This window comes from Balaenoptera physalus (genome assembly GCF_965194825.1).
Source record: "Balaenoptera physalus genome assembly, chromosome: 11".
In the NCBI taxonomy this organism is placed as follows: Eukaryota; Metazoa; Chordata; class Mammalia; order Artiodactyla; family Balaenopteridae; genus Balaenoptera; species Balaenoptera physalus.
The window spans coordinates 82,551,776-83,662,622 of NC_138896.1; the positions used below are offsets into that span (position 1 = coordinate 82,551,776).

The window sequence follows — 1,110,847 nt, forward strand, 5'->3', positions numbered from 1 at the left end:
GATGCTCCTGGTCTAGTGGAGGATGAGAAGCAAACATAATTTTGCAAAAAATGCAACTGAAAATTATAGAACAGCTAAATAATTTCACAAAGGCATACAGCTCATAAACAGGGACTAGAATCCTGGCCTTCAGACTCTTGTTACTACACCATGCTGCTTCTTATAGCTACCTCTCTTCTTCAAGATTGCCTCCTTCCCTTTTCGTTCCTCCCAATCCTGGTGCCAAGGAAAAAGAGACATTTGCCAGTCATCTTTTACATTTAAAAGAGAGAAACAAAGAGCAATTACACTTGGACAAACACTTAGATATGTCCCTACTTTCCCTGACACCATTTCCTTGTGTTTCCTTTTTTTTTCTCTCACTTTTTTCTTTGGCCTGCTTCATTACATGCAGGCGATTACACCAAGTCTTAGATCTCACATCCTTTCTGATGTTTGAACCCCACAGATAGTAGCGAGGTGTCCTACAAAATGTCCTGGTGTGAAATACTGATGTCTTAGGAAGCTTGACTCAGAGAATGTCACAGTGGATTATGGTCAGTTTCCAGATCATCACACAGACACTGTGGCCACATAAAATAATAGAGAATTGTGAATAACTAGGTGAAATTGAAAACAATTGCAGTTAAAACAGCAGAAATGTGATCAATATGTGTACAGACTAATTTCATGCACAGGGATTAAAACCCCTGTCCAGGCTTCCTACCCTAATCTTCCGTTAATTTGGGGTTGTTTCCTATAATACAGCAGTTCTTTCTAGCTTTTATGAGAAAAAAGCAGTCCCAGCTTTTCTCAGGCTGATTAGCATGAGAGATTTCAACACAAATGTCAGTAGCCAGACTAAATGTGGAAGAAATTACTGAACCATATGAAACTGGAAAGCTCAACAACTAGACTCTTCTCCTGAGAAAGTATCAGCCTATAATCATTACATCTCCTACTTAGCAATCAAAAGGTAAATATCATTAACATACTTAGGATCTAAACAGTGGTATCTAATGATTATTAAACCATTGTCTGGCAACCTACTATGAACATATGCATATTCAGCTGTGAATGACGCTGTCTGATTGGCATGACCTTCAGCAATATATACTTTCACAGAGAGCTTTAAGATATGGCACTTGAACCGGTTTGCAGGGTAGAAATTGAGACACAGATGTAGAGAACAAACGTATGGACACCAAGGGGGGAAAGCGGTGGCGGGTGGTGGTGGTGGTGTGATGAATTGGGAGATTGGGATTGACATGTATACACTGATGTGTATAAAATGGATGACTAATAAGAACCTGCTGTGTAAAAAAAAATTCAAAAATTAAAAAAAAAAAAAGATATGGCACTTGCCTTGGACCCAGGACATCCAAGTGCCAAGATAATCAGTGGGGAGATAACTGTCTGATCTGCAGCTTCATTAGTAATCACCTGGAGATGACATCTTAGTTTGTGTTCTCCCACAAATATATCCTGAGACAAGTATTCAAGTGCAAGTAGTTTATTTAGGAGGTAATTGCAGGAAACTGCAGTGGGAGAATAGGAAAGTGAAATGGGGAAGGGAAGACAGACAAAGAAGGTGCGCTATCAAGCATGTTACTGCTCGGGGTGATCAGAGCTTAATCTTCCTGGGGAGCTCTAGGAAACAATGTGGAACCCATGCCTTAGATTGAGCTATCCCACCAAAGGGACAAAAAAACCCTATTGTTTAAACACCATCTCCCATCAGTCAATGATTGGGGGCTGTTTTCAGGGGCTGTTAAGTCCCTGGCTCTTCATCATACTGTATGAAAGGCAGAGTTGCTCAGTGGCCTGAGGAAGCCAGAGATACAGGTGCTGCCATGTACTGGTGGGGCACCAGTACTATCTGCTACAGGTGGCTTTGGTTCACCACAAGCTTTTATCACTGAGACTAGCAGAATAAGAATAATTCAAAATTAAATAAATACATACAAAAAGAACCAACCAAATGAACAAAAAAACCAAGCAGCCTACCACCTTGTATACCTCATCACGTGAACAGTTAAAATAGACAGCACTTTCTAAATCCTCACTAAAACAAACAAACTGAACAAAAACAGCAACAACAAAAACCTCTTTTACACTGGGAACTCTTTGGGGACTTAAGGAGAAGCTTCAGACGAACTGGGGTTTAGTAGAGAGGGGAGGAATGAGATCAAGAAAAGGGGAAAAGGGAAATTAAAGAAATATTGCTGGAGACAATGTGTTGTTCATTTCATGATATTGAAGAAACATAAGTAAAGATTTTTGAGAAATTAGCATTAAATGCATAAACTGTGTCTTTAGACCTAAAAGACAGTTTTTTCCCCAGTTTTATTGAGATACAATTAACGTACATCATTGTATAAATTTAAGGTTTACAGCATAATGGTTTGACTTACATATATTGTGAAATGATTACCACAATACATTCAGCTAACATTCATCTTCTCATATAGATAAAATAAAAAGAAAAGAAAGAAAAAATTGGAAAAAAATTATCCTTGTGATGAGAACTCTTTAAGATGTACTGTCTTAACTTTGCTATGTATCGTACAGCAGTGTTAGTACAGCAGCTGTAGTCATGTTCTACATTACACATCTAGTACTAATTTATCTTGTAACTGGAAGTTTGTACCTTTTGACCACCTTCCTCAGTTCCCTCTCCCCCAAGCCCCTGTCTCTGGTAACCACAAATCTGATCTTTTTCTATGAATTTGGTGTGGGTTTTTTTGTTTTTTGTTCTTTGTTTTAGATTCCACATATAAGTGAGATCATACAGTTTGTCTTTCTCTCCCTGACTTATTTTACTTAGCCTACTGCCCTCAAGGTCCATCCATGTTGTCACAAGCAGCAGGATTTCCTTGTTTTTTATGACTGCATAATATTCCATTATTATGACATTCCATATAATATTGCATATATTTGGCAACTTCTTTATCCATTCCTCCGTTGATGGACGCTTAGGTTGTTTCCATGTCTTGCCTATTGTAAATAATGCTCCTATGAACATGGGAGTGCATATATCTTTTTGAGTTAGTGTTTTCATTTCCTTTGGATATATTCCCAGAAGTGAAATCGCTGGATCATCTGGTAAGTTCAGTTTTTAATTTTTTGAGGATCCTCCTTACTGTTTTCCATATGGCTGTACCAGTTTACAGTCCCACCAACAGTGCACAGGGTTCTCTCATCACATCCTTGCCAGCATTTTTTATCTCTTGTCTTTTTGTTGATGGTCATTCTAACAGGTGTGAGGTGATACCTCATTGTGGTTGTGATTTCCATTTCCCTAATGACTAATGATGTTGAGCATCTATTCATGTACCTGTTGGCCTTTCATATATCTCCTTTGGAGAAATGTAGAAGTCAGTTTTGTGAAAGACTTCTGTGGGTTGTGCCATAATAGCACTTCTTCATAGCAAGTAGCTTTACTTGAAATTATAGTCCCTATTTATGTCTTTCTGTTTATCATCTTTCACCTCCAAATAGAATGTAAGCCTCTGAAGGCAAGAAGTTTGTTTTTGTCTTATTCAATAGTAAGTACTCAATAAATATGTGGTAAAAGAATGACTATGTTATGGCCACAAAAGCAAACAGGGTAGGTACTACAAGGGCCTGATATTTGTACCACTCACTGCATTCAGCTAAGCCATAAAGTAAAGAGACAAAAGTAACCCCACAATAACCTCTCATTATCACAAAGCTTAGGACCACCCTGATGTGTAAAAACCTGGTCGTCACATACTCTTCTGCTTTAGTCGAACACTCCCAACAGCTCACAGGACCTACAAAGAAATCTTTACCATGGAAACAGAATTTCAAAACTGGAAAGGCCTAGAGGTCAACGAGTTGAACCCTCTACATAATTCATCTCAGCCATATATTACAGGTTATAATCCAGACTTTTGGACAAGAGTCTTGGCGGTATTTATTTAATTGGAAAAAATCATATCCAATATAAAAATACTGTACAAGAATAAAGAAAAAATGATGCGTCGTAATACAAAGTATAAAAAGGTTGGGAAACTCAGCTGTACCCAAATGTTCCCACCTCCTTCACAATTTCTCACCCCGTAATCACTCAGCTTTTTGGCTGCTATTGGAGAATTCTGATTGTTAGTAAGAGCTACCTCATGATACGCTGAAAATTCTCTAAATTTTTCCCCTATCTTTTAAAAAATTCTCTCATCTTATTTATCCTTTTGTTGTTCTGTGTTAAATATATTCCTTGGGTGGATTTGTTCATCAGATATTTAGAGACCAGTCTATTCCCTATAGTTAGTGAACATATGCATGCTGTCTCCTTTTAACTATGCCTCATAAATAATCACACTTAATCTTTCTTACTGCCATCTTTTGCAATCATCTTCCAGTTACCTAGAACATAAGGTACATAAAACTAAGCTCAGTGTCCAAGCTGTGATCTCACTAGGGTGGCTCAGAGTTAAGCTATGATTTTTTATCACTCTCCTTCAAGAAATTATGCCTCTAAACACATTGCCCTGGTTTCACTGCAGCTTTAAAGGCATTTCTTCATTCTAGAGGATAAAACCGACTAAAAGCATTTCCTAAAAATTAAAAAGTATATTTCCTTAGTAGAGTATTTACTTCGGAATGGGGTGCAACTTCAATTCAACTTAGTTTTTCATGGATTGAGGGTTACTCTGGGCCAGTCACTGTGCTAGGGGACAGGAATCACCAATGAATCAGACACAGTCCCTGGTATTGTACTGTAATGGAGGCCATAAACACGTAAACAGGTGAGCAAATCAACGTAATGCATAGAAATCAATACCAGAATGAGTCAATTTTTCTACCTACAGTTGAGGAGAAAGGGGGTTCTAGGCAGAGGCAGAGGAAGCACATGGCAAGTGCCAGAGCTCAGGCAGAGTAGATTCACCAGTCCCTGACCTAGAGTGGAGGTAGGGCAGTGGTGAAAGACGCTGGAAGTGTCCCAAGGGTCAGCCCATGAGAGTTTGGTAGACATCCTTCTTAATTTTCCATAAGAGCAACCGAGAGCCTTATTAACTATCGAATGAATTGCTTAACTTGAAGGCAAAAGAAAAAATGCATTCCACAAATACTTATTGAGCACCCACTAAATGTCAGGCATTGTTCAAGGTGCTAGGGGTACAACTGTAAATAAGTCAAAAAAATTCCTACCCTTGTGGAACTTATAGTAGAAAAAATAGACCACTAATACACAAATTCATGATATATCACAGGTATTGATTTTTTAAAATGCTATGAAAATAAGCAGAGTGAGGGACTAAAAAAGTGATGGATGGTCTTCTCTTGGATAGGGTGGTCAGGAAGGCCTCTCGGAAGAGGAGTCACTTGAACAAAGATCTCAATGAAGTGAGGAGGCCAACCGTGAGGAAATCTACAGAAGAATATTTCAGACAGGCAAAAGTAAGTGCAAAGGCCTTAAATAAGAATAAGCTTGGCATGGTGGAAGAAGAACAGGGAGGCCCATTTGGCTGGAGAAAAATGAATGAGAGGAAAAGTCATGAGAGATGAGGTTAAAGGTCACAAGAAACCAGACCATGTAGGCCATGGTAAGGTCTTAAGGGAAAATGTTAAACTATTCCATAAAAGTATTTGCCAGACAGTATATATGGTATGATCTATTTGTGTAAATGAAAGGATTGTGTGTTACACACATAATTATCAAGGTCTGTAATCACTCATACAGAATTTTGGGGACAGGTCAGTTTTGGAAATTAACAATTTTTTGGTTTTTAGAAAGGTAATATGTGCTTATACCATTTAGTGTCTAACATTCCTGGAACAGTCTTGGGATAGCACCCTGTCATCAAACGTTAATATTTCTGCAACGAAACACATACTGGCTAAACAAACTATAAATACCCTCATATCAGGTCAGCCTTTTGGTTTTCAGACCGTTTTGGATTTCAAAATTGCAGATAAGAGATTGTGGATTTGTACTTGCACTTGTGTAGAAAACTTCTGGGAGCATCCCAAATGATTGTGAACAATGAGATTGTTGGAGCAATGAGATGGGATTGGTGGCATAAGTATCTTCTATTCTAAATACTTTATACTGTTCTTGACTTCTGAACTTTTTTTTTTTACCGTATATTATGTCATTGAAGTAACACTAATTTAAATTAAAAAATAAAATGTGGATGCTAATGTTTTTATTCATGTAGTCTTTGGGTAGTCAACAATATGGATGACATTAAGGGAAAATATTTTAAACACAAATGTAATAGAAAAGATTTTGAATATGCATTACAAAATTGCTTCTAAATTTGAGTGTTTTAGTCATGACATTCGACTTTTACTGTGTCCGCTGTGTGCTTTTCAGATTTTCACCTTTTTAATATATTTGTGGACTTGAGAGAGCCATAGTATCAAGATGATTTTGTAAGGAGTAGGAAAATTCTAAAATTCAGTATTAAATGTATTTTTTAAATGTATGGTAAATCGTATTTCCTCATGTTTCAAGAAGTTTCTTCTGTTTTCATACAGAACATGGTCCATTCTCAGGACTTGTGGTTGTTTCTGTTTTGTTTTTAAAGCAAATCTGCGGGGGTTTTGTCTGTTTTGATAACAGGATGTCATGCTTGTGATAAATACTTGCCTGAAAGAGATTTATAATATACAAGCCCCTAAAATATTTAGACATTTTTAAATTGCAGTTTGCAACCTCCCTATTTCCTAGCACTCTCCCCCAACAAAAATTCAGAGAGATGTATTTAACAGACGCCGTGTTTCATGGTGAATGTTATTGGCTGTGTGGCTGAAAACTGTAATTAGCCATGCCTCACTGATTCATACATGAATCGTTTTGCGATTTATTATTCCACTGGAATGTTAATGAACATGAATACAAAATACTTTGAGAGATTTTCTTTTTATCTTTGCAAAGTACATATGGTAAGGGGAAAAAATCATTTAAAATAATTAATGAAAAAATACTTGGTGTATATAACTAGATCCTTGATTTTTTTGAATAGTAAATAAGACTGTATAATTTATTGGAGCCTCTTCTTTATGAAGCACACAGTGACTTTGCATACACTAATTAATAAAGCTTCAGGACCCCTACCATGTAAATGTCAATAAAACCCAGGAGTCCTAACTTTTCTGACCTTTGCTCTAGTTTCCAGATGAGACACTAGCTGACTAAAATGCTTCTACATCTTTGAAAACAGAATGTCCATGAAACCGACATTCAGAGTTCAGGTGTCATTTATGAGTAGCATTCTCTTATGAACCTAGTTGAAAATAAAAGTAATTTAGAAAAAATGATATTTCAGCACTGCCTTAATCTAGGAGGGATTTTCTTCTTGAGAAAATTAAACCAAACACAAACTGGAAGTATGACTTAACTGGGCCTGCTTCTGCATTTAGGGTCACCAAAGCACACTGTAAATGGAAATCAGATTGCTTTAGAATCCAAGAACAAACTCTACTTTTGACCTTTAGAAAAAGCTCATGATGTATATGCCCACAAAATAAACAAAATAATTTCAAAGCAAATTCGTTGAGTGCACCTGACCTTTGAAACAGAGCAGATGATGTTAATCAGATTTGTACAACTTTAATCTAGCTCAGGCTCCATCTCTCCATGTAGTTTTTAAATATCATAAAGAAGAGTCTCACAAAAGGGAATCTTTCGAATCAGAATAGATTTAGAAATGGAACAGGATGTATGACCTTACTTCAAACAATGAAGTATAACTCAGACATATAAGCAAGTGAGCACTATGACCATAAACCAATATACTGTGCTCTTGAGGAAAAATGACTTTTTAAAAATATTAACCTAAGCACATTGTAGGCAGCTTCTCAATATTACAATAAAATATGGTTTGAGTCCTGATAATGTATGAAGTACCTTTGGGAAACTTTGAGTAGAAAATGGCTTGCATATTATAAAAAGGTGTTCCATCTGATCACTGCATCTGTTTTTGCCCAGCCATATCATTTCTGCATTTTGGACTTCAAATGTTTGAGCCATGGCCTTTCTAGAATAGCCTGTTAAGTAACTTGGTAGATGTATGCTTGTCTTCCCAGGATTGCCTCCTTTGGGTAACCAACCCTGACCTTGTAACAGAGTAATCTTTCTCAATTCAGGTGGCTCTGATGGGGCTAACCACATGTGTTCCTGCCCAAAGAGGCAGGTGAAGAAGGTGTTCAGAGAAAACAGGCTTGACCAAAGTACTCCAAGCTATTTGGCCACGTGATTTGTTCAGAGATGTGCTCATGGCCCAAGCTGAGCCAATTCCTTCAGACAGTTTGTCAGAGAGACCATGAAAGACAGTCCCCCTTTTTCCGTGATCACAAGCTATAATGGTAGCTGTGTGGGGCTGCTGGTTATATTGGCCACTTAGGAATTAAGTCAAACAGGGGTAAACAGAGCTTAGAGGTGAAGAGAGATGAAAAGAGCCCGGGTGGTATTGCATGCCAGATTCCAGTTTTACCTGAAGCCACCCCTTAGACTTGCCAGTTGAATGAGACTTGTCTTATTTAAGTTGGTTTGAATTAGTTTTTTGTTACTTGCAGCCAAAGGAGTCATAGCTAATTCGTAAAGTTTAGCTTATAGATAAACTCTTAAACTACCCAGAAAAGGAAAGTGAAATGAAAGAGATAATGAGGTTGCTTTAGAAGGCAAGAAATCCAAACACACCAGCCCCTGCTCTACCCGCACCAAAACTGTGCAAGAACTGGAGATGTTTAGCCTAAAAAAGAGAAGACTCAAAAATAAATAAATTAAATTTAAAATGTTTAAATAAAAAATAAATAAATAAAAATAAAGAGAACGCTCAAGATGTTCTTGCTGGGCTCAACCATGTGAAGGTCTATTTTGTGAAAAGGGAGTTGGATTCATTCTGTAGAGTTAAAACTCAGACCCACAAGTGCTTGTCACTCAGAGAAGTTTTCTATTCAACATGAGGGATAACTTTTCTAACAATGAAAGCTATCATAGCAAACATAATGTGACCATCAACCAGCAACAGCACTTCTTCTTTTGCTAAATGAGAGGTTGGACAAAGTGACATCTAAAATCCTGTCCAACTTTGTGATTCCTTGATTCAATCAAAGTTTGGTCATGATGATTATATTTGTAATTTATCATAAAACACCTCAACCTTTCAGCAAATCACAAATCAATACAAGTCAATCATATAAAAGGAGGCATAGAGGAAGGAAAGTGTCAGGCAAGATTTCCTAGAGGAGATGATACTTGCACAGTTTTAAATACAAATGGGACTTGGTTTATATCACACATACCATGTTGAAAAACTCTGATTCTTTAGGAAACTATTTGTCCCTGTAATAGTTTATTTTAAAATATGTAAACACATATATAATGACGATATATTAAAAGTACTATAAATAAATAATTTCCCATGTCTTGAGTATATTTGTAGGCATATAGCTAATAAGCATTAACACAGCAATGTATTCTAGACCCTCTCAGCCAATGAATATGAGTCCCCATTATTGCACTCTACCATTCAACTTTGAGTTGAGAGTGTTCTATAATACATATTCTTGCTTCTCTTTTTACTAGTATTTTGAGTACTGGAAATTTATTTTGTATCTTCAAAAGCATCTTTGACATGCAGTGCTTAACAATACATAACTAAGTGACAGCACCATGCTAAAATGCAAGTATTATAGAAGTTCAGGGTGCCTTCAAGAAGTGTTTGAGAAGACAGAATCAGGCAAATGGGGACTGAAAGATATCCTTTGGCAATATGAAGGGCAGTGTAAACACCACTGCAGCCAGGGAGATTCAACAAAAATGTTATGAAAGCTACTTAGAAGAAATTATTGGGAGAAAGCACATCATGATGTAAGGGGTTTTACAGAGAGCAGAAGTGTAGTTGCCATGTGAAAGGCTGGAACAGATCTCCATGGGAACAAGGATAGGAAGGTCCAGGATAGTGCTGATCACAGTAGCACTCCCATTTTCAGGAATGGAACACCCCATCCATCTCCTCCCTTCTCTCTGAAAAGGGTTTGTGAGTGCTGCAAACCAAGAGGGGAAAGGCATTCAAGACAGAGAGAATAACACGTGGAAAGGAAAAGAAATGCGAAACAGGCATTTTAGAGAACTGTAAATGGTTTAATTTTACTCAAGAGGAAGATATGGTAGAGAGGGTAAAAATGAGACTGGAAATATAAGCAAAAGTCATGTTATGAAAGGGCTGATAAAATTCCCTAGACCAAGGGCTTGACCTGCTAAGGAATGGGGAACCAATGTTTGGCTTTAGTATGCAAGTGGTATGATCAAGTTTGAATTTTAGAGAAAAATCTTTCTAGCAGCACTGTGGAGGCTTATCTGGAATGGGATATGGCTCCAGGAAGATCAGTGAGGAGGTCACTGTTAACAATTAGACAATTTTTTTGACCTGTCAAATTACTAAATAATAATGATAAAAATTGATAATAATACTCACCCCAGTAGCATAATAAGTGGGTAAATTTCCCAAAAGCTATGCAAATCAAGTAAGAACTTTTTTTTTTTTGGATTAACAAAAAGGTCATACCCTCTGACCCAATCATGCTATTTCTAGGAATCAACAGTAACAGAATAGAGGTGCAGACAAAAGTATATGATCAGTGATATTTCTTCCCACAGCCTTATTTCTGAAAAATTAGAAATTATTTTAATGTTCAACAAAAAAGTAATGGTTAAATAAATGAAATATGTCACTGTCATTTAAAATGTTTCTAAAAATGTTGAATGATACGGATAATTGCCCAAGAAATAATATTAAATGAAAGTTCAGAGAACAGAATTAAATATATGGTATAAGTTCACTCTTCAGAAAATTATATACATTTAAAAACTGGGAAACACATAAAAATGTAATTGTACTTATCCCCAGGTGGTGGAATTATTGATGATTTTTATATTCATCTTTCTGTCGTTTTGTATCTTTGATTTACTGTCATGAACATGTATTACTCTTGCAAACAAGTGTTAGGTTGAATCATTTGAAATTGCCTTCTCTGGACTGAATTGTGCCACAGCCCCATTCATATGTTGAGGTCCTAATCCCCAATGTGATGATATTGGAAATCAGGTCTTTGAGAGAATATTAGGTTTAGGTGAGCTCATGAAGGTGGGGCCCACATGATGGGATTGGTGCCCTTATAAGAAGAGGAAGAGACACCACAATACTATCTCGCTCCTTTTATCTCTCTCTCTCTGTGTGCACCCAAAGAAGAGTCATGTGAGCACAGTGAGATTGTGGCCATCTACAAGCCAAGGAGAGATCCTTGCCAGAACCCAACCATTCTAGCACCTTAATCATGGACTTCTAGCCTTCAGAACTGTGAGAAAATGAATTGCTGTTGTTTAAGCCACTTAGTCTATGGTATTTTCGTTATGGCAGCTCAAGTTGACAAATACACTGCTGAAACTGACTCCAAAAAAATGGCAATTCCATATGACTCAACCTATTTAAAAGAGAAATCAAGCAAGAGATAGTCATTGGAAATGCCCTCGAAATGGATGCTAAGGGTCAGAACTAAAGCAATAATAGTAAGGATGAAAGATGAAAAGGATATTAAGATAGTAGAATCTGTAACTTGGTGATTGATAGGATTGATAGAGTGAATAAGAGAGAACATCTAGAAAATGAATCTAAATCTTTTACACTAAGAAACTGGGTGATGACAATGGTATTATTCAAGATAAGGAATATTCAGAAAAACCTGTTTGGGAGCTAGCCTCTAAAATGGCCCCCAATAATCCCTACCTGCTGGTATTCACAGCTGTGAATACTTCCCTTCCTCATGTACAGATTGGTCATTATTCTACCTCATGTATAATACTGCAGAAATGAGCACACCACTTCAGAGATGAGCACTGACTCCCAGAGAAGCCAACTGCCATGTTGTGAAGGCACTAAAACAGCCTATGCAGAGGTCCACATGTTGAAGAACTGAGGCATTCAGCCAACAGCCAACAAGGAACCGAGGTCTGGCAGTGACAACAGGAGAGAGATTGGAAGCAGATCCTCTAGCCCCAGTCAAGCCATCAGTTGCCTGCAGCCCTAGCTGACAACTTGACCGTGACCTCATGGGAAACTCTGAGCCAAACCACCGCACTAAGCTCTGCCTAGATTCCTGACCCACAAAAACAGTGAGATAATAAATGTTTGTTGTTTTAAGCTGCTAAGTTTTGAGGTAACTTGTAACGTAGCAACAGATAACTAATATGACGGGGTTTGATTAATTTGCTGATCTAAAGAGCTGAATATTCCTTGAGGGCAGGAGTCATGTCTTAATATTTAAGGCCTCTTGTTGCATGCAGCACATGGTCTGTGTTCAACAAATATGTTGCAACCTGAAAAGGTAGAAAGAAAACTGGAGAAGCTGGCAAAGTAGTCTGGACACATCCTGGTAGGGACCCAATAAAGGGTCATGAGATATAACCATTCAGGATAAAGATTTGTTTGAAACAAAATGTGGTAATGACTTTATTTCTTGATACTGCTTTAAGGACTTGTATTGCTTGTAAGTATATGTACTTTAATAATCTTACGTGCTTCAGAAGTCCATAAATCCAAAATGACTCCAAATTGTAGAGCTCTAAACGTGTAACAACTGATTGATCCCATTAATGCTTGGACACTTGTCAGAAACAAGGAGAAATAGAATGCAATGGACTGAACAGTTGTGCTCCTCCAAAATTCATATATTGAAATCCTAGCTCTCAATGTGATGTTATCAGGAAGTGGGGCCTTTGGGAGGTAATTAGGACATGATGGTAGAACTGTCATGAATGGGATTAGTGCCCTTATAAAGGGACTCCAGAGACCTCTCTAGCCCTCTCTTTCCATCATGTGAGGATACAAGGAGAAGTTGGTAGTCTGCAACCTGCAAAAAATCCTTACAGAACCCGATCATACTGCCACCCTGATCTCGGACTTATAGCCTCCAGCATCGTGTGAAATAAATTTCTGTTATTTATAAACCACCCAGTTTATGATAGTTTGTTACAGCAGCCTGAACTAAGACACAGAAGATGTAATAAAGAGAATCAGTCCATTAAAACGGGGTATACAGACCATGATGTCTGGTCTCTAGTTTGATACTAAAATAATCCCATAATAATGCCACAAACAGCCCCCCCCACCAGATTTTACAAAACCAACTCATATTCTTTTCATCCCAAAGCTCAGTGAAAAATAGAAGGAATTTGTGAATTTCTGGCATACACCGTATGCCTGATGAGAAGGGAATCAGCAAAGTCTGGGGTGCTCTTCAGAGATCACTTTATTAAAAATTAAAAAATGAAAATCTCGCATCCTAGCCAAAACTACACAAAAGGTTCACAAGAAACATTTCTATCTCTGGATAAAACCGCAAAAGCTGAGAAAGAAGAGGCAGGAAGGCCAATGAGTTAATCCACTGCCCATATGAGGAGGGTTTGGATCTTGCAACTCCGTCATTTACTAGAGTCTAGTTCCATTTGACATCTCCTCAACGACCCAACTCTCATAGCTCTTGCTTCAAAGACTACCTAATTAGGTACAGCAAATAAGAATTTCCCTTCCAGAGCATGACTGGTTTTTCTTTATTTTATATCATTTCATAATTCACTTTGATAGTCCTTGTACTACTTCCATATAATTTGCAGCTTTCAAACATTGGAAGATAGCATTACCATGTACATTTCATTTAACTAAATTGTAGTCTGGCAGCTTTTACCTCTTTTAAAAAGAAATAGCAAGAATATCTTTGACCTTATATCTTAACTGTAATTAAGATATCATCTCCAGTGTTTTCCTCTAGTAAATCAATAAGTAAAATATGAATTGATACAACAAATTCATTCATACTGAAAAGCAAATAACGGACTATTTTTCATGCTTCTCTTGCAGTCAAACAGAAGGACTCCTGGCTGTGTGACCTTTAGAAAAACATTTAACCTTTCTATGCTTTTGCTTCCTAATCTGTAATAGGATAATGGTTCCTATCCTTAGGATTGTTGTGAGGATTAATTGAGATTATGTAACTCTCTCCCTACAACACAGGTAGTATTATTTGTAATATCTCTCAAGTATGAATAGAATTATTTGGACTTCCTTTTTCAAAAGGAGTTCATATTATTTCATTAGTGCCTCATAACCTAAAATAAGCATTATAAAAGCGTTTCATCTGTTAAATTCTTTTTAGATTTTGAGTTATTAGCAGCTGCTGAGTTGCAGCATCCCAAGATGCAGTGGGCAACACCATGATAGGAGGCATGCAGGAATATACATGTATGCACACGTGCGTGACTATGTACATGTGTATATATATACACATACACATTTGCATATATGCAAAACACCAACAACGGAATATGGTAAAGACAGAGATATTTATATTGAGGTAGATTATTTGTATATTTATATATTTTGTTGTTCTGGTTTGAAGAAGACATGGTTATTCCTGTATACAGTCATAGCTGAGAAAAAAAATGGTTCATCTTAGCACCTATGAGCTGCCTTTCTGCTGCCAAAGCAGCTATTGCAGACAGTTTATTCTTTTGCCTCTTCTCTTTACAGGCTTATTTCCCACTTCCCTGAAAGAAAGCTTGAGCTAAACTCATGTGAGGCAGAAGAGTGAACTAAAACAGCTCAGGCTCTAAAGCCCCTTTGATTTGCCTTCAAATCCAAACCCTGCTACTTCCAACTATGAAACTGGCTAAGTTACTTAATCTGAGCTCAGTTTACCCTTTCACAAAATGGGAATAAAGAGACAACCCACCTCATACAGTTGTATTGAGGATTAAATGAAACAACATATGTACAGCACAGTGCCGAGCACACAGTAAGCCCTTAACAAAATGGTGGTGGCGGTGGTTATTGCATGAGACAGGATATAGGCTCCAGCTGTTGCAATGAATAACAAAGACCCAAATATAATAAAGGCTTAAATAAACAAGGCAGAATTATATTTCTTGTCACTCAGCACTGATACAGAAACTCTGTGGCACGGGAGACCCAGGCTCGTTTTATCTTGTCGTTTTGCGTAATGAAGTGGTAGCTTCCATCTCTGAGTCCAAGACGGCTGCTCCAGCTTCTGCCATCCTACCCACACCTCACAAAGGGAAGGTGAAAAGAGGTTGGGTAGTTATTTGTTCATTTATTTTTCTAGCTATATATATATTTTTTTAATAAAATTATTTTATTTTATTTATTTATTTTTGGCTGCGTTGGGTCTTCGTTGCTGCATGCGGGCTTTCTCTAGTTGCGGCGAGCGGGGGCTACTCTTCATTGTGGTGCGCATGATTCTTATTGTGGTGGCTTCTCTTGTTGTGGAGCACAGGCTCTAGGTGCACGGGTTTCAATTTTTGTGGCATGTGGGCTCAGTAGTTGTGGCTCGTGGGCTCTAGAGCACAGGCTTAGTTGCTCCGCGGCATGTGGGATCTTCCCGGACCAGCGATCGAAACCGTGTCCCCTGCATTGGCAGGCGGATTCTTAACCACTGCGCCACCAGGGAAGTCCCTGTAGCTATATATTTTTGTGTAATAAACCAAAACAAAAAGTGACATAGAACAGCAATCATCTCTCATGGTTTCTGTGTCACAAGAATTCATGAAGGGCACAGCCAGGATGGCTTGTCTCTGTTCCACAATGTCAGGAGCCTCCTCTGGGGAGAATCAAATGTTGGGGGTGACTCAGTGGCTGAGGGCTACAGCCATCTCTAGGGCTTCCTTACTCACATGTCTGACAGTTGATGCTGGCTACCAGCTAGGACCTCAGCTGAGTTTATTAGCCAGAATACTTCCATGTGGCTTCTCCATGTGTCTGATTGGGCTTCCTAACTGTATCGTGGCTGGGTTCCAAGAGAGACCGATTCAAAGAGAACCAGCTGGAAGCTTCACCTTTTTATGACCTAGTCTCAGATGTCAAATAGCATCACTTCCACCACAGTCACAAACCTGCCCAAATTCAAGAGGGGGAACATAAACCCCACCTCTCAAAGGGAGGAGTGTCAAAGTCACAGTGCAAAAAGGATCATATGGGATGGAAGAATGTAGTGGTCATTTTTAGAAAATGCAATCTGAGACAATCAGCCTGTGAATGACTTAGCAACTTTATGGTAGCTATTATTTGTTCATTCATACTTTCAACTGATATTTTTTAGTGCCTCCAATATGTGAGGCACTGTTCTAGGTTCTAGGGATATGGTGGTGGACAAAACCAAGTCCCTGCCCTCATGGTAATTATATTCTAGTGGGAGAGACAGATAATAAACAAATATACAATACACCATTGGGTAGTGATGAGTGCTATGAAGAAATTAAAACAGAGTAAAGGTATAGAAAACGACAGCAGGTAAATGTTATGTAGATAGTATGGTAAAAAAAGGACTTTCTGAGGAGGTGACATGGGAACAGAGACCTGAGTGGTCAGATGGACCAGCCAAGCAGGAGCTAGGAAAAGAGCATTCTAGGCAGAGGGAACTGCCCAAGTAAAGATGTGAGGTGGAATACACTTGGCTCTTCCCAGTATAGCAGTAAACACATGTGACTAGAGTATAAAGATTCTGTAGATGGGAGTCAGAGCCTACCAACAAGAGCTTTTTTTTTTTAAAGCTCATTCTGGCCACTATGTGAGAGAGTAAGAGTGAAAGTAGAGGTTATTCTAGTAGTCCAAGCAAAAGGTGGGAGAGTAACCCTGGAGATGAGAAGAAGTAGCAGATTTGGAATCTATGAAAGGTAGGGGCAATAGGACTCAATGATGGACTGGATGTGGGGTGTGAAAGAGAGACACAGAGGATGACTATTAGGTTTGAGGCTCTGGTTTGCAATGGAAGTCTCCCCAGCATATCAGAGCTAGAGGCAGTATCATACAGTGGTTCATATGCCTTGATAGAGGCTCAAGGTCAAAGCATAAAGACTGAGACGCCCCAGCAGTGACCTTGAGTTCCTCCCATTCCCACCAACCAAGGTCAGGACCAGCCCCACACACTGAAGTTTAGCTAGCAGGGAGGGAATTAAGCCTCTCAGATGAGGAGAGAAGGAAGCAGAGGGGTGGGCCAGGAGTGTAGAAGACTATTTTTGCAGTAACAATGGCACAAAAGAATCAGGCACCCCCAGAGCAAAGCACAGTGGAGCCCCACGGAAATCAGGCCTGGTAATTCCCTCAGAATCATGGCCTTTGCTTCCTTTATGCCAGACACCCAGTGGGTGCTCCGTAAACACCATTGACCACAAAAATGATGTTGTTGACTGGGCAGCACTGCCACTCATTTGACCAGTTATTTATGATCGTTCAGCTGATTTCCCACTCTGGTAATCGTCTTCAATTTTACTGCAAACACAATTAGGGCATGCCAACACAAGTGCTTTACCACCACAAAAATAGATCTTACCTCCTACTGGATGCCTTTATGCACTAAATTTGTGGCTAACAGACCCACTATCAAAGTCCCGGGCAGTGTTCTCCTGCCTGCAGATGAAGACAGTTGTAGGAAAAGTCAATAGACTGAGGTTAGCCCTACCAGTGTAGGATGGAGTCAACATTTTTTTCTTAACAGTCTTAGTCCACCTACTTCTTTCCCACCATTTTATTATAACCTCCATATATATATATATATATATATATATATATATATATATATATATATATGTTTTCTTTTTCATTTCAAATACCAAATCTCAGTTGATCTAGATTGGCAGTCTTCTTACTATTTTTGTGCTCTCTCTCTCTCTTTCTTCTTCTCTTATGTTTCACACTCAAGTCAAACTGAGAAAAAAGGTTTGAAATTACATCCTTCTTCAATGTCATACAATTAAACCTTTTTTTCTTCAGAATATCTATTTTTCCCTTTCCAGATTTCCCCCTAGTGTTTATTTCTTCAGTATACTTATGGAATATTGTTTCTTGATGTCAAAAAATTATGCAACTTAGGTCCTACACATATCACTACCTTTCTCTACCAATTGTAACTGATGGAAAACAGAATAAGACAAGTGCAAATCCAAAAGGCTGGCTTCCCTTTGTGCTACAGTGCACCCACCCATCTCCACTCCAGCCCCCTTAATTCACATAACCAGGGAAAGCAATCTCCTAATAATAATTCCAGAACACATTTCAAACAAGAAAAGAATTGTGAATTCTCTAAATCATAATATCTAGGGCCAAATGGAAAAAAATTGGGGATAGTCCAAATACTCTCAATTAGCACAGCTAATCAATATTTGATTTATATTTCTTTGAGACATTTAAACTATAGATTTCCTTCCCTGCTTAAGAGATCTCTCAACATAACTTTGCAAAACTACCCTACGTGTGACTGATAATCTCAAGTATTTCTCCTGGATGGATGGTCTAAGTCTTTTTTTCCTAGGGCTTCACTAGTCCTCCTTTAACTGTTTTTGGTTTTATTTTTAGGTCGATAATGAAGGAATACCTGTCTCATCAAAATTGATTTATTAAATATTTGTGAGTGAATAAATAACTTACTGATTCTCTAATCTTAGAGACTGAAGGCTTAGTGGTTTTAACAAATTGAGATTCTAATCCTTACCCTCTTCTTACTTTCCTGCTACCTAAGGAGTAACTCTTATCAGCTCTACTAAACTCTCATTGCCATTTAACCCTGAGTTTCAATTTACGTATTAGTCGCATGTCAAAATAACAGCAAACTAAGAAAGAAAACACAGAATCAAAGTACACTTTCCACAGACTGTTGTAGTTTTTAAACATGTCCATGATGTTTAGATGCACTGGCCTTGTGACTCACTTCCAACGAAGAAAATATGCAGAAGTGTCTGTGTGTGACTTTCAAGATCAGGTCATAAAAGTCATTGCAGCTTCCACATTGCTCTCTCTTGGATTACTTCCTTGGGAAGAACCCAGCTGCCACGTCATAATGACACTCAAGCAGCCCTTAAGGGAATTCCAAATGACAAGGAACTGAGGCTTCTTGCCAACAACCATGTAAATGAACCATCTTGGAAGTGCATCTTCGAGCCCCAGGCAAGCTTTCGAAAAGCTGCGGCCCTGGCCAATGTCTTCATTGCACCATCATGAGAGACCATGAGCCAGAGCCACCCAGTAAAGCTGCTCCCTAATCTCTAACCCACAGAAACTGCAAGGTGATAAATATTTATTGTATTAAGCTGATAAGCTTTTGGATAATTTGTTTTGCAGCAATAGATAACTAATATACTGATTATTTCACTGATGCATTACCCTCTTCCCCATTTTATCTTACATTGGTAACTGTTATCTTACACGTACATTTCTGTGAGCCCCTCTCGTCATGACAGATGATTATGGCACAGAATATCAGTGCAACATTTAACTGACTCAAAAATATATGCAAATCTGTGTATTTTTAAAATTAGAAAATATTTTTTAAGTGTTGTCTCTCTGATAGAAAATACTTATAATAATAGTAACTATCATTTATTGGCTATGAATATGTGTGAGGCAATTATATTCATATATAATATATAATTATACATTATAAACTAAATTATATTTTTATGTTATATATTATATTTATTATATTATAAAATTATTTCATTTCGCACTTTTCACAGCCTTTGCAACTGACATCTTCATCCCCATTTTATAGAGGAGAAAATTAAGACTCAGAGAAGTTGAGTAACTCATTAATAAATGGCAAAGTTGGAACTCAAAGCCATATCTTGGAACACTAAATTTTATGCTCTTTTTGTATGACCACAAAAGATTCATATTTTAAAATTTTCAAATGATGGAAGAATAACCCAATACGTATATGTGGACTTTGAATTTAAACATGTACCTTATCAGACAAGGTAACTCACAGTCTTCCGATAACACAGTAATCAAGAGCCTAAATTATTATATTATCGTCTTCATCCAGTTAGATTATTTTTGCATCCTTGTTAATGCGTTAGAACATATCAAATGGATGTGGAGACTGTTCCTCTTAGCTGCCCCCCGAATTTTCCTCTTGCAGGAGGGAAAATTCTTTTACATTTTAATGAGCTTACTGATACCATTGTTTATCAATTTCATTCTCTATTACTCTCACGTAGGCTATAAAAATCTTAGCAAGTTGTTGGGAAAAATTAATTCAAACATCTATATCACTGAAGATAAAATAATGTTTCTTTAGAAATCTATCTCAATTTCTGAAAGAAGCTGTGTGGAAATACACTCAATCTTAGCCTCAATAGATGGTTTTTTCACCATCAAAATGATCCTTCAGTTAATTTAGGTCGAAATAACAATAAAAGTTGAGATGATTGCTAGAATTTTTTTTTTCTCAAACTGCTGTATTTCTTTTCATATCAAGACTGACAATTAGCAATGGTTTCCTACATTCACAGGTGAATGATTTTCTATAATTTCTAAAAGAAGTGACCCAAAATGAATTATTTCTAGAGAGCTATATTACTCTGTTTCTCTAACTTCACATTTTCTTAATTCAGTCAAAGACTAAAGGGATTTTTAAATTTCTCAGTAATGGATCTCATTGTCTTACATTTATATTGATATGATTCTTCATAGTAGCAGATTTTTTTCCTTTCATATTTTCAATTTGACATTCCAGACTGTTCAATTTGTTGAAGGACAGAATGCTTAAGAAACACATTGATCTGTTTTTCTAAAACTGTGGAGCTCCTATAGTCTCCTTCTAAAACATGCATAATAAAAAGTACATCAGTATTTCTGGGAAATAAAAAATTTTCCCAATTTAGCTATTAGGCAATTTCTTCTACATTTTTCAGTACAAAAAAAACTTAACTGGAAGATCAAACCAGGAAAACCCAAATATTGCTTTGTAAATCCCTCTACCATTTTACTTGCAACAGGTCTTTGAAGGACCCTTACCATCTTACATCTTGCTATGGAATTATTTATATAAACACCTGTTTTCTTCCCCAGTACCTTATAATCAGTATATAGGCAGGGCTGTTCTTTCAGAAGTTTGGACCTTCTTTAGCTCCTAACTGGTATTATCTATCAAATTTAAAAAATCTTTTGTGAGACTTTTACCCCTGTAGGATTTCAGACACAGTGTTAACAAAAAAAAGCAATGGAATTGGTCTCTATGTGAAACTTTTGAAATTTATCACTTACTCATCCATTCTTCAAAAGTCTCTATGGTAGATTAAATTGTTGGTTCCAATTCTTCACTCTTCTCTGATAGAATTAACCACATAATTGTAGATTTCTCTTTTGTACATTTCTCTTCCATTATGAGTGAAGCATACTTCTCTGCCTTGCTGCTATCACATTTGGGTCATTAGCATACTTGCTTTGGCCAGTGAAATATTAATGGGGACCATAAATGTGCTTACACAGGTTGGCTTACCTCTTATATTCTTGTTATCCATCATGAGAAGAACATTCTACAGGTAGCTTCTGTTTCAAATGAGGATGAGAGAAATGTAGAATAAATCTGGACCCAATATGGGGATTGGAACCAAGGTCAGCTAATGCTGACCAAGCACAGTAGAACCTTAGCCAAATGTCAATCCCTGAGCAAAACAAAATTAAATGCTTGCTATTGTGAGGCACTGAGATTTGGGATAGTTTGTTACACAGTGTTATTGCAGCAGTAATTACTATCTATTACTATCTCCTCCCATTAGTTCTCATGTCTTTGTTGAAAAGATTAATGAGTTAATACATTTCAAGCCCTCAGTAAGTACTGTTTGCTGTCATTCTGTCTAGCTCTACATATGAATGTAAGCTATAAATTGAGAGATACCAGACCCCAAATGTGCAGAGGTGTGTTGTCTGCTGCTCTGCCCAAGTAGTACCATCCACTCATACTCGTAATATGGTATAGTACATGGCACAGTTGATTTCAGAGACAAATGAATTTTATTACAGGAAAATTGAGATGTAGTACAGGAGAAAAAATCTAAGTCCAACCTCAACTACTGAGAAGTAACTTTCTTAAAATCACAGGCAAACACATTTTGTAAGGGAAATAGGAGAGTTAAAAGATGGGCATTGATATGACTCCATCTAATTATTAATTCAGCTTCAATAATCTATCTACAAAAAAAGAAAGGGTTCATTTCTATCCCAGCTGTGCCCAAAGATTTATCTCTATAGTTATCTCCACATTATTTTAGAAGCAAAAATGTTGGAAACAACATAAATGTACAACAATAGGGAATTAATTAAATTTTGATACAGATGTATAATGGGATAGTATAAAGCCTGTTGTAGAAAAATGTTGCATAATATGTAAGTATACCCATTATATATTGCTTAAATGGAAAAAAAAAGAGCTATAAAATGTTATTTGCAGTTTGATTCCATATTTTTTTAAAAACATACATTTAAAATGTGAAAAAATACTCAAGTTCATGCATTTATGAGAAATGTAAATTAAAACTACATCAAGAACAATTTTCATTTATTAGATTTCCAAAGACCCAGAGTTCAATAACACATCATTTAAGAGGTTAAGGGAGAAGATATACTCATCCATTGCTCATGAGGGCTATAAATTGCTGCAATTTTTATAGAGGATAACTTGGCAATATCTACAAAAATTACAAATGTATATAACCTTTGATTCAGCTATCCAAATTCTAGAAATTTGTCCCAAGATACACTTTATTATTTTATTATGTGCAAAAATAAACACATTTTATTATGTGCAAAGTGACATATACAACAGGTATTATGGGTTGAATTGTGTCCCCCTCAAAATTCATATATTAAAGTCCTAAACCCCAGGTATCTCAGAACGTGACCTTATTTGGAGATAGGGTCCTTACAAGGTAATCAAGTCAAAATGAGATCATTAAGGTGGGTCCTAATCCATTATGACTGGTGTGAAAAGGGGAAATTTGAACACAGAGGCACACATAGAAGGAAGATTATGTGCAGAGACATAGGGAAAGATGGTCATCTACAAGCCAAGGAGAGAGGCCTGGAACTAGATCCTTCCCTACCAGCCCTCAGAAGGAACAAATGCTGCTAGCACTTCAATTTTAGATTTCTAGCCTCAGAACTGTGAAACGATAAATTTCGATCATTTAACCCACCCAGTCTGTGGTGCTTTGGCCCAGCAGCCTTGGTAAACTAATACACAAGATTACTCATTGTAGAATTACAAAATCAGAAGATTGGAAACAACCTAAATAACCATTAATTGGGAACTGATTAAATAAATTATTTATATATTTATATATCTGTATTATATTTATATATACTTATATATTGAATGCTATACATCATTTTTAACAGAGGATATTTTGTACTAATATGGAAATATCTCTAAGATAGATTGTAAAATGAAAAAACAAGTCACAGGACAATTTGAATGTTAAGCTACTATTTGGCTCAGGGGGAAAAAGGAAAAAATATACGTAAAGTTATTTAAATCTACTTAAAATATCTCTGCAAGAAGAGAGAACAGAGAACATTGGGGGACTCCATGGAAAGGAACTAGACAACTGAGGTTCTGAAGGGGGAAGATTTTTAATTTTCTAACGTTTTTATCTTTTGAATTTTGAACCATGAAACTGATTCAAATACAGTCCACATGTATGTGTACATGTATATACATATATTTCTAATATATTACATATATTAGAAATTAATTGAAAAATATAAGCCTGTAATCTTAAGGCAGGGAGATAGGAAGGTTTTTTAAATTCTTGTCTTTTTTTTACTTAAAGTATTACCCTTGCAATTAGAAAAATCACTACATTTAAAAAATATTATGTCATTTTAAAATAGGAACCTACAGACAATAAGAAGAGGACTGTTTTGTTTTGCTTTGCTTTTTAATCAGAATGGTAGCAGGAAGTACATTAAAAGAAGTACTTTAGGAAAAACCTGCCAGCCATATTTTGTCCTGAGAAACAGAAAACAAAAGCAATATTTAATAATTTTCATGGTTATCTTGAATTCCACTTGTACTCAGTCAGGGAGAATCATTTTCTTTCAACAGATAAAAATGCAACAACATAGCTTAATTCATTTGCTCAAAATATATAAACCATCATTCAGTAGGATGCCATTAAAATAAAGCCTACATGTGCCTACTCTGAAATTTAGTCTACTTAGAGCTAATAATAGTCCACTACTATAATTAAGAAGAAAGAGATGCCTTACCGTCGTATGTAAAATGGCATAAACAAACTGTATCATATCTGAAAGATTGTCTCTCAGAGGAGAGAAATAAAACTGAGGGCAGGTAGTTGAGCCCTTATCAATTCATTAATGAACTAGCGAACTCTTCTGTATAACAGATAGCACCACAGGGCCAACCGAGCTAAAGCCAGCAGTGATACTATTGTACATGAAGCAAAACAGCTCCCACAGGCATACTCTAAGATAAACCGTGAAAAAGAAAGCTCTGAATTATGTGAATTTTAATGTTGACTTTGAAAAGATTTCATTTTTCTATAGGATTATCTAGGTCAGCAATAGACCTTTACAGGTTTGCTAGTATTAAAGGTCTATAGAAGGAAATTGCTTATTAAAAAAAGAAGAGAGAGAGAGAGAGAGAAGCCTGTGCAATTTGTATTCTCTTGATTTTACAAAGCAGACAACATATCATTCATGGCCTCATATTTATCTTTAATATGCAGCTATTCAAGAACGAGGTAGTCCAAATGGGTTTTTCATTTGCTGGGTTAAAAAAAAAAATCTTGTCAAACTCAGTAGAGAATTTACAGACCACGAGGTAAGATTGGTTTTACGTTACAGGTAGATTTAACATCCCAATTTCTTGAGTCAGATCCAAATGCTTCTCAGCTCTTCTTCTTTTCCCCCTACATCAATTGGGATAAAATTCTTGGCTCTGCTTCAAAAGAGAAATAATACATTGGTATTTGATGATGGGCCTCCTTGAGGAAAACAGAGCCAAAAATCATGTTTCCATAACTCCTAGTATTATAAAGAATGTTGAAGTATCTGGACAGTGGATACTCCCAGAAATCACCTTGGGCAACAAGATGTTTCCAAGTGCCCACCAAAGACCCTTTGTCATGGTTTTAAAACATGTGTACAACTTTTTAGACACTCTTCCCTTAAGGGATGAGGGTCTATGTCCCCTCCCTGTGAATCTGCACTGTTCTTAGTGATATTGTACCCACAAGAATGCTGTGGAAGTGATGCTGCATAATTCTGGGGCTAGGTCAGAAAAGACCAGGCAGCTTCTTCTTTGTTCTCTTAGGATGCTCACTCTGGGGAAAGCCAAGTGCCATGTAAGAAATCTGACTACTTCTGAAACCACCAGGCAGATGCCATGTGTACGCAGTCAGGTAGACAGCCTTACTGAGCTCCTAGGCAATAGTCAACATCAACTGCAGCTGGGTGAGTGAGCCATCTTGGATGTCCTGCCCAGATATCTTTGTCCCAGCTAACACCTGACTGTAAGACCCCACATGAGAGACCCCAAATAATAGCTGCCCAACTAAGCCCTTCCCTATTTCCTGACCCACTCAGTAATGAGCAAAATAAAATGATTATTTTAAGCTACTCACTTTGGGGAAAATTTATTATAAAGCAATAATAATCAGAGCACTACTTTACACGAACTACAACATAATAGATAGATAATGGTTCAGCCGTTTAATGTCTATAAAATCTAGGATCAGCAATCAACCTTCATTCTCTAAAAAGCACTTGTATCTTTCCAACCTGCTCTGATACTCCTGAGTTCTCAATATTCCATTGGTACTCAAATCTAGAGTTTAGACTGGGCTAGAAAAGATTGGGCTGAGATGCCAATAACTTCAAGATCAATTGTTGGTCTCATTTACCAGCCAATAAAATTGATTATTCATGAAAGCTGAACGAATGCTACTTTAGCGAGAAATCAGCACAGAGGAAGCCATCATTCAGGATATGCTCAAGGGTCTGAGAATACTGACTAGCTAGAAATACCTCACTTGAGCACAGACATTATTCTCACGTCTTTTCTTATCCCTAAACATTTTCCATTCTCTATCTATATTATTCAAGGTCAGAATGAAGTTTGGGGATTTTTTTTTTATTGGCCCCAAAGCACAACCATTTCTAAGACTAATAACACAGGGCACATATAGAAATGGCAGAGTTTATGATAAAACTTAGGTAATGGTCCATGGTTCATCCATATAACTGATTGTTGCAGGACATTTAAAGCCTCAAACCTAAACTTATCCTGCATAAAAGTGGGATGGTTAGATAGATTCAGTGAGCTTCACTTCTCACTTGATTTGCCAGTGAAGCTAAGAACTTCCAGAGATGAGTGAGCATTTTTAAATGATAAATGACAAAGCACCTTGACCGCATCCATTTAGATAACCTCCACATGGCGTTAGTATGAACTCAGGAAAAACAGACTGACTGAATTTCACAGTTCTGGGTCCAGTTCACTCATGACACTTGTCTCATCATCATGATACATTTTCAAGCAGATAAGCAGAGGAGCCATATCTGTGTCTTGGCTACAGAGTGATTTTAAGAATCTTCCCTGAGTTGTAATATTCTATATGAATAAAATGCACTGCTTCAACGATGTTCTGTTGCAAAGAAAATTCAAATTTCTTCCTTCCAGACATTTTAATGATTTCCAGTCATCTAACCGCTTCTTAGATCACTTTCTCTATAATGTGAAATTCAAGTTACTGGTTAAAGAGATAATTCAAAATTATTCAAAAGAAGAGGTTAATCGAAATTATAAATCAGTTTTGGTAGTCGGAAACTTTCAAATAAAGAGCCCTATATGATATCTATTACATGCTCATTACCCTTAATAAAATAAGTCATTTATTGGGTGCCTATTGTATGCCCTTGATAGTTGATGAAAGGTGGACGTGTACTGTGTTTTCCTGACCCGTGTTCACTTCCCCTTGTTCTGGCAACAGAACCCTTATTTTCACTGGGGAAAATTACCCTTTCTTCATTCATAGGCCATGCATTTTGCATGAGGTAGACCCCACCCCACCCCTACCATCTCCAAGTGTAGACATATGTATGATCCGGGTCTTGCCAATCAGAATACTGGAAGGGAGTAAGGGTATCACAAGTGGTGACTGATAAATAAACAGTTCCTTCAAAGGGCTAGACACAGGTGAGCACAGGATGAATTCCATGGAGTGTGGAATTCAGGGGAAGATGTGGGGAAAGGTGAGGCATAGCGGCCTTGGATGCCTGCTGAGGAGTTTGGATTGTTTTCTGGGAGCCATCTGAGGGCTTTAGACAGGGAAGATAGGAGATCATGTTTGTGTTTTTATAAAGTAACTCAGTCTGCCTTATGGAGAATGAGTTGTAGGGGCCCAAGATAGAATAAAGGAGACAGGTGGGGAGATGGCTGTAGAAATCTCAGCATGTGATCATTATGTACTGAACGAAGGTTGCAATAATGGGGAAGGAAAGAAAAACTGTTAAGGAGGTAAGAGCTGGTTGCTGATTGACTGAGGAGAGGAATGAGGGAAGGAAGAAGGAGACACAGGCTGCTTATTTGCAAACCCTGAATTATGTTGTCAACATCTTGGGGTAGGACCCACGTGGGGTTCTTTTCAGTATCTCTCACTTAACGAGGCCTTTTTTGAATCCAATATAATGGGTTGATTAAGAGCCCAGATTCCAAAGCCAAACAGCCTGTGTTTGAGTCCCAGCTCTGCAAATTACTAGCTGTGTGACTTACGTACTTTACAAGGCCTGCAGTGCCTCGATTTCCTCATCTGCAAAATGGAGGAGATACCTGTACCCACCTCATAGAGTTGTTGTGGGTATTGAATGAGATATTCCATGTATAATACTTAGGATAGTTCTGGAACACAGCAAGCACTATACAAGTGTTAGCTACTATTATAAATATAGTATACTTTCAATAAATATTATAATAATCCCAAACACATATATTCCAGGGGAAAATAAAAAGATGTCTTTTGACATAATATTTATCTTGGTTATCTGCTCCTTGGTGCTGAAATTAAGAAAAATTACAAGCTACTTTCTGCATATATATATATACATATATATATATGTATATATATGCATATATATATATATGTATTATATATATATATAATATTTTAACAAGAAAAAAATGACAGAATGAAAAAATAACTGCTAACAGGCCAGAGTCAGACTGGGAAAAGCAGGAAACCAGAAGGCAAAAGTTGAAGCACGTGCTCTTTAATACCTTGATTAGTGGTCTGAAGCACAAAGTAAATTGTACATTATTCTTATTTGCAGAAAATCATAAACAGTGAAAAATAGATCAACAGTACAGAATAATCCAGAGACCCTGGAGAGGCACACAAGTTTAAGTGTGATGAGTTCAATTTACAAGAACATAAAACAACACACTTTGGGGAAAATACTATGAAGCACAGACATAAACTGAGAATTCTTCTAAAGAGCAAAAAGGCTTAAGAGGATTTGGGGGTGATAGTTTATAACAAATACACAGGAGCTTACAATGTGCTGCTAGTAGCAAGAAAAAAAGGCAGGGGAAGTAAATGTTCTAGAAGAGTAGCAATATGAAATTACTGGAACTGAGAGAACAGAATAATACCATGCAGTAATCTAAGTTATCCCAAGTCATCCCATGATTTTCCAATTTCTGGTTTAGAAAAGTACCTACCTATAGATGAACCAGTTTGCAAGGCAGAAATAGAGACACAGTGTAGAGAACAAATGTATGGACACCAAGGGGGCAAAGCTGGCGGGTGGGGGGGGGTGAATTGGGAGATTGGGATTGACATATATACACTACTATGTATAAAATAGATAACTAGTAAGAACCTGCTGTATAAAAAAAAAAAGAAAATTAAAAAAAAAAAAGTACCTAGCAATATATCCCTCACTATGAAAATGTATATCTTCATCTCTATATCCCTGAAATAGCAAGGAAACTTAAAAAAATAAGCCTGAGCAAATGGAAATAAACAGGACTCTTTTCATAGTGGAAATAGGGCTCCCAAAAAAAACTGTCCTTTAGTTTAAGGAATTTGGGTGAACAATAATACAGCACTATTAAAAGCTAGTTAGCATCTACAAAGATGATAGTTACTTCAGACATCAGGTTTGCCATCATTATCTGTAAGGGAAAAATACATTGCATTCATTCATTTATGTGGTCAGCAAAACTTACTGAGAAATAATATAATAATAATGAAGGCAGGTGTTGTGCAATGCCTAGAGATCAAAAATGAATGAGATATAAATCTGCAAGAAACAGACCCTTAAGCTGCTCATTGTAATGCCATGTGGTAAACCCACTGATGGACATACAGACAGGAATAGAGCTTAAAGTCCTCATGGTAGGAAAACAGCAGCACAAAGCTAAGGTAAGAGATGCTCTAAGCAGTTTGTGAGGCTGGAGCAGCAGGTCTAGGCTGAGAGATGTGAAAAGTGACACTGAAAAATCACCAGGTCCTTAAGGAGTCACTGAAGGACCTAGAGACTGTCATACAGAGTGAAGTAAGTCAAAAAAAGAAAAACAAATATCGTATATTAATGCATATATGTGGAATCTAGAAAAATGGTACAGATGAACCTGTTTACAAGGCAGAAATAGAGACACAGACATAGAGAACAAACATATGGACACAAAGGGGGGAAGGCGGAGGGGTGGAATGAATTGGGAGAGTGGGAATGACATATTACAGTAATATGTATAAAATAGATAACTAATAAGAACCTGATGTATAGCACAGGGAACTCTACTTAATGCTCTGTGGTGAGCTAAATGGGAAGGAAATCCAAAAAAGATGGGATATATGTATACGTACAGCTAATTCACTTCACTGTACAGCAGAAACTAACACAACATTGTAAAACAACTATACCCCAATAAAATTAATTAATTAATTTAAAAAAAAAAGAAGTCACTGAAGAGTGTTAAGCCAGGAAGGATAAGAGTCAGTTTGGGGGGCCTTCCCTGGTGGTGCAGTGGTTAAGAATCCATCTGCCAATTCAGGGGACGCGGGTTCGAGCCCTGGTCCGGGACGATCCCACATGCTGCGGAGCAACTAAGCCCATGCACCACAACTACTGAGCCTGTGCTCTAGAGCCTGCAAGTCAGAACTATGGAGCCTGAGTGCCACAACTACTGAAGTCCGCACACCTAGAGCCCGTGCCCCGCAAGAAAGAGAAGCCAACGCAAAGAGAAGCTCGTGCACCGCAACAAAGAGTAGCCCTCACTCGCCACAACTAGAGAAAGCCCGTGCACAGCAGCAAAGACCCAACACAGCCAAAACTAATTTTTTTAAAAAAAGAGTCAGTTTGGGGTTTTATGGGGATCACTCTGCAGCCAGTATGGAGGCTGAATTTGAGAAACAAATTTGGAGATAAGTGACATCTAAGAGCCCAGGTATCAGGTGCTACAAATAACATCTGGTGTTTTTACCTGGGCTTTGTCCATGAGTGGACACCTTCCTTTGGCAAGAGCAGCTGAATTTTTCTTGGGGAAGACCCTTCCCCACTGACTTCAGGCTTGGTCAGAAGATGTGAGTAGAAGACTCAAGCTAGGCTAATCATACTCATCCTTTCTTTCTCCCTGGAATTTGAATCATGAGCCGAAGGACAAATGAACTGAAAACAAATAGAGCCTCTTTACCCCTTACAGCGATGTCCTCACGGAACTGTTTTCTGCCCCCTACTTCCCCTGCACTCCCTTATTGCCCTTCTATACCCTTGCTGGCCCCTCCTTAGGCCTCAGCTTTTCCCCTGGATTCTGAGACGCCCTTCTTTCATTTTTTGGTTTCATTTAGCCAAATTCCCATTCTGTTACTTGCAACTAAAAGAGTCAAACTAAAAAAGGTCTGAGAAATAGTTAAAATAATCAGGGCAGAGTTTCTATGTTTCAAACTATTTTTTATTAAGAAGTATGGCTACAAATATAATTATATACACACACACATATATAGTGTTTCTAAAAGAGTATCACCATATTGCAAATATTAAAAAGTCCTAAAACTGGCAAAAAATAGCAGGCATTTATAACTATTTCAAACACATCATTCCAAAAAAAATTATTTGTGAAATTCCTGTTTTTAAGGCACAAGGTAATTTAACTTTCAAAGATATGGGTTTTCCCAACTAGCATTCGAAGATGTTTAAAGCTCTACTCCAAATCCCTTAAAAACATACTGAAGAGACATATAAAATCAAGTCATGACATTAGGAGAACTGTTGAACAGTGGGCTCCCTGAGCATTTTCCCTTAGGGAAAATAGGTAGAGTACTTAAAATGATTTTTTTCATTAGGTATAGCAATGAATCAATTTGAAATTATTGAGTACCCAACATTGTGGCACGGAGAAATAATGTTCTGGAAGTCTTACTTAAATTACTGACATCAGATATTTGAAAATGAATGACTATGAAATCTGCCTACAGGTAAGACACCATGTATGCAATTATTCTTTCAATTTCAACTTGAGAGACATGCTTTTAAAAGCTTAAAATGAAAGGTTTTTAAAATTACATTACCCATTGTATGTATAATTGTACAATCATGGACACAGGGCCCTTCTCTTCCTCTAATAATTAGATATTGTGAAGTGAGGGTCACCCCCACCCAGGAGTTAAGTACCAGCAAGATACATAACACCCGGATACACTCCTGTTCAAAAATCTCTAAGGATTCTCCCTTTCTCTAAGAACTAGTCCATACTTTTTATATGTAATAGCTTTCAGGGATGTCTGTCAATTCACAAGGTCTTTCAAATTGTGAGCTGAGGCATTAACCAATATGTTCTCAATCCTACTCTGCTCTATTGCCCCTGGATCCCTTTCTTGTGTACTTTTCCCCCACTGCCACTATCTCCATCTATCTGTCTGTACAAAGCCAGCCAGTGCTTAAAGATAACCTCAGGGAATATCTCCCCTACAAAGATCATTGCAACCATCCAAACAACCCTGATTTATTTCTCTTTCAAGCTCCTCCTCCCAGTCACTGGCATTGATCAAACATCATTTTGTGTCACTACTTTTCTTGTTATATGTTCACCTGTCATTTCCATGGCTAGGGCATTTATTCATTCAGTAAATATTGCCTGAATTCCCACTATGTGCAGATGTGGTCCTTCATACAGAGAATCCAACAGTGAGCAAATCAGGTATAGATACATATAGTCTAGTTGGGGAGGAGGGGTGGGAACTTTTTTTTTTTATTCATCAAATAAACAGTTGAGAAATTATTGGGTCCTTTAAGATAGCTCCAGCTTCAAGTAACAAAATCTTCACCTGAAATTGGCAAAAACAGTATGGACATTTGCCACCTCTCATAGGTGACTCCACTTGCTTGCAGGGGTCCCAGTGCTGCCCACCTCTTTCTGTGGTCTCCATCCCTAAGCTGGCAGCAGGATGACGGAAGCTGTTGGAGGCAGCTCATTCTGGTCAGCAGAGGCAGAAAACGGACTGTTTGCTTCTGAGTCCTCTTCTTAACAGCAAGAAACGCTATCCCCACAGCCACCTGGTACACATACCTTTCTGTTTCATTGTCCAAAACTTGGTCATGCACCCATCTCTTAGCCAATCATTGGCAAGGAGATTTACTGTGAGATGGAAATAAGGTCATCCTCCCCTGAGTCACATAGGGAAGGGCAGATACAAAAACTAGAACAAAATTCAGGTTTTGTTACTAAGGAAAAATGTGGAAATGAATGATGATTAGGCAACTAGATGTGCCTGATGCAACTATCTACTAACTATGACTAGGTGTCATGACGGGAGAAAACGTGATGTCATGAGAGTAGCAAAGGAACAGAACATAGACTGCAGAATGGTGGAGTGAATTGGTCGGATTCGCAAGATATACGGAGGTAAAATTGACAGGCCTTGATGAATCGGACAGTATAGTAAGAAGGATAGCAGCTTCAGCGATGACCTCCAGTTTTCTGGCTTGCATCTGCCTTGGGTAAGTCGGATAGATGTTGGGATCATTTCCCAAACTAGAAAACACTGGAAGGAGACTAAGTTTGGAAAATAATTAAATTATAATCATATGCTTTTTAATCCTTTGAGACATCCAAGAAACATCGTCTATGAAGCAGTTGGGTGTATGGGTTTGGAGTTAGGGGAGTGATCTGGGCTGAAAATGTAAAATTGTGAAACATCTGTTTATTAGAGGTCGTTGAAGCCATGGGCATGAATAAGATTTTCCAGACAGAGAAAGTAAAGAGAGAAAAGGAGATGACTCAGGACTGAGTCTTGAGGACTTTCACCATTTAATGGCCAGAAATAAAAAGAGCGGAAAGGGGGATAGAGAAAGAACTGCCAGAAGGTAATAGCACATCCCCTACACATTGCAAGCATATCATATCATACTTCATATTTCTTGATTAACTACAGTTACTCTTTCCATTTAAACTCAATTAATGATTATCACAATTAGCACCTTTAAAAAATAGTTATTCTCAAATTATTTCCAGTATACAATTTAGCACTTCATTTTACCCATATATATTGCAGCTATATAGAATTGCACATCTACTACATGCTTCTGTTTGTTTCCCTAGCCAGACAGTAAACTCTCCATTGGCATAGACCAGCTCTTATATTTTATTTCCTTTGTTCTCAAAATCATAGCACAATATTCTTCCCACAGAAGTCATTTAGCAGATAATTAAATTAATTCTGACACCTCCCATACATTTATAATGTCCTTAATTCTAAGCTATGGAAAAGGCTTACTGTTCTTACTTTGAGTTTAGTGCCAGGCCTACCTGATGGTACAGTGTAAAGAACTAAGATGAGGAACCAACCAGTCTATTTCTAATCCATACCCATCACATTCCCAAGGTCAAAATTATCAAAAGGCATTTTTTACTAACTATGCCTTTGCCATTTAATCTGCAGCTTCTCATTATTTTTCTAATAGAATGGTTAATAATTTACAAAGTACAAAAATGAAGATTGTGACTTCGAAGAAACATGACCCCTCCCTTTTTTAACTAGATAAGAATTGCTAATAACATTAGACTGCTGTCAATCAAACTACACCATTCTAATTTTATGCTCTTAAAATGCATTAGAACTCATTTCTTCTCTGTCCCTTTATGGCCAACGTTTCAAATTAACTTTAGAAACTCCATGTATAATTACCGTAGGCCATCCCACGTCTAAGAAGCTGGGTCTTAAATACAACCTCTGGTCATTCAGTGGACATTTGTCCACTTTGGCATCTCCGGTAGAAACATAACAAAAGCAGCTATCTCAGGAACCTTAGAATCATTTTAAGCAAAGGAGCAGATAAATGCCTATTCAAATGGGCAACATAAAAATATCACTGTCTGAATATTAAGAGGGAAATGTTTTCACACCAATCATCAGGAAAACAAAGACATGGTAAGGTCAGCAATGAAAAAGAGACTTGGTGACCACCACTAGTTAAGTCTTGCCGTGAAAATAGCCAAACCAGAAACTCCAGAAGAGTTCTTGTCAAGTCTGTTGGAATTTCATAACAACATATCTGACAGTTTTCAGTAGGAAAAAAACCTGCCCCACACTTTTATCATTTGTAAGGACCCAAACACAAAAGAGCTGGGTGTGTTATAGGTGCTTTGTACCAACCTGTACTGTTTACCTGCTTTGTATCCTAAAGCTCTGTGCCCAACAGGCCATCAGTCTGTCAATCAATCCATAAACCCATATTGAGAGCCTCTGCAAGTCCGTGTGAAGAGGAGGCAAGGCTGCTCAAGCAAGCTTTCCAATCTGGTGCCTTTCATTAAATTCCAAAGTCACTTGTCTTTGTCTCTGTATTAAAAGAAATGATTTCATGTCCAGTCCCTCCTTGAAAAAGTGACAGAACTCAACCATGCAATATTCATTAGCTCTTTTTGGCAAGCCCATTTAGCTAATGGAAAATCAGGTGCATTTATGTGCAATTATTAGATATTGAAAAATTAGAAAATGTCCAACTTTTCTTTTTGTAGCACACACATATTCCCAGGTTTTACTCTATGGTTCTGAAATAAACACATGCAGGTGAGACGGGTCAATAAACCTTTGTAGAACTGGCAGGTTTTCAGTTTGCTTCATCTATGTGTCGTGTGACAAGCAGTCAGCTAGAACTGCTTTGTCAGTTTAACTCTGCTGTACTTTTTCCAGCAAAGCTATGCACCTACTAACCTCAAATTTACCCAAAGTAGGAGAAAGTTTAGGGGGGTGGCCTGAAGTGGGGAGAGGTCTGCATTGCTGGTTGATAGTGCTCACCCTGGAGTCACCTGGGGTCACCCAAGTGACTTAGAGCAATCTGCTTCATGTGTCTGAGCCTCAGCCTCTTCATCTGTAAAACGGAAATAATGTTAGTGCCAAAGCCAGGAGTACCAGCCTCAGGAGCAAAAGTTAAGAGGGCATCAAAAACTCAGTGGTCAAGATAAATCACATTTTAATGCAGTATTTTAAGAAATCAAATTGGAAATCTATAGCCACCTCTTTTTGTAAATAAAATTTTATTGGAACTAGGGCCAGCATTAGGGTGAAGCAAGAGAGTCAGGGTCAAGTCCAGGGTCAGTTCTGTCTTTATTTAAAATGTTTATATTTTGTTTAGCATGATTTTCAGACCTTAATTTTGAGTTTTTAAAGTGCTGCCTTAAAATACAATTTATCTGTTACTGAGTTTTTCGGCACTCATTCACCTGACCCTACACCCAGCTGTCACAAATACCCACCTCATGGTGTTATTGGGAAGATTAAATGAGATAATGCCTCTAGAGAGTGGCCACGGCTGCTCTGTGACACCTCACTCTATCCCCCCTCATTCCCGATCCTCTTGGTCCACCCCAACTACAGTGCACAGGGTCCACACATGCTGACCACTTCCCACCTCAGAGGCCCAGCCTCTCTCCTTCTCTGCCTGGGACTTTTCTCCCACACCAGGGGAGCTTATGTAGCCCTTGAGTAAGGCATTCAGAAATGCCAGGAGTCCATTCTCTACATCTGCATCTTTATTGGGGAGGGGGAAGGGTAAGCTGGGACGAAGGGAGAGAGTGGCATGGACATATATACACTACCAAATGTAAAATAGATAGCTAGTGGGAAGCAGCTGCACAGCACAGGGAGAACAGCTCAGTGCTTTGTGTCCACCTAGAGGGGTGGGATAGGGAGGGTGGGAGGGAGACACAAGAGGGAGGAGATATGGGGATATATGTATATGTATAGCTGATTCACTTTGTTATACAGCAGAAATTAACACAACATTGTAAAGCAATTATACTCCAATAAAGATGTTAAAAAAATGCTTTTTAAAACCAATTCACACATTTTCTAATAAGAATACTTATGTAATCAGGAACAGGGCAAATATTTCTAAGAATTTTTAAATCTTTAAAGTGCATGGATCACAGTTCTTATTAAAATCATTATATACACGATGTGGTAGGCATATTTAGCAATTTAACATATGTTGTATCAATTAAACCTTGTAATAAAATACTTTGTAATTACTATTATCCCCATTTTACTGAGAAAGATACTGAGATTTGGAGAGATGATACATTTTGCCTGAATCATGGAGAAAATTATTATATAGAATAGTATTGGGTTTACTTTGCAAATAAAATAATTTTGAAATGAAAAAAAAAAAGAAACGCCAGGAATTTAATGCCTTCAAGGGGAACCCTCAACCAATGAGGACAGTTAGTTGGTGAATAAATAGGCCATTCACTATATGGAGCTTTCTTCCCAAAGGCTGTTGACAAGCAGAGACACAGCAGGACTTGCGTGAGGCAAGTGAGGCACTGTCTCAGGAACAAAATTTAAGGGGGTGCCAAAAAACTCAGTGTCAAGATAGAGTTTTTCTTTGTTTTTTTATTGAGGTATAATTGACATATATTCGTTTCAGATGTACAACATAATGATTCAATATTTGTATACATCATAAAATGATCAGCACTATAAGTCTAGTTAATATCCCTCACCATACATAGTTATAAAATTTTTTTTCTTGTGATGAGAACTTTTAAGACCTACTCTCCTAACAACTTTCAAATACGCAATATAGTATTTTTAGCTATAGTCACCATGCAGTACATTACGTCCCATGTCTTATTTATTTTATAACTGGAAATTTGTACCTTTTGACCCACCTTCACTCATTTCTCCCACCCATCACTGCCTGCCTCTGGCAACCAACAATCTGTTCTCTGTGTCTATGAGCTTGATTTTTTGTTTGTTTGTTTTGTTGTTGTTGTTTAGATTCTACATAAAAGTGAGATCATATGGTATTTGTCTTTCTCTGTCTGACTTATTTCATTTAGCATAATACCTTTCAGGTTCATTCATTGACGCAAATGGCAAGATTTCATCTTTTAATGGCTGAATAATATTCCATTGTGTGTATATACCACAATTTCTTTATCCATTCACCCACTGATGGACACTTAGGTTGTTTCCATGTCTTTGGTATTTGCAAATAATGCTGCAATGAACATGGAGGTGTATATATCTTTACAAGTCAGTGTTTTTGCTTTCTTTGGACCAACACCCAGAAGTGGAATTGCTGTATCATATGGTAGTTCTATTTTTAATTTTTTGAGGAACCTCCATATTGTTTTCCATAGTGGCTATGCCAATTTACAATCCTACCAATAGTACACAAGGGTTTTCCCTCTTCTCCACATCCTTGCCAACAGTTGTTATTTCTTTTCTTTTTGAGAATAGCCATTCTAACAGGTGTGAAGTGATATCTCATTGTGGTTTTGATTTGCATTTCCCTGATGGTTAGTAATGTTGAGCATCTTTTCAAATACTTGTTTGTCATCTGTATGTCTTCTTTGAATAGAGTTTTAATGCAATATTTTAAAAAATAATGAACAATAATTTTTAAGGACAGAAACTAAAATTGATTTGAGGAAAGTGCAAGTCTTACACTCCACATCCTGTCATCTCAATCCTGAAAGTAGAGCTAGAAACTTAGTTTCAGAATTAACAGAAGAAAGCAGTGAGGAGAAATAAGGAGGAAAAAACTCCTGTCTAATATGATATGAACACTAAGTTCCAGCTTGCCAAGGATTTTCTTAATTTTCCATTCCCAATGTTGTAACACGTTTCCCTAACAACAGACTACTCATTACATAAGAAAATTATGACTGCAGTGTTTTTGCAAAGTAGACAATGAGGTATAACCAAACACATTTAGCCCCCAAAGCATTTTTTTCCTTTAGCCAAAAATCATTTTTTATTTCCTTGACAAGATAGGAAAACAAATTCAAATATGTGAAGCAAAGTAAAAGGTCTCCCTGTGTGTTTTAATTAATTAGTTTCTCCAGCTCAACCTAGTTTTTAAAGAGAAGGCATGTAGAGTCTGTCAAGAGCACGTATCGTATGCCTAGTTCAGTGTATGTTGGAAGAGCTAACTCTTTTCTTGTTTATACTTGATGCCTTACGACTTAGAAAACCTGAACATAAGCTTTTTCTCTCCATAACCCTTCACAGCGGCACAGGATTTTAGTATCTCTCTTGTCCTCGCCAGTTTTACCTCCCTCTGACATGGAGCCAGGTGCTTGGGAAAATCAGTGCTTTTGCCGCCAAGGGGGACTGGAGGGGCTGTCCGGAACAGAGAGGCATGGGAAATGTAGTTTGTTTTATATTTAGCTCTAAGGCTTCCATAAAAAGCATGTTATCTTAAAATAAGTAATCCTAGAGGGCTCAGAATGTAAAACATGTATCTTCGCTCTGTCAGAAGTGCAGCCTCTTCGGTTGCTTCTTGATCTTAGTGCAGTTTCCTAGGAGAAGCTATATTCGTTTGAGGAGCACCTCACTGAGCTCTTTCTAGTCAACCTGGGACATAATCTTCCTCGCTCCTCCACTTGCTTTTCACCACTGCTGCCTCCGTGATTATAACACACACCTGCCAGCGTTTCTCTCAACTCTACACACAGCCACCAGTCAAGCAGATATTAGCGTCATCCTATTTGCATCTAAAATCTGAAGACACATTCCCGGGAGAACCCATGCAGAAAATACTGATGTAAGTCAATAATAAGTAAGGGTAGTTGCGATGGCCCACTAAATTCAACAATATTCTGGTAACCTTCCTGAAAATAAATGCAGGCTGTAAGGGAGTGTTTTTTTTTTTCTCCAAGTAAATTTCAAAGTATTTTATTCAAACGCCATGCACAGCTCAACAAGATATTAAAAGATGAGCAAGATTTGGTTTTTTTTCTTCAGCAAATATCATATCCTATTAAGCTACATTAACAGTGTAAAATGAATCCTATTTTGATATGTTAGACATCAAAAATACATACTTTTTTAAAGAAACTAGGAAATATGTTAGCCATAGTGCTAACCACACTGTGTGAAACTCAAGTAAGTGGGTGTAGGATTGTTAAAATGCATAAAAGTTCAACACGCTTACCTAAGCACAAATGTTGCCTCTGAAGAAAATATTAAACAATTACACACCTTGAAATGCAAGCCATTCCAGTGTAGTTTGAGTCACTTGTGGAGAAAACCAGTTGGAAAATTAGTCTTAAAAGCAAGTGATAAATTAGTGCTATTAGAGTAAAATCTGAAATGGAAGAAATAGGCCAGATTTTTTGGAAGATTAAATAAACACGGTCATATTGGAAAAACCTGTGTTTGTTGCTTAGCTTTTGTGCTTTCAAAATTAGAATTTCCTTTAAACATTCTCAAAGTCTCTTGTGAATATTTTTCAAAATATGTTAACGGTGGATTAATCAGATTGCTTCAGGAATGCCATATTCTGGTTAACTTAATTAACCAGAAAATCTTTCTACTCCAACCCTTATTGTTGAAATTCCTACTAAAATGCCTTTTTAAGGAAAGCATACTAAGCTTCATCTTCCCTTGAGAATCTGTCATCTTGGATGACTGAGCATCACACACAGCTCTGAAAGTGAAGCAAAGATTCAGTTGCATGGGTGCAGCTATCAGGCCCTATTTGAGGGGGTGGTGATGCAAACCAAACTTGTGCCCCATCTTCTCCCTAGCCTTATTGAGATATAAAAAGTCTGCCTGACCTGTCTGCAATCAGATTTTCTAAAGATGGGGGTGGACATGATAATGTATTAGTCAGGGTTCTCTAGAGGAAAAGAACCAATAGACCAACAGATTTATTCTAAGAAATTGGCTCCCATAATTTTGGAGGCTAGCAAGTCCAAAATCTACAAGGTAGGCTGGAGACGCAGGGAAGAGATGTTGTTGCAGCTTTTCTTTTCTTTTCTTTTCTTTTTTAAAGAGTTGTTTTTTGTTTTTTTTTTGTTTTTTTTGGCCATGCCACACAGCTTGTGGGATCTTAGTTTCCCAGCCAGGGATTGAACCCAGGCCCTTGGCAGTGAGAGCGAGTCCTAACCACTGGAGTGCCAGGGAATTCCCTAGATGTTGCAGCTTGAGCCTGAAGGCAGTCTGGAGGCAGAATTCCCTCAGGGGGAGTCAGTCTTTTTTCTCTTAAGACCTTCAACTGACTGGGTAAGGCCCTCCCACATTACAGAGGGTAATCTTCTTTGCTCAACGTCTACTGATTTAAATGTTAATCTCATCTAAAAATACCTCCACAGTAACGTCTAGATTAGGGTTTGACCAAATACAGTTGATCCGTGAACAACACAGGTTTGGACTGCATGGGTCCACTTTTATGCAGAATTTTTTCATTAAATATGCACAGTACTACACAATCCAAGATTGGCTGAATCTGTGAATGTGGGACCACAGATACCGAGGACCAACTATGGGACTTGAGCATCCATAGATTTTGGCATATGCAGGGGTTCCTGGAACCAATCCCCCAAGAACACTGAGGGACAATTGTGTCTGGGTACTGTGGCCTAGCCAAGTTGACACATAAAGTTAATCATCACAGGTGAATTGAATCGTTCTTGAAGAAGTCACGAAATATTCAACATAATAATGAAAAATACGTGGAAGAGAGCTAGAGGGCAAGCTCATCTACTTTACGTTAATATGTCAAGGCAAGAGAAAGGAGGGGCAGAAAGGTTGATGTTATGCATATTAGCCAAGGGTTTTTGTTTTTGTTTTTGTTTTTTTCTTTTAATCAGCTGGTTTCATAATTATCTCCTTACAAGCCCCAAAGCATCAGGTCCATGGTGAGTGTTGTGATGTTCCATAGCTTTGCTCTGGGAACTTTGTGAACTGTCTGGGAGGTGGTAGAAAGATATCCTAACGGATAATAATAACTAGACACTTTCTGTGCATTACCTTTCCCCATCTTCCTAACAACCCTCTGAAGTAGATAGTAATATGTTGTCATTTCACAGATGAGGAAATTAAGAACCAGAGAGGTAAAGTGACCAGCCTATGCTCACTCATCAAGGAAGGGGCAGAATAGTGACACATAGGTCCATAGAATTCCAAAGCCCACGTTCTTATACACTGTATTAAACTGCATCTCTATTTTCCTTTATTAATTCTCAAGTAGGTATCAGTTGTGCACTACAAATAGACTCTGTGCTATTTGGGCTACAAATAAATAGGAAATGACAAGCTGAAGATTGTTGCTGGTCGATTCACTACCTCTCTCTCTTCTACTTTCCCACTTAAGAAACCCAGCCAAGCCATCTACTGCATGCCGATTGTGTTGTCACTTCCTCATATATTTACTTGAACGGTTGCTGAAAAGTAAAATGAAATCATCATTCAGGCACAGAAAGGCAATTTAGGTATAAACAGCCCAAAAGGGCAATATTGATCAAGGGAGCTAAATGTAATGTGTATAACATGGAATACTGCACATGGGAGGGTAAAAAAAAGGCAATCACCCAAAGTCTAACTTGCACACAAATGCAAATCATTCTACTCCTTAAGTATTCATGGAAGAGTAAATCAAGGAAATAATGCATTTATGCTCTCAAGAAGCTCAGACTCTTGAAGAAACAAAACTCTCCCGGATGAAACAGTAAGGGCAAAAAAAAAAAAAAAAAATCATTCAAACATAGTTGAGTATCAGTAATAAGTGTTCAGGGGCCTCTGGGTGAGAAAGAAAATGTTGGCTAATAATTGGCCTCAGTCTTCTAGTTTCTCCAAGAAAACTCCAAGTAAAGCTGGACTCCTGCAAAGAGGTGATGAAAATCAGTCAGTGCCACCTTTCAAAAGTAGCATACCTCAGCCAGAACCTTCAGCTCAAAAAGCCCTGGGAACAACCTGTTGTGACTTTCCAAATTATCTTCACAAGCTTTGCCTTCACAAGTGGCACCCAAGGAAATAAAAGCAACCATGACTGTCATCAACGTTAAATAATAATATGGCCAAGTTGGCAGTGGCAGTTGGCTCTGGTCTCCAGTACCTGTGGGATTTGGATACAGACCAGGGTATCCTGCCACTGTGCTTCTAGATGGTCCATGAAGGCAGGATCTGTCTGGCTCACTCCTGTGCCCCAGTGCCCGATGCATTGCCTGGCATACAGTGGGCTCTCAATAAATCAAGCAAATGAATGAAGCTACCCAATCCAATGAAAAATTGCAGGATAATTTTGGGATGGTATTCATTTCTGCAGGTTCTTCCTATATTTTTATGATTCTCTTTTCAAACAGAGAGCCAGAGTTTGGGCTTCCTTATCTCAGGGGAGGTCTGAAGGCAGCAGCAATTCCTGTCTTGTGTGGAAACCCAAAGTCACTGAAATGATTATTATGGGTTTTCTGGAGCTGGTGGAGGAGTACCTTTAAAGGTCATAAGAGGCAAGAGGGAAGCATTTCTCAGAGAAGATGGGGAAGAGGACAAATGTTGGGGAAACTTTGATTAGCTGGGACATAAAGCCCAACCATGGCAGCACTCTGGGGGCATCAAAATCTCAGAGAGTACTACTCTGGGGTGCTTAAGCAGGCTGGAAGCCAGGCACCCAGGCTCCACCTCTGCCCTGACTCCAGTGCCCAAGCCCAAGAAGGTCCTGCAGCATGATAGAATGGTACCCCATGCTTTCTTTGGGATCATGTGAGACCTTTGCACAGCATCCTTGGTAGAGGGTAGGAGGGAACACGGGGAAGAAAAGTGTTCCAGTAATGACCGAGGTTGAAATTGGACACACCCTGGCAAGATGAGAAAACTTAAGCAGAGATTTAAGAAAATAATGAAATGCAATCATTCTTCCACTTGTGGGATTGTAGGTGGCCAGTCATGCCTACTATAGCAACTTGGTTTACAAATTTCAAACAAGTGTAAAGTCCTCAACTGGTGATGCATTTATCATTCAGTGAAGCCAGGCGGGTTGGTAAATATCACTTAGCAGGAAATGCACCCATGCAAAGTTGTGCTAGGGCATGGGGAAGCCAACATCAACCCTGCTGTGGAACAGGACTGACAGAGGGTCCTGACTTCAGTCACACAGGGTTCCAGTTTGACGCCTCAGGGCAGGATACTCCACAAGGGGCCACATCCAGCAATTTCTTCAGCCCCTTCTTGCCTGACTACTCAAATTATACATCAGCTCCCCAGGATTTAGACATTCATTTCGGTGCTGGGATTTATGGTTCAGTATTACAGCCATCCCACTGCCTAATGATTGGCACCTAACTAGTGCTAATAATAGCAACACAACCAGCAATAACAATGATGAAAATAACAAAAACAATAATAGTGATAACATTGCTGAGTTCTTACTCTCTTGCAGGGAATGTACTCACCTCTTTACATGGATCAGTCAGGTGAAAAACGAAAAACAAAAAATCTCTTATTTTACCATTTTACTGATGAGAGGATTAGTTTTATCTCACTTTAAAGATAAGGAAATGGTGACTTAGAATGGCTCAGAATGGCTTTAAACTCACCCAAGGTCCCAAACAAGATGGTAAAGGCAGGATTGTGATCCAGATATCTGACTCCAGAGCTCCTGGTTTTAGCTATCACAGAAGATTGTCTTAATATGCAATTATTAACAAATAAATAAATTCTAAGTGTTCAGAGATGATCCCAGGTTCAGTGTAACATACTTTGCAAACCACAAAGATCCAGACAGGCCAAGCTTTGCCATGTCCCCTGATGCCCCAGGTTCCCATGAAATGCTGGAGAGAAGGCAACCACTACCCACCTTATCTCCCTGCCTCCAGGTAAATGCCCTTTGAGCTAAAGGAACTAAACACTATTCCCTATCCAGGCACACACCACAGCAACCAAGGGGGCACTCTTCCTCCTATGACCCAGGACACTCTGCTTTAGGGATTCCCAAGAGGGGTTGGGCTCTGGGTATGGGTCAGCTCCCCTGGGAAGAGACATCACATCTGCAGGAAAGAGGTAGTTTGAAGTACAAAATATAATATTTTATATTAAAATATAAAAATTGTAATATGTATTTATAAAAATATAATTTTTTTGGAAAAGTGTAAATTACATATTGTTTTATAATATACCCTATGTGGAAGATCATGAAATCATCTTGGGTGGTGGGAAGGTATGCAAGATGAGTGATTTTCAAAGATGAGGAGACTAAGCTTTGATAACAAGAACTAAAACCTCTGTGAGGGGAGTCCTTATCTTAGTATGGGTTGTGGAAGTGTTAAAAAGTGTTCTATGACTAGTAGGCATGGCGAGAGAAATGAGAAAATGGAGTAGGGAAGGGAAGGGAAGGGAAAGGAAGGAGAGGGACTCAGGGGAACTCTGGAGATCTGGTAGGTCAGTGATTCTCAAAGTGTTGTCCCCAGACCAGCAGCATCAGCATCGCCTGGGAATTTGTTAGAAGTGCAAATTCTCAGGTCCCCACCCCAGACCTGCTGAGTGAGAAACTCTGGAGTGGGCCCAGCGTGTTGGATTTTAACAAGCCCTCCTGGGATTATGATACACACTAAAGTGTAGGTGTAGGACATTCAGAGTTATCCTGATCAGGCAAGGGAGCCAAGAGTGTTTACACCCCACAGCTGTCAATCATTGGTTCTGGGCTGAGTGGTTGGGGTGGAGGGAATGTGCGGTGGGAGAGAAAACCCACCGGCAGCTCGTGTTTATGACGATGGCAAGAGATCCAAGGGGACTTGGGGGAGGGGGGGGTCCCTTCTTTTCCAGAGGTCAGTGAGGCCAGTGTGACTTGCTCAAAGCCACACAGCTGATCAGTGCCAGAGCCAAGATTCAAATTGAGTACCATCTGAATCAGTCTTTTAACCAAAATGCCACACTACTTTGAGGGGGCATGAATAAAAAGATTGATGTGCACACACTGCTACACCAGCTCAGGGGCCCCTTCCCTTTTCTCCCCTGCCCCTCCCCGCCCCAGCTCTTTCCCTCAAGTAAACATTCTCTCCGAATGAACCAGTCACTTAGGTTAAAATATCAATGAAGTAAGTTAGTGTACCAACCTGCTTATCAATGATAAAGCTACATCCCTCATTTAGAGCAACAGTCCCCAGCCTTTTAGGCACCAGGGACCAGTTTCGTGGAAGACAATTTTTCCAAGGACGATGGGAGGGATGGTTCAGGCGGTAACGCACGTGGTGGGGAGCCGCAGATGAAGCTTCGCTCGCTCGCCCGCCCGCCGCTCACCTCCTGCTGTGCGGCCCGGTTCCTAACAGGCTGCAGACCGGTACCGGTGCACGTCCAGGGGGTTGGGGACCCCTGATTTAGAGCATGCCATGGTCTCTAACCTAACAAATCAGTGAAGGCATAAGAACTTTTCTCTTAGAATTTTCCGTGAATAACACATTCTAAATAGAATATCAAATATGGAAAGGCTTGCCTTCTAGTTCTGTCTATAGTGTTACCTATTTATATACTGATGAAAGGAAGCATGTAAAATGAAGATTATACAAATTTGTTTTGCAAATAATCCAATATAACTGCTTGGAAAGGATCATGATCTATGGAAGGTTTTCTAAATAATAGCCTTTCTCTTACTAATGTAGCAGCAACCGGGAGAAACTGGGAGAATAGTTACTTCATAAATGTGGATTATTCAATGCAACTGATTGACAAACTGCCATGTAACATGTAGTGTGCCATTTTTCAATTTGGGTTTCATAGATAACCCAAGAGTTCATAGATTTTATATTGCAGTTAATGTGTTGCGCAAGTATTTCATATTTTCACCTAAATTATAATCTAAATTGCTGTGATGTATCCTAGTTTAAAGACAGTTTAATAGAATTAGACTCTAGTTTATCAATTGGTGTTTCTGTAGTTAGGATCCCTAGATGTACTGCGCATGGTCCACCACTATTTCCTGAACGGAATCTATACAATACTAAAGCATGACAGCCACTGTGTAGTGGCTTAGACAATTTCTACTCAAAGTGTCGTCCCTAGATCATCAGCATCGGCATCTCTAGGGGGATGATTAGATATGTAGAACTCAGGCTCCATCCCACAGCTACTGAATCAGAATCTGCCCTGGATTCCAACACAGACAGTGCAGGGATTGGATCCCAACTCCAACACTTAGCAAATGTGCTATTTAACCTTTTTCAGCCTCAGATTCCCCATCTGTGAATGAAGATAATAATATAAAATCCTACTTCAGAGGTTTGCTGTGAGATTAAATGAAAGAATGCACAGAAAAGGTGTCACTCATACAGTGTAACCCAATGCTCTCAATAAATGTTAGCTATTATATTTTCCTCAAAACAATAAGAATAGAAAAATCTTGTTGCAAAGGTGATTTTCTATTTTAGCCAATGAAATGATGCATCTTCAAAAATGCTCATGGCTGACATTGCCCTCAATGTTCGGAGAAGACACACTCAGATTTCCTACTAATTTGTTAATGGATGATAGACCCAATATTGATTTGCTTAATGGCAATGTGCAACCTAATAGTTTATCAAATTCTTTTTGTAGTGAAAGTAGATTTCCAGAAACAGCATTTAAGCTCTGCTTCATAGAAAAATGCTTTTGTTTGATGCAGAAATGAGGAGAATAAATTGGAAACTCTCCTATTGGCAGACTTGCATTCAGAATAAAACTCAGTCCAACAATTCATAATTACATCTTTTCTTCAAAACCCCTTAAATATTGACTCATGTTTTAAAACATGACGTCAAGCCCAATTCAATGTGACTGAAATTAAGCCACACAGACAGCCTCATCACGTTGTTATGGCAACCTCTCACACAACTGTCCTTGTAGTTGTTGAACAATTGCTAATTTCCTTGCTTTGCAAGGAAGCCTGAGTTGCTTTCCCAGAAGGCTCATCCTGGTAACCAAGAAAACTGTGTATGATAGTAATAGAAATGGTCACAACAGTAACTTTTGGAAGAATAATTTTTCATTATTAGTCACACTTTGCATTTCAATTTGTTTTCTTCTTCATCATGCCACTTGTGGTGGCCTTGGCTTACAACAGCTCAGCTGCCTTCAGCAATAAAGGGTCTGGTTGGAATTTTACTTCCTTTTCTAAAACCCAGGCTGGTACAAAACACCAAAATTGTCTGCAACCGGAAAAGGATTTTAGGCCCATCTGTGATTAGAAACTGAGCATCTCGAAGGCTGAGATGGTAGCTCTCTCTTCTCTGTGTCCCTCAGTCTAGCCACCATGTTTACTGGATGAACGACAGAGAATCAATGAAATTCTAAGGTGTACTTTAACATTATTTCCATCTTTTCCAGAGTACATAAGAATTATTTTAATATTTTACTTTTGCAGGGTTCCAGGAGAATAATTCATGAAACAAATCAGGAATGCTGAAGGTAAGATGTTTAAAATGGAAGACCTTTATTCATCAAACAGTAAAGCCTAAGGATTTGTTCTAGATTAAAGGAAACCAAAGAGACATGATAACTAAATACAATGTGGAATCCTCAGTTAAAACCTGGATTGGAAAAAAAAAAAGGTGCTGGTGGGGGTAAGTTATAAAGGACATGATTGGGACAACTGGAGAAATCTGAATATGTGCAGAATATTAGATGATCTTAAATTAAGGTTAAATGCCCCAAATATATAGTCATGGCATATTGTTGGTTGTGTAGGAGAATTTCCTTGTTCTCAGGAGATGACTGTTGAAGGATCTGTTACAATGTCTGCAACCAATTCTCAAATGGTTCAGAAAAATTATGTATATATACATATATACATTACACGCACATATGCACACACATTTACATAAAGATATAGGGAGAGAAAAATAAAGAAAGCAAATGTGGCAAAGTGTTAACAACGGATGAATCTAGGTGAAGAGTAGAAAGTTGATTGTTGTACTACTCTTGCGAATTTTCTCTTAGAAACAAAAAGTGAGGGTGGGGAGTCCTTTACGGTGAAAAGCTTCGAATCTGTAGGGAGAGAAATGGCAAAAAATAAAGATGTGATAACTGGGTAACAGGAGAATATGATCATCTGATAGTGTATGAAATCATACAAAAAATTTGGGGAGACCGAAAGCATCCACATAAGATGAGTCTCCACAGAGACTATATTTGACCCAAAATATATAAATAAATTTTATTACGCACAAGAAAATACCTTTAAAATAAGAGGACTAAAGTGAAATAATCCAAGACATTTACGGAAGTGCCAGAAATAGTCATTAAAGCAAGTCAAGAGAGAGGAATAGATATCTTGGACCTGTCTCCTTAGATGATGAGTCCGTAGACAGAGGACTGGCAGAGCTGGGAACCTCGGCTTTCAACCACTCGTGTGAGCACTGACATCAATTGCATAATCTCTTGCAAAAATGCCTGCTCCCATGCAATCACTGAACTCATGAGCTCATAAGCTTTCTGAACAGCAGAAAAAATCCAATAAACCAATATTGTTTCTCAAATTCATCTTAATAATGGATGTAAATCTGACAGATGCTCCTTTTACTCATGTCTGTTCTTGTAAATTGTTTTTGGATTTAAAAAAATTGATCAGTCTATTTCTTCTTTCAGTTACATTCTTCAAAAATCATTAATAGGCAGTATAATAGACTGGTAAAGGGTGCGAGCTCTGAAGAGTCAGACTACCAGAGGTTGAAATTTACGAGCGATCAGATCTTTTAACCTGAATCTTCTCGTCCTCATCTGTAAAATGGGAAAAAGAAATATTTGGAATCTCGCAGACTTCCTGTGCTAATTTAAAGTGATGCTTTGGGACAAAGTCAGGCATGTTCTAGCCACCAATGAACATCAGCTAAGATCTTTTATAACTCATTTCAATATATCTACATTCACTTATTTTCTAAAACAACAAGCTGCACAGAGCAGAATTCCTTGCCTATAGTAAAAAAAGCTAATAAGAATACTAACTCATAATCATCTACCTGGATGCCATATAGAGTGGGAGGAACTAAATAGGCTTTGGAGTTTTAGAAACCTGAGTTTAAATCTCTGATTTCTTCTCTTTAGCTATGTGCTCTTTGGCAACTACTGAAGATCTTTCTGGTTCCATATCCTCATCTGGAAAATGGGATAATATCACCTTCCCTATATTGAGATGACAAATTGTAGGTACAATGTCTGTCACACTGCAGGCACTCAGGCAATAGTAGCTAGGATCATTCTCATTCTACCAGCCAACTGAGCAGAAAAGTTTGTCCAATAACAAATATACCAAATTTTAACAATAATAATATTTCAGGTAGCTTCAGATATAGTCCATAGCAACTGCAAGTATTTATTACAGCTTTTAGTAACTGGCTTTGTAAACACATTAATTGCTTTGCTTTCCTTGTACCAGTTTTTTAAGTGCACTATTCACAAAGATACAGCTTGATCAACTTTTACACAGTACATACATACACATCCATGTACCCAAACCCAGATCAAGATATAGAACATTTCCAGGATCTTCAGGACCTTTCCAATCATTACTCATCCGCAGGGGTAACCACTACTCTGACTTCTATCTCCACAATTCAGTTTTCCTATTCTTGAAACACATAAATGTAATGGTACAGTGTGTATACTTTTTTGTTTTTTTGTGGTAAACAATATGTACTCTTTTGAAAACACATTAAAATTTCCAGTGTGTTTTTGATGAGGTATATTCCTGGGCTCTTCCCCTTTGTGTTATTATTTTTTACTTGTAATTGGAAACCCCTTGTCTTGGTTTCATATTCACTTGCTGTTGGTTTCAGAACAATTTTCTGGACATGCTATGAAATTAATGGACTGCATCCAACCATCTTTAAGGAACTAAATGATTACTACTTGTGTTGTTGTATTGAAAGGAAAAACATGGGTATGGGCATTCAAGTACCTCCTCTAGAAAAAGAACACACAAGTGGCTGCTGGGTGCTATTATATAACCAGCAAGCATATTCTGATATACAAGGTTTAAAGGATAAATATTTCCTTTTGGGGGGAAAAAAAGCAAAAATCCAGTTGTGTAGAGTTTGGGGAAAAGAATACACAGATTGAAGAAAATATAACTCCAGGAGATGGCTGAAAGGACAGAATTAAAGAAGCAAAAGAAGCAAGAAATTATGGCAAAGCCTTCTAAAACTACAATAGGATGTTATGCCCAAGGAAAAAAGGCCACTTTTGCTAAACCAGGGTTGAGAACATGTTATGAAAGATGCAAAGAACAGTGAATAAGGAACTACTATTTTGTCTCTGCCTTTAACAGAAAGAATGAAGGAAGTAGGAGCTCAGTAAGACAAATATTAATGAGTCTCTGGGAATATCAAGAAACAGAATTAATAATAGGCAGGTAAAAGAATACTTATACTATTTAAATATTTATAAATCAGCAGAGCTGGTTTGGATTCATTTGAACATATTCAACAAACCGGGTAAGGCAGGACGTACCTCCATTACTAGTGTTTGTCGTGGAGACTTATGTACCAGGGGAATTTAAGCAGGCTGATTTACTGTTGGAGATAAAGCAGCCAAAAGCAGATCCGGGAAAAGGTGGGCTAGTTAGCGTATCCAAACTACCACTCAAAAACCTTAAATGAAATCATAAATCAGCTGTGAGCACCTTGAGGAAAATAACAGAGTAAGTAATAGCCAAAGAGGTTCATAAAAAATAGAGCCTGTCAAAGCAACTTAATCCATTTTTGGATATGCTAAGAAATTTGGGGAAGGTAATGGATGTTACAGACATCATTTAGGGAGGCCCTTCAGTTACCACCAGACGATTCATTTTGGACCTATCTTGTTGATGCAGTGGCTGTTGTTCTCACATTTTCCAGCAGTGGAAGGCAATTTTACTTGCACACTTAATATGTGGGGATAGGACTGTCTATTTATTCCCCATGACATCCCAGCATGGAATTTAGTTATCGGGTAAATGCAGTCTGCACCCAGAAATACAAAGTAAATATTACCTAAATGAGAATGAGACGTACAGATAATACTGGAACAAACTGGACTGACATCTTTTAGAAGAAAAGTGTGTGTGTGTGTGTGTGTGTGTGTGTGTCTGCAATTATCAGCATAACTCAGGCAAAACCAAATGTTTTTGTTTGAATTCTCATATAATTATGAAAAATATAAAAGGATGTGGAAAAAAGGCCCTGTTAAAAATGTGCAGATCTGATCATGTCAGCAGGTCCTGCTGAAACCAAACAATGACTTCCCATTGCTCTTAGACCAGAATGCTTAACCTGCCTAGCAGGCCTGCCTAGTATGGCCTGTGCTTACCTCTCAGTCTCACTCACACCCCACTCCTCCTCCTCTGAGTAAGCCAGTTCCCCTGGCCTTCTTTCAGTTCTTTCAAGGCATCCTGTTATTCTTGACACTGGGCCTTTGCACATGCTGTCCTCCCTTTCACTTACTTATTCATTCTTCAGCTTTCTATTCAAATCCCACTTTGTGGAGGGGAAACCTTTTTAACCTCTCAGGCCATATGATTCCCAGTGTATTTTGCACTAATAAAATTGTGCCCTTCCCAGAAGTGTTTATTTTGGAATGTTAATTTAATACTCGTTTTAAATAATTAATATAGTTCTTCCCTACTAGACTGTAAGCCCCACAAGAGGAGGGACTGAGTAGGAGTTTTTTCAAGATTGTATCCCCAAGACCTAGCACAGTATTGAGCACAATGTTTGTGATCTGATAAAAAATAATTAGGAATATATACACAGATGAGTTCCCGTCATAAAGCATTAACTGGAAAGAACATCTCTCCATCTTGAATATTATAATATTCTCCAGCCTTCTTTTCAAGTAGAATAATGGGAAAAAGTCTTTAATGAGGGTCTTGTTGACAGAGGTGTAAAAACACAAGGCAGCTAAAACTCGAATTGTTGAATTCTACATTTGCACATTATATTTACCTCTGATGTGTTCCAAAATTTCATTTCATGGTGATAATGAATCTGTGGGAAATTAGCACTCTATCGCTCTTCACATAAGAGTGTTAGTGAAGGTTTTCCAAGCTTCAGGCAGGAAACGAATATTTTTCGGGTAACGAACTTTGTAACGTACCCTTACTTCTTCAGCAGTGTTCATCTTTACACCTTGGAGGGATGGAAACCTAGAATTAGAGAGAGCCATCAAGTTGGAGACAATATTTTATTCTAAGATCAGTCACGGATGGGAAATTTTCTCCTTTTAAAATAACATTTTGATGTTGAGATTTTTTTAAAATATGAATTTGTAAGTTCATAGGTAACCAAACTGCTGTATGTGAGGTTTTGATATAGTCAAGGTCACACAGAAATTAGTGACCCAGCGGGGACTAGAATTCAGGTTTCTGGTTTCAGTCTATTGTTCTTTCACTAGTTCCTTCCTTCATTCAACAAATGAAGCCTGAAGGGCTCCTGTGAGTCTGGCACTGTGCTAGGCACTGTGGAAACAAAGATGAAGGAACTGTCCTTGTCCTTGTGGAATTCATTACTCCATGGGAGAAACCAGGCAAGAAGGAATGATTACAGTACAGCTGTGATGCATGCTGTTTGTAGCAGCCGTGGTTGGTGCCCCAGGCTGAATGCTGTCAGCCCTCCTCTGACTTCAGCCGCAGCTGTGGTGGACAGCTCCATGCCTGCTGATGGCTTCCTGTGCAGGAGCTCGCTTAGAAGAGAGAGCTGTGACCGCCCTGAAGATCAACCCTCAACCAGAGGGGGATGCAAGTTTGTGGATAAATGTCCCATCCTCCCATCCTTCAGAAGGACAATTCTGAGGTGTGTTCTACGCAGTGCCTCAGAGAGTCCCCTGGAGATTGAGCCTCAGGTGTCCACAGCAATACTCAACTCAATAATGTACCTTTACTGGCTTTTTCTCCTTCCCAGGCTCACTTTCCCCACTCCCTCACTTCTGCTTCCTAAGATCATCTCCCAAATAAACTCCCTGCACCCAAGCTTTTGTTTCAGGCTCTGCTTTTAGGGGAGCTGATACAACCACAGTAACAGTGAATGAACAGATGAATGAGTTAGTGAATGCAGAGGAGACACTAGGGCCAAGGTTGCAAACTGGAGCATCTTTTGTTGCCTATCCCCAAGGTCACTGTCTATAGTGCAGTGGTTTGTGTGTGTGTGTGTGTGTGTGTGTGTGTGTTTAAACCTACTTGAAGATCATGTGGTTAAGTGTTGGGCGTGGGAATGCAAGACGGGAGCATCCAGGTCAGAGCTGAATTGCTTTCCTAAAGAAATAGATACGTATGTGTGGGAGGAAGGGAAAGATCCAGGAGCAGAGAAGGCTGGGCTGGCACACGTATGGCCTAGATAGAAGAATGGAAAGGGGGAAACAGTGAGCAGAGGAGAGGGTGGAAAAGATCTGGGTATTGAGGATTGCTTTTGATAGAAGGAGTGTTGTGGTGTGATATAAAATCCCCTGAGTTTTTCCCAGGCATGGTCTGGGCCCTGTGTGCCTCCCAAGCTGCTGGGACCATGCACACAGGACCATCGTTTCAGAGTCACTTCTGTGACTCCAGTCTGAGCCTGTGGGAACTGCTGTTGCTCACAACGATCCCTACCAAACAAAGGACATTGAATGAGAAATCAAACAACAAAGGTGAAATAAAATGTCTGGCTAGGGCTAGCATTTCTTAGGCTTTTCTATGAAAACTAGTGCTTATTTACAAGTCATGGCTTACAGGGCTGGAATAAAGATTTAGCATGAGGGAAATATTCCCAATCAACATAAATTGGATCCAGTCACTCCCCTATGATGCTTACCATCGTATTGAGATGATGTCTGCATTGGCATGCCAACATCCAGCATAGTTCCTAGCACACAGTGGTACTCAATATACGTTTATGAAAGACAGTTGGGAACAAAAGGAGGAAGGGAGAGAATTAGTAGTTAGAGAAACAATCAATGCATCATCAATCAAAAGATTTTAACAATGGTGTAAACTCAATGCACAGAACCCAGGAAATTAAATCTTTATGAGGATGAAGACAATAGCATAATTCAGGATCTCCTTGGATCCTTTGGTTGGAGATGGATAGGGAGACTGAGGAGTAGGTGGCAGAAACTCTGTGTTCCCATGCAGAAAGCAGAAAAAGTTATTTTTTTCCTTCAGAAAACATCAGTGGGTAAGAGGATGCTCTCTTATTGGTAACGAGATTTGGGCTTCTTTCCAGAGAGTGACAGAGATCCTTCCAGCAAATCTTGTGGTCTTTGATGTGAGCACTGCCCAGAAAATACCTTCCACTGAGCAAGTATGGGAGAGAAACTTGAAGAAGGTATTTCATGTTCTCCTTTGTTGCGTCTTTGATGTACACAAAGGATTTAATCCTGGAAGATGAAGACTTTATCCATTTTCTTCTTCCTGAGGAGAGCTTTGTTCTGTGTTTCCCTCTTGGGCATGATCCTTGTGAGTAGGTGACAGATAATTATAGGGTTTTCTCATTATCCAAGTAACCATTACCCAAGTCTCCATAGGCAACAGGTTGCATAGAAAAGTAAAAGTCATTATAACACAAAAATATTGACTAAGAAACTTACCATTTATGATAATACCCCTGACTAAAATATGCCCTGCCAATTACAAATACCCATGTTATGCTTTAAATTCAAAGCAAATCAACTGTGAAGACAAACTCAAAATCTTTTAAAGCATACAGTTTCATAAAGTCAATCAAAGTGATCTGGGAGAAGTGCTCCCAAGTACTGGCATAGCCTTTGGCAAATGACAAACTGGCCTAGTTAAACTGGTGACCAGCTAGGGTGGGGGATAGGGGACCATAAGGGGGATGACATAATAGCACTTCAAAAAGAAAATAATCTGAACAGCAAAAGGAGATACCCTTGGGGAAATTGACAAGCCCAAATATCTCCCCCAAATGATCTCTATTATGAACTTATTGCAACACCTAAACATGATGTGAAAGATGTCATTATCATACTGTGATAAAATTTGTGTTGAAAATTATGCCTTCCAAATTTCTGATTCATTCTTCACCATAAACATTAGTTCATAATTGTGATTATAAACTTTAAAATTATTTATAATATTAAAATAGGGATTTAAAAATGAATTTTAGTTTAATTTTTCAAGTTAGAATTTCAATCAAGTCTTTTGCCCTCGCTATTTACTTGAAAAATTGGTCCCTGTATTAACTCGCTTTACTTTTTGTGGCCTTTTCCAGGTATCAGTTATCCTTGCAGAAAGAAGACATCCTCTACTCTTGAATTTCTCTCCTTCTTCCTCCTCCACTGTCACTTCCTTAATCGAGTCCAACACTGTTTCTCACTTGGATTATTACAACCACCTCCTATCACTCCTGCCTCCTGGCTTGCCCTTCTCTAGTTCTTTCTCTCAGTTGCAGCCAGATGGAGGTTTCTAAAATACAAACATGGTGATGTCACTCCCCTACTTGCAGTCCTTTTAGGGGGCCCATCTACCTACTGTGTGCACATGTCTTAGTGTATCTTGCAAAGCCTTCAACCATCTCTCTCCAGCATCCTCAGCCCTCCCTCCTGTACTGCTGTGCTCTTCATTCCAGCTTCTCATCATCCCTAATGCACTATCGTCCCGCAGATCTGGCCATTGCACAGGCCTAATGCCTATTCAGCTTTCAGTTCTCAACTTAGAGATCTCTTTCTCCAGGAAGCCTTCCCAGATCACCTGGGTTTGATGTCCCTCCCTTATGGTCGGTCCCACAGCATCCTGCACTAACTGACTGTAATGAAGCTCTTATGAAACAATATTATTATCTGTTAGGGACGAGGGCACTACCACTGACACTTCAAGAATCTCTAGCACTTTGCTTGGCACCTGGCCCAGAGCAGGTACCTTAGTATATGCTTAATTAAAGGAATGAATGAATGATTAAGTGTAGCACCAACCAAACCAAAACAAAATTAATACTGTCATGAAAGGGAGTAAAGCCTTGCAGTTAAATTGAGAGATTTCCAAGTCTGGTAGGTAAAGAACATGAAAGTTAAGACATCAAAACTCTTCCAGAGGTTATTTCTGGGGAGTGTGATTGGGGGAGTGTAAAAAGGGAATTTCATTTTTTACTTTATATACCTAACAATTGTTTGATATTGCTATAAGAATGCATTACCGTTATAACAAAAATTTTTAAAAATAATAAATGCCCATAACCAAATGTTTACTGTTAGTTTTTAAATAACCTCTAACCCTCTTCTTAATTTTTTTTTTAATTTTAATTTTATTGGAGTATAGTTGACTTACAATGTTGTGTTAGTTTCAGGTGTACGGCAAAGTGAATCAGTTATACATATACATATATCCACTCTTTTTTAGTTTCTTTTCCCATATAGGTCATTACAGAGTATTGAGTAGAGTTCCCTGTGCTGTACAGTAGGTCCTTGTTGGTTCTCTATGGTATATATAGCAGTGTGTGATGTTCATCCGAGCTCCTGATTTATCCCTCACCCCCCACCCCCTGCCACGTTTCCCCTTTGGTTACCATGAGTTTGTTTTTGATATCTGTAAGTCTGTTTCTGTTTTGTAAATAAGTTCACTTGTATCATTTTTTTAAATTAGATTCCACATATGAGTGATATCGTGTGAGATCTGTCTTTCTCTGTCTGACTTACTACACTTAGTATAATAATTTCTTGGTCCATCCATGTTGCTGCAAATGGCATTATTTCATTCTTTTGTATGGCTGTGTAATATTCCACTGTATATATGTACCACATCTTCTTTATCCATTCCTCTGTCAATGGACATTTACGTTGCTTCCATGTCTTGGCTATTGTAAATAGCGCTGCAGCAAACACTGGGGTGCATGTATCTTTTTGGATTATGGTTTTCTCCAGATATATGCCCGGAATGGGATTGCTGGATCATATGGTAGTTCTATTTTTAGTTTTTTAAGGGACTTCCATAATGTTCTCCATAGTGGTTGTACCAATTTTTTTTTTTTTTTTTGGCTGCGTTGGATCTTTGTTGCTGTGCACAGGCTTTTCTCTAGTTGCGGCGAGGAGGGCTACTCTTCATTGTGGTGCAGGGGCTTCTCATTGCGGTGGCTTCTGTTGTTGCAGAGCACAGGCTCTAGGCGCGTGGGCTTCAGTAGTTGCAGCACGCAGGCTCAATAGTTGTGGCGTGACGGCCCTAGAGTGCGCAGGCTTCGGTAGTTGTGGTGTGCGGACTCAGCAGTTGTGGCTCACAGGCTCTAGAGCACAGGCTCAGTAGTTGTGGCACACAGGCTTAGTTGCTCCGCGGCATGTGGGATCCTCCTGGACCAGGGATCAAACCTCTGTCTCCTGCATTGGCAGGCGGACTCTCAACCACTGCACCACCAGGGAAGTCCTGGTTGTACCAATTTACATTCCCACCAACAGTGTAGGAGGGTTCCCATTTCTCCATACCCTCTCCAGCATTTGTTTGTAGACTTTTTGAAGATGGCCTCCTCTTCTTAATTTGAATATTTCCATTTGTTAATTTTTTTTCTAAAAAAATAGAAAAACTGTAAAATGAAAGCTATCTTAAAGAAATGAAATATTCTGGACATTTTTAGCTTACCTGTTATGTGATGTTTATAAAAGATTTCCAGGATTTTTGCTGGTCATGGAATGTTCTTAGAATGTTCTTAATAATTGTGTGTCATGAGAATTTATTGTTGCTTCTTCAGGAGAGTGCAATTGATTTAGAGGGAAGAACATACACTTGGAGGGAAGAAACTTTTAGTTTTCACTGTATTCTGTACTATTATTCATTATTATTATTATTCTCTACTATTCAAAAACTTTACAAGAAGCTCCTATTACCTTTATAATAAAATAAAAACTAATTAAAAATTTAAAAGTGAATATTGGCAAGCATTTTATGAGGCTTTTAAAAAATACATTAATACTCCCGGCAACTCTGCAAGGTAGATATCATCATCATTTTAAAGATGAAGAAACTGAGACTACAAGAAGTTCTGTGACTTGTTCAGGATCAAAGTGTAATAAGGGGCAGACTGAGGACTCAAACCCAAATCTAATTTTAAAGTCAAGGTATAATTCTTTAAAAATGTAACACATCGTGTTTTTTGTTTTATTAAACAAGTAAATAGTAGTTTGCTTGGAGGATAAGTGTGTTACTTTAGGGATGGAGAGAGATTTATTTTCTTAGTTTAGGGCAGTAGCAAAGCTTAGGGATTCAAAATAAATGCTTTCTTGGACTAAGGTACCCAAAGAGGAATCATATTAGCCGCCAAATTGAAAACAAATTTCCTTCTAACATCGTTATTAGCATCTTAAACATTATCATATTTCCTAAATAGTCTTTCTCAGCTTTAGCAACAATAAAGCTTTAGACATATAAGCCTTGAATATAGGAAGCAATCGACATTGATTTTAAATTTGTTAAAGTATAAATGTGTGTGTATTTATATACATGTATGTGTGCATGTTTTCATATGAGTATGTATTTGTATAGTGTAGAAAACTATATACCAGATGTTAACTGTTGTTGTACCTGACTGATGAAATTATAAATAAGTTTTAATTTCTCTGGAATTTCCTATACTTGTTCAGTTGTCTAAAATGGGTATTTATTAATTTTGAAATAAGAAGACAAAGCGTGGGAATTGTTCCACAAGATAATGAGATTTATTATAAAGTCATAGTAACCATGTGTACTGGCTCAGGAATAGACAAATTGACCAATGAAACAGAATACAAAGTGTAGAAATACATATAGAAATTTGATATATGAGAGGTAATATGGCAGCAGGGTGGGATGGGGGTAGGAGGGGAGTTAATTCAATAAATTGAGCTGCAAAAAAAGTTACCCATAATAGAAAAATATGATTTTGGATCCCTAACTCAAATCATACTCAAAAGTCAATTACAGATAGAGTACGGACTTAAGTGCCAGAAGGAGACAGAAAAGATTGAGAAATATTCTTAAACAAGATACAAAGAATGCTAAGCATTAAAGAAAAGACTGATAAGCCCAACTCCATTAAAACTAAGAACTTATGCTAAGAATACCCTAAAGAAAGTGAAAAGGCGAGTCATAAGCAGGGAGAAAATATCTGCAAGGATACAAACACTGTATTAGAGTTCTCCAATAGAAAGGAAATGTGTATATATATGAGTTTTATTATAGGAATTGGCTCACACAATTATGGCAGCTCAGACGTCCCACAATCTGCCCTCTGCAAGCAGGAGACTTAGGAAAGCTGGTGATGTAATTCAGTCTATTCCTGAAGACCTGAGTACCAGGAACCTAAATGTCTGAGAGCAGGAAATGATGGATGTCCCAACTCAAACAGAGAGCAAATTTGCCCTTCCTTTACCTTTTGTTCTATTTAGTCCCTCAAAGGACTATGTGATGTCCACCCACCCAATGAGGGTGATCTTCTTTACTCAGTCTATAAATTCAAATGCTAATCTCTTCCAAAAACACCGTCACAGACACACCCAGAAATATTTTGTCAGCTATCTGTGAATCCTTTGGCCCGATCAAGTTGACACATAAAATTAACTATCATAACCACCAACAGATTAGAATAAAAGAAATATCAATTGCTTGAAAGCAAACAACTCAATAGAAAAACAAGCAAAAGACACGAACAGACATTTCACAGAAAAGGAGACATTTATGGCCAATTAATACAAAAAGAGGCTATCAACCTTATTAGTAATCAGAAAATACAGATCAAGGTCAAAATACCATTTTATACCTAATAGCTTAAGAAAAATAAGAATACCAAGTGGAGGGAGGATGTGGCTCAATAGGAAAGCTTACACATTCTGGTGGGAGTATAAATTATTACAGTCACTTTGGAAAATAATTTCATAGTGTTTGGCAAAGCTGAACATTCATATACCTCCAACCCAGCAGTTCTACTCCTGGGTGTGTACTCCTAAGAGAAAATCCTGTTCATGTGCCCATGAAGACGTGTTGAAGAAGGTCCACGGGAGAACTCTTCATAACAACAAAAAAATGGAAATGACTGAATTGCCCACTGAGAAGAGAACGTATAAAAGTAAGTATCTAACATAGTGTCTGGCACATAGTAAATACTCAATAAATGATAGCCATTATCATTAGCCCTGGGTATCAGTTTCATCATGCAAAATAGAGCGATAATAATACCTATTTTACAGTAATGTGTAAAGAATTAAATGAGAAACAGATGTAGGCCCTTGGCACACAGATAGCATTTGACAAATGTTACTGCCTCCTTATGGATGTGAGTGAAGTCTGGGGGGGAGCAATCAGGTTGGTAATGAAAGGGTGTGTATATGCGATGCTGCCAGCCAAGGCCTACCCTTAGCAGGCTTCTAAGGCTGGCTGTTTTTGTTCTGAATCAACCTTTTTATGCCAACTCTATGCCAGGAAAGCACCTTCTGAGGTGGCACTACCCTTGTCCCCATTTTACACATTTGGAAACTGAGCCTTGAGAGCTGAGATGACTTGCCCCAGGTCACCGAGCTCAGAGGAGTAGATCTGGATTTGAACTCAAGACTATCTGATCCTTAAAACCAGCACCCTCTACTGCTTTCCAAATGCTACCAGAGCTCAACATCACCTCTAACAGAAAGTCAAAAAATCTCAACTGGCGGGGATTCGAGGCCATCCTTCCAGTCCCTATCCCCACCTGAGTGTGTGTGTGTGTGTGTGTGTGTGTGTGTGTGTGTGTGTGTGTTGGGGAAGGGAGGAGACCCAGTCCTGACAACCAATGGGAGACCTTGGGGCAAATGTCAGCTTGGAAGAGCAAAGGCCACAAGTGGTTAACGGCATTATTCCCCGAAGGGCACCAGAAAGTCAAGTGAGCCATTCTTGACCTTTCAGAAGCTATTATGAGGAAAACATAAAGAAACAATTCTGCGGGCTTAATGAAGGAACGCTGTGAAAAGTGTAATGGGCTATTTGTGCACATCTCAAAAGCATCATATAATTTGCCACAATTGGCAGTCTATTCTCCAGCAAGGCCAGGCAGGGTGTTGCTACTTAGGCCCAAAGTGCCTTGGCAAAGCCAGGACCCCACCTCCGTCCCTTCTCTAAAACCCAGGGTGTCTATGATTTAATTTCCAAGGCTTAAACAGCAGCTGCTGAAATGAAATGTGGCACAGGCTCATTCATTTTCCCTGAGTGCTAAAATATGTTTTATGCTTCAAAATATGAGCCCTGTTTTGGTTTTGGTTTTTTCCCACTACACATACAGAGTTCTTTTTTTTAGAGTTCTTTTTTTAAAAATTACATTTCCAGGCAATTAGTTCATTACATTGACTCAGCTCTTCATGACTTTGGTGGGGGCTGGTGGAAGAGTGAGGTGGCAGAGTACTTCATTATTTTTAAAAATGGTTATTGGCCATGTTCGGGTCCCACAATTCATTCCCAATTTCATAAGGGCATTTACTATGCAGAGTCTCTGCATAAAATCATCAGCTGCTACATTAGCACAATGGCTCTTTGGAGTCCTAACAGTCTACCACAGAAATGATCCGTGGATTATATAAGTTTATAAGGTCCAATACACTTACAAACAAAGATTTTTTTTTTTTTACCCTTTTCCATTATTTATTCCTCATTAGGCTTCCCCCTCCCTTTTTTCTGCTCTTTAATACAAATGCAAAAATATCACCCAAAGCCAGGAAGAAATAAGCCCAAGTAAGTTTAACTAAAGCTAAGAGAGGGCTGAGGAAATGATTTTATAAAAGCAATGATTTTCAGTTAACCCTGACCATCAGCCTACATTGCGTTCCTACAGAGTTTCTGTTCTCTGTTCACATTGTCTGCCAAATAGAGGTAAAGTGACTTTGGGGGCCAAGGTTTCTAGCTTTTTGTAGTCTGTGTCACAGTCTGGGGAACTGTTGTGTGACTTCCATATAGTGTTCCTATGTTGGCTATTAATGATTTGACTCTATTTCAGGTTCTCAACTGTTCTAAAACTGAGTGGTAAAAGTAGGAAGCAAAACTGGTAACTGTGTATTCAGATAATGTGGGCATTTTTAATCAACTTACTTGAAAGATAGAAAAATTGGTCTTAAGCTGGCAGAGATCAGTAGGCAGAGAGCAAACTGAAATATCTTCAGTGGCCCGGGCTAGGCCAGGATTAGAGCCCAGGTTTGCTGAAGCTATAAACAAAGGCGGCAGCAAAGTGAATTTAATGATAACAGAAACATGCCCTGGACAACTGTCACTGCTCGTATGTGATGTAGATAATTCTTTACCAGCAGTACAGCCTTGCCCTTCACTTCTGACACCAGAGAATAGATTGTTTTCTTAGAAATGGAATATTCAAGTGAAAGGTATTTTTAGACATCTCTAGAAATGCATCCACTAGGAACAAAGGGTTGACCATAGTGTTTATCATCTCTCCCTGCCAAGACCCAATAAATGATAATAAAAGAATGAACCCACAACTAAGACAAGCACAGAGAGGCCATCAATGAATAAGGCACCTCGACAAATTTCTGATGGATGGGTAGAGGGTAGGAGGCTATTGGTGGATGAAGGAGAGGGAGTAAGGAAGTTGCTGCAGAGTATGTAGGAGGAGACTCCATAGGAGAAAGGAGACAAATGACTTAGGGGAGCCCTAAAGAAACTATAGTCAAGATGGGCAGCGTCAGCAGAGGCTGGGAATGAGAAAGAGCTTAACTGACATATTTTTGGAAGGACTATTTCTATCAGCTCCCTCTCTCACCTTCCCCTTCCCAGTCCTGCTGCAAACAGAGCAGCACTTGGTTGATGGGGCAACTGTGGCTCCCACACATCCCTGCGAGTCCTCCCAACCCCAAGCAAGTAACGCTAGGCCTTGCCCTCCTGCCACCACCTTCCAACTCCAGTATTTCACCTCCAGGCTGAAAAACCAGAGAATCTTATCTAAAGAAGCTGAGTAACTACCTGGAGAGGAAGGAATGCTAGGGTAGATGCAGGCTCTCCCACAATACAAAAGTACCTTTTGGCATTTGGGAACCTTGCTTAGAATCCACTTCTAATGAATGCTGAATTCATTCCCTCCCTGAAGTGAAATCAGCTAGGCCGTAATCCTTGCCCTCATCCTCAGAGCTCCCAGGCAGCCTGCCCATTTGAAGGCTAACAGTACAGAGACCTACCCAGGCCACAGTCAGTAGTCATTGTTGAGGTCGTCACCAATGTTGTTGCCTTCATCAGTATCATCACCATCATCAAACATTTATTGAGCGCTGACATGACTTCTCAGATCTGTCAAAGGCATCTCAAACTCTTGCTCCAAACTGGACTGATCTTATTCTTCCCCAACTTCCACCTAAAACTCCTCCTCCTCCAATATTTCCTCTCTTGGAGAATGGACCTACCAACCATTGTAATTAACATTTATAGAGCACTTACTCTGTGCCAGGCACTGTTCTAAGCACATGACATATAACAACACATTTTAAACCTTACAACAACCCTAGGTGGGAGGGGGAGCCAGGCTTAAATCAGCAAGGACCCCTTGTAAGTATTTCAGATCAACTGGCTAAAGAAGTCTCTGAAGAAAGACTTGAATCTCTTAGACTCCGGTTATTAGTCGTGATATTTTTCTCTGATTCTAAATAAATTTCATACCAAATTTTGCATGAGTTTGTGTGTGTGTGTCTAGTTTTATCTTTTTATTATTTTAGGCCTCCAAATCTTGGGTTCTCATGGGTAACACTGATACAGGACAAGTGTTAATAGAGCCAACACTTACAGACTCTACTTACAATGGGCAAACACTGCCTACAGTGCTTTGTGTATACTAGCTCATTTAACCTATCTCCCCCATCTTACAGATGAGGAAATGGAGGCACAGGATATTTCAGTGACATGCCCAAGGTCCCAGGTAGCCAGGCTTGGTGGCTCAGCTGTTAGCCATTCCAGTATGGTCTCTTCGGTAGTTGTAAAGCCTATGCCATTAAGGAAATATTGTTAAAGTTTTAGGTGTGAAATAGAACTGTGGTAGTGTTTTTTAAAATGTGTGCTCCCCTAAATAAATTAAACATAGAATTATCATATGATCTAGCAATTCCACTTCTGGGTATATACCCAAAAGAATTGAAAGCAGGGGCTCGAACAGATACTGGCACACCCATGTTCATAGCAGCATTATTCACAATGGCTAAAGGGTGGAAACAATCCAAGTATTCATTGTTGGATGAAGGAAAAATAAAATGTGGTATATACACACAGTGGAATATCATTCAGCCTTAAAAAGGAAGGAAATTCTGACATACGCTACAACCAGGATGAACCTTGAAAACATTACACTAATAAGAAAGTCATGAAAGGACAAATATTATATGATTCCACTTACATGAGGCACTAGAATAGTCAAATCCATATAAACAAAAACTAGAATGGTGTTTGCAGGGGCTGAGGGGTTGGAGGGGTAGGGAGTCACTGTTTAACGGGTACAGAGTTTGATTTTGGGAAGATGAAGTTCTGAAGATGGATGGTGGTAATGGTTGCACAACACTGTGAATGTGCTTAATGCTACTGAATCATATACTTAAGTATGGTAAAAATGGTAAATTTTATGTTACATGTATTTTACCAATAAAAATGCTAATAAACAGCAAACCGACAAACCCACCAAAAATAAACATAATAATTTTGAAATGTGTGCTCATCTGTTAAAAATAAGACGATGCATTAATAGATGAAATAATATATATTGCTTTAGGATAATGTGGTGAGGGGAGGGATTGAGAAATGTAAGGGAAATATGGGGTGGGGGGATGGGGAGCTGAAATAAGATTGTCCAAATACGGATCGCTGTTAATGCTAGGTGATGGTATACATGGATATGTGTATTCTACTTTGTGTATGCTTGAAGTGTCCCATGAAAGAAAAGAAGTTTATTTTATTTTATTCTGTTCTATTCTATTTTGCCCCACCTTGCAGCTTGTGGGATCTTAGTTTCCCGACCAGGGATTGAACCCGTGCCCTTGGCAGTGAAAGCATGGAGTCCTAACCACTAAACCGTCAGGGAATTCCCTTGAAAAAGAAGTTTTAAAAATCTCATCCCAGTAGATAATGGGACAGTAGCTGCCATTGTATTTATTAACCCTTCAAATAGAGACAGGGCCATGGAGCCCCTTTCAGCCCATTCCATGATGCTCCTGAGAACATACGCAACTGCCTACCAATAAGGATTTCACCCTCAGTGTCCCGTAGAGAACTCTCAGGGCATTTACTGTCAGCAGCTGCCCACCCTGGTTGATCTCAAGGGTTGGGAGAAATAAAAAGTAGCTCTTTCTGGTGGACTACCATCTACAGAAAACTGTGCTTCATCTTGTAATACAAAAAAAAAGAAAATGGCAGAGAAGGTCCACATCAAGAATCTTACCTATAAGGTACATCTGCTTCATGTCATGGGACTTATCAACTCCTCAACAAAAGAAACATATTTTAAATTATAAAATTAAGGAATCTAGGTCATTGTGAATATATTTTTTCTGAGCTTTCACACACACACACACACACACACACACACACACAGACACACACACACACAAACACCCCTACCTACCTTGGTCAAGCAACCACATGAGTTGGAACTGGTCACCATAAGCAAATAGTGAGCAGTCTACTCACTGCTTCATTTATTCATGTTTTAACAAGTATTTACTGAGTACCTACTGTAATTAAGTCATAGTACGATGTGCTAGGTGATGTGCGGACCAACTCAGACCCTCAGAGTTGATATGAAGATTATTTTGAACTAAAAACATTTGAAATTCAATAGATCCAGAAAGAAGCCTTTTTGGAGCTTACCTTATCTGATTAAAGGCAGAAACTCCGGGAAATGCCCCTCTTTGAGGCAGCTTCACTCTGAGGAAGGAAACTGAGAGTAAAATTGCCACAAATCTTCTCTTGGGGCAGTTTTTACTAACTAGAAAGAAGTGGGTGGTGAGTACTTGCACCTGCAGAAACAAATATTATCACAAATTCTCTGTCTCCCATTTTGTTTTCCTAAAAGCCCATTTGTCTTTCCTAAAGAAACTCATTTGTTCTTTCCATAAAAGCCTTTTGTCTCCCCTCCCTTTCCCATTATTAAGTGGATATATAAGCCCCTATCTTTGGCTCTTTGTTGAGTCACATTTTTTCTGTTATTTCCCACATCTATAAGTGAATAAAAATCTATCTTTTCTAATGCTAATCTTTGTCAGTTTAATTCACAGGTCCTCAACCACTGAATTTAAGAGGGTAGAGGGAAAGTTTTTCCTCCGTGACAGTGACTAAGACAGAAAAATTCTTGCTCTCATGGAAACTGCATTCTACCAAGTAATATACACAGAAGGAGCAAATGCACAAATAATTATTTACAGCTTGTCATTACTGCTTAATCAAATAATGGGTCAGCGAGAGTTGGTATTGGATAGCCTCAGTACGAGGATACGATTTGTTAATACTGGAGTCTGTTCTGATTAGTTGGTACCTGTACCTAAGGATGGTTAAAATATGTAGAACATAACACTAGGTTGTCTAGAAAAGGCTCTCCAAGGAGATGACACTTAGGCTGAGTCCAAAAGCATGAAGAAAAACCAGCATTAGGATAAGAGGGGAAGAACATTCTGGGCAGAGGGAGGAGCACACACAAACGGCCCCTAAGAGCTTAAAATACTCCAGTGTGAGTAGAGCAGATGGAGGAAGGGTGGAAGGGCCACATCACACAAGACATGGCAGTGCTTCTGTTTGTACAGGAATTCAGAATTTGTGAGGGCTACCACTGGAATCGTCATTCTCCACGATGGGGATTGGGAGGAAAAACTAGTGCTTACAGACAAGTAAAGAGAGATTTCAAGTTAAACTGAGAGTTAAATTGACAGGGGACATCCAAAATCAGGAGATCAAATTAAGCATTAAACAGTCAATTCAACAGCAAAGACCTGACGGCAGCTACAGACAGCAATTAGAAAGTATAAGCAATCTGACCCTACAGAAACTAGGGAGGGTTGGGGCGTTGGAAGGTAGAAAAGAGTCCTAATAATTTTTTGGCCACTTCATCCCAGGGCCTTACAATTTCATCCTATAGTGGGCTTGAATCCTGAGGAAGGGCCAGGTAAAGTTGAATCCAGAGGCAGGAATACAAAGATCGAGTGCATTTCTCAAGCCATGTAATATGGTTCACAGACATCTCACCCACCATTGTATTTTGGTTTTCTTTTATAGGAAGAATATACAAAGGCAGATTCACACATTAATTTCTGGATTCAAGAGAAACAACATTTAAACAGTCTTTTTAGTAAGTAAAGTTTCATCAAGTAAATGATGTTCTTATTTCCCCTGGAGACAGGCCCTAGAACCCAGGGCCTCCTAGAAGGTAGGCAGGGCTGCTTTATGTCATTTATATGCAGCATCGGAGAAAATAGCATCCAAAATAACACAACTCCGCTGTTCCTAGAATTCTGTTTGTAGTCATTCAAAATAAGACTTGGGCTTATTTTTTCTAAAGGAGAGTGAATTTTATGTCAACCTTGAGGAAATGCAGTATTTAAAGTTAACCTTATTACAGGAGGAATTCCTGGAAAGATATAATAAAATCCAACAGTTGGTAGATTCAAGCTGGAGGTCACTCTAATTAAGAAAGTAAAGAGTAAATGGAATGCAAACAATCCTATTTCACACTAAACAATTCAACTGGGGAATCATTTTAACACAGTGACTCAAGGGTGGATTACATTCTCCCATGCACAGGCACAGCCCCCATTGACTATCAGTAGAGACACTGATGCATATCTAGAAACAGTTTGGGGCCTAGAGGCTGGTGAAATAAATTGTGTGAATCAATTTAAAAGGCAGCCAGATGTTTTTTACTCCAAAAATGAAAGGACATGGAATGGGGGGCGGGGGGGGGGAGCGGGGGAGAATCCACAGATGGCCCACATGGCAGAAGACTGAGGCACAGGCAGTTTTAAACTCAGCCATAAACTGGCTAACTTGACCTCTTTTCCTATCTTGCTATCTTTTTATTCCGTTAAAGGAACAATGCATACCAATAAATTATTTCATTTTATAAGCATTTTGGAAGGCCTCCTCATTTTAAAGCACTCTGAGGAAAACAGAGATGGATTGACCTGAATGCTGATCTCAAGAAGTTCAAGACTTGGCTAATAGGAGAAATGACTTGTGTGTGTACAAGATTAAACAAGGGAGACATTCAGAAAATAATCACCGATGTGTGAAGAAAGTTGCCTACAAGGATTTCATGGCAGCATTACTGTAGTGAAAAACTGTATTCAGTAGGGAGTAGTTAAGAATGATACTTTTTCAAAAGTACCTAGTAATAATGATGGAATAGTTTGCAACCATTAAAAATGATGCTGGAAGAAATATTTAAGGACTTGTAAAACTGTTGATGAAATATTGTTTAAAAAAAAAAGCTAACCAAATACTATGTACACTGTACTCCATTTTTGAAAGAAGAAAAGAAAAAATATTTTTACATTGGTTTCTTTGTACAAGGGAGAAACAAGTATTTAGCAAAATATTAACAATGTTTATCTTCTGGTGGTAGCATTAGGAGTGGCTGCTTACTTTCTTTTTACTTTTTAAAAAATCACCTATATTTTCCACAATAAACATACATTTTTGATAACTAGCAAAAGAAAAAACTTAAAATGAGAATTTAGCAAAATATTAACAATGTTTATCTTCTAGTGGTATCATTAGGAGTGGTTGTTTACTTTCTTTTTACTTGTTTTTAATCATCTATATTTTCCACAATAAATATACATTATTTTTGATAACTAAAAAAGAAAAAAAAATTCAAATGAGAGTTTAAAAGGAGGACAGAAATACAACACAGAGAAATTTACAAGAGGGAGAAAACGCCAGTTTGTTCCAGTCCCAACAAGGGTCCTCCCAGAGGGTGTCACTTGAGCCGATAGAATGAGACCCAAGTCCAGTTCAGAAGCAAAGGGAAGTTTTATTCTTTGATCAAAGAATGAAGAGGTGCGACCTCGGGCTCCAGAGCACACGCCCTGCTCTTCGGAAGGCCTTCGGTAGGTCTGCTTTACAGCGTTCTTGTTCGCAGGGAGGGAGCTCACTTCTCGCGGGGGCGGGGCGCAGACACGGGCACAGACGCAGGCGCAGCTGTGCTGCTCGGGGCCCCAGATCACAGTGCGGAGCGCAGCACCGCTGCGCATGATCTGCTGCCGCCATCTTGAATTGAGTGTCCTGCGCGGCTTCTGCGCACGGCCCTCAGCTGAGGTGTCAGCGCCGCCGTTCTGCACCAGGAGCTCTGGTCTGAAGTGCTGGGTGCGAGGCCTCTGCATGCGGCCCCCTATGAGGAAGTGAAACTAGACAAAGCACAATGGAAAAGGGAGAGAGAAAAAGGTCAGATTTTATTTTATTACCCAGATTCTAATTTTATTCTCCGGGTATTGTTAATGGGCTTCGCCGGTGACAAATCCCTCCTGTGTCTTTTGTCCTGCTCCTCATTCTTGAAGGGCTCTGAGGGGCGACGGTCCATCTTCTGTAACTGTTTCGTGCTGATCTGGGGCGTCGTCATGACCCTGGGTAGAAGAGCGGAACTTCTCCCAGCCGCCTTTAGATGTGTTTGAGGGTCACCAGGTCTCGGCCCTGACTGTTCGTGTCCCTGAGTGACCACCATTTGTGTACCATTTTGGAGACAAGGACACCAGACGATTTCAGATACATGGCCCAGATATTAGCAAGAGAATAATGGTCATATGTCAAATTTTTCCTAAACATGCAGGTATCTAGGTCTTTAGCCTATAGGCAGAGTGCCCTGACGATATGTTCACTGCCAGGGCCTCAGTCTCCCTGGTCACATTTTGGTTGCTTTACGGAAGAGAAGCTTCAGATGAGAAAGAGGTTCGCAGGAGCAGTTAGTCAAGGGGGTCCATTGCCCCAGGTTGTCTCTCTGGAGTTTGGGGCTCGGGGGCCCCTTCACTCAAGTTCGACGTCCCACGGAGTGATCCCCTGCGGCTTCAGGGCAGAATGGGTAGTGAGATCACCAGGTGGGGCCCATTCCATCCAGGAGTGCGGTGGTCCTGCGGGCTGCTGGTGTGCCAGGTTTTTAGGTTCACCCTGTGTCCCGGCCGGAAGGGGTGCAGGGCCAGATCGGTGGGTGTGGGGAGCACCTGTTACCATATCCCGTGAGAGCTTTCATGGTTTCTCCTACCCGAAGAGCACACGAGTTGTTCCATTTCAAGGGGGTTGTTCCTTCTCCTGGGCTTGGGGAATGGGCCTACCTTATATGAGTTTAGAATGTCATCCACATACTGATCTTTTAGGTCTTTTGTTAAAGTTTCCCCAAAGATGATGGGGGGATTTTTGAACCTTTGAGACAGGACTGTCCAGCAGTATTGTTGTTTTGTGTGTTTGGGTCCTGCCACTCAAAAGCAAAAATTTCTTGTCACTCTGGGGCTAATGGAATACAGAAGGAGGCGTCTTTTAAATCTAACATGGAATACCAGGTCCTTGTGGACAGCAGAGTGCCCAGCAGGGTGTAGGGATTAGGGACTATTGGATGTATATCCTGGGTGACTTCACTGACTGCCCCAAGGTCCTGCACCATCCAGTATTCCCCATTGGGTTTATTTACAGGAAGAATGGGGGTATTACAGGCTGATTGGCAGGGTCTAATAAGGCCCTAGTCAATTAGGCCCTAACAGGGGCAGTGCCCAACGAAGTCTCCCGACGGAGAGGATACTGTTTTCTATTGGGCCATGTATATACTTTTCCAGTTATATAGAAGTGGTAAATGTATACCTGGATGAGCCCTCCTTCTCCACTGGGGACCTGCCTCAAAAGGAGTACTTCATACTTTTCCTGGCAGGTTGTTGGACCCTGGCTGGTAACTAGTCCCACTTTGTGTAGTTGCTGAACTGGGTTATAGGGGAGGGAGCTTGTATGGAGGGAGTCTCTGGGGCTTGGGGTCCAAGTTGGGACCTAAGAAAGAAGGGGGTAGGGAGGCAGCAGTAGGAGGAGGATTAGGGACGAGATCAAGAAGGTCTTCAGGAGGAGGGTCAAGCTGGTATTACCCCAGTGGAGGAGATCCCACATCCCTTTTGAAGGCCTTTGTTCTGATATAAGGCCATAAAAAAATGGACATAGGGAATTTCATCCCATTTCTTTTGTCTTTGGCATTGCAGGTCCAATTGAAAAACAGTGTTATAATTTAGAGAACCACTGATGAGCGAGCTTTCCCCGTCTCCCAGCCGATATTGGGGTCAGGCTGTAATACACAGGAAGATAAAACGTTGTAGGGTCAGGGTAATACCTGAAAAACTCGAGTTCTGCAGGATACACCCCAAGGGGCTATCCTTTGGTACTGTAGACATTTGGCTCCCCATACCTCAGATGTTCTATTGTGGATGTTTGCAACCACTGGTGGTGGTGGGGAGGGTGTGTGGAGTGATCTGCTGGCAGGCAAATGCCACAAGATTTGACCCAAAAAAGATTTCTGGTTCAGGAAATTTGAAACCAGCACCAAACTGTTAATGGAGGCGTCCAGCTGGTGTGAACTCTGATGTAACTGGGGGTGTCCCTTGAATTATAACAGCCTGTGCTTGAGATAGTTAGTCCCTCCCCAGTCACAGTGTCCCACAGGAGGTGAGACAGGACTGCCTCTGGGCCCGAGCAGCTTAGCCATGTTAGTTCCTGACCACGCTGGTCCGTTAGCGGGTGGCACAGGTGTCAGAGGTGGGGGTCTTCTCTTTCCTCCTTTCTGCCGAAAAGGAGGAGTTCCTGGACTTCCCTCTGGTGAGAGCTAAAAGCACGAGGAACTCCCACGCGGTACTCACCAGATCACTGGGGCAGCTGGTATTCTGTGCTGATACCGGGAGGAGAGCCTGTGGAACCTCAGTCGATAAAGAATCACCCAGTGTTGGCCTTACGACCCGGAGCGGGAGGAGAGGTCAGGCAGTGGGTGTTTCCTGTTCTTGCCATCTGCTCACAGTGCTTCCTGATAATGGGGTTCCTGGTCCTGCAAGCAGGTTGCAGGGCTCCCCAGCTACTTCAGAGAAACTAGCCTGATCGGAAGAGGTCAAGTTATGGGTCACGGACCTACCTTGGGAACCTTTCGCATTCAGGCGTCCTCGGTGCCTTTTCTTGAACTCAAAGCCAGCGTCCTTCTTCTGTTTTGTCAGGTGGTCCTTATTACCTGGGATTTTCCAAGTCTTGTCTCCGGGCTCACAGGTCTGGCTGCTTTCCTTTACCAAACCAAAAGTGGCTATGGAGGATGCTACTGTTGACCCCTGGAGGTCTGCGAGGAGGGCAAAAGCCCTGTCGTGGCCGCTAGTGCCTTGTACAGGGGTCAGGAGGAGAGCACTACTGGCAAGACAGGGGCAAGACTGCCATGGCTCCCTCACGTCCACAGGTCCCCAAAGTCCCCAGGCATCTGGGAAGGCCAGCCAGAGGCAGCGGGGAGACATGCATGAGTTTCAGTCTCTGATCCCCCACGATGCCACAGTATGATCCTCTCAAGGGGGTGCAGTCAGATGACTCTGAGGACTATGCTGTGTGAGCACCACACCCGGATATCGGGTTGCCGGGCAGAGTTGTTCTGAATTCGGCCAAAGGCTGCCGCCGTTCTACTCTGTCAGAGTGTGTACTCAGAGACCAGAGGCAGTCATTCCCAGGTGAACCTCCCAAAGCCTCCACCGTTCTCCCGCTGGAGCCAGGGTGAACCCCGAGCTTAGTGGACAGGTGCAGGTGAAAAAGCCATCTGGGTTGCCAACATGTGTTGCTGATCCTTTCGAGTCACGTCCCAACAAGGGTCCTCCTGTCTGGTGTCATTCCAGCCAATAGAATGAGTCCGAGTTCAGTTCAGAAGCAAAGTAAAGTTTTATTCTTTGATCAAAGAATGGAGAAGTGCAAGCTTGAGCCCTAGAGTACATGCTTTTCCTAAAAGGCCATTGGCGGGGCTGCTTTATAGGGTTCTTGTCAGTGGGGAGAGGGGGTGGAGTTCTTGCGGGTCGGGCACAGCTATGCTGCTGCTCGGGGCTCCAGATCCAAGTGCCAGGTGCGGCATCTCTGCACGTGGTCTGCCATCGCCATCTTGAATTGCAGTGTTGTGTTGTGACACACAGCACACCAAGTTGAAGTGTCGGGCACAGCCTTTCACTCTAGGAGCTCTGGCCTGAAGTGCTGGGTACAAGGCCTCTGCACTTGACACCCTATGAACAAGTAAAACAACTAAGCACAAAGGAAAAGAAAGAAAAAAGGTTAGACTTTATTTTATTACCCAGATTCTATTTTTATTTCCTGGGAATTGTTAAGGGGCTTTGCCAGTGACAAGTTGAGAAGGTATTAGGAATCAGGGGTGGAAGTGAAGGACATGGCGTTAGAGTTAGTCAATGGAGGAGAAAGAGAACTGAAGGTAAAATATCCAATGCTGATTTCTCTCACCAAATTTCCAACCATTCCCTCTTTGTGGCCTTACTATAGCAGTAAGTATGCAGGGCCACTGTGCTGCACAACTTTTAGGGGGCACCATCTATGCTGCAGTCCATGTAAATACCCCTGGAGTTGTACAACCTATAGCCCTGTGGACAAATAAGTTCATTTTAGAACTTATGGTCCTTGCTCTTACAAACAAACAAACGAAAAGCAAAAGAAAGCCAGCCAGCCAGCCAGCCAGGGAAATTCCAATCACTTTATTGGTCTAGATCAGTAGAGGCTAGGATTACACCAAGATGCCTCATGGGCATCTGATAGAGATAGGCTTACTAGGTAGGATTCTGCACCAGCCTCCTCCAGCCCTACTTCCATGACCAGCTACATAGTTTGCAGGGTTCAGTGCAAAATGAAACGTGAGACTCCCACCCTTGTCCAAAAAGCAGGGGGGAAGTGCAAGTTATTTGAAGAGACCCAGAATATACCACTGTAGCATAAATATAATTTTGAGCTGAAGACATTTGAGAATCAACAGATTCAGGAAGAGGTTCTGTTTCTGCTCCCCTTTTCTGCCAAAAACAGAGGCTTGCAAAAGAACTCAGCTGCCATAAATCCCCCTCCAAGAGAGGCTTTCTGTACCAGGGGCAAAGAGTGACTCCTGTCGACTTAAAGAAAAATGCACAATATAAGAGTTGTGAGTTTAAGTTTTATTTAGGGGCCTTACTGACAACTATCACCTGGGAAACAGCCTCCCAGCAGCTCTGAGGGGACTGCTTCAAAGAGGCAGGGGAGAAACTAGCTTACATATGATTCTTGGCTAGTGAAAACATGCAGTCAAGCATACATCTCCGTAAAAGATTACTGCTAGTCACAGTGAACAGACATCTCAAGTTAATAATTTTAGTGCTTTTCTGTGTATGGGAAGATGCACTAATGTGAGCTCGTTAAAATTCTTCCTGAGATATACATCTAACTATCTAAGGGGCCGGTTTTCCAAAGCACAGAGTGCCTCATCCTATTCTTCATCCTAAATTCCTCTCAGGGTATACTGTTGGTTAGGGACAGCACTACCTGATGACTTAATCCTTGTAGAACTGGGTGGTGAGCAATGCTCTTTGTTCTTCTTTGTTTACAGTCCTGCCACCAGCTGGGAGAAGCTGGCATAGGGGTAAGAAACTGCATAGACAGGCTTTACGAAAACAACCTTACCTTAGTTTCCCCCCATATATTTCTCTGTCTTTGCCTACCGTTTACTGTCCCTTGAAATCCTAACCCCTTTCCCTTGTAAAGATGGTATATACACCCCAAATTCTAGCCATTTCCTTGTCACAGTTTTCTGTGCACTCTTGCATATGTATGTGAATAAAATCTGTCTTTTCTTTTGCTAGGTTAACCTGTCTTTTATCAGTTTAATTTGCAGGCCTCCAAGTACTGAAGCTAATAGGGTAGAGGAAAAGTTTTACTCCCAACAGTATTAAAATATAAAACTCTTTCCTTTCTTCTTTGGTTTCTCTTTTGATTTGTCATAGTGTTTTTTGCTTTTTAGTGTTACTTTATGTAAAGAAAAATATACAATTTAAATTGTTAGCATGAATTGTACCATTTACCTTTATATTGTACAATGTAGTTTTAAGTGCAAATATAAGAACATTTGTGCAAAAATCACTGAAATTATACAATTTATATTTTGTAGTTCATCCATGCATACGTATTTTCTTATAAGAACAATGGAATAGCTGCACAAAACGAACTCAAATGTTTTATGTTTTACTTCTTGATGTGCACATATTCTACCAATACTCTCTACCATGACTTACAGATGACTAAGGAAGGACTGCTAAGAAAAGCAATTATGCACTGCTTCATCTTTCCCTTTCTTTTTTTTCTATCATTTTCAGTGTAAGTGCTTGGCTGATGCAGGGAAGTAACAAGAGTAAGAAAGGATATGTTAGGGTTCCTTGGTCAGCTGGGCCACTGCCTTCTTTCTGTGTCAGAAGCAAGTTCTAGTTTGAATGAAAAATGTGGCCTCAGCCTCTACTTAGTCATCTATGTAAATCTGTTTACCTTGTAATGGCTTTGAGTCTCACTGAACTGCCACACATCCTGGGTCCATCAGAATTCTGTGTTCATGGGGCATCATCTGACACTATATGCAAATGAATGGAAAGAAACTGAGGACTGTATATTCTACCTATCTCCTCTGCTCATGCATGCACTCCAGTGTCCCAGAGACTTCACTTACAAAATATAAGTTCAAAGGTAAAATTATTAAGAATTTCAGGATGATGACACCAGACACTTAAACCATGGGGCCCTTTTGAACATGGCACCCTGTACAATTGCACAAGTACATGTGGCTAGTAGTTACCATGTTGGATAGTACAGGTCTAAAATACACAAGGAATTCCTTCAACTCAATAATAGTAACCCCTAATGTCAATCCCCATTGGTAAATGGGTAAAGGATATGAATAGGCAATTTACAGTAGAGGAAATACTACTAAGATACAAAAAGATGCTCAAAATTATTACTAAATTCAAAAAATCAAATTATATCTATAAGCCCAGAAAAATCACAAAGTTGGATAGTGCTAAGGGTTGGTGGGGATACAGGTATAAGTTGTCTTCATTTGCTGGGGGTGGGGGAGGGTAGACAGGTGCATATATTATGAAGAGTGATTTAGTCAAGTTAAATAGATGACAGCAATTAATTCTGCTCCTAGCCATTTATCCTAAAGAAATACTTACACAGCATAGACATTTATTTTTGTGTTGATTGTCTTCCCCACTGGACTATAAGCTTCACTGAGAGCAGGGACTTTATTTTGGTCATCTCTGTAAGTCCAATGTTGGGATCAGGGCTGGCACATAGTAGATGCTAATAAATACTTGTAAAATGAATGAATGAATGCTCTAGTCATTACAGAAACCCAATGAAGCTTGTGTTTTACAGATGAAGAAAATAAAACTCAGAGTGGCCATCATCCCTCCAACATCATATTGATATGTCCAGTTGGAGGCAGAGATGGCATTAGCACAAAGTCCAACAGCCCAGGCTGATACCCAGGCTGACTCCCAGGCATCATCCATTCATTATTTCAACATTTCTTATTGAGTATTTCATAGGGAAAGTCAGCCTACAAGTAAGTGGAAAGAGCAACTGCACAACCACATTTTCAGGGTTTAAATTAGAGCCTGTCTCAGTACAGAAAGAGTCTACTAGGTAAGGCTTCCCTCTATTGCCTTCCTGGGTTCTTGGGTCGTGCCTTTTCCAAGAGGTGCTACTTTTTAAAAAAGAAGAAAAAGGGAAAAAGGGAAAGGGAAGGAAAGGAGGCTATCTAACAGACTTAAGGTTTTTGTTTTATTGCATACATTTAGCCATTCAGGAAAAAAAAGAGGCAGTCTCAGAGAGAACCAATTCACAGCTTTATTTTACAGCTTTAATGTTAAAAAGGGTTAACATTTACCTGCCAGCTTGCTTACTTTTTGGTTTTTGCCTTTCCTTTCTCTCTGTACCTTTGATGCGTTATCTCATGAAAATAATTTGAGTACTTGCTTCAGTTTTCTCAGTTCTTTCTGGCCATTCATCCCTTGGCAGGTCTCACCTTATTTGGGTCTAAGTACTCACTCTACACCTCCTCTCCGCCCCCCCCCCCCCCCCCGCTATTTCATGAATCAAGTGTTAACTAACTTTATAGCAAAACAAAGCCATCTGGAAATTGGCATTTCTACGATGTGTTCCTAAAACTGCTGTTCATCATTCCTGGTGTGTGCGCATGTGTAAAAAAACCCGGCATACATTTAAAGCAGGAAGCACTGGAAAGGCTGTGTGTACTTTTAGAAACCAGAATGCATGCCATAAGGGGAGGGCATACTCTGAGAGCTCTAAAGGTTGAATGACTATTGGTATCAGGTATGCTAAATATTTGACCATTTTGACTAAATGCTATTATTCTGAACATGTTCTACCTTCTGTATTTGCCAAAAGAGTATTTTCCAATTGCAAAAAGGATTACAGTTATACTTGGTCAAAACACATAGCCTTTTTTCTTCATTAGTTAATTTATTTATATCCAGCCCTGCTTATAGCAAGAGGATGTGAGGTAGCTCAAACACAGTTTGATGGACTGGATTATCTGGGGAAGCATTCCTTTCCTATGCTGATTCCTACTTTCAAATGGATAACAGTAGTAAAATTAATAACAAAGTAATGATTCAGAATCACTAATATCCTTTGAGTGACTACCATGTGCCAGACTCTTTGCCAAGTACTTTGCATATATTTTCTCATTTAATCCTCACAACAAACCAAGAATAGATACTACTTTTGACCCCATTTCATTGACAAGTAAAATGAGGTTTAGAGAAATGGAGTGCACAACAGCATTTAATTAACAAGAGGTGAAGATGGGATGAATGTAAGCCTGTTCCAGAAGCTTCCTCCCTACCAGCCCTATTCACATTTCTGGTGGAAGATGTCCTGGCTGGAAGAAAAGTTCCTAATCATTTACTTGAGTCCAAGAGACACCTAATGACAGGTTGGAAGAGATGGACGACTAAGGCTGGAGGTACAGAGACAAAATGTGTGATTATCTCAAGTTGCTCATATCCAGTGGGGGAATATAATGAGTTCCCATATACTGCTGTGCCCAAGGCATCTCCCTGGGCTTTAGGGTAGTGATCACATCTATTATACTGACCAGTCTATCCCCAGTCCCTAGAACATTAGTGTTTGATGAGTGCTTGTTGAATGAATATAACATTGGGTTCACTAACTCAGAAAAGAAACCTTCTTAGGAGGTGAGAGTGTCTAGAGACACTACCTTCAGGAATTAAAGAATGGAGCAGGAAGACGAGTGAATTTCCCTGCAGTAGGCAACCTCTAAGAATAAGTGTTTATTATTTCACAGTTTCTGTGGGTCAGAAGGATCCAGCTAATGCCTGTATTCCTGACCCACAGAAACTGTGAAATAATAAACATTTATTGTTTTAAGCTGATAGGTTTTAGGGTAATTTGTTATGCAGCAATAAATAACTAATACATTTCCTTATAAATTCCAATGAAACAAGGACTCTAAAGAGGAGTTGCAGCTATGAAAATGGATAGGACCACCTACAACTGCCCTGTTTGTTACTTCCTGGCTAATTTCCCCATAGTAATTATCTGTAAACATCCTTACAATAGAAAGGGACAATGTGCTTATTTTCAGGGGCAACAAAAGGGTGAGGAGGCCTGAGGATGGTTGGTTCCATTCCACAGCCAGTCCTAGGAAGAAAGGACCCTCAAGAAGATGAACATGTCATCATAGCTTTGAAAAGGAAAGACAGCAAGGCATGGGGAGTGTGTCTAGGAATAACAATTAACTCTATGGAAAATTCATCCTGGTTTCCCAATACTCTTTAACACTGAAGTTGGGTGATGTATCGAGTAGGATTAGGTTCAGCTATGTAAAACAGGAACCTCTTAAGTAACACTTAAAGGAAAACGAGTTTGCTTCTCTGTTACGTAGGAGAATTCTCACGTAGGAGGAGGTCATTTGAAGACTGGTCTAGCAGCTCAGTGATGCCATGCAGGTCCAGTCTCCTCCCATTCATCTTCGAGGACATGCCTAGAGGGCAGCCCCACCCTCCCAGTCCAACATGGCTATTTGATTTCTGCGTGTATATCATCATTCCAGCAACAGGAGGGAGGAAAGGGGAAGGAAGAGTACACTCATCCTTTCAAACAGACCTCCTAGAATCCCAGATGAGTCTCCTCTTTATTTCTTAGTGACCAGAACTAATTCATGTGGGCATGCCTATCTGCAGAGGTGGTAGTGAAATGTGCCCAGCTAAACAAAAATGTTCTGTTAGTAAAAGGAAGGGGAGGCAGGCAGTAACCTTTGCTACAGGTAACCAGCAAGCACCAGATGTTTTGTTATTCTAAGATTTCCAGGATCTGACTCATCTCGCATTTTCAGTTTTATCTCCTTCCTTTAATTCCATCGAACAGGAATAGACACCACTCTTTTTGCCTTTCCATCTTCATACCTTTGCCTCTGCTGGTACTACTGCTAGAGTCCCAGCCCCCACCATTCATATTCATCCAGCTCCAAAACCACTTCTGTGATTCTTTTTTTTTTTTTTTCATGTCATTCTTTAAAAATAATTGAAAATTTACAGAACATTGCAAAAATAAAAATAATACAACAACACACGTATATCTCCTGTGATTCTTTTCTCAATACTCTCCTTCCTCTGAAAACTCAGCACTGATTTGTACCTTTACCCACTTAACTAGAGGAAATAATATTACCATTATTTTTCAACTACCAGACATTGCGTTAGGAATGCAAATATGAATTAGAAAAGGACCCAGCCATTGAAAACTGTATAATGGTCAATTGATAAATGTTAAATAATGAATGACTAATCTGCTTTGAAGCCTCATATTAAGCTTTGATTACATAAGGTCTTCATAATCATACACATTACAAAGGATGTACACAGGCCACAACAGGATTTCTTTACTACCTCCTATGTGTTTGGTACTGTGTTTCACACATGAGCCTTCCATCCGACACTCACACGTTTATTTAATATCTATGTGCCTAACATTGTGCAAGGCACTGGGCATTAAAAAAAAAAAAAAAAAAAAAAGAGCCTGATCCCCTTCCTTAGAGACAAATAAACAGATTATTACAACATGGTACAGTAAAGAACTAGGTTGGAGACACCTACAGAGTGATAACAAAGCCTAGCCTAAAAGGGTTAGAAATCTCCCACGAGAAAGTGACACTTAAATCTGAAAGATAAGCAGAAGTTGGCCAAACCCAGAAGAAAAGGGGTAGCATTGCAGGGTTGAGGGAACATCATCTACAGAGGCCCAGTGGTGAATGACAGAACACAGTGCATTTTATGGTACAGGAGCATGGCCCGAACTTAGGATTCGAAGTTGGGAACAGTAGGAGATGGTGTTGCAGGTGTATTAGGTAGACAGCTGTATCAAAATCAGTAAGGAACTGTATCTGACTGTGAATAACATCTGCCCAAACAGTGTCTTAAACAAATAAAAGATTCTATTTTTCTATTTATTTAATTTTTCATTTTTTCTAGTTTTATTGAGATATAATTGACAAATAGAAATAATTTATATTTAAGGTGTACCAATGTGATGTTTTGATATACATATATATTGTAAAATGTTCACTACAATCAAGCTAAATAACATATTCATCACCTCACACAGTCACCTTGGTTTTTGAAATTATTGAAAGCAGCAAGGGAAAAACGACAGATAACACACAAGGGAACTCCCATAAGGTTAACAGCTGATTTCTCAGCAGAAACTCTACAAGCCAGAAGGGAGTGGCATGATATACTTAAAGTGATGAAAGGGAAGAACCTACAACCAACATTACTCTACCCGGCAAGGATCTCATTCAGATTCGATGGAGAAATCAAAAGCTTTACAGACAAGCAAAAGCTAAGAGAATTCAGCACCACCAAACCAGCTCTACAACAAATGCTAAAGGAACTTCTCTACGTGGGAAACACAAAAGAAGAAGAGGACCTACAAAAACAAACCCAAAACAATTAAGAAAATGGTCATAGGAACATACATATCGATAATTACCTTAAACGTGAATGGATTAAATGCTCCAACCAAGAGACACAGCCTTGCTGAATGGATACAAAAACAAGACCCATATATATGCTGTCTACAAGAGCCCCACTTCAGACTAGGGACACATACAGACTGAAAGTGAGGGGATGGAAAAAGATATGCCATGCAAATGGAAATCAAAAGAAAGCTGGAGTAGCAATACTCATATCAGATAAAATAGACTTTAAAATAAAGAATGTTACAAGAGACAAGGAAAGACACTACATAATGATCAAGGGATCAATCCAAGAAGAAGATATAACAATTATAAATATATATGCACCCAACATAGGAGCACCTCAATACCTAAGGCAACTGCTAACAGCTATAAAACAGGAAATCAACAGTAACACAATAATAGTGGGGGACTTTAACACCTCACTTACATCAATGGACAGATCATCCAAACAGAAAATTAATAAGGAAACACAAGCTTTAAATGACACAATAGACCAGATAGATTTAATTGATATTTATAGGACATTCCATCCAAAAACAGCTTTCTTCTCAAGTGCACACGGAACATTCTTCAGGATAGATCACATCTTGGGTCACAAATCAAGCCTCAGTAAATTTAAGAAAATTGAAATCATATCAAGCATCTTTTCTGACCACAACGCTATGAGATTAGAAATCAATTACAGGGGGAAAAAATGTAAAAAACACAAACACGTGGAGGCTAAACAATACGTTACTAAATAACCAAGAAATCACTGAAGAAATCAAAGAGGAAATCAAAAAATACCTAGAGAAAAATGACAATGAAAACACGATGATCCAAAACCTATGGGATGCAGCAAAAGCAGTTCTAAGAGGGAAGTTTATAGCTATACAAGCCTACCTCAAGAAACAAGAAAAATCTCAAATAAACAATCTAACCTTACACCTAAAGGAACTAGAGAAAGAAGAACAAACAAAACCCAAAGTTAGCAGAAGGAAAGAAATCATAAAGACCAGAGCAGAAATAAATGAAATAGAAACAGAGAAAACAGTAACAAAGATCAATAAAACTAAAAGCTGGTTCTATGAGAAGATAAACAAAATTGATAAACCTTTAGCCAGACTGATCAAGAAAAAAGAAGGAGAGGACTCAAATCAATAAAATTAGAAATGAAAAAGGAGATGTTACAACAGACACCGCAGAAATACAAAGCATCCTAAGAGACTACTACAAGCAACTCTATGCCAATAAAATGGACAACCTGGAAGAAATGGACAATTTCTTAGAAAGGTATAACCTTCCAAGACTGAACCAGGAAGAAATAGAAAATATGAACAGACCAATCACAAGTAATGAAATTGAAACTGTGATTAAAAATCTTCCAACAAACAAAAGTCCAGGACCAGTTGGCTTCACAGGTGAATTCTATCAAACATATAGAGAAGAGCTAACACCCATCCTTCTCAAACTCTTCCAAAAAATTGCAGAGGAAGGAACACTCCCACACTCCTTCTATGAGGCCACCATCACCCTGATACCAAAACCAGACAAAGATACAAAAAGATACAAAAAGAAAATTACAGACCAATATCACTAATGAATATAGATGCAAAAATCCTCAACAAAATACTAGCAAACAGAATCCAACAACACATTAAAAGGATCATACACCATGATCAAGTGGGATTTATCCCAGGGATGCAAGGATTCTTCAGTATATGCAAATCAGTCAATGTGATACACCATATTAACAAATTGAAGAAGAAAAACCATATGATCATCTCAGTAGATACAGAAAAAGCTTTTGACAAAATTCAACACCCATTTATGATAAAAACGCTCCAAAAAGTGGGCATAGAGGAAACCTACCTCAACATAATAAAGGCCATATATGACAAACCCCCAGCCAACATCATTCTCAATGGTGAAAAACTGAAAGCATTTCCTCTAAGATCAGGAACAAGACAAGGATGTCCACTCTCACCACTATTACTCAGCATAGTTTTGGAAGTCTTAGCCACGGCAATCAGAGAAGAAGAAGAAATAAAAGGAATACAAATTGGAAAAGAAGAAGTAAAACTGTCACTGTTTGCCGATGACATGATACTATACATAGAGAATCCTAAAGATGCCACCAGAAAACTTACTAGAGCTAATCAATGAATTGGGTTAAGTTTCAGGATACAAAATTAATGCACAGAAATCTCTTCCATTCCTATATACTAATGATGAAAAATCTGAAAGAGAAATTAAGGAAACACTCCCATTTACCACTGCAACAAGAAGAATAAAATACCTAGGAATAAACCTGCCTAGGGAGACAAAAGACCTGTATGCAGAAAACTATAAGACAGTGATGAAAGAAATTAAAGATGATACCAACAGATGGAGAGATATACCATGTTCTTGGACTGGAAGAATCAACATTGTGAAAATGACTATACTACCCAAAGCAATCTACAGATTCAATGCAATCCCTATCAAATTACCAATGGCATTCTTTACAGAACTAGAACAAAAAATCTTAAAATTTGTATGGAGACACAGAAGACCCTGAATAGCCAAAGCAGTATTGAGGGAAAAAAGCAGAGCTGGAGGAATCAGACTCCCTGACTTCAGACTATACTACAAAGCTACAGTAATCAAGACAATATGGTACTGGCACAAAAACAGAAATATAGATCAGTGGAACAAGATAGAAAGCCCAGAGATAAACCCATGCACCTATGGTCAACTAATCTATGACAAAGGATGCAAAGATATACAATGGAGAAAAGACAGTCTCTTCAATAAGTGGTGCTGGGAAAACTGGACAGCTACATGGAAAAGAATAAAATTAGAACACTCCCTAACACCATACACAAAAATAAACTCAAAATGGATTAGAGGCCTAAATGTAAGACTGGACACTATAAAACTCTTAGAGGAAAACATAGGAAGAGCACTCGTTGACATAAATCACAGCAAGATCTTTTTTGATCTACCTCCTAGAGTAATGGAAATAAAAACAAAAATAAGTGGGACCTAATGAAACTTAAAAGCTTTTGCACAGCAAAGGAAACCATAAACAAGACAAAAAGACACTCCTCAGAATGGGAGAAAATATTTGCAAACGAATCAACAGACTAAGGACTAGTCTCCAAAATATATAAACAGCTCATGCAGCTCAATATGAAAAAAACAAACAACCCAATCCAAAAGTGGGCAGAAGACCTAAATAGACATTTCTCCAAAGAAGACATACAGATGGCCAAGAAGCACATGAAAAGCTGCTCAACATCACTAATTATTAGAGAAATGCAAATCAAAACTACAATGAGGTATCACCTCACACCAGTTAGAATGGGCATCATCAGAAAATCTACAAAGAACAAATGCTGGAGAGGGTGTGGAGAAAAGGGAACCCTCTTGCACTGTTGGTGGGAATGTAAATTGATACCGCCACTGTGGAGAACAGTATAGAGGTTCCTTAGAAAACTAAAAATAGAATTACCATATGACCCAGCAATCCCACTACTGGGCATATACCCAGAGAAAACCATAATTCAAAAAGACACATGCACCCCAATGTTCATTGCAGCACTATTTACAATAGCCAGGTCATGGAAGCAACCTAAATGCCCATCGACAGACGAATGGATAAAGAAGAGGTGGTACATATATACAATGGAATATTACTCAGCCATAAAAAGGAACGAAATTGGGTCATTTGTAGAGACATGGATGGATCTAGAGACTGTCATAGAGAGTGAAGTAAGTCAGAAAGAGAAAAACAAATATCGTATATTAACGCATGTATGTGGAACCTAGAAAAATGGTACAGGTGAACCAGTTTGCAGGGCAGAAATAGAGACACAGATGTGGAAAACAAACGTATGGACACCAAGGGGGGAAAGCGGCGGGGTGTGGGGTGCTGGGAAAGAAAAAAGAATATTATTGGTTAACACAATTGAAAAAGTCCAGTGGCAAGGAAGACTTTTTGAGTGTGGTTTCAGCAGGGCTCCAATTTTGTTTCTGCTGCTTTCTAGTTTCTCATCTGCTCTTTGTAGCTTCACTCTTAGACTAGTTTCCCACAGCAGCCTTACGTGAGTGCATATCACCACCCAGAGCACACAGCATCTGTACAGTGGTGCACAAAGGGCAGAGAGTGGGGCAGGGGTCCACCAGGTGCAGACATTAGGAGACACATTAGCAGTAGACAATTTAAAAACAGCAGTAAAACCAACAAAAGTGGATCTATTATTATCATTACAGTATAGTGGCGTTTTGAAACAAGGTCAGTGATGAAATGTTCCTCCCACCTAGGCCAACTGCAACCACACCCAATGCTTGACACCCCAGTGCGTCTGTGCTCCAGAATTTCCAACAAAAGTCAAGAGAGCCACACTCACTGGACTAGATTAAGTCACCTACCTACACCTACCCCAGTTGTGGCCAGTGAAAGTATGATATGTGCTGACTGGCTTAGCTTAAGTTATAGGCTGATTGCAGAGATGGAATCAGCTTTCTCAGACTCCTAAAAGTTCCCAATTGAAACCTGGAATGGGTGAGATGGGGAAAGGTGAACAGATGCTGGTGAAGCAACCACCAGATGTTCACCACACCTTGAGACATTAGGTCACAAGTCTCAGATATGTGCTAGATACTATCTTAGGAGCTCCACATATATGTAAATTCCAACCACGGGAGGTAGCTATTCTGATTATTCCCATGTATCAATCAGAATCCTAACAGAAAGCAAATAGCACACTCAAGTTAAAGCACTTTGAGGAGGGCTTATTTGCACAGAGACTATTTACAAAGGTGTAGATAAGGTGTAAGAAACTACGAGGGAGCGTGCAGGGACCTAAGACTAGGAGCAGCAGAGCTGCCACCACCCCTAGGCCTCCAGGGACAAGGGAAGGGAAGAGTTACCGGAAGCTGAAAAAGAGTGAGTTGTAAAGAGATGGTCTCAGAAACTTGATAGAAGCCTTGGCATTTGGCTAAGAACACAGTTAACCCAGGGCAACTTCACAGCAAGAGAACCTAGGAAATAAATACCCTACCCTCATTCTTCTTCCTCCCAGCTATGGCAGGGGCTCCGTGTCGGCCAACATGAACAGAAAGCATAGGGTGCCACAGCCTGCTGATGACATCCTTACAGATAGTCTCTTGGAGCAGAAATCAGGGTAGAAAGGGTGGAGGGTAGATTTGGAGGGACAGAGAGAAAACATCTAACCCATTCCATTTTACAGATGAGGAAACTGAGACCGGAAAGGTTAAGTTACTTGTCTGGTCCAGAGCGTATATTCTTTTTTTTCTTTTTTCTTTTTTCTTTTTTCTAGCTTTACTGAGGTATACCTGCCAAAGCAGAGCATATACTTTTAATCAGTATACCATGTAATCTCTCAGAGTAAGTGAAAATCCAGGCAGAGTGCTGTATACATAATACATGCTTCACATATGTTATTTTTCCACTTCATTTTAGCCTCCACTGGCAAAGAGAAACCACTGATAAAATCAGAGTGTCCAGATCTTCCCCACGCAGGGTGCCTCCCCCAGCAAATGAACTAAGGCTCCCTCCCAGGGAGTCAGCCTGCATCTCACATTCCACACAGTTCCAAAGCACCAGAGAGACCACAATATAAATGTAAAAGACATGCTGCTTTTCTTCTCTGCATTTCTAAACTAACTTGAATCGCTGGCTGTACCACAAAAATAAATCAAAATGTGAGAGTCTGTGAACAGTTCCCATTCAAGGTGCAATTGATTTGTGACACAATGCACATGGTAACCAGAGGCACACAGACTAAGTAAACAGAGTGTCTGACAATATGCACAGACTCCAGCAAGCAGTGCCTGCACATCCCCTCTCTAAGAAAATCAAAGCGTTTGACTGGTTTCTCCTTAATCCAATTCATGCTCTCGCCTCACTCTTGTCAGAAAGGTGGGTGGCAGATATTATTTATCATTCCGGTGTCACTTGTGGGCTCAGAGAGTGACATGATTTACCTGTTGTCAAACGAGTTTTCAAAACAGCCTAACTCCGTTTGACACATTCTTTTCAGCAAGCCAAATATGCTGTCGGTCCATACCTTGAATGTGTCAAAATAATTTGCAAGCGACACCCACATCCCCATCCCATTTGATAGACCTGGGTTAGTCACTTGGAAGAGTTGCTAGGGAGGTTATTCAGAAAGGAGGAATGCCAGAAAATTAGAACTTCAGGGGCTGTGCATCACATGTACGAGGCTGATAATTATAATACTGATGCGTACAGGAGATGACTGTGGGCAGGGCATCTCGGCTAAGCGCGCATGTGATCTCAACTTAATGCTCACAAGCACCCTAAGAAGGGGTACTACTGGGACTTCCCTGGTGGTGCAGTGGTTAAGAATCCACCTGCCAATGCAGGGGACACGGGTTTGAGCCCTGGTCCGGGAAGATCCCACATGCCGTGGAGCAACTAAGCCCGTGTGCCACAACTACTGAGCCTGCACTCTAGAGCCCATAAGCCACAACTACTGAGCCCGTGCACCACAACTACTGAAGCCTGCACACCACGACTACTGAAGCCCGTGCACCTAGAGCCCGTGCTCTGCAACAAGAGAAGCCACTGTAAAGAGAAGCCCGTGCACTGCAAAGAAGAGTAGACCCCGCTCACCACAACTAGAGAAAGCCTGCACGCAGCAACGAAGACCCAATGCAGCCAAAAATAAGTAAAATTTTAAAATAAAATTACATTAAAAAAAGAATAAGAAGGGGGCCCTACTGTCTCTACCATTTACATAAGAGGAACTTGAGTCCAGAGAGATTAAGTAACTTGCCTGGAGGCAGGGTCAGCATCTTGGACGTGCAGCTTTAGAAGGGACCAGCACTTGGTTCAAGGCTCTGCTGTCGCCATCTTGAAATTCCTAATAACCTCTGAACGAGGAGACCTGCATTTTTATTTTGCACCAGGCCCTGCAAATAGTGTAGCAGGCTCTGCCTGGAGGCATCTATCCTACAAATACCTACATAGTATGTCCCAGGCACTGTATTAGGCAGAGGGGGTGACGATGTTCAAGTCCTTGCTCTCATGCAACTGCCATTCCACAGAGGGAGAAAGATGACAATTAAGGCAACAGCAAGATAACTACAGATGATGATGACTGCTATGAAGAAAGTAGATAGGGTGGTGAGATAAAGTAAATGTGGATGGGCAGGGCGCTACTTTATATAGGGTGGCCACCTCTGAACAGGTTACACTTAATGAGACCTGAGGCTGAGGAGGAGGCCGACTGGCAGGACCCAGAGAGAGGATCAGGCCAAGGGAGTGCAAACAAGGGCAAAGGGTCAAAGGAGACAGGAGTGGGACATGAGAAGGTCCAGGAAGAGCCCTCAGGTACTTCACCTGTGTGCTGGGAGCTGAAGCACAGACAGTGAGAGGAGAGGTGCAAGGTGAAGTTAAGGATAAGGCAGAAACCAGATCACATTGGGGCCTTTTAGGACAAGGTTAGGAGCTTGGATTTGATGCTCCTGCACTGAGAGGCCAAGGAAGCATATTAATCGAGGGCATGAGAGGAGCTCATGCATATTTTAAGATCACTCAGGCTATTGTGTAGAGAACAGATTAGAGGAGGGCAAGAAACACAGGAGTAAATCACAACTATAACCCACCACCACACATCACTGCTTCCAATAGAACCAGTTAGATAGAATGGGAGGATTTCATGAAGGGCTCCAGAGAATCTACACATAACTGATTCACATGTGCATGCATGTGTGTGAGTACACACGTGTACACTAATGAGGCATCTGGAGAATCCACGTATAACTGATTCACATTTCATAAGTGAGTACAAATGTAAATTTTTAAATAAAATGTAAAAAAAACCAATGTGCACACACAAATATATTCCAAATTTATACCCAAATTATTAATTTGTGAAGCTGGATTAATTAATGTTTGTATATAAACCTGAGATTTAAAATTCCTTTGCCATCTCTGCTTATTTGAAGAGTCTCCTAAGATTACATGATGAGATGATTAACAACACCATTACTGTTTAACACATTATTAGGTGCTTCCTAATACTGTGCAACTAGAACAAAATAAATAGGATGCTGGGGCCAATAGAAAACTGTAGCTATTATCCAAAGTCCACAATTTCACATTTGGTGATCCCCAGCTTGTCACTGACTACTTTTAAAGAAAGTAAAATGCTATATATTTAAAGGCATACTTGTGTTTTGTACTCTTAAAGAGTGATTTATCTATTTAATATTGATTCAGCAAACAATACCAACACACAAGGCAGGTTCTTGTCCTAAAGCTGCACACATATTCACTCATATAACCTGAAAACAGCAGAAAGATTCTATTATTACACTCCTTTTCACAGGTGAAGAAACAACTACAGAGAACTTAACTCCTCATGTTAATAACTGAATAACAAGGTTACACAGCTTATAAGTGGTAGTTTCAGGATAAACACCCAAGTAGTCCAGCTGTAGAGTCCATGCCCTAAACTAGAGGTTGGAAGATAACGGTTGGTAAACTACAGCCCATGGGCCAAATCTGGTCCTTTACCTGTTTTTTGTAAATAAAGTTTTATTGGAACAGCCATGCTCATTGGTTTACATGTTGTCCAAGCCTGCTTTTGCTACAAGAGCAGAGTTGGGTAGTCAAGGCAGAGATCATATGACCCAAAAACCCTAAAATATTTACTACCTGGTCCTTTATAGGAAAAGTTTGCTGAACCCTGCTTTAAACTATACTGCACCTACTACTTGCCAGCCACTATTCCAGGTACTAGGGATGGAGTGCAAATGAAACTAACGATACCCCTGCTCTCATGGTGCTTATAATTATATAATGGATTTTGCAAGATTTTGTGTGTGTGTGCAGGCACGCACAAACAGGGGAGCAATGTTCTGCTGCTAAAAATTTTGACTATCCAAATACAGATGATCCCTTATATCTTATTCCTTTGTTTAAAAAAAAAAATCTACTAGTAGCAGAGCCTTGGGTGTCTTAAAATTGTTTTGGAAGGGAAAACAATTGATATAATTCTAGGGCCCTCTGTCATAGGCAAGTTACAAAGAGTATGGCTCTGACCCAGCAGGGTAATTCTCATGTATAAAATACACCTGCCTATTAGAATTGCACAGCTGCCTTGTTCTTGACAAGTATGCCAATAAAAGGATAATTAATAGAAACAAAGATTGCTAAAATTGATAAATGTTTATAATAACCAAACCTGAGCTTGCAACTGAAAAGGAAACCTGGGTAGTACTGCAGGAATTAAAATATTTCTGCAATCAAAACTCTACCTGCAATATTTATTTTTTCCTCACACCCTTAGTAGTCTCTATTAAGAATTTGTGACTGTCAACATTACCATGGCAACCTGTTTGAGAGGGGATGCAAAAAGATGCACCTCAGGCTTCTATACAGCTGATACTCACCAATAGTGCTCATCTTTGACTAAATGGGTGAACTACAGACTCAATGTAACTAGCATCCTATGCCAAAGGACTTGCTTTTTTGGGGGAAGATTATCAGATAATTAAGAAATTCATTGAATTCCTAATATGAGCTGAATCCTGGTAAGATTTCACATTTGTAATCAAAATGTGGTGAAAATCCATCAATAGAGAACAGTTTGCTGATCATATTATCATAATTGTTGATTGACTGATAGATGACATTAACAGTCTAAACACAGATTTTCTTCTCTTTTTAAAAATTCCTTCTTAATTCTAACATGTGGCCTTACCTCATGAATTTTGAAGCCACTAATTTAGAATTTTTGATTCAAATTCAATCAGAATATATTGAGTTCCTACCAGGTGCCTTCACATGCATCTTTCATTTAATTCTCTCAGCTATACAACCATTCTCGAAGTAGACATTATCACACCTATTTTGTAGATGAGTAAACAGAACCTCAGAAAGGTTAAGTAACTTGCCCAAGGTCACCCAGCGAGAAAAGGGCAGAGCCAAGAGTCTAACACTAGTCTGCTTATGATGTTTCCAGGTCCAAGCTAACGTCTACCATTCCTTAGCAATATTTTCTTCATAAACTGTTGATTATATATAGGATGGGGAAAAGGGCAGTATTAAAATAAGTAAGACAATTATTTTCAAGTATCTCAAGCTCTTTAAAACCTAACACCTCTATTCAAATCCCTACATGTTTGATGATTACAAATAGCTCTCTTACTTACTAAAGCAGTCTACAAATTTTTTTAGAAAATACTTGGCTTATAGTTGAAGTTACTGGATAATCTTGAAAGAAACTGTGCTGAATATTCTCCACTCATCCCTACAGACACACCTTCCATCATTTTCCACCCTATTCTGTGCTATGGGAGGCCTTTCTTCCCCTCTGGCTTCCTTTTGGGTTCAGTCGATGGGCAGCACCATAGGAGATCAGAGGACAGAAAGAGAAGTCAGGGTATTTATTCCCACAAGTTGGCAGTAGCTGTGTTTCTCTAATAGATGCCAAGCACCTTCCAGGCCACTTTATCCTAGAGCTGCAGTTCTCACCAGATTTCAGCAAAAACTTTCTCTTCTTGTGCCTTCAGGCCTAAAGGGTAGTAGTACTTTCTACCACTGCTAAACCTGGGGTGCTTTACCATCCCTTGTTAGTTTCCTTTAACCCAGCCCTGAGCTTTAACAACAGTCCCTTCATTGAGTGCTTTTCAACCTAGGCTCTTTTTTTTTTTTAATATATATTTTTAAATTTTTAATTTATTTTTTATTTTTGGCTGCATTGGGTCTTCGTTGCTGTGCACAGGCTTTCTCTAGTTGCAGTGAGCAGGGGCTGCTCTTCGTTGCAGTGCGCAGGCTTCTCATTGCAGTGACTTCTCTTGTTGCGGAGCACGGGCTCTAGGTGCGCGGGCTTCAGTAGTTGTGGCACGTGGGCTCAGTAGTTGTGACTCGCGGGCTCTAGAGCCCAGGCTCAGTAGTTGTGGCACACGGGCTTAGTTGCTCCACAGCATGTGGGATCTTCCCAGACCACGGTTCGAACCCGTCCCCTGAACCAGCAGGCGGATTCTTAACCACTGCACCACCAGAGCAGCCCTTCAACCTAGGCTCTTGAAGTGAGAGCTTAGATGACTGATTTGAGACCTTTCCTCTTTTCTAATATAAGCATTAATGCTATAAATTTTCCTCTCAGCACTGTTTTGCTGTGTCCCATAAATTTGATATGAAATATTTTATTCACTTCAATGTTTAGTTTTGTTTTATTTCCCTTGAGACATCTTTTTTGAACCACGGATTATTTAAAAGTGTGCAGTTTAAAATTGTTGGGAGATTTTTCTGTTATCTTTCTGATACTGGTTTTCTATTCCATGTGTGGTCAAACACATTCTATATGGTTTCAGTTCTTCTGAATTTGTTAAAGTTCGTTTTATGGCCCAATACATAGGTACACTGGTATATGTACCGTGCACTCAAAAGAATGTGTATTCTGGTCTTGTTGGGGGGGAGTGTTCTACAAATGTCAGTTACATTATTGGTCTATGGCATTGATGAGTTCTTCTGAATCCCTGCTGATTTTCTGTTAGTTGCTCTATCAATTTTCAATTATAATCATAGATTTGTGCATTTCATGTTTTAGCTCTATCATCTTTGTTTCACATATTTTGCAGCTCTGTTGTTTTGGCACCTTAGTTATCACTTGGTGAGGCTGGGGCTCAGCCCCCAAGTCCATTTTTGCAGGTGGGAGTAAGGGTGAGGCAATAATTTTTTTCTGTACAGCAGTTGTTTTCTAAAAGTTTTCTTTTTTAAAACATCTTTATTGGAGTATAATTGCTTTATATTGTTGTGTTAATTGCTGCTGTGTAACAAAGTGAATCAGCTACACGTATACGTATATCCCAATATTCCCTCCCTCTTGCGTCTTCCTCCCACCCTCCCTATCCCACCGCTCTAGGTGGTCACAAAAGCTCCAAGCTGATCTCCCTGTGCTATGCAGCTGCTTCCCACTAGCTATCTGTTTTACATTTGGTAGTGTATATATGTCAATGCCACTCTCTCACTTCGTCTCAGCTTATCCTTCCCCCTCTCCATATCCTCAAGTCCATTCTCTACGTCTGCATCTTTATTCCTGTCATGCCCCTAGATTCTTCAGAACCATTTTTTTTAAGATTCCATATACATGTGTTAGCATACAGTGTTTGTTTTTCTCTTTCTGACTTACTTCACTCTGTATGACAGACTCTAGGTCCATCCACCTCACTACAAATAACTCAGTTTCGTTTCTTTTCATGGCTGAGTAATATTCCATTGTATATATGTGCCACATCTTCTTTATCCATTCATCTGTCGATGGACATGTAGGTTGCTTCCATGTCCTGGCTATTGTAAATAGGGCTGCAATGAACATTGTGGTACATGACTCTTTCTGAATTATGGTTTTCTCAGGGTATATACCCAGTGGTGGGATTGCTGGGTCATATGGTAGTTCTATTTTTAGTTTCTTTTTTTTTTTAAAAGGAATTCCTTTATTTATTTATTTTTATTTATTTATTTACTTATTTATTTTTGGCTGTGTTGGGTCTTCGTTTCTGTGCAAGGGCTTTCTCTAGTTGCGGCAAGTGGGGGCCACTCTTCATCGTGGTGCGTGGGCCTCTCACTATCGCGGCCTCTCTTGTTGCGGAGCACAAGCTCCAGACGCGCAGGCTCAGTAGTTGTGGCTCACGGGCCTAGTTGCTCCGCGGCATGTGGGATCTTCCCAGACCAGGGCTCGAACCCGTGTCCCCTGCATTGGTAGGCAGATTCTCAACCACTGTGCCATGAGGGAAGCCCTATTTTTAGTTTTTAAAGGAACCTTCATACTGTTCTCCATAGTGGCTGTATCAATTTACATTCCCACCAACAGTGCAAGAGGGTTCCCTTTTGTCCACACCCTTTTCTCCAGCATTTATTTTTTGCAGATATTTTGATGATGGCCATTCTGACTGGTGTGAGGTGATTCCTCATTATAGTTTTGATTTGCATTCCTCTAATGATTAGTGATGTTGAGCATCCTTTCATGCGTTTGTTGGCAATCTGTATATCTTCTTTGGAGAAATGTCTATTTAGGTCTTCTACCCATTTTTGGATTGGGTTGTTTGTCTTTTTAATATTGAGCTGCATGAGCTACTTGTATATTTTGGAGATGAATCCTTTTTCCGTTGCTTCATTTGCAAATATTTTCTCCCATTCTGAGGGTTGTCTTTTCATCTTGTTTATGGTTTCCTTTGCTGTACAAAGGCTTTTAAGTTTCATTAGGTCCCATTTGTTTATTTTTGGTTTTATTTCCATTTCTATAGGAGGTGGGTCAAAAAGGATCTTGCTGTGATTTATGTCATAGAGTGCTCTGCCTATGTTTTCCTCTAAGAGTTTTATAGTGTCTGGCCTTACATTTAGGTCTTTAACCCATTTTGAGTTTATTTTTGTGGATGGTGTTAGGGAGTTTTCTAATTTCATTCTTTTACATGTAGCTGTCCAGTTCTCCCAGCACCACTTATTGACGAGGCTGTCTTTTCTCCATTCTATATTCTTGCCTCCTTTATCAAAGATAAGGTGACCATATGTGTGTGGGTTTATCTCTGGGCTTTCTATTCTGTTCCATTGACCTATATTTCTGTTTTTGTGCCAGTACCATACTGTCTTCATTACTGTAGCTTTGTAGTATAGTCTAAAGTCAGGGCGCCTGATTTCTCCAGCTCTGTTTTTCTTTCTCAAGATGGCTTAGGCTATTCGGGGGTTTTTGTGTTTCCATACAACTTGTGAAATTTTTTGTTCTAGTTCTGTGAAAAATGCCATTGGTAGTTTGATAGGGATTGCATTGAATCTGTAGATTGCTTTGCGTAGTATAGTCATTTTCACAATGTTGATTCTTCCAATACGATAACATGGTATATCTCTCCATCTGTTGGTATCATCTTTTATTTCTTTCATCAGGGTCTTATAGTTTTCTGCATAGAGGTCTTTTGTCTCCTTAGGTAGGTTTATTCCTAGGTATTTTATTCTTTTTGTTGCAGTGGTAAATGGGAGTGTTTCCTTAATTTCTCTTTCAGATTTTTCATCATTAGTGTATAGGAATGCAAGAGATTTCTGTGCATTAATTTTGTATCCTGCTACTTTACCAAATTCATTGATTAGCTCTAGCAGTTTCCTAGTACCATCTTTAGGATTCTCTATGTATAGTGTCATGTCGTCTGCAAACAGTGACAGCTTTACTTCTTCTTCTCTGATTTGGATTCCTTTTATTTCTTTTTCTTCTCTGATTGCTGTGGCTAAAACTTCCAAAACTGTGTTGAATAATAGTAGGGAGAGTGGGCAACCTTCTCTTGTTCCTGATCTTAGAGGAAACGGTTTCAGTTTTTCTCCATTGAGAACGATGTTGGCTGTGGGTTTGTCATATATGGCCTTTATTATGTTGAGGTAAGTTCCCTCTATGCCTACTTTCTGGAGAGTTTTTATCATAAATGGGTGTTGAATTTTGTCGAAAGCTTTTACTGCATCTATTGAGATTACCATATGGTTTTTATCCGTCAATTTGTTAATATGGTGTATCACATTGATTGATATGCATATTTTGAAGAATCCTTGCATTCCTGGGATAAACCCCACTTGATCATGGTGTATGATCCTTTTAATGTGCTTCTGGATTCTGTTTGTTACTATTTAGTTGAGGATTTTTGCACCTATGTTCATCAGTGTTATTGGACTGTAGTTTTCTTTTTTTGTAACATCTTTGTCTGGTTTTGGCATCAGGGTGATGGTGGCTTCGTAGAATGAGTGTGGGAGTGTTTCTCCCTCTGCTATATTTTGGAAGAGTTTGAGAAGGATAGGTGTTAGCTCTTCTCTAAATGTTTGATAGAATTCGCCTGTGAAGCCATCTGGTCCTGGGCTTTCGTTTGTTGGAAGATTTTTAATCACAGTCTCAATTTCAGTGCTTGTGATTGGTCTATTTATATTTTCTATTTCTTCCTGGTTCAGTCTCAGGAGGTTGTGCTTTTCTAAGAATTTGTCCATTTCTTCCAGGTTGTCCATTTTATTGGCACATAGCTGCTTGTAGTAATCTCTCACGATCCTTTGTATTTCTGCAGTGTCAGTTGTTACTTCTCCTTTTTCATTTCTAATTCTGTTGATTTGAATTTTCTCCCTTTTTTTCTTGATGAGTCTAACTAATGTTTTATCAATTTTGTTTACCTTCTCGAAGAACCAGCTTTTAGCTTCATTGATCTTTGCTATCATTTCCTTCATTTCTTTTTCATTTTTTTCTGATCTGATCTTTATGATTTCTTTCCTGCTGCTAACTTTAGGTTTTTCTGTTCTTCTTTCTCTAATTGCTTTAGTGTAAGGTTACGTTGTTTATTTGAGATTTTTCTTGTTTCTTGAGGTAGGATTGTATTGCTATAAACTTCCTGCTTAGAACTGCTTTTGCTGCATCCCATAGATTTTGGGTCGTCGTGTTTTCATTGTCATTTGCTTCTAGGTATTTTTTGATTTCCTCTTTGATTTCTTCAGTGATCTCTTGGTTATTTAGTAGCGTATTATTTAGCCTCCATGTGTTTGTATTTTTTGTGTGTGTGTGTGTGTTTGTATTTTTTACAGTTTTCTTCCTGTAATTGAAATCTAGTCGCATAGCGTTGTGGTCGGAAAAGATACTTGATACGATTTCAATTTTCATAAATTGATTTGTGACCCAAGATATGATGTATCCTGGAGAATTTTCCATGAGCACTTGAGAAGAAACTGTATTCTGTTGTTTTTGGATGGAATGTCCTATAAATATCAGTTAAGTCCATATTGTTTAATGTACCATTTAAAGCTTGTGTTTCCTCATTTATTTTCATTTTGGATGATCTGTCCACTGGTGAAAGTGTGGTGTTAAAGTCCCTTACTATTATTGTGTTACTGTCGATTTCCCCTTTTATGGCTGTTAGCCTTTGCCTTATGTATTGAGGTGCTCCTATGTTCGGTGCATAAATATTTACCACTGTTATATCTTCTTCTTGGATTGATCCCTTGATGATTATGTAGTGTCCTTCTTTGTCTCTTGTAATGGTCTTTATTTTAAAGTCTATTTTGTCTGATATGAGAATTGCTACTCCAGCTTTCTTTTGATTTCCATTTGCGTGGAATATCTTTTTCCATCCCGTCACTTTCAGTCTGTATGTGTCCCTAGGTCTGCAGTGGGTCTCTTGTAGACAGCATATATACGGGTCTTGTTTTTGTATCCATTCAGCCAGTCTATGTCTTTTGGTTGGAGCATTTAATCCATTTACATTTAAGGTAATTATCGATATGCATGTTCCTATTACCATTTTCTTAATTGTTTTGGGTTTGTTATTGTAGGTCTTTTCTTCTCTTGTGTTTCTTGCCTGGAGAAGTTCCTTTAGCATTTGTTGTAAAGCTGGTTTGGTGGTGCTAAATTCTCTTAGCTTTTGCTTGTCTGTAAAGGTTTTAATTTCTCCGTAGAATCTGAATGAGATCCTTGCTGGGTAGAGTAATCTTGGTTGTAGGTTTTTCCCTTTCATCACTTTAAATATGGCCTGCCACTCCCTTCTGGCTTGCTGAGTTTCTGCTGAAAGACCAGCTGGTAACCTTATGGGGATTCCCTTGTTGCTTTTCCCTTGCTGCTTTTAATATTTTTTCTTTGTATTTAATTTTTGATAGTTTGATTAACATGTGTCTTGGAATGTTTCTCCTTCGATTTATCCTGTATGGGACTCTCTGCGCTTCCTGGACTTGACTGACTATTTCCTTTCCCGTATTAGGGAAGTTTTCAACTATAATCTCTTCAAATATTTTCTCAGTTCCTTTCTTTTTCTCTTCTTCTTCTGGGACCCCTATAATTTGAATGTTGGTGCGTTTAATGTTGTCCCAGAGGTCTCTGAGACTGTCCTCAATTCTTTTCATTTTTTCTTTTTTCTCCTCTGAGGTAGTTACTTCCATTATTTTATCTTCCAGGTCACTTACCCGTTCTTCTGCCTCAGTTATTCTGCTACTGATTCCTTCTAGAGAATTCTTAATTTCATTTATTGTGTTGTTCATCATTGTTTGTTTGCTCTTTAGTTCTTCTAGGTCCTTGTTAAATGTTTCTTGTATTTTCTCCATTCTATTTCCAAGATTTTGGATCATCTTTCCTATCATTACTCTGAATTCTTTTTCAGGTAGACTGCCTATTTCCTCTTCATTTGTTTCATCTGGTGGGTTTTTACTTTGCTCCTTCATCTGCTGCGTATTTCTCTGTCTTCTCATTTTGCTTAACTTACTGTGTTTGGGGTCCCCTTTACACAGGCTGCAGGTTCGTAGTTCCTGTTGTTTTTGGTTTCTGCCCCCAGTGGGTAAGGTTGGTTTAGTGGATTGTGTAGGCTTCCTGGTGGAGGAGACTGGTGCCTGTGTTCTGGTGGATGAGGCTGGATCTTGTCTTTCTGGTGGGCAGGACCACGTCCAGTGGTGTGTTTTGGGGTGTCTGTGAACTTAGTATGATTTTTAGGCAGCCTCTCTGCTAATGGGTGGGGTTGTGTTCCTATCTTGCTAGTTTTTTGGCATGGGGTGTCCAGCATTGGAGCTTGCTGGTCGTTGAGTGGAGCTGGGTCTTAGCGTTAAGGCGGAGATCTCTGGTAGAGCTCTCACGGACTGATATTACGTGGGGCTGGGAGGCCTCTGGTGGTCCAATGTCCTGACCTTGGCTCTCCCACCTCAGAGTCTCAGGCCTGATACCCAGTCGGAGAACCAAGAGCCTGTCAACCACATGGCTTTTGGGAAGTCTGAGGTCTTCTGCCAGTGTTCAGTCGGTGTTCTATAGGAGTTGTTCCACATGTAGATGTATTTTTGATGTATTTGTGGGGAGGTAGGGGATCTGCACATCTTACTCTTCCGCTCTCTTGAAGGTCCTCCCTCTAAAAGGTTTTTGTCTTGCTAGGCTGCCCTTTTCCAGACGTTTGGTTAAAGAAAGCAGGGTTTTGTTGGGGCTCATTTTACCTACACCCATTGGTCATTTCGGGTTGCCAGTTTCTTCAGTAGCCAGTCTGGGATGTAGGAGACAAAGCAGAAAACAAACAAACAAAACCCAGGGGACTCACTGCCATGTTATTATTTGGGTCCAGAATTCTCTAGCCAGTCTGCCTTCTCTCCACCTTTCACAGTCTTCTTATATGTGGTTTATATGTGTAATATAATATACTATAATAATAATTATATAAATATATGGAATTTATATTTATAATATATGTAATTTGTATTTATATAAATGTTATATTACTTCTAGGGTTTTTAGTTATACTTAGCAGAAGGAATAGGACAAAGTATGTCTATTCCATCTTCACTGAAGCAGAAGTCTTCAGGTCAGGTAGTTTGAAAAAGAAAATTTAATACAGGGCACTAGTTTCAAAAGGTTGGATGAACTGAAAAGCTAAACAGGGAGCAGTGAGACCACCCGAAGATTTGCAATAGCAGAAAGTGGCTTCTCCCCTAGAACTGTTGGTACACAGAGAGTAGGTTGTGTTACCAGAGCCTAAAAGCTGGAGCTGCCCAATGGGAGACTGGACCAAAGAGGGAGGGGCTACCCCACAAACAGCCTGAACCAGGAAGGAGCTGAAGCCAATGATGGACTCCCATGCCCCAGCACAAGTAGAGAGAGGGGGGAAAAAATACATTGGCTTCTCCCCTCATTTCTTCCTCAGTCCCCTTCTAGTGCCTCCCAGTAGCCAAAATAGCTGCAAGCCACAGGTCAAGGGAAATGTCATGTATGGGGGTCAGCAATCTGGACACCGAGTAGAAAAGGGAGAGGCAGGGAGCAGGTATGAAGGAAAATAGATGACTGGCACACAGATGAATAGTTATTTTAGAGCTGCCTTGGATTTGGAGTCAAGAATCCTTAAGAGAAGTATGGGATAACGGCAAGAACATAATAAATATGTCAGAAGCCACATTAAAGTATCATTATTGGGTGGCCCAGTGTGTGCCTGGAATAGGAGGAAGACGGGCCTAACATACCCTAAAACATCCAGGTAATTTCCTTAAAATCCATCCACTTTCCTCTGGCTATAACCTCCTAGCTTGAAAGATAATAACCCCAAATATTTATTCTTGTGACTGTGCTATCTTTAGACTCTGGTGTTCTGATAATTGGGGAAAAATAATCCCGAAGGTATTGGTGTACCCAACTCAGTAATTCTTCTTTACTGGGCTAGATTTCTTGTTATTGTGTTTTCTTTTCATTCATTAGTAAAAGTAACTGCCTGCATGGTAGATAGTTTCCATGCACCTAGGTGATCTGAGTAGAAGTTGGCTATGTTCCACTTTCAGATGGATACATGAACTTAAAAAGAGTATTAGAAAATGATCTGTTTGAACAGGGAAAAGTCAACAAATAGATGTTCCATGCCTAGAAGTCCTATGAGTAGATCAAAACACAGAGAAGACCAACAGACTGACCAACAGACTGACAACTACCACTGCATCAATGGGGTTAATCTGGTGGCAATCCACGTGAAATGTCTTGGAAAGGGTCTGGAAGAAAGTTTAATTCGGCAGAATCTGTGAAGTTAGCAATGAAGAATGATGAATGACAGAACTTAAGCGAAATATTTTAAAGAATGCTTTCAAAGAACTCATTTTAATGAACAACTACTGTATTCAACTAAATTCTTATCCTTTTACTATATTTTAGAAATATATTTGTAAACCTGGGAGACTAAATCAACATATGTATAAAAATATTTTATAACTCAGGTTTGTTATTATAGTTCTGTCAACGGTGTGTGGGGAGGGAGGGGTTAGTTCTATACTATACAAAGGAATTTATGTACAGGACAAATAAGCTATGTCTGTTCTCACAAATGAGCAACTGCCTTGACTGACTGTTTTTTCCTAATTAGAATAGCAAACTGTAGCTGACTATACTAGTGTTAGAAGCCCAGTACAATAAATTATCCTTCAACTGTCATTCAAAACAAAGTTCAAGAAAGAACTAAATATCAGGTGGGGGTGGGGGGAAGCACAGTACGCATGGTTTAATAATAATGTACAAGGAGAGCCAGCACAGGACTTGAATGAAATGGGGGTGACAAAAGTCAATTAAAATCTTGGTACAGTTTTTGAGATTTGGAATATTAATTAGCAAAAACAACAGAATACTGGCATAACCAGGCACACATTTGAAATCTTGTTTGTGGTTCAAGAAGCCATGTTTTAAAGAGCACTTGAGAGACTGAAAAGATGCATCTAGAAAAGAAAGCAATTAAAATAATTCAGAACTGGAAGATGTTAGGTCAGCTTGGCACGTGTAATACAAAAGGATATGGTGGTCAGCAGGGCATGCCAGGAAAACTACTAGGACAGCTACTTCTGTGGGACTCTGTAGTGTTTTTATTTTTTTCTGGCAAAGGCCACTTTAGAAACACAAATGTGAGAAAGTCCGTTACAAGTGTGTAGTGTTGCAAACCATTATGAATTGCCTCTTTCAAGCATAAGTGAAAGAAAGGCCATTTCTGCTCTGGTTAAGCAAATCATATTTGTCTACAATAGGATTAGAGATGCCACAGGCTGAGTAGCTTGGCTCTATTTCTGTGACAGGATGTCTACCCTGCAAAAATAAAAATAACTAACATCTTTCAAGAGCCTTCTTGTGTACCAAGCACTGCAGTAAGCTTCTCAATGCTTTAGTCCTTCCAGAATGTAAGCTATAGGAAGGCAGGGAAACTTGCTTGTTTTGAACATTATTGCATCTCTTAGTCCTAGCACATAGTAGGAACTCAATATATATTTTATCAATGAATGGCGTTTTTCAGTACTTGAATTATTATGTGTATCACTTCTGTAATCAGAAAAAATTAAATTGTGGTTTACTACCTCTTGGTAGTCATGGGCTTGTGTAAGTCCCTCTCCTTGAGGGTGGGCTGGATCTACTGGCTCACTTCTAATAAATAAGAATACAATGAAAGTAATGGAATGTCACTTCTGAGATTAGGTTACAAAATGACGCTGATTTGTGTATTGCCCTCTACTGCTCTTTGGCTTGCTTGCTCTGATGGAAGCCAGCCACCATGTTGTGAGCCACCCTACGAAAGGGTCCATCTGACAAGGAACTGAGGAGGCCCCTGGCCAACAGCCAGTGAGGAAGTGAGGCCATCAGTCTAATGGCCCATGGGGAAGTGGATCCTGCCACCAACTACATAAGTGAGCTTGGAAGTAGACCCTCCAGGCTCAGTTGAGTCTAGAGACGACTGCAGCTCTGGTCATGTAATCTTGGGAGACCCTGAGCCAGACTTACCCGCCTAATCCATGCCTGGATTCCTGACACACAGAAACTATGAGATAAAAAAGCATTTGTTGTTTTGAGCTGATAAGATTGCATAATTTATTATATAGCCATAGATAGCTAATACATAAATCAACAGAAAAGTGGCTTTTTTAAGTTGTCACGTTTTTGGTTGTTATTTTATTTTCCTGAGGCATTGTCATTTTCTACTTAATGCTCTTCATGGACTGTACTCCTGTCTCTCAAAAATTGACCCTGCTTTGGCAATGTGGTAACAGCTGCTTCTTCCATGACCGAAAGATGGGGGTAGTATTACAACTAAACATCTATTTTCCCATTTTAATATGGTACCCTAGCATATTTACAAAGGGAGCTTTAAACAGTTCCTGGAAAATTATAATTAAATCAAAGTTTAAAATCTACTTTAAAATCCATTAAGTTTATTCATTAAAACATTTTACATATCACAATAATACTGTGTTAAAATTGATCTTCAGCCTCCTTCCTATTGAAGTTAAAATGGGTTCTCTCTATCTGATTCCATCTATGGTATAATGACATCCGTCTGTCTTCTTTATCATAGCCAGACAACAGCTGTACACATAAGCCCTAAGGATTCACACCAATTCACCATTCCATTCTAAATATAGTTAACACCCTGTTGTTTGGCCCCCAAATTCCGATGATACCTAGACATTACAGCTTACTTTTGCATTACCAATGTATAAACCCTTAAATTCTGTAAGATACATCTAACACTACAATGAAACCAAAATAATTTAATCTTTAAAACTGGAAGGGTGGGGACTTCCCTGGTGGTGCAGTGGTTAAGAATCCGCCTGCCAATGCAAGGGACACGGGTTCAATCCCTGGTCCAGGAAGATCCCACATGTCATGGAGCAACTAAGCCCGTGTGCCACAACTACTGAGCCTGTGCTCTAGAGCCCGCAAGCCACAACTACTGAGCCCACATGCCACAACTACTGAAGCCCGCGCGCCTAGAGCCCATGCTCCACAACAAGAGAAGCCACTGCAATGATAAGCCCACGCACCACAACGAAGAGTAAAGTCCGCGCACCACAACGAAGAGTAGACCCCACTCACTGCAACTAGAAAAAGCCTGCGCGCGGCAACAGAGACCCAATGTAGCCAAAAATAAATAAATAAAGTAAATAAATTAATTTTTTTAAAAAATTAAGAAAAAAACCTGGAAGGGTCTTATGAGTTATCATTATGAATAGCAGGTATTATTCTCTTTCATTAATGTGGGCCTCTTATAATGTAGCTTTATCACAGGCCTTTTACTTATCTCCTCAGACTGTAGGCATTCTGTTTTATCCCTGAGGAGTACCTGACACATAGTAGAAACTCAAAAATATACACCTAATGATTTAATACATGAACTCCACACTCATTTGTTCATTCAAAGATACTTCAGCATGGTCCCAGCCCTCAATAATTGATGGGAAAGGGGAGGAAATACACAAATAATAATGATGTAAAACAGTAATAAGAATTGCTTTAAGAAGTATTCAAAATGATATTGAGGATTTATTAAAAATCCCTGGGCCACAGCCTCCAGGTGAATTTTTAAGTTCGTATGTGAGGGGTGTTGCAAACAAACTTTTTCTATAGAAAGCCAGATATAAGTGTTTGGGGCTTTGCCAGCCATATATCTGTGTTACAGCTACTCAACTCTGCTACTCTAGTGTGAAAGTAGCCATAGACAACAGATAAATGAACGGACATGGCCATATTCCAATAAAACATTATATGTGGACACTGAAATTTGAATTTCAGAAAATATTCACATATTTTCTGTCAGTGTCATGAAACACTGTTCTTTAAAAAATTTTTTCAGTCATTAAAAAATATAACCATTCTTTGCCCTTGGACTGTACAAAAACAGACAGTTGGCCGTATTTGGCCTGCAGGCCATAGTGGCCAACCCTTGGCATACATGAAAGAGCACAGACTCTGGAATCTTTGTGACCTAGGTTAGTATTCCAGCTCTGCTCCTTAATAGCAGGTGACTCAGGCAAGCTACTTCCCCATGTGAACCTGTCTCTTCACCTGAGAGATGAGGGACTTCAGTAACATCTACTTCATCTGTAGGGTGGCAAAAAACTTGAAGACCAAAAAAAAAAAAAGAGGTTAAAAGGCCTGTCTGCTAAAACAACAACTGTGCTACTTGAACTATCATAGTAAACATGTTTTCTTTTAACATGCCAATCAGAGAACTAATTTGGACATGGGATTTAATTAAATGCAGTTGGCTGCATCACTAATATACTCCTCTGTCTTCATCATATTCTATTACACAGTAGTCACTTCTTTTTGGCATTTGTTATCATAATGTGATGAGACCTCACCATAGTGTGTCACAGAGTGCACCAGGCAGCATCTTTTATTTTTATATGACTAGGTTTTAATGGGATTTTACAATTTAGCTCTAGGATGTCTAGCTTGCCAAATCATTCAGCAAATGCTAAGGAAATTGTCTTAACTAGCATACTGCAAGTAAATGGTTCAATTTAATACATCATAAAAATAATAAAAAGAGGAAAATAAAATGGGTAGGAAAAAAATCATTTTGGAGGAAAGCCTAGTTTCCTCCTAAATTAAGATGTTAAGAAACAAAGTTTATCTTTTATTTCTTCCATTTAAAGAGGGAGAGGCGTTATAGCTACTGTGATCATGATCCCCTGCAAACCACCCCCCACCCCCTGCAAAAGACACATTCTTAGTTTAATCACATTTACTTTACACCATGCCTGACAAGTGGTCAGTCATCCAGCCTCATTTCAACAATTTTTCTCTGATAAAGAGGAGTCTTACAGGAATGCTTTAACTCAAGAAAATGGATATCTAAATAATAGAATATTATGCATTGAACTAGAGGCAAGTGTGTAGTGGTGAGAGTGGTGAGGCAGTAGAGTTATAGATAGAAAATAAGCCCACCTCTGTTATTTGTGGGACCCAGGGAAATGGAGACCACAAAGCATGTTGAAATATTTAGAAGTTATAAATCAACCAGCATCTCACCCAAAGCCCTGCAGCCCAATATTTAGGACTAGCCCTCCAGCCTGGATGTTAAAAGCCTGCTGGATTGTGTGATAGCACAGATATGCTGGGCAGGACAGTATGGAAGCTAGACCTCGGCTCCCACTCAGGACTTCTGGGTGGTAACTGGACTAAAAAAAACATTAGAACTCATGAAAAAGTTCAGCAAGGTTGCAGCATACAAGATCAATATATAAAAATCAATGGTATATCTAGACACTAGCAATGAATAATCCAAAGTTAAAATTAAGAAAACAATTCCATTCACAGTGGCATCAAAAAGAATAAAATACTTAGGCATAAACTTAACAAAATAAGTGTAAAGTGTATACTCTGAAAACTAGAAAACATTTTTGAAACAAATTAAGACCTAAATAAATGGAAAGACATTCCATATTCAAGTATTAGAAGACTAAATATTGTTAAGATAGCAATATTTTCTAAATTGATCAACAGATTCAATACAATGCATATCAAAATCTCAGCTGGGATTTTTTGCAGAAATTGACAAGCTGATCCTACAATTCACATGGAAATGCAAGAGACCCAGAATAGCCAAAACAACTTTGAAAAAAGGAGAGCAAACTTGGAAGACTCATAGTTCTCAATTTCAAAACTAACTACACAGCTACAGTAATCAAGACAGTGGTAGATGGACAGATATGCAAATCAATGAAATAGACTTAAAAATCCAGAAATATAACCTCAGTTGATTTGTGGTCAGTTGATTTTCCACAAGAGTGCCAAGACAATTCAATGGGGGAAATACTGGTCTTCTCAACAAATGGTTTTGGGATATTCACAAACAAAATTATGAGGTTTAATCCCTACCATATAGAAAATTTGGCTCACAATGGATCATAGAACTAAATTTAAGAGGTATACTATAAAACTTTCAGAAGAAAATATAGAAGTAAATCCTTATGACCATGTTAGGAAGCACAAACAACAAAAGAAAAAAAATAAATTAGACTTCATCAAAAATTAAGACCATTTGTGCTTCAAAGGACACCATCAAGAAAATGAAAACCCACAGAATGGGAAAAAATACTTGCAACTCATATATCTGATAAGGGACTTGTATCAAGAATATACAAAGAACACTTACAACTCAATAATAAAAAAGACAAATAACCCAATTTAGAAATGGGCAAAGGTTTGAAGAGACATTTCTCCCAAGAAGGTATGCAAATGGTCAATAAGCACTTGAAAAAATGCCCGGTATCCTTACTCACTACACATTAGGGAAATATAAATCAAAGCCACAATGAGATACCACTTCATACCCACTAGAATGGATATAACCAAAACAACAGAAAATAGTAAGTGTTGGTAAAAATGTGCAGAAATTGAAACCCTCATACATTTCTGGTGTGATTATAAAATAGTGTTTTCCACTTTGGAAAACATTTTGGGACTTTCTCAAAAAGTTAAACATGCATTTAACATGTGACACAGCAATTCTACTCCAAGGTAGCCAAGAGAAGTAAAAATACATGTGCACACAAAAACTTGTACATGAATGTTCATAGCAACATTATTCTTAATAGCCAAAAGGTGGAAACAACCCAAATGTCCATCAACTGATGAACAGACAGTGGAATATGTGACAGTAAAAAAGAGTGAAATACTAATACATGCTGTGACACAGATGAGCCTTGAAAACATTATGTTAAGTGGAAGCAGTCACAAAATACCATATATTGTATGATTCCATTTAAATGAAATGCCTAAAATAAGCAAAGCTCTAGGGACAGATATTAGATTAGAGACTCTCTCTGGCTGAGGTGGTTGGGAGGAAATGGGGCGTGACTGCTAATGGATACAGGTTTCATTTTGGTGTGATGAAAATGTTTTGAAATTGATTGTGGGAGCTTCCCTGGGGGCGCAGTGGTTAAGAATCCGCCTGCCAATGCAGGAGACACGGTTCGAGCCCTGGTCCGGGAAGATTCCCACAAGCCGCGGAGCAACTAAGCCTGCGAGCCACAACTACTGAGCCCGCTTGCCACAACTACTGAAGCCCATGCACTTAGAGCCCATGCTCCGCAGCAAGAGAAGCCACTGCAATGAGAAGCCCGTGCACCGCAATGAAGAGCAGCCCCCGCTCGCCGCAACTAAAGAAAGCCCACGCACGGCAATGAAGACCCAACACAGCCAAAAGTAAATAAATAAATAAATTTATAAAAAAAAAAACGTAGGCCTTGTACTAAAAAAAAAAAAAAAAATTTACTGGTTACAGTAACACAGTGGCTATCAGGCCATTTCCCCAACTTTTGTATACACCAGGAGAGCTGGCATTCCTCTTTCGGAATTTAGCCCTGAAAACATAATACTGAGCTAACAAAGAAACATTACAAGTTATGTCCGTCCCCATTTCACAAACATAAAAGTCACAGCATGACAGGCATGTTTTACAGGCACAGAGATGAGGCCGAGAAAATAAAAAAAAAATAATACCCTTCATCTGCTGCTGTAGGACTTCCTAGGTATTATGTCTTATGAATTGAGCTAAACAAGTTTGGGACTGGGTCCCCCTTTTCTTGCCTGCTCCCAACAAGAAAATATCACAAAGGAAAAAGTCATTTTTCTTGTAGAACAGACCTTTTTCCTGAGCCCCAATTATTTTTTAATCTTAAACCTTAGAGAGGAAATTACCTTTTTAGATTGGAAACTGCAGTTTCTGCCTAGCTCCTGCTTGAGTTCACATATGAAGAACATACTCTGCTACGAGACGGTAGTGGGAAGCCTGATGGAAGCACTTAGAGGGGGGTTATGGAAGTCATTTAAGGGGCTTTCAGCACACCAAATGCAAATACACTGCAGTTCAAAGAATAAATATATATGTGTAAAACTTCTTTGAAAGTACATTTCTAAATACACACACACACACACACACACACACACACACACACACACAAATTTCATGGGCAAAGAGCCGCTTTCCATAGTCAAAGACCATGAAACAAGTTGAATCTGGATCTCAGGATGTCCTCTTCCCCAGACCTTGGAACATAAAGGAGCTATCCACCGAGTCAAACCGCCACACATCAGAATCCAATCCCAGAATGGCTAAGAGACACACTCGGGGCGATGATGCGGCTTATTTTTTTTTAAACTTCAACCCCTGGTTGGGGGGGCGGCTAGCAGAAATACCAATAATCATTCATTCAGCAATATCTACCAAACATCTCCACATGCCAGGCACAATTCTAGGCACTAAGGATGGGGGTGAGCAATACCAAAGTCCCTGCTACAATAAGTCCCAATCTAGTACTTCACACATAGTGGGCACATAAATATTTGATTATTACATGAATCAATAAATAAGTTTTAAAAAATAAGTCAAAAGATAATAAAATCACACTTAAGCATTAGACTTTTCTAATTCTTTTAAAATTTCTTTTAAAAGCTGGGAAAATATTCATTGATGGGAAGTATCTATAATATTACCTTAGGGAGAAAAGATAATACAAACTACATATACAGTTTAATTATATATGTATGTGTGTGTGTGTGTATATATATATATACATATAGATATGTGTATATATATACATATATATGTGTGTGTGTGTACATATATATATATATATATGTATATATATATATCACTCTATAGGAAGGAAAAATCTCTAATGCAACAATCCAAAATGTTAACTGTAATTTCCTTTAGGATTACACAGTATTTGTTTTTATATTTTTATTTTTCCATCTTTCAATTTTCTATACTAAACATACATTCTTTGTATGAGAAGGGAAAGCTATTTTAAAAAAAGAAAAATACTTCTATGGTAATTCTTCACTTAGCAATGGAACTAAGACCTTCAGGAAACATACTGGATTGGCAACTTTGTCTGACTATCAACTTTGTCCTCAACACCACGAGACAACTTTATTTTTTTTCCTCAAATTTTATCTCTTTGTGGTGAGGAAGTTCCTAATTCACAGAAAAGGAACCAGCAACTCTGCCTCCAAGAAGAAACCAGAGAAGAAAGCTCCACAGCACAGAATCCAGGAAACAATGAGGAACTTGTTTAAGGCAGCATACACCTGGCACAGGGGAGTTCTTACAATAACACAGGGCTGGAAACGTTGTCAAATGATCTCTTGTTATTTTTATTTCATCAGTTCCCTAACTCATGAAACTCGTAATAGAATTATTTCATATTCAGTTGCTATAGAAAGAAACTTTCTTTAAAACATAAATGGTAGGTATCATGGAATAAATAGACACTAACAATTACAAGAACAGCTAATGTTTCTGCATGCTTGCTATGTTCCAGGCAACGTGCCATTTATTGTACACATTGTGCATGCATTATTTCATTTAATCCTCAGTCCCATGAAATAGGTACCATTATCTATCACACCTGGAGATAAGTAAACAGACAATAAGGAACTCACCCCAGATCACAATGCTGCATGGAAGAGGAGCCTTCAAACCCAGGTCTGACTGCATCTCATACTCCTAATGATTAACAGTCTTAGTTATTTACCATTATTTTTCTTTTCTGGTACCACCAAAAAATTTTCAGAACATGGTATTAGATATTTCTTTCCAAAACCTGAGGGGAAAAAATACGAGGTTTAAGAATTTAGCAACCTCTATTTATCCTTTTACCATCTTTTCTTCATTTTTTTAAGAAAGCGAGGCTTTGAGGAAGGAAGCATGCTAAAATAATTTCTTTAAGTCTGAAAGCGTTAGCTGTTACATGATATGTGATCATTTCCACATCACTTTTTGTCTTGTATTTTATACTGAAAAAAATACATGCCATACCACCGTTTAGTATTTCCATCAGTCTCAAGGCATCCAATATAGAAAACTGTGTAGGCAGAATAATATTCCTTCTGATGAATTTACTGCTTCAACTTAATGTTGAGAATGTAGTGGAAAGAATCAATAGGCATATACTCTTCTTGGGAGTCATAAACATTCATTTAAACAAACTCAATGTTCCTTTTGTGTATATTCAATACATAAACAGCTTGAAATTGGCTAGAAAAGAAACTATACCCTTAAAAATCTCAGATGAAATAGTTGTGAATGGAAGAGGGATTGTATGATAACAACAGCATGTATACACTCCGGGAGCATTATTCTCTTCTATTATTTGATACTCGTACAAATGTGGTAGGTTGGGTTTGGATAAAATGTTAGAGCAAAGTGCAGTGGTTCTCAACCTCAGTGCCCTAAAGAAAAATTGAGACTCACTACCTCCCATTTCAGAGAATCTGCCTGCTCTAGGCATCTGGGAATCTATACTTGACAAGTGTCCCCTGGGATGGGGATGCAGGTGACACATGACTCATACTTCCAGAAATACTGCTATGAATAACAGTGAATAAGCACATGGGCTCAAGAGGTGACCATACCAGTTTGAATCATGGCCTTCCACTGAGGCACAGGGTGTCCTTAGTCAAGCAGCTTAATCTCTCTAAACCTCAGTTTCTTCATCTGTGAAATGCGAGGACAGCAAGAGTATCTTTCACAGTTGTTGTGAGAATTTTTTTAAAAGATTATATAATATCTATCTATATATCTATCTAGAGACAGATACATATATGGAGAGAGAGAGAGAGAAAGAAACTTCCCATACTGCCCAACACAAAATAAATGCTCAAGAACTGTAGCTTGCTGATATTAAATTATTGTATTAAAAGAGGAAGCCCCAAAGCTCTAAACCCTCCTATTGTTACGTTCCCTTTATTTCTCAATCTCCTCTCAGGAATACTGACTCACCTTCACAATTTCTCTTAGTTAAATCTTCCATGAGTATTAATCTTAACTTGCTTTGATCGTGAGGGGCCCAAATTTTGTAAAAGCATTATTAGGCATTCAAACAGTTCTTTCCACATTTCAAAATATTAGAACATCAGGACAGTCTATCACCCATTTTGGCCTTAGTTGGTACAATAATTGTAACTGGTCTCTGTGGAACCGATCATGCAGTGAATAAAATAAATCCCAAAGCACAGAAGACCGATTAACTAGTTATCAAAGTATTGTGCAGATGTTTTCTACTAACAGCATTCTATATATTGTTTGATTTGTAAAGGATACACACATGCACACAAGAACTGACACTCAACTGTTTCTTTCCATTATCTTTGAATAATACAATAGCTGCATTTTCCATTTCTAAATCTTATAGAATTTTTGCCTAAAACATTATGTTATAGTTTGTATTATAAAGCAGGGTGAAAACATGTCTTAATATTGAAATTCAGGTTTCCAGGGGAATTTGTGATTTTGACCTTTTTATTGATCTATAATATTCATGTAGTTAAATGCACAAATCTTAAGGGCACTGCTCAATGGACTCTGACAAAGTTAACACATTCTTGTAACAACCAGTGAGACAGATTTAGAAAATCACCAGCACCTCAGAAGGCTCCCTCTTAGTTCTCTCAGTCACTGCCTCCCCCACGGGTAACCACTATTCTGACCTCCATCACCAGTGATCAATTTCATCTGCTTTTGAACTTCAAATAAATGGAACCAGGAAGTGTGGATTTCCTCTACAACATTAAGTCTGTGAAATTCATCCATATTTTTGTTTGTAACAGTAGTTCATATTTTTATCATCAATATATAGTGTTCCCTTGTATGGCTGTGTCACAAATTATCTATGGACATTTTGTTTGGGGCTACTATGAATAAAGTGACTCTGAACATTCCTGTCCATGTTTTTTGGCACACGTGTGTACTTAGAGCAGAACTGCTGGGTGGTAGAGGTTGGCATATGTTCAGTTTTAGTTAACACTGCCCAAAAAAGTTTAAAATGATGATCTTACCAATTTATACTCCCACTGACAGGGTATAAGAGTTCCATTGACTCAGCATCCTCACCAGTTTTGGTATTGTCTGTCCTTTCCGTTTTAGTCATGTTGGAAGATGTGTAGTGGTAATGCACTGAGGTTTTAATTTGCATTTTTCTCATGACTGATTAAATTGATCATCTTTTCTTGTCTGTATTGGACATTTCGATATCCATTTCGATTTTTTTAAGTTCAAGTTTTTGCTCATGTTTATACTGTGTTGTCTACCTCTTTTCTTTTTATTTTTAATAAATTTGGGGGTAGGAAGGATAGTTTCAGATTTACAGAAAAGTTGAAATGAGAAAGATGGAAAGTAATGTGGTATGCAAACACTAAAAGAAAGGTGTTATCTATACCAGTGGTAGACAAAATGAAGTTTCATCCAAGAACGATTACTAGACATAAAAAGGATCATTTCATAATGATTAAGGGACAGTTCAACAGGAGGACATAACAATGTTAAATCTGTGTGCACCTAATGTCATAGACTCAAATACATAAAAATGAAAACAGATATAAATAAAAAGAGAAATAGACAAATCCATGATCATCATAGAGATTTTAACACATTTTTCTCAAAGAATTTAGTAGAGATATAAAATATTTGAGCAACACAATTAACAAACTTGCCTGTGTGCATGTGTGTGCGTTATACACCACTGCACCAAACAAGTGCAAAATATACACATTCTTTCTCAGGTGTACATGGACTGTTTATTAAAATAAAACATCCTCTGAGTCATAAAGCAAGTGTTGACAAATGTCAGATTACTCCTTCCAAAACCCATAATCTCTATCCAGTCATCAGGAAACCATCAGACAAATTGAAATTCATGGATATTCTACAAAATACCTGATGGATACTTCTCAAAACTGTCAAGGTTATAAAAAACAAACAAACAAAAGACTGAGAAATTCATATGGACCAGAGGAGACTAATGACACATAATGACTAAATGCAGTGTGTTAGCCTGGTTTGGATTATGGAAGAGAAAAAGGACAGTATAGTCCTTATGCTTAAGACATGTCTCTTGTAAGCAGTATATAGTTGGGTTATTTTTTAAATCTAGGCTGACAATCTTTGCTTTTAATTGAAATGTTTCACTCATTTACAGTTAATATAATTACTAATACATTTGAGTTTAAATCTACCACCTTACTATTTGTTTTCCACTTCTCCCATCTCTTTTGTGTTCCTTTTTTCTGCTTTCTTGCATACTTTCTGATTTCTCAAGTAATTTTTATCATTTCATTTTCTTTTTTTAATTAGATTGTTAGTTATACATTCTTTTTTGTTTATTTAGTATTTACCCTAGATACTGCAACATACATCCAGGACTTACTAATCTACCTTAAATTAGTAATTATACCACATCCCAGATAATGCAAGAATCTTACAACACTTCAATGATAATTACTCCTCTCCTGCCTTTTGTGCTGTTGTTGTCATGCATTTTAATTCTGCACATAGTTTAAACCCACTAGACCTTATTATTATTGTTTTACACAGTCAACATTTATTCAGACTTTTAAAGATTTATTTACTTAGATATATTTATTTAGATGGATTTATCTTTTCTGTTGCTCTTCATTCCTTCCTGCATTTCCATCTAAGATCTTTTAACTTTCTGCTGAAAAACACCTTGTAGTGATTATTTTATTGTGGGTTTTCTAGTAACAATTTCTCTCCATTTCTATTTGAATGAAAACGTCTTTATTTTACCTTCATATTTGAAGGATATTTTCACTGGGCTAGAATTCTTTGGTGGTTATCTTCTTTCAATTGTGTATATATACATCATTCATTACCTACTAGCTTTCATCGCTTCTTTTGAAAGGTCAACTGTCAGTTGATGGTTGCTCTTTTAAAGGGAATTTGTCTTAGATTTTCTCTTTATAGGTGTCATCACTACTTTGCTTCTATAATTTGTGTTTATTTTATTTGGGGTTTATAGGGCTTCATGAATCTGCAGTTTGTTATCTTTCTGTAGTTTTGGAAGTTTTTGGCCAGTTTATGTTCAAATATTTCTTCTGCTCCATTTCCCCTCTCTTTTATTTTCCATTTATTTTTATTCTCTGCACTTCGAACTTAGTATTTTCTACTTATTTATTTTCAACTCTCTAATTCTCTATTCTGCTGTGTCTAATCTGCAGTTAAACTCATCTTTTGACTTCTTAATTACTGATATTTCTGCTCTAGAACTTCCATTTGGTTATATTTCTACAGATGCTCATTTTATGGTGACAGTCTCTATTCTTTATCTACTTTCTTTAACATATTAATCATATTTATTTCAAAATTATATTTTTATTAACCCCAATATCTGTATTACATGTAAGCCTATTTCTTTTTTTGTTTCTTTGTTTGTTTTCGTTTTTTTGGTTTTTTTGGCCACGCAGTGCAGCTTGCAGGATCTTAGTTCCCTGACCAGGGGTGGAACCTGTCCCGTCGGCAGTGAAAGCACAGAATCCTAACCACTGGACCACCAGGGAATTCCCTATAACCCTATTTCTATTGTCAATTTTTTTCCCTTAGCTTTCGTCATTTGGTCTTGTTTTCTGGAATAGCTGGTAATTTTGGACTGAAGGCTGATATTAAGCATGAATGATTGTAGGGACTGTGGATGATGTTATATTTCTCCAGAGAATATTTTATTTACTTCTTCCTGACAGGCAGGAAACCTTAATCCAATTGGAGGCCAGTGTTTAAGGCTTTGTGAGAGCTTATCTATTACTAATTTATCCCTATCATCAGCTGTAGTACGTCAGAGGTCTATTTTAAAAGCCTAAATAAAAAAAAATTAAAAAACAAAACAAAAAAACTCCAATAAAGATGTTAAAAAAAAAAAGCCTGAAGAATTTACTGGGATCTCTTCTCCTTGGCAGGTTCTAAATTTAATTTTTGTCTCTCCTTAGAACTGTGAGATGGCCAAAAGTTCTGATTAGCTTTTTAGCCCCTTAGCAACTACTTTTTTTAGGGTTTCTTAGCCTCTCATTCCTCTCATGCCCAGCTTAGGAATTAGCTAATGACTTGAAGGTAAATTGTATAGAGAATTCTGGATCACTTCTCTGAAGTTCTCATTTCTTTAGATATTGGCTCCTTAAGTCTTGGCAACTTAAATAGGCCTGAAGTTAAATTTTGGGTTCCCCATCCTGGTAATACTGCTGCAAGCTCCAAGTCTCTGCTTTCCCTTCAGTCTCTATGCATTGCAAGGCAAATAAGCAAAAGTTCTAAAGACAAAAACATCAGTAAATGTAGGACTCACTTTATGCTTTTCCCTTCTCTTTGAGATGCTGGCCCTTCAAGTTTTGGGCACCCTGGTTATTGTCTGATGACTTCAAACAGCTGTTATTTTGAATTTTACTGAGATTTTGTAATTGTTCTCAGTGGGAAGGTTAGTCTAATGCTAGAGAATTTGGTTTTAATTTACCTTAGTATTTGCTCAACCACTAACAAAGCTGAAATCAGCCTTTGAGTAGGGTGATACCATATCCCAGTTTGCCTGGGATGGTTCTGATTTATGGCTTTTATTCTGGAACAATGATTACTAGTGCCCCCTTTTACTTTCAAAAGTGTCCAGTATGTGCAATAAATTATATGATTACTCTACCTCTAAGGGTGATTTTTATCCTTCCTCCTGCCTCCATTAAAAAACTATTAATTACTTATAGTAATTAAGAATGCCACATGACTAAACAATTAAAAAGAACAGAGATTTCATATCTCTTGTTTTTGCACATCTTAGAATTTGTATTTCTTCTGTTTACTTGCAGATCTGACACGTCATTCTGAGAAAAAAAAAAAAAAAGGATTTTTTATTTTTAAAGATCAAGGAGATTTCCGCAGATTGGATAATCAATTTCAATGTCTAAAACCTCATAACATCATGCATGTAAACATAAATATACATATAAATACAATGTGCTCATATGCAAAAGTCAACTGTTTTTCTGTACGTATAATTTTCATAGTCTCTTAAGACTAGAAGAAACCTTAAGATGACTGAACTCAGCCATATATTCCTTTTATGGAAAAAGACATTAAGGTCCCAAAAGTTAGTTTAGGATGACCTAAATGATTTATCCAACACCACAGGTAGATCCTGAACTCTCCTGGCTCCTAGCCCAATACAGTTCTCTCTATATATACTACCTAACCCAGTGTTTTTGTATTAGCAGAATCTTCCTGCTCCTATAACAACAAATACCTCCTGTTCCTATATCCTAGTATACAAGGATAAAAGGATTTGGGAATCCTTCCATATTGGGATACAAAGGGCAAGATTTGTACCTTTCCTAGTAGGATACAAAGAGCAAAAGCTCTTCTTGTGAATGTCATAAAGTTACCATTTACTTTTTATTCACTAAGCGCTTCCCAGAATACCTATTTGGTAGTCCCCAACGATTTGGAGTTGCAGATGGTTCCTTAAGATTCTTTGTTTATTTGAAACAGAAGAATTTACAGAGTACATGATTTATTAGGTAGCTGGAGCAGACACATCTGGTGCCCTGAGTCACATCTACTTAGACTTATGTCTGACTTTAGCCAGGTTGGAATAGATAATTCAATGCAAGCTTAGAGTTGCTTCACCTGATAGCATGTCACCCATAGCTAGCTCATACAGTATCTTTACTTTCTGCCCCATGGCTGCCTTGGATGCTAGCAGGAGTTTTCATATATGCATGGAAAGAGCAGGGGCAATCTTGACCAATGAAGAGGAGATAATAAAGAGTTAGTAAATAAACAGTCCTGCCTGCAAACCATTGTGTAGACAATTCTGAGAAGCATTCTTCTTAGGATGCTTAGGTGCTTCTTGGGGTGTTTCAGTACAATTAAGCCCTGCTGCCCAACCATCATCCTTATGTTTCTCCTTTTTCTCCTTTCCTATCTCATTCTTCCTGCTCCCTCATTCCTGCCCACCAAGATCATCTCTCAAATAAACACACACACAAATCTTTGTGTCAGGGAGTGCTTTTGGAGGGACCCAAACCACATAATGCTCAAACTCTAAATTCTTCCACTTATAAAACGTCCCTATTTCAAAGCCCTCTCAACTTCAGTTTCACATTTAGAGACTACTCCTTAGCTCCTATGTCTATGGCATGTCTTCCTAGACAGTAAAGGATAACTATAATGAATGTGTTCTATTATAGTGCCATCTAGTGGCAAGGATGAATCAAAGCTCATGGCATCTAAGTGACCATGTTAAATATTAAACACTGGTAACTTCACATTACACAAGAAAGATAGATGTATTCAAGAGCAGTCAGTCTTACCACAATTCTATTGAAGATCAAAAAGATAAATGTTTGTGACAGGATATTAAAAGGTTGGGATAATTTTATGATAGGAAGGTAACACAAGCTAAGACAATGATAAAGATAACCAAATCTCATGCATGAAAAGGCAAAAGCTAATCACCAACAAGGTCGGTAGAGCTTTACCTCTGTGTTTTGATTTAGATGAGCATAAAGCCATATTAAACATACAAAGTTGGTTCACACAGTATAGAAATCTGCCCCAACAGCCAGTGCTTAAGAGATCTCAGGATAGAAATGAGCAGTAACACAAAATAATAATTATAATAATAACAATATCAACAGCAGCTACCATTTAAGGAGTACTTGCTATGTTCCAGGCCCTATGCTAAACATTTTATCCATGTGGGCTCATTTAATTTTTACAACAGCCCTATAAGGTAGGTACTACTGATATACTTATTTTTTAGATAAAGAAAAGTAGGCTCAGCAAAATTGGTGAAGTTCTCAAGGTTACACACTCAATAAAGAGCAGAAGGAGGTTCAAACCCAGGTCTGCCTGGCTACAAAATCTGTTCTCTTACCCCGTTCACATTTCGTGCTTCATCAGAAATCATGACTAATTTTATGCCAAGTACGTTGTTAGTGATCATTATCAATAACAACCCCCATTTCACAGACAGAGTGCTGAAACAATCATGGTTAAATATCTTGCCGTAGGTCACCTAGAAATCAGTGGCTTGCCTGAATTAAGATTCTTTGGTCAGTGGACTCTAGTTAAAACATATATTCTTTCTCGTGACTGACTCCTTCCAGCAATTAATTTATATTCCTAAGCAAAAGATCTGTTTGCCTTATCTTAGACTGTGTAACTGAAAATGTTATTATTAGATAAGATAGTCTACAGAACTATGAAAAGAATCTATCCTAGAGAATTTAACTCTGTGTCATCTTCTGACAGTGAGTTTCATAGTTCAACCAAGTTTTGGATAAATCAGAACTCAATGGTCAGCATTTATGGTCCTAGTCATTCATCCTAACACAAGAAACACAGATGAGATGGATTTACCATCAAAGGGCATATGGAGCTTGATCATGATAAAAAATAGAATCTCCTTAGTTACAGGTAGGTCCCTCTTAAGAAAGAAAAAAAACGCTTTTGGATTCTGTTGAACAATCAGTAGTACAGGGACTTCCCTGGTGGCGCAGTGGTTGGCAATCCACCTGTCAATGCAGGGGACACGGGTTTGATCCCTGCTGCAGGAGGATCCCACATGCCGCGGAGCAGCTGGGCCCGTGTGCCATGACTACTGAGCCTGCGCTTTGGAGCCCACGAGCCACAACTACTGAGCCCGCATGCCACAACTACTGAAGCCCGCACACTTAGAGCCCATACTCCGCAACGGGAGAGGCCACCACAGTGAGAGGCCTGCGCACCACAATGAGGAGTGGCCCCTGCTCACTGCAACTAGAGAAAGCCCGCGTGCAGCAACGAAGACCCAACAAAGCAAAAATAAATAAATAAATAAATAAATAAATAAATAAAATGGTTAACTTTAAAAAAGAAAAAATGGAATAAATTTTTTTAAAAAAATCATTAGTACAGCCTTGGGTAGTATATTTAACCTTTCAGGGCCTTAGTTTTTCATCTTTGAATAAGAAAAATGAAACTAATTTCACAGAGTGGTGGTGAGTATTCATCTACTTAAATAACCAAGAATAACACATGATACATAGTAGAACCTTAAATGATTTTTCTTTTTTTTTTAAATATCCTTACTTTATTTCATAAAGATTTTAAGTTGTTTATGAAAATAGTCTCAAAAAATGTTATCTCTCTTCTTCCTTTCTCTGGTCCAAAGAAGAAAAGTTCTTGCAGCAATCTGAATACTATAAGGACTTAAGAAATGAATACTTTTGAAACACCTGGGCTTGCCAGTGGAGGACAAGTTCGAAAATTCTAACAACTTACAAATGCAAATACTGTTTGATCTATCAATTCTACCCGTGGGACTCTATGCTACAGATAAATGATTTATGTACAAGGCTATTCACCGCAGCATTAATTTTAACAGCAAAATATTTTTAAAAATCTAAATGTCCATCAATGGAAGACTGCTTACATAAATTATGGTACATGGTACATCAATACAAGGATACAATATGCAACTGGAAAAAAATTACAGAATATATTTTTAAGTGAGAAAGCAAGGTATACAACATTATGCATAATATACTACTATTGTATAAAAAGAGAGAAATATATATTAATATTTGCTTGTATGTGTACAAAGAAATTCTAAAAAGACACCCTGAAAATTGTGGTTTCTAGTAAGCAGGGTGGGAGAAAACTGGATCCATGTGTGGAAAGAAGGTTTTCACTGTATTTCACCATTTTTAACCAGTGGCAAAAATTTAATAAATTAATTGAATTTTAAAAATATTTTATTTGGGCTTATACCCACTTCCAAAAGCTAATAAGATCTTAAAGTTTGCCTTTTCTTATCTCATACAGCTTATAATAGACAAATGGGTAAACTGAGCCATAAACTACCAGATTTTTCCACAGTTTTTCTAAACAGTGAATTTAGCAAGATTATAGAATATAAGGTCAATATACAAAAATTAATTGTATTTCTCTATATTAGTGACAATCAGAAAATTAAAATCTAAAATACCATTTGTAATAGCATAACAAACAAACAAACAACATAACATTGCTGAGATAAAGAAGATTATCTCTTTAAAGAAAATAAAGATAAAGAAGATTATCTCTTTAAAGATTAAAGAAGGCATAAATAAATGAAGAGGCATACCCTCTTCGTGGATTAGAAGATTCAATATTACTAAAATGTCAGTTCTCTTTAAATGGATCTAGATTCAACAATCCTGATCAAAATCTCATCAGGATTTTTCTTGGAAAAATTGACAAAGTAATTCTAACGTTATTTGGAATTTCAAAGGGTTTTGAATACATCTTTAAAAAATATCTTTAAAAAAACTAAATTGAAAGACTCATCTGATTTCAAGACTTACTATAAACCTATAGTAATCAAGACAAAAATAGCAAGATAATTCAATGGGGAAAAAAGAGTTGTTTCAACCAATTGTGCTGGATCAAATGTATACTGTATGGGAAAAAAACGAAACAACATCTACCTCACACTATATACAAAAATTTACTTGAATTTACTTGAAATGAAATATAGACCTAAACATAAAACTAAATTATGATACTTCTAGAGAAAAATGTAGAATACCTTCACAAATACCTCACCTTCTGAGGTAGGCAAAGATTTCTTAGATAAGACAACAGAAAAGCATTAATCATAAGGAAAAAATTAGTCAACTAGGCTACAACAAAATTTAAAACACAGCTCTTCAAAAGATCCTGAAGAGAAACTGAAAAGGCAAACCTCAGATTGGGTGAAAATATCCGATAAAGATCTTGAATCAAGAATAAAGTATCGGGCTTCCCTGGTGGTGCAGTGGTTGAGAATCTGCCTGCTAATGCAGGGGACATGGGTTTGAGCCCTGGTCTGGGAAGATCCCACATGCGGAGCAACTAGGCCCGTGAGCCACAACTACTGAGCCTGCGCGTCTGGAGCCTGTGCTCCGCAGCAAGAGAGGCCACGATAGTGAGAGGCCCGCGCACCGCGATGAAGAGTGGCCCCCGCTTGCCGCAACTAGAGAAAGCCCTCACAGAAATGAAGACCCAACACAGCCAAAAATAAATAAATAAATAAAAATTTTAAAAAAGAATAAAGTATCACTGAACTGTAATAAAATGATTAAAATAGTAAATTTTATATTATGTGTATTTTATTATTTTTTAAATTTTATTATTTATTTATTTAGCTGCACCTGGTCTTTGTTGTGGTACACAGGATCTTCGTTGCCACGTGTAGGACCTTTGTTGTGGCATGAGGGATCTTTTTAGTTGTGGCATGTAGGATCTTCAGTTGCGGCATGCAGACTATTACTTGCTGCGTGCGTGTGGGATTCTAGTTCCCTGACCAGGGATCGAACCCGGGCCCCCTGCATTGGGAGCGCGGAGTCTTAGCCACTGGACCACCAGGGAAGTCCTTATTATGTATATTTTAACACAATAAAAGAGGCAAAAAAAAGAGAATAGATAAAGAACTCTTAAATCTCAATAATAAAAAGGTAAACAAAATGGGCAAAAGATTTGAACAGACATTTCACAATAGAAGATATACCAATGGGCAATAAGTACATTAAAAGATGCTCCATTTTATTAGTAAATAAGGAAATGTACATTAAAATCACAAAAGATACCACTGTACTCCTCATAGAACGGCTAAAATTAAAAAGACTGACAATACCAAGAGTTGGCAAGGATGTGGAGCAACTGGTACTTTCATACCTTGTTGCTGGGAATGCAAAATTGTACAGTTCCATTAGAAAAGAGTTTAGACGTTTCATTAAAATTTAAACATATATCTAACCCAAGTTTTCTCAGCCTCAACACTATTGAGATTTTTGGGTCAGATGGTTCTTTGCTGTGGGGCCTGTCCTGTGAGCTGCAGAATGTTTAGCAGTATTCCTGGTCTCTACTCACCTGGTGCTAGTAGCACCTCCCCAGACATGACAAAAATGTCCCCAAACACTGCCAAATGTCCTCTAAGAGTGCAAAATTGTCCCCAGTTGAGAACCACTTATCTATGCTATGGCCCAGCCATTGAACAACTAGTGATTTACTGTAAAGAAATGAAAACATATGTCCAAAAAGAGACCTGTGCACAGAAGTTCATGTTTTTTCTTAACAGCTAAAAAAAAAAAGAAACAACCAAATTGTCCCTTAACAGGTAAATGGATAAGCAAATTGTAATACATTCATTCATACAATGGACTAATTCATGAATAATGTTGCTATGAACCTTGGTGTACAGGTAGTTGTTTGAGACTGTACTCTTAATGATTTGGGGTATATACCTGGAAGTGGAATTGCTGGATTATACAGTAATTCTTTGTTTAACTTTTTGAGAAATCCTCAATAACTTTCAAGAGTATAAAGGGAGCTGAGATTTTTTAAAAGTTGAGAATGGCTGTCCTAGAACATTCCAGCTTTGCCTGCATAACTTTTGCTTGTTATTCAAGATAAAGGCAGGCTTCATCTATTAAGAAAAATGTGGAGTCCAACCCCAGGTTGTGTTATGAGGCCCTCCTGTGTGTAACTTATGTGTACCTCCATCTTGGCTCTTAGAACACAGTATTTTAATCACCTGTTAGCCTCACTTTCTCCTCTCTAGACTATATACTCTTTAAGGCTGAGATTCAGGTCTTTTCTCTTTGTGTGTACACCCAATGTCTGGAACATAACAGTGCACAAGAAATATCTGTGACATATTTTTGAAGGAAATTAAAGATGATTATTTGAAATGCTCTATAGGAGGATTGATGAAGATTTCACTCATATGTCACCTCTAATTGCCTAGTAATGGCTGCCTGGAGGTCTGTGTTGAAAAGGATCCTGGGGTCATCTACAGGCTTAGCAGGAAGGAACGCAGAGACTAATTAGCAATGTCAGTGAGATGTGGAAAGATTCATACCTACACTAGATGCTAAGTCCCCTTTCAGTTCTAACATTCCATGCAGGAAATGCAATTGTTTTTGCCTTCAGATCTCATCCTTATTAATTTAGTCTAAATACTTGTTACCTCTTTTATTAGTAAATTAAATGTGACCATGTTGCAAAATCCACTGGATAAAAAACACAAATATTCTCTCTTCAATCTGCATCCCTACCCCTAGATCCTGCCAAGATCAAAAGTTCCTTATAGAATTCTTCATGGATTTTTACAAATACATCAACACAGTTTTATGATAATATGTGGTTGTTAGATTTGAAATGACTCACACTGCTTTCATCTGGGGACTCATTCCTTACCCAAGTAGCATTCAGAGAAAAATATATACAGCCTACATTTTCATTTTATTTCTAGTTTCATATCTTTGCTTTTATTTATAAAAAGCTACACGTTGTTAGAAAATAAAAACCATTCCAATATATTACATTATTTCTCCAATCTCTCTTTTTACAAATGGACAGCTGTTGGAGTTAAAGAAATTATTGGCTAAGCTAAAAAAAATTAATTATGCCTTAGAAGAAATTCTAAGAAGATACATTTGAATGGGGAGTCTGAAATCATTATGGCCTCCATTTCAGGAAAAAAAAAGCAGGGGGGATACATCTATAAATTAAGCGTGGGTATGTTATTATACATGTAGGTGACACAATATGTTGATATATCACAGTATTAATTTAACAGCATTCATCTGAAGATGTTACTCCCACAGAGATCCTTTCATTTGTGCTGTTTAGATTTGTTCCAAGATTACTAGGCCTCAGAGAATGAGCTATGTACTTATCTTAAACTCACCCTGGATGGTGTAGAAACACTAAATGAGGAATTGAGAATTTCATGAAAATCTAAGTGATGCTACCTTCATAAAAGAACAGAAAATTTTTTTCTAATTTCTTGAGGATAGAGAAAGAGGAGCAGGAATGCTTTTTCCATATGCATATGTGTGGAGAAGAGCTAATAAACAACGAATGTGATAGAAAACAATTTTGCAGCCAAGGCACAAAAAAATACTACCTTGAATTTTACAGCACTTTTTGCTTTTTAAAAACACACTCACATCCATTATTTCATTTTATCCTCCCAAGAAACCTGTGAGGTAGGTAAGTCAGGTTTCATTATCTCCAAGATTTATCTAACACTCTTGCCACTACTATTTTATGATAGGGTTCATGGATCCAGAGAGAAGTATTCCTTGCATTATGGCCATATCGAGTGACTCACAAGAATTGGAGAAATGAATTAACAAGTATGCGTTACGAGGGACAGGGACGCTCTTTCTTAACTTGGGAGTTCGCTTTCCCTTATAAATATTCTACCAGCAAAATCTGCAATAAACACATTTATTCTGCTGTATTGCAGTGGGGCTTTCCAGACAAACCACTTTTGACCTGCCAGCACAGCACGGGGGGATAACTACAAAAGGTGGCCCCCATGACGACGTGCAACAAAAGCACGGGCTCATCATTTCGTATCCCCTTTCTCTCTTTCTTATTTAACCCTCTTTCTAGCCTTTAAAAGATCAAAAATTAAGAGGAGAGGATAGGAACATTTTAGGTAAGACAAGGCAGTGAATAAAAATTGCCCCTGTGTGGACAGAGCCCATGTTTCTATTTAATTTAAAACTAATGTATGTATTATTTATTCCATGCCTTATTAGGAATATAAATGAATAGCACTTATTGAATACTGTTAATATACCAGGCAGAGTAAAGAAATTTGCTTATAAAAACACTACCTCAGTCTCAAAGTGTGCTCTTCAATTACAGTGAAGAGAAGCATTTCTTTGGGGTGGAAAGAGGTTTTGGTCAGCTGTGTTTATCAGTACAGCCTGTTCACTTGTTTACGGCTAACATTCTTCCAACTGTCTGATGACAGGTGCCTGTTAAGCATTTCACACACCATCCCTGACGTCAATGTTTACTAGTCTATTCTCTTTAGTTTTGTGTGCTTGAAATTACACACGCACACACAAATATGTGTGTGTGTGTATATATGTATCTGCATATATGTATGTTATATATGTGTGTACGGACATGTATAGCATGTGCATTATACATATTTTAAAAAGAAAAACAGGTATCTCTTAAGCATTTCACCTCTGCCTAAAGGGAGGGGATCGCTGCATCCACAGGTACCTGCTCCAGGCCCACTAGGTTCTGACCCCCACTCCCTCTCACCAAGTTGGTATCTTAGACTAACACGGCTGAGGCTGTCTGCTATACTGCGTCTCGGAACCAATCTCAGTTCTTCCACTGACAGCTTATATTTTTTGGAGGCAATGAGAATGTTACGCAGTAGCATTATATAGTAAGCCACAAATTTAAATTTGGCAATATTCCAGGAAGACTTTACCGACTGTTGTTTTACCTGCAGTTGAAAAAACCTGGCCAAAAGGTTTTCTTGCTCCTCCATATCCCCATCAGTTCAGTCTGGCTGGACAATGCTGCATGAACACAGTGCAGCTAGAACTTTGTTCTTGTTAGCAACAATTCGCTTTTGAACAATGAGAGGGGAATGCTATCTTCTCTCGCTTCCTCACCCCTGCTATGCTTTAGAACCTAGTGATTAGAGCCTGGGTTCTGAAGTCACACAATCCTGGGATTTGTGTTCCAGCACCTCTCCTTTCTAACTGACTTTAGAAAATAATTTACGTGGGCCTTAGTTTCCTGATTTGTAAAATGAGGATACTGAAAGGTCCTGCCTCATAGGGGGTTGTGAGAATAAAATGAGGTGATGCTTAGGACACAGTGCCCGGATGTAATAAGTGCTCAGTGTGAGGAGGGTACATTTATATAGTTAAAAACATGGTTCCTGATCCTAACAGCAAGCAACCTTATGAGAGGTGAAATATGCTAGTCTAGAAGTCTTATTTTCTGACACCTTTCTGGACAGAGCCCAAGATGGGTGCATATCTATAGTGTTGACTTCTGAAGCCATGATAAAATACAACACTGCCTTTTTATACCTTTTATAATCAATTCTTTCCTATCTCAGTTCTACCATTGTACCTCACATTCACCTATGTACCATTCTACACAAATGTCCCGTTCATTATTTTGTCCTGTCTCAGAGAATGAGCACCTGAAGGATGGGGATCTTTTACTTAATATTAATTTCTGCTACTCTAGCTCCACAGAAGTGTTTTTACACTGATTGCCTAAGACTTCCATGGGGCCCGTAACCAAAATTTTTTTCAGTCCTGATTTTCCTGGATCTATTTCTCCATTGTACCCAACTAACTACTTAGGGTTTCTTGAAACCTTCAAGAAGCTACTTTTGGCTATTCTCCTCCTACCTACCTCCCTATTTTTCTTCTCTTTCTCCTTCTCTGCCCAACCACCAAATATTAGTATTCCCACTGGGCAGCAGCTTAAAAGAAAGAGACAGTTCTGTATGTGCTGATGTAGATAAGTTTCTAAAATATCTAATGAAATGAAAAAAAAAACACAAAAAAACAAGGTGTTTTCACTTATCATTCACTTTCTATTTTTCTTTATTTTTACATAATCCAACCATGGATATGTGTATTAGTTTCCAAGGGCTGTTATAACAAAGAACCACAAACTGGGTGGCTTAGCACTACAGAAATTTACTTTCTCATAGCTCCGGAGGCTGGAAGTCTGAGATCAAGGTGTCAGCAGGGTTGGTTCCTTTTTGGAGGCTCTAAGGGAGAATCTCTTCCTTGCCCTCTTCCTAGCTTCCAGCCCTTGCTGGCAATCCTTGGCATTCTTTGGCTTGTAGACTCATCACCCCAATCTCTGCTTCTGTTGTCACATGGCGGTCTCCCTGTGCGTCTCTGTCTTCACATGGCATTCCCCTCTGTGTGTGTCTGTGTCCAAATTTTTCTTATCTTACAAAGATACCTGTCATTGGATTAGGACCTGCCCTCCCTGATCCAGTATGACTTCATCTTAACTTGATTACACCTGCAAAGAACCTATTTCCAGTTGAGGTCACATTCACAGGTCCTGGCGGTTAGGATTTCAACATATCTTTCTGAAGGACACAATTCAACCCATAACAATATGCTTTACTTTTAACTGTTTTAAAGTGTTACCAAAGGTAATCCGAGCAGTGAGCTTCTATGACCCATTTTCTTTTCTTCTCTGTCTTGTGTATTTTTCTTAATCTAACAAATACTACATATATACACACAAATATAGATATAGAGATCCACATATGCACACACATATATATTGACATGTTATATAATAATTAGTACTGTGTAACTTTCTATCCTTGGGTCACCTGGGTCTCCATCCTTGGGTCAACTGTTCCTTTCTTTCTACTCACTCTGCAGTTTCATCCATTCTCATGAATTTAGTTCCTGCCTGTATGCTAAAGACTCCCAAATCAATGTCTCTAGCCCTCACCTTTTAAGGGCTTCACTTATGTATCATTTAATGTGTCCACAACAAAATTATCACTGGCTTTTCCCTTCCTGTCCTCGTCCCGCACAAACCAGACACCAGTGAGTCCTCCCAGAGGGCTCCTCTCTCAGCCCTCACATCCAATCAAGCACCACCCTGCTGATTCTGTCTACTGATATCTCTCAAGCCAAGTGCTCCTCTCCATCCTACTGCCATTGCTTAAGTCCACGCACTCATTATCTCTTACCTGAACCTTTGCAATAGCTTACTGATTGGTTCCGCTGCATCCAATCTTAAGCCCTTAAATCCACTACTTGCAGGGTAGGTAGAGTTAGTTATAAAAGATGCAAATTAGACTCTACTGCTTTGCTGCTTAAAACCTGTGTCCTCTGGTCCCTCATTCTGTACTCAGTACTCTCCATCACTGCCCTGCCTATCCCTTCAGCCTTGTCTCTTGCCTCTCCTTGCTTTCAGCGCTCACTACTAACATCAGATGGCTTGCTGATCCTGCTTCACACTTCTCATCCTCTGCTGTGCTAGTCCCTGTGCCAAGAATGTCCTTTCTTCCTCTTCAGGATGCATTCCAGGTGTATCACGTCTTCTGTGAAGCCTCTCTGAATCCCAGGTGAGGGCAAGTGTTCTTAGTATGTATGACCAGAGCACCCTGTGACATTGCTCTTTTAATCTTGCCCATATGTATTAAATACCAAATTCTGTGTCTGTCTCTCTGACTGTAAGCGGAACGGTGAATGCCAAGTATTTTAACCATGTATCTATTGTGCCAAGCCCAGTGCCTGGAATGAAGGAGGTGCTAAAGAAATGCTGGTCGAGTGAACAAAGGAAGGCATTTTATACCATTTGAGAATTTCCACAAACTGTTAATTAACAAAGGAATAAATTACCACTTAGTTTTATGTTAATAACATCTCAAAACACATATTTTATATAGAACAGGGTACATTTGGGCCGAATAATTCTTTGTTGTAGGAACTTTCCTGAGCATTAATAGGATGTTTAGCAGAATCACTGGCCTCTACACACTGGACACCTGTAGCTCCCCAATTCCTAGTTGTGACAACCAAAAAAGGGTCTCAAAACATTGCCAATATCCCCTGGTAGGGAAAGAGGGACAAAATAACCCCCAGCTAAGAGGAACTGGTATGGATTGATATTCAATAGAGATCTTAAATTTTTTAACACCTGTGAAGGCAGGATTTCCCATAACATTTCATTTGCTCCCTAGGGATATCAATTATTCTTTGTAGGAGGAAATCTGCCATAGTCTATCATATGTTTTAAAAGGCATTTAAATCAACTGTATGTAAAACTTTTAAGAATTTTTCTAATATAATTACCTTGTAAAAAAGATGAGACCATGTCATTTATTGTTCTATAAAAATGTAGGGTTGTTTTTTAAAAAATATATATATGTGCTAGTTCTCATTTGGAAAGTTAAGAGGTCTATAATTTAATATAAAAGATGCTCTTCTCTGGCTGTGAGAGAAGGAAGGAGGGAGAAGGGGTAGAAGGGAGACGAAGAGGGAGAGGGAGAGGATTGTTTTCATCCAAAATTCAGGGGGCTTTTTATGTTAACTCCCCATTTCCTTTGCTCTCTGCATGATTCTAACCCACTATTATTGACCAGTGTGGTCAACATTAAACAAAGAACAGTGAACTCTATTACACAGCCTAGTCAGACAAAGGTCAATCCAATATTCTGGCTGACAGAGTTTCCAATATTCATAGTATTCTACTATTCTTAAACACGCTGAACATGAAAACTATACTAAAATATTTTAGAAATTACTTGAGGCAAGGGGAGCACCTCCTATGGGCCAGGAACTATAGATTTTTTTTTTTTTTAATGCACCACGCAGATATGATCTCTATTCTCTGAAAGTTTATGGTCTAGTAGGTAGATATAGAAGTTAATGAAACAGTCACACTGATAGGGAAATAATTAGAAATTGAATAAATGCTATGAAGGAAAATAATTGAGGAACGTGATCTGAACTTGAGGAAATGACACGAGTTAAGATCTGAAGAAGGAATCTAAGGAATTAACTAAAAGAGACAGAAGACGAGCAGCTGCAAGTGGAGGGGACGGCATGAGCAGATGCCCTTGGCTGCAGGGAGCATGTCAGAACTCAATGAAGAGAGGAGCCTGATGGAGCTGGGGAGCTAGGCCGGGGCAGCCAGGGAGGGCCTACTGGGCCATGTTGAGGGCAGATAGATAGAAAGGCCATCAACTGATGTAGGTGTAACAAATCATTCTGGCTGTGGTGTGGAGAATGTATTGGTAAAGCAGGACAGAGAAGATGCTTGGAGACTAGCACTAGCATCTTATCAAATCAAGATCATCACTATTTCTTGAAAGCTCAGGCAAAAGGTTTCCAGTTCTACAGCATGGATGAGCCTTGAAAACATGATGCTAAGTGAAAGAAGCCAGTCACAAAAGGCCGCATATTGTATGACTCCTTCTGTATGAAATGTCCAGAATAAGCAAATCCATAGAGACAGAAAGTAGATCAGTGGTTGTCAGGGGCTGGAGTGAGAAGGGACTAGGGGTGAATGCTAGTGGGTACCAAGTTTCTTTATGGGGAGATAAAAAATGTTTTAGAATTAGATAGTAATAATGATTGTACAACTTTGCTAATATACTGAAAACCAATGAATTGAACACTTCATAAGGGTGAATTTTATGGCATGTGAATTATATCTCAATAAAGCTGTTACCAAAAATAAAAGCCCCTCTTATTATGTCATGGGAGAAAACAAGTTCTAAATCTCTAAGCAAAAACAAGGTAAAGAGCTGACTTTTAAAATTCTTAATTTTAGTCATGTTCTTTAAAATGTTCCTTGCATTCTAAAATTCAGTTAGCTGAAATTTAAGAATTATATTGAAATAGAGGCATTTAAACAAAACAAGAACAGCTGATCAGTGATTTAGAGAGAGCCCCATAATTCCCAAATCATAGTTTTTGTTAGAAAAAAAAAAGATTCTAAAAGCACCAGCCACTGGGAATTAGACCAATTGGAATTTTAATATTCTGTGAATTCAGTCAAATAGTGGATTTTAACTTTCAGCACGATTTTCATTTTCTACCCAGACAGCCACTTAGCAGATATGTGATATCAATCCTGATTTCCAACCTCACCTTTCTATATGAATTTAATGGGGGAAGTGTGCAAGAATGTGTTTTAAAACAAAAATCTCAACTATCCTATTATTACATTTACAGCTGATTACCATGTGAATTGCTTTTATGCTATGCTAGAATATCACTAACACTGTTCTTTCAAGGAGTACAATATAAAGTACAGGATATGTGGAACAGCCTCTAACAATGATGACACCGGCTAATACTTAGTTTTAAATTCAGATTTACATTAAAATTATTATCTAGAAAAAAGTAACTAACATGTGGGGTCATTTTCTCCATCAGGACTCTTTTTGGTATAAGTGAAAATCCAACTCAAAACAACACAAGTGAAAATACAATATACTGACTTTCTTAATTGCAAAGTTCAGTGGTGATGCTACCATCAGGCACAGCTGGATTCAGGGCTCTCAGGCTGGTTTTCTGACAGATCGGTTTCATTTTCAGACACAAGGTTGTCCCTCCTGATGGCAAGGTGGGAGCAGCAGCTCCTAGTGTCTCTCTCCCGCATTCTTAGCAAAAGACTCACTGTAGCTGCCTGGTTCTAACTGCACCATGTGCTCAGTCTTGGACCAACCACCAGGGCCCGCAGGATGGAGCATGTTGACTGGCTCAGGGCTGGGTCACACACTCACCCTTGCAGGACAGAATCCCACTCCAACCATACAGGCTGATAGTAGGGGAAGAATGAATCCCTAAAAAAAGCCAGTATTGCTGCTAGAAAAAAAGACAGTGGAGGCTGGAAGGGAAAATAACAAACGTCCCCTGAAGTTTCCAGTTAAAAGATGGGCCAAGAGATCGGGCAGTGGGGAGGCAAACTGACGAGTTGGGAAGTACGGTGGGCCCTTCTGAGGATATCTTCCCACTGGATTACCCTTCTCTGAGAATTTCTCCATTTGCCTCATGGGTTGAGCCAGATTCCTTCCACCTGCCCCTCTGGAGCCACTCTGCACCCTTCAAACCCTGCTTTCTATCCCAGAAGCCTGAAGTGAATGGACAAGAGTAATCATTCCTGGACCCTCTCTCGGACTTTTGGCTGGAGTTGGTGAGTGGGGAACACCCACAGGAGATCTAAGGGAACAAGGAAGGGGTCCTTTCAGTCTAGTTATATCCCTCAACCAACCATCATAGCCCCCTTTTTACCCCAGCTTTATGGAGATATAATTGAAATGTGACACTGCGTAAGTTTAAGATGGACAACATGATTTGACACGCACATCTATATTTCAAAATAATTACCACAATAACGTTAACATATCCTTCACCTCACATAATTACCTTTGTTGTTTTGGTACTGGTAATGAGACCATTTAAGATCTACTTTCAAGTATACCAATATGGTATTGTTAATCACTGCCACCATGCTATACATTTGATCCCCTTTTATGATTGCCCTCTGTACTCAAACTCTTCTTCCTAGCTCTAGTAACCATTTCCCAGCTTGTCCTTTTAGGCCTAGACATGGTCAGGACTCCTGGAGTACTACATTATTCTTTCTGGGTTTTCCTAAAGGCTGCCCATAGCTTTGAAAATTGTCCCATAATTGAACCCTCTTTGAATTATCACATTTGAGTGCACCATCTGTTTCCTGCTGGGACCCTGACAGATACGTAATAAACATGGCAGCCATATTCTTTAATGCATGACCTCATTTTATGTATTATTCTGAATCCTCACATTTGTTCAGTGAAATAGGTATTCTTAACCCTATTTGATATAAGAGGGAATGGAGGATTAAGTAACTTGACCAAGATCCCACAGCTAGTAAGGGACCTGGCAGACACTGGTCAAATTTCTCATTCTGTATGTCCAAGATACATCATCTCTGGCCTGGACCCTGACTTCCACTCTTGCCTTCTTATAGTCTTTCTCCACAGAGCAGCCAAACACCAACTGTTTTATAGATCTGCCAAGGTTGTTATGAGGAGTCAATGAAATAACAAGCAATAACACTTAGTAAAGTGCCTTACAGATTTAACACAGTAGCTCACTGAATATATATATATATATATATATATATATATATATATATATATATATATATATATATATATATATATATATGGCTCACTCATATATATATGAAAGAAAGAGAGGTGGGGGGAGAGAGAGATCCTCTGGTCGCTTTCAGAATTAGATTCCTTGAAGATGGAGGATCTTGAGGACACTTTGGAGGAATTGAATCTAGGGATCCAATCCCTCTGGACTCAGCTCACCCATCATCTTCTCTTGGAAGACTTTCTGATACCCCAGGATGGGTGAAGTTCCCACTCTGTGCTCCAATAGTATTTATCCTACCACAGCACTTATCCCATGTTGTGTAATTATTATTTGCTTTCTTTTATCCCACATTCTACTCCATTATAATTGTCCATCCGTTTCTCTGTCTCTTTCTGGAACATAAATTTCTAGAAGACAAGAGTCATATCTATTATTTCTGTATCACTGGTGTCTGACACACACCTTTAGATAGGTGCTAAATAGGTATCTATTAAATAAGTGACAATATAGTTCTGAACAAAACCCATGCCGAGAGTTCCCTCAGATGGGCTCTCAGGGACATTATTGAAGGGATTCCCTCAAGAGGAAGAAGACAACTGTGACTGCTGAGATGACAGCCAAACTCTAACATTCCGTGATTCTGGATAATAGAGCTCCACAGACTACAGGAAATGCGTTTCTTTCAAGGGGTATCAGTTAATAATTTTAAAACCACCTCATGTCATTTCTACTAACATTGATCAAATAACAAAAGACACTGTAAATAATAAGACCCAGGTTTTTCACTGTTGGAGAAAAGACTATAGTGGAAAAACTGACAGGATTTAAATAAGGTCTTTAATGTAGTTTAATAGTATCATACCAGTGTTAATTTCCTGGTCCTGATCATTGCATTATGGTTATATAAGATATTAACATTAGGAGAAGCTGCATGAGGGATAATGAAACTTTTGTACTATTCATAAAACTTTTCTATAAGTCTAAAATAAGTTCAAAATGCGACTGTCTTATGGTACATTCTTTTAAAGCCATACTCTTAGAATCTAACATAGGTGATAAAATTTCACCAAGAAGTACACGGGGGTATAACACATTAATAGCTTGCTGTGTTACTCAGAGTGACAGAATCTTACAGTTTAGAAGTAATCTTGGCAGTCCCAGTCCGTCGTTCTACTCTTGAGGGAATCCCCTTAGTATTGTCCCCAACTGCCTAAAGCCTTTGCTGAGACGTCTCCAGGGACAGCAGTGTACCTCTGTCCTAAAAATGAATTGCTGGAAGAAAAGCTTGAATTGTTAGAAATGTCTTCCTCCTTCTACCCACCAAGCTGAAATTAGCCTCTTGTTGATTCTCTGGACCCCACATGGTGACCCTTCAGATACCTGAAGGGAGTCAGCATCTTCCCACCTGTGGTTTTTCTTCTTCAAGCAAAACACCCTCAATCCCTTTCCAGATGACATAATGATGTTTTAATAGGGGGCGCTGATGCTTTGATGCAGCCATTTCTAAACTTTTTTGTCAGCCACAGAACCCCTCATCAAAGAAATTCTCATGTAGAAGTCAGTATGTAAAATAGATAAAAGTAAAACTCTTTTGCTGCAAGTGGTGGGTGAGGAGACCAAGGACTATCTGATCCCCCTCGCCCCTTCCCTTCCCTGGTGGTCCTTGAAGCACAACCTTGGAATCTTCAAAACTTCCAGAATATGTAACAAACTCTTCCTTAAACCAAAAGTATGAAAGGACATGGGAACCTCAGATCCCAAGGCAGGTTTGTGGGGGGAGACATTTTGAGTATGTGCCTTCTACTGTCCCCAGTTATACCACGTGGACAATCCCTGACTTAGACATCTGTTGGGCTACAGGTGGTAATGATCATGACAACAAGAACTAAGAACTAAACCAACTTATTCAAGGTCCACAGAAGTGTTAGAACTGGATTTTAAACCCAGATCTGTCTGACTCTGAACTATGCCCTTAACCACTGTACTTTCCTGCCTCTCTGGAACAGAAATCTAAAAGGATTATGGGACTCCAGCCCTCTCATCTGGCATCCTCACCTGTACACTACTCGCTTTACAACCTGGAAAGCATCTTGGAGTGGATTCACTAGGAAATCCATTGTAAACAGTCTACCTCTGACATCAAGCCTCTACAATATAACCCATGTCCCTTCCTTCATATATACCTAAGTCCTCGTTTAAACAGCATCACCTGGGAATCTGAGATCCTAAGGAGTAAGCATTCTTAGAATGGTAGGTCCATACATAAGGAAGGGTCATCTACAGACACTCTTAGGCTAATGCCCAGCAGAGAAGTTGTTTGCAAGGACCCCGAGCACCACTTGTGGTTCTGACCTATGGCTGTTTTATGCTTTCATGCAGGACAGATGGCTGGTGAGCCTCAGTCAGTGGTCTCTCCTCCCCAGATGAGGGCTTGGATGGTGTTCATTTGTTGTAAATGCCTGTCTGGCACATGTCACCCTGTGTGCTTCCTTTTGGTGGAAACCCTCTACCCCCACACTTCAATATCTGGGGTTTGAGTTGGCAGACCTCACTTCCCCAGCTCCACCCCAGGGCAGACACCCGGCTAAGCCTGGATAACTAGCATACTCCCAGGTCCATGTGATTCGAGCTAGACCCGTAAGACTCAATATCAAGACATTTGTTGGAACCATTGGAGAAGACATGTCTCTTTTGCTTAGGGCTTCTGAGTTAAGAAGTTGTAAATCTAGCAGCCATCTTGTTACCAAGAGACAACCAGCTGGATGTTGAAGCCAAGGAGAAGAAAGGAGAGTCAAGAGGGGAAAAGAAACAGATTCCAGAAATCTTCACTTCAGACACTGCATCCAGCTGTGCCTAGGAATGGACTCATTATACTTATGTGAACTAATAAATTCCCTTTGTAGTATAAAGCCATTCAAGTTGGAAGTATGGCCTTTGAATTCTCTATAAGCCTCTCCTGCTTGTCCTTTATAAAATTGTAACCTTCACCATACCCTGGCACTCCCCAAGCCCCTTCCCTCACTTATCTTTTTTCCTAAGCACTTATCTAACATACTATATGCTTTACTTATTTGCCTCATTTATTTTGTCTCCCCAACTAAACTCCATAAAGGCAGAGCTTTGGCCTGTTTGTTCACAGATGTACCTTGAATGGAATGACTCCAGAACATAGTAGGTGCTCAATAAATATTTGTGGAATGAGTGAATGAGAGAACGTGCAACTCAAATAGTTCTAAACGGTTTTTATGGAAATGCTCTTTAGAAAGGGTCTTGCTAGACAGAGTGAGGATGGAAGCTTTCCCTGTGACCTAACATGAGGCATTTCTCTCCCAATTTCAAATATCTATTCAATAAACATGTATTGAGCACCTACCTATGGTGATCACTGTGTTAAACACAAAGATAAATAAAAATACAGTCCCCACCCTCCAGGAGCTTTCAGTCTGGTGCTATTGTCTTATATGATAGCAAGTAAACATGAGGGGGAGAAGCGCCAGCTTTCAAGCATGAACATCCATCCAGAGGAAGCCGGGGTGCTCACTTCTCGCTTCCAATTTCCCTCTCTCTCTCTCCCCCACCCCCAACCCTTCTCCCTCTCTCTCCATGTTTATAGATTGGTCTCCAAACTCTCAGCGAAGAGCCACAAACATCCCAGTCTGCAAACTGCTAGGCAAGCTAGAAAGGCAAAGATACAGCTTAACTAAGGAGACAGGAGGAGAAATAAAACCTAAACTGAGAAAATAAAAAACCCAATTCAATAAAAACGAAACTCGAGTTTATGTGGCAGTGGCAAAGCTGACAACGCCTGGCATGCACTCCCTTTAGGTTGGAGGGAAGTTATTTCTACTAATTTGAGAAGACTGTAGGGATACATACAGCAGTGAGGGAGACAGGATTCTCAGCAAGAACAGTAGATCTGACTGTCGGTCCTCATGGTGACTGAACTTGGCTCCTTCGGGATCTAAGACAGCTTAGCCATCTGGTTATCTTGTGGTCTCCTCAGTGTCCTCTAAAGGTCTGCTGTTGGCATGACTCAGCCAAACTCAGTCTCTGGTTCTCTTGGTTTGCTTGCTCTCTCTCCCCCCCTCCCTGCCTCCCCTTTTCTTTCCTTCCTTTCTTCCCTTCTTCCTCCTACCCTCCTTCCTCCCTCCCACTACTCTCCTTTCCTCTTTCTTCTTTCCTTTCTCCCTTCTTTCCTTCCTCCTTTCCTCCTTCCTCCCACCCTCTCTCCTTTTCTTCCTTCCTTCCTTTTGAGTTATAATTGACATATTTAAAATTCAGTTTGGTAAGTTTCAACATATATATACACCTGTGAATTTATCACCATAGTTAAAAGAGTGAACATATCTGTCACCCCCCAAATTTCCTAAACCTCTTCTTAATCCTCTTTGCCTCTCCCCACTTCCTCTCCCCATCCGAAGGCAATTGCTGACATGCTGTCACTATAGTTTAGGTTATAGTTTCTAGAGTTTTTTATAAAAGGAATCATGAAGTATGTACTCATTTGTCTGGTTTCTTTTACTCAGCATACTTATTTTGAGATTCATCCATGACATCGTGTGTATCAGTATTTCATTCCTTTTTCCCTGTGGCCTAACAGTATTCCACTACAGAGATATACCACAGTTTGTTTATCCATTTACCTGCTGATGGCTATTTGGATTGTTTTCAGTTTTTGACTATTATGAATAAAGCGTCTATGAATATTTGTGTACAATCTCTGTATAGACGTATGTTTTCATTGTGACTGAGTAAATAACCTGGGAGGGGAACAGCTGGGTCTCATAGGAAGTGCATATTTAAAATTTTAAGAAACTGCCGAACTGTTTTCCAAAGTGGCTGTACCATTTTACATTCCCACCAGCAGTGTATGGGAGCTCCAGTTGTCCCACTCCCACACCAACACTTGGCATGTCAATCTTTTTAACTTTAGCCATTCTAATCAGTGTGATGCTATTTACTTGTGGTTTTAATTTGCATTCCCTAGTGAAAAATAATGTTGAGTATCTTTTCACGTGCTTATTTGCCATCTGTACATCTTCTCTGGTGAAGTAACTGTTCAATTCTTTTGCCCACTTTTTTATTAGGTTGTTTGTTTTTCTTACTGTGCTTTGAGAATTCTTTATGTATTCTGGATACAAATTCTTTCCCATGTATTTGATTTGTAAATATTCTCTCCTACTCTATGGTTTACTTTCTCATTCTTTTAACTGTGTTTTTAAAATAGGAGAAAATGTTAATTTTGATGAAGTCCAATTTATTTTTTTTATTAATTTTATTATGGTTCGTGCTTTTGATATTAAATCTAAAACATACACCTAACTCAAAGTCACAAGGATTTCCTCCTGTTTTCTCATAGAAGTTTTATAGTTTTTGGTTTTACATTTAGGTCTATGGATCATTTTAAGTCAATTTTTGTATATAGCATGAGGTATGGATTGAGGTTTATTTTGTTGCATATGGGTATACAATTGTTCCAGAACAATTTGTTGGAAAAACTATACTTTATCCATTGAACTGCCATTTGAAGGGCCTTTGTCAAAAAGTCTATTGATTAGATATGTTTGGGTCAACTTCTAGACTCTGTACTGTTATAGCTTTACAGTAAATCTTAAAATCAGGTAACATTAGTTGTCCAATTCTATTTTTTTCAAAGTTGGTTGTTTTTTTTTTGCTCTTCAAAGTCTGTCGGTATATATGTCCATGCCACTCTCTCACTTTGTCACAGCTTACCCTTCCAAACGTAAAATAGATAGCTAGTGGGAAGCAGCCGCATAGCACAGGGAGATCAGCTCGGTGGTTTGTGACCACCTAGAGGGGTGGGATAGGGAGGGTGGGAGGGAGGGAGATGCAAGAGGGAAGAGATATGCGAACATATGTATATGTATAACTGATTCACTTTGTCATAAAGCGGAAACTAACACACCATTGTAAAGCAATTATACTCCAATAAAGATGTTAAAAAAAAAATGTCTGGTGGAATTTCAAATGGGATTACATAGACTCTATAGTGTAATTTGGGGAGAATCAGCCCTTTAATAATGAGTCTTTCAATCCATGGAATGGATTATCTCTCCACTTTTTATATCATCTTTAGTTTCTCTCAGCAGTGTTTCATAGTTTTCAGTCTACCGGTCTGGATCATCCTTGGTCAAATTTACCCCTTAAGTATTTCATTTTTCTGATGCTGTTGTAAACAGCATTGTTTTTGTAATTTTAATTTCCAGTTGTTTGTTGCTACTGGAGTTTCTTTTTGTTTCATTTGTTTCATTTCTATTTAGAGCAGGTCTTATAAAGCCAAGTCATTTCTTAAGGCACTGGCCTGAGTTGTTGTCTTAGGTGTGGAATGAGCCCAGTCTAATCAGCTGTAGCTAAGAGTGCAGAGTCATATGGTACAGATCAGCTACAGATCCTTGCCCATCTCAGGGATTAGCCTAGGGTCACTGACCCTCAGCAGGGTTGGCCCTTGATGAACCCATTCTATATACTGTGTGAAATTATCACAAACAAATTGGTAAAATGATAACTAAACGGTAATTCTGTGCTTTTAAATTTTGCACAGGAAACTTCTATGGCTGTGGGGGAGGGCCAGCAAAAAAAGAATCTTGCACGAGAAGTCAAGGATGTATTTCTACTGGCATCTCTAAATACAACCATATGGTCCTAGAGTCCAGAGTGTTACAAATTCCACCTACTACCGGAAGATCTAAAATCCTAGGAGACCATATGTCTAATGATGTATCCCAGCCCTTTAATTTACACGTTTGTCTGTCATAAACTCTGCTTTAACTGGTCTGCTAAGCACAGAAGGCAGCACAGTCCAAGGGATGCTCAGGGTAAATAGCAGGTACCTCTGGTGAACTCCTATCATTGAGAGGACTTAGAATTTTGTGACTAAACCACTGCCCACCAAAAAAGGACATCTGGAACCCAAAGCAATTTTAAAGAAAGGCATTTTTAAGCCCAGTTTTCTCAGTGAATTGTTTTTCAGCACAACTCCTTAAGCCTTGGTTTGGTTTTTTAAATTCTCATTCATTCATTCATTTTTTCATTCCCTGTAAAACTACTGTGGGTCTCAATGCTAGGGTGGTGGTAGGTGTGGGAGGTAACACCAAGATTCATCATACAGGATTCCTACTCATAGGCTGGGGAAGCACACACACCAACACAATACGAATAAAGACATAAAGTGGAATATTTGGCACTGTGATTTGTAAAATATAAGGCACTATTCCAATGCCTGTTATTTTATAGCTCAGAAGAGGAGACAGCACTATAGAGAGCTGAGGAAGGCCTCATAGAGGATGCAGGGGGATGTGATCTGGTTTTACAGAGGCAGAGGCATTCCTTCACTAGGTGAGAGCACATGGAAGGAGTCTCTGTTTTGCCTACCCATTTCTCCAAAGAGTTTAGTGTATTATGTTGGAGGGACACTGGAGAAGAAGATGTGGTAGAGGGATGTGATCAATCACATTTTCCAAAGATGGCCACACCCCTCATCAAGAGATGGAATCTAATTCCCTCCTCTTGCATGTGAGCTGGCTTTTGTGACTGTTTCAACCAATAGCAAATGGCAGAGATAACACTACTTGGAAGAGTTAATATAAAATTTCATTTCTGCCCTTTTCACGAGAACACTCCTGCTAGAGCCCTGAGCTACCACGTGAGCACTCTCATTGTCCTGAGGGTGCCATGTTGTGAGGAGGCCCAGTCTACCTGATCCAGAGACTGCATAGAGAAGCCCTGAGACTACATGAAGAGAGAGAAATGTCTGGTTGGCCTCCAGCTGCTCCAATTCCAGCCACCTCTGACTGCAACTGCATGAGACACTCTAAGCCATAATTGCCCAGCTGGGCCCTTCTCAAATTACTGACTCAGAGAAACCATGACAAATAAAGAAATAGCTATCGTTGTTTTAAGTCACTAAGGTGCAGGGTGATTGGTTACACACAGTAATAGATAACCGGAACAAGGAGATAAGAAGTGACTTGGCTGTTTTCTTTTTTCTCCTTTCAAGTCAGATTTGGGTTTGGTGGAACCAGCCAGACAGGGCTGACTGGGGCTTGGAGATGAGTCTGATTCCACAGTGCAAAACAGGTAGTCAGAATAAACCCAAGAGTAGGAGTAGAATCTGGATACTCAGTCAAGGAGATGGTAGAGGAACAGGCCCTACAAAGCCTGGGGGGACAAGACAGAACCACTGTTGAGGCAGGGTTGCTAAACTGAGAACCACAGCATGGACTCACACACAGGAAGCAAAGGCAGAGAATTCACTACTCAAACCCATGACAAGATTACATGAAAATAATAAGTGAAGCTTGAAGAAGTGTGACTTGACACTGAGTTGTGAAGCTTTGGTGATAGTGTTTCTCCCAACTAGGGATATAGAATGATCTCAGAGCCTGGAGTGAGACGGGACCTGTGATCCCACCTGTGTGGATTAGATGGAGACAGATCAGGGGTGGGCTGCCACTCAGGTTATTTTGTTCCCAGCCAGTCCTGATTAACTGCCTATCCCACTCCACCTACCCTTCAGCAAAAGGAAAAAAAAAAAAAAAGGCCAGTAAATAAGTCTACAAAGAAAAAGAAAGTCATACGAGAAAGGGCAAGAGATTATGGATGGTATTCTGGAATAGTATGCATCCACCAAAAAATCAAATTAGGTACCTGTCTTAATCTGGTAACATCCATCAAAACATGCCTGAAAACATTTTTTAAAAGACAAAACAGCAAGCAAACACATAAGTAACTGAAGAATGATCAATTTGACCCAATGTTTACAATAGCTACATCCACACCTAAAAGGGGAACATCCAGCAATCTAATTGTCCAACAGATTAACTAAATTGCAGAATACTATGGAGCCTGGTTTTTCTGTTTTTGTTTTGTTTTGTTTGTTTTTTAAGATTTTTTTGATGTGGACCATTTTAAAGTCTTTACTGAATTTGTTACAATATTGCTTCTGTTTTATGTTTTGATTTTTTGGCAGCAAGGCATGTGGGATCTTAGCTCCCCATCCACAGATCGAACCCTCACCCCCTGCATTGGAAGGCAAAGTCTCAACCACTAGACCGCCAGGTGAGTCCCCTTGGAGGCTGTTTTTTTTAATTATGTTATATAACATGAAAAAAGTATTACCAAGATATTGTTTAGTTTTAAAAATTTCCTTAATGGCACATTCTGGGCCTCTGTTCCTCTAAACATGCTTGTAACAATTCCTTACACCAGCAGGCCATCAAGAAATGTTGTTTTACTAAATGAATTCTGTAGTTAATTTTCAGTGAGGACCTACTATGTGCCAGGCATGGCTTTTATGTTCCTTCCACATGTAAATTTCTTTCACCTCCACATAATCCTAGGAGGTAGATACTATTACCATCCTGTTTTGAATGGGTGAAAACAGGGGCAGAGGGTTAAGAAATTTGCCCAGTAAGTGGTAGCACTGGGGCAGGTAGGGACAGACAGTCTGGGTCCACGACACAGTATTGTCTTTTGAGCTAGACCACTCCTAAAACAAGTGATCCAGAAAAAATACCAAAAAACTAAAATTTAGTTTTGTCCTTACCAAGACTTTACTCCCAAATCATCAAGAAAAAATAACATTTATTAGGTCTCATGATTATTGATAACAAATCTTTCAGAACTAAGGGCAGAGCGAATGGTAGCAAAGATTCCAGAATTAACAAGGAGAAGGGGGAGGGATCCTAGTATATTCATTATTTACATTTTTTCATTTTTTTCACTGGCCAGGGGAAATAGAGAAAGCAGAAGCGGGGGGGCGGGGGGGGGGCGGGGAAAGAAAGCAAGATTGTTATTAGGTAATTTGGAATCATTACACAGGAAAGAAAGATATCAGTAAAAATATTTTAAGTGCATTATCCTGGAGTCTTCTACTTCCAGATCCATTTTATCTCCCTACTTATCTGTATGCATTTGTTTCAGCACCGATTACACAGGCATGGTTTGTCATAAATTAATTTAGGTCTGTTCAGGAAATTTAAAAAATCTTACCACCAAGAATTAAGACGAAATAAGAATAGAGAAATAGCTGATCACCCCCTCCTCAAGAGACTGTCTCATGCTGTTTCTCAGTTGTTTCTAGCCTCAGGTTAAGACCCCCGACTCAGAAACAGGATTAGTGCTACATGCACATTTGCCACTTGAAATGGGTATGGTGCCAGCAAGTGATTATTTACCTCCCACACCTCCCCATTTCTCTGTCAGCCTTGGGAATTCATACTGATTTGAAGGGTGGGTGGTGGAAGAGTGGGAGGTGTTAACCAAAATTCCCCCTCCCTCAACTTCTGCATCACACTTGTACATATAGTATGACACCCTGCCGCTCTCCACACCGTCCAAGGGAGAGCATATGGAGCCTCGCGATGTGTTTTAATTCATTTCTCCCTTCATTCTCACACTCGGAAGGAAACAGGTAAGGTTAGATAAAATTGCTACTTAATAGGGGGTTACTGAGTGTGTAATTACTCCCAGAAGTTTTAGAGTGATAGTCCGCTGGTAGGAGCCAACCTTGCTATAAAGATTCTCGCTAAACTGCCCAAAGACTGCGGTTCCATTCATTTGTGTTTATTTGAGTAACCCACCAAAGATTAAGGAGCGTCTTTTACAAAAAGCCTTTTTTCCTCCCACCTCATTTCAAACAGGTCAGAAAATTCAGAAGTTCAAGGTTTCAGTCCTTGAGTTGCGAGTGAACAGGTTCTAAAACTAGTGCTGGAGTGACTTCAGAACCTTCTTTCCAGCAGCACAATTTACTCTCAAGTAGATGTGATCTTTGACAGAGTTGTAGGCAGAATCACGGCACTGTATAATTTTTTCAGAGCTTAAGCGATCTTAAGGATCATGATTGCGTTCACGTGCCCTATTTCACAAAGTAGGTCAGCCAGCTGGGAGTGGAAGTTAGTTGTGCTGAGTGCTAACTTACTGCCCTTCCCATTTTCTCCCAGGACAGAGGCATGGCAGAACCGGAACAATGTCGTGGTGGCCCAAGGGATGGGCACAGTCTCACTGGGCAGGTAGGACTCTGCTTAAGTTGACACAGTTCTCACTTGGTATTAGCGTTTCTCTTGATGAAAACTGCCAATTTTCCATCGTCTCAGAATTGGTATTAGCCCCACCCCCACCCTCCCACACACACATACGTTGTAGCTTTCAAGGCTTTCCTTCAAGGCTCTGTCCTGAGGCTGCCAGGCGGGGACTGTCCAGGCCTCCCCATTTTCCCATGGATGCTCTTGGAGGTGGTGGATGGCTGCCCTAGAATCCCTGAGCGTTGTTTCCCTCTCTGACGTGGTTAAATTACTGAACCCACTTAACGGTACCCACCGCAGGAGCGCCGCCTAGAAAGTGGGTGCGCTCAGACTTCCGCTCATGGGACTTTTAACTTCCTCCGGAGACAACGCAGCCAATTACGTCACGTTTACCTGCTTTCCCAGCGCTATTTCCAAAGTGCTTTGGTCAGGAGTGCAAAAAAAGCAAGGAGGCCTCTTGGTGTGCCTGCATCTCTAGATTGGGGAGTCCATGAGAAGTCTCAGCTTTTGTGGACTCTCCAGTCAATTTCTGGGGAGTCAGACAGGATTAGGGGCTAGGACCCCAGACCCCTCATCTTTCCAATCGCTCTAAAATCTTGCAGGGGCTTTTTTTTTTTTTTTTTTTTTCCACTTTTGGGGTTTTGTTCTCCATGGCCACCATTCTGGGGAGTTTATTACCTTCACTTAAGCTCTTACGTTTGTTCCATTGCTGTAGATGAATTACTTTTACTTGTTTTTACTATAATTTATTCCTCAGGTATTGGGGACGGGATTGGTTGTGAGTCAGCTTTCAAGCAGCCACCTTCATTGTGGCACCATTCACAAGGGAAATAACATGTCGCTGATAAGGCACAATAATACCATCCCCTTTCTTCTGTCCGTTTTTGTGAACTATCCGAATACATTTTTAATCCTTCTGTGTTACTCAGTGTTACTGGAAGCTACCACCCCTGGGAAAGCTCACCAGGGGCAGGGTCCTGTTCACTTCATCTTTCTAGTGCCATGGACAGTGTCTGGAATAGGTAGGTAGTCAACAGCTGTTTGTAAAATGAGTAGTAGTGAACTATTCGGAGGATATGAATAATTATTTTTTAATCATTACAAAGTGAACTATGAAATTTGAGAGGAGGGAGAGGAGGAGGTGGTCTAGTGATTTGGTTACACATTTCACTGTTTACATTTACTAATATGTATAATTAAACACTGTGTGTCCATAGAAAGAAAAAAGTGATAAATCGTGGTCAGTTGGAAAGCACTGATTATAAGCACCGAAGAGTGAGGTGCTCACAGAGTGATCGTGAGTTAGCGTTATAGCTGTTCCCCTCAAAGCTCTTCTGAGTATAAGCAGCAGAAACCTACTCAAAGTAGCTCAAGTGAAAATGGGAGGTGGAGGTTCATTGTAATGCTACAGCAATCTCACAGAATCCAAGAAGAGGAAACAAAGTTTACTTGAACTGTATGCAGATCAGAACATGGAGAGCAGAACAACCAAGATTTCTCTACAGGGCTTTTCTCATTTCTGTATCTCAGAGTCAGCTCTTTCCCTTTCCTCTCGCTTGGCCTCCTCTGCCTAGTCATCTAAGGCACAGTCCAGCAGCAGTATCCTCAGACTCCAGATGATTTGCCTACTGTAGTGCCCATCTTCTATGACAACTTCTCTGAGAGGGTATCTGAGCAGCCCAAATCATCTGACTTTTAGTGATGCCTTAGAAGTCATAGATAGGTGGCCAGCCAATGGAGTGGCCACCTTTGGTTCAGATGTTCATCTCTAGTCCAACCTGCAGTGGCTGAGGGCAAAGGAGGGGAATATATTACCTAGAAAGCTTTACAAGTAGATCAGACAATGAAACATACCTAGTAGTTTTGTACTTCTAGAAGTCTATGAATTCCTCAGTTTTAGACGTGTTGTTTTATTCTTTTTGTACACTTGGCTGGTACATAGTAAATCTTCAGCAATTATCTGATGGATGATTGAATGATGTATGGATTAGACTGAATGCCTATTCAACTCTATGAGATACCATGTCACACACAAGAATATCTATAATCAAAGAGACACACAATAACAAGGGTTGACAAGGATGTCGACAAACTGGAACCCTCACACATTGCTGGTGAGAAGATAAAATGATGCAGCCTCTATGGAAAACAGTTTAGAACTTTCTTAAAATATTAAATATAATTTACCATATGACACAGCATAGTCATTCCTAGGTATCTAACCAAGAGAATTGAAATCATATGTCCACATAATGGCTTGCACACAAATGTTCATAATAGCCAAGAAGTGGAAACAACCAGGGAGTGGATAAACAAAACGTGGCATATTCATACAATGGAGTACTATAAAATGAACTACATATTGTTAAATGTTACAATGTGGGTGAACGCAAAAAATATTATGCTGAGTAAAAAAAGCCAAATACAGAAAACCACATATTGTATGAGTCTATTTATGTGAAGTGTTCAGAAAAGGCAAATCTGTAGAAACAAAGTAGATTAATGGTTGCCTGAAGGTGGGGATGGAAACAAGGAGTGACTGCAAATGGGAATTTCTTTGGAGAGTGAAAAAAATACTCAAAAATTAGATTGTTGTTATCACACAACTGTAAATTTGCTAAAAATCATTGAATCATACACTTAAAATCAGTGAATATTATGGTTTGTAGATTATACCTCAATAAAGCTTTTTTTTTTTTTTTTTTTAATCTGTGAGACAAAAAATGGCCATATAGGTTCTCTTACAGAACCAAAGCCCTTTGGCTGATCCTTAATATTATTTTTCTCCGTTTTCTGAACGGACTTGCACCCAATCCACTGTTGGTTTCATGTCCTCCTTACAATATAGCTTGTGCAGAAACAATCCTAGCGGAATCAGAGTGGACAAACCATTCATTTGGGGCTATAAAGCGTACCGGAATTGTGTTGCGATAACATCACCAGCTAAAGCTAAGATGGTAGCTTCTTCTGTGGTAACTTGACTGTGGTAGCTGCTTCTTCGTCTTCATGGCCCAGATGACCAGTAAAACCATTCCCTGTAATATAGACAATTTACTCATCTGGGGAGGTATTATACACACACTGTTATTATATGGGCCATTTTCTTGCTGCAGAAAATAGAACCAGCTGGTCATTTCAAGTATCCATAGAAACTATAATGTAATTGCCCAATACAGAATGCCACATCACTGTATGGAGAATGTCTGTTACATTCTTCACCAATATATATTGTGATGTTTCTATAATCTCTTTAACATAAGTAATCTTTCCACATAGAAGGGGTTAAGGCTGGAGATGACATAAAGATATAGGAATAGTCAAAATATTTCTCAGCCATCAGTATCCTCCTCTGTCCTGAGTGGTAAAGGGAGGATGATGTTGAGTAAATAATGATTTTAAAAATAATAATATCATAGCTAGATATTTTATAGATACTTTTATAATTCAATTTTTAAATTACTCTTATACATTCAATTGACCACGACTTTAACCTTGCCATTCACACGGTGCTTGAATACATGATTTGAAAGTAAGGAATCACTCAACTGGTCTACCCCTTCTACCCTTTACCAAAGGGACTTGTGCTCTAAAAAACATCTTTTTAAGTTTTTGCCCAATTTCATGGATGAACCATAAATTATGCCAGGTATGATTTAAAGAAAATTGACTTTTTTTCTGGTGGGGGGGACATGCCATGCAGCTTGTGGAATCTTAGTTCCCTGACCAGGGATTGAACCTGGACCACGGCAGTGAAAGCACCAAGTCCTAACCACTGAACCACCAGAGAATTCCCTAAAACTGACTTTTTTGAAAAAATACACTGTGAATTCCCTAAACAAGGCGATTCGTTGGTTTAAAACAAATTTAATGCATATATAAGTATGCATTGAATATGTATGTAAATGTTTGCATGTTCTTTACACAACTGCTCCAGATGGTATGATATGGGTACCTCTAAGATTTTTTTCTCTGATGATCACATTGAGCCAGTAAATGTTTGATTAATCCCTGTGTTGAACCCTTAGCCCCATAAAGGGCAGTCACAGATAGAAAGGATAGTGATGGAAACTGCTAGTTAAGGAGATTTTTTTAAAATTTTTAAAATATTTATTTATTTATTTGGTTGCACCAGGTCTTAGTTGCAGCAGGCAGGCTCCTTAGTTATGGGTCGCCAGCTCCTTAGTTGCAGCATGCATGTGGGATCTAGTTCCCTGACCATGGATCGAACCCAGGCCCCCTGCATTGGGAGCTCGGAGTCTTATCCACTGTGACACCAGGGAAGTCCCTAAGGAGATTTTTTTTAAAGCATTAGAGCAGTGCCTTGAGTCAAGTAGAACAGAAAAGAATTAGCACCAAAAGAGAGTGAAAATCCAAAAGTACTGGTCTTAATCTCTAGAAATGCACAGAAAAAAAAAAATCCAAAAACAACAGTAAAGAATAAACAAGAGTTAAGGATTCTTAAATGCAAAGACAAATATAAAATGTGTCCTAATTAACCAGAGCACCTTGTAGATATTGAGTAGAACTTAGGAAAATAATGAACTTGTGTGTCGTAAATCAAGCAGAACGTATTCCTTAGGCGTGATGGATGGAAAACAAGGGATTGAAATTATTAAAAGTTCATTGCAAAAACGAAAGGATTTCGATGGTAAACTGATTATACTTCCTGTTTATCATATGATCTTAAATGAAATAGATCTCGAAACACGTTTTTCAAAAGCTAAGATACTGATCTTCCTGCATTAATAGAAAATAAAAAAAGAAAAAATATCAATCAGGCCAAAAACATTATAAGACTCTATGTCTTAGGGACATAATGGGATTAGAAATAAGTCTGAAATTGAGGTGTCTGTCTTTAAGGGTTTATATGCAAGGTATTTATCTTTATCTTGGTGTATTTAAAAGATACAAGAGTTTAAAATGGAAGAGTTGGAAATAAGGAAAACTGAAACAGCTTTTAAATAGTATGGGAATGGAGGAATAAGTATTCAAGAGTGTGTATACTGTAAAATGGCACTAATTTGGATTAATGAGTATAAGCCTGGTCTAAATTAGTAAAGTATTAACAGGAAAATACTTGAAAAGAAAATAGATGTTCTTTTTCTAGTGCATGCCCTTGAAATGAAAAAATGACTAACAGAGTACTGAGCCTGATGTTAGGGCTAATTTAATTGGTAAATGAGACTTGTTCGTAAATGTGCGTTAATTGCTTCTTTTCACCTGTGTTAATCAACAGGTATTTACTGAGCTCCTTACTCCATGCCCACAAAATGCCAGGCAGGACACCAATGGCACACAAGAGGACTTAATAAATCTGGCTTTCTTAGGGGTCAATTAATTTACTGAGCAGCCCACCCAATTAGAGGGTCAAATATTTATAAAATGGTCACAGACCCTCCAGTATTATAAAAGAAGATATTTCATAAACAGTCATAATCTTGGGCATTTGTTGATGGCCTGTACTGTCATTCAGTGGTGCTTTCAGGACCTGTCAAGGAGCAAATATTTTCAGTCACTCCCGTTGTCTTCTTCAACTGCTGTTGTGTGCCTTTAGGAACAACCCTGCTCCCTTCTAATTTACTGCTTATCCTCTCCATTGTAATGGAAAACTGCATAGTTTCCCATTTTATTTTCGTTTTAATCATTTTCATTACTTTAATCAAATCATGACTTTATTATTTCATTTTAATTTATTTTTATTTTCATCATTTTCAAAGTAATAACTATAATAATAACAACAGACATTCCTATATGCCAGCCTCTGTGTTAACCTGCTCTGGTGGACATCTGACTTTTGTCTACTGGCATCCATTTCCTTTTCTTTGGAAAATAGCATCTAGATTTCACTTTGCTTATGGTCCATTTGATTTAGGTGAGTGGACTTGTGATACAGGTTGGACTTCTCAAAATATTCCATCTCCCTGATTATGGTTATTGGTCAGGGATGAGCCAGATTGATGCAAGAAAACTGGTACCTGTTTTGATGGAAATTTTGGGAGGGAGATGGTCTCTTTCTCCTATGATGACTAGCTATAAAGATAATAATGAAAACTTGGAGAGGTCTCTTGAAAATGAAGCCAACACAGAAGAAAGCAAAAGGTAGATATGGAAAAAGAGGCTGAATCCTGACAACCTTAAGTCCCTTGGATTCAGCTATACCTGAAATCCACTCCTAGAGTTTTCAGTTATATGAGCCATTATAACCTCTTTTGTGCTTATGACATTTTGGGTTCTGTTTCTGACCCTTGCAACTAGAAATATCTGCTTAATAGACATTCTCTATTTCATTTTCTCTCTCATTGTCAGGGGAAGATATTGTAATTCTCTACATTTTAGGTATCAGAAATCTGAGGATCACAGAGATTAAGAACTTTGCCCAGTGACCCAGCCATTAAGTGATAGAGTCAGTACTCAAATCCATGTCCACCTAACAGCAGTGTCCGTGCTCTTAACCCCTGCAGTCATCTGCCTTCATGCTTCATTTCTCTGTCTCTTCAGCATTTAACACAGGTTCTGACACATGCTCAGTGGTTCGTCAATGTTTTTGAACTAGTTGGCACTAGAGGAGAGAGGAACAGGCTCTCCTGACTAATGGACAAAGGCATATAATAAAATAGCATGGAAGTAGATAAACTGGAGAGTGGGAGATTTAAAGGGGTGGGGGAGTAATAAGACAAATTTCACTAGAGCAAAGGGTTTTGGAGAATTTCTGGAAACTGGCCCAGTTAAATCCTTAAAAAAAAAGTTGCTTCTCAAAAGTGGGTTAAACATTTACCCAACCTATCTTACTTATTTGATTCATTTACTTTATAACCCCATATTTCATAGATAGTACAAAGGTAAACTTCAGAATGGTTAAATTTGCCCAAATTCCTAACAAGTAAAGGCAAATCAACATATTCTTCTCCATATTTAAGACAAGCTTTTTCCACTTTGTTACTATATCATGATACAGCTTTTTTTTTTTAAAACTCACACTAGTTAATGATCCCGAAAGGACCTACTTTTTGCTCATGTTCCAAGGGCTGTGATGCTTATCTGAGGACAGGTCTCTCACAGAGTTGAAAGGGAGCTCTGCCCTCAGATATGCTCTGTGGAATTGTGTAGCAAGATAAGAAACAACTTCTTAAATGGACATGTAGACACGTCTGTCCTAATTAAATGATGCCCCATGTAGTCTCTGGCTTAATCATACCACAAAGTGCACCCCAAATATCAGTTGCCCCAACATATGTACAGACATATGAGGACCAGCACCGCAGTGCGAGGGAAAACATGCAGTATGAAAATGGCTGCTAAATTATATCCATGTCGTGGATCTCTGCCAAGGATGGCTGACAAGCCTCACCTGTCTGGTTCACTCATCCTTTGCAGATCTGAGTCCATTAGGCAGATGATGGGGGAGTGAGGCTAAAGCAAACTGAAGATATTAAGGCTCCATACGTCCATAAAAATGGATGGTTGCACAGAGATTCCATCCCAAGTGATAGCCTGGAAGGCAAAGAACTCATTGAGAAACTCCATAAATTGTCCTTATTATTTAGCATATGTAAAATATGTGAAATCCTACCAGTACTTTCAACTCCCTGAACACTTGCTGTAGTCCAAGCACTTTGCTAAGCATCCTGCATTCCTTATTGCATCCTCATAACCACCCATGGGGTTGTTGTTGCTGTTCTTATGTGGATTCCAGAGCTAGGGAGGGTGAGGCTCAGTGAACCTGCCCAAGGTCACACAATTCATAAGTGATGAGGCTGGGGTTCAATTTTATGGCTGGCTGGCTGTCTCTGGAATGAGGATACTTACCCACCATATTATACAGCCCCTGTGAGAGATTACACAGAACATTAAAGATGTCCTCTGGAATGCAATTTGTTCAATTGCATTCCTTTTAATTTTTTTATTGTGGTAAAATATACATAACACAAAATTTACCATTATTACCATCTTTAAGTGTACAGTTCAGTGGCATTAAGCACATTCACATTGTTGTGCAACCATCACTACTGTCCATCTCCAGAACTTTTTCATCCTCCCGAACTGAAGCTCAGTACCCATTTAGGAATAACTCCTCACTCCTCCTCCCTCTAGGTCCTGATATCCACAATTATATTTTATGTCTCTATGAATTTGATTATCCTTTGTACCTCATACACGGAAACATCCAATATTTGTCCTTTTGTGTCTGGCGTATTTATTTAACATAATGTCTTCAAGGTTCATTCATTTTGTAGCACGTATCAGAATTTCATTCCTTTTACGGAATGAAATTCCTTTCATTCCTTTTAAGGCTGAATAATATTTGATTGTATGTATATATTAATACTGCCTTTTCGGGTTTTTTTTGTTTTTTTAAAATTAATTTATTTATTTATTTATTTATTTTTGGCTGCGTTGGGTCTTCGTTGCTGTGCGCAGGCTTTCTCTAGTTGCAGCGAGCGGGGGCTACTCTTTCATTGTGGTGCTCAGGCTTCTCATGCGGTGGCTTCTCTTGTTGTGGAGCATGGGCTCTAGGCGCACAGGCTTCAGTAGTTGTGGCACGGGAGCTCAGTAGTTGGCTCACGGGCTCTAGAGCGCAGGCTCAGTAGTTGTGGCGCACGGGCTTAGTTGCTCTGCAGCATGTGGGATCTTCCTGGACTGGGGCTCAAACCCACGTCCCCTGCATTGGCAAGCGGATTCTTAACCACTACGCCATCAGGGAAGCCCCTGCCTTTTGTTTATTCATCCGTCAATGGACATTTAGGTTGTTTCTACCTTTTGGCTATTTTGAATAATGCAGCTATAAACATCCGTGTGCAAATATTTGTCTGAATCCCTGCTTTCAATTCTTTTGGTTATATACACAAAAGTTAAATTGCTGGATCATATGGTAATTCTATGTTTAATTTTTTGAGGAACCACCATAATGTTTGCTTCCAATTTCTCCACATCCTCATCAACACTTGTTATTTTCTGTTTGTTTGGGTTTTTTTTTTTTTTTGGTTGTTTTCTTTTTTTCTTTTTTTTTAGATAATAAGCATCCTAATGAGTGTGAACTGGTATTTCATTGTGGTTTTGACTTGCATTTCCCTAATGGTTAGTGATGTTGCACACCTTTTCATGTGCTAATTCACCATCTATATATCTTCTTTGGAGAAATGTCTATTCAAGTCTTTTGTCCATTTTTGAATTGGGTTGTTTGTTTTGTTCTTGTTGTTATTGAGTTATAGGAGTTCTTTATATGTTCTGGATATTAATCTTTTATCAAATATATAATTTGTAAATATTTTCTCCCATTCTGTGATGTCGACAAAAATTCAATTAACAATCAAGTTAAGAAGAAAAACAGAGAATGTTATTCAAGCCAAACTGATGATTATAACCCAGGAGACAGACTTCCATAAGCTCTGAGAACTGTTCCACTGGTCAGGAGTTAGAGATGCAGTTTTATCCATTTTTGAGACAAAGATACATGTATTATACTGACAGGTAAACATTATACATAAAGTTCATTAGAGCTCTTTTTGTCAGGTGTGCACGTACAGAGTGAGCCTTTAGGTCAATGTGACCCTCTGTACAGGATGAGAGAGAAATATTAATCTTAAAAATTACAATGCTGGCTTCAGAAGAAAGAGACTATTAGTCTCAAAGTCTGATTATATCCTCTTGCCTTGAGGAGGTCTGGTTAATATATAATGCAGATGCACATTGCACACTGGGAAAGAAAGGCCCATCACAAATGGGGGCATATTATATGTGTTTCCATTCTGACTTAGTTTGACTGTACTGCCATAGAGAAAGTTATGATTTTTCCCCATCAGTAGGTTGCCTTTTACTCTGTTGATGGTGTCTTTTGATGAACAAAGCTTTTTAAACTCAATTACATTTTAATGAAAAGATGTTTATCACCTGGATATACAGCATTGTGGTCAGGAAGAGGCTAAGATGGGTGACAGAGATCCTCTGCATCAGAGAGTGAAGCACATGAGGCAAGATAATAATTAAAGCCACGTGGAGACATAAAAATTAAGTGCTGGGGGCAAAGGATGGAGGAAGTAATGGCTCATATCAACAATAGGGACCTGGAATGCCTTCTCAAGTGGGAACTATTGCTCAAGAAGTAAGGCTGGAGAAGGTAGAGACTCTTGATGCCACCTGTCTACTCTAAGGAGGAAGAAGAGAACCCAGACAGGGAGATGGAGAAAGAGAAGTTATAGGGAGATTCTGTTGATTGCTGTAAGATATCGACATGTACAGTGGGCAAAAAGTCTTGACTTAGTGTCAAAAGAGCAGCATTCAAGTCCTAGCTCTGCCAGATATCAAAGATCTGGAACAAAGTCACTTAACATTTCTGAATGTTGGTCTCATCTCTAAAGTTGGGACAATAGGACCTGTCCTTTCTATATTCATGTTTGCTGTAAGGATCAGATGAGACGATGTAGTTGTCATCAACTGCAATGCACTGTCCTTATAGAATTATGGAAGCCAAGAAAAGAGACATCAAGCTGGCGGGTATGCTCAGCTATTTAAAATTTGGCACAGTATATAAGAACTTCAGACAGAGATGTGGCAATCTCGAGGTCCTTGATGTCCAAGCAAGCCTTTTTAGTGGCAGGAGAGGAATGGAGGCCAAATTGCCATTGGTTGAAGAGTAAGTAGGAAAGGAAGAAGTCAAGTCTGAAAAAATGGAGCATGCTTTCAAGTTATTTGGCAGTGGTAATTTGAAATGGAAAGAAGGTCATGGGAAAATTGTATGGTTCTAATGAGGACGACAAAATTATTGTATCCACTCTGCACCACTGCCACAGAAGTGCATGATCATAAGACATTGGACTGGCTGGCTAATCAGAATCACCCAGGAACTTCCCTGGTGGTCCAGTGATTCGGACTCCGTGCTTTGACTGCCAAGGGTACGGGTTCAATCCCTGGTCTGGGAACTAAGATCCCATGTAATGCACGGTGCCGCAAAAAAAAAAAAAAAACAAAACAGCCCAGCCATTTATCCATAGTAGTTGACCCAGGTTAAGTATATAAGCCAAATTCAGTCAGACAGGATTATATTTTCAGGTATTGGAAGACAGAAGAGGCAATCTTTCCTCTAAGGTAACCAAATTGGAGGGATAAGCCTGGAGTTCTCCCTGTTGATCTCACTCCCCATCCCACCTCCACTCACCTGGTCGTGTGGAGGAAGTCCATCAATATTGGCAAAGGATAAGATCAACAACAAAAGAGGAACAGAGCCATGGAAGACAAAAACACACACAGCCTTCTGTTTCTAGAACATGAATCATCAAACTAACATCTGAAAGTCAAATCCAGCCCTCCACCTGTTTTTGTATGGCCTGTATGGTTTTTACATTTTTATATGGTTGTGGAAAAATCAAGGGAAGAATATTTCATGACACATGAAAATTATATGAAACTCATATAGAGTCTCCATAAATAAAGTTTTATTGGGAAACAGCCACACTCACTCATTTACATCTTGTCTGTGGCTTCTTTCATGCTTCAAGAGCACAGCTGAGTGGTTGTGACCAAGACCATCACACACGCAAAGCAGAAAATATTTACTCTCTGGCTATTTACAGGAAAAGTGCACTGATTCCTGCTCTAGAGTAAGGCCAGGTCCAGCCCTCGACTGTTATTTGAGCCCCCCGAATTTAAGCTAATGGGAGTTAGATCTCTATCACTTACAACAAAGTGTTTCTCAAAAAATATCCTCTTGATTTTAAAGATGAGAAACATGAAGGTGAGAGGGACTAAGTGACTGACTTGGTCATATAGTTGGTGACAGAATTGAACCTGTATCCTCTCAGCCCACTGCTATATAGGCTGGCTGCATGGGTGTACAACATGCATAGTTGCCCGGGGCCCTCCCTTTCCTCACTTAGACAGCTCTGCACTTGGATTAATGTTCTTTTATCATAATCTTGAGGTTCTTAATACATTTCAAATGAGGAGTCCTGCATTTCATTTTGTACTGGGCCCCACAGATCATGTCATGATGCCACCCACCCAACCTTCCCAGCCCTACAAACCTTACTGTTTTCTAATCCCATTTTATGTCCACATTAAAATTTTCAGTCATCTGCGCACATTAATATTTGAGAAAGTGATAGTGTAACAGCCTCCATGTTTTAATTCTGACATAATTTATATATAGTTGAAAACACACATTTTCCTACCTTTATAACAAAATTACATTTCTCCAGGGTTCAAGTAAAATAGCTATACTTTTATTTTTCATGTGATTTAATCATTCTCATCACTGTCACTGCTTTGTATTTATTTTTATATTTCACTTGTACTATGGGAGTGGTATGGCCCAAGGAATGGATTCAGCAATTCTGCAAGTTCATAAATTATAAACAGGATTTCAAAAATGGTGCCTGGGGCTTCCCTGGTGGCGCAGTGGTTGAGAATCTGCCTGCTAATGCAGGGGACATGAGTTCGAGCCCTGGTCTGGGAAGATCCCACATGCCACGGAGCAACTAGGCCCGTGAGCCACAACTACTGAGCCTGCGCATCTGGAGCCTGTGCTCCGCAACAAGAGAGGCCGTGATAGTGAGAGGCCCGCACACCGCGATGAAGAGCGGCCCCCGCTTGCCGCAACTAGAGAAAGCCCTCGCACAGAAACGAAGACCCAGCACAGCCAAAAATAATAAAATAAATAAATTAGAAAAAAAAATGGTGCCTGTTATTGAAGCATCTGCCTGTGATGATAATTAAAAGGAAAACATTTATAAAGTGCTTAGATATTTCCTAGCAGAGCAATGTATGCATCAAAAACTTTATAGCACAGGGCAAACCTCAAGGTTTGACTAGTTGCCTAGTCAAACCTAAATCTGTCCAAAACAATTGGGCCCACAAAAAAAAAAAAAAAATGATCCTAAGAAATGCAAGAGAAAAAGTTAAATTACAAGGTACAATACTGTTCTCCATTTTTTCGACCATTAACCTATTCAGGCTATGTGGGGTTTTTATGTTTCTCTCTCTCTCTCTCTCTTCTTTGTTTCTTTTTGTGTCGTCGTGTTTTCATTGTCATTTGTTTCTAGGTATTTTTTGATTTCCTCTTTGATTTCTTCAGTGATCTCTTAGTTATTTAGTAGTGTATTGTTTAGCCTCCATTTGTTTGTATTTTTTACAGATTTTTTTCCTGTAATTGATATCCAGTCTCATAGTCTTGTTATCAGAAAAGATACTTGATACGATTTCAATTTTCTTAAATTTACCAAGGCTTGATTTGTGACCCAAGATATGATCTGTCCTAGAAAATGTTCCATGAGCACTTGAGAAGAAAGTGTATTCTGTTGTTTTTGGATGGAATGTCTTATAAATATCAATTAAGTCCATCTTGTTTAATGTGTCATTTAAAGCTCGTGTTTCCTTATTTATTTTCATTTTGGATGATCTGTCCATTGGTGAAAGTGGGGTGTTAAAGTCCCCTACTATGATTGTGTTACTGTCGATTTCCCCTTTTATGGCTGTTAGCATTTGCCTTCTGTATTGAGGTGCTCCTATGTTCGGTGCGTAAATATTTACCACTGTTATATCTTCTTGGATTGATCCCTTGATCATTATATAGTGTCCTTCTTTGTCTCTTGTAATAGTCTTTATTTTAAAATCTATTTTGTCTGATATGAGAATTGCTATTCCAGCTTTCTTTTGATTTCCATTTGCATGGAATATCTTTTTCCATCCCGCCACTTTCAGTCTGTATGTGTCCCTAGGTCTGAAGTGGGTCTCTTGTAGACAGCATATATACGGGTCTTGTTTTTGTATCCATTCAGCCAGTCTATGTCTTTTGGTTGGAGCATTTAATCCATTTACATTTAAGGGAATTATCGATATATATGTTCCTATTGCCATTTTCTTAATTGTTTTGAGTTTGTTATTGTAGGTCTTTTCCTTCTCTTTGGTTTCCTGCCTAGAGAAGTTCCTTTAGCATTTGTTGTAAAGCTGGTTTGGTGGTCCTGAATTCTCTTAACTTTTACTTGTCTGTAAAGGTTTTAATTTCTCCGTCGAATCTGAATGAGATCCTTGCTGGGTAGAGTAATCTTGGTTGTAGGTTTTTCCCTTTCATCACTTAAATATGTCCTGCCACTCCCTTCTGGCCTGCAGAGTTTCTGCTGAAAGATCAGCTGTTAACCGTATGGGGATTCCCTTGTATGTTATTTGTTGTTTTTCCCTTGCTGCTTTCAATAGTTTTTTCTTTGTATTTAATTTTTGATAGTTTGATTAATAGTGTCTTGGCATGTTTCTCCTTGGATTTATCCTGTATGGGACTCTCTGAGCTTCCTGGACTTGATTGACTATTTCCTCTCCCATATTAGGGAAGTTTTCATCTATAATCTCTTCAAATATTTTCTCAGTCCCTTTCTTTTTCTCATCTTCTTCTGGGACCCCTATAATTCGGATGTTGGTGTGTTTAATGTTTTCCCAGAGATCTCTGAGACTGTCCTCAATTCTTTTCATTCTTTTTTCCTTATTCTGTTCTACAGTAGTTATTTCCACTATTTTATCTTCCAGGTCACTTATCCATTCTTCTGCCTCAGTTATTCTGCTATTGATTCCTTCTAGAGAATTTTTCATTTCATTTATTGTGTTGTTCATCATTGTTTGCTCTTTAGTTCTTCTAGGTCCTTGTTAAATGTTTCTTGTATTTTCTCCATTCTATTTCCAAGATTTTGGATCATCTTTACTATCACTACTCTGAATTCTTTTTCAGGTAGACTGCCTATTTCCTCTCCATTTGTTTGGTCTGGTGGGTTTTTACCTTGCTCCTTCATCTGCTGTGTGTTTCTCTGTCTTCTCATTTTGCTTAACTTACTGTGTTTAGGGCCTCCTTTTCTCAGGCTGCAGGTTCATAGTTCCCATTGTTTTTGGTGTCTGCTCCCAGTGGCTAAGGTTGGTTCAGTGGGTTGTGCAGGCTTCCTGGTGGAGGGGACTGGTGCCTGTGTTCTGGTGGATGAGGCTGGATCTTGTCTTTCTGGTGGGCAGGACTGCATACAGTGGTGTGTTTGGGGGTGTCTGTGAACTTAGTATGATTTTTAGGCAGCCTCTCTGCTAATGGGTGGGGTGGTGTTCCTGTCTCGCTAGTTGGTTGGCATAGGGTGTCCAGCACTGGAGCTTGCTGGTCGTTGAGTGGAGCTGGGTCTTAGCATTGTGATGGAGATCTCTGGGAGAGCTTTTGCCATTTCATATTACGTGGAGCCAGGAGGTCTCTGTTGGACCAATGTCCTGAACTCGGCTCTCCCACCTCAGAGGCACAGGCCCGACACACAGCCAGAGCATCAAGACCCTGTCAGCCACACGGTGTATAACACACAGAACTTGACTCAACATGCTGTAAATACCAGAAAAGAATATATAAGGCTGGTACGAATCTGGAGAAAGCAGCACCCTCAACAGCTGGTTTCCCACCCATTGTTTTACTACCCAAAATAGACATGGCTAACATTAATTTTTGTCATTGCTAATGTTTAGAATATGTCTTTTCTAATCAACTTTCTATGTACACATAAAACTGTAGAAAATGAAATCTCACTGTATACACTGTTAGGAATTTGCTTGTGAGCATTTCCCCATGTCTTCATTATTCTTTTTCAATGCCATTTTAATAAGTACATTGTATATCATTGTGATGGTTAATTTTATGTGTCAGCTTGTCTGGGCTAAGGGGATGCCCGGAGAGCTGGCAAAACATTATTTCTGGGTCTGTATGTGAGAGTGCTTCTGAAAGAGATTAACATTTGAATCAACAGACTGAGTAAAGAAGATCTGGGCTCACCATTGTGGGCAGGCACCATGCGATATGTTGAGGGCCCTAATATTAGAACAAAAAGGTGGAGGAAGGGCAATTTCTCTCTCTCTCTCTTCTTAAGCTGAGTCATCCATCTTCTCCTGCCCTCAGACATCAGAGTTCCTGGATCTAGTGCCTTTGGCCTTGGATTGGGAGTTACACCATCAGCTCCCCTGGTTCTCAGAGTTTCTGCTTCAGACTGAATTATACTACCAGCTTTCCTGATTATGCAGCTTGAGATAACATATCATGGGACTTCTCAGCCTCCATAATCTTGTGAGCCAAATCTGATAATAAACTTCCTCTTATATATCTATATATACACTCTCAGTTCTGTTTCTTTGGAGAATCCTGCCTAATTCAATCACTTATTTAACAAATTCCATATTGTTGGACATTTGGGTTGTTTCCAGTTTTCAGCCATTCGAAACAGTACTGCAATGAACATTTATAGCTGTATCGATAACTACATCTGTGTTTCTTCTTTTCATTTCATACTAAAGGCTAAAAGAAACGATCCTTAATCTCTGTAATCAAACAACTTTTATTTCTGTAACACGATTGACAAGGGAGCTTGGATGGAAGTGTATATATAATATTAAACAGTTGCATAACACAGTGCCTACATATATAGTATTTGCTCAACAAATGATGGCTATTAAGAGCTCCAAGAAAGCATAACCTTCCTGACATCAAATTCAAAGGGCAGTTTTCCTTAGCTGCCATATAAACTTTGACATAGCATTTTTATTTTTTTTTTATTTTTTTAATTTTTATTTATTTATTTATTTATTTTTAAAGATTTATTTATTGATTGATTGCTATGTTGGGTCTTCGTTTCTGTGCTAGGGCTTTCTCTAGTTGTGGCAAGCGGGGGCCACTCTTCATCGCGGTGCACGGGCCTCTCACTATCGCGGCCTCTCTTGTTGCGGAGCACAGGCTCCAGATGCGCAGGCTCAGTAGTTGTGGCTCACGGGCCCAGTTGCTCCGCGGCATGTGGGATCCTCCCAGACCAGGGCTTGAACCCGCGTCCCCTGCATTAGCAGGTAGGCTCTCAACCACTGCGCCACCAGGGAAGCCCGACATAGCCTTTTTAAAACGATTTAAATGTTTGTGTTATACCAGTCCTCAGAAAATGGGTTCCGTTAATTCAGTATTTATATGAAGAAAAAGATTTCCTTTTGTCCCATCTATATTTCAGGGTCCCCCTCTTCCTAATATTTCAGGATTAGATGAATCTATTTTTAACTCAAAGTACACATAAAACTTACAAACTTATAGGAGCATATTGTATGCAAAACAGAGTTCACTATTTTTTTTTTAATAGATTGTGATACTTTTAGAAAGTATTGCAATCACATCAATAGAAATTAATAAATGAGACTGAGGATTTTCACTTTTTATATTAAATATTTCTAAAATATTTTATTATAACTGACAATTTTAATTTTTAATTGGATTAAATACTACTAGTAAGTGGGCAAAATTTCTTCCATACTTGGTTCAGTATCCTACAAGGGACTTGTGTCTTTTAGACTTTCAAGTAACCAAGTTTTCAACATGGCAAATCCTCATTTAGATGTCAGCAGAGAATTTCTATACATCGCAGGTTTTTGATGAGTGTCTAAAATAATCATCACGTTAGGCCCATTAAGGATTAGTTTGCTAAGGATTACAGTTTAGTGCTCAGCTTAGGGCCTGGTATATAGGTAACGATTAAAATTTTATTAATAAATAAATGAATGAGTCAATGTCACCAGGTATTGCCTTTGACCATAGCAAAATTATGGTCAAAATTAACATCCAGAAAAACTTTCATTCCTTCTCTTTATTTGTAATCACCATTGATTCATAACTTCTCTTGGTTCCCTCATCTGTAAAATGGGAATAACAATAGTGCTTTGTAGAATTGTTGTGAGGATTCAGTAATGCAGGCATGTAAAGCACCTTGCCTCAAGCTTGGTATTTAATAAGCCCTCAACAAATATAAGCTGTACTATGTTAACAGCAGCACTATCATCACCATCATCATCATTATCATTCTGGAATGCAAATGCAATCTATCCTGCTCTGTTTTTAAACAGGCATGAGCCTTATTTTCTCTTTGAGAAGAAGGTTATTCTACTATAGTGGAGTTTCCAATACCTTCCCCACCTCAGGGTATGATGTGGAAGAGAGTCAGAATGTGAGAGTTGGAGGAGAAAGGGAGCCCATTAACTTGGGAAAAGCAACAACTTCCAGAAACCTTGGTCTAGTGTATGAGGAAAAAGGACTTAGTAATTATATCTGTTATGAAACTTTGTGTTTTATAAAGCTACAGGCTAGAAGTGTACAATAAAACAATTCTGAAATATCAAAAGACCACTTTGGGTGGCCTGCCAATGGATTATAGACATGACTTTTATATCGAGAGGGACTATCTGGCATTGAATCAGGGGAATTATATGGTTTGAGCAGCAGGATATCAGTAGCTAGTTTGGGCTTAAATTAAAAAAAAATCAAAAGTGGCAAATCAGTGTAGCAGAACCTAAGAGATTTGTTATGTACAGTGTAAAGGAAGAGAGAGTTCTATAAACATTCCAACTCTGGAAGAAAATGCTGGAGATTTTTCATTAAACCATTTCTTTTAGCACACTGAAACTTTTCAAGGACTTAATTGATTTTTAGGGAGACATTTAACATTACAATCTGTAGGGGAATGTTCCTCAAGTTAATTTAAGGGCAAATTTGTCATAAAAGCTCATTTTTCTAATTGTTGAGGAGAGAGTAAAAAGGATTGCAGGTTGGAGAGAGACATGGCAGATCTCAGGGAAAAAAAATCTCTCCAATTTCCTAACACAAAAGGAGAAAGGAAGTGCAGAATTGTCCTTTATTGAAAACCACACTTGCAAAAGTTAATGAGAGCATGGCATTGCTATGTCTTTGAACCACTGATGGTTGATAAGCAGCTAGTCATAAATGTTACCAGTTCAAGATGGAAACAAAAGCATGCACAAGTTTTAGCCCGTAATTGGGCTGCTTCCAGAACTCGGAAGCTTGCTGCTCCCTCTCCTCAAGGCAGACTACTGATCCGCGTGCCATTCAAGTTCTAAATTCATATTTGCAGCAACCGAGGATTTCTCATCCACTAGAATGCAACATATACCAAATGTACAGGGTGGCAAAATGGAGTTATGTCTTGGGGTGCTTAGGAGCCAAGTGTTCTGTTAAGGCAGGTAAATTGTGAAATAGAAGAGGTTATCAGTACTAAAACTGGACACAAACAATCCATCATTTCTCCCTGGAAATTTTCAAAATGATTTTGGCCATGAGTTACTCCATTCTAACAAAGAGGAGACTTCTGGGCATTGTAAATGATGTTGCTATACCTGCAGAAAGCCATCTTCAAGAAAGATTTTTATAGTATTAACACATTTGAAATGTTTATGATTGGAGTCTGGTTCACCTAGGGGGTTAAAAATAGAAGGCTTTTTACATTATATCTACAATGTCCTACAACCAAACCTGTTTGACTGGAGATCTGTCCATTGGCTTCCTGGTCTTTCTAGAAAGAATGTCTGAATGACTCCTTGATTGCAGCTAATTATCTCAGCTTCAGCCAGTATATACATACATATATATGTGTGTGTGTGTGTCATATATATATATATATATATATAAATACACACATATATATATGTATACATATATATATACACATTTCCAGCCCGGACTCTTCTATCAGTGTTGGGGAAAATAAGAATTCTCTTTCTAAACTTTGACTAATCTTGCTGTTACCAACCTTACCTCCTTGGATCAATCCTCCACAGTGCCATCAGAGATACCTTCCTAAAACATAAATCTGATATTGTCAGGACTCTGTCTTAAAAGTCTTTAGTGGCAAACCACTTTCCTACTGGATTAAGTCCAAAATCCTTATTATAACTGTTTAGAAGACCTATATGCTGGGCACTTTGTAAACATGTCATTTAATAGCATAACAATTACAATATTTTATAAATTATTAAACAAAGATTTTTAAAATTTCTCTTAAATGATGTGCCCTGTGGCTTTTCATCTATTGAGTAAAATGGCTTCAGTTTTTCATGAATAAAGCAGATACATAGTAGAGCAGTGGTTTTCAACCAGGAATAATTTGTCCCCAGAGGACATGTGGTAATGTTCAAGATATTTTTGATTGTCACAACTGGGAAGAGATGACTGGTACCTAGTGAGTGGAGACCAGGGATGCTGCTCGACTCGCTACAATGCAGAGGACAGCCTCCCACAGCAAAGAACTGCCCAGTTCAAAATGCAAATAGTGCCGAGGTTGAGAAACCCTGTATCAAAACAATAAAATATATTGCTCAGCTATGACCATAAAATTTGGGTTTGGAGTCTCATGCTACAAGAGTGGACCTCAGAGGCTGATGGGTGGGTCCCTCTGGGAATTTTCCTTTGCTTCATGCAGGGTTACAATGAACACTAAGGAAGGAATTGGGACCATATTGCACCAATATATATGGCACAGCTGGTGGGCCAGAATCTCCAAGTCAGTCAGTCAGTCAGGAAAAGAGGTCAGAGGAGTTAGAAAACAATTGGAATGGCAAAGGAGCACCTCACATGCGGTAGACCTCTCACTCAGCACAGGTAGTAGCATTCATTGCTATAGGTTCTTACGAAGAACTTGAGGGACCCAAGAAGCTGTCCCTCTGAGAGCCTACAGTGACAAATGCTGCTCTAGCTAAAGGTCTGTTTCTACCTTCTTTGCCATTTAAGATTCTTACATCCTCCAACTTCATCTGTTGGTGTGTCCATTAATCATCATCTCTTTAGGACATGACGCACTGGTGAAACAATGGCTTTGGAAGCTAGATTGAGTTGAGAAAGAAAAAGCAATTCTAAAATCTCCTTTTAGCATATCAAAAGTAAAGCTTTCAGATCTGAATGTACATTTTCACCACAAGCCAGAGGAACTTGGATATCACGATATGACATAAGGAAATTTCCCAGCTGCCCAGACAAACAGTGAGGGTATTTTCATAGTAAGGGAATCTGGGAGTAACGTGGTGAAAGTGGAAAGGAGGCCAGTGGTTAGGCACAAGGGTAACTTCCCTTCGGGGTCAAGAGCTTGGATGGAGTGTGAAAGGCAGTAAAAATGCCAGAGAGCATTGTGCACGAGCTGAAAGTTTCAGGGATTTGGGACCTACTTCCCTCTTGTCATTCTGGAAGGAGATCATTTTCAGTGTTCTTCTGACAAATGTGCAATGGAGGAGGAAAAGGGAGCATGGCAAGTTTTTGGCAGATCTGGCATGGGAGGAATCCAGATGTTTCCACAGGTACCTGGTAAGGAATAGGAAAAGATAACTATTCAAGGTTGAGAGTCAGCAGTTCAATGAGAGTTGACTTTATAGAAGAGGCTAGGAGTGGAGAACAAGAGCTTGGACTCAGATGCGGGATGTAGCTGAGATTCAGGGGATCTGCAGCAAGAAGGCCTACATCAGCATGGGAAGGGAGGAAAACACACCAAAGAAAAATAACCAAGAAAATAAGACCAAAGTTTTACCATCTCTCAACTTCAATGACAATTACCAAGTGGGACCAAGGATATCTTCACGAACCCAACAAAGTCCTGGAAGGACCAGCCTTGTGGATTTGCAATCCAGGAGCCAGTCCGTGACAATACATGTAATACGTATACACAGGCACCAGCTTAGGAAGAAGAGGAAGAAAGGCAACCCTCTGAGAGAACCAGAAATGAAGATCTATCCAAATGTCTAAGCAAGGCTAAGGGAATGGGCACTCAAGAATTTTAGATAAGTTATGGGAAATAAAGAAGATTTGTTTTGGCACATCTAAATCATAGTAGTTAATATGTTGATACTCATTTCAGTAAGAAACTCCAACTTACAGGGTATAATTATGAGGAAACTGAAGCACAGAAAATAACCTAACTTGCCCAAGTTCACAGAAACAGTATGTGAAGGAGCTCTGGCTCCAAAGCCCAGGATCTTTCCACTGTGCCTCCCATTATTATGGCATTTCAGCAGACTCTTGGCAGTCTGGCCTCATTTATGACTACAATCTTCATATTCCCTTTGTTTCAGTCACAGGATTATTTCCCAAACATGCCATGCATTTTCCTCCTTCATGCTTTTGAACAAATTTTCCCTGCTGTTTCATTGTACTTCCAAGACACCCTTTTTACTTCCCCCAGTTGACTTTTTCTTCCACCCAGCTTGACACCTTTTGAGTAGTCTTGAACCCTCTTTGTTGGTAGCAAAAGGTGGGAAGTATTGAGAAACAAACTGGCAAAACTTTATTACCCAAGCCAATTCCCAGAGAGACTGCTCTCTCACCCAGTTCGGTTTCCTCTGGGCAGAGGCTGCCATGCCAGCAGACAAGACAGTGTGGGTTTACCACCACTTACTTGATTTTCACGAGCTACTACCATATCGGCAGAGTCACACCAGATCTGCAATACCTGGTAAGTTCTCAAGCTCAAAGGCGTGGATCAACCATCCTTTTTAAAGCCCCACGTTCCCTTGACATTTCATCCTTCTTCCTCTGGAGCACACGCCTCCCCAGTTTCTCCCCAGCTTTCCTCCACAATGAAACTAGCCAGCCCACCCTCAGTTCCTGTTTATCTATTTGCACATGGCTTTCCTCCTTATAGTGTCATTTATAGGAGAGGAAAACCCCTCCAGCCAGGACAATCAGGAGTATCTCAGTCAAATCCTCTGCTTCACTTGGTTTATCTCCAGCTGGCTCATCTCACTCTCGTGGTCACAAGAATCTAAACACCCTGCAACCTCTTCTCTTACTGACCTTCACTGAGGTCTTCTTACAACTACTCTGATCAATTCATGTTCTCCTAAAGCCAGTTAGGTTAGTACAACACTTTCCAATAGAACTTGCTGTGGTGGTGGACAATTTTGTATCTGCGCTGTCCAGCATGGTACCCGCTAGCCACATGTGGCCATTGAACCTTTGAAATATGGCTACTGTTACCAATAAACTGATTTTTTTACATTTTAATTAAATGTAAATGTAAATAGCCATCTGGGGCTGGTGACTACCAGACTGGACAAACACAGGATTGGAACATTCTATTTTGACCAACGTAACATAAAAAAAATCTCCCAGTATATATTCAAAGCATTCATGATATATTTATATACCCACTAACCAAATATATCTTACATACTTTGCACTTAACCTAAATTATTTTCATTCCTCCAATACAGCAGATTTTCCTTTTCTTCAATAATAGCTATCAGCTATTATAACCAAACCAAAAATTACCCCCTCAGCAAGGCTTCCCTGTCACCTCTGTGGAAGCAGTCACCACTCCTTTTCCAAGACTCACACATCATTCTATACATATACCTATCACAGAACCCATCACAGTGTATTAGTTCATCTTTTACATTTTCATCCCCATCGCTCCTGTTAGAATGTGTTCTCTCTGAAAGAGGGAAGAGACTCTTTTATTCCTCTTGGATTCACTAATACCTAAACAAGAGTGGACATAGTAAACATAAAACTGTCGGACAAGTAAACGAATGAAAAATAACTAAAGGAAAGATTGGTAGAAAGGTTACAACAATTTTTTTTTAATGAACATGGGAAGAATAAAATCTAGCTGGGGCAGAGATAATTAAAGTATCATCTGTTTTATGTCTTTTTTCTTCCACATTTCTTTTTTATGGGAGTCACTGTGATCTATTTGAGAGATAATGTAGAATTGTAATTGCTAATGAGGGCTCTGTAGAGACCAGCATTAAGCAGTATTTGAGTTGTCAGTTAGCAAATGTTGGTAATAGATGGGAGACAACATGCCTGGTGGAACAGTTCTCACCACAGTTGTCATCTGCTATGCATACCAACCCAAGACATTTCTCTGCAGACTTTTGAGTCACAATTAATATACTGCAGTGTTGCCATCACTCCAGCCCCCTCCAATCCCTCTTCCAATACCACTTCAGTAGTCTTAAATGCAGGTGCTTTGGGGTCGTGTCCATGATTAAAATCCATTGCTGACCAAACTCCTTAACATGACTTGAAAGACCCTGTGTGATCTGACACCCAACCCAGCTCTGCAGCCACACTAGCCTTTCCTCAGCCTGTCTTCACCAAGTCCTTTCTGGCCTCAGAGCATGTGCACTTTCAGTTCATGCTCCTGGAACTCTCTTCACTCTCTTTTTTGCCTAGTTAATGCCAGCTCATCCATTAGCTGTCGGCTCAGATATCACATTTCCTGATGTCTGGACAAGGCCTTTTATAAATAACATTTACCTCTCCATAATAACAACACTCATAACTGATGGTTTTACATATATTTGTGGGTATTTGATACAAGTCAGTCTCCACCCCCAAATGCTTAGTTCCATGGAGACCTGAGTGTGTTTACTTTTGTTGACCATGTGACTCTCTGGCTCCTACCACTGTCCCCAGCACAAAATGGACACTCAATAAATGTCTGTTTGATCAATGAATGAATGATTGGTACAAAAAAATCTCCCTTAAGAGCATAAGCCCAACAATAGATATTATTAAAGATCACAATTCAAGTACCTAAAGATCACAAAGGTTAGGTCCCTGTTAAAGAATAAACATTTCAACCATTGCCTAACTTCCTTATAGTAAAAACAGTAATGACTCTCAAACAAAGGATAAGGTGCCAAGGGGCTTCGCTGGTGGTCCAGTGGTAAAGAATCCACCTTCCAATGCAGGGGAGGTGGGTTCGATCCCTGGTTGGGGAGCTAAGATCCCACATGCCATGGGGCAACTAAGTTCACGTGCCTCAACTAGAGAGCCCTCGTGCTGCAAACTACAGAGCCCACGCACTCTGGAGCCCATGCGCCACAACTAGAGAGAGAAAACGCGCATGCCACAACTAGAGAGAGAGAAGCCCGTGCGCTGCACGAAAGATTGCACATGCTGCAATGAAGATCCCACGTGCCGCAACTAAGACCTGATGGAGCCAAAAATAAATACAATACAATACAATACAATAAAGGATAAGGTGCCAAGATCACTTAACAGATTCTCTTAGTGGAGAAAGTGACTCATCTAGAGGTCACTAAATCAGCACAGCACAGCACCATCTGCAGTGACCAGCCAGATGTTTCCAGGGATAATTAGAAGCATTGATGTTAAAATATCCAGAAATTATTGTGGAATTTACTTCACGAGTCAAGGATATGGACCTTTTAGCTTAAACGTTTCCTGATCATTAAAACAAAACAAGTGAAATGGCAAATCCCACTTTTCACATTTTGCTTCTGGTTTTGGATATACTATGTACTTTACAAAAATATAATAAAACACATTGATTGGACTTCCCTGGTGGCGCAGTGGTTAAGAATCCACCTGCCGGTGCAGGGGACACGGATTCGAGCCCTGGTCCAGGAAGATCCCACATGCCGCAGAGCAACTAAGCCCGTGCGCCACAAGTACTGAGCCTGCACCCTAGAACCTGCGAGCCACAACTACTGAAGCCTGTGCACCTAGAGCCCGTGCTCCACAGCAAGAGAAGCCACCGCAATGAGAAGCCCACGCACCGCAACAAAGAGTAGCCCCTGCTCACCGCAACTGGAGAAAGCCCGTGCGCAGCAACGAAGACCCAACGCAGCCAAAAATAAAATAAATTAAATAAATAAATTTAAAATCTTTGAGCCAGAAGCTACTTTCTCTGAGTATTAAAGTGTTTGTTGCAGCTTCCAAAGTGAGTGATTCAAGTCTGTGGGAAGAAAAAGGCCCTTGGAGAACAAGAAGGCACAGGGAGAGGAACACCACCAAGTTGGGGTTATAATTCTGCCCCATGACCTTGCCCGCAAAGAGCACAGTGATAAAGGATCTTTTAAACTCACGAGAGGATGAAATGGGTATAAATACATTGTCAGAGTCCAGTGAAGAGTCCAAGAGCATTTCTTTGGCTGTGTTGGTTTGGATTTCTCACACATACAATAACAAGTTTCTGGCTTCCCTGGCACATATGCTTGTGCAATGTGTTGCTGTGTCTCTGACAGTTGGTGACATTTCCTTTGCAGTCAGTCAGCAAGATTCGTACAGAGGCTGTGTGTCCAATGAAGAAATCAACATCCTGAGTCCCCATATTTGCTATTAGTCATCATTTGTGCCTTCATCCAAAAAACATTCGTTGAACACCTACTGTGTGCTCAGCCTAAGGGACACAAAGATGAGTCTGAAGCAGTTCCTGCTCCCTCAAGGAGATGACACATATACTTAAATAACTATATTACGCAGCGCTATTGTTAATTAGAAAAATTGCTGTTAACATTTATTTGGGGAATTAATTGTACCAAGAACTATTCTAAAATATTTTGCATGCAATATTTCCTTTAACCCTCACAGTAGCCTTGTTATTATTATACCATTTTATAGATGAGAAGCATGGAGAAGTTGTATAATTTCCCCAAGATTACACTAGAACAATAAGAATGGGCGCAAAGTACTTCTGGATTCCAGGGGAGAGATGTTAGTCGCACAAAAGAGTACCAGGAAGATTTTGTAGTGGAAACAGTGTGTGAGCTGGTCCCAAAACTCTATAATCTATTAAGCTGGTGTTAAGGAAATCTGATCATATTTCTACTGTGATTCTCACCCTCACGCATCATTGTTAACCTACATTCTTCATCTGAGAATTTCTTTTAAATCTGCAGGTACTGATAACAGACTTAACATGAAGACTTTAGGCTTATATCGATCTCTTTTCAAAGCTTGAAAAAGTTCATTCTATTGGTCTGCTGTGTTTGAAACCTGAGAATTCAGTAAATCGATTAAAAAATTAACACAGAGTTAGAAGATCAATTGAAGAAACTGATACCTTGATGGATTAATCTATTGGCCAAAAGACCATTCAACAATGAGAATTCTTCCACTGGGTGAGACCCTAGACATAAACCGATCTATCACTTTCAATTTAGAAATGAAAGAATGAAGACACATAGAAGTAAAAAAGACTGTCCAAGGGCACACACAGACTTTGTATAAGAGCCAGGGCTGGCACCCTTGCCTTCTGATTTCTAATCCAATGTTCTTTTTTATTAAAAACAACGTTATTGAGGTATAATTGAAATACACTAAATCATACATTTTAAACTGTACAATTTCATCCATTTTGACACGTGTATTCACCTCTGAAACCAACACCACAACAAAGATAAGTATTTTCATTGCCCTCAAAATTTTCCTTATGCCTCTGTATACTTCCTAATACCTCCATTCCTGGGCAAGCACTGATCTGCTCTCTATCACTACAAGTTTGCATTTTTGACAATTTTATATAAATGGAATCATACGTACTCTTTTTGACTGGCTTCTCTTACTCACATAGTTACTTTGAAATCCATCCACATTGTGTATGTCCATAGTTCACTCCTTTTCATTGCTGAATATTATTGCATTATATAAATATAACACAATTGTTTAGCCATTCATCTGTTAATGGACATTTGGATTGTTTCCAGTTTTGAGCTATTATAAATAAATCCATGGTACTACCTAGGAGTATACTGGCTAAATCATATGGTAGTTGTACGTTTACCTTTTTAAGAAACTGCCAAACTGCTCTCCAAAGTTGTACCATTTTACGTCCCCACCAACACTGTATGTGAGTTCTAGTTGCTCCACGTCCTCTCCAACATGTAGTACCAATTTTCTCTTCAGTATTATATTTATTAGCTAGTAACAATTCCCATCACAACTGACTAGTAAATTCTTTAATGCTACACAGGTAGAGGAAAGCTTTCAAGTGAGTGAGTTCTGACATAATTTTCTCACCCCCTCATCCTTTTCTTTTCTCCCCTAGTCAGTTTTGGTGGGATATATTCTTTGCTCAAATTGAGTAAAAAGAGTAGATTTTTTAGAGGAGACGTCAGTGTGGAAACCAGAAAGCTCTGGCTTTCTTAAAGGTGCTCTGCTTTGGTGAATAGGAAGAGACACAAAGCTCCCTCTCTCAGCACACAGGAAGAGCATGCCATTATCACCAGACTGGAGCTGGGAGAAGCTCACGGACCTGATGCCAGGACCCTGAAGGGTCCAATGAAGGGAAAGAAGAAGCAGGGAGACCAATAAGAAGGCTCTCTATCTCCCATTCTGGTGGGATCTTTACAGACCACAAGATGACCTTCCCTTTTCTTCACTAAACTCTTTGAGAGTGGATATCTTTTCTTGGTCATCCCTGTAGGAAATCCATAAACACCTGGTATTAGTTATTGACTCATAACAGCTACTATTAAATTAGCAGAGCTCTCATGTCAGGAGCTGTGCTAAGAATTTCACATTCATTATCTCATTTTCATTCTCAGAACAACCATGTGAGGTTGGTATTCCAAGTCTCATTTAACACATGAAGAAAGTGAAACAGAGATGTTAAGTAACTTGTCCATGATCACCAAACTAGTAACTGAATAGAATTTGAATCCAGTTCTGACTGATTTCAGAACCCAAGCTCCTAAGCACTCAACCACCTTTTCAATGACCAAATATGGATGTTGTGAATATAAGTGAATAGTAAATGAGTATGACCTCCCCTTCCAAGCCTAACCCTCAGTGAGTCTATTCTGTAATGTCATGGATTGATTGCAGGCATCGCATGCCAAATATTTAAGGAATTTCTGCAATCCTTAAATGTTTGCCAAGAATAGGTCCTTCATGCTCTCTAACAAATTCTGGAGGGAAGGGGAAATCCATATTTAGAACTTTGGTTACTAACTGTATCAGTCTTTTCTTTTCTGCCTACTCATTTAAGCTCATGTTTCAGAAATTGCTACAGTTTTTTCAGATGTGTGTACCCCACCCCACAATGTTCAGTGGTTCTCCATTTTTGATGTACATAAGTCTCACCTGGGGAGCTTATTAAAAACAAAAATGCCAGGGCTTCACATTCTGAGATTCTCATTCAATAAGGTGGGTTTTGAACCCAGCATGGGTATTTTCAACAAGCATCCTAGTAGGGAGGCAATTGTTACTTTGTAGCTGCCCACTATCCATTTCCTGACCTAAAATCAGCCCAGTTTTGTTCCAGAGAATTGCTTCTCCTCTGCTGGGCTTGGTCCTGGTAGGAGGGCAAATCCAGACACTCATTTCCATAGAACCAAACCCCTTTTCCCATCAGTTGGTTTTGCCAAGGAATTTTCAGGTAAACTAAGCTTAGCCAATCATGTGGCTTCTCCCAAGACTTTGAATTTTGAGTGAAGAATAAAATGGAAATTATGCAGCTCCACGGTTATGTCCTATTCCATTCATAAGGCAATTGTGTGCTTGTTGCTTCTTGGCCCAAGAGTTTCCTTGGTACCTATTTTGTCCCCCATCCTACTTACCCAAATATCTTTTCAACAAATACCTTTCTGCTCAAGTTAGCTGGTCATTTTCTGATGCTTGCAACCAAAGCGACATTCCATGATAACTCCGGCAAGAGATCCAAAGGCCAGCCATTGAGAAACACGGCCCTCAATTTTCAATACTTCCCTACTTGGCCATTTTGGGAAAGGACATGTTACCAGTAATAGCTATCTCTAGCCATCATTCCCACATGAGTAAACGTGTCACATCTTTTCAAAAATGAAAGGAGACCCAGTGTTCACAATATTTTAATCTTTTCCTTTTGTAGCCTCTGTATAGCATCTTCTCTGTGCCCCCCGGCCACTATTAAGTAAGAGCTCCAAAATGCTGTTGTTAGGCTGGCAAACTCACAGTTACTCTCACTCGCTTTTCTCTGTGTGTGCACCTCAGGAGCCTCTATTATCCTAAAAGTAGAGGAACAGTTGTTAGAATCAAGTGGATGTCTGACAAGCCACTAATTAGCTGCCTGGTAGTGTGTTGATGTAGGCCATGACCTCAAGGAACTGATTGCAATGTGAAGATCCATAGGAAAGCATGGAAAACCAAAAGAGTAACATTATTAGCAACTCCTGATGAAATGATGACATTCCAATGATAACAATAGATGCTAATTGTTCCCTCAAAGGAAGTTCCTATAGTAATAACCACTTGGTCACAGATTTCTGGCTAAAGAGTTAGTCGTTGCAGAACAAATTGTAGCAGAAAAGAAAAAGGACCATGACCCTTTTTTCCCAACTAAGGCAATCTTATGTACTTTGGTGTTAGGTACCGTTGTTAACAAACTAGTTCTGGATGCTGCAGTTATCTTAATCTTCAGAAGAATGAACTTCTGGTGGGTTGTGGTCCTCTGAGGTTTTTGACTGGCCAACATCATTATTATTCCCCTTCTGTGAGGATGACATCCCACTATGCCTCTGGGAGACCTCCATTTCCCCATCATAGTCTGTGTATGTTCAGTGAGGGTAACGCCACCTCCTTAGTTCCAGGGATGGGAACAGAACCTAGACCTGGCTAGTCAGGGCATTCAATCTCCCTGGCCAGAGAGATGGATACAAGATAGACAATATGGCACGAGCCAGACCAACGACCTTCAGACCTAGGCTTCTGCTAGAACCACTGGGAAGATGGCGCTTTCAGCTGAGTTTGTTAACCTAGTTAGATCCAGGTCATTTTTGCCACCATTAAGGGACAGCCAATTTCAGAATCATATAAACTTGGAGGAAAGCAGAGCCAGGAAACTGAGGAAGACAGATTCCTGATATCAGTGTGCGAACCATTGAATCCAGCTATGACTGAGGTAGCACTATCCACTGAGCTTTTCGATTACACCGGCCACTGAAGTCCTTTTTGGTTTTCCTTAAGCGATTTTTGAATTGGATTTTGTCACTTGCAACCACAAAAACCTTGAGTAATACACATGGGAAGCAATAGATTGAGCCCCATAAAGATTATTTGATGAAGTTGTTTATCTATCCATCTTGAACTTTCTGAACTACTCTTTCTAGTCTAGGAGGAAAAATGATACAGGCATAAGGGAAGGACAGGAAGCTCTTATTATTGAATCCTCCTGCTACAAACACTTTCCCACACATTTCCTAAGCTATGTGGCAAATATCCTTGCCTTCCTTCTGCACAATGTTTTCAATTTCAGAACATATGCTGAAACATTCCAAATGAACTTGACTTCTGCTGTTTCTCTCTCTTCAGGAAAGCATTTCATTTTGTGTGAACGACTGGCCTCTCCATCACCTGATGCCTTTCTTCCAGTTGTGATTTCTTTAAGAAGCAAGAACGCCTTCCTACGAGGCCAAAGTCATTAGCCCCAGCATGGTCATCCAATACTTTAGGCAAGTTCTCCATCAGAATGAATCACAGAGAGAAGACTCAAAGGAGACAGGTCAGGGTCACCTCCTCAAACTCATCCCAATATGCACACTCTTCTTAATGCATTCACACCCCAGTGAGGGACACGAGTTCATTGATATTTAATGGCCTTTCTGATGTGATCAGGTGAACTAGTGAGTACCCCCACATGCCCCACTAGTGTGAAGTTAGGAAGTCAATTTGCAGCTTATCACCATCCTTGACTCCTCACAAGTAATTTATTGCCAGACCCTGTGATCTCTGTCCTCAGGAAGCTTTAAAGTAAAGCTCAGAATGCTTAAAAGAAAACACAGGGGTTTGCCATACCCCTAGACCATAGTTTGGTTAGCCCAAAGATCCTCTGCTTTAGATACATAACAAAAATCAAATCTAAAACCTTACAGAGAATGACTACAGAAAAAGGAAAAGATTGAGGAAGTGTGAAAGAAAAAATAGTAAAATCTAGCAAAAACTGGACTGTGAATTCAAAGAAAAAGACAAATTGGAAATCGTGCTGGAGTCTCTTGCTTAGGAAGCTAGACGTAAAGTAGAAAATAGCCATGAATCAGAGCTCACAAATTGAAAAGTATTGCTTTTATTTCTTTTACAAAAAGAATGCTGTTTCATTGTAGAACTGGAAATTCCCTATAATCGCACTGCCCAAAGACAGACACAATTAAAAGTTTAGTATGTTTCTTTTATAACCAGACATACACACTGGTTTAGAAAGTTGGGATTATGTTAGTATTATTTATTACAACCTGTTTGTTTAAACATAATATTTTATGATCATTATTCCACAGCATTAAAAATTCCAAACACAATTTTTTAAATTTATTTTTTCAGTTAATTATTCAACATTTCAGATATTTGAAGAGGCATAAGGAATAATAGCATGAATACCCTATACCTACCACCCAGGTTAAGAAAGTAATCATCATAAACACAGCTGAAGCTTTCTATGTATACCCCTAGAGTAACATTCCTATCTTCTCTCCACTTGCCCATTAAGCATGCTTTTTTTCTGGCTGCATAATGTTCCCTCATAAAAATGTATCATAATCTATACATAATCAATGTATCATAATTAACCAATTCTTTATTTTTAGTTATTTAGACTGTGGCTGTTTTTCATGATGATACATAATACTGTAATGAACATCATTATATATACATTTTTTACATCCATATCTGTGATTACTTCCTTAAGACAAATTCCTAGAAGTAAACTTGCTTTTGCCCAATGGTAAGAACATTTTGCTCCATACTGTTACCATCCAAAAAAGGTCGAACCAAGTACACCCCATCTCACCCCAGCATTGTATGAAAGAGCTTAAAAAATAGCTGCACAAATAGCTACACATTGAGGAAGTATCATAAGGTCTGTTTCTAGACCATCTTTTTAACTAGCCTACAGAGTGTCTGTTTCTGAGCACAAGTTCTATGCTGGGCACTGGGGATTCAGAAACCAGTAAAGCCCTATCCGTCTAGCAGAGAACGGCTCTGGAATGGGAGGCAGAAGATGTGGGTGCTGGAGAGACAGCGTAGCAAAGTGGTTAGAACACTGCTTTGGGAGCCAGACTTCCCCCTTGGGCAAGTTATTTAACTTCTCTGTGCCTCAGTTTACTTCTCTATGAAATAGGGATAATCAACCTTGCCCAGCATAACCCATAAATCTAAGTCTAAAAAGACTTGATGCACAGTACCACTCAGTTGGAATGCAGTTTTACTAACTCACCTACTGGCACAGCATCTTAGGAAAAAGTAAGGGACTGAAAGGGAGGGCAGAGTAGCAAGTCAGAAAATAGAAATAAGAAGGGAAGATGGGCAGGGAGGAGAGCAACAAGGTTTGTGCTCATGGCACAAAAATGCAATTACTCTCCTAAGTAAGAGGGCCCAGGAAGTGCCCCAGGCCAGTTCTCCTGGGTCCCTGCCTGTGTGTCACCCCCAAAACAGATTAACTAAATGCTTCATGACTGTGATACACTCTGCCTGCCTGAGGCTACCTCTGAGCCGTGCGGAGGCAGGTTACTACAAGGGTCTCGGCTCCTGTGCAGAGGGATGTGTATTCTGTTGCCAAGAAGAAAGGAAAATGTGCTCTCTCATTGCACGTCCAATATAATCTCGGCGTATTTATGTACCCCACATACCGTCATGTAGAAAAAAAGCATGCTACAGACAATATGCTGCATGTGATTCCATTTATATACATATAAAACTATAATTCATTCATTCATACAGTAATTCATTAAAAAGTCTTTACTGAGGGCTTACTATGTGCCAGGCCCTGTGCTACCTGCAGGGGGATGTAATGAGAATATGGTCACTGTCGTAGGGGAGTTTCCATTCCAGTGACAGAAACTGACATCAATCTTATATACTTGCATACTGCTTGATTTTTTTTGCTTTTGGAATATAAATGATCTGCAACAGCCATTAAGACAGAGACAGAAACAAATGAAAACACAAAACAAAGCAAATAAAAAATAAACCACGTCAAAGAATGCTGAGAAAAAAATCCACCATAGAAAGGAAAGCACAGACACTTTAGGAAGGACAGGGGATTAAACAGCAGTCCCCAACCTTTTTGGCACTGGGACTGGTTTCCTGGAAGACAATTTTTCCACGGAGGGGGCGGCAGGGGATGGTTCAGGTGGTAAGTTGAGCAATGCGGAGCGACGGGGAGCGGCAGATGAAGCTTCACTGGCTCGCTCTCCCACCACTCACCTCCTGCTATGCCGCCCCGTTCCTAACAGGCCGCAGACCGGTACCGGTCCATGGCCTGGGGGTTGGGGACCCCTGGATTAAAATGAATCTGCTGTTTTTAAGAATCTTATTTAGTGATCTATTCTAGGACAGGAGTCAGTAAACTTTTTTTGTAAAGGGCTTGATAGTAAATATTTTAAGCTTTTCAGGCTGCACGGTCCCTGCCGAAACTACTGTACTTGACTCTGCCATGGTCAAGCAATCAGCAACAATACATTGATGAATCAACATGGCTGTGTTCCAAAAAAACTTTATTTACGAACACAGTAATTTTAATTTCATATGATTTTCATGTGTGGTGAGATATTTTTCTTCTTTGAATTTTTTAACCATTTAAAACTATAAAAATCGTTCTTAATTCATGAGGCAGATTTGGTCCATGGGCCATAGATTGTCAACCGCTGATTTAAACAGCTACGTAATAGTCCATTCCATGGGTACTCCAAAATACTTTGAACAGATCCCCAACTGTTAACATTTAGATAATTTCCAGTTTTTCCCTATTATACACAGGGCTGTGACGAACATCCTTATACGTGCACCTTTTGCATCCTTGAGTGTGTAAATAACTACCTTCTGTCTCTGAATCCATGCCTGTGTCCCCGGCAGGAGCCCATTTGAAAAAATTATATGGGAGAGGTTCTTGAGATGGTCCTGCTGAGCTCCAAATGCAAAGGATCATAATGGCTCTTTTATTCACTAACCTAATAATTCCATTTTTAAAGGGCTGTCAAATTGCCCAACATGAGTTGTTTCCTATGAACCCTGCTGCTTGTTTTCAGCAATCCATCGTCCTCAGTGTTTGCAGAATTGTCAAGATGGCCTTCACAGGTCCCTCCAGGAGGCTGTCAGAAACTCAACGTCCATTTGCCAGGCCATCCTGCTTTGCTGAGAGACCCCTACTCCCAGCATCTTTCACCAGGCTCCTCACCCTTTCTTTGTGTTAAACATTCAGTCAGTTTGATCTAAGATTTCCTTCCCACTTGCACTGTAACTCAAATACTTGGATGGGTGTTTGGTGCATTTGTAGATTTTTTTTCCCCAAGGATCCTCAACTTCTATTTATATAAACACAGCTACCTCCATCCTGTCTACACAATTTTCTATTTTTTCCCTTTGTTTGCATCACTTCATGTTTTTTTCAAAAAGGTATATTTTAAAATTATTTTTGCAAAAGGAATACCAGCCTGTTGTAAGAAAAACAAATGCAAGCTCATTAAACTTTATAAAATAGACTGTAAAATTCTTCCCTTCTCCATCCCACAAGTAACCCCCAACCCCAGAGACAACCATTATTCTAAGACAGACTGGGGCTCTAGCTGCAGAACTGCTTATCTTTGTGAACTTAGACAAGTCACTTAATTTCTCTGAGCCTTAGGGTCTTCATCTGTAAACGGGAGTGATAATTCCTATTACCACAGATGTGAATCATGCTTATGAAGCACTTAACACATAGTACAGTGCCTGACCATAGTAAATGCTCGAGAAACAATAGCTATGTTAGTATTATTATTAGTAACAGCCTTACATTATCATTCCTCTGCAAATGTATTCATAATTTTTTAACATAATATCTAATTTTTGATGTAAATGGTATCATTCTATGTGTATAAGCTTTAAAAAAATTTGGTCACTTCATTTATCTGAGACATCTATCTTAATCTTTTTAATAACATTATAGAATACCAGTGCATTGATATTCTATTACTTAATCATTCCCCTACTGATGTCTACTTAGGCTTTCAAATGAGGTTTTTGATGCTGGAAGGAACATCCTTGAACACACAGGTTTGGGTTTTTATGGGAGTGTTTTCTTAGGGTGGAGTCTCAAAAATGGAATTGTTGTGTCCATTTTTAATTTTAATAGTTATGACCCAAGGCAGTCATCTGTTCAGCTCCCAGAATATTTCCAGCTTTCTGCCTTCCAAGGCTTCATGGGGCTGTCCCTCCTGGTCCCTTAGTTAGTAGAAAGGCTATGTGACTTGATCAGTAAGCTGTGAGTACAAGGGACATATGTCATCACCATTTTATTGCCAGTTTGAAGCCTTGCAGAGCCTCCTTTAAATTCTGCCACAGTGACCAGCAGTATTCCAGATAGTGGCTGCTCCACCAGCTTGAGTCCTGTAGTGAGGACAATGTGGGACAGAGCCTCAGCTGACTCGCCGTGAGCACACAGAATGAGTGAGAAGTAAACATTTGTTGTTTTAAGCCGCCATCATTTGGACTGTTGGTTACTGTGGCATAATCTGATTGATACACTTCCAAATTTCTCTCTGAAAAAGTTTTTTTTACCAATTTACACTCCTAAGAAAACCAGTGAAAAAGCCTCATTACTATACACCTTTTGCAATTTTTCTTTTTTTTTGTTTCTAGGGAAGTTTTTATTTTGAACTCATTTTAGATTTACAGAAAGATTGCAAAGATAATACCGAGAGTGTTCATTGGCACCTCACCTATTTTCCTCTGATGTTAACATCTTACCATGACACAGTCGTCAGAAGTAAGAAACCAACATCGGTACCTTACTCTTAATGAAGCCCGAGACTTCATTTGAATTTCACCAGTTTTTCCAGTAATACCCTCTTTCTGTTCCAGAATCCAGTCGAAGATATAACATTGCATTGCGTTATCATGTCTCTTCAGTATCCTCTGGTCTGAGACGGTTTCTCAGTCTTGTGTTTTGTTTTGTTTTGTTTTGTTTTTTGACCTTGACAGTCATGAGGAATACTGGTCAGGCATTTTGCAGAATGTTCCTCGATTTGGGTCACACCATTTCTACCAGCTGTGTGACAATGGATACATGACTCACACGTTCTAGAATTCTCTTAGCTTGCTGAGAGTATTGAATGAGATGAGGCCTGGAAAGCCCCCACTCAGGGCCAGTGTGCTCAGCCATCACAACCGTTATTTTTTTTTTTAATTTTTTTTTTGAAATTTATTTATATTTATTTTTGGCTGTGTTGGGTCTTCGTTTCTGTGCGAGGGCTTTCTCTAGTTGCAGCAAGCGGGCGCCACTCTTCATCGCAGTGCATGGGCCTCTCACTGTCGCGGCCTCTCTTGTTGCGGAGCACAAGCTCCAGACGCGCAGGCTCAGCAGTTGTGGCTCATGGGCCTAGTTGCTCCGCGGCATGTGGGATCTTCCCAGACCAGGGCTCGAACCCGTGTCCCCTGCATTGGCAGGCAGATTCTCAACCGCTGCACCACCAGGGAAGCCCACAACCGTTATTTATGGGACTGATCTTAACGCTCTTGTGAGTGAAGGTGCTGAGGAGTAATTCTGCATGGTAAAGTCTAGGGCATCAGGTTGCCTTGCTCTAGAATCACAGAATCCCAGAACTAGAAGGACTAGTAGGATCGTGTGGTCTGACCTGCCATTGCAGCTTGAATGCCTGTCACAGGGCAGATCGCTCTGGCGATGAGGCGTGCACTTATTTATAAGGCACCCATCCCATCCTCGAGCCGCCGGGACTGGTCTTCTTTCTGTATCCCACTTCCAGTCCGTTACAAGGCTTACAGGAACCCTAGTCCACTCACTCTCTTACTCTACAGAGTGACTACTTCATTCCTTCCCTTTCTGCAAAACTCTAACACAGCCTCCTGCCAACACGCTCTCAGTGGAGGCCCTTGCTTTTTTTTGTTTGTTTGTTTTTCACACACACACACTGTATTTTATTTTTACAAGAGATAAATAGACTGACACCAAGCATTGTAAATGGATGACCACAACAAAAGCAACAATGATTGCAATTACCAAACATGAAACACTCATACTGTGTCATAATATTGACATTCAGTCCAGTAATCCTCCACTGTAACAGCTCCTTTACTTTGCAGTGAAAATTGATTTGTATATTCTTTGCCTCTGAGTCCTTGTGGGATTTTTTTTTTTTAATTCAAACAGAAAGTCACAAAAATTATACTCATCCTCATCAGTTCACTCAGTCCCATGTAATTAATTTTTTTTTCATCTTGTTCTTTTGTTAGCACTTTTATAAGTTCATCAGTTTTTCATTAGACTTCTGAAAATGCTTATTCATTCAGTTCAGCAGTACAGTCAGTTACCAGAAACCTGTACTTGTCAGAGTCTTTTCCATGAATTTCTTGAAGATGAAAGCCTTTTATAGGAACATATTTGCAAAAGCATCAGAGTACACCCAGAACTGTCTGTAAATGACAAAAGACTTAAAAATGACCACGGTTAAAGATTTGATGAAAGTTCATTATAATGCAATTGACAAGGAAATTTAGTTATTTCTGAGATATACATTTTAAAGAAATAACTAGAATTATGACTTATAACATTATACCAGAACATGTAAGATTTTTAGAAATTTCATGTAATGTCTGAAACATTTATATTAACATATTTCCATACAAATAACCCAATGAAAGTTTAGTATTGGTTGTTTTGTTTTTTGTTTGTTTATACTGCAGGTTCTTATTAGTCATCAATTTTATACACATCAGTGTATACATGTCAATCCCAATCGCCCAATTCAGCCCACCACCATCCCCACCCCACCGCAGTTTTCCCCCCTTGGTGTCCATATGTCTGTTCTCTACATCTGTGTCTCAACTTCTGCCCTGCAAACCGGCTCATCTGTACCATTTTTCTAGGTTCCACATACATGCGTTAATATACGATATTTGTTTTTCTCTTTCTGACTTACTTCATTCTGTATGACAGTCTCTAGATCCATCCACGTCTCAACAAATGACTCAATTTCGTTCCTTTTTATGGCTGAGTAATATTCCATTGTATATATGTACCACCTCTTCTTTATCCATTCATCTGTCGATGGGCATTTAGGTTGCTTCCATGACTTGGCTATTGTAAATAGTGCTGCAATGAACATTGGGGTGCATGTGTCTTTTTGAATTATGGTTTTCTCTGGGTATATGCCCAGTAGTGGGATTGCTGGATCATATGGTAAATCTATTTTTAGTTTTTTAAGGAACCTCCATACTGTTCTCCATAGTGGCTGTATCAATTTACATTCCCACCAACAGTGCAAGAGGGTTCTCTTTTCTCCACACCCTCTCCAGCATTTGTTGTTTGTAGATTTTCTGATGATGCCCATTCTAACTGGTGTGAGGTGATACCTCATTGTAGTTTTGATTTACATTTCTCTAATAATTAGTGATGTTGAGCATCTTTTCATGTGCTTCTTGGCCATCTGTATGTCTTCTTTGGAGAAATGTCTATTTAGGTCTTCTGCCCATTTTTGGATTGGGTTGTTTGTTTTTTTCATATTGAGCTGAATGAGCTGTTTATATATTTTGGAGATTAATCCTTTGTCCATTGATTCGTTTGCAAATATTTTCTCCCATTCTGAGGGTTGTCTTTTCGTCTTGTTTATGGTTTCCTTTGCTGTGCAAAAGCTTTCAAGTTTCATTAGGTCCCATTTGTTTATTTTTGTTTTTATTTCCATTACTCTAGGGGTGGATCAAAAAAGATCTTCCTGTGATTTGTGTCAAAGAGTGTTCTTCCTATGTTTTCCTCTAAGAGTTTTATAGTGCCCGGTCTTACATTTAGGTCTCGAATCCATTTTGAGTTTATTTTTGTGTATGGTGTTAGGGAGTGTTCTAATTTCATTCTTTTACATGTAGCTGTCCAGTTTTCCCAGCACCACTTATTGAAGAGACTGTCTTTTCTCCATTGTATATCTTTGCCTCCTTTGTCATAGACGAGTTGACCATAGGTGCGTGGGTTTATCTCTGGGCTTTCTATCTTGTTCCATTGATCTATGTTTCTGTTTTTGTGCCAGTACCATATTGTCTTGATTACTGTAGCTTTGTAGTATAGTCTGAAGTCAGGGAGTCTGATTTCTCCAGCTCCGTTTTTTTCCCTCAAGACTGCTTTGGCTATTCAGGGTCTTTTGTGTCTCCATACAAATTTTAAGATGATTTGTTCTAGTTCCATAAAAAATGCCATTGGTAATTTGATAAGGATTGCATTGAATCTGTAGATTGCTTTGCGTAGTATAGTCATTTTCACAATATTGATTCTTCCAATCCAAGAACATGGTATTTCTCTCCATCTGTTGGTATCATCTTTAATTTCTTTCATCAGTGTCTTATAGTTTTCTGCATACAGGTCTTTTGTCTCCCTCGGTAGGTTTATTCCTAGGTATTTTATTCTTTTTGTGGCAATGGTAAATGGGAATGTTTCCATAATTTCTCTTTCAGATTTTTCATCATTAGTGTATAGGAATGCAAGAGATTTCTGTGCATTAATTTTGTATCCTGCAACTTTACCAAATTCATTGATTAGCTCTAGTAGTTTTCTGGTGGCATTTTTAGGATTCTCTATGTATAGTATCATGTCATCCGCAAACAGTGACAGTTTTACTTCTTCTTTTCCAATTTGTATTCCTTTTATTTCTTTTTCTTCTCTGATTGCCATGGCTAGGACTTCCAAAACTACGTTGAATAATAGTGGTGAGAGTGGACACCCTTGTCTCGTTCCTGATCTTAGAGGAAATGCTTTCAGTTTTTCACCATTGAGAATGATGTTTGCTGTGGGTTTGTCATATATGGTCTTTATTATGTTGAGGTAGGTTCCCTCTATGCCCACTTTCTGGAGAGTTTTTATCATAAATGGGTGTTGAATTTTGTCAAAAGCTTTTTCTGCATCTATTGAGATGATCATATGGTTTTTATTCTTCAGTTTGTTAATATGGTGTATCACATTGATTGATTTGCGTATATTGAAGAATCCTTGCATCCCTGGGATAAATCCCACTTGATCATGGTGTATGATCCTTTTAATGTGTTGTTGGATTCTGTTTGCTAGTATTTTGTTGAGGATTTTTGCATCTATGTTCATCAGTGATATTGGTCTATAGTTTTCTTTTTTTGTAGTATCTTTGTCTGGTTTTGGTATCAGGGTGATGGTGGCCTCATAGAATGAGTTTGGGAGTGTTCCTTCCTCTGCAATTTTTTGGAAGAGTTTGAGAAGGATGGGTGTTAGCTATTCTCTAAATGTTTGATAGAATTCACCTGTGAAGCCATCTGGTCCTGGGCTTTTGTTTGTTGGAAGACTTTTAATCACAGTTTCAATATCATTACTTGTGATTGGTCTGTTCATATTTTCTGTTTCTTCCTGGTTCAGTCTTGGAAGGTTATACCTTTCTAAGAAATTGTCCATTTCTTCCAGGTTGTCCATTTTATTGGCATAGAGTTGCTTGTAGTAGTCTCTTAGGATGCTTTGTATTTCTGCGGTGTCTGTTGTAACTTCTCCTTTTTCATTTCTAATTTTATTGATTTGAGTCCTCTCCCTCTTTTTCTTGATGAGTCTGGCCAATGGTTTATCAACTTTGTTTATCTTCTTAAAGAACCAGCTTTTAGTTTTATTGATGTTTGCTATTGTTTTCTTTGTTTCTATTTCATTTATTTCCGCTCTAATCTTTATGATTTCTTTCCTTCTGCTAACTTTGGGTTTTGTTTGTTCTTCTTTCTCTAGTTCCTTTAGGTGTAAGGTTAGCTTGTTTACTTGAGATTTTTCTTGTTTCTTTAGGTAGGCTTGTATAGCTATAAACTTCCCTCTTAGAACTGCTTTTGCTGCATCCCATAGGTTTTGGATCATCGTGTTTTCATTGTCATTTGTCTCTAGGTATTTTTTGATTTCCTCTTTGATTTCTTAAGTGATCTCTTGGTTATTTAGTAACGTATTGTTTAGCCTCCATGTGTTTGTGTTTTTTTACGTTTTTTTCCCTGTAATTCATTTGTAATCTCATAACGTTGTGGTCAGAAAAGTTGCTTGATATGATTTCAGTTTTCTTAAATTTACTGAGGCTTGATTTGTGGCCCAAGATGTGATCTATCCTGGAGAATGTTCTGTGCGCACTTGAGAAGAAAGTGTAATCTGCTGTTTTTGGATGGAATGTCCTATGAATATCAATTAAATCTATCTGGTCTATTGTGTCATTTAAAGCTTCTGTTTCCTTATTTATTTTCATTTTGGATGATCTGTCCATTGGTGTAAATGAGGTGTTAAAGTCCCCCACTATTACTGTTACTGTCGATTTCCTCTTTTATAGCTGTTAGCAGTTGCCTTAGGTATTGAGGTGCTGCTATGTTGGGTGCATATATATTTATAATTGTTATATCTTCTTGGATTGATCCCTTGATCATTATGTAGTGTCCTTCCTTGTCTCTTGTAACATTCTTTATTTTAAAGTCTATTTTATCTGATATGAGTATAGCTACTCCAGCTTTCTTTTGATTCCCATTTGCATGGAATATCTTTTTCCATCCCCTCACTTTCAGTCTGTATGTGTCCCTAGGTCTGAAGTGGGTCTCTTGTAGACAGCATATATATGGGTCTTGTTTTTGTATCCATTCAGCAAACCTGTGTCTTTTGGTTGGAGCATTTAATCCATTCACGTTTAAGGTAATTATCGATATGTATGTTCCTATGACCATTTTCTTAATTGTTTTGGGTTTGTTTTTGTAGGTCCTTTTCTTCTCTTGTGTTTCCCACTTAGAGAAGTTCCTTTAGCATTTGTTGTAGAGCTGGTTTGGTGCTGCTGAATTCTCTTAGCTTTTGCTTGTCTGTAAAGCTTTTGATTTCTCCATCAAATCTGAATGAGATCCTTGCCAGGTAGAGTAATCTTGGTTGTAGCTTCTTCCCTTTCATCACTTTAAGTATATCATGCCACTCCCTTCTGGCTTGTAGAGTTTCTGCTGAGAAATCAGCTGTTAACCTTATGGGAGTTCCCTTGTATGTTATTTGTCGTTTTTCCCTTGCTGCTTTCAATAATTTTTATTTGTCTTTAATTTTTACCAATTTGATTACTATGTGTCTCGGCGTGTTTCTCCTTGGGTTTATCCTGTATGGGACTCGCTGCGCTTCCTGGACTTGGGTGGCTATTTCCTTTCCCATGTTAGGGAAGTTTTCGACTATAATCTCTTCAAATATTTTCTCTGGTCCTTTCTCTCTCTCTTCTCCTTCTGGGACCCCTATAATGTGCATGTTGTTGCGTTTAATGTTGTCCCAGAGTTCTCTTAGGCTGTCTTCATTTCTTTTCATTGTTTTTTCTTTAGTCTGTTCCGCAGCAGTGAATTCCCCCATTCTGTCTTCCAGGTTACTTATCTGTTCTTCTGCCTCAGTTATTCTTCTATTGATTCCTTCTAGTGTCGTTTTCATTTCAGTTATTGTATTGTTCATCTCTGTTTGTTTGTTCTTTAATTCTTCTAGGTCTTTGTTAAACATTTCTTGCATCTTCTCGATCTTTGCCTCCATTCTTATTCCGAGGTCCTGGATCATCTTCACTATCATTATTCTGAATTCTTTTTCTGGAAGGTTGCCTATCTCCACTTCATTTAGTTGTTTTTCTGGGATTTTATCTTGTTCCTTCGTCTGGTATATAGCCTTCTGCCTTTTCATCTTGTCTGTCTTTCTGTGAATGTGGTTTTTGGTCCACAGGCTGCAGGATTATAGTTTTTCTTGCTTCTGCTGTCTGCCCTCTGGTGGTTGAGGCAATCTAAGAGGCTTGATGGGAGGCTTTGGTGGTGGGTAGAGCTGACTGTTGCTGTGGTGGTCAGAGCTCCGTAAAACTTTAATCCACTTGACTGTTGATGGGTGGGGCTGGGTTCCCTCCCTGTTGGTTGTTTTGCCTGAGGCAACCCAACACTGGAGCCTACCTGGGCTCTTTGGTGGGGCTAATGACAGACTCTGGGAGGGCTCACGCCAAGGAGTACTTCCCAGAACTTCTGCTGCCAGTGTCCTTGTCCCCACGGTGACACAGAGCCACCCCCCGCCTCTGCAGGAGACCTTCCAACAGTAGCAGGTAGGTCTGGTTCAGTCTCCCCCAGGGTCACTGCTCCTTCCCCTGGGTACTGATGCGTACACTATTTTGTGTGTGCCCTCCAAGAGTGGGGTCTCTGTTTTCCCCAGTCCTGTTGAAGTCCTACAGTCAATTCCCACTAGGCTTCAAAGTCTGATTCTGTATGAATTCCTCCTCCCGTTGCCGGACCCCCAGGTTGGGAAGCCTGACGTGGGGCTCCGAACCTTCACTCCAGTGGGTGGACTTCTGTGGTATAAGTGTTCGCCATTCTGTGAGTCACCCACCCAGCAGTTATGGGATTTGATTTTACTCTGATTGTGCCCCTCCTACCGTCTCATTGTGGCTTCTCCTTTGTCTTTGGATGTGGGGTATCTTTTTTGGTGAGTTCCAGTGTCTTCTTCTTGATGATTGTCCAGCAGCTAGTTGTGATTCTGGTGTTCTCGCAAGAGAGAGTGAGAGCATGTCCTTCTACTCCGCCATCTTGTTTCCTCTCTGAGGCCTTTGCTTTTTATTGCACTGGTTTCAGGACTTAATGAAGCTCAGGTTCTTGATGTCTCATTGCAGAAAGAATTCAGTGAGAGACAAAGTGATAGGTAAGAAGTGGATTTATTTAGAAACACACTCCACAGACAGAGTGTGGGCCATCTCAGAGGGTGAGAAAGGCCTGCAATTTTTCTTAATTTTACCAATTTCTCCTTTTGATTAGTCTTATTAGAGATGAACAGAAAAAGGGGGTATAATGCCTCAGCCACTTATCAATGCCTCATTAATTTCACCCCCTCCTTATTTATTAGCAAATCCCATTTTTTCAAAAGTACCCCCCATGCTAATATGCAACTAAAAGTCCTTCTCATGATCTTTAATTGCCTTTTCCCCCCATATCACCTAATTTCCTTTTTGTCGGCCTCATCTTATGTTCACTGGCCTTAACAAGTGCATATCCCATCCATGTTTCTCCCCACCATCTGATTTTCACAAGAGATTTTCCCCCCCATAGAGAAATGAGCGGTCACTCTATTTTATATGTGACTGTCTTGAATGGTCCTTTTGAAAAAAATCACATTAACAACTCCATATCTCATACCTTTATATTTCACAAGGGAGAACAAATGTCGGTATGTATCCAAACCCTAGCCACTCTTTAAGAACCAGCTCAAATGCCACCTACTTCATTAAGCCACTCCTCAGTCATCCTCAGCTCAAGGCAAGGAGTCCCTCCTCTAAAAACCCATGATTTTTCTGTATCTTTTTCACAACACTTACTTTGTTGAATTGCAAGCAGAGGGGTCTGCTTTGTAAACTGCCCCTTGCTGTGTCCCTTTTGCGGCACACCATTCATTTATATGCAACATATTTTTCTATCACTGCATTACAAAGTTGTATAATTGGGTAGCCACTCTCACTGGGAGAGAGGGAAGGCATGTGATCAGCACACAATGGCTGAGAGTGAGCCTCAGCTCTCCAAATTTGTCAGAGAGACTTTACCCCATATGTCTCTTTCCATCCCCCATCTCACTACAAGCTTTGGAAGATTTCTAACACACAACTCTAAAATTGGGGGTAAAAAGCAGTAGATGCTTTATTCCTTCTTTATTTTCTTTAAGAAGGATATAAAGGAAACAAGACCTTCTCTTGGCCCTTCACTAAACTGCTCCTTCTCACCCCATCTGCATCTCACCTCCCCAGTACAGATGTGGAGTTGATGCAGATGTAGAGGTGAAAGAGGTGGCTCTGGACAATCCTTACTCCCCTCCCTCCTCCTCCCCCTCATCACTCCTCTCACTAAAGGGTACACTCTTTGTGGCCATGGTATTTTGTGCAACATCTCACTATATCCCTACAATTCCTCCACCAAGCCAAAAGCCAAGATTTTAAGGTACAAATGATTGCACATGGCCTTTTATTACTCCTTCAGTATTTACATAATGCCTTTTAAGTGTTTTTAAAATGTGTTTTAGGTCAGTGATAATGGATAAAAAGCCTTGAGTGGTAAGGTTCTGAGCATGTATCTAGAGTTTTTACAATCATTCTTATGGAAATAATTTCCCATTATAAGTCTTTGCACTGTAAGTTGCATTTTTCCTGAGATATAGCCTTGACATGTGTTACAGACTCCCTGTGTTCTCAGGCAAGTCTTCTCTCCTGATTAGAGCACAACAGGGGCAGGATCTACACCTCTTTCTAGTTTTGTTTGTCCAGCTTCTAGTTCAGTGCAGTGGAACACAATAGGCCTTCAATATGGATTTCTTGAGTAGGTGGATGGGTACTTTGATGATCACAAGCAGTTGGGGGCTATTTGCACTTAGTATGACTGTGATTCTGGCTGCATATAGACTTACATTTGTTCTGAAATCATTTTAACAGTTCAACATGTTTAACTGTATCCTCCGTGCACACAGGAGTTTAGAAGTGTGGTTTATTTTATTTTTCGTCAGTACTAATTCTACATTTTTACAGAAGGATGGTAGGCATTGTGCCAACCCTACATTATTTTTGCATAAAATTAAGTCAGTAGTTGCTTTTTTAAAAAAAACTCCAAATTGTGAGGAGAACTGGTAGCTAAGCAATTTTATAACTAGAGGAAACCTTGGAGATCTTATTTATAATACCGGTTTAGGGACTTCCCTGGTGGCACAGTGGTTAAGAGTCTGCCTGCCAATGCAGGGGACGTGGGTTCGATCCCTGGTCCGGGAAGAACCCACATGCCATGGAGCAACTAATCCCGTGCACCACAACTACTGAGCCTGCGCTCTAGAGCCTGCGAGCCACAACTACTGAGCCCGCATGACACAACTACTGAAGCCTGCGCACCTAGAGCCCATGCTCCACAACAAGAGAAGCCACTGCCATGAGAAGCCCGCACACCACAATGAAGAGTAGCCCCTGCTCGCCGCAACTAGAGAAAGCCCACGTGCAGCAACAAAGAACCAACGCAGCCAAAAATTAATTAATTAATTTTTTAAAGTAATAATAATACTGGTTTACATCTATTGTATACTAACTCTGTAGAAGGCTTTGTGCTAAGTACCTTACAAGCATGGTCCCATTTAATCCTTCTTCTTTTTCTCTCGGACTCCAAAACAGCACGGTTACTGATACTATCCTTTTTGAAAATGTTCATCATAAAATTTTTTGCATTAATTTCGATTTTTTAAATACTTTAAAAATATTTATTTATTTATTTGGCTGCGTCAGGTCTTTGTTGCAGCACACGGGATCTTTGTTGCGGCATGTGGAGTCTTTAGTCGTGGCATGCGGGCTCTTAGTTGCAGCATGCGGGATCTAGTTCCCCGACCAGGGGTTGAACCCAGACCCCCTGCATTGGGAGCTCGGAGTCTTAACCGCTGGACCATCAGGGAAGTCTGTGATTTTTAAAGTATGGTATTAAAATATTGTTTATCTTGATGCTGAGTTTTTGGCATCCCCTTACATTTTGCACCCTACTCCTGGCACCAGCCTTGGAAGCTGAGGACTATTATTTCTCCCTTTAGAGATGAGGACACTAGTAGTCAGAGTAGTTGCACTTGCCCAAGGCTTACAGGTGCCAGTAATGGTGGAACCAAGATTAGAATCCAGATGACCTGACATATCAGCACTCAGCTTAGCCACATAATTTCACAGATGGGGAAACTGAGAAGCAGAGGGGCATGGTGATGCTTAGAGTCACTCAACAGCTCTGCTGTAGAACCAAACTAGAGCCCAGAATGCCTCACCTGTCACTAAAACATAGCATCATGAGCCATTCATCGCAGATGCATCGTCCTTATTCTCTAGGCTGCACCAGGCTGCAGAATTCATTCTCTCAATAACTATTTACTAAGCACCTCCTAGTCGCTGCACACTATGTACATGGTATAATGATGGCTGAATTCCTTGGCAAAGAAGCTAGGAAAAGGAAGTCTTAGAAGGCATTCACTCACTCCTTCACTCTACTAGGCTCTGGGATACACAGCGGAGTAAGATTCCAAGAGGTGCACTGACAAAGGACACAGATATGCAACTAAAAATTTGGCATAAAGTATGATAAGCTCAACCATGAAAGGATTCAAAAGTTACAGAGCCCCTCTTCCAGAATCTGAATGCTGAATAGCTTTAGTTTTGTAAGCACCTTCAGAATTTAAAACACTGTGCTACATTTACAGAGCCTTTGCCGAGTATCTGTGTCCTGATTATTTTTCATGCTGGTCATGACCTGAAGGAAATTTATTAGCACGTATACTGTATGTCAGGTGTTTTTGACTTGATCATGATCAGCTCTGAGGTGCAACTTTGTCTCACATACTGTACATACCTGTGCCTCCCCTGGGGAGGGCCGCAGTCTGTAATCATGCTGTTCAACTGTTGTGCACAAGTTCTCTTGTTCAAATAAAATTTATTACTAAGATATAAAAAAAAAAACACTGTGGTATAGGCTGGCATAAGAAGATTCAGAGAAATATAAAGTAAGCTTCCTGCCTTTGAGGAATTTATAGTTGACTTGAAGAAAAAGATTATATGCACACAACATGTCCTATGTGTACCTGACCTCTAATTAGGTAGTTGACACTTTTAGGGATTCTCATAGCTTACAGAACTTCCCTGTCAGGCAGTCACTCATTCTTTCCTTCATTCATTAAGAATGTATTGTGTGGGACTCCCCTGGTGGTCCAGTGGTAAAGAATCCACCTTCCAATGCAGGGGACGCGGGTTAAATCCCTGGTAGGGGAAATAAGATCCCACATGCTGCGGGGCAACTAAGCCTGGGCGCCACAACTACTGAGCCCACGCGCCCTGGATCCCGCGCCACAATTAGAGAGAGAAAAACCCACACACCACAACTAGAGAGAAGCCCACGCGCCCCAATGAAAGATCCCGCATGCCGCAACTAAGACCCGACGCAGCCAAATAAATAAATAAATATTCTTTTAAATATTAAAAAAAAAAAAGTATTGTGTACCTACATGTGCCAGGCATTTTAGTAAGTGCTGGGGATGCAACCATGCATAAAATGGGCCAGGCCTCTGCTCTCAAGAAGCTTTATAAACAAAGAAACTAATTTTGTATAACAATGAATATCTAAAACAAGACGAAGAGACAGCGTGGTCACGGAAGTCTTCTCCAAGGCACTGACGATTGAGTTGAGACCCAAATAAAGACCCATCAAGTGATGATGTGGAGCAAGAGCAGAGGAAGCAGCAGATGCAAAGACTCTAAGTAAGAATGACCATAGCTGCGCTGCTAAGAGCAAGCTCAGAGAGGATGGCTGAAGATAAAGTCAATTAGAGAAATGCAATCAAAACCACAGTGAGGTTTCACCTCACCCCGGCCAGAATGGCCATCATGAAAAAATCTACAAACAATAAGTGCTGGAGAGGGTGTGGAGAAAAAGGAACCTCCGGCACTGTTGCTGGGAATGTAAATTGATACAGCCACTCTGGAGAACAGTATGGAGGTTCCTAAAAAAAATAAAAATAGAACTTTACCATACGACCCAGCAATCCCACTACTGGGCATACACCCTGAGAAAACCATAATTCAAAAACATACATGTACCCCAATGTTCATTGCAGCACTGTTTACAATAGCCAGGACATGGAAACAACCTAAATGTCCATAAACAGATGAATGGATAAAGAAGATGTGGTACATAAATACAGTGGAATATAAGCCATAAAAAGGAATGAAATTGAGTCATTTGTAGTGATGTAAGTCTAGAGTCTGTCATACAGAGTGAAGTAAGTCTGAAAGAGAAAAACAAATACTGTATATTAACGCATATATATGGAATCTAGAAAAATGATACTGATGAACCTAGTGACAGGGCAGGAATAGAGACGCAGACATAGAGAACGAACTTGTGGACATGGTGGGGGAAAGGGGAGGTTGGGACGAATTGACAGAGTAGCACTGACATATATACACTACCATGTGTTAAACAGATAGCTAGTGGCAACCTGCTGTATAGCACAGGGAGATCAGCTTGGTGCTTTGTGATGACCTAGAGGGGTGGGATAGGGAGGGAGGGAGGGAGGCTCAAGAGGGAGGGTATATATGTATACATATGCTGATTCACGTTGTTGTACAGCAGAAACTAACACAACATTGTAAAGCAATTATAATCCAATAAAGATGGGAAAAAAAAAAAAAGATACACAAGGACCAGACCACATGATGCCTCATAGGCCACTGTAAGGAGTTAAGATTTTAATCAGATTCATCCACCTTATAACTATTTAACATCTGCCCTCCAAACCAAAAACTGAGATCCATGAGGACAGGGCTTCATTCCTTTTGTTCTCCATGGCATTGTCAACACCCAGAATCACAAATGGTGTAGAACTGGTGCTCAATGCTTATTTTTGGAATGATGAAGAATAAGCAGAAATAAGTCATTTAGGATTTGTGTCATTCTGGTCAGAATTTTGGACACATATTCCCCCTTTTAAAAGTTTCTTTTGACTTATTTATTTTTAGCATTTTTTCTTCCCCTCAAGCGCCAACTTTAATCATCCATCTGTGTCTCCAGGAGCAAAAATGATACAGGATAGATGGTGGTAGGGGAAGAGGTCTCACTGAAAAGTTTTAGCCTTAGAATTTGACTTAAGTAAGACGATGTATGGTCTGCTCCAATATGAGGTTTTAAGAATCTAGTAAATATTCAGTCCTTGAGTTGATATAATCTAGTGTAATAAAGCCCCAGTTCCGGGGAGTCAGGCAGATCTAGATACATATCCTCACTCCACCACTTGGACATGTACTTAACCCCCCTGAGCCCCAAGTTCTTCACCTGAAAAATGAGAAGATGAACAGTATCCAGCTTACAGAGCTGTTATGCTGATTAAATCCAATAATGTATGCCATGGTAAACATGCAGATGGGCCACCCAGAGCTCTCTTGAAGGAAGAAGTTACTGTAGAGCTGCTGAGAGCACAGGTAGCAGATGCTCCAGCTGTCAGTTCTCTCTGAGTTGGCCTCAGCTGTAGAGAGCCCCTCACTCAAGGTCATGTCTTTTCTGGGCCAGCCTATACCTTGTGACGGAGTAAGGCATAGGTATAAAGGCTGGGCTATTTGAGCCTAATGCAGGGCACCATGATGGCCAGTACTCATCTCAGAATTCCCCACCATGTTGGCTGAAAACTGCGGAGGAATCTTCTTCCTCTGCCCAGTCCTGCTTCCTCCTTCTTCCTTTCACAGTGTTGATCCCTAATAAACATCTTGCACCCAAAACTCCATCTTAGCATCTGCTTCTGGAGAACCCAAGTGATGACATATGCCAAGTGCTTGGCCCATTTTCTAGCACATGGATCATAAACATTCAAAAACATTATTATTATTATTATTATCCCTAATGAACTCAAGAGTAAAACTGCTTGCTTGTTCTCAATATGATCTCCTACAATAGTACTGAGATTAAAATTTTTCAGTGATGTTGCCAGGGCTTTTGAACCTAATTCATTCTCACACTCTCTCTTGCTCTGTCTCTCTCTCTCTCTCTTTCTCATAGTGCATATGGATTCATTTAGTTATTCTAAACCATGACTGAATACTGTGGGCCACACTCTGAGCTAAATGCCAGGAATGAGAATAATACAACCAGCCTTACAAAGCATTTTAATTGGCCTCAACTAGACACAAAGGTGAGTGTGGGACTTACTGCGATCTTGTAAATGTATGGCTGTTTATCCCTAAAACAGGGACCCCAGTGAGGAATGGGAAGGAGGAAGTGCAGGGGCTCCACAGAATGTGGTAATAGTAAATTATTCTACCTCTGTTGGCACAAAGAGAAAAGTTTTAGTCAGCCAAGATAGGTGCATCTTTTACTATTTCCCTTGGTTTTCTCTCAAGTTTATGCATAGGAGAAGCACATAATTCTCCAAGCAGATGGAAATTCTGGTTCCAACTATGGCCAAAACTGATGAAGAGTAACATGGAAATAGTCAAGAATATACAAACACAGTGGGAAGAAAGAAACACTTCAAAGGCAACCAATTATTTCATTCAGTCATTTCCTAACCATGCTGGATACAAAAAGCTATGATGCTGGGTGTAAGAGATACAGAAATAAGTAAGGCAGCTCCTAGCCTAAAGAAACTCAAGGCCCGTGAGTAGAGACTAAGATCTATACAGACCACCTCTATAGAGGAGTGGAGTATTTCTATGGGTGTTTGTATAAGAGCATCACATATGCATGAATATAAGGTAAGTTTTTATTTTCTCATTTATCCACCAGAAGAAAGATATTTGCCATGTATTTGAGTCCTTACAAAGTCTCTCATTATAGGACATGCGCTCAAATATTTTAATTTGAAAAACAAATTATTGAACTAGAACCAACTTCAACAATGCTGGTTTGGGATGATTATGGAGGTCACCTGATACAGTTTTTAAAAATAAATAAGAAGAGAAATTTAAGACAGATTTAGAAAGGATTCCTAAATGTATAACCTCACAAATTCAAGAGTTATATTATTTATAAACAAGTCTCTGAGAGGCCGTTTTAGAAAGCAATTCAGGACTTTAATTTCAGCAAGGTATACACTAGATAAATGACACTGCTGAATGAAACAAGTAAAAACTGGATTAAAAATATTAAAACATCTGTTTAAGTGCTTTGCTGGGCTGGAATGGAAAGACAGATTCTCCAGAGGCCAAGAACAGAAAATCGGGGTTCCTGGGAGACGTTCTTCTGGGACTAGAGACCTTGAATTTTGGCACTGATGGCAGCTCAGAGTGAGTTCCTGAGGGGGTGGGGCTGGCGGTGCAGAGGGGTACTAATTCAGTGTTCCTGCATAAAGCAGAGACCCAAACAGGCTGCACCTTCCGTGCAAGGAGCAAGGAGAAATAAACCTTGTGTACTGAAAGGAACCGGAAGAAAACAGCTCTGGGTGAACAGGGAAAAAGCTCCCCTGAGAATCTGTAACTACAAGCCAGCCTTCACCTGGGTTTGCAGTCTGAATTCTACCTGTGTGATCTAACAACACTTCCAGAATAAAATTTAATATAAAGTAGGACAGGGTAATTTAAAAGCTGTATCTTTTCATCCATAGAACTACAATAATGTTTTTAAAACATTCATTTTTTTATTACACAGGTACACTTAACTATCATATTTTTAAAAAACAGAAAATACAAAAAAGAAAAAACATGAACAATTTTCAGCAAAATCTATGCATTCATCTAAATGAATAAGAAATCACAGAGAGTTTTAAGGATAGCAGCCAAAGATAGCTATGGCAGCAAAACGTTTAAAAGTAGCTTAACATAAAAAATGACTTGTTTTAACTGTTTCCTTAATTCTCTCTTTTACTTTTTTTTTTGTCCTTTCATGTGAGAAAAATGAGATAAAGTTTTGGGGATATTTTGGAGCAAAGTGATACGATACTTCTTGTTAATTTGCTAAATCAATGAGAGTCAATAGTTTTCTTTAATTATATCAATATTCAGGCTCACCAGGAATAATAATAGACTTCTCTGGACACTGTGGGACTTAGTCAAGCATTTAACACTGGGACGATATCAAAAGCCTTTACATGAGAAATGGGGAAGAAGAAAAGAAGTTAGGCCCCTGTAAGTATTCAGGTCACCAGGGAAAATTAGTATAAAGGGAATAATTACCTTGACTATCAATGTTTTCCTCTGATAATCAACCACACTCTTTCAGACGTTCAAATTTGCTTTATTTATTCAAAGGGAACCAGTGAAGGCCATAAAGCACATCATTTAAATAGTCAGGCTCCAAATTTCATCCAAATGGATTTTTTGCCTCTGTTACATGATTTGCCCACACTCCAGCATTCCCTTTTACAGACATTCTTTTTTTTTTTTTTTTAACATCTTTATTGGAGTATAATTGCTTTACAATGGTGTGTTAGTTTCTGCTTTAAGACATTCTTAATATATATAATTTCAAGTAATTCAGGCATCACCATAAATTTATCTGTTGATGGATAATGATATAAAGCTAATGTTCACCAATGCCTAAATAATTAGTAGCTCTATACTGGGAACAGGGCTTGGTAGTCAGGATGGAACTATTTTAAATCCCAAATCAAGATGTCTCAGCATGATTCCCTTCAAACTATGAAAATAGGTCTGCATAGTATTTCATTAAACATAAAGACACTCCTTTAATGAATTAAGACTAATCTAGGGGCTTCCCTGGCAGTCCAGTGGTTATGACTCAGCACTTCCACTGCAGGGGGTACAGATCAGGCAACTAAGATCCCACATGCCACGCAGCCAAAAAAAATAGACTAATCTAATCTTTCTGATGGATGTCTTCAATAAAAAAAAGCTAGAGCCCACACTCTTAATTTAGTTCTAAGGCAGTCTAAAACAGGTTGGTGGATGACTATTCTCTAACTAAAGCCAGACATTTAGCCACACTCATCAAAGCTGGCAAAAAGATATACTGCATTGCAATCTGGGGAAGAACATAAAATGAGTGTGCCTTGAAATAAAAAGAGGCATTTTGGAGAGAATATTTGTTGGTTGCCTCCTCCATATACCTTCTAGCCTCCCCCGCCTTTTTTTTTTTTTCTTTTTCACTATGTTGGTGCCCCTCCAATGTCTGCTGATTCTTTTTTTTTTTTTTTAAACATCTTTATTGGAGTATAATTGCTTCACAATGTTGTGGTAGTTTCTGCTGTATAACAAAGTGAATCAGCTATACATATACATATATCCCCATATCCCCTCCCTCTTGCGTCTCCCTCCCACCCTCCCTATCCCACCCCTCTAGGTGGTCACAAAGCACCGAGCTGATCTCCCTGTGCCATGAAGCTGCTTCCCACTAGCTATCTATTTTACAGTTGGTAGTGTACATATGTCCATGCCACTCTCTCACTTTGTCCCAGCTTACCCTTCCCCCTCCCTGTGTCCTCAAGTCCATTCTCTACATCTGCATCATTATTCCTGTCCTGCCCCTAGGTTCTTCATAACCATTTTTTTTTTCTTTTTTAGATTCCATATATATGGGTTAGCAAACGGTATTTGTTTTTCTCTTTCTGTCTTACTTCACTCTGTATGACAGACTCTAGGTCCATCCACCTCACTACAAATAACTCAGTTTCATTTCTTTTTATGGCTGAGTAATATTCCATTGTATATAGATGCCACATCTTCTTTATCCATTCATCTGTCGATGGACACTTAAGTTGCTTCCATGTCCTGGCTATTGTAAATAGTGCTGCATTGAACATTGTGGTACATGACTGTTTTTGAATTATGGTTTTCTCAGGGTGTATGTGCAGTAGTGGGACTGCTGTGTCATATGGTAGTTCTATTTTTAGTTTTAGCCTTCCCCCTTTTTAATAAGATCTCAAACTTCTCAGTCATGAGGTTTGGCTGGAATTGAATTCTCCCAGGAATCTAAGGACAGGCCCTGACTGGCTTATGCCAACCAGTGTGTCCCTCTCCCAGCCAGAGTGAATGGCTTTTTGGAGGAATTCTGAGAAAGAAGTGTCCTCTCTTTTCTGTGGAAGCTACCAGAGAATTCTTTCTCTTCTCTGCTAAAACAGAAAAGCGTGGCCCCTATTCCTGTTGCCAGTCTTTTGTGGACATAAAATGCGCCAATCTTTAAATGAAACTGAAGATGGGAAAGACGGTATGGAGGAACAAAAAGAAACTAGGCCCCTAGTGATATAATTGAGCTACTAGATCAATCTATACCTGAAGTCTGCACCTCCACTGAACTTTTCAGTTAAGTAAGCTAATAAATTCCCTTTATTGTTTAACCTAATCCAAGTTGGAGTTTCTGTTATTTGCAACCAAATAATCACAAGTAACAGATGCTTGCAACCTAGTTAATTGTTGATGGAGGCTGAAACCAGATTAGAAGACAGGCATCATTAAAAAAACCACAGATTTGAATAAAATTATCCAGATTCACAGCTTAGACAGTGTAGGGCATTTTACTTGGCAAGCAAATGTAGCCTGGTTTTTAGTACAGTTGACTCCATTACAATGAAAAGATTTTAACACTAGCATGTAGAAAAGTCTGTTATTGCTGATAGAGTGTCAGCTTTTGTTAAAACATTTCAGTTCACTGTGAAAAAAGAGCTGAAGCTAATACCTCAGTCCATCCCTATGCATGGGCTGTGAAGAAAAAAAAAAGAAGTGTATAATTTCCTCCATCATCTCCATGGCAATTTGCAGTCTCCTTCATGAAATGTTTAATCCAAGAACACTATTTTGTTTTGTTTTGTTTTGTTTTGTTTTGTTTTTAAGAAGAAAGATAAGAATTCACAGAGATACTCTTTGAACAACCAAGATAAAACAAAGACTGTTTTTTTGTCTGCTTCATTTTTCCCTTTTCCTATTGAACACCACCAAAAAGTAGCACATTTAAAGGTTTCTTTGATATATTGTATACCAGTTTGTCTGGCCAGTGTCCACCACCTGACCCATCTCTTCTATCCACATGGTTACAACACTGGGTTCCTGGCAGCCATGATTAGCCCTGCCCACTGGATTCAGTTCATTAGACCAGGAATGGATGCCTATTCCAAAAAGTCACGTGCTCTTCTCTAGAAATTTGGCTTTGGAACTAAGAGAATGTCAGGTTAATTTGTTCCCTGTGACTAGACCAGGAACATATAAAGTCAGTAGGATTGAGTGGTCATTCTTAACCATATGGTCTGGAAAGTTAAGAAATCAAGTCTGCAGTGATGTATTATAAGAAGAAGAATTAAAAGAAATAACGGTTGCTGAGTGCTTAGTAAGTAACAGAACTGTGATAAGTCCTTTATGTGCATCACTGCTTAATGCTAAGAACCACCTTTGAGGAAGCTACTATTATTATGCCCATTTACAGATGAACACACTGAGTTGTTAAGTAAATTGTTCAAGATCAGAGGGCTTGTGTCAGAACAAAGATTCAAACTCAATCTGTCTTCAGAGCATTTGCTCTAAACCACCAAGTCCTGTCTCTCGTGCCACTTTGTGCCTAAGTTTCAGATGCGTCTCTCTCTTTGAATCCTATAAAAATCATTCAGTATTTCTCTCATAAACTTTCCCATTTTCCTTAGTTTAACTTGGTTTCTGTTTCATGCAACCAAAAATATCTGAAGGAGCAAATCAACGACAATCAGGCATCAAACATTTAGAGTTCCCAAGAACTCAATAAACAGTGAGTAAACAGATAAATGAACAAATTAAAGTCTTATTACCACAGACCCCCCCCCCCCTGCAGTGAGCTACTGGGCATCGTAATTCATAACAACTTCAGACTCTGATCCTCTGAGCAATGCCTCTTATTTGTGCCCTGTACACAGCAGATGCTGCATCCCTGCGCATTTTGGTAGTAAGTGGATAATTTCCTGGAAATGAATCAAGTTCTTCATGTTCTTAAGAGGTAGCACAGACAATACCCTCCTCTGCAGTCTTGGCTGGATTCAGCTTTTGAAGGACAGATGCAGGACTCAGTCAGTAGTTAGAATCCAGGTGGAAAATGCAGTTAGGTTAAATTTGTGAAAAATAAAACCATATTACTTACAGCAAGATTAACTCAAGGCTGAGAATTGAGCTTTGGAGTCAAGCAAACCTGATTCTGAACTCCCGCCATCTCCACCCCTAGCAGCTTTGAGACATTAGACAACTTTCCTAATGTTTCTCTAAGTTTTATGAATTTTTAAAATATTACTTTGGGAATTTAAAAAGTACCCCCAAAAAAGAACAAAGAAAGAAATAACAGTGAACCGTACTTACCCCAGAATTAATTGCCATTACATCTTGGCTTATTTGCCTCTGTTTTCCATGTTTGCTTGTTAGGCTAGTTGGTTGATTTAAGAAAAATCACACAATGATGTTCATAAAAGTGATATGTGTTCTATATAAAGAATCCAAACAATGCAGAAAAATAAGAGGCAAGTTTATTTTAATCACATCACATTTCACCATGCAGAAATTACTATTATTTACATCAGGTGAACATTATTATGGAAATTTTTCTATGTATGTACAGAGAGAAGGTTGGCTATATAGATAAATAGTTTGGGAGATAAATTAGATAATGGGTAGAAATACTTTACTAAAGTCAGATACTTTCAATGGCTTTTAAATAAAATATTAAGTTTAATTTTATTTGACTTTAATAGGAAGAATAAACTAAACGGACATTAGAGGCATTATTCCTATAACTTTTTAAATTAATTAATTAATTAATTAATTAATTAATTTTTGGCTGTGTTGGGTCTTCGTTTCTGTGCGAGGGCTTTCTCTAGCTGCGGTGAGCGGGGGCCACTCTTCATCGCGGTGCGCGGGCCTCTTACTGTCGCGGCCTCTCTTGCTGTGGAGCACAGGCTCCAGACGCGCAGACTCAGTAGTTGTGGCTCACGGGTCTAGTCACTCCGCGGCATGTGGGACCCTCCCAGACCAGGGCTCGAACACCGTGTCCCCTGCATTGGCAGGCAGATTCTCAACCACTGCACCACCAGGGAAGCCCCCTATAACTTTTAACTTCGGATTTTCTTAGCTTAGGAGCCCCAAATTCCAGCTGATGCTTATACAAATATCTCCACAATCCCTCACACTTCTTTTTTTTTTTTTTTTTTTATTTATTTATTTATTTATTTATTTATTTATTTTTGGCTGCGTTGGGTCTTCGTTGCTGCGCGCGGGCTTTCTCTAGTTGCGGCGAGCGGGGGCTACTCTTCGTTGTGGTGCGCGGGCTTCTCATTGCATACACTCCCTCACATTTATGTGTCCTAAATTTCAGAAGAAAGAAGACCTTCAGATTGTCCCTTTTTTTTATTTTAATTGTGGCAAAATATACGTACCATTAAACTCACCATTTTAACCATTTTAAAGTGTACAATTAAGTGGCATTTAATACTGAATTTCACAATGTTGTACAACCACCACCTCTATCTAGTTACAAAATATTTTGATCACCTCAAGAAATATCCTACAACCATTAAGCATCCGCTCTCCCACACTCCTCCAGGAGGAGGGATAGATTTTTCCTAAAAAGTCTCCTCAAAATAGTCATGGACACAGGAAAGTACAGAAGGCCCGTTTTACAATCTTACTGGTTAATAGGTAATAATTCAATCTGACAAATATTAGCTCTTATTTACTAAGTGGTCATTGTGAGCCAGGCACTGACTCTGCATTTCACATGGCTCTCCCTGAATCCTCTCCACAACCCTATGATTCAACAGGCACTATTATCATCACTTTCAGGTGAGAAAACTGAGGCTCAGGATGGGCCTGCAGCTTCTCAACAAGTGGCGGAGGTAGCATTTAAATACATCATGAGTCTGACTGCCAAGTCCACGCTCTTAACTCGTACACTATCCTCTCCCTCCAGCCCATGGCTGAACTTCCAAGTTCAAGGCAAGTTTTGAAGCCTATGATTATTCACTTCATCAAGCACAACAGAAAAGTGAGTTAAGGAGAAGAGGCCTCGGAGAAACTAGTTTGAGTATATTGACAAGGAAGAAGTGAAATGAAATCACAGTAACACTAATATACCCAACCCATGAGCTTTACCAGAAGTTAGGCGGTGCAGGTCAAATTGCATTATCTCCAAATATATAACAAATGACATAACAGCTTTTGGTATCATCTCTCACCAACATATTTCAACATTAATGAAACCTGATGTGACTGTGCGGTCTTTTAATTATTTAAGCAACATTCATGGACCACTACTCTGTGTCAGGCACTGTGCTGGGCAGGTGATACTTTTGAATCTGTTGAAAGAGGATTTATCCCACCTACTTAACTATTAGACATGCTGTATGTTTCAGGAAGACCATTGAATGTGCTGTAGCCACAACTTTCTTCTTTTTGACGGGCCTAGTAATTAGATACTAGGAATGAAATTAAAGAGGAACTTGAGTTTGTATTTAAAACTCTTTATCAGTATCTCCATCAATATTATTATAATTTGATTAATCCTTATCCCTTTTCTAATGTGAAAATTAAATGTCAGCTAAGCGTAAGAATTTCATATTAAAAAAAATCAAGTCAAGATGGAACAATTCAAGCACGTTGTCAGAAAGAGACCATACATACTGCGAGGTCTTATACCCTTGCTGGGGAAGGCAGAATAATGGCCCCAAAGATGCCCACATCCCAGTCTCTGGAACCTGTAAACATGCTCTTTTACATGGCAGAAGGGACTTTGCAGATGTGATTAAGTATCTTGAAATGGAGAGTCCTGGATTATTCAGGTGGGTTCACAAAGTAATCAGAAGTGTCCTTATTAAGAAGGAGGCAGGCAGGTCAAAGAGAAAAGTACATATGATGAAAGAAAAAGAGGTTGAAGTGATGCAGGGTCATGAGTCAAGAATGCACACAGCCTCTAGAAGCTGGAAAAGGCAAGGAAATGGATTCTCCCTTAGAGTCTCCAGAAGGGATGCAGCCTTGTCAACGCCTTGATTTTAGCCCACTGAGACTGATTGTGGATCTCCAGAACTGTAAGATAATGTTTGTATTGTTTTAAGCCACTAAATTTGTAGTTATTTGTTATAGCAACAATAAGAAACTTGCAGACATACCTTTCTGAATCATATGATGGTTAGATGTTAAATTACCTCTGAATGTAAGCTATGACATCATTTAAAAAGAGGAAAAAAAGGTGTTTTTTCATACTAGTCTTTCTAAAATCTTGAGAAAATGAAACATGGTCCTCTCTGTAAAGACAAGGGGAAGAGGAAGGCAGAATGGTACAAGGTGAAATCTTACCTTTCAGAGAGATTAGGGCATCATCTATAAAAATGGGGATAGGGTGAATTTAAAAGACTGTTATGAGTGTAAACCATATAAAATCTACATGAACACCTACCATGTGGTCCAGTTTCAACACAGAATCATATTCAAAGAAACAACAACCATATAAAAATCACAATTCAGAGCAACTCAAATCCTGATCCAAACTTTCAAGAAAATTATAAAGGGGAAAATTCACTCTTAATAAATAACTTCTCAAAAAATCCTTTGGGGGATTCTCTCATCCTCAGTCTGTAGTAGTGACTCAAAAAATTCTCCTTTTTCTCTTTCTACCCCCCAAAATTGTCCTCAACGCCCACTCCACCACCTCTCTAGTCTAGCTCCTTTCTCACCTCCAAGTCTCAACCCTTAAACACGTATATCTGTGATTCCCAAGTGGGGGCCAGGGATGCTGCTAAACATCCTACAGTGCAAAGGTCAGCCTCCAAAACAAAGAACTATTTGGCACGAAATATCAATGTGCCAAGGATGTAGATGAGTCTCTCCATCTCTTGATTTTCTTTTCATTTGGGAACACCTGGATCCTGCACTACAAAGGTAGCTCCTCAACCAATGCAGCAGCCTTCCTCTTTAGAAATGGGGGAGGAGAACACCCGCAATCTCTTATAATTCAATATATTTTCTTTTATCCCTGTCCCGTAAGAATGACTGCAATAACATATATAAAATTCCCAGCATGGTTGCTCAAACCATGGATGCTAACGGGTGCTCAAAAAATACTGGTTCCCAACCCTTTTTCCAGAAGGGAATGAAGAATCCAATTTATTCTTAATATGGTGTCCCCAAGATAACAGCATCTCCCTACTGTGCCCTCCTACCCAAAAGCCACCTCAAATTTTTGAATATTTGAATTATAGAAACTGTTCATCTGCTAAAAGGGAGTAATACATTCCCCAGGAGAACTACATTTTAGAAATAAGAACATCAGAAAAACAGCAGAGAAGAGGATTATTGAAATTCAGTGTTCGACTGCTGAATACTGAGGCTTCAATTAATATGTTTGAATATTTAAAATAAAAAAAAATTTTATCAAGTCACATTCAAAACGCATAAGAAGGGAAATGACTTCTACCTGTTTTCAAAAATATCTAATTTTTATTGTGATGACCATGAAGCTCTTTGCACTTTTCTGAATATATAGAATTTCAGTTTCTCTGTATGGTATGTAATATATACATATCATAAACTTTACCATTTTAACCATTTTTCAGTGTGCAGTTCAGTGGCATTAAGTACAGTCACATCATTGTGTAACAATCACCATCATCTATCCCCAGAACTTTTTTCATCTTGGAAAACTGAAACTCTGTACCTATTAAACAATGAATCCCCATTTCTCCTCCCCCAGCCCCTGACAACCACCATCCCATTTTCTGTTTCCTTGAATTTGATTACTTTAGGTACCTCCTATAAATTGAATCATACAGTATTTGTCCTTTTATGACTGGTTTAATTTCACTTAACGTCCTCAAGGTTCATCTATGTTGTAGCATGTGACAGGATTTCCTTCCTTTTTCAGACTGAATAATATTCTATTGTATGTATATACTACATTTTATTTATCCATTCATTCATCAGTGGGCACTTGGGTTGCTTCCACTTTTTGGCTATCGTGAATAATACTGCTAGGAACATTGGTATAGCATTTATGTTTTTTAAACGCTCAAGTCATGGTGATTGTGTTTATATTTGTACATGTTTAACATGAAATTCAAGTTTTACTTTTACTGGCCTGTCAAATAGTGCAACAAGTTAAGCTTTCTTAAACAACAACAACAAAAGATGACATCATTACAGTAAAGTCAAGAATATGCGTATGGTATCTTAAGGGTTAAAAGCATGGTGCTTTTTAGTCAGTCTGGCCACATGCAACTCTGGGTGAGTAACTTCATCTTCCAATAATAGTTTTTATTCTTTATTGAGTAGTTACTAAACAGCAGATATTAAGGTAGGCACTTTACATGTATTAACTCTTGAATGATCGTAACAATGCTGTGAGAGATACACCATTATTATCCCCATTGTACTTATATTAGCAGTTGAGATCATGTGCTGGAGCCACACTGCCTAGGCCAAATCTTGGCTCCTCTACCTACCAGCTATGAAACTCTGGTCAAGTTAATTAACTGTGCACTAATTTCCTCAAATGTAAGATAGAAATGATATTATCTACTTTAGAATGCTGTTATAAGGATTGAGATGATGTATGTGAACTCTTTTCTCAGGATCTTGCATGTGGTTAGTACTCAGTGAATATGACATGTTAATATTTGCATCTAATTTTCACTTAGTACAATCCAAATACATTTCTTCCCCATCCTTAGTGGTCATAGCTGAAGAGTGAGTACAGTATTTGCAACCTAATGCTAATGTTAGATTAAGCCAAACATAATTAAGAATGTTGTGATTCTCAAGGTTGATATTTGTATCAAGCACCAATCTTCAAAGCTGTATCAACTCCATTTTTTGGAAAGCCCTTTACCTTTGGGTCTAGCCTAACAGGACCCCACTTACATCAAAGCAGGATCATGCCCTAATTCCCTCAACCTGATTCAACAGAAAGGAAATGTATGACTAGTATATGTGTGCAAGGTAAAACCTTTTCATATGGATTGGATTCTGCTTAGTTAGTAAGCTATTCTTTGAAAAAGAATTTCTACTCCCTCCAATAAGAAATCCCTAGGTGGCCTCTGTACAAAGGTGACTCTTGGTCAAGCATATCAATTGCTTCCTATCTCTCCACCATCATGAATGAAAGAGCTGGCATATTGAGGTTTTGCTGACCAGAAGAGCGTGCACAAAACCCATGAAAGATGAATTTGACAACCTCTGACTTCCTGATTTCTAGGCCTTTGCATGTGCCACTTCATCTACCAGGCATACCCTTCCTTCCCCATGGAACTTTTTTTTTTTGGCTGTGTTGGGTCTTCGTTGCTGCGCGCAGGCTTTCTCTAGTTGAGGCAAGCAGGTGCTACTCTTCGTTGTGGTGCGCGGGCTTCTCATTGCTATGGCTTCTCTTGTTGCAGAGCACTGGCTCTAGGCACGCAGGCTTCAGTAGTTGCAGCACGCGGGCCCCAGAGTGTGCGGGCTTTTGTAGTTGCGGCACGTGGGCTCAGTAGTCGTGGCGTGTGAGCTCTAGGGTGCACGGGCTTCAGTAGTTGTGGCGCACGGTCTTAGTTGCTCTGTGGCATGTGGGATCTTCCCGGACCAGGGATCAAACCCATGTCCCCTGCATTAGCAGGCGGATTCTTAACCACTGGGCCACCAGGGAAGTCCCCCTGTGGAACTATTATCCATCAAGACCCAGTTCAAATACCACGTTTCTCCATGAAACCTTCTAAAGTCTAGCAGTTTGTAAGGTTCTTTCCTTATTCAGCTCCAATAGCATAATTCATGCATCTCTATTGATATTTATCATATACTTCCTTGCTTGATTTGCATATGTATGTCTAGGAACCTTGCCTTTTTCATCTCTGGAATCCTCACAGTGCTTAACTTGGCATGTTACAGATACTCAACAAACATTGACTGGTTGTATACTCTCCATAGACTATCTGCAGGTAGGTGCTACCTGTGAAACTGAATCTGATAATTTCATGCATTTGCCTCATTTGTGTCCCCCACAATCGCCCTCAGAGTACAGTGTTGGATTGATTTGTCTGAACAGATTATTTGTTTTGCATTACTTTCACAATGTTTAAATCTTCTTGGTCAGAAAATGTGAGAATGAGAAACCCAGAAAATCAGATAGGAGCATCTTTGTTTATTATAGATGGAAAAATCTTCTCATACTTGATTTGGTGCTGTTCTTAATGACCTAATGGATGGAAAAACAGGCATTGACTGGATGACTTCAATAGTATACTGTGAAGTTTCCTGAAGATAAACAATCGAAAAACAGATGATTTCAAAAGTCATTATGAATAATCTCCATGGACACTGAATTGGACAAAATCTCATTGCAAATAAACAACTTTGGGTAGGAAGACTGGTTGGAAGTACTCAAACATGGACCAGTACCAATTTGCCTCTTCTGTGAAGAGAAAGTGGATGGCCTTTTGGATTTATCAAAGCTATTTATAAAAGTCCACAGGTCTGTGGCTTAAGAATAAAGTATTAGAGAATCGGCAAGATATAAAATCCACTGGCTGATGTTGCCCAGAACTAAGGAGCTCACCTTAAGTGTTGAAAGGAGTCCCTCTATTTTACCTTGAAGAACTGAGTGATACATAGTGTTAAAGGAAGAGAAGTCACATGCAATCAAAGATCGAAATCATCAGATTCAATATAAACAAAGATGTCAATTGGCAAGCAATATTTGTCATGAATAATTAAATCTAGAATTGGCTGGAGCTAGACTCCAAGTAATTCCTTGATGTAAAACCAAACTCACTGAATAACCTCCAGGGAACTTCCCCATGTGTTAAATGGAAACCAGAGTCCCAGGATTCTGGACCTAGCTCTTGGAAAGAAAAAAAGCTGGCTACATTTCTGATGTTATCACCAGAGAGTCCTGCCCACATGCTCAGTGGTTTCGATGCCCAGTATTACTTTTTTTCTCACGTTAAAATCATGTAAGTATGAAATGATCATTATATTTTAACCAGCTCAGCATATTTTATTAAAAACATTTGTACTTGTGTTAAGACGAGAGCTGATTAGGACAGAGATGATTAAGACATGGTTCCTGTCCTCAAGGAGCACACATTTATATTAACAATAATTACAGTAAAATGTGATGAACACGATAATAGAAATAGCATAGAAGATCTCTTATCCAGTGAAGAGTGAGACCTCCAACCTTGTTCTTTTTTATTTCTTTGGCAGTTCTAGGTCAGTTGCATCTACATGTAATTGTAAAAACTGTTTTGTCAATTTCTATTAAAAAGATGACAAATTTAGAATGGGAGCGTGTTGAATTTATAGATCGACTTGGTGTGAATTGACATCTTAACAATATTTAATGTTACAACCCATGAACATGGTATATATATATCCATTTATTTGGGTCATCTCTAAAATATCAGCAATATTTTCATTGTAAATGTCTTGGAGAGCATTAGCAGACTTTTAAGAATTTCGTGTTTGGGGGCACTACTATACATGGAATTTAAACTTTATTTTTATTTGTGAGTAGCATATAAATGCATTTCATGTATATTATAAATATATTTTATATGTTATAAATATAAATTATGTTTATCTCCTGTAGTTTGCTGATATGGTAGATTATATTGGTTGATTTTCAAATGTTGAAACAGCCTTTCAAACCTGGAATAAATCCACTAGTAATTGTGTGTGAATTTTTTATACATTATTGGATTTGGTTTGTTAATATTTTGTTAAGGATTTTTACATCCAGGTTCATAAAAGATATTGGTTTGGAGTTTTCTTTTTTTGTACTATCTTTATCTGATTTTGGTATCAGAGTAATATTGGCCGCATAAAATGAGTTGAGAAGTGTTTCCTCTTCTATTTTCTGGTATAAAATTAGGATGAATTCTTCTTCAAAGGTTACATAGAATTCACCAGTGAAACCATCTGGGACTGAAGATTTCTTTTTCAGGAGCTTTTAAATTTTGAACTCAATTTCTTTAATATTTATAGGGCTATTCAGATTGTCTGTTCTATGTTGGTTGAGTTTTGGTAGTTTGTGGTTTTTGAGGAATTTGTCTATTTCTTCTAAGTTGTTGAATTATGAGGATAAATTTGTTCATACTAACCTCTTATTATCTTTTCAATGGCTGCAGATCTGTAGTGATATCCTCTTTTTCATTCCTGAAATCAGGGATTTCTTTCTTATATGTTATTATTTTTGTCAGTCTTATCAAAGGTTTATCCATTTTATTGATTTTTTAAACATCTTTATTGGAATATAATTGCTTTACAATAGTGTGTTAGTTTCTGCTTTATAACAAAGTGAATCAGCTATACATATACATATATCCCCATATCTCCTCCTATTGATTTTTAAAAGAATCAGCTTTTTCTTTTTTCATTGATTTTTCTTTATTGTTTTTCTATTTTCAATTTCATTGGTCTCTGCTTCTTTCTTGGTTATTTCCTTCCGCTTGCTTTGAATTTTATTCTCTTTTTAAATTGCTTGAAGTAAGACTATAGTTTATTGATTTTCAACATTTTCTCATTTCAAATTTAAGCATTAGTGCTATAAATTTTCCTCTTAGCACTGCTTTAGTTGCATTCCATGAATTTTGTTCTGTTGCTTTCATTTTCATTGTGTTCAAGGTTTTTTTTTCTTTTGAGACTTCCTTTTTGAGTTATGATTATTTAGAAGTGTGTTGTTCAATTTTCACATGTTTGGAGATTTTCCTATTGTCTTTCTGTTATTGATTTTTGTTTGATCCAAATATGTTGAGAGAAAACACTCTGTATAATTTCAATTCTTTTAAATTTGTTGAGGTTTGTTTTAAGGCCCAGGATATGGTCTTAGTGAATGTTCCATGAACTCTTCTGCTGTTTTGGGGTGAAGTGTTCTATGTACGTCAATAAGATCCTGTTGGTTGATTGTGTTGCTGAAATAGAATGTGTTGCACCTGCTGAGAGGGGATAAAATCATGAATTTGTCTATTTCTCCTTTCACCTCTATCAATTTTTATTCCATTTATTTTGAGGCTTGTTTGGTGCATACACATTTAGGATCATTATGTCTTCCTGGCAGATTCATTCTGTTACTTCCATGTAATGTCCCTCTCTGTAGTAATTTTTTTCTAATAACTACCTTTTCAGATATTAATAGAAATACTCCCACTCTTATTGATTGTTTGGATGGTAAAACTTCCTCCATCCTTTTACTTTTAGCCTACCTATGTCATTGATTTGAAGTAATTTTTTTATAGTTGGGTCATGATTTCTTATACACGCTATCAATCTATCTTTTTATTGGTGTATTAAGACCATTTACATTTAAGATAATTGTTATGTTATCACATAAATCTGCACTTTTAATTTGTTTTCTATTTATTTCCTGTACATCTCATTTTTTTTCTTGTTTTGATTTCCTGTGCATTACGTGAAGAATTTTTAGGATTCTATCCTCATTTATTTATAGTGTATCTGAATTCATAATTTGTATAGTTTTCATAATGGTTACTCTGGGTATTTTAATATACTTGTGTGATTTATATACCGGTATCAACATTTGGCCTCTTTGAGTGTAGAAATCTCAGTTCCATTTAGATCCCTCTACTTTCCCCACTTTTGAATATTATTGCTTTGGATATTAAATGGTGTTAGAATTTTTGTTTTAATTATCAAATGGTATTTATTAAATTCATCAGGAAAAGGATAGTCTATCATATTTATCCATATCTCTGTTTTGTCCATTCTTCCATCTTCCTCCCTGATACTCCAAGATCCCTTCTTTTATAATTTCCTTGTTATTGGAAGAAATTCCTTTAGCCAATCTTTAAGGACAGATATGCAAGTCACAAATTTTTTTAGTTTTCCTTTGTCAAAGAATATTTTAAATTCCCTTTTATTTATGAACAACAGCTTCACCAGATCTAGAATTCATGATTGACAGTTGTTTTCTTTCAGCACCTCAGAAATAATGTGATCCTTCCTTCTGGTCTCCATGGTTTCAGATGAGAAATCTACTGTCATTTGAATTGGTGTTCCCCTGTACAGAAGGCATTGTTTCTCTCTGGGTACTTTCAAGATTCTTTTCTGTATCTTTAGTTTGCAAGGTCTAACTATATGTCGTGGCATAGATTTCTTTGGGTTTATTATATTCAGCATTTGCTCAGCTTCTTGCATCTGTAGGTTTGTGTCTTTTACCAAATTTGGGAAGTTTTTCAAGCATTACCTTTGCGAATACTCTTTCAGCCCCCAATTCCCTTTCTCCTCTCCTTCTGGGACTCTGATTATACAAATGCTGGATCTTTCATTATTTCCTACAGATCCCTGAAGTGATTTTTATTTATGTTGTTCTATTTTCTCTCTGTTGTTCAGATTGATTGAATTCTATTGTTCTGTCCTCAAGTTCACTGATTCTATTTTCTCTCATCTCCATTCTACTATTGAGCACATCCAGCAAGTTTTAAAATTTTCTGTTATTGTATTTTTCAGTTCTGTGATTTCCATTTTTTTATATATATAATTTCTAGTTCTTTATTGAGATTTTCCATGTTTTTCATTTTCATTCATTTCAAGAGAATTTGTAATTGATTGTCAAAACCTTTTTTTGTTATGATGGATGCTTTAAAACCTGACTTATCTCAGTGTTGGTGTCAGTTGATTGACATTTCTCATTCAAATTGATGTTCTTTGTTCTCTGTATTTTAGATAACTTTTCATTTGTATTCTGTACATTTTGCCTATTTTATTAGGAGACTATGGGCTCTGTGAAAATCTTTTATTTTAGCAGTCAGTCACCTTGTTTAGGTTTCGCATGTGGGTCTTGACTTACTTTGTGGGATGTGGTTTCAATGACGGCTTAATTTTCAGAGACTTTGTAATGTTATTTTGGTCCACTTGGTTTATCTGGTACCTCTGGTGCAATCTGAGGGGGCAGAAGAGATTTCCCCTGGCCAGGCCACCAGATGTCTCTTGGTGAGGGAGGGATGTGGTAGAATCTCCCTGCTGGTGGCCCCCAGCCTCCTTGTTGTCTTTGGGTGAAGGAGGAGAGTTTGAGCCACTGAGAAAAAGAATCTTCCTGACCCAGGCAGCCTGATGTTACTGAGGCTCTCCAGCAAGCCTCCACCTATCTGCCTTAGTTTCTCTTGGCAGAAATGGACAGTCTCAGGCCTGGCAAGGTAAAAAAGACCTCATTTGAGTTTTGAATGTTAAGTTAATCTTGCATTCCTGGAATGAGCCCTACTTGGTCATGTTTTCTGATCCTTTTTATATTGTTGCATTCAATTTGCTAATTTTTTGCTCAGAATTTTTGCATCAATGCTCCTGAGGGATGTTGATCTGTAACTTTTTTTTTGTAATGTCTTTCTCAGGTCTGGGTATTAAAGTATGCTGGCCTCATAAAATGAGTGAGGAAGTATTCTCTCCTCTCTTTTCTGATAGCGATGATGTAATGGTGGTTTTATATCTTCCTTGAGTGTTTGATACCATTGAACGGTGGAACCACCTGGGCTTTAGAAGGTGTTTTATTTTGGGGAATATCTTTGATAAAGTATTTAATTTCTCTAAGAGATGTAGGACTATTGAGATTTTCTGTTTCACCTTATATCAGTTTAGGTAAATTGTATTTTTCAAGAAATTTGTCGGTTTCATCTAGCTTGTTGAATTTGTTGGCATAAAGTTGTTTATAATATTATATTATCCTTTTAATGCCCATAGGATCTGTAAGAAAAAGACCTATTTAATTCCTGATGTTGGTGATTTGTGTTTTGTTTTTCCCTTGATGGTTCTAGCTAGGGGGTCGTCAATTTTGTTGATCATTTCAAAGAATCAACTTCTTGATTCATTAATTCTCCTTATTCTTTTTCTGTTTTTATTGATCTGCTCTTATCTTTATTATTTTTTCCTTCTTCTTGTAAATATATAACCTTTGGTCACTGATATAAGCATTTAAAGCTTTATCTTTTCTTCTAAGTGCTGTTTTGGCTTCATCCTACAAATACCTGTTGTATGTTCTTTACCATATAGTTTAAAATATTTTCTGATTTCCTCTGTTATTTCTTCGACTCATGAATTATTTAGAAGTATGTTGTTTAATTTCTGAATAATCAAGATTTTCCTAGATACTGTATTGTATTAATTTTTAATTTAATTCCTCCACAGTCAGAAAACATACTTTGTATGATTTAATTTCCTATAAATTTATTGAGGTGTTTTATGACCTAGCTTATGGTCTATTTTTAAGAATATATTGTGAGACCTTGAAAAGAATGTGCATTCTGCAGTTCCTGGTATAATATCCTATAAATACTAATCAAATCAAGGTGGTTGTTAGTGTTGTTCAAATATTCCACGTCTTTACTAATTATTTTGGTCTAGTTTTTCTTTCAGTTCTTGTGATGGAGTATTAAAATTTAGAACTATAATTGTGGAATTGTCTTTCTCCCTTTAATTCTGTCCATTTTCCCTCATGTATTCTGAAACTTAGCAGTAAGAAACAGCAGGATGTAGTCAGGAAACTTACATTCAAAGTTGGGTAAGGCTGGGCATGGAGTAATGTTGGAGCTATTAATTTTCATCTTTATTAAATAATGATTGCATAGGTAGCAATAACAACATTATCATGCAGTTCCCAGCTCAGGCTGTAAGACTTTATTACAATAAAAATAGTGTTATCAGGAGAATCTGCAGGCAGTTCCAGAACCAAATAATATTAGATGGAGTTTAAATGAGATTCTTTATAGAAAATTATCTTAAAATGTATAAACACAAGTAGGAGTGATCATAATCATCATCATTATAAAATCATAGAGTCCTCTTCTATCCAATTCCATGCTAAAAAAAAGTTGTGTTCTATCAACACTTTAGTATTCTTAATGTTTAATAGAGCCATTTTTAAAACTCTTTAAAGAGTCATTACAGTGTTAATCAAGGGGAGCTCTTTTCTCTGAAAAATAGGGGGAGTGGGAGATAAAAATATCTTGAAAATTGCAAAAGGTACATGATATGGAATATAATATCATGATAATAAATTTATACATAAGCATATGGAAAGTTGAGTAGGATATATTGTTAAATGAAAAAAATTTGTAGAACAATACGTAGTGTGGTTTTTAAAAAGTGCACAAGTCTGTAGATGCATATGTATATTTGTATAGGCCTAGATCAAGAATTAAATTATTAACTGTGGGCAACTCTGTGGAGGGCTATTTCAGGATAAGGAACTGGCTTGGAGGCAGGGGATGGGAATGAAAGAGGGGCACTTTTTCTTTTAACTTTCTGTAGTTTTATATTATTTGTATTCTCTCTTACAACCAACATGCATTGTTAAACAATATATTTTTTTAAGTTTGAGCAAATGATAGTTGATCAAAAAAGTGGAAAATATGCAAAAATAAGTTAAATTTTCTAATACTGGGACAGAACAGAACCTTGAATAAAGACGAAGAGGAATTCCTCGGTGAATTTACCTCTAAATTGCAAGGCTAGATAAGATTACTGGAATTTTTTTTTCATAAATGCATGAAAATAATCTGCCCTGAGATTAATGATACTTATACATTGTAACCTGTTTTTTTAATTGTATTTTTAATCAAACTTAAAAAAAGTAAGCAAATACAAAGCTACCTCCTGAGCGTTGCAGCACAATAGCAGCCTTCTGTGCTGTCCTTTATTAGATTAATTAAATTCAACTGGCTCTTAGGGGATCACATATTCTACAGAACCCTAAAGGCAAAAGACACATAGGGCTCCCTAGTTATAGCCACATTGAATCAGGACTTAGTTGGATGGGGTGGGCAGTGAGAGACACAGGATTTGCTTGCAGACTATAGCATCTTTAAGCAAATTCATTTTGTCCCAACAAGATATGCCAGCCTGCTCGAGCATGGTCATTTATAATGTAAAGCGATCATATAACAAAAAGTGCAATTACCACTGTGTCAAAAAGCAGACACTTTTTGTTGCCAACCTAACAGCCATTTTCCAGCCCTTCTTTCTTGCCTTCCTCATGTTCCAAAGGAAGCTGAAAATCCAGATACTTAATTTCTGAGCCCCCTTGAAGTTAAGGTATGGCTATGTGACTCAGGCCTGTCCAGTAGGACTGGAAGGGGATATTTTCTGGGATAAAGAGAGAAATGAATGAAAGAGATCTTTCTCATTCCCTTCCTGCTTTTGGACATTGTTGCTTTTTGCTACTGCATGAGCCTTGTTATGCCTTTGAAGGAACACATGTCGCTGATATACTGGGGATGGCAGAGCGGAAAGATGGAAGGAATCTGGGCCCATCAGTCAGCTGAGAACCCCACCTTGAAATCACCTACTTCTGTGCTTCTACATTGCTTTGGGACATAGAGTGGACTGTGGTCAGATCAGGCGTTGAGCAGAAATTGTGGGCAAAGAGGAGGGGTCAGGTGTTATCCACATCTTTGACACAGTTTAGAAAATGGCCACATTGTTGCAGCAGAGGTATTAGGTATGTGAACAGGGAAAGCTTGTGAGTTACCCACTGTAGTCTAGGAAGGTACTTGAGACATGGCAGCTGGAAATGACAAATGAAATCCCCACTGGGAGACCTGCTGCCCATCCCCAAGACAGAGCCGCATTTATAAGTGGGAATTGTATCTGCCGGGCCAAACAGCAGTGAGATAAAACCTGGTTGTTTAAAGCAGATGCCAGATCCAGCCAATCTACCTCCTATGCAAGTCACTTTTTGTGCAGAATTTCTCACTGTTGGCTTCAAGACCACACATCCTTCATGGTTTCACCAAGAGCCCTTCTTCAGAGACTTCTTCCTCTATAGTCCTGAAGACTTCTGTACCTCACTGTTACTCCAGCTGAGGGCTCTAACTCCTGGGCAATAATAATAATATAATAATGAAATAGCTAACGTTTATGGAGCACTCATTCCATGCCAGGTGATATTTTAAGTGCTTTAATGTACTAGCTCACAATAATTCGATAAGGAGGATACTGTACGTGTGAGGAAACAAAGGTGCTGCGTAACTTGCCCAGCTCATATCTAGTAGGTAGCAGAGCTGAGCTACAATCCCTGGCAGTTTGGCTCCAACGCCTGTATGTCCAACCCCTACACAAAACCGCATCTTAGAAATAAGCCTCCTTCAGAGTCTAAGGAAGAGGCGGAAAAGAGGAATTAATCTGAAGAACAGATGTGTAGAAGTGACAGTGTAGGAAGACAGAGAGGCTCCAAGTGTAACAAGTAACACTGGAAAAAATGACTAACAATGTGAGAGACTTTCCCTGTACCACCAAATCATTCCAAGTCCAATCCCCCATATTTCCATTTTTTTCTGCAAAAGCAGAGAAGGCACCACTGCAGTCAAAATATCTCTAGCTTGCCAAGGTTACCAATCTCTTCTCCCACAGCTCCTACTTTTACTCTATCCATTCCTTCATTACTCTTTGTTTAATAATGTATTTACCATCTGATAGACTTCAGCTGTAGGTTGCAGTTTTACTTACTGTTTTGGAGACAATGGACTGTGTTACACTTTTGGTGGCATATGACAAGGACTCACTTTCAGTTTTCTTAAACACAAAGGAACCATAGCAGTGGGAAGATATACAAGAAAAATATCCCTTTTTCCTAGTGTTCATCTCACCTAAGGGCACTCACAGACAACATAAAACTAGTCTCCAAACAATACCTCTCTCCAGTGACACCCACTCATAGCCACTTTTCCCAGTGAGAATCCTGAAGCACCAAGGAGACTAGATAAGAAGTGGTTTCACTAGAACTTCCCTTAAGACAGTGATTCTCAACCCTGAGTACGGCTAGGATCACCAGGGGAGCTTAAAAAAACAAACAAACAGTGCCCATGCCATGCTCCAGATCAACTACATCAGAATCTCTGGAGGAGGGACCAAATAAACAGAGTCCAGAGATAGATAAGGATGGAACTGAACGGAAAGTCCAAAAATAAACCTATACATCTATAGTCAATTGATTTTTGACAAAGGTGCCAAGACCATTCAATGAAGAAAGAAGAGTCTCTTCAAAAATTGGTCTGGTACAACCGATTATCCACATGCAAAAGAATTAAGTTGGACCCTTAACTCATACCATATACAAAAATGAACTCAAAATGGATCAAAGACCTAAAGAGCTAAAACTATAAAACCTAGAAGAAAACATAGGAGTAAATCTTCATGACTTTGGATTTGATAGTGGTTTCTTAGTTATGACACCAAAAGCACAAGCAACAGAAATAACCAAAAATAAATAAATTGGACTTCATCAAGAGAGTGAGAAGACAACCCACAAAATGGGAGAAAATATTTGCAGGTCATATATGTTATAGGGGTTTATTTAATATCCAGAATATATAAAGAATACCTACAAACTCAACAACAAAAAGACGAACAACCCAATTTAAAAATGGGCAAAGGACTTAAACAGACGTCTCCAAAGAAGACATACAAATGGCCAACAGGCACATAAAAAGATGCTCAATGTCATGAGTCATTAGGGAAATGCAAATTAAAACCACAATGAGATCCCAGCCACTAGGTTGGCCACAACCCCTAGAAAAGCAAAATAAGTGTTGACAGGAATATGGACAAATTGGAACACCTGTATGTTGCCACTGGATATGTAAAATGGTGTAGCCCCTATGGAAACCAGTTTAGTGCTGCCTCAAAAACTTAAAAATAAAATTGCTATATGGTCCAGCATTTCCAGTCCTAGGTACATAACCAAAGGAATTAAAAACAGGTATTCAAACAAACACTTACATGAGAATGATCACAGTATCACTGTTCACAATAGCCAAAAGGTGGAAACAACCCACAGGTCCATCAACAGAGGAATGGATAAACAAAATGTGAGCTATCCATATAGTGGAATATTATGTGGCCATAAAAAGGAAAGAAGTACTGATACATGCTACAACATGGATGAATCTTGGGACTTCCCTGGTGGTCCAGTGGCTAAGACTCTGAGCTCCCAATGCAGGGGGCCCAGGTTCGATCCCTGGTCAGGGAACTAGATACCGCATGCCACAACTAAGAAGAGCCCGTGTGCCTCAACGAAGACCCGGCACAGCCAAAAATAAATAGATAATTTTTTTTTTTTAAATGGATGAATCTCAAAAACATACTAAATGAACGGAGCCAGACACAAAAGGCAACATACTGTGTGATTCCATTTACATGAAACATCCAGAGTAAGCAACTTCATAGAGACAGAGAGCAGATCAGTGGTTGACAGGAGCTGGGAATATGGTGGAATGGGGATTAACTGTTTAATGGGTACAGAGTTTCCTTTTGGGGTGATGGAAATGTCTTAGAACTAGATAGAGGTGATGGTTGCACAACATTCTGAATGTACTAAATATGACTGAATTGCACACTTTAAAATAGTTAATGGTTAATTTTATGTTGTGTGAATTTTACCTCTTTTTTTTTTTTTTTTGAAGACTTGGTTAATGTCCAACAAGATCATAAATTGTACCCTTTATGGTCTTCTGTTCTACCAGATAAAATTTAATTTCATCTAGCTAAACCCTATCAGACAAAAAATCTACAAAATCTCTGCCTCCTATGAGTTATGAAATGTCCTTGACAATGTAAAGTCAATCTAACACTGCACTAAAGAACATCCAGCAATATCTCTCCTATTTCTAAATTTTAGATATTTTTTTCTGACCTCATATAGAGTCCAGACTTTACCCTTACTGAGAGTTACTTTCACCTTTTGAGAGGGCTGCCATTTTTTTTCAGTCAGCTGGCCTCATTCAGGACTATTTCAGAAAAAAATGTCAGAATGGTATATTTTCTTTTTGGGCCTAAAGTTAAAAATAAGATTTACTTTGCATGCACCATTAAAGGTAATAAATCTCCCAACTTCAGTTAAGAACATAACAGCATCAAATGTCATAGAAATTCTTTCTTTATGCCACTTATTTCATTATGAAATTTAAAGCAGAAGTTAAAGTTTTTTTAGAAGTGTCATAGAGTTGATGAACAATGCTTCTGGAAAGATGATAAAAGCTATAAAACAGGGCTAGTAATCAGTTGCCATGCACCAGTACTCAGTGTGGGGTTTTACATCAAGCATCCCTTCTCTTTGGGCCAGTGTCCATTCTAATTGATCAGGCATCCCCAGTCTCAGCACTGAAAGTCCAACATCCTGGAAACCCTTTTAGTTCTGGGGAAACTGGGACAGCTGTCACCCTAATGAACCCTTTCAGCAAAACCCAACATTATTAATCTAAAAGCAACTCAAGTCCACATTTTGTAAACAACTGACCCTCTTCAGGTTTGTAATACACCCTGGAGATTTTTTTTTAATACTCAAAACATATTTAAGATTAGAATGGAAATTACATGAGTATCATGTCAGGGAAGCCTGGTAGCAGAAAGACTAATTTGCATTGGCATTTATAATGGAGAGAATTTACATATTACTTGTGAAATTAAAAATAAAGATGTTTTTAAGAGACAGATTTGGAAATATGCCTAAAAGTTGTTAATCTGAGAAGACCGTAGAATAGAATTTCTTCTGTGAGATTTGTTATTGTTTTTAAATTTGAATTGATTGATTGGAATAGGTATAAATTTACATAGTACAAAAGTTCAAAGGGGGCTTACCTGGTGGCGCAGTGGTTGAGAATCCGCCTGCCAATGCAGGGGACCCCGGTTCGAGCCCTGGTCCGGGAAGATCCCACATGCCGTGGAGCAGCTAAGCCTGCGTGCCACAACTACTGAGCCTGTGCTCTAGAGCCCACGAGCCACAACTACTGAAGCCCACACGCCTAGAGCCCGTGCTCCGCAGCAAGAGAAGCCACCACAATGAGAAGCCCATGCACCGCAGTGAAGAGTAGCCCCGGCTCGCTGCAACTAGAGAAAGCTCGAGCGCAGCAACGAAGACCCAACGCAGCCAAAAATAAATTAATTAATTAAATAAATTAAAAAAAAAAAAAAAAGATGAGATCAGAATGGTGCAGAGATACTGAGTTTGGAGTTGAAGGATAGGAGTTAGCCAAGCCAAAAAAAAGGCAAGGAAGAGCAAAGGAACAGCACAGGTGAAGGCGCAGAGTATGGAGTAACTTGGAGCATTCAGGAAACGGCAAGCAGTTCAGGTCAGAGCCAAGGGCACAAAAGCAGTGGGGGCAGTGAGAGATTAATCTGGAGAGGCAGGCAAAGCCAGCACAATTTTTTCGGTATGAAAGCATAATTTTTGTTTTAAATGAATACGAGCCAAAGAAAAGCAGATTAAGTCTCCAGGGGGGTGAAGGTGAGGGGAACAATCAAAGGTCTTGATAGGCAGTTCTCCAAGCCCAGTTTGAACCAAACTCTGGATGATATTTTAGATAGTTTGGAGGGGAAAAGATATCTACATTCAAGACCAAACAGTTTCTTCCAAGACTGATGTCCACCTCTGTCAAGTGAACCACAAGTGAAGCTTTGGCAAAGGTACACATTAGAGGAAATTAGTTCAGCAAGGGCCGCTACTTCCGCGCAGACTGCCTTGACAAACTCTGTGTGTCTTTAGAGTGTTGGAAAGTGTGCTTTAAACAGCTCTCATCAGCCCTGCCTCCTCCAGTCTTGGCTCAACAGATGCCATAACCGTGATCTTTTAGAAGACATTCTCTGTGGCTGAGACTCCCTATTGGAGAAGCTTAGGGAGCACTGTCCTCACTTTCGCATTCCCTCTGTGTGTCAATTGACTTCTGGCAACTGTAAACCTGTTCCCAGTTACTGAGCCAATAAATAGGGACTCCCATTCTAGAGAGAATGACTTGCACCATTGCATAGTAATTTCTAAGAAAAAAGAAAGAGTTGCCACAATGCAACACGGGAGTTCCTTAACCTAGCTCTGGAGAATTAAAAAAAAAGAAGAAAGAAAAAGAAAAAAAGATTCAAGGCACCAACCTTGACTTATCGGGTCAGAATGGAGGATAAGAAATAAAAGAGTCTATCTTTTTAAAAGAGCGCCCCAGGGGTTACAGTGATCAATCAGATTTGGGAGCCTCCATCTGCTAATCCAAAATGGGACAGTCCTCAAACACTCTTTTGTAATCACAGACTCATTCCAAATGAGCCTGATTGCACTGAGGGTGTTGAAAGGTTTCTAACCACTTAGGTTGGGAGACTCTAACTTCTTGGCAATTTGTTAGTCTCCACAGCAGAGGAAATGGCCGGTGGAGAAGAAAGTCCTTGTAGAAACCCACTGGTTATTTAACTGTATTGGTGTACCTTAATACAGCAGATGTGCTCCAGAAAAAAGTGAATAAATCAAATTTTTATAAATGGAATTTTTTTTCAAGTGTACTAGGAGATGTAAAAATTTAAAGGGATCTTGTGGGGCATTTTTCAGATCAGTATTTTATTTTAAATGTAATACATGCTCATGGTTTTTTTAAAAAAATCCACTCAGAGCAGAGAGGAAAATAATATAAAAAGTAAAATCACTCCTTTCCCTTCCTACTTCTCCCAAATAATCAATATTAACCCTTTCTTCTTTCCCAGCCACTTTTGCTATGTATTTCAGTATGATTTTATAAAATGTTTGCCTCTTTTTTTTTCACTTATCAATACATAACAGACTCCACTTCATGTTAGGACATAGAGAGGCCCCTCATTCTTGTAACTGCCGAACGGATGTACCATATATCTACGATCTACATAATTACTGCTTTACTTATGGAAATTTAGGTGATTCTCTCTCTCTCTCTCTCTCTCTCTCTCATACACACACATGCACACACACACACACACACACACAGACCAATGCTCCAATAAATATCTTTGCCCATATATGCAAGTATATCTCTAGCAATTTCCAAGTGAAATTGCTGGGTGAAAGAGCATGTCCATTTTACATTTGGTAAATGTTCTCAAAATGTATTCCCCAAAACAATACACCCACTTCCACTGCAATGTATGGGTCCCTACACTCCCAATTCCTCACATCCTCTCCATATTATCAAACTGCTTCATCTAGGTCAATTTCATTGGTGAAAAAATAGTATCTCCTTCTTACTTTAACCAGTATTTATTTTATTATAAGGGAGGCTGAGTATATCTTCCTGCTTTTACTGACTACTTAGATTTTTTTCCCCAGTCTATTGAGGATTCTTTTGCAAAGCAGGCATTCATTTTTCAAAGTGATCCTTCAGTTGCCATGATTTATCCCTTTCTAAGTTTCGGTCATCACAAATCAGCCTGAACAAGTCATTTCCAAGGGATAACCGCACACAAAATAAGGTCACCCTCATTTTGAAAAAGCCATTATTTGATCCTGCTCACATCCCATTTCTTTGCTTTGCTGCCAAGAGGTTGGTTCTTGCTTCCTTTCCATCAGTACCTTCCTCAGTCCCCAAGGTCTGGCGTCTGTCCCCACCACTCTAATGAACATGCTTTCTGGAAGGTCACCGAGAGCCTCCTTATTGCTAAAGCCACAAGCTCTGCTCTGTCATCATTCTCCTCCCTTTGTAGGGGCACGTAGGGGCTCCTCTGCTGCTTAACCTCTCCAGGCCTCAAATTCCTCAGGTGATACTAATAATAATACCCTTTCTGTCTTGGGTTTGTTGGGAGTTTTAAATGAAAACATATGAATGTGCTTTGTAAACTATAAAATACTACATAAATACAAATTATTATTATTATTGTTTGCCTGGGCCCCTGAAGTCCCCTGCACGGGCTTAAAGCTTAAGCTTCATTCTTATCGATATACTGAGGCACTGACTCCCTTAGATCCCTCTCTCTCTCTTTCTCTCCCTGTGAGAAATTAACTTTTATTAAGCACCTACTGTGTGCCAGGCAGCGTGCAGGGTGCTGGGGAAACAGCACTAACCACTTTTGGGAAACCTTCATTAAGTGTTGACAGGGTGCCAGTACAGTGCTTAGAAGCCCATAGGGATAGCAATGCTTAACACTTTTATTAATTCTCAGAGTCAAGTATTATTTTTACCTCTGTTTGACAGATAGGAATCTGAGACCCAGAGAGGTTAAGTAATTTACCTGAAGCTACACAGCTAGTAAGTAGGGAAGTGAGGATTTGGACACAAATCTCTATGGCTGTACCATATAACGCTCATTACCCTGCATCCTGTCTTATATGGCTATTGGGTGGACTTCAGGACCAAGAATGTCAGCATGGTTAACTCTGGGAAAAGCAGATTTCAGACAGAACTGGCAGAGCTGGTGTACAGGCCTGGGGTGGGGTGGGAGAGGCACTTTGATGTTCCAGGTGAGCATAACAGCGGCACTGCATGATGATCAGCTTGGGCCACAGCCAACTACCTATTTCCTTCTCTGCCACAGGAGGTCCATAACAACTCTGTCTCATTCACTCATGTATTGGCCTCTCGCTGGAGGGAACAAGGGATCAGATGTCACGCTACAGTCCTGAGTCCCAAGAAAGACTTTTGAATCAGGTGACTGCAGGGAGAGAGATCAGTCTGCTTTCTTGGAAGAGAAACTTAAGCACTCTGGTGTGTGGATAGTATTCTCTTGAAGCAGGCACTCAGAATTAGGGACTCTGGGTCATTTTGCAGACTTATCCGATAGGTCAAAGGGAGACAAAACTCACTGGCCAGCTATCATTCCAAAAAAATGAAAAAATTGCCTACACATTGCTCTGTGGTTCTATCAGAGGATACACAGGTCCTGTGGTACACTTAGCCGAGTGCTATTATGACAGTGATGGCCGCTGCCATTTCTCACCCAACCTAAAGCAGCATGAATTGTAGAACATGTCACTTTTTAATGTGCCACCAAGAAAAAGCAATACTACTTAAATTGTGGTGTTCCACCCATTGTAAGACACAGCCACATTCCTGAAAACATTAAAAATGTGAAAAACGATGTGTATCTAAGAATGGATAAAATTGGTACTAGTAAGAACAGCTAAAATGTTAGTGTTTTCCACTGGCTGGGCAGTCTTCCAGGTGCTTTGCCTACGTTATTGAATCTTCAGAAGCTTGTGAGGGAGGCCCTCCGCTCCCTCTTTCACAGCTGAGGACGCCCTGTGAGGCTTGGAAACACCCACCTCACACACACAAGATCACAAAAGTGCCTCTGGAACCCAGGTCTGTCCACACCCAAGCGCTCTTTCTGTCACCACCCTCTGTCAGTTTGGAAAAGGTCAGCATGTCCTTTGCAATGCCCCGCAGGCAACGTGGAGTCTCTGAGACCAAGTTGGAGAATGAGTGGCGGTGGGAACAGTGCCCAGAGCTGCCACCTGCCAAATGAGGCAGACAACATGTGTGGCTCCCTGAATAGTTTCACCAAGGTCACCTAACATGGAAGAACAAGGGAAAAGTTCAAAACAAGTTCTGGAATGTAGTTTATACTAACAGACCATTATTAATCTCAAACAGTGAGCTGACATAGTGAGGTTGACAGCCAGCACAGTGGGTGGAAGGGGCTCAGCCCATCCTAACTTCATTTAATGTAGCTAAATTCTGGAAGGCTAACAGCGTCCATGGACGAGGCCGGCTAGCCAGATCGGAAGCAAAAGGAAGCACGCTCCTTTGGAACATAGTCTCTGAGAAACCGCAAATGAATGCTCAACGAACGCTTGCTATAACCGTATTTGCTTCTATTCTTAAAGGCCTACTCTTAGCTCAACCTCTTTACACCCTTGCACGGAGACACCTCATCCTCATTGTTACAGCTGAGGAAATGGACAAGAAGGAGGTCATCCAAGTAGGCGTCACAGGGAAATAAAATTCAGCCCCCTAGCTACCCAATCCCGTTCAAGCCGGTTTGTCTCGGGAGAACAAAACAGCTGGATATTTTTACAAGGGAAATCAGTTCTGTGATTAATAAGGGACAGCAATGCTCTCTGGCGACACCCCCAACAGACCTATTCTTAGGGATCCCCTGGGGAATCTCATTTAAATTTCTGGTGCCAGCACCCTCTCATGCGTACTAAATCAAATTATCTAAGAATAGATCTAAATTTTGTATTTTTTTTAAAAAGTGCCCTAGGTGATTCTTCTGAGCTGAGTAGTTCGGAAAACCTCGCCCTGAGGGCAGTTCTTGTTTCAGTGGTTGGAGAACCATCGGAGTAGGGGTTACCTGGGGTGGGCAGATTGCTGGAATGCATATTAGTCCTTGAGACAAATGGAAAATGGAAACGTTGTTGGTTCTTAACTGTTATTTTCTCTTAAAAAAAAAAAAGTCTTCCAGCCAATCGCCTGCACATGGGTGAGGATGAGTTGTACCCTTAGTGGTACAGCATAAGAAGGAAATTCAAGACTGCGGGTCAGGGACTGTTTTACGGGCTATTGTTAATCTTCATGAAAGCGTAGTTGGTATGTTCCCATTTTACAAATGAGAATTCCAAAGCCCAGATAGGTTAGTAACTTGGTGGAGAGTCAAGTATGAATGAGGCAAATGGGAGCTGAAGAGACAAGAAGGAGTCTAAGCTTGAAACTGTCACTTAAGTAAATCCAGTTTCTATTTGGAAACCTTATCTCAGGCCTTTTAAAAATCACTGGGCTTTGAGTTAAGAGGAGTAAACCCTGCTCTAAAGGAAATTAGCTTCCAACTTTTTCTGCCATTTTAACTCAATTGAAAAAAGTTATCAAAGCCCAAATATAACCAAATATTCTAAATATTCTACAAGTGTCCCCTGATGAGTTTTTTTTTAATTGGCCCACTGTCTTATCATCCTTATTAATAAGGATGGAGAAGATACTCATTGCACTTAAGCTATACCTATTCCTGGTTCCAATTGCAAACTTACAAGAAAGGACATTAACTTCTACACAAATCCAAGCAAGACTACTCCGTCCTTCTGAGCGTTGTTAAAATAATTTCTTAGTTCTGTTGATCAAAATTTAGTGTGCAAAAGAACCCTTCTACAGCTTGTTTAAGATGCACATTCCTGGACCCCTGCCCCTGAGATTTTAATTCAATAGGTTAGGTCTCAGGTGAGGCTCAGAAATGTAGTAATAAACTGCCCAGTTGAATCTCATAATGGGGACCCATTTATTAGTTCTGTGTTAGTAAAACTTCTTGTAACCGCTTTCCACTCTTAACTGCTCTCTTTCTCTCCAAGGAAGCCTGTTTTTATATTCGATTCATAACTGTCAGAGGTGGCTGAAAGAGCTCCGACTTTCAAGAAAAACAGGTAAATTACCAGCAGAGTGATTTATGAAGTGAAATAACTCCCTCATTTAGGCAAATCGGCTCCCCCTTGTGGAATGTATTCTATGGCAGGTTCAGGCTTCATAAAGGAACCACAGGTCCTGGTGCTGAGCTGATCCACACAACTCAACCAAGAATATTCTTATGGTTGTTGGAGCTGGAATTCTGGGAAAGCCTTTTGGTTTCCGGTGTCCTACTTCACAAGATTTCTTGCATCTGATCTGATGCTTGGAGTTCCTGTTTCACCAATGGCATGAATAGAAATTAATTGAATTAGCCAGTCTGCAATTTTCATTTGCACAAACCCACTTAGAATTTAATTCTGCAATGTCTGCTTTCCTCAGAACCCTCTCTTTTTAGAGGTAAAATCCCTAGGTAAACAAACCACCAACAAACAGGTTTTTCCCTTGGCTATTTCCAAAGATAGATAAGCTAAATGAATTTTGTGTAATAGGTTCCATCATCATTTCTAAAACCAGTATTTTTTTTTCAAAATCTCTTAATTCTATGATAATCTCTTGTAATGTGTGTTTGCTGTATTATTTAAGATTATTATTCTGTGATGGAAAGTAAGAGAAACAAATAGGGAGAAGAGATAAAACTAAACATAGAAGCAAATAGCTTATGAGCTACATTAGACATAGATAAACGAAGTGGAGGAATACACATGCTTATCATAGACAGGAAGGGAGGGAGAAACGAGAGGCACCAAATATTCCTGCTATACACATTAAGGACAAGATTTTTTAAAGGGGTGTCGTGTAGGAAATTACATTGATGCAATTGCCTCTAGGTACATGAATCATGCAACATTCAACCTGTGAGGTCTTAATTTGGCTCCTATTAATGACACTCATCCTGGTTCCAGGGTTTCCGCCCAAGAGTAGCTGCTCATCTGACTTTCTGGCAAAGTACAGACGTTGATCAGGGGTAATTGCAGGCATCTCAGATAGAGCAAGTTTGTGCCTCGTCCCCAGTACCTTTCATTTTGGGGTATTTTGCTCAAACCTCACTTCTGGTCCTCATAAACACGCCATTGTCAGGAAGACTGATGTGGCAGAGACAGAGTGAGAAGGAGAGCGAGATTAAGAGAGAAAGAACAGGCAAACATCCCCAGAATTCAGATCGCGTGAGCCTTTCACCTCATGGGTACCCTATATTAAGTATGTTAATCTATCCCATCTTGTCCCCCTTGCTTTGCAATGTGTTTTAAATTGCTTCAGTAAGCCACATAATTTGAACATCTTACTTGGTATACGAGCCTTTCAGTTAAGTAACCTCTGGGTTAACTTGCCTGGCAGTTTATTTGGAGGCTATCATTGCATCCAGGTAATTTCCCACAAACATCTCTTATTTTTACATTGTCTATAACTTGTTGCTAAATATGTCAGTAGAGACATTAAGAGACATAAAGATATACGCGTTATCTATGTGCACCACCCAAGGTGTGGGAATTAACATTCAAAGTGCCCTAATCAAGAATCCACACTCAGTCGGCATGTGGAGGATCTTAATCAGGAATCAACACACCAGAAAAGTCCCTTCACCCAGAGCTTCAAATATCTCTAGGTGAATCCATACCAGAAGTTTTATTAATTAGCATAAGAGATGTTAAAAGTAAGTTTTCATGTGTGAAATGATGAGAAGTTGGCAGGAAATTTTGTACAGGCACTTCATTCTGGCGTGGATGAGGTATAATTATCTGGTGATCCCAGAAGCCTACCACCCTCTGAGTGACACCTGAAGTTTATAACTCAGTTCAGTTCTGTGTCACCCGGACTGACTTACTGGAGGATTCTTTCATCAGATTCAACTAGAAGTTTAGTAGATCCTGCCGTTGCAACATGGTCACATTTATCGTGGAATAAACCTTTCATGTGAAATGCTACCAGTGGTCCTAAAATGACAGAGAACAGGGACTTTACTGAGTTCACAAGACTGGATGTGTGATTGTTTTGTGTCTGCTTGTCTGCATGGCAGAATTAGATCTGAGGTTTGCCATTGTTTTCTTGTTCAGTCATATTGTCAGGAAAAAGAACTAGAGCCCTCACCTACCCTAATTATTGGAGGTTATCAGTATCCATTAAAAAGAACACACGAATTGTGAACAACCAAATTGATGTATGGACTTCCCTGGTGGTCCAGTGGTTAAGACTCCACATTCCCACTGCAGGGGGCATGGGTTCCATCCCTGGTCAGGGAACTAAGGTCCCGCATGCCATGAGGTGTGCACAAAAAAAAAAATTGACTTAGGTTAATCTGAGGCATGTATTAGTTATCTAGTGCTGTGTAACAAATTATCCCAAAACTTAGTGGCTTAAGAAAATAAGCGTTCATTAGCTTCCAGTTTCCATGGGTCAGGAATTCAGGAGTGGTTTAGCTAAGTGGTCCTGGCTCAGGGTCTCTTATGAGGTTGTTGTCAAGTTGTCAAGAACTGCAGTCACCTGAAGGCTTGGCTGAGTCTGGCGGGCCCACTTTCAAGGTGGTTCACCCACATGCCTGGCAGGATGGTGCTAGCTGGTGACAGGAAGCCTCTCTCCATAGGAGTCCTTGAGTGTCCTCAGGTTACTGAGGATGACTCTCCCAGAGTGAGTGATCCAAAAGACAGCAAGGTGAAAGTGACAATATCCTTTACGATACAGACTCTGGAATCACACATGCTGTCACTGCCACATTTTATTCATTAGAAGTGAGTGATTAAGTCTGTCCCACACTCAAGGGGAGGGGATTAGTCTCCACCTTTTATAGGGAGAAGTGCCAAATAAATTGTAGACATATTTTAAAACCTCCACAAAGCACTTACTTGATCTTCATCTTTGCAAGTCTAATGGTGTTTGTTCTATCCTCTTCATGTTCTTACAATAAATATTTATCAAGAACTTACTGTGTGCCAGGTTTTGCTATGGATATTAGGAATTCATCTCTGAACAAAGCAGATGAGGTGGTGGGTGGAGCAGGAGGGAGGAGACGCAAGTTCAACTGAAGGGAGGTGCCAGGTGTGAGAATAGTAGGGATGGGTGAAATGGAAAGTACTTAACTTGTCAGCAGAAGGCATTCTCTACCAAATCGTGTGGGGGAAAAAGGGCTCAGTATATCCAAATCTTCTGATTTTTCAAGAGAAAGAGAAAAATATGGACATGTGTGTGAAATTTCCAGAATTTTAATGTTAGTATAGTTCAAATGTTAACAAAACACTGTGAGGCAAAAAAAGTCAATGGGCCTAATTCAACCAAAGTTTGCCATTATACAATGCCTAAACTTTTACTAGAAAACAAAACCCTGATGATTTCAGGATGGCATGAGCAAAAGTAAGGACATGATAAGCAAGGTCTAAATGATAAACACTTTAGCTAAGGGCTGAAAGATGAGACCTTCAAATATAAATCTCAAATAGACAAAAGTATTCACAGAAAGCTCTGTGAATGTGTTACTGACGAGCTTACATACTAATAGATACGTATATTTTTAAATGATGTTAGTAACTTTTTTAAGGCTTACCACAAAAATCTCTGAGAAATAGAGCAGAAAAAAATGGTATCATGGAGGAAATTGAAATTTTCTGCATTTAAATAACATGAATTTACAATCAAGTAAGCAATATTCTGGATAAATTTTTGCCCTTTCTTCTTACTGAAAATAAAGCAATTATGGTATTTTTTTTAAAAATAGATGGAAATAGGGACTTCCCTGGTGGTCCAGTAGTTAAGTCTCTGTGCTTCCAATGCAGGGGGCACAGGTTTGATCTCTGGTTGGGGAACAAAGATCCCACGTGCCACACAGCGCGGCCAAAAAACAAACAAACAAACGAAAAAAACACACAAAAATACACCATATGTACATCAGCTAGAGGCAAGGACCATATCATATATTTCTCTGGTTCTAGCCCTGTGCATAATATGTAGTATGTTTCAATGAATAATGGATGAATAATTGAAAACCATCCTTTAAAAAAACAGATGGAAATAGATAAAGATATAGAGATATAGATATGCCCTAAACCCGGATTGTTGCTTTTGGTGATTTAAAAATGAGAGCTATTGGGAATTCCCTGGTGGTCCAGTGGTTAGGACTTGGCACTTTCTCGGCTGGGGCCTGGGTTCAATCCCTAAGATCCTGCAAGCCGCACAGTGCGGCCAAAAAAATAAAAATAAATAAAAATAAGAGCTATTAATACTCTTAGATGATCAATGTCCTTGTCATTCATTTCATCCCCAAATTATTTATTCTGTTCTAAGATGCAGTTTACAATTAAGAAATAGAAATAATGATGTAGCATGTCTTGATTTAACAATGTGAACTTTGAAGTCAGTAAGATTTAATCTACCAGGCTTTCAAATTTATATAAGAAATCATTATGACTGACACTCTGTAAATGAAGCAGAGTGGGTGTGGATATTTGGTTTAAGAAGGTGAATGACTTCTGCAGATATAATCACAGGGTTAATATCAGGAGGGTATTGGTTAGAATTTGAGTTTTTAGCTTCAGATTCTTGGTTCAAATTTTAGCCTTTGACTTTAGGCAGGTTGTTACATCTCTCTAAGGTTTTTATTTTTTAATTTGTAAAATGGAGATAATAAAATACACAACTCAGTGCATTGGAGAGATAATAAGGTCAGACAAGTAAAGTCCTGTGCATACTATCAGTGCTCAAGAAATGTCAGCTATGGCTATCACTGGGCCGCCTACTGTCCATATGGCTGCCTCCTGGGAAGGACATAAACCTGCCTTGTATAGATCTTCCTGACCCTCAAAATCCACAGGGTTTCTTGTAGGCCTCAATTTGGGCCAACAGCTGCTTTCTTCAAAGGTAGTTTAACATCACCAGATGGGTATTTGTTAAGTCCCTGAAAAACTGCCTTAATGGTCTTTGTAGAGACCTGTACAGAGTTCAAATCCTGGAATTCTGTCTGTGACCTCCTCTCTCAGAAAGGGTAAATCACTTAAACTCTCAGCTTGTTTGCCTGGAGAAAAGAAGAAAAAGTCACTTTCCCAACTGTGATATTAATTAGTAGAAGTAAAGTGTTTTGGCAATGCAGAATATGGTTAATTTTTAAAGGGTAAAACATAAATGTTAAGTGCAATGGAATTTTATCATACCGTGGAGGGAATGTAACTGTTTCAACACATTTTTTTTGCAGGAAAACATAGATGGCGGTGATATTGCTTCACTTTCAGAGGTCTGGGTTCATTTTGAGCAGAGCTGAGAAGAGCCTTGGAAGATGAGGCAAGTTTTTAAAAATTGGAGGGAAAAAATAAAGCACTAGGAATTTTATACGACTGCTTTCTCCATGAGATCCCTTTAGTAAAAGTGAATTCGTTTCCAGTTTCCAAAGATTCCCAGTACTGAATATCTCTAGCTTTTAATATGGGCATAATAGCACTCAGATTTCCTCTTTGTCACAAAGAGGCTCTTTGTTGAGTATTAAATTGCTCATTTCACTCGTGGAAGTGAGGGTCCCTGAGTCACCAAGTTAATATAATGGATTTTACGAGCTGGTTTAGATCAGTGAGGTGTTCTAGTATAACGACTTGCTTAAAGAACTATTTAGCTTTTCAAAATGGAGGTATTATCCATTTGACCAATAAAGTGCACATAGAAATCCCGAATGAGGGAATCATTGTCATGGCCCATGTAAAATTAGTGTTGCTTATGAGCAAGAAAACTGGTCTATTTTTATTTTTTAAGCGTGCTGATTTTTATTTATTTATTATTCCAGGCTTTAAAAATCCCCTATGGAATAAAAGAGCAATATTGTCCCCATTGACTAGAGGAAATCGGGGCAGTTGGGCTCGGTAACTTTTCGTGAGTTTGTGATAGAATCTAATGAAAGAGCCCAAATTAGAATCGCTAAGTTCCTGCAGACTCTCCATTTGCGCCACTGAACCCCCCACCACTCCAGGCAAAAGCACTTCACTTTACTGTCTCCTGTTTGGTCTTGGAGGAGTTCTGCCCCTTCCTATTCTTTTTTCTTTTGTCTGACCTTTCAAAGACAGGAACATTTATCAAAATCCTCTCTCCAAATGATCTGGCTGGCACTAGCCACCTTCAGATTTACTGTAAAGAACAGACTGGTAACACCCCAGCATTTAGTGAACTTGTTTGAGAAGGACAGTGTGCCTCCAAAAAGGGGCTGACCATGATGAAAAGACCTGGGGAATGGGTCCTATGAGACAAGAATGGAATTAGCTGAGAAAAGGAAAACAAAATCTAAAGGAGGCCTGGAAGAGGAAGTATTAAGGAGAAAGAAAAATAGTAACTGGTGTTCTCTAGTGATTGAGAACAGAGCTAGAAATCAAAGACTTAAATTGCAGACAAGAGGTTAAAAGAGTAGGAAATTTCCTGTTTCCTGGCTCTGCAAAGAAAGGTGGATAACTTGATGATGATGATGCCTAAGTACTTTGAGAATTTGAATGCACTGCTTCCTGGGGCAGAGGGATGGACTAAATGAGTCTGTTGGGTTTCGCTAAGCCACAGGGTTTCAGACAGTACAAAAAGTTACAGGATGAAAGTCTGAGAGGCAGGCAGAGACACAAAGATCTTGGCCAAATGCAGAGTCTGATTCAGAACCCCTGAATGGGGCTCAAGCCTACATGTCTAACAAGCTTTGAGAGGACACTGCTGCTGCTGGTCAGTGGACCACATTTTGATTAGCAAAGCTGCAGAGCTACACTGTTAAATGGAAATATAATGTGAACCACATATTGTATTCTAGTAGCCATCTTACAAAAATAAAACAGAAATTAATTTTAATAGATTTTATTTAACCTAATTTATCTAAAATATTATACTTTACCAAGTAATCAATATAAAATTATTGATGAGATATTTTATTTTTGTCCTGTACTAAGTCTTTGAAATCTGATGTATATTTTACACTGACAGAACATCTCAATTTGGACCAGCCAAATGTGGCTGGTGGTTTCTGTTTTGGGCAGTGCAGGTCTAACCAACCCCAGCAAAATCTTAGCCGCCAGTCCAGGGAATTCCCTGGCAGTCCAGTGGTTAGGACTCCGTGCTTTCACTGCCAAGGGCCCAGGTTCGATCCCTGGTTGGGGAACTAAGATCCCGCAAGCCTTGCAGTCAAAAAAACCCCCCAAAAACAAAAAAAACCCCAACACATAGCCAGTCCAAAAGCTGAGAAAAACATGCTTTCAGTACTGGAACCTACTTAAGTAGGAAACAAGAATTCCCAGGGGCTTAATGAATTCCCTGCTATGGAGAAGTCCTCAAAATATAATTATTCAACAGGATCTCCTGAGGATAGGGTTAAAATGCAGATTCCTCGGCTTCACCCCCAAATATTTTTTAAAAACCTTTTTATTATAAAAAATATGTGAACATCTGTACCCTGAAATAGAGAAAGTAGATTATCAGATGTCTTCTGCCTTTTTAATGCCATTGAGGTGTTTGTTAGAGAAACTGGGTTGTCACTCCTCCTCAACTTGGCTGGTTGCTTCCCCATGGTGTTATTTCACTTGTTCTTCTATTTCCCATATTTCCTGCAAACTGGCTTTTATTGTTGAAGAACTGATGAGTTGCAGGTCTCAGAGATTCTAATCGGGGCAGAGGTTCTCAACCCTGGCTCCACATGGGAAACACCTCGGAGCTTTAAAAATTTCAGATGCCAGGGTCCCTCCACTAGAGCTTCTGATTTAATTGGTATGGCGTATGGTCTGCACATCAGGATTTTTAATAGCTTCTAGCTGGTTCTGGTAGAGCAAGGGTAGAGAACCACTAGATGACACTAAGTGGTTTGAAAAAAGGCAAGGGTTCCGTAAAGGTCTGAAAACAGACCTTCTCCACCTCCTTATCATTCTGCCCTAAACAGCCTTGCAAAGTTAGCGTCAGAGACTATGTGATGCTAAGAACTAGAGTCACCTGGGGAGCAGAAAATACTACCAATGTCCAGACTCCAACCCCAGAGAATCCGATATAATTGTTCTAGAGTGGGCTCTGGTATCTCTGGTTTTAAAGTATCCCCTGCTTTAATAGTGATTTACTGTAAAGCAAGGATTTAATTGAAATATCTCCCAGGATTTAATGGTGATTCCAATATACAGCAAGGATTGAGATCTGAGACAGTGCTCCAGTTTTAATGAGCATATCAATCATCTGAGGATTGTGTAAAAATACAGATTCTAATTTTGCAAGTCTGGATGGATGCCCAGGTTCTTCACTCCTATTGACCCCCCAGGTCACGTTGATGCTTCTGGGATCAGTTTGAGTAATAAGTGTGTAGATGGAAAATGTGTACTATGGAGCCAGAAAGAACTGGCTTTGAACTCCACTTTTGCAACTTACTAGCTGGTGTGACTTTCAGTGAGTCACTTCACCTCTCTGAGCCTTTTTCCTTATCTACGAAATAGAGATGATGATACCTACCTTTACACATCCCATGCCAGGTGTTCAGGAAACGGGACCCTGTTACTGGCTAATGCCAGTAGCACAGGAACCTAGTTGGACATTGAGTCTTTTTCCAAGCTCTTTTCCCATTGATGCTAGATCATTTCTGGGGAAGTTTGTTTTGTCTTTCAGTCAATCCCTTGTTTAAAAAAGAAAGATCGGGGCATTTAAATAAGTATTCTGAGGCCAGCATCCGTAGTTCTCTGCTTGGTGCCAGACTTTCTGCTTGGCAACGTGGAATTTCAAGTTATCAATGACCTGTCTCTTCACTCCTAGTCCTCATTACCTCTGATGGGTTTCCCTCCCACTCTGCTTTCCCCAGCACTCTGGATTAATTGTCTTTATGTCGTTGTAAATCACAGCCAGCACCACGTGTTTCTGTGACTATGTTGAAATAAAACCCCTCTTTTCTCATCATCTGCCTGGCTTGCCCCACGTCTGAATCTCAGAGGTTCTTCATGCCCTGACTTTCAGGGCTCAGAGCACACGCCAGAAGGAATGCATCTACCCTGAGCTTGAGAGAGAAACTCTCCTGTTAACATCGCTTATGAACTACAAGTTCAGATCCTCTATTTTTAGCCATATGGAATGATTTGGAAGTCTATAAATCACATGACTGTGGAAACTAAACTAAAACCACCTCTTTTTTGCATCTACAAAAAAGCTTGTATTTATTCTGTTTTCCAAAGTTGACAGACAAAAACAAAATGTTTGCTGTGGCTTTCTGACTTTAGAAATGTGCCTTCCAGGTGCTTTCAGCATTGTTCTCTGAGTGTTAACAGTTCACAGTGGAAACTGATTTAACACCATTAATAGTTTTCCAGTTCAACAGCCCTCTCCTGTCTGAATGACTTTTAATATCTGTCTGTTTCTTTCCATGTGTCCCCCATTCAGGCACCTGACTTCCTCTCAATTTCAAGTTCCTATTATGTCTTTTGAGGGATCAGATAAATTAAAAGACTATTTTTTGTTTTCCAGTAGAGATGTCCTTATGCTAAGTAAAGTGAAAATGCATTTTCTATCCAAATTAGGGGGGAGAAAAGATACTCTCAGTATTTTCAAAGCCAACTATTTATTCACTGATTCAGTAAGCAATTATTGGGTGTTTCCTGTGTTAAGAACGTCATGCTGAGTGCTGGGGAGGGTGCCTACAGAGATGAAAATAATGCAGATATAAAGTCCCTGTCCTGAAGGACCTGAAAATCTAGAAAGGAAGAGAAATCTACATATATGAGCACCTATAATATGAGCACAAAGTGAAAGATGTTTCTCAAAGCCTTCCCAGTTCCTCTGAGATTTTTCTTGTACATGCTGTTTTCAATGCAAATATTAACCGTTGTGTTATTTTTTGTTTTGTTTTGTTTGTTTGAAGAGAACCCTCCAACACTGTTGGTGGGAATGTAAGTTGGTGCAGCCACTGTGGAAAACAGTATGGAGGTTCCTCAGAAAACTAAAAATAGAACTACCATATGATCCAGCAATCCCACTCCTGGGCATATACCCGGACAAAACTATAATTCACAAAGATACATGCACCCCTATGTTCATAGCAGCACTACTCACAATACCCAAGATATGGAAACAACCTAAATGTCCATCGACAGATGAATGGTTAAGCGTTGTTATAAGTACTTGCCTACCCTACGTCTCCTTGGGAGGGCTGTAAGGACTCTGAGGTCACACATCTTATCTCACTACCTCTCTGATCTAAGCAGATTCTAAGGTGCTGGATGAATGAATGAGAGGGAGAGGGAGGAAGAGAGAGCTAACATGGCCGCGAGTGGACCTTAAGGGTAAGAAGTCGTGCCTGTGCTCCAGACATTCAGAGCTTCCCTGAAGAGGAAGGTGACATTTAAGTTAGGTCTTCAAACATGGGAAGAATAAGATTGGCTAAAAATGAGGCAGAATGATATGATACGAGGAGAGGAATGCAGCCAGGAAGGGCAGGGCCCATCTGAGGAATAATTCCTATGTTTGCTTCTCTTATTAAGCCCAAGATAGAGACACTGAGAAATGTTAAGAGGGGGAATTAAGAAGTAGAGACCCTCGGTAGTGGAAATGCCAAAGACTGAGCCGGTAAAATGCCTGGTGGCCATCACTCTTTCATTCATTAACCCAACATAATTAATTGTATGGATTGAGCCCTAATTATATGCATGTTGTAGTCCATCTTCTGGGGGCCCACTGGTGATTGATTGAGATACGTGACTTTCCTGTCTGCATAGGACTCATACTCCAGTGGCGTAAATACACCAACGAAACCATACACATACATCACGCGCTAACTTACTGTGAAAGGGATAGTGTGCAGTGATAGAAAGTGACCAGTTGGACAGTGTGGTCAGGGAGTGATACTTTACAACGATTAACCTGGACCCCACAGCTGTTAGAAATTACGATTTTAGGTGGATAAAGTATTTCATTTAATAACTTCAAAATAAACAAGGCATTGTTTTTGGTTGCTTTTCCCAGCCCTCTGCTATTCCAATAACAGAGCAAAAAATGATTTCACTACAATTTTCTTCTGAGAGCTTGAAGAAAAAATGTCCAAACAATTGGCCCCTTCATTCTGTGGATCAACAAAATTCCTGTAGTGAAGAGGGAACCAGAAAATGGAATCTTGTTTAATCTTGTTTAATCCAATTCTCCAGTCTTCTGTCATATATCTTTATGGCTCTTTTGCCCACCCAAATTGCAAATGTGGGAAGAAAGACACCTTCATCACTGAGAACTCAGACATGATGGATGATGTAATGATTGATTTGCCGTTGTTGGAAAACTTAGCTGTACATGTTAGAACCTTGGTGGAGAGAAGCAAGATTAAACGGGAATGTGGCTATTAATGTGGTCCAGAGAAACATGAAATAATGTGCCTTTAGAGGCTTTTGATGTATACACAAATGTATAGTTTTATAAACATACTCATAAATGCTTAGTCATCAGTCATTCTATCACTCACACATGCTACTAATACTATTGAGCACCTACTAAGTTGAAAAAAAATGTGTATGGTGTTGGAAGCTAAAAAGAAAAATAAGACAGAGTCCTTGATTTCAAAGAATGTATGGCTTATGGGTAAGGTATGACTTAGACAGCAGAGTATAATATAATCCAGAATTAAAGAAATGCCAGGTGGAAGACAGAGACGTTTACAGTTTCTGCCTGTCTAGCATATATTCCCTTTATTCTAGTGATAGCAACTTGATTTTTCTTCAGGGAACAACATCCTCCACGTCCTCCGTCCGTGTGGATTGGATCAGTTTGGCTCTCACTTACCCTCATGCCCCTAGCAGTGGGCACACGACCCAGGCCCAGCCAATCAGCATATTCCATTCCTCTGGCCAAAGGGTGGCATGGTCCACAACTCCAGGAAGACACTGGACTCAGCTTGGTCCAATGATAGTCACTCCCATCAAAGGGAAGGCCAAGCTTAGAATAAATCCAGCCTAGAATAAAAGAGACAGAAGGTGGAGAGAAGTTAACTCTTTCTGACATTGTTTAAGGCCTTGGATTCAGTCATTCCCGAAGTCAGTATTCCCTGAACCACTAAAGTCCCATTTTGAAAAATTGTTTTTTTAATTTACATACAGTAAAATTGACTTAATTTTTGATGCATAGTTCTATGAGTTTTAACACAGGCATATATTCATGTAAATACCATCACAATTAGGATACAAACAATTTCATCACTCCAAAAAACTACCTCCCTCATGCTGCCCCTTTAAGGGGAAACCCTCTCTATACCCCTCACCCCTGGCAACTACTGATTTGTTCTCTACTCTTATAGTCTTAATCATTACAGAATGTTACATAACCATACAAATGCAACTTTATGAGACTGGTTTCTTACATTCAGGGTAATGCTTTTAAAATTCATCCAAGCTGTAGTGTGTATTAATCGTTCATACCATTAGGGCTTCCCTGGTGGCGCAGTGGTTAAGAATCTGCCTGCCCAGGCAGGGGACATGGGTTCGAGCCCTGGTCCAGGAAGATCCCACGTGCTGCGGAGCAACTAAGCCCGCGTGCCACAACTACTGAAGGCTGCGTGCCACAACTACTGAAGCCCGCTCACCTAGAGCCCATGCTCTGCAACAAGCGAAGCCACCGCAATGAGAAGCCCGCGCACCACAACGAAGAGTAGCCCCTGCTCACCTCAACTAGAGAAAGCCCGCACGCAGCAATGAAGACCCAACGCAGCCAAAAATAAATTAATTAAATAAATTTTTTAAAAAAACCTTAAGAACGTCATAAGCTTTAAAAGAAAAAAAATAGTTCATACCTTTATATTGCTGAGTAGTATTCCATTTTTTATATATACCATAATTTGTTTATCCATTCTCCCATTGAAGGGCATTTGCGTTGTTCCCAGTTTTCAATTAAGAATACAGCTGCTACAAACATTATATATAGACTCTTGTGCAAACGTGTTTCATTTCACTTGGGTAAATACCTAGTGGAATTGCTAGGTTATATGGTAAGTATATGTTCAACTTTATAATGTTTTCCAAAGTAGATGTACCATTTTATATCCCAACCAGCAATGAAGGAGAGTTTCTTATGCCATGCATCCTACCCAGCACTTGGTATTATCAGTCTTTTTTTTAAAATTAATTTTTATTGGAGTACAGTTGCTTTACAACGTGTTAGCTTCTACTGCACAGCAAAATGAATCACCCATACATATACATATATCCCCTCCCTTTTGGATTTCCCTTCCATTTAGGACGCCACAGTGCATTAAGTAGAGTTCCCTGTGCTATGCAGTATGTTCCCCTCAGTTGTCTATTTTATACATAGCATATGTATCAATCCCAATCTCCCCATTCCTCCCACCCCACCCCGTTCCCCCTTGGTATCCATGCATTTCTTCTCTACGTTATGTCTGTGTCTCTATTTCTGCTTTGCAGATAAGGTCATCTATACCATTTTCCTAGAGTCCACCTATGTGCGTTAATATACGATATTTGTTTTTCTCTTTCTGACTTACTTCACTCTGTATGACACTCTCTAGGTCCATCCACGTCTCTACAAATGACCCAATTTTGAGCTCTGGAGGCTAGGAGTCCAAAATCAAAGTGTCAGCACGGCCATGCTCCCTCTGAAACATGGGGGGGAAATCTTCCTTACCTCTTCCTAGTTTCTGGTGTTTGCCATCAGTCGTTGGTGTTCCTTGGCTTGTAGATGCAGCGTTCCAGTCACATGCATCTTCTTCCTGTGTGTTTGCACATCGTTTTCTCTCTGTGCTTATCGGTATCTGTGTCCAATTTCCCCTTTTTGTAAGGATACCAATCATATTGGATTGGGCCCCACCCTAATGACCTCATTGTTACTTGATTACCTCTGTAAAGATCCAATTTCCAAATAAGTTCACATTCTGAGGTACAAAAGGTTAGGAGTTCAATATATTTTCTTTGGGGGACGCAATTCAACCCATGCCAGCACCATTTAGATTAACAGTAGATGAAGTAGATTGTTTGCAAAGGCCATAGTTCATGCCTCTGTGCAATGCAATTTTACTGTTCTTCCCCTCAAGGACTAGGGGCTATTTCCACCTTCCCCTACCTCCGGGCTTTTAGACTTGCTTTGACCAATAAAATGCAGTGGAAGTGATGTTATGCCACTGCTAAGTCTACATCTCAAGATGCCTTGTAGCTTCCACTCTCTGTCCTACTGGCCTGAGACATCTTTGTGAATAAGTCTGAGAGAGGCTACTGGAGATGTCATTGGCTGGGGGGCTGCAGACAACAGCCAGCACCAATTGTCAGGCATGTGACTGAGGCCATCTTGCACCGTGCAGACCCAGTTGAGCCTCTGGAAGCTGGTGCCGTAGCTGCATGTGTGACCTCAGACAAAACTAGCAGAACTGCCTAGCTGAGCTCAGCCCAAATTGCTGGCCTACAGAATCAAGAACAAACAGAATGATGGTTGTTTCAAGTGACTAAGTTTTGGAGTGATTTTTTTCCACAAGATAGAAATGATTGCTGCTGTAGACCGGGTGTCAGAAGCTTGAGTCTTCTGTTGTTTACTATCTCAATCACCTCAGCTAAATCACTTAATTCTAAGAGCTCCTGCTTCTTTCTTTGTAAAAATGTAAAATGTGGATATTGCACTTATCTTTTGCCATAAGTTCCAGGTTTCAAGTTTTTAGTTCCAATTTAATAAAAACCCAACTCAAAGAGGTAAAAAGAATAAAAGGGATTTATCAGCATAAGTAACTGAAAAGTCCAGGGTCTGGTCTGGCTTCATGTAAGACTTAATCCAAGGATACAAGTGATGATATCAGAGGTTTGTTGGCCCCTACCACCCCCCTTTGCTTTTCTCTGTGTGTCCACTTCACCCCAAGCAGGCTCTTCTCAAGTCGGGACCTCCTTGCTTCTCAAGGCTGAAGTCTATCCAGTGCGGCAAAGCCAGGAGGAAGTTTAACTTTCATTGGAGCAGGCGGAAACATGTGGCCATCTCTAAGTCAATCAGGCCAGGGGGTTGAGATGGTCCAAACAGTCAGGCTGGGACAGGTGAGGTGAGCCAGTGAGGTGGAGAGGCAGAGGGTCGTGATGGAGGAAGACAGGGTTAGGCTTCCCAAGACCATCTGGGGAGGTTAGCACAAAGGAAACTGGAATGCATTTACTAGAAGAAAAGAAATGGAAGCTGAGCAGGTAGAAAATAATGGATGTTCACTCCTTATTGCTTAAGCTTGTTGAGAAAATAACAGTAATAGTTTATGTTTATCAAATGCTTATTAGGCAACTGGCACTGCTCTAAGTACTTTACTCTTTTTAACTCCTTCTAATCTTCTCAATTTAAGAGTAGGTATTCCCTCTTTACACATGAGGAAACTGAGGCACTCAAGTGATGAAAAGTTAAGTGGTTAAGTTGCCCAAAGTCAAGCAGATATAAGTATCAGAACCCAAATAGAATGGTTTGGGAGCTATTGCTTTTAACCACCAGTCAATACTCAAAATAGATCACCAGCACTATGGTAGGCAGAATTCTAAGATGATCCCCAAGATTCCTACCCCTGGTATATAATCCCCTCTTCTGAGAGTGGGTGAGACCCGTGAATGTAATAGGATAGTCACTCCTTAATTAGGTTACATCATATGGCAAAAATGATGGTATTGTCATTCCCAAGACTCCTTCATAGCCAACTGGAGGGAGATTCTCCTGTTGGTAAAGAGGTAAGCTGTTATTTTGTGAGGGGCCCACCTGGCCGGGACCTGAAGGTGGCCTCTAGCTGAGACTTACTTCTAGCCAACAGCCAGCAAGAAAATAGGGACCTCCAGCCTACAACTACAAAGAACTAAATTCTTAAAAAACAAAACAAAACAAAAAAACTGAATTCTGTCAACAATCTGAATGAGTTTTGAAGAGGACCCTGAGCTCCAGATGAGAACCCCTGGCCAACATCTTGGTTTCAGCCTAGGGAGACCTGGAGCAGAGGACCCAGTTATGCTATGCCCCAACTTCTGACCTACGGAGCAGTGAGATAATAAACATGTATTGTATTGTTTTAAGACCCTAAGTTTGGGGATAATTTATTACCCAAACCAGCACCTTCTCTTTGCGGCCTTCTTATTTTCCCGTGGGGTTCTCCACACCTTTTGTGGCACTCATACGACCCTTCACACCAACTGTCCTGGAGTGGTCACTGTATCGTGCAGCTCCCACATCACCTGGGGAGTTGTAATCAGCAGGTGAGAGCATTGTCAGGTCCACTCCCTGTCATTTTGTGCCACTGACACTTGATAGAGTGTCTGGTGTGTATGAGCTATTCTGTAATTGGTTGTAGAATGAATGAAAAGCCATCCCGTGTTGTATGCCTATAACATTCTACTTTATTATGGGAACTGATGGGGCCTGGGTTGTCGGAGGGTGCTTTCAAGAGCAGTTCCTGGTATACTTCAGCCTAGGGCCCCAGGATAGTCACCAGCCCAGACCTAATTTAATGTTAATTTTTAATGTGGGGCCTCCTATATTATGAGGGTAGTGATAATTCTCTCTCCAAACCCATTTGAGGTCTCTCCATCCCACATTTTAGTGTCTTCTCAAACCATCATTTCTTTGCCGTTTCACATCTGTGGAGGGAGACAGACCTGAGAATCTCAGCTCTGCTACTCACTAGCTAGGGATCCATTATTTCACTCCTCTGAGTATGTTTCCTTGTCTATAAATGGGCAAAATAATTCTTACTGCTGGCAGAACTGTTGTAAGGATTCTGAGAGTGTATCCTGTACTTTGGAAGGTAAGCTCCATACAGGTCACAGGCCTGCCCTTTTTGTTCATGGCTGTGTTCCCAGTTGCCCCCTCCCTCCCTCAATAAGTGCTCAATAAATTTATGGAATGAACAGCTTAGATAAAGAATTTAGCACAATACCTGGTAGGTAGTAAGCATCCCACAAATGGCAGTTTTTATTACGTTATTTTGCAAAGGAGGAAACTCACCTGGGGATGTCTGTCCAGGTGTTCTGTCCTGATTCAAATTCCACAGATTTCCCCATTTTATCACGCAATTTTTAATGAGGTAATCATACACGCAGGGGTCATAAGAACCTCTCTCAAAGCTCCCACTGACCAATGGACAGCCCTTAAATACAACACTCCCAAGAAAACTGACCCTCTCCCAGCATTTATGGGGGAGTCAGGATTCCAACAAAACCAGGAAGGACCAAATTCCAAAGCAAATAAACTCGACTCATTCCCCACCCTGGGGGAGGGTGTTCACCCCCGTTTTGCTAAAGATAGAGCGCCGGTCCTCCCGGGGAACTTCCTGGCTTTTATTAGTTCGTAATCCCAAATGTTAACTTTTCAAAGATTTTTCTTTTTTAAGTGTGGGTGTGAAAGTGTTTCCCTAATCACATCTTGCGGGAGGATCTGGAACATCTGTACATTATTTGAAAACCTAGCATCCGGTTCGGATGTTTGGGTGGGTGGGAGAACCTGCGTGGTGGGATGAAACAGCAGGGGCACGTTAAAAACAAGTCAAGATGGCTTTTAAACAGAGGCAGAAAAATTAGGCAAAAATTACAAATGGCTAATCACCTTGGCTCAATTACACGTTTAATCAATAGCCCTCATCCCCCACTTTTAGCACCGGCGTAAGGGGGAAAAATAGGGCGCTTAGAAGTCTAAGCGATAAAGATCTTTCTCATCAAGAGCCAAGGGACAAAACTCATTACAGATAAGCCCAGTCTTCCATTTCCCCCGGACGCCTCTCCACGATTGCTAAAGTGGTTGCCGCTCCCCGGGGTAGCTGCCAGGAAATCGGTCCTGCCCCGCGGCGCAGCTTTCACCCAGCCAGGGGTTAGAGGCGCACTTCCTGCACCCTCCCCACCAGCAGGCTGTGGTGCGGGAACCTTCCCTCCTCCCGTGGAGCGGCGAGTTGGGAAAACTCCGCCACTGATCCACCGTGGCGCGGGGAAAGGGTGTGTGGGACTCGAAAGGGCTGGTTTTTGCAAGCCTAGGATCGATATTTCTCCCCTCCCCCACCTCTCCCTGGCTGGGAACAAGACCAAAGGAAGCCCAAAAAGAAAAAAAAAAAGAAAGAAAGAAATTAAACCCCAACGCGGAGCCCGAGTGCGAAGGCCGCTTGGCTTTGTTTCCAGGCAGGGGCATTCGCCGGGATGGGGGCGCGAGCAGGGAGTGAGCACGGGGCGGGCAGGGCGCGCCCCACCGCGGTGCTGCCAGGGCGAAGAAACCCAACATGAAACCTCCTCGCCCTGTAAAGGCAGCAGGCCGCCCCCTCCTCTCCTCAAACCGGAGCCAGGGCCCCCCAAGTCTCGGATACGCGAGCAACGCAGACAGGGGCGGGGGAAACCTCGCCAAGCCCGCTCGCAGCGCGGCGTCTTTAAGAACTCGCAGGACTGGAATCTGGCAGAGACTCGCCGGTCCCGAAGGCAGTCGCTCTCCTCCCTCTCTCCGAGACCCGTCCGGAGCGACCCCCAGCCCCGAAACTGCCCCAGACGACTCTGCAGCACCCGGGGCTGCGGGCGGGGAGAACCGGGTTATGGGACGCCCGCGAGGTGGGAGCCGAGTGCGGCTGCTTTAAGAGCGCGGGGCGCGCGCGCCCGCCCGCCGCCGGCAGCCCGGCTGCGCGCCCTGGGTCGCGCGCCGCCGCCACCGCCGCCGCGCGCCCCTTGCTCGCTCGCTCGCCGGCTTTAAAGTCTCTGCCAGGATCCATGCTCACATGTTACTTCCTGTATGGAGGCATGGCTAGTTTCCAGCCCCGCGCTCCCCGATCCTCCCCAGCTCGCGCCAGAGCCACAACTTTCAGGAGCATGGACTGAAGGCGCCCTCGCCCCAGCGCCCCTCTGAGATCCTTTGTGTTTCCCTCGGTTTCCTCTGGCTGTTTCTATTTTGGGGGGCTCTTCGCTCCCCCCGCCTTTACCCTCCCCTTCCCTGCTCGCAAACATGCCTTCTTCCTTCCCCGGGCCCTGGAAGGAGCTGCCTGCCTGAAGCCCGGAGACGCAGCGCCGCGCTCAGCCCCGCCGCCGCCCGCCGGCTCTCGGGCTGCTCTGCCGACTCAAGTTGGGGATCCTCGGCTGCTCGCCGCCGCCGCCGCCGCCTGCGGTCCTTGCCTACCCCGGGCCCCAGGCATCACCGCCGCCCGCCGACTCCTCGCCCTGCCCGCTCGGCTCGCTCCTTTTTGAACGGAAAGCAGCCCTTCTCCGCCGAGGATCGTCCCCAGCGTGGCTCCGCGTTCTCGGTCACTTTTTGAGATTTTCCGGGGGGCGCTCGGCGGCTTTTTTCTCGGCTCGGCTTTCCAGGGGGACTCGGTCCGCCGAGCGCGGGGGCCCAGTAGAGCGGACTAGCAGGGGAAGAGCCCGGGCTTAGCGGAGGCTTACACCGAGGCAAGAACTTATTCAACAAGTTTACCCCCCCTGCTTTTTTCTTTTCGATGTGCGTTTTTGGACATGCGGAGGTTACTGGAACCGTGTTGGTGGATTTTGTTCCTGAAAATCACCAGTTCCGTGCTCCATTATGTCGTGTGCTTCCCCGGTGAGTGCCGGCCGCCGAGGGGACGCGGCCCTGGCCAGCGCGCGCGGGGGATGCGGAGTTGCCGCCGGGGCATGGAGCTCGGGTGCCCGTCGCGGGGACCCCGGAGAGGGTGGAGGGGGGCCGACGCCCGCGGAGGAGAGAGGGAGCCGCTCCGCTGGGTCTGGCGGCGTAATTAGGGAGGCTGGTGGTTGGGCAGGGTGGAAGCAGGGGCTGGCCGGGGAGGGGGACAGGGGCCGCAGGAGTCTGTCTCTCGCTCGGGTTTAGGGGGCCTGGGGGAGTCGGAGTCAGGAGAAAAGAAGACTCGTTCTGTTGACCCGCCGCTGTTCGGGAGAACTAGCGCTCTGGGGCTGTTGGGGAGATTGGGGCCATGGGGAGTATGTCTCTGTGGGTTTGGGGGGCCCAGGGTGCGTCTGTCGCTCAGGCGAGGATTGAAGGGGTTCAGAAGGGGGGGGGCTTGATTTGCTGCTCCCCGACTCTTTGGAGAGGCTAGTGTTCGGGGACTGGAAGCTGGAGGCTGGCCGTGGCGGACTGGGGATGTTGGGAGCAGGGTGCATTCTGGTCTCGGGGGTCAGGGACGACCGTGGCTCGAAGCTGGGGCACGGGCTGAGCTTCGGTGCCGGCGCGATGGAGCCTTCCTGGGCGCGGGGGCCTGGGCGCGGTGGGAGGGCAGGGAGCAGGCGGTTTAGGGAAATTCGTGGCTCCCCCAGCCCGGGCCCGTGGCCCTTTTATCCCCCAACTCTGCTTGGCTGGGCTGCTCGGATCGGGGCGCGGGGTGGGGGGCGGGTCGGCGGCTGGGTTGCTGTTCGTGCCGGGGCAGATTTTTTTCTGTCTCGCGCCCTGCCTACCTTCATCTTTACCCTTTTGCAGGCTGTTCGCCGCTGGCAGACCCAGACCCGCTCCTTTCTGGTCGGGTTAAGACAGGAACAGTATTGGCCATTGATGAAGATAATAAATCACCGCACGTAGCGGTGTGCGGCTCGGCGACCCTCCACTTCCAGCCCTCCACCGGTCGACCCCCCCTTCCTCTTTCCACTAGGGGAGGGCAGAAGCCAGCCAGCTGTCTCCCTCTTTCTTCTTGTAGCCTCCCCTTTCCCCCCAGGCTGCAGCCCCGAGCTCCCTTCGGTCTGTCCGGCCCCCTCCCCCAGGTGGAGGCCTCGTCCTGTGCTCTAGTCGGGGAAGGGGTGGGAAGAAGGGAGCGATTCGTTTTTCATTCTTTGCTCTCCTAAGGACAGGGAACACCCCCCCCCCCTCCGTTTTTCTGCCTTCTCATCCACCAGCTCCTGGATATTCGGAGGAGGGTGCGATCCAGAAAAAAAGGAACCTGCCCCCCGATGTTTCTGCTCCCCCTTGTCATAGCCGCCTGTCCCCGGGTGGCCCGAGCGCACGGTTTTGGTGCACCGGGTCCCCCAGCTCCGTCGTGCGCCCTGGAGGAGGTCACGGGCGCTCTTGCTGCCCTCGGGGACTGGCAGCGAGTTTCCCCTTTGCAGGCATGGGGGTGGCCTCGAGGGGCAGAGAGGCAAAGCACTGTCTTTTCTTCGGGCACCTCGCATTTCCTTTTGCGCATTCTCCTGTCCCTGGAACCGCACGGAACTTCGGCCACAGCCCAGAACCCCAGCTCGGATGCCGAGCGAGGACGTGCGTTCACACTCACCCGAGGCCTGGGGTTTGCTCACCAGGGTCCTGCCTCCACTGGGACCTAGGGGCGGTGTGGACATTTACCCTTAAACATCTCCCTTGCTTCCCCAGTGCTCAGTGTTTGTGTTAATCATTGCTCCTCCTAGACTTTTTTCTTTGTCGTGGACTTGCCGGCTGAGTGGGCTCAGGTGCACGCACACTGAGGTTGAGCTTCGTAAGGGTCACGTTTTAATGGGGTGAGTGGGAGGCAGCAGGGGAGCAGCCTTGTGAAATACGAGGAATTTCTAATTCCACTTATGGCCTTCTCCTTACACTCGGGTGTGCAGTCAGTGGGCCAAGCCGCGATTTCTTTTTCCTGATGTCTGAGGAAGCCTTGAAATCCAAAATGGGACCACCAGTGATGCCGCCTGCGTCGGGCTGGGACAGTTTTCGTCTTCCACATTTTCTATGCGTGCTCACGCTACGAGGTAAATAGCCCATTCCGTGGTTCGGGAGCCGAAGGGTGTCGGAAAGGGAAGGGGCAGTAGTGCGAGGCGCGGGTAAGGAGGGTTGTGGTTTGGGAAAGTGCGCCCGGAGAGGGTGCAGCAGCAGCCTTTGCAACCAAAGTTAAAATGTCAAGAGCCGGAGACGCCTGCTTTCCATTTTCCGAAACTGCCGCGACACTGCTGGACCTCAGGGGGCGCCCCCGAGCCACTCGTCAGGCTCCCGCCACCTCCACCCGCCTAGGTGCCGTGGGGCCGCGGTGGGATGAGGCTGGGGCTGGAGGCTGGGCCGCTGCAGATGCGCCTGGGAGCGGAGAGGCGGCCTCAGCTCCGCCCTGGTGCTCCTGGGCGGCTCTCAACCGCTGGGGACCCGAGTTCGCTTTGGGACGCCCCTTCTTGGCAGCCCTGACCTGGGAAGGCTTTATCTGGTTGACACGAGGGACAAAGATGCTTCTGGTGTTGGATTAGGGTCCTCCTTGTGACATCTTCACCAAAATCCCTTGTTGGTTATTTTGTTTGTTTCCTCTCAGAATCGTGCTAACTTTTCTGATACATTTGTTCTCAGCTCCTGTGAAAGATACAGGGTAACTTTAATTTGGAAGGGTTTTGCAAACATTGCCCTGGCCTGAGTCTTTCCCCAGAGGATGGGAAACAGTGGCTTTTAGTCTCTCAACAACAGTATGGCAGGTGTGGGACCCGTGTCGCCATTAATGTTTAAACGGATGTTTCCATTTCCAGAGCACAAGTGTTATCAACATGATGTAGTGCATAGGACGTTGTTTTCTGACATCTAAAAAAAATATTATGGAAAAATTTATGAAAATGGAAAAATATAATGGGCCCCTGTGAACCCCCTACTCAGCTGTAACAGTTACAACTCAATTTTCCCTCTTCCATTGCCCACCCCATCCTCCCCAACACCTCATTATTTTAAAGCAAATCTTACACACAGTTCATTTAAGCATTGGGTGTATATATTTCTAATCATTGAGAATTTAAGTGCCTCCAACAGCAAATAAATTATGTTATTTGGAAGGGTTAACATTTTGTGCATTTTACATTCTTAAGCTATTCAGCAGAAACTTAATTTTTTTTTTTTATTTGACTTCTCTTTCTGCCCTCAGAGCTGAAACCCTTCTCTTTGATTCTGATATGTTTTGTACAGTAATGACATTACATCTAGGAGGCTGATGTTGGTAACATTTCAGATGGGTAAGCTCTGCTGTGTACCTTGGATGTGTCAGAATCGGAGGATCTATGATTGATGTCCTGCGAATCTCCCTCTGAGCTGTCTCTTGGTGTATTTGCATGTACATGCTTTAGTCCTGATGGACATCCTTTATGGCCTTATTAGAAAAACGCAGAAGTAACATATTTGTAAGTCAGCAATCTTACTCTTCAGGGATGGGGTGAGAAACCACGCCCCCCCAGCCCCTTCCCCAAAGTGTCTTATTTGAAAATGGAGGATTTTTGTCCAGTCTTGAAACTTGGTCCCTCTAATGCAGTCATGGAATAAAATTTTCGATGTTTCCTTCTAAACAGTGTTCATATTACAGAGTTGATGAAGAATATTAGTACAAATAGGCATGACAGGACCTTTTGGAAGTAGGGAAGTTGCTGTTGCCACAGGCAGAATGGTTATTGGAAAGGTTGGCTGAAATGAGAAAAAGAACTAACCAGTTGTGAAGCTCTGGGCATCTCCCCTTAATTATGGACCCGTTTTCACAGAATAAAAGATAACATTGTTTAAATGAGGCAGTATGGGGAATGCTGATGATTTAACATAGCAAAATAAAACAAAAACCCTTTCTGATTCATCTTTCTATTCTGAAAAACTCCCAAGTTAATGTAGTATAATCAGTTACATATCACTGCACTAATTGAAATGAACTTTCTTGCCTTTTATGAAAGAGCATTTAAAATGCCCCAGAACAATTATTATTAGGGATCCCCTCCTACTTCCTTACCCCTCCCTCATTTTCCTGGAAACTTCTTGACCAAAAGGACAGTCTGGACACATTAGCCATACCTAGGTGAGGAAAGCAATTAAGTGTTGCTAGTGCTTCGTTGCTTTACCTCTTTCCTTTTATGGTGAAAGGTGTTTTTTTTTTTTTTTTTTTCTTTTAAATCTGAATATACCTTCAGCATTCTACTCAAAGCATGCAGGACAATGCAATGTCATTCCTAAGCAGCATAAAGTTGTAATACGGGTGTGCATTCTGAGTTTCAAGAATGAAAAAAAGTCGTGATTAACACTTTAATTCTAGGGCATATCTTTCATGTAGTCACATTTCATAAATCAGACGTTATGGGAGAAATTCAAAGCATCTGAAGTTATCTCAAAAGTGCTTGACCCCCCCCAGTAAGCTCTTGGTGGGCTTTGGTTATAGGTTGACCATTATCAGGTGAGGGGTGGTAATGAGCGAAGCTGCGTTTTTGGCTGGCTGTGTAAAGAATAAAAGGTCTGTGTATCTAACAATATAAAGGAAGCCAAGGAGATGTGCCCTGCCTCCACTTTTAGTTCTCCGTCTGAGCTTGATCTGGGCAAAGCTGGTAGCTACTGAGGGACGGGCTCAGGAAAGTGAGAATGTTCTTCTGAGAATAGCCTGCCCCCAACAGGCGGTGAGAGCTGCTTGTGGAATTCCATGGGCCGTTGCTGAATTTGAACCAGAATGAGGTTGTCTTGGTACACATTAGGCCCTCAGTAAGTATTCCCAAATGATTAAACGATCCCATACCTTTGTTTGCCTGTCTGAGAAATGGAAGTGACCATCTTGCTTGTAAAAGACCCAATTCCAGAACTGTGGCAGTGTTCTGTGCACTCAGAAGAGCAAATGCACATCTGTAAAAAAAGTTCTCTGTTACTGACTTTGCTTTGACTTTTTATTTGTTTACATGGAGTTCTAACCAAAAAAATCACTCCAAAAATGATGCATGTTTTTAAATACCGTTTACCTCTCCTTGCTTTTTTCGTACAATTCCTTTTTGTCTCAGATTTTCAAGACAAAGGAATTGTTAATGTCTCTTAAAAAAAAAAGTTTGGAAGTAATGTAGGTGAATTTCATTTTCAGAAAAGCCTGTGATGATTGAAATATGTAACTGATAAGTTTGTGGTTTTTTCCTATTATGAGAAGCACTATGAGGTTTATCAGTGATGGCTGTGCAAGATCGCTTGAGGTAGCTAGAGGGCTTCATGAGCAGTTGTCTCCTTCTATAGGGACACCTATAATTGGAGGGGCCATTCCATCTGGTATGACTCGTAGCAAAATGTTTGGTGTTTTGACAGAAAAAATATATGACCTTTGTGAATTGGTTTGCCAGGCCTATGCAGTCTCAAAATTTTTATGACTACAGCACTTGATATGATTATTTTTTAAAAAAAACATTGTAAAAAGTGCTCTTAGGGCTGGGTGGGGGAATGCCAGTCAGCTAACCAGGTTCCAGATGTGCCCGGTTTCTCTTTTCGGAGCCCCCTTAACTGAATTGGGTGGTGTTCCTGCTGCTCTTGGGGTGGAGGGTGGGAGGCAACTTCCACACTGAAGGAGGATCACTGTACTGTTTTATCTGCATATGAAAAGGAGAAATCTTTTAGGAGCCTAGAACTTGTTAATACTTTTTATTTCCTTTCTGAACCAGGTAGCTATGGAAAGTTGTTTAAAATATATCAGAATATCATCTCGAGCCAATCGGCCTCTGCCATTACTAGCTGTGCTGCTTTAGACAAGTTACTTAACTTCTCTGTGCTTCACTTTTTTGCCCTCTCTTTCTCTGCAAATTGTCATAGTGATAGGACCCTGACTCCTAAGGTCTTCGTGAGGCTTGAATAAGAATGCATGCTAAAGGACTTAGCACAGTGCATGGTAAATAGTAAGTGCTCAATAAATTAACCATTTTTTTGTGTGTGTGTGTTAGAGAGATTTGGGTAGGAATATAGAGAAAGAAGAAAATTGAACTGAAAAAGACAATTATATGTAAAAACAAAAACATTTTCAAAAAATTTATATAAACGTGCATGATGATTTTTGTGCCTGGATTTGTTCTTGAGGGCGAGGGAGGCTGGCATGAGAGCATCCCATGTATAATTAGTAAAATGGTTACATTTTGAGGTTTAAAGAAATGAGAAAGCCTCCGTGAAGTCTGAGATAACCTCCTTGCTCACATCGCAAAGGAGGTCTCCTCTTTCCCTGCGTAAAAGGTGAAAAATGTTTTCTGCAGGCTTAAAATGTACCATGCAAGATCCCTGTGTGGTGTTATCCTCTGTAGAAAGAGTTGCTTGGTCCTGCACCCTGGAATGCCCATCCCCCTTGTAAGGCCTGCTGTGCTGTGTGGTAACCAAGGAGGAATGGGTCTACCTTTGACTGTCATTTCTGGGTTTTAATTGTGTGCCACTAATGGGAAACAAACAGTAGTCTTTGGGTGTTGCTTCTATTTTGTACTTGTGTGACACTTGAACACACGTGTATGCCCTTGTCTCCATATCTTCATGGATTCAGACCTGCAGAGTATACAAGAGAGAACCACACACTGTGCGTGCAAAGCTCCTGCCCTCTAATCAGTTTTTTTGCAAACAGAAATCAGCATGATGGTTTTCTGACCAAACAACAAAATGATTTTAAACTACTCGACTTAGCTATTTTGGGGCTGTAGCAAAGTGACACAGTTGGCTGCCGAAATCTAGCAACTAAAAAAGAAGCAATGAAAGCATAGTTCATGGAATATGTAACACTTCCATGTAAGAAAATAGGACAACTGCTCTTATTTTTGGGTCTGTGATACTATTTTCTTAACAAGGAGAGGGAAGCAGGTTGTCAATTGATACTGCAGTGGGTATACTTCTGAGGAATTCATACGAGTTATTAGATGAATCCAAGAGGCGTTTGAATTCTGACACCATTGCAGCCACATGAATTCCACAGTGCACTTAAATCAGATAAACTCATCAATTTGGAATAATTTGGGTAGGAGACACAGCCATTAGCCATTTACCAAACATAAAAGCATAGTCCAGATTAGTGAGGAAATGTCATCGACTTTTCAAGAGTCAAGTTAGTCACGAATCATCAGTAGGATTCATTTACAAAGCGATGGTTATTTATAAAAAATGAGTTCTGTTCGTTTTTTAAAATATATCATTTTTCCTGAAGTGTTTCAGTTCAGTGAGTGTGGAGGTTAAGAGCCGTAGTCTTGGCCTTGGCTATGTCACTGGGTAGCTGGCATTTCACTATGTCACTGGGCAAATTCCTCAACATCCTGTGGAAGTGGGGTTGGGTGGTAGTGGGGGTCTGGGAGACCTCAGAGGTCCAGGTTGAAATTCTTGATCTGTTGTAGCAGTGTTATGTTGAGCAAATGGGCCTCATTTTTTGAATCTCTAAAATGGGAACAATGGTTATAAGAGCCCATACTCACCAAGCACTTGCCATGATCTAGCCGCTGTGTCTGAGCTTCTTATATGCTTTTAATCCTCTCTGGAAGAAACCGTGAGTATCCTTACTTTAGGATGAGGAAACTAAACCCAAAAGGAGGTTGTCACTTGTTCAAGGTCACCTTTGTTGGGGGGGTAGGTAAAATATGTCTCTCTAGTTGTCTCTCAGAATTATTTTGAGTCAGGGACTTCCTTGGTGGTGCAGTGGTTAAGAATCTGCCTGCCAGTGCAGGGGACACAGGTTCGATCCCCGGTCTGGGAAGATCCCACATTCCGAGGAGCAACTAAACCCGTGAGCCACAGCTACTTAGCCTGTGCTCTAGAGCCCGTGAGCCACAACTACTGAGCCCGCGTGCCTAGAGCCCGTGTTCTGCAACAAGAGAAGCCACCGCAATGAGAAGCCCGCGCACCGCAACAAAGAGTAGTCCCCGCTCGCCGGGAAAGCCCGTGTGAAGCAAGGAAGACCCAAAGCAGACAAAGATAAATAAATAAATAAATGGGGGAAAAAAAAAAAAGAATTATTTCGAGTCAGAATGGTTGCTGTTCATTTGGAAGATGTTTTTCCTAATTGCACAGGAAGGCCGGTTAAAAGACAGACCCAGCCGTTTGTATTTGACACTACTATTCCCATATAAGCAAGTACCATAAACACTGGGTGAAATAAAGGTGTTTTCCTGTATTTGCTACAATTAAATAAGGAAGTAAGGCAATTACTATAGCATTTTATTTGGTTACATTGAAGAGATGACCTTTCTGCAAATTACTTTAGCTTCTGAATAAGCTGATAATAACTGTGAATAGAGTGAGTTTGCTGTTGGTGAGTTTTTCTGAATCCTCTTCAAAAAGATCTAAATTCATTTAGTTTATAATTTGAGAACTTTCGTCTGGGGCGTTGAATATGGTTATGTTATAATAATGGGTTATTATTGTCATCCCATGTATCATTTGAGTGTGGCCTGCAGGCTCTGAATTATGACTTCAGGAAAATGTCTAAGGGAGTTGTGCTTGGCACGAGATGGTTTGGGTTCTGGATTTTTTCTCTGGAGTTTAGAACTAGCCATGGAAGCCCACCAAGCCAGCTGTGGGATCTGGGCAAGACCCTCAGTTTCTTTGGGGTTGTTTTCCTCACCCTTAACTAAATGGCTTCTAAAATTCTTCCGGAATTTTTAGGGATTGTTGATTACACACTGGGTGGTTTGGGAGGTTGTGGCCTTTCTGCAATACACAACTCAGATTCCCAGCCCATATTGTAATGTGATTTGTGAGGGGTCCTTCCGGTTAGCTTTACTCTGAGAGTTTGCTTTTTAAGGCGTTAAGAACCCTTTGATTATTTTGCAAACCCTGCTGCACAATATCCCGGGCGAGTTAACAAACAAGGTAGTGAGTGGATCTTGGTTAATGAAATGCCTGTAAGCTATTTTTTTTTTTTTAAACAGGAAACCTGATTTCTCCTGGAGTCCAGGTTAAAAAAAAAGGAAAAAAGGAAGTTTGCTCATGCCAATGAAGTTATGCCTGGATTTTAAAACTATTGAATGTGATTTAGGATTGGGATGGTGGTGGCAGGATTCTTTATCTAAAAAGAAATCCCCAAGGTAGTTCCTGAGCTTACTCTGGAAGGAATGGAGAAAGGACAGTCATTCGGGTTATTTGGAGCTCTGCAGGGGACCTCTGGCCAGCAGGTGCTCTGTTTGGCCATATTGTGTTGAAAAAAAGTTGAATTAAAAAACGGGGCATTTCTCATTCATGTCATCAAGTGTATCCTGAATGCCTGCAGCGTGCCAGGCACTGGGGAGACAGTGGTGACCAAAACGGATGGAGACTCCTGCCCTCATGGGGGCTTCTCATAAACGTCTGCGCAACTCCTGGAAAATTAGAAGGTATAGCAACGTAGGGCATGTGTCTTGCTGGGTGACAGCAGTAAGCTGGAATTAAATAGTGGCTGCCCCTTGAGCTGGGGCCCTCACCTGGCCCGCAGTGGTTATTTACAATTCTCAGCTGATCTCTGGAGGTGTTTGCCACCTGCATAGGTGATTTCTAGATTTCTACCCGAGGGACACTTTTTTTTTCTCTTTTTCTTTTTTTGCTGTTGTTTGTTTGGGGTTTTGATTGCCTGGATTGCTTGTGTGTGTATGTGTATGTGTGCGCATGCGCTAGCACAACCACGTGCATCATTGGCTGATGAAGTGGCGCCCTTCCTATGGGTCTGAAGTTCACCTCTCCTGGCTGTGTTGTTTTTTTGGCTCTGCACATAGCCTGCTGCTTGGATACTTCATAATAATGTGGCAGGTTTACTGCTGATCTAAATTGCTGTTGGCTTGTTCAATTTTAAAAAGTTTCTCATTTAAGAACTAGTGCCCTTGGTCACTTTCTTGTTACCAAACTCCCCAAGAAGGGCATGATATGGGGGGTAAGAGAGGGAAGGCCAGTGACCAATACAGTAGAATCTAGTAAATTAATATTGGAGATGTCACCTTAGTGGGTCCCTTGCCAAAGAGCTTAATTTTTTCATATAATCTCCCTGGTCTAATAATTTTTTGCATGTGACACATGTATGGATTTTTAATCTGTGTTGGAAATATCACGTATCTTAATTCATCCAACAACAACATAGGAAAACCTGAACTTTGGATGGAGTAGTGTGTCCAGCTTTTGGTATGGGCATTTGGAAGATTTGAGGAGGTTAATTTCTTCACCCTAATTCCAGCACATGTTCTTTAAGTAGTCATTATAATATATGGTACATCTGTGTGAATTGTTCGTGTATGACTCAGAGCCTAATTAGGCTCTATGCCCTTTGAGGGCAAGACCTCAGTCCTTCCACCTGCTCAATCCTCAGTATCTAGGTGTTGGTAGTCATTTTTGAGCACTGAGAGAATGAGCAGCTAATGCTCTCTAGAACACTTACAGGACATTTTACAAGACAGTAATAATATCATTGTATGTGTTTTCCAGAAATGTCACATTGCATCCTCTTAAGAGACATGATATCCAAGGTCAACATCTTTCTTAAGAGAACTTAGAGTTTATATATATTGTCATGGTGTTTGAAGTCCATCTTTAAAAACGGAGAAGCTAAATTTGTACTTCCTATTACTGGTCACCAGGGTATCTATTGCTGAAAATGATATATTCTAATTAGGGGTCAGATGTCTCATGGGGCAGCAGGGTTAGGTTTTGATGGTCACAAACCTTTTTTTTTTTTTCTCTCTTGTGGAATAATTTAGGCTGAATTCTGTGAATCTGGTGTTCATTTGCATCAGAAATGACCTTGGCTGTAGGGTCGATGCAGGAGAAGTAGGCGGTCTCATTTCTGCTTTGGTTGTCCTGGTGACGGTGACAGTGACACAAGGTAGGTAGAGGGCAGCAGAACTTGCTTGAGCTGACTGTAGAGCGTGAAGATGAATGTTGATCTGTTGCCTGGTAATGGCTTTGGGCAGGTTGGTCTAGGAGAAGGGCTTGCCTGAACTGACCATTTGGGCTTGCTTGACAGGTATCAGTTGACCATGTTGTCTAATGCCCTTGGTTAAACAGGTGTTAGCTGTGCATCATGTCAGTCCAAATGTGCTTAGGCATAAGTTAAGTTTCCCAGCACACATCGCTACTCGGTGCCTGCCCTCTTTTATTCGTCTCCCAGACAGTTGTTTTCTCTTCCAAAACTAGTCATTTTCTCTGCTTACGTGTGTGCAGAGGCCACGTGTGGAGGGTGCGGAAAATCACTTGACAGTTTTAGGCATCAGCCCCTCATTTTCTCAATTGGTCAATTTGCGCAGAAACTGCTGAAATTATTTTATGTGATAGAGGGTGGGTGACTCTGGCATTAGAGTTCTTTCTGGACCTTTTTAGGATGTGCTTTTTAAAAGAAAAACGTCTCAGTTACTGCAGTGTATTAACTGATGTGAGGGACCTGCTGGTTCCTGAGGTTTGTGCCTTCACTCGAGATGCTGAGTGGAGGGAAAATTGATTTCTGGAGAAGCTGGGGGAACCGTAAGCACTCTGACCAGATAAACAAAGCAGTCTGTGGAAATAACTCTCAGATGCCTAGGGACCTTTAACAGGGTTTTGAGGAAATGAGACTTAAGATGGGTGGATTCAGATGAAAGAGGCCAGTGGCAAATGCATGTTTTTGGAATTGCACAGATCTGTCAGTCAAGTTAACTGGCTGAAGTTAGTGAATCTGAGCTTTGTCCTGTACTAACTTGGGTCTGTACCTACTTGATTGTTTTTCTCATCTGTAGAATGGGAGTTTCAATATCCCAGAGTCCTTGCGAACACGAAATGAGATCCTGTGCGCAAAGCACCAGGAAAGCATTAGGCGCATAGGACGGTATCAGTGGTACCTGTTTTTAATAGCTGTTGCTTAAGATTTATGAAAGAAGTGCTTGCATAACTATGCCCTCAGTTAACACCATGCAACCCTAAGAAAAGGTGGGAGGGCTGGAACTTGGGGAGAGCAGAGATCCCGCAGTTAATGAAGTAGTGGGATCAGAATTTGAATTTGGCTTTTTAGATGATATTATGTTCCTTCTCTGCTGGCAGAGTAGGTGGTGGATGAATTAAGGCACACGTGACCACTCAGGAACATTGTCTATTGACGGAGATGTATTAAAAGGTCTATTAGGTTTTAATTTGCCCTAAATACCCCCTGCTTGAAGGATCAGGCTTAGGTTACCCTTGGTATTCTCATTACTGAAATTATCTGTGTGGGTAAGATGTACATGCCTTGCTGTATCTCTCTGTTAATGTGTGACCCTTCGCGTGCTCTGCGTGCATGCAGATAGAAACATTCAGTGACAGTCTGTAGCACGTGTGTTTGTATTCTTCTTGCCCCTGTGTTTTTTTGCAGTTTTTCTACACAAGGATTGCAAATTGACATGTGAGGCCCTTCATCTTTACCCATAGCCATGGCAGACATTGCTAATTGATCACAGAACTCTTTCCTGCTAAGGCCTGCCGGAACTGGGGGTTAGAATCCTTTGTAAGAGTTGGCCTGGGAGAGGACTTTTGTGCCATCCCTGTGCTATACTGAGACATGTTAGTCAACCTGTGAAAATAGCATTTAGAGAGGCATATCCAAGGGGCTTTTATATCCTTGCAAATAGGTTTGCTGCTATACAGGCAATTTTTAAGCCATACAGCTATTTTGAAATTGACCTGAAACAGCAGGTATCAATAGCAAGTACCTGTGCAAAGGCTTCCTGATCCATGAAATTGATTTGGGCTCATACTTGACTCACATTCATTTATTCAGGGGGAAAAAAGTCCAGTCTCTTGATGGTGGTTACATCATATTCTAATGGGTAAGCTTTACTAATGGAGGTTTAGGGATCTAAAATTAGTTGCTTATTTTTTCATTTCTTCAAAGCCCAGAGGTTCTGCATCAGATGATGGCTCTTTTAGGGCTGTTTATATTCCAAAGTGACACCTTTTTGAATTCTTAGCTGTTTAAGTAAGTGTTACATATGGGCTTGGTAACAACAGTTTTCAAAACTGTGACTGACTAAATGGGCCCTTTCCCCCTGTTGTTTATACCTGGTAAAGTACCTTGTGTTTACTCTGAATACATTCGTTGTTATTACCTTTAGGGTAGCTTGTTTCTCAAAATTTGAGTTGTCCTCTGATCAGTATTATGTTTGATAAGGAAATTGGAGAGCAGGGATAAAAGGCAAAAGGAATTCTATCGTGAAGCTGACATCAGATAAATTTGTGGTGTTGGTAATATACCAAGTACTTGGATGGCATCAAGTGAGCCCATATTTGTTTCCTGGGTGTGGATTTTCCCCCTAAAGGTCCCTTCTAATGTTGAGCCTTAGCTAATTTACTGTGAAATATCTGTAGAGCTGCGCTGTCCAGTATGGGAGCCCCCAGCCACATGTGGCCATTGAGCACTTGGCATGTGACTTGTCCAAATTGAGATGTGTTTTAAGTGTAAAATATACACTGGATTTCCAAGACATATGGAAGAAGTATGTAAAATATCTCATTAAAATTTTACATTGTCTATTGAAATGATAATGTTTTAGATATATAGAGTTAAGTGGACTATATTAAGAGTAATATCACCTGTTTCTTTTTACTGTTTCATGTGACTGTCATAAAATTTAAAATTATATATGTGGCTCCCATTCGTGGCTTGCACTGTATTTTTATCGGATAGCGCCGGTTTAGGGCGCTCCTTCAGACCTTACCTGACCTTTCACAAGAACATTTCATAACTGCAGTCCCCTGTGTGACAGCGATCACATTTTCCATCCCTGCCCCTTGAAAACACAGGACCAGGAGAGACCCTTGTCATTGATGGAGAGAGTTGCCTTCTGGGAGGCACTGGCACTAGGAAGCACTGGAGTCTGGGTGATATCAGGATAGAGGGCTGTGGCTTTGTTTGCCCATCTGTGAAATGGGGTAATAGTCCCTGCTCCACGAATTTGTTGAAGGAGTAAATGAGGTAAGTCATGGAAGGCATTTGGCACAGGCCTGGCAAATAGGAAGCACTTGAGAATAATAGCCGTCATTGTTTTAGCTCCTGAGTGGACATTTAACAGAGCTCCTGGCTTCCATTTCTCCCCATTCTGGTTCCCGTTGGTGATGCCTTGTGGGACATGTGGAGGGTTGCAGACAGGCCTGCATGCTTTTAAGACACCAGCCTCTGCTGCCTAGGAAATCCAGGACTGCGTAGAATACCTTGAGCATTCTGATTGCACTCTTGCTCAGCAATTCGAAAAGCAGAGGGGACCTTAGAGATCTTCGGAGATTGCCAGTGGCCTGCAGAAGTTCCCTGACAAGAGTGCTAATGGGTCGTAGCGCCCATGCCCTCCTGCCAGGTGGAAGAGGCCATAGAATCTTTCCTCACACAGTCTCCCAGGCCCGTGTATTTACTCTCCTGGGTATTTGGTTTTATTGCGGCCCAAGTTCCTGTTTCTGGCCGATCTCATACCAGATCCAAGCACTGAACTCTGGGTTATTACCAGGAAGTTGTCCAAGCTTTGCCACAGCTGTGGATTTGTTGAGATGGGTCGGGGGGTTGTCTCTGTGTTAGTATAGTAGAGACACATCCAAAACATCTCTAGAGGATGTTTGATTCCTTCCTACAACAGAATGTTAAAATGAAAGGCTCTTCCAAGTAGAGTAGATATTCTGTACTTGCCAACCTGCTGCTGAATTTGGACGTGGAAAATAGGGAGAATGTGAGAGACATAACACACTCCTATCAGGAAGCTCAGGTCCGCCTACAAGGGTTTCTAGCCAGGGTCCTGTGTATCAGTGCACATCTGCAGGCCAAGAACTTGGGCGAGGGTGGCCGCTGCTGGGGAGGGAAGAAGCGAGTTGGCTGGGAAAATCCATCCCTGTTTAATTGTTCTTCAGGTTCTGGATGGGGCTGCTTCCTTCCCAGGGAACAATTGGCAGGGTGGACACATACCCTTTGTTTGGTGCAGCCGATAAGAATCTGGGTTTCAGTTTTAAGTTCTTTTATGAGGGATAAACACTCTTCAAGTGAGGGTGTTGAAGGAGTGTCAGTGGGTCCTCAGGCCCCGCCCTGAGCCTGCCTTGGAAACCCAGGGGAGGGGTGATGAGAGCAGCTGTGTGTGACCACGTGGGAAGGGGAAGAAAAGGAGCTCCCTGAGGACTTTCTCATTCTCTTTGGCAGAGCCAGATTTCAGAGTGACTCTTAAAGGAAAATGGTCCTCCAGACCTTTCTGTCCACACAGAGTTTTAGTATTTCTCTTGAGTTACCAAGGCAAATCCCTTTTTAGGGGCGGTGTGATCGCCTGTGTCTGCTGCTACTGACAGCTGCCCCCCTCCCTGTCCTTTCATGAGGTCTGGGAATTTTATTCCTTGGTAGTGTTTCCTGCTTCAAGCCCTGATTTCTACGATGAACACCTCTGTGCCCAGCCAGTCTTGCAGGGAAGAGGGAAGGTGTCTGGAAATTCTGCTGTTACTCCTTCTGCAGGTGTGTCGCACTGTGGCGTGGCCATTGATTGAGCACCTACTATGAGCGTGATGGGCCTCTTGCTAGGCGCTGGACACACCTTATCTGAAATTCATCCTTGTGCTTCCCTGGTGAGCACATGGAAGTTTTGCTTAATTAAGAAACTTACCCAGCATCAGATACTTTTGAAAGTGGTGGACCCAGGCTTCTGACTCCAAAGCCATCCATCTTTTTCCTAACAACATGGTACTTCTATTCATACATAGATGAATGTGCCGGCTTGGCACATCTTGTGAATTGCACTTACTGGACTGAACTCTGGGTACTTTTAAGACTGATAGCCGGGTTCTGAAAAGGGGAAAGGCCAGGTGATTGAAGATTGAAGGCCAAGTTGGACAGATGTCTAAATTCTTTCATACTTGGCCACTGTACGGGATCAAGGCTTTGTATGTATTCTGACATAGGTTGATGAAATGCTAGAGTGCATTTTAAACTCTAAATGATATGTGTGTTAACAGAAGTAAGGGAAAAGAAGTCTTACTGGGTAAGTGTATTTTCTTCCTGTGGCCAAGAATAAAGTAAAGGGACCTAAAGATTATTTTCTTTTGGCTACAGAAACCTTTCGGGAGCTCTTGGTAAGTTACCTTGGGTAACAGGATATAATTATACCTTTCGTCTGCAGAGGGCATGTTTGCAAGGTAGTGTGTGATTTGTACTGGTTTCTGGAGGTTTCCAAGAAGTTACAGAGAAGTAATGTCTTTGATGGAGGGAAAATATTTGTGCGTCCTTCATTGCTGTCTTAGCCCCGGAGCCGGGCAAACTCACGTTCTCGCACTCTGATTTCTCCAAGGCTTCAGGCTTGGTCTGCTCACGTGTTTTTGTCCATGATATTTTGGGCACTGTCTATAGCCAAGGAAGCCATCATGTAGTCGGGGATGAATTCTTAACTTTTCCTTCTTGGTGGTGGGTACACTGGAAGGCCGAATCGGTGGGCACTGTGAATAATGAACTCGCCTCACTGAGTTCTCTGCCAGTTCTGTCCTAAAGGAGCTGTTATAAATCTGGAGTCATCAGTTCCCGAGAGAAAGTTGCCAAGGTTTGTTTTCCTTCTTTCTTTCTTGCCACACCTGTTAATTAGTTCCAGACACTAGCTAATCAGACGGCAAGCATGAAAGCTCAGGGGTGAGAAGGAAGGTCAAACCAGCTTTGTCTCCACACAACCAAAGCCCTTGTTTTAATAGAAAGCGTTTGCAGCGTCCTTTTTCCTCTGCTCCCTGACGCTGTGTTTGAGTCATTTCTGAGTGCAAGCTGCACACAGCTGTGGGGCTTTTTGTCGGCTGTGATGTGAGACTTGTGCTTGGCAGTTCGGGAGCATGTGGCCACAAGAATGTGAGAGAGCAGTGAAGAATGCAAAGAGTAAACGAGAGCACCCAGAATTGCTTCTTTATTTTGGTCGTTGCTATATCCTTATCTTTTTGACCGGGAATGCTGAATATATAATATATTCATGTATATTACAGTATGTCAATGATAAAAATTACAAGGGTAGCAATAGGATTGGGCAAAGTGGTAAGTTTTTTTAATGCATTATTTCTCATCACCCTGGAATGACTCTGAGATAGATACTCCTTCTCTAGTGGGGCAGAGAGACAGTAAGAGATGGAACTGTTTGGCCAAGACAGCGAACACAGCTAGGAAGTAGCCTAATTTGAACCCAAGGAGCCTTTGCTTATGTTTGACAAGAATGGGATCAGTGTTGAATTTAACCATGTCTTGGGTGAAACCATTGACTTCTGGACTTTACTTTTCCAGTCCATAGATACAGAAATGAAGGCCTGAGCTGTCCAGTGGGATGTTATGTTTTTTTTTAAACTTCAAAAGGTATCCTCTTGCATGTTATTGCAAGGCACATAATGGGTTCAAGTCAAATATTAGTGGAAACTTTACATGTATAGCACTTTGCTTGGTGTTATGCAGGTTCTAAAAATGTGTGCAAATTGGGGAAATAAAATGAAGGCCCCCAAAACCATATAATAAAATGCTGAAATAGTGATTCAGTCCCTTAGTGTTCAGGAGCAATAGAGTAATGAGAAAGATACCTTTCTGGGAGTAGGTGTCCTATAAACCTTTGAAAGCCTGGCTCATGTCTTATACGTGCCCAGGGAACTCGTGAGCAGAGGCAGTAGTGAGCCAGTGAAGGTGGTTCACCAGTGGGCAAAGTCATGCAGTTCTGGGGCTTGGACCCATGTCCGCCTTGTATCTTAGCTGCTTCCTTATGGCATAAAGCCATTAGTGACTGTCAGCTTACAGGTGGACACAGCTGAGATTTGAGAGGCTCCCCGTGTTGGATACATTGGCCCTTGAATGCCAGGCAGAGGCATTTGGGCTTGATTTTGTTGTCTGGAGACCATAAAATAGCACAGGGAAAGGCTGAATGACTTTCTCATGGTGGTCTTGTATACTGAGCCTGTAGCGTTCTCTTGGTTTGTCATGGACTAGCTTTGTGTCTTTTCCTCATCTGTGAGATGGAATAACGATTGCTATCTCATAGAGTTGATGTAAAAATTAAATGAGGATATAATTAAGGCTCTGGTCCCTAGCAAGCACATGGCTGTTGCTATTATTATTCTGCTCTTGTTTTTGCCTGCCCAGCATCTCTTTACCATTTTTTTTTTTTTACTACTCTTTGGGTATTGGTCCCTCCTCCATGGTCTTGCCGGGACCTTATGCTAATCAACAGGCTCTGTCTACCCCTATTTGAGGTCCAAAACCCAGGCTGGGCCAGTCGTACCTTCTCTCCCTGGAATTGGAGGCTTGAGGAAAGTGACATGAAGATATCTCTCTCAGTTCCTGCTGCCTGAATCCCCCGAGCTGCTCTGATCTTTCCCTTTCAGAAGCTGGATTCTTTGGTGATTGATTGGATTCTTTGAGATGTCCAGGATCCTTTCAATACATTCTTTTTCTGCTTATGTTAACCAAGGGTTGATATGGGTCATTTTCAATCAAAGGGCACCAGCATTAGCTGGAAGTACATCAAAGGGAAGGTAACTAGGTGTATCGAGAAGGACAGGGACCGTCTCCCCTGCCTGCCAAAAATAGTCCTTTCATAATGGTTTCATTCCTCCGTTTGGGTTTTCGAGTTCATTCATTTTGAGCTTTTTATCTCCAGGAATTCAAGGACTTTTATTTTGGTGCTAAGGACAGCCTCTCTTAAGGAGACATGCTGATAACACTTGGCCTTAACTGCTTCTCTTGATTTTATTTGTAAATGAGACTCCTAAGGATCTTTAAGGAAACGAGTAAAAGTTAATTGAACAACATTTAGAGCTGGAATTTAAAAAAATAATAAAAAGAATCCATAATGGTAAGAGGCCCTGGAGGATGAGATGAATGCAAAATGGTGCATCTGGGTGTCTATTTTGCCTGCACCTAATCCTGCCTATCACGTTTTAACTACAGCTGAGACCGGAGGTCAGCCGAGTATCTGATGGCCTCCAGAGTTTGTCTCTTTTATCATATCTTGTCCCCACTCACAGTTTCCTTTGCTGGCATTATTGAACAGCAAGTGTTCCAACCTAAATTAAAATCAATAAGAAGCAATTTCATTTGTTTTTAACTACGGAGACAAGCGCTTCCAGCAGAGTACTGTACTTCCAAGTAAAGTTCAGTTTTTTGCTTTGGTTTTTTTTCCCCTCTTTCTGGCTGGAGCCCAAAATGCATTAATTTTTCAGTGTAGGACTTTGCTGGTGTTGCCCTGGTTTGATTTAAGGACTTGTTACCATCATCATCTCTTTAAAACTGGGATTGCTGGTGTCTGAATTACTTCTGTGTTTTATAGAGTCTTGGCAATCAAAGCGCGGTAGGGTTTGTCCAGCTATAGCGTGGGAGCTTGTTAGACATGCAAGACCTCAGCCCCGCCCGAGACTAATGGAACCAGAATTTGCCTTTCAACAAGACCTTCAGGTGATTTGGAGCACCTTGGAGTTTGAAGACTGCTCTCTGTTTGAATGAGAATGTTATTTTAATCTCCTTGTTTTTCATAATTTTAAAAAAGTGAAATGTAATAAATGTTCATTGTGGAAAATAGGGGAATTCAGAAAGGTACATAGAGGAAAAATAAAATCATCTGTAATCTCAACACTCATTTATTTACCATGTTGGCCTACAGCCTTTTGGTGGGTTGTTGGAACATTAAAATATATATTAAAATCATTTTGTGAAAGATATTGAAACATCTTTTATTCGGCATAAAGCTTAATTCTTAGGAGATGAAAGATGAAGATCAAAGTTCTCCTTTGGTCAAGGACAGGAGATTCTTGGAGAAAGAAACCTTCTCCCAAACCTGTATCATTTGTTAGGGACCTACTATGTGCCAGGTGTACTGTGACCTGCCTGTGGGACCCTTATGTTGGTAATCACAGAATAAGATGAAAATTAAGACACTGACTGGGCTTTTGAATCCTAATATGCATTTTTCTGGACAGTTGAGACAAAGGAAATTATTAATAAGGCTTGCTCTTTGCTTAATTTTCCTTCTTTTTATTTTTTGCCCTTTGCTGGTATGGATTTTGAATTAATTGCTACTTTAATTGCTTTCATTAGGTGATAGATTCCTCTGATTGAGCAGACCTTTCCATCCGAAAATATCTAGGATTTGAAACTTACTGTCAGGAAGAACAACTTCTCCAGCCGGGAGGTGGGGGGAAGGTGGTTGTCTTGGCAGGGAGCTTGCTAATTACACTGCCAGTCGTAGTATCTATTTATGATGGAGACACTGGGGACCCAATTAGCAGGTCATTTTCATATGAGGGTTTTGGAATTGGACTCTGCTGTGTGAAGATGGTATGGCAACCAGCGAGCACCTTCTCAAGTGCAGGGGAATTGGGGATGGTTTTAGATCGCGTCACCTGGGATTGCCCCAGTTCCTTCTGCTCCTTTGAACCAGCAGTTTCTAAAGTTGTCTTGTCTGCAGGGCCGACAGTACTAGAAAGTTGCTACTCTTGAGAGAGGCTGGCTTCCCGGGAAGGAACTGGCCATGTGATGAGGCCAGGAGGGTCGTGAGAATCAGCAGACTGGAATTACAGGGAGGGGACAGGCAGAGGGACAATCCTTTTGGTCTGGGTTTCCCATTTGTCTCTGGAGGGGGGGAAGGAGGAGTCTCCCTTCCCTGGAAGGAATCTACTTGGATTCTTTCACTAGTGTTGTTATGGAAATGGCACGACATCAGGAGACAGACTGGGTGACCTTTTTCTCTCCTTGTTTATTCCTTATCATTTGTGGTGCCAGGTATCCCCCAGGTAGGTCTGCCTGCTTCCACTCCTCTGCCCACAGGAGGGATGTAGAGGGAATGTGATTGATCTGGTGGGTGCCCAGGGCAGAGAGGTTGCCTGTGACGGCATCACTGTTAGGGCTTGAGGGTATTTTAACTTCTTTAGTCCTATGGTGACATGAAACACCATCTTGATTTTAGCTTATTTACAGTATTAATGGCAAACGTCACCTTCCATTATTTTGTAAAATAGAAACGACAAAAAGCAAATATGCATGCTATCTATATAAGGTCTTTCAGTGGAGAACTTGTTGGAATCATTTATTCTTGGGCCTTAGATTTTTAAATTTTGAAATGATTTCAGATTTCCTGAGATGTTGCAAAAATAGTACAAGGAATTTCTGTATCCCCCTGTGCCCACATTACCCAAGTATTAAGTTTACCACGTTTACTTTCTCTTTCTCTCTTCTCTCTGTCTCTCTCCTCTCTGTCAGACACACACACACACATTATTTTCTTCTGGACAGTTTGAGAGGAAGTTGCAGCCATGTTGCTCTTCACCCTTAAATACCTCAAGGTGTATTTCCTCAAAACAAGGACATCGTCTTATAAAAGCATAATACAATCATCCATAGCAGAAAAGTAATGTACAGTTCTATTATCTAATCTATAGACCTTACGCAAATTTAGTCAATTAGCCCACCTACTAATGTCCTTTACGGGAAAACAAAAATTTTAAGTTTTTAAAAACTTTTAACTTTTCCTGGTCTAGGATCCAAATACACGATCACACATTACATGGGGTTGTCCTACCTCTGTAGTCTTAAATTTGGGCCTTTCTTTGTCTTTCGTGAGCTTGTCCTTTGAAGAGTACAGGCCACTTATTTTGTAAAATCTCTCTCATGTTAGATTTGTGTGATGTTTTCTCAGAATTGGATTCAGTTACCATTTGTTCTTTATCGCAGTTGCATGTCCTATTTCTTTATTTTTAAAAAAAATTAATTTATTTATTCTTGGCTACCTTGGGTCTTCGTTGCTGTGCACGGGCTTTCTCTAGTTGCGGTGAGCGGGGACTACTCTTCGTTGCAGTGAGTGGGCTTCTCATTGTGGTGGCTTGTCTTTGTTGCAGAGCAGGGGCTCTAGGCACGCGGGCTTCAGTAGTTATGGCACGCGGGCCCAGCAGTTGTGGCTTGCGGGCTCTAGAGCGCAGGCTCAGTAGTTGTGGCGCACGGGCTTAGTTGCTCCGCGGCATGTGGGATCTTCCCGGACCAGGGCTCGAACCCGTGTCCCCTGCATTGGCAGGCGGATTCTTAACCATTGCACAACCAGGGAAGCACCTGAATGTCCTATTTCTGAGAAGGATCATGTAGAACTTGCCTCAGCTCTCCCTCTACCCCAACTTTATGCTTCAGCTCTTTTTGATCTGATACTCTTATTGGGAGGAGAAAGTTTTGATCATATACCCCTAATATACATATTTCTCTAAATTATAGGTTATATAAGTCAGCTTGGGCTGCTTTAACAAAATATCACAGATTGTGTGGCTTAAACAATAGAAATTTCTTACAGTTCTGGAGGCTGGGAAGTCCCAGAGCAAGGTGCCGGCCAGTTTGGTTCCTTATGAGGCCCTTCTTCCTGGGTGACAGATGGCTGTCTTCTTGCTGTGTCCTCACATGGCAGAGAGAGAGAGAGAGAGAGAGAGAGAGGGCACTCTTCTTATAAGGGCACTAATCCCGTCATGGCGCTCCACCTTCATGACCTAATTACCTACCAAAGGCCCCACTTCAGAATACCATCAACTGGGGGTTAGGCCTTCAACATATGAATTTTGGGGGAACAGAATTCACTCTATAGCATAGATGTACTGTGCTGATGTTATGTACCTCATAAAACATTACCCAAATACAAGTTAAGAAGGATAAATGAATGTTTTTGTACATATTTGTATGTAATTATACAGACATATAGATGTAAGTTTATATATGTGTATAATTTATATACACACATATTTATATACGTATATTTATTCATGTATGTATATACACACACATACGTACATGCATGTACATGTTATACATGTATATGAATGCGTAGGTGTTCTGTTGTTCTCCTTCAAGTAGCCCAGCGCTGGAGGCTCCTGCAACAGCCAGCAGTTATAGCTCTACAGGGAGGAAAAACTTGTTACATGATAGGTTGGGATTTCTTGGTCTCTCTAGTTTATAGGATTTCCCCTAACACAGGGGTCAGCAAACTGTAGCCTGGGCCCAAATCTGACCTGCCGATTGTTTTTGCACAGCCAGTGTGCTAAGAATGTTGTTTTACATTTTTGAACTGTTGAAAAGATTAAAAACATAATAATTTGAGACAGGTGAAAATACATCATTCACATTGAAGGTCAGTAAATCAAGTTTTATTGGAGCACAGCCACTCCCATGTGCTTACAAGCAGGAGAGTACTGTCTGAGCTGCAGGCTTAAACTATTTAATATATATAATATATCAACTCTATGGCCCATTACAGAAAAAGTTTGCCAACTCCTCCTCTAACACCATGTTATTAATGAAACTACCACTTGCTGAACGATGTGTTCCAGGTCGTGAACTTAGAGCTATGCAGGTATTAATTTAATCCTCACCACAACTCCATGAGGGAGGGGTCTCCTAAGATATCTCCTTCCAGGATATTGTCTCCATCCGAAAATGAGGAACTTGGAGCTTCACAGGGAGCAAAATTTGCTCCAGTGACATAGCTGGTAAGTGAAGGGGCTAGGCTTTAAAAGCAGCTGTTTTGCACCTTGGCTCTTGGTGGTTCAGGGTTATTCTGGCCTTGGAGAATTTAGGCGATTGCTGGGGTGAGTTGGGGGTGGGTGCAGGTAGCCCAGGCCACCAAACTGGACTGTGCGGTCGGTATAGCCTTGCTCATTGCTGTGTCTTTGGCATGCTGGGCACCGGGGAGCTGCTTAGTAAAGTGTTGAAGGATGGATGAATGGATAGAGAGATGATGCCCAAACCCAGCCTGGAAAACGGAAGTGGAATACGGGGGTGTGGTCAGGGTCAGTCGTTAGATTAGATTTGCCAAGAAAAGCTACTTCAAGGTGGGCTAGAGCGAGAGTCCCACAGCCTTGACATCTGAGGCAGGAAGTTGATGAGGTAGGAGTGAGAGATGAGGCTGGAAGCGCTCAGTGTGTCACACCTAGGGTTTCTCGGATATTCTGGTGAGTGGTGACCGAGGACTACACAGTCCTTTGGTAATGCCTGGGTCTGTCTCGTCTCTGTCCCAAGGACAGGTGCCTTCTCAGGACGCTATCATCCTCTGTTTCTGATAGAAATGATGGGCCAGGAGCAAGGAACACCTACTGTTCCGGTAGGCACCCCTGGCCTTTATTTTTTTCTTTAATTAAAAAAAATTGCATATAATATATGAATATGTTCTTTCTTAGAACATTTCAGCTAAGGCTTAAATCTGTTGACTTCTCATCCTACCTCCCCAGAGTGTGAAGCTATTTTAGTAGGTTTACATATACTTATACAAATACATAGATTAGTTTTACAGAAGTAATTTACAGAAGTAATTTATTCATTCTGCTGCTTTTTGGGGGGAGGTTCAACAATGGTTTTTAAAAAGTATTTTATTGTTGATACCTAATAATGCATTTAACGCAGTCCTTTTAGGGACTTCCCTGGTGGTCCAGTGGTTAAGGCTCCGTGCTCCCAATGCAGGGGGCTGCGGTTCAATCCCTGGTCGGGGAACTAGATCCCACATGCCACAACTAAAGATCCTGCATGCTGCAACGAAGATCCCACACGCAGCAATGAAGATCCTGCGTGCCGCAACTAAGACCAGGCACAGCCAAGTAAATAAAAAAAGAAAAAACCCACAGTCCTTTTAGTTGCAGTATACTATTCCGTTGTTAAGAACAGGCTGTGGGGAGCTTCTCTGGTGGTCCAGTGGCTAAGACTCCGTGCTCCCAATGCAAGCGGCCCAGGTTTGATCCCTGGTCAGGGAACTAGATCCCACGTGCCACAACTAAGAGCCCACATGCTGCAGCTAAAGATCCCACATGCCACAACTGACGATCCTGCACGTGGCAACGAAGATCCCCCGTGCTGCAACTAAGTCCCGGCACAGCCAAACAAACAAATATATATATATATATTTAAGAAAGAAAAACAAAGAATAGGCTGTGGAGGTAATGAGCTATTTTCCTGCTGGTGGTCACTAAGGTCACTTGACAGAGAACAGTCTTTATACATACCTCTTTGTGCTCGTTTGCCAGTATTGGTTTAGGGCCGATACAGAGAATTGGAACTGCTGGGTCATAGGTTAATAGAAATGGGGGTCTTGGCTAGTCCATCCCTCCCTCTGGTCCTGGACAGACGAGGGTGTGATTCTGCTTCCCGCAGCTGGTCTGCTTAGCCTTGCTTCTTGTGCATATTGTTTCCTTTTCTTTCTTTTTGGAAGTTGAGAGGGCAAGAGGATAAGCTTACTGTGGTATTTGCAGGTCAAGTGTACAAGAATCCAGGGATGTCCCACATACTGTGTCACTGCCCCCTTGATGAATTTTCTTCCCTCGGTTTGTTGTGGAGTGACAGAGATGTGTCGGATTCGCCCGGGCATCCTTGCCTTAATGCTAACCTGTCTTAGCAGGAGGGGCCAGTGGCATCCACCTCCACGTGAGTGATGTGCAAACTAGTTGAATAGGCAGTAGGAAGAGGGGGGAGGGCAATGAGGGTGTAGAGGGACTAGAAAGAACCTAAGCTAAGTTAGTCAGCCTGCTCTGAACCTGAGTTTCCATGAGGATCCTTGGGAATCATTCCTCAAAGGTGAGAATCCAGAAGATAATGGATGTGAAGGGCCACCCACACTGCCTGACACTTACTAAGTGCTAATTGTTAATTCTCTGCTCTGTCCCACTTGCTGAGCTTGGTGCTGAGATTAGAAAGGGTAACTAGGACATGTTCTCATGTTCAGAGCACTCAGGGCCTGGAAACTGACATGTAACTAAGTGAGCATACACAACATGTTGGATGAGTCTAAAGGAGACAGAGAAACCTCTTGGAGTTGCTTCTGTAAGAGGCACTGGAGGAAAAAAAAAAAAAACATGCTTGAATTGTCCCTTTCTCTGGAGCTTAAACTGTGCCAGAGCAAGTGGATACTGCAGCGTACCAGGTTTGTTTTTATATAAAGTTTATACCTAGCCAAAATGATTTTAAAGTATTTTCTTAGTAATAATTGTAAGAAATACTCATCTTTGGAGAAAGGGGCTGGATCTGCCCATCTTGTGAACTTGATACTCACAGTGTTGTTGAAAATCCCCTTCTCTTTGTCAAGACACCCCAATAGAGCTGGGGGGGAAAAAGGAAAAAAAAACCACCCTCTTACCTCCCTGAAGTCTGATTGGTTCTCTGCAGTCCCACAATGGATGCTGAGCAGGCAAAACCAACCCAGGGTAGTTATTCTAGGCTATTCCGTATCTTACTAGTCAAAGTGTCAACCTCTGATCAGCAGCATCTGCATCACCTGGGAACCTGTTAGAAATGCAGAATCTTAGAGTCTCAGCCTCCACTCCAGATCTGTACTTAGCAAGACTCCCCAAGCGATTCCTATGCACATGGAAATTTTTGAGAAGTCAGGGCCACCTGGCCCCCATCTGTACACCCCCTCTCTGCAACATTTCCCCACAAACACCACAGGTACCTCTGACACCCATCAGGACAGACACCTTTGGAACCCTAAAGCAGTGTATGTCAGGAAAGGCCCCACTGAAGTGAATTGCTTTTAGGGAGCTCTCTACTTTCCTTCAGCCCAGGAATCAGCATTTCCTTTGTCAACTAGGTAAAAATAATTAGATTCCAAAAAAAGGAAAAAAGGTGGTCCAAATTTTCCTCACTGTGAAAAGAGCTGTAGTGACATAGGTAGGAATTACTGCTTCAGACTTAAAGTCTACTCCTTAAAAGCAAGCTGTGTATATATACAGTTCTCCTTTTCTTAGCCAAACAAAATGAAATGGGTTTTGAAAATTGGGGATAGATGAATGAGGTCTTTGTAATAATCACTTGCATTTACTCTTCAGTTCTTGTTCTTGCTCTCTTCATTTCTTTGCAGATGGAAGCATTTTTAATGAGGAGAGGAATTGGAAAAGTGGGTCAGGGAAACCAAAACACAGAAAAATTCTGCTGAGCTCGGTAGCTGTTCTCAGTTCTTTTTTGTTTTTTAATTTTTTAAAAAATTTATTTATTTTATTTAATTATTTTTGGCTGCATTGGGTCTTCGTTGCTGTGCACGGGCTTTCTCTAGTTGCGGCGAGTGGGGGCTACTCTTCGTTGCAGTGCGCGGGCTTCTCGTTGCCGTGGCTTCTCTTGTTGCCGAGCACGGGCTCTAGGTGAGTGGGCTTCAGTAGTTGTAGCACGTGGGCTCAGTAGTTGTGGCTCACGGGCTCTTGAGCGCAGGCTCAGTAGGTGTGGCGCATGGGCTTAGTTGCTACACGACATGTGGGATCTTCCTGGACCAGGGTTTGAACCCGTGTCGCCTGCATTGGCAGGCGGATTCTTAACCACTGCGCCACCAGGGAAGTCCCTGTTCTCAGTTCTTTAAAGTGCTTGAAAACTATTTTGTTGCTACTAAATCTAATTAATAGCTACCTGGTACTCATCAAGACCTCATTTCTTTCAACCTTGAAGGCAATTGGAAAGATACACAGATCTCTGTATTATCACAGCAAACGAATTCTCTTTTTTCCTTAATCACTTAGAGCTTTATCAGCAATGTCGGCAGCAGATGGACAGCTGAGTTTAAAAAAATAGAATGCATCTCAGGGTGTTCACTGTGGCATGTAATAAGTGTGCATTGATTGATAGAATTACTTTTTAAAAAATACAGTTTTGAAACCAGAGTCTAAACTGTGTACCAGGAAAGCCTGGTTCTTGATTGAGTCTCCAGCCTGTTCCTGAATATTTGGATGGAATCAACAAGTCTTTGGAAGCCTGTTCCCTGCCCAGCACCAACTAATCAGAATGCTGTGGACCAAAATGGATTTAAACACAAAGAGAGGGTGAAAATGCTCATCTGGGAGGAGGGGAGCACCAGGGGATTACTGTGCAGAGCCCTGCATCTCCGCCGGTGCAGGGTGCAGCTGTGGGTGGTTAGTGACAAAGGCATTCTTCCATTCTGAGCAGACCAAGTATGAATCGACTTGGTGGCTGATGTGCTGACAGGCTCAAGTAAAGTAGCTCAGGCCTTAATTGTAGCGATCAGATATCGGGAGTCCAGGCAGAAGAGAGGCAGTGATTGCACACGCTGCTTATTCCGAGGGCCAGAGCTGCTTCCGAGGGCTGCCTGAGCACCCCCTCTTCACACACCCTCTCCCTCATCCAAGTCAATTATTTCTGTTGAAGCACACCCAGGACTGGATGATGTTTTGTGTTTGTCAGGTAGAGCATTACTCAGTTTGGCAAATATTTATTAAGTGTCTACTTTGTGCCAAGTCCTTGGTGCAGCAGTTTAAGCCTCAGATCCGCGGTTTGGTGGGTCGTGAGAGTGCAGCCAACATCCATCAGCGCTTTGCATGTCTGTAAATTATACTATGGTAATAACCTGGCAGCCCTGCTTTCAAGCCCGACTCTTATCAATAAAGCATGACAGAGAAATCTGCACAGTGTGTTTGGGGAAATAGCTTACAGGAAGAAACACGATGTTACAACCAAATTGGCCTGATCGAAGCATAGCTAAGGTCTGACGTGGACAGGGAATTGTTACAATTAATACTTTTCTTTTTGTTTTTTAAACCATTTTTAATCTGTTGTGGGAAAATGAAGGAGTTTTTCGTAATCTGGGTGAAAAGTGAGAAAGCCTGTCTGTTTACAGATGTTTGTCATTTAGTCCAAACACACAGATGATAGTCTGCGTTTTTTGGTTTTCACCCGGACACGCTCCTTGTGCCTGTATACAGAGCACAGTGATAATCTCCCACCTCTCTGGACAGAACTAAGCAAGACGTGGGGTGTTTGCTTTGTAGCCTGAATGTAGAAGTTTTGCCATCTGTGTTTGTGGATGCAACGATTGTTTCCACCACAGGAGGACGGTGGGATCAGCACAGTCATTCACATTTTAAGAATTTTATTCACTGTATCTTTCGCAGATGGGGAGAACGGTCTGATTATATACTGTTATATAGTGTTACCGCTCAAAGAAATTAACTGAATAAAACGATGGAAAGTCCAGCCTGTCTTTTCTTCCAGCTGGGGACGTGCCCTCAAAGTTTGGGTGTTCTCCAAGCAGTGTCAACAATGTTGCGGATACAGGAAAGGGACTTGGCGCCAGAACCTGGGTAAAGGGGTATTTCTTATGGCTATTTGAGGGAAGGTGTAAAAGAGAATTTCACTTATAACTTGGTAGTTTGGCCCTAGGCCTTGATGCTTCTACTAAGTGAAATAATATATTCATAAGCTAGTAAGCAGAGTACCATTTATATACACAAAGCGGCTGTCTAGCTCTAGGTAGAACTGTATCTAAGATTTCCATACAGGATGGGATTTGGGTTTTAGTGTTTCGTTTTGTTTTTTAAAATATTTATTTATTTATTTGGCTGAGCTGGGTCTTAGTTGCGGCACTCTGGATCTTTGTTGCTTTGTGCGGGATCTTTTTTTTTTTTTTTTTTAAGTTGCGGCGTGCAGGATCTAGTTCCCTGAGCAGGGATGGAACCCAGGCCCCCTGCATTGGGAGCACGGAGTCTTAACCACTGGACCGTCAGGGAAGTCCCTGGGTTTTAGTCTTTATTAGTTTTATAGGTTTGGGTAGCTGGTTTATATAATGGGTAAGAAGTCTAGATTATGTTCACATCAAGGTAAAAGATTAGAAAATTTATTTAGTACCATTGTGTTCTTTAGCAAAACTTGAAAATTAAAAATATTTTTGAAAAGGAAAGCTTTTCTTTTTTTCTTTTAATTTAATTTATACACCTTCAAGGCAAAACCTATTTAGGCATGTGGACAAGTGGTTTTGAAAACAAGTTTGAACACTCTCAATCTGACTTTGGTTTCAGCAGGTGTGGAAAATGTATGCTTTTAGGAATAGTTTTCAGTAACATTGGCCAAAAAATATCTCAAGGCAGAAAGTCTTCAAAAATTGCTTGGTTTGAAATGCTTAGGTTAAGGCCAATATGCATCTGTGGTCCCCTCCTCATTCTTGAACCCCCCTAAAATTAGTCTCAACTTCGTTTTCTCTCTGTATGTGAAGACACTGGATATCCACATTTAGCTTAAAAATAAGTGGAATCTTAATGTTCACAATATTTAATAAGTGTGAAACAATATACACATTCATTTCTACAAGTAACAGGATTATTTTTGAAAGAAAAAAAAACCACCACCAAAACAAAAGACCGAATTTCACCAGTCGTTTTCAAACTTTTTTTTAAAGCACAGAATCCTTTCTTCGAATCTCATTTTTCTTGTTGAAGCATGGAATGTGAAACATATAGAATGCCTTATTTATTTGACAAATGATTAAGGGGGCTGCTCATGAGACCTTTGCCATCTTAGCCTTTGCAACAGGTATTTGCGTTTGATGTAGGCCAGCCCTTCTCTCCTTCCTGATGAGGATACTGAGGTCTGGGGGGTTCCTAGACTCATTCAAGGCCACAGTGAGAGGGACTTTCCTGGTGGTGCAGTAGTTAAGAATCCGCCTGCCAATGCAGGGGACATGGGTTTGAGCCCTGGGCCGGGAAGATCCCACATGCCGCGGAGCAACTAAGCCTGTGCGCCACAACTACTGAGCCTGCGCTCTACAGCCTGTGAGCCACAACTACTGAGCCTGAGTGCCACAACTACTGAAGCCCGAGTGCTTAGAGCCTGTGCTCCACAACAAGAGAAGCCACTGTAATGAGAAGCCCACGCACTGTAACGAAGAGTAGCCCCTGCTCACTGCAACTAGAGAAAGCCCGCACACAGCAACAAAGACCCAGTGCAGCCAAAATTAATTAATTTAAAAAAAGCTTTTGGAACCATTATCTTGGAGTATCAAACAAAACAAAACATTATTCTAGCATGAAAAATCCACTTAAAGGGCACAGTCGTTGCCACAATTTGTTTTTCTTTACCAACTAAGATAGGGCTCTGGAACCAAGCGGCATTGGCCATGGAAAGGACCACTGGCACGCAAAAGAATAGAAATTTGCACATACTTGTTTTGAAACTCAGCTACCTCTGTTCAGGTTTGACTGGTCTCAGTGGTAACGAGCTTAAAATGAAATAATGCCTTTTTGTCAACACCATCTTGATTCTTCTTGTATGGACTGCTTGAGCCAATGTAACACATAATGTAGAGCAAAACAAGGAATCGATAAAGCCATTAAGCTGCTGGCTGTCTGGCCAGGAATGTTGATGAATGGGTTCGCATTTCCCCTTGGGTGTTTTTATTCACCACGGGAAGAAAAGGAGTGGGCCGACAAAGTAGAGAAATTGAGAAGAAAGGCTTTTCTTGCTTGAGTGAGGCAGTGCAGCTCGCATCTCTGTCTTGTTCCCTTGGAGACTCCTTTTCTTATCTGTGAACCACGACATGGAGTTGGTCATTGTGTGCTGCCCCCTTCCTGTCTCTTACTTTAAGGTTTATTAGTGGATGATAGAGTGGAGATATATCAGACATACTCAACTCATGAATGAGTTAAATTTTTAACTCCACTTATAGTCATGAGACCAGTGCCCAAAAGCTTGGGTGCAATGGCCTGTCGTGGGACCGCAGGAGAAAATGTGAACTTGGTTGTTGTGTTAGTTTGCTAGGGCTGCAGTAACAGGGTACCACAGTGTGGGTGCCTTAAATAAATAGAAATGTATTGTCTCATAGGCTAGAAATCCAAGACCAAAGTGTGCACGGGATTGGTTCCTTCTGAAGGCTATGAGGAGAATCTGTTCCCTGGTGGTTTGCTGCCAATCTTTGGCGTTTCTTAGCTTGTAGAAACATCACCTTGATCTCTGCCTTCATGGTGAGAAGAAGTTCACTTGGCGTTCTCCCTGTGTGCCCATTTCCCCTTTTGATAAGGACACTAGTTGTATTGGATTAGGGTCCACCCTAATGACTTCATCTTTAATTACTTTTGTGATGACCCTATTTCTAACTGAGGTCACATTCTGAGGTACTGGGGGTTTGGTACCGGGGTTGGGATGTATGAATTTGCGGAACACAGTTCAACTCATAACAGATGGATAAGATGGCTGGTTTTGTGTCTCTAAAATCTCAAGTTAGAGTGGTTTCGATCAAGCAACCTACAGCTTCAAAATGAGTAAGCATATACTGTGTTTTACAGGGTTTTTTTAGGTGCTTTCACATATCCTGTGTTCCTTACCATAGCAGACAAATGTATTCGTGTTTATGAAGCTTGTAGAGACTATAATGGAATAGAAGAGAGTAAACCCTGTAGACGAGCAGGAACACTTTAGAATCTTCTACTCATCTTCTGTTTTCTTTTGGGTATCGAAAAGCATTACAATTCTAATCTGTAGTCGTCTGCATGAAGACTTTGATTTACTTTAATCATGCTCATTGGGGGACAGATGTTGGCATTACACAATATATGTACTATATCATAACATAAAAGATGCACTGTAGTTTTTGGGTGATTCAAAGGATTTGTCAAGGGTAATTCTGAATCTTGCTAAAACCTTATACACTGACTTTTGAACGTAACCTCACTACCGCAGCTGGTGATCTACTCTAATTAAATGAAAGTTTGGTTATGATGCGCTCCACCCCTGAACCCCCAACCCCCAACCACCAAAGTCTTCAAGTTGAGTATCTTCAAGTCTACCATCAGCCGTGGAACCTGTTTTGCAAATAATACCTTACTTGATGAGGACTTTTAAGATCTACTTAGCAACTTTCAAATATGCAATACAGTATTATTAACTGTAGTTACCATGTTGTACATTACATCCCCAGGACTTATTTATTTTATAACTGGAAGTTTGTACCTTTTGACCCCCCTTCACTCATTTCTCCCACCCCTCACTCATTTCTCCCACCCCTCACTGCCCACCTCTGGCAACCAACAATCTGTTCTCCATACCTGTGAGCTTGTTTTTTTGTTTTTGTTTTTTAGATCCCATAGAGAAGCATGTCAATTATACCTAACAAAAAAAAAGCATATAGAAAAAAATTAAATAAATAAAACTTCTCCCATGTGGGGGAGAAAAACCAAAACAATCGTACTTGAAATCTCAAATATATAAAATAGGTTTTAAAAAGGATCTTCTCTGGGGACTTCCCTGGCAGTCCAGTGGTTAAGACTCTGTGCTTCTTGTTGGTGGGAATGTAAATTGATACAGCCACTATGGAGAACAATATGGAGGTTCCTTAAAAAACTAAAAATAGAATTACCATATGATGCAGCAATCCCACTACTGGGCATATACCCAGAGAAAACCGTGATTCAAAAAGACACATGCACCCCAATGTTCATTGCAGCACTATTTACAATAACCAGGTCATGGAAGCAACCTAAATGCCCATCGACAGACGAATGGATAAAGAAGTTGTGGTACATATATGCAATGGAATATTACTCAGCCATAAAAAGAAACGAAATTGAGTCATTTGTTGAGACATGGATGGAACTAGAGACTGTCATACAGAGTGAAGTAAGTCAGAAAGAGAAAAACAAATATCTTATATTAATGCATGTATGTGGAACCTAGAAAAATGGTACAGATGAACCGGGTTGCAGGGCAGAAGCTGAGACACAGATGTAGAGAACAAACGTATGGACACCAAGGGGGGAAAACTGCAGTGGGGTGGGGATGGTGGTGTGCTGAATTGGGCGATTGGGATTGACATGTATACAGTGATGTGTATAAAATTGATGACTGATTAAAAAAAAAACAAAAAACAAACAAAAAAAACAACAGCAGACTTGCCTATAAAGATTATTGTATAGAATCCACTCATAGTATAAAAAAAAAAAAAAAAAAAGACTCTGCTTCCACTGCAAGGGGCACGGGTTCAATCCCTGGTCAGGGAACTAAGATTCTCCATGCCGAGCTGCGCAGCCAAAAAGAAAAGAAAAAAAGGATCTTCTCTGATCGAATCAAGGTATATAGGCTTCAGCCTCTCTCTGTACTTTCCTTAGTTGAGTTCCCTCAACCAGGACATGGTTGGAGAAAACATTGGTAAAACCATGGTATGTGAGCATGTTTGCCATGTGATGAGTTTTATCACCTAGAGGGAAATTAGAACAAATAAGGATATTATATCTTTTGGGTAATCTCAGGTTATTTGTGGGCTCACATCACTGTGCATGGTGTATTCTTTTGTTCATTTATTCAACAAAAATTGACAGCAATTTGTGTAAGATGTTGGAGATTCAAAGATCAGTGAGATATAGTCTCTTCCAGAAGAGTTTTTAGTCTCCATCCGTGCATCCACCCATCCTTCGTATTTCTTGAGTGCCTCCTATGTGCTGTGCCCATTTTAGGTATTTGAAAAAGTGGCAAAACTAACAAATAATACCTGTCTTTGTGGGGCTTGTGTGTTAGTGGGGTAAACAAGCTAACATGTTAGAAGGTGACCAGTGTCAGGAAAAAGGAAGGAAGGTTGAGGGAAATTGGGACTTGTTGGAGGTGGGGACTTGGGTTACCGCCACCTGTTTTAAATAGACCTTGTCGTAAAAAGTTGACATCTAGTATACGTGTGAAGGAGGTAAAGTTAAGCATGGCGTGTCCGGGGACAGAAGGGACGGATAGCTTACTCACCTGCGTAATCTCGCTTGGACCCCACAGTAGCCCTATAAGAGCAGGTACTGTAGTGATTCATATTAAGCTGAGGCCAAAGTTGCCCAGGCTCAAGGGCCTAGGCAACAGTGGTGGGATTCCAGCCACGGTTACGAGATGCAGCTGGCTCACTGGACACATGTCTCTCCGTGACTGTTAATGGGAACGTTCTTAGGCCTCTGTTTCAGGCCCCCCCCTCACCTTTCGCCAGGCTGTGCATGCCAGAGGGGCTGAGGTTGTATCCATCTTGCTCACTCGTCAGAGTGCCTAGCTCATAGCTGCCGCTCATTTACGTGTATTGATTAAAGAAGGATAAAATAGGCCCCCGGGCACCTTGTAATTAAGAGAGAGGTGGTGATGGATAACATAGTTCGGAGGAGAGGAAGATCAGCTTCCTCACGGTGGTGGTACCAGTCAAGCATCCAGCTTTGAGGTGGAATCCTGGAGCGCCCTGGGCTGGGGCTCCAGGGGGCTGCCTCATGGTCATGAGCTTCTAATTTTCTCTGTAGGTCACATTAAATAGTCCATTATTCATCAAGGAGAGGGGAAATTGATTTCAAATTACTCCTGTATTGGTTGATACCCAAACTGCCACGGATGCTTTATGGGATCAGGGAGAAGATAGGCCCTGGGTTTTAGCTGCACTGAAACCTGCTTAATTAACCGAACACTGTCTGTTACCATCAGACAGAAAGCGTGACCCCTCTTCTGCAGAAGGGCTTGGGTTTGAAGACCATACTTACTCCCAGGGCCAGGAGTAGTTGAGACCTGCGAGGGTAGAGGATTTATGCTTTGTGTGCTTCCCTTCTGCTCTGCACATCCTTGCCTGGGGTCTGGGGGCTGCTTGTGCAGGTTCGTGAAAACTGGTGGTTAAGTTCTCAGGAATTTTCTGAGCTGGTTGTTAAACACAATCCTATTTCTTTTTTTTTGGCCGCGCTGCTCGGCTTGCAGGCTCTTAGTTCCCTGACCAGGGATCGAACCCGTGCCACCTGCAGTGGAAGCTCGGAGTTCTAACCACTGGACCGCCAGGGAATTCCCTAAACACAGTCTTTTAAAGCACAATATTATGTAAATTTACAATTAAATTATACTTAAGAAGTAAAAAGTACCCCCCAATTCGTCACTTAGAATTATTGTAATACATTTTATTCTTGCCTATGCTCTTGAGCGTCTGTTTTATCTATAGGGTAGAAATGATGTGGGATGATGTGCATTTCCTTCCTACTTCACATTTAGTGCTGTCACTTTGGTAGGTTGAAATTAGCTGTGGTGGGAATATTTACACCATGGTCATCATCAAATACTACAAACCAACCCCCTCCCAGAGCTGGGTGGTAAACATTTACAAATACACCACTGACTGGGGCCATCTTCCTTATTAGTTTGCTAGGGCTGCCATAACAAAGTACCAGAAACTAGGTGGTTTAAAACAACAGAAATGTATTGCTTCATAGTTCTGGGGTCAAGAAGTCCAAGATCAAGGTGTCGGTTGGGTTGGTTCCTTTTTGGAGGCTCTGAGCCTGTTTCTTGCTACTTCTTGGTTTCTGGTCTTTGCCACCAGTCCGTGGCATTCCTTGGCTTATAGGTGCATCATTCCAATCTCTGCCTTCATCTTCACAGGGTGTTCTCCCTGTGTCTGTGTCTTCACATGGACGTCTTCCTTCTGTGTCTCTTACCGCTTATTATAAGGACACCAATCATATTGGATTAAGGGCCCAACCTATCCCAGTATGGCCTCATTTTAACTAATTACATCTGCAATGGCTCTATGTCCAAATAAGGTCACATCTGAAGTGCTGGAAGTTAGGACTTTAACAAATCTTTTTGTGGGGACACAGTTCAATCCCCAAAGTCCTCCAATGGCCTTATATTGCCTATTGGGACACCTTGCCTTTGCCAGCTCAAATAATAAAATTAAACATAAGAGCCCATATGTATAATAATTTTAGTGGCTAACTAGGTACTAGTTTTATTTTTTCCTCACATGTGTTCTCATTTAACCTTATTAACCACCTTGTAATGTAGGTGCCATTATTCTTATTTAACAAATTTGAATTGGGGTCCGGGCAAATTGTAGTAATTGTCCTAGTTAGCATGTTAAGTATTTGAACCCAATACCACTGCCTTTTGTCCACTTACTTGTCATGAGCTTTGTTTCCCCAGAACTTCATTAGCTGTACCCAATCCACATGAAGGGTTAATTGTGGCAGAGTGGGAGAGAAGAAGAAAGCTAATTTTTATAAAACATCTTGCAGAATCAGGCACCAGTCCTGGTGTCCTCATATATGTGTTGCTTAATTTAGTCCTCTTGGCAGATTTTTGAATTGTTAGTCTGTGTAGATGAGAAAATGAAACTGTAGGGCCATAAGGTGAACTCTGTTCACCGGCCAGGATCCACAGAGCTGATAAAGGGGACAGCTGAGATAGGAGCCCAATCTCCCTGGACCAAAGACCCTTCCTGTTAGCCCTACTCTGTCCTTCAGCAAATCGCACATCTGATAAATGGGCCCATCCCATTCCTGATCTTTCTTGTTGGTTGAGGTGATAGTTGTGCATCTATTTCTTTTCCCATCCACTTAGTAAGTACTGAGAGAGCCCTGATCATGTGCCAAGGACTGTGCTGAGGGATGAGTTGTGAGTTGTAAATGGCTATTAACAGCTCACGTTTCAGAACTAGGAGGCTTTAAAGCCCTCTGCAGCCATGCTTCCTTAAAAGGTCACCAGGTCCCACCTCTGTCTCTGCCATTTTCCTAGTTAGTCCTTAGCCTGTCTGGTGCACTGTCTCCTGTTGTTGTGTAACAAATCACCACACACTCAGCGACTTAACATGTCTATTATCTCACAGTTTCCGTGGGTCATGAGTCTGGGAATTAGTTGGGTCTTCTGCTCAGGCTGAAATCAAGGAGTGGGCCAGGGCTGTGATCTCATCTGAGACTCAGGGTCCTCTTCCAAGTTCGCTGTGGTTGGCAGAATTCAGTTCTTTGTAGGACTGAGGCCTCAGCTTCTAAAGGCTGCTGCCTTTGCCTGCGTGTGACCATCTTCACAACATGGGCGTTTGCTTCTTCAAGGCCAAGAGAAGAGTAACTCTGCTGCGTCCCGTCAGCCCCACCCAGGATGGATTCCCTATTCATTAAATTAAGGTCAGCTGATTAGGGATATTAATTATATCTACAAAATCCCTTCACCTTTGCCAGTTTTAAGAAAACCATAGGTTCTGCCCCTACTCAAGGGACAGGGGGATTATACAGGATGTAACCCAAGGGGTGACAGTCATGGAGGCCCACCTGGAATTCTTCTAGCATATCTGGGATTTCCCTCAGACTGTTCCACCCCTTTGGGTTTGGATCCATGTTTTTCTCACTTATTCTCTCCCTTACCTTAGCCAGGTATGTCCACATGGTTCATGAACAATTCATGGTTTGAGTTCACCATGGTTTGAATGCATAAACTGTGGCTGGCTTTGTATGACTAGCTTCTGCTTTACCCATCCTTGGACTTAGTATAAAGCTATTTCTTCAGATTGTTTGCATAGAGTCCCAGCTCTCTGGCCTTCATCTCTGATGCCTTTGTTTTCTATTACTTAAATAGTCTTAATTTCAAAAAATTAAGGGAACACTGAATTGAAGTTTCAGTTGGAAGGGAGAGAAATCAACACAAAGTAGCTCAAGTAGATAGAACAACTTATTGGTACCATAATGCAAGGGTAGACTGGGTTCAGGCATGGCTGGATCCAGGTCCTCCACCCATGTATCAGGGCTTTCTTTTCTTTTTTAAACTACCCTTTTTTGGCAACTCTTGTGATGTTGCTAGATGGCCACCTTCAGTCCCCTAACACCTGCAGACTTTATCTACATAGCTCCATATTTCTAAAGAGAAAAAATCTTCCTGAGTCTAGACATCATGCCTTACTGTTAATTATTAAGACTTGGGTTGCATTTGGCTGGGCCAGTAACTGGACAGGCTCAGCTAATGTCCCCACCACTGTGACTGAGGTAGAAGTGAACTCCCCAACCTTAGCTTCTTGGAATGGCTTTCTCTTAGGAAAGAGGGATCTTTGCCAAGAGAAGAGAGAAGGAGCACTGAAAGGGTGAAAATAACAAACACCCGCTTCGGACCCTGGAGTGATATTGGTATTCCTCATCCCTCCTTCCTCAGTCCCATCGCTGGTAAAACAGAAGTGGTGTGGACAGCCACCTGTGAAATACAAGCTTTGAGGAAGCGGCAGTCCCTGGTAGGTTTTTATTTTAGTGTAAATCTTCCGTCTTCTTGACATGGGCCTCCTTTAAAGACTTACGAATATTGTCCTGAGAAAATGCCACATGAATTCAGAAGTCGGATCAAACTGTGTTCTTTGGGATTCATTAAATCTGAAATGCCTGGGGCCAATTCCTAGCCAGGTGCATCAAACGTTGCACCAAATCTGAGGCTGCACAGACCTGGAGCATGCTGACGCTCTCATTTTATACGATTTTTCTTTACCACAAAAGGACAGGTCTACAAACTCTTTAAACCTTACATGACTTTTTTCTGGGTGTCTGAGAATGTAGCTAGACATTTTTGAATATGAACTTCTGTCTCTTGCTTCTCCTTAGAATTAAATTGCCTGTGAATCAGCCTAGAGGTGGATGTTCTCCTTGTCGGGTTTTATCAGTTGTGCGGGCCCACTTTCTCCAGTGGTTTCTTTGGTGGCCAATACTGAGGTTGCAAAGTCAAATAAATGCCAGCTGGGCTCAGGAAGCTGAAGTAAACTAATAAGGTAGGAGAGCCACGGGGTGGCCACACTTTAGAGAACTGGACACAGTTTCTCCAGGGCCAACACCATTTGGCTGGGGCTGATTGCCGCCCTGCTGGAATTTGAGCCAGTGTTATCATTCCAGTGTTTTAAGGGTAACTAGAGGTCCTAAATTCACCTCATTACTCCCAATTTTAAATTTGGCTAATGACTTCAGTTTTTAGTACACCATGAAGGCTGAAGTAATTGTCTTTTGGCCAGGCTTGTCGTCTGGCTGGCTAATTTTGATCTCTGGTCTGCGTTTTGCCCAGGACAGAAGGCCTGTTTGACTCCTTTGCAGCATCCGTCTCTTTCTTCCTAATAGAACCTTAGTTTTATACAGGTGTCCACCCTCCTCTGTGAAGCCATGTAGCTAAACCCTAGTTCCACAGTTGGGTTTATTTGGTTTGCATCCCTTACTAGTGATTGGTTCAGGACTGGCCATGTGATCTGAGTTTGTCCAGTGGAATGGGCAGATGTACCCGCTGGGCCCTCCCATGGAAAGCTGCATCTTGCCTCGAAGCCAGGGAAGCTGTGCTCTCTACTTGCTGTGGGTGCTGTCAGCATGTGCCACGCGCAAGTGCTGCAGCTGTCCCGGGGCTGGCCTGAGGATGAAGTCACATTTCCAGGAGGCCCGGCCTGGAAAGGAAGGGAAGAAGCTGGATTCTTGTTGATATCTTTGAGCTGCTGACTCAGCCAGCCCTGAAGCCTATCCTTCCACTGGACTTTATTTTATGTGAGATAGTAAATTCAGTGTAAGTCAGCCTGAGAAGCTGACCAGGGAAAGGACCCCAGTCCATTTCTAGACCTAGCGGACTATTGGTGATGAGGGAGGCCTTCCCTGATGCTGGGCTGGGCTGCCACTGATGTAGGGTTACGTGATGGAAGGATGTCTTATGTCTTTACTCTGATCCCTTGCTATTGGCCGCTTGACTTGGTCCAGTGTTATCCAAGATAATATTCCATCCTTCTGTTGAGAAGGATAGGCTCCATGGAGAAGGGGAGCATGGTCAGTTACATCCCCCAAGGGGAACGGGGGCTCAGAGTGAGGAGTGGGGAGCATACCATGTGTTTGCCATCAATGGTTTGTGGTCACATTCAGCCTGAACATGTTATCAAGGCCTTTGGTCTCTGTAGAGTGTTAGATGGATTAATAATAACGAAACTATGACCTTTACCGTTTATGAAAATTATTCTTCAGGTTTATAAGCTTTCATTACAGAAAGAGCCTCACCCATCAAGGAAAGGCTGAGTTGTGTTTAACATAATCCAAAAAGTTTCATGCTCTTGGAAGAGTACAAAACAGAAAGGGGTCCCTACCTGACCTTTACTGTGAAGGTAAATCAGCTGGAAGCCCCTCATCAACTCTAAACAGTCCAGATGTTTCTTACTCTTTTTTCAGATAAGAAATAACATTGCATTTTTAAGAAAATGTTTTCTTATTTCTATCAGTTTATGTCGGTTATTCTTCCCAGTCTATTTCCAATTAGTTAATAATTAAAGACGGCCCTTCTACTATTAATAATACAGATAAGCCTGGTTATGCATAATGGATTTTCACATTTAAATGTTTTTATTTGACCTAGTATGGAGAGGCAGTGAGGTGTGTGTTAAAGAGTATCAACTCCCATCCGTGCAGCCTGGGTTTGAATCCCAGCTCTGCCACCTACTGGCTATGGGACCTTGGCAAATGGCTTAATTTCTTTTGCGTCAGCTTCCTGATCCCTAAAATAAAAGTAACTATAGTGCTGACCTTGTAGGGATGTGTGGATTAACAGTTTAATACATGAGTCCATTTAAAGTGCTTGTGACAGTGCCTGGGACACTGTCAGTGCTCTGTGTGCTTGGTACTAGGCATCGTCACAATAATTGTAATAAAATCTGCAAGGCTGCTGCTACTGGCTGTATCAACTGGCTTTGTTAAGAGATTTTGGAAGACTTGAATCATTTGGTACATGTAGTGTCACTGTCTCTTAGATTATGAGTGATTTATTGCTGGATATAAAAAATTGCCCTGGGAAGCAAGCATGGGGGAAGGAGTCTCCATAGGGCAAGGATGCTGGGTTGTAGCCAGCAGTCTTCATAGCAGATGGATAAAGAGATTATATAGCGTGTTTGCCTAGATGGATTTGGCTGTACTCAGGATGATAGTAAGTACAGGAGCTGATTGTTACTTAAGAGCTCAACACTAAAGCATGCAGCATTTAATAAGACAAACATTTGTCTGTTACATGGCCCTTCCTTTCAAAGGTAGATAGATCTCTCGTTTCATTCACTTAAGTGTTATTTATGCTCTTACCGTCTCATTCTTTTTCTCGGAATGGCAAAAGCAGTATGAGTTTTTGAACAGGAATTCTAGTCACCTCTGATAGTTAAAAGTATGGGGTTCAGAGCCGACAAAACCTGGGCTCCAGCTCTGAAGACACAGGTACTGCCGTGACCTTGTGAGGACAACCTCTCCTGGGCTCAATCTCCTCATCTGTAAAACGGGGACAGCCATTCCTCAGAACCTTGCTGTGCCCATCAAATGGAATCCTGTATGTAAAGAGACCAGCACAGTGCCTTCCCTGTCATTTTTTATTTTCATCTTTTTCCTGCTTTATTTCAAATCACCGTCTTGGCTACTAGGTCAGCAAACTTAAAAGCTTTTCTGGGAACTTTATGTACATTGTGCCCTTTCTGCCGAGTTTTCTGAGAAAGGAGCCTTATTTAGATGGTAAAGAACAATTTTTCTTTCGTAATTTTCTAGTGGGCCTTTAGTTTGTTTGGAGCTGTTTTCCTGAAATTTGTGGATGAATTAAGGCAGGCGTTGGCAAACATTTTCTGTCAAGAGCCAGGTAGAGATTTTTGTCTTTCTGGGCCGTATATCGCAGCTGTACCTACTCATTGCCATGTAGCTTGGAAGTAGCCAGGGGAGATATGTCGGTGATCAGGCATGGTGGTGTTCCGATGAGACTTTATTTACGGACGCTGAAATTTGAATTTCATATAGTTTTCCTATGTCACAAGATATTATTCTTCTTTTGATTTTTTTCCTAACCATTAAAAAATATAGGGCTCCCCTTGTGGCTCAGTGGTTAAGAATCCGCCTGCCAATGCAGGAGGCACAGGTTTGAGCCCTGGTCTGGGACTAAGCCCGTGCGCCACAGCTACTGAGCCTGCGCTCTAGAGCCCGTGAGCCACAACTACTGAGCCCACATGCTGCAACTACTGAAGCCGGTGTGCCTAGAGCCCGTGCTCCGCAACAAGAGAAGCCACCACAATGAGAAGCCCACGCACTGCGATGAAGAGCAGCCCCCGCTCGCTGCAACTAGAGAAAGCCTGCGTGCAGCAATGAAGACCCAACACAGCCAAAAAAAATAAATAAATGAATAAAATAAATTTATAAAATATATATATATATATATATAAACCATTCTTAGCTTGAAGACTGTACAAAAGCAGACAGTGGATCAGTGTTTTCAACCCTTGCATTAAGGTTTTGGTAAATCATATTATAATCCATGCAGTGATGAGGGCTCTAGAGCTTGTCCGGCCAGCGTCTTGGAATCAGAAGCATCTTTTAGTAATATTCATGGCAATTCCGCAGTTTGATCAGGTTAAGGCTCTCTTTTCTCCTATGGCCTTGGTCCAAAGTGAGGGGCCCCCATGCTTCTGGTTCACTGTGTACGTGGCCTATTTCCAGTTAAAAAACTTAATGCTTTGAGCCCGGGTAGCTGCTGGGCATTAATTGCCTGACTGCCTCCCTGAAAATCTGTTAACTTCTTCACTGCTTTTGAAAGGAACTTCAGCTTTATGCATTCTCCAGCCTGTTTTGCTCCTTGGGTTTTTTTTTTTTTTTTCCTCCTGTCTTCTCTGCATTAAATGTGCATTAGTGTATTCTCAGTGCAACACTTTAGCATTCTTGGAATGGGCAGAGAGCAGTTATATCCCATAATAGCAGGATAATCAATGGAAAGAGATAGATTGCCAGGTTGTAAATCATGTGAGAGAATTTGATGATATCAGCTTCGGGGGGGAATGGGATCCTATTACTTGTTCTGAATTCTCTGGTTCCTGGAATTAATTTTTTTTGTACTTGCAATCATTTGATGGAACAGCCTTTGACGTGAACGAGAGGATGACAAAGAACAGGTCAGCTGTCCTGCATGCTCCCTCCTTTCCTCACTATCCGTGCTCACCCTGGTATAATTTCAGATCTGGGATGTGAAACGCTATTTCTATAGCCATAGTCAGCACTGCAGAGTGGAATACACTTAGGCTGTCAGAGTTGAAAGAACATTTATTCCTCCATATTCAAAAGTGAAGGAAAGAACATTTATTCCTCCATATTCAAAACTGAAGAAAATCACACCCTTTAGACTAGGACACTAAAAAACCTAGCAGCATTCTAGCAAATGCAATTACCAGCAATAGAAAGCAAAGGACTTTTTTTTTTTTTCATTTTTAAGAGAAATAAACTGTGCCTTTTACTTTCTGACTTAATGCAGAGAGATGAAAATATGCTAAAGACTTTTTTTTTTTTTTTTTTTTTAAGGCATAGACCAGAGACATTTTGGAATCTTTCCATCTAGCAAATCCAGCTTCCCTCTTTAAAGCAAAGCATCAGGATTGCTTCAGTATTTAGGTATTAATATTCCCTTGTGGCTCAATCAACTCTTTGAAAATGAATTTCTCGGCACTGCTGTCACAATTAAGAAAGACACGCTGAGGTAAAAGGGAATTTGTATGTTTCTTAGATTGGAAGAATGTGTTGAGTCAAATGAACATTCTTTCAAGGTTAAATTATCTATTTAAAACGCTCCCAATTATAGTGCGAGGTACAATCTTTGATGAGATTCCGGGAGAACAGATGACAGTCGGTGGGAGAGAGATTCTCTTTGTATGGAAGAAAGCTGGACATTGTTTATTATCAGGGGAAAATGGTTACATAAATTGAACATGGTATAGTCTCAGTAAACCATGAGCAATTATTGGATCACTGAAGGCCTCATAATAGGACAGGGGTGGATTCTTTGCTGTTTGTGCTTTATTTTATTTTATTTTTTTTTTAAGAATTGTGAGATGACCATCAGCAGGAAAAGCACTAGCAGTATTCTGTGACCTTTCTGTATGCACTCTGACCCAAGGAATTTGGATGGTGTATACAGTTTTGCTTAAAAGGTGGTCTCATAACCTGGCTTTCTAGAACAATCATCCAAGTCCTACTGGCTTTACCTCAGAAATAAATCTTGACTCTCTCTGGTCAGAGCTCTCCATCTCCGATGATACTGACTTGGTCTAGGCCACCGTCCTGCCTAGGAGGCGGCCTACTAAGTAGTCACCCTGCCTCAGAAACATATTCCCATGACCAATCATAAATTCAGATTCTTACCTGTGGGCCTGCCTCCATTTCTTACATCTTCTCCTACTGTCCCCACTCATTCGCTCGCTCACTTACGCCGGTCTTCATGGCTAGGATGGTCCAACAGTTCTGGCTCCATCCCGTCTCAGCAGCCTTACAGTTAGTTGCCTGGAGTTGTTTTGATGGTGTAACAGTTGAGTATAGACCCTGGAGCCAGACTGGTGTTCAGGTCCTGGTCGTGCTACTAACTAACTTGGGTGAGTTACTGAAAACTTTCTGTGTCTCAGTTTCCTCATCTTTAAGTTGGGTGTAATAATAATTCTACTTAATAATACTTTTTTTGTTTGTTTTTAAGATTTTTGGGGTTTTTTTGGGCTGCACTGCAGCAGCATGTGGAACTTCCCCAATCAGGGATGGAACCCGTGCCCCCTGCAGTGGAAGCGTGGGGTCTTAACCAGTGGACCACCAGGGAAGTCCTCTACTTGATAATACTTAACAATTCTACATAAGGTTGTTGTGAGGAATAAATGAGTTAAAATATGGAAAGCACTTAGACCGTTGCTTTGCACTCAGTAAGATTGTATAAGAGTTAGATGATGGTATTGTTTTGTTGTACAATCAGCATCATAATTGCCATCTCTACCCCTTGGATTTTTGTGTGTTTGCTCCTTCTCTTGTATATCTCAGTGCAAATGTCCTTTCTGAGTGACCTTCCCTATTCACCTTCTGAAAGGGCTCATGCCTTCCATAGCCACGTTGTACTCTGCCCATTACAGGTTAAAAAAAAAAAATTTTTTAAACATAGAATAAAATACAACCTACAGAATGGGAGAAAATATTTGCAAATGATGAAACTGACAAGGGGTTAATTTCTAAAATGTACAAACAGCTCATACAACTCAATATGAAAAAAACAAACAACCCAATCAAAAAGTGGACAGAGCCCTAAATAGACATTCTCCAAAGAAGACATACAGATGGTCAACAGGCACATGAAAAGATGCTCAACGTTGCTAATTATTAGAGAAATGCAAATCAAAACTACAATGAGGTATCACTTCACACTGGTCAGGATGGCTATCATCAAAAAGTCTACAAATAATAAATGCTGGAGAGGGTGTAGAGAAAAGGGAACCTTCCTACACTGTTGGTGGGAATGTAAATTGGTGCAGCCACTATGGAAAACAGTGTGGGTGTTCCTTAAAAAACTAAAAGTAGAGCTACCATATGATCTACAATCCCACTCCTGGGCATATATCTGGAAAAGACAAAAACTCTAATTTGAAAAGACACACGCACCCCAGTGTTCATAGCCACACTATTTACAATGGCTAAGACACGGAAGCAACCTAAATGTCCATCAACAGATGAACAGATACAGAAGATGTGGTATATATACTGTGGAATATTACACAGCTATTAAAAAGAATGAAATAATGCCATTTGCAGCAACATGGATGGACCTGGAGAATATCATACTGAGTGAAGTCTTCACTCAGACAAAGACAAATACTGTATGATATCACTTACATGTGGAATCTAAAAAATAATACAAATGAATTTATTTACAAAACAGAAACAGACTCACAGACGTAGAAAACAAACTTAAGGTTACCAAAGGGGAAAAGGGGTAGGGAGGGATAAATTAGGAGTATGGGATTAACAGACACACACTACTGTATATAAAATAGATAAATAATAAGGATTTACTGTATGGTATTAGGAACTATATTCAATATGTTGTAATAACCTCTAGTGGAAAAAAATCTGAAAAAATGTATAACTGAATCAATTTGTTGTATATCTGAACCTAACACAATATTGTAAATCAACTATACTTCAACTTAAAAAAATGTAGAAGAAATTACAACAAATAAAAGACCACCCCTGGCCCCACAGACCAGTTTGAATTCATTGCCAACCTGGTACCCTATCATTTCTGAACACTTGTATGTATTTCTTAGAAATAAGGACATTCTCCTATAATACCACACTACATCCATTGAAACTGAGAAATTAACTTTGACACTACACTATCATTTAATCCTTAGACCCCATTCAGATTTACCCAGATTCTCCCAATTAAAAAAGGAGCCATTTGAAGTCATGTGCTAGTTGTTAGTGTACTCTGTTTCTGGAACAATTCCTCAGGCTTTCCTGGACCTTTATGACCTTGACAATTTTGAAGTTAACAGACCAATTATTTTGTAGGCTGTCCATCAATTTGGGTTTGTCTGAGGATTCTTCACAGTTAGATTTGGATTATGTATCAGGGCAGAAATATCACTGAAATGATGATGCTCTGTTCCTTTCATTGCATCTTATCAGGTGGCACATGATTTCCATGTGTCCCTTTGCTGGTGATGTTAAATTTGATCACTTGATAAAGGCAACATCTGCCAGGCTTCTCCATTGTGAAGTTACTCTTTTTCCCCTCTTGTATTTTGTGGATAGGTACTCTAAGACCATTCTCCTTAAACTTTCAAGCTGTTTATTTATTGCATCAGTTGGAACTCCCGGATTTCTATTTTACTTAATGGGTTGTAATATATTACTACCATTATTTTGATGCTCACATTCCTCCCACATTTAGGTTGTGGGAGTTCCTTCCAGCCCATTCCTGTGTCCTTTTGACATGTGTTGCTTTCGTTATTTCAGTGCTTTCTTACTTTCTGGAACAAGAAGTTCTAGGTTCATTTTGTACTTTGCTGGCCCCATCCCTGGATTTGGCCAAGGAGTTGAGGAGCCATGGAGCTCTGATTCCTTTTAGAGGAGAATGAGATCTAGAAACCAAGATCTGGGCATTAGGTGTGTTCATTGCTCCTGAGGTGTTACAGCTCCCAGACCCTTTTAGTGGACACAACTGGGGATTGTATATGTCTATGTATATACACACACACACATTTACATCTGTATTTATTTATTTATTTATTTTTAAAAAACCTTTGACTTGAGTGACTATTTATTTATTTATTTTTGGCTGCATTGGGTCTTCTTTGCTGCGTGGGCTTTCTCTAGTTGCATCCAGTGAGGGCTACTCTTTGTTGCGGTGCGCAGGCTTCTCATTGCGGTGGCTCCTCTTGTTGCGGAGCACGGGCTCTAGGCACGCGGGCTCCAGTAGTTGTGGCGCATGGGCTTAGCTGCTCCACGGCATGTGGGATCTTCCCGGACCAGGGCTCGAATCCGTGTCGCCTGCATTGGCAGGCGGATTCTTAACCACTGCGCCACCAGGGAAGTCACACATCTGTATTTATTACTGTGTTTTTATGTGTTAAAAATCAGAGTTCACTACCTCCAATTCCATTTTAACACCACCTGGCTCAATTTAGTTTTCTCCTTTCTGTATTTGTAACTCCCTTCTCTTAACAGTGAGAACCCTAGTTCCTACTGTCTTGAATACAGTTACTTATTCAATTACTTCCACCCTATGTTGGGCCACTCTTCCATATAGACACCCTCTTTAACTCTCTGAGATACCAATACTCCATGCCAAGTCCTTCTCCCCACCACCTCCCCTCCCTCCCTCCAGACCCAGAAGCCTTCTTCACCATACTTGGGCGCCACTTGTGGATAGATTTTTGCTTTTATGGAAAGAAAATGGTAGCTCTTATCTCCTGGCAGAGAGCAGGCCTATGCCAAGGTACTCAGCTTGGCAAGCTGGGGTGTGGGCTGGATTTCGCTTCTCTAGATTGACCTTTGTGCTGTACATCGAGTACCCAACTTTATGTGGCTCTTGATGACTCTACCCCTGGCTACACTGGATTGGTTGATGGTGGGCTCCTAACCTACCTTGGGGCTGAGGCACTGAGCTGTTCTTGCAGGTATGCTGCTGTGTTGAACCAAGGGGATTTGAATTTTGGAAGAAGTTGGAGGTTTGAGAAAGGATATTACTGGTAACTGACTTCCTGCCTTTGGCACTGGAAGACAAGAAAGTCTGGTTGGACAGACAAACAAGAAAGCTGATGGACAGAGAGGGCATGGAGATGGAGGACCTTTGGAGGCTTCATAGAGGAATTGAGTACCTGATCCTAGTTTGTGTCTGAGATTAGCTGCATCCCTGTCCTTGGTATTTGAGTGGCATCCCCATATTCTTACACTAAATTTACTCTTGAAGTTAAGCTCCTTCAACCTAAGCAAGTCATATGGCCAATCCCCAAGTCAAGGGACAGAGAAGTACTCTGTGGAACTGCACAGTTGACTGGCAAAGGACCTGGATACAGGGGCCAATTATCCAGTCTACAATGGAGAGGTCAAATTGTTCACTAAAGGCTAACCCGTTAATAAGTGGCATTTAATCACTCTTGTATTGCTTCTGGATAAAATAGTAAGGGGCTTGATCTGCATGTGGGTTTATCAGGGTGTGCAGGCAATTTAAAAGAGGATTCCTCTCCTTGCTTTCTCCTGCCCTCTTGTATATAGGAAGTTTACTTTCAAGAAGATAGCATTAATCAGATACAGAACTTCTTCCAAGAACCAGATGGCCTTCATTTCTTTTCTTCCTGATTAGCTATATAAAGCTAATTGTCCAACTGAGAGAGGCTTAATTTTACAGGCTTGCATGGGAGGCATGCTTATTGTTTACAGCTTTCCACCCCCCTCTTCCCTTCCTTGCCAGAGGCTCTGCTGCAGCAGGGAAATCTGAATCTAACATTTATGAATTTTGGAAGAAGTTGAATTTTTAGAAGGATTCACCACATACTGGATAGGTATGGGAGCATTTCTCTTTAATCCTGCAGGTTAAAGGTAGCCTGTGTTCTTCTGAGGTCGTCTGTTCTATGTCTTCTTTTATTTGTCTTATTTTAAGTGGTTTTGACCAACAGCAGGAGTTGGTATGGTGGTTTCCAGATAATGTCTGCATTAATGTTCTGTAGGCAGAGGGCTGATGGTGCTGGAGACTATATTAAGGAATTGTAATATAAAAATTACACTGAATTATAAACATGCAGGGGCATATTATTATAGCTAATTATTAAGCTTACCAAGAGGCCAAGTGGTTATTATTTAGCGTGGTGGGAAAACTATTTTGCATCAGTGGAAGTACTGCACTGAAATATCGTGCCTTTTAGGCAGAGTAAAGATAATAGTGTCTGGAATACAGGATCAGCCATGTGCTGTGTGAAAGATGGCAGGCTTAAAAAAACTATTGTACTTCTGGCAAATTGTCTTAACATAATCCACATACCTTTCTAATTTAAAATATGAAAGTTAAACAAAGTTTATACTGAAGTTACATCCATTAAGAAACTGGTAAAATAGTTAAGTCTCCCAAGCCTAGACTCCAGTGTTGGGTGTGTGTGTGTGTGTATGTGTGTTTGTGTGTGTCCTGCTCACATATGAATTGTGAATTCATATTGCATTCCCTTGTAAGGATGTACCATTTTTAATGAAGACTAAAACATGGTGGGGTATTCTAAATGAAGCCTGATTATAATTGCAGATGGCAGTTGAGCTTTTGGAAGCTGGTTTCTTTAACTGTTAAATAAAAATTCTCTTTTTTAGTATTGGTTTGTAGAAGTTCAGTGGTGGTTGTTTAGGGGGAAAAAAAACAACCACTTTTGCCTCTTCATTTACATTAAATTAAATCTCACAACATATCCATCTTCTGTTAAGTGGGTTTGACTCTGAAGAAATTTTTCTGAAGGCTTTCTTGACAGTCGATTAAATGAAAACTTTTGGTCCATAAAGGTGAACTTTCTGGAGGCTTTCTTTTGTTGAATATGGAAAACCTGTGACGGATATTTTCCACGTGTTCTTCTCTGGATAGTTATTGAGCCAATGCAATAATAAAGTGGCAGGGTTTTTTTTTTTTTAATATAAGGAATGCCTTTCACTATTAGTAGACTTTTAATGATCAAAATTAGTACCTTAGCCTAGCCTTCTTCTGTTTGGTAGGCAAACTTGACATTGTTCAGTGTCCCAGAAAGGTTTATGGTTGTGATAGACATTGCCTGGGTGTGCAGTGGATTTATGCTTCTTGTTCCCAGCTTATACGATCACATACATAAAATTTCTGCCTGTTGATGGGTATGTAGACCCACTAGACCAGTGGTTTGCAACCAGGGGTTCACAATTTTGCATGGCCCCTCCCAAGGGGACATTTGGCAATGCCTGGAAACACTTTCAGTTGTCAGGACCGGGAGGTGGTGCTACTTTCCTTTGGTTGGTAGAGGCCAGGGATGCTGCAAATCATCCTACAGAGCACAGACCAGCCTCCCACAGGAAAGAATTATCTGGTACAAAATGTCAATAGTGAGGCTGTTGAGAAGCCCAGCGCTAAGCAGTGGACTCACAGTATCTCCCTTTGTTTCCCACTGTCAAAATGGGCATGGATTCGCCATGGATCTGCTCCATCTTACCGTCCCATTACAGTACCAGTGGGTAGTACATTAAATTAAACACGAATTGTTAAGAAATAGTGTTTTCTCGAAGTGTTCAACAAAGAAGTCAAAGGGAGAGATGAACCAGCAATGTGTTAGGTAAGTGGTGTCTTGGACAGAGCCAGAGTTTGTAACAGGCCTTGGGGCTTTGGGGACGATGGATTGCTTTGTCCCCCCAGAAGTCTCCCTTTGTTAGAGTAGATGTCACCCTTAAATGTTAGTTCTTGTAGGTGATGGATTCATCAAAAGTTGATGATGAAAACATCTTAATAAACAATATCACACAATCATGTTTCTCCTTCACAATGAATTCTGCCTAATGAAGATTAGCTGTGTACAACCACCACTGTTTAATTTTGTTGCATTTTGTGTACACAGCTCAAAAAATTAAGAGACCAGGGAACTACTCTTGAGCAGAATATAAAAGGACTTTCTTGAATGGCGGCACTTTTGATGTGTTTTTTTTTTTCTTCCTGACATACGTGACTGGAGGAATAAGAGAGGAAGATGTCAGGGGACTTATAAGCAGCTGATAACAACAGGCTTCATTTACATTTTTGTAGCGTGTATAGCCCCCGTTCCTTCAAGCACATGTGTAGGGAATTGAAATTGCAGTTTGCCTATTGTGTGTTGGCAGTAATCTTTCCAAAAATTTTTATGTTTCAAAATCAGGCAGCCAATAGCAGTAGCCAGTGATATATGGGGCTATTGATGTGAATTGAATTTGCAGAGGGAAAATGGGATTTGGTGCAGTATGAACTTGTAATGAGGTGGCCCCAAAGATTTGTAATGGTCAGCCATGGTTTATGCCCAGAATCAGCTAGGAATCAAATACCTTTCAAAGGGAGACAAATAAAACTTGAGTTTTCTTTCTTTTTCCAGCTAATGAAGTGGTTCCAAAGTGATGTCATTTAGTTTGGCTCTTGAGGGCACTGGAAGTTAACAGATTACCCTTTTAATAAGTGTGTGGATCATTGGTCTTCACTGATCTCAGTTATTGTCTTGTAAGAAAAAAAAAATTGGACCCGTGCCCTCAATATATGTGTATTTATTTTTATCAATTATGTATATGTGTTCTTACACTAAAATATGTAAATTATAAAATGTAAAAAAATGTAAAGCATGTAAAAAATATTTATGGGTAAGAGGTTAAACTTTTCGTATCCCCAAGGAATCATCTTAGGTACCCCTGGGTGCTTGGTGCTGGAAATGACAGGCACTAGTATTGCCTTAGGTGACGTTGTTAGGTACTGGAGAAGACTGGCCTGCCTTCCCTTCCATACTGCAGGCATCTCTTTAAAATATGTGACTTAATCTTGAACGTTTACGATAATTGTGTGGTGTGAGCTGCAGATGGGATTGGATTAATACCAGACATTCGGAAGTGGTTCTCCTCCCCAGGTGTGATGTGTAGAACAGAAATGCAGTAAGTCAGCTAAAGCTGACCTCATGTTTTATCTGAATGCTGTGTCTTAGAAGTTTACTGCCTGATTTATCTGGGTAATTTTCCCCTTGCCTGCTTCCCTTCTTTCCTTTCCTTTTTTCTTTTTTTTTGGTGCCAGGGGAAACTGGGACACAGTAATTCCAAATATATTTCTTCTCTGAGGGTCAATTAGAGTTTGTAGGTTAAGAGTAGGGGGTTTGAAGTTAGAATAATTACAGTCTACGAATGACTGAATGGAAGAATTAATACATTTATCCCTTCGTCGAAACTATGCTGCTTAGGTGATTTTGGTGGGCAAGCTGGTAAATTGCTCTGATTCTCTGTTTTCTTTTCTGTGAAGTGGGGATCATTGCTAACCCCTGTAGTTTTCTGTAGAATTAAGTAGGGTGTGTATGTGAAATAGCCAGCATAGGGCATTAGGTAAATGTCCATTTAATAATGGTGTATTTATTTTCAGTAGCCCCTGTCCTTCTTGGAATTCTTTTTTTTTTTTTTAAGGTAAGAAGTGGATTTATTTAGAGAGATACACATTGCATACACAGAATGCGGTCCGTTTCAAAAGGTGAGCGTCCATGGGAGAAACACATTCCACACAGTGTGGGCCATCTCAGAAAGCGAGAGCCTTCTTGGAATTCTGAAAGTATTTCTTGAATGTCTTCACTTACTCTGGGCAACACTGACTTCCCCGACCTCAGAGCTCTTAGATACCAAAACGACTAGTGGTACAGTATTGCTGGGGACGGTTATCCCATCATTCACTTACGTGTTCTTTCCCTTTCCTTCTCCCCAGGTAAATTCAGTTTCTGGAGGGTGGAAACCAAGTCTTAACTTTCTCTTGCAGTGGGTTGCCTTTCCTTGCCTCCTTCCCTGACATCAGACTGAGTGAGTAGTCCAGGAACTAATTCTTAGTGGTCAGGTGAAAAGGCATGTGTGGAATCAGAAGAGCTACCTTTTGCTTGAATCAGAAGACTTGCTTTGGAATTAGAGAAGGTGAATGAGGTGCAGGGAGCTGGAAAGAGGATTTCAGAAAGGAGATTTTGCTAATTGTAATTAGTGCTAAACAGAAGTTGGTATACTTCTGTAGTTTTCCGTTGTCAATCACTTTGGATGATAATTTTTTTTTTTGCTATTATTTTTAAGTGACAGATTGCAGTACATGTTTCAGGACCTGCCACCCATTTTGATTTGAAAGATTATGTTGTCGGAATTTTAGACAGTGTGGGTAAAGACCTAATTTTACTAAATAACAAGGACTTATGAATCTTGTAAATTACTTTCCTCTTGCCATGGAAAGTGTTTTTCTCTGATTTATTATGCAAATTATGGTAAATCCTAGAACTGAGCAAAGTAAAACCATTTCATGTCTTTTAGAATCTGTTTTCTAGTTTTGCTCATTCTGTAACAGTCTAACCTTAATAGGCAAGAAGTATAAATTGTGTGAATTACTGAGCAAAGATAAAGGACAGTATATTTTGGTTATTTCCTGTTAGCAACCAGCCTCTTAATGAATCAGATTAAGTGCCTCAGTCACTTCCTTTTTTTACAAGTTGTCTTTAGGAAGGCACATTTGCACCCTGAGTACAATAAAAGGAAATTAGTATTTTGCTACTTTTACTAAAAGTAATAATATTCCTATTTTCCTGTCATAGAGTTTCAGGCATCACCCCCTGCAGCTGAAGAAGAGACTAATTTTCCACTGTGTCTTTTTTTTTTAATAATTTTTTTTTAATTTAATTAATTAATTTATTTATATATTTTTATTCCTGATTGTGTTGGGTCTTCGTTTCTGTGTGAGGGCTTTCTCTAGTTGCGGCAAGTGGGGGCCACTCCTCATCGTGGTGCGCGGGCCTCCCACTGCCGCGGCCTCTCTTGTTGGGGAGCACAAGCTCCAGACGCGCAGGCTCAGTAGTTGTGGCTCACGGGCCCAGTTGCTCCGCGGCATGTGGGATCCCCCCAGACCAGGGCCCGAACCCGCGTCCCCTGCACCGGCAGGCAGACCCTCAACCGCTGCGCCACCAGGGAAGCCCCTCCACTGTGTCTTAATATCGGGGAATATCACATGCCTATCAAGCTGATAAAAGAGGGTTTCCTTGATTGCTAATAATGGGATGGATTCTGAAAGCCTTAGTCAAAATTTGGCTTTGGAAGGCTACTACAGGTTTATTTTCAGGATGAAGGAAAAATGAGACAACCAACTTGGAAAGGGCAGGAACCAGGACGGGGGAGCTAACTGGCCAACAGGGTATTGGAAAGAGTTGGCCCCTCCTGTGTCTTGGTTTTAGGGATAACGCTCAGCTCAAGAACAAGATGCATTTCTGGGAGAGGTTCTGGTTGGCTTGGCAGGGTGGGACAGGATGTCTGCATGGATAATGCAGGGGAAAATTGGGGGATTATAACCTGGAGAAGTGGGGGGGAAAGGACCATGAAGTTAACTACAGCTGGAGATGTCTTTCTCTTAAGGTTATCCATTTCATGGCTTCAATCATAGAGTGGATTGCCAATTCTTGAAGCAGGAAGAGCTCCAAATCCCTCCTGGAAATGAGTGGGTGACTTGTTCAGGGGGTGCTACAGCTGTGGGTGATGCTCAGGTTATTTTTACCTTTGCATCTAGCATCAGGCTAAGAGAATTTGGTTCCCGAGTGATGTTGTCTAACATTGGGAAAGAAAATCTCATTCAGTTAGCAGAGATAAAGTATTGACAAGGCAGTGGAGTGGATGCCTATCAATACAGGCCTTCTATAATTGGAAAGGAGCAAAGAAGATGTGAAGAAAACTTCCAGTTGCTGTTTGTAGAGGCTGAGTAAAGGACTACCTGTGAAAGGCTTCACCTGTTCGAGGACTATAAATATCACTTGACTAAACAAACATCCAAGGGATTAGTAGCAGGCAGGGTATGTCTATTCCTAAATTTTACTGCTAAGCACTGAATGCAGCCTCTAGTATTTATTCAGAAAATGCCATCGTTTGGGGGCACATCAGAGGCACTGTTGGCCCGACTGCTTTCTTGGATACTCAGAGGTTCTCACTTTACCCAGAAACCCAAAAGGAGAGGCAGCTGAGCTCAGGAGCCACTCCTGGGGGACCGAACTCTCTCCAACTCTTTTTCAATTAGAACCACCTTTCATAAGGTTTTGGGTTTGCAGAGGGTGAAGTATAGCATGGTGGTTCCAAGTATGGTTTTGGGATTAAGATGAGATTTGGATGTGAATCCTGACCCTCCCACTTAATAGCTGTGAATGTGGGCAAGTTTCTAACCTCTTTGGGCCTCTGATAGATTTGCTTAATTAAGGTTCATTTCCTCCTCCTTCCTTGTAACTGGATCTTTGTATCAATATTATTGGGGATTACAAGGAACCTAACAAAACCCCTTGCTTTATTACCTTCCCATGCTAATAGGGATGGTTGATGAGTTACAAGCAGAAGTTGTTGTCTGGGGTTTCCAGGAAAGTTGTTCTGAAGGGATTCATTCAGTTGGGAAGTGTGCTCTTTTTGATATTTCATATTTTGCATTTTTGATGTGAAATACAGATGTGATAGCTTGGAGCTACAGCCGCCATTTTGAGACCATGAGGGAAAGGCCAAGGGAATTGCAGAGATGGGGGCATCTTTTACCTGCAGCTGCCTACCTCCACACTTCCTGTTATATGAGATAAATCAACCCTTATGTCTTTAAGTCTCTGTAATGGGTCTCTGATAGTAGCATCAAAATATAGTTTCTGCCTCCTACACTATTGGTGGGAAGGTAAGTTGGTGCAGCCACTATGGAAAACAGTATGGAGGTTCCTCAAGAAACTAAAAATAGAGTTGCCATATGATCCTGCAATCCCCCTCCTGGGCATGTATCTGTAGATAACCATAATTCAAAAAGATACATGCATCCCAGTGTTCATTGCAGCTCTATTTACAATAGCCAAACATGGAAACAACCTAAATGCCCATTGACAGATGAACAGATACAATGGAATACTGTTCAGCCATGAAAAATGAAATAATGCCATTTGCAGCAACATGGATGGACCTAGAGATTATCATACTAGTGAAGTAAGTCAGAAAGAGAAAGACAAATACTGTATGATATCACTTATATGTAGAATCTAAAATATGACACAAATGAACTTATCTATGAAACAGACTCACAGACATAGAGAACAGACTTGTGGTTGCCAAGGGGGAGGGGGTGTGGGAAAGGGAAGGACTGGGAGTTTGGGATTAGCAGATGCAAACAGAATTATATACAGAATGGATAAACAAAAAGGTCCTACTGTGTAGTACAGGGAACTATATTCAATATCCTGTGATAAACCATAATGGAAAAGAATATGAAAAAGAATGTATGTATGTATGTATATATATACATATATATATGTATTACTGAATCACTTTGCTGTACACTAGAAATTAACTCAACATTGTAAATCAGCTATACTTCAATCAAATAAATTTTAAAAAAAAGAACGTAGGTTCTGATATCAAACCTCATATTCCCTGTCTGCAAAATGAGGATAGTAGAATTTATGCTGTGGGGTCATTCTGAAGGTTTAAAGACAGCATGTGCAAAGTATTGATTGGCAGCTGCTACTTTTGTTTTGAAATTACACTGCTAGCATTATCACATATAACATACATATTACAGATATAGGTAAATGTATTTGAACCCTAAGATTGCTATAACAAAGTACCACAGACTGGGTGGCTCAAACAGCAGAAATTTATTGTCTCACAGTTCTGGAGGCCAGAAGTCCTACATCAAAGTGTCTGCAGGATTGGTTCCTTCTGAGGGCTGTGAGGGAAGGATCTGCTCCAGGTCTCTCTCCTTGACTCGTAGATGGTTGTCTTCTCTCTGTGTCTTCACATTGTCTTCCCTCTATGCATGTCTGTGTCCAGATATCCTCTTTTTACAAAGACACTAGTCATACTGTATTAGGGCACCCTAATGACCTCATTGTAACTTGATTACCTCTGTAAAGACACTATCTTCAAATAAGGTCACTTTCTGAGTTACTGAGGATATATCCAATATACCCTTTTTGGGGGGACACAATTCAACCCATAATGGTACATATGTAACACATTATCAGTGAAGTTTCAGTCTCTCACCCTTTTTCTGATTACAAAAACTCTTTACTAAAAAAGTCAAATATTCTTTATGAAAAATTGCCCCCCCCCAAGTGTCCTTTTTTGCAAATGACTTTTAACTTAGTTATCTAGATCTTGGAATCAGCGAGGGCTTCTGATTTCGTTGTAGTTTTAAGGCAGTGATTTGTCAGTTCTCATGGCTCTCTTGGATTCAGGTATTCTCTTGGGTAGGTTTTAAGCTCATTACTGAGAAACACAAGAGTCTACTGTGTGTTAGTCCACAGTCTTTAGAATTCTTTAGAATAAGGTATTTATGTGGCCAGTCATACATGAGGGCTGTTTGGTACTCTTGGTGAATTCATGTGACAGCGATGTCCCAGAGTGTGACCCTACTGTGTGCCCAAGTCTCGCTGCCCCAGGTTACAGCATCTATAACAATATCTCTAAACATCTCAGCCTCCAAGCTGAATTCAGTAATGGAGGACTTGTTTAAATCCTGTTCTGAGTATAAGCATTTAAAAATGCTGAAGTTTCTACCGTTGGAGAATTTCTTCAACTCTATTTAACTCTGGAAAAAAATGTTAGCCCAGTGTTCTTACAGCTGCTTTCTTTTTCTTTGCAAATATTTCAGACATTGGGACGATTACCTCTGGAGTGAGGCAGAGTACTTTATGCATTAAATAAATAACTTTCCTGTCTTGACAGGGTTTTTTTTGAAGATCACTTTTAGGTGACATTATGTGCTTGGAGGGGCTTGTCTTCAAATAAAAGGCATAATTGAAATACAGCTGAATAGGAATCAAGAGTGGGGTTCAAGTATAAGGTAAAATTGATGACATCCCTTATTGCTTTATAGATGAATTACTTTTATGGTGGCCTATTTTAGTTTAAAAACTAAAAATGCATTTTTCTACACTCTAATCGTCCGTCCTGACAGCAGCAAAAAAGAAAGGCTGTTCCCCACCCCCCACTTCCTTACCACTGGTAGTAGAAATTGCTTATTGCTTGAAAATCTATATTTGCCTGCTGGTTTGCCGTTAAAAAGGGATTCTGTAACCTGAATTCCATTTTTTATTTAACATAAAGGGTTGTATTTTCCGTATTGGCAGGTCGTGGCATGGGTAGGTGACTTGAATGCGGTCTTTTTCATTGAGTGTTACTGTTCAAAATCTATGTGTGTCAAGGAATTGGGAAGGTTTGCATCTGAGCAGGAAGAAGGTGATATTAGGGTTAGTTCTCTGCATCCACCCAGTAATTAACCTTCTCAGAGTAAGGAGCTCAGCCAAGGGAGGAAGATCACGATCCCTCTTTAACTGATGTGCTATGTCTTGCAGCCGGATGCCAATGTTCTAGCAATGTCAGGAGCAAAAGCTTTGCGGGGGTGGGGAGGAAGGCGGATTGACAAATCATTAAATTGTCATTCAGTATAATTTACATGGTCCATCTCACCACCTATGATGTATTCTTGGAAAAAAAGAATAATAAATGGAATCAGATCCAGCTTCTCCATCAGGTGCTGGGGATAGAGCATAATGTAAAAGGACACACCTGGCATGCCATTAGCAAAACCCAGAATGAGGGAAATTTTATGCTTTAAATGATCCCCTTTGTCCAACAAATATATTGAACAGTTAAAAGAGGCAGAGAAGAACCTTTGGATAAAAAGAGCTTAAAGAGACATATCAACCAAATGCAGCATATGGACTTTGGATCCTGATATGATCAAATCAGTGTTAAACTTTTTTTTTTTTTTTTTTGAGCTGGGGAAATTTGGATTAGATATTATCTGACTTATGGCATTTTTGTTACTTTTTTAGGTATAGAAAAGATAGTAGTGTTGTAATTACATTTTAAAAGAGTCCTTATATTTTAGTGATAGATACTGAATTAGATACGGGGGAAATTACGATGTCTGGAATTTGCTTCAAGTTAATCCAGTTGGAGTAGGGAGTGGGTTGGGGTAAAAAGAAGTAAGATTTTCCATATATGTTAATCGTTGAAGGCAGGAGATAGATAGGTGGGGACTCTTCTATTTTTGAATGTTTGAAATTTTCATAACAGAAAATTGAATCATATGAATGACCTACCTGTGTTCTATTCTTCATGATGGCTGCTGACTTTATAAGACCTACTTCTTTTTAAGTGTTCTTGGGATAATAAATATTTTAATATATAACCTTTTACCTCAAAGTAATCCAAACATAAATATGGTCACTAACTGTAGCAACCAAGCCTCCAAGAATTGACAGGTTTTATTTAATGACCCATTTTCCTTCATTTGAACTCAGCCCTCTGGAATAACGGGAATGTTTTATTCATCAGACTCTTTTCTTTTTATAAATTGTCGAATGCCTTGGTAGGAATTAGCAGATGTTGAATTATCAGTGGGAGGATTCTTTATTTGCTAAATGCAGTAGAAAGTCATTAAAAGAAGTTTAAAATATGAAAGAATCAAATGGGAGAACTTGGGGGGAAAAGAATAAATTTGTTCTCTTGCGTCCTGGGTTTATTAAGGTCAAATGAGGTGCGGCTTAATGTTTTGCAGCTTCATTGTAAACTGAGCCAAAAGGAAAATCTTTCTGCCCTTTGGTCCAACATTCCTGTGTGAAGAGAACACCAGCTACAATGGAATATTGCCAGGGTTTTTTTGGGGGGGGTCATACCTTAGACCGTAAGTTAAGATAGTTGAGATAAGCCAGGATTTATGTACAGTTTTATCTCTGGTCTCAGTGTTGCGCCATTACTTCCATTTTTGCAATTTTTTTCATGGTACAAGGTTTTTGTTTTGTTTTGTTTTGAGTGCCCACTGTGTAATCAGCTCTGGACTGGGCACTGAGGAACAAGACAAACCAAAGTTGTATTTTTTTTGCTCTTTTGTCTAACTTGAATATAAACTGTCTCCTGCTCCCTCTCATCTCCCCCCTTCTCACCCCCCATTCTTTTATCTTTGTTACCTTTCTCTTTTTCTGGCAACATTGCCCTATCAATTTGTAATGATGTAATCCCTAAGGTGATGGTTAGTTATTTGGATCCGGGAAAAAGCTGTGATTAAGTTGAAGCAGTTGAGAACTGGGTGAGGGTGGGGTGGAGAGCCACCATATACCTGCTCTTACCCTGTGCCAGGTACTGCCCAAAGAAATATCTCATTTGTTCCATGCCCAAATCCTGCAAGGAAAGAACCACTCCCACTCTACAAGGAAGGAGAGGAAGCTTCGGGGAGCTTGAGTGACTTGATCAGTCCTCATGGCTCCTGAGCATGTTTGTTGGTCAGTATGCCCTCGTCTGTGCAAAACTGTGCTTTAACCAACACACCGTATACGTTCTCCAGGGTGTAGGTAATGAGGGCAGTTTTTCAGTGAAACCTCAGCCATCTGTTTTCTCCATGATGTTGCTTCTTATTGATTCTGTATGGGACGTTGAGGGGCAGGGAGGAGGGTCACCTGGGAGACAGGCTTCTGTGCCTTCACTTTGGGCACCTGCATGAATTTCAAGATGGCCTAAATTAGATGTATAACTCAGATATCTTCTGGATAGAACAGGGGCACAAGAAGGACAAACAGACACTGATAGCTTTGTGACTGTGAAATGGCTTGGCTCGCTCCTTGTCTGCACTACTGTTTGTCTTAACCACAGAGTTGAAAAGGTGTCCATGATGTGTAATACAGAGAGATCTTTGTGAACACAGCTGCTTACGAGCCCTGGGCATCGGCAGGAAAGCAAAATCTTTGTCTTCTTTTTTTTAAAAATAAATTTATTTATTTATTTTGGCTGCTTTGGCTCTTCATTGCTGCGCACGGGCTTTCTCTAGTTGTGGCGAGTGGAGGCTACTCTTCATTGAGGTGCGCGGGCTTCTCATTGCGGTGGCCTCTCTTGTTGCAGAGCACAGGCTCTAGGCACGTGAGCTTCAGTAGTTGTGGCATGCGGGCTCAGTAGTTGTGGTGCACAGGCTTAGTTGCTCCGTGGCATGTGGGATCTTCCCAGACCAGGGATCGAACCTGTGTTCCCTGCATTGGCAGGCAGATCCTTAACCACTGCACCACCAGGGAAGTCCCAAGCAATATCTTTTTAAGGCTTGCAACTGGTAATAACTTTCGTGGTCTCTGGTAAGCAGGAGATAAAAAGAGTAAAGGTTTCTTGGAGACTGTTTTGAAGGCCTGGGGAGTTCATGAAGTGTAGTAAGTGGATTCCAGTTGATCTAGAGGCTCTCCAAGTTAACCGGTGTTTTGAGTGTGCCTTTCTTCAGCTTTGGGCTCCTTTTGCCTTCAAGACCTCTTTTGTCAGGCTGGTGAGGAGCTTCGTGCCAGGAATGAAGCCTGGTGTTGGAGCAGAACGTTTGAAAACAGATGGAGAACAGCAACTTCAAGTAATAGACAGTAAATCATCTAATTGGAGAAGTTACTCAGGCTGGGGTACTGTGCTCAAAGACACCAAGCATAGGCTGATGACAGAGACGGGCACTTAAGTGGTGTTTCTTGGCCACAGGGCAGTAGGAATTGTTCAGCTGGATGTGTGCTTTAAATGGGTGATGTTATTAGTAGGAAATAAAATGGTGGAGAGAGAACTGGAGGCTTGCTTCCTGGACCTTACTCTGGATCTTTTTTTTAAAAATTTATTTTTATTTATTTATTTATTTATTTTTTGGCTGCGTTGGGTCTTTGTTTCTGTGCGAGGGCTTTCTCTAGTTGCGGCAAGCAGGGGCCACTCTTCATCGCGGTGCGCGGGCCTCTCACTATTGCAGCCTCTCTTGTTGTGGAGCACAGGCTCCAGACGCACAGGCTCAGTAGTTGTGGCTCACGGGCCCAGTTGCTCCGCGGCATGTGGGATCCTCCCAGACCAGGGCTCGAACCCGTGTCCCCTGCATTGGCAGGCAGATTCTCAACCACTGCGCCACCAGGGAAGCCCTGGATCTTTTTGATGGAGTTGTTGGCTGGAGCAGATTTTGAGACGAGTATTCATTTAGGTAAAGGGGTTGCCATGCTCTTCATTCTGAAAGAGTTTACTTGAGCTAACTCACTTAATATGAATAGATTCCACTGTTCTGGCAATCTTCCTTCCTATATGAATTAAAAAGCCACAGAGAAAGTAAACGTTTAAGTTTTTTTTCAATAAAACGTTTTAGGTACTAAACTATAAAATCCCTAGTTAAGACTTTAGCAGTCTATGCTTTCCTATTAATAGTGACTTTTTTATCCAAATCAAAAATGTTTTATCCTGTCATCCACCCCCAATCAGAAAAAGAAGTTACTATCTTTTTTTGGAGAGTTCTTTGGGGGAATCTTTTTAAAGACTGGTTTGCTACCAAGCTGGGTTCTTGGCTTTCCCCAATCAGTGGAAATGGACTAGAGGCCAGACAAGAAATTCAGCCAAGGCTTTATTGGGGCACCTGCTGCAGCAGGGCGGAGCGAGAACAACAGGTTCCCCTGCTGGCTCGCTCCCTGAGGGGGGCGGAGCTTCTTCCTTACATGGGGTGAGGGTAGGGGTGTGTCCAGGGGTCGGGCGGGAGGGGTGGCTTAGGTGTTTTGCCCACCCCTTAGGTGGTGCTGTGTGCAGGGGGCATGCGCAGTACCCTGCTTTTGCTGTCGAAACCCTACTTTTGCTCCAGGCTCTTCAAAAGTGACAGTTGGGTTTTTTTGGTCTCTTTGTATCTTTTGGGCCCAGATTTGCCCCAGCTGCGTATGCACGCAGTTATTTTTAGTCCCATACAGTTTCTTTGTATTTTGTTGCTAGAGGAGAGGTGTGTCCAGGTGCAAGCCCTGCAGCACTGCAGCAAAGGGCCCCAGGCCCCAGGCTGTCTCAGGTTCAGTGGAAGAAATTTTCCAGTTCAGTTGACATTCTTTGCAGTGTGTTTGTGGTTTGGCATGGTTCAAAATATTTATCATGTCAAGTTCCTTCGACAACAAGGGTAGAAAGAAATATTAGTGTACTTTCCCCAAAGTGCTCTAGTAATTGTCAACTACTTAGAAATGTATCTTTAATGAGAGAGGAGGACATCCTGCCTTTTGTGACAACATGGATGGACCTTGAGTGCATTATGCCGAGTGAGAGAAGTCAAGCAGAAAGGCAAAGACTGTGTGATATCACTTGTATGTGGAATCTAAAAAAGCCCAAATTAAAAAAAAAAAAAAAATCTGTCTAAAGGGAGTTCCCTGGTGGTCTAGTGGTTAGGAATCGGCGCTTTCACTGCCGTGGCCCGGGTTCAGTCCTTGGTCAGGGAACTGAGATCCCGCAAGCCAAGTGGCGTGCCTGCCCCCCCCACCAAAAAAAAATCTAAGAAAGCCCAAATTCTTTATCTCAATTAGTCATCCCCATAGGCAACAGTCCTGTAGGTAACCATTATCTCCACTTACATGTAAGAAACCCAAAGCATAGAAACGAAGCAACTTGTCTGTAGACAGAAAAGTATCAATTATACCCAGGTGTTAAGAACGAAGGACACAAAAATTAACATTTGTGCCAGTTCTGACTGAAATCTTCAACCACTGTATTATCCTCCTGGGGAATATTTCTAGATATTCCCCAGTGTTTCCTTTAGACTGGATAAGGACTTAACCATGAAGTAAGTTCTGAACACCAGATCAAGGACTTTATAGAAGGTTTAAAACATCAGCCGCCGCAAAATCTTTGCCTGATTACAGTCTAGATTCAAATCTTCTGAGTCTAGTTTTCTCTATTTAGGATGCCTGTTTCACTTGTTTTTTTGGAAAATTCTTACCCTCTAAAGTTTTAATTGAAACATAGCTTCCTCTGTGGAGCCTTTTCTGATATCCTGAGATAAACAGGTTTTTCTTCCCCATATAAGACCCTTGTTTCTTACACATGGCTTCACTGAAACATGTGTTCTCATAATTATTTTCCTTAAAGTCAGTAAGTCCTATGGAGTGTGAGAGGCCATTTTTAATCTGCATAGCACAGTGGTTCTCAAACTTCAACATGAATCAGAATTATCTGGGACTCTTTCTTTTTTTTGGCCGCGCCACATGGCACGCAGGATCTTAGTTCCCCGACCAGGCATTGAACCCGTGTCCCCTGCAGTGGAATCGCAGAGTCTTAACCACTGGACCGCCAGGGAACTCCCCTATCTGGGACTCTTTAAAACTCAGACTACTGACCCTTCCCCCCAGAGATTCTGACTCTGTGGGTCTGGGGTGGGGTCCTTGAATCTACATTTCTCACAGCCCTGTTGCTGTCCCTACTGCTGGGCTGGACCGCAATTTGAGAACCGCTCGCCTATCAGCTGACACATAACGAGTGAGGTGAACACCTGACTGTAGACTGATATTTATTCCTCAGAACAAGTTGCTAATAAGTCTTCAGTATGAAAAGTGATGAACTAGTAACAGTCAGGTGTGAAACTGGTTCCCGCACAGGGAGAAGGGATTCTCAGAAGAGATGATGGACGTACACTCCGGGTTTCATCTTCCTCTCCAATCTTCCTTATTTCGAACTGAGAGTAGAAAGTGGAAAGGGAGACTCCTAACTTTGAAAGAAAAGAGAAACCTCAGATTTCTGTGTCTTCTGCTTTGTGTCTGTAGTTACTTTGATGCATTTATCAAAAGTACAAAAACTATTTCAGTTTGCATTATTTTGGTGGGATGGATGTCACGCATTAGGAATGAGACTTGGATTTTAAACATTTTATGGAACCCATTAGATTTAAAATGATTGTCTGAGTCTACGTGAAATTAAGTTAATTAATTGGTGTTCTTCAATAAAATAACTTCACATTTTGTATTATTAAAAAAATAAGTAAAAAAGCCAAACTCATAAAAAGCAGGAAAAAAATTCGGGTTACTAGGGGGATGGGAGTGGGAGATAGGACAGATATTTAAGGATACAAGCTGAAAACAAGTAATAAATAAGCCCTAGAGATCTAATGCACAGCATAGTGACTATAGACAATATTTTGTTATAATCAACAAATTTGCTAAGACACTAGAGCTTAATTATTCCAACCACTAAAGTGAAGATAATTATGTAATGTGATAGAGGTGCAAATTAGCGCTGCAATGGCAGTCATATTGCAATATATAAGTGTAACAAATTAACATGTTCTATACCTTAAATTCACACAATGTTATATATCAAATATGTATCTTTAAGATTAACTAAAATTCACATCTTGAGACTGGGTGCAGGACTATTATTGTCATTGAGGAATCAAAGCTAATGGTTATAGTTTTACTAACTTGATATTGTATAGTTATTAAAAAAAAATGCCTTTATTTTGATCCTCTCAGGTTTGTTAAGTGAGTATATTATTTTCTAAAAATTACGTTTGTTATCTACAAATACATGTTGCCAAAGTTTTTAAGCCCTTTGTTTTTGCAAACAGTTTGAATACTGTAAGAATCTTTATTCTACTCACATGTTAAGGAGATTCTTGCTCAGTAGAGAAAAGGGATATTGCAAACACACGGAAAGCTTCCCCTTGGTTTTTCAGTGATGTTGGCACTGGTGGTATAGATATGAACAAGACATGGATCCTTCTTTTAAGGAATTCATAATCTGGTGACAAAGGACAGGTAAATAATCAATTGCAATAAAATGATGTAGAGGCTCTGATTGTAGTCTAGAGTGCGGACAGTGGAAGTCAGTAATAGGGAGTTATCAATTCTGCCAAAGTGAGATTTGAGTCAACAGTCTATAAAGTATAGAAGAAGTGATAAGATACATAGAAAATGCTTATAATATTGGATAGAAAGCGGTAAGTGTTGAAAGAGGTGGACAGATAGAGTGCTTTGTGTTTCTAGAGAAAGAAATTACTTCTCTTTTAGATTAGGGAAGCCTCAGTAAGGCTGATGATAATTTTGCTGTACATTCAGCAGCAAATTTCAGTTTGCAAAGAACTTTAAAAGTACATCATCTGCTAGTTCCCCAGAAAATCTGGGAGGCAGTTGAGATATATTAGATACTGGCTTATATTAGATACTGGCAGTTGAGATATATTAGATACTGTGTGACATACTGAGGGTCACACAGCAGGTGATTACACAAACGTGTGTTTGAGTTCAGCATATCTGACCTTTTATTCCACAAAGAACCAGAGTGATCACATCATTACTTCCTTTGTTCTCTCCCCTCCTTGCCCATGGCTTCCAAGGGTAAAGGTCTTGTTCTGGATCATGGCCTGTAAGTCTCCACATGATCTGGCTCCTGTCTTCCCCCAGGACTAGCCTTGGACAAGCCCCCCTGCTTACCTTGTGTTCTGGCTGTTTCAGGAACACACCAGGCTTGTTTCCACCCCAGGATTCTTATACATGCTTTTCCAGTTGCATTGAAAGTCACCCCCAACCCGCTTCTAGATTTAGTTCATTGTTAGAATATCACCTCCTCAGGGAGGCTTCCTTGACCTCTGCATGTAAAACTCACCCCGCCTACCCATCAGCCTCCATCTCTGTTCTCTGTGTTATTTTTGTTATGGCACTTAGCACTATCAGAAGTTATAATTTTCTGTTTATCTGTTTGATGACTTGTATTCCCAACTGGAATGTGAATTTTATGAAGGGAGGGTGGCAGGGATTGTTTTGTTGTTCACTGCTGTTGCCCTAGTGCCTGGGATATAGGAAGTACTTGATTGGTATTTATTGAATGAACAAATGAGTCTTTAATTGCTTAAGGTATGATTGAGGTAGTTTTCCAAGAGCCAGAAATGAGTCTCATTGAAGTGACTTTATAATTTCCCGCTTAAAGATTGGAAATCTGGAATTTAATTGAGGGTAAGGCTGATGTGAAACACAAACTTTTAATTTCATTTTTGGATGGTTCGTTGCTAATGTATAGAAATATGATTGATTTTTGTGTATTCATCTTGTATCCTGCAACCTTGTTGATCTATTAGCTCTGATAGGTTTTTTTGTGGATTCCTTAGAATTTTCTATATGCAGATCATGACACCTGCAAATAGAGATAGTTTTACTTCTTCCTTTCAAATCTGGAAGCCTTTTGTTCCTCTTTCTTGCCTAATTGCCCTGGCTAGAACCTCCAGTGTAGAAGTGAAAAGAAGTGGCCTCCGGAATAGAAGTGGTGTGAGAGCAGACACTGTTACTTTCTTGATCTTAGTGGAAAAGCCTACAGTCTTTTGAGTATGATGTTCGCTGTAGGTTTTTCATAGATGTCCTGTATCAGGTTGGGTAAATTTCCTTTTATTCCTCTTTTGCTGAGTGTTTTTATTATGGAAGGGTGTTGGATTTTGTCCAATGATTTTTCTGCAGAAAATTAAACTTTTAGACTAGAATACTTCTTCTTTTTTAAAAAAAATTACTCTTTTTTTTTTTTAAAACCAGGCTGCCCTATTTTATTTTATTTTATTTAAAAAAATTTTTGGCCACACCGCATGTGGCATGCGGGATCTTAGTTCCCCGACCAGGGATCGAACCTGTGCCCCCTGCCGTGGAAACGCAGAGTCTTAACCACTGGACAGCCAGGGAAGTCCCAAGAATTCTTCCTTTTAAAGCACAGATTGCAAGATAAAACTTTCCTTCTTGACCCCCACTCAGCAGAGGTTTGGGTGTTTCTACCTTTCCTCCCATGAGCTCCCTAACTACCTGGAGCAGTGTTTGTCATGGGCTGAACTGTCCAGGAAGGATGCCTGTGCTTGCCCTCTGGAAACACTGCTAGTGATGGGATGTTTCCCTATATGTCTCAGAAACAAACTGCTGGAATGTGGTGCCGTATCTGTTGTGCACACGCTGCCATGTTTGTTTTCCGGGTGTGATACTGTCAAAGCACTGTTGAATGAGCGGATTCCGAGCTGTTGATATAGTTCAGACCTTGGCAGTTCTCTGATCTCCTTGAAGCTTTAGTGTTTGATTGCATTCGTTTGCCCTGCAAATAGTCAGTGGTGTAAGTGATCTCAGAGTGAGAATATATCTAAAGCCTGTATTTATAAGAGACAAGGTTCGAAGGAGAGTGGACACCTTGTAAAATACACATATGGACTTCCTGAGTGAGTAATAAAGACTTAACTTCTACTTGATGGGGCCTGTCAAACAGCCATATTACAGGCATGATTGGGTTGCGTGAGACTTCTATTCTTGATGTTAAAATAACATCCAGGAAAGTGAGTTGGTGAAAAAACAAGCTGTCAAGCATGAGAAGGAAGGAAAAAGGAGGATATCCATAAAACGGTATGGTGTTAATTTAGTAAGATCAGTAGTTTGAGGCACATTAATGTTTTTGTTGGGAGCATTCTACTGTCCGACATTATACTGTGTCTTCTCCATTGCGATATTAAAATAGCACTGATATTTCTAAGAGCTCTTGGTTGTTTATTGGAAAACAATATATATGTTGGGATCTCTGTTTAGGAGAGGGTCCTGTCCTTTTTAATCAGTGAATGCTACTGGGTGATATTTTAGTTTTAGTTAGAAGTTGTTATAATATGGTTCATGTAGTGTTACTAAAAATGTTGAGAGGCTATGGTGATGGCTCATAGGATTAAAATCCAGTGAGATGCTGTGAGAAAGCCCTCATCATTATGTTAATTCTTACCAATTAGCTTATAATGTATAGTTTATGTTATTATTATTATTGACTCCATTTTACAAAACAAAAAACTGAGACTTGGGTTGATTGTTTCCCTAAGGCCATACTGTTAAATGGTGGAGTATGGATTTGATTCCAGGCAGCTTACCTCCACATTTTGTACTCTTCTTTAAAAAATTTTTTTGAAATATAGTTGATTTACAATGTTGTGTTAGTTTCAGGTGTACAGCAAAGTGATTCAGATCTATATATATGTAATATATATATACTTTCTTTTACATTCTCTTCCATTATAGGTTATTACAAGATATTGAGTATAGTTCCCTGTGCTATACAGTAGGTCCTTGTTGGTTTTCTATTTTATATATAGTAGTGTGTGTATAAATATATTTTAAAATTTTTATTGGCGTATAGTTGATTTCCAATGTTGTGTTAGTAGTGTATATATTTTAATCCCAAACTCCTAATTTATCCCTCTCCCCACCTTTGCCCTTTGGTAACCATAAGTTTGTTTTCTATGTCTGTGATTCTATTTCTGTTTTGTAAATAAGTTCATTTGTATCATTGTTTTAGATTCCACATGTAAGTGATATCATATGATATTTGTCTTTCTCTGTCTGGCTTACTTCACTTAGTATGCTCATCTCTAGGTCCATCCATGTTGCTGCAAATGGCATTATTTTACTTTTTTTTATGGCTGAGTAATATTCCATTGTGTGTATATATATATATATATATATATATATATATATATATATAATATATATCACATCTTCTGTATCCATTCATCAATATACAAAAATGAAATTGAAATGGATTAAAGACCTAAATATAAAACTGAATACTATGAAACTCCTACATATTTTGTACATTCCTAATTCAGTGTCTAACTCTTCGATCACTTAGGTGTCATCTATGACAAAAATTAGAATTTTATATCTTAGAGATAGTTTCTTCAAGCTTGGAGCCCACGGTTGAAATAAATCCCTTTGGTTGTACTCTTGACCAAAAAGTCAGGTAGTCTCTGCTTAAATTCTTTCAGCACTGAAGAACTCAGTACTTCATGTTGGTGACCTTTTTCACTGTTGTGTAAGTTCTTTCTTATTTTGAGCCAATCTGAAGGTCAAGTTAGCTTTCCTAACAATTATAGTATATTGCTGTCTCTATTTAAATATATAGGCAACTAAATGCTCCGGACCTTTTTTTTTTTTTTTTGCTGGGGGGATGTAACAGCTCTATTGAGATGGAATTTATGTGCCATGTAATTCCCCATCTAAAGGGTTTTCTTATGTTTACAGAGTTGTGCAACCATCACTACATTCAATTTTAGAACATTTTCATCGCCCTCAAAAGAACATATACTCTTTAGCAGTCACCCCACTCCCATTTCCCCTTAACCCCTCCTAGCCCTAGGCAACTACTAATCTACTTTCTGCTTTTATAAATTTGCCTATTCTAGACATTTCCTAAAAATGAAATCATACAATATGCAGCCTTTTGTGACTGACTTTTTTCACTTAGCAGAATGCTTTTCAAGGTTCATCCATCTCGTTGTATGTATCAGAACTTCATTCCTTTTTCTGGACAAATATTAGTCTACTTATGACTGTACCACGTTATGTTTCTCCACTCATCATTTGATGGGCATTTGAGTACTTTCCACTATTCGGCTATTACGAATAATGCCTGTATTAACATTTGTTCCAAATGCTTTTTTGACTGAACGGTCTGGTCTCTTTCTGCTTCTGCACCGTATTTACTTACTGATCAATCTGAATATAATATTTTATATGGTTAAAGTCTCATATGGTTGGTTTTTAGTCTGGTTCCACCTTGCTGATTTTTTTTTTTTTTTAATAAATTTACGTATTTATTTTTGGCTGTGTTGGGTCTTTGTTGCAGCGTGCGGGCTTTCTCTAGTTGCGGCGAGTGGGGGCTACTCTTCTTTGCGGTGCATGGGCTTCTCGTTGAGGTGGCTTCTCTTGTTGCGGAGCATGGGCTCTAGGCGCGCGGGCTCAGTAGTTGTGACTTGCAGGCTCTAGAGCGCAGGCTCTGTAGCTGTGGTGCACGGGCTTAGTTGCTCCGCAGCATGTGGGATCTTCCTGGACCAGGGCTCGAACTTGTGTCCCCTGCATTGACAGGCGGATTCTTAACCACTGTGCCACCAGGGAAGTCCCGAAATTTTGGTTTTTTGATCGATTATGTGACCTGTTCATTCCAGCCTTGTATAGCGTGCCAACTGGTTAAATTTCCAGCCTCTGCCTTCATCGAAATCATAGATCAAAATACTGTTCAGTATGGGGTGGCTTCTCAGCCACATGACTTGTTACCGTGGAGCAGGGCCATCTTCTCGCAGCCACTGGTCTGTGTGCAAATAGGGAACTGACGCACTTTTATGTTAATATGAAGTATTTCAGGTTGTAAAAACATGCTTGTATTTTTGCCAGCACCAAGATGTTGTGGTATCATAGGGTTATCTATGCCAACTTGTCATATGTAGTTAGTTGTTTCATATTCCGGCTCAGATGAGAATCTGAACTCTGGCTCTCGCACCACGTGTTATCAGAATGACCTTGGACAAGTTACTGGAAGCTTAACTTGGTGAATTTTCTCATCTGGAAAGTGAGGCTAGTAGGAGCACTTCCCTTACAAGGCTACTGAATGGACCAAATGAAGGGAGCCATACCAGATGTTCATCGTGTGCAGGATGTGTCGGTAAAGGGCTGCATTTCACCAAAGAAGACGGAGACCAGAGAATTTTCTGTGATGGTCTCAGTGCCAGAGCTGGAGCTACGTAGATCAAGCAGATCCTGTTCCTTGGGAGCCTTGTTCCCTTAGGGCTTCAGTTTCTGAAGGACGAGAAGCTGTTGGTGATAGTGGGACACACACCTGCGGAACTTCTGATTTCCCAGGAGTTGCCCAGCTTCCATACAGCCCATGCCGCAGCTGTGCTGTCTGGCATTTTTGTGTGCATGTTTATCACTGTTGGCCTTGTGCCGCAAACAAGGATGTCAGTCATACCTGAAACTCTGCCGGTCACTACGTACAGAAGAGTTCTGCGCGAGAACCCAATCCAGCTTTGAGGATCTTATCTGCTTGTGATGATGATAAACCAGGATAGTCATCTTATCATACAAACTTGTGAATTATTATTTATTCAGACTGGAATAATTTTGTTAAGAGAACTATGTATGATCTCTGCATTCTAATTGGATTTCAGTTATCACTTGGAGCTGTGTCTCAGTCTTGTGGAATTTTAAGGATATAATTTAAAGAAAATAGTCCTGGCTGCCTTTTAAAAGGGAGTTTCTTGTCCTTAGATTTGTCAGACCTTCAGCCATTATTTTCAGAGTTGTGGTCCTAAATTACCATTTGCAGATACTCACACAGCCCAGTCCTTTGAGGGCTTAGGAAAACCAAAAAGCCTGAGGGAAGAGAGGCATCTTATTACTAATTCTCTTCAGATGCTGTCATGGAAATGATTCTGATTTTTTTTTTTTGTATTCAAGATTAAGGATATTTAAATTAATATTTGCATATAGTTGTTTTCTTTCTGTTCCGTTTAGCAAAATGTCAGAACGGTACATAGAGTAGTACTTCTCAAATTTACATACAGACCCCTTATCAAAGGGGGAAATAACTTGCAAGAATCCTGTGGATTTACCTAAGCCCCACAAACATAAAATACCTAAGTTTTATTGTGTGAAAGTGCCTTCTGACTGCCATTTATCAGAGTTCTTGCTTGGTTTGGTGTTCATAAATGGGAATGTTTTGTTTTTTGATTATCATAGAAATAGAAATCCTTGAACTTGTTTTGAAAGTACCCTAGTGGCCTTCTGACCCCATTTTGAGAAACCCTGCTCCAGAGAGGAGCCCGCTGGTGGGAAGTGAGGGCTCTGATTGTCTCTAGAAGGTTGCAGGATGTACATCCACGAAGCTCTGGCTCAGGCTATAAGACATGTTCTTGCCTTCTTGTGTGTAAGCTAGAGGTTTCAAGTTTACAGGTAGTTAAAAAATAATTACATGTGTATACTTGTGTGTATAATATAAATATGTATTTATCAACCTCAAATATCAGGCGATCTTATCTATAACTGACATCGACGTTTTCCTTAAATGCCTGATAATTGTGCTATACCATCCTTGCATTCTTCCCTTGCCCTTTGAGCTGCACTGTTGCTTTGTTACTTTCTAACACAGCTCTTTACCTCCTACCGGCCTGGTTCAGCTTGTGGCTCCGGGACTAATTAAGAGGGAGGAGATGGTGACTCAGCTCTGTTACTTTGTGTATTTACCTGTGAGTGAGGTAACTGTTTTAGTTTCTTAGGGCACACAGCAAAACCTCAAACTACAGAAATCTATTCTCTAGCAGTTCCGGAAATGTGAAGTCAGAAGTCAAGGTGGTGGGAAGGTCATACTCTCTCTTTGTATATATCAATTAAAAAAAAAATAGAAAAAAAAGTATCAATGTCCATTGCTGGATGCTCCCTAGAAGAATATCGCTCACTCTTGAGAGCTGCCACTTTTCCTTCCAGGGAACAAGGTGGTGTTGGCCTCCTGTTGCATCATTCTTTGTTTTTCGTTCAATAAAAACTTAGCATGTACTAGGCTCAGGGTAGGCATGTGGGGATACCCTTCAAAGCATTAGAGATGCTACGTCTGTCTTTAATTGGGTCTGCATCCCACTGGAGATGCTCCGTGTGTTGCCTCCTACCACTTGCTAGCCTTCTAGACATTTCCCTCACTCTGTCTTCCCTCTCAGAGAGTCCTGCCCACGGTCCACGATTGACAGCCTCGTTTCCCGGTTGAGTGCTTTCTGTGAACATGAAAATTCATAGCAGCCTGAAGGGAGGAAATGAAGCTGATGAGGTTGGTGGGCAAGGGACAGCCATCACTGTCTTGTGTCTCCCTAGAATGAAAGCTACCCCCTGGAGAAATCACAGTTGGACATGGGGTATATAACCTGGCCAACACTAAAATGGGCTTTCTCTCCATTGTGTGATAGATATGTGTTCGTCTTCATCATCTTTATTATTCTCTTCCTCCTACTGAACACAACTTGTTGAGCATATATGGAGGGGGTCAGACCCTGTATGTTTTGCATGTTATCATATTTGATCCTCATACAACCCCCCAAAGGGGCTACTATTATCATCCCACTTAATTGATGAGGCAGACAAGGCTCAGAGGAAAGAAGTCATGTGTTTAAAATGCCTGTGGCTAGTACATGTCCTAGTTGTCTGGTCGAGAACCTGAGTTCTACCATTAAACAGTCCTCCCCCTTTATTCACCCTGGTTTTCATGTTTTAAGGAATGAAGTTTAACACAAAAACAGGGCCTCAGTCTTTGGAGTTTCTTTCCTCTTCCTTCAGTGCTTTAAGTGGGAAGTTGTTTGCACATCAGAGTAGAGGTTGATGGTTTGCATGGTGCCCCTCACTGTTTGTGAGGGGGCTCTGAAGAAGGTAGCGTGAAGATTAGGGGAGATCAGGGGGAAGCTCTGCCAGCTTTGGCTGGAGGAGGTCCAGGCATGTTTTCTGTTATGTGAAAATAGAGGCATGTTTACAGACAAGAATCTGAAGCTTAAGTCTTTGGCCATCTCCTTGGCTATCCTGTTAACTGAAGTACCCCTGCTTCTAGGGGTACTTGGCCATCCTGTTATCTCTGAAGTACCCCTGGTTCTAGTGAAATGAATAAAATTCCTGTCTCCCTTCTTCCTTTCCCTGCCTTCTCTCCCTCCCTCAAATATACATAGAACACCTACCATAACGCATTGTCCTTGGCACTGAGATACAGCGATGAACAGAGACAGATGAAAACCCTTGCCCCTGTGAATGCTTATGTGAATGGGACAGAAGGAAAACTTCAGATCAGGAAGCCACAGCACGTGGTTATCCTGTGGATGGCAGTTACGTTGTGAGTGGTTTGTTAGCTAATACTTATGTGTTAATCTGGGGGAGAGAGATTTTGCAAATGTTTATTCCTCCTTGCTTTCTTCTATGCCACCCTTTAAAGTGGCACAGTGATTTAAAGGAAAACCACTGAGTTTGTTCTGACTCTCATTTAGGTAAATCTTTCCAATTCATTTAAGGCTTACCAGCTTTTGGGTTTTGGCTCACTACAGATGGGCTGGTGGCTCTACAGATGGGCTGGTGGCTGGTTTAAAAGATGGGCCATTAGTATTTATATAGAAACTTAATCCAGGTTGAGGAGTGTCTACATATGCCTCCTGAAACCTGACAGTGATTAAGAAAAAACCAATTTCTTTTTTAGGTTTGGGAGAGGTGGGGACCAAATCTAGAAGCGTACTCATGGGCTCTTATGATTTCAGTGCTTTTGCCTTTTAGAAAAATGAAAAGCAGGAAGTAAACCCCGCCTGCTGCGAAGATCTGAGATTTAGGGTGGATTGGTCTAATTTTGTTTTGCGTATATATTTAATGGTGCGGGTCCCTTTCCTGTACGTTTAGCTAATGAATGCCTTCTGAGGAGACCTTGTGGGCAGTAAGGAGGTCATGGCCAGTCTTCCCATCTGGAAGCCCCAGAGAGGGATCCTGAGCACTGGCTGCCGGGGCCAAGGTAGGGCTTACCTGTGGAGTTGTTTCCATGCTCCCCACTTGCCTGGACTGTTAGTTTGTAAAAATCAAAGGACCAAGGCAGACGCCCACGTGCCGGCCCTGAGTTATTAAGTCGGCTCCTCTGGCCATTTTTCACAGCCTCAGAGCTGCCCCCCAGCCGCAGAGCCTGACCCCATGCTGGGGTGTGCGCCCACCTCTGCCTCGGGCCTGCCAGCCTTCCGATTTGTAAAGCCATCGTTAAATTGAGTTCAGACTGTTGGTTCCATTTTTCTCAGGTTCAGTTTGTCACTTTTCTCTGCTCTGCTGCCCTCGCGTGAGGACCTTTCTTGGCCGGCCTCCGGGGATCTTCTGTTTGGTTCAAGATGCTTGTTTCCAGTTTGGGGCATGGCCCAGGGTCCTGTGATGGTTCTGGCAAAGCCACTGAGGTGAGGTCTGGTTGCAAGAGGTGGAACCAGCTGGGCCTGTGCGGAGAGGTGGCCTGCCATCCCTAGAACAGGTCTGCACTGTGCTGCCAGGCACCACAGAGTAAGAGGGAGGCCCGAGTCCGTGTGGATTCCACGCCGGTGCTCTAGGCTGCCCTTTGTGCTGACTGTGTAACCCAGCAAGACCCTCTGGGCTTTCCCGGGACAGACCCTTTCCCCATACCCTCTGCTTTAGCTCCTCTCTGAAGTACCTAGACAATAGTATCCGATGCACATTTCCTGAGTTGTTTTACACATGCTAAAACCCCCACCAAGTGCAAGAAATTAACTACTTGATGACCATGAGCTTGTAGCCCCCAGACCTGCTGGAGCCTAAGGATTGATAATGTTAACTCCTGTGACACCGCCCTGATACCTCACCATCAACCAGTCAGAGAACTGTGCAGCAGCTCATCACAACCCTGGGACCCTCCTCTGTCACCTTGCCTTTAAAAGTGCTTTGCTGAAACCCATCGGAGAGTTTGGGCTTTTTGAGTATTAGCTGTCCCGGACTCCTTGTATGGCACCTTACAATAAATGCTGCACTTTCTTTCACCACAACCCCGTGTCAGTAGGTTGGCTTTACTGTCTGCGGGCGAGTAGACCCAAGTTTGATTCGGTAACAAGTATCTTAAAGTCAAGTGTGTCCATCCTGACCTTTTGGGGGACACCTTGAACTCCAGATTTGACTTGACAATAATGAGGCTTTTGGTTGTAGCTTCTGGTCATTCTCTACATAGTGGAAACTTAGATGTGTAAGTTATGTATGTATTTTAAAAGTTAAGAATAGCTCTTAATACTGAGTAACCCAAGTAGTAGATGAGGGGAAGTTTTTCCTCCATGAAATAATTGTAGCTAAAAATGAAAATGAAGTGACAGAAGTAGAGGATGGCCATTTTGCAGTACACTCATGAATTGATGGATCTAGGCATGGGGCATCAACATGTAGTATCACAGAGACAACCGAATATGAGCCCTTAATGGTAGAACACGTTACCTCTTCAGAAGCAGTCCTACAATACGCTGCTCCCCGCCTTCCTGTGCTATAAATAAAAACAAAAACACCTGAATCTGTTCAAGTGTCCAAGTACCAATTTACAGGAATTACAGAGGACTGAAAAACATGGTAAACGACACCATTGGAATACAATAGGCAAATTCCAGACTGGCCAAAGATCTGGATTTTTTAAAATTTAATTTTATTTATTTATTTTTGGCTGTGTTGGGTGGGTCTTCATTGCTGTGCGCAGGCTTCTCATTGCGGTGGCTTCTCTTGTTGCATGTAGGGCGCAGGCTCAGTAGTTGTGGCTCGCAGGCTTAGTTGCTCTGCGACATGTGGGACCTTCCTGGACCAGGGCTTGAACCCGTGTCCCCTGCATTGGCAGGTGGATTCTTAACCACTGTGCCACCAGAGAAGTCCACATCTGGAGTTTTTAATGAAGAAATTGCAGGGGGAAATAGAGAGATGAAGAAGAAAACCTATAAAGATTTTAAAAGGCGTACCAATCACTCTGGATAGATCTTACTTGGATTCCACCTAATTCTAATTCAAATGAATTAACTAGTAAAAACTAGGCATTAGAAATGGGACAGTATTAGGGAACTATCTTTAAATTCTTTAGGGGTGATGATAGTTCTGGTGTGTGTTTTTTTTAAGAGCCCTATCTTTTAAATATTTTTGGAGGAAATTTTATGTCAGATTGGTTGCAAATAATATGCAGGAGGGAATGTGGGTGGGCATCGTGCAACAGGACTGGCTATAGGTTCATGAGGCTGGGCAGTGAGTATGTGGGGCTTCTATTTATCTTAGTGTTTGTTTTTGTTTGAAATTTTCCATAATTGGAAATAAAAAAGGGAGAGGGACTTCCCTGGTGGTGCAGTGGTTAAGATCTGCACCACCAGGGAAGTCCCTCTCCCTTTTTTATCTCCACCATGTGGAGATAAATGGTTCAAAAGTGCCCTCCCTTTTTTATCTCCACCATGAAAGCCATATGTGTTCATTGTAATAAATGCAGATAAAATAATCTGTCTTTGAGTTAGGTGCTTTGAATACCTTGGTTTATTTGTGTTTATATATGAGTGTCTTAGATTTTTTTTTGATGAAATGAAAATGAATACTATTGTCCTCTGTTGTAACCTGCCCTTTTCAGTGAATTGTTTATTTTCTTTATTGTCCTAGGCCATTAAATATTCTTCTAAAACCTTTAGAATTGACTGTCAAGAAATGTTTGATTTAATGCTTATATGATGATTTTATTTAACGATTTTTTATCGTTAAATAAATGGTGCTTACGATTTTTGATATTATAATGAGTGCTGTAATTAAAATCCTTCGAACTAAATCTGCACACATTTCTTTCTTGCCTTAAATAAAGTCCTTAGAAGTGCTAAGGCACTATCTATCCCCAGTGTTTTTGTTTTTTTTTTTTATCCCCAGTGTTTTTGATAGCTTTTGCTTGCATGCTTTGCATATGAAGTGTTCTTAACTTTCTTTTAGATAAATTTCTGTTTTCTTCCAGAATAGTAATAAGCTTCTTGGAGCCAGGCCCCATATTTTCAATATCCTTATATATTATAAACTTATCTAGCTGTCCACAAATATTCATACAACTACTTGTTCCCTGGATCTTCAAAAGAAACAGTATTCTTATTGGAGCCTGGCAAGGAAGGTGCCATCTCTGTTACTTATGTGTAGCATCTATAAAATAAAATTAATATTCAACATTTTCGTCCAGCTAAAAACAATGAGCCCCAGCCTAGGCTCTGACATGTGTTAATCTGAAGGTAAAATTTCCTTTGTAAGCATGGAGCACTGAAAGTGAAATTGCAAGGAGATGACTCTATAGTGATCGTGTTCTGTGCAAGTTTGGAAAAAGACTTAATACTGCCCTTGCCAGTGTTTCAGGTTGCTTTGAGTTGGATGGCTTGGGTGCAGCCAGCTGCTAGGGTTGTTTAGAGACTTCGTAGAAACATATACTTTGTGATCAGAGGGCGGGTTCTGCTCCTCCCATGTCTCTATATCCTGTTTTCTCCTTTCCTCACCCTGGCCTGGGTGTGAGCCTGGGTCATCCTTGGAAGGGTGGACGTGAAATTGGTTTGTGTTTCCAAATTCCACACGAGAGCTCGTCCGTTTCTCATCACTGCGTAAGGGAACTTGAGTAACTATAGAGTGAGAGGTTTGGTTTGGAGGTGCGGGGTGTCGGGAGGGGTGTTTTTGTGCCTGTGGATAACAGAAATATGAGTCCCATTTTAAAAATGAGAGACAGTATGATCCAGAGATGAAGGAGCCCATTTAAAGTCACAATACTGATGATGAACACAAGATTCCCACCCAGGCCTTCTGAGGAGGCAGCCCAGCCAACAGAAATGCTCAGGACTCTCCTTAGCCTTATCAACCCACTGATGTGGAGCTCTGTACACAGCCTCAGAGGAAAGTGGTCAACTCCAGCTTAGTGGATAAAAGCAAAGGCTGTCGTGTAGACAGGACTGAGTTTGAAAACTACTGTGCCACATGCAGTTTTGCGCTGTTTGGCAAATTACATGAACTCGTGCCTCGGTTGCCCCATTTGTAAAATGGTGGATAAGAATTGGGCCCACCTCACAGGGTGCTTGTGAGGAGTAAATGAAATAATAAATGAAGTACTGCATGTGCTTAAAGTGATTAGATCGGTGCCTGGCGTGTAATAATGACTTTATAAATAACAATGGTCGATGTGGTGGTTTTCTGAGAAGCATTGAAGGCATCTAATCTAGCACAGTGGCTGCAGTCAGCAAGTGCGTGTTACATGGTCAGCTTGATTGTGTATTCTAATAGTTTAGTTTAACTCTTCCAAATTAACTAGGATACCCTTTTTTGCCTGAGTTGACCATTTACACCCTGTAGAAAAGAACAAATTAGGCTCCCATCCCCCCACCCTGCCTTCGGGCTCTGTGAAATCAAATCTATTATGTATACAGCACCTACCCTAACAGAGATAATCACAATCACATGTAAATTATGCTGCATAACTACAGAGATTCAGCAGATGTGTGAATATTTAGTTATTAATAATTATGCTAATTATGTGCCCTGGGGTTCTTGGAGCTGATAAAGAGGTGTCACCTACTGTGTCAGGCCCTCTGTTCAGCTCTGGAAAATTATTTCTGGCAGATGTGCCAAAGTTACCTTTCGGAATTTAGGTTTCAGACGTAGTCTCCACAAGTCTTGGTTTTATTTTGGTGCATTGTGGAGTCTTCCTACGAAAGGGATGTGACTTCCCATGAGTAGAAATTCAACGCACCCTTTCCAAAGAGGAGGGTCGCCAATATGTGGCCATAGTTTTTCATCTCTAAGGAGAGAGAAGGACTCAGTGAACTAAGAGTCATCTCAGGGAAGAACTAAAAGCTCCTGAAGGGAATTCAACGGCAATTCTAAAGCCCAGTGGGTATCCGTATATTTGGGGAGATGACTATTTTTGAAGGGCTTTGACCTTAGATCTTGCAAGATTTTGCTTCAGCACTAAAGATATGCATCTCTTATCTGACCCTGCGCTAACTCCGCCCCATCAATGGTTCCACCTCCATGCCAGTTGGTAATAGTTTGGTTTTCGTTAACTGGAAGTAACCTTTCAGTTAGAAATCCTGGATGCTAGTCAGCGTGCTGGGAATATGATCCACGCTATCTAAGATTTTGTGGGAACCACATAAAGTGAACGGAGATGTGGATGAGATAATCGTTGAAAATACCACCCTCTTCCTTTATCTCTCTTTACTTGCAAGCTTTACATTGCTGGACCTTTCTGCCTCCTGCTTTGAACAGACAAGATACTCATTTGTGTTTAAGTCAGTCCAAGGAGAGAAGAAGGTGTTGCTTTATGGTTGACAGAACCCATTTGCTGCTAGGAAGTTGTTAGAACATTAGGGCTGCCTGGTTTGCTTTTGTCTTTTAAAATTAGCTTCATAAACGCACACAATTGAACAGGCTCCTGGGCCTTGGGTATTGCCTTTCTTCTGTACCAAACTAAGAGCAATTAAAAAAACATGGAAGCATTTCCAGACCAAGGATAAAAATATAGTATAAAAGATACAAGGAAAGGCTGAAGATGAAAGTAAACAAATAGGAGCCCAGGCTTAGCAAATATTGACAATAATTAACACCTCTTCTTGGTCAAGTTGGCAGAAACCCCAGTGTTTGGGTTGAATGCAGAAAATAACAACTACCCAGTTGGGTTGTGGTTGATGGCTTTGTCCACATTCCACATCCCCCTTCTCTGCTGTGTTTTTGGCTGCCCATTGTCTGAGACGTCTTTTTGGGTTTGGGCCTTGACCACTCTATGAGTCCTGGCAGAGTCTGTGTGATGTTCAAGTTTCCAACCTCCCTTGCAGCAAGTGTGGGACATGTGACCTGGACTCCACCAATGACATACAGCTGCCCCAGACTTTGGATCTGTTGTTAGTTTTGCAGAGAAAAAGGGGCAGAGGAAAAGCCATTTTGTCAGTGACTACAATAGTGGTGGCAGTGGAGGGACCTCATTGACTTTACTGGTCTCGTTCCTGAGCTTGGTTATTGAGGCTAGGGGTTGGCAAATTTTTTTCTGCAAAAGGCCTAATAGTAAATATTTCAGGGTCTGTGGGACATACACTCATTGTTGGAACTATTCAGTTCTGCTGTTGCACTGTGAAAGTGGCCATAGGCCGTGTGTGGATTTGGCTGTAGTTTGCCAGTCCCTAATCTGGCCTGCCCAGTGATCCTGGGAGCTGAGCTACCTAATGCTTTCCATAAATTCTTTTTCTTAGGTTGGGTAGAGTAGATTTATTTTGCTTACCTCTAGGATATGCATTTTTACTTCCAGATTCCTTAGTCCTACCTTACTGTGTGTAGGGGCTGTAAAATCCTCCCTGCTTTATACAGACACAAATAGGGGCTGTCCTATCTCCAAAGAGATAGCAGCTCTTTGAGAGTAAACTATGGCTCACTCCTGATTCTCTACAGTAGATAATTTAATTCTTAATTGAATGTATCCTCTTGCCCAAAACTCTTCTGGAGTTAAACATCCAGAAATACTTCCATTCAAAGCTCTTTTTTCCCTACAGGGGTCCTGTATACATCTTACCCAATCTCCTCCAATGGTACATTCTGTATAACCGTAGTATATCAAAACCAAGAAACTGACATTGTCACATTCACAGACTTTATTCAGATTTCACCAGTTTTACATGTTCTCAGTTGTGTCTGTGGTGTGTGTGTATGTGTAATTCTCTGCATTTTTGTCACATATGTAGATTCATGTAGCTACCACCACAATCAAGATACAAGATTGTTCCATCACCACAAAGATCCCTTGTGTTTGTAGCCACATGGAGCCCACCCCTGACCCTTGGCTATCACTAATCCATTGTCATTTCAAGCATGTTGGATGAATATAGTCATACAGCATGTCACCTTGTGGGGTTGGCTTTCTTCACTCAGCGTAATTCCCCCGACGCATCCAATTTTTGGTCCTTTTTTTTTTTTCTGAGTGGTATTCCATGGTACAGATGTAGCTCAGTTTGTTTAATCATTCATCTGTTGAAGGACATCTGGGTTTTTCCAGAATTGGGCTATTGCAACTAGAGCTGCTACGAACGTAAGTGTACAGGCTTTTGAGTGAACCTTACTTTTTGTTTCTCTGAGATAAATGCCCAAGAGTGCAAATGCTGGGTCAGGTGGTAAATGCATGTTTAGTTTTATACAAAACTGCCAAACTCTTTTCCTTGACTAAGTGCACGACAACTTGAATTGGCAGTTTTTGAACCATTCTCCCTGTCTTTCATTTTACTCCCTTTCAAACCATTATCTGAATTAATTTTCCCAAAACATGAACTGCAGTTCTCCTATGTGACAGATATTATGCTAAGCACCGTACCTATACTATCTAACTTAATCCTCATAATATCTCCCCAAAGGAGGGTCGATACCGTTATGTCTCTAGAGAGGGAAACTGAGTCAGAGTGTGTAATTCACTTGCTCAAGTTCATCCAGGTCATTAAGAGGCAGGTCCAGCACCTCACAGTCTGTCTTGGAGCCAGCACTGTTAACTGCCTCGCTGGACTGCCTTGCTAAAGCATACTGAATGTTTGATACCCTTGATGCCTTGAGATGTTCCAGACACTTTAGTGTCCAGATTCTCATCATGGTCTTTTTGGGGCCCATTACAGCCTACCTACCTACTGACACTCCCTCGCACCCATCCTGAATCCTCTGCCGCTTTGGATTTTATTTGCCCTCTTGCTTTTGACATAACTGAAGCCCAAGACATTCCAGAATTTCCGAAGTGGAGGCTTAATGTTCGACTGAACCGATCCCACTGCGTGGTCACCTGAGAAGGTTCTCACAGTGGAAGTAGTGAAGGAAACTGTTGGAGGGTGTAGTGAGCCACACGGGGTATGAAGACTTTAGGAGATTAAAATAATCCCAACACACTCACGTAGCGGTAGGTTTGTTTCTCGTGCAATCCTGTTCCGTGCCCAAGCCCTCATAACTGAATCTTAGCTAACAGTATCTAACCACTAAGGATTACCTGGCTTCCTCATTTCCTTGAATGCCTTCATGTGTTTCAGGCACAGTCCTAGGCTCCAAGGATCCAGACATAAGACACTTAGTCTGCCCCTATCAGGGTGTACACATTCACCCCAAGAAGGAGCAATGAAAACTAGACAGCAACGCAGAGTATCCAGGGAAAGAAGGAAATCCTCCCAACTTCTTTTGGGATAAGAGACATTTTCTTCTGGAATGCATATCTTGAAATACCTGAATTCCTCTGTCCTGAGAAAAAAAGCATTTCATTTTGTGCCAACAGCTAAATGCAGATTTTTTGATTGGGGTGACCCCAGGCTAATGTACCAAGGGAACGCCTGCACCTCCCCGGCCTTCTGTTGCTCAATGCACACTCCTGATACACCCATTTGGCTGCCATCTGGAATACACTGCTTCCAAAGAGAGGGGGTGGAAAAAGTTCTGTTAGGTTCTGTTACCCTGTATTGGAAGAAGAATGGCATATTGTTTGAATGTTTCTCCAGAGAATATTTTCATGTGTTCCTTGAAACTCCAAATAAGAGAGTCATGGTGGTGACGGGGGTCGAGGGGTTGGGTAGCGCATCTCCACTTTAAATGCTGATCTTTGCTGAAGCAATTATTTATTTATATGAGAAAATAAAGAGTGTGTTTTCCTTGAATTGCCTCAGCATGCCCATAAGCTAAGAAATGTGTGCAGGTTTAATATAGTATACTGATGCTAAGGACCAGTCAGACGTGAGTTTACTACCAAAGTTTAAAAACCCTAGTGGCAACTTTGGGTTCAGTCAGAATAACTTTGGGTTCAATCAGAATAACAGCTAGGCTTCGTTGTGCTAAGAGTCGCACAAGGTTCTTTGGTTGTATCTTGACTCCTCTCAGAAGTAGGTTGTCCTGTTTTATGGATGAGGAAAGTGACTTAAGGACATTTTAATTTTTTTGCTCAAGATTCTATGGCTGGTGACGGGGCTTGTAATTGGTGGAGCCCGGGTTTGGACCTTGCTTTGTTATGTCTGGAATCCTGTTATTTCAGCCAGCAGCTGATGTTCTGGCTCATCAAAAGCAGATTATAAATAAAGAACACACTTTACAAATAATAGCCAGAAAGTCCAAATAAACATGGCACTGGGTTTTACTACTAAACTTAATAAGGGCATCTCTGGTTTCTCTCGATGTCTCCTTGTTCTTAATTCTCCTCTCTTTTCTTCCCCAAAGGAAAAATAAAACCTTATAAGCACCAAGAGTTACAGTGCTGGGTGGTTTTGCTTTTCCCTGTAGAAGTGCCGTGATGCATAGTGAAAGTAAGAGGGGCAGAGCTGCATGCTGCTATTGAAGAATGATCTTTCGATGCGTCCGAGTCACAAAACCGAATCAAGGGAGCTCTAAGGGTGGAGGCTGCGTATACCATAATCCTAAAAATGTTGAATGTGCCAGTGAAGGATTATGGAATTGGCCACTGCCGCGTCCCTGGGAACATCAGCGGGAATGTGTAACACAAGATTTTTGTCGAATAAGACTCACGTTCGAAAAGCATGGTGGAGAGTTCTCAGCGCAAAACTGCTGAGAAGCGGCCAAAAAAAGAGCTCATGAATGACTGAGCCCTGGCCAGAAGGGAAATTTGGCACCTAACTTAGTAGGATGCAGTAGTTCTCCAACTGTTGGGTGCATCTGCGGTTTTCATGAGGAAGACCAAGGGACCTCGGGGTGATGGTTGTGCTAGGAAGAAGCTTCCTGTTGGAGCCCATGTGTTCCTAACCCGGTGTTCTTTTCTGTGGAATAAATGTTTCCGAGCACTAGTGCGAACATATAATCAAATTAAATAAACATCTCATCATCAAATGCACAGTCAAGTTTTATTTTAAAATTTATTAATGCGATCATTTTCAGCTGCTTTGTGTTCTTTTAACTCTTGAATTGCAAATGAGCTTCTTTGTCAGATGTGCCCCTTTGGAAGGGGCTTTCACCACTGTTTGGCTTTATGGCTTGCTTTTCTTTTTTACTTTATGTTGTAAACTAATTTTAACTAGCAATAAAAGTTTTAGGAATCCTATTTACATCTGAACAATGATTCAGCAACTTGGGCCTATATTTTTTGCTGCGGAGTTGTCTAGTAAAAAGTTTATATGATTCTGCTAACTCTAATTGTTCAAATAAATTATACATTTATCTGTGTGTCTGTTTATATTTCTTTCCTCATTGCCTATACTTTTAGAACCCTATTCATCAACCTCAATTACACAGGTGTATGTGGACAATCTCTCTCTCTTTTTTTTTTTTTAAAGGAAAAACATAATTTCTATTTGCTTCCAGATGGGTATTTTGGCTGTAAGATAAAAATCCCAAAATACTTAGCAGACCATCTGGTGCCTTTGGTAGGGTTTTGTTGATTAAGTTCTTGAGTACTGATTTCTAGTCTCATCAGAGGTAATCTTACCCTTTTGGATTTCTACTTTAAAAAAAGTTGTTTATATTTTGTCCTATTGTTAAATTTTTTTTTAGAACTTTCACAAAAAGTATTGGTGGTAGATGATACCAGTCTTATTTATGTGCTGGTGCATTTCCCAATTGACTGGTGATAGGATGTCCTGAGCAGGCCTGATGAGGCTGGAGGATTAGGCTTTGTTCACGGGACATAACTTTCTCAAGAAGATGGCGACTGGTCTGTATGGGAATTGACTTTCCCTGGATTCATTGGCATTGAGCTTGCAGCTAAGCAGTTTCCTTGCACCATCCTGTTGGAAGTTTTTGCGTGTGTATATTGTACTTAGGAGGTCACCTCTTAACGCTGTGGCTCTTGTGTATCTTGGACAGTGTTAAAAGCTTCATAAACATTACCCCCTGGAAGTCATATAAGAATTAGATAAATAGCGCTATAATCCTCATTTTGCAGATGCCAGAGAGTGTTAGCCGTTGGCAGAGCTAATCTTCAAGTCTCTTTGCGCCTGGTTCTGCAGTTCGGATTTTCTCTCCGGTGCAGCTCTGTGTTCCCTGATGGATGGGACCCTTGCTAAGCCCCCGCTCTGTGCCACGGACAGTGCTAGGATTAAGGGTCCGCAAAGGAACAAATGTTCCCCCCTCTCTGTCCTTTTGGAAGCTTGCTCTGCTGGTAACAAAGCATTTTAAGTACGGTTAATAATAATTTTTCTTCTCCTCTTACTTATATTTGGGTTCGGCCTTTGGACTCCCCAGAGTATGATTTCATCCTAATATTAATACTCTAAAGCAGCTTTCCTTAACCTCAGCACCGTTGGGGCCCAGTAATTCTGTGTTGCGGGGAGCTGCCCTGTGCCTTGTGGGTCGTTCAGCAGCATCTCCGGCCTCCACTCCTTAGATGACTCTAACACTCCCCTCCCCCCTCAGTTGGGACAACCAAAAGTATCTCCAGGCACTGCCAAATGTCCCCTGAGGACGAATTCCCTCCAGTTGAGAACCATTCTTCTAAAGTAACTGCCAGCTACTTGTCACTGGGTAAAGGGTCAGAAGCCTGTTTCGGCAGCTGCAGAATCTCTCTGTCAAAGGAGGGGAGATTTACAGCACAACCGCCGGATGTCACAGAGGTAGAAATTATGTCAACCAACAAATTTGTATTCATTGTAGAACATTTTATAAATACATGTAGGCTAGGGGAAAGGCAGTTTTTTAAAAGTCCGTATAAGCAAAAAAAGGGAAGAACATTTAAGAAATCATCTCACAATCTAGAGATAACTGTGACTTGGCATTTTTCTCCTCATCCTGCTAATGCTCTGTACATATTATGTCTAAGAAAGACATGGTATATGTACAGGGATAGAAAGGACATACTGTCCATGATGTTTTGCCATCTGTTTTTTCACTTTATGCTGTGAACACCTCCTATTTCTTTTAAGTTCCCTTCTCCAGCATGGTTCATAATGGACGGTACACCTTCTTGGCTATTTCTTGTCATTTTTAACAGCTGCAGTAGTAATCCTCATTTAACGGAACAATGTCTGTCTTTCTATTATTGGACATTTAATTTGTTTTTAGGTTTTTTTTCCTGTTCCAAATAATGCTTTGATTTATTTTCCAAGTATTTATTTATAATGTCCTAGGTACCAAGCATTCCTGTTTCAGGTACCCAGGAGAAAACAAGTGAACAAAAGCAACCCCTGCCTTCAGTGTTCTTACAGTCCAGCTAATATTTGTAGCTCAACATTGTATAGATCTTCCTTTGTTTTGTTGGAGTTCACTGTGCCCCGTGTTTTCTCCTACGCATTGTCTCGCGCTCCAACTTTCTTTGCTCTTCTGGACAACCTCTTTGCAGTGTAAGGGCTCAGCCTCTATGAAAGGGAAGCTGTAGAATCTGCTTGCCTGAGATTAGATTAGCCTTGGCTCAGACTGCTCTCGGTTTTCTAGTGATATCAGCACGAGCCAGAATCTACTGGTAACAGCATGTGAGTGCTTGGTTGACTGGGGGAACTGTCAAGGAACATGTAAGGCTAAAGAAGGAATTTAGTCTGTTACACAGAGAGTTGACTGAATGGTGTCTTTCTTGACCTGTTTTTCATGGCTGGCCTCATGGGAAGCCCAGTGCAGCACGGGAGGGGCATAAAGGGGGTATGAGAATGCATGCCTTTCCTGAGTCTTTGCTTGGGGAATTACTTAATCTCTCTGGGCCTTGGTTTACTCTTGTGCCTCTTAGAGTGGTTGCTAGAAGTGGATCAGATGTGTGAGCAGCATTTGGCATGGGGTCTGGGGAGTGGTGGTCACTCAAGAGAATGGAGGCTGCTCTTGTTTCCACCCCACCTTTAAACAGCCTTTTGCATCACTCTGTGAGTACCTGCGGTATACCTGCCGTAGGTACTTGACATGCATTCTCATAGCAGATGCTTGACATGCATTCCCATAGCAGATCGATGTAAGTGGAATTCTGTCTGTTTTTGCTTCACATATTTTGAGGCTCGGTCGTTAGTGAATTTGTAATATCTTTCTGGTATGTTGACCATTCTATTCACGTGACCCAAGGCTTGGGTGGTTTGAACTTCCAGCCTATGACAAACAAGGGTTTATCCATGCTTTCTTATCATCTTGTCAAGATGTGAGACACAAGGGACCCTGGCTGCCTAGTAATCCTGCAGGTTGGTTGAGTCTCTGAGTCCCATGCCACGTTGGTCCAGAGTTGCACATGGCATAGCACTGCCTCAAAAACAGGAGATGGCTAGTCTCTCTCTCTCCCCTATTTCTCCTTATTTCATCACATATGATCATCTTCCCAGCATTCTACCACATTTGTTAAGTTACATTTTTCACATATTTGTTGATCTGTTCATGATCTTCCTTTACCCTGTAGATGAAGGTAAGATTGACAGTATCAGCTTTCATTTATTTATTTGTTTGGCTGTGCTGGGTCTTAGTTGAAGCATGCAGGATCTAGTTCCCTGACCAGGGATGAATCCGGGCCCCCTGCATTGGCAGCGTGGAGTCTTAACTGCTGGACCACTAAGGAAGTCCCAAGATTGACAGTATCAGTTTTATTCATTCCTCTATTACACGTTCCTAGAACAGTGCCTGGCATATAGTGCTTAAAAATATGATTGAACGAATGTTATCATTGAGACGTTTCAGTCAAGAAGGAATGTCAGTTCTACTCAGTTGTTTTTCTTGAAGGTGTATTCAAGTTGATATGTGCTAATGCGTGGGTGCACAGTTGGCTGTTTCACTTTCAAAGTGAATGTCATTTATTTTGTCAGAGGGTTTCCTTCAATGTCCCTCACCTGATGCAAAAGCTGAGGTGACACAAAAGTGGCCTTAGTCCCAGGGATTAACAAATGTAGAATTGAAGGGCTTGTATAATCTCTAATTTATATGTGAATAATTAAGAGCTGTTGGTTCCACAAAATAGCAAACTAGTGAGAGTGTGTTTTAAGGAGCAAATCCTGTGGTGGATGGGTTTCCAGAGCAGAGAGGAGATACCAGTGCCAATTATTTGGTACCAATGCCAGCCATTGGTATTATGTTATTTTTATTTTTTTAAAATTTATTTATTACATTTATTTATTTTTGGCTGCGTGGGTCTTTTTTGCGGCGAGTGGGGGCTGCTCTTTGTTGCGGTGTGTGGGCCTCTCATTGCGGTGGCTTCTCTTGTTGCGGAGCACAGGCCCTAGGTACGCCGGGCTTCTGTAGTTGTGGCACGTGGGCTCAGTAGTTGTGGCTCACAGGCTCTAGAGCGCAGGCTCAGTAGTTGTGGTGCACGGGCTTAGTTGCTCCGCAGCATGTGGGATCTTCCCGGACCAGGGCTCGAACCCACGTCCCCTGCATTGGCAGGCAAATTCTTAACCACTGTGCCACCAGGGAAGCCCTGACAACGTTATTTTAAAAATTCACTTTTAAGAATTTCTTCTCCCAGTGGATTTTTGGTTCAGCCTCCTAACAGTTCATCCACCTGCTTTTGTTTGACGAATCTATTAGAATTCAGAATCTGTAAGATTTTGGAACATTAATTTTATGTTTTAGATGGGTTGGCTGGATGGTGTCCAATGTGCTTGTGTACTGAAGATATTTTCCTTAGTTTCTTGATCTTTCCTTTTTAGCCTTACAGACTTTAGTTTTTTCTCAATTTTTTGCTATTGGAAACACTTTTTATTTATTCCCCAGATATTATTTAAAATGTACTTTATGCCAGGCACCCAGGGTAGAACAATGAACCAAACAGATCCTACCCTCATGGAGCTTACATTCAGTAGTACAGGCTTGCAGCTAAATCATTGTCTATATCTTTGATTTGTTTTCATGGAATTCATTAATGCCCCCATGTCCCTTGGTTGTGCTGTCTCTCTCCCCTCCAACTTTCTTAGTTTAAAGTGAAATCAATTGATTAAAAATGAAATGAATACAGGAGACTTTCAAGCAGTTATTCACAATCGAGCATTTGGATGTTCTCTTCTAAAGACTGTGGTTCACATGGCTGCTCAGAGTGCTGTGTAGGCCTCCTTGTCCTTAAGCTGACCCATAGCAGGCATCAGTGGGGAAGATGCCTGTGCTTTGCTTTTTGGAAAGTGGGCTGCTGAGCAGCTGGGATCCACTTGGCTCGGCCTAGCTGCTGTTGGTGATGTGATATGCACTTCCACAGTGGTTGCTGTGTTCTCCTGGGCACGCACACTGGGTACCCACCCCATGGACATCTCCATGAAGATGTTTGGGAAATACAAGAACTCCAGGCCCTGGATGGGATAGAAAGAGGACCTAACTCTCAGAGGCTGTAAAAGCTGCCAGAATAGGAATCCAGCCTGGACCAAGTGCGTACCAATGCCTGTGTATTTGGGGCTGGTTTTGTTGCAGCTGGACCTTGTGAGTCCAGATGTCCCTGACAAGAAGGTGTCCTAGGGGAAGGATTAGGCAAAGTGTCAGGGACAAGTACAGAGTTGTAGGAGGCAATGTGCCATCATGATCAGGAGCTTGGACTGGCCCTACAGTCAGGTAGCTGTGGATTCAAATTCTAGTTGTGCCATTAACTACTTTATGTGACCTCGGCAATGTTGGATGACAATTTGAGCTCATGTCTCTTTCTCCGTCCCTAAATAGGGGTCTAAATGTCTAACTTAGCCACCCTGGTTTCTATTCCCCCAACCCACCACCATCAATCACATTTGTGCTTTCAAATTTTATCTATCACTTAACGCTAAGTGTTTGTTTTGTTGTTTATTTCCCCAGCTAGGATACAGATTCTTTGAGAGTCAGGGATTTGATTCATGTTTTTTTCACTGCTCTATCCCAGCACCCAGCACCTAATAGATGAATTATTTATAGAATAAAAGAATGTTTGCTAGAGGCTCGTGGTCATTATCTTGTGCTCCCTGGCCCATATTTCTTTGCTGCTTCCAAGAAAAGATCATTTTTAAGTGAGAATTCAGTCTGTGTCTGTGTTTTAGACATCATGGATTCTGCCTACCATGTCCTTGGCACTTAACTTCTGAGTCGGTTTTCAGACCAAGAATTTAACACTTGTTCCCATGGCTTGCTTTGGAGCATGTCTTTGGGAATTGTCACTGACAACCTTCTCTGCATGAGCTCTGCTGTCTTTTCTCCTGCCACTGCCCCGTTCCTTGTTCCCCTTTCTCCTAGAGTGCCCAAGGCCTGCCAGGAGCCCCCCAGGGCTCCTGCACCCTCAAAGACCTGCTGATCCCTTCTTCTAAGGGTCCCGATCTGTGACCTGATGAACATCAAAGACAGAATACTTGCGGTGTTTTTTTTTGTTTCTTTTTTGTTTTTGCTCCACAGCTGTCAGTTTGATTAGATGTTCTCAGGGCTTCATATAGGCATCGAAAATGTACGTTTTCTTTCATCAACAAAGGCTATGATTGTGTGAGTCCAAACATTGCTTCTCAGTTGAGTATTTTCTAGTTCAGTTTTCGGTAGCTCTTGACCGATTGCATTCTGCTTCATTGGAGAAGAAGGTGGTTTGGTGGTGCCGTGTACGTTTCTTAATGTGAAGAAGCCTTTGCAGATAGTTTCTCTAGGCAGTGGCATGTAGCAGGGAGGAGAGTCAGAAAATAAGGGTCTGCGTCCTGATTTTGAGTGGTCACGACCCCAAAAAAGCTCAGACAGATATACATTTAAAAAAAACTTTTAAGTGTCAAATTCCTCCTTTGTCTGAAGAGTGGATTAGATTCCATGCAGTACGGTTAGTAGATTTCATTTTGAGTGTCATTGGTGATTAACAGGTACAGACTGCTTAGAACACTGTGTTGAGAAGGACTCTGAAGTCATATCTGGACCCAGAGGCGAAGTGTCATGATTGACTTATTTTTGGTAACATTTTTACCTGAATCAAATGGTTGTAGTTTTTCATTCCTGGATGTAATGTAAAGTTTCTTTCTTTCTTTCTTTTTTTTTAAATAAATTTATTCATTTATTTGTTTTTGGCTGCGTTGGGTCTTCGTTGCTGTGCGTAGGCTTTCTCTAGTTGTGGCCAGCGGGGGCTACTCTTCGTTGCAGTGCGTGGGCTTGTCATTGCGGTGGCTTCTCTTGTTGCGGAGCACAGGCTCTAGGCATGCGGACTTCGGTAGTTGTGGCATGCGGACTCAGTAGTTGTGACTTGCAGCCTTAGTTGCTCTGCGGCATGTGGGATCTTCCTGGACCAGGGATCGAACCCGTGTTCCCTGCATTGGCAGGCAGATTCTTAACCACTGCGCCACCAGGGAAGTCCCTGTAAAGTTTCTTTTAAAAAAACAAGTTCATTTAATTGAAGGAGCTGAGTTGATTTTTGAAATGAGTAGATTGGAGTTATGAGGGGGCATGTTGATATGGCAGAAACCATGAACATGGTATGAGAGAGAATGAAGTTTGGGAAACATTAAGTAGATGAATGTTAACCTTCCTGACAGGATTGTTTCGGAGTTTTTAGGACAGATTGAAGCTTGTGATTTCTAAAGGCAGCGCAGAGGTATTACGTTGTGTTCAGTTTCTTTTTTGACCAGTGTTAGTTCTGAGCTCAAAGCCTTCCTAAGCACTCTTTAAGAGAGGCCTTACGTATAGAGTATGAACAGCAGTACAGAAGAGTGGTCAAAGCGTGGGTTCTGAAGCTGGCTTGCCTAATGTTCACGTACCTAGTGAGTGATAAAGTTATTTAACTGCCCTGAGACTCAGTTCTCTCTTCATGAATATAGAGGTAATAGGCATGCCTACCTTATGGTGTTGATGTGAGGATTACAGGGGTCAGTGCAATGGAAACCTCTAGAATCGCGTCGGGTTCAGTACAGCCCAGGAACCACATGTTGACAATAATGAGGATTATTGGACATAGGAAACTTTGAACAGCTCATTAAGCAGGTTTGAACATTTCCCGAGAGGTGGCTGGCCTTACTGATTGCTGAGACTACTCTGAAGTCTGAAGTTTTATTTATTTTTTTATTTTTCGTGAAAGTTTGCTTTTTTTTTTTTTCGTTGTTTAAGAGAGAAGTTGTTTCTGGATGGCGGAGTAGCAAATCTTGACTTTGGTGACCGTGTTACTTCTCCCCTAGTTTCTATATGCTCTTTCTTGTGCTTTTGTGTGTCTTATTTATCTGGTTGCCTGAGGCAGTTTAGAATATGTCAGCGTTTATGCAGCTGAATATTTCTTAGAATTATGGCATCTTTGATGAATAACTCTTTCTAGGCTGAGACATTTTATCATGCATATCAGAAGCACTAGAAATTAAAGAGTAAGTTTATTTCATTTTTGTTTATAAATCCTATCCCCTTTGTTTTGCAGTGGATAAAGGACTTGGTTTGCAAGTCACTTAGCTTTTGTTCTCCTTTCTGTAGAGTAAAAGGTAGATATCCATTTGTACATGGATATTAACATTCTTACATAAACAATTCAGTCTTAGACACATTAGCAATCCAGCACCTATGAGATAGTTTTGAAACGTGATTGTGGAAAAGAGAATAATGGTTTAGGAACAATGGTCTGTCAAAAAAACCAGTCTCTTACAGTTTCTTTTCAAACACCGCTAATTTAAATTTTAATAGGACTAGGCCTAATGCCTCCTCATGTATGATCTTCTTTCTTTATAATCATACACACTTTGGTGTAGCCAACTTTTAATTCGATCTGCTTAGCAGACAAACCAATAGAAACCAACTCTATTCTAGGTCTAGGCTCGTGGTTAATAGACCTGAGTTCTCTTGAAGCTCTAATTTCTTCTTCTCATCTTGGACAGGGTTATGAGGTTACAGTTATCTTAAAATATGTCCACAAATTCTTTGCTCTTCCTTTTATCAGGAGCTGAAGTTTAATTCTTGTCCCATTGAGTATGGACCGGACTTAGTGACTCAGTTCTAAAGAAAAGAATAAGGTAGAGGTGATAGTACCTTTCGAGACTAGGTCTCTGAAGAGACTTGCTCTCCTGGGTCCCTCACTCTGGGGGAAGCCACCTGCCATGTTGTGAGGTTGCTCAAACATCCCTTAGAGAGGCTGATATGGTGAAGGACTGAGGCCTGCTGAAAGCCATGTGAGTTTGGAAGTGCACCCTCCACTCCAAGTCAGATACTGACACTACAGCCCAGCTGACACCTTGACTGCAACCTCATGAGAGATCCTGAGCCAGAAGCAGCCAGCTAAACTGCTCTGGAATCCTGGACCCACAGAAACAATGAGATGGTGTTTGTTGTTAGAAGGACATAGTTATCTCATTATGTCCTGGAATAATTTGTTACACAGTAATAGATAACTATTACAAGTTAATGGTGGGGCCCGTAGATAGGAACAATCAATTATCACTGAATCCATAAGCAGATTCCTTTCCTTGGCATACTCTCTGAATGGGGACCAACAATGGTGGGGACCCTGGGAAAGGCCTTTCTAGGGCCAGAACGGGGATCATTTTGGGGTCAGGTTTGGTACTTTGCATGCACAAGGAAGATCTCTTCCAATCACAGTTTTTAAAGATCTCCCAACTGAGAGTTGATGCTGACTTGGCACATCACGGGAGGGGAGAGCAGGTGCTCTAGATGCAGAATACAGAAATTGGCTTCTGGTTTATCTCCAAGTCTCCAGTAGCTTCTGAAGTGACTCATTTATATAGTTTTCAATACCATTGGAAAGAGCAAGGATATTGGCATTTCACTCAGGCTTGGGTATGAAATCAGGCTTTGCCACTTAAAAGATTGTACGTGCCACCAAGACCAAGATGTGTCTGTGTCATTTACTTCTTTCTGAATGCCTGGTGTCTTGGAACATGGAATGGACATCATCATGTGATTTTGAGCAGATACCATAATCTGTTTGAGCCTCAATCTTCTGTTCTGTATAATGGGGATAAATAATCCCTATCTTACAAGGTTACTGTAAGGTCTGGAGATAGTATGTTTAAAGCAGGTCCTAGAATGAATGGCCAACAGGAGGTGTGCATGTATTTCTCAGAGTCAGAAATTAATTCTGGTTGTGTTGGTCTGAGAATGTGAATGTGAACTTTTGGTCATGTTGCACATTCTGCTTTGACAGAACTGGGTATTTCAGTTCCTTAAATTGTCAGTGATGAATTCAGAAAGTGAACGGTTGGATTTGGCTTCATGTCTGGATCATATTAAGTGGATTATCACTGAGTTCCCACTCTCCATGTTCCTTGTAGTCAAGCTGATGTCACACCCCCCTCTCATTTCCAAGAAGATAATGTCACAGCTCTGAGTCATAGTTATCCAGCAAGAAGCCACATTTCTGGGACTCACTTACGGGGTGGCCAGGACCAGAGCTCTCAATACTGATGGACCATCTCCTGTTCTTGTAATCTTCAGTCCAAGAGCTTGTCCAGATAATTTCTTTCTTTCACTAAGATTGTTTCCATAAAGTGACCTAGTAGAAATTTGGATATTCATTAAAGACAGTTCTACTTTTCTGCTGTAAATAATACTTATGAATGATAGGTTTGGGGGTAAAAAAGGCAGTATGGGAAGATAGTAGGAATTTTCTTTCTGAAGGGTTATATGAAGTTTAACCAATTAGACATACCCTATTTTTGTGTTAGGTTTGTTTGTTTGTTTTGGTACTTCTGGCAAATAGTTTTCTGATATTTCTTAGTGCTACTATCAGTATCACTCCTGTTTGAATGGGGACTCTCATAGGGGGATTCGTATTTAATGTCAGATTTTGTTCTGTGTTGTCCTGTATTGCTGGGCTGTGTGGTTAGGGATAAAATTGTGAGGAAAGGAAATCTTGTGTAGTAGGTAGGGGTAATCTTGATTTGCGAGCTCCTACTTTTCTACTATTTAGAACTGGAGACCTAGAAGAGGTAAGAAATGGGGATCCAAGAAATACATTGTCAGGTCTTCTGCAGTACTTGCCCGTCTGTGTGTTTTCACGATCCTTTTCCTGGAAATGTGATTTTAAATCCACTGTGGAAAGCCAGAGAAATAGGTTTGTTTTAGCCAATGGTTCTTTTCTAAAGATGTGTGTACATGTTATGCAGGCTCAGACAGTTACCTTGCACGTTTGGACTAAATTGTGACTTTAAAAGTATAGAGCAGGGGACTTCCCTGGTGGCACAGTGGTTCAGAATCCGCCTGCCAATGTAGGGGACACGGGTTCGAACCTTGGTCCGGGAGGATCCCACATGCCTCAGAGCAACTAAGCCCGTGTGCCCCAACTACTGAGCCTGTGCTCTAGAGCCCGTGAGCCATAACTACTGAACCCACGTGCCACAACTGCTGAAGCTTGCGCGCCTAGAGCCCGTGCTCCGCAACAAGAGAAGCCACAGCAACGAGAAGCCCGCGCACTGCAACGAAGATTAGCCCCCACTCGCCGCAATTAGAGAAAGCCCATGAACAGCAACGAAGACCGGATGCAGCCAAAAATAAATAAATAAATAAATAAAATAATAGAATAAAATAATATAAAAAAAAAGTATAGAGCAGGGACTTCCCTGGTGGCGCAGTGGTTAAGAATCCACCTGCCAGTGCAGGGGACACGGGTTCGATTCCTGGTCCGGGAAGATCCCACATGCCACGGAGCAACTAAGACCGTGCGCCACAACTACTGAGCTCACGAAAACTGCAACTACTGAAGCCCATGTGCCTAGAGCCTGTGCTCCGCAACAAGAGAAGCCACCGCAATGAGAAGCCCGCACACTGCAACGAAGAGTAGCCCCCACTCGCCACAACTAGAGAAAGCCCGTGCGCAGAAACGAAAACCCAACGCAGCCAAAAATAAATAAAAAATTTAAAAAAATGTATAGAGCAAAGATACTGAGTTAAAACACACAGACACTCACATAATTAAAGATTTTATTTTTCTAAAAATCAAATGTACAGGCAAAGCTCTTTTACTGGGAATTTTATATGTGAATTTGAGAAGTCGCCAAAATGACATAAAATAAGATTATATTGGAAAGGACTAGAAGTCTGTCTCTTAAAGCCTTACTTCCCCCCCCACCCCCCAAACAAAGTGGCTAATTACACTGGGAACCAGAGGCAGGTGGCTGTGTATCTTACTTGGTAAATAAAGAATGATGTTAACCTCTCCAGAATGCTGGTGGCTCTTGAGTTTGGGCACAAAATCCTATAAAGGAGAAAGAGCTGCAGAGTGTAATAAACTCCCAGGTGCTCAATAAAAGCCCTGTTCCTCTTATGCTGGATGGCCAAGATCAAGGGCACCGCTATGGAGCTGTGGAAGGCTCCTTCCTGATATGAAGGTGATGAGATTTTTCCCTTCCTGCTCTCTGTCTGAATTACTTCTGGACCCGACAGAGATGGGGACTCTCTTTGGATAGCAGCTCAGAGACTTGGGATATCTTATTTCCTTGAAGCTAAACCTACCAGTCTTCATTTGCCAAATAATTTCCACTTCTGCGAAAGGTGTGTGGTAAACCTGACAAGCTTGTATTCAGTTCTCTGCTGTTAGTTACTTTGAGTCCGTGGTGTCTGGAGCAAGCAGGCTACCCTCTCTGTGCCATCTTTCTGATGTCTGCCAGTGGACCAAAGGAATACCAGCTTTGTAGAGTAGTTATGAAGGTGAAACGAATAATAAACACATTGTACCTGGCAGGTGGTTTTACTATTACTGGTTTTCTCTAAGACTAAAGCAGGGTTTCTCAACCTTAGCACGATTGCTATTTGGGGCTGCATAATTCTTTCTACTTGTGATAGCAAAGATATTTCCAGACAAATTTGCTTCTGATCACTGATGGAAAGGTACTTCGGAAAGCCTGATGTCAGATTTTTCCCTTTGATCAAAAATGGTGTAGAACAGTACTTGGAATGAATGAGTGACTTCCATTTGCTATTACCTCCTATATTTAATAAAGAAATTTTGTAATGGTAATATGTACTCATTCATTGAATTGATGATTTAAAAGGTGATTTTAAAACTTAAGCCAAGCCATCTGGTACTTCCTCTTGCTTGCATTAAACCAGCATTAATTGCTTTGGATGGATTTTGAAAATAATAGCAGAAATGCTCTCCTGTGACCCCAAATCATAATAGAACAACTCAAATCCTAAAAGAATCACAAAAAGCTTACGAATAACTTCAAAAGTTAAATGCGTCCCCAACAAGCTAAACTTGGATTGCATAAGTTGTTTTTGATTTGACATTTTAACCTCTATAAATCTCTTTAAAATTTTGTTTCTTAGGTGTTGACATAGGGATGGAGAGAAAATTCCCAACTTATCCTAGAAAGTCTGGCATCTTCAACATAGGCATAGTAGAAATAAAAATATATGTATTTGGTACTTGTTCTGGGATAATGATATTAGTCACATTAAAAATAATGCTATAGTGAACTTTATGGTACTTAATATGTGCCAGCTACTGTTTCTGTATTAATTCACTTGCTTCTCAGAATAAACCTATGAAGTAGTTTGTGTCATGTTGGCCTCTCTCTCTGCATTTTATACACAAGGAAACCAAAGCAAAGAAAGATTAAATAACTGGCCCAGAATTACCTCACTATTAAGTGGCAGCCTGTGTCTTTAACTTCATTTATGTGGATTCTAAGACTTGATCCTCAAGACCGGGGGTTGGCAAATGACAGTCAGTGGGCAAACATCTGGCCCACTGATAATTTTTGTTAATAAGGTTTCATTGGGTCACAGCCATGCTGTTCGTTGACTTACTGTCTATGGCTGTTATCTTGCTACAGTGGCAGAGTTGAGTGGTTACGACAGAGGCCATGTGGCCGGCCAACACTATCTGGCTTCTTTACAGAAAAAGTCTGCCCACTCCTGCACAAGGTCAAGACCATTCTCATCCACAGGTGTGGTCCAGAAAGGTAGGAAAATAAAGAGAATCATAATTCCATTACCTTTCAAATAGGACTTAGCTAACTTTCATCTCATACATTGAAGGTCCAAGTTTTTGGTGTCATTCTTAGCGTTATGGTGGATGTCAGAGTGTTCATAGGATACATCTCTTCCTCAGGGTGTTCCCAGCAGCTCTTTCTGGGAGAGGGGAAAGGAATAGATAAAGTTTAAATTCATGAAAAATGGGAACGAGCTTGGCAAGACAGATAGAGAAACACTTGTCAGTGAGTGTGCAGTTAAGGCACTGCAGAAATGGAAGTAAGTGTGGACAGAATGACTCTACGAAACGGGCTTTAACTCATTGCAAAATTTGAAAATCGCCCTCTTCAAGTTTCCATTCTTTTTCCTGCTTTTCTGCAACAGCTTCAGAATAGAAACTGCCCGTTTTTTGGGTTTTTTGGTCGAAAGCAAATGGCAGCCTGTGGGGTGGATCGTTATAACACAGTGGCTCAAGGTTGGGGGAGGGGGAGACAAGAAATGAATTTCTTTTGTCAAATCAGAAAGTATGCAAATTTTACAAAAAGTATTAGAGGAAATGTGTAAAGCTTTAATTGGTTTTATGGTTTTATTGCTTTCTTTAAAAGGTTACTTTGTGAGCATTACCCTCCACTGAACATTGTAGACACTTCCTGAAGTTTAATGAGATTTTGGAGTAAAAGCACAACAAATGTGACTCTCCAATATTTTCAAGAGATGATATTATTTTGGGCTAAAAATATGTTACGGGAGGCTTCATTTACTGGGAGGATTCACTCCACCACACACACGCCTCTTTATCTGAAATTACTATGAGCTGCAGCATAAGACTTTCTGCTCACACCTAATTCACAGAATACTTATTTAGTATATATTAAATCAATGGTGGCCTAGTTTTTTAGGCTTCTTTATTATGCTGAACTTTACTTAATATAGAAATGCCTTATAATTATAATTCTGTCCCCTGGTAAAACTAACACTGTGCACTGCGTTCTTATTATTGACACCTCCTTCTAGGTCCTTGTGAGTGAAGGATACTAGCTGCTCTCCAGGATTGGTTATTTAACATTTTGATTTTTGGTTGAGAGTGGATCAATGAAAACAGATCTTGTCTATATCAAAACAGAAAGTAAGTGCAGAAGTGTTTGTTTCAGGAAGAGATTTTTCAGTGCCTCATTTCCTCTGGGGTTGATGGGATGGTTTTCGTAGTTTAGAGCATGAGATGTTATGGGTTGCTCCCTGAGACCCAGAATCGAGTCAGAAGGACCATTTCCAACTAATGTGGCGTACTCGGACGCTGGTCTCCGTACTGAGAGGCTGAAGGGAACCCTGAGCATCCTCATAGTAACGACAGCACAGTGACACCTGCCACCTGCCCATGACTGTCTGTGTCTTCAGGGGCATCCACTCCTGTCCTTCTCACCCCTCCTTACTGCCCGTCACAGCCTTACCGCCACAGATAATTACAGTTCTGTGTCTATTTCAGAAGTCTATTTAAAAGTTTACTGGGGGACCCTGGTGCCTACAGTATACTGTTGAATGACTGAGTGTTTTGCCTGTTTCTTCTCTGAATCAAGGAATTTCCTGCTTATAATCACATCACACAGGTTTATCTTAACATTCTGTAGAACACGTTACTTTTTGAGGTACGTGCCCTCCATTGCTGCAAAAATCAGTTGTACTCGAGACCGACTGGCCCAGATTGAGAAGAGATGTGGCATTATCTTGGCATCGCAGGTGACTGGTTAGCAGTGAGGAGGTGGCAGGTGGGGCTGGGAGGTCCCACGGGCCGGAAAGTGTTTTGTCTGTGAATGAGTGCAGGGATTTGGGGCTGCTCCTGCTGGGGAAGGGGCAACTTGATAGGGTGCTTAAAAGCCTCAGTCCTGGAGTCCAGCCGACCTAAATTTCTGTCCAAAACCTGGCTCGTGGCTCACTGGCTGTTTGACCTTGGAAAACTTTATTCAACCCTTTCAGCGTTCGTTTTTATTTTAGTCCCTTTGGGCTGCTGTAACAAAAATATCATAAACCTGGGGCTTCCCTGGTGGCGCAGTGGTTGAGAGTCTGCCTGCCAATGCACGGGACACGGGTTTGAGCCCTGGTCTGGGAAGATCCCACGTGCCGCAGAGCAACTAGGCCCGTGAGCCACAACTACTGAGCCTGCGTGTCTGGAGCCTGTGCTCCGCAACAAGTTAGGCCGCGATAGTGAGAGGCCGGCGCACCGCGATGAAGAGTGGCCCCCGCTTGCCACAACTAGAGAAAGCCCTCGCACAGAAACGAAGACCCAACACAGCCATAAGTAAATTAAAAATATATATATATATATCATAAACCAGGTGGCTTCTAAACAAGTTTATTTCTCACCGTTCTGGAGGCTAGGGAGTCCAAGGTCAGGGTGCCAGCAGATTTAGTGTCAGGTGAGGGCTACTTTCTGGTTCATAGATGGTGCCTTCTTGTTGTATTCTCACATGATGGGGGGGGGAGGTTGGTGAGCTGGCTCTCTGGGATCTCTTTGTTAAGGACCCCAATTTCAATCATGCGGGCTCTGCCCTCCTGACCACATTACCTCTCAATGGTGCTACCTCCTAATACCATCCCTTTGGGAGGTTAGGATTTCAACATAAGAATTTTGGGGGACACAAACGTTTAGTACATAGCAGTCTCCTTGTCTCTTTGATGGGGATAAATACTTGCCTCGTATATAGCATCTTGGGAGAATGTTATAAAACTCAACACTGGGGCTGGTATGCAGTAAATGCTCTCTAGATGTTAGCTTTTTGAAGTTGAATTTGAAGGGATTGAATTGCATTGGGATTCGTAGGTTCGTGGCTAATGTTCAGTTACTTGGGAAGCCTCACGAGGGGGTTGACTTATCCTGAAATCAGGTTCTTTTTGAAATTCTTTCAGGCCATCAGGGCGTCATCTAAGGGTGCCAGAGCATTAACTCGTTCCCAGGGGTCTCAAAATGTTATCGTGGTTTTCAGACATAACCTAAGTTATTCTTAAGAGCACCTTGCTTGGGAGAAGGGCGTTTTGTAATATTTGTTCAAATTATGTTACAGAGCATTGCGGATTTATAATCTGTGTTCAAACTGGCATTATCTGCCCTCATATTGATCAGCGTCACACCTTTTTCTTGCTTATTTCTGCTTGCCCTATGGTCAAACTCCAGAGTTAGACCTTGAGGAGACCCGCTAACTCATTAACCTCTGTGACGTGGAATAGAAACCTTCCAGAAGTGGCCTGGCTGTAGGAGACAGAATGTTTAAAATCTGTTTCAGCCCCACTGCATGTCCCTGCGTCCCAGTCAGAGGCATTAACCTTAATGCAGATTCTCGTAACATGCAAGAATTTGTGACGGTCCAGTTTGTGCTATCATTTCAAAATTACTGCTTTGTTTTTGGAGAAATACTTAAGTAGAACAGCAGAGAAGACCCCTTCCTTGACATTTTTTGTTGCCATTGTGGTTGTTGAAACCTCAGCCCTCGCCCTAACTTGGGGGAGATGTGAAGGAAAAACATTGTAAAAGGTGGAAGAATCAGGCCAGATAAGGCAGTGCTTCAGTTGACCTCAGTTCAGAACATGATGGTCTTCAGGCTGAAATGGGATCCTGGAGGGATGGATGAAAAAAAAAGTCTTAGGTGTCTTTGGGAAACCATGTTTCCCAGTGGCTTGATTGTTGTGTTTGAGGTATTAGGATTTCCCTTGACATGGGGTGAATGCTTTGCAGAGAAAACTGTTTCTTAGAGCATCTCATGGTTTGGAGTCTAAAAGTTATAAGTTGTCTCTGTATGTAAAACAAAAGTTGTCCCAGCATCTAAAGCCAGTTCTTTGTGCTTTCTCAAAGGAACTGAAATTTCTGTGGATTCATGGCTTGGTCAAGGTTCTTTCTAAAACTCTGGCTCAGGGTGTTTTGGTAAATAACCAAGAACCTGAATGGTCCCAAAGGATAAAATACCAGATTGAGACTTTACAAAGCTGAGCTCTTGTTGTGATATTTCAGCCTGCAAAGTAAGGGTAATACATGATGGATGTTACTGTAATTCAGTGTTATTCTTCAGTGCAAACCTGGCATTAGGTGTCAAAACTGAGTAGAAAATATAACCTCATGTGATAACCTTCTTAAATATGGAACTCTGAATAACACTTGATTGGACGTGAAATGTTGTCTTGAGTAGAAAGATCTGGATACTGATTCCCATCACCCCCCTCTTTCAGTGTTGGATTTTACTATTACTTTATGTAGCTAAAGCCAGAATGGAAATCCATAAATACATACTCTATTTTTTTCTTTTTTTAAAATTAATTTTTATTAGAGTATAGTTGATTTACAATGTTGTGTTAGTTTCTGCTGTACAGCAAAGTGAATCAGTTATACATATACATGAATCCACTCTTTTTTAGATTCTTTTTCCATATAGTTCATTACAGAGTATTGAGTAGAGTACCCTGTGCTATACAGTAGGTTCTTATTAGTTACCTATTTTAATTATAGTAGTGTGTATACGTCAATCCCAATCTCCCAATTTATCCCTACCCCCCTCCCCCTCGGTAATCATAAATTTGTTTTCTACATCTGTGACTCTATTTCTGTTGTGTAAATAACATACTCTATTTTTATGGGGTGGGAGTAGAAGGAGAAGATTCCTCATTCCTCCAAAAAGTTAGATTGATGTGCTGCTGATGTCTGCTTCTTTAGCAAATGTTATTGGGCACCTGTTTGTTGAATTGGTTGAAAATGAATTTAAAATAATTTTATCTTGACTTTTCCTTTTTGCAATTTTTCTGTCACCTTATGAGGTAGCTGGAGATGTCCTGGAATGTCTTTCAAACTCTGGATGGGAATGACTGTTTAGAAGTTGCCAGCTAGTGTCACTAGGTGATAATTCCTCTCTGTGTGCATGTCATGGTTATAGCCTGCTTTTTTGCCTCTAAAAGAACAATTATATTCAAGAAATTTCCTAGTGCATTTAAAAACAGCTGGGTGACAGTCATTTTAAATCCCCAAATCCAACACATTAGTTCTTTTATGCATTTAATTAAGCAGAAGTTAAAATAAATTGGAACAGAAGACATTCAGTGCTGATTGTTGAATCAACAAAGCAAGAAACAGCCTAGCATTACCCCACCACAGATGTCTGTCACTCAGCACTGTTGCCCTATAAATTTGCATCAACTCTTAACATTTTTTGAATAATGATTTCTTTTCTAGTAAAAACTGGCCCCTGATGTATAGCAAGCAAGGTTCTTTATACAAACTTTATTTCTGCATTTGCATGCCTTCGTGTGTACCTGTGTGTGTATGCATGATATTTTTTTCACTTACAATACCCTTACATTGCTGGATCCTTTTGGGGTGGGGGAGGGGAAGACTTAGCTAAAATGGTAAACTTTAGGAAGATATAGTAAATAGAAAACAAAGATTTAGCAGTCAATTTGGATTATTTTTAGTGGAAATGAATGCTGAGATTGTTTCAATTTTAGTATTAAAATATTTTTAAGGACACGATGAGTTTGAGTTTAATTTGACTTTATGAGAGTACTGTATGGTTGGTTCATTGTAGAAATAGTTGATTAAAAACACACCAGCCGGAAACTTAACTATATTCTCCTCAACCACAGCTATCGCTGTTATCATTTGGGTGTATAGACATTTTCCTAATAGGTATATACTTTCGGCTGTTTTTTGTTTTTTTAAACAGGATTATGCTTTATAGACAGTCTTATATTACTGCCCCCCCATTTAATAGAATTTCATGATTGATACGGTATCTGGTATTGGCTTCCAAATAATCAAGGGGCAACGTGAGGGTATGTCTAGTGTTTCAGCTGAAACAAGATTTAGCCTTAATTTTTGGAAAATTTTCTGCAGCTGGGTAATGGGTACATAAAGATTCATTACGCTCTTTCTTTTGCACAAATTTTGAATTTTCCTTAATAAAATAATTTATGTATGTGTGCGTGTCACTTAGTCATAAACATCTTCCCAGGTCTGCAGATTAACAGTGCTGTCATTCATTCGTAGGAACCACATGTCATGCCATTGTAGCATGGACCATAATTTGTAGCATAGTTATAATTTAACCATTACCGAATTGTTAGATCGCAATTTTTAGGGTCATTCTTGCAAATGGATGCAAACTTGTTTGGTCATTTTCTTAAGAATTTGTTTGTTAAATTTTTATTTTTTTTCATTACTCAGCGAGGAATCTTAAATTATGATAACTGTAGCGATGAGAACCAGAAACCTTTTTTTAGAAAAGTTACTAAAGTCTGTGAAATCTGTACATTCTCTGAATGCTTAGTTGTAAATCAGTTGAATCTTACAGTCTCTCTCTCTCTCACACACATACACACACATATGCACATACAGACATGCACACTTGCCCACCAAATACTTTTTTTTTTTTAATTTTTTTTTTTTAATTTTTATTTATTTATGGCTGTGTTCGGTCTTCGTTTCTGTGCGAGGGCTTTCTCCAGTTGTGGCAAGCGGGGGCCACTCTTCATCGCGGTGCGCGGGGCTCTCACTATCGCGGCCTCTCTTGTTGCGGAGCACAGGCTCCAGACGCGCAGGCTCAGTAATTGTGGCTCACGGGCCCAGTTGCTCCGCAGCATGTGGGATCTTCCCAGACCAGGGCTCGAACCTGTGTCCCCTGCATTGGCAGGCAGATTCTCAACCACTGCGCCACCAGGGAAGCCCCCACCAAATACTTTTGTTGCCAAATACTTTTGTTTTTGGTATATTTTAATGCATGATGCAGTTGTACTTGGTTCTCCTGGAGACACCTATTGGGTACACGGAGACTGGATAGTTTACGGGTGGTAGTTCATCTTTATATTGTTTATGCATCACAAGCTACTAATTCCCACTTCTCAGCCAAGGGCTATTCTAGGCCTTCCCCTGGTCAGAGGGCAGTGGAGCCAGACAGAATAGAGACCGAGTAACTGTGGGTACATGGACCAGTCATTTCTTATCTGCTTCCACAGTTAGTGATTGAGAATCCTGAGTGAGGAGTATCACGTGTTCCATAAGCCTCAAATTTAATTTGGGTAAGAAGAATATATTTTACATCACTACCTCTTCCATTAAATATGCTATTAAATATGCGATAGGTTCTGCGTTACACCTGGTACGTGCTTTGTCCAATTGAATCATCACAGCAGTCTTCAGAGGCAGTTTCTATTATTCTTCCCATTTTACAAATGAGGAAATGAAGCCTAGAGTGATAAAGAAACTTGCTTAGTGCAGGCCACACTGCTAAATATAGATTTTTGAACACCATAGTCAACCCATTTACTAGCTTGGATCAAAATCCCAGTGGATCAGTGGTGAATTTTTGGTCGATACATATTTACTTATTAATTATAATGTATGCAAAGGGAGAGCCCGAGATGTAGCCCTGGGATTAAAATCTGCCCATCGATTATTGTCTAAAAGTTTCTTATCCATGCCTCAGTTGCTAAATCTTACCAACGTTCCATTTTTAGTCCCTATTAACTTGATTTGGAATAAATCAGCTTTCTAATGTGCAGGGTCCCAGAGTGGTAGAGTGGCTTGCTTGTGTGATATATTTTTTAAGTTAGCAGTTTCTGAAAATTGGCAGCCCCCTTTGATGTGGAAGACCTAGAGCAGGCATCAGTTATAAAGAGTGCTTATGATTACTGGGCCGTGTGACGGGAGGGGAAGGGATGTGACCGGGAGAATTTTGAAAGGTAGCTTCTGTTCAGCAGTTCCTCACAAATTAAAAGTTATGAAAGCTGTTTGGGAAATTCAGTACCCAGAGGTACAGACACCTCGTTTGGAAACACAACATGCAGTGCATAGGGCCTGAGCAGAGCCTCGTGTCAAGTAGTTGGGATGCTTTATCATCATTAGACACAGTGCAGGCCAACCGGTCAGTCGGAGCCGCGGCTGGGAGGAGCTGAGTCCACTCGGGCAGCTTCCAGTTGTTGTCTGGTGAGCGTACCAAAGGCGTGGGTGCCATGCACCGCCCCCGAGCCGAAGGAACATGGATGATGCATGTGAAATGGTTGTCTTTTTGAAAGATGCTTGAAAACCAGCAGCCGGGGAAACCATTCAGAATACCTGATGGGGTAGCCTGCTGGGTTTTTAAAAATGGAGGAAGGGATAAATATTGATGTTTGATCCAGGGAAGAAATCATCAACGTGTGTTTTAAAATGTCTGCTCAGGGCTTCCCTGGTGGTGCAGTGGTTGAGAATCTGCCTGCCAGTGCAGGGGACACGGGTTCGAGCCCTGGTCTAGGAGGATCCCACATGCTGCGGAGCAAGTAGGCCCGTGCGCCACAACTACTGAGCCTGTGCGTCTGGAGCCTGTGCTCCGCAGCAAGAAAAGGCCGCGATAGTGAGAGGCCCGCGCACCGCGATGAAGAGTGGCCCCCGCTCGCCGCAACTGGAGAAAGCCCTCGCACAGAAACGAAGACCCAACACAGCCAAAAATAAATTAAAAAAAAAAAAAAAGTGCAGTGGTGCGTTTCCATTTAAAAAAAAAAAGTCTGCTCAGTGGTCTAGTCTTTACAAATAAAGTTGTCTGAGTACACAAAGTGGGAGTCAAGAACGGAGGGGTCTGGTGGGATTAGAATTGTCAAGCACAACCTGATGGGATTTCCCTGCATCCCCCTTCTTATTTTGAAAGAAGCGACATCCATCGTAGCTTTTCCCTCTGTCTTTGTGTCTTTGAGCTCTCCAGCTCCGAGCGTCATCTGACAAAAGGGCCACCTCCCTGATAAAAAGTTCATTGGCTAAGATCCCGAGGTGCATTTCCCATCCTGGCTTCCAGGTTTCTCATCTTGGCATGCCATGTTTTCAGAAAAGAATTACCTGAGCTATTTTGCAGTCCTGTTAGAACCATGTCCCATTTAGATCACTGTTAAAAATAACCCCTGGTTCTTCCACTTTCTATTGGTTGGTTGACTGAAACTTTATTTTTGTTCTTGAAAAGTAAATGCCTGTTATATCTCCTAGTATGCTCTTTGATATTGTATCCCCACCCCTGAATATTGGGATGCCTTTGAATGCCCATTCTTCATTGCAGATCTCTGTATTAGATAAAAAAATTTTTTCTTTTTCTTTTAAAATTTTCTGAAATAGTGACTTTTTTTTTGCTTAAATGAAGACAGTCATCCCTAAGTTAAGTTTAATTGACTAGGAGAAAGAGAAAATGAATATTCAGGAGGACACCAGCTGGATATGGTTGGAGAGTCTGATAGACACACCGCAAGACTGTGCCATAGTCAAATTGGACAGTTTGGAAAGCTTGCTGCCTCAAGGATGGATGTATATACAGAGTCCCAAATGGTACATTAATTGATTTTGATTACATGACTCCAAAGCTCGAGCATTTCAAACTGTTTTCAAACTAATGGCTGCCACATTTGGCAAGCAGTCCAACTGTGTGTTGAGTTCATTATAAAAAGAGATCTTGACAACTCATCTGGAGGACAGAATGCATGCTAGGTTTTTTGAGTAGTTGCTCAGTTTCAGAGGAGCCTGTATTGTTTTTCTTTAAAGGGTTCTATACATTTCACACCCTTGCCACCAGCCAGGCCAGAATGACTCTGGTTGGCACTTGAAGAACCTTAACGGTATGGCCTCAAAGTTTCCTCGTTAGATTCCAGCTAATAAATCCTCTGGCAATCAGAGGTTCACGAGGTTTAATGGAATTTGATGGAAAGTTTAGATGATCCCCGGGAGAAGTAAAATCCATGACACTTTGCCCCCTTCATCTTGTCCCACTTTTCCTCCACTGCCCCACTACTGGAACATTTTCTGTCTTAATTTCAATTGACCCCTTAAGCAATGTACTAATTAGATGTTACAATTTCCCAGTCTCTCAATCCCAAAGCAAAACTGATGAACACAGCAAACCAAAGCATTTGGGTTAGAAAAGAACAAAAGACATACCTGCTGCAGAGAGTTGAAGCTGGAGTCAACACTGGTAACCTGAGTAGGGTGACCATATGTCCCGTTAATGCCAGCTTGTCCTTGTGTAATTATTAACAGTGCTTCCCCTTCACTCTCAAAGGCATCCCATTTTATTTTATTTATTTATTTATTATGCATTTATTTATTTATTTATGGCTGCGTTGGGTCTTCGTTGCTGCGCGCGGGCTTTCTCTAGTTGCAGCGAGCGGGGCCTACTCTTCATTGTGGTGCACGGGCTTCTCATTGCGGTGGCTTCTCGTTGTGGAGCACAGGCTCAGTAGTTGTGGCACACAGGCTTAGTTGCTCCGCGGCATGTGGGATCTTCCCGGACCAGGGGTCGAACCCACGTCCCCTGCATTGGCAGTTGGATTCTTAACCACTGTGCCACCAGGGAAGTCCAGGCATCCCATTTTAGACAGCTAATTATGTGGTCATCGTAGGAAAGAGTGGCGGTGAGTGAAATAGGGTGCTGGGGATGGCAGGATGTGGTATATGGGTGGGTACTCATCTCGGGGGGTGACTGTCACTCCTATCCACCAGCAGTGCCCTGGGTGGATGTGTACCCAGTATTGCCCCAATTGAGTCTCACGGGAAGCCAGAAATCTGGATTTTAAGGCAAATGCCCTAATTTTAAAATGTTGGCAATTATTGAGTTTTTTTTTTAAAGAAATTTATTCATTTATTTATTTATTTTTGGCTGCGTTGGGTCTTTGTTGCTGTGTGCGGTCTTTCTCTCTAGTTGCGGCGAGCAGGGGCTACGCTTCATTGTGGTGCACGGGTTTCTCTTGTGGTGGCTGCTCTTGTTGCAGAGCACGGGCTCTAGGCGTCTGGGCATCATAGTTGTGGCACACGGGCTCAGTAGTTGTGGCGCACGGGCTTAGTTGCTCCCCAGCATGTGGGATCTTCCCGGACCAGGGATCGAACCCATGTCCCCTGCATTGGCAGGCAGGTTCTTAACCACTGCGCCACCTGAGAAGTCCATAGTTTTCTAATAAACTGTGAGGGCAAGCAAAATATGTGAATGACCCATTGGCTGCTTTTGAAGAAAGTCCTCCATTCTTTCCTTCAAAACACATGACACACACACAGGCAAGCGATAAAAGGGGGAAAAAAGGAGAACATGGAGATACCAGTCTCTGGGATGAGATTCATTTGTGAGCAAACTTTTTCTGTGGCTATTTCTGGTCATCAGGTTCCAGTACAGGGTGCTAGGTGGGGATGACTAGAGGTGCAAGATGCAATAGAATAATATTGGCACCTGGCTGGTGTTTGGTGTCTATAGTATAACTTGCTGCGTGATGGAAATCTGTACATGGCACATGTCAGGTGCATCATGGGACGTGTTTAAAGGGAAATAAGTGTGCAATAGAAATCATTATTTTCAAATGTGGTCATGGCTTGTAGATCATGAATTTTCATTTCTTTTTACATCTTTATTACATTTTTTAGGAGAACATAATATCCAAGCTTCCCTGGAGCCATTTCTGTCTCTGTGAAATAGGCGATTTAAGGTCCATTCCATCCTAAAAAGCTTTTAGCTTGTGAAAAGCTTCTTTTCTTGCTTTTAAAACCTTTAGTCTGTTTTAAGAATAAATGGCATTCCTGGATCTGTTAAAGAGGCAGTTAATAACGCCATAGAAACTGCCCATTGCACAACCAACCATAAAACTTGCTCCAAGGGCAGGACATGTATTGGAATATTCTGTAATGATCAAATGCTGAAACATTACAGTCAGCTGTGACCCTGCAATCTGCATTCTTAATTGCAGTCTTCATTTACAGTGGAGTATTGATCTGCTTTTAGTTGTTTGTCCTGAAGGTTGACTGGATCTCGGTAATCTATTCATGTCAGAGTGCCTGCTAGCACCAGCTTTAATTCACCTCTTTAGAGGAAGCCTTGTCATAGGGAGAGGTCTAGGTTTGTTTCACCTTGATGTATTTTCCAATAGGTGCTTCATTCTCAGGGGCTGGTTTTTCTTTCCTCTTTCATAAAATGTGGATTATAAGGACTCATGCCCCGTGGAGTTTTTTTTTTTTTTTTTAAATGCAGCTTAAATGAGCTAATTCATGTAAAATGCTTGATATGAGAACGTAGTAAGCACCAAAGAAATGGTAGCCGTTTTGATTTTTCTTACCCCAGGTTTAAATGTTTTTTAAATCTTGAGTTTGGGGTTAATAATCTTGTTGACCATTGAGGAGAGTTGAAAAAAGATGTTGGTTTCATTTTCTTGATTATTTTAAGTTGTGTTAGTAATGAAAACAAATGACATAAAAGAAATTTGTGGGATAATTCAAATTCAAATATGGGCGGTGAGTTCAATCACGGCAACGTTAAATGTCCTGAATTTGATCATTGTGATATAGTTATGTAAGAGAATGTCCTTGTTCTTAAGAAATTCACTGAAGTATTTTGGGGTTGAAGGAGTATGATGCCTGCAGCTCACTCTCAAATGGTTGAGGAAAAAAATGTGTCCATAGAGAAGAATAAAGCAGGTGCAGCCTAATGGTGACAATGATGGGTAAGAGTGAAGGATATATAGGAGTTTTTTGTATTATTCAACTTAAAATTTTTTTTGAAAAAGTAGGATGGTGAGAAAATCTATAGCTGATAAAACCACTAGTTCAGATAGTTCTCTTAGAGCCTCCCACTGAAAAGTGGATTTCTCCCAATTGGAGAGTTTTCCGTCCTACTCTCCTTTCCCACCCTCCAATTCTTCATTCCTGGGTACAGTTATTTGAAAAGCAGAACTTCTTAGCCTGGTGGTTAGTGCTCCCGCTGTTTCATTTCCAACTCCATACCATAATCCTTTGTTGCTGACATTATAATCATCATCACAAGTGGCTAATTGTGATGTCACAGGCAATTATGACTCAAATGAGGAATAAACAGCAGGGGTGGATTAATTCCTAAGCAAGGGAGACGATTCTGTTGGTGCAAATGCCCCAGGGTAATGAAATTTAAAACCAGAAAAAGGCACAAGGAAGACAAAGCTGAACATACGTGATCTATTAGCCAAATTGTCTTTAAGTGGAAAGCTTTTTGTTTCTTGTTTTTTTTCCCCTTCCCCTTCTTACTTAATTTTCCTTGTGGTGTGAATAGCTCCTCTATGGCAGATAAATGGATTTGTTTTTAGGTCTAACAAAGCTCAAGGTGTCTTGCTGCCTAATTACAGGGATGTCACACCTGGGCTGAAAAGTGAGTCATTACGGAGCCATGGAGGTGTTTTTATTTTCTGTAAAGTTGAGTTGCTCTTTGCAGTCAGCATTGCAAAAGTCAGGCTCTAAAGATCAGTGCAGTGGCTGCAGACAGCTGGGCTGGTAATTGAGAGCAGCCCCGACCTGGAAGCCCAGGCGCTTATGGCCACAGCAGAATGAAAATGGCATCCGTTGCTCAGGCGCAGGACAGTTTTCTGAATGGGTTACATGTAAATGAAGCAGTGGTAACAGCTGTTGCTATGGATTGGCCTAGAATTAGTAGTCCATTCTCCGTGGAACTGTAATTTTCAATTCCAAGTCAAGGATATATTTTTTCCCTTTTAGGAAATGTGTGGTTCCCATGCTCTTTGGTTAACCAACATCTAAATTCTCCTGCAAATGACAGTTAACAGCTCCTTTATCCCTGGGGTTGTTTGGCTGTCTCAGGAGTACTTTTGAATTTGTGGCCTTTGAAAAAACCATGGTTTCAGTAGCCAAACTAAACTGGAAATCCTTTGAATTGTTTTCCTCTTCATAGGACACAGTGTTCCCTTCTCCTGTCTGTTAGGTTCAGTTGTGCTCTTGGAGCCCTCTCTCCACTTAGGACTTAACCCTCACTTGAATTTTGGAAGCCTTCTTGAAAAACATTGGGGAAAGACTTGAGGCTCCAGTTTGGCATCAAGTGAGCAAATAAACCCACATTTTAAAAACACGATAAATTTAGTTATAAGGGAGACTTCCCATTTGAGTCTAGGCATTTAATAATAGCCTTGCTGCACAAAGTAGAAATTATGTGATTATTATCTTGGGGCTGTGATTAGAATGTGTTGTTATATTGGTGACATTTAGAAATGTGTAACTTCATCCGTGGCTTAGATGAAGCTGCTCCACGGTACCAGCAAACATGGCATAACGTGGTCTTGCGGTCTTGCGATCCACGCTGGTGTGACGTTCCCCGGAGACAGAACAGCCGTGAGAAAGCCAGGCCTCCACTTGCCACTGTTTTCTCCTGTTTTCCTGAAGTGACCAGAGATGTTTTCTTGATTTTTAAGAGTAGCTCAGACAGAAGTGTTGCCTTCTGGGTTGTGAGGTCATCCTCACCCTTCCTGTTACACACATGGGTGTGTGGTTTCGGGGCAGGGGCTGGGGCGTTGTTTTTCCTCCTGTTTCCCCGTTAGGACACTGTGGTCAGCTCTTCTCCATGACCTGTTGTCAGCATCGAAGGTCTGTGCCTGTGTGTGTTCTGCAGGAAGCGGCCGGCTGTACTTTGATGGTGAGCGTGCATTTAGTTTTTCCTTGAAGGATCTTGTTTGGAGCATTTAAGGTCCTTCAAAAATGCAGTCACTTGAGTGTGGGTTTTCTCTGAGCCAGTAGTTACCACACTCCGGTGATACTGGGAGAAACACAGGGAACACGTCCAAGTCCAGAGGGGCTCTCTCAGCATGTGACAGGAGCTCCCAGACCTGATTCTTATTGTTGGAAGTCTCACACCAAGTGCTGTGGGAACCGGGAGAGTCGTAAAAGTGGTGGCCTCTGATCCTGCGGTGTTTACAGCTTCGTGTGGGAGCCCAAACTGGACCATGTGAAATCACTTAGGATGGTTTCAAAACCAAGAGTCAACAAATGTGGATTAATATAGATTGCCTGTGAGTTTCCAGGGACTTGAGGATTTCAGCTTTATAGTTTTTTGGAGAAAGTTTCCTGTAGTAGTTGAGTTTGGGAACCAAATTTTTAAAGAACCTATAGAGGACAGTGAAGATGGCCATGATTTATGTCACCAGAGGCACCTGGGTGTGAGTCCCTTCCCTGCCATTTACTAAGCCTGGGACAAATTATTTAACCTAAGTCTAGTCTCCTGGAGATGATTTTCTCTCTCATCTCTTTCATTCTCTCTGTCTCTGTCTCCCTCTTGGTGTTCCCTCTCTCATTCTCTCTCATGAACACAAGAGTACCTACTTACCCCATAAGGTGATTTTGACGATTACATCAGACGGTGCCTGTGACGAGTTGGGCAGAGTGCCTGCACTTGTTAATTGGGAATTTGGAATTACTGGAAGCAGAATGTCTGTAAGATGGGGAAGCTGGCATGTGTGAACAGGAGTGCTGATGCAGAAGGCTTAGACTAAGACCCCTATTGTGGGGGCCCATTTCTATCTTTATTTTCCATCTTGTTTATTTCCTTCACCGCATTTTATCATCAACTGTAATAAAAATTGTGTACACGTTATCTCTCCCACCAGGGTGTGACCCATGCCTGTCTAACTGGTTGCCAGCACACCAGTGGACAGAGAGGGCATTTCCTGGCAGCCTGGCATCTGATGGTGTCAGGTCTCTTATTGCCATGATCTCTCATTTGGGCTTGGAAGGATTACTTACCTCTTGTTGGATTGTGAGTGGGAACGCAGTCATTGAGAACATTTGCTAAACATTCATGGGGGCCGTGCTTTGTGGTCGTCTCATTTAATCCTTCCTGCATTCCAGCATGGGGAAGGACCAGCTTATAGTTGTTTAGTAGAAGGATGCATGCATGCGTGTTCACTTTGTGAATGAGGAAACTGAGCTTTAGAGAACTTAGATATTCAGACTCTGCAGGGTCATTCAACTCAGGAGTGGCAGAGAGGGGACTTCAGCGCTTTCTGCCTGTGAATCCCGTGATCTTGATTGCTCTGCTACCTTGAAGCAGATGGAGTTGAGAGTTAGTGGAAGGAATGGAAGGAGGTTTTGGTCCACAGCAGCCCCCTGAACCTCTCATTGTTCTCTGTGCTTGAGTTAATAGCCTTTTCGAATTGGCCTGTTCTGTACATCAGGGGCCCCCGATCCCCGGGGCAGCCTGTTAGGAACCGGCCGCACAGCAGGAGGTGAGTGGCGGGCGAGCGAATGGAGCTTCATCTGTCGCTCCCCATCGCTCGCATCACAGCCTGAACCAGCCCTCCTCTGCCCACCCCCCACCCCACCCCACCCCACCCGCGCCCCGGGTCCATGGAAAAATTGTCTTCCAAGAAACTGGTCCCTGGTGCCGAAAAGGCTGGGGACCGCTGCTGTAAATAGTTGGTGAGGCTCTGGGGACTTGGGTAACCTTAGGTGTCACTGGCGGGGATTCGGAATTGGTACAGCTTCTATGAAAGCATTAGGCTATGTCCGTCACAATTGTACATGCACCTAACCGTTGATCCAGCAACTCTGCCCCCAGGTGCTTATCCTGCAGGTGAACTTCCACAGGTGCAAAATGACTTATGTCAGGGTTATTCTTGTAACAGTCTCTGGATTTGAAGAGGATTAGAAACAACCAGACATCCCTTTAATAGGGGCTGTTTTAATAAATTATGGTACTGCTAAATAATGGCATATGTGCAGCTGTTACAATCAGTGAAGCAACTCTATATGAACTGATACATATGTTTATCCAAATATCGATATCTATGTTTCCCTGGATATCTTGTTAATGAGGGGGAAAAAAGCAAGGTGCACAACAGTATCTAGATGAGGCTACTTTTTTCTGGGACACTAGCATCTTGGTAATAGGTGTTGCCTTAGGAGGGATCTGAAGGAGGTGAGAGAAGAAGAGGTAGTTTCCACTGTCTATTTTTGGTACCTTTGAGTTTGCCTTTAAAATATATGCATGCATTATCCATTCAGAAAATTCAATAAAGAAATCTGCCAAAACCAACTAACCCAAAATGAATTAGGTGTTGACCATTAGGACCAAGAAGAAGAGATCATACAAAGTTGACCAGTTAGATAACACCTACGTTGACATAAAAGGAAAGATCTTTTTATTTTCCTGTTGAGAGAAAAACACCAGGGAGATTTTCACCAAGTTTGGAGGAAATATTGGGAATGGTTCCACTTGAAAGTCTTTTTATCTGGCTTAATTTGCTTTGGGGGCCCTTCAGTGGCACCTCAAATTGGAATGTAGCCATTTGCAACGGTACCCACAGACCCAGGCTTGCCGTGGAGGGTGCATGGACTGTCCGCGTTAGCTCTGTTCAAGTGACAGCCAACATTTGTTCATGTAACAACGGTTAATGATTCTTGCGGGCAGGGTGTGGGTGTCTACCATCCAGATGTGTCTGTCAAGACCATGAACGGACTCTGGGGCTGGACATTAGGGGACCTGGCCTGATCTGACTAGATGTGGCTTTGGGACCCTTCTGTTTGTTTTTTTGTTTGCTTGTTTTTAATTTTTAAATTTTTTATTGAAGTATAGTTGATTTATCATGTGTTAATTACTGCTGTACAGGAAAGTGATTCAGTTATACATATATATGTATAGATATATACCCCTTTTTTAAGATTCTTTTCCATTACGATTTATCATAGGATATTGAATATAGTTCTCTGTGCTATACAGTAGGACCTTGTTGTTTATCCATTCCATACATAATAGCTTACATGTGCTAACCTCAACCTCCCACTCCATCCCTCCCCCAACCCCCTCCCCCTTGGCAACCACCAGTCTGTGGGACCCTTTTGGAAGTTACTGGTTGATGTTGCTTTTTTCTCCCAAAGTGACTGCGATGAAAAGAACATGAAATCGTTAACTTTCCTATTTATACAAAACTATGAAAAAGAATTAGAAGTTAGGAGAGCGTGAGTTATTTCTTAATTAAGACTTTATAGCTTCATTGGTCGTAGAAATCTTTTTATTAACACATTAGACAAATTCTTTAGAGGCCAATTTGCATTCACTTAGAGAAACTTTTGCGGGGGTGGTGTATACTACGCGCAGTACCTGCTCTTTTTCGGGAAATCAATTTGTTAAATAGCTCTCAAACTATGACAGCTTTATGGTAGGATTACGACTTTTTTTGTTTCCATGTCTGCTCAAGGGCTAACAGAAAAAGACAGTTTAATCACATGCCATTATGTTCATAGGGGTGTGGGAAGCTCAGATGAGCTTCCAGAAGTGGAATTGGGTACCCGGCTTTTACAAGCTGCTTCTTAGCAGAAGTCATTTAAGTACAGCTCCTTGATAATTCATGGTTTGGAGATGTGCTCACTCAGTCCTTTTCTTCCAAGGGTGTCTGACCTTCCGAGCTGTGGCTGACATCAGTTTCTCTACCTAGGATCCGTTGAGGTGGTTGTCAGGGAACGTGTGTTGCCAGGTGGGGATGTTGTTGCCAGAGAGAGTGGCCTCCCCCAGAGTACTCCATGTTTTCAGCCACGTTTATATTATTTACAGGGGATTAGGCAAAGACCAGGATTTAGACCTGTGTTGCCCTGGAAAATTGTTTTCTGACCTTGGGCCAAAAAAGGGCTGTGTCCTGACCAAGCTAGGAAGCAGGTCCCCAAGTGGCAGTCTAGACTCTGTCTCCGGGAGTTTGTCATCCCAGCTGGGGATCTTTGAGGAGTCAGAGCTAGATAAAGCATGAGCTCATCAGAGGGCCCTTTTCCTTGGCCGCTTGCATCTTTCCAGAGACTCAGAGGCCACCAGCTGTGGAAGCGGTCTTGAGCTGTGTCAGTGATTAGCTGCACCGTGGGAAGGCTCTTCGTGTTTCCCTGAGTCCTGGAGCTCTTTGGGGGATCGGAGCCGTCTAATCTGGCTCCTCACTGAGCTGGATGTGGGCAACTCTGAGTAAAAGAAAGGAGCCAATGTCTCGTCCTCCCTCTCTGGTGTTTTCCATACCAAAGGACTTAACACTTATGTTTGCAAAATTCAATTGTGAGTGCCCTTGTCAGCTGCTACTTTAAATTCTGTGTCCTTTTCCTGTTTCTGGGTCATTGCCTAGTAAATGGTAAACATTACCATGTCCTAGCTTTCTTTTTCCTAGGTTATTTTGTGTGAGGCCTGTCAATAGCAGAATCTGAGGGTGGCTTGACCTTGACTTTTGCCTGCCGAATTCGTGGACCGTCCTACCTTGCTTCTCAGTGCATCAGGGAAAATACCCTAACACCGTCCGGTGTAACCTTTCACTTTACAGAGAAGGCAAAGGTTGAGGAGGTTTGGCAATGGACCTGACATTGGTTAAGGATCCCGCGCTGGCGAATCAGACCTTCCTCAACCAAGGTGTCCTGACTCCTGTTTGAGGACTCCTTTTATCACAGAATAATCCGTCACTCTGGGTTTTATGTCCTAGGAATGAAAATTATATTTACCATTAGCCTAGGGAAAACGTTTTGCAATTCATATTTGGAGCCGCTGTAACAAAGTTAGATCCCTAATGCTAACCAGAAGTGATTTGATGATTGGAATTACCTATTTTGGGGGAGTGATTCATTTAACTGTCCTCTATCATCATCTCTAATAAAGAGTTGAAACTGTATTTATACATTCACATACGTGTGTACATACACACACACAAACACACACACACAACATACCACGATAGTTTGTTTACTGGATCTTAGAAAAACTCTAGAAGGATTTTCAACAAGACTACATGCATATTTATGATGGTCTCACTTAAAAGATAGACTCTGTGGCATATATAAAATTCACTTTGGAGGGGGCTTTGGGAAAGCACCCCAAATAAATAGGTAATCAGCCTCTTCTAGGGCATCTGAAATTGAATGAGACTCAATGAGAGGCTGGTGTGACTGCCCAGCTGGGAAGACTGGATCTGTGTGATAGGATGCTGACACTGTAGTGTCCTTGGAATTTTAGGCGCCAAAGCTGAAGCGGCAAGGGCAAATGTTAATTACAGGCATTGATTTGCATTGGATCTGCTTCTCTCTGGGGGCATTTCTGTGTGCACAGGTGAAAGGAGCATCAGAAATTCTAGTCTTTTCTGTTTATTGACGGTGAATAATTTTCTCAAGAAATAGAGGGGAATAAACTAATATGATGATCATAGTGATGACAAAATAGACGTCTGTCTCATTGTAGAGTGTGCTTATTCTGTCACTGAAATTATTTGATCAGAGAAATTAAGGATTTATCCAGCTTTTGTTTATTTTATACTGGAAGGGTTTTGGGAATCTCAGTTTGTGTCTGAAAATTCTCAGCTACTAAGTGGGGTGAGTAGAGTTAGAATTAGTGTTCCTCTCAAATGCTTTGGAATGAAAGCACATCAGTGGAAGGATGTCAGTCAGGCAAGGGGCATACCTCCTAGCAATTCCCAGTATGATTGTGATTGTTCTGCTTGCACATTTCCCCCCTTCCTCTGGGCAAAGTCCAAGCCCTCCCCTGGGTTAGGTGATGGGGGAGAACTTTGCCAGGCTTTGTTCTGGCATTAATCCCAGTCAGGCAGTGGACTTCACTCGTTGTGATAACTTCACCAGCTCTTATTGTTTGCAGCCAATGGCTTTGAATGCAAATGTGGTGGTTTGGGTGGGTGCTGTCACTTTTTGTAAGTGCAGGGGCTTCTTGGTTCTTCAAGGCCACTAGACCCAAGAAGGGAGAGAGTGTGAGATGGCAGAGACCCACAAAGGGGCAGAGTCAATTCCTTCTGAGTGTTTGTTTCAGGGTAACCCATTAACCTATTCTCTTCAGGACAAGAGGCAATTGCTTAATTGTCCTTGTGCTTGATGGGGACATGTGTTGCATACAACAGCTGTTTCAGGACCTTGTCTTCCTTGTTTTCCATCTCTTGGACACCTGAAACATGCAAAGTGGAGGAAATGTGCGAAAGAGTGGGAGGCGGGTTGAACAAATATAAACAAAACCAGGGAAAGCCTGGGACCCTAAACCACTCAGTGTAATCCTATTTGTGTTTTTTAAAGGGGTGTAAGGGCCAGCCTTTATATGTATGTGTATTTCTGTGTATGTATTTGTAATCACTTAGAAAAATGACCAAAAAAGCTGTACACCAAGCTGTGTTCTTTCAGGGTCATAGAAGAGTGTTGGGTAGAAGGGGACAAAGAGTGACCAGCATGCTTCGTTTGGACCTGTGTGTTGTCCTAATCTTGTGCAGTGAGGATATATTTATACATTAAGGACATATAAATTCTGGAAAGTATCCCAACAAGACTAATGCAGTCAGTACTTTGCCTTAGGTCATCATTTGTGTTCCCACCAAGAACAGATACAGCATCAAGTATTTCAGGGTAATTTTAATACCTTAAAGGGCAGGTGGGGCTTTCCTAAGATCTGGGAGGTATAGTGGAGTCACATTCAGGACTAATGTTTGGAACCTGACTCATAAATAATTTATTCATGGGGGACAGAAAAGGGATGTTACTTCATATACAGGTTGAGATAAATACATTATAGGTAATGGAGACTACATACAGTAAGTAGGATGAAGAATAAACATTCCGTGCTGTATTTACTTTTATTCTTCCTTTTTTGTACATTCCAGTGCTAAACTGTGAATAATATATGATAAATAACAAATTTTCTTCTAGTTACATCCAGTGTCCTCTCTTTAAGGATTCAGCTGCCCTTTGGTGTATGTGGTGCCAATTAATGGTTTGAGGAAGAGTTTTGTGCTGTACGTAAGTCACAAATAACATTTTAAAAAATTGAAAACAGAAAACTGGCCATTTATAAGACACATGGAGTTGACATTTAGGTGGTGATAAAGAGCATGCCCCATGGTTTTAGACAAATCTGGTCAGGTCTCCCTTTTACAACTTGGTAGTAATACATCCTTGTATTAAGCTTTCAGCTGGGGGTTTTCAGCTATGAAATGTGATTTAAAAAATCACTTAACTCCATGCAGTTGATGTGAGTATTAAGTGAAGTACTGTACAACAGTGCCCTAACTACAGTTTGTTTCAATGTTGTTTGATAGCTATTACCTGCTATTACTATGTATTATACTGTGGAAATGATCAGAAGTGAAAAACTCCTGGCAAAGTTGCTACTACTGTGTAAGGACATGTAAAACTTTTTAGTATGTTGTGCATTTTATTCAGTATCTTCACAGCCCTTTTATTAACAGTTGTTTTTATAGCAATAGGATGTGATGTGAGACTAAGAATTTTTATTAATTGGTTGCTATTCCTTGGAATAAAAATGAAAAAAAGATTAACAGTGAAAGAATATTAAAAATGCAATTTGCTCATTTGTTACACTAGACAATTCAGTTTTACGGAGAGGTAGGCATCATATTAATGTCCAACTATTTAGCAATATGTATAAATGATTAATATATGAGAAATTCTGAATTTAATACCTGTCCAAAACTTGTTAGAATAAATGATCTTTTTGTTTCCATTAGGTTTTGTGATGGGAAATAATATATTTTCTGTAAAGGAATATTCAAATACTCCTCTTACTTATTACCCATGAGATGTCCTTAAACTTGGCAGTGTATTCCTTTTTTGCTAATATATTCTGAACTCTTACGGTGAAATGCCCATGTAATGTGTTATAATTGAGTATACATATCTGTATTGTCTGTTAGCCAGGATCCAGTAGATTGAGCAGACATTTTCTTCCCATTAGGTGGCTGTATTTAGTGCTAATGAACACCAAAAAAAAGGTTGAGTCCTTGCCCTAGAAAGAGGTGCTAAAATAGCCCAAGAAAAGAGGCAAAGGTGTAATCTGCTACAGAACAAAGATATTAAAAGCTGTCTGTATTCGGGTTGGGGAGGGAGAGGGGGAAGACACAGTGAAATTTAAACTTTATTTGGGCTCCTATGTGGAGAGGAGGTAAGAGAGGCAAGATGTTAAAAAGTAAGTGAAGTTTGAATTGAGTAGGAAATGACCCATTTGGACTTGAAGATCAACCAGTGGCATTTCAGAGAGAGAGGGAACAGCACTGAGACAGAGGGAATAGCATGTGTTTAGGCATGTGGACATAAAAATGTCCATTATTCTTTTGGGAGTGGCTGAGAATGTAACAGAGATGAAACTGGATTATTTGGCCCAAGGCGAATTCATGAGGCCTTGGGAGTCTTAAAGGCATTAAGATTATGTAAATAGGGAGAGGCTGATAAAAGGATACAAACTTTCAGCTGTAAGATGAATAAGGTATGAGGACCTACATAAAACATGGTGACTATAGTTGGTAACACTGTATTGTATAATTGATATTTGCTGAGAGAGAAAAACTTGCATGTTCTCTCTCTCTCTCTCTGTCTCACACACATACACACACACACACACACACACACAAACAAATATGTGAGTTGATGGATGTGTTAATTAACTAGATGGGGGGAATCCTTTCACAATGCGTATGTGTATGAAATCATCATGATGGACACTTTAAATATCTTAGTTTTATATGTTGGCTGTACCTCAATCAAGCTGAAATAAAAAAATAAAAGAAGAACTGCTAGGGAAATGTAATTTTCCATGTTCCTTACTCCAGCCTTTCCTGATTTGGTAGCCTGTGTTTCTCAGTCTCTTCCTCTCTAAACTAGATATTCAAAAGGAATGAGAGAGATTTTTCTTCCTTTCTACTAAGGTTGAATCCTACCATACTGTTTAACCATATTATTATAACTTTTAATGCAGTCCAATCACATAAATATTGCTTTCAATAATTGATAACAAACATTTCTTAGAATATGTTAAAAGCTGGAGAGGACTGGGACTTCCCTGGTGGTGCAGTGGTTAAGAATCCACCTACCGATGCAGGGGACACAGGCCCCAGCCCTGGTCAGGGAAGATCCCACATGCCGCGCAGCAACTAAGCCCGTGTGCCACAACTACTGAGCCCACAGGCCTAGAGCCTGTGCTCCGCAGCAAGAGAAGCCACCACAATGAGCTCATGCTCCACAACGAAGAGTAGCCCCCGCTCGCCACAACTAGAGTAAGACTGTGCGCAGCAACAAAGACCCAACACAATCAAAAATAAAAAAAAGAAAAGAAAAGAAAAGAAAAGCTGGAGAGGACAAAAAAATGAAGCAGTAAGAAGGTAGGATATTTATCTTGAGCCAACGTCAATTCAGTGATCCATTTTACACACACACACACACTCCTACCTATATATATCTACCTGCATCTTTCTGATGACTGGTTACACTCATTCATTCCAACTCCACTTTCTCTGATTTCACTTTTTCTTATCTTTTCTGATCCAGAATTGACCAGATGGGTTAAGAAACCCTAGATATGAAAGGCACCAAGGATTTCTTTCTAATGCAGTAAATGGATCTGCATGGTTTGGTTAATAAAAAGGGCCAAAGCTCCTTAACGTGTTCTTTTTTAGTGCCTTGGTCTTTAATATTTAGGAAAAAAATTATAGCTGGTAAGGGGCAATATAGGAATACGTTTTTAAAAAGTCCCTTACATATTAAAGCTGTAGTGAGATAACATCATATATTTATATTGAGTGGCAAAGATCAACATGTTTGATAAAACATCAAATTAGTAAGGGTATGGGTTAAAAGTACAGATGACCCTTGAACAATGTGGAGGATAGGGTTACTGACCCTCACCCAGTTGAAAATCCCCATATAACTGGCCCGTGTATACCCCGTTCTCTGTATCCATGGTTCCTCATCTGTAGATTCAACCAAGTGGAGATCTTGTAGTACTGTAGTATTCACTGTTGAAAAAAATCCGCATATAGGTGGACCCATGCCGTTCACACCCATGTTTTTCAAGGGTCAGTTGTATTCTCCTATCTACCGACTACTGGCCTGTAACCATGTCAGTGGAAATAGATATTTTGTTTAGAAATCTTTGAAAGGCAATCTGTAAATTTCATAGACAGTGAAAATACACATACCTTTCAGCTCCAAGTTCCCACTTATGGGAATTTATCCGTGGAGAAACTTGCATATCTGTACCAAGGTTTGTGTTATTGATAGAAAATGCAGGAATTATTGGGATAGCATGAAACTTGAAACAACCTGAACGTACATAATTGGGATTCTTGCTTGTGACATATTTGTATAATGGTGTAATATGTGTACCATTTCGAAGAGAAGAGGTGATATGTATGTATTGATTTAGAATGATTTCTGATCTAGATATTGAGTGAAAAAAGGCCATGTGTAGGATTGGTAAGATATTCTATTTGTTTTTTTTCCCAGTGAGAGGTAGAAGAGGGAACATTCTGGTTCTCTCTGTCTCCTTCTCTCTGTCTCTTTGTCTTACACACACACATGGTCTTTGGAAGGTGTGAAAGAAATATTGAGGAGTGGGGAGGGACCCCTACTTTTCACTGTCCACTCTTTTGAACTATTTGGATTTTTGTTACAGAATACTCCAGTTTTTCACCATTTAAAAAGAAAAATTCCTGCAATTGGCATGAGGCTCCCTGATGTCTTAAAAGCATTGCACTGGGTGGACCCAGTTATATCCAAAGGCTCTGCTGCTTAATTTAGTTTCTAGGTCTCAGTTTTCTTCCTTTGATAAGGAGTTCCTCTGACTAAAGGATTTCTCTGTTCCTTTGTGATCTCTGAAATCCATTGCCTTGCGAGCCCCACGTATCCCCTGCATTTGAAGCATTAATTTCAGATTTTACAGTTTGGTTTGATTTGATTTTTTGGTCTCATTTTGTTTTTTGACTTTGGACTATTCAGGAGATTTTTAAAAGTCAGACATTTCTATTAAAGATGTCATGAATTCTACAGCCAGGATGGCTTGTTCCAGGTTGCAAAGTTCCAGGTTGCAAAGGCATACTTCAGAAAGTACTTTTCTATTTGTCTTGTTTTAATTGTATTGTTTTTACTAAGTCAACAGTAACTGTAATTAGAGTTGCTATTGATTATATGATATGCAGAGTTTATCAGTTTTGAGATTAATAAAACACTGTTATATTAAATACACACTAATTTTAAAAAATAAATTTATTTATTTATTTTATTTTTGGCTGTGTTGGGTCCTCGTTGCTGCGCGCAGGCTTTCTCTAGTTGTGGCGAGCGGGGGCTACTCTTGTTGTGGAGCATAGGCTCTAGGGCGCGTCCTCAGTAGTTGCGGCGGACGGGCTTAGTTGCTCCACAGCATGTGGGATCTTCCTGGACCAGGGCTTGAACCCGTGTCCCCTGCATTGGCAGGCGGATTCTTAACCACTGTGCCACCAGGGAAGTTCCAAATATACACTAATTTTTAATACATACATTCCTGGTTAAAAAATGGTAGAATGAGTGAATGAGTATTATTTTGGTAAAAGGGTGGGAGACAGGGATAAGGAAACGTTTTGAGAGCATTCTGTGCCCCGTCAAGTGGGGTTGAGTTGATTGGACTATAAACACATGTTCTTTAAAGTAAGACTTTGAGGATCTTTTAAGAACAAGCTTCATCACATGGTTCTACTCACGGTGTAGAACCTATAAATCCCCCCTAATGCTTCTGTGGTCATGCTAACGTATTTTTTGTTGTTGTTATTGTAAAGGGCCACAAATTGACATCTTAAGTGCATGGCCATTAAAAAAATTCTAACGACATGTTCGTTTCTTTTTTTCTTTTTCTTTTTTTATCAGTAGAAGGAAATTTTATTAACCTGGTAAGTAGTACCTACCGAAGATGTACTACCATCATCGTATTCAAGGCCAATGTTAGATCTTTTCCTCTGAGATCAGGAAGGGTAAAAGATTCCTATTATCATTACTACTGTGATCTTCTCCTCCTCCTCCTCCTCTTCCACCTAACTTTATTGAGGTGTAATCGATATACAAAAAAGCACACAGTCGTTTCTAATGTGAACCTATCCTTGGTTTGATAAGGCTTTCTTGCTGATGGGTTGTGTCATCCAAGAAACACAGAAGGCTGAAAATAAGAAAAGAGTTTTATTTGGGGTCTTAGAAATTGCAGAGACACAGATTTGGGTAAAATTGAAAGAGTGTTCTGGGGAAGAGAAAGAGTCATAAAGACTCTTGTCAAAGAGTTATAAAGGCATTGCTACAATGTTGTTAAAGTTGTCTGGCAAGAATTATGATTGACCTTGATGCAAGAAAGGAAATATTTGTCCTTAAAGGATAGGCTGTCAGGAGTTATTTTAGGGCAAGGGTCTGATAAGTAGATAGGCTGTCATGAGTTATTTTAGGGTGAGGGTCCAATAACTATCTTGAGCTTCTAGAACATTGGGCAGTTGTTTTGGGTGCCTGCATTAAGACAATAAATGGTCAAAGTAGCGTTTCCATCCAGGCTAAGGCGACCATAAATCATGCTTCCTCAGTGGCCTTCTGGTTCCATTATAGGGAACTTTCTTAGCAATACTGATTGCATTTTGATTTTCCTTTCACAGTTGCACAAAGACTCTTCCTTGTATGTGTACACTATCTAGGAAGCACGACTGGCGTCCTGTGCTCTCTTCAATGGAAAAATACCTTTTCTTGGCTTTTTGCCAGTGTAGGGCAGCGTGCAAGAAGGTTTTTATCATTTTTCCCGGAAAATGTTTTGAAAAGTTAGCATGTTTATTTTTCATGCTTCAGTTGGGTCATGGTTGATCTTGGAGGCACACCTGGTTTTGAATACTGCCTGCTCCACTGATACAGCCTTGCAATCTGAAAGTCCCTTCAACTTCGAGCTTTAAATTTTTCACCTATCCAGTGGGGATGTGACAGGGCTGCCTTCATGGAGTTACTGGGAGGATTGATTTGACGCATGTAAAGTGGTCATGACACAGTGTCCAGCCCATGAGAGGGATATGGCCAGTTAAGATTGATCAGCCACCCTCATCATCATCTTTTTCTGTAAAGGGCCAGATAGTGAACATTTTAGGCTTTATGGGCCATACTGTCTCGGTCACAACTACTCAACTCTGCCCTTGTAGCAGGAAAGCAGCCAGAGATGATACGTAAATGAATGGATGTGACGATTCCTAGTAAAATTTTATTCTTAAGAACATTTATAAAACACTTCTAAAAACAGGCTGGATTTGGCTCACATATAATATGTAAACAAACCTAGCTGTGTGCCAGTAAAACCCTACTTACAAAAACAGGCAGATGAGATTTGGCCCATGGGATGTAGTCTGCTGATGCAGTAGTAGTTCTCAAACCTTTTAAACCCTTTTCATTCTTAAAAGTTAAGGAGGACCCCTAAGAGCTTCTGTTTATGTGGGCTATATCTATTAATATTTACTGTATTAAAATTTTAAACTGAGCTATTTAAAAACTATTAAAGCATGAAAATAACACCAATAAAACCATTGCATGTTAACAGAATATTTTTATGAAAAGCAACTATTTTCCAAAGCAAGAAATGTTAGTGGGAAGGTTGACATTGCTTTACATTTTTGCAAATCTCTTTAATGTCTGGCTCAGTAGAAAACAGCTGGATTTCCATAACTGCTTTTACACTCAATCTGTTGTGATTTTCCAAGCTATGTAGTTTCTGGGAAACTCCTAGTCTGTCTCCTGAAAGTATCTTGGGGACCCCAGGGGGCCATTTTGAGACCCCTTTGTTTCTCAAAGGATACTTTGAGAATCCTTGTTCTGTTGACATCGTTAAGAGGAATTAAGTTAGGTATTACCTTATAAATGCCAGCTGATTTTACCTATTATTTCCAAGTTCCTTTGTCATCTTATCCTGAGCTAAAAGTGAAGGTTGCAGGGTTTTCCCCATATTTAGTCATGTGATAGGAGTTTATGATAGCGGGTTTGCTTTATTTTCTGAAATGATTGTCACCTTAGCTTAAATTGTCTGCCGCTGCATCAGAATAGAATTTTACTACTGTAGAGAAACAAAAGCCAGGAGATAGTCTGAATTCATTGGAGTAAAGAGAAACAAAAGAAGGGAGCTTCAGAACAAGAAAATGCCTCTGATGACAAAGAAACTTCAAAGAATGATTTGCATAAAACTGAAACACTTGCAAAGCTCCAAGTAAATAAGGTTAAATACAAAAGGACACTCAACCCTAGAATGGCTGCTTTTGAAATTACTTTTCAGGATTTTGAAGAACAAATGTTTTATACTTTAGTGTTGAGGGCTCTTGAACTCTAGGGCAAAGATACCTGGAATTCTGGATTCTTTGGGGAGGAGATTGTATCTCCATGGTGCTCTTGGAATTGATCCTTATTTAGTGAACAGGTGGCTTGGAAAACCTTGAGATTTTTCATACCTATTGTATCCTTATTCCCCTCTGCACCCCCTACCACTCAAGGATTTCCTTGTGCTGGTAACACTTGACTTTTAAACTAAGAAATAAGTTGACTCATGCATTGCTAAAACCATTCTGTGAGATCTTAATGTAATCCTGTATATGTGAGATTTTCCTTATAAAGGCAAAATGACTTTATCTAGAGTACGTTTTGTTCACGGATATCTGTGAGTAAATAGATTGGGAATAAAACTACACATAAGCTGAGAATGTTCAATGGCGAAGTTTCTTGTAGCCCTGACTAGATAGGAATGATTATTAAAGTAATTCGGCACAGGGCTAAAAGCTTGTACCTAATTGCCTTTTCTTTATATTTAGCTTAACTTTAAGGGAAATTTATAACTAAATTAGGCTCAATGAATTCCCTGGTTGCCTACTTTTATTACCCATTTTAACATATTTCTGCTTAATTTACCTCTTATAGCAGCGATACTTGGGTGAGAATAGGACTATGCATTTAGGAAATGGTGAACTCAACTGGCTTTGGAGGTTGAACTCTAGAGCTTCTCAAAACAAAAACAAAGGCAACAAAACAATCCTATGTTGTTCCAGAATGTACTTACTTTGGGTTTTCTCTTCTGAATGTGGAAGGATAAATATCCTCATTTTCTAGACACAGGTTTAGCTGTGTCACTTTTGTTCTGCGTAATCTCCCCTTCCTCATTTGTTATATCTGTGCCTTGTATTCCCCTTTGCCTCGGTGAATCTTAAATTGCACGCTTTTCTACTTCACAGGAAGTACATGTAAAACATGCTAACAACTCTGGGAGAAACTAATGCGCCTTGTATTATTAAAGCTCCAGCTGTAAGCTTTGCCTCCATCCAGGTCAAAAGACCCTGCCATGTAAGGAACCCCAGCAATTAGCAACGGAGTGAAAACAGTCTACGAGGGTAAGGCTACTGGTTTTCTGGAAACCCATGTAGTGGGAGATTTAGCTTGCTAGTCCCGCCTACCCCCGCCCCCCTCGCTTGCCCCTTGGTCTGTTTACTGCTGGCTGCATGTTTCTCCCTGTGTATTCATGGCATCCTCCGCCATCACACCATATGGGCTTTTTCCTCTGGTGATTAATCAGGCTGCCTTCTGGGCAATCTGATTCTTTGGGGACTGCGTTTCCTCGTGGCCTTGTCAGGACATGCAGGATAGCAGCGTGAGAGTTCTCTCATTTGCACCCACTGCTAACAAGGTGTCTGACAATCCTCAATAGCACCTTGGATGCGGGACAGGGGATGCAGTTGGAAGAGTACTGGTTCATTTTCAGATCTCTGGTAGGTCTGAGTTGGAGGCGGCCCAGGTCACATTTTCTTATTTATGTTGCATCTCTAGTTGCATGTAATTATCACAGTCATATTTATTCTCTTTGTGGGGTTTTTGTGAGCCAAAAGGTAGGGGTTTAAAAAAACCAAAGCCCACATTCAGTGGCTAGTTCTTACTGCTACAATGTACTAATGATGAGAAATAAGTGCAGAAACACCTTTAAGAATTGTTCTCATCATAATGATGATAGAATTGATAGCAGCCTGTGTGTTCTGAGGCATTGTGCTAAGACTTCACCTGTCCTTAGCCTGTTCACAATTTTACCACCACTTGATGAGAACAGGGGCTATTGTTACCTCCATTTTAGAGATGAGGACTTTGAGGCCCAGGGAGTTAAGTATCTCACCTTCGATATCTCAGGTAATAAGTGACAGTTAGATTTTTTTTCTTTTTACTTTTCTTTAAACAATTAAAAGTTATTTTGGTAATTGAGTTAGAACATATGTAAATTAATATGCAAGTTAATTTATGTATTAGTATGTCACATTAATATTAACCATAATTTTTACTGTTGAGTATCGTAGACAATGTTATAAATATATAACAAAATAAATATAAATACCACATATTAATTATAATATTTACTATATGTATGCACACGTTTTAAGTGTGTGGCTGGATGCATTTATATAGATGAGTTACTGTTTTCACCTGAGTGATCACCTTCCAGATAAGATACAGACCACTTGCAGCTTCCCAGACACACCAGTCATTCCTTCCTACCCCCAACCCAGTAACCACTGTTGTGATTCCACTCACCATAGATACATTTGCCTGTTCTAGAACTGCAGACAAATGGAACCACACAGTATGTCCTCTTTGGTGTTTGACTTCTTTTGCTCAGTATAATGTCTGTGAGATTCATTCATGTTGTGTGGGGTACTTTGTTCTTTAGTTGCCATTGAATATATGTATATACGACAGTTGACCTTCTTTGCTATTGCTAGACGTTTGGGTTCTTTCCACTTTTAGGCTTTTGGGAATCAACTGTAAAGAACATTCTTGTATATGCCTGTTGGTGCATATTCATAGGCAATTCCCTTGGGTTCCTACCTTAGGGAATCATAAGGTGGGTGCAGAGCTTGGATTCGAACCTTGGTCCTTTATCCTCAGTGTCTTGGCACTGTACCACTGCCCTTTGCTGCCGCCCATCGTTTAAAAACCTCCTCAGGTGATGCAGTTCTGGCTGTTTTGGTGAAAGCTCAGTGGACTGGTCCTTCGAGATGTGAGAAGACAGAAGTCTGTTTCCTCCTCTCCCCTCTACTACCCCAGTCTCACAGCACTCTGACCCCAGACCTGGGAATTTTTCCCCACCAAGCAGTTTCTCCCATTCTCTGCAGACGCTAACGGACTGTCCTACCATTTAACCCAGTCCGCCTGGAGGTAACATCAGATCACACAGGTTCAGGGCTCAGTCTCACAAGACTGGTCTCCCTCTCCCCGCCAGACACACACACACATCAGATGACAGTTGCATGGTGGGTCCCAAGGTTACCCAGAACTTCTGTTTGGCTTGGCTACAAAAGGGAGGTACCCACAACCCCTTCCTCAGGGGTTAATCATATGCTAGAATGGCTCACAGAACTTGCGGAACGAGTTTACTTACAAGATTACTGGTTTATTACAAAGGATGTATTAAAAGATATAAATGAACAGCCAGATCAACAGATACATAGGGTGAGGTCTGGAAGGGTCCCAGGCATAGGAGCTTCTGTTCCTGTGGAGCTTTGGGGCGTGTCACCCTCTTGGCACTTGGATGCATCCTGGTTCACCAACCTGAAAGCTCTCTGAATCTCCTCCTTTTGGGGTTTTATTATCGAGGCTTACTAAAAGTCACCTCATTAACATAAACTCAGGTGTGGTGGAAAAGAGCTTGTTGTGAATAACAAAAACACTCCTTTCATCTTTATAGCTTTTATCACTTAGGAAATTCCAAGGGTTTTAGAGCTTAGTGTCAGGAACTGGGACAAAGACCAAACCTCTGTTTCTTATTATAGGTCACAACATCACAGATGTTTCTTAGCAACTTGTGTTTGCCCCACTTATACACGTGCCAGACCATTAAACTGTCCATCATTTTCAGTTTGTTTTCAGACTGATGCCTTTTTGTAAAATAAATAAGGAACACTAGAGGAAGGCACCTTATCAGTATTGCTTGCTTAAGAAGTTGTGAAGCAGTTTCAGTTATAATAATGTCAGATTCCACAAGGTTGGGGTTGAGAGTAACTATGTTTAACGAGGCTGACACTTTTTTCTATTGTGACTTTATTTTATTTAATATTAAGCCTTGGCGCTAAAGGTTGAGTGATTCACATGCAGAAAGGAGAAATGGTGTTTCTTAGACATTCCGCAGACTGGGGGAGTTGACATCATTTTCCCTATGCTCCCTTTTTGCCAATTGGTCATGTGGCCTTGGGAAAGCCACTTTCTCAGACCTTAATTTGCTCCTTTCTAAAATAGGATGTGTAGGACTCTTAACCTTGCTTTGGTGTTTCTGATCCCTTTGGTAATCTGAAGGGTGACTCTCTCCTTTGAAAAACAAATACAGATTTCTGTCAAATTTCATATGCGCTTGTTCATGCATATTTGCTCAAGAATCCTTGATTACAAAGGATGTTTCCAATTCTAATATTAGAAGGAAGTTCTCCTCTCTGCATTTTGAAGGAGAAATCACTTTTTTTGCATCAGGTTTATTGTCTGGATGCCAGCATATACTATCATAACCAAAATGAAAACGATACTCTATAGTCACCCAGTAACCAAAGTTGGCTGGACGCACTGTTGGTCCTGTGTTAAGAAACGTCTTTGAGGGCTGTCACTCCGAGGCAGCCTTGTGCTGGGAGGCTGGAGAAGTGAATAAGCCAGACTCCAGCCCTGCCCTTCTAGGATTTCCACTGAGGGGACAGGACCTGACATGGTGAATGGCTGCTGGAGAGGAGAAGGAAAAATTGGTTGTCTGGGAGGCCAGGTGGTGCAATGGTGAAGAGCACAGGTTCTGGAGGTAGACACAGGTAGACCAGATTGGCCTCTTGGATCTCCACGGACCAGTTATTTAACCCTCTCTTTGCCTCAGGCTGTTCATCCTAGAAAAGAGTATAGTAACTGTACCCACCCTTGAGGATTGTTGGAACTTTAAATGAGTTGATGCCGGGGGACCCGGCCTTGGTACTGTTTGACACTTTGGAGCATATCATTGTTTTGGGCCCACTGTCCTGGGCGTTGTAGGATGCTTAGCAGCGTCCTTGGCCTCTACCCACTGGATTCCTCCACTTGTAGCAACCAGAAATGTCTCTAGGCCTTGCCAGATGTCCTTGAGCGGAGTGAGTGCCTCCCCTCCTTTGACAACCACTGGTCTTCTGTTAAATTCAGTTTTCTAAATGCTATGGAAAAACTCTTGGTGACGGTCCTTGTAAAGAAAAACTCCTTTGAATAAGCTGTAATTCCTTACCCGATGCCCTCTTGATGGAAACAAAAACAAAAAGCTAACAAAGCCCAGGTAACAAAGGTCTGTTTGTACCCTGCTTACTGAATTATTGATGCACTCTATGAGGTGGACCACATTCGTTCAGGTGGGGTTAATACCCATCTGTCTCTTGGAGAACAGTAGCTACTGCCTGGTGCCTGCCCCCGGCCACTGCGATGTGACAGTTTTTGCGACCTGCCCTGGCATCCTGCTCACAGGCTCTGCTCTTGTGGTCCTGGCTCCGAGCAGACCTCTTAAATAAGGATAAAGCCAGGCAGCTCTGCCGGGAGTGCTAACCTGTTGGGGGTGTGGGCACAGGTGCCAGGCAGTGGGTGAGCTTAGCTGACACATAGAGGAAGGACTTCGGGTGGCTGAGACACAAGCCCTGGGTATTATTTCCTTGCCTGTTAGCCCCCCACACATCCCAGAGGTATCGAAGTGTCTTGGGGCACCTGAGGCTTGGAGTTGGTGAGGATGCCTGTGATGGGCGTGAAGAACAGGTGGAAATAACACTGCAGAGAAAGCACTTGGAAACTGAGGAGTGAAATAGCAGTAGCTGATGCGTTTTGTTTGTTGGGGAAGGGAGTCAGAGGTTGGAAAGCACGTAGGTAGATTCTGATTCTTTCGTTAGTCTCCCTTTCTTTGTTCAAGGATGCTACTTGGTTTCTGCCTTTGGATTTCGTGGACCAGTTTAAGATAAAATTGGAGGGCTGATGTAAAGTAACTAGTTTTTAAGTTTGTTCATTAAGAATGTTTAAAGGAAAAAAAAAAAGTTACTATTAACTGGCACTGTTGTTGCAGAAAAGAAAAGATGTTTTGTCACCAAAGAAGTAGGAGGAACATGACCATAGAATAAAGAGGAGTTATTTATGTTGAATAAATTTAAGCTTATGGAAGGTTGCCCCAGTGGTCCTTATTTTTTCTTCTTCCACCAGGGCCAGGTAAAGATGCTATTATAGGCTGCTCCATTTCTTTTATTGCCTAGAGGAGGGACTTGACGCCATTACTGTTGAGTGACAACTGCATTAACGAACCGTGGTGTTCCTTGTTTGCCAGTCTTGGTGACAACTGGTGGTTGAGCAGAGGCTGTGTGGTGCCCCTTTTATTTGAGAACCCCTGGTCAGGGCATTCATCTCTCATTCTGCCTGCCCTCCTCTCTTTGCCCTTGTCTTTTGCCCTTTCTGGAAGTGCCTGGCAAGATTGTAGCAATACACAAGCATATCCCTGCATCCCGACATGTTGTACCTCTCCCTCTGCCTTTTGTTCCCATTGTTTGTATGTGCCCTGAGGGACAGGTATGTTGTCAAGGAGCGAGTCCCCTGGTGTCCTTTCCACCCAAGTCTGGAGAGGGATGGCTGACTGAAAATGCAGACTGTGATCCCCTCTAATGCAGACAGGATTCAATGCTTATAGCCTGTTGACATTCTGAAATGCTTTGGGCACTAAGGCTTAAGGAGAGCTTTTAGAATTGGGGGTACCTGTCATTACAAAAAAAACTGTAGTAGAAAAAACACCTGGGAGAATGCCCAGGATGCAGCTGGGAGCTATCCCATTGAATAAGTGCCCAATGTGAACTATCTCTACAATCCAAATCAAGGCCCTGACCTGTTTCTTTTACCAGTAATTGAACAATATATAGTGATACAGTATCTGTAAAGCTATCAGCAACGGAAGACCCTAATTTCTTGCTTTGGAGAATGAATGTAGAAACGACATTAACTCTATTTCTTTCTTTGATTTTTATCTTACTCTGCCAGAGTATTAAATTTTTTAATTTTTTAGTTAAAAAAGCAATCTCTGACTATATTGCAGTTTAAAAAAATCTAATAATACAGAAACACACTTGACCAACCCCTCCTAATTCTAGACCCCTCTGAAAAATACATGTGAGTTTTGTGTATACACTGTGCTTTTATATATAGAAAATACCTAATTTTCATATTACATGAATCATATGTGTATATTGCTAGACAACTTACTTTTTATTTTCCACTTACTATATCTTGCACAGGTCATTCTGTAAATAATGTCCCTATCCTTGTTAACTGCTGCATTGTATTCGACAGTATAGATATTCCATGATTTGTAGAGCACATTGCTGTTCAGAGTTATATGCTACAAATAATGCTACAGTGGAAAAATAAGACTTAGTACATGCATCTTCATGCATATGTGTATTTTTATCTATGATTAAATACACAGAAGATTAGCTGGTATTAGAGGGTATTTTTTTTTTTAACGTATATTTTGTCTCCCCCAAAATACCATGTCACTCTCTGTTACTTCCATCAGCAATGAATGAAGAGACCATCCTCCTTTCTGCATTTTCCAGCCAATTGGTGATCTAAGTCCCTTAAAAAATATTGAGTCAGTGCGATGGGGTGACTTGAATACTGTCGATCTTCTGTAGGAGTGAGGGGAGCTTTGTGCTTAAAGTCATCACTAGAGCAGTGACCCATCTCCAGGAGCGGCTTCAGAAGCCAAGGGACACTTTCACACACCAACAGGTAGACCGTTAGTTCACCAAAACCTTGGCTCTTTGGATCTTTCCTAATGAGCTGGCTCAATTAAATTGAGCAGTATGCTAAAATTTAATTCACAGCGGAAATCAGTCTGGGTTTCTTTTTTTATAAATTTACTTATTTAATTTACTTAGTTTTGGCTGCATTGGGTCCTCGTTGCTGCGCACGAGCTTTCTCTAGTTGCGGTGAGTGGCGGCTACCCTTTGTTGCGGTGCGCAGGCTTCTCATTGCAGTGGCTTCTCGTTGCGGAGCACGGGCTCTAGGCGCGCGGGCTTCAGTAGTTGTGGTGTGTGGGCTCAGTAGTTGTGGCTCATGGGTTCTAGAGCGCAGGCTCAGTAGTTGTGGCGCACGGGCTTAGTTGCTCCGCGGCATGTGGGATCTTCCCGGCCCAGGGCTCGAACCCGTGTCCCCTGCATTGGCAGGCAGACTCAACCACTGGGCCACCAGGGAATTCCTGGGTTTCATAAAGATGTTTTGGAAACATATTTTTCATGTGGCTACTTTTAAACTGCCTTTGAGGGCCTTTCCCTAAGAATAAAAATCATACTTTGTGATAATTTTAGAAAGTGTCACGAGGTCTGGCAAGTTTGTATTCCAAGTCTGTCAGAGGAAGTAAACACTAATGGTGAGACCGTAGTAAAAACAAAACAGCCAGCAGCAGCAGGTAGGTTATTTCTGCACTAAGCCAGTGGGGGGCTGGGGCTTTTTTGTGTCCATTCAGTGTTTCACTCCTTCCCACAGCCTGATGGAGTCAGAGCTATTGTGATCTCCATTTTGCAGGTGAGTCCACTGAGGTAGATGGGAAGCAGCCTGCGTGCTTGGGATAGAGCTAATAAGGGGTAAGCCAGAAAAATGCACACGATGAAAGTCTGCCTAATTCCAATCTCTTGACCAGGGATCAACAAATGTGCCCCACCACCTGCTTTTGTATAGCCCACCAACTAGGAATGGGTTTTATATTTTTAAATGGTTTCATTTTAAGGGATTAAATAAATGCCTACATAACCTTGATTTTGCCTCTTGGCCGTAGAGCCTAAGATGTTTACTCTTTAGTCCTTTACGTGAAAATTTTGCAATTTCTGCTGTGGACTATTAGTCCTTAACTCCCTAAGACTGAAAAGAAATCTCTTCCCTCAAGTGGGAAAGTTGGCTAGGCCAGTGGTTCTCAAACATTAGCTTGGGTTAGAATCACGTGGTGGGCTTGTTCCAACACAGATTGCTGGGCCTATCCCCAGGGTCTAGAGCCGGACTGGAGAAGTGGCATTTCTAACAGTTTCCCAGGGCGTCTGACTCTGCTGGTCCTGGGACCACACTAGGAGAAGCGCTGAGCGAGGGGGATGGAGTGGAATTAGGGATGTTGGCCTGGAACTGTGGGAGTGTCTCACCCCAGTTATTGGCAGTAGTACCCCTGCAAGTTTGAGCCGTAGGTTTGCAGACTGACAAAATGTGCATTTGGCTTCTTTGTTGACAAGAAATTTAAAATATGTTGGCAACAGCTGTATGAAAATGGAGATAAAACTTAAGAACTTCAGCTTTTTCATTTATTTAATCATAAATATAATTAAAGATACATTTAAACCTCTTTCTTATTTAAATGATAATAATTGGTATCAGTTATTAATAATCTACTATTTGCCAAGCTTTGTGCTAAACTCTTATAATAATCTTGTGAGGTTAGATGATAGTTTCTCCATTTTTAAAGTAACTAGGGAATTCCCTGGCGGTCCAGTAGTTAGGACTCCGTGCTTTCACTGCTGAGGGCGCAGGTTCCATCCCTGGTCAGGGAACTATGATCCCGCAAGCCGAGGGGCACGGCCAAATACAAGATGTGAGAGCTGTAAGAAGGAACTTCGTGTCACAGTCGTGTGGCAAGTGGCCCCAGATCATTTAGACTCCTGTGTATGATACTACTTCTTACCCAGCCTTCACCCTCCACTGTGGCTACCACAGGTGAATCCTGTCTGTTTCCTTCAACTTAGAAAAATGTTATTCTGGGAAAAAAATGGCCCATTAGGCAAAATGTTATTAATGTTATTATTTTCTTAGAAAAAGCTTTTACTACTAGCTTAATTGTCATAATTATTTTTAAAAATTTGAATTATGGAAACTTTTTACTTAGAGAAAATACACCATATACTCACATTTAACAGATGGTAATATTTTGTCACAGTGTGTATGGTCAGGCCACTCAAGATGGCTGTTCTCTTGCTCTGTGTCCATCCCCTGCCCGAACAGTGCCTGCTTCACCTATAGCTTAGGCACATGACTGACCTTCCTAGGTACTTGCCTGAGGCCAGCTGGTGATTGTTATTATCAAAGGGGCAGTGAGCTGCGTGCTCCTCTGCTGGTTCCCCTGGTAACTAATGAGCCCACCTGACATCAATATCAGTTCCCTTATAACTGGTAATCCTGCCTCCCTGCTCCCACCCACCAAGTGAAGACTGCCTTCATGTCCTGCCCGCGGTGCACCGCACACGGTGGGGTGTTGCTCCAGGACCTTGCTTCAGACGTGTAAGCTCCCCCGTCTATTTAACTACTGATGTCTCTCTTGCTGACTCTGGTCTCTTTCTTTGGTCTTGAAGCTGGGCAAGCACAGGCCTTGTAGGCCTGTGGGGTGCAGCCCAACACAGTTGTTTTAAGAGATTTTTTTTTAAAGGAGATAACACTAGAGAATTGCTATGTCCCTAAGCTATACTCCTTCCTTTCCTACCTAAAGTAATACGTTGTTTTGTGTATGCATACTTATATATGTAGCAAAACTACAAAAACATGCAAGGGAAGTCATACGTAGTAGCTTTTAGCACATGGCATTATACTCAGTTGTGTGTCGGTAGTTTATTGAGTAAATACTCTGTGGGAAATTTGATGAGTCATGTTTCCTCATGTTCTGGGGGTTTTGAGAGCAGTGATAACCTTGTACCAACTTCCGGAATTCCTATCTGGCACCACAAATCCCCTTTCATCATCTATTTTATTGTTTGTTTGGTTTTGATTTTATGGTGTCTCACAAATTCCTAGAATGCGTGTCTTTGGGTTTTGGATCTTTAAGTTCTTACCAGAGTTTTGACAGATCCTTTGAAGCAACAAATATTTTTAAGTCATTAAAATGACTTAAAGGGGGGGATACAGGAGAGAATGAGACAGATAAATAACCCTTTCCAGTTGAGCTTATATTCAGGTGATTACGATTCTCACCCCCCTCCTCTAATTTAGTGTAATAAGATAAAGGAGAGAATGAGACAGATAAATAACCCTTTCCAGTTGAGCTTATATTCAGGTGATTACGATTCTCACCCCCTTCCTCTAATTTAGTGTAATAAGATTTTTCTGAAAGTTAGTAATACTTGTAGTTAAATAGATTTCCAGCTTTTACACGCTGGCCTCGGCATTCAGCAGTGCTTACCATCATCTCTGTGTGTGGCAGGCAGTGTCCCAGTTTTTGGTTCGTAGAAGGTGGTCACCTTATCTATTACGTGGCAATGAGGCATCCACACGCTTATTAAATGGCTTGCAAAAGTTATGTGCCCATTTCCCTTTGTTATTAGACATTGTGCTAATTGCACAGGTGATTTAAATGTTAAAAAGGCATTAAAGCATTTGTTGTAATAATTAACAAAGGATTGTTAGGTTACAAATGAGTGATAATGCCATATTTTTTAAATACAGAGTTATATATCTGTGCAAAGTGGTATATGTTATGAAACATTAATATTCAAATGAGAGATTTGAACTGAATGATCCCTAAAAAACCTTTCTAGTAAGTTCTTTCTGGTTTTTGAACGTATGAACTCTACATCTATTAATATATTTTGTGAGACATCAACGGTGTCACACTTCTGAAAACTTCAGGGAGAGGCCACAGCCTGCCTTTTGTCATATACCAGTGTATTAAGCAAACCTCAGATAGTGGTCTAGAAATCGCTGATTTTCTTCTCTTCTTTCTCAGTAACAGAAGCTCTGTTTTTCTAAGCGAACACAAAGCTGCATGGAATAAAGACCGGCCTTCCGCCTCGGTAGTTAGGTGTGATTTAAATTTTAGTTGACTGAATGTAAGTGGAAATAGCATGTAGTCTTTAGGAAGTGCCCTTAAAGGGAGAGAGGCATGTCCTTTATCTCTTCTTCCTTCCTGTTGGGCAGAATGTAGACATGATGGCTGGATCTTGAGCAGTTACCTAAGATCTTGAGGTTGGTATTACATGTAGAAGATAGCAGAGTCACAAGATAGAAGCAGTATAGGCAACACTGTGTATATAGTTCTGCAATATTTCTTGCAGAAAGGCCTCTGGCTGAGAGGCTGATTAAGGGACTGAAATTCAATCCAAGCTCTGCTTCTCAAGGGGTGTGCTTGGAGAAAGTTTAGGCCTTTTACTTTCCACAAAAGGATCACGTGCTTACAAAGCCATGTACCTACAGGGCTGCTTTCCCCTGAAGGGGTACCTTTTCCTAATTTATTCAAAGGTGCCACATGAGCCCTCTGACTATGGAATGCCTCACCATCCCCAGACCTCCCTGAATTTCATTAATGATAGAGAAAAGTAACCCTGTATCTTGTTTTAGCCACTGTTGCTTTGGCATTTTCATTAGTGGTACCTGGGCCTAAACCAGATAAATAGATCACTGTCTTTTCCTTTGCAAGGGTTACTTTGGTTTTTTTGGTCTGTTTTGCTGGTTTGTAAACAACAGAAACCAAGTCTGGGCAACTTAAGTTGATCGAAGTGTTTTGGAGGGTTATCAGGAGCTCATGGAATAGAGGCAACTGAAGTACCAACATTGGCTGTGGGCAGGAACAAAGCAATTCTAGGAAGTTAGGGAATGAGTGCTGGAGGACAGCACACTTGGAGCTGGGAGTCTGGTCAAAGGTGCAGCTCCTGTTGCCTGGGACAATGATGTCCAGCCTTGCCTTTTCTCCTTAAGGAGCTCATTCGTGATTTAGAGGTGGCATGAGGGCAGGGTCGAGGTGTAGATCATGTGTCCTGGACCATTGCTGTTTAGCTCCTGTACTGGGTGCATCTCATCTGGGTCAACTATTTAGCTGTCTACAGTGAAGGGAACGTAATTTCCAAGAAAGAGTTGAAGCTGCTCATGGGATGGGGGATGGATGGTGAACATCAAAAAGAAACAAAAAGGAAAGAAATACAAGAAGACAATGACAACACATGATCACACTACCGTGTGTTCTCAAAAGCAATGGAGTGCATACTAATTTCCCACCAACAGTCTTCTTTTCTTTTTGGTATTGCATTTCCCACCCTCAAGAAGGGAGTGCTAATTCTGTATTTATTAGTTCACAGATCCATCAGCTGATCCTGTGTGAGTGCCTGCTGTGCACAGGGTCCTGTGCTAGATATCAGGGGGACATACTGACGTAATAGACGGAGAGGGCCCTCCCTGTGGTGACGTAGCCCTGGACTCCCTAATAGGCGTTTCTGTGTAACGGCATCCAGAATCACGTGGTCAGAGGAGAATCACACTGTTATACATAGGATGGATAGACAACAAGGTCCTACTGTATAACACAGAGAACTATATTCAGTATCCCGTGACAAACCATAATGGAAAAGAATATATATATATATATATATATACGCACACACACACACACACACAGCTGAGTTACTTTGCTGTACAGCAGAAATTAACACAACATTGTAAATCAACTCTACTTCAATCAAACTAAAAAAAAAATAAAGCAGAATCGCATGGAAGCTGAGGAAATGGCTTTGCATTCTTCTCTGCACTGCCACCTGCCACTCCCCTTCCCTTTAAAACTCTTTAGGGAACGGTTTGTTTGCCGTTTTCCCAGAATTTGGGGCTTAAGTCTCAACTCTGAGAGTCTGTTGTCGTCTTGAACCCTGCGGAGGTATGCTTCTGCCTCTGAAGTGCTATCTTGTGGTCATTTTATGGTTTTTCCTTATGAATAATTTACCTGTACGGTCCTAATATCTTTGGAAGCTAGTGAATTTGGGTGTTTATCAGGGAAACGTCTCAACCTGGAGAGAGAAATCAATTTCTTATTACAAAGCAAAGCAAAACAGATGAGATCATCTACCCTGTGGGAAAGCAGTATATTTTATAAGCATTTGGGATTATTATTAAGTCAGGAGCTCAAATTATTGTCCCGTCTTATAAGGAAATTGTATATTTATTAATGTCCTTATTCGTGTCCTCCCCATCTACTCTCCATGCAGGGTTATGACGTGTCCTATATTCACAGCATTTCAGGGCAGAAAGACCGACTTGTGCCTAAACCATTTTGTAAAAATATTTGCCTAATCTTTTTATAAAAATTCCTAGAGACATTGAGTCCATAACCTATTTTGTTGACTTATTGCTTTGTCTTAAGCTCTTCTAGCTCTTGTTGCAAAAGATGTATCGATGCCGTTGTCCAATTTTCATAAATGTTTCTTGGAATCACATGTTCTAAGAAATTTTTGTGCCTCTGAAGTTGAACAGTCCATTCTAGTTATTTTTCTGTGCCTCCTGTGCTTCATCTCTGAATGCCCAAAGGAAAGTAGAATAGTAGTAATAATAGTTATGGTTACAATTTATTAAGTGCTTCCCAAGTGCAATGCATAATTCTGGCCACAACCCAATGAGATATATTCTGTTATTCTACCAATTTTACAGATGAGGAAACTAGGGCCCAAATTCCCTGGGCTAAAGGCAGGAAGACCCAGAACTTGAGAGATCTCTGCCTCAAAACTAGTTCTATGGTAAATCAAAATCACTCCTTTGTTCCCATAAACAGTAAATTGATACCTGCTTTACTTGTGTGCTTGAAGGAGAAACAGTAGGTGTTGCCGTAAGGAATAGTTTGTGGTTTTTATAGGTGTTAGAATATATTAAGCTCGTGTTTGAACCAAACACAAGAAAAAGTAAGATTCAGAGAACCATAACAGATTTAGAAACTCCAACTTCATTCTCTTACTGTTGACGTGTTATATTCAGGGAAGAATTTGTTAGATTAATGACAATACTTATTTTATTAAAAGATTCCTTTTGTATTCTTAACTATGCTTCACTTTGGCCCTTTGTAATGGGGCGTAGAAGTGAATTGCAAAATTCCAGGCAGATTCGTACTGCATGCTGGGGAAGGCGGCGATCCACATGCCTTATCTACTTTAATGCATTTTTGGCTTTAGCGGGTTAAAACGGTGTGATGTTTTGATACTGTCCTTTAGCTTTAAAATCCCGGACTGCTTTATATTTATTTTTGAGATCGAAGTGAAAGCAGGGAAGATGGAAATTTTGCCAGTATCTCTGTTGCCTTGAAACAAATCAGGGAAATTTGGTGTGTCCTGAACAGCAGCTTGGGGACCAAATTCGTGCTTCTGTGACTTAGTAACTTTTTTTTTGACAACTATAAACCAGGCCCTTTGGAAGGCAGAGGGCACTGAAGTGGCCCAGGGACTTCCAGGACAGCTTGATGAGCTTGCCTTGGAGAGCTGGATATTACAGCAAGGTTTTGAGGACCTTTTGGCCTGGTGCTCTGGCCCCTCTCCTCCTTGTCCATTTGTAATAGAAGCATGGAATTCAATACTATTATTGACTTGGAACAGTCGTTGAATTGTGATGTGCACAGTGAATTTGAAGTTTGGGTCTTAAGTTGATAGGGAATCAATAATCAACATTGAATTCTTACCTGTTAGGGCTTTATTGGTTTTATAAATTGTCCCCAGCGATCCCTCTTGAACGGTACAGATACCAGCCATCACCTGGCTTTACTCAAAGCCCTAGAAATCCCTAAGCCTCGTTTTAGGCAAGGATTTTCTCTTCCACTCTTGTAAAAAGCTTTCACAAACAGCAAGGATTCCGTACATGAAACATTACGTTGCTTTGCCTCCTGCTGAACCATAAAATCTTACCACAGAGAGAGAAAAAGGGCAACTGAGTAAGAAACGTACACATTTTGGGAAAAGAATTTCTTTGTTAACTAGTGTTGTATATGAAGATGTAATTGAGGAAAGCCTCTTGAATTAAAAGAGTCCAGCATTCATCAAGGGGCCTTGATCTTGGAGTTGTGGGGATAACTGAGTATGGAGGCCTTTTCCTGCAAAAGCTTCTGGGGATTGGCACCCTCAGAGCTCATGCCCTTCCTCTCTGTGCTTTGTGGTTTCTGTAGGCTCTTCTCCAGCCCTCCTCCACGGTGTATCCTGAGGTCCGGGCTTTGGTGGCAGCCTTGGTAGTGGCAAAGAAAGGGAACCAGCAGGAAGTAGAATAAATCTGTGTGGTGGCCCATCTTTCCCCATTTTGATTCCTTACCCTCTTTTTCATCTTCTCATGCTGTTTTCCTCTTCATAGCAGTTACGTGTTCCTCACCTCAGATCTGAAGTTTTGTTTCTGAGTTGATTCTGTGTGTGTGAGGCTTGGGGAAAGTGGAGCTAACAGTTGAGTTTCTCTGATCCACACTTTAATGGGTCTTTATTAAATGACAGAAAAGTGTTCTGGGTCAGGAGGAGCAGCAAGTTCCTGCCTTTCTTGCTTCTGTTCTCCCTTGTATTCCTTTGAAAACTCCAAAAGGTCTGTAGTTTCCTCATTATTGTGGTGTTTCTAAACTGGGGGGGTGATTTTGCTACTCAGGCCACATTTGGCAATGTCTGGAGACATTCTGGGTTGCCACAGAGGGGCTTGTAATGGCATCTAGTGGGCAGAGGCCAGCTGTGCTGCTCAACATCCCACGGGGCACAGAACAGTCCCTGCCGAGGGGGTCAGTGGGTGGGGGAGGGAAGGAATGGGAGTTTGGGACTAGCAGAGGCAAACTATTATATACAGGATGGATAAACAACAAGGTCCTACTGTGTAGCACACGGAACTATATTCAATATCCTGTGACAAACCGTAATGGAAAAGAATATGAAGAAGAATATACATATATATATATGAAGGTGAGTCACTTTGCTGTACAGAAGAAATTAATATAATATTGTAAATCAACTATACTTCAATAACATTAAAAAATAAATAAAAAGAACAGCCCCCACTGAAGTATTATCCTGCCCCAAATGTCAAAAGTGCTGAAATCAAGAAACCCTGCTCTACTGAAACATCTCTCTGGCCACCATATGAGGCTGACTTGCCTGGCACGTGCTTCACCTGCGGATTTGTGTGTCTGAAGTGTATCAGACTGGTTTCCTACACTAGTTTATCCCTTTCCTTTTAATTTGTATTGAAAATCCGTTTCCTAGACAAGGCCAAACTAATCGCTGCCCAAAAGGATCACAAGTTCCAAATTAGTGGAATCAGAATTAGAGATCTTATTCCTTGGGAGTCATGCCAGACGTAGATGCTTCAGTAATCCACAGTGGACTTCACCAGCATTCCATGGGCTGGTGAGTAGGAGTAGGAATTTTGAAGTTATAATGGTGATATCACTTGGGTTCGTCACTTATTGTGTGCCAATCCATGGGCTGTGTTACTTTTCTGGTCTCCATTGCACGAAGCCATTTGTCATATTGGCCTCACCTTGGCTCTCACTTCCTCCGGGAAGCCTTCCTTCCTGCCGCAAGTTCAGAATCAGGTACTCCTCCCATGCAGCTACCCTTCTGGTAACATAACTCTTGACTCCTTGGATCACAGTGGCCTGTTGTTAACTTCGAGGGCCAGCCCCTCCTAGCTAGTTCACTCCTGCCAGACGCATAGTAGGGCCTCTGTAAATAGTTGTGGGATGATTGAATCGAGGAAAACTGAAAGCCGTCACTTTGCTTAGTTACGAAAAGAATTACAGTAGAAAAAAAAAAAATAGAAACTCGGAGTCAGAAAACATGTGCTTTGGTGTTGGTTCTCTGACTCTCACTTATCAAAGAAGTGGATAAATAAGTGTGTTGAATGAAATGATTCTAAACAGGGAGCCTCTGAGTTTCTCATAAGCACTCTTTTCTGTACGGTGCTGTCATGATGAAAGTTGATCTGCATTATTAAAAACAAAAGGGTCTCTGTATATCTGGAATCAGAGCAAGCAGAGTATTGTTAAAACATTAACTCAGATCTTGCCACTCCTCTGAGCCACATCCCTCTTCTTAAGCAAGAGTTCTTACCACGAGCATCAAGCACCTATGGCATCCAGTCCCGTCCCCTCTTTAACCCCCCTCTACTTCTCCACCCCTCGCTCGCTCTGCTTCAGCCACACTGGCCTCGCTCACTGACCATCACACGTCCCAGGCACCCTCCTGCCTCAGTGTTTTTTTGTTTTGTAAATTAATTAATTAATTTTATTTTGGCTGTGTTGGGTCTTTGTTGCTGCGCATGGGCTTTCTCTAGTTGTGGCGAGCGGGGGCTACTCTTCGTTGTGGTGCGTGGGCTTCTCATTGCGGTGGCTTCTCTTGTCGTGGAGCACGGGCTTTAGGTGCATGGGCTGCAGTAGTTGTGGTGCCCGGGCTTCCGCAGTTGTGGCTCACGGGCTCTAGAGCGCAGGCTCAGTAGTTGTGGCGTACAGGCTTAGTTGCTCTGCGGCATGTGGGATCTTCCCAGCCCGGGGCTTGAACCCGTGCGTGACCTCTGCATTGGCAGGCGGATTCTTAACCACTGCACCACCAAGGAAGCCCCTGCCTCAGTGTTTTGTAATTGCTTTTCCTTTTGACTGGAGTGATCTTTCCCAGAGACCTGCGTGGCTTGTTCGGGACTGCCTGTGGGTCTTTGCTCAGATGTCCCATGTTTGGAAGGCCTTCTCTGCCCACTCCCTCTCAAATTATAGCCCACTCCTGACTTGTCCTATCTCCTCTCTCTGATGTGCTTTTTTCCTCCCGAGTGTCTTTTGGCATTCTATTGATTTTATTTTAACTTATTTACTATCTCTCCTCTCTCTCTTCCATATCCAACCTCCTGAGAATGTAAGCACCATGATGGCAGAAGGATTGTTCATTTTTTTTGAATGGCAACATGCATATGGAAAAGTGTACACATCATAGCGAACAACTCCATGAATGATCGCAATCTGAACACACCCATATAACCAGCCCCCAGATCAAGAAACAACATCAGTAGCACCACAGAAGGCCCTTTCACACCTCCTTCTATTCATTTCTTTCCATTTTAAGGGCTACTACCATCCTGGATCCCTGGTAGAGACTTTTCACTGTTGTATCCACAGCACGTGATAGGCACGAAGTAAATAGTAGTAGAGTTTATTTAAACAATGCCAGGAGAGAAATCTGTACCTCTAGTGGCTAGATTTCTAAAGCTGATCTCTAATTGTAGATTAATCCCATTCATTGGAAAATACAGTTAAAGACTTTTTTTCTTTTTCCTTTTTAAAAATATTTATTTATTTATTTTTGGCTGTGTTGGGTCTTCGTTGCTGCGCGTGGGCTTTCTCTAGTTGAGGTGAGCGGGGGCTACTTATCGTTGTGGTGCACAGGCTTCTCATTGCGGTGGCTCCTCTTGTTGCGGAGCACGGGCTCTAGGCGTGCGGGTTTCAGTAGTTGTGGCACGCAGGCTCAGTAGTTGTGACGCACGGGCTTAGTTGCTCCACGGCATGTGGGATCTTCCCGGACCAGGGCTCGAACCTATATCCACTGTGTTGGTAGGCGGCTTCTTAACCACTGCACCACCAGGGAAGCCCCCGAAGACTTCTGAAGTATCCAGTTGGCAGACACAGGCTGCTATAATTTAGCCTATTAGATTTGTCACTTGTTTCTGCTGTGTTAACCTTGATTATTTAAATATTTTACCTGTGGTCTCTGTAAGTTCACTCTTCTTGCTCATAATTTTAATTTATTGTCTATTCTGTTTGCTAGGCACTTAATCAGACATCTCTCTGGTGATTGTCTTACAGGATTATCTAACTTCTTCTTGCCTTTCAACTACATTGTAAATTCAGCCAAGCATAATAAATTTTCACCAAAGTTTGCCCTCCAGTCTTGATTCTTCCCTAGCTGGAGTTACTGTACATTTCTGTTCCTGGTCACTGGCCATTATCTGGGACTCCTGGCGTGTGGGTTACTGTTCCAGTTGGATGCCTACATTAGAATTGCAACCTGAATTGTTTTAGTGCTTTAAGTAATAGAGTGTCATCAGATTTGATTGTACTGCTAACCATTTGAGATTTGATGGTGAGTTTAAGGATGCAGTGGTTTCTGAGAAGTTTGGGTTAGAGCTGCCTCCAAATGTATATACCTGTCTACAAACTCAACGATGTGCCGTTCGCTACAGAGTCACTGTGTAACTGATGAGTGAGGTTATTGGGCCTTTATCCTGGCAGATGGCAGAGAAGTGTCCAGTGTTAGTCTTACAAAGTAACATATCAGCTGACCGTGGGGCTTGACTATCCACACGATGGAATATTATGCGGTCATTAAAGATCAAAAAGAGAAGCAACATATATTAGGACCAATTTTATGTTCTCTTTTTCATTTCTAACACCATGTCATGTATATTTCCCAAAATCATGAAATGCCTGGAGGACTCGATTCTCTTAATACCTACAGAGACCACCCCCTGGTCGGGCTGCCATGTAAGCAAGACCCATGCATCACTTAACATGCTCTCAGCTGCAAGTCAGGAGAGACCCAAATCTGAGCAGTGAGAAAATAAAGAAATGTTATTGTTCATACTAGAGATCCAGAGATAGTAGGTTTCCAGGTAATCAGTGGCCAGCCAAGTTCATTGCGAATGCAGGTTGTTACCATCTTTCTTCTGTCAGCTGTGCATCAGATTTGTCCTCAGAGAGGTTCTTTTCGAGGTAGCAGAATGGAGCTCCACACGATGTGGCATCCAGACTGACAGAAATTGGTAGGCCAGTTTGGACCACGTACCTGGTGTTGTGAATTAAGTCAGCCTCCTTGAAGCTCACAGCTGAGTGGTGGAGGGGCCGGGGTGGGGTGTGGGGGGACTCAGGCAAGTCAGCGTGTGTTCTGACCTGGAGGGGGAAGCAGGCCGGGTAAGGTGGCGGGCAGGTATAGAATGAGCATCTAACATGCTTGCTGGGATTAGAATTGGGCATTGGGAGCTCTGTTTGTGCAAAAGTCTCTCCTGCTAGTTTCATATTCTAAGCAACTATGAAATATGAAAGTCAATAGCAAATTTATAGTCCTGTTTTCCCTTAACTTCATTACAACTCCAAAATGAAACTGTTAGTGTGATAGTGTGATTGGGGAATTAATAATAATGAATTTTTTAACTTTGTCTGTTTATTTTGGTTAAAATTTCAAACTTAAATAGATTGCCTTAGAAAAAAGATTTAGTATACTGCCTGGCACACAGATGCTTAATGTGTAAACTGTATAAAGGTGCCAACCCACAGGCAGTAACATTGTCTTAATTTAAATGATTTGAGGGATAGAAATGGAATTTAAAGGTTTGGGGAGAGGGTTTGGGTGGATGGGCAGATGTGGATAATTAACTTAAAAGAGTTGGTTTTGTAATCTGTCCCTGGGTTACAACTATTCAGTATTCAATCTAGGCAAAATATTTAGATCTTTGCATGTTTCCTTTTTCCTTTCTTAATGTCTCTTTTGTAGAAATTATATAATCCATCCCTTAATTGGTAAATTGTTCAAAGGCCTGGTAATGTGTGTTAATGCATTCTTATTTTATTTCCCAGTGTTTTATCAGATGATCAACAGGAAATTTAAAGTAATGGTGGCTTTTCTACATTTTTCCTATCACAGCATCATTTATTTTCATGGTCAGATTATCTAGGGGGATATATTTCCAAGAAATTGCTAAATGTCACTTGCTCTCTTTCCCCTCCCCCACCCCTTGATATTACTGTTGTAAATAGGATATGTGTGTACATTTGGGGGGAGAATAAGAAAAATGAAAACTGTCATGGTCTCATTTTCTTTTTCTTTTTTTCTTTTCCTTTTTGAAAAGACAATGCAGAAATGGGCATGATTGACCAGGGGATCAGGGATTTCTTTTTTAAAAAATTTTCATTGGAGTATAGTTGATTTACAATGTTGTGTTAGTTTCAGGTGTACAGCAAAGTGAATCAGTTATACGTATACATGTATCCACTCTTTTTTAGATTCTTTTCCCGTATAGGTCATTACAGAGTATTGTGTAGAGTTCCCTGTGCTGTACAGTAGGTCCTTATTAGTTATCTATTTTAAATACATATAGTAGTGGGTATATGTCAATCCCAGTCTTCTAAGTTACCTCCCCCCCACTTTGCCCTTGGTAACCATGAGTTTGTTTCTACATCTGTGACTCTATTTCTGTTTTGTAAATAAGTTCATTTGTACCTTTTTTTAGATTCCACATATAAGTGATATCATATGATATTTGTCTTTCTCTGTCTGACTTCACTCAGTATGACAATCTGTAGGTCCATCCCTGTTGCTGCAAATGCATTATTTTGTTCTCTTTTATGGCTGAGTCATTGTCTTTAAACATACATTTTGCCTGGTGTGATTTCTTTATTTCCATGTGGAGTTATCAAAATGGGTTGGTTAAAAAGCAAAAATTATGGCCAGTGTTAGACTATCTGTCAAAGGTGTTTACTTATTATAACTTCTAATTTTGAAAACATTGTAGATTTACAGAAGGGTGCAAAACTAGTCCAGAGAGGTTCCATGCACTCCTCACCAGGTTTCTTCCATTGGTTCAATGTTATGTAATTATAGTTACGTTACAGTATCAAAAACAGGAATCTGACATTGGCACAATGTGTGTGTATAGTTCTCTGCCATTTTAGCACATATGTAGATTGCTTTAACCACCACTGGAATAAGATATGGAATGATTCCATCACCACAAAGATTGTGTTCATTCTACCCCTTTACAGTCACACACTCCTTCTCCCCCTACCATCCCCAATCCTTGCCATCCACTAATCTGTTTTACATCTGTATAGCTTGTCATTTTGAGAATGTTATATGTATGGAATCATGCAGAATGTGACGTTTTGAAATTGGCTTTTTCCCCTCAGCGTAATGTCCCTGATCTCCATCCAAGTGGTTGTGTGCACCAGTAATTCACTCCACCTTGTTTTTGAGCAGTATTCCTTGGTGTGAATGTACCACAGTTTGTATAAACATTCACCTTTTAAAGGAGGTTTTTTGTTTTTTTTTTCTTCCTCCAATTCCTTGTTGCTTCAGGACAAAGTCAATTATTAATAGTTGTGTACAGGTGTTTGTGTGGACATTAGTTTTCACTTTTCTGGGATAAATACATAAGGAGTACAATTGCTGGGTCATATGGTAAATGTGTGTTTTTTGTTTTTTTTTTTTAAAGAAACTGCCAAACTGTTTTCCAGAATACCTGTACCACTCCATATTCCCATCCACTGTGAGTGAGAGATCCAGCTTTCCTGCATCCCCACCAGCTTTTGGAGTTGTCAGTGTTTTTCATTTTAGCTCTTCCAATTGGTGTGCAGTAATATCTCATCATGGTTGTAATTTGCAGTTCCCTTATGGCTAATGATGTTGAATATCCTTTCATGCGCTCATTTGCCATCCTCTCTGGTGAAATATCTCCTCGTGCCCCTTGCTAACTTTCTAATTGGATTGTTTTTTTTTTTACTGTTGAGTTTTGAGCATTCTCTATACGTTCCAGATAGTAGTCCACTGTTGGATATGTGGTTTGCAAATGTTTTTTCTCATCTGTAGCCTGTCCCCTCATCCTCTCAACAAGCACCTTTATAGAGCAAATGCTCTTAATATTGATGAAATTTAACTTACTCATTTCTCCTCCTCTGAATCATGCTTTTGGTGTCATATCCAGGAACTCTTCACCAAGCCCCAGTTCCAGAAGATTGTCTCTTATTCTACCCCTTAAAACGTTTTATAGTTTTATATCTAATGTTAAAATTTATGATCCATTTTGAGTTAAACCTCATATTTTATACAAATGTCAAGATGACTCTTCTTCTCCTTTCCCCCTTCCCTTCCTTCCCTTCCCCTCCCCCTTTCCACCCTCTTTCCCTCCCCCTCCCTCTCCCCCTTCCCTTTCTTCTTCTTTTGCCTATGGACGTCCAATTTCTCTAGCACTATTTTTTGAAAAGACTGTCCTTCCTACATTGAATTACTATTGCACCTTTGTCAAAAATCAATGACTGCACATCTCTCTATGGGTTTTCTTTTCTGTTCCATTGATCTAGTGTCTGTCTGCCTGCTAATACCACAGTCTTGGTTACTGTGGCTATATAACAAGTCTTAATCTTGGGAGGACTGATTCCTCACACTCTACTCCTTGCTTCTGATGATATTCTCTTTTGAAGACTTGATTCTCTGTCCCTCCTCCCCCCTTTTTGTTGTTGCCTGGATTGATCACTGTGATCATTTCAAATAACCTCAGTGTCCCTTGAGAAGTCCTTGCTTTAATGTGGCACATTTTATCCTGAGGATCACTTTCAATGGATTAGTGATGTCTGCTTACAGTCTCTTTTATTGTATTCTCTTTCTGGAATCCAATTTTGAGCCGGATAGAGAGGACAAGGCCTGGCTCAGCAGGAGAGTGCTGTGAAATGTGAGTGTTATCTGCCTTGGGTTTAGGATAAGCACATGGTAGCAACAACGCTGGGTTTGCCTTCCTGGTATCAAATAAGGCACTGTTGAATTTTAGCTGGAGAAGAGCCAGAAGTTTATGACTGTGGCTGAGGTGGGTGGTGGAGGGCAGGCCTTCCCCACACATTTAATCTAACCTCTCTAATTTAAATATTTCCAGTGAATCATCATACTCTGTGACCTTGTAACATAAATCTGAGAGGAGCTGCAGTTCTTAACTTCAGACTTCAGCCAAGTTTCATTACTGTGGCTTCTGTGTAGTGGCTTTGTCTATTGGGCGTCTGGTTATCCTGCTTTCTGCTGTTTACCATCCCTTTAAAGTGAAAGGATCTCTTGATTTATGATTTGGTAGGTTTTTTTTTTTTTTCACTGTGGATAGAGGTGTGAGTGAATTAATGGTTGAAAACCATCAGTTGTTAGAGTATATCAAGAAAAATTGGATGACTAATTTTAAGGGAATGTATTATCTAATCTCACTTGTATTAAGGATTTTATTATTGGAACTGTACTGCTATTAAATGGGAAACACCAAAATATTGCAAAACCTAATTGTAAGTAGATACTTTCTTACCTGGAACATATATGATGTCTGTAAGACAAACCATTAAAGACTAGTGTTTGAATTCTGTCTCCTTTAAATTACCTGCTTTGATGCCTAAAGTTTCAGCATTAGGGTTATTATTGCATATTTGCATGACCAGAAATCTCCTCTATTACACTGTCTGTTTTCCCTGAGTTTCTGATGTGTTAAGGTATTCCCACTTACTAAGATTGAAGTGTAGAATTTAATGTGGCATGTTCCTGATTACAGAAGTTTGGAGATGGAAGCAAGCAGAGGGATAGGCCTGGAGTCTAGCTGCCTGGGAGAGTGGTTTAAGGAATTGCAGTGTCCAGTTACAATGTTCAAAAAGTTAAAACCATGACCCTTTACTCAAACAGAATTAATACCTATCAAATTCAAATAATTAATGAGGCAAACAATAATATGGCAAAGCTGGTTGGAAGGGCATTTGGAGGCAGTGTGTAGTTTTATCTTATTGTATTTTAAAATAATTAATTAATTAATTAATTAATTAATGGGTGCGTTGGGTCTTCGTTGCTGCGCGCGGGCTTTCTCTGTTTGCGGCGAGCGGGGGCTACTCTTCGTTGTGGTGCACGGGCTTCTCACTGCGGTGGGCTTCAGTAGTTGTGGCTCACGGGTTTAGTTGCTCTGTGGCATGTGGGACCAGGGCTCGAACCCGTGTCCCCTGCATTGCCAGGTGGATTCTTAACTATTGCACCATGAGGGAAGTCCCCAGTGTGTAGTTTTGGCTAATACGGAATGTCAGAATATGGTTGCTAGGTTTGATCCAACACTGGTTAATATCCTACAGAGTTATAAAACTGTAACTACTTTTCTTTTTTGAAACTGGTTTTAAATCTACAGCTTAATCTGTAACTTCACCAAGCCTGGCCTTTTAATCATAGTGAACAGCAAGTCAAACAATGATACATTCCCCTAGGAATTAAATAATTTTGGGATGATTTTGTTAAATACAGCCCCAGTGTGACACTGAAAGGACATGCTGCATTCTCTTTACCTTATTTCCATGTTTGGGATAATTTTTTCTCATCAGCAGTTTGTGAGGCTTCATGGAGACTGACAATGCTTGAGTTTTATCTACTTTAGAGTTTTGCTTTTGGCTAGTGTGTATGGCTATTCTAGCTGTCTGCAAGTTGAAGCCCTTTACAAGCTTGCAGTTGAGCTATTTGTGATATTTTCATTGCTTTTCCTCTTCTCTGTTGACATTTGGTACTTTCAGTCTCATCCCCATCCTTACTTCTTTCTTTCACTCTCTTAGAGGGCATTTATGTCTCTCATATTGACTTAGCTTGATGGCAAAGAAGAATGAGCCATTGTAGAAGACTGAATTATAGAGTCCTGAACAATTTACTTACTGGGCTGTCCTGAGCTTGGACATGACTTTGCCATGTCCTACCTATGTGACCTTGAGCAAATCAGTTAACTTATAAAACTCTATTTTGGTCATCTAAAATGCATTGAACAGTGGTGCTTACCTTGTAGGGGTATTGTGAGGATTAAAGGATTAAATTAAAGGATTAAAATGGTGCTTAGCACATAGGAAGTTTTCAATTAAGATTATCTCTAAGAGAGCTATACACACACACACACACAAACACACACACACACACACACACACACACACACACACACACACACACACACACACACATTTGGGGGGGGCGGGTATCTTGTTATTTTACATACTAGATGTTCCCTAAAGGATTTGCAAACTCACTTGCTTAAGAGGACCAGGGAGGCACACAGTAAGTAACTGAAGGGTCTTGCAGAATTAAGCATAAGACCAGGAACAACTGGCAGCTAATACATGGCATCCCAGCTGGGGAAAGATTAGTGATTGGTGGGGATGATTGTGAAGTTTACACTAAGTAAAGATGTCCCGGAACTGTGCATCTCAAGCCAACTGTTGTCATATGGTTCAGTATGGCTTGGTATTAACATTTTTAAAGAGAAGACTAAAGCCTGGATTATCACATGTCCTTTCCCTTTTGTAAATGCTGGCAACTGATTGACATAACATGCTGTGTTATGGGCTGCATGTAGTGGGCCATCAGTTTGCCATGTTTGCTCTTGGTTGATTTAGATCAGCAGTCCCCAACTTTTTTTGGCACCAGGGACTGGTTTCGTGGAATACAGTTTTTCTACAGACCGGGAATGGGGGGGATGGTTTTGGGATGATTCAAGCCCATTACATTTATTGTGCACTTTATTTCTATTATTATTACATTGTAATATATAATGAAATGTATACAACTCACCATAATGCAGAGTCAGTGGGAGCCCTGAGCTTGTTTTCACTTGCCACTCACTGATAGGGTTTTGATATGAGTCTGCAAGCAATTGATTATGGTCTCTGTGCAGTCAAACCTCTCTGCTAACAATAATCTGTATTTGCAGCTGCTCCCCAGCGCCAGCATCACCTCCTCAGCTCCACCTCAGATCATCAGGCATTAGATTCTCATAAGGAGCGCACAACCTAGATCCCTTGCACGTGCAGTTCACAGTAGGTTTCGTGCTCCCATGAGAATCTAATGCGGCCGCTGATCCGACAGGAGGTGGAGCTCAGGCGGTAATGCGAGCAATGGGGAGTGGCTGTAAATACAGATGAAGCTTCACTCGCTTACCTGCTGCTCACCTCCTGCTGTGCGGCCCGGTTCCTAACAGGCCACGGACCAGTAGTTGTCCGTGGTCCTGGGTTTGGGGACCCCTGATTTAGATTATTCAGTGAGAAAGGTCAAGTTGTTCACAGTAGACCATATCAGAATTTAAAGTGACCACAGCAGTCAGTTACACATGAGAACAGTTGGGTTTGGGCAGAGTCACGTGGCCCATTAGTGGTGGTATTTTTAATTTTTATGTAAATGAGCTTTACTTGTACATGGTCTTCCACTTTGGGAGTTATAAGGTTTAACACAGACTCGTTTTTGAAAGAGTCTCCATGCGTTAAAAAACAACCCTATTGATTATTGGAACAGGGGAGGGAAGTATACCAAAATTTTAATGGTGATTATGGTTGTTTTTATTTTCTTGTTTATGCTTTTTGATGTATTTTCTTGTCTATTTAATGGACTCTGCTCATTAATGTACTTCGCTTAATGTGTTTCTATGAAAAATATTTATTGCTTTTATAATCAGAAAAAGCAATAAATGCTATTAAAAAAAGAATTTATCATGGAAATGCCTAGATGTGTGATAATATGATTATTGATTAGTTTCATGACCCCAAGATTGTTGCTAGCAAAGTAATGGTTCATTATTTTCATTTGCTCCAGGAAAATGATGGTGTATCTTATTGTGCTATTTAAGTATGCTTAGATATGTCTTCCTTAGGTCTGCAGTGATTTCATTGATGGAATGGGTTTCTGACTCCTGTGGGGCATTAAGTTGCTGGTCCCACTCCTGGACAGCTTGCCTGCAAGGGAGACCATCTGTTTTGGCAGAGCCAGGGGCTTGCCCTGCTGGGCTGCAGCCCACCAACTGTTGGAGCCACAGTGCCTCAGCTGCTGTGCTTTTATACTAACTCTTATTAGCCATGCAGACCTTTACGGTTCAAACCAGGCCACATCTGTTGCGAGTCCCATGACCTTCAAAACCCAGAGCGGAAAGAAATGCAGAACACACTTTTTATCTCCGGGCCTTCTGCAGACACGTCAGTTTACAGGGCTTAATTAAAAATATTTTTCTAAACTTATTTTGTAAAAGATTTTCATTTTCATTGTCCTCCTTTAGCAGTGGATTTACATTGTTGATGATTTGAGCAAATTAGTGTTGCTTAGAGTGTGGTCTGTTTATCACGTGCATCTGATCCCAGAAGGAGTTTGTTAAAAAATTTATTCTGGGGCCTCACTGTAGACCAAGACCAAGAGAATCATGATCTTAGGGGTGTATTCCTGCACCAACATTTTAAACCAGAGATTTGGACTTTTAGGACTGCGTGCCCCCAGGGACCTCCTGTTTTACCAAGAGGTAGGCATGAAGTTAGAAAGCCAACACGAAGATGAGTGGTCATGTGGGCAGCTGGGCACCCCTAGGAATGCCGAGACTTCTTAGAAAGTTTGCTTTTGGATGTAAAATTTTGGGAAAGGTCCTAAAGGCGTGTTGCCTGGAGAATGTTGATGGTCACTGCAGGAAGAGGAACTATATTTCCAGGTTGAACATAGTGATTCATTGGTTATGTTTTCCAGAAATAGTAATGTCTAAATGGAAATTGTTTTCTGTATATGCTCTATGTCTCCTCAACCGAGATCTTTCTGACAAATAGAATGGCCCAAATGCCAAACACTATGATGTTTTTCCTGTATTCTTCAGTGCCAAGTCATCAGGCCTCTGGACAGGTTCATGAGCCCTACATTTCCATAGCTAGAGCAGTGGAGGGACCAGAGGACCAGATGCCTCTATAAAAATACACCCCGCCCACCTCGCCGCCCCATTGGGCTAGCCATCTCTTGGATAGAAGAGAGAAAAAAGAAGAAATTGAGTTCCTCTAATTTGTTGGAGTGGGGTAGGTAGAGAGAAGAAAGAGGAAGGGTTTCACGAAAGTATTCTAGGTCACATTTTGCCCTTGGAGTGGGAGCATTAGTAGGAAGTAAGCAACAAGTTTCATTTTAAATGGAGATTTATTTTATTTTATCCAGTATATCCAAAATATCATTTTGACATGTAACCAAAATAAAAAATATTAATGAGATGTTTTATAATCATTTTTTCTTGCTAAGCATTTGAAATCCTTGAGTGTATTTTACTCTTATAATGCATCTGGGTTCAGGGTCACCCCACAGTTCAGGTCACAAATACCGTGACTACTGTATTTGACAGTATAGCTCGAAGGGTTTCTTCTAATCCCCAATTCTCAGTTAAAATGTGAACATATGCCTGTGTGGAACATCATTTTTCCTGTTTTAGAGAGAGTGAATTGTTTTCTCAGCAGTTAGTTGGTGTTAGTGTAATGCCTTCCTGTGTAGGCTGCAGTGTTATAATTCTCTTTGCAAACTTTTTTTTAAATTAAATTTTTAAATTAAATTTAATTTTTTTTATATACAGCAGGTTTTTATTAGTTATCTATTTTATACATATTAGTGTATATATGTCAATCCCAATCTCCCAATTCATCCCACCACCACCAAACTCTTGTAATAATTTTCAGGAATTATCACTCTTATTATAGTATTTTTAGTTGCAACTAGAGAGTTTTATAGGGGATTCTTTCAGTGTGAAATCTCTTAAAGGTCAATCGAAAATAAACTGTGTTTTTTCTGGGGCATAGGATGGGGGCATCTGAATACCTAGAGGGGTCCTTGGAACAGAATATGTAAAATGAGAGTGTCCAGGAGTGTCCTGGTTCAAACGTCACTTTGTATCAGTCCAAACATGTTCTGTGTTAATATTTATGTTTGGGTCTTTACATATTTTTTCAAAAAGAACTGAATATGCACCATCTATTTCCATGTTACAGGCCCTCAGACTTTATAGGGAAGTGTCAGTGGAGCTTCATTTTCCCTGCTCTGTCTCTTTAGAGTGTCTGGGTTTGAATTCCTTTTTCTGTCGGATACAATGTAATGTGATTTTGACAAGGTACTTAATTATTTTTTTGCCTTGGGAATTGAAAAGCTGAGAGGATTTACCCCTCAAAGTTCTGGTAAGGATTAAATGAGATCATCCAGGTGAAGAACACAGTGCCTCCCAATACATAGTAAGTGCTAAGGAAATATTAGCTATCTCAGTATCTTTATTAATTATCTTTGTTAATTTTAGAGACTTCAAGCAGTGTAGGAGAAATTTTAGGAATGATTTTTTTTCTTTGACATTGAGATAGAGGTTAAAAAAGATCCTTACTTTTCCTTATGAAACATATTAACAATCTTTTTTTTTTTTTTTTTTTGCCACAGTATCTTTAGCCCTATTTCCCATTCTGTTCACTGTTTTGTCCTGGGTTTGAGCATCTCTCTACTCTGGGTAAAATTATTTTAGTAAGAACTCTTTGGTCATAACATCTCTATTAAAGGCCCTCCTCCCCTACAGGGTGAAGGGAAAAGTCCTCAATGCATTTCACAGAGTGCTTTTTCTTTTTCTGAAACATTGGTTCCTGAGTAAAACCTGAGAGATCATGTATAATTTCTGTAGCACCTAAGATCTGCAGCCTTTTTGGTTCCATTGTGGGAAATAGCAAACAAGGTTTGCCTGAGCATGGCCTGGTACAAAAGGAAAACCTGAGGTTTCCACCAGCTTGTAATCCCACCCATTCTTCTCAGTTTTTCACTTAATACTCAGTGATTATGCAAAAGTGATATTTAAGAGCAAATGTGTTTAATAAACCTTTGTGAGCAATATTTAAAGGAGTGTTTATTTTTCAAAATTCACTCAGGATTTCTGTAATCTACAGGCCTGTAGTTTTTGGTACATGGGTTGTACCAATTTGTTTCAGAGTGTTTTATTGCATATGCTACATCTTTCTGATCAGCTGTCTAAAAATCAAAGGAACAGTTTGTTCCATTCAATTTTGCCTGATAGGGAAGGCTCCAAAGATACAAAGTTGCCTTTCGGCATCATTATATTTATTAAAAAAAATAATAAAGGAAACAGTCTTTCGATGATTCCCCCTCCTAACACCAGTTTGACTGTATTGCAGAGTCATGAAAAGATTTAAATCCACAGTTGAAAAGTCTCCTTGCAATTGATTTTATTCAGCTTCTTGTATACAAATAGATAGTGATAGGAAAAAAAGACATATTGATCTGAACTTTCAGTTTTGGACTTGAGCTTTCTAAAGTCATAAAACTGCTTTTCCATTTGACTCTTACAGTATAATTGGTCAGAGTCAGAGAAGGTTTTAGGAAAGGCACAACCAAAAAAGAAAACTGAAACAAACTGCTTATTTAGTAGCTGCCATTTGTTCATCAGAAAAAGACTTTGGGTTAAACGGTTCTTTTTCCAAAAAAAGGAAAAAGAATCTTTTTCATATAATTAGTTGAAGAAACTGCTTATAGAGCTAGTTAAAGCAGATTTAGAGATAAATGCTTTAGCCATCTTGATGTGATGTGGTGAAAATTTTTATGTGGTTAGAGTTTTTAATTAAATCATTTTATTTAAGATTGTAATAGCCCTTTTAATTTTTGTCCTTGAGACTTGTGTTGTGTTATTTCAAGTTAATAACTCCTCTCAAAGCAAAGCAGAATGTGCAATATTTCTTCTGATGATTTCTTTCTGCAACTGAGAACAAAGCAAACCTCATTCTTGCTGGAAAGGAAGCAAAACTAACACCTAATAAAAATGGAGATAACAGAAAGGAACTTGTAGCCCTAGGATATTCTGAGTAGCAACATTAAAGTGGTTGCCTGGGCAATACTACCCAGTTCCTTGGGTTCTTTTTTTCTTTTAAATTCCAGGGACAGATCTATTACATTAATTGAATTAAGCCTATGGGAGGCTTGTTTCTTAGTATTTCAGGAAGTAGAAATGGTCCTATGTACGGACTTTGAATAATGGAGAGAGAGGTATTAGTATTTTGGTAACTTATCTCCCCACCAGCCACAAAGTATACTTGTTCCTGATGTTCCTGAATACTTTTTCGTGATTATAGACAATCCTGAACAGTTGCTAAAGACAAAATCTTTGTCCTCTTGCAGAGATGAACTCGTGTAGTTTAATTTATTAATTGTCCTTTACTTGGGTTCCTTACTGTTCTATTGCTCACACCTACTAGTGGAAGAGACAGGCTTTTTTGTTGTGGTGGTGGTGCCTGGCTTTTGATTTTACTTTGGGGTAAATAAAAACGTTATTTATTCATTACATTGAAGTAAAATTGGTATATAACATTATGAGTTTCAGGTGTACAACATAATTCTATATTCGCATACACTTCAAAGTGATCCCCACCACAAGTCTAATTACCATCCATCACCATACAGTTGACCCCCCCCATCCCCTTCCCCTCTGGTAACCACCAGTTTGTTCTTTGTATCAATGATGTTTTATTTTGTTTGTTTGTTTGATACTGTTTGTTCATTTGGTTTTGCTTTTTAGATTTTTATATATGAGTGAAATCTTATGGTGTTTTTCTCTTTCCGACTTATTTCTCTTAGCATAATACCCTCAAAGTCCATCCATGTTGTTGCAAGTGGCAAGATTTTCTCCTTTTTTATGGCTATGGTCATATTCCATGGTGTATCTACGTCACATCTTCTTTATCCATTCATCTTTCAATGGACACTTAGGTTGCTTCCATACCTTGGTTATTGTAATTAATGCTGCAGTGAACATAAGGATGCATATATCCTTTCAAATTACTGTTTTCTTTTTCTTTGGATAAATACCCAGAACTGGAATAACTAGATCATATGGTAGTTCTATTTTTAATTTTTGGAGGACTCTTTATACTGCTTTCCATAGTGGCTGCAGTTTACATTTCCACTAACAGTATATGAGGATTCCCTTTTCTCCACATCCTTGCCACCACTTGTAATTTGTTGTCTTGTAGATGACAGCCATTCTGACGGGTGTGAGGTGATACGTCATTGTGGTTTTGATTTGCATTTCCCTGATAATTAGTGATGTTGAACATCTTTCATCTTTTCGTATGCATCTTGGCCATCCGTATGTCTTTTTTGGAAAAATGTCTATTCAATCCTCTGCCCATTTTTTAAATTGGGTTGTTTGTTTTGTTGCTGTTGAGTTATATGTGTTCTTTATTTATTTTGGATATTAATCCCTATTGGATATATCATTTGCAAGTATCTTCTCCCATTCAGCAGGTTTCCTCTTTGTTTCATGGATGCTTTCCCTTTGCTGTTTAGTTTGATGTAGCTGTTTAGTTTGATGTAGTCCCATTTGTTTATTTTTGCTTTTGTTTCCCTTGCCTTTGGAGTCATATCCAAAAAAACTCTCTTAAGACCAATGTCAAGGAGCTTACCGCCTACATTTTCCTGTAGGAATTTTATGGTTTCAGCTCTTATGTTCAAGTCTTTAATCCATTTTGGGTTAAGTTTTGTGTATGGTGTAAGACAGTGGTCTGGTTTATTAATTCTTTTGCATGTGGCTGTCCAGTTTTCCTAGCATCATTTTTTGAAGACACTGTTCTTTCCCCATTGTATATTCTTGGCTCTTTTGTTGTAAATTAATTGTCCATATATGTGTGGGTTTTTTTTCCTGGGCTCTGTATTCTGTTCCATTGACCTGTGTGTCTGCTTTTATGTCAATATGGGAGGTTTTTTTTTTTTTTTTTTTAGAATCAGCTGGGGAGGCAGAGAGAAGCCAGTTGGGCTTACAGCCATGCAATGTCCATGTTTAAACAATGATAAAATTGTTTTCTAAAATATATCACCCACCTAAGCTTCCTTCAGCATCCATAGCAGGGTAGTCTGTACCTCTACAAGCATCATACAGGCAGGTAATTTTTGTTCTTATAAGATATTGAGAATATAGTTATACACCATTTAGCTGTAAAAGAAAATAGTGATGATAAGTATTCTTGCCTTCTTTCTTTTACTCATCATATTTGTAAATAGTTGCTTCTAGTTTGCCTCTTATTATCTTTTTTAAAATTGACATGTATAAGCAATTAATTGCTTGATGAAACTAGTGCAAATCCTAATTCATGCAAAAAAGGGCAAAGGGAAATTGTAGAAAATAATAGGAAAATAACACTAAAAATGAGCTGAGTAGGCATTTGGTCAGGTGAATATAAATATTAGGCTGCTATTTGCTCAAAACTTTCCCTCCAGGAGCACCGGCGTCCTGCACATTTTATGAATGATTTGTCTTCACTCACCCTGGGGGCCCAGGTGAGGAGCCACTGTTTTCTGCTCTTGCCCGCCTCCCTCCAGTCCCCCTGCCACGGCAGAGGCACCTTTTCAAAGTGTACATTGGTAACAGTATTCTAAATTTAGATTCTGGTAATGGTTGCAGAACTCTGTAAATATACTAAAACCCATTACATATCAAGAGAGCTGTTTTAAAGGAAAGCACACATTAGACATACTGGTTGTCCTCTTGGAGTCCTTCACTGCCTTCTCAAGCTCATTCAGAGCTCATCCTGTAGGATGTTGCTCTTGTTCCTCTTCAACCTCCTTCTTCTCCCCCCACCAGCTCACCAAGCTTCAGCCAGGCTGGCCTCCTTATGCCACCTTCTTTCCTGCCTCAACATCCTCATACATGCTTTTCCCCTGTCTTGACCTCTCTCCTCCCATCCTGTGCATCAATGCCTTCAACTAAAATGATACCTACTTCCCTGATTAATCTCTCTACCTTCCTTCCCTATTTCTATTTTTCCTTACTGTATCATGCTTGTTTCATTTAATTTTCATATTTGTTTCACCGTGTACACAAATTATAATTTATGTATGGATTGATCGACCTGCTAGCGGAAAGAAAGCTCTGAGATGGCAGGAGTAATGTGGGGTTTGGTATGTACTGTTGAATGCCTTGGTGTACTAGTATCCTGCCTTGGAAAGACCAGGAATACTTGCCTAAATCTTACCAAATTCCCTAGAAATTTTCCTTTTGGCCAGAAGGAGTTAGGAACCACTTAAACAGATAGTCAGTGTGGAGGTAGAGTGGGAACTTTGTTGCCTAGCAGCGCACGCATAGACAGCTAGAGGCCACGGAGTGGTTGGCTGGCCAGGATTGACGTGGTGTCTTTAACGTGACCCCAGAGGTCACAGGTTCCTGGGTTAACTAGCCAGTCGGGTCTATCCACACTGTGACTGGTGTCTGGTGTCTTGAGCAAGGGGTGTCATGGTTGGAATGCCCTCTGTATGTGATCCCTAAGCCCAGAGCTTAGGGCTTGTGCCTCAGTGTGTTTTCTACCATCTACCGTGGTTGGGTACTATCTTGGTGGGTATTTTTGTCACTGTGAAGCTTGCTCTTGCCACGTTCTGGAAATGTGCATCATGGCACATTTTGCTAGGGTTTGTGGATGTGCCGTAGTTTTGAAATGGGCACCCAACAACATTTAAGTAGAGTTTTCTCTTTGCCCATTTCGTTGAATATTGTTCATTCAGTGTTTCACAGGGACTATATGTGTATGTATAACTCAGCTATATAAAAAGCCCAAGTTATAAAGTTTATTCTTTATTTCTCAGGGATAAAAATTATCAGGCATTTACAGTTATACATTTTAAACAAGAAAAAAATGAAGAAAATTTATTAATGTGTCACTTTGTTTCCCTAATTCAAGTTGTAACTTAATATTTATTTCTGCTTTAATATGAGTGACTTTCTTTTTATAGACAAATAACCAGTGTTTGTATAATTGTAGTTGGATATTCTCCACATCATGTTAGGAAAATCCCTCTACATTTTTCTGTTAGTACTGTCAGAACTAGATTTTATCTCAGACAATTGGCAATAGTGGTGGGAAGAGTGGCTTAGACAGCTTCTTCCTTTTGAAATCGTTAGGTTTTTAGTTTTTGAAGGCCCATGGAGAAACTGTTTTTCACTTGTGACGTTTATTTACTTTTGAGCAGGTGGAGAAACTGTTAACTAACAGATATTTCTATGATTCCTAAAATTCAATTTTGTGAAGAATAGTTGTAGTATAGTGTCAGCTGTACAGGCTTGAGAGGAATATCTGGTTCAAGGCTATGTGTTCTTAGGCAAGTTACATGCCTTTTACGAGTAATTGTACCTAAGCCACAAGATTATTGGAAGAAGTATATGAGCCACTATATCGATGGTACTTTTAATAATACCTTCCTCATAGGCAAAGACTGAGTTAGTAAATTACCTGTTATTGGGCCAGGCCATAGGTGGCAAACCCAAATGACCATAGGAACTAGATAAGAAAGGGACTTGACATGGGCAGGGTCATGATTCTTCTCTAAAGAGCTAGTCACTATTCACATAACATACATATTGGTGCTATTTGAGAACGAAGTTCATATTTCTCATTAGAAAATACAGATATTGGAGTTCTTTCTTGGATTTTCTCAAGTTGACAACTAATTAAACACACACGCATGCAAACACATACCGTGGGTGAAACAAGACATCTGGGTCCGTGGCTGTATTCAGCGTGGTGGCCACCAGTTGTAATGGCTAATCTGAATTTGCCCGTTCTGTTGATCATGAAGGATTCAAAGAGATGGCACAGTTGTCAAATTGGAAGTACAGATGTGTGGTAGTGGACATTGCTAAAACACCATCTATGCCTAATCCTCATGTTCGCAGGAATCTTACAGAACCAAGAAACTTGATTCTTTGAGAACCAAACAGATTAAAATGGATTGGAAGGGTCGGTTGGGTTATTTCTGTATGATGTTTGATATCAGGAGTCCAATTGTTTTTTAGGAAAGTGTCTCTGAGGAAGAGTGAACTGTGATATTTTTCAGATTTTCACCACAAATGTATAATGAGCCTCCATATAAATCATTGGTTCAAGTGTACCCTTTCTCGGACCTGTTGGGAAGCGTGTTTTTTATTTCTGAGGTTTTTAAACTATGATATAGTTGATAGCAGATGAATCGCTCTAATTTTTTGTCCCTTTTAGCCCTGTCTGATTTAAAAAAAAAAAAAAAAAGATTCTGCCTTTTGTTATCAGTGTTATTTTAGAGTAAAATAACAAATAGAAGTTCATTATTTTGCTTCTCTACCTGACTTAAGTAATTTCTACAAGCCTGTAAAAATGTGTTCTTTGTCCCCCTAGGATACTATATTGCTCTGATTCCTTTTTTCCCTTGAACTGCCTGTAAGTTTTAGTAATCTATTTTACTTAAAAAAAAAAAAAAAGTCATGGCTCTCTATTAGGTCTCTCTATCACTTTGGATGATGAAAAATACTTTTTTTGTTGTTGGAACAATGGGTACATTTGAATGTGATAAAATAGGTAATCTACTGTAATATAATCTATTGTATTTGAGCTTAGCTCAGTATCACAAACAACTAGGGGGACCATTTGTAATGCAGTAGTTACAAAGGAATGCACTTCTTGATTTACTTTTTGGGACACTCACTAAGTACATTTTACTACAATTAATTGAAATACAGGCACAAAGGAGATGAGAGGCTGATGGAATATTTAATTAACTATAATTTGATAATTTTGCCTATTGTAGTCACAAAAAAGATAAAGATTTATTCATTTTAGGCTGTTGTGTGGGATTTAATGTTCTTAAATGCTCTTTAAAATTTAGAGAAAATTATACTTGATAGAGAGATTTCACCATCCTTGAGGGATCTTTAATTTGTTTGTTGTACGAGCAGTTATAATAAATACAAACAGCCTGCTTAACTGCTTGTCTGCCATTCTGGAAATAGGCATTCTGAATTTGAAAATGTGCATGCCTGTTACTTATTTTTAGTGGGCTTATTTTTGGCAGTAACTCTGGCAGAGAACTAGGACTCTTTATATGAGAGCCATCCGTCCATCATCCTAAAGTAATTTTCATTCTGGCACTGGGGAGCCAGAATTTCTTTGTTCTAATGTTTTCAGTTTTGGATGGAAGCTGACCAGTTCTCCCAGGCTTCTGAGTCCTTTGGAATGACCTAGAATTGGACATATAGTTAAGTGGAAATACCCTCAAGTGTCACTACACTATTTTGCTTTGGGTACAAGATATGCGACTTTGTTTTAGATGGAATTTGGGGCTGTTCTCATTATAAACGGACTCTGGTTTCACCTTTACATAACTTCTGTCATATAATCACACTCCCCTATAGGAGAGCATAACATTGCTATGATCAAGTGGACACTGCTGGTTCAATATGGTAAGATGAAACAGTAATGTGGAGAACGCCGTGGGTATTTTGAAACGCTTGGTGGCCACAGTTTTCCTTTCTTTGTAGGCACCTCTGACTTCCTTTCATTTTCAGATATACAAATGCATGTGTAAATGGACCACTTTTGTCAAAAACAGTAAGACGTTAGTTGTACTCTGTAATTTCAATTTACACATTTGCAATTTTGGAAGAAAAATATTCTTTATCAATACGTAAATATGTTTATTTTTAATCTCATGTAGATTCAGTGACCCTTCTCTCTGACCATAAAACCCAAGAAAAGACATCTATGTCAAGAATGTTATTTGATGTAGTGTTTAGAGGAGCCTAGTCTCTTGGTATGAAAAATATTCAGCCTGTTAAGTTAACACAGAAGAGTTAACACAGCTTGAAACTCTTTTTCCTCCTCAAGTCAAAATTTCTGTAAAACACTGAAAGTAAGAATTATACCAAAGCCTCCTGAAGATATAGTTAAGGCAGATGGGATACACGTCTGCTTTTATATTCCCAGAATAAAAACATTTATTGTTATAAACTCTGTCCAATGGCTCTGGGAAATTAAATCATGCACATAGGAAACAGTTTTGTTGATATCTTCTGTGGTAGGTAGCTCTTAGGATATTTTTGTAGGAAAGGATTGGGCCTTTGGGTCTGGAAACGTTATTATCTTTTTCGCTTCAGGCTGGAAATGAGGTAGTCTCTGTACAAGTTCTGAGAGGTGATAGAGTTTCTGAAGACGCCCTGATGAAAAGACCTGTCACTCAGTCAGCTTTCTGCATAGGCAACCTACTTAAGATTCCTCCTGCTGAGTGAGCTGTGGGAATCATTGGCTAGTTAATGCTACTGGTTTTGAAATCTCTACTTCTGTACTGTTGACATTGAAAGACACATTTTCCTGGGTGATGGGAGTAGCTGGGTTTTCCCTTTAGAAAATCATATTATTATTATGCTATCCAGACCCTTGTAGGCTCCCCAGGTTTGATATTCCTCATGTCCAGGTTTGTTAGCCGTGTGTGTGGTTTGGTTAAACTTTCACTAGAGACAACCTCTTTGAAGAGGAGTGTATGGCAGTATATAGTTGGGCATCATTTGTCTTCTTCACTTGTTACATCACTGCAAACCCAATTCCTTGAAGCATTGTAAACCACTGAAAGCCCTCCTGAGCTTTCGGCTGTCAGCCGACTTCAGCTCCATAAACCGTAGCCGGCTTGGTGCTACAGAACTTGGGAGAATATGGAATGTATGTTTGCATAACACCAACTCCTCCCTCTTGGTAGTCACATGATAACCATAGGCAGATTTACACTTCCTGTCTGTTCTGAGGAGTGAAACTACATATTTTCATAAGCATGCACCATTTTTAATTGTGTAATTAAGCTGCTGACATAAGCAAGTAAGCAATTTGACATGAAGGTAAGGATCCGCAAAGGCATGCATTTGCATAATTTAATTTTCTGCACAGAAGATATTGAAAATCAATAGCATGATTCATAGCCTCACCATATCATTGCCATGCCGCCGTTAGGTGGCCCCTGGAGTTTAGAAGAGTTCGAAGAATATTAAAATTGATTGAATTTGGTGTGCTGAGTCTGCATCTTTACTTGGGAACCACAGATTATTTCTTTTTGCAAATCTCTGCTCCTTGCCAATGAGACATTACGTTGCTTAATATACTCCATATACAGTTTTTGACTGCTGTTCAAGTAATAATTTTTAAAAGTTGCTTTTAGGAAATACTTTGTCATATGATCAAAACACATTTGAAGAAGGGACTTGAAACTTTGTTTTCAATCATGCAGATGCCAGTAATACATGATTATGTTCTTATTTGGGGAAAAAGAAATCACACACTACTGACATAGATGGAATAAAAGGGAAAACTAAATATAGTTATCTTTAATGAATAGTTGATGTCTTAAAAAAAAAAGAGATCTGGTGCTGGCATGATGAAGTCCTTTGCTACCTGGTTCATTTCTGAGTTGATTCCTAAAGAATTGCTTATTAGATACTCAAACTAGTTCCTTCCACTTTCACGTTTTAGATGTTTGCTGTTTCTGATAGGAGAGTGGTGTTTAAAAAGCGAGACAGTAGGGGAGAAGATTGTGTTTTTGCTTATGGCTCATATAAGCACACACCAACACACACACACACACACACACACACACACACGTACTCTAGCCTCCAGCGCAAGCACCGTGAGCCTTTCTGGTGTTCATGTATTTATTCACTCACTCACTCATTACTGAATACACACCATATGCCAAGCTCCATCATGGGAGGTAGGCTGAGAGCTCCTTGTCTCAGGGAACTTAGAGCCCTTCATAGGCCATGCAGCATGCCCTTCAGATGCAGGTTTTCCTGCCCATTCTTACCTTGCTGGGCACCACCCACATTGTTCCTCAATACTCTGGGGAGTGTGATGATGACGGCCTTAACCCACCTTCCTTGGGACGGCCCTGCTCCCTCTGTCACTTCTAGTCTGTTGGTCTTTATACAGCAAAGCCACACCTCTCACATTTGGCCCAAGTGAACCCCCTTCAGACAGGCAGTTCCACTGCTCAGTGCAGATGCCCTACACCGCAGTGTGACATATGGCTGGGAAAGTATCTGTGCTTTGGGGTATGGATTCCATTACTTTGCAGTGTCAGGGGAGGACCTTCTGATGTGTCCCTCCCTTGTTTCTTGAGTTGGATATATCTTTGTAGACTTGCTTTTTCATTAATGGTTTAGTGGGTTTGGAGAGGTGACGTGTGTGGGACCCTAAAACCTATGGCCTGTATCCAGTCTGGTTAAAGACTGTTGGGATTATGGTCTACTTCTAGGTACTTGGACATTTTCACACTTACCTGATGAACCTCTGGACTCCGTAGCTTTGCATTCCCGGTAGGATGGGTAATGCAGCTGCTGGCGGGCTTTGTCCTCCTTTGCTGCACCCTAATATTCTCAAAAGTTCTGAGAAATAAAAGGCACTTCCCTTTCAGGAAAAAAAAGAAGAGGGGACTGGTGATGGAGACTGTGATTCTAGTGTGATCTTCTGTAAAGAGTATAAATGAATATCCTCATTCCTTCTTTACTTTTATACCTGGTTCATTTGTTTGTGAGCCGAATCTGGCTGGAACTCTGGTTCAGTTTAGATTTGCTTGTCTAATTGCTCAGGTCAACGCCACACTGGTGTGATTTAGGCAGCAGGCTATTCATTTCGGTGGCCAGGTCTTTACTAGAATTAAGACAGGCTTAGCCTGTCAAGTCACAGGCTGTGAGGGTAAGTTAATAGTGTCACAGATAACAGGGCCTCAGGTCTAGCTCAGCAGGGAAGTCGATGGTTCTTATCTCTGGCTGCAAAATAGAATCACCTGGAGAACATTTTAAAAAAAGGCTGATATCTTGGTCCCACCCCAGACCAGTTAAAGTGGAATCTCTGGAGGTAGGGTCCAGGGCATAGGGTTTTGTTTGTTTTGTTTTGTTTTTAAAGCAGCCAGGGTTAAGAGTCAGAGCTCTAGTTCAACAGTGGCCTTTTCTGCGTGGAAAAATTGATGATTAGGTGTTGAAGTGACTTGTTTGAAGGTCACCAAGGTCACATGAGTGTCACTGGGGGAAAAGTGAGCTTTGGTAAGTGATTGGTTCATGTAACTCTGAAGCCTTCCAGGGGGTTGGTTTCAAATTGGCTTTATCCTGAGCTTCAATTTTGTCAACAGGATTGATCCATAGATTTTGCTTTCTCTGGCTTGGTTTCATTTTAAGATTTATTATTTATTTATTTAAGTTATTTTTGGCCGTGTCAGGTCTTAGCTGCGGCACCCACGCAGGATCGTTGTTGTGGCATGCACAATCTTTCCTTGCGGCGCGTGGGCTTCTCTCTCATTGTAGCATGCGGGTTTTCTCTCTCTAGTTGAGGTGCGCGAGCTCAGTAGTTGTGACGCAAGGGCTCAGTTGCCCTGCGGCATGTGGGATCCTAGTCCCACGACCAGCGATCGAACCCGCGTCCCCTGCGTTGTAAGGCGGATTCTTTACCACTGGACCACCATGGAAGTCCTGCTTGGTTCCGTTTTTGAGCGCCTCTGCTGATCCCCTGCTTGACCCTCAACCATCCCCTTGAAGCTTCCAGCTCATGTCATAACACCTTCAGCAAGAGAGAGAAGAATCTCTCTGACTGGCCGGTGTCTCCATTCCCAAACATATGTGTCACTGGGGCTAAACACACCAGCCTCGTAAGATTGGTATAAGGACAACACCAGCTACTATGAGCAGAGCACCTTATTCAGCTCTGGGTGTGTGTGTAGGGCTTTTTAAATGCCTGATAACGTAGTGGAAATTTGTTGCCAAGTCTCTGTTTAGGTAATCATCACACCCCACTCCACCTGCTAGGTCACGAGTCATGGATTGGACAACCACGTCATGTTGCCCCCATCCCTGCCAGGTCCAAGGGTGGGCCTTGTTTGACTTAAGCCAGTGAATCACTGTAAACTGTGTCCCTGGCCCCAGGGTTATGTGTGGGAATGGGGACACGGTTTTTTTACTCATTGTTTTGATACAAGGAGGAAGGATTATTTGTGAGTGATTATTCAGAGTGAATTAGCTCTAAGAAGTATAGAAGACAGGTACATAAGATGTTTCCCACATGCATAGAAAATCAGTTGAACAATTAGGAAACTTTTTATTGGGTATGTGGTTGAGCCTCAGTTTCCTTGTCTGTAAAATGGATTTAAAAATACCAACCTCATAGGATCATTATGAAGGTAACACAAGTTACTGTGAACAGACAAGGAAGCCGACCAACTGTTTATTTAGTATGCTTTAGTGGAGGAAAAAATAGATTAGGAGACTAGGAGGTGGGAAATTTTATTATTGATCCGTAGAAGCTTAGAATGGTCAACTTCCTGAGGCTCTGAATGGCTCATCTGCAAGAGTATAGGATGAATTGGACCATATATATCTAAACCTTCATCTTACTTTAAAAATGGTTAGTAACTTAGGTTTTGACTTTGTCATTCAGGACCAAAGAGCATGCATAGATGACACCAGGTTTACTTTTAGAATGTGTGTTTGGATTTTACAAGATTCCCATTTCTCTCTAAAGGGCTCATCTCAAAAAAAAAAAAAAAAAAAAAAAGGGGGCTCATCTCTGTGGAGTAGCTTTGTTCAAGCATTGTTTCTTTTAAAGCCAGTCTTTGCAATTAACATGCAAGCATAAAGTACTTTACATGTTTCCTAATTTTTCTTCATGACCATCACATTGTCAACAAAGCTAATGCCATCATGATGAGATGATTATTATTATCACTACTCTGACTAATTTGGAATAATGTTTTGTGCTTTCTTGGTGCCATCTTAGTCTTAAACTGAATATGAATATACAGTTCCTCTAACCATTTTCCTTGCTTTTCAAAGGCACACTTGATTTTGTTTGGGTGCATTTAAATATTAACACAGACAGCTGGGATGTATTGTTTGAAGTGCAGTTCCAATTCATTTTGGATTCTGGGCACCTGTGATACTTGTCTTCTTACACATCAGTGCATTCAGGTGTGGGCTCACCACAAAAGAAATTTGCATCCATGAAGGAGCTGGGAGCGGAGGGCTTTGAACACTGTAGCAGGCAGATGGAAGCTCGCCATATTGGGGTAGCAGATTGGATTCATTCTGCGTTTTCAAAGAAATACATCATTAAGCAGTGTTTCTTTTCTGAACATTGCTGGCCTTGGAGGGTTTCAAGTTTCATATCTTCAGATATAACAGGTGACTATCTGGGGTCCAAAGTATGTGGAGGACTGGTTCACACCATGGGGTGTGTTCCAGGCCTCAGACTGTGCTGTGTTTGGATGGCAGAGGCCTGAGCTTTGTGGCAGGCATGCTTGTATTTGGTTCCTTGATCTGCTGCATACTTAGCTGTGTGACCTGGGACTGGTTACTTAGTGTCTCTGAGCTTTCATTCCTCCATCTGTAAAAGAGATGGAATGACCCCTTGCTCGATGAAGATCAAATAAGGCTAGAGGCCCTGTGCACCTAGGACATAGGCTTATGCATGTAGTTGGAACCAGAACCGCGGGTTCTAGGCCTACAGTTGTATGACCTTGGGCAAGCCTAAGTTACTCAACTATTCTAAGCTTCAGTTTGCTTATCTGAATGGACCCATTATTGAGACATTGTATCTACTGCCTGGTAGTTCCTTGCGAATTATATAAGATAATGTATGTAAAGTGTTTAGTGCATCTTGAGTTCGTGGCACAGAGAAAAGGCTCATTGTAAGCTATTATTAGTATTAATAATAATCCTGGTAATCTCTCTAGGTTCTCCTGTAGTTGTTTTTCTGTAAAATCAGGAGGTTCTGTTCAGTTACCCCCAAGGTCTGTGCTTCTAGGCGGTCACTGGGCTGTGTGTGTTTGACACCCCTCCTGTGTCCAGCGGGGTGATGATTTTGACTCACCGCGGCTCTCCTGTCTTGCAGCGTTGACGGAAGGCTACATGGGATCCCTGCACGAGAACAGACAGGGCAGCTCGGCGCAGATCCGCAGGCGCAAGGCTTCCGGCGACCCGTACTGGGCCTACTCGGGTGAGTTGACTGGTTCCCACCGCGATCATACAGGCCAGTTCACATCCCATTAAATTCATTCGAAAGCACGCTTTTAATCACTTTCACGCCTGATTTCTGTTTGTTCAAACCTTTTGTAGTTCACTAAAAGTTGAAATATTCAAGCCTGTTTTCCCTCAAGGTGATAAGTACCTTAATTTATCTCTCCCACCTGTTTTCTCAACCTGCTGTTTTCCCCTCAATTTGCATTTATTTCTGAACTTTACTTGTTAATGAGTTATTGTACCAAACTTGTAATTTTCCAAAAGACGCAGCCTTTTCTTGTCTCTTCCCAGTGGCTGTGATTTCAGAGAGCAGAAAATATAAGTCTAGTCTTCAGCTGCTAAATAGCTGCTAAATATTACAGCGTGTCACGTATCAAAATGACCTATTATGCTTTAATCTAAGAAATGCAACTTTATTTTCAAATCAAATCTTGTTAGTTGAATGTATTTCAGCCCTCTACGGTGTTTCTGTAGTTCGTTTCATTTTTTTTTTCACATTTCGCCTTTGAGCCAGTGAAGAGAGAGAGCATTGTTAAAACTATGTTGAATACTACATTGGAAATAATTTTCTTACATTTGAAGGGGCAAAAAAAAAAAAAAAAAAAAGATCTGCAAGAATATACAGGCCTTTCTGGCTTATGCTTCTAACAACTATCAAAAATAAGATAGGTGGATTGTTATTTCTAAAAGAGATTTTGGTGCACAAAAATACATGGAAAATGTAGCGTAGCTAATTAAGGAGGAATGCTTGAGGAAGACAGACCACTTTGGAAATCACTCTAGCACTGAATAATTCAAATTTTTGTATGAAAGTGCTTGGAGGCATGGAGTATTGGTCTTAATAATAAATCTGTGCATTATGCAATGTTGTTGCATACAGAACTGAAAGGTATTATTTTCATGATGATACTCTGGTTTTAAACCCTGAATTTCCACCTGCAAATCCTGTTAAATTCATGTCAGTGTAAAATTTATAGGCCTGATCTTTAATTACACCTTATCTATTGGCTTTTTGCATCCTTCTGTCTATTGATAAATCTCCTGCCCCTACAGGGAGAATAGTCTATCTGTTTTGTTTTGCAAGGAGCAGATAGTGATTCTGAAGTCTTCCATCACACCCCGTTCCTTGTGATTAGAATTATCTAATTAGAGCCTTTTTGTCACCATTTCTGATAAATGAAGGAAATTGGGAGATGAAGGCCGAAATTACATATATATAGCTTCTTGCCAAGAAACCCAAAGAAAATTTATCGTTTTGTACTCTGTGGCTCTGATATCAGTTAGGAAGAGGCATAAAGTGGCCTGCTATTTACAGTTCATCAATTTCGAATAATAATGCTGTTGGGAAATTGGAAGTTATATCCCATCAGCATCTACAATTGCAAATGGCCGTGAAGGAATGAAGGGCCTAAAAATGTTCCCATTACTTAGTTAAGAATGGACATAATTAGTGCAATCTTTGGGATGGAGCATTTGTTGATATTCTTAACTCTGGTGGACTTAATGAGTCTCCATTTTGTATTTCTGGAATGCATTGTGTCTGGATTTGGGAACTGTTTCTGTCGGTAGAACGGCTACTAGTTCATCTTCAGCGGGTTGGCATGCTCTTCTATAAAGATCCCAGTAGTAAATATCTTGGACTTTGCAGGGCATATGGTCTTTTGCAGCTACTCAAGTCTGCCTTATAGTGCAAAAGCAGCCATAGGTAGATGGACGAACTGGGTTCTGATAAAAATTGATTTATGAACAATGAAACTTGAATTTATTATAATTTTCATGTGTCAGGAAATCTTATATTTTAGACTTTTTTTTTTTCCTCAAACATTTAAAAATAGAGAAATCATTCTTACTTTTCAGGTTGTACTAAAATTGGCGGCCGGTTGGATAGGGTCCACAGGCCCTAGTTTGTCAACCTCTGTTTTAGTTGTTTTTTTTTTTTTCTGGAATCAGGATAAGACAGTCATTTGAAGAATCCCCCAGAAGGATATAGACTGGCTTGGAAGAACCAGTGGAGTAACTTGCTAGGTGTAATGGAAAAAATAAAAGTAAAAGGAGAAGAAAAGAATGAGAGAGAGAGATATCAGTTGATGGTTTATAGTCCTATACTTTAAACATCTTCCTGAAGATTCCATGGTGTCAGTGGTTATTTTCAGCAAAGTGGTGAAATATTGGTTCTCATGTCAAGAACACTTGGGATCCTTTAGAGACACTCCTTAGCATTTGGCAAATAGATAAAGAAAGGGCAGGAAGGAGTAAGAGTTGTTGCCTGTCACCTTTGGTACTTCAGACAAGGGCCTTAAAACCACAGTGTACCAGATGTTGAACTATGAGCTGCAGTTATTACCTATAGGTATAAATGTTGTTTGGAAAGTTGGACTGCCAAAAGAAAGGTCATTATTTGCAGAGGGGAATGGTTTTAGATTTAGCAGAGGTGAAGCAGGCCACTTCTGAAAGACTGGTTTAATGGTCCAGATTTTAATATCATGACTCTAATTCACAAGTTTGTCTTAGTTCCTCCTAAGATAAAGGCATTGGTGCTTTGGGGGGTATTGTGTGTGAGAGTGTGAATTTTGAAGTCACATAGACTATGGTTCAAATCTAAGGCTTATCTCTTAATATCTTTATGATGTTGGGAGGGCATTTAACTCCTTGGAGCCTCAGTCTCCCCATCTTTGAAATAGGAATAATTAATAGGACTTCCCTCATAGAGATGTTAATGGGAATGAAATGAGATGATGTGTGTGAAAAATTTAACAAATCCCTGGTATAATGTACCTAATATTACTTCTTGCTGTTTTTGGCACTATTAGTACTTTTGCTACTGTTGATATTGTTGTTACTGGAATTCTCAGTTGGGTGCTATGATTGACAGTGGGTGATCCCTAGGTAATACTTGGAGCTAACTAGCTAAATTCTATCAGCCATAATTCACAAGAATTGCCCATTTGAGATGTGGGAATGAGGGTTAAGCCAAAACTATCCTTAAGTTCAGGGCTTGGCAGACTAGAAACCAGCACCTGTTTTTGTGAGTAAAGTTTTATTGGAACACAACCACGTTTGGCACTTGTTGATGGCTACTTTCATGTTACGACTGCAGAGTTGAGTAGTGGCCGCAGAGACCTTTGACCAGGAAGCCTAGAATATTATTATCTGGCCCTTTACAGAGAAGGTTTGCAACTCCTGATCACACTGATACAGCCTGGGTTATTGAGCAGATGTTAGCCTGACTCATAAACAAAACTCTCCAGAGATTTGGAACATGTCTCTGTGTTTTCTGGCCTTGCATTTCCCTTGAGCTGAAATATCCCCAGCAAATGTTCTAGGTAGCATTCACAGTGATTCTGGTGGTCCTGCTCTCGGAAAGTACTGGAAGGGACAAAGATGAGGGAGTGATGTGCTTCAGGAGGTGGAACGGGGAGAGAGGAGTGGGTGTTGGTGGTCCAGGGGCCCCTGGGTTCTGGTGTCCTAATCATTAGGTTGCTATTGGATACAGGGTGGGTTTTGGTGAATGATGCTGGTCTGATTATTCTGGTGGCATCCCACCTGGTCACTTGAGGAGAGTTGCGTAAGTATTTGAGCTGTGGAGAACTTGTTTTACAGATATTGTCATGATAGCATTTCATTGATACTAGTGTGACTTATCCCTTTAGGACTAGCCGAGTTATTTCAGTTTCACTGCATCACCTTGGATAATGTCTACATCCTATTTATATTTGAAATGCTAAACAACTTTACTTTCATAGGCTTATCAAATGATGCCATTGTGAACACCTACAGCTTTAGGATAGAGGACTGTTTACTGAGGAGCCTGGAGACAGGTGTTTTAGTCCCATTGTGCTCGTCTGAGGATAGGTTATCTCTCTGGTTCTTACTTTTTTCTACTCTAAAAAGGAGTGCTCATAATATCTGAGTTCAACTTGAAAATATCACGCATAAGAGATATGAAGCAGAACATAAATGTAAGATTATTATTATTAACTGTTAATAATAGCAGTGTAATTTCAAGATTGCTTTATATCTTTGGGTTTATTTTCCTTATACCAAGAATAGGGAAAAGGGCGGAAAGACCTTTGATGTGTTTCATGCAGAATTACACAGAAAAAAAAATAAAAGCAATAGTTTTAAGAGTATCTCATTGGGAATATTACAACACTTTCTCTTCTGTTAGTTTTCTTGACTAAGATACAGATATTTTTTCTGTGTTACTTGAGGTGATAACAGCCCATGAATTTTGGAGTTCGCCCAGAACTTCTGTAATTATTACACAAAACGTAACACATGCTAGGTAGGTCATTGTTGCCAGAAAGGGAAATGGGAAACAAATTTGGAGCAAGTTCAAGTGGAAATTTGAGGCTTTTTTTTTTTAATAGATCCTTATTGGAGTATAATTGCTTCACAATACTGTGTCAGTTTCTGTTGTACACCAAAGTGAATCAGCCATATGCATACACGTGTCCCCATATCCCCTCCCTCTTGAGCCTCCCTCCCACCCTCCCTATCCCACCCCTCTAGGTTGTCGCAAAGCACTGAGCTGATCTCCCTGTGCTATGCTGCTGCTTCCCACTGGCTAACTGTTTTACATTCGGTAGTGTATATATGTCGATGCTACTCTCACTTCACCCCAGCTTCCCCCTCCCACCCCATGTCCTCAAGTCCATTCTCGATGTCTACATCCTGCCCTGCAACTAGGTTCATCAGTACCTTTTTTTTTTTTTTTTAGATCCTATATATGTGCGTTAGAATATGGTATTTGTTTTTCTCTTTCTGACTTACTTCACTCTGTATGACAGACTCTAGGTCCATGCACCTCACTACAAATAACTCAGTTTCGTTTCTTTTTATGGCTGAGTAATATTCCATTGTATATATGTGCCCCATCTTCTTTATCCAGTCATCTGTTGATGGACATTTAGGTTGGCTCCATGTCCTGGCTACTGTAAATAGTGCTGCAGTGAACATTGTGGTACATGTCTCTTTTTGAATTATGGTTTTCTCAGGGTATATGCCCAGTAGTGGGATTGCTGGGTCGTATGGCAGTTCTATTTTTAGTTTTTTAAGGAACCTCCATACTGTTTTCCACTGTGGTTGTATCCGTTTACATTCCCACCAGCAGTGCAAGAGGGTTCCCTTTTCACCACACCCTCTCCAGCATTTATTATTTCTAGATTTTTTGATAATAGTCATTCTGACTGGAGTGAGGTGATACCTCATTGTAGTTTTGATTTGCATTTCTCTGATAGTCAGTGATGTTGAGCATCTTTTCATGTGCCTCTTGGCCATCTGCATGTCTTTCTTGGTCTATTTAGGTCTTATGCCCATTTTTTTCATTGGATTGTTTTTTTGATATTGAGCTCCATGAGCTGTTTGTATATTTTGGAGATTAATCCTTTGTCTGTTGTTTCATTTGCAAATATTTTCTCCCATTCTTCAGGTTGTCTTTTTGTCTTGTTTATGGTTTCCTTTGCTGTGCAAAAGCTTTTAAGTCCCATTTGTTTATTTTTGTTTTTATTTACATTACTCTAGGAGGTGGGTCAAAAAAGATCTTGCTGTGGTTTATGTCAAAGTGTGTTTTTCCCATGTTTTCCTAGTCTAAGAGTTTTATAGTGTCTGGTCTTACCTTTAGGTCTTTAATCCATTTGGAGTTTATTTTTGTGCATGGTGTTAGGGAGTGTTCTAATTTCATTCTTTTACATGTAGCTGTCCAGTTTTCCCAGCACCACTTATTGAAGAGGCTCTCCTTTCTCCGCTGTACGTTCTTGCCTCCCTTGTTGTAAATTAGGTGCCCAAATGTGTTTGGGTTTATCTCTGGGCATTCTATCCTGTACCATTGATCTATATTTCTGTTTTTGTGCCAGTACCATACTGTCTTGATTACTGTAGCTTTGTAGTATAGTCTGAAGTCAGGGACCCTGATTCCTCCAGCTCCATTTTTCTTTCTCAGGATTGCTTTGGCTATTCGGGGTCTTTTGTGTTTCCATACAAATTGTAAAATTTTTTGTTCTAATTCTGTGAAGAATGCCAGTGGTAGTTTGATAGGGATTGCATTGAATCTGTAGATTGCTTTGGGTAGTATAGTCATTTTCATAATATTGATTCTTCCAATCCAAGAACATGGTATATTTCTCCATCTATTTATGTCATCTTTGATTTCTTTCATCAGTGTTTTATAGTTTTCTGAGTACAAGTCTTTTGCATCCTTAGGCAGGTTTATTCCTAGGTATTTTATTCTTTTTGTTGCGATGGTATATGGGACTGTTTCCTTAACTTCTCTTTCTGATTTTTCATTGTTGGTGTATAGGAATGCCAGAGATTTCTGTGCATTAATTTTGTATCCTGTGACCTTACCAAATTCATTGATTAGTTCTGGTGGCATCTTTAGGATTTTCTATGTATAGTATCATGTCGTCGGCAAACACTGGCAGTTTTACTTCTTCTTTTCCAATTTGTTTTCCTTTTATTTCTTTCTCTTCTATGATTGCCGTGGCTAGGACTTCCAAAGCTGTGTTGAATAAGAGTGGCAAGAGTGGACACATCCTTGTCTTGTTCCTGATCTTAGTGAAATGCTTTCAGTTTTTCACCATTGAGTATGACACTTGCTGTGGGTTTGTCATATATGGCCTTTTTGAGGCATTTTTATAAAGCTCTCTGTTTTCTCTCCTCCCCCTCAAAGACTTGGGGAAAAACAGGTGGTGGTTTCTCCTCCCACCCCTTTTTAGTTTACCCTGTTTGGTTTTCTGCACTTTTAATAATGTATATCTCATGTTTTTCTTGTGTAGACAGATGCTACACAAGGAGGGGGATATTTCTCACTGTTAGAGGACTTCAAAATTGAGACATGCCATGACCAAAATTCTTTGTATGAAGTGTCTGGTGTTGCACTGGGTCAAGCAGGATTATTCTAAGAGGCATTCCTTTTGTGGCCAGGAAATTGTGGGAGGAGATAGCCAATGTCCTTTCTAATTGTCCTGGGGTTTGATGACTTGCTCAGCTGTAAAATGGAGATAAAAGGACATACCTTGTAGGATGGCTTTGAGGATTAGCGGTAATATATGTAATCACCTGGTATGGCTCTTAATTGTATGCCACTGCACTACACTATTCACGTGAACATCTTGTATTATAACATGCATGTGTGTGTGTGTGTGTGTGTGTGTGTGTGTGTGTGTGTGTGTAATTTCCCCAGCTAAATGTAGAGTTTTTGAGGACAAAGATTATAGCTTATAATTCCTTGTTTTTCCTGCTTTGTACCAGAGTATCTCATTTTGTAGATATTTGGTGCATATTTTTTAAGTGGTTGAATAGATGGATGGATAAATGAATTCATGCCAGAGTCTGTGCTTGGGAACTCACTAAGGGGATCCTGCCATGAAATCCAGATAAATCGGTGGGTGATTTACAAAAGGTTTCACCGTTGGATCCTTTTAAGTAAGGAGCTCCCCTGGTGAACTTAAAATATAATTAAATTCCACCAAGGGGGGAGAGTGGCAGGGGTGGGGGTGATGGTGGTGGGGTGAATTGGGAGACTGGGATTGACATATATACACTAATATGTATAAAATGGATTACTAGTAAGAACCTGCTGCATAAAAAAATAAAATAAAATTCCTAAAGTAATATTTCCATGCCTATTTTTAATAATGTCTGTACAAGGTAAAGCAAAATACAGATGCCTGCCAAAGTCTGCTTTTGTCATTAGAAAAATGGAAGGCAGTATAGAACCTTAATGTTAATATTGTCATATTATTTGCCCCTCTCCTAATGCCTCCTACGAAATCTCTTAAGGGAATCATTTCCCCAGAGACATGCCCTTTGCGATAAAGACCTTCTGGTCTGATGGGACCACACTTTTGAGATTCATTCTCCTAAGTCCCAGCTCAAAGATATCTCTACCCGACCCCACTGTCTTAACTCATCAGTTTCCCCTTTATTTTTTACAATTAATTTCTATCTTCTCTTCAATTCCCTATTAATCTATTTATACTTTTTAAGTAGAAGTTATTTATTTCTTTGTTCAAGATACTTATTAATTGCTTACTGTGTGTCAGGTGTTGTGGTATAATGGGATGGGCCAGAGAAACTCCTCAGAATTGCTACGGCCAGGTACCATTAAAGATGGGCAGGTGTTTGCCGGGACATGCAATGGCCTGAAGACATTCAATGGCCTGGCCGTGACTGGGAAGCTGGAAGCAGCTCAGTAGGTCTGGAGCATGTGGTAGAGTGGAGCAAGTTAAGGGAATAATGCAGAGTATCGGAGGTGGATCAGAAAGCGTCTTAACAGAATTCTACTAGTGACTTAGAACATCTTTTTGAGGGTGACAGGGAGTCATTTAAAGATATCATGCTAGAAATGGACTAATTTGCTTTTATGTTTGAGTCACAGCACGAGTTGTAGGGATAAGGATCGGTCAGCAGGGGAAGAGGGCAGGGTGAGAAACTATGAGAAGCATTGAGGTTGTATCCTCAGGAATTTGAGAGATGAAAGAGCCCATGGGAATTCATTATCATTAGTATATGGAAGAGAAAGCAAAATGAATTATCTGGGATGATCCCCAGGATGACTGAAGATGGCATTGCATTTAATTTAAAATGAGTAAATGAGGAATGGTGGGTTGGTTATAAAGATAAAAAATTTGGACTTGAACCTATTAAGACATGGCATAGTGTTTTGCTCATATTTCTTACACCCTTTAAACTTTATGCTCCTTGAGCAGAACCTTTATCTGTAATTAATCTTTGTATCTCCCTGTTCCTACCTAAATGTTTTGGAATAGGAGGGCTTTCAAGGTAGGGAATACATTGTAGGACAAGCTGTTTCTTCCTATAGGTATTCTTTTTTCTTTTACACTTAATCTGTGATTACAAGGATAGATTGGGTGAGAAAAAACACATATGTTCACACACTAATCAGGACTTTATGTATAAAAGGGAAAAATGTGGTGCCATATGCTTAAGGTACCTCGACCATTTTTCAATGCAAAGTTTGGCTTTTTTTTGCTCCACTGTTTGAATGAAATTACTCTAGCGTCTTAGAGATGTGTTCTTTATCTTTTTCTTTTTCTTTCTTTTTTAACCTTGTTCTAATCCTTGCTACTTGAGCTCTAAAGTTTCTTAGCATCTTCTCGCTGGAGATGGTTTCACAAGTATTTGTAAAGCTAATGGACACTATTGTACATTATAAGAGGACATCAGTAAATTCTTTAGGGTCCTTGTGACCCTTGGAAAAAGCATATCAGGAAGATGAAATATTGTTCAGTGCTTGTTTGGTATCAAGTGCCATGTAACAGCGTTAACAACTTAAATTGTTGCTATGATGAGAAGCTTAAAACATGGGTAAATCGAAGGCTAAGTGTTTGGGTTTTAAATTGGCTCTGAAGATAGTGGGTTGACGGAGCCTTTTTCAAGGGCTCTTGGGCAATATCTGTGAAAATGTTAAATACTGATAGTCTTTGATCCAGCACTTCTGCTTCTAGGAATTTGTCTTTTAGAAATACTTGTACATATCCCCAGTGTGGCGTTGTGAGTGTAACAGCTAACCATCAGTAGGGACTTGGGTAATTTTAGTACACTCGTATGAAATGGTTAGTAAACATCTACCAAAATGAAATAGGTTGAGCGACAAGATATATAAAAAATAATTTGGGTAATAAGGTCCCATCAGGAAATAGAACTGAGAAGTTTGCAGACTATATGCAAAAGTTAATTGTGATTATCACTGAGAAATGAGGGACACTGCTTTTTTTTTTTTTTTAAGAAATTCACGTTCTTTTATTTATTTATTTATTTATTTATTTATTTATTTATTTATTTATGACTGTGTTGAGTCTTCGTTTCTGTGCGAGGGCTTTCTCCAGTTGTGGCAAGTGGGGACCACTCTTCATCGCGGTGCGCGGGCCTCTCACCATCGCGGCCTCTCTTGTTGCGGAGCACAGGCTCCAGACGCGCAGGCTCAGTAATTGTGGCTCACGGGCCCAGTTGCTCCGCGGCACGTGGGATCTTCCCAGACCAGGGCTCGAACCCGTGCCCCCTGCATCGGCAGGCAGACTCCCAACCACTGTGCCACCAGGGAAGCCCCGACACTGCTTTTTTAAAATTTATATTTCTATAATATTGTTAGTATCTTATAGAATTATATCTAGAATATTTTAATTTCTTATACCAGTACATTCATAATATTTCCTAAAAGAATCCTTTTATTTTATAATAGATGGCTGAATTGTATCAAATTTAGGCAGTTTTCTTTGTAACAATTACGAGGGGAGAGAAAGAAGAAGAAAAAAAAAACACTACAAGGAAAGCCAGAAGGAAAGCAAAAGGCTTTTTGTCTCTTTAATTGGCTATATCTAAATTTTTTAGGTGCAGCATTTTCACTGGCATTTCAAATTTCATAAAATGCTGATATGAATCATGCAGAAATTAATGAACTGATATTGACTCGGTTTGAAAATGAACAGCAAGATTTATTGAGCAAAGCAGTAAATATTGACCCAGACAGAGGTAAGGTCAATATTTGCTTTGATATAACATAAATCTTAATATTTAGTAATCTATAAATTTTGTGGGTTTACAGAAGGCATACAGAGAGTTATCTATAAGTATATATTTTTCATATCTGTGATGGATCAAAGTCAGACATCTTTTTTCCTGGTCATAAATTTGAAAGGATGATAGTCTCTCCTTTAAAACTAGTTTCTTTAGGGCAGGGGTGGGGTGAGTGTGGGTTAGTGGAGGGACATGATTGATTTAAATGTTCAAAGGAAAAATATACCTAGCTTTATACATGCCTAATAATTGGAGAGCAATGATTTGCAGTGTTCTCTGTGATTTACTTAAAAGCTACTCATCTTCATTTGTAACCTAACAAAATGTACTCATTTACTATACCTGATTTAGTTCATAAAACCCACTCTCTGACAATATAAAACAGAGGAACATTCTGTCATTCCCTTTGGATATTGTTAAGCTCAGTTATGTGGAATTTTTTTTGGCAAATAAAATATGATTCATATATATCATGCTGAGTAACATTTTATTGGCTTTTCCCTTTTTGTAATTATTAAGTTTAACTATACTCTTATTCCTTATGTTTTCTCTTCTCTTGGTTGGGTGAGCCTGGTAGCAATACAAAAGTAAGGGAAAACTTACTGGATTTCATTGGCTTTTGAACTTTTAGTATTGCCATTACGTGGCTGGAATAAGTGTCTAATGTGTGCTTAAAGATAGGATATTCTGTTTGTTTAAGTATAGTCAGGAACTCAGTTCACAGGATCAAGTGTAATCTTGTACCTGAGCAAAAGTCTTAAGTCATATATGGTCCTGTTATGGTCAGTCCACCATGAGTATTACTAGTCTGATAACCGTGTGAAGTGGTGATGTTGGCCCTCAGCAAAGATTTGTTAAGTGATTCTGAAATTAACCTCGCCTCCATCTCTCAGCTGGTAATTTCCCATGACCCTATTTGAGACCAATAGCGTTAAGGATAGTGTATCTTCTTGGTTGTCTTTCTAGCTATTAAAATTTAACTGTACTCTGTTTCATTTATATTAAACCCCATATTCTATCATGTAATAAAGACCTTGTTTATGTTGAAAAACAGATCAGTGGTAGGTGTATAACGTAGAACCTTGCCTTCTCAACAAATGCTTTCTGATAACTTTAGGAATCCTTGCTTTTCATTAATAGTACTACAGTGTGTAATAAATAATGTTTTCCCTGAGTGTAGTATTAAATGTGATTTTTTTCATGTGAAAAATGACTTTACTGTGGTATAAAAACTTGACTTTAGCATAATAAAGTCACTCCTTCTTGAGTTCTTTATCAAGGAGAAACTCACAATTTGGTGCTAATAGGTCTTTTAACACTTGTCTGTCACTTGCCAACATCACTTTTTAAAAGAGACGGATCTTGCCCAGAGCCTTCAGCTGGGAGAGTATTTTAGAATTTGATCCTTTGGCTTTCATTATTTCTTGGTACCCCTAATATATGACAGACCATGCTAGTTTTCTGTTTTGGTGTGTTAAGTTTCCTATTAATTACATATTTAAGATTTTTATAAAAAGTGAGTCAGTTTAAGAAAAAAATTTTAACTCAGCAATTGTACAGCTGGCATTCCAGTATGGCAAAATGAGTCTTCTTCTCTACCAGATATTACCACCATCTTGGAAGGGTTGAAAACCTCTTATATGCCATGCAATCAACCTGTATCTCTGATGTGAAAAAAATCCAGAAGGGTATAGAGTTTCTTGAATTGGCTTAAAAATTATGGAAAATATTTAGTATCCTAATTTTAAAAAGTATAGCTCATTGTATGTCCTGGTTCTGGTTACAGTCACATAGATTATTAAAAATCTTAAATACACACTGGCCCAGTCCCCCTGAATTTTCCCTTCATCGCTGCCTCAGCCACTCTTCCTGTTCTGGGACCTTTGGGATTGAACACCCATCCTCCACCATCCATTGTCAGTGTTTATTGCCCCTGATTTGTTAAATGTTTTACCCATCATCCCTGCTTATCATGATGGAGGGAATTTCAGAGAGTGAAAGGGTTGACTGTGGGGTGTTTTAAGGTGTGTATTACGCTCTGCCTCCCAGTTACTGAATTTAGTTGACCTTGAGATCTTCTCTGAGTTTGGGAAGCCACTTGATCCAAATTTCCTGTTTATGTTAATCCACATTCTCCCAGTTTGATAGCCATTGCCTGTGAGGAAAACAAGCTCCTTCTTGAAGCTGCATAAAAATTTGCTGCTCCCAAAGGTATCATTTAGTTGCTCTACCCCAATTATTGTTGGCTTCTTTCCCTCCTGGAAGCAGTTTATCTCTGTCCCACCCTTCCCTCTAGTTCCAAGGGTTAGAATAGCGTTCTTCCTTTTAGCTGGGCGTGCATGTCATTAGTACATTTGGTATCGATTGGTTGTTGAAACTTTAGCAGGAAAATGAAATATGAGCCTCTAGCAACTAGGCTGTTTGAAGAGTACCTTCAAAGATGAGAGAGAAGCCATTTGTGGTGTGTTTCTGCTTCTGGGGCTCACTGTGATAATGGGAGGTATTTTCTCCTCACTGTTGTGAAGTGCATAGTCCACAATTTCCTCTTGGGAAGTGATTTTGACACTTTTTGAATGTCCTGTGGCTTTTATATTCTTACACCACCTCCTAATGAGCTATCTTTATAACATTCTTTTTGTGTAAAGATTGCCCTTTCTCTCACCATCCACTAGGGTGTGAAAAGGAAGTTTCAACACTTATGGCCAGTTGGACCATGCACCTGCTGTACCAGCAAGAACAAGTCAAGATTAGCTTCTTTTGTCATGAGTATTCTTGGCTGGCAGTATTACCAGGATTTTTCTCCCGACTTCACACCGAGGTCACTTCCAGGGGCACGTTTGAGTATAAGGATTTGTTTTTGTATCAGTTATCATGTTTCAGCCTCTGGGAAAGACCTTCGGACTCTCCTGTCTTATAATAATAATAAGGGCAATTTATATCTTACATAGCCCTCTACAGACAGGGCACTGCCAGGTAGCATCTTTGTACTCTGCCATCTTTAAGGTATACTCTATGTTGTTTATACTTTACCGTTCTTAGCTGGTAGGCTTTGTACTTATAATCACTTTCCTCATGGCTTTAATATGACTTCAGCAGTTCCAGAGGTCAAATGCTGAGGTATAAAGTCCAGAGAAAGAAGAGAAAGTATCTTTTTCTTGTGTGTGTATTTAAGAGCAAGTAAAATGCTCCTCAAAGCACCCCGCCCTTGGTCTATCAACCCTTTTACCTCATTGGTCAGAAATGAATGTGTTCAGGCTTCATCCAATCACTGGTGAGAGAAATGGGATTAGCCTGATTGGCTCAGACCAATGAGGATGTAGGCAGAAATAGCAGGGGTCATGGCTGTTGGCTAAGTAGCCCTTAGTGCCTGCTACCCTTGTTGTCTTCTCCAGGTCTTAAAAGCTAAGCAACCTCATGGCACTTAATAAGGGAGGCAGTTACAGGAAGGACATTTCTTTACTTTTGATACGAGGTTTTGATTTCAGAAGCCTGACATGGTTGTAAATAAAATAATAAAGCTCCATGAATTTGGGGTCCTTTACAGTTTTCAGGGTTGTACTGCCCAGTTAATCCTGTCGCCACTGGTTATATGTGGCTATTTCCATTTAAAGTAATTAGAATCAAATCAAAGTCACAAGAAAGAATGATCTGGCCCCAAATGTCAATAGTGTCATTGACCCCGTGCTAGAGGCTTGCCAGAGTTCCTTGCTTTTGCGCAGTCTGTCGCCATGATGCTGTGAGAGTTCCACCTTTCTAATCAGTTAGGGATGTATTTCCTGGGCGGAGTGAGTATTCTATGGCGAGGTTGCGTCTGGCTGTGTTGTGCAGGTTGGCCAAGGTATTACACGATCAAGTGAGTAGCAAATGCTGTTCAGCCCTTTCTGGAGACTGGAGAGGAGAAATGGAAAGCTTGGCAGGTTGACCATTCCAGGAGGCTTTGCATGAAATCATAAAGGAATGCATCACAACTCAGGTCGTGGTGAAAAGCCCGCCTCTCGTGTGGTGTGAAGGCAATGAATGATCGTCAGGCTGCAGTAAAGAGGTGGTGAGATTACTCTTATTGTTTTATTTTTGAGGTCCCTGGTGACTACTCCACGTGTCAATCCTTTGATCTAAGAGGCTGTTATGAAATAATATCTGTCTTAGAAATGCGTACCATGAAGGACCCTCCAGAATAGCTGATCAAGCCCCTGCAGCACCATGAGAAAGTTTACAGTTACCCGATGTGAACCTTGACAAGTCACTTCAAAGGTGGGCAGGGCATAGCTCACTTTCTTAAGTGATCACTTTTAACAAAGGGAGTGGAAAGGAAAATAGACCTATGAATGGTGAATGACAGGTCATAATGATCCAGCTTTTTGTCAAGTGTCAGCCGCTTAATATTTGATATTAGTTATGTAAATGTTGTGAAAATGACCACAGATTCCTCCCAGAATGGATTCCTTACCTTCTGTGTGTGGCTTAAACAAAAAGTATCCTGTGGGGGAGGAGGATAAATGTGTGCACATGTATCTATACGTGTCATGGTACCCTTAACTTTCTACAGAGCAGATGGTAATTATCTACTTGCTCTGTCTCAAGCCCTCTTGTTCATGTTTAGATGTAAAGACAGATTCATGGGGTCACTGCCTCCAGGGATGTCAAAGACTCTTTTCCTCTTTCTGTTTTGAAAATGAAATCTGTTATCAGTGATAGTGTCTTAGAAGGTTGAATATACCAAGATCAAATACATTTATCCTGATACTCCTATGGTAGGTCTACTGAGAGTCTGAAAAGGTGTAAGATCATTAATATGCCAGGTTGACCCAGAAATATTTTTTCTTTAAATTGGAATGATAGCATCTTACCCAAGTATTGACATATCCATTTAAATTGTGTTCAGACTTGCGTTATTCCAGCTCTTTCCATCTCTACAATTTGGAATTCAAATCCAGATGCCTATTTATGGTGAAGGTCATGTGAGAAGCACTTTTCTCCCCAAAGAAATGTTGGAATTATCGTAGCGTGTTTTTCCTACCCTGGATTCTTTCTTACGTCCAAGACTAATTCCGAATGACTTTCTTTGTCATGACTGTTGACAGGAGACTTTGTTTTTGGAATATTCTTTTTCTTTTAAGTTTTTTCTCTTAGTCTAACATCTCTGATTGATACCATATTTTCCAGGTCTCCATCTATATATAAAAGGGGTAGATTTGGGATTTCAAATCTCTCTTATGGAAATATAGACTAAATTATAAAAAGAAAGTATGTTCCTATCACAAATGTATTATTTAACGCCATTATTATATTAAAATGTTTTCCCAGTTAAAAACGATTGTTATAAAACAGCTGTTCATTGTTAAAATGTTACTTAAAATAGGAGGGTAGCCACACTCCATTTTTTAAATAAGTATTTTTTTTGTAGTAAGAAAGGAACATCATGCTCTTTCCCTCTGTTTTCTTATGGCTTATTCAAATACATCATGATTTCACTGTAGTAAATAGTTTTTCCTAATTTCATCATGCAGACAACCCCAAAATGCATAGATTCTCAACTAAGTAGTTTGTCTAAAGGTTGCTCCAACTGAGTGCTGCCCTTGGCAGAATATGTTTCATTGGCTCTTAAGAGCATTTAAAATATTTTTTTAATAGGAATTGCTTGGCATTTAGATGTTTTAAGTGATTTTAATAAATTAGGTACAGCTGTAATATAAAAGGTAGAACATACAAACTTTCAGGGTTGAAAGACACTTCAGTGGGTTGTGGAATGCTTAAAATACAAGTTCAGATGAATATTTGCTATTTGATTTTTGGGCTCTCATTACAGAACAGAATAGATTTATGCACTGGGAAGACAAGAAATATAATAATTAGAAATATATTGATTTCAGATTTTTGTCTGTAAAATCCTGGTCATAAATACGGTTATTAGAATCCATGTTTATGGTCTTGAATTTGATTGAGAAGAGAGAGTTATTCATCAGAAAAGCCGCCAGACCCACCATTTACCGCAACGAATCATGAATTTATATCTCTGTAACTTGCAAGTGTGATGTATGTCTCTTTCTGGTAGGGACAGTTATTACAGGAATTAATTTTAGACATGGGGAGACTTTTATGGCCATTTTAACTGTTACCTAAAGATTTAAATAATTTTACTGATTTCTTGGCATTAGCCTCTGGGAGTAGAGTTTCTGTGAAGAAAAAGAGTATCATCAGTATGGAATTGTGTATCTCTGTGTTGACCTCTGAACTGAGTCTCAGAGTAAGAAGTCTTGGCAGCGGGCTAAAGTGAAGGTGGTTGTTCAGAGAGTTATCCGAGTCTGTGCCTGGAATACTAGTTCAGTAGGTGGTTAATAGGCTTTTTATGGCAGGAAGGTCCTGGGGCCAAGGAAGATTGGGAATTGCCGAGGCAAACATTACTACTGCAGGTGATTTTCCTGCAGAACTTATCAGAGCCTTTAATATTCCACTCTTAGAATGGTACACTTCACCTTTGTTGTGCACTCATACACTCCATTAGGAAGGGAGGGGAAGATAAAAGAGGCAAAGGGTCATGGGGGGGGGGTGGGGAGAGTGTGGGTAGGAGATTGGTTCTTGTGAGCTGGATCAGTGCCTGTCATTATTATCTCCTAAAAGCTTTAAGAGGACTATGCTGGTGTTCTGGATATGGTTGTAGGGAAATTTCAGTCGGAGTGATGAGTTTCACGTGACTCAGACATCTACCGTGAAGTGAAATGCAGAGATATGCTTGATTAAAAGGAAAAGCCGTGCCAATGGACATCAGAAATATTTTCCTCTTTCTTCCTTACGTCATGGCAATGAAGCATTTGTGTATGAAAGAATTCCTTGGGGAATGAAATGCCGTTTAGTTTAATGTGATGAAAATATGTATTTGAGTCACCATAAAAGAAAAGAGTTACTAGAATTGACTACATTTAAATTTAAGGGCTTGTGTTTTGTATGATACTTTCCTTAAGAGGATGATGACGTGTGGGAGTGTGGGGTGGTTTTCATACAGGTTGAATTTGGGAATAATAGAATTGTCACCAGCAAGTGGTTAGATGATAGGACCACCCCCCCACCCCAGCCCCCACCCCCCGCCAAGATTTCAGTCAAGCCAGACTTCAGGTCATTGGGCCTCAACAGTGAGGGTACCAGGAAAGATTAAGTTTGGAAATTAAGTTTTAAGAGTTAAGAGGGAAAGAAAGAACTGGGATAGGAGAGTGTGGAGAGAGAAAGAAAAATGGTGCCTTGCTGACTGTAAAGAGTAGCAGGTCCTCTAATCAGGGCAGGTGAACGTATTTCCATTCATTGCCACGTGGCCCCTGGGAGGAGGCATGGCAGAATCGCTCTTGATTGAGAATTACTGCTACAGAGCATTTAAAGCATAATAATAATAGGTCATAACAGTATAGAATACTGCGGAATTCTTAGATGGTAAAGTTGGCTATGATGTTTGATCTGATAAGCTTATTTAGGTAATTGTAAAAAGTTCCTTCTTGCAAGTGGGCGATTGTTAAGTGTTTTTTACTGCTTTTTTGTAACAATGTGGCATGGATTTTATTTTCCTTTGAGTTGTGCTATGTCAGCCCTGGGAAGCATGAATGAAGTTGGTTGTAGCTCAGATTAGAGATGAAGAACAATAGTTAGTTGCCTAATTAATGGCACATATGTTCACCCCTGATCTGTACAGTTACTGTTTAGGGATGAACGATTAGGTGTGTTTTTAGACATTGTCTACCTTTACCAGATTATAGCCATAGTGCTTCATCTCATGTTTGTTTATGTGAAGATTTAAAGATGTTGCCTGAATTAAATCAAAACAGCAGGCAAGGTCATAATGCTAATTATCTGAATATGTTAACCTGCAGCATACACGTACATATATTTTTTTCTGTCTGGTTGTGGGACTAATTCTTTGAATGATTTTCTTAATTTTGCATACATTTTTCCCCCTGCATTTAATCTTGTTCTATTCAGATCATCTCTAATTTCTGCGGAAATGGCTTCAAAAAGAATTTAAAATGAGCTGTGAATTGAGATCTTCTTTTAAAAAATGGAAATTGGGGGAGTGGAATCAAGGTGGCGTACTAGGAGGACGCAGAATTTGCGTCTCCTCACAACTAGGGCACCTATCAGGCACCAGTGAGGGACCATGGACACCTAAGGGGACGGGAGGAAACCCCAGTGACTGGGTAGGACATGGGGCGTGGGGGGAGGGAAGGGGGAGAAGTGGAGGTGGGACGGGACTGGTGCCCCTGAGGGGCGGCTGGGGGAGGGGAAGGGATCCCATGGCTGAAGGGGGAAATTGGGGAATCACTGGGAAGGCACAGGATCAAAAGAGAGTGTGGCCAGGTTTCCCCTGCCCACTTGGGCCCCCAGGAACCTGCTGAGATCCCGGGCCTGATCCTCTGCCCACTGAGGCCCCCTCCAGCTGTGCGGGTCCTGAGGGAGTGAGAGGGAGGGAAGGGAGAGCAAAAGTAAAGGCCGGACCTACGAGACCAGCACCCCTGAGGGGCGGCTGGGGGAGGGAAGGAGTTTCTACACCCAGTGGCACCCACCCACGGCGCTGGGGGAGACCCTGGGGGAGACAGTGGGGGAGGGGCACGAAGGAACGGAAAGGAACTGGGCCAGTGCTTTCCCTGTCCACTTAGGCACTGGGAAGCCTGCTGGGCTCCTGGACCTAATCCTCTGCCCTCGGAGCCTCCCTCCTGCCTCTCAGAAACCAAGCCCCGCCCCTACACCCCCACCCAGGGCCCCACCTCTACACTTGGAGACCCCCTCTGAGATCCCCTCAAATGTGCGGGGCCTAAACCCCACCCACACACCCTCCCCCAGGGCCCTACCTCCAAACTCTGGAACTCCACACTCCAGAGGCCCTCCTTTCCACGTGCTGCCTCACCCCTTCCTGGAGCAGGTCCTAAGCAGAGACCCCCCCAACCCACGCTTGAACATCGCCCCGCCCAGGCCCCGCCCACCCTAAACCCCACCCCTGCCTAAGTTCCACCCCCTGCCTAAACTCCATCCCCATAGCGAAGGCTTTTTTCTTCTTTTCTTTTTTATTTTTCCCTCCTTTAGATTGGGGTTCTGTTTTACCTTGTTGATTCCTTTATATTTTTATTTTTCCTAATCTTTTATTTTTCTAATTTTATTTTATTCTTTATACTTTCTTAGTGACCTCTCCTTTTGGCTTGTTCCCCCCCCCCCTTTTTTTTCCTTTTTCTGTCATGGTTTTATTTTACCTTATTGCAGTTGTTTCAATTATAGTTTTATTTTTCCTAATATATTTTTTACCCTTCTAATTTCATTTTGTGTTTTATTCTTGGATATTGTACTGCTTTTTTTCTTTCTTTCTTACTTTTTTTTTTTTTTTTTTTTTTTTACCATGCCATGAAACTTGTGGGATTTTGGTTCCCAGGCCGGAGGTCAGTCCTGAGCTCCTGTGGTGGGAGCTCCGAGTCCAAACCACTGGACTAATAGAGAACCTCAGACCTCAGGGAATATCAGTCGGAGTGAGGCCTCCCGGAGGTCCTCATCTCAGCAGCAAGACCCAGCTCTATCCAACTGCCTGCAAACTCCAGTGCTGGACGTCTCAGGCCAAACAACCAGTAAGACAGAAATACAGCACCAGCCATCAAAAAAAAAAAAAAAAAGAAATGGAATGACAAAAAAATTTGTTACAGATGAAGAAGCAAGGTAAAAACTTACAAGACCAAATAAATGAAGATGAAAAAGGCAACCTCCTTGAAAAAGAATTCAGAGAAGTGATAGTAAAGATGATACGAAATCTCGGAAACAGAATGGAGAAAATACGAGAAACATTTAACAAGGATCTAGAAGAACTAAAGAGCAAACAAACAGTGATGAACAACACAGTTACTGAAATTAAAAATACTCTAGAAGGAATCAATAACAGAATAACTGAAACAGAAGAATGGATAAGTGAGCTGCAAAGTAAAATGGTGGAAATAACTGCCAGGGAGCAGAATAAAGGAAAAAGAATGAAAAGAATTGAGGACAGTCTCAGAGACCTCTGGGACAACATTAAATGCACCAACATTAGAATTTCAGGGGTCCCAGAAGAGGAAGAGAAAAAGGGTCTGAGAAAATATTTGAAGAGATTATAGTCAAAAACTTCCCTAACGTGGAAAGGAAATAGTCAGGTCCAGGAAGCACAGAGAGTACCATGCAGGATAAACCCAAAGAGAAACACGCTGAGACACATATTAATCAAACTATCAAAAATTAAATACAAAGAAAAAAATATTGAAAGCAGCAAGGGAAAAGCAACAAATAACATACAAGGGAGTCCCCATAAGGTTAACAGCTGATCATTCAGCAGAAACTCTGCAAGCCAGAAGGGAGTGGCAGGACATATTTAAAGTGATGAAAGGGAAAAACCTACAACCAAGATTACTCTACCCAGCAAGGATCTCATTCAGATTAGACAAAGAAATTAAAACCTTTACAGACAAGCAAAAGCGAAGAGAATTCAGCACCACCAAACCAGCTTTACAACAAATGCTAAAGGAACTTCTCTAGACAGGAAACACGAGAGAAGGAAAAGACCTACAATAACAAACCCAAAACAATTAAGAAAATGGCAATAGGAACATACATATCGATAATTACCTTAAATGTAAATGGATTAAATGCTCCAACCAAAAGACATACACTGGCTGAATGGATACAAAAACAAGACGCGTATATATGCTGTCTACAAGAGACCCACTTCAGACCTAGGGACACATACAGACTGAAAGTGGCGGGATGGAAAAAGATATTCCATGCAAATGGAAATCAAAAGAAAGCTGGAGTAGCAGTTCTCATAACAGACAAAATAGACTTTAAAATAAAGACTGTTACAAGAGACAAAGAAGGACACTACATAATGATCAAGGGATCAATCCAAGAAGAAGATATAACAATTGTAAATATTTATGCACCGAACATAGGAGCACCTCAATACACAAGGCAAATGCTGGCAGCCATAAAAGGGGAAATCGACAGTAACACAATCATAGTAGGGGACTTTCACACCCCACTTTCACCAGTGGACAGATCAACCAAAATGAAAATAAATGAAGAAACATGAGTTTTAAATGACACATTAAACAAGATGGACTTAACTGATATTTATAGGACATTCCATCCAAAAACAACACAAAACACTTTATTCTCAAGTGCTCATGGAACATTCTCCAGGATAGACCATATCTTGGGTCACAAATCAAGCCTTGGTAAATTTAGGAAAATTGGAATTGTATCAAGTATCTTTTGTGAACACAACGCTATGAGAGTAGATATCAATTACAGGGAAAAAACTGTAAAAAATACAAACACATAGAGACTAAACAATACACTATTAAATAACCAAGAGATCACTGAAGAAATCAAAGAGGAAATAAAAAAATACCTAGAAGCAAATGACAATGAAAACACGATGACCCAAAACCTATCGGATGCAGCCAAAGCAGTTCTAAGAGGGAAGTTTATAGCAACACAATCCTACCTCAAGAAATAAGAAACATCTCAAAGAAACAAGCTAACCTTATACCTAAAGCAATTAGAGAAAGAAGAACAAAAAAACCTAACGTTAACAGAAGGAAAGAAATCATAAAGATCAGATCAGAAATAAATGAAGAAGAAATGAAGGAAACAGTAGCAAAGATCAATAAAACTAAAAGCTGGTTCTTTGATAAGATAAAAAAAATTGATAAACCGTTAGCCAGACTCATCAAGAAAAAAAGGGAGAAGACTCAAATCAACAGAATTAGAAATGAAAAAGGAGAAGTAACAACTGACACTGCAGAAATACAGAGGATCATGAGAGATTACTACAAGCAACTATATGCCAATCAAATGGACAACCTGGAAGAAATGGACAAATTCTTAGAAAAGCACAACTTTCTGAGACTGAACCAGGAAAAATAGAAAATATAAACAGTCCAATCACAAGCACTGAAATTGAGACCGTGATTAAAAATCTTCCACGGGCTTCCCTGGTGGTGCAGTGGTTGAGAGTCCGCCTGCCAATGCAGGGGACATGGGTTCAAGCCCTGGTCCGGGAAGATCCCACATGCTGCGGAGCAGCTAAGCCCGTGCGCCACAGCTACTAAGCTTGCGCTCTAGAACCCGCTTGCCACAACTACTGAGCCCGTGCGCCACAACTACTGAAGCCCGCGTGCTTGGAGCCCATGCTCCGCAACGAGAGAGGCCACCGCAATGAGAAGCCCGCACACCGCAACGAAGCCCACGCACAGCAACGAAGACCTGACACAGCCAATAAATAAATAAGTAAAATAAATTTTAAAAAAATCTTCCAACAAACAAAAGCCCAGGACCAGATGGCATCACAGGCGAATTCTATCAGACATTTAGAGAAGAGCTAACACCTATCCTTCTCAAACTTTTCCAATATATAGCAGGGGGAGGAACCCTCCCACACTCATTCTACGAAGCCACCATCACCCTGATACCAAAACCAGACAAAGATGTCACACACACAAAAAAACTACAGGCCAATATCTCTGATGAACATAGATGCAAAAATCCTCAACAAAATACTAGCAAACAGAATCCAAGAGCACATTAAAAGGATCATACAACATGATCAAGTGGGTTTATCCCAGGAATGCAAAGATTCTTCAATATACGCAAATCAGTTAATGTGATACACCATATTAACAAATTCAAGGATAAAAACTATATGATAATCTCAATAGATGCAGAAAAAGCTTTTGACAAAATTCAACACCGATTTATGATAAAAACTCCCCAGAAAGTAGACATAGAGGGAACCTACTTCAACATAATAAAGGCCATATATGACACACCCACAGCCAACATCATTCTCAATGGTGAAAAACTGAAACCATTTCCTCTAAGATCAGGAACAAGACAAAATTGCCCACTCTCCCCACTATTATTCAACATAGTTTTGGAAGTCTTAGCCACAGCAATCAGAGAAGAAAAAGAAATAAAAGGAATCCAAATTGGAAAAGAAGAAGTAAAGCTGTCACTATTTGCAGATGACATGATACTATACATAGAGAATCCTAAAGATGCTACCAGAAAACTCCTAGAGCTAATCAATGAATTTGGTAGAGTAGCAGGATACAAAATTAATGCACAGAAATCTCTTGCATTACTATACACTAATAATGAAAAATCTGAAAGAGAAATTAAGGAAACACTCCCATTTACCATTGCAACAAAAAGAATAAAATACCTAGGAATAAACCTACCTAAAGAGACAACAGACCTGTATGCAGAAAAGTATAAGACCCTGATGAAAGAAATTAAAGATGATACAAACAGATGGAGAGATATACTATGTTTTGGATTGGAAGAATCAACATTGTGAAAATGACTATACTACCCAAAACAATCTACAGATTCAATGTAATCCCTATCAAACTACCAATGGCATTTTTCACAGAACTAGAACAAAAAATTTCACAATTTGTATGGAAACACAAAAGACCCCAAATAGCCACAGCAATCTTGAGAAAGAGAAATGGAGCTGGAGGAATCCGGGTCCTGACTTCAGACTATACTACAAAGCTATAGTAATCCAGACAGTATGGCACTGGCCCAAAAACAGAAATATGGATCAATGGAACAGGATAGAAAGCTCAGAGAGAACCCACGTAAATATGGTTACATTATCTTTGATAAAGGAGGCAAGAGTATACAATGGAGAAAAGACAGCCTCTTCAATAAGTGGTGCTGGGTAAACTGGACAGCTACATGTAAAAGAATGAAATTAGAACACTCCCTAACACCATCCACAAAAATAAACTCAAAATAGATTAAAGACCTAAATGTAAGGCCAGACACTATAAAACTCTTAGAGGAAAACATAGGCAGAACACTCTATGACATAAATCACAGCAAGATCCTTTTTGACCCACCTCCAGAGAAATGGAAATAAAACCAAAAATAAACAAATGGGACCTAATGAAACTTAAAAGCTTTTGCACAGCAAAGGAAACCATAAACAAGACGAAAACACAACCCTCAGAATGGGAGAAAATATTTGCAAATGAAGCAACTGACAGAGGATTAATCTCCAAAATATACAAGCAGCTCATGCAGCTCAGTATCAAAAAAACAACCCAATCCAAAAATGGGCAGAAGACCTAAATAGACATTTCTGCAAAGAAGATATACAGATTGCCAACAAACACATGAAAGGATGCTCAACATCACTAATCATTAGAAAAATGCAAATCAAAACTACAATGAGGTATCACCTCACACAGGTCAGAATGGCCATCATCAAAAAATCTATAAACGATAAATGCTGGAGAAAAGGGTGTGGAGAAAAGGGCACCCTTTTGCACTGTTGGTGGGAATGTAAATTGGTGCAGCCACTATGGAGAACAGTATGGAGGTTCCTTAAAAACATAAAAATAGAACTAATAGAACTATCATATGACCCAATAATCCCAGTACTGCGCATATACCCTGAGGAAACCAAATTCAAAAAGAGTCATGTACCACAATGTTCGTTGCAGCACTCTTTATAATAGCCAGGGCATGGAAGCAACCTAAGTGTCCATCGACAGCTGCGTGGATAAAGAAGTTGTAGCACACATACACAATGGAATATTACTTAACCATAAAAAGAAACAAAATTGAGTTATTTGTAGTGAGGTGCATGGACCTAGAGTTTGTCATACAGAGTGAAGTAAGAAAGAGAAAAATACCATATGCTAGAACGTACATATGGATTCTAAAAAAAAAAAAAATGGTTCTGGTGAACCTAGGGGCAGGACAGGAATAAAGACACAGGCATAGAGAATGGACTTGAGGACACGGGGAGGGGGAAGGGTAAGCTGGGACGAAGTGAGAGTGGCATGGACATATATACACTATCAAATGTAAAATAGATAGCTATTGGGAAGCAGCTGCATGGCACAGGGAGATCAGCTCGGTGCTTTGTGACCACCTAGAGGGGTGGGATAACGAGGGTGAGAGGGAGACGCAAGAGTCAGGGGATATAGGGGTATACGTATGCATATAGCTGATTCACTTTGTTATACAGCAGAAACTAACACAACACTGTAAAGCAATTATACTCCAATAAAGATGTTAAAAAAAAACAACAAAAAAATCTGTTACTTTAAAAAAAGAAATTGCAGTTATTCAGGTTAGAATTTTATCTAGAATTATAGCTTAATAAATCAGTATTATTTTCAAATTCGTATTTTAATGCAATTATAAAAGTTGGGTTTTTAATTTTTGGAGCAGAAAGAAAGATGTTTAACTTTTCTTTTGCCTGCCAAGGAATCTTTTTTCCTTGGCATGGACAGCAGTGGCCTCTGTCACACCTCCTTTTACCTTCTACCCTTGGGTCCTGGGCTTTTAAATTCTGTTTGGCAGAATTTTCTCTTCTCCATTTACCTTTCCCTGGATGTAGAGGTTATCCCTCTCTCTGGCTCTTGTTTCTCTCCTGAGACAGCTGCATCTCACCATTTTCCATGGCCTGCTTTATTTCTCCTTCTACTTGTGTTTCATATTTGGGGAGGTTGATGCGAGGTGGAGGGAGTCAAGTTCGATGAAAAGAAAGTAGAGTCTTATCTCTTTTACACTGTACAATGCCTTTTTTCAAAAGCAGAACAAAGAGGAAATAAGATGCATTATGGTGAAACTTTGACACTTGACCATAATGAAGCTTTTAGTTCCCATAATGTTTAGTGGAGGCTGGAAAAGCTGCCAATTATTCTGTGTTCAGCTCAAGTTTGCTCTGGCACCTAGAGGGGAGGGAAAAACGGGTTGCAGAAACTGGAGAATTTTATCTTTTTTTTTATTAAAGCTTTCTACGTAATTTGAATGGCATATTAATTTCATATCCCAGTAGTTCTTTTGAGTTTTGTTTAAACCATACAAGCTGATTTTTACGTGTGACTTCTCTATGTATGAATGCACATTTAAAGATCGTTAAGATGCCAGGGGTTAGTACTTGAATCCTTCGGTTTCCCTCATAACTTATTTTGTTTTGCAGTTCAGTTATCATGGAGATGAGCTATAAATCTAATACCAAAAATAGTTATTGTGCCTACACAACTCATATTTGCTACCTTGCCTTAATGTGTTCTTTCCTATTCCAGTGAACCGTCTTTGCAACAATGTTAAAACGATATCATATCCCTCTTTCTCCTCTTTCTCCTTTTTTCTTTCCTGAACCACGGTAGGGTTGGGGTAGCTTGAGCAGAGAGAAAAACTGCGATAACTGTTTTAACTTTTGTTCACACAGGTACACACATACGTATGTGGTTTTCTTATTTAAACATTTGATTTTTGGTAACATCATTCTCTTAACAATGTAGAGTAGATATTTGTCCGGGTCAATACATAAAGATCCATGTTTTAAAAAATAACCTCATGTCATCGCATGGTATAGATATAGATGGACCATAAGTTATCCAAACATTTCCTTATTGATCAACATTCACATTGTATCCAGTTCTCTGACACCACCAGAGTGCTCCAGTATTCATCCTTATATACTGGTGCTTTTATTTTTGTAAAAGATTGTCAAAAATGGGGCTGCTAGATCAAGGAATATGGTGTTATTTTTTCCTGTGTCCTCTGGTACTTGGCATTTCAGATTTGATTCTTTATCACAAAGAATGAGAGAAATGAATGGAACAACTCCATAATAGAGAGACTGAAAATAAGCAAATTGATCAATGGTGCAAGAATTGCTTTTATAGGCAAACATCAGATGTTGCTTTGCAAAACACACAGGTGCTTGTCTTCACAAGTATGTGGCTTGAGGGCTGGTGTAGGGTGGAGTGTGGTAGGGGTGTTTCTGGGGGGAATTGAATCGATCGTGTAAAATCTTTGGAAGGGTTTCTGGACAAATGTAGTCAGGTGGAAACTATTCAGAACAAAAGTGACAAAGACTGTACAATAGCAATTACTTATGAATTAGAGACTTAGGAGTTGGAATCTTACCAGATATAATATTTGAGAAGTGGAAACGATCCAGTGGTTTGCTTGCTTTATTGTATATTGTTCATCGGTTTGAAACTATTTTTTGCTTGAGCTGAAGTAAAGGAGGGAGGAAGAAGAAAGATTATTACCTAGCTATTGACCAGTGATAGCAAAGTAATAAAGAACTCCAGTTTGATAGAAAGAAATGGTGGAAAGTTCCAGGGATGCTGTGGGTGTGGAAGTTTGATACATATGGCCAAAATGAGAGACGTTTGGACTGAAGGTGTTTATTGGAAAAATAATAATTTATTGAACATTACCTTTGTATGAAGGTATTTTTGGTGAATAATGTCTCTTAATTTCTCCCATCAACCCTGAGGGGAGGGTATGGTTATTATTGTGACTTGAAGGTGTGAAAATTAAGGAATACAGAGTTAAATCACTTGTCTTTTGCCCACTGCTGTATCCTAAGATCGTAGGAAAGGGCTTCACACATAGTATGTGTTTAGTGAAAATTTGGTCCATGAATTAAAAAAACTTCAAAGCTTATACCTGTCTACTTGTCCATCCATGCCAGGCTTTGAGAGTATCTAAGAGATTGCAGTCCTTCCCTAAAGTGGACCATGCAGAACACAGCAAAACATGACATCGAAGAAGAGTTTTTCCAAACTTAGTTAATTTTCCAGCGCAGAGTCTAAATGACTTTGGTGACCAAGAGGTCTCCATAGTGTGAGACATTCATACTAGTCTGGCCACTGGGAAAGTGGGTCCAGGACCAGACGGCATAGTTATCCATTTATATGCTTCAACTAATCATTTCTGCAGAGGACGGTTCGGGTGTATATACGTATCCCATTTGGAGTTTGTTCTTGACACTTGAAACTTGGCTTTTTATGTAAGTGTGAGAGTTGGTGCTGGAGCTGTTGCTGTGTAAGAGTCCTCACCAGACCACGTCTGGGGCACGCTGATTCTGGCAGCCTCAGGCTGATGCAGACCTCGAGTCTGTTCCAGTGTGTTTTCTATTTATTAGGCTGGAAGTGTCTTCACCACTCTCTTGGGAGATTTCAAAGTTAAAATCGTTGTTTTATAATCAGCATCAGCATAATCGACACAAAGAATGTTACATGGATTTGTGCAGGCAGCCAGCGGAGAGTGAGGTGTGCTTGCCTGCTCGGGTCTGCACCCCATGCCCCGTCCACAGGTGACTATTGACCAGCTTCTCAGGTTATTATGAAATCGCAGTTCTATAAAGGTTGTTAGTTAAAATGAGATTGAAACAAATACCTAAGTGACCCAGGGATTGCACTGTATCTGACCTGGTCCCCAAATGAAGAATTTATTCTTTCGTAACACCTAGTTATGAAAGGCTAACTATCCGTCTAATTCCAAGTTGGGCTCCTTTCCTGTGCCTTCTGTAGTTCTCACTTCCCAGCAGGTGCCCTCTCCCCTCACCCCCAATTAATAGTTTTGGTCAACTTGCCATTATGTGTGATGCTTTATCCCGTAAAGAAAATTCTTTCTATAGGAAAGCGTGTGGAACGACGTGGGCATGGCTGCCTCATTTCCTGAATATGGATGTATGTTTTTAAAAGTACTAAAATAGAGTTGCAAGAGAAATGTTTGGGAAATCTTCTTTTTGATAATTTAGTTGATATAAAAAGATAAGCTGAGTCTTATCAAATGCTCTACAGTCCTAAAAAAAATAGCTTCACATATAGAGTTCATTTCTGTGTAAAACAGACACTAAAGATCTTGGCTGAGAGTTGAAGGTTCTAATAGCAGTGGATTAGGTTGGTCTGGAAACTCTGCATCTCCAGATTTTTTTTCCGTGTCGTAGGGAGTGACTCTGAGGCCAAGGGATACTATGTGCTAAGGGAACGATACTGCTATCCCATCCTGAAGTGCTTTTGCCCGTTTTTTTTTTCCTTTGGATGAATGACAGTCATGAAGTTGACTTACTTCCTTAAAAGGTTAGATGATTTTTTTAACCACAAGTTCCCATTATGATTGGAATTTCAAATTTAGTTTTATTGAAAAGATTGATATGGACACAGGTGCTTTCCCTTTTGCTAAAGGGGTAGAAGTTCTAGGTATCACTTGATGATTATGGGAAGAACCAGTTTGTATCTGTTCATTATTTTCTCTTGATCAGACTTGTTCTTCAGCCTCTGAAAGCTCAGAAGCTACCATCAAGAGGGAGCCAGGAAGGTGCCTTCTGCCCTTGAGGCTTACTAAGGGTAGCGCCACCTTTTCTACACAGGAAATTCTATCCCTTTAACTGGATGCCCCAGTTTCTTGATGTTCTCTGGTTGCAATGATCTGTAGCCTTTGCCACACTCTCTCTTATACTTCATACTTCAACACCAAGAACATTTGTCATTCCTGAACAGTCTCTGATTTTCCCTGCAGCTGAATGTTAATTTACACAGATTTTGCATCTGGGATGGCTTTCTTATTGTCTCTTAAAATCCTCCCTGTCTTCAAGATGTATTTCAAAAACCACTTCTTTGCCTAAATGTCGGCAGATTTTTTATTTTGCTCCATCCTCCAATTTGAATTAATTATCGCATGCCTCTATAGCTTTCCTTATTTATTATTTTTGCACTGAACATTTCGGTAATTATTGACTGGGTGCTTTGCTTTGCATACTGGTTTGTGAAGTTATTGAGGGGCAAGCTTCAAGTTTCCTTCCTCTTTGAATCTTTGCTGGCCCTAACTTGGTACCACACGTAGAGAAGTTCCTAAATAAATATTTGAAGGACTTTATTGAATTACATGTCTCTGTGGAACACAGAAATAACATTTCTTCTAGTCAGTAAATAATAAAGTATTTACTTGGCAGCTTTATTTTGTAAAGATTCAAATCAGAGCTGTATAGCAGAGTTCTTTATGATGATGGAAATGTTCTGTTCTGTGCTAACACGGTAGCCACTAACCAAACGTGGCCATTGGGCGCTTGAAATATGGCTAGTGTAGCCGAGGAATGGAATTTTAAATTTCATTTAATATTAATTAACTTTAAATTTAAATAGCCACTCTTGGCTAGTGGCTACTGTCTTGCATTGTATAACATGTCTTGTATAACATCTTACATAAAAACCTGAATGAACTTTTTGGCCAACCCAATACAACACAGGCAGAAAATAAGTTGTTTTAATTTGGATCCTTTCCTCTTGCACTTCAGCCATCTTTATTAAGCACCTATTAGGTGATAATACTTTTTCTAGGCCCTGGAGATACCAAGAACATTTGTTAATTCTAGGACTCAGGAAGCTCTCACAGTACTGCAGAAACACTGACAAGATCCCAACACTCATTAATACAGGAGAGTAAGTGTGAAACTGTCAGGGAAGACTGAGAAATGGGGACACATAGAAGAGGATGGTATAAAGCCAAGGATCGTTTGCAGCCAGAACCATGGGACTGGGGGCAGTACTGTAGAGGTCAAGGAGGGCATTGCAGAGGAGGGTCGTTTGAGGTGAGCCTGCTTTATGACATGGCAGGAGGGTATTAGCAATCTGTTTCTAGATACTTGAAGCATGGTAGACGGTAATCTAGTGACCTGTTAACTGAATCTGAAGAAGTCTCCCATAAAAGACAGTGCTCCGGAGTCCTATTACTTCATTCATTTCTTTGACTCTAAGTCCTGACACTTAAATTTCTAGGGTTTCAGGTACCAAGTCTATTTAGCTTATACAGTTGACCCTTGGACAACTGGGTGTTTATTTGAATGTAATTTATAGTTGGTCCTCTGTATCAGTGGTTCCTTCACATGCAAAGATTCAACTAACCACACGGGACCATGTTGTTCTGTAGTATTTCCTATTAAAAAATATCTATCTATAAGTGGATCTGGAGCAGTTCAAACCCGCTGTTGTTCAATTGTAATTGAATCTTCACTGTCTAACACAATACCTGTCCTGTAGAAGCGGCACAGGAAACATTCATTCATTCATTTGTTCATTCATCTGTATGGCAAATACTTGATGGTCTGCTCCATTCCAGGTAGTGTGGCTGCACTGGAGAACGTGACCCTTTTTGGTTCCAGGTTCCATGAGACCCATCTTAGTGGGACATTTGGCAAGAAACTAGTGAATATCAGTAGATAAAACTGATCTACGCTAGCCATGAAGGAAATGAATGGGCCTGTGATAGACAGCAGCAGTTGGGATCTATTTCACGTGGACGGTTAGTGAAAATCTCCCAGTCATGTGATGCATCAGGGAGAACGAATTCCAGGCTGAAAGAGTATCAAGTCCACCAAAGACCATGTGGTTGGAGAAGGCACACGGCTTGCTCTAGCGTTTTTCGGAAGACCATGAAGCTCCGAGTAAAGTAAGAGAGATGGGAGTCCTGTGAGATGAGGCCCCAGAGGGAGAGAAGGAGGCAGGCAGGAGCCAGATTCTACAGAATCTTCTGGGATTTGTTAAAGAGAATAAAATCCTCAGGATCCTGAGGAATCATTAAAGGTGAGCAATATTTACACTTATTTCAAGAGGATACTCACACACACACATACACACGTGCTCTAAAGGACAGAAGTGTGTGGAGTCTTACTCCATCTTGGTAGTTACTGAGGATTCATGGTCATTTGTGCTGCTGTTTTGAGATACCCTCCTTTTGGCCACAGATTAACATCCATTAAGAAACTGCACAGAGTTCTGCATCCTCGTGGGAGGGCTTGAAGCTAAGCAAACTGGGGGAACATCTGATGAATCCTTGGAGAGACAAAAGTGGAGGACATAATGCTGTGCAAGCAGGTTTCGACTCCAGGTCTAATTTTAAGAGTCAGCTCCCTGCGAGAGGAAGCATTTGGCCAGAAGAGTGTGATGGCTCCTAATTGCCTTCCTAATTTCACATGCCAGTGTTGGGGGCTGAAGGCCTGGTGCTTGGCACTGTATATCACAGATGACTTGTACCTAGAGAGACGAGACTAAAATATCTTCCAGGGATGAGCCTTTTTTTTTTTTTCTTTTTTGGTAGCCCTCCTGGCAGTGGAGATGCAGACAGGAGGAGTTGACGGATGTAGGTTATATGGAGGGCCTTTGCAGGTAGGGAGACACGAGCCAGCTCAGAGAGCACCTTTCCCACCAAACCTTCTAGCTTTAGGAAGATGGATTTCTGAACTTTTCTTGTTTAAGCCCTGCTCATTATCAGTAGGATATGCCATGAAGTTGAGGTAGCATAGATGCTGTTAGTACTCTGCCCATATTTCCTTTTCTTTTTTCCAAGCACCGTTTTTTTTTCTTTCTTTCTTTTTTTGCATGCTGGCCTGCAGTCCACCTGCTGGCATCTGCAAGTCTTTGCTTGAGGGCTCTCTAGGGCCACAGGAACCTGAACGAGGCAGTCAGATAGTGCTGGGGAAATTCATGCCCCTGAGCCAGCAGCTTTCTTTCAGCCATTGATTGATTAGAGTTGAATAATACTTTCCTGTCTCTTTTCCTTCTCCTGTTGTTTCCTAGGTCACCTCCCAAATGAAGTACTAGTACTTGAATCTTGACCTCAGGATCTATTTCTGGGGAACCCCAGACTAAGACATGTTAAGAAGAGTTGAGAAAACAACTTCATGGCCACAGAGCTTCATTATCAGACAAGGAAGTCACATATGAAACGAATGTTACATTTTTCTGAGTAAAACAAGGTCAGGGTTATTATATAAAATAATAATCAAGTCATGAGAAATCTGCTTGAAATTAGTCATTTAATCAGCAGCTCTAGGTGATGACAATCAGACTTTGCTTTGTTGTTTTGCAGGAAGGACCTTTTTGTAAAATGAAGCTGGAAAATAATCAGAATATTGAGTGGGGGACAGGCAGACAGTTGAGCCGTCAGTGAAAATTTTGGGAATGCTTGATGAAGCTGTCATGAGTTTCCTGCGTGCTACTAAATCAGAGGCAAACTAGATTTCCCTCTGATTTTGGCTTCATTTGCTCTACAGATTTGTGTGTGTGTGTATGTGAGTCTTTAGTTTCCAACTTTTATTTTTTTAAGTTATTTTAAAAAAATTTTTTAAAGTTTGTTTTTTTTCACTGTGCGGCATGGGGGATCTTAGTTCCCCTACCAGGGATTGAACTCGTGCCCCCTGCAGTGGAAGCTCAGAGTCCTAACCACTGGACCACCAGGGAATTCCCAGTTTCCAGCTTTTAAAAATTGGGGATTTTAATTGAAAAGGCCGTTATTAATATCTTCCTTCAATGAAAATCACAGTGCACACATTCTAAATGGAACTGTAAAACTGAGGCATTCTGGCCACACTGAGCCCGCATTCCTGCATGACAGCGGTGCTCCCTTCTAGTCCAGCCCTGCTGCTCAGTAATTTCTTGCACTCTGCCACTTCTATTATCTGCCTGGCCTCCGGAGACGGTTGAATTTGCATCCATGATCTAAGAATTTGTTTTCAGTTCATTAACTATTTGAAAAACGTAATTCTTAAGGCACTCCTGCCAATTAGCTTTATATATGAAGATAAAAGATCTATGAAATTAAAATGTGTGTTTGTGTCCATCCTCTTTGTTTTAGAGGGTGATGTACTTGATGGTGTTGTATTATAAGTTAATGGGATTTTGTTAACAAAAACATCGATTAGCGCAGAGCTCTCCCAGAACGTGCCTCCAGGGGGAATGGGAAGGCATTTTTGTAATTATATAGCTCTTAGAGTGTCTGACTTGGGTCTCTTTAGTTATGTTAGTTAATTTCGGCTGACTCTGGAGTGTCTGCCAGAAAGTCGGGGGAACGTGTGGATATTAAAAGGATTTGGGTAGGAAAGGCTCGGTGATGACCTCTGTAGGGAGGAAGGATGCTGTCTCTGTATGTATTGGGAAATTCATCATTGATTTCCTTCTTCCATCTACATTTAAAAAGTTCATAAACCTTTAGGAGTGGAAGAGCCAGTGAAATGGAATTTGCAAAGTGGTTCCTATAAAATCGGTTTACTTGTGTGTGCACTTCAGTTAAACCATTGAAGGATGACTGGGTTTATGGGCATTTAGAGTGTTTTTTCTAGGAATAAATGCTAGGAAAAAACCCTGTAACTTCAGTTTGAGGACTGTCCTTTAAATGATTGTTGTTTCAAATCTGTTCTATTTTTTGGAGACTAATGAGTGGTGTGGAAACGATGAATTTGGGACACATGTCATCTCTTCCCATGTTCTGATCCCTTCACTGAAGAAAATTTTGTCTGTGATAACCGTAGGCTTTTTATCAGCATGATAATAACAGCATTCAGTTCTAAATATAGACAAATAGTTGATTTTTCAACTGAATCATGAGGAGTGTCAGTTACTTAAATCAACTGAATTTATTAAGTAACTAATTATTCTTCCCATTTTTCTTAATAACTGTGATTTATGATGAGCTTCTGCTCATAAGATGACCAGTGGTACCTCTGAACGGATATAATTCCAGTTGTGAGCAAAGACGCTCCATAGGTAAAAACGCTCCATAGGTAATTATTTTGTATAGGTACTCTGTAATATAGGGAAGCACCAGTTCCAATATGACTTTAAGACTTGTAAAGCAAGGAGAAAGGTACTGCATGCTTCCATCTTCCTTTGACTTTTATTTATTTATTAAAAAAAATAAGTTTATTTATTTTTTAAAAAATAAATTAATTTATTAAAAAAATAAATTAATTTATTTATTTAAAAAAGAACTATATTTATTTATTTTTGGCTGCGTTGGGTCTTTGTTGCTGCTCTAGGGCTTTCTCTAGTTGTGGCGAGCGGGGGCTACTCTTTCTTGCGGTGCGCAGGCTTCTCATTGCTGTGGCTTCTCTTGTTGTGGAGCACGGGCTCTAGGCACATGGGCTTCAGTAGTTGTGGCACGTGGGCTTAGCAGTTGTGGCTCGCGGGCTCTAGAGCGCAGGCTTGGTAGTTGTGGCGCATGGGCTCAGTTGCTCCGCAGCATGTGGGATCTTCCCAGATCAGGGCTCGAACCTGTGTCCTCTGCATTGGCAGGCGGATTCTTAAACACTGTGCCACAAGGGAAGTCCCTTTCTTTGACTTCTATTAAAACTTCTTTTAAATGAAACAAATGTACCTGTCTTATTTACCATCTCCTCAATGTCAGATGTTGTTTATTTTCTGTACTATCATAGGCTAATTTGACAAACCCGTCAGTGCTAATTCAATAATAGATGATGACAGTCCTTTATTCATCAGTTGAGTCATGTGTTAAATCAGTCAATAAATTGAGTGTGAACCATCAGCCAGGCTGGTGAACCCTGCCTTCACACTTAGGTGATACGAAAGACAGATATGAAACAGACAATTTCACCAGACATTGATTTAAAGAAGGAGTTTGGTGTGTCGTTAAACAAGAGCATTGAGTGAGCCAGAAACTGTGAAGTTTTAAGGCATAGAGAAATGGGTGGTGTTAATTGAGGCAGAGTGGTCTAGAGAGACAAGGGTCAAAGAGAATATTTAAGAGGAAGATGTAACCTAGTGACCTGGTTCATCAGAGTCTTCTTTGATAATGTGATATTTCAGCTGAAGGTTATATCCAGGATCTGCTGTTTCTTCCAAGGTAACAATTATATGAGTGTGATTGTTTATATCATTTTGTAATTCACTTTTTAAAGTGTATATATATATAGATTATCCACTTTATGCTAAGCACTGTCCTGGGTCCTAAAGCATGTAATGGGTGTTCACTGTAGTTAGGGTGGGAGAGACACAGATGACAATTTACATAATACTGACATGTGATAAGTGCAATAATATGGAAGTATACATGGGGTTTGGGACCAAGTTGTAATTTATCCTAAGATGTGGTATGGTGGATAGAGAGGTTTTTTGGGGGAGCAGGCGATTCTTGTGCTGAAGCTTAAGGAATAACTAGAGGTCACCTGGCTGAGGAAGGTTCGTTGGTATGTGTTGGAGATAGAGGATGAGATTGTTTAGGGTGGGGTAGGAGCTGGTGGCAGCATATTTGTGCAGTGGATAAAGTGTGAGCTGGCCTAGCTCATGCTGGGGAGACACAGGCAGGTCCCAAGCCCTGGAATGAATTTGAGGGCAGGTAGTGGAGATAGATGAGCTTGGATTTCGAGCCAGTGGCCTTCTTGTTGAGAGCTTGGTGCCATGTTTTGGAATTTGAAATGGAGAGCCATGAACTGGATCTGTGCAGGCGATTGACCTGAGGTGCTATCAGGATGTCCTGTTGGAAAAGTCCAGCAGGCCATTGGCTATTTGAGCCTGAGGATTGGGGTGGGATGAAGATTTGGGATTAGGTGAAATCATTGAAGGGTAATTTATAGAGCAACATTCCCTTGAGAAATCTGATTTTTAAGGGTCTTTTAAGGGAAGAGGGACCCAAAAAGGGAAGGCTAGGGATGGTGAAATGTGCACAGTGAAGTTAGAGTGTTGGGTGAGCCACAGACTGTTTGAAAAAGTTTAAGGAGGAGCCTTAAATGTTGCCACTGGAGCAGCTGACCTGAATAGCAAAGCTACATGCTGGTTGGGGTGGTGGTAGTGCTGGTGGTGTTTGATTGGTCAACAAGTAGCTATCCTTTAATTAATGGTTTTCTACATGTGTACTATAATAGGTAAATGTTTTTGATTCTGCAAAGACATTTTTAACCCAGAAGTGTGTGTGTGTGTGTGTAAAAGGTATTGTAGAGTTTATTCCTGTGAAGGGTACTGTGAATGGGGAAATTGAGGCAGACTTACAAGCTGACATCTGTGTTTTACTCTCAGCTTCTATGAGGCACAAGCTAGGTCTAAGTCAGTTGATCTTCATAGTTAATTATTTTTAAGTTTCTTGTGCATGGTACTGGGAAATTAGAAGCTTGCTAATTTTATCCAGTGATCATGATCTGTTTCTTCTGTCCGCCCCCCCCCCCTCCATTTTTACATGTAGAAGCAAATATCATTAACAACCAAAATGACCCATTCGCTCTCATTATGAGACACGGTTCTTTTCAAGAATTTAGTATGCATATCCTTGACCTTTTTTGGAATTAAAAATTATCTTGAAAATTTACTTCTTCATCTGTAATTTCTGTGGTGTGCTCAAGAACAGCTTAATAGTCTGAAAACGGATGAATTTAAAATTAGAGAGTTGAAGGTCGTAACCCAGCAGTGATAACTCAGCTGATGAAATATTCATTTCCAACTACGAAGTGGCACCGTATATCAATATGTTGTCACTGTCTGTCATTGTTACGTAGGGCGCAGGTATATTTATGCATTTATAAATAGCAGAGGGAAAAAAAGGGAGGCTAATTACATGCAGAGATGTGACGGAAATTTTCACAGCTGTGATTCGAACAGGCAACTGCAAACCATTTTTCCAAGCCACGTTTGTGAATTAAGTATAGGTTCTTCACATTAACCTCTGCTGTATTTGGTTTTCAGAATGATGTAATTAGAGGGAGGACAATTCAGGAGATATACGTGCTTTTTTAGGTCATGTCCACACCAGGGGTTTGTGTATACAAATGTAAAATGAAGTGCAGAATTTAGCACTTACCTAGGAAAATTAAACGAAAAGCCCTTTGGATTGAATAATCTAGAAAGTTGTAGAAGAGATATATATTTATATACTTAGCTTCACCAATTAGCAATGAATTTACTTTAGCAAAAATCAGTGTAATTATCCAGATAATTCAAGTTAATTAAAGTCTTTCCCCAGATCCTTAGATCTTCATTAGCTGCATATTTCTGGTAAAAGCAGATTTGGGGGTGGTAAATTAGCTTTATAATTTGTGTCAGTCTTGCTCTATTTTGTTGTAGACCTGGCTTCAATTGATGGTGCCCTCTTCAAAAACAGATGTCCTTCGGGGGGAAGATACAGTGGGAAATATAAAACCTTACCCATGAAATCAGAAGCCTGCTCACCCTCATACTGACAGATCTTAGAATACAGCATCTTTATATCTAGATACACATAGACAACAATAGAGAATTCATTAGAAATCATGTAAACAGGGCTGAACACGTATGTAGGGTTATGATAATAATATCCTAGTGACCAGCCTGTTTTACACACACACGCACACACACACACACACACACACAGACACACACACGCACACACACACACACACAGACACACACACACGTGAGCATGCAGTGGAAGCAGGCCCAGCCCCATCTCACCCCTTCTCTTACTTCGATTTCTGTCATTCCCCTGGCCTGTAAGGAACTACTCCTTCCCCCCATTCTGGCTACCCATTACCCTTTTCTTGTAGCCCCTCTCTAAACTGAAAGTGACAACCACTAATTAGATTTATAAATAAATGCCACCTTAAATGAATGTTCTATATAGGTTCCCCAAATCATATGTGCCTTTGGCCTTTTCTTCCCATTCGCTGTGGAATTTAAGAAAACATATTTTTCCCCGTTATCTGAGGGAGGTAGAGTAGGTGGTATCAGATGTTCTCGTCCTCTTGGTTGCTCAGAAATTAAAAGAGGAAGATTTGCCTCGGGCAGTTGGTACTTTATTTTAGCTTCTAGAAATTTCATTTTGTTCTTTTTCTTCTTCCTTGATTGCTCCTATCTTTTAATGTGAGGAGAGAGCACAGATTGTAGCTTGGGCTCACCTCATGACAAGGAAGGCACATGATACAACCAGACTTAGTTTTGTACAATATTTGGCTATGGGTTGACTTGATAGCTGAGCCTTATGAGGTATTTTGTTATCAGTAAGTCACTAGTAATGTCCTTTATTTTTGGAGAGCTTTAAGAAAAATTATAAAATGACTACGTTGGTTGTTACAATTGTTGTAGGAATTCAAGGGTGGTTGGAGAGTCAAGGTAGGGAAGATCTGGAAAAGTGGAAAGAAGTCCACAGCAAAGATATACCCCAAAGATACATCCGTGGGAGTGTCAGGAATAGGCAGGAGTATGATTTGGGGAGGAAAGGCCTTCTTTTACCTTTGTGGTCCTTCTATTTTTATCTTTATATGTAATGATTTTTATTTAAACATCAGGAATGTCATGTGCCTATCAAGTTTTGGAGTTAATATATTTTAAAGTAATTATTCTCTATCTGATTATGTAGATTTAGTATATGCTAAATCTGAGGAAAATTAGCATGTTGTCTCTGAAACGTCCCAGTGGGAATAGAAGCTGCACACACTGTACCTGTGCTTAAATTACAGGATGAAAAAGATGCGCTGAATTCTTTCTGAGTCACCACCATGGTCTTGCATGTCTAACTGCTGGTTTTTCTAAGCAATGTACAGTTTCAGCTTTTAACATATATCCCTAAAAGGAAAATAGTAGGTAATCTGTTGAACTTCTTCAAAAGTGCTTTGTAATATAGGCTACAGGAATCCTTAATCTTTTTCCAAGAGCTGGGAAAGATTGTTTGTGTGGAAAGAAAAAGAGTTTTTCAACCTAAGAAACACATTGCTTGTTGAGTTGAACTTTAAAACCATCCATTTCCTACCCCTTCACCTCTAATAATGTGGTTGTTAAAGACGGAATCACAGTGATGAATAATTTGTAGTGGCTTTTTGATGTTCATTTATATTTCCTCCTTTTTTAATTGAAGTATAGTTGATTTACAATATTATATTAGTTTCAGGAGTACAACATAGTGATTCAGTAGTTTTATAGATTATATTCCATTTCATATTAGCATAAAATATTGGCTATATTCCCTGTGCTGTACAATATGTCCTTGTTGCTTATTTATTTTATACATAGTAGTTTGTACCTCTTAATTCCCTACCCCTATCTTTCCCCTCCCTCCTCCTCTCTACCCCCATGGTAACCACTAGGTTGTTCTCTATTTATGTTTATATTATATTTTATATTTTTGTTTGTATTTCTTACTTATATTTCCTCTTGATGATTAAAGTTAAGGAAAATGACTTTGGAAAGAATCCAGCAACAAGAAAAACTCCCTACAAGGAATATTGAATTCATGCTGTTAACTCCCTTTTCTGCCTTTTTTCTGAGCAGACCTAAGGCAACTCTGATAGGATCATATTGTCTCAGTTTGAAAAAACTTACCTGTGTTTAGTTTCAGTGGATGGGTTCTGTCATAGGCATTTGAAACTGTGAAGATTCCGAGTGGTATCATTACTGTTTCCATTTGCAGTGATCTGTGAAGTAAAAGGTCCCTGTGAACACAAGACAGTGCAGACAGATCACTGTGATCTGCTTTGTTATACCTTTCTGGGGAGCTCATAAATGCTTGATCACTGACCCCATGGACTGCAAATGTTTCCCTTTGCCTGTTCTGGATCTTAGTGTTTATTCCTTATTAGAAGCCTTTAATTTTGGTATGATGGACACAATTACATCACAGTGGTTCCTACGGAGTTGTTAAAGCCAATTTGTTCTTAGAAACTTCTTAAAAGGCCTATTTATTGACTTGATGGGCTGTAAAGCTATTTGCATGTATGATGAGAATTACCTTTTTAGGCAAGCATTCATGCCCACGATGGTGGTACCGATACCACTCGTTACCCAGTGGAGTCCTGTTAAAGTCTTGAAATTAGGCCATTTATTCCTCAAGGACAATGTCTCCACTGTTGTACTTGTTTCTTGAAGATGGTGCCTGACGAAGGGGAGAGTACCAACATGTGAGTCTGTCTGAGAAAAATAAAGGATCTGTAGCAATAGTCACAGCATCCAAAGATAGTAGCTCCCAGTTTCAGGCACTCCTGCTGGTTCCTTCCTCTGTCCTCAGAACTGGCTTGTTGGGCATCTTCTTTCCCTGGCCCAGTTTAATAGCAGTTTATTCCCATGGTTCAGACTGTTATTTTTAGCATCAGAGTGTTCTGCATGGGGCAGTCGAGGCAGAGGTTCACATTTCATGCCTAGAACTAGATATATTCATAATCAGTATTTTTAACTGCAGAAATCAGAGTACATGGGATCAGAGGGCACTAATTGTATTGAGATAGTTGTCAAAGTATTATAATTAGTGATTCGCTAGTACATGAACATTTTTTTTTTTTTACACACTACATAATGATCTCGTAGCAGGTCTAACAACTATGGTACTATTGAAGTTGTCATGAATGTGCATGACATTTTTAGATACCTGCAGCGACTGTCATGTGAGTGAGTTCCAATGATGATAAATTCTAAAGTACTGCTAATAGGACTGTGGTTTTGCTCAGGTTCATAAATTGAAGGAAATGCTAAATGCTAAATTCAATAACCAGTGTGAGTTTGTTGAGAATAAAAATAAGTTTCTTTCTCATTTCGAGTTCTTACTACAGGTTGTTCTAGACGAAGGGTCACAAACTTTTCCTGTAAAGAGCTACATAATAAATACTTATGACTTTGTAGGGTATATAGTCCCAGATGCAGCTTCTCAACTCTGCCACGTGAAAGCAGCCACAGACAACACCTAAACCAATGATCAGGGCTGTGTACCAATAAAACTTCATTTAGATAAACAGACAGAGATCTGGACTTGCACCATGGGTCACTGTTTGCTGACTCCTTTTCTAGAGGAAATCTCTTCTTGCCAAGACTCACTCATCACCTTCAGTGACAAATGCTCACTTTGGGACTTAACTGCCCATACCGTCCTTGGTTATTGTTTGTGCAATATGCACAAACAATATGCATGCACGCGGCTTGTATGCACGCGGCTCTTTTATCTTTCATGTTTGGGTGCTGCCTCCCACCCAAACATTACTTTTGTATTAAATTCAATTTAATGGGCATATGTCTCGATCTCTGGTTTCTTACAATGCAGAAAGATGATTAAAACGTGCTCTCTGCCTTACAGAATCTCATACTAGTTGGGGAGACCAACACATAAATGGGTAACTTTAAATTAGTGTTATAATTGCTGCAATAGTTATGCATAAAATGTTACTGGGTCCATGTGGAAGACCAAAATTAATACCATATTTCTTCTTCAGGTGACTTCTCAGTGCTTTGCACTCAGTCCTTTATATAGATGAGTTTTTTCTTTTCATTATGTGATCTATCTGAAAATCACTGTCTATATCTAAGTAAACATTTTATTTGAAAAGGGCAGAGAGTTTAAAAATCCTAAGTGTTTAGATTATGGTCACGGAAGTTTAGTCACAGACAGTGATAACATATTACTTTGGACATACTTTGTTTTAAAAGAGTACGTATTTATTTTAGGCCTCTCTTTTAAATGAGGAGGGGTATATATGACACTTAAAACTGGGAACATAGTCTTCTAATCTGGGGGAGTGAATTTTGTGCAAGGAGCGCATTTCCACAGCTGGCACATGCCGCCCTGAGTGAGATCCTGTTCATCAAGTTATTCAGGACTTCACTTTGAGCAGTGCTTTCCTGTTACCATCAGGGTCACTGTGCCCACTGGGTTTTCATCTGCTGCGTTTACTCCGATGGATGGTGTCCGCTTGGGTGTGAAGAGTTTACAGGTGCACCTGAGCTCAGTAGGGTGGGCTAGTGTAATCACCTGGCGAAGTCTCTCGTGGGCAGTGGAGGATGGAGGGTGGATGCCCTCTCCCCATCTCACACCTGCGCTGCGGGAAGCCTGAGGACTGATTGTTTTTCTGTTGACTGAGAAAGTCTTTATCCACTGAGGTTTCAGGATGTACTGCTGGGTGGTGGGCTGCTAGGGTTTGTATGGTCAGGCCACTCGAGATGGCTGTTCTCTTGCTCTCTGGCCATCCCCTGCCGGACCAGTGCCTGCTTCACCTACACCCTACTCACATGACTGACCTGCCTACTTACTTGTCCCAGGCCCCAGCTGGTGAATGTTCTTATCAAAGGGGCGTGAGGGGCGTGTCCCTCTACTAGTTTCCCTGGTAACCAATGAGCCCACCTGACGTCAATTCCCCTATAACTGGCAATCTCCTCCCCGCCAGTCCTGGGAATGAAGACTGCTGCCACATCCTGCCCGCTGTCTGCCGTACATGGTTGGGTGTCGCTCCAGGACCTTGCTTCAGACTTGTAAGCTTCCCTTATCCGTTAAACCATTGATGTCTCTGTTGCTGACTCTGGGCTCGCTCTTTGGCTTTAAAGCTGGCCAAGCCCAGGGCTTGTAGGCCTGCTGGGTGCTGCCTAACAGGTTGCTGATGTCTTCCCTGCATTCTTTTTGTCCCAGGGTACATGTGAGAGCTATCTTTTGTCTTAACAGCTATCCTAAGACCCTATTTATCATGAACTTGCAGTTGAATGAAAAGTGTTTTCGTCCAGTTGTTTGGATTAAAATCAAACTTGATGGCAAAACTCAGACTAGATGCTATTTTACTGAAAACATCAATATTGAGTTTATTTCAGCTTTGAGAGTTAGAATAAGAACTGTCATGGAGGACAGAATTGCTGATGATGTGTTACTGAACTTCATGGTAAAATATGGATTAAATTCTTTTGTAAGGTTATGAATATATAATTTCCATACATGTACATGTGACAAAGTACATCTGGAGTAGAAGCTTTATAGCTACTTACTTTGCCGTTGATTTCACAGTTAGCTTCACCAAGACAACTTCTCAGCCTCTGAATCCCTTCCCTCTCTAAAATTTTTTGCCTTCTCTGATTTTTTTGGTAATTTTTTTCCTGAAATTCAGTTATTCACGTTGTGATTTAATTATTTTATCTAGGAAAGTATGTCCAAATAAGTCATTCATCTCTGCCATAAGTAGGTACAATGATTGATTTGTTAACTCTTTGTATATCAATAAGATAAAGTGCATGTAAAATTCTTGGTTGTAATTAATTATAAATCAGCACCTCTTTTTTCTTCTTACTGTGTTAAGATGAGACATGGGTCATCAGTGTAAAACAATAACAGTCCAATCAGTTGTTGCTGTGTTGCTAAATTATCCATGAAGTAGGGGAAAGAAATATGATGTGATTTGTATTATTTGATTTTACTTCTCTGCATGTATTTGTGTATAATTAATCCTGAGCTCTTAGATCTCAAGCTTTGAGGATGGCTTTGAGGAGCCAGAAAACAACTTTTTTTCAGTGGGCGGGACAAAGTCACCATTGACCTCAGATACTTAGAATGTCTTGTTTCTTAGGTTTGTAACTCAGGCTTGCTCCCACAGAGGCTGGGAAATGATTTCCCACTGTAAAGATGAGTTCCATGAGACATGTTGTTCCAACCTTTGATTCAACATCATCAAGTAACTTGAACTAAAATGATCCTGTTACATAGATAATCTGCTTGAGACAGAGATTGGGCAGGTATTTGTAACAGTTTCAGGTTCTCGAGACTGCTTTATTTATAATAAATGTATTTGTACTCCATATTCAATGATTATTCTACAAACTGCAGGTCTCTGTGCTACATTGGGACGTTGTTTAAGGCGCTCTCTTGTGTGCAGAGGTATTATTTATTCATGAATTTATTTTAATCTCATCCCACTTTTTGGATTTAGTTAATGATTTGCAGAGCTTTAAGAGAAGAAGAAGGCAGAAAAATACATATTTAATGTATCTTCATGAATAGTAAGGAGGATCATGAGTTCTAGAGGCTGAAATGCCTTGGTTATTAGAACTCATCTTTCTGCTTGGGTTGCTGTGACCTCAAGAGTACAGCGGTTTTGTGGGACCAGGGTGAGAGGATGTGTAGCCTTACACTTGGTCCAGTGTCACCAAAGAGGGCTCTGGCAGCACAAGGATGCTGAGCCCCCAACCCCTTCCTCAGCACACGAGACTTTATGGCTTTCTTCAGCCTTGAGCCTACCCTTAGTGGCCTCACGAGGGCACATGTCACGTTTCTCTCAGCTCTTGGCCCTTTCCACCAATGAATTCAGGAATTTGGGTTCAAATCTCAGGTGTGCTCTTCACTTTTTCTTTTCTTCCGTTTTCCATGGAACATTTTTCTCTCTCTTTTCTTCTCCTAGCCCACTGCTTACAATTCATTCATTAAATAGAAAATTGAAAGAGAGGCTTTGAGAGTGGCATAAGAAATATAAACTAGCGGAGGAAAGGTCTCTGAGATTGAGTGGTCGTGAGTATTGGCATCTCAAGATTTGTTTCTCTTGCTCCAGCCCATCCTTTCCCTACGTCCCCTTTTCATCCCCACTCTACACAGTTCAAGTAAGGCTGTCCGTCATAGTGATCAGAACAGACATGGCCACTTAACTAGCTCAATGGTGGTTTTAAAACTGATTGTGTGTCCCAAGCAAGACTAATGAGTGTCTTACTTTAGTTTGCTGGGTGGACCCCTAACAGAGAGTTTCTCTTCTTTTGCATGTTGTTCTTATCCAAAGGAGAGTGTGTTGCAGTTTTGGCTTTGTGAGGGCAGCTTCTTGGCCTGAAAATTAGAAAGAGAATCAGAGCCTTGATGGTACCTCTGCAGCCTCTGGAACCAGCAATACCTGAAGCCTCATGCCTTAAACTTTCCAATTATTTAAGTCAGTTAATTCCTTTTTTTCTCCTCTTTATCCCCTTAGATTTATGTCCCTTTTAATCAAAAGCTACCCAAGTATTACACTAGGGAGAGGGGCACACGAAGTCACTGATTTAAAAAAACAACAAGCAGCTACTATTCCCAGCACAGGGCCCTAACCTGCAAATTGACAGGAGTCCACGTACAGCTCTCTGGATGCTGTCTACTTGTCTTTTCTGTGACAGCCACCATTACCATCACCCCACCCTCCTTTGCCAGTTTCCTTTTAGCTGAAAAGATCAAAATTAATTCCAAGTTTGGCTAGGTTGTAAAAAAAGAAACTGTGAATCATCTGCTCTGTGTTTCTCCCTGCCATATAGAAATAAACACCTTTTTGATTATTCACTTGTAGCAAAACTGAAGTTTTTCCATGTCATGTTGAAGTTGTTTCCACCAGATATCTTGTTGTATTAAACTGATTGCCACAGAGGAGGTGACATCCCCCAAAGTGGGTAATGATGCAGTTTCTGTGTATCTGCTTAGCGCCGAAGGCTCACTTTTGTGTTCAGTTTGCTCAAGTGCCTCATGGCTCTATGAGCACAGAAGATGATTTTGGATAAATGCTTTTATTTAAATCCTATCTTTTTTTTTTTTTTTGTGGCCACACCTCGTGGCATGTGGGATCTCAGTTCCCCGACCAGGGATTGAACCCGTGCCCCTTGCAGTGGAAGCACAGAGTCTTAACCACTGGACTGCCAGGGAAATCCCTAAATCCTATTTTTTTTCCCACAACTTTTTGCTGTTTTCTATACCCACCCCCATTTTACCTTGTTTTTAAAATCAATAAAATTTATGATGATTAATTATTATGGACTTTTCTTTTTTTTAAAAGAATGTGTTAGATTTACTAATATTTTTTAAATTCTCCTTTATTTTTCTATTGCCATCTGTTCATTTAAATTTTCTCAGATTGTTTACGGTTCCAGATTTCCCTCCATACATTTTCTGGCATTAGACTTTCCTTTTCTGACACAATAGGTCAGGCTTTCAAAAATCTAGCCCCTGTGTCACTTGACTTTCTCGGTAGTCAACACACTGCCTATGCCTTCCGAAGTCTTTCCTCTCTTAGGTCTTTGAGCAGATGTTTACTGTTTAAATATTTTGTTGTTTGGGTGTAAAGAAAATTGAAATGTAAGACGTCAGTGATAGCATGCTTTGCTTATACCCGAGCAGATTGCTGCCTGCAAGTTAAATATGCAAACGTCTTTAAAACATGGAGCGTTCCCCTTATGCATTTTAACCATAATCTACAGGTTGTATACTCTGAAAAATGAGTTAAATTCATCAGGTTATCATGAAGATTTTTGTTGCACCCGGAGCATATCTAAAAACTGGTGTATTTATTCTCTGAATTGGTTTACAACAACAGGACCTTTCCTGGTGATGGACTCAGGCTTCACCTTAGGAATGGGAAAGGACTTTGGGTATGTTTTATACTCTATAATTTCTGGTTCATGTATTAGTGATGGTATTTGGTCATAATATGACTGGCTAAAATGAATGGGTAGTAAGTTATTGATGTCGTAAAATCAACTGGGAATGTGACATTGCCCTTGGTAGTAGTAATGGCTTGAGTAGTCTCAGTGACCAGCATTCATGGTATGTCTAATGCATGCCTGACACTGTGCCCAGGGTCTCATTCAGTCCTTCAACCAACTGCATGTATTGATCCTTATGATGGCCCCATTTTAGAGATGAGGGGACTGAGGCTGAAAATGGTTAACTAGCTTTCCTAGGTCATACAACTAATAAGTAGTGGAGCTGGGGTTTCAGCTTTGATGGTCTGAGTCCACTGTCCGTGAATTGCACTTCTTCGTGGTGTAGACCTTAAGAGCACAGGCTGTGAAGGTGAGGAGGACTTATAGTCCCTAAATCTTAGTGTTTTCATCTGTAGAAAGTAGATGGGAATAGTATCTACCTTCCAAGTGTTGAGAGGTTAAATGACAAAGTACAGTTGCCTGGCTGGTAAGTGCTCAGTAAATACCAACTGTTATCTTTATAATTAAGGCTATTGATTAGTGTTGTACTATAGAGCTTTATATATACTGTGCCTTCTCCTGCCCCATGATGAAGAGGCCTCTGAATAGTAAAAGTTCATTATGGCTTTGAGTGTAATCGTATCTTTGGGGTAGATAATGCATCACTACCTCTGTTGTACATGATATATTAAATAATTGAACAGCAGTAGATTTTTCCTTAACTTTATTCAGATTTCATCCTTGGCCCGTTCCCCACTAGCCAAAAGGAGGAGAAATTTGTAGCTCGGTCCCTCGAGTTGAAAGTGGGCATTAATGTTAGCAAATTCCCTTTAATAATGATCACATTAAATTTGATGACCAGAGGGGACATCCTTATAGCTTATAACTGAAAATAATGTCTCTGAGGGACAAGGGAGCGTTCCCAAATGTTACCCATTGAGCAAGATAAAAAGAGACTGGAGACCTGGGAGGCTGATGTTTGGTGTTATTAATCCGATGGTCCACACGCAGGTAGCTGGCTTTGGGTTTCCCGAACATCGGTGGTTCTTTAATCTTCGCTGACGAAATAGAAACGAAGATTGTAGAAACCTGTCCTGGAGCAAAGATTATTGATACTTTTTCCTCTTACATGACACAAAACAAAAGAGGACTGTGCTAAATAATGGCTCTGATTCTTGGGGTTATTGAAGAGGAATCATTAAATTCAGCAGCCGGGAGAGCTGATAGCTGCCCATGTAAGAGCCTGAATGGGCAGAACGTGGTTCCTTGGGGCAAATGAAGCCGTGTAGTTGCTTAGAAAGGACCAACACCTGCTGGCCTCCGGGTGAGAGTGAATGTTTGGCAGGAGTCAGAGGGGAGTGTGGAAGTGGCATCTTCATGCTTCTTGATCACGTCTGGAGACTCTTGTGTGCGTGGTTCGCCTGCTTGCTTCTTTTCATGGCTGAATTCTCTCTCTCCAGATCTCAAGGTAAATGTAGACTCTTAAGTGTAGCCCCTCCAGAGCACTCTTACCTTTGTATGTCACCTTATTTGTGTTGTTGCTATTACCTTGTTTATTGTTCTTGTCTCTCTTACTAGACACCAAGGTGAGGACTTTATTTCTCCACTGTCTACTCAGGGTCAATACAGGGCCTGCTGGCACGTACTAGGTACTCAAAACGCTTTCGAGAACGAACATCAGTGATTCGTTTACTCTGTACGTTTTTATGGGTCATTGTTTTCTTCCAGGTGAAGGGTTAGTTTTTGGACCCAACTTTATATACATGGAAGATATCAAGGTGAAGGGCTATAGGAAAAGGTAGAAAGCAAGTCCCTGTTCTGTCAGGTTATTAAAGGCCGGGGATCGTGTGCACGTTCATGTTACTCCCAGGGGCTAAGATGTCCATCGTCCACTCTGAGCCTGGTTTCCATTTTGTCCCTGAAATGCAGAGATGGTACTTACTGTGTTGCAGTCTTCCCCTGAGGACTAAATGATGTAGTGGATTTCATTGATGCTGAGTTCTTTTTTCTTCACATTGTAATATCTCTGAAATACGGATATAATTTCCATTTAGTAGTGTTTGAAAACTGTTGTCTGGGGCTTTTTTTTTTTTTTTTTAACATTTGAACATCACTGAAATTGGGTTGAGTCTACTTACAATTTAATGGTGTCTTCAACTTCATGAACTAAGATAATTATGGGAGGCATATCGGTGTTAGATCCATAAATGTCTGTTTCCTTATCTTTGTCCTCAGTAACAAAGGAGAAGAGAATGTTGGTACACATATCACTATGAGAAAGAAAGGCACCTTCCTGTGGAAGGAGAAGCATAGGCCTGGGAACTGGGAGGCTGGGTCCTTTCTGGGGTCAGCTTTAACTAGTAATCATTTCCCCTCCCTCTGCCTTCCTTTGTCAATCAAGGTTGCAGTTTTTTGGATTGGCCAAGAGGTTCCCTCTGTAGCGCCACTGATTGCCAGTGGCTCATTGGAGCTCTGTGTTCAGCGTTGTGAAGCCAAGCCCCGGGTGTCTAGGCAGATTCAGAATCATTCAGTGCTGACTGCTGTGAGCCTGATGTGGAGAAGGGCTCTTACGAGTGGCCTCTATTTCCATTTCTGGGTTCCCTAATCTTCAGCTCTAATTTTTAATGTCACAGAGGGAGAAAGAAGATGAGCGGGGGGTGGGGGAGAGGAGAAAGGAGGGAAGGAAGGAAGGTAGAAGGAAGGAAGGAGGAAGAGAAGAGAAAGAAAAAAGAAAAAAACAGGATCTATGGAATTTTCCCAGCATAAAGTAAAAGAAGTTAGGGATTTTGAGACTGTCTGCCGAATCCAAACCTACAGTAATTTGGTTGGGACATTATGGTCACACACTTTTTTTCTTCCTTCTTAAAATATTTGTCTGCATTTTAACACAGATAATCACATGAATAATTTCTTATAGGAATAAACTTTTTCCACAAAGACTCACCCTGCCCAGCATAGTACCGGGCTTCTTAAGGGTTTACTGGCTGTGATGTGGGAAAGAAATATTTGAGATGATTGTGGAAAGTAATGGACACAACTGGAAATGTAAATTCTAACTCAACATTCTAGACCCCCTTCTCTCCCATGTAAGTTCCCACCAAAATACTGTATGTGACAGTAAAGGACAACTAGTTAATTTTTTTGGTAGTTAAGAAAGGTTCATTAGGCGTTGAAAATAGTGTCAGGCATGAAATTACTTTATCAGTGTAGTGCTGGTTGAAATCATTTGCAACTTACTGCACTTCCTCTGAGGCTTGTGTACAAAACCTGGCCCAAATGGGAATAAAAAATCTTCAGTCACTTTGCGTTTTAAAAAGCCTATTCTTGAGACTTCCCTGGTGGTCCAGTGGTTAAGGCTCCATGCGCCCAGTGCAGGGGGCCCAGGTTCGAGCCCTGGTCGAGCATGCCACCCCCCAAATATATATACAGACATATATACGTGTATATATATAAAGCCTGTTTTTGACTACCCTCCTAAGACACTCAAAGTGGTGTTGTTGCTTTAAATTTTTTTAATCTTTTTAGTTTTACCTTTGTATTGGAAGGGGCCCTTAAGGAATGTTTTTTGTTTTCATTTGTAAATGTTTTCAGTTTATATTTAGCTCAAAAATAGCCAGTCTGATAACTCAAGAATGGGATCCAAGGACTTGACTAGTGAGTTAAATAACCTGCTTTTATGGATGAGCTACAACTAGAGCATAAGGTAGTCAGTGGAACAATCTGGAAGCATCATGGGCCTTCGCGTGCATGTTGACAGGGCAGCGCTGTGTAGTCAGGTCTGCCTCTGTTCCTGAGCGCAGTTCCCATCAGTGCTAGAGCTGGAAACTTGCAGGGTTTCTTGATCTTTTATACTTCCCCTCCAACTATAGGGACGTGAACATTTTTTAAATATAAACATTTTATTTTAAATAGTTTTAGGTTTATGGAAACATTGAGAAGATCTCCAGTTTTTGCTGTTATGGACCTCTTTATATTAGTTTGGTACATTTGTCATAACTAATGAGCCAGAGTTGATCCATTGTTATTAAACTGCCTGCTTACTCAGATCCTTACTTTTAACCTCATGTCCTTTCCTGCTCTAGGATCCCATCCAGGATACTGCATTACATTTAGTTGTCATGTCTCCCAAGCTTCCTCTGGGTTGTGACAGTTTCTCAGACTTTCCTTGTTTCTGATGATCTTGACAGTTTTGAGGAATACTTGTCAAGTACTTCATAGAACGTCCTTAAATTTGGGTTTGTCTGGTGTTTTTTCTCATGATTGGATTGGGGTTGCAGGTTTTTGGGTGGAAGATCACAGAAGTACCATGTTCATTACATCATATCAAGGGTACATGCTATCAACACGGTTTATGACTGTTGATGTTGATCTTGGTCACCTGGCAGTGTTCGTTAAATTTCTTCACTGTAATTTTATCCCCGCGCCCCCCCTACACACACACTATCCTCTTTGGAGGGAATCAGTCATTAAGGAGTAGGGAGTTATGCTCTATCCTCTTGAAAGCACCATCCCCCCACCCCAAACAGTAAGTGTATTGATTAATAAGGAATTAAATTCTTAATTTGAGAGGTAGAATGCTTCTTAATTTGGGAGGTGGTATCCTATCACAGTTAAGAGTGAAGATGATGAAGCCACACCAGTGGGGTGTGAAGTCTAACTCTACTCCTTCCTGGCTGTGTAATAGGGGCTCATAACGGGAATATAGTGAACATGAAATGAAATAATCTATGGTTCAGTGCTTAACCCAGGACCTAGCAAATTCTTAATATATATTGCTTAGTAAATATTGTTGTGATTATATAAACAAACTAGTTTCCACATGTGTGGTCTTAAATTGATCCGATGTGTTTTTTTCATAGAGCCGGTTTTGTACAAGGTGGTAGGGTTTACAGGTGAGTTAAGACAGGTGACAGATCCCTGCAGCCCCAATTTCAAAAATAAGAACAATCAGAAAAGAAACTATGGTTTAAAAATATCCTGAGCCGTGGTAGAGGATAGAGTTTTTATGAGAAGGGGATACGTGTAGAGACTGACGTACGTAGATTCTCAGTGATGCATCTCGGTATCCTTGCTGCTTAAGAGGTTGTGCGTTCATTCATTCATTCATTCATTCATTTTTGGCTGCATTGGGTCTTCGTTGCTGTGCGCAGGCTTTCTCTAGTTGCGGCGAGCGGGGGCTACTCTTCGTTGCAGTGTGCAGGCTTCTCATTGTGGTGGCTTCTCTTGTTGCCGAGTGTGGGCTCTAGGCGCGCAGACTTCAGTAGTTGTGGCTCGCGGGCTCAGTAGTCGTGGCTCGCGGGATCTAGAGCGCAGGCTCAGTAGTTGTGGTGCACGGGATTAGTTGCTCCACGGCATGTGGGATCGTCCCGGGCCAGGGCTCGAACCCCGTGACCCCTGCATTGGCAGGCGGATTCTTAACCACTGTGCCACCAGGGAAGCCCAGGTTGTGTGTTCTTGGTGATGTTGCCTCCGAAGTCTAAGAGTTCCCAGTGAGGATGTCCCGGCTCTTCCTCCCATCTCTCAGGATTGGTGTTTCAAGCTGAAGGAGGAACGTAAAGTTTCCCTGAGGTGATAGGAGTGGAGCGAGGACAGTGACCTGTGGTGTGGACATAACTGTGTGCAGCCCCTTTATGGAAGAAGAAAGGTCAGAAGGAAGCCGAAATGTGTTCAAAGCAATGTTTGTGATGTTCCTGGGGGGAGCCCCTACCCCAGCACTGCTGGTTTCAGCGTCCCTCTGGGAAGTGACTTCCTGGTGAGGTAAAAAGTGTGTGACCAGCTGCTCCTACAAACAGATGCATTGTCAGCTCAGGGAAGTGCCTGTGAGGTGGGAAACGGCTCCTGACTGCTTAATTTAGCTTCAAAAGCATGTGTATTTTCATGATACTCCCCAGTGGTCTGTACTTGGAGGGTACACGGATGTGTGTGAGTGTGTACACACCCATGTACCCTCCAGATAAAGACCACTGGGGAAGAGGGGGAGGAAGAAGGCGGCATTGGTTACAGGAATCACCCATGACAGGTGCAAGCAACAGAAACTCAACCCAAGTTGCTTTCAGCAGTAAAGGGAAAGAATAAACTTTGTGTTGTCCTCAGTTTTGGTTGGTTCCAGTAGCCCAAGAGTGTGGTGAGGGACGATGCTTATTTCTGTCTCTGGGCTCTGCCACCGACAGTGTCCGCATTATCCTAAAACCAGCTCCCCATCATAATGGCAGCGTTGCTGCCCACAGAAGCTGCTTATCTTAGGCTAACTGAAGTCCATCTGCAACTGGGAAAGCCGGGTGTAACCTTTAAAAATATTTTCTAAACTGTGGAAGTGATCAGTAACACGCAGAAGTAGAGAGGGTAGTGTCATAAGCCCCCGTGTACTCATTACACACCTTGGGTGGAAAAATTTTTAATCATTAGGCCATGATTTGGATGGGGAAGACCCAGACTAAATCCAGGATTGTCACCCAGAGGTGCTGAAATAGATCTTGGGAAGCTGCAGAGAGAAGCTGAAGCCCACCACAGATACCATGGACACTGAGGGAGGCCAGCCCTGTTAGATGTGTCAGGCAGGGTTAGTTTAATAGTAATACATTGTGCTACACAGGAAATGGTCCCAGCTGTTCTCTTCCTTGTTCATGTCTGCATTTTGGAGAAAGTTGACCATATTTTCATTGTAGGCCTGGCTTCCTTTATCAGTAGGATAACTGTATACATTCTGGTGGAAACCCGTTAATCCAGATTTAATTATTAATTATGCCTCCTTTCATTCTCAGAATTGATTTGGTTTGGATGATAAATTGTATGAGTTAACTAAGTTAGCCCCTGATAGAAACTCCCATTATCTGATTCCATGACTGTCTGGCTTTTTGGAGTGCCGCTTCCTAGGACACCAGTTTTACAGCAGGAGGGCTAAATGCACATGGTCATGGCATGAAGAAGGCCAATTTGGACTTCCCTGGTGGTGCAGTGTTAAGAATCCACCTGCCAGTGCAGGGGGCATGGGTTCAAGCCCTGGTCTGGGAAGATCCCACATGCCGCGGAGCAACTAATCCCGTGCGCCACAACTACTGAGCCTTCGCTCTAGAGCCCGCAAGCCACAACTACTGAAGCCCGCGTGCCACAACTACTGAAGCCCGCGTGCCTGGAGCCCATGCTCCGCAACAAGAGAAGCCACTGCAATGAGAAGCCCGCGCACCGCAACGAAGAGTAGCCCCCACTCGCCGCAACTAGAGAAAGCCCGCACGCAGCAACAAAGACCCAACACAGCCAAAAATAAATGAATAAATAAAATAAATTTAAAAAAAAAAAAAGGACAGTTAAACTTGGCAAGTGTTGGGGGGACTGGGGGACCTGGGACAGCCAGGCCCAGTCTGAAGGTATTCAAGTTCAGATTTGCCTGGGACCCATGCTGGATACAAAAACATACCTGCAGGCTAAATTCATATCATGGGCCCCTGGTGTATTCATCTTCCTCTTTATAGGGAACTGTTAATGATCTAGAAGAAGGCAGACTGGGGCTCACAGGCCAAATTCATCTGTCTGTTTTGTAAATAAAATGTTATTGGAACACAGCCGCAGCCATCTGTTTATATATTGTCCCTGCTGCTTTGGCATCATAGACAGAGACAGAGCCTAAAATATTTACAGTCAGGCCCTTCCAGAAAGTTTGCTGACTCCCGTTCTCGAAGAGTGCTGTCCATTAGAAATATCACGTGAGCCATAAATATGTGTCACATAAATGATTTAAATTTTTCTAGTGGCCACATTAGAAGAGTTAAAAAAAAAAAAAAACAGGTGAAATTAAATGTAGTAGTATATTTTATTCAACCCAGTATCTCCAAAATATTATCATTTCAACATGTAATCGATCCAGAAATTATCAGTGAGATGTTTTACCTTCTCTTTTTCCTTCTAAGTCTTGGAAATCCAGTGTGTATCATGCACTGTAATGATGTCTCACTTTGGACTAAGCCACATTTCAAACGCCTAATTGGCCACAGGTGGCTAACAGCCACCATATTGGACGATGTGGTTCTAGAAGTTATGCCCGAAGCCTTTCTCAGAGCCTGCGGCAACACACAGTACCTTTTCGACTTACGTTCATATTTTATTGCACAGCTGATGAGATTTTTTTTTCCTGAAAGGCTTTTTCTCATTGCTTCCTGAATGTTGCTTTTTTTTTTTTTAACCAAGAACACAGTGTTGGAATGTGAACATCCTGTGGTCGGCTAGGCTCTTTCACTGGGCGACATGCAGCCTAGGACTAGCTTCCTGGTGCTCGGAAATCATTTCTTCCTCAAGAAGTTTAAAAATGTCTATTTGTCCTGATCTCCTGGGTCTGTTAGAATAATCACCAAGCATTTGGGAAGTTAAAAGTAGCAACTCCAGGGTCTTTTGTACTTCCTCTAGGACATAGCTGTCAGGTATGAAAAATCTACCATGGCTGGATCCATTTGTTGTATTAATCACTACCTCTCCCTTGGAGTTGATTTATGGTTCAGTGGGAAATTCTGGAAAATGCATCGTGCAAACAAAACCACGTTCATTCATGGAGAAAGATTGGAATGCAGGTTTGAAGAAAAAGAACAGTGTCCACGGCCCCTGGGTAAAAGCGTTAGGTCACTTAACTTCCCATGAGCTTTCTGTAAGTACCTTCAACCTGCCGTCCTGTGTATTGGTCTTCTAGCATCTTACACATGAGAGAAGGGGAGTAGTGTTCATTATTCCTGGCCAACTCACTATAAAAATTATTTTTGGATGAATCCCAGGTTGCCATTGTCATTTGAGGTTTGATACATAAAGACCCACTGCCCAGACCACCTTTCTTGTTAGAAGGATGCTGACTTTATGGGGCAATCTGGGGTTAATGGTTAGAACTAAATTAAGCATCCTCTTCACTGGGCTCTGAGCTCTGTCACCTGAATAACCCAATTTCTTCGGCAAGGAGGGTAATCTCAGGTCTTAGCCAGACTTGGTTTGCTTCTGTATCTCCCAAAGGGTACTGCAACCTTCTTTATCCCAATGGTACCATGTGATAGATTGCTTTCGGCAACCTCTTCTGCCGAGGGGTTAAAATAAATCGGTCTCATCAGTGCCTTTTTGTTTAAGGGTAGTTTAAAAGTGCTGATGGTTAGCTTTACTTCCTTGTGTGCTCATTCTTTATTTTTACTGCAGGAGTTACTGACTTTTTTTTCTCTCTCTCTCAAAAAAAAAATCTTCATTGATACATCAAAAAGATGAAAAGATGTTGAAAATGTACTTGGACTTTTCTGTTTCTTTGCGGCTTCCCTCTCCCCAACTTTTAAAAATAGGTCTCCTAGCATCAGACATTTGCCAAAGCAGCAGTTTTAAAGCCTAGGGTTTCCCCCTTTCCTGGCGTATAAAGGCTACCTACCTCTCCTCCCTGCTTTGCTGACATAGGCGTTTTCCCCTTTTGGGTTTTAGTTTTATGTGAGTACATTATGAAGGGTTTGCCAGATCCTTTGGGATAAAGATAGGTGTGTTGGTGATTTTGGCACCCGGCCTCTTTGGTGATGGGGGGCACAGGCACTGGAAATCCACAGAGACTGGAGGGACCTGCAAATACTCCTCCTGAACAATGTCAGGAGTGGCCTTAGTAATTTTAAAAGGGACTATCTCTTTTGCTCTAAAGCCTTGGTTCTCAACTGGGGGCAATTTTCTTTTCAGGATGACATTTGGCAATGTCTGGAGACATTTCTGGTTCTTACAACAGGGCTGGAGCTACCAACATCTAATGGCTAGAGGCCAGGGACGCTGGGCATCCACAATATACAGAACAGCCTCCCAGAACAAAGAGGTATCTGGCTCGAATTGTTCATGGTGTTGAGGTTGAGAAGCCCTGCTATACGGGATGTTTTCTAGGATCGGGCTATGGCCTGTGTGTTTCTTTCTCCTCTGTTTTTCTTTTTCTTATAAAGTATGCCAACAAGCGAAAAGCCACCAAGTATATTCATAATAAATTGCCTCGTAAAGAAAATCCCAGGTCTACTCTTCCTGCAAAAAGGAGAGAAAAAAAAAAAAATCAAAGTGGCCCCATGGTATGAGTTAACCACTGATGATATTTTCCTCTGAGGATGGTTTTCTGGGTTAGGGTTTTCTGGGCTCTGTTAATACAGAGCCCAGAAGGTCATGAAGTCTCAGTTAAAGGGTGTCACAGATTCAGTCCCCAGATGGGCCACTCTGCTAGGAGGTATGAAGGTACAAACTGCAGTTAAACCTCATGGTGTATTTACTTTGTGTTGGGAAGAAAATAAAACAGTGCTCTTCAGTCATTCTTACCAGAGGAAAACTCATATTTTTCATTTTAATGTGTTCTTTCTTGTGAAGGGTAGGTGTTGGATAGTAAAAAGGGGGGAAATGAAGTTACAAATGTTACACTTTGCAAAGTATGACATGACCTTTTGTTTTTACCTTGTGGACTGGGTTTTCTATTAAGCTGTCGATCATATTCTCTCTCTGCCATTTCAGAAGAAAACACAGACCGTTTTGCAGATTTTGGTACATGGTGAGAAAATTTGGTGGGATGATTGCTCATGTTCTGGGATGGGCCTCTGGACCTGCTTTCTTTTGAATGGACAGGTATCAAATGTATACTAAGTATAATGTTGTGTGCCCAGGTCTCTAGTAGAGCTTGCATACCATTTTTAGCCTGAGTTCATGAGACAGGAACAACTTAAATGATACTTCGGCATTACCATTTTGGTCTTTCAGAATGGAGGGAGAGAGAGAGAAAATCCAATTATAGCAAGCACACTTGATTGAATAATCTTAGAGTGGACTTTGTGGGCAATAATGGTGTTGGCAAGAAACAAAGTTGGATTTCTAAAGTTAGTGAACGTGTCCACCTGTCAGCACAAGTGCATGTGGGCAATATCTCTCTAGAATAATTCAAAGGCTGTTTGCATTGGATGGGTTAAAGACTTTGTTACACCATCCTCCTCACCCATGTTCTAAATACATAGGCCCTCTCTGCTCTGTGACTTTTTAGATGCAATGAGTGGAAAATTGAATTAAATGATTGAGTCCCTTTGATTTCTGAGTCGTGGAAATTCTTGTGATTTTTGTGCTTCTGGATTTACAGTGCATCTTAATGAATATCATTTTTTTTCTTAAATGATCTTAAAAATATGATTGAGTAGTTAGTGGCTAGTGCTGGTTACGTTCATGGCCTAACGAAGGAAAAGGAGGTGACAAAATAGTTTCCCATAAGCCCTGGTTGAATCAGAGAGTGGTAATTATTCTTTAAATATTAAAACAGAGTTTTACCTATTAGAAGCCTCATAAAACCACCATCCACCATCTATCTGATTTTGCTGTTGATGTAATTTTAGGAAATCAAATGAACCGAGATGGAAATTAGGTTTCATCCTCGGTGGCTTGTGTACCCCTCTAAGTTCTATTAGATTTAAGAGGAGTTTTGCAGGTGGAAACACAGCAGGACCACAGCTTTTATCACTTCAGAGAGCAGGCCCTTCATAAAGAGAGACTACAAAATCATCCCTTTTATCTTGCATTTAAAAATTCTTCTTTTTCTTCCCCCACGTTATTTATCACATCCTTGGAGAGGACAATTCAAGATGTTGTATTTTGAAAAAGAAAAAGAGAAGCCATTCAAATTCCTATTAAAATGAATTGCATGAGCTGTACATCACTTTCTAATTTCTGAGACTACTTGTAAATCATACGGAGAGAGGGCATTCTACCATTGGTCAGGGGGAAAATGGGAAATTTAATAGTTTGTCAAAGATTAATAAGAAAGGATTACTTCTTGGAGAGACCGTGACTTGGTAAGCAAGTTCATTTTGAAGTTCATCAAGCTTATAAGCAGATGGAGAGTTTAATTAAAGTTACTTGTCATTACTCAAGTTTGCTTCTGCTCAGTCCCTGGGACAGAAGTATATATTATGCCAGTGACATTGTCAAAACTTAGATTTGACCTCTAGAGCTGTGCGTTTTTCTCTCTTTCTATTCTATTCTATTCTCCTCCCTTTCTATTCTTCTTTCCATCATTTAGGAGCTGGTGAATATCTCTCAATTGGGGTCAGTTCCATGTCACAGATCTTGAGCAGTATAAGTCCTAGCGGTTAACTCTATTGTATTATTTTATGTTTTAATTTATTTTTAGCTGATACTGATTCAGGTTGAAATAGTCTAAGACTGCCAGGAGATAACTAGTGTATGTGTGTGAACACACACACATACACACACACACACGTGAATACTATATTCATAACAGAACCAAATGTGTGTGTACATATATATTTATATGTATATATTTGAAGGTTATTGGGATGATATTTACTCTTTCAAACTCTGAACTTCATATTGAGACTGTCTATACGATTCTTATAAGCAAAGCCCTGTCTTTCCCTCTTGTTCCTGCAAGAGGCTCAGGGAATGACTTTCTCTGGGAGGCCGCAGTTTTGTTCTTGTGTCGAGCCAGGAGCACTTTGACATATGGTTCAACAAAGGCGCACAGGCTCAGGCATCCAGCACTTGTGGTGCTTCTGTTAACGCCTGTTTATCAGATTATTGAAATGCAAGCTGCTTTCCTCAGAATGTGCTTCCTACTCCCGGAGTTTATGTAATCCCAGGCACCGACCTCATATCCTGATACAGTCAACTCTCAACAGGCATTACCAAAACTCATAGAATGGATTCTTTAGGATCAGGGCTTTTGTGTGGATGTAACCAAATATTTAGGAGACAATAATCCCTGTCTGGAGCTTTTCTAAATTGTAGTTGCTGGAGACTAAAGCCACAAACGATGAGAGAATCCACTGATTTTTTTTTTTTTTTTACTCACAGTTATTTTTATTTTTAATTTATTCATTTTTTATTTTTGGCTGCATTGGGTCTTCCTTGCTGAGTGCGGGCTTTCTCTAGTTGCAGCGAGCAGGGGCTACTCTTCATTGTGGTGTGCGGGCTTCTCATTGTGGTGGCTTCTCTTGTTGCGGAGCACGGGCTCTAGAGCGCAGGCTCAGTAGTTGTGGCGCACGGGCTTAGTTGCTCCGCGGCATGTAGGATCTTCCCGGACCAGGGCTCAAACCCGTGTCCCCTGTGTTGGCAGGTGGATTCTTAACCACTGCGCCACCAGGGAAGCCCTGAACAGTTATTTTTACACTGGTAAGTTATAGAAGTGTTAGCAGTTGAGGTGTGGAATGGACTAGAATCTAGGGGTTCTCGAGTCTTGCAGCTTATCAGAAAACCCTGGGGACCTTTGTAAGTGGCAATCATATCCTTATTTCATAACTGTGAAATTCTATTTTTTTAAGCACCCCAGAAAATTCTTATGCAGGTGGTCCTTTGGTTTGGTTTGGGAACCCCTAAACTCAGTTATCAACCTCATCATAACCTTCACAGGCAGGAATCAATTTCTTTGAATGTAAGTCATTTAAATTCCATAATGTGATACTGGATCTTAAAGCAGATTTAATTATGTAAGACAGACCGTCTTTTTTCACGAGAGACACAGAGATTTCAAGTGAGGCCTAAAATGTTTGGAACGTACAGTACATTGGGCATAGATTCATTGGCCTAGATAATATTGAATTAAACTCCTCCCTTTCCTGCCCTCCCACACAGAAATTGGCCAGGGTACCCCAGTGAAGGTTATTCTCAAAACCAAGCCTGTTGTTCAAATCTGGCAGTGGAAAAGGCTTTTAAACTTGGGTCCGCTCCTAATGGAGCCTTCTGAGCCAAGTGCTTTAGAGTTAGATCTTTTGTATCTTAGTTAATGAAAACTGAGGTGTAATATAACATTAAAATTAAAAAAAAATATTTCTTTTGGGACCTCTTGGATTTGAATCTGTTTTTATTTTTATTCTATTAGGTGTGTGACCTTAGGCAGTATCTCAACCTTACCACACCTTATTTCCTACCCTATAAAATCAGGGTGCAATAGAATTCACAAAGGTATCACGGGAATAAATTAAAATGTGTAAAGTGTTAACTCACTGTCTTCCGCATAGGAAAGACTCAATAACTGTTGTCTCTTATTGTTATCCTGGGGAGCGGGAAAATTACCAAATGAATGAGCAGCTGATCTTACCTTAGTCAAGAGCTTGGGGCCTCAAATTTGGTGTAAGGTATAATTAAATTACCATAGTACAAGTAAGAAGGGCTGAAGGCCATAAGGGAGAAGAGAAAACTGATTGCACTTTTTATCAGAGAAGAATGCAATTGCTTATGGTTTTTGCAGCATCTTGAGAGGAAGTGACTTTCTTTTTTTAAAAAATTAATTAATTAATTTATTTATTTTTGGCTGTGTTGGGTCTTCGTTTCTGTGCGAGGGCCTTCTCTAGTTGCGGCAAGCAGGGGCCACTCTTCATCGCGGTGCGTGGGCCTCTCACTGTCGTGGCCTCTCTTGTTGTGGAACACAGGCTCCAGACGCGCAGGCTCAGTAGTTGTGGCTCACAGGCCTAGTTGCTCCGCGGCATGTGGGATCTTCCCAGACCAGGGCTCGAACCCGTGTCCCCTGCATTGGCAGGCGGATTCTCAACCACTGCACCACCAGGGAAACCCGAGGAAATGACTTTCACCTTAGTGAAGTGGCTTTTTGAGCTGAGCCCAGAGGGTGTGGCCTAAAGGAGTGAGATCATTAGAAAGACAAACTGGCAGAGGAAATGATATGGTGTATTAGTGTCTGACACACAGAAGCTACCCAGGAAACAATGGTTGAGAAGCATGGGGCTTTATGGAGAGAAACTTGCATTGAGTTCTGGTCCTCCTATGGTCTGTATAATGGGTGTGATAACACTGACCATCTAGAGTTGTATGGAGTAAGTGAATACTGTATATAACATGTTTAGCAGGCTGTTTGCTGCATTGCAACCTCTCAGTACCAGTGGTTAATCATATAATTATTCCCTATTGATATGAAGGGAAATAGGAAGACATCAGCTGGCGAGATTAATGTGCACCAGATAATGAAGGCATTTTAATACTGAGCTAAGGAGTTTAGGTTTTGTTCACTTGACAGTTGGGAACCAGAGAAGCGTTTTGATCAGGTGCACAGACGTTGATGCTCTGTCCTCTCATGATTTCACTAAAATGCCTGGGGGAATCGCAGAAAAAGAACAGTTTCTCTCCACAGCCCTCTTTCTGTCAGGGAGTCAGACCTTCTCCAGAAGCCCCATTGAATGTTTCACCTTGGGTCCCTTTGCTCGAGGTTGGCTCCCCTGCCCATCCCATAGTTGGAAAACAGGCTCCTGGAATGTGGCCAGGCAGCCAGCGATATCTGCTACTAATAGCTGATGGCATGTTGGAGCCCAAAAGTGTGTTCAGTAGGAGACACAGGAGGAAAGAAGAAAATACCAGTGATAGAAGAAAGCAAGGGGCAGAGGTTTGTGTGGAAAGCTGGTAAATTCAGTTCTAGACCCAAAGTGAATTCAAGTGAAAGTAGGATATCCAGGAAGAAGTGATGCACAGGCAGGAGAAATGTGGGATTTGAGCGCACAGCTGCAAGTATTAATCTGGGGATCATTCACTTGGAAGGTTACAAAGAAATACTAAGATTCCCAAATAAGGAGAGATTAGAGAGGGATGGACAAAAACCAAAAAATAAGCCTAAAGGAGTGATTTCTTTTTAGGGGGCCTGACACAGGCAGTGACAGTGCTAAAGGGATACTTTATTTAACATTTGTGAAAACAAAAACCCACCCCCTTCAGTATTCTTCATTAGTCCCCATCTCCTCTGAGACATCTGACCTCAGTAAAAACAGCGATGTGCTTGTTGTGCAATCCCTGATGGAAGACAAGTTCCTAGGTCTGGCTGCCCACCTCCACACTCACCTATTCTGGACAGATTTCTCCTCTCGGTACCATCTGTATAGAAGTTCATTTGTTACCCGTGTGGCCCCTTGACTGGCAAGTGATAGACCCACTTAAACTAATAAGAATGAGTCAGCATTTATTATAAGGTATTATAGGAAATTCAAGGACAAATAGGCAAATCTAGTCCCCAAGAAGGACTATAAAGAGGCAGTTGAAATTCCTTTTGTGGGCCTTTACTTTAGGGTTCTATCATCAAGGCAATACCAGAGAGAGAGAACGAGTATCTGAATGGTCACCTGCCAGCCAATGAATGGCTCTCTCCCGCGTCCCACTCACCTGCCAGCCAATGAATGGATCTCTCCTGCATCCCATTCACCTGCCAGCCAATGAATGGGTCTCTCCTGCAGCCCACGTCCTCTTAGCCTGTTTCCACCTACCTGTGGTGGGGAATGAGAGGCTGTCAGCAGGAGGGCAAGCTCAGATGAATTGGGCAGATCTCAGTATTGTGTGTGGGTAGATCTGATTGTCATGCAAACTTGTTACTCTCTCCCTGTAATTGCCCTGCAGTCTCTTGGTCGAGTGACTCTGCTGTGCCTCCAGGTAGGTGGACACTTTGCTGTCCCCTTGACTTTGAGCCGGGCTCTGTGATTCTCCATGGCCAATGGAATGTACTGGAAGCACATGGGTAGAGGGTGTCAGTGTCCTTGCGTGGTGTTGCTTGGCCTCTCTGCCCTGCCACCTGCCTTGAGTAGACCATGACCCAGGCCCCCATGTTGCTGCTGGTCCCAGAATGAGAGACGTGGGGAGCTTCCTGGCCCCGACCTGCAGCTTTACGCATCATGGTGTTCATGATGTCACCCAGTGCACCTGAACCCCAATGAGCAAGAAAGAAGCCTTACTGTTGCCATCACCACAGTTCTTTGCCTTTGTGGGGGGTCACACAATATTATTGTAGCAGAAATATGACCTCTACAACAGCCAAGTTGGCTAATATAGTATCTGTTTTTCGTCCAGAAAACTGAGGAGCCAGAGTGGTCAGCAATGTGGGAAAATGAATCCATCTCTTCTAGGGTCACATAACCCGCCCTCTGTTTGACCGAAGCTGAATTCCAGTGAGGCGCCTGATTCAATCATGCCCGTATTCAGTATTGCAAAATGATCTGCTTTTTCACAAAACACAACTTTAGCTTTCATATTCTCGTTAACAAAGGCTGTATACGTTATTAGACTTAATTTAAAGGTATAATCGGCTGTGTCAGTCAGATAAGGAAAAAATAGTACCATGGACCTTTTCCAAATTCCCCCAGGCTTAAAATATAAAAACTCCCCGGAGTGCTGACAGCACACCTTGCCTGTTATTACAGCTTGGGTTTTGTTTTGTTCCTCTGCCAGAACCAGAATATCATTAGGTTATAAATCAGATCTAACGGGTTAGATTATTGTTCATCTTGAGCTCTGCGCTTTCTGTCCATTAGTTGTGGCATAACAGAAGTAATTTAATTTATTATTAGGCCCGTCTTCAAAAGAAGCTTTTATTTCAAAATGTGCTCAAGGCCATAGTGGGGAGAATCATGAGTCTTTCCTCACTGTCTCAGGAGGTAGAATTGCTAGGATATAACAGGTTTTGAAATGCTTGTGGTTTTGCAGGGTGAAGGGATGCTTGTACCCTGATACAGCACATCCTTGCTGCAAAGAACAGGTTTCCCGGCGACTTTTTTTTGGTAGCTTTAGTTGTTTTTTTTGTGTGTGTGTGTGTGTCATAACCATGATATTAAATTTACTGTCTTTGAGGTAATTGAGCGGCAGTACTGCCATTCACTCATTCGTTCGCTTTGTCAATCCATCTGTCAGCCATTCAACAAATATTTCTTCTTCCCCTTCATTTCAGGGCAAGATCAATTTTCTTTTGATACATAATAATCTTTCATACAAGGTTGAAGATTATTCAAAATGTATATTTTACGATACAGTAAAAACTCACCAGTATAAACTCAGATTTGTTACTAGTTTTCCTAAGTTTCCATATAATGCCTCGATGAGTTGCTTTCTACAGTAGAGGTTGAGGATTGTTATAAACATATGTGTACATCTTTGCTCACTAACTTAAACTCAGATTCATCATTAAAGTTCCTAGGTTTTCAGGGAGCTCCTCAATTAGCTGCTTTCCACAGTAGAGGTTCTTAAGGGCAACAACATCACCTAAATGGCTCAGGGTCTCTAAAGGAGTTCTGTGCCCTCAGGGTTCCTCTGATAGCCACCCTCTGTAGTCCTGCCGAAGTCTGTGGAGCCTTGAGTTAAATCGGGTGATGCAGATGAAAAGTGTGAAAGTGTTTGAGGCCGTTGAAGCTGATAAAAATGCTGTGAAGAACTCTTTTGCTGGTTTGATGAATATTTAATGTGCACCTACTGGTTCAGATGCTGGATTCACTTAAATGTGCATACCTGTCTTAGGGTCTTAAATGTCCCATACCTTATGGAGATATTTAAATTTTAAGTCCTATGATCAGTGTTGTTACACTCAGTGAATAATTGTTTAGATTACCTTAAACAACTTTTCGTCCATTATTGTTTAGCAAAGACCAGGGTCTTGAGATACTAGGACAGGTTAGTGAGGTAGGACATAATAAAAACTCTAACATGAGTTATTGCATGGGGCTCAACTTAATGGCAAAGGATGGGGGCCAAGGTTTTAGAGAGAGTGAGGAATATTAGAATTAAAATCTGTGTGTGTGTTGTGTGGGTGTATGTATGTATGTACTTGTACTGATTTGGTTTCCAGCCATCATAGTTTTTTTTTTCCCTATCTATCTGTCTCTGTCTGTCTGTCTGTCTGTCTGTCTATCTATCTATCTATCTATCTATCTTATTTTTGTCTGCGTTGGGTCTTCGTTGCTGTGCGCGAGCTTTCTCCAGTTGCGGCGAGCGGGGGCTACTCTTCGTTGCAGTGCGCGGGCTTCTCATTGCGGTGGCTTCTCTTGTTGCAGAGCGAAGGTTCTAGGTGCGTGGCTTCAGTAGTTGCGGCTCGTGGGCTCTAGAGGGCAGGCTCAGTAGTTGTGGCGCACGGGCTTAGTTGCTCCATGGCACTTGGGATCTTCCCGGACCAGGGCTCGAACCCGTGTCCCCTGCATTGGCAGGCGGATTCTCAACCACTGAGCCACCAGGGAAGTCCCCAGCCATCATAGTTTTGAAGAGTTCTGGATATATTAAAATATGATAGTAGTAGTTTATTGAATTCATACTGTATTCCTGGCCCAGTGCTATACTCTTTACATGGAATACCTTGTTTAATTTACCCCAACAATCTTATGATGAAGGGGCTGTTAATATTCTCACATGATAAAAGAAGCAAAGTGTTTCTTTATGTCCCATACATTTATGTAGTGTTTTAATGTGTGCCAAGCTTTCTTCTAAGTGCCTTTCAGCTATTACATTAATCCTTACAGAAATCTTCTGAGATACTGTTTTTACAGACAAGGAAATTGAAGTGGAGAAAACTTAAGGCACCTGTCCAAAGTCACAATTAGTAAGTGGTGGAGGAGGATTTGCACTTGGGCCTTCTGGCTGTAGCCTGGGCTCCTTATCTGTGCCCATTGTTAACTAGCCCAGGTGGTGGTAGCCCTGGGATGTGCTCTTGAACCATCTTGCATAGGAGGTTGTATTCAGTAGCCATTAAATTATTCCAACTCTTGTATAAAAGAACAGATTCATGGACAGGCTTTGCTTGTTTTTAACAGAAAGCAAATCTGAAATGCTGTGGTTCAGCCTCTCTTCAGTAGCCCCATATATTTTCTACTTTTTGTTTGTTGAGCATTTAAGATTTGTTCTTAAAGTCTTCTCAGACCTTAGGGAACTGTGAGTTATATGGAAGGCTGCTTAAAATTCTATTGTTAGGGGACTTCCCTGGTGGCGCAGTGGTTAAGAATCCGCCCGCCAATGCAGGGGACGTGGGTTTGATCCCTGGTCCGGGCAGATCCCACATGCCCTGGAGTAGCTAAGCCCGTGCACCACGACTACTGAGCCTGCGCTCTAGTGCCCACGAGCCACAACTACTGAAGCCTGTGTGCTACAGCTACTGAAGCCCGCGCACCTAGAGCCTGTGCTCCGCAACAAGAGAAGCCACTGCAATGAGAAGCCCACACACTGCAACGAAGAGTAGCCCCCGCTTGCTGCAACTAGAGAAAGCCTGTGCGCAGCAACGAAGACCCAACACAGCCATAAATAAATACATACATACATACATAAATTTATTTAAAAAAATTCTGTTAAGTTCGGATTAGCTACCTAGGGTGTGTTGTCTTTATGTATAAGCAAAAGGAGAAAGATGTACATATGTAAAAACTTGTGTACCCTTATAGGGTATCTCTCTTCTTTTCTACCTCTGTGTTTTTTTCTTTCGTTCTCCCCCTGCCACCTTTTATTTATCTAGGAAGACTGGGAGGGGCTCTGGAAAATAAATTTCATTGCATGACTGCTTTGTGCCAAGTATGTTGGCAAGTGCTTTGCCTGCCAGATCTCATTACCCTAGGCAGCAACTCAATCAGGGAGCTACAATTTTCATCCCAGTTTTATAAAGATGCTGAGGCTTAGGCCAATAGTGAAGACAGGATTTAAACTCACATTTACCTAGCTCCAAATCTAGTACAATTTCTCCTCTTGCAAGGCTGCTTCAGACTCCGGTTCTGTGACCTGCCTGCTAGTTTGGTTGTTAACAGCTTCTGCTTTCTCAGATTTAGTTTTGTTTATTATTAAAAGATATCCCATTGTTTCTTTTGTACTGGATGTAATCCTCTTTCCAGTGCAGCCTGGAGCTGGATTACATTACGGTGGGGATAACCATTTCCCAGTGTCATCTCTGATTTGAGCTAATAGGAGAATACGAGCTTATATATTGTTAAGATTGTAGGGATTCAGAGGATGGAGCTTCATTGTTTTACCGAGCAAAAGTAGTTTATCCATTCTGTATTGCCAGTGCTTGTTGAGAACCATATTGCTCTGTGGCCTTGGTCATTACCAAACAAGATGAAAGATACAGTGGTTGTTATTAGGTTAAGGGAGGCCGATTCATCCATCCAACAAATATTTATAAAGCTCCTGTTACATGCTGGGCAGTGTTATAGGCGCTGCGGATACAGCCTTGAACAAAGCAGATCATGTTCTTAATTTGCCCTTGAAACAGGACTTAGAAATTCTAGAATGTACATCTAATTATTTTCATTTTTATTTAGTTGTAAGCTATTTTATTTCATAAACTCACTGGTTACTGGCCATCCTTAACCCCTGAAAATATTACTGCAAATAAAGATCTTTCAGTAGCAGGACTGATGCCTTTAGTTTGCTGGGTGTTGTTCCTTGCCTTCCGTCAAATAACTCTTTTAAGTTTGTTATGAAATCTGTTAAGATGACTTTAAGATTATCTAGTCACATTTCTGCATTTATCAGGTGAGGAAATTGAGGCCCAGGGAGGTGGAGTACAAATAGCAAGGTAACTTTACTTAATTCAGAGTAGAAATTTTGACTTGTTGGTACTTTGTGTCTTGGTATTCCTGAACAGAGTTCATAATACCAAAAAAATGTGGACTGTTAACTGTACCCCATGAAAGGTACAAGACAATTACAGCTCTACTGGTGTTTAAGGTTTGGGGGGGCAAAGTACTCCTTGGACATCTTCTCCCCAGAAAAATACCTGTGACCACATGTATTCAATTTATTCATATATTATTTGAAAATGGATTGAAGAGGGATATAGATGGCTGTTTTTGCAGCGGCTTTGGTGAGAGATGATGAAAGTTTTGTTGAGAATGATAATGGAATAAAGGGTAGTAAGCAGGTTTGAAGGCTGGTGTCTTGATGTGCTGGTTAGAACACTTGTAAATCTGTATGGAAATGCGGCTTTGGTGAGAGATGATGAAAGTTTTGTTGAGAATGATAATGGAATAAAGGGTAGTAAGCAGGTTTGAAGGCTGGTGTCTTGATGTGCTGGTTAGAACACTTGTAAATCTGTATGGAAATGCAGCTTTTGCAGGGAGATAATTTATTGATAACATTAATTTAAATTTTATGCCATGAAGCTTGTTGGTAGGTACATAAGGCTCTCATGAATTGATTCTCTTTTGTGTTTGTATGTATTTCGTGATATATTTACAAAGAGCCAACGATAATCTAAGAAAAAATTATTGCTAAATCTTTTAGATTAAATCTCTAAAATCATTTCATGAAAACAAAAAACGCTGGTGAAAAAATTTCATAGAAAACATTAGGAGGTGGGAGTCTTTTGTTTTTTTTTTAATTTTATTGAAGTATAGGTGATTTACAATGTTTTGTTAATTTCTTCTGTACAGCACAATGACTCAGTTATACATATATATGTGTATACATATTCTTTTTCATGTTTTTTCCCATTATGGTTTGTCACAGAATATTGAATATAGTTCCTGTGCTATACAGTATGATCTTGTTGTTTATCCATCCTATATATAATAGTTTGCCTCTGCTAATCCCAAACTCCCATTCCTTCCCTCCCCTACCACCCCCGCCCTTGGCAACCACAAGTCTGTTCTCTATATCTGTTAGTCTGTTTTTGTTTCGTAGATACGTTGATTTGTATGGTATTTTAGATTCCACATATAAGTGATATCATATGGTATTTGTCTTTCTCTTTCTGACTTACATCACTTAATATGATAATCTCTAAGTCCATCCATCTTGCTGCAAACAGCATTATTTCATTCTTTTTTATGGCTGAGTGATATTCCACTGTGTGTGTGTGCATATGACATCTTCTTTATCCATTCATCTGTCGATGGACATTTAGGTTGTTTCCATGTCTTGGCTATCGTAAATAGTGCTGCTGTGAACCTAGGGGTGCATGGATCTTTTTGAGTTATTGTTTTGTCTGGGTATGTGCCCAGGAGTGGGATTGCTGGATCATATGGCAACTCTGTTTTTAGTTTTTTTGAGGAACCTCCTTACTGTTTTCCATAGTGGCTGCACCAGTTCACATTCCCAGCAACAGTGTAAGAGGGTTCTCTTTTCTCCACATCCTCTCCAGCGGTTGTTATTTGTAGACTTCTTAATGATGGCCATTCTGACCAATGTGAAGTGGTCCCTCATTGTAGTTATGATTTGCATTTCTCTCAAAATTAGTGGTGTTGAGCATCTTTTCATGTGCCTCTTGGCCATCTGTATGTCTTCTTTGGAGAAATGTCTGTTTAGGTCTTCTGCCCATTTTTCGATTGGATTGTTTGTTTTTTTGTTGTTGACCTGTTTGTATATTTTGGAAATTAACCCCCGGTCGGTTGCATCGTTTGCAAATATTTTCTCCCATTCAGTAGGTTTCTTTTCACTTTGTTTATGGTTTCCTTTGCTGTGCAAGAGCTCATATGGTTAGGTCCCATTTGTTAGGAGGTGGGAGTCTTTGATTTTGGGTGGAGTTGAAATATCTTAATGTACTTATTAATAGCTATAAGAAATATTAAAAGTTTGATTGGCTTTAGAATCATTATAAATTGAGTTTGCAGTGAATTCTGGGAGGTGTCACCAGTGGTGACAGTTTTTAAATCTCAAATTTCTCCATGAAAAAAAATAGAACAGCTAGGAGAGCTAAACTACAAACCCACAAACAATGTTTGCAATAAAACTAGGATTCAAGGTATCCCCGTTAGTCTCAGAATATGTGTAGATGGGAGAAACGAATGACAGCTATAAGACCTGTGTGGAATTGGCCTTAGAGGGAAGTGAGGAGAGATCTGAACCCCCGCTCCCCCCAAATCAACTACAGATCCCAAAGGAAAGTGTGATGAGCCCATATGGGTTGTGTATTCACAGCTGAGTGGTTCTACAGGATATTTAGTTCCAGGGTGAGGGCAAGGAGACTGAGACAAGGTCTGGTAATGTCTGGGCTCTATTAATTTACAAACGAACACACTGAATGTCCCTTCCAAGGTAAGACTCAGCATCCAGGAGGAAGTGCTGGGAGTGGAACCCAGATTGAGCAAGATGGGGCAGTGAGGGTCAAGGAAAGAGAAGGTTTAGGTAAATGTGTGGGCATTGAAAAGGCAGATCTGCAACAGCAGAAGGTCACAAGTTTTTGACTCACTTCATGACAGCACATCAGGACCTTTGAACAAGAAAATCCCAACTACACCCCCTCCCCATATTTGGGAATACTTATTTTACATAAAAAATGGGCAATAGGATAATAACTCCATACAAAGTTATTTTAATTAAAAAGAAAATAAGGAACAGTACTCACAAGAGTTGAACACTATATACCTGATATTTTAAAATGGGACAAAATATTAAGAACATGATGGAGGTGTGAAAGGGCATTATATATCAGTGAAAGGGAAACTGAGAAATGAAGGTTTGAAAAGAAAGATGGCAGAATTCAGGAAACATGTACAAATAAAACAATAATTTTAGAAATTAAGAGTAAACTAGAAAAAATGCAAGAGCAGGTAAACACAATTGTTAAAAACTCTGAGAAAAGTAGAGGAGGAGGAGATGGAACATTTCAACAATCGAAGAAAAATATAGTAATGAAAAGGATTTGAGGAAAAGTTGTGTGGAAACTATATAAAGGAGAACCAAATATGTATAACAGAAGTCCTATAAGGTGAGATTAAAATTAAACAGAAAAAAAAACAGTATAAAAAGTCATAAGAGGGACTTCCTTGGTGGTGCAGTGGTTAAGAATCCACCTGCCAATGTAGGGAACATGGGTTCGAGCCCTGGTCCGGGAAGATCCCACATGCCACAGAGCAACTAAGCCCATGCGGCACAACTACTAAGCTTGCGATCTAGAGCCTGCGAGCCACAACTACTGAAGCCCGAAAAAAAAAAAAAATTAAAAAACCATAAGAAAACTTTATTGAACTAGGAGTCCTTGAATCTATATATTGGAAGGGCCACTTTGTTCCTCATAAAAATCATCTCAAATCATCACTGAGACATAGTATAGTAACATTATGGTCTTTAATGAAAGGAAAACATACCTTTGAGTATCTAGGCAAAGAGACTTCATCACTATAAGGAAGAAAATTAGATTCTCATGAGACTTTTTTTGACAGCAGTGCTTTATGCCAAATACACAATGGAGTATCATATTTAACATAATCATGGAAAGAAATGTGAGCCATGAAATTTATCACCAGCCAAACTGATCTTTAAATATAAACCAGCATACAAATTATTGTGAATGTGACAGAAATAAGGGAATATTACTCCCACGAGCTCTTCCCGAAGAGTTTGGTAAAGTATAAGCTTCAGACAACCTTAAAGCTTGAAGAAACATTGATGAAATAAGTATAGGCAGGTAACTAAATGGTTGATGAAGGATCTTTCTCTATATAGAAGCATTTCAGCTAATAAACCACGGTTTTGTCTTTGAGATCATTAGAATTATAGTTTCCAGTGGATTCAGGGAGGGTTGCGCCAGTGATGATTTACTTTTGCCATTCCGAATAAATTCTCAGATGTAGGCAGAGATCATTGAGGGCCTCCAGCATTATAAATAGGGAAACACATAAACATGATGTACTTCTTGATAGATAAATACAACACTACCAGTGGAGTAGTCTTGCCGTAAAGGTATGGAACTTTAGTCTGATCAAGCCTCTAGATCTATCTATCATTTACAGAAAATAAATAGTGGTAACATGTTAAATGACACCATGGGGATGTAATCAGCAAAATGGCAAAATCCAGACCATGGGAAACTTTACAATACAAAAGACTAAGTTTTAAAACAAAGTGGGTAAAGGAGATGAAAGGGGAACCTATAGATTAAAAGAGATTTAGGAGGGCATCAATTTATGTATGGACCTTTTTTGGATCCTGGATCAAGCCAACAAATTGTAAAATAGAAAAAAAATTGTTTTGTAATTGGGAAAATGAACATTAGAGTCTTTTGGAATTAGTCATTCATATTTTTAAGTATTTTATGATCTTTTGGTTTTTGTTACTAATAATGAAAAAGAGTAAATTAAGGAAAAAAAGGTTTGAGGGACCAATTAGAGATTATGAGATACGGAATGACTCGCTTGGGACTTTAGTAGATGTATTGGAGTAAACAGAACTGGTAGGATGTATTTAAATCAAAGGAAAACCAAACAAGTGAAAATAAAGAGATTTGTGATATGGAATTGGCTCACGTGATTATGGAGGCTAAAAAGTCCCATGAGACCCAGGAGAGCCGCTGGTATATGTTCCATCTGAGTCCAAAGGCCTCAGAAGACCAAAGTCCCAGCTCAACAGTCAGGAAAAGCTTGACTTTTTTATTCCCCTGCCTTTTTGTTCTGTCAGGCCCTCAATAGATTGGGTGATACTCACCCATGGTGGGGAGAGCTATCTGCTTTACTTAGTCTATGGATTTAAATGCTAATGTCATCTAGAAACACCCTTAAGGCCACACCCAGAAAAAATGTTTCACCAAATATCTGGGTAATCAAGTTGATGTAAAACTAACCATCACAATGGAAAGCTTTTTTTTTTTTTTCCCCTCATTCCTGTGTTCCTTTTGTCCTGTTGGCTGTAGGTGATCAAACAGTAATTCATTGGTGTTGAGTTACTGTGGTCATCAGATAGGAAAAAGCAGGTTTTGCTATTCAGTAAATTGAGATTCGTGGTCACTGGGGATAACTCAGGTAACAGCTCCATTGTTCATCTTCAGGGGTCCCTTTTTTGCACTTCCTCTGTTAGGGTAGCGGGAAATCGTATGTGAGTGAGATTTCCTAGGGTTCCTGCACCTCTTGGAGAACTTGATTACTTGTTACCTCTTACACCTTTATAAGACACTCTTTTTTTAAAATTCACTTTGGACATTTATGGGCTTATTCCTTTTTGTACACCAAGCATTTCAAATATTGCTTTCCTTAGAATTCTTTAAATTTATTTTTTATGCTTAATTTTTTATTAAAGTATAGTTGATTTACAATATTAGATTCAGATGTGTAGCATAGTGATTCAATATTTTTATAGATTATACTCCATTTAAATTTATTATGAAATATTGGCTATATTCCCTGTGTTGTACAATATATCCTTGTAGCTTATTTATTTTATATGTAATAGTTTGTATCTCTTAATCCCGTACCCTGTTTCATCCCTTCCCCCTTCCTTTCTGTTTGTTCCCTCTGTTTGTTCTCTATATCTGTGCTTTTTTGTTATATTCATTCATTTATTTTATTTTTTAGATTCCATATGTAAGTGATAACATACGATATTTGTCTTTCTGTGTATTCCTTAGACAGAGTTTTTAAATGCCATGTATTTTTACGGACTTCGTCTACATTTTATAGTATTCATCTCAGTGTAGGTTTACTGTAGCTGTTGAGAGCTGCTCCTTAGCCTTAAGAGTCTTAATTTGTTTAATAATAATAACAGTAATAACAAAATCATACTTGTTTTCATTTGTTCTCCATTAGTTGTAAATTGCATGCTCTTCTCAGGTTGACAGAAAACCTGAGCAGTTTTACTTTTTTGACATTATGTAAAACTCTGTGGTAGGTGGTATTTCTTTCATTTGGAATGCCAGAAAACTGTAGGTTAAATGATAAGTGACTTGTGATGAGCTAAAAGCTAAAGGGAGAGAGTTAGGCTGACTCAAAGGGTACTAGCAAGAGGCATAAGAAGAGGGAGGGACAGTGGGGAGTAGCGAGTTGTGAGTCACGTGAATAAGGAAGAATACATTAAGTGATGACCGTCCTAATGACCATAATGATAGCGAACACCGTCCTAGGAAGGATGCTCAGACCTGCCTTTCATGGCGCCTTTATCAGATAGCTACCATTATTTTCTCCATCTTACAGGTAAGTAAACTGAGGCACTAGGAGCTTATGTAACATGTAATGGGCAGGCTTAGCCAGTCAGGTTGGCACCATGACCCAGTAATTTAACTTCCTCTTACACGTCATAGTAATATATAGTATGTCTTATTCCTTCTTCTCCCAGGGATTAGGTACCCCAGACAGGTTAAAGCAACTTCCCTAAGCACTTATGTTTCAATCCATGGCAGAGCCAAGAAAAGCATGTCTGTTTTCAGACTGGGAAGCATTATTTCGACTTTGCTTAGCGCGTTTGTTTTTGGAATAGCTTCTCTAAGGCCACATTCTTGTCTTTTCAGTACTGTTTCATGGACTTCCTTGCCTGTTTTTTTTTTGCTGTTCATCTCTTCACTTTCCATTCACATTCCCAAGTCTGAAGTAAGTAACAGTTGGCTTTCACATGATAATTGCAAAAGATAAAAGGCAATCTGAAAATAATCTGGCCTGTTGGGAAGGTTGGCTTGACGTTTAGGAAATTACTTTCTTGTCCCTGACTTGAGACTTAACTTTTCCGTTAATGAGGAGTAACACGTTCATGTTGTCCCTGAACTTTATTTGTAATAACTCACCAATGGGAGCACTCACAGCCAGCTCTGGTACTGAGTGTTCAAAGCGACCGTCTGTAGAAAAGGAAAGAGAAAAAATGCTTTCTGTTCTCACAGGGATCCTTCCTTCCTTTGGTATTTGGAAATACCAAATAGATAAGAAAAATAAATCAGGCACTTGAAGGAAAGGAGCTATATCCTTGAGAAAGTTATATTTGCAAAAATGCTAGTAGCCTAGAGATTTTCTCTCCAATTTAATCAACGAGAAATTTTCCAATGTGAACTTGTTTTTCGTATGGCCAGTAATAGGGTATTTTTGGTGCTAAAGTAGATGGTGATGTTTGGTGCAGCAATCTTTACTCTTCCAGCCGTACGCAGGAGGAGAATTTCCTCTGTAACTGTGTCCTCAGACCTTCCCCCCAAAAAGGAGACATGGGAAAAGCGGTGTTGGTTTTAGACAGAGCCTTTACATGGCCGAGTGTGTTTCTCTTCAGGGGAAAGAGAAGACCAAGGAAGTATCTGTGGCTGTAGAGGGTTAGCGTCTCTGTGATATTCTCTGTGTTACATTTCCTAGTCAGGAGTGCTTGAGGCATTTGATTACCCCGGGTTGAATATTTTCCACCCTCCACCCCATCCCATTTTGTGCACTTTGCTCCTGAAAGCTTAGTTACGTTGGGAGATTGATGGCATTGGAGTTAATGACTAGTTGTACGAGGGTTATTAATTAATGAAATCATATTACTCAATGCAAAGGCGTAACTAGAGCTTAACGTGCTATGCATTTTTGGTGTAAGAGATATGTGCAGTTAAAATGGAGTAAATTTGGACTTAGCAAAAGTGATGGAAAACTTAAAAGGTATTGTGGTTATTTATATTATTTTTATTTTGTAGACTAGATATAAAGATACAAGACAAAATAAAACAACCCCTCCCCCCAAGAAAACCCCAAACCTGTTCATCATGAAGATAAAATTTACCTGGATTCACAATGCAAGTAGAAATAAAGTAGGACAACAGAGAAGTATCTTCAATTCTTGGATTTGTCTGTCCAGCCAATTTACTGATGATATGTATCAGTGGGTTTAAAAGATATTTTTAATTTAATTTTATGTTTTTAATTTAAGCTTTGTTGGGGTATAATTGACAAATAAAATTGTAAGATACCAAGTGTATATTGTGGTGATTTGATAGAGGTATAATATATCAGTTTCTTAATGAGTCTAAAAAATTAGTTGACACTTGTGAGATTTGGGTGAGAGGACCATGAATAGCTTTATAAACCAGACTCAAGTATTCCTGGTGAGTAATTTAAAAATATTTCTGGACTTTTTTTTGTAGAAAATACTTGTCATATTTATAAATGAACATGTTCATTCTATCTGGGAAGCCAGGCTGAATTTTCATTTGTTTGCTTCCTTGGCTGATAAGATTGTACTTCATAAGATAGTAAGCAGCTTTCACCACAAACCCCATAGAGCCTTCTACCACCAGGCTGCTCAGGTAGGAGAGTTAAGTCAAAGCAAACCAAAATTTATACTGAAGATGGCTCCCCATGCAGTAGGGGAAACCCAGCTGTAAGTTCATTCCACTGTGAGAATTTTCAGTGTCAATGAGATGCTTAAGTAAAATTGAGATTTCTCCACAGTCAGTTTTGCAGGAGATAAACTAAAACCCCTAAACTAGATGCTTCTCATGCTCATAAGCCATATAAGGTCCAACTGGTTTCTTTCAGTTTCATGACCCACTTAAGACAGAGCCCAGAACAGTGGAGGAAATGTGCTCTTGGACATTCGATTGATTTCATCAGGTATGACCCAGAGACCTGTCCTGAGAGGCAGACAGTGACAGAATGGTAAACGAATGGAGAACGTCCAGAGTAGTGATAAGGGATGGTTGTCCTTTAACCCTGGCTCCCTGTCTGCTCTGAGGATGATTTGTGAGAAGAGTCAGAACCCTGAAGATGTACCAGGAAGCTCACCACCAATGTTTGCATGGTCTGGAGAGACTCTCAGGTATTTACACGTACAAGTGTCTCAGCAGTTTTAGAAATCACCAAATAAGAGAAACCCAATGGGGTTACCGTTCTCCCAGATTTTATTTCATAGGCCACAAAGTTAAATGCTTCAAGTAGAAGGCTGGTCCTATGGAACACAGAATAAACGGGACAACTACAGAAAAATGAAAATAGGTCCTTGTGGTCATCTAAGAGATGAGTTTTCTTCTGGTCATGATCCAGAGAAATAGTAAAGACTAGAACATACAGGGAAACATGGACATTTAAATTTTCCATTTGTAATTGTTGGGTGATTTTACATTATGTATTAGAGTTACAATTTTTTCTTACTTAGGAGACAATATTGTATGGTAGCTAAATTTCACAAAATTGGAGTAACACCAAGATTTGATCTCAGTTCTTCTATTGCTAATTCTATGATCTTGTTAATAAAATGAAGAAAAAAGTTACAGTTTTGTAAGGTTCACAGAAATAATCCGGGTAAATTGCTTAGTATGCATGGCACATAGAGAGTGCTTAGAATTTCTTGGCCACCATTATCATTAACAAGTATCTGTATAGTTTTGAGAGGATAAATAGGTTTCTGAAAGTTTTTAAAAATTTTAAAAATTATTGATGAATGTAGTTTTTGGATGGCATGGCCTGGAGAACCTTCTTCATTTGTTTCTCTCCTGGAGATTCAGTTTGTATCTGCTAAAAACATTCGTCCCTTTTCTGTCAAAGGGACCCCTCTCCCCCATGGTGTGTTGCATATGGTGAACATCAATGCAAATACATTCAAATCATGGAGGCAGCAGGAGATTAACCTGCAGTGATGCTAAGTGGATCTGACATGATCATGACACGGAGGTTATTGATGATTAATGCAGGTCACTGGGGATCACCGGGAAATGCATTTGTCCTTTCACCCAACCCTCCCACCCCCGCAGAAGTTTTTGACAGTAGTCTTGGGGTCACCCAGTCTATTTTTCCACATCTTCCAGAACTTAAAAATCTGATGTCTTTACTGTTTTTCCCCTTCCCACTTTTGGTGGCTGCTAATTCATTAAAAATTTAAGAATGGCTGGATGTTTAATGTTTATGTTAGTGCCAGCCTGAAATTAAGTATGATTTTTTTTTATGGTGATAAAAATACTTCTTGTCCCCCCCCAAAAAAACAAAAACAAAAACAAAAAAAAAACCAAAAGAATAAAAAAAAATACTTCTTGTCCTATCACTTATTTATTCCACCACCCTGTATAACCTATTCTGTAAGTACCCTAGGTCTAAAGTCCGTAAGACATAATGCCTAAATATGAAATTTTCTGAAAATGGAAATTTAAAAAAATTGGTCATATGGTTGAAAAACCTAACCTGTCCTGACATTATTTGGTGACTGAAGTAGTAATTACTGTGCTTCAAGAAATATTTTTAGCTCTACACTGCTGGGCAGATGGTAGCATTACACTTCACTGCCCTCTTCTAAGGTGGGTATGGCCCTGAGACTTGGCACAGGGAACTGGAATATGGGAGGGTGTGAGTCGTGCGCTCTTAGATGGAAGGTTTAATAGTGAGTGCGTGCTTCGTTGTGTGCCCCTTTCCTGTCCTCTGCAATTGGGGAAGCGTGAAGACGGAGCCTCCCTCGGCCTCAGTACCTGAGTGAGGAAGACGTTGAGCCTGGTCTCCTAGGCGGGACACTTGCAGCAGGAGCGAGAAAACACCTTGTTTGACGTTTCTGTTTTTGAAGAACTCTTTGTTTCTGCAGCATAACCTAGTTCACCCTGAGAAATATGGGGTCAAAACCAGACTTCCAGTTTTAGTCTTTAATGTAATTTAATACACTTTGGGAGAAGAGTTTCGATTCCTGGTTCCCACTGGGATCTTTCTGTATTTTGTTCCTCCGTGGGCTCCCTCTTCTTCATCTGCCCACATCACACAGCAGGAGAGAGGGAAACGGAGAGTATCTGGGTGCCAGCCTCATGGGTCCAGGGGCAGATATCTTCTAGGTCCCATCTAACCACTGAGACTTTTTCTTATGGCTTCTTGACACCCTGGGACATTTCCTGATCTGTCCTTCAGTTCATGGAAATGTCCCTGGCTGTAGGGATAGTTTCTTGACATATATATGTGCATGTGTGTATATGTATGCATGTAGGTACATGTGTGTGTATGCATATATATATATATATATATACATTTGTATAAAAATATATTTTCATGTATGTATCTATCTAGAAGGATCTATCTTTATCTGTCTCCTTCCCAGTATTAAATTACACAATTATCAAAATGATATAAATACCAAGTAGATAAAATACAAAGATTTTTTATTCTAAAATAATAAGTCACTGGTAGTCCTGTCTTTGTAGAGCTAGTTTAGAAATCCAAGGAGATACTATCTACTTTGTAGAATTATTTCAAGAACAGAGTACATGCTGTGTTCATTATATAGTACCTTAAAAATGTCTTTATTAAGAGATAATAAGATAGTATATTATCTCATATGTACTACTTGAGGAGAGATATTTAGTCTTGCTTTATTTATTTGAAAGTATTAGGGTACTGTTCTTACCATTAAAATATATTTTTCCTTTAGTCATTTCCTTAAATCAACTCATGATCCTTGGATCAAGTCAATTATGCGTAATTGGCTTATGTTCCATGTGCAATAATTAGTTTTGTTTTGCTGTTAGTACTGAGTCATTGCTACTGTGTTTGGTGGTGAGTATGTGATTTTACTCTTCCACATGCCCTTTCTCCTCCGGTATCAAGGCACATTACATGGGTTTTATATTCCAAGCATTCCTAGGAAATAAAATAATTGTCATTCATATTTTAAAGGTTTAAAAGCCCAGGCTTTCCAAGGGGTAAGTCACTTTCCCAAATGCAGTAATCAAACCTGGGTGACACAGTAAGGAAGATATTTAATATCTGTCTATACATCTGTCCATCCTTTCCTGCTGCAACACGTGTTGTACAACCGTGAGGTACCAGGTGTAGTCGGTAGCATCTGGGAATATACAAATGAAGAAGTCGAAAGTCCTCGCTACTCTATGGGGAGAGTTCAAACTAGACTGAAACAAGGTAGACAAGGTCTGTTCTTACCTCTTTATTCGCACAGTGCCTGGCAAGTTATTCACACCAAGTAGTGAGTGAGTGAGTGAATTCGTGGACCTGTAACAGACAATTGCCACGCCCCTCCTCCCCCCAACAGGTGCTTTATCTAGCCTCTCAAGGAGCTACTGTGTGAACCCAGAGGAGGGAGTGACTGCATGCACATGGATGGGGTGGGATGTGTTGGGAAGGCTTCAGATAGGATGGTATTGGACTTGAGCCAGTGGGAATTGGCTTGGTGAAGGCTTCTGGGGGAGAGAGTGACAAGTCTTGCCTGCAGTGACAGCAGCTTGTGTGGAGGCACAGTGGCAAGGATTATGTGGAAAGAGGTGAGCTGCGGTTTTTAGTCCCCTGAGGGATCTCTTTATTTGCGCCAACGTCTTTTATATTTCTCTTTCTTTAAATGGTCATGGGTATAATATATTTAACTACGTGACTGACCCTCAACTCAGAAAAGGCCAAGGCTCAGAATGGACCATTTCTCCAGTAGTTTCAGGATTATGTTTTGTTAGTATCTGCTTGCATTGTTACAGACATACATCCTTAGCACATGGAGTGTGTGTGCGTGTGTGTATGTGTGTACACACACACGTGTGTGCATTTGATTGAGGAGGACCAGACATGGTGTGCAATATAAGGAAAGAAGATATTTGGTGTTTGTTCAGACACATGCATCCCAACAAAGGAGAAGTAAATGTCTCTGTGTTATCCCACATAAAACACGAAGCGCTAAATAATATCAAGAGAGCCTCGCTGAGCCCTCCACAAAAAGTACATTAATGTCAAGGAAGTGTTTGAGGAATTCCCAGAGATCACTGTAGTTCAATAATGACTGTTATTTATCACAAACACTCACTCTGTTTGTTCACACTGGGTAATGAATGACCTTTCTGTCTCCATGACCAGGGCCAAACGAGCCTGTGTGGCCGCTGGTGCGGGCTGGGGGCCATTCATCACGCCTCACTTAGCGAATCGCTGCCTTGAAGGACACCACCAGGGAAATACTCCTACTGCACCTCTCTTTCTCTCTCTCTCCGACCCCCCTCCCCCCAATCCCCAGTCTCTCTCATAAACACAGACTCAGATTTGACTCTAGAGTTTGAATCAAGTCACTTGACAGTGTTGTTGGGAAGAGTGTCACAAGAAATGTACATTTCCATGATGGATGACCCTTGCAGGGTTTGCCGTTCTGTTTTTTATGGCACAGCTGCCTTTAAAAATTTTTTCCATTGAAAATTTTTATCAACCTTCAAGTGAGAGGGCTGCAGTCCAGAAAAATCACTTTAGTAATTTTAATTAGCTGGTCTTGCTTGTGATGTGTATGACTGCTGGTTGTGGGTACAGCTAAGGAAGACCATTCCCTTCATTTTAGTTTGGTGATGCCATGAGGTTCGTGTAATCTCCCGATGGTGTGTATCTTTCAGAGAAGAAGACACAAACCTTTGCATGGGATGACCATAGCACTGCAGTGTGAAGACAGTGTCTTTCTTGTGCAACAGTAGTTGTCCCTAAAAGTTAGATTTACATCCAGGCCTGGTCAAATTTTTTCACTTAAAAATGTATTTAAAATCCGGCTCTAAGAAGTACTGTGATGTCATCTGGCATAACCCTGGGAACACTGCCAGTTCTGAAAACCTGTGTAGCAAATCAGAAGTGCCATATTTTTGGAAACTTCACTGTGTGAATTTTGAGACGCTAGGCTTTGGAATTATACGCTGTGAGCTGTCTTTACTCTCTCAGTGAAGGATGCTGTTGTCTTTTAGGTTGATAATGTTGAATTTAGTAGTGTGATTATATTTCAACTGTAAAACAGAAAAGAAAACATATATGTTAAACATATATGTGTGTGTGTACATTTTTTAAAAATGGAAAGCAGACATGAGAGTCTTCTCCAGTATTACTGATCCTTGACAGATTTGTTGACTCTTTGCTCTCCGTCTTTGACTACATCGTTTGAAACTGGTGTGGTTCTCCTCATCAGAAGCTAAGAGAACATCATGATTTGTGGAGCCAAAGTGAAATTTGTGCTTTGTTTTTGCTTAGTGGCTTCCTTTCTTTTTTAAGACCTAATGAGAGTACTTAAGTAAAAAAAATTCCGGTTCAGCCTTTGAAGCCTTACCTTGCTAAGTCTGGTGTTCTCAAGTTTTTGAAGCCTTTCAGGAGAGGGATGGACATTTAGCTGCAAAGTATATTTTTTTAAATGATCTGTATACTTAAAGCTGACATAACACCTTATGTGTATCTATCATTTTTATGGAGGGGTAAAATTCAGGCATAGCTCAGAATACTCCTAGCTGATGTTATAGACTTTTCCACTGAAATATATTAATAATGCGTGTAAAACATTTGTTTCACAAAGTTTATGAGAGAAGACAATACCCATTTATGGTGAAGAGAAAGAATAAACTGATTTTAAAAATCCAGCAGTTAAATGAACAATTTTAAATTATATAACTTGTATAAAATCATTGAGAGAATTTTTACCTATTATAAGCATATTACAAACAGCATGGACCTTTTGTTGCTTTTTTTTTTTTTTTTTTTTTTTTTTGTGGCCACACTGAGCAGCTTGCAGGATCTTAGTTCCCTAACTAGGGATTGAACCCAGGCCCCGAAAGTGAAAGTACCGAGTCCTAACCACTGGACTGCTAGGGAATTCCCTTTGTGTGTGTGTTGCATTTTTTATTTTCAGGTGACACCTGCTTTTTTACTCCATATCACTTCCCTTGCTTGATTCTTGACCCAGGTGAAAGTTAAGTCAGACTTAAGTGACCATTCATTCTTCTTTCGTGGGTTGCATCCATCTGTTATATTTTTACTTTGTTAATCCAATTGCTCCATTTATAAATGTTTCCCACTTGGGAATTTCAGGAATGGATGAGTTGGGATAATGCCAGGGACCACTGAAACACAGACAAAGCACTACCAAATTTGGGGTGTTTTTTTACTTCTCTCTCTTATGGGAGATGATAGTTTTGAGACGTTTTCCCCATTGAAAAAAGGAGGATAGATTTTTAATAGGAATTATTGTTTCTAACTGTGTATATATACATCTAGTTATACACATAGACACACATATACGTCTATGTGATGGATATTTATGGTGGTAAAATTTTTCTAATTGCTTAGGATGAGAAGACTAAAAAAATATTTATTGAAAGAGAAAAGAGGATAAACTCACATTTTAATTGTTTATAACTGTCCTAGGTGGAATTTTTTTTAAAAACAATGTAATATTTTAAAAGATATTTCCAGATGAAGAATTTCATTTATACATTGATTTATACATTGGTATCTTATAAAATATCCCAGAAAGAGTCAATCAAGAAATTAAATCTACCAAAATAAGTGTAATCATGTTGTTCAGCCTAACAAGAAGGAGGAGATGCTTTGCATGCACAATTCCATGCAAATGAATTCACATTTCCATCTCGCTGTAACGGGCATATTCTCTCTACAGCTGTGCTTTTAGTTTTGGTATGGTGATAGAAGCTCCACTTTGAAAAATTATTGGATTTAGAAGTAGGGTTTGGAATATTGAATTTGCTGCCTAAAATAATGCCTATCTTTTTTTTTTTTTTTTAATGCTCTTATGTGCCAGGCACTGCTGAAAACACTCTGCCTGTCCTAACTCATATAAATCTCCTGAGGCAGGTACTGTTAAATCTCCTTTTTTGGTGACAGTCTTGAGGCTTAGAGAGATTAAGCGATTGATCTTGGGTCGCACAGCTGGTAAGAGACTGGTCTGAATATGAACCCAGGCGTTCTAGGTTTGGGACTAGCACTGTGATATGCTGCCTTCAGGATATCAGACCCTTATCTCACATTATCTCACCTATTTTTCCCAGTGTTCCTATAGGTTAGGTGCTATCTTCACTTTACAGCTAAGAAAACAGACTCAGAGTAATTCCAGTGGGACTAGAGAGTTGGTACTCTTACTTTCTCTGTTTTCCTGTTTCTTTTTATAGGATGGATAGAGTAGAGTTGAACTGAGGTATAGGTGAAGTCTCCTGACTGAAAGTTTTTAAATGAATTCCACACAAGACCCTAAATATTCTATAGGGCATATACTTTAATACCCACAGTTTTTGCAGGGCAATTTGCAACTTCTATCAAAATTAGGCACGCCTACTTTTGCTATAGCACATCTACTTAAAAACTTGCAGAAGAAATCACAAGAGCTCTTACCAGCTTTTACTGGGTTAATCTAGCTTATCTCAGAAATTTAGATTTTATGCTCCGCGTAGTGTTAGTGGCTATTCTACACCTAATGCAGAGAACCTGCAAGGTTGTTCTGAATCCGTGTACCCATTCTCAGGTGTGTCCTTTATCCCCTCCCCTTCTCTTGCATTCCTATGTACCTCTTGCCTTTTAGTGCTGAAGTGTTTTCCATGCCAGCGCATCTATAAAAAGAGAGCTCTGCCTAAATGTTAGGTATTGTTATCCACAAGGGTTATGGGTTTTCTTAATTCCTCATCTTCATTACTGGTTCAGTTAGTAACTGTGCAGTAACTAAATATGATTAATGAAGTGAAGGTCAGTTTTAGAACTTCAGAAAGTAAGTAAACATTATAGATAGCTTATTCTTATATTCTTTCTTTTAGCTTATTTGTCAAAAAAGACATTTGCCTTGAAAGGAAATTATTTGTTACAGCATCTTCTTTTGACATGCTGCCTCAGGTCATTTCTTCACAAAAAAATCTCCTGCTGTTATAATTGTTGGGATGAGCTTTGATAAAAATTGGTCTTAGTATCACCTGGAATATTTTTATTGTCAGGTCTGTTCATAAAGATTTCTTTTTGGCCTTAAGATTATTGCTCTCTTAAAAATATTCTCCCTGGTAGGGGGGCAGTTTACAGTACAGAACTTTCTTTACTTTTGAGCTTAATTTATTTAGAAATGTGGTTCTGATGTGCGATGCTGAGTTTGGTTTCTCATCCTGAGGGTTTAAAAAAGTGGACATATGGGGAATCCAAGGCTCAGGACTTGGGCAGTTTTATTTCAGCCAGATTGTAATTCCAAGCCAATGAAGGCTTAATTTGTAGGCTTATTTATTCATATTTGGGGCTTTGTTTTCATATTGACATACCCTTTGCCTGTGCTTTTCATCTTTAACTCAGCTCAGTACAGAAATACAGAAGTCCAGCATCTTGAATGTCAGGTCCACTGAAAGATTCTTTGCCTTTGTGTTCAGAATTATCCTGAGAAATTTGGTAGTTTCTGGGTGCCTCTTGCATTGGGTGAGAGGCTGTCTTGCCTTTGGTGGCCATGTTACCGTGATTCCATCTCCAGGTTTTCTTGGAAGACAAGAGCTGAGATTATTGCATCAGCTTCTGGTCAGCCCTTCCTGTGTCTAACTTTCTATGGCGGGGTCAGTTTTCTTACTCAGGGAAATCGTGTCATTGCCACCATCCAAGTCCTTGAAGGTCAGGCCTTGATGGCAGCTTGATGTCTACATCAATGGTTCTCAAACTGGCTTTCCATCAGGATAACGTTGTTAAAAGTACAGATACCCAGGCCCCACGGCAAACTCTTTGGGTGTTTTCAGGCATTGTTCTTAGACCTGTGACTGGGAACCACTGGGGAGTCCTTACCTGCCCAGTCTCTTCTCTTCTTTCCAAACCCCTGTTCTTTGTCTATGACTGTTACCTTGTCTGTCTCATCCACTAGCCACTGACCTCTCCGGTCTAGGCACCCCTCACTTTCCACCTTGTTTTTGCCTGGGTAGCACACTTGGAAATAAATGGCTGAAGGGAATGCAGTTTGAGCTTGTAATATTCTGGGGTCTAGGGTTGCGATACGACGGTAGTAGACTCAATTCCAGAACAAGCCACTAGGTGTTCATCTCTCCCGCCTGCCAGCTTCATTTAAGGTTAGTGATACTAAATATAGGAGCTACTATTTACTACACTTTTATTAGTCTTCTAAGACACCTTTTTTAGTTTTCAGTTATGAGATGCTTCAACTTTGAGGAATCAACAAAAATAGGTGAGGAAACTGCAGCCAGGTGCATGAGTCTGCTTGGACTGCCGTACCCAAATACCACAGACTGGATGGCTTAAACAACATATTTTGTTTTCTCACAGTTTTGGAAGCTGGAGGTCCAAGATCAAGGGGTGGTTTCTCCTTGGCTTGCTGACTGCCATCTCGTCGCTGTGTCCTCATATGTTCTTTCCTCTATGTGTCTGCCTCTCCTTATGGGGATACCAGTCCTATTGGAGGCTCCATCCTTATGACCTCATCCTTAATTACCTCTTTAAAGCCCCTGTCTCCAAATACCATCATACTGTGGGTTAGGGCTTCAACATAATGAATTTGGAGGGGGCACAGTTCAGTCCATAACACCAGGGGAGGTTAAATGACTGGCCTGAAATTCCAGATACTGTGAATGGGAGGGAACTGGACCAAGAAGTCAGAAATCTACCAGAAATCCTTTGGTAAATGTGTCACAGTCATTGTCGTCAATTTAATAGGTGAAGAGCAGTTAATGTGTGAAAGTTGCACTGTTGGGTAGCCTGCCTTAGATCCATCGAAAAGTTGTTCTTTGTGTTAAATGATTAATTCTAGGGGTTGGATCTGACTGTAAATAAGGCCACCAAAACTACACAGGTATATATACTTTTTTTTTCTTCTGAAAGATCCCTTTTAGATTTAATTACAAAATAACATTGCCAGATTAAACCTCCCGGTAAGCTTTAGCATACCCATTGAGTTTTCTATGTTCTTGACTCAGTTTAACTGCTTCTGTAAGCCTGGCCTAAAATGAATGAATAGAGTGCCTCCAATATGGTATTCTGGCCTGCATGGTGATTAAAACCAGGCTTTTCCTTTAAAAGTCTACATAGGAGTTTATGGCTGCAAATCCCTTAAGATGATCCCTTAAGTAAGTGAGGTACTTAAATTTGCCGGTGTGGACTGAACCTTTTGAAGCAAATACCAAGTTAGAAAAACTTTTTAAAAATAGCTAAGTTTTGTTTCAGTAGGATCATAATATTTTATATCACGTGACTGGTCAAAAAAGTGAGAAATTGAGTATTCTTACCGTTCTCCCTAAGCTTTTTCTTCTTCATTTGCTTTCTCCTGCTAAAACTGTCATTTGGAATTAGTTCTTGTCTTGTGTTTCTGTAAATAAAATTGATAGCATGTTATTAGTGTCTTTGTTTCCAGAATTCCTAGAGATTGCATTTTAAAAGGAGCTATATAAAATGTAAGCTTTTCATGCTTAATGCTTAATGGGCTGGTCTTTAAAAAGTGAACAGTAGTGTGAAGTTAGCACATATTAATTAAAATGTCTGGAACACTAGTGCTTTATGAATTCAATAAGGACTGAGAGAAGTATGCAGGTTTCTGATTTATAGGTTACTACCAGAGAATTTTTAATGTTGTAAGCAAATCTAAAACCAACAAGGTCTATCTCTTGTGTAAGGATAATAAATAACTTTCATTTATGGGTTTTAAAGAGCTGAATTGTGGTACAAAACATCATTGTAAAAAGAAGTAAGGATCTTTTTGTTTCACAGGTAACTATCATTTTTATTAGTGGCAGGAAAAGCTTACTTGGTGTGTTAACTATATTAAATAGCTCGAGTCGATTACACCTGAAAAATATTTACTGTTCGATAGATGTGAATTTGGCCTCTGTAGAATGAAAGTCAGCCTGTTATTTCAGATGCACAGAAAGCAGTGGACACAGGAGAAGGTTCTGTGATATTGTTCAGTTTCTTTAAAAACATGTCCAGCTGCTCCTGGAAGCCTCAGATCAGCATGGAAGATAAATGCAAAAACAAACTCAAGTAAAACGGTAAATATTATCCAGCTGCCCGAAGAGTGGAATTTCTAGGGTGGACCAGCTTCTGGAAATTCGGCCTGAAATGTAAACTGAGCTTGACAGAGTTGGGGCTTGAACTGAAAAGATAGGAGTTTGCCTAATACAACTTTATAGAAGCAACATGACTTTTCTCATTTGGAAAAACGCTTTAAAAATATTTTTGATGACGTTTAAGGTTATAGAGGCAATGCGTGCTCAATATAGAGAAGTGGGGAGAGAAGGAAATGTAGAGAAATAAAAATACCCATGAATTATATTAAGGAAAAAGAACTGCTGTTGCCAATTTGTGGGTTTTTTTTTTTTTCAGTACCTTTCTCCCACCAGGTACTCTCTCAGCTCTTACCCTGGTATCCTTATGTTTTCTTACAAAATTACCCTCCTCACACATTTGGTTTGTTTTGTAGTCCTAATGCATCTTAGAGTGGTGTGTATTTTATGTGGTGCTATTTCTTTTTCCTCCAAAAAAAGCTGCTATTAAAATGACTGTGTATTTCAGAATTCATGGAGTCTTAGAATTTAGGGAATAGAGCACACATATATCTATGTACACGCTTACAATTTACATGCATGTATATATTTAGATGTGTGCCTGCATTTCCCCTTTGATATTGTGTATATGCATTTCCCAGTAGTATTAAGGCCTCAAGGACGCTTATAACAGCTGAGTCGTATTACTTTGTATGATTGTGCCTTAATTGATAAGATTTTGCTTTAGTCATTTAGGTTGCCTGTATAAAATGTTCGACTTTTTAAATATAATTAACTTTGTTAAGACCGGTTCTTTGTGAATTCTGTAAATATCCATGAACTGTTTTATCTGTATTCTTCCATTTACTAAATTTTTAAAGTTTAAAATGTTGAGGGTTGTAAACCCATATTATTTAAAAAGTGAATAATGTCTTACATGTTGAATTATGATTTGGGCAAATGTATCTTATTGTTTTAAGGCAACAAAAAATTAGGCTTTCATCTCTTAAACTAAGTGATTTAATAAGCTGTTAATAAGTATGTAATGAGGACGATTTGGTTTTTATTATAAATGATGTCAGAATGTGAATTGTGTAACTAGTTTTTGCTTTGGTCATGCTGATTTGAGCGTGGGATAAATATTCCTTTATTCAGTAAAGAATTATTGAGTGCCGAATGCTGGCCACTTTCCAGGTGTGAGTGAATGGGACATAGAATGTTTTCATTTTTTGGAGTTACATTGGAGGAAGGAGGGATGGTGCTGAGACAGACAATATGTAAGTAAACAAATATACAAGATATAGATAATTTCAGATAGATATTTATGTTTTTTTCATGATACCTTTTATCCATCCATCAAGTATTTTACCAAGTACAACAAATAGAAAACAATTAAAAAGCAGCAATGAATGCATTGTGACTGTTACAGAAGTTAAAACAAAAAATCTTAAAGAGGTGTTTTATGTATATTTATGATAGTCCTATTATAGTAAGGAGGGAAAAAACTTTCTATTTGGTTTTCTAAGTCAGCTGCTTGTTGAATGAACATGAGTTAAAGTGAGGACTTCCAGTGCATGCTCTGGGTGGAGAAATTAAGAGCCATTTGCTTCCTTTACAATGATTTTAGTTTTAGTTTTGTGAGGTTTCTTTCTTTTAAAAGAAAGAGAAAAAAAAAAAAATCTCTGTCCTGTAGGTATAAAGCTATTACTTGGACTAATGGGGCGGTGAACTAACCAGAGGTACAAGGTGGACTCTTTTTAAACCTTTTTTTTTTTTGATTCCTTTTGACTGTCAGGTTAAAGGAGATGTGATTACACTTAGCCCTCTTCTGCACCTTCCTCCTGCCCCCAAGAAATGTTTTCATGCTTAGGAAATGGCACCAAAAAAGAACAATTATGTGTTTCCATCCACTGGCGATTTGCTGAGTGAAATTAACTAAAAGTAAGAGACTGCTATGGAATGGAGAAGTTTCTTGGGTACAGGTAACAACATAAACAAAGGACCATAAATGGATGTGCCACATGGGGAAGGGAGCTCAGTGTGGGTGGAATGTGTCGCTTTTCTCACTGATTCAGTGTGAGGTTGACTTAAGAGCCATGATCTACTTGAAAAGCTACTCTGAGGTCCTGGAGACAGAGGAAGCCAGAGCCCAAGGGAACTTCCAGAGGCACAGTTGGGGTGAATCAAGTATTTTTTCGTGGAACCAGGGCGGGGGTGGGCGATGCCAGAGTCCCGAGGAAGGCTGGGACTAACCGTGGGAAGTGGTGGAGGAGGCACAGCCTTCTGGGATGCTCCGAGCTATCCTTACTACATGCCAAGCTGGTGGTTTAGGAGCCCGGTCTAAATGCACAGTGTCAGGGTGGACAGAGGCACGAGACAGGTGCGACTGGGAACCCACATATTGGAATTTCTTAAAATTAAAGCTAGAAATAAATGTAGATTCGAGGCAAACCCAGTGAAAATACCACCATGCCTTTTTTTTTTTAATTTATTTTTTATTTTTTAAATTAATTAATTAATTATTTTTGGCTGTGTTGTGTCTTCGTCTCTGTGCGAGGGCTTTCTCTAGTTGCGGCGAGCGGGGGCCACTCTTCATCGCGGTGCGTGGGCCTCTCACTATCGCGGCCTCTCTTGTTGCGGAGCACAGGCTCCAGACGCACAGGCTCAGCAGTTGTGGCTCATGGGCCCAGTTGCTCCGCGGCATGTGGGATCTTCCCAGACCAGGGCTCGAACCCCTGTCCCCTGCATTGGCAGGCAGATTCTCAACCACTGCGCCACCAGGGAAGCCCCCCACCATGCCTTTTTATAGAAATTGGCAGTTGACTCTAAAATTCATTGAAAATTCACAGAACCTAGAATAGCCAAAACAAATTTGAAAATGAAGAAGACTTAGAGGACTCAAACTACATGATTTCAAGACTTTCTGTAAAGGTACAGTAGTTAAAGCAATAAGGTCAACAAAAAACTTGGCTGAGAGAGTTTGTAATTGGTAAAAACTGGAAACAATTCAAATGTCCATCAACTGGTGAGTATAAACTTTGTGGTATATCCGTACAGGGAAATTCAACTCAGCAGTACAAAGGAAAGTACTACAGACACACACAACAGCATGGATGAATCTCAGAAACATTGTTGAGCGAAAGAAGCCAGACATGGAAGATGATGTACTTCGTGATTCCCCTTTTACAAAATTCTAGAGAAAATACAACTATAATGGAAATCATTTGCATAGTCTGTAGGCACCAGGGAGAAAATTGACCACACGGGGCATGAGAGAACATGTTGGGTTGTGGAAGTGTTCCGTATCTTGATTGTGGTGCTGGTTATATAGTTGCATTATTTTATTAAATAATCAAATTGTACACTTAAAATGAGTGAACTTTATTTTATGTAAATTGTACCTTAATTAAGTTGATATAAAATGAAAATGAGAGGTAGTTAGACTTGCCACTTTCCTCTTTGAATTTATGCCTGAATGGAGGGTTTGGAAAGATGTTCCTTTGAGTAGCTGTAAAATATGAATTTCCTAAACTATCCATGACATGAACATAAACTGCAATGTTACTGTACTTTGCGTGAATTTTGCAGCATTTCAGGTGCCCGGAATTCATAACTTGGGGAACCTTATTTTTTTTAAAAGAAACATTCAATTTTCAGGGGATTTTCTGCTTGAGTACCTCGGGTATCAGGTGTTAGCATCAACTAATAATGTATTTCACTTTAGCTCTGTTAGAGAAGGAGTTGAGCTACGACTTTAAAGTTGTAAAGGAAAAATCTTTTCTAGTCAATGGAATCCTGCCGATAAAATAAATATTTTTGTTTGGTAATAAAAAAGAGAAGACAGTTGCCTCAGGGGTAGATCTCATAGATTTGGCGAGGACTGAAGAATTTGGGAACTGCCAAAGTTATTAAAATATCTTACATACAAACCCAATCAGCAGTTTAGCCTCTTCACCAAAACATGTCAATTAATTTTCCCTACCGTGAGTTGTCTCAAAATACTTCCCGAAGGTAAATACTATCTTATATTCATTTATATTTCTCTCAGTTTCCATTTGTATATGGGGCTGTTTCTAGGCCCTGCATATATATTTTGTTGATCTGTTAATATAACTATTGTTTTGTCAGGACCAAATGTAGACTATATTTTTTCTTAAAATGCGAACCCTTGATACTTATTTTTCTTCTTTCAAATTCTTTCTGGTGATTTTTGTTGCAGATGAACTGTAGACTTAACTTAGCCATTTCCAAATATCGGTGGTAATGAAGGAATTGGAGTCTTTGACATATGCAGCAAAACTGGGTTTTCTTTGCAGAATGATTTTTTTAAAAATATTTATTTATTTATTTATTTGGTTGTACTGGGTCTTAGTTGCAGCAGGTGGGTTCCTTAGTTGCAGCTCACTGGCTCCTTAGTTGTGGCACGCGAACTCTTGGTTGCAGCATGCATGTGGGATTTAGTTCCCTGACTAGGGATAGAACCCGGGCCCCCTGCACTGGGAGCGTGGAGTCTTAACCACTGCGCCACCAGGGAAGTCCCTTTGCAGAATGACTGAACATGAAACTGATATAAAACAGACTTTCTTTAAAATAGGGAAGTGTTATAAATCATGCTGGAGTGACAGAGTTGTAAGAAAGGTTTCCTTAAATTTCCTTTCATTAAGTATAATTTGGATTTCCAGTTGCATTGCAAAGGCTTGGGCATATATTAATAATGCTGGTGGCTCTAACAGGATCTCAAACCTCATTCATTCCATAGAATAAAATTTGTTTTTAACTCATTCAAGTTCTGGTTGTCATTAACAGACCCAGGCTCCTCCCCTCTTGTAGCTCTGCGTCCCATCTAGCTTGGGAGCATTTTATGGGTGAGGCCTAGAAGTGGTTCACATCACATCTGCCAAATGCCGTTGACCTACGTGCTTTCTTTTGTCTCCTCCTGCGGTATAATGAGAGTGTTTGGTAAATTCACTATATTTGGGGTCAGCAGGAAGAAAAGGAAACCCGGCTTGTTGTAGCAGTGGATGTCTCTGCAGCATATAAGTCAGTGCCCTGCACACATTAAATATAAATTGGGTTGCTTTAATGACGACACTCACAATATTGCCTCTCTGGCCCTGGAATAAAAGTGACACGTACAGCGAAGGTAGATTTGGACCATCGTCCCTTGGGGACATTTCTGGTACTGACTAGTCAAGACTGAAGACTTGCGCCGAGGAATGCTGCTCACCAGGCGGGCGAGAGAATGTACAAGTGTGCTCGTGTGTTTATATGCATGTATGTATTGCAATGAATCCAGCACCTTTGACGCGTGTGGCCTTCCCTCTAGAAACAGTAAGATATTTTACTGCTGCCGAGTGATGGATGCACGTAGAATTGATGGATGTTTGGAGGGGCATGTTGCTAACCTCAACTTTTTTGGATTAAATGTGGTATAGGGTGTGACAGCATGCTCAAAGACAGGCTTATTTATCTCTTGTACTGTTCAACACTGCATTGTTTCCTGTAACATATTTATCAAATAAATTTAGAAACAGCAATCCCTTAAACAAAACTTTAGTTAAACCTTCCATTTTTGGCTCACCCGGGGGGTTCCATTCACAACTGTCATTGAATTGTATGGTGACCCAGGTTCTCTTGTTCTATGGTTCCACATTTAAAATAGGATTGTTGTGTGGTATTTTGCCTGAAGTTCTTAACTCTTAGAGCTGTTACAAAAGTCTGTATTTCATATTTGTTTTGCAACTTAATATTGGCTAAATGATGTGTTAGGTTTGCCAGTTCCAACGTAGGACATACTTCATAGAAGAATAAAAAATTGTTTGTCATTTATCAGAAGTTCAAATTTAACCGGTCCTGTGTATTTTTTTTGCTAAATCTGGCAACTCTAGTTTCTGGAACTCGTATCATCATATAACTTAAAAAGGATGTTAAATGCCTTGATAGTTTGGGAATAACTACATTAAATATTACAATACTGAAAGTGCTTAAGTCTGTATAAACTAGGGTAAGGCTATATCTGACTTGTTTCTTTGTTCCTAATTTTATTACAATGCCTATCACATAGTAGGTGCCCAGCATCCATTTCTTACATGATTGTGATTAAAGGGAAAATTCATTCATTCACTTTGTCATTCTGTTTCTTTTAGGTTGGTCACACCTTCCCCAGTAGCCTGTCTTAAGCATCTTGTGGGTGGAGGTTGTTTCATATTATTCTTTTGTTTTTTCAACGTATTAGTGATTTGAAAGGCACATTTGTAGGTAACTTGTAGGGACTCATGAATGGTTTCCAATCAAGGGTTTTTTGTGGATGCGTAGCACTGAGAGAGGCGATTATTTGGGAGAGCAGCTTGTGGTTACCATGTTGAAATTTAACAAGGAATTTTAGACTGTAGATGCGGACAAAATAACCTAACAGTGAGGACGATTAAAGTGTGAGGTGGCCTCTTGAGGCAGACTGCGGAGACCGTTGCTTTAGTCAGTCGGAGGCAAATGCCTCCACTGGGAAATTGTCTATTGATCTTATTATCTGGAGACTTGAAATAACGGTTCAATTTTCCCCTTGAAAGGCCATGATGTCATTTTTTTTGAATCGCAGGCTTCATCCTTAAAGTCTCATGGAAAAACCATTACTTGAGCTAAACCTTTCTCACCAGAAATATCTTCAAGGAACACACTTGGCGTAAGTGTGTATATTGTAGAAGGTTAGAAAAGAAAGTATTTTGGTTCTCTGTGTTAAATGGCAGGGGCTCTTTGCAAGGCAAACCCCTTTGGAAGCTATGAAAAACTGCATGTCATATAATGTAGCCTTTTCCATTATTCTTATCGGTATGTAAGCATATGTATTGGGTTGGCCAAAAAGTTCATTTGGGTTTTTCTCTAACATCTATGGAAAAACCCAAATGAATTTTGGGGACAACCCAGTATTAGTAAGTTGTATGAAATCATATGGCAGAGTGGTTCAGGGAGAGGGTTTTGGAATCCTAGCAGATGTTGGCTGGGACCAGTCATTTTCTCTGTAACCTGAAGCAAATTGCTTGACCTTTGAAAGCCTCAGTTTGCTCATCTATTAAGTAGGGATAATAATAGAAGTTAATGTCAAAATTGAAGGATGTCTGTATACAGCACTCACTTCAGTGCCTAACATCTGATAAATGCTGTAAAATTGTGAATTGCTATATTTTATTATTTATACATGTACTGTTGAAGAGATAATTATTGTCACATTGCTAAGCCCCAAAGCTATGAAAGTAAGTAATTAATCCTTAAAATAGCAATTAATAGCTGAGTGATGACTTGTCTTCCCATAAGAGGCAGCTAGGTATGTAAACATCCGTGTGACTGTTGCATGTCCCAGGGCAGTTTCAGAAGTCAAATTGTAATGGAAGCAGCTGCTGGATCAGCTCAAGGCATAGGCTTTGGAGTAAGAAAACCCCACATGCTGAGTCAAGTCCTGATTTGCAGGCTCTTTGACCTTGAACAAAGTACAAGTTCTTACCCTCTCTGAACTTAGACTTTCTCTTTCGGTCACTGGTGGTGACGGTGCTTCCCGTGCATAGAGCTTCATGCGGTGCCTGGAATACAGTAAGGTATTTATGAATGAATACAGTGAAAGAGAGAATATTTTAGGTCTCTGCTGTCCAGTACAGTAGCAGTGGCCTTTGAAATGTAAACTAATAAGAATGAAATAAAATAAAAAGTAAGATCCTCTGAAAACCATAATTCGAAAAGGCACATGCACCCCAATGTTCACTGTGGCGCTATTTACAACAGCCAAGACACAGAAGCCATCTAAATGTCCATCGACAAAGGAGTGGTAAAGAGGATGTGGTACATATATACAGTGGAATATTACTTGGCCATAAAAAAGAACGAAATAATTCCGTTTGCAGCAACATGGATGGACCTAGAGATTCTCATACTGAGTGAAATAAGTCAGAGAGAGAAGAATACCATATGATATTGCTTATATGTGGAATCTTAAAAAGGGGTACAAATGAACTTATCTACAAAACAGAAATAGAGTTACAGTTGTAGAAAACAAACTTGCGGTTACCAGGGGGTAAGCAGGGGGAAGGGATAAATTGGGGGATTGGGATTGACATATACACACCACTATATATAAAATAGATAACTAATGAGGACCTACTGTATAGCACAGGGAACTCTACTCAATACTCTGTAATGACTTATATGGGGAAAGAATCTTAAAAAAGAGTTGATATATGTTTATGTATAACTGATTCACTTTGCAGCAGAAAGTAACACAACATTGTAAATCAACTATACTCCAATAAAAGTGTAAAAAAAAAAAAGATACTCAGGCTTTTGGTTTGAATTGCATTCTCTGCTAATTTATATGTTGGGGTCCTAACCCCCAGCACCTCAGAAATAGAGTTATTTGGAAATAGAGTCATTGCAGGAATAGTTAGTTAAGAGATTATACTGGAATAGGATGAGCCCCTAATCCAGTATGACTAGCTTCCTTATAAAAAGGGGGAATTTGGTTACAGATACACACACAAGGAGAATGCCATGTGAACTGGAAGGCAGAGATCAGGGTGCTGCTTCTATAGGTCAACGAATGCCAGAGATTGCCTACAAACCACCAGAAAGAAACTAGGAGAGAGGCATGAGACAGATTCTCCTCACAGCCCTCACAAGGAATCAACCCTGTTCACACCTTGATTTTGGACCTCTAGCTTCCAGGATCATGAGACAATATAGTTTTTAAGCCACGTACTTTATGATACTTTGTTACTCAGCCCTAGCAAAGCACAAATGAATATACTCCTCTCACTAGCCATGTTTCAAAGGACTAAGTAGCCACATGTGGCTAGTGGCTACTATACTGGATGGTGAAGATACTGAGCATTGCTCTCATTACAGAAAGTTCTGCTGGATAGTACTCTTCAGGAGATTCCAGGCTGCTGATAGCTTAAGCTAAAAAAAAAACATACTAAAGGTTGAATGAGTTATATGAAGTATGTTCTTTGTCCTGAAATCCAGGGCAAAAACACATAAGTGATTTAAAAGTTAAAAAAAAAAAAAACAAAAAAAAACCCAACTCTGCTTCAAACTGTGCTGGTCAGACAGCCAAGTATTCAGGGAGACTTCCTGTTCTGGAGGAGATGGAGAAAACGGCCAAGACAGTCTTGTCTTCTGTGCAGGATGAATTTCTGATTCTGCTTCCCTGGTTAAACTCTTACATCATTACATTCTATATATAGAGCTTCCCTTTGTATCCAGCTCTGCTTTTCCCCCTTGTTTTCGTCTTCAGACTGTAGAAAAGGGTTTGCAAGACTCCTTGCGTCCCCTACCCCATGAGCTGTTAAGTAGACGGGGCAGATGAGGGTTTGCTGCTCTAGTTTTATAACTGCTTCATCATGTGGAAGGGTCCCAGAGCCCTTCCTCGTTCCCAGCCACGGCTGAAGACGTGCTGTGAAATTCTCATGAACCCTTTCCTTTGCCTGGAGAGTGGATACCTGAGAACCTGTCTGGGGCACAGGGCTGGCAGCAAAAAGCCTCCTTGGAGTAGAGGTGAAAACCTTCCTGGGGAGTCTGCCCTTCCTCCTGGAGGGGATTTGAGTTTGCTGGCAGTGGTTGTGACCTCTGATGGGGCGAAGTCGCCATCCTTTCTGCAGTCTCTGCCCTCCTTTCAAGAGGTTATACCTCGGATTCTAGGAAGGCGCTGAAGGTCGTTGGTCAAGAGAAAACAGTTTGTGTACCTGGCCTCCCAGCTCTGAAATGCCTCTGTTTGCAAACTTGGCCTTCATTGAGTCCAAATTAAAGGGAAGGTGCTGAGGACTGTTTGCATTTTTTACCTTTTCAGGTTAAGGATGTTCTTTTGAAAGTAGGGTTATACTTCAGTGTATCTTTAATGGACCTTTTATAGCGACTAATATCTTGAAAAGTTATTTTACCTTTTCTTATTAGAATTGTTATTTCAGACTACTTTTACTCATTAAGCGTTTTGTTAAGCTGAAGTCATTGCTATCATGAATATGGAACATAAAGGACTACCCTTTCCTAAATACTCAGTATACTGTTTCTTGAGTTGTTTTATACTCATTCTAGTACTCTTGTTTATGAAAAAATGTGTGTACGTATGTGTTTGTATGTGTTATATAAAACGATTATTGTGGCCTACTGTGTGCCAGGCATTCTGCTCAGCTCAAGGCATTCACTTTAATCCTTAACAATAAATCTTCTAAGGAGGCAGGTGTAATACCCATTTTGTAACAGAGATGAGGAAACTGAGGTTTAGGGAAGTCTCAGAACAGATCCACTTGGCTTCCGATCAGCCTGAGCTTATCTGATGTCACAGCACACCCCCCCTCCCAGAGAGCTTGTGAAAGAACAATTTCATTAAACGTGGTTAAAACCAAAATGATGTTTGTTCTCGCAGTCTTTGGCGTACATGGGGCCTTTTGCAGTCAGGACAAGCCCATTTCCTTTCTCAGTGGGAAACACTCCAAGTATTCCTCTTGAAACAAAACGCCAAGGATTATTTTTGCAGACTTCTGTAGAGTGGTTTTTGGACAACACCCTGGAACAGGAAACCACAGTTTCTCCTAAATTTGTACAGGATGGAAATAGATAACATTCTTTAGAAAACCACTGCCACAATTAGTCCTTTCAAATCAGCGTAATGGTGGATGGTTTGATTTACACATTTCTTACCTGAATAAAGTATTGGAACCTGCTGCATGGGAAATTCATGAATACTTTTACAGGGCTTTATTTTATAAACTGGAAATGCAGTGAAGAGATAGGGGTAGTTGAGGAAAAAGAGCACTGTATGATTTAAGCTATTTGAAAGCTTTCCCTGGAAAACGGATTTGAAATAGAACAGGATACCGTAGCATAACTGCTGAGGACGTGATTTGCTGTGACTACCTAAAGCCCAGGGACTGCTTATTGTTATTGAAGAGAATGGATGAACTTGATGGAATAGGAGACCGTGAATGTGTGAGGGAAGTTTACATAGTAAGCAAAAATGACTGTACTTAGACATTCAATTTTTTTTTGGTTAAGGTATAGTAGCCAAAACTCTTCATAAAACATATGGTGGGTATACACATGGCAGCTTCAAAAGGATTGGTGTGCTTATCTAGCTAACTCCCGTCTTTGTGCCTGGAGTAATCTTTCCATAATGGTTGAAACTCCTTTTATATTTTGGGTCTGTTTCTGCAAAGTTCCAATAGCTGAATTGACTTAAGCTGAACTGAACTTTTTCAGGCTACTGTATTTTTATGATTAATTTTTAATTATTGTAAGCAACACAGTTTACTGCTGGTAAAAAAAAAAAAAAATGGAAATGGTTTGTACAAACCACATTCCTCAATTTGTTCCCTAATCCCAGGCCCTTTTTCCCCTTCCCCTCAAAAGCTATCAGTGGTTTTGTGAATACTAGTATTTTGCTTTTAATATGTTATGTGAGTGTTTTCATATCCCTTTGGGAAATATTTAATATCCTTGTTCTTTTATTTTTAAATGTAGAAGGCATAATATGTATGATTCTGTGTATGTGTGTATCTGTGTATAAATATTATGCTTTTAAAAATTGACTTTTTGCCCTATTTGTGAATTGCATATGTTGTCCACATTAGTTCATATATATTTGCTTCATGTATTAAACTGCTCCATAGATATTTTCTTCCTGCAGCTCTGCTTCGTGGTTGTTTATTTGCTTCTCCATTACTTGATGCTTAGATTGTTTCTGTCTTATTGACATTAAGAAAGTTACTTGACTGAACATCTGTCTACCCTGCCCCCTTGTACACATGTGCTATTGTTTATGGGAGGCACATGTAAAATTTTAGTAGACACTGCAAGAACGAGAGCACCATCTTTCAGCAAATTTTCAGGACTCTTTGGCAAAGCAAAACGTGCCTTTGTATGAAACAGGATGCATTTAAAGGTAGATCTCAGTTTTGCTTCCGTGTGATGTGTCTGATAAAGGAAGCGCCCATGGGTGCCTGCTACTAGGTTTCTTGGAGCTGACAGCATCTACGAGCTCGGGGCCGTGTTAGGTGGGCTTCTTGGAATGCTAACAGCTCCTTTCCCTCTTTCTGCCTGCTCGCTGATGGCAGAGTGCCCTGGCTGGTGCATATCTGTTCTATGCTGCCACCACTGAGTCCACAAATAATATAAAATTAACTGCTGCTGTTATCGGTCATTGTTGCAAACAACAGAAGTCTACTCTGGCTAAACTTAAAGAAAGATGGACTTCGTTGCAGAAAGATAGGGGAGCTGGTGAAAATTCTGGGAAAGCTGAAAAAGCCAGCTTAAAAAGGGTAAGATTCTGGGATGAATCAGCTCCAAACTTACTTGCACTGTTTGTGTCTAAAAGTCTCTCGGTTGCATGATAGGCCTGGTGTAGGGGAAGGTGCATATCTTGCTTGAATGGTCCATCAAGAGAAGACCTAGTTGGGTAAAACAGAGTTATGCAAAAGGAAATCCAGCTGCTTTGAACAGAAGGCGGGACACGGATCCTGGTTGACCAGAAAACACAATATCTACTGCCACTGAATACATTGACAAATATATTTTATAGCTAATTTTATCAGTACCTACCATTTTCAAAATTTGGTTTTCACATCTAGTACTTGTTTACTTGCATGGTTGGGGAACTGGTTGTTCGAATTAAACATTTTCAAAGAATTAGACTAAGGTGAAGTACCTGTAAAACATTTCAATTTTTAAATGACTGAGAATTGGCGTTAAGAGGCTTGGAATTATTAGACTCATTTTGGTGGGTTTATGGTTCCTTATTTAAAATGATAGAAACAAATGTTCTGACTGGGGTTCTGGTATTGCTAGCACACTCAGTTTGTTCTTTTCTTTTGTCCTTTGATGACATAATTTTGAAAGTAAAAAATTAGAAGGTATGGTTAAGAAATAATCATTTAAAATTGGAGCCACATAATTTTCTCCTGTTTTATGATTGTGGTTATCTAGATCGGCTGACCCTCAGAAATTGCGATGTAATAAATGTTAGTGTTTCAAGCTACTAAATTTTGAGGTAATTTGTTATGCAATACTTGATAACAAATACAGTACCGATAACAATTGAGGCTATATTTTTGGTTGATGGGAACATATTTCTGATGATTTGGGGACTTGATTTTAGAGAGTTTTAACAAAACCATCTGTGTTAACAGGCTTCTTTCTAAGATGTTTAAAGACAATACTAGATATTCTTTTTCTCTCTCTCCCACCGCCGTTTTCTAAAAATAACCTTAGAAAGGAGGCATTTTACGTGTCGTTCACTGTGCTTTTCCAAGAGGTCCGACTTTCTCTTATTCTGGTCAGTTCTAAAGTTGTCATGAGGATTATGTTGACCTTTCTCGAGAGTCTGTCATGGTGGATTATCTTTCAGGCATGCTGTACAACGATTATAAGATAAGCCCAGAACCTGGGATAACAGTTTAAAAACTGAATCACACAGTGTGTATGTGTGTGTGTGTGTGTGTGTGTGTGTGTGTTTCTTAACTTGCTCTACTAGGAAGACTGTACGAGTGTCCTGTATTATATATATACACATATATATTTATATAACATTAGCAATGTGCAGGCTTATCAAGAGCTGTTCTAGTGAACAGACATTGGTAAGACATAAATAGGTCTTTTCCTGTAATATGAGCATTCCCTGTGGGCAGTACTTACCTGAGTTTTAAACGAGGTGTCAGGTCAGAGTATTACGCTTTGGAGAACCACATATACGAAGAATGTATGATGTGGGATGTGTAGAGAAGGAGAATGCTGACAGAGCAATGGAGAGGGATATGTTATATTTCTGGTTTCTAGAAAAAGCTGTAGGTATGTCTGCCTTAGGTGTATCTTACACTTTTGAATTTAAGATGCAAAATTCCATTCGTTTTCATCTTTTTTTCCCACTTTGCTGACTTAATCAAGTATTTGAATTAATTTTTCTAGTGAAGCTGGAGAGCTGCTGGTTGATTGAGGTATGGATTCTTTTTAGAGACGGCTGTGATTTAGCTTTTTCTTATTTTCATTGGAAGGAGAGCACAGTTACTGTACAGTTCTCATGTTTGATAACAAGCCTTTCCTTGCCTGTTTTGTGCCCAGACCCATGTTTAGGGCCCTAAAAAATACTGCTTAGCTCTGTGATCCTGCCTTAAGACATGAGCACCTAGGGGGTAACGGTGGTAGGATATAAAGTGTTCACCGCTGGACTCTTTTCATCGTTCATCTCTGCTCCAACCCCTTTTTCTTTCTGTAGGACTTTTTCCCCAAGTGGTTCTCTGAGAACACGGGTTTTGTGATCATCTCATTGCAGCTTACGCATTCAGTCTTTTGAAAGTAATCTCATCTATGTTTTCATAGTGTAGATGGAGATGCTCTCATATCCTTCTAAAACAACAGGATTCTTGCCCAGTCCTGGTGGTTTCCAGAGTGTATCCTAGAATTCTCTGGCTCCTTGGAGTCTTACAGAATTTTACTTTCTGTATTTTGGTTTTCTATTTAAAACTGCAAAACTCAGTTTGAAATAGCTTTAAAAAGTTCATGTTAAAGTAGACTCTGTAGTTCTGTAATGTTTTACTCAGGGATCTACAATAATATGACAGGATAGACCTTTTTAAAGTAAAGCACATACATAATTATAATAATTTCTTACTTTTATTTCTCATGTTCTTGGTTTGAATAGTGCTTCAGGCCTCACAATAGGAAGCTTGCTGAGGTTGAAAGCCTCAGGTTGTTTGAACAGTGTCTGGCAGGGAGTTCTGGAGGACATGGGGAAGAGTTTACAGGCGTTAAACCAAGGAAGCTGAGGTGGGGAGACACCTGCTGGATCTTAGGGTGTTGAGGAGCCTGGGGTTGGGTTTCCCTTGAGTTAGGGGGAATCAAATGTCTAAATATCCCTCTGGGCTCACCTCGGTTTCCACCTCTTCGTACTCCTAGAAGAGCTTTCAGAGTTCCTTTCCTTTCCTCCGGTCACTCTCTCCTTTGTTGCTTCCATATCTACTGGTGGAGGCCTTAGTGATTACAATCTCTCTATTTACATAGAACATTAAGATCACGAATTTTTAAATTGTAAAATACATATAACGTAAGATTTACCATTTTCACCACTTAAAATTGTGCAATTCAGGGGCGCTTAGTTTATTCACAGTGTGATGCAGCCAGCCCCATTACCTAGTTCCAGAACCTTTTCATCACCCCAGAGGGAAACTCCAGGCCAATTAAGCAGTCACTTTCCACTCCCTCCCCCTTTCCCCCCACCCCGGCTCCTGGCAACCTCTAATTTACTTTCCAAGACCAAAAATTGTTGATGGTATTACAAATGAGGCCCACAGTCTAACCCACAGTTTTATTTTTTTCCTTATCACTCCTGTTTTACCGCTCCAACCTCAATGCTAAACATTTTGGGATGTATCCCTCACACTTTTTTCTTATGGTTTGTACATGTACGTATTCACATATCTTTGATTCATTTCTCATTCCTTATGAATATGGGATTGTAGTATACACATTCCTCTGCAACTAGCTATTTTAAAACGTATTTTATGAATATCACTCCAGTTTGGTGCACACAGCTTTAACTTATTCACTTTGCAGCTCTGTAATATTTCGTAGTGTGGATAGTCCATAAAGTACTCCATCATGCTGCTCTTGATGGCCATTTGAAGATTCAGCAATTAATCTAGAGAAAGTCTTGTGATCAGGGCTGGGCAGATAGAACTAGCCCTTTTTGTGTATTAGGACACGGAACGTCAGAGAGAGGTGAAATCGTTTATCTTAAGTCACAGACACATGACTGCTCTACGACGTGGTTACTCAAAGTGAGGTCTTTTAAGAATCTAATTCCAGTGCATTTTCTCCACTATTGCATGCTGTTCCTTTACTTTTAAAGATAAGTGCCCTTCTTCTGTTGGCCATTTCTTTTTCTGGTCAATTCCCGTCCTACTCTCCTATTCCTGTGTGTGTCTAATCTTTGTTCTTCACTCTGTTCGCATAGCCTCAGTCATTTAGTATGCAGCAGTTCTGCAGTTGAAGTACAAATACCTCATTACTCCAGAAATGCTATATTGTAACATCTTGTTTAGAGTTAGAATTAAAAGACCCTTTAAAGATCCCTAAGGTGTGTTATATAACTGAAGGAAGTAGACCCAGAGTGGTTAAGTGACTTTCTTAAGTTCATACAGCTCGCCAGTGGTCAAGGCAAGATTTGAACCCATCCCTCCTGAAATCGTATCTCATCATGGATGCCAGGTAGACAACATCTTCCATTCCAGTTCCATGGACTGGAGCACCGCATGAGAAAGATTCTAAGACTTTGATTCATTAATGATGTCTGTCATGAATGGGAGAGGGGAGATGACCAAGTGTGGTACACGTGCCATTTACTGCCTGTGCCCCAGCACGCCACACTGACAGTGATGATTCTTGGGTATGGCCAGAGAATTATTGTACTTCAAGGGTTGCAAGAGTCAGCTTGGGGGACCAATCACAATGTCAAGTTGAGGTCTTATGCATTATATGGCTTTTGGACTAGTTGGCCAACATTTGATTTAATTTTTTTAAGTTGTTGAATTATAAGTTGCTCACGGGGGCTGTTACTGGTGTCTTTATTCTAATCTTGGGAAGAGTACTGAAGTTCCTAATATTTTATCCACTTTTAATTAACACATTGCTGTTGAATGTTGGGTTTGTGAATCCAACTTCTTTATTTTTTTCTGCAATCAAATATGGCTTTCTTTTGCCTTTGGAAGAAATGACACTGGTTTTAGTTAAATCCAGCCGTCTCAGCCTCAGCGCTATGGATATTGGGACTGGATAATTCTTCCTTGTGAGAGGGGGTATTCTGTGCACGGTAGGATGCCAAGCAACGTCCCTGGCCTCTACCCACTAGAAGCCAGTATCCCCGCACCTCAGTCTTGACGCTTGTGAATTCCTCCAGACATTGCCAGATACCTCAGTGGCAAAAATCACCCCTGTAAGATATCCACTGGGTTAAACTGATGCATGCTTTAAATTGGTTGTAATACATTTTTTAAAAGGTTATTTTCTCTGTAGCCCATTTGTATTTCAGGTGTTGGAAGTGACAGGAAAGCAAGAAGGGAAATAAACACTCATTATCTTGAAAAAGACTGTAGGATGCTTTGCTTCCTTGTAGTACTGAATAGGAAAACCTCAAGTATAGAAGCTCATTTTGTAACAATAGGTGGCACACTACTACCAAAAGCTGCTTCAGAAAGTGGATGGAGAAGATAGTTTTATGAGTAAATGTATTTCAACCCATTTTTATTAGCAATATCGCCAACTCCTTTTATCTTATTTCTTTTAAAAGGATATTCTACTTTAACAGTGCTTCTACTGTTAGAATTTTATTCTTAAAAACGAGTACAAATTTGCCACTTAGTGGAAAATAACAACCTATAATAATATAGTGTTTATAATAAAAAGACTATATCATCATGGGAATAAACCAAATTAACATTGAAATGTCAATTATTTTTTCAATGCAGTACAGAAGAAGACATTTTTTGCCTTTTCTAGGATATTAGGTGTTCCATGTGTAATTTTTGGAGCAGGTAAATGAATTTTTCCTCACTATTAGTACTTTAGTTAAGAAGCTCACTAGTATTATATGTGGCTTCTGTTGAAACGTCATCACCAGATGCCAGCTGTGGGGGGCTGAGATTGTGGCAGACCAGTGCTTCTACTGTACTCGTAAAATATCCTAAACTTCTAATTATGATGCCTTCATGTGTAATTGGATCAGACTATAAATTGAATTTTAAAGATAATAACCTTGGTGCCTATATCTTGCACGGTAGACTAGTTCATTACAAACTCCTTTTAATGAACTGTCCACTAATAAATTTAAGAATAAGGACTGTCCTTTTCTTTTCCTGTTTTGGTAAACATCACTTCCAGTGTTTTGCATATGCAGGTCGTGATGAAAAAATTAGAAGGTAAAGACAAAAAATTTCCTGAATGAGTATTGAGATTTTTATGGTTGTGCCTATATGACTTGCTTATGGGTTGGTTTTTTAAAACTTGAAGTGGAATAAAGGTAAATCTAGTGGAGATTCTCAAAAAGAGCCATAACCTTCTTTTTCAAACTAATTCTATTTAAAATACATTTTAACATTAACCGTGCGGCTTGCGGAATCTTAGTCCCCCAACCAGGGATTGAACCTGGGCCCCCAGCAGTGAAACTGCTGAGTCCTAACCACTGGACTGCCAGGGAATTCCCAACATTAATGTTTTAAAATATTTAAAGATGCTTGGATTCTTCATCCTCAGAATACTTTTGATCATTTATTACGTACCTACTATGTGCCAGGCATTAAGACCTTAGGGAGTATTTTCTCACTGTAATCCATATAATAATTTTGTAGGAGTCCCAAGGAGGATTATTAAGTAGCTCATGTTGCACTGTTAACTGAATCACAGAGCTGAGATTCAAACCAGGTCTGATTTTATTTATTTATTTTTTTAAATGATTTGTTTTTACTTTATTGACTTTTTATTTCCTTATTTCAGTTTTCTTCTGCATTTATTCAATGGTTAGTTTTCTAACTTCTTTTTTTTTTTTAAACATCTTTATTGGAGTATATTGCTTTACCAATGGTGTGTTAGTTTCTGCTTTATAACAAAGTGAATCAGCTATACCTATACATATATCCCCATATCTCCTCCCTCTTGCCTCTCCCTCCCACCCTCCCTATCCCACCCCTCTAGGTGGTCACAAAGCACCGAGCTGATCTCCCTGTGCTATGCAGCTGCTTCCCACTAGCTATCTATTTTACAACTGGCAGTGTATATATGTCCATGCCACTCTCTCACTTCGTCCCAGCTTACCCTTCCCCCTCCCCATGTCCTCAAGTCCATTCTCTACGTCTGCGTCTTTATTCCTGTCCTGCCCCTAGGTTCTTCAGAACCATATTTTTTTTTTTAGATTCCATATATATGTGTTAGTATATGGTATTTTTTTCTTTCTGACTTACTTCACTCTGTATGACAGACTCTAGGTCCATCCACCTCACTACAAATAACTCAATTTCATTTCTTTTTATGGCTGAGTAATATTCCATTGTATATATGTGCCACATCTTCTTTAGCCATTCATCTGTCGATGGACACTTAGGTTGCTTCCATGTCCTAGCTACTGTAAATAGAGCTGCATTGAACAATGTGGTACATGACTCTTTCTGAATTATGGCTTTCTCAGGGTATATGCCCAGTAGTGGGATTGCTGGGTTGTATGGTAGTTCTACTTTTAGTTTTTTAAGGAACCTCCATACTGTTCACCATAGTGGCTGTATCAATTTACATTCCCACCAACAGTGCAAGAGGATTCCCTTTTCTCCACACCCTCTCCAGCATTTATTGTTTGTAGATTTTTTGGTGATGGCCATTCTGACTGGTGTGAGGTGATACCTCATTGTAGTTTTGATTTGCATTTTTCTAATGATTAGTGATGTTGAGCATCCTTTCATGTGTTTGTTGGCAATCTGTATATCTTCTTTGGAGAAATGTCTATTTAGGTCTTCTGCCCATTTCTGGATTGGGTTGTTTGTTTTTTTGATATTGAGCTGCTTGTATATTTGGGAGATTAATCCTTTGTCAGTTGCTTTGTTTGCAAATATTTTCTCCCATTCTGAGGGTTGTCTTTTCATCTTGTTTATGTTTTCCTTTGCTGTGCAAAAGCTTTTAAGTTTCATTAGGTTCCATTTGTTTATTTTTGTTTTTATTTCCATTTCTCTAGGAGGTGGGTCAAAAAGGATCTTGCTGTGATTTATGTCATAGAGTGTTCTGCGTATGTTTTCCTCTAAGAGTTTTATAGTGTCTGGCCTTACATTTAGGTCTTTAATCCATTTTGAGTTTATTTTTGTGTATGGTGTTAGGGAGTGTTCTAATTTCATTCTTTTACATGTAGCTGTCCAGTTTTCCCAGCACCACTTATTGAAGAGACTGTCTTTTCTCCATTGTATACTCTTGTCTCCTTTATCAAAAATAAGGTGACCATATGTGCATGGGTTTATCTCTGGGCTTTCTATCCTGTTCCATTGATCTGTATTTCTGTTTTTGTGCCAGTACCATACTGTCTGGATTACTGTAACTTTGTAGTATAGTCTGAAGTCCGGGAGCCCAAACCAGGTCTGGTTTTAATTTACCCTTTATCTCAAATCATGGAATGTCACAGCAAGGAAAAATCAGAGTCAACACGAAATAAAGTCTTACTTCTTCCCATACCTCTGTCCCCCTTTTTCTCCTCCTTTTATGTATGGAAAACTTTGTTCAAGCAAAATCATATGGGAGAGCTGTATACAACTGATAAAAGGAGAACTTCTTGCTTGAGGCCGCTGGGGGAATCCATAGTTACGGCTGCTAGGAGTTTGGTTTGTCAACTACTGAACTGGTCAAGACTCTTGATATTTTTTCTTTGAAATAAGCAAGAGAATTTAAGAATGGAAAGGCTGGTGAATGACAAGTGTGTTGAATAGTTGTAAGAACTAATGACCTTAACCTAGCACCAGCTCTACTTCTCTTGTGTCCTCAGTTTTGAGCAGTAGAACACATTATTTGTTAAATCATCATTTCCTTTTAAAATTTAATAAAATCTGGAAAAACACTGAGGGATTCCAGTTTGTACATCAATCCATAAAATCATGAATGATTGCTTTGTCATGCTACTAAAGACATTGAGATACACAGGAGGAAACATTTTACATACATTTCAGAGTGAAAAGTTCTGCCTCAAGGTAGGATGTGAAATTGAAATAGTTGATATGATTGCACGACTGAGAAGGAAATCCTTCTCTTAAATTTTAGTATGTCCCCCAATCATTATATTTCATCTTGTTGACAATTGCTCTTGTTTTCCTCTGCTGTCATAGACTCTTAAATAATTCCTTCCTTGCCATTAGGGGGATAAAATGGCTTTTTCCCCTAAGGCATAGAGGTATAGCTGATTTTTTAAAATTAAAATTTTGAGGTAACTGATGCTTCACATGTAGTTGTATACTTTCCCTAGTTTCTTCCATTAGTGACATTTTGCAGAATTTAGGTATAATATCACAACCAGGACCTTGACACTCATACAATCCACCCGTCACACTCAGATTTCCAGTTTTTTGTACTTATTCGTGTGTGTGTGCACACACTTGCAAATGTGTGCACATTGACACATGGGCATATTAAGTTCTATATAATTTTTATCACCTGTGTAGGTTCATATATCCACTACCACAGTCAATAGGTCCAACCGCACACGGGTCCCCTGTGTTGCCTTTTTATACCCACACCCACCTTCCTCCTAGCCTCCAATCCCTGACCCTGGCAACCTCTAATCTATCTGCCATTTCTAAAATTGTGTCCTTTCAAATATTATATGAATGGAATCATACAGTAAGTCAACTTTTTGGATTGGCTTTTTCCACTCAGTCCAATTTTCTAGTGACTCATCCAAATCGTTGAGTATATCAATCAATAAGCGGTTTCTTTCTTTGCCAATTTAAGAAAATATGGACTGTTATTTTAAGACGGTCCTTTAGGAAGCCAGCTTTTGTTACGATCGTTTCAGTGACATAAGTTGTCAAAGGCAGGTTGTATGCTATAATTGTCGTTCTCCAGAGTGTCCACTGAGTAGCTTTTATTTCGTCCAAAAAAATTGGCACAGACATGGCTCCTCGAAGCTTTTGTCAACCTGGGGGCCCAAAAACAAAACCCTGCAAAGACATTGATTAAAGATACCAGGGTAGGAGGCAACCGTTGAGGGCGGAAGAGGGTGTCTGCCTTTGACTTTCTTGCCATAGTGCTGTTCATGGAGTCCTGTCCTTTGTCTTCAAAGCTTTGCGGAAAGGCTCTACATAAAAGATGACGCAGGGGCCACCAAAGAGGCTTGTCTTTGTTGTTGTTTAGGTGGAAAGTATTGTTTTCTGCTATTGGCAAAGTAATTTTCAGCTCTAGGTGAGCCCGGATCAGTCGCAGTAGTTTTCACAAGCCTTATAGGAAGGCGTAGGCTGGTGTTAATTAGAAATGGGAGAGGAGAACGTGTGCTGGCATATACTCAGTCAGCTTGGGGTTCCTTCTGGAGGCTGGGGCGCTCCTCGGTGGTCTTGGCTGTAGTAGGGCAGTTGGTGCATGCCGATGCCGCTGGGTTTTATTATGCTATTTCGATTTCTGCCATGCACCCTGATGGTAGGGGTGCACTGCTGGTTTAGACATGCATTATGAGTTGTGAAATTAGATTGAAAGGATTTTATAGGGGCAGAATTAAGATGGGACATAAGCAGAGGCTGAAGCGGTTCTTACACTTTGAAATTGCATCATCATGTAATAAATGTATTGAAAACTTTTTTATATTGTCACCTAGAAAAATGGTCTCCCTTGAACTTTGGCCAAGGAACCCTAGTTAATATTAGAGGGTTATTGTTAATAATGTGGGTGTTTCCCAGACTTAAAGAGTGGCAGAATACAGTTACCTTTTACGTACCTGGACTTTGTTTTCTAGGTCTGCTTGTAAAAAATCCATTGCAAGGTATTTCCCTCCTGTTTCTTAGTTTCTGTCTGCTATCAGCCCAATTAGTATTTCTGCAAAGACTTAAGGTAGCTTATTGGAAAGTTTTAAGTTCCTTCCTAATATGTGATCCTGGGTGTGACATTGAACCTCTTGGGGTCTTAATTGCCTCAATATAAAATAAAAGATTAGATTTCACTAGGTGATCCCCAAACACCCCTTCAGTTTTCACAGTGAGTAAAATCTGTGGGTATGAAGTAGAAGACCTGCTGCCTTTTTCTGAATCGAGGTTGATGAGACAGTGCGGTTGCCCGGAATTTCTCGTGGAGACCCAGGAAGTGCCCCTGATGAAAGGAGCCAGTCTCCTCGGGTTGCTGGTGCTCAGGTTCAGACACGGGGTGGGCATGTCTGATAATAAGGTGACAGTGACCTGGTGCTGTGGAATCACCTTTCTTCACCCCTCTCCTGCCTGACCTGTGCACCTGCCTTGGTGATGTCAACGAGAGCTTTTAGGTGGTGGGCATTTAGGTGTTCACTATAAACTTCTTGCAACTTTATTGTATGTTTGAACATTTTCTAAATAATATGTAGGGGAAAAGAATCTAGTGGGAATTTTATTGCTTAAACTTCAGGACCAAATCAGAGTATATTTAGTTGCAGGTCTTAATAGCATAGACTTAATTCCTAGCTGTTGTAGGCGCTTCATCAGGGCACTCCTCTGGAGTGACAGGTGTCTACAGGGCAGGAATTTGTAATCGGTGAAGGATGCCTCCACGTTCCCTTAATCTTCTCTGCCTACCTGCTGTGTAAGGCAGTCTATCCTGGCTTTCCATCATGGGGCTCTGGAGTCCCATGTTACCTTGAGCAACATGACTTTGGGTTGCACAGGGCTCTGCTCCTGCTTGCTCTTTGCAAGCCTTGGATGAGTTCTTTTGTTTTTTTTTTCCAGGTTATCATTAAATACTGAACATATCATTTAAACTGGTAAAAGAAAGGTCAGCTTTGCATGTGTAGTGAGTGTGCAATTCAACTTTTTTTCACTTTCACTAGAAGAGAGTTCAGCAGTAAGAATGTTACCTGGAATGAACCTCAGAGGTGCCTTATGTATTCAGCAGAACTCAGTCATCAGCGCCAACTCTGAACACGTTGCCCAAGGTTAGGTTCATGTTGGCTAAGGAAAATAGCAGTAGAGCCAGGTAGCTCTGGGTCCCAATCCTATATCGTACCCTCTCCTAAGTTCAGGAACTTTAGACACTTAGTTAATTCATTTAACTTCTTTGCATCCCCTGTTCTTCTCTGTTGTAAATTGGGGATAATAAAATTACTTACCTCATGAGATTTTCATGAGAACAAAGCCAAGCAATCCCTCCCTGTGCACCTGTCATTGGTAATGATCAGTGAATGTTAGGTAGGGTGGTAGAATTCTTCCCTGCCACATAATTATGACCTATTCTTTCATGTTACTCCTTTATTTGCCCAGGATTTCATTCGATAGCCCAGGAGACAGAAGTGTTCTAATATCTCACAGCACCGTAGGGACTTCGTCTTGTGATACTGGTCTCTAAAGATGTCCGTCTTTGGTAGGTCGGTCAGTGGATCGTGCACCCCAGATCCCTGATAACTGGGTGTGGAGAGTCCCAGTCTTCTAATGCTGCTTAACTGTAAGCAAAGCAGTTAAATTGAGCATCTCAGGGATTCTGGTAGACTTAAGACAAATCTCAGGGGGATTAGGAAACCAGAGTCATTTGCTTGTCACTTGATCTTTCTCTAATAAACTATCAAGTTCAGCTTTGCATGCTGAACTGAATTAGTTTCAGCTCTTAATTTTTCACCTTGCAGCTGTAATTTCCTCACTGCCATTGCCGTCTTTAAATCTGCCTCACCAGTCACCTGGAGCATTCAATAACCCAGGCGTTTTAAGGTTTTCTCTTCAACATCCGTGCTTTGGAAATTTAGAGGAAATGACAGATTCGAAATACACTCGGAAGGAGGCAGAGTGGACCACGGGATCCTCCAGCTCCTTGCAACCTGTAGTGTCTGTATCTCATTCTTCCCGGATTGTTCCCCAGTGTTCCTCTCCGTGCTATTTCAGTGGTTCTGCAGAAGGTCTCTTGTGAGATTTCCGTGTCTTGGAAGGGCTGTCCGTGTCAGCATGCCACTGTCACCCAGGCGTGTTCAGTCATTCCCTCGTCCACCCACTCTGAGACCATTGCCCTCCAGCTCTGTTCCCTCCAGAGCTGCGGGCTCAAGCATTTGGCTGTGTCTGGGTGTCCAGAGAACAGGGGTCATTTCTGCTGATCAGTGGGGGTGATGGTGCTTTTTAGTCCAGAGGTAAACTGGGGAGTTGCTTCGTGTATATGGCCAGGGTATCTCTGGGGTCAAAACCAGTGCAACTTAGAATGCTCTCATTCAGCGTCTGTTCTCAACTCTGTCGTGTCAACCACCATGACGATAGTGATAGTAACCGTAATGATAATAGCAGCTACCAATTAGCCAGCTACATGCTTCCGTCATCTCATTGTATTCCCAAAAAGTCACGGGAGGAAAGGACTATTATTTTTCCCATTTCCTAGCTGAGAAAACTGAGTGCTAGAGCTCTCAGTCCAAAGCACATGTCTAGTAAGTGGTGAAGCCAAGATTCGAACTCGGGCAGTCTCTACCCCATGCTCAGTGACTGTGCATTATTCCCCAACTGTTATTTTCGGTGGAGTAAGTGGGGCAGGGCCTCTGTCCTGATACAGATGGCCTCTTATCTGATCGTAATATAATCATCCTGTTTTGGACTAGGGCACCCCGCACGCTGACAGGGCAGGTGGCAGCAAGCTACTTCCACTCCATGAGCAGGGCAGAGCCTGTTTGCCTTCTCATTGACTGAGCTTTCCTGCTTTGCTGTGTGTGCGTCTGGTGCCACTGGGTCCAGACCTCTGAGCCGAGCCCAGTGCCCCAAGGATAAAGTGTATTTCCTCTGATGGCCCTGTAGCCGGGGCAGCCACAGAAGGCCTGGGGTGTTGTACTGGGGTCATTTTCTGTCTGCTTTATCTGTACTCTTCTAGGAAATGCTGAGATTCAGCAGTTGTTCAAGAGGCACTGACATCTGATTATCACCCTGTAGGCTCTTGCCGTGACAAGTCTGCGGAGTTAAGTCAGTGCTGGTCCAGGCCTCCTTTGCCAGTCAGAGGGGCTCTGGCTTGTGTATAGGTATAATCTTCAATCTTATATGGACCAACGTAAGGATATCATGAAGGCTCTGAGGGTACAGTTTTACAAATGAAGCAGAGAACTCCTCTGTGCCTGCTTCCACGTGTGGGTGGGTAATTCACGCAGTGCCATTCGCACTGCATCCAGGGACGGGCTGACTTTGCTGTGCCCACTCTTTAGGGACACTGCCTCCAGCTACTGTCACCGGATATCATTTTGTCATTCGACACTGCCTATTGAACCTTTGTACTTCCCTCTTCCTGCTCCTGATGCACGTGAAGATACACTCCTCATTTTGCCCCTGGTACACACACTTCTATTTGCATTTGACCATGATGACTTTCCTTAACTGTAATGTCATAGAGGAGCGGGAGGTGGTGTTGGTTGGGACCTGGAAGGCTTCTGCTTGCCCCTCTCCACACAGGTGTGGGATTGAGACTGGGGCCGAGGACCAGAAGGGAAAAGGGGGAGCACATCCCCATTTTAGAACACCTGGCTGGGATTTAGGAGAGGGAAGTGAGTATAGCTCCTGTCTGTAAAAGTTACAGTTTTACAGAGTTTTGCCCTCTTTGGAACTGGTTGCTCTTTTATCCTAGCGGAGACTTGTGTTTGTGGGAAGAGAGACCGCCGGAGTGCTGGGGCCCCGGGATCACAGCAAGACTTGACGGGAGACGCAAGGCTTGTTGGCTGGGTCGAACATCAGACTTTGAGCCAAGAGTAGTTCTTCGTCAGGTTGCCCAGGATTGGGAAGGGAGCTGTACCAGATGGCCTCCTGGCCCCAGAAGTTCCTTCTGGAGCCGATCAGGGTTTCCTGTCACTGTGATTCAGCAGCAGCAGGCATTGATGGCGCCCTGCTGGGTGCCTGGCATGGCCAAGGAGTGGCTGCTTATGGAGACGTACCAGGGGCCCCCGTTGAGCTGACTTGGTTGTCTGAAGTGAGAATGGTTAAATGGGTAATTGGTGGAAGCAGAAAGCCAAGGGAAGCAGGTCCCTGCTGGGTAGCCGGTTCGTTGGAAGGGGCTGTGCATATAATATATAGCAGGCGCCAAAGTGGGTGACCTTTCCAAACGGGAGTCTTTCTCCTTCTCTTCTTTCTCTCCTTTTTGTTTTATAATAATAATAGCTTTCACTGTTCATTGCTCTTTATGAACCGTACACTAAGCTCTTCCCATCCATTATTCATTTGATCTTTTCATGACTCCTATCTTCATGTTAAAAATAAGGAATCGTTTTGGGAAGTGACAGAAGTGGGGCCTTGGGCAGGTCTAACTCCTTAACAATCCAAGCCCTTACCCTATACCTCTTCTCCATCTCTCTGTGCAGCTCTCTCTCCCTCCCTTCCTCAGGGATTCCTTGAGCATTCATCCTGTATCAAGTTGGTGATGGAGTTCCCGAGACGAGGGACATAGCCCTTCTCTTAAGGAGCTCAAAATTGAATTGTGTAGGAAAAGTACATGCATCTGACCCTTTGAAGGTGAGGGAAAGCCCAGGACTGTGTGAGGCCCATTGGTGAGTTCCCGCCTGTGCCTGTGGCCTGGAAGTTGGTTATAAAGTTTGAGCGCAGTGGTCTTTCTTCCACTGGGAGTCTGAGCCCTTGGGGCCTTGCTGGGGTGAGCACCTTTCTCCTGGCAGCGTAGAGCATGAGTTGCTGGTGTGGTTCCCTTCTTCTGTGGCTGTCCCGTGGATGTGGTTTAACAAGTAGGATTGGCTAGGTACACCCCTACGCTTAAGGTCTTCTGTTTTACTTAAGCCTCCTCCTTCTGCCCTCCAAATTCTCCCTTTACAAAGGAGAAGAGAAGGGACATGTCTTGAGACCCGGTTTTGTGCCAGGCTCTGGACTGGCCACTTAAAATGTTAGTTACATCATCCTCATAAAAACTCTGTCTAATGGATCATGTTCTGTCTTATCCAATGGTGGAAGAGCCCCAAGATCAGAGAATGTCAGGTACCTTTATGTCACTTCTTTGCCCACAGCCCTCTTGTGCTTCCTTTCCTCTCTCAGAACTGATTCCACAATCGCTAAGTTCTAGAAGAAAGGCCTTCTGGAGCCTTGCCCCTGTCGGCCTTACTGACTTCACATTCCTCCCAGTTGGCCCCAGCACCCTGGCCTCCCGGCTGTCCTTTGATGGGCTGTGTTCTCCCACCCGGCACCTTGGATTTCAGTGCCCCCTCTTGCCTCCCTCTCCCTTACCTTGTTCCTCTCCCCCCTTCTGGGCTCTCTCCTCTTTTGGTTAAATTTTTCCCATGTGAGTTTCATTTTGATGGGCAAAGTGAACACATTTAGCATATAGAATTGCCCTGAGGCTAATTTGTAACAGAAAATTGTTTGCAAAGCGATGGATTTTTTTTGTTTGAGTTAGCACAAGTAAGGCAAACAAGTCAGGGTCAAGGTCAAATACTGTTTCTTGCAGTTTTCGAAGTTTCTAGGGCCAGGCTCTCTAGATCTCATATTATTTGGAATTCCTTTGGGCATTGGTCTTTGTACCTGAAAGAGCCTCATATTTAATTCAGCAGGCACATTTATAACAAGGTCTTATAATGATGAGACCTTGATGACTTGCTCAGAATTTTTTTTTTAGATTTTAGCAGGATTAGGAGATCTCTGGCTTTGAGGTCAGTCTCCTCTAAGAACTTTTTTGGTAAAACAAGCCTATTCTTTTCTGTGGCCTCCCTGCTTTGCATACTTTGAGGAGGATAGAATTTCACTTGCTAATCACTATGGCCTTTCCTGCCGCTGATTTTATTTTTGCTCTGATGTACCTGTTATTGGTCCGTTCACCATAGACTTGCTGTCACTTGCACCTCAAACGGTGACGCTGTCTCTGAGGGACTGAGTTCAGAGGATGCGTAGACCCAGATCTCTCTGCAAGGAGGTTTCCCACTTTTTCGAAGCATCTCCATGTATAATATTTCAGAATTCATTTTCTATTTTGACTTAGGGGTGTCCTTCTACAAATCCCTGGGCGTGGTCCTCTTTTGCGAGAAGCACAGAACAAAAAGAACATGTGGCGGTCAGCCTGTGGGCAGATCATTGTGAGAAATACAATTACATGTCTGTATTTGGGCTGAAGGACTAAAAAAATGTTGAAACCCTAAGGGAATATTTGCTTCTCATTCGGGTGACTGCACGCTTTTCAGATTCTGCCAAGAGAGTCTTTAATGTGTTTGCCTGCGAGCGACCCAAAGTTGTCTGCGGTGTGCTTGGTCCCCCTTGACTGACGCGTCCTTGGCTCGGTCGCTTCAGTGCTCCTTGTGACTGTCCTGTCCTCCCCTCCGCCTGGTGCCACTGGCACTTCCACCCACCCTCCTCGTCCTCTGTCCCTCCTACTTGTCATCACCAGGGATTGAACTTTCATCAGGCACAGGCCTTCTGCGTAAACACCTTTCTCAGTAAGTGTTGAGATGAGATAGGCTCTAGGAGGCTCTGTGCAGGGATGCATGGACCTTCCCAGGAAAGGGGCTGGATGGTAACTGATTCAGGCTTTTGTGGCCCCTGGTTTTGGTTGCAGCTGTTGAACTCTGCTGCTGTAGCACAGAAGTCGCCGTGAGATGTTATGTAAATGAATGAATGTCGCTCTGTTTCAGTAAAATTTAATTTACAAAAGCGCGGCTGGACTGTGTTTGGCTTGTGGACCATAGTTTACTTGGGGAGATGAAATCACTTATCTAAGAATGTGAAGCTAATACGCGCCAGGGCTACGATGTGAACCCCTGGTGTTCAATTTTGAAGTGTCTGTGTTGATCCTCTCTGCACTTCACGAGAGACCTATTGGACTTAACTTACTTGAGCCTTTCTCTTCTCTCCTAGGAAAATGCAGTTAATAGTTTTTTTTGTTTGTTTGTTTTTTTAGGGTTATTGTAAGAGTCAAATAACATGGGATAGGAAAGTGTTAGTTGAATAAATAATGATATTACATAGAAAAACTAAAATAGGTTTCTAATACATGGACAACTATCAAATAAAACTTTCTGCCTTTTCCTTTGACTTCTAATTATTGAAATGCTAATTAGTGGATAAATATCACTTATTTATGTTATCGAATAAAAAACACAGATGTGCCTATTTATTAGCCTTTGTATACATCAAGGAATATGTTCGTCAAAGCGATGTTTTTAACTGTTTTTACAGAGATCTTTCTAGCTTTTCAGAGTGTGTCCCTTCACTGAGCACAGACTTGTCACCCTATCCCTTATTCCAGGGAGCAGTTGATAAAGCAGTAATAATATGCCGCTTACTGGGTGCTTATGCAAATTCGTGTGGTTTCTGTTTTTATGAAAGGGTAACGTGTGTATAAAGTGAACTCACTTTCACTGTTCAGCTTAATGATGCGTGTGCTGATGTGCAAGCAACAACCACCCAGATGGATGCAGAGAATGTTCCCGACTCCTCATAAAGATTCCCTTGCAGGCTTTCCTTATCTGTAAACTCCCCTCTCCCAGAGGGAACCACCCTTCTAATTTCTGTGACCATTGATGAGTTTTGCCTGTTCTTGATCTACAAATGGAATAATACGTTATGTACTTTCTGTGCCTGGATTTTTCTCTCAGCATTTCTGTGAGATTTGTCTATGTCGTTACTTATACTTACATAGTTTGTTCTCTCTTTTTGCTGTGTCCTGTTTTGTTGCATGTTTGTGCCACAATTTACTTATCTGTGCTCCTTGCTAATGGGCATTCCTGTTTGAGCCTACAGGAAATAAATCTGCTGTGAACTTAAGTGTGTTATTTTGGTGAACATACATATTTTTTATTTCTCTTTGATATATAAATTAGTATTGTTTCTATTAGAGGAGATCAGAGTGTGTGTATTTGAGGGGTGTTTAAGAGCCATCTTGAGAGAGAGAGTTTTATTCCAGGTGTGTGCGTATTAGAAATTTCAAGATAAAAACACTTAAATATGTAATTCTGGAAGCATTTCAAGTATTTTTTTAAATCAGGAAGTAAACAATGACCATGCGTATTGTCTTAGTTAATTAAAATATAATGTTATGATTTAAAATCATCCAAGCAAGAATACATGTGAAGTACAAAATGCTCAGCATTATCATTTACATTGTTTTAGGGAAAAAGTGTATATACATGCTATTGTATAAATATCATTGTTTTCTTGCCTTTTTTGGGGAATATGTATATAAATAGTTTTAATACACAATACACTTCGCTGATGCTGAGTTTTCCATTGTAAAGTGGGAAACATGATTCTTACCTCCCAGTGTTGAGCGTCAGGTGGTTATATAAAATCTGTGACAGTGCTGTATAAACTGTAAAGTTCTTCTGAGATGTTGGTTAAAATAGAGGCAGACAACTGGGTTGAGTGAGGCTTCCTCTTGTGAAATAAATTAGGTCATTTACCAAAAGTTCACTTAATGAATACGACGAGGAAATTTTGTTTAAAAATTGCTGTTTAGAAAATCAGCGGTGGAATAGAGTTAGAGGTGATTCAAATCAGAAGTTTTAGGAAAAGCAGGGGATTTTTTTTTTTTTTTTCTTTCAGATTGTCAGTCTCTCTGTGCCTCAGTTTCCTTGTTTCTAAAACGGAGGGGCAGTAAGTAGAGTGTCTTGAAGGTCCCTTCCAGCACTCCAGTTTATTCACCCTCCCTTTTATTGTTAAAAAGCATAAAAATGCTGACTCTCCACTGGGTATTTGACTCTAGTAGAGAAAATACCATCTGTGGGCCCAGTTGGATCATGGGGTGGATCGTTTGACAGAATCTGTAGTAACTTCATGAAAAGAAGAAAGTTTGTGTTTAAAAATACTTGTTTTGTCTCTCCTGCCAGGACTGAATTGTCCTGTTCGGACCTGTTGGGTTCCAGCTTGAATACCTTAAAAGTGACAAGTTTGCACAGGGGAAAAGGAGAGAGACCTGTTTCTCTCTAGCCTTAAGTTTTAGAATTCATCTTGTGTCCTGCTAACCAGTCAATTCCGGGGAAGGAGCCAGCCGTTGGTCGTCAGGGCAGCGGGTTGTGGAAATATTTTAAACCTGAGTGTTTTTGCCTAGCATTTCAGAAGCCAAGCTCAAAGCTCTCGACAGCTGAAAATACCCCCTCTCTCTATGCAACCAACATGCAGGCAGCTGATTCTAGGATCACAGAGCTTTTCCCATATACTCCATTTACTGTTGAAACCTCAGTAAGAGAAGCACTTCTCAAAACGTCTTGCTATGGAGTGGATTGGGCCAAATAAATATATTTCCTGTGGAAATAACACACACTTGTATTAAGGACAGTCTCTGTAGTGCAGCGGGTGTTTGAAACACAGTAAGATTGTTGGTTCCGGAGTTAACAATGAATTGCTTTTGTAGAGTTTGGCCCCGCGTCTCGCTAGCTTTATGATCTTGGACAAATGACTTATTCCCTCTGAGCCCCGATTTCCCCATCTGTAAAATGGGATCACACTTAGTTCTGAGGCTGGTTTGACGATGCCGGCAGTGCTTGCTTGCCTGGCCCTTCGTAAGTGCTCACTCAGCATTCGCCATGATCATCTGTGAGGTGTATCATTATATGTATATAAAGGGTCATAATAATCTCTTCTCGGTGAGCTGGGCCAGGATGTGTGTGAGACTTCTGCGTGTCTAGGTTGTGTGTTCCCAGGAGAATCCAGAAGTCGTGGCGCAAGTGGAATACCCAGGCTGGCAAAACAACTACATTTGAAAAGAGGAAGAGCCTTTCCTTGAAATTATAGTTCTCATTTGAGATCCATCTTTAGAAAATCTGAGGAGTTGGTTTTGAATCAGACCCATCCATCACTGGAATGAGGAAGAGTTAGAAAGGGAACCAACTGAGTTCCCAGATGTGACTTTTTTTTCTTCCCATTTCAGAAGAGTCATTGGGTTGGAGCAAATGGAGTCAACCATTTGGGGAAGCTGTTCACTAAAGTTGAAGATTTCTCTGCTTCATGAGCAGACAATTCCATTTGTAGCTTAGAGAACCTCTTGATCCACGTAGCCTGGGCGACATGTGGAATGTTCATCGCGTCACAATTTGTCGTGCAGAAAACTGGCTACAACCTGAACAGCTTTCACCAGGCAGTCAGTAAATTTATGTGGCGTATTCATACCTTGGGGGACCAGGCAGCTGCTAAAATTAATAAACAAGACCCATAGATCAACGTGGCTAAACTTTTAGCTTTACCTATAACATTTCATATCTTTAATGTTAACACAGATCTAGAGCAAATATACCGAAACATTAAATCCCGTTAAGTGAATGGTGGTAGCCATATGGCCATCAGTTATATTTTTTCTGGGCATTAGAAACCTTTCTTAATTTTAGATAGCTGGTAGAAAAAAAGAAAAGTACTGTAGGGTGGGTTATGGGTTGCATTTGGCATTTATGTTTATGTTATAAAATATGATTTCCTTCAGGAAAATAAATTGGTAATGTGTGGTACAATGAAGTGTCTTGTGTGAATGTGGGTATATTTTTTTGCGAGTGGCGAGGGGAGGTAAGTAGTTTTTTCCATCCCATTTCTCTCCTTCCCAGGAAGACATTTTTACCCATTAGCTCTCTATCGTGACTAAGAATGAGTGACAGTTCCGAAGGCGGTGTAGATGAGCCGCTAAGTGATCAGGGCGCTGAGTCAGCTTTTCTGGGTTCACGCCGGTTCCCACCCCTAATGACTGCGCCATAAGAGGCAAGAACCTCAACCTTCTTCTGCCCCGTTGCCTTGCCTCTCTGTCAAACACTGTCCCGTAGAGTAGTGGGTAGTGAATGGATTTATTTCTGGTGATTCAAATCCTAGACAGTGTTTGACACAGAATAAATGTTGGCTGTTTTTATTATTACAGTTTGCTGTGGGAAAAGGCCCTCTGAAACCACTTGCAGACCCTAGCAACAGAAGCTCTGAGTCAGACTGTCCCAGCCACAGGAACGCAGAGCCCAGCGCCCTGAGCCAGTGCGCTTTCCTCCACCCTCCACTCATCTTGACAGCTCAGGCTCTCCCTGGCCAGTGTCGTAAACAAGGGCTGCCCCCGTTCTCTCTATTCCAGGCCTTGAGAGGTGGGCTTGGCCAGCAGCCTGTGCTGGATTCTATCGACCAGCTTTGGGAAGCTCACCTCCTCGAGTCTGACCAGGTTTGATGTGTTTCTCTCCAGGATTTTATCTAGCTTATGCAAATAGGTTTTCAGTGTTGCTGGTGGGTTGCATATTTAAAGGCACCAGGATAATTTCAAATTTGTAGGTGCTTCTGGGATGGGGGTACATTTGGGGTCAGGGAGGTGAATGTCTTCCTTTGCACTTAAATACCCACAACACTTTTTCCTCTTCTTCCTTCCTTCTCCTTTTACTGACACACACACACTCACTGACTTTAGATTTGTAGGACTTGTTTGGGACAGTGGTGGGTTCTCGACCAGGGGTGGTTATGTCCCCTAGGACACATTTGGCAACGTCTGAAGATAATGTTGATTGTTATGACTTGAGGCGGAGGACAGTGCTGCTGGCATCTAGTGGGTAGAGGCTAGGGATGCTGCTAAACACCCTAAAACGCCCAGGTCAACCCTTACAGCAAAGAATCTGGCCCAAATTGTCAGTCGTGCTAAGGTTGAGAAACCCTGTCCTTGGCTGATGAGAGAATTGTAGTTCCATAACTGAAGTTCCAAGGCCAAATCACATCAGTGTTGTTTCAGCATGGAATAAATCTGGCACCAAAGACTTACCCTTAGGTAGAACTGAAAGACAGAGCAGGTCAGGAGAGGTCTTAATAGGTCAACTTATTAAGTCTTGACTATCCTAGGACTTTTAACAGGTGTACCGGCTAAGTAGGAATAGAAAATTGTTGCCTTTAGAAATTCTCCTTCCTCTTTTTCCTCTTCCACATGCCCTTATCTAAAGAAGGGAGATTCAAAGTGGATAAAGATCTCACGAAATCTCTTACTCTGGCTTTTGATCCCTCTCCTCATTTTCTTCCTCTCTTTTCAGTGTGTAGAAATCATATGTCAAAGCATAGACCTGCTTAGAATATTGAGTGTTCATGGAGGCTGGAGCCATCTTTCTCTGCATCCTGTTTCAGCAACTGATGCTTGAAGAAGTTGTTCCTATTGACACCATTCAGGGAGCTATTTCAGAAGGGCCCTGGGATTGCCTGGGGATGGCGTCAGATGTACTTGAATGCCATCTGCGAGGCAAAAGGCTTTGAGAGAGAGAGGATCCTCTTTTAAAAGAATCATAATGTTCTTAATTTTAATTACACAGGCTACTTGATTAATCAGTAAACTTCCATCTTTATAAACAAGGGGAAATGGGAAGTGTTTCAAAATGGTTACCCAGTGGCTCCAAAGAGATGTTTGCTGTGTATTTATATTTTGGGACTTGGATAGCTGGCGATTCAGGCATCTATCAGATGGAGGGCTGTCTGCTTGGATATGTGCCTCAGTGACACACACACACACACATTTTATAGACTGGCTTCAAGCCTTTGCTGAGATCTTTCTATTCTTATTTTTGAAAGTGCCATCATTCCTTTCTAGCGATGAAAACTGGAGAACAAAACTTGCGGAGATAGTTGGATTTTTTTCCACTCCCACCATGTGCCTAGAATCAGGGTGAAGTATGGGCCAGTCTCCCCCTTGATAAGAACTTAACGTGAGGGACACAACTGGCAGTGGGGAAACCTTATAACTGAAATCCACTTCCTACTTTTTAAAGCCTTAATCATGATGGACTAAAAGCAGTTTCTCTCTCCGAAAAAAAAAAAGCATTACAAAAACTGCTTACAAATTTGAGCATTCAATAGCCCAATGTCAATGAAAGATTCTTCTACTATTAAAAACAGTAATTAGGAAGGACACCTCATCACTTCTGTGGTATTCTTGCCAAAAAGGCATGATCTCACTCCAATCCTGGGATGCCATCAGACACCCCAAATTGAAGGACATTCTATATTAACTGATCAGGACTCTTTTGTCAAAATCGTCAAAGACCAGGAAAGACTAAGAGGCTGTTATAGACAGGAGGAGGCTAAGGAGAAATAACTAAATGAAGTATGGGATTCTGGAACTAGGAAAGGACATTAAGGAAAATCTGGAACAATTCAAATAAGGTCTTTCAGTTCATAATTTCTCGCCAATGTTCATTTCCTGGTTTTGATAATTGGGATGTGGTTATATAAGATGATATTTGGGGAAGCTGGGTGAGGAAAATTATACTATTTTCGTAACTTTTCTGTAATTCTAAAATTTGTTCAATAGAAATTGGTTGTTTTCAAAAGCAATAATTATTATCTATAGCGAAGCAAGTTAAATGGTTTCTGTTGTTTGCTCATCCAGATAGCAATTGAAATTGCATTTCATAAAAGTATATAGTTCAACAAATGTGTTAGTTTTATGAATTACAAAACCATGAAAGTGTCAGTTCCAAATATTAAATGGCAAATTAATTTCTTTTACAGAGGGGATACATTAGTAAACATTTTGAAGTTAGTACTTGGCTTTTAAAAAAATTATTATAGGAGTAACAGGCTTACTGTCAAAAGTTAAATAATGAAAAGTAGAAACGAGTGTTCTCCTGCTTAATTCCTTTTTCCACTCCCCCTTACATTATTACTGTACCACCTTCCACTGTTGAAAGTTAGGTACAAGTTCAGGATTTTGAGTTCACAAATGTCTATATAGGTAATATGTATTAAGCAGAATGTGATCACACTGTCAAAGCCTTTCTATAGCTTGCCTTCCTCTTCCCCCACCTAAAAGTAATTCATGGCTTTCCTCAGTACCCGTATTTATACCTTGTCATTTATTTGCTATAAAATATTACATTTTTAAAATCTGTTATAAAGTGTTTACTTATTTATGGACATTTCATCTGTCTCCCACTTACATTCATAAATGTCTCCTCCTCTCTGTGTATTCCTGTTTTTTTTTAATATTAAGAAATGTAACTTTTCATTCAGGCCTATATTTTTATATCAGAAAGGAAGTATGGAGTCTTTGTTTTGTGCAATTTTTACATTCCTTTTTAATTTTTTTGTATCTGAAGCGTAACTTCCTAGACATCAAGTGTCTGGGTCCAAATATAAGAATATTTTACATTTAATCTGCAAAGAAGAAAAGTCATATTTAAATTCTGCAATTTTGGGCTTTCATTTAATTTTTAGACCAGTGTGGACCCACCAGTAGCACAGAAGCATGACTTAGTGTTTGTATACTTATTCCCTAAGTATTGACAACATCAATGTTCTGCAGCAGAGGAAAGGTATTTGAGAATGCTGGCCCGGCCCTCAGAAGTTAATTTTATGTTTTTAAACTTTGGTACAAATGCTTAGATCTCCAGTAGGGGGTTAATATGTAAACCGCAGAGAAACCTCACAGGTGCCTAATTTTGGTTGTTTTGTAGTTTATCATTAGACCAGAAGTGGAGAGGAAACAGCTGACCAAACAACTTGCAGAAATTTATCATATTTGAGTGGTTAATAAAAATACACTAAATAGAATAATGTTTAGTAGTTGTGGGTAGGCCTTGGTAGAAAAAGCATTAATTGTTTATTTGCAAGTCAGAAACATGCTCGCTGGATGCTAACATGTTTACATATGGAAATTTCTGATGCAGTGGGATGGAAACAATGAAAATAGTGGCACTAAGAAGGAGAAAACATAAAATGAATGCTAGTTGGTAAAAAAAAAAAAAAACCAAAAACCTCTTTGTATCCAAAATATTGAAACTGTGCAAGCTGTGTGTTCTGTGGATTTATTGGGTTAGCAGTGACACCTTTCAAAATTAGGAAGACCTTATTTTGAATATAGAAGGCTGGCATAATTACTGAAAGTACAGTAAATGTTCCTGTCATTCTTTGGGTTTAATCTGAACGTAATTAGCTCCTTGCACAATAGAGTATTTAATTTGAAATGCTGCCAAGGCTTATTATGTGAGAGAAAAGTACTTCCTGAGATCTCTGTTGTTAATTTGGGACTTTCTGTATGAGACAATTTTCACCAGAGTGTCAGGGTATCAGAATTGTTGCTCATATTCTGGCATTTATCACCAAAACTCACTGAAACACTTAACATTTTCAGTTTTATTGATGGAGCCTTTTATGAATATTGGGGAATTTGCGGCATCTCATGGAAAGAAGCTACTTTTGGGAGACCTGACAAGCCTGAGTGATAGATCCCTTTGCCTTGGAGAGCCTTCCTCATTCAGTGATTTTGGTAGTAAATATGAGCCAGTAGGATTTCATTCTTTTATCTGTTTTCGGTTCTCTTTAATGGTTGATTGCCGAGTCAGGCTAGGAAATATAAAATGTGAACACCAGTTTTCTTTGATTTGCATTTCTGTTTTCATTGTGACTTGGTATTTCCCTGGACTTGTAAAACACAATAGAAGTCTACAATTTTGAAGTTGGAGTGCAGGATATTTTAATATGCTTTAATGAGTTTGTAGATGTATCAAATGACATGGTTTAACCAGTAATGCCTGTTATTCTATAAGATCACTAACCTGTGTATATCAGAATTCTTCGGTCTTTTCAACTATTGCCATATAGTAATAGAAAAAAAGTCTAACCAAGGGTATAAAAAACTGCAAAGTAGCCAACATAAGTTCACCATGAATAAAGCCTGTGGAATTTACTTCATTTCCTTTTTTGATAAGAAATAAAACAAAGTTCTAAAAATTCGTTACAAAAATGATTGGGAAGTGTGAGCTCTAGGCCAATAAAACTATTTACTTTACATGGTGATCAAAGAATTTGAACGTTGATTAATAAGGCAATGAAAACCTTGAGGGACAGCTTTCTTTGTAGGGTTCTCGGCTGTTTATCTCTGTGTCCTCAGGATCAGTTCAGACTGAAATACTGGAACAATTTTAAGTCTTCTGATATGTGAACAGGGGATGTCTTTCCTTTTACTTAAGTCTTTAATTTCTTTTTATGATGTCTTTGTAGTTTTCAGTGTGCAAGTCTTATACTTCTTTTGTAAAATTTATTCCGACGAATTTTATTCTTTTTGATGTTCTTAATTTCAATTTTAGAGTGTTCATTTCTAGTGTATAGAAAACCAATGAGTTTTATATATTTATCTGGTATCCTGCAAACTTGCTGAATTCATTTATTAGCTCTAATCACTTTTTGGTGGGTTTCTTTGGAATCGTCTATATACAGGATCATATCTTCTGCAACTGGAGATAGTTTTACTTCTTTGTTTCTGATCTGGATGCCTTTTATTTCTTTTTCTTGCCTAATTGCCTTGGCTAGAACCTCCAGTACAGTGTTGAATAGCAGTGGTGAGACTGGACATCCATGTCTTCTTTAGGTATTTTAAGGTGCATTTTCTTCTTCTCGGACTGTTTATATTCTCTTATGTGATGTTTTTATAATTCTTTAAATTATAATGAAAGAAACTCAAATTAATTTACAGTTTGAGGATGTAGAAGACTGAACTGGGGGTTGTTTCCACTGCAGCACACTGCCTTTTTCTGGACTTGGCTTGTTACAGGTTCATGTGAAAAGTGACCTGGTGATGATTCTGGTGACAGTCTCTTTTCTATGCATCTTCATCGTATTATAGTGTGAAAAAGAGCTTCACACTCTCTGGCTTTATTAATAGGATGGTCACATCAGGCAAACTAATCAGGATTTAAAAATTCATTGAGGGACTCCCTGGTGGTCCAGTGGGTAAGACTCCACGCTCACAATGCAGAGGGCCCAGTTTCAATCCCTGTTTGGGGAGCTAGATCCAGCGTGCATGCTGCAACTAAGAGTTCACATACTGCAACTAAGAAGTCCACATGCTGCCACCAAAGGTCCTGCATGCCACAATGGAGATCCTGCGTGCTGCAACTAAAACCTGGTGCAGCATGCATGCATAAATAAATAAATAAATAATGCATACACACACACACACACACACGCACACACGCACACACGCACACACGCACACACGCACACACACACACATATATATATATATTAAAAAAATTCATTTAGTTACTGAATATTTACTGAGTGCTTACCAAATACCAGGCATGATAGATATTCTGGAGAAATAGCACTTCATAAGAAACTTAGAGGCTTGTTGCTAGAGTCAGACAAATTAACAAATTGATAAATACAAAATTTGTTTTATCTGTTTATCTCCTCCTCACAACCTTTTCTAGGATTCCTATTTTCAGATGCGTTCAGGAAAGGATGTATGGCATGGTGAGAAGGTCTAAAATCGTGTATTGTGAGGAAAAGCTAAAAGAATCAGGGAGTGATTGCCTGATGTTTAGACAAGAATCTTGGGATATGGGTGAAGAAAGAAGGAAGTTACATGATAGTGGTTGCAAATATTTGTCCTCTGCACACAGTAATATATTGATTAACATTCAGACTGGTGGCCAATAGGTGGAAGTTAGAGTGAGAGTGGTTTTGGTCTCTTTAAACCAGGAGATTTCCACTGGGTCAATGTCTCTTTGATTGCAACAGGTTAGATTGGATAACCACTGACCTCTTTAGACAGACCATGCTATCTTTTTTTCCCACAGTCCCCACCACTCCCTATTGTCTCTTTTTGGCCTGTCTCACTCATTTGTTACCTTCTTGGCATCCTTATCATATTGTTTTACAGGGGGAGTTTTCTAGCTATTTGAGTGGTCCATGACCAGAATAGGGAGGAAGTTAGTGGTAGTAAGGGTAATAGCTTCCTTCTTTAAAAGAAAACTCTAGTTACCATTTTTCTTGGAAATACAGAGTTGACTAGATTTATTATTTTAGGTACAGAGCACTTCACTCAAATACTTTTACACAACCCCCGCCCCACAATATACAGAAGTGAAGAGAGAATTTAAGTCCAGATCTGTATCCTCTTGGCTTTCTTTTCATTTGCTTAGATAGTTCCTGATGGGCCTCTTAAGGACCATGGACATAGCTGGAAAGTCACTGGCTCTGATAATCCTTGGAGATCTTCATTCCTCTACAGTGGTGTTTCTCACCCTCAGCACTACTGACATTTGGGGCCACATAATTCACTGATTGGGGGTGGGGGGTGTCCTCTGCATTGTAGGATGTTTAGCAGCATTGCTGGCCTCAACACACTAGATGCCAGTATTTCTTCCCTCTCTAATTCATGATAATCCAAATGTTTCCAGACATTGCAGATGTCCCCAGGTGAGGGGTGGGAGGCAATGACAGAATTGGCTCTGGTGGAGAACCATTGGGTCTACATTTGTTTAGTTACGTCTTTTCGGTCTTAAGTACACAACTGAGGATATTTACCAGTTGTTAGTGATGAAGCATCAACTTTAGGGACTGATGGGTTTGACTCCTCCATGATTTATTTGTAAAACGGATTTTAGTAATACCTTTCTCACAGGACTCATGAAAGTAAATATAGACAAAGCACATAGTGTAGAACTTAGAGACAGAGTATAAACACTAGAATAGATTATTTAGATTGTTAGTGTGTTTATTTCTGAAATTTTTTTGTGTGTAAGCGATTTCTAAACATTCTTGTAACTCCTTTGAAAGAAATGTTTATTTCAGGGTTTTAATCACCGTTCATGGTACCCACTCCTGTGAAGTATATTCTTAACAACAACCTCCTACACCCCGACCCCCAGTCACCACGCATATAACAACAGGCACATGTAACAGAACTGCTGTTTTCCCCCTTGAAGTCTCCTGCTGGGAGTAAGAGCTTTGTGGGATGGGAAATTCCACATTTGATTAACCCCCAGGTGCATGGCATGGGTACTGACAATGTCACTCCTTCTCAGTAAAGGACGTGCCAGATCTTTCATTTCCTGAGAACATAAGCTGGGAACAATTTTCCGAATGGAAAATTTGTTTGGCATTTTGAAACATAATTAAAGAGCATCTGGGTAACTCATAAGTTGTGGGTCAGTCAACTGCACGTATTGTTTCCACAGTGCTGGTGACTGGCTGGAAAGCTCTTTCCCCTGAACTTAATGGCTTGCTCAGATGGATTTGCTAGGTTTGTTAAAATTGCTTTATACCCTTTGGGAGGCCGAAATGTCCTGGAAACTGTCCTGTCCTGATATGACATACTTTGAAATTACGTTAATACACTTACTATGGAGTTACTCCTAATGGCACTAGATAGATGAGTCATGTATCTTGGAGTTACGGGTTTGACTTGCTCCCATCTTGGTGACACAATTAGTATGAAGTGTGAAGGCTTTCAAGGTGTGTGCCATTTTTCTCATCTGTATTTTTCTAGAAACGTTTGGAAGCCCCACACATTCCCATGAATGTCAGAATTCGTAACTTGGAGACTCCTGGGTCTAAATACCTTACAGCTCACACTGGTTGACATCTTCGTTTTTAGAGTGTCCCTCTCTGGATTCAGGGTGGTCTGGGCTTCCCTCTGTTGGAATCCCTGTTATAATTGCCTGTTCACTTGTTTGTCTTTCCCACTGTTGTCGGGAAGAGTGGTTTTTGTCTGTTTCTGTATCATGCCATGTCCCTAAAGAAACTAGATGCACAGGAGATGTCTGCTGACTACAGGAGTGGCCCAGTCTCCTCAGGTTCTTCCTCTAAAATCTCTTTTCAGTGCCTGGCTTCCGTTTTCCATTTCCTCTGCTGCCATCTCAGGCCTCTGCCTTTGTGGCTGGGCAGTTCCAGGAGATGCTTGATGGTCACCCTAAGGCCAGTCTTCCTCTTAGCAGACAGATCTCACTTTATAAGCTTCAGTGTTCTGAACTTCTCATGAAGGCTACTCATGTTCATAGGAGGTCACCAGCACTTGAATTCCTTGGCAGTTCATTTGGACAGGGGGTTTTGAGGCTGGACCATCAGGTTGAATCCTTCTTGAAGATTAAAAAGTGTTTTTCTTAATTACCACTGTAAAGGTAATAGAACCTTTGGGAAAAAAAGAAAAGTGATATAAAACTCATATGCTAAACTACATTTCCTGTCTTCTAAGCAAGCCACCCCTCAACTTCTCTCTGTTCTCATGAATGTATCAGACCCTTGGCCACTTGTGTACTGGCGGGGGTTCTTATATTCCATATTCTTCTTCATTTAGTAATTCAAAAGTCACCTTGTTCCAGAAAAGGAATTAAGGTGACTTATAGGGATGTGTAAGTATCAATAAAAATTCCACAGGGACAAAAACCAGTATCTTTGAGGGTTAGGATATAAGACACAGCCAGAAATGAGGTTAATATAAAAATACATGTCCCTATATACACTACCAAGTGTAAAATAGATAGCTAGTGGGAAGCAGCCACATAGCACAGGGAGGTCAGCTCGGTGCTTTGTGACCACCTAGAGGGGTGGGTTAGGGAGGGTGGGAGGGAGACGCAAGAGGGAGGAGATATAGGGACATATGTATACGTATAGCTGATTCACTTTGTTATACAGCAGAAACTAACACACCATTGTAGAGCAATTATACTCCAATAAAGATGTTAAAAAAAAAAATACATGTCCTAAAGTGTGAAATACCTGTTACAGGTTACAGGACATAGCTTGTTGTATTCTTAGTTATATTCTTACTGTCTTCACTTACAAGGTTTTGGTGATTCACATGGCAGAAGACAGTAACAACACATGACACCTTCTGGACATTTGCAGCCCCATCACTCCTCTTGCCTTCATTTAATTGTTCGGGAGTTTCAGATTTTTTTCTCCCATCTTTCCTCTTTCATCCCCTTTTTGGAACTGACCTGTATGGTTGCTAAACTGGCATATATGTTACTGCAATCAAATGCTGTAGGAGACAGAATATTGATTTAGTAATTGAGTTAGTGTCCTTCACTTGGTACAAAAAGCACATGATGTATCAGCTGCATGTAATCAGCATTAAGGTTAGGAGATGCTGGATCTACCCTCAGGCAGCCTCGAGTTGCTCCTAGGGGGCAGACTGCAAAAGGTAAGAAATGAATTCATTAACTGGTTAGCACTTGTGGTAAGTCCTTTGGAGTAAGACAGTTCTGAGACAGTTGGTCTGCCTTGAGTAGAGGTTGTAGAAAGTCTTTTCAGGATTGCATTTAAGCTGAACCATAAAAAGTGAGATGATGAGGGTTGTTTTGGCAAATGAAGCGGGGGGCGGGTGTTGTCTTTGACAGAGAGAGCAGTTTATACGAAGGCCTCTGTTGAAGCAGGCAGTAGCTTGCTAAGTTTGAAAAAGTGAAGGATGTCCATGTAATTGGAATAATAATTTAAATGTTTTTGGATTAGTTGACATTCTCTTTCAAAGCATGCACTTTTTGTGTCTGAAAGCCCTCATCTCTTTTCGATTTGAAAAAGCAGGTGTTTATACAAGGCTACATGGTGCTCCAAGGTTTCCATATGCCACTTCTGTTAAACTCTAAGGCAGCGATCTTCAAATTTGATTCTTGACAGATTTAAAATGCCCCTAGCAAAAGAAAACCCCAGAGGAAAAACATGGTTAAAGCTTGGGAAAGTGGGATGCTCAGGTTTAATCAGAAGACCTGCTCTTCTGCCCAGAGCTGCTTATAGATCTGTCCTGCATTTGTAGTCGGTAAATAATCCTGACATGTGGTGTTTGCTTTCATTGTTGGCTGGAGCAAAATGCTATTTATTTCACTCTGCCAATTCGAAAACCATGCTCTTTTATGAAAATACAAGCAGATGAGGTGTAGAGGTGGGGTTTTTGCTGTCTTTTCAACCAATTTGTAAATTTCATAGATCATATAACATGGTAAACTGCGACACTTTTGCTTAAAACCAGACACTGGGCAAAAATTTATTCAGAGTTTTGCCTGTAAATCTCCATTCTGCTGTACTGTTTCAGAAAAACACCTGTGTGGGTTTCTTTTCAATACTGTAGAATATTTGTAACATACACTAACATTTAAAGAAGCAAAAATGATTACCCATTCTCCTGCTACCAAGAGCCAGCCATAACTGGTGTGTTTTTTCCTAGTTTCTTTTTCTGTACATGCATATTCACATTAATTTATGCAGGAACTCATGCGTGTGCAGTTTTATTATCCTACTTTCTTCTTATCTTCTCACCCACCTTCCCCCAATGAGTCTCCACCAACTGAGATAACGACCAGGTGTCAGATCAAAACTATCCATTTGATCAAAAGCAGTGCTGATTGGACAGCACCGTTTGGATCTACAATCATAGAGGGGCATCTTTGTACCTTTTCCTCAAGTCCAAATCTTAGGACCCATCCATGAGGAGATGGGGCATGCAAGGTAGATCTAGACAACACTGCAGGAACATGTCACATGCCACATACCACTTAGAGAAAGAGAGAGAACTTAAAATGGACCAGCTATCCTCAAAGTTAGAGACCCTGTAAGATACCTGACTCTACTTTCTTGTCAGTATACAAGTTACATCTCCTTTCTCAGGAGAGATGTGGGTGAGGGAATTGAGATGGAGAAATTATTACTTTCCACTTACGGGGGAAGGAGTATAAAACGATTTCCTCCCATGGGCATTTGAGGATACACGTAGAAGTAATCATTTCCCGACTTCCCTGGTGGTCCAGTGGTTAAGACTCTGCGCTTCCGGTGTAGGGGGCATGGGTTCTATCCTTGGTCAGCGAAGTTCCACATGCCGTGCAGCGCGGCTAAAGAAAAAAAAAGGTAAGCATTTCCTCTTTGAATTTTCCAATTTTAATGTCATATTTAATGACTATCTAATAGTTCATTTACTTATCTGCATTTTGATATGCCTTTTTATGGTATTTTTGTTTGTTTTACTGAATATTTTGGTTTGAGATCAAAAGGAAACCATTGCAAAGATGGGTGTCCTGGAGTAAGTAGGAGAGTGTTCAAAGACATTGATATCTGATGTTGGTTCTACATCTTACCTTGTGTGCCTGCCAGAGCCCACCTGTAGATGTTTGGATCCACAGGAATCAAAGAGGGAAAGGTAGATGACTTGAATCACATAAACAGAAAGCTGATGGGTTATTTGACACAAGACATGTTGCTGGGGAAATACTTCCTGCTTGGTCATGAACCGCGACCATTTTGAGCTATATCAACTAGCCCTTCCATTTTGTTTCTTTTCAGATTTGTGTTTTATAGATGATCTTCTTCTAAATAGAAGGGTTTTATTTTCTGCTTAATTGAGTGTAAACAATTGATTACATGTTTGCTTCACAGACTCTGAGTGTTGTGGCATTTTTCTGCCGTTGGAGAATTGATCAGCAAGAGGACTGGACTTCTCTTTTTTTTAAGTGAAGTTTTGATTAGGGATGCAGTCCAACAGCGCTCAGCGTTCATGGATGATCAAGCAAACCAATGAAGCATCTTGTGTGCTCTGCTAATAAGAGGAAAAAACTCTCTCGTTCCAATATTCTGATTGTCTTCCACTTAAACATTATCTGTAAATACTATTTTCAAAGTATAAATAGCCATAGCATCTTATTTTTCGGTGCCATCATTAAATACTCATTTCAGCCTGGTAAAACAAATTCAGCCCTTTCTGAGGAAAGGAAAGGAAAGTTGAAAACAGATCTGCAGGATGAGACTCTGCTGTGATTTCTAAACCCCTGGCAGTCATTTCTTTGCTCTACCCAAGAAGTCATTAAACCAATTTTAACAAGACCTCTAGACACAGTGAAAAACACATGCTAAGAATAAAGAGTCCAGCAAAACTTGAAGGTTTTCTCACTTAGAGATTTCCCAGTGCGCTGTTTACAAATGTGTCCCCGGTTTTGAAGTGTATTCCGATTTCTTAAGGCTAGGAAAGAATAAAGACATAGACTCACCAGAAGGGACATTTACTTACCAATTAATGAAATTCTTGGGACTTTGGATGGGAACTGCTATTTAACCTTTTGTTTGGGGTGGCTTTGAGCAATAATCACATTATATGGTTGGAATACTGCTGTTTTGCAAATTCTAAGCCACGTGTTACCAAGCTTTAATTATGGACGATGGCTGTCAGTAAGTTAAAATAAGAGGGAAAAGAAAAAAAAAAAAGAGCTAACAGTTAAATCATCCATATTTATTTAGGGCAAAAAAGAGGACCTCAGAGTATCTTTGCATGTATTCTTCACTCTTAAACAAAAATTAATACACCACTTATCTAAATATTGCTGAGGTCACAGTCCTGGAAATGCAAAGATATTAAAGGAACGTTGCTCAAAATCTAATTCTTCATAGGAACAACACTGTAGATTGAATCAAAGAGTTCTGGAGAATACCAAAACGGATTAAGGTAGTATGAAATCTGGGAGATAGGTTAAAAAAATAGAAGCAAACAGTCAAAGATATAGAAGGTACTCTGGTACATGTTTTGTAACTGAGAAAAATATTCATGTCTTTCTCTACAACCTTGAGAGTTTTGGGGGTACCTTTGTATTTTTTTTTTTTATCATTTCAGACTTCAAAAAAGTTGAAAGAATAAACCATCTGTGTAATTTTGATCCTCATTTTTGCTTTGTGTGACCCTGTGTGTGTGTATTTATTTATAAAGTTTCAAACGTTGTTCCCCAGTACTTACAAATATTTTACTATCTATATCCTAGGAATAAAGATGTTTTCTTACATAACAACAGTAAATTATTTAAATCAGGAAATTCGGTGTTGGTATGATACTGTTACCTGAATCCACAGTCCATATTGAAATTGTTCTGTGTGTCCCTATTACATCCTTTATGGCCGTTTTCTCTCCAATACAGAATCACACATTGCATTTTTTTTTTTTTTTTTTTTTTGGTCATATCCTTTTAGTGTCCTTTAATCTGGAACAGATGAAGTTGACATCTTGAAGAGTATAGGCTAGTTAGTTCGCAGAATATCACTCAAATTAGATTTCCCTGATGCTTCCTTTGATTAGATTTAGGTCATGCACCTTTGGCAGGAATAATCATAGGTAATGCTCTGTTTTTCTCAGTGCATCTTATCAGGGTGTAAAGTGATACTGATTTTCAAAATTTACGATGCAATCTTGCGTCTACCAGATCTCTCAACTGTAAAGCTACTCCTTTCCTGAGTTATTTGTTGAATGATACGTTGCAGCTGTGTAAATAGTCTATTTTTCATCAAACTTTTGCCCACTAGTTTTAGCATCCATTGATAATTGCTGATATTACTATGACTGCCAGTTGGTGGTGGTTTCTGACCCCGTGATTCCTTTACATTTATTTCTCTACATCAGTCGGCATTCTACTAGAAGGAAGTACTTTCTCCTCTCCCATCCCAATTGTTTATTTATTCACTCACTGACATTTATCATTAGGACTCATGCATTCTTGCTTTATTTAGTGGGTTATAATCTTTTACTATCATTATTTTGGTGTTCAAATTGATTGTCCCAGATTTGGCTAGTGAGATCCCTTTAAGCTGATTTCTGTGTCATTTGTCCATGTCCATATTGTGTCTAACTTGATTAGGAAAGTTAAATTTTCACACAGTAGAGGAATATTTATATATTCCACAATATGAAAACCTAACCTTTATAATGTCATCCTGTTCTAACGGTATCTCTACATTGCTAGTACAAAAGGCTGTTATTATTTCTGGTTCATATGCTTGAGTCATTAGCTGGTTTAGACTTTATCATCTACTTACAGTTAATTAATATTATCTTAAACTGGAATCTTCCAGGAAGTGGATGTTTCTTAGGGGGATGGCAACATGCTCTGCCCCAGAAGTCAGTCATGCCCTGCTAAACTATTTCCATAATGAACTGCAGATGTGACTTTGTGTGTATTTCCTTCTTGTTATTTTAATATTTAGCTTATTTCCCTCGTCACTTCTGCAGCAGGCCCATATTCATAATCTAGATTTAATTAAAAGCAGAGACTTATAATACAGAGGCATACCTGCAAACAAGTAAAGAATTGATGTCTGAGAAACTGAGGATGGGGGGGATTCTCTGTGAAACACATGGCATCATTTTAGCAAGTGCGGTGCTAAGGTGCTGGCAAAGCATGAGATTTTGCACAGAACTGTTCTCATACTTTATGAAGAAAGATATTTTAAGTTTTTCCCACTTAAGCTTTTCTGCAGGGTATATGGGGACAGCTGTTGCATTTTTTTTAGTAGCAGAGCATGATTAATTTTGTTGTCTGGAGGTCAGACTTGAAACTCAATTATTATCCTTGAGGTATTTATTAGATGAAAACTAATCCATAGCTTGATATTTAAGGTTAACTGGATCGCCAAATTTAACTACAGGAATAATTTAGCAAAGGATGTAGTCATTTCTATTCTTTGGTTATCGTTGTCTCCCTTTTCTGTGAATACCTATCTTAACCTGTTGAATTAACCAAGCCCAGGATTTTTCTACACAAGGTGATGGGCGACAGAGGTGTTTGTGGGGTTTTTTGTTTTGTGTTTGTTCTTTGTTAGTTGACCTTTTCATTTTTAGGTTGTGTCAGTTTTCAAGCCCTAACTCCATAGCTCTATAGTCTTTGAGCTTAAGACATCTGGAAGCTTTAATAACAATGAAATTACAGGCATTCCTTGAAATAGCTGTGTTACTGTTTCATCCCTTTTTGTTCCAAAAGTGCAGAGGGTTGAAATCAAGTCTCCTTCACAAACGCTTGAATTTGAGAAAGGGTATTTGGTATAAAAGATTGGCTTTTTACATCTGATCCTGACTCAAGCTCTATTTCAGTCATTGAGTTTCCGACAGAAGACTTAGCTTACATCAGCGTGAGAGAAAACCAGAGTATTTTGCAAAATGTGTTTAAACTATCAGTACTTTACATCAGTGTAAAAAGATACCTCTTTGTTTTATAATTAGTCAAGTTCTTTAATAGCACTACATTGGTTATTGAAAATTCAGTATTTTTGTGGATAGGAGCTGTTGACTTAAGGTTTCTGTTTTATCTGTTTTAAAAAATGTATAAGTTAATCTCCCTGTGACTTTTCTCCATCTTCATTCCACCGTGCATTTGATCTCAGCTGGCTCAGATCTACACCCTGAGCAATCTTTTTCTTATCCTCTGAATGACAGGAGTCTACATGGGGGTTTTCTATGTGCAAACCATTTACTTTTTGTTGTATAGTAGAAAACACAGGTCTGCAGACTTAATCCTTTCAGTCTTAGCCATTTTTTGGTGAGTCAACCTGGCAATGCCCTAATGATGTTGAATAGATACATGATTTAAAGAATGAAGGTCTAGGTCAAGAAATGTTCTTATGTAGATGCTTACCTTTTGGAAAGAACATGGGGTGACTGAGAGCAGTGAAGATAACCAAAGGTTGGTTTTAAAGCAGAAAAGGCATATTCATCTAGATTCTTTTTTTTTTTTTTTTTACATCTTTATTGGAGTACAATTGCTTTAAAGTGGTGTGTTAGTTTCTGCTGTATAACAAAGTGAATCAGCTGTGTGTATACATATATCCTCATATCCCCTCCTTCTTGTGTCTCCCTCCCACCCTCCCTATCCTCATCTAGATTCTTAGGGAGATGGTTCTACCAGAGGCCAGTGGGAGTGGTAAGCCTGTGATTTATACATCAGGTACTTACTGAAACTTTTTTGACTCTAACTTATTACGCAAAAACATTCAGTTTTTCACTTTGATGAAGATTGTCGATATAAGACGTTCACCCACATAAGTGTCTATCCTTCTGGAAGCTAGCACTTTTCAAAGAACAGTTGTGTGATTTCCCTAAATTGTTAACACAAACTAATCACTCTTTTTTTTTAGTATAAATGAACTTAGTTGAGTTTTCAAATAATTTCATAGCTGGCACTATGAAAATAATAATACGCTTAGTTTTACTGAGTGCGGATAAGGTGCTAGGCACTGTGCTATTTTTAAGAAAAAAATCTTGTTTAATCTTTTCAATAGCTTTGTGAAGCGTCAGTATTGTTATCTCCATTTTACAGATGAGAAAGTAAGTCTCAGAGAGCTTAAGGAATGTTCTCCAATCCGTCCAACTAGTTAAAGTGGGAGAAATTAGATGTCCAACCCAAACTATGTGATTGTAATGCTGAGGTAGTCGGACCCCTCTCTTTGGTTACCAATGTCTACATGCATTAGTTCATGGAATAAAAAACTAGGCACACTCTGATCAGTTTTTAATAAGATGGTCTTAAAGGGTTTGGCTGTCAAGTAAACTAAGGAGAAGGTATAATACAGAATAATAATCATACTTGATGTGTTCAAGGCGTTCATCCTCAGTTTCTAAAGTAGCGAGGGAGCAGATGTTGTTGCATTTATTTTTGAAATTATTCTCCTTATTGGAGTGTAATTGCTTTACAATGGTGTGTTAGTTTCTGCTGTATAACAACGTGAATCAGCTTTATGTATACATATATCCCCATATCCCCTCCCTCTTGCGTCCCCCTCCCACCCTCCTTATCCCACCCCTCTAGGTGGACACAAAGCACCGAGCTGATCTCCCTGTGCTATGTAGCTGCTTCCCACTAGCTATCTACTTTACATTTGGTAGCGTATATATGTCAGTGCTACTGTCTCACTTTGTCCCAGCTTACCCTTCCTCCTCTCCGTGTGCTCAAGTCATTCTCTATGTCTGTATCTTTATTCCTGTCCTGGCCTTAGGTTCGTGAGAACCTTTTTTTTTTTTTTTTTAGATTGCATATATATGTGTTAGCATACAGTATTTGTATTTCTCTTTCTGACTTTCTTCACTTTGTATGACAGACTCTAGGTCCATCCACCTCACTGTAAACAACTCAATTTCATTTCTTTTTATGGCTGAGTAATATTCCATTGTATATATGTGCCACATCTTCTTTATCCATTCATCTGTCGATGGACACTTAGGTTGCTTCCATGTCCTGGCTGTTGTAAATAGAGCTGCAGTGAACATTGTGGTGCATGACTCTTTTTGAACTATGGTTTTCTCAGGGTATATGCCCAGTGGTGGTATTGCTGGGTCCTATGATAGTTCTATTTTTAGTTTTTAAAGGAACCTCCGTACTGTTTCCATAGTGGCTGTATAAATTTACATTCCCACCAACAGTGTGAGAGGGTTCCCTTTTCTCCACACCCTCTCCAGCATTTGTTGTTTGTAGATTTTCTGATGATGCCCATTCTGACTGGTGTGAGGTGATACCTCATTGTAGTTTTGATTTGCATTTCTCAAATGATTAGTGATGTTGAGCATCCTTTCATGTGTTTGTTGGCAATCTGTATATCTTCTTTGGAGAAATGTCTGTTTAGGTCTTCTGCCCATTTTTGGATTGGGTTGTTTGTTTTTTTGATATTGAGCTGCATGAGCTGCTTGTATATTTGGGAGATGAATCCTTTGTCAGTTGCTTCATTTGCAGCTATTTTCTCCCATTTTGAGGGTTGTCTTTTCCTCTTGTTTATTGTTCCCTTTGCTGTGCAAAAGCTTTTAAGTTTCATTAGGTCCCATTTGTTTATTTTTGTTTTTATTTCCATTTCTCTAGGAGGTGGGTCAAAAAGGATCTTGCTGTGATTTATGTCATAGAGTGTTCTGCCTATGTTTTCCTCTAAGAGTTTTATAGTGTCTGGCCTTACATTTAGGTCTTTAATCCATTTTGAGTTCATTTTTGTGTATGGTGTTAGGGAGTGTTCTAATTTCATTCTTTTACATGTAGCTGTCCAGTTTTCCCAGCACCACTTATTGAAGAGACTGTTTTTTCTCCATTGTATATCCTTGCCTCCTTTGTCATAGATTAGTTGACCATAGGTGTGTGGGTTTATCGCTAGGCTTTCTATCCTGTTCCATTGATCTATATTTCTGTTTTTGTGCCAGTACCATACTGTCTTGATTACTGTTGCTTTGTAGTATACTCTGAAGTCCAGGAGCCTGATTCCTCCAGCTCTATTCTTCTTTCTCAAGATTGCTTTGGCTGTTCAGGGTCTTTTGTGTTTCCATACAAATTGTGAAATTTTTTGTTCTACTTCTGTGAAAAATGCCATTGGTAGTTTGATAGGGATTGCGTTGAATCTGTAGATTGCTTTGGGTAGTATAGTCATTTTCACAGTGTTGGTTCTTCCAATCCAAGAACATGGTATATTTCTCCATTTGTTTGTATCATCTTTAATTTCTTTCATCAGCGTCTTATAGTTTTCTGCATACAGGTCTTTTGTCTCCTTAGGTAGGTTATTTTATTCTTTTTGTTGCAATGATAAATGGGAGTATTTCCTTAATTTCTCTTTCAGATATTTCGTCGTTAGTGTATAGGAATGCAAGAGGTTTCTGTGCATTAATTTTATATCCTGCTACTTTACCAAATTCATTGCTTAGCTCTAGTAGTTTTCTGGTAGCATCTTTAGGATTCTCTATGTATAGTATCATCTCATCTGCAAACCGCGACAGTTATACTTCTTTTCCGATTTGGATTCCTTTTATTTCATTTTCTCCTCTGATTGTTGTGGCTGAAACTTCCAAAATGTGTTGAATAACAGTGGGAGAGTGACAACCTTGTCTTCTTCCTGATCTTAGAGGAAATGGTTTCAGTTTTTCACCATGGAGAATGATGTCGGCTGTGGGTTTGTCATATATCGCCTTTATTATGTTGAGGTAGGTTCCCTCTATGCCTACTTTCTGGAGAGGTTTTATCATAAATGGGTGTTGAATTTTGTCGAAAGCTTTTTCTGCATCTATTGAGTTGATTATATGGTTTTTATCCTTCAATTTGTTGATACAGTGTATCGCATTGATTGATTTGCGTGTATTGAAAAATGCTTGCATCCCTGGGATAAATCCCACTTGATGATGGTGTATGATCCTTTTAATGTGCTATTGGGTTCTGTTTTCTAGTATTTAGTTGAGGATTTTTGCATCTGTGTTCATCAGTGATATACCTGTAGTTTTCTTTTTTTGTGACATCTTTGTCTGGTTTTGGTATCAGGGTAATGGTGGCCTCATAAAATGAGTTTGGGAGTGTTCCTCCCTTTGCTGTATTTTGGAAGATTTTGAGAAGGATAGGTGTTAGCTCTTCTCTAAATGTGTGATAGAATTTGCCTGTGAAGCCATCTGGTCCTGGGCTTTTGTTTGTTGGAAGATTTTTAATCACATTCTCAATTTCAGTGCGTGTGATTGGTCTGTTTATATTTTCTATTTCTTCCTGGTTCAGGCTTGGAAGGTTGTGCTTTTCTAAGAATTTGTCCATTTCTTCCAGGCTGTCCATTTTATTGGCATATAGTTGCTTGTAGTAATCTCTCATGATCCTTTGTGTTTCTGCAGTGTCAGTTGTTACTTCTCCTTTTTCATTTCTAATTCAGTTGATGGAAGTCTTCTCCCTTTTTTTCTTGATGAGTCTGGCTTATGTTTTATCAATTTTGTTTATCTTCTCAAAGAACCACCTTGTAGTTCTATTGATCTTTGCTATTGTTTCCTTCATTTCTTTTTCATTTATTACTGATCTGATCTTTATGATTTCTTTCCTTCTGCTAAATTTGGGTTTTTTGTTCTTCTTTCTCTAATTGCTTTAGGTGTAAGGTTAGGTTGTTTACTTGATATTTTTCTTATTTCTTGAGGTAAGATTGTATTGCTATAAACTTCCCTCTTAGAACTGCTTTTGCTGCATCCCATAGGTTTGGGGTCGTCATGTTTTCATCATCATTTGTTTCTAGGTATTTTTTGATTTCCTCTTTGATTTGTTCAGTGACCTCTTGGTTATTTAGTAGTGTATTGTTTAGCCTCCATGTGTCTGTATTTTTTACAGTTTTTTTCCTGTAATTGATGTCTATTCTCGTAGCGTTGTGGTTGGAAAAGGTACTTGATACGATTTCAATTTTGTTACATTTACGGAGGCTTGATTTGTGACCCAAGATATGATGTATCCTGGAGAATGTTCCATGGGCACTTGAGTAGAAAGTGTATTCTGTTCTTTTTGCATGGAATGTCCTATAAATATCAATTAAATCCATCTTGTCTAATATGTCATTTAAAGCTTGTGTTTCCTTATTTATTTTCATTTTGGATGATCTATCCATTGGTGAAAATGGGGTGTTAAAGTCCCGTACTATTATTGTGTTCCTGTCGATTTCCCCTTTTATGGCTGTTAGCATTTGCCTTCTGTATTGAGGTGCTCCTATGTTGCCGCCATAAATATTTACCATTGTAATATCTTCTTCTTGGAGTGATCCCTTGATCATTATGTAGTGTCCTTCTTTGTCTCTTGTAATAGTCTTTATTTTAAAGTCTATTTTGTCTGATATGAGAATTGCTACTCCAGCTTTCTTTTAATTCCATTTGCATGGAATATGTTTTTCCATCCCCTCACTTTCAGTCTGTATGTGTCCCTAGGTCTGAAGTGGGTCTCTTGTAGACGGCATATACATGGGTCTTGTTTTTGTATTCATTCAGACAGTCTGTGCTTTCTGGTTGGAGCATTTAATCCATTTACCTTTAAGATAATTATCGATTTGTATGTTACTATTATCATTTTCTTAATTGTTATGGGTTTGTTTTTGTAGATCTTTTCATTCCCTTGTGTTTCCTGCCTAAAGACGTTCCTTTAACATCTGTTGTAAGGCTGGTTTGGTGGTGCTGAAGTCTCTTAACTTTTGCTTGTCTGTAAAGGTTTTAATTTCTCCATCAAATCTTAATGAGAACCTTGCTGGGTAGAGTAATCTTGGTTTTAGGTTTTTCCCTTTCATCACTTTAAACATGTCCTGCCACTCCTTTCTGGCTTGCAGAGTTTCTGCTGAAAGATCAGCTGTTAACCTTATGGGGATTCCCTTGTATGTTATTTGTTGCTTTTCCCTTGCTGCTTTTAATATTTTTTCTTTGTATTTAATTTTTGATAGTTTGATTAATATGTGTCTTGGCATGTTTCTCCTTGGACTTATCCTTATGGGACTCTCTGTGCTTCATGGACTTGATTGAGTATTTCCTTTCTCATGTTAGGGAAGTTTTCAACTGCAATCTCTTCAAATATTTTCTCAGACCCTTTCTTTTTCTCTTCTTCTTCTGGGACCCCTGTTTTTCGAATGTTGTTGCCTTTAATGTTTTCCCAGAGGTCTCTGAGGCTGTCCTCAATTCTTTTCATTGTTTTTTCTTTATTTTTCTCTGCGGTAGTTATTTCCACTATTTTATCTTTTTTTATTTATTTGTATTTATTTTTGGCTGTGTTGGGTCTTTGTTTCTGTGTGAGGGCTTTCTCCAGTTGCGGCGAGCGGGGGCCACTCTTCATCGCGTTGCGCAGGCCTCTCACTATCGCGGCCTCTCCCGTTGCGGAGCACAGGCTCCAGACGCGCAGGCTCAGCCGTTGTGGCTCATGGGCTTAGTTGCTCCGCGGCATGTGGGATCCTCCTAGACCAGGGCTCGAACCTGTGTCCCCTGCATTGGCAGGCAGACTCCCAACCACTGCGCCACCAGGGAAGCCCTCCACTATTTTATCTTCCAGGTCACTTATCCGTTCTTCTGCCTCAGTTTTTCTGTTATTGATTCCTTCTGGAGAATTTTTAATTTCATTTATTGTGTTGTTCATCTTTGTTTGTTTGTTCTTTAGTTCTTCTAGGTCGTTGTTAAACGTTTCTTGTATTTTCTCCATTTTATTTCCAAGATTTTGCATCATCTTTACTATCATTACTCTGAATTCTTTTTCAGGTAGACTGCCTGTTTCCTCTTCATTTGTTTGGTCTGGTGGGTTTTTACCTTGCTCCTTCATCTGCTGCATATTTCTGTCTTCTCATTTTGTTTAAGTTACTGTGTTTGGGGTCTCCTTTTCGCATGCTGCAGGTTCATAGTTCTTGTTGTTTTTGGTGTCTGGCCTCAGTGGGTGAGGTTGGTTCAGTGGCTTGTGTAGGCTTCCTGGTGGAGGGGACTGTTGCCTGTGTTATGGTGGGTGGGGCTGGATCTTGTCTTTCTGGGGCACAGGACTGCATCCGTTGGTGTGTTTTGGGGTGTCTGTGAAGTTAGTATGATTTTAGGCAGCCTCTCTGCTAATGGGTGTTTTTGTGTTCCTGTCTTGCTAGTTGTTTGGCATGGGGCATCCAACACTGGAGCTTGCTGGCTGTTGAGTGGAGCTGGGTCTTAGCGTTGAGACAGAGATCTCTGGGAGAGCTCTCACCAGTTGATATTACGTGGGGCCGGGAGGTCTCTGGTGGTCCAATGTCCTGGGCTCGGCTCTCCCACCTTGTAGGCTCAGGTGTGACACCTGGCTGGAGCACCAAGACCCTTTCAGCCACACGGCTCAGAAGAAAAGGAAGAAAAAAAGAAAAAGAGTAACCAAAATCCACTAATAATAACAAGCACTAAAAACTAAACTAAGATAAACGTAAAAATCAGAAACAAATCAGTTGCAGTCAGCAAACCCCAAGTCTACGGTTTCTCCCAAAGTCTACCACCTCAATTTTGGGAAGTTTTGTTGTCTGTTCAAGTATTCCACAGATGCAGGGTTCATCAACTTGATTGTGGAGATTTAATCTGCTGCTCCTGAGGCTGCTGGGAGAGATTTCCCTTTCTCTTCTTTGTTCGCACAGCTCCCGGGGTTCAGCTTTGGTCTTGACCCTGCCTCTGCGTGTAGGTCACCCTCAGGCAGCTGTTCCCCGCCCAGACAGGAGGGGGTTAAAGCAGCAGCTGATTAGGTCTTTCTTGCTGTCTCAGGCCAGGGAGAGGGACGTGTATGGTCATCGTAATTGGAATGTGGGGTGAGCCTTTGGCAGCAGAAGCTGGTGTGACATTGCACCGGCCTGAGGTGTGCCGTGTGTTCTCCTGGGGAAGTCGTCCCTGGATTACGGGACCCTGGCCATGGTGGGCTGCACAGGCTCCCGGGGGTGGGGGTGTGGGTAGTGACCTGTGCTTGCACACAGGCTTCTTGGTGGCTGCAGCATTAGAGTTTTTTTTGCCTGTCTCTGGGGTCCGAGCTGATAGCTGCGGTTTGCACCCGTCTCTTGAGCTCGCTTAGGTGGTGCTCTGCCTTCTGTGGGCACATGGGGAAGGAATCCCCTCTCCTCGCACACCCTGAAACAATGGTCTCTTGCATCTTAGGCAGCTCCAGACTTTTTCCCGGACTCCCTCCTGGCTACCTGTGGCGCACTACCCCCTTCAGGCTGTGTTCACTCAGCCATTCCCAGTCCTCACCCTGGGATCTGACCTCCGAAGCCCGAGCCTCAGCTCCCAGCCCCCGCCCGCCCGTGCAGGTGAGCAGACAAGCCTCTCGGGCTGGTGAGTGCTGGTCGGCACCGATCCTTCGTGCAGGAATGTCTATGCTTTGCCCTCTGCACCCCTATTGCTGCGCTCTCCTCTGTGGCTCCGAAGCTTCCCCCTCGCCACTCCCCCATCTCCGCCAGTGAAGGGGCTTCCTAGTGTGTGGAAACTTTTCCTCCTTCACAGCTCCCTCCCAGAGGTACAGGTCCCATCCCTATTCTTTTGTCTCTGTTTTTTCTTTTTTCTTTTGCCCTACCCAGGTACCTGGGGAGTTTCTTGCCATTTGGGAAGTCTGAGGTCTTCTGCCAGCATCCAGTAGGTGTTCTGTAGGAGTTGTTCCACATGTAGATGTATTTCTGATGTATTTGTGGGGAGGATGGTGATCTCCACGTCTTACTCCTCTGCCATCTTGAAGGTCTCCCATCCTGGAGATCAGAACTTTGAAATGGATTTCACTGGGCTGAAATCAAGATGTTGGCAGGATCATGGTCGTTCTGGAGGTTCTGCTGAATCAACTAGCCCTGAAAATGGATTGCACTGGAGCATGGGGCCCATAACTGCCATCGCTGGCAGTCAGAGAGTGCGAGAGAGTGTCATTGCATTTAGGCTGTTACCTTGATGGGTGACACATCGTTATCGGCACCTGCTGATGAAGTGCAGATGAGTGCTGTTGGGGACCATGTGCCACGGGAGGAAGTCCTAACTGGAGTGCTCTGAGTGCGCAAAATTTAAGAACTTATCAAGGTTTTAGGAAGTAGCGTGTTTTGGGAAAGTGAGTGTGTCTGCAAGCTGCTGAAAGATGTTCTGGTAGACGCTTTGAAAAATCAAGATCTACAAAAGCCAAGGCTGTAAAATTCAAATTCCTTTGCTAATAAGGTTAATTATAGCACTACTAATTGAGTACCAGTGACTGTTCAACTGCCTATGTAATAACTAATTTAATCCTCATAAGAACAAGGTAGGTAGGTAGGTACTTTTGTTATCGCTTATTAACATTCTGAGTAAATAAAACCCAGAATGGTTAGATTATATCGATTGTACCTGGAAGAGGCATAATCTGGCTTCAGTGTTTGAGTTCTTAACCAAGTGTTTGAGTTCAGCTGCCTCAGTGGTTTGATGCCTCTTGCAAAGATCCACTTGAAGATTGGGTAATATTTCCTTTAACAGGAAGGGTTTCCTTCATCTAATTAGTTACCCTGGTGCATCTTGAAGTCTTTAGGTACAAACTTTTTTTTTCCTAAACCTTGAAGGAGCCGTGCCTGTGTGTGCACCGTTTTATTCTTAGTATCCAGCACAGCCAGCCCCTCAGTGGTGTGTGAGGAATATTTGTTTGCCAGACTTTGATTCCTGAGCTGAGGCATCTAGTTTGCATGGTTAGGGGCCAAAAGAGACACTTTGTTTACAGAAACAACTCTTTAGGAATATAACTGCCAAACGTTTGGTGTCAGTCTTCTGAACTGTAGCTTAGATAATAGGAAAGGTGGTTTTCTCATAACTAAGGCTATCCCTTATGTATGAGTATTCGTGCAGTGAGTTAAGTGGCTGTTAAAGATGTTTGGCGGGGTTATCCATAGAGAATGCAAATGGCACTAAGTTTACAGACTAATTAGAAATGACCAGCTCTTATTGAGTGCTAGAGGAGAGGAAACTGAGCTAAAAGAGTAACCAGATTTAACCTGAAAAAGATGGAGAATCAGAGGTGGTTGACTTCGTTGGCAGCTGAGAAGTAAAAAGATACGGGGCTGAGAAAGGGAGAGAATTCATTAATGATAATGAAACATTTATGGTTAGAATCTATGTTGGGTTCTTTGACACCCCATATCTTATTTATTTAGCTTATTTATTTATATTTTCCTAACAGCTCTCAGAAAGAAGGACAGGTATGAATCCCCCTTTACAAGTAATAACTGAGACTCACCAACTGTAATTACCTAACGTCACTCAGATCTTAAGAGGAAGAAATGGAATTTCGACTTGGGCTTTGTGCCTCTAGAGTTGATGTTTTAAAAATAATGGTGAAAAAGAACATCTTTTTTTTTGGGATGAATCAAAGGATGGAGGAGTAAGAGCTACCTTTGTCCTTGGAGGTCACCTCCACTTAGTAGCTCTAAGTTATTAAGTTTGTTCCCATATTTTTAATTTTATGTGAGTATTCCTCTCATTAAACCCAATGCAAGTATCCCTCTATGTCAAGGAGTTTAACCTGGGCACGACTGACATCTGGGCCCAATTCTGCATCCCTGGTCTCCAGGCCCCAGAGGCCAGTAGCAAAACGACCCACGCCCTGCTCCCCAGTTGTGACAACCAAAATGTCTTCAGACTGCTCTATCTGAAGAAGAGAGCAATAAATTGTAAGCAAGTAATTCATTTGAATGGGATTCTGCGACTTGGGTGTGTATAAGTCACTTGATATCTTGTTCACTGTGGTTCTTTCTGATTTAGTTGGTTGGAGCAGGAGCTGAGGAATCTGCGGAGTGAATGACATGGGTTCGTTCTTGATCCTGCTTTTAGAGGAAGTGCCTGCGAAGAGTTGACGCTCACATCCTTTCCTACAAGCCATCTCTATGTTTCCAGAGTATAGTACCTTTGTGGGTATTTAAATGCTTTTCTCTGTGTCCTTTTAATCTTCCTTAGATCTGCCGGCCTATCCTGCCTGTGATTAAGTTTACAGTTAAGCTAATGATTTGCTCCAAGTTTCCCGGCTTGTAAAATCGCATGCCATGCATATAAATGTGTAGGATTTTGACCTTATAAACTGAGTAGCAATTATTGGCATATCTTAAGACAAGAGGCGGCCACCTTTTGACTTTGAAAATATCACCAGGAGGACATTTTATTGTAGGAAGTCAAGTTTTGTGTTCCTAAATATCTGTTTATTGGGCTTCTTGATAGCAGTTTAAGGCAAAATTTATTACGAATAGGGGCTGAGACATTTGATAAAAGTGAAACTTGGCGTTTAGTGATGTGAGATGACTCACCTCCTGTTGCTGCAGATAAGCAAGAGTTGGTTCTCTGGGTGAGTTCTGCTACTATTCAGTATTCAGTATATCCTATCAAAATCTCAATAGAAAAGACATTGTATTGGAAGGTGATCCTTCACCTTAAAAGGGAGTCCTTTGCTTTTCAAAACACACTTTGGGCTTGGCTTTGATAAATTTTAAACTGATATTATTCATGTTTCTCAGTCTATATCTTTTTTAAAAATTTAAGCCTATATCTTTTTTTAATTTAAATTTTTATTGAGATTAAAGATTCACATGCAGTTGTGCATAATAATACAGAGAGATCTCTTACATACCTTGCCTGGTTCTCCCAAAGGTAACATTTTACAAAACTGATGTGTATCACAGGATATTGACATTCATACAGTCCACTGATCTTATTCACATTCTGGAAGTTAAATAATGTTTGTGTGTGTGTGTGTATTAAATTCTATACAATTTTATCAGCGGTTTAGGTTCATGTATCCACCACTGTAGTCAAGATACTGAAGACTTTCAACACCATAAAGATCTCTCATGTTTCCCTTTTATAAACCATATCTACCTCCCTCTTAGCTCCATCCCCAACTGCTGGAAACCCCTAATCTGTCCTCCATTTCTAAAACTTTTATCACTTCAAAAGCTACATAATTGGAATCATATGGTATGTAAAGGAGGCATTAGCTTTTTTCACTCAGAATAATTTGGGGGGATTTATACAAGTTGTGTGTATCAATAATTTATCTCTTTTTACTTACTACTGCATGGTATTCCCAGGTATGGGTATGTTACAGTTTAACCTTTTACCTGGTAAAGGACATCTGGGCTGATTCTAGTTTTTGACTCATAAATAAAGCTGCTGTGAACAGTCACGCACGTGTTTTTATGTGAACCTAAGTTTTCATTTCTCTGGGATAAATGTTCCAAGTGTACAGTTGCTGGGTTGTGTGGTAGTCACGTGTAGTTTCATAAGAAACTGGCAAATGGTTTTCTAGAGGGGTTGTACCATTTTACATTCTTGCAGCTTTGTATGAGTGATCCAGTTTCTCTGCATCCTTCCAAGTTTTGTATTGTCACCGTGTTTTATCTTACTCCTTGTGATAGGTGTGTAGTGATCAATGTGGTTTTAATTTGCATTTCCCTGATGGCTGATGATGTGGCTTGTCTTTTGCTGTGCTTATTTTCCATCTGGATGGCATCATCAGTGCAATATCTTTTCATGTCTTCTGCCCATTTTCTTTTCTAATTGGACTTTTTTTCTTTTTACTTAGAATTTTGAGAGTTCTTTATGTATCCTGCATACTAGTCCTTTGCTGGATTTGTGGCTTGCAAATGTTTTTCCTAGTCTGTGACTTGGCTTTTTATCCCCTTCATATGGGTTTTCATAGAGCAAAAGTGTTTAATTTTGATTAGCTCCAGTGTATCAGCTTTTCTTTTACGGATCATGCTTTTGATTTCAAGTCCAAGAACTCTTTGGTTAGACCTAGATCCCAAAGATTTTCTTGTAAGTGTTTTCTTAAAAGTTCTAGAGTTTTACATTTAGGCCCGTGATCCATTTTGAATTAATTTTTGTATAAGGTGTGGGGTTTAGGTCAATGTTCTTTTTTTTTTTTTTTTTGCTATAGATGTCTAGTTACAGCAGATGATGCATTTGTTGACAAGGCTATACTTACTTCCTTCATTAATTCTAAGTCTTCATTAAATGGAGTTGAATATATTTGTGTGGGTTTATTTCTAGGTCCTCTCTTCCGTTCCCTTGATTTATGTGTCTGTCTTTCCCCAGTACCACACAGTCTTGATTACTGTGACTATATAGTAAGTCTTAATATCAGGCAGAGTGATTCTTCCCTTTTTATTCTTCTTTGTCAAGATTGGCTTAGCTCTTCTAGGGCTTGTGCCTTTCCATATAAATTTTACAGTAAGCTTGTTTATGTCTACAAAAACTTTGCTGGGATTTTTATAGGAATTTCATAAGCACTATAGATCAGTGTGTGGAGAATTGACATTTTTACTCTGTTGTGTCATACAGTCCGTGAACACAGTGTGTCTACATTTGGTTAGGTTTGCTTTGATTTCTTCCAGTGCCTTTGGAATTTTCAGCACACAGACCCTGTGCATGTTTTGTTCAGGGTGTATCTAAGTACTTTATTTACTTTGGGGTAATTGTAAATGGTATCATGTTCATTTCTGTTCATCAGTGTTGGTATATAGAAGTGTGATGTATTTTTCTGTGCTGATTTTTTGTTCTATGACCTTGCCGAATTCATTTATCTGTTCTAGGGTGTTTTCTTTTGTAGAGTCCTTGGGCTTTTCTATGTAGACAATCATGTCATTGCAAATGGAGAGAATTTAATTTCTTCACTTTCTTTCTCTATGCCTTTCCTTCTTTTTCATGCCTTATTTTAGCAGCTAGAACTTCCAGTACTATGAAGACATCCTTGCCTTGGTCTCAATTAGGAGGAAATACATTCAGTTCTTCATCCTTAAGTATGATGTTAGCTGTACTTTATTATTTTTTGGTAGATGCACTTTATCACATTGGGATAATTCCTCTCTGTTTCTAAGTTGCTGAGAGGTTTTAGTCATAAATGTGTATTAGATTTGTCAAATGCCTTTTCTATGGCAATGGATATGATCATATGTTTTTTTTGTTTGTTTAGGTTGTTGATATGGAGGACTGCATGCCCTGCATCTTTTTTTTTTTTTTGATTCTTCAATTTCACCTTTTATGTTCATGACATTGAGTTTGGGGAAAGAAAAGAGTCCTGAAGCCTACATCTTTGTAAATGTTGCACAGAGGTGTACTTGCTTCATTTTGCCCTCACGCCTCTTCTAATTCTGTCTCCATCTTGTTCTCATTTTATCTTTGTTTCTCTTGTTATATCTCTACAAGTTACACCTCAGATAGTCCAGGCCAGAAAAGTTGGAGGAGGTACTGTTAGTTGATACATCTGAATTATCTGAGTTCATAATTAAACCTAGCCTTTCCAACTTGGCAGTGGAAATAGGTGTGACAGGTTACATTGCATTGTTTCTCCCCGACATTGACCCTCTTCACTATGTGATTTTTTTCAATGGATTCTGTTTTCTCATTGGCCCAAAAAATAAGGGGAAGAACTTTAAGTGGAAAGAAGGTCTTTTTTTTATGGTTCCCTTGCTGCTGAAGTAATTAAATACAGGGGAATGAAGACCCAAAAGAGAAATTTAAAAAACAATCACAAAGAAAAAGAGAAAATGATTGTGTTGATTCTGGGGTTAGGTTTGAATCTGGGTTCTGGGAATTAGTATTAGTGTGTCCTAGGGCAACTTGCTCAGTCTCTTAAAATTTTTAAAATCTGTGAAATGGGGACATCTCTTGTAGGGTGGATTAAATGAAATAATGCAAGTCACCTGTTCTGCCTGGTGCCTAGGAACCTTGTATGCCCTCTGTAAATGGTGGTTAGTTTTTTGGTCATGCTGTGCTTGCTGCATGTGTAACGGATGAATAACTCTGGCAGGGAGGAAGGATGAAGAGTAGAAGGTGGTTGCAAAATGAATGCTGAAATGAAATTGCTCCTATTATCAAGTCAAACGAACCTAAGGGAAATTTTTTCAGGAAAAAGGCCAAAATGCCTGAAACAGTTTGTGCTGAGAGTGAACATGGTGAACACCTATGACTTGAATGTGATTTCTAATGACTTGTTAAAAGCTGCTTTTGAAAGAGAGCTGCCAGTTTCTGCTTCGGAGAGGTCTTGGCTTGGTTATAACTATGTTGGCTGTTCTAAACTGCCTGCAAGACAGAGGAGTAAGCCTTCCGGAAGACCCACCAGTAGCAGGTCCCAAACTAAATTGCCCTGCAGACTCAGCTGGGGAATACCTGTTACATGAATAAATTTTCAGGACCTGTTTCCTGGATTCTTAAGTGAGTAGGTTTGGAGGAGGGCCCAGGAAGCTGTATATACTACTTGTGACAAAGATCCCAAGAAATTATGAAATAAAATTTAAAGGAGGAGAATGAGAACCACTGAGATGACATCATCATTTGAGGTTTAGCAGCTGTAGTAGCATTTTAAGTTTTGCTAGCAATTTTGTGTGCAACCCCAGGAAAATCACTTAACCTTTTTGTACCTTTCGTGTATGTATATATATATATGTATGTATGTATGTATGTATATATATATATATATATTTTTTTTTTATTTATTTAACGCATTTTATTTTTGGCTACGTTGGGTCTTCGCTGCTGCGCGCGGGCTTTTCTCTAGTTGCCGCGAGCAGGGGCTACTCTTCTTTAAGGTGCGCGGGCTTCTCCTTGCAGTGGCTTCTCTTGTTGCGGAGCACAGGCTCTAGGTGCACGGGCGAGTAGTTGTGGCACACGGGCTCTAGAGCGCAGGCTCAGTAGTTGTGGCTCACGGGCTTAATTGCTCCGCGGCATGTGGGATCTTCCCAGACCAGGGATCGAACCCGCGTGCCCTGCATTGGCAGGTGGATTCTTAACCACTGCACCACCAGGGAAGCCCCTTATACCTTTCTTGATTCAGCCTTTTGAAAGAGGAGGCAGAAGGGATTAAAAACTCTGACCTTCTTTACATGGTGGTTGTAAAGAATTACTTTAAAAAATGACTGGAAAGCACTTTGCAAATAGAAATTGCTTTATAAATGCCTTTTAAAAGAAATGTAATTTTCTGACACAGTTTTAAACACAAATAGTCTTGTTGAGTGCATCAGTTCAAATTACAAGTATCGAGATGGTATCACCATGGCCAGAACCCAAAGTTTGGAGACAATAAGGAAACAGCACAAGGTTATAATGTCTTTTTTTTAATCTGTGTTGTCTTTAAAAAATAATGCTGATGCTAACCTCTAAAATCCACATTTTCCCATTTGGTTTGTTTTGTATTTTTAGTTGGCTACTCCCACCAATTTGAGAATTTAATTGGAAAAATAAATGACTTCTAACATTGCTGCTGTGATGTTCATCGCCCCTCTCCCAGTCTCTCAATTAAAGCCTTGCTCCTCCTGTCACAGGCACATGTGTGGATTTGCTAGAACTCTGTAAATTGATGCACACCTGCAGTGTTGGTGGAGACGCTCTTAGTCCCATCCCCTGATGCGGTGTGTTCTCCTGTCATTCATCCATCCCGGCAGGAGAGCCTGAAACTGCTCTCCTGCAAATATGCTGCAGTGCAGTTCCCAAACCACCCTTTCTGCAGTACTAAGGCAAATGGAGGCCCATTAATGCAGAGGGACTTAAGTTACGTTTGGGATTTACAGTTTATAAACTCATGTTTCACCTCAAAATTGGTGGCAGTGTTATTGAGTTTATACCAGATGTCAGATGGGTTAGAGGGGAGTGTCTGTGGGAATTCAGAACACATTGTTTTAGGCATTTGTCTCTATATTCATGTCCTGTAGTTAAAAAAAAAACAAAAATGTAGGTGGCAGTATAGAATAATTTCTCTGGAGTTGGACTGGCCAGTCCCAAGAGACCTAACCTCACCAAGCCTCCTTTACCTCATCTTTAATCTGGGGAAGCTAACAGTAAGTATCTTGTAGAAGTGCTGTGAAGATCAATGGAAATAAGCATAGAAAATTCTTTGTTGGGGGTTTGGCACGTATTAAGTGCTCCACATAGTTGAGCAGTCTTATCTGCTGATACACGCAGTGGTGCCTTGTAGAAGTAGAAAGTAGAACAGGTGAATGAATGTGGATCTCAGAGGTTGGAGTGGTCTGCATTTAAATATTGTTAAACCCAGAAGCCAAAAAATGGATCTATATATATTGTTTACATTTTTGCAGTGTTTTCTCTTAAATGATATTTTGCTACCATGTAGGTTTTTGGTACCATGCAGTTTTTGGTACAGATGAAACCACACAGAGTGATGGTGCTGTGTGGTTTTTTAACAATTGTTTTTTATAGGACAGTGAGCATGAAGGTTGGATTGGTATGTGAAGAGCTGCCTCCATTTTTGACTTTTGTTGTGCAAAATGTTATTGGATGGCTGTCCAGTCAGTGAATGTCTCTCCTGATGGCTGATGATAGGAAAGTGTTATCAATTTCTCCTGCTGGGTGATATATGTTGAGATCAGGTACAACTGGAGATAAGATAAGAAAAACTTAGAATGTAGTGCTTGAGCTCCCTTGGGGGTTATTAATCAGAAGGTAAATCTGCATGGTAGGTGCACAATGTATATGCTCCGCAATTTCAACTGGAAATCCTTCAACCCACAGAGAAGTGGTCTCTTGTTGCACTGTCCATTGAGACTGGAATAAGTGTTAGTAGCATCCCAGAATCTTCAGTCCAGGAAGCTGAGAGCCTTTTCACACTGCCTTTGTGATAAGCCAGTTTGCCAGCAGCTCTCCCTGGGTGACCACCTGCTCCTAGGCTCTGAACCATCCTATTTTAGAGAAATTCAGGATCCACTTTGCATAGAATCCCTTTTTCCTTTATTTTTTAACATTGATATCACTGCCAGAAATTTGCATCATTCAAAGCGCAAACAGAATCTACTTAATAAAAATGACATTTAAAAATATATTACCTCATAGTTATGATTGCCTAACTTTATGCCCCCTTTTTTTTTCCATTGGAGATTTTTATCTTGTAATGAAACATGGCAATAAAGAGGAAATTGGATGAGAAGGTGCTGTATTCTCCTACCAGCTTGGTTTGGAGAGCTGAAAAGGTTAATTTTACGCTGGTTCGTTGGCTATCACCCAGTATGATTGTCCCCATCTTTTGCACTGTGGGGTGTACCACATACAGACCTGTTAGATTGCTCTTGAAGCCTGGAAAGAGCCTCCCTGTTCTGTCTCGTGGGGTGGTTGGGACTGAGAAGGATGGCATGGCTGTCAGGGTGGCCTCGGAGTGTCTTTCTGCCTGCTTGGAGGGAAGGATGGAGGTGGGAGAATATACAGAGAGCAACTTTCCGTTGTGTGATTATTAATACTGCAGAGCTGAGAAGCATCAGGCATAGGAGCATGTGCTTGGAGCCAGCACGTAGGCCCAAGGGAGCGAACTTAAATTCATGGAGCCTTAGTTTCCATCACCTGTACCTTGAGATTTACTAATACTTTTATTTCATCAAATTGATCATTAACTATACTTTTATTTCCCCATTGTTTGTAAAGCTTAACTACTCTCTTACGTACCACTAAGAAAGAAATCTCACTACTAATTTAACTCTGACATATTACTGTATGTCATATGATACCATCAATTGTAGGATCTGTCCTGATTTCAGAGAGAGAAAGATGTGAGTTGTAAAATGCGCAAGTAATCACACCATAAATTTTAAGGACCATAATAGTTAATACCTGTAACATATGAGCGGTGCGTTAACACACAGTGAGCGCTCATTAACCTTCTTGCCTTACTCCTCTCTCCCAGTGGTGTTTTCTTCCTAATCAGTTGGTAAGTCTCTTTTGAGCATATAATATGTGTCTGGCGTGTTCTTTGCATTTGGTACATGTCAGTGAACAAAGTAGACATAAATTCTGCTTCTGGTGGAGCTTGCACTCTACCCTGTGGACTTAATGAAGGGCCTACCACCTCAGTAACCAACAGGATAGGCCCTGAGCTCAGCTCTCCTTTCCCACCAGAAAGAGCTGCTTTTCTTGGCCTTGTCATTAAGATTGAATGTGTGTGTCGGTAGCGTATCAACATACAATATCTGCCAAACTCCTTATAGTCTCATTAGCTTCCAGCGTTTTCTGTATACCTTGCCATCTGGCTTATTATCAGATCCTTCAAACAAACTATGCCATGCCCCGGCTCCCTACTTTTCCCCGTGCTCTCTGTTCCCTCCATCCTGCCCTCAGCCTTGGACATGCAGCTTCCCCGGCAGTCCCAGAAGCTACCTCTCTCCTGAGGCCTTTCCTCATCCTTCCATCTGAATACAATTTATCTCCTTAGACTTTCCCCCTGTACTACTTTGCCTTTGCTTCTGCCATGATACCCTCTGTATGCAATACTGTAGCCCCATGAATATAGGCTCCTTAAGGAAGCCCAGTGAACAATAATTGCAGGCCAAAGGGACATGTTTTTATTAATGCATATCAGCAAGTCACACCGAATTACACAAATGAATATTCTCTGGTTTAAACAGATGAAGTCCAGGGTCTTCCAGTTGGGTCATATGGCAGTCCTGCACTTACTCACTTATTTTTATGTTTTATTAACAGGAATCATGTCATTAAAATCTGAAGGCTCTCCCTAACACTTGCCTTTTTATATGTATCTGTTCTATCATCTCCCATTTCTGGACTGACTTAAAATTGTCAGCCGGAAAGATGGATGTCATTCAGGTATTGGCAGCACGAGATGCTTCTGTAAATAGTCTTTTTCACATCTGGGTGTTCAGTTTCTCCTGCTGGGTCTGAGGGGATCTGATGAGCTTTGGATATTTCTTTTTCCATACCCGGGACAGATCCAGCCTGGGCTGCTCCGTGCCTCCGCTCTGGCATAACCTCATCCTCTTCTTCCTTGTCCTCAACACCCAAGTGCAGCTGTGGCGCCCTTCATCTGCCTTAGACTTGCCAGTACCCACCACTTGAAACTGGGCCCTGCTGTGATTCTAAGTCTCCATCCAGAAGGAGCTGGGTTTTTTTTTTTTTTTTTTTTTTCAGGACTCAAGAGACTGTGAAAGTCTCATGAAAAGGAAAAATTTCGTGCCAAGAGAAAGAAGTGCAAACACCCTCTGTTTTCTGCCTCTAAAGCAGGGCCCGTGGTTTCCGCCGCTGTGTTTTTCTAATGTCATTTGACTAACCATCTCCCTACAGGCCCAAGCAAATGTGGGCAGTGCTTATCCAGCCTCCCAGGATCCTTTGAGACTTACTGTGATACAGTATTTTGCTGTTTGCAGCATGGCTATAGATTGCCTCTTTTAGAGGATTTAAAACCTTCCTGTCAGATGCCCACAGGCCTCCGGCTCATATCTACCTAGTTTTTTGGTCAGTTTTCTAACTCTTACATAATCCCCAAGCATACAGCTGGGGTTTTTACTCAGAATTTAATGTAGTCTTTTTAAAAAGCCACCCCTTAGGTGGTTTACAAAGGTGTAAATCCAGTCTGTAAAAGGCAGGAAAGGCAGATACATGAGTATAGTTGGCACTTAAATATATATATTGGCATTTTACATATATATATATTTCCAGTTGACAAAAATCAACCTCGTAATTTTACACTTGGTTTTCATCCCAGGAAAGTAGATTGTTAAATATTACCAAAGTATAAAGTGATCTTTGATTTTAATCAGAAAGACTTTCTTTTTGATGCTCAAGAGCAAAGTTGTAAACGGGTGGAAAATTGTCCATTTGGTTCTTGCTGTCTGCCTCTTCCCGCACTTTGATGAAGGAAGGGCTTTTATCAGCACAAGGAAGACCTCAAAGAAGTTGCTTTTTTTTTTTAAAAAGGAAAAGGCTCCTCCCTGCTCAAAAGGTAGCTGTACTATACGTAATTGAAAATCAGATGTAATCATTGGAAGATGATTTTGGTGATCTGATTGCAATGACCCATGTAATGTATGTTACACTCATTTGTGTGTTATTCTGTGAGAGCTAAGGTGAGCACGTATACTTCAGTGGGGAAAACTGAGGTTAGAGAGGTATGGGGGCTTGCCTATGATCATATAGCCAGTACGTGGTGAACCCAGGACCCAAGATTCATTTCCGCTCCTTTAAATGGTCTTGCCATGCACTTTCCAGGAGTCACATTAGAATCTGCTATCTAAGAGCATGTCTAGTGGCTGGGTAATTATTTTAGGATCGCTTCCCCTTCCGTCTTTTGATACTGTTTATTCAGTCCTCAGGATTCTTTGTCTGCCTTCCAAACTTCATTTCCTGGATTGAACGTTCATCTTCTCAGGATGTAGGTGGTTCTTTAAATAACAGTTGCTTGCCATAGTTACTAGTTCATCCATTTCTTTGTTATACACTTAATACAAATCCCCAGGACTCAAGTGTCTTAAGTGAATCTTGGAGAATCTTCTCAGAGTTTTGGCTTATATCTGAATGAAAGATCTATTCATTCAAGAGAGGGCTTCTGAAATCAAGGTTCAGATATTTGCCCAGTTTCAGTTGGTTTTCAATCTTGCTGTTGTGGGATAAACAGAGGTACTATTAGAGAACTTTCAGGGGAGTCAATAAAAGTTAAAGGAAGAGCCAAAGGTTCTTTATTCTTTTCTGTGTCCATTTGACTTTCCAAATTGTTGTCTGGAGGAAGTGAATCATATTTCATATTTGAATACTCACTTCAAATATTCGTTGTGTTTCCAGGAAGCAGGTCCTTTGTGTTTTGGAGAAAATATGCTCTTCAGAAAGAATCATGTGAATATTAATTTTTTTCATTAATGTGTTTAACTTTAGAGAGCCATGAACATGCTTAGCTTTATTTTTTAGGTTTTCATTTAGCTTCAAAGTTGCATGTGTCATTATTAAAGTTGGAAAGGACTCTTCTTTGTCATGGAGAAAGTAAAAGTCGTAGAGAAAGTAAATCATATTTGAAGAAAACATTTTAATACCTGAGATTTTAAAATTATGGGATTGTATTCATACTGTAGACATTCAACTTATTTGAGTTAGGTTTTTAAAGCTCTTGACTACTTTTGCTTCTGGCTAAAACATTATGGAAAGTGTTCAGCTTTCTTTTTGGAAAAGAGCTCTATTTTTCTCCCTTAATAGGAAACAGAGTTAATTGATCCAGTAAGTGAAGTGATTGCACATTTGAGTTGGACAATTTAAAACACACAAAGTTTGAAATCATAAAGCATTTTCTTGAGCAGTTGTGTTTTGGGGTAGCATTTTCTGTTACAGTATGCTCCCTCCTTCCCAGTTTTCCTCTATTCTTTTTTCACATCAATGGTCTTACATAATAAATACTCATTACAGAATATGCCTGATTTGTATGGTTGCTAAGAGAAGCTTAAGTGTGACTCACAAATCAAAGACTCACTTTAAACCCAGCAATTGGAAAACCTTAATTCTAGATCTACAAGCCCTTCACTTCATCTATCTCTGTACTCATGGAAGACATCACTAATCCATCAGCAAAGCTCATATGTGCCCTCCTGATTCTTCTCTGCACACTGCCTCCATCAGTCATGCTGAGATGAAATCTGCATGTCATCTTTGAATGTATGTGTCTTTATTGAAGGTCCTTTTGTTAGGCAAAACTCTCCTGAAGGAAAGCACAGAAAAATTCTTTATTCTAGGAATTCCCGGTTTGGAAGGTTACTCCAACACCAGGTAGAACCATAAGCAAAGCGCAGATCAAAGCTCCTGTGGTTAGGATACAGATAGATTATCACTCTCCACCCAGGAAAATCCTGAGTTGCTCTGATTTTATGTGAAATCAGGCTGTCGGTGGAAGTTCGTTCTCAACCGTAGTAAAAGTTAAAGAACTTGTTTCCTTTGTAAGTTTTGAGCAGGAACAGGTTTGAATCTATATGTAAAATCAATATCCTAGAAATGGAAATCTAGTTATGAGATATATGTTGGGGGTGGGTGGGTCACTGGCTGCATTTGGCCCCGATTCTACACATAAGCTTTGGAGGGCATGGTTAGAATTGTGAGTAATTTAGGATCAACAGTTCAATCCTGTATAATTTAGTGACTCAGCACAGTAATAAACCCTGGAAACTTCTGCTTCTGTGTTCCTTCTCTGCAGGAATTAAGGGCATATAGGAAGAAAGCAAACATGAATTAATTTGATTTTATGTGCTTAAGCAGGCATAATGAGAATCTGTTGGTACGGCGGAAGTTACCACCAATCCACATAAAAATGAATAATACTGACGTTCAAAGAAAGAGCATTAATCATGTTGCTGTGATTGCAGACTTAAATCATTTCAGGGGCTCATGCTTACACACAAGGGCCTCAAGTCCCTGAATGTTGGACATTATGTGGAAGCTTATGTGGCAGAGGCGCTGAAACATTGCCCTGCTAACCCACGTGACATGTCCTGGTGTTCCTTTTCCTGACTTGCCTTTGCACTAAATAATGCCATCTTTTCTCAGAAAGTCTAAAAAGGCTTTTGTATTTTCAAAGAGTAGAAATGAAATGGGTTTTTCCACCCCTTTTGATAACCAGGTACTTTTAATAGCAAGGCTTTTCTTGGCTTCGATCCTTGGCCAATTTTGTGATAATTTTTCTGAGCATGTTGGAGCTCACATGCTCCATGAAAATTCAGAGATCAGTTTCCAAGAATTTCAGATTTCCTGTTATAAGAGGTCAAACAAATGATACAAGTTACTTAAGTGTTTCTTGGACCATAAAGGAACTGTTCTCTCGGGCTAAATGTACCCTTTCCAGCAAACTAATATGAATCTCTGTCAACTCAGGGTTTTACATTTTTAGGACTGTGCAGTTTAAATGTGAAAGGTAGTGCAGTCATTAAAAAACAGCTAGAATTGTTAAGATTTGTTAGAAGAATATAATTGCTAATATTGCTGCCATGATATTCATATATTCATATAAAATATCAAGTGATATTTTATCACGGAGACAGAATAAAGTTTGTTTCAAAATAATTTAGAAATTTAACTTTTAAAATTTGGGTATAAGATTCAGAAAGCATCATATACTTCATGGCGTGTTATCCTTGGTTTGTGAAAAGGCCCCGCATCTTTGTTTTATCTTCATTATTTTTCTCCTTCAGTCTGATTCCATTCTTTTTTCCCCAGAGATCCTCACTAGTTATGTTTGTAATTCACCTGAATGTTTTGTGTTTAGAACTCAATCTATTATAGTGCAATTTTAATCAGTACCACCTTTGAAAATTTATCTCCGTTGCTTTGTGTACGTCTTGTTTGTGCATTGCTTTTGATTGCTGTGCAGTATTCCATGCACCCATCCATCCCATTTTACTTACCCATTCCCACAGGGAAGGACACCTTGGTTGTCGATAACCTGTGTTTTCATACTCAGTGCTGCCATGAGCATCTTTATACCTGTTGCCTTATGGGTCTTCTGTATATAAAGATGTGTATGTATAGACGTATATGTATATATAAGTGGGTATGTGCATATGTTTGTGCATTTGTGTATCCATCCATCCAAAAATGAGTTTCTTGAATTTTACAAATTTGGTGAATTTGGTTATTAATGAATTTCACCAAAATCTGCTTGATCACTTGCTAGAATGACTGTATCTCCCTGTTACACTATTATCCTTTGTATATGGGATTCGATGAGTTTACCAATAATTTGCATTGCCTGATTTTCTAATCCTGGCCAACCCAATGGGTATAAAATAGTAACTCATTCTTTTAATTTTGCCTTTCTTTTGTTGCGAATGAGGTTGAGCGTCTTTTTATGTCCTTAAACGTTCGATTTCCCCCTCTTGGAAATTGCCTTTTCAAATCTATTTTCGTTTTAAAATTTGTGTTTCCCTTCCTTTTCTTGTGGTAGTTACTGTGTTTTCTTAACTATGTTGAAGAAGTGGAGCATGAAGTCATTCCTGCAGCACTTGGAGCAGACTTTGTGACTGCGAGATACACCCTGAGATTAATCCTAGCATTTCTTTTTGCCTTTAACAACCTCAAGTCTTGCTACTCCTGTGCAGCTGTTCCCCGCCTGCTTTCCCCACATAAGCTTCTGCTTCCCTGCAATGCAAACGTGAGCAAACCCTGTCAAGTCACTGCTTTGCTGAAAAGCTCCAGTGGTTCCCCTTGGCTTTTAGGAGAAAGGTCTGAATCTTTGCTGGGTCTCAGAGTCCCCCCCATGATTTAATCCTTGAGTCTGGTCATCTCCTGTGCCCTGTGTTCCAGCCACAGCAGGCTACTTCCTTATCCTTCCAGAGCCTTCTCTGGCCACATATGCTGTGCCCTCTTCTCTTATTGCCGTCCTCCTCCACCTGGATAATGTCTCCTCTCAGGTGTCTCACAGCATCTCCAGGAAAGCCCTCCCGGGTCCTCATACTAGGTTAGGTCTCTCCACGGTCCGCCACGTTAACCTCTACTTCCTTCTTTGAAGCTCTTTCTATACCTACAATATTTAATACATTTTATGCTCAAAGACCAAAGGGTGGAGGCAGGGGCATTTGGGAATTCTATGAGGTCAGCACCTGTGTCTTTGTTTCTCTCCGTTGCTTCCCAAGCATCTAGCTTAGCACCTGAGACACAGAAGCACAGTTAATCTTTGTTGATATAGGAATAAAAATGTATGCACATTAAATGCTAATTCCCTGACTTTGGCTTTGTGTCTCGTTTTCACTAACATTTGGATAGATTTATCCATTTGAACCTACTTTTGATTCTACTTTGTTACATTATGATATAAATATATTTAATTGCATTTTCCTTGTTGATCAAATAAATCTACTTAAATACATTACTCTCTGTTAACACTGTCTACACGTTTATTTTTAATAGGGTCGTGTGTGCATGATTATTAGCTTAAATATCATTATATACGGTGCTGCTGTGTCACGGTTTGTATAATTGTTCCCCTATTTTGAAGCATTAGGTTGTTTTCAATTTCATTACTTTATAATGAAATATAATATTTCTTGGTATAAATGAATTTCTTTTTTTCCCCAAGCTACTGCTTTGGAATTACTGCTTTTGAGTAGCTCTTATTAAAGGCTGCTAGATCATTAAGAAAGATTGAAGTTGGTTTCATTGCCAGGCATTGTGTACCTGTTTATCTAGAGCTCCACCAAAATTGAGTTTTATAATTTCATTGTATTTTAATAGCTCTGAAGTGTAACTCTAGCGTTGTTTCAATTTGTGTTTGTTTCTCTGCTGGTAAATCTATGCATTTTTCACCGGGATGATTTATGCCCTCTCTTTCCTTTATTTAAATTGTCAGTGTGCATCCTTTGATGTCCTCCTAACATAATCAAATCTCTTTCTGTGAGTGGCATAAGGTACAGGTAGTCAGGACCTCATCCTGATTAGTGTGTTATGGAGTATTTTTGGAAGCTCACAGGATTTACTTCTAAGAATATTCTTTGATACTCTTAGAAAATATGCAGCCATGTAGAGTCAGCTTTAGAATATGCTTCTTCTTTAAAAATAATTGCCATTTAAATGTGGTCAAGGCCCCTTAGCACTGCTAAAACCAAACCCAAACAGTAACACTTCTGTTCATTTGGATGAGACATATTCCCCTGAAAAGATAGGAATTCATATAACAGAGAGTGTGTTTTCTTGGTTCCCTTTTAAATGTAAAAGTTATTTATGGATTTGCATTCCATAGTGTCTCAGCATCATTTACAACTAGGCTTTGCTTACTGAACTCAAACTGCAAAGCTTCTCTTAAGCGTGACTCAATTACCCTTTAATGTATTAAAAAAAAAAAAAAGGCAAAGGAAAAAATCCATCGGAATTTGTCATTATGATTAATTCTTGTGCGCAGAAGACTGGCAATCTTTTCCAAAACTTTCATGGTTGTTTTTTTTTGATCTTTTGCCTTTTTGTTTGATATACTTGAATAATCTGCATAGTTTTGATATTTAATTCCCCTTATTCTTGTCAATTGGGAGATAGGTTTGGGAGGTTGGCATTTCTTTATTCTCCATGCAGTTAGGGTTTCTTCTGAAGCATTTAAATTACGCAGAGCCTAGAATTATTCCAAGAGTGGTTTGCTAAGGGTATTTTCGGTTACTGGGAGGAAACGGACTGTGTGGATTTGAAGGAAGTCATAGCTTGATGGTTAGGTTTGAGGTTATTTTTTTCACCATTTAAAAATATTTCTTTTTCTTCTAATTTCTCTTTACTGATTTTTCTCAGGCTGAAAATAACGTGGACTTGTTTACATGTGAAGGAGGGGCTGCCGTGTACAGCTGGGCAGGATGTTCACTGTGTAAGAGCCCTGGCCAAGGGCAGATAGTGGCTGCATTCCAGAGCAAGGGGCACCTTTCCCCAGCTCATACAAATATACTGTATGAAGGGCTAGCCGTCCTACGGATTGGTTTCTTTAGTAGTTGCTAAGAGTTTTCTAGGTTTTGTATTTCGATGAGGGTTTCTTTTCCTTTGTCTTTTTAAAATCTTGCTTTTGTGATCTTCAAGAAGGGATACCAGTGGTCTGGGCCTTTTTTTGTTTGTTTTTCTATTTATAGCATATTCCTCAATAAGTCAGCACCTTGGCTGGATCCCTGTCCTGTTCATTTAAGCTCAAATGAGTGTCCTCCATTATGTTACTCACCTCTGAGGGAATATACTCCCAGCTTTTAGTTCTTTCTGATGCTTCCTTGTCACCAGCGAGAATGTCTGGTTTTTCAAAGCCATGTAAACTGAGAGGCATGGTCTTAAGAGAAGAGTTCAGCTCTCAGAGATTAGTCCACATATGCTAAAGAATTTTCTTTTGTGTCTGTGCTATAACAAAACAAAAACTTCCCCCTTTCTTTTCAGCCTAAATGAGTGTATTTCACAGTGGGAGCACAAAGATTCTGGTTTATTCCCCATCGGAATAGAAACGGGGGTCATGGACCTGCCTTGCTTCTCATCTGAGGCATTTCACTTCCCATCTTCAGTGGAACAGGACTTCAGGCAGATGGCCCTCTCATTGACCTTATGATCAGAAATCAGATGAAGGTCAAGATAAAGTTTCCACCGATATCTGGCTTTTAAATTCCTTTGACCCACTTTTCCTGTGTTGGAAGGAGTTCATTTTACTTGACATACCATTTCTCTGTGATTCTGTGTTGGTGTCAGATATAACCTACAGACGTTGACGTTCTTGGAGATGAGTCTTTTACTCTAAGACCCAGTTCAAATCAGTGCCCTCGGGGATTTTAGGTTTCTGCTCCCTGCTAATTTTATAGACATGTGCTGGGGACTCTCAGCCCTGTTTGGCAGTTCCTTGCCACCTGGTTGCCATCATTGTTGAGGTCTCTTTTCACGCTGTAAGGACAGCAGTGTAGGAGGGGGGTATCTGCCCATCCCTTTGTTTTTCCTGTTCTGAGTTTAAGCATCTGAAAGTATTCTTCCTAAGTCAGAACAGTCTTTGTCTTTATGAATAAAGATGTTGTTCTGAAATGACATTAGTTTTTCCTTTTCGGAGTGAACTGTCTGTCTGGTTTTATTAGCTCAATCTTCTTCCTAGCTTATTACCAAGGAGGTAAAAGATGGAGCCTCAAGAGAAGGTGTGTTACCTCAGTATTGAAGTGAGTTACAGAAAGAACTGGAAGAATGTACATACACCTAATAAATCATTACCTCTGCTCTGAAGAGGAGGAGGGGATGGGTGGGGAAGAAGATACGGGCTTTATAAGGGATGCAGTTTTGTTTCACCAAACATGACTCTATTGACTCTTTTAAAATGCGAATCTGTTACAAAATCATGTTTATGTGGACAAAATTTAAAAACTCATTTTAAGATAAATAGCTCTACCAGTAATCCTGTATTCCCTGCCCTTCCAGCGTGTTCTGAAGCAAGGCAATTGTTCTCAACCACTTGGCCTGTTCTTTGTTTCCTGAATATTTCAGAACATCTCTCACTCGTCTCTCGTTGGCTGGAGTGTGGTGGTAGCGGGGGAGTTGAGCTGAAATCCTGATGAACGAGGAAGTATTCATGTTTCTTTACCGTTTTTAGCAAGAGACGGCTTCAACTTGCAGGAAGGCGTTGTTCTGTAAATAGAGCTACGGAATATATCTTATTTGTCATCATCTTATTATTCCTTGGCCTGTTTCTAGAGATCAGCACAATAAAGTTTGTGAATCCTTCTTTAGAAGCTATAGTTTGGGCCTTTGCTGAGTGAGGCTTTGTAGGAGCTCCCCCCTACCCACCCCCAAGAAGTTCAGGGAGTGTTTGTGTCTGGTTATGTTTCAGATAGTCTATGTATATGGAAATTAATTTTTCAACAAGGGCAGTGCATCTTAGGGGACGTTATTAGAGTTTACCAAGCATCATATATCACCTGATTTAAAGTCAAATACCTAAATCTGAATAATAGAGGAAATCCCAAATAGTGACTCTGAATTTAAGATAGCTTAGGTTGCTTTTCCAACTCCAAAGTGAACAGCACAAGTAATTGCAGGCCCTTCTTGAATGAGTGTGTCTGAGTCTGGGTGATTTAGCACATATGAGGGGAAAATCGTCAAGTAAACTATTCAACTGTTACTTCTTATGAATAGAATATATACAGAGAGCACTGTTAAGTCAGATATGAATATTATGGCACTTTAATCCCTCAGCCCAAATGGAGTCAGTTGCATTTGTCATGGAAGAAATTTTAATTTACCCTTTAGTCTGGAATCTGAAGAGACATTCTTCTCCTAAGCCATTAAAAGTTGGTTCTGTATTTGTTTTGGTTGGCATTTTTAAATTGAGTTTTTCACAGTGACCTAGACTTCCTTTTGGCTCTGTACAGAGAGCCATAGTATCTAATGAAAATATAGTTTGCTTCAGAAATAGGGCAGTGTTGAAAATTATTTTAGTAAGAAGATTCTCATAGTTATAAATTAATTTTGAAAATCCTAATTTTAATGCCAAATGGCACCCAACAGACCATCTATTTTGACCGCCCCCTCCAGTGTTTTTTTTTTTTTACAAATGAATTCTAAAGGAGAAGCCGTGATAGAACTGTGCTAAGAAAAAAATCTCCTTTTCAAATCAGGCACCTTTTTATGTGTACGATAATATGAAATAGTGATAGTTTAGGTTCCAGATGGAGTTCCGTAGATGTTGTTTAGTTATTTCTCTTTAAATCTGTTTTGGGAGAAAACTTCGAAGTATACATTATTGTTATTATACGTTTCTGTAGATTTTAATCATTTTATATTTTTAATCACTAACTTGTATTGGGCTCCATATATGTTCCAAATCCCTGTATATATTTTATTCTTCATACTGGTCCGAGGCAGTATAGGCACTGTTACCATGCCCATTCTGAAAATGAAGAAACTGAGGTATAGGAATATTAAGTAACTTGCCTTGGAATGTGGTAGATCCATTTCCATTCTAGATCTCCAGCTTTTAATCACTAATTATAAAACTCTAGCCAGTGGCTGTAACATTTAACATTTAAACATTCTGAAATTTAAAAATTTAAATCTAAAAAATTTTTAAGTTCTGAAAATGTGCAAAGAACAGAAACCGGAGTGATGGTGAAGGATGTCTGTTCCTGTGGATAATTTTTCCTTGTGTTCTGAGCCGTCTGTTCTCCTTTTAAGCCTTTGACCTGTCTTCGCCCCAGTGAGGTGTGGCGTCTGGAATGCCACGGATCAGCCGTACTGGCTGATGGCAGATGTGTTTGGGGTCAAGGTGGCAGCCTGTGCTTTCTGGGTCCCCCGCAGCTGTGGAGACAATATGATCTGTGTGGTGGAAGTCTGCCAAGTTAGATGCGCAAGTCTCCTCCTTCTCCTTCGGGAACTCACACTTTCCACAAACCTCCTGCCCTGCCGCGGCTCACATCAGTGCATTGCTATGTCAGGCTGAATAATTCGCAGCATTTAGCACTTAAATTGGCTCATTGCAGACAATCCAATTACAATAAAGTCTATTATCGTTTTGGTACCTTGGAATGAAATGGAGTGTTTAAGAGATGAACATGCCACGTTGCCTGGCAGTTGCTCCGCTCCTAATTCATCTTCTTCGTCTTGCAGTTTCTCTGCGTCTTGCTAAAGTGACGCCCTGCCTTGGCGTGAGCTATGTATGAAGTTTGGTGATGCACCTTTTTCACGCAAACTTTCTCTCGATGTGTCAGTTTCGGGAGGATCCTGAGAGCTCCACAAACACCTCTTCCAATACCGGTTATGTGCGTCTTGCTAAAAAGGGATGTTTAATTAAGGTTGCTTTTCAGATTGCAGTCAAGAACCCAAACAGGCATTGATCAAGGAGGCGGCCACAACCCTGCAACAAAGACATCAGGCAGCTTTAGCAATCAGTAAAATAGAAGCAGGAAAAATTGAAGTAGGAAACAGTTTATAGAACTCTTGTGTTTCCCCTCCTATAGCTTGGCCAGCGATGAATGAGAAGCGGGGAAGAAATGGGTAGAGGCAGCGTGGTGGAGAGATGATTCAAGAAAGATAGTTGACAAAAAGTCGTTGCGTTGAGTCGAGGAGAGAATGATGGTTTCAGGTGTGGTGGTAGTTTGTGGGCAGAAATTTTGATGTCAATAGGAAAGGGGGGTGTTCTTGGGAGCTTTAACTCAGAAAGAAATAAGCAGTTGTTCCTAAATGATGTCATAAGGACACAGATATATTTGGACTCATCAGGTTATAAATGAGAAAAAATCAATTATTGACTGGAGAGATATATATTTTTATTTATGTATTTATTTTTAATTACCCTAAGATGCATCATGGTACTCCAAAAGAACCTGGATTTGACATTCAGCTCAATCATTTTCTGGTTGTGTGACACATGAGGTAGAGGGACAGCAATTAATCTTTCCCAGATTCATCTGATAATGAGTATAATATCCCCCTGTACAAACAGTAGTGAGGATAGGGAATAGTATGTAAATGCCACCTGCCCTTAGTAAAATCCATAAGTGTTGTCTGTTTGTTTATTTCTGCTGTGAGCTCAGAAATCACATGGACAAGGAAGGTGCCTGGAATAGCTTCCTCTACCCCTTTAAGGTTTTGGAAAGGCCGTCTTTGAATTAGGCAACCATGAATGGATTGGAGGGCAGGGGTGGAAAATGCCCTGCCATCCACTGAATATGACGGTCATTTAAACCACCTCTCCTTCCTTTTTGTCTAATGTACATTTTATATCGCTGGCCAACTGATCCTCATTGATTTCTTTTACAGTGTGAGTCAAAAAGGCTACCTCATTTCCTGGGGAAAGCCTAGTTGTCTAAATATCCTTTTATCCCTCTGTAAATGCTGTTAATGGCTTCTTGAGGAGAATTCTGTGACTGTGAGAATGGGACTGGGAAATTTCTGTAGCCTGCTTCCACACTGTAATAGGTGAGTTGGTTTTTAACTTGGTCCCCAGTGGTGGAAATGCTCCCAAAAGGTCAGGGCATTGGTGCTTGTAATTCGTGTGATGCCCTGCTTTTGAAGTCAGAGACCTGAACCAGATGGGTGCTGTCCTTGGTAATTCCGGCTTTGGAGCTGCAAAGGGAGCATTTTTACAGGGAGTCTAGTTGACAGATAATCACCTCTCTTGCTTCATTCCAGTTGCTGTGTGAAGGGTTGGAGGTACAGATGTGGTTGGTCGTGTGTGGTCAGATGGGACAGTGTTGGGCCTTTCCAAAGTAAGGGATGTGACAGAAATAGCAGGACACCTAGAGAATGGTCAAATGGTTACTTTCAGTTTATGTTGCAACAAATAGAAAGCAAATAAAGAGCCAGATCATACCCAGATTTCATTTGTCAATGGACCTACTTATCTACTAATCTGCTGTCAAATTAATTAAACAAGGAGGCCATGAGACTGAGGTGACTCTAATGCCCTGGTGGCCTGTTTAACAAACCAAGATTTAAGCCTGTACATGCCTCAGGGTTACGAAATTGACACCTAACAACAACCAGTCACAAGCAGCCAGCTAGGCTTCAGGCTACAGCCGATCAATAATTTCCTTGTTTTGCTTCCACGTTTTCTCTATGAAAGTCTCCCCAGCCCCTGCCAGTGGATGTTCCTGTTTGGTGCTGCCCCATTCAAGTCGACTTTGATCAAATAAACTCTTAGAACTTTTTTGTATGCTTCAGTTTATCTTTGAAAACTCCCTACTCACCTTGTGTATTTTTGGATAAAAAGTTGTTACCCATGTTTCTCTTTACCCATCTCTGTTTAGCTGTGTCCTGAGGCTGGGGCTCGGTGTTGGCAGAGCCTGCTTTAAGAGCAGTCACTAGTAGCTGCTGTCTGTGGGTCCTCTTAGTTACCCATGAGAAGAAGGAAAAATCATCGCATGGTAGTTCTGGGATCCCACACGCCGGTTAGGAAATTCTCTGGATTCTCACCCATAACTGGAGGTGTTGGGAGTGTGAAACACAGCTCTGTCCCAGCGGTGGAGGTAGTCTCAGAAGGTGTGATGAATTCTGTTGCGGAAGAGGGAGATGTTCCTTGGGTAAGGAGAGGTGTTCGTTGATAAGGAGATAACGCATGGACTTGAACCCACACCTCAGTTCTGGAACAAACTCCTTCTCACTTGTCAGATGTGCTTTCCAGAGTATTTCCAACTCTCTGCCTCTGGGAGCCCTTGTCCAGAAATGCTCTACATCATTTGCAAGTGCCTCCCAAATGTGTGAATGCCATAGTTTGTAATGAATACATTGATGAGGTTCTGTTGAGTATTTAAATTTTTTTTTAAGATTTTATTCTTTTTAGAGGAGTTTTTAGGTTCACAGCAAAATTGAGAGGAAGGTACAGAAGTTTCCCAAATACCTCATGTCCCCACAGGTGCACAGCCTCTCCCATTGAAAACATCAGAGGGGCATTTGTCATAAATGGTGAACCTACATTGACAGCACAATCACCCAAAGTCCATAGTTTACATCACAGTTCACTTTTGGTGTTGAACATTCTATGGATTAGGACAAATTTATAGTGACATATCCACCATTATAGTGTCTTACAGAGTAGTTTCACTGCCCTAAAATCCTCTCTGCTCTGTTTCATCCCTCCCTCCCTCCTAAACCCTGGCAACCAGTGATCTTTTTACCGTCTCCATAGTTTTGCCTTTTCCAGTATGTCATATAGTTGGAATCGTACAATACGTAGCCTTTTCAGATTGGCTTCTTTCACTTAATACTAGTCCTTTAAGGTTACTCCATGTCTTTTCATGGCTTGACAGTTTATTTCTTCTTAGTGCAAAATATTATTCCATTGTTTGGATGCATTGCAGTTTAATTATACATTCACCTACTGAAGGACATCTTGGTTGCTTCCAAGTTTTGGCAATTACAAAGAAACTTGCTATAAACATCTGTGTGCAGATTTTTGTCTGGACGTGGGTTGTCAGCTCCATTGGATAAATACCAATGAGGATGATTGTTGCATCATGTCATAAGAGTATGTTTGGTTTTATAAAAAACTGCCAAACTGCTTTCCAAAGTAGCTGTACCATTTTGCAGTCCCACCAACAGTGAATGAGCGTTTCTTTTGCTCCAGATCCTTGTCAGCATTTGGTGTTATCAGTGTAGAGATTTTGACCATTTTAATGGGTGTGTTTGTTGTTTTGATTCTCCATTTCAGGATAGACATATTAAGACATTTTAAGATAGAAATAGGGAGAGGTTGGTAAAGGGGACAAATTTTCAGCTATAAGATGAATAAGGTCTGAGGATCTAATGTAAAATGTGGTGACTGTAAAGACAACACTGTAAAAAAAAAAAACTAGATGGACATTTTCACATTTTCATATTTTTGAGTGTGCATTTTTAAAACATTGGTGTGCTGTTTATTAAAGAATTGGTAATACTTAAAAAATGTTAATGACACAGATAATACAGGTGAATGTTGAATTGATGGCATCTTAGATTTGGTGAAATATGATGTTTTTCTTTGGTCTCTCCTGTCCAATTGTAAGCTCCCCGCACAAAAGCTTTCTTTCCTTTCATTGGGCATCACAGATCTTGGCCTACAGTAGACAACTTTAGCTTGCAGCAAACTGGGGGTGTGGAGTGGGGCGGCTCGTTATACTAAAATTCTTAAGGGTTGATTTCTATCCTCTCTCTTTGTTTTCTCTATTCCTCCTTTCTTCCTTCCAACCTTCCCTCCCTCCCTCCCTGGTAAAGATAAACCTTGATGAAAGTAAAATCTGATGAAAATAAAATGATAAAGGAATGAGAAGGTACACAGGTGTTATAGAGATCAGTAGAAGCAGATCTGGAAAGGAAAATGGCACATTGGCATGTAATACCTCTTGCTGAGGGATTGTAGTGGATTCTGTACTTACAGGTCAGAAAATTGGTTTCCTTCCATTAAGTCTTCATATAGAGCAATGTGCAGAGCCTGTGAATATTGAGCTTAATTAAACCATATCCAACATTTGTATGTGTCACTTGAGATTCTCCAGCCTCTGTATCTTTAAAATGATAAATGAAGCCTTCAGTGTTTTGGTTTCTTTAAAAATTTATTTATTTTTATTAATTTTTTTATGTTTGGCTGCATTGGGTCTTAGTTGCTACGCCCGGGCTTTCTCTAGTTGCGGCGAGCGGGGCTACTCTTCGTTGTGGTGCGCGGACTTCTCATGGCAGTGGCTTCTCTTGTTGCGGAGCACCGGCTCCAGGCACACGGGCTTCATAGCTGTGGCATGTGGGCTCAGTAGTTGTGGCTCGCGGGCTGTAGAGCGCAGGCTCAGTAGTTGTGGCGCACGGGCTTAGTCGCTCCACGGCATGTGGATCCTCCCAGACCAGGGCTCAAACCCGTGTCCCCTGCATTGGCAGGCGGATTCTTAACCACTGTGCCACCAGGGTAGCAGCCCCTAAAGCCTTCAGTGTTTTTAATTGTATCAAGCATGAATCTGGGCTTAGTATAAAGGAAGCTCTTTCTAAAATGTAAATTTCACTTAATTAGTTGAACTTCCACAGGGACATACTTCCAGGGGCATGTGATCTGCCACTGGGATCCTTTCCCCCAGCAACATGCTACTGCTTCTCAGCCGCAGTGACTATAATCACCTTAATGGACTTGATTCCTGGGTAGAAGTTAATTTACAAAGAATTCTTGAAAACATTCTCCTTTTGGATCACTTTCCTGCATATTTGCCTGCAAGATTGGCTCAGGCATTCAATAAACATTTCATGAGTGTCTGTGCTGAAATGCTGGGCAGACAGGCTTCCTGCCTTCAAGGAGTACATGGTCTGGAAGGGGAGAAGGAGAAGAAAGCTAGCAACAGGAGAGGGATTAGAGGCAGGGAACCAGGGGGCACTCCTGTTGTGAATGTGTGCATGAGTGAATGTGTGTGTGTGTGTGTGTGTGTGTGTGTGTGTGTGTGTGTGATTGTTGTCGGACCCAAGGGGAACCATTCTTTGGAACAGGCTTAGTAGCCTGCACTTACTGTTTCCTGTCTGGAGCATATTTGCCTCTCCACCCCCTACCCCCAGGGCATATAACTTACTGTTTCACCCAATTCTGGTCTCTGTTCAAACTTCACCTTCCCAGAGAGGCTTACCCATAAGCCCCTCTAAGACAGTACTTTGGTCATGCTCCATGCCCTTCTCCCCACTTCCTTTAATTGTCTTCAGAAAAATTACCCTACCAGCCATTATTATCATGCGCCTCTCTTACAATTTAACCCTTTCATCCCTGTTTTTCTGGTGCCTACAGCTTAGTGGGAACTGATTAAGTTGATTCAGTTAATTAATGCTGACACATCAGTTCAGCCCATTTCATAAATTTGACACTTTATGTCTCTTTCCCCCAAACATCACAAAACTAAGCTGCGTTTTGCACGTGTGTAGGTTGTGACTCTGGGCTGTGTAATGAAAAGTAAAGGCTTTACAACAGTGCTAGGAGTGGGCTTAAAGAAACATGATATTTGCTGTTGCTGTGTATTTCTTTACTTGCTGAGTGAAGTCGCCAGGTATTTCCTCAAAAGGAGAGGCCTCATATTGAAACTGTTTCTTATCCATGTTTCTTTGAGGAGGGATATTGAGGCATAGCCTGCTGTAGATTGTTAATGATCTACTATATAGTACTTGTGATAACTTTTCAGGCACAGGTATATAATATGGGGTGGGGGAGATTCGTTTTTGGTAAATCATAGAAACCAAAAGGGTTTGGTGTCAACAGTGTGTAGGGAAAGGTAGTAAAATTTTTAAAAGATAAAGGTTGGTAGGTAATGTATTTGAATGATTTTAACATGTTTGCTTTAAAAATGAATAGCAACAGTAATATCTCATTACCATCTAATAAGTATTCACCTCACAAATATATTAAGAGAAGTATTAATATTATGTCTATTTTACGGATTCAAAAGCTGAGGCCAAATAATTTATCCCAATCCCTAAGCAGGAACTCCAGCCAAGTTCCAACTCCATAGTGTATGGGCTTTTTTTTTTTTTTTTTCATCATTGTGCTATATTGTTACAAAATATAGTAGAAGGAATGTATCAACTGCTAATTTTATCAAGGAAACTATTCATCTTTGAAAATAACTAGTAAGCATCCATTTCCATCATACTATTTTGCTACAAGACAATTTTATAGTAATGTTTAGAGGTCTCTTTAAGATATCCTGTAGCATCTCTTTTACTATAGGAAGTTGGGGCTTTTATCATCCTGTGATCTTCTTTTTCCTTTTCTTCCTTTATTCAAAATTTATATTTCCTCTTGGGCTCACAAAAGGCTGCCCACTATTGTGTGTTCTATCTGCTGTGGACTCAGGTTGGCTGGAAAACAGGCTGTCCATCCCACTGTTTGCCAAGGGTCTGGAGGTCATGCAAATTCTGACCTGGACTTCCAGGCCCCAGGGTCTACTCCTTCTGGGTATGGTGAGTCCAGATTTGGAAACTCCATTCCGTCCTCCCTGTAAGCGGACTTAGAGGAAGGAAGTGGTGTTTGTGGTGTTCCTTAGAGGAAGGAAGGATGAAAAGCAGGTTATTGTTATTAATAGGAGGTTATATTAAGAACAGTCACTTTTAGCATGTTCTAAACACCTTATGTTGAAGAGCCAGAGAAAGGAACGGAAACTTGGAAACATCTTGATTAAAACATCTGAGCTTAATTACAGATTGCACCACTAATTGAGCATCTCCTATGTGCCCGGCCCTGTGTTCAGAACTGGCAGATAGTAGTAAACAAGATAGCTAAGGAGTTTACTGCCCAACAGGAGAGACAGCTATTGAAGAAGTAATCACTCACGCTGGAAGTGCTATGCAGGTGAGATGGAGGACGGAATGAAGCATATGGGGAGGTGATTTAATGATCTAGGCCAGGGCTCAGCAAAGTTCTTCTGAAAAGGGCCAGATAGTAAATATTTGAGGCTTTGAGAGCCATATGGCCACTGCTGCCAATTCTCATCTTTGTTGCTGTAGCTTAAAAGTAACCATAAACAGTAGGCAAATGGATGTGGTTCTGCTCCAGTAAAACTTTATTTGCAAAAACAGATGGCAGTCTGGATTTGGCCTGTGGCCCATAGCTTGCTGACCCCTGATCTTGGCTCTTTTGTTGCTTTCACTCTGTTGTCCTCTATGTGTGCCCTTTCACCCCCAACCTTGTCACCTTGTGGCTTCCAGATGGCCCCCTCGGCCTCCTGTAGCTCAGACTCACATAGCAGAGGCTGCAGCAGGAGCTAAGGTAGGAGGGAAAACAACTTTTTCATCACAGGAAGTCCAGCTGACTTCCCCTTACAAGTTATTGGCCCAAGTTGGACCGTGTGCCCACCTGACACCAGTGTCTAGCAGAGAGGACTCCAGTTCCCAGGGCTGGCTTGGCTCAAGCCTGACTCAGCCCTTGGGTTGATTAGATTGCTGTTCTTCGGTAAGAAGGGCGAGGGCTGCCGGCGAGGGAGCCTCCACAGCGTTTCCATAGGAACTGAGCTCCTGGCGACACACAGCTTGATCCTTGGACCAGGGGCATCACTGCGGAACCTCACACCCCATCCAGAATCAGAATAGAACCTGCTTTTAAACAAGAGTCTCAAATGATTTGCAGACACTTTCAACTTTGAGCGGTGCAGGTCTACAGGGTCAAGGAAGGGCATTCTGAGGATGGGTAAACCGAGAAAGAGTGGAAACGAGTGGTTGGTAGCCTCACCCTGGCTCCCATTTAGGCAATGTCATTACAATTCCAGCTTGTAACGTTATTTCACATTTAAAATCGTAGTACTTTTTATGGTGTTCAGTGTTTAAAGCGGACCACAATTTTTTTTTTTTTAACATCTTTATTGGAGTGTAATTGCTTCACAATGGTGTGTTAGTTTCTGCTTTATAACGAAGTGAATCAGCTGTACGTATACCTATATCCCCATAGCTCCTCCCTCTTGCGTCTCCCTCCCACCCTCCCTATCCCACCCCTCTAGGTGGTCACAAAGCACCGAGCTGGTCTCCCTGTGCTGTGCGGCTGCTTCCCACTAGCGGTCTATTTTACGTTTGGGAGTGTTTATCTGTCCTTGTAGAGTGGAGCACAGTTATTTAGAAGACCCATCTCATTCCTTTTTTCCCCAGCAAGTCCTAGCAGTGTCCATGGTGTTATGAGATCGAAAGTAAAGACAAAGCCTGAGAGAATAAAGCAAGATTTGTAAACGTTGTTTTTGCTTTTAACCCACATTATAGTGCGTATAGGTGAAATGGCGTATCTTGTTTTCATTTTAGAAATAATTCACCATCATTCGTGACGGGCCACTGCATGAGTGCATGTGACTGTCAAGTGTCTGGATTCTATTTTTGACTACAGGAAACTCCACCGTTAAGCAACCAAATTCCATTTCAGGATTCTCTTTCTATTTTTTGTTCTGTTCATTTGATCTTTTCCATCGGTAGGCACGTTCGCTTCCAAAGCATGAAGAAAAAAAATTTTTTTCCAGCTGTATTCTGCTCAAAATGCTGAGGCCTTGCCCAGGAAATAGAAGCCTGGCTAACTGGAAATACGGTTGGTCTCCTGGTACGTCTTCCGGATCCAGACAACAGGTCTCTGCCAGTTGTCATCTTTGTAGGGCTTGCCCCACATTCCGAGGCAGAACTCTCAACTGTCCCTTGGAATTTCATTAGCTGGTGTGCTTTTGTGAGCTCAGTGTGGGGAGGGGCCTCTTGAAATCTGTCCTTTTGCCAGCTGGGCAGGTCTCCCACTTGGCTGTTTTGAGAATGGTTGTATCCTGTACTGTTGAAACAGGATGAACTTGGCCACGAATGTCGGCCAGAAGCCCTCTATCCCATTTATGCGGCCGTGCTGGCTGGGTTCTGAGAAGTGCATGATTTCATTTGGGAACTCGCTATGGTTTGCTGCTAACCATCTGAGTCTGCAAAATGATGCCTTTTAAGCATGACCGGGGCAAAATAACCCTGGGGCTGTATTTGGTGTGGTTTGTCTGTTAGGTTTAAAAGCTCGCTATAGAATTTTCTTGCTTTATAAAATTGAGGCCTCCTTTAAAGTCGTGTCATTTCTGTGGTTTATAAATCGGATTATCTTCCTCTTGTAACGGCGGTAGTTTCCATTTAATAGAAACGGGAGATAAGATTCCTCCGTAAAGATTTCATAATTGTTTGATGAAGTTGGACGTTTTCCCCACTCAAAGTGAAGTACACTTGTACTCAAAAAGAGTGGGGCATTGGCGGTCAGGGCGGGCTGTCTTTAGGAAGCCATCTGTAACTTGGGTGTTTTTTCTCTGTCGGCCACCCATCTGGTTCGGAAGGAGAGTTTCCGTGCAGTTGTGGAGGGAGATAAATCAGCCAGGTGACGGATTACGGGCCATCCTTGTTCTGCTATAAGGAGTATGAGGCAAGAGATTAAGTGACGCGCAGTTCACTTGTCAGTGGAGGACAAAGCAGGGGTGCGTGGCCCTTTGGGCTCCCTCTGATTGCCCACGCCCTGCTGCTCACGTTGCCTCTGACGGCTCTCTTTCCCCCTTCTTTTGCCCTGCGAACATGCCCCAGAAACTTGGAAGTATGCTAACACAGCGTCCTGGTCTCTCCTCCTGAATAAGGCAGCCCCACCGTGAGAGCTCAGGAAACACAGAGGTGGTAATGGCATGTGTATGTTAACCACACAGGATGCGATGATTTTCCGTCCCAAGTGAATGTAGACTGAAACCCAATCACATTTTCCGAATCAAACTTGTTATTTTGCCTCCCCACCCATTTTTTTTAACCCTGACTTTTTTTTTTTTTTAATTTATTTTTGGTTGCGTTGGGTCTTCGTTGCTGCACATGGGCCTTCTCTAGTTGCGGTGAGCGGGAGCTACTCTTCGTTGCGGTGCACGGGCTTCTCATTGCGGTGGCTTCTCTTGTTGCAGAGCACGGGCTCTAGGTGCGTGGGCTTCAGTAGTTGTGGCATGCAGGCTCAGTAGTTGTGGCTCACGGGCTCTAGAGCGCAGGCTCAGTAGTTGTGGCTCACGGGCTCTAGAGCGCAGGCTCAGTAGTTGTGGCTCACGGGCTCTAGAGCACAGGCTCAGTAGTTGTGGAGCACGGGCATAGTTGCTCCACAGAATGTGGGATCTTCCTGGACCAGGGCTCGAACCCGTGTGCCCTGCATTGGCAGGCGGATTCTTAACCACTGCGCCACCAGGGAAGCCCAACCCTGACTTTCTATTGGGAAGATTAAATTCATGAATTTACGGAAAGAAAAATCATAGCAATTGTCAGACTGCGTGAGGAGGGGATTTATTTATCTTTCAGGAATGGAACCAACATTTCCTAGACCAAGTTGCTGAAGTTTATGAGCTTTTAAATAATAGGATGTTGTTTGGCAGTCTCCATAAAACGAAAGCTTTTATACCCCTGTGATAATAGGACTCTGAGAAGACTGAGACACTGGTGGTTTAATTTTTTTTTCATTTTAGTGTTTCCTTCTATTTAAAAAGTTTTAGATGTATTTTCAAAATTACAAAGATATTGGAGATAAGGAGACTGAAAAATGTCTTATCTCTTTTCAGACTTGATATGTTTTCTAAAAAGTATCAACTGTATTGTGACAGTCTTTAAATGTAATAAAATGTCATTTCACCATAAAACAGTGTGACTGGAGTAGCACAGTGTTCTCAATTAAAGGTGATTTTTGTTTCTTCCTTGCCCCACTGGGGACATTTGGCAATGGAGACTTCTGTGGTTATCAGGATAGGGAAGGAGAGATGTTGATGCTGGATCTAGAGGGCAGAGGCCAGGGATGCTGCTAAAGGTCCCACAGTGCACGGGACACGACCCCCCCACCAACACACACACACATCAGTGAGCTAATATGGCGAAAATTATCAGTAGTGCTGCTATACAGAGACCTTGGAGTGTCGTAACCAAAACCAAATGTTCTGCCTCTGAGCTTTCATTCTTTAACATGACATTTAAGGCGTTACCAAAAACATGTCCGAAATGCCATTTATCACAGGCAAAAAGCATTTTTTTTTAAAAATAACAAGTGTGAGGCTTCTGAGCCAAATTGTTTCCTAGAACTTGTTCTCTCTTTGGGAGTGAAGACTGAGGTGCTCTTTTACATCATAAATTTCTAGTTTATTTGGAAGCCTGATGTTTATGTTTTAAAAAATGACATTGCCTTACAAGATGGACTTTACAAGATTTCTTTTGCTGTATTCTCTTTTAATTCAGTGGTTTTCCAATGATCCCGTATTCAGTCCTAAGGTTTCTTTCCTAGACTGGAACTCAACATTTCATTGTAAAATGAATGGCCCCTTCTGGTTCCATGTGCTTTTCACTGTGCGCTTCCTTTGAGAAAAGCCCATTCATTGAGTCACATTGTCCTCTGGATGTGGGTTTTTCCGTGTGGATCCCTGCCCAAAAGGTGATGAATTAAATTGTTCAGCTCATTTCAGTTGTGACCTGAGATGAACAGAAATGCATTTGAAAAATGAAGCACAGGTTGTTGTTCGGGCATCACGTGAGCAACACGCTGCAGACTCAGTGCCAGCATCTTGGCTGCTCTGGACCTTAGGCTGCAGTGTCTGAGTAGAAAGAGCTGTGGGTGGGTTCTTTGCAAAGTGACATCCTTTTGACCTTGAACAGCGTTGAAGTTTTCATATGTACAATTTGAGCTTCCTGATTTTTATTTTCTTTCAGTGTGAATCATATGAAAACAGATTCATGTATACCAATTTCTACTAAGTAAAAGGCATTGAATTATCAGTAATGAAATACCAGGTTTTACTTAAATTTATTAGTAATGCCCTTTCTTGCTCTGGGTACTTAGATACTGACACATTTGATGATAGAATAACAGACAGTGTGGTGTGTTTTTTTTTTACTCCTACAAATTGCTTTTAATTCTCCATGATCGGGTTGACAATTGCCAGTGTAAGTATTGATAGAGAAAGATAAAGACAGAGCTACCTACACTGCATCTATAAATACAGCCGAGCATACAAAATGTGATGATGACAGCCATCTTGTCTGTGTCAGATGTGTGTGTGTGTTTTTTTTAGGTAGATTTGCATGTAGAAGATTTGTATTTATATAGACTAGTTTTTGTATTTTGTGTGGCTTCTAACTTTCAAGGGTGACTTTGAAAGAAATTTTGACCCGGGACACCAGAGAATTAGTTCCAGCAAATTTCATCTGTAAAAACGTTGGTGATTTTCTGAAGATCAGAGTTGTGGCTCTGTCTGTCTGTCTGTCTCTGTTTTTCTCCCTCTCCCTCTCTCTTCTCAGGAGTGTCATGAAGAGCTAACAGCCCAAGGATGATCACCTCAGTTCACGTTGGGGTGTTGGACTGGTTGTTAGAAGTTACCTCTTATTTTTGACTTGCTACTAACAACTGTTTTCCTCATCAAATGGTTAGAGACAGATTCTAAGCAGGAATGGAGGAAGAATACTGAAGGGTATTTGAAAAACAAAAGACCTCAAAACTCTGAATGGACAGTAGCCTGTGTTTTTTTTGTGTGTGTGGAGTTGTGCATCATCTCTGGGTGTTTCAAATTAAATTAATAGTTAAAAAGTAATACGGGTAATAGTGCTGTTGAACCATGGCAAAGGGGAGCTGTAAGAGAAGGCAGTGCAGTCTTCAGGCATCGCCGGGAAAAGGCCCAAGGCTTCTGGGTACCCAGTGAATCTTGCCATCTGGCTCCGGCCGGGCCCCCTGACTTGGTCTCCCGTTGCCCTGTCTCTTCTTCTTTGTGCTTCAGCTACCTTTCAACTGCTTCATGCTGCAGGCTTCTCATCTGCTCCCCATGCCTGGAAAGGCTCTGCTCCTGGCTCTTGCCATGTTGAGTTTCTTCTCACCTTCAGCATCACTCCTTAAAGCTTCCTTCCTTGTTGTAGCTGCCTCCAAGTTATCTTGCTGGCTTGTTAGTTGCTTTAGAATTATTTTTTACAGTTCTGCCTCAGGAATGTAAATTCTTTGAAGGAGAGAACTTGTCTCTACCCACCCCTCCCCCCCGTGCTCTACTCCCACCCACCCCATGGAGTGAGCACTCAGTAAATATTTGTTGGATGGATGAATATATTTTTCTCCTAAATTATTTAGATCATAATGACTTTAATATTTAAAGGAGTAGACATCCATTTCTCTGGATTCCTGCTTGACAGTATTTGATAAATAGAATATTGTTCAGCACAGACAAATTGCTGTTTCACTCCATTTTATACTGGGAGGTGATGGCATGTCCACAGTCACTAGATTTCTTCCTTGCTAAGTTCGGCCCACTGTATCCTCCATGCTACCTCCGTAGTTAAGCTCAGCTCACTAGATCTTTTGGAAAGGCTGTGTGTGTGCCTGGCCCCAACTGGGTTATTGCTCAAAGCGCTTCTTCTTACAGCTGCCTTCCCAACCACCTCTGACCAGGCTGCATCCTCGTTTCCCTTGGCCCAGGGAGTGCAGTATTTAAGTTTATGATCCACCTTGATTACATTTTTGAGGAGCGCCAAGCCAGCAATGGAGTCAATGCTGTGTCCTTTGTAGCATCTGAAAAAAAAGAATATCCCCCCCACCAGAAACCAAAACCAAAACCAATGCTGAGAGATTGTTCAAGAACGATGATCATGTTAACTCTTTTCAATGTTTAGTCCTTGTAGGTTGCTTCATGAATATCATAACCAGCTCATGGTGTTCCTGTTCTTAGCTCCAAAGGGAGACCTTTGGGCCTAATACTTTTTTAATTCTTGAATCATGGCTCTTCTATGCTGCCTTCCTTTCTTATCAGCTGGCAACATTTATTTTATCCTAAGTATGGCAATTATTCTTCATTTGTATTTTCAGTTTTTCACTTATTTTTTTGCTATTTGAAACATATTTTCTGTGAAAATTATTTCCCCTGACAAAATCTGTTTCCTTTTTTTAAATGAATAAGATCAGATTTACTTTTCAGGTCAATTAAATAGCTACTGCTAAGTGCATATAGGATGAGGTCTACAGATGTGCAACTGGCTTGCTCCTTTTTTAAGCTGATAGTTTGGTAAGGCTTTGCTGGCCTGGGAGCTGCATGTTTGGATTGGATATTGCATAAATTCTTGTTACACAGCACTGCATGGATTTATCCCAATGTGGGCATCGGTGTTGAACACAGCCGACCATAAAATTCCATTTCGTTTCTGTTGCATAAACATAGGATCACAAATAGTGTGATTATTTCTGGCAGCCTCGGGCATCTTAGCTAGGAGGAAGATATAGGAAAATTTGAATGCTTAAATGTATTATGAGCTTCCCAGCATGAGCTGACCAGGTGCCTTTGGCACTAGCCTTTAAAAGGGTCAAATATACAAACATCTACTCCCATCATTTGCTGAGTTCTGACCACGTACAAGGCACTGTTCTCATGGTTCATTTGCCTTTAGCACAGCTAATCTTCCACATTGTACTGTTAGACTCTCATTTTACAACTGAGGGAATGGCGGCACAGAGAGGTCATGAAACTTGCCACAATTGTACAGGAAGAGAAAGAGGTAGGATTTGAACCCATATTCTTTGACCCCAAAACTTAAAACAACCACTGCCACCACCACCATCGCAATTTTGGTACGTGGTCAGAAACAGTTGACTTGTCTCACCATTTCTTTGATCTTTATTGGCTTTCCCTTACAGACTTCCAGGGGTATCGTGCCATGTGCTCTTCCTTGTCTCAGTATCTCTTGAGAGGCTGACAGTCCCTCAGAGCCAGGAGGAAGGCTTATCTTGACCAAGATCAGAGCTAGAAGAACCCCCCATTTGCTGCTTTACTTTAAGCTAAAGAAGCTAACATACAGAATGGTCATGCTGACCGTCTGGAGAGGGGACTGCCAATTAGGAAACCCATGTGGCTAAGGATTTCTGGTCAGACAAGCAAAACTCTTTGAGCAGAGCCTCTGCCGCAATTCTATGATTGGGGTCTCAAAAGAAAATAAATATCTGCAGGAAGGCAGTCAGGGATGATAAACATGTCAAACAGCAGAGATATAAGATGGGGGAAATGATGGAGCCTCAGTTTACATGGTAGGGTGCATGCTCTTTTCAAGTTAGAGAAGTAACAATGACAAAATCTTTAAAACGTGCTGGCCAATCAGAATGTTGCTAAGGTCCGAGTTTGTGCTTTTTGCAGGTAGAATGTTGGCCTGTGAAGGCAGAGACCTTGTCTTTTTTTAATCTTTTTTGCTCCCAGTTAGAAATTGTACATGGTACCGTGTAGACAGTCCTTAAATACGTTGTGAATAAACTGTAAGCTTTAGTTTCCTCATCTGTAAAATGGCCATAATAATAGTTTGCAGCTCAGGATTGTAGAGGGGATAAAATGTACGAAGTACACTTTGCTTTCATTGTCTGGTGAGCATAAGTGATAACTGAAATGTTGGCTGTTAATAATAGTTTCCACTCATCGATTAATTGCTTCCTACCATATCACTCCTTGCTTTACTTGGTAGCAATAAATTTTTGGAAGAAATCATCTGAGACCATCAAGGTATGATTCACATAGACTGGGTGGTGACTGTCACCCATCTTCTGCAGCTCTTTTAGTCGCATTGTTTCTCTCCATTTCTGAGAGTGTTTTTCAGACTCTGTATCTCACCAGTAGTAATAAGATAATCTAACAGATTTCCCTCTTGTCTCCTCAATGATGCCAGTCTTTTCTTTCTTTGGCATTTATATCAAACATGTAATCAGTAGATCAGCTAGTTTGAAAATAGTCTCCACTGTAGAAAATCACCCCATTAGATATCTGTGCCATCGAGCCCAGGGAAAGCAAATTTCCTCTTTGCAAGTGAAGCACATGTGAGTCAGGCCGGGGTCCTGTCTTTCACTCCTGCACCTGTGTTTTCGTGCCTGAATATTTTATGGACTCAAAGATGCAGTTATAATTACCTCACTTGTGAGAACATTTAGCTTGTTCTACTGGGTGTTTTGAGTCTCGGTGACGGGGGAAGTGTATCCAAGTTACATATCCTAGTTAGAGAAAGAAAAAAAAAAAGGTATCAATCTTAAACACAGCTCTCATCACGTCAAGTTCTATATATGTATATGTGTGTGTGTGTGTGTGTGTACATATATATATTTATATATGAATCAGAATCACTGACATAACATATGCTGATGAATATTCTGAATGCCCCTTGAGAGGGATGCTTAAGTTGATAAGTGGATTATGTTCTTGCATTTGCTCTGAAACTTGGATTTTCTAATACTGATCTGCCATTCACAAAATCACAGTGTCGTTTGAGGCATGTGTATTTGAATTCCTGTTTATCTATTATAACAGTAGCCTTAATAACAGTGACTTAAACAATGTAGTGGATTTCATTCTCTTGGAATAGTCTACACCCAAGCAATTGAGTATTGATATGGTGAAAGTGTCAGAGACCCAGTGCTTCTATCATGTCATTCTTCCATGCACAGCATGTCTGATGATCTCAGGTCCCAGCTCCTGCCATCATATCTGTCCTCCAGCCAGCTGGAAGGTGTGTAGGGGAAAGAGAAGCTTTCCCATTCCCTTTATGAGCAAGTACCCTGAGCTGTGCATGCTGCTTTCACACTTGTCCTGTTGATCAGAATTTACTCGCATGTGCATACCTAGCTGCATGGGAAGCTGGGAAATGTAGTCATGAGCTTGGGTGGCCGTTTGCCCAGATAAAACTTAGAGGATCTGTTGCTTACTTCTTTCAATTGAGTTGACTTCGTCTGTAATCTTCTCACCATGAGGGGCCTGTTTATCCTATTGAGTGCCTTGATTGCTGGCACATCATCCGCATGTATTGCTTGAATGAATGAATAATATGGAGCCCAGAGCCCATCTCGTCTTTGGAACTTCCTGAGTGTGGAGTTCCACACAGATCTCTTCCATCTCCTTTGCATCGCTCTACTTTCTATTCCAGGGTTTTGTAGAATGACTCCATCCCCCATCCCACGTATGTGTCTTTACTTGGTTTGAAGACAACTGCCAAGTGCGGCTTGCCCACCCCGGCCCCAGGCTCAGCACCCACATTTCTTTTAACTGTTGTACATTTTCATAAACATTTCATGAGGTCCTTCCTCCATCCTTGTCTCTCACCTCCGAGCACATTCCAGTTTTGCTCATTTCTCATTTCAAAGTGTGATCTACAGAATGGAGCACAGCTTCTCAGTTTTGCAAGTAACAGATGGACAGAAAGCAGTCTGCTTCATGTGCTTTTGATGGACACCCTGTCTCCTCCAAACTCTTGACTGCTGCTTCTTTCCGTGTGGCTCAGGGTGGCAAAGATAGGCACGTGCATACATACCCGCCCACACACATGGCCCTGCCAGAAATACACGTTACATAAACTTCGTCGCATGTGGAAGGAATGAACTTTCCTGGCCCTTCTCTAGAAGCTGGAAGAAGTACCCTTTAAGCAGTGCAGAGAGTCTAGGCATAAAGAGTTGCTGGGTCGGTGGTGCATTTTGTGTCGCTCTTAGCGTAATAGCGCCAGTGTAGGGTTTTTGCTGCTAATTTCATTTCCTTTTTCCTAACCTCATTCTTAGATGCTCACACCTTTTCATTTTTTTAATGTTACAATTTCTGCATATTTGCAAGATGTCTTGGTTCTACCGAGGTGCTGTTTATATTAAGCACGTAAATCTTAAGTTTATGTTACTGTTTGTCACCCCCACCTGACCCTTGGTATGACCTGGACATTGTTCTAAGCGTTTCACTTAGAATATTTAATAACCTCCTAATGGAGAAGGTAGCATTTCCATCCTCTTCAAGAAAACCGAGGCTAAGCAAGGCAATTAACCGGCCCAGTTTTTCTTTTCAGAGATGAGATTCAGTACCTGGAGGTCTGATTCCAGACCTCATGCTTTTGAGCGATCATTAAGCTCCACTGTATTCACTTGTGGCTTTGGAGCTCCACTTTTACCCGGGCAACCCATGGCTGTCATCATAGTTGAGTGTGCATTTAATAAAAGATAAACGAAAGCCAGAAAATAGTCACAGCAACCCTCCCTCCTCCCCGACAAGCATACACGAGCACGTACACAAATGTGCCCACCAGTCAAAACAGAACTGAGCCCGATCTGCCGGAGATACAAAGGAGGACCAGACTGGAGAGCTGTGTGTTGAGAAGGCCTAATTTCCTTGGCAGCTACATTGCTCAAATCACGTCTCTTTGCTTTTCCTTAACGTGTTTTTGCGAAATAAGGGTAATCGCATTTGAGTTCTTCTAACACTGTGACGGCTCTGGGTTATCTCTCAGAGACCTAAATTCTGAATGTGGAAATTGTGTGTCATTCATAGCTGACACGTGAAGAGAGTTACCAGAAGCGATAATAGGAAGGGAATACCTTCTGTGGTTTTACTTTATAAAAAACAACTGCCAAAACAGCCCCTTAAGAAAACCATAAAGACATGGTGTATTTGGTTTAGAAGCAAAACTTGATCCTTGAGGAAGTTCAGAAAAGTGAGGTATGCTTAAGAAATTCTTCCTTGTAAGCCTCACCAGTATCTTGCAAATCAAGTGCCCAGGCAGACTGAGCCTTTGTTTTTAGAAAAAACATCCCTTAGCATGTTCTGAACTAAAATGGCAAACTTCTTCTCTAAAGACAGTGCATTGTTGCCCCCTGTCACTTAGATGAGATACAGAATCGATAGAAAGCACTCAGTATTTTAGCTGCAAATGTCTTTCCTTGAAAGATGCAAAACTTGGAGGACATCTAGTCTGTGAAAGTGACCGCATTTTTGAAAGTCAGCAAGTGGAGGGATTGAATATGGCACCAGATTTGCCTTCCCTGCCAGTTCCTCTTAAGGAAGAATTACCATGCGTTTCGCTTTGACCCTGGTCTCACCACTGTTGCAAACTGTCTTTCTGAATCCTGAGGACGCTCCTGCAAGGCTCGCTGCCTTCTCCCATCATGACATTATAAACGGCAGTCCTTGTCAACTAAACCCGGACTCCGAGCTGGACCATCCTTAGATACTGGTTATCAGATCCAGAGTCTTAGAAGCCATTTGAAATACCCTTCTGGAACTTCCCTGGTGGCGCAGTGGTTAAGAATCCTCCTGCCAACGCAGGGGACACAGGATTGAGCCCTGGTCTGGGAAGGTCCCACATGCCGCGGAGCAGTTAAGCCCGTGAGCCGCAACTACTGAGCCTGTGCTCTAGAGCCCTCGAGCCACAAGTACCGAAGCCTGCGTGCCTGGAGCCCGTGCTCCGCAACAAGAGAAGCCACTGCAATGAGAAGACCACGCACTGCAACGAAGAGTAGCCCCCGCTCGCCACAACTAGAGAAAGCCCGCATGCAGCAACGAAGACCCAACGCAGCCAAAAATAAATAAATAAATAGATAGATAATAAGTAAATATTAAAAAATGAAATACCCTTCTTTTTACTGAGGATTTAAAACTGATCATAATTCCATTATTCAAAACAAATGCTTAGAAGTGTGAACCCAACTTGCCTTTGATGAAGGCAGCTGAAAAAACATCTCTCTTTATGAGTTCTCTGTTCACTTCTTTGAAACTTGGAAACTTGGAAAAATTTTCACAGCTTCTTGCTTATTTTAGAGGCAAGAAACATGCAGTCGGAGTGATCACATTTTTAGATTTATAACAGGTGACGGCAAACGGAGAACCCTGTGTTCATCGAACTGCGGGTGCCACTTCCAAGTCCCAGCTCCGGGATATTTATTAACATCTTTTGAGTAAAGTCTTAAAATCATGTATTAAGCACAATTTTTCACCCTTTCTGATAGATTACTGGTGCTGCCAAGAAGCTTTTAGGCTGTAAATGAAAAGGAAAAGCAATCCTGCATTTGATCTTGGTTTTTTTTGTTTCTTTGTTTTCTTCTGTGAATTTTCTTAGAATAGACTTTTGCCATCAGTGCTTTTATTGGAATTTAAAACTATAATACTACCTTTTCCTTCTGTGTGGAATTAAGATTTCTCACTGTTCTAATATTACATTTGAAGTTTTCTTATCTTAGAAAAGGTTTTAAAAATATTCTTCCTTTTAATCTAAATTTCTTTTCTCTGTGGTTAGCCAAATATAAATGGCTGATTTTAATAAAGATTATATATATATATATTTTTTTCTCTTGGACATATTTTCTCTTTCTTTTATTTATTTATTTTTTTTCCTTTAACTTTTAAAATTTTCTCCAGATTTGCTTGGATAACCACATGGTCTGGGTGTATAAACTTCTTTGTATGGTCATAAACTTTGAAAATGGGTTTTAAGAAAGTATTTACAGTCTTATCCTGCAAATTAGAGACTTTCTGATCGGGAAAAGGACTTTGGGTATGCCTCATCTATTTCCCTGGAGTTTTATGTAAATTGAAATTTATTATGAATCAAGTTCTGTTTTAGGTATTCTTGAGGAATCTCTAAATGCCAGTAGAGAAGGGAAATTGATTTAGCATTCGGCACTCTGTGATGAAAATCATCGTGTTTGAAATGTGTAAGTGCTCCGCTTATATTGGTTATATTTTCCTAATAACCTTTCAGAAGTGCTGACTAATGAAAGCTGTTGCCAATTCTTCATTTAGGGTGTGGTCAGTTGAAATATTGGCTCTTGCTTTTTATTTGGTATAAAACTGAGTTTAAAATGGAAAACAATAATTTTTATTATCATTGTCTATTTTTCTAGAAGAAATGAACAGATAGATCTTCTGGAATGAGAAGAGGTGTTAGCACTGGTTAACATTTTCATCATTCAGTATCTAGGTGTTGTTGGTGTCCAGATTTTTGCTTTGGGCATGAAAAGTTTTATAAGTGGCTTTGAATTCCCACTGTGTTTCTGTGAATGGAAAGTAAATTCAGACGTCGATAATAATTACTTGAAATGGCCCGCTGAAGTTCAGTGTAAATGTGTCATTTCGATTATTCCATGTGGAAATTACTGAGACTAGTGGGAAACGAGAAGTTGGTACAGCTGCCATTCCACACTCACCATTTTGACAGTTGTTTGAATAGTGTACAGATTGGACCAAACTGGGTGTCACACCAGCAGTGTGTTTGGAGCATTTTTTGCACAAATTAAGGACACTTTTAAAAATAAAACATTGTTTTCTGGTGCAAAGCACCTTGTAGTTACTCACACTAGGAGTGTGAAGTTCGGTGGAATAAGCTGACTTCAGGTGGCTCCAAGCAGACCTCAGACAAGCTCCTTCCCTCCAATAAGTTTTAAAAGAGGATGCTTACATAGCACAATTGAGTAAATATGTGCAGAGCTCATAAAAAAGTCATAAGTAATTGAACCCAAAGAAAAAGCCAGTGCTTAATGAAATTGCAATGTGAAGATATACTGCTTAATCTATCCTTAGAGCAAAATGCCAGGCAAATACAGAGAAATTGCCTAAGACTTTATAAGATTTTTCTGAGGTGTTGGCCTTAGAAGAAGTAAGGCACCTCAATTTGGAAGAAGTAATCCATACTCTATTTCTGAAATCACGGTCTTCTAGTTTTTATTAATAATACATGAGATGGCTTGAGAGGTTTGTTTAACTCTGTTCTCCTGCTTTAAGACAAGGGTCTAAATAATACTGACTTTTATTATTTAAGAAATAATAATTGTCTATTTTGGAATGCTAAATAGCAAGCTGTAGCTTGCCGTTTCATGAAGAGGTGGAGTTTTTGTTCCATGTGCTGCCCCCTGACCATAATGCATTTGGTGGGTGTCCACCCATGCTAGATGCGGAGCTAGAACAAAGGAAAATGCCGGAGACCTTTTGAATTGAACGAAGGCAGTCTGGACTGGGTCCAAGTCTTGTCTTCATCACTAACTTGTTTTTGATGTGGTTGTGTTACTTAATTCCTCTGCACCCCCTTTAGCCTTAAAAGAACACAAGTCACTTTATAGGAACATACTGAAGAAGTAATCATTCAGGTAATAGGTTGTTATGGCACCAGTTGCAAAGGTCACACATGAATGAATGAAATTTGAGCAACGCTGGACTTCAGAACCTCTCATTATAAAACTTTGAGAATACTTTGAAAGCAGTTCTGAGATTTTTTTTCATCCTCACCAGTTGCTGGTTTCTGACCTAATTGTTTCTGTATCTGGTTTGGCATTTGCTCATATGTGTCTTGTGACTGCTTCCAGTTTTATTGTGTAGGTAGGATTATACATTTTTCTCAGGAACAGACCAGATTTTTTTCTGTGTTTTTTTTTTTTTTTTTTAAACTGAGTCCTATGGATTCAGTAGATGCTAATCGCTGTATATGGTGGTCAAACAGATGTGGTTCAGTGGAAGCATTTCTGCACTTGAGATTGGACAGATTGGCATCCTTATCCCAGCGCCAGCCGTTGGTTCTTCTTGAGCAAATTAATTGACAGCACTGTACATCCTTCATGTATCACATGGGGAAAGAAGTCCTATCTCACAAACTTGTTGAGTGGATCAAAGATGACAACCAGTTATGACTCTTGTAGGAACCATTGTCCTGTGATCCCCTAACATGCTTCATTCATATAAAAGGCTTAGCCCAGTTTCTGAAACATATGACTCTCATTATTAGGATTCTCTACAAGGGGTTTTCTCAAGGGGTCAATTGATTAGTTAAGAGGCTAGTGATTTGGGGGTGCCATAAAATATGACTTTCTGCAGAATTGACCACTTAAATTTAGCCAGTAACAACCCTCCCCCTTTTTTTGCCATTTAGAAGACTTTAAATTGTCCATCTTTGCTGTATGTGGTTTTTAGTTTGCCTCATACTCTTTTGGTTTCCGCTTTGTTTTTGTTTTTTGGCTGCGCTGCATGGCTCGCGAGATCTTAGTTCCCCAACCAGGGATTGAACCCACACCCTAGGCAGTGAAAGTGCAGAGTCCTAACCACTCGACAGCCAGGGAATTCCCTACACTTTGTTTTCAAATAAATGTTTGATGTGCTATCCAACATGTAAAAACATAGGTTTGATTTTATTTTCTGAAATAATCAGAACACTTTGCATCATGACAAAAATTACCAAGAGCCAGGTTGGTACTGTTCCCTTTACCTGGATGTGTACTCTCACTTTAGCCGTGGTCCCCACCCATCCCTGCTGCTTTCTGACTCAGAGGCCAAAAGTTAATGGCAATTTGTCCGACACATTGCTGTTGTTTTCCAAGTAGCAGAGCTAAGAAGTGAAATACCTGTTTTCTTCGTATCTCTTTTAGTCCAATTTCACCCAGTATTTCCCATGACCCTCTTTACTCCTCCTAAGTTTACTCCATGGTCACTTAGGTCATTTTGAGTTCGCAGATGTTCAGGCTCAATAAATATTTATTGTCTATTTTATGCTAAGTACAGTGCCCGGTACATTCACTTCTCATTTAATTCACCCAACCGGTCTTCAAGATAGATCATGATTATATTATTATTATTTCCGTTTTCTTAAGAGATGAAGAGATGAGGCTCAGAGAGGATTGTGAATGAGCCTCAATTTACACAGCCCTAAATCAGAAGAGTTTTGCATTACCCCCAGACCTGGGCACTCTTGGTTATTTTTTTTTAATCTCTGCTACACCACGGAAACTGTATCCCAAACCTTGAAACAAAGAAACGGTCAGTATTTATTTAAATGTTGAAAATAATCCAGAAAACATTACTTCTTCATTAAATATCTTAAAAAAAATAATAATAACCGTCCCAGGGTATGGAAAATGTGACTTTTTTGTTAAGAGTTAGAGCAAGCTTTCTTCCTAAACATAAATTATGATGGGAAGTAATGAGTGAAATCTCCTTCGAGTAGACATTTCACACTTCCAGAGTATTGTTTGCCAGTAGGAAGAAGGGCAGTCTTCATCACTGGAATGAGGAAACTGGTATACACAGATTTTTGTCATCTGGCTGAGAGCAGATCTGCTCACCAGATGCAGAATGTTGTCTTTACTTTGCAACTAGAATATTCCAGCTATGCCAGTGGATCATTTCAAAGTTCAAGTGATTTGTGTATAGGTCATTGTGTTTTCGTTTCAAGTTTTTTTTTTTTCCCCCTGATGTTAAGGCACCAGATGCAGAAAAATCCCCATGTGAAAAACAGATACCTTAGAAACAATTATTTGTAGTATGAAGAGAATTGAATTTGGGGAATGGAGTTTTGGGGGTTTTGGCCTAGTAACCATATCCTAGTTCAGGATTTGGGTATATCATTTTATTGTTCTGAGCCTGCTTTCTGAAAATGCTGATATATAAATGCTAATAAAAACATAATAGTCCATCCCTTGTAGGGTTACAAGGCAATACTGAAGAACACAGAGCAATTAATAAATTCTTTTTTTTTTTATACCAATTGTACTTGAACATTTGTTATTTTATTTTATTTTTAATTTATTTATTTATTTTTGGCTGTGTTGGGTTTTCGTTTCTGTGTTAGGGCTTTCTCTAGTTGTGGCAAGCGGGGGCCGCTCTTCATCGCGGTGCGCTGGCCTCTCACTATCGTGGCCTCTCTTTTTGCAGAGCACAGGCTCCAGACGCGCAGGCTCAGTAGTTGTGGCTCACGGGCCTAGTTGCTCCACGGCATGTGGGATCTTCCCAGACCAGGGCTCGAACCCGTGTCCCCTGCATTAGCAGGCAGATTCTCAACCACTGCGCCACCAGGGAAGCCCATAAATTCTTAATAAAAGATATTTTCATCATGTCATTGATTTGCCACCATCATCATCATGCCCTAAAATACTTCATTCTCTTGATGGGATACTTGGAAATTTTTCATACCAGTCGCTTAATGTGGGTCCTTTTAAACAAAGCATGAATGAGGAGAAGACTTATGCTCTCAGAGGATTGGGTAGCTGATGTTTAGCTCATGGGGTAGAGATTATCACCAATCCAGATGTGGAGAATAGAGAAAACCAAGAAGCAAGAGTTTTGCTGGCAGTCTCACATCTGTGGTTATCTCATTATACTTCTGTTTGTTCACATTTAATATATATTGACCAACTGCTATATGCCCGGAATACAGCAGCAAACAAAATACCATATTCCATCAGTAATAGGAGGGTTTCACCTTAGCATTACTGGCATTTCGTAGCTTCTGTCCTGTGCTTCGTAGGATATTTAACAGCATCCTTGGCCTCTACCCACTAGATGCCAGTAGTATCACCTCCCAGTTGTGACAATCAAATCTCTCCAGACATTGTCCAAATGTCCCCTGGGGAATAGAAACACCTCTGCATGACAGCTACTGAGTTTCATGGTTCACAGTTTTCATGTATTAGTGACCCCGTAATTGGGATGCATCTTTCAACTGATGACCCCCTGTGATTCGGAGTGGCAGAGGTGATTTCTCCTGGTGTGTGGGTGGAATTATATGGTACATGGACACAGTGCTTCAGCCATCATCATCTTTTCCTGTAACCCAGTTCTCAGAGCTCACAATCGCCTGGCTGCAGTGGAAGTCTGGAGACTAGATTAGGTGAATTTAAGTCCCTCTCAATTTGAAGAGCTCTCTGACTTTTTCATAGACTGACTCCCTCTTCCAGAGGGTCAGACACATGATAATCAATTGTCTGTCATTTCCAGCCCTTTAAATTCATCAGGGAATGGCTGGGATAGTTGTCAGGCTCTACGTTGCCGAAGTATCATCTTGAAAAAATTGTTTTTCAATTTATACTCTTTTCCTGTGAAATGTACTATTACCAGTGATAGATTGGATCTGGTTTAAATTTTTTTTTACTTGCATGGTCTAGCATTTACCTGTATGATTTTAGCTACTGAATGAAAGCCTTTTGGGACCCAGACAAGATGGCCAACTGGCTTCCCCCTAACCCCTTACTGAAATCCCCATGGTGTTAAAGGTATTTTGTAAAGTGCTCTCTGAGTTCTGTCCTACAGACTGAAGTGGGTCTGCTGAGAAAGAAAGATATGTATATTTTTAAGATTTTTTTTGATGTGGACCATTTTTTCAGTCTTTATTGAATTTGTTACAATATTGCTTCTGTTTTTTTTTTATGTTTTGGGTTTTTTTTGGCCCCAAGGCATGTGGGATCTTAGCTCCCCGACCTGGGATCGAACCCACACCCCCTGCATTGGAAGGCGAAGTCTTAACCACTGGACCTCCAGGGAAGTCCCAAGAAAGTAATTATATTTAAGCCACAATGTATGTCATGAAGACCTCCATAGAATGGGTGTGTTTCTCTTTCTTCTTTTCTGCACCTGGCTGTTCCATGAAACGTCCCTGCAGTGGGTAGTGAAGGGGCAGAGCTGAGTTTGTGACCATTAAACAGAGTGTCAGTACATGTTTCAAGGTGTACAGTCTTGGTGGGCAAATTGTAAACAAAGTACCAGAATCGTCCTAGTAGGAACTCTTGTGTACGTTCACAAACATCTGGTGAAACGTCTGATCCAGATGACACAGAGAGTCTTTGAAAGGAAAACTTTAAATCGAGGCACATCTGGGAGATTGTGGGAACTGACCTGAACCACAAAGGATTCATCTGAAGATTTCTCTGGGGAATTCTGACCACATGCTGTAAACATACATTTATTTTCTTTATTCAAGTAATGCTGCTAAATTAATAAAGTTGACAAGGGTTATTGTTTATGGAGCACCTAATGTATACCCAGGCACTGTCCTGAGAACTCTGAATGTAGAATTAAAACGAACAGTGCCCATGAGGATAGGCCCAGCAGTAGACATCATTGCTATTTCTTTCTCATAGGTGACGGAAATGAAACAGAAGCGTGAAGTGGCTTGCCTAAGCTCTACGCTTATTAAACATCACCATTGAAATGGTCTTTCCTCAGTCTAGCCACGTTTTTTGATTGCTTGATTGATTCATTCATTCATTATATTTTTAGTATTGTCTCTTCCCTTGTATCCAGCTATAAAGTGTTAGTTAGAATACTGGACTTGTGATTCAGTTACTGAATATTCAGACAGCACAAAATTAAAAATTCATTTTGCTGGAAGGTTTTTAAGACACAGCTGGGGGTTAGTGTTTTGTGTCTTCCTCATCCAATCCCAAAGTCAGCTCCACCCTCAGTAGCAGTAGATGAAATCACACCAGATAACAAGTTGGAAATTGTCTGTCTGTCAGAGGTACCATCAAGGCTGTGCTCTGAGAGTCACGTCACAAGTGGCAGGAGCTGAGAAACAAAATACAGTTTTTAATGAGATAAATAAAAATGTTAATTCCGGCTCTGCCTGAGAGGTTTGGAACAGGGAACAGAGGAGGATTTAACGTATGGAGCGGAGAAATATTTCATTTAGAAATGATTTCTTACAGACTTCGGTTGTAATGAAAAAGAACGAAGGGAGAGTGTCAGCCTCACAATCCCACACTTTTCTAGGGGACTGCTTTATAGGGAGTCTACTTCTACCTTCAGAAGCCTCTCTGCTGCATGGATTACTGTGTGTATTTTTATCCAGATGGGATGCTTATCTGCAGGGAAGGCAAGTGCAGGTATATTCCATTGCTGTACATTTAGCTCTGTCTTGATTTTGTAATTGAGAGGCCAGAAATACCTGTGCTCAGTAATTAGTATCGCTTACTGCATCCATGTGCTATTTTGGCACTGCTCACTTCTGTTGCAGAAATTTGAAGACATCTGTTTAGTTTCAACTCTGGAAGACCTTTTCAAGCACACTAAATATGTAGGACACGAGCTTTCTTACATTGAGTTCCTTTCCGTACCTCATCTCTTCTAGAACATTTTTTACCAAATTATTGAAAATTAGTGAAAACATTTGAACAAATTTAGACATGATATAATGAGAAATGATAGCTTCTAATAAAGGAAAGAGTGTTCTGCTAAAATCCCTTCTTGAGGGAGGTGTGCTCTGGGTAAGTCAGGAAGGGTTTCAGAGGTTTCTAGCAGAGATTTATTCCTTTGTAGAAAAGGCCCAGGTTTCTTTTAAAGATCACCAAAGCGGGCTGACAGGGATTATAGTGCTTTTATTAGCAGTGATAATTAGTCCAGCTTAATTATGTCAGCATTTGGGTTTTTGATCCCCTGCTAATTTGTAGGCCTGTAGAAGGAGATAAACTTTTACAGACTAAAGGTCAGTTCTGTAGTTGGTCTGTGTAATGAGCATCTCTTCAAAGTGTCCAGAATGATTGTTTAGAAATTCAAAACAGTTTGCAAAACTGCCTTACGGTGCCAAGTGGCCAGTTCTTGATTTGTGTGTGAGGAATTACACATAAAAAATGCGTTATACAGGGTTGGAGTAATCTTAGCAGGAGGGTTCTGACCAGTGCCTGCGCAATAGAGGATGAGAGATTGAGATAAGCGCAAAGAGGTTCTCAGTGAACGAATGTGGGTGACATTTAGGAAATTCTCAGATTGGGGGTGGCCCAGATGAAGGGGAGGAGGTACATGTATCCTTTAGGACTCGTTCAGGAGCGTGTAACAGAAGATCCAGGACAGACTGGAGTGGAGCAAAAATTGGAATGTATTGACTGAAGTAATTGAAAAGTTTGGGGCTGGTTCTGAGTCTCAGCTTGAATGGGTCTATTTGCCTCTGCCTGGGTTGACTTCCTTTCTAGGTGGGTCCTTTCCTTGTGGTGGCCCCTGGGATCCAAAGTCTTAAATCATCCTTAAGGCTTGCAGTACCAATGTATCGAGAGCTCCTTTCCCTAATGTCTCCTTCAAAGGTCTTATCCTTGGACCAGTCACTCTGTGCATCCAGAGGGATAAATGTGTCTAATTGCTAGTTTTGGATTTCTGCCTGCCTCCTGTTTCAGAGGATGTCAGGCTTTGGTTGCCTTTTTGAGAAAGACTGAGTATGGATTTGGTTTCCCCAAAAGGAAATCTCAGTGTGTCATCAGAAGGAGAGGGATTGATGCAGGCTAGGCAAGAACACCACCTGTTTTGTAGGGAACCAAGAAAGAAACTGTGGTCTGATCATTCATTCACCCATCCTTTCAACAAACAATTATTGTTCACATACTATGGCCAGGCATCATTCTAGGTGCTGGGAGTTCAGCTGCGTACAAAACTCCCCTAAATCCTTTTTTCCGTAGCGCTTATTACATTTTCATGCTGTTCTTGGAGGATTCAAGAATGGAGTACGTTCTCCGAATACGGAATGATGGTTGCTATAGATACAATAAAGGGCAGGGGGGATTGACTGGTTCTCGAGTGACGAAAATAATCAAGAAAACGGGAGATGGGGTATATTAGAGAAAAAGAAAGAAAGGGTGGAGAGACATTTGAATACTTCTTAAGGGGAGGCTGACATCAGATACCTGGAGTATTTTATAAAGCCCAGAGGGTTTTAGCATAAGTGTGTAAAGAGCCTCTGTTAATTGGGAGTGAGAGTTAATGTATTTACCTTTGAGGATGCAGTCGTGATACTGTGCTGTTTTAGATGCCTTGCCTGCCCTGGAAGAAGCACCAAGTTGATGATCTAATAGCTTGTTGCTATTGTTGTCAATGTCTATGATTATCTTTGTCACAGTGGGAATATAGCTGTCAGGGAAAGAGAAAGGCATTTCTTCTTCACTTTCAGTTACGGGGCTCAACTTGCTAATACTCCAAAGAAGACGCAAAGGTACTTCATGAAATATATAAGCAAAATCATGCCATGGGACCTTAACATGTGGTGGTTTTTAATGGGAATGCCCAAAATCTCACCAATGGCCTGATTTTTTTCCCCCTAAAGAGTCTTTGTTGGTTAGCCTCCGACCTGATGACTTAAAAAACGACAATAAAAAATGGGTGTGAATAGGGCTTTTTGTAACTGAGAAAAGAATGGGTTTTAAATGAGCAGATGGAAGAATAAAAACAATCGTTTTTCTTGTTGATGGTAACGGAATGGGCATTCTGTAGCTGTTTATTTTTCGAGGGGTACAAGTATGAAGAGTCTGATACAGGCTGATAAGGATAGTAGCATCAAAAATCAAGTCTGCGGAGGAGAATCAGGGGTGGGCATCGTTGGGGGAAAAGCCATAATTCAGGTGAGGCTTTGTGTAACATTTACCATGTGCTGCTTGCTTCCCAAGGGCCTAGTGTATCTCACCTTACCCATAGCTCACCCTGCCTGGGAACCAGTATTGTTCTAATTGTACATGTGAGGAATTTGCAACGGAGAGAGGTTACGGAGCTTAGTTTCCACAGGTGACAAATGGCAGTTCAGACAGAGAAGGTCAGGACATTTCCTCTTCCTAAGCCTTTGGTTTTTAGCCACTGCCTTGAATATCTGAAATCATCTGGTAAATTTTGCACAAGTGATCAGGTCCCTGCCTCTAGGGATTCCCTGAATGGCTTGGCATGGCCAATAAGATAAAGTCTTAAATTACTTTGCATGGGTTACAAAGTTCTTTCTGAACCTGCCCCTTTATGTAGTCCCCACCTTTGCACGAATTGTTCTGTCCTTCCTGACCTCCATTTTGCTCCCACCTTTTACCCATCTCCAAATTGCTGCCATCTTGTTTCCTGTTGTGCCCTGCAGTTTTGCTTACACCTCTCTTATGAAAATGAGGCCTCCGATTGTATTTTTCTGTGTGCTTGACTGTGGGAGCTTTGGGGAGTTCCAGTCTTGCAGAAGTTGTATCTTGTTATTTTTTTTTTCACATAGTAGGTATTCAATGAAGTGAATCCTGAAAGAAAAAATAAAAATGGTAGGTTTGAGAGGGTTAGTAATCTTTGGTATTTCTTTTCATATGGAAGCCCCAAGAAGAACTTTAGGATCAGCAGTCATGCCTTAAATGGTTTTCATTAATATTTAAAAAAAAATCATTAACTACAGGTTCTTTTCGTAGGATCGTGTTAGGAACCGATTGCATTTGCTTTCTTGCACCCCTGGTAATTGGATGAAAAAGTCTTCCTTCACCTGGGAAATCTCGAATCGTACCTGAACTGGCTGATTCAACCCTCGTAATTATTGCACCATATTTATGCTTGCCAGAAGAAATGTGAGATTGGGTATTTTTAGATCCTTAGGTTTAAATTATTAATATTAGAAGTCTAAACTGGAAAGAGAGCTCAGGTGCTACATGGCATGCAATATTCATAAACATTTTCATATTGAAAAATAGAATGTCCTGGGATAAACCATGGAGGCTTTACAGTAATTCTTTGTACTGTGGTGTGGACAAGCACTTCCGGTATAGATGAACCCAGGAGTCTCCAAGCCCTGTCATTTTCCCCTTCCAGAGCACTCTCTTTGCAGGACTTGCAGGAACTTGGAACTGGATAAAAAATCATTTTCTTAGGCAGTGCAGGAGGTTGTGGATTGTCCCAGTAATCGTTGTCAGATGTGTTAATGCACACCCATGCAGAATTTAGGAATGCGTCTGTCTTTTTCAGCTCATTCTCATCTTTTCTATTAGAAAAGATTCTTCTTTCCCCCCAATTGAACTCTTTCTCCTAGTTACTAGAATTAGAAGTGACAATCACTTCTAATCTAGTCTGTCCAGTGTCTTCTATGAGGCCTTTTCTATCACTATTTAGGAAGGGTGATGTCCTTTCTTAGTGGACCAGGGGAGCTCCTCAAGCTGAAGCTTTTTATGTTCTTGATTTCATAATAATCCTAGCTTTTCAAGATTGGCTTAGCATTCTCGTTTCTTTAACCTCTGTTGACTATATCTTTGTGCTGTTTTGGAAATAGATTCTTTCACTGAGTGTTGTAGATTTCATATCAAGGCTGCCTATTTTCTTGAGGCAACCTTTTCAGAAACACTCTTCATCTTTGTAAGGTGGTAGGAATTCTTCCCATGTTTAGATCTGGATCATTTAGCAGCAGGATGTATTCCTATCTACCCTCTTTGGTCTTCCTGAGGGCAGGGGACCTTGAATGTTCTTGTGTATCTCTCCTGTGTTTCAGTGCCTGGCTCTGAGGCCGTCTGCCGGAAGTGTTCACAGGGGACGGTGCAATGATTTCTTCTTGGCAACGGTATACTAACTACTGGTTTTTTATGCAGTGCCGAAAGCGAGTGCTCTGTTCCTGATGGAGTTGTTGATCTGTTCTGTGAAGTCCTCTTTCTTTGACTGGTATTAACAAATAGCTCAAACCCAAATCAAATGGCAGAATCAGAATCCTCCAAAGTGGAGACATGTCATGCTCAGCAGCCTTCAGAAGAATTGTAACCCCAGGACCCGAGGAAGCCACTCCTGACCTCACAGGACCACCTTGGCACTTGGCCTATCAGCCAGCAGTTTAACGTTTTTGTGCGCCATTTTGCTTTGAGCAGTGAAGGAGGGTTCTTTGCGGTTTTGTGTTCCGGGAATGACAAGCCATGATTTTAACCACATCAAGGCTCCGAAAGATAAAAGGGTCGAATCATTGTTGTTCATTAAATTCATTTAACTGTTGGAATTCCTCTAAGGATCCATCAGGAGACCCCTTCTTTTCTCACTCTGTACACTGTCTTCCCAGGCAAACTTATAATGGCTTCAGTTACCATCTATTCCAAGAGCATTCTCAAATGGATATTTCTGGCTGAGATCTCCCTTTTGATCTTAAGGCCTGTATAGCCTACTTCCTCCTTCACTTGGTGGGAAGGGGGCTTCCTCAGGGCACCTTAAAACCAAGCTCAGCATTTGCCCCTCCTTCTGCCTCTTCAGCTCCCTCCCATTTGCCTTGCAGGCCTTCCTGCCCCGATGCATGGCAGACCCAGGAGTCGGACTGCCTTAACCTCCAACCTGGGCTTGCTCTCTCCCTCCATCTACATTAACCATTAGCTAGCTTAGGTCCCTTTTATTGTACCACTGAATGTCTCTTAAATCCTTTTTTTTCCTCTGCAAACTCACTGCTGCCACTCTATAACCATCTCTTGCCTGGATGACTGTATAACTCTCCAGGTTTACTCTCTTGTGACCCCACTTTTTTGGGCACAGAAATCTGGAGCATCTTTTAAAAATGGAAATAGGCCTGAGTCGACAGCCTTTCAGTGGTTTTCTGTCGGTCTGAGGATACATTCCAGGATCCAGCAGTGGCTTTTCTTGTGATCTCGCCCTGCCTGCCTGCCTGCCTGCCTTGCCCCACATCAGGTACACAGTTTCGCCTGCGAGCCCTTCGTCTCCAGCTGAGTCTACTGGAAGATCTTTCACTCCTCCAGCCTTGCCTGCCTTACCTGCCTTGCCTCTCCACCTTCACCTGGTTAGATTCTAACTCAACATCAGGGCTCTGCTTAAGTCACTTCTCTCATTGCCTATTAGGTCAGAGCCTTGCTCATTCTCCCAACATCCTGCACCTTAGTTATTCTGCTACTGATGGTTAAGGATTGCTTGAGACGGGCAAAAATAGAAGGGAAAGAGGTACTGGCATAGGCATTCAGACAAAAGGAATGGATAGAAAAGGAACTGAGGGTAAGGCTTGTTCTTGTTGACTTTGTTCTTCGGTATTTAAAAACCTGGGCTTAATCTGAAAAGGCTACATACTCTGTGATTTCAACTGTATAGCATTCTGGAAAAGGGAAAACTATAGAAACAGTAGAAGGATAGATCAGTGGTTGCCAGGGGTTGGAGGGTGGGGAAGGGGTGAATAGGTAGAGCACAGAGGATTTTTAGGGCAGTGAAAATACTCTGTACGCTACTGTAACGATGGGTGCATGTTATTATACATTTGTCCAAACCCATAGACTGTACAGCACGAAGAGTGAACCCTCATGGAAACTATGGACTTTGGGTGATTGTGATGTGTCAGTGTAGGTTCATCAATTGTAACAAATGCACCACTCTGGTGGGGGAGGTTGATAGTGGGAGAGGCGATGCACGTGTGGGCACAGGGGATAAATGGGAAATCTCTGTACCTTCCTCTCAGTTTTGCTATGAATCTAAAACTTTGCTAAAAAAAAAAAAACCTCCAAACCCCAGGCAGTATCAGTAATATCAGTGCCTCTGTAGGAATGTGAACACCTCTGGATACCAAGCAGCACTACTAAGGGTTTACCTAAGGGCTCCCTAGAAAATTAATGTTGGATAGTGCAATGGCAATTAAGCAGTGTAATAAACTTGATTGTTATGGCTGTTCTGTGGGGAAGGGGAGAGTCTTTCTACAAGCCAGGCGCCTTCCCTGCTGCTCTTCTAATTAACATAATTTCCAGCCCTGAGGCTCACTGCTGTACTTTCTTCCCCAGTGGGGAAGGAATGTGGAGACGCACCTTATACTCATTTAACTCAGATTCACCTGCACTGAGTGAGAGTGAGGGGGAAGGAAGCAAAGACCTTCCGTGTAAAGAGCGACTGTGGTTCCACCAGCCCCTTCACTCTAAAGCACATATACTCCAGAGGAAGTGAGGCACGGATCTGCCCCTCTCTCAGATATTGCAACCTGTTCATATGGTGACTTTGCTTGTGTGATTCTGAATTTTGAAATATGTCTGTTTCCTGTGCGAGGCCAAGCTGTAAGCCAACTACTGTATTTAGTACTCCCCAGACAAAGAGTGATGGATTGGAACTCTAGAGAGAGGGCAGGCTCATTGGCCTCCCAGTTTGTCTCCCTGAAGGATTCTGGAGGGGAATTCTGATGATATTCAGCTTGCTTTCCTATTTTGTGCTTCTTCTTTAGCACCTAAGTCTCTATCCATGCCTAACTTTCTAACCCCCCACCCAACATCTGTACTGATTCATTGCTGAGGTGTGAATGTATGCGTAAATCCCTTTTAATCTCTTGTTTGCAGCTCATTTTATATAATCCATAATGATGATACTCTGGGAAACCTATCAGTGGTAAATTTGCACATGTTTATTTACAGGTGAGTATAGTGTTGATAGAGTCCGGGCAGGCAAGTGTGTTGAATCATAGGATCCCTGGCTCTAAAGACTGGGAAAAGCTATAAATACCATCTGTTCCCATCACCTGGATGGTCTGTGTAAGATAAAATGATAGATAAAAGCAGGGTTGGCTTGTAGAGCTTTTCTATTTAATGAAGTAAGCAGTAGGGACCTGCAGAGATTCATGGGGGAGACGTTTCCTACCACCCTAAAAAATGGCACAGTTTGGGCAGGCGAGAGTGGAGAGTAGAGCCCAGACTCAAGAGAGGCAACGGGGAGAATTTAAGATGAAGATTTTTCAGAGACTGACACTTGTAAGATACTTTCCTTTATCCCTTATGAAATCCAGACTACATCCATTATTCTTTCTTGAGCTAAGATATAGCAGAGGTCCACTGGAAATATTTTGTGGTGAAATTGTGGGAATTCTGCAGCATAAAGTAGAAGGATCACGGGATGTACAGGAGGGGACATCTCAGTGAGATGTGGAGTGGAGGGCTTAACAAATCAGATGGGAAAGGAGATGCTGAAGAGAAATCAACTCTGGTAGAAGGGATGCATATGTCGGAGTTGGATTGAACAACACCAGCATATCCTGGGGAAACTGCCCTAATAATGGTCTGATTGAATCAACTTTTTTTTTTTCTAAGATACATTAAATCTTTTATTTCTCCCAGGTCCAACAGTGATTTTATCATAGAAAACCATATTTCCCAAAGTGGCTAGAGATTTTAACAGGTAATTTACTCAAAAGCTATTTTCAAAGGGAATTTTTTGGAGACAAAGTCATAAATCGATTACTTGAAGTCCTCATCCATTCCTTTCTATTGGGCTGACGTGGTGACATCTGAAACAGAAATGCAAGATATTTGTTATTTTGTTCAGTTTCACCTTGGTGATGTACTCCTCAGGAATAAGTGATGAAGATTGTGCAGAATCATCTGTTAAGGTTCCCATGATCCCCTAAAATCTTTTTAAAACTCATTGTGCTGAACAATTATTTCTTTCCTTCAAATTACCTCAAGGTCATAATTCTGTGCCACGTATGTCATGAGCATGTATTATTTGCCAGACATTGTGCTGCATTAATTAAATATAGTCCTGTAGGTAAGGAATTAGGATGGTCACCTTATTTGGGGGTGGGAGTTATCAACTTATCTTCATACCTCATAGATATTTCTTCTATCCATCTTCTACTCTCTAGGCTAAATTTCCATACGGCTTCCCCCACAACTCAAATTCATCCTTATATGAAGTGATATTTTCAGAACATAAATTCTATATTTTTTTCATGGCTTAGAACTCATCAGTAACTCTTTTTACCATGCAGATGAAAGTCAAAACTCTTGATTTGCTTTCCAGGTTTGTCTTTCACTCTTTTCTTTTTTTCACCTCTTAAAACAGCCAGTTCCTAGATTTTACAGTGCCTGGCACAGTCTGTGCTCTTCCAAATCATAGAGTATTATTTCAATTTAATGGCCATACATAATGACATCTTCCAGCAATTAATCTAACATTAACCCCCATCCTAGGTCCTAGATGTAAGCTGTGGTTTAGGCTGCAAACATGATGGAAAAGAATTACTGACTGCTCTGGATCTGTGTGTGTATTTCATATCCTTGAACTTTATTTATTTATTTTTCTATTTCAGTCTTTTTCAGACCTTCATCACTGAGACCAAGTCTTTATTATTTGTTACTCAATAGGATGTTAGATGTTTGAAACTGAAAATGTTAATGACCATTTTTTATGAGAAGTAAATGTTGTATAAATTGAATTTAATGCTTTTATTGTCCCAGAGGAAGAAGAAAACCATTAGCTAATGATGATGGTAATGTTCAAATTGTTTTTAATTTTAAAATAATATTTATAACCTGCAATACTATGCTGTATCTCATTTTGGATTTAGGAAAAATTTATGGACATCTACATAAATGTGTGTGAATTAGGCACCAGGAAGAGATGGCTTAAAAGTCTAACTGTAGCTTAAATCTATTTATATGTATGTTTGGAACTTGAACAATATAGGTATCTGGCTAGAAAGGTGCCTGCTCAATTATAACTAAATGTGAGATTCCCCTACAGCTACCCATTATTAAAAATATCCTTGTCTTAAATTTCCTTTGACAGGGGAATGTGCTTGATGGTTATCATACTGTGTTACTCTGGAGAATGTTTCAGTTCCACTGAAATAATAGCATTCGCAGGCACACACATATCTGTATGTATATACAAATGTGCTTGAGAAAGTTCTTCTTTAACAACAGACGATTTTAATATTGTCTGAAGTAATATACAAATGTTTTGTTTCATGTCACTGTGGAGTGTCCCAGAAACACTCCTAAAATACGTGACACAACATAATATGTTATGCTCGTTAAAGAACAGAATTTCAATTTCAGAGACAGAGTTGCCAAGTTCATTATTTCTTTGGAAAGGAATATATACCAACCACTTAGTTTAACCTGAAAATGAAAGAGTATATGAATTTAATGAACTGTATGTATTGAAAAATGGAATTTTCTGCCTTGAAGTTATCTTGTATGTCTTTATTTCTAACAGACATGATTGCCATCCTCTGAACAGTGCTGTGAGGAATTGGTTTTAATTTTTGTTCCATTAATTATTTACATTGCTTATATCACCATGACACCAAGTCCTCATGCAAGTACACATGTACATACGGGCTCGCTGGGCACTCACACATTTGTTCTATAGGAAAGAAAGTAATAGAAGAGACAATATTTGATACTAATAATCCAGCTATATGCAAAATCAACTCAGAACCTTCTTGCTGCAACTTTTGGTTAGACTTAACATCTTTGTCCCTCAAGGTCGCTATTTGCTGAAAATATATTTAATGAGGATCTAGTAGATCGTAGTCTGGTTAATTTCGAGACATCTAAAAAGACTGATCATTTACCAGTTTCTATTCTAAAAATCAGTTCAATATTCGATTCAGTGAATGCACCAGGCACTAACTCTAGAGATTGAAAGTAGGAAATTGAAATAACCTAAGGACGATGCAGTGGGGTAAAAAGGCTTGTTATTGGTCTGTTAAAATGAAAGAATATATTAAGACTTCCATATCCATATGTTGAGATTTGTGTTTGTCAGCAGTGGAAGAGTACGAAGGCCTACCTTTATCTTCAGAGCCGTGTCAGAATGTAGTGACATTTCTGATCAGACTAGTTATGTGACACCCGGGGCGGGGGGCGTTAGTTATTGCCTATTTAGCTCTCTTCCTTTGACCTGGAATAGTACCTCAGTGCATCTCTTACTCCTTCTAAACATTCATTAATGAAATTGCTTTGTGTCATACCCATCCCTATGATTTGCTTCTTTTATTCTGTTGACTTGTTTAAGGTAAATAGGAAATTGGGTTGAAAACTTGTTAGTATTCCACATGAATATTAACTTGAAGTCTCTCTCTCGTATCACTAAATCACTACAAATAAAAACTGGTACCGTGATGCATGTTGTTTGTCTGTAAATATCACCTGAAACAGAGAGCAAATAAAGCCATGTATGTTTAACTGGGAAGAGTCGAAAATTAATGCTAAATTAAAATATTGTCACACAGATTAGTAGAGGCACTGATCACAGTCAGTCAGTCTCTGATGCCTTTCTCTTTACTGTGAACACTGAATAATGATTATTTTATGAAGGTAGTGCATTGTAAATATTTATAAACAGAAATGTAAAACAGTGAGACCACAGTGACTGTATTATTTTGAAATATTTTAAAATCCAGTTTTTATATGCTTTTTAGTAAAAATTATTCACGGTGATCAATATTTCTCTCTCACTTGCCATCTGCTCTGCTTCTTTGGCTGTGCAGTTCTAGGTGAGTGATGCACTGTGCTGTATAATGCACTCCACAAATTTATTGACTTGGATGCAGCATTTTTACAGAGAGCATGCAAACATGTAATCACTGAGTGTAAGTCTTCTGGGGTAGGTAATTGCCAATTTTTTCCCATCCCCGGGAACAGTCAGGTAATCTTTAGGCTTACCACACGATGCCCTCCTCTCTCAGTGCAGGTGGCAGTCAGTAGCTTCTCCATCAGAAGGTGGAAGAAATTCACTCTACATTTTCCTGGAGTGCGACCCGTCAAAAGAATTGCATCCTGCACGTCGCAGGCAATTTTTTTTTTTTTCCTGCTGCATCTATTTGTGAAGAGGCCCCGTTTTCATGCAATTCCATTTTAATTGATTTTCAGCAACCTGGTTTGCTCTATTGAAACACCCCCACCTGAAAGCCTCAGATGGGGTCTTTAGGCTGGAACAATGGCACTTAGGTGGTTTGGCCACCTCTTTCTTAATCTGAAAGCAGATGTCTGTAGCCAATTAATAATCTGTGACTCTTGTACTTTCCTTTCGTTATCTGGCTTAGAGGATTTGCCTTAATGAAGTTTATGTGTTTTGCTGGTTTGTGGATACACTTTGCATTCCCCCAAGCAAACCATTGTAGACTTTATTATTCCTGTTTTATTCCTGCATGCCATTGGGCTGGTTACTAACATTCAAGGAATTTTCTTGAATCTGGTAAAATAATAGCAACATGGTGATGTGGCCTGTATTTGAGGACAGATGAGGGTCAAGGGTTCTTTATGCTGCCTCTCGTATGAAGCCATCCTTGATTCTCTTAGTTTAAATTAATAACCCTCTTTTGGATGCTTCCATAGTTACGGGTTTTTCCTTTGTTGCTTTCTTTTATGAGCCTGCCCTGCATACGTTGCCTTTATGATTGTCTCTCTACTGCATGGCAGAGTCTTCAGAGACAGGAACTGACTCTTATTCATCTTTGCTTCGGTCTGCAGAACACAGAATACGTGCTTGATAATTACTTGTTAAATTGGAGGTAGTCAAATTTTCTAGACTGAATGCCCTCAGAAGCCTCATTGTACCAGTCAAGGATCATTGGGTGGCAAGAATGAAAATCCGCATCAACTTTCTTTGGGCAAAGGAGGGAATTTATTTGGAGGATGCAGGTGTGTCCCTCAGACACAAGGCAGGGAAGTAGATCCAGCCAGGACTCAGGATGGGAGAGGGACCGTTTATGGGGAAGTCCTGGGAACCCCACTCTCTGACTTTCTGTCTGTCTGTCCGTCCATCTCTTGAACTGATGGTGCTGCTGTGCCATGATTTCAGTCTCGTCGGTCTCTGTCTGTAGATGTTTTTTCCTTCCTGGACCACGAGAGCCCAGAATGATCTTGCTCTCCTTTACACTTTTAGAGAAATACACAGTTCATTCATCTCACATCTGCTTGGGCCGATCCCTACCCTGCTCCCCAACTTTCTGTGCTGCTGTTACGTTTATCTTCTGCATCGCAGCTTCTGGTCACACTCTTCCACGTGCCCAGAATACCCCTTCCTCATCTTTATTTGTCCATCGGGGCTCAGCTTAAATGTCACTTCCTCAAGAGGCCCTGTATTATGTAAAGTCCCTCCTAAGGGTTTTACTTCACATTCAGTTATTTTAGATTCTTTCTTATAAGGTGCAGTTACATATGGATGTGCTCGGTTACTTGTTGAATGCCTTTCTCCCCCGCTGGAAAGCAAGCTCTTGAAGGCTTAGGCCATCTCTGCTTTGTTCACCTTGGATCCCAGTGTTTGGCCTACAGTGGGAGCCCAGTAAATGTCGCTTTAACGTGCAGTTGTCTGGCTGTCATACATCTCCTGGAGGTATGACACAGCCTCTTCTAGAACAACTGAAACTGAACCCTGTGTTAGGCCATCCGTATCAGGGTGACAAATTCCCTGTTTGTGTAGTCGCTGCCCTGCCATGAACATCGCACTCTACAATGTGCATAATATAATCATTTAGCTTCTGGGGTGTTTTCTCTGCATCATTTGATAAAGTCATAAACTTAAGTTATGAAGTCAACTCTAGAGATGAAGTCTAAGTAAAACAGATCAATGGGATCTGTCTCAGGAACCAGAAATTTAATATATTTCGCTTGACAGCCGACTAGAGTCATTGTTTTTGCTTCCCAAATGCAGGACTAATGGTCCAGATATGACAAGGGTGGTTTTTATTTGTGCTGAGCAACGTGAGCAGTTTTGTCTCCCTTGCTTCTGGATCAGTGGATGGGATGGTTTTGGCCTGTTGCTTTCGCTAGTGAGAAATAATGGCTTTGTAGTGGGACTTGGGAGGTATCACATCCCTGTGTTCTGACTAGTGTCTCCCATACTCAGGTACCCCAGCTTCTAAACTCTTACCGTTAAGGGCAGCTAGTGGTGTGGCTTGCACACTACAGATTGCGTTCAAATCCCATCCTCTTCACTGATCAGCTTTATTATCTCGGGGAAATTATTTAATCCACTAGCCTCCATTTTTCATTTATAAGGCAGGAGTAATAATAATACTGTCTGTGCGGGGATCTAGTTGTAGATTCATTCAGATGATATGTACTGTCAACACAAAGCCGACAGTTGAGTGTTGTGTGAACTTCGGCATCACCACCACCACCATCGTCATCTTCATCTCTCTGGGAGATCCTTAAAAGGAGACACAGGTGTTACCTGGAAGGAGGCCAGGAAGTAGATAAATATTTATAAATATGAATTCATTTATTACTTACTGCTTTGAATTTAGCTTTCCTTATTGTTTCTGAATGGTATCTTTAAAGGTTGATTGTGGGGACAGCCCCGTGCGCCGTTTTCCCCCAGCAGTGGGGACCCCTTATGGCTGAGGTACACATGGACATCGTAAAATTCTAAAATTTGCTTGACTGAGCAAAGTAAAAATAAACCATTTTAATCACTTTATTACCCACATCAGATTGGGTTCTGTTTTTTCGGGGGAAATGTGGCTTAACGCTTTGTTTCATCTCCTAAATAATAACTTTTAGGCACATTGTTTCCCAAGGGTTAGACACTCTTGGTTGAAGTTTTGCTCTGCTTGATCTGCACGTTATTTTTAAAATAAACATTTAATGGGAAAGGCCAGTCCTGCTGGAAAGATATTAAGGTTTTTCTAGGTCTCCGTTTCTCAATTTCAGCAGTGGGCTGAAGCTGAGTGAAAGTTGCTCTCTTCAGATCAGTGGTTCTCAAAGTGTGGTCCCTGGTCCAGCAGCCTCAGCATCAACTGGGAACTTGTAAAAAACACGCATTTCCAGATCCCACCCCAAGGCTTCTAAATTTGAAATTCTGAGATTTTTATCAAGCTGTCTTGGTGATGCCCACGTAGCTAGAGTTTGAGAAGCGTTTTTTTGGGCAGAGCTTGTGATTTGAAATTCTCCACAGTCCCCACCCTTCCCTGTTATACACCCAGCTCCACTCCCTGCCTTAAATGATCTCTTCTGTACCTAGAGGCATTTTTAGGGACTGCTTTGGATTTTAGAGTTTGGTTGTCTGTGTGTTGATTTATGTTCTGCTTCAAACAGATCTGACACCTTAAGCTTTTAAGTCCCCTGAGCTTCTGTAAGCCTGAGTACAAAATGCGTGGTGAGAGGGATGTGTCTTTAAGCGTATGTTTAATATTGTGGAAGGTTGTTGACAGCTGTGTTGACTCTCAAGACAAGACTGGGATAATAGAGTGTCTAAAACGGGTGTATTAATTTTGTTCTTTCAGATAGAAGGGAATCAACTCTTCCCAAGTACACTAGAGAACTGGGGTTTAAATCAGGTACACCTGGGTGGGAGACCTCAGCTTTGCTCCTCAAACTGAGTGGCTTAAATGAATGTCTTTAACCTCTCTGAGCACAGCTTTCCCTCACCTGTGGAATGGGTATAATGCAACCTATCTCAAAGAGAAATGGTGAGAGTTGAGTGGTGTGCATATAGAAACCTCCTTAACTTCAAGGTTCATTTTTCATGTTCACAATCAAGCTTTTCTGAAGAACAAACACAGACTTTCTGAAGTAGGATCAACATTGGTGAACTTATTTCTTGATTAATAAATAAGCCACATATTTAATAAATCCTATATGACTCACTTTTAGTTAGTGTTTTTTGAATGCTTACTAGGTATCAGGCACTGTTCTAGAAGCTAGGATAACACAGAGAACTAACTATTCAGACAAGACCCATGGGTTTATGGTGCTCATCGTCCAACTTGGAGATGGAGGGAAGAGACAATAAATAGTATATGAATAAGTGAATGTTGTGATTTTACTTTTGTTCTCCAATAGCATTGTTTACAGTGATTTAGCAGCAGTAGCTCATGTAATGCATCCAGGAACATATAACTAGCTGGGAAACAAGCATGTGGCGTCTGTTTCAGAAGGTGTAGATCACAACAGTTAATGTGTGATCTTTTCAGGAACGTAAAACTAAGTTGATGGGACAGAGAGGACAGTTTTATTCTATCATCACTAAAGTGGTTTGGAGACTTTCCCAAAGATACTGGCAGGATGGCTTTATAACATACACTGTGGGGACTTCCTGGTGGCGCAGTGGTTAAGAATCTGCCTGCCAGTGCAGGGGACACGGGTTCTAGCCCTGTTCCGGGAAGGTCCCACATGCCGCGGAGCAACTAAGGCTGTGCGCCACAGCTACTGAGACTGCACTCTAGAGCCTGCGAGCCACACCTACTGAGCACGCCTGCCACAACTACTGAAACCCACATGCCTAGAGCCCGTGATCCGCAACAAGAGAAGCCACTGCAATGAGACGCCCGCCCACCGCAACAAAGAGTAGCCACTGCTCACCACAACGAGAGAAGGCCCGGGTGCAGCAATAAAAACCCAAAGCAGCCAAAAATAAATAAATAAATAAATTTATTTATTTATTTAAAAAAGACATACACCGTGACTTAGAGAGGATGAAATTAATCAGTGATTGGCACTGAGGTATGAAGTGGTGAATGAGGTGGGAAATATCAAGGGGAAGATCCTTTTTTGTACATTTGGAGATTTTTTTTTTTGGAATTTTTGAATTTTATTTACTTTTTTGTACAGCAGGTTCTTATTATCTATTTTATACACATTAGTGTATACATGTCAATCCCAATCTCCCAATTCATCCCACCACCCCACCCCCACCCCCCCGGCCACTTTCCCCGCTTGGTGTCCATACGTTTGTTCTCTACATCTGTGTCTCTATTTCTACCCTGCAAATCGGCTCATCTGTACCATTTTTCTAGGTTCCACATATATGCGTTAATATACGATATTTGTTTTTCTCTTTCTGACTTACTTCACTCTGTATGACAGTCTCTAGATCCATCCACGTCTCTACAAATGACCCAATTTTGTTCTTTTTTATGGCTGAGTAATATTCCATTGCATATTTGTACCACATCTTCTTTATCCATTCATCTGCCGATGGGCATTTAGGTTGCTTCCATGTCCTGGCTATTGTAAATAGTGCTGCAGTGAACACTGGGGTGCATGTGTCCTTTTGAATTATGGTTTTCTCTGGGTATATGCCCAGGAGTGGGATTGCTGGGTCATATGGTAATTCTATTTTCAGTTTTTTAAGGAACCTCCATACTGTTCTCCATAATGGCTGTATCAATTTACATTCCCTCCAACAGTACAAGAGGGTTCCCTTTTCTCCACACCCTCTCCAGCATTTGTTTTTTGTAGATTTTCTGATGATGCCCATTCTTACTGGTGTGAGGTGATACCTCACTGTGGTTTTGATTTGCATGGAATATCTTTTTCCATCCCCTCACTTTCAGTCTGTATGTGTCCCTAGGTCTGAAGTGGGTCTCTTGTAGACAGCATATATACGGGTCTTGTTTTTGTATCCATTCAGCAAGCCTGTGTCTTTTGGTTGGAGCATTTAATCCATTCATGTTTATGGTAATTATTGATAAGTATGTTCCTATTACCATTTTCTTAATTGTTATGGGTTTGTTTTTGTAGGTCCTTTTCTTCTCTTGTGTTTCCCACATAGAGAAGTTCCTTTAGCATTTGTTGTAGAGCTGGTTTGGTGGTGTTGAATTCTTTTAGCTTTTGCTTGTCTGTAAAGCTTTTGATTTGTCCGTCGAATCTGAATGAGATCCTTGCCAGGTAGAGTAGTTTTGGTTGTAGGTTCTTCCCTTTCATCACTTTAAGTATATCATGCCACTCCCTTCTGGCTTGTAGAGTTTCTGCTGAGAAATCAGCTGTTAACATTATGGGAGTTCCCTTGTATGTTATTTGTCATTTTTCCCTTGTTGCTTTGAATAATTTTTCTTTGTCTTTAATTTTTGTCAATTTGATTACTATCTGTCTCAGCTTGTTTCTCCTTGGGTTTTCCTGCCTGGGACTCTCTGTGCTTCCTGGACTTGGGTGGCTATTTCTTTTCTCATGTTAAGGAAGTTTTCGACATAATCTCTTCAAATATCTTCTCAGGTCCTTTCTCTTGCTCTTCTTCTTCTGGGACCCCTATAATGCGAATGTTGTGTTTAATGTCGTCCCAGAGGTCTCTTAGGCTGTCTTCTTTTCTTTTCATTCATTTTTCTTTATTCTGTTCCGTGGCAGTGAATTCCAGCATTCTGTCTTCCAGGTCACTTATCCGTCCTTCTGCCTCAGTTATTCTGCTATTGATTTCTTCTAGTGTATTTTTCATTTCAGTTATTGTATTGTTCATCTCTGTTTGTTTGTTCTTTACTTCTTCTAGGTGTTTGTTCTTTAATTCTTCTTGGTCTTTGTTAAACATTTCTTACATCTTCTCGATCTTTGCCTCCATTCTTTTTCTGAGGTCCTGGATCATCTTCACTGTCATTATTCTGAATTCTTTTTTCTGGAAGGTTTCCTATCTCCATTTCATTTAGTTGTTTTTCTGGTGTTTTATCTTGTTCCTTCATCTCATACAAAGTCCTCTACCTTTTCATTTTGTCTGTCTTTCTGTGAATGTGGTTTTCCTTCCACAGGCTGCAGAATTGTACTTATTCTTGCTTCTGCTGTCTGCCCTCTGGTCTGGGGAATTTCTTGAATGGTCCCACTGATAGTGTCCACTCCTGGAAAACGTCGTCACATGTATTTATTTATTGGGGGGTTATGAGTTAATGACCCACCCCCACTGCATCTGCCATAGCAAAATGTTAGTTCAAGTTCAAAACCTCATGTCCACTGTTGTTGAATTCCAAATGGCTATGCTGCCCTTCACTGCATGGGAAAGTGATATGACCTGCTCTGCGTTTCTCCAGGCACCTATAAAGCCAATGATTCTCCATTTATGTGAGTCTCCTCTTTATTGCCTCAGCCTCTTTTTTCTACTCTTTTTTGTGGTTCCTTTTTCTGTCCTTGTCATGTCACGGCTTTACACGTGTGGCTCAGCCTGAGCTTAAGACTTTGTTCTTCTGCTTTTTAGAAACCTTTTTGATGAGTTGCTGGGTACTTCCAACCCACACTACTGTCATTTGATCGCCTGTCGTTTCATTGACCTAGAATTTTAGAAGAAAATGCAGTCTAGGTTAGTGTCTCGCAGAATGATTCAGCCTTTTTTTATATATATAAAAAGAAATCCAACTCAAATGAAATAATTGTGTGGTTAGTAAATAATCTAGACTAAGCACAGTGTTAATTTAACACTTTCAGGAGGGACTGGATTCATGAGTAGAGAATGTGTGAGTTGTTTGTAAGTGGGTTCCTTCTAAATTACCTGCAGAAATAAGAGTTTTAGGTTTGCCTAGTAAATCAGTCATCTTGCTGGCATACTGTGTGTTGAGTATTGGATAATAATAATGCTCAGGGTACTAATAGCTAATACGTCATAGGTAGTATGCTCACTGTTTGCAAGGCATCATATAAGCACTTCACTTCATTATAGTGCTGTGGGTTAGGTACTCTTATCATACCCATTTTACAAACAAGAAAACTGAAGTGCCGAGAATTTAAGTCACCTGCCCGGGGTCATTGACCTACCAAGTGGCAAAGGTGAGATTTGGTGGTCTGGGTCTAGAATTCATGATCTTTATCCTTAGGCTATCCATGGGTTCTTTCTTTATTGAACTTGTCATCTAGTCGAGTCTGATCCATACAGTTTTCTTTTCCGGACTCAAAGCAAACCTTTCTTCCATAGCAAAAACCAAGTCTTTATTCCAGATCTGTCTGCATTGCCACAGGATCCAAATTAATGGAGTTCAAGGGAATGAGATTTAACCATAGGTACCATGCCACTCCACCTGACATGTGACTTGCATGTCAACAAGGTCTTCCATATTGACGGACACTTACACGTGATATTTGGTTATTGAGTTTAACTTGGGAAGCGGCTTGCATGCTCATCTACCTGCTGGTGAATTTTCCAGTGCCATGGGGTGTGTCAGAGCCAGTGGAGCATTGCAAGTTAATTACTTGTGTGCACAGCGGGCAGTGCTGAAAACAGACAGCCCCCAGTGACAGGAGGATGAGACATGACTTGAGATACCCAAGATTGGGCTGTTAATGAGTCATCTTGATGAGTAGGGAGCAGCGCATGTCAAGAAGGCCAGGTGTGGCCTTGTTCTGATGACGTGTTTAGCCTGTGAACCACACCATTGTTTTAAGTAGGTGTGCTGATGTGAGTTTGACTTCTGGTGTCACTGTTGGAGTTATATGACAGGGATTTAGTATTTATAATGCTGCATCAATTCCATATGAAAAAAATGTGTTCCGAGGACGAGAGCCACTGACTTAGTTCCTATTCATTTATTTGTTTGTTTCTCACTTTTTTAACATATATTTATTTATTTGGTTGCATGGGGTCTTAGTTGTGGCAGGCGGGCTCCTTAGTTGCACCATGTGGGCTCTTTAGTCACGGCTTGCTGGCTCCTTAGTTGCGGCATGCATGTGGAATCTAGTTCCCTGACCAGGGATCGAACCCGGGCCCCCTGCATTGGGAGCACAGAGTCCTATCCACTGTGCCACCAGGGAAGTCCTGTTTCTCACTTTTTTCACTCAAGAAAAAGTTATCGAGTGCCTGTGATGTGCCAGATACTTTCTCTATCCTCTCTGAAAATAATGGGGTGCAAAATGGAGAGGTGGCTCTAGAATTTCTATATAAGATTCAGCCACTACAGCCCAGGTGGGAGTTGATGCTAGCAGGGGTTTGTCTTGCAGCAACTATGGTATAGCAATCCCTTTGCTTTTACTTAGCTTGTATGTTTATTTAGGTGACCTTGGGGAGGTCCATGGGCAAAGGTCTGTCCTAGCTATCTGTGAGGGCTGCCATGACACTTACAGTTGGGCTGGTGGGACGTAGTTGTTACGAACAACATAGGCTTAAGTTCCTCCAAGAGAATGAATGAAACTAAGATAGGTGGTCCCAAAGGAAAGCAGCGTGGTTTTCTGCAGCTTATGCCAAAGTAAACTGACCTTGAATAGGGGGCCAGGGAAGAATTCCTTGAAGAAGTGTCCCTTCTGTTGTAATTTTCACATGTGACCCAGAGCCCAGGCCTGATCTGGGCCATGAGGACACCAGACACAGGTCTGCCACAGGTGTCCACGGCTGACCTGTATCCACATTACTGATGGGGAAATGGGGCTGTCACTGGGGAATTCTGATTTGATTTCTCACACTGTCTGTGATTTGATTTCTCACACTGAACTGTAAAGCCTTTTTAACAAACTAGGCAGAATGGAGTGTTAAAAATCTCCGTTAGAAAAATTTTATTATTATTCATTTTATCAGTAAGACCTTTAATTCTTCTCAGCTTTTTCAACTCCCTAATCTTCGCTCTGCTTGTCAGAAGTGGTAAGAAATATTAACCCACCGTAGGAATGGTCTCAAGCCTCACTTCAAATGTTAGTAATGCATCAAAACCCCAAGCTGCATTTTAGATGTCTAAATTCATTCCCTTACTGGGAAGGGAAGGTATGTAATTTAAAAGCAAAAAAGGACTAATGATATTATAATTGATAATCATGACCTTCTGATCAGAAACGAGTGGCATTCTCCCAGATTTAGTGCACATGACTGCTGCCAAACACTGATTATAAATTTCGTTAATTTAAACAAATGCTTTCCATATAGGTTAAGAGAGCCATGTTTATGTCTGACTAATGTTGTGGGAAAATATTCTTTGAAGTGGATTTCTTGGGTAAAAGTCAATGTATGTTTTGAAAGATGTTTACATAAACAAAAGGTGTGTGTTTTGCAAATACATATGTATTTGTATATATAAAAATGGCTTTTAGATTTTTCTCTAGTGAGCATGTCAAAGAAGTATTTCAAATAATAAAAATGCTATATGACTGACGTTCGATATAATATCATGATCTTCTGTTGCAAATATATATGTTAATGTATCAAGTGTGCCTTGTTAAGTTGAATTTGAATGAGGAGAAATTCTGCCACAATGACACCTTATTCCTCCATGAAATAATTGTTTCTGGCATAAAGCTAAATGGTTGATGCCATTTTGATCCTAAGCAAGTACTACATTTAGCTAATAAAATGGCCTGAACCGTTAAGTGTAAAAAAAATGTTACTTTAGCAAACATTTGTAGTTGTGGCTTTTAGGATAATCATGGTGGGTATTTAACTTCATATTTGTTTTCTTCTGCTTTCCATAATCATTTCCCTTGTTGAATGGTCTTCCCAGCTATGTTTCAGAGCTATGTTATATTCCACCAAGTGAGTACAGCCTCTCATTGTTGGGACAGCAAGTTTGTTCTTCCTTTTTGACATTAAGAATCAGAATATGAAGCCTATCTGTGTGCATAACCCTCTGCCTTTACTAAATTGGGTTTTTTTAGGTTCTTAGATTCCCACATATAGACCCACTTGGTTTAAATGTGAAAACTGTTAAAGTATTAAATACATATTGTGAGAATTCTCTCCAAAATATTTGTGCTACATTGTGGTACCTCTGGCATTGTCTGAGGGTATGTCTACCCTTATACTCTAATCAGTGGTAGTTTCTTGTGTGAGAAGATCTGTTTGATAAAGATCCTGAACATGGTAAAATCAAGGTGCTACCATTTTTGAGTTGCCTTTGGGCTGTTCATTTAAAGCCCTCTCAACGTTACTTTCCTTACCTGTTGAATGGGAGGTGAGGGAGGACCAGGTGAAGGATGATGATGTGGTGGTACTTCCTGGGATCGATGGTGCTATTTCAGGGGATTATACAAAGCAAATGTATGGTCACAAAGTTAATCCACTTTAAAGAACATTTGTAGGGTAATTAGTCTCATAACCAACCCTCTTTTAAACCCTTAAGTTCTTCTGAGACTTGGTGTCTGTTCTCCACACATTTTATTGAAAAGTAGATGTCATGTATGATTAAAACTAAGGGTACAAATACGTTATAGATTCACCAGAATTTGTACTCCCACTCCATGTGACTTAACTTCTTCGTGTGTCAGTTTCCACATCTATATAATGGGAATGTAATACTGTATTTGACACAAGACGAGATGAGGAGTAAAACGAAATATTACAGACCAGTTGCCTGGTTCAGTGAATGGTTCATTTGTGGTCGGCAGCCACATAGTATAACTAGTATGGCAGTAGTTATAGGCACAAGAATGTGTTTGCCATTAGGGCAGAGAACCTTGTCCCTCCACAGAGTTCCGTGTACCCTGGATGCAGAGCTCAGTAAAAATGAGCCCTGGAAAAAAAAAAAAAAAAAAAAAACCACCTTGAATGGATATTTGCATCAATGAATGTGTAATGGGGACAGTAAATAATTATCAATGTGTTGTGAGTGAATTAATTATTCTTCTTGGGGAATTTTAATTAAATACATGAAATAAAAAATAAAAGTTGGGCATACAGGAGTCCAGTACTGAACTGTGTGATTCAAGTTATCTTCCTCAGAAAAAGGATTGAAGAGATGGGGAAGGCTTCATTTAGAGGGGCAGGACGTGGGTAAATTGGCTAGGGGAAGGTGATCGGGGAATACAGTGAGGAGGTGAGGTGAGCCTGGGCTTTGCAAACTACAGCGTTTAGAATGATTTTTTCACGAATACACTGCAGACTCAGTGTCCTTCATTTCCTCCATCTTGCATGTGCTTTGTGGACCCTGGTGAGCACATCTGGCCATTCAGGACGAAAACGTGTGGCATCTTCTATGTGCACATGGCCAACCTGGGGAGCAAAGCACCTGGCCCAGCGTGCCTCATGGCTATGATGGGGGAGGAGAGAGAACATTTTTCTCCTTTGAAAACTGCAGTTGGGAGATGGAGCTTTCCATGTGCCTTCTCTGTTATATATGTAGGATAGATTTATTTACATGGGTGTGCAAATTAATATGAAACCAGTGAGGTTGTTTTTGAGATTATATTTCAGAGTAAGCATAGCATACTTTTGAGGCTTATCTATCTCTGGCCATAGATAGATTCCTGTCATTTCTTTTTAGCGTGGATAATTGTTCATTTGACTTTAGTTGTAAATTTCTTAAGCAAGTTAATGAAATGCTGAATTGCCACCTTTGTTTTTGAACTTTGTGAGGTATATCTCCCAGTTGCATGTGTTTAGAATGTCAATTCAAGTTAATTTGATTCAGTAGCATAGGGTATCTGGGTGACTTTGGGGGTGGTGTTGAGAAACTCTGTCTCCCATGAGGAAAAGGAAAGAATGATTTGAACTCCTTTGTAACCTCTTGACTTCTGTCTGTGTTTTAGAGTTAGGGAGAAGACCATACTTAAGGAGTTTTCCTTGTTTTAAAAACTTACCAATGAAGAAATGCAGCAAACAGAGAGGAACATCTCTGTTTAAAGAGGCCTGAAGAAAACACAGTTGTCTTATTTTCATATTTGGTGTTAATGTTTGCTACTTTTTTGAAGCTAATTTAATAGCTTCGTCTGCTTCGAATAATAAGTAATACTTGAAAAGACAGACACCCAATGTGTTTTGCTTGGAAATTTTAGTTGTTAATGTGTAACAAATTATCCATAAATAGGCAAGGGAAAAAACACCTTTGGGATTAGAAGGAGTTGCTTGACATAATTAATAAAGGTAGATTAGTAGTGGTGTCTTAATTGTGATTTTTTTTTTTAAGGTGGATGTTCAGAATTTATTCTGAGCTCTCCCTGAAAATTCTAGTATCAGAATCTGCATCTTAAAGTCATATTTAATTCTTGGCTTTGAACTTGGTAGGACCGCGACGGCAGGTTAGGAAGAAAACACTCAGTAAAGGAACTTGAGCCAAGTTAGTACAAGTATGGGCAGTTATACCTGCCACTTATGCTGAATCTCCTGAAATATTCTAAAACCCTAAGGTTAACAGTGCCATAATGATTCACTTTTTATTTATTTTCTGTCCTGTCGTTAGTTCACTAAACTGTCAAGGTGGCTTGAATATTAGTGAATGGTAGTTTCAAGGAGCCCTTGGTTTCCAAAAGTGAAGGTTGCTAATTGCAGGCTCCCAATCATAGAAGGACATAGCTGGCCATATCCAAGCAAAAGACAGTTGAGGAACCTGATCCCATCGGGACTCTATCCAGCCATTCAGTGGCGAAAATCTTTTTCCCATTTGGTAGAGGTAATGTTAGGAAATTAATGTTGGTAAATTGATTCCCTGTGTATGTTATCCATGTTTCTGGTTAAAGACCAGGATTCAAATTCTACTCATCTTATTTCCATTGATTCCAGTGTGCTGGGTACTGTGTATGAACTAAAAAAAATTTTTTTTTTGCATTTTGAGATGAAAGGAAATTGTAGATTGTTGAGTACCAGTAGTGCATGAACAAGTTACTTCACAAACCATGTATCTAGAAGTTTGACTGCATTGTATGACAAGGGAGGAGATGTAACGTAGATTTCCAGTTAAAAATTCCTCTCCAGATCATTTGATGTAATGGAAGTGGTCTGAAACTGGACTGTGGTGTTGGTTGTACAACTCTATAAATTTACTAAAAAAATCATTGAATTCTATACTTGAAATAGTTGAATGTAAGCATATCTGTTATACCTCAATAAAGTTGTTTAAAAACGCTCTCTATTTTAAACTAAGACTACGCTGTTGTTTATATTTCTTAGAATATTTACTGATCTGTGTATATATAGCAATGCACATAACGGGTGTATCCCTGTCCTTACAGGGTTCACATTTCACTGGAAACGGTGAGTAGACAAGAGACAATAAATCAAACAAAATAAGTATGTTAAAATATTGGAAGGTGAGTGCTATGGAGGAAAAAGTAAAATGAGGAAGAAAGCACATTGGGATGAAGGGCGCAATTTGAGTGGCAGAGCAGGGCATTGAAAAACTGACATGTGAGTACTGATCTCAAGGAGGTGAGGGGTTACTTGTTACCCTAGATAGGACAACAGGAAAATGCTTGACATGTTCAAGGGATAGCCAGGTGGCCCATGTGGCTTACATAGAGGGATCAATGCGTAGAGAAGTAGGATCTGTGAACAGGGAGGTAATTGGGGGCCGGGGCGGGGGGGTTGGAGCAGATGTGTTGAGCCTTGTAGACTATTTTCCCGGTCTTTGGCTTTTCCTCTGAATGTCGAAGGGTGCTGTTGAAGGGTTTTAAGCAAGTGAGTGATGTGATCTGACTTATGTTCTAATAAGATCACTGGCTGCTGTGTTGATATTAGACTGAAGGAGGGGAAGGTGGGTCAGTGAGTCAGGATAGGAGACAGGTACAGCAATCTCTAGGAGAGGTGATGACCAGAGTGGTAGCAGGTGGAAATGGGGAAGAAGTAGTCACATTCTGGATCTGTTGTGAAGGTACAGGCTAGAATTTGCTGCTGAATCTGGGGAATAAGATAAAGAAGGAATGAGATATGACACCAAGGTTTTCACCCTGAGCATTGAAGGATGCCTGTAAGATGGTACAGACCATACTGTACCAAGTTCAGGATAGAAGAAAGATCTGGAACTTCAGGTTTGTACCTGGAACATCTGAGATGGCTTCAAGACAAGGGTTTTGTGATCAGATGTCCCCAAGGTCCTGCAGCTTTTGCCTGAGCATCTCATGAGGGGTTGGAATCAATACCCCTTTCAGAACAGCAGCCTTCCAGGTTTGCAGGGAAGTGTTAGGCAGAGGTTACTGGCGATTCCTTTTTCCAACCCCAGACTCAGAAGGAGCACGCATGCCCATTGGGGTTCAGGACCTTTTGGACTAATGAGAACTTCAGGCAAGAGCAATGTGGGTATTAAGTTTTATTCACTATTGTGTTTGATAGAGTATGAAGAGCCAGTGGAGTAGTCTGTTTGCTTTCACTTGCTCTCTTGCAATTTACTTCTCTTTGGGATCTCCACCAAAGAGTAGGAACAGCCCTAGTTAGACCTATTGCAAAGCAAATACAGAATGAAATATTAAGTACGATACCTTGAGTGATGCTTCGAACCACAGTGGTTTAGAGGTTTGGTCGTGTGACCCGGTAAACATGGTTAAGAGTCTGCTGCTTAAAGAAACATCTGTCCTTTTTGAAAGTTTTTTCCCCTTATTTTTCTGATTTAGGTGTTTTTGGAGGGAGTTGGGGAGAAAATTTAATGCTAATAAATGAAAACAACCTCTTTTGCCTAGACACTTGAAAGGTCTAAATTCCCCCTAAAAGTGGTCCCACAGTTGAGTACAAAGTGGTCCCACAGTTGAGTACAAAGTGGTCCCGCAGTTGAGAATGAAAGCTGATTACAGCACGTTTCCTCCTCTTTGTCCAGCATCTTCTGAAAATGATTATTTTGTATTAAGGCTTTGTCTGCATTAGCAGTTTTATCTGCAAGGAAGGGACTTCTAGTCTGCTAATTAGAGAGCTTGTTTTTCACAACCAGGATCCTACTGTTTTGGAAATCACTAAACACTGTTTCTGGGATGTTAGCTCCTGAACTGAAAAATTCCTGGTAAATCCATCAATGTGGTGACCAGGACTTGACTTAAGCTTGCATCATTAAGGGTTGGAGTTCTAGAATCCAGAAGGAAAAACTCATGTTCTGTCTCCTGCTTCTGTCTCCTGTCACAAGCTGTGGATCCTAACTTCAGTTTCTTATTAATTCTATTTCTTATGCATCTTGCCAAATACAACTCTTTATTATATTGTCTGAAAAAATAGTTTCTCCTCCATATTTTCATTAAGCATTCCATCCGTATAGAAGTCCCCAAAGTAACTGTCAAATGGTGCTCTGTCTTCTTAATAATGTAGCTCAAATGTAGTCAGGAATATTTTTTTTTCTCATGGTATTATTTTTTTTCTCATGGTATTTTTTTCTCATGGTATTAGTGTAGTCAGGAATATTTTTTTTTCTCATGGTATTAGTGGTACTTAATCGCCTAGTTGAAGAATTATAGGCCCAACACTACACAGCCACACCTTAAGCCAAAGTTTTTTCATTTCATGAACATATTTACTGCAGTTACCTGCTCTGATGCCTTTAAAAGTGTTCTTTAAAGTGAGTTGATACTGTTTTTAATGTGAGTTCTTTAAAGTGAGTTGATAATGTTTAAAAAATCTTTTATTACCTTAAATAGGGTAGACCCTCTTTAGTATACAAAGGTGTGCGATTTTTATTTAGATATTCATGTAATTTTTCCATCAGTTTTTCCTCCATCATAATCACGCAGTGTTCACGGCATTAGTCTTCTCAAGTTCAGTAGGGTAAGTCTGGGACGTTCTGTCTTTCTGTGAATGGCTGTATTTAGACAACAGCAGTTGCTTACTCAATTCATTTTCCTATCAGCCTGCTTAGCTTTGGGCCCCACCTACAAACACATGGTTTTATTGAAAATGTTAGTACTTTGATAATAACATTCTCTTTGCTGATTATGAAGAGCCAAGGTCAAAGCTACCAGAACGCTATTCTCCCCAACCTAGGGCCTTGGTTGAGAGACTCAGTCCTTTGTGGAGCAGATTTTTGGAACTAGACACACAATCTAAGTTGAAATTGACCTCCAGATTTGGCTAACATCAGAAGTGCCCAGAAGTTTCCACCCATTCAAATATTACTATAGCAGGATATTTAAAGAGGGGACTCTGGAGCTGTCTGAGTTTGAATCCTGGCTCCACTACTTGCTTAATGGATGGATCTAAATACCAAATAAATTAACCTTTCTAGGTGTAGTATCTTCATCCATAAAATGGGGATAGTATTGTCAGGAGCAAATAAGATAATCCATGGACGTTGATCGCTTGTCAGTGGCCGGTAAATGTTAATATGTAAAGAATCCGTGTGAAGTGGAGGTTAAAAGCTGCTTACTAGGGGAGTGGTCTTGAGCAGATTACCCTCTGACCTGCCTCATAATGTATAATGAGGATAATAGGGATAATAGTGAAGTTTATTACTTACAGTTGATTTCGGAATTAGGTGAGATGATTCTTGTAAAGCACAATGTCTTTAGCAGCAGTATCAGCTCTTAGTACTGTTAGTGGCTGTTTTCATTGTTCTCAAAACAGTTTCCTTGATCCCACTTTTGAAGGTGCTGATATGGGAGCTCAGGAATATGGGTTTTATCTTTAATGAAGTTTTCTAGTCATCAAGTCCAGCACTGGTCTTTGGTCCAGCATTTAGGAACCACTGTTTCCATCATTCATGGACATCAGTGGGCTGCTACATCCTGCCACTTAAATCCTGAAATGAAAGTGTAAATGAAATCCCTGGTATTTTTCATCATGATTTTGTTTTTCACAGTGACCGCTTTCTTTGCTGTCAGTATAAATAGATCCCATCTGCAACTCTTACAATTGCATTTGTTTCTTTCCCATCAGTCATCAGTTTAGTCCCTAAAAATATAATAGTGATTCCTAAAGTTTATGAAGATGCCCATCAGACTTCTTATTTTGATCACAAATCTTGGACAGAATGAAAAACAAGAAGGCTGGCCATTTTTTCGTTTCGCTGATTTGCTCTTTTTTATGTTTCCCTTGTGTGCCCCATTTATATTATGCACCCCTTAGTTATCCCCAGTGCCTGCTCTTCCCACTGTGGGTAACAAGGGCAAGGAAATTAGAGTATGTCCTGCCCTGAAAGCACTATGTTCTGATATTCTGCAGGGAAGTTCCTTGTTGGCTCCTTTTTTAAAGCTCTGCGGTGTATCCAAAACATTGCAGGATTTTCAAGCACAACCAACACAGATATCTGGATTTCAGAGAGAAGCCTTGACAGGCCATCTCTTGATATTCTCAGAGTTAAGATGGAGAAGTGAGTATTTGTGGTAGATAGAAAAACTCTTCCCAGGGAACTCTGGATAATGTACCACTGTAATGATGGAGAGTTCTATCTTGGGCCCTGGCCTTTTGAGCATTTTTATCATCAACTTGACAAAGGAGATGGACTTATTAAAGTTGCGAATGGCATATTGCCGGGAGGCCTAGGTCTGAAATTAGATGACAAAATCAGGATCTCCCCAGCTCCTGAGAGGCAGGAATGATGGGTGAAAATTAAATAGGATGTAGTAGAGAAGCAATAGGCTGTGCAGCCAAATGGAAGAGTTGTACAGACTTTGCTTCAAATCACAGTGTCAGTGCTTGCATTCCAAGTAAGTGAGTCTCAGTTTTCCCCTTGTAATAATGGGTATATTGGTAGGTTATACGGTTTTCCTATGGGATATGACATAAAATCACAGTGAGGAACATAATGACTTCTCAGTAGTATTGGCTCTTTTTATAGTTGTCTCATTTTTAGGTTAAAATAGAATTTCTGCTTTAATGTGGATCTGACTTAACAGTCACATGAAAAAGACGGGAGGATCTGTTTTGCCTACAGAATTCCATAATGCTTTTCTTCTCAACCTTATTTTCTCTTATCACCCGCTCCCTAAGGAGCCTTTTTAGATATTTTCTCCCGATCACCGCCCAGCCCTTGAAATTTTAATATCATAGATAGACTGTCCTTTCTGATTACGTACTCTGTATATGTCTGTGCTTTAAAGATGAAAATAGTAATGTATTTTGCCCCAAAGAACAAACTTTCACCCTGCTGGGGCAGTGACCCCTGTTAGAGTGATGCCATAATGTATTAAGAACTCAGGACTTCCAGAGTCCCTCAAGAATGTTCGTAGGTCAAGCTTTCAGAGATATGTGTCCAAAATTTAAAAAACAAAATTTTGTTGTTAATTACAGAAGCACTACATGTATTCGCAAAATAGATAGCTTTCTAGATCATATTAGCATCTTTTTTTTTTCATGTTTAAGTAATTTATTTGATGTTTGCTGCTTGTGTGTTCATTTCAACCCTCCACAGGTGTTAACGTACTGGCATCTTTTGACTCCCACCCCAGAGGTAACCACCATTTACAGTTTAGCAAGCTTCTTCGTAATCTTTGTGTGTTTTTTGTAACTGGTTTTAATTTTATTTAATTTGTTTCTTTACAAGATATGACGTAATTCCGTAGTATTTGCTCTGCAGCTAGCTTTTTCCCATTGAATGCTATCAGATAGTCCTTCCTCCATTTTAAGTTTCTGTGGATCTTTTAAATTTAACTTTTAAATAGGTAATGTATAAATATAGTTCAAAGTTCAAAGGGCATAAGGGAGTAAGTAGTGAAAAGTCTCCTGTTCTTATTTCCTTTTCATTTACTAGTGTTATGCTTTCTTAAATATGCTTCCAGAAGTATTTTATGTACATACAGTAAATATATGTATGTCATCATTTATTTTCTCATTTTTGTGAACACAAATGGTAGCATATTATAATGTATGTTAGGTTTTTCACTAAAAAATATAACTTGGAAGTTTTACCATTTCAGCTTTAAGAGGTTTCTTTTTCTTTCTTTCTTTCTTTCTTTCTTTCTTTCTTTCTTTCTTTTCCCCCAAGTTCCACACTATTCCAATGCATTGATTTGTCATAGTTTAGTTAACTAGCCCTTTGGTGATGGATATTTATCTCGTTTCTAATTTTGGTTACAACTGCTGATGCCGCCATGACTAACCTTAACCTTGCGTGAATGCAAGTATATCTGTAGCGTTAATACCAGGCTCAAAGGCGTGCACATTTGTAATTTTAATATTACTACCAAATTTTCTTCCATAAAGACTGTTTCAGTTTCTCAGTAGTGTAAATGAAGGTGCTTATTTGAATACATTTTTGTTAACAGTGTATAATCAAACATCTTGGTGTTTACAAATTTTGTAGGTGAAAGAATGCATCTATATAATTTTCATTTGTGTTTCTCCTTATTAGTGTGGCACAGCAACTTTTCCTGTGTCAAGGGGCCATTTGTGTTTCATTTTCTTTTGAACTGTTGGTTTATATCTGTTGACCATTTTTATGTGGGGTTTTGGGTTTATCGATTTCTAGAATCTCTTGGTATACTAAAGAACTTTCCTTTCTGTGGTATGAATTGCAGATGTTTTTGCAGATCATTTGTCTTTTGATGTTTCTTATGGTGTGTTCTACAATCAGAAAATTCAATATTTAATGTATTTGATTTTATCAGTCTTTCTGATGTTGAGGTTTTACATGATATGAAAAAATGCTTTCCCTACTTCAGATTTCCCCACAAGTGCTTCTTACGCTTTTACTTATTTATTTTAAATATTTAAATATTGGAACTATTGGGAATATATCCGAGAGAAGGATTATCTACTTTTGAACCGTTAGATGTGGAAGTAGTTAGCAAGTCCTTACTGTTGGATATTTACATTATTGCCAGTTCTTTCATACTGTAAACAAAAGGCCAGATGGTAAATATTTTAGGTTTTTTTTTTTTTTTGGTCTCTTTTACAACTGTTTCACTCTGGAGTTACAGCACAGAAACAATCATAGGTAATACATACTTGAATGCGTGTGTCTGTGTTCCAATAAAACTTCATTTACAAAAACACGTGGTGGGCTGCGGGCGACCCACATGCTACAGTTGGCAAACTCTTGTTTTATAGCATGGGTTAGTCCCGTAGGTCTGGAATTGACTCAGTGGTCTGTCACTTACTATGCGAAGGCAAGTTTCCTAGCTTCTGAGCCTCAATTTCTTTATCTGAGAAATGGAGAAACTAGTATATACTTGACACGAGTTGTTGAAAGGATCAAAGAAGATAAAATATAAGAAGCTTTCATCACAATGCCTGGCACGTTGTTGAATATCCTTCAAATGGATGATGCCTTCCTTATTGATGTCACTTTATGGCTGTATACTATTAAATGTCACTTAGTCGTTTATCGTAGTCTGGGACTAGGGTGTCAAAAAACTCAGCAATCAAGAGGAATTATATTTTAGTGCAATATTTGTGATTGCTGGTTTCTCCTTTTGCCTCAGACTCCAGGATGACTTTGCACAGGACTGTTAACTGAATATCGTTAAAGTTTTTATATTTTGCTTATCACAGGTTTTTGTGTTTACTTTAAACCTTAAAATACTTCATTGAGATATTATTTATTTTGATGACTGAGTTTTTGGTGAGTGCCTCACCTTAATCCTAGCCCTTTTGAGCAGATATTTATTTATTGAGTACCTTCTGTGTACCGCGTGAACCAAATAGGCAAGTATCTGACGTCATGGAGTTTATTTTCTCATGGACCATCTACTAGAAGGAGAAGTGCACGAGGTCAAGGAAATAGAACATGGATGAGGGGACTTATTTAAATAGCTAGGTTAGCAGAGACTCCTCTGATTTGATGAAATGAAGGGAGTTAGTGTTCTTTTTATCACTGTCGCTTCTGCTAATTTCTCCAATTTTCTTTATAGATCCCCTTTATTGGAAGTTCTGCACGCTGTAAATTTATTGAAATAGAAAAAAGTATAAGTTAAAGCGAACTATTCACAGAATCCATCATGCTGTTTTGGCTTTACCTCATAAATGTGGCACTTTATGTCTAGACATTTCCCCAGATAGCATTTAATAGTTAATACCTTTTGGGGCATACATTCCTCCTTTTATAGTTGTCGCAGGAAGGGTGTTAATCATCCTGTCTGTACCCTCTGAAGTGCTTCCCAGTTCCACACACCCGTTCCACCCCAGGCCCCTCAGCTGTTGAGTGAGCGCCTCATAAAACGGTTTTAAATTTCTCGTTCTTTTCCTCTCAGCCCTGAGGTCAGGGGGTTGGTCTGTACCCTCTCATTCCTTGCAAACACCAAACTCCTGAATACCGTCTGGGATTTTTTTCCCTTTTTTCTACTTCTGAGTGGAATTTCTCCTGAGTTGACGCAGATTATATTCCACAACCCTTTGTGGGGCGTGGTACTGACAATAGCAGTGGTGTGAGAAAGGCCTTCTACTCAAAGACAGGAAGTCCCAGCATTGTCTGAACCAGACTGAACTAGACCCTGTCTGTTTTGTTTCCCTCCTGGAGATGCAACTCTGACCTTTGGGAATGTTGCATCGTCACCTTGGCAAGTCTTCCGTGTGTAGTAACTTGTGTTGTGGCTTTTGCTTCTGAGGCAGAAGACTTCAGTGAGAGGCCACTGTCCCCACTAAGACTTTCAGGGGTTCCTGTGTCCTGTGACCTCCGTGTTACCAAGGGTGTAAATTTACAGCCAGGGATTTCAGGGCCCGTTCCCTCTCCTCTTGTCTAAATGAGATCTTTAAACCCTTAGCCAAGTCTATCCTCTCCTCTAGGGAAAGAGGAAAGGAAGGAAGGGGACTCAGTAGATGTTATCCTTATATATTCCATCAGTATGCGTTCCTGATTTTTATCTCTGTAATTTGACATTTTCGTCTTAGTGATGCATGTAGAAAGCATTGAATGATTTAACTGTTGGTATTTTCAAACTAACATTCTGATGATCACCTATATTTTTTTGGTCACAAATAGCAGAAAGCCTACTCAAGCTGTTTTGAATACAAAGACACTTAAAATTCAGAAGTCTAGAGATAAAATTTGAATTTCAGCATTTGTTTGGTCAGGTCCTACCCCCCACCCCGGCCCCCCGCACACACCTTTTTCCTTGTCAGCTTTGCTCTCCAGCTGATTCCCTCTTGGTTCCAAGTCAGTCCTTTCCCTGCCTCTTCTTCATTCCCATTCAGGGAAGCGGGTAGTTTCTTCCTTCAGCCTCTGAACAAAAGTCTGGAGCCTGCTTTTGAATAGCATCAACCTAACCATTCCCATTGACCAGAGAAATCCCCTGTGCTCATTGGCTTAGTCCTGGATTAACACCCCTTCCTGAGTCAATCTCCTGTGAAGGAGGATGGGATTAAACAGACAGATAACGAATCAGGTGCTATTTCTGGAGCCAGGAGCAGGGTCACACCATCCAGAATTTAGGGTTCGGTTGTGGTTCCCAGAAGAAAGTATAGATAATCATGTTTATTGAGCACTGTTAGTACGTGCCAAGTGCTGGCGGATGTGCTCTGTATATAATAATTTCTTTAATCCTCACCGCATCCTTGTGGTTTCTCTCATGGATGTATCCAGTGAGGGTGAATGTTAGCTAGAATATCAACAAAATGTAACATGCCTGTTTGATTCTTCCAGGTGTTACAGGAAGTATTCTTGTAGTATTTAGAACTCTTTGGAATTTTAAAAATGATCTAATATAATCTTACAATTTGTGTGTAAGGAAATTGAATCATTATAAGACTTGACCACTGCCACATTCAGCTCCACTTTTTAGAGTTGAAACTGGAATGAAAAGAGCAAATTCGTGACATGGCCGTCGCCATGGCCCCTCTGGCACTCTTGACAGACATTGGTAATTGGTCTTGTCTTTATTCATAAGTAATCATACAATCATATGGAGCTAAAGTGTGAGTTAAAGCTTATTTGCCACCCTTGAACTAGAACTTGAGTGGCTAGTCTCCTTACCCAGTGCTCTTTCCACTATGCCATGTGACCTTTTTAGTCCCTGGATGATTGTTTATATTATTTTATGGGGACAGTCAGAATTCTGAAAGAAAAGATCTTTGTCATATGATGAGTGTTGATTGCTTGAAGACGTACTTGACTTGAAGGTTGAAGACTTCAGGTCCAGAACCAACTTACCTACAGTTTATAAACACTTGAGATGTTTGGCATTGGACGGTAAAAATTGTGACTTTTTTGTTGATTGCTCAGATGCCTTTTTAAAGCAATTTTATGTGGTATTTACAAGAAACAGAAATAAAGTTGGCCCAACTTTAAACAATATTAGTTAGGTTTTGAGTGGATAAACCATCCCAGTCATTAGTAAAAAGTTTGCATGCCTGTTTGGATGTGGGTGGATTCCGCTTGAAAGATAACAGTTTTTAATCCGAGCTGCGTGCAAACCTGCAGCGTTACAGCCGTTTTCTTGGAAAGACCTTTAGAATCTTCTCGTCTGTGAATTACATTTATGCTCATGGTGCATGCTTTTCTACTGTCATCTCACACACCCATGCAGACATCACTAGTCAGTCAATCAGTCAGTCAGTCAGTCAGTCAGTCAGTCCTTATGAGCCTCTCAGCCTGGAGGCCTGTGGCTTAGAACTCCCCGGTAACCGTGATTGGCATCTCCATTCTTTGTAATACCCTCACTTTTTAGAACAGTAAAATAGGCTTCAGAGAGACCTTCAGGATAAGGAGTAGAATCTGGGACCTGTAATGTAGAGATTCATGCTGTTCCACACTTTACTTGAAATTAATTTTAAACATCTAGTCCTAAAATAGAGGTTTGGGAAGTTAAATAACGCTTGGTCTTAAAAAACGAGTAAAGTAGTTCCCATTTCTGGGGTTACTGTCTGATATTATTTCTTGTATTGTGGTTAGATATTGATAGTTACCTTAAAACACATCATTGATGTGAAATGGAGGAATGAAGTTTTTATACCTAAAATTTAAAAACAAAAAATTTGCCGAACTATTTTATTATCTGTAAGGTAAATTTATGTTTTCTTAACTGGCTTAAAAATTTGAAAATTCCTGTTAATAACGCTAAACAAATTCATACTTATACATGAATAAAATGAAAACAGTGGAGATCAGCAATATGAGTGATTTTTAAAAAGCACTTTTTCCGTTTTTCATATATACAACAATAAACGCACAAAAGGTAACTAGCTACCAGGAGTACAAAATGCAAAAGAATTGTAAGTTAAGTTCCATAACGCTTTTTAATTAAAAAATGGAATAGTTTAAGATGTGTTTTAGATTTCGGAGAAAGAGCATTATTTATAATGTTAGGTTAAAAAATGAATACACTTATTTTTGGATTGTTGCTGTTGGTTAAAAATAGACACCAAGATGCAGGGTAATCGCGTTGGATCCAGGTAATGTTTTTAATATAAATTCCTTGAGGGAGGCATTAATAAGCATATTTGACTAGAAGCAGCACATAACATGTATATCAGTTTTGTTTTTAATTAGATTTAGACAGAATTCATTATTTTTAATGGCTTTTCATAAGTGAATAGAAACCATTATGTGGATATATTATGGTAAAATAAATTCAAGGTGTATGCTTGCTTTCTGCAAAGAACCTCTTATGTATTTAAAGAAACCATTGTTTGGAATACAAATCATAGGCATTTGAAATTCCTTGCTTTTAGACAAAAGTATGATTTATATGCTCTAAAGATAGCACTTTTTTTTTTTGGTGGCTGTGTTGGGTCTTTGTTGCTGCGCGCGGGCTTTCTCTAGTTGCGGCGAGCAGGGGCTACTCTTCGTTGTGGTGCGCGGGCTTCTCATTGCGGTGGCTTCTCTTGTTGCGGAGCACCGGCTCTAGGTGCGTGGGCTTCCGTAGTTGTGGCACGCGGACTCAGTAGTTGTGGTTTGCGGGCTCTAGAGCTCAGGCTCAGTAGTTGTGCTGCAGGGGCTTATTTGCTCCACGGCATGTGGGATCTTCCCGGGCCAGGGCTCAAACCCGTGTCCCCTGCATTGGCAGGTGGATTCTTAACCACTGCACCACCAGGGAAGCCGCCCTAAAGAGAGCACTTTTATCTCTTTTTCTCAGGTCAGGTATTAATAGTGAACTACACTGAAGTGAGATGATTTACTTAAACTATAGAAAAGTCTTGTTGCTAACCAATTATATTTGCTCATCTTAGATTTTCAAGTAATATTGCTGGAGGTGGGGGGGCGAGAGATTGAGATGTGTCTCTCAGATTTTTATTTGATTTTCCTTTGAACACAATAACTTAGTTTTGGTTCAGAATTTATGCATGGCAACCAAGTGCTTTGGGTTAAATTGGCCTTAAAGAAACACTGAACATCAAGCGGGATCTCAGACGTGGGCCCAGATTTACAGTATTTGCCATTATTTTCACGTGGGAGATTGTCTGCCTTAAACAGTCCAGTTGCAATTAATCTCCAGTTGTGTGATATATTCACCCTACTGTAGAAATATGTCTTCCTGGTGATAGTCTACTGAATTGTGGCATCTCAAAATGAGAAAAATACAGTGACTTGTTAATGGTCCACCAAGGAGGTGGAAGTGGGTTCTTTTAATGCACAAATGAGCCATAATTTAAGCTAATAATGTTGTTCCCTAACGATAATTTTTTAAGGTGAATTTCTCCAACTTTATAAGGTTGTTATGTAACCTTAAATAATGAACTATCATTCACGAGCTTGCTGTGCTTTCTTTAGGCCACCTCTCTTTTCCTTTGGCATTGCTCTGTACAGATTTCTTTCTTATCAAGAGGATATGAGAACAACCCCAGCATTATCTGTAAATCAGTGTCCATCTCCTTCGTCTGTTAGGCCATACACCTACCCTCAAGTATATAATAGTAAAGCCAGTAAAATCGGGATATTAAAATGTAACCCACTTGGGACTTCCCTGGTGGCGCAGTGGTTAAGACTCCGCGCTCCCAATGCAGGGGGCCCGGGTTCAATACCTGGTCCGGGAACTAGATCCCACATGCTGCAACTAAGACCTAGCGCAACCAAATAAATAAATAAATATTAAAAAATTATATAACCCACTTAACAAAACTTAGATTTTATTTGGCATCTGTGAGTTTCATAAATATGTCTTCCTCTTTCTTCCAACCTTTATTCAGAACCGGGATAGTACAGAACCCAGTGCATCTCTCACGGAAGCCTCCCTGACAAGGGGATATTTTACACTGAGGTCAAGGAATTCCTTGACCTTGAAATTCCTTCAGCCAGGAATTTCAGATGCATTCACTGAATGCATTAAAAAGAAAACAGTTTTCATTCTAGACTGAAAGAGAATCAGTGCTAGTTCCCTTGGTACTAATATGTTGACAGTATGTCTCCATCAAGATCTCATTCCTGGGGATTTCCCTGGTGGTCCAGTGGTTAAGAATCCGCCGTCCAATGCAGGGGACGTGGATTCGATCCCTGGTCGGGGAAATAAGATCCCACATGCCTCGGGACAACTAAGCCCGTGCGCCACAACTAATGAGCCCATGTGCCACAACGAAAGATCCTGCATGCCTCAATGAAGATACCGCGTGCAACAACTAAGACCCGATGCAGCCAAAAATGAAGAAAATAAATAAATAAATAATAAAATAAATCTTAAAAAAAAAAGATCTCATTCCTTCCAGACTCTCAACAGGTGAACGGGAAGTTACTCTTGGCAGACAGACTGCCCTGTGGTTTCTACCCCTGAGCCCCACACCTCCCTTTTCGAGAAGGTAGCCTTGCGTAGTAGGTTGCCATGTCAGAGTTACTGAGCTGGTCAAAATGGGTCCAGTTGCCAAAATGCAAGTATTCTAAGAAAGAGTTGCTAAGAGGGCACTAAAATGCACATGACTTTCTCTTCTTACTTTAGATGGATATTGTCAGACCTGAGAGAGGAAGGCTTCTTGCTGATTGTTTTCCCTCCTTCAAAACTAGGTTTCAGTTAACCACAGTGTTTTTTTAGTGTCATGTTTTTAACTTAAAGGCATTTATTCAAAGTTCTGAAAAACAAAGCTTTCAATGCTATGAGACTTGTGCAACTGGAAATGATTAATGGTATAATTCTCAGTCCTTTATAAAGTGTCTTAACACTGAAGAGATTTATACAGTGTGGAATGGCAGTGGTGCTTCAGTGTGAGAATAGGTAATCAATACCTGCAAGCTTAGAAAAAGTGTTCTATTTCCACCACTAATGACATAGAGGTTTTTGCAAGGCAAGGGTGTCTGGAGCATGAAGCTCTCCAAAGAAGAATTAATTTAAAATCTGAAGTGGAAGATCAGTTTCAATTAAAATTGCACTTGAACGTATATTGGGTAGAGGTGTGAAAGCAAGCATGTAGTCGGCTTAAATCTTCAGATTGTAGTGAATAAATGAATCTCACTGGTATGAACCCTGATTATATTTTTATAGAGGGCTAAATTATATTTCACCCATGTCTGGCAGGTTATGAGAAATAATATGAACGGCAAGTACTTATCAGAGCTTAAAGAGTATTTTTTTTTAATCAGTAGGATAACTACCAGGTGTCTATGTGTTTTTACAAATGATGGCTTGCATTCTTATTTCTTTGGAGTCATATGTGTTTGGATTGATTTTTACCATGCATTTTTTTCCATTGAGTGCAATTTTGTTGTAGTGCTGAGTTTCTGAAAGGCATTACACACACACACACACATACACACACACACACACACATTAAAACCTTAGTTTCCATAATTCAAACATACAGGCCCAATTGTAGCTAGCCAGAATTTACATTATGGTCAGCTATCAAATATGTCAACAAGCACTTTATTCCATTTTTCAGTGGATGCTTTTGGCATCTGTAAGAAAATTTAGAGCAGACAGGATAATTGGAGCCTTCTGTCCCCTTTCCCCTCCTTTTTTTCTTCAAATATATTGATGCAAGATGAAAATAAAGTTTGGCTCAAATATATGCAAATGCACACTCTGTTCCTTTATGACTCATCTCATGCAGTCTTAGGGAATTTGACCAAGAGGTGAAATGACATGAGGGAAAAGCCCTTGACAATTCCAAATTTAGTTGGAGTCCTACAGTAAAGGAAATGGCGATGTTAACTTTTGCTAGAAAGTGTTATGGCACTTATAAGTGATTTTGATAAGTGCCCAGAGGTTTTGCTAAATCTTTGCCAATCAGCGAACATGTTCTTTCTGATAGTCTCTTTTATCTTACTGCATGGGATAAGGATTAGGGAAAATGGCCCAGGCATAGAGTGAGGCTGAGCCGTTTGCCAGATAGCAAGCATATGAATCACTTTTAGGGGAGCTTCATCAGTTGCTCTTGCAGCCATGAAGTTTCCATTACTGTGACTGAAAAGATTTTCTGTTGTTGCCGCTTTTTTCATGGTACCACTGTTTATATCAGCTGTGAGCTGTGTCAGACTTAGGGGGATGGGGAAATCTGTGGCCAGGGAGTGTGTGGTGGAGGTTTGGGCACAGGTGTGGACTTAGTAGGAGGGAGACCTATGTTAAGGTGTCCTTGTGTCTTCCATCATACAGGGCTAGGTATAGAGTGAGGCAGAAAAATATGGGTTCATGGATGGGTTGGTGTCCTAAAGTCACTTTGGCCATTCATCCTCTTTTATTTGATATGTGAAGGAATTTAAAGCTAAAAAAACCTAAGAATACAAGTATATGTATATGTTTGTTTATACACACACTAAACTTTATTGATTGGGAAGCCTAAATTTTATCTTCTAAAAATTATACAGTTTACACACACTACTGTATATAAAGTAGATAATCAACAAAGACCTACTGTATAGCACAGGGAACTCTCCTCAATATTCTATAATAACCCATATGGGAAAACAATCTGAAAAAGATAGTTATATGTATATGTATAACTGAATCACCTTGCTGTACACCTGAAACTAACGCAACATGGTAAATCAACTATACTCCAATATAAAATAAAAAAATTTTTAAATTATACCGTTTAGACTTATTCTATATCTGATTCTCAAAAAAGAGGTTTATCTTAATCTTTCTAGCAAAAGATGTTTTTTCCAGCTGACTACTTCCGCTTTGTCATGTCAAGAAGGTTCAAGGTAGGGCGCAGAAAAATTTCAGAGCTTGTTATCAACTTAGTAGACATCACCCCCAGATATATAATTTCTGAATAGGGCAGAGACACAGTTGTTGCAATGTGTTTTCTCTATCTATGCCTCGTTGGTGTCCATTAGGGTTATGTGTTATAGCTACATTCTTTTCCTCTTTTTCTGTAGCATATGTTCCCCAAAAAGTCTTTATTTATATGAATGCTGATTCTAGTCTGAAGGTAACTTTATACCCCCATTTCCTATGAGAGTGAGGGATTGAGAAAGAGAAGTGAGTGCCTTAATATACATGTGTTCAAACTGGCTAAATTGAAAAATCTCACAATTAGCCATAGGAAAACCCTGCCTCATTGCCCACATTATTTGTAATGACTCTCATCCAGTGTTGTGTTACTTTTAATTTTTACTTCTTTTCCTTTTCCAGTTCAAAAATTCCTAGGAACCTAGAAGAAAGTTGTGTTTCGTGTACTGTTCACAATAGCAGAACATACTAAATTGATTAAGGTGTTTTCTTGTGAATAAATGCTCTGTTTATTTTGGGAAAATTATTTTAAAATTTTTAAAAAATGTGAACAACTCTGACGGCCCTTCTGCTCAACTCCCTTAATCTGATTATGGATAATAAAGTTAGCAAATATTTGATTACAAATCAAGAAGCAAAACTATCTTAAGTAACTTTTTTCTCAAATTTTCTTGCCCTATCAAGTAAATGGCTTGGATTGATAGTCTTCCAGTGCACTGACATCTTTAGGGTGGGGACATGTAGGAAATGTTAACCTTGGGAGATGCAGTGCTTGACTTTCGTGTGTCATACTCATTTTATCCCTGACCCTTGAACCATGAGGATTGAAGTCGTGTTTTCTTTTAACAGGTGCCTACGGTCCTGAGCACTGGGTCACGTCTAGTGTCAGCTGTGAGGGCCGTCACCAGTCGCCTATAGACATTTCAGACCAGCATGCACGTGTCGGTGAAGAGTACCAGGACCTGCAACTTGATGGCTTTGACAATGAGTCTTCCAACAAAACCTGGATGAAAAACACAGGGAAAACAGGTAGACTGTGTCTTCTTTACTTGTCTGTGGAACAATATGAAATGTTTCTGGGTCTCTGGTCTTTACCTTAACCACGAGTTGCTCCTTTAGTAGTGTATGTTGCTACAGAGAACGTATAGCTGAATGAGAGCTTTGGAATTGGCCCTTGGTTTGAGAACTGACCACTTGCTTTACTAGCTGTGTGATTTGGGACAAACTACCTAATCACTTTGTGCTTTAAAATTTTTTTTAAATATGATAGGATAAAAATTTAAAAGTATACATATAGATAACGAAATTGTATCAGTCTCATAGGGTTATAAGGATTAAATGGGTCAGTCCATGTAAAGGATACAGCATGAACTTTTAGAAATCTGTTTTACTATAGTGGCCACTAGCCATATGTGGCTATATTCAAATTTAAGTTTTAATTGATTAAAAGTAAGTAAGATTAAAATTCGCTCCCTCAGTTTTACTAGCCACGTATCATTTTGTTTTCCGCTTTCTTAGGTTGTGTGTTTGCAGGGTGTGAAAGCAGAGGAGACCCACATTGAGATCTTTGGATTTTTCTGGGGTGTGGGTGAGGGTCACCTCTATTTATTTTTCCAGCTTTATTAAGATATAATTGATGTATAACATTTTACCGTTTCATTTTATTGGTTGTTTCTTTTGTGGTGCCCAGCTTTTGAGTTTGGTGAGTCTCATCTGTTTTTACTTTTGTTGCTTGTGCTTTTGGTGTCATATCCAAATTATCATTGCCATGGCCAATGCCAAGGAGCTTTTTCCCTATGTTTTCTTCTAGGAGTTTAATAGTTTCAGGTCTTAGATTTTAAGTCTTTAATCCATTTCAAATTAATTTTTCTGAGGGATGTAAGGTAGTGGTCCAACTTCATTCTTTGAACGTGGATGTTGCATTTTTCCAACACCATTTATCGACGAGACTATCCTTTTCCCATTGAGTATTCTTGCCTCCTTTGCCAAATATTAGTTGACCGAATATGCATGGGTTTGTTTCTGGGCTCTAGATTCTATTCCACTGGTTGATGTGTTTATTTTTATGCCAGTTCCATACTGTCTTGATTACCATAGCTTTGTAGTATAATTTGAAATCAGGAAGTGTAACACTTCCAGCTCTGTTCTCCTTTCAAAGGATAGCTTTGGTTTTTCAGGGTCTTTTGTGGTTCCATAGGAATTTTAGGATGGTTTTGACTATTTCTGTGAAAAATGCCATTGGAATTTTGGTAAGGATTTCATTGAATCTATAGATCACTTTGAGTAGTATTGGTACTAGCCACATTTCAAGTGTTCAGTACCCACGTATGGCTAGTGGCTATCATATCAGGCAGCAAAGATAGAGAACATTCTATCATTATAGAAAGTTCTATTGGACAGCACTGTGCCAAATGCATAAATGAAAATAAAATCCTTATCTTCCTTGAGAATTTGCTTTGTTAATATTAGTTATTATACTGGAATACAGATGAACATCGTCTTATCCCTTTGTGTATCAGACCAGCAATTTGATCCTCCTGCTTCCTTTTACCTACCTCACCTGTCACTTGGGGTCCACAAATATGAAATACCACATTTTCAACATTGCTAGTGCAAAAGCTCCTTCCCTCTTAATCACTATTATGCAAATAGCAGTTATAGATCATTGATGGAAGTAGCAGGAATGCCTTGCTGTGCCCCACTGTTTGATCTGAAAATAAATCCCTAGGTGTTATATTACATTTGTGCCTAGTGCTACCTGGGATTCCGTTGGTGCTAAAGATATTTTTCTTATCTTATTTTTCAACTCTTATAACCCAACCCATTAAAACTAACTCTCCCTCTCTGTCCCTCTCTTTGAAATGATCCCTTTGTAGCCAAGGATGTCACTACAAACCACTGTTAGTAATCCCTTCAGGAGCCTTGGCTGCCTGAAGCCCTCATGCTGAGCTAAAATGACTTCATTATCTGTCCTTTGGTCCCATCCATGTTGTGGGTCATTGAGTTGCCTTTTTTTTTTTTTTAACCTAACTGGCTGCATATACAACTTTGGGGAACCATTTTCTTTCTCCAAACCAGCATTTGTCTGAGATTATTCATGGCCGATTGCTTTGGGTTGGCTTGATTTGTTCTTAGAATTGTTTCCCACTCACTCAGCACAGTGATTCCCAGCTTTGGGCTCTTTTTCATAATGTCGCCACAAACAGTTCTTTGGGCCTTATAGCAGCTACCTTCTCCTGTACCTTGATTCACCCATTTGAGCAGCTGCTCAGGACAGACTTGTGTACCAGTGATGTTATCTGTACACACCTTTTCACCCCCACCTCTCTACTCCCCCAGTATAGATGGTGTGCTTGTTGTTACCATTCAGAATTTCTCTACCGGTGGCCCTGCTTTATATTTCAAATGTGAGTGTCCTTTGGACACCTGTGATGGGAATATTACTCTGCAGACGATCTGAATGTGGTGGATGGAAGATTTGCCACGCTGGGGTAATCGGATCTTGCTGTCGAGTGCTACCTTGGTGCCACATTCCAGAAGCCTGCCAAAGGCAATTCGCTGGGCTCTCTGATATGGTTTTCTACTTGACTTGCAATGCTTGACAGCCTTCTGCAAAGATAACACGTTTCAGTGACAGCTTTCAACTTGGTATCTCCAGTGACACGTTTTGGATGAGTGTAGGGATCACTCAGTGCAAGTTGATTCATGACCTTGGTCTTCCAGAAGCTGATTATCAATCTCTGTCACTCTGCTGTCTTCCCAGAGTGAGCCCCAAGTTGTTGCCTGTCTATGGGTGCATGCGCCTGACTTTGGAGCACAGCCATCCAAATATGAACGCATCTGTCTCTGAAATTTCAGAAGAAGCATGGCTTTCTGAGAAGCAGAAATAAATCCTCGTGACTGCTCAAACTGTACTTATGACTACAAAATTTATGACACCATACTAGGCGGGCCAGTATCTCATAAATAATCTAACATGATTCTATAGGAGTGATTTTTAAAAAGTGCCAACCATTTGTATACAATTTTAAATGTGAACATCGAATTGTTTTTCCGTTCTCTTCAAAGAGTTTCAATTTATGTTTGTCTAGAAACTTGGGTGCGAAAACCAACCTGTGTTGTTGTTGTTTTTTTTAAATAAGCATGAACCTAGAATCTTCTTTATTCTGCAGTTCTTAAAATGCCAAGTGAGTTCGTAAATATTCCAGTATTTTAGAGAAATATGAGGATTCACTTGCTTTGTCAGTTATGCACAGATCATATAAATTGAGCTGAACACAGTATAAATGCAGGGCAGGGTGCTGTGTGTCTGAATTAAAGGTAGGAGTTCATAATATCTGCAGTGAGTAGTATTGATAGGCAACCTGGATAATATCAGTTTAAAAAAACAGGGCTTCCCTGGTGGCACAGTGGTTGAGAGTCTGCCTGCCAGTGCAGGGGACACGGGTTCGAGCCCTGGTCTGGGAAGATCCCACATGGCGCGGAGCAACTGGGCCCATGAGCCAAAACTACTGAGCCTGCGTGTCTGGAGCCTGTGCTCCGCCAACAAGAGAGGCCGTGATAGTGAGAGGCCCGCGCACCGCGATGAAGAGTGGCCCCCACTTGCCGCAACTGGAGAAAGCCCTCGCACAGAAACGAAGACCCAACACAGCCATAAATAAATAAATAATTTAAAAAACAAAAACAAAAAAACAAAAAAAACACACACACATATCATTGTACTATAGTTTTGTAAGATGTGACCATTTGGGGAAACTGGATAAAGGAGACTCGGGACCTCTGTATTATTTCTTACAACTGCATGTTGATCTACAGTTATCAGAAAGATTAAAAGTTTAATTTTAAAAAACCCCATATGTTGTGGGCCACATAGTCCGTCTTTGTTACCGTCATTCATTTCATATCTCACTTTCATACCTAGATGCCAAAAAAAGTCATTTTTATTAAATCATTAATTTTTAAGCAACACCTGTTTTTCTTCGCCAAAGTCTTTTCTTGAACCTCGTACTTCTAGAACATAAATCCAGGAAGGAATATTTATTTTTTTCTGGTAGAAATTTACAGGTCACTTATCTGTAAAATAGACTGTCATTTGGATATCAAAATATGAATTTAGAAAGTTAATATTTAAAGCGGCCTGTTACATACGGACAGTAACTTTCCCGTAAAACAGTTTTAATGTTCATATCTGTCTTAACCCCCGGAAAGAGCTATATATTTAATCTAGCATAATCAATAGAGCAACGTGTTTGTACCTAGCCCACTTCTTGAAAGTTGTCTAAAATATCTTTACGAGACAGATAGCGTCTATTTCTTCCCGAAGAGCCATGACTGTCTACTGTGCCAGTTCTCATTTGATTTCATCGAAAGTTATTTCCCCCTCTTTCATTTTTGTAGAATGAAAAGATAATGCATTCATTAAGAACATTTCAAGATAATCTTGCTGTTCCTAGCATTAGCTTCTAGCTAAATGATCAAAGTTTAAGACTTAGATGGTGCTTCTGATATATGTTAATAAGCCATGGTCTCCTATGAGTTTTAACTATTTGGAGGGTGTTTTTGTGTTTTTTCACTACTTTTTCTTTTACCCTCCCCCCCACACCAAGGACGGATAGTAAATACATTTGCCATGATGCTTGTTACTTCCATTTTCACATTTTATATTGGTTTACTATATTTTTTCTTTGCCTACATTCTTTGTTATTTGTCTACATATACCAGTGCCTGGCATAGATGGATTCAAGAAGTAGTTGGTAAATTAATAAAAGTAGATTGATGGTGGGAAAAGTCTGTGTAGGTAAGTAGGTCGGGAACCATGTCCTAATATGTTGCTCAGCCCATAAAATTCAGACAAGGATTAAGAGGCTGTTGCCTCTACTTTATTTTACCAGGTCCTTCAAACTTTTATGGTGAAGTGACACCATAAGAACCCACAGACTTAAACTAAGAAAAGAACAACCTCATTGTAGGCTGATATTAAGAGAAAAATATAATTTTAACAACCTCAGTCATTTCCACGTGCTACTTCCCTAACTGAGTACGTGACCCCAGCTCAGTACAAGAGGAGCATTTGGCCCTGCTGCTCTGCTCGCCCACAGGGCAAGGCTCCCCTGGGCCAAGCAGGTGTCTGACCGTGAAAGGCACTCTGCGTTCTGTGGGTCACTGCAGTTACAGCTCAAACTAACGGCTGCCCCCATGCTGCCCTGCAGAAGCAGTGTTCTGGTCCAGGGTTGGTGGAGAAACTGATGCAAGCCTTACTGAGAGTCAGTACCAGGCTGCCATTATGGGCTCCTTACAGAGTTTCCAGTGGTGATTTTCATGATGCTTGATTTCTCCCCAAATTCATGGACTTGCACGTTTAGCCCCCGCTCAGGAGGGCATTCCACAGTGCCAGCATGATTGTCCAAGTGTCACATGCATGAAAAAAGCCTTTAGCAATCCTGAGATTGGTAAGGAAGTTTCTAGGAATTCTGTGTGTGTGCTTGTCTTCTTATCCCTGATTGTTTGGGCTTTCTCTTCTTTCGATTTCTATTCTGCTTCTTTTCTTTCTGTTCTGTTGATGAGTATCTCTCCATGAGCTTTCAAATTTTGCAGTTTCCTTCTCTCCCACCTTTCCTCTCACATCTCCGTGAATTTCCCCACCCCTGTAAACAATGCTCTGACTCTTGCCTGTTGGTCTGTTTTCACTCCCAGCTCCTAGTTTTGGCCCCCTTCTCTCCCTTCTTCCTGTCTTCCTTAGAGATGGCCACAGATGAGAACCAGAGTTTGAAAAGTGTTTTTTCTTGCTCTATTTATGGAGTAGAGACCCTGGTGCTGATGGTGAAAACCTGAGTATGTCCTCATTTCAATAAAACCTATATTCCTGATATATTGATGGGAAGGGCTTTTGGACAAGTGAAGTACACAATGATACCCCAAGTATATGTTCTTGGGGTTTCCAGTTTTGCTTGATACCAAACCATTAAATTATTTTTATTCCATTACCCTCCCACCCCCTTGGAGTGATCTTAATGATCCTTGATAGGTGTAAATGTGGGCACTGAAGATGGACCAGCATGGGGTCCTTTTTCCTGGATCACATTTTTTTCTTTAAGCTCTGAGTTTTGTTTATGCCACTAACGAATTGGTCATTTTGCTCGCAAAGAGTCTGCCAAGGTTTCTGATTAAAAGCATAGTGTCAGCCAAATAGACAAATGTTTGGAAACATCTGGGTGTTCAGCACCATTGACACTGGACATGCCCAACCCTGACTTCATAATACCCTGCAGCCCTCTGGTTAGTTCAAGGTTGCCCAGAAAAGAAAATTTTACGTGTAATTAAAAAAAGATCTGTTCTGCTTTGGGGGGATGCTAAATGTGCTTTGGCTCTTTTTAAGTTTTTCCTATTTCAAATATCCAGATTCTTGGGTACTTTTCAGCCTGTTACTGTTCAGTCTTGCCTGAACCCTGGAATTCATGTCGGAGCTATTTCCCTTGGTCTCTCTTTGGCAAGACGCACTGCAAGCTCTGGTTCCTGTCTGCTAAGCTCCGCTTCCTTTCTCTTACCCCCATAGCCCTGGTCCCTGCGCTTGGGTGGTAGCGGCTATTTTCTGGGTAGACCGAAGCCTAATTTACCAATTACAGAATGGGCAGACCAGCGCTATGTTACATAACTAGACTCAAAACTGAATTCACAATTTTGAATCTTGAGGGCAATTTTTGAAGCATTCCTTTCTTTCTTAGGGCACAGAACCTTCTGCTAGGTTGTCATCTGTCGTATCTTATATGATTAAAGGGTCAACTAATCTGCTTTGTTCCTCTTGCTCAGTTTAGCAGTGAGTTAACCGAGACCCCGGATAATCCCATGACTTGGCATCTCTTGGTTCTCTGAGGCTGCTCCGACTCGCCTTGTCTGTCCACTGTCTCTTTGCTAGATGAATGCAGTAACCTCCTGACTTTGTTTCTTTCTTTTTTTTTAAATTAATTCATTAATTTATTTTTGGCTGCGTTGGGTCTTCATTGCTGTGTGGACTTTCTCTAGTTGTGGCGAGTGGGGGCTTCTCTTTGTTGCGGTGCACGGGCTTCACATTGTGGTGGCTTCTCTTGTTGCGGAGCACGCGCTCTAGGCACGAGGGCTCAATAGTTGTGGCTCGTGGGCTCTAGAGCACAGGCTCAGTAGTTGTGGCACACCGGCTTAGTTGCTCCACGGCATGTGGGATCTTCCCGGACCAGGGCTCCAACCTGTGTCCCCTCCACTGGCAGGCGGATTCTTAACCACTGCGCCACCAGGGAAGCCCCTGACTTTGTTTCTACCAACCAATGTTGCTTTCCTTCCAGGCCTTTTCCGTTTAGTAGCCACAGTAATCTTCTTATTTCCGTAATCTGATCATGTCTGTGCGTCTCCCCCTCTTTCTTTCTTGTTCTCTCTCAACCATATCGAGGACCTCTCACTTCTCTGCAGAACTCAGGCAGACTCCTCGCTGTCCCTGCTTCGCTGTCTGGCCTCTATGCCACACGCTGCTCTCGGGGCACCAGTCACCCTGGCTTCCTCCACACAGGGCCTTTGCATGAGCTTTTCCGCCTGCTGTGCTCCCCTCTCTTCAGCACTTTTACAACACAGCTCACCTCCCACCTCATCAGTCCTTGTTTTGAAACCTCCTTCCCTTCTCCAGTCTGGGGTTGGATGCTCACCTCTTACCACCTGTCCCACTTGCAGGGTTGCTTCTGTCATCTCTTTAGTTGCTGGGGCCTGTCTTTCCCACCAACTGTACACTCCATGAAGGCAGGAGCTAATGTCTCATTTACTTACCTTTTCTTCCCCAGTAGTTACTTGGTAAATTATTTGAAAAAATAAACGGTAGTGCCTACAGGGACGTTAGTAGAAGCCTAGAACTAGAGCCTGTGTGTCTTGTCTTCCAGACCAGAGCATTTCCCTTTTCACCAGGAGCCTGAAAGCATTACCTGATGGACACTGGAATTGTGGGTGGTCTGGAGGTCTCACCATTAACGATCCAATAATGGGAGTCTTTTCCCATCTTGTAGTGTTAAAAATTGGTTGGGAAGTGGTGGAGGTAAGACAGTAATGGGCTTATTTTCCTTCTCATCCATTTTTTTGTTTAACTTTTGGCATCTGCTGCTGTTTACTCAGATTTTAGTGTGAACATTTGCTTTAGGCCAGCATTATTTAGACACATCGAGTTTAATTTATAAACAGTGTGTGGATGTCCTGTGAAGAATGCAGTGGATGCCTGGTACTCAGTCATCCTGTCAAGCTCAGGAGGACAGTAGCTCCTTATCCATGGTGTGACTCCTACCTGCCCCCTGCCCCTGTGTAGAGCATTTTTGCATTTTGGGGGGCCCTGGACACAGGGGGAATCTGTGATAGCTGTGGATCCTCTCCCTAGGATAACTTTTATAAACAGCACTTATATAATGCCATCTATTTTTTAACCATAAGTTTCAGGTATACAGCATTATAATTTGACATCTGTATACACTACAGAGTTATCACCACCGCAAGACTGTCTACTGTCAGTCACCGTACAGTTGATCCCTTTCACCCATTTTACCAACCCCTCAAACCCCTTCCCCTCTGGTAACCACTCATCTGATCTCTGTATCTGTGAGTTTGTTTTTGTTTTACTTTGTTCATTTGTTTTGTTTTTTTAGACTCCACATACAAATGAAATCATACTTATTTGTCTTTCTCCTTCTGGCTTATTTCACTTATCCTAATACCTTCAAGGCCCATTCATGTTGTTGCAGATAGCAGGATTTCATTCTGTTTATCGCTGAGTAGTATACCATGGTGTATACATATACCACATCTTCTTTATCCATTCATCTATCTGTAAACACTTATGTGGTTTCCATATCTTGTCTATTTTAATAATGCTGCAATAAACATAGGGATGCATATATCTTTTCAAATTAGTTTTCATGTGCTTTGGGTAAATACCCAAGTGGAATAGCTGGGTGATACGGTAGTTCTAGTTTTATTTATTCTTACTGTTTTCCGTAGTGGAAAAATTCTCGCCCACAGTGTACAAGGGTTCCCTTTTTTCCACACCCTTGCCAATGCTTATAGCCATTCTGACGGGTGTGAGGTGATATCTCATTGTGGTTTTGATTTGCATTTTCCTATTAATTAGTGATGTTGAACATCTTTTCATGTGCCTGTTGGCCATCTGTATGTCTTCTTTGGAAAAATGTCTATTTAGATCGTCTGCCCAATTTTCAATAGGAATTTTTGGTTTTTTGTTGTTGTTGAGTTGTATGAATTCTTTTGTATTTTGGACATTAACCTCTTACTGGATATATGAATTGCAAATATTTTTTCCCATTCAGTAGGTTGCCTTTTTGTTAAGGCAAAAGGCCTTAAAAGGCCTTGATGGTTTCCTCTACTGTGCAGAAGCTTTTTAGTTTGATGTAGTCAGTCCCATTTGTTTATTTTTGCTTTTGTTTTTCTTGCTTTTGGAGTCATACCACAAAAGCATCAATAAGACCCATATCAAAGAGCTTACTGCCTATGTTTTCTTCTAGGAATTTTGTGGTTTCACGTCTTACATTCAAGTCTTTAATTCATTTTGAGTTAATTCTTGTGTATAATATAAGATAGTAGTCTAGTTTCATTCTTTTGCATGTGACTGTCCAGTTTTCCCAACACTATTTATTGAAAAGATTGTCCTCATTCCATTGTACGCTCTTTGCTCCTTTGTTGTAAATTAATTGTCCACATATGTGTGGGTTTATTTCTGGGCTTTTACAGTGCCATCTTCCTGCTATAATGTGGTGAATGAGTTACTGTTCTGGGCATTCTTCATGTGTCAACCCTTGTGATCTCATAACAAACTTGTGAAGTTGCTGTTGTATTATTCCAGTTTCACAGAATAGGAACTGAAGCACCCAGAAATGCAGTAACTTTCTCACAACTGATAGTGGCAGATCTAGGGCTCAAATTCCGACCCAACTGGCTCCAGAGTCCGACTTCGTTTATGTACCCATGCTCAGAATTTTACTTCCTGTATCAGGAGGATGTAGACCCCAAAGTCTGTGGGTGGCTACTGCTATGAACTTTGGATTCCAGGTTAAAAACCCTGATTTTGAAGCTCCCAGTTTCTTCCACATCCTCCACCATTCTGCTTTAATTTCATCACAATCCATATTAGCAGTTGAACAACCAGAGGGGCCTCATTCTAGACAGTCCACTCCTAGGTACCTTTCCTGCCTTCTCCTCCTGGCCCATCTTTCTCCAGTCTTTAGCTGTTGCTTGCCACCTTCCTAAATGTCACCTTATCCAGATTCACTCTTAGTGCTACTGTTTTAAAATTTAAATTAAAATGTATATATTCATTATTATCGTAGTATCGTTCACTTATTGTTTTTCTTTCAGTTGATGCACTTGATTTTAATTAAATGAATTGATTTTAAAACAAAACGTTTTATTAACACCTTAATGCAAAACCCTGTGCATTTGGCAAGGATAGACTTGTGTAAAAAATTATGTCTGTAATCTGTGAAAATAAATCAAAGGTACCAACATTATTAAGTTCTAGCTTACATATTTACTTTTCGGTAAAGCGGGAAATGAATGAGTATCATTGAGAGGTGGAGGGCATATTAACATCAAACTGGGATTTTCTTTTCACTGATGTGACTAAAAGAATAGAAATAATGGAAATCTGTTTTTTACTCAGTGTTTTAGTAGATTCAGAGCAGCCACTCAACACTTAACATCTCAAGTATTTGGGCCACACCTACCTTTGCTGTTTATCGTCCCTGCTCAAGGACACGTTTTGTTTTGTGGGAAAGACAATATTGCTTTAAAATGGAAGTCTGGGGACTTCCCTGGTGGCGCAGTGGTTAAGAATCTGCCTGCCAATGCAGGGTCCACAGGTTCGTGCCCTGGTCCGGGAAGATCCCACTTGCCTTGGAGCAACTAAGCCCGTGCACCACAACTACTAAGCCTGTGCTCTAGAGCCCAGGAGCCACAACTACTGAGCCCGCGCGCTTAGAGCCCGTGCTCCGCAACAAGAGAAGCCACCGCAATGAGAAGCCCGCGCACCGCAATGAAGAATAGCCCCCGCGTGCCGCAACTAGAGAAAGCCCGCGCACAGCAATGAAGACCCAATGCGCCAAATATAAATAAATAAATAAGTAAATTAAAAAAAATTTTTTTAATAAATAAATAAAATGGAACTCTGTCTGAAGACGGAGAGTGGCACCTGTGTGGTTACCCTTCTGTGCTGCCACATGAACTCTGACCGCGTCTCTAGAAATGATTGGTAGTTGGGCAATAACCCTCATTGACTGTGCGCTTGCGGAATTTCTGGCCCTGGGTTAAGTGCTTTCCGCGTGCGATTTCCTTCAGGCGTCACAACAGTCTCACCAGGTAGGCACTGTTATCGCCATTTGAATCATGAAGGAAACCAAGACACAGAGAAGTCAGGTAACTTGCCCAAGGTCACCCCGCTGTTAAGTGGCAGAATGAGATTCTAACCCAGGTCCGTCCATCCTGTGAGCTCATGGCCCTTCCTACATTCTGTGCTCCGCAGCGGCTACCTTTGGTACATCTTGTTGTGAAACAGAGCGGTGTTATCCGTGATCATCAGAAAAGTGTTGCATGGTGGCTGGGCAAGTTCTCTCTTTCCAGTGTTATATGTAAACAAAAATTTACGCCGCTTTCGGAAGGTGGGGGCAGTACGTGCATGTAGTGTGCTGTGTGCGCTAGTGAGAAATACTGTAAAATGAAAAATGAGATTAATGTTTCAGGTTGTACAGTTCCCTAATTATGCTTTTAATTATTCATGTAAAAGAAGTAAAATGACCCCTGACAGAGACATAAATGATTTAGGTAAAATCAAATATTTATAAGATGCTGCGGAGTCCCTGGCTGATTGTAACACGTGCGCTCTAAATTCTTTGCCTTCACCCTTTGGATGCACAATGTTATGGATAGGATCTGTAACCAGCTGAGAGTAATCAACAGTGTTAAAGACAATACTGAGCTAATTCATAGGTATTTGGACTTTGGAACATTGGTTTAACACAATAGTTTGTCTTCTAAAATATATTGTATTCTAGGGATCACCAAATGACAACCCCTCCTGCTAGTTCTTATGTTTTTTAATGGTTGGAAAAAAATCAGAAGGAGAATATTCCATGACCTGTGAAAATTATATGCGAATTTTAGTGTGGATAACTAAAGTTTTATCGGAATATAGCCTCACCCATTCATTTACATATTGTGTTTGGCTGCTTCTGGGCTACTAAGACTAAGTTAAGTGGTTACAGCAAGGGCCATAGGACCCACAAAGCCTTAAATATTTACTGTCTCACCTTTTACAGAAAAATTTTGCCAAGCCTTCTTCTAAACCATGCCTAGCACACAGTAAAGGAACATGCCGTAGCATGTTCAATCAGCATAAGAAACACTTGCTTTTATTTCATTTTAGCCTTTAATTCTCTGTCCCACTAATTGAATGTTCACTGTATATTTTTCAGAAGTAGAGAGAAAACTGCCTTTTGAATGCAGAGAAAAGGGATTATTACAAGCAAGGTTCCGTCACTGGCTTTTTTTTTTTTTTTAACATCTTTATTGGAGTATAATTTCTTTACAATGGTGTGTTAGTTTCTGCTTTATAACGAAGTGAATCAGTTATACATATATATATATATATATATATATCCCCATATCTCCTCCCTCTTGCATCTCCCTCCCTCCCACCCTCCCTACCCCACCCCTCTAGGTGGTCACAAAGCACGGAGCTGATCCCCCTGTGCTGTGCGGCTGCTTCCCACTGGCTATGCTTCCCTTTTTACAGGGAAGTGCTGAAACGAATTGCACTTGTTTTAGAAATGGGTCATTAGTCTGGTCCCTATCTTTTATGGAGACCTAATTTTCATGCAGGATTTCTCTCTAAGGCTTGAACTGGCATCTCTTTAGGAAGAGGAGACAATGAGGATATGAAAGCTTTTCCCTGCCTTAAATGAGCTTAGCTTCCGATCACAGGCCATTTAGTATGTTGGTTGGAGCGTTATGCGTATTCAGCAGCCAATAAGTGTTTGTTAAATGAATGAATGAATTCACTTTAGACAACAACAAAAGGTGGGGGGGGGGAATGTATGACATGAAATAAAATCTCTTTTTCATCCACTTGGATATTACATTCCTTTTGGAAAAATAATTTTTCTGGTAGTATAAGTCCAAGTTATTTCTTCTTGATTTCTCTTTTCCATGTTTCAAGGAAGAGAGATGTGATTTTGAAATTTAGGGTTTGAATTGATTGAGGTTTTCTATGTTAAAGACTTCTTAGGTGTTCTTCCAGATGGGCTAAGCAAAATTTTCTTATGCTTAGAATTAAAAGAAATAGTAAAGTAAATGTACTTATCTGCAGTTATTTGAGTGACTTAATGAGTAGAATTTTCACTATACTTTCCTGGACACCATTATCAAATGTGAAGACATTTCCCAATCCAAGCTGTCTTCCCACTGTTATTTCCTTTATATTGGTAGAACCTGCAAATTTTATTTCCTGACACCTTGCTTAAGTTTTCTGATCAAAGAAATGTGTCTTCTGCATCTGACTTATATATATATTTCCCATCTCATTCCAGACCTTGAATCTTGGGATAGCCCCAGGAATCAGTGTTTAAAAAAGAAAAATAATTTTGATCATCAAGCAGAATTAGGAGACCCTGCTTCAGAGCCACTTACTCCATCATTGTCTGTTTTTTTGTTTGTTTCTTTGTTTGTTTTTCCAACTGTGAAATGGATAAGAAATTCTGAGACCATTCTCTGGGAATTTTCATGAGTTAGAGTCAGCTGGCTCTTGAGAGCATTCTGCAGCTAGAATGTGCTAATTTATTCAGACTAATGTTTTTGACTTGCCTTCTAACAGGTATATGGGAAATAATTCCCATCATGTAATCATGAACTTTATTTGAAACAACAGGAGAAATCTTTCAAGTGTGGTTTTGAAACTCATTGTTGTTTCCCTTCTGCTTTACACAGTTGCCATCCTTCTGAAAGACGACTATTTTGTCAGCGGAGCTGGCCTGCCTGGCAGATTCAAAGCTGAGAAGGTGGAATTTCATTGGGGCCACAGCAATGGTTCTGCAGGCTCTGAACACAGCATCAACGGCAGGCGGTTCCCTGTGGAGGTGAGAGAAACTTGAGATGTCAGGGGCAGCTGTGCTTTGGGTCTTGACATGAAAGAGATGCTTTGTCTTTACCCCCAGTCGTCTCTGCAAATCAAACTTGTACTGTCCCTGCTTTTGTCTCTGGAAATCTTTTATATCCAGCATGGCAGCTGGATAGCCATCCTCAAGTTCCTCATCTTTGTTTAACTGGTGAAGCATGTAGAAGTCGTGGACGTGGTTTGAGTAGACTCACCCCTGGTAGATGATTTCGGACCCTTGGTCTCATTTGACGCAGCTTCTTTGCCCTGTCCTTTTCTGAAACCCTGCTTTCCAAAGTGAAATTCTGTACGAAACTCTGGCCACTTCGTTTTCACCCTTTAGAAAAGAGGAAAGGTAACTGATATGTGAAGAGGACTCAGAATCATCTCTCAGTAGGGAAGCTGCTTTAAGGTTTGTGTGCTGTCCACGCTGTTGAGAAGGAGGCTGTGGCCATTGGTCGTATGACTCGCTGTTAACTTTGCGGGATCGACATTTTACCTCCTCTGAGTCAGTTTTCTCAAAGATCCGTGAAGAACAGGTGGTGCAGTAGGTCATGTGTATCTTTTTGGCGACTGAGGGAGGGAGCATGTTTCCAAACTCCTTTTTTAATCTGTGGTGGGGACAACGCATCTGTTCCATTGCTAACCTTATTTTTATACCTTTAATCATGATCAGGATGTGAATATTCTTTCTTTGGGACAGACATATTTGTTGATTGTTTGGGTGCCCACGTGGTTAACTTTACAGGTTTGTAGAAGAACTGAGAGGGTTTGTACCCAAGCCTGTGGCTGTACTCAAACATGGAGTGACAACTCGTAGTGTTCTGTGACTTCAGTAAGTCATGACCTACTTGGGTCATCTGATGAGTACTTTCGATCCTCCTCCACAGGGAAAAATACATGTACGTACACACAGATTTGTGCATAATCTGTAGGGTTTCATCCCTCACCCTCACTCCTCAAGCCCGTTCATGGACCCTTTAGACAACCTTGAACCTTAGGTGAAAAATCCCTTTAAGAGGAGAAAGTCAATAATATTTCTTTGTTTATAGATGCTTATATTCCCATATCGATTTGTTTCTTATCCATGATTGCCTGAGAAAGCAGAGATCACCATTCTGAGAAAGCGCTGCATATTTTTTTCTTGTTGAGCTGACAAATTCACAGTATCAAGAATTCTTCCCATATTAGGATTCCTCTATCCGTGGGACTTCCTGTCCTAGTCACATTAAAGTTTCTACTTAATGGGCTCTCTTTCTCCTTTTATGTTGAATGAATCATTTCTTAGAAATCTTAGCTTGATTTGTACTTGGAAAACTTGATTCCTAGAAGCCAAGTTGATCAGATTTTTAAGTTTGGGGTTTCTCTTTTGCTCCTGCTGGCCAGTTCCCATTGGCAGTGTCGCTGAAGGGAAAATTTGTGCCTAGCTAGCTTTGCTCTAAAGCTTCTTTATCCTAGAAATGGGTTGCCATTTGTTTAGTTAATGTTGTTCCAGACAAAAGACCTGTGCTTGAAAGTTTGAAAACTTAATTTGGCAGCTGCCTTGGAAAAGAAAAACTCTGGAGGAAGGAACTGGGAACTTCTGCCTCATTCCTAATCACAGCCCCTAAAGCCTGTCTCCTCCTCCTATTTGAGTCTGGAAAAGTGAATAGACTAGATGCATATTCTTTTGAAAACTTATTACTTTAAATGCATTTTTTTTTTTTTTTTACTCAAAGAGGGCCATGAAATTCAGAAACTAATTAGAAATGGCAGCTACAATGCCCAGACTTTTTTTTTTTAACAAAGCAGTTTTTTTGAATTTATTTATTTATTTATTTATTTATTTATTTATTTATTTATTTATTTATGGCTGTGTTGGGTCTTCGTTTCTGTGCGAGGGCTTTCTCTAGTTGTGGCGAGCAGGGGCCACTCTCCATCGCGGTGCGCGGGCCTCTCACTATCGCGGCCTCTCTTGTTGCGGAGCACAGGCTCCAGACGCGCAGGCTCAGTAATTGTGGCTCAAGGGCCTAGTTGCTCCGCGGCATGTGGGATCTTCCCAGACCAGGGCTCGAACCCGTGTCCCCTGCATTAGCAGGCAGATTCTCAACCACTGCGCCACCAGGGAAGCCCCCAGACTTATTTTTGACGAAGCTATTTGAATTTATTTCTTCTAAGTCATGTCAGATGGTAAGGCTGCCTATATTAATTGGGTGCTTCTTTGAAGCCCATCTGGTTCATAGCTTGTTGTTTTTTTTCTAATGCGATAAACATGTTAAATTACTTAGTGGTTGTATTTGGAGGAACTTGAATTTCAGAGATCAAAGGTAACGGGATCAAATTTAACTTTAAAATATGCACAGAAAAGTTGCTCACTTTTGTGCAAGACATGTCTGTGATATGTTAAATTGTTTTATTTGAGTTCTGTATTAACACCAGCTCTCCCTGAGATTTTTACATTGTTTGAACATCTCAGACTTGGTTTATGTTTTTCCACATAACTACACTGCTTTTCAAGAAATTAAAATGAAAGTAAGAAAATTATAATGTATCATGTAGTAATTTATCAGCATTGGGGACATTATTTATTTTATATAGAGTCAGAGAAGAGTCATTGTGGAAGATTGGGTTGGGATTGGTAGAATACAGCATTGGTTCTCAACTAAAGACAGTATCCTCCCCCTCAGAGGACATTAGGTGTTTTCTGGGGACGTTTCTGATTGTCACTGTTGTGGGCATTGATATGCTACCAGCATCTAGTGGATAGAGGCCAGGGATGAAGCTCAACATCCCAATTCCTAGGACAGCCCCACCACAAAGAATTATCCAGCCAACATGTCACTATTGGGAGACTCTAGGGTAGAGAACGCAGTATGTTTAGTGAATCCAGCCTTCCTTTACTCATGTGGCATCATTTGAAGTAGATTTAAATAAAGAAGACTCATGGCAAAGTTGTTCCATCCTCTTGCAGCTTTTAGAGAGGAAATGTACCTTGCTTTATGGGTCAGAGCATTGCTGGTCCTGGTTCCTTTAGATTCCATTTGGGATAAAGTCACGACCTTGGGTATTTTACCAGTTTCCTCGGTGCTCCAGTGCTGCAGGTTGAATTTTAAGCATATGCCCCACAAGACTCTGGATCTGCTCCCTGAGGGTAAATTGCAACAAACCCAACTTTGTAGGTTTTGCTGCTTCCCAGGAATTCTTTGAGGTCATCTATAACAACTTTGTACACATTCAGAAATTAAACGTCTCCACACTTTCCTGGCTGAAATCCTGGACTCAGCCTTGTAGTTCCTATACTTAAAAACATCCAGTCTAATAGCAAAATAAATGTCCTTGTGAAAACGAAACAAAAGCCTTTCAATAGCAGCGTTATTTACAGCTCAGTTAAAATTAGAAAAGAAAGTTGGAATCAGATGACAAGGCTAGAAGACTAGACCCACTTTGGATTCTCAGAGGCACTCACCTCTTATTATTCAGCTTTATCTCTTGTCTAGCAGCAAATTTTTCTTGAGTGCCTTCTGTCATGTGGGTGCTGGGTTACAAAGCTGAAGAAGAAAGAGAGTCCCACCCTCAAGATATTTATACTCTAGTCATGACACAGAAGTTGACCAAAGAGCCACATAAACAGCTGTGTAATATCAGTTGTGATATAGTCTCTGAAGGAGAGGGACATTTTGTCATGAGACAGAAGGCCTTGGTGGAGACAGATATTTATTAAGAGGGAAAAGATTAATTGGAGCCTGCCCATAGAACAGGGGTGTGCAAAGGCCCTGAGACAGGTGATACTTGGTACATTTAAGGAGTAAAGAGAGATCAGTGGGGATTTTGATAGGTAGGATAATACCCCTCCCCCCAAAAATGTCCACTCACTAATTCCTGAAAATTGTGAATGTATTTATTACTTTACATGGCAAAAGGGACTTTGCAGATGTGATTAAGCATCCTTAAAGTCAAAAGGCTCAAAATATTCCTGTGATTAAAATAGTGGTCCTGTTTGAGTTCTTCTGTGGCCACTCCTCTTTGTATTATCTGTCCAACTACAGTTAACTGTGACGGCTTCTACCCTATCCTAAATATTCTCCCTACCCCACACTCATTCCCCGTTTTAAATAAGGGTTCATGTAACACTAATAGGAATTGAATCATACGGTATTTCCACTAATAACTGAAGTTGGAGGTAGTGCAAAGAGAAACCTCCAGATAAAACCCTCTGAGAGCTCCATTAAGGTAGAGGTTCATTGCATGCTTGTTGTCTGAGGTAATTAAAATCTTGTTTATTACAATAAGAGATCCAGGAGTTGTTGATTCAGACTTATTGGTGCTTTATGAGTTGAAGTCTTCAATAAGCTTAAATGATCCAAATTAATGGTGTGTGCCCTTTCCAGTGAAACTCACAGCTGGTTCATTTCAGCTCAGTTTAGAGCATCTTAGCAAGTGAGTAGAAGAAAATACATTTTTCCTAATACATACCATGCACACACTACCATATGGTACAGGTCTGCAGTCCCTTAGCTGAGACCCTTGAGGCCAGATGTTTTAGAATTCTGAATCTTTTTTAGAAAGGCATGATGGTGCATATGCCATATATATTTACAGAAGACACACAGTGGGGTCTGGGACTATACCCCTTGAATGCATTCATATTTCTGCAGCGTGCGGATGAATATTCACACTAAGTGGGAAATATCAATATTCAACATAGCTTCACATCTCTCCACATCAGATTTTACTACTGAATTAGTTTTTGCACCATAAATATCAACAATAACAGAACACCTTTGATCTTGGAGGCTTTTGAGATTTCATAGTCACTGATAAAGGATTTATGGACCTGTGTTTTAAAAACTGGGTCCGTAGTGTGGCACCGCTTCTTTATGTTCCAAAGAGCATAGGTTATTACCACCCATGACACAAGCACACTGAATTATTTGTCTCCCTGCTGGGCTGGATATGTCTGGGTACTACTCTCATCCGGCTCTCTGCTCTGTCCTGGTATTGTACAACATTCTTAGTCAAAGTTAAGGCTTGTCCAGGGGACAAGAAGTTGCTAGTGTTCGGCTGAACTTGTTCTGTGATTGGTTCCCATTGCGCATTCTGTTTGAGCCTGCAGTTGCCTTCAGTATCCACGTCTGTGGGTATGTTACCTTCACCTGCTCTGTGTTCCCGCCTGTCTGTCCAGCCCCTACCTTCCTACCTAGAGTCAGACTAATGATTTGCTTTGCATTTTGTGAACTGGATCTTGGTTCTTCCAGTGCTTCTGTCACATTCCGGTTAGATGGTTGTCTTGCACTGGACCCCTAGGTTATGTCCAGGTGACCTGCATCTGCCTTCCTTCTCCCAGGTGAGCTTATGCACTTGTGACACACGCAGAGGCCTCACCCCGTGTCACCCTCTCTCCACTCATGCAAGCATGGCAGGTACTGCGCAACTCGGATGTGGACCAATCCAGCCAGGGATCGAGCTGCCACATTGAGTCCTGGCTTCAGTGGAGTGACATTCTAGAACAGGACTAAGGGGGCTGAGTGCAGTTTGCCTGGAGCTCTTTCGTGTATCCCCGCTTTTCTGCTGGAAATAAAGGTTGCCATATGAAATGCCTTCTTGAAGATTTACTTTATGCATTGGCATACCAAAGGCTTTTAGAAGTCCTCCATTGAGGAGATCTGTTTGACTGTATTTAAATCAGTGTTTTTCCAAACTCACGTGACCAGTGTAAGTTAGCAACATCTCTCTTTTGGAAATGAGGTTCATAACTTTCTCCTTTCCTCCTTTAATCCATATTCCTTGTAAGAAATGGAGTCCTGTTCTAATAAGTGTTTTCAGAGAACACCAATCATGATTTGGATTTCCATTATTTTGAAAACTATAAAACCAAGAAGGCTTGTTCACAAAACAATTGTTTGGTGTCTCTGAACTCAATACTATCTTGCTTTGTCATTAGAGAAAACTAATTGAAGGAAGTCATTGTCATTGAAGGAAGATTGAGACATTTTCTATTAAAAATAACTTTTGCGGGCTTCCCTGGTGGCGCAGTGGGTAAGAATCCGCATGCCAATGCAGGGGACACAGGTTCAAGCCCTGGTCCGGGAAGATCCCACATGCTGCGGAGCAGCTGGGCCCGTGTGCCGCAACTACTGAACCTGTGCTCTAGAGCCCATGAGCCACAACTACTGAGCCCACGTGCCGCAACTACTGAAGCCCGTGCGCCTAGAGCCCGTGCTCCACAACAAGAGAAGCCACTGCAATGAGAAGCCTGCGCACCACAAGGAAGAGTGGCCCCCGCTCGCCACAACTAGAGAAAGCCCGCGTGCAGCAACAAAGACCCAACGCAGCCAAAAATAAAATAAAATAAATTAAAAAAAAAATAACTTTTGCAATATCACACTTTTTCTTTTGGCCTGCCTTGTACTTTATGTAAATTCCTTCAATTGTTACAGTTTCTCTGAAAAGTTGCTTTGTGCACAGAGAGTCCTAAAGCGATAGAGCTCAAGACAGGGCCTGGTTTCCTTGTCCTGCCCACGCATGGAACATAGGAAATGTTAAAGAGATTGTTACCTGGTCATCTAGTGTTGGCTATTCTGTGGTGTAGCCAACCGTGTTTTTCTCTAGAGGGTTCCATCAAATGGCAAAGGAATTGGTTGGAATTTAATTAATGACTTTATTGAAATAAAGATTCCATTTAAGAGCAGAAAGTTTCATCCTTAACTATGGAAATATTTAATTTCCATCTGGCTGATTTTTGATGTGTATGTCCTGTGTTAATTAAGAAGAACATTTGAGGAGGCCCCAGTACTTAGAGTATGCTCAGTGGAGAAGTGCATGCCTGATTGTACAAAGCCAGAGAGCGGGTTTTGTGAGGCGGAAGCAGCCTTGGTCCCTTCGTGATGTCTGACGGTCCTCATCACACACAGTCATCCTGAGAGGCGAATTTGGCTCAAGACTGTTTGATGGTGTGTCACCAACATGTGGGGTGCTGGTAACTGATTGGATCGTACTGAGAATCTCAGATGAGCAGATGACACTCTCTGAAAAGAAACTTGGTTAAATTGGAGATATTCTCAATAGAAACTTGAAGACCCCATGGGTGGGCGGGGAGGGCCTTGTATAACCAAAAAGCAGGCTTAGGGGGGCCGTGGTGGTGTTGGAGGGTGGTGCCGGTGTTACCGACTCAGGTTCTTGGACTCTTGAATGAATAGAAATTGATAAGAGGCCACGTGAGTAATTCAGGCAAGACTTTACTGGGACTCGTGCTGAGGGAGCCCAAGGAGGTCAGGCTGGTTCCTTAAATGGGGTGAGGGTGGGGGGCTGATCAGGTTGGAGGGGTGGCGTTGGTGGTCTGCCTACCCCCTCGGTGGTGCTGTCTACAGGGATCATGTGCAATACCCTGCTTTTGCTCTTGCATCTCAGAAATGGCAGTTGGTTTTTGGCCCTTTCGTATCTTATTGTTCATAATTGCCCCTACTGGGACTGCTGCATGCATGCAGTCATTTTCTAGACCCTTATCGTTTCTTTGTATTTTGTTGCTTGAGGAGGCGTTTGTCCCGGGGCAAGCACTGCAGTAAAGGGTCCCAGGTCCCAGCCTGTCTCACTGGTGGTTGTGATTGTAACATCATACTGTAGACACCATTTAATAAGCATTACCTATGTCTGGAATGTTTCAGATCTCACCCAGTTTAATTTTCTCACCAGCCTTATGAAAGAGGTGCTCTTATTATACCCATCTTACAGATGGCACAACTGAGCTTCAGGGACGCTAAGTCGCTTGGCTGAGGTTTACTATTAGTACTCCAGAATCTGGGTTCCTGTGTCTCCAAAATCTTAACTAGCATTCATTTTATTTAATAAGTTATTTCATTGTTTTTCTTGTCATCACTATAGGTTGTTTTTAGAATGACCAATGCAGTAGAAATAATTTTGTTGTAATCTTAACCACTGTTTATTGTGTAACAGGAGAGGGAAAAAAAAAAAAAATCAAAGGGCTTCAAATGTTCAAAGATGGCTGAACCAGTAGTAAAACATACAAAGAGGAGAAGTAAAGGGAACAGAAAATGCCATCAGCTCTTTGGGTAGAGATAGCTGTAGCAAATACTACACATTTTATCTGGCTTGACCACTTCAGTCTATTTTTTATCATGTCAAGAGCAACGCTGTCTGATAGGAAATAGAATATGAGCCATACATTGTAATTTAAAATTTTCGGTTAGCCACCTTACAAGAGGTAAAAAGAAAGACGTGATTTTAATAATTCATTTTGTTCCATACAATTTATATTATACAATAATAATCATTGTTACAATTTTAATCATCTGTTATTTTTACCCAAATACATTAAAATTTTCTATTTCAACGTGTAATCAAGATTAACAGTTATTACTGAGATATTTTACATTTTTTTTTTTGTACTGTCTTTGAAATCGGTGTGCATTTTACACTTAGAGCACATCCCGAGTCAGACTGGCCGCGTTTCAGAGGCTCGAGATCCACATACAGCTTGTGGCTCCTGTACCCGAAACGTGCCAGACTTAAGGGTTCCAGACCTCAATAACGAAATTTAGATAATAAACGAGCCAAAAACACTAAGAGAAATTCTCTGAGAGGAATCTTTATGCTGAATTTGTGGTAATTTTTACGCTTTTTCTCTTCCAACAGAAAAAATAGAATCAGTAGTTCACTTTTATATTGGAGTCTGACTTGGCTGTTGAAGAGCCTTCCCCTGGATGTGATACAGGTTTTCTTTTTTTCCTTTATAAGCTTTCAGGTTGTTTCCCATTATTTATTTTCACAACATGCGTTCCTGGCGCTTTGAACACTGTTCTTGTCAGAATGCATTTGCAGGCTGAGGAAGCCACATAAAGCTGGCTAGGGAGACCTTTGTGCCCTGAGGGCAGGGATGGACCTCAGGCGGCCAGATCAGATGTATTGTAAGTTCAGGTCAAGAGGATTTATGGGCATCTGGCTCAGAAACACACCCCACACCTCCACTTTTCTTTTGTCCTGTCAAAATTTGAGCAGGAAGGTTTCAAGCCATCTTAAATCTAAAGCCTTTAGGTAGGAAGTTCTCTAGTGTCAGCGTCACTCAGAAAGGACAGTTGGAAAGATTTATAAGGAATAGAAAGAAGTCAAGATTGAAAGGAAGTCTATTTCCTCTCTCTCCTTTAAATCCCCGGCGTAGAATTTCATAGTGCCGCACTTTAATGGGATGGGAATGGATTCCTAAACCTTCCGTCTCCGGATTGCATGGCCTGGCGCTCTTTGCAGCACAGGTATTGCCCTGGGTACATTTCCTGCAATATACGGCGAACAGCTGGGCAAAGTCACCAAAACCCTATTTTAGTTAAAAATATAAAATTTTATCTCTTAAATGTTTGAGGATATCTTAGAAGACAGGGCTGTAAAAAAAAAACTCAGGTTAATACATGAAAGATACTTGGATTAATAGTAAAATAACTTCTAAATCCCAGCTCTTTCTATACAGATAGAGCTTCGATTTTTGAATTTCCCTATTAAAACCTTTCCTGCCTTGGTTTATAAAAAGCTCAGTATGCAGGGAATCTTCTTAATTTATGCCTCATTGTTCACCATTCTCTGATGAAGGAAGGCTCTGAGTGAAAGAAAACCCACCCATCCCATGATCTTCTGACATTTCTCAGCCTGACTCTGCCTTTGAATTTGCCTGTCTCTATCTCTGTCTTCTTTTTTCTTTCTCTTTTTTCATCACTTTATTTATTTATATTTATTTTCTGGCAGGGTAAGTGTGGGCTGAAATATCGTAACTATACGTAGGTAGCGCCCTTAGAAAAATATGCCCTTGCTCTGTTTTCTAGATTCTTGTTAGTGGGTCTCAACGCTCTGTGTAAAAAGTGATCTGTCGTCAGATGTATTTAGGAAATGCTGCATGATATGTCTTCCTCTTATAGATTGATAATAAGCTAATACAGTAAAACTCTTGAGAAATATTCCAGTAGAGAAACCTGCATAATTTTCATTTAACTGGGAGTCTCCCAGACTCAGGTGACCGTGGAACTCTTCTTATTTGTATCTCCTATGAGACTAATGACAAAGAGAATGAATACACAGGGACATGCCGTGTCAGGTAGTTCCACAGAGAGTTCTATTCCATGTCTGGATGCTGTCTATACAAATGTTCAAATGACTTCCTTACACGCTTCCTTAGTCTCTAAATTATCGACAGTGTTCGCTTGTTCGGTTGGTGAACAGAGCCTTCTCTGCATGGGACACAAAGTGCCCTGGCCTCAAGGGACCTTTATTTCAGCAGGTGCTAGGGCCCTGAGGCAAAAGCCTGCCTCTCCTGCTTGAGCAAGCAAGGGCAGAGTGATAGGAACGAAGTCAGAGAAATAGTCAAGGTTCCGATGATATGAGGCCTGTGGACCATGGGAAGCTCTGTAGTTTTTACTCTAGGCCAGATGGGAAGCCCTTGGAACGTTCTCAGTAGAGGAACGGCACTCTCTGGCTTATATTTCAGAAGGATCCTTCTGGCTGCACTTGCATGTGGGGAACAGACGTCAGAAGATGGTTATACTATTTCAAGAGGGATGATGTTGGCATGTGCCAGAGATGGGGACAGTGGGAAGAGATTGAATTCTGGTTGTTTTGAGGGAAGAGCGTATTAATCGAGACGAAGTATGATATTGACGTTATCTTAGCAAGTTTGTATTTCTTGGTTAGGAAAGAAGATTTGAGGAGAGAAAATTGTGGATCACTGAACAGTCTGTAGTATTTTATAGCATTTCATTCAGTTCTTAAAAATTCTTTTAAATCTCTATGTCATATTCAAATTGTATGTGTGTAATAGGTATTATATACCAGTTCTGATTACATACTATATGTTATACACTAGGGAAGAATGTAGCGTAGGGAAATGATTAAACATGACAATGATAAAAACAAAGCCCATTTTGGAAGGCTTCATTTGAGTTAATAGATGTAAAGTGCTCTCAGCAGGACTGGAACATTCTAAGAGATTATTCAGTATTCCCATTATTATTATGTGTGAATCCTCTCCTTCCATGAGGCAGCAGATCCTTAATCCATCCGTTTACTTTCTTTTCCACTATTTCCACCCAGGTTTAAGCCATCACCGTCTCTGACTTTGACCAGTGTTAATAATTTCTTAACAGGTCCATCTTGCTGCTGCAACAGTCCACTCCTTATCCAGTAACCAAAGTTTTCTTGTAAACACTTGAATTGCATTACATTTTTTTCTTTAAAATCCTCCACCGGTTTCTGGTCCCATGTTGAACAAATTCCAAAATCCGACCTCGCCTTGCAAAGCCCTACTTGATCTGGCTCCTACTCCCTGACCCCCCATTTTCACTGACTGCTTCCTCAGTCCAGAATATTCTCTCCCTGATTATCCCTTCTCGCAGCTCATTTCCTCCCTGATCCTACCCATTATCAGCTGCACGCTCTCTCCCCTCCCAACTCAGCCACTTTCTTTCCTATTACCCACTTTCATTTTCTTCACAGCACCTATCACTTTTTGAAATTGCTTATTGATTGACTTGTTTATTTTTTATTTTTTATAAATTTATTTATTTTATTTATTACTTTTGGCTGTGTTGGGTCTTCGTTCCTGCATGCGGGCTTTCTCTAGTTGCGGTGAGCAGGGGGCTTCTCTTGTTGCGGAGCACGGGCTCTAGGGACGTGAGCTTCAGCAGCTGTGGCTCACGGGCTCAGTAGTTGTGGCTCGCAGGCTCTAGAGCGCAGGCTCAGTAGTTGTGGCGCACGGGCTTAGTTGCTCTGCAGCATGTGGGGTCTTCCTGGCCCAGGGCTCGAACCCCTGTCCCCTGCATTGGCAGGCAGATTCTTAACCACTGCACCACCAGGGAATCCCTGTTTACTTGTTCATTAACTCACTTCCCCTCCGCCACCCCCGTACGCTGCATGTAAGCTTCTGGAGGAGAGAGGGGTCTGTCTGTCATGTTCACTGCTGCATCTTGGCTGCTGCTGGGTACGGTCCCATAAAAGGGTGAGCAGTAATATGTATGAAGAAACCAACATCCTCATATTGAATCTTCATCTTGTCCTCTCAGTGGTTCAAAGGGTAAGGGAGTCTAATCCCCAAGAATAAAAAGTTACAATTCACTCATAAAAAGGACATTGAAAGAAGCAGATCCTCCCCTCAAACTACCTCTTGTATTAAGGATGTGAAAGACCCAGATAAATTAGTTACTCCCAAATAAACACATTCATTCTGTTGCCTCATGCTGCAAGGCTGAGGGTGAGTCGTGCAGCTCAGAAGAATGATCTTTTTAAGGTCTGTTCTTCCAGAGTGGAGCTCTTATATTAAGAATCATTACAGCTACAAGACAGATTGTTCCAATTAGTCAATGAGGTCCAGGTTTTTGAGAGCTGTTAATATGTACATGAGCAATTACTGTAGCAGAGTTAAAAGGTGTGCCTTTGGGAATTTTAGATTGAGATTATCAGTTTCATTCATGAACGAAAGCAGGCGCCCTGAGAATTAAGTGCTGCATTTCTGTGCCAGCTCATTCACTAGAGGGTTCTCCAGTGCCCAGACCCAAGGGTTATGAGGTTGCCAGGTTCCTCTCCTCTGCCCCACTCTCACCCTGTCCCAGACCAGTGCCTTCCTCTGTGTTCATTGAGACCCAGGCACTGTGATGAGCGTTTGGGAATTTCATAGTGAGTAAGATAAACAAGCCCCTTGACTTCAGGCCACCTGAGAGACTGGCAGAGAGATCTCAACTGGAATTTACATCAAAATCAAGTGGGCATTTTTAAATTTTCCAAAACCAAGTTCAAGTGATTGCCACTCATTCCTAATTAATAGTAAATGAAAAAACCCAAAACTAAACAGAAAAGCTTGATTGAATGTCTGTTTTTCTACGTTCCAATAAAATGCTGTGTATTCCTCCCGTGAACACCGTGCCTCTCCCGTGCTCAGATGCTCACATGCTCTATCTTCTTTGCAGAGTTTACTAAAATCCTGTGACATAAGCAGGCACTGGATTTGGAGTTAAAAAAAACAAGTGATTTGTAGAACCTGGGGGTGATGCCCCCCCCTCTTTCCAGTAGGCCAGTCTCTTTGAATGGTTGCACATCAGCAAGTCAATCTCAAAGGTGCCTGAAATCCTGAAGTTCCTCCATTTGGGTTAAGGTATTGCTGCCTCTTCAAATGCTAATATAAAGAAAAGAACAAAATGTGAGTTTTATGTCTTTTGGACACATTAGTAAAACTCATCAGATCCCACTCCTGTGGTAGCTAGCAAAGAGCAAGGCATCACTTGGAATAAGATGCAAAGGTGGTGGTCCAGTGGGACTCCACTTTTCCAGTGCAGGGGACACGGGTTTGATTCCTGGTCGGGGAACTAAGATCCCACATGCCACACGGCGTGGCCAAAAAAAAAAAAGAAGATACAAAGGAGGTAAACTCTGAGCGAACACAGGTGGACACCGATGGATGAGACACTTCCTGTGGGAGAAGGAAGGACTAGATATAGTGTGATTGAGGGTGTGGATTGTGGGGAGGCACCCAATCCAGTAGTAATTAGATCTGGCCATCAATGAGCTGGCCTCATCTAGATAGCAGATGATTAGAATGAACAGTGGGGTGTGGAGAGAGTGTGAGAGTGGGTCTTTATATTTGTGAAGGGAGTCTCATCGAAGAAAAAATCAACTTAGTCTTTGGGAGCCCAGAATGGAACCAGGACCAGCGGAAGCCGACTCTGCTCAAGAAACTGGTTACAGCTTGGGCACAGCACGCAGGCCAGCAGCAGATGCCATCCAGGGCCTCTTCTGCTTCACATGATTCAGGGGAGGTTTTTCAAAATCAGATTCCCTCAGTCCCTCCAGGGACCTTCTGAGTCAGGTGTCGAGAAGCAAAAGCTATTCCCCCCTAGTTTTGCCATCAAAAAACAGGGCCTGGGATAATAATGATGGTTAACTTCGTAAAAAGTACTTACTGTGTGTACTTAGAGCACTCTTCACACATTATGTCATTCAATCATCACTTATTAAAAACATCTTTCCAGGGGCTTCCCTGGTGGCACACTGGTTAAGAATCCGCCTGCCAATGCAGGGGACACGGGTTCGAGCCCTGGTCCTGGAAGATCCCACATGCCACGGAGCAACTAAGCCTATGCGCCACAACTACTGAGCCTGCGCTCTAGAGTCCACGAGCCACAACTACTGAAGGCCGCACGCCTAGAGCCCAAGCTCCGCAACAAGAGAAGCCACCGCAATGAGAAGCCCGCGCACCGCAACAAAAAGTAGCCCCCGCTCGCCGCAACTAGAGAAAGCCCGCGCGCAGCAACGAAGACCCAACGCAGCCAAAAATAAATAAATAAATAAATAAATTTATTTAAAAAAAAAATCTTTCCATAAGAAAACAGCAGTTAATAATCAGTATCTCTATTCTTCTGATGAGAAAAGTGAGGTAAGAGAGACATCCTGAGAGACATCTCAGTAGAGCCTGAAGTTGTCTTGGTAGAAATCATCTAAAAAGCCTAGTAGTCTGAGGTTAGATGCCAGTTTCTGCTGATTACAGAATGATCCCTGTTATCATTTTGATCTGTTTCCTTCCAATATTTGCCAGGGGTTGGGGGGAGTATAAGTATAGTCAGTATCAAGGTGAATACAATCATAGCCTGCTTTATCACTTCACGTATTGTGAATATTTTCCATATTTTGAAATATTTTTCACTCCTTCAAAAAATAAAATTTAATCTTCTTACTTGTCCTAGCTGCATTCTACCAGTTTTTCATAATTAATGCATTTTACTTTAAGATCCAGGAAAAAAAATTAACAGAACAATGAGCCTAATTTAATGTCATTTCTGAGACCTTTTATTTCTAAGCAGAAACAAGTACAGGCGCAACATATTGAAAGCATAAAAAATAACTTTTTCTCAATATGCAAATAGTTTTGTAGTCTTCTGATTTTCAAGGTAATATATGTTCATTATAAAGTAATTCAAAAAATATATGAGTTAAGAAGAAAGGACATGTTTTTCTTGCAAACACATAGCACTCTAGAAATGCCGGTATGCTGTGCATAGTTTTATAGGCTCATTTCCACTTGCTAGACGAGGGAGGTCTTCCATTGTCAGTAAGTAGCTGTCTGCATCATGCTATTTAAATGCTGCATAGCTCAGGTTCTGAGGAGATTACTGGGGTTCAAATCTCATCACTGCCACTTAGTAGCTATGTGAGTTTTGGGCATCCACTTAACCTACTCCTTTATCTGTAAACTGACATTTAGTACTAATATCTATCTGACAAGAGTTTTTGGAAGAATTAAAAGTATCATATTTATAAAATGCTTGGTTTAGTGTCACACAGTAGGTGATAGATAAATGTTTGCTTCTCCATGGTGTGGATGTGACACAATTTAGTTTAGCAATGCTTTGTTGATGGCCATTTTGGCTCGTTCCAGTTTTCCCTGGTATTAACATCACAGCCATGTAGAGCATAGATTTGGGATAAACTCAGGTTCTCTAGGGACCAGCCATATGACATGTACATGAAAGGAATTGTCCTAAATACTATTTGACTTGTTGACATTTGGGAATATCAACCAACGTGAGTCAGAACTGGCTTTTTCAAAACAAGCTGGAAATCTGTTAGAAAAAGCTCGAATCTGCATTTATATGGATACTACACTCCTTATGTAAAATGTACTTCACAACTTACTGGTGGGCTAGAATTGGTGATCAGTTGGGTTTCATATGCAGGATGTTTAATCTCAAAGCTCAAGTCCTTTGTGTTACAGCTCACTCTGCCTTTACTATCATGAATTAAGAATATTCAGGATGCTATAGGAAAAGTTAATTAGTTTGGTATTATATCATGTGGCTTTATATATATTTTTTGAAAATGTCTATAATAATAATAATTACTTTCCCATACCAGAATGCAATATAAGAGTTCCTAATACAGGGCTAATAAACCTCCTGAAATTGCATGTGAAATTTTGTACAGTTAGGTGTGGTTTTTTTTTTCTTTTTTAATCTACTGCTTCATTCAGACTCTAGTATTGTTTTCTGATCCTCTCTCCCCATCCCCGAAATAGTAAAGAATCAGGAGAGAAAGGAACAGATTTTTTTTCTATAGGACATTTGTCTTTTACTCTCTAATGGATAGAATATATAAAATTTACATAACATTTTATTCATAACCTCATTAATAGTCTCATGTATTTTCTAGAGTTCTGAAAACTCACAGTGAAGGCTGCTATAAGTGATTATTTTACCACCATCCAATGGGCAGGGACCATCACTGTCTCATTAATTTCTATAGCCTCAGTGCCAAGCACAGAACATTGGACATCGTAGGTGACCTATTTAAGTATTTTGTAAAATAAAAGAATGAATCCACTGCTGTTTATCTTTTAGTTTAGACATATAAGGAGTCTTCCAGCTCAGGTTCACAAGAACTAGCTCACAAAACGTCTCTTTTAGTCAAAGCTACTTCTTGGTGGTGCACCAGAGTCAGTATCGATGGGGATTTTGTTTTGACATACTGAGTGGCAGGCACGATGCTTGTCGCCTTCCATTGGCTCAGGAGAGGATGGAAAGTTCAGCAGGTCTTACCCAATCGGCTTTGTTCAATATAAGTAGATTACAGTGTGAATGATGGAGGAGAAGATGAGGACTGGCAGAGAGCTGGAATTTGAATAGGAGGTTCAATTTTTTTGACACGTCTAATGTTATTATGAATGGGGATGGAACCCTGGTTTTTGGTGATAGGTAGAAAGATTGGCTCTAGGATTGATAGAGCCTTGGGTGGATTAGTAAATCGATTTGCTAGGAACTAGAATGATACACCTTTTGGGTCTGAAATTCACCTAGCAAAAGCTTAAGATAACAAACCTAGTGGCACTAGTGTTTCAAAGGTATTTTGTACGTAAGCTATAAGTGGCTTTTCTGTAGAACTATTATTTCTACAGAAATAGAAGCTGGTATTTTCATTAGTAAAAATGGGTAATTGATTTCTTGGTGATATATTGCTTATCTGAAGTCTTTTTCTTGGCTGTTCTTTTTAAAAAAATTTGTTCTTCAACCTTCTTATTACATATTTATTAAAAAATATGACAAATAAATTCAAACAAAAACGAACTCATTACTTAGGAAGATACTTCACTAATTAATTAAATTTAACCTCCAAAGGCTGCAGTTTAATTTTACTGCTATATATGTTGTGGTTAAATTACCTGTTCTAAACAGTTTAATAAAACAGAAAAAACCAACAACAATACCTATTATCTGTTCAGTAAATTATAATTTTATGTTATATTTACATGCAACCCTGAATCAACCTGATATAAATATATATATATATATATATATATATATATTAATAAGCAGATATTGGTACCTTCATAGTCCTAATGAAAACATCAGGAAATCAGAACTTTCCTTTGGCTAAAGATGTAACTGATCAGAAATAGAGTTACGATGACATTTACCTCAACTGTCCATTAGCACTAGTAATACAAAGGTATATTTCCCCAATGTATAGCTATTTGGAAATTTCAGCCAAAGACCCCTGACTTGTCCAGTTCTTTTTACATCTTCTTGCTGGAATTTCTCCAACCATTTTTATTCTAATGTTATTAGTAAGTGGTCCATCTGGTTTGGAATATTTCTTATTGCTATGTGTTTCTCCAAGTATTATTTTTAAATATATATTACTTTTCTCTTTTCATCATCCTTATTTACTTCTATGTATAAGAAAAAAAAAAATCATTTCCAGGCTACGTTACCTAAAATAACTAAACTTTCTGAATTTTAGATGTATCCAAAAACCTGCCTTTTTTTTACTAATATGGAAACCCAGGAAGACAAATTATTTTGAGAACCCAGGGACAACTTTGGCAATGCCAAGTCTTGCATATGAAAAGGTTCAAATCCTGGTCTATGGTAAATGTCAAAGAAGGTGCTAGAATATAGTAAACCCTGAATAAATATGTTTTAAAAAATACTAACAAGATTACAAGATATTGTGCAATAATCCTTCAAGAACAGTGTTATGAACCATATTCCTAATGGGGAATACTTAAATCTTCAATGAAAAGCTTATCTGAGGACCTGTCATAATTGTCTTCACAGATATGAAGAGGTTCAAAGAAGTCTAGCTTTGATCATTATTGGAAAGACGAATGAAATAAGACTACTTACAGAGTGTGTTTTTAGTGGTACCAACTCTTTCTAGACACTCATTGTCATCCTTTTCCAAGTCCTTTTTGCCTTAATTCAGTACTTTGGTTTAACTCAACCTGGTGGTGGTAATGAATGAATTTCTTTTTCTTTCAAGTCGCTGTTACTGATCCCCATCGCTTCACTTTTCCATGATGTAATTAATTTTCGTAATAGTTATAATGAAAGTTCACTTTTTTATCTTTGTGGTATTTTTAGTACTAGGAAAAAAGTATAGAACATATACTTTTTATTGCCAGGCAACTTCCAAAAAACATTTGACTCAGTTGCTATCATTAACTGTTTTTGATTTTCCATTCCATCAAACTTACGGAAACAATACTAGAGTGTGAGTGAAGAAGCACTAGATTAAAAAAAAAAAAAAAAAGACACCTAAATGTACATTTAAGCGGAGATGGAATGGAAAGTAGACTCAAATTAGAGTTGATCTGAGTTTCATCAGCTGCGTGTGGATTTTCTAGCTTATTTACTTCTCTGTGGAATCTTTTTGACCATTTCAGAAAACCACTTGTTACCCTTTGTATCAAGTGGGTATTGAAGAAAGAAAGTGAAAAGTTTTGGATGCAAGTCTTTCTTCTCTAATGCCTAACATGTTATCTGATAGGTAAAGGTTCATCAGTTAATGAATGGATTTAAACTTGGTAGATCTGATAAATGCTTTAGACTTGAATTTATATTACTGGGTTTAGCATCATAAATAGGACTTTGTTTTGTGTCTTTTGACATGAGATTTTTCTCTTTGCCAGTATCAGATAATGGGAAGTTATTTACCATATTTTCAGTAATAATGTGTCTTTAAAAGCAGGTTGCTAGCTTTGTCATTTTGACCTGACCTTAGCAATTTCCTGCTGTTTATTAGTATGAGGGTTATATTTCTGGAGTGTGAAAGTCATGCTTGTGACCCCAGTTAGAAGGGAGACATTTATGTAATAGGCTGGCAGGTAGACCAGAAGGCTTTCATATGTGGGCAGTGAAGTCAGAGTTAAACACTGTAACAGGAAGTGGGATGAAGCACTAGAAATGATTAATATGTGGTGTTTGAGCTGTCACTACCCACCTCTGTGCTTAAGAGAAGAACTTGTAAAAAAAAAAAAAAATGTAGGTCTGAATGTGTGTGTGTGTGTGTGTATAATATAGCAACACATATCGTTGATGCAGATGTACTAATGTTACTACGGGGAACTTTGCTTTACGTTTCACTTTGGCATTTGAGAATTCAGTTTTGCAACCTCGGCAAAAGGACTGGGAAGGGCTCGGAGAATGTTTGGTGGTTGTGTTCCTCTACCTATAATTATTTTTTAGGAATTCTTGATTCAGTACAATGGAAAACCATTGTTCTATTTGTTTTCATGACTCTTTTTCCTTTATTTTAGTAACCAAATTTTCATCTGTATTTTTGAGTTGATATGACCTGGTTTTAGGACTTCAAAAGGGATCCAAGTTTTTGCTTTGACAGACATGAACTGTAACCATTCTCGAGTAAATTTTTTCTCTTTGAATTCTTTTGATTTGGCCTCAATTATTCTTTTTTTATTTTTTTTAATATTTATTTATTTATTTATTTGGTTGGACCAGGTCTTAGTTGCAGCAGGCAGGCTCCTTAGTTGTGGCTTGCCAGCTACTTAGTTGCAGCATGTGGGCTCCTTAGTTGCAGCAGCAGGGCTCGTTAGTTGTGGCATGTGAACTCTTAGTTGGGGCATGCATGTGGGATCTAGTTCCCTGACCAGAGGTCAAATCTGGGCCCCCTACATTGGGAACAAAGAGTCTTATCTGCTGTGCCACCAGGGAGGTCCCCTGGCCTCAGTTGTTCTAATGGTTTTTCCCTTGAGTATCTACCTATCCTTAAAGATCATCAAGGTTCAAAACAACTCCCTTTTGAACTAATGTGAAAAGTATAAATATTTTAGCATTAAGGCACAATAAAAACTAACTTGATTGGAAAAAAATTGTTGAATAGGCTATGTATAGACTTCAGTAATAACCTGACTAATTTTGATCAGAGTTACAAGAGAAACCCTTAAACAGTGTCTTCCTCAAGTATTGGCTTTTAGAAGGCAAAACCATTTTTATATTCTTCCTCATATCTTACTGATCTGTTTCTAATCACAAGATTTTCAAAAGGTTAATAGAAATTGCAGTGCTTTATTGTCATGATGCTTAAATGATTTCTTTTTCAATAAAGCGTATGTTATTAAAGAGAAAAATGATTTTGCAACCCATGCATTAAAATATGCAATGCCATCTATCTTAAGGCTTGGTAATCAGTGGTGTAAGTGAGGCCAGTTTATTTCTCATAGATTTACTAATGTCACTGCATAAATAGCTGTTACGGAATTGATCTCTTAGGGTGAAGCAGCTTTTATCACATACAAGAGTTTGATGATAACTGTATTAAACATTGGCCTTTGATTATTCTTAGTCTTTCCTGGATACAGAGATTTCAGAACTTCATGGTTAAAGATTGAAAATGCAAAATTTCTGACATTTAAACATTTTTTACATTAACTACTAGTCTTTGATATTACTTCCTAGACATGTCCTTTTGTTGCATGTCTCTTGACTTTTCTGTGACTGAGTAAAGTACTATGGTTACCATACCATGGCCATCTCCATTGTGTTCATCTCAGAGGCACAAATAATAGTGTGGTGAGTGAGCACATAAGATTTGAACTCAGACATGTGTGCCTGTGTTTGAATGCCAGCCCCTTCACTCCTACCTGTATGACCTGGGCAAATAACTTGACTTCTGCAAGCCTCAGTTTTCTCGTTTTAAAAATGGGTATGGGGAATTCCCTGACAGTCCAGTGGTGAGGATTCTGTGCTTCCACTGCAGGGGGCCTGGGTTCAATCCCTGGTCGGGGAACTAAGATCCCTCAAGCTGCGTGACACAGCCCAAAAAAAAAAAAAAAAAAAAAAAATAGGTATGAAAATCCTACTTAGAAGATTGTTGTACAAAACAAAACAAAACAAATATGTGTTGATGGTACTTGGCAGGGTGCCTAACATGGGGCAAATAAATGGTAACAATTATTATTATTATTACTATTATTATTATCTGCTCTTATTAGTAGTACTACTGAGTCAAAACAAGACTTATTCACAGTAATCATTTAGAATCAGCATACGTATTGTATTCTCTTGAGGAAAAGGAAAAAAATTTTAATTCTACGTTGTTTTGTTTTCCTTTTGTTGTAGTGTTTTCCCCCCAGTGGCTATTTAAAAGGGTAAATTGGAGATGACACTCATTCTGTTCACCCAAAATGGTTTCTCTACAAAAGAGTAAAAAAAACAAAAAACAAAAAATTCACCAATGAATAGGGCAGAGAAGACCTCCCTTCTGGGCAGATCTAGCTGCGAAGGACATTGTGAGGGCAAGGGCGTCTGTGTTCCGTCTACTGCCTCTCTGTCCCCAGAACAGTTCTGCCTAAACTGGCCTCCACTGTCTATACTTTATTCTGGTCATAGAAGGTGACTGGCAGCTTCACTCCTATTTGCCAGCCCCAGCATGCCTACTGCCTCCCCCGTCCCCTCTGCTGGAAAATGTTGTTTCTACCCAATGGGCTTGTGTCAGAGGAAATCAGCTCCTCAGACACCCACTCAGCAGCCAGAGTCTTCGATGTTCAGGATCCTGGCTTGAAAGCAAGTGTCTGCTGAAAAATAATCTGTCCCTTACCTGAAAAAGCCTCTATGCCATGCTAAATCTAATTTCTCCACATTTTTTTGAGTGCCGACTCCTATTTTAGGCCAAGCAGCTGACATAAATTTACCTGTAGGCTAGCTTAATCAGATTTTAACCTAGTCAGAGGGCCTAGCCAAAGAAAGAAACTTACTTCGTGAGCAGAGATTTCCAAATCTGTCAAAACACGTGCCCGAGGGCCAGTGTTTAAAACTGATTTGCTAAATGATCACTGGGGAAATGTGTGTGTGCGTCTATAGGACAAGGCCAGGGGTTAGAAGAGAGGCACATTTTTGTGTTTCAGTAAGTCGTTTTTCTTGTTATAATAAAAAATCACATCCCTTGTTGGAAATCTGGTCGGTGCCCAAATCCTCTGGGCAAGTGTTTGCAACTCATGATTATTTATTCCCCAGATCTTTTTAGATGTGCTATGTGTGAATCAGCCCAGCCTGCATTTAAGGCTTGAAAAATGTTCTTCGGGATTCCTTGGTATCAAAGCGTCCATTAATTACTGAAAGGATAAGGCAGTGGTTTACTGGAAGTCGTAATCTGCATGGCTCTTTGTTCCGAAGGGGAGAAAAGGAGTTCTCCATGGAAAGGAGAAACACTTTTAAAGATACCCTTCTAATATCCTGTTGAAAGATATGCATTTTTTTTAATTGTAAAGAATTCTTTCAAAATGATCTTTCTGTGGTGGCAACCGCATTATAGTGGAAAATATTCCTCTGTTTCTGGCAACAATACACTAATTACTACCTATACATTTTTAATAGTTTAATCTGTCGTATTCTACGAGGGAAGTGATTCTGACTCCGAACAAAACTGAAATGCATGACCAAACACAGTACGAAATATGTGGTTTCATTAAATCCTGTTGTTAATTCAGTCAGAAGAAAATTGTTTAGTTCAAACAGAGGGACAGGAGTGCCGAGGTATTAACGATTGCAATTCCAAATATGCACGTATCTTACTATTCATTGTCAAACTTTGTCACCATCATCCGGTATATTGCCTGGGAGCTTCACAAAAGGAAGACCTGTCGCAATTTGAAAGCAGCACAATGTCATAGATGGTAGTTTTGTTAGCACTCAGGGGTTGCATAGAAAAGAGACCCACTCAAGTCAGCTTAAATGTAAAAGGATAGTTTATTATAAAGACATAGGAGTGTCTTATGGAACTCAAGAGCACAGATGTGGCTAGAAGGGAGCTGGAATTTCTGTTTGTGTCTTCTTGGTTTCTTCTTTTGTATCTTCTGCTGTGAACAGGTTCTCTCAGTCAGTGTGATGCCTTCTGGTTCTTGATACTTATTGAGTTTGCGGATTATGGGTTGATACTCACCACCAGTCCTTTGGGCCTAAGGCCAAAGACCCAGGAAGGACAATGTAATTGGTTCAGTTGGGTCAGGAGGTCCATACCTGGTTCAGTTGGCTACGGCCGCGGAGGACAGAACAAATGTGGCAGACCTGGGCCTACTCTTACGATCCTCTGCATGCCTGTTTCTAGAGAAAATAGGGCTGGCAGAGTCCCTAAAATGTCCCTTTCCTCACACACTAAGAACTTATTTTCACCTCTGAAAGACTATGTGTCTCTGAGACAGCATCAAATCTCAAGAGTGGTGGTCTCGCAAGAGCTCTCTGAGTATCATCCAGACACAGTTTAGAAAGCATGACTGACCCAGGTCTGAGTTAGGGTCCATTAGGAGACACTGCTTATTACTTCCTCCTCACACATCCATCTCCCATCTTCAGAAGCTTCCAATTCACCTCCTAGAACAGAAGAGAAAGCTGTCTACTACTTAAAGATGGGCTCATTGTCAGAAGGTTCTCTGGGATGTCCTAGCTACGATTCACATTCCTAGCACGCCCTTAAAGACTGCTAAAACACTAGATATTATTTATGAATGAGTCAAAATAGCATGTCCTCTGAAGGGAAGCCTGGGTTATTTATTTATTAATTTATCCATCTCTCTTGGAAAACTTACCATCTGGATGCTGTCCACATTTTAAAAACACATAAATTAAAATCCAAGGCAAATTGACTACAGTGTGGGCGACCTTCAAACCCCCTCTTATGCCAGGCAGCCATTTCCTGTTCTGATTGCCCTGAAAGGAGGGAGGAAAAAGGGAAAAGGGATACACCCAGGTATATCTGCTCATGTTTATTTGGTGAGATCAGCTCTTCCTTCATAAGACATTGCATTTACTTTAAACTTTCTATTATAGGTGATGATAAAACATGAATTATGAATACCATGTGCTAGAGTAACATGCCTACAATAACAGTGCCTTTCCTCTTGCCTGGCCCCCTTCCCCCTGTCACAAGGCATTGTCCAATTTGATTTTCCAACCTGCATTTCTGGCTCTGGTTGAATGACATCATAAATTGCTTTTATGATTATCCTTACGTTCTGTTAAAAGGATACGTAGTCTGATGAATAAATATATTGTTTACAATTTGCTTCTATCGTTTGTGTATTCTCAGCTACTCAAGTTTTAAATTGCATGAGGCTTTTAGTGAAATCATGTGTATCCAAACACGGGTTTAACTTTTTGCAGATATGTGTTCTACGTATAGACACAGTTCTAAAATGATGGAAGAATTTCCCCTGTGTTTTTAAACTTAAGTCACTTTTTGCCTTTCTTTTATTGAAGTCCATTTTGACACATTACCTGCCAAAAAAGTTTAGTTTATTAAAAAATGTTTTTGTCGTTACTGATATTTGTGTGGTAACTTAATGTCAGTCTGTCACAATCCTCATCAATTAATTAATTGTAGAAACAGTCTAATTGAAATATTTCTTTAGGGAATTGTTAGAGGTAGGTAAGAGGACAAAATATACATAAAACTAATTAGTATTTTTGTAATAGATGGTACATTTCTTTAAATTAAAACTTTCAGCCTAGGGATTTATTGTAGAATTGTGGTTAAATGGGGATTAGTCAGCTTGAGCATGTTTCCTAATGACAGGTAAAGGGAATCAGGCTTTGACTGGAAATGCCATCATTGATCAATCAGTTGACTTTCAAGCGAGTCTTGAGGAGGCATAGGTCTTGGAGTAGTGGGGGAGTCATAAATCATAAAATCCAGCTGGGGATACAAGACACACTCATGAACAGTTAATGCATAGCAAACAGTATGGAATGAAGAATGTTGCCTTGCAGACAAATCCAAGGAGATGATGTGAGTGTCTGTAGTGGAATTAATTGTGCAAAGATCTGAACAAGATAAAAAACTGTCATTGACTTCACTGGGATGAAGGCTGATTCACCTTCATCAGGAATGGGGCAGGAATTTAGACTGACCCCCAGTGCCTTTGTGACAGTCAACAAAGGGGCATTGAGCACTGACTAGATGCCAGTCTCTGCAGGGTGAACAAGGCAGAACTAAATTGCAGTTATAGGACAACAGGTGACCTACAGGCTACACTGGAAGAAAATGAGATGAGTAATTTACCTAGCCTAGAAGCTCAGAGACTCCTTCCTGAGAGGACTTACATATTCCCTGAAACCTAAAACATGTAGAAGAGTTGATGTAGGGGAACCTGGGGAAAGGCATGTTCTAGACAAAGGGAAGAACAAGTCAAGGCCGAGAGTTTAGGGAGAGAATGGCATATTTGAGGGAAAAGTCCAGAACAGCTAGTGAGTGGACAGCGTGAAAACATGGTAAGAGAGAAGACTAGAAATGTCAACAGGGGATTTGACAGTAATGAGTTTGGATTGTATCCTAAGGGAAATGAAAATCCTTTAAAGTGCTCTGAAGAAGGAGAGTGATGTGATCAGAGTTATCTGTTAGGTAGTGATTAGGACTGTGGTGTGGACAGTGCAGTGGATTGAGGAGGCCTGCAATTCAAGGCCACCTTGGGAGGCTTGTAAGTAAAACAGGTACATGATGGTAGTTACTTATCTGGATCTGACTGGAGGCAGAGGCCTGGAAGGAAGTGGATTGATTTGAGGGATATTTGGGAAATGAGGTTGACAAGTCTTAGTGTTGGGTGTGGAGAGAAGATAGATGATGTCAAGGTTTTAGGTTTGCACAACTGGGTCCAAGGCAGTGCTCCACTGAGACAGCAAGCCCTGTGGAAGGGGCGGGAAGCATTTCGTTTTAGAGGTACAGGGTGTATCCAACTGGAGATGTCTAAGAAATCAGTGGGTTAGATGGATCTGCCACTCAGAAGAGACAAGTCAGACCTGGAAATAAAGATTTGAGAGGTGTCCGCATGCGTGCAGAAATGAATGCCTTAGTGCTGATGGGAGAGACGAAGGGGTGCTTGGGTTGAGTGGAGAACTGGTCTTCCTGAGCCGTGAGTTAACGCCAGCCTTTCGGAGACACCTAGGGGAAGAGGGGCTTGCAGAGAAGACAGAGCTAGAGATGGAATAGCTAGAGAAGTCGAAGGAAAACCTGAGCGCACACGGGGCAAGGGACATATTTGTTTTGAGAAATGCAGGAGCAGTCAGTGGTGTCAGGTGTTCCCTCAGAGTCACATGGGCGTAAGGACCACGATGGAATTCAGCTACAGGAAAGCTTACTGGTGACCTTCCTCCCCTGCCCCCCCGAGCAACCGCTTTAGATTTAATCAATATGGATTTCAATAGAAATATTCAGCACACCATTTGCTGAACCAACCTGAACACTGAATATACTGTTACAGGAAAGTCTCAAGTTCCCAGTGGCTAAACTGGCAACACCGATAGACCCTTTGTGGCCAGGAAGGAATGAAACAACTGGATTTTATTGGAGAGTGTTCCAATTTCACAGAAGTATTGAAGGAAGGAGAGAAGCAACAAATCTGATTTAGTGAAGACATTTTCCTTGACAGCCAGATTTACTCCTGGGTTATAAATTTGCCATGATCGAGACTAAAATGCAGTCAAAGTTAAATTTCACCTATATCTCATTCAATGCCTAACGTGATTTAAATGACAAGATTTCAGAAGTGACATGTAGCCTTGGATGTAAATATATTTTTTACAGCTGGAAATCTTAATTTCAGATCAGTGAAAAATCATGATGCCTCTTCACGTGTAAGAGACTTAAAGAGGGGAGCATTAGGCCGGTGCCGATGGTTTTGTGAGGCAGAACTATGAATGCTCAGGGGCATCAGATGGCAGAATTTGCACAGGCTTATCTATAAATTCGCTCCTGCAAGATAATATTGAAATGGTTGAATGACCGACCTAGTCCTAAGATAGAGCTACGATGAGTTCATCTTGTTTTAATCCCACGTTGGATGTTCAGTTTGCCCATGACATGCCGGCACAGACATCCTGTAAAAGTATTCCATGTGCATGATCCCATTCCTGCCTCCTACCCCAGCTGCATCTGGAAATACTTTTTTCTCTTGTTCTTTCCACTCCAGTTTCATTGGCCTTTTTCCTTCCAGGGGCTTTGACTCTTTCTACCTCAGGACCTTTGGACCTGCTCTCCTGGCTTGTCTTAGCTCAAAGCAGACTCCTGCCCTGGTAAAAGTCTCCATTTACCTTGTCACTTTCGGCGGAAGCCTCTTCTCTCACTTCCTTCCTGAGTTCTAAGGTCCCTGTTATTTAAGCTTATTGTCCCCTGTGCTTTTTTGAGTGAAGGCACATTAGGGAGGGAGGGAAGAAGGGAGAGAATTTGGTAACAACCACCTGACTTGTCTTGATGTTTCTTGTTAACCGACAATCCTCATAGAGAAAATGATAATACAAGTTGATGTGTATCGGGTGTTCATCGCACGCTGAGCATAGGGATTATTTTAATTCTCACAGGAACCCTGCGATGTCAGTCTTCTCTTCCTGCACGTTATATGGGGAAACTGAGGCACAAAGAGCACAAGTCTCCCAGCTTGTAAATGCACCAAGTGGTATCAATGCAGTTCAGACCCTGGTGTGGCTTCCTCTTTGAGGTCTGATGGTGGGGTTTTTTTTTTGAAAGGCAGCTGCTCTAAGCCGTGTGCTGAGTCACTTGGTAGGATGTCTTTCAAACTCCTCTCTTCTCTGGTCTTCCGAGCTTGTTACACTTACTTAGCTGTTGATGTCCGTTGAAACTCTCAACAGCCGGTGTAGCTTTTCTCTGTTGTGATGGTGACTAATCCAGTAGAGTGATTGAGAGAAAGGAATTTCAGCAGTCAGGGCCCCCTCCCCTAAAAGAAAGTTTAAAAATATCCATTTCAAGAGAAGAAAACTCTGAATGACTTAAAAATAAATAAAACCAACGCCGTGGCTTTGCTGGGTTTTCCAGATGATTGTCTGCGGTGGACTTGGCCAGTCACTGGAGGTGCCTGTGTTCGATGAATGTAATGGGAGCAATCTCACTCTATTACTTTTAAATTAACTTAGCCTGTGTGGCTGTCCTCGTCCGTGGCTCACTCTTGGGGAGCAGGACTGCTCCGTATTGATTCAGGTGATGGATGAGAATATTAAGCGTTCAGAGGCAGGACAGGAGCCCGGCATCACAGGCTCCACCTATGCAGACCCCTCTCTTCTGAGGAAGTCAGTGCCGCCGGATGGGAACTGCAGAACCCGGGGGTAAATTTAAAGTTGAAATCTGAACATCAAGGCTTTGCTTGGAGCTCGAAAATGGCACTGTTTTCAGACTCTGCATTTGGGGGCTGTTTTTTCTTCTCCAAATAAAAGTCAAAGCTAGAACAGAGTGACAGGAATTTCTGGTCATTGGGCAAGGCTGATCCTTCACAAACCCTTGCAGCACCTGGAAACAGAGACGTAGCTCCTTCAAACATAAAAAGACAATCTAAAGGGTTCAGCTTTCATGCCCAGAGAAATGGATAGAATGGGGTGGGGTGAGAAGGTGTAAAGATTCTTCCAGGACATTTCAGAGTCATTGTAACAATAATGCATTAAAGTGTCAGGAGGGCAAATGATTCATTGAATTTGCCTTCATTTTTCTCATTTATTTGCTTTTGATCCTGTCTTCACTATCCTCTATTTAAAAAAAAAAAAAAAATACAAGTTGTCCTGCTCTGCCCAGCATTCTTTCTAAAGTCTTTTATTATCGCAAAGTGACGTATGTGAAACCTTCCCACTGACATTCATAGACTTATAATCCTACTCCTTCAATTGCTTTATTAATGCCTTGGCTTTCAGCATAAAAGCCAGCACATTGAAAACCACAGAAAATTTCTGATTATGACAGTGACATTTATCATTCTCTAATGGAGAAGCTGTAGCTTCCAGGTGGAAAGTTGGTGAGTGCATCCAATGCAAAATTCCTCATCTTAAATGCAGCCCTGATTGAGAGTAGCTACTCTCTCAAACTCTGGATTATAGTTAAGCCTCACACAGTTGTAGGTGCATGTCCAGCAAACTGGTGGGAGCACTGTTAATAATTTTTAACTGTAGATTTTATGGTGAAGAATTGATGCCATGTTAATTCAGAGATGTATTTAACATATTTGAAGTGCTTTCTATATGCCAGACACCATTATATACACTTCGGATGTGTCAGTGAATAGACAGAAATTCTTGTCATCATGGAACTTACATTCTAGCAAGGGATAGGCAGACCAAAAAAACATCAATTATCATATATGAGAAGATGATAAGTACTTGGGGAAAAAGTAGAATATGTAATTCAAGACCGTTGGACCAGGGATTTGTTGGGGGTTGGAGGTTACAGCTTACGAGGCCTCATTAAGAAATTGGCATTTAAGCAAAAGCCTTGAAGGAAGTGAGTCTGATTTCCAGATGAAGTGGGGAAAAAAAAATCCGTATTGGAGAGTAATAAATCCTGGGTTATTGAAACCTAAAAATGCTTTCCCTTTTTTCTTTCTAACTTGAGTCATCTTTCTTTCTGTCCAAGCCCTGGCATTATTTGGGGACCGTCCTGCCACTCCTCACTTTAACAGGAATGAGATGAGATCAGGAGAATTCAGAATGTGACATTTGTGTGTGATATTCACAGATTGTCATGAAATCCATTCAAGAGTTAAACAAATGGGGGGGGGTTATTGGCCTCAGGCATGCTTTTGCCTCACTTTTATTGGCGTTCACTGTGATTCACTGACCTGATTCAGTTGTAATGGTTCACTTATATATGCAGCTTCTTGGGAAGGAGAAAGATAAAAATGTCCCCAGAGCAATTTTACTGAGATTTTTGTCCAAAAAGAAACAGCGTAAATAAACAGCAAGAAAAGCAGTAGCTGAGGCAGTGTGCTCGGGAACAAGCCAGAAGACAAATGTGGGGTAATTTGTACCATCCTCTGATTAAATGGCCATGAGCAAATCAGCAGAGCCTCCAGGGCCTCTCCAATCTCTCTGTTGTGGCAGTGGGATGACACACACGTGTGCACAGTTCTGCACTCAGAGAACTCAGGCTTAATTGCTACTGCTTCCCACCACCCTCGGTACCACACACATACAGTTCCCTGATGTGCACAAGCCAGTTACGGTCATTATTTAATGTTAATAATCTTTGAGTGCATTATCTAATCTCTCAATAACCTCACTAGAGGAGTGCTTTTTTTAATTCTCAGTTTACAGATGTGGAAACTGAGGTCAAGCGTGGTTAAATTAGTGATGCCTAGCACACACCGCTAGTTAAACGAATGGGGTCAGTGTGGGAACCCAGGCAGCCTAGTCCCAGAGGTCAGGCAAGAATACGTTCAGTTATATCCAGATAAATACTTTTTATTGACGTGATGCCAGATGATAGGGTTGATGGAATTGGTCTCTTGATGTTCTGCTTCCCGCTTGGTTAAGTTAACTTCTCCAGTCCTCTTCTCTTACCTTTCGTCTACCTCTCCTTGCCAATGTGCCCTCTCTATATAGATGTCCCTCTTCTTCCCCTAAAGGCTTGATGAGTTTATAGCTCTTTTTATTTACTTTTATTTTTAATTTTTATTTATTTGTTTATTTTGGCCACTCCGTGTGACTTGCAGGATCTTAGTTCCCCGACCCGGGATTGAACCCGGGCCCCCGGCAGTGAAAGCACTGAGTCCTAACCACTGGACCGCCAGGGAATTCCCGTATAGCTCTTTTGAAAGTTGGTCACTTCTGCCTGCCGTAATTTTCTCATAGTGTTTCTGAGAAGTCTTATTTCCTTTTGCTGACTATGAACGTATGTGGAGGAGGACCAGGACATGGTTTCTCTTTGTAGCCACTGGCAGTGCCTGGCAGAACTCAGTATGTATTTGTTGAATTTACCCAGATACTCATTCACAAATATTTGTTGAAGGTCTGTTATATGCTAGGTAGTGCTTCGGAGCAGGGGCTCTCAAATTCAACACAACTGACTCTGCTTTGGGGGGACTGTCCTGTGATTTGAAGGATGTTTGGTAACATCCCTGGCCTCTACTCAGTAGATACCAGTAGCACCTCTTCCAAATTTTGACAGTCAAAAGTGTCTCCCGACATTGCCAAATGTCCTCTGGGGGGTAAAATCACTCCTAGTTGAGGAACCTCTGGTCTAGATGCTCAGTTTACACAGACCTGCTCTCATATGCCAAAATTAAACTGTTCATCTCTAGTGCAACTTCTCATGCATCTGGAAGCTGTTCCAGATGGAACACTTATGGCTGAGTGCCTTAGTTAGCTTGGCTGCCATAACCAAATACCAGAGGCTGGGTGGCTTAAACAACAGAGGTTCATTTTTCACAGTTCAGGAGGTTGGGAAGTCCAAGATCAAGGTGCTGGCAAGGTAGGGTTTATTCTGAGGTCTCTTCTCTTGGTTTGTAGGCAGAAGCCCTTTCACTTTGTGCTCATATGACCTCTTCTTTATGCACTTGGGGAGAGAGAGTGCAAGCGGGCTGGTGTCATCTTACAAGGGCACTAATCTCCTTATGAGAGCCCCACCCTCATGACAGCATTTAACCCTGACTACCTCCCAAAGGCCCCATCTCCATATGCCATCATATTGGGGGTTAGGGCATCAACATATGAATCTGGGGGAGACAGACAATCCGTCCACAACACTGAGCCTTGATATGCTGGAAGGATAAAGAAAGAGCATGAAGTCAAACAAAGAGTTCACTCACGTTCCAGCCTATTTCCTGACCTGCTAAATGGGGATAAAACTATTTGCTTCATGGGTTTGTTTTGGAGATTAAATGAAACAATCTATTCTAAGATGTCTAATTTTTAACAGGAAAGAGATACTTGCTCTTCTTTTCTTTCCTAAAGTCTGACTATACACACCATAGGTGGGTGATGCAGGCCTACCTTGAAAGTCAGAAAAAAACACTAAAATAAGTTTGTAGCACTTGGTGTAGTCTTTGCAGAGCATTTTATTAAATGTATTATAATTTATGCAATGAATAATTATGCTTTATTTCTTAGTCACCATAATTGTCACACAACTGATATGGGGCAGATAGATAGAGGGAGAGGGAGAGTAGGAGTGTTTAAATGTACTACTTAAGTAAAAAAAAAATTTTTTTTAAGCTAATAAGAAACTTCTGGAAATTTTCTTACCATATCTGGTAAGAATCAGTGTTTTCATGCAATAGGAAAAAAAATCTGTTTTCCTCTAATAAAGCTGTGGAAACAAGATGAGTAATAGCAACGTGAAAGCATAGGATGTTTTCCAAATACTCTGGTGTTTGTCCCAAATTTTACTTCACTTAAGGCAAATCATGGTCTTGTATACAAATTTGAACTTCAGATCCATTTTTTGGTAGATCTGAAGAGAGTCTATGTACAGAACTGTTATTTGCCATCCTGAGGAATAAATTTCATAGATGATGGCTAAACCAATGTGGCCGTGTGTTGAATTGATTTCAGAATACATTTGGGGTGATCAGCTATATAGGGACTCCTACAGCTGTTGAGCCTTAAATGTGCTTTATAACGATTTTGGTCTGCTGCCAGCACAGCTATAAACACTTAGCTCCTTTGCTTTGTAATAGTTACAGCACTTGCCTTTTTTGCCCCAGCATTAGAGCAGTGCTAATCATTAAGTATGTTTAATAAAAAATATCTTCTCAGCCTCCAAGTGACTGTATGTGTTAAATATTTTAAAAAGTTATTCCACTCAGTGAGACACTCTTGACATTAAATAGATTTAATAAGAAATTGTTGGTTTCTGATAGTTTTCAGTGTTAAGTATTTTTTATAGGTAGTTACTTTTCCAGCTGACAACCAGCTCTAAGTCTTCAATATTTAAAAAGTTGCTTTTATAGCTGCTTGGTGCATCTGTGTATAAAACATAACGTGAGGATTGCCTCTAAATTTTGAGAGACTTCCCTTAATGAACATAAGAAGAAAGCATTTTCATTTTCTAAGCATGTCTATATTTCATACACCTAGATTGCAGATTTCACAAATTGGAGACAATTTCCCCCCAAATATTAGTTTCCATGTCTTGTCAGATGCCAGACACAGAGGCACACTTGAAGAAATGTATTTATCTAGCGTTGAGTACCTATGGGGAATGTGCTGTGGGTAATGATTAAGGCATATAATTTTGTTTCCCATGGAAGCGCTCTGAGACATCATAGATAAGTTAATCTGTCTTCACAGAGTTTATTCCAAGTTACACATGCTTCTCATTAGTAGAGATTTAAAGTGGAACGTAGGGCAGTGAAGTACAGGAATTCAGAGCTCAGTCAGTGACCTCAGGTAGAGCTGGGTCCACCGCTTGATTTCTGATTTGAGAGAGCTTCATCCCAGGCCTCTACAGTGTTCAGCTCTTAAAGCTAGGATGTGCTCTCTGCATATATAGTAGTTTTCAATAATTTTGCCAACTTTGATGGGGAGGCTGACTTAGGCTAAGCCCTGGCGTTGATATGCCACAGGAGACAGGTGTAGAGAGTAGGCATCGGTGATGACGTTGGGTAGACCGAGCTTTGAGGCCTGGCTCTGACCGCTTTGCTGAGTGAGTCTGGGTCAAAACACTTAACCCCTCAGTATGTCAGTCTCTTATTCTGTAAAATGTGGGTAGTGATATCTGATTCTTGTGGGGTTTGTGAGAATTAAATGAGCTGATGCATATTGAGGTTTTCTGTTCAGCACCCACAGTAGATTGTGTTCATTAAATATTTACTGTTTTATATTATTTTTTGTGCCATTGAATAGCAGAGTTAATTCTTTGCAGCCATGGTTCAGAGAAGGATTGACTTGCAGACTTAGAAGCCTCTTCGGATGCCAAATTTGATCAATCCAGAACACAGAACTTTGTTCCTTCCCTTATAGGACTTGAAGAACATCAGTATATTTTCCCATGTGTGAGCAGATTGGTGTCAGAAGGTTGGGATGATCCCATGCATGAATTCTAGAAAATGTACGGGAGTCTCAGCCTGAAATTAACAAAGGACTGAGGATGTCTTTGGATTTCTTCCCCTTTGTAATCAAGGAAGTTCTCCAAAATCTCTTCCTTCAGATTAAACCTATGACCCCTTACCCTGCATGCTCAGATTTCTCCCACTGTGCTTAGAATTCACCTTTTGGCCATTCTGCCCCACATCTGACAGTCTGGGATATTCTCCTGGATTAAGGTGGTGAGCTAAAGGGATCGTCTCATTTCTGCCTGCAAAATCTTCCACTAGACCTTTGTATTCAGAAGTGACAGTGGTGGCGATAGTTGTGGTGATAGTGGTGATTATGGTGATGCAGATAATGGGGATGATGCTGATGTTGGTGGAGGTGGTGGTGATGATGATGATGATGATGGTAGTGATAAGGATTATGATGATGATGATGATGATGGGGATGATGTGGTGAATATGGGGCTGATACCTCCCTTGTGTTGACAATTACTATGTGACTGGCACAGTGCTAAGTACCTGGCCTGCATTATCTCATGTAACCCTCATAGCCTCTTTTTAATTCTGTATCATCATCATCCCTCTTGAATGGACAGGATTTAGTTAACCCAGGGCTTTAACCCAGGAAGTGGGGAGCTCATGTTCGAACCCAGACCTACCTCAGCTCCTGCTTAGAGGGTCACTGAAAATCCTGGAGCTACTAGGATTAGGGGTAAGCTCAGAGATGGGCAGATTTGGCCTGGAGCTTCCCCTCCAGCTATGGAGGCGGAGATGTGAACAGTGTTTCCAGCACTAACATTGCCTCTTCTAAAGCCATGTCCAGGGACTGGGGTGGAATAAACCTGGGCTTTGAAGGTTGGATCCTAGTGACCATGTGACCTTCAGAACAAGTCCACATTGGCTCACCATCCATATTTTAAAGACCTGTTATTTCTACTATGTGTCCTAATGCTGAAACCCTTGCTCTATTTAGCCTTTCTGATCATTTGACAGTTATTCAAGGTCTTGAGCTCTCTTTCTATATAATTGATCCTCAAGCATGATGTTCCTTTGCCCAAAACTTCCTTCCTACTGCTCTCCGACCCCGCATGGCCAGTCCTTACTGTTGGCTTTTCCTCTGGGTCTCACATTACTTGCTTCCTCCTAGGAAACTTTACACCTCCAACTTCCTACCCCGGTACCTCTCTTCGGTGTTCTTCTTCTCCTTTCATAGCCACTGTCACATTTTGCTGGAAGCGCGTGTTTCCTCCTTGTCTTTCTCTGAGACCGCGAGCTTCCTGGAGATGCAAACTCTTGTGGCATCTGTCCAGCCCTGTGTGCTCAGCATTTAGCACATGCCTTGGCTTAGTCAGTATGTGCTGCCTGCTTGAATGAATTCATGTCATGTTTGCACCCATCAAAACCACATCAAGGAGCATGAGATAAGGAATTGGCATCGCGACCTTTTATCTTTTGACCTACATCTTAAAAGGGTCAAATTCTCTACTTCCGTACAAGCAATCACAGTGTAGGAAAAATACATTTCCTGTTGCAAGATACTCTTCAAGGGTGTGCTTCATTTTTGAGCAACATGTGTCAAGGAGGTTTTTAGGCTAGTTGGGGATAATAAGCTCATCAGCTTGAAATTCTCATTTCTAACAGACAGAAGGCATAAGGAAAGGCAAAACTCATTTTCCTATTCTGTTTAATTTGATCATATAAAAATTATCTCAACAAATACAAGGAAGCCCAATACGTTTTTCCATTAGGCTTCTCTATTTATTTTGTAGAATCAACTCTATAGATATACCTCCAGTGTTTTGTCATCCAAAATGCAATATTGTTTATTTTCATATCCTATTTTCTCTCCAGCAGCACACATCAAGACTTTTAAATCAACATTCAATTATCACCAAATGACTTTTCTGCCTGTTTCAGAATGATGTTTAATGTAGTGGTGTTTATTTTGTTAAAGAATTTTTATATCTGCCTTGGGATAATGCAATTAAAAATTTTCCTCTTACGCAATCACTACAGAACCCTTTGCATGAGAGAAGAGAGAAGGAAGGTGGTTTGTGTTTATTTTAAAAGGGCAGATAAGATATTGTCCTCTGTTTTAAAAAGTCTTTTTTGGCCCTCTTTAAAATTTGGCAAATCAGTGGATTATATCATGTGCTTAGGATTTAAGCCATCTTGATTTTAGGTATCGAAAAACAAGCTTTAGTCACCGCTCAGGTTTTTTTCTAAAGTTCTGTGAGTTTTATTATTGGGATCATGATAGCCTCTTGTGGGTTTCAAAAAAGTAAACGACCCAACCCTTGTCCAAGGGCCAGTATACTCTCGTTAGAAAGAAAATACATGAAAGAGAAAACAAAATTGTCGGTGAAAAGAAGTTTTGAAATCTCCGTCAGAGGTCATTAGAAAACGGGACAGCTTTTCAAAAATTGTAGTGGGACAGTGCAGATGGGTAATATGTACAAAGAACAAGAAGCAACCTGGAAGATTACAATGGAAGTTTTCCGTTTTCTTGGGTAAGGCATTTGGGGGATCATTTGCTCCCAGTAACAATGGAGCCAGCACCCTCTCCTTGGCCTTGAGCCCCTCCCATTTTCTTCACCTGTCTCTCTGGAACCTTTCTTTTTTACTGCCACATTTCAAATGGCATTTTTAGAGGCAGGATTCCCAGAATCTGATTGAATGCACATTCTTGGCTGTGCTCCTTACTAGCTGTGCAGTACTGAGCAAGCCACATAGCCTCTCTGTGCTCAGTTTCCCCATTTTTAACATTGAGTTAATAGTGATGCTTACCTCTTGAGATTGTTGTAGGATCAAATGAGCTGTCACATTTAAAGCAATTAGTTCAGCGTTGGCCACACAGTAAATACTCCTGAAATCTCAACTGTGGCTATTAATAAAAAATAAAAATAATCAATGGCATATATTATGCAGCCATATTGTCATTATTGTTAATATCTTTCTAATCTCAGGTATGTCATTGTTCAGCCCAAATGCCAGCTCTTCCATTAAGCTTTCCCTCTTCACCCATTTGAATTAATTACCCTTCTGTATTTTATTTACTTTTCCTGTATGTTTATTATAGTCCTTAATACTTAGTAGATTTTGTTATGTGTGTCCTGGAAACTTGGGACCATTTCTTACCCATCCTTTTAATCAAGCCTGACTATAGTAATTATTTTAAATTAAACAGCACTGTGGTAGAGGAAAGGATAAAAGATTGTGACCTGGATGAGTGTTTTAATTTACTTTCATTGCAAGACTAGGGAGGGGATAGTGTTGCGGGGTGAAGGCAGCTATTTCCTGAAACTTGCAAGAGTTGACCCGGATGCTGCCTTGACTCTTAGCTGTGTGTTTGGATGTTTGCTTAGATTTCAGTTGTTGCTTTTCGAATGATGCAAACTCTTCCCTAGGTCCAATTCAGGAAGAAGTTTCCCCCAGATGGAAAGCCTTGAATTATTTATGCAGCGTTTAACTCTGAGTTTACTTCCCATCGCAACCAATTAAGGCTATTTGGTTTCATTAAAAATAGCATTTTCTCATTTGGGAAAACATTTATCTGAAGGAAATTTAAATTTACGCACTTGGAAGCTCCAAAGCTGGTGTCAAGTTAGCTGTACGGCCTTTAGCCAAGAAACAGAAAAGGAAACTGACGCATTTTTCTCCTCACTGGACTGGGTTGTTTTTTTTTTTCTTTCCTTCTTTCTAATTCTTTAAAAGACTTGAATTATGTAAATCCAGCCTCATTTTGTCCAGTTTTTGGATTTAAATCTCTACAAAACAGAAAGCATATGAATGGCATGTGTAAGTAAATTACATTTGCCCTGAAAGCTGCTGTTTTCTGTACCATGTCAAGTGCTCTTAACATGAGTTATGATAGTTTAATACATGTAGAATGGTAACAGTCACTCAACACTTACCATTCTCTAGTCATTACCCTGAATAAAATGTGTCAGGTCTTGTCTCCATAGGTCATGATCTATATAACTCATAGCTCTCTGACCGCCTCCTCCCCCCAGGTCTATTGGTATTCCATTTAAAATTGTACTCGAGCTTTACCTTTTATAATGCAAACTTTGCATTAATTCATAGACACTATGTTTGAAATGAGACTGAGTTACACTTTGGATGGTCCAAGTGGGGCACAGCAATAGGGCAAAGCAATAGTGACCATTCAGCCAGGGCGTCTCCAGCACAGTGTTCCAGCTGGGCCACTAAAGTCTCAGATTCTTCATTAGGAGGCAGTCGATGCTCAAGACATGCTCTGCTCCCTTGCCTTCCGCTCTTGAAGGCAGAAGCATCTGCCTCTTTCTGTTGTCATTCAAGGCCATAACTGTCAACTCTGGGATGCTCCAGTGACCTCGCCAGGGCACCCTCTTTGCACTCTAAACCTTCTGCAGGAGGCCAGTTATTTTAGGTAAGAATGGAATTGGAGTAAGGCTTAAATTGGATGATGTTGGTGATTAATGATATCAGGCTGTCTCCCCCAGAGGATATCCTCGTGTGTGCCCATCCACTCTGCCCCCCTGTCCATGCTTTGAAGGTACAATGTAGCGATGAACCCTACAGGATTTCTTCAGTTTATCTCCCTTCCATGTGACTGTCCACCTTCCATTGACCTTTTCTTTCTTTAGGGAGAGTAACAGCAGTATAAAATGGAGGAATAACAAATATCTTCTGTGTATAGCTTTCGAGCCCATGCTAGTCCTCACTAATTTCCTAGAATCCTTTTCCCTGAGTTTGATAGGATTTCCTCATCTTTCTCAAAAATCAGAGCCAAGCAGCCACCACCAGCATTCGCATGCTAGACTAAACCCATTTGCTACCTTAATTAAGTTCAAGTCTTTCTTCCCTATTTTCAGCTTGGGGGAACTTTCTGTCTCTTACTGTTACGTGCTGATTCATTTTGAAATCAAACTTTCAGAATTCATGTATCACCTTCAATCTGAAATAGTCACATTTTCCCAAGCAAAAATCATTGTATGATTTCATTCAAAGGAAGAATATTCAAAAGACTTTTTGGGAGGATTATCCTTAAGTTTACTGGTAGATATTTGTTATTTATCTGCGTTGTTTTGACTCTTCCTTAAAGGATGTCGTATGCACTGGAAAATATGCTAATAATAACCACTAGCCTTTAGTGGTACTTGAGTGCAAGATTGTGTGCTGAGCTAATTATGAACAATTCTCACAAATGAGTGGTAAGTAGGTAATATTACCATCCCATATTATGGATGATATAAATGGGGCTTGGAGAGGGTAATTTACCCATGCATATAAGTACCAGAGCTACAAATAGAATACAGAATTAGAACCCATATCTGCTGGATTTGCAAGTTTCATTTCAAATTTAAATCACAATCTTTCTATTTAGTATATGCGGTGTGACACAACCCCATTTACTTCTCTATAATTGCCCTGTGCTGGATTTGAAAGTAGCTTCTGGAATTGCAGGGATTACTGGGATTTCTTGGTTCACAACTTCCTGTTGTTTAAATAGTAACCCTGGATGCCTTGCTCACAGTTCCAGACTTGCATGAAGTTCAAGTTTTATGTAAGACTTTTCTACCCCATTCAGTTGTCACCTTATGTAATATGCATTTCCCCCTCTCTTTAAAGCTGGTGTCAGTGCTGAGTTCCTCAGAGACAGTACATGCCTCAGGATGGTAGGACCCCTTCATCCCTGATATAAATCATTCCAACAGAGGCCTTTGAGTTCATAAGTGCAGTAAGGTTTTCTCCCTTCCTACCCTTACTGTTCCCTCTCCTGCCTTTTTAAAACAGATTTCAGGTTTAGATTTACACGAATACAAAAAAGCCAGCACGGTTGTTTAGCTCCAGTCTGCAGTTAAAACAGTGGGACACATAGCTAATTTCACTCATATTTTTTTAAATGTGCATTAGTAACCTGACACTCCATTAATTACTATAGTTCATATTGGGAAGCTAAACTAAGCCTGCTGAAAGTAAGACAATTACCTCGGCAAGCCACCTCCAAGTGTTTCATATTTAATACAGCATGTTAACATAATAATGCTGTTCCATGGAGAAAGGAGGGTGAATTATATACTGCTGATAAAAAAACCTTGCTTTAAAAAATAAATAAATTTAAAAGGAGAGAAAAGAAAGTGGAAATGAATGTTGCTTTTTCCCAGGAGGCAGGGTCTACAAAAGTCGGAAAAAACTAGTCAGGTTCGGGTGGGTTGTTGTAACCTGCTGGTTTGGCAGTTCGTAGCTTTTCTGCTACTTGCCTTTGACTCTGAGGGGGTGAGTGTTGGGGGAAGAAAACTGTCTAGAGCAGATCCTTATTTCTCCCAAGACATATCTTGTGACCTCTGCGTGTAGACAAGATAGGTAAAAAGGAAATCCTCTGTCTGCACAATGGAAAACTATAGAAGCTATTAACCACCTCGTGTAAAGTCGGGATGCAGGAAAACACTGTGATGTTATCAACAGGAAGGACAGCCTTTTATATAAACTTATGTCTTCTTACCACCTTTTTAATTTACCACCCAGCCTCTTTCGGTGCCTGGAAGTCCCTCAGACACTTCTAGACTGAAAGTGAAGAAAACTATGTATTAGCACAGCAGCCCCCAACCTTTGTGGTACCAGAGACCCGTTTCATGGAAGACAATTTTTCCATGGACTGGGGGTGGGGAGGCGGGGGGATGGTTTCGGGATGACTCAAGTGCATTACATTTATTGTGCACTTTATTTCTATTGTTATTGCATGGTAATATATAATGAAATAATTATACAACTCACCATAATGCTGACAGGAGGCGGATCTTAGGTGGTAATTTGAGCGATGGGGAGCGGCTGTAAATACAGATGAAGCTTCACTTGCTCGCCCGTCACTCACTTCCTGCTGTGCAGCCTGGTTCCTAACAGGCCACGGACTGGTACAGGTCCATGGCCCGGGGGTTGGGGACCCCTGTATTGGCAGACTGTGACTGTGTTCAGAAGATGGTTGTGGTCATTTATTCTCCATCTAGAATCATGCAAGTTACCTGCACCGCATAATTGCTGTGTCATCACATTTTTATTTGATCTGTAAAGGTGAACGTGTTCTTTTTCCCCCTCCTGCAAGGAACAAAGTCAGAGAATATGTATAATTCAAAAATTAATCCAGTGAAGGCATAGAACTTTCATTTAATTAAAGGCTCTGAGTAAAGGAAGTTTGAGATAAGCTTGAACAAGTGGCCGGCAGCCTGTTTCTCTCTCTGGCCTTTTCAAAGGGGATACAATGTATAACTGAAGATTTTGTGAACTGCATGAGGAAATGTAAAAAAGGAAAAATGACTTGGACACAAATGTAAAAAAGGAAAAATGACTTGGACACAAACTTCAAATTTGAAGTTGATAACCTTGAAACAGTGAGAAGGTGAAGATCCTAAAAAGTTTTTTTTTTTTTTTTCAAACCAGAATCTGGGAAAAGAAAAATCTCTCATTGTTCTCCTTTTGTATCCTTCAACTAATGCAGGACTCAAGCTATTTCCTGTCCATTTGAGATCCATGTAATATGAGCAGCATGTGTGCTCTTTTAAGGTTTTAACCCAGATTATGCAAGCCTCTTTTGCTTTGAAAATGAGTTTTGGTTTATAGATTTTTCCATTTCCAAATAAATTCATAGGTGTGTGTGTGTGGCCATATGGTAAACTGGGTAGAGAAGGTTTGTTCAGAAATAATTTTGAAAGTCCCAGTGTGGTAAAAATGTCTTTCTCATTTGATGTTATTTGGATGGCAGTGCAGGTATAAGGAGAGTTTACTTTGAAAGATGCTCATTGTTTCGTGTAATCAAATGCATCTTTACTTGGTAACTTTCCAAGTGATGTGTAGGATTTTCATTGTCTTGTGCCCATTAAAATCATCAGCTGGAATGGAACAGCTAGATAAGTCGCAAAAGATGCTGGGAGGGAATTTGTTTTTGAACTTGCATAGGTTTGGAATACCATAACGTGTTGGTGGGAAAGCTTCTAGGGTAGCTTACATGCAGAACATTTTGAGCTCTGCACAACTCAGCCTGCATGGTACGTTGAAGGGAATTCCAGTCAGGGAAGAAAAATATTGCCGAGCTGTAGAGGTAAATTCTGAGGAAAGCTAAAATTTGTTGGTTGAAGTAAAGTGGTGTTAAGAAGTAATTTTCATGTGGCTTTCTATAGAATTTCTCTCACGTGTTTCTCCCAAACCTTGAAAAACATCAAAAAATGGTGTTAAATTGGGGAAATATAAGAAATAATTGAATGTGTGATTAAATTGATGCCAAGAAGTTTGTTAAAGCTGCCGATGGATTGAAGAAATAAGCTTGTTGAGTGTTTTTTAGTGGACATCAATAATACCAGAAAAATGATAATAACTAAATAGGGAAATTGTCAAAAAAAAAAAAAAAAAAAAGATACCTGGAGATGATCACACTAAGTGAAGTAAGTCAGACAGAGAAAGACAAATATCATATGATATCACTTATATGTGGAATCTAAAAAGTGACACAGGGACTTCCCTGGTGGCACAGTGGTTAAGACTCCATGCTCCCAATGCAGGGGGCCCGGGTTCCATCCCTGGTCAGGGAACTAGATCCCACATGCATGCTGCAACTAAGACCCGGTACAACCAAATAAATAAATAAATAAATATTAAAAAAAGAAAAAAAGACACAAGTGAACTTATTTACAAATCAGAAATTGACTCATAGACATAGAAAGCAAACTTATGGTTACCAAAGGGGAAAGGGGAGAGGGATAAATTAGGAGTTTAGGATTGAAATATACACACTACTATATATAAAATAGAGAACCATCAAGGACCTACTGTATAGCACAGGGAACTATACTCAGTATCTTGTAATTACCTATAATGGAAAAGAATCTTAAAAAGAATATATATATAAAATATATATATAAAAAATGGAATCACTTTGCTGTACACCTGATACTAACACAACATTGTAAATCAACTATATCTCAATAAAAAATTTTTTTTAATGAAAAAAATAAAACAGCAAAACAAACAAAAAAGCATGGATTACACTGTTCACTCTTTTTATTCACAGGGCAGCTTCTAGCCACTCTGAGGCTTTGTGTATTAAAATAAATGTACATTCTCAATAGGAAAAAAAAGGTACAACAGGTAAAACACAGTAGAGACTTAGGCAGAAAATAACAGAAATACAGACAAGACAGGGGCTTGAGAGCCCAGTGGCCTTGTTTTTTACGGAAATTGAGGAACATGGCTATTAAGTGGCTTGCACCGTTATGTGAGTATTGTTTTGATTGGGAACTACAGAATCCATTCCCATCTAGCTTAAGAAAAATACGGGAATTTAGTGGCTCACACAACTGAAAAGTTTGGAGGTGCGATTGATTTACTACAGTAAAGACAAATGATCATGAAGGCTCTCCACGGCCTGGCTCCTCTTTGCAGGCAGTCTAGCTCCTTGGGGTTGCCCCCTGCAGCTCCAACTTATATCCTCCTAGGTTCACATCCAATGGAAAGTACTCTGAGTGTTTACTGGAAAATGCCCACTTAATTTTTGCTGTGTCTGAACGGCTACCAGTGTCCTGAAGGTAGCACATAGAGCTACTTAGGGCAGAACGGAGGCTCACCTCCGGGTCTCCTGACTATATCAGTCTGCCATTCTTTCCATTGGGACCACTAATCCAATCCATATTTATTGCGTGTCATCCATGAGCAAAATACAGAAAGTAACAAGAGTCTCATTATCGAATTGATTCCAGTTTGGATTGGCGAGGCATTAGGCTACTGGTGTCCAAAGTTGTCTGCCCTGGGATTTGTCTGGCACGGCTACTCTGGACCTAGTAGATCAGAATTTCTGGCATGGGAGCCCAAAAAAGTGCTATTTTTGAAATAAGCCTCCTGATGACACCGGTATGCAGCCAGTTTGGAGAACTACTATGCTAGGAAAGAGTGCTCTAAATGTGAATAAATATCTTCCTAAGAGTCATTTGTGGATTATTTCTATCATACCTGCAGACCAAATTAGAGTTTCTCAAAGTTAGGAGCACAGAGTTCCTGATTTGGAATTATCACGTTAAACTCTTCAGATTTCAAGGCCCCCTCCCCACTTTAGACCTATTGGAATTTCTGTTGCTGAGTTTAGGAATCTGTATTTTCTTTAAGCTTCCCTGAGGAATTCTGATACATGATAAAATTATTCTCCAAAATGGGTTATATAACACTGAACCATTGAGGCTGAGAAAGAGTATTTGTTAGAATGTTACTTTTGGGACTTCCCTGGTGGCCCAGTGGTTAAGAATCCGCCTGCCAATGCAGGGGACACAGGTTCAAGCCCTGGTCCGGGAAGATCCCACATGCCACAGAACAACTAAGCCCATGCACCACAACTACTGAGCCCGTGCTCTAGAGCCCACGGGCCACAACTACTGAGCCCACATTCCACAACTACTGGAGCCCATGCTCTGCAACAAGAGAAGCCACCGCAGTGAGAAGCCCGCGCACCGCAGTGAAGAGTAGCCCCCGCTCGCCGCAACTAGAGAAAGCCTGTGCGCAGCAAGGAAGACCCAATGCAGCCAAAAATAAATAAATAAATAAAATTTTAAAAAAAGAATGTTATTTTTATGTTTTGTCAATTAAAAGAAAGCTTTATTAATATTTGATATATCCATGGTAGCTGGCACCCTCACGTGGTCCATGTGCCAGGTGGTCACATGTTGTACGTGGCAGGTATCCAGTGGAAAGAACAGGAATGCCAAAATACATGAGCATTCAAGTGCTTTCAGCATATTGCAATCAGTTGCATTTTATGTATGCCTATGTAAGTGAATCTATGTGTTAATATTATGTTTGTAACTGAATCACTGCTCCCAAAATAGACAAATGGCTTAATCAGCATGCTGTCAGCCTTCCTATGGGTAAAAATTAATGAAGATCTAATCAGATCTGACATGAAAATGATAAATTATCAAGACAATTTGATAATATGCTTTTATGTCCCTTATCATTAACCATCAGCCTCACCTGAAATATATTTGGTGAAGTATTACCGGATGGTATGATTGCATAATATTTTGAAATAATGTTTGTTTCACCCTTACAGTATCTGTTTTTTAGTTCTACTTTTGTGTGTTTTAGAATGGACGTATCCTGTTTAGTACAGTAATATGAGTATATAATTTATCAGTAAACAAAAATAGTGGAAAAGCATGCACACAAAAAATTCGTACCAGTGGGCTAAGCATATGATCTAAAAAATAAGACACCACTGCTTTGTAAAAAAAAAAAAGAAAAAGAAATGGCCAGTCTTTAGAGCTCTGGCTCCCATATTATGATACATTTGGTTAGCCTTTCATTTCCTAATTGCTTGACTTTAAAAAGACAGAAAAAGAAAACATAAAACTGCCATTTAGTGTTAGATTTAAACCATAAGGAAAATACCTCATCTGTATTTACGTGTTCATAAGTTTCCTTCACTCTGTCAGATTCATTTGCATGTTGCTTTGGTGCTAGACTAGAGGGAGGTGCCCAGAGTAGCCAGATCAGCTCCCACAACACATTAATTTTTAAAGTGTTCTTTAGATCATTCTCTTAAATTCGTTTGCTTTTCCAGTTTCAGTACCATTTGACAAAAGGATGCGTTCGTTTGCGTTCTCTCTGTCTTTGAAATTTTTTTTCTAAGGTACATCAAACTCTTGACAGATATTTGAGTGTCATTTTTCTTGGTTTAATATAGGTAGTATTCATATTTATAAATGTAATTGCTCTGCAAAGGAAATCAGTAATTTGTAAGCGATTATCTGTATTTTGACCTTCAGTGCTTTGCTTTTAATATATTTGAAACTTCTCAGGCTGGTGCTTAATATTCTGAAGGCATGATTTGTTTGCTGTAAGAAAGATAAGCATGACTTCTGGTTCACACCTGTGGTGCTGGGGCTAAAAAGTATGCGGTGAGTTATATTCAGGGCCCTTCGCCGAGCCTCCAGGGAATGGTCTCCATTCTGAGATTTCTTCTCATCTAGATGTAAACTAAAATCTTGACATCCCTGATATTCTCCCTCACCCGCAGGGCTTTTAAAGGGTCGGAAGGCTCAAACTGGCTGTTAGAGAATTTGGCTTTTCAGCTTTGCCAAGACAGCTGTTCCTACAGTGTTGAATTATTAAACCTTTCTATTGGGGTATAACATACCTATAGTCAAGTTTTCACGCTGAAGTGTGCGGCACGGTGGATTTTACGTATGTGTCCACCCAGGTAACTACCGTCCAGATCAAGATATGAAATATTTCCACCACCCTTGATGTCTCCCTAGTGCTTCTTCCTGCTCAGTAACCTCGTCTTCATCCCTACATACTCCCTCTGCTGACTTTGGTCCTTGCTGTCCCCTTTTGCCTGTTCATGACCAAAGTTAATTGCTACTGATATCCAGTGCTCGCTGAGTTAGAGGAGTATTCTTGGGACACTAAAACTCTATAGCTTCTATAGCTCTGAGCCAGGGAAAAGTCCTGTCTGCCTCCAGAATCTCCTGGTAGGCTTTTGATGGTATTGAAGATGTCCATTATTAGTTACCTATTATTTTGGATTATGGTTTTATCTTCTCTCTCCAGTTGGTCTTCCGTGTACATGTCGCGTGCTCAGAGAAGCTTGTTAAGATACGTTTCTGTCCACAAACTCATTTGTAAGGATCAGTTGATCTCATCAGCTTGCTGTTTCTTGACAGTAGTGGGGACCTCCAGGGAGAGAGACGTGGGCCAGATAATTTGACGAAGAGAAAAGAACCAGGAAAGTCTGGTTCTTCGAGGAGTCTCTCGTTTCCCCTGGCTGCCTGGGAAGACTGTAAGGAGGAAGAGTCAAGGTTAACAGTGGGGGCTGAGGAGGCAGCTGCCTAACGTGCATCTCTTTGGGACATTTGAATTCTTTCCGGTTTATGAAAATGGAACCAAATTGGGAATCCCTATTATGTTTATACCTTTTTAAAAAATCACATTTCACAGTCTTAACAGAACTGCATTATTTTTTAAATTTATTAACCATGTGACAACATGTGACAGGGCATTCAAAAATGAAAAATATGTGGTTTCTCACTATACAGTGCTTACACAGGAAAGGCATGTGTGTTGCCAAATAAGTTTACAGATGACTTTTAAAGGCTGAATTACAGCCTATATTGGGAGCAGAAAGTAGTCCCTGCCTCTGGGCTCCTGTGGGGAGGCCGGCTGGTTGGTCAGGCGTCCTAGTCAGGAAATACTTCACATAGCAGGTAACACTTAATTTGAATCTTGAAAGATGGTGAGTAGGAGTTTTCCAGGTAGAATTACACCTTAAGCTTTCCTGCTTCTGGTTGTTCTGAATTGATACACTCACATCATAAATTGCTATTGTGGTTAATATTGTAATTAAGGCCCAATTATGTTTCAAGTGTTAGTGGAAAGTGGAATTGAGTCCACGCATTCACTGCATTGCAAAATTTAAAGCGGTAATTTATATAGGACTATTATTATGGTATTACACTCATTTTAAAGATGACACCGTACTTACTTTTTTACATTTTGGATTAGAATTGCAAAATGTGTTAGAAAAAAAAGGTGATGGTGCAGCAGAAGTGGAGCTACAACGGCTGCAATCACTGAGGGCAGGCGTGCTAATGCGAGAGCAGCTCCTGCTTTTTGAGCATCTAACTCGGGCTAGTCGGTCGGCTTTATCTTGTCACATGTGCTTTTCACAGCAACCTCAAGAACTAGATGCTATTATATTGAATCCCACTTAACAGATACTGAAGACTAAGACACATGCAAAGTTCCCCATATTAGTTTTCTAGGGGTGCCTTAACAAAGTATCATAAGTGGGAGAGCTTAAAACAACAGAAATTTACTGTTGCTCACTTCTGGAGGCTAATAGTTTGAGATCAGGGTGTCAGCAGTGTTGGTTCCTTTTGAGGGCTTTGAAAGAGAATCTGTTCTGTGCTTCTCTCTTAGCTGCTGGGGACTTCCTGGCAATCTGTAGCATTCCTTGACTTACAAATGCATCACCTGCTTTACCTTCACAAGGCGTTCTCTCTCCCTGTGTGTGTCTTTGTGTCCAGATTTCTCCTTTTTATAAGAACAGTCATATTGGATTAGAATCCATCCTCATGACCTCATCTTCACTTGATCATGGGCAAAGACCCTGTTTCCAAATAAGGTCACATTCACAGGTATTGTGTTTAGGACTGCAACATCTTTTTTGGGGAATACAATTCAACCCATAGCATTGCATAAGTTCACCCAGCTAGAAAGCAGTAGAAACAGGATTCCAACTCAAGTTCATGTGACTCCGTAACCCAAGTCTCTGACAGCTCTGCCATCATGCATTAGCCCCAGTGTTCGTACCCAAGTGTATTGTGCGCTTCTTAACCCAGCAGCCAGTAGACAAACATCATGATGTGGACATCTTGTCCAGACAGGATTGATCTGGGGATATGCCAAAGAGGAAATGTTAGTCCAGTCGTCATGATAATGGAAATTTTTGACCTCCACTGAGATATAAGTGATGTGCTACATTCTGTGTATGAGGAGCTTCTGAGCCATTGTCCAGTGAGTCTAAATAGAACAGGGCAACTCAACCTTAGCACTGACGTTTTGGGCTGGATATTTCTTTATCGTGTCATGTGCATTCTAGAGTGTCTACTAGCATCCTGAGCCTCTACCTACAATATGCCAGTAGCACGCACGCCACAGCGTGTCAATCAAAAATGTCTCCAGATGTTGCCAAGTGTCCCCTGGGGAGCAGTGTCACCCCTGTTTGAGAATCACTGGTTTAGAAAGGGAGGAATGGCTTTGTTGCTAAACGGTGCTGGCCTGGCACTTGCTGTGCTTTGCCTGGACTTCGTCTTTATTTGGGGTGGTTGCTGGTGGAGAATGTGAGGAAGACAAGCTATTTTTGTTGAATTTACTCAAGGCTCTGTGCTATCCATGGACATGAGAAGGAAGACGACAGATAGGATGGAGAGTTAAAGACCCAGAGCACATTAAACATGCTCTCTGAACAATGTGATTTTTTTATTTCAAGCAAGCTAGTGGTTTTGGAATAAATTTGAGATAAAAATTTATGGTCTTTCATCTGAACACAAGGGTTTATCCACATTTCCAGAAAAATGCAAATGATTCTGATGACAGACCTGAAATTAATGTTTTCACTCACTATTTTGGGAGATATTTGCAATTAAGATCAGGATTTTATTTATTTATTTTTTAATCTTTTGGCCACGCCACGCGGTGTGTGGAATCTTAGTTCCCCCACCAGGGATTGAACCCGTGCCACCTGCATTGGAAACGCAGAGTCTTAACCACTGGGCCGCCAGGGCAGTCCCAAGATCAGGGTTTTAATGGGCCTTCTATCTTAGAGAAAAGGGGTAGTAAACCCTGGTCATACCTATAGGACAGTTTGTGGGGTCTTTCTGATGATCTTTATGGTGAGAAGCCACAGTCATTCTCAGCTGTCCATGGGAGCGTTCTTAAGAAATTCTGATTTAAAGTTCACTCCATCCTTCATCCTCCAATTTTTGCCGTTTTTTTCCTGCGCAAGAAGATGGAGAAGTATCACTCTTCCTTTCAGAGAAATGCTTCTTTGTGGGTTGATTGACCAGGGGCATCCAGAGAGCTCTGTTTCCTGAGATGTGTTGGGATATCTACACCCCAGAGTGTTATCATGTCCCCACATCAGTCAGTGCATTTTCTCTCATCCCCAACCATTAACACGGTTGTGTACACTGGTAACAGTTCACAAAACTGGAAAATGAACTCAGAGCTTTGCTGCCAGGGATGCCAACTCGCAAAGATGACTGTGCCAAAGCAGTGCCCGAACAGGTTCACAGCTCCAAGAGCCATGGTGTTGACGGCCTGGAAACCCAGCAGAATGGTTTTGCAAAAGGAAATCAGTCTGCTGTGAGGTTAATGTTCCAAAAAGGTAATGCCCAAGAGCTCCAGATGAGTCTTAACGTGCTGCTTAAGACTCAGGAAATTCAGAAAGCTGTGTGTTCTGTACCAATCTGTGCTCTTAGACTGAGAACCAAAAAATGGTATTTCCATGCAGCACAAATAGACAATCATGTGGAGGAATCCATGGGTAGGAATTACTGAGCCAGCGTGTTAAAAATAAGTGAGCTGTAGGTGTTTGAAGAAATAATAAAGCCTAATACGCCAACCCTTAGACCAGGGCATGGGCTAAATTAGGATGGAATACAGTGGTCTGAATAAAAATATAATCCCTACCAGCGACCCCTTTGAAAACAGCAGTACATGTGCAGGTGTGTTTCCCCTAGCATGCAAATCCCCATGGATCCAGCCTTTCAGAAACAGGATGGAAAATTGTGTTTACCTCGCCATAGTTCTTCGGTGTCTGGTACAACTCCATTCCTGACCTCTACTTAGTAACTGTGGAAGCAAGAGTAAGTTGCCTTATAGTGAAGAGGGAGCTTGACAATGCTAAATAATGACATCTGGGTGTTCAGTTTAAATGGGTCTGTTCTTTGATTCTGAAGCCCTCCCCTCGCCTCCATTGTGTTGGTATCCGGGTAACACCTCCTATGGACTCCGCTGGTTCTTGTTCTTGGCCTGCGTTTATGGCTCTGGGGAGTTTCTGTGACAAGTAGGTGGGCAGTGGGTCTGTGCTGGGCTTCAGTACATGCCTAGGTGCTGCTGGTTAGCATGACCCTAGTAGGGAGTAGGGACCAGGGCGAATTCAGAGTGCTCACAGCATCTAGCAGATAGGACAGAGCTTGAACTGGAACCGAAGCAGTTGTTGAGACAAACCACATCCAGGTTCCCTGAAGAAAGAAAACAGAGCCCTAGTGATCAGAACCCACTCAAGTTGAGACCCCAGAGCGAGGCGCTTTGCTGCTCTGCACTGCACTATGGTGTCTGCTGGGTGTGTTCTGCCTGGTGCCCATGAGCGATCATCACACCGGAAAGAGCTGAGGGCTCCACAGTAGAACACTGCTTTGATGGGCCGAGTTGAATAATCCTCCAGTATCTGATGGGTCCCATGGGGCACATCCCCAAGCGTCTGGTCTGTTGGGGAGGAGCAAGGCTGGGTCCCTGACTGCTCACCAGCTGTTCCTGAAGCAGTTTCTAGACTTTTCTATATCTCCCTTTTCCTGTTTTTAAAATGAGGACAACGGCACCTCCCTGTTAGAGTTGTCAAGACGAAAAAAAATCCCCTAATTTTTGTAAAGCACGTAGCCCCGTGGCTATTTTATAAGTGGAGCTCACAGAAGTACGGGTGATGCTTTTGAGACTTGAAGTGTCTCCAATTCTGGTTCCTTGGGACCTCCTCCCATCCACCTCCCAGCAGTCACCTTGAAAATAGCTCAAAAGGTTGTCTCTAAAGACTCTGATACACTCCACCAAACCCCCATCACCCACAGGAGAACCAGAGAATAAGAACTCACTGATCTTACAGCTTTCAACCTTGTTAACTATGTGGACTGAGGCCTGGTACGAAAGAGAGAGGATTTGCTTTAAAGCATCATAGCACCTCTTGCTTAGAATGAGCTTAAAAGCCATCTGGTCAGGAGAATGAATCTCCGCTGTTGGACATCAGGAGGTGGTTACTGTGGTTGAGGGTATTGATCGGATGGAAGCACGTGGGGTTTCTGGGCTCCAGAAGTGTTACATGTGAGTGCTCGCTCTGAAACTTTATCAAGGTTACTTACAAGTGCGTTTATGAAGGGCACTGTTCTACATGCATGGCAACACTTCATGAACTTTGATGGCACATCTTGTCATCCGTGTACTGTTTGGTTCCTGTTTTAGTCTTTCTTTGCGGTTGCTGTCTTTTGCTTATTATTTTAAATATTTACAAAGGACGTTTTCCTCGTTAAAAAAATTTTTAAACAGTACTGAACTTATGAAGTAAAAATTGAAGCCATTGTTTCATCCCCATCCCTCCATTTTCAGTTCTCAGACCATAGTTACGTTTCTTCTAGATTGTTCCATGTGTTTTTTTCCTCCGCCCTGTTTGTGTTTCTGTATTTTTTCCTTTACTTGAACAATGAGACAGTTATGTGCATAGTGTTCCGTAACTTACCTTTTTGACTCATTGGTATATCATGGGCATCCTTGCATATCAGATATAGGATCAACATCATTCTTTTTAAAGAGCTGTATAATATTCCACAGTATGCACCCAATTTATTTAGTCATTTTCTTATTGATTGACAATGAATTTATCTATAGTATTTTGCTATTATAAATCATGCTTCTTGAGCTCCATGAATCTCGCTAGTAACATACATGACACTACTTCAATCCCAACTAAGACAGCCAATTTTAAGGTCCTTTTGATTTAAAGTACCTTCTTCATTAAGATTTTGGGCTGGAGTTTTGTGGGAAAGACTCCCCATGGTGGCTGAATCTCAGGTTTGGAGATTATAAACCAAGCTTCCTGGATAGACTTCTGGTTGTGTTCACGGTTACGTTATGTATTATAAATTCAAGGTAAGTGAAACAAGTGTTGGGACACAGTTATATGTAACGTATAGTCATGAATGGAGCCCATCAATAACATGATTATTGGCTGACACTGTCTCCTGTAGACTCTTGGCTTCTTAAAGCCATAGCTTTGATATTTTGTTGTTTTTGTCCCATCCCTTAAACTCTGTCTTTATTCCAAATTATTAACAGTTCCCTGCGGAGATGTAGCTATCAGAATCTCAAGATGTTCTCATTAATGGAGTTATTAACCCCCTTGCAAACCAGCAAGGCATTCTCTGGCTTGGATCCAAAGCCTGGAAAACATTGCCTGGCTTTCTCTTAATGTTGAGGTTACTAGTTTGACTGGTTGACTGCCGAATAGTGCTGATGGGTTTTTTGTTTTTTTTTTTTTCCTTTAAAATGCAGTACCTGATAAAATGGATGGCTAGACGAATGGATTGTTATTTGATAAAGCAAGTTTCTTAGAATATTAATGGTAGAATCTAAGTGGTGATATATAGGTGTTCACAGTAATATTCTTCAACTTTGCGCTTATGTTTAAAATTTTTTCATAAGCAAATGTTGGGAGAAAAGGAATATGGAACAGAATGGGAAATGGGAAAATCTAATCAACAGGACTCACTCGCAAGTCATACAGTCAATGAATTTAATACTACATAGCAAGTTGAAGAGAGAAATCTATTTTTTTGAAAACAATTTTCATGTACTATAATAGCTATAGTAATAATGAGGAAGAAGATGATATTAATATCTTCCCGTAGGTTTTGTGGCATTCTTGTTTTCCCTGTAGTGTTTAATCCTAACACCAGACCTGTACACTTACAGTCAGTCATCAAACCTTTTCTTAAGTCATCATCCTCCAAACTAACCTAATACCATCATCTCAGTTTTCCATGTTTGGAAACAGGGATCTAGAAATATTAAGTGATTTGCCTCCGATTTTAACACCAGACGAGGCAGAGCTTGAACTGGAACTTATATTTTCTAAACATATCTTTGCTACTCCATCGTGTGTTTGCTCTGATTATAAGATTCTGAAATCCAAAATCATACTCTGGTGAATTCATGGAAAGGAGAGTCATTCAGCCAAGAATATTTTGAACTACAGTCAAAGCAATGATGGTGGCAGAACTCTGTCCTCGTTACCACCGAGGCCTTCAACCACTTCCTAAAAGCTTCTCCCTAAATCATCGCTTCCAAGTTGTACCCAGTACATCAGCAGAGCTAGTGCTCTCCCCAGCTTTGGGCAGCCTTGTTTTGCTCCCTAATTCGAATGTTGGTGTTTTTCTGACCGAAGATATGGTCTGGGAGAATTAGTACTTTGTGTATACTAGGTGTGCACACTGTAATTTTATGGCTAGGTAGGTGGGAAACTATTAGTCTAAATAAATATACTTTTCAACAGAACAGCCGTGTTAAATGAATTGAATAGTCTGTGTAGGTCAGAAACAGTAGCTCCATCTTTTTTTTTCTTCTTCAGAGTGTTAGCAAGCTTGAATAGTCGTGTGTTTCATTGCAGGCAGAAATAAATGAAGAGTGAATCGTGTTAAAGTGAAGTCAGGAATAGAGCAGGATCATAGCCTGTGTGATACTGTGCTCTCTGTCGCTGGGGGCTGATGGATTCATTCCTTTGGAGCGCTTTGCTGATGACGCTGATTTTCTGAGTTTGGTCCCCCAAATGGATCCATTAGCTTCACCTTCTCCTTCTGCAGTCGTTGTTGGGGATTTTGATTTTGTTCTTTTATTTTTCGATTTTTCTCTTTTTTTTCCCCCTCATTTTAAGTTTCTTTCCCCCCGCCCGATGAACTATTATTTAGAGCCAGCAAGTATTTTAAACAGGTGCAATAAAACAAACCACCTTTCTTGGCTCAAAATCAATCCCCTCCCTAGAGAAAACCACTGTTGTTAGTTTATGTTATTTTCCAGATCGTCTTCTTGACTTTCCTTAGTCCTGTACATCTGTGCATATACATACACAACAAACATTTTGTTGTATGGCATTTAAAAAGTCAAATGTGTATTTATTCTGCATCTTGACTTTCTCCATTAGTAATACGTCTTCAAGAAGTTTCAGTGTTAGTGCCTACTTGTCAATTTCTTTTCTTCTCTTCCATCGGTTATCTTACCAATTCTCCTATTTATTATGCATGTGAATTTTTTCCCATGATACCAACAATATGGGGCAAATAAAGATACTTGTATATTTGTCTTTGTATTTGCAACACTTGTGGCCAAGCCTCAGTTTTCTGAATAAAGATTCTCCTTAAATTATAAAAAGGAAAATCATTAGAAAAAAATGAATAAAGATCCTCATTCTTATTGGTTATCAGGAAGATTAAAAAATGAAAACAGGAGTGTTCACCCAATGTGTGAAAAAGAAGGATCCATAAATCCAATGTTAGCAGTGGTGTGGGAAGGTAGGTTTTCTTATTATTGACTAGAATACAAAAGGTGTGTCCCCTTTTCCGGGGACAATTAGAACCACTTCTAGGGACCTGTCTTGGAGAAAGGATTTTGTGCTCATAGAGGCATGTTCACTTGTTTTTTGTTTGTTTGTTTTTTTGTACCAGTGATTCTTAACCTTTCTGGCTTGCAGAGCCCTTGACGATTTTGATGAAAGCCATAGACCACGTGACATCAGGACTGAAAATGTGTTTTGAAGTGTTATCAGCATGTGGTAATAGAGGGACCCGTAAGAGTTTATCTGATGAAAAGAGATAGACACTGTCCAGTGTGCACACGTACCACCCTTGGCAGTATTTTAGGAGATGTGCAGCCCTTCTGGAAGCCAAATCCATAGCTCCATAAATTGGTTTTCCGTCCTCTACCAGTTATCTACCCAAAGCTGTTGGCTATAAGGGAGACTTCGAAATCAGAGAGGGTTCGAATAGAGCAAGGCAATGCATTTCCTCCCGTGCGAGAAATAACTTCCTTCCATTTATTTATTCCACAGTCATTTAATGAGTGCCTGCTACGGGCTTGGTCCTGGGGCCAGTACCACCCAGTGGGAGAGGTCCCAGCACACTGGACCTAGAAGAGTCCATTGTAAGGGCACCTCCACCAGAATTAAACAGAAGACTTGAGGAGCGGAGAGCTGTTTTAAAGAACAGATGTTCTAGTTCAATTGACCAAACTAATCTAAAAGATGCCTCACTGTGGAGATTACCTTTAGAACACTAGAGGGTGCGGTTTTGATTTATAGAACTCAAGAAAGCTTTTGGGAAGCGTCCAGATTGTCTGGCATGTGTGTTCTCAGAAATGTTTTGCATAACCTGTTTCTTAGGGAGACCCTCCTGATTTAGCAACATTTAGCTGCAAGGGGCAAAATGCAGTTTTCTGGATAAAACTGCACAACTTTTCTTTGTGCACAAGCTTTCTTGCAGGTTTCTGGCTGGGAGAAAGGGAGGGATACAACCAACTCTATACCTGTGTTAATTTTATTTAGCTTGATTACAAATTCATGGCATCGTCATTTCCCCAGAACCTATTATGAGGTAGAAAATACAATATCAGAAATGAGGGAAAAACCATAATGGGAACTTTGGGTGAGTCAGTAACAAATAAACTGTATTTCAGGTTTCTTGTATTTCAAAACGGGAGACCTATTGCCGATTCCTCGTTGGTTTGGAATGATTTATAGCCTTTTATTTGTGGTTGAGTGTTGCAGTCTATGTTGTCATGGAAATTCTATTGAATTTATAGGTCCATTTATCCAAAATGATTTTCCAGACTTTATTTCATGGTGAATCATGTGGCTGTTACTCCCAAGTACAAGCGATTTCTAAAAAGCTTCACATTACAAAGAGCACAAACGCTGCGGTGGTTATTTTCGTGTTTTTGAAATACAAATGAGTTCCAGATGCACCTAGGCGGTCCCCTCCCCCTCCGCTGTGTCCAAGGTGTTAAGCATTTCAGAACCAGAAGCTTATGTACAAAACAGCTATGCAAGCAAGGAAAGGTTGTTTTAATAGAAAAGAAGGTTATTACAGTAACTGCAATAGGTGAACGAGGTCTTGAAGTTACTGGTTTACGGGTAAGGGCAAGACTCTCCAATCTTTGAGCCCCATTACAGCAGACTTGTTCCTCCTCCCTGCAAGTTCGGTTGTAGGAAAGAGAAAGGAAAACACAGAGCTTTACCACATGCATCGACTAGACATCATGTGGCAGTGGGTGTAGGCGAGGTTTCTACACCTCAGCGCTATTGACATTTCCGGCAAAATAATGAGGTGCTTTGGCGAGGAGTGTCCTATGCATTGTATGGTGTTTAGTAACCTCCCTGGCCTCTACCCACTAGATGCCAGTAGGATCTACCCCCTAGTGACACCAACCAAAAATGTCTCCAGACATTGACAAATGTCCTCTGGGGTCCAGAAATCACCCGTCTTTGAGAACCACCTCCCTGGAAGCTTTGTGCTAGGATTCTAGCAATAGCTAATAGGTAGTTCTCACTGCTAATGGGAATTCTGATCAGGATGTTGTGTGGAGAGGATTTTTAAAGTGTAGGCTGTGCAATCAAATGCCTGGGTTTGAATCCTGACTTTATTACTTCTCAGACAAGACCCAATATCTCAGCCTTAATTTCCTTTTGTATAAAATGGGGAAAATATTATAATAGTACCTACCCTCCAAATACCCCAAGGATTGAAGGAATTAAGTCACGTAAAGTATTGTAAGAATTGGATACATTAAAGCAGCCCTCCGCTGCTGCCTCTGGGCTTCGTTTTGCAGTGTCTGCCTCAAGGGGAAGGGTCGAAAGAAGCAATGCTTGGTCCGTGTAATTGTTATTTAGTCCTCGGCTGGTGTGATTCTGCACGCTCTGAGCCAGCCACGCGAACTTGCTCTGTGACACAGATAAGATCTCCCTAGCCTTATCCTCCTGCTTAGAGCAGCCTCTGTTGAACGGAATGGGTACAGAGCAGGGAAGCAACCTCAGCCGTGCTCCATTGTCATAGGAGAAGACTATATTTTGTTTATCGCAGTTTCAAAAGCACAGCTTTTTCACTCATTTTATTTCTTTGTTATCGAAATATACACAAAGAGGAAAATTCACAAGTAGTCAGCGTACAGCTGAACGAATTTTCATACACTTGGAACCAGGCCCCAGATCAAGAAAGAGCACTTTCTCGCCCCCTCCTTCCCCAAGATCCCTCTTGCAGTTACCACTCGCCAGGGGTAACCACTGTGTTGGCTTCTGAGTGCAAGAGTTTCTCCTGATTTTGTACAACATTCCAGCAGAATCACACAGTGTATCCTTTTTCTTTTTTCAAAGAAAATTTCTGGTTTATTTGTCTCAGCATGGTTGGTGAGACTCGTCCATATCATTACCTGCCATTGTAGTGCATTCTACATTGGCACGACAATTGTTATTGATTAGCATCTGGGTAGTTTCCAATTATTGGAAGGTCCATTATTGATTAGCATCTGGGTAGTTTCCAATTGGGGTTTATTGCAAACAACCCTTTCACTAACTTATTTGTGTTTTTCCCCTTTCTTTTTTTCCCCCATTAGCTAATTTTTAAAGACACGTGAAACACGTGAAACAATAGGGGGCCTATCGTAAGCCAGATGCCGTGGGAGGTGCTTTACTTGAGTTATTTTATTTAATCCTCAGTGTAGCCCAGTGACAGATTTCTGATCTTCAGTTTCCTCATGGGGCTGCTAAGACGCGGAGAGGATGACTAACTTCAACCGGCGGCTCACACAGCTATTGAATGGGAGAGCTGGAACTTACTGCCGTCCTTCCTGAGTCTGTGATGAGGGAATCTAAGCAACATGTAGCCAGATGCTGAACCCACCTCATTTATGTCCAAACTGATGCTGAACTGTAAGAAATAACTCAACAAATCATGCATAGTAAATCCCTTACTGTTGGAAGCAAGAGCCTGAGCTTTTCCCCACCAAGAGACGAGTGCAAAAGTTAAGTGTTTGACTAGTCAGATGAATCACCGAACCAGAAATTCCAAAAAGCAACTAATAAATAGACTTATAGCGGCATAAACAAGTTACACGCAGAACCTTTTAAAAGGGATCCCCAAAACACCCTGACACCTGATGGTATAGGAGTCATAGGCCTGCTGTGCAATTTGGGTTCTTTTGCTCCCAAAATTTGGATTCCTGCTGTATATAGTTGAAGATAATTCCATATTACAGAGCAAGGGAAATAATTAAGGATTAGTGCACTCTGCGATTAATGATACTGTATAAAGCAAACGTTTCAGAATGTTTATTTAAATGCTACCTTGCGTGTAAAGATGTTGAATGCCTGCTGTTCTCTGGGGCACGGTTCTTCTAAAAATATTCTTCCACTGAAGGCTGTGTGAAGCCCACACACAGGTTTCTTTGCTACACCTTGTGGCATGACTCATTGGAATTGTTGGCCGGCCCAAACAATTTATTTTCACCTTTATTTACATATCCATTCTGGTCATAAAGAAAGTAATAAAGATACATAATAATAAAAAGTGAGAGCTGTTGAATTTCTTCTTACTTTTCCCAAGCAGGTGAGTAGTGATTCGTTATTACAGTGATCCCATGAGGTCAGTATTACCTCTATGTGACAGAAGGGGACACTGAGCCTTAGAGATCTCAGGTGTCTTCTGTATACACATCAGGTCTGATGCTGTAGCCCATGTCCTTTGGTCTTCATTTAATATCACCCAGTTGTGTTGTCTGTCAAGTTCATGGATATTTTTCTGTAAGTCAGGAGAGTGTGAACTGGGTTGTAGTAGGATATAATAGAATGTAGCCCCATTCTGCAGGGGAGAGGCTTGTTAGAAAGAGATGAATGAAGAGGATAGAGCTCAGAGCTCAAAGAAACTCAAAAAGGAACAGGGTTGCAGAACCGTTTTATAATGTGATGCACAGATGCATATAAATATGTCTGGGTGTGTTTTGCTTAAAATCAGCAGTGACATTTAGGGGTGTATTAGTCAGAGCTCACCAGAGAAATAGGACCAATAGGAGTTATATACGAGGGAGAGAGACAGAGAGATAGACAAACAGAGAGGGAGATTGAGATTTTAAGGAAATGGCTGCCTCAGTTGTGGAGATGGGCAGGTATGCAATGTGCAGAGCAGGCTGGAAATTCCAGCAAGAGATGATGTTGCAGGCTTAAGTCTCAAGGCTGGAAACTCAGGCCGAATTTCTGTGTTGCAATCTGGAGACAGAATTCCTTCCTCTTAGGGCACCCTCTGGCTTTCAACTGATTGCACGTGGCCGCCACGTTATGGAGGGTAATCGGCTTTACTCAGAGTCTAGTGATTTAAATAGTAGTCATATATTTTTTAAAAAATACCTTTACAGCAACATCTGGAATAATGTTTGACCAAACAGCCGGGCACCATAGCTAGGGCCAAGTCGACACATAAAATTAACCATCACAGGGGGTAACAATATAATCATGACCCTTTAAAAAAGTAACTGGAAGTAAAGACTGTTCATTGATATAAAACAAAATACCCATATCATAGTTCTGAATTCAGAGTGTTTGTTATATAATATACATAGTGTGTATTTACCATTTTTCTCCATAATTTAAGTGAATAGATTTTCTTGTGTTGTAGTGTTAAAATTTCAGACTAGAGTTGCTTGGGTGGAAAACGGTTTGAAATTCCTTGCAGATGAAAGAGAAAGTAATATAATCTGGGTTTAGCAGACCCATACCTGGGTCCACGTAGCCACTTCATAGTGATTTGGGCTTATATTTGGGCCTTCTTGAACATTTTCTCCAGCAGTTTAAGTCCATTCATTCTCTTAGTATCCTGATCTCTCCCTGCTACGCATCTTACGTTATTTATTCTTAGAGATAGCAAGAACTTCATTATAATGATTGTGGCTTTATCATTTGACTGTCCTTGCAGCTAGCTACCCAGAGCTCCCACTCATTTTATTCATTCCAAAATATGAATTAATAGTATTTACAAGAACAGCACTGTTCAAGACAGAGCCTTTAACTAGGCAGGTAGCCTTCCTGCCCGCATCAGTCTTCCTGTCTGATGGCAATGGCAGAATGAAAGAATTAGAACGTGTTGTGTTGAGTGTGTGTGATCTGGCTATATAGTAGTGAAGGTACAGCATAATCTAAAAATCAAGTTAGAGTAAGAACCTATTATCCAAAACCTTAATTCTGACACCATCATTTGCAAATCGTCCAACAAGTGGAACCAGCAGATCATTAACTGTATTGGGATTCTTACTTTGTCTTTGCTACATGTTTTTATTCTTAGGCAACTGTTTTTTGTCCACTAACCACGTTCTCAACTGGCTGACTACATGGTAGCCCCAAGAATGATCAGGAAAATACATTTTGCCTCTTCAGTTCTGTTATCTACTGCCTCTTATTAATTCTGCTCTTGCCTTTCTAGTCACCATCTTTATTTCATCGTGTTTATGTCTCACCTGTTCTTTTCCTGTAGCTTTTTCTATGTGTTCTTCCATTCTATTAAAGATGAACAACAGTGTCCTGGAAATGTCTGATGAATCTATGAGTAGATGGCCTTTCCTCTGGGCTGTCTGCATGCCATTTCCTTAATTCATCATGAATTTTTTCTTGGGCCACGTATGTGAGGGGGGGTGCGCGTTGGAGAAATATTATGTAAGTTTTTTGAGAGGAAATTAAAATGTAGAGCTTTCTAAATCACCAAAGAAAGTACTGCTGGATTTTCCACTCTTGCATTGGGATCATTTCTTCTTGCCGCCATCACGACAGGGATGTGAGAGCTGACTTACACAAACAACTACAACATTAGAGAATAGGAAGACCACCTTCAAGAAAATATCCCCTCTTGCCCATTGCCTGTATTATTCTGTATTCATTTAGTGTATGCCTTACGTGACCATGAGCCATTTACTACCTTAGGCAGTTTTGTGGTACATGTATCTACAACTCAACTTTGGCATTCAAAAAACAATGTTAACCTTATCTTATTATTGATATTTTTATCTTCCCAAGTGTGAACTGTCTTCATTTGTCATAGTGCCTTATACATAATAGGCATTAAGCAAATTTTTTTGCCTACTGGAAGGAAGCACAGTGGTTAAGGCTTTGACTAGGATCGGAACAATTAGGTTTTATCCCAACCCCACCCTCCGTCCTAAAGAGTGTTGTAATTTTAGAAATCCTTCTTTTCTTTGGCTGTAAAATGAGGATCATGGTGGTACCTACTTCAGTGAGTATTAATGAATGAGAGTACAGTGCCTGATATACAGTAGGCACTTTATAAATATTTGAAAAATAACAACATTAATAAAAGTACAGATGGCTGTTGTTTTCAGACTTGTTGATTTTTATTTATTCAGCTTAACACAGATAGTGATACAAATTGGAAACCTGGCATATATATAGTTTTAAATCAAATTGCAACTACGACAGTTTTAAATGTAAGGGGGGAAATAGAGCAAGGCAGGAGGAAAGGGCAGCCAAGTGGGCATTTTGTTGTGACTCTGTATACATCATGCTAGGACCCTATAACACGAGAGCATTGACTGCTGTCAACCCTGTTCTCACAGAACCCATCTCATCTTCCTCCCGTTACTTGATAGCGTTGTCATTCATTTGGCCATTTTCCGTATGTATGATTTAGCATATGCTTCCTGGTCAGTGATGGGGTAGAATACCATTTTCCAAATGTCAGGTTATGCCACATTATACTCGATGTTATCTATCGCCTTGATCTGGCTAGAGGAATTCCTGCAGACTTTTCCATTCCAACCATTACACAAGGTAAAATTAAATGATCCACCAGGCCTGTGATTCTCGCTCATGAGTTTGAAATACTTTATAGAACTGGGCCTTCAGTTGCACCCTGGTACCCATAGTCTACCAGTGGCTTTTTTAGTTGACCTTCGTGCAGTTTGTTTCTGTTGTTGGGGAGACCTACATATCTCATGGCACTCTTTGTGTTGGAGGGACATTCATTTACACCAAGTTGACCCAGTTTTCTGGGTCCTGGTTGGAATAGACGTACAGAGCCTCAAGCTGTACAGTTTTCTTGAAGAACCAAAGTGTTCCAATATCAAACATATTTGGAAAATATTGAGTTAAAACTGTTTGGTCTTTAAATACCATTCCTCACTAAAAGAAACCAGGGCTCTGTCAAGAAATGGCCAATTCCAGGGCTGGAACAGGGGAAATACAAGATGGGGTTAGAACATCTGTGCCAGCTAATAAGGAGGTGCTAAAGAATGAAAAATGATGGGAACATGGCAAAATGACAAAGGAATCTGTTTGAAGGGTCTCCTGCTGGGCAAATCGGTGCTCTGTGAAGCCACAGTACTACAACTGTGGTCCCCTGCCCAAAAGGCAAGACCTGAATCTAATCATGAGAAACCATGAGACTGACCCCAATTCTACATAATAACAGGCCTGCACACTTCAAACTACCAAATAAAGAAAAAGAAAGGCTGAGTAACTGTCCCAGGTGAAAGTTGGGGGTCGGAGGGGTCAGTATAAAGAGACTTGGCAACTGAATGCAAAGTTAGGTCCTAGATTGGATTCCTGGACCAAGAACCAAATAATGATCTATAATAAACTTTGTATCAAAGTGAAACTTGCTCATTTTAATAATGTTACTCTGGATATGTAAAAGAATATCCTTATTCTTAGAAATGATACACTTAAGTATGTGTTGGTAAAGGGGCATATTTTCTCCCACTTAACTATTAAATGATTCAGGGAAGATAATTGCTTGGAGGGAGAGAGGAAGAATGCAAATGGGTAAGATATAAATTGGTGATGTGGGTAAAGAATATAAGGAACAGTTAATGGATCTCTTTATTGCCCGATTTCCCAGATCTTTTCTTCAGTTTCAGTTCACCATGTTTCTACAGGAAGAGGATTGCTATACAGTAAGCTTGACTTCGATTCACGTTATTAGAAAGAACGCACTTTGGGGGAGGCTGAAGGAAGGCTCTGAACATGGCACTTGAGAGCAGATACAGAAAGTTGATGGGCTTACTCTCAATATTCAGCAGCCATCCCAATCCCTTCCAAAGATGTTTTTGTAAAATAGGTTTCTAGCTTGTGCCTAAATTTGTCTCATCAACAATAACAACAAAATGATTTAAAGTCCAGTGCCCTCTCGGCAAAACTCCATCAACTTATTTACTTTCATATTTAAGATATCTTTAAAAGTTAACATAATTCAATAGACTACAACTTGAGAGAAATAGCAAGGAAAACTGATACTTCAGACCTATGGCTGCTGTTCTCTTTATGAGACATTTTATTATCCTGATGGGTGGAGCCATGACTCAAAGACATTTTCTAAAAATGAATTTCCTCACCCAGTTGTAAATGAAAATGCTCTTGAAGAGATCTTAAAGTATTTTGTATCACACACTATTCAGGTGATGCATTAAACAATGCCGCCCCTGCTCATGGGCTGAAGAATAAGATAACCTTCCGTGAACTTAGTTCATTTGAGGGCCTGGGTTTTAAAAGGAAAGTGAAGTGTAATTTTCTGAATATACTTTTGCAGAGTTTCTTTCTTGGGATAGTGGCATTGTCCCCAAAGCAATTCACCCAGTATTAAACTATTTTAATCTGCACTTCATTGAATGGGTTTTTTCTCAGAGTAAATTCGTGATGTCTGTAGCCGTCCAGACATAAAGGAACACATTTATAAGAGGTTGCCAGCGTCAGTGGGAATGCACAGTCTAAGGAAAATAATTCACCATAAGAATATTCTCCAAAAGAATCTACCCATCCTTCTCCCACCCACTTGGTTATCTAACTTTTCCTAAAAAGTGTCCTGATTTGGGCTCCCTAAATATACCCTTTAGAGAAGATATGTCACCTTGTTCTTAACATCTTGGTTAATTCAGTCAGCAGGACTCTGTTCACCTTTGACGTGTACTTCACCTTGTCTCTCTGACTTCCCTTTTCCCATTGGGAATTTATCATTTAGTATCAAGTCTCCATACTCCATCTGGGGTGTGGTTGTTCAGAAAATAGCATCATGTCGTTTGGAAAAGTGGGAAAATAGAGGTCATGGAAGAGAGCTAATGATATAGGAGATTTGATTTTCTGTAAAGAGTAGGGGCCATTCTAGAAGATGCAGTGCAATCACATTCATATTAGAAATCTTAAGATGCCTGCCAAAAGTTAACGTGACAAGGATGACGATTTGTGGAGCACAGTTGAGGTCCAGGCATAGTGCTTACACACTTTACCCTGCACCTACATGTTTGATCCCCACGCCCATCCTACCAAGGGTAAGCGCTTGATTCTATACGTAAGGAATGATGCTTAGAAATTCGCTGGCTTTGCCTGAGGGCTCACATGCAAGTAAACGAAGAAGCTGGAATAGGGTCCCAGATCTTTCATTTTTATCACATATGTAGTCTCTCAAGAATACTCTGTAGGTTGTTGTTGTTTTTTTTTTTTTAAACATCTTTATTGAAGTATAATTGCCTTACAATGGTGTGCCAGTTTCTGCTTTATAACAAAGTGAATCAGTTATACATATACATATGTTCCCATATCTCTTCCCTCTTGCATCTCCCTCCCTCCCACCCCCCCCATCCCACCCCCGCAGGTGGTCACAAAGCACCGAGCTGATCTCCCTGTGCTATGCGGCTGCTTCCCACTAGCTGTCTATTTTACATTTGGTAGTGTATATATATGTCCATGCCACTCTCTCACCCTGTCACATCTCACCCCTCCCCCTCCCCATATCCTCAAGTCCATTCTCTAGTGGGTCTGTGTCTTTATTCCCGTCTTGCCACTAGGTTCTTCATGGCCTTTTTTTTTTTTTTTTTTCCTTAGATTCCATATATATGTGTTAGCATACTGTATTTGTTTTTCTCTTTCTGACTTACTTCACTCTGTATGACAGACTATAACTCCATCCACCTCATTACAAATACCTCCATTTCATTTCTTTTTATGGCTGAGTAATATTCCATTGTATATATGTGCCACATCTTCTTTATCCATTCATCTGTCGATGGACATTTAGGTTGCTTCCATGTCCTGGCTATTGTAAATAGAGCTGCAATGAACATTTTGGTACATGACTCTTTTTGAACTATGGTTTTCTCAGGATATATGCCCAGTAGTGGGATTGCTGGGCTGTACAGTAGTTCTATTTGTAGTTTTTTCAGGAACCTCCATACTGTTCTCCATAGTGGCTGTATCAATTTACATTCCCACCAAAGTGCAAGAGTGTTCCCTTTCTTCCACACCCTCTCCAGCATTTATTGTTTGTAGATATTTTGATGATGGCCATTCTGACTGGTGTGAGATGATATCTCATTGTAGTTTTGATTTGCATTTCTCTAATGATTAATGATGTTGAGCATTCTTTCATGTGTCTGTAGGCCATCTGTATATCTTCTTTGGAGAAATGTCTATTTAGGTCTTCTGCCCATTTTTGGATTGGGTTGTTCGTTTTTTTGTTATTGAGCTGCATGAGCTGCTTGTAAATCTTGGAGATTAATCCTTTGTCAGTTGCTTCATTTGCAAATATTTTCTCCCATTCTGAGGGCTGTCTTTTGGTCTTGCTTATGGTTTCCTTTGCTGTGCAAAAGCTTTTAAGTTTCATTAGGTTCCCATTTGTTTATTTGTGTTCTTGTTTCCATTTCTCTAGGAGCTGGGTCAAAAAGAATCTTGCTGTGATGTATGTCATAGAGTGTTCTGCCTATGTTTTCCTCTAAGGGTTTGATAGTGTCTGGCCTTACACTTAGGTCTTTAATCCATTTTGAGTTTATTTTTGTGCATGGTGTCAGGGAGTGTTCTAATTTCATAGTTTTACATGTATCTGTCCAATTTTCCCAGCACCACTTATTGAAGAGGCTGTCTTTTCTCCACTGTATATGCTTGCCTCCTTTATCAAAGATAAGGTGACCATATGTGCGTGGGTTTATCTCTGGGCTTTCTATCCTGTTCCATTGATCTATATTTCTGTTTTTGTGCCAGTACCAAACTGTCTTGATTACTGTAGCTTTGTAATATAGTCTGAAGTCAGGGAGCCTGATTCCCCCAGCTCCATTTTTCGTTCTCAAGATTGCTTTGGCTATTCGGGGTCTTTTGTGTTTCCATACAAATTGTGAAATTTTTTGTTCTAGTTCTGTGAAAAATGCCAGTGGTAGTTTGATAGGGATTGCATTGAATCTGTAGATTGCTTTGGGTAGTAGAGTCATTTTCACAATGTTGATTCTTCCAATCCAAGAACATGGTATATCTCTCCATCTATTTGTATCATCTTTAATTTCTTTCATCAGTGTCTTATAATTTTCTGCATACAGGTCTTTTGTCTCCTTAGGTAGGTTTATTCCTAGATATTTTATTCTTTTTGTTGCAATGGTAAACGGGAGTGTTTTCTTAATTTCATTTTCAGATTTTTCGTCATTAGTGTATAGAAATGCAAGAGATTTCTGTGCATTAATTTTGTATCCTGCTACTTTACCAAATTCATTGATTAGCTCTAGGAGTTTTCTGGTAGCATCTTTAGGATTCTCTATGTATAGTATCATGTCATCTGCAAACAGTGACAGCTTTACTTCTTCTTTTCCAATTTGGATTCCTTTTATTTCTTTTTCTTCTCTGATTGCTGTGGCTAACACTTCCAAAACTATGTTGAATAATAGTGGTGAGAGTGGGCAACCTTGTCTTGTTCCTGATCTTAGTGGAAATGGTTTCAGTTTTTCACCATTGAGGACAATGTTGGCTGTGGGTTTGTCATATATGGCCTTTATTATGTTGAGGAAAGTTCCCTCTATGCCTACTTTCTGCAGGGTTTTTTATCATAAATGGGTGTTGAATTTTGTCGAAAGCTTTCTCTGCATCTATTGAGATGATCATATGGTTTTTCTCCTTCAGTTTGTTAATATGGTGTATCACATTGATTGATTTGCGTATATTGAAGAATCCTTGCATTCCTGGGATAAACCCCACTTGATCATGGTGTATGATCCTTTTAATGTGCTGTTGGGTTCTGTTTGCTAGTATTTTGTTGAGGATTTTTGCATCTATGTTCATCAGTGATATTGGCCTGTAGTTTTCTTTCTTTGTGCCATCTTTGTCTGGTTTTGGTATCAGGGTGATGGTGGCCTCGTAGAATGAGTTTGGGAGTGTTCCTCCCTCTGCAATATTTTGGAAGAGTTTGAGAAGGATAGGTGTTAGCTCTTCTCTAAATGTTTGATAGAATTCACCTGTGAAGCCATCTGGTCCTGGGCTTTTGTTTGTTGGAAGGTTTTTAATCACAGTTTCAATTTCAGTGCTTGTGATTGGTCTGTTCATATTTTCTATTTCTTCCTGGTTCAGTCTCGGCAGGTTGTGCATTTCTAAGAATCTGTCCATTTCTTCCAGGTTGTCCATTTTATTGGCATAGAGTTGCTTGTAGTAATCTCTCATGATCTTTTGTTTTTTTGCAGTGTCAGTGGTTACTTCTCCTTTTTCATTTCTAATTCTATTGATTTGAGTCTTCTCCCTTTTCTCTTGATGAGTCTGGCTAATGGTTTATCAATTTTGTTTATCTTCTCAAAGAACCAGCTTTTAGTTTCATTGATTTTTGCTATTGTTTCCTTCATTTCTTTTTCATTTATTTCTGACCTGATCTTTATGATTTCTTTCCTTCTGCTAGCTTTGGGGTTTTTTTGTTCTTCTTTCTCTAATTGCTTTAGGTGCAAGGTTAGGTTGTTTATTCGAGATGTTTCCTGTTTCTTGAGGTAGGCTTGTATTGCTATAAAGTTCCCTCTTAGCACTGCTTTTGCTGCATCCCATAGGTTTTGGGTCGTCGTGTCTCCATTGTCATTTGTTTCTAGGTATTTTTTGATTTCCCCTTTGATTTCTTCAGTGATCACTTCGTTATTAAGTAGTGTATTGTGTAGCCTCCATGTGTTTGTATTTTTTACAGATCTTTTCCTGTGATTGATACATAGTCTCATAGCGTTGTGGTTGGAAAAGATACTTGATACGATTTCAATTTTCTTAAATTTACTGTAGGTTGTTTTTGTTCTCTGAATTGTTCAGGTATTGAGGAATGTGCAGGCATTAAAATTGTATAATTATTTTAAGTTGATTTATCCGTGTTCTGCTTTTTGAGTGAGAAGCCCTTGCCACATGTAAGAGAAGGTATTTAAGGTTGGGATGAGAGCACCTGGACTTTACACTCTTCAACTGATGTTTCTTTTTAACCAAGTCGGCATCAACTTTCTGAAGCACTATTTCCTCATCTGTAACTGAGTGTAGTAATTTCTGCCCAGTCTTCACAGGGATTGTTAGATGGATTTAGTGAAATCATGAATGGGATAGCTTTTCACAAACTGTAAAATATAAAGCATTATTATTATCATTACCATTATATTCTTTTTCAATTGACTAAAATAGTCCATTTGGAATGTTTCTCAAAGCTACTGAGAGCCCCCCTCAGATTCTCGTCATTAGAATGGGCATTATCTTTAAAGATGTGTCCATGTAAGCATTTATAATTTTAGCATAAGGACTGAATCTCACAGTCTTAGTTTCCTACTTCATGGTATTTAACTCCATTAAAATTTTGTTTCTTAATAAGGACATTTCACCATGACATGAGTATTAGGTAATAAGAAGGTGTTGGTGTTATTTATTTTGTGTGGCCTGAAGGCATTGTAGTTATGTGGAAAGATGTGTGTTTTAGTGATACCTACTGAAGTATATAGGGGTAAAACGATATGGTGTCTGAGGTTTGCTTTCAAATACTTTAGCAAAGAAAAAAGTACTGATAGATGAATACATTTGGCAAAATCTTAGTATGTTGGGGAATCTGGGTCCATTGTACTACTCTCTCTACTTCTGCATAGGTTTTCCTAATGTATTTTCCTAATACATTTTTTAATTGTTCTTTTACAGATGCAGATTTTCTTTTATAATCCAGATGACTTTGACAGCTTTCAAACTGCCATTTCCGAAAACAGAATAATCGGAGCCATGGCCATATTTTTTCAAGTAAGTTAACAGTGGGCTCAAGTATTGATACTTCAACCAAAGAGTTCTCTTGAGTATTTTTTTTTTTAATTCACCGAATTGTTCCATGTTTAATGAATGCATCTGTTTTCTAGTTCACATCTGTCTAAATGAAAGATATTTCATATTGTCTAATGTGTGATTTAAAATGTAAATAAGTATGTTTAGAAACATAATGAAAATTTTTGCATGAATTATTCTGATTTTATTGCTACTTGACTGGTGCACAGATTGAAGAACACATTTATCATCTAAGTTACTTCACTGCTGAAGTGTTTTGAACAGGTTCCTACAGCATATTAAGAGACTGATGTAAAAAAAAAAAAAAAAGTGGTTTTTCTTTGTAGCAGCTTTAAATTTGACATTGCTTGCAAGTAGGTTAATAAATCGCATCGGTCATTTATCTAAAGAGACCTCGTTCCCACCCCACCCCCCCGCCAGAAATCCCCATGGTAACTAAAATTTTTATTGGGACCATTTCCAAGTTAGTACATTTTCATTAAATGAAGTCCCTAGTGTGGGTTTTGGCACACAGTAGACATTTGGTAAATGCCAAATAAAATATGTATCTGTATCCAGCCATCCCTGTTTCTATGGGATGGAGACCCTGTGGTGTATGTGTCTTCTCTGCACGAACCGAAGTCTATTCTGGGCACTGTGCTGTTGGCAGTTCACTTGGGTTCTGTCTGGACCCCTTCTGCATCTAAACCGTGATTGTTTTGCCTTAGGCAATACTGAGGTCACTTGAACTTCCATTCTTAGACAGTTTCCACTTACGTAGTTACCTCTTATTTTCTGTTATTGTCCTCTTAGCACACTGTTTTCCATGCTCTACTCCGGCAGCCCTGCTATCAAACCTACCCCTGCTTCCCTCCCTGTCATGCCCACGCATGTCCAGTCCAACCAGGTTCTACTTTATAGGTCATCCTTTTTATAGAAAATAAATTTTAAAAATGTTTTTATGAGTACTGGAAGGTCTGTTTCACAGCGTGCTCTACCCAAAAGCTTTCTATTTTTCCAGCTCTAGAAACTCTTGTTAAATGTAAGCCCAATTAAAGTATTGGGCAGGGGAGGCACATTGGTGTACAAACCAGCAAAAGACCTCAGTGTGAAATCTAGGTTTTGGATTTTTAAAGTATTTCCAGGACATGAGTGTAGTTCACATACAAAGAAATTTAATGTGTATTTCATCTGGTTAGTCCTCTAAATTTTGGCTTGCTGTCCTGTAGACACAAAATAGAGGGCAGATAATATAAAATAGAATAGTTTTTCTTTTTTTTTGTTTTTTTAGATAGCAGCTGTATTGAGCTGCTTTCTTTGTTTTCTTTATAAGTCCGCATATGCATTTATACATCAGAGTTCACACTATGTCATGTAGTGGAAAGAAGATGGTATTGTTATTTTAATTTGGCAGTCTCGTTAGAACCTGTATTTTGAGATCTCTGTGTTTTGAATCTTTCTAATAAGAATGCTAAATTTAGGAGTTTGGTATTTCTCCCCCAAATAGAGAAATCTTGATGTATATTTCCAAATTCAAACCTGGCATCTTACATTTTGGTATTGAAGAGGTATTTATCATTGTTTCAGCAGTGATTCAATGCCAAGTATGGTACCAGTTGCTACATTAAATATATAAGATGAATATAGTCAGCTCCTGCCCACTAGGAGGACCTCACTGTCACAGTGCCATGGGATAATGGCTAGAAAGACATAAGTAGAGAAACTTTTCCACTTGTAAAAGGCTGTGGTCTGACTTGGTGCTCATAAACTCACATATTCATTTTCCAGAGTGATAGGATGTGAATGACCTACAAGTGCATGTCTAGGCAAGGCTAATTTCTCTAGAGTTGCTGTAGCTTTGATGCCAACTTACTCCACACACTAGAATAATTTTCTAACACTTTCCATTTTTCATTATCTTTGTTTCTTTTTTCTTCTGGATCATGTGCCTATTATGCTGGGTTGTTTTGGCTCTCTCACTGCCTTTGCTGTGATTAGATATGATGAGGTTCTTATGTTTCCAAAACACCAAAGCAAACACAAACCTAGCAGACACATGGTCGACCAGGGAACCATATATTGGCTGAGAGGATAGGTTGCCTGCAGGTGGTCCTGTTGTGGCTCATGGGCATGATTATGGGTGCTACATAGTGTTTACAATTATTTTCTTCAGTTAAATATGGAAGATTTTACATAAAATTTCCTAATGATGTTGCAGTAATCAAGATCTGAGTAGTGACTCTCTGTCTCCTTTGGAGGGGGTGTGAATTCCCATGACAACACAGCCTCTAGGCGGTTTTCTTCATGACTTCCTGTCAACATGACCTTGAGATCATGACTCCAACCTAGACCCCAGTAACTTTGACTAGTGCCTGACATCTTTTGGTTACAGACAGAGTTGAAGGTCAGTCTCAGTGCTGAAATATAGTGAGCCAGGTTTCCCCTGAGTGCTTTGTGTGAACACTGGTAAAGGAAGGATCGCCTCCAGGTATGGAAGAAAACAAATCATGGCAGCCCCACATGGTTTTACGCGTTTGGGCCCACACAGTGCTAGAAGGCGCATTCACTTCATAGCTACTCCTGACTGCAATATTTATTACAGTTTTCCAACATATGTTAGTAATGCATCTCGAGGAAGGAACACCTTTATTCTAGTTCACACACCTTTAGACTAGCAGCCTTCTGGAAGATATAGGGGAAAGGAAGGGGAAAGTCTGATTTTAAAGGATTTTTAAAATAAAGAAGTTCAAACATGAAATTGGCGAGGGATGGAGATATTTGTTGTTAAACCACTAAAGAGAATAAATAAATGCTTGTTTAGCTAATTTATATTAGTACAAGTTAATTATTTTCTGTTCGTTAAAATAGAATGTCCACTATACTAGTTAGCCTGATTTGAATTCCTGTAGAAATGTAAATGCCAAAAGTTATTAAAATGCTCTCTTAATATATTATTCTGATAACACTCTACTTGGGTTATCTGTTTGAAGAAGTAAGAAATGAAAACCTAGATTTATAGGACAGTTGAAATGACAGTGGAATGATAAGGCAATTTGTCGAAGGATGCTTTGCTTTGAAAATAACTCAAAAAGATTTAAATAGCTTTGATTTAAGGTTACAAATCTTTGTCGACTTAAGTTGGGATTACATCCTAATACACCCATCGTAAGTTTAAAATATCTTAAGTGGAAAATGCATTTAATACACCCAAGTTACCGAACGTCATAGCTTAGCCCAGCCTCCCTTAAACGTGCTCAGAACACTTGTATTAGCCTGCAGTTGGGCACAGTTATCTAACACAAAGCCTATTATTTTAACAAAAAGTCTAACACAACATGAAGTTTTGACTGTCCCATGGAATTTACTGAATACTCTACTGAAAGGGAAAAACAGAATGGTTGGGTACAGAATGGTTGTACGAGTATTGGTTGTTTACCCTTGTGATCCAGTAGCTGACTGGGAGCTTCGGCTCACTGCCCTGCCCAGTGTCAGGAGAGAGTATCTCACCATATCGCTAGCCCAGGAAAAGATCAAAATCTGAAGTAATGTGTGTCACTTTCACACCATCATAAAGTCAAAAAAATCATAAGTTAGGGACCATCTGTATAAAGCAGAGAGTACTCAATCCTCGGATTGACCTTTACCTTTAACTTGACCTAAATTCTTTTCTTTTAATATATTTTGGAGTATAGTTGATTTACAATGTTGTGTTAGTTTCAGGTGTACAGCAAAGTGAATCAGTTATACATATGCATATATCCGCTCTTTTTTTATTTTTAGGTTCTTTTACCATATAGGCCATTGCAGAGTATTGAGAAGAGTTCCCTGTGCTATACATAGTGTGTATATGTCAATCCCAATCTCCCAATTTATCCCTACCCCCCTTACCCCTAGTAACCATAAATTTGTTTTCTACATCTGTGACTCTACTTCTGTTTTGTAAATAAGTCCATTTGTACAAACAATAAATGCTGGAGAGGGTGTGGGGAAAAGGGAACCCTCCTACACTGTTGGTGGGAATGTAAATTGGTACAACCACTATGGAGACCAGTATGGAGGTTCCCTCAAAAACTAAAAATAGAACTACCATTTGACCTATATTTTTTTAGATCAAGAATCTTCTATGATCGCCCTCGGAATTGTGTTCTGATTTGGTTTTTCTTTCTTCCAATCTGTTTCTTCATCATTCCTTTTGGAACACGTCCCTCCATTTTCCCACCAGCATCAAAATGTCTTTGAACTGTGCACCCTTATTAATGGCTTTCAGTCTGATGCTCATAGAAGTTTGGGATCCCCAAACTTTTTATAATTTTGATTACTGTGGTTTTATAGGTTTGATTTTTGTGGGTTTTTTTTTTTTTTTTTTTTTTTTTTTTTGAGGAAGCACATGATTATCTTTGAACATGTTACGGGGAGGAAACCTCAGGTGTTTTACTACCCAGTTGCCACTGTTATTTGAATGCCAGAAATTTTATTTTTATTGATTTCCTGATTCCATTGAACTTTAGAATTATAAATGCATGATTCTTTAAGAGCATCTATATTTAGAAACTTTTCTCGAGTGGTTTTCTTTCCAGTTTCCTTGATAGACCCTTTTGGGTTTAATCACTTCTGAATCTTTGCATCAGACACAAACATAAAATTTTTATCACGTCTGCATCCAGAGGCCCAGTCAACAGCATATTTTTTGTACATTTAAGAAATAAATAAATTGATTTTTAGGTTGTCTTAAAGTATTTCTTTTTGACAACTTATCTTCACCAACTCCATTGAGGCTTCTTCATTTAGTGTTATCGGTTCTGCTTCTTCTGGGAGGATTGAGCCCCTTTGCACAAGTATTTGCTTTTTTCCTATTTAAATTTCTACCCACTATCTGACTGCTGTCATTTGGTTTTCTCTAATGTCTGTCACTCAGTCATTTGGGCCTTCTTCACTTCTGCCCTTCCTTCATTGTTGCAAGCAAACTTCAAAACTCAAATGTTTCAAAAGTTGCTAATGTATTCTTTATATCATGTTGGTGGTACAGACTGCTTAATTATTTTTCTCCATCTGGAGAGGCTTAGTAATTAAATGAAATGGCAGCACCTGGGATTATTTATAGATGTTGAGAAGGCAGGAGGAGCTCTTGATGACTCACCCAGGGCCGGCAAGGATGCCTTTTTCTCCACTTCCCTGGATCTCACCTGCCCTCCCCCCACCAAAGGGAGATGTGATTTGTCCTTCCTTTAACCCCCTATTTCTCTTAGCATTCCATCTTGCATTCAAGCTGTTATTTTACTTGCTTTCTTCAGCCTCTGTACTGTGAGATCATTGAGGACTAGGAGTGTTCACTTACTCATCACCGGCATCTCTTGCAAGTGACTTCCACTGTGGCTTGATTGTACAATTACTTAGCTGAACTCAGTGGAAACATATTTAGGCCCTACAGTCTTGATTGGAAAGGAACAAGCTGATAACATGGTAGCTAAGGAGTATTAGAAACAGGCACTAGGGAGTGTAGGACCTGAGAATACTAGAATACAGACTTTCGGAGGTGGAGGTCCATGTCTTGTTCCTCTTCTCCCTGTATCCCACCATCCACCTTTCCCTAGCTCTCACATCAGTGTCTTGACCTCAGTTGTTGTTCAGGATATATGTACTGAGTAGGACTAAGTTACAGGAAACCTTTCAGGATCCCGCCATGAGATTAATGATTTGGGCTTTGGAAAAGGAAGGATATGTCTAGGTGGCTGTGTAAGCTTCAGCTAAGAAAGGTGGTGGTTGTACAGAAGTATAAGGCTTTTGAGATGGTGAAGGACATTGAACATGAAGTTTCTCAGACTCCTGATCCATTGAGGATGGGGCTTTGCCCGGGGGTTCCATTGGGTCTAACATGCTTTTAAAGGACTGTATCTCTGCTTATGCCTATAGGTGGGAAAAAGCGTCAGGGCTTGAAACTTCTTAAAGGTGTAGTGCATTCAGAGGCCTTAAAGGAGTGTGTTAGTGCCAAGAATATCTGGCTATATCTATGTCTGAGAATGTTTTTATGAAGTTTCCCACCAAAATGGTTTCATCTCAGTAGACTGTGGGTGGAGAAGCTTTTTCGGATTATTCTGCTATTTTTCATTCTAGCTTGCCTCTGTCTTTTTCTTGAGCATTTCCTTCCTAGGGTTAGTTTCTATATATTTCAGTGCATCTGTATTTATGTTTTTTTGCTTTTTCTTGCTCTTGCTGTGTCCTTGCTTATGCTAAGTCATTTGCTCATTCTGCAATATGTTAAGCACCTTCTTTGTGCCATTATTCATGAACATTGCAAATGTATCCTTAGAACTGTAGCCTGCCCTCAAAGTAGTTAGAGAACTATAAGTTTTGAAAAGAGTTGGCCTTTGAATTCTTTCTTTAATAGTAGCATCATTTGGGGACTTCCCTGGTGACACAGTGGTTAAGAATCTGCCTGCCAATGCAGGGGACACGGGTTCGAGCCCTGGTCCGGGAAGATCCCACATGCCATGGAGCAACTGAGATCGTGTGCCACAACTACCGAGCCTGTGCTCTAGAGCCCGCGAGCCACAACTACTGAGCCTGCATGCCGCAACTACTGAAGCCTGTGAGCCTAGAGCCCGTGCTCCTCAACAAGAGAAGCCATCGCAATGAGAAGCCTGCGCACCACAACAAAGAGTAGCCCCCGCTCTCTGCAACTAGAGAAAGCCCGCGTGCAGCAACAAAGACCCAACACGGCCAAAAATAAATAAATACGATAAATAAATTAAAAAAAAAATTGTAACATCATTTTGTCATTGGGAGATAGGGGAGGACAGATCAAGTCAGGTAAATAAAATATCAAGAGTATAAGAATTATATCTTTATAGATCTGTATAATTTCAAAATGATAAATATTTCATTTTAAGGGTATGAATTTCCTATTTATGAGTTTTAAAACTGGACTCTCCTCCATTTTTCTTTTTCCTCCCATTTTTCTACAAAGCAAAACACCACTCTTAAAGTATAAATCATCCTTTTTATTTATGGTGACCTAAAGTCATCTTTTCATTCTTAAAACCATCATAAGGAATCTTTTTCTTTAATGAAGAACACATTTTCTATCATGGCTGGAGATAGTTCGCATTTTTTTTTTAACTCCTGACTGGTCCTGTTGGCAACAAGGGCCTCTACTCCATAGAATAAAGGGGGGAGGGAAGGAAAGGTGCGGAGAGAGAAAGAAGAAGAAGGAGGAGGAGGAAGGGATGAAAGGAAGGAGGGAGAGTGGGAGGAAAGAAAAAAGAAAATAAATAGTAGTTATACCCACTACCAAACACCCACAGGGGAAAAAAAAAAAAAACAAGAACCGTTTTTGAGTCGGAGACTATGTGAGTTTGTGTTGGGGAGTCGTGATTGGTTTTTACAACTTCCTTCTTAGACTGCTTTTTGGGATAATTGAAGTAAACTAATATGATTCTTAATTTATTCCTTTCCGGTTGCTGCTGTTTGAATATCGTCCTTCTCACATTTTCCACATCCTGGTTTTATCTAGTTATAAGTTCAATTCTTTCACTACATTACCTAGAAGTGTAATTTCAGAATGTTTTGGGCTGATTAAGAAGACTTTGTTTTTATACACACACAAAAATTAAAATACATATGTTCCAATTAAACTATTTTAACAGCTAATTGATTTCATAGGACTTACCACTAAGTGAAGGCCAGAGTCATCTTTAATGTTCGGGTGCAATTTTAGAACAGATCTGTGGATGTACGACATTGAATTTGTAGCCTATCAGGTGTTTTCAGTACATCTCCTGTCTTCCAATGGCCTGTAATTCAAATTTCCTCTTAGTGGGCATTACAGAGGACTATAATTGGCGAAGCATTACATAATTAAGAGACTTTGAAAAAGACCATGTGAAAATCTTCTTTAATTAAATCACTGTACTTCAAGGACAGTTACCAAGTACTTTGCCTTTGTACATCACTAAATGATAGTTTAGAATCTGTCATTTAGTTTAGAATTTAGTTGTTTTGGCCATTAGTTCTAATATAAGTCTTTGAATCTGATTGTCATAGTCTCAGATAAAATACTAGGAACTCTATAGTGATCCCATTAAAATGACAGAAGTGAGACTGGCTGTCTGAGAGTTAAGTGGTTGACCATGGTCCCGTAGCTCCTTGAAATCTACTAAGCCAAGAATTCTAGTTTTGTGACTCCCAATCCGGTTGTCTCATTTTTCTTAGCTTTGGTCTTCCAGAAGTATAATCTAGTAGATGCCTCAGCTAATTAGTTATCTTGGGAGAAGGCTACACACAAAGCACTTTGCATCCCAAGGTTAGAAGCTAGTGACAACTCTCCTCTCCTTTTCCTTTAGATAAACTAATTGAAAAGATGCTTCTAAATAGAATACAAACAGTACTAACAAAAGTTACCATTTTTTGCATGTAAAATGCTAAAATGAAGCACCCACATTAAACATCTTATTTAATCTTCACTGGGACCCCCTCAAGGTGTCATTATGTCCATTTTACAAATGCACAAGGTGAGGCATGCAACTTTTTTCAATATAAATTACCCAAGATCACATCAGCCAATAAATGTTCGAGCGACTATTTCAACAGCAGTAGGATACCTCCAGGGTCTGTGCTCTTAGTGGAAAACTGAATCAGAAAAGTTGGCTCTTCTGTTGGAGAAGGTAGAGAAAGAAGTATGTATCCTTGGTTCCAGTTATTGTCACGTGTATATATGTGCTTCAGGACCCCTCTTAATTTTGCTGGTACCCGAACAGTTATTTTCTTGTAACTAAAAATTGTGTTCTTATTCTTTTTGCCCATAATTAAAACCTTTTATCCTATTCTGAATTCCCTTAGACTCTGTGCCTCTGATTATTTTATAGATTTGATGACAGTGTTTTTTCTTTTGCTTCCTCCCTTTTATAAAAAAGCTATAAAGAGTATTGAATGAATGGTGTGGTTGGATGAGGACGCTGTGAGTGAACAGGGTTAAGATTTAAACAGTCATTTATTAACTTTTTTAATGGCAGTGGTTCTTATGGGGAAGAGTGCAGGGGATTTTGCTCCCAGAGGCCATGAGGCCATGTCTGGAGATACTTTGGGTTGTCACACTGGGGTAGTGGCGCTACTGGCATCTAGTGTATAGAGACTAGGGGTGCTGCTCAAAATTCTACAATGCTCAAGACAGCCCTCCATGACACAAAATTATCTGGCCCAAAAAGTCAGTGCTGACATTGAGAAACCCTGCTTGGTTTGAGCACCCCAGAAGGTTTTGATCTCAATAGATGTGGGCTGGGAGGGCTATTTGGGTTATCCTGCTAGCTGATGGCCACAGGAATAACTAAATCATCCCATACCTGAGAATTCCCCTAGTCCCCTAGTCTCTGGCCAGCCAAGGTTTAGTCAACTGGATTCTAAGATAAGGCATAAAGACTTATATGCTAAAATATTTAAATCAACCCGTTTCTAGTTATTTCTGCTTCACCTTGGCGGCCCCCTTAAATTAAAGAGCCCATGGGGATATTTGTTCCCAGATGCTGCAATGATTTTTGAAACAAGCACCATTTTAATAGAATACTCAATTAGACCTAGAAAAGTAAACAAAGGTAAGAGCAGGTGCGTGTGCCTTTGAACTAGAAATCAGTGGGAACTGGTTTGAAAAACTCAGAGATCAGGGAAACTCCCTGGTGGAGGTTATAGGAGAATCTGCCTCTGCAAATCACAGCACTGTCTCGTTCCCATGGTGTTGTAGAAGTATTTTCCCAGGATAGGATTTTAAAGCTGTTAATGCTGGTTTTGTTTTAGAGGCTTGCTATGGCTTCCCTCTCGAAAGCTTTTTATTCCTTGGCCATCTAGGCATTGTCCCAGAGGAATGCTGAACTATCTTGAGCTGGATGAATCCCGATGTTACTCACCTGTGGTGCTGATACATTGAGTTGCCCGAATGAGAAGCTTGCAATTCTCTTTTGTATTCAGGGTTTACATTAAAACTACCGTTTGTTTGCTTTCTTTGTCTATAGCATCTTAATATATATGGTACGTGTGTACTTGTCTGAAACCCAGAGCTTTTGTTTCTCAATGTGTTCTGGATGATGTCTGCCCATCTTGAGTGTACCTTTGACCTGTACTCCCAAAGCACATATCCTGTACACCACAGGCATTAAATTTAAAGACAGACTGGTCTGCACAGATCCTTCGTATTTGGTGGAGATCCATTCAATTACTCTTACATGATGTGATAACAAACCAGGAAGAAACTTAATTTTATTTACGTGAGGCTTTTCCTGATTCCTTCTGTATCCATCTCTTCCTCTTAACACCTCGACCTTGTTAACACTGTTTGGTCAACTCTGGTATTTTTCAGGAATGCACTCCTGTGGTTTGTGAAGGAGAGATTATTGGGAGAACTTCCGTAATACTTTAACCCTCCTACCTTTTACTTGCAAAAAGTAAGCGACCAAATGTGGTACAGTAAAAGGCACAGTATTGGGGGGGGGGGCGGCGTATGTTATTTCCTTTTTTTTTTTCTTTTTATTGGAAGGTAGTTGATTTACAATGTTGTGTTAGTTTCAGGTGTACAGCAAAGTGAATCTGTTATACATGTACATGTATCCACTCTTTTTTAGATTCTTTTCCCATATAGGCCATTGCAGAGTATTGGGTAGAGTTCCCTGTCCTTATTGGTTATCTATTTTATATATAGTAATGTGTATATGTCAATTCCCATCTCCCAATTTATCCCTCCCCCCTACCTCCGGTAACCATGAGTTTGTTTTCTACATCTGTAACTCTACTTCTGTTTTGTAGAGAAGTTCATTTGTACCTTTTTTAGATTCCACATATAAGCGATATCATATGATACTTGTCTTTCTCTGTGTGACTTGCTTCACTCGGTATGACAAACTCTGGGTCCATCCATGTCACTACAAATGGCATTATTTCATTCTTTTTTTATGGCTGAGTAATATTCCCATTATTTCTTTATTAGGACTGCCTAGCTGTCTTTTGAGAAAAATAGTAGCATTGAATCCCCCTGTTTTGGGTTTTGTGCGAGTCATAAAACGTACCTATGGATTGCCTTGTCTGGACAGGTTTATACAGCAGATTCTGTTTTTCTTAGCCCTTTGCATTCTCTGAATATGTATTAAGTTATGTGATGATTATGTGCGTGCAAATTCCTAGGTAGCTGTATATAAAATCATAAGTAGAGCTAATTAATTTAGATCGTGCTTATTTGGTATTCGGTTTGTCCAAAGTTGAGGTAAGCTGGGATTACCTAATTACGAAAGCATTAATTAGGCACAACAGTACTATAGATAGCATTGCAGTGAGAGGGACTGCTTAATCTCTCTGTATCAACTGGGTATTATCGACCAGTTTTATGTAGTATTCATTTGATATCAATCTTTTGGTTCTAACAGAGAATTCTTACATATGATATATATGTGTTTGGAGAGGGTGTTCCTAAAATCACACCAGTGTGAACCACATATAATGAAATGAAAATCTCTATCTCTGAAATGATACCCAGTTTGGACTCTTAGATAATTCCATTTCTGGGACTTCTTGAGCTGTAATCCTGAGGTCTTACTCAACTTTCTGCAGTGTTTTCCCCGCAGCTTGGCATCCTTGAGCACCATTCTAATGAGGTTTCAGTAAATTATTTCTATTTTTAGGCACTCTCCAATGGTGGCTGCCAGACACTAGTTCTGTTTTTGTTTTTGTTTTTTAACTGAACTGATTATAAGGTTTAGCGCCAGATGTCTCAGAAATGCAAGCAGCTAACTAATACAAAGCCAATTCCTAGATCATTCAGGAAGGGAAATGAATGTTTAGGACCACATCCAAACTTGTTGACCTGGCTACCCTCTTTTTTTTTTTTTTTTTTTTTTAATGGCAATCACTTTATAGCTTTGGTTCTTCTCTATTTTGTATTGTACAGGTAAAAGATGTCCTTATCCCACTAAAATAGTTCAGACAGGTAAAATCCCAAGACTTCTAAAAAGAGATTTCCAATTTCCAATTCTCTGTGAATATAAACAATAATTTTAAGAAAACAGTGGGTGATAGCTGTGGATCCTGGTCAAGTGGCTGTCTGTCAAGCATTCTACATACATTATCTCATGTAATGCTCCTAACAGTCCTCTGAGAAGGAGATTCTGATTCCAGAACTTTCCTCTGATGCTTAGATTCCCTTTGATTGTGAAATCAACATCTAGGAAAGACGTTGGTAAGGGTTGGAATTTTGGAGTGAAAAGTTCTGCGCTAAAGTTCAGATTTGCCACTCACTGGCCTATTTGTTTGGACAAATCTATTTCTTCCCTCGCTGACTCAAATTGCTTTGTCCGTAAAATGGAGATATTGATATCTGATTGGTTTGTTGTGAACTTCAAATGAAATCATGTCTAGGGAAGTGCTATGGACCAGAATATGAACCACTCCAAAATTTGTGATATTTTAGCAAATAGAAGTAAATAAGAATTTGGATGACGTTGATAATTAGGAACAACTGGAATTCACATGCTAAAATAATAGGGAATACTTTGAATGATTACTTCCCTGTATCTTAAAACCTGGCCCAGAATAGATACATTAAAATAATCATATTGCTTTGGGTACATCAAGTATATCCATCTTCCCAGTCTCCTTGCATTTTGGTGGAGGGTGCTTCAGCTCTCTGATTGCCTTGGCTGGGAGACAAGGTTCTGAAGTCTAAGTGTTGTTATTTGTGCTGTAACTCAGTAATTCAGGAGGAGATAACCAAATTCAGATTTCCTCAAGGAGCATCTACACGTCTCTCTTACTACTTTAAAGAGGAGCTAAGGTAATTAGTTGTAACACCTTGGATGGTGAAGTAGGTATTTAATTGGAGCAGCCAGTCCGCTGGGAGAGAAACAAGTAGCACATTGACACGGGACCAGATGCCTGTGCATGGTGGGGAGGCCTTCTGCAAGCAAAAGGGCCCCATCAGCTCTTCCCCCAAGTGATTGCTTAATTCCTAGTAAGGAATTCCAGTCCAGGGTCAAAGTTGTAAACCAGTCAGCCTTTATGTGGCTTTATTCGTGCTGGAAGTGTATCCTCTTGTATGAGGTCTCTTATTAGTGTCTGCTTGGCTAGAGGCACTGCCAGCAATAATGATGTGATTGTTCGAGATTTTTAAATACTATGGCATGTGAATGATTGTGCTGGCCATTCATTTCACCCGACCCCGTGTTCGATGCGGGCCGAAGGTTGAGTTGTGAGTGGGAGATGCTTACCTCTTCTGCATTTTGACAAATGTGACTCTGTGTCCCCCCCTTGTCTAAAGGGATGTGGTCAGCCCATACACATGCCCCTCCCTCCCTCCTTCTCTCTTGTGGTCATTCCATTGCCTTCTTTGTTCATTCCCTTTGCAAAGCTGCAGTCAGCATGGTGTCCCATGTACAGTTGGCAGCATGATGTCCAGAGAATTGAATAGAGCATGGACCCTGTCATCAAGGAGGTGACTACACACACACAAACACACACACACACCCATGTAGGCTCTTTAAGACAAGAACCTTTGCTTATTTGGTGTTACAGTCTCAATGCTTACCTCAGAGGTATTGGATGCAAGCAAGAGCCATTACTTAAGAGTCTGCCTGATGAAAGAAAGAGACTCTACATCTCACTTATTTACGTCCCAGTTCTGCCCATCAGTAGTTGTAAACTTCAGTCAAATTCACTTCACTTTTCTCTTTCCTAGTTTTCTCATCTGGCAAATGGAGAAAATAATGAGAGACCTGCCTTGGAGGGTTGTTGTGAGGTCTATATTAGTGAATACAGGTGAAACGAACATGTGCATGGCACATAGTAGGTCCTCACTAAATGTGAGCTCTCATTATAATCTAAGCAATAGCAGGTATCGTCATGTATGCAGTGACAACAATTAGTCACCGAGAGCAACAGTTACGCTGCTTGCTTGAAGAGTGAAGAACCTGCATCGTGTGAGAGAGGAAAGGCGTTCTCCCCTGAGCTGGGGTCGTGACACGTTACCTGTGATTTGTTTTTCCTCTTCCTCTCTAAACTTGGCGCTTGGCAAGAGCAGAGAACAGCTGTCCTCCACAGTGGCTGCACAGTGGGATCACTGAGCAAGCTTTAAATCGTCCTGGTGCTGAGTACCACTCCCAGGTTTTAGATGTCATTGGTCTGGGAGGTGGCCTGAGCAGTGGTCTTTCTCCTTGCCCTTGCTCATGTGATTCTTAGGCGCAGTGCACAGCCAGTGACTGGCTCTCGGGGCTCCCTTGGGTTCCCTGAATTGTCGTCCACCCCCACCCCCATCCCTGCTTAGGCAGCTGATGATTCATTTGGGCCTTACTTGGTGGTGTTCTCGTTTTCTAGAGAGAGCGTGTTCTCTGCTGCTGACGCCCCAATGGCCCTCCCTCCCTCCACTTCTTAGGGTGACACCCGTCCCACTTGGATTCTGTTCTCAGTTTGTAGTGAACGGTTTCAGGAAGTGCCATTGTCTGTGGGTGACTCCACTTTGTCTTATTACCCAAGACGATGATTTTCTCATAGGTGTAGGGGAGCCTCGTCATCTCTCCCACCTCCTCGTTTGAGCCAGAAGAAACTCAGGTGTAAGATTTGTTAGTGATGGGCAGATTGAAGAAGGAGGCCGGGCCAGAGGCTCCCATGAGTCTACATGCTTCTCCCCGCGGAGAGGATGAACGGGCAGAGCAAGGCCAACCCGACTCATTAACCCAGTCGCAAGGGGTAGACTGGGGTCTTGGCTTGGCCGTCAAGGCTGCTTGATGCTGGAGGCTGGAAGCCCGGGCGTCCCCTCTGGCCAGGGTGTGGCTTGGGGAACTGGGAAGACAGCTGGGGGGTGGGGGGAGGGCTGAGCTGGCTTTTCCTTTGAGTGACCCAGTATTTAGGGGAGCTTCCCTGACTTGGGGAGGGGCTAGTGGAGGGGAGCTGGGAGCAGGGCATTAGAGGGAATAGAGGGAGCTTCTCCCCAAGCACTTCTGAATAAATTTGTGTTGGTGCAAATGCCTGCTTCTGGTGAGCCCGGGGGGAACATGGGAGAGGCGAGAGTGGGTGTGTGTCTCCCCTGTTCGACCTCCTGCTCCTTCTATTACTGACCATATTAGGGAGGGAAGTTTCACGTGTCTCTGGCCAGTCCGTGCCCATTATCTCCTTTGATGTCTCAAACTTGTGCAGTAGGAACTTCTATCCCTAACCGACAAATGAGGAGACCAAGGAACAGACACACTGGATGATTTGCCCAAAGTCACACGACTCGAAAATGGTAGGATTGGAAGCCATTCTTCTTTACCCTGGAGGCTCTTCCTGTCTTCCAACCTGAGTTTTATGCCGCTCCTTTCATTCTGGAAACCCCATCCGCCTGCTTTTTCTTCCCAGGAGTGTGGACCAGCATCCTCAAAGAGTTTCTGCTCAGCCCTTGGGGTGGGTGCCCCGGTGACAGTACTCGGGACATAAGGCAATGAGAACTTTAAGCAAAAGTCTTTTGGGGGAAGCTTGTGTTTTGGAGCCACTTCTCCATCCAGCAGCTCTCTTAACATTTGGACGATGCTAAGGTGGTGAGAGCTGTGTGTTTCCCACTCCCTGCCTCTAAAGCATGTGATTTTGATGGACCGCCTGTGGAACCTCACTCCGAGCTCAACATTGGATTTTTATGCTTGCTGCCACGCGGCTCCCTGAGTCTGGCTGCTTCAGTACGAGCTTGTGGATGTTCTCTGCTAGGATGTTCCAGGCACTGGCAGCACCTGCTAGAGATCTCAGGAGCCGAGCCAGGCCCCTCTCCCCCGCACCCGTCACCAGCCCGACGTCCCCACTGAGGCCATCTATAGCGCTGATGCTGAGAACTCACTCATGCACTGGGCCGAGAAGGCTGTTTGTCTTGTGAGACTGGGGTGGCTCAGGGCGTTCTCCGTTGGCTGGTGGACCCCTCGGCTGCTACTGAAACTTTTCGGAAGCCCAGGAGCAGTTCTGCTCACATCTGGCTGTGTTCTCTGCCAAGAGGCTTTTTTTTTTTTTTTTTTTTCTGACGTTCCTAGCTCAGAAAAGCTGTGACCCGCTGCAGAGGAGCACTTCTATCCACAGGGCTGCCTTTGCCCCACAGAATGAAAATCCACCTTCAGTGCGTTTATCACCAGAAGAGCCCCAACGTAATCATCTTCCCCTCTCCGGCTTTATAAATGATGAAATGTCGCACAGCGTTTTTCTGTCGGGCAAATGTGTAAAAGCGGCCCGGATCCCCGGCAAAGTACCGTGCCTTCAATTACATCCTTGCTATAAAACCTTCATTTAAAAATTCTTGGGTGATAAAGCAAAGTGAGAGCGGTGTTTACCATCACAAGTTGTTAAGCCGACGGTCTTGGTGTCAGCGGGAACTCTGTTAGGCAGCGATGCTACCAGCTCTCGAGAATGCCAAAGCTGCATCCCCTGTGCGGCCTACACTGAGGCAAAGGAAGGATGCGTAAAAGGAGATTTTTGCAACTTGGTTTGGGTGTCACCTAACTGGCGACTTCCATGGCTCTTCTGGATACAAAAGGCAATATTGGGACATTACACCAATACAGTGGATTATGTACTATCCTGCGTTCTCAGTGGAAGAAGAGTGTTACTGTCTAGACCTTTGCAGCTTATGCATATAGAATAAGCTGACCTCTTTCAGTGCTCATTCACCAAATATCCCTTGTAGCCCAGTGTGTGCCGGGTGCTCTGCTGGGCTCTGGGGCGGCCGTGGTTAGGAGATACCCGTGCGGCCGTGGTTAGGAGATACCCGTGCGGCCGTGGTTAGGAGATACCCGTGCGGCCGTGGTTAGGAGATACCCGTGCGGCCGTGGTTAGGAGATACCCGTGCGGCCGTGGTTAGGAGATACCCGCGCGGCCGTGGTTAGGAGATACCCGCGCGGCCTTGGTTAGGAGATACCCGCGCGGCCTTGGTTAGGAGATACCCGCGCGGCCGTGGTTAGGAGATACCCGCGCGGCCGTGGTTAGGAGATACCCGCGCGGCCTTGGTTAGGAGATACCCGCGCGGCCGTGGTTAGGAGATACCCGTGCGGCCTTGGTTAGGAGATACCCGCGCGGCCGTGGTTAGGAGATACCCGCGCGGCCTTGGTTAGGAGATACCCGCGCGGCCGTGGTTAGGAGATACCCGTGCGGCCGTGGTTAGGAGATACCCGTGCGGCCGTGGTTAGGAGATACCCGCGCGGCCGTGGTTAGGAGATACCCGCGCGGCCGTGGTTAGGAGATACCCGCGCGGCCTTGGTTAGGAGATACCCGCGCGGCCTTGGTTAGGAGATACCCGCGCGGCCGTGGTTAGGAGATACCCGCGCGGCCGTGGTTAGGAGATACCCGCGCGGCCTTGGTTAGGAGATACCCGCGCGGCCGTGGTTAGGAGATACCCGCGCGGCCGTGGTTAGGAGATACCCGCGCGGCCGTGGTTAGGAGATACCCGCGCGGCCGTGGTTAGGAGATACCCGTGCGGCCGTGGTTAGGAGATACCCGCGCGGCCGTGGTTAGGAGATACCCGCGCGGCCGTGGTTAGGAGATACCCGCGCGGCCGTGGTTAGGAGATACCCGCGCGGCCTTGGTTAGGAGATACCCGCGCGGCCTTGGTTAGGAGATACCCGCGCGGCCGTGGTTAGGAGATACCCGCGCGGCCGTGGTTAGGAGATACCCGCGCGGCCTTGGTTAGGAGATACCCGCGCGGCCGTGGTTAGGAGATACCCGCGCGGCCTTGGTTAGGAGATACCCGCGCGGCCGTGGTTAGGAGATACCCGCGCGGCCTTGGTTAGGAGATACCCGCGCGGCCGTGGTTAGGAGATACCCGTGCGGCCGTGGTTAGGAGATACCCGCGCGGCCGTGGTTAGGAGATACCCGCGCGGCCGTGGTTAGGAGATACCCGCGCGGCCGTGGTTAGGAGATACCCGCGCGGCCTTGGTTAGGAGATACCCGCGCGGCCTTGGTTAGGAGATACCCGCGCGGCCGTGGTTAGGAGATACCCGCGCGGCCGTGGTTAGGAGATACCCGCGCGGCCTTGGTTAGGAGATACCCGCGCGGCCGTGGTTAGGAGATACCCGTGCGGCCTTGGTTAGGAGATACCCGTGCGGCCGTGGTTAGGAGATACCCGTGCGGCCGTGGTTAGGAGATACCCGCGCGGCCGTGGTTAGGAGATACCCGCGCGGCCTTGGTTAGGAGATACCCGCGCGGCCGTGGTTAGGAGATACCCGTGCGGCCTTGGTTAGGAGATACCCGTGCGGCCGTGGTTAGGAGATACCCGTGCGGCCGTGGTTAGGAGATACCCGTGCGGCCGTGGTTAGGAGATACCCGTGCGGCCTTGGTTAGGAGATACCCGTGCGGCCTTGGTTAGGAGATACCCGTGCGGCCTTGGTTAGGAGATACCCGTGCGGCCTTGGTTAGGAGATACCCGTGCGGCCTTGGGTAGGAGATACCCGTGCGGCCTTGGGTAGGAGATACCCGTGCGGCCTTGGTTAGGAGATACCCGTGCGGCCGTGGTTAGGAGATACCCGTGCGGCCTTGGTTAGGAGATACCCGTGCGGCCTTGGTTAGGAGATACCCGTGCGGCCTTGGTTAGGAGATACCCGTGCGGCCTTGGTTAGGAGATACCCGTGCGGCCTTGGTTAGGAGATACCCGTGCGGCCTTGGTTAGGAGATACCCGTGCGGCCGTGGTTAGGAGATACCCGTGCGGCCTTGGTTAGGAGATACCCGTGCGGCCTTGGTTAGGAGATACCCGTGCGGCCTTGGTTAGGAGATACCCGTGCGGCCTTGGTTAGGAGATACCCGTGCGGCCTTGGGTAGGAGATACCCGTGCGGCCTTGGTTAGGAGATACCCGTGCGGCCTTGGTTAGGAGATACCCGTGCGGCCGTGGTTAGGAGATACCCGTGCGGCCTTGGTTAGGAGATACCCGTGCGGCCTTGGTTAGGAGATACCCGTGCGGCCTTGGTCCTTGTGGACATCACAGTCTGTTAGGGGAATAGATATTAATCATATAAATGTGCCCTGGATTCAGGGTTAAACCTGTGTTAAGCCCAGTGACGGAAAGAGACGTTCAGTGCTTTGAGAGCATATCACGGGGTCCAGGCCCAGTTTGGGGGTCAGGAGAGGCTACGTGAAGAAGACATGATTGCACAGAATCTCACTAGGTCAAGAAGCTCTGAGCTCCAAGGGAGTAGCATGTGCCATGGCCCTGAGGCAGGAGAACACAATGTCCATGGACCTGAAAGGAAGCCACTAGGGGTGGAGCTGGACCCCAGAGATCCTTGAAGGCCATCAACTCTGGACTTTTATGCAGGGGAGCCGTTGAGAAACTGGCTGGGTGCGGAGGCTAACTTAGTTAGCATTTTGGAACAGATCAGGAAGGCTGTGGTTGAGAGCCAAGCTAGAGAGAAACCAGGGAGGATCACTGTCATCCGTTTGTCATAAAGAGATGGTGGTAGCTGGGACCTGGGGAGAAATGATCTCTTTCTGTTACCAAGATTGTAGGAATTTTATGTTCTTATGTAAGAGGAAGAAAATTAGTTTCAAGCTCTGGGAGGCTCCCTTTGAAGCAACTTGGTGACGAATGAAAATAACACTTCTGGGTAGGAAAGCAGGTCAGAGGGGTTTTATAAATGCTGCTCACGAGCAGGTTTGTAGCAATATCCTCATTGTTGTTTTGATGCCAGCAATTTTTTTCTACGCTCACTTTTCACTGATTTTCAAGTTGGACGTTTTCTCCTGTTGTGTTTATTTCTTTACTTGTCTTTTGTGCATTGTGCGAATGTATTGAATGGGCCTTCTGTCTTCGTCTGGTTCCATTTTAAATTTGGAGAGCTGGACAGGGGTGTGATTACGATGATCAGCTCATGTGTGCATTTTGCCATGCATTATCTGTGCAAATGCAAGCTGACTGCTTTCCATTGTGAAAGTTAATTTTGCAGCCATATTGTTAAACCCGTAAACCCATAGATCGAACTTCATGGGGATTTCATTAGTGTGTTTCTGCAAATAGTCTTTGGATGTCTAATATGTAAAAATTACAGTTGTCATAGAGTATCATCTTATCTCTCCACCCTCAGTTTAACGGCAGATTGATGACCAGGCTGAAGCTTGATTATAATTGTCAGAATAAAAGAACAAATTAGGTGGATGGTCCCAAGCTACAGTGGCGTTGGGACCATCCACCTAATGTAATACCAATCACATTTTATACTCTGTTACGGTTCCAAAAGCCTTCCATTTAGGTTTCATTTATAGCACAGAAGGACTTTTAAACGTACACAGTTTCCCAGTGAATCTTAAAAACACGAAGCAAAGAGCCCTCCATCTTAAAAGTGAAATGATGGGGCCGACCTGGCTTAAGATGACACCATTAGGAACGCGCTGTCAGAAACACAAAGAAGCCCCCAGCCAGCTGTTACTATTATGGTGCATTTAAGCAGAGGGCGAACTCAGATTCTCTTTGTAACTGGTTGCCTTGTTCCACTTAGTCCTATAAAGGAGATACTGGTTGTAAAACCTAATGGTGTGAAAAAGAGTTGGTAAAAAGGATGGTCTTCCCAGTTCCTTTAGCTCTTGCTCACGTAATCTTCCAGCTGAGAAGTGAGAATATGACTCCTATTAAATGCAGTTCTGTTCTGCCAAAGGCAGTATTGCTCCAAACCTGGGACTGGTCCAGCAGATGACACCTAAATAAACCCCACAGCAGCACCTAGTGTTCTTTAAAGGACTTCTGGCCTGAGCATCTCCACAAAAATAGATGAACACTCATGAGTAATGGTGCGTTTTTGACATGCTCTTGTCACTGGTCTATGAATACGAATTAGAGGGCCACACGTCTTTAGGGGCAAAAGAGGACCCCCTCCACATCCCTTTTCCAAATTAAAAATACCATAGCAGAGTAGGATCGAACTTTTTTTTAAATTTTAATTTATTTTTTTATTGAAACATAGTTGATTTACAATGTTGTGCAATCCCTGCTGTACAGCAGAGTGACTCAGTTATACACATATAGACATTCTTTTTTTTCTATTCTTTTCCGTTATGGTTTATCACAGGATACTGAATATAGTTCCCTGTAGGACCGTGTTGTTTATCCATCCTATATATAATAGTTTACATCTGCTAATCCCACACTCCTAGTCCTTCCCTTAAAAACAAATTTCTAGATGGTATCCATGCAGGGAATAAATTGCACTCAGTTTTTGGTACCATCTGTATCTAGAATGCTCAGAAAATAGAATTTCCAAGAACACCAACAGTTCAATAATTAACTTCACTGTATTTGGGGTATTAAATAATAATGAACATAATATTACATTATATATTTAATAAATATGGACTATTGTATCTAAAAGCCAGAAATTCGTTTTCCTAAAGGATCTCTTCTATGCAATTTCTATTCTACTATAGTCTTTCTATTTTGAAACTTGGGTTAAATCAAATTTATGCATTTTTAATACAGAGAAATGGTGTTGATTTTCCTGTTCAGTCCTCTTTAAATTTTTCTATTATTTTGTAAGGTACACAAGGTGTATTATTTATGTTTTTAGAAATACTTTAGTGGGATGACAAGCATGGCCAAACATTATTATCTCATGAAGAACTCTCTAGAAGAGGAGGCATTTGGGATTCTCAAAAGCACTTTCAGTAAAAAAAATTTTAAATGCACAATATAATGCTAGGAAATTAACTTCAGTCATGAAAGTAAGCAATGAATATCTCAGAATAATAATTACTGTCATCATACCTTCCCAGGTTTGAGTGGTCACTATTTGGAGATTTACTAATCCTAATTAGAGATTATCTTCATTATGGATACTAAGCTTTTGAGAGATTACATGACTAATTGGTAAAAGAACTAGAACAAATATTTTAATATCAATTTACCTTTCTACAGGGCATGACAATTTATCATGTGCCTTTACTTAAATTGTTTGGTCCTTAAGTTGGTAAATAAGGCATTGTGGATTTCCTCACACCCTTCATCCTGGCCCCAGGTTTTCTTCTGGTCATTTTTCTTACCAGGTTGGGGGAAAGAAAGATAAGAGGTTAAGTGACTTGCCCGAGTTCACAGAGCTAGAACTAGCACCCAGACCTTTACTTTTACGCCTGTGTTCTTTACTGCTTTCTAGGAAAGCTGATGTTTCTATAGTTGTTGGCCTTCTCCCATGGATGGATAGGTTAAGTGACTATTCTGGAAAGCATGCTAAGTATCTTTGTATATACTCTCAGGAAGATAGCAGTCTTTGGTAGTTCCTAACCTTCCATGCTTATAGCTCATTACTAACAGATGGTAGAACTGAATTGGATGCATGAACTTAAAGGGTTGCAGCTACAGAATGTATTCTGACTTTAGGGAATGGAGAATTAAAATATAAGATGTCTTAGAAACAACAGTGCATATCTCAGTGTCAATGGACAAACAAATTCTGAGATGATAAATTTTTATGCAAATGTAGGATTTAGAGTTGCTTGAGACAGGAAGTGCCTCTGATGGCCACCAGCCTACAAATAAGAGCTGTGTCTTCTGATTTACTCATAAAATTCCAACAGTTAGGAATTCTCACCATTGGTGCTAGAATTGGGGCCCTTGTCTGGGATTTGTCTATATAAGGAGGATTTGCTTGTACTTGTGACTCAGAGTACTACGTGCTATAATTCAAAGTTGGATTAGTTTAGGATTTTCTGCTTTTACCGTAAATTCTGATATAAAAAAACCCTCAGTGTGGAATCTGTTTTTTTAATTCCTCACCGCCTATCACTACATACACTAGTCTTTCAAAATGTTCTGTTAGGCCTGAAATTTAATCCTAAAAAAATAACTCAAATGTCGGGAAAGTTTTGGACACAAAGGTGTGGATTACACTATTATTTATGTTAGTGAAAATTGGTGGAACAATCCCAACTGCCCAACATTTTGGAAATGATTAAGTAAATTAGGCCCTTCCTGAAGCTGGAATATTGTATAGCCATTAAAAGTTATGCTATATGGTGGGGACTTCTAATGACCTAAGTCACATTATTACTTAATACTACTGTTGATAAAATGTTAATACCATAAGTGAACAAAGCAATTAAGAATAGCAAACACGTAATGGTACCTGTTACCAGGAGCGCATCTAAGCAATTTACATATATTGCGTCACTTGGAAGGTAAATATTCATAGTACCTGTGAAGGAAATACTTTTGGTAACTTCATTTTTAGATAAGAAAACTAGAGTCCAGATGTTAGGTCACATACCTAGTAAGTGGAGGAGTTGGGGATTCAACCCCTGAACTCTGCCATTGCTACTGTTCTGCGCAGTGTAATGTTCCTAACAAAGGATCTCATCTGTGCTGCAAAATATGTTCATGTGTGCGTGGAAAATTTGGAAGGGCCTGTGACCCAATTTCCAGCACTGATGACCTGTGTGGCGGGAGTTTGGGTGGCTTGATCCTGTTCTAGTCTTTTCTGTATCTTATAAAGAACATGTGGTATTTCCACATGCAGTTTTAAATAAGTGAATAAATAGGAGCCTTCTTTATTTCCCAGAATCTCCTTGCCGCTGAGTGAAAACCCACCCCTGCACTGTCATATCCATGCCTTCCAGTTTCTGGGCAGTCAAACCACCGTGGCCAGGCTTCCTCTACCATGATGTGGCATCACGTCAGTCAGAGAGTGGGTCGGGCCACACACCAAATTTGCCTGGATGTTTTTCTGTTTTCTAATCATAAGCAAAAGTCCAAGAGGCACATGGGAATGTCTGGCCTGAATTCTGGATCCCTCGATTCCCATCTCATAATTTTTTAGTTGATTTAGCTAAAGGTGTGGGCTTTTTAGACTTGGAAAAAATACTAGTAAAGTCTTTTTGTAAAAAATAATCGGAGGCATTTTCAAATGGTGCACTGTCTCCATTGAGCAACGGACAGGTGGGTTTTTTATGCTGTTTCAAATTCAGCCTGTTTTTTTTTGTTTTCTGTTTTGCTGGTGAAAAGTAGAACCAGGGTTCTTTTGGTTTTTTCTCTACCTCTCTGCTAAACCATATTTAAATGTTTGCCTCTATAAACTAATTTGCGATGATAAAGTAGCACCCCAAATACTAAAGGAATCTGTTAAAAGGCATTTGAAAGAGTCCCTTTCTTTTAAAAATACATATGAAAATATTTACCAAGAAAATGTGATTGAGGCTTTACTTCAACATAATTGGAAGAGGGTAAAGATGTAGATGAAAGAAGATTGATCATAAAGCTGAGTTGATGGGTACACAGGAGCTCATTAGACTACTCTTTCTACTTTTGTTTCTGTTGAAAAATTATCATCATAAAAAAAATGAAGCAGAGACTTCACTGCTATCTCAGCGATTCCATTGCATCATGAAACGCAACAAATTTAGTTTGAAAGGGAAGTTTTCAGGGAAGTCACGTAGAACTTTAGTCTGTAAAATGCCAAAACAAGCAATTGAAATGTGACAAATTCTGACAGTCTATCACATTGTTTGCATACAAGGCTCCACCATGCCAAAGAATAATTTGGTTTTTTTGGGGTTTTTTTGAATTTTATCTTATTTATTTTTTTATACAGCAGGTTCTTATTAGTTATCCATTTTATACATATTAGTGTATATATGTCAATCCCAGTCTTCCAATTGACTGTTTTTTTCAATTCAAGTAATCTTATGATAATAGTATTAATGGATTTAGATATGTTTAAGTTGTGCTTTTGAGCTGTAAGCCTTTTATAAACTCTTACCACTATCTTACCCTTGGACTTTTGTGAAATATCTGAAATGTTCCCTTTTTTTAAGATCTTTTTTTTTTTTTAATTTTTATTTTATATTGGAGTATAGTTGATTAACAGTGTTGTGGTAGTTTCAGGTGCACAGCAAAGTGATTCGATTATACATATGCATGTATTTATGTTCACTTTGATTTCAGACTCTCCACCTCCACGCCATCCTTCATGCTCCTTCGATACTAGTAGCACTTTTTCCCTTATCATTATCCTCGTCTAGAACTGGGCAGTGGATCTCTAACTACCTGTGAATAAAACCCAGATGTTTTAGTCTGGCCCAGACCTACCCCTGCAGATTGATTTCTTCTACTACCAACCACTTCCTAGAAATGGAACCACATAGGCAAAAGAGAATGGGCTATTTAAAATCTCTCCTGATACAGTAGGCCAAAAAAAGTCTCTCTTTTTCTTAAAGTTATCACTGAAGATGGACATTTTTCAAATTTTCATTGACATTCATTTTTTTTTCCATTTAAAAATGTATTTGTTTATATCTTTCCCTAGTTTATTATTATCCTATTCTCTAGTAATATTTTACAGCAGGATAAAGGTTCATCTTTTGTTCTCAAATGTAGATTTTCTGAGAGGGTCCTGTTATCTGACCGGTTTTGCACTCTCAGTGCCTGGTCTTATGCCTAGTGCAGGGTAGGTACTTAAATATCTGTTTTCACTTGTTAACACCTTTATTTTAGAATTGAAAAGAATAGAATAGGGTCCATTTTGAGTAGGAATTTCTTTAATATTCCTTGGTAGGAAATCAATGTTTTTTATCTCTACTCCTGAGAGGTGACCCCTGGAGGGGTCTGAGAGGGCAGTGGCTACAACTAAGGAAGAATTGCCCTTCTGATTTGTGAGCTTTGCTCCCCATACCAGGGGCATTATGTAGGAAAAGGAAGTGTATTGTGCTGAAACTTGAAAACTGGTCTTATAACATGACACTTACCAGTAATTTCTCTTGTGCTCATGCTGTCACCTAAACTGAAGATAAGATGATTAACAAGTTTTGAGAGCTTTTTTAGCTTGTTGCTCTAGATTATTTTAGTGGCTATTTTTTTTTTTTAACCCATTTCTCAATCTTGGTACTAAAAATTAGGAGTGAAATCACAAGCCTTTTTGTTGTATCTTCCTAGCCCATCTTTTGTAGTATCCTGCTTCCCTTCTTTCCTCCATGATTTTTAGTCCTATAAAATTATTTTTTAATAGGCATTTTCTCATAAATCCTGTTCCTCATCAAATTTCCTTTATTTTGTATTTCCAGCTTTTGGACACTCAGCCTAAAGACTCTGATCTTTCTGCAGCACCCTTGGACTCTTTTGTAACACAGGGAAGCCAGTCTTCTGCATTCTGCCTGTGCAGAGTAGATGTCTATTAAATCAAACTCATTAAGAGACTTTGTAGCCCTCAGCTCTCGCCAGCTCCTCACCAGTTAAGTGTTAAGCAGGGTTTTGCCTTCTCTTCCCACACGTCTGCATTTAATTCTTCTAAAGGAGTAAAAGAAGAGTGATGCACTTCAAACACCTGAGATTTCAGTCTCATTAAAAAAAAAACATCTTTCCCGTTTCCATAGTCTGATATGTACCTAGAAAGGCCAGCCCTAGAAAGGACTATTTAGTTATCCCCCAGTTTGTTCCTTTTCCTCAGTTCCCATGAAGAAATTCAAGCCTATGATGTTTTCTCCTTCTTTCCATTTTGATGTCATTTTGTGACAGATGGTGAATAAAAGCAGCGAGCCCAGGCCAGGTGGCAGAGTATCTGTGTCTGCATTTTGATGACACCTGTCACTGGAGAATCCAGGCACATAGACGGTGTTACCGTCCAGGGACAAGGCAGAGGAAGTCGGCAGCCTGGAAAGCCCACTAGATGAGGAGTTGTATTGGGGTCCCAACAGCTTGTGTAATTTTGTTGTGATTTTGTAGTTAGATCCAAATTTTCAAGCAGCCTGCATAATGCAAGAGTTTTCTCATAATCTGAATCATGTTTCCTCTTACTTGACTTTCTTACCATCAGGTGCAGGATCCTGTTGCAATAAAATCATCGATGAAAGAGAAGTGCAGTCAGCATTGTGGGGTTCCCGCTAACGAACCAACATTGTTATTAGCTCAGGTTCTAGAATGTTAGGTATATTTTTGCTTCTCCAGCATAGCTGCTCAGAACTATGCTTTGGTAGAGAGTAAGTTGGAATTTTGCCCCAGACATATGTGTTATCAAGTGTGCATGTCATTTTTAAGTCAGTTGGACTATCCAACCTAAAATGATCTGCTAGCAAAGTTCTATGCCTAACTTCTTGCCAAGCTAACATTTTGGAAGGTAGCGCAGAAACAGAAGAGCTGTGAATTTTGACCTCTTGACATTAAACACTTTTCTGACACAAGGCAAAGAAAGGAAGGGGACACGTAAATTTTCTCTGCAATCAGCTATGTCTTTCTGTCAACCTCCAAGTACTCTAGTATTACCTGTTCCTCTTTCTCTGTCTCTTTATCTCTCATTTATACGTATATATAATTTTAGCTACTTACAGTCTCTTGAATGTCACCAATAGTCCATTGTAAGATTCTCAAATTATAGCAAAGCTCTTCCAACTTGAGCTGGTAAAATGGATTCATCATGGCTCTGTACTCTGATCATATGGGCAGAGAGTAAGCCTTGCCTAACTTTGAAGGGGGTTATGTGTCTTAATTTATCTCACTCAAGTTATCATTTGTATGGTGTCCTCTGCTTTAGGGCACACACCATGCCACAGCCTGTGCTTTCTGCTACATTGGAGGGAGCCCTACTTGCTTTTCTTCCTACCAAAACACAAAACGCACTTTATGGCAACACTGATGTGGAATCTTAGGGGGATTTTTTTCCATTATTTTAAATGGCAGAAGGACATAATTATGGTGATTTGTCACCCAACTCATGCACTCAGGTGCAGTGTCATGGTGAAATGACTGTATGAAAGCTCTGTTCTCCTTTCATCCTGCGCAGCTTCCATGATGTGCAGTTATAGTCTTCGTTTGCTTTGTTTTGTGAGCCAAATATGAGATTCGGGCATGAAATCCTACAGCGCTGGAAATTCCAAAATCACACTCTAATAGCCAAAATTAAGTTGCAACCCTACTGTGATGCTTAGAAGTCTGACCTAAGGGCTTTCAGTCCTTTCCCTTGTTATCTGGAAATTGTCTTTCTCTTGGTAATTATCTTGGTTTTATTCAATTGTTGATTCAGTCATTCACTTAGTAAATTACATGAAATAGCTAGTGTGCACCAGGTACTGTTAAGAGTATTTCATAACAATGTATGCACCAGGTACTGTTAAGAGTATTTCATAACAATGTCAACATTCAGTGGAGAAATGTAGAATGCTGTTTGTGTTTACGTCATCAAGAACCATTTAAAATGGTGGACTTGAGCATAATTCTCTGCTTCTTTATTAGACTTGCTTTTGATGGGGAACAGAATTCACTTAAACACTCCATTGGGAAAGGCCCTCCCACATAGTTGTCTGCAATGCCACTTGTGACCATGAGTCCAGAATTTTAGAGCTTTACATATTTTTTTTTTAACCCGGAAAATCTACTGCTAGAAGTTTATCCTAAGGAAATTAACATGGGTATGGACATAGCCATAAAGATGTTCATTCAGACTTTAAAAAATAATAATAGTGAAAAGTTTAAAATAACCCATATGTCCAATAGTGGGATGGGTTACATACGTTATGGTCTATCTGTGCAGTCGAATCATAAGCAGCCACTAAAAGTGAGGTTGAAGCATAATGAAACTACACTTGCATGTACTTGTGCATATACTTTTCATACATTTGGGAAACAATCACGTAGGGCAGGGGTCCCCAACCCCTCCGGGCCACGGACTGGTACCGGTCCACGACCTGTTAGGAACCGGGCCGCACAGCAGGAGGTGAGCGACAGACAAGTGAGCGAAGCTTCATCTGCCGCTCCCCATCACTCGCGTTGCCACCTGAACCATCACGCCCCCCCTCCCCCAGTCCATGGAAAAATTGTCTTCCACGAAACCGGTCCCCTGGTGCCAAAAAGGTTGGGGACCGCTGATGTAGGGGGGACCTGAGACTTCAGCTTCACTGTTGCTGGTTCGGTGAGCATTGGCAAGCGACTTAATAACTAGTATAAGCCTGAATCTCCTTATGCATAAAATGGTAATACTTAGCAAGTGCATAGGATCATTATGAAAATAATAATTCACCTAAAGTGCTTAGCATAGTACTTGGCACTTAATAAATGTAACCTATGATAATGATTCGCTATTGCATTGAATAAAAACTGGAAGTTTATACACCGAATTATTACTGTTGTTTACATCTGGATGATAGGATAAACTTCAATTTTGATTTTTTTGTAGTTTCTAAATTTTGATTATATGTAGTTTCTAAATTTCCTGCAGTTAACATGTCTTAATCATGATTTTAATAGAGAAATAATTATTTTAACTAGAGTTTTAGGGGAAAACACCTTAATTAAAGAAGTGTGGTCATTTTGGTGTTATGAGCACCTGTATTTTATGCTAAAAGATGTAGGAACTTCATTGTTAATCATGGAACTGGGGGGATGCTGCATCAATTTTCCACAGATATTTATGGCTGGAGTTTTACTAAGACAAAGAACATGATTTACTTGTCATCAGTGGGAAAATTCATTGTATTTCTAGGGCGTGTGCATTAGCAGCAGCGGCCGAATAGCTATATTAATGTTCTGGTGTGTGATTTGGGTTAATTACTGTCATAGATTTATTAGGCTTTGACATGACTTTTTTTCCCCAGAAAATAAAACTTGAGAAAATTCAAGATTGGTATTAACTGTCTTGCTGAAAATGAATTTCTAATATGGACAACTGAAATCAACAGCTATAAAACCGCACTGTTGATGGGAAAGTGAAGATTTCCTAATATAAGCCTCTTTGATTTTCACTTCCCTTTGAATATGTGTTACTTTACTTGCCTAGAGATACATTTAAAACCAGAAGGTTCTGGGAATATTTTCTGGAGAGGGGTGTGGTAGAGTTGCCTCTGAGTGGGTAAGAAAAGAGCTATACTCAATATCTTGTAATAACCTATAATGGAAAAGAATTTGAAAAAGAAGATACATACATGCTGTACACCTGAACCTAATACAACATTGTAAATCAACTATACTTCAATAAAATTTTTTTCAAAAAGGAAAAGAGCTTAAGGGAGCATAGAGTAGAGCCTCTGTCTGGGTGGATTCAGCGTTTCCAGTTTGGACAGCTGATCCTACTGCTTTTGAAGATGACAGGAACCCTTGACATGTAATTTGGGTCATCAGGAACAAATCACTTGTCTAGTAACAAGTTGTCCATCGTTCATGCGTCAGCTTGGACCTTGGGCTCTTCTAAAGTTTCTTAATCCGTTCCTTTAATAAATGTTTAGTGAACCCTGCACTATGTGCTTAATTAGGAAACAGCAGTGAGCGTGGCAGATGCAATTCTGGCTTTAGTGTGAGGATTTCTGGTACAATTATTTGCTGTAGTAATATTCACAAATTTAGGGACTGTTGCTACCTTTCTTTTCAATGTCAAGGTTATATCACAATAACTGATCTTTATTGTCATATATTTAAAATAGAATTCCCAAATTTTATTGTCATGGTCACCCTACTGAATCTAAGTATTGTACAATATTCATTTATTTATTTTTAAATTTTTGGCTGCATTGGGTCTTCATTGCTGAACGCAGGCTTTTCTCTCTAGTTGCAGCGAGCGGGGGCTACTCTTCGTTGTGGTGTGCGGGCTTCTCATTGTGGTGGCTTCTCTTGTTTTGGAGCACAGGCTTTAGGCGTTTGGGCTCAGTAGTTGTGGCTCCCAGGCTCTAGAGCACAGCCTCAGTAGTTGTGGCGCACAGGCTTAGTCGCTCCGCTGCATATGGGATCTTCCCGGACCAGGGCTCGAACCCGTGTCCTGTGCATTGGCAGGCGGATTCTTAACCACTGCACCACCAGGGAAGTCCCTGTACAATATTTTTAAAATATATTTTTGCCCAGGTAAAATTATATTCTCTATATTAAAACTGAAAAGGAAGTGATATGGGCAGATTTTCTACCACTTCTGTGGTTTTGCCATCATGGACACACAGTTGGAATCCAGAGAGGAGAAGGGACAGTATCACTGGTTCATGGTAGATGATTGTTTTTTGTTTTTTTTTTTTTTAAATCTTGGGTGGACTCTAGCATCAGAGTTAGCCTGTTTGTCGTCTGTCTCGGCAGACACCACAAACCAAGCAGGGAAGTACTGAGAGCCCTAACTTGGGCAGGAGAGTAAGATCAGAGGGTGTAAATCTCCATTAGGGATCCTGTGAGTGAATGTTGTCTTTCCTGGGGTGCCAATATGTGATTCTCTTCCAGTCCTCGTCCTGATTTTATTTGGTCCCCTGTGACTTCTGAGAGACCTTACAAATGTCTTTAGTGAAACTGTGCGTGTTCACTAGAAGCAGGTAACTGATCTGTTCAATGGAGCATAGCTCTTTGCAATGTAACCGTTTCATGTTGAAAAAGATCTTTTTAATTTTATTTATTTTGTAGCACTGAATATCTTTGTGTGTACAACTTATGCCCACTCTCCTTTCTAAGGGTTCATATGGTTTTATGGGAAGAATATAAAAATTGATATTAATGTAAGAAACTTATTGAAAAGAAGAATGGTAGCTGTCTCTTTTCTTGATGATCTTCAGCAGAAATATCAAGCAGGCTACTCTCAGCATTAAGAACTTGACTTCCCGTATTGAACCATGATCTCTCTCACCTATAAATTAGAGGTGTTCAGGGTGTTCCCATTAATATTGAGAACAAGAGAAATATGAAACAGTTAGTTGTAGAAATGGAAATTACAGACATACGGTTAGTTACATCATTAGTTACATCTCGCTGTTCACAGTGGACATGGCTGTGATGGATTACGTCTCAATAAAAATCTTGTCAATAGAATTAGGTTCTTAGGTGCATCACAGGAGCTTGCTGTTCCAACAATTTGTACAGTAAATTATTTATGCAATGTAGCATACTCCTATAAAACGATTAATCACCTCCAAATTTCAGTTGCAATTTTTATGTCCCCCACGTTTTCATAAAAAGGAGGTTTCTGGGCCACTAAAGGTATACTGATATGCCTACAGCATAAAAAATGTGTATGAAATACTATTACAACATATACCATGATAAAGGTAGCTTTTTATAATTCGACCAAAATGTTTCTAAGTCCCAGGCAATAACCTATCAACTTGAAGAAATGTTTATTTCGGCTATAAATAACATTATAGAAAATGGATTACGACTTCTCTGGAGATTTTTTTTCCATGTGAATTGAGTTTTGAGTAATATGTGATACATATTATAGTAAGTTTTCCTAGCTTATCTTATAACAAAGAAAAGGTACAAAATAATATATTTTCTGGTGTCTGAATACATATATTTCCTCCAGAAACTGGCAAACTAACCAGTGTCCTGGTCAAAGATAAAACACTGAAAACATTTATGTGCTTATTCATCCATTCATTCATTACGTATTTATTGAGCATCTACTTGTATGAGGCATTGTACTAAGTGCTTACTGTTTCCTAATTCTCCTGTTACAGAGAAAAAGCTTTCAATCAGGGCTTTATAAAATTTCGGGCATCTGTTGATGAATCCATGGAAACTTCTACCTTCTCACTCAAACTCTTTAGCAGAAGGTGAGCCAGTCAGCCACTTTTTGGCTCTCAGTTACAGATCCACCCTCCTTTGCCTATTGTGATACTTGAGCTGAACCCTGTAAACATTTCTCCTTTGGTAGCTGGTACAGTGGTAGTCTTTGTCCATAGAGGGCGCCAGGGGACACCACCAAGGGTGAGGTCTCCCCTCCTGCTTCTGTGAGCTACGTGTGGGAGTGGGGGACAGTGGGTTAGCAGGAGGGTGGCTCAGTGGCCCTCCTCTTGGCAGCTCTCGCAATAGCTCCAGCCCACACCTTCTAGCCAGTTTCTCCACCGCTAGGTGGGCTGCTCCTTCTTAGACCACCTCCAGCCCACTTGTGTCAGTAGCAGTTCATCTGTACTATGCTATGGTCTCTGGTCCATCCAACAAATCACTCTTCTGGACGTGCTCCAGCCAGCTGTCACTCTCCAGCAAGTTTCTCTGTTACCTAGAAGGCCAGTCCTCTGGACCATCGCCAGCACACACCCTCTGGCAAGCTCCATGCTATGGGTTCTAGGTCATGTTCCTGTGACATCCACACCCTCCCCACAAAGGTCTCAATATCAGCCTTGGGGGGAGGGCCTTCTTCTGAGTTCTTAATTTCTTCCTTGCTCACTCTCTGTCTGTTCTAGACTTAGTGGCCACTTTCTGCATTTGCTTCTCCTGTACTCCTTAGAGCCCTTTCTCCCCCTTTTCCACCCACCCCGTTTTTGGTAGTTAACCACCTTTTACTTGATAACAATTCTTTATATTAAGTTTTGCCTGTTCAAATTACCGATGTGGTCTCTGTCTCCTGATTGGACCTTGACTGAAAGAAAAGGGATAAGAGAAAAGCCACCTGCAAAAAAAATTAGTTGCTATTGAACTGCCAACTCGTGACCAGTACCCTATTCTCTTTGACATTCTTTACTATTTCTGCTTAATAACTGATTTTATTTTAGTATGGATTACATCAGACATTCCATAATCAGGTGCTGAATAGTCTTACCAGCATTACTGCATTGAGTACAGAATAGGTAAATACCCTTTTATGCCTTTATAGTATAGAGGCATTTATCTACTCAGCAGAGATTTATTCAGCATTGCCAACATGCTTGGCACTGGAGTAGGTGCTTAAAAAAAAAAGGGCATGATAACTAAGGCACTGCCTTGCAAGTTTGTCAGGGAGACAGTACCTGGGTGTGTGAAAAGTTAACCAACAGTGCAATAGAGTTTGCATTAGCATTTGTATTGCTTCATATTTCTAAACTAAGTAATGTTGCAGAACAGCAGTATTCTGTTCTGTACAATCCGTTCAGATTTCTAAGCATATGAACATTCATTTGTCTTTTCAATTGTTTCCCATTTTCTCTGCATACACAATACTTGCTGGTAGGAATTTCAAGGGCTGCAAATTGGTAGGTCCTCTGTAATCAATGAAAATAGTTTACGACACTAGATCTTTGAAATGGTGTCTGAATATGCACACTTTGGGACTTGAAGAAACATTTCTTTTACTGTATAAATTACTGGAAGCCAGCTGTGCGGGATGAGGCAGGAGTGCTTTGTGGAATATCATTGGTTTGGAGAGTGTAGAGCTCTGTGTGAAGTGATTCTAGTTTTGGAACCTTTATGCAGACAAGATTCATGGAGCCAGATTGAGAGTCCGGTGTCCCTTCGTAGATGTGCACTATGCAGAATGATATTTAAGACATTCCCTTCCCAGAATTGTTCTAGTGAGTCCCTTGAGTGGAATTGTGTACCTTTCTCCGTGCAGTTCTTGCAGAGAAGTTAAAATCACAGGGCCAAGGCAATGCCTGGGCCGTCTGGAGCTCTGAAACATTGCTGAAGGCGGTGCGATGAAATTCGCTAGACCAGCCCTTCCCGGCGCATACTTGGAGGAGCGCTAGTCCTGGAAGATGCTCGGCCTTGATGGAATCCTGGGAAGTGATTTCTAGTCTAGAATATCCTCCTCCCCTCAGAGACAGACTGTACAGTTTAGCATCACAAGGGCTCTCTGATAAGCCCTGAAATGAAAGGAACCTGTCATTTTCCAATATGGTATTCCTGAAATATTGTTCACCCTGGACCTGGACCCTTTTCCTCTTCAATATCGATTGTCCCACTGAAATGCTGTTTTCCCTACATGAATTAGGGAATTTGGCTGTTGTTTTTGCATATCTTTCTTGAAAGAAGCCTTCGCCTACCTGTGTCTGTGTGTGGGTGTGGGTGTGTGTAAACCCATATGGCTTTTTAAAAAGATTTTTCATGGCTCCTGCCATCCTTAAGAATTTGAAGGATTGGGTAAATTGTCATGGGGCTGGAAAGGAAACCATGCATATGGGGAATAGGAATTACGACAATGTAGGCAACACCTTCGGATATACCAGCAAGACCATGATAGGCCTAAGGTTTGAGCCCTCTCCCACCTGTTTGTAGGTGTGACTTTTGGCCAAAACCACTTGTTCTCTCGAGGCCTTTGTTGCCAGATCTGTTATATGAGTTGATCACTTGTTCTTACCTCGCAGGGTTGTTGTGGGCAAAGTGAGGTAATGACCATGGACCACTAGTTGTACTGTGAGGGGCACTGTAATCTCAGTAGATACTGACTGTTATTATTTTGAAAAAGGATAGATTGTGGCCAGCATTTGGGATGGTTCTCTGCTGATCCTACCTGGGCATGATAGAGGCGGTGACTGAAATCATTTTGAACTAGGTTGGTAGAGGTCCTGCTGGTAAAATGAAAGAGATTATAACTGATACCAGGTTAAGCCAGAAGCATGACCGTGTCCCCGAGATGCGTGTGTGTGTGTGTGTGTCTGTGTTGATGTCTGTAAGGAGGGGTCCTTGAGGAAAGGGCAAGAAGAACAGTAGCTCTCCCTGCAGTTGCTCTTCCAGATTGGCATCACATGTCCACTCTTGTCCCCTCTGCTGTGGCGGCTCTTCCAGCGGCCACTTTGGGGTGCAGTTCGTCAAGTCTTCTCTGCTTTTCACTGTGAACCATGCCACCTCAAACACCTATTCCAGTACAGAGAATTCCATGCATCACAAGTCACAGGAGAAAAATCATGGTTCCTGTCTGAGAGCTGATTTCACTCTGGGCCTGTTTGAGGAAACAGCATCTTAATGTTCTGCAAAACATTGCCTTGTTTTCCTCGTCCAGGTCAGGGGGATGCCGGGCTCGCTGCAGACCACTGAGATATTCAGTATCGGCATTTTCTGCCCCCAGCCAGGGCCACATGGGAGGAAAAGGGGATTAGTGACATAGGAATGTGGTCTATTGCCAGCCACCAAGAAGTCATGCTCTGGTTTTACAACCTCTGACCGTGTGTCAGAAAGACAGTGGCCGATTGGAAACCAAGGCAGCACTATTGCTACCACTCGTCCTGGTTTGTCTTTGCCAAAAAACTTGCTTGCTGTTATATAGACATTTATTCATTTATCATTTATATATTTGATAGAAACATACCAAATTTGATGTATACACAAATCAGAATCGCAGAATGCACACACATATCATGTTTGATGTATATATGAGTTTATCAAAACTGATATCTACAAACATATCAGCATTTGAATACAGTGTTTTTTCAAAATGCAAACAAATTTTCTTCTGGTTCTAAAAATAATCATGTTGTACAAGTTTCAAGCAGCAAGAGGTTCCATTAAGGAGAAGGGGGAAATGGGATGCCCTCGATCCCAATCTCCAGAGAGAATTGCTGACGTTTGCTCTATCTGTCGTCAGCAGTTTTAAAAGCATTTATGAATAAGTGTCACCCAAATAGGATGAAATTCTACTATAAAGTGGTTTTTACCCTAGTAATATTTCATAGTCATGTCTCGATGTTGGAAGATATAAATTTTCCTTATCCTTTTTAAACTTCATAGTGCTACACTGAATGGTGATACCATAATTTATTTAACTAGGTAGCTATTAATGGATTTTTTTGTAGTTGTTTCCAATTTTTTTATGTAATGAACAACACCAAAGTGTTGTATTCATATCTTTCTGCCCTTATCAACTTATCCAAGTTTTTTTCTTTACATAAGTCTTAGAAGCAGATCCCCTGGGTCAATAAGTGTGCCCAGTATTAATTTTGAAAGGCTATCACAGGTTATACCACTCTAACAAATATACCTGTGCTCCTTTGATAAGTTTCTCATCAATATGGGGCATTTTTGATTTGGAGGTCGTGATTTTAACTCACAAGGTTCTTGTGCTATTATTCAATCTCATTCTTCCTCATTTCTATCTGAATAACCTAGTTACTTCACGTACTTCAACAGTTTAAGTTATATAAGAAAGTCAATAGGAAAGAAAGAAATGTTGACCTCTAAACGTACTAAATTAATTTTAAAAGTTACTATTTTTTAACCCAAAATAAATATGGCAATTTATACACTTGGGCTAGTATTAGTGGGCATACCTTTGCTAAGATGGGATTCAACTGAATGCTTCCATTGTACAGAGGCACAAAGCTTATAGATTTTCAGGCCATCAGGAACATAAAGATTTTCAGCCATCATGTTTGTCTCCTCTCATCGTTCTACCTCCTGATTATTCCTTACCCCAGTGCCCTAACTTCCAACCAGACAAAATTTTAATCTCCCTCTGGTTTCCTAGGAGGTGGGATACATAGTATCTAAAATTGATAGATAAACCTCCTATTGGTTTATCTTCTCAACACTAATGCAAATGACTGAAAATCACAAACGAAAAATTTTCTTTCCCTCAGGAGATTAAAAAGAATGTTCATCTTTGGCATAGACTCTCAACTAAAATTTTGTTCTGTAGTTTTGAATATCAACACATTTTCAAAAGGCTAGGAATATAAGCAGGTGGGTTACCACTTTGTGAAAAGTGATTGATGGTGGAGCAAAGACTGTGAAACTCATGTTTGCTCTTCACCGCCGGCTAAACCCAAAGAAGAGAATTAGTATGTCACTTACATATTTGCTTGAAGTCAGTATTATTAATTTCTCTTTATCATCTAAGAATTTCAACCTAGATTAGAGAGTGTAATTGTACCAGGCACAGTATTGATGGGTCCAAGGCACATTCTAATAGTGGGAGAGAATGTAAGTGGGAGAGTTGTTCAAAAATAAGCTTACTAAAAAAAAAAAAAAAAAAAAGCTTACTATGATGTTTTTAATTAGCCAATCACAGTTTTATTGAACGCAACTTTTCCCAGTATATCGTACTATATATATTGTACTATTATAATACAGAAATAACTAGTGTTTTGAGGTGCTTATCCAATGCCTGGATGATCGTCTCAGTTTTCATGACAGCTATAAGAGGTTACTGATGCTTCATTTCAGAGTTGAGGGAAATGAATCTCAAAGTTAAGGGACTTGCCCAAGTCAGCCAGGTAGCCAAAACTCAAACCTAATGTTCTGCCCGACTCTTGTTAAAGTCCTTGCACTTGACAGTAATGCTCTCCTGACTGCCATGGTCAAGGCACTGATTGAGAATCAGTTCTTGCATTGGTCATGACTTTGGTACCATTTGAATAAAGGTCAAATTCAGTGTCATTGCTGTGCTGCCTGCTTTCCTGAAACGTTGCATCCCACCCTGATGTACTTTCTTGGCTGAAAACCTTCTTTCCATAAACTGCCTCAAGTTGGTGATGGTTTATATGACAGAGAAATAATTTCCCACTAAAACAGCAAAGTATTGGATAAATAAGGCATGGTACTTTCATATGATTGGATTCTCTACAGCAGTGAAAAAGAGCATACTACTGCTACATGGAACTTGGATGAGTCTCACAGATACAATGATGAGTGAAAGCAGGTGGAACAAGAGACTGGTGTATAATTCCGTTACTGTCCATTTGTAATATTGAGATATCTGCTGGGAGTGGGTCATAAGGGAGCCCTCTGGTGTACCGGAAATATATGTCTTCATCTGGACTGTGGTGTATATATACATGTGTGAAAATTCATACAGCTGTACATTTAAGATTTATGTACTTTACGGTTTTGTTATATCTCAATTAAAAATCAACATAAAAAGTGAATCACAACACACATTTCATCCAGGGCCTCAATGTCTATGGAGGGGTCATTTATTCTATGGACCTCTGCATCTCAGAGTTGATGCCTAATGAGACCTCTTATTGGCATCCAACTTACATGTGGGTCAGTTATCTGACAACCTTGAGAAGCTAATACACAGGCAGTAATTTAAAAATAATTCTGAAGTTTCAGAGGAGCCAATTTATATATCACTCCACCCATACACTGAAGCACATGTACTACACTCACAAGAGAACTCTCCAGGGCTCTGCCTTCTAGTGACACTTAGCAAGGGTGTGTACACCCCGAGACTTTGGCCTTAATAGAACCTGGTCACCGAATTATTATTTAAAAGGACCAGATTTGGGACTTCCCTGGCGGTCCAGTGGTTAAGACTCTGCGCTTCCACGGTACGGGGCGCAGGTTCAATCCCTGGTCGGGGAACTAAGTAAGATCCCATATGCCGCCTGGTGCGGCCAAAATAAAATAAAATAAAATAAAAATAAAAAATGAAAGGACCAGATTTAATCATTTACTAAGGCTTAGATTGTGTTGAAGAAGGCAATAAAGTAGACAATACCTTTTTCAAAAGTTTTATCTGAAATTATAAGGTAGTTGGAGAGCGTAAAGGGGACCTCTCCAAGTTCACTGACAAACTGCTTTCTGTGGCTCTTTCTCTATACTGTTCTGCCAACAATTATCGCACTGCGCCTTGCATCACAGTGTTGAACTCTGCAGATTAACGTTCGAAAATAACTCGCACATTTCTCAGGGCACCCTTAGCCTTTGGAATTACTTTAGCAGTGATACCAAGATCTGAATAACACACCACCTGTGAAAAACTGTCTCTAGATTTTGGACGATTTTCATGTGATATTTACAGATAGACACAGTTCATCTACAATGCCGTAAAACTGGGGCAGTTTCGCGCCATCATTGAAAGCCTCCCTGCCTGGGATTTGAACCTATTGTAACAACCATCAATCAGTCAGTCATTCCCCAAAGGTTTTTTGAAGGCTTAGTATGGGAGAGGCTCTGGACTTGCTGCTGCAGTGCCTTTTCAAAACAAAACTCAAAGTCTCGTTGACATAGTGTTGATAATATAACTGCTGATACTCATATCATAACTCACAGGCTTTGAGGACATTACAGACAGAAGATTTTCATTCTCTTTTTTTCTTTTTTCTTTTGTTCATCTGATAGATATATCTGCAGTCAAATATATTCTAGTTCAATCATTGGAACTTACTAGATGCTTAGTAAATATTTGTTGAATGTATGAGTTAGTGAATTAATGAATGGGTGAGTAGATGGTTGAAGGGATGAAGTTTATCACTGATAATTTAACAAAAAATATTTACTATTCAAAATTTATTGAATTCTTTGTATGTGCTTGGCACTGTGCTGGGTATTTTATGTGGATTGTCTCATTTGACTGCCTCAACAGCTCTGTTAGGGAAATACTGTTAGTATCTCCATTTCATAGACTGAAGAAACTGAGGCTTAAGGGAAGTTAAGTAATTCATTTGCCTAAAGCTGGGATTGGCAAACTTTTCTACAAAGGACCATATAGTAAATATTTTTGGCTTTTCAGGCCATGAGGTGTCTGTCCCAACTGCCCCATGCTGTCTCGTAGTGCAAAAGTAGCCACGGGCAGTATGTAAACCAATAGGCAGGGCTGTGTTCCAGTAAAACTTTATTTACAGAAAGAGTCAGCGGATGGGATTGTCCCAATGGCTGTAGTTTGCTGACCCCTGTCATAGCTCATCAGTGATGGAACTTTGATTTGAACCAAGTCAACGTGACTTTGAAGACCGTGTTTAACTAGGAGCAAATTAGGATCTGTTAAAAAAGAAGGCAGGAAACTTGCCTTAGCAGTCTTTTATTAATTCTCCTCTTCCTCCTATTATTATGTTGTTGTTATTGTTATTATTATTTGCTTTTGGCTTGCAAAACCTCCAGAGTCCCTTCAAAGAAAATAAAACCAAAGCCCATCTCAGTGTAATATCTGGTCTCTAAGCTGTGGGGAGTAGTACCTGTCGTCAGACACATCCTTTCATCTTACCCTTGCAGGTCCACGCTGGGAAGTGTCATCATCCACTGGCCCAGAGTGATTAAGTCACTTACCTCAGGTCACACAGCCAGCATACAACCAGGGCTTGAATCAGATTCTTTGGACATAAATCCCAGAATTCTTTCAGCTCTCTAGATAGCCTGGCTAAAGTTTTCTTTGAACTCTTTCTTCCTTATTTCTTTGCCCTTCTTTACCTCTTTCATAGCTACCTGTTTTGCTCTTCAGAAAACATCTGTTAGCGCCTACTCTCTGCTGGCACTAAGATAGAACTGGTGATATAAAATCAAATTAAATAAAATGTTAACCAAATTTTCAGAAACAGGGACCTGATTGAAATAAAAAGGGATTTATTTGGGGTTTGCTAGGACTGCAGCCTGAGACACAGATTCAAGAAACACTTGACTTGTGTTCCACTGGGCTACAAAATGCAGGAGGCTTCTAAAGGCAAAAACCCGTAAGGTTACAGTTAGTTACATGAGTTGTTTATCAAGAATTATAACTGGAGCTGGCAAGAAGTAAGGGTGCTTGTTAAGTGAGGATTGGTTGGGGGTTCGAAATGGTTGCATGGTCACAAGGGGAGAACTTATGACCATCAGTTTGCAGCTGGCAGGTATTATTCTGAATATGCCTCGTGGTGTCCATGGCTCTGGTACAGTTCAAAGAAAGTTCAGGTTCTCAGTGGTGCAGGGATGTGTCTGAGACCAGATCCTCAATGAGAGCCCAATTCCACTTTTTTTTTTTTTTTTGAATTTTTGAATTTTATTTTATTTATTTTTTTATATAACAGGTTCTTATTAGTTATCCATTTTATACATATTCATGTATATATGTCAATCCCAATCTCCCAATTTATCACACCACTGCCCCACCCCGCCAGTTTCCCCCCTTGGTGTCCATACGTTTGTATGCCGATTCCACTTTTATATGCCTGAACTGTGATTACTCCATTATAATTTCAATTCATCATTGAAAGTTTGAGCCCTGTCTTCAGGGAGCTCTCAGCCCAGGCAGGAGGCAGGTGTTTAAATAGGTCATTAAAGTGAAGTGTAGTAACTGCTATGAGAGAGCAGGTGTCACAGGTGGTACCTTGGTGACACTTGGAGGGGATGAGGACCTCTGATCTGCTGGAACTTCAAGGACCCTCCAGCCTGGATTTGCTCTAATGCACCGACCACCTAGGCTGCACCCTGACCTTCAGGTGTTGACAGGCAGAGATTGGTGCTTGCAGGGAGTGAAACAATGATGGTTAGCAAATACATGGGACGGGACAGTTTGGACGGGCGCTCAGGGAAGGCTTTGTGATGGAGTCTTATTGAACTGAGGTCTGAAAAGTGTGAACCTGCCTGGCATAGAGCTGAACGAGGAATCTTCTCGGCAGAGGGTCAGCGGGGCAAAGGCCTGGAGGCAGTGAAATGCTCAGGGTGTTTGAAGAAGAGGAGAGAGGCCAGTGAGGCTGGACTGTAGTGAACCATGGGAATAAAAAAATTATTATTATTATATTATTACTGTGCGATAAGAACCTACAGGTGGCCTGGGCCCAGATCTTGGAAAACTTTGAAGCAGGCCTGTGTTGTGATTGGATTTACTTTTTACGAGATCATTCTCCGTGACTCTCACTCTCAGACTCACCTAGAGAGCTTTGAAGCGCCCAGGCCACACCTCAGGTCAGTGGGAACAGTGTTTTGTCACTGTTGTTGTCTGTGTTTTTTTCTGAAAGCTGATTAGAAGGGATTCCAGTGGGCAGCCAGGGGAGAACCACGGGTGTAACTGCTGCGTAGAGAAGGACTTCCTGGAGGGTGCAGTAAAGAAAGCAGGGAAACCAGTTAGGTGAGGCGGTCAGAGGTTGTTCAGGTTCAAGGTGGTGGCGGCCTGGGCTAGGGTCAGAATGGAGGAGCTGGCAAGAGGTGGTGGACAAATTCAAGTTATGCTGAGGAGGTAGAATCTTCTGGACTTTATTTTTTTGCCTGTGTCGGGTCTCAGTTGCAGCACGCGGGGTCTTCTTTGAGGCGTGCGGGACCTTTCGTTGTGGCGTGTGGGCTCTTCGTTGCGGTGCGCGGGTTTCTCTCTAGTTGTGGCTTGCGGGTTTTCTCTTCTCTAGTTGTGGCACACAGGCTCCAGGGCGCGTGGGCTCTGTAGTTTGCAGCACGTGGACTCAGTAGTTTTGGCGCGGGGGCTTAGCTGCCCCGTGGCATGTGGGATCCTAGTTCCCCGACCAGGGACCGGACCCGTGTCCCCTGCGTTGGAAGGTGGATTCTTCACCACTGGACCACCAGGGTAGTCCCTCTTCTGGACTTCCTGATGAATCCTATGTAGGTGGGGCAAGAAAGGGAGGAATCAAAATAATTCCAAGTTTTGGCGATTGGTCTACTGGGTTGAAAGATGGTACCATTTTAATGAAACGAAATTTTGGCATGGAGGTCATGATGGACTGAATTTAGGTTGGAACCCCCAAATTGTTGGTCTGTCTGTAACCAGAAGTAGAGTTGTATTTATGTCTTTGTGTGTGTTTGTGTGTGCCTGGTCATGGTGCCTCTTTGGGGAAAGAGTGGCTCTATCTACATTTGTAATGAATCTTGGATATGTTAGTTACTGGGCTAAACATTCATTTAATCCCCTTAACCACCCTGTGAGGTTATGGGGGAGTAATCTCCATTTTACAGATGAGGAAGTTGAGGCACAGTGGGATTGTAATCAACTTTCCCTTGATCGCACAGCTGTTAAGTGGAAAACTTTTGAACCTGGATCTACCGACCTGGTTTCAGAAACTCTGCACTTAACCCCTGCACTAGTCTTAGAAACCCAAGTTGCTTTTTCAGGTGAGTGCATCACATTCAAGTACAGGAGATCCACCTGCATTTTTTCTAAGGAGTGACTTATTCTCAGGTTATTGTCAATGGCAGTTTTTATAAGATAAGCTTCTTCCTGTTTAAATGTTACCTGCACTTATAACCCACTGGGGCCATTTTTTTCCAACTGAGCTGCTGGAGGAATTGAAAAATCCTGAGTACTGCTGCTTAAATAAGTAGACTACATGCTCTACGAAGAAGTCACATTATTTTCTCAAAGAAGAGGAAGTTGGCCCAGTGAGGCAGTGATTACTGGGAACAAACTTTCTGGTTTTCCATTTTGTTCTGCTGCAAATGGCACGTTCTATCAATCAAGGCCTGCTGGGAAAGATTTTGTCTTTGCTTGTTGCAATTTAATTTTATCCTCTGTTGAACTGAGGTGCATTTTAAATACAAAGCTGAACTGTTAGGTTAACATTGATCTGTATCCTCCTTGAGATGGGGCTGGCCTTTGTTTAGACGTATCACTTACTTAAAGGGAATTTCTTTAATTTGTGGATTTGAAGACATTGGTCCACTTAAATCATCTTTTTGCATCCCCTGAAAACATTGTTTACCGAAGGCTCTTTAACCAGACACTCTGACAGCTTTAACAATGTCTGCTGAAAACAGTTTTCACTGGTTTCTTGGTGGATGAAGTGGGATGTTTGGAAGAGTTCACACGTTGATTTTAGAGGACAGTGACAAGGGAGCATGAGTCGCCCTTACAGTATCAGGCACCGAAGCCCTCCCATGAGTGCGTGATTTAGAATAGGAAATGCCCTGTGAGGTATTGCTCGGGAGAGTGGATTGATACTTAATCAGTCTTCAGAGAGTACACTATAGGAGCAATCATTCAGTGCTCCAAACGAAGCAGAGAGTAGAAATACCCCCTCCAAAAGAAAAAAAAAAAAAAAAAAAAAAGCATTGGGGTGTGTAATTAGTTTGCACTTGGCTTGCTTGCTATGACTCAGAAATAACAGCTGCTCACGCCTGTGCATTTTGCTGTGCACCTTGCCCAGGGACAGCTTTCATTAAGAAGGCATTAGGTTTGGTGCTGCAACTTGCTGGTTTTCTATGTTTGCTTAAACAAAAAAGCTACTGAAAACTCTCTGCCCCAGAGTTGATTATCAATGATTATTGGCTCCGCTTGGGGGTTGCTGATTATTTTTGCCACGTTTCCCTGGTTGGAACTTGGATTCTAAACATATTGCCTCCCCTCAAACTCTAGAAGCTGTGATGTAACATAGCAGCTCAGGTCTAAGAGTGGTAAGGGTTTATTCAGAAGGAAGGGGAATACCTTTTAATAGGTGATGCAGAGTGAGGACAGTGGTGAAGTGTGGATTCTTTACGGAAGCCAGGGCCCTCATCCCCTCTGTGGGAGCTAGAACTAGACTCTCAGCTTTGTAAGGAGAAGCACTATGACTTGTCCAGTATCATATCCCAGTGCCCAGTTCTTGACATGTGAATATCTACTGCTGTATAACAAATTACTAGAAGCTGAGAAGCTGAAACACACATTTACCATCTCACAGTTTCTGTGGGCCCTCTGCTTCATGGTTTCTCAGAAGGCTGCAATCAGGGTGCCAGCCGGGCTGGTGTCTCATCTGAAAGTTCAGCTGGGGAAGGATCTACCCCACTTCCACTTTAGGTTGTTGGCAGAATTCAGTTCCTCCAGGGCTGTTTTACTGAGGATCTCGGTTTCCCTTCAGTTCCTCACCATACCTGCCCATCTAGCATGGCTATTTACTTCACAGCCAAGTAGGCACCAGGGAGAGTCTGCTAGCAAGATGGAGATGAGAATCTCTTGTTACCTAATCATAGAAGTGACTTCCCTTTGCCTTTGCCGCATTCTACTGGTTTAAAATAGGCCACTTGGGACTTCCCTGATGGCACAGAGGTTGAGAATCCACCTGCCAATACAGAGGACACGGGTTCGAGTCCTGGTCCGGGAAGATCCCACATGCTGCGGAGCAACTAAGCCCGTGCGCCACAACTACTGAGCCTGCGTTCTAGAGCCCGCGAGCCACAACTACTGAGCGCGTGTGCCACAGCTACTGAAGCCTGTGCGCCTAGAACCTGTGCTCCACAACAAGAGAAGCCACCGCAATGAGAAGCCCGCGCACCACAACGAAGACCCAGTGCAGCCAGAAGTAAATAAATAAATGAATTTATAAATAAGTAAATAAAATAGGCCACTAGATCATCCCAGCCTCAAAGAGTGGAGATTTGTAGGGCCTGAATACCTGGAGTGGGAACCATTGGGGGATATCTTAGAGTCAGCCCGCCACAGCATGCAGTAGGCACTCAGCATATATTTGTTGAGTGAATGAGCCTAAGAGCTGGGTTCTTATGATTTGGGCTAAAGACATCCTATCATCTTTTTTTTCCCCTATCACATACTCTCTATATAAGATGAGCAAGGTTTGCTTTAATATTTTATATATTAAATTATATTTATATTTTATACCTACATGATATTTACATAGTCTTCCCCCATCCTTCATAATGCCATCTGGATGCTTGGTTACTGGACTTAAGGTTTATCCAAAATGCTGCCCTTACCTACTCCTAAGGAGGAATTTTTTCAAGGGGAGGATCAATCTGGCGACCCCTTTGATCTGATACGCTTTGTCTCTCATGTTTCTCTTGCTGCATACGTGGTGGGGATTTAAAACAGTCCCCACATCGTGCTTTCTGGATTCCGAGTCTTTTGTAAATGGAGTGCCCCGGGCAGCTTTTTGCTTGGAGGGAATGAAAAAGCAAGGGTGAGGGTTCACATCTAATGTGTTTTAGTTGAAGTCACTGGCTACACGTGGGAACAGTCAGCTCTGCTTTCTCCCCCAAGCCTTTGATATTGTTGGGGCTTTTCAGTGCGTGTCAGGATTATTAACAAGAGAAAGTCAACATTGTCCAGCATTGCCACACTGAATGGAGAGAAACTTGCAGGCGAGTCACTGAACCTGAAATAAGCTTCTCTTGCCCCAGGCTTCCCAACTTTTTTGTTGTTTGTTTAATTCCAAGGTCATGACAATATCTGTGTGAAATGGTTTGTGCTGTAGCTTAAGACTCTGGGTCACACTTTGCTAGGTTGGAATTTTTTTTGCTTCTTCCCTGTTCAAGAGCAACCTTTACATTGAGAAGACTGGCAGGGGTGGGGCAGGCAGGCTCTGGGACCCTGTCCTGAACTGCTGTAAACGCTTCCCCACTATCTTCTTGGCTCTGAAACACAATGCATGAAGAAGACAAAGAAGGACAAAAATCACCATTTGGGCCCCTATGGAAGTTCCATTTGTCAGATGCCCTAGTCTGCCCATTCCCTCCCTCTCTTCTGCTTTGGCTTTGAAATTGAGTGTTGAGTGAGTCCAGAGGCAGAGGAAATGGCACTGTATACCCAGCCCAAGGCAGTTTGATCCTCATGAAAATGAGAAATCACCTGTATTGACAATAGGCATGCCTGCTGCTGGCAAGATCTGCCCTTGTGCAGATTTGCTGCTGGGCCTTGCTGTCACCCTGCTGGGTTGGTTTTTCCAGTAATAGACTCTTCCAAGCCAAGTCTGACAATTGAGTGGTAAATCCCCCGGTGAGCTGGAGAGGTCTGGGCAGAGGGATAGAGAATGGTCAGTTTAAGAAGACCAACAGCATTCAATTCATTTCTTCTGTGGCCTTCTCTGGCCGTGCATTTCAGTTCTCTGGAGACGTATAACTTGCGAATTGACTGGTTTCCACGAATATTATGAATTAACAGGAAGTAAGCCATGTCCATGCTCAAGTTCCATTGGAAGTGAGGAGGGCAAATCCTATTAGCATTTATAATTGTGTTGCTTTTCATATTAATCCCTTCCCATGGCTGAGGAATTAGGAATTTTCTCACATGCTGATGGAAACCAGTCCTAGGAGTGTGTCCTGTCAAGTGCTGGAATATAGATGATGATATGAGACTGTGACCTTCCCCTCTGACAGGAGCTCTTCCTTCTGTGGTTAGATGCGTCTGTGATATTTTGCATATCTATTAGATTAGGCTTAACCACGATTGTGGAAATTCATTATTTGAAGTTAAACCAAACCTCCTGGCCAGATATCCATACTTGGTTACTTGCTGTCACTTGATTGGGAAGTGAAAATCCTTCATTTCATAAAAAGTCCTACAGCCTTACAGAGCGCCCTCTTCATTGGCCATTACACCTTCTGGATTGTGTCTCTGTTTTCTCTTTGACTTTATGCCATGGCAGTTTGGGGTGGTCCATGCACCGATGCCTCTGATTCCACTGTTTGCAGTCCCACTGCAGCAGTGATGGTCCGGAGAGAATAGAAAATGTTATTGGGATGTCAAAAGGGAAAAAAGAAATTTCTGCGTTAGAAACTGAGACGATAGGGTGTACAAGAAGAAAAGTCATATTTGTGAGCATTAAAAAGAAGAGCCAACCAAAGAATGATGTTTTCAGTATAGATCAGTGGTTAGTAGTTTGATGCTCTTATCTTCTTTTTTTTTTTTAAGATTTATTTAATATTTATTTACTTATTTATTTTTGGCTGCGCTGGGGCTTAGTTGCGGCACGCGGGGTCTTAGTTGCGGCACGCGGGGTCTTAGTTGCGGCACGCAGGATCTTTCCTTGCAGTATGCGGGCTCTTCCTTGTGGTGCTCGGGCTTCTCTCTAGTTGTGGCGTGCGGGTTTCCTCTTCTCTAGTTGTGGCCCACAGGCTCCAGGGCGCGTGGGCTCTGTAGTTTGCGGCGCACAGGCTCTCTAATTGAAGGCGCGCAAGCTCAGCAGTTGTGGCGCGTGGGCTTAGTTACCCTGCGGCATGTGGGATCTTAGTTCCCTGACTAGGGATCGAACCTGCGTCCCCTGCATTGGAAGGTGAATTATTTACCCCTGGACCACCAGGGAAGTCCTGTTCTTATCTTCTGGAACATAGACACATTTCTGAAATTATTGACAAGCATTTATTAATTAATAAAGGAATCTGTTTGGTGCTCTGTCTCTGGAGAAGCCTTAACTGAAATGCAGTTTTGTAAAACAGCCAAGTTATGAATGGTTTTTGCTTGACAGCAACTTGAACTGAAACCTGGTGAGTGGTACCCAAGGTGTTGAAGTCAGAATGAAAGAAGCTGCAGCATCCTTGCTACATGGCTCTTTAGGTAAGAGCTGTGGAAGAAGAGAAGAATCAGATCTGAAATCCGACCTCCTAAGAAGTGCTTGCCCTTGTCCTGATAAACACTTTAGCTTCCGAATACACAGTTACCTGCTACCCATCAGCTTGGATGGATCGTCGTCTCTGCAATTCAGGAAGGATGTGCAGAATCTCTGGCCCTGCTGTTCGTCACTTTCCCCCGCGGCTATGGTTAATGGTGTAGCCATTCACCCTCAGCAGGCATAAATCCTTTTTCCCACAAGAGGGTACTGGCTGGATACAACATTTATAGGACCAAAAAGGAGCAGCTGGTGATGTCAGTTTCAAGGCAACTAGGTTGTCTTGGACATCCTATTTAGCAGATGGCCAGGACTTGATAGATGGAAGGTTATTAGGATCCAAGTCAAGGGCCACATGGCACAGTGGATGGGAAAAGTAAACGGCAGCACATCCGAATGCAGACACACAGCCTGGTGGGGCTTCTCTGCCTCATGTCGTTTTGCTTCAAGCAGGAATAAATGTATGTCTGCCTGTAGAGCCTGGATTATCGACACATCTCTAGAGATTATCAGTAAGTTGGTTACTAAATTGATAGTTGGCTGAATCCTTATGTCTATTATTTGGAAAGAAAATTTTATGAAGTTTAGATTTCATCAGCATTTATATAAATTTGGCCTTTTGCCCAAACCTACATGGTTTCCTGTATTGCTAATGTCTCTATGTCTTTTGGTTATATCCAAAGACAACTTAAAAGCTTTAATTTCAGAGCCCTCTGTTGCATCTGTATTGGAAGTGCCCTAAGCTGTGTCTTGCAATGAGAGCACAAATTCTGCAGGGAAAGGGGTGTCCATTTCTTCTCATCCATTTGAAGCTCATTTTTGCAATTGCTGCCTTTTCCGTATTACTGCATAACTCCTTTGATCTTAAAGTGGAAGGAAGCAAATTTCAAGAGCTAGGAAAGCTCCTCATGTGGCTTTAGCACGCGCAGCATATTACAAAATGGAGTGGATGTCAAATAAAACATAAATTTGGATCATTTGAAATTCGAACTCAAGGAGGTATTGCTTTTAGAGCCAAGTGCATTGAGAAGTCTCAGGGATAAAACTGCTGTTGTTTGACATTCATTTCCATTTGAACGTTTGGGTCGGGTTGTTGCCATGTCATATCCAGCCCTTATTGAATGTTGCATTTGTACTCAGCATTCTACTCCAAGCTTCATGCATTTCATTCTCATAACATTATGAGATCATATCCCCATTTCACAGGTGAGGACCCAGAAGCTCTAAAAATTGCATTTTTCCCCCACCCCTTGGCCTCCTCTACCCGGGGCAGAGACTGGAGTATAAACAAGGGTTGCTGGTACACCCTTTCCGTAGGTATATTTCAAAGCTGCCCAAATTGCTTAGGTTATGTCCCTGAATTTTTTTACGTGGCAAATTGGTTGAAGCAGCAAGTGGGAGTATTTCAGTTAGGGTTATGCCTTTCTGGAACAAACCCGCTTATTAACATGCTCTGGATTCTAACCCTGAGTTTTAGATCCAAGACATGAACTGGAGAGTAAGTTACTTTGACCAGCCAGTGATCTCCATTTTTCTTTCTCTTTCTGTCCATCTTCTCAACCCCAACCGTATAAACCAGCAATGGAGGCTGTGGAGATAAATGGGCATTGGAGAAGGCTTTGCATTTTCCGGATTGCTTAGAATCTAGGGTCAGGCTCTTGAGCTCAAATGAGACCAGGACTGAGTAATCAGACACAGAGATAGTGTAGTCAGAAGCAACCAGAAATTGAAGGTGGATTAGGTTATCAGGTTATTTTCCTTTTGCTTGGGCTACAGACGTCATTGGTAGATGTAAGTCACAGAGGATTAGGAACAGTTTCCTTGAAGTTTCACATCATCAGATGAGACTAAATGCATTAAAGTGCCCTCCTGACTACAAAACATCCCCCCACAGTTGGGATCAAAAATCAGTATCCATGAAATGTTGCCATGGTAGAGGAGGGGTTAACACAGTTTTGTAGAAGCACATGAGTTGATCAGGTTGATGGTAAATGTTGTGCCTTGTGATGATGGCATCTCACTGAGAAACTTTCAAAACAAACTTTAAATAAGCAAGGTGTATTGCTTAAGAAAATTATTGATATTATAGCCTGTCCCCATCTTCCACCTCTGTACACAGTCATGAAACTCAGCTAAATTTTGCACTGTAATCGATGATCCCAATTAGTTAAAACAACAATTACTTTGTTACTTTAGGTTGGCTGGTCGGTTCTTCTGGTCAAGGCCAGCTTGGCTGGTCTCTGCAGACTGCAGGTGGTCCATCTGAGGCTGAATGGTCTCAAATGGAATCACTCTCCTGTCTGGTAGTTGGCAGGCTGGTGGGTCTAGAATGGATTCAGCCTGGACTGCATGTGTCTGCTCCTTGTGGTCTCTCATCCTCCAGTAGGCTAGCCTGGAGTTCCTCACCTGGTGGTTTCAGGATTTCAAAGATTAATAAGAGAGGATAAACCCTTGCATTCGCCTCCCTGTATAAGCCTCTCCCTGCCTCATATTTGCTGTCCCTTCGGCCAAAGCATGTGGCCAAGCCCAGTTTGTTTGTCTGTTTGTTTTTAATTAAATAATTTATATATTGGCTGCATTGGGTCTTCGTTGCTGTGCGCGGGCTTTCTCTAGCTGCGGCAAGCAGGGGCTACTCTTTGTTGTCATGTGCGGGCTTATCATTATAGTGGCTTCTCTTGTTGCGGAGCATGGGCTCTAGGAGCGCGGGCTTCAGTAGTTGCAGCATGCGGGCTCAGTAGTTGTGGCTCGCGGGCTCTAGAACGCAGGCTCAGTAGTTGTGGCACACGGGCTTAGTTGATCCGCGGCATGTGGGATCTTCCAGGACCAGGGCTCAAACCCGTGTCCCCTGCATTGGCAGGCGGATTCTCAACCACTGCGCCACCAGGGAAGTCCCCAAGCCCATTTTCAGAGAGTGGAGAGGTTGATGTGAGCCCTTGATGGGAGGAGTGGCCAGTCACGTTGCCAAGATGCACGTGACAGGGATGGCAGGAGTTTGTGGCCATTTTGCTATTTCCCACATACATTAGAGTAACTTCAGGTAGTTGAACTGGCATTAACATGTCTTGCAGACTGAATCTGGACATGGGAGAAGGAAGACCGTGTTTTTGCCTATAACTTCAATTTGATATGAGATACTTCTCTGGGCTCTTACTTTGTTCTGTCACTTTTGAAGTTTGGCCATTTACTGGTAGACTCTCTTATCTTGCATTCTTGAGTTGTGTTTCCATTTTTGGTCATGTTTTAAAATTTTTGATTAGTCTATGCCATGGTGCAAATATGATTTTTTTTTTCATTTTGTGGTATTCTGTGGATGTTTGCCTTTCAGAAATGTTTTGTGCTTCAACCAGTGGCTTGAGCTTCCTTTTGGGCAATTTTGGAGCTACACTCATGGCAACTTCCAGAAATCCATCATTGTGATCTGATACACTGATCCTTTTTTTTTTTTTTTTTGTAGTACTTGTAGTGTTTACAACGTAGTACCAAATTCCACCCATTTTATTAGTCTATAAACATAACCCCATACATAATGACACCTGTGTTTGAATTTAGTCATAACTCAGGGCTCCAGACATTACTATGTAATCACTGTTAACTCATAGAGCATCCAATCCGGGTTTTTCATTCTCAACTTCTGCATCGTTGGCATTGTGGGCCAGATAATTCATTGCTCTTGGGGGCTCTTCTGAATATTTTGGGATGTTTAGCAGCAGCCCTGCCTCTACCCACTTGACGCTAATAGTCTCGCCCTTCCACCCTTACTTGTGACAACCAACAGTGTCAGCAGATATGGTCAAATATCCCCTGGGTGGGAATGGGGAGTGAGAGATAGGTAAAAATGCCTCCAGTTGAGAACCACTGCTTTAACTTGGAGACGCTGAGGCAGAAGAGAGAAAGAAATTGTGAAGTATTACTTATTATTAGAGAGCAAACTAGGATTGGCAGCCAGACAGGGAGAATCTATAAGGGAGGAAGGGGTGTGGCCATTTTTCAGCTACCTTAAAATTTAACCTAAGTTGGCCCTGGATTCCTCTGGATTAACCAGGAAACATCAAGTTGGGTCTTGCTACCCATTGAAAGTTTCGTCAGTATCTCAACTTTATTGTGTTAGAAGTGGATTAAATGTAAATAACACCCCTGGGAAAAAAATTTTAGGAGATATGCTGACCATAGATAATGGATTTGGGGAAACTCTTTATTTGGAAATAGTTCAACATACACAAAAGTAGAGAAAATTGTATCATGACCCTTCTGATACTCATCACCTAAGATCCTAAATGATTGATTAATGGCCAGTCCTGGTGCATCTATACCCCGCTCACTTCCTCTGCTATACACTCCTGAGTTATTTGAAAGCAAAATCATTTCATTTGTAGCTATTTCAATATGTGTCTAAAAGAAAGAACTTAAAAACCAAAATTATAATACGCTGGTGGAATTTTAATCTTCTAGAAAGGACAAGAATGAGAATTTATGCCGAGTAGTATCAGAACATAAGGGGAAAGCGTGAGGGTCAAAATCAAAGAGGCTTGACATTTTGGCAGATTAAAAACTCCGGGGGGTGGGGGAAGGGAGGCCCCGGTGGTCTAGTGGTTAGGACTTGGCGCTTTCGCTCTGGGGCTCAGGTTCAGTCCCTGGTGGAGGAACTGAGATCCCGCAAGCCCTGTGGCACCGCCAAAATTAAAAAAAATAAAAATAAAAAAGTAAAAAAATACTCCAGCGGGGAAGGGAGGTTGGAGACACTGTCTCTTCGAGCTCCTTTCCGCTCTACATTTTCCCTGCTTGAGTGACTCTTAGAAATGCCTCTTTGAGCATAACTTAAGGCACAGGGAATCAGGATCCTTAAAAAGGAGAGTAAGCCAGCAGGGAACAGATCCATTTTTTAAAAGAAGAGGAAAAAAACATAATCACAAAAAGGTATTGAAATATTCAATCACTGATGGATTGCTCTCTGATGACTTTCAATGACTTTTTAGCCAATTGGGATCTACTTTTAATAAAACAAAGCAAGGGGAAAGGCTGCTTGCTTTTTAAGATTTTGCTAGGACTACGGTATTTCTCTCCTGTTCTAATGTATTCTGAGAAGTTTCTTTCTTTTGATTTAGACTTCCTCACTTGGTTTTATTGTGTCATAAATCTCCTGTGTTTGGTGAGAGCCATGGTGTATGTGAGACCCAAGCAGCTTGCTAGATAACATCTATTTCCCCCCCTTCTCTTTAGAAGATTAAACTGAGACTGTTGTGTCTGATGCCAGAATAGATTTAACTAACCATGTTTCCTTTACATGTAGGTCAGTCCAAGGGACAATTCTGCACTGGATCCTATTATCCATGGGTTGAAGGGCGTCGTACATCATGGTAAGTAAGCTGCATACACTTCCTTTTGCTGGGATGTGAAGGGCTAAGGTCTCCACCTAAAGGAATGGGTTATCTTGCAGAGGACGGAGTATGACACCCATTCCTCATCCACTGATGTTGAAGGGCATGAGGCCCATTATTTGATGGGTAGAGAGCACATCCATTTATTACCTGCAAATGGATCTGGGTTAACAGTAAGCAATTTGTTTCTCTTCAGGTACCACTCGGAATGCATGTGTTATAAATCAGAACACCCTAAGATGGTACTATTCATACACGTTGAACCTGCCAGGTGCCTCATATCTATCCTAAAATTATTCCCTTTTCAAGTAACTTTTCATTTATGAATTTCTTGATTTGCCCCACAGATGTAGGGGAAAAAACTTAAGTAGCCATGACAAGTCATTAAATTTTGCCGCACGTGAGCAAGTACCATCAGCTACTAGAATGGAAAATGCTAGGCCGTGTTCTGTGCAGCAGACGTCTTATCCTCAATCATAAAACGGGGAGAGAAAGTAAGATAGATGGGTTCTGTCTTACCCAACTGTTTTTTATTGGAGGAATTTCCCTGCAACTTTATTATCGGCGATGCATCATTACCTATGACATCAGGATCTTTTAATTTCAAAAGTACCCTTGTCACAGGGAGGTGTGGAGATGAGAGGTACTGTAATGATTTGCAAGATTTTAATAATCTAATTAGAATTCCAAAGACATTGACAGAAATAGCATTAGTAACCTTAATACACCTCCCCTTCATCTCCACGGCTATGATAAGACATCTTCACACCTTTCTGGGAGGATGTCTTTTGACATTAGCCAATTCTGCAGAGCTTAACAAACATCTTACCCCCTTTCTCTCAGGGAAACAAAACCAGTTATCAGTGTTCCGTGGAAGCAGGTAGGATTTTGGATCGTTTTGCTCTTATAAGTGTTCAATCATACAGCGGGTAACAATAATAAACCTAGTGAAAGTAGAAAAATAGGGTGACTGAAAACGCCTCATTGAGGTTTTCACTTTAGGAAACGTCCATTGCTTCCCGATTTTCGTTTGTATCTCTGAAGAAATCTCACGCAGAGCTGGGAAGTAGGTAGTATGGAAGTTTGCCAAGGGAATAAAACACTTTTGCCAAAACTTAGGCCGTCTACCCCTTTGTGATTTGATGTTGATAGCAGTAGTGGTGGGTGTGAGATGTAGGGAAATTTGCACTGGGCAGCCTCAAAAAATGCACAGAAAGTTGATGTTATGGGCAACACGCTGTGTTCTCTGAGCTCCTTCCCAGAAGGTGCCCGGGAACTCTCAGTTCATCAAACGCTTTCTTGGAATTCCAGTCTATAATATAGATTATGAGGTTGGGGGTTTGAAATATACTAAGTGATGGATAGATCTTCCTTCCCCCTGACTCTCCTTCCTGTTTTAATACAATCACCCCACAAAGAATTCTGGAATCTTCAAAACAGGTACCTCTTCTTCAGCCTGAGAGGAAGCACTCCATCAGCTATGGCATTTGAGTGGGTCTGTGTAATCTCATTTCCATGATGATCATTGCAGGACATTCCACATGTTAAAGATAAGCAGTAGGCTTCCTTTAGCCCCCAAATCCCCAAATCTCAGTAAACTCACTGCATAGTGATCATTTGGTTCATGAGCTGCATGCCGGCATAATTGTGTAATCCTTCCTCATTATCCACAATTAGCCTCTAAGAGGCAGTTATATGCAGGAATATGATACCTGTTACTGGGAGGATGGCAGAGACGCCCAGTATGAGGTTTCAACGCTACCTCCTAATTGAAAAGTCAGAGGAGACCTGCAAAAAATAGTTCCCTGCAAAGGAAGTTCCCTTCTTTTTTTCAGTGTAACAGAAATAATTATCCCCTGGGAGGGGTAGGCATATTTCTTCTTTAACACACTAGTGAATGTGTTTGTCAATCATTGATATTTGACAGGAAGACGTGAGCATTCCTATTTATGGGCATGTTTGGTTAAACTTTAGTCTTCTGGTAAAAGTCTGCTCTTGGTTTGCCCCCATGCGGCTGGCATAGCCCGAGAATTATTCCTCCTGCCCAGTTCTGGAGCTCAGATCAAGGTTTCTAACATCTGGCTTTTATCCTGATCATGTTAAGTAACTTACACCACAAAGGGTGCCCAGACATGTGCCAAGCTGAGGTGAGGAACTGCAGAGTCGCTCTGTGAACACAGCAACCTAGCCCGGGAGGGAGTGCCAGCAATTCTGGGGGAGAATTCCTTCCATGTGCCATCGCAGGCATTATCAGGGTCTTAGGGTGGAAAGAGCATGGGCTTTGGAGCCGGCCAGGCTTCGGCGGGGATCTTGGCTTTGCCACTCACTAGCTGGAACTATGGCTGCCTCTCTAGCCTCTCTGAGAAAGTTTACTTCTTTATTCAGCAAAAGTGTTGCACGCCCACTGGGTGTGAGCCCTGGGCTGATGTACTGGTGAAGACAGACAGACACAGGCCAGCCCTCAGGTACCTGGAAAGGAGGTGAATGACACCCCCTCTCCCTCCAGCCTGCCTGGAGTGTTACCCCTTCCAGCCTTTGCATCTGCTGTTGCTGCTTCCTCTGTCAGAAACGTTCTTCCCTTAGCTCAGAGCAAGTGTGTCTCCCTCTAATTATTTCAGGTCTCAGTTTGGATCTTACCTCCTCAGACAATTCTTTTTTTTTTTTTGGCTGCGTTGGGTCTTCGTTGCTGTGCATGGGCTTTCTCTAGTTGTGGCGAGCGGGGGCTACTCTTCGTTGCAGTGTGCGGGCTTCTCATTGCGGTGGCTTCTCTTGTTGCGAAGCACGGGCTCCAGTAGATGCAGTACGCGGGCTCAGTAGTTGCAGCACGCGGGCCCTAGAGCACACGGGCTTCAGTAGTTGCAGCGTGCAGGCTCAGTAGTTGTGGCACACGGACTCAGTAGTTGTGGCGCACAAGCTTAGTTGCTCTGCGGCATGTGGAATCTTCCGGGACCAAGGATCAAACCCATGTCCCCTGCACTGGCAGGTGGATTCTTAACCACTGTGCCATCAGGGAAGTCTCCAGACAATTCTTTCTTAATTATCCTATCCAATTCCCCATCATCTCCCCATTCCCATCACTCCTTGTCACATCATCTTAGGCTTCTTTCTTTGAAGTACTTAAAAGTATCTGAAATAACCTTGTTTGTTTATTTACTCCTGTATTACTTACTAAAGTGTAAGCTTCATGAGGGCAGAAGCCACGTGTGTTTAACAACTAATAGATGCTCAGTAAAATAAGCCAAATGAGCAAATCAAGTAAAGATACAAATAGGTGAAAAATATCAAAATATAAAATTGGAAAAAGAGGTGGAGGAACTAAAGGCCTCACAGGCTTTGCTTTGATTGGGAAGAGAAAGAAGTAGGATAATGGCTTGGAAACTTGATTCTGCCCGAATTTCTGGGGCCATTGCTGACTCTCGTTTTGATAACCGTCATCACTTCTGTCATTATTCCAAAAGAGAATGAACATCTGAAGTTGTTAAAACAAACAAACAAACAAACTTTTGTTGGAACTAGAAACATTTTCAGTTGAAGGTCCTATGAAGGATTTGAATTATCTGTTACTGTGATGGACATAAATAATCGTGCCCTTCACAGAACCTCTGGCTTGGGAACAATGACAGAGACGTATACGAAGAAGAAATCAATATGGATTTCTGTTGCAGTTCACAATTGGCTTTTATTTCTTCAGCTCTGGGAGTCATATCTTAGAATATTCATTCCTCATTAAGTGGATGTGTTTTTTTTTTATAGGAAGCATCTTTTTTTTAAATTAATTAATTAATTTTATTTTGGACTGCATTGGGTCTTCGTTGCTGCGTATGGGCTTTCTCTAGTTGTGGCGAGCGGGGGCTGCTCTTCTGTGTGGTGCGTGGGCTTCTCATTGCAGTGACTTCTCTTGTTGAACAGCATGGGCTCTAGGCATGTGGGCTTCAGTAGTTGTGGCACATGGGCTCAGTAGTTGTGACTCACAGGCTTAGTTGCTCTGTGGCATGTGGGATCTTCCTGGAGCAGAGCTCGAACCTGTGTCCCCTGCGTTGGCAGGCAGACTCTTAACCACTGCACCACCAGGGAGGTCCCTAGGAAGAATCTTATATGTTCCTTTAGCTGAAATGGCAATGAGGAATCTGGTCCCACCAGCCAACCATTGGCATTTGGTCAGTAGGGTCCTCTGTGAAGCAGACACCAAGATGGAATTTTAAGTGCAGGCGAGTTTTTTGGCAGGGAGGGACTGCCCAGGAAGGATAAAGAGGAGAGGGAGCAGGAGTGGGTGGGGAGAACACTGGGACCCCAGTGCAGGTCTGATACCTCTAAAGAGAGGGAACCTAGGAGGACTGGCTGAAGGCAGCTCTAAGAAAGTCTTGGCTGGGACCTTGGAGAACGCCAGAGCCAAGACTGCCCGTGAGAGGAGCCCTCTGTTGGGCAGCAGTGGCCCAGCCCTGCCAGGTGTGGTCATTGGCTAGAGCATCCCAGCGAGAGCGGCCTCCCTGCGAGCGCCGAGGTGTGCCCGAAGGCACAGCAGCTCCCAAGCCTCCGCAGAGCGGCTTGTCTCTAGAAGGAAGATCTTAGGGGTGTCTCCTGTGGCTGGTCCAGAGGTCACATCTTCCTTCCAAAGACATTTTCCTCATCACCTTGCCAAAAAGTTGATGACTTGGTCCTCTCACTTTTAAAATGCTCAGAACTTCTTACAGTCACTGCTTGTTCCTTTTGTGCATAATTAATAAGTGCCTCATCTAAGTACACCATGAAGCTAGGCAGAGAGAAAGCACAGCACACATGGACCAGCCCTCCCTGAGTTTGTAGACACTCAGGAGAGACATATGGTTAAGCATGTAATTACATTAAAGAGTGAGGAGGGACTTCCCTGGTGGCACAGTGGTTAAGAATCCGCCTGCCAGTGCAGGGGATACAGGTTCAATCCCTGGTCCGGGAAGATCCCACGTCACGCGGAGCAGCTGAGCCCGTGTGCCACAACTACTGAGACTTCGCTCTAGGGCCCACGAGACACAGCTGTTGAAGCCTGCGCATCCTAGAGCCCGTGTGCCACAACAACTGAGACCACATGCTGCAACTACTGAAGCCCACGTGCCTAGAGCCCGTGCTCCGCAACAAGAAAAGCCACCACAATGAGAAGCCCGCACACTGCAATGAAGAGTAGCCCCTGCTCGCCGCACCTAGAGAAACCCCGCACGCAGCAACAAAGACCCAACACAGCCAAAAATAAATAAAATTATTTTTAAAAAAAAGAGTGGGGGGCAGCAGAAGATTTAACTTAGACTTGGGGCTATAGACCGGGCATTGCAGACAAAGTGACCATGAAGACCTAAAGAGTGCATAGAGGTTGTCCAGGCAGAGAAGGGAGTATAAGGTTCCAAGCAGCACCAGCACAGAGGTGGCATGTTGGAGACTCTGAGCTCTGGGACCTTGCTACTCTTGTGCAGGGGAGCTGGGGAGAGATACCTAGAAACCTCTTGGCAGCAGAAAGTGCTCTTTCTTTTTGTTTTGTTTATTTTTTATAAATTTATTTATTTTATTTATTTATTTTTGGCTGTGTTGGGTCTTCATTGCTGTGCGCGGGCTTTCTCTAGTTGTGGCGAGCAAGGGCTACTCTTCGTTGTGGTGCACAGGCTTCTCATTGTGGTGGCTTCTCTTGTTACGGAGCACAGGCTCTAGGCGCACAAGCTTCAGTAGTTGTGGCACGTGAGCTCAGTAGTTGTGGCTCATGGGCTCTAGAGCGCAGGCTCAGTAGTTGTGGTGCACAGGCTTAGTTGCTCCACAGCATGTGGGATCTTCCCAGACCAGGGCTCAAACCCGTGTGCCCTGCATTGGCAGGCAGATTCTTAACCACTGCGCCACCAGGAAGTCCCAGAAAGTGCTCTTTCTTAAGTGTTCATTTTTCTATGTAAATTGTGATTTTTACAAACTCGGAAGCATGAAAAAATATAAATAGAATGAAGAGAGGTGATTTGCCATTGATTCTGGTCCTGTCTATCCATTGAGCCATAGGTGGAAGCATTAAAATGTATCTAATCAGGGATTTTATTTACACTACCGCCAGCATACCCTGGAAAGGAAAAGAAATTGTGACTCTATTCACCGCTCTGACCCAGTCATTCACAATGCTTTTTGTATATAAGAACCAGGACTTGCAAGTAGCCACACCTGATAGAAATATTGGTTTCAAAGAGCTTAGTCTAATTCTAATTTTTTCAAAACCCATTTAAAAAAAATAAACTTGTGGGGCTTCCCTGGTGGCACAGTGGTTAAGAATCCACCCGCCAACACAGGAGACATGGGTTGGATTCCTGGTCTGGGAAGATCCCACATGCCACAGAGCAACTAAGCCCGCGTGCCGCAAATACTGAGCCCACGCACCGCAACTACTGAGCCCACACACCACAACTACTGAAGCCCGTGCGCCTAGAGCCCGTGCTCTGCAGCAAGGGAAGACACCGCAATGAGAAGCCTGTGCACCGCAACGAAGAGTAGCCCCCACTCGCTGCAACTAGAGAAAGCCCGCACGCAGCAATGAAGACCCAGTGCAGCCAAAGATAAATAAATAAAATGTAAAAAATTTTAAAAAGCAATCCATTTAAAAAAATAAAATAAAACAATAAACTTGTATGTGAATTTGTGTAAAAATGTACCAGTTCCCTTGTAAGTAGTTTGTACCCAATTGACCAATGCTAAATAATGTACATTATATCCTCTGTCTATTAAAAAGAATGTATTATTTTTCTTTCAAGTTTTTCAATTACCTACTTTCTATTCTTTTTCATAATATCCACCCAAAGAAAATCCAGCAGACTGTACATATACCTAGTCTAGAATGCTGTCAGAAAGGCATTGGAACACTAACTGCTCTCTCATGTCAGTCATCTAAGAAAGATCCATTTTTTTTTGTTTTTGGAAGGAAACTTGCTAGTAGTGATTGTTTAATTGTTGAGCTTTGACTATCCACCCCTCTTTTTTTTTAATATTTTTTTTTTGGCTGCATCGGGTCTTAGCTGTGTCACGTGGGCCCTTCGTTGCGGCACGCGGGCTGCTCTCTAGTTGTGGCTCACATGCTCAGCAGTTGCGGCACGCGGGCTTAGTTGTCCTGCGACGTGTGGGATCTTAGTTCCCTGACCAGGGATCAAACCTGCCTCCCCTGTGTTGGCAGGCGGATTCTTAACCACTGGACTACCAGGGAAGTCCCTGTCCCTCTTCTCTCATCGCCTTGCTTGCTGTCCTTTCCTCTTCCACTGAATGTACCACCTTAGTGCGTAGGAAAGTATCTTCCTCCTTCACGGGAAACATAAAGGGGACAGTTAGAAATTGCCTCAGACACCAGTCAGGACGAGATGGCTCTTCTGCCTGTCCTCCCTCCCCAGGCTCTTCTGAGAAACTTATCAGTGAAAGTACAAATACATTATCACCCGAGAACGCCCTTCTAGTGATGTCACAAAATGAGGTGCTTGCAAGCTTTCCTTGTTAAAACTCACCAATAGAAGTTGGGTCTATGCAAATCAAACTTTCTTTGCAGAATACCTCACCCAGTTGTTGACTAGTTTATTCAGTGGGCTCACTTTGGGGATATTTTCTACCCATCTTCTCCCCTGCCCTGGGGTGCTCATTGTCAGCTCACCAGATCTGTGGACAGTGTCCTAGAAGAGTTAGACTCAGTCCAGGCATCTAGCAGAAGGGGAGGTAATAAAGTAGATCTGCACATACATGTGACTACCTGCCAAGTGTTTTCATTTGGTGGTGAAAGCTGGAGTATCTGCATCTGTTCTTTTTTCTATACCCCACCTGCTAGGATTGAGGTTTCTATAATCAAGACTAACCTGGAAGAGACTCCAGTCATAGAACAACCTGAATTCCTTCTAAGGCAGTGGCTAGGCTTTGCCTTGTCAACTGCCACTGCATCATTGGCCACAAATACATGATTTTAAAAGAAACTAGCCCTGGGGCACAGCACTGCTGGCACTCCAGGACAGCCACTGTGGGTCTGAAGGTGGCGCAGCCTTTCCAAAAGCCGTGTAGCCATTGCTGCCAAAGTTACACATAGGCCGTACCCTCTGAGCCGGCAGTTCCACATGTAGGTATACACCCAAAAGAAATGGCTACAAAAAGACCTGTACACAGGAGCTTTGTTTATAATAGCCCCCAAATGGAAACAGCCCAGATGTCCACCAAGGGGAGCCTAGATATTCAAGTTTTAGTGTATTCATACAAGGGAATAGTGTGCAGCAATTAAAAATGATGAACTTGATTTACACAAAAACGAAAGAACATGTACTGCATGGTTCCGTTTATGCAAAGTTCAAGAACAGACAGAACTAATCTCTGGTGGTAAGAGTCAGAATAGTGGTGTGAAGGGGTACGCACAGTGAGTGAGAAAGGACTCAAGGGAATCTTCCCAGGCAGTAAAAAAATACTATATATCTTGATCTGGAGGATGATTAGATTACATAAATATATTATAAACATTTACTACACTGTCCCCTTAGATTTGTGCATTTGACTGTTTGCAAGCTAAAGAACAGCCCATGGATATTATACATTAATTTCTCAAAAATATTACACTCACGAAGCTCAAAAACAATCTACCATCACGCACCAGACAGTCCAATATTAAAAACCCTGACAGTGTCAAGTGTTGGCAAGGATATGAATGCTGGGAACACTCAGATTTTCTGGAAACGGTTTGGCAGTGTCTAGTCGAATTGATTCAGTAGTCCCACTGCTATGTATGTCCCCTGGAAAAACTCAGATAAAAGTGCACCATGAGGGACTTTCCTGGTGGCACAGTGGTTAAGAGTCCGCCTGCCAATGCAGGGGACAGGGGTTCGATCCCTGGTTTGGGAAGATCCCACATGCCGCTGAGCAACTAAGCCTGTGCGCCACAGCTACTGAGTCTGCGCACCTAGGGCCTGTGCTCTGCAACAAGAGAAGCCACCGCAATGAGAAGCTCGCGGACTGCAACGAAGAGTAGCCCCCGCTCGCTGCAACTAGAGAAAGCCCACACACAACAACGAAGACCCAATGCAGCCCAAAAATTAATTAATTAATTAATTAAAAAAAAAAAACAAAATGCACCGTGAGCTGTGTATGAGAATGTCTGTGGCATTGTTTTTCCTAACTGCCCAAACCCAGAAATGCCTCTGATACCTATTGTTAGCAAGCTGGATAAATACAGCAAAGTGTAGTCCTACAACAGAACAGTTCACCCTAGTGAAAACACGTGGAGTCCCGTGGCTCACACCAACATGGGCACATCTGAAAACTGTGAAGTGATACAAGAGTCTGAAGAATGCACAAGGTATTCTTGAACAAGTGTTCAAAAAACGGGAAAACCTAACCTTGGTTCTTTAGGAGTGCACATGTAGGTGGTAAAACTACAAGAAAAGCAAAGTAATGATTATTTAAAAACAGAGGATGGCGGTTACTTCTTGGAGTGGGATGGGAAAGTGATAAGGGCCTGGCACCGGGAAGGGTGGCAAGTCTCCCCCTGTTCAGAGTGGTGGTTACTCCAGGGTTCACTTTAGGATTATTGGTTAACAGTATGTTTATGTTTGTACACCTTTCTGCATGTGTGTTAAATTTCACAATCAAAGAAGACAATGATGAGTATTAGAAAGAGATTCAGGCAGTGCTTTCTTCTGGGAGACGTCGAGTACCAAGTGGCCTCACAGCAAACAAAGAGGGGAGTGACAGCATTTTATTTTTTCTTTACAAAACTTTTTATCATAAGTACCCATGACAGGTTGTTTGTTCTCTCTACAAATTGATTGTAGACCAGAGAAAGAACTGTGGCTGCCTTGGGATTGTATCATTAAGCGATGACTTTGGAAGCCAATACTTCCTTGTGGAATTTAGAAAAAAGAAATCAGAAACCAAAGGGATGGGATGGCAGGTGACAGGTCTGAAAACAAAGGCTCCTCGTTGTTAATGGGCTGGTGCATCCTGGCTCTGTACCAGGTCAGGGTATGATTAGCCTGACAGGCATCATTAAATCCTCCAGAAACCCTCTGATGTGCAGCTCTCATATCCCCCATTACCTAGAAAGGCAAGTAAAGCAGGCAGGGCCTGGGTGACTTAAACCAAGGTCTTCGTGACTTGAGGCTGACTCTTGTTACTCCCAGGCCATCTCCCGCTCTGTTCTTGGCCAGGGTTACCATTTGCATCTTTTGGTTGACTGAGGCTCATCATATAGACTTGTTAAAGGGGCAAGTGAAGAAATAGTAAACGGGCCCATACGCTCATCCTTCCAACACCATTTTGATTATCCCTGGAGTGAAGATCTCAACATGAACTTTCTAAGACTAAATGGCTGAAGCTTCTGAAAAATATCTTGCATGGACTTTGGAAGAGGAAGACAAATCCTAGCACAAGGAACATTTGGAACAAAGCAAACTATTTGGTGAAAATGGCCATCTGTGTTGTTACAATCCAGCAGCAAGAAGATGGAGCAGAGATGAGTTGATTTGATTTGAGGGGTTCTTGCCTGTTTTGTGTAAGTGAAATTTAAGCCCCTTTGATCACAGTGTCCATCCATCCTTCCATCGATCGTGCCTAATAAGTGCTAGTTCGGGTGTTGAGGGTAAGATGATCAACTAGATTTCCTCTGCCTTTGGAAAAATTTTAATCTCAGGAGGAATCTTTCCTTTTCTTTTCTTTTCTTTCTTTTTGGTCCTTGCCATTCTTGGTGACGGTCAAAGAGACTATAATTTGCCTACAGAATCATGTCATGTGTTCCCATGAATACAGCAATTGGAACTTTGAAATTAATTTATTTACTTATTTATTTATTTATTTTTAATGTTGATTTTTATTTTTGTCTGCGTTGGGTCTTCGTTGCTGCACGTGGGCTTTCTCTAGTTGCGGTGAGCAGGGGCTACTCTTCATTGCGGTGTGCAGGTTTCTCATTGCGGTGGCTTCTCTTTTTGCGGAGCACGGGCTCTAGGCGCACAGGCTTTAGTAGTTGCAGCACATGGGCTCAGTAGTTGTGGCGTGCAGGCTTCTGTAATTGTAGCACGTGGGCTCAGTAGTTGTGGCACACGGGCTCTAGGGTGCATGGGCTTCAGTAGTTGTGGCCCGCGGGCTCGGTAGTTGTGGCTCACGGGCTCTAGAGCTCAGGCTCAGTAATTGTGGCACATGGGCTTAGTTGCTCCATGGCATGTGGGATCTTCCCGGACCAAGGATCAAACCCATGTCCCCTGCATTGACAGACGGATTCTTAACCACTGCACCACCAGGGAAGTCCCTGAAGTGAATTTTTATAAAAAATCTGCATCATGGAATACCTTTAGAGAAATGAAATTTTATTACTTTTCACTTGAAATTTGACTCTTAGGAACACTGCTGAACAGAGATTCTAGACCAGCACTTCAGAGTTCAGGCTGTCTTGGATTTGAATGCTGGCTTTGCAGCTTGGGAGCTGTGTGATACTGTACAAATTGTTGGCCCTCTCTGTCCCTTAACCTGGGAAAATGACAATTGTGAAAGTATCTGCCTCGTGGGTATTAATGCTAAATGCTTTAAGACAGGGAAAGTACTGAGAAGGAAGGGTGCCTGGAGTGTGTCCACCGTCCTGGAAATCAGAGATCAGGAAATACAATCTGTGGGCCAAATCTGGCCCACTGCCTGTTTTTGTAAATAAAGTTTTATTGGAACACAGCCATGCCCATTCATTTACTTACTGTCTATGACTGCTTTTACACTATAACGGCAGAGTAGTTGTGACAGAGAGACTCTCTGGCCTGCAAAACCTTAAATATTTACTTTCTGGTTCTTTACAGAAAAAGTTTGTCAACCCTGCCATGTCGAAACGGTAACTATTGTAGCTCTACTAATAGTGTTGCCTTCACAAAGTGGTTTGTTTATTTGGGGACAGTGCAAATACCCACTCAGGTCATTACTTACCATTTGATACACTTTACAGAGATGGGCTTCAGGTTTGATATTGCCCAGATTGCCACATCATCCAGATATATTTCAATGAAATTAAAGAGGGTTCTGTTTTAATGTTAACCTTCAAGGAAGAAATCATTCAAATTTTCTCCCTTTTGAATGGGAAACCCAGTGCTATATTATCTACAGGCCACTGATAGTTTTGAACATCTTAACACGTGACAAAATTTCCCCCTCTGAAATTTATGTTTCCAGCATCTAATTACATGGAACTTTCCTGAAGTGTGCTATAAATATGCAGCACCCTGGTCTTGACTAATAGGCTCAAGTCTGTTATGGATCCAGGGAGGGCAGATGCTTATCTGAACCCCTTTGATCTCAAAATCTTCTAGAAACAGGCGCTCTTAAGCCATTTCCACAGTTTCCTGGCTTTCGGTTTGTCAGAACCACCACCATAGATGTGGGCTATTTCCATTTCTTTTCTTAGCCAAAGCCAGGAAATGGAGTGCTGTGGGGCTCTATTTTATCACTAATAGCATTGTGAACAATCATGTTGAGTCAGAAAAAGACTTCAAAAGTGATTCCTTTTAGGTTAATTTGAATTTGAGGCTAGTCCTCATTTAGCCAGCCTCCTTTGTCAATATGTCATCATTTGAACAGGATTATGGGAACCCAGGGAAATGCCCTTTTCCTGGTTGTTTCACTGGGGTGTGAAAAGCAGAGAGTTTAAAAATATGTCTCCAATTATATACTGTGAAAGTGCTCGCTAAAGTGCTTGGGGCTGCCTGCTGTGACCTTCTTACCCTGCTCTATGCATGTCATCTTGGTATAGGAGAAGCAGGGTCACATTGTGGCCAAGAACCCAGTCTCTGGGTTTGAATACCAGTTCTGCTTTTGACTAGTTGTACAACCTGCACAAATCACTTCACCTCTTTGTGGTTCCATTTTCTTAACCATATAAAGTGGTGATAGTAATACCAACCTTATTGGTTTGTCTTGAGTCAGTGACTTATTGTACAAACTTGTGTCAGCACCCAGTGTCAGCTATTATCACTGCCATCCCCCCACCCTCACCCCCAACAAGTTGTTGTTGTTACTTGTTGATGTGAGTATGGTGGAGGCCATGAGGTGACAGGAGATGATGGTGGAGCTCTGAGTTCTGCCCCATCACTACCCAGCTATTGAACTAGAATGTATGTTGCTTGACTTAGTTGGGTCGTATGAAAATAAAATGAAGTGATGGAGAAAATGGGCACAAAGATGATTTGGGATAGCCAGTCCCTTTGAGACCAGGGGATAGGGTAGTGGACCAGGGACCAGAAAGAGGGTGAAAGGAAGAAACAGAAACATCTGTTAACCCCTGGCTATGTGCCTAGCTCTGCCCAGATGTTCTATACATAGAGTCTCATTTAATCTCAGCAGTAGCCCAGGGAGAGAAGAATGCTTAATCCATGGTACAGATGGGTAAACTGAGGTTCACAGAGATTGGCTCATTTGTCCCAGCTCATGGCAGTGGAACAGTGATTTGAACCCATTTGTATTGGACTCAGATGCATTCTGCTGGGCCAGTTTCCAATTCTAGCATTGACTGTCTTCCTAATTATTGTCAAAATCACTTAACTCTGGTTTCTGCCTGGGTTTCTCCTCTGTGAATTAGGTCATTGACTTAGCATCAAAAGGAAGCTAAAAGAATGTACACACCATGCCAATTATGGCCACCAGAACCAAGTGGGGGAGAGAGGCAAGCAACGGAACTGTTCAGTGATAACACTGGGGTTTTGTCACTGTATAACTCTTATAATTTAAACATTATGTTCATTTCCGTAATTGTTGACAAGACTCTGCGCTCTTCGTGTAGTTTCTCTTTGGAAATGTTAATGTCAACATATGCTTTGTTCATACATCAGCCCTTAAATCAAAATGCTACATTTGGCCACCTGACCACCAATAAACTCAAGGAGGCTAGATGTCTTTGAACCTGGGTAGAGTGGCTATTTCATGACCTTGGAGTGCCACCCTGGTTCCTTGAATACAGGAGTCTGATTAATCAGGTGAGCTCTCTCCTGCTCAGGCCGCCCTTGCTCAGACCCTGAAATAAGATGCCATAGTGGGGGCTTCTCAGATCTTCTCTGGACTGTGCCCATGCAGAAGGCCAAGGGGTGTGTATTAAATCCTCTGCACCCTGGTGGAGAGTGTTTCAGAGGCAGAAATAAGCTCCACACCTCTCTATGTCCTCGTGTAGTTTGCTCCATTCATGCTTGAATAGTATTGCTTGTTGCCATCCCTTCTAAATACCCTGCCCTTCACAGAGGAGCAGGTGTCAGCAAACTTTCTTAGTAAAGGGATTCATGGCAAGTATTTTTGCCTTTGCCAGCCATCCATTCTGTGCTACAATGACTCAACTGCACAGTAGTAGCCTGAAAGTGGCCACAGCCCGTGGTATGGCTTTGTTCCAGTAAAACTTTACTTACAAAAACAGGTACTAGGCTGAATTTGGCCTCGGGGCCCCAGTTTCCCCACTTCTGACTTAGAGCTACTTAGTGACTTAGTTTGATCGCTTTTTTTCAGCCACGTATAAAGGAGCTGCTCTCTCAGGCCCTGTCTTGGGTGCTGGGGACACACTAAGGAGCCACAGTCTTGATGTAGTGGAGCTTCCAGTCTGCTAAAAAAAAAAGAAAAGAAAACTGTTACTAATCAATTACACAGCCTGTGAGGGAGACCCAGGTCTGTACAGCTGTGACCGTTGGCAAGGTCACAGCCCTCATCATGACGTTGACACCTACTTCAGAGGGTCGTGAGGCCTCAATGAGAGAAAGGCCACAGCAGGGCCTGGCACCAAGTTCATGCACCGTAAATGTGAACTAGTCAAAAGACATGAACTACAGAACATCCACGGTGTGGATGGAGTCTAGGGTTCAGGTCAGTGGAGGGTAAACTGAGGCCAGGGAATCCGGTCAGTATAACAGATGGGAGTTTGCTGCCACCCGGCCTTGTGAGCATCTTGCACTGTGACCACAAAACAAGCTCTGGACCCAGCTTCTAGTAGACGCAGAAAGCTGATGGGGACCTTCGATGTGAATCCTATTGAATTATTTCAACCTCCTATTTCATCAGTTCTGTAACTCTCATGTCTTCATATTTTTATTGAGATGTAATTGACATATAACATTATGTTAGTTTCAGGTGTATAACATAATGATTTGATATATGTCTATATTGAAAAATGATCACCACAATAAATCTAGTTCACATCCGTCACTGCACATAGTTACAATTTTTTTTATTCATATTTTAACAACTCTAAAATTAGGACGCACCTTCCAGGTGATACTGTATCATTGCTTAATTAGCAACTTGTTGCCTTTACTAGTGGCATTTGAAATAATGGTGCATCTTACGATTGATGGTGACATGGCTATGAAGAAATCTAGGATTTATTGGTTATTTAAAATACACCAATTGCTGTGTTTGTTTGTTCCTTCATTCTCTTTTCACAAAGATTGGGCATCTACTATGTTCCGGGCAGTGTTTTTGTTGCTGGATATACAGAGTGAACAAAACAGGCAAAGGCTTTGCTCTTGTGGAATTATCCGGCTCTTGGAGGAGACAGACAGTAAATAAGTGAATGCATCTGGGAAGGAAATAAACCAAGTGTGATGTAGATGGTTAACAGCAGCGGGAACAGCCTTAGATGGGGCGCTCAGGGTTGGCTCTCAGGAGATGAACTGAGATCTGAAGAATGAAAATGAATCACCCATATGGAGTGGGGGTGAGAGTAGGGCAGGCATTGTAGGCAAAGGGAACAGAAAGGTGAGAAGGGAGGTGATGGACAACAAGGGAGAGGGCAGAGAGAAGATGGGTTACAGAGTTAGATCATGGAGGGTCTCATGGCCGTGGTGAGGAGTTCGGATTTTATTCTAAATGAAGTGAGAAACCACTGGATGATTTTGAACTGGGCAGTGTCAGGGTTAGATTTATGTTTAAAAAGCTAAATGAGTTCTTCAGTCTTCAGAGAGATTTCCTCAGCTGATCATGTTTATGTCAACTGCAGGTGAGGAACTGGGGGCCCAGGGATACAGAACTGGGTAGTAGAAAGGGATACCCAGACTCCCTTCCCACCTCACTGTGTGATCTTGGTTCAGTCACTTTCCTTCTATGGACTTCATTTTCCTTATTTGTAAATGAAATAGAACTAGCGTCCTTCAAAACTCTTTGGAACCCCGCAGAGTTCTCTGTGGTTCTTGGGTGACTTCCCCAGGATCCCCTTGTTGTAACTTCAGTGTGGTGCTTTTTCCTTAAAATCATCTGTCATGAAGTCTTGCAGACAGCTACACCTTGAAAACGGTCCAGCCCCACTTCATTGCCCCGTCTTTGCTGTTTCATTCTCCTTATTGATGAGAGAGAGAGATGAAGTGAATGACAGTCAACATCCAATCAGATAGAGCAAGTTTCATTTCTTATATTTAGGTCATAAAATTAGTTCCTTGACTCCCTCTGCCACCATCTTAATTATAATGTAATGCTCTCTTACTCCCTGGTGGCTTCTAGATGCCAAGCTCCTGAAGTCCCTGGATTCTGGCCTTCAGCCTCTTGCTTTCCATCCCGACCTCCCACTTCCTGATGCTGTTGGGCAGGCCCTTCTCTCACCAGCTTGTCAGACCCGTGGCCCCTCCCAGATCACACAGCCCATCGTGCCTACTCCAGGCTTAACCCAGAGCTGCTGACTCTATGTCTAGTGTTTTGGCCTCTTCACAATTTTTAGCCAAATTCCAGATTATCCTTAACCAGCAGCTGATTTTTTCCTCCTAGAGCTGTCAAATTTGGGGCACTTGAACTTTTCTTCCACTTTCCCTTTTGCTCCACTTCACTCCAGCCACACACCGGGCAGAATCCCTTTGCAGGGGCTTTTCTCTGTGCCTGGAATATTCTCCCCAGGTAGCCACCTGGCTTGCTTCCATCTTCAGGTTTTTCAATCAAATGCTTCCCTCTCAACCAGCCTGCCCTTTGACACCTTTTCAAAACAGTGGTCAGGGGAGACCTCATTGAGAAATGTGTCATTCAAATATGAGTAAGTTGTTAGCAGCTGAAAGGCATTTGGTCCACAACCAGCCATGAATAGAGCAGTGAAAAAAATGTTCCAGGCAGAGTGAAGAGCCAGTGCAAAGGCCCTGGGGTAGTGTGATCATGGACCAGCCAAGAGGTCAATATGGCTCAACCTAAGGGCCAGAAAGTAGCAGTGGATGAGGCTGCAGAACAGGGAGGAGCTCACTGACACAGTCCTCATAGGAACTGGCTTCTCCAGTGTGATCAGCATTATTAAAAATGCAGAATCTCAGTCCCCATCCCAAACCTACTGGATCAGAATCTACAGTTTAACAGGCTTCCCAGGTGATTTGCATACACATTAAATTTGAGCAGCACAGTCATAAGTCTTCTCCTATTTAGCATGACCTAATCCCCAGTTTTTTTCCGCTGTCACTCTCCCTACCTTCCCCAATATGAAGCAGAAGGCCAGTGCTACCCCAGTGATTTTAAGCTTTTAAGGAAAAATTAATAACTTTTCCTTATAAAAATTTTGGGAAACCCTGAAGAAACCAATCATTGGGCTAAACTGAAACTTGGGCTTTCCGTTCTTAGTTTATTTTATATACTTCCCTAAAATTGGTTGATTCCTTGTTTTGGGGATAGGACTGGTTTTCTTCCCCTAGAGACTCTCACATTCTGTCCATATACTTTCCAATGAAATATTTTGTTCATTTGGGTGTGTGTGAATATTTTCAGTATAATTCCATATTTCTCGATTACTGTAGAGTTTTCATCTCTGTGTTGATCATCATGTTTTATAAAGACTTTCTTTTTTCCTATATAACCAAAGCATTGAAAACATTAGGTTATTAACACACTGAAAAATGCAATCAATCAGATGATTATCATCTAATGTTTTAATGATCACATTTTTAATCCAATTATGCATGTTTGAATCTTTCAAATTTTCTTTAATTAAAGATTGCCTCCTAGCACTGCTATCAGAAATAAGAAATTGAACAGAATCGAGCCAGATATAATTTAATGTTGAAAGGAAATTGCAAGGATAACCGGGCCGCTCTGGGTTTAATTGCTGACCATGACTTTAAAGCCCTCATACAGAATTTTCTAATTGATAAGAAAAATTTAATCATCTCCTGATATACTCCGTTTGCATTCAAATAAGGTATTTCTTTTTCTAAATAAACCTCCCCTAACTGATTATTCATATTGTCATTCAGAATGCTTGAAAATGAAAGAGTTGGGTGAAATGTAGACTACTTAATATAGTGTGTATTTAATATAAAAGTCATACATTATTCATAATTTTTGCAATTTGAATAACTTTGAATTTCGCATCCCTGTTTCTCATCTTTTTCTTTGATGAACAATTAATTATTAAAATATAATATTGTCTGCATACAGCACTGGGATACTTGAAAGTAGAATATGAGATTCATTCCTTTTCAGTTCTTTTAGCTAGTAATGCACAGTACTTGCTTATTATGGTATAATGGAATGGATGGTAGGATAAGTAGAGTATTTCAAATATTTTTCTCAACTAGTTAAGTGTCTGGGATAGGAATGTTTCTAATTCAAATTACTAATAAGAATAAAAGTTAGAGGCAGAGTGCTCTGATCTGGATGGCTTTGGAGTCAACTGCCCTTTTACAATAGGATTCATTTAACAAGTATCTATCTGTGCTTATTCTATGCTAGACACTCTCCTAAGCCCTTAACTACTGTTAATTCATGTAATACTCTCCTGATACATAAACCTCCAGATGAGGTCATTATTATAACCCCATTTTACAGATGAGGAAACAGTGACAGAGAGGTTAAGTAACTTGTCTTAGGTCAGAGCTTTAAGTAGACCAGTTAGGATTCAGCTCCAGGGGCCTGGCTCTAGCAGTCCCTCCACTTTATAACATGTACATTTATTAAGATTTTCTTAGTGGGAGAGTTTAAGTTTTTAGCTGAAATGTACATTCTTCCTTCCTCCCAGTGGCTGAACTCAGAACACCCAGTCTTGGGTCCAGCCAGTTGAGTGCCTTGTGGCTTCTGCGAACTTTGTGGGCAGTGCCAGAAATACAGGGGTACCATTTCTAAAGTTACTTCTAACAGTTAAGCATTATCAGCACCCCATTTGCCAGTGGAGCACTCCTATGGGACTGAGCAGGAAATGGAATTTTTAGAAAGATCAGCAAAAATCAGTGTTCAAGTTGAACATTGCAGAAAGTCAAGGGAGAAAGAAAACAGCTCAGGAGTTAATTCTGTAACGTATGTTCATAAAAGAAATTACCATTAGTGATGGGGACCCCTGAACATGTGGCGTGCCCCACCCCCCCTTGCTGTGGCTCTCAAGATGACTTTCTAACACTTGCCCCCCACCCTCCTATACTTGGCTTGCAATCAGGAGGGCACAATATGGCCCGATGGCCAAATCCATTCCACTGACTGTTTTTGTATGGCTCCAGAGCTAAGAATGGTTTTCACATGTGAACTCTAATTAAGCGAAATGTTCTTCCCGCCTTTCCCCTGCCCAAAAGAATTCCTTTCTTCTCATTAGTAGATGTATATTTTTAAAATTGTCCTCAGTTATTAGCGTTTTGAACATTGTTAATAAGGTTGTGGAAGTGTGTTTATTATATAGGTACCTATGTAACATCTTTGATTTTGCCTCTTGGCCCTGCAAAACCTAAAATATTTACTATCTGGCACTTTACAGAAAACATTTGCTAGTCCCTGGCTTAAAACACAAAATAAGCTGGCTGGCTCTCAGCCTACTGCTTGCCTTGATAAGTGAGGGCTTATAATGGACCAGAGATCACAATGGACCAAGTGCTTGCCTTAATAAATCAGGGCTCACAAGGCACTGTGCTAAAGCCCCTCACATTTATTAGCTTGATTAATTGTCACAGCATCCCTGAGGGGTAAATAATCTCAGTATTCCTATTTTACAGGTAAGGGAAGTAGCTCAGAGAGGTTAAGATTTTTTTTCCCTAAGGTCACACGGCTGTTAAATATCAGTTGATTCCGAAGGTCATGCTAGAGCTTTGACAAAGAAAACTCTAACCTGCAGTGCTCAGATTGATGGAGACTGTGTCAGACATGCTGTGCCTTTGAGGCGTTAGTAGTTATTATTAGTTAAAAAATAAAACACATGCACGAACATTGAAGGAAGTGCATGGCTATGTGAGATATACGTGGCTAGGTCTTGGTAGTTTAGAAGAAGAAGAAGAATAGTGGTAATAATACAAGTAATAAGAATTAGAATGAGAATCATATCTATCATTTATGAGATGCTTACTCTGTTCCAGGCTCTTTCTGAACCCCTTTCTTATACTGATTTATTTAATCTTCGCAACAGCCTAGGAAGGTGTAGTAACTAAGGTCATACAGCTCACAGGTGAAGGAGTTGGGATTTGAACCCAGCAGGCCGAGAATCTGCTCGTTTCACCAATCCCTGAAAGGGGTGGAGAGATGAGGTGTTGATGAGGATTTCAGCATTACGTGATATTTCCTGCTCCCAGGCTTACTGTTTCAGATCCTAAGTGGTGTCTTTGAAGAAAGAATCCCATCCCAGTCTCTGTTTTCTCTGTAAGTTTTTGACCTTGGGTCCATTACTTCTCTCTGGTCTCCCATTTCCCTACCTGTAAAATTAAAGAATTGGACTAAATTGGTGGTTTTCAAAGTGTCCCTGGGTTCCCAGCTCAGCTTCAGCCCCGGTGGCTGTGCTCTGGCTATTTGAGTTGCCTGGCTCCTGTGTAAGATTTGGTTTGAAGAAAAGGTTCTTTGGTTCCCGAAGCCACTGACCTAGGGTGGTCTAAAGCCCTTTCAGGTCTCAGAATCCGGAGATCCAATGGCAGTGATGGTGGTGGAATCAGCAAGTAGTGAAGCCCCTCCCTTTTCTGTCCCCCTCACCAACTCTACCCACCCCGCCACTGATCTGATTACACCTTCTAAGCAATTAAATCAGAACCTGCGTCTGAAGCCCTTGGGTTGATCCAGGACAGAGAAACCCTCCTGCATTTGTAGCAATGGTCACACCTGCGGTTTCCATCAGTCCTTGCTGAATTCAGGAGCCCATACAAGAACTTACGTGAGTCCTGATCCCGCTGAAACCGTGTTCCCTTTTGAAATCCACCCACTTCAGATTGGTGGGGCAGGTGTTTCTCATTTATCTTTTTTCTATTCTTTAAAGCCACAGCCTCTTCCTCGAGTGGGTGCTTTAGATGCGGGCTTTGCTGCCTCGTGCTTACAGGGATTGTCTTGTCACTACCTGTCTGCATACAGCGTGCTTAACTGCAACCCTAATATTGGGTCAGGCCCCTAGGGGAAGACTCTAAAGGTTTTCCGGTCCTTCAATCTGGAGCCCTTGATCTTAAGGCAGGTTAGCGTGCTGCGGGGTAACGCCGGGTTCACCTGCAACGTGATGGGGAAATGAAGGTGATTTTGTGGTTCATGATGCCAGGGCCTATGCACCTTCTATTGCCTGGGGCCTCGTGTTGACTATTTGCACGGCCCAGGAAGTGCAGCAAGCAAAGGCCAAAACGGTTCCTCCTCTCAGCCAAGCACGCTTACAGAGATTTCCCCCATCATTAGGCTGCTGGTAACCGGGTTAAATTAAAGCCCAGATTTGCCAGTGGGCGGAGGGGTGATTCTTTTATTTCCAGCCTTTTGTCCCGTAGAAACTGCTTTTGTCATTTTGATTATAGAACCCTATGATGCATGTATTAATTAATACTTAATTTTTCCCTTTAAAAAATGAATTGAAAACCTTTGTGAGAATCAGCCAAGGTTTCTGAGCCTCGTGAATAACTGCTGCCACTTTACTGTTCACTAGTGACCTTGGGCTTAGTGATTTAACCTCTCTGTGCCTTAAGTTCCACATCTGGAAAGTTGGAGTATTAAAAGTACATACTCCATAGGGTTGTGATGATGGCTTAAGAATAATGGAAGCCTGGATTCCAAACTCAACTACACGGTTGTACGTTCCAGCTCTGTAAATTGGGGATGGTAATACTTCATGGGACTACTTTAAGTATTAAATCAATCTTTGTAAAGCTCTTAGAACAGTACCTGGCACATACAGTAAGTGCTGTTTAAATGTTTGCAACAGATGAGTATTCAGAAGAGTGCCTGACATATAGTAAAAGCTAAATAAATATTAAGTTTTATTCAACAAATCTCTACCAAAAGGAAATTGCCATTTTCATTATTCTGATATAGTTGATTTCTGCTAGGATTTTGCCTTAACACCCAGTTACATAGACCTTTTACGTCTAAGGATACACATTTGCCCAAATACGTATACTGCTTGTTCTGTATGAAGGAGAAGGGGGGAGGAGGTGTGAGGCTGGGAATAATATTCCTGGAAGTCACAGGAGTGTCCATGAAGTAACCTGGAGCCTTGAGGTCCCCGAGAAATGTCCAGGAGCGCATGGAGGAGGCCATCGAGGAGCTAAGGCAAGCCATTAGCAGGACTGTAATAGCCTTATTACATCCCCAACAGGATTGAGGTGGGCATTCCAAACTTAAATGCAGGGCTAGATGTTTGAAGACCCAGGTAGAGACTAAAACCCTCTCTGATTTGTGAAAGAAGCTGGATGATCTACTGGGTCTGTTTGAAAGTGTTATAATATAGTGCCTAAACTCTGTTGCACTGCTGATTCCTGCCTCAGGACCTTTGCACATATTGTTCTCACAGCTTGAAATGCTTTTCTTTTCCTCTTTTGCCCCCACAGTTCAATATTCACCTAGTTTACTTTAGCTTCTTCAGCCTGAGTCAGAATTGTGCAAGCTCTGGTGTCAAGGTGCATGGGTTCATATCCCAGCTTTGCTATGTAGGAACTAACCTCTTCTCTACCTTGTTTTCCTTGTAGAGTTATTGTGAGATATCATTGTTGGGTCCCAGCTTAAATGTCATTTCTTCTACTTAAGGAAAGACCACCCCACTTTTGTAAAAAGAAGCCTATTTTCAGGGCCATCATTTTACAAGTTCAGGGCTGTGCCTTGATCTGAATAAGCCTTGGGTGAAACCATAATGAAACGTAACCAGCTTTGGAATTGCACTTTACCATTGGCTTACAGTTTTCTTTTCCTACTTAATCTCTCGTGGGAGTCCCAAAGTTTGTCCGCCTGATTGTTAGTTCATAAGGATTAGACGGAGAAGGGGTCTATGACGAACAAGATGCGGTATAACTGAATCACTTTGCTGTACACCGAAAACTAACAGAACATTGTAAATCAACTATATTTCAATAAAAAATTTTTTTAAATTAAAATTAAAATCAACATTAAAAAAGACTTAGTACAGAATATATATTAATATATAAAATATCTCATTAATGATTTTAATTTTGATTACATGTTGAAATAATATTTAAAATATAATGGGGACTTCTCTGGTGGTCCATTGGTTGAGACTGCATGCTTCCAATGCAGGGGGCGTGGGTTCGATTCCTGGTGGGGGAACTAAGATCCCACATGCCATGTGACACGGCCAAAAAGAAAAAAAAAAAAAGGATTAAATAAAACATATTATGAAAACTAAAAAAATATATATATTGGAAAGGGGCAAGTTAAACAAAACCAAGTCTATTTCTTTTCTGCAGGATTTAGTGACTTGACTATGCTAGTGTTTTGTCTATTTCCTGGGGGAAGAGGGAGGGCCTGAAGTGTTGCCCAGTGTTGTTTACCATGGGACCCATTTTTCATGAAATGCAGTGCAGTACGATGTCTCAGAGCACACACCCTGGGAAATGCTGCTTTGTTTTCTGTGGCTTTCCCACCACCAAATGCTAGTGCTTCTCGGGATGTAAATAGACACAAGACTTGTGATGTGGCACCCGCATGCCGAGGGTTTTGACTGTGTGTCTGCAGCATAGAACGACTCACCACTGTGCTTTTCTTTTCCCTCTTCCCCCAAACAGAGAAGGAGACCTTTCTGGATCCTTTCGTCCTCCGGGACCTCCTGCCTGCATCCCTGGGCAGCTATTACCGGTACACAGGTTCTTTGACTACCCCACCGTGTAGCGAAATTGTGGAGTGGATAGTCTTCCGGACGCCTGTCCCCATCTCTTATCATCAGGTAGCTATTTGGCCCCCAAAGGGCTTCTGTTTTTACTTGTTTTGAGTTGACTTAACTATCTAACATTGCTAGACTATATCAGGGTAAGGATTTTTTTTTTTTTTTTTTTTTTGGCATCCTTTGCTTCTCATTGATTCTTTTCATTTTTTCCAAGAAACATGTTTTTGCACCCAAGAATTGTAAAATATAAAACGTGGTTGCTGAGCCACAAATAAACTAGCTGAGGAGAACTGCAGGCATGAAATCAGGTATCTTGTAAGTATTCAATCTTGAGGAGATAGTAGCTACCCTCTGTGATGACTCTGTGCCAGGAACTCTTTTCAGCTCTTTATATGTGTTAACTCACTTAATCTTCATGAACAACAGTCCTGTGAGGTAGGTGCTATTTGTACCCCCGTGTTATAGAGGAGAGACAGCAGGAGTGTAGTGACTTGCCCAAGATCACACAACCATTACCCAGCCATGGTGTCTGATCCCAAAGATCATGTTTGGAGCTGCTAAACCTCCCGTAAGTTCAGAAAAGAGAAATTTGTATACCTGAAGAAATGAAAGAAAAAATACCATTGATTGAGCTCTTTCTGTGTGATAAGCATCTTACATCTCATCGACTTAGTTGCAAGACAACATTGAGAATTGGGTATGTTGCACAGAGACGGGACACATAAGAACATCGTGGCAGGGACAGATTGCGTAACATGCCCAAAGATTCATGGTCAGTGAAGGTAAAAGCCAGAAACCAAGCCCGGGTTTGTGTGATTCCAAACCCATGCTGCCGACCCCTACATGGAGCTACTTCTCTCCGAGTGTGGCCTGGCAGATGTCATAGGGAGGTGGGTTTAGGCTGAGCACGTAACTGTGGGAAAGAATTTGGTGAAATGGGGATGAGGTTGGGGGCAATGTCAGAGGAAGAGGATCCACCGGGCGATGAAGGGCTTTGAAATCACCTCCTGAGGAATCATAGATGGAAGGGGAAATAGAGAGGATATGTCAGTCATCAAAAATGCAGCCTGCACGGAGGTAGAAGTAGAGTAGATTTCTCCTCCATAATTTCAGAAAACAGAGCCAAGAACAACAGGTAGGATTTGTAAGGAAGTGGATTTGAGCCATTGACCCGGACTGTCTAAAAAATGGAACATTCCTATCCGAGCCATCCATGGAAATGCCTCCCCAGCATTGGACAGCTAGGGGTAAGGCTGATGTAGAGGGAAGGTGGAAGTTTTGAAATTATGTGATAAATGTCAGTAATATAACTGAAGAGGACACAGGCAACAAGATTATGGACCTGGCTGGCTTGGGGAATAGTCCAAAGACTTTCCTAACAAGGGCAGAGAATATAGAAAAGGGAGTGGGGGAAATAGGATTGGATGATGTCCTGGCCAGGGCTGTTTGGGGTGTCAGAAACAGAAACCCACTTAAAGTAGCTTCAGTAGGGGGAATATTTGAAAGAAACCATAGTAGGGTCATCCTGAGATGAAGTCATCATGACCAGGACTGTACCTAGTAAGTGAGGCACAAACTTTACTTTCTGCCTTTTAGGGGCCGCTCTCACATCTCGAAGTTTCTACCACGGCTTTGCGATTCTGTACTTTTGCAAACTTCTGGTTCCTTCTCTCTCCTTCTCTCTTTGAGTGTGGTTTTCTTTGGAGGGGATTGGAGCCCAATATGGTTACTCTAGTACCAGTTAACCTTTCAACTCAAGGGCCAGCTACCAACTGACAGTAGTCTGGGTCTGGAGTCAAGTGTTCAGGAAGATAGATCCGAATAGACATTAGCCAACAGCACACTGGCTGGCCTTGGGTCATTTGTGCATTTTTTAATAAATCAGCAGAGGTGCTGGTAATGTCCTGACACATTGGTGTTGCCGCTCTGGGGGCAGGTTATCTAGAAGGAGCTCTGTGCAGGAGAGAGAGCCCACCAACAAAGGCAGGTAGTGTGGGACCAGGGGAAACAGATTCATTTGGCCTCCCTGCAGCTGGCAGACATTTTACCTTGAGCTTTTTTTCCTTTTAATTCCATCGTGATGAAAAAAGGACTAGCAATGTGGCTGCGGAACAGGATCTGCTGGCCTGAAGGAGATAAAGAAATATGAAACAAGTTTGCTTCCTAATGGTGAAGCCAGCCTTGTTTTATTAAAATAAGAGAAAATTGCAGCCCAAATATTTATATCCTCAAGGTTTGGGGAGGGGGGCGGGGGCAGGACTTTGAAAAGGGATCCTTTTTGTCGATTAAGATGAATGCTTTTGTCCTCAAAGATATAAAGGCTTGAGATAATGAGGTTAAAAAATTCAAGTTTGGCTTTTTTTTTTTTTTTTAGGAGGCCCTCTGAAGGGGAGGCATAGAGAGGTAATTGTTTAGTCGGGGCTGGGGGAGGGAAGAGAACCATTAACACATACTGGGTTTTATTGCAGTTAAGTGGGCCTAAACAAAAGGCAGATTTTTAGGCTTGGATGTCTTGTCAAGTATTTGTCAGTTAGAGGCGTTTTGACATTTGGGAACTGGATATCTTCTAAAGTGCTTTGTTAACATCTTTTTATGCTTCTACTCTGCCACCCATACACTCAGAGAGAGAAATAATGGAAGAGTTTTTCTCCGCGACTTCCAACATATGACCTCTCTGTAGGTACTATTGTTTCAAGAAAATAGTGAAGAAATAAAGTAATCATAGTGGCTCCCCAGTTTCTTTACTCTAAACCATCTTAGATAATACTTTACTTGTATCAGGCACAGCTTCGTGTACCCTTTTCTGTCTCCCAAAGGGACGAAACAGCTCATTTTCATGTGGCCAAACCGGTTCCTTGCTGGTGAGCTGAGTGGAGGTCACAGGTGTGTCAGTCCTCGGACAGGAAAGCATCAGGGTTCAGACCTTCCCACCCCGACCCTGCCAACATGCTTTCTGAAGTTAGCACAGAATGTTCATTTCAGAAGGGCAAACGGCCAGTTCAGAGAAGCCAAGTAGACACGATTCCATGTCTGCTTCTGTCAGAAAGAAAACTTTCCTAGTCCTTCATCCTTCTTTTTCTCCAGAGGTTCTTCTCTTCTCTTACACAGTGTGGGTACCTGTCAGCAGTGAAAAGGAGAGCAGGTTCACCCTGAAATACAATGCTGAGCACAAACTGTTGACCAGTATGATGTGGATTTCTTTAAAGTCTTCCTGAGTAAATATGAGCAACTCTGTATTTTCCGTCTTTTGTGGGCCTCCTTTGGGCATTCAAACCAGCCCCGCAGCTAGCGAGCGCTGACTCCGGCTTCTGTGATGATCTAGATCTGAATACGGTGTTGCTAATGGAATCACACCATTCCATTGGCTTGGTTGGTCAGCAGACAGCATTGCTTGTGTGGCTCCAATAAAACATTGACCATAAATGTCAGGCGAGACTCATGCCATGATTTTGTCACCCAAACAAAACAGCGGCACCCACAGTCCGGCTGTAGGAGGTCAAAAGAGCAGGGCTAGCACATTGAGACGGTTGCCTGCCTTGCATTCATGATCAGTCAGGGAACATGATCGTTTCTAGTCCGGTGTACTTGGATGTGTTTTATTCTAGAACAGTGGCTCTCAGATGGTAGCGCTTTGGCCATTGGACACTATCCCAGCCTTCCCTTTCCAGGACTGTTGGCTTCCGTAGTTTTAAATATGACACTGCCTATAATTTTCCCTAGCATGAGTTTTATTTAAGTGCCTCTTGGAGGCGCTATCAAAAAGGAAATAAATGTCAGAAAGGCTAGTTTGTTTGCCTTATTTGCATGACTTTTTTTATTGAAGTTTATAGTTGATTTACAATATTGTGTTCGTTTCTGGTGTAGAGCAAAGTGATTCAGTTATATATTTTTTCAGATTATTTTCCATTGTAGGTTATTATAAGATACTGAATATTGTTCTCTGTGCTATACAGTAAATCCTTGTTGCTTATCTATTTTATGTATAGTAGTTTGTATATGTTAATCCCATGCTCCTAATTTATCCTTCCCCCACCTCTCTTTCCTCTTTGGCAACCATAAGTTTGTTTTCTACATCTGTGAGTCTGTTTCTGCTTTGTATATATATTCATCTGTATTATTTTTTAGATTCCACATATAAGTCACATCATATAATAATTGTCTTTTTCTATCTGACTTACTTCACTTAGTATGATAATCTCTAGGTCCTTCCATGTTGTTGCAAATGGCAATATTTCATTCCTTTTTATGGCTGAGTAATATTTCATTGTGTATATGTGTGTGCATGTGTGTGTATGTGTGTGGCACATCTTCTTAAACCAGTCGTCTATTGATGGGCATTTGGTTTGCTTCCAAGTCTTGGCTATTGTAAATAGTGCTACTTTGAACATTGGGGTGCATGTATCTTTTCAAATTACAGTTTTTGTCTTTTCTAGATATATGCCCAGGACTGGGATTGCTGGATCATATAGTAGCTCTATTTTTAGTTTTTTAAGGAACCTCCATACTCTTTTTCATAGCTGCTGCACTGATTTACATTCCCACCAACAGTGTAGAAGGGTTCCCTTTTCTCCACACCCTCTCCAGCATTTGTTGTTTGTAGACTTTTTGATGATAGCCATTCTGACCAGTGTGAGGTGATACCTCATTGTGGTTTTAATTTTCATTTCTCTAATAATTAGCGATGTTGAGCATCTTTTCATGTGCCTGTTGGCTATCTGTATATCTTCATTGGAGAAATGTCTGTTTAGGTCTTCTGCCCATTTTTTGATTGGGTTGTTTGTTTTTTTGATATTGAGTTGTATGAGCTGTTTGTATATTTTGGAAATTAACCCGTTGTCAGGTGCATCAATTGCAAATATTTTCTGCCATTCCGTAGGTTGTCTTTTTGTTTTGTTGATGGCTTCCTTTGCTGTGCAAAAACTTTTTAGTTTGATTTGGTTCCATTTGTTTATTTTTGCTTTTATTGCTTTTGCCTTGGGAAACTGATCTAAGAAAACATTGCTATAATTTATGTCTGAAAATGCTTTGCCTGTTTTCCCTTCCAGGAGTTTTATGGTGTCATGTCTTATATTTAGGTCTTTAAACCATTTTGAGTTTATTTTTGTGTATGGCGTGAGGGTGTGTTTTAACTTCATTGATTTACATGCAGCTGACCAGCTTTCCCAACACCACTTGCAAAAGAGACTGTCTTTTCCCCATTGTATATTTTTGCTGCCTTGGTTGTAGATTAATTGACCATAGGCGTGTGGGTTTATTTCTGGGCTCTCTATTCTGTTCCATTGATCCATACATCTGTTTTTGTGCCAATACCACACTGTTTTGATTACTGTAGCATTGTAATATTGTCTGAGGTCTGGGAGGGTTATGCCTCCAGCTTTGCTCTTTTTCCTCAGGATTGCTTTGGCAATTCATATTCTTGTGTAGTTCCATGTAAATTTTAGGATTATTTGTTCTAGTTCTATGAAAAATGTCATGGATAATTTGATAGGGATCACATTAAATCTGTAGATTGCTTTGGGTAATATGGCCATTTTAACAACATTACTTCTTCCAATCCAAGAGCATGGGATATCTTTTCATTTCTTTGGATCATCTTCACTTTCCTTTCTCAGTGTCTTATAGTTCTCAGCATATAGGTCTTTCACCTCCTTGGTTAGGTTTATTCCTAAGTATTTTATGTTATTTTGATGCAGTTTTAAAAGAGATTCTTTTTTCTTTCTCTTTCTGGTATTTCATTGTTAGTGTAAAGTAATGCCACAGATTTCTGTATATTAATCTTGTATCCTAGTACTTTGCTGAATTCATGTATTAGTTCTAATATATTTTGTGTGGGATCTTTAAGGTGCATGACTTTTTTTTAAACCATTGTTGTCTCTGTCATAAAGAGTAGAGCAACTCTTTTGGATTAAGACTATATTCCATATGGAGCCAAATTGTTCCATTCTTGGCTACCTTCTTCATCCAGATTAGTCAACTACTCTGCTACCCTATGTCTCAGCTTTCATCTGTAAAATGGAAATGATAACAATACCTACTTTATGGAGTCATTATAGAGAGTAAATGATGGAATGTGTGTAGAACGCTTAGACTAGTGCCTGGCACCACAGGAAGTGTTCAGGAGATACCAGGTGGGTTTCTTTGTTGTTGCTTTTTGTTGTTGTTGCTGAAGCCACTAGGGCAGCACTGTCCAGTAGCAACTAAGCAAGCCACATCCATCGTTTTAAATTTTCTGGTAGCCACATTAAAGCATGTAAAGAGAAACAGGTGAAATTAATTTTAATAATATGTTTTATTTAACCTCGTGTATCCAAAATATTATCATTTCACCACGTAGGGCTGGCCACATTTCTCACATTTATCTCAAGGCCTTAACAACTAACGAATCACTTAATTGAGAAAGTTTCTATTCCAACACTACATAACGTGCAGTGATTTGGATAAAGGCAGTTTTTTAAAATGGTGGGTGAAGATGCCATTTTTAATCCATAACAGGTAGCTTTCATTGTTAATTATGGTTAAATCCTCTTCTTTCTGTAGAAGGCCTTTCTTTAATTGCCTTCATGCAAATCTGTCTGTAGCTACAGGGGGAGGGCATGGCCTGTAGTTAGCTAGCTAGTCTCAGATTTTATTTTTCCAGCCATGGTTCAATATGTAAAACTTTGGATGCTCCAGGCTATTGGGAATTTAATATTCCCTCATTATTAGCTTGTTTACTAATGAGGCAACCAAACAAGCCCTGACCCATCATGTCTCAAATGTATGACAAAACTCATGTCCATGACCTTAGGTGTGACATTACAGTCCCTAATGTTTACCCTGGAATTTATTATTATTCTTATAATGGACTCTGGTTTTGTTTAATTGCCATTCTATATCCATCCTATCAAATATTGTGCACATCAGCCTTTTAAGGGTTCATAATTATATTACTTTTGATATTCTCTCATTGCCCCCTTCAGCCATGATGGTCCCCTCCCCACATCTTATGGACCAGAGCTCTTGCTACACACAAACGGCACGAATAGATTTCAACTTTCCTTTGATTCGAACTGACAGATTAAAAACTAATTATTCTCTGTAATATTTTTACAATAAAAACTAAGTTGAAATGATTTATATACACTTCCAGCCAACACATTTGCAATTCAAGGTAAAAACTGTTCTTGAAACAGCACCAGTTAAAATGCAATTACAGCTCCCCAAGCAGGGATAAAAGAAAGAAATGTTTTACATGTTCACTTCAAAAGTTAAAAAGCCAATTAAATATTATAGAAATAAAAACTTTCATTAATTTTCACTAAATGATAAAGACTTCATTAGTTATATTAAAGTAAAGATAAATCCAAGTGTGTTTATTACCTGCCTCTGGAAAAGAATAAGATGAAGAAAAGTGCTGGTTTTGGGAGGTGGATTCCATTTTTTCCTCTCACCTGCCATCTTGTTCATGGTTCCCAGTTCTTCCTGTGTTGGGCCATAGGCTGTTTCTTTCCAGAGTGCGGAAAAATGCAAACAAGTTTATATCGCCAGTAGGGAAATGGCAGTAATGGGTGTCCTGCATGCTAGGGACTTTGGAGGTCAGCTAAAAGGAATTGTTTAGGGACTTCTACTATCATCAGATTCAGAAACTTCTACTATCATCAGATTCAGTTTTTCTGCTGCAGTGTTGCTCTTTCAGTGAATAATGCTGAGGGCCTGTTATGCATGTGGCGTGAAGTGACTGCAAGCATGCAAAACAGAGTCACACAGACCCAGGCTTCTAATCCTCACTTCACCTCTCAGTTCCTGTGTGATCTTGGGCAAGTGACTTAACGTCCCTCAGCCCAAGTTCCTTGTCAGTCAATAAGAATAAGAATAATGCCACCAGCGTTACCGGATTTCTGTGAGGATTAAGTAAGAGAAAGCATATAACGTTCTTGGCACCTTGGCTTGTGCATAATCAATGCTCAGTGAATATTAGTTGGTAGTGTTAGTGCTATAATAATATTATTATTAACAATGTTACTTTAATGTTATTATTTTGAGCTGAGAACAAGTTAGAAACCAAAACAATGTTTATGAAGTGCTTGTACCTGGCCCATAATGGGTTTGATAAATAGACACTGTAAGGTGCAATATGCATTATATAGATACATAGACACATTATATATGTATACCGTACATTGTAAATATACATATATATTATAAAGAAGAAAAGGAAGGCGAAGCCTCAGAGCTTCTTATTGTTGTAAGCTTAGCACGCAATCATAGTTACCACATTCCTCATAAAATAATAATAATAACAGTAATGACAGTAATACTTATTGGGCACCTTTGGTGCGTCAGGAATTATTCCAAACACTTGATCTGTAGTAGCTCAGTCAATAGTAGTAACCAAAACCACGTGAGGTGGGTAATGATGTGAGCTCCATTATACATGTAAGAAAACCAAAGCACAGAAACATTAAATACTTTGACTGAGGTCGCACATTTAGCAAGTAGAGTTTAAAAACAGAGGTTGTAACCCAGGTAGTGAGTGGAAGCGTTTTGCATTTGGAGAATTAGGCACAGGCCAGAACATTAGGACTCCACGGTAAGAATGGGAGGCTGTTGAAAGGTATTAAACAGAGGTGTGTGCTGTGATCTCAGGTACATTTTTAAAGGTTCATTGTGTGGATGTTAAGTAGATCTAGAAGAGTCAAAGAGATTACACACCAAAAGTGTGGCCCCGTCAGAGGCCAGAGAGACACAGCTTTGAAGTTTGTTCTTTGACTCCAGCGTTACACGGGGCTGCCATGTGGCACCGCTGTCAGAGGCACCTTCCTATTGTCATCTGCTCTGTAAGTGGCATCCCACGGAATCCAGCAAAGTGGAGGTCCGGGTGGTGGCCAGGTTCACCTTTGGTGAGTTTGGGTCTCGAGGCAAGGGTTAAGGACCAAGGGACAGCCTCTGGCCCAGATGATTGCTGATCACCTGCCAAAGTGGAAAGTATAGGCTCCCCTTGCCAATCCAGGCATCATGGAAGTTTCCACTCAATGGCCAAGCATGCCAGTTACGAACAGGAGAGGCCACTGGCAATTTTCATTCAATTCAGAAGAATGACAGAGTTTTAGTAAACGCTGCCAACCTACCGAAGGACGTTTGATGAGTCTACTAAGCTTGTCCTCCTTTTTCCTCTTTTATGAGACTGTCAACGGAAGCTATGATCCAGGGGACAGTATAATATCGCCCAGGTCATCAGTTCTCTCTCAGAACCATCGCATACTTCCTTTGAAATCTTCGGGCCAGTTGAGTTAATGACAAGGATGTGGATGAGCTTTTCAGCCATAGCGTGTCATTAAGCTGTAAGAGCAATTTAAGCGAAAGCATTTTTGTGTTAAATTCAGAACCTACCTCTTTTTACATTTATATGACTAATTCTTTCCTGAGGCATCAGAAATAAACTTTTTAGGAGAACTAAATGCTAGCTGTGAAAGAAGCAAGTATTTGAGAGAATAAACAAACCTTCGAGTCACATTGCTGAGGGTCTCCCAGGCCATCCTTTCCTGGCATCTCAGAGATGACAGTATTTCAGGACAGATGGCTAGTCTCTTCCAGAAAAATTTCTGGTCTTACTTGCTATGTGCGGCAGCCCAGTCCATTTTTCTAAAAAAAAATCACCCTGAAAGTTAAGGAATTCCTCCCTCTATTCAACTCACGTCTCTAAGGCTTTAATTTTAACCAGTTTCCTCTTATTTGGCCTTCTTTGGACAGGGAGAAGAGCTGGTCAGCATCTTTCACATACAAGGGCCTTTAATCAAATTACTCCTTACTCGCCTTTTCTTCACACTAATAAACAATTCCACTTCCTTTAACCTTTCCACACAGGATTTACCCTCCATCCCTTTAATCATTTTGGTTGGTCTTTCCCTAGACTGTCTCCAGAGGGTCTTTGTTAATCCCTTTCATGTAATTTTAAGAAGTTATTTTCTCTGAGGAAGTCTTGAAATCTTCTCTGATTTTTGGAAGCATTCAGTTCTGATTTTGATAGTCCTATCCAGTGAGTACACCTTGCTAGGTTGAGTTGATTTTTCCTTTCAGCACCTCCAATTATTTTCGTCTGAGTGGGTCACTTTTGGACAGAGTAAACAGCCCAGTTTTCTTAGTTCTTCTGCTTTTATTGCCTTTCTCCCTTCATTATAAACAGGGAACATCAGAAGGAAGAATGGGAAGCAAGGCGAATTCTAAATAGCAACGATGTGAGTTGTTAGAAGAGAAGTTACATGAATTGTAGAAAATTAGAATAATAGGGGAATAACGGGCTACTTTTGCTTTCAGGCTGCTTGAGAGGCCACCCTGCTTCTATTACCTTGATGCAAAAGCAGAAAAGGCTTCATGGTTTATTATCACTTTCCCTGTGCAGGAGAATTGGAGGGGAGGTGGAATGATAAGTGAATTCATAGACTGAAATGATTTTTCTTGACTATGTAAATTCATTGCCTTCTCATGCAAAGAGAGGGCGTGTCAGACTGGAAGCAGGTCATTCTCTGTGTCATTCTCTGAGGCTGTTTGAGAAACACTGAGGTTAGTTCCAGGCTTCAAGACCCCCCATCCAGAAATCCAGGTCCTAATCCTCTTGTTATCTTATCCGTTGGCATTAGCCACCTCCTGATGCCGGAAGTTTAGGGCAGTCACTCCACGCCTGCTTGGGAAGTGTTTTTCTAACACCACCCCACCTTGTAATTCTCTCCTGCAGAAAGCCTTCTGATTTGGCATTCAAGGAGCCAGATGGGCCAGAAAAAGTTCAGTTTCTCTCTTCTTTATTTCATTTTCTTCCCCCAGCTCAAGGAGTTGGTATTTTTGGTGGCTGGGCATTTTACGTTATACTCCATTTCTTTGGTGACAAGAATAACTTTGTGGTCCATTGAGAACAAATTGCTGTCACTCAGCCCCTGCTCTATTCCTCTTATATAATAGAATGACCTTTCCCCCCCACCCCAGTAAGCAGAATGTTGAAGGCTACAAAGAATCCTTTTTGATAATAAAAATATGATCCTGGAGTGCTGATTGTTTTTTTCTTTGCTTTTCCATAAAAGTTTGGACAGTAGTCTTATGGGAAATGTTTCCTAATAATAGTAATGATGATAGCAGCTAATCTTTACTAAGGGCTTACTGGCTGCCACATAGATTTTAATCTTTTCAACAACATTAAGATAGGCAGTACTAGTATTGTATCTGTTTTACAGATGAGGAAACTTGAGTTACAGAAAGCTTGAATACTTTGGCTCTGATTACCCATCTGGTAAATGTTGAACTTGGGCAGTTTAACCTGCACGCCATGGGTTTGGCAACTTTGTGACAGCAACTGCTGAACTGGATCCCTAGTGTGTAGGAAGATGCTTAGTAAGAATTAAATCGCAAATATTTACTGAGCTCTTATACTTCAGGAACTGTTTTAAACACTGTACATGGATGATCTCATTTAATGCTGACCCAAACCCTATCGGGTCGATGCTGCTCTAATTCTCACCATTTTATTGAGGAAGAATTGAGGCTCAGAGAAGTTAAGCAACTTTCTCAGCGTCACAGAGTGCTTGAGCCATGGAGTCAGAATTCCCACCCAAGAAGTCTGGCTCTAGAACCTGCCAGTTTCACTATAACTCTCTGCTGCTGCCTGTAATACTGAAGATCTTGCTGGGGGCAGGAGGGGCGGTGAGGCTGCTGCAGAAAGACTGCGCCTCTTGTCTGAGACACAAACTGCGAAAGTTCTATACACCCTCAAATGAAGTGTTTTCCTGGTTAGTTGGCAGGACAGAAACCGCAGCCAGATAGGCCCATTGGCAGTGATTCCAGCAGGAAGCCTGGGTCCTGCTGGGTTTGTCCCACACAGCTTTGTCGGGCACTTCCTGCCATCCTGTGTTCTTGTCACCCCTATTGGCTTTGGACCCCATAGCTTTCTAACCGATGTTCTTTTTTCTCCTTTTCTCTGGTTCTCTGTTCAGCTCGAGGCTTTTTATTCCATCTTCACCACGGAGCAGCAAGACCACGTCAAGTCAGTGGAGTATCTGAGAAATAACTTTCGGCCACAGCAGGACCTGAACGACAGGGTGGTGTCCAAGTCTGCCGTTCGTGATGCCTGGAGCCACGACATGACAGACTTCTTAGAAAACCCACTGGGGACAGAAGCCTCTAAAGGTACATTTGGATTAAGTGCCCTTGCCCAGGGGAAGATTCCTTATCATAAATTACTTTAAATGAAAAGGTGTTCAGAACCAGCCAAGAATTGGAACATGCCGTTAAAAGCATGTTTCTGTGCTAAAAGTGACTTGTCTGGTTGATAGATAGAAGCATTTGTGGGAATAACTTCAGTTAGATACTTTCAGAATTGCCCTTTTGACTAGTAACATATTAGTCCTTCTCTCTGTAATTTAACTTTGTAGCATCAACCCTAACTAGTTGATGTCTTAAAGCTTTTTGGTGTCTTACTTTTTAACTGTTTCCCTGCCGCAATCAGGTGTTTGTCTCTGAGCTCAAACATCAGGACCTCAGACTTGCTCCCAACACCCCAATCTGCAGCTTTCTTACTAACTTCCATACCAGCCAAGAAGACTCCCTCCAGCTCTCCACCCCCACCAGACATCACATGGCCTCTTTTTTTTTTTTTTAATTTATTTTATTTTTGGCTGCATTGGGTCTTTGTTGCTGTGGCGAGAGGGGGCTACTCTTCGTTGCAGCGCACGGGCTTCTCATTGCAGTGGCTTCTCTTGTTGCGGCTCACGGGCTTTGGTAGTTGTGGCACGTGGGCTCAGTAGTTGTGGCGCACGGGCTTAGTTGCTCCGCGGCATGTGGGATCTTCCCAGACCAGGGATCGAATCCGTGTCCCCCGCATTGGCAGGCGGATTCTTAACCACTGCACCACCAGGGAAGTCCCGGATGAGGAATTTATATCACGAGTGAGTATAATATCTGGTAGCTCAGAATTGCTGACGTTACGACAATTACAAAGTTCTTTCCTAATAAATGGGCTGAACATATGATATATCAGTTGTGCAGAGAGGATGCCTAGCCCTTCTTACCTAAGGAAGTTGGAGAGGATACTGGTTTCCATTGCATTAAGTTGTCAGAGTGGCCAGGATCTTCCACTGAATGGGCTTTCTCTGAATTTGAGCAGAGCCATGGACCCATCCTTAGATAGAGAGAATCAGTTCTTCATTTTACAAGGTTACAATGATCATGGTGTGTCCATTGCTGAGTTTTTTTTTATTTTATTTTTTTTAATTTTTTTTATTTTTATGGCTGTGTTGGGTCTTCATTTCTGTGTGAGGGCTTTCTCTAGTTGTGGCAAGCGGGGGCCACTCTTCATCGTGGTGCGCGAGCCTCTCGCTATCGCGGCCTCTCTTGTTGCGGAGCACAGGCTCTAGACGCGCAGGCTCAGTAATTGTGGCTCACGGGCCTAGTCACTCCGCGGCATGTGGGACCCTCCCAGACCAGGGCTCGAACACCGTGTCCCCTGCGTTGGCAGGCAGATTCTCAACCACTGCGCCACCAGGGAAGCCCCATTGCTGACTCTTAAGATGGGTGAATACTAAAATGTTTTGTGATCTTTCTAGGCACAGAGAGAGATGTAGATGCACTCCTCTTTCTTTTTTCAACCTACTATTGGAGTGTCACATACAGAAAAGTGCACACATAATATGCACACAACTTGATTAATTTTCACAAACTGAATACACTTGAGTAACAAACACCCAGATCAAGAAACTGATATCATTTGCTTCCCAGAAGCACTTCCTTTTCTCCACTCCTAGACACTATCCTTTCCCAGGGGTAACTGTGACCCTGAATTAGCCTTGCCTCCTGGTCAGTTTCATATAAATGGAATCAGTCGGTAAGTCCTCTTTTGTGTCTTGCTTCTTTTGCTTTACACTGGCTTGGAGAGTTATCTGTGCTATTACACGCAGTTGTAGTCTGTTCTTTCTTATGGTTGAATTTCATTGTATGACTGCACCTGAATTTATTTATCCATTTCAATATACATGAATATATGGATTATTTCCATGTTTTGGTAATTATGAAAGTTCTTGAACATGGCTTTTTATGAGCATGTGGACATATCTCTGTTGGGTATGCACCCAGCAGTAAAATGACTACAGCCTAGAGGACACACATATTTTCAGATCTGGTTAGATACTGCCGAACAGTTTCCCAACATGACTATATGTACCACTTTACACTTCTGCCAGCAGTGTAAGAAAGTTTTCTATTTTTTTAACATTTTTAAAGGCCTAATTTACATACCATAAAGTTCAACTGTTGTGAATGTACAATTTAACAATTTTTAATAAATTTATAGCTGTGCAGCCATCACCGCATCCACTTTTAGAGCACTTTCATCACCCCGGCAAGCTCCTTCATGCCCATCTGCCATCAATTCTTTCTCCTAACCTCAATTCCAGGCCACCTCTGATTTGCTTTTATCTTACACTTGACATTAGGATTTTAAGATTTATACATGTTGTAGCATGTATCAGTAGCTCATTTCTTTTTATTGCTAAATAGTATCCCTATTTGTTTTTTTCAATAACAACTTTATTGAGATTTAATTCACATACCATAAAGTCCATTCTTTTAGAGTGTACACTTCAGTGGTTTTTTATGTTCACAAAAGTGTGTACTCATCACTACTATCTACTTCAGAACATTTTTGTCACCCCCCAAAAGAAATTCCATACTCATTAGCAGTCACTCCTTTTTCTCCTGTCGCTCCTTCTTTCCCAGCCCTAGGCAACCACTAACGTACTTTCTGTCTCTATGGACTTGCCTATTCTGGAGATTTCATATAAATGGAATTGTACAATATATGGCTTTTTGTCTCTGGCTTCTTTCACTTAGCATCATATTTTCGAGGTTCATCCATATTTAAGCATGTATTGAATTTCATTCCATTTTATGGCCAAATAAGATATCATTGTATGGATAGACCGCATTTTGCTTGTCCATTTATCAATTGATAGATTCCACTTTCTGGCTCTTACGAGTATTGCTGCTATGAACGTTCGTGTTCACATTTTTGTGTGGACATGTGTTTTCATTTCTTGTGGACATAAACCTAGGAGTAGAATTGCTGAGTCATAGGGCAACTCTTTGTTTACATTTTTTAAGAACTGCCAGACTTTTCCCAAAGCAGCTGTACCAGTGTACATTCCCATCGGCATTTTTGGAGGGTTCTGATTTCTCCACATCCTCACCAACACTTGTTACACATCTTTTTTATTTTAGCCATCCTACTAGGTATGAAATAGTATCTCTTTGTAGTTTTGATTTGCACTTCCCTAATGACTAATGATGTCCCTATTTGTTTTTAAATGATGTTCCTATTTGTTTTAAATTTCATAGAACCATGGTCCATATGACCAAATGCTCCTCCTTGTATTCCCCAAGAAAATTCAGGTAATTCCATGGCACCGAAGGCTGAAAGCCAGCCACAGATGCTGGCAATCGTCAGGCAGCCTGGTGTGCTTAGATTATTGACCTTCGAGATCTGAGTAGAAAAGAGCCAGTGTAAAGGAGGAGTCCCTTTCTCTTCTCCAGGCTTCTGCAAAAAAAGATATTAGAAAAGGAAGGGCGGTATTCTGTAATCTTCAGGCGATTCAAAAAGAACAAACCCTGTCTGACTGGCATTCTCTATCTGATCATTATTGGAACCTTTTGGTGCCTAAGAGAGCTATGATGTTGAGCATAGAGCTGTGCATTTATTGGGCTATTGTCACAGAAGAAAGGAAAATTAATTAATTACATAGGGCAGGCATCAGGAAGCTTTTTTGGTTAAGGACCAGGTATTGGGCCATGTGATCTCTTGTTGCAACTACTCAGCTCTGCCACTGTAGCATGAAGGCAGCCATAGACAATATATAAATAAGTAGGTGTAGAAAATGTCTTCTAATAAAACTTTATTTGTAAAAATAGGTGGCAGTCCAGATTTAGCCTGGGGACCATAGTGTACTGACCCCTGCTCTAGGGAATGGCTCAAACTAAGATGGTGGAACCCAATCTTAGGCTTGTTTGAAGGTATTTTCACAGCGGCCGTGACTGTGAAAGTGTCCATTGGTTGGTTCTGCTTTTCCATGGCACTACAAGATCCTAGGACCAAGTAGAGGTTTATTAACTTGGTAACCATTCACTGACCAGTCCACCTTAAGACCTCTTCATCTTGCACTCCAGAAGTGTAAGTGGAGCCTCTGTAGACTGGGCCCCACTTCCCTTGTTCCCTGGCCGTGACCACTGACTAGTGTTCACTGAGCAGCGCTGCAGGGGATGGTTGAGTTGATGTGCCCCCATCCTGCCCTTCTGTCAGGATGATCAGACGTACTAGAAGAGAGAAAACTGAGTCAAGCCATTCAGGCCCAAGCACGAGATGCATCGCCACGTACGACACCAAAAGAAAGGGGGAAAAGTCATCTTAATATTGTATTGTTGCCAAGAAAGATTTATAATGGATGTCATCCGTAAAAAATATAAAGCTTTAGTTTCCAGTTAATGGAAACAGTATTTAGGCTTGGTGGATTGTTCGAGGAACATCCAATTCACCACTCTGCCCTTTGTCGATAAATAACTTATACAGACTTCTGGATTTAATGGGCCGTCATTTTAGTTATTCTGCAACACATCCCGGGCACATGGAGGAGCATTTCGGTGATTAAGTGCTGAATACTGTCTATTGTGAAGACTTTTGGAACAGTGAACAGAGAAAAATAACTTCCAACAACATGAAACATATGGTTTATTAATTTAACAAAACCTGTGCAAACCACAGTGGAATCAAAACCACTTGATCTGATAATTTGATTTGATGGCTTAATTAAAGTGACACTGTATAATGTAATAAAAGCAAAGGAAATGAAGAGGACAGTGGGTGGCCTTTGTCCCCTCCAGTCTCCTAAGCCAACGCCGTGGTTTTTGAGAATGGTTTTTGTTTTTGCTGATGGAGGGATCTCTTTGTTAGCTGCATTTTCAGTGCTAAAGATTGCTTCCTGTCTTGGTTAAAGGCAGTTTTTAAGGACATGTACCAGTGTGTGAGAATGCCTAAATAACTAGCCTATTTTAAATCAGAACACATCGAGAAAGAGCACCACATTTTCCACCAAAATTAGCAAACAAAGAAGTAAATCCACGATGGCTTTTAAAAGGAGTTTGACATTGAAATCATGGTTTTCTGCTATTTTGGGAGAAAATATTAATGTTGTTCTATTTTCAGTTTAATCATTTTCACTCACCACATTAATGAGCTTGAATTACTTTATCTTAATGAAAGAAACTCTGATATGGAACATTTAATTCCTTTATAGGCAGCTGCCCTCCCAGAAACTCTTCCAAAAAGTTATCTTGGTACTTTTAGTAACTTTCAACACAGAAAAGTGCTAAGGAAAGCACATTTTTAATGCAGCCGCCATGGAGTGTTTTTGACCCCCTTCTTTTAAAAATAACTATTACTAGCTATTAATTTTCAACCTTGGGAGTGATTAAGAAAGAAAGCAAATAGTAGGGCTGTTTTTTTGTAAGACTCTCCAACATCCTGGGTGCTCATACTTTTAAAGGTCATGCCATGTTCTATCAAACATTTTTACAGGCTCAGATATCCCATGATGACTAATTTTATGTAAATAGAGAGTTGGTGTAAGTTGCCTTTGATTGGTTGACATAAAGTTGATATTTCATAGACATTTAACATAGCATTAACTACTTTGGGCTCATGTTTTCTAGCCAGTGAGTTTCTTTTCCCGTGTCAGGCATCTTCATCTACATTGAAGAGCTTTCTCTGGGAGCTGTGCCTGGTACACCTATGCTTAAAAAGGCTACATAGGGGTTTTCATGGGCCAGGTGCTATGCTAGCCTTTTCCGTTCATAGATGGTTTATTTAATCCTCAGAACAACCTCTGCCAGGATGCACTTTCCATTTGTCAAATATTTGTTGAGCATCTACTATGAACAAGTTTTAGGCACTAGAAATAAAACTGAACAAGGGAGAAGAATCTCTTATGGAGCTTAAGTTTTAGGGGGAAGAAAGAAATAAAGAGGTCGGTGATAAAGCTCTTCGGTATTGTTCTGCAGATCAAATCAGGTGGTTTGCTAAGAGTGGCAGAACATAGTGAGGCCAAGGGGAAGAGAGCTTCCCTGGAGAGGGTGGGTTGGTCTGGATAAGGAGCCAGCCCTGCAAACTTCTGAGAGGGAAAGGTCCTTTTGCAAAGGCCCTGAGGCATGGGAACCCGCAAGAGTGAAGTCTCAAAAGACCTTTCTTGGTAAGGCGTTAAGACTGTGTTCTTATGCCAGTGGCCTTTGGAGGAGTCTAAGCAGGGCTATGGAACCATCTGAACAGGTTTTTAGACCCATCACTCTGACTGTTATGTGAAGAATGTTTGCAGAGGACCTGGGGTGGAATCTGTAAGACCCGCAGGAGGCTGATGGAAGTATTCCTGGCAGGACGACAGTGGTTGGATGAGAGTGATCCTGGTGGATGTAGAAGTGATCCGTTGGGGATGGATTTTGTAACAGAGCCTCTGAGATTTACTAACAGTTTGGATGGAGGATGGGTGGGGGTGAGCAAAGAGAGAAATGCAGTGTTACTGTTTCTCTTTAACAGATGAGGGGTCTGAGATTCAGAGAGAACAGGTGGTCGGTCATCCAGAGCCTCTCAGCCAGGAAATGGTAGAGCTGAGACGTGAACTGAGATCCTCTTCTGTCCAAACACAGCATTCTTTCTATTTTCCAAGGGACTGCCAGCTTCCATATGAATCCACAAGAGGTGGTCTCTGTTTTAAATGTCATCAGGTGGCTTGAGCAACACAGTTTTATTTTATTTATTTATTTATTTATTTATTTATTTATTTATTGGCTGCGTTGGGTCTTTGTTGCTGTGCATGGGCTTTCTCTAGTTGCATTGAGCGGGGGCTACTCTTCGTTGCGGTGCGCTGGCTTCTCATTGCAATGGATTCTCTTGTTGTGGAGCACAGGCTCTAGGCGTGCAGGCTTCAGTAATTGTGGCACGTGGGCTCGGTAGTTGTGGCTCGCAGGCTCTAGAGCACAGGCTCAGTAGTTGTGGTACACGGGCTTAGTTGCTCTGCGGCATGTGGGATCTTCCTGGACCAGGGCTCGAACCCGTGTCCCCTGCATTGGCAGGTGGGTTCTTAACCACTGCGCCACCAGGGAAGTCCCCACACAGTTTTATTATTATCTTTCTGTGAATGAAGGCACTTTAAAAGTCCTTGAGGCAATTGGGTGCTCTTCCTAAAGATCAAGTTTATTTTCCTGAAGGGAATCACTGGTCTCTGTCTTTATCTGCTTGGCTTGCTTTTGGCAAGTTATCTTGGGTCCTCGGGGCAGAGGTTACTGAGGTCTTGATCACAGGGTTATTAGTCCCTGGGAGGGTCAGTGCACCCACTTGATGTAGATGTTGGGGCCTCCTAGGTTAAGGATACTGTGCATCCCTGAATCAACAGGACCTAACACAGTACCTAAAATATAGTAGGTATACGGTCATTGTTCATTAAATGAATGAATGGGGAGACAATATAAGGGCAATGGGTAAGAATCTAGACTTTGGAGTCAAGCAAACCTGGACTCAAATTCCACGCCAATCATTTACTTCTGCACATCTGTGCTCTAGTTAATATCTAAGCCTCAGTTTCCTTTCTGTAAAATGGAGCTAATAATCACAACCCCTTCCTTGGCTTGTGGGCTTTTAAGTGAGACAGTATAGAAAACAAATAGTACAGAGCCTGGGACACGGAAAGTACTCTGCAAATAATTGTACTTCTTTGTCTGTAGGTCAGCTTTGGCTTTCGGGACAACCTATTACATGTGACATGATCACTGGAGAACACATTTCAAAACAAGGGGACCACATTCTCTTCCTGGTAGAAATGCGAAGCCAGATTGCCTGAAACAGTTAAAACCTTTCCAGTGAATCCCACGGCCCATAGCGTGGTCCACACGTCCTGTCCCCCTCCCCAGCCCCGCCTTGCACTTCACTTTTCTTCGCATCCTGCACCTCGGTCCACCAGCCGCACTGCAGTTCCAGCAGCCTCTTCCCTGGAAGGCCCTGGCCTCACCTCTGTGCATTATCCATCCCTTGTCAGCCTTCAAGGCTCAACTCAGTGGCCCTTCCCCATGAAGTTTCCTGGCTGCCTTGGCCCAGACACTGTTGGGGCACCCAGTACCTTTCTTTTGTAGCATTCTCAGCTTTGGAATTTTACATTCATTTATGTATTTTTTTTCCTAATACCTAGCTCTCCCACTACATTATAAGCTCATAAAGGGTAAAATTGTTTTTTTTTTCTTTTTTTGTTAGAGAGAGGGTACAATGCTCACTGTTGGCGCCTTAGTAAATATTGGACTGGAGGGAATGATGATGGATGGATGGATGGATGGATGGATGGATGGATGGATGGATGAATGGATGGATAAAGCTAACCCACACATGCCAGGTGGCCAGGAGTGAAAAAATTCTTGCTCCAAGAGTTGGCACAGTTGAGGCGTTTACGATCTAGCCCAGGCTAGGTGCTCTAATGGGAGGAATGTAAGCAGGCATTTGGAGCAGGATTCCACACCACTCCCAGGACCTGAAATCAGAGAGCTCCTAGGATTTGGGAAGCCATCTTCCAAATCCATTTGACCATAAGCCACTTGGATGGAAGTGTTGGTATCAAAACACCACAGAGAGAGGGCTTTCCTCTCTGTCCCAAGGAACAGCCACGTTTCCCAACCGCTCCACCACTCCTAAAAGCAGAGAAAGGGAAGCACTGAAGGAGGCAGGCGCTGGTGTCAGGAGGCTCCCAGGCAGAACCACGTTATGGCTTGGGAGCCGTTGAGCTGATGTTGCTAACAGATGCCAGGGCCCGCCTATTGTTTTCACCCTTTATAAATATCACCTCATTACTTAATCCTCTGTCTCCAGGCAGGTAGGCCTGGAGAGTTTGATCTTCAGGGCCGACTTAGGCACCCTCCTACGGCTTCAGCTTTTCTCTGCTCTCCAGGAAGATCTTCCCTGACATTGGGTTTGTTTGTGTGAGCACCGTGGTGCTTATGAACTGCAGTCTGGAGATTAATAAAGGCCACCAGCATCCCTCCTCCCAGAGGGACACACTTCCCCTTTCTGTCGCCAACGAATGTTCACAGCCCATGGAGCAGGAGACTCCGAGATGCTTGCGTGCATCTCCTTCTCCTCGGAGTCACGGGAGTCACGGTGGCTGGGAGGCAGACAATTTATCTTCTCCGTTCTTCCCACTGATTCTTCTGTAAACAAACACAGGCTGGTTGAGGTGGTTTTCCTTAAGGTTCAAGGAACATGGGCCGAACCCTTGGCTTTCTCGGGCGTAAGCAATGTTGTCACCTCCCCAGTCCTTGAGACCATGTGTAAAGGCACAGAGGGGGAGACCATGATGAGGCCTCTGGGGTCATCTTTTTCTCTTCTAAGCACAGCCGGGGGTCATCACAGTTGCTGGCTTCTCTCCTGGGCCCTCTCTGGACTGGTTTTGTGATTCCAAAGCACTGGCTTGGACCGAAATGAGTGTGTGGGCTGTCCCATGTCACATCTCTGCCTGTGTAGACAAGGTGCCGTCTGTACATCTGACACTAAGTGCTAACAGGTATCCTCTGTCAAGTGCACAGAGCCCTCTGGTTTTCATGCAAAGGCTTCCGGGAAGAGAGGAGCCTTCTCCGTGAGGAGTGTACTCAGCATCTCAAACTGTTGGTCTTCACCAGCCAGCTAGAAGCCTGGTTCCTCGGAGCATAAGGATCCGTGTGCCTGGGGTGACCAGGAGGCCAGCGTGGCTCCGTCCCTCCCAAGCGCTGCACAGCTGATTTCCCACTGGGGCCCACTAGGGGCGCTGCTTGTTCGCAGCCCGGTCTCTCCAATTTAAGGGGCAGGCTCCCTGATCTCTTGGGTCCTCTTGACCAAGCCTCGGAGGCGCTGCTTGAGGCCAGTCCCCAGGTGTGGAAGATCCTGGAACCATGCCAGAGAGGGCCATCCTTACCAAATGATCCAGGTGCCACACCTGGGGGTTGGAACAAGGTTGGCAATTAAACAGTGGAGCTCATCCAATGGCCTCCCTGACCCAGAACAATTAAGAGAGGCAGGTGCCAAGGAAGAATCAGAAATTCAAAGCTAGTAAGGTGAATGTTGGGAGACATTAAAAGGAGAACGCTCCTTTTAAATATAGCGGGTCCCTAAGTGATACCTAATTCTAAGACAAAAATTATTTTAAGGACCAAATTGAAACAAAGGAGGCGGGTATCTTGGCCTATTGAGTCACAGTCATCTAGAATCAAGAATTTAAATAAAAGCCTGGCTAAACCCATCAGTGTGGGTCACTAGTTGATCTCTTTTTTTTTTTTTTTTTTACATTTAATCACTTTTTTTTTATACAGCAGGTTCTTATTAGTCATCAGTTTTATACACATCAGTGTATACATGTCAATCCCAATCACCCAATTCATCACACCACCACCACCACCCCCTGCCGCTTTCCCCCCTTGGTGTCCATAGGTTTGTTCTCTACATCTGTGTCTCAATTTCTGCCCTGAAAACCGGTTCATCTATACCATTTTTCTAGGTTCCACATATATGTGTTAATATACAATATTTGTTTTTCTCTTTCTTATATACTTCACTCTGTATGACAGTCTCTAGATCCATCCACGTCTCAACAAATGACCCAATTTCGTTCCTTTTTATGGCTGAGTAATATTCCATTTTATATATGTACCACATCTTCTTCATCCATTCGTCTGTCGATGGGCATTTAGGTTGCTTCCATGACCTGGCTATTGTAAATAGTGCTGCAATGAACATTGGGGTGCATGTGTCTTTTTGAATTATGGTTTTCTCTGAGTATATGCCCAGTAGTGCGATTGCTGGGTCATATGGTAATTCTATTTTTAGTTTTTTAAGGAACTTCCATACTGTTCTCCATAGTGGCGGTATCAATTTACATTCCCACCAACAGTGCAAGAGGGTTCCCTTTCCTCCACACCCTCTCCAGCATTTGTTGTTTGTAGATTTTCTGATGATGCCCATTCTAACTGGTGTGAGGTGATACCTCATTGTAGTTTTGATTTGCACTTCTCTAATAATTAGTGATGTTGAGCAGCTTTTCATGTGCTTCTTGGCCATCTGTATCTCTTCTTTGGAGAAATGTCTATTTAGGTCTTCTGCCCATTTTTGGATTGGGTTGTATGAGCTGTTTATATATTTTGGAGATTAATCTTTTGTCTGTTGATTCGTCTGCAAATATTTTCTCCCATTCTGAGGGTTGTCTTTTCATCTTGTTTATGGTTTCCTTTGCTGTGCAAAAGCTTTGAAGTTTCATTAGGTCCCACGTGTTTATTTTTGTTTTTATTTCCATTACTCTAGGAGGTGGATCAAAAAAGATCTTGCTGTGATTTATGTCAAAAGGTGTTCTTCCTATGTTTTCCTCTAAGAGTTTTATAGTGTCCAGTCTTACATTTAGGTCTTTAATCCATTTTGAGTTTATTTTTGTGTATGGTGTTAGGGAGTCTTCTACTTTCATTCTTTTACATGTAGCTGTCCAGTTTTCCCAGCACCACTTATTGAAGAGACTGTCTTTTCTCCATTGTATATCCTTGCCTCCTTTTTCATAGATTAGTTGACCATAGGTGCGTGGGTTTATCTCTGGGCTTTCTATCTTGTTCCATTGATCTATGTTTCTGTTTTTGTGCCAATACCATATTGTCTTGATTACTGTAGCTTTGTAGTATAGTCTGAAGTCAGGGAGTCTGATTCCTCCAGCTCCGTTTTTTTCCCTCAAGACTGCTTTGGCTATTCGGAGTCTTTTGTGTCTCCATACAAATTTTAAGATTTTTTGTTCTAGTTCCGTAAAAAATGCCATTGGTAATTTGATAGGGATTGCATTGAATCTGTAGATTGCTTTGGGTAGTATAGTCATTTTCACAATGCTGATTCTTCCAATCCAAGAACATGGTATATCTCTCCGTCTGTTGGTGCCATCTTTAATTTCTTTCATCAGTGTCTTATAGTTTTCTGCATACAGGTCTTTTGTCTCCCTAATAGGTTTATACCTAGGTATTTTATTCTTTTTGTTGCAGTGGTAAATGGGAGTGTTTCCTTAATTTCTCTTTCAGATTTTTCATCATTAGTGTATAGGAATGCAAGCAATTTCTGTGCATTAATTTTGTATCCTGCTACTTTACCAGATTCATTGATTAGCTCTAGTAGTTTTCTGGTGGCATTTTTAGGATTCTCTATGTATAGTATCATGTCATCTGCAAACAGTGACAGTTTTACTTCTTCTTTTCCAATTTGTATTCCTTTTATTTTTTTTTCTTCTCTGATTGCCATGGCTAGGACTTCCAAAACTACGTTGAATAATAGTGGTGAGAGTGGACATCCTTGTCTTGTTCCTGATCTTAGAGGAAATGCTTTCAGTTTTTCACCATTCAGAATGATGTTTGCTGTGGGTTTGTCCTATATGGTCTTTATTATGTTGAGGTAGGTTCCCTCTATGCCCACTTTCTGGAGAGTTTTTATCATAAATGGGTGTTGAATTTTGTCAAAAGCTTTTTCTGCATCTATTGAGATGATCATATGGTTTTTATTCTTCAATTTGTTAATATGGTGTATCACATTGATTGATTTGCGTATATTGAAGAATCCTTGCATCCCTGGGATAAATCCCACTTGATCATGGTGTATGATCCTTTTAATGTGTTGTTGGATTCTGTTTGCTTGTATTTTGTTGAGGATTTTTGCATCTATATTCATGAGTGATATTGGTCTCTAATTTTCTTTTTTTGTAGTATCTTTGTTTGGTTTTGGTATCAGGGTGATGGTGGCCTCATAGAATGAGTGTGGGAGTGTTCCTTCCTCTGCAATTTTTTGGAAGAGTTTGAGAAGGATGGGTGTTAGCTCTTCTCTAAATGTTTGATAGAATTCACCTGTGAAGCCTTCTGGTCCTGGACTTTTGTTTGTTGGAAGATTTTTAATCACAGTTTCAATTTCATTCCTTGTGATTGGTCTGTTCATATTTTCTATTTCTTCCTGATTTAGTCTTGGAGGGTTATACCTTTCTAAGAATTTGTCCATTTCTTCCAGGTTGGCCAATTTACTGGCATAGAGTTGCTTGTAGTAGTCTCTTAGGATGCTTTGTATTTCTGCGGTGTCTGTTGTAACTTCTCCTTTTTCATTTCTAATTTTATTGATTTGAGTCCTCTCCCTCTTTTTCTTGATGAGTCTGGTTAATGGTTTATGAATTTTGTTTATCTTCTTAAAGAACCAGCTTTTAGTTTTATTGATCTTTGCTATTGTTTTCTTTGTTTCTATTTCATTTATTTCTGCTCTGCTCTTTACAATTTCTTTCCTTCTGCTAACTTTGGGTTTTGTTTGTTCTTCTTTCTCTGCTTCCTTTAGGTGTAAGGTTAGATTGTTTATTTGAGATTTTTCTTGTTTCTTGAGGTAGGCTTGTATAGCTATAAACTTCCCTCGTAGAACTGCTTTTGCTGCATCCCATAGGTTTTGGATCATCGTGTTTTCATTGTCATTTGTCTCTAGGTATTTTTTGATTTCCTCTTTGATTTCTTAAGTGATCTCTTGGTTATTGAGTAACATATTATTTAGCCTCCATGTGTTTGTGTTTTTAACGTTTTTTTCCCTGTAATTCATTTCTAATCTCATAGAGTTGTGGTCAGAAAAGATGCTTGATATGATTTCAGTTTTCTTAAATTTACTGAGGCTTGATTTGTGATCCATGATGTGATCTATCCTGGAGAATGTTCTGTGCGCACTTGAGAAGAAAGTGTAATCTGCTGTTTTTGGATGGAATGTCCTATAAATATCAATTAAATCTATCTGGTCTATTGTGTCATTTAAAGCTTGTGTTTCCTTATTAATTTTCTGTCTGGATGATCTGTCCATTGGTGTAAGTGAGGTGTTAAAGTCCCCCACTATTACTGTGTTACTGTCGATTTCCTCTTTTATAGCTGTTAGCAGTTGCCTTAGGTATTGAGGTGCTCCTGTGTTGGGTGCATATATATTTATAATTGTTATATCTTCTTCTTGGATTGATCCCTTGATCATTATGTAGTGTCCTTCCTTGTCTCTTGTAACATTCTTTATTTTAAAGTCTATTTTATCTGATATGAGTATAGCTACTCCAGCTTTCTTTTGATTTCCATTTGCATGGAATATCTTCTTTCATCCCCTCACTTTCAGTCTGTATGTGTCCCTAGGTCTGAAGTGGGTCTCTTGTAGACAGCATATATATGGGTCTTGTTTTTGTATCCATTCAGCAAGCCTGTGTCTTTTGGTTGAAGCATTTAATCCATTCATGTTTAAGGTAATTATCGATATGTATGTTCCTATGACCATTTTCTTAATTGTTTTGGGTTTGCTTTTGTAGGTCCTTTTCTTCTCTTGTGTTTCCCACTTAGAGAAGTTCCTTTAGCATTTGTTGTAGAGCTGGTTTGGTGCTGCTGAATTCTCTTAGCTTTTGCTTGTCTGTAAAGCTTTTGATTTCTCCATCAAATCTGAATGAGCTCCTTGCTGGGTAGAGTAATCTTGGTTGTAGGTTCTTCCCTTTCATCACTTTAAGTATATCATGCCACTCCTTTCTGGCTTGTAGAGTTTCTGCTGAGAAATCAGCAGTTAACTTTATAGGAGTTCCCTTGTATGTTATTTGTCGTTTTTCCCTTGCTGCTTTTAATAATTTTTCTTTTTCTTTAATTTTTGCCAATTTGATTACTGTGTGTCTCAGCATGTTTCTCCTTGGGTTTATCCTGTATGGGACTCGCTGTGCTTCCTGGACTTGGGTGGCTATTTCCTTTCCCATGTTAGGGAAGTTTTCGACTACAGTCTCTTCAAATATTTTCTGGGGTCCTTTCTCTTTCTCTTCTCCTTCTGGGACCCCTATAATGCGAATGTTGTTGTGTTTAATGTTTTCCCAGAGGTCTCTTAGGCTGTCTTCATTTCTTTCCATTCTTTTTTCTTTATTCTGTTCTGCAGCAGTGAATTCCACCATTCTGTCTTCCAGGTCACTTATCTGTTCTTCTGCCTCAATTATTCTGCTATTGATTCCTTCTAGTGTAGTTTTAATTTCAGTTATTGTATTGTTCATCTCCCTTTGTTTGTTCTTTAATTCTAGTTGATCTCTTGATATGGCCATTGGGATCACTTAAACAGATAGCTTACGGGATCTTAGATCTTGGATGGTGTTTAGAAAAGTCTCACAGTGCTGAGGACAGCTATAGGACTCTACATGACCCAGGTGTTTCTTCATGATAAACGAGGCCATAACATCATCTCAGCCATGGGAAGTAGGAGACTTGTCCAGCTTCAGTATAAGGGCACTGGGCATTTGCACACCTGCACCCTGGTTTCTGGTATAGACCCTCGGTTGGAGCCTATGACTAGAGCAAGTCTGCAGGAGAAGTTAAGAGGTACCATGTAGAAAGGATGCTGTGCTCAGTTAAAAGGGGATAGGTCCATTGTGCCCTTTTGGCAGGAAATCACAGCATGTTAAAGTTGGAAAGGAGGGAAGGGGCTTTGGGGCATATGGAATCCAGCCTTCCACCCAGTGTCTGAGAAGCAGCTGTTCTCAAGCAGGGCTTGGATGATGCACACTCTGGACTTTGCCACCTCCCTGAGCACCAAGCTGAACAATGCTTTCCCCTGCACAGGACAGAGGCACTTCCCCTGGCCTTTAGCTCTCTGCAGAAGAGGGATATCACATAGAAGATGGACTCCAAGGAAGTAGGTCAGGAATAGCATAATGGGGAAAGTCAAACCTGCGTGCTTGGAGGACTCTGGCTGCTGCTGTTGTACTTTGAGCATATGGCTCCATCATATGCACAGTGTAAGAAAGTTTTCCAGTTTGCTGTCTTCCAGGGTAGTTGCCACAGAGCTTCTAATGCTCAGTTGTTGGCTGATAAACGGAATTGCACACCAAGGCTTGTTCGTGGGAGCGGAGGGGATACTGTGGGGTGGTGTAGAAAAGAACTCCACAGGTGTATTAGGGAAATTTAGTTCTCCCTCCTGAGTAGGTTCTCTACCTCCTGTGTGTTTCTCCTTTACTTTTATGCACAATCCTTCACTTCTGGTCACCAGATATAGGGGCAGGGGTTTCCGCACAACAAGCAATTCTCTGCAGCACCAGCTGGGTGTCCTACGGTGTAACTCCGTTCCAACGGTGGCTTCTGTCCCACAATACTGCTTCCACCCCGCTTCAGATGCCAGTCGCAAGTAGGAGATCCCCGAATTACCCATAACTTCTGTCCGATTTGGTTACAAATTGGAGGTACCCACGATTTCCTCCTCTGGTTTGATTAATTTGCTAGAGTGGCTCACAGAACTCAGGGAAGCACTTACTTACATTTACCAGTTTATTAAAGGATATGACACAGGGTGCAGATGAACAGCTGGATGAAGGGAAACATAGGGTGAGGTCTGAGCAGGTCCTGAGCACAGGAGCTTCTGTCGCCGTTGAGTTGGGTGTGTTCACCCTCCCAGTGTATGGATGTGTTTTCTTCTTTGTTTGAAGGAAACAGAAACTCTAACTTGAAAAAGGTATATCCACCCACATGTTCATTGCATTATTTACAAATACCCAAGATAAGGAAACAATCTAAGTGTCCATTGATAGATGAATGGATAAAGAAAATGTGGTATCTATATAATGGAGTATTATTAAGCCATAGAAAAGAATGAAATCTTGCCATTTGCAACAACATGGGTGGACTTTGAGGGCATCGTGCTAAGTGAACTAAGTCAGACAGCGAAAGATAAATACCATATGATCTCACTCATATGTGAAAACAAAAACCGAGCTCATAGATACAGGCAGCTGACAGGGGTGGGGGTAGGGGTGGGAGAAAGGAGTGAACTGTTTTTTCAATTGTTTTTTAGTTTAAATAAACTGAATGATTGTTTTAAAAGAAATTTAAAAAAGAATAAGAGATGCTCCTAGTATCACTTCGGAAGTTACCAGGGTTTTAGGAGCCCTATGCTGGGAACCTGGGGCAGAGACCAATATATATATTTTCTGTTATCTCATAACAGGTTAGAGCTTGCATTATTTAAGACACCTTAGATTTAAAACTTGAAAGCAGTTGCCCTAGTGCTTGGGGGAACTTGGTGTCTCCCACATCATGAGAAAGTGGTCCTCCAGCAATGTCTGGCCAGAGCTGCCCAGGGATGAACCCAGCTCCACACACTTCACTTCCTTTGAGACCTGGTCTCAACCATCCTCCTTCTCATTCTCTGCTTGCCAAGCCATGCTAGTTTTCTTTCCAGTTTTCCCGCCTGAGGGCCTTTGCACGAGCTGTTTTTCTGTCTGCCATATCTAAGGCTCCTTCCTTCCTTCCTGCTCATTTTCTTTTTTAAAAAATTTATTTTATTTATTTTTATTTGTGGCTGCGTTGTGTCTTCGTTGCTGCACGCAGGCTTTCTCTAGTTGCGGCGAGCGGGGGCTACTCTTTGTTGCGGTGCACGGGTTTCTCATTGTGGTGCCTTCTCTTGTTGCGGAACACAGGCTCTAGGCGCGTGGGCTTCAGTAGTTGTGGTGCGTGGGCTGAGTAGTTGCGGTGCATGGGCTCAGTAACTGTGGCTCGCGGGCTCTAGACCGCAGGCTCAGTAGTTGTGGCGCACGGGCTTAGTTGCTCTGCGGCATGTGGGATCTTCCCAGACCAGGGCTCGAACCCGTGTCCCCTGCATTGGCAGGCGGCTTCTTAACCACTGCGCCACCGGGGAAGTCCCTTCCTGCTCATTTTATAAACACCTAATCAGTTCAAACATCACTGTGCTCAGTAAGCCTTTCCTAACCAATCCCTCAGATCTAGGTCAGGGTCTGTATTAAACCTTTTTACAGAATTCCTATGATAGTTTCCTTAAAAGCATGTAATCACATAATCCTTACTGCTGGGAGTATCTAACCTTTTTGGTGCCATGGGCTCTTTCAGCCATCTGGTGAATCCCATGGGGGAGTGCTGCACCCTGCGCCACCACAGCTATTTCCAGCTTCCCCGTGATAGCTTGAGGGACCACGAGCTTAGTCTGTATTTCTGATGGGGGAGAATGGTTACTTGGGCTGCGCCCAGTTTTCGAGGGCCTCGAAGGAGTTGGAGGCTGCTCTGGAAATTGTCAAGAGACCCACACTCTCATCTGTCATTGGGAACAAAGAAAACCAGGAAGGCAGAGGGAGTGGGAAGGAAGCTTTTTGTGCCAAGTATTGTTAACCAGGGAAGAAGCACAGACTTGAGCCGTAGTAGTGATGCATTGTGTCTGCGTGGGACAGTTTTCACCTTTTAAGCACTTTTGAGTTACCCTCCTGGCCTCTTCATTGCCGTCTTGCAGATAGGAAAACAGATGTGGGAGGTGTTTGTGGCTAGAACATATGCGATGGTATAGACTACTACAGGCTGCGTTCCAGTTCCCAGCCCTCCTCCCACTCAGGGTCCTTGGCCCAGCCCAGTGGCTTGGTCTCTCTGGACCCAGTGTCTTCCTTCATCTTTAGGGGAGAGGGTGCCCTTGTGGACCATCTGAGAGGAAGACACAGAGCCTGGCCCGTGGCGTGTGCTTGGCAACTCCAAGCAGAGAGAGTTCGGGTGTTGTAAATCCCCAAAATGCCAGAGCTGGGATCCGGCTTTGATCCGGTTCCGGCACCTTCGCCCCTGCGGTTTCCCTTTCATGAGCTCTTGGGCATGGAGGGGGGAAGACGACACCCCAGAGCATCAAGATGCCAGGTTTGAAGTCCTACGTGATCGGCTTTGGGGGATTTTGTGTTTACCTAGACCTTTTGGATACAGCCCTTCAAAAAGAGAAATCCTTCCCTGAGGCCATTTCTTTGGAAATTTCCCCTAAAGGCAGTAAAGAAATGACAGGCATTTGAGCTGTCTGAGGCTAGGCTGGTGGCTTTGTTCAGCTGAGAGGTCCCTTCTGCTGAAGAGGAGACGGTACTTCTCTCCTTCCCTGCCAGGCAGGCGGGTCCCCGGTGGGCGGCATCTGTCTCCCCTGTGGTCCTCCGCTGGGCTGGTGTATGATGTCGCCGCACCCCACCCCGCAGGAGGCAGCAGTTTCTTGTCTGTTGACAAGCTCCGTAAGAGGCGGATGGCACCGGATCGCTGTGTTTGAGCTAGTGCTGTTTGTCTGACGCCTGATCAATAGTTGGCCTGTTGCCTTACGTGTGAAACTTGGAGGGGTCCAGTGGTGGGAGGAGGCCCCAGGGAGGACTTCAAATCCAAATCGTTTAAGGCACTTGTAAGTTACGCTAACTTTCACAGAGTTTATCCTGTGAGTTTATCTCAGACGCCCCAAAGGAAGAGGATTGGGGGTAGGGGAATCTCTCATTTACTTGTGGAACCACTGAGAAAATATCCTTGACGTTGATTGAGAATCAGAGGACCTTGGGTGCTCTGCTAGAAGCCTCTTCATTATTTAACGAAGGCTGGGATCCTAATCACAGGTGGTTCAGAATGAAGGCAGGAATTCTCAGAGCTGGTAGAGCATCATCCGAGATGCCTGTGAAATGCAATCAGACACCAGTGAGAAGGTAATCAGGCCCCCAGAAGGGGAGGCTGAGGTCAGGAGCACCTCACAGGGGACATTTGTTTAGAGAGCCGGGTGTGGTGCCTCCCTCATGGTTAAAAGGCTTTGATTTTGTGCAGAAGGATGTCTCAAGACGATTGGCCAACTCCCTGTGTTAGGTGCATTTGCAATGGCCATTTGTCAGGGGTGTTGGGCACCTGTTCTCCGCCTAAGGCCGGGCTCCTGGTGCTTGTTTTAGATCAGTGGGAAATTCACCTGGCCTTGGGGGCCAGGCAGCTGTGGGTGAAGGCAGTGGGGAGGGGCGGGGACTGTGGCAGATGTGAGCGCACACACCTGTCTGAAGGGGGCCTGCACTGCCGCCCAGGAAACCACTGCTGTGTGTGGATGGAGGCCCAGTTTAAAAAGCAAGCTTGGTATGTTTTCAGACACTGTGTGGGACTGGCAGCTTGTCCCCTGCGTGTGCCACTGGGCGTCAGGCCCTCAGAATCTGGTTGGCCCACAGCGTTCTCTATGATCGTTACCCCAACTCTGTGAGGAGGATATTATTACCTGGTACTAGCCACCCATTTTACAGATGAGAACACAAGGGTCCATATGAGTCTGGCTCCAAAGCCCACCCTTTATTTTTTTTATTTTTTTAAAGAATTTCACTTTATTTATTTTTTTTTTGGCTGTGTTGGGTCTTCGTTTCTGTGCGAGGTCTTTCTCTAGTTGCGGCAAGCGGGGGCCACTCTTCATCGCGGTGCGCAGGCCTCTCACTATCACAGCCTCTCGTTGCGGAGCACAGGCTCCAGACGCACAAGATCAGTAGTTGTGGCACACGGGCTTAGTTGCTCCGCGGCATGTGGGATCTTCCCAGACCAGGGCTTGAACCCGTGTTCCCTGCATTGGCAGGCAGATTCTTAACCACTGCGCCACCAGGGAAGCCCCCACCCTTTATTATACGAGCTCTTCTAAGCTGTCCCTTCTGTGATGTACCGCAGTGCTGCCTTTGTCTGTGGTCCTTGGAATTTGGGGGGAGGTTTTGTTGGAAAGAAGGGTGTGCATCCCTCAAAAGGCCCGCAAAGCTTGGAAGCACAAGGCACGTGTTCTTTGGAGGGTGTCTGGTCATCTCGTCTCCCCCAGGGGCGTGATGAGCACGCTGAGGGAGGGGCCCGGGGAGCACAGAGGAGACCTCGGCGGGGAAGCCGGAGCTTCAGGGAGACTGGGTGTGGGCTGGCCACCGAGGAGGCGGTGAGGAGGGGGTGGAGGGCGGTGAGGTCAGAGACGTGGAAGGGGTCATGTCACATGGGACCTGTGGGCCAGGGCAAGACCAAGGGGTCGATTCCGTCCACTCAGCGTGCCATTCGTTCAGCCCAAATTTACGGGGAGCCCACTGCGTGCTGGGCTCTGATTTAGTACCGAGGACAGTGTAGCAAACAAGACAGAAAGTGTGCAGCCTCGTGGAGCTCACATTCTAGTAGGGGAGTGTGATTGCTCATTACAGACAGTCCACGAGGTCAACAGTATCACGCCACGAAGTACTGAGCACAGGAAGATCTCAGCTTGCAGGGGAGGGGGCCTCTCAGGCTGTGTGCGGGGCAGAATACGGCACAAACAACACAGATGCAGTCAGTAAACGTGTTTCAAACAAAGGTTTGGCCTCCCTTTAGCTTCTACGTCTGGAATCACCAAACCACTGATCCACAGGCCAAAACTCTCCCACCAGCACCTTCTGTACAGCCAGGAGCTGAAAGTGGTGTTTCTGTGTTAAAAAGTTGAAAAAAATGAAAAGAAGAAAGTTTCATGACACATGAAAATGTTATGAAATGGCAATGCAGGGCCCATAACCAGTTTCATTGCAGCAGAGCCACGCCCATCATGTCCGGATGACCTCGGCTGCTTCTGTGCTTCATAGGCAGAGCTGCGTAGTTGTGACAGAGACCATATGGCCGGCAAAGCCAAGCACACCTACTGTCCTGCCCTTTACGGAACAAGTGTGCCAGCCCCTGTTCTAGGTCCTCCTTGTAATCTGCAAACGCTTCCTCCACATCTGGCCCAGAAGAATCCACCCTCTCAGGGAGATGAAGAGCAGAAGGGAAATTTGTTCCACCTACTCCTCCCTTAGGCCGAGATGGGCGAACCTCAGCCCACAAGCCTCCGGCCCAGCGCCCCCATGTGTGGCCTCACACAAGTGTGGATCTGTGGAGGCCCCTCAGTTACGGAATTCCCCACCCCCGCCCCGGCAGGCTGTCCAGTGGTGAAGACTGTACGCTCCCAGTGCAGGGGGCACGGTTCGATCCCCGGTCAGGGAACTAAGATCCCGCATGCTGCACAGCGTGGCCGAAATAAAAGGTGGTCCTGTTAGAGTGAGGCCAGGCCGTCCACCTTTGTGAGCCTAAACCAATATTTTCTAGTCCATTGAGACAGTGGGATTGTGTACTTTCATTCAGAACAGTATTACCAAGCTCTTCTTGACAAGGCAATATATACGTGACTTAGTAAAATACAACAAGAACAACTAATTCACTCACAGGGCCATAATGCGTTGTATCCCATTTACATCAGATTGCATGTATGTGTTTTTACACATGCATGAAGACGTGGGATCCCCAGAAAGTTAACAGTGGTTGTCTCTGGATACGGGGATTTCGGGTGATTTTTTAAAACTTTCTTCTTCTTACTTTTTTGGATGACTTGGATTTCTTTTTAAAAACATTAACATGAATCATCTTAATGAGCAAAGAAAAAGCCAGCTATTTTTATTTCAAAGAATAAATAAGAAGAATGGTTGCATCCGCATGTGGGTGATAGGATTATTTGTGTGGTTATGATGTAACTGTTAGAGATACGTGCATCCCCATACGGCTCACCCCTAATTGGAGCAGGGGAGTGATGGCTTCAGAATGAAGGAGATAAGTAAAAACATAGGGGGAGGTGAGAAAAGATGTAGAAGTCAGAGAATCTGACGTGTCATCATTGGAAGGACACGAGCTTCCGAGTATATAAATCTCCTTGGTTCATTATTGGTATTTGGAAAGTTGGGGATGTAGATCTTTCCCTGATTCCTCCTCCTCCCCAGCCCCGCCCTCTTGAGAAACTGTAAAGCACTTAGACGTTAGGGTATTTTAAAATGGTATGTGAGCGCCACCTAGTGTCAGCACTCTGTCATTTCACCCCCTGTCTCTGTGGGAGCCTTAACATCACATTCTTTCTTTGATGTCCCTGCTCTGGTGGCATTTGCGCAGCAGGCAGCGAAATGCCTCCCGGGGTTCTGCAGGGCAGTGGGGATGCCTCATTAATTTATCCCTTCCTTCTTGTCTCAGTTGCACAAAGCGAATCTGTCCGACTGAAGCGGGGTTTGGCAGTCGAAGAGCAAAAGGATGCCTCCCTGTCAAAACCAATCTCCGCTTTTCTCCGTCAGCCGGCTCCTTAGAGCTGGGCCCCTGCTTCTCTGGCAGGAAAGCCATCCTCCTCAGGGCTGCCTTGGGCTTGGGGCTCTTGAGGAGCAAATAGGGGACTCCGGCTCATGGTGGGCTGCTTGGCTTGTAGATGGGCTCCTGGGAGAAGCCAGAACCAAGCCCCATGTCCCCTGGCCCGTCCCCTCCAGGGCTGCTCCCCTCCTGCCCCCCAAACCCCAGCATCGTCCTCACTGCGTCCCTCGCCCTCATGCCCCTCCTTGTCCAGCGCATCGCCAGGCTTTGCCTCTGTCTGCTGTAGAACCTGCTGTTCTCCTGTTCTCTCCTAGGTGGGCAAGCACCCAGCCGTCTGCAGCACTTCCTCACAGGCCTCTCTGCTCCTCTCTTAGCCCCTCTGGGTTCTTCTTTGCTTAGCTGAAGCTCCAGGGAGCTTTGTAAACTGCACACCTGCCTGCGTCGTTCTCTGGTTCAGATCCTTCCCATGGCTTCGGAGTGCCGTAGGGTGAAGGCCAGAATTTTCACCTGGGCCTGCGAGGCTTCCCGCTCCACCGGCCTCCCTTGATCCAGCCCCACTGCCTTCCTTTGGGCCCCTCAGGCCTTCTCCCTGCTGAGGTCCCTTGGCCGGCCTCCCCTCTTCCCCTGACCCCCATGTAGTGAATCTCCACGCAGTTCTCAGTTGGATGCACCTGCCTCACAAGAGTCTTCCCTGGACCCTGTAGCATGAATCAAGTCTCCCTAGAAAGTGCTTGGAAAATACAGCGTTCCTCTCCTCCCCTCCGCCCACCCCATCCTGGTGTGTGGTAGTAGCTGCACACGTGTCATTCTTTAATGAATTCCCATCTCCCCCTTTAGACCTGTAGTTCTCAGGGATGTTTGGCCCCCCAGGGACATTTGGCGACACCTGGGGACATTTTTGGTTGTTTTGACTTGGGGGCAGTGCTACCGGCATCTAGTGGGTAGAGGCCCGGATGCCACTGAACATCCTACGGTGCACACGACAGCCCCCAAGAGCAAAGAATCTTCTGGCCCGAGAGGCTGGTGGTGCTGAGGTTGAGAAACCCTGCTTCAGAATGGAAGCCCTGTGCGGGCAGGAACCAAGGCCACTGGGAAAGAGCACGTTTGGAGGGCCAAAATGTCGCTGTTAATGGCTGACTTGATACTCTCAGCCCTTAAATGGGTTTGTTAGTAGATAGATATAGATCCACCACATTCCTTCAAACCTGCCAGCCACAAGGAATAAACAGGGGAATTAGCCTGACTTTTCCTTTGCCCTGCATCAGGATAGTTATACAGAGTCCTGCTGGTCCAGAGAAAGTCGTCCTGGTTTTTTGTGCCTTTGCTTTAAAATTATTTAAAGTCTCATTTTGCATTGTATTTGTTTACACTCTGATCTATCTACAATAAAATGTCATCTGCAATTTTAGTTAGTTGGGACATTCCACATGTCAGGTGGCCTGGCTTCTAAAAAAATTCATTGTGGAAGAAGAGGCCAGATGAGAATGCTAGATTAAAAGAGGTTAAAGCATTATAACACTGAATGTGACATGTCATGTGGGCGGGGAAAGGGTTATATAAACAATCTTTTGGAGACAGTTGGGGAAATTTGAATAGGGATGAAGTAAATGTCAGATAATATCAAGTTAGTGTTTATTTTCTTAGGTATGACAGTAGTCAGCTTGGGCTGCTGTAACAAATAGCATAGACTGAGTGTCTTACAAACAACAGAAATTTATTTCTCACCGTTCTGGAGGCTGGGAGGTCTAAGATAAAGGTGCTGGTAGACTCACTGTCTGGTGAGGACTTGCTCCCTGGTTCACAGACAGCCGTCTTCTCACTATGTCCTCACGTGGCAGAAGGGGTGAGGGAGCTCTCTGGGGCCTCTTATGAGGACATTAATCCCACTCATGAGGGCTCCACCGCCATGATCTAATTGTCTCCCCAAGCTCGACCCCCTAATACCATCCCATTGGGCATTAGGTTTCAACACATGAATTTGGGGGGCACGTAGACACTCAGACATTGCCATTATAGATGAGAATGTCCTTATTCTTAGGAGATAGAGACCTGAGTTTAAGGAGTGAAGTTCAGAATGTCTGCAACTTGCTTTCAGTGACACAGCAGGAAAGCGTGTGTGCGTGTGTGTGTGCGTGTGTGTGTGTGTGTGTAGAAAGAGGAGGGGGGAGGGAGAACAGGTGTGGCAAAATGTTAGCAGCCGGTGGATCCAAGCGATGGGGGCGTCGGTGTTCCCCATCCTACTGTGTCAACCTTTCGAGGTCGCGGTCTTGAGGGACACGGGGCGTGTACGTATGTAGCGCCAGGAGGCCCTGAGCTTGGCCGTGTGTCTTCAGTCTGCAGCTCTCCGCCCATCCACATGAAGGTGCAGCCCCTGAACCAGACAGCACTGCAGGTGTCCTGGAACCAGCCAGAGACCATCTACCACCCACCCATCATGAACTACATGATCTCCTACAGCTGGACCAAGAACGAGGACGAGAAGGAGAAGACGTTCACAAAGGACAGCGACAAGGACTTGGTAAAGCCTCCCTGTTCTGAGTCGGGGTGTCTGTAGCAATGAGAGGGGCCCCTGCGCATCTCTTTGGCGTGCTTTTCCCTGTGGCATCCCAGCCCTACGCCGCCTGCTGAGGGCAGGTGCCACCAGGGTGAACCGGGGCCGGAGCCTGCCCGGGCTGCATTCCGCCAGTATACTTGATGGCTACACCACCCGGAAAAGAGTTAATTTCTTTGTAACTGGGCCCTTCAAAACTGACTGCTTTTTCTTTCATTATTTAAAAAAAAAAAAAAAAAATCCGAAAACCTCCACGAAGCCCTTGTCCTCTCTGATAGCGTTGCTGTAAATGTTAAGTGAGTTCTACAGTTGTAGAGCAGGGCCCAGCACAGGGCGAGCACCGTGCCAGTACTGGCTGTTATTATTATTGCAGCTGTCGCCCCCGTCCTCCTCCCCACCCCTATACTGTCACCCACACCAAGCAGCTTTCCGAAGTCCCCACCACTCCCTTCTGTCACATTTCATCTGCCTCATACATTCCGACCTGCTAGACCCCAGTGACCACGGAATTTTTAGCCACTGTTCTCAGACTCTCAGACGCTGTGATACCTGACCTCACTTTGAGCCACACATGCCCAATCCAGCTGCTCATCTTAAATGTGCATAAATATTTAGTGCCCAGTCCCCACCAAGGCCCTTCAGAACAGATGTTTGCAGAAGCCGTCTTCTTCCCCTGGAAAAGCAATCGCTCCAACAAGCGCTGGTCTTTACATCTCTGCAGGGAAACTCAAAGTGACACATTTGGGTTTGAAAGCCTGGCGTTTATTGTTAATCAAAAGAAGTCTTTGAGATAATGAAGCCCATAATTGTATACGCACATGGAAAATGTAATAGCACTGAGTGGGATTCTTAATGACTGTTAGCACTTTTTTTCCTCCCCATACAGCGTCCCCGGGGCCCATTCAATCAGTTATAGAATAATACTTTTCGTATTCCTTTAGATGAAGATTCTTTTACTTCATTTCCATTTATGTTTTCAATTTCCCCACTAGACATTGTTAGCTGGGTCACATTAGGGAATGATGAGCTTCATGAAATCGGAGAGGAATCTATTGAAAGGCACCCAAGGTTATGATGTGTTTTAACCTTTCTCTTGTCACGACTGGAACTCCGTGAGGGATGTTTCTCTTTCTGAACTGAGGTGGCTTGCATTAATCAGCAGAAACTATCTAGGCGCTTATTCGGTTTCTTATTCTAAGTGGAAAATAATTAAACATGCAGAGATGAATAGATAACCGGCTTGGAGTGAATTCTAATAAATCCCTGCATAGATGGAGCGAAGATATTGCTCTGAACAGAAGACGGGGTTGGAGGTTTAGAGAATGGGGCATAAATGAGTTTCAGAGAAAGAGAGAGCTGTAGAGAAAAACATGCTTTGACAGCAAGTTCTTTTTTTATAAGACTTTCTAGGGGTGGTTATTTTCTTTGGGGACACACAAAATTAATTAATTCCTCAAGAAGTTGAGAGTGCTGACTTAGTGGCAGCAAACCTATCCTCCAACTTGGGGTTCTTGTGGCCCAGAAGCCTAAAAGTCATACTGAACATTTTCCCGGCATTCTCCAGCATCCATCTCTCTCTCTCACGCCCTCACTGCCAACCTGTGGGACAGGTGTTACTGCCTCCTTTTTCCAAAAGAGAGAAATGAGGCTGAAAGTGAAATAACTTGACCCCAACCTCCTCCTCTCACCAGGAATCCATTTGCTAGGCAACAGATAGCAGGCGTGGCCACGATAACATTTTAATGCCTCTTCAGAGGTTTTCAGTAGCTACACTGGGGAAAACCCACTCAGTGATTAAGCTCCCAGAGCTGCTTTCTGGACTTGGCCCACAATGCAATGACAAGACATTTCATCCATTAGGGAGTCTTTGAAAATCAGTTGCTTTTGTTGTTTGTTTCTTCAGGAAGCAAGCCCTGCCGGCTTTTTAGGTATTTTCCATTTTCTGATTTTTAAAAGACTCTTGGAATAAAGCTTTGAGGAATGGGGGTCTGGATTTGGCTTGTGATGTTGGACCAGGGGTTGGAAAACTTTTTTCTAGAAAGAGTCAGAGAGTTAAGATTTTAGACTTTAAGGGCTATATGGCCTCTGTGGGCAGCTACTCAACTCTGCCGTCAAAGGGTGAAAGCTGCCATAGCAACAGGTAAATGAATGGGCGTGGCTGTGTGCCAATAAAACTTTATTTACAAAAAACGGATTTGGGCTGTGGGCTGTCGCCACCCCTGTGTTAGACTGGGGGTGTACTTTCCATTTTGTGGTGTGGACTACCTATGAACAAGGCTTGCCTAGCCTTTGTTGTACAGCACTCACAAGAACCCTGTGAGGGAAATATAACTCTCTGCATTTAACAATTGAAGGGAGCAGAGGCCAAAAGACATTGAGCAACTGACTCGGAATCACACAGCTGGTCAGTGGTGTGACACAGGTAGATCTCCTGTCCTCTGACCCCTAGTCAGGTGTTCTTCTCGCATCGTGCCCCATATTATCCAAGGTCAAGGTACAACAATGCCTTTAAACTGCAAAGAAACAGACACACAGATTTTGTTGTGGCTGCGCTAAACTCTGCACCGCCCTGGAAATTCAGTACACCTGATAATTCTAGAGGCTGTCTAGGGTAAATCACTATCGTTTATAAGGTAGAGTAGTTTTGATAGGAGTCCCAGCCTTGCGAGTATAAAGAGGGCTGAAGGCACGTTCCAAGCCCGAGTCAAGTATCTGAGCCAGGACGGCTTTTTGTTCTCTTACCCTACACATTTCCATGTCGAAAACAGATTCCCAGGTGAGGTTATTTCTGAAAGCTCATTCTTTTCAAGGTGAGCCTTTGGTCAGTGAGGAAACATCGTGTTTGTCCTGCTTTGCCTTGGTACCCAGAAACCTACAGGCAGCACTTAACATTCTTTTAGGTTTGGCTTTCAAATGTAAAGTGTGCTCTGGCCTTCAAAACCAGCTCACTGCCTGTTCTTTCCTCCCCTGCAGAAAGCCACCATTAGCCCTGTCTCACCTGACAGCCTTTACCTGTTTCGGGTCCAGGCCGTGTGTCGCAATGACATGAGGAGTGACTTCAGCCAGACCATGCTCTTCCAAGGTGAGTAGCTGCCCTTCCTGTCTGCCCTGCATCCCCCGGGTCCCTTCTCCCTTGGGCTTTGTCTTTTTTCCCGTTCAGGTGCTTGGACACAAGAATATGAACCTGGCCTAAGCATCAGTGTGGGGTTTGCAATAACACCTGAAAAGCCTGGGGAATTTAGGCCCGTCTTTTTGGTTGGAGGTTTCACAGGCCAGAAGAGGGGAAGAAGAATGAAGTGTTGATTATTTTTTTAATTACTGTTATTTTCCAGCTGTGGGGAACCAAGTATTTGTCTAATACTGTGTCAGATCACAGAATCACCTCCTAGTCGTGTGGAGGAATATCGTCTTTGGATTTCTAACGTGATTCAGTTAGCTGATTTAGGGTCTAGTGGAAAGTTTCAGACCAGCACTAGGGCGAGGCTAGAGGAGCATTCACTTTGGTGCAGAATTCAAAGGAGCTCTTAAAAACTCTGTCATCAAGATACATTGTATTTCAATGGAATTTTTTTTTAAAGCAAAATCAATGCAAAAGGTTCTTGAACAAAATATCGAAATTTGGCATAAAGACAGGATCCACTCTGTCTTACTTGCCCCAACCTAATCCCAGTCCTGGTTCCAATAAAACTTTATTGACAAAAATTGCCAGCCAGCCGGTGGGCCGTAGTTTGCAGACCTGGTTTGGTGAGGGGCACTAAGACCAGCCTGAAGGGAGCAACCAGGGCATTGGGCTTTGCTCTGCCAGTCTGATGCCCTCCCTGGTAAGGTTCTTTACTTCCTGAATCCTCAGTTTCCGAGACACCTACACACCTACACACCAGGCCAGTGATTCTTAACTTTTGCGAGTCATGTATCTGATGAAGACTTTGGACACTTTCTCTAGAAAAATGCCAGAATTTTGCGTATTACAGCTTTAGGGGTCCCATAAAACCCGTAGGCTGTGGATCAGCTTCATTGTCTGGAATCCTGTGAGAAATGCACATTCATGGGCCCCTCTCAGACTAAGTGTCTCAGAATCTCAGAAGGCGGGGCCCAGGAATCTGAATTTTAACCAGATGGCTCAGGTACCAGGCGTGCACATTACAGATTGAGAAGAGCTGGCTTAGAGCCGGGGCCCTGACACGAGGGCCCCAAGGTTGAGTCCTGGCTGCCACTTAATGTTTCTGCGACTCTGAGAATGTTGACTAGCTTCTCTAAGCTGCAATTTCACAGTCCAAAAGTGGTAGTCGTGAGAGTACCGACCTCACGGGGTCCTTGTAGAGTGACAGGGGGTGACGCATGTTAAGTAATTAGCACAGTGCCTGGTACGAACTATAAATACCCCCTAAGTATGAGGTTTAATGTAAAAAATAATAAATGATGAACCCAGGATAAGAAGCCCTTCAGCTGAGAGTCCCTCCAAAGACCCCTTCTAGCTTTGCAGTTTTGCATCTAGTATTGAAATATTCTTTGCTAATGTTCACATTATCTCATCCTTCCATTTAAACTAATTGAAATTAGCATGGCTGCATTTTTTCTCACAAATAAATCACACTCACCATGTCCACCTTTGCCCTGAATGTATTGGCCCATCTTCCTGTGTTGAGGAGGGTCCGAAAGCCAAGGCCAGGTCTATGCCAGCCCAGGGGAGAGAGCACGGGAAGCCAGAGTGGAGCCCCTGATCTTTCGGCACATAAATCATAATTAGGCCTTCCATGCACTCCAGCTAGGAGCCTGGAATCTGCAGAACCACCTTTCTTGATTAATAGGCCCCTGAGCTCGTTGGCTTCTGCATGGACTTTGAAAAATTAAATGTTTGTAATGTAATGCAATTCAAAAAGGCCTTGTCAGCTGTAAATTCCAAGCACGGAATATTTAAAATGTCTGATCGCGGTGACTTGTTGAAAATGGCCAGTGTCTCCTTTGTCTGCAGACTTTCTCTGCTCAGGGGTGGACATGCGTTTGCTCGTTTTCTGTAGTGGTGTTTGTCCCTGCATGTTGACAAAGGGGCACACAATGGCCTTAGCACCTTCCCTGCAGCAGTGGGCAGTGGAAAAATGAAATCTTCAGGTAAGCTAGCATGCCTTTTCTGGTGAGCCAAGTAGGAGTTTATGAGCAGTAGAGGCCGGTGTACAAAGCTGGTCAACTCTTAGGACTGAAGTTTTAAAAGGGAAGGAAATTAACTTAGGCAATTTCATGGACACCTTTGTTCAGAATAATTAGGTTTCCCAGTGATAAAGTTTACCTCTGGTTTGGGAGCATGAGGAAGCCCCGTGGAATATTTACATTATTATAGTAAATAAAGCAATATTTATGTCCTGTATAACGTAATAAATAAGTTATGTTTACCTTACTGTAGTAACTATGATAATAATGGTAAGCATTATCTGTAGAGTGGCTCCCAGTTACAGAGCATTTGCCCATAGGTTATTTCATCTGACCTCGTGGCAACTTGTAATGCAGGTGTTACTTTACGGAGGGGGAAATGATGTCCTGGGCAGTTGAGTAACTTGCGAAAAATCACTTGGCTACTAAGCAGAGTCCGATTTCTTATTCCAAAGCCCAATCATTTGTACACAACAACAGACCACCCCTAAAGCATAAATATTACCCTGTATCCCCGGTCTTCAACAAATGGCTAAAAAGATTGATTACTAAGTGTTCGAAAGCCTTTTTTGCAATTCTCAACAGTCATGGAAACTAGGGGCTCTTAAGCTTTTTCTTTGAGCCACAGACTCATTAGGCAGCCTGGCCAAGCCAGCAGATCCTCTCTCAGAATGGTTTAAAATAAATAAGTAAAATATATAGGAAAGGAAACCAATTATGCTCAAATACAATTGTCAAAATATTTTAAACAAACAAATTGGGAACGTAGTCATCTGTGCACTTCTTTTATGAAAGTATTAAATGACAAGTGGTGGGTCTGTTAGCGACGGTGATTTCTGAGTAGTGATGAACATAAATGATACTCCAGAATAGCTCCAACAACTCTAAGGCAGTAGGAAAATATTCCCATTTCAATCACAGAGTCATAGGACGATCCTATTAAAATGCAGCTGAGATTTGGAGCTTGCGTTCCTCATGCGAGGAAAAGCTGCATCTTCGTGACAGCTTAGTGGGGATGCAGGTCTTATTTTTTTCCCCTGTCCCTGAAGTCCACCAGGCCGGTGGACTCCTGATCTGAAAGCTCTGGTAGAAACTTCGTAGTCACCACGGCTAGAACTGACCCCAGTGGAAATTGTTCAAGATCAATGAAAAGCGGGCATGTTGATGGAGTGGCCAGTTTGTTGGCCTTAAATTAAGGCCTTTGTAAAGGGCAGGGAAAGCAGGTCTCTTAGGGGGCTTTCTTCCAGTCTTAACAAAGGGAGGTGTGTGTACCTGTCTGAGGCAGTGCAATATCGATCACGAAGCAACTCACTGATGGTGGGAGGTTATGTTTAGTGCCAGGCAAGAACTGTCTGCTTCCTAGGCTGCCTCATTTGACCTGGTTGTATTGACGTCTAGATCAGTCTGTTCTCCACCTTTGTCTCTTCACCCATTTCACTTTCCAGCTGAGCGAAGTGAATATATCGTTAAGTTGGGGGTCGCAAATACAGGTGCCCCGGGGCCCGGCAGGGAACACATACAAATTCGGGGAGGGCCGTCAGTGGGAAATTGCAGAATGTGCCCTTTGAAAAGGGGTGACAGACACTCAGCCCCGACCAAATGTTGCCCTGCAGGAAGGTGAGCTCAGTTTTGCCAAATATTGTGATTTTTCAGGGATGAGCAGGAAATTGGGATTTTTAGGTAAAAGTTGCTGTTTACAATGTTGGCAGCAAATTCTTTTTTTTTTTTTTTTTTTTCCACAAAGCTTGCAGGGCAAATAAAAAAACATGTTGGGTACTTGCCCCACTTCTAGTTTAGATAAAAACTCCAGCAGGTACAAATGTTATTTATTTGGAGATTTAGCAGTTTTTTGCTAATTTTTCAGTGCCTTGTATGTATAGGAAGCAAACGTTTAGTTTATGTTAAGACTATTGTTTTTGAGATCAGCACAAAGAAGCAGTCTGATATATTTTTTAAGTTATACTGTTTAGCATTATTCACAATAGAGAAAAGGTGGACGCAATCTAGATGTCCATCAACAATGAATGGGTAAACAAAATATGGTACATACAGCAGAATATTATTTGGCCTTAAAAAGGAAGGAAATTCTGACACATGGGACAGCGTGGATGAATCTTGAAGACATTATGCTAAGTGAAATAAGCCAGTTACAAAAAGACAAGTAAATATATATGACTCCACTTACATGAGATATATGGAGTACTGAAACTTACAGAAAGTAGAAGGATGGTTGCCAGGAGCTGGGGGGCGCGGGGAGGGGCAGGGGGAAGCTGGGACTTGTTTAATGGGTACACAGCTGCAGTTTTGCAAGATGGAAACATTCTGGAGATCTGTGGCACAAGGATATAGCACAACTGAACTGTACACTTAAAAGTGTTTAAGATGGTAAGTTTTATGTTATGTGTATTTTACCACAGTTAAACATTTTGTGTAGTTATATTGTTTAATAATAACACATGGGTGAACAGAACTGAAAGAAGGAAAGAACACCAGAAGGAGTAATCTGTGGCTAATATAAAAGAATTTGAGGGACTTCCCTCGTGGTTCAGTAGTAAAGAATCCACCTTACAACGCAGAGGACTCGGGTTTGATCCCTGGTCGGGGAACTAAGATCCCATGTGCCGCGGGGCAACTAAGCCCGCGCTTCACACGCAGACTGCAGAGCCCACGTGCCCTGGAGCCCGCACGCTGCAACGAAAGATCCCACATGCCTCAACGAAGATCCCCCGTGCGGGAACAAAGACCCAACGTAGCCAAAAAAATGAGTAAAATAAATAAATAAAATAAATATTTAAAAAAACGAACTTGACTATTTAAAGCAACAGTGGTGATGTGTTACGAGGTTTTAAAACTTAAGTATTGATAGAAATAAAATATATGACAGTACACAAAAAGTGAGTTGGGCAAATAAATTACTGTACAGTTCTTACATTTTTTTTTTAATTAATTTTATTTTATTTATATTTATTTTTGGCTGTGTTGGGTCTTCGTTTCTGTGCGAGGGCTTTCTTCAGTTGCGGCAAGTGGGGGCCACTCTTCATCGCGGTGCGCGGGCCTTTCACTGTCGTGGCCTCTCTTGTTGTGGGGCACAGGCTCCAGACGCGCAGGCTCAGTAGTTGTGGCTCACGGGCCTAGTTGCTCCGCAGCATGTGGGATCTTCCCAGACCAGGGCTCGAACCCGTGTCCCCTGCATTGGCAGGCAGGCTCTCAACCACTGCGCCACCAGGGAAGCCCCCAGTTCTTACATTTTTAAGGAGAAATAAAAGTACTAGTTTAAGGTAAACTGTAATAAGTTCAGGATGCATATTATAGTCACTGAAAGGATAATATAAGAGATTATAACCAAAAAGACAATAGAGAAGAACAATGGGATAATACAATTTCATTTATATGAAGTTCAAAAATAGACAAAATGCTGACAAAGATCAGAGTGGTGGCAACCTTAGGGAAAGGTCATGAGGGTGTAGCCTGGATGGATGCATGTGCAAACCTGCTGGGGTGCTGGAGGATGCCCATATCTTAATACGGGAGGAGGGGGAGTTACACAGGTGTTTACAGAGGTAAAAATTAATTGGACTCTACACTTAAGATTTGTGCGTTTTAGAGTATGTAAGTTTTACCTTACTAATAAAATAGAAAAATGATTAAAACTTCTGAAAGTTGTAACCTAATAGCTTAAGACAAGAGTCAGCAAACTGTGGCCCACAGGCCAAACCTGACCCTCTACATGTTTTTTAATGACTCACAAACTAAGAAGGGTTTTACATTTTTTGATGGTTGGAAAAAAAAATCTAAAGAGGAATATTTATTTTATGACATAAAAATTTTATGTATTTCGGATATGTGTAGGTAAGTGCAGTTTTGTCGAAACAACAAAGTTATATTGTTTACAGTGTAATTTCTTTGTTTCTCAGCTAATACCACTCGAATATTCCAAGGGACCAGAATTGTCAAAACAGGAGTGGTAAGTAGAGAATGTAATCGCTTTGTCGTGTCTGGTTGGTAATTTGCATGCAGTTAAAACTGTCACCACGAGGTGGCAGTATGATGTTGTCTAAATGCTCAATGTGAAGCGGTTAAAATACTGAATAAATTACATTATTCACTCCTATAATTCAATGCATTATAAAAACAAGCTGTGCGACAGAGTTAAACCAGTAGTGTTATACTGTTATAATTTTTGTCAAGATAAAAATTCTCCATATTTTTAATTATTTATTATTTGTGGGAGCATAGGACGTAAGAGTGCAAAGGAGTAGACATGCTAAAATTGAAAGGTTGTCATTTGGGAATTCCCTGGCAGTCCAGTGGTTAGGACTTGGCGCTTTCACTCAGGGGCCCGGGGTTTGATCCCTGGCTGGGGAACTAAGATCCCACAAGCCATGCAGTGCGGCTTTAAAAAAAAAAAAAAAAGAAAGAAAGAAAAGAATGGTTGTCATTTGCCCAGTTACATTTGCACATTTCTGGAGCCTCAGTATCCAAGTTTTCCCCTTTCTAGTGCAACTAATAATCCCAATATTAATTGCAGCTTTGGTGATAACAATAAGAACCTAAAATTTATTAAGCTTTTCCCGGGTTTCAGGCACAGATTATTATTTTATTTACTCCTCACAGCATCCCACAAGATTCGTGTTACTATTACTCCCATTTTATGGATGAGGAAACTGAGGCTCAGTGAGTTAAAGTAATGTGCCCAGCATCTCCCAGAGAACAAGTGAGGGATCATGGACTCAAGCCCAGGCTGTCTGACTGCTCTGTCTCCAGTGCCTTATCTAATGTGGCACCTGGCATTTCATTAACCAACTTCAGAACTCAACATTTGCTAACTTGGTTGTCCTTAAACTACAGACTTTTCAAACTGAAACTTGATGATACAGTGATGAAATCTGAGTTGTTCTGGCTGTATTATTTTGAACTGTATAAATGATGGGATGAAATTCTGGATTCTGCACGCCAGGTTTCAAGAACTAAAATTAAACTAATAACTCAGAGCAACACATCTTATTTTCCTAAGATACTATGTACAAATAAAATCTCACAGCTGAGCCCCATTTTAGTATGGTGGGAAGAATGAGCTGAGGTTTGGGCACAGGCAGCCACCTCTACCCCTTAACCTCTCTGCACCTCGTTTTCCTCACCTGTAAAATGGGGTGATGATCACGTGTGTCTCCAGGGTAGCTTGGGAAGCCCCAACACACAGTTGGTACTTGTTGAATAGAACTCTTATTGTTGTCATCTACATGAGCATAGATTTTGCCGTAGATAAATCCGGAGACTCTGGAAAGTACGGCGGCTGTACAGCGCCTGGCACGGGGATGCCGGCTGTAAACCAGCTCCCCCAGCCTTCAGTGGAGAGCATGGCCCCTGCTTCTGAACCTGCCACTGCAGACGTGGGCGGGCCACTGTCCCTCTGTCCATCCACTTCCTCACTTTAAGATGCGGAACCAGATCCTGGGGAGCGTTTCTAGACAAGGACTGTGTATTCTCCACAAGAGCCACCAAGATATAAAAAACCAAGGGCTCCTGCTGCTTCCAGTGTCATCCCAACAACAGGTGGCAATCTGATGTTGCCTCTTCCAGTGTCATCCCAACAACAGGTGGCAATCTGATATTGCCAGTTTATTGCTTATTTGATGTTTGTCTTTCAAACAACGTGACTGCTACTTATTGTTTTGTCACTTAGCCTCCTCCTGAGCCCTATCAGTGAAAAGTTGGGGTTGATATGCTGGTTATGATTTTTAAGTAATTGTAAAAACTTTTAAGAGCAGAGATGGTCATCCGTGGATCACCTACTGTCAGCTTTGGCACCATGCTTTAGGAAACCCCATGAGGAAAGTAAAAGATGAGTAAAACCCTTGGAGGGTCATACCCAGGGCCTTGTCCCCAATCCTGATGACTGACACTCTGCTTTCTCTTCCTCTGTCCCTTCCCCCAACCTCCCCGGGTGACCCCTTCAAGCCCACAGCCTCTCCCGCCTCTTCGGCCGACATGGCCCCCATCAGCTCGGGGTCTTCCACCTGGACATCCTCTGGCATCCCCTTCTCATTCGTTTCCATGGCAACTGGGATGGGCCCGTCATCCAGCGGCAGCCAGGCGACGGTGGCCTCGGTGGTCACCAGCACGCTCCTCGCCGGCCTGGGCTTCAGCGGCGGCGGCATCTCCTCCTTCCCCAGCACCGTGTGGCCCACACGCCTGCCCACGGCCGCCGCGGCCAGCAAACAGGCCGGCAGACCCGTCCCGGCCACACCTGAGGCCTTGGCCTCTCCGGGCCCCGACGGTGATTCGGCGCCAACCAAGGACGGCGAGGGCGCCGAGGAGGGGGAGAAAGACGAGAAGAGTGAGAACGAGGATGGGGAGCGGGAGCACGAGGAGGAGGGCGAGAAGGACTCCGAGAAGAAGGAGAGGAACGGGGTGACCCACGCCACGCAGGCGCGGAACCGCACCGAGCCCACCCCCGCCCCCTCGGCTCCCAGCGGAGCCGCCCAGGATGCTGGGCATCAGACTACAGCCGGGCGTGAGCGGGACCGCACTGCCATCCCCACCGCCGGGCCCGAGGACGCCCTGGACCCCCGCTCCGTCACCCTCACCCAAGTGCCCCCCACAGTCACAGAGGAGCATTACGAAGAGAAGGATCCCAAGAGGCCTGAGACACCGTCTAAGAAGCCTGTGTCCCCAGGGGACCGATTTTCTGAAGATAGCAAATTTATCACTGTTAATCCAGGTAAGTGGTCCACTCCTCACTTGAGCCTCCAGGCTGCTGGGAACAGCCCTACCCTTTATTTATTTATTTTTTTTATAATGATCTTGCTCTTTTTTTTCTTTTAATTTATCTATTTATTTTTGACTGTGTTGGGTCTTCACTATTGCACATGGGGTTTCTCTAGTTGCGGCGATAGGGGCTACTGTTCCTTGTGGTGCACGGGCTTCTCATTGCGGTGGCTTCTCTTGTTGCAGAGCGTGGGCTCTAGGCACGCGGGCTTCAGTAGTTGCAGCACACAGTCTCAGTAGTTGTGGTTCGCGGGCTCTAGAGCACAGGCTCAGTAGTTGTGGCGCACGGGGCTTCGTTGCTCCGCGGCACGTGGGATCTTCCCAGACCAGGGCTTGAACCTGTGTCCCCTGCATTGGCAGGCGGATTCTCAACCACTGCACCACCAGGGAAGCCCCAGTCCTACCCTTTAAAAAATAATTGGGGGCAGGGGATAAGGGTCCAGAGAATACTTAATATTCCTGGAATTGTGTGTGTCTCTGGTATAAAAATGTGTGTGTGTGTGTGTCTTTCTATTTTATTCTAATAAGAATCACCTACTCTCTTATCGTTGCTGGACTAAGTCTTGCCTTGATACTTGTTTCCTGGTAAAATCGACTTGCCTCAGAATAACTCCAAGCACTTCAACCAGGACCTGAAGTAAATGAATAAAAAAGACATCAATCTTAAGAAGTTTATCCTTCAAGATTTCATTCCTTATTCACTTATTCAGCACCTGTGTTTATGGACTGCCCATTTGGTGCCAGGCCCTGGGCTGGGTGCTAAGCCTGGTGAGCACGGTCACTGCTGCTTGAAGCTTACAGCGTAAAGGAGAAGACAGTGGTGGCGGCAGCTCGCCAGGGCGCACGCCGGGAAATCGGGAAGCAGGAGTGTTAGAAAGCAAGCAAGCAAGTTCGCTGAAAAGCCAGAAAACGAGCTAACTAACGCTGGAGATTGTGTACGGTAAATAATAGAGGAAATAAACAGGGTGCTGTCAAAGAAAATAATCAGGAAGAGGACAGGGAGCTTTTTTAATTAAGAAAGGCCACTCTGGGGAAGTGACATTTACATTAAAACTGAAAGCGTGGGGATGGGGAGAGCTGGTATTAGCCCATGATCCCAGCCCGAGAAACAGGGCTTTCGCTCTCAGAGCCCCATTTGCTCTGTGAATTAGCCAGTTCCTGGATGATAAGACCAGGGCATGGCTGGTCTGGCCTCCACGGGGAGGATGTGATCCCCATCACGCTGACCGAGGGCAACTTTGTGACACTGTCATATGCTCAAATCTTTTTCTTTTCTTTTTTAATTTTATTTATTTATTTATTTACTTTTGGCTGCTTTGGGTCTTCGTTGCTGCGTGCGGGCTTTCTCTAGTTGCAGTGAGCAGGGGCTACACTTCATTGCGGTGCGTGGGCTTCTCATCGTGGTGGCTTCTGTTGTAGCAGAGCACGGGCTCTAGGCGCACGGGCTTCAGTAGTTGTGGCACATGGGCTCAGTAGTTGTGGCGCACGGGCTCAGTTGCTCCACAGCATGTGGGATCTTCCCAGACTGAGGATCGAACTCATGACCCCTGCATTGGCAGGCGGATTCTTAACCACTGCGCCACCAGGGAAGTCCACGCTCAAATCTTAATGAACCATCCTGATAGTTTCTACAAGGGAGCCCTGAGCGTGAGGGGTTGTTATTGTTGTGAGGGGTTTTCTTAATAAGAAGTTCTTTCTTTTGCCAGACTACAAGATGTTTAGCAACAATTTTTTTTGCATCTAAGCTGTTGTGGAGTTATAAGAGTGCAAAAAAAAAAAAAAGCAACTGGTAAATATTTATTTGCTTTTGCACTTGTAAACATTAAAATTCATCTAAAGCTGAGACCTCGTATGTTAAGATACAACTTAGAATAAATTTTCATGTTTTGAATTACGTTCCTCCTTAAAGCTGGTATGGACTCATTTTTTGAAGTGTGGGTTTGCTATGGGCGTTGCTCACTTTGTCCTGGTTTTAGGGAAAGGTGCAGAGTGGCCCTCTGAGGAACTGAGTGGAGGAAATATCGAGCCACTTGTGAAGCTGTTTGAAGCTATTCCTGCATGAGCAGTGACATTCCCTCCAGGAATTTGCTGTGAAAAAGTTGGATTTCTTGCATTTGAAGATATTAAAGAAATATTTATAGAGTACCCACTGTGTCCCAGGCACTGGACTAGGCATTGGAAGTAGACTCTAGATCTAGTCAGGCCTTGCTCTCCTGGGGTTTACGTTCTAATGGACAAGCTTGAGAATATTCCAGTGAACAAATGCATAACGGCAAGTGCTGGCGTCGGGGACAGGGACAGTGTAGCATCAGGTGGTCAAGGGATGGCATGTGAACGGAGACCCAGGTGGTGAGAAGGAGTTAGCTATGCCATGATGCATGAAAGAGCGTTCTAGGCTGCAGGAGGAGCAGCAGGTCCAGAGACCCTAAAGTGAGAACTAATTAGGATCAGTCAAGGAGCCATCAGAGGGCCAGTGTGTCTAGACCAGCAAGGTGAAGGATCCAGGATGAGTTCACAGACAAGCAGAGCTCAGATCAGGAAGGGGCTCATCAGCCATGCTGATGATTTGACTCTAACTGGTACGGAAAAGCAGTGATGGGTTTCGGCAAGAGAGTCACTCATCTGATTAACCTTCTCAGAAGGTCATGTGGGCCTCTGTGTGGACGTCTGGGGGGGCCAGAACGGACACAGGGAGTAGAGTTAGGAGGTGATGGCAGTGGTGACTCGGACCACTGTGGTTTCTCCACAGACAAGCGGTGGACCTGGAATTGCTTGTCAAGCTTGAGCGGTTTGGCCTCTGGACTAGAGGCTCTGGCAAGTTGCATTCCCAGCCTGCTCCTCTTCAACATTTTTTTTTGTCCACACTCCTGAAAAGCGTGGCTTGCTAAGAGCTTGGGTTGGGAGTGTTGATACCTTGAGAGACTGGTGAGGGTGGGGACCTGGGGCGTAGTCCAAGTAAGCGGAAATGAGTCATTGCAATGGGAGTCAAGTTCCAGCGTCCAAGGAAAGGGGAGAAGAAACAGGTGGTAAACCTGGGGTATTTCCACCTCCAGGCACGGGGCGTGTGGGTCTCAAGTTGCAACGCTGCAGGCATCTGAGTGTCTGCCATCTTGTCAGGGTAGCTCTGGAGTCACATCCCTACAGTAGGCTGTGCCCTTTATTCACGCAGGGTCCTCAGGCCAGTCTTTGCCCAGAGTCTGTCTGTAAAGTGGGGATAGGCATAGCCCTTAGTGCCAAAGGAGGTGCAGAGTCACCCTTGTCGTCGGTGACAGGAAGGAGGAGCTTTCTGCAGCCCGAGGGCCACATGATGGCAGTGGTGACTGTGAGGTGGCCCCTCATAGCTCTTTCTTCTGCAGTCATCCTTGGACATTAAAAAGCATGTGGAGACTGTGGTCCCCAATGAGCTGGCTTTAAAAATGACCCCCAGGAACTCCGGTCTGTCCCCAGCACTGGTGAATCAGAGCATCTCCCTTGCCACCTTCATCTCAATGGGAACATCCACTCCTTCCCAAAGCCAAAAGGGATCTTCCTTTAGAATTCCAGGCAATTCCAGGTTGAGAGTAGTGGTGGGGATCGGTTAAGCCAGAGATTGGCAAACTTCTTCTGCAAACAGCCAGAGAGAGCAGACATTTTCAGCTTTGGGAACCGTAGGTCTTTGCTGAAACTGTGCATCTCTGCCAGGTGGCACGCAAGCATCCAGGGACACTACACAAATGGGCGGATGTGATTGGGTTCTGGTAAAACTCTGTTTACAAAAACAGGCAGTGGACCTCATTTGATCGGTGAGCTGTCACTTGCCGACCCCTGGTTTAAGCAGAAACATGTGTGTACCCACTGGTTAATAAAAGATGTGAGTAACTTGAGGGCAAAACCCGAAAACCCTGCATTGTCCACGACCCCCAAGGTCTCACTTTGCTTCCATCCATCTCAGCCTTTTCTCCATCTGCCTCCTCCAGCTTGGTGTTTATTTTTTAAACGAAATCACCATCATTTTAATGTTAGTGGTGACTTCTTTGAAAGACTGTGGATGTACATTTGTTTAAATCTGTTCCACATTTATTTTTTCTTCGCGTTAAAAACAATTCTTTAAATCAATATTTAGTCTCTTTGAAAAAAGCGTTAACGTTTAAAGTTACAAACTGTGTTATATTTTTACCAGCATCTCAAAAAGGCTTGATGTTTGATAACATCTTTTCAAGTGCTATGAGTAGTAGCTTTAGTATTAACTTGCAGGGAAGGAGAAGAGGGGAACGCTTCTCTAGAAGAAGGGGCCGACTCAGACACATACAGAGATCAGGCAGGCAGTAGCCATGGTCCGTCCCTCAGGAGGCACGGCCCAGATGTGGTGGAGGCACCCTCAGATGCCTATTGATGCAGTAAAATGTTCTCGGGATGGTATGTGGCATGCCCCAGCAAAAGCATTTCAGGGTGGGCATTGTCTACAAACTCATCGCTCAGTGCTGGGGGTTTTCATTTTTCTTTCCTTAAATCAGGGCTCCTTTTTCAGATTCAGTCTTGCTCAGACGCCATTATGTAAACACTCATTCACCAAAAGCTTGTTGACTGCCTTCTCGGGGTCAGCTAAAGTGATAGTCCAGTTTAGGGGTCAGGAAAATACAGTCTCCAGGCCAGAACTGGCCCCTGGCTGGCCTTTGTCCTGCCCCTGAGTTAGGAATGGACTGTGTTGGTCGGAGACTTAGGACTGCTGCTCTGCTCTGAGCCAGAGTCAAGGGTGCAAAGCTCCAGCCACCCCACTCCTTTTGGGCAAACCCCACTCCTCTGGGCACCTCTTTGGAACTTTCAAGCTCTAAAGAAAAACCTTTGATTATAAAAATAATTACATCACTGGTTAACATTTGTTCCATGCTGGTGTTGTCTGTGCTAAAAGCCAAAATGTGATGTCACTTATCCCCCGGGAGGCCTGTGCTGTCCTTGTTGCCATTAGACCAGTGAGGAAACCGAGGCTCAGACGGTTAAGGAATGTGCCCCGGGCAAGACGTGGCAAGACCGGGGCTCAGACATGGGCCCTGACCTGACTCCGCCATGGTGCTGCCTGCATCCCGGCTTAGGGGCTTGCTCCCTGAGTGGGCAACACAACATGGTTTCAGGTGAATTATTAATTATTAAACGAGTATTTGAATGTGTACTTTTAAAAAGATACCATTTTTTAATTGATGGCACAGGTTCTCAACCAGAGTGATGATTTTGTTCCCCTTCCCTGCAGGGATATTTGGCAATATCTGGAAACATTTTTGGTGATCATGACTGAGGCGGGGGCTGCTACTGGCATTTAGTGGGAAGAGACCAAGGAAGCTGCTAAACACCCCACAGGGCACAGACCAGCCCCGCAACCAAGAACGACCTGGTCCAAAGTGTTGATAGCGCCGTGGTGGAGAAGCTATGATTTATAGTATTAACATAAAGTTCCTTTTCAAAGAAGTTTACTTGAGGGAGAAAATAGTAGTTAATTTAACGTCAGAAAGAAGTAGCAATACAGGCTCCTGAAGATAGGGCAGACATCATGAATGTGAAGCTCAGCTGGGGTATATGGAGGTAGGAAAATGTTGCATACTTTATTTAAAATAAAATAGAACAGGCATTCGTATGGACTACCGTGGCAGTTTGCGGCCTGGGCTAGTTTTGTGGGTCAGGCTTTTTGTGGGGAGAAGTTTTCTACGTAATTCTGCCTGCCCCGGCTCTCGGCTGGGATCTTCCTGGGCGTGTTGGAAAGAACTAGCTCGGGTGCCCTGAAGGCACCAGTGCAATTTAGTTTCCTCCCAGGAAGTGTCTGGGTCCTTGGAAGTTTCTGCCCCCCACTGAGGGATCTTTGAACTAGAACAGCCTGTGTATCTCTTAGTGCAGGCAGCCAGACACAAGGAGGTTTCCAAAGAGGCTGGGGTCAGGAATTCAGGTCGTAAGGAGCGATGTGTCTGACATGAGTCCTGACTGATGGCAGAGTCACGTGACGTTGCAATGACGTGTCTGTGGTGGCGATTTCTGGTAGATGAGGACCTGCTGTATATATGGGACTTCGAATTAAATTGGGATTTGTCAAACGCCCTCAATTTTCCAGCACCTAATGGAAATACACATGACAGTTCCACTGTTGAGTCTGATTAAGTGAGCTCTGTGTGAAATGGTAAGGAGGGCTTACTGATGAGAACTCCTAGTGGTGATATAAATTGAAACACATGACGGATGCTCTAAATGCAGCTCAGACATGGTAATCGGAACATGGAACCCGTGTCCCGTTGCAGGAGAATATATGTATTTGTAACCCACAATCATGTCTCTGCAACAGTGGTTTAGCTAATGCCAGGGCTCCAGAAAAATAAGACAAATTTTGTGGCCCTATAAAAAAGCGGCCGCCTGTTTACTGGGCTACCACGAAACCCCCAAACCAAAGCAAAATAGAAAATAAGGTGTTGGTGAGGATGTGAAGAAATGGGGACCCTTGTGCCCTGTTGGTGGGAATGTAAAGTGGTACAGCCACTTGGGAAACAGTAAGGAGTTTCCCCCCGAAATTAAAAATAGCATTACCATATGATTCAGCAATCCCACTTATGGGTACTTACCCAAGAGAATTGAAAGCAGGGTCTTGAAGAGATATTTGTACACTCATGTTCATAGCAGCATTATTTATAGTAGCCAAGGGGTGGAAGCAACCCAAATGACCGATGAATAGATGAACAAAATGTGGTATATACCTATAGTGGAATATTATTCAGCCTTAAAAAAGAAGGAAATCGTGTCACATGCTACAACATGGATGAACCTTGAGGACTTATTTCATTAGTGAAATAAGCCAGTCCCCAAAAGACAAATATATATATATATGTATATGATTCACATATATATATGCATGATTCCGCTTATGTGAGGTACCTAGAGTGTAGTCAAGTCGTAAGGCAGAAAGTGGGATGGTGGTTGCCAGGAGCTGGGGTCGGGGTGCTGGGGAATTGCTGTTTAAAAGGTGCAGAGTTTCAGTTTTGCAGATGAAGAACAGATTCTGGAAATCGGTTGCACAACAGTGTGATGTGCTTACCCCTACTGAACTGTACTGTTAGACATGGTTAAGACGGTGACTTTTATGTGTGTTTTACCACAGTTTTTTAAAAAACCAGTGCCTTAATTCACAGTTGCAGGTGGTTTTGAAGGAGTGGCCTTATCAGAACAAATGCGGTCCAGTTGTGCGCGACTGAGCCCGGCTGTAGATGTCTGAGTGTGCAGGTTGTTCTGCTCCTAATCTTTCTTGAAAAGTGAAAGAATCCTCCTTTCCCCAACTCCTGAGAGTGGCCTCTCAGATCCAAGCTCATTTTAGTCTTGACCACGTAGGAGTTCTTGTCCTGAAGCAGAAGTTGAGCCCTCACTGTGGGGTAGGAAGCGTTTCAGAAAGGTCCATCTGATGTCTCACTGTCTGTAGCATTTATAGTACATTGTACTCCGTTTTTATTTGCTTCTACTGGGATGAGAGCCAAGCCAGTAAAAGGCAAACAGCATTAATTCAGTGATGACATATGCCACTGAAAACTGTTTTTCTTTTTTTTTTTTTTTAATTTTTTGGAAAAAGCAGAATGGAGGCACTTTACTCAGATTCTGGTGGATGCTGAAATAAAAGCTGGGAGGAGGAAGGGCTGTGGGGAGGTCATTAAACCATTACCTCCCTCCCGCAGATGCTCAGAGAGGGTTAGGTATTAGACAGCATTTTGCCGTAAGTTTCCACTGGAAGACATTTCTGAAACCGGCTCATTCTCTGAGTCCCGGCCCTGCCTGGCCTCACATCTTCTGACCCTCCTAGCATCCCCTCATCTGCACATCACATCCACGGGGGTAGAGGGGGGTGTAAGTTGATACCTCCTTTCCATTTTTATCCTCTTACACACAGACCAGCAAGATGCAGCCCTGGAAAGAGTACGAAGAAGGTCCAGGTTCACAGAGAGGAATGGCCCACGTTTATAGATGGAGCAACTGTCTGATTCATTTCTAATTGGTTGAAAAATAAAATCTCTTTGAAAATAAATATGGAATTGGGAAAGCTGCCTGGTCAGAAGCAGTCTCTTCTCTCGAGCCGAATTAGTAATTTCAGAATCCTGGTCAGGAGTTTTATTAAACCATGATTTTTGCTTTTGATGATAAGGCCTTTGTAAAAGTCCCAGGTGTGTGCGTTGTTCTGCTGATTCTTTGGGTCCGAGTGCCATCCTGCAGACAGAAATTCGACTGGCCGGAGGGAGCTGGCAACAGGAGTCAGGAGTGAAGAAAGCAGGTCTGATGTGAGACATTAGGGAGCAGTGAGGACTGTGGCAAACTGATGAGCCATGCCCTGTGTTAGAGAGTGTGCTGCTTGGTTCTAGCTGATGTTTGCCATGTGGGAATTCAGACCTGTGTTGCTAGCCAGTTTTGAACATTTCCAGGAGAAGATTCCCTTTTTTTTTTTTTTTTTCTTGATTTTGATTTTTTGGTGAACTCTATTGTTTATTAAACCTTGGCAACTAACTCACAATTTAATTAATAATTCCCGGGGGAGGGGTGCCAAGCCAGACACATCTGTGGGCTGCCAGTTCACACAACCCATGGCAGGCAGGAATCGAAGGGCTAGGCCTGCTGGCAAAACCAAACCAGCTGGACAAATCGGAGATGGAGGCGAGAAGGAGGTGCATTAACCCAGAGGTCCTGCACTTGTCCTGGTGTGAGGATTCGGGCATCACGGAGAGAGGCAAACCTTCCAGGAACAGGGCAGCCACGCTCTCTGCTGGACCTTTCAGGAGGCGGCTGGGATACGAGTGAAGCTCTGAATGAAAGTGCGCTGCTCCTAACAGTTGGGAGCACCTAATTTTATCACCCCGTCAGCGCCGTTGCTTGGTTCCATTGAAAGGAAGAACGGACGTTCTCTGGACGCGGGCACTGTGCTCAATGCTTGACTGGTCAAGGCTGGCTTTCTGAGGATGCAGCCCGTGTAGTCACACAGCCCTGAGCTCAGAAGGCCCTGTGTTTGCCTTCACGTTCTGCTGTCGTTTCTCGAAACTCTTTAATAATTTCTGAACAAGAGGCCCCGTGATTTCGTTTTGCATCTGGCACAATCTGCTTTGCACTGATTATCTCATTTAATCCTTCTAAGTCCCCTGAGAGGTGAGCGTTATCATCTGTTTCCCTTTGACAGAGGAGCGACCAGAGGCTCAGAGACAGGCAGTCACTTATCCAAAGTCACACAGCTAGAAAGGCCTAAGCCAGAATTTGTAATGAGGTCTGCCTGCCTCTGAAGGGCAGGATCTTGGTTTCTCTGAAAAGTTGATAGTATGTTCTAGTCTCTGGGGGCCTTGACGCGGGGAAGATTGTCAGGAGACTGAAGCAAAGGAGGAAGAGAGTGTATACCCAGCTCAGGTGGCATGTTATGTGTCCCTAGTAGCTTCTGGTAGTTCACTGTTTGATTATACTTTCTCCTTTGAGGGCCTGCTGGGCCACAGATTGAGTCGGGCAGGGGGACAAGCGTCTCTCCTGAAGGATGGCACGAAGCGTAGTGCACGCTTGTCTCGGGGCAGACTTTGAGCTTCTGGCTCCTCACTGGCGGTCTCCTCACAGGCAGCCCCCTGCTGCTGATGCCCATAGAACCCATCTGAGGTTCTGTGTGCTCGCCACACATGCCCTCGTTTATTACAGCGGGATTCAGATTCAGCAAACACCCGATGAGCGCTCAGCATCTGCCCGGCGCTGTGCTAGGGTGTTGAAGCGGGAGAGGAGGGTGGTGGTGGTGCTGATAATTAGTGATGCTGTGGGTGCTGGGTGGGGATGGTGATGATCATCATCACAGTTGATAATGTTAACCAGGTGCTTGTGGTTGCCAGGCAACGTGCGAAGTGTTTTATTGCATTAGCTCATGTAATCCTCACGCCACCCACGATGTAGTGAGCAATATTATTATTTCCATTTACAGATGAGGAAACTGAGGCCCGGAGAGGTTAAGTAACTTGCCCAGAGTTGCATAGCTAGTAGGAGACAGAGCTTTCTTACTGTTCTATGTACAGAGAAAATCAGCCCTGCTTTGGGGGAGCTTACAGTAAGTAGTAAAAGAGCACTTGTAATTGAGTGTGATGTGTGCCGTAAAAGAAGTGCACAGCGACAACCACCATGGCGAGAATGAGAGTACTTAGCATTTGCTCAATGCCGGGCACGCTTCTAAGCGTTCTACGTGCATCTTAAGTTTTCCCACCACCTCTGTGAAGTAGGTTCTTTTATTCCATTTTATAGATGAAGAACTCCAGGCCTAAACTGATTTAAGTTATTGGTTAGAGGTCATGTAGAAGGTGGCAGAGCCAGGATTTGAACCTGTGATCTTTACTCTGCCCTCCAGAGCACAGACCGAGGGTTTGGGGAGGCTTCACAGAGAAGGTAGCCCCTGAACCAGGATTGAGGGACCAAGAGGAGCTTCTGAGGGCGGGATGGGAAAGGTGTTCCTGGCAGTGAGATCAGCAGGGACAAAGGCGGAGAGGTGGGACCGTGGCCCAGCATGGTCACTGGGTGGGTGTGTGTGGCCGGGACCCATTGCAGGGGGCACAGCAGGAGAGGATGGGGTGGGAGGAAGGCCCACTTATGAAGGGTTTTGCTGTCCCTGAGGGCAGCGTGGGATTCCTCAGGAGAGTGACAGGAAGATTCCACATGACTGTGTGGCCATGGAATGAAATTCCAGGCTCCTGGTACTGCGAAGGCAGAGCAGTACTGTGAATTTTAACATGAACTCAGCTTTATCATGCCCACGTGGAAATCCAGTAGCACTCCTACATTTGCCTGACCTTTATGTAAAAGGCCCGGGCAAATCCGGCTGCCAGTCATTAGTCCAGGCCAAGGTTAAACTGCCGTCAGAATAATCTCCTTAGGTCTCTCTCACACGGCAAGTTGTCGCCGGCCTGAGTTCTCCTCCATAGAAACCGCCATTCGGGGGCTGTCCAGAGAAGGATTTCTGAGGTGTTCACTCCTCCATCCCCTCACAAAAACAACAACAACAAAAAACCTTACACGGCGCCATGTAATAGTAGAAAGAGAAGTAGCTCAGTGGTGAAACCTGAGGGACAGTTGGCAAAGGGTCCTTTTCAGTGATTGAGGATGAAAAGGACCTGGAGTTTGCACTCGGTCTCCTGCCCGCAGCTGCCTGCTGTGTAGTTGCCCAGGCAAGAATCCTTTTCTGTAAGAAGGCAAGGAAAGAAATAAGACCCTGGGTATGCAGGGGCTTCCCACAGTGGATAGTGAGTTCCTTGGACGTGTGGCCTGTAATGTCAGCCCTCCTGCCATATTTTCCATTAACAGGACCATCCGGGCTTGGCGATTCCCCACTGCCAGCCAGATTATTACCTGGCCGGGCTGCCCCCTGCTGGAGCCCTGCGAAATTATCCTCATTTGCAACTGTGGTTCTTGCCGCACGTGTATTTACACATTCTAACCCAGTTAACTCATACCATGTAAGAGCTACATAATCAAAATCCCGTAAATTCCTAATTAAAATCCCTGCTTTATCTAAAAATACAAGAACAATGGGGGAAAGTGTGGCTGGCGACCAGAGCTTTGCAATTAAAGCATTATATTGAAGGATAGACTGCACATCTGATGCTTGTCTGCCTCAGGTTACAATACTGCAGTGAGTTCCACTGCAAGCCCTGGGGCCTAAAAGCGGTGCCCGTAATTCAGCCTACAGACCCTGGCTGAGGTGGCCTCTCACCCCACCGCTTCAGTGCACTCTCTCCAGAAGACATCTGCCCTTGCCCTTGGCCTGGCTAGCTCCCCTTCATCCTTCAGCTCCCACCCGAACGTCAGGAAGCCCCTCCAGAATTCCTGGGCTACGACAGCTGTTCCCCTGTACCCGTTGTGCTTCCCCTGGCGTCACATTCATTTTATTCTAATTGCTTGGTCATGTGTCTGCTTCTCCCCCTGTAAATTCCTGCCCCACGGGCACAAGGTTGTTCCTGTCTGATGTTCTGCTGCATCCGCCTCCCCTAGCACCGTGCCTGGCACACAGTCGGGGCTTGACAAATAGCTTGCCTGATGAAAAGCTGTGGAGCAAGGGATATCGAGAAACGGGCTGGCACAGTTAGGAAGGCAGTTTATAAACCGCCGGCTGCCCTGCTGTGATTTTTAATCAAAGTGTGCCTCTGTGTCTTTTTACCTGTGAGCTGGGCATAAATCTGGCCCTGCCTGTGCATGAAACAAAGGAGGGCATCAAGGTCCAGTACATTCGAGGAAACCCAGTAAAAATGCTGTAACCCATTTCTTCTTCACTCCAGGTCTTGCCTCTTTAACAGTCTCCTGCCAGGGACAGTTATCTCTTTCCTGCTCAGCCCACCTCCTCTCTCTTGGAAACCCAGCCTGATTAGCCATGCATTTAGTCCATCCAGCAGACGGACGCCCGGGGCTGGCTGCAGGCTGGCCTCGTTTTTGCAGAGCAGGAGGAATCCTTGCTGAGCACGGGTCAGCCTGCAGCCAGCTGTGGATGACTCCGTGGGCTTCTCCGTGCGGTCACAGTGAACCTTCGCTTTCTCGCCGCGTGCCTCCCGTGACCGTCTCCGTGTACCCGGCTCTTCCCAGCCCCGCACCGCGTCTGAGCTCCATTCGGGCTACCTGGAGACTTCCAGGCATTGACCCCGCAGTTCAAGAGACTAGGTTTTCACGTGAGGCTGCTGGGGACTTGTGAAGATCCTCGGGGCCTGAGAGAGACAGGAGGAGCTGCTGGGGTAAGAGGCGCTGGTTGACCAGAGAGAATCCTGGACCATTGCACAAGCTTCCCCGGTTGGCTGCTGTTGGGCGGCTGATGTGCGCTAGGAGCAGAGCGAGGCGTGGCCGCCAGTCTGTGAGCTTTTAGAAGGATGGGGGGAGGGGGCAGGTGGGAGGTGAGATCAGAGGGAAAGCTCGTGAACCGTATTTGAGGAAAAACAGGATCTCTGGGGATCTGGGTGGTGGGAAGCGGTAGGCAGAGGAGTCCAGGTGCTCCTGCTGGGAGGCGCTGTTGCTCAGACTTTGAGTGGCTCGTTGAGATTCTGGGGTGAGAGCACCATTGCCTTAGCTTGCGTCCTTGCGTCCAAGCCTGGGGGCCCCACACTTGGACAGTTGTCCCAGCAGGACTGTCTGTTGGGGAGAGGTGGTTTCCCAAAGCAGAAATGGGTGCGGTTACTAGAGGAAGGGGGTAACAGATGCTAAGCAGACAAAGAAATACATACCCATTGTAGTCACAGCCGGTTATCTTAGTAAAACCCATCGTTGCCTCCATCCCTCCTGCCCTGGCAAACCTGCAAGGCTCCCCCGCCTCTTTCCACAGGCAAGTTTTGTGCTACATTCAGCCTTGAGCACATTTCTTCAGTGTGTCCAAAGGCCGCTCAGGGACAGTAATGTTCTTGGAGTGAGGCTGGGTCTCTGTCTTCTGTGCAACTCTTCCTAACAACATCTTGAACGCTACCTGCAAATCCATCCCACTGGCGATTACAGGGTGCAGCCTGCAGAAAATGTCCCATTTGGCTTGGGACTCAGTGGGAAGCAATGTGGGCTGCAGATTGCCCCTCGTCACCAGGTAGCCTTGTTCTCCAGAAACTACCCAAAACTGGAGCAGAAATCTCCATCACACTCTGGCTCCCAGCTCCCCGGCTCGGCTAGCCTCTGTCCTCTAACTGGCATGGTTTCTCTTTGCAGCAGAAAAGAACACCTCTGGAATGATAAGCCGCCCTTCTCCGGGGAGGATGGAGTGGATCGTCCCGCTGATTGTGGTATCAGCCTTGACCTTCGTGTGCCTCATCCTTCTCATTGCTGTGCTAGTTTACTGGAGGTGAGTCGGCCAGGCAGCACTGACAGAGGGGGTGTGGGCGTCGGGTTGTGCTGTCAGCATGCTGCCCTGGCGGGGTGGGGGTGGGGGGCTGGCCCGAGGGGAGGGGAAGCCCATGGCCTCTTCATTCAGAAAGGTAAGGTAGCTGGAGTGTTTCTAGTGTCACCACCTGGGAGATCCGCTTTATCTGCAAGAAGCTGGTGGGATAGAGCCACTATTGAGATGAAGGCACTCATGATGAGCTTCTAGGGATTTAGTGCCAAAGAGGCTTTTGCTTGGGAATCAGGGAGATCCGGGTTCAAATCCCAGGCCTGCTACTTGCTGGCAACAAATCTCATTTCCACTTTGAGCTTTAGTTCCTAAACCTGCAAAATGAGTTAATAAGTTTCACAGCATTTCCAGTTTCCCTGAGACCATGCTTCACTTTGTCGTATCCACATAATAGCTCCTCTTGACCTGAAAATTTTTTTCATAGCCCTTTGCTGAAAATGCGGTGATAGGAAAACGTTTGTCATGTTATGTGGCATTTGATACACGTAGGATAAAGATGGCTGATGGTAAGTCATCCTTATATTAGCATCATCCTTGAACTGGTTCTCACTGCTTCCCACGGGAAGCCTGCTTGCAGCTTCTATTTAAAAGTTGTGTGTTTTTTCAGCTACACTCTCTCAGCCAGTTTAACTGAGTGAAGCAGGCTGGCCCACGTGGTTGGCCTGGCTGCCTTCACCTCAGACTGATGTAGGAAGCTTCTGCCCTTTAACAAGCTTCATCAGTGATGAATAGGTGTCATATTTCCCTCCCTCCCTCCCTTCTTTCCATTCATTTGATGAACTTTGAGCCCCTGTTGTGTGCCAGACACTCTTCTCTCATGGAGCTTACATCTTAGTGGGGGAGACAGGCAATAAATAAAGCAAACAAGGTGGTGTTAAGTGTATAATGGAGAAAACTAAATCTGGAAAGCAGAGGGGAGATGCTGAGGCTTAGCGGTGAGTGGTCAGAGTGGTTAAGGAAGGCCTGCCTGGCGAGTGGTATTTGTCCAAAGACGTAAAGGAGGAAGGAGTCAAATGGGCTCCATCTGGGGCATGTTCCAAGCAGAGGAAACGGCATGTGCAAAGGCCCTGAGGCAGGAGTGCGCCTCGTATGTTCCAGGAATGGCCAAGAGGTGTGGCTGGAGCAGGTGAGAATGGGGGAGAGTGGTAGGAGAGCGTATCAGGAAGAAACAGGATGGAAGGGAGTTGGGTCAGGTACCGCTTTGTGGGCCATTGTAAACACATTGCCTTTGACTCTAAGAGAAGTACTGTTTGGTAGAGAAGTGTTGTGATCTAACTTCAGGATTACTTGGCTGTGCTGCAAAGACCACTGAAGAGCAGGGGCAGAAGCAGAGAGACCAGGTAGAAGACTACTGAACTGGTCCCAGAAGGAGTGATGGTGTCTCCCATGAGGGCAGCAGTGCAGGTTGTGGAACTGATTGGATATAGATACATTCTGAAGGTGGGATCAACAGAATCTGCTGACAGATTGGCCTGTGTCCCTAGGTCTGTTTTCAGTTGGAAAGAACAAGAGAAGAAGGAAGGGTTCATCCGAGGCTTCACCAGGCGTCTAACTATAGCCCTGTTAGTGCTACAGACCAGCTAGATGATGGATTATATTGTGTTTCAGGGTGAGCCTAGAAACGCTAGACTCACCTCCATGCCATCCTTTCTCCAGGACAGTGGTTTGCAAACAAATAGTTGTCTGGAGCCCGTTAGTAAGTGGGAGGCTGCCTAACGTGGGTTGAACTGAGCACACAGAGGTAACGAAAGGTCTGCCTGCCCTTCTCTTGGCTCTTTTTGGTGCTGTGTGGCTTTAGTTGCAGACTCTCCCCACAAAGGAGCACAGAGAACCCGCAGCTGCCCCAGGCTGGGTAACCCTAGCAACCCCAGTGTGAAAAAGTTCCTGTTCCAAATAGTTCTAGCAAAAACCTCAGGGTTGTTTCTGGTTGGCCCACCTTGGCTCTCTGCCTGCCTGAGAATGGATCACTCTGACGAAAGAAGACCATGGACATTTGGCCAAGCAGACACGTTGATGGCAAGCTGCTTACAGGAAGGGGCTGTGTAATGTCATAAAGAGAGCTTTCAAGACCCTTACATTCAAGGTGTTTTTTCCCATTAGAAATTCACACTGTTTATATTTTTGACAAACTCAGTGAGTCTGAATCAAAAATATGTATTGAGTAATACATTATTATTTCATGTTTAAAATATATGTATAATGTCTTATATATATTACTTAGATATATACATATATATGTTTATGTTCAAAGGTTGGTTTAAAGTAACCAGAGCTTTAAACCTCCTCCAGTAGACGCTGCCTGTGAGTTTTTACCAAACTCCTAATGCCAGTACACAAAAATGAGCGGGAAGGAGAAAATTCTTACAGAGTAAGCAAAGTAAAATTGAACTAGCATCAGGACGGATGAGTTTGCTAAGCATGAGAACAGCCTAGAGGGATAAAGACCTTTTTAATGTCCATCTTTTTTTTTTTCTTTATTATTAATGTGAAAGAGGGAAGCGTTGGGGAGCTCACACAGAAAATGGGTAAATGCAGAAAAGATGGGTATTTCCCTTCAACGATGCAGCTTTGAAGCTAGACCAGCAGTGCTCCTCTCCTGCCTTTTGAGGCACGGTGAGAGCGGATGATTGGCAAACAGACTTGACCTAAGTAGAGCATCGAGGCAGATCAAAACCTTCTGGAGTGTTTCCTCAGGTGGCAGGCCTTGACGCTGGGGGTTCCAGCCAGCTCGCCACGGTGGCAGTTTCTACAACCAAGGACTGAGCCTTTACAGCTATTGCTCTGGTTTCTGTGTGTTCACTTAGGGCTCTTTTCACTGCAGTTGCATGGGTTCATGAAACCGTTGGAAGTGAAAGCCGAGGACTCTGAATTGTTTCTCCACTAGTGTCCCTTGCACGATGTTGGTGTTTGCTGATGTTCACAGAGTCCTTTTTGAGCACCAGCCACTGTGCCAAGCCCTCGCCAGGCCCCATCTCCTGGGATCCTTGCGACAAATTTGTATGTTACCATCCCCATATTAAAAGTAAGGGGCAGAAGTTCAGGGCGGGCACGTGACTCGTGAAGGGTTCTGCAGGAAGTGGTGGACCCTGGCTTTGAACACAAGATGTCTTCAGTGTAGAATCCATAAACTTATTGAACCACTGAGATACATACCTGGTACTACACTGAATCCTGTGGAGGCGGAGCGTGATGGATGGTCAGCTGTAAGTCACGTGGACTTGGGATCCGTGGGGCTGTCGTGCCAGTGCCTGACCGTTAGACTCAGCTGCTTTCTTTGACCAGGGAAGGGAAAGGGAGCCAGCATTTGTGGAAATGCCTACTGTGGGCTCAGGAGTGTGCATCGTTCTCATCCAGTACTGGTCAGGACCGTTTCTGTTACAGCCGACAGAGACCCCTTCCCAACTGCCTTAAGCACAGGAAAGAAAGAGTTGGTTGATTCGTGACATTGGATGTTCAGGAGCATCAGGCCCAGCTCTTCTCGGAAGACAGAACAAGGAAAACGGGGCTCGGCATGTTTTGTGAGCCTCTTTCTCTCTCACTCTGTCTCTGGGATCTGCACTGTCTCTGTCTGTATGGTCTTTTCTCTTGGGAAGGCCCTCTGACTGTTTCCACATGGTGGCCTCTGGCCCATGTTGGACTTACATCCCCCCATCCCGGTGGAAAGGGAATTTCTCTCCTCCAGTAGTGCCAGTGAAACCCCAGGATGGCATGTCTTAGGACTGACTCAGGTTATTTACCCATCCCCAGAGCCCTCTGGCAGCCAGGGGGGATAAAGACTTGTCAGGCCTAGGTCTTATATTTAACTCTGGAGCCCAGAAATGAGGACGTTGCCCTCGAAACCACATGCATTGAAGGTGGACAAGGGGTAGTTCCCCAAAGGACCGTCAAGACCCAGAGAGGCGACTGGATGCAGGTGCCAGGCAGACAGAAGAGGGCGGTGTCCCCTCCAAAAGCTGGGAAATTGGAATCAAGGAGGAGAGGGATTTGCACTAAGAAAAGGGAATTCAGACTTGGATAGCAGGGGAAATACATGTGTAAATAGCTGGAAAGAAACAAGGCAGGCGTGTGAGCTCAGCGCGGCCAGCCTCGGGTTCTCACTAGGACTCTGGTGTCACACGTGTGTGTGTCATGCCCTGGAAAAATGGGGGGTGCTTTCAATCCTATCTCAAGTGCAGGATTATTAAAGAGTGCATGCAGGAGTCTAGAAGGTTCAGCTAAGGGTTCTGCTATGAAATAATGAAGCTATTTTACTACTCCGTGGGCATTGGAGCCCCTTGCAGCTCCTATTCAGCAAGCGCGTACGGAGTGCCTGCCACACACTGTGCTGGGCCTGGCGATTTAGGGTTGATGTCCCTTCCCTCGAGGCCCTCACCGTCCACTGGGCGACGCAGTCAGGTGAACAAAGACTATGGCGAGTGTATGGAGAGGAGCGAGCCCAAGCCGCTGTGACAGCACGTAGGCAGGACTTGGAGCAGGCCGGGGGAGCGGGGTGGCGTCAGAGAAGGCTCCCTGGAGGATCTGATGCCCGAGCCGGGTCTTGAAGCACAGCGGTCCAAAGCCAGTGAAAGGGGCGTGGAGGCGTGGGGCTGGAGAGAGAGAACCTGGCCTCTCGTAAGCAGGCACCTGTGGTTCAGTGTTGCTGGAACAAAGCATGAGGACAGGAGGGGCCCGATCGCGAAGGCCCCGGATGGCACTGCCTTATCCTGAGAGTGATGGAAACGCATGAAGGGCCAAAGCTGCAAGAGGGCAAGACGAAAAGCGGCAAACGCTGGCAAGTGAAATACGAACACGGGACAGAGTCAGACAGCCTGGATTTGGGGCCAGGCTTTACCAGTCCCTCACCATGTGTGTCGCCTTAGAGCATGTATTCCTAACGGGAATGTGATCATCCGCAAAGCGGTGAAAATGGGTTTGGGGAAGGTGAAAAAACTGACTTTTTGTATATCAAGCACAGATATATACACACACACACACACACACACACACACACACACACACACACACATATCTAGTACATACACAGATATGCACTTTGTCATTGATATTAAAATTTCATTGGGAGGGTGTGATTAGGAAAAAAATGTCTCTAAAGGCCCCTTAGGGGAGGTGCCTATGAGAAAAAGGGGGAGAAACACTACCTTAGACAAGACTCCTCCACCACCTTCAGCGTCCTCTGCAAAATAGAGTTAAGAAATGTGCCAATGAGTTCATGTGAGGATTAGGTCTGAGCACCAGGAAATGCTCATTCCAGTGCCTGGCAGCCGGTGAATATCAGATCCCTGACTGTAGAGAAAAATACAAATTTAATTCTGGGTCCTGCTGTGCCTAAAGAGAAGTCATTGTTCTCGAATAAAGAAAATCAGGTTTACAGATCTAAACAGATGCTGTCCCGGACATGCAATCATATTGTAGGACTGCACACACTTCCCAATTATATGTTCACTGCTTAACACATGGCTTGAAAATAACTTTCGGAATTTCCTTCTAGAATTCCTTCTTTTGCATGATCTCAGTTGTGCAAAGTACTTATCCTAGAAACAGCTGAACGTTTCCTGTTGGGAGCTAAGGATAGTAGAAATGTAGGTGAACCTACCGAGCAGAACCACTTTGGGCCAGAAGAGGGAAGGGCGACCATAAAGCTAATGATTGGTTTGGGTGATGCTCTTAATGGGCTTGGAGACGATTCCAGAGGAGCTCACCCTAAGTAACTAAGGATGTGACCCCAGGCACGGCCCCGTCCCTTCCGAAACAACACTGAGGCCGGGTGGCCAGCCTGGGCAGCGCTGGAATCAGCTGCTGGAGCTGCTGCAGGAGATACCCCGACACCCAGTGGCCTAACCACACGAAGCTGAGTGCTCACAGTGTGAAGTCTGAGGGGGGTTGGGCAGCCCTTTCCCACCTGTGGTGGAGAAAAAATTGACAGAAAAATCGACGAGGCGCCTAGCTCTCAACTGCGCGGCCCGGGAGTGTAATCCTCCACTCCTGTTTGCTCCCCATTGGCCACAGATGGCCCCTCAGCCCCCAGGACACAGGATAAGTTGGGGAGCGCACTGACATTCGTGGAGCACGGCCAGAAGTATCCTTAGATATTTAGGCCCTTTGGCCTCATTGGGTTAAGAGTATGTTTCCCGAAAGGGACCCCTTTGGAGGCCAATTGTTAGTCTCGTTACATCACATTTGGCCAAAACTAAAAAATATAGGTAGGGACCTCGTATATTTTTGGTCAGCTGGAAGATATACAGAGGTCCATTGGGAGCTATTTGAGCAGCATTTTTACAGGCAGCAACATGGGTTTGTGGGAGAAGTTTATTTTGAAATACGGTTGGCTGAGATGTTACAGGTAGTTCTCTCTCCGAGTCTCCTTGCAAAGGTGTGCCTTGAAGAGATGTAGTAAAATCTGTAACAATGCACAAGGTGCCGTAAAGCTAGGAAGAAACATGCAGAGTGTTTTGGCACCAGGGTCAGGGCGGTGGGACAGCTGATAAAGATAAACTCAAGGAAAAATCAATGAGCACTTACCACTTGCCTCCTTTTATAAATGGTGCCCTGTGTGTGCCTTTTAAATAGTGTAACCCATATCAACATGCGATGGTGCAGAGCTGTAATCGTTTCAATTGAAACGAGGGAGAAGAAATCAATTCAGTACTTTTTAAAGTGTGCCATTTTGGCCCTGTTCCTCAAGATGGTAACAAAACGCACCTTTTGAATGACTACAGTCGGAAAGTACGTTCCAAGAGCTCCAGCCCCCCGTCTTACCAAGACAAGCTGTTACATGGCATTAATGTGCTGACGTTCCTGAAAGAGACTTGGAGCAGCACAGCTGCTGCCACTCAGAAAGAAGAGGAAATTTTGGAGAAGGTTTCTTTGCGATTTGCATAATTTGAGGTTGATGCTGGGAAAAGAGCTGTATATACAGGGTGTCCAGTCCGTATGCTGGGGCATGCAACTTGTTTATTTATTAACTTGTTCCATAGAATACCTTAGCAACTGTGAGCAAGACATGAGTGTCCACTTCGAATTGTCAGTATTGTGAAGATATTTTTAATTCTTTTTTTTTCTGTTATCTTGAGGAAAATTGCTTTGAAGGTAGCTCTTCTCTCTCTGATGAGGAAAGAAAGTCTTACCCTGACATGGCTTCATAGATCTTAAGGCCTAAACAGCCAAGAATCTTTTATTGAGTATTCACCATAATACACATGTGCTAAGCGGATTAACATTCGAATCCTTGGAATTATTACATCCATTTTGCAGATCAGAAAACTGAGGCTTGGTAAAATCATAAGTCACAGTGTTAATCTTTGGTGGATCCTGGATTTGAACCCAGCCACTCTGACTTCATTGCCCACTGTGTTAATCATTACATCGTTTTGCCTAGACGAAGAATAGCTTGTCTGGAGGCATTTACTTCCTTCCACAGCCTATTTTTATAGCACATGTTTGTGTGTTGAAAAGATCCTATGTTTTGGATTTGCCAAAAACACAAAGGAGAAAACCTGAGGACCAACTATATGTATTTTCAAGTGTTTTAGAAGCCGAATAGATTTTGATGTTGAATAGTATCACCTATCTGTTCTGTTCTTAGTTCCAGCTAATCAGTGCTATCGTACCTTGATGACAAATTGAGCATCTTATTGACCGTAATTCTAGCTTGGGAAAGAACTTTCCAGAAGTATAAAACAGCTTTTCTTCTCAGACTCAGATAGGGCTGAGCTAACTACACAGACTCTGGAACAGAAAACTGGAAACTCAAAGTGGGAATTTTAACATCTAACCCAGGTTTGTTGCAGTTTGGTATTAGAAGGATTTCACTTTCTGATCTGAGAAATTCACATCCCTCTTCAGCCCATGACTGAGCTATCTGTAAATTCCGTGGTAAATCAGTCAACACCAATTTAGCTTCATAGGCAGATAGAAGAAGGTCTCTCTTTTACTCTCATCTTTAGACGTTTAGAAATTTTGCCCTCTGTTGGTGCCTCCGCATTAAGAATGCTGTTCATGAAAGCAAGTGCATTGTGTTGACATTGCAATTTTTCTCTTCCCTGGATGTTCGGGGGAGACAGTGTAGTAAATAGGAAGGGACACAAACCACAAATGTGTGTGGATTTTGAGTTGGCATAACGGAGCCTCTGGTAGACAAACAGATGCGTGTCAGGTCAAGTGTGGGCATGCGCTAACACCCTTCTTGCTGGAGGAATGGCGGACCACGTGTGCCCAGCGGAGCTCGCATCCCTCCTGGATTCCACAGTAGCAGCCGTGACACTCAGAGCTGCTGTGAGCCGGGTACACGCTCTGCGCCCATCTGCTCTAGCAGCGGGCGCTTCCATGCGTGCTCTCTGATGACTAGATTTGGTTTAGATGTTTGCCCTCCCCACCTCCACCCCAGGAAAGTCACAAAGGAGATGGTGTAATAGCAGTGATCCCTCCCATGCACGTGACTGTGGACAGATAGCAAGGGGGAAACATTGTCAATCACAACAGTCAATAATGGTGAATTAACATGAAGCAAACATGGCATGACTTAATCCTCATAGCAGCCATGGGTGGTGGCCAAGGTGGCGGGGACTGCATCACCTTCTTCCAAGGGAGAAGACAGTGTCCAGAAGGGGAATGGACTTGCCCAGGATCACAAGCTAGTATGTTTGGGAAGTACAGTTGACCTTTGAACAACGCATCTTTGAACTTCAGGGGTTGACTTATACTCGGATTTTTTTCAGTAGTCAGCACTACAGTACTATACGATCTGTGTTTGGTGGAATCCATGGAATCACAGATGTGGGGGAACTGTGGATATGGAGGGCCAACTACATTATATGCAGATTTTCGACTGTGCAAAGGTCGACACCGTAACCCCCATGTTGTTCAAGAGTCAGCTATATTCACACCTAGGGCTTTGTTTTGTTTTGTTGACCTAAGACCCTTTACAGCTGGCTTGTGTATTTGTTCATTCAAAGACATTTCTCAAGGATCTAGTGTGTGTCGGGCACTGGAGATGCTGCGAGGAGACGGAATTCCTGTCTCAAGGAGCGTGTAGGTTAACGGAGGAGATGAGCAGGTAGACAAAGTTTATCCCAAATAGAGGTCAAAAACTGGCCTCCAGGGCTTCCCTGGTGGTGCAGTGGTTGAGAATCTGCCTGCTAATGCAGGGGACACGGGTTCGAGCCCTGGTCTGGGAAGATCCCACATGCCGCGGAGCAACTGGGCCCGTGAGCCACAACTACTGAGCCTGCGCTTCTGGAGCCTGTGCTCCGCAACAAGAGAGGCTGCGACAGTGAGAGGCCCGCGCACCGCGATGAAGAGTGGCCCCCGCTTGCCACAACTAGAGAAAGCCCTCGCACAGAAACGAAGACCCAACACAGCCATAAATAAATTAATTAATTAAAAAAAAGAAAAGAAAAAAAGTGGGACTCCTGATATTCATCCCACTTAAAAAAAAAAAAAAAAACTGGCCTCCAGATCTGTTTTATGTAGCTGACTTCTTGTTTTTTTGGTTTTTTTTAAACATGTCCTTCCTCCCTCCCTCCCTCCCTCCCTTCCTTCCTTCCTTCCTGTTTTGGCTGTGCCATGCAGCACACAGGATCTTAGTTCCCCTACCAGGGATCGAACCCGTGCCCCCTGTAGTGGAAGCGTGGAATCTTAACCACTGGACTGCTAGGGAAGTCCTGACATCTCGTTTTTAAGAATCTGAATTATTTTGAAAATAGGAAGATTTTGCTTAAAACCCCAGCTGTCTGGGTTCTCGTGATAAACAGGGAGGTCGACATCACTGTTCTCACATCCCCTCATGGCACTAGTAGGCTGCACGGATCCAACTGTGGTCCCCTGCTCGCCAGTCTGCCCATCTCTGCCCTCCACTTAAATGTGCATTCTTCATTGCAAAATAAAGTCCACTTTTGTGGGCAGGCTCAGATTCTTTCTGAGGGAATGTGGGGCACGTACAGAGGCATTGGGTCAGACCAAGCTGCTTTACTGTATCTCTTGTGAGGGAGGGCATGAGAATCAAAAGATGGGTTTACATGCAATTCAAGTCTAGAAAAAGCCAAGCTTCCAGGTCGTACTTTTTGGTGGCTTTGTGTGATCACCTTTATCTTTTCTGTAAACAAACCACTCACGGGGCCACCTGTATTCTGGGCATCATTCTTTCTTTTATAAACTGGTAAACTGCCCATGTCACTCATCTCTCTGGGGAACCTGTACCTGTAGGTATAGTTCAAGAAGTTTTTTTTTTTAATCATTAGGAATAACTGTTAGAATCCAGCTCGTCAAAGCCTGACAACGTGTGGAGCCAGTGGGGAGAAGAATGCACATTTCATGCCAAAACGTGCTTGCCTCGGAGGGTTGAGTTTCTGATGACATGGTGGTGTCTTGCTCTGAGATGCTAAAAGCATGGGGGTAGGGAGCCTCTAGAGACCCCAGCTGTTCCTGAAGATGGGCAGCTATTTTTTTCTTTCTCTGGGCAGCTCTGTGCAGGGAGATCTGGGTCACGTGGGCGATCCTAGGCAACTTTTGCTCAATAACTGTTTCCCAAATGGCTACTCAGGGCCCTTTCAGAATTCACGAGAACCGTCCGTTGTTATAGTAACCGGCCCCCTGCTGTCGAGTTGGCCCTGAGATGCCAGTTGAAGCTCTTAGAACCAGGGAACACGTAGTCATTTAGACAAAAGCAGGGAGAGATTCACCACTAAAGGTTGCTGTTTAAACACTATGATACTCAAAAGACAGGACCCACTCTGTTAAGAAGTGAATGGATACATTTTTCAACCAAGCTAGCTTTTCAGGAAAAGGGAAACTCCTTATAATGTTCAGTCTCTGCTACATAACCAACACCTTTCTTTGGATTTCTCTGAACTAAGTGTCCTCTCTCCCAGGGCGGATCAGGTCTGTCCTGTCGGGTTGCTCAGGTAGCCCCCTCGATTATTCAGGATGTTAGTTTTATGGCATTTGCTTCTCAGCGGAGTGTTGTCAGTTTACAGGGTGGTAGTTTGAAGCGCCTGTGATTGTGTGTGAGGAGAAACTGCGGAGATAGCCGGCTCCGCTCCAAAATTCCCGAAAGAGTGAGTCTGGCAGAATTCAGAGTAGGGCTAAGGGGTGAGAGGAAGTCTAAATATTTTAGGAAGCTGCAAATTTCAAGTTCTTATGAAAATTTGCAAAAACACTCCACACACTCGTGATTTCCTCGGATTAATGTTGGTAGCCGCACTGAGTATGTGCGTGAGGTTTCGAGGACAGTTGTTGTAGTTGCAGAATGTACTCAACAGAGGGAGACAAGAAGTTCTGAATTACAGCACCCTCCCCTTCCCTTCCTCACCCCGACACTTTTTAATCATTTTCCCAAGTTTTGACTCCTCCCTAATTTGGTTTCTGCGCCAAGCACTTTTACCCAACTTGGAGTCTAATAATTAACAAAATAAATGAAAGCTTGTATTAAGGGAGAAGAAAAACCTAATAGTTGAGAATTAGAGGATGTCTATTCCTAGAAGTAGAAAACCACCAAGTAAATCAGAAGTTAACAAATGTTCTTTGAAATCACATAACCTGAATTCAGAGTTCTGCATGGGATTCATTAGAACTTCTAAAAAAGAGAACCTTCCTATATCGGAGTTAAGTCTTTACTGTTCTATCAATGGAGTTTGGAAAGAATAGGAATCCTTTCAGTGTGAAATGCTATAGCCCAGGTGGTTTGGGGATTAAATATAATTAAATGAACATTTTCCAGTGTGAAAAAAGTGCATCTTTCAAATGCTAGAGCCCAGTCTCCGATTCTCTGGTCATTTAAGTTTTAAGGGGAAACGAAATATCGGACTTTATATTTGGTAATAACTTGCCAACTGCTACCTCCGCCTTATCTGAGGAGCCCTCGTACTATTCCACCATCTGTATTGTGAATCAGGAAAGTGTTTGTCCAGAGATGAGAGGAATGCATGGGGAAAAGGCAAAAGCCCGCATTGGTCTAACAGCACTGAATTCAGAGAAATTTGTGGCAGAAGGGACGTTCAAACGGTACCAAATAGATTCCTCCCAAGTTCTATTTATTCCAATGGTATTTTAAGCCATCCTGTTTGCCAGGGGAGCTCGTCAAAAGTGGAAGGACCAGAGGTCATTATTGGGTTGGTGATATCTTTTTAAAATTTTTTTAACATCTTTATTGGAGTATAATTGCTTTACAATGGTGTGTTAGTTTCTGCTGGATAACAAAGTGAATCAGCTATACATATACATATATCCCCATATCTCCTCCCTCTTGTGTCTCCCTCCCACCCTCCATATCCCACCCCTCTAGGTGGTCATAGAGCACCGAGCTGATCTCCCTCTGCTATGTGGCTGCTTCCCACTAGCTATCTGTTTTACATTTGGTAGTGTATATATGTCCATGCCACTCTCTCACTTCATCCCAGCTTACCCTTCTCCCTCCCCGTGTCCTCAAGTCCATTCTCTACGTCTGTGTCTTTATTCCTGTCCTGCCCCTAGGTTCTTCAGACCTTTTTTTTTTTTAGATTCCATATATATGTGTTAGCATACGGTATTTGTTTTTCTATTTCTTTTTTTTTTTTTTAATACTCAGTTGGGAGTTTCCCTTTTTTTTTTTTTTTTAATAACACCATTTTATTTATTTATTTATTTTTATTTTTGGCTGTGTTGGGTCTTCGTTTCTGTGCGAGGGCTTTCTCTAGTTGTGGCAAGTGGGAGCCACTCTTCATCGTGGTGCGCGGACCTCTCACTATCGCGGCCTCTCTTGTTGCGGAGCACAGGCTCCAGACGCGCAGGCTCAGTAGTTGTGGCTCACGGGCCCAGCCGCTCCGTGGCATGTGGGATCTTCCCAGACCAGGGCTCGAACCCGTGTCCCCTGCATTGGCAGGCAGATTCTCAACCACTGCGCCACCAGGGAAGCCCGTTTTTCTATTTCTGACTTACTTCACTCTGTATGGCAGACTCTAGGTCCATCCACTCACTACAAATAACTCAATTTCGTTTCTTTTTATGGCTGAGTAATATTCCATTGTATGTATGTGCCACATCTTCTTTATCCATTCATCTGTTGATGGACACTTAGGTTGCTTCCATGTCCTGGCTATTGTAAATAGAGCTGCAGTGAACATTGTGGTACATGACTCTTTTTGAATTATGTTTTCTCAGGGTATATGCCCAGTAGTGGGATTGCTGGGTCGTATGGTAGTTCTATTTTTAGTTTTTTAAGGAACCTCCATACTGTTCTCCATAGTGGCTGTATCAATTTACATTCCCACCAACAGTGCAAGAGGGTTCCCTTTTCTCCACACCCTCTCCAGCATTTATTGTTTGTAGATTTTTGATGATGGCCATTCTGACCAGTGTGAGGTGACACCTCATTGTAGTTCTGATTTGCATTTCTCTGATGATTAGTGATGTTGAGCATCCTTTCATGTGTTTGTTGGCAATCTGTATATCTTCTTTGGAGAAATGTCTACGTAGGTCTTCTGCCCATTTTTGGGCTGGGTTGTTTGTTTTTTTGATATGGAGCTGCATGAGCTGCTTGTAAATTTTAGAGATTAATCCCATTGTCAGTTGCTTAATTTGCAAATATTTTCTCCCATTCTGAGGGTTGTCTTTTCGTCTTGTTTATGGTTTCGTTTGCTGTGCAAAAGCTTTTAAGTTTCATTAGGTCCCATTTGTTTATTTTTGTTTTTATTTCCATTTCTCTAGGAGGTGGGTCAAAAAGGATATTGCTGTGATTTATGTCATAGAGTGTTCTGCCTATGTTTTCCTTTAAGAGTTTTATAGTGTCTGGCCTTACATTTAGGTCTTTATTCCATTTTGAGGTTATTTTTGTGTATGGTGTTAGGGAGTGTTCTAATTTCTTCTTTTACATGTAGCTGTCCAGTTTACCCAGCACCACTTATTGCAGAGACTGTCTTTTCTCCATTGTATACTCTTGTCTCCCTATCAAAAATAAGGTGACCATATGTGCGTGGGTTTATCTCTGGGCTTTCTATCCTGTTCCATTGATCTATATTACTGTTTTTGTGCCAGTACCATACTGTCTTGATTACTGTAGCTTTGTAGTATAGTCTGAAGTCCAGGAGCCTGATTCCTCCAGCTCCGTTGTTCTTTCTCAAGATTGCTTTGGCTATTCAGGGTCTTTTGTGTTTCCATACAAATTGTGCAATTTTTTGTTCTAGTTCTGTGAAAAATGCCATTGGTTGTTTGATAGGGATTGCATTGAATCTGTAGATTGCTTTGGGTAGTATACTCATTTTCACAATATTGATTCTTCCAATCCAAGAACATGGTATATCTCTCCATCTGTTGGTATCATCTTTAATGTCTTTCATCAGTGTCTTATAGTTTTCTGCATACAGGTCTTTTGTCTCCTTAGGTAGGTTTATTCCTAGGTATTTTATTCTTTTTGTTGCAGTGGTAAATGGGAGTGTTTCCTTAATTTCTCTTTCAGATTTTTCATCATTAGTGTATAGGAATGCAAGAGATTTCTGTGCATTAATTTTGTATCCTGCTACTTTACCAGATTCATTGATTAGCTCTAGTAGTTTTCTGATAGCATGTTTAGGATTCCGTATGTATAGTATCATGTCATCTGCAAACAGTGACAGATTTACTTCTTCTTTTCTGATTTGGAAAGCTTTTATTTCTTTTTCTTCTCTGATTGCTGTGGCTAAAACTTCCAAAACTATGTTGAATAATAGTGAGGAGAGTGGACAACCTTGTCTTGTTCCTGATCTTAGAGGAAATGATTTAGTTTTTCACCATTGAGAACGATGTTGGCTGTGGGTTTGTCATATATGGCCTTCATTATGTTGAGGTAAGTTCCCTCTATGCCTACTTTCTGGAGGGTTTTTATCATAAATCGGTGTTGAATTTTGTCGAAAGCTTTTTCTGCATCTATTGAGATGATCATATGGTTTTTCTCCTTCAATTTGTTAATATGGTGTATCACATTGATTGATTTGCGTATATTGAAGAATCCTTGCATTCCTGGGATAAACCCCACTTGATCATGGTGTATGATCCTTTTAATGTGCTGTTGGATTCTGTTTGCTAGTATTTTGTTGAGGATTTTTGCATCTTTGTTCATCAGTGATATTGGCCTGTAGTTTTCTTTCCTTGTGACATCTTTGTCTGGTTTTGGTATCAGGGTGATGGTGGCCTCGTAGAATGAGTTTGGGAGTGTTCCTCCCTCTGCTATACTTTGGAAGAGTTTGAGAAGGATAGGTGTTAGGTCTTCTCTAAATGTTTGATAGAATTCGCCTGTGAAGCCATCTGGTCCTGGGCTTTTGTTTGTTGGAAGATTTTTAATCACAGTCTCAATTTCAGTGCTTGTGATTGGTCTGTTTATACTTTCTATTTCTTCCTGGTTCAGTCTTGGAAGGTTGTGATTTTCTAAGAATCTGTCCATTTCTTCCAGGCTGTCCATTTTATTGGCATAGAGTTGCTTGTAGTAATCTCTCATGATCCTTTGTATTTCTGCAGTGTCAGTTGTTACTTCTCCTTTTTCATTTCTAATTCTGTTGATTTGAGTCTTCTCCCTTTTTTTCTTGATGAGTCTGGCTAATGGTTTATCAATTTTGTTTATCTTCTCAAAGAACCAGCTTGTAGTTTTATTGACCTTTGCTATCATTTCCTTCATTTCTTTTTCATTTATTTCTGATCTGATCTTTATGATTTCTTTCCTTTTACTAACTTTGGGTTTTTTTTTTTCTTCTTTCTCGAATTGCTTTAGGTGTAAGGTTAGCTTGTTTATTTGAGATGTTTCTTGTTTCTTGAGGTAGGATTATATTGCTATAAACTTCCCTCTTAGAACTGCTTTTGCTGCATCCCATAGGTTTTGGGTCGTCGTGTTTTCATTTTCATTTGTTTCTAGGTATTTTTTGATTTCCTCTTTGATTTCTTCAGTGATCTCTTGGTTATTTAGTAGTGTATTGTTTAGCCTCTATGTGTCTGTATTTTTTACAGATTTTTTTCCTGTAATTGATATCTAGTCTCATAGCGTGTGGTCAGAAAAGATACTTGATATGATTTCAATTTTCTTAAATTTACCAAGGCTTGATTTGTGACCCAAGATATGATCTATCCTGGAGAATGTTCTGTGCACACTTGAGAAGAAAGTGTATTCTGTTGTTTTTGGATGGAATGTCCTATAAATATCAGTTAAGTCCATCTTGTTTAATGTATCATTTAAAGCTTGTGTTTCCTTATTTATTTTCATTTTGGATCTGTCCATTGGTGAAAGTGGGGTGTTAAAGTCCCCTAGTATGATTGTGTTACTGTTGATTTCCCCTTTTATTGCTGTTAGCATTTGCCTTATGTATTGAGGTGCTCCAGTGTTGGGTGCATAAATATTTACAATTGTTATATCTTCTTCTTGGATTGATCTCTTGATCATTATGTAGTGTCCTCTTTGTCTCTTGTAATAGTCTTTATTTTAAAGTCTTATTTTGTCTGATATGAGAATTGTTACTCCAACTTTCCCTTGATTTCCATTTGCGTGGAATACCTTTTTCCATCCCCTCACTTTCAGTCTGTATGTGTCCCTAGGTCTGAAGTGGGTCTCTTGTAGACAGCATATATATGGGTCTTGTTTTTGTATCCATTCAGCCAGTCTTTGTCTTTTGGTTGGAGCATTTAATCCATTTACATTTAAGGTAGTTATCGATATGTATGTTCCTATTACCATTTTCTTAATTGTTTGGGGTTTGTTATTGTAGGTCTTTTCCTTCTCTTGTGTTTCCTGCCTAGAGAGGTTCCTTTAGCATTTGTTATAAAGCTGGTTTGGTGGTGGTGAATTCTCTTAGCTTTTGCTTGTCTGTAAAGGTTTTAATTACTGTATCGAATCTGAATGAGATCCTTGCTGGGTAGAGTAGTCTTGGTTGTAGGTTTTTCCCTTTCATCACTTTAAATATGTCCTGCCACTCCCTTCTGGCTTGCAGAGTTTCTGCTGAAAGATCAGCTGTTAACCTTATGGGGATTCCCTTGTATGTTATTTGTTGTTTTTCCCTTGCTGCTTTTAATATTTTTTCTTTGTGTTTAATTTTTGATAGTTTGATTAATATGTGTCTTGGCACATTTCTCCTTGGATTTATCCTGTATGGGACTCTCTGTGCTTCCTGGACTTGGGTGGCTATTTCCTTTCCCATGTTAGGGAAGTTTTCAACAATAATCCCTTCAAATATTTTCTCAGTCCCTTTCTTTTTCTCTTCTTCTTCTGGGACCCCTATAATTTGAATGTTGGTGCGTTTAATGTTGTCCCAGAGGTCTCTGAGACTGTCCTCAATTCTTTTCATTCTTTTTTCTTTATTCTGCTCTGTGGTAGTAATTTGCACTATTTTATCTTCCAGGTCACTTATCTGTTCTTCTGCCTCAGTTATTCTGCTATTGATCCCTTCCAGAGAACTTTTAATTTCATTTATTGTGGTGTTCATCATTGTTTGTTTGCTCTCTAGTTCTTCTACGTCCTTGTTAAACGTTTCTTGTATTTTCTCCATTCTATTTCCAAGATTTTGGATCACCTTTACTATCATTACTCTGAATTCTTTTTCAGGTAGACTGCCTATTTCCTCTTCATTTGTTTGGTCTGGTGGGTTTTTACCTTGTTCCTTCATCTGCTGTTTCTATGTCTTCTCATTTTGCTTAACTTAGTGTGTTTGGGGTCTCCTTTTCACAGGATGCAGGTTTGTCGTTCCCGTTGTTTTTGGTGTCTGCCCCCAGTGGCTAAGGTTGGTTCAGTGGGTTGTGTAGGCTTCCTGGTGGAGGGAACTGGTGCCTGTGTTCTGGTGGATGAGGCCGGATCTTGTCTTTGTGGCGGGCAGGACCACGTCCGGTGGTGTGTTTTGGGGTGTCTGTGACCTTATTACGATTTTAGGCAGCCCCTCTGCTAATGGCTGGGGTTGTGTTCCTGTCTTGCTAGTTGTTTTGCGTAGGGTGTCCAGCACTGTAGCTTGCTGGTCGTTGAGTGGAGCTGGGTCTTAGCATTGAGATGGAGATCTCTGGAAGAGCTTTTGCTGTTTAATATTACATGGATCCAGGATGTCTCTGGTGGACCAATGTCCTGAACTCAGCTCTCCCACCTCAGAGGCACAGGCCTGACACCCGGCCGGAGCACCAAGACCCTGTCAGCCACATGGCTCAGAAGAAAAGGGAGAAAAAAAGAAAGAAAGAAAGAGAAAAATAAAATAAAGTTATTAAAATAAAAATTTATTAAAAATAAAGAAAAAATTTTAAAGTAATAAAAAAGAAAGAAGAGAGCAACCAAACCAAAAAACAAATCCACCAGTGATAACAAGTGCTAAAAAACTATACTTAAAAAAAAAAAAAAAAAAAAAGACAGAACCTTAGGACAAATGGTAAAAGCAAAACTATACAGAGAAAATCACACAAAGTCCACCTCCTCAATTTGGGATGATTCGTTGTCTATTCAGGTATTCCACAGATGCAGGGTACATCAAGTTGATTGTGGAGATTTAATCTGCTGCTTCTGAGGCTGCTGGGAGAAATTTCCATTTCTCTTCTTTGTTCACAGAGCTCCTGGGGTTCAGCTTTGGATTTGGGCCCGCCTCTGCGTGTAGGTCGCCTGAGGGTGTCTGTTCTTCGCTCAGACAGGACGGGGTTAAAGGAGCAGCTGATTTGGGGGCTCTGGCTCACTCAGGCCGGGGGAAGGGAGGAGTACAGAGGCGGGGTGAGACTGTGGCGTCAGAGGCCGGTGTGACGTTGCACCAGCCTGAGGCGCCGTGCGTTCTCCCGGGAAGATTGTCCCTGGATCACGGGACCCTGGCAGTGGCGGGCTGCACAGGCTCCTGGGAGGGGCAGTGTGGTGAGTGACCTGTGCTCGCACACAGGCTTCTTGGTGGCGGCAGCAGCAGCCTTAGCATCTCATGCCCGTCTCTGGTGTCTGCGCTGATAGCCATGGCTCGCGCCCATCTCTGGAGCTCATTTAGGTGGTGCTCTGAATCCCTTCTCCTCACGCACCCCAAAACAATGGTCTCTTGCCTCTTTGGCAGCTCCAGACTTTTTCCCTGACTCCCTCCCAGCTAGCTGTGGCGCACTAGCCCCCTTCAGGCTGTGTTCACACAGCCAAGGTTGGTGATATCTTTACCTTCCATTAACACCAGAGGTGATAGAGGTTTCTAATACCTAAAGACGGTTTTTTAAGAGCAAAGTTCCCTTTTCCCATTTCTTACCTCAGCCTAAAAGACCTTAACAAGCCCAGATATCATTGTGTGTAACCTTTCCCTATGGAACGTGCCCCCAGTGAGGCCTGATGGTGGGGTTTGTCTGTGATAGGTGGGAGGGGGGAATCGGTGGAACTCTTGGTGGCCATTTGAAAGTATTGTCTGCTACACCTGTTCTCTTTTGTTTTTTGTCCATTTAGAGGGTGTAACAAAATAAAGTCCAAGGGCTTTCCCAGACGTTTCCATGAAGTGCCTTCTTCTGGGGAGAGAGGAGAGAAGGGGAGCAGGTGAGGGGCAGTCAAGCTTAAGGTGGGGGGGGGTGTCTCTTTGGCCGGGACTGGCTTGCTGGATTTTTGTTCTGTTGCCATGGGGATTAAAGCCCTCTAGACAGCACGGTGCTGAAACTCACCTGTTCTACCCCAGCTCCCAAAAGTATGACCTGCAGATACCAATGCAGCTTGCAGGTAGCTGGTAGCAACTAAATTTATGTCCTGTGTGTGCTTGCTTTGCTTGATTTTGCCATTTGGGGGGATGTTTTTTGTTTCTAGGATGGGGGTGTGTTCTGTGTTTATGTGTCTATATGTCTGTTGCATCCATTTTCTTTCTGAAATTTCAGATGTTTGCATGTTTGAGAGCTTTAAAAAAACAGTTTATGCATGCATTTAGCCTTATAAGTGAAAAATATCTTGTAGAAACCTAAATTTATAGAAGAGTTAAAGAAGACAACTAGGAAGGGAAGAAGAAAGTAAATGGGGTTACATCATGTGATTTTCCATAAGAAGGCTAAAATTTAAAAAAATAAAGTTCTAGATAGCTTGAATACTTGAAAAAATTATTATCCTGGAAAGATTTATAATAAACCTTTAGAAGTTGGGATTATGTCATTTTAATCACCACACATGAGCCCTTGATAATACTTCTGTAAGGCTTATCTAGGCAAACTCTGCTTAATATGGTAATTAATACTTTAATATTAAATGGCCAATTAGGATAATTCACTAATTAATATTTTGTTGTGAGTAGTCCTTTATTACTTTCAATGAACCAATTTATTGAATTTACATTAGAATTTTTACATGGAATTATTTGTCTCCATTGGTTGTGGGTAAATCCGATTATTAGATGAAATTGTAGATATCCACCCACTATAATCAGGGATACCTATGAGACGTATACCTATCCTAAGACGGTATAGTATAAGAATTATGGAAGATGAATGAGAAATTCTATGATCCATCTTCTTTTAAGGTCAACGGTGCAATTTTGGCCTTTTAAGAAAGGCAGTAACTGCTGACTCTGGTAATGTAATTATTCTTTCTATGATCTCTTTTTACTTATTGAAGTCTTCAATTTTGAATCACATTTTCAACACTCCAGGGTAAAAACTGAAAGAGAAACCCCTCTGTACAAGTTTTCGATTCAAAGATCTAATCTTAAGAGGGAGACCTTGAACATCAATTAAATGCCTAACTTTTATGCCCAGTTCATTATAAATATAATGTGGTTTTGACTGTAACACTTTTAAAAGCCAGCATTACCTCGTGGATGGCACAAAGATAAATGCTCTTCCAATTTCTAAGTCCTTTCCAGAAATGATGCCATAGCCAAGTGGACTGTTAGACTGTTACTAAGTCTAATTTTTGTACTTGGCCCCAAATGTGGGAGTGTGCTCGTTAGAGATATATTTCAGATCCTGAGAGGCTATGTTTTGTTATAAAGCACTTCAGTCCCTCTGGTATCTTCTGTACTTCTGAGTGCCAGAAGCTTGGGGGAAGCACAGTTTTATGTAGGTCTAGAAGTTGAGAACTATCTTGGGAAACTACAAGTATTTATAGAATTCACCTACTTGTGAATCATGTCTTTGACTTTACTTTTTTTTATAGAATAGCAACTAAGACAGACCTTGGCTCAGGGAGTTGTGAGCTCTCACTGCAGCTCTACCTCTTCCTGGCTCTGTGACCTTGAGTCACTTCCCGAAGCCCTCTGAGCCTCAACTGACTCATCTAGAAAATGGGTCTAGTGATCGTTCCTTGTCGTGGGGCTGTGAAGAGTAAATGAGGTAATAGGTGTAAAATGCTCAGTGCGTGAAATGTATTAGCCCATTAGAAGATGAGGGAACCGGGGCTCTGAGAAGTTACTTGTCGGGGCCACCCTGCTCAGGTGGCCGAGTGGGGACTGCCTCCCCTGTGGTCTGAGTGCTTAGCGGCGCCGCTTCTCCTCACTGCCCCACGTGCTGTGCTGACTACTCCATGGTGAAGATATGGGCCTGGTAAAGACCTGTTCTCAAGTCTCCGCTCTTCCTTCTGCTGGCTACCCTGCCATACTCTCCCCCTCCAGAGCCTGCCATTCCTCACTCCTCCTGAGGGTTCTGTGTCCTGAAGACCTCCAGCCAGCCCACTTTCCCCTCCCCTCCCCCTACTCTGTCCCCAGGAGCTTTGGTGGAGCCCCCTGACCCAGTTGCGTCCTCTGCTGCTCTATAAACAGCCTTCCAGGGGACAGGGGGCCCTGCTCCTCTTGGCCCCTTTGTCTAACCTCACTCTTCTTGGGTTTCTGAGTTTTGAGTCATCATTAGAAAATCTTTCCCCATTCTGAGATTACTTTTTTTAAGGTACTTTTATGGCTTCAAATTTTGATGTGAAATTCTTAAATCATTTGGAATTTAACCTGGTTGATAGTGTGATGTCTGAATCAACTTTTTTTTTCCCCCAGGTGGTCCCAGGTATTTAAAAAGTACTGCAATCTGGGGCTGTTTAGTGAAGAAGCACGTAATACCTCACTAGATCCTTAAAATAAGACTCTTAACAGCAAAAGCCTGACTGACTTAGTTCAGTCAGTATGTTAATGAAATAAGTAGTTGCCAAAGGTTTTTACCAGACCATTTTATGATACAGATACTGAATCATGTGTGCAATAAGTAAAATGTGAATCTCCTTGTCCTGGCTCCTGCCCAAAATAAGTTGGACCATTCTGTCCCCGTTAACCCTCCCAGGCAGTGGGGAATTGTGTCAGGGCTCTAAAACAGCGGCAAGATAAGGTGAAGAGTTCCTGAAGCCTCAGTCCAGAAATGGAGAACATTCCAGGCCAGGGTCCTAACTAAACGGGAGATGACTTCAAAGCCTTCTTTCTGGGTAACAGTTGGGAGTGTTGGCAAGGACTGTTCAGAGCTCGTTTCCTTAAAACCAGCTGGAACATACAAACTGCCCTGTTCAGGTTCTCAGTCTTATCAAAATGTGGTTTATGAAGTGACCTTTTCCTCTGTTATCTCCTGGAAAGCGTTACCAGTACTTCATGGTGTCTGCAAGGGTTTCTTGGCAAACTTAATATCTAGCCAGGAGGTATGTTGCCTTGAGACCACTGATGTAGATATAATTTGTTAATTTTCTCCCACCTTCCTAAGATGTTAATTGCAGGCAGTTTGTATCCTCCAGTAAAATTCTCACTGCAGAAGTCAGATTTTTGTCACTTCCAGCTGTAACGAGACTTGAACGGCACATCCCTCCTACCCATGTGAGATCCAAAATATTTCAAAACATTTTCTCCTCATTTAATACCTCTTTGCTGTGTCACACCCCCCGCCACTCAGCTTCAACATAATTTTGTTCGCTTTTCTCTTCCCTTCCTCCCATCATCTCCTCCTCACACCTGACAAGCCCCATTGATCCAGGTTATGACAACCATCTGTCCCAGGATTTCCAAGATAGCCCTGATGTGAATTATGCCATTGGGTTATCCCCACAAGGACACTGGTATTTGTCAGATCCCGTGTCTCTCTGACAGTTTGGAGAATATGCAAATGAGAAACACAGCCCTCAGTTCTTTTTTCTAGAAGATCCCCTCCTGAAAAGATACTCCAAGTATAAACTGAGTTTTACAAACAGAGTCATTTAACGTGAAGTGAAGGAAACTTAACCGCAAGTGAGTGGTTGCAATGTGAAACCCCTCAGCTCAGAACTTACACTGGGCTCTTTTCCAAGCGGGACCCCCGCATTATTTCTAGCAGACCCTCCTCTTTGAGGAAAAGCCCATCAACGCCCACAGACTTTTCCTTCTCTTGTTGTCTTTGTCACTTCCATTTCTTGAAACATTTTGCCCTAATATATCAATCCATGTCTTTTTAACACAGCCCTCAGTCATCTTCCCGGAAGGCATGCGAACGTGTTCCCACTTTCTATTTATAAGTGGCTCTTATTCATACACGGTTTACTACAACAGCTCCATTTACAAAAGTAAATACTAACGTGATTTCTGTACTCGACAGCGTGAGAATGAACGGGATTATTAGCGGGCGTGCCGCCGTAAATTTAGATGAGGGCAGTATACAAATCAGTTACGATTACTTAATTAATATTCAACAGCAGCTCAGCCAATGGCCCGTTCTAGCCCGCAATTAGCATTTTGAGCTGCACGCCACTGACGAACTCCTTGTCACTCCGATGTGATTATAAAACCATTGAGCTCAATTTGAAGACAGTGACTTGGCTCCTAATCCCTGTATATCAATGTTTGGTTATTTTGTAATCCCGGGTTTTTCACAGGAGTCTAGAAATCGCGTTGTGATCCTGCTCTCGCCCCGGCCCCGTCAGTCATACTGATGCTAAGGGCAGTGTTAGTACAAGCCGAGGACCCTGGATGACAACAGAGTGACATCTCAAGCTTGCCAAAGGGATGCCCATTTTGACCCAGACTTCTAGAGACCTCAGAAACCCCCTCTCCTGTAAGCGGGTCTGGATTTCTGCGTTCGGAGGAGCCGTACGGAGTGGAATTCCACACATTTCCAATATTCAGTCTTCCTAGACTGGAGGTCGGCACTTAGCTTTTGAAAAGCATCGGTCACCTAAATTATTCCCAGCTTCCTGTTCGAGGGGCAGAAAGAGGTCTAAGTAAGAAAATTGTTAGGACACATCAGAGGTTATCTAAGCAGGTACCTGGGAAAACAGGAGCAGCAGAAAGGAAAGCCTTTCTGCAGAAGTTTGCTCTCACTGGGTGTTCTGCCTTAAGATGTGTCAGATTCCTGGAAAGAAATGAGAGGCAAGGAAGGGAGAGTCTGGAGGGTTCCTGCTTATCTTTGTAGTTTGCTGCATTTTGTTTGAATAGGAAGCCTCTGTAACTTGAGTCTATTTATTAAGTTATAAAGCACTGCCAGAGTAGCTGGGTGTGTGTGTGTGTGTGTGTGTGTATTTCATTCGTCAAAAGAGCCAATTAAACACACCAGCCTGTCCTGTGCTGGCAGCATGTGTGTTTCGGTGGGGAGCTCTGGGAATTGGCATTGATGGCTTTTACTGATCTCAGTTGGTATCTACTGCATCCTGACTAGAAGATGTACTTTGACATGGGCTGTGCTTTCTCAAGAGTAGAATTTTTGATTTTTGAAAAAGTCTCTCTTCAAAATATATGCCTTATTTGAAAGAATGAAAAGTTATTTTTAGAAATTTCAGTCCGAGACCCCTTGTTCATGACTGTAGGCTTTAAGTGTCTGTGGGTTTTCAGAAGCCAGGCTGATGCGTACGTGCCCATTCCTGCCACAAGGCCTTCAGACTCTGGGTGGGTCTGGAGCACAGGTAGTGGGGTGTGGTCTTGAGACCAGGGAGCTGCTAGCCAGGATCTACTTCTGATCAACTGCTGGAGAGGATATAGTACATTATCCTCTTCACTTCTAGTCAGGCCTTTCTTAGAAATCTTAAACTATGAGCCCATGTTGGTTTTCTAAAAAGGGATGAAGGAATGGAGAGTAATATAGAAAGCTTGTTTCCATTTTGCTACTTAGAACTTCCTGTGAGATACACATAGTTGACCATCTTTGGTCAAGAACCAGAAGCATTTATTTGGCTTGTGTGCCGGGGCTGTGTCATATGAAACATGCATACCGTTAAATGGTAGACTCTCATTCAAGGTGAGAGATGCTTAGTCTGTGAGAGGCATAGGAGAAGTGGGACCCAGAGACTCACATCTCCCATTTCATTTTCGTTCTGGCCCAGATTCCCCTCAAGTTGAACGGAGGAAAAGTATCTCCTGCAAACTGGGATGTCTTTTTCTTGCATCTACCTGGGAGCGTTCAGTGAACGTGTGATGGCACTCTATCGTGGTACTTGCTTCATGGGCCGGGGAGGGGAGTTTAGAAAGCCATCTAACTCGGTGGTTTTCAAATTTGTTCAAGTGGCAGGACGCCTGGAATTCAGGACATCAGAACATCATGAACTGCTTGATAGTAAAGTTAGTATCGACAACTTCAATTCCTTTATAGAAACTAAAATTTATTTTGCTGGCAGACAAGTAGAGCCATAAAGCCACAAAGGTGGCTTAAAAGGTGGCTTTAGGAGGAAAAACTTTCGTTTGAGAAATCTGAGTTTCTTCTGTGCTCTGAGACTTTCGTTCCATACAGTGGGAGAACACTTGGCTCCAACTTGGAGAATTCCATCCTATTTCTGAGAAACTTATGTCATAACAGAAACAAAGCAGAAGACCTTTCATGTTTTTATTCAAGTATATGCAATACAGTTTTTCTTTCTGTGTTTGAGTATGTTAACGTCCTTGAATTCTATTTTTTTAAACTTTTTTTTTTTTGGCTGCGCCGTGAGGCATGAGGGATCTTAGTTCCCTGACCAGGGATCAAACCCATCCCCCTGCATTGGGAGCGCAGAGTCTTAACCACTGGACCACCAGGGACATCCCCATCCTTGAATTCTTAATACTGTTTCCTATCTCATAGGGGACCCTTTAAAATCTAGAGTCTTCTCTGGGCATTTTTAAGGTGCCTGCCATTTAAGATTGTTTTATTTTGTTAGGGCTTTCCTAGAGTGCTGGAGACTCTCGGGAACCGTTTTTCTCCATTTTAAAAGCTGCCCAAACCAAAGAGATACGTGCCACTGGGTGATAACCAGTGCGTGATTGAAACTTCAGTGGGGTGCGCGTGTGTGCGTGCATGGGTTGGTGGGGGGCGCTGACTGACTTCAGGACCCTCTAAAACTAAGGTGGACTTAAATTCCTAAATTGGGAAATTCAGAGTGTCAGGAAAATACATGCTCAAAGGTAGATGAGGCAAAGTAAAAGATAACTAATTTGGATCATTACTAAGCCAGTCAGCGTCAATGAAAAAAAAGAAAGATCTGTTCTCAGTTCCTTAAAGCATATATATAGGGGTAGGGGTGGGCAGAGAAAAAGGAAAGAAAGAAAGAAGGCGGCAAGCGGTGAAAACAGAATTTATGGTGGGAACCCATCAGACTGTAATTTGTAGTGAAACTTGAAAATGTATTTTTTTATTCTAAACATAATCTACTTTATTGTTTTCCCTTTTTAAGGTACTGGCATAAACAAATGCTCACTGTGAAGAAATAATTTTAGAAAATGGCTCTTGATGATCCTAGAATCTTTTTCATTCAATGAGGGGTATTAGAGTCAGTTATTTAAAAGTGAATTGGACCTAGATAGAACTTTGAAATTGCATGCTCGGTGACACACTCGGGCATTTTCAGAAATTTTATCTCCATTTTCCTGAGCTCAGAATTAGAGACAAGACTACCTCTTCGAACACATCACAGTTGAGACATTAAGAGGCATTAAAACTTCCATTTTCTTTTCCTCTTCTCCAAAATCACTGCCTTTACATTTTTATTCCTGTATACTGCTGAAGGTAAAAAAAAAAAACAAACGCTCTCATGAGATTTCTCTGAGATGAGCAAGTTAAATAAAATGTCATGTGATAACGACTCTGAACCAGCCCCTTTTCTTAGATTTTAAACTCACAGTGTAGAATTTGTACCCACAGAGTGTTCATCCCCGTGTGGTCACTGGTAGTGAAAAGGTGACCACAGCTGAGCACCGTAGTCAGTCCCTCGCCCAAAGTAGACCCCCAGTCAATAGTTATTCAAGAAATAATAAGTTAAATATCTAACAATGTAGTGCATTCATGAAGTGGAACGAGTCATTGATGTGAGATGTCAGTTCATATTTGTTATCAAGGAGATACGTATAATATGACCTCATCTCGATCTGCCTGTCTGTGTTTGGGTGAGATTACATCAGTAGCCCCTGATGGATCTCCTTGCTCCGTTCTTGCTGCTCTGTACTCTGTTCATCACATAGCAGCCGAAGTGAGCGCTTCAAAGGAGATGAGTCAGACCGTTCCAGTCTGTGGATTAAAGCCCTCCGTTGGCTTTCCATCGCTCACAGATGCCAGTGAAGCTTGTGGCCTTCGACCTGGCATGACCTGGCTCTTGCCCACCTCTCTGGTCCACTTCTTTCCCTGCTCTTAAGTCTGGCTTCCTTTCAGTTCCTGCAGTGAATGAGCTTACTCTGTTCCAAGGCTCTTTTAACCAGCTCCTGGATCTGCCCAGAATGGTCTTCCCCTATACCCTCCCGCGACTGGTCCTCCTCAGTCAGCTCTCAGCTCTGATGCCGCCTCCTGGTGAGGTCCCTGCCTTCACCTCCCCGCATCAGTTATCACCACCTCATCCTGTTTTATTTTCTTCATAGCTCTTGACTATTTGAAATTATTTGTTTGCTTGTTTGTTGTTGATTTCCCCAAGAGAATATAAACTGCCGTGAGGGCGGGGACCTCGGCTGTCTGGTTTATGTTCTGCTCCCAGCCCCTCACTGTCAATGATCAAGGAACAGTCAATAAGTGGGGAAAAGTATGGAAGGATATACCCCAAAATATTAATAGTGAAGATTACTAAGAGAAGGATGAGGGTAACTTTAATTGATTGTTTTTTCTTTTTGTTCATTTGTATTTATTTCCTAATTTTTCTGCAGAGATTGTGAATTACGTACGCACACAGTCCTTTCTAAATTACTCAAATGTTTAGCCAGGCTTAAGGAGGTGTTTTTAAGGCTTCCAGCCATAAGAATGCGTTATATGCATCCTTTCTGTGTAGTGGGTGCTGAATAACTGTTCAGTGGGTTCACTGAAACCTTTATTCTACGGGAAGACATTTGCCCCCAAGTTCTGTAGTTGGGTGCCCACCCGAGTCCGTGGGTGGGAGGAAAGCCCACGTGACCTGCATCGAGGTGCAGACGCAGGGAGCTGTGTCTCCGGGTTTCTGACTTTCATCCCAGTGCTGTGCTCCTCTCTGGCAATCACAGAGTCCTTTTGCTCCAGGGAGAATCCATTATAAACAGCTGCACATGGGGCACTAGCATGTGATGTGCTTCGGTACACACGGCTTTTTTCAAAGAGAATGTGGAGCCTCTCGCCTTACATGGAACTGAGAGTCTGGGTGAACTGTCTGCCTGTCTTCTGCCAGAAAAAGAACCTACCATGTCATTTATCCTTTCCAAGTCACTTGACGTTAACAGTCACTTGGCCGGTACTGTTTCTTTTTACTAATGCTTTATATCTTAGAAATTTAACAGGTAGAGTAATTGTGGTCTTCGAATAGTTATTTCTTTGTTGTTGTTGTTGTGGGGTGTCTTTTTTTGCGCTTTTTTCCTTCTTCACTTAGTTAAAGTCCGAGCCGGTAAACTGCGTGCCATTTGTTTCAGCGTCATATAGCACTAAATACTTCAGTGGTCCAGTATCTTAACAAAAGTAGATTTTCCTTAGCTATGACGCTGGGTGGCTAGGGTTCTAGCTAGTTTGTGAAGTCCGTATCCTATGTGTTTTAACTCTACTGTTATATTCTGGAAATCTGTGCAAATTGGGGGGCAGGGGCATAGGGGGAAGAATCCAAGAAGAGAAAACTTGCTGACGAGCTTAGAAACAGAAAGAAGCTATTACCTCAAACACCAAAATCATGGGTTTTCTTCACATGGATTTGCGTCATTTCACATTCAGTAGAAGATTCCGTTACTACCACAGCCCTAAAATACCTTGTACGTTGCATGTCCATGTAGCGTAAGTCAGGCTGACTGTTCCTTCCAAATTTAGGTAGAGGCAGCTAGACAGTGAGTGATGAAAACATGTTCTATTATTTATACTACAAATGCCAGGCAATTCATAGAAAAAAATCATTGTTCAGAGCACTGCGAGAGCAGTCCCGTGGGATGTGCCCAGAGTGGGAGTGATTTATGTTCAGGATCCCCTGATGGTAGGGAGCAGCTATCCAGACCGCTTCTAGAGCCATGCCCGGGTGTACAGTTGGGTAGAGCCGCTTTCCATCCGAAAATAGGCACTGCTTAAAGGAAAACACTTCACACTGTGACACGCGATCGTTTCTGATTGTGGTGGTTCTGATCGCTCCGTGTAAAGCTGAGGGGGAGTAATCCGTAGGACCTGGAGGCCTCCTCACTTCCACCAGGATCTCCTGTGCTCTCTAGGGTTCCATGATTTTTCTGATCCACCCCCCCAACCCCCTTTTCTTTGGCTTCATAGCAACAAGGTACACCCAACAGAATCATCCCCGGGTACTTCTGATTCGATGAGCAATGACAGTTCCGAAGAAAAGTTGACTTAATTCCAGTGGTGGGAATACACCCCCCGAAAAAGCAAAGCTGCAGTGGGTGTAAATGGGGCCTGGTGAGAGATGCCGGAGGAGTGGAATGGGTCCCAGGGACACGGAGCACCAGAAGGTTGCCGCCTGCTTGGCTCAAAGGCCCAGCAGTGGGGCCAGCTATTGTGAAGCCCCTCTGCCAGACGAACAGGGACCCTTCTCTGGTCACAATAGCCATTCACGCTGAGCAGCCTCATTAAATATTCAGCCTGTGCTTCCGGCAGCTCATTAGGGCCGCAATGAGCAGTGACGTGGCTGCAGGAAAGCCGAGGGCCTGCCGGCCGGCAGCAATAGGCAGAGGCTGAGTGAGCTGCCGATGGCTTTTCTTTTCACTGCCCGTCCTGTGATGACCAGTGTTTGCTCCCTGCTTTGTCTCAAGTCCAGGTAAAAACAAAACAGAAGCCCCAACAAGCAGCTGACACTTGAAGCCTTCGGCTCCTTGTTTCCCATGCTGTCTGGCCAGGGCCTGGGATTTTGAGTGCCTGCCCCCTGGAAGCCCTCTGACCCCCTTCAAGAGCTGTCTGGGGCTCCGAGGGCCTTCGCTGAGCGCTAACAATGTGCTGCTATTGTGTGCTTGGGCTGTTTGATGACTACGTTTGGGAGGGTTTGAGGTGTGCTTTGAACTTGGCGCTAGGGGTTTAGAATAGCAAATTCTTCCTCTGGAACAGGTTGAATTTGGGAATATTGTGGGCTAAGACTAGCAGTTTGTACAGCAGGTTTACACAGTCCGTGCCAACTTTTCATGTTTCTGAGTGGTTCATTACTAAGTTTTTTCCCTTTTAACTCTGAGGATGGGTATGGTATAACAAAAAATGGATATTCTTCAGCTATTTGGGGTTCTTCCAATTGGCTGGATATTGTCCTTCTTGTATCTTGTTACTTTCCCATGGGTCTGCACTCAGTGCTGGGTGAAATTTAAAGCTGGGAGAATCTGAAAGAAGAATTGAAAGATGGTGAACTCAGACAAAGTGTATTTCTCTTCTCTCACTGTTTGCATGTTTTTCTGTTTCCTGTACAGAAAATGTTTTCAGACAGCTCATTTCTATGTGGAAGATAGCAGTTCACCTCGGGTGGTCCCCAATGAAAGTATTCCTATCATTCCTATTCCGGGTAAGTAAGACACGACTCCTATTTCCAGTGGGCTATGTTTTTCTCTTTTGTTCTCAGTGTTATGTGACAGCCATGACAAAATATTATTTTTATAACCTTTTCAAACTTGCCCAGTCTACGAGAGCCTTAACTAAGGGTAATTTAATGAAATCTATACTCCTTTACATATCTGCCATGTAATGAAATCATCTTTCAGGGGAACAAATAACTATGAGTTCATATAGTGTAGATTCACAAGAGGGAAGGGAAGAAACAGTAGAAAAAAGGGGGAAACGTACTTAACGTATTTGCAACCTACTTGGACTAAATTTCGTTCTGATAGGTAATTTGTGCTTGCTTTTTTTAAAAAAAATCACAATTTGAAATACTGGGGTCTTTTGTGTTTTTTTTTTTAAGATTTCTACTAAGATTCCTTACTCTGAAAATATTGATTACCTTAGTGCTGGAAGTTTTGGTTCTTAGGCTGTTTGTGTGGAGATCTAGGGAGATGTTCTTGATCTGGTGTCTGTTTCATGTGTCCTTGGTACAAACAGGAAACACTCAGTCACTGCTAGGGATAGGGATTGGTGGAGGACACTAGTAATTCCTAACAAATGCCGTAGACGTTAGAAGTTCAGCAGCGGGTTTGCTGGGATAGATGGCATGAGGGGTTTGAAGATGTCTCCCACTATTTTTATTTCGTGTCCCCTTCCATTTTGCCAGGATTGAACTCTCTTCCTCTGGCTTGCATTTTGTACTTGTAAATACCTATCTTTAGATATCTTATACATTCATCCTCTTGACATTATTCTTTTGTAAGCAGAGGCACTACTTTTATTAAGTGCCACCGCCCATATACCCGCACAGCCCACTTGTCTGCCTCATTCTCCAGGATGGTTTTCTTCATCATCTAATATACCATATATTTTACTTGTTTGTTTATGGTCCCCCCAACTACAATGAGAGCTTCCTAAAGGCAGGTGGATGTCTCCTTAGTGCTAGAATAATACCTGGCATGTAGTAGGCATTCTCAAACTCTCTGAATGAATGAATGAATGAATGATAAATATCAGCAAATCTTCCTTAGGGTTCTTAAAAGATCATAGCTGTGAAGCTCAGAGGTGCAGTCCTTCTCTGAGTACCCAGAAGGAATGCTGCTGTTGTTTGCTTATCTTCTCTAGGTGCAGTTATGGTTGGGGACTGACTTGGCCCATTATGTCTCTATGTGATAAGTCATTAGATATTGCTGGAATTGGCCATGTTCTCTCCACTCTGGTCAGCTTCTCTCACTAAAGCTTGCCCCACAGAAAACAGAACGATAGCAGAAAAGTGTCTGGGTAAGTACCCTACTGGATCATTTTGTGGCCGCTGAATTGATTCCCATACAGATGGGATAGGTTTTGTGTTACGTTCATTCTTCTCTGCTGACCCTTGACCTTTATTGTTGGTGGAGGAGATTGCACTCTTGCCTTTGAGAGGTGGCAGACAGGAATCAGCCCACCATCCCCAGGGAATAAGTTTTGTTGAATCTACCAGATTTGCGCAGCAGCTGTGCATAATCATTTTCCTCTTGCATCACCTAGAGTATCTGTTGCCCTCTGGAAAATGCCTGGGAGACTCTCTCCTCTGAATTGATTCAGCTGACAAACACAGCTGTTGGGTAGCTGGGCAATTGAAATCCATTTTAAAAGGTTAAATGGTGAGATACTTCTTGGGCTGTCTTTCAGTTTTTAGTTTCTTTTCCCCCTGGATGGGGAGTCAGAACACCAAGGATCTTGCCCTGCCTCTGCCATGAAACCTTTGGTCAATGCCTTGACCTCTCTGAGCCTTAGTTTCCAGAATCTGCAAAGTGAGCAGGATGTCTGCCCTACTTGTAAACGACGCAGTGTTAAAGATCAAATAAGGGGCTTCCCTGGTGGCACAGTGGTTAAAAATCCGCCTGCCAATGCAGGGGACACGGGTTCGAGCCCTGGTCCGGGAAGATCCCACAGGCGGCAGAGCAACTAAGCCCATGCACCACAACTACTGAGCCTGTGCTCTAGAGCCTGCGAGCCACAACTACTGAGCCTGCGTGCCACAACTGCTGAAGCCCACCCGCCTAGAGCCCGTGCTCCGCAACAAGAGAAACCACCGCAATGAGAAGCCCTCACACAGCAACGAAGACCCAGCGCAGCCAAAAATTAATTAATTCATTAATTTTTAAAAAAAGATCAAATAAGATGGTTTGTGTCAAAACACTTCAGAAAGCTTAAAGGAAGCCAGAAGTGTCAGCTGTGGAAGCTTTCCTTCCCAAATCATGATATCGCTCAACCCGGCAGCTGTGGAGAGCAAACATTTGCATGGTCCCCAGGTTAAGACTGTCCCAAACACTGATCCACATCTACTGGGTGCAGCTGACCTCGCCATGCTCTTGGGCTTGGACTTGAGGACTTCAGTTCCCCGGAATCCTCAGAAAATGCCATCAATCGTACCTGCCTTGCCACACCTCTGAGTAGCTGTCTTGGACCAGAAATGCTTTTGAATGTTCTCTGCTTCATTTCCCAGCAGGCTGTTTAATCACCAAGTTATTAAATACTCACAACCCAAAGACATTTCTTTCAATGTGAGTTTCTCCTGATTCTTACTCACTGGTGGTAGAAGTACATGGAAGGAAAAATGTCTTCAGATTCTCCATTGACTGAGAAATCCATTGTATCCAGTTGGGCCTCCCTTGGCATAAGTAGGTGCATCCTTGATGAGTTGTAACACGTTTGTGAAAATGAATTACTTTAAATGCTGTAATGCAGTGTGGCGTGAAAGGACTTACCTGCCGAAACCAAAAGTGAGACTGCTCTTTCACTGTTTTCTCAGGTTTTTATAGACAGCGATAGCCTTCACTAGGGGCATGCGTAGACAGAAAACTTATTTCACCCTTAACTGGGAAGAAGTTACCCTACATGACCCTTCTTTAAAAATATTTCAACTTGATCACAATCTTATTTTTCTTAAACGAAAGTACATAGTCCTATTTAATAGTTAAATTTGTAAAGTAGTTTGTAATTTTACTTTAACAATCCATGACTGTATTTATTCTTAAGGTTTCTTCCAGTTATTACACTGCAACTATGTCTTGCATAGGAAAAATCAATATAAGGAAAACACGATTTTTTTTTTTTTGAAATCACACATTTTTTTCACTCTATTAAAGGTTTCAGCACAATTTTTCTTTCTTGGAGACCTCCTTGGGATCATTTTAAATGATTTAACTTAAGAATTATCTAATTGTTTTTGTGTCTTAAAAATAGTAGGACATTTATAGAGCTTATATGGAATACTTATTCTGCCCACCGGATCTCACTTATATTTTATCTTTGTTCAAAACCTAATAAGAAAGACTACTGGGCCCTAAATGTATCAACTTATCATTTGAACCCCTCATTTGCTGTGACTGATTTTTTTAAAAAGATATTTCCGGACAACGACCAGTAAACTGAACCATTATATAGATTTAAAATGTGGGCAACAGGATGAGACTGAAAACTCAGGTACTGAACTGTTGCAAAATAAGAGTTCCTAGGTCATCATTGTAAAATGTGTAATATACTCTGATCCTAGAACTTATTTTACACTTAACCTTTTTCAGAAAACATCATCATCGTCATCTAATACTTATTGAGCATTTATTGATTAAAACTACGTGCTTTATTTTTCACTACAACCTTAGGGAAAGAGATGCAATCAGTATCCCCATTTCACAGATGAAGAAACTGAGGCTCAGAGACATCATTTAATTTCCCTGAGGTTATGTGGACAAATGGTGGAGCTAGCATCGGAATCTTTGTGTGACTTCTAAGTCCAGATGCTTAGAAATGTCTCTGCCACCTCTTGGCATGCTTCTCTGACAGTCCTGATCTCTCAAGACTTCAGGCTCCTCATTTGGATTTTGCTTCATTAAATCAAGACATTTTCAAATACATGTGACTGTTCTCTTAAATTTTTCTGAGTTGTTGTTCTTTATCATTTTCTTCTTCTTTCACTAGCACTGACCACTTGCTTTTCCATTAAATTCTCTTTCATCCTCCATGAGAGAGTTTCATCATTCTTCTGTTGAAGTTTCCTCCATAGCAAAAAAAAAATCTCTCCTCTTACCTTGTTTCCTAGTCATTTATTCTCTTCTTTCCTAAGAAAAAGACTCCTCCCCCACCCCACCACCAATATCTCCATTCTCCATTCCCTATGCAAAAGTAGGTCTGTGTGATTTAAATGCTTTGAGGAGCAACTCACAAACATGTTGAATGTTGAATAAATTTAGACACTAAATCACCAACTTTTGGATGATTCTGCTGAGGTTTAAATTCACAAATAAACAGCTCTGCTCTTGAAATCCCAAAGCATAAGTGAAGTCAATGAGTTACACTGACTTTTAAAAAGTATTATAAAATAAATGAAACGTTAAGGAAAGCTTTGCTAACCTTTGCTAACCTTTTGCTAACCTTTCAATACTCATCTCTTGGAGGCAGCAGTCTATAGGAATTTTTGAGGAATTTTGAGTTATCCGTTTTACTAAATCTAACTGTAATTTAGGAATTTAGAATCTTCAGGGTGTTCTGGTTTAACTGGCAAAGACAGTGGTGTGAGAATGAAGACTTTTTTTTTTCCTGGTCTCACCTACATCTCTGTAAAATGTGGAAATTGTAAAGCCAGTATGGTGGCTAAGGTTAGTTATCCCGCCACATGAGAAGGAACTCCACACGCAAGAGTATTATTATCCAACAGGAAAGAGGTGCTTTTGAGGTTAAGTTCCAATCACTAGAGAAGTGACATCAGTTCTTTTATTAGGAAATGTTTAAATTGTGGTACCCGCTCCATGTATGATGCATGAGAAAAGTGGGGGATTTTCTTCCAGTTCAGTTAAATTGTGACTTCTTCAGGAGAATGAAAGGAGAGACTGCAGGCTTTGACTCAATATTTTTCACTAATGGGTTTTCAAAATCAAATGTTCCATGCTTACTGGTCTCCCATGGTTACTGTGGGAGGATAAAGCGTAATTGAACGTAATAACCTAGCTATCAGCCCCCTTCTAGCGTTCTGTCTTCTAAGATATTGAAGTAGTCACACATTTCTGTCCTTTAAGGTCCATATTATTCTTAGCATCTACAAGTATTTTACAAAATCTACTGTTTCCCACTTTGGGATATTCTTTTGAAACAATAAGCTTGAATAAGATTTTTGCTGTAGTTATTAATGAAGCATTACATACAATATGTCATCTACAAATTATATTCACTGTATTATGCCACTTATACTTTTAGATTTTCGTTGTATATAACTTTTTAAAGCCAGAACTCAGGTCATGAAATTAGCCCATTCATGGAGCATGTTGAAAGGGCTTTTCCAAACGTGCATGTTGTCAAACACAAATGTCCTTATAAATGCTTTTTTTCTGGATATTAGAAAATCTAACTTTCTAATAAGAGCATTACAAAACAAAATGTTGCTGCTAACCAGTACCTTAGAAATCCAGAAATGATTCATGCCTTTCCCGCAGTTAAAATACATCTTAATAATTTGAAGGTCACTGGCTTCAGCAGGGCGCCAGCACATAAAGGGGTTTTAAACATGCAGTTTAAAACCCTTGGGATTAAACCAGCCTTGTTGGCATATTTTATTTATACAGAGATTATCTCCAAAGGAGATTCATTGGTCTTTTGACTATAATGAAGCCCTTTCTTTATTGACTTCATTGTGCCATAAATGAAAAGAGATTTCTTTTTATGGCAGGAAATAAAATGTTCCCATCTCCACAACACTTCTTGCATCCTAAGAGTCTGATTTAGACAAAAATCTATTTGTTGTGTCCTAAGTCAGGAACTAAAAATCTTGATAATCTTCATTTATTTCCTGTTTGCTGTATCTTCCTAAGGTGACACAGGTATTGCCAAGCACAGAGAGAGGCCTGAACTTGGCCTCTGAGAGGCTGAGGGGGCAGATAAGAAGGGGACCGAGTTCCCAATATTGAGGTCCGTCCACTACAGGGGTGGTCAGCAGTCCCTGGTAACAGCCCAGTTGCGGGGCGTGGGGTTGGAGAGAGGTCTGAGCACGACTGACTTGACCCGAGTACTGTGCTTTATAGGCTCTCCCTTCCCTCAGATAGATTTGGTTAGGATTTGGAATAGGGTTGAAGGAACTGCTAAGGGTTAAATGAACTTCATAGAGATTGGCCTCAGTAAGTGACTTAAGGCCCTCCAGAATCTTAATGGTAATTGTATATGTACCCACAGCCTGCCAGAGTGACAAGCAAGCAGCGATATTTTCTTAAACAGTCCTTAAGCCAATCAACCCCACAGCTAAGCATCTTGGCAGGAAGGTAAATCCTATGACACTTTATTTACCTGGCATCATCAAGGTGACCAGAACATCAGTGTGAATTTTCCAGGTAACCGAAGTTTACCCTTAAAGCCAAAGCGATTCGTTTCAGCCCTTTTTTGTTGAGGTTGGAGAGCTTCTTTAAAATGTATTATATGGTTCTCTGCCCTCTGTAACCCTGTATGCTCAATTTAAGATCTAGAGAGGTCATGCAAGGTGGAAGAAGCCAGCTTTCGAGTCAGCCTGGCCCCGCCACTTCATGATGACAGTAGACCTTGGCCAAGTTCTTTGGTTGTCTTAGCCACATTTTCTACATCCATAAAATAGGGGTCATGACAGCCCCTAGATCATAGGATCATGCATGTAAAGCGATTAGCACCTAACAGTAAATCATAGCTTTGTGCATTTACTAAATGCCAAGCACTCTTGTAAGTACTTATGTTATCTAGTTTACTGTGCATAACGCTCTATGAGTTAGGTGCTTATGATTTCCGTTTAGAGATGAGGAAAGGGAATCACAGAGAGGTGAAGTCACACCACCAGGCAGACTGGCTCTGGCTTCTGGCACTTACTCCACTGCCTCTGGATGGCTGATACGCAGGAAGCATTCCATCAATGGTGGCAGATAAGAGTAACAACTACACAATTTGACTGAGTTGCAGGCTAAAGACCCTACCACCAAGCAGCGTACTGGGCGGGGCCCTCTGCGGCACCTCCCTGTGGTGGATGTTCAGGGATGCTTGGGTGCTGATTTTTTCTTTCGAATTTCAAACCAAAAATTGCTAAGTTTTCCCCTTTTTGTTTATTTAATCTCTTGTTCCTTAAGATTAAGAGATAGCAATTTTGGCATGGGTGATTTCCCTCTAATGGCTCTGAGGATGTAAATACAACAGAGACATAACCACAGGTTTGGGAAGCAACTTTTCTTTTTTTTTAATTGAAGCATAGTTGATTTACAGTGTTGTGTTAGTTTCTGGTGTACAGCAAAGTGATTCAGATATATATATGTATATTCTTTTATACATATATATATATTCATTCTTTTTCTCATTCTTTTCCATTATGGTTTATTACAGGATATTGAATCTAGTTCCCTGTGCTATACAGTAGGACCTTGTTGTTTATCTGTTTTATATATAGTAGTTTGTATCTGCTAATCCCAAAGTCCTAATTTATCTCTCCCCCACCCCTTTCCCCCTTTGGTAACCATACCTTTGTTTTCTTTGTTTTCTGTGAGTCTGTTTCTGTTTTGTAAATATGTTCATTTGTATCATATTTTAGATTCCACATATAAGTGATATCGTATGGTATTTGTCTTTCTCTGTCTGACTTACTTAGTATGATAATCTCTAGGTCCATCCCTGTTGCTGCAAATGGCAAAATTTCATTCTTTTTATGGCTGAGTAGTATTCCATTGTGTGTGGATAAATAGATAGATAGATAGATAGAACATATCTTCTTTGTCCGTTCTTTTGTCGATGGACATTTAGGCTGTAGAAGCAACTTTTCTTCATGTTCACATGCATTTTTCTTTATTTCCTGCAGTTTTGCATTTGAGGTCAACATTAACCAGCTCTTTTTTACCTCCTTGGAATCTCTCACCTTCTTACTTTCTTCTCAGTAGACGTTCACCCTCTTCTAATGCTCTGCTTTTGATGAGAACAAACCAGAGACTAATTTCAGGCTTCATCAGAAGTAGTACATGAGGATGTTCTGTTGTGGACTGACCGAAATAAAAAGCCTCTTAAATGCCAAATTTAGTTCCAACCACAAAAGGCTAACATCTTGGAACAAAGTATAAATGATGTTATTTAGTAACAACAGCCCACTTTTCTTGATCCTCAACTGACTATATCAAATATTTTATAATGGCGTGATTTAGTGGGAATAGTACATATCCCATTTTTGCCTAATTTAAACCTTTGGTATCTGAAAGCTCTATATGTAAAAATATTGGCACAAAATTACACAGTAACATTTTACCAGATTAACCGAGATACTCTAATTCCTTGCTTTTCCTTGAAACTGTGCTCTGAGAATGAAGGCAGTGTGTCCCAGTGCATGCGAGCACAGGCTTTGGGCTTAATACACCAGGATTCAAATCTCAGCTCTGCCACTTAGTAATTGTGTCACTTCAGACAAGTTGCCTCAGTCTCCTTACATGTAACATGAAGATGACGACATCCTCTTTACCTAGTTCTTGTGAAGATAAGTGTACGGAAAGCATTGAGCACAGTCCTTGGCAATCGGTAAGGTCTCTCTTCACATTTATATCGACTCTATCGTTAGACCATTTCACTATAGCATAATAATCCAACCTCTAACCTGTAGTCAGTGAAAACGTCTCTACTTTGATTCCAGCTCATCTTTTCCTTTTCTTTGTGTTTCTCCCCCATCACCCCTGTGTCAGCAACATTTATATTCACCTAAGTCATCAAATCCATCCCTCCTATGGCACTCGTCGTCCTCACCGTGTCATTACACACTGTTCGTGCTCTTACTTTCTTATGTTCATTGTAACAAATGTTGCCCTTGGGCAGACACCATCTCCCTAATATCTGGCCAAGTCCTAGGTGCTCAGTAAATGCCTCTTCCAGTGGCTTCCCGTTCACTGTGACCCAGACAACAGCTGTTCTCTCCCAGTCGGAGCACTCTTTGCCTTGTCTCCGTGGCCAGCTTCCACTGCCATACTCCAGGCTTCAGTTAATCTTTCTGAGCTTGTGTTCCCAACTATAAGTTGAGTATGAAAATAGTACCTATCTCTTAGGGCTTTGGGGAGGAATGAGTACATGTTAATACATGTAAAGGGCACAGAAGGCGCCTGGTCCATAGTTAGTGCCACTAATAGTTGCTACATTTGTTAATGAAACTCAGATGTATAGGTGGAAATAACATTTTACAGATGGATATCTTCTTATAACACAGGACCTCTCCAGATAAAAATTGAACAGATCAGGTCTACGTTGCTGTCCTGATTGCTTGGCCTTCTGCTAGTTAATTTTATAATTATCTGGCTCATGTTGAGAGAAATTTAATCGAAAAACGATGTAAGAGGAAAACTATTAGGACTTCTAATTAGCTGTAGCCTTATATTCATCTTAATATTGAGGAAAAAAAGATTTACCGACCCCTCAGTTTCATTTATCTTGATTGAAAGACAAATAATGTATTATCTGGACTGCTGATGGTGGTCACTACGGCGTGTGTGTGTGTGTGTGTGTGTGTGTGTGTGTGTGTGTGTGTGTGTGTGTGTGTGTGTATCTGCCTGTCTGGTAGTTTTATGACGTTACTGGTGGTGCCTGGAAACCCAGAGGAGTACGATTAGACTTCTTTGGATAAAGAATCAAATTGGAGGCTAGTGAGTCGTTTATTTCCATATACGATTATCATACTGAGCTCTGCTGGGTTTTGCTGCATCTAGCCGTGGAGGGAGCAGAGCAACTGATTTCTGGGCATGTGTGGCGTTAGCTTGGATAGTACAGTTGAGCACTTTGCAGGAAAAAATAATAAATTGTTAACCTAAAAGCATTTTTTTAGCGACTTGAGCTGGGCTATGCCCTTTAAAACACCGTGGTATGTACCTCGCAGAGTAAAATACCTCTAAAGCTGATGTGTTTTTTCTTATTTTGAACTAGAGTCCATGTGCTTAATCATGGCACCATAAGTTTATTGGGAATCTCCAGTTCTAAACTATCACTGTGGAATAAATATTGCCCTCAGCCTATTATACTATTAACCCCACGTCACTCTACTCTTGGAAACAGCATTGTGTCTTCCATTTCAAAATAAATAGGAGAAAAGTGTTGCCTGCAGTCTGTAGGCTGGAGTGTTTGTGGGGCTAGGTTGTGACCCACCTTATTTATGTTGCCTCTCGTCTAAAGATGAGTTTATTCTTGGGTTAATCTTTTAGAGATGCTCCAATTTTGTACACATTAGTCCTTCTCTCAACTTAAGGTCTTTTCTTTGCCACTTGATCACTATTGTAGAATTAGCTTACTTCTAAACATTTTAAGTGAAGTGATCAGATAATTTGGGAAATTTTTCTTGAACTGTGCATTCTGCTAAATATTCTGGGGAAACATTTTGGCTCCGCTTACTTTGTTAATGCTGGTTACATCATTATGGGAGCTATAGATTTCTTGGGCGTGCAAAATGATTGCATATTCATGAACATCTTCAATGCTGAAATATTTGTAAATACCTTGGCAATTTTTTTCATAAGGCGGCCTATTAAAATGATTAGGTCTTTAATTGTTCACACAGAAAGACTCTGTACGTACAGAGCACCTCCTATTTGATAAGTAACATTCCTCTGCTAAGCAGTTTGGATTATGAACGTTCATAAGTCACCTTAAACAAAGTATATGAGAGATGCTTTTTTCCGCTTTAGAATGATGCAAGTTTGAAAATGTCAATAGATGCAAAAAGCCACCCTAGAGCTTTGCTCTCTCGAAAGAAAGTAGAGAAGGAATGACATAGTCAATGTTAACTGTCACCAGATGAAGAGAAATCAGATTGTCAGGCCTGGATCTATAACATTCTTGCCAAAGTAGGACCTCATTTACACATACAGATCTTCATACCCTTTGCTAAGAAAAGCATCTGTGGCAGTTTAGATGTTTGTGCGTTTGCCAAAGATCTTTCACTCTGAATAAAGTAAATGTCATGTCTGTTGTTTATCTCAAATTCAGCAGAGTATTTTTAAAAGGAAATATTTGCGGGGGAGGGGCGAGGGAAGGAGGGAAAGAGGAGGTTGGGGAGCTCCAGTTAGCGGGGTGTGGCTGTGTTCCGGCAGTACTCAAGTAGCAGAGTGGATCTGGGTGAATCGGCTTAAAACACACTTGGGGCTCAGGAACTGAAAATGTCCTTTTGAAGTGACAACACTACAAATAAATTGCAATGTGGAGTCTTCCTGAATCTACACCTAGTCTGTCAACACCAAAAAAAATTCCAGTTAATTCCATCAAACTGGTTATTTGGCATTGTGTAGACACAGCTGTCTTGAACGAAAATTGTGAACACTTAAACATAGATGGCATTGTACCCGAAGCCCGCTGGTACAGTGGCACCTGTCTGTAATTGTGTATAAAGATTGCTTAGACTTCAGAGATCAGAAATAGGACTTAGTTGTTCCAACTTCAAGCTGGACCCCACTGAATAGCAAGGTTTTGAAAAACGTAGGGTGTGATAACATTTCTTAACAAATAAGTACCCTTGGTAAGCTCAGAATTTTAGTTAAGAGTATGATGTGGTGATTTAACTACATAAGTTGCCTTGAATATAAAGAATAAAGGTAATAGTTTAAGACTGTTTTTAAAACCCTGTGTAACCTAGCATTTAGGCATTCAGAATCATAATGAGACCCTAATGTCAAGTAAATCCAGAGACTTTTCTTGAAGACATCTATTTCAGGTGATACAATTATATCAGTCTTTGCAAAAATCAAATATCTGTCTTCAGTAATCCCTTATCAGTGTTATTTGTTTATGGAAGTATTCTTTGTGACTCTGAATATTGTTTTATTCCCACAGATGACATGGAAGCCATTCCTGTCAAACAGTTTGTTAAACACATCGGTGAGCTCTATTCTAATAACCAGCATGGGTTCTCTGAGGATTTTGAGGTATGTTTCAAAACCGGAAGTTTGTTTCCTGAAAGCTAACTCTTACTTTACAGGGATTTTTGTAAGCTTGAAGTGAATGTGTTTCAAGCATAACAGAAGCAGTCACTGAGGAAAGTGGGGACTTGATTCTCTTTTTTCTTTTCCTTACACTTAAGAGTTTTAACAGGCCCTCTTTTCCCAGTAAAAATGAGGTGAAAGGGGGTTGCTTGTGCACTTCTGTGAAAGAACAGACTTAGTGGCAGGAAAGAGGCAACCTCAGATTCTCTCTTCATCTGCATTCTAACTGGCGCAGCAGTCATCATGCAAAGGACAGCGCTCCTCATTCCGTGTCACTTCTGGGATGTACAAGGTGTAGCGGAGACAGCAGATGTGAAGTCTGAGGGATCTGAAGCTGGCTCCACCACGAGTGATCTTTATTATCCTTGAGCCAGTCATTTCATTTCTGATCCCCAGTTCCCTCATTTTTAAAAATGGCACTGATGTCACCTCCAACCCTAACGATGTTGGAAAAAAAAACGAATGATTAACATCCTGGAAAGTGCTGGGTTAACTGTTAAGCCCATGCAAAGGTCGACTGTTGTTTTCGTGACTATTAATCCTTGGAGAGGAGACGCGGGTGAACGCAGCCTTCTGATTTTAAGAACTGGGATGTAGGAAACAAGGTAGAGAGCAGCGCGCACTACCCTGCCAGCTCTGGGTTCCGTGCCAGCTCAGCAATGACAGGGTGTCAATGAGGAGCTATTAAACAGACTGCCCTTTTCTTCACTGAGGCGCTTCACTAAGGCACATCTCTGGCAGCAAGAGTTGTGCCGAGGAGGCCAAGTTTTCATGGCAGCTCAGCTGTCTTCTAGCTTTGTGGGTAAGTCGATTCCTTTCTGTCTCGTTTCTGCTTTAAAATGGAAATGATGATGATGGCACTAACCTGCCCACCTCTTTTCACGAAATTGGTTCTGGGGATCACATGGAATAATGGAAGGTAAGCCCTTTGAGATCGCCCAGGAGCTATACAGCCGGGAGGTGCAGTTATTTCGCATGGAGAAGGAGAGAGGAAAAGAGGACCAGAAGCCCCTGTCTCTATGCAAATTTGGAGTCCCCAAAGGCCATCCTAAAGGCAATTATATTGACAACTTGTTTTAAATTAAGTCCTTCTCCTAGCTTTTTTGTTTTCGTTTTATTTCTTGAGCAGAAGCAAAGCAAAGGCGGTAGAGAGAAGGACCCCTCTGATTTATTCTGCAGTCGTATGTTTCATGGAACAAACAAAAACACGTCAAGTGTTTAACGCGGCTCTTAGATGCTGCCCCAGAAAAGGTGCCTGTCCAAGTACAAAGCACATGGTTTAAAGTCAAACGTTTTGTATTCATGAGGACAGCACATGTGTGTGGTGTTCAAGTGATTTAGTTCAATTGACTGTTGGCTGGATGACTGAGCAAGAATATTGAGGCATTTAACAATGTTGATGGTATTCGGGACAAACATTTATCCTCTAGAGACGAGAATTTGATCAGGATGATCAAATGCAACTCCAGTTTCTCAATTATTTATGATTTGAGGCCCCAGTGCTATTCATCACAGCTGGTTTTGACACCATTTAATTATTCAAAATAATCAGCTACACCTCTGTAAACTTGATCTGACTCAAAATGGGCTTCGCTGCATCAAAATCACGCCTGTTAACAAATCCTGGGCATCTGCACCCTATTTCTATCCTAAAAAGAAAACTGTGGCTAGAAGCTTTTGTCGCCTATATTGAACTCTCTAGCTTAAGTATTATTCTGGTAGTTTCAGGATTGGAACAGGGAGGGCGGGGAGGAGAGAGGCTTTGTTCTACTGTTGTTATTTCACAGTCTGTCCTGGTTTGAAAGGTTTCAAATCGGGGCTCTTCAGACTAGGAAGAACATCCTTTCTCCCTCAAAGAATAGTAAGACAGCCATGTAAAGGGGGAAATGAGACATAGAAAAGCTCACTAACATACTGTCATCATCTAATTTAGGGGGAATTTGAAGTATTTTGAAACAGTAGTAGTACTCCTTTTGGGTAGCTCTGCTAGAAAGGACAATGGTAACAGGCTCTATAAGAAGCGATCAAGGCTGTTTTTATAAACAAGAGATAGTAATAGGCTGTAAAAAGGAGGTCAGGATGAGAGATTTTGTGTAATTTAACAACAATAAAACAAAACCCTCATATTAAGAGAGTGGTAACCTCAACCTCAGGTTTCTTTTATGTGGAATAACGACGGCCGGCATCTACTTGGCACGGTTGCCTGGATTATTTTGCTCGTTCCTCAGAAATACCCCATGAGGTGTGTGCTATTTTACTGTCCCTATTTTGCAGATGAGGAAAGTTACCCATGAGAAAACTGAGGCATTGGGTGATTCAGTTACGAAGTGGCAGCAATAGGGTTTAAGACCAAGGCTTTCTGACTCAAGCCCACATGTTTAACCTCGATGCCCTCCAGACTCTCATCGAAGTAGTGTCCTATAATGAGCTGAAGTCAAAGGAGAGAGAACCAAGATTATCAGTGATTGTCTAAAACTGATCATGCAGCTGATGGGCCAGTGAGTTCCTTGGCAAGAAAAGGGGCGGGGGGAGCAGTCAAAATAAGGAGCCTCCCGCCCCCGCCAAGACTACTGGGAGCCCAGTACATGATCTTTATGGGCTAGAGCCTTCCCAGAGGGCTGAGAATCTGACTTATAAAAATCTTATGTAACCTCTGAATAGAGGCCTAAAATTAGTCAAAGAACTAATCTTAAGATTATAGAGGAAACCACTGAACAGTGAATATTTGCCCATTAAGAGGAGTTAAAGCAACTCATTCTGCAGTTACTGAGTACCTAGCATTCTCTGAGTACCTGCTGTTCTCCACAGGTACTGAGTACCTACATGGTATAAGGCACACAGATGAATTGGACAGAGGGCTTGCCCTCAGGGAGTTCAGCCTGATGGGGGAAGACTAGAGTATACACAGCTAAAGTAGAAAGAGGGCAAAGCAAAATAAGTGCTAATACAGAAATGAAGTTCTGGAGGAGAGCAAAGGAGAAAGGCTCCTATGTATTTTGATTGGGTATTTCTGCAGAAGTTCTATTTGCCCCATCTTGATTTCAAATCTTGGAGGGAAATGGAAAAAAACAAAGGTGGTGAATAGCTGTCATACGTTCAGAACTTTGCTGCTTGGAGGAGAATGAGAAATGATTCACTGGTAATTTTGAGTCTTTGTTTGAAGGTGATGCTGAAAGCAAGCTTTTGGTCCTTGTCAGATAAATTTTGGAGGCTGTTAAAAGCTGGGGACATTATACCTCTAGCAGATTTTGCAGTCACTGGAAATAACGTCAGTCCTTATGCCAGGATAGTGTTCAGTGACTGTTCCCTTGGCTACCTTAGCTGACTACAACCTCACTCTTCCCCGGCCTCCCCAATCATAATCCAGGAGGCTTCCAGAGGCGCGATGCTAGCATATAATCTTTCAAGATCAGGGGAGCTCCAAGGCCCTGTGGGTCAACAGAATTAATAGGCAGGGGTCAGGAGCATCACAGGTTTAAAGGCTGAGTGCAGAGATGAGGCCAGAGGTCCAATACCCCTTGACAAGATCCTTTGGGGGATCAGGTCTGTTACAATTAACTCCAGCTGAGCTAAATTTGGGCCAGTTGCTCATCTTAAATCAAGAGAACAAAGCTTTGTCCACCTGAGCTCATGTGCCAAGGGACCAGTGGCCACAATCGCTTTATGTGAGATGCAGAGTTCTCGTGTTGCCGATGACACATGCCACGAGTTCCTGACAGAGGCGGAGAGCTGCGGAAAGAGTGCTGCCTGCAGGATGGCAGGAAATGGCCCTGTCAAGCTTCCGGAGCCTCGGTGACAAAATGCCAGTGTGGGTCTTAAATGTCCCACAGGAAAACATTTTAAACCCTTATCATGAAAAACATCATAGTTGGTTAAGTTGAGGTTTTTATAAAGAGTGAGAAAAAACGTACGTTAGCCAAATTTCACAGATCGTACAGGAAAAATAATTCTATTTTATAGACCAGCTGCAGTATGATAGACACTGTGATGTACTCTCCAAAGATGGGTTGGTTTTCTGGAGGGGAAGGCAGTCATTTTAGATAAAGACATATGGATTCGGATGGGGGAGAAAAGGACAGGCATTCTTAGCAAGGAAAATGGCAGTGAAGCACAGAGCAGGAGGTCATACGGTCTGTTCAAGGGGCATAGAGTTAAAACTGTGTGGCATTGGGAAGGGAGTGGGTGGAAAATAGGATGGGACCTTGGAAGCCTGGCTAAGGAATCTGGCGTCTCTCTAGAGGTGTCTGAGTGAGAGAACAGCAAAGTCAAAGCAGCATTTGAAGAAAATCAGGGCGGCAGCAGTTTGTAGCCTGAGCGGAGGAGAGTAGAGGTAGGAAGATGAGTGTGGCCAGTACCTGGCGAGGGCCAGCTCTGAGTCTGACACTAAACAAAGCACTGAGCTGTGGTCATGACTTAACCTTGTGTACAGCAGTCCCCTGAACACAGTTGTGGGCTGCCTGAACTCAGGCACTAAGAAAGTTATACACACTCGGTCTAACACTTGGTCACCAGGTTCAAAATATTTCCTTCTCAGCTTGCTTCACTGTGAAGCTGAGTAATCTGAAAGATTTCTAGATCTGTTCTGGTTGGCTTCTTTTTTTCAATTTGAGCTACCGAATGGGAGGACAGTAGGTCACCATGTGCCCTTTGGACAGCCTTTCACATCCACAACTCCAGGCAGGAGGTGATGTAGTCTGTATCATCTCCCAAGAATTCTGTGTCTGTCAGCTTTTAGTGGTTTTGTTTGTTCGTTTTTTTAAGTTATACTTTATTTTAAATCTCTTGTTCTCAGTTGGCTCTTTTCTGTGATCGTGTGCCTGTTCCTTCGCAGAATATTCATTTTGAGAATACCAGCTCTGTTATAGAGACAGTAAAGTACAAACAAGCTTAAATCTTAAACTTTTTATCAGGGTGCTGAACAGGTAACTTTACTATACACACTCTATCGGCCAGTGTCACTTCAAAAGGTTTTAACACCTATTAAAATCACATTAACTTTGAAATGCCAGTTCTGATGGAGAAAAGCCACTCCAGGATCAGATGATATTATCAGCATCTAAATGAGTCAGGCAGTACTGCAAGGAATTACAGATGACATTATTATCCACAAGACAAAATCAGAAGGCCATAGGCAAACCCCTTGGGTTCTCATAAAATCAGATTTAACGTTATTTATGACTATCCTTTGTTTTCTGTCATTCATATAATTGGAAAAGTGAAATAGAGGCAACGGATCAGACCAAGAGTTTTAGATAACACGGAGTTTGATTGGCCATATTGAATGGCTGCTTTAAACAGTACAGACAGCTGCTCCCACGCAGGCTTGGTCAATTGCATTAGACTGTAATAGAGGCCCCACCTCAGTCCATAGTGTGTGGTCAGAGCCACACAATGGGAAAAAAATATCAATAAACAAAGCGAATCTCAAACTAAAGTACTAAAAGCTGAAAGCTCAGCACAAGATATCTGAGCAGCTCAGCCCTGAAGAGGTACATGCCAAAGGTATGACCTTCAAAACCCAGAAACCAAAGCATGTCAGCTTATTTCACGGATTTGTGTACAGATTGAACTAATGTCTTCCAGAATACAAATCCATTTTCAAAGGTTTTCTGGCCCTGCAACTATTCAGAAGAGCACACGTCAGGCTTTCAAGGCAGTTCTAAAAGGCAAATATTCTGAGTACGGCTAGCGGCTAGCGTTGCTTCTGTTCTTGGAGATGTTAAGATATCAGACTCATTCCATTGTGCTCACATTTTATTATCTATTTTAGAGAAAAGAGCCAAAGGCAGCCTTAAGGCCCTTTAAACCAGCATTTGCCAAACTGTAGGTTATAAACCATTTTAGATAGAATAGCAAGTATCAGAGTTTATCACATTTAGTAAAAGTAAGAAAAGATAAAGAATTGTCATGAAACGCACACTTTCCCCAGAGAGGTGTGTTGGATTAATGCCTGTGGGTCTTCTTTTTTTTCTTTGCTTCCTTCCTTCCTTCCTTTGCTTCCTTCCTTTCCTTCCTTCCTTCCTTCTTCCTTCCTTCCCTCCCTCCCTCCCTCCCTCCCTTCCACTGGGAATGCCTACAATTATGAAAAATTGAATATATATCCTCTAGGAATCGGGTGTCCATGAATATGGTTTCTTTGAATAGTTAGTGACCCATTGTTTGTATACCTTAGTTAAGTTCTTTGATCACAGTGAGTTCCTCCTAAGTACTTTGCGAATATGAAAGACAGCCAGTTCCTTGTTTCATTATGCGTGATGTAAACGCTGTGGAAATCATCCGTAATTGCTGTGCGACTCCTTTGTGAAGAAAAGTCTGCACGCTCGTAAACTCTGTTACATCTGTTACGTGTAAAACATTTCTCCTGATCATCTTGTGTCACTTTGTCCCTGCTCTTTGCCGCAGCTGTGCGCTGCTAATGACTTCCCTTATTAGTTCGCGCCAGTGCAGTCTTGGGTTTGAAGCACACAGTGTAGAAAAATGTGGCTTTTTAGCAATCTTGTATCAGGCTAATGGATGATGTTTCTATCCATGGCAAAGGTGACAGGAGAGGAGAGTTGCTTCTCCCACTGCTGTTTTTCTAAAGAAGGATAACGTAAATAAATTCAGAGTTAACAAATAACGCATCAGAGCCATATATATTTGAGCCAGATATGACAACTGTTTAAGTTCTATTAGTGTCATTTCAGGGCTGAGTACAGTCAATTTGTAGTCTGTTAGTTATAAAACGAGGCTGTAGGGACTATAATATAAGCATATTGCAAATCATGGTGGAGATTATTCTTCTGCCTGGAATATTCCTGTTCATCCTTTAAGGCCCGGGTGAATCATCTCCTGTCTAAAGCCTTCCTCTGTGTTCCCATCAGTTTCTTCAGGCCTCTTTTCTACTAATCACATTTGACTGTCATCATCCTTTTACATGTTGTTCTCAGCCATCCGACTGCGACATATTCAAAAGGAGATACTATTTTGTAATCCCCATGCCTAGGTCAAAATCTGGAATAAAGTAGACAGTTGATGAATTAGTAAAGAATGAAATCCTTTTATTTTGTTCACATCCTTCATACGTTTGTTATTAATATGTTAGTAATCATTTCTGAAGTTGAGTTTGGGGAGGTAATGGTGGCCTGTGGCTGGGAAGTGTGTAAATACTCTGTGCTTTTGGATGTAAATAGTTCCTTTCTTTCTACGACCTTGTTGTTAAACGTCTAAAGCGTGTCTAAAAATCTTTGAAGTCTCAATGTTTGTTTTCTTCTCTAGGAGGTCCAGCGCTGTACAGCTGATATGAACATCACTGCAGAACATTCTAATCATCCAGATAACAAGCACAAAAACAGATACATCAACATTTTAGCATGTGAGTAATAAACTTTAAACTATCTTAACTGCGGGGAAATGAAATCTTTCTGCTGGGTATAAGCTGAAAGGCAAGCAATCAGAATCAGGATGCCAAGAGAAAATTACACTTGCAAGTTAACCTCTCATTAGCCCATCTTCAACAGTGTGGAAGAAGAAGTGGGGACATTCTCTGCCCGCTGAGTCTTTCACGAAGCTGTCAGATCTCTGCTTAATAATCAGGTGATCGAAGGAAATGTTCTGAGCTTTACTGTTTTTACATGAAGTGATTTCATATCTGATGCTGGGAACCAAAATGTAATGTCATGTCGCTATCTTGACATTGTTCTTAACCAATGAGAGCCAAGTCTTTTAACACAAATGGAAATACTGGGAACTGAATCAAGGAAGTTGAATTTCAAAGCAGTCTCTCTAAGATTAGGTAATTAGTTTATACCAGTCCTTGTGGCCCATGTGCTTAGTCCTGTCCAAAACATTTCCAGGGTCAAGAATACCCTGGAAGTTCAGGACGCAAACAAATAAAGTGTTCTTCTTACAGAGCCTCAAGGAATACCCTAAGAGGACAGGCTACTTCTGTGGCTAGAAGGCCTCTTTTTGTAGACATTGTGGCTTGGGTCACTGGCTGAAAATATACACTTCTGTATTAAGGGCAGGGGCACAGATGTTTATGGTTAACATACACTATGGTAAAGAACACAGTACTTGCAATTTTATGTAATAGCGCATTTAAATCGGACCACTTAAATCTGCACGCTACTATAGATAGTTTTTTTAAATAATACTTTACTGAGATGTACTTCACATACCATATAAAATTCACCCATTTTAACATTAATTTGAATTTAAAGTGAATTTCAGTGGTTTTTATTATCGACACAGAGTTGTACAACCATCACCACCATCTAATTTTAGAACATTTTCAGGACCCCAACAAGAAACTTCCTTACCCATGAGCAGTCACTCCCAATTCCTCCCTCTCCCAAAGTCCCTAGAAACCACGTACCTCCTTTCTTTCTCTATGTGTTTGCCTATTCTGGATAGTTCATATAAATGGAATCATACAATATATGGCCTTTTGTGTCACTTCTACTTGGCATGATGTTTCTAAGGTATACCCATGGTGTGGCTTATATCACTACTTCATTCCTTTTTATGGCTGAATAATACTCTGTGCTATGGATATACCACATATTCATTTCTCATTTGATGGACATTTGAGTTGTTTCTACTTTTTGACTATTACGAAGAAGGCTGCTATGAACATTTGTGTACAAGGTTTTGTACAGACATATATTTTCAACTCTCTTGGGTATATACTTAGGAATTGAATAGCTAGGTCATATGGTAACTTTATGTGTAACATTTTGAAGAACTTCCCAACTGTTTACCGAAGTGGCTATACCATTTTACATTCCCAGTAGCAATATATGCAGGTTCCAACGTTTCCACATCCTTGCCAACACTTGTTACTATGTTTTTTTGATAATAGCCATCCTAATGAGCGTGAAGTCATATCTCAGGGTAGTTTTGATTTGCATTTCCCTAATGATCAGTGATGTTGAACATCTATTCATGTATTTATTGGCCACCTGTATATGTTCTTTGGAGAAATGTCTGTTCAGATCCTTTGCCCATTTTTTAATTGGATTACTTGTCTTTCTATTGTTGAGTTCTTTATAGATTCTAGATACAAATCCCTTATCAGATATATAGTTTGCAAATATTTTCTTCTATTCTGTGCATTATCTTTTCACTTTCTTGATGATATCCTTTGAAGTACAGATTTTTAAAATTTTGGTGAAATTCAGTGTATTTTTCTTTGGTTGCCTGTGGTCTTGTTCTCACATCCAACGAACCAGTGCCTAATCCAAGATCATGAATATTTACACCTGTCACAGTTTTTTGGTCTTAGCTCTTACATTTACGTCTTTGATCCATTTGAGTTAATTTGTGTATATGGTGTGAGGTAGGGGCTCCAGGTTCATTCTTCTGCATGTTGATATCCAGTTGTCCCAGCACCATTTGTTGACAAGACTCTTCTTTCCCCCATTGAATTGCCTTAGCACCCCACCAAAAATCAACTGACCATAAGTGTGAGGGTTTATTTCCAGACTTTCCTTTCTTTTTCATTAATCTGTATGTCTATCCTTATGTCATTGCCACACTGTCTTGATTACTGACTTTGTAATAAGTTTTGAAATTGGAAACTGTGAGTTGCTCTTCTTTTTCAAGGTTGTTTAGGCTATTCTGGATCCCTTGTACTTTCATATAAATTTCAGGATCAACCTGTCTATTACTGCAAAAAATGTAGCTGGGATTTTAATACGGTTTATTTTGAATCTATAGATGAATATGGGAGCATTGCCATCTTAACAAAATTAGGTCTGCCAATTTATGAAGATGGGATGTCTTTCCATTTATATAGGTCATCTTTTATTCCTTTCAGCAATCTGCATTTTACAAGTGTTGTGCTTTTATTAAATTTATTTCTAAGTATTTTATTCTTTTGGATGGAATTGTTCACTTGATATTTTCAGATTGTTAATTGCTAGTGTATAGAAATATAATTGATTTTTGTATGTTATGTTGATCTTGTATCTTACCACCTTGACTGAACTCATTAGTTCTAACAGTTGTGTGACCCTTGTTATTTTCTATATTTTTGTTAATAGCCACTCTAACAGGTGTGAGGTGATATGTCATCATGGTTTTGATATGCATCTCCCTGAAGATTAGTGATATTGAGCACCTTTTCGTCTACCCATTGGCCATCTATATGTTTTCTTTGGAAAAACGGATATTTAGGTCCTCTGTCCATATTTTAACTGATTGCTCGTTTTGCTAGCTATTGATTTGTGTGAGTTATTTATATATTTTGGATGTCAACCCCTCATCAGATGCATGATTTGCAAATATTTTCTCCCCCTCGGTAAACTGCCTTTTCATTTTGTTGATGGTTTCCTTTGCTGTGCAGAAACTTTTTAGTTTGATGTAGTTCCACTTGTTTATTTTTGCTTTTGTTGCTTTTGGTTTTGGTGTCAGATTGAAAAAAATCACTGCCAAGACTTATGTCAAGGAGCTTTTTTTCTCTGTTGTTTTTTCCTAGGAGTTTTATGATTTCAGGTCTTAAATTCAAGGTTTTAATCCATTTTGAGTTAATTTTTATGTATGGTGGACTGTAGTGGTCCAGTTTCATTCTTTTGCAGGTGGCTGTCCACTTTTCCCAACACTATTTATTGAAGAGACTGTCCTTTCCCCATTGTATATTCCTGGCCCTTTTGTCATAAACCAATGGACCATATATGATGTGTGGGTTTATTTATGGGCTGTCTACTCTGTTCCATTGATCTGTGTGTCTGTTTTTATGCCAGTACCATACTGTTTTAATTATTATAGCTTTGTAATATAATTTGAAGTCGGGGGTGTGATGCCTCCAGCTTTGTCCTTCTTTCTCAAGATGGCTTTGGCTATTTGAGGTCTTTTATGGTTCCACACACATTTTAGGATAGTTTGTTCTATTTATGTGAAAAATGCCATTGGAATTTTGATAGGTATTGCATTGAATCTGTAGATTGCTTTGGGTAGTAGTATGGACATGTTAACAATATTAATTCTTCCAATCCATGAGCATGGACTATCTTTCCATTTATTTGTGTCGTCTTCAGTTTCTTTTATTAATGTCTTAGAGTTTTCAATACATAGGTTTTTCACCTCCTTGGTTAAGTTTATTCCTAGGTGTTTTGTTCTTTTTGATGCAATTGTAAATGGGATTGTTTTCTCAGTTTCTCTTTCTGATAATTCATTATTACTGTATAGAAATTCAATCGATTTTTGTGTACTGATTTTGTATCCTGCATCTTTACTGAATTCATTTATTAGTTCTAACAGTTTTTTGATGGAGTCTTTAGGATTTTCTATATATAATGTCAGGTCATCTGCAGATAGTGCCAGTTTTACTTCTTCCTTTCTAATTTGGATGCTTTTTATTTCTCTTTCTTGCCTAACTGCACTGGCTAGGACTTCCAATACCACGATAAATAAAAATGGCAAGAGTGGACATCCTTATCTTGTTCCCATTCTTAGAGGAAAAGCTTTCAGCTTTTCACCACTGAGTATAATGTTAGCTGTGTGTGTTGTCATATATGACCTTAGGGTTTCTATATACAGGATCGTGTCATCTCTGAATGTAGTTTTACGTCTTCTAGAAAACATTTTAAAAGAACCAAAAGTCATTTTTGAATGAGAGTATTTGTTTCAGTTACCTGAGAGAATGAGGAGAAGGAAAAGAAGAGAACAAGAAAGAAGAGTAAAACTTTTCTTTTCTTGCCAGTCTTTGGATACATTGACTCTGGCAGTATTTGTTGGCCAAGCCAGTCAAGGCTCACCTTCCTGAGATTGTGAGGACTTGTCCATATTTATAGACCTCATTTCTAACCATATAAGTCAGGCAGAGATATACACGTGTATATGCCTTGCATATGTCCACACACATCACTCTCCACCATAGCAACCTCTACTTCTAGTGAGCTCACTGCCTTAGCTAAAAGTATGTGGCAGAGAAGAGGGAGGAAATCAAGGCAACTTCTGTGTGATGTGCCCAAGGGTCATCGTGTTTTGTCACAAAACCACCAGTTCTTGTTAGACATGTTTTACTGTCACAAGTTCATTTGAGGTTTTACTTTCACAAATTCAAATTAGATGTGGTTTTATTTTCATAAGTTCAGAGAGCTGGGTTTTGGTGCTCTCTTGGCCATTTGGTCAGACTCTGGGCACATAACCCGGCACCTTGGTCTACCCCTATATTAATGCCTTTATATAGCAAGGAGTAGCATAGAAATGTTATGGAACAAGTAAAATTAGTCCATGAATGTGCCTGGAACACAATATAGGACGAGCCTTCTCTCATGGAGCCATCACAGCTTTCAAGGCACACGTGGATGCCACCTCCAGTATTGATCTTTTTAGCTAGTCTGTTACCTTTTTGATGAAATATGAATTGTGCAACTTGAGGAGCATGTGTTCCTCTTTGTCAGTCTGACAAGTAACAATATAATGCTCCTAAGGCACAGGATCCAGATGCCCTAGGAGAGTATTTTCAGTTGGGGCCCATTTATATCAGGCAGCCCCTGTTCAGATTCATTGCAGTCTGAGAGTTTGTCAGCACAACAAAAGCAATTCACAGTTTCAAGAATGTGGAGGGCTTTCCAGAAGTGCTTGATATAGTCTGGGGTCAGTAATGTCTAGGCTAATCCACTCATTGGACTTCTTTTTGAACTAGCCTTTTACGATCATGATTATAAATAGAAATGGAAATCGGGCTTTTGCCCATTCTCTTTCTAGCTAGGGAAAAATAAAAGTATGACCTCAGCTTTCTTTTGTTTGTTATCCTATAAATACAAGCTCATTCTGTTGGGCAACCAGAGGCACATATCACCACTCACCTTTTGTTCGTAGGGGAAGGTTAAGTGGATCTTAAATCTGATCATGGACTTCAGATTCCTGTGAAGAGATTACTCTTAGAAGCAAGCTCTGGCTCCCTCAATTACTCAGGGTCTGCTGGGGTGATGGGGAGTCCAACTGAATTTAGCAATGGCACCTCCGGAAAATAGACGTTCTGGACTTGATCTAATAAAATCACCTTTTTATATTTGTATCAATGGGGAGGGGGTGGGGCATGAGTAATCAAAGGCCTTGGAAACTGGTTTTAAAATATAGGACGAGGAAATCTGGGAGGGTTGCAACTTGAATTGTTTTACATGAACTAATAAGGACCACAATTTGCATTTCTTGCATATTAGCACTCACAGGTCAGAGCATGAGGTAGGAGTGTCCCTATGGTTTGGAGATGGGTTTGAATGCTGTAGCTTTGAATTTTTAGTTGTTCTTCTGCCAGAAGGTTTCTCGGGCCACTCTGGGAGATGCCATGTTGCCTCTTTGCCTTGTTTTGTGCTTTAGAATGCTGCTACTTTTTGAATAATACATTTTGGTTTTGCTTTTTTTTTCTTATCCTCTGTAGATGATCACAGTAGGGTGAAGTTAAGACCTTTACCAGGAAAAGACTCTAAGCACAGCGACTACATTAATGCAAACTATGTCGATGTAAGTCAGAAATGTTTTTATAAACCTGTTTCTGATAAATGAAGAGTGCTGCAGAGACTGTTGAATGTGTTCTCATACCGCACAGAGCTCACACGAGAAGCACAGCCTACTCAATACGGAAGGCACTTGAATTATTAACTGGTCTGTGATACTGCTTTCATCTTACTTTGTGCTGTGTCATCTTTGAAGGGTTACAACAAAGCGAAAGCCTACATCGCCACCCAGGGACCGTTAAAGTCTACGTTTGAAGATTTCTGGAGGATGATTTGGGAACAAAACACTGGAATCATTGTCATGATTACGAACCTTGTGGAAAAAGGAAGAGTAAGAACTTGTTGGCTTAATCGTGTACCTTCATTCAAAAAAATATTTGTGGAGTACCGCTGTAGGGTAGAAACTTGGCAAGGCCGAAAGAGTTAGAGAAATGAGAAGTGTCCTCCCTGCCAGGAAAGTGAGCTAGGCACTTACCAGAGTGGATTAAACATGATGATCGAGGTGAATAGGGTACTAATTAGGGGGGCGCTGCAAAGCACAGGAATGCATCCTCTAGTACAGAGATTTTTTTTAAAGAGTTAGTTAATATTTGAGGTGAGATTTGAACAGTGAAAGAGGAGGAGGAAGAGTTACACAGGCTAGAAAAGAGAAGGAGGGACGTTCTAAGTATCTGGGAGAGAAAGAACAAAAGCAGGGACGTTGGAAGAAACAGTTTAGTCAAGGAACTACTAATAGTTCACACTGGGGGGAGTAAAGACTGCTTAAACACCTTGACCGTGACTAAGAGAACCTTTTTTTAAGATGATGATTCATATGTTAACTTTATTGGGTTATGAGCTTACATTAGACGTGAATTTAAGCTGGAATAAGGATCCAGGCTCTGGTTGGTAACTCAGAATCACTACTGCTTCACTTGGATGGTGGAATCCCTGTTTTGCCTTTGGTGACCCAGTTTTTAACACAAAGCCTCTCACAGTTACAAGAGACTTTGTGTTAACTGTGAGTGCAGGCCAGCCTCCCAAAATGATACTTAAACTCCCTTGATAACATATCCTACCCACATTTCGTAGAGGTCAAATATACAGGATTTTTCTTAGACCTTCTTTTAAAGTACATCATGTGTTGAAGGATGATCACGAATACTAGGCCCATTTCTCAAATGATCTTGCCCAAATGTGTCCCAAGATTAACCTCTTCAGAGGTCACATCTGCCTGCAGGGACTTCAGCCCATGCATTCCTTTTTTAGTCAACCACGTGGTAATATGGCCTGTGTCTCAACACCGTCATTTGAAACCACATTATCAACATTGGAATTGTGCATCAGTTGCAGTTATAATTTACAGCTTTTTTCTTTTTTGCAGCGAAAATGTGATCAGTATTGGCCCACAGAGAACAGTGAGGAGTATGGAAACATTATTGTCACACTGAAGAGCACAAAAGTACACGCCTGCTATACTGTTCGTCGTTTTTCAGTCCGAAATACAAAAGTGAAAAAGGTATTGAAGGAGTTGGGTGGGCTGCCAGGGCATCTCTTTTTAAACTAGTATGAAAATTACTGTGCGACTAAGGCCAACTCTCATAACCAACTTGGTTTTTAAAAAAGTATTTTTGAAACATTTTTTTCACAACTCTTTTGATTGACATCAGTGTATGGTGTGAAAGATACTGGCAAAGCACATAATAGAATTTAACTGGCCTGATGGAGTTCTTTAATCTCTTCATGAAGGAGGCTTCATTTGGGGGGAAAAAAAAGGTTCTCTGAGGTTTTGGTAACCAGCAAATATGGCAGCATCTGTTTGTTTGGTGATTCAGCTTTTTAATTCCAATTTTCTGACAGCTTTAAAGCATTGTTTCCCAAAGTGTGTCCCAAGGGATACTAGCCCTGCAAGATGCTTGCAAAAATCAAATTCTGTGCTTCAGTAAGTATGGAAAATGAATGCCACGGAGTATGTATTCCCCCTTAGAAATTTACAAGGAACACAAGTACCCAGAGTGCTAGAGTTAAGAAACCGATATAACTTTGTTGTGTTTCCTAATGTGACTTAACGATAAAACCCTTCTCTGTAGTAGAACTGTTACCATCCTGAGAATTACACCTTGTGGAAATGGTGCTTTCAAGCTATCTCAATTTCTCTTGTTGAAAATCCACTGTCCCATCGAGACTCATAGATCACTGTAGCAGTACTATGAACTCAAGACAGATGCTCATTAGGAAAATGTGAAGTAGTACTCTACAGAGGTTTAGGTATGGGAATTGTTTGTAGCAGTGGTTCCTAATTTATTTTTTTAGTCTTGGGCATCTTTGAGAATGGGATAAAACTGTCTCCCTCTTGCCCCAGAAGAATTCACATTTACCGAGATTTTTATACGCACTGTCAGTGGCTCTGAAGCCCATTTGTGACCCAAGGTTAACAGTCCTTTCTGTGTATAGTTTTTTTCCAAGAATAGCAGAAGTATATAAAAATCAGCTGCACTGTTTTTATCTGTGTTCTCTGTAATAGAGCTGTTAACTGGCTCAAGCTAACCAATAACCAGTTTATACTCATGAAGTACAGTGTCCATTACTCACGGAAGCACCTCAGGTTATTTAAACACGGCCCACTTACTCTTATTTTAGAAACAGCTTAAGCCAGAGGAGGAAGTCAGATAGGAACGTTAGGTGTTTTGCACGCTGACCGTAGTAACTGCAAATGCGGAAGAAATAGGAAAATGAGAGGTAACAGAAGAATTAAGAAATCAAAGACATCCAAAGGCCTTATAGCACAGGGCCAGACACCCTACAAGGTTCAGTGTCAATGGATTAATGACCCTGTATCATCAAAAAAAAATTTTTTATTTTAGAGGTATTGGTAACTAAAAAAAAAAAAAAATCACAGCAAGTGATCTATTGGGGGAAATTTTTCATCCAAAGTGGTTCAAGTGTAAAAAGTGCAGCCACGTAAATGAACTTTTCAGAGTAGTTTTCCTTTATGAAAGTGACAGATAAATTGATTGTTGCCTTTGACTCTAGAGATTTAGAACCACTTGTCACTTAGATCCTCCTCACACTTCCTGGAGAGTGTACAGCACGAGCACTCCGGCTCCTAAAGGTCCAGCCCGGACAGCGGAGAAAGAATGTGAGTCCCGGCCCACAGTCAGATGAGTTGGGGCAGGAAGTCAGGAAATGGAGGCCTTGTAGGCAAATTACAAAGTGCTTGGATCGGTCCAGATCCAGAAAACCGATATTAAACATTCATTCTTGGTACAGTCTTAACCCATTTTCTCTTCCAAGAGATGTCTGATCCTTCTCATGCACCCAGGTCATGTCTCTATTTTGGGCATGAGAGGGCCACAGAGAGGAAATAACCAACCCCGGGAATGGCAGTTAAGGCGAATGGGAACAGAGGTCAGGTTTGCTGACATCCTTATGTGATTTTTATCAGAATGCCCACCCTCAGCTTAAAGACATCTTTCCTCACCCTTCTCTTAGGGTCAGAAGGGAAATCCCAAGGGGCGTCAGAATGAACGGGTAGTGATCCAGTACCACTACACGCAGTGGCCCGACATGGGAGTTCCCGAGTATGCCCTCCCGGTCCTGACCTTCGTGAGGAGGTCCTCAGCAGCCCGGACTCCAGAAATGGGCCCCGTGTTGGTGCACTGCAGGTGAGGCCGACGGCGTCCCCTTTCTTCTGCCTGGGATTCAGCATTTGAACTGGGCAGAGCAGCGGGTGTGGGCTGTGTGAACTTGGACCACTGTGGCCCTGCTGCTGCTTTGTTTGATTTAGAAACGGAGTCTTACGCTGAAAACTGGGACCAATGAGACCTGTTAGGGTTATGGAAAGTCACTGTAGTCCCCTCACATTAAGAAACCATCTGCTGCGTCTGAGGTTAAAACAAAATCTGCTCTTAGAGGATGAGTCTCCAGTTTTTATAACACCTTCTTATTACTGATAAAATCCCCAGTGTTTATAGGGAAATTGTTGGCAGCTCCTAATATGTAGAAACCTTAACACACAAGTTTAGAACTTTCCACTCTAGAGATTTTGAGTTTTTGAACATGGCTTTTCTGTAGGGTTCCTCCAAATGATAATATTTAGTTTATGTGTGAAAGGCTTTCAGCTTATGCGTGCTATATAAAATACCTTTTTTAAAGCACAGATAAAGCCTGTTTTCCCATCTTAACTAACTACCTTAAACAACCTTAGCTGATTGTTTTAAAAATGCTTTTATTGTGTTTCATTTGGATTGCTGGGCTTTTTTCACTTTGGTATTCAAATAGATGTTGCTTATTCTGTGATGTATGTTACATAGCTGCCCGGCCTTTTCTCAGCATTTCTCTGGGGCTGTTCTCATAACATGCTTCCACAGAGCAGGTCCTTTGCAGACGTCGGAACCCATCTTCTGTTTAAAGTCCCATGAGCACTCTACATTTTTGCTCACCCACTTAGAATCACTAAAATAGAGGTGAAGGTCTATCAATCAAAGCACTTGGGTATCATCAACAAAACTCTGTGAGATGGGGAACCTGAGGCGGCAGGTTTCTGCCAAAAGAAGCCTGTGGTTCAATACGGCAGAACTCGGGTCTCCCTGGGTTGGGTTGTGTTGTTTTGCTTAAATAACAATCAGGAAATGGGAATTGAAGAGGCCAGCTTTTCCAGAGGGGCTCTTATTCTCCTACCCCTGGATTACTAAAGGAAAGTAGCCCTTTAAATAGAAACTTGCCAGTACTGAGCACCCTGGGGGGGGAGTGGTGCAGAAAAGGGGTTTATTGAAAGGATAGTGCATTCTCCCAGAATCCCTGGGGGAGCGGGAGAACCGGGCAATGCCTCAGCAGGGGTGGTTCCGGTGCGGAGATGGCTACTGCCAGGAGAGACACCTTGCGGTCCCTGGCATCACAGAGTTAAACCCTTTGCTTGAGCTGCAGGCAAGGCTGAGAAAGCAAATATGCAACTCTATATATTTTTACTTATTTATGTTTAATTTTATATTTTTGTGTATGGTAGAAGGGCAGTCTTCCCTCCCCATCAAGACTCATGAGGGAGGAAGGATCCTATTGAGGTTTCTGGACGCTATCCGTATGTCATAACCCTCTTGTTGAGAGAACCTAGTGTAGTTGACGTAGGTTATTTCTCAGCGTGTTGGAGACTCAGATGATAATTTTTGTAATCCATGGTTCATGACCTGGTAGAGCAGCAGGTGTACTAGTTGAGTGTCTGCCTTTCTCCCAGTGCTGGCGTGGGCAGGACGGGCACCTACATTGTGATCGACAGCATGCTGCAACAGATCAAAGACAAAAGCACAGTCAATGTCCTGGGATTCCTGAAGCATATCAGGACACAGCGCAACTACCTCGTCCAGACTGAGGTGAGGAGGGGCTGCTGGGGTTCTCATGTGATTCCAGCACACGCTTGAACGGAAAGTTGAATGACTGAGAGTGAGGAGACGTATGCATTCTCTTGAGGCTGGAAGGAATTTACAGGTTTGTGTTGGAAGATGTCCTAACCGGGATACCGTTCTTTGGCTCACAGTCGTCCATTTCTGTGTGGATCTTAAAATGAAGCAGATACAGTTTTCTCTTGTGCTGTGTACTCCATGCTGGGGGCGGTTAAACCTTGTTTTTTAGCCTGAGAGATATATACGCGAGAATGGTTCTGAAGCCCTTCACTGAACACACATTTTCCCACTGCTTTGTTTGGGGCGTGGTGTGGAATACAGAACTAAACGCAACACAGTCCCTACCCTAAAATAACTTCTGGTAGACAAGGAAGGAAGTATTGACTGGAGCCGACGCCCTGGCTGTAAATGCATGAGGGAATTCCCTTGGGGGGGGGGGGTCACTGCTAGGGGAAGAGTTCACCTAAGGTAGATTTCACGCAGGGGACAGAGGTGGCTGCCCCGTCCCAGGTCTCCTCAGCGACCACCATGTCGTGTGCCTTTTAGGAGCAGTACATTTTCATCCATGATGCCTTGTTGGAAGCCATTCTTGGAAAGGAGACTGAAGTATCTTCCAGTCAGCTGCATAGCTACGTTAACAGTATCCTCATACCAGGAGCAGGAGGAAAGACACGACTGGAAAAACAGTTCAAGGTAGCGCTTTGAATACGTTTCTTTGGCAAAGCAGCAAGGAGGTAAAGAAATGCCTTGAGTCTGGAAGGTCATGTCTTTTTTGCATGACTATCTAGACTGAAATGGATTGCTGTTTGTACTCCTCAGACGTAATCCATGGGAGGATCAAGTTCCGACTTACGTGTGAATTGTTGGTATCCAAGTAGATAGTGCCGTGCTGTATTTTCTTCTGCGCAGTTTACGACTTTAACATTTGCCCCTGGCCACGATGACATAGTACTCTGTCAGTCGTTCCAGTCCAAAAAATGTCCTCTGTATTTTTTTCTGAACGAAGCTCTCTTACCCTGATGAAGAACGGCTATTTGTTGGCGTTATCTTAAAAGCAAAGCTCTTTGAATGACTATCCGAGCAGATAATTTAGAAACTAGGAAAGATCTAGTTACTATGGAATACTAAAGAAACTTTAGTTAACTTTTCCTAAATGGTTATTCTTTTTATTTGATAGGGGCATGGGGTGTAAAGACAGTGAAGGTTTATATGGAATTGAGTGACATAAAAGTGAAAAAAGAGACTATAAGAACTATTTAAGTAAGATCAGAAAGCTCAGTCATCTCAAAGTACTAAGTGCTTTCCTATTTCGTAGTCTCTCATTAGACTTTAAAAAACCAGGCTTTTTTGCACATTGTTCTATATGTAATTTCTCATTTTGTGTCAAGATGGAAAGAATGAGATGAATCTCTGCAGTTTTAGTTTTCACGGTAAAACTTTCCATAGACACTGAAACCTTCGAGTCTCAGCTGAAGAAATGAGACTGTCAAGCAAATGATAACAAGTGCTATGAAATGAAAAATACATCAATTTCACCAAGTTCAGTTAGTTATAACAATTTTAAATTTCTAGGTCTCCTTTTGTAACATCCTTACTACTCTGCAAACCATTTGAGGTAATCAATAGTGAGGACATAGTGTCTCATTTTGAATGTTTAAAATGAATTCTTAAAAAAATTAAGTACCAATAATTCTTAATTAAATTCTGCCTTTTCTGTTTCTGCAACATTTGTTTATACACTGTTTTAAAAATTCATCAAAGGAAACCAGGTCATTTGTTCCTTTACAGGCATTAACCATGTTAGAACTTAAATAGAAATAAAAAACAAATAGAAACTTAAACTACATCCATCTCCACGTAGAGAAGGAGACCATTCCCATATACTCTGTTAGGATGGACCCCTCCCCACCCCCCCAAAAAAAGATTGACAGAATGATTCAACCAAGCTATATACACAGGAAGAATAACCAAACTACTGGGCTAATTATTTATAACAGCCTTAGAACAATGTCAGTTCAGTTTAACAGACAGACATTTACTGAGAACTTAGTAAATTCTTTACCTTCAAGAAACAGGATTAGCTCTTATTACCACGAAGCCGTCTTTGCTAGTATAGCGCCATCTCCGTCTCATGTGGCTGTGAGGAATCAGTGACATCATCAACAGAGAAACCCACGTTAATTCAACAAATGCTGCTTACATAGTGCCTGTCATCAAGAAACCTAAGGCCTAATAGTAAATAAAACAAGCATGCAAACAACTAAGACAACTGAAAAAACTACCACTCTTGAAACACAAAAAAGTGTCCTTTGGGATACAAAAATGTTTAAAATTCATGAGTAATCTGATTATAGTTATTTGTGCCAGATCATCAAACAGATGCTATCAATTATACCTTTGTTTTTGTTTTGTTGTCTTTCCCCGCTTGACTGAGATAGACAACGCTGCATGTAGGTCAAAGAATTCTAAGTTTAGGGTCTACAACGTAATGATTTGATAGTTATGTATATACTGAGAAATGATTACCACAGTAAGTTAGTTAACACAGGCACAATTATAATCCTTTGAATGAAGGCTAAAATGTTGCTTTTCTTTCAGCTGGTCACACAATGTAATGCAAAATACGTGGAATGCTTCAGTGCTCAGAAAGAGTGTAACAAAGAAAAGAACAGAAACTCTTCAGTCGTGCCCTGTAAGATCTTAAAATCAGTTCGACTTGCCTGTGTTCGTTTTTTCTTTGGATTTTGCGTGTCTGTTAGGTAAAGAGGCAGCCACTACCAAGGGGAAAAGTTATGCTGAGGACAACTGAAGCAGTTTGATCAAAACGGGAGGGGTGGGTGTCGGCACCAGCAAGTTGCTGCGTCTATGTGACATGAAAGCTAGCTTCAGTTCTCCTCGAAATTCAAGAGTTAGATTATTTCTACCATGTCTTACCTTTAAAAAAAAAAGTCAAGTCATTATCACTGTGGCATTAATGCTCTCTTAAAACAGAGAGTCCTGGATTAATCTGCACAGCTGGAACTACATTACTGAATTATTCTGGCTATTGAGACTAAGGCACTGTTGGTAGGTGGTGACCACTGCATAAATAACTTGGGACACAGCAGTGGATACTGTGTGTAGTACACACTGTAGACACAGGCATGGGTGATCAGTGGAGAGATTCTCTCTACTGAAAGAGGCCAATATTTTCTAAGCCCTTCCCGAAAAAAAAGATAGGGAGTAAGGGGATGGCAAAAGAGCAAAATACAATACGTTGGTATAATTGTAGGAATATCAAACCAGGGTCAAGAGTGACCTGAAACCCTGTGTCGTCTCCATACAGAGTATCCTCTTAGTGATCTGCTGGGAAAGCCTCTCCCACAGTCAAGTGTTATTCCTATAACGTCTGGGTCCTGCTGGGCACATGCAGCAGAATTTCATTTTACATTCTTCCTTAGCTGATAATGCTCTAGCTTGTTTAAAAATATAGGTAAGTCTTAAAAAGAAAGGGGAGCCAAAGAGCTCTGTTACTCACCAAGTAACTCGCAGAAAGTGCTGTTGGTGGTGAGAGGTAATGAGGCAAATGTGGTGTTTTCGTTTTTTTCCATGTCATAGCTGAGCGTGCTCGAGTGGGCCTTGCACCGTTGCCTGGAATGAAAGGAACAGACTACATTAATGCTTCTTATATCATGGTAAGAGTCAACAATTAATTATAAATAAAGTCAATTAAACTGAAAGGTGCTAAACAGCAGATACCACCTATGTGACTTTCATTTTTCAAGTAATTTCTTGATGTGTAATATCAAAATTATAGAGATTTCTGTATCTGGAAACCTCGAACCAAGGATACCTAATCGGTGAGGACACAAAAATTGCTGAAGTTAACAAAAATGCTTGTTAAGGAATTACTCTTTTCGTGAATTTCACCCATCTAGTCTTGGAATAAATGTTGAAATTGCTGTCAAGTAAAAACAGCAGGGGGAACTAGAAGTGCATCGGATGTGGAGAGAAAACTGTCTATACGTGTTAGGAGAAGTACATCTAAAAATTAGCCAAATGCACTGAATGCCTCTTTTGATTATTTTCGTGAGGTCAAAACAGTGCTGGTCTTATTTCATGAATATATTTTACTGCTGCAGAGTTAAACACTCATAATCACTGGTTTTTCGTCTTCCTAACTGAAGGGCTATTACAGGAGCAATGAATTTATCATAACCCAGCATCCTCTGCCACATACTACGAAAGATTTCTGGCGAATGATTTGGGATCATAACGCACAGATCATTGTCATGCTGCCAGACAACCAGAGCTTGGTAAGTAAAGCACATCTGCTATATATTAATGAGCCCGGGAGGCCACAGCATAAATTACCTTGTCACAGGGCTACAGTGTCTGTACATGCTAGGGAGGGAATTCAGACTTCTCATCATGTATGTCTGCACAGGTGCCTTTCCTAGTCTCACCATTCCTGACCCTATCAGTTCCAGTAGGATCAGCACTGATCCCTAATGCTGGTGATATATCAATCACTCCTCAGTTGTACCGTACATGGCAGTGTGGGAGAAGGTTTTTATTTATTTATTTTGGCTGTGTTGGGTCTTTGTTGCTGCGTGCGGGCTTCTCACTGCGGTGGCTTCTCGTCGCGAAGCACGGGCTCTAGGCGCGCGGGCTTAGTTGCTCCGTGGCATGTGGGATCTTCCCGGAGCAGGGCTCGAACCCATGTCCCCTGCATTGGCAGGCGGATTCTTAACCACTGAGCTACAAGGGAAGGCCAGAAGGTTTTGAAGAAGGTCCTTTTTCTAACCTCACTAATGCATGACCTTAAGCCGACCTCTTAGTTGCTGTATGTCACTGTTGAAAAATAAATGAACAATAACAGTAGTTAACATTTATTGATTATATTTTTACGTGTATTAACTCCTTTAATCCTTTCTGCAACTCGATGACACAGGTACTCTCAGCATCTCCTTTAGTAGCTGAGAAAACTGAGGGAAGTAACTTGCCCAAGGGCAAGAATCATGGGAGCCAGGATTGGAACTTGAGTCACCTGTCTCATTTTGCTATTGTATATGTCCAACGCCGCCACATCATAGAAATGTTTCCTAGCAAAAAAAACGGTATCAAAAGTACTAATAATGTATCGTTAATTTTCCCCCAGTCCATAGGCAAGCCCGATCTATTACAGGGAGGGAGATTAGGAAAGGCTTCTTTGTTCGGACTTGATGGTGGTTTTTAAGACCTTGACTAAGCTACTACCTCTTTCTTCTCCCTTTACTCCTTCCCTATTGAGGTCTCTAGACCCTAGAGGAGAAGGGTGAGCACGCTTATGAAAATAAGTGTAACTATTTCTGCTGAGCTCTCATTGCATTCTTAAGTTTCGAAATAGTTGCATCTTCGGAAGTTACTATGAGGACTTGTAAGCGCACAAAGTAAAAACAAAAACAAAAACGATCTGCCTCCGTGAGTGTCAGAGTAGTGAGTTTTTTAATCAAGAAAGAACAGCATGTGAGTGAACCCCTAGTCTTGATGACATGCATTTGACTGTGTGCCCAGTCAGTAGGAACTTCACTTTGTCGCTTTCTGCTCCAGCTTCGGAATACCAAGACTGCTTCTGTGTGATAGAATGGCAACAAAGTTGAGAATCTTAAGCTAAAAACTGGAGTGTAAATTTTCAAATTAGCTGGCAATAGGGGTCTACTCTGTTCGGCATATGGAAATTGGAGGCACTTAGGGTTGTTAAAACGTGCATTTGTTGGATGAGTCAGTGTTTTGTTACCCTCACTTAACAGAGGACAGTCACTATACCCAAGAGCTCATTTGTATGGGGAGGAGAGGGGGAGACTGACTGAGTGAGTCAATACGTGTTCTGTGGACAGCGATGAAACAGGGCCACCAGCCCTGTCGTCTCGGTGTCCCTCTCAGGCCCAAGGAGGCTATGCTGCAATCATGCACGTCTGCACTCATAGCTCTGGGGTCGGAAGTCAGATTCAGTAGTGTGTAGTTTTTTTCGAAAGATACTGTCTCTGCATTTTTTGTTTGCTTTGTTATTTATCACTACTGTAACGTTACAAAGACCATCATTCTGTGAATAGCCCAAAAGTCACTGCTGCTCAGGCGTCTCTGCCCTATCTGTAAGCAAAATAACCATGAGATCAGAGCTCCCACTGAATTAAGAAGTAGCATTTCTTTGTCATAGTCTGTCAAGAGGATCAGTTATTCCCTAGTTTACTGTCTGTGTTCAGAAGGTTTTTCTGCCGTTCCTCCACCATTACTAAAATCCCTTTGGCAGTCTTTAGGCAAATTAGATAATTTCCAGTTCATGTTATCATCATAATAGCTCTTTGAGGTATATAGTTTTATTATTCCCACTTTTCAGATATGGAAATTAAGCCTTAGATAGATTACTTTATTCAGCATCACATCCAATCCTATACTTAATCTATGTATTTGGTTAAATTTAGAGGCCTTGTTCGTCATTATGTCTTTAATATCTGTTCAAAGGGCCCTAATTCCACTTCCTTGGGCAAAATGTATTAAAACCCAAGACAGTTACAGGCTTCTTTTGTATAGACTAAACCCCGTTGCTAATCTGTTTCCCCTTATGCTGAGCTTTAAAAATAAAAATGTACTTGGCAATAAGCTATATTGAAACTTGAAAGGGTGATAAGTCTTATTGGACTGTTGGCTCATTTCTAATGCAACAATGTAAGATTAAACAAAACCTTTGTTTTCAACATTATTCAGAATTATTTCTGACTTCACTAGTACTGTCTAAGCATTTTCAGGAAAATGCCCATAGAAATGTATATATTACAGGCAAACTGTAATTTGCCATTTGAACTGATTAGAAAAAGGAGGGGGCGGGGCTCATCATAATCATTGCATTTCTCACAGAGTCTCCAGCCTAGGCAACGGTTCTCTTTTTCTTAGGCCTCCATAGTTTTCAGGGATAGAATTCAAGTATCAAGCCTGAATACTGTATTAGTTTCAGGTGTACAACTAAGTGATCCAGTTATATTTTCTGATTATTTTCCATTATAGGTTATTGCAAGACACTGAATATAGTTCCCTGTGCTATTCAGTAAATTGTTATTGCTTAAATCTTAAAAATAATAGATGAACGTTTAAAGCTTACCTGATTCGAGGCTGAAAGACTTGAAATCGAACATTGACAGACTAACTTTCCTTTTACAAAGCACCTTATACTTAGAGCCAATATGCTTATTTATGGGCCTGTCTGTCTGAGCCTTGGTGTTTTCATCTACAAAGCCAGAAGATAAAAATAGCTCACTAGCATATTATGAAAATTAAATAAGATGATGTTTACGAAAGTCCTTTGCAAAATGCTTATCAACTGTAGAACTGTTAACATAATCCACAGAACAACAATTAGCACATCTTAGTTGCATAAGCCATTGTGAAATAATAAGTTAAAATTACTTGACCTAGATCCTGTCTCCTTTTTTACTCTGACAATTATATTACAGAGCATTTCTCAGCTAGGGGTAATACATCCCCTACAGAGGGAGGTTTTTTGGTTGTCGGAATGACATAGGTGAGAGGTGCTAGGAAATAGTTATTAAGCGTATTTTACAATAGAATACAACCACCACTGAACTCAGCATGATTAGATAGGGCTAATCTAATCGGGCTAATAATTCTATGAACCCAATTTAAAAAATGATTTGAGAGGTATGGCAAATGGCAAAGAAAGAAATCGTTTGGTAAGAAAATTCAAAAACAAATGGTTGACAGCACTGCAGAGGAATTTTTGTCCTTCTTTTTTTTTTGGTCCCCATAGGCTGAAGATGAGTTTGTATACTGGCCAAGTCGAGAAGAATCCATGAACTGTGAGGCCTTTACCGTCACCCTTATCAGCAAAGACAGACTGTGCCTCTCTAATGAAGAACAAATTATCATCCATGACTTTATCCTTGAAGCTACACAGGTAACCTCAACCTCAGTTCCTCAGTAACAGCCACACCTAGGCGCCACACCTGGGCCCTGGATCACCCTTCCAAGTAATAATGAAGTAATTTACCGCCCTTAAGACGGGCCCAAGCAGGCATTTGAGTATGACTTAAGTATGTTCACTTCCTTTTTTGCTTCCTTCAAATATTTGCTTTTTCAAGCTGGAAAGATGACATGTAGCAGTTCCTCTGATTGAGCATGCATACAAATAGGCCTGTTGACCTAATTATAAAAACAATATACTAGAGCTCAGTATTTTCTTTGCCATCAGAAATGTAAGCCTTGCAATATGTTGCAGAGATGATAATATTAAGACTTTTTTTTTTGTTAGTAAACAACATTTTGATGCATAATTAACTACCTTCCTATGGGGTTGGTAAGAGGGGAGCTGTCTTATTTAAATAATGATGTCCTCACCCCTTCCTGGGTTTTTTTTCTTTATTTTTATAGATAAGATAGATAGAGTAGGATATAAAGCCTCTTATAATTTGTTGTCCCTTAAAATATTTCCCTGAACAGGATTCTATTTCACTATCATAACCTCATTTGTTCATGTCAAGCAGACCTCCCTAGTATTTTTCTCCTTACAGCAGTTTGGTTAACCTGGCATTCCTCAGTCATCTATAGTATACACTTCCTCAGGGGCAAGTACGAGTCATTAGATTATAGACAGGATGAAATGAAGGATGGGCCGTGACTCCTGTTGTATTGGTTGTAGGATGACTATGTCCTAGAAGTTCGGCACTTCCAGTGTCCCAAGTGGCCTAACCCGGATGCCCCCATAAGCAGTACTTTTGAACTTATCAACGTCATCAAGGAAGAGGCCTTAACAAGGGACGGCCCCACCATCGTTCATGATGAGTATGCACCTGTTTTTAATTATCTTGTTGCATTGCGATAGTAGGGGAGGAAAGACAGATTTTAAACACGTACCCCCTCTCTCAGCGTGTGACAAGTCCAGCTTATTTCTAATGTGTCCATGTGCAAGGTGCTGGGGTTCTCTTTGGGTTTTAATTTGTCAAAGGCTTCAGGCTCTCCGAGTGTAGGTTCTAGAAAGGTGAAAGTACTGTATCTTAGCCTACCAAAATACATCTGCATGCTTTCTGAGGTTTTCTGTTTCAATAAGGCAAATTAAACAACAACTTACAACATGTCTACATTTCTATTAATTTAAATGTAATACTTTATATTAATTAGTTGTTTTTAAATCCTTACACTGATTTCCAGCAAACACTTATTAGGGAAGAAACCTTTTAAAATATACTTTAGCTGATTAGTAATGAAAAAGGTACTATTATTAATGATAATGTTTATAGTTTACAGTGTGTTTTGAAGTTTACAGTACTGTCTCTGGGAGTTTAAAGGTAAAGCATATGAATTGCAAAGAGCACAAATAACTTGCTCCTGGCTCTGAGCTTGTAAGTGTCCGAATAGAGTTCAAACCCAGCCCACTTTCCCTTTAATGAGAAGGAAGGGGGTCATAGATATACCTCATGGTATACGAATACCTGGAGTCAAACTTCATAGATGGACTCGACCTGCAAATTAGTTGCAGACTGTTGTGAATCTCACAAACCTTTAGCCAATGGCACCAATTAGACGTCCTCGTCTCTAGTTCTAAGGTAGTTAGTTATCTCCCTTGGTCAGCAACGTGTCAGGGCATCCATTATGTTCATTAAATTACCATCTACTCTGCTAGAATAGATATTAGTAAATTTTGAAGTAAAAGCTCATTAAGTCTTACTTATCCTTGAACTAATGCTGTCACAGGAAGTGAACAAAGACTTTCGGCTGAGGTCAGCACCTTCACCTCAAATCCATGGTACTCTCCTATTTGAAGCAAGCCATATGTTTGGCTCCTTCCAAAGAGTTTGATGGTCTTTTTTAAATAGTGACTATTTCAAAATGTTGACCTCTTAATTAGAAGAATTGGGATTAGTTAAGTAGCCTAAGTAAGATCCCTGGAAATGTGACAACCAGCAGTAGTGTTTAAATAACACAGTCAACCTCAGAATAACTGGGTAGTTACTACGAGTCTACGAAACTTTAGGATATGCAGTTATAGCACAAAGTTAGGGCTGCTTCTAGAGTTTTTTCCCCCGCTAATCTGGGTCAGCTTTTCATATACCTTCTGGATTTTACTAGCTTTTATCAATTCAGACTAAATTCTAATGTTGCTGCCCAGCTCCGTGACGGATTTTGCTGTTCTGATAGTACTCCAAGGATCTGTCGTGAAGTCAGTAATGCAGCTAATGTTATATTTCATGGTAAGAGAAGACGGAAAGAAGGAAAAAAAAAAAAAAACCAACAACAACTAGTTAAACAATTTAAACAGAACTGTTTGATTCATTTATCTATATTCAGCTTTGGGGTATATTGTCTTATTGAGTGATTTTTATTTTATGCTACATGCTGACTGTGTCACCTCTGGAATTAATCAAATGTAGCTTGTTCTTAGGCCTAAGCAAGAAAAGAACAAATTCATCCTACACTAGTGTCTCTTCACATATCATATAGGTGAGCTGGATTAAAAGCCACCTAAAGACATGCATTCGTTCATTTATCCACCATCTTTAAGAGATAAGTGATTCCATTAAAATTATTTTTGTACATTACTCAAGCACATTTGAAGTTTTTTAATAGTTGTTAGCTCTAGTACAACACTGAATGCCAGTTACCTTTCAGTTTCCATCTTACCTACTTTTTGAACCTCTAAATATTCCTTCCTGATGGCCTACAAACAAACACCTCAAATCTAGCATATATAAACCCAAACTTACCTTCCCAGCCTGCTCCCATCCACTTAGTTGTACAAACCAGAAACATATCAGAGTCCTTTTCTGTGCCCCCTCACCTCCAATTATCATTGGCCACCAAGTCTTGTTGATGCCTACTCAGTACACTTCCCAAATTCAAGCTGGTTGAAGCTTTACTTCTTCAGCTATCATCCCAGTCCTCCACTGACTTACTTCCTGCAGCCCACCTTAGCCCTGCAAATACTATTCTAAGTGCCCTTTTATTCAACACACACTTCAAAAGTCACTCTCTTTGAACTGTTTCTAACTCAAACCAGAGGGGATCATCCACACACATCGCATCTTTACCAAGGCCATTCCTGTTTATCATATCATATTGTAACTACTTGTTCACATGACTGTCAACCCACATTGCTGTGACCAGCAGTGCTAACTTATTCATCCCATTCTCCATAGAGTGACACACAGTGGGTGGTGGATAAATATTGGTATGAATTGGTACCGTGCTTTCAAGTTAGGATGACTTACCCATTATTCAGGATATGTGCCTGTATATGAACTTGCCCCAGACAGCCTTGCTTTTTGTTTTGGTTATTGGTATTTTTCCTGCTTACATTCATCTGTGAACTATAAAACCAATTTATCGACACAAAGTTTAAGTTCTGTCAAAGATAGCAGCGGGCAGGCTCGGAAAGAAGGCCTGAGTGCTTCCACTGAAAGTCAAAGAGTTGAGTTGAACTTTTAGTGCACAAACTCTGTGATGTCGATCTGGTCTTCACAGCTGTGTGCCAGGTGGATGAAGTTTCTAGGTAAAATGATCTAAAGGTAAACTTCCTCAACAAAGAGTAAACTCATTCTGTTTGAGCACAGGCACAGCTTAAAGGCAAACTGCTTTATTCATGGCATCCTATATTTGTCTGCTCAGGACAATTCTATCCAGAGGCTGATCTGTATCACTACTGTCAAATTTTAAACACAGAGCCTACAAGATAAATTCAAAACACAGCATGGTTCTTACACAGTTTTATGAGACACTAGTAGATTAGACCTTCACTTGCAGAATGAAGGCTAGTTTTCTGTGCAAATACTTATGTGGATTCACTGTGGAGCTATATCTATCACCCTGTTGGAGGCCATCGTGGGCTAATTTCATTTAACAGTTTTCAGAGTGGGATCCGAGGGTCCCTGGTTGGGAAGGAGGTCTCCAAGGCCCTTCCAAGAGATCCAAGAGGACACAACTGTTTTCATAATACAGAGATACCAGTTGCCTTGTTCACTCGTATTGTCTTGAGTGTACAGTGGAGTTTTCCAGAGCTACGTGACCCAGGAGGACATCCCCACTCTGACAGCTAATGGAATGCGTGCTTGCATGGTTTTGTGTTTTAACACTTTCTCAGTTCTAACATCTGATACAGTTATTATTGACAGATAAAGCCCAAATAAGCAAAAGCTCTTTGGGGGTCTTCAATAAATGTTAATTTTAATTTTGTCCTGAGACAGTCCAGAGGAAATGCTGAAATATTTGGACTGCGTTCTGTACCAACTGCTGCAAAGACACCTTCAAATCACAACTAATCGAGTCCTTCATTTAATCCTCAAAATCACCCCACTGGGGGGGTAACTTTAGGATCCCCGCTTCATGCATGAGGAAATGGGGGCTGCGTATGTAGGTATTAGGCCCTGTGTACACACATATCCAGTTACTAAGTGTCAGAGCCAGTCCCAGCTACATAATGTATGTGGGGTCCAAGGCAAAATGAAAATGTAGGAACCCTTGCTCAAAAATTATTAACAATAAAGATTTTCCAATTAAAGAAACAATCCTATTTACCAGCACATCAAAAAGAATAAAATACCTAGGAATAAACCTACCTAAGGAGGTAAAAGACCTGTACAGAAAACTACAAGACACTGATGAAAGAAATCAAAGATGACACAAACAGATGGAGAGATATACCGTGTTCTTGGATTGGAAGAATCAATATTGTGAAAATGACTATACTACCCAAAGCAATCTACAAATTCAGTGCAATCCCTATCAAACTACCACTGGCATTTTTCACAGAACTAGAACAAATAATCTTAAAACTTGTATGGAGACACAGAAGACCCCAAATAGCCAAAGCAATCTTAAGAAAGAAAAACGGAGCTGGAGGAATCAGGGTCCCTGACTTCAGACTGTACTACAAAGCTACAGTAATCAAGACAATATGGTACTGGCACAGAAACAGAAATATAGATCAATGGAACAGGATAGAAAGCCCAGAGATAAACCCACGCACCTATGGTCAACTAATCTATGACAAAGGAGGCAAAGATATACAATGGAGAAAAGACAGTCTTTTCAATAAGTGGTGCTGGGAAAACTGGACAGCTACATGTAAAAGAATGAAATTAGAACACTCCCTAACACCATACACAAAAATAAACTCAAAATGGATTAAAGACCTAAATGTAAGGCTGGATACTATAAATCTCTTAAAGGAAAACATAGGCAAAACACTCTCTGACATAAATCACAGCAGGATCTTTTTTGATCCACCTCCTAGAGTAATGGAAATAAAAACAAAAATAAACAAATGGGACCTAATGAAATTTAAAAGCTTTTGCACAGCAAAGGAAACCATAAGCAAAATGAAAAGACTACCCTCAGAATGGGAGAAAATATTTGCAAATGAAGCAACCGACAAGGCATTAATCTCCAAAATGTACAAGCAGCTCATGCAGCTCAATATCAAAAAAACAAACAACCCAATCCAAAAACGGGCAGAAGACCCAAATAGACATTTCTCCAAAGAAGATATACAGATTGCCAACAAACACATGAAAGGATGCTCAACATCACTAATCATTAGAGAAATGCAAATCAAAACTACAATGAGGTATCATCTCACACCGGTCAGAATGGCCATCATCAAAAAGTCTACAGACAATAAGTGCTGGAGAGGGAGTGGAGAAAAGGGAACCCTCTACACTGTTGGTGGGAATGTAAATTGGTACAACCATTATGGAGAACAGTATGGAGGTTCCTTAAGAAACTAAAAATAGAGCTACCATATGATCCAGCAATCCCACTCCTGGGCATCCAGAGAAAACCATGGTTTGAACGGAAACACGCACCCCAGTGTTCACTGCAGCACTGTTTACAATAGCCACGACATGGAAGCAACCTAAACGTCCATCAACAGATGAATGGATCAAGAAGATTTGGTACATATATACAATGGAATATACTCAGCCACTAAAAAGAAGGAAATAATGCCAATTGCAGCAACGTGGATGGACCTGGAGATTACCATACTAAGCGAACTAAGTCAGAGAGAGAAAGACAAATATCAGATGATATCGCTTCTATGCAGAATCTAAAAAAAAGATACAAATGAACTTATTTACAAAACAGAAACAGACTCAGACTTTGAAAACAAACTTATAGTTACCAAAGGGTAAAGGTGGGGGGGAGGGATAAATTGGAATTAAAATATACGCATTACTATATATAAAATAGATAACCAACAAGGACCTACTGTATAGCACAGGGAACTATACTCAGTATTCTGTAAGAACCTAAATGGGAAAAGAATTTGGAAAAGAACAGATACATATATATGTATAACTGAATCACTTTACGGTACCCCTGAAACTAACACAACACTGTAAATTAACTATACTGCAACATAAAATAAAAATTAAAAACATTTTTTTCCAGATGGCAACACCAGAGCATTAAACTAAGAAGTGTAGTTTACGCAGGACCCTCCTAAGCAGGGCACCCATCTGAGCCCAAGGCCCAGCACAGCAGCACAGGGGCGAGCCAGGAAGCTGGCACTGGCTATAGTTAAATCCAGATCTGTCTAATCCCACTGGTTAACACTGCCTCCCACTGGTTTTCACAGTAAGCACTCCTGTCCTTTCTGTCTTCGGACTGCGTTTTGCTTTCTGTACTGTCTCCTTCACTTCCAAAGTTTTAATTTCTTAAAGTCGTGTGGTTTTGTGCTTCCATTATTCCCCAGGATTAATGGATACTGAAGCTTTAGCTCTGTTTTCCTTCCTGCCGTAATGATTTTGAAGGGAAGCTTCACTTCCTTCACAGTGACTGGGTTATACCTCTGCATTGCATTGTTAGTTATGATTTTTAAAACAACATCGTAAAAGCAAAACAACAATAATTGTAATTATATGAAGTAGTAAAAAGTGTAATTAAATGGCCATAAGTATTATACACACTGTTGATACAAGGAACCCCAACGTGTCTTAAAATGAATATAGACAGAGCCACCTGAAAACATTACTGAATGTCGGGAACTTAAAGTACTTTCATTTCTTCGAGGCACAGACAGGGGAAGACGAAAATAAACAGCACAGCGCTAGTTAAGGAAGTATTGCTCTCAGTGGGGCCCTTTGAGAAAGTGGCAAACAAACTACCAAAACCAGTGAATTTATACAGTATTCTTGTTTTAGCTAAGTTGTAAATTACCTGTATCACTTTTTCACCAAGTCCCTGTAATTTGAAGTGCAAATGCATGAAACTTGACAAACATCCTTTAATCCTACTTAATTCCTAAACTTCTGAAAGAGAATGGCCTTTATTTTTTCAGTCTTTAAAGACTGATACTTTAAAGTATATATGCATTTGATTGATTTGACCTAGTTTCTAGTCCTGTTTAAAGTCTTATTTTGTAGGTGCTTCCTTTTATTTAGGTACTTATTTAAGAATGGCTAAACACAGGAAAGGCAACCCAAGCAAAGGCCAGAGCAATCCCACATGGAGTGCACAGTGCATAGTAAAATACATAATACCTGACTTTCCTATCTGTATGGCTATGGTTAGCTTGAAGCGGGGGAAAAAAAAAAATCCTAACAGTTTCACTAGAGCAGATTTAGCAAAGATTAAAGGGTTCAGTTCTTCCCCTATTGAAAAAAAATCCATACAAATGATTGGGGGCGGGGTGGGGAATTCCTAGCTCTGCTAAAATGAGAAGGTAAACCCGGTTCAGTTTAGAATCTGAAGAAAGACAACATGATGAACAAGAACAAAAAAATACAGTGAATCAGAGGTAATAGAGCAATCATAATTGGATTTCGAAATAATATGCTCAGAGATCTAAAGGAAGACCATATGAGACGAATTAAAAACGTATTAAGAAACAGGAACAAATTAGAGGCTAAGAAATGGAAAATATGAGAGATGGGCTAGTAGTACAATGGACAAAACCGCAGTCAGACTCGGATATGGAAGCCAGATACAGAAGTTCTAACATCGGTCTAAGGGTGTGACCCATGGAGAGAGAAAAAAGATGAAAGAGGAAGAAATTAATAGCTGAAAAAAAAATAATGGCTGAGATTCTCTAAGAACTGAATAAAGGGATGAGTTCTTAAAATGAATTATCAGGATACAATGAACAATAACATTCAGAGAGAAGATCTGAATACCATAATTAACAAGGCTGATCTAATAGTGACATATAAAAGTATGTACCCCATCGACAGATGAATGGGATAAAGAAGATGTGGTACATATATACAATGGAATATTACTCAGCTATAAGAAAGAATGAAATAATGACATTTGCAGTAACATGGATAGACCTAGAGATTATCATACTAAGTCAGTCAGATAGAGAAAGACAAATACCATATGATAATCACTTATGTGGAATCTAAGATATGGCACAAATGCACCTATCTACAAAACAGAAACAGACTCACAGACACAGAGATCGGACTTGTGGTTGCCAAGGGGAAGAGGGGGAAGGAGAGGGATGGACTGGGAGTTTGGGGATGGTACATGCAAACAATTGTATACAGAATGGATACACAACAAGTTCCTACTGTATAGCACAGGGAACTATATCCAGTCTCCTGGGATAAGTCATAATGGAAAAGAATATTTTTTTAAAAATGTATTTATATATGTGTATAACTGAGTCACTTTGCTGTACAGCAGAGACTGGCACAACACTGTGAATCAACTAAACTTCAATAAAATAAATAGAATTTAGAAATAAACATTTCTAAAATTAAATACATAAATAAATACATATTAAGAGTATGTACCCAAGAGAGACTTATGGAGAGACCATATAGTCTCTTCAAACACAAATAGTTTATTCATAATTACTGACCATAAATGGAATTTTAATATATTCCAAAAAACTGATATCATACAAGGCCACGTTCATTGATTAGATGCATTAAATTAGAAACGAACAATGAAATGAGACCCCAAATTCTTATACCCAGACACTGAAGTCCTTATGGCTAGAATTAGAGATAATTGATGGTTTAAAGAGGTAATGAAAATAGAAATTACGGACTCCTAAAACTAAATGATAATGAAGGCACTGCATTTCAAAACCTGATAGGATATATACTCAGAGAAAAAATGTATAGCCTAAGCCTCATATATTGGAGAAAAATTTTAAAATAAACTAAGCTTTCAACTCGAGAAGCCAGAAAAAGAACCAAATAATTCCACAAAAAGTACAAGGAATTAAAAGAAAAGCAAACAGTAATGAAATGGGGGCAAGGAGGAGACAGACTTCATTGCTTAAATTTTACTAACAAAAGACACAACTTTGGAAATTGGTGAAAAAAAGGCGGCGTAATTTATCATTGGGAAGAAAAAAAATTCACCATTTATCTGTAGTTCTCAAATGTTTTAAAAATTGTTAATTTACATAGATGTGATAATACCTTATCTTTTAGAGTTTTATGCTAAATTATTAATGAATAAAATACCTGGGGTTTGCTTCAAAATACATGGGGAGGAAATTGACATGAAACAACACCAGCTATGAGCTGATGATTGTTTCAGTTTAGTGATGGTGCAGTGAGGGTTACTATGCCTCGTATACATTTGATATTTTCTTTAATAAAAGGTTAAAAACAATAGAAGTATTTTAAAGGAAATGAAATAAACATTTAAAACTATTTATAACTCTATACCAATAAATTTTTAAGCCTACCTAATCAAAGTAAATGATATTTAGTGAACACAATGTACCAGTCAGTCTCTGTTCTGAGCCATTGACATGTATCAGCTCAAATGTAAGCTCTAGTCTCCCGAACTATGAGACCTTGGCCAGTTACTTCCCCTGGATGTGCCTCGTTTCTTCAACCTCAAAATGGGGATACTAATAGTACCTGTAGTACTGGGTTATTCTGAGAATTAAGTTGACACATGTAAAGTACTTATAAGAGAGCCTGGCACATAGAGTTTTCAACCCATTAAGGCCCACTAAGTTTTGACCAGTCTACGTTTGAACAACAGCACACAGAGAGAACATTTAATGTAACCTTGATTAAGAAGACAAACAAGGCTAGCACCAGAATGGAACAGTATAAGCCAATGTTACTTACTTGAATATGGGTACAAAGGTCTAAAAAAAATACTGTCAAAAACCCAGTGTGTTATAGTAAGAGAATTATATACATCATGAAAAAGATTTATCCTAGGAATATAGAGCTGCTTAAATGGTACCAAAAATTGCTCTCAGTGAATTCAGAACATTATTAAAGGAATTTTTTTTAAATCAATAGATGTTCAAAAACATACAATAAAATAACACCCATTCATAATCCCCTTCCCCAAAAGAAAACACTCTTAGCAAACGAAAAGTCAAAAGCATTCTCTTTAACTTGATGTTACTTCTCAGAAGCCTATAGCAAATATTTTTATTTAATATTAAAAAATTAGAAGCTTTACCATTAAAGAACACAATATGACACCTCTTCACAGTGTTAGAATGCAAAACTATTGTATCCTAGCCAATACAGTAAAAGCAAAAGATGTAAGAAGTATAAAAGAAAGAGACAAGTGGCATTGCTAGCAGATAAAGATGTAGCCAACTTCCCAGAGAATCCACAAATTATTAGAACTTAAGAAGAGTCCTGCATGGCTGGATACAAGTTCACCACGTGAAAATCAATAACTTTCCTATATATCAACTGAAACCAAACAGTAATGTCGCAAAAAGAGGCCATTCTTTGGAGTAACAGAAACTACCTAGGATTTACCCTAAAATGAAATTGGCAAAAGACTACGTAGAAAACTGTAAAATCTAATTGAAAACTATAAAAGCCCTGAATAAATGGAGAAAAGACATCGTGTTCATGAACAGAAAAACTCAAAAAGATGTTAATTTCCTCAGATCTATCTATATATTCAGTGCAGCCTAACCAAAGTCCCAACAAAACTTTTTGTGTTCCTTGACAGCCCAGTATCAATCAACATGAAACAGGATGGGATGCAGTAGAAGCGTAGAGGTATATGGAAACGAGTGTACAAGTGAAAAATGAAAATATGTATGTTTGAAGCACTAAAAGTGAAACAATAAATATAGAGGCAGCCAAGACTATTGTGCAAACTTGCTTTATCAGGTATCAAGACTTACTAAAAACCTATGGGAATTTAAACGAATGTGGGGAAATACAGTATAAAAAAACAGACAAGCAGATTAAAGGGCCAAAATAGAGAGTTCAGAAATAGGGCTGCATATATGAGAATTTAGACTATTAAAAAGGCAGCTCAAATCAATGAGGAAACATGAGACAATTCAATAAAAAATGCTGGCACAGAGGGAGCGAAGACTGCTGCCATGTCCTGCATGTCCTGCCTGCTGCAGTCTGCGCATACAGTGGGATGTCGCTCCAGGACCCTGCTTCAGACATGTAAGCTCCCCCATCCATTAAACCTTCGGCGTCTCTGTTGCTGACTCGGGCTCTTTCTTTGGTCTTGAGGCTGGGCAAGTACAGGGCCTGCAGGCCTGTGGCGTGCAGCCCAACAACCGTGAACTCAGGTAATCTGTCAATGTAGCAGGCGTCAATCCCATATGTGGAAAGTGAAAGAAAGAGTATGTGTGAGATGGAAAAGATTCAGAAAAGGCTGAACATGTTTATGGAGCATAGAAGACTAGTTATCAAGGTATAGTTGGATTGCCAGATGTATTAGGAAGTTACTGGGTTTTGTGATTCTGTATTTAGAAGAGGATCAATATTCTAATCATGTGCTTCATCTGAAGCACCCACTGAATAGGGAACAATTTTGAGTCACTGGGATTGGTGTCTTGATCATGAGATACAGTAAAAGGTCAGATAGACTTAGGAATCATTTGTCTTAATAAATATAGGTTTAAATAAGTAAATGGGGATGAAATTAGGCTAGGCAGTAGGAATGAGGAACGTTAGGGGCTGATGGATGGAAAGTGGGGAATGGAATATTGGATTCCCATGTGGTAAGAGAGCTTGTACATGGGGAGTGATCCTGTGAATGAGCTGGAAGTAGACAATGTTGTGGTTCCTGGATGTGGTCTCTGATAACTGATTTTATAGGTCACATTCATGGTGAAAGCTAAGTGTGGTATGTATTCCTAAAGATGACCATTTTTATAAACGTTAGGTTGGAAAACAAAGCAAAATTTGCACTATAGTTGTGGCATTGTCTAACCATGGAATTTGGTGATATTATTCCTTCTGAACCTTTGTTCACATTATTTGTTAAATAACCCAAATCAGCACATTTTAAAATGAGGATTAATAAAGCAAATATATGTTAAAAAAATGCTGGCACAAGTGGTTATCCATTGGAAAAATAACTAAATTCAGACCCCTACCTTACATCGAAACAAGAATAAGATTCCAATGAATTAAACGATTACATGTAAAAAAAAAAAAAAGTAGAAAAATATAGGAGAATATTTTTTAAATACTGGGGTAAAGAAAGCATTAACAAACAAGATTCCAAAAAAGCTAAAGATTGATAAATTTGATTATATCTAAACTACATTTCATCATTAACAGAAACAACCACAAACAATGCTAAGAGAAAGTAGAGACTGAAAAAAATACTTGCAACATGTACTGCAGATAATATAAAATAACTCCTAGAAATTCATTTAAAAGAGACATACCCAATAGAAAAATGGCCGAAGTATATTAATAGGCAGTTTCAGAAGAGGAAATACAGATGGGTCAATAAACATAGAAAGATATTCAACTCCCCTGGTAACCAAGGAAATGCAAATTAAACCAACAGTAAGATTCAAGTTTTCACACATCAGACTGGCAAAAGCCAAACTTTAAAATGATGAGGAGAAACTAGTATTCTCTGGCTGCGAGGAGTATGGACAGGTAACAACACGTGGGAGAGAAATACCGCAGTGTCTTTAAAACTAAATGGGCATACCCGTGACCTAGCTCTTCTCCTCATGGTAAGGTGCTACTCTGTACTACTCTGCTATGTGCACAAGGCACAAACAACCTAAATGTCCATCCGTGGGGAAGTGAGGACATCCGGTATGCATGCAGCAGATGAAATAATGAGCCAGATCGACATGTACTGATATCCTTAAATCTAGGAAGGCTGTACCTAAATGCATAACAGTTTTTTCCCTTAGACAGATTATCTCTGAAGTTGGGGTGGTGGTTAGGGAGACGTTGGCTTTATTTGCATTACAGAAGTAAAAACATCTGTACTGTTTTAATTTCATGTAAGAATAAATTTAGAAACAATATTTAATAGTTATTAACAGAACAGTGGACACAGGGCATCTAAATTCTAGTCTTATTTCTGCCACCAACCAGCAACACCTCCTTGAACAATTCATTTAATCCATCTGTTTTCTCATCATTAATAGGGAAACTATGTGCCACACAGGTTCCTGTAAAAACTGAAGATGCCAACCTAGCCTGATGAAAAAGTCTGCTACCCTTCTAAGCCTTTTTTGTGCCTGTGTGTGAAGCAAAGAGAACCATATTTTTCCAAGAATTTTATAGAAGGTGCTCATACTTGGAAACTTCCACTTCAGTGCCAAAAATAATTACTAAATATGAAACTCATTTTGGAAATTCTCTGACTGCATTTTAAGCCACATATTTCCATTTTTATTCATATTCTGGAAGTTCAATTTAGCCCTTCGGGATTGTTAAAAAAATTTTTTCCAGAGCCTTTCACCACTTTCTACTTGTCTCATAGCCTCTAGTTAAAATTCTCGTATTATTTTTCCTACTATATCACCCAGCTTGTCCCCGACATCAAATCTTCTTACAGCCCTCCCAAGTCTAATTTTGAACTTCTAACTTCATATTAGACATCAAGCTAAACATCTGGTAAGCCCGTCTGAGAGATGTCACATTCAGAAACAAATGTCACCTTTATGCTAACCTCTAAATCCCTGCCCTTGTCCAGCATTTCATTCATTTTTGTGTTCTAGAGTAGATATCAATACAGTCTACCTAGCTTCTACGGAAATAGGTGATGGTAATTTTGTTCCAATATATTCTGTCCTTTAGTGAATCTGAAATAGCTTTTTTTTGCCTTCCCAAGGTACGGCGCAGTTTCCGCAGGAATGCTGTGTGCCCTTACCACCTTGTCTCAGCAACTGGAGAATGAAAATGCTGTGGATGTGTTCCAGGTTGCAAAAATGATCAATCTGATGAGGCCTGGAGTATTCACAGACATTGTAAGTACTTTGCTTATTTGTGACACTTGTACATCATTTGAAACTCAGCCTCACCCTTTAGAACAGTGGTTCTGATTGGGGGTGACTTTGCCCCCCGGGGAATGTTGGGCAATGTCTGGAGACCTTTTTTGGTTGTCACAGCCGGAGATGGAGTTAAGTGAGTAGAGCCCAGGGATGCTGGTAAACGTCCTGCAATGCCTAAGACAGCCCCCCACAATAAAGAATTAGCTGGCCCACGTGTCCAAAGGGCTGAGGTTGAGAAACTCTGCTTTCTAAAATGTAGTATCCTCTGATTATAAAATATGGATATCCTATTATCTTAGTGGACTGTCAACACTGAGAATTCATTCCAAGGTAACAGAGATCAAAAGGACATGAAGAAGGTGTAGGTCTTGATTATAAAGGATTCAAGAGATTATTTTTTAAGTGTCTGAACTAGCAGAGACATAATTCCTGTTTCTCTAGTATATTTTTCACATTTACCTTTTTAGTCAGTATTTCCACCTGAGATGAAATAAATGATTAAGCTGCTCTTTGGCTCAAAAACTGTCTCCCTCTTGTTTTCCAGGAACAATACCAGTTTGTCTACAAAGCAATGCTCAGCTTGGTCAGCACTAAGGAAAATGGAAATGGTCCCATGACAGTGGACAAAAATGGTGCTGTTCTCATGGCAGATGAATCGGACCCTGCCGAGAGCATGGAATCTCTAGTGTGATCAGAATCCTGAAAGGGCGCTTCATTTGTAAAACTTCTGAAGACTGAGAACTTTTTTGAGGCCTTTTTTTGCCAGACTCTACGTTATACAATAACCCGGTTACTTTTTTACACTGATAAAAGTTTTGATATTTATTTTTTGCCATTTTATGTCTTAATGGTATCCTACTGAGCATTTGCACCTCTGTTCATTTCACACAGTGAAACGCGGTTTTACCTAGTTTGCACTATCTGATCAGTGTTACTGCCTATAATCTAATACTAAAGCAAACCCTGATGTGACATTCCATGACAGCACACATGCTACTTTTTAATTCAGTACAGTGAAGGTCTTTGTTATGACAGTGAATCTTGGTTCTTTTAATTATTATTATTATTGTTGCTAAAGCAGTTGCATTCTACTAGCAGGCAAGGCTGTACTTTTCCTCAGTTCTCCTCTTCTGTTTTTTCAAGGCACTGTTCAATACTGTATGCCTTCTGTATTTTAATGGAGAGGATGAGCATTGTTTTCTTTTAAAGAATTGCAGGTGTGGGGAAGCTACTCTGAAGGTCTGTCAAACCTCATGGCCTTGAAACAGTTCCATTTATGATGGTGAAGATAGCCATTAAGAAATTAGAAGTTTTGAGTTGTTTCATGTGAACATCACTTATTAGTGACAAAAGTTATATTCATAGCTTAAAAAAATGCCCAATTGTGTCAAAATAAAAGATATCTCTGTATTACAGTTTTCACAGTAGCTATGTGGACAGTGTGTGTTGTTTCCATTTTGACTCTCTGAAATAGCTACACCCCAAAATCAGGGCCATCTTTTACCAAAGAGAGATGGCAATATTTTATATAACTCCAGATATGAAACCCTTTAGTGAATCTCCATTAATGCTTCATGGTTTATAATACCATACCCTCATGGCAGGTGGAATAATGAAAATCTTTGCAGGTGTGTAATTTTGAAACTAGTCCTCTAAAATATTCCTATTACTCCTATAGCAATCTAATAAAAACTACCTATATAGCTAACATTCTTACATTCTTTTCTTTCCTTTTTTTGCCAAATGTTTCATGGTAAATCTCATAATTACATGCATTCTTCTACTTAGGATTAAACTGAGAATACTGTATTAGCAAAAGTCTTTGGGACTATCTAGATTCCCACACATGGGTAAACCTGATTTGGAGAGAGAAAATTAGAATCTTGAGTGAAAGGTGATAGTGACATTTTCAAACAATTTTTAAAAATAGGAGACAGCTTTGTAATGCTTTTGTGTAGTTTAGCCTCAAAAACAGATAAAAAGACACTGCTCATCATGACACAGAGCCCAAGGAAGTAATTTCTTGGAGCCATATTCACCCTGCTGTACATCATGGGAAAATTAGGAGCATTAATAAGAAATTTCAGTTCAGTTATTTAGAAAAATAAGCTACTTACTGAGATCTGTTTCTTCGACTACACATTTGCTCTTGAGGGATGACTTCTGTCAGAAGTGAAACCATCAGCAGAACTGGGCCTGTTAAGAAGAAAAGGGTTTTGGTTATTTTTTACGTCAATAAACTTCAACCAAAAGTCCATACTGGCTATTATCATACCATCTGGATAGGCATTAAAACATTCATGATAATCAGCCTTGAGATTCTGTTTATCTTGAGTTGGGTTTCTATGAAGTTTGTCAGAGTGGACCTGAAGGAGCAAAGCTGCTAAGGAGAGAGAGGCTACAGGACTAGCCCAGGATTTCTAACACATAGGCCAGGTCAACGGAGTTTTCGTGAACTACATAACTTGCCAGGGTTCATCCCGTCTTTTCATCACATAGATTCAGCCACACAGAACAGTCCACTGTTCACGAACTGTGTAGGCTAGGTTGAGAAAAGCTGTACAAGTGAGCCAAGTTTGCTAAACTGTATGTGCTAGAGGACACAGACACCTTTACCGCCCCTCTGCTCCCATCTGAGGTGACACAAGGAAGCTCTGCCTAACACTTAAGAAAAAAAGCTTTAATGTAGGAACACTGCAGTTGCCGGCTGGCTGAGGGAAATCAGTAAGGGAAAGGTTTCACATCATGGCAAGAGCTGGATCATTTTACTCAATTAAGTAGGTTCCTCTAGTTGTATAGAGTATTGATATGAGCTAATTCTCAGTAGATGGTACAGTGGACTTGAGTTTCAGAAGTAACATTCAAGTTGGAGTTCATGGTCCCTCTGTCATTTTTTCTTAACAAAAGTAAACACTGGTTATAAGACACATGGCAAGTATTCCCTTCTGTGCTCTTACAGAGGGCTCAATTCATGGAAATGCATACCCTCCAATTCTGTGACCATCTCTTCCAGAGGTATCAGAATCATGATAAAAGAGAGATAGCTAGTAAATACAATAGAAACATTACAAGGATGGCTTATAAGTTTTCTGTGAGCAATTGTGTGTCTGTAGCGGTCTTGAACCAAAGTCTACAAATCCTGACACACTGAACTATGAGCAATTGCTATTTGCCCATCTTGCCAAAGTGGTCCAAACACACTTCACTGAGGATAGTTATATTCAGCCGTTCCTCACTTTGACCATGGAGTGTATCCTCACTATTATTCTTCATCCGTTATTGGCAAATATATGCTTGCATCTTTCCAGAGGCAAAGATGGTGTTCTCTTTGAGACATAAGCACATTGCTTAACTACATAACAAGGTTATTACCACTTGCACTCAGGAGGAAAGGAAATAGCTATTGCAAATTAATCTGTGCTATGTTATAAAAATAAGCTTTTGGGAGTGTATGAATTTAGCTCTAGGTAAGCAGAATGCACACATCATTCAAAACTGAATTGCAAAGATCAGAACAAGTGGCCATGCTGGACATCAGAAAAAACACACCTTATTGCCATCAAGAGAACTCTCCTTCATCTAAAAGCCACAATATCATCTTTTATATTTTAAAAAAAAGTTTCCTTCTGAAATTCAACATGATTAAAATTAGGTGAATTGGTTTTCCTAATTTTTATGTCTTGGCGCTTTTAGAGTCTATTTCGAGTTGAAAAGTCCAGCAAGGTCAGAGAAGGTTATGGCATTTAAGGTCTGGCTGTTGGAGTTTTTAGCCCAGAGTGACATACTGAAATCAACAAATAACCCTAATTACTTTATAATGACACAGCACAACTGCCTTGTTATGAATTTTTTCTTAAATGCATATACACTGTATTTAAAAATTAAAATATAGATACCAATTTACCAAAGATACATGCTACTAATTCTAAGCAAAAAATTAAAAAAAGAAACCCAAACTCATCATAATTTAAGAAATAATAATCAAAATGTAGTTTGTCTTAAGAATTTAGCAGTTATACTGGAAAATGCATTTTCAACTCCTATGTCCTAAAGTTTATGTTCAAATGGTGCCAGTGAATTTTTATATGAAGGGAAAATGCCTGCTTTTTTTTTTTTTTTAAACAACTGTAATTTCACTTACCCCTTTGCGCTTGCCCTTAGTTGCCACTTAACATGCAATATTGGCTTTACTTATCTCTAGAAAGAAGGCATGCTACAAATAGGAAGGAATTGTAATAATGATATTTGGCCTCTACTTTGTCTTAGCTGTTAAACTGTTTTTAGTATTTTTGTTAAATATTTGCAAAGGGAAGCATTTTCTACAGAGGATAATTAATTTCAAGAAAAATATCTTGAGTTTTAAGAAATAAACATCTCCAGAAAAGGAGACGGCCGATTTTATAAAATGTCGCAACTCTCCAACATTTGGGGTAGTGACTCCTTTTTTGTTAGGACATTTGAAACTAGCAAGCAGCCATTGTTTCTAAAAAAAAAAAATTCAGCCTTCATGTTGATTCATGTTTCTTTCACTTCATTTTGAAATAGCTAAAATCATTCAAACTGTAAATATTTTGTTGCTTGGATAAGCATCTTCTGGGAACTTTGTATCTATGGTATATAATCATAGAATTTTATATTTTCATATAAAGCTAATTTTTTTCTAGTTTCAACTCTGTCATAGTTTTTTGTTTTTTTTTTTCCTTTGTGGTGGATATGTGAATTCAACTTTCTGTGTATTGAAGTAGCAAGAACCATCTTTGCATTCCAAAAGAATCCAACATGTGTTATTTCTTTGAGGAAGTGATTGTGAAAGTTGGGTTTTCCTTTTTAATTTCATTGACCATTTGTGCAATAGGAATTAGACATAATTAGTCACTGAATACAGTCGTTGCATTGACCCATTTGGAAAAAGTGGTTTTTTTGGTTTTTTGGTTTCTTAATTTGTTCGGGGGGTTTTGTAACCTGAAAATTTTCCCTTTTTTCTTCTGTTTAAAACTATATCAAATCATTCTATTATAGTGTTATTTAATATGTAAATTGTATTGCTATACATAAAATAAAGTATGGTTTTTGATGTATTCATTAGTGCTGAGCATTTCTATGAAAATATCTACATCCAATAAAATCAGATTACTTGTTTCTCTTAATAGATCACATTTATACCCACAGACCCTTGGTCTTCGTTTTCATGGTAGTAAAATGATTATTAGGAGCCATTTTACATAGGCAGAAAACCACAAGTGTCTTTTCTGAGTTCCTCCTGCTTTAAAGAGTAAACAGTGACCACATTGTAACGGCATGTTGAGTCAAACTTTATTCGCTTTATGAGTCTGCTGCTAAGTTATAAGTAGAATTATTATTTTCTCCAGTGTATCAACTAGATTTGTAGCAAGTTCTCCCTCTTAATTTTTACTGTGTAGGATGAAGGATATCTCTTGGCAAGACTTTGGGAGAATCTATGAAATACATATATAGGATCGCTATGATTGCTTCTACTTATGAGGAATTTTGCCATTTCCAAACAGGAGTCCCAAACTTGGCAGCTTGGGTCCACCATTATCTCTGAACTTTTAGAGGCCCCACATCAGGAATTCAACTCTCATTATCAGGGCTCCAATTTTTCTTTCCACAAAGATAAAGAACTGATAGTTCATTCTCCATAACTAACTGGGAACTTAAGAAACAGTGTATTAACCTTTTCCAGTAGTATCTAGAAGAAAGACCAACTCACCACAAAAGAATGAACCTCTCTAATTATATAACCCTAGTCTTCCTCAAATTACACCCATGGGGACTCAATACTCTGTAACACAGAGTACACAAGAGGTCACAAATTGTTGACCTGTAGATCATATTCACTCTACAGATATATTTAGGCCATAATTTTAAGAAGTCTTCTTAGTTTCCAACATGTAAAAAAACAAAAAACTTTTTCGTTAAGATTCAGATTTCAAGCTTTTTTCAAAAATTTTGGTGGTGTTACAACACCAGGCTCCTGTTCTCACATGGGCACAACAAGCTGGAGAGGAGTAGCTGTTGCCCCTTTTAGGTGATGCATGTACTCTCCAGTTCACCAGAGTCTACATCTGTCACATTACATTATGTCTGCCCACTGTCAGTCTAACTTGCCTGGATCCTATGAGCAGTTGCATACAAATTTTAAGACTGTCTACCATCTCAGGCTGCTAAACCATCAACCAAAAGCAGCAGTAAAAGTATTTATACTCGTCTTCCATCATTAAAATACTAGGAAGCCAGCATAGGGTAAAGGGGGGTTCTAAGAAACAGGACTTATGACTGTTCAAAATAATTAACAAATCAGTTCTCTACTCCATGGCTTTTACTGTCCAGGATATAACTCTAGACAAGGAAACTTCATTTCTGCTACCAAGAATGGGGCAAAGAAACAAGGGTGCAAAAAGCTGCTGGTCCAAAACCCCATTTTCTAACAGTTAATTTAGACTGTTGAGAACATTAAGATTTAGAAATAAGTCACTACTATCCATGCCTGGATTCAGAGACAGGATTAAAAACACTGGTTTTATATTTCTGCCTGCATTGGTGAAATAGCATAAAGGAACTAGAAAACGATAGGAACTAGAAGTTGGGAACCAACAAGGTAAAATTGGCTTTTGTGATCATGAAGTTTGGCAGCGAAGATAGACCCGCAGTTTATGTGAATCTAACAATTATATTATGTTGCTCAAAAATTGAAAAATAGGAAGTTAACTTTATCTGATTTGTGGTCATTTGAAATCATTTGACTTTTATAGATACTGGCCTATTATCACCAACTTAGAAAAACTTGATTCAAGGCACCACTGACTATCATCTCATTTTGGTGCTTCACTCTGACTATAAAACTTCTTGAAAGAGTTGTCTATACTCACAAGATCCATTTCTGTCTTCCATTCTCTCCACCTGTTTAACTTGGGGTTCCATCATCATCATCCCACAGCTCTTACCAAGTTCTCCAAATACCTTGTTCTTTAACCTCAACTCCACTAATTTGTCAGCAATTGACCACACCACTTTCTTCTTTCAGGAGTCAACAGATATTTACATAGCAACCACTAGGTACCAGGAGGTGTTCTAGGTGCTAGGGATAAGTAAAGTAGTTCACAAAATAAAGTCCTTGACCTCATGGAACTTACAGTTGATAGACAACAAATACATAAGCAATATTTAATACAATGTCAGGTAAAAGGGCAAAGAAGAAAACTAAATCGGAGAGGGGGAAAGAGAGTAATGGGAGGATGATAGATAAAGTGGTCAAGCCTATCTACTGAGCAAAAATACAAAGTTTAAACGTTGAAACATCTCTTTTTCCCTATGATTTTTCTTTTAATGTTTCTCTTACCTCATTGGTAAAGAAGGTTCTGAGAACTACCTGGGGTCTGAGAAATGTGGCTCCTTTAGGTACTTTTGGAGAGTGAAAATTACTCAGGGTTTAAAGGTAGGATTTTTTTCTCCTTCCTCATTATCTGTTATTTTTCAAGTCTCCATTGTTGGATTCACTTCATATTTTCAGCCTCTAAATGTTGGCCTGTCCCAGGCTTCTGTTAAAGTAGCCCTCTTTTTTGCCATTTATACCCCTGTTCCCAAATAATTCCATCCAATCCACGGAATTAAATGCTTCCTATATGCCAATAACTACCAAGGTATATCTCTAATCCCAACCAATGCCCAGGACTCCAGATTAATATCCAACTGATTATTTAACATCTTCATTTGTACATCTAATAATGATCCTAAATTTAACACGACAAAAGCACAAATCTGATTTCCCCCTAAACTGCTCCTTCCCCACTGTTCTACCACCTAAGTATCAATAAATAGCAGTAGCATCTACTCAGGTAATCATGCTAAAAACTAGTTATCGGGATCTCTATATTTCCTGCCATTTAATAAGAAACAATCCAATTTTAAACAGAAAAAATAGCTGAACAGACACTTCATTAAAGAAGGTACATAGATGGCAAGTGAACACATAAAAAGATGCTTCATATTATTAGTCATCAAGTAAATATAAAATAAAACCACAATGTAATACACTTATTAGATTCACTGAACTTGAAGAGAGGTTAATAGATGTGACCTAAAATGAAATGCAAACAGAAAAAGAGCAAACAAAAACAACACAGAGAATCCAGGTACTGTGGGCAATATCAAACAATATAAGTACATATAATTGAAATTCCAAAAGGAGAAGGGAGGAAGAGGCAGGAAAAAATATTTTAGGAAATAATGGACTAGATTTTCCAATATTCATGACACCAAATAACAGATTCAAATGACTTAGAGAACACCAAGCAGGATGAATTAAATTTAAAAAATCACACCTAGGCATATCATATTCAAATTGCTGAAAACCAAAGTTAAAGAACAACAACAACACACACACATTACTTAAAAGGAAGGAAGGGGGACTTCTCTGGTGGCGCAGTGGTTAAGAATCCGCCTGCCAATGCAGGGGTCACGGGTTCAAGCCCTGGTCCGGGAAGATCCCACATGCCATGGAGCAACTAAGCCCGTGCGCCACAACTACTGAGCCTGTGCTCTAGAGCCCACGAGCCACAACTACTGAGCCCACGTGCCACAACTACTGAAGCCCATGTGCCTAGAGCCCGTGCTCCGCAACAAGAAAAGCCACCACAAGAGACACCCGCGCACCACAACGAAGAGTAGGCCCCGCTCACCACAAGTAGAAAAAGCCCACGCGCAGCAACGAAGACCCAACGCAGCCAAAAATAAATAAATAAATAAAATTATTAAAAAAAAAAAAAGGAAGGAAGGAAAGAATTACAGCAGAATTCATGTTAGAAACCATGCAAATCATAAGACAACAGAGTGACAAATGTGAAGTGTTGAGGAAAAAAAAACCTGTCAACCCAGAATTCTATATCCAGTAAATAGGTTATTCTTCCAAAATGATTTAAGTAAAGGGGTAAAACATATTTTCTATTTAGAGCCATACTCTTACGAGCTATTTTTATTTTCTAAATATAAGTCAATACTTGGTAGAGGCATTTTTTTCCTGGTGATGTTCCATAAATCTGATTTAATGAAAGCCTAATTTGGAGTTGTTAATGTATTTTGTTTAGGGAAAAGCTTAGAAGATTAGTACAATCCCTATGTAAAATTACTGAGTGAAAACTGAGCTAAAATTAGCAGAGGGAATGCTATTACATTATCATACTTTTCTTTTGCCATTAAGATAAGATTAAGTTGCTTTGTTGAAGAGTCCAGTAGACCACAGAAAACTACATTCAGATTCACATCCACATTATGCAGCAAGAGAAATAAAAATCAAAAAGGCAAGATTAAATTTATTATTAGAGAATAACCAGTGTGTCTTCAAAAAACCCCTTTGGCTGAGCGTCCAAAGAAATCAAAGTACATTGTTGACTTTGCATCATTCAGGCTATGTGCAAGCCACATGAGCAAAAAGGACAAAAGAGCATATGTTTATTCGAAGAATATTTTTAGAGATGCAAGTACATAGCTCTGTTAATAAATCTCCCTTAAAACACAACCAAATTAACCTTATCTATCCTCAGAACATTCAGTAGTTCTTTCTAAATCACATCAAATATCAACTCTTGACTTTAAAGATGTCATCATTCCTCCCTTTAGTACTACCTTTATCCGACCTTATATTTCTTCTTCTCTTCAACTCACACCTTTGTTCTATCCATGTCCAATCTATTCACTCACTGACCCACAGACTATTCCATTCTTACACTTAGACATTTATCCCTGTCACTCCTCTTACTTCACTCCTACCCAATGCTCAGATGATGACTTTCTCCTGGAAACTGTTTCTGACTAGTTAACCTATAACTTTTAATAGAAAGCTGAACCACTTTGTTCATGTACTCTTGCTATGACAACTTATCCTAAATCTGTTCTTTATCTTGTTAAGCAGGAGTTGTTCCTGAAAAGTTAAAGGTGGGGAGGGGAGGGTATGTGAAGAATGAGGCCATAAGATACGTGTTACCCTATAAGGAGAAACCAGTATTAAAAGATAAAAGAGCCAAGTGGTGTCCTTTAACATTATAAGCTGACAGGTAAAATATACAAAAATATATACAGACCTAAAAACTTAAATAATAATACATGACAGTTTATCATTAGGTCCCAAATAAATTAGTATGATTAGCATAAATAAGTGCCACAGGCGTTCACAGCAAAAGTTCAAGAAGGAAAGATACTTCAGTTGAACCTTGAAAGACAGGTAGATTTTAAGCGGCAAAATAGGTAATGAAGACATTCTGTTCATGTAAATGTTGGGGAAAATCCCGCATAAACAAAATTTTCATCTTAAAAAATGAGAAGAGTGACCCTGGGGGAGACTGAACCAGACCTACCTGCTGGTGTTGGGGGGTCTCCTGCAGAGGCGAGTGGTGGCTCTGTTTCACCGGGGGGATAAGGACACTGGCAGCCGAGGTTCTGGGAAGTTCTCCTTGCCGTGAGCCCTCCCAGAGTCTGCCATTAACCCCACCAAAGAGTACGGGTAGGCTCCAGTGTTGGGTTGCCTCAGGCAAAACAACCAACAGGGAGGGAACCCAGCCCCACCCATCAACAGTCAAGTGGATTAAGGTTTTACTGAGCTCTGACCGCCACAGCAAGAGGGAGGGAACCCAGCCCCACCCATCAACAGTCAAGTGGATTAAGGTTTTACTGAGCTCTGACCGCCACAGCAACAGTCAGCTCTACCCACCACCAGAGCCTACCATCAAGCCTCTTAGATAGCCTCAACCACCAGAGGGCAGAGAGCAGAAGCAAGAAAAACTACAATCCTGCAGCCTGCGGACCAAAAACCACAGTTACAGAAAGATAGAGAAGATGAAAAGGCAGAGGGCTCTATACCAGATGAAGGAACAAGAAAAAACCCCAGAAAAACAACTAAATGAAGTGGAGATAGGCAACCTTCCAGAGAAAGAATTCAGAATAATGATAGTGAAGATGATCCAGGACCTCGGAATAAGAATGGAGGCAAAGATTGAGAAGATGCAAGAAATGATTAACAAAGACCTAGAAGAATTAAAGAACAAACAAACAGAGATGACCAATACAATAACTGAAATGAAAACTACACTAGAAGGAATCAATAGCAGAATAACTGAGGCAGAAGAACGGATAAGTGACCTGGAAGACAGAATGGTGGAATTCACTGCTGCGGAACAGACTAAAGAAAAAAGAATGAAAAGAAATGAAGACAGCCTAAGAGACCTCTGGGACAACATTAAACGCAACAACATTCGCATTATAGGGGTCCCAGAAGGAGAAGAGAGAGAGAAAGGACCAGAGAAAATATTTGAAGAGATTATAGTCGAAAACTTCCCTAACATGGGAAAGGAGATAGCCACCCAAGTCCAGGAAGCGCAGAGAGTCCCATACAGAATAAACCCAAGGAGAAACACGCCGAGACACATAGTAATCAAAGTGGCAAAAATTAAAGACAAAGAAAAATTATTGAAAGCAGCAAGGGAAAAACGACAAATAACATACAAGGGAACTCCCATAAGGTTAACAGCTGATTTCTCAGCAGAAACTCTGCAAGCCAGAAGGGAGTGGCATGATATACTTAAAGTGATGAAAGGGAAGAACCTACAACCAAGATTACTCTACCCGGCAAGGATCTCATTTAGATTTGATGGAGAAATCAAAAGCTTTACAGACAAGCAAAAGCTAAGAGAATTCAGCACCACCAAACCAGCTCTACAAAAAATGCTAAAGGAACTTCTCTAAGTGGGAAACACAAGAGAAGAAAAGGACCTACAAAAACAAACCCAAAACAATTAAGAAAATGGTCATAGGAACATACATATCGATAATTACCTTAAACGTAAATGGATTAAACGCCCCAACCAAAAGACATAGACTGGCTGAATGGATACAAAAACAGGACCCATATATATGCTGTCTACAAGAGACCCACTTTAGACCTAGGGACACATACAGACTGAAAGTTAGGGGATGGAAAAAGATATTCCATGCAAATGGAAATCAAAAGAAAGCTGGAGTAGCTATACTCATATCAGATAAAATAGACTTTAAAATAAAGAATGTTACAAGAGACAAGGAAGGACACTACATAATGATCCAGGGATCAATCCAAGAAGAAGATATAACAATTATAAATATATATGCACCCAACATAGGAGCACCTCAATACATAAGGCAACTGCTAACAGCTATAAAAGAGGAAATCGACAGTAACACAATAATAGTGGGGGACTTTAACACTTCACTTACACCAATGGACAGATCATCCAAAATGAAAATAAATAAGGAAACAGAAGCTTTAAATGACACAATAGACCAGATAGATTTAATTGATATATATAGGACATTCCATCCAAAAACAGCAGATTACACATTCTTCTCAAGTGCGCACGGAACATTCTCCAGGATAGATCACATCTTGGGTCACAAATCAAGCCTCAGTAAATTTAAGAAAATTGAAATCATACCAAGCATCTTTTCTGACCACAACGCTATGAGATTAGAAATGAATTACAGGGAAAAAAACGTAAAAAAGACAAACACATGGAGGCTAAACAATACGTTACTAAATAACCAAAAGATCACTGAAGAAATCAAAGAGGAAATAAAAAAATACCTAGAGACAAATGACAATGAAAACACGACGACCCAAAACCTATGGGATGCAGCAAAAGCGGTTCTAAGAGGGAAGTTTATAGCTATACAAGCCTACCTAAAGAAACAAGAAAAATCTCAAGTAAGCAATCTAACCTTACACCTAAAGAAACTAGAGAAAGAAGAACAAACAAAACCCAAAGTTAGCAGAAGGAAAGAAATCATAAAGATCAGAGCAGAAATAAATGAGATAGAAACAAAGAAAACAATAGCAAAGATCAATAAAACTAAAAGTTGGTTCTTTGAGAAGATAAACAAAATTGATAAGCCATTAGCCAGACTCATCAAGAAAAAGAGGGAGAGGACTCAAATCAATAAAATCAGAAATGAAAAAGGAGAAGTTACAACAGACACTGCAGAAATACAAAACATCCTAAGAGACTACTATAAGCAACTTTATGCCAATAAAATGGACAACCTGGAAGAAATGGACAAATTCTTAGAAAGGTATAACCTTCCAAGACTGAATCAGGAAGAAACAGAAAATATGAACAGACCAATCACAAGTAATGAAATTGAAACTGTGATTAAAAATCTTCCAACAAACAAAAGTCCAGGACCAGATGGCTTCACAGGTGAATTCTATCAAACATTTAGAGAAGAGCTAACACCCATCCTTCTCAAACTCTTCCAAAAAATTGCAGAGGAAGGAACACTCCCAAACTCATTCTATGAGGCCACCATCACCCTGATACCAAAACCAGACAAAGACACTACAAAAAAAGAAAATTACAGACCAATATCACTGATGAATATAGATGCAAAAATCCTCAACAAAATACTAGCAAACAGAATCCAACAACACATTAAAAGGATCATACACCACGATCAAGTGGGATTTATCCCAGGGATGCAAGGATTCTTCAATATACGCAAATCAATCAATGTGATACACCATATTAACAAACTGAAGAATAAAAACCATATGATCATCTCAATAGATGCAGAAAAAGCTTTTGACAAAATTCAACACCCATTTATGATAAAAACTCTCCAGAAAGTGGGCATAGAGGGAACCTACCTCAACATAATAAAGGCCATATATGACAAACCCACAGCAAACATCATTCTCAATGGTGAAAAACTGAAAGCATTTCCTCTAAGATCAGGAACGAGACAAGGATGTCCACTCTCACCACTATTATTCAACATAGTTCTGGAAGTCCTAGCCACGGCAATCAGAGAAGAAAAAGAAATAAAAGGAATACAAATTGGAAAAGAGGAAGTAAAACTGTCACTGTTTGCGGATGACATGATACTATACATAGAGAATCCTAAAACTGCCACCAGAAAACTGCTAGAGCTAATTAATGAATATGGTAAAGTTGCAGGATACAAGATTAATGCACAGAAATCTCTTGCATTCCTATACACTAATGATGAAAAATCTGAAAGAGAAATTATGGAAACACTCCCATTTACCATTGCAACAAAAAGAATAAAATACCTAGGAATAAACCTACCTAGGGAGACAAAAGACCTGTATGCAGAAAACTATAAGACACTGATGAAAGAAATTAAAGATGATACCAACAGATGGAGAGATATACCATGTTCTTGGATTGGAAGAATCAACATTGTGATAATGACTATACTACCCAAAGCAATCTACAGATTCAATTCAATCCCTATCAAATTACCAATGGCATTTTTTACGGAGCTAGAACAAATCATCTTAAAATTTGTATGGAGACACAAAAGACCCCGAATAGCCAAAGCAGTCTTGAGGCAAAAAAATGGAGCTGGAGGAATCAGACTCCCTGACTTCAGACTATACTACAAAGCTACAGTAATCAAGACAATATGGTACTGGCACAAAAACAGAAACATAGATCAATGGAACAAGATAGAAAGCCCAGAGATTAACCCACACACCTATGGTCAACTAATCTATGACAAAGGAGGCAAAGATATACAATGGAGAAAAGACAGTCTCTTCAATAAGTGGTGCTGGGAAAACTGGACAGCTACATGTAAAAGAATGAAATTAGAATACTCCCTAACACCATACACAAAAATAAACTCAAAATGGATTAGAGACCTAAATATAAGACTGGACACTATAAAACTCTTAGAGGAAAACATAGGAAGAACACTCTTTGACATAAATCACAGCAAGATCTTTTTTGATCCACCTCCTAGAGTAATGGAAATAAAAACAAAAATAAACAAGTGGGACCTAATGAAACTTCAAAGCTTTTGCACAGCAAAGGAAACCATAAACAAGACGAAAAGACAACCCTCAGAATGGGAGAAAATATTTGCAAATGAATCAACGGACAAAGGATTAATCTCCAAAATATATAAACAGCTCATTCAGCTCAATATCAAAGAAACAAACACCCCAATCCAAAAATGGGCAGAAGACCTAAATAGACATTTCTCCAAAGAAGACATACAGACGGCCACGAAGCACATGAAAAGCTGCTCAACATCACTAATTATTAGAGAAATGCAAATCAAAACTACAATGAGGTATCACCTCACTCCTGTTAGAATGGGGATCATCAGAAAATCTACAAACAACAAATGCTGGAGAGGGTGTGGAGAAAAGGGAACCCTCTTGCACTGTTGGTGGGAATGTAAATTGATACAGCCACTCTGGAGAACAATATGGAGGTTCCTTAAAAAACTAAAAATAGAATTACCATATGACCCAGCAATCCCACTACTGGGCATATACCCAGAGAAAACCGTAATTCAAAAAGACACATGCACCCGAATGTTCATTGCAGCACTATTTACAATAGCCAGGTCATGGAAGCAACCTAAATGCCCATCAACAGACGAATGGATAAAGAAGATGTGGTACATATATACAATGGAATATTACTCAGCCATAAAAAGGAACGAAATTGAGTCATTTGTTGAGACGTGGATGGATCTAGAGACTGTCATACAGAGTGAAGTAAGTCAGAAAGAGAAAAACAAATATCATATGTTAATGCATGTATGTGGAACCTAGAAAAATGGTACAGATGAGCCAGTTTGCAGGGCAGAAGTTGAGACACAGATGTAGAGAATGGACATATGGACACCAAGGGGGGAAAACTGCGGTGAGGTGGGGATGGTGGTGTGCTGAATTGGGCGATTGGGATTGGCATGTATACACTGATATGTATAAAATTGATGCGTAATAAGAACCTGCAGTATAAAAAAACAAACAAAACAACTAATACTAAACTTTCATTGGGTTATTTGTATGGAAATATGTTAATATAAATGTTTCAGACATTACATGGAATTCCTAAAAATCTTATATTTGTATTTGTATGGAAATATGTATGGAAATATGTTAATATAAACGTTTCAGACATTACATGAAATTTCTAAAAATCTTATATTTGTATTTGTATGGAAATATGTATGGAAATATGTTAATATAAATGTTTCAGACATTCCATGAAATTTCTAAAAATCTTATATGTTCTGGTATAATGTTATAAGTAATAATCCTAGTTATTACTTTAAAATGTATATCTCAGAAATAACTAATTTTCTTGTCAACTGCATTATTATGAACTTTCATCAAATCTTTTACCGTGGTCATTTTTAAGTCTTTTGTCATTTACAGACAGTTCTGGGTGTACTCTGATGATTTTGCAAATATGTTCCTATAAAAGGGTTTCATCTTCAAGAAATTCATGGAAAAGACTCTGACAAGTACAGGTTTCTGGTAACTGACTGTACTGCTGAACTGAATGAATAAGCATTTTCAGAACTCTGATGAAAAACTGATGAACTCATAAAAGTGCTAACAAAAGATCAAGATGAAAAAAAACAATTAATTACATGGGACTGAGTGAACTGATGAGGATGAGTATAATTTTTGTGACTTTCTGTCTGAATTAAAAAAAAAAAATCCCACAAGGACTCAGAGGCAAAGAATATACAAATCAATTTTCACTGCAAAGTAAAGGAGCTGTTACAGTGGAGGATTACTGGACTGAATGTCAATATTATGACATAGTATGAGTGTGTTTCATGTTTGGTAATTGCAATCATTGTTGCTTTTGTTGTGGTCATCCATGTACAATGCTTGGTGTCAGTCTATTTATCTCTTGTAAAAATAAAATACAGTGTGTGTGTGTGGAAAAAAAAAAAAAAAAAAAAAAAATGAGAAGAACTTGGAAAAGGAGGATGAGGTCTGTACCATGGAAGACCTTAAATATGAAGCGAAGGAGTTTGGACTTTGTCTGAAGGTGAGAGCCCTTTACAATATAGGTACATCAATAATGTTACTGCCATATCGGAAAATGAATGGAGGCACAGACTGACAGAAGAAATGTTTAACAAAGAGCCAGAAGGTTTGGGCTTCCCTGGTGGCGCAGTGGTTGAGAATCTGCCTGCCAACGCAGGGGACATGGGTTCGAGCCCTAGTCTGGGAAAATCCCACATGCCATGGAGCAACTAGGCCCATGAGCCACAACTACTGAGCCTGCGCATCTGGAGCCCGTGCTCCGCAACAAGAGAGGCCGCGATAGTGAGAGGCCCGCGCACCGCGATGAGGAGTGGCCCCCACTTGCCACAACTAGAGAAAGCCCTCGCATAGAAACGAAGACCCAACACAGCAAATAAATAAATAAATAAATAAATAAATAAATAAAAGTCAGGAGCTCTTAAAAAAAAAAAGGCAGTTAAATTATAAAAAAAAAAGAAAAAAAAAAAAGAGCCAGAAGGTTTAAAGAACAAACAAACAGAAATTAACAATACAATAACTAAAATGAAAAATACACTAGAAGGAAACAATAGCAGAATAAAAGAGGTAGAAAAATGAATAAGAGAGCTGGAAGACAGAGTGGTGGAAATCACTGATGCAGAACAGAATAAAGAAAAAAGAATGAAAAGGAAATGAGGACAGTCTCAGAGACATCTGGGGCAACATTAAATGCACCAACATTCATATTATAGGGGTCCCAGAAGAAGAAGAGAGACAGAAAGGGCCTGAGAAAATATTTGAAGAGTATATAGCTGAAAACTTCCCTAACACGAGAAAGGAAACACTCACTCAAGTCCAGGAAACACAGAGAGTCCCATACAAGATAAACCAAGGAGGAACATGCTGAGACACAGATTAATCAAACTGACAAAAATTACAGACAAAGAAAAAATATTAAAAGCAACAAGGGAAAAGCAGCAAATAACATACAAGGGAATCCCCATAAGGTTATCAGCAGATTTTTCAGTAGAAACTCTGCAAGCCAGAAGGGAGTGGCATGATATATTTAAAGTGATGAAAAGGAAAAACCTACAACCAAGAATACTCTACCCAGCAAGGCTATTGTTGAGATTTGATGGAGAAATCAAAAGCTTTACAGACAATCAAAAGCTAAGAAAATTCAGAAACACCAAACCAGCTTTACAACAAATCCTAAAGGAACTTCTCTAGGGGAAAAGAAAAGGCCACAACTAGAAACAAGAAAATTACAAATGGGAAAGCTCACTGTTAAAGGCAAACATAAAGTAAAGGTAGGAAATCATCCACACACAAATATGATATCAAAACTAGAAATTGTGAGAAAAGGAGAGTACAAATGTAGGATATTGGAAATACATTGGAAATCTAGAGACCAGCAACTTAAAACAACCTTGCATATATATATAGACTGCTATAACAAAACCTCATGGGAACTGCAAACCAAAAATCTACAATAGATATACACACAAAAAAAGAAAAAACAATCCAAACACAATACTAAAGATAGTCATCAAATCACAAGGGAAGAGAACAAAAGAGGAAAAGGAGAAAAAAGACCTACAAAAACAAATCCAAAACAGTTAACAAAATGGCAATAAGAAGATACATATTGATAATTACCTTAAATGTAAATGGATTAAATGCTCCAACCAAAAGACACAAACTGGATGAATGGATACAAAAACAAGACCCATGTATATGCTGTCTACAAGAGACCTACTTCAGATCTAGGGACACACACAGACTGAAAGTGAGGGGATTGAAAAGGGTATTCCATGCAACTGAAAATCAAAAGAAAGCTGGAGTAGCAATACTCATATCAGACAAAATAGACTTTAAAATAAAGACTGTTACAAGAGACAAGACAGATACTACATAATGTTTAACAGAAACAATCCAAGAAGAAGGTATAACAATTATAAATGTATATGCACTCAACATAGGAGCACCTCAATATAAAAGGCAAATGCTAACAGCCATAATAGGAGAAATCAACAATAACACAATAATAGTGGGGGACTTTAACACCCCACATTCATCAATAGACAGATCATCCAGTGAGAAAATCAATAAGGAAACACAAGCCTCAAATGATACATTAGACCAGATGGACTTAATTGATAGTTATAGAACATTACATTTGAAAACAGCAGAATACACTTTCTTCTCAAGTGCACATGGAACATTCTCCAGAATAGATCACATCCTGGGCCACATATCGAGCCTCAGTAAATTTAAGAATACTGAAATCATATGAAGTATCTTTTGTGACCACAATGCTATGAGATTAGAAATCAATTACAGGGGAAAAAAACTGTAAAAAACACAAACATGTGGAGGCTCAATAATATGTTACTAAACAACCAACAAATCACTGAAGGAATCAAAGAGGAAATAAAAAAAAAAAAAACAAACCTAGGGAAAAATGACAACAATAACAAGATGATCCAAAACCTATGGGACGCAGCAAAAGCAGTTCTGAGAGGGAAGTTTATACCAATACAATCTTACCTCAGGAAACAAGAAGAATCTCAAGTAAACAACTTAAACTTACACCTAAAGCAACTAGAGAAAGAACAAAGCCCAAAGCTAGTAGAAGGAAAGAAATCATAAAGATCATAGTAGAAATAAATGAAATAGAGATGATGAAAACAATAGAAAAGATCAATGAAACTAAAAGCTGGTTCTTTGAAAAGATAAACAAAATTGATAAACCTTTAGCCAGACTTATCAGGAAAAAAAGGGATAAATCAATAAAATTAGAAATGAAAAAGAAGAACAATGGACACCACAGAAATACAAAGGATCATAAGAGACTACTACAAACAACTATATGCCAAAAAAATGGACTACCTAGAAGAAATGGACAAATTCTTAGAAAGGTACAAACTTCCAAGACTGAACCAGAAGAAATAGAAAATATGAACAGACCAATCACAAGTACTGAAATTCAAACTGTGATTTTAAAACTTCCAACAAACAAAAGTTCAGAACCAGATGGCTTCACAGGCACATTCTTTAAAACATTTAGAGAAGAGTTAACACCAATCTTTCAGAAACTCTTCCAAAAAATTGCAGAGGAAGGAACACTCCCAAGTTCATTCTATGAGACCACCATCACCCTGATACCAGACAAAAATATCATAAAAAAAGAAAATTAGGGTTTCCCTGGAGGCACAGTGGTTGAGAGTCTGCCTGCCAATGCAGGGGACACGGGTTCGGGCCCTGGTCTGGGAGGATCCCACATGCCGCGGAGCAACTAGGCCCGTGAGCCACAATTACTGAGCCTGCGCATCTGGAGCCCGTGCTCCCCAACAAGAGAGGCCACGATAGTGAGAGGCCCGCGCACCGCGATGAGGAGTGGCCCCCACTTGCTGCAACTAGAGAAAGCCCTCGCACAGAAACAAAGACCTAACACAGCCATAAATTAAATAAATAAATAAATAAATAATCAAAAAAAAAAAAAAGTAAATCACCTGCAAATTTCAGTATTTAAAAAAAAAAAAAGAAAGAAAATTACAGGCCACTATCACCAATGAACATAGATACAAAACTACTCAACAAAATACTAGCAAACTGAATCCAAAAACACATTAAAAGGATAATACACCATGATCAAGTGGGCTTTATCCCAGGGATGTTAGGATTTTCAAAATATGCAAACCAATCAATGTGACACACCACATTAACAAACTGAAGAATAAAAACCATATGATCATCTCAACAGATGCAGCAAAAGCTTTTGACAAAATTCAACACCTATTTATGATAAAAAAAAACTCTCCAGAGAGTGGGCATAGAGGGAACTTACCTCAACATAATAAGGGGCATATATGACAAACCCCCAGCGAACATCATCCTCAAGGGTGAAAAGCTGAAAGCATTCCCTCTAAGATCAGGAAAAAGGCAAGGATGTCCACTCTTGCCACTTTTATTCAACATAGTTTTGGAAGTCCTAGCCACAGCATTCAGAGAAGAAAAAGAAATAAAAGGAATCCAAATTGGAAAAGAAGAAGTGAAACTGTCACTGTGTGCAAATGACATGATACCATACATAGAAAATCCTAAAGATGCTACCAGAAAACTATGAGAGCTCATCAATGAATTTGGTAAAGTTGCAGGATACAACATTAATACACAGAAATCTCTTGCATTCCTCTATCCTAACAACGGAAGATCAGAAAGAAACATTAAGGAAACAATCCCATTTACCATCACGTCAAAAAGAAGAAAATACCTAGGAATAAACCTGCCTAAGGAGACAAAAGACCTGTACTCAGAAAACTGTAAGATACTGATGAAAGACATCAAAGATGACACAAATAGATGGAGAGATATACCATGTTCTTGGATTGGAGGAATCAGTAATGTCAAAATATATTACCCAAAACAATCTACGAATTCAACGCAACCCCTATCAAACTACCAATGGCATTTTTCCACAGAATTACAACAAAAAAAATCTTAAAATTTGTATGGAAACACAAAAGACCCCAAATAACCAAAGTAATCTTGAGAAAGAAAAACAGAGCTGGAGGAATCAGGCTTCCTGATTTCTGACTATACTACAAAGCTACAGTCATCAAAACAGTATGATACTGGCACAAAAACAGAAATATAGATCAATGGAACAGGATAGAAAGTCCAGAGATAAACCCATGCACCTATGGTCACCTAATCTATGACAAAGGAGGCAAGAATATACAATGGAGAAAAGACAGTCTTTTCAATAAGTGGTGCTGGGAAAGTTGGAAAACTACATGTAAAAGAACGAAATTAGAACACTCCCTAACACCATACACAAAAACTCAAAATGGATTAAAGACCTAAATGTAAGGCCAGATACTATAAATCTCTTAAAGGAAAAGAGAGGCAAAACACTCTCAGACATAAATCACAGCAAGATCTTTTTTGATCCACCTCCTAGCATAATGGAAATAAAAACAAAAATAAACAAATGGGACCTAATGAAACTTAAAAGCTTTTGCACAGTAAAGGAAACCATAAGCAAAACGAAAAGACTACCTTCAGAATGGGAGAAAATATTTGCAAATGAAGCGACCGACAAGGCATTAATCTCCAAAATATACAAGCAGCTCATGCAGCTCAATATCAAAAAAACAAACAACCCAATCCAAAAATGGGCAGAAGACCTAAATAGACATTTCTCCAAAGAAGATATACAGATTGCCAACAAACACATGAAAGGATGCTCAACATCACTAATCATTAGAGAAATGCAAATCAAAACTACAATGAGGTATCACCTCACACCGGTCAGAATGGCCATCATCAAAAAGTCTACAAACAATAAATGCTGGAGAGGATGTGGAGAAAAGGGAACCCTCCTACACTGTTGGTGAGAATGTAAATTGGTACAGCCACTATGGAGAAGAGTATGGAGGTTCCTTAAAAAACTAAAAACAGAACTACCATATGATCCAGCAATCCCACTCCTGGGCATATATTCAGAGAAAACCATAATTCGAAAAGATACATGCAACCTAATGTTCATTGCAGCACTATTTACAATAGTCAAGACATGGAAGCAACCTAAATGTCCATCAGCAGAGGAATGGATAAAGAAGTTGTGATACATATATACAATGGAATATTTCTCACCCATAAAAAGAATGAAATAATGCCATTTGCAGCAACATGGATGGACCTAGAGATTATCATACAAAGTAAGTCAGACAGAGCAAGATAAATATCATATGGTATCGCTCATATGTGGAATCTAATTTTTAAAATGATACAAATGAACTTATTTACAAAACAGAAACAGACTCAGATTTCGAAAACAAACTTATGGTTACCAAAGGGGTAATGTTGCGGGAGAGGGATAAATTAGGAGCTTGGGACTAACATCCACACACTACTATATATGGGATAGATAATCAACAAGGACCTACTATATAGCACAGGGAACTCTACTCAATATTCTGTAATAACCTATATGGGTAAAGAATCTGAGAAAGAATGGATATATGTATATGTATAACTGAATCACTTTGCTGTACACCTGAAACTAACACAACATTTTAAATCAAGTATACTCCAATAAAATTTTTTTAATTAAAAATAATAAAAGAAAAAAACCCAGAAAAACAAAAAAATAATATTACTGCCAAAGAAAGATTACGAAACAGACTATTTTTCTGAGTCAAGTCAGTTTTCTCTATTTTTTTCATGAAAACATATTCTGAAAGACAGAACAGAATATTCTTGTACAGCTTTGGATAAGGCTCACTCTACTTAAAAGTGTCCCTAGGAATGATTGCAAAATTTAAATACAAATAGTACTACCCTCTTTTTAACAGTGAGTCAGAAATAACTGAATTTTTTTTTCATTCATCTAGGTATTGAAGAGTATTATGATTTTGTGCTTTCAAGAAACACCTCAAAGTCCAATATATTTGTTAATTCCACTCTTCCTGGGAAACTTTACTCTGTAGGTTTAAAAACATCTTAAAAGTAAGTTTAGATTACTTACTTATCACTGACTTTTGAGAATTAATTTTTAGAAGTTTCAGAATGAAAAGTGGATACTCGGTTCTTTTGAGTCTAAAAAGCATGGGGAAAGTTTTTTTTTAATAAATAAATAATAAAAATAAAAATCATGGGAAAATTAGTTCACAAAGCCTAATAAAAAATAAAAAGCTCAGGATACTATTTTAAGATTTATTGTAAAAAAATTTTCCTTTATTTGCACGTTAAATAAGTGTATATCTTTATTCACATACTAAATGAGTTTATCAGTCTTTTCAGGTCATTATTTCAGCAATGAGAGAAAATATTATCTTTGAAAAGATGTGAACTGGAAATTCAAAGAAGAAATCAGAACTAAAATACACCAGAGCCTTGCTATCAAGGAAACCTTAGTCCATGAGACAGAACCATGTTCTAAATTACACAATTTATAATAAGGTTTTTTACCACATGTAACAAGACTATGTGTGATACAGTCTAATAAAATAGATCTGCTTTACCATGAATGACACTCAGAAATGAAAATCTTACATGTCATAGTGTCTATCAATTCTGAAAGCACTTTCATATGCGTTATTTCATTTGGCCCTCACAAGTATCCTGTGAAGTTGAGAAAGAAGGTAATATTTCCCTTTCTGGCCAGTGATGAAACTCAGCTCTTAAGTAGGAAATCTGGAGCTAGAATCCATGTGTTCTAATTCGGCAACATGGCCATTTCAACACACTGCCTCTCTATCAAATATCAGTGCAAGGTTCCGGGGCATTTCAGTTGTAAAGGTCAAACTTTTTAGGTTTATTCACAACATAAACTGGGTTAAAATTTCTATAACATCTGGGATAAGAAGATGAGTTGACTACTTTTATATTTCTTTTTCTATACCTGTTATGTTTAAGGTTGACCTACTCTTACTCAAGGTAGAAATTTTTTTTAATTTTCTTTTTATTTATTTATTTATTTGGTTGCACCAGGTCTTAGTTGCAGCAGGCAGGCTCCTTAGTTGCTGCTCCAGGGCTCCTTAGATGCAGCAGGCGGGCTCCTTAGTTGCAACATGCCAGCTCCTTAGTTGCGGCACGCAGGCTCCCTAGTTGTGGCATGAGAACACTCAGTTGCAGCATGCACATAGGATCTAGTTCCCCAACTAGGGATCAAACCCGGGCCCCCTGCATTGGGAGCACAGAGTCTTACCCACTGCGCCACCAGGGAAGTCCCGAGGTAGAAATTTTACATGGATATATTTATGTACAGCAAAGTTGGCAGACAAATAAGTTTATATAAAGTTTTTTTCCTCACAGAACTTTCTGTAAAGTTCCATAAGTACTCTCAACAGACTATGTTTAAACTATCAATGAAAACAAAATGGTGAGCTTAAAAAAAATTAAAAGCATTCCCAGCTGTCAGAAAATGTGTCTTACACAAATAGATAAAAGTTCACGTGCAAAACTAGATTACAACAAAAACTACAAGAAAATCTTGATTTCAACAGTGCTGAAATACTTCAACAATTTAACATATTTTCTATGTTGTGTCTACTGTGAATTACTTCTCTACCAAGAACTCATATATACTGATATACAAAACAAAGAAAATACCATACAAATAATTATTTAATCTTATTTCTCTGAATCCTTAGTTATCTGACAGCAATTCAAAGTATTACTATGAAACACATGCCAGGATTTTATTGTGAACATCAAATGTTAACATGAGAGTGTAGATTCAGAAAGCATAACTTTCTAATAGATTTTATCTTATTACACTACTCCACATGCAAAATCACACCATGAATTTAGTAAGTCACTTAGGAGAATGTAGTTGTACAAAGCATGTTTAACATTTTTAATTCTATCATATAATACAGAAAATCAAATTTCTAAAATTGGAAAAAAAAAACCCTATTGGGGTAAGTGGCTACAATGATGGGTAGCTATATCAAATGTACAGCACTGAGGTACCTGAGTCATAACTTGCCATGTCTTCCTAACTTTGCTTCTGCAGCCCTTTCCAAACTTGAGATCTCTCTTCTATCACTCAATACCAAAGTGGCTACCTAGATCTTATTTATTCCTTTATTTGACAATCCTGTTATGCAGAATAGGGCTAGGTGCTATTCTAAGTATTAAGGATACAGCAGTCAGCAAGTCAGACAAGGTTCCTGCTGTCATGAAATTTATATTCTAGTGGGCGAGACAGACAATAAACAAGTAAGCAAATATATCTGATATATATGTATATGTGTATGTCTATGTGTCTGTGTACATATGTATGCAAATGTATATCAGGGAGAGGTAAGCACCACAAAAATAATAAGTTAAGAGGACAGAAAGGGACTTCCCTGGTGGCGCAGTGGTTTAGAATCTGCCTGCCAATACTGGGGACATGGGTTCGAGTCCTGGTCCGGGAAGATCCCACATGCCGCGGAGCAACTAAGCCCATGTGCCACAACTACTGAGCTTGCGCTCTAGAGCCCACAAGCCACAACTACTGAGCCCATGTGCCTAGAGCCTGTGCTCCGCAACAAAGAGAAGCCACTGCAATGAGCAGCCCATGCACCACAACAAAGAGTAGCCCCCGCTCACCGCAACGAGAGAAAGCCCGCAAGCAGTAACGAAGACCCAACGCAGCCAAAAGTAAGTAAGTAAGTAAATAAATAAATATTTTTTAAAGAGAGGACAGAAAATGATGGTGAAAGGGATTATTTTCATCAAAGTGGGCAAGAAAGGACTCTCAGAGAGTGACATGTGAAGAACATGAAAAGCTTTGTGGAAGATGTTCCAGGCAGGGAGAACTCTGAGTGCAAAAGTTCTTAAGATAGGACGGAGCTTGGTGAGCATTAGCAAGATCAGAGTAAGCGAGGGGGAATGTGGGGAGAGGTGAGAACACCGGTAACCAGAGCCTGATAAAGCAGGGCCATGGGAAGGGGCATGGATTTTCCTCAAAGGACAATGAAAAACCACCTCAGGGCTTGAGGAAGAGAGTTACAAGTTCTGATTTATGTTTTGAAAAAAAATCACTGTGACTGTGGAGAAGATTGTAGAAAGAAAAAAAGTAGAAGAAAAACTAATGAGGAGGCTATCACGCACTAGTCTTTAGTACTTGCATTTTTGGACCCAAAGTAGGTGGCCTGTGCTACCCATAGCAAGTTACTTCCAAAACCTAATTTAAGTTTATTCTCTGAAAGTGAAATTAGGATGGATTGAAATGCAAAGGATGGGAGCAGATATTTGTAGATATTACTCAAGAGAATGATGGTGAAAATGAAATTGAAGACTTTTAGAAAAATCCCAAAACCTAATTTTAAGAGAACTAAAGTGTAACCTCAAAAAAGTATAATTAGATGACAACCATAACTAAAAGATCTAAATTAATAAATTTTAGAACATGTTATTAAAAAATGAGCTTGCAAAATGAGAGTAGTGCACATTGAAGGTTGCAAGCCATCAGTCCACTGGTATGTGTGTGCACATGTGCTTGCTTTGTTCTTTTTTATTCGAATTAGTTGCTAACACTGAAAAATCAGAAAATTTCACATTAAAATCCAAATTTCTGTCTTCACTTGAAAAAATCAGAAGCTCTGGTAACTTTATATTCATGCAAGGAAACATGAGCAGCAATTACATCAATCATTATAAAATTCTAGCAGAAACTTCTCTAAAATAAATGGGTAAGTTCTTTTACTTCAGTTTTTGAGTAACATCGGACTGTTCTTATGTTGCTCAAAAAAAGGAAAAGAAACAAAGCACTTACCATGTTGCCAAGTTATATTCAGCAAGCATTCATCAAGAAACCATTAGAAACCAACATCTGCTATTAGGAGTTTGGAGTCTAGGGAAATCAATACAAGGGCACCAAACTCTCTAAAGCAGGATCACATCTCTATTATTAGAAAGCCTACTTAACATTTATTCTACCAACTCAAAGGCAAGTGCTAATTCCAGGATCTGAGATGTTCAGGGTTTGAGCTTCCAGTAGGCTACTTTGAACCTCCATACCTTTGTGGCTAAGAGGCAGAACAACTTCACCTGTGCCCTGAGTGCAAGGCCTACAAAGTTTTGGAACTATATGGCCTGGGGGCTCACATGCAGGCCCCTTGCCCTGGGTGTCAGCTACTGCCTATGCATTGATCCACTGTTTGGAAATAAACTCAGGACATAAATTGCTACACACAAAGAAATGAAAGTCAATCAAATAAGTCCTCTCAAAAGGATTTAGTTATTTCATATAAAATCTGCAATCAATAAACTTTTTTAAAGATATCACATCCTTTCTTTTTCTAAGCCACCTGACAAATCAGGTTAGACTAATCAGGTCTACTTTAAGTCCTTTTCGTTCTATTTGCTAGACATCATATCAATGTATAGTAATTATAAACTGGAGATAGTTGCACTCTACATCTATAGAAAGTCTACTCAAAGAGCTAGGACCATGAGATGAGAACAAAGTATGATCTGACAAGCTTTTCCTTTCCTTTATAAATACTATCAAAAACATAATTTTAGTACCTTAAAAGCAATATGCTAACATTGTGAATTAAATATTTACATGTAAAAAAGCATATTTTTAAATGCACAGCCAAGAAAAGTAAAAGTGATCTCAAATGAACATGCTTGGATATCTGTGCCAGATTTTGGAGTGGACTTTTATGGACCAAATTTTTTATGAAAATAAACTTTGCATATATTAAAAATTTTCAAGATATTAAATATGTAATAGTTTTCCCAATGGCATGTGGTTTGAATTGATATTGGTAAATAATTGTACATAAAATAAAACTACACTGAACTAAATGTTAGTAAAAATGGCAAAATTAGATACAGGCACTATACCATTGCACAGGTATATGCCATATTACCAGCTGAAAAAAAATCTTGCAATTACAGGTCTACACTATTTATTTCATTTGTGTGTAATTACATTTTATACATCTTTAGTAATATCAATCCAAGATATCATTTGGAGAATATAATAAACTGGATGGTAGAAGAGAATGCGTGTGTGTTCTACTATTTTTGTATTTCTGTATTTCAAACAAGTTGGTGTTTGTTAGCTGTGTTTAACTGCCATCTAGAGTTAAAGTGAATCCATTTATTTTCCCCTCTACTACTCTTCTTCAAAATTTTAGGCATATGAGCCAACATGTTTAACCCCTATTTCATAACAAATATTCTTCAAACAAAATTGTAAAAGGATAACTATCCAATTTTTCAAAGTACTATTAACATTTCTACCAGCTTCAAATATTTTAGGTTAACTAAAAAGTGAGGCTCACATGTAATCTAATTAAAACATTGTTTTTGAATATATAAACAAATCAATGAGCAACTAATACACATTTGGACTTAGGGAAATACATTAAAAACTTAAAGAAAAGAAATTTTCAGTCTATTTCTATGGCCTCCTGTTTGTATTTTTTTCAGAGTCCAAGAAAAGCAGACTCGTATATAAGGGTATTAAGGAATTATTTCATTTTTTATATCTGAAAAGTTTGATTATAAAAATTAGCCAACTTCCCTGGTGGCGCAGTGGTTGAGAATCTGCCTGCCAATGCAGAGGACACGGGTTCGAGCCCTGGTCTGGGAAGATCCCACATGCCGCGGAGCAACTAGGCCCGTGAGCCACAACTACTGAGCCTGTGCGTCTGGAGCCTGTGCTCCGCAACAAGAGAGGCCGCGATAGTGAGAGGCCCGCGCATCGCGATGAAGAGTGGTCCCCGCTTGCCGCAACTGGAGAAAGCCCTCACACAGAAACAAAGACCCAACACAGCCAAAAATAAATAATAAATAAATAACAAATAAATTAAAAAAAAATTAGCCAAATCCCAAGTGTATATTTAACTACCTAATGTTTTTAATATTCTTATGTTAAAAGTGGCATTCGTATCCAAATCTGAGGAGAAGGTCTGTAAGAATAAACCATCAGTCAATTGCTCAGCTTTCAATTTAAGAAAGTCATTACTGAAAAGCAGTAGCACCTAAACTTACACCTAAAGCAGCTAGAGGAAGAATAAACAAAATCCAAAGTTAGTAGAAAGAAAGAAATCATAAAGATCAGAGCAGAAATAAATGAAGTAGAAACAAAGAAAACAAAAGATCAATGCAACTAAAAGCTGGTTCTTTGAAAAGATAAACAAAACTGATAACCCTATAGCCAGACTCAGCAAAAAAGGGAGAGGGCTCAAATCAATAAAATTAGAAATGAAAAAGAAGAAGTTACAAAGGATGCAACAGAAATACAAAGCATCCTAAGAGACTACTATGAGCAACTATACACCAATAAAATGGACAACCTAGAAGAAATGGACAAATTCTTAGAAAGGTACAACCTTCCAAGACTGAACCAGGAAGAAATAGAAAATATGAACAGACCAATCACAACTACTGAAATTGAAACTGTGATTTTAAAACTTCCAACAAACAAAAGTGCAGGACCAGATGGCTTCACAGGCGCATTCTATCAAACATTTGGAGAAGAGTTAACACCGATCCTTCAGAAACTCTTCCAAAAAACTGCAGAGGAAGGAACACTCCCAAACTCATTCTATGAGGCCACCATCACCCTGATACCAAAACCAGTCAAAGATACTACAAAAAAAGAAAATTACAGACCAATAACACTGATGAACACAGACGCAAAAATACTCAACAAAATACTAGCAAACTGAATCCAACAACACATTAAAAGGATCATACACCATGTTCACGTGGGATTTATCCCAGGGATGCAAGGATTCTTCAATATATGTAAATCAATCAGTATGGTACACCACATTAACAAACTGAAGAATAAAAACCCTATGATCATCTCAATAGATGCAGAAAAGCAATACTAAAGGGATAATTAAGAGAAAAATAAACTCAGATTTGAAAATAAGACCTGATACTCCAGCAAAAGAAGAAATGTATGAACATGAAATTTTTTTTTAAAGAATAGGTAAAACATTTTCTCATGCTATTCTCATATAAATGAAGGATATGGGTTTGTGGTTTTTTTTTAAATTATCTGTACCAAACACAGTGAACCACAACAGCCTTTTCTGACAATATTTTTACACATCATTAGATCCTAAAACTAAGAAGTTGCAATGGGGTAAAACTGCAATTTTTGTTCTTTCAAAGGTAAGTAAGTATTCAAGTGGATGCACATAGCAAACAATAATTCCAAAAAACTAGCTGGTGCAAAGAGCCTTGAATGTTTTGGGGACTTCACTGGCGGTCCAGTGGTTAAGACTCCACGCTTCCAATGTAGGGGGCCCGGGTTTAATCCCTGGTTTGGGAACTAAGATTGCACATGCTGTGTGGCGTGGTCAAAAAAAAAAGAAAAAGGAACCTTGAATGTGCTGGATAAACACAGTGGCATAGCATTAAATACAATGCTTACCAAGTAGACAAGTATGCATTTAAGAAAGTTTTTAATTGCTTACTCAATAGAGGACTAATGATAAAGCCGTTACAGGATTTATAAGAGCAAAATGGCGGCGGGCAGAGGGGAGTAGAGAAAATAAACAGGAAGGAAGGCTATGAAAGAGAGAATCCCTGCTTCAAGAAAAACCCAAGTTAGAACTCTACTCAATACTGTGTAATGGCCTATATGGGAAAGGAATCTAAAGAAGAATGGATATATGTATATGTATAACTGATACACCTGAAACTAACACAACATTGTAAAGCCACTACACTCCAATAAAAATTTTAACAAAAAGAATAAAATATTTCACCAAGAAGAAAAAAAAAAAGAGTGGGTCAAGATAGACAAGAATGGCAGTCACAAAACATTGCTTTTGGGGAGTTTCAAATAGAACTGCCTGCAAAGAATATCAGACAGTGTTTTGCCTTATTGTTCCTAGAGTGGGGGAACCTCTGGTTCACTAACATGACCCAGAACTTGTCTAAATGTCATCTGGTTCACTAGCCCCCTTGATACTAAATGCCAAAGCCATGAAAATTTAGCACAACTCTAAACATTTTCAGTCATGCTACCCTAAAGAACACAAGAGATATGACATCATGGAAATAGACAAAAGGAAATATGACCCTTCCACTGCACCCCCAGATTTCATAGAAAGAAATAAGGGGGGGACTTCCCTGGTGGCGCAGTTGTTAAGACTCTGCACTCCCAATGCAGGGGGCCCAGGTTCGATCCCTGGTCCAGGAACTAGATCCCACATGTGTGCCGCAACTAACAGTTCACATCCCACAACCAAGGAGCCGGTGAGCCACAACTAAGGAGCCCTCAAGCCGCAACTAAGGCGCCCACATGCTGTAACTAAGTAGCCAGCGAGTCGCAACTAAGGAGCCCACCTGCTGCAACTAAGACCTGATGCAACCAAATAAATTAATTAATTTTTAAAAAAGAAATAAGGGTTTTGTTTTTTTTTCCATCAAGAGTGAGGAATAGAAAGGACTTCGATGATGCATGTGGTTCCAGGCTTCAGGCTGGAACTACAACATTGCTTTTTAAAAACCTAGAAATGTTTACTCTTCTTTAAAAATTCAAAAAGTTTCCCTTCTTTAAAACTCCAGAGTCACCTCTTACTTTTTATTCTTCTGCTTCAAAAAAAACAGATAAGGAAAATGAGACCTCTTTATAGATGTTGCATTTTCACTACCATGATATCTTTATTGAATAGAATTTTATGTTCCTGGTCCCTAGCTTGAAAAGTGAAAGGATTGTATACTTTAGATTTTTATGTTGCTTTAAAAATAAAAAACTAAGTTGCTTTTCACTAAGAAAAGAAAAGAAAAACCCAAGTTAAAGAGTTATAGTGAAACTAATGAATGAATTAAAAGTCACTGGGAAATCAAGGAGACAGGACTGAAACAAAAGGCCTTTATAAATTATACACAGCTGCAAGCATGTCAGTTTAAGACAGAAGGCTTGCATGAGCTTTGAATTACTAAAACTTGGGAAGTAACGAGTATATATATTTCTACGTATACAACATACAAATGATCTGCTAAGAATTATCATGTGTGCTGTCAACTTTAAAATTTGAATGCTTCCTCAAGTGAATTTTAGAACTGTTGAGGTTTTTAACTTGCCCCCCTAGAAGGAAAAGTCATATGCAAATGTTCACTGGAAATCTCTAGGATGGCCTTGTTCTCCCAGCGAAGAACGTCTACAACGTAGGTACCAGCTGTGATCATGATTTCTAGACTGCAGAGTTTTATCTGACTGGACCTAGATTGATAGCTGAGTCATAGACCAAAGATCCCAAAGAGGTATCTCGTTGTAAGTTCTCTCTGGCCAAAACCCATCTGGGGATAATCTAAAGCATTACAGATCTATTTGGAGAATAGAATATTTTTCCATAGTAAAATGGACAGTCTACAACTATGGAAAAAGGTAAGATTCTAATTATTTTATTTCAAAGTGAAGAAAAGCAGAAATACAGGCAAGTAGCCCCACTTTCCAAATTTCATCTGGGATTTCCCAAAACAGAAGAAAAACTAACTCCATTTCAGGTATGAGGTCTTTATTTTCCTAACATTTGACTACACAGAGTAAACCCAAAAGAAATCTAAAAAGATGGCCTCTAATACAAACCACAACAGAATTTACTGTTAGTAATTTGGAGTCTTTCAAATTGTCAAGGATTCTGCAATTCTTTGAATTATTTCTTACTCTAAAGCTTGTCCTTCCTTTTTCATCCCCAAGCCTTCCTCTTCTGTCCTCATTTCTATTCTCTACTTACCGGTCTCATCTCCAGTAACGCCTTCTCTTTATTCCTGTCAATCCTCTATTTTCATATCCTCTGGTACCAGAAATGAAAACTTCAAAATTGGGGGAAATGAGGAGAAAACACTGTTCTCAGTGTTTCCTTTCCACTGGCCCTCACTCCAGATGTGTTCTCAAGCACACACTCCTGTGTCCACTGACTCCTTCGCACTGAAGACTTCACACCCCACTCACCTGCCACCTGATACACCCAATCACAAAAACAGACTTCCAAATCCCACCCATTTTTCAATCTCTACCTCAGTCTTCCAAAATGCCATCTAGACTATCCCAACTCATAGTGGTCTCTCCTGTCTTTTCTAGCACTCTCATAATCTGTATGATACGTTTTAATTTCACATTCTCAATATAATATACAGAGTTACTTAGAATACTAACATCAAACAAGCTGCAGTTCATTTACTAGCAGTGTGATCTGAAGTCAGTCATTTCTCTAAGCCTCAGTTTTCTCAGCTATGAACAGGAAGATAGTAAGAGTTCGGCATCCTTGCTCATAGGGTTATTATGAGGATTATTCATGCAAAGTGCCTAGTACAGAGCAAGCACTCAATAGGTATTAGCCATTTTTATATTGTCAACCATCATCCTCTAGTTTTTTGCATATATCTTAAGAGCTGAGCCAGATTCTCGGCTGTTGGGAGCAGAGACTACAGAAACATCTTACAGATGTTTAATAAATACATCTTTATGACTAAATGAGCCAATAATTTCTAAATAATAATAAGGGAACAATTATAGCATGCTAGTGCACAGAACTAGTCTAAGGTTAGGAAATAATAACTTCACTATATATTCACAGAAGGCCTCATTATGGGCCAGATGTTACTTAGTAGGTTACAACAATCTTCATGGTAGACCATGAATACCTCACTCCAGAAAATACCTAAACTTACCTAATAAATACAGAAGCTGTACGTTAATAGCTAGTCTGTGTAATTGCCAGAGATTCTTCCTCCCCAGCCAGGTATCTCAGAAAGGATCAACCATGGGTTATGTCAGGAGGAAGCACGCTATCACAGTAGATCTTTAGATAGGGAGGAGATACTTTTATGGGATACTATAAAATAAATTATCACAGTCTATCTAGACAATCTCTAAGTATCTGTGAGATATCTCTGTTTACTGTTCTCCTAAAAACTGCAAGAAAATTTCCAAGGTATTCATTCCTTAGTTCACTGCTAAGGCAGGCAATGACCTATAGAAGCTGGGCTCAAAGTTGAAAGAGCTGGGATTGTCCCAATTGTGTCACTATGCGAATTCACAAAAAGAAGGGAGATGAGTAAAGTTGTCTTCAGCAACATCCAAATGCTTTAATGGGCCATCTTCCAGTTCTCAACTTCAACCCATTACCAATTTAAGCAAAATCCTTATTTGTTAACTTCCATAAAAGATAAACAAGAATGCCCTGTACCGTGCCAAAGCTCCATTTCATTCCTAGAACACAGGACCATGCAGAGGTCTATTTTTTATCTTTACTAAGTAACACTGTGAAACAGCTAAATCAAAAGTCTTAGCAACTAAAGACAGAGCTCTCTTAAATTATGACAGAATTTCCACAGGGGGAATTATTTCATCCATTCATTCAAAAATATCTACTGAGCACCTATAGTCAGGCAGTTCTAGTTGCTCAGCAAATAGAAGAGACAAAAATATTAAAAGGAAGTTCAGATTCTAGTCGGGGGTGCACTGGTAAACAAATGAACAAGTGATTATAAAATACATGGAATGATGCTGTGTTCTGGAGAAAAGTAAAACAGGAGAAGGAGCAGGAAGGGTGAAGAGACAGACTTGCGATCTTATACTGGAGGTTCAGGGAATGCTTCACTGAGGAAGTAGGACTGAAAGATGAGAAACTCAGTCTATGTCAGTATCTGGGGAAGGTGCTTTCCAAGCAAAGAAAACATGGAAGTGCAGTAGTCCTGAAGCAGGAGCTAAGTTTTATGTAGATATTCTGGAAGGAAAAAAATTTAACACCTGGATTGGAGTCCTAGCTCTTTGCCCTTTACCAACTCAGTAAACTTCAGGAAGAAAACATTACCCCCCTTGAACCTCAACTTCTTCCTCTATAACTAAGGATACTACCATGTAACTCACAAAGTTACTTCAAGGGGAGAAAAGGATGTTTAAGAATGCACTTTACAACACTAAGGGATTATTCCCAAATGTTTGTCCTGAGGGCTGCGGGAATTCTAATTGAGGCTCTGCTGGCTTCAAGCTACAATTTATGTAAATGACCAAGCTTGTTTCCTCGTCTGTCAAATTAGGAGAATGGCATCCATCTCACCAGGCGTTGTGGGGATTCAGTGAATGAGATCATCCTCGCAAATACAACGACTGATACACAAATTCCTCAAGAAGTGAAAGATCAGCATCCTTGTCCCTATGGGGGCTGCCCTACAAGCAGGCAGAGCTCTGCTGCCGGGCTCAGCATCAGATGCCCAGGGCGAAGCTCTTCCTTAGGCTCTTGTGAAATTGACTGTAAAGTCTCTGGACAACTTTGAAGTGTTTTTCCCCTTCCCCATTCTACTGTGATGTTCTGGCTTCTAAGACACCATTTTCACTCTCTGAAGTCTTTTCAACACATGCAAGTACCATTTAAAAAGCGCTTGAAACGGAGCTACCACCAAACGGATTTTCCATGGGGTTCCTGAAGTCCTCCACCAACCTCCACTTCCTCAGAGCAGCGTCACTTCACTAGTTTTTGGTGAGGGACGCCTTCCTTTTATAAGGACGTGATGACATCACCTCGCGTCGCGTCGCGCTTGCGCAAAGATGGTGGCGTGACCACGCCCAGGTCTGCACCGACACCTAACATCCACACAGTCGGCAGCGCCCTCCCGGAAGAGGTCAGTGTGGGGTTCGGTGAGTGAGTGAGGTCCGACAGCAGGACGGCCTGCGGGTGAGTGCCCCGAGTGTCCGAAGGACGGCTGCGCTCTGGTGGGGAGGATACTGTTAAGGGGGAAGAGGTAGGGTGAGGAGGAAAGTTCCCGAGTCCTTCCAGTGTACGCGGAATTTGAGTGGTCCGTGAGCTGATGACTCCGAGAAGCAGCGGATCTTCGGTTCAAAAGGCAGACATTGTCTTGGGGTTAGTGTTAAGTGCTGATGGTGGTCGCAACAGAAAAGAAGTTACTTTGGACTCACTTCCAGGAATTTCCTTGACGCTGCATTCGAAACTGGGAGGAAGGCGGCGAGGATTGGCCTGCAGTGATTTCATCGGAAAGTATCTGTAACTCGACCCCTTCCGGGCCAGCCTGCGAGTGACTGCTCTCCGCGGTGCTGAAAACAGAGCGGCGCCTTGAGGAGGAAACCCGTTGAGGGCAGGACGGTGTTTCTGTTTCCCTTGGCCGTGCTCAGTGTCCTACGCTCCATGTGTGTGTGAAGGAAGGGCTCAATTTTTTAAAAAATCAGTGCTGGACACTCAGGCGGTGAGCAGACAATCAGTATGTACTAAATAAGATTTAGGAAGGCCAGTGCTTCATTCCAAGAAGGAATTTTCATTCCTGTTTTTTTTATTACATCATTACAGCTCAAATTGCATTCTCCCTTTGGGCAGGCACCTTCAGCTCTTGCACTCAACCATATTTGCCTTCAGACTCAGACTTCCAAGTAGTTCGCTAGACCTCTGTCTATTGGCCCAGGCGCTTTCCTCTGTTGAATTTTACACAGTGGGGTTTTTTTTTTTCTTTCTTTCTTTCTGTTGATTCAATAAAATGTTTACTAGTCTTAGTACCAGCTGCTTGTTTGTTTTGAATTCTGATGAAGGTTAAAAATGTGGGGAAAAAAAGAAGAGGGGAAATATGCTGCATTTACCTGTGTCACAGTGTTCTGGGATGCATCTGGCATATGGAAAAAACTATGTATCATGAGTAAAAGTGTTTTTAAATGCATTCCTTTCATTTTATACATTATTATAGCTCAAGTTGTATCTTTCCCTTCTGAGAGAACCAGTGGATTGAGGTGCTGAATGATCAAATGTTGCAAAGCTGAGGACATGTGGTAGAAGTAACTTTAAATGTTATTATTTAGCAGAAAGCTTACAAAGGCAGCTTTGATTAAGGATGACGTCCCTGTTTGCTCAAGAAATTCGCCTTTCTAAAAGACATGAAGAGATGTAAGTTTTTTAAAAAGGCTAATCTCAATGTATAAACTGTCCTGGCTTTTATTAGTGAAACTGTGTGCATAGGAAGACTTAAAAGTCTGTAAGTGTGTCATTTTAATTTTCTGACACTTGAGAGATTTTGGTGTTAAGGCATGCCATTATCCCTCGAGAATAACAAAGATTAAAAGGTCTAATTGTGTTTTATGTCTTCTTAATTCTTGTTACTAATATCTAGATAAATTCCTTCTCCCTCTAACCTTTCTATACTCCACATTGGTATTTAATGAACTTCTCTAAACCTCTTACCAAGGGCTGGCTCTCATGAGTATGTGACTGTGTAGTCACAGGCCCTGCACTTGATGCTCTAACTTCACTATCTTGAAATCCCCAGTAATTTTTTTTCCTTTTAACAAGGGACCCCAAATAATTTTTTGCCAAGGAGAAAAATTTTCATTTTGCACTGGGCCCTGCAAATTATATGGCCAGTCCTGCACTTATATTTAGTATTAACCCTTCTCTAACCTCTGTATTGTGGGCTCTCATGTTTTCCTTTTCTTTAATTACCAGGCTCTCTACCGTGGCCTCCTAAGGTATTTTTCTTACAAAACTTACTGTTCAGAGACCTGGGGTTTTAGTTCTATCCTCAAGAACAGCCCTATGCAACACAGTGTTTCTTGAAAATCTCAACTATTTGGGAAATGGTTACACTGTTAGGTGTACCATTTGTGTATTTTTTTCTCATCTGATCATTTAATAAGACCAAAATCTTGTAAAAATGAGCATATAACCAGGGAGAAACTTTTAAAGTCCATTATATATATAACAAAGTAGCTTGATAATTTACTTACACCTTTCTACATCTTTCTTCAGTTACTGTTTTACCTTGTTGTGAGTATGCATGTGTAAACACAGCCTCTCACTCATATATGGAACCATCATCTTTCTCTTGGAAAAAGAGGAAAAAAATATTTTTATTGCTTCTTCAAACATATGGAAGTTTAGCACAATTCTAAATGTGTAACATAAGATTCAGGGGTACTGAAGTGTTAAGCAGAAGGTTTCGTATAGCAAGTTATATCAACGTATGTGTGGGGAGGTATATATAAGTATGTGTACAAAGGGATATGTATTACAGTTTGCATTTTCACTAAATATTTTTCAACACTCTACAATAATTTAAAAAGACCAGAGAGGTTACAAAAACAGAAACATGTACTTATAGCATACATATGAAAATAAAAATAATTTTACCAAGACTTAAGATGTACTGAACTACCTAAGTTTTTCACTGTCTTATTAATTGACATAGTAATTGGCTTTCAAAACAGGTTGAACTTGAAGGGAGGTGCAATTAAAAATGAGTTATTTATCAGTATATTGGTCAAGCAATAAAATGTTTCTTTAAACTTTATATAATCTTCATTTTCTCTAGAGTATCACAAAGATTAATGTTACTTCAACAAATGGAGAATAAACTTGGAGATCAAAACAAGGAAAAGGCCCCTCAGATGCAAACAACTGAGACTGCTTTACAAAGGAACCTTAGTCTTTTAAAGGTAAGATTCTCTGAATTAAATATATTTTCCCCACTTTGCAAAAAGGTTTTAAGTCAACTTCATAACTTTGATTGATGTAATTTCTTTGTTTTGAGTTACAGAAAGAATTAATGAGGTACTGTCTATTTTTAAAACCCATGTTAATTGGACCAGAAGCACGGATTCTCATTTTTTTTAATGAAAAAACTTGAAGTTTGCTTAGGCTAAGGAAAAATCAGTCACCACAGGAAGAATTTTAAGGTCACCTTTGTGCAAGAATAAATACAAGACATAGCTTCTATCTTCCATCTTCTTTTATTCGTAGGGAGATCCTGAAACACGATAAAGCACCTATCATGTATTTAAAACAATTTGATTTTGCCCTACTGGGGCCGCAGTCAACACACAGAATTCACATCTAAGATAACAGATTTCCCCGATCTTTTTTGATGGTGATGGAGGAGGTGGTCAAAGTATGTGATTGCGCAAGGCCTCACCATTTGGCCAGTGTGCCCATTTGGAGTAAAATCATATGTGTAACATTTTTGGCTGCTTGCTATACTTTGCTTCCAGAATTGTATGGCTTCATCCATAATTAAAACCCTAAAGTTTGCTTCCATTCAAGCTTCCAAGAGATCCTATGACTAAAACATTTGGTAGTAAGGCTATATTATTTAAGTTATAAAGCAGTGTTTTCAGTTTTTTATTGTTAAATATTTTCATCGATAGGCATGATGTAGTTCTCTTCTGTCCTCACTAGAGGATAAAGGAAGAGGAAAATTCAGTTATCTTCTCAGCTTCTGGCAGTTTGATCCACAGTAATTTAAGTCACAGCCATAGTGCTACCAAAGCATTCTATATTGCCATATGTCTTACTTGCCCAATGGTGTTTGCAATATTTATTTTTAAGTGGAAATATATAGGATAATCTAGAATTTGCACTGAAAAGTCAGAAAATCTAAATTGGAAGTCTTGAAGGCTTGTTTGCTACTTATTACAGCAAGTGCAGGTAATATTAAGTGTCTTCCTTTTAATGAGAAAGTATTTGATGAATGCCCAGAGGGTCCTTACTATTGAGCTAGTTCTGGGCAGAAAGTGAGGATAATAAATAAGTATAAGTTAGAGTTCTTTAGATCAAGTAGCTTACAGGCTCAGTTGATGACATAAGGTTGTCACACACAAAATAGAGACCTTGTATGATCAAACATTAATTAAATTATGTGGAATACTCAGCACTTTAGGAGTAAGTGTAAAAACTCTTCGAGAGCTAGAATATTCTATCAGGTCTCAGAGAGGAAGCTAAGCTGGAGCTGCATTTCAGTAGGCAGATGGGAAGGCATGCCATTGAATTTTTAAGGAAGATTCAAGACCAGAAGAAGAATGAATGGCCTTACTAATGTTCATGGGATCCTAAGCTAACTAGCTTGGAAAGTCACAGGAAACAAGGCTGAATATGTATTCTGAGACCAGATGAAGAAGTTGAGACTTGGTACGTAGAGATAATATAGTATTGAAAGTGAGCCAAAAAAAAAAAAAAAAAAGAGAGAGAGACTTATATAAGAAACATACGAATGGGTCTTTAAGAAAGAGTCATTTGCTATTTAGATGCAAAGTGATTTCAATAATGGAGAGATTGAATTTAAGGAAGGTAGCTCCTTGTCATATCTAGAAGGAAGATAATGACCCTAGTTTCATAGTCATTAGAAACCAGTTTGGTATGGTGCTTTTTCCCTTAATTATCAAAGTAATATATTCTCACTATAAAAAAACTTGAAAGAGCAAAGATGAAAAAGCATACCTTCTATATCATCTGCCCATTTAGAAATTAGTATATTTTTGTATATTTCCTTTCAATCTTTTTATAAGCATTTTTCAACTATCTCTTACATCCCAGCCAGATACGGTGCTTGCTGTTAGAGACGCAGTTTTTCCCGGTTTTTCTTTTAAACATACTTTGAATAATTGGATATGCAATTTTTTGTCCTTCTTTCCCTCGTATTATTTTCTTTAACTTTGGGTATAATTTTAGTGGCTCTCTCATAGAAGTTATTGTGAAAGTAAAATAAATAGGACTTGATTACACAATTTGAGTTGGGAGAGACTTTAAAAAGATATAGCTTAGATTCTTATCTAAAGGTCTTTTTTTTTAAGCATAAAAACTTTTCCCAAAGATATAAAATAGATAAAAGTGGACCTGCTTTGGCCCAAAGCCCTATCCATTCAGCCCTTCCTTGCCTGCACTGCTGTGGCTCTAAGGAACTGTGAAAACCAGTAATCTGGGCTAATCCCTTAATTTAGAGATGAGGAAACCATATGGTAACTACTCCTAATACCCCTTTGTCAAGAACAGGTTAAGTTATAGCAGGATAGGTACTTAAGTACAGAGTGCACTTGAAAATGGTACCATTAAAACCTGGCAGCATTCCTATAAGATAGTAACAAAATAGGGATGACTGTATCACCGTCCATTATTTGACCTTACTCACATGTTCTGAACAATATCATAAACACTACAGGGGCATGAGCTTTAACTTGCAGAAAGAAAGATATAACACTAGCATCTTTCAATGATATAGTTTTATGCTTAGAGAAGCCAAAGTTGTTTCAAAACTGGTATGAGTTGAGTAAAATTAATGGATAAAATGTAAACATATAAAAAACAACAGCAATCCTATATATACAGCTGGAAAATAGCACATTCATATTAGCAATAAAATTATAAAATATATAATTGGGAATGCTTTTAACAAGGGATCTGCATGAATGGTATTAAGATAATTATTACACTTCAGTGGGAGCTTTAAGAGAAAATTTAAATGGAGACATACGCCTTAATCCTGCCTGGGGAGACTATTATTTTTCTAAGTCAGTTGTCACAAAGTTATTTTTAGATTTAATAAAATCCCAACAAAAAATTTCTCTAATTGCACTTGAAAAAATAAATTAGCAGAAATATCAAAGCATGATTTTAAAAGGGGAGCAATAAGAAAGAGACTAATTCCATCAAACATATTAGTAAAAGAATGAATATGAATCTAAGCAGTAAAGAAAACTCACAGTGAAGGTTTAGTCAGTAAAGATAGAAGATAGTGGCTTTTGCAAACAGGCTCAGTGATTTTTTCCATTAGTATTAATGCAATGAAATTTAACAAAAACGTAATGGATTTAAAAGAGAGAGAGGATTTTATTTCTACAAATACTTCCATGATATAAACTGCCGTCTCTCCCACCTTTCCCTCCACAAAATTTAGTTTAACCCAAAAAGGCGATTTTGTGGTAACAAACATCCTCTTGTGAGGAGGATGGACGAACACTCCGGAGTGAGGAAGAATGGGAGCATCCTACAGCAGATTAAAGATTCGTGCCATAGAGTAACACTTATACCATCACCCACACTGGAAGCTTGTTTTTTAATTGCTATAAAAATTTCACACCTGTGTAAAAGAAGGAATAGAAGAATGTATTTCCATGCACTTATCACCCAGATTCAATCATTATCGGAACACAGCTAGCCTTGTTTGTCTATACTCCTCACCCCCACCCCTTAAGATCATTTTGAAGCTAATCCTCAGACATTGCATTGTTTCCTCTGTAAATATTTCAGTATATCTCTTTTTTTTTTTTTTTTTTTTGGCCGCGTTGGGTCTTGGTGGCTGCGCGCAGGCTTTCTCTAGTTGCGGCGAGCGGGGGCTGCTCTTCATTGCGGTGGCTTCTCTTGTTGAGGAGCACGGGCTCTAGGCTCGCGGGCTTCAGTAGTTGCAGCATGCGGGCTCAGCAGTTGTGGCTCACAGGCTCTAGAACGCAGGCTCAGTAGTTGTGGCGCACGGGCTTAGCTGCTCCACGGCATGTGGGATCTTCCCGGACCAGGGTTCGAACCCGTGTCCCCTGCACTGGCAGGCGGATTCTTAACCACTACGCCACCAGGGAAGTCCCTCAGTATCTCTCTTTCTATATATCAGTATTTATCACTAAAAGATAAGCCCTATTTTAAGCAAAATCAAAATACCAGTATCAACCTAAGAAATTAACAATAAATCCTCAAATATCCAATCAGGTTCCAAATAAAATCCAATTTGTAATCGATACATCTCCTAAATTTCTAAAAGTACTCCCTGCCCTTTTTTTCCCCCCTTTTCATATATTTGTTAAAGGAACTGGGTCATTTGTCCTGTTGAGTTTCTGGATATTGCTAATTCCATCACTGAGGTACCCATTTAACACGTTCCTCTCTTCCCCCTCATTCCTATAATTGACAGATCTAAGTTGTGCTGTGCAACAGAAATATAATTCAAGCCACATATGTAATTTTAATTTTCCTAGGAATCATTTTTAAGAACGTCAACATAAACAGATTAAATATTATTAAAATTTCAAACATAAAATATTTCAAATGTAACTGCTGTTAAACGTTAGTAAATATTTCATATTTTTTTCTTACTAGACCCTCAAAATTCAGTGTGTCTTGTGTGCCTACAGCACATCTTAAGTCAGACTTGTACATTTCGAGGGCTCAGCAGCCACTTAAGGCTAAGGAATACTCCACTAACAGTGCACATTACAGAGGCCTGATCAGATCGAAGTTCGATGTTTTGGGGAAGAACACTTCCGTAATGCCAGGCTCTCTCTCTTTTTTGGGAATGTTAGTCATTGATGATCATTGCCTAAGTATATTCATTAGGGGTTGCAAAAAGCAATATTCAATTATTTTATTCCTTCTCATTCAACCGCTGATTATTTATATTGAGAAACTTCCCCTCATCAATTATTTGGTTACAATGAGGTATATTTCACAGAGGAAAAAGCATGATGAATGCTTGATTCTCTCTATTTAGTTTTCAAATTAATAGGTTGGTTCTCTAGTATCTTCCAAAAGTGACCAATTAGGTGTTGTTGGTTTTGGTTGCTTTTTTGTTTGTTTTTGTTTTTGAGCTGTCTGGGATTTGAAATTTTTCAATCCATTTCCATTTTTATTCCTACTTATTCTCAACTTGTCCCATTTTTACCAAGTGAGAGCCTCTTCAGATTAGCTCCTGAATGCTTCTGATGGCATCTTAACAGTCTGACAGTTTCCTTTCTTTCTGGTCTGATGCAATCTTCCAGGCTCATCATGTGCGTTTGCTGCTTAGACCTGGAGTTGGCCATTGTTCCAAGGAGCCCTGGATCCTTTTGGTAGGAAATATGTTCAGAGCCCTCTATCTGTGCACTAGTGGGGTTTATTGCAACTTTTTTTTTTTTTAAGATAAAATACATCAGGAGCTCATATCAGAAATTCCAGAATTCCAGTTTGCAAGACTTTTAACTTAAAAAATCATGGATCTTTTACCTCTAACTTCTTTTCCTCAAACCAAAAATCTGTTCCCAAAGAATTTTCCAATACCAGTGTAACTACTGATGTGCTTTATCCTGTGATACAGACAGCACTGTCACCACCCATGTGATTACTGAGAATGGTTTTCAGTAACATACTTTTTACAGTCCTCTTTGTCATTAGGGTGTATCTCACTAGGGATGCTCAGTCAAAATACTGTTCTCTAAGACCACTTGATGTAATTCTTCTCCATGTGGTTATGCCACCAACTAGATAGCAGTTAGATTTGTTTCATTTTATTTTCAAATTTGTAGGGACTGCTTTTTCGTTTGTTCTCTAACTATATAAAATTTTAAATGGTCTAGTGACAAATCTATACAACAAGGCAACAAGGTACAGGTAAAGCTGGCCAGCTAGCCTTTCTTCCTCTCCTGTTTTTTCCTTTTCTCCTCCTACCCCCTTGGGTGCTTTGTAAAAAAATTTGTTTTAAGTTTTTGGTTTATACTCAGGAAACTTTGATACCTCAGCCTGTATTTATTTAATGAATATTTAAGTACCTAGTACATACCCTGCACTTTGTTAGATTCTCAGATGCTTAAAGGTTGTATGAGACACAGCCCTTACCTTCGGGCAGCATATAGTGTAAAGGAAGGTTCTTACATGGAAGTATTAAGATTTAACTTGCTATAGAAGGCTGGGGTCAAACTGCCAAGATTTTGGGTCAGGCTAAGGAAGGCATGTTTGATCCTCTGTGTTGTGAGTACCAATTTTTTTTTTTTTTTAATCTAGGGGAGGACATATTTAAGGTACTTTTTAGCAAAACTAATCAGTTCCATGTTAGGTATGGATTGAACTAAAGTGAGATATGGCCTAGGCATGAGCACAAGTAAGTATTAAGTATTTGTTGAATGAATAAGTGTAATTACAAGGCCACAGCATTGAGAATGACATGGAAAGGCTCGAGGAGACATCCTGATGGAACAATACAGGGAACTTTGAATTTTTCAATGGCAGGAATAAGAACAGTTGGAGTTTGAGGATACAGCATAGGTATCTGAGTGGGTAGAATTCCCACTATTATACATTCAATACATTCACTGGAAAAAGATGTTTAGTTTTATCAGGTTGAGAAATAAGGGTGAGGAAGAAAAGTTAGCCATCCCTCTTCAGTAATAATTAAAGCTAGATCAGTGACAATCTTGGAGGGAGAAAAATTAAAAAGATGGGGACAGATGTCACAAACGTAAGAAAGCCCACCCTGAGGATTAAACCAAAGAAAACGGAGCCAGCTGAGGAGAAGGAGTCCAAGAGGTAAGCAAAACATCTAAGAAAGTGAAATATGACTTAAGCTAAGGAAGAAGTTCTCTGGAGGGGTGATAATCCCTTGCTGAAATGCTGCAGAGGTGACAGTTAGGTGAGGCTGACTTGGGCCTGCTTTTCCAGGCCACACGTCCCTCCTCCTAAACTCATCTCCTGCTCTTTGTGTTGCAGATCTGCTCTTCTCTACGAGATATTCAGTATCCTTATTTTCTGATCTTTAAGAAAAATGTTTAATCTTGCCTATAGGTGCTAGGGGCACCCAGATCTCCCAGTAAAGATAACTTTGTAACTGTTCTTAGAATAATGGTAAAATTGGGGTTCTGATTTTTATTGTTTCATTTCTAGAAGTAAAAAGTGGTTCTTCCAGGACCTTCTTAAATTTCAATGTAATCAGAAGACTTGGTCTCCCATGTCTGTTGTATCATCGGCATCAAGAGCTCTTTAAGCCTGAGTCTTGGCCGTGAACTTCTGGTATGGGAGAGACATGCTTATAGATGGGCTTTTTATCCCTAAATTGTTGTCTTTCCCCTTCAAATCACCTTCTTCTAGACAGCAGGTGCATTACTGGTTGTGCAACTTTGGGGAGTCCCTTTAGGGAGTTTCCTGTTTTTCCCTTTTCCATTTCACACCCATTCCTTGCTCCCGCCGCTGCCATCTGCTATCTCTTTTCTCCTGTTCAGCGTTGGCTTCTTCACACCCCACTCCCACGCCCTCTTCCATCGCTCTCCTTCTGTCCAACAGCCCTGTACTTAGATCACTCCAGTGCTTGTACATGGAGCAGAGAACTTTCTCTCTTCTCTCAACTCACTAAGCTCAAAGGAGAGACAAAATTCACATGGCCTTCAACCAACACCCTGGAAACTTGACAAACCTAAAGAAGCACAAGACAACAACAGGTGCTGATTTGGGGAGTATTTATTTAACAGGGTTCGAATATTTCTGTAACAACTTGCAAAGTCTTACATTTCTGGGCGTGAACTTTATGCACAGATCTAGATAAAATCTTTACTGAGGTATGAATCAACCTTAAGTACTCTTGTGTTTCTACAACCATAAGAGAAAACACAAACATCTACAAATTCAACTGCAACGTACCGCATGATACTTGAATGCCATCAGCTGAAGGATGTATCAATACTACCTAGCAATAAAACTTGTCTTTGAGATTAGCTTAGCAATCTGATACTAAAAATCTAGATAGCATAGTGAAAGGTTCTTGTTGCAAAGTACTCAGGTACCTCATGGACCTTTTCAATATGGGAAGTATTTGCCTAAGTATAAAATTAAAAAATGGAATATTGAACAAATGTAATGTGTGTCATTCATATACCATTTGCATGATCTGGACAGACTAGAACTCTTCGCTTTGAAGGTCAGCCTAGCATGGGTCTGAGTTTCTGATTGTTTTTCGTATCGGAATATTTGACTATTTTATCCATCTGGCTGTTTTTAAAGGATTTTAAAGCTAAGTTAGTACTCTGAGCAGTTTAGAGGAAGTTCTTTTTCCAAGAATTATTGGCATTTCCTAGCTACTTAAAATGAAAAAGGCAGAACTTAGAAGTACCACCCCCATCCCTGCCTTTTATTTTAAAATAAGAAACCCTGCATCCTCTCTTTGAAACCGGTTAATTAAGCAGTGATCTGTCAGTGCCTGTCCATCAGTTCGAACTGTATATCCAGAGGAGAGTTGAAGCGAGAGATCTGGGATACAGATATTGCTATTACAGGTGCCATTTGTGTGTGCGGTTTAAATACATTTTGTTTTGAAAATGCTTCTATCTGTTACAGGATATAGAAGCGGCAGAGAAGTCTCTACAGACCCAGAATCATCTAGTTCCACCACCTGAGGTGGCTTCTCTTGAGGTGAGAATCTTAAGGAACAAATGTAAAAGAAGAGACCCTCAAACAAAAAGAAGGAAAAGAGGCTCTTCAGTTAGTAGTGCATTGTAAGTGGCTGTGTACGTATACATCCCAGATTCCTTCATTCAGTAAAATAAATGAGATGTGTCTCACTGATCTCTCTATGTCCACAGCGTCATGCTTTGTATGTAGTGGGTAATCTGTAAGTATCTGGGTTTTAAAAAAATTTTACATCAAGTGAAAATTTTATCAAGACCTTGTGCCTTTTCACCGAGTCACTTAGAAACGACTCTCTTGTTAAATCCTAACAGACAATATGCACTAAATCTTAAGATGACAGCCTAACCAAAATGCTTTTCCTGTTGGCTGATGTTAGAAGTAGCAGCTCAGTCTCTTCACCAAAAATGCAACCAACGCTATTTAAATGCATATTATCATGCAGTATAGCGTGGCTTTTGTCTGTTTGATTTTGCTCAGTTCAAGAACAGATTGGGAAGATGGTTGGCAAAAATAAACCATATTTGGTATATGAATGTATGTGTGCTGAAAGGGAATTTGCTACATATAGAATAGTTTGATTTTATATTTTTAATGACCTTTTTTCAATACAGTTTTTGTTTGCTGCCTAACCAGGGATGTGAATAGACTCAAAAATTAAAGGCTGAGAATTTGCCCTGCAATTTTCTGTGTCATCTAGAGTAATAAGGAAAGGCAGTGATCAAGGATAGAAAGACCTCCCGTTCAAAGTTGTGCCTTGGGCATGTCTTTTTCTTTGTTGAATTTTCCAATACCTTACTCTGGCCCGTACAGGGCCGACACAATAGGGGTTAATCCAGCCGTGAATGGCGGAGAAACACCCAACCACAGGCCTTGGTCGGTATTTTTCTTAGCTAGTCTCGCACAGCAGGATGACCTTTATTTTAAGTATGTCAGGCTGCTTCTCAGACCACATGCATAGATGCATAGATACATGGAACCCCTCATCATTTTCAGCTTTCAGAGCCCTCATACCTTTTTTTTAATAATGGCATCTTTTTTATTTTTTATTTTTTACTTTTTGGCTGCACCAGGCAGCTTGCGGGATCTTAGTTCCCCGACCAGGGATTGAACCCGAGCCCGCCGCAGTGGCAGTGCCGAGTCCTAATCACTTGACTGGCAGGGAATTTCCCACACCCCCTACCTTTTTAATGCTCAACGCAAATAATTATGTCTCCCCAATGCTATCTAACTCTTTGACTGAATTCTGAAAATGAGCTGGATAGTGATGATCTCATATCAAATGCCCTCCTATGACACAGAGCTTTTGGCATCTGACTTTTCTTTGGCCTCCTTAGGGCACTCAGCCAAGAAACCATGCAAGCGTGTAGATGCCATACAGCAACGCAGTAAGAGCTTCTACGGCTTTTACAGACTGCTACAGTCAGTCTAGGAACACAGCGTCTCAACTTCCAAGTTACCTGAATTAAAAATAGCTAGATGATGTTGGTATTATTGTTATTATCCCAAAAAATGTGGGAAGAAGTTACAGTTTGCCATATCAGGTGCTCTTCTAAAAGATATAGCGGGTGCATAATTTTGCGGATGCATAACTTTAAATGTTTTTCCCCCCTGCAATTAAGGGGTCAGTTCACCTGAGTCCTCTAGCATGCCCCTTATATTTCAGGTGCTGATCTCATCCAGGTCACATCTTTTTCTGTTAGTTCTACAGCAGTTGTTCATTTTGAATCATTTCATTGTGATAATTTTAGTATGGGCAATCATTTGGTATGGGATTGGGAACAGTAAACAAAAACTTTTAATGACTGTGTAGCCGTAAATGATACTACTGGTAATAATCACAAGATTGGCCACAAGAGGGCGTGTAAAATCACAATAAAATTGTAAAACCTGTAATTCTGCCAGGCTCTAGTTTTACTGAGAAATTTGAAAATTAACACTAGTAAGTAGCCAGATTTTTTTCTAAAATTAACATAAAATATTCTGTAGAGGAAGTGCATTCTACGTATATGTGTGAGTGTGTGTGTGTGTGTGTGTGTGTATACGCACACACACATTTAAGTGAATAAACATTTAGACTATTATGAAAAGCCAAGTTCAATTGCTTGATATGCTTTTTTACTTTTGGATGTTGGTTTTTTTTCCAGACTCTTTACTGGGCATCAGTAGAAGAATATATTCCCAAATGGGAACAGTTTCTTTTAGGAAGAGCACCATATCCTATTGGTGTTGAAAATCCAAATGAAGCAGAAGATACCATTCAAAAGGAGGTGCAGCAATAGCTTCTTCACATACTATTTCAAAAACCTATTTAGGAAAGCTGAGTGTTAAAGAATATGCAGGTCACTGCAGGAACTTTAGGAATCAGACATGTTCACATTGTCTCATTACTTCCTCAATGACAATGAAGATTTGAGAATCTACTTGGAACTTTCAGGCCATCACTGGGAGACCTACTACTCTTTCAGTGTAATGAATTTGCTTTCTACCAAACCCATGGAAGTGTTAAAAGCTGATAATTGAAAGGTGGATTGTTGATTAAATAAGCTGCTGAATGAGTGTTGTGTGCTGTTAAAAAAAAAAAAAAAAAAGTCATTTACTGTCACTCTCACCTAAACAGTGAATACCAGTAGTTCTGATTTTACATCTTCTATAATCTTTACTTTTCAGTTATTTTGTTATGGGGATAAGGCTCAGGATCCAAGTGGTTGTTTGCTCACTCTTCTAGCTTTTTAACAAATGAAAAGACAGTGACAATCGCTTAGTATAATAATATTGATCAGGAAATAGATTCATAGGATTTTGTCCCTCATAGATCACTGGACCTGTAAAAATTCTCAAAGCAAGAACTAAACTACCAAGCATTCAATAAGTAGCCAGTTTCAGGAGGGCTCAGACTGGGTTCTGAAAAAGGACACCTATTAGAGCTGGGAATGGTCGCTGGATTTTGACCTGGTTATTTTAAAGATTGCCAACCCTGTGAACACAAGTAACTCTTCTCTCATCTTTTCATCTTTAAATCTACCCTTCCCTGTTCCTTCTATTTTCTTTATTTCTCAAACAACTGTCAGTCAGAAACTTTTGGGTCACAACCCTCAATAGCTTTGGGATGCCTCAATCCACCACTGCTGGAGTGCTCAAGAAAAAAAATTCTGATTTTTCTAATTATAAAAGCAGCTCCTGCTTAGGAGTCCACATCACAATGAAAGATTTTCAATTTTAAACTGGTTTGTGGTTTTATAAGACGACAATAGGACAAACTAAAAAAAAAAAAAAAAAAAGTCCATTGTGCTGATAAGTTCCTTTAAACTACCATCTTGGAAATATCCTGTTGAGTGGGTGTTGGTGTGGGTAACAATAATGTTGTTTTCATAGCATGTGCTGGCAGATGAGCACACTTCTCTACAGTGTTAACAGTTGTAATTAAGGAATAAACAGCACAGAGTGTCAGTCCGATGACAATTTCATCTATAGTGTCACAATACAAAATGTCACAAAATATTAGAACTGTTATATAACTATAAAAAGGATTGGCTTAAAAGCCAAAAGCCCTTTAAAAAGGAAGACAGAGAAAGAAAGAAAAAAGAAAACTGGCATAGGGACCAGAACCGTTTTATACCTTCTCAAGAATGTTCTGTCACGAAAATAAATTGATATATATTTTTTTTCCTGTTACATTACAGTTTGGTTTCTAGCCATCCAGTTGATTTAGCAGGAGAATGCAGGGCTTTTTAGCAGCTTTGAATTGGTAAACAGATTTAGATGTAGTAGAGAGAACATGAGGAAGTTTTTTTTTTTTTTTTTTTTTTTTTAACATCCAATCTTTCCCAGCATATGCACATAAGAAGGTGAATGAAGCGATGTGAAACTTATTTCTCTTTAGTCAAGTGAAAAAAAGGCTAAACATTTGTTGAGATGGTAAAATATTGTGTCAAGCAAGTAGGCATATTCCAAAATTAAACAGTGGTTGATACATGAGCCGTCCTCAAATATTTGAGCATTACGCTTCCTTTGAGTTCTGTAAATTAAAGCACCAGTAGGTTAGATTAAAATACAAAATGAATAGCAATTTAACCATCTCAGGAAAGGTTCAGGTTTTTTTCTCCCCTAAATTGACTAACTTGCTAAATCTTTTTTTTTTTTTTTTAAACCCTTAAGTTTAATGTAAACTGGCTTATGATTTAGGGCAGAAGGGAAGCTATTTCTAGGCTTCAGTTGTACCATTTCCCCCATTTCTAGTTAGTACCTCAAAAACTCCCAGAGGGGACTTTATTCCTGGCCCCCCTAGAGTTTCCCCCCAGCCCCCTTCTTGTAGAATGGAACAGATTGCACCACATGGTGTATGTTTAAAGAAAAAAACAATCCCGAAGAGACCTAGATACCCCATTAAAGGGCATTATATTCCTCATGGCAAATTAGCTTTACGTAGGAATTTCCAAATATTGTTTTCTGTAAGGAGGAGAGAAATACAGTATCTAATATACATTTTGTACATAATTAGTAGGAATCAGACAAGGAGAAAGAAATGTCATCTACTGAGACTTTTTCCTCCCTATTCAGGCCCTTACCATACCCTACATTGTACCCACTAATCTTTATGAAAACTATGAATTTTTTTTTTTTTTTTTTTTTTTAGAATAACGGGGTTTTCAAAATAAACCCTGTTCCAAGAATTTTTCATAGCCTTTCTTGGATTGTTGCAAATGCATAAATATTCAAAGATCATTTTCCGCAGAACACTTCTTGTGTATGATATTGAGTATTATTAAACCATAAAATGCTAAAGTTCAGAAGAAGCTGCAGTTTTTCTCTGAACTTCAAAAAATTAATTTTACTAAGTACTCAGGAAAAAGCCTAATACTCTGGAAACCAGACATCTGGTCTTTCCCATGCGCGGGGAGCAGTGTGAATGAAAGTGATGTCAAACGGACAGTTTTTCTCTGCCTTATGTATAAGGTGTTTTAACTTGCTAGCTTAAGACTTAGATGAGAATTAAAATGATCTTTAACTGTATTTACCATTTTGTCTTCTCTGCCTCATCCTCCCTTTTCTATTAAAAAAAAGAGAAAGATGTGTTGGGTATATTTATTTCTGATTCAAAATTAAACTTACTTGGAGGCTATTTTGTCACTTAGGAGACAACTGGCAACATTGGGCGTAGAGTGGGGAAGGGGTATGTGAAAAACCAGGGTATGCAGTCACCAATTTCAGACAGGAGGAAGATATTAAGCTTTAAACCCAGTGTAAGGTTTTACTGTGTAAAATTTAATGCACAAGGCCATGAATTTGGCTTTATCTACAAAATACATTCTTTTCCTTCCTTAGTCTATTGTCTTTTTATTCTAAGCCAATTCACATCATTTCTTTTTTTTTTTTTAAGAAAGTCTCTTGTTTAAAACAAAGTTTTAAATCTCCCTGAAGAGTTTTTTCCCCTTTTCAAGAATTGCCCAAACATAATACCTACATGGCTTAAAACACCCTTCATTGCAGTAGTCTATTTTGACCTCTTCCACTTCAATTAGGATAGTAAATTATTTTTTTAAAGAGTTGCTGACCAAAATCTATTCTTCAGAGAAGGTAGTAACTAGATGGTGAATTCAAACAGTAAAATAAAGTCTATGAAAAATATGGAGAAAGGGAAGGGGAGAGAAATTAGTTTGAGAAAGCTTTAAGTTGGAATGAGAAAGTGTCTCTCTCTCTCTCTCTCTCTCTCTCTGGTGGTGTTTTTGTTTGTTTCTCATATAATTCAGAAGTTAATTTGTCTACATAGGAAATTTAATTCTCTACTGCTAATAGGAGAATGCTTAGAGTTTTCTGGGACAAACATGGGGACATGTCAAACTTCAGCAATTAAGGACAGGATTGATTTGTGGATTTGACACCTGGCATTGTGATCCCGCTTTCTAACTGGAACTGAGATTATATCCTTACTAAAATCCAAGACAAGGAAAACGAGTCCAACAAAGACAGAGGCTAAAAAACCGCTTCCGGACATCACCTTACTTCTCAGAGTCAGGTTTCCTTGCTTACAAGAGAAAGGACTGGGTCCCCTACATTGTAATAATGTTTTCAAGTCATTGCTATTTTAAAAACCCTAATTTGTGTCTCAGACAAAGACAGAGACTGAGACTCTGCTAAAGGAGTAGCCTGACCACAGTACAAATCAATAAATAGTTGCACAGAAGGGACAATGAAGTGTTTTTATTTTAGAAAGTAGGGATGATTTAGTTTGTTTCTCTCATTTTGATGATAACTGGTCTATTTAAGCTCCACTGTTATAGTCAAAGGATTTTTTATTACTCCTTAATAAGTCTAGGTTATCAATGCAGAAATTTTTCTGATGTTTTACACAATACCACTTTAGAGACAATACAATCAAATTAGAAGGAGACAAATTTCCGTTTATAATTTTGTCTATAGTCTATCTCTGCCTTCTTTCATCTCCCAATACAATATCATTATTTTTTATACCTTGTCTCCAACCATTTATAAGGTCTGTAACACTTATAAACATATCATTGTACTAGAACACTCTACCCCAGGAAAACAAATACTGAGTTATTCAAAAGAAGCCTAATCTAGAGCCTTTTAAAAGGATATCCAGTAAACACAAAGGTGGATAACATTTGAGCATCATTCATTCATTCGTTAGATCTTATTGACTTCCTACCAACAAGGAAATTGAATCAGTAATCAAAAACCTCCCAACACAGAAAAGCCCAGGGCCAGATGGCTTCGCTGGAGAGTGAATTCCACCACATATTTAAATAAGAATTAAGGTCACTCCCTTTCAAACTCTTCCAAAAAATTTAAGAGGAAGAAACATTCCCAAACTCATTTTTACAAGGCCAGCATTACCCTGATATCAAAGCCAGATAAGGACACTACAAACAAACAAACAACAATAAAACTATAGACCAATATCCCTGATGAATATAAATGCAAAAATTCTCAATAAAGTATTAGCAAACTGAATTCAACAACACATTAAAAGGATCATACACCCTGACCAAGTGGGATTTATCCCTGGGATACAGGGATGGTTCAACAAACATATCAATAAATGTGATATATCAATACCGCATTAATGGAATGAAAGATAAAAACCATATGATCATCTCACTAGATGCAGAAAAAGCATTTTACAAAATACAACATCCTTTCATGATTAAAAATCCTCAACAAATTGGGTATAGAAGGAAAACCCCTCAACATAATAAAGGCCATATATGACAAACCCACAGCTAACATCATACTCAATGGTGAAAGATCAAAAGCTTTTTGTCTAAGATCAGGAACAAGAAAAGGATGCCCACTCTTACCATTCTAATTCAACATAGTACTGGAAGTCCTAGCTAGAGCAATGAGGCAAGACAAAAAATAACAGGCATCCAAATCAGAAAGGAATAAGTAAAACTGTCCTTATTTGTAGATGATATGATTAAAAATATCATATATATACAAAAAATATATATATATAAATATCATATATATATAAATACCATATATATATATATATATATATATATATATATATATATATATATATATATATATATATTCCTAAAGACTCAACCAAAAAGCCATTAGAACTAATCTATGAATTCAGTAATCAATAAATGCAGGATATAAAAATCAACACACAGAAATTAGTTGCATTGCTATACACTAACAATGAATTATCTGAAAAAGAAATAAAGATTATCCCATTTACAACAGCATCAAAAACAATACTGAGGAATAAATTTAACCAAGGAAGTAAAAAATTGAACAGTGAAAACTACAAGATTTTGGTGAAAGAAACTGAAGAAGACACAAATAAATGGAAAGATATCCCATGTTCATGCATCAGAAAAATTAATATTGTTAAAATGTCCATACTACCCAAAACCATCTATAGATTCAATGCAATCCCTATCAAAATTCCAGTGGCATTTTTCACAGAAATAGAGCAAACAACCCTAAAGTTTTTATGGAACCACAAAAGACCCCAAATAGCCAAAGCAATCCTGAGAAAGAAGAACACAGCCAGAAGCATCACACTTCCTGATTTCAAACTATACTACAAAGCTATAGTAATTCAAACAGTATAACACTGGCATAAAAATAGACACATAGACCAAAGAAACAGAATCCAGTGCCCAGAAATAAATCCCCACATATACAGTCAACTAACATTTCATAGGGGAGCCACAAACACTCATGGGGAAAGGATAGTCTTTTCAGCAAATGGCGTTGAGAAAACTGGATAACCACATGCAGAAAAATGAAATTGGACCTCAATCTTACACCAGTCACAAAAATTAACTCAAAATGGATTAAACACCTAAATGTAAGACCTGATAAGGTAAAACTCCTAGAAGAAAACATAAGGAAAAATCTCCTTGACATTGGTCTTGGCAATGATTTTTTTGGATACAACACCAAAAGCACAAGCAACAAAAGCAAAAAAACAAGTGTGACTACATCAAACTAAAAAGCTTCTACACAGCAAAAGAAACAATAAATAAAATGAAAAGGCAACCTATGGAATGGGAGAAAATATTTGCAGACCATATAATGGATAAGGGGTTAATATCCAAAATAAAGAACTCGTACCACTCAATAACAACAACAAAAACAAGTAATGCAATTTAAAAAAATGGACAGAGGAATTGAATAGACATTTTTCCAAAGAAAATATCCAAATGGTCAACAAGTACATGAAAAGGTGCTCAACATCACTAGTCATGAGAGAATCAAAACCCAAAATGAGATATTGCTGCACACCTGTTAGAAGGGCTATTATCAAGAAAACAAGAAAAAACAAATGTTGGGGAGAACACAGAGAAAAGGGAACCCTTGTAGACTGTTGGTGAGAATGTAAGTTGGTTCAGCCACTATGAAAAACAGTTTGGAGGTTCCCCCAAATTAAAAGTACAACCACCATAGGATCCAGCAATCCCACTTCTGGATACACGGCCAAAGGAAAGTAAAACAGAATATCAAAAAGATATCTACACTCTCATGTTCACTACAGCATTATTCACAATAACCAAGATAGGAAACAACCTAAGTGCCTACCAACAGATGAAGGGATAAAGAAAATGTGGCATGTATACACTAGAATATTATTCAGCCATAAGAAGGAAGGAAATCCTGCCATTTGTGACAACGTGAATAGACCATGAGGGCATTATGCTTAGTGAGATAAGTCAGACAGAGAAAGACAAATACTGTATGATATCACTTCTATGTGAGATCTTTAAAAAGCCAAACTCATAGAAACAGAGTAAAATATGGTGGTTATCAGAGGCAGGGGAGTGGGGGAATTGGGGAGATGTGAAAGAGGACAAACTTGCAACTGAAGGATGAATGAGTTCTGGCGATCTAATGCAGAGCATATTAATTGTAGTCCACAATACAGTACTAAATACTTCAAAATTGCTAGAGCCTAGATCTCAAATATTCTCACCACACAAAAAATGAAGTGATAGTTATGTGACATGATAAAGTTGTTAACTAAAGCTACAGTGGTGCTCATAAGGCAATATATAAATGTATCAACTTGACATGCACACCCTAAATTTACACAACGTTCTAAGTCAGTTATCTCTTAATTTTGAAATGTGGTTTATCCATAAAATAGAGTATTACTTGGGAAGGAAATTCTGACACAGGCTACAACATGGATGAACCTTGAAGACATTATGTTAAGTGAAATAAACCAGACAGAAAAGGACAATTATTGTATGATTCCACTTATATAAGGTACCTAGAGTAGCCAAATTCACGGAGACATAAAGTAGAATGGTGGGTGCCAGGGAGATGGGGAGTTAGTGTTTAAAGGGACAGAGTTTCAGTTTGGGAAGATGAAAAAGTTCCAGAGAGACATGGTGATGATGGTTTCACAACAATGTGAATGTGCTGAATGCCACTGAAATGCCCACTTTTTAAAAAAAAAGTTAAAAGGGTAAATTTTATGTTATGTATATGTTGCTGCAATAAAAAATAATCCTCTCTATACATAACCTGAATACTTCCAATGTGTGAGCGCTTTGATTTAAGTCTTGTTATTTGTGAGAATCAAGCATAGAAAGGCAGGTTAACTCCTCCTAGAAACCTTCTCTATCAATAGTTAAACAATGACTTATTCTCCATGTGTTCAAATTCATTTGACCGTCTGTCTTTTGAAAGGTTGGTGTTCCCAGTGGTGGTTTTCTGTCTACGAAACTCCTTACAAACAACATTCTAGTCCCAGGTCTGCCACTAAGTTTCCTCAGCAGGTTGAATTAGACCTGCGTGGTACAACAGAGCTTTCTGCAATGGTGGAAATGTTCTATGCCTGCACTGTCCAGTATGGCAACCACTAACCACATGTGGCCATTGAGCATTTAAAATGGAGCTAGTGCCCCTGAGAAGCTAAATTTTTATTTCATTTCATTATCGGAAAAAATTTTAAGTATGTTTGTAACAACTTTCAACTGTAAGTTTTATGAAATCTAAATAGAAATCAAGTATTTCCAAGGAAAATTAGCATCCAAATGGAGATGTGCTATAAGTGTAAAATACACATTGGATCTCAAAGACTGTATGAACAAAAGAATGTAGCTTGTTAGTAATTTTCATACTGATGACATATTGAAATGGTATTTTCAACATATTGGGTTAAATACATTATTAAAATTAATTTCACTTGTTTCTTTTTACTTTTTCTAAAGTAACTGCTAGAAAATTCAAAGTTCCATATGGGTCTTGCATTATATTTTACTGAAGAGTATTGAAGTAGACAATTCCTCAGAGCCACTGCAATTCCCTGAAACAAGTAGCCTTATAAGCATTTTTAAAAATCCAATCTAATATTTAACAATGAAGAGAATAATTACTGAATTTGGGGGGAAACTTAAATAGTTAATGGACATTTCATACTTTACTTCTAACACAATACTTCAGAAGGTAAGTGAAAGTTTTTAAGAGCAGAGGAGAATATTGTTTTATCCTCAGAGTTGTATTTAGATGCATGTTCATTTCTAGAATCTCAAGTCCAAGGACAATGCCCAGGAGATATTAGATGTTCAGTAAATATGTTCCATCGATATTAAAACTAGTACTTTGCTTCACAAAGCATGTATTTCAACTTCATAAACTTAATAGGCTGAGTCCAAAATGGAATTAACACCATTGTCACTCACCAGTTAAAGGCTCTGAGCAAGGCCTTTGTATTAACCTTCATTCAAAATTAACTTAAAAAAAACCCAAACAAACAGATACACCAGGTCCTTGAAGTGTCCTACTCTGCTGTTATGGCAATGCTGATGTCATGAGGAATGGTGCTAATTTTTATATCAACTATGTAGTTGCCTGCTCATCTAATAGAACTTATTTTCTTCATCCACTCCCCTACAATGCTCATCAAATTCAGACTCTCCTCTAATGAGAAGAAAGCCTAATTTATCCCATCCTCCCTTTTAAAATGGAATTGGAAGTGAAGTTCAGTTCAACAAATATTTATTACTGAGACCCAGAATGACCTAGGAATTATGGATGGAGATTAACAATGCAGCTGCCCCAGAGCCTCTTGTCTGCGGGAGAGTCAGCTGTAGAGACAAAGTGGAGAGTTATAAGAAGACCAAGGTAGGACTTAGAACACAGTCTGGGAAATGGGGGTGATGGCCATGGGGAGCTAAGGGAGCTGGAAGAGAGAAGGAAACCAGTGCTACATTCTAAGCAGCTCTGAGTAGAAGAGCCGAATTAGCCAAGACACTTCCAACTTTAAGATAGCAGAGAAGCAATGGTGACAGCTCTCTCGCTATACCCAACCTTTAGAAATGAGGGGGATCGCCACTTCCTCACCTCTGATTTTCTCCCCAGCTCTCTCCACTGAGACTTCTCAAGTAGAAGTCACCAAAGTCTTCGGTCTTACTAAGTCCAATGTGTTGCCCTAAGTACGCATCTTTCTTAATCCTTTAACAGCATATGACACAGTCACTCCCTCATTCTTGGTCTCCAGAGCCCTGACGGCCCTGTCTACTGGCTTCTCCTTCCGAGTTCCTGCCTCCTAGATACTGGAGTGGCCCTCAGCTCTGTCTTTGACCCTATTTTCCTCTCTAGCTATTCCTTCAGGGATAACACCCAGTCTGTGGCATTAAATATGCTCCCCTAAGGGGACAACTCCCAAATACATATTCTCGATTCTGATTTTTTTTAGTTAATGCCACTCAACACTTGGATATCTAATAAGCATGTCAAATTTTTTTTTTTTAAACAACAGCTCCTGTTTATTTTTTAATTTTTATTTATTTATTTAATTTATGGCTGTGTTGGGTCTTCGTTTCTGTGCGAGGGCTTTCTCTAGTTGCGGCAAGTGGGGGCCACTCTTTATCGCGGTGTGCGGGCCTCTCACTATCGCGGCCTCTCTTGTTGCGAGCACAGGCTCCAGACGCGCAGGCTCAGTAGTTGTGGCTCCCGGGCCCAGTCGCTCCGCGGCATGTGGGATCTTCCCGGACCAGGGCTCGAACCCGTGTCCCCTGCATTGGCAGGCAGACTCTCAACCACTGCGCCACAAGGGAAGCCCAAGCATGTCAAATTTAACACGTCCAAACAGAGCCCTAGATTTCTCCCCCTCAAACCTGCTCTCCCCACAGTCTTCTCTACCACCTCTGGAAGTGCCATCACTAGCCCTCCAGTAGCTTAGGCCAAACTCTTGGAGTCACCCCCAACTCTTCTTTTTCCCCTCCTACCAAACGTACAGATAATCCATTAGCAAGTCGTGCTAGCCCCACCTTCAAAATATGTCCCATATCTGACTTCTCACCGCCTCCATCACCACGATCCCGGACACCCTCGCCTTGACTACTGCAATACCCCCTAGACTGTTCTCCATACTCCCACGCTTGTCACCCTTTCCACTACCAGAGTCATCTAAGTGACACTGTCCCAGCTGCAAACCTCCAAGGCTTAACGCTGGAAATAAAATTTAAAAACCTTTATCACGGACCTCAAAGTCCTTCACGATCTGGATCCTGGCTACCTTTTCAACTTCATTTCCTACCTTCTGCTTATTGACCTCTGAGCTCCAGCCACACCAACTTCCTTCCCAATCCTCATTCCCACCTCAGTGCTTTTGCACTTGCTGATGATGCATCTCCTGGGAAGCCTCTTCTCTCCCTCACTTCATTCAGGTCTTTGCTCAAATCTCACCTCCTATTAGAGGCCTTCCCGACCACCTTCTCCAAAATAAGACTCTCCCTCCCTTATGCCCATAATCTTCATCACCTTGTCTGCCTTATCTTCACTGGACATGACATGGTACTACATACCCTTTATACGTTGTCTCTTTCTCCCACTGAAACGCAAGCTCCATGATGGCAGAGACTCTGTCTTGTCACCACCCTATCATCGGCCCCTATTGCAGTGCCTGATACCTAGCAGGCACTTGAGGAATATTATTTGAATAAATTGAAAGAGAAGGAAGTTAATATCTCTATAACCCCGATCAAAAACAAGAGGAAAAACCAGCAAAGAGCCAGAAACAGAGAGCAGAGAAGCTGAGAAGCCACAGCAGTGAACCAGGGCCCAAACACGCAGCCAGACAGGGCAGCCAGAAGTAAAAGAGGCACCGAAGAGGAAATGACAACCACCACCCAAGGTAGAAAATAAGGCCAAGTCTCAACAATAATTCTGGAAATGTGGATTACAACAAGATACCATTTCTCACCCATCTGATTGGAAAAATTAACAGTTTGATATCATTAAGTGTTGGTAAAAATACAGGGAAAATGTTCTCTCATATGCTGCTGGTATGAGTGTAAAGAGGTGCAGCCACTTTGCAGGGCAATTCTGCAGTATCTATAAAACCCCCAAACTCACACACCCTATGATCCAACTTTTCCATTTATATTCTAGAGAAACATTCACACAGTTGGGCAATGAGGCATATACAAGAATGCTGCCTGAAGCTTGGTTTGTAGTATTAAAAAGATTAGGAACAACTTGGATATCCTCAGCAGAGAAATGGAAAAAAGTTCACTATCTCTTATATAATGGGATAATATACAACCATTAAAACGCACGAGATAGAGCTACATATAACAACATGAATACCTCTCCAAGACACACTTTTAAGTGAAAAAGGCTATATGCAGCATTATTCACTATATCATTTCTATTAAAAAAGTGTACACACAGGGATTACTACATGTCTCACAAGGAAATAATGTTTTTGTATGTTGGAGGGCACAAAAGCAAGTAAATTGTCCAAGGGGATCTCATCTTTTTATGTAACACTTTACTATTTCATAGGCAATTTACAAAAAGAATATATACTTTTTAAAGTATATATAAGGAAATTAGCTGAGTGAATTGGGATAGGGTTGGTGTTCAGACTGGAACTACCAGTAGAAAACCTGAAATTGTTTGGCATATTTTAAGAACAATTAAGTTTATTTTGTTGGAGCAGTAAGATTGAGGCAAGTAGTGGCAGTAATTGAGACTAGAGAGGCTGCCTGGGGCAAGCTGTGAACAGGCTTGTGTACCAGGCTAAATCTCATGGACTTTATCCAATGATTCCACACCATTCATCCATTTCTCTAGTATAATTTGTAGCTTTGAGAACTATGGGAAATTCTCCAATAACTAGGATTGACCTTACACATTTTTAAAATGTATTTGAAATCATTACATTCCCTTGCAGCCTTGCAAAACAGTCATTGTCTATAAATCCCTTTCGCAATATACAAAAGTTGCCCTGCTAAAATCATTATATTCTTTTATTTTTTTTAAATCATTATATTCGCTCAGACATCATAAAAAACAACAGAGGCTGAGTATGGCACCTATTAAATCACCCCTGCCCTATTTCTTTGAAATTCCAAGAAAAAAACCAAAAGTTGAAAGAAAGACAAGGATGCTTAATTATAAAGATGTTTTCAGCCTGCATAATTAACTGCTTTATGCTGACAGCATTCAGTCCATTAGTCAGCATGTCATTCACCCATCAAACTTGTGTTGAGCTCAACTGTGTTAGGTACTCGGACTACCGTGATGAGCAAGGACAATCCCCACTCCCACGGAACTGACAGACGAAGAAGGGAAAGAAATATTAGATGGATTACTGCAACAGAGAAATGTAAAACTGCAACACTAATAAGTTCTACAAAAGAATGACCCACAAAAGAATGGTTTAAGCACATAATGGGGGAATATGACTTAAGAAGGTCATGGAAGGTTTTTCTGGGAAAGGGGAGACTGAGATTTAAAGGAAGAAAAGAAAAAAACTAGGAGAAGCAGCAGTGGGTAAGGAAGTTAATTCCTCTTGATAAATGGAACAGCATATGTGAAGGTCCTGTGGCTGGAAAGGTAGAATGCTAATATTTCAATGGACCTTTGAGAACACAATAGCTGGAAAAAAAACTGTTTCTTGCTGTTTCCTAATTTCTTGACCTGGAGGAAGATGAACAGAATATAAATATATCACATAACTAAACACTTGACCTTGCCATCTTGCCCCAAATAATGCTTTTTTTTTTTTTTTTTAGTGGCAAACAAGGCTCTAAATCCATTGCTTAAGAATAAGACTGCAAACCTTAGGCTGCATCTCCTCTAGCCTGAGTTACTTAATGAAGTCCTACAAACAATCAAATCAACAGCCTCTTTGAATGAATAGCTTGTGTATTCATAAAATAAGAAAATTCTGATACCTCATTTGGGAGAAGAAAAAAAAAAAAAAGAGCCAAAGCATTTTCATAGCTCCACATAGAAGAAACAAGCAATTGATGGCAGAAATTTTAACTTTATGCTATCTTTTGGCATCTATAGAAACTGCCTGTCTAGAAGAAGAAAAAGTTTGCTCAAGTTCCCAACAAAAATCTGTCAACGACCTCAACAATAACTTTCCAGAATGTTTTTAACTGCAACCCACATTAAGAAATTTATTTTACATGGTGACTTACCACAGATATATAGACACATAAATAAAAGTTTTATGTTACAAATAAACCAACTGCAAAAAGATTTTTTAAAAAAAGAGTTCATTGGGACCTATTGTCAACTAATCTATGACAAAGGAGGCAAGAATATACAATGAAGAAAAGATAGTCTCTTCAACAAGTGGTGCTGGGAAAACTGGACAGCTACATGTAAAAGAATGAAATTAGAATACTCTAACACCACACACAAAAATAAACTCAAAATGGATTAAAGACCTAAGTGTTAGGCCGGTTACTATAAAACTCTTAGAGGAAAACATAGGCAGAGGAAAACATAGGCAGAACACTCTCTAACATAAATCGCAGCAATATCTTTTCTGACCCACCTCCTAGGGTAATGAAAATAAAAACCAAAATAAACAAATGGGACCTAATTAAACTTAAAAGCTTTTGCACAGCAAAGGAAACCAAAAACAAAACAAAAAGACAACCCACAGAATGGGAGAAAATATTTGCAAACGAAGCGACCAACAAGGGATTAGTCCACAAAATATACAAACAGCTCATGCAGCTCAATATCAAAAAAACAAACAACCCAATCAAAAAAATAGGCGGCAGATCTAAATAACATTTCTCCAAAGAAGACATACAGACGGCCAAAAAGCACATGAAAAGATACTCTACGTCACTATCAGAGAAATGCAAATCAAAACTACAATGAAGTATCACCTCACATCGGTCAGAATGGCCATCACCAAAAAAATCTACAAACAATAAACGCTGGAGAGGATGTGAAGAAAAGGGAACCCTCCTGAAATATATGAGAGTAAAATGAAGTAATGTCTGGGATTCATTTTAAAATATCATCGGCCAAAAAAGAGATGAAACTGGTATGGCACAAATCTTGACAACTGTTGGATCTGGGTGGTGAACATATGTGGGTTCATTATACTATTCTCTCTACTTTTGTATACGCTTGAACTTTTTCATAATACAAAATTAAGTTCAAATGAAATGAATCTACTCTTACCCTAGCTATGTATAATGCTCTTTCATATTTTCTGGTGGTTTTTTTTTTTAACTCAATAATAGAAGTAAAAAGAATGGTGGTGATGAGCCCCTAAGTCGATTTCATGATGCTCCGAAGGTTTGGGCTGCATGGTGTGAAGGTTTCTAACTTCCTGCTCTTTGTTCTGCCCATACGGAATCATTCTAACACAAAAGACACTTTCTGGTCACTTGATGCAAATCAAAAACGAAAAGCCTAATTCTCTTCAATGTTTCCAACTTCCAAAAATGTACTGCTTCCTGACATTTCCATAGTTGTCTATTTAAGTTCAATGTAAATAGCTGCTGCTACTTTGGGAGTGCCTGATAATGTCTATCACAGTACAAGGATATATGTCTCTCTGGTGACATCTAAATGTTGATCTTGTAAATTCTACAGCAACACGTAATGTAGTACAAAGATATGCCAAGTAGCATCAAAAACATTTTTTTTTTCAAAATCTGGGTTTAATATAAATGTCAAATCAAATTAGAGGAAAACAAATGACAAAATGTATTCAGATGACTTCAGCTAATTAATTCTTTCCATTGATAATATTTTGAACTTGGGACACAGGTTATTAAATGCTTTATTTCTGTTGTTAGTTACAATTGCTAACTTACAAAGCACATTGATTGTATACACTGCTAAGTTTTTTTCAAGACAAGTTCTATCTTTGTATGAAGTGGGAGTTTCCAACATTAAATAATCCATAGCCACTGTTTTTATTGTGCTGAGACATGGATTCAAAAACCCTGTGATCCAACAGATACATATATCACACCTCAGCCTTCCTTTTGCTCACCTGGGGGAAATTATCCATCAGGTCTAAAATGCCACTCTGACTTTGTGAATTTGGCTGGCTAGCTAACATTTATAACACTGCTTCCTCCACCGGCTTCTGAACTGCAACTTGATTTTATTCAGATGTCAACTTTTACCAAGCCTCAAGCACTTCAGGGAAGCTGCCCCACCCCTACTTGGTAGTTCCAGGTGATGTACTCCATTTTACCTAAACCAGTCATGCTAATCCCCTTCTCCCTGCCATTGATTAGTTTAGGAGTGAACGTGTGATAAAATTCTGGGCAACGAAGTAGGAGTGTAAGCCAGTCAGGAGGGTTTCTGGGAAAGGTTCTCCTGCTCCTAAGAGACAGAAGATTGTTCATCTGGACACTGTTCGAGCTGCACAGGAGGCTGGGACCCGGCAGCATCTTTCTACCAGCTTCAAGGAAAACTTCACATAGAGGAGGACCAATCTAAGACAATCACACAGAAACAGACCTGAGGCTCCTACTTCCCAGTTTCTGACAACGGGAAATGATCCATTTCCTTATCATTTAAGCCACTTGCATGTTACTTACAGCTAAGTGTTCTTAAATGATACATTACGTTTTCAGAATTTTAGACACAACTTCCTATCTATTATTGATTAAGTAATCTGTGAGCTTAAACTAAGAGTGGATCTGTGTGACTCCAAAACAGCTGGTCATTTCAGCTCAAAAAACCTAAAGTAAGTGTATGAGTTGATATGGGATCAGAGAAAAACACTAATGGTATAAGTCTCTGAGAAGTTTAGGGGTACTCTAGCCAACAGGGTGAGGCTGAATAAAGAGCAGAAACGGTCGACAAAAAAAATGATGCCTAAGTTAACTCTATTAGAAAAAAGAGGTAAAAACTCTCGCACATCTGAATTTCACATGTCATCAACCCCAAAATGTTTGGAGGCATGGCTATAAGGTGTCAGCTGCTACTGAGAAAGATCTCAGCATTCTGGCTAATTACAAGACAAGCTGTACACTTAAAAAGATGACCAAATAGCTAAAGTTCTGAACACAAACACAAGATGGGCTAACCTATTTCATTACATGGTACTGCGCAGTGTATAAAAGCAGGTGATTTCTGAGGTTAAGTGTCAGCAGAGGGAGAGCTGCAGATCTAATCTAAGGCTGGGAGAGAAAGAGGGAAAAAGAGAAGACTAAATTTTGACAGATCTTTTTGTGGGAAAGGGGACGCTAGGCCACCCTCATTCTGCAATTGATGATAGATTACTTGGGCAAGGAACGGGCAGAATTGCTGTATCACTCTTGTCTTCACCAAGGAGTGTATAATCACTCCTTCGGTTTGTAGTTTTTAGAAAGGCATAGCCTGGTACAGGAAAAGGGAGGTAGGACTTGATTTTCATTAAGTTCAGGAGGGTCATGTGAAGATAGTTGTTTTGACTCTAAAAACATCTTGAGCTCCTTGAAAGAAAGGAATGATGTAATTTTTAAATGAGAAGAATTATGTATTTTATGTAAAGGAGTTATATGCTTGGCGAATGCTATTTAAAGCAAAATGATCACAGCATATGTTTGTTTCCTGTTATTTGAGAAGTGACATTCTATGTTAGAACATCGCCTAGCACATAGTAGGCATGCAGACACTGGTTGAAGGAATATTTGTTGACTAATTACTAGAAAAAGTTGAAAAGGATGAACATTTATTCAGCTGAACAAAGTGAAAAAAAAGCTTTTTTAGCTTCTATAACTTTTAAGTAACTTTAAAAAAATTTTTTTTTACATGATATACCTTCAGAGTAAATTATTTCTATTATTACCTTTGGGATATTTTTTTAAAGCTGATATTTTTTTAAACTAGCAAATATATATATATTTTGTGTGTGTGTGTGGAGAGCTTTTATTTTTTTAATTTTTTAAAACAAATTTATTTATTTTATTTATTTATTTTTGGCTGTGTTGGGTCTTCGTTGCTGCACGCGGGCTTTCTCTAGTTGCGGTGAGCGGGGGTTACTCTTCGTTGCAGTGCGTGGGCTTCTCACTGTGGTGGCTTCCCTTGTTGCGGAGCACAGGCTCTAGGCGCACGGGCTCAGTAGTTGTGGCTCACAGGCTCTAAAGCATGGGCTCAGTAGTTGTGGCGCATGGGCTTAGTTGCTCCATGGCATGTGGGATCTTCCCGGACCAGGGAACGAACCCATGTCCCCTGCATTGGCAGGCAGATTCTCAACCACTGCACCACCAGGGAAGCCCCAGCAAACACATTTTTAAACAGATTCTGAAACTAAATAAAGCTTGATGATTAGGTGTAAATTGAGATGTGAGTGGCAATTCTATTTAAACTCTTTAAAATCCATTCTACACTTCTTAGTATTCTTAATACAAGATTTGAATTTTAGTAGGATTTGAATGGAGATAATGTGTAGGCATATCTGCCTGAGACGGAAGCTTCCATGAATTTCAAATATGTTTCTTTATTATTTTTTAAAATTCCATAAACTAAGTCTAATAATTCAATAGGGATTTTCATTAATAGGGATAGGACATTATAAACCACATTTGAAAAGTATACAAAGTACATTTAATTCTAATCTGACCCACACATGTACAATTTCTTAGAAGCTTATCAAATCCAAGCCTTTGAAAATGCATACACTGTAACAGATTTTTCAAAAACATGATGGAAAATATATACCACCCAGCTAAACACTCTCTTGATTTAGAATCGAGGCCTATATGTTTCTATTTCCATAGTGACTATTGCTGTGGAATCGACATGTTTTAATTTAGATTTGAGATTATAAACATCGTTTGGAGACAGAATTTATTTTCTCTCCTACAACTTCTGAAAATTGATCAGTCTAAGTGCTACAGAACAGAAGCAAATTCCGAAGCAGGATTTAGAAATTATTTGGCTTAAGGGGCATTTCTGATTAACGAAAGATGAGTTTTTATGAAAATTCATGGCTTTTAACCCTTAACATTTTTTCATGAATTTTCATACGCTAACGAATAAAATACACTAAAGAAATACACTCTGTAAAGTAAAGCTAAAGAAGGGATTTCCAGCCAGGCCTCCGTGAGAAGCATTTAAACTGTGCTAAGATGTAATTAAAAAAAAAAAAAAAATCAAGGTCATAAGTAAGGATTCTGCAAATATTTTTGCCTAAATTTCTTAAGAAGTTAAAATGAGACTCTATTCTTCACTGGTCATCTGAGAAGAGTAGTTAGAATGTGACTCACATTTAGGTCAAATAGAAGTTAGCAATCCAAATCACTAATGAAAAGAGGAGAACGAATTATATTCTTTTATTATTTTTTCACTGAGCTTTTTTTGGAACCCCTACTCTTCCTGTGCTCAAGAAGCTTGTAAATGAGGGTGGGCAGAGGTGAGGAAAGCAGTGCATGAAGCAGAGGTTGCCAAGTGCTATGTTGATGAGCAGCTCAAGATGCTGGCGGAGAAGAAAGAACGAACCCAAGGACAAAAGTGAACCCAGGGACAGAAGAACACTGGCAGCAAAGCATCCTAAGTGCTCTGCAAAAGAAAACATTTTATACCCTAAAAGGAAGGTCTACTTCTTAAAACAAACAAAAACAAAACACTCAGACAGCGTCACTTCATATGGCCCATATGGTCCATACAGCCCAGCTGGTACGGAAGGAGGCACCAACCCACGCCTTGTGACCTGCAGTGACTAGAAAGCCATACTAATTAAGGTCACCCTTGAGCTGCAGCTTTTAGCTTTGGATAAATAAGGTTGGGACACGCTTAATGAATCCACCGTCTTCAACTCTTTCTGATGGCTTTTTTGTTCTCTCTGATGAGTAGAGCTAAACCAAAAGCTTATACACCTCAATTCATTGCTAGAACTGCCCCACCCTTAGAGCCAGTTCCTCAGCCCAGAGATAGTCTATAAAGAAAAGAAACTGTGAGTCTGCAGAAAGGAAGCCAGGAGAGATGTCGGGGGGAGGAGCAAAAAGATGGCAAGTAAAGACATCATTTTGTTTCATTAATGATTAGCCGGACTCACCAGTGATAACAGAAAGCTAAGGCTTTGCAGTATTATTTCTCTGAAAGTCTTTGACGTGTTTGCTGAAGATCTGTAGTTTATCCAAATGTGTCTGGTACACTCTTTGAAGGGACCATATTTAGTATCTAGGAACAGATTAATTCATTCTTTGAAGTGATATTCAATGAAGGTTTGCTGGAACTCTGAGGGCCATGAAGAACAATGGCGCAGATCAGAAAGGCCAAGATAGCCATTCACTCCATATTTACTAAAAACCTATTATGTGTTAGGTGCTATTTTGGGATCCAAGGAATGCAGCAATGAAGAAAATATTTAAAAATCCCTGCCCTAATGGAGGCTACACTCTAGTAGGGGCAGATAGACAATGAATAAAGCAGGGAAGCGGGGGAAGGAATGAGTGGGAGTGAGTGCAAGTGTGTGGGTGTGTAAAGGCAATTTTCACATTTCAAACAGATTGGTAGGGGAAGACCTTCCTCAGAGAGCAAGATGTGAGCAAAGACCTGAAGGGAGAGAGACATAATGCATGGAAAAAGGGGTTCCAGAGGAAGGCACAGCAAGTGCAAAGGTCCTGAGGCAGGAGCTTGCTTAGCATCTGTGAGAAACATCAAGGAGGCCAGTGTAGCTGGAGTGGAGTGAGGGGAAGAAGGCAGATGAGCTCAGAGGTGCCAATGCAAGGGTATGGGGGCTATGGCCTTGAAAGTCAGAGTAAGGCTTTTACTCTGAGTGGTAAATGGTAAAGCATTCGAGGGTTTCAAGCAGAGGAGTGACATGATCTGATATTTTTGCAACAAATAGTTACTGAGCAACTACTGTGGGCCAGGCACTGTGCTAGTCCAGACAGGTGGGTGCTGGAGATGTGCAATCAACATGGCAGACAAGGTCCCTGCCCTCATGGAGCTTAGATCAGAGCAGGAAAGAAAGACAAGCAAGTAATCCAACTCACAAAAATTATTGCTAGTTGTGATCATGCTGAAAACAAAATCCAGGTCCTTGCATGATGCCAAATGGGGTGAGGGGAATAGGTCTGGGTGTCGAGGAAGACTTCTCCAAGGAGGTGATATTGGAGGTGAGTCTTCAGTGGGACAGAGGAGCTAAATATAATGTTGGGGAAAAGAGTGCATCAGACAGAAGAAACTGCACATCCCAGGGCCCGAGACATGAAAGGATATTGCTTGCTGCAAGGATAGAAAGACACCAATAGAGCGAATCCCTAAAGCATGAAGGAGAGTGCAACACAGGATGAGATTGTAGCCGTAGACTGGAGGTAGACTGAGAGCCCTGGGAAAGCAATCTGAAGAAAAAATTGGTGACCCAAGGTAGAAAAATGTCAGACATCATACAAGAGCTACAGACAAAAAGCTATGAGAGTTTCGAATGGGGCATTTGGAGGAAGGAAGCCGTGTGGAACTAATCTGTGAGGGGGCATAGAACTGAGCCACATCCAGGAGGCGAGAAGACTTCCTGCGAAGGTGGGAAAGGCACAAAGCAGGTTGGCTCTACCATCAGTGCCTACTTAGCCCATAAGAGCTGGGCCACACTGGAGTCTTTGGGAGCTTCCTTTTCCCCCAAACGAAAGGGCATGTGCCTTGAAGGTTTGAGAGAATGAAAAATAGTGTTCATAAAATTCCCTGTGCTTAGTAAATGCCAAATAAGTGCTCATTCTCATGATAGAAAATAAATCCTGCTGATTTGAGTTTTTGTCTCCCCCAGTTTGAGAGAGAGCGTGGGACCAGCAACAGTTACCTTCCGAACTTTGCATATCCTTTTCAACACTTGATTTTTTTCCTTTTTTTTTTTTTTTTTTTTTAAAGGAGGCAGTACCTAACTTCATTCAGACCTAGATTTGACGAGCATGGAGCTGGGCATGGAACACCCACAGGTGACGACATGGCCCCGCACTGTGGTCCTCCCAGTATACTCAGGGAGCAAACGAGAGGAACAATATATGACTTGTACTAAGTACTATGAAGGAAAAGAAGGGAAAAGGGACTTCCCTGGTGGTCCAGTGGTAAAGAATCCACCTTGCAACGCGGGTTCGATCCCTGGTCGGGGAACTAAGATCCCACATGCTGTGGGACAACTAAGCCCCTGTGCTGCAACTACTGAGCCTGCGTGCCTCAACGAGAGAGCCCGCATGCCGCAAATACAGAGCCCAGGCACTCTGGAGCCTGTGCACCACAATTAGAGGAAAAAACCCCGCACGCCGCAACTAGAGAGGAGCCCGTGTGCCTCAATGAAAGATCGTGCATGCCTCAATGAAGATCCCACGTGCCGCAACTAAGACCCAACACAGCCAAAGATAAAATAAATAAATTTAAAAACAAAAAAGAAGGGAAGAAATGTGGAGTGAATGAGAGGGAGAAGACCAGAGGAAGCCCATCTAGGATAATGAGGGGAATGAGGGAAGCTAGGGCTTTTTCCAGGGATAAGCCTCTTTGGAGACCAAACCCACCCCAAGTGCTACTAGAGATTCAGTATTTCGTAACTCGTTCCTTTCCAACAAAGACCTTTCCAAAGCAAGCTGTGCTCCGAGGATGAGCAGAAGCCAGCCACTAGATAAGTGAGGGAGGAGAGGAGGCCACTCTGTAGGCTGAGAACGGGAACAGCAGGTGCAAAGTACCAGATGAGGGAAAACAAACCAAACAGGAAATCACCCCCATTAACAAAAACAAAAAAACACAACTCATGGGGAAATGAAAATCTCTTCTCTCTAGTAGACACTCTGACATCTGTTTTCCCAGAGGATGGGATATATAACACTGACTTCCAAAGCTATTGATTTCCTATCATCTAAGCAGAAGTGACGTGAGGAGTACTTTAAGCACAGAGCTTCCACTTGTGAGTTCTGCAAAGCATCCCTCGAGGGATGCAACTGCAAACATCAGTGCATTCTGTTTCCAACACAATATTCTTTTGCAGTAGATCGTCAATGGTCTTATGTCAATTTTATAGATTTGAGAGAAAACCGTCGAGACCCCGCATGTTCTTCAAATTAATCCTAGGCCTACAGTTTAAATCCCGCGTTTACTCTGGCTCACTCAAGACATCCAACTCCACTCTGCTCTCCTCCCCAGAGAAAACCTGCACATTTTATGAGAGACGTATAACCTGTGAGAAATTTACATGAGAGAAAATTCCGGCCAAGAGGACCATATATCTAAAAGTGATGCATTTTCATGAATCAGCCACAAGGCAGAGGGCTTTGACTTTCCGCATTTGTACTCTGTGTACGCTGTGCCATGACAGAAGTTGGCTGGCACCTTCTAGTTATTACTACACAATCCAGCTGGTGCTAACCTATATGCGGGCTTATGAGCACAGACTTCACAATATTCAAGACTGAAGAGGTAACTTGAAATCTACAAGAAAAATCTGATCAAGGAAGCGGTTCTATTTGTTTTCTGGCATCTCTTGAGGAATGTCAGAATATAACCCACTGTCCTTCCCTTTAGCTACCAAGAAATTCAATGTCTGTCACAGCAAATCCTTTCTCTCAGTAACCTTAGTAGCTAGTGTACTTTCCTCCTATTTGTTAACTTGATTTTCTATTTTTATTGATCACCTTATTGAGTAGAGGTTTGGGTAAAATTTTACTGATTTATTTTTGGAAAGGGACACAAGATAGATATTGATAAATTTCTTGGCTCTTATGTCCACCAGGTTTATAGGATCTGTGTCCAGCAATAAACAAAGCTCACACTTCTAGGCTCAGACTCCCACAAAGGAAAGCCAACCTTCTCGCAATGCACTGCTTGACCTCAGCCAGTATCTTCCTAAAGTCTGTCTTGAGAAGTCCTCTTTTTCAGTAGACTACACTTAAGTTGTCCCTAAATCATGGGAGTACTGGAAAGAAATAACCAGATTATACACTGAGAGCTCATTCTTCTTTACTTTTTTGGTGGGGAAGTATTTTATGTTTGTTTTTTTCTCCCAAGATTTATTGATATATAATTGATATATAACATTGTATCAGTTTAAGATGTACAACTTTTTAAAAAAATAAATTTATTTATTTATTTATTTATGGCTGCGTTGGGTCTTTGTTGCTCCGTGCAGGCTTCCTCTAGTTGCAGCGAGCAGGGGCTACTCTTCGTTGCAGTGCGTGGGCTCCTCATTGTGGTGGCTTCTCTTGCTGCAGAGCACGGGCTCTAGGCGCACAGGCTTCAGTAGTTGTGGCTCGCGGGCTCTAGAGGGCAGGCTCAGTAGTTGTGGCGCACGGGCTTAGTTGCTCCATGGCATGTGGGATCTTCCCGGACCAGGGCTCGAACCTGTGTCCCCTGCATTGGCAGGTGGATTCTTAACCACTGTGCCACCAGGGAAGCCCTGTATGACATGTTGATTTGATACATATATATTGTGAAAGGATTGCCACGATAGTGTTAGCTAACACCTCCATCACGTCACATAATTACCATTTCTTTTTTGTGGTGAGAACATTTAAGATTTACTCTCTCAGCAACTTTCAAGTATAAAATACAGTACTGTTAAGTACACACACAGTGCTATTAGATCCCCAAAGCTTATTAAACTTCTAACTGGAAGTTTGTACCCTTGGATCAACATCTGTCTGTTTCCCTCCCTGAGAGCTCTTTCTAAGCAGAACCACCCTAAATCTCATCATGGTAGTGCTGTAGCTGTAACTTTTCTCGTCCCTGAGTTGCTTGCTCAGCCGCAGCCCCACCTCTGGAGACATTTTTATTCTGCATATAAATGCGAGGTGTGGGACTTCCCTGGTGGCGTAGTGGTTAAGAATCCGCCTGCCAATGAAGGGGACACGGGTTCGAGCCCTGGTCTGGGAAGATCCCACATGCCATGGAGCAACTAAGCCCGTGCGCCACAACTACTGAGCCTGCGCTCTAGAGCCCACGAGCCACAACTACTGGGCCCACGCGTCGAGCCCGTGCTACGCAACAAGAGAAGCCACCGCAATGAGAAGTCCGTGCACCGCAACAAAGAGTAGCCCCCGCTCGCTGCAACTAGACAAAGCCCGCGAGCAGCAACGAAGACCCAATGCAGCCAAAAATTAAAATAAATAAATAAATAAATAATGTGAGGTGTGGATAGGGTTATAGAGTTTTCTTCCTCCAAATGCTTTTCATGTCGCAAAGTAGGCCATGTCTACTTGAAAGATTCTCACAACCAGAAGAAGGGATTTAGGCAGACTATAAAAATGATGGGCAGGAAAAACCAGTCTTGAACTTCAGATGTTCTGCTTCTAAGGATTACAAGGACAAGGTGGGCCATGGGTGAGAAGATTACTGTACTAGTCAGTATCTTTGGCTGTAAACTACAGAAAAGAACTCTGGTCAATTTATGTGGAAAATTCATTCATTGGCATGCTATGGGGGAGCTAACAGTACAAAGGGAAGGTTATAATCACAGGTTCAGAAGGGCAGGAATTAGGGCAACTCAGGATATGTAATGGGCCGATCCACAGTCCCCGGGGAATGAATGCGTTCCAGTTATTTATAGTCTCATCCCTCTGCTCAAGGGTTGCATTCCAAAGGAAGCATCTGTGTGATTTAGTTTATGCTCCCCGCCTGTCCCTTGGCTGGTGGACATGTCATGGGGGGGGGCCTTCTTCACAACTCCAATGATCTGTGTTCCGTGTGGAAGGGCAGCTCCCTCAAAGCAAAATCAGAAGGCTGATAACCAGGAGGGAAGGTAGACAATCGTCAGGCGAACACGAACAACAGAACCATGCTTACGCTTATGAATTGTTCATTAGTGGCAGTCATTGTCATGAAGACATCCTACAGACCTCATCATTCCATGAGCTATGTAACAGCTCACTACCGTTACTCTCTTCTCCTGACACTACAGCTAGGTCTCTGACTTCTGTGCCTTCAGGAAGTGAGAGAAAAAGAGTGGTATCCTGGAAAGCTCTCACCCAAAAGTCTGTTAAGAGTCTCAAGTTCCTAAGACAAGCAACCACCTCCTTTGGAAAAATATGGCCTACCCAATATAACTGTTAAACAGTCACATTTAAGTCAAGGATGTGTCGCTTCGGTGATTCCATCTGGAGACTTGGCTGGGAAACGCATGCTTTAAAAACATGGCAGCAGTATCTCTTTCTATAAATTTTTTTTACTTTGATCAATTACTGTGCCATTCAGTAGGAAAATGGTATGTGGGTCAATGTCCTACAGCACCCACTGCCCAGGGGTGCTTTTTCTTTTCTGTAGCGTACCTTGAAAAACTCTTTTTCTGAGTCCCAAGCAGATTTGAGCTGGACCAACCAGTGGGTAATTAGGAGCTGTCGGGGAGGAGAAGCTTTGTGATTAAGTCCAAGTGGATTGATTCCAGGGGCCGACTTGAGTTGTGTTGATGCTTCTCTTAGTTCTTGGGTGTATCAGGGACTTGAATTTTACCTAGACTGGTACCGACCACGTATTTCAAGTAGCCTTCTCCCACATATGTCCTATCAGGTACTCTCTTTGATATCCTTCCTGGCGTTTACCATAATCTGAATTTGTTTCCTGTTTCTTGCCTTGCTCATCACCTGTGTCCCACCGTTAGGATGTGTAGCTCCACAAGGCCAAGGTCTGTCTTGTTCACAGCTGTAGCTCCACCACAATGCCTGGAGCATAACAGGCCTTCAATAAATATTCGTTTTGGGCTTCCCTGGTGGCGCAGTGGTTGAGAGTCTGCCTGCCAATGCAGGGGACACGGGTTCGAGCCCTGGTCTGGGAAGATCCCACATGCCGCAGAGCAACTAGGCCCGTGGGCCACAACTACTGAGCCTGCGCGACTGGAGCCTGTGCTCCGCAACAAGAGAGGCCGCGATGGTGAGAGGCCCGCGCATCGCGATGAAGAGTGGCCCCCGCTTGCCACAACTAGAGAAAGCCCTCGCACAGAAACGAAGACCCAACACAGCCAAAAAATAAATAAATAAATAAATAATAAAAGTGTTAAAAATAAATAAATAAATAAATATTCGTTTTATGGCTGAATTGCTACAAGATGAGAGTGGCAGTGGCTGCCCAGAAGACTGAGCGGGGTAACCTCCCCGCCCATGGGGAGGAGTGGAAGCTGATATCCAGCTCTTAATCTTAGTGTACCTACTATGTGCCAAGCATTTGGGCACATGGCATCGAACAAAGCAGACAATCCATGCCCTTGTCCTGCTTACAGCACTTTATTTGCTAAAGAACCCTGCACCAAGGATCTCGAAATTTGAAGGGTAATAACTGCAGTAGTAGTTATTAGTAGTCAGAGTAAACAGCTATAATTTATTGCTCAATAACTATGTTCCAGGCACTTACACATATTATCTCATTTAAGTCCTTCTAACAACCCTTCAATGTTAACGAATTTAAAGATGTGTCAGCTGGGTCTCAACGTAAGCAGGCGCACCCACGGTCACACAGCTGGTGAGTGTTATGAGAAGCAGCTGGTCTATGGGACGCCAAAGTCTATGATATTTCATCTATATTCCCTGCTTTACTCAGAAACAGGCAGCCTTCAACAGCCAGGCAGATGCTGACAGGGTGCTAAGGTACCAACCTCTGCCCTAAGACAGCTCTAGCTCCAGCAGACCACACCACTGGACAACGTGGGACATTTAGGATGCCGACCAGTCCCTCCCTCTTAAGGTGCCTCACCTTCTGGTGATAATAATCACAATCATTTTAACCTGAACACCTGCAATGGATCAGGTGTCTGGCTAGCCGCACAGCATTGAATCATAACGACCCAGAGCGGCCCATCTTATTATGGTGCCCATTTTGCAGAGGAGAAATCTGAGGTTTAGAGAAGGCAAGACTGCACCCCAGACTCTCACAGCTGCTCAGAAGCAGAGCTAAGTTTCAAAGTCACACTTCGTGATATTAATCCCAGCCATACTCAACCTCATCTGGTTGCATCAACTCACCGTCTTTCTTTCACCTCTGGACTTTCACGTAGGCTGCTTGAGATAGCTCTGCCTCCGTTTCTTCAGGGGCTAACACCTCCTGCTCTTTGAAGACTCAATGCAGGCATGACTTCCTCTAGAGTGGCATCTCAGACTTCCCTTTCTTCTGCCCAGCGTCCGTCAGGAGTGACAGGGCGAGAGCAGGGAGACTCCATGTTAGAGCAAAGAGCTATGAAGTCCACCTGTGCCTCAGGCTTCAATCACACCGGAGTCCGATGGGGTCTTTCGGGCCGCCTTTCAATTCCTCTCCCTCTCCACCTCTGATACTTGCAGTACGGGAAGGTCTTCCCTAACGCTGTAACATGCGTACACCAGACCCCAGAGGAACGCTCAACCCACTCGTGAACCCCACGGGAGAGGCTTCTGCATCGGCCTAAGGCCGGGGCAGAACCTTTATTGCCCTGTTTGGGTCACGTGGCCAGTCCTCAGCCAGTCACTGTGGCCCAGAAGATGCTGTGCTCTGATTGGCCAGGCCTGGGTCACATGCCCCCATGGAGGGATGGACTAGCCCCACCTTAACCTTATGGACGGAGAGTGGGGAAGGGGTGGCGGTCTCCAAAGGAAATGGTGGATGTTGTTACCAGAAGGGAGAATGATGATCAGCAGGCAAAAATAACAGATGTCCACTACACACCCCACCCCAGACTGGATTGAATGCCCAATTTCATGTTCATAGCCAAGTATCATATGGGGATTTTTGTTGTATGTGATTTTCTCCCCTACTCTATTATATAAACTCCAGGGCGGAGGCTATGCTCAGAATTCTCTTCCTTGTAACTCCTGCACCCAGCCTAGTGTCTGACACATTAGAGGTGTTCACATCGTATTTCTTGAATGAATGATCAAGTGTATTAGTTAGTTTATGAAGAGCTGGTGATGCTGTTTCATCTTTCACAGGCAGCATCGTCGTGAGGCAGAAAGAACACAGACGCTAAATCAGTGTTTCTTAAAGTGTAGCTGGGAACCAACTGCTTCCGGTTAACATGCAGATTCCTGGGCTACAGAGCACATCCGTTGACCCAGCCTTTCAGTAAATGGGGTTCAGGTGCATTTTTAGCAAAAATGTTACGTAATTCTTGTGCACTCTCCTGTGAGAACCAGGACCCATAGTCAGAATCATCTGAGTATAGTCCCCACTCCATCGCCTTCCAGCTGTGTGAACTAAAGGAAGTCATACCCTCTCAGCAACTTGGTTTGCCCCTCTTTAAAATGGGGCTAAGAAAACCTACCTAATGAATATGTAATGAGGAGTCAATAAGACAACACAGGTAAAGTTTCTTTATAAAGTGCCGTATTCAAGTTTTACTACTTGAGTTTTTCTAATAATCATCGCTAACTTCTGTTATACATCCTATGTACGTGCCAGGTGCTATTCTAAGTTCTAATTATATGTGTTAACTCATTTAAGCTTCACGACAGCCTTGTGAGATAGATATTGTTTTTTTTTGTTTGTTTTTGAGGTGTAATTGACACACAACATTATATTAGTTTCAGGTGTGATTGGAACTAGTCCTAGTTTGCAGATGCAGAAACAGAGACAAGGTAGTTTTCCCTGATAAGTACCTGAGCTAGGATTTGAACTCAGCTGTTCTGGTGCCAGACTCCTAACGACTCATTTGACTTTCTCCTTATAAATAATATGTTATCCTTCCCAAGGCAATTCAGCACCACCCGCTCTGGGGGGCAAAATGAGGACACTGAAACTCTTGGAGAAAAAAGAGCTCCAAAAATGACCCAGGACTGAAAAGCATTAAAGAAAGGAGAGAAACTGCAAAGATTGTGCGTCAGGTCACGTGGCCTTGGCAGGATACCTTGATAAAAACTGAATTATATCAGTCTCTGATTGATCTACAATAGAAAAGTCTTGTTTTCTCCCCTATTTCCTGAAATCCACCTTTCTAGATTGTATAACACCTCTGTGCTTTGAAAACCAGAACGAGTCTTTAGATGACTGTTTTTATTTTGATTTGGTATACTTTTTCTTCCCCATTCTTTACTTCTAGGCACCAAGACATTTTTTCCATGAAGCATGAGCAAAGCCTTGAAGTGCAAGCCAAGCCCTCAGAAATGTGATAGCTGTTACCAAGGATTTGAGAGTAAGAGTACAAAACCTAGAATCAAGATTTCAATGCTGCACTCTAGTATCTGAGATGGCACCAGTCCCACGTCAAAGATGGAATAAATAAGGCGTTAAGAAACCACAGAATTTGTTCTGGGTTCCTTAGCTGGTGGAGTACATTGAAACCCCATCACACCTTTCGATTCTCTTTACCTGGCTTTACTGGACACTGAGTGTAAGAGAACCCCAAACACTTCTGCTGCTAGGATGCCTGGATGTTTATGTTTAATTAAGATGTAATGTGTCTCAAAGAGACAAATACATTGACCTACTTTGTTCAAAAAAAGAAAGTGTTAAAATGAGCTGGTCTCTTAAAGCCAGATGAACTATAAGAAATAATTCAAGTAACTTAATAATTTAAATAACTCATCACCTGGTCCACAAAGCTGTGTCTGATGATCCTGCCACCTCTGTGCTCTGTGCAGAATTAGGAAGGCAGTCACCTGGGGGTGAGGGTTTTGAATGGTCACTAGGAGGGAGAGTAGAAGAACTGGATGTGAATTAGTGACATATGGTAACCCTGGCTATGATTCTAGAAGAGAAAGGAAGAGTTTGAAGAATGCCAGGAGTTAATGACCAGATTACCAGAACCTTTAGGGAATCCTCAAAGGCTAGCCTGATACATTTTTCACTCAGGAAAGTAACATCCAGAGGGTAGGCGGTGGGCACCGAGAGCTTCAGATCAGCACCTCCAAAGGCGTGGGGCCGGTGGCTGGAGTTTGCCATCTTTCTGCCTATTTCCTAGCTCTTGGCCGGTTGAGTTCTGTCTCTTTCTGCCCAGTGTCCACCAAGGGGCCTGGCTGTGGCTCCCTTTTCTTGGGCTATGTACTTTCAACCAGTTTTGAGCAGCCCCATTTCAGATTGGCCTTTTTATGTTTGATATAAAGAATAGTTGTTGGCCAATTTCATCTTTTCATCGCTGTTCTCTAGGCCTGAATCCAAGCAGTTTGTCAGATGCTCATTAACTCCCCCTTTGGCTCTTTCTAGTGTGTCTCCTAAGCTCATTGCGCCAAGAACTAACGCTTTCTTTTACACGATTCTCTTTCTCTGCTCCATCAGGGAGACAAATTACTTTCCAAAAGGGATCGCCAGGGATGGTTTAATGAGAATTTCTTTGGGGCTAGGCATGGAACGCAATGTAGTTAACATTCGGTGGACTTAATTGGACTTTTCTTTTCTGCCTCTTTTTAAAAAAATCTGAAGCTATCCTGTTAATCTCTCATTTGTAATCAATTGTGTTGACTAAACAAAAGTCTAGGTCGTCTTTTCTTCCTGTCTCAGACAATCCTTTGTTGCCTCTAAATGCCTCATTCTTGAGTGATCCTGGTCGCGTAGATGGGCCCGATTGTTGACAGTTCATTATTGCGCTTTTGTCCATTTAATCTTTCTTGCTGTGTTTTGCATGTGCATGCCTTAATGAGCTCCGTTGGCAATTAACATGTTTCTAGGAGCAAACTGGTTGCTCAGACGTTTGAGAGGGAAGTGCAGGGAAAAGGGCAACGCAGCTGCCTTGAGGTTGTTTATTTCCCAGCATTTTCTCAAGACTCCTGTCCTCTCTTTGGCAGCAACCCCCCAACTAACCCTCACTGTTATTCGGGCCCTCCCCTCCCCCCCAGCTCATTCACCACCTGCACACCTGGATGCCTTGTTGCTGTGATTCTTGGGCCTGGCTCAGGCGGCTCCCTATCCTCTTAGGAGCCAAAGAGCAAAATGGGGACCTTACAGGCACACTTCTGCAGCCGAGGCAAGTGATCACGGTGCCCCCCAAAATGCGTCTGAATGCTGGCAACTTCTCTGTGTCGCTCTTAGCAGAGAGGAACCTCTTACCCGCCTAAGGCAATAGGACTGTACAATCTGTTATGTACAAGGCTGTGGCTTTGGAAGAAGGAGGGTTTTTTTTTTTTTTTTTTTTTTTTGAGTCTTGCTGGCAAGATTGCTGAAGTGTGAGCAGTCATGGACAGAACAAACATCTTGTAGGGGAAAAGATAATTGGAGTCTTTTTTGTGTCTGTGACAGGATTCCCCTCCCCCGCAATTTGATTTTTTTAAAATATTTTTAAAGGGCGGCCTCTTCAATTTAATCAAGGTTAGAAAATTAATATGCGGCTGATGACTACCTTGTTTAAGTCATTTGTTAATAATGGAAACTACAAGTCATGCAAACAGTTTAATATTAAGAGGGGGAAAAAAAATCAGAAAACAGAGCCTTTCACCCATCAATTCCGATGCACGGGGAATAACTAAGAAGGATCCCAGTTAGGATGATTACTTACAACGGCTTAGCGTTGGTGTCAGAACCTGCACTGGCTGTGAAAGGTGTTTAGTCATTCAGACAGAAGGTTCCTTTTCTCTTCGCACTACTTTTCAGGTGAAGGAATCCTTTCTTGAATCCCACAACTGAAGGAAGCAGACATCTTAACCCGAGGAGGAAGGACTTCAAACCTGGGGAAAGTAGAGCTAAGCCCTATAGATAGGGAAGAGCTCTGTTTATCTACAATTACCACCAGATGTGAAATAACACCTTCTCAGGTGACAGCGATTGACAGGCGCTGGTGTGAAGGTTACGGAACAATCGGTTAGGAGGAAACAACCTCAAGGAGGTTGGAGTATTCCAGTAACTCTGCCCAGGTTCAACTCCGAGCCCCGATTCCTTACCTCTCCCCGACGGCAGAGAGAAATGAGCAGTCCAAGAGAGAAATGCCTCCTGCTCCACGCTTTAGTTTTATTTCATTTGCTGTCGTTTGCAAGCATGGGATCTTCAACCCTCTTCAGAACTGTCACCTGGAAATAAATTTCTCCAGTTTATGAGATGGGCAACCCTTTTAGTCTTTCTCCTGTGAAAACATTACAGAAGAAGTTTCTCAGAGAAGGCTCTCTTACTTGATGGTTAGAAAGTTATTTCCCTGCATGGGAGTGTCCCATCTATTTTTTATTTATCTTTTCTTCTTAAAGAGAAAGAGGAGTAGTGAATCACGACTCCCATATGCAGGCCAACTTTTCAACGCAGTTGTCTAAGAATTCCCCAAGAAGATGCTTTTGCACTAAATTTTGTTGTGTCTGCCCCTTGCCCAAAGTTCTGGAACTGTTTAGGAAGAAGGTGGGCTTGCCCTGGCCATTGTCTGGCCTCCAAGAAGCGCATCTGCCAAGGATCCTTTCAGAGATGCAAGAAGTAAAGGATTTTTGGTTGAGACAACTGGCGGAGGGCACCCAACAGCTCCCAGAAATGGGGGAGGGGTGTGTGTCTCTGAGGCGGGGCTAATAAAACCTAGTAAGATAACTAGGAAAGGAGCGGACTCTTCCAGCCAGCCCGCAAGCCCCCTGGGGATAGATGTCTGGGAAGAGCAAGGAGCTATTTCCATATCTTTAGCCGCCAAGTCCTCCTCGCCCATTGTGGGGTTTCCTGGGGTTTGTGGCATCCACCGAGATTTCGGAGTTAAATCTGCATATCCCTCTGGGTCCCAATCTCCCCTCAGCGAAATGCAGCCAGAACGAGCTAACATTTAAATTCCTCCTCGCTTCCTCGCCCCCCCTCCCCTGGCTGCGTCTTCCCAGACTTGGGAGGGGGAGAGGAATACAAAAAAAACGAGGACGCTCTCCTTTCAGGAAATGGAATTCTAATGTACACGTTCCTATTTCTGAATCGGAGGTACTAAAAATACCCCCGCGACAGCCTGAGGAAGCTGTCGCTGTCCTCTGTGCAAACAAAATCGACAATTCTCCTTCCCCGCGCAATGGGTGTGCGAACTGGGCTGGGGGTGGGGACCAACCTTTGGCTGTGACCTGGACAGAGCGTCCACCCAGCAGCCGCATGTCTTTTCCCGAGTCCCAATCGGGATATTCCTCCTCCACCGACGAGGACTGAAGGCAGTTTGGGTTTTCTAAAAGCCTAGACTTCGAACCTTGACCCTACCTAGTCCTGTGACCCGAGGCATGTCATTTAGCTTGTATCTTGGCCTCAATTTCTCCGTCCTTCCACAAGGTGGGAATAATCATCCCCAGCTTGCGGGTTGTGAATATTCGAAAGAATGGGCTTTGAGTGTCTGGCGTGGAGCAAGCGCTCCGGCAATGCGAGCTTCTTTGATTATGGGAGCCCCTTGCGCAAGCAGCACTGAGCGCCTACTGTATACCGGGCGTTGGGATAAACCTCACTCGAGTCACTTTCAGAGTTACTTGGGGGTTTCCCTTTGCATTAACCATCTCTCCCTCCCAATAGCCTCCACCTTCTGTGGAAATCCGCGTGGGATCAGCGCCCAGACGCCGCCGCCCTAGCCCTTGCAATGGCGAGGCTGCGTGGAAGCGCGCTCCCCGGCCCCGCGCCACATTTCCTCCCGGCGCTGGGGAACATTGTTCCAGAAAACGTGGGCTGAATCGCGGCGCGAATATTAGGGGTGGGGGAGCGGGAGGAGAAGGCCCGGCGCGCCGAGCCAGTAATCCGAGCTCTTGATTATCCAGATTCGGATCAAACGGGGCGGCGGCGGCCGGCCCCCTCCTGGGAATGATTAGATGATTAATGTAATGCTGTTTGAAGGGTCTCTGTTTTCTCTCTTAATTTGGGTCATTACTTAGAAAGCAAGCGTGAGACCATTTCATCAGCGTGCACGGCGGCGGAGATGGCTATTCAGGAAATGGGCTAACTGCGCCGTAATCAAGACGCCGGGGGCTGCGGCGGCGGCGAGCTGCGGGAGCCCGGGTGCGCCCTCCCGCGGCAGGGCGCACGCACCCGGAGGCCGGCCCCAGACCACAGCGCGGGCCGGGGAGCCCCAGAGGTCCGGAGAGGCTGGGACACTTGGCCTCCAGCTCTCGCCGCCAGGAACGATTGGGTGGAAGAGTGGCTCCCCTTAGGTCACCCAGAGAAGGGGATGTGCCCAGAAGCGCCCCGGCGGAGCAGCGCCCTGGCCGTTTACCCCGGTGCGGTGCGGCGCGGCTCTTTGCTCCAGGACACGCACCCAAAACCTGCTCTCCGACACCCAGCCACTTTTAACCCCTTCTTTTTGCAATTTTCTCACCCAAATAAGGCAACACCCAGAATCCCTCGGTCAGAACAGTTACCAAATAAAAACTTGGTACAACGTAGGGGCCGGTGAAGGCCTTTGAGCCTTGGTTCCTGGGGAATATGAACACGCTAGCGCCGCACGAGCAACGGTTTGGCCTTGCCCTGGTCCCAGTGCCCCAGAGGAAGTCGCATTTGGGCCGGGAAACGCTATAAACGCCTATTTCCTTTTCCTTCTTTGGGGTGGCTGAGCTGACTCGCGGCGAGGGGGGGGGGAAGAAAAGACGCACTAATGATTCTGTTTATTGAGTTATATATGTATATATTCCGTGTTCGTGTGTACAGGAGGATTTACATGGCTGTATAAAGATGGCTGGGGGCGCCGCGCTCTTCCGGGACGTTCACGTGACAGCCTGGTGTTAAAACCCGCCGCCCGAGGAGAAGCCGAGGCCTGGAATTAAATACGTTTCGGCGCACTGGGTTTAAATGTTTCCCGAATATACAAAGGTGGGAGCCAGGCGTTTGCTGCCAGTCATCGAGGAAACGTTTAGCTTTCCAAAAATATGCTGGTTTCGATAAATAGATTTTAGCCTTTCTGCTATAGCTTTTTTTTTTTTTCTCCTTTCTTTTAATTTTAGAAATAAGTTTATACGTGTGATCTGTTTGGGGGTTGGATAGGGCCGGAAGGGAGGGCGAGGCAGCAGCTCTCAGCTCTGCACTGTCCGAGTCAGGTCCTTTGTGCAGGGGGCGGTGGGACCCCCGCTGTCGTGGAGTTTGCGCACGTGTTTCTTTAAGTCAAAGTTTCTGCAAAACCCTTTGCCGCAAGTGGCGCACGTGAAAGGCTTCTTGTCGTTGTGCGTGTGCATGTGGAAGGTCAGGTTGTAGACCTGGTGGAAGGCCTTGTTGCAGATGGTGCATTTGTACTGCTTCTCGCCGCTGTGGGTCAGCTTGTGGTTCTTGTAGTTGCCTACAGGAGACCAAAAACAAAAAGGGGGGGTGGGAATGAAGTGGGACGGGGAGGGGCCGGGTGTCCCGGGGTTGGCTCAGGTGCCCGCGCAAAGAAGGCGACGCTTGGCTAGGCGGGCGCGACCTCTCCGAGTGAAGAAGTTGTCAAACTTCGTACGCGTCAAGCCCGGGGCTCTCACTACCGGATGGAGGGCCGAGTCCCGCGTAGCCGCCCCGCGTCCCAGCCCCGCCGGGGCCTGAGGCCCACGCAGCGTCCCTCCCGCTGTGCTCCGCCGGCCCGGAAACTTTTGCGCTGCCCAGAGACGCATGGGGTCCTTCTCCCGGCCGCTGCCTCGCTCGAAGAAATTCGCATGAACCCGGGCTTCGTCCCTTGTTATTATTTTTCTTCTCATTTTTAAAGTTACTCCCTCTGGTCCGCTAACTACCACTTGGATATCCGAAAGTGCCTTGGAAAATCCAAGCGGTGTGTCCTGGAGACAGCAGCGGTTTCCCCCAGCCTAAACCTTTCCCAGGAGGTGGATTACGCCTCGATTTTTTTTTTTTTTTTTCCCATTTCAGAAGAGAGTCCCGGCTACAAAGGGACGCTTTCTCTATAGCGCAATACCTTGTCTTTCTCCTACTTCCTTTCCCTCTGCCCCTTCCTTCCTTCCTTCCCACCTCCCAAATTCGGAGTCTCCCCGTGCAACCAGACTGAGTCCAGCGAGGTCTACTAACCCGGCCCGGAGAGCTTGCACCCAAACCCTGCACAACCCGATTCCAAAGAAATGCTGCGCCGGAGCCTGCGGCTCTCGCGCTCCCTCTCTCCGGATCCTTCTTTGCCTTCCCGCTAGCGGTGACCCGCCGAGTCCCGAGGGGAGGTGAGGAGAGGGCCTTGCCCCGCACGTTACCTTTTTGGTGAAAGCCTTTGCCGCAAAATTCACAGACGAAGGGCTTGTAGCCCGCGTGGATGCGAATGTGTGTGTTGAGCGTGGAGCTGCGGTTGAAGGCTTTGCCGCACTGGTTGCATTTATGCGGCTTTTCCTGCGGAGAGGGGCGTGCGCACCGTGAGGCTGAGGCCCCGGCCGGGAGAAGCCACCTCGGGTGCTCCTGGAAGGGGCACCTTGAAGGGACAGGGGCCCCTGGTGGGGGTTATTAGGGGATCCCTTGGTCATCCTCTCCCCAACGCCGTCGCTCAGTCTCCGGGTGTTGGGTACGGGTCGGGTCGGACCCGGGGGCCACGTACCTGGGTGTGGATAATTTTGTGTCTGCAGAGCGTGCTGGCCTGGCGGAAGCCTTTGCCGCAGACTTTGCACACGAACGGTCTGGCTCCGGTGTGGACCGGCATGTGGCGGGTGAGGTTATAGTGAGCGTTAAATACCTATGGAAGCACACAAGGGGGCCTTGTGGCGTGTCTGTCCTGAGAGTCCACAGTCAGCCTGCGGAGGGCACAACCTACCTCCCCCAACCAAAAACCCCCTTCGGAAACCAGAGCCCTTTTCATTTTGCAAAGAGCTTCCCAACCCACTGCTCGTGCCAGTCACATGTGGCCGCTGACAAAGGCATCCCCATTTTACAGAATAGGAAACTGAGGCCCAACTGTGCCCCCAATTCGAGTAGACAGCTACTGGGGAGCTCCCAGATGTGAGAAAGGGGCCGTCCAGGCTGCCCCCCAGGGAAGCAGCCGCCACTGCTCACCCCTCCCGGCCCCTGCGGACCCCGGGCCTCACCTTGCCGCACACCTCGCAGGTGAAGTTCTTGGGCTTGCCGTCCGCGGAGCCCCCAGGCAGCTTGCTGTGGCCCTTGACGCCGCCGCGCTCGGCGGTCAGGGCTGAGTTCTCCTTCAGCACCTGCTCCAGCGGCGCGGGCAAGCGCTCCTTATGGGCATAGGGGGCCGGGTGGGGGAACTTGTCTGCGGCCAGGCCGGCCAACTTGGCGTTCTCCAGCAAAAAGAGCTTGGGGTGCGCAGCCAGGGCAGCGGGGGCCTGTGCGTTGAGGAGGCCGGACGGGAAGAGGTGGCCGCCGAGGAGCTCAGACGGCGGGTACGCGGCAGAGTCCAGGTAGTTGAAGTAGTAGAGCGAGCCGCTGCCTGGAAGCCCCACTGCCTGGTTGATGACCTGCGGCTTGATGACCCTGCCCGCGGGTAGCGCAGACGGCGCCAGGCCCAGCTCGGCCTTGCAGCACACGCCACAGTTGGTTTTGCACAAGCCGCTGGCGCCGCACACCGGGGCCCCCCCGCCGCTGCCGCCGCCGCCTCCTCCTCCTCCTCCTCCTCCTCCTCCTCCTCCACCACCACCGCCGCCCGCCCGGAGGCTGCTTTTCCAGAGCTCAGAGTAACTGAGCAGCGTCTTGGACGGCACCTCGTAGCCTAGGGGCTGGAGGGGGATCATACAGGGCAGCGGTGAGCAGAGGTTGAGCAATTTCTTGCCCTGGCCGCCGTCTGCCTCCAGTGCCCCGGGTCGGGGCTCAAAGGGCGCACGGGGCTCCGACGTCTTAGCCATGATGCGCTCGATGGAGAAGGCCAGCGTCTTGGAAGTGGCCGGCGACGCTCCAGCGCGCGGGCAGGCCGGGGGCACCATGGTCTCCAGGGAAGCCGAGCTTGCCATGGCTCGCCGAGCTGAGCCGTACCGGACTGGGCCAGGGCGCAGCCTCTCTCCACTAGGTCTGCATTCCAGAAAAGGCAGGGAGGGAAACCGCAATTTAATAAGCACCTTGTAGGGTCCAGGTCACCCATTTGCATTCAAATGAACAGGGGCAGAACAAAGTGCACCCAAGGGTACCAAATTACCGCCCATTAACCCGGCGCGCAAAGGAACCCACCAGCCCCTGCCCTGGGACTTTGAAAGGGGGAGAAAGGGGGAGGGTTTACAGAGGAAAAAGAGAGAGGGAGAAAAAGAAAGAAAGAAAAGAGCCTCAAATTAACCCCCCTGAGCCGCTCCCTGGACCCCGGCCTCCGCCACGCGTGCTGGGAGCTGGATAACGAAGGGGCAAAGTTAAAGAGCACGAGGAGAGCCGCCTCGCATTTACCTCTTTCCCCCACCGCCAAGGAGATGCGTTCCGAGCCATGCAGCCTGTCTCCTCTGTCACATTTTGATGGCAAACATCTTCCCCTCCGCGTGAGATCACTGTCTTTTACATTCAGCTGACATCACATGAAGTCACTTGAAGTGGAATGACATGGGCGGCGGCGCGGCTCCTGTAGCGGCCCCTGTGTTCCACCGCGCCTGCCGGCCGCCGCCGCCACCGCCCCTCAAACTTTAAAAGGAGGCAACTGGCGCCCGCGCTCCCCTCGGGAAAGTGCGAGCGGTTCGCGAATCGGCAAGGAGGGAAGAGACGGGAGGGGGAGGGGGAGGAATCGTGATGGTTTTGCCGGTGGAAAAAAAAAAGGGGGGGGAGCCCAAACCCAGGCAGAGTTCCGTGCGTGATTCACAACTTTGGGGGCCTACAGGTTTGGGGGACGCGGAAAGGGCAGGGGGTCCCGGACGCGCCGCCCCAAAGGGCCCCCGGGTGTCCGTCTAGTCGCCGAAGTATCCCTTAGCCCTCTGCAGCCGAGCTGGGCATCGTGCTAATAAACTGCCATTTACCCACGGAGCCGGCGCCAGCCGCGAACACGCGCAAATGATAATTACCTCATTAGGATGTGGCGCATGGACGCGGGCGCCGCGTTTGGAGGGGGGAACTTGTTAATGGGGAAATATTAATTTATGCAAAAACAACGAGCTCGCCTTGGCTGGCGTCGGAGGTCGGGAGAGAGCTCCTGCAGCCTAAGGACAACCCCGTAGCATCCGGAAGAGCAAGGCCGCGCGCTCAGATCCCGGGGGCTTCGGCGCCTGGCGGGTGCGCCTTCCCCTCTCTGGCCAGCTCTCCGCCTGCGGCTGGGGGAGACGGCACCGCGAGCTGGAGGGTCGTTTGAGATCTTAATCGATCAGAATCGCTGATCTGTGATCGGATTTCTGAGGCCAAGCCCGGCTCCGCTGCTGGTTTAGGGCTGCGGGCGAGGATTCGGAGGGCAGCTCTCCCCGCTGATAGGTACTTACTGTTTGTATAGTTGAGAAGGTCCAATCTCCACCTGTTTAAGGAGCAGATTGAAACAGCAGAACCTCCCCTGGATCCTATTAAAACGTTTTTCCTCCTAAGGCCATTCAGTCGAACCAATTTTCCGAAGTGATTCATAGAGCTGAATTCTGCCAAGGCAGCTCTTTCACTTTTAGCCACTAAAGCACCGCGTGGAACCGGGTTTTGTGTTTTTCTAAAATAAAGAGAAGGATTATCAGAGGGGAGAGGGAGGAGGGCTGAAGGGGGGCGGGCAGAGACTTAGTGTGGCCAGAGGTACACGCAGAGGGAAGAAAAGGCCCTTTTCTAGACAGGCCCCAAGTAAGTTCGGAGGAATTCAGCGTTTTGTGCCTCGCGCACAAAAGCAGCGCGCTCCGCGCTCGGTTTGGAGGGGCTGAATTCATCTGTTTGCAGACCATTCCACCTGCGTATCACAACAAACTGCTCAAAGACGCTCCAGCACTTTCAACAGGCCGGGTGCTCTTGGCGACAACAAAAGTGATGGAGGCTGAGGGTTCTTATGGGGAGGGGCGTAGCAGCTAGCAAGAGAGCCAGGGAGAGAATTAGGTTTAGGAAAGGGGGGGGGGGAATGCAGGGGTTAAAAAAAAAAAAAAACAACTTTTGGAGGGTTTTGTTTGCGGGACAATTATATCTTGCCAGCCGGCTTTTGCAAGACCACGAGCTTTGTAGCCGTAACTACAGTTTCAGAGGATTACAGTGGGTATAATATGAGCAAACAGGGTTGAGAGTTTGATAGTGAATTCCATCTCCGAAGACACACGATCTTGTGGAGCCCAAGAAAGTGCTGGTGGGGGGGGGGAAGAAAACCCTCTCCTTTTTCACCCAATAACAGGTCTGGAGGGGCTGAGTACCCCTTCCCAGGCCTCTCTGCCGCAAAACATCCCAGGAAGCGCATCAGGGAAAAAGACAGGAAAGGTCTAATTTTAAATTCAGGCAAACCATTCCTTTTTCCCCTTCAGAACTCTCTCCTACCCACTCCCCCTCTGACGTGTAATTGCAGACAGGATATTGACGTGGCAGGTAAAGGAAAGGAAAAGTGTACTTGTAAAGCTAGGATGGGGAACAAAGAGAGAGGTCTCCGAGGCAAAGTGGCCTGGATGGCAATTGCCGTGGGTTAATTTGTCCACGCTGCCAAGCTTGGAAACTACGCCTGAATTCAGCAGTCTTGAATCTGTTCCCCAACATCACCACCCCTCCACCCCACCCAACCCAACTTCCAGATTTCAAAGCTAGAAAGAGGCTAGCTCCTCGGGAGGAGAACATTTCCATACAGCCTATTTAATTTAGATGTTCAGAGAGGCAGAATTCCAGACTCAGTATACCCCTATCCCTGTGTTAACGTGAAAACAACACAGATGAACTCCTCCCACCCCACCCCATCACCAGACACGAAACAAACCAGCAACTCACCGGGACATTGAAACAGTATCAATACACCTGCAGGGTCTCAAAACCCGAATTTCTATCCCGACTTTCCTGTGGATCCCGTTCAGCCATCAGCACTGCACCCCAACCCCCTTTCCAAACTGGGAAATTGTTGATCTCGGCAGCAGCTCCAAAGATCTGCTGGTTTGAAAGCTCCATCAGGCTGAAAGCCTTCCAAAGGCTTCCCGTGAACCTGCGTTGCCATCCCTAGCGCTCTTTGTAGCTGCATAAGCCATCTCTCTCTCCCCCGGCATCACAAAGGAGTGCTACCTCCACAGAAAGAAAACATTTGGGTAAAAACAAGTTGCCCCTAATGTGCCTCTCTTTCCAAATGCTGGGTGAATACACTGGCTTTTATGAAAGTATTTAATTAGCTTCCACAAACTTCTCCTTCCCTCGCCTGCAGATTATATTGAAGTGGAGGGTTGGAAACTATTTTACACCTTGCCACTCACATGTTAATTAATCTCTATCTAACCCTAATTGCAGTTTATTCAAGCACCGCTCAACAGCTCACCCACACAATAAACACTGATCCTACTTTTATACATATTACTTCACGTTAACACATTGAGTAATTAACTCCAGTACCAACTAATAGTGCAAACAAATATTTTCTGTAAACGAGATGATTTCAGGCAGAATAATAGAGGACTGGGGAAACGTGGCACTCGGTGGAGGGAGTGCTGAGATTTCGATTTGCTGCCCCCAATCCTCCAAATTCATTCTCAACCGCAGCATCTTTTTTTCCCCTGAGGCTGAAATGCTTTAAAACAGGGGGGAGGGGACAGTATTAAAATTTGACAATTTTAGGGAGTTGTTGGAGGGGTTCTGTGAGAATAAGGATAATTTTTTTCTACCTACACATTTTCAGTGAGGGGAAAAAAAATCCAAAGTAACTCGACCTGAAGGGCAAAAGGAGGCTGCAGAAATACACCTGTATTTCAGGGATGTGGATCCTTTTATGACAAAGTTTTCCAAAGCCTCCCACTATAAAGAAGTCCTGTCCTTTTAAGCAATGGTTTAACGATAGAAGTGAGCAGAGACTGTCTAGATAGATTAGAAATCCCAGGCTCTCTCCCAATCCGGACTAGTACGCAAGCTCCACTTTGGAGGTGCCGGTGCCTTGGAGTCTCAGACCCAAGCGAAGCGCCCGACCTGGAGGCACGCGGCTGCGGCCCAAGCGAGGCCCACTAGGCCTCGCTCGGCGTGGGCTCAGCCCCAGGGGCCGGATCATGAGCTCGGGCGCCCGCAATCCCGGGGCACCCAGGCCTTTGGCTGCCGGCCTTGCTGGACGGCGCGGGCTGCAGCCCACCGCGCTCGGCCTACCAGCTCTGGACCCACCATGGGGTCCTTCTCCGCCCTGCAGCCTCAGCTTCCGGCCCATCTCCTTCTGGGTGTCTCAGCCGATAGCCAGACGCTTTCGCTCGGCCCATCTGGCCCACGCTGGGGCCTCCACAGCTCGGCCGCGGTGGGGAAACACTGCCAAAGTTAAGCCTGACGCCCCTCGGCGGCCTGTGCTCTTCCCACGCTGCAGAGCGGGGTGCCAAAGCCCGGTGATCTGCAGCTCCGCTGGGTCTGACCCGGACCGCGACCTCGGGGATCTGCGGCTGTGGGACGCCGCACCCAGGCCAAGCCACTCGCACACCACTGATTGCGGATTCAGGCTCAAGCAAGGACTGGAGCGCACCGCTTTAATTGAAATCTCAGGTTTAAGCACAGCTGGCGGCTGTCTATTGATTTTGCAGAGGATTCTCTTGTGGAAGCATATTAAATATGACTGGCACGGCTAGAGTCCGCCTCCTCTGCCCCCTCCCTCAGGCCTTTCTATGGTCATTAACCCGAATACTGTAAGGATGACTTTTGTTTAAAAAATAAAAAAATTTTTTTTTAAACGCCAGAAATCGCCCTCACTTTAGAATAAATTACTTGGCAGACGCCTTCCTGGGGTGTAGACAACCTCAGAGGAAAATCCCTTTCTGGAGCAAAAGCTCACACGTTTGCACTACTTCTGGGATCACAGAGGGAAAAGGCAAGCATTTCTACTCCCAAAAAGTGTTGCAATTCCAGCCCTGGTGGCTTGTATCTCTTGGTTCTAGATGACAAGAGGCACTGTTATTTTAAATACCATTATTATTATTATTTCCTCACCCGATTATTAGGTTGCAATACATAATATAGCGTCCTGGGCCATCTCCCCAGGGAGCTGAGTAGCTTGGAGGCAGACGGCTCGCTCGAGGCTGCTGAGTTTGGGGAAACACCCACTGTGCAGATTTGATATTCTTTCTCCCCGCTGCTCCGTAACTCGTTTGGAAACAAACAAACAAAAAACCGAAACCAAACCAACAAACCCAAACCAAACAAAGTTTACGGTTTAAGGGGTCTCCCTCCCTCCCTTCCTTTCTTACTTCTTTCTAAGGGGACATTTAGGATCTGATTTACACGGTGCTGCGCTTAACCGCTGAAAATAGATTAACTTCTGAAGAGAAATTCTTCTGCGATCCTTTTTTTTTCTCCCCCAGGAAGCATTTTATTGAAAACATTCGAACCGGCTTGCCAGTGGCTGGCTTGTCCGAGGCGCACGGGCCTCCTCCGCCTTTGGTGCGCGCGGTTAGCAGGATCAGTGCGGCCGGGAGACAAAGAGCCCCAGATACCCCGCCGGCCAAGCGAGGCCGGGCACGCCCGGAGAGATCCCGGGTTCCGGGTACCCGCGCGCAGCGCGCAAGCACCGTCTTGGGCCCGGGCCTCCAGGGACAGATGGGCCAGAGCCGTCTGCATCTGCCCGCGTCCTCGGGGATGCTGCGGCGCCCACAGCCAGGGTGGCGGCGCGCCCGTCCCACTGCACCCGGCTGTTTCGCAGCGCCCCTCGCATTCGGGGACTGGTTTTCACCCTCGAACAGGAGAGGCGCCTATAAATCAAGGGCAGCCGGCTTTGCAGCCAAGGAGGAAGGGGGAAGGTGGTGCAAACCTATCACGATTTCCAGAACCCTCCCAACCCCCTCCGCGATCACATAAGAGGACTTTCACCGCGTCTTCGGAAATCTGGGCAGTGTGCGCGCTCCTAGGCCAGAGGGAATCTTCCAAAAGAGCAGATCTGCAGTCCCTACGCGCGCAAGTTTGGTACGCTGTCCTCTCTGCTTTAGAGGCATATATAACCACACACGCGCATATGTATGCTTATGTATGCATATTGGGTGTATATGTATATATACATTCACTGCTATCGACAACCCTTCACTTAAAAATGCCGTTTGATTAGGACTCTGATCCAATACCTGCTCGCAGCAATTTGCCAGCGGACGTGTCATTTCCCGAGGCGTAGTCGGGGGGTGGGGTGGGGGGAGGCAGTCTTCTCTCAAACGCCTTTTCCTCTTGCCACGCGGTTTTGATGTGCAACCCAAAGGAAACAATAGTTTACAAAGGACAATTGTGATATACTTTACACACCATGTACGTATATACATATATATGAAATATATATATGCAGTAAAAAGGCATTTTTAGTGATGGACAGACCCTGCGTAGTTCGGGTGCTGTCGATTTCTAACTCCCTGGGAAGACGGCTTAGGATCGTCCGCGTTATTTAACTTGGCAGCCAGTTAAACTCCGCGGTGGAGCCTGCCCAAAGGTATTAGCGTTAAGTGCTAAGAGCTGGAGTTAAGTCGGCAGTGAAAACGACGGGCTGGAGGGGCCAAAGGGGTGAGAGGAACTGATTCCAGGTTCGCCCAAACTTCTGGAAGTTTGTCGGCCTAAGTAGGTCTGAGTTGGATGGCCCACTGGATAAGAACCCAAAACGCTGTGATCGCTGTACAAGCGAATCACTCGGTTCTGTTGGGTTGGTTTGGTTTGGTTTGGCTTTGCTAGAAACTTCCCAGGTATGCATGAGAACGGAAAAGTTCTTTCCTGCCCAGGTTTCTTGAGTTCTCACCAGTTCAGCCGAATCCCATCTTCTCCTCAACTAGGTAGATTTCTGTCTGCGTTCTCTACCCCGGAGTTTGCATTTTGGCTTAGGTAAAGACAAAAATGGGAACTGCAAAAATGCTGAGTAGAGCTCCACCAACCGTGAATCAGTCTCTTGCTTCCTCCACCCCTGTCTCCTCCCACACACAGACCCTCCCTCTTTGGGGGTTTAGCTAGGGTGGCAATCAGTAGATGATTACTTACTACTGAGGGCTTCTTACATGCCAGGCACAGTACTAGCTAAATACCTGCTCTAGTCGTTCTCATTTCTGTCCTATGAAGTTAGCATATACAATCAATGGGCCCACTATACAGATAACATGTCCAAGGTCACATAACTGGCAAGAGATTGTTTTCAGAACCCATATTCCTAAGACAATGCAAAAACAAAAAAAAACCCAGCTAAACAATTAGCCTGAATTGGCTGGTGGAGTGTAAATTGGGACACTTTGAAAACTGGTTGGCTGTATCAATTAAAGTTGAATGTTTGCATTCCTTACAACCCAGCAATTCCACTCCTAAGTATATACCCAACAGAAATGTGTACTTAAGCTCACCAAAAGAGAGGCACTAGAATGTTCACAGCAGCATGATTTGTAATAGTCCTACATTGGAAATTTTCTGAATAACCATCAAGTGTGGAACCCATAAATAAATCGAGTGGTCTGTTCACAAAATGAAATACTATATACATCAATAAGAATCAAGAAACCACTGCTACACTAAACAGCATCAATGAGTTTCACAAACATAATACTGACCAAAGGAGCCAGATGCAAAAGACTACACACTGCATGATTTCATTTAAAGTTCAAAGCAGGCAAAATTTGGGCACACAAGGCGTCTGGGGTGCTGGTAAAGGTTTGTTTTCTGATCTGGGTTCTGGTTTGTGAATATTTTTTGGGCTGTTCACATTTATTTGAATATTTTCTATACGTTTGTTATGCTTCTATATATCTGTTAAATGCACTTATTTGTTCACATTTTAATATATCTATTATACTACCTCTATATCTGTTAAATAAGTGAATAATCAGCCTGAATTTGTCTGACTTGCCCCCCTCCCCCAGTTTCCCAAAGAGATACTACTCCTTACCTGCCTCTTGAGTAATGCACCTTGAATTTCTTCCTCTGGACCAGACACCCACATCAGTTAATTGGCCTCTCATACAGACTTAAAAACAAGCTGCATCCAGACTTTTAACACAATTGTCTTTGGAACCTGGGCAGTGGATACAACTTCAGGGAACCTGCAATGGGCTCAAGAATGCTTAATCAGGGCTTCCCTGGTGGCGCAGTGGTTAAGAATCCGCCTGCCAAGGTAGGGGACATGGGTTCGAGCCCTGGTCCGGCAAGATCCCACATGCCGTGGAGCAACGAAGCCCGTGCGCCACAACTACTGAGCCTGCGCTCTAGAGCCCGCGAGCCACAACTACTGCGCCCGCGTGCCACAATTACTGAAGCCCGCGCGCCTAGAGCCCACGCTCCGCAACAAGAGAAGCCACCGCATGAGAAGCCCGCCCATGGCAACGAAGAGTAGCCCCCGCTCGCCACAACCAGAGGAAAGCCCGTGTGCAGCAACAAAGACCCAACACAGCCAAAAATAAAATACAAATTAAAAAAACAAAAAAAACTTAAAAAAAAAAAAAGAAAAAAAGAATGCTTAATCAGGGGAGCACATCTGAAGCATTCTTCTCACCAAAGACCTCAGTACCGGGGTGGCAGCTTTGAACTTGGACCTGTACCCTTTGCTGCAGGTGAAGCAGGTAAAGAACCTCTGGCCAGGAACTGCCTCACACTTTCCGGAGGCCCAATCTGGCAGGTTGTGCTGGGAGATGGAAGATCTGGTTGAAGGTAGGAGGGTGGGGTACGGGATGTTTGTACGAACTGGCATTAATAGAAAGCCTTGGCAAGTCCTTAGAGCTTAACTCACTGGGTCTTGGCCCTAGACGAGACCAGGGGAAAAAAGAATCTTGGCTCCCTGGCAAGTGACCCAGTTAGCAGAACTAGCAGTTCTGCTTTGGGAGAGGATGGGGAAGTTTATTTTAGCAGGAAAAAGCCTTGGGACCGGGCTTCCCTGGTGGCGCAGTGGTTGAGAATCTGCCTGCTAATGCAGGGGACGCGGGTTCGAGCCCTGGTCTGGGAAGATCCCACATGCCGCGGAGCAACTAGGTCCGTGAGTCACAACTACTGAGCCTGCGCGTCTGGAGCCTGTGCCCCACAACGGGAGGGGCCGCGATAATGAAAGGCCCGTGCACCGCGATGAAGAGCAGCCCCCCCTTGCTGCAACTAGAGAAAGACCTCGCACGAAACGAAGACCCAACACAGCCAAAAATAAATAAATAAATAAAGTAGCTATTAATTAAAAAAAAAAAAGTCTTGGGACTCAGAAAACAAATACTTGACAATCCCTTTGTGCAAAGCAAATGTGAATTCTGCCGGTGGCAATGGTTGCAAATCTGATCTCAGCACTTTAAGAAAGATATCAATTAGAGTTGCCTGTGCTATACAGTAGGTCCTTATTAGTTATCTATTTTATATATAGTAGTGTATGTATGTCAATCCCAATCTCCCAGTTCATCCCTCCTTCCCCCCGCCATTACCCACTGGTAACCATAGGTTTGTTTTCTACATCTGTCACTCTACTTCTGTTTTGTAAATAAGTTCACTTGTACCCTTTTTTTTTTAGATTCCACATATAAGTGATATCATATGATATTTGTCTTTGTCTGACTTACTTCACTCAGTATGACAATCTCTAGGGAACTCTACTCAATACTCTGTAATGGCCTATATGGGAAAAGAATCTAAACAAAAGAGTGGATTTATGTATATGTATAACTGATTCACTTTATTGTACACCTGAAACTAACACAACATTGTAAATCAACTCTACTCCAATAAAAATTTTTAAAAAATAAAAAATTTTTAAAAATTAAAAAAAGAAAGATATAAAGAACCTACAACTAAAGCAATTAAGGTGGGGTGAGGACTAAGAGCTGGTGCTCTAATTTAGATAAACTAAAAAGATAAAAATTCTCCGATTCTGAAACAGTGAGACAAGATAAGACCCAAGGTGATGTAATTCATTCATTAGTTAGCTAGTACACCTATCTTGAGATTTTCTGTACTGGGCCTACAATTTGGATGCCAGGAATATAGTGCCTACCAAGATAGACACAATCCCTGCCCTCATGCCACTTACATTCCTTCATTCAGCCAATAGGCATGCATCAGTACCTTCTGTAAACCAGGCTATGGGCCCAGAAATGGATAAAGGACAATGGGCGTGGCTAGGATGGTCCAAGACTCTGAAAGAGGGCAGAGTTAGACGGAAAAAGTAAAAAAGAAAACAAAAACATACCCAAAGAACTCCCTGACGGTGAAGTTAAAAAATTTAAAAACTTCTCACTCCAACAGAGGCCACAGGATGAATTCATAAATACCAGGTTTCTAGAGGCATTTCCATGATGGGTGGGTAGACTGCTCCTTTGGCAATTTATTGTCTGGTGCTTTTTTCTAGAGACAGAATTCTGGTCTGGATGGAGCATGGCATTTCTTAGGATATTAAGACACAGCATGAAACTCCCTTCTGGTCTTTGTAGGGCTGAGTATCTTTGAATCAGAGAAGGTTCTGGAATCATATCAAGTTCGAAGCCTGGCTCACCTGTGAGCTATGGGTCCACAGGCAGGTTATTAAACATCTCTGCAAGCCCCAATTGCCTACCTTGGGCAGGAGATGAACACTTACTTGGTCCCAGGGTGCTGAGGACCAAATGAGAAAAGGCACAGAGAGAGCTCAGTACCCGTGACTGTCCACAGGAAAGCCCTCAACGAACATTTGCTATAGTTATTACAATAACTGTTGTTATTCATAACTACGGTCCTTCAGTCTGATTGGTGGAAAGATGAGAGAAGAGAGCAACAAGCTTTCTTATTCTGCTCTGTACTTGTTTTGCTTCTTCTTGTAAATAAAGTGAGGTGGGTTTTTTTTTTTTTCTGATTTAAAAAGCAGAAAAATGTTGGGAAAATCAGAGAATTACAAAGGAGTATATTAAAATTGTACATAATCCTATTACTCAGAAATCAGACAGTGTTTTGGCATATGTTCTTTCTCTGCAGTTACACGGTTGACATCATACAATATATACTGTTTTATAATCTGCTTTTCCATTTAATATAGTATGACTATTACCCCGTGTTTTGAATATGCAACTAAGTCACAATTTTAATGTCTCTGTAGTACTCCACTCTCTGGCTTTAACACGAGTTAAACAGTCCTTTGTCGTTGGATATTTAGGTTGTTCACAATTTTTTTTTTTTTTGCAATAGTTCCATCAGGAACATTCTCACACATTAATTTTGTGCATAGCTAATTCCTGTAGGACAAATTCCCAGAAGTAGAATTACTGTACAAAAGATATGCACAGTTTTAAAGCTTTAGATACCAAGTGACAAATTGCCCTTCCAAGAGGGGGTACAATGCCTCTTTCCCAGTGCCTTCCCTAACACTGGGCATTGTCATTTTAAAAATCCCTACCAATTTAATAGATCCCAAACGGTATCTCATTGCTATTTCTGCCTATATGTTCTTGCCTAGGGCAGACTCAGGTGCCAAATTATAGAGAACTTGGAATGCAGAAATGCTGGTACAGGCTGGGGTGACAGAAGAGAGGAAGAAATATGCGAAAGGATGTCCCAGAGAAAGAACCATCCAGAGAAAGGGGGGCCAGTATCACATATTTTGGGGCATCCAAATGGTTCCAGTTTGCTTTAGGTTTTGAGCATTTCCTGAGAAGCCTCCTCACGACCTTGCTCTTCAGAAGCCACCAGTCAGAAAGTGAGCTGCTGACCCTCTACGTCTTCTAGACCTTCTGTCCCTTCCCAGGCCAGCTCCCCCTAGGTCCTGCATGTGGGTGCTGACCTGTAGCTGTAGGTCCAGCCCCAAGAGTGAGAGCCTTGAGGTAATGAGGCTAATGTGGTCTCCCTCCCTCCCAAAGGCAGCTGAACTAGTTCACACCTCTCAGCATGCATAGAAAAAGAACCAGAATCTCCAGGCAAAGGAAGTACTAGAAATGAGAAGAGCGGTCTTGCCCATGCCACACAAACAGGAGAGAGGGTGCAAGGAAGATTATTTACTCCCAAGAGCTAGATTTTCATGTTGATCTTCAGCATCTTCTCTGGAACCAGAGAACAGCATGTTTTTCATTACCTCTCTGATTTCTACTGAATCTTTCCTAATGATTAAAAAATAACCAAATCTTAATATGAGAAGTTTACAACATACACAAAAAAAGTACAGAAGAAAATAAGGAACCCATATACTTAGCCTCAATAAGACCAATCCATGGCCAATTCTGATTCAGGTACATCCCCACGTACTCACCCCCTCATACTATTCTAAAGCAAGTCCTAGACATACTATTTTGTCATCCGTAAATAACTTCACTACCATCACCTAAAATATTAACAATAATTTCTTTATATCATCAAATACCCAGCACTCCAATTTCCAGTTTTTGAACAAATGTCAGAATTTTAAGTAATCTTTGGTTTAAATTATGATTCAAATAAGGTCCTTACATTCTGGTTGGTTGTTATGCCTTTTAAGTCTCCTTTAATTTATAGATTTCTCTCCATTTCTTTTTTTCCCCTTGCAATTTATTTCTTGAAAAAAATCAAAATTTTTTTTTTGTTCTATAGAGCTTTCTTTTCATAGTCTGCATTTTGCTGACAGCATCCCTACGGTTTTGGCAATTTTGAAAACTCACGTCTTTAGATGCTGTCCTTCTTACTGCCACTCCTTCTTGAACATTCCTTTGACAGCAAATCTTTGCTGTCTAAGTCCCGTGGTCTGTGCACTCCTGGAGGGCGGGGCATCTCTTGTTCAGTTTTGGTCACTGCTGTCACTCACACTCACCACCTGGACGGCAAGCACACCTGGTTTGTTGGATGAATCGAACGCCTGACAGAACTATGTTCTTTTCATTATGTTTCTGCCATGTACACCCCTGAACTCAGCTTGCAGCCCTGCATTTTGCACTACATGTATTTTTTTTTTCCCCACGTGTGGTTAGTGTCTAAGGACAGGACAGACCTCACGCTGGTTTTAAAAACACAGACATTTTCTCCACTGTTCTGTAAGGATGCTCCGCACAGATCAAGATTCTGAGTTACCGACCGTAGTTCAAAGGCTGACTGACTTTTCATCCTCTATGGTTCTGGAATGTACATTGGTGCTTCTATTCTCCTGACTAATATTTTAGAAGGTACCTAGTTGTTAACTGAAGAGAAGGCAGGCTTCCCAGACTTTTCCTTGGATATTGAGAAGATATTTATTTTAATTACAGAATAAGGATTTCCTTTAGAGCTCCTGCTCTCTCCCACCCACACCTCCATAGGTCCCCTGGGGGTGGAAGTGGAGGTGGTACAAAGTTCTGTACAGGAGAAACTTAACATTCTATAAATAAGAGCTTGCTTGCGGAACGAAAGAAAAGCCGTAGCAAGGAAATCTCTATCCCTCTCGTTAAATTAAATTGGAGCACTTGCTTATTTAATATAGTCAAGTATAGGAAGAATTCTCCTTCAATTTTTTTGCAGACTAGATTAAGTTTTCACCTAGGGCACATAAAAGAGTAAATAAATTGATATTGATCACCTAGGAGGTTATTAGTAGATCAGAGTTTTGTGTCTCCAGACTCAATGAATTTTTGGATGCAATTCAAATAATTGCTAATGCTTACTCAGTTCAAGCAACGTAATGGAGTATGCAATGAAAATCAAGTCTCCCTTCCACCTAAATCTCTGGTCTCTTTCCCTAGAGGCAACTGCTTACTCTGGTTTCTTACTGTGTGCCAGGTCCTGTGAGCTTACCAATTATTACCAGTTTCTGTTACTATTGCATAAATAGTGTGACCCTATAAAGCAAGTGGACTTGTTATCCTCATCTTCAGATGAAGTAAATGAGACTCAGTGTGTATCGGTGATTAGCCTAAGGCCACATGTTTAGGTGAGTGGCAGAGCCAACGCTCAGAGCAAGCCAGCATGGGATCCCACAGCCATTGTTCATAACCATTAACTCATCCTATCTAGAAATACAAAAATACGACCTACTGATATCCTCAAACAGTAAACTGTAGACTTTCATTTGTCAAATTGTTTTGGTCAGTTTGATGGTTTGACTTTCTTTCAAGGAATTAAAACTCTACAGCTTACAAGGTTTGTATAAAAAAGAAAAAGACATGGTCCCCATTTTATAGGTAAGGAAATTAGGAAGAGAGACAATGGATAAAGCAAGGAGTGGGATGGGGAAGCGAAAGAGGAAGAGCTTTGGCAGAAATTTTCAACTTTTCTGTGTGTGAGTGTGTGTGTTTATGTGTGTGTGTATGTGTACAGTATGTAAACCACAGACCCCTTTGACAGTCTGGTAAGACTAGGGACGCCTTCTCAGCATAATGCTTTAAAATGCATAAAATAGGTACAATTCCAAAGGAGACCAACTGCATTGATATATGGTTATCAAAAACTTTAGAAAATAAATGTGTGGCACAGTGATATATAAGCTTCCTTTTCAATGCATTAAATAAGATCTGGTGGCAGGTGTAATCCTAAGGAAATTTAGAAGTACTGATGAGTGTAAATGATATTTTGAGATATTGCAACAACTGTAATGTGATATGAAAATATCTGTGATTTCTCTTGGTGACAAAGTCACAGACAATGCAAGTGCTACTGTGGTTTGCTACCTCCTTTTTTTTTTTTTTGGTCATATTCAAGTTCATGGACCTCTTGAATTCTAGCCAAACACTCCAGGTTCAGACTCTCTCCCCTGTAAGAGGACATGAGCAAAGGTTAGAGGGTAATACTTAACCTTCCATCCTGCACCTGCTACTAGTACTATGCTTCAATTCCACATTTTTCTTGTCCAGATGATGCTCTGTTGAGACACTGTAAACAGTAGATTTATTTAAACTACACTCCTTTAAAATATTTTTCATTTGAAAAAGTAATAAATGCACATGGTTAAAAGATTCAAACATAAAACAGTATGCACTGAAAAATATATCCCCTTTCCCAGAATCCCTCCTATATCACTCAGAGCTCTTGGTCGCCAGCAACAGAAACTGACAGCAGAAAAGGAGTTTATGGAGTAGCTCACAGAATCCACTGAAGGCTGGGGAGACAGGTTCGGTCAGGAACCAAGGGACAAGCGAGGTGAGGCACAGCCAGAAGAGCCCCAGGGACAGCTCTGCTGGGACTGCTGCTGCTGCTGGGCAACTGCCCTGTCCCTGGATGCCCCTGGTCTAACTCGCAGCTGCAGTGAAGGTTCTCTAATGCTGCTGTGCCTTTGGGTCCTTCTTTTAATGAGCTTGTAACAATAGGTCATGCTTAGGGTATTATTCTGGTTATTTCTATTTTACAGATGAGAAAACTGAGGGCTAGGGAAATTAAGTAATTTGCCTGAGGTCACATGGTGGGTATTACCACCGACTGAAATCAGAACCAAGGTCAGCCTGACTCCAGAACCTGAACCTGTGCTCTTGATCTCCACCTGCTACTCCTTCGCGCTATTCCTGTCACCCACGGTCTACAGATCCTGCAGCCCCTGCTTTCACCTTTACTTCAACATTAAACTGAGTGGTTTGAGCCCCTATCCTTTGTAATAACAGGGTCTGAGTCCCTCCCCATCTCAAGAACCATCTTTTTCTTACCTCCTGGGGGCACATGGACACTTGTTTCTCATCCACTCCTGAGTCAGTTCCTAGCTCTGCCCCTGCCCTCAGTTCACTGTGTGGGAGGCTCTTCCCTGGGACAGATACCTCCTTTTCCCTGCATTCTCCAAAGAAATATTAATACTGTGTGTACAGCAGTGTTGTTGCAGAGGTGGGGTGGTGGCAGAGGGTAGATGCAATGTGAGTTTTTTGTTTTTTTTACAGTGAAGGATGAATTCCAATTTCAGAGACGTTAAAAATGTAAAAAAAGAGTTTTATCTTAGAATCAATGAAACATAAGAATTGATTTGACTAAAAGTTGGAGAAGAAATGGATCAGAGATGGTTTTACTTCTTTTCAATGTAGAAAGAAACCCATTTCCTTGATTGGGAGATCACTAGTCTAGGTTAATCTCTCCAGAATTATTTGATCAGAACTATTCCAAGTTCTGGAGAGAAAGACATCTCTTCATCCTGCCAAAAATTATTTCGTAGGAGTTCAACTTGTAGTATCACAAAACTAGAGACTGTCATTTAATTAAAGCGTCCTCTGAAGAGTTCAAACTTTCCAAATACATTGCGATGTCGATATTCTCCATATGCTCTGGAATTTTCAGTCTATAATCTTAATGTTTGATTTTTTTTTGAAGGGTGGTTTTTATTTAAAATGAAAGTAATTGCACTAAAGAACACTGTGGAGGAATTTATTGTGCTCAAAGCCCTGTTTCAGGGGTTGACTGGGGAGACCGAGTGAGGTGCCTAGTTCAGGACAATAACATAGTGACATTCATACAGTGACATTAGAGTTTGAAACCTGGTCATAGCTTCCACCTAACCTGTACTTTTCTTTGCACCAAATACTGGCAGTATTTGTCTTCTTATGCTGCCTTTGGTTTTCTTTTAAGTGAGTTCCAAAATTTCCAACGCTTTCTCTAAAATCCGTACTATCTTCAATCACATGTTTCTTGCTTGGAGATTTAAGCAAAGCCTTGTTTGTTCTTTGCAATTGTATTCACTACCCAGGAAACAAGCCAACTTGTTTCTGATGGACAGAGGAAAATATGCCAGCTTAACCATGTTTACAATTGCTTTTTGCCATCACATCATAGATTCTTAGGAAATAAGAAAGAATTTTATCTGGGTACTCAGCTTTTTGTTACAGCCTTTGCATTCCTCTTATTTGTAGTAATTGTGATCTTGTTATTCCTCTGTTAGCTGGTGGCTGTGATCACTTGTTGTGTAGTGTTTTTCTTTGACCTTCAATGTGCGGCCGTCAGGGGAGAGGACTCTGCTGGCTGATGGCACCCTCTCCTCCTTTGCTTGGTTACAACAAAGGCAGATTTACGACTTTGGTTGAAATGCATAGTTTCATAAGAAGGAAAACAGATGATAATTTTAGTATTTAGATGAAGAAGAAAAACAACCTTGAATAAAAGGTGAATATTGATTTTAAAAAATTTGTTTACCCAGAATTGCAAAATTGTGCATAATGTGATTTCATTTCAGATTTGTTAACCATGTGCTGATGGAAATTGGCCACAAAGAACCCACTTATTTTGGATTTTAAAGTTTAAATAAAATGAACTTCTTAAAATTTATGTTGAAACAATAATGATACAACCCTTACTGGTTGGTTGATTTCCTAAAATTCTTACAGAATCCCAAATTTATGACAGCATGACTATTCACGCCGGCACCGGAAATTCAGGTCACGTTAATGATGAGGTGGATGGTTTTCCTAAAGCTATTGAGAGTCATCATCTTTTTTAGTAATTCTTTCTTTATAGAGAGAGGATTCTGTAATAAATTTACTTTATACTTTCTTTTTTAAAAAATATTTTACTTATTTTCTTGGCTGCGCCAGGTCTTAGTTGCGGCACACGGGATCTTTTAGTTGTGGCACGCATGTGGGATCTAGTTCCCTGACCAGGGATCGAACCCGGGCCCCCTGCATTGGGAGTGCAGAGTTTTAGCCACTGGACCACCAGGGAAGTCCCTACTTTATACTTTCTTAGTCATGATCATACTCAGGTGTGCCTCTCTGATGTTCACCCATTCAATTCAACCAACATTTATTGAGTGCCTATATTCCAGGCACCAGCCTGGCACACACAAATAGATGCATAGTTCCTGACCTCAAGAAGCTGGCAGTCTAGCGGGGAGATAGACACATAAAAAAATCATTATAATACAGTGCAGTTAGACTGGGGTTGAATTTGGGGTGTTTCAGAAATTCTTGAGTCACACATTTCAAACAGACTCCTGGGTCACTTCCACAGATGGCTCATTTCCACCATTATGTTTTGATCCACCCTCCATTTCATCCTGGATTTTTAGTTTACCTTATTTTGCTCTTGTTTCTTCTTTGATTAGACAATCTCCTTAAATACAGCACAAGCATTAAAAGTAATACCGAAAATCTGTATGTGCAGACATGGAAATGGCCCTACACTGATAAGTGAAAAATATGATGTGCCTTAGTAGGCTCAGGCTCAATCCCATTTGTGAAAATATATTTTTAAATATATATATATATATAAATATGTAAAAATATAAATATATCCAACTGGATATTGGATATATGTATTATATATATAAATATATATCCAATATACTTATATATAATTTGAACATATTTGGAAGAATATATGCCCATCTGTTAGCAATGGCTACTTTGGGGAAATGGGTTGGGGAAGGGAGAGACTTCAACTTCTTGTTTCATAGAATTCTGCTCTGATTTTTTTTTAACTTAAAAAATTTCTTTAAATATTTTGAAAAAATAAAAATCCTAGTTAGCTCTTTGTTATGCGGAACAATAAGCCCAAACTAAATGAAACTAGATGTCCTCCTTGGAAACCTTAATCCACCCTTCCCATCTTAATCTCTCCCAACCCCCTGCATAAATCTTTCCATGAAGCCAGGCTCCCCTAACACACTGAGCATATTCATTAATGTCTTAAGTCAACATGTATTTGTTGACTGCTTACTACAGGCACTGGGAATCCGTCAGAGAATAAAACAGCGTCAACCAAGTGGCACATCCCCTCACCTCCCTCTGCTTTGGTCCATGTCTTTTCCTGTCTTCTCTATGGGCTCTTCAAGACCCCCTCCTCCAGGAAGGCTTCCTTTCCTTCTCCTCTGAACCCTCCACTGAATCTTACAGTATTTAGTCTATATAAGTCTTTTGAAGAGTCATACCGGTTAGACTGAAGGTTCTAAGAGAATAGTAATCCGATGACTTAACATTTTTGTACTTTCAGCCTTCATTTATTAATTATATATTGAGTGACTACAATAAGGATAGAGTAGGGAAGCTGGCACAGATCACATCCACCTGAAGTGGAGAGGAGCTACATGAAACATGTAATGATGCAGATAACTCCTCCATGAATAGTGTGATGAATAGTATGAAAGAGAAGTAGAGAGCGTCATGAGGATATATACCAGGGAAATGGATGCTGGGCTGAGGGCAGGGTTTGGAAGGGCTTCCCTGGGGAAGTCAAATTTAATTAGCTGGGATGTGAAGGAAGAGATGAAGTGCTCAGAGGGAGGGGCCCAGGTGGGAAGCATCACGGTGCACAGGAAGTGAAAGATGGCAGGGGTAGCTGTAACCTAGAGAGAGAGAGGTGTAGGGTTAGCAGAGGAGGCTGGAGGGGTAGGTGAGGATCACATCATACACGACCTTGTACGTCACCTTAACCAATTTGGGCTTCATTCTATGAGCAAGGGGAGCCACTGAATTCTTTTAATTAGAGGACGGACAAGAGCACAGTTACCTTTTAGAAAGGTCCCACTGGCTAATGAGAGGGAATGGATTAGAGAGAGAGCCTGGGGGTTTCCAGCACTCCCCAGCCAGTATGGACTCAACTCTTTGTGGACTGATTGTTAATATAGTGAATGCTTTTCCATCAGGTTAGCATTTCCCTCTACATCTCGCTCTCTCACCATCCATCTGGCACTTTTTCCTAAGGCCTCTTCCCTACCAGCCTTCAAATAACTCTAGAATTTTCCTCTTTTAAGAAAAGGGAAAAAAACGTAAACACGCACTTTACAAGAGAAGCTACCCAAACTGCCAATACATGTGTTGAAAGGCAATCAACTCCGTTTGTGTCATCAGTGAACTACAATTATAAAGCACTGCACCACTTACCAGAATGACCAAAATTAGTGACAATACTTAGTACTGTCAAGGCCAGTACCTACTGTTGTCAGGGGGCTTTGATCCTCTGCTGGTAAGAGTGTAACTTTGTTCCTGCTCTGTGGAAAACTGGCAGTATTTCCTAAAAATGAGCAACATATCTTTACCCTCTGACCCAGCAATTGCACCACAAGATACATACGAACAAATTCATGGCAGTATGATTCCTATGAGCCCCAAACTAAAAACGAAACGTTAACATGGATAAGTAAATTGTGGTATAGTCATACATTGGAATACTATAGCGCATTGGGAAGAAATGAACCACAGCTACACCAAGAGTATGACATACAGCAAAAAGAAGCCAGGCATAAAAGAATATGTACTGTGAGTCTAATTGCACGAAGCTTTCAACTTAACTGATGCAATTAGAAACCAGGATAGGGGTTGCCTTTGGATAACCGTTACCCCTAAGGAGGGGGAGAGACTGGGAAGGGGCACCAGCATGGGTCTATCTGGGGTGTTCACTGTGTTCTAGTTCTTGACCTGGTGACGATTCAAAGAGTGTGGCCACCTTCACAGATCATCGAGCTGTATGCTTAGGATGTGTGCACTCTTCTGCAGGTGTATTGTATTTTAATTAAAAAAAAAAAAAAAGGAAAAGAAAACTTCAGATTACATCCCAAAGGAATAAAAAAGAAAGCTCTAGGTCCCCAGAGCTAGAGCTCTGTTTTGAGTCTGTGGCAATGATAACCTGAGACTTGAACTTAGTCGGTTTTGTTGCTGTTGTTGTCTCTGAGCTCTTCTGATGTCATTTCCTTCTCCACAGCCCTCCCTCCAGGGCAGTCCTGCTGGGGGATGGTATCCAAAAGGACCCTCAGTGCTAGGCTGTGGCGAATTCTTCTTTTGAAGGAAACTTAAAAAAAAAAAAAAAAAAACTTGGTTTAAGGTCTTGTCTAACTTGTTTCTCTTTATGCCTCTTGGTTAGTTATCTCACTCACTCCTCCAGGCTCCTGAGCACTTTCTTCCTTTTTCCAATCCTATACACTCTCTTGTGCATCTTTGAGTTGTTTTTAATTGTTGAGAGAAATATGCTTTAGTTTTGCAACTCAAAATATCATTAATACAAATATATTTCACAAAATTCTACCTTTGCCACACTGACTTAACTTCGTGCTGTTAGGTGATCAAAGATTTTTCGCACCTGATGCTATATCCCCATCATTCGTCTGAACAGTTCTATGCTAGTATCTCTAACGTTTCTGAGTGGAGTTGTGTAACCATAGGGCAAGTTACCTTAAGCTTTCTGATCTCAATTTTCTCGTCTATAATGAGGATAATAACAGCCCTCTCCTCTTACAGTTGTTGTGAGATCTGAATGCGGTTAAGACATGCAGAATGTATAAAATAAATACATTTGATAATAAAATAGTTGCCCAATAATGGCAACTATTGGCATAAAATAGTTGCTCAATAAATGGGAGTTGTTTGAAGTACTAAGGGCAGGAAGTACTGGTGATTTGTCCCTGCAGACCTCAAGGATTAAACAGAGACACGTTATTTAGAGGGGTTGATCTGTCGAGACCAACTGGTGAGAATTCTGCCTGGTCCAATTGAAAAAGGAGTCGTTTCTCTAAAACCGCAGTCAGCCCCAAGTAAAGGTCAGCTTGATTTAGTGGCAGGCACAAATAAAACAGGTAAGGCTACCAAAATGTTTGGTTTCTTTTAAACTTAGGTGATTATATGGCTGACAAGGACTGGGGAGCGAGAAGAGTACTCCATATCTTAGAGAATCTTGTAAAATGCTTTAACAAATATATAAGAATCATATATAATTGGCACACGCTTTGTTTGAATGCAAACACTGCTGTTAAAGTGGTGCTTAAAAACAGTTTGTTGGCCTTCTCTTCATACAGGAGAAACATTTCTCTCGTTTACACTACTCTCTTGCTTAGCAAACCCTTATTTATCCTATAATGCAAGTGTAATCAGCCCAACATGTCCAAATGCCCACAGATTCTGAATTAGTGGAGTCTGAATTAATGGAATTTTAGACTGCTTCTCGTGGAGACAAGCGTTTGAAAACTACCCACTCCAACAGTTTCGAGAACACTCTATGAAAATGACCCCTTCCCTCCTCTTTCCGCACGTCTTCCTGCTTTGCCTGTTTCAGTTCTGGCTTCAAAGGAGACAGAGGAAAAAAAAGACTCAAAAGTATTCTTGGGACATTTGAACAGTTATTTATTGAGAAGCCACAGTTTTCCACACTTTCCTAACTGTAGGCTTTATATAAGGCAAAAGCAAGATGGATCTACTACTTTACACAGAAAGAAAGAGCTCTGCAGAGGACCCCAGGGTCATGCAGTTACAGATCAAAATGCAATGTACATGACAGATATAAAAAACAGTGTGGAACAAAATAATTTAAATTATGGTTACAATCTACTGAAGGAAATATCCATGTCTTATTATCAACACATTTATAGTCTAGGGTCATAATTTAAATATTCAGGTCTTTTTTTTTTTTAACATATACGGTTATTGAAACATAAAAGCAAAACGTAACATTTAATAGGATGAACTTTGATAGAAGACAGTCGCTCTGAACTGTGCTGGATGTTATGATAGGATCGCCCTTGCCGTGGCAATTAGGAGGATCAATCCATTGGTATGTAGCCATCCTTTTTTGGGTAACTATCTGGATAAATGAAAGGATGGGTTAACAAGGACACCAAGGGTTCATTTTTCAGTTTTAGGGGAACAGAAAGAACTGAAAGTTGGTTATTGGAGACTTGCCTTCTGTTTTTCAAAAAACAAAGCAGATCTATGTGTCTTAGTTAAATTCATTTATTGTACTCATTTAAGTAACTGGCATCCACATACGGGAAACAAAGAAAGTACCTGGCGTACTCGCCCTCACATCCATTTACCGTCGACGCTCACACAGCACGTTGACAAAGCATCATTGAACTCTGCTGATAACAGGGATACACCTAGCAACTGAGCTATGTATTCTCCATAAACGGTATTTAAAGAATGGTGCTCCATATTGCTTGTAAACATATAGACATGGATTCAGGAAATCGTAGAGTCGAAGGTCGTTTGCTAATCTCGGTACCACGTAGCTAAAATGGCAGTTGTATCAGTACACATCTCATGGCATGGTAGTTGACAGAAAATTCCATAATGGGGTTAACTAACAGACTAAGGACATGCATTGATTACAAGACTCTGTCCTAGTGGACTCCAGGCCCAAGCGTTCTAATCGTCCTCTTCGTCTTCCTCATCGCTGTCCTTCATGCTGATTCCCTGCAGACCCCCGCCCTCGCTCACGGACGCTGTGGCCTCCTCCACTGTGAGACGGTTCCGGATGGTTTCGTAGGTCTTGCTGTTTAAGGTTGAGTCCAGGACTCCTTGCAGTCGGAAATCTCTATAGGTTTTCTAAGGAGGGAAAAGATGCGGTGATGAGGGAGATCTCATCTCCATGAAGGGAGGGACAGGGCACAAGGCAAGCATGGGGTTGAGAATACTGACCTCAGCTAAGTGTCACACTTCATGCACTGTCACATGAAAAGCCACCATGCTCAGATTTCACTTGTACTGAAAACTGAGATTTGTTGAATGACAGAAAATGAGAAATGGTGACAGGATAAACTGTATTAGATGAGACAAAGCAAAGAACATAAGCTTGTGTTTATTCAGTTCTGTAAAGGGAAATGTTCCATAATTGTTTTGGTTCTTTTTTTTTTGGTCTGGTTCTTTCTCTTAGGTTTGTATCGTATCATATGATAGACAGTGTGAGGGGCTATAACACACAAATAATGGATCAAATGATGATGGTATTTTACGATTTCTGCTGCAGTCTGGTCCTTAGTATTTGTGAGGCTTGTAACTGCGTATCCCTCTGTCTCATTCACAAGACAGACATATGCATGTCGGTATACGAAACCGATCACGGGCAGCAACAATTACGGGGAAGATGGAGCGTTAATGCCTCATCAATATGTTGCGGGCATGTGACATTTCTCATCTCCTTAGGAAAGAAGTGTATCTATTCTGTTCACAACTTCATGGTCTCAGGGAAGAAATTTGGCTCTTTTTCAAGAACAATGGTTTGGTATTGCTGTACCACAAGCTCTTTCTTTGTTCCTTCAGGCGATTTCTCTTGGATTTCCTTAGGTATCCCAGGGACTGTTTTTCTAGGAATCCCGTCGCGTTAATTGAACATGACCAGAAGCATCTGGCTGTTGTCTACTTCACAAAACATTTTTTTGCAAAAGGTCCCTCTCTAACTACAACTCTCCTCATCACGCTGCATATCATTTCAGCTACTGATTCTGCTGTTTGTTTCTCCTCTTGATATGGGAAACTTGCTAAGGGGTCAAAAGGAGGAACAGTAACATACTTCAGCGCCACTTGCATTATGATTTCTGGTTTTGGGAGTCCATCTGATGCAGTCCTAGTGTCAATCACCATGTCAACCACTCCTGAAGGTCTCATGTGGTAATTAATGACTGCAGAGTTAACTAGTGAATGCTGTTCAGCTCAGTGAAGTCCAGTAATAAAAGATTATGGCTAGGATGACCACGTGTACCCTTTGCCAGTTTATATCTAGGGTCCCAGTAGGATTATGTGTAGCAGCTTCTTTCTTTCTTCAAAGTAATCTGGTTTCGACACTAAATTCAAAGGTCATCCTAACTATGGATCAAGCTGCAAGGCTAGGTAGCTAGCGGAACTGTGTCTGTACCTGGAGGGGGAAGGGTAGGAGGCTGAGTAAAATGCTAGGTCTGGTGGAGACCAGATATCCAGGTGATTTACTTGATTTTTCTGTACTTTTCAATCACTTAGAATTGATGGCCAGAATATGATGGGAAAAAGGTAGAAATCACTTGAATATTCTCCTCTCTAGTCAAATTCCAGAGCAGTGCGTTTCCCAGCCAGACTCTGAATGTCTAAGGGCAGGGACCACATAGAGTCATTTTTAAAAAATACTCCATCTTGTAGTATACAAGTAGGGGCTCAACTAATATTTGTCCAAGGTTGGATGAATAAATGCTTCCTGGATAATGAATGAATGGACGAATAAACCGAGTGATGCAGAGGCAGGAAAGAAAGCCAATTATCATTGGAAGTTTGCCTCGGAGAAGGAGGCCCCTGGGTAACGTACTTAGCGAAGAGGTGGTGAATTCTGCTTCATCCCTCTGTGCTGTGGCTCTAGTTAAGCTGGGCCCACTTTTGGCAAAAGTGAAGGAGTTCCTTTGGCAGGGATGTTTCTGTGTCCCTTGCCTGTGGTTCATGTTTGTGTTGTTTTTGGCAGAGGCTAAGAAGAAACCTCCTCTCTGACTTGTATTTTTTTCTTAATAAAGTATTGCTAATTCTAACAGTCTCAACAAAAATCTGAAAATCAGTAATGGGAAGATATTCTAACACACTAAAATTCATGTCTTCTTTTCATGTCTACCCAGGAAGGGTCAAACAGAAAAAATTCCCCTTAAGAGTATTTATAGCCAGAAAATGGAACGCAAGGGGTCAGGCAATGGTTAGTGAGGTTGCCTTAAGGAACTGAAATTTAAATATATGAAAATTAGGCTGGGTGCCTAGTCCAAGTGCATAGATTTCTTTTTTAAGAGCTGCAGTACACTGCTGTCTGCAACCTTCCCTGGGAGGACTCTTTGTGAGATCAAATGCATATGATAATAATTCTCCTTAATTACACTCAACGGAACAGTAATTGGTTTTAAGTCAGCACTGGGGTAGAGGAGCACCTTCAATGAAATGGCGCTAATCCGAAAGAGACTAAGAAATGGGGCGGCGGTGGGGGGGAATAGCGGGGGCGGGGGGAGGGGGGGAGGACTTTCGGCAAACTGTTAAGAAATGGAAATTCACCTCCGTTTTATCATTAAAATATTTTGAAAGAGACTTTGTGCTCTGAATGAGATTTTTGCATACGAATGTTTTAAAACCCTCTATGGTGAAGCATCAAATGGAAACTGAAATGATCAAAAATGTATTTACCCCCTTCTGTGATCTTATTATTTCATGTAAACCACTGAGATTTCACGCTGAAATAATTATCATTAGTCCAAGGCACACACACAAGAACAGGGGGGAAAAAAAAGCTACGTTCAGGGTATGTTACCTCACCTTCGTGATCCTTTACATTTGACTGTATACACGCATTGTAAGAGAAACTACTTCAATTAACTACAAGAACAATATTGATTTGCATCCTGATAATGATCCCAGGACATATTTAGAAAGAGCCGGAGGGAAATATTTCTATTAAATTAATCGTGGCAAAATTTTATTTAATTAAACCATAAATGAAATTGGTAATGGATGCGATTAGCATAGTGCTACCCAAAAGCCAGCTTTTGAACGTTTAATGCAAAGGGCATGATGGCCCTTGCAGTATATTTGCATGGCAAATACATAAAGTATTTTTCCAGTCTGGATAAAATATCAAATTCCTTTTTATTAAATTTCCCTTTGATGTCTGAGTAATAAATTAACCGGGCATCCCAAAGTGATTTCACCGGTTTTTCTTGCCTGAGATACTATTTTAGGAATCACCTTGTTTTATATGTAAACTAATATTTTTTGTGTTAAGGAAGTTCTGCAGCTTGCCAATGAAATGTATTTCAGTGAGCTGTTTGCAAAGGAGAATCATTATGTTTTCTTTTACCTTTACCATCCTAATTAGTGTTTTCAACTGATAAATGTGAAGCTGTAAGTCCATCCGGTCCGTCAGCCAGGTACAGATCACGTTCATGGAGCTGCTGTACCATTGCTGAAAAAAAAGACAAAAGTTCTCCAGCCAACACATCATGGAGCATTTAAGAGCAGAGACGAAACAGGCCACGTGTGAGCACCTGCTCTGTTCCAAGAGGAAAACAAAATGGTTAAAGAGAATTTCAGAGCACACAGATCATGAACAGTGATTGACGCAAAAATCCCGAGGTACCAGATCAGCCGAAAAGAGATCGGTTTGGACTTTGAATCGAAAACAGAACTCTTCCACTATACACACCTCATATACAATCAATTCATAAAGGCCACCGTTTGCTCTTCTGATTCTCCTTTTTGTTGGTTCATTTTACTCAGTCGAGATTTAAGTCACTGTTCGTGTCCTAACGCCATTGTCTCGGGTGTCCAAGACGATGGGGGCTTCTCCACTGAACCAATCGATGCCACTTGCTACTTACCTTTTGAAAAAAATCCAGACCCTGTCTGCTTAGGACAATTCTGGGAATCAGGCTGAGAGCCTTAGGAATTTAGGGCAAAGTTTACCTTCCTTTACCCTAAAGGGGCATTCGGATAAAGACAATGAAGGAGGGTTTCTCTTTAAGGGCCAAATTATACTCTGGGCAGCTTATGTGGCCTTACGTTGGCTGTGCAATCTGTTTTAATCTTAACACCAAAAAATTATGGAAGATGAGAGAAAAAAAAAACATCTACAAATGAGCTCATTTCAAGCTGTTGAAATCATACTTCCCCTTAAGGGGGTTAAATTTTGCTTCTTGTCTGTGAAAAATGCTTGAAGCTGTGTCACTTTAGACTGCCACCCCTGTGGTGCACGGAGTCTCTGGTGCGGTATAATTTTGCAGTACTGCTCATATATTCATAAATCTCACTCGGAGACATATGAACAGTGTTATGAAGTGTCAGTACAAAAAAAAAAATCTAATCTTTTAAACTTCACCAGGTTTCATTACGCATTCCCGCTTATACCAAACAATTTACAAATAAAATGAAAAGGTGTGGATGGACCTATATATTGATTTATAGGGCATGTATATGAACTGTGTGCAGAAAAGATGTAAAAAAAAAAAAGTGGTTAGAGAATTGAAACACTGCATACTCTCCTGTTAACGCACACGCACACACGCACACGCACACACGCACACGCACACCAGTGGAGATTTGAAAAGCATAAATAAAAACATGTTTCTGATGGTAACTCCACCCTTTCTCACCTAAAGATCATCCAAAATCAGTTTATGCCTAACACTCACAGTTTTTCCGAAGCCTTGTTTCTGACTTAATTTCTTTAAAAAAAAAATTAATTTGGGTTTTTACTTGCAAGGTAGAACTGCCAAGTTTCACCTTGCAAGAAACGACACAGTCTCAGCCATGGCGTTCCGAAGCCCTCTTTGCAATCGTTCGTTTCTAGGCTCTTTCCTCATCAGAGCCAATTGTGGCTCTCCTTGGAGCCCAGCCGCAAACAGAGACCACACTACCCCAATCAAGGCAGCACTGCAGCCTCACAGCCAGCTTCTGCTCTTTTAAAGATCACGGAGGCGAAACTGTCAGTTTCAGGAACCTTCTGTCCCTCCCCAAGGGAGCAGGCGGGGTTGGGGGGGTAGGGATTTTTTTCTTGAGATCTGCAGTTCACTCCACATAGGAGTGGCGGTTTGCCCTGGTCAAGCTGCTTCAGGCATGGACAGGTTTTCTCCTCTAGGAGCGAGAACATTTCACTGAAACATTTTTTGGGGGTGTTGTGATTATTTGGAGGTGTTTTTGGCACCTCCTGCCTTGGGATTCTGGAGCTCTTGCTGTCACTGCATCTGGGTTTGTTAAGGGGCTAGGGATAGGAATATGACTAGGTCATGGGTGTTTCTACAGCCCTACTTTACCCTCAGCTGGGGGACCTCTTGTGTTTACCCCAGGCCTCAAATTCCACATTTACTGACTTATTCTGACATGAAATCTGGGGGGCTCAAATAATCTATTTTGAGAGTCATGAGCAACGCCCCCTACCCCCGACTCCCACCTCCTGGGGTTGGAAAATGACCTTCAAAGGAACCTGGGTGACCTCCTGGCCAAACCTACAAGACCAGGACCCCATGATGAGTGCATCTCAGGGACACAAAAGAGGAATGTGGCACTCTGGCTTCTAGGCAGAGGTGGCATTTTGCTTTGGCTGTGACAACGGGCAAACCAGCGCTGGCTTCTATCACTGCCAGCAAGCCTTGTGCAACGTGCCTTTTTCTCTTTGCTGAGAGATATGCCACCTTTCAGGGGAAAAAAATAACGAACTCCCCCCAGCCCCCATTTTATGTAAGTAATTCCCATTCTTGTAAATGGCTTTTGGCTATTAAAAAATAAAAAGGGAAAGGTAGACTGCTATCAATACTCTTTCTCTGCTGCTGAAAGGGTAGGGCGGTAGGAACTGCATGTAGCGACGGATGGATCAGCTCATCGCGCTCACAGATTCCCACCCCAGGAGAACAAGAAAGCCCTGGAACATCCATGCTTTTTCTCCTGGATCTCACATCTAGCAAAAGAAGTGTAAAAAATGTATGATGCCCCATTGGCTACACATTTCAAGAGGCAAAAGGGAGTAAGTCACGCCTTTCCAAACCTTATGCTCAGTAGATGAAATTGGAGGCACTCTTGGATGAAGCACAGCACTAACTTGGTTTTCCAGAAAGGCGCTTAAAGGCACTTGGATGTTGGAGAAAGCAGGAGTCACTGCCTTCTAGAACTTTAAAACATTAGAGGTGAAGGGGATGTTCCACAGAGCTCCTCCTTTGTAGAGGAGGAAACAAAGGCCCAGAGAGGTGAAGTGACTTGCCCAAGGTCACACAGCTAGTGAGTCCGGAAGTGGCAGTTTTCCAGGATTAGGCACTGGAGTGAAAAAGCTGATCATCTAATGACTCCTCCCTAGGAGGGTGTAATAGTGCGCTGGACATGAGAGCTGATCTTGTGTATCTCTTCCCAACTCTACATTCAGGGGTATCACATTGATATCTAGAAATAGGCCTCAGTGGGGGTTTTTACCCTGTGGAAATTGGCAAATGCCACAAACCAGGGCATTCTCCCTTCCAGAAAGCCAGTTGTTATAACATTCAGTTCACAGTGCTTATTAATCAGGTTTGCTTTATTTGAGATCGATGCTAATACAGCAGATTTGTTATGATTCTTCCAAAGAGGAAATTCATAAAACATTTTAAGTTCTCCCCACTTTGTTTTGTCTCTGGTTCAGACATGCATTTTCCAGAGATAGCCTGATACCTGGGCACTAAAATTTTGGTAAAATGCACTCTAAACCCTTAGAAATAAAAATTGTGAGCTGATGACATATACTAAGTATTTAAGTATACTCATGACCCCTTTGCTGCCTGCCCTTAATTCAGGTATATTAAATGGAAACTTTCTACATAAGGTTACTTTAATCCTAAAAAAAGTCCTAGAGAAATAAAATCCCCAGTACCCTGGGTACCTCTAAAGTATGTTCTCTGGGGATAATTCTGTGAAGGTGTTAGAGTTGGAAGCCAAAAGGACGCCCATCACAGCTACGGCCTGCAGGAACTTCTTGGGTAGTTAAAATCACCTGAAACTAACCTGACATTGTAAATCAACTATACTTCAATAAAAAAAAATTTTTTTAATTGAATGCAAAACAAAGAGAACCTGGAAGGTTGATCTAAAACTGTGCCATTTAATTCTTTTCCCTCCCTCCCTTCCCTCCCTTCCTCCCTCCCTTCCTTCCTCCCTCGCTCCCTCTCTCCCTTTCTTCCATCATAGTTGTTAACAGCACAGGCCTTACTTGTCTTTTGCCTAGGTTTGTGATCTTGGGCAAGTTACTTATATTCTCAGAGACTCATTTTCTCAATCAGAAAATGGGAATTAATCAGCCTTTCATAGGCTTTTTGATGCTAAATGAATTAATGCTAATAAAGCTCACATCACAGTACTTGGCACATAATAAGGCCTCAATAAATGTTAGCTACTACCATGATGACCACCACCACCAGCATCATCACAATTGTCACATCACCGTCACCACTAACATCTTCATCATCACCACCATTAACATCATCTCTCTCCTCTTTTTCTCTCTCTTTCTCAACCCAAGAAATACCACGAAACAAGGAAGAAAGCAGAGCAAGTGACCAGAGAAAGCCATGCAATGGTGGAAGAAATTATTCCTATTGGAATATCTCTGGAATCATATGCATAAGTCTTACAGGACACATGACTAGCTCAAAGTAATTCCACTGTAAAGTTGTTCTGTGTTAGATCATCACCCAAACCTATAAAACCATCCTGGGTGCATTATACACATTTAAAACTATATTGACCTAGATTTATATACTGGATTCAAAGGATTCAGACAAATAATGAGTGATTTTTCAAACCCTGTGTGGATAAATTACAGCTTCAGCTTGGGCTGGCTACTTATTAGCTGGATAAACTCAAGCAAGCTACTTAACTTTCTGACCCCTAGTCTCCTCTTGGGGTTAATACTTACTTCATAGGATTACTGTGAGTGTTAAAAGAGATAATTATGTAAAGGGCCTAGCACAGTGACTGTCACATAGTAAGCACTCAATAAAATTTAGCCACTGTTGTTATTATTACTCTCAAAAACATAACAGGTATCCTTTTAATATACAGTACAGAAGAATTTTCTTGATCCATTTCTAGTAGAAATTAACTTGCCAATAATCGGGCCACACATTCTGCCCTGCAGTTACACTGACTTCATGCAGAAGAATCGTTATACACAACATGTCTCTTCTGTCATGCAGGGGCTCACTACAGCTAGGATTGGGGTGAGGCAAGTGAGGCAGGATCTTGCAAGTGCAGGATTGGATGCTGCCTTTAATGAATATTTTAGTATTTTGTTCATCATAGATATTTTGCATTCATTTTGATTTTTTTAACATATTAAAATAAGTATTTGATTACTATATTTTTTGGCTCCTCCTTAAATTTTGCAACTGAGAAGTGAATCATTCACCTCTCCCTAGTCCCCAGCCTTGGGTTCATTGTTTCCCCCTGGGAATTTTATCCTTGGGAAGTGCTGCAGGATTGTGAGACAGGATGAATAATTCACACCTCACGGGACAATATAGGGTTCCCAGAAAATGGACTTTCTCTTGGATTTGGATAATCCCTCATCAGCAGGATAGAGTGTTATTCCAGTGACTGCTGCTGCCTTTATGCCTCTGTCACCACAGCCACCTAGATGAGTCTAAATTCCCTACTCCCACCCCTATCTTGATGTTAATTCAACGTCCTAAAGGGACCTTACTGTTAATGATTCGTTTTTGGAGCCAGCCATATCGCATACCTGAGTGGCAATGAAAACAAGGGACAGAGGCTGAAAAGGAGACAGAACTACTCAATGTGTTTCCATACTCATTAATTACAAGGGTAACATACCCGCGTAACTTACACAACCCCCCCATCAGACAACACCATTCCATAGGACTTTATAGAGTCTCAGTTTTTAACAAAGTACTATTTTGTACAGGATTCCTAATACACACATACACATACATACACAGTCACAAAATTAATAAAAATAGTTACCTACTCATTGAACACCGAGTCCTTACAATGTACAAGCACTGTGAAGAGCATTCTACAAGCATTGTATAATTTCATCATCGAGTTGAACTCTTAAGAGTATCTATAAGGGGAGCGAGGGACTGGGAGTTTGGGGTTGGTAGATGCAAACTATTACATATAGAATGGATGGACAACAAGGTCCTACTGTATAGCACAGGGAACTATATTCAATGTCCTGGGATAAACCATAATGGGAAAGAATATAAAAAAGAATGTGTGTGTGTGTGTGTGTGTGTGTGTGTGTATATATAAAAAACTGAGTCACTTTGCTGTACAGCAGAAATTAACACAACATTGTAAATCAACTATACTTCAATAAAAAATAAAATTAAAAAACAAAACAAACAAACAATAGAGTATCAATATTATTAACAGCCCTGTTTTGCAGATGAGAGAAAGGGGCATAGGTAAGTTAAATAAGTAGCCTGTGGTCACACAACTAGTAAGCAGTGGGACAGGCTTCAAGTTGGTTATTTACCACTACATCTGTACGAGTTGTCACGTTCACCTCAATAATTTTAAAAAGCAATGGCTTGTTTATATAGAAACAGCTCTGGTTTCCAGGTGCCTTTTCAGCAAAGTCATTCAGCTCTGAACTTCTCAAAGGAGAAGTGTGTGGGTAGGATAATGCTCTTGGATCTGTCTCCCTCAGAGCCCAAGCTTGGCCTGGTGTTGAAAAGATTCTACTTTTTTATGAGCTTAGAAAGCCACTAGGCAGAGGGAGGCGAGTCAGGGGTTTTCCCACGGAAAACCACTCAACAGCCTTAAACAACTAATGGATGACAGATAATCATGGCTGACTCTTAAGGGAAATGATCAGAAAGTTGGATGGGGATGAGAGGTGCCATTTCTTAGGCAGCATCAGCGTATTTGTTTTATTAAACAGAAAATATATTTACTATATAATATGCATATTCTGTTTTACTTAGAAATACTTTAAAACTTAGAAAAGTTGTAAAAAATAAAATAGTATAAATAACACCCATATACCTTTTACCCAGATTCACCTATTGTTAACATTTTACCCCATTTGCTTATTGTTAGAAAAAATATATATATAGTCCAACTATATATATATATATATATATATATATATATATATATATATATATATATATATATATATATATGGTTTTTTAAATTAAAACAATTTTTTTATTGGAGTATAGTTGATTTACAATGTTGTGTTAGCATCAACGAATTTTTAATTTCCCCCCGTAGCCCTACCTAATCCCTTCTTACTTTCTCTTAGGTTGGTAACTCAGCAATTGCTACTAAAAGAAAATTCTCACTGTGGGTAGTTTGAGCTTTCAGTGAGAAATACAACTAGAAATATTGCCTTTGTCACAATGAATTGAACTTTCCTAACAGAGTTTTGGAGATACAAAAGTTATGACACTGATAAAAATTTCAGTTCTGAAAAATTATCCATTATAAGTTTTAACATTTTCTGTGAACAGGGAGAGTAAAATAGAACCTTGGGGAAATTCAGTTTCATGTGTAAGTAAAGATGTCACCAGAAGTGCTAGAAGAGAAATTTTAGGCAGAGTCACAAATCCAATGAAAATAGTTTAGTGCAAAACTCAGTTCTTCCTGTGTTGCTTTTTTCTTTAAAGAAACATTTTATTGAAGTCTAACATGCGTACTGCAGTGTGTCACTTTTAGCAAAACACACGCACATACACACACCTTCTGAACAAGACATGCTGCCCCATGCCTACAATAGAAGGTAATATTTAGTCCAATATAGTGAAAATGAGCTTTTAGAAAATTTGGTATTTGACCTACGGACCAATAACTGCACCATGCACAAACACACATCTTCATACACTTTCTTTGATTAAAAACTGTGACTCAGGGACTTCCCTGGTGGCGCAATGGTTGGGAGTCCACCTGCAAATGCAGGGGACACGGGCTCGAGCCCTGGTCCGGGAGGATCCCACATGCCATGGAGCAACTAAGCCCATGCGCCACAACTACTGAGCCTGCGCTCTAGAGCCCGTGAGCCACAACTACTGAAGCCTGCGCGCCTAGAGCCCATGCTCCGCAACAAGAGAAGCCACTGCAATGAGAAGCCCGTGCACCGCAACGAAGAGCAGCCCCCGCTCGCCGCAACTAGAGAAAGCCTGTGGGCAGCAACGAAGACCCAAAGCAGCCAAAAGTAAATAAATAAATTTATAAAAAACAAAAAACAAAACACGGTGTCTCAGTCCAATACATCCTAAGCAAGAATGATAGTTGAAATTTACAAGGACCTGAGTCTTATGGTTGGCTTATTTGCAAAGATACATTTCCTTTGAAACTGGCATGTTCATGCTATATATGCCAGGGAGGCAAAGCTCTCAATGCCTGGGCAGTTCATGGCTAAAGTCTAAATAGTTAAGTCTTTATTATCATCTGTAGTCTTGCTTCACAGATGAGGAAACTGAGGCTCAGAGAAGTAAAGTGCTCTAGCAGCTAGCAAGAGATGGAACCTGGACTCAAGAGGCTGAGAGGCAGTACAGCCTAGTGGCTAGGAGAATAGACTTGAATCAGGCCTGTCCGGTGTTTGAATCTTGATAAATCCCTTAACCTCCCTGTGCCTCAGTTTTCTCATCTGCTAAATGGGGATGATAATAAAAACCATTTAGGGTTGTTGTGGGGATTAAATGAGTTAATATGTGTGGTGTGCTTACAATAGCGCCGGGCACATACTAAGTGTTACCTGCTACTATCTTAGCCCCGCTATCCTACCCTGCTTCACAAATAAGAAAGAGTATCTCCCTAAGTGCGAGCTCTTCAGGGTTGTGCAAAGCTTTCCAAGCAGTTTCCATTCTTCAAAAAAGTTCTGAGCAAAAAGGTAATTTGTAACCTCTTGGTAACCAACCTGCATTTCTGGACTGAAGAAACACAGTGAAACCTGGAAGATTTTTATCTCCTCTTTGGAAAGTACCCTTTCTCCAACTCAACACAACCACACATCAGAGAAATTGCCTCAGCACCTTGCCCCGACTGTCGAATGAAGAAAGAACATTTTATTTGTTGGCAAGGAGGCAAAGAGGAAGATAATACTTTGACCACACCCATGTGACTAAGTTCTTCATTTTGCTTTTTGTGACAAAAGTGGGTTATTATTAGTTAGGGGGAAAAAACCCCACAACCTATGTAAATGGCTGTACTGAAATACTGTAACGAAATCGTTTACATTTGAAACTTTCAACGCATATTTCTTCCTTACAATTTGGGTAATCTAAGAGCATGTGGAAAACTTCATCAAGGGTTTCTCCACACTTCTACCAAAGTCCCCACAGCTTTGTTAGCCTGAGCTGCAATTCCACAGCCTCACAGATCCTTTAGGGCTAAGGATCACCAGGGATCTGGTTGTATGTGGTGTTCTAATCCAGATTCAGAGAGGGTTGGACAAAGAAACCTTGGCATGTTCAAGACATTTGTGCCAAGTGGGCACGAACGAAAGACTGCACGCAAGTTTCAGGGTTTGTCAGAGCTCCCCAAGGGAGCTGATGTGCCTTTCTAAGGGGGCATATCATCTGAGTACTTTAAAAAATGGATACGTAGTTGAAAGGTGCACTCTTTTGCCTTACTTGAGTGTTACTGTAATTCAGGATTTGATTCACCAAAACAATTGTTGCTAGAAATGGGTATTTCCAGTCACAGCTTCAGGACGCCCAGCTAAAAGCACAAAGACACCGAAGATAACCGACACCAAAATCAGAGGGTAGAGATAATCAGAATGACCTTCCAGGCTATCTCAAGTGTCCTTTTTACTGGAGGCTGGGTTTTTTTGTTCGTTTTAAACATTAATTCTCTGGTTGCCTAAAAACCATTTCATTGAAATCTTTATGAAGCTGTCTTAGTGCCGTGGCTTTTCAAGGTTCTAAACTCTGGAGAGCATCCCCCTGAAAGTCTGATGCAATCAACAGTGAGGGGAAGTCAGAGGCTCCTCGCTGAAACCGTGGTTCCAGAGACTGTGGTAATCTACAACCTGGTGTGAAGACCACCCAGTACTCTTTGCCTTTAGCTTCTCCTCATAAGGAAGAGATAGTGCAAATGAGATAATTTTTTTAAAAACTTTGATTTAAATTGCTACTGCTTAAAATGTTTGCTTCTTCTATAGGAATGTGTAGAATTTCACATTTGGGAGCAATTTTATTTTTAACCTCCTTAGAAAGAGGCTAAATGATACCTTAATATTCTTTTACTAAAATAAGCAGTTATCTCTTCAAGACCAAATTTCAACTCCCTAAACCTGGAGAAATATGAAATATGGAGAAATATCCAGCAACAAGTGTCTTTAGCAATGATATTTCAAATGGACGACCAAAATGATGACTCCGTACTTGGACTCCTGATTTAATGCATTGCAGCCTTCTAACCAAGTCATTACTATCACTTTTAGTTGCCTGGGAGAAAATACAGGGGAAGTAAGAGTCCTGAAGGATCCTTTCTGAAAGTAAATCAAGCAGGAGAGTTTAATTCAAAGCTTAGCTTATACAGGCTATACAGGGGTCTCTCTCTCTCTGGAAGGACCGTTCTCTGTTTTTGTTTGTTTGTTTTTGTTTTTTTTTAATGGTTTGATGAAGTTGTTGACAATCTCGGTAAGCTTTCCAAGCTACCCAAAGCCAGACCAGAAACAAGTTCGTCGCTTCTGAATCAATCAGACTGTATGAAATGCAAGAAGTAACAAATCCCTTTGTATCCTGCCCAATATGTCTCAATGTGGTGGGTGGTCACCTGCAAGGAGATGTGATAATATCCAAAAGGCTTGCTTTCCTAATACTTCTAAGATATTGCTGGAAAGTTTACCATCTCTGAATGAGAAAACTAAGTCAAAGATCAACGGATAGATATTTTCCTAAAGACAGGAAGGCAAAGGATGGGAAAGCAGAGGCACGAAAATGAATTTTCAACTGCGAATGCGATCTCAACTTACACTCTGATACCGTTCTTCCACCATTTCCACAACCTGAGTACGTGCTATTATAAAAAGACGTAGATCCAGCAATTCCACTTGTGAGCACAGATGCAAAGAAATTGAAAGCAGGATCTTGAAGAGACATTTGCACACCCATGTTCAGAGCAGCGATATTTGCAATAGCTAAAAGGCAGAAGCAACCCAAGTGTCTATTGACAGATGAATGGATAAACAAAAGGTGGTATCTATACACGATGGAACATTATTCAGCCTTAAAAAGGAAGGAAATCCTGTCACATGCTATCACATGGAGGAACCTTGAGGATATTATGCTAAGTAAAATAAGCCACTGAAAAAGACAAATATTATATGATTCCACTTACATAAGGTGTCTAGAATAGTCAAATTCATAGAACAAAGAATGGTGGTTGCCAGGGAGTGGGGTGAAGGAAATGGGGAGTTATTGTTTAATGGCTATAGAGTTTCAGTTTTGCAAGACTTAAAGAGTTCTAGAAAGTGGTTGCACAACAGTGTGAACGCACTTAACACCAATGAACTGCACCCTTTGAAATGGTTAACCTGATCAATTTTACGTTATGCTTGTTTTACCACAACCAAAACAAAAAGAAGGGAAATGCAAAATTGCTCCCCTTACTGAAAAGGGAACTTTGCTAAAGAAACCACGGCTAGGTAGCAAGGTACATATTCTAATCTGGAACATCCAACCGCGTTTCACAAAAAGCCAAAAAATTACATGCATGAGGAACAGGGGCATTTCATTTAATCCCAGGGCTGAGACAATTTCTCAAGGCCGAGATCTGCGACTGCAGAACAAAGAACATATCTGGTAGCATTTGCTCAGTCACTTATTGGGTTTATTTAAAACATGCCACGGGGCCAACATTTCTAAATCTGTGAAAGAGAATTAAATGAAGCCCAGAGATGAGAACTGAGAATCCTCATGGAGGATTGGGTCCAAACAACAAGAAAGGATGCATTTTTCACACTGCGTGATGCATCACCTCATATGTTTTCATGGAGACTCCCCCATCCCCTTCCCGCCCCCTGATGTTCCACGCACAGATTTGATCAAGCAGCACTCAGCCCCGAGACCCTGGTTCCCTCTGCCCAAAAGGGCAGCGGCTCCCCCATCCAGAATCACTCCCCCACCCTACCTCACAACAGACTTATTAAGGTTTGGTATGTGTGTTTAGGAAGCCCTTATTTTAGGAAACAATTAAGTAGAATTAGGCTAATAAAGCGAGGCAGGCAAAGCTTTTGCCCTTTGCTGAGAAATAACTCCTACATGGAACAGTTATACTAATAAAAATCATGTATTTCTTAAATGCCTCAAAATGATCTTTGCACCCAGCTCGGCAATTAACACTGCCCCACTGAGGAGCATTTATTCCCCAGGCTAAGGAGGATTAATCTCCGTGTTTGCTCGACCAACGTCTTCCTTTGGTGAAAATACAGTATGAGGCTTTGGGCTGGAAACAGAAATTTCTGCAAGCGGGAATTTCACAGGAGGCTTAATTCCCTTCTCATCTTAGAGGGTGGCAAGGCGGACAAGGAAGGGCTGGGTGCCCCCTACCAGGCCCGCCTGGAGGCCCATGCCAAAGACCTTCTTGGGCCTATCCTTGACCCCGAGGGAGGATGGGAAGACCTAACTTCGGGTAGCCTGGGCTTCATCTACTGAGGGGACTCTCACCCCCAAATCCCCAACCCCATTCCCCCTCACAGTAGCCATTAAAGGGCCTTCTTCTGGGCCAGGAGCCATAGATTTCCCACCTCCAAGCCTGGGCAGGAAGTGACCGCTGGGCAAAAGGGGGACACAGACCCTCCCGTTGGACGCTTTGTCTCCTTGACAACACCCCAGCTGGTGGCCCGAGGAACAGACTTAATTTCTTTTCTTTCTCTGCCCACCCTCCCCTCCCCATACTTCTTTCCCTCTTTCTCTAGATGCAAACGTACGACATCCAACATAAAGTTGCCGAAATAGCAATCTTGTCTCTGAATATATAAATTGCAAAAATTGATATGAATAAATCTGCAAGTAGCACACTGATTGTGGCACATTTCATCAAAAAACGGCGCTCGGTTGCTCGGTGGCTGGGGAGGGAGGTGGTGTCATTACACATACAGAAAAACATCTGCAAACTCCCGGCTTCTTTACTTAGAACTGAATGGAGGCATGACCTCCTGTTCCTTGCCATGAACCCTGAGTTCACACTCATATTTTACATGTTACAGGAAGCCACAGCTCACCCCAGGGGTGCTGCAAACAGACACGCAGAAGCCAGATGTAGTCCCCCCACCCCCTGCCCCTTAATGCACCTGAAGAAGCCGGCAACTCGACATTCAAAAGCTGACATGCTCGTAGCTTAAGGTCACTTCAGATTTTGTAAAGCGGAGGACAAAACCAGGAATGCTTCTAGGGCTGGGCTGTCAGCGGGGAGGCGGAGGGATTACAAGGAACCTGTGACTCTGCCTCTTTCTGCCTTTGCTGGTAGTTTTTTTGTGTGTGAACAAGTGCCATACAACAGATTGAGCCTCCTATAAAGGCCTGAGACTGTGCAAGGGCCCCCCGCTGGGCCTCAGCTGTGCTTGCAATTAGCAATAGGCACGGAGTGATTATTGTTGGGGTAGCGGATGGCAATGCGAAGTGACAAGTTTTATGGGGGAAGTTGGGAGTGGGGATGCTCGGCAAGTTTCTCTTTCTTTCTTTCTTTTTTTTTTTCTTGTTCTGCAAAAACCCGTCCTTGGGCGGCTGCAGCCTCCCGTTGCAGTGAAAGGTATTTTTCCCCTCCTCGTCATTCAAAAGAGCCTGAACAAAATTGGTGAAAGAATATTTTTTCTCGGTGCTTCAGAATGCAGGTTTTCTAGGTCAGAGCTTCCTGGCTGCCCTATTTAATGTCAGAAATACCCATTTGCCTCAAATTAGCAGAGATCTGGGAGTTGAGGGCAGGAGATTAAGCATACAAAATTACTCAGCAGGTGACAGTGGGGTGGATTTGGGGGTTGAGAAGTCTTTAAAACTGACTACGAGACATTATATACTTCTGACAAAAGCACATAGTAATCCTACCTGCTTGCTTTAACCACTGTTGTTTGCCTATTATGATGTGCTTTAATGCTCATGAGAGCCAAACTAGTGCTGATACTACTCAATTACCATAGTAACTCACACCAGTGACCTCTTATCTCAAGGCTCCCAGCCCAGCTGAACCAGTCCAAAGAGTTTGTGTCTTTTTATTTATTGAAACGGTGACATATACTTGGACTGGAAAGCTCCAGAGGGAGGCTACTCCTCTCTTTGTCCAAGATCAGAACTTGTTTTGAAATTCTGAGTACGGCCTTTTCACCTTTTGAATCCAAGGTGGTTCTGAGGTTTATGGATTGGAGTCTGTGGGACGACTTCAAAAACATCATGAAGACACAGGACAACGCCCAATAACAAGAAAGGAACATGTGTGCATCCAAGACCAGCAGCCTCCCAGATGCACAGAAAGTCATGTTCCCCACTTGGGTCTCCAGCTCTCCTCTCCAAAGTTTGGGAGGTGGAAAATGGGAGCCTCTTACTGGGGAACGCTGGCTATTTTATCCTATCAGTGCGGCTAAACGCAGACAGGACAAAACAACTACCCAGAGGGATTTAATCTCAAGTTTTTAAAAGGACATAAAAGTGATACTAGCATAACATTTTCCAGCTTTTCAGTTTTTCCCCTGGCCTGTGGATGTCTTTGTGATGCATATATGCGTACGGTATACTCTGTCTGAATACTACTGGTGATTCAGAGTCATAGGGTTACATTAACATATAAAACGCTCTGACAAGTCCTGCAGTAAAGAAACCCACTGAACTTTGCTTCCTATTTTCTACTAGCTGTATTTGACTAAAGAACCACTTTCCATGAGCCTCCTAGTAACAGCTTTCAGGGTACTAACGTTCCATTGAATCCACTTTGGAAAAAAATTCTATAGTGACATTACTAATAATAATGAACAATAACAGTAGTAAAAATAATGAGAGTAAACATTTAGTGAGCACTTTTTATGTGTCAGGCACTATTCTAAGCAGTTTATATGGATTAAACTCATTTAATTCTTCTAACAACCTCAGGAGATAGTTACTTTTTAAATCCCATTTTACACTTCTATAGCATCGTATTTATATGAATTCATTCTCCATGAAAAAGAGAGAAAAGGAGATGTAATCCATATGTAATAAATCGGCTTTTAATGTTCATTCTATTTTTTCTGCTTCTGACTCTCCAGAGATCCTGAAGCCTGTGAGCTCCCCAAATACATATTTTTTTTTCCTATAACTCCAGGCCCGATTTAATAACAAGTTAAATGAGGAGCGAGGCATGGCTCCCTGCAAAATCCTTCCACCTCTGAACTTAAGGTGCCCAAATAGAGAAATATACCTTTCTCCTCTGTCTCTTTTGATTAGTCTCCAAAGCCCTGCTGTCCTGAAAGAAAGAATCCAATTTAGGTATCAAAATTAGATCTGTGCTTGCCTGTACACAACATGAAAACTGCTGGACATCTAAGTAATTGAATAAAAATGTAACTAGTGGTCAAGCCCTGAATGAAAGATGGAACATGGGCCCAACACCAGCTGTTCTAACACCCCCTGGCTGACCAGCGGGACCTATCGCAGCAAATCAGGACACACTCGTGTTTGGGACTTTTGTTAACTAGAAGAGTTTTTTTAGCAAATGTCAGAAGCTGATACCTAACTTTTGGCAAACTGTGATATTTAAGGGAAAAGGAAAAAGCTCTCTTATGTACCTGGATTTTCTCAGACTATTTCTTTCTCCAAGAGATGTAAATAATGAGCCCAACGTGATTAATCCCCAGTCGGCCTCTAACCAGGCCTTGTCTGCTGCCTGGGCTGGCCCAGGGCAGGTGTGCAGTTTGGACATTAACAAACTCACCACGGTTAACAATACCTTTTTCTGGGGCCTATTTTTCTCTGGATATGTTGGGGATTTAGTCTTGGGCCTCCCTGTGCATTGAGAAAATGGACCCCCATGCCTTTAGCCTCCGTCCTCTCAAAGGAACCTACTGTTTTGAGAAAATGTAGACTTACAATCCAAATTCACACTTTCAAGTCATCTCAATCACTTAAAGCTCAATTATGTTGAAAATGAAATTCTGGTTTTGGTGGCACATCTTACCACCTATTATCCATGTGAGAAGGGTGAATAATTTATCTGAAAACTATTCTCTGATACGCATACAAGGACTTCAGAGGGAGGAGAGAGATTCATCCTAGGAACTGAGATCAGATTATTCACGCACGGCATCTGCCCGCCCCCCGACTGCTTCTTAGGTACGGGAAGTGCAGGGAGAGTTAACTGCATTAATTCACAAGCAGATTGACGTAAGCAACGGAATGAGAAATTTGCATACCATATAGAAATGATTATAGAAATCATACTCTAAAATAAGGATTGTAACTCACGTACCGAACGGAAAGATAAAGCGGAGTGCCAACTTTGTCTTTTTAAAACAGGGTTGGTTTAATCACATTAGGGGCTAATTTCATAATTTGCACATATTAAACTTTCTCTAAAGTCATGACTCATGAGAGTTTTGTGAGTCCAAGTTGAAGCTCTTAGGCAGGAAAATCTGCATTGACTTCAGGGAGTTGTTTTTCTGGGCAAGGTTGTTTTAGTCCCTACTCTCAATATTAAAAACCAAAACAAAACAGAACAAAAAGTCTGTACATTCACATACTTCCATGTTATTCCACGGAAAACATTCAGGTAAATAGGTAAACGGGATGTTGCTGGTTCAACCACACAGCCAGTTTCCCAGCAGAAGATGACAGGATACTCGTATACAACCCAGGAGGCACAGTCCAGAGCCCTCAGGATTCCAAGACAACAAAAGCCAACAACTATATATCTGTGGGTCCAGAACCCTTTTCCAAAGTCTTCTAAGCAGTTTTTTTTTTTTTTTCTAAGCAGTTTTAAAATTAGATCCATGTCAGCCCTAGTGAACCTGGGCTCTATGGGGAATGATTTCTCATAAGGAAGGGGTATGATCTTTTTAGGAGCCAGAGATGGCATTCAGTTTCCAAAAAGCAGTCAACGAACGGGACAATACTCAGATGCTGGTTCAGGTGCGCTGGGTTTCAAAGAGAAGGTGGTGTCATGAAGGCAGGAGAAAAGATGGCGGGGGGACTGGCGAAGACTTCTCAAACTCCTAGGAGGAAACATTTAGGGGTGCATGGGGACTGCCCCTATAAAGGAGATCAGAAGACAAGTTCTGATGCCGGGGGATCAGAGATGAAGAAAAGAAAGACAAAGTGCTGCTTTTTAAAAGTTAACATGTGTTTTCACCATGTACAGCTGGGCTCTGCTTCCCAATAGCGCCCTTTCCTCTTGCTTTATTTTTAATCTCTGGAAATCATATTCCCCTCTCACTACTTCTCACTGAGTGTGACTCTACTTTTTTTTTTTTTTTTTTTTTTACCTTTCTGGGAGTCGGAAATAAACCTCACATTTGTCAGATCACTAACCCTAACCTCAGCCTAGGGAGCCCGTTACCCCACCTCTGGAAAGGACATAAACCTCAGCCCACTGTCCTTACAGAAGATACTCATTGGACCCTGCTGGGTGCCCTCAACATCTACAGATGGTTTTGGATCCACCAGCCAGGAGATAAGGCTGCGTCAGGTCCCCCGTTGAAGCACTCAGATGGGTCTAGGACCTGAGCACATAGAGTTAAACCGTAAATTAGCCATGAGTTAATATGTGCAGGCTGGATCGCTCTGCCTTGCCATTAATGCTTTCCGTCCACAAGGTCCCTCCGCCTTCTCCACCACCCCCCCCTTCCTTTTTTCTGAGGCGACAGAATAAGAAATTAAACACTTGTGGGTTCATTCGAAAGAGTGAATGAAATTGAATAAGCTCTCAGTACTTGAGGCGCACAGCGAGTGCCTGAATGGGGCAAACCTCCTAAGTTGAATGGAGTGTCTTTTGGGACCAATTTGTCTCTTTTCACTCTTTATTCTTCCCTTTTTGCTGACAGATGTACAAAGGCGGAACTGCGCCGTGCAGCTTATCCGCAGGCACCCACAGCAGCTGTCACTTTTGTCGAGCAAGTTAATCAAGCAAATGCCACCATATCCCACTTTCTATAAGGAACAACATGTTATAGACAGTAGTCTTGCTAGAAAGAGACTTTATTTTAACTTTGATTGGCTTGGCCCTCCCAATGCTTCCCCCCTTCCCCACCCCCCCGCCAAAAAAAAGGAGGGAGAATGGGGGATTGTGCCCAAGCCAAAGATTTGGCTATGATCACGTTAGATTTAATAATAATATTGTGCGAGAGGCTGAAGACTTGATTTGGAGTTCTTTCCTAGGGACTGAAGGATGCCCTGGGTCTGGGGTTTTTCTGAGCACGATATTGTTTGCACTGGACTGTTTGGCTGTGCGTCTCAAGTTATAAAGAGAAAAGCTGAGGGCAGAAAATAGTATTACGCCACGGATGTTTTGGATTAATTTCATTCTCTTTTCCTTTGTAAAGCAGGTTGCATTATTTACATATTTCTTTTGATAAACCCCCATGCCTGGCCAGGCTTACAAAGACTGCACTAAACACAGAATAGCATGTCTTTGTGCATCTTGCCGTTAGTGAGTTCTTTAAGCTGAATGCCCAAATTTATTTCTAATGTGCACCAACAGAGGCAAACAGGCCTCCGTGTCTCTAATTCTCTGTAAGCCAAGTGGGGAGCCTTTAAAAGAATTCTAGCACGTCCACATTCACATCCTCCTGTGCTGCAGTCACGACTAGTTGGTGATTTCCAGAAACCACAGGCAGGAGCGAGCTTCAGTAAATGGTGTACAGTGTTGACCTCAGCTGCTACCCGTGAGCCCGCACTCACTTAGGAAACTGAATGCCCAAAGCAGACATATTTTGAATAAACAAACTCTTTAGAAACAATGCATAGAGACAACCTTCCAGGGGCCAAGGGATTTGCTACTTTCAAAGGTTGGCTGACAGCTGACGATCTATCTGGTAAGCTCTTTAAAGCTTCAAGAGAAAAAAAAAACAATTTCTTCCTTTCCTCCCTCCCTCCCTTCCATCCTTCCTTCCTTCCTTCCTCCCTGCCTGCCTCCCTCCCTCCTTTCCTTCCTTCCTTTCTCTTTTATCACCCTGTCACATTGTTTATTGTAATCTTTGGCTGGAAATAAGTCAAGGAAGGGCTTTGGTGAAACCAGATCGCAGACATTCACATCGCTGACATCTTAGGCATTACTGGATAATGACCACGCAATGATTTAGTTGCAACTACGTTTGTATTAGGCATGGATTTTATAACCATGTTATTCTGTAATTCTGGATTACTCTTCCCCTCCTGTAAAGCACTGCTGATCTGGGAAACTTCACAGTGCCATTGAAAACATAGCTATGTGGGTAGGTTAAAAGAGTCCACAGGGCCTCATAGGAAAATCTTGGGCACTGTTGTTGAATTACAGCACTGTGTCAAGATTTGCTTAAGGAACTTAAACTGCTACCCTAAACCATTTATCAACTGTCTGCGATGAAATGGTATTGTCTTACCATCGTTCCCCCACCCTAAATAAACCACAGAACTTTATTCTTATGGGATAAGAGATCTTAGACAGAACACAGAGGGAGATATAGACTGAAAGCTGAAACCCACCCCTTAGCTGGGCCTAGGTAGAAGTGGTGTTTGCAGCACATATGGTATGCAACCTTCCCCACTGTGTTGTGGTCCCTCTCCTCTGAGGATGGGGTTCCACCCTGAAGAGGGTACAGTAGCGCTTCCTGGGATCTCCCACTTTTAGGTCTAGGATCTGCTGGTGTTGGTGGAACTCGAGCCTGGTGACAAAGTCCTCCCATTCAGGAGAGGCAGGGTTGAGTTTTCCTTAAGGGGTCTGCCTGATTAGCTATGCGACTCCCATCATTGTTAGTGGACAAGCCATCACGAATAAGCCACTTTCTACCAGGGGGTCACAATCGAAATTTCTGTCTTGAGTACTGCTGTGGTACCAAGCAGGAAATAGTAACACCGCTACAGTAACATCCCCGGTAGATGAATGTGGGATGCAGAGAACTCAATGGAGTGCGAGATGGGGGCACATATTCAAAGAGTGTAGGTTTTCTGGAAAGACATTATGGTTAGGTGTCTACTCTGCAACAGAAAGGTAGGAGTTTGATCTAGGATTGATTACTTCCCAGCCTTCGGAATTTAGTGAAGTCAGTTTACCTCTCAGTGACTCAACTGCTTTATCTGTAAAAACCTATCTCACAAGGAAGTTATGAGAGTTACATGAATGATTACATTTAAGTGCCTAGAACAGTACCTGGCACACAGATGGTACCCAATAAATATTGGCTCTCATCAGCCTCAATAGCTATAAAATGGCGATCATTAGGTACCCACCTCCTAGAGTTGCTAAGAAGACTTAAAAGAAATAACGCCTTTAACAAGATGATGTGGTTATTGCTAATGTACAGTCAGAAAATATACATAAAAGAAGTCTAAAGAAATTTTATCGTAATTATTAAACAGCCATTTATTAAACCCCTAAATTAATGGGATTCTTTCTCCTGATTTGCATTTGCCTTTTAGGAGAAAGCTGTCCTTTTCCTTCCCTCCAAAAGTCCTCTTTGGGATTGAATTAAAAGAGCAGCTTTTAGAATGTGTTTCTGGCTAATAAACATTTCAGCCCATCTTCCTAATGGGGTATGATAGAAGGAGCACTGTATTTGGAGCCAGGGAAGTTATTAGTAGGGCAATACTGGATAAGTCACTCTTTTTACATCTTCATGACTGGATAGTGTCACTTGGGGTTAAGTAGGGTAAAGCCAGAGCCCTGAAAGATCTTGACGCAGAGAATTAGATTCTGTTTCAAATGCTCAGTAAGGCAGAAAATAGAACTAAGACATTTTGGAAAGTGTTTCAAAAGTAGGGGTTGAAAGAGAAAAGGTTTTCCAATAAATCTTCAAATTAACCAAAAAACCAAATGGGCCAAAACAATTCATTCCCCATTAAATTAACCAGAACACTATAGATTCAAGGCTTCCAAAAAAAATCAGGTGACAATTGCAAAAATCCATAGTGAGACACTTAAAGGATTTAAATTACTATTTTGACTTAGCAATCGAAATAGAAAATATGCTCAACAAGGTCCATGAGATAGGGTAGGGATTCATCAATACTCATTTAACACACAGTTACTGAGGGTTCACATATGCTAGAATACGGAGCGGGGGATGCAACGGCGAATAAGATGGATACTATCACTGCTCTCACAGAGGGGGGGATGGAAAAGCCAGTTTCAAGAGATGGTGTCCCTGGGACCTTGGGGTCCTGGGCAAGCTCTTTCTGGACCTTAGGTTCCTGTCTTGAAAATGGAAATAATAGTACCTTCTCCTATCTTTTGGTATGGTTGCTATAGATATAAAAATAAAAAGGTTATAAAGTTGTTTTGTTGGACACAAAGAAAGAATTAATAGAAATAACAGAACTAAACATGTCTTTCGGTATCTTTTATCGACTAAATCAGGATTTATCAACTTTGCAATCGTTGGAATTGGGGGCCAGATAATTCTTTGTCGTGGGAGGCTGTCCTGGGCAGTGCCATGTTTAGCATCTGCTCATTAGATGTTGGTAGCATCCCTCCCCACTAGCCCCTGAGTTGTGACTGTCAAAAATGCCTCCAGACCACCTCCAGACAAACTCTGGGTGGACAAAATCATGCATCGTGGAGAAACACTGCTCTAAATCAGTGACTCTTGATCAGATTAAACCCTGGGACTTGTTTAAAAAAACAGACGCCTGAGCTCTATCTTAGATCCACTGACTCAGAATCTGTGGCATACAGCTGGGATGGATACATTTTTAAAATAAAAAATACACATAAATCCCAAAGCTTCATCTAATTATGATAAAAACATCAGATAATTAACAGAGGGGTAGCTACAATATAACTGAGCCAGATTCCTCAAAATCTACAACTTTATCAAAGAGGAGCCTAACGTGACACACAACTAAATATAATGAGATATTATCAGTAGGATCCCAGAACAGATAAAGGACATTAGGTGAAACTAAAAAAGTATGAGTAAACTATGGATTACAAAAATACATAAGTAATTCTGATGTATACCCCTGGTTAAGAAGCACATATTAGGGACTTCCCTGGTGGCCCAGTGGTTAAGAATCCGCCTGCCAATGCAGAGGACACAGGTTCGAGCCCCGGTCCGGGAAGATCTCACGTGCCGCGGAGTAACTAAGCCCGTGCGCTACAACTACTGAGCCTGCGCTCTAGAGCCCCGTGAGCCACAACTACTGAGCCCGTGTGCCACACCTACTGAAGCCTGCGCACCTAGAGCCCATGCTCCGCAAGATGAGAAGCCACCGCAATGAGAAGTCACAGCAATGAGAAGCCTGCGCACCGCAAGGAAGAGTAGCCCCCACTCGATGCAACTAGAGAAAGCCTGTGCGCAGCAACGAAGACCCAACGGAGCCAAAAATAAATAAATAAATAAATTGATATATAGAAAAAGTAACCCTCTTAAAAAAAAAAAAAAAAAGAAGCACATATGAAAAGATAAAACAATACCTGTTAATATAGAAAGAATTTAGCCCTTAAGATTATGGAGCAGATAAATGCCTACAAAGCAAATATCCAGGTGCGTAGATTGGAATCATGTAACCTGGGTGAAGCCATCATGTGTTTAAGTTCTGAAAGGACCTCTACAAAGCGCAGTCCTGCCGAGGCTGATGAAGCTATGGTGGTGATGAGTGAGGGACGTGCCCGGAGGAAGCGATAATGTCTCCCTGCAGAGTACGTAAGCATAGAATCCTGTCTCTTTCTCTTCCCCAGATCCTAGACGTCTGCCCAAGGCTGCCTCCTCTGGGGCACTATCTCTGGGGCTCCATCCCAGTGGGACTTTGCTCTATCTTAAAGCAGATTTTCTTAAGGGAACCCTCCTACACTGTTGGTGGGAATGTAAACTGGTGCAGCCACTGTGGAAAATAGTATGGAGGTTCCTTAAAAAACTAAACATAGAGCTACCATATGATCTAGCAATCTCATTCCTGGGCATATACCCAGAGAAAACTCTAATTCGAAAAGGTACATGCACCCCAATGTTCACAGCAGCACTATTTAGAATAGCCAAGGCATGGAAGCAACCAAAGAGTCCATCGACAGATGAATGGATAAAGAAGATGTGGTATATATACACAATGGAGTAGTACTCAGCCATAGAAAAGAATGAAATAATGCCATTTGCAGTAACATGGATGGACCTAGAGTTTCTCATACTAAGTGAAGTAAGTCAGACAAAGACAAATATCATATGATATCACTTATGTGTGGAATCTAAAATATGATACAAATGGACTTATTTACAAAACAGAAACAGATTCACATACACAGAAAACAAACTTATGGTTACCAAGGGGAATGGAAGTGGGGGAGGTATAAATTAGGAGTTTGGGATTAGCAGATACACACTACTATGCACAAAACAGACAAACTACAAGGTCCTACTGTATAGCACAGGGAACTATATTCAGTATCTTGTAATAAACTATAATGGAAAAGAATCTGAAAATTCTCTCTGTATAACTGAATCACTTTGCTGTACATCAGAAACTAACACAACATTGTAAATCAAACTATACTTCAATAAAAATTTTTTTAAAAAAGATTTTCTTTAGGTATCCTGTAGCACAACTGGGCTCTTTGTTACTTGCTATTATATTCTCTGACCATTTCATCTCCGGCTTTTCAAATTCCTGTTGGCATGGAACGTATCACTACTTTTCTTCTGTCTGCTGCAAAGCCTGCCTTAGCGTTAGGCAAGGATGTGCGTTGGTTTTCACATTACTACCACTACGGATGAAGACGACAACAAGAAGGGACACTTGTGCAGTAATTTATGTGCTCCGAGCATCGTTATGGTTTATTCATTGCCTCATTTAGTTTTCCTAATCCAAAGAACTCGTTACTGTTTTTATCCCCATTTTTATGGAGGGGGAAATCAAGGCTTGATAAGATTAAGTAAATAACCCAAAGTCATACCGCTAGTAAGTGGCAGACCCAGAAACTGACCTTGGGGCTGTCATACTACAAAGCCTACACTCTTAATGTCTGCTTGATGTAAAAGAGCCAGTTCCTTAAAAACTCGAAAAGGCACTTTCGTGTAGAAGGAAGCTGTGGTGATTCATTTAACTGACAAGATCGGAGTTTTTATTGAAGTACTGAAGTTTCATGGGAACTACGCATGGATGAGTGTTAAGTTCAAGCTGAGAAACGTAGGTGTTAATGATTCTTCGGTTTTTATTTTTTAGACCCTAAAAAGATGTCTTTCGATGAAGCTTGTCAAAAGGATTTTGGAGACTAGTTTCTGATAAATCTCCCAAGTGGAGTATTCTTAAAGAAAGAAATTGGAATCCCTTGGTGAGAAAATGATCCACAGATAATGCCCATGATTGATACCAATATTTAAACTCAAATTACCCATATCATTAAAGACAAAGGATTTTTAAACTATTGACACTTTGAGCTGGATAATTCTTTGTGGTGAGGGCCGTCCTGTACATCCCAGGATGTTCAAAAGCATCCCTGGCCTCTACTCACTAGATGCTAATAGCACCTTTCCATTTGTTACACCAAAAATGTCTCCAGACATTGCTGAACGTCCTCTGGGGGGCAAAATCACCTCTGGGTGAAAAACACCGGACTAGTACTCCCTAAACTACTGAGGCACCTAATAGCTGGGTCTTTTCTCTTTAACAGGATGGTTCCCTAGGCCAACTAATGAATTTTCTGACCAAAAGGAAGTGATGGCTCTCTTCCTTAAAAAGGGTGTAAGATAAGCTCAAGGATGTATTGTGCAACACGGGGAACATAGCCAATATTTTGTAATAACTGTAAATGGAAAGTAACCTTTAAAATTGTAGAAAAAACTTAAAAAAAAAGACAAACGGAAAGAGAAAAAAGTGACTTCGAGAATTGCATGAGAAAACTCATGAATTTAACTTTGCTTACTTTACATATTACTTGTTCTTTTCAAAAAATTTTTTTTTTTTTTACACAAAATGAGAGGGGCTTTTATATCCTGGTTGGCATGAAGATCCGGTAATTAATGATAATCCCATCCTGGGCAAGACCTGGAGGTTTGTTGGTATAACGGGCGTTAGTCCGGGGATGGTTAGAGTGAAAAATTCTGCCACAGGCAGTCAAGGCAGCTCAGTGTGGCAGGGAGCACACTGTCACTGTAAGGCTTCTGATACAGGAATATTCATACTGGTGGCAAATCGCTAGACTCCATTACCTGGATTTTTAGTCAACTCGGCAGGAGTTTAACACAACAGGAGGCTGGTAACTGTTGTCTTCTGAAGTGGGAATTTGGAATGAATGAAGTATTCAACTTGAGCCTTCTTTTCAGGTTTTTGGATGCCCAAAAATAACTTGTAGCCACCTGGTAGAAGCAATTTTTTTTTTTTTTTTTTTTAACCAAGATCCTGGTGGAATCATAAAAAGCAAAGCAATTGAGGGAGGCCAAACTGGGAATCCGTCCTGCTGATCTAACGCAGTGCTCCTTTCCATGGCTCGGAGTGGGACTCCTCTGCGGAGACACGGAGAGAGGGCTAAAGGGTCCTGGATGTCTCACAAGCTTGTCCTATCATTGCATGAAGCCCCCCAAACATAATCTACTTCCAAGACCAGCATAGCTCCCAAGCCAACTCCCAGGTTGATAAGTGGTCACTTTGTTGTTGTTGATGCTACACATACCCATCGAGTGTGTGTGATGGTGGTGGCAGAGGGACACGTGACATGCAGAGAGGTAGGGCTCCCTTGTATACCTCTTTCCTGGTTCATCCAGATCAGTGGTTCTCAAGCAGGAGTGACTTTGGTCCCCCCTCCCCCTCCCAGGGCATCTTAGGGAATGTCTGGAGACATTTTGGGTCATTAAAGCTGAGAAGGGGGTGCTACTGGCATCTAGTGGGTAGAAGCCAGGGATGTTGCTCAACATCCTTCAATTTCACAGGCCAGCACCCCGCAACCAAGAATTATCTGGCTCGAAATGTCAGTAGTGGCGAGGGTAAGAAATTTTGCTCTCTGAGGGTTGGGACCTATTACAACCCACACATCATACAACGTGTGATGAAACCATTTCATTGGTTACCACCAAGATTTCTGAAAGATGGAATAGAAAATATCAGACTGCATCACACAGAGAGTAAATATTGTTTTATAAACTTCTGGTGTGTGTGTGTATGTGTGTGTGTGTGTATACATACATACTGGGTTGCAATGTAAAATGCGCTTCTTACGATGGGTCACAGGCATAGAAGAGAGTCACTGATCTTACCCAGTACTTCTCAAACTTTTGTGCCTTTGAATCAACAGAGGCTCTTGTTAAAATGTAGACTCAGATCCATCTTGGCTGGGGTTAGGGGTGAAATTCTGTACCCCCAGTGGAGACTGACGCTGAGGGTCCACGGACCACATTTTGCATAGTAAGAACCTAGATGATATTTTAAGTTCATTCATTAAAAAATTTTAGGGCAAGCGATTATGATGTTAGACATGAAGAGACAGTGAAATCTTTTGATAGTAGCCTCTACAGAGCCTGGCAAGGAGGGAAACAGTTACTTGGTTAAATAATGGGAAGTACTTGAGGATTCAGTACATCTCGTATCTTGCTACGCAATGTGATAATATTCGTTTCACAAAATGTGCCGTGGCTACTGTGTGTGTGCATGTGTGTATGTGTGTGTGCATGCATGTACATGTGTGCGTGTGTGTAAGTCTGTCACTTACTGTTTCCATGCCATAAGTCTGCCATAAGAAAAAAAAACAAACCTTTTCTAAGACACAAAGTATTGTGTGGGTCATGTCAGCAAGGATACTGTGACCTTAATGTAACAGAGCAATCAGTCTGGCTTCTTAGAATGATTATTGGAACATTCTCCACTGGAAAAGAAAACAAATTAACTGTATTCACCAAATGTCTCCTGGAACACAGAAAGCTGTTCTGATAAAGACACTTAGCAAAACTCTTTGTTGCACACAAGCTCCGGAGAAAATTCAAGACTGGTTTTATGTCAGGTTTGCCTGAAAGTAAACGAGGCCTATTTCTGTGAACGGCTTTAGAATCAGCATCTAGGTTAGAAAGAACTACTTGACGACATGGCCCTGAAATATAAATCTGTAACAATGACACTAAAAAAAAATAAACACTTCCTTTTGGATGGTAACAACCCATTTGATACAATTAATCCAAATAATCCAAATCTATTAATGCCCCCTTATCTTTTCTGCATGAACGATTGCTGAAAACTCAAATTGCCCAAGCGTGAAGAAAAGCCTGTCCATGTGGAAGAGAAATGTGTTTCTATACCTAAGACTCCAAAAGAAAAATAATGCATTGTTATCATTTACTTGTTATTGTGAAGGTCACGGGGCAAGAGGATGCACATGTGAATATAAGAGTCATTGCAATAGGGCATCAGAGGCATCGAAACACTCCTACTTCCATCCCCTCCCATCCTAGTAGAGCTTGCTTTACTTTGATCTCTGTCATGTCAGAGATCAAAAACTTCCATTATTAGTGCCTTATTCTTTTAGCTTAACATTATGTTAAAATTGCAAATACCCCAACAAGGTCAGCACTAAGTTTTCTTTACCTTAATAGGGGAGGAAAAAGCACATCTGCTAAAAACAGATTTACGTGATGGGAAGTAGGGAAATCATGAAGACATTGGGTCTTTAAGGGGCAATGGAGGATAAAAGTTACGAAGGTGAACTTGGATTGTTTTATAATTCCAGCTTGGAAAGGTCCTGAGTCTGAGGTTCACGTGCAAGAACCCAAACCCTAATGATATGTGTGTGTGTGTGTGTGTGTGTGTGTGTGTGTGTGTGTATTATATTCCTAATAATGTTAAAAATCAATGTGAAGACAGGCTTTCCGCATCTCATTTCCCTCTGACTCTGTCCAGTTTCCATATTCTTCTTGAGAAATGACACTCTTGGGGAATGACACATGGCCCAGGACATGGCTTAACTGCCAGAATTTACTTTGAGATTCAGAATTAGGTGGAAAAAAATCAACTGTCTCTCCTTTCCTAACTGTCTTTCCCGGTCCATTTCGGATTTGTTTTCCTGTTCCAGTATATATAATCACACAGATTCTGAAGGCTATCCTAGGAGCCCAGACAAAAGGCTCTGTAGCCTCATAATTGAGGATGATAGGGTCGAGGTCATAGTTCAATTAAAGTTTGATCTGAAGAGTACTGAAAGCTCAGCTTCAGCTTGATCTGAAGGGCTTAATTTCAGATTGATAACCTCAGGGAAAATCTTAGCAAGATTAACAAAGAAACCTTCCTAATGATCTCAGGTGGGAGTGAAAGTTCCTCGTCAAGATTTCACCAAAGCAGTAGCAGTGAGAGAAGAAACACTGAACCAGGACCTCAGATCGACCCATCCAGCTCAGACCCCTGTGCCTTAGCACATGAAATAAAATCCCTGCAGCTCTTCATATGGCCAACTTGTTCCCTGACCTCTGGGGATTTCTTGCTGTTTAGCTTTTTTTTTTTTTTTTTTTAAAAAAAAAAACTAGCTTCAGAACTTTTCCTTACATACAGAGAACAGCTTAAAAAAACCCTGGTTGAATTATGCTGAGTTACTAATTATGTCCAAAAGAGCTACTTGGTTGAATTCAGCTAGATATTTTTTTTTCTCCTGAAATCAGTTCTATGTTTAGATAGTAATAAACTCCTCCAGTCTGTGGAACAATTGGCACGGTGGTCCCTTTAAGTCAGGATCATGAAAAAAGCCAGTGCCGGTAAAAAGAAATTGAAAGCGCATCACAACCAGATACAACGCGTGGCCCTGCATCGGAGCCTGGGTTGCAAAAACCAACTATAAAGGATACTGTGGGGACAAGTGGGCAGCTTTGGATATGGATAGTGTATTAGTCAAACACTTATTTGTAGGGAAAATCAAGACCATTAACTTAAAAACAGCAATTTTTGCTCACTTGTTTTGGTTAAAAGTACATCAAGTATATAAGCACATAGAAAAAGATTCAAAGAATAAACACTCAAGGAATAATCTGTGCCTGCTGGGCACGTAATATTTTCTTATTTTTGCTTAGCTGTATTTTCTAAATGTCTACAAGGTAAATTTATTTCATCTGTAATAATAAAAGGCATTAATCATCCTCCCCTCCGCCCCCAACTCCTCAAGTTCAGAAGGTCAATTCTGATTTATTTGCCGATGCACTGTGGTTTTGTTTAGGGGGCAGGGCTAGGTCATTTCAATGTCACTGTAAGGAACAAATAGTTCTACGAGACGATGATGATGATGATGATGATGATAAAAGACTTGTCGAATTTTTAACTATGCCAGTCTACATCCACTGTGTTATTTAGTCCTCACAAGAACTGTAAGAAGTAAGTTTCTTTACAGCTGAGAAAACTGAGGCTCAGAGAGGTTAACTAATTCACCCAAAGTTAAACAGCTCAGAAGTGGCAAAACCAGGATCCCTTCTCCGGTCTGCCTTACTTCAAAGCCCCAGCCCTAACCATCACTCTTTTGCTTGTTTCAGAACTACGTTTTACCAAAAGCAAACCGGTACTAGGCTGCTGTACGTCATGTAATTCTAAGCAAGCTTGGAGCTAATGCCTGAAAGTGACAGCGAGATTCTTACAGCACCTTAGCATGGAGATGGGGTTTTGTTTAACAAGAAAAAAAGATGCCTGGGAAAAGCCTTTCCACTTCAGTGATGGCGATGATGATGATGATGATGATGATGATGATGGTGATGATGATGATGATGATGATGATGATGATGATGATGGTGGTGGTGGTGGTGGTGATGAGATGATGGTGGCGGTGACGGCGGAGGACACTTACCAAATGCTTCCACAGCGCGATGCTGGCAGGATCACACGGTGCTTCACCCTCGTAACGACTCCATGAGAAGGTTCTGCTTATTATCATCTCTGTTATATAGATGAATCAGCTGAAGCTCTGAGAGATTAAATACCTTGTCCAAGGTCACCCAGCTTGTAAGGATCAAGGGTGAGGTCTGAAGGCTCCAGAAGCAAGGCCCAGGCTCACTACACAAGAGCTCCCATGAAGGGGCAACCAAACCTGCTTCTTGCTTATAGAGTAGACTGTCTCAGTGTCTTGAATGCCATATGCCGTGATTTTCTTTAATCAGCCCTTAGAACCGCCACCTGTCATATTGGTGAATCTTGTGTACTTCTCCCCACTTTTGTACTTTGGAAAGTAATTTCCCTCAGCTGAACAGTCGGCCATACACCTTACAGATATCACCTAATAACATACTGCGTTCCTTGTTGCCTGTTCTCCTGTACTTACTTCCTTGAGCAGGATGGCTCCTACCTTGATTGATATACGTCCACATGGGTAGTGCTTTTGTAATTTAATCAGGTTATGAATGATCAGGTTATCTGTGGCGTCTTATATAAATACAGCAAATATATTTTAACAGGCAGAGGTTTCATTTTTCAAATTACCCCTTTAAAGGGACATATTCACACTCAATTACTGTGCTGACACATAAAGTGGACAAATATACGATTTGCTAATGGAACAGCAAATTAAAATCTGTGCAAGGCAAAGAATACAGAGCAGCAGCCCCAGCCGAACCTGAGCGCGCTGCCTGATTAAGTGCTTACGAGGCGGTCTGGTGAGGGGTCCTTTCCTGATCTGATAACTGCCACGGAGAAGCCAAATGCAGAGGCAATCTGTAAATACTTAATCCTCCAGAAGGCAGATTAAGTGTATAATTGACCTATATAATCCATGTATCATCTCGAGTCAAATGTTCCCTGGGCCTGGTTCACAGTAACACGGGGGCCTGAAGAAAGCCAGTGCGGAGGCAGCAGTACCCCCAATGTGGATGCCATCCAAGTTCGAGATGGCTTTTTAATCACTCATCTCCGAGCCTGTGAGGTTTAAGCAGATGAATTCACCCTAAGCACATCTCTTTTAATCCTGATTTTCTTCTCAGTCTGTGTCTTCAAGAAGTACAAGGAGGAAAGAAAATAAATTAATTTTTGTTTAGACCTTGAAATCTTAGGTGCTTCTCTTGATGATCTGATCTCTAATTTCAAAAAGCATGTTTTTGTTTCAGGGAAGATAGTGAATTAATCACCAGAGAAGGGGGGAAAAGCTATCTGCATGATTTATGGACACTCAAGCTTTAAATCACTGTCTTCGAGTTATTTCTTGGGCTGTGCTTTCCTTTTCAGCTTCTGCTTTAGGAATATGGAGATTATTCATCTCCATGTTTTATATTTTCTTTAAAAGTCAGCAATAATTTTCAAAGAGGCCAAGCTCTCACTTGAGTCTGACAGCAATCGGATTCTCTTTTAAGAATTCAGCACCTTTAATATAATTTAGATTCCTTGTTATTGTACGTATCGGCATATTCTCTTGCTCTAAACCTCTGAATCTTTTGTTTCAAATATTATAAACTTATTTTTGTAGCAACTGAAACCAGTTTACAATGGCTTGCCATTTTTTAGGAAAAAAATTACAAAAATGCAGATGAAAAAATGTACAGCTGCATATCTGAAATACCAAGAAAAACAGTTTGAGGATTCATTTCCCATCAGCACTTAATTTTGGACTGATTAGCTTTTTTCGGAGGTGCATGACTAAAGAGTTTGCTAGCATTTTATAGGAGGACTATGTAAATCAATTATTAATAAACAGGGAAACTTACACTGCATTAAAAAGACCTGGTGAGACAATGTTATGTCTGACTGTATTTCTACAATCAACCTAGAAAATGCTTGTTTAAAAAAATTTGGTGAAGATGAATTTGGAAAGTTGCTCTTAAGTTACATAATAAAATAGATAAAAATGCAGAACATTAAATATAGAGCCCCAAATGCTATGCCGATAATCTTCCACAAGCACCCAATTCCAGCCAGAAGTACAATGACGAGGCAAAGAAAAAACCAGCTCAGACAGAGAGAGAGAGAACACTGAGATAGGGGCCTGGTTAAAACGGAAGACGTACTCATTAAATGACCAGCTATTACTCCAAATATTCTCAGATACAGACACACACTAATGCCATCCAGCCTTTTCCACAA

General features: G+C 40.9%; 4 protein-coding genes and 2 long non-coding RNA genes across 44 annotated transcripts in view; 3 read left to right on the forward strand and 3 right to left on the reverse strand.

Moving 5' to 3' along the window:
- The first annotated feature begins 245,121 nt into the window (after positions 1 to 245,121).
- PTPRG (protein tyrosine phosphatase receptor type G) lies at positions 245,122 to 970,268 on the forward strand. Of its 6 annotated transcripts, none has more exons than XM_082412077.1 (30): positions 245,122 to 245,922; positions 418,685 to 418,789; positions 656,660 to 656,839; positions 670,802 to 670,950; positions 740,279 to 740,374; positions 794,204 to 794,270; positions 818,147 to 818,304; positions 830,202 to 830,394; positions 855,513 to 855,697; positions 858,704 to 858,812; positions 864,790 to 864,839; positions 866,834 to 867,596; positions 881,306 to 881,438; positions 900,841 to 900,927; positions 912,083 to 912,174; positions 924,030 to 924,121; positions 931,436 to 931,532; positions 937,548 to 937,630; positions 937,820 to 937,954; positions 938,987 to 939,121; positions 941,095 to 941,267; positions 942,833 to 942,968; positions 943,545 to 943,691; positions 945,597 to 945,690; positions 946,596 to 946,672; positions 947,165 to 947,293; positions 950,782 to 950,928; positions 951,670 to 951,812; positions 965,031 to 965,166; positions 965,735 to 970,268. In XM_082412077.1, exons 1-30 carry the CDS (start codon positions 245,838 to 245,840, stop codon positions 965,879 to 965,881), a joined length of 4,323 nt encoding a protein of 1,440 aa, XP_082268203.1. In that variant the 5' UTR covers positions 245,122 to 245,837; the 3' UTR covers positions 965,882 to 970,268. The 6 variants fall into 6 exon arrangements, with proteins under 6 accessions (XP_082268203.1, XP_082268204.1, XP_082268206.1 ...); XM_082412078.1 differs by having other exon boundaries at positions 881,309 to 881,438; XM_082412075.1 differs by lacking the exon at positions 245,122 to 245,922 and adding an exon at positions 247,805 to 248,024.
- On the reverse strand, positions 484,681 to 540,977 carry LOC309637582. Its single transcript, XR_014250679.1, has 2 exons — positions 509,929 to 540,977; positions 484,681 to 509,602 (listed from the first exon to the last, which is right to left on the reverse strand). It is a non-coding gene; the product is annotated as an uncharacterized lncRNA (long non-coding RNA).
- Positions 759,279 to 770,104, forward strand: LOC309638673. The gene is made up of 2 exons (XR_014251236.1): positions 759,279 to 768,384; positions 768,423 to 770,104. It is a non-coding gene; the product is annotated as an uncharacterized lncRNA (long non-coding RNA).
- Positions 970,269 to 978,239: 7,971 nt separating the features above from the next.
- On the forward strand, positions 978,240 to 1,017,471 carry CEP15 (centrosomal protein 15). 11 transcript variants are annotated; one of them, XM_082412447.1, is made up of 6 exons: positions 980,379 to 1,001,178; positions 1,001,427 to 1,001,944; positions 1,002,306 to 1,002,390; positions 1,003,811 to 1,003,934; positions 1,012,330 to 1,012,404; positions 1,014,546 to 1,017,471. In XM_082412447.1, the coding sequence occupies exons 3-6, from the start codon at positions 1,002,338 to 1,002,340 to the stop codon at positions 1,014,678 to 1,014,680; spliced, it is 387 nt and encodes a 128-aa protein (XP_082268573.1). In that variant the 5' UTR covers positions 980,379 to 1,001,178; positions 1,001,427 to 1,001,944; positions 1,002,306 to 1,002,337; the 3' UTR covers positions 1,014,681 to 1,017,471. The 11 variants fall into 11 exon arrangements, with proteins under 11 accessions (XP_082268570.1, XP_082268571.1, XP_082268573.1 ...); XM_082412448.1 differs by having other exon boundaries at positions 1,002,309 to 1,002,390; XM_082412450.1 differs by having other exon boundaries at positions 1,001,427 to 1,001,704; positions 1,002,309 to 1,002,390.
- A 31,295-nt stretch (positions 1,017,472 to 1,048,766) lies between these two features.
- Positions 1,048,767 to 1,053,912, reverse strand: FEZF2 (FEZ family zinc finger 2). Its single transcript, XM_082414186.1, has 5 exons — positions 1,053,145 to 1,053,912; positions 1,051,848 to 1,052,781; positions 1,051,364 to 1,051,498; positions 1,051,029 to 1,051,161; positions 1,048,767 to 1,050,142 (listed from the first exon to the last, which is right to left on the reverse strand). The coding sequence occupies exons 2-5, from the start codon at positions 1,052,721 to 1,052,723 to the stop codon at positions 1,049,883 to 1,049,885; spliced, it is 1,404 nt and encodes a 467-aa protein (XP_082270312.1). The 5' UTR covers positions 1,052,724 to 1,052,781; positions 1,053,145 to 1,053,912; the 3' UTR covers positions 1,048,767 to 1,049,882.
- Positions 1,053,913 to 1,074,641: 20,729 nt separating this feature from the next.
- The window catches only part of CADPS (calcium dependent secretion activator), a 490,529-nt gene continuing 454,323 nt past the window's right edge, over positions 1,074,642 to 1,110,847 (reverse strand). For all 24 annotated transcript variants that reach the window (XM_082412095.1, XM_082412104.1, XM_082412101.1 and 21 more), the window contains 2 exons: positions 1,079,110 to 1,079,214; positions 1,074,642 to 1,075,865 (listed from right to left, as the gene is read on the reverse strand). In XM_082412095.1, the coding sequence (XP_082268221.1) occupies positions 1,075,686 to 1,075,865; positions 1,079,110 to 1,079,214 (285 nt within the window). In that variant the 3' untranslated portion in view covers positions 1,074,642 to 1,075,685. The remainder of the gene's footprint in view (positions 1,075,866 to 1,079,109; positions 1,079,215 to 1,110,847) is intronic.

Excerpts from the sequence above, each read along its gene's own strand:
- PTPRG (XM_082412075.1), top strand. The coding sequence starts at position 247,916 with ATGTCTGAGGAAGCCTTGAAATCCAAAATGGGACCACCAGTGATGCCG. Across the intron at positions 867,597-881,305 it reads ATTTATCACTGTTAATCCAG|CAGAAAAGAACACCTCTGGA; the intron begins GTAAGTGGTCCA and ends TTCTCTTTGCAG. Across the intron at positions 943,692-945,596 it reads GACTGGAAAAACAGTTCAAG|CTGGTCACACAATGTAATGC; the intron begins GTAGCGCTTTGA and ends CTTTTCTTTCAG.
- CEP15 (XM_082412447.1), top strand. The coding sequence starts at position 1,002,338 with ATGACGTCCCTGTTTGCTCAAGAAATTCGCCTTTCTAAAAGACATGAA. Across the intron at positions 1,002,391-1,003,810 it reads TCTAAAAGACATGAAGAGAT|AGTATCACAAAGATTAATGT; the intron begins GTAAGTTTTTTA and ends CATTTTCTCTAG. Across the intron at positions 1,012,405-1,014,545 it reads CTGAGGTGGCTTCTCTTGAG|ACTCTTTACTGGGCATCAGT; the intron begins GTGAGAATCTTA and ends TTTTTTTTCCAG.
- FEZF2 (XM_082414186.1), bottom strand. The coding sequence starts at position 1,052,723 with ATGGCAAGCTCGGCTTCCCTGGAGACCATGGTGCCCCCGGCCTGCCCG. Across the intron at positions 1,051,162-1,051,363 it reads ACAAAATTATCCACACCCAG|GAAAAGCCGCATAAATGCAA; the intron begins GTACGTGGCCCC and ends CCCTCTCCGCAG. Across the intron at positions 1,050,143-1,051,028 it reads CAAAGGCTTTCACCAAAAAG|GCAACTACAAGAACCACAAG; the intron begins GTAACGTGCGGG and ends GGTCTCCTGTAG.